Source organism: Lissotriton helveticus, chromosome 6 (assembly GCF_964261635.1).
Source record: "Lissotriton helveticus chromosome 6, aLisHel1.1, whole genome shotgun sequence".
Classification (NCBI taxonomy): Eukaryota; Metazoa; Chordata; class Amphibia; order Caudata; family Salamandridae; genus Lissotriton; species Lissotriton helveticus.
The window spans coordinates 1,928,599,032-1,929,752,464 of record NC_136067.1 but is presented as its reverse complement, the minus strand read 5'-3'; the positions used below and the strand labels follow the sequence as shown (position 1 = coordinate 1,929,752,464).

The following is a 1,153,433-nucleotide window of genomic DNA, read 5'->3' as shown; positions in this document are numbered from 1 at the left end:
GCATCACTTAAAATAACAGTACTTATCACAGTTGTTAACCATTATAATGCATTGCAATTCCAACCTCTAAAAGGCATCACAGATTAAACACGGGATTGAGCATATACAGCCAGACACCCTAGGAGGAATGTCTAGCCACCTAACCCCACTTTGCTTATGACTCACATTACACATGTACTTCACATTACACATGTGACTTCCAGTCCTCCTAAAAAGAAATAACATTGGTCAATGCACTCTACAGAAATAACATAAAAAATGCACTGTTCGTGCAATTGCACCTCTTCACCTCCAGGTGATGCCCTTCTCTAGACATCCCTAACTCAGCCCTTCATCCGTTGGTGCACTTCTCCATGCCCCTTTAGCTGTAGAACAAAAGTTCCAGCTCAGGAGGTGTTTAAAAACTGGCTGAGCCCTTGAGGGGTTATTCTTTCAGAGGCTCCATGAAACTTATGGGCGGACTGTTCTTCTTTGTGCTGGGGGAGACTGCGTTGCTCCTGCAACTCCCCCTGTACCTCTTTTCACACATGAGGGTGACCCCCTCCTCTGGGGCCACCAAGCACCAAAACTGCAGATTTCCATATGCCTGGCAAGGCATTCTGGGGCACTTTGTGCTCCTTTTCATGAATATTTCATTATCAGCCCTCCCGCTGTGCTGGGGAGAGCTGTGATGCAGCAGACGGCCTCCTGCCGCTTCTGCCGACCTCTATGGGGGGCCCGGTCCCACCTGGACCCCCAGGTAAAAGGATGCAGCTCAGGGAGCCCACCCCCAGCCACTCTGCCGGTTGTTGGGGGTCCGGTCCCACCCAGGCCCCTGGCTCCTCCTTCTTGGGTCCCCGGTCCCACCCAGGGAACACACATACTGCTCCGTTCGAGGGCCGGCTTCTTCTGGTCTGCCTGCTCCTGCGAGCAGACATGGAGGATAGTGTTGGTCCGGCCAGACATCGGGGGAGTGCGACGGCACTCCCCCCGCCTTCTCCTTGCTTCGGGGAAGTGTGGCGGTACACCCCTGTCTCCAGCCAGCACTTCGGGGCTCAGGGATGGGGTCCCGGGCCCCTGCACAGGTCTTCACGGGGAGCGCGATGGCGCTCCCCGGCTTTTCTCTTCTTCGGGGCCCGGGGATGGGGTCCCGGGACCCTTTGGCCCATTTTCACGGGGTGCCCCCGACTTCAGCAGGGCCCGGGGATGGGGTACCAGACCCCTTGGTCTTCTTCGCGGGGGGCGGGGGGGCAGCGATGGCGCTACCTGCCCCCGCCTCCTCACACAGGGCCTGGAGTTGGGATCCCGGGCCCTCCCCCTGCAACTCTTCACGTGGAGTGCGGCGTCGCTCCCCGACTTAGTTTTCAGCGGGGGCCAGGTTGGGTTCCTGGCATGCCGCGGGGGCACCTTCACGGGGTGCGCCCCGGCTTTACTTCATTTGAGGGGCAGCCATCGGGAGCTGACCCACCCTGGGGGCCCATTCCAGATTGCCAACCAATCCCCATGTGCTTCGTCGTCGATCCCATGAAAGGTCAAAGGTTGCCTACCTTCCGGGGGCCATATCTCAGCCCCTAGGGGTACGATCTTCTCCATTGTTGCGTCCTCTTGCTACTGGTGGCGCCCCCCAGCCACTGGGAGCACTCTCCTTTGCCATCTGGGCCTCTCAGAGGGGGTATTCAGCAGGGAGCTGTCTTCACTGGCTCCCTGCGCCAGCCCTTCACCTGTCTCTCTACCTGAGCCCCTCTTCTGCTTGCGTAGAGGCCCAGGCTGATGCTCACTGGTCCTGGACTCTTCTGCTGGTGCTATTCAGCCTTCTGGGGCAATAAGGGGGTTCCTCCTTCCAACTGACCATAGTGCCAGGCTCCAGCACCCTCTGCCTACGCAGCAAACACCCCAGAGAGAGCTTCTCTTCCTGTGCAAGCACTTTTTAAAAGTTGAGTAGGGGGCTGGCAGGAAGTATCGGTCTGTCCTATCAAACAGCGACACATCACTTCACTGCCCCTGCTCCCTCCTTCCTGCCCAGCCTCTGGGTTTCTTCAAAATGGCATCGCCCAGGGTCTCTTGCCATATGGTCTCTGAAAATAGCTGCTCATGGATGAGCCTGTAGCCCCACCCATCTTCTCTTTGTGTGGAGGAGGTCTTCGCTCTGGGAAGAAAGGTCATCAATCCAGGCTACTGAGGTCAGCCCCCAGCCAGGACCTAGTTATGACTGGCTCAGAGAAATATGACAGTTCTGGATGACCCAAAAGCAGTACAAATATTACTTTGGACTCTGCAGAATACTTCTTCTCACACCCGTTACAGGGGACTTTAGTGCGTGTCTGGAATTTCTATGCCTTAGGAAAGTAAAACTAGCAAATGTGCTCCCTATCCCCATAATAGAATAATTGAGTACACACTGTAATGGTATGTTAATGTAAACTGGATTTGTAAAGCGCAGCTGCTACCCAAAGGTGTCCTGGCGCTAAGGTGAGGTCCTACCCGTAGAATACCCGAGTGGGTGTAGCTGGTTAGTTGTTAAAGGGCCACGTTTTTAGGGACTTCCTGAAGGCCAACAAATTGGTCGTACTTCTTAGATGTAGGGGAAGCCTGTTTCATGCCTTAGCTGCATTGGTGATGAAACTTCTACACCCCATTTTGCTTTTTTTTATTCGTGGTGTTGTTACAAGCTTGGCATCTGATGAACGGAGTAGTTTTTTTGGTATATACCAGCGGAGTTATTGCCTTAAAAGTCTGATCCAGATCTTTGCAGGGCCTTGAACACCAGGCAAAGTGCCTTACATTGGGTGCGCTTTTTGACTGGTAGCCAGTGGAGTTTTTATTTTTAGATGGGGAGATAAATGCATACTTAGGGATACCTGTAAGGAGTCTAGCCGCAGCATTGTAAAGCACACTGACTTTCCCTGGCATGTTTCTTCCCACTGTATAAAGCCTATTCTATGTCACCACCCCCTTCTGCATACTTCCTGCCACACCAGTCTATCAGCCCTGCTCCTTGGCTGCGCACGCTAGGAATCTTCCCTGCGCATCCCTTACACACGTGCACAGGCATGTACACATGTGTCTGCATGTAACCAGCCCGGTGTCCCTTACTCCAGCTGCTGCGCAGTGGCCTGGTCAAGCCAGAGGGACACCAGGAAAATCCCCATGCAGTCTCTTTCCTTATGAGTTCACTGTGGGTGAGTCCCAACTTATGAGGCTCCCCCACAGTAAAAGCTCAACAATTAGGTGCTCAAAAAGCAAAAAATCTGGGCAGCCCATAGTGTCAGAACCACCTTCCAACACTGATATTTTGGAGAGTAGTATCAGTTGGTATGAGCGTGTCACCAGGAAAGATAGGAATAGCCACATTTAAATATTGATCTTAAACAGAGGTTTAAATGCACTAGTAGTTCATTTTGATTTATATTACCATTAGAGGAAATCTGAAAGAAAGTGGGAGAAAAGGAAATCGATGCCACACATTAGTTTACTAATATAAACCAGTTAGTAGGTAGAAACACCTAGGGTGACACACATTATAGTTCACACCCCTAGCATGCCCTAAACCCCAGGACCACAAAATCTCCCCACATATCCTAGACACAATGTAATAAAGTGTGGTTATCAAAAGGCAGGCGACTGGATTAGTCATGGTGTCACCACATTAATAAAAGCAGAAATGTATCACAATAAACCAATACAACACAATAAAAGCCTCTTGAGATGGTAACCTCTCACCATGATATTCATTAATACATATATTGATTCACAGTTAACTTTTTAACATTGTCAATAAACCAACCATTTCAATACTCAATAAAATGTGTGCATGAGTTTTTTTAATACTTTTACACAAGGAACAAATAAAGCATCCTTAGGACCCAGCAACAAAATTATCTGCGCCACAGTGCCATCAGGCTAAAAGCATCAGCTCCAGTGCTTGAAACAATCTAAAAACCTTTCCCATGGTCATTAGTATAGCCCTTGGGAGACCTAGAGTGCCACATAAACTTAATGGGGAGCTCTTTTGGGGGGCCACTTCACTCTTGGCAGTCCTTCTGACCACTCCTGAACTGTTAGTGGTGCCCTTTGGCCTTTTCCTCATGGTGCATCACAAGAGAAAAATAAGCAGATTTTCAAGGCTGCCCAAATGCAATATGAGGTAAGCTCTCTCTCAGCTGTTCTGCCAGCGGCGCACTCTTTGATGTGGCTGCTGGCTTTTTTCAATTTTATATAATTAGGCTTTTTTTTTTTTAAGGGAGCCAGCCGGCTCCCCAAACCGGCTGGCACACGGGAGCCAGTAGCTTCCAAGTTTGCATGGTGATGGGAGTGTGCTCCCTGCTCCCCCCCCCAGACCCTGGCACGGAAAGCAAGGGAGGCACACCACAGTGCTCCAGAGACCAGCCTTCCCTAAAGACTGTTGCTACGAGTGTGGCGGCGCTCACCTTGCAGTTCCTCTTTGGTCCCCTGGGAGATGGATGCCCCTGGGTACGATGATATGAAATGACAAGTGTTGTGGAACTCATTTCTTTCATTTTACCATGCCGCGTTGGTCTCTGGGGAGATGCCCCCCTACCCCCAGGGCACAAATAAGAACAGTTTTTTATCCCCCGTTACCTGGTCCTCGTAGTGCTTTATTTGCTGATCCTGGGCTCACTTTGCTCTTAGTGGCGGCCTCTCACCAGCTGGAGGGCCCAATGTTGGCCTCCTGACTTTTAACCTATTTTTGCTTCTAGGAGCTCCATTGAAAGAGGGTTCAGGGCCAGCCTCTGGCCCGTTGGATCCTGGTACAGGAGATGTCTTTTGTCCCGCACCTGGTGTTCCTTTCAGCCATGAGTTGCTCTTGTGCTACCACGCAGCCCTCAATGCAGAATACTCTACCTGACTGCACATTTCAGGCCCCTATGCCTCGTTTGATGACTTGCAGGGCATCTGTGTGGTAGCAGAAGTCAGGGAACTGCCCTCTAGACAGTTTCACCCTTCTGCAGTCCCAGACCTAAAAAGTTATAGGGAAATCCTCTTCCAGGGTTCTCCAGCAGGTTCATCTCTCCACTGCCCCCCAAGGGAGTAGGGGGCCAGTGTCACTTGTTCTGGAGACCTAAATTCACAGAGTCCAAGCTGGTTCAAGTCCAGGGTGCTCCAGCACCCCATTAAGGGGGTTGGTCTTCTTCAGGGTCCTGCAAAATCCATCTTCTCTATCATCTTCATCTTTCCTGAGCAGAGATTATGTTCCAACGTTGGTCCCACATAGCTACCTGTCGCAGCCGTACTCGCTGTTGGTGTGCAAGTCAGTGATCTAGTTCCCAACATCTCACGGCCACTCCCTGAGGGCAGGTTTGCACCCACACCACACCCATCCAGCACATGCGTCACAGGCCATGTGACCACGCAAATATATTGGATCGACAACGTCACATCCTTTATTGCCGGTGCTGACTGGATGGCAGATGCTCCACGGGTCTCAATCATAAAGAGTCCATGAAAAGTTGAGCAGAAGGTTAGTCGCACCCTGAGCTGTATTGCCATCAGGAGCCTACCACCACGTGGCGCGGACTTCAGATGCACAGAGGTTGTGCCACCAGAAGCTCATGTGGCCATCAGGGGTCTACCACCACGTGGCATGGACTTAAGTTCCACAGGGTTAGTCGCAACCTAAGTTCAATGGCCGTCAGTGGCCTACCATCATGTGGCGCTAACTTGCGTTGCACAGGCTTAGCACCACCAAAAGCTGATGTGGTCTCCGTCATTGATGACTCAGGACTCAGCGACGTGTATGAGATCTTCCGGGCCGTGGAGAAGCTGTTGTGGTCTCCACCATTGATGACTCAGGACTCAGTGACATCTGTGAGATCCGCGGAGAAGGTGATGTGGTCTCCGCCATTCATGACTCAGGACTCACGACATTTCTGATATCCGCTGAGTTTTTTTTTTTTTCAGAACAAAAGATCCGCGGAGTTTTGACATGCACGTGGAGTGCCCACTGCTGCACACTCCGGTGGCACCAGGTAATTATTTGCTCATGGATGCACAGAGGCGGCAGTGTCTTTCTCGCTCTCTCTCTCTCTCACTTCCCTCTCTTTACTCTCTCTCTCTCTCACTCTCTCCATTCCTTTCCTTCTATCTCTCTTCCTTCTCCCTTTCTCACTCCCTTTCTTTCCTTCCCTCTTTTTTTCTCTCTGGCTTTTTTTTCCTTCTCCGTTTCTCTGTGTCTCACTCCTTTGATATGCGCATTACACACGTCCCTATTTTGTGCTTTATTTTCCAGGCTCCGTCGTCGACATCCATGGTCCCCACAGGAGTGTTCTGCCTTGTTGTTTTGTATTATTTTTGTAAAATTGTGTTTATTAGTTTATCTTTTATATATATATATATATATATATGTTGCTAAATAAATAAAGTTTGGGGAAAAAATTAATAACGTTTTTGGTTGTTTTCTTAACTGCTGTGTTCTTATTACTGTTATTTGGTGGTGTCCACCATGGTGTTAAATTTTGGGGCAATTATCGCGGAAATACTGGTGATGTCTGCAGTTTGCACCAACTTCTGAATAGTGTGTTAGATTTATCTCAACTTTAGTTGCATTAAAGTGCTGATAATGAAATGCAGAGTAGCCGTTCCCGTGCAAAAAGACACAAGGTGCACCTTTATGATTTATTCTAAATACTAAAATCCTGTATTGAATTGCACTGTGGTAGTGGGTGCACTTACAGTGTACACACAATCAATGAAGAAATCTCATTGTATTTAGATTGATTGGGAATAATGCGTCAGGTGCTGGATCTTGACGGGATACACTGCCCAGTTAGTTTATTGTTCTGCACACAAAAAAAAATCACATTACAACTTTCAGAACAACTGCAATGCGAAACAAATTCCAGCGATAAGCCACGTTAGCACCAGGGATTTTACACCTGCTTTCTGCTGGTGTTAAGCAGGACGACTACCTGCAGCATGCAAAGGAACACAGCCAAGAGCCACACCAAAACACCCACAGGTGCCATAGAGTCAATGAGCATGATACAGGGATACCCATGAGGGCCACAAGACTCATCGCAGCAACCCCAGGACCGCCAACGCCCCCCAAACCCGCATCTGAGCAAGTGTGTCCCTGTGGTAATTCTGTTAGCATGTTAGGCACGCGCACTGCAACATCACAGTGTGCTGTCTTCACCGGATGTTACCATGTCACCTCAGCGTTGGCAGTGACCCTGGACATGTAGCTACGTACCCATCCGCCTGCATGCACAAGCGGCGTGTGCTGGTCCGGCGTACACAGGTCAGCGCAGGGGCGTGCATATCCGGCAAGGGGAACGGGGTGTCTCGGACATGTCCACGTGCAGGAAGTGCAGTAAGTGTGTCTCTATGTTCTGGTGTGGCCTGCCACAAGGGCCGCAGCAGTCGATGTTGTAAAGTGGCATGCAACACCTCCAAACGGCACTGTCATGGTGTAGTTGGAAGGCCACAGGACAGGCACGAATAGGCATTACAATGGTGTGTTGTATGAACGCACAGGATACAACAGCGCACCGTACAAAAACGTGGGCGCTCATGGGAGGGAGGAGCAGCTGTTTGGCAATGTAACACACAGTGAACTCGCCCATGTGCCACGTGCTGTTCATCTCATCCATGATGACCAGGGTCGCAGACATCCCACAACACACAGGACCGGCCTTTGTACACATCCTGTATGAATGCAGCTGGAGAAGTTACTATAAGAATGAAAGGTTCTTTGTCTGAGCTATCTTGCGCTAGCACATCTGCTGCTCCGAGAAGGAACTTGCAGTGGCCAGCCCCCCCTGATAGATACTATAATATTTGCATCCGTCTCCCACACTACGCACTGCCCGATTTGAGAACGAGTACACATCCCACACTCAAAAGTCCTTTGTCGTAGTTAGCGTGCGTGAAATGGCCTTTTCACATACTCCCACCACACCCCTGCACCCATTGCACAAACACCCGGCTCATTGCACCAAGCTGTGCCATTTCATTCACAACACTGACACACAGCAAGCCAGTGCAGCTACAAGCAGAGCCACTGACGCAATGGCAGGGCATCCCGAAAACATGGTCAACTCCATTCACGTCCACATATACCTTGCATGTCTGCTGCATGTCATGGGTGCATCACTGCGGATCACTTACCGGCTGAGCTTCCGCATTGCGGACGTCACCTGCGTTCAACCTGCATTGCAATGTCGCATGTGCCTATCCGAGTGGTGCATGGACGTGTGCCTCTCCAACAAGTGGGTAGGTGACATGGATTATGACGGGTGTGTGCGCCCCCTGTAAGCCCACGACCAGCAGTGTCATGGTGATGCCCGTTTATGGCATGCATGGATTTTTGGCATGCATGTTGGGAACTGGGCCTGGGAGACTGCACGTGTCGTAGTATGCAGTGACCAAATTGACCCACTTACCGATTCTGCTTTGGTGCATATTGGGTACTGTGGTTGGAGTCAACACATCTGTCCCGGTCACCTGATGGATTACGTCGATGAAAGGTCAAATATTGTGGCCAACCATCACTCCTTAGAGATAGTGGCTTATGCAGCTGCACTCGCGTTCATGGACGAGTGACAAGGTACCTGCAACCACGACTTGATGTGCCACATTGCACGTGTCCTGCAGCATCATTGCACGTTGGGCATCTGGTCGCATGTCCCAAGACGACAGTGGACATGTCTGCATTGGCATCCACTCATGTCCGAGGAGTGGACAACCAACGCTGCTTGACACTGACGTGTGTTGGTGATGGACTATCTCGAGGTGAACATGGACGCTTATTCAGGCATACTGCTGCATTTGTCTGCATATCGTGGCACTACTCTAGGCCGCACTGACACACACTTTTTTAAATAAAGTTTCCACATTTTCACTTGTCTCCAAATGTGTTGTGTCTTGATTTGTATGCCAATGTGTGTATCACGCACTCTCTGGATGCCTGCCATACGTGAATTGCTTCCCCATCCGGACTGTGGGTTTGTACCTAAGCGTTCTCATGTGCCTCTTTCGTACTGACGCTTTTGGATGCTTATCCGCCACAGGCGAGTGCATTTGTGTCCTGTGTTTGATTGCGCGAATGTTTGTGTTTGGACAACATTGTGTTGGATGTTGATGTACTCTGCTTAGTATCTGTGTGTGCTGCATTATGTGTGAGATATCCCTTCATGTGAGTTTTTGTTCACCCTTCTCCCTGTCGGGCAATGTAGTTTTCACTTATATGTTCGTCCAGTGGTGTGATGTTGGCGGGTTGTGTGACTTGTGCTCCTTGTTGGTGAATTTCATTTTGGCCATTGTTTGTCTATGCTTGTGCTGTACTTAATTGTGCATGTGTGCCCATCTCCACCGTCCCCCCACTCTCTGCTTCTTCCTCTACCTGATGCTGTTGTGTCTGTAATTTTGTTTCTCCACACATAAATACATGTAATGAAAAAATTAGAATAGTTCCTTGATTCTTATAGGTTTCAAAACTTCTCTCTATTGGTTTCTTTTTAATTTTCCATATAAACAGTTTTTATAATATTCAAGGACACATAGAAGTCAGAAGTGCAACGTAATATATCAACACACTTTCTAGAACATTCTACAACATGTTCAGGTTGAAAGTTCATCAATTGTTTTAAACCGAACAATATTGTTTTGCAACATTTTCTTGAACATTTAACGGCACGTGCAGGTTAAAAGTTCCCGATGGTTTCAAGTTCAAACAGTGCCTTCCAAATGCAAGTAGCAGGTTTGGTTGAGTTGAGCAAATTTTATCCCATGATATATATTCCACGTTGAAACTGCTTTTTCTTAACCAATCACAAAGATGCTTTTCCACAAAACGAATGTGCACCCTACTTTTAAAAAACAATGCTTTTCATCTCCCAATCGGGTATCGTTTTGTATGGCAAAAAAAAGTTGTTCCCCATCTTTAAACATATCTCTTATTCTACGAAGGAACTGCATGAGCTACAGACATCTTTCCATACCTTCCAGCTATACCATCAAAACGCTAGTGTGGATCGTAGGACATAGCTACGTTTTCTGGTGCAAGAGTTATGCAGAACAGAGACGTATTGACTTAGACCTAGGTTTACAAAATGTGGACATTAAATGGTTTGCACAGAGAGGATTGAAGTGGCACCAATTGCTACCTTTGGTTAAAACCTCTTTGCATCTTCCACACCCTGAGCTCATGATTGTGCATTGTGGTGGAAATGACCAGGGCACATTGACTGGGGTAGGTTTGGAAATGCTTATGAAGGACACCTTTGGACAATTGATGTTACTTTTCCCTCAAACTGTCTTTGTATATTCCAATATATGCCAAAGACAGAAGTGAAAATGGTCAAAACAATGTTGTCCTCAGATTGAAAAATCTAGGAAGAATGTCAACAAAGCTGTGTGTCTGCATACCTCAGAGACCATAGAATGGGGTTGATCTAAAACAACAACATACATTTTGATATGGCTGATTTCTACAGAAGTGATGGAGTACACTTCCCAGGTCAAGGAAACAGAGTTTTTTTTAATAACCTGAATTTGTGCATCTGCACCTACATGTAGCTCCAACTAATGAACACAAGGGCTCTTTTTTCCCTTTCTCTCGACTCGAGACTGAGAGTACTTACTTACTTTATCAGGTATATTAATATTTTCATTTACTACTGCACTAGTTACTGTATATAGCGGGTCAGTGGTGGCAGGCTCAGTCAGTCACTTCGGCAAAACTTCGAGGAGTCGAGCCTGTCTGAACCCGGCGAATTCGAGGCAACGCGGTTACGCGGCCCCCTCTTTCCTCCGTTATTTATTTCAAATGTGTCCCTGTGGATTGTGGAAACCTCTCATTTATGTTTGTGGTACAACATACTGTAATACACCGTCAGGCGCTCGCATCAAAAATGCAACTGAACTTGAACTGTAAACTGCGCACGGACGGTGCTGCGGCCTGGCTGTTTCGTGTCAGAATAGAAAGTTGCAGAGACGCCGATTTAAGGCCAGGGGTTCACCGCGCGCACTAATCCGAAGGCCGGTGTCGTAAGAGTGCGCCTTTCAATCCAAAGCACTCACTCACTCATCACCGTGCACAGCCTTTGCCTCAATGCCTCCGTTTCTTCCTCATTTCTGTGGACAAGACAAGAAAAGAGACAGCTCTCAAGTTCTTCTTTTGATTTAGTACACAAGGGAACATGGTAGTTGGCCTCCAGTGATGAATTTGTTTATAATATCATGCTTTTGAAAACTTTTTGCCCCACTTGCTGTTTCCTCTCAAATGTAATTCTTCATACCAGTTCCACTACTGGGATTGCAGTTTTCTTTCATGATCCTCATTCACCAGAGCAGCTACCCGAGTTGCTTTTTCACACAGCCAGTCTCTCTCTATTCGTTCAACAAACATGAGATGTTTTTGGTTTGTTGGTTACATTATTGATTAATCCTGCTCACCTTCCGTATATCTTCCCCTCACTCATCTCTCTTCCCGATTCCCTTATCACTCACCTACCCTCTCTTTCTCTTTTTTCCAAAATGAATTCATTGTAGAGGTTTGACAAATGGTTAACAAAATGTTGGTGCTTCGGGAAAAATTTCATTTTGCCTCTCGAGTGTTCCACACATACTAACAAAAGGGGGACATTTCAGGGCTTGTATTGTAATTTCGTGCTACTAAGTGGTATCTCTGTGTCTGTTGCCTCACCTCTCCATGAATTAGCGGTTGGTGGAGGCAGGGCAGACGGGGAATGATTTGATAGTCTCATAGTCTGCTGTCCTGCGAGTTTGGATTAACATGTACTCAATTTTTACTCGCCGACGCGATTGGAGTCCAATTAGCACCTGCATCGTCATAGTAGGTACCATTTTGGTATAGGGAGGAGATGAACTAGTCCTTGGAATTGATAGTGGAGAAGGGCTAGGCATTAAAGCACAGTCAGTGTGTGTGAAAACTTTCCCAGTATTAATCTAATTTTTCTGGGATGTTGAAATTCTGACACGCGCTTTTGATTAAATGCTGAATCCAAAAATGTGTCTTATACCATGCAAGGTAAGTATTGTGCATAATGTACTGTGTTTACGGTTGAAAAGGCTGTCTTTTGTTCCCCTAGGAGGTGCTTTTAGTGTTTGGCTTATTTTTGTCCCATGGGCCTTCCATTTGGCCACATAGGTTCCCCAGGGTGGCCCTTTGGCAGCTCTAAGCCCCATGTGCCTGACGCTCTTGCAGTTTTGACTCAGTCATAAATTGACTCCAACACAAGGCCCAGGTTACTCCCTGCGATCATTTAGTTACCAGCGTGGAGCTAGGAAGACTGAGAGAGCCCTGTATTATTATTAATGGTTTTTATTGAGCGCAGACATATCACCCTGTTGGGTCTCATGGCGCTGTTACGCTGTTATGTCTGATATGACATTGATTGTTGGAATAAATTTGGAATGAATGACAACAAATTATTCAGGACGGCATTTGTTTTAGCACTTTGTGAAAGCTGATAATCTAAATCATTGCGACTGACATGCCTTTATTTAATTGCCTCAAGCTGTGCATGGTGCGAGCGTGAGCCACACTGTTAAAACATGGTATTTCAAGCTGGTATTTATTTTCGAGGTGGACTCGGTGTGCCCATAACTTTTAGCGTGATCTTTGTGTGCACCATGTAGCCGGTTCTTGCCACCGAGACACACATATTTAATGCAAGTGGGTGTCTTTGCCATTCAGGAGTCAGACATCACTTAAGAGGAAGTTGGCAGGTTTTGGAGGTTTTTCCAGCAGCATACATAAAATATTTGCTTCCTTTGACTCTGGTGACAGACTGCTGAGCAATGTTAAATAAATGCTTGGACTTAGGGGTTCACTTTGATGTTACGAAACTGGTGCTCATGTAAAGCGCTCTGATACCCGATGTCTCGACTCTACTTTGCTAGACAAAACAGAAAATAGAAACATCAGTTGTTGGCCTATATATGTAGGTGCGTTGGCAGTCTTCCAGACTATGTTTGTGGTCCCAGTAGTAAAATAGCAGCAGGCGGCAGCGCAGAAGGTTAATGTGCCTGCTGCAAAGAACATATACCTGATGCAGATCACAAAATGCACATGATGTAAATAGGTCAGTGAGTCACTGCTTTTGACGGACATCCTTTTGTTATTTGCAGTTTGTAAGTTAAAATCCTAACATACAACAGCGAGCTATTAACTGTCATCTAAGAGCTGGATGCAGAAGTGTGGCTCACTGGTTAGAGGAGGCAGACCCTGAAGCAGAGGTCAGACCTGGGACCAGGGTTCAATTCCCGACGCGGCAGGGTCTTGAGCCCAAATGTCCACGGACTCGATAATTCTCGCTTCGGTGCCTACTCGAATCATGGGTTCACACTCTGCAACTCTGGGCAATAGCTTGCTTAATCTCCACTACGGCTCCCCGCGGCGGGATGCCTGGCTTTCACCTTGGGGATGCCCAGTAGGGGTTATCTCACAGGGAAAAAGCCAGGACGGGTTCCCAAAGCAAGCGCCTTGAGACCATTTCGGTGATAAGGCGCTATATAAGAACATTTGACATTTGACATGCAAACTGCAAGGAAAAAATTGGAGCGTTATGTTTTTGCCCCCACAGTCTTTGTTTGATTACCCTAGTGTTTCAAAAATAAATTGTCATCTATTCATTTTCAGCACCTGGCAACCTGAAACATTACCGCATTTTGGGGCCATTTCTCAGCAAACAACAAGAGGACCCCAACCTCCTTTGCTGCTCTTTCACCCCGGCTACAACCCAGCAAACACCAGTGTTAAAGGTAAGGAAACTGATGCTATATATTTTTTGACATGGGAGTTAGGGCTATGTGTGTGGTCACTCTCCAGGCCCTCAAGCAGTGTCTCTTTCAGTGCCTCCAGCAACCACTATGGCACAGAGAGGCAGGAGGCAGTATGGCTGTATTTTACCAGTCATTTTGTGGAAAGGGGAGCAGTTGGAGATGTATTACAATAATGCACAAGATATATGTATTTATACTGAAATTTGATATTATTGCACTGCACCTTATACGTTGTACTTTGATTATTGACAGGTTTCTTTAATATATATATTGGTAAGGCCAGCAACACACCATCATGAATACAGTACAAGAGCTGATTGCAAGGTCATTCCAGGCACGGCCACTTGAACAAAAACTACAGATAAAGCAATTAGGACCTCATCAGCCTGAAATAAATCTACAGCAAACTACCCAGGACAGAGGAAAAATGTCAAAACGAACATTCTCAAATGCTATAAAAAATTCTCTGTTCTGCTTCCCCTGCTTGCTGTTTGGTGTGACTTTTCTTGGACACATCAAGGATTGGTTGACCTGAAGCACATCTCTGAAAAAATAAAGAAGCATGCACTCACAAGAAATCATCTGGAAAACCTGACAAGACTGGGAATGTTGGGGGAAGACGCACCAATTGAGCAGCAGATAAATGATGCATATCGCAAATCCATTCAAAAACACAAAGAACAGACAAAATCTATCCAAGATCATTGATTGCATTTGTTTCTGTGGTGCTTTCGAACTGGCATTGCGAGGCCATGACGAATCAGAAACTTCCTCAAAACCTGGGATCTTCCGAGGCCTAGTGGATTTAATGTCAACCATAGACAAGGATTTGGAAACACATTTAGCACGTGCTACAGTCTTTAAGGGCACCTCTAATACAATACAAAATGAACTCCTTGACTGTATGCTCGAAATTATAAGAAGCCATATTGTGCAAGAGTTGCGAAACACAGACTTTGTGGCTATTCAGGCTGATGACACCACTGATGTGACCACTAAAACACAGTCCGTATTAGTGTTTCGGTACCTTGACAGTGACAGACACGTTGTGGAGAGATTCTATGGTTTCACACATTTAAGAGACTCTAGTGCAGCAACCATTACTGAAGCTATACTGTGTCAACTGAACTTAATTTTCCCGGACCTGCCTCAAAAACAAAAACTTATCGCACAAAGCTATGATGGTGCGTCCGTAATGAGTTGAAGCCTTGGTGGAGTACAGAAACGAATTCGAGATGTGTACCCTAATGCTCATTTTGTGCACTGTTACGCCCACCAACTCAATCTTATTATGCAACAGGCGGTATCAAAGATCAGAGAGACACGAGTTTTCTTTCAGGATATCGGAGGCATAGCAGCATTCTTCACAAGTTCCCCCAAAAGAACAGAAGCCCTTCATGAGATTGTGGACAAAAGCGTACCAAGGGGATCCTCAACTCGTTGGAACTTTCACATTCGTACAGTCAACTTAATCTTTGAACATAGGGAGGGCCTTGATAAATGTTGTCGCCATAGCATCCAGAGAAGACTTTGATCACACAAGTCAGAATGAAGCCCATGGCTTTATTAGAACACTACAAGACAAAGAGTTTCAGTTCTTACTGTTTTTATGTCATGAAATAATGCGTGATGTTGATGCGTTATACGATCAGTTACAACGAAAAGACATAGATACTGTCTCTGTGAAAGCCTCTACATCTACATTTGTACAAAAGATAAAGAAAGTGAGAGATGGGGTTGACGATTTAGAGAGCAAACTGCCGGAGCATTCTACTTTTGCAAACTGCAGGCAAAACATCACCTCTCTGGTTCGAATTGGAAAGGAGATATGTGACATTGTAATTGTGCAGGCACAAGAAAGTTTTTCATTCACAAAACATTTGGTGAGTGACACTTTATTGCAAAGTAAAGAGTTTGCACAATATGATGAATCCTTCCCTGAGCGTGCTCTGAATCAGGCTGTGGAAGCATATCCCATGCTCAAAAAAGAGCAGCTGAGAACTGAGTTAACTGTACTCTATGGAATGCCTGTGTACCGGAAGGCCACAAGCGCCTTGACTTTGCTGAGTTTAATTCATAAACTGCATATGGAAAACTCACTTACAGAGACAGTGACTTTACTAAAAATTGTGATTACGACTCCAATGACAACAGTAGAAGCTGAACGATGTTTTTCAGCCTCAAAGCGCATAAAGACATTCCTCAGGAACACCATGCTAGAAGAAAGACTCAATGCTTTGGCGATGCTATATGTAGAGAGCAAGCTAGTCCAAAAAATACCGGACTTCAACATGAAAGTAATTGACAAGTTTGCTACACTGAAAGACAGACGTGCTGATTTCATTTACAAAAAGTGAATGCTGCTACTTGTTTGTTGAATAAAAAAAATACTGATTGAGGTACTCAGAAATGCATTGTTATCTCTGTTTTTAAAAGTTTTGTAGTGTTTGTTCTATTTGGAGACTACACAGATTTTACTGATCAAATGGCATATTAAGTACATTTGGTTTCACCTTAACACTATCATCTGTGTGGAAAGACATGCGTGATAGTCTCATGCGTTCTAATGGTAAAGGTAAGGCGTGGTTCCCAATTCTTTGTGAAGGCTGTTTCCCAACTGCTGTGCAACTTCTTCTACTCTTAGAGCAGAGATTTCCATGAAAGTCTTATAGTCTGAATTCAGCACCTGAGCATAATAGGACGGAATGTATGAAGCTCTGTGGTTATACTGAATAAGCAGCTACCTATGTTATGCCATCTATTCATGTAATAACTGCACTTTCACAATTGCTTTAGCAACCTTCCTGCTTTCTCTAATTTGCTTGAAAATGCACGATTTTTCTTCTTTTTTTTTCAAAATTTTCTTGGGGGGGAAACCCCCCAGACCCCCCTTTTGGGGTTCGGGCTCGCCAGCTTCGCTCGCTCACTACGATGCTGTATGCAAATCATTTTGCGCCCCACCACTTTCAAATGTCACCCACCGCCCCTGGAGCTGCCTGGTACATATTTGCCTATTGTGTGAGCTACTTCCAATCAGAATGCATGTATGACAGGGCGGTGTCAGACTACATGAAGGGAATCTGCTCCATCCATGTAACACCTGTCACAATTCGCTGGTGCGGTTGGATACATTTAATGCAGGTGTAGTATGCCATGTGAATGTAATTGTAGTGTATTCATTTAAGTGTGCATTGCTGGACACAGTCTGCACACCCTGGCACACCTCTGACCATCCTTTGTCTGTGAGCTTGTCATTTAGGGAGTATCGCCATCTGTCCTGGACTTACTGAATCCTTGCCGGTGTGCCTGCCTGAAATGAGCCGTATAAGTGAGAGACAAGCGGCCTGATTTACAAAAGTAATCCTAGAAAAATCCTAACTTTACGACTTTCGGTATTCACCAAAGGTATTTAGTAGTAGTAAAGGTAAGATTCCTAATTTTACTACTACTAAATGCCTTTTGTGAATACCGAAAGTCGTAAAGTTAGGATTTTGTCTCAGTTTAGTAGTAATAAAGTTAGGAATCCTAACTTTACTACTACTAAATGCCTTTTGAGAATACCGAAAGTCGTAAAGTTAGGATTTTGTCTCAGAATACTTTTGTGAATCTGGCCGTATGTGTCTGCACGGGGCAGGGCTATCAGCATAGCCATTGTCTGCAACTGCAGTGGGGCCTCCGGGAAAGAAGGCCATATCCCTCTGGCTGTGTAAGCCAACTTTGCCTACTGAAAAATTATACTGTTGTAATCCCGAAGGCCGTCTGCGCCTCCTCAAATGAGATAAATGTGAATTTGCCTTTCTCAAATTCTTGAAAATGTATCTCTTTAGCTAGTAACCTCCCTCAATTCTTGCATGTGTTCATGTTGTAGCACTGGGACACTCTTCTGAGTAACTGTTGCGCTCAAGTTCAAGTTCAAGTTCAAGGATTTATATAGTGCACTACTCACCCAGAGGGTCTCAAGGCGCTTTGGGAGGGGTTCATTATTTATCAAATAGCCAGGTTTTAAGTTCTTTTCTGAAGGAGATGTGGTTCTGTGTAAGGCGGAGGTGAGTGGGGAGTGAGTTCCAGGTCTTGGCCGCCAAGTAGGAGAAGGATATGCCTCCCATGGTGGATCTTTGGATACGCGGAACTGCGGCGAGGCTTTGATTGGAGGATCTTAGTTGGCGGGTGGGTGTGTAGAAGGATAGTCGAGTGTTGAGGCATTCGGGCCCTAATTTGTAGAGGGCCTTGTGTGCGTGGGTGAGGAGACAGAATGTTATTCTCTTGTTGACGGGAAGCCAGTGGAGGTCTTTCAGGTGGCCGGTAATGTGATCTTGGCGAGGGATGTCCAAAATGAGTCTCGCTGATGCGTTTTGGATGCGTTGGAGTTTTTTCTGTAATTTGGCTGTCATTCCGGCGTATAGGGTGTTTCCGTAGTCTAGTCGACTCGTATCCAGTGCGTGGGTGACAGTCTTTCTTGTTTCGGCGGGGATCCAATGGAAGATTTTTTTGAGCATACGAAGTACGTTGAAGCAGGAGGATGAGACGGCGTTGACTTGTTTGGTCATTGAGAGTGAGGAGTCTAGGATGAAGCCAAGGTTACGTGCGTGGTCTGTGGGAGTGGGTGCTGAGCCCAGATCCACGGGCCACCAGGAGTCGTCCCAGGCAGAGGGGGATGATCCTAGGATGAGCACTTCCGTTTTGTCTGAGTTAAGTTTGAGGCGGCTGTTTTTCATCCATACGGCTACTTCTTTCATGCCTTCGTGAAGATTGGTTTTGGCGGTGTTGGGGTCTTTGGTGAGGGAGAGGATCAGCTGGGTGTCGTAAGCGTAGGAAATGATGTTAAGGTTGTGTTGACGCGCGATGGAAGCGAGTGGACTCATGTAAACATTGAAGAGGGTGGGACTGAGTGAAGATCCTTGTGGTACACCGCAGATGATTTCCGTTGCTTCTGATTTGAATGGGGGAAGTCGGACTCTCTGAGTTCTTCCAGCTAGGAACGAGATGATCCAGTCCAAGGCTTTTCCTTTTATGCCGATGTTGCTGAGGCGTTGTATGAGGGTGTTGTGACAGACAGTGTCGAAGGCGGCGGAGAGGTCGAGTAGAATGAGGGCCACTGTTTCTCCGCTGTCCAGTAGTGTTCGGATGTCGTCTGTAGCTGCGATGAGGGCGGTTTCGGTGCTGTGTTTGGCTCGAAATCTGGACTGTGAGGGGTCGAGGGAGTTGTTGGATTCGAGGAAAGCGGCGAGTTGTCTATTGACGGCTTTCTCAATAACTTTAGCCGGGAATGGGAGGAGGGATATGGGTCGGTAGTTTTTAAGTTCAGAGGGGTCTGCTGTGGGTTTCTTCAGGAGGGCGCTGACTTCGGCATGTTTCCAGCTTTCTGGGAAGGTAGCGGAGTTGAAGGAGCAGTTGATGACATCACGGAGATGGGGTGCAATGATGGAGTCTGCTTTGTTGAAGATGTGGTGAGGATATGGGTCGGTTGGCGAGCCAGAATGGATGGAATTCATTAGGCGGATGGTGTCTTCGGTGGTGATTGGGTTCCAGGCGCTGAGGTTGTTAGAGGGCGGTTTAGGTTCTGAGGGGGTGGAGAAGATTGTTCGTTGGAGCTGTTTTCGAAGCTGTTATGTATGTCGGCAATTTTGTTGTAGAAGAAGGAGAATAACGAGTCGCAGAGGTCTTGGGAGGGAGTAATGTCGTTTGAGGCTGCGGTGGGGTTGGTGAATTCTTTGACGATGTTGAATAGTTCCTTGCTGTTATGGCCGTTGTTGTCGAGTCGAGTCTTGAATGCTGACTTCTTGGTGGATTGAATCAGCTGGTGGTGTTTGTGGGTGGCTGCCTTGAAGGTGGTCATGTTGTCGGTGGTTGGGTTTTTTCTCCATGTTTTCTCGCGAGTGCGGCATAGCTTTTTGGATTTCTTAAGGTCATCGTTGAACCAGGGGGCCTTTTTGCTGTCTTGTTTGGTGTGATGGTTTTTCAAGGGTGCTAATTCGTCGGCGCTGTGAGTGATCCATTGTTTGAATTTGATGGCAGCTTGGTTTGGGTCTGATGAGAGGGTGGGTGGGTTTTGGTTGAGCGATGAGAGGAGTTGGTCGGTGGTGATTTTGTTCCATTTTCTACGGGGGATAGGTTGTGGGGGGTTGTAGGTCGAGGTTGTTTTGTAGCTGAAGTGAACACAACTGTGGTCCGTCCAATGGAGAGCTGTGGTGCGATCGAAGGAGATGTGTTTGCTGGAGGTGAAGATTGGGTCGAGCGTATGTCCGGCAACATGGGTGGGGGTGTCAACAAGTTGTTTGAGACCGAGATTTGCTAGGTTGTTAAGAAGGGTGGTGGTGTTGCAGTCGTTTTTCTTTTCCAGGTGGAAGGGGAGGTCTCCTAGTAGCATGTAGTTTTCGGAGGCGAGGGCATGTGGGCTGATGAAGTCAGTGATGTCTTCGCTGAATTGTTTACAGGTTCCTGGAGGCCTGTAGCTGAGGGTGCCTCTGAGTGTGGTCCTAGGGTCGGTGTGGATCTGGAAGTGGAGGTGTTCGGCGGTAGCAAGGTTATCGTCGGAGTTGGTCGTGATTTTGATGGTGTTCTTATGGACGATGGCGATGCCTCCTCCTGTTTGGACGATGCGGTCTTTTCGGATGATCTTGTAATTGTCCGGAATGGCTATGGCGATGTCGGGTGTTGAAGAAGCGTTCATCCATGTTTCAGTAAGGAAGGCGATGTCTGGTGATGTAATGTTGAGTAGATCCCAGAGTTCGGTGGCGTGTCTGTGGATCGAGCGGAAGTTCAGCAGGATGCATTTCAGGTGGTTGGAGTCGGAGCTGTGTTTGGAAGTCCTGGATTTGGTGGGAGTCTTGCTGCAGGCGAACTTGCAGGAGTGGCAGGTGAAGGGACCGTGGGTACGTCCTGGGGCAGCTTCGTGGCATTGTGGTGTGCGTCCGGGGTTAAGGGATAGGAGGGTGGCGGCGTCATACGTTATGCGGGAGGAGTGCGATTTGCGGGGGACAGGGGGTCTGGCGCTGGGCGCGGTCCAGGCGCGGACGGGCGTAGACGGGCTTACCTTTGGCGCACCTTCGGCGCGCATGGGGCGCCTCCGCTGCGCGTGGACGCTGCGCGCGGAATCATCTGTCATATGTGGATGGGGGAAGGGGAGGGGCGAGGGCGGAGCAGCTGGGAGGCGGGAGCGTGTTCGAGGGCCGGTCTGGTAGGCACAACAAACAAACAAACAACAACAAGATGGCTGCAAGCCACGAGAGGGAACAAGACAAGATTGGGCACGATCTAACAGGCAAAATCGACTGGGCAGCACAATCAGGCAACAATTAGCAAAGCGAGTGGCACAGCAAATTAATAAGGCTCAGTACAATGTAAATGACGGTCTGTTCAAATAATAAGGCACAATACAATGTAAATGACGGTCTGTTCAACAAGCGCTGCGATGATTTTACTCAGTGCGATCAAGTCTAGTAATAAGCGTTGCTATGGCAGTGCAAGGTAAGCGCTACGATACCACGTGTGGGGGGAGCAGGGAGCAGCGAGGGAGCGACCGCTTCAGAGAGCCTCCGGACGGTCACAGCGCTGAAGCTGCGAAGGCAGAGCCTACACTCTCTGTGGGAGGGCGGAGCAGCTGGGAGGCGGGAGCGTGTTCGAGGGCCGGTCTGGTAGGCACAACAAACAAACAAACAAACAACAACAAGATGGCTGCAAGCCACGAGAGGGAACAGGACGAGATTGGGCACGATCTAACAGGCAAAATCGACTGGGCAGCACAATCAGGCAACAATTAGCAAAGCGAGTGGCACAGCAAAATAATAAGGCACAATACAATGTAAATGACGGTCTGTTCAAATAATAAGGCACAATACAATGTAAATGACGGTCTGTTTAACAAGCGCTGCGATGATTTTACTCAGTGCTCTCTAGTCTAGTAATAAGCGTTGCTATGGCAGTGCAAGCTAAGCGCTACGATACCACGTGTGGGGGGAGCAGGGAGCAGCGAGGGAGCGACCGCTTCAGAGAGCCTCCGGACGGTCAAGTAACGTCATGTATTCATTCATTCATAAATCTGTTCTCTGGATATAAGTCTGCAAAGGTTAGGAAGCCCGCTCTTTGTCCATCTATCTATTGACATGCGTGTGGCTATCTGCGCGAATGGTGGATTATTCCCAGGGCTTTAAGTGGGCCGAGTCCTGCCGATGCTCAGCACAGGGCAGATGGTGAGACTGGTCCATATCGGGCTCTCCGTTTTTGCCCTCACTATCAGGGTGAAAAACAAATCTTAACTGCCACAGTGCCACCTTTCACAGACTTTGATGTAACCTCAAAGAGACTCGTTATAGTTCTTTCACAGTCTCATCATTTTAGAACTGAAGCATTTTCAAGATTCTACACAACGAAGCCAGAGTTGTTGCTTATTTATCTAATGCAACTAACAACCATTGACAAAGCCAATAGTCCGGGCTTGTTGTAGGTGTAATGATACTTGTTGTATTATATGTTTGTAAGCCACACCCTTAGTTATGTCGACCATGCCCTTTTGAGAGACCCCCTGTACTCCCAGTGTTTTCACCCCAATTAAAGCCCTGAGTACTCCAGACTGGTATGTCTAGTGCAAAGGGTGGTTGTTTAAGTATTTTTGTAATCCCCCTTTCCCATATATGACAGATAAATCACATCATGTACGGAGGATGATGTGGGACTCTCCGTCTCTTCCTTAGCACAGCCAGCGGGAAGTGGCTTGTCCGCATGAGTGCCGCTAAGTAGTCGTTTCTCCCAGTTGTCCCCCTCATCCAGCCAGTGGACCGCGTGCTGCAAGCAGGCCACCCCAAGCATGACCTTGTACTGACCTCTCAGACATATTTGGTCAATGCCAATTGTTCAATGAGATTCCAGACCTCCATGAGCTGATCCCAGTAAAGGACTCAATAGGCTCCTTGTTGATTCTGCATCACAAACAGTAGCGAGCACTACGTTTAAGGAACTTTGGAAGCTTTTACTTTACATATGTAGATGAGGAAGGTGACGTCAGCCTTCGGGCCCAGATAGTAATCCGAGCTCCAAACAGAGCTGTGCAGGAGATGTTACATTTTTCTAAAAGGAATGATCAACTAATACATCTGTTCAATGGCACATGTAAGTTCTCGCTCAATAAATGCATGAAAAGGATAGGTACAACAATGTAGAAACAAATTTAGTAGACAAGAACTTTAATGAAGGAATATCGGTAAAGCATTGGCGTTTTTTAATGTAAAGAGAAGAAACATATTTTAAAGAAATGGTTTTGCACTCATGTTTTTACTTCTGGACCCTATAGAAAAAGTTGTGAATGATCCATGCACCTAAGCAATTCTAGTCTCTCACCTGTTCAGTATCAGCATTGATTAATTTCCACTACAAAAGCTTAATTCAAAACCCCAATACTATAACATTAGTATAATTCTGGGTTACTACTACGTTGTTTGTAATGCTACTCTCAGTTTCCTTACATATGCATCTAAGCCAAACTCTAGTATGGTTTAAAAAAAAACGATCTCGTCTGCATTTCTAAACACAACTTTAGCCTCTTGCGACCCAATGTTAGAGAGACCGTGTTTATCCCACGCAGATGAGATGGCAAATCCACTATAAATAACTTGAAAGGCAGGGGCGCATGAACACACCCCTCTTATAGTCCTCTGCTCTTAAATATTTTGTCTGCAAGTCCGGGCCACAGTCTAATCTAATTTTTTTCAGCCACATATTGTAGGTGTCTGCTGCAATGCAAATGACACACTAACATCAATTCCCCAATTGGTAAGTGTATGCAATGGCAACGCCCATATATAAACAATGCAGGGCAATAATAAACCCCCTCCTTGATTCTTCTATTTAATTTCAGTGACTTGCACTGTTAAAGAATAGGGACAAAAGCCTTACCAAAATAACTAACTTCAACACCTCTAGAGGAACTCCATTGGGGGCAGATGCCAACAAGCATTTACAATGCAATGGTTTCGCCTTTGGAAAAGTTAGAGCTATTGGCATTGTAAATGACAAAATTTGTATTTATGTGTTGGTTTTGAAAACAGATAAATAAATGGCATTGTCATTTACATTGCCATTAGCTTAATCTCTGCGGTCACTCTGCAGTCCGTAGCACTCCGGGAATGGGGCAAGGGAGAACGCTTGGACAGAGAGAGGCAAAGAGAGGGAAGGCACAGCGAGGGAGAGGCGCAGAGAAGCACGGAGAGAGGGAGAGGCACAGAGAGGCACGGAGAGGGAGAGAAACAGTGAAGAAGGCCGGGGAGGAAGAAACAGACGAGGGGGCAGAGGAAGAAAGGACAGCAAGAGGGGAGAGAACGGGAAAGGCAGAGAAAGTAGGCATTTATGGGTCATTAAATTCAAAGGGGAGACTGGAGGAAACTCAAACACTGGATTTAAAGAAAGAGAGGGACGTGAGGTGGAGTGGAAAGAGAGAAATAGGCAGAGGGTGCACAGGGGACAGTTTGGAGAGGCAGAGAAAAGAGTCAGGGAGAGGCAGAGAGCAGGGCAGGGGGAGACCGAGAAAGCGAGAGGCAGTAAACAGGCAGTGAGAGAGGAAAACGAGGGGTGTCTGCGGGGGGGCACAGAGAGTAGAGGGGGAGAGGGCAGTGAAGAGGGTAAGTGTGAGGCATGAGGAGGGAGAGGCACGTTACGGAGGGTGACAGGCAGGGAGACGGGGAGCAGAGAAACGAGGGCGAGGCACAGAAAAGAGAAGAGGGCAAAGCAGGGAGAGAGAGAAAGGGGCAAAGTGAGACAGCAACATCGGGAGGGCAATGGAATGGATGAGGGAAGGAAAGAACCAGCGAAAAAAACACACTGGTGAGAGAAATGTGGAGGGGGTCGAATAATGGAGGAAGAGAGAAGCAAAGAGAAGAATAAGAGAGACGCACACCAGCAGTCTATTGAGACTGCGGACACACAGCCTGCTGCAGAGGGCCCCGGGGCCCCTCTCAGAATGTGCGGGAGGTGTCTGCAGTCTCAGCTGAGATGACACCATAAGGGACACACACACACCAGCAGTCTATTGATACTGGGGACACACCGCCTGCGAGGGTCCCGGGGCTTCTCTCAGAGTGCCCGGGAGGTGCCTGCAGTATCAGCAGATTTTTGACTGCGTAACCCTATTCGGAGAAACTGTTTACAGGCCACTAAATGTTTGGAAAGACTTGCAGAGAAGGTTTGCCGACATCTGTCCTAATGTGCGTTAGGACCGCATGCAGTGCTTCATGCAGCGCCATTATCTATATTTCAGCCCCGAGTAGAATCCTTCCCGCCTACACACCTTTAATTTCGACAGAAATCGGAAACCAGAGGTGCCGAGCGCCCTCTTTCGCAGGCTGAAGCACGTGCTGTGATCTAATACCACGGAGTACCATATGTTCAAAAGAGCTTCGCGGCAAGCAAGCTAATATACGAACGTAAAACATGCCCCATCATGTGGAGACGGCTGCGCTCTCACTCTGTATTTCACACCAAAACACTATCAGTTCCTTTAATCAAATCAGTCACAAACCATTCCATCCGCACAACTCCTGGTGCTTACGGGGTCTGCAGAAGGTTTCTATCCAATTTTATGCAGTTTCAATGACATTTACACATTCTTTTGTACGCAAAACCGGTTAAAATGTACCGGAATCGAAGCAGATATATTTTAAATTAAATACTGTTCCCTGGCACCACTGACGACTTCCGGTCTGCATTTCCCTGCCGATTGGTCGACCTTTCCTCTTGCACGAGGCTGCTGCACCCCAAACACCATGTAGTGTAAAACGCTGACCAGTCTCCAAAGGAGTGGGTTAAACACCACGTGGTGTAACGCGCTGACCTGTCCGTAGGAGTGGGTTAAACACCATGTGGTGTAATGTGCTGACTAGTTCATAGGAATGGGTTAAAGCAACGAGTAGTGGTATTTGAATAGGCGCTTATTTTAGACACCCCAAAGGTAGTTCAGAATAAAAACACACACCCCTTTGGTTATGTGCATTAGTCTGGCACTTATTAAAGCATCCCCTGGAACTCTGACTTAGCCGCCCCGCCGACAAGACCGCCATATATGCCCAGCACCCCTTACAGGGGAAAACACAGCAGGCGCTCACCGTGCCATCAGCCCCCCTCCTGGAGGAGTCCACCTTCGAGGGCCTGCCGTTCACGTTCCTATCCGAGCTCCTTGCAAACACTTCTGCTGCTCCTGATCGCGGGCTACATTCCTTCCAGGACACGCCCGCTGATCGCCTCATCTGCAGCCTGTAGCTCCGGCGTCCATCGTATACCCTGCAGAGGAGAGAAAAACAAAAGTATTCTGCCCCTTGCCGGTGGGCACGGAGCAAGCCCGGGGAGCGTGGGTGCGGCTGGGGGGAGGGTGTGCAGGACAGCAAAAGAGAGAAAAACAAAATTATTCTGCCCCTTGCCGGGGGGCACGGAGCAAGCCCAGGGAGCGAGGGTGCGGCGGGGGGAGGGTGTGCAGGACAGCAAGCACTCACCCGAGGAATACTTCCGGCGGAGGTCGGGGGAAATGGAAACCAAAGCGCAGGCCCCCCCCAAAAAAAAAGTAAACGCCCACCGCCGCATGACGCACGGAAATGGGCGGGATGAGTAAAAATCTCGGGAACGCCCACGAATCTGCTCCGGCTATGACGGACAGATCTGTCTTCCAATGGCTAGCCTCCATTTATGGAGCTAGCCAATGGAAGACAGAGGCGGGATTAAGCTCCATACTGTTTACAAAAGTTTTCGTCTGCGCGATACTGCTTGCGCAGTAAACGCCAGGCGAAACCTAAAAAGCCTTTTGGTGCCACAACGTGTGTCACTCTTTAAACTCTTGGGGGCATATTACCAACGATTAGGGATATTTATTGCTAACGAGGCTTAGCAACAAATTTTTTTAACGCTAAGCATCGCCGAAAATTATCGCAGAGATAACTTGCTATTAGCAAGGTTTATCTCAGAAGTGATAAAAATCCTCGTGCTAACTGCCAAATGAGAGATTGTCGCTGGAAAACCAACGATAATCTCTCGAAGTTTGGCGTTAGCTTGATGATAGGGGCTCACAAACTTAGCCATGATATCCACCTTCCATAGGATATCATGGCTAAGTCAGGAAAATACCAGGTGTAAAAAAAAGCAGTGCTAACCGCGGTTAGTGCTGCTTTTTTTTTATCACTAACAGGGTTAGCGAAATCCTTGATAATAGGAGAAATGTCGCTTAACAACATTTCTCCTATTATTTTTCTCTGGAACGCCCCCTTTGCATCTCATTAGAGATGCATGGGCAAGCGTAGAGAAAAAGGGTGCTAACATGCGAATTTGCGTGTTAGCACCCTGTTGCTGATAGGGAGATAATTTTATCTCCGCTTTCTTGGCTTTTAAAGCCAAAAAAGCGGAGATAAATCCCTTGATAATATGCCCATTGGTTTATGCACAAACTTTAAGCCATCACTGTACAGATATTCAATGTGACACAGCCACTCAGGTAGAAATAAATTATTTAACGAGTGACAGGAGCTTCGCAATGATAGATACATTGATCAACTCACAGGACTTCCTTGAGTTATGTTGTTTGCAAGCTTCAAACATTTCCACCTCCATACTTCCTTAGAAGCTCTTTCGCGTCCTATATCTCCTTTTCATGCATCTTTTGCACAAAGGCAGTTTGGTTTTCTTCGTACTATCTGGAGGGTTTATTTCTCTGGAATCTTGTTTAATCTTCATAGGTCTTGCAGTTTTCCTTTTTGGTCCTCTCTTAACTCCATGGTGCACCATAAGCCACGTATGTTTGTTAGGCTTCCCTTTCTGAGGTTCTCAAGGCACTCTGTATATGTTGATCTTAACCCCATAGCCTTGTATCAGACTACACAGGTATAGTTATACTTAATTCCTCCGCTTTGTACCTCTACAATGCAGGTTCACGATTTTGAGCATTTACTTCTGAAGTGTAAATTTGTCCTGGAAAAGCATTGTTTTGCGTCTGGCATGGAACCCCACTTGCCTAAACGAGGTGTTTTCAGGGATCACTGACTAAATATCGACGGATACAATATCGACTACCCAAAATATCGAGGCCAAAATATCGACGGACAAAATATCGAATTCCTATCTACAAACAGGTAAGTACCAAAATATCGAGTCCAAAATATCGTTTATATATATATACATTGTAAAAATATCGAATTTGTTAAAAATAATGTAAAATAATAAAGTTATTACAAATAAATAGCTAAAATATGCTTAAAAATACTTAAATTACCTTAAAATTATTAAATTATTAATTTAACTTATAAACGAAAAAAATATAATCATATCTGTTAAAACATATATATATATACATAAACATAATATTAATAAAAAATACACAATATTATTACCGTAGGATAGCGGAGGGGTAAAAATTACTATTCCCACTCCTGGAAGTGCAACAGTAGGGAAAGCGTTGGATAGCGTAGGGCCAAAAAATACTATTCCAACTCCAGAGAGTGCAACAGTAGGGAAAGCGTTGGATAGCGTAGGGGTAGAAATTACTATTCCCACTCCAGTGAGTGCACCAGTAGCGAAAGCGTTGGATAGCGTAGGGGTAAAAATTACTATTCCCACTCCAGAGAGTGCAACAGTAGGGAAGGCGTTGGATAGCATAGGGGTAAAAATTACTATTCCTACTCCAGTAAGTGCAACAGTAGGGAAAGCGTTGGATAGCGTAGGGTTAAAAATTACTATTCCCACTCCAGAGAGTGCAACAGTAGGGAAAGCGTTGGATAGCGTAGGGGTAAAAATTACTATTCCCACTCCAGAGAGTGCAACAGTAGGGAAGGCGTTGGATAGCGTAGGGGTAAACATTACTATTCCCACTCCAGTGAGTGCAACAGTAGGGAAAGCGTTGGATAGCGTAAGTGTAAAAATTACTATTCCCACTCCAGAGAGTGCAACAGTAGGGAAGGCGTTGGATAGCATAGGGGTAAAAATTACTATTCCTACTCCAGTAAGTGCAACAGTAGGGAAAGCATTGGATAGCGTAGGGGTATAAATTACTATTCCCACTCCAGAGAGTGCAAAATTAGGGAAAGCGTTGGATAGCGTAGGGGTAAAAATTACTATTCTCACTCCAGGGAGTGCAACAGTAGGGAAATCGTTGGATAGCGTAGGGGTAAAAATGACTATTCCCACTCCAGCAAGTGCAACAGTAGGGAAAGCATTGGATAGCGTAAGGGTAAAAATTACTATTCCCACTCCAGTGAGTGCAACAGTAGGGAAAGCGTTGGATAGCGTAGGGGTAAAAATTACTATTCCCACTCCAGAGAGTGTAACAGTAGGGAAGGCGTTGGATAGCGTAGGGGTAAAAATTACTATTCCCACTCCAGTGAGTGCAACAGTAGGGAAAGCGTTGGATAGCGTAAGGGTAAAAATTACTATTCCCACTCCAGAGAGTGCAACAGTAGGGAAAGCGTTGGATAGCGTAGGGGTAAAAATTACTATTCCTACTCCAGTGAGTGCAACAGTAGGGAAAGCGTTGGATAGCGTAGGGGTATAAATTACTATTTCCACTCCAGAGAGTGCAACAGTAGGGAAAGCGTTGGATAGCGTAGGGGTAAAAATTACTATTCCCACTCCAGAGAGTGCAACAGTAGGGAAAGCGTTGGATAGCGCAGGGGTAAAAATGACTATTCCCACTCCAGCAAGTGCAACAGTAGGAAAAGCATTGGATAGCGTAAGGGTAAAAATTACTATTCCCACTCCAGTGAGTGCAACAGTAGGGAAAGCGTTGGATAGCGTAGGGGTAAAAATTACTATTCCCACTCCAGAGAGTGCAACAGTAGGAAAAGCGTTGGATAGCATAGGGGTACATTTTAATATCCCCACTCTCGTGAAAATAAATTAATACAAATCACATAATTTTAAATTAATCAATTAATACATTTTAATTACCAATTAAAAATTAATTAATTACCAATTAAAAATTAATTAACAATTTATTCTATATAAATAACAAATAATTAATTAACATGTTTAATTAATTATATTAAATTACTTCCCACCCTATTCCCCAATAAACTCACAACCCGCTACTAAAAATAAAATAATATTATTCACATAATTATCAATGAATTAATTAATAAAAATTAATTATCAATTAACAATTAATTAATTAACAATTACAAATTAATTGACAATTTATTCAAAATATATACCAATTAATTAACATGTTTAATTAATTATAATTAAATTACTTCCCACCCTATTCCCCTATAAACCCACAACCCGCTACTAAAAATAAAATAATATTATTCACATAATTATCAATTAATCAATTAATAAAAATTAATTATCAATTAACAATTAATTAATTACCAATTAAAAATTAATTGACAATTTATTCAAAATAAATACCAATTAATTAATTAACATATTTAATTAATTATAATTAAATTACATCCCACCCTATTTCCCTATAAACCCACAACCCGCTACTAAAAATAAAATGATATTATTCACATAATTATCAATTAAACAATTAATAAAAATGAATGATCAATTAACAATTATTTAATTACCAATTCAAAATTCATTGACTATATATTCAAAATAAATACCAATTAATTAATTAACATATTTAATTAATTATAATTAAATTACTTCCCATCCTATTCCCCTATAAACCGACAACCCGCTACAGAATTAAATTACGCAAACATTAAATAACAAAAAATTAATTACTTACAATAAATTACAAATAAATATACACTTTTCACACATAAACTAACATATAAAACACTTAAAAAAATTCGATATTAAAAAGTCGATAATTTTAATCACCTATATTATGTACTTCGATATTTTGACTGTCTATATTTTTAAATTCGATATTACAGTACTTACCTTCAAAACGAAATTTTGGATGTCTATCTTCTGTCCAGTCGATATTTTGTCCATTCTATATTTTGGACTCGATATTTAGGTTACTCAATATTTTGGAATCGATATTTAGCCCATTTACCGTTTTCAGCCCTATGACATGCTTTATTAGAGATCTGCGCCCTGGAACCATAAACTTTCCTTGTTGTCTTAAAATATACTTATTGTAGTTTATGTATCCAACTGTCAGACCCAAAGGAAGTCCTGCTGTTGGCTAGGAGGTTCCTCCCTTAGTGAAGAAGCTCTGCAAAGAGAAGAATGAGCAGGACATGCACTTCCATCAACTGAAGAATATGTGACGTTACAACGCCACATATTACATCGCGGTAGGTAACAACGCAGACGTTACATCGTCCGCGTTGTTAGCACGCATGGCATTACAATGCAAGTAATTTCTACGACTTGCACTAGATGGCACGCTGGACTTAGGAATAGTATAAATTACTATTCCTACTCCAGTTAGAGCAACAGCAGGGAATGTGTTGGACTTAAAATCCAACACATTCCCTGGTGTTGCACGCCATCTAGTCCAAGTCATTGAAACGCATTGCGATGTAATGCCATGCGTGGTAACAACGTGGACGATGTAACGTCCACGTTGTTACCAACGCGCGTAGTACTGACAGCGTTGTAAACACTGTCTCCCGAACTGGAGTATTAAAGTACCATAAAAGCAACAAAAAAAATCACCTTCTGGCAGTGCAGCCACACGCAAAGCCGATCTCCTTCTGGGCAACACAATCATATATAGGAAAAGCCTCTCCTTGACAATAGGACCAGGCACAGGCCACTCTTCTTCTATGCACATGCCAATCTCCTACTGGGCAACCCAGCCACGCACAGGCTGATTTAGTCTCAAATCACAGATCGGGCTTTAGCAATCTCAGGGTGTGTCATCACGGTTTCCTCCAGGAACCACACCCAGACAGATCTTAGGCCAAAAGCGCCACGGTATGCTGACCACTCTCCACACTCCTCCTGTTTTGGAGGCCATCATCACCAGGCACCTGCTGTGCCTAGCTCTTCCTGGACAGTTGTTCATTCTGCAGGGCTGGCAGGCTCCTTCCCTCTCTCAGCAGGAGGGCTGGGTTCTAGGAGCTTTAGGGCGGATGTAGAGCGTGTTTCCATATGAGGGCAGGCTCAGGTGATGTTTCTTCATCTCTGGAAAGCTGGCTATCAGGAAGACACCGATTTGGTTGCCTCTGAGTACTCTGCACAGCACTCCCTTCCTCAGCCATGGAGGACTTGGAACTGGACCAATAAGTGGGGTCCCATTTATATACAGTAAATATAAAAGGTGATGTGGCTGTACTTTCAGAAACAGATTGAGGTGGTTCTCCTTTTAGGTTTCCATTCCAGGCTGCTTTACAGACATAGCCTTTCCTAAGAGTGATGTCACCCGGGTTGTCTCCAGCCTAAAGTAACCAAGACAGAGGCACAAAGAGGTGTGAGATTTCTGCAACTGGCTGTCATTGGCCAACTAAAAGTGTAACCAGGGAAAGACAAAGGGCTGTCCCTCGCCCTAAGAGCCCCCTTCAACTTACACAACAGAATCTGCAATTTCAATCTTCATCCCCACCAATTCACAAAATGGCTTTTCAGGGAAATCAATTAGCAACTCCTTACCTATAAAAAGGTCTACTTAAATTTCTAAAGGAAATTTGACTTCTCTGCCTTCACTTCAGCATCTAGGTATCCTCCCTACAGCATCAAGAATGTCAGCAATACATTTTGTCTGGAAAAACAACCTCACATCCATCTTGTGCAAGAGGTCGGGCAAGGGGTGTCAAAAATGGATCCCACATCCTCTATTTGCTCCCCTCACATGTTCCACCTAAGCTACATACACAAACACAAACAACATACACTTCAAATGTTATCACTAGAATTTGGGTTGTGTATAGAAGTAGAATAAGAGGCCAGAAGGCCTTGACTCTAATGACACAGATAAAAAGATGTATAGTCACAACTATGGAGTCACAAACCACAGTACTATGCAACCACCACTCTATGTGCTAAACCCTACAAAATGGACATTAGGGGCCATATGTATCATACAAATTTGCATTCGCAAAGGTCGAAATTCGCAGAATTTTGGCCTTTGCGAATGCGAATTTGCTAAATGGGATGTATGAATGAAAATCCGGTGCAAAATAAGGAATCGCAAAATTTGCTATTCCTTATTTTGCAATTGCATTTAAGGAATCGCAAATGTTGTGATTCCTTAAATGCAATGTATGAAGCTAAAAAAATTGCTAATTGTCCCTAAGGAATCGCAAATTACCACCAACTTCAAGTTGGTGGTAATTTGCGAATTTCTTGAAAAATGCCCATTTTTGCATTTTTCAAAGTGCCATGAGATGCACATACATGCCCTTAGGGCATGTATGTGCACCACATGTGCACCCATGCTTATTTCAGGGTGCAACAGGGTGTCCTTTGGACACCCCTGCACCCTTGAAATTATTCTCAATTTGCGATTAGCAAATTGCGAATCCTAAATTGAGAATACATTCCGGCCCATAGAAATGAATGGGAAAGTATTCCTTAATTGCAAATTCGCAATTTGCAAATTCGCAATTAAGGAATATCAAGAAATCGCTAAAAAATTGCGATTTTCTTGATACATACCAATTAGCGATTCTGAAATAGCGATTTCTTAAAAATCGCTATTACAGAATCGCTAATTGGTACCTTGATACATATGGCCCTAGGTCACTGCCTGTCAATGAGGGCATCTTTGGTGAGCCCCTCCAGGTCACTGGACAAGTCCAGGACCTTACTCAAGTCAAGGATCAGGCTAAAACCTCTGGACACAATCTAGATTAGTCTGAGCCTGAGCCAAGATCAAAAAACTAGAATTGACTAAAACAATTGGTCTCCCCTTAGGAATCTATTGCCTACCAGCAGCTTCTGGTGATCATGTGCAGCATGGCTAAAGAAAAAAAGCAAAAGAAGATTAGATTGCACTTCAGGCGGGTGGGCAAGTAAACAATACTGGCTTTGTATACAATACAGCAGGCTGAAGAGAGAGAGGGAGTCCAAGAGACACAGTAAGTGGGCAGAAGATAATACAACACGGCAGGCGGCTGGGAGTCCAATCAACACTGAAACGTGGTGGGAAGGCTGCAATCCTAGCACCACTGTCATGGGTGGGAGTTCACGCAACACTGCAGGCAAGCGGAAGTCCAAGCAACACGGCGGGTGGGTGGGAATCCAAGCAACATAGCGGGTGCTCAACTAACGAGAAAGAACCTATGGGAGCAAAGGCAGAAGCACACAGGCGAGAGAGAGAGACATGGAGTGCTGCAAGGGAAGAGAAGCAAGACAGAGCAATATGGAGCCCGGGGAGGGTGGGATGCACACAAGAGAGAATGGAGAGCTGCAATGCACATGCACTCACATGGAGTGCTCTAGGTTAAGGAAAAATATTAGCTCCCTAAAAGTCAGCAGTGGAAGGTCTAAAAGCCAGCCAGTGAGTGAGCGGTTATAGAGGCTGTGCTCCAGGAGAGTAACAAATACAAGATTGACAAGCTGCACCATGGAAAGCCATTAAATAAGAAGATGCAAAAGAGTGCACACATAAAAAAAAATGATAAGCAATGGGCAGGGTACAAATTAAAATAAGCTGTAAGTAAGTCCACAAATAACCTTTTAACCAGACAGCCGCACGGCCTGGTAGACTCAACCTTACCAGGATACCAGATGCACTCGGTTGGACACTCGGTGCAGGGGAATACGACTGTCAACATGCAGAGGACATTCCATCCCAACAATACAATTCAGCCAATCAAAAGCAAGGGTAGAGAAGAAATGCTCCAAGTGTGATGCAGGCACAAGAACAGGGATGAAAGCCATCCAATAAAGAGCAGAAAATTAAGATAAATTAGGAAGCCATACTTTCACAAGCCAGGAGTTGACCAAATGCTTTCTCTATGTAGTATTATATGAAATCCATACTGTGACAGAGTTGGACCAGTGCGCAGAGAGACCTCAAGAAGACTCCCCTCAAGTCATCAGTGGAAAGATATTTTATTTTTCCAATTTTATGTAGCTCTGAAATGGCCCGAAGATATCAGAATGCTTTACAACAAGCAGGATACATGGGTTACAGCGGGTTACAGTAATAGTAATTGAACTGGACATTTACATGGGTGGATGTGTGTAGAAGTTACCACAAGAGAAAGTTACAGCAGTGGGACAGAGAACATACACAGTTAAAGCATCAATTTAGATGGTGGGGTCATATAACAAAGGTAGTTCACATAGTAGTGGAGAGAGTACTTACGTCTGATTGAGGGTAATTAATCAAGATGTCTGTCAAATAGGAGGAGCTTGAGGTCCTTTTGAAGATGATTAGGTAGGTGATTATATACCAACAAGAAGAGAGGTAGGGAGAGTAATGGACCACTCTTATTCCCCGTTACATATGCTTAAACAAAAAAAGAGTGTCCTTTGGAGTCTGAGAGACCACAAACAGGAGCAGAGGAACAGAAACTGAACTCACTTAGATCAGTTAGGAAAGCCCTCACTCACCACCTAGTGGTGACATGCTTCATCATTGGGCCCCTCTAAAGAGGCCGAGTGCCTCTTTAGTGTGCTTCAACGCCAGAGTTAATGCGGAGCAGGTTTTTGTGAATTATGGCGTGCAGTGATACTAAATTACCTGGTAGTGAGGGGATTAAAAAGATGTCTTGAGTGTATCCAAAAAATATTTATTAACAGATCACTTAGGACATATGATTAAAATTATGTGTTGGAAGATAGTCCACAATTAATAGTGTGGCTGTTTCCAAATTTTAGTCAGTCAACATGTTTCTGCATGGTTCATCATCGGGGTCCGGTTCGAGGGTGTCGCAGGTATACTGAGGGTGCCACATGAACTAGTCTTTCTCTGGTAGTGCCAGTAGAATCTGGAACGTTCTGCCTCCCTCCCTCTGTCTAATCGCCTACCTATGTTTAAACAAAAGTGGAGAAGTGTGGCTCAGGGGTTAGAGGCAGCAGACCCGGAAGCTGAGATCTGTCCTGGACCAGGGTTCAATTCCCCGCCTCGGCGGGTCTCGGGCTAAAAATTCCACGGACTCGATAATTCTCGCCTCGACTCTCGGGTTCACACTCTGCGACTCTGGGCAATAGCTTGCTTAATCTCCACAACGGCCCCTTGCGGCGGGATGCCTGACTTTCACCTTGTGGATACCCTGATATCTCACAGGGGAATACCAGGACGGGTTCCCTAAGCAAGCGCCGGGAAACCCACTGTGGGTAGCTGTGCGCTATATAAGCTCAACTACATTTACATTTACATGTATCATTCTTGACTGAAGGCGGGTATTCCAGGAGCAGGGATTGGGCATGCTCCGGAGATTTTCAGTTTCTTGTTTAGATAGGAGGGTGAAGAGGAGTGCAGCGCTCTGTGGATAACGTAAGATATCAATGGGGAGCCTTTGAAGGGTTAGCAGGGCAGGGGAAATGTGTTCAAATTGTTTGAGATCTAAAACAAAGCGTGCAGCAGCATGTAGTGTTGCTCTCAGTGGGCCTAGGTGAACTTTGGGAATGCCTGAGAGAAGGACCATTCTATAGTGTAGTCTAGAGAGAATGAGAGACTGCTCCACTGATTTAAAGTCTTGTTTGAGAATCAATTGTCTGATGCCCAACAGTTGCCTCAGTTGGTGTTGTGGATGTTGGCCATGACTGCGATGTGGTTGTGAAGATTGAGATGATTATCAAGGGTAATTTTGAGTGATCTGACACCATGAGTGGCTGCTCGTACTGTGAAGTGGTGGTGGGGGGGAACAGAAAAAAAGACAATTACAAAATAAATAAAGCTGCACTTACCTGCTCTGACGGCCGCCTTCCTCCCGATCCTCGCATCCTTGTCAGAAGCCTGGTGCACACTGTGCATGCTCCCAGCTCCCAATCACAGCACTGCTCACATGCTGGAATGCCTCAGATTGGCGCTCAGGCATAGACTGAGAGCCTGCGTTGGTTTCTCCACCCAACTGCACAACACAGCTAGATGGAGGAAGTCTAAGTGCGCATGGCGGTTTGGCTAGCTCTCCGGGGGCGGCCAAATCAACATGCACATTTAGCAGTGCCCACCACTCCCCCCTAGTCCCTGGTGCTGCAGCTGCATCACTGTGGCTATCCCATCCCTCCCTCGGCTAGACTGGCCAGCAGCCTGCAGGATGCAAAATAAAATGATAATAAAAACGTTTTATTATCATTTTATTTATGTCCTTGCCTCTGCTGGCTTTCAGCGGGGGGGGGCGCTCCTCCGCCATAACGGAGGAGCCACCACTGTCTGACACATTGGACAACGGCTGGGCAGCCATCCAGGGCGGGAAGGTTAGCCATCCATTATTGTTCTGGAGTTTTTGCTTTCGGAAGTGAAATCAAAAGAAATTCTATTTTAGTTGGGTTGAGTTTTAAATGGTGGTTGGACATCCAGTTTTGAATATTTACGAGTGTTTTTGAAAGCAGGGCAACATCTTACCAGGATGAGATTTTCATGTGTATTTGGGTGTCGTGGGTATAGAGGTGGAACTGAACCCCAGAGTTTCTGAGAATCATGCATAGTGGTTCTTGGGTGGGGTGGGGTGGGGAGAGGATCGAACCTTGAGGAAACCCTTGGTAAACGCTGACTGGTCTTGAGAACGAGTTGCCCATTTTCACAATTTGGGAATGGTTGGATAGGTATGAGGGGAACCAGTTGAGGACTGTGCCTTCAGATCTCATGCATTGTTCTAGGGTACGAAGCAGGTCCAGATGTTTGACAGTGTCGCATGTAGCAGATAAATTCAGGAGGACCAGAAGGCAGCAGTTACTAGAGTCGAGTATTCTGAGTGAGTCATAGACTATTAGGAGACTCTCGGTTTCTTAACTGTGACCCTGGCAAAAACCTGGTTGGAAATAGTCTAGGAAGCGGTTTGTTCAAATGTGTGAGGTGAGTTGGGACGCTGTGCAACTTTCAATGACCTTGCCTAAAAAATGGGAGTGTCGTGACTGGGCGGTAGTTGTTCAGGTTTGCTGGATCAAGAGGTTGTTTTTTCAAGAGAAGAAATTTGCCCCACTTTTAGTCATTCTGGGAAGACATCCTGGGCCTTATTTTTTAGGCCCCTTGCGCCATCAGAACGTCACTTTTTGTGACGTTCCATGGTGCAGAAGCCTGCGTGATATTTATCAGGCAGCACTAAGCCACTTTTTTGGCTTAATGCTGCCTGATAAATATCAGTCCCTTTAACGCAGTGTTCTGTGTTAAAGGGGCATGCAATGGGTGTTACTGGGGGCGTTCCCAGCAACATCCATGGCCTTTTGACACTGCCCCAGATTTACGAGAAATCTTAAATCTGAGGCAGTGCCAAGGCTTACGCCTCCCCAGGGGAGGCGTAAGGGAGGTGCAACGGGGAGAAATATATTTCTCCTCTTGTGAATATTTTTGTACAGAGAAGTTTCCCTTCCTGTACAAAAATAATCATCCCCGCAAGGTAGGCACCCTTGCACCATTGTGCAAAGGTGTCTGCGTTGTTGCTCAGCAGCCCACTGTGAGCCGGCGCAGGGGAAAAGGACATGAATGCGCCGTATCTTATAGATACAGCGCATTACTGCCCTTTTCTTTTGCCCTAGGGAAGCGCAGCAGGAATGCCTGCTGTGCTTCCCTACGGCAAAACCTCATAAATGATGCCCCCTGTGTGAGAGAGGAGTTGACCATGGTGGTCCATATGGGGAGTAGGTATGTGGCAAGATATTTGCTGATAGAACCTGGAACGGGGTCCTGTAGGTGGCTTGAGGGTTTTACTTTGGAGATTGTCTGTAATACGCCCTGTTTAGAAATTGGAGGCAAAGATGACCATGATTGTAACACCTTGCATGGTAGAATCTCAACCATTTCTAGGGAGTCGTTGGTGGCGAGATATGGATGTTTCTAACTTTTTTATCAAGGAAATCCAAGAAGTCGTTGTAGCTGGCCACAGATGACTTATGAGCCAAAGTGGTGAAGGGATATGTAGTCTGTGCGATGACCGCAAACAGGTGCTTTGGTCTGTTCTTTGCAGAATTCGCAAGGGCTCTGATATGGGAGGATCTGGCTTTGGGAATTTGGTCTTTGTAATCATTTCTCACTTTGCGAAGATTAGTGATACTCAGGTGAGATGGCACTTGTCTCCATTCTTTCTGATAAGCTTTCTTTCTTCATAAAGTTCTTTTGAGAACCAGGGCCTAGAGGGTTTTGGTTAGGATAATTTGCACTTCAGGGGGTACACATTTGTCAATAAGAGATTCCATGCGGTAGTTACACTTGTGAGATGTCAAGATGAAGTGTAATTGCATTTAGGGTGGGAAAGACCATGATGGTCATGGCTTCTGTGTCATGGCTGGAGGTCTCTCTAAACCTTATTTTCTCTTTCTTGGGTTGCCGATATGTTTTGGGGTAAGAGCCAGTTAGAGAGAATGGGATCTACATGTGATCAGACCATTTGACTGGGATGGGGTCATATGTGTTTAGGTTGGGGGGATTTAAGATTATCAGATCCAGAATGGCACCTTTGTGGTGTGTGGGGCTGTGGTAGTGTTGTTGGAGATGATTAGCATTGGGAAAGGAGGTAAAAGTGTTTGCATAAGATCCTACTCATCTAATGAGATGCACTCTAAAGTAGCAATGCTCCAGTGACTTGACAAACACAAGAATAGGGTGGTAGGTCATTTAGCATGGAACAGAGAATTAAGATACACAAGAAAGCTAGCCAATCATCAGCAAGGGGCTGACTCTATAACATGTCTTCAACAACAAACAGTTAAAATTGTCTATACTAAAGCCTTTCAAATGGCACAGACGCTCCCGGGGCAAATATGGTGCTGTCTAAGAAGAGTAAAAAAACACAGCTTACTATAACTCTTAGACATGTTATTAAGTTGATTCTATTTCAAACAGAAGACATTTAGGCTCTAGCTGCTTTTGTCTAAATGACATATCTATTTTCATTGAGTAAGATATTCTACAAAATTGTCTAATAATAGAGAAGGGTAAATGCTTCTTTGAACCTTAAAGTTTTATGCTAGAGTCATTAAATAATATCTGTAACTAACAATCATCGCCTAGATTTTTTTTTTTGCAGGGATCCATAAAACAAGCCGAGAAAAGATTTGGGGTTATCGAGACTAGCCACTGGAGTTTCCTTCACTAACACAACTGATGACCTCAGTGGTGTAGCTAGGCATTCTGCCGCCCGTGGCTGTCCCTGCTGTGCTGAGCAGGGAGGGGGTGCTGACATTAAATTCTGCATCCCTTCCCCTTGCTACGGCACTAGATAACTTCCTCTGAGGCAATGAAATGGGTATCCCGGTTATATGCCTGTGTGTCACAGTGCTTAGTGGTGGGAGCAATGCCATCCAGACGCGCACGGGAGGGAGACTTGGGTGTACCCTTATCTCATGTAAAATGGCGATGTTGTTGTGCTAAGATGGGTCGAATATCCCTAAAATCATCAACAAAAACGTTTGCACTTCAAATACGTACTTTGGGGCAGATATACAAGCCCCTTGCGCCTCATTTACGCCGCCATTGCGTCACTTTTGTGACACAGCAGCGGTGCAAATCCTGCTCCATGGTGCAGGGGTACTTACAACGTGACGCATCTGGGGATGCGTCACATTGTAATGCCCTGTGCCACATGTAGGCATTCCTGTGAAGGGGGGGGGGGTTGTTCCGGCGCAGGAACGCCTCCTAAAAGTGGCTGAGTGAAATCTACAAGATTGATGCAGCATTAACTATATAGGGCCCCCAGAGCATTGCTGGAGCTGCGTCACGCTTGCAACGCAACTCCAGCAATGCGTCACTTTTACGGCACAGATGCGTCACGCATCTGTGCCGTTTTTGCACCAGGGTGCGCCGCATTGTAAATGCGGCGCATCCATGATGGCGGAGCTGTGGCGCACAATAACTGGCGCATCCCTGCTGATTTGCAGGGATGCACCAGTTATTGTAAATATGCCCCATAGAGTTTATAGTACATCAGCTCGCCAACACCGTATAGATGCATCCCACTCACAAACATGTACACGCTGTGGTGCGGAGCAGGAATGCTGTCTACATTTGATGTAGGATTGTCTTTTTGTTCGGTCCCACTAGGAAGCGATCTTGGCGCTTCAGGCTCGAATGACAGACCATCACATATCCTCCCACCCACTTGTGATTCTACTAGGCTATGTGAAGGACATTTCCAAGAAGATAAGACGCTTTATTGCATCCCATTCTACACAAAGACCCACCTCATGCAAATCGGTGTTGACCCTGTTCCAATAGGAACAGTCCAGCCTGAACTGCCACGCCTGGCCCCCTCCAGAAGGAAACACAAGCAACCCCGGACGAGTTTCAACCGATCTAAGTATCATCAGTGAGGTACAGCGTGACTCCGATGGCACAATGAGCACGGGACCCATGTCTTGGCATACCTGTTACATTTAGGGTGCCTACTGCAAAAACAACAAGGTGATGGCGGAAATGCTTACATTACGGTGAATTAATCTGAGCCATTGGTAATCGGTCAGGTCGTATTCCAGACCATCGTCCTGACAGTTGGGCTACTCTGTTCCAACTGGAGCAGAGTCAAGACTGATTTGCATATGGTAGGATCCGAAATGAGGTGGCATGGTGGGCAAAATAATGATGGACTGGAATGCAGCCCGAGTAATTACCAGTAGCTGAGATCAATTCAAACATTTTGTCCATCACTTATTTGTATATGTCATTTGGTGTGATGTCACCAGGGTCAGAGAACACATATCTTTACTCTGAATGTCTCTATACATTCTGTGAAAAAACACACAGTAATAGATTTGCATTTGAACCTCTTGTTGTGCTCTTGAACATACTGGCTCCCTGAATGCTAAAACGTCCGTTCAACTGTGAGTGCACAAGCATGCAACCATTACAAGCTTTGCTCCGTGTTCATTACACTTCTAGCTCCTCCTCCAGCTTATTAGCGCTGTAAAAAGCCATCGTCTCCATGGGGCATATTATCAAGCCTGAGCGATAAAATTATCGCCGCTTTATCGGCAGGAAACTGCCGATAAAGTGGCGATAATGGTCTTGATAATATGCCCTATGGAATTCCAATCGAAGCTCATGTTAAATGTGAAGGACATCTAACATGAGCTTCGATTGGAATTCCATAGAGCATATTATCAAGCCCCTTATCACCACTTTATCGGCAGTTTCCTGCCGAAAAAGCGGCGATAATTTTATCGCCCGGGCTTGATAATATGCCCCCAAGTCACCACAGGATATCGCTGCACTGACGGCAGGAAGTCATGAATGGGTTCACCTGTCCAGGCTCAGCACAGCTTCCATTTTGGAGTCAATCCCTCCAGTACATAAAAGTACTGCATTGAAATGAATAACTAAACTAAAGTAAGGTATAAGGAAGAGATTGATCCTGACACTATTTCGTCATAATACACTATGGGCCTCATTTATGAAAAGTGACGCATCGTTGCGTGAAAACAGCGATGCGTCACTTTTCATTGCGCCCTCCTTGTGACATGCTGGGCGCGTCATATTTACAGTATGACGCAACATGTTGCAAGGAGTTACAGATACATCAGTATTCTGACGTATTTGTAGGCGCAAAAATGACGCATTGCTGGAGTGTGTCACAAAAGTGAAGCAGCTCCATCAATGGGTCATTTCACATGGGCAAGTCCCATTTCAAATGTGCCTGCGTCAGTCTTATGCCTGCTGTGAGGCAGGAGTAAGATATTGACGCATTGGCGTCCTAGAAAGTGACGCAGTGAAGTCTCATGGATTTCACTGCGTCACTTCTACGAGGCTTATTTGCATCAGAATGCCCACCCTGCATACATTATACCTGGCGCAGGGGTTTACAAAGTGATGCATCTAACTAGATGCATCACTTAGTAGATATGACGCACCATGCAGCATTTTTTACACTGCTGGTGCGTCACAAAAAGTGACGAACTCGAGTCGCAAAAGTGACGCAAGGGCTCATAAATAAGCTCCAATGTCCCTATACTCGAGTATAGTGTACAGTATGTTTTTTTTTAGAATATTAGGCATACAGAGAATGTGTATTTATGTATAAGTTTTATAAAGCACCAAGCATGTTGCTCCCTGGCTGCTTTGGAGGGACTGGTGTAGCATGAAAGGAATCCTAAAGGTACCACATTCAGGGCATCATTAGCACAGCCCAAGACAGCCTCATGTCCCCGAGGCCCCCAGGTGGGAGGATCTCGGGCTCCTATATGACGGGGAGTCTGGTTGAAACCTATGATCCTGCTGCCGCAGGCCTGCGGTGCTCGCCTTGCTGATACCACACCCAGCAGCTGTCACAAAGGCACCGCGCAATCTGCGGGGAACTTGAAATGTCCCATCTTGAGTGTCTCTGTGTAAGGATCATCGGATCCTGCTGTAAGTTACGAAAAATGGAGGACATTCCGGGCCACGTTGCGGCTCTATGTGGGTCATGGGGCCCCTCCCTCCTTTGACCACCATGTATTAATGTTAATGCATGCTGTGTACTTTACAAGGGTGTTCTCTCACCAATTCTGCATACAAAAATGAACCCAGCAATCATTAACTCCAATGACAGACTTGAAATACAGAAAGGTCCCAAAGCTCAGAGGCAAACCAGCCGACCCTGCCTCTAGCTTCAGATTACAAAAATGGCAGCGCTGCACGTAAGCCGATCTCCCCCTACCAGTGTCCAGCTACATTGCCAATTCCTTACCCCAATAACTTGTCTCCCTTTCGCCAACGCCCCTAACACCCGCCTCCTCTCCTTAAATGTGAACTGCATGCCCTGTACTGCTAACCCGATACTGTGCACATATATCCTGGTTCTTCGACACGTGTAACCCAGATACTGGGCACGGGTAACCCGGATACTGGGCACAGGTAACCCGGATGCTGGGCACGTGTAACCCGGATACTGGGCACGTACTCTTAACCTACGTGACTCATGGCAAAACTAATTTTACTACTATGATCTCTCAAATACATTTCTAGAGGTCTCCCTCCACCATCTCTCCTTTTACTCATTCCAAACCTAATTTTACTACTATGATCTCCCAAATAACGCTTTCTAGACTCTTCCTCTCCTATTCCGCATTATTCTTTCAATCCAACTAACAAACTAACTTGTCCATCCCTCAAATAAACTCCTATTTCCCTGTACAAATCCACCACTAACCCTTAATAGGGTCAGGAGTAGAGTGCTACTCGCTGAAAAGCGATTCAACGCCTCTTCAGTGGTAGTAAGTGCTATATAAATACAATTACAATACAATACAATGTACAGCTCCCGCCTTTCCTGTGGGGTTAAATTCGTGCCATACAAGTATTCCAATACAACAAGGACCGAGGTGAGCAGTGTGTCTGGTGAGCCATCTGCTCGTCCTCGCCATCTTGAGACTGCTGCTCTATTGATCCCATCATCACAGCAATCACCACTTCAGCCTGCTGTGGCATCGATCATGATGGTGACGCCAGGGACATATCAGGACTTGGATTAAAGATACCTTTTTCTGGGATGCTTTGCTGCTTTCCTGCTTTTTGCAATTTGCACTCTGTAAAGCACTGTCTTTGCTTACATAGCTGGAGAATAAGATTGCAAGAGTGGTGTCCTGACACGTTTGCCACATTCACATCATGTTCAAAAGCAGCTGCTTCTCATGTTATAAGGAGAGACCTTTCAAATATTGAAAGAGTTCCAAAGGCAGGGGTGTGAGGAGGCTAAGCATAAGTGGGTGGAAGAGGTGTGTGGGTGGCTGAGTCTGCTTTCACTAGACCAGCACCGCATTAATAGTACTGGCCATGCTCCATTAACTCAGCAGCAATCACGGCTTGCGACACTCGCGTGGCTCGGTAGCCTAGTTTCCCGGCACAGCGCAGGGCCAACTTATTCATTCTCGTCAGGGCACCGCGCCATTTTGACGCCTCTGCGTGCTTGAGTGTTAGTCAGCCTCCCCCAGCAAGGGCAGACTCGCACAGAGCAGACCCTGCCACGTGCATGCAACAAACCCTGACTAACGGGGTCATTTAGTGCCTGCCACTGTTATAACAAGCATTTGCAATGCAATAGGTCTCGCATTTCTGGGAATTAGAGCTTTTGGAGTTGTAAATGACAATGTGTTTTACCTATGTGTTTTGGTTTCGAGTGGAGTGGATGTATGTAGTGTGGAGTGGAATTATGTAGGTTGAATTGGAATTGTGTGGAGTTGTTTTTTGTAGTGTAATTATGTGTCATTGTGTGTAGTGGAATTGTGTGGAGAGTAATTATATAGTAGTGAGTGTACTGGAAATATGTGGAGTGGGATTCTGTGTTATGGACTGTAATGATGTGAAATGGTATTTTGTGTTGTGGAGGGGTGTGTGGTTTTGTTTAATTATATGGTGTGCTGTTGAATTTTGTTGCATGATGTGGAATTGTGTGGATTGGATGTATGTGGTGTGTTGATTTATGTGGCATGCTGTTGAATTATGTGGCGTGGAATGAAAACATGAAGATATGAATTGTATGGTGTGGAAGTGTGTGACGCTCAGTAAAATTATGCTGATAAGAATTATGTGGCATGGTGTTGAGTGTATTTATGTGCATTGTGAGGCCAAGTTTAACAAGCATTGGAAATGCAATAGGTCTCGCAATAGAATAGTTAGACATTTTTCTTTTTGCAAATGGAAGAGTGGCGTTGCGTGGATGAGTGGCGTTTCTGTGGATGAGTGGCGTTGCGTGGATGAGTGGCGTGTGTGAGTGGCGTGTGTGAGTGGCGTTGCGTGTGTGAGTGGCGTTGGGTGTGTGAGTGGCGTTGCGTATGTGAGTGGCGTAGCGTGTGTGAGTGGCGTAGCGTGTGTGAGTGGCGTTGCGTGTGTGAGTGGCGTTGCGTGTGTGAAGGATTGGTAGTGCGGGCACTGCTGCTTGGGGTATCTGCGAGATTTGTGTAAGTGAATGGAGAGGGGGGAGAGAGTTGTAAGAGAGAGTGAAAGAGGCAGAATCGTTGAGAGGAAAAGAAAGTGCGAATCTGTAAGCTGAGAGATGTGGCATAACAGAAGGATTGGTAGTGCGGGCACTGCTGCTTGGGGTATCTGCGAGATTTGTGTAAGTAAATGGAGAGGGGGGAGAGAGTTGGAAGAGAGAGTGAAAGAGGCAGAAACGTTGAGAGGAAAAGAAAGTGCGAATCTGTAAGCTGAGAGATGTGGCATAACAGAAGGATTGGTAGTGCGGGCACTGCTGCTTGGGGTATCTGCGAGATTTGTGTAAGTAAATGGAGAGGGGGGAGGGGCACGGAGCTCATCAAAGCAGTAATTACAGCAGTGCGGGAGGGGGGGGGTCTGAAGAGCGGGGGGGGGGGTCCGGGGAGTTGAGGAGGGGTGAGGGAGCCAGGGAATTGAGGGAAAGAGTGAGTGTACTGTATACACTGAAATAGAGCACACTGCTTCCCCTCGCGGCGCTATACTTAGGAGCAGACAGAGCATGAAACGGGGAGGAACTCTAAAGCAACGAAAGATGGGTTGAGATAAGGAAAGACTGCAGAAGGAACAACCGAGACAATAAGAGAATAATGAATTCTGTATATGGAGAGAGCGGACAAGAAAAAGAACAGAAGTAGAGAACGGGTAATAGGAGCAAATATGGGCGGACAATGCAGGAAACAGTGAAAAGAGAGGAGGGTGGATGAGAAGAAAGAATAAAAGATGGAGGAGAGGAAAAAAGGTCGGCAAAGACAGAGATAAAACAGAACATAGACAGAACGAACCTGGGAGGTCTGTGGATGGTGATTGCTGGTGATTGCTGGGAGGTCTGTGGATGGTGATGGCTGGGAGGGTCTGTGGATGGTGATGGCTGGGAGGGTCTGTGGATGGTGATGGCTGGGAGGGTCTGTGGATGGTGATGGCTGGGAGGGTCTGTGGATGGTGATGGCTGGGAGGGTCTGTGGATGGTGATGGCTGGGCGGTCTGTGGATGGTGATGGCTGGGCGGTCTGTGGATGGTGATGGCTGGGAGGGTCTGTGGATGGTGATGGCTGGGAGGGTCTGTGGATGGTGATGGCTGGAAGGGTCTGTGGATGGTGATGGCTGGGAGGGTCTGTGGATGGTGATGGCTGGGGAGGTCTGTGGATGGTGATTGCTGGGAGGTCTGTGGATGCTGATACAGGAGCCCCCCGCTGTGGGGTGGTGCAGCTCGTCTGACTCCAGCTGCGTGCACTCTCCCCTGTCCCTGCCCTTGAGTCTGTGCTGCAGCCTCGGCTCCTGTCTGTCTCACCGAGGGGTGTTAACGAGAGCCGGAGGCGGCTCTCGCTGTGTGTTCTGGAGGGGCACGGAGCTCATCAAAGCAGTAATTACAGCAGTGCGGGAGGGGGGGGGTCTGAAGAGCGGGGGGGTGGGGGGGGTCTGGGGAGTTGAGGAGGGGTGAGGGAGCCAGGGAATTGAGGGAAAGAGTGAGTGTACTGTATACACTGAAATAGAGCACACTGCTTCCCCTCGCGGCGCTATACTTAGGAGCAGACAGAGCATGAAACGGGGAGGAACTTTAAAGCAACGAAAGATGGGTTGAGATAAGGAAAGACTGCAGAAGGAACAACCGAGACAATAAGAGAATAATGAATTCTGTATATGGAGAGAGCGGACAAGAAAAAGAACAGAAGTAGAGAACGGGTAATAGGAGCAAATATGGGCGGACAATGCAGGAAACAGTGAAAAGAGAGGAGGGTGGATGAGAAGAAAGAATAAAAGATGGAGGAGAGGAAAAAAGGTCGGCAAAGACAGAGATAAAACAGAACATAGAAAGAACGCACGAAAAACAAGCAGCAATATCGAGAGGTGGTGGGGGCAGGGTTAAGGGTAGGGAGAGAAGGCACAGGCTGGACAGGAGAAGTATGGAGAGTGGTGCAGGCGGGGGGCGTGGAGCAAAGCCTTTGAAGAGCGTTTGGCTGCCAGGGGGGCGGAGAAGCAGATTGCCTTCAAGGCAGGAGGCAGGCAGAAGGCTCGGCCAAAGCTATTAAGCTGTTCTTCGGCAGTTTTACAAAGGCAGGAAGCGCCCCAGTTAATTGGAAAGCTGACTGGGGGTAAGGTCTAGCGCAAAAAAGGAGTGCCGGTAGCTCCATCAGAAACCACCGGCTCAAATTAGGCACTGGTCTAATGAATCAATGTACTTTTGTACCTGCAAATGCGTTTACTTTGAGACAATATGTGACTTGTTGGACATAATTGAGCTTCCTGAGGTGGCATAAGAGACTCGCTTACTGGCGCTGGGTTGGGTGTGTGGACACTCGTGCTTTGCTCAGCTGTGAGATCCATTTACACACCCGAGTAAGAGACCCAGTGAGCTCGTCGGCCTCCTGCAGAATGGGGACAAACATCTCATTAGGCACATGGGGCTGAGTGACTTCTGTTTACCATTAAGGAGTCTGCTGGTGCTTCACAAAAAGGGCACGAGTTAAGCTAGCCCAAACTTTGCCAACAATTGGCTAAGAGCACCGATTCCATTAAAAACAACAACATAGACACAAATCATAGTGGCGTTTAAATAAAACATTTGCAGAAAAAAGTGTGACATTTCCAAATTGGAACCTAATCGAAGGCACGAACCCCAGGCGCTTGACAGGCAAAGCCCCGAGCCTGCGCTTGGCGTGTTGGCAGTACAGAAATGAGAGCAGAGCAGAGAATCATGCGGATGTGGAGCTGGGTAAAGCTGAATGGTAAAAACACTACAGAGAGGTGGGGAAAGAACAAAGGACTGGAGGAACACGGGGAAAAGGAAAACAAAACCACAGGGCAAAGGCAGGAGGAGGCAGTACCCGCTCAGAGCATGAGAGTCTGCAATATATATTTATGAGTGAAGATCAGGAGACGGAGGGCATTGCTGTGGGGAGGGGGTGTAGGAGAAATGCACAAGGCGGGCAGGGGAGGGGGCGGAGAGGGGAGAGCGGCATGTGGGTGTTAAGAAGCCGGGCCTTTGAAGTGAAGCTAAGCTTCACTTCAAAAGGTGTTGGAGGAATGCGGCTGACGGCGATTGCGGCTGTGCACGCGCTTTTAAGCTCAATGCACATGCGCATTGAGCTTAAAAGTCACGGGCACTGCAAGGAATCGCCACGATTCCTTGCTTCTTAGTTAAAAGTTGTTTAAGCCGCAATAGGCTCGCAAGCTCGATGCGCATGTGCATCGACAGGCGAGACCTAAAAATGATGAAGCATAATTTGTGTGCTCAATATCTGGAAACGTGCTGCGTTCTTCAGTTATGACAAGGCTGAGTTCATATGAGTTGGTGAGACTTGCTAAATTTAGGGCCTCTGTGTCACGCATGCTCATTTGTTCAGCAGTTTTAGTGCGTCTTTACAAGTATGAAACTAAAAAATAATGCTGATGCTGCCTCTGTAATACAATTGCTGAAACCCAGTCAACCCTCCACAAAGAGGTCTATAAAAATGAATGACCAAAAAGAATGGCATCGCTTTAAGTAAAAGCATTACAAGAACAGAGATGGATGTGATCTGCCCACTGCTGAGGATGCTGCCTATGAATCATTTTTCTTGAATGACAAATGCTTTTTTCCTCCCTAAGATAATATTTTCATTAAAACACAAAGGGCCAGATTCATCAAGCGAAATGCGCTCGCAAAAGGGCCAGATTCTGAGAATCTGGCCCTTTGCGAGTGCAATTTTTGCATTTGGGATTCATCATCACAAATGCAAAAATCGCTAATAAAGAATTTGCTAATATGCGAGGATTAGCATATAAGGAATCTCTATTGGAGATTCCTTAAATGCTATTCATGAAACATTTAAAAATTGCGAATTCGCAATTTAGGACCGCTACTTCAGACCTGCGCTGCACTCCCTCCCCTGAACCGAGAGCAGCAGCCCCCTGCAGGTGACCTTAATCAAGTGTAAAAAATCCTCACGGCCTCTACATCCCTCATGCCCATCCCTCCCATTGGATGCACAAAGACACATCTCACAGGATAGAAACCTCGTATTGGTTCACGCTGGAATTAAATTGAGAAGAGGAAGGAGAGGCAGGGTAAGTTGAGCAGACAGTGGTCATGTGTCAGGTGCTACATTTGGCGCTATATCTAACCGGATTGTTGCTGTATCGCTGGCTGGGGTACAATCCTTGTCTGTATAATGTGCTAATGACTTGCCCGTTCATTATGGCACGCAGTGTGAGGAAGAAGTGCGCGCGGAAGGGGGTCTGTGGTGCATTAGGTTGAGGTCTGACTCCTATTACTGTGCTGTCTCACTGATGTTCCCCATTTACACCGGTGTGAGCTGTGTGATATACTGCATGTCTGGGTACCACTGCGACAAGAGAAACGAAGTGACAGGGGAATAAAAGTGCACGTGTACGGCACTGGGGTTTTCTGTGCGCACTTTTAATAAGTCTTTGTTTTAGGATGGCATTCTTCCGAGAGGAGGGGGCGCGGTTCCGAGCAGAGTTAAGTGCCTGTGACAGTGCTACTGCCGGGAAGATCTTGCTGCCCAGTAATGGCGGCGCACGACGGATGATGCCCCCAGGTAAGTGCATTCACTGCACGTGGGTGCCACAGACCCATAAACCAACCGCTGGGCTCCCAGCTGAAGCACCAATCCCCAGCCTGAGCTAAACTGTCCTGAAGTGCAGCTCACGTGGATTTGTGAAATCCTTTCACTCACTCTGGAACGTTTTGTGCAAGGTCACTAAAATGCGTGCCAATTACTACAGCGTGGAGTAAGAAAAAGAGAAGGGTGCGCTATAATTACGCCACGGTCTAGTAAGGGTTAATAGACCACATTTTTTTGTGTATGCCTTACCTCTATAAAGCAAAAACACATTTTACAAGCCTGTGTTCTCCAGTTTAACAGTTCAGGAGTAACCACATTGAGTCAAACATGTTTACAAATACAAATTAAAATGTAAAGGGCTAAGGTATAGCACAGTAAAAGGCATCATGCACAGTTGTATTCCATTTCACCACTCGAGGGACAATGCACACACTGGAAGATGCACTACGGAGATGCTCGCAACAAGGGTTACCAGGCCCAACTCCCTGGATACCTCCAATACCCTGGCACCAGTGAGAGGTGGATCGGAGGAGGAGCCCACCCTCCCTCAGCACAGCTCTGCCCCCAGGTCACCGCCAAAACAAACACAGCCCATCGCATGGCCATGTGTCCCGTCAGACGAGAGGCATCCCCCCTACAGAGAAGAGGCAGGGAAGCATCCAGGAGATGGCAGCCTGTTACAGGAGGAGGAAAGGGAGAGTGGAGCAACTGGCGAACCATAGCCAAGTAAGAAGAAGTGAATAGAGGAGCAAAGACGGGAGAAAGGAAACAAGCATTTACAATGCAATGGTCTCGGCATCATTAAAGGTAGAGCTATTGGCATTGCTCATGACATTTCTTTTTTTTCTTTAAATCATAAATAAATGGCATTGTCATTTACATTGCCAATACACAGCACTCTGCACTCAACAGCACACACCACTCTGCACCTGCACTCACTACTCTGCACACACTCACTACTCTGCACATGCACTCACTACTCTGCACCTGCACTCACTACTTGCAGAAGGTGGAAGGGCAAATTTCTGCACATTCCGTGGGCGGAACGGAAATGTCCGCCCACCCCTAGTGAAGAGGACGCTGCCCACACAGCCAAACTGACTTCCGCCAGGTCATTGTTCCAGGTCAGGTGTCTGAACATAATCTGGTTGGAAGCCTGGAAACCAACAAGGGTAAAACTACTGTGGGGTCTTTAAGATGCAACCTCAGGTGGCCGCTCTGAGGGCAGAGAGCAAACAGAACTATAATGCAGGAAGCACCAGTGTGCTGGGTCTGGTGGCATTGTAGACTAATGTGTTCACTGTAAATGGTCTGTGCTTGGCCTAATGGTTACAGGTTCTAATCCTGGCAGGTCCACTTAGCCTTTTATCCTTCTGAGGTCGATAAAAGAGTACCATTGAGTTGGGTAACAAACATCTGTTACTCAGCACCAAGATACCCTTCTGTGTGAACGTGCACTTTGCAAATAAACATCTTATGTTATGGTAATGTGTCCTCAGAGCGCTCCAGTTATGTCACGCATGTTTTTACATTTACATCTCAGACACACTGTGGGCAATTGAACATGTGTTCGATGAAGTAGCTCTTCCGTAAAGCAGGAAGCCTCTGGGCAACACCTAACGGTGGCACTAAACTGCTCCAAAAGCCCCTTCTAAAGTTCTGTCACAAGTCCTCAAGAAAGGGATATAATGCAGGCTCCTGAACCACCTGTGACGTAGGGGGGCCCACACCCTTCAGTGAGCTCCATTCAGCCTAAAACACATGAGTGTATGCGGGATTTGTGAGTCTTAAACGTCCCTTGCCACATTCTGCAGGGGGGCTTCATCAGTATGAGTTAGACCACTGTCTCAAGGAGTCGATGCCTATTGCGCCCGGAGTGTTGAAAGCCCTCACTGGTCCTGTCAGTTATGGAAATGGCCACCTTTCTCCCAAGATTACAGGTAGATTTGTGGCCCTGCAGTGGGCTGTACTGCCGAAAATCGACACCAACTACATCCTGATACAAGTATATCGAGGACAGATTAACACCAATATTAAGCCAGCATTTATTATTCGGCTGAATTTTAAATTTTTCCAGGAAGCCATTGATAAGAAAATGAATTACTCTTGATTGACACCAGTCAGTTTCAGTGGAAAGCCACCATGCACTTTATCTAAAGTTTACATGCTCTAGTTTACACACTGTTGTCGAGCCAAGAAAGTTTGCAGTAAGAGTGGAGAAGCGTGGCTCAGTGGTTAGAGGCAGCAGACCCGGAAGCTGAGATCGGCCGTGGACCAGGGTTCGATTCCCTGCCTCGGCGGGTCTTGGGCTCAAAATTCCACGGACTCGACAATTCTCGCTCCGGTGCCTACTCGACTCACGGGGTCACACTCTGCGACTCTGGGCAATAGCTTGCTTAATCTCCACTACAGCCCCTCGCGGCGGGATGCCTGGCTTTCACCTTGTGGATACCCTGCCGGGGTATCTCACAGGGGAATACCAGGACGGGTTCCCTAAGCAAGCGCCTTGAGACCCCTGGGTGATTTGTGCGCTATATAAATCGAAATACATTTACATTTACATTAAAGAGGCCCTATTCACTTTGAAAAATGACCGTTTTTATTGCTGAGATATGGTGTCTTGAAAATTGATAATTGACAACGTATTATTTATGTGTTTTACCTCGGATAGCTGCTCATTGTTGGTCTTATGTCTTTCACTCGTTTTTTTTAATTACTTCGCATCTTTGTGTGTAGATGTGACTTATGGTTTATCTAACAATCGAATAACGTTTATGAGCTGAATAAAAAACTAAACTAACAGCTCCACCAACCAACAGCATTGCCACTGCCTGAGATGAAGGTTGTAACCAATCAGTGGTGTAGGTGCATATACCCTCTACAGACCCGAAAACCCTGACGAGGACTCAAGAAAAACACATGGGAAGCCTGTCTTAGTGGTCTCGAGGTGAAATTTCACTCTGCAGGAAAAACACTAAGCAGGACTGCAGTGAGGCAGACCCCCCCCGCCCCCTCGGGCAGAGAGACAGACCCCCCCCTCGAGCAGAGTGACAGACCCCCCCCCCCCTCGGACAGAGAGACAGACCCCCCCGGACAGAGAGACAGATGCCCCCCGGACAGAAAGACAGACGCCCCCCACTCCTCCCCCCCGATCGTGGAATAGAAGTCATCCCGGCCGCAGCTGCTGTTAATGCCCGCTCCAAGCATTAACAGAGCCAGTACTCCTGGGTTATTGTATGTGTAACGTTACTTGTTCCTAATTGTATACTGGTAGACAGCTCTATTATCCCATCCACATGTACATCTAGGTCCTATCTTGGGGGGTTCTCAGAGGTGGAGAGTATCGAATCCAGAGATGTGTAATGGGTCATCTTTGGATCATATACCCTCTACAGACCCAAAAACCCTGACAAGGACTCAAGAAAAACACATGGGAAGCCTGTCTTAGTGGTCTCGAGGTGAAATTTCACTCTGCAGGAAAAACACTAAGCAGGACTGCAGTGAGGCAGACCCCCCCCCCCCTCGGGCAGAGAGACAGACCCCCCCCCCCTCGAGCAGAGTGACAGACCCCCCCCCCTCGGACAGAGAGACAGACCCCCCCGGACAGAGAGACAGACGCCCCCCGGACAGAAAGACACGAAGTGCAATCAGGGGGAAGAAGGCAAGAGGACAGTGAGGAACAGCTCACCTTCACTGCGAAGGAAACAAAATGGCGGCCTCAAGCTTCTGAAATTTTTAGGATTGGGGCGTGTTTTGCTGTTTTGAGTGACAGGCAACATCACTGTCTAAAGAACAGCAAAACTTACGCCCCCAAATCAGAAAAAGACGGAGCTTCTTTGGAGGGAAGGCTCTCTCCTCCAATGGCTGGCCTCCATTTAGGAAGCCAGCCAATGATGGAGAGACAGGGCAGGGAGGCGGGTTTTGAAGCCCTACTAAGTAACATTAATTCTCCGGACCGGAAGCTGCTTCGCAGCTTATAGGTCCCGAGACCTAAAAAAACAAGCAATAATCGAGCAGGAGCGGAAACCGGAGTCACAGAAGTAACAAGAGCAGCCTTAACTCCGGGCATTCTGATGTCATGAATAAATTAATGTCCGCGCACCTACCAAAAATGTATTTGTTCTTCTCTAATGTATGCATGTAAAGCGCTCCGATATCTGGTATTCGAGCTTGCCCTATATAAAAAAAAGCAAAAATAAAGTAAACAACTCACAGGGCTTTTACTGGTCGGGGGCAGGCCCGGCCCTTCCGAAAATAGACATGGGCCCCTGATAACCAGTAAGGCGGGAGGGCTACACGAAAAAAAAGCGGCCTTCAAAGTAGCTCTAGTCAACGTGGGGGAGCGGCCATTAAGGAAGAAATAAACCTAATTAAAGTTAAAGCGCGACATGTGGGTGAGCGCTTTTTGTAAATAGAAAGTGTCAAATAAAGCGACATCCAAAGCAGCTCTAGTCAAGGTGGGGGAGCAGCCGTTAAATGAAAAAATGAAAAAAATGTAGCATATAAACCCAAGTAAAACGAACGGTTCGAGGAGGTGGCTCAACACATAACGCTGCCAACTTTGGAGCAGGAGAACAGGGTTTGATCCTCGGTGTGGGCTGCATCATTTAATTATAAATAAACCGATATCTCGTGCATATTAAACATAAATAAATAGACGGCGTCTGGTGAGGGCAGAAAGCTGCCAGATGTGGAAATATGAGCAGCATAGAAAAAAAGTAGTCCCTAAATAAAAAGAAAACAGCCAGCAGCATAAGTTAACTGTATTTGGTCGATGCTGCTTCCTCCAGAAACTGAAGAAAACGGAAGTGATGTATCGGACCACCAGCCAACAATGAGCGTGATAACAACAGCAATGCCAGATTCCACCAATGGCAAGCAACAAAACAAAGAGAAACGCAATGGGTGGAGTTTCACTAGTAATACTGATTACTTGATGCCTCGTAGATGCAGCGCATGCACTGCCTATGCGAGACCTAAAAACAGATACAAATGGTATTTGGGCTCATTTTGAGGCATGGCTACCGAAAGCTTTTGCATTCTGGGGAACCTTTTGTTACCAGTAGGCCTGGGTGGTAAATTCCGTTCCGCTCGAGGAATTGCCGAATTTGGGTAAATTTTGCGTTCTGCGGAGAACGCGGAATTGCCAAAAATTCTGCGATTCGGGGCTTTGCGCTTTCAAATGTATATTCAGTCCATGTGTTATGTTTGTGTTTGGACAGCTTCTCAAAAATTGTGAATTAATTCACTACAAGGTTAATACAAAAGATTTACCTTCATCACTATTGTGGTCAGTGTGTGATTCTCATATATCCTTCATGGGATATAGTTTGGTTTGTGTATTCAATACTTTTTTCAATCTAATTGTGATTCCCAACAGAACCATTGTTGTTGTTTGGCTTACTCTTCAGAAGCTGAAAATATATTTGCAGTGTCCCGCTGGGCTCCTTGCTTAGCAAGACCGTCTTCAGCATCTACATGACTCTGCTGGAAGATGCCTTATGAACATATAGCATCAACATACTCACCTACACTGATAACAGGCAACTGATACTCTCCCTCTCCGACAAAACACCCATCGCAACAAACAACTTTAACAACTTTAACAACTGCATGAGCGAAATGGTGATCTTTGGAAATGACGCCTTGCTGTGTGTCTCTGCCTAGTGACCTCCAGACCTCGGACTCCCACCTCCAGCCCACAAGCAAGAAAACTCAGGATCATCATCCACAGCAAGTTGGACATGTCCGTCCAGGTTAACACCATCATCATGGTCTGCTTCCACATATTGAGGCTGTTAAGAAAGATCTGCAAATAACTACCAAACAACATCAGGAAGATCTTCATCCAAGCCCCCATCCCCTTCTCTAGGGAATTTCAATTCATCCGTCCATTCGTCAACCTCCAGTTCCCTATGTCTTTCTGCCAATGTGGCAATAACTGGTCAATGTCTTCCTGTGTATTCCTCATCAATGTAGCATACGCGAAAGAAATGGCCTTTGTAGTCATGTGTCAGTCCAGTAATATCCTCTCTGCGGAGAGTCCTCCTTACTTTTCTCTCCCTGGGAATCCTCTTCTGCAATGTGTTGACTAATTGTAAATATTTAAATACTTAAATATTTGCGTTGTAGCCAAGTCATATTCAGCCTGTAGTTGCCCAAGTGGCAATATGCCATTTGCATCCCACACATCATCTAGTGTGGAGAAACCTTTTGCATACCATCGTTTAAAGCCTCGCAGTCCTGTCACTGGGCCACATCTCATGCCCAGATGTAGGAGAGTAGGGTCTGCTTCCTATGGTTACCCCCCACTTTGTGCTGTATTTCACTGGTTTTTCAACTTTAGTATGGCTGTGGCCCTGCTAATTAGGACCACAGCCTAGCTGTTCTCTCTTTAAATTGATACCATGTACTTTAGGTACATACCAGATTGGTTATTGGATCACCCTTATGAGTCCCTGTATATGGTACCTTAAGTACCCAGGGCATAGGGACCACAGAGGCCTACCAGGGGCTGAAGCATGTATTGTGCCACCCCTGGTTAGCCTTCCAAACTGACACCACAAGTCTGCACTTGCAGCCTGGGTAAGGTGGTGTAAGCAACCCTTACTTAGACATAGTATACCTATATCTACCTTTACAAATAGACACATAGTTACCTATAAGTCACTCCTATGGCAGGCCTTGACAATCCTGAAGGCAGAGTGCTTGGTTTTGTGTGAGAGGGTGCCCTAGCATGAGCTGTCCCCCTCTGCAGCTTTCGGAAATATCTCCTTATAGCTGTTCTATTATATAGCCACACCATATACTATTAAGTGCATTATAATCCTCGCGGTTAATGCTAACTTTGGTTTGGCTTTATCAAAACATGTTGTGTAAGGTGTCAAACACTTTGGAATACTATCCCGCCATCAGTTCTGGAGGTGGGGGTAGCATTCCACCCTTCTAGAGGGAGAAGACGTACACACTGGTAAACCCGGTTAAGGTTAAACAGAGCCCCAGCATCACAAAATGGATGCTGCTGCCACAGACACGAGTCTGCCCTCCTGCTGCTGGACGAAACTCCGGCAGGGGAGGCCTGGACAATTGGTTTCCTGTCCAGGGAGGTGCTGGCACCTCCACAGACAGGCTTTAGTGTATTTGGGCAGGGTGGGTTGCATTCAGTGAATGCTTACAGACACTGCCTGGGGCACACAAGGTGCTCCATGCATTTCCCAGTTCAAACCGGTTGCTGGGGTACTCATCCCCAGCTCTAGCGCGAAACTGGACAAAGGGGAAGGGGTGTAACCACCCCCTCCCCAGGTCCACCCATAGGTGGGACCCTAGAGTTAGTCCAACCCGTAAACTTGCTATAAGAATAGGTACTCAGTCCCTAGGACTCTAGATTACCCTGGACGAAATTCTGCAACATATATCTTGGTCCTTCAACATTCCATATTGACTGGAAGACGGAAGTAATCTCCCTTGTGGTCAAGGAGTGACCACCCTGTTCAAACAGGCACCAACAGCATCTTTGCCGGTCTGCATTTTCAAGGCTCCCGCCGGATCCCGAAGAATCTGCGACACAGGACACAGACTCCCAGACATTTCTGAAGCTGACCCGAGATCTCAGCAAAGCTGAGACCCGTAGCTGACACGAGAGACATGGGACCGGAACTCCTGGACATCCTGCTCTTTTGCAACTGAACCTACTTCCCGAGGTATCCCGAAATTGTGCATTGGGGTATTTTAAGCCCCTCTCCCAAGCACCTTTTGCACTGAAGTACAGAGGCCAGCACTCCATCAGTGACACGTGAGCCCCCTTTCTTCACCGCAGCTTGAGACTCCTTTGCGGTTCCTAGTCTGTTGGCTAGTGAGCCCCCACGAAGGCTAATCCTTTGTTTATTGAGCTTTCCTGGTTGTTCCAGATGTGCTCTGACTCTCCTCCAAAGGAGGAGTCCCTCAGACCTTGCTGGTCTGAACCGAAGCCAATCTTGTCATCTCGCATGGGTTGCTGTTGCCAAGTCTTGTTGGGTCCAATCCGGATTCTGACACTGTAGCACTCGACATCCTTTGTAGAACAGCTCGAATCCAGCTCCTGGTCCTCGTGGCTGAAGAGTCAAGCTTCACCTCTTTCACCTGAAAACACCCGACATTGGTTGGCATCTTCCCATCGCCATCCTGGTCACTGGCTAGTGACCCAGACACTGTCCCCTCTGCTTTCAGGTTCTTCACATCTCCGATCCACCCTTGGATCCACCCGGACACTTTTCCTCTGTTCGCCTGCAGCATTTCTTTGCAGCTCTCCATAGGAATCGACAACGAAACCCGACACCAAAAGACACCTATGCACCTGGCTTCCCGAGGTGAGGCAACACGAGTACTTCGGTGCTCCCGTGGGTCTTGATCTCGAAGTGTCCTCGTCTAAAAGGGTTTCATCGTAGTACACCTCTAAGTGCCCTTAATCTTTAAAATTGTAACTTGTTCGTTCTCCATAGAAAGTCAATGGTGATCCGCGGCTGTGTTTAGACACTGCACGAGTCCCCCATGGGCCTCCTGTGTCCCTACCTTGGGTGGTTCCTGGTAGCCCCAGCGGTTCTACAGGTCCAAGACCTGCTTTCTAACCCTCACGTGGTTCTTATACCACTATTTTAGTATATGGTTTGTGAGGCCTCTAGGGCATAACGTATACTGTGCAACTTATCGTATGCTAATTAAATTCCTTGTATTGTACTTTTACCTCTGTAAAACAACTTGCTTAACTCGCCTCTAAGTCTTAGCCAGAAGGCTGCTCTCCACACCTACCACTAGGATAGCTTTCTATAAAGGTTGACTTTAAACCTACCATCAATAAGGGTCGTTTGGACTGGTGCAAGTTGCCCACTCATTTACTTTACTAACCTGTGCTGCCTCATAGTATTTAAGGATGTTCAGTAATGCCATGCCCCTTCATATACAGATCTTTGGTAAGTGCAGAGAGGGATCCAGTGCAGGCCATTCTACCAGAGTAGGGATCATTGTAGCCTATTTATCATATGCAATAATGTATCTGGAATGGCAATGGGCTGTTCTGTAGTATATAATTAAATTGGGGTAGTGCGATTATTTTGAAAATCAGCGCCCTGCTCAGGATAGAGAGCGGTAAGGCCCTCCAGTGTTTTATATCCTTCTGCAGCCTCTGCATCAGCTGGGCTAGGTTGTCTTCCTAGTGTTTGCCCACCTCTTGACACACATAGTCCTAGATATTTAAAATGTTGGGTGGTGAATTTCAGTGGCAATGCCAAGTCACCCTTCGCCACCCAACAACCCATCGGGAAGATCAGGGATTTCTCCCACTTTATTACCAATCCAGAGTATTTCCCATATAATGTAAAGATCTCTCTATGCGAAGCAATATGGCGTAGCACACACACTGAGCTGAGCTCCGTTGGTGGTCCCTGCAATTAAATACATTTTAATCCTGGACCTGGAACACCAAGATGGCCCTGAAATTGAAGCAGCCCTAGCTGCCCGCGCTCTTCCCGATTCACCTGGGTACAATGGGGACAGCTGAAAGAACCATCTCCGTGGACGGCTTAGCAGCAGGCAACAAGATGGCAGCTGTGATGGGACTGGTTCCCCATGTAGGCAAGTGGGCCAAGGCAACGCATCCCCTGAGCCTGTTGTGGCCACCAAATTGAGAGGCTGAACTGAGGCGTTGCGGGCAGGTGCTCCTGAAGATGACAGCCTAGTGCAGAGGATCCGGAGAGTCAACAAGTGTGCTTGAGCGGTGAGGATATGGAAGCCTGTGATCCTGAGGAGAGCATGGCGCACCCCGGTGGGCTGCTAAGGCCTTGATGAGGACAGTGAGTGGGACCCCGCCATTCGCTACTGTACATTAAATGAGCTGAGCCTGGCGGCAGTGGGATCTGAGGACTATTGGGGGGATATTGATCCCCAATCCGCTCTGGACCCTCCCTAAGGGCCTGTGAGGCAAACTGCAGCTTCCCCTTGGAGCTAAAGTATAGAGTTTCAATTTTAGCGTGGGTCGAGTTAGCGGGGGCCTGGAGAGACTGCAGCGGTCTCCCTGATGTGAGGAATGCCTTTCGACCAGGAGAGAGGGGTGGCCCTAGAAGTCAGTTGTATTAAGCGTCTCTCCCTCCTGTGGACTGAGATACATGTTTAGGGACAGGTGCACCTGGAGATTGCAGCCAAAGTGGAAAAGTGCATAGGGAAGGTTGAAATATTGGAATGAGGGGATCCACAGCAGTTGTACACCGTGGCACTGCACCCGATCCTTCCATACTTTGAACGGGACCTGCGGATGGGGTTGTCTGTGAACGGGTGATTGTCAACTGGGAGTGGTGCCGGAGGGGGGTAACGAGAAGCACTAAGCACCTGGAAACCACACAATCACTTTGGTGGAGATACTCCTGTGGTGTTAAGGAGACTGTGTAATTGAACTGATTAGAAGGAACATATATCAACATCTGCAACCAACGAACATTCTGAAGAGATAGCAGGGCACCAGAGCCACTTCCTGTCTCCCTTGCTCTCTGCTTCCTGAGGTGCCAGTCTGCTCTGGAGAAAGAGTAACAGGAGCCTAGACTGCCACCAAAGGCCCACGCATCAAAACCAAATAGATCAATATATGGGGAATACCCATGGATTCAAAACAAATCCTGCAGAGGGGGAAGATGATCCTCCTTGTGCCCCTTAGCCCACATGAGCCCAGATCCTCACAGCCCTAGAACAGTTGAGCCGGCCATTGAAACCAAGATAACCACATTGGGGCTTGAAATAAACCTTGTGAGTGCAGATTTGCGCAAAGTCACCGTACACTCGTTGACCACAAAAAAAGATGTACAGAGGCTCACCTTCGAGGTGGAAGAACTGGGAACAAAAGTGCAAATGACCGCTAACCATGCCCTGCACCTAGAAGACAAGCTTGAGGACTTAGAGGGCCACTCTCAGACAAGCAACCTCTGCTTTTTGGGATTTCCGGAGTAAATGGAGGGGATCACTCCTGAGATATTGCTTGAGTGATGGATACACAGGGTGTTGCAGCCACAGGGACTTTCACAGCTGTTTGTGATTGAGAGGGCACACCGGTCTCTCGGTCTGGTACCGCCGCCGGACACCCTTCCATGGGTGATCATCGCGAACATGCTAATTATAGAGACCAAGATGTGAACTTGAGAGCAATATGTGTCGAAGGTGACCCCAATACGAAAACAGACTAACCCGCATATTTCTCGGACTATCAGGGGTGTGGAATTCCTATTGTCCAGTACCCAGGACATATTGTTTGGGGTCAAAGGAAACACGTTTTCATGTTTATTTTGCCGTTAGAACAAATTGGCCCACCACCATTCAGCACAAAACCTTTAGCTCCCCGTTTCTATTACCATAATAAAAATCTGTGAGAAAACATTATCTGAGGTTATAGTAAGATTTGTATCAGTATGTCCATGCTGTTCAAACTTGTATGCATGCTTCTTTAATGCAAAGCTTTTATTATGAGGGTAAGAGCTCTACATAAGTGCTACAAGCTCAGCGTGCAGTACTCACAGTAGTTCGAGTATAAAAATGTGTAGACATGTTTGCAAAGTTTAACATAATGAGGCTACTTATTATGCTTCCAGAATGCTCTCTGATTGGATGCAAATACTTGCAAAAGTTTTAAAGAAAGATTGATGATTTTCACACACAAAAAATATGCAACTAGAAAAAACATTTTGCTAAATTGCTATACAGTGTAAAGCTAATTTCAGAACGATTATGATAAATATTAAAATAAACGACTACTGGCAAAGCCAATAGTTTAGCTTTGGTTGTCAGCTTTAGGGATGTGTCAATGTGTGTGATGTTTTGAGATGGTTTTTGTAAAATGTTATTGCTGTGGGAGCAGCCAGGCCATCACTAATATAACAAAAACATTGTCTAAAAACAAAAATAGTTTTTTGGTCTCAAAAAGCACATCGTGCCATAGGAGTCCATTTTGTACAACGATGTGCCCCTTGTGAAAAAGCAGAATCCTGTCACTCACAGTGAAGTTAACCATACATTAAGTTATATGTAACTTTAATAAAAATTAAAGGTCTTGCGCGACTGAAGAGGCGACGGAAAGTTTTACCCGATAATATACAGACAGGGGCTAGTAATGGACTGTCATGCACACTGACACCTTGACATAGTCATGTGGAATGTGATTGGGCTAAATTGATACACGAAATGATACAGAACACAGACTTACCAGAGACGCAGAGGCCACAGCATACATCCTGGTATATGGGCTATTGGATTGGATGGAAGTCTGTTTTTTAAACTCGTATGTCCCAAACACAGACGATAAGCACTTCTTCGACAAATTGTATCAAGGTGTGCTGCCATATATTGACCTGCCACTTATTTGGACCGGAGACTTTAATTGTATCCTGGATCTGAATTGCCCCGCCCAATACTGCATGCCTGCGACGCTAGAGAATACTATGAGCTGACTAAATTATGTCGACATAAAGCAAATCCTGCACCCCACCGAAAAGTAATACTCTTGCCACTCCTACACACATGACACATACAGCCTACTGGACCATATCCTAGTGACTGAGGGTATGGGACCTTGAATCCAAGAGGCCTGCTTCCTACACAGATTCCTCTGACCAATTCTGTTCAGGTCAGGGCACCAGTCCTAACAAAGAAGTGGAGGCACTAACCAGGTTAGGCAGTATGCAAGTGAAATCATGATGCGTGCCATCACAGCACATGATGTCACGGCACGAGACATTGTATGTGAGATCACAGGAAGTGACCTCACTGGAAGTGACATCACAAGAAGTGACATCAGATAATAAACCTGACACATGATTATCACATGATTATCAGGTATATCATGAGTACATTAAACCTAATTATGAGATTTTACAAATGAGATTTGACGTTGGGGTTGTGCCAAATAGGTGGCGCAATCCCAACGTAAAATCTGGGCCTCAACTAATACATTTTTGTTTTTTAAGCTCTGCCACAAAGAAATTGGCAACAAGGAGACGCATGGCAGTAGATCTGTTAGGCTTAATTGGTAGTAGAGTCTACATTTTAAAATATTTGATTGGGTTAAGGCATCTACTGTAAAAGTGCCCAGTAGATATCAGGGAATAGTAATAATGGTGAGATAACTCTAGCTAATGGATGTTAGCCCAACCTGCAGACCTTTATGACACAGCCCACCCTTCTGCAGCTCCGGTAGTATACATTTAGTAGCAACACCGACCGCGACCTTGGGGAGCGGGGTAGTTAGGGCTTATAGGGGATTGTTCCTTTTTTTCGAATCTTTACATTATGGTTTTGGTTTCCTTTTTTAAAAATTTTTTTTTTCATTGTAGGTATTTTATGTATAGTACTGCATTGCATGACTATCTCTCCCTGTGCTGTTTTTCACCGATGCACGCCTATTTCTTCTTGTAACTATATGATCATAATGATACTGGGGTTGTGCAACGTGTTATAATTTTTTTTAACTGCCAAGAGGAATACTATAACAAATTTTACATGCTATGTGCTGGATTGTATGTGCAAGAAACTCAATAAACTATGTTTAAAAAAAAAATGGTGAGATAACTCTAGAGTTTAACGCATTTGTCGGAGAGATCTGTGTTTTGTGAAGTCCCAGATTTGAATCAAAGTAGTATAAGGTTAATGTGTCTCCTGCACAGCACATCATATAACATGCAGAGGACAGATTTTTATTTTATGTAGATAGTAAAGTGGATTACTGCTTTTAACACAGAGATCCTTTGTTTCCTGCAGTTCATAATTTGTAATCCCTGTAATATAGCACAGTGAGCTATGGAGGACATGTGACTCCTACACCTTATAACCCTGTCTCATGTAACTCATTTGTTCATTGATTTACAAATGTACGTGATTTAGTGTCAATGTATAATGTGTATGTTACGTAAAGAGCTCTGACACCCTGCATTGGGTTGAGTATCACTATAAAAGAAATACAATAGTGCTATTTAAATTTTTATTTGTGTAATTACTAGAACAGAACACACACATCTGACAATCTTACAGTGCATGCACTTATATACAGGGACTGAACAATGGCAAAAGCCTGCCTCTCTTAAGTACCTGTGAAGAGCTAACAAGCTGTGTGCCTTTGTTTCCCGTCCGAGGCATCTACATTTAAGTGGGAGGTTCAAGGCCGCCTCCTGTCAGGATATTCAAACAAAAGGAGGCCTGTTGGCCCATTACCTTCGGCCCAGCTGGAGGAGAAAGAAAGCTCCCTCGCTGCCTGCACATTGCTGCTGGGAATTGAAAGCAGACAAGGTACAGGCACTGCTGAACGTGTCCCAGTGTCTTGAACGTGTCCCGGTGTCTTGCACTGGGACAAGTTAAGCATATTACTGTGGGGCCCAACTTCTTGTCAGGGAGGACAGCGTCCACCCTGTGAAAATAGTGGGTGGACGGCGTGTACCTTTGTGTTCTCCCGAATTGTGCCGTTGCTTCAGGTCCTGGATTACAAGGCTGGGCCTTGATAGTCCACCTGGTGCTTGCACCCTGAGGCCCTTGAGGATGCAGCATCCCGCACTGCCATTAAAGACTGCCTGGAACAATACCTTGACACTAACTGATGGTCCACGGAGATATGGGCGACTGAATGTGAGCACTGAAAGTGGGAACCTGAGGTAAATGTATGTCTAAACCATATGGGATTAAACAACAGTTACAACACATGCTGATGCAACAGGTTCCGTTATTGGGCCAACTGCAAACTAAAGGGGGGAGGGGGATGGAATGCCCGAAAGGGCAAGGACCACAATAGAATTATGGAGAGATATAGCTGAGACATGGGTTGCACTGGACAGGCACACCTTGTAAGGTTACTGACATGCACTATGCCACAAGGGGGGAAAGGGCAGCAAGCTGCTTGCATGGCTCCGTAAACGGGAAGCGCTTTTCTCACAATACTGACCCTAAACACGCCAAGACAACATAGCAAAAATAATATTCTGGTCGACTATATAACAGACTTTTATGAGCAGCCCAGACAACCCTTACATCTCGCTAATTGAGGTGTTCTTGGACCCGCGAGGGCTTCATCGCCTTTCCTAGATGGCAAGAATAGCGGTAGATCCTAAAATGACCAGAGAGGAGCAGGATAAGACTCCAAGGAGTGATTGTTTCCCCACAGAATCAAACGTATGCCTATATATTAGTGAATGCCTTACTCGAAGTATACAAGGAGACACGAGACTGTGGCATCTGAGCAGCTCCCTGAGAGAGGCAACCATAATCATGATCCCTAAACCAAATAAAGTCTCTACAGACCTAACTGCACACAGGCCGTTGTCCATGTTAAATGTGAACATAAACATCCTCTCCAAGATCCTGGCCACTAGACTAATGCCCAGAGTGGGGGAACGGATACACCAGGACCAGTGAAAATGTATTCCGGATAGAAACACCCAGATGAATATCAGGTAATTAAGCCATGTCATGGCGTCAGTGGAGAACTTCAAGGATGAATGTGCCCTAATGGTGCTTGACAATGAAAAGGCCTTTGACTCCCAGGGGTGGGTTTACATGTTTGTGGTCCTTCATAAAATGCCGTTTGGCCCGAATTTTTTGCAATGGGCGGGGCTCCTGTATAACCAGGATGCACCACAAATCACCTCTCTGGTACCTGGAGAATAAAGAGAGGGATGAGATAGGCTTTCCGCTGACACCCCTCCTATTTGCCATTGAGATGGAGTTGCTGGTGATCTGGCTGCGCAGAGAGCTGTAATCATGGAGAATAAGAGTCGGAAATGATGTCCATGTGGTTTCCTTCAATGGGGATGGTGCACTGGTGTACGTGATGTGCCCTAACAAGTCAGCCCCCATACTTCTGCATGGATGGAAAGGTTGCGGAGCTGTCTGTACTCCACGTCAACAAATCAAAAAGATTATTATATCCCTTGGTGGGACTGGTGGGGAGAGCTCAGGAAGACATGCCAGACCTAGGTCTGTAATGGGAGAGGGGAATGTTCAGATATCTAGGAGTGTGGGTGGGACACTCAGCAGCTGCACACCATGAAAGTAATTTAGCTAAGACTCTGCGGCGTCTGCCAGCTTCCGAACAATTCTGGATAACTCTGCCACTCTCAGTAGTGAGAAGAGTGGTTCTGGTAAAAATGGCCCTGCTCTTGCACGGTCTTTATGCATTGCAAAACTCAGTGTACCCGGTTAAAAGTCTGGCCTTCTGAGATATTGACCAATCGCTGGTGGAGAGCAGTGTGATTAGCAAAATTAGACAGGGAGAAGGGTGGCCTAGGACTGACAGACTTAGAACTGTATTATATTGCAGCACAGCTACAACATGCAGCAAAGTGGTACAGGGAAGGACCCAGCTCGGAAACCAGATTAATGGGCAAACTCACACAACAGAGCGCCCTGCCCATTCATTTGATGAGAGGGGCACAATAACACCAAAACGTGCCCAGATGGATAGGCCAGGTAGTCTCAGTTTGGGAATTGGCTATCAAAAGGGTCCTGAAATGCCCACCCTTTATAAGATCACTACTGATAGACTAGCTGAAACCCTACCAGTGCATACAGGAGAACATGACTCTGGTGGCGTGGAGAGAGGGCGAAGGTCAAACGCAAGGGGATTTGTACCTGAGAAACAAATTCATCACATTTAAGGATGCCCGGAAGTCCTTTGGAGTGGGCAGGGGACAGTCCATATAGTTCAGAAACTGGTGCCGGTAACCAGGGAAATTTGTACTCAGTCACACTGGAAATCCTCCTAGAAAGGGGTGAAGGGGAGTGGGGAATGGAGAGGGTTTTATCACAACTATATGCAGCCCTGAAACAGGACAGACCCCAGTCCAAATGTATGGAATATAGCATGTTACATTGCATGCTATTACAACGCCTACTTTTACAACATGGTTGTTACAACAACGTGTTGTTAATACGCGTACCCTTACATTGCAAGTCATTACAACGACTTACTGTAGGGGGCGCGCTGGACTTAGGAATAGTATTATTTACTATTCTTACTCCAGTTTGTGCAACAGCAAGAAAGGTGTTGGATTTCATATCCAATACCTTAGAGCCCCCTACAGCAAGTTGCTCTAAAGACTTGCGATGCACAGGTATTGTGTACTAACAACGTGGTCGTTGTAACAACCACGTTGTAAACGCTGTTTCTCAAATGTATGCAAGACAGGTGTAATTGCCCCAGTTGCCAAGGCGTATCAGTCTGCAGCCTGGTGGGATATGCACATTAACTAATTCTAGCATTTCTCCTTCCCAGCTCCCCAGGACTGCCATGTAGAACCCTAGATCATTTGACCAGACCTGTATCACATGGACGGCTACTGTTTTTTAACAGGATTGAGACTCCACTGTAGCTTTTGGTGTAACCTGAGTGGTTGGCTACAGTGCAGGAGGTAGTTGACAACTCTGTCCAGAGCCGGCCCTTATTGTATTCTTTCATGCAAGTTGTTAGCATCTCTCTCCAGGAGGGCAGAAAGCTGCCTTAGTGGCATGACTCAGTGTGCAACTAGTATTGGCACAGGGGACTAAGGGCAACAATATGCCAACTTTACTAAAGCTGTGTGTACAGATGAGAATTCAGAGGGTGATTTGGAAGACTGGGGACACATGCTGAAAGGATTGCAGTTGACAGAAGACCAGAATGAGAGGGAGGAGGGCTCAACACAGACGCTAAACCATCCCACCTCCACACCGAACACAGAGAATGGAAACAACCCGCACCCCCACTTAGAGAAACAGCCTTCACCGGAGGGTAATAATGATCATCCCCCTGTTCATTGGATTAATAATGGTGGCTATTTGGCAGCCCTGCTCTAAACGACATATCTGCATTAGCTATGAGATGGAGATCCGTCACTAGTCACTGCCAAGGCTCTGCTCTTTTGTTAATTCCTTTTCTTATTCTAAGTTGAAACAAATATTGCTGCATGCATTTCTTTTGGGTGGGAAACACTTTAAATACCAAATAGCTAATACGTGCCCACCAATGAAACTATGGAGCAGAGTATGGACATTCAACCAGACTGTTGAGATGTAACATTAACAATCAGTCATTATTAATATACTGTAAACTGTATGATGAACATGTACTGTGATATATGTGCAGTGTTGCAATAAAAATAAGTTAAAAAATAAAAAATAAGGTTGCGCACTGCAATTTGTTACATTAATTTCGACCTGAGAATCAAGTCAGCCTTAATGTAATGAATTGTTTGATACCTTGGATGACCCACTTTGGTGGCACTGTTCCTGAGTTAGCACAGCTTGTGTGTCAGAGTGTAACTCTGTACTTGCCGATGAGGGAACCAACCTTTTCCAAAGTAAAAACAACAGTTTTGCATTTTTTATACCAGAACATGTAAAATTACAGGTTCTGCTCGAAGGATATGTTGCACCCTGCCTTAGGGCTCGATAGGAGTGACTTACACATATCCCAGGGGGAAGTTTGGTTTTGCCATTACTTTAAATGGCAGAGTCGGGCAAGCAGTTTAAACTGCTCTTCTAGTCTGCAATTTGGAGGACCGAGAGTCTAGTTTTACTCTGGTCACACCCAGAGTGGCACGGCCAGTGCTGCAGTGCCTGGTGGACCCTCTAATGTACATGCCCTGGGTACCCTGTATGCCATTTATTAAGGACTTACAGGTAGGTTAGCTTAGTCAATTTTCTAAGAGCCAGTTTGACATACCAATTTATGGGTGAGGGGACATGCCTTGTGGTGAAAAATCCAGCATTAACAGTGCAAAAAGTTTGAGGTGACCATACAAAAAGAGGCATTCTCTTACACAATTCTTTCTACAGGGGACATTCATGGAATGGGGGCACCATGCAGAACATCTCCATCAACCCAGATGATCTTCGATGGTTAATGGGAGAGACAGACCTATGTCTTTGGGAGCACAGACAAAAGTCTTGAGAACTTTGTGAAGTTGTACCAGGGACATGTTTAGGAGTCAGGCGAGGAGACTGCAAGGTAATATGTGATGCCCATGCCGCTTATATAGGCTCTCTGACACAGGGGTTGTCTCAAGCTAAAAGGCCAATTCATGCACATTCGGGCAACTGGGTGTCTAATACCACCAACAGGGTGCAACCCCGAACAATCCACCTGCTCCCACCATCAACCTACCTATTCCCTGGTCAGTATACCTGCTTCCATAGCACAAAATAATCCTTAACCAAATATGGACCCATTAATAAGAAGCATAAAAAGCCAAGGATGAGTAAGGCCCCTTCCCCACCCTCCTTCTTGGGCATGAGCAGCCACCCCCATGGGCACTTCACCCACCAGTCACTGCCTCATTCTCACACAACACTCATCTACTTTTGTGTTCACCTATCCCACCACTGCACATGAATGAAAAAAAATATTTTGAATAAACCTGGATTGCATCTACATTCCACACGTGTGTGATCTCATGGGTGCCTGGGCATTAAGTCGAGTGAATGCGAGAACTGTCATGGACTGTGTATTATAGTCTGAATCATGTGCTGTTCACCCTTTGGTCACAATATGCACATACATTTAGAGACATGCTCACACACTCAGAACAGATTCACAATACATCCAAGTAAGTTCATTAAAAAAAAGATTTAGATTTAATTTTTTCAAAATAAAAACGAAATGGGGTGGGTTCTTGAAGTGTTGTAAACATTTCAACTGGGGAGTGTAGAAGGAAGCAAAATAAAGCTGAGTCTAGGGAGGGTGAGTCAAACAGGGAGGGGGGAGGCTGCAGAAAAATAAAAATTCGGGATGTCAGAAGAAAAATCAATAGACATTGTTCAATGAGGAAAGTTAATGAAAATGGGAAAGTGTCCAAGGTAATAAGTGGGTTGGAATGCTACCCTGAGCAATTGCCAGGTGTTAGACTATTTACAAAGATTCCTCCCATCACTGTTTGTGAGTTTGATGCAACGCCCCACGTAGCCACGGGTATGCCAGAACTGGGTTCCTTGCATACTGTGGCATTGGATACAAGCTATGCCTCACTGATGAGGCCTAGGAAGACTGAAACCAGTGCTTAATTTGTAAAATGATAAGTGCCAGGGCTTTCATCAGAGAGCCGCTGCAGCTTGCACCATCCATTGCCTCTGCCAGCGCTGCCAATGACAGTACCAACCCAACTATTAACCATCACACTCCTAAGTGTGACAATCCAGACTATTCCAGGCCCCAACAACTATGGGAATTGCTTGGTAGGCACTCAATAGTCATTTTTGCTTACACTGTATTCATAAACAACTGTTGTTATGCCCATCTCTAAATTTCCCAAAGAGCGCCATTAGGTGGCAGACTGTCATAAGTGCCGGTGTTAACAATTACCTGCAGGTACTGAGCACCGGAAACAACTGGCTCAAAATAAGCACTGGCTGAAACTTATCTATGGATGCTGATGTTCTCTGCAGTAGAGTACCTCACTTGGCTGTATGGGGTGGTCTGTTCTCATGAGGAGCAGGGTTAGTACTGATTTGCTAAAAGCTGTCCTCTCTCTAGAGTGGCATAGTGGACAAAAAGTAATGGGTTGCAAAGCATTCCTGAGCATTTGCCAGTGAGAAGACTATTTAACCGCTTCAGCGCGGTGCGAATTTTCGCGCTGTGCTGAAGATTCGAAAACAGCCATAGTCGTGACGGAACGGTTCCGCCACCAACACAGCCCAACCGGCGCTGATGACGGAACCGTTCCGTCACGAGCGTCGAAGGGGTTAAAAGCATTCTTGCCATCGCCTTTTCTGTGTTTGCATTGTTATGCAGCCAGACTGTGTGAAATTGGTTGATGGTGTGCAGAGCTTCACCTCTGATGGGTTATGTTATGTTATCATTTCTTATAAAGGGCTCGTACACTGATTAGTTTCTTGGCGCTAACTTAGGAATTTTGCTGGAACCTTATGTAATTAGCAGTCAACCAACTAATTATAGGCTTGGGTGAATAGCCAGGTCTTAAGAAGTCTACGAATCTAGCAAATTCAGTGCAGGTTCTAATATCAAAGGGGAGAGTGTTCCAGAAACTGGGGGCCAATACTGCAAACCTGCAACCGCCTATTCGTTTCCGTTTATAGGATTCTTATGGGCAGAGTGTAAGCTCCGTACGGGGAGGTATTTCTGGACAAGTCGGGATATAAATTTAGGGCTAGCCCCATGCAAGGCTTTAAATATGAGACAGCCAACTTTAACCCTTTAGCTGCGGCGGCAATTCCGCCGCAGCGCTAAGGGGGTGGGGGGCCCCGCCCGCTCAATAGAACGCGCAGCGCAGGCGCGGCGGCCGGGCCATGACGGAACTGCTCCGTCACCAGCACAGCCCACCCAAGGGGCGTGACGGAGCGGTTCCGTCACAAGCGTGGGAGTGGTTAAACGCACATCTTTGCGGGATGGGGAGCCAGTGTAGCTCTCTCAAGGTGGGCGTGATGTATTCCCATCTAGGTTGTTGGGAAATCAGCCTTGCCGCCTGATTCTGTACCATCTGCAGCCTTTTTGTGAAATAGAGCGGAATGCCGAAGTAAAGAGAATTGGCATAATCCAGATGAGATATTAGCAGGGCTAGAACCACCTGGATTAAGGCTTCCCGAGTAAGTAATCTCCTAATCTTCCTTATCTTCCTCAGTTGAAAGAAGAAGCAAGTGGAGGTCACAGCTCCTAGCTGGGATTTCATAGTGAGATCACTATCAATGATCACTCCCAGACTTTTGGCTGAGGAAGAAGGGTTAGGTGGAGAGCCTAGTTCACTTGGCCAGAAATGTGCATTCCAGGTGTTCAGGGGACAGCCTATCAGAATCACTTCTGTTTTATCAGGGCTCAGTTTTAACTGGTCATTGTTCATCCAATCACGTCTATGTAACATTGTTGCCTGGAATTCAAATATCAAATATCGATTCCGATGAATTCTCGATTGAGAACACCAGTTGCCTGCCTAATTATACGTACACACCTTCCTATCTTTCAAGGAATGAAGTAGGGGAAGAATGTAGAGATTGAATAGGTGGGGAGACAGTGAAGAGCCCTGTGGCACTCCACATGTTGTTGCCATTTTGGGTGCAGAGAATTGTGAGAGGCGCACTGACTGAGTGCGTTCCTCATGAAATGACTCAACCAAATTGGACGCCATCCCCTTGATACCGGCCATCCTGACACGGTCGATCAAGATACCATGATCGACCATGTCAAATGCCGCTGACAAATCCAGCAGCACCAAAACCTGGGGGGAGCCCTTGTCGGCTTTCTTTCGAAGCGTATCCAGTACAGTAAATATTACTGCCTTGGTGGAATGGGCTGGGCGGAACCCTGCTTGGTTAGGATCAAGGTACTCCGATTGCTCAATAAATGTGCAGAGACATTTGGCCACGTAAGATTCCAATATTTTGGCCAAATAGGGGAGCAGGGATATAGGTCGATAGTTGCCCAAAGCCCCAGGGTCCGCACCTGATTTCTTTAACAGGGGGACAACTATTCCTTCTTTAAAAGCTCTGGAACACAGCCCTGTGTTAGAGAGTCATTAAGAAGTGTCAAAGCAGGTCCGGGTAAAGTGGTGAAAACTTCTCTTAAAATGTGAGGCGGACAACTATCCGTAGGTGATCCTGACTTTACTTTAGACAGAAGGTCCAGAAAGGTCTGATTGTCAATTGCTGGAAATTGTTCAAGAGAACAAGAGTTTTCCAGCATTGAGGGCGAACCCTCAAGAGCAGGGCAACAAGGAATACTGGCTTTGATTTTGGCAATTTTATCAATGAAGAACGAGTTGAGAGAGTTGCACAAATCTTGTCTAGGAGTAGATTTTAATGTAACTCTATCAGGATTAGATCATTCGTTCACAATGGCAAATATCTCTTTAGACTTGTTGGAGGAACTCATAATTTTTAAGGAGAAATAAGCCGCTTTAGCTAAAGAAATTGCTTTTTTATACTCTTTCAATTGCCTCAGATATCTCTCTTTTTTATCCAGGGAATAATTAGTTCTCCATTTCCTTTCAGCTTGACAAAGTGCTAGTTTTTGCCTTTGTAAGTCTGGGGAAAACCATTTTTGTGCCTCATGGCGTCTTGCTAACCGAATAGTTTTTAATGGGGCATGTACATTACTAGCCTCGGTAAGCCATGCTGTGAGATTTCTCTCCCTTGAATTAATTGTCGTCTGATGGATAGGGGCTGTAGTTGCTAGAGTGGCATGGAATTGGATTGTGTTAATAGTATTCCAGTTTCTAACAACTAGTTTTTTTAAACTTGCGAATGTACTATAGCAATGTCATTAATAGTAAGCTCACTTAGGGAATGGTCGGATCAGGTACAAGGGGAGACAGTCAGTGCAGTTACTGTGACATTGGCTGTCCATACTTGGTCCAACGTGTGTCCCCTATTATGTGTGGCCGTAGTTATTAGCTGATGGGTGTGATGGAGTCTTGACACTTGATTATTTCGCATCCTTGGATTAGCAGCTATGTTGAAGGAAATGTAGCCATGCGGCTATTGGTGTTATCTACTATTTCTGATTAACGTTATTGTTGTGTGCGTTTTTTTTAAACAAAATATTCTTACATACACCCATTTTTCAATACTTTTTGAATATTTATTTTTGTGCTCAAATTGTTATTCGCTGTCTCCAGTCTACGTGATCAAATGGATAAAGTTCCAAAGTATGAGAGACACCAGATGAGTTTTAAATGCCCCAAAATTATTTATTATATCTGCAATTGCCAAGGAATTGGTACATCAGGGATCAGTTCCCCCAGTCAAACCTCACTTTGCCTCGGAGTTTTATCAATAGATTATCTTGCAGGTGAAGCAAAGCTGACCTGCAGTGTTCCCACAGATCTCATAATTCAGGTGGGACAAGTATTCGGAGTTAGGAAGCTAATCATGATGGCAGCCGTAATCTCCTAGCTACAATAAGTGGAGTCAAACAAGCTCTAAGCCGGAGCAGATGGGATCACATTAGCTCTGTGCTCAAGGCACTATACTCTCTCTGAACCTTCTTCAAAGCTTCCGCATTGCAAACCTGGCTATCCCTGGGATGGTCAAATTGTTTTACAATCTAAACTCCATATGCCCAGTCAAACGAGAAAGGTCAGCTCGAGAATGGCCAAACTCCTCTAACTCCGCCTTTTCAAAAAACCTACCTATGTGAGAGCTCTTTCACTATATAAACATTCAAGCTGTAGAATATGGTTCCCAAGAGAATGACCATGACCAGCCATCTAGAATTCAAAAAAGCAATTAAGACCTGGCTGTTTCCAAAATCATGACTCAAGTCACTCTCGGTCACAAGGCGGACGGGATTGTAAATGTACTGCATAAACCTATCCATCACATTTACTTTACTTCCTGCACCACGTATAAGGGGGGGCAACCAATATTTATTTTATGTATCTAACTAAACTCTATGACAGTCTTTCTCAAACTTTAGGAGGAGGCGCAACCCCAGAGGGGGTGGACAGCAGGTCGTGATGGGTTCTTCATGGATCAGCAGAACGTCTCACCAGCACTGCCAAGTGTGTTAGACTAATATATATTAGTCATAGAGGGGCTGATTCATAGAACTAATCTGAGATAAAATCCTAAACGTACTACTTTTGGTATTCACAGATGGCATTTAGTAGTAGTAAAGTTAGGACTCCTATCTTTACTACTACTAAACGAAGACAAATTCCTAACTTTAAGACTTTCAGTATTCACAAAAGGCATTTAGTAGTAGTAAAGTTAGGAGTCCTAACTTTACTACTACTAAATGCCTTCTGTAAATACCAAAAGTAGTACGTTTAGAATTTTATCTCAGTTTAGTAGTAGTAAAGTTAGGAGTCCTTACTTTACTACTACTCAATGCCTTCTGTGAATACCAAAAGTAGTAAGTTTAGGATTTTATCTCAGATTAGTTCTGTGAATCGGACCCATAGTTAGTAGTAGTAAAGTAATAGCAGTAATGTCTCCTCTGACATGATTCATAACTTTAAGAGCTTCCGGAGGCTGCAGCTAAGACAAAATAAAGTTAACAGAACAACAGTACAACTTGCAGGAGACTGATAGACGTGGTCCTTTTAGTTACAGTGTGATATCAAGCCAGCTTGGCTTGCTCTGCCCTCGCAGGCCTGCACTGGCCTGGAGACTGGGCAAGTGGCCTCCCCTTCCTGTGCAGTATAAGGATTACTAGTATCATCGCACGTGTGAGTGACCGTCTATGTCTGTGGTACCGTGAGTTTACTGAAGGAGCCCAGTTGAGGGCCTAACTCTTTCCCAATACCGCCAGTGTGACAGTCACCAGGCAGACATTCATGACCTGGCATGCTAAATCTCTGGCCACACAAGACAAGTGTGAGGTGAAGACAGGGGTGGCGCGTGACCCCACTGGCGAAATGCCAGTGCCCAAAAGAAAAAGAAAATGGCAATAAAACTATTTTATTTTCATTTTATTTTTCACTTTTAGTCCGTGAGTCTGGGACATGGTGAGGCCATGTCTCCGCATCAGCAGGGGGGCAGTGGTAGTAGTAGGCACTGGCAGTGTGAATGTAGGTCTGGCCAGCCGGCTGGCTGTCCGGCCAAAGCTACATGTGCACTTTGATATCTCCAGGCTGTTCCTGGGAGATATCATCAGTGCTCAGGGCCCAGGCTCCCAGTTCCAATAGATCATTAAACTGGCCCACTCCGCCCAATCCCAGCGCTTCTCTCATGCTGCCAAAATCGCTGGGATTGGGTGGGGTCTAGGAGCCTGCACTCCTGGGGATGTAGTGCCAGGAGCAGAACAGGCCGGTGAGGGAGCAGAAGAACACGGGCTGGCAGCGAAAAGTAAGTGTTTAAACTTTTTTTGTTTGCTATTTTTCCCCCGCGTTGCCCCTGTTGCCCCTCCAACTCGGATTGGCAATAGTCACTGCTGGGTGGGGAGCTACTATGATGGGAGAGATAATGCACGGTTACTAACCGGTAATCTTCATTACTCCATGTACAGGTCTTCCTCATTTTAGTCCTGAATTACCATCCTTCCCGGTCCGATACTGCATTTTGGTTCTTTTAGGCTTGGATATGTTAGGATGTGGTTAGATGGGGCTTCCTGTTATATAGCATACTGGGATAGGGGTGGCCATATTGTGTGTATTTTCTGGCTGGTTATGGTAATCAATTTCTATGGTAGCAGAGGACTGCTCATGCAGTAACGACTGGACGAGGAAAACGTACGAGGAGGAAAGAAGGGTGTGCCACAGGGCTGAAAAAAGCTGTGTACTGGATACTCGTTTGCCTAGAAATCATTCATCGTCATTACCGACTGGAGCCATATAGCCAGGCCAATCAGACAAAAGGAAATGGGAGGAATGCTAGCAAATAGTGTAACTACTTGCAGTCACTCAGGTAGAATCCCAACCCATCCTTGTTTGCCATACAGCTAGGGTCAATGATGCCACAGCTCTTACGTTTCCCAGATCAGGCATGAGCAGCGCGTCTAGTGTAGGTTTTTGATATGCTTTTCAGCTCCATTTATTCCATTATAAAATCAGGTCTACAAGTAGCAAATGTAAATAAAACTTGGACTTCATGAGCTACATGGACCTATGAACTGTGATATTTCTCTGATGCATGCACTGCCCAGGCCTCACCATCACATACCATATGCGGGACTATATTTCCAGGAGCTACTTGGATAAAGAGAGTCAAGAGACAGTAGTACATACTCTTAGAAAGGGCAGACTCTTTTTTACCTCCTTGGATTGATTAAAATGATTTTCAGCACTCTTACTGAATTATAAAAGAAGGGTGAAATCAATCAGATAACGAGTGTGATATTTACGTCTAAGGACTTTTGGTCTCAGGACTAAGGGACTTTTGGTCTCAGTTAAACCTAAGACCAAAACTTAAGATGAACTGCGATAAAAGTCTAACTTTACTACTCACAAAAGCCCTATGTAAATACCGGATGTCGGGCTGGCAGCATCTCAGTTTACCTTTGTGAATCAGGCCTTTAGCTTTGTACATAGAACACAAACACGCCCAGCCACACTGAGTGAAAGGGAGGTCTGCGTTCAAAGTCAGGCCTGGGTGAATTGCAGGCAGTTGCAGAACGATTTCTCCTTTCTTTAGCTCTGGTCAGCATGGGAGATATCTCCCATTCAAAGCAGGCACCTTGCTCCAAGTAACAATAGAGGCAGCTTCAAGGGTGGAGAGAGTCGCAGGGGTTTTAAGGCAGTTTCCAGATCACTGCACAAAATGAGCAGTTTCAGAAATATAACTAGTTACACGGTAACAGCTGCTTTAAAAAACACCTCGCAATAAAGTGTCAGTCACAGCCTCACACCTAATGATTTAGATTAGAAAGTCACACATGAGAACAAAGGAAGCAAGGAAATGTCACTCACACATATGCAAACCTCAGCCCTGGCAGCCATATCTCCGCACGGTTTTTGATTCGTTCAGTGTTGCACCGAGGCTGTGTCCTGGAAACCAGACCCATTGGTGTGTAGGACTCAGCGCAGGGCAATAAAAGGCAATTTGCTGAACAGACAATTCATTTGTGTAGCTATCTTTTGCCCTTTTCATCAAGCCTCCTTTGGCTGTAAACAGAGATAGCAGTAAACAACTGTGGGGTCGATTTCCTCATCGGAGCTTTGTGGGGATGGCACGTGATTTAAAAGATGTGATAAATTCTTTATTTAAGGAGGCAGTTTACAGTAAAAGAAATAAAACTGCAAACACACTGATTAAAAAGGCTGCAATAAATCGGTAAGCCCTACAAAACAAATGCTTGGCTGAAGGATAAAGGCGTTCAATGGTCCAGTTCACAATGGGAGGAAATAAATCCATTTTCTATGGAGGGAGCTTGTCCGCCACTCTACAGCCACGTGTGCGTTTGCTGTAGAGTTTTCCGCATATTCCCGAATCTCTCTTCTTTTTTAAACCCACGTCGATAGAAGATGCGAAGAGGGATGTGCCCCATCGTGTCTATTTATGCAACGGATGCCTAGATGGATGTGTCCTGACCTCTGTGCAATGTGTTACTCACTCCCAAAAAGTCGACTGAGCTTAGGATGTGTTGCACATGTTATGTTATTGGGTATTTGTATCGAGCAACGTTCGCCCATTACTTGCATTTTCGGTGCTTTGTGCTGAAATTGGCCTTCATTTATCATTAATCGAGCAGAGGTTTTCCAGAGTGGGATTTTATTGCCTGGAGGTTATGCGTTATCATTGCAAGGGTGCTTTTAATGAGGAATGGGTCTTGCAACATTCCAGCCCAACCCTTTGATTTGCAGGGCGTAAAGGGCGGTCTCTATTTACATATATTTCCATGTAACACACCTCTTACAGTGGCAGTCCACAATCATACACCTCCTGCAAGATATCCACACAATTGTCTATTCAGCCACTTGACGCCCCCAGTGCAGAGGCTAAAGGGATCCTTACATTTTCGGAAAACTCCATTTAGGATTTGCAAAACTTTACATGAATCAGTCATTGATTGCAAGGTTGATGGAAGTGGGTCTATCACGGTCAGTGAATAAATATAGAATCATGCCATGCAGCGAGCTGATTCTGTAGTAACAACGTGAGATGGGTGCAGCTTGGAGATAGACCACCACGCAAAAACGTTGGCAAAAATGACTCCAAAATACAACAGGGATTTTTGGTCCTGTAATACTACAATCAGATCTTCCAACACAACAAGAGTATGTGTGCACCTGTGACGCTCAACCAATCGCTCCACGCAAGAAATAATGAAACAATTGAGTTTACTAAAGACATGGACAACTCTGGGAGAAATCTCTCACCAATCTCAAAGACCATAAGTCATAACAAGACTAGATTTAATTATCTAATTTGCTAATTATAACTTCTACCTCAAGACTATCAAAAAGCAACCAACAGGAGCGAATCGCTGTTCTAGGCTGTCAGTCTTTGAATTCACCTTCCAATAGCCACCATGCACAACTTCCTTCGGAAGGTCTATAGTCATCAATGGATTCTTGACAGTCACACAATCCAACACAACACAAACCTAAGCAAACAAGCATTAATTTATCACTCCAAGCCCTCCCACCATTTGATGGTCTTCCATCTAGGGCAATAACCTACCATTACTCCCTACTATTGAATAGAGGAAATGTAAGGGTGTCGGTCCTAAGGAATTGCTACTTGAACCTGTGGAGACTTTTAGGTTCTCCCCGCTCCCTATCACCCATGGAATTCTGTAGTGGCCTACCTTGTTGATACTAAACTTCAACCTGAACACTAAATTCCCGATGTAGGTAACCAAATACCGGTCGGTAATGGCCGAAAATACCGAATTTCGGCCGTTTCTGACCGGTATTTGGTGTTTGAGATGGAGGGGCCACAAAAACGTCCGAATCGGTAAATTTACCAAATCGGTAAATTTACAGATTAATCGGTAAATAAGAAATGGTTAAAATGAGTATTGAGATGTAGGTAACCTCTAAAATACCGAATTTGCATGAAATTCGGTATTTAAGAGTCTGTATTTACCATGGATTTAAATCAGGTGGTAACCAGGTGCAGGCTATAAAAAAGGGCCCAAAATGCAACACTTTGACCAGAATGGCGGCATTCTACGTGATTGCGAGGCGGCTACGGCTACAGGCAGAAGGAGAGAGGGTCTGGAGAAGGCAGGAGCAGGTCTACAGGCAGAGAATCACCCTATTCCAACTGACTGAGCCAGAGATCCTACAAAGGTACAGACTACACCCTCAAACCATCCTGTAGCTGATCAGGGACCTCCACCCACTTTTGGAGCACCCAACCCCAAGGGCGCACGCCATCCCACCTCATGTGCGGGTGCTGTGTAGCCTACACCTGCTTGCCTCTGGGAGTTACCAGAGTGTGGTTACTGCGGTAGGTGGGGTGTCCCAGAGCTGCCTGTCCCTTTTTTTAGGAAATTCCTAGAGGCCATGATCGAGCGAATGCATTATTACATCAGCTTCCCTGCAACGCACGCAGAACTGCTCAGGACCAAAACAGAGTTTTATGAAATGGCACATCTCCCCAACGTCATTGGCTGTATTGATGGCACCCACATACCAATATGTCCACCTGCTGCCACAGAGTACATTTATAGGAACAGGAAGTCTACCCACACCATAAATGTACAGGTGATCTGTGATGCAAAGTACATCATCACAGACATAGTTGCCAAGTTTCCTGGAAGTACCCACGACTCATACATCTTTCAAAACAGTGGGATCTACACACGCCTGATAGCGGGGGAATTTGGCGAAGGATACCTGCTAGGTAAAACACTGTGTGACACTCCCTTAATACATATTGCAGATGTATGTGTATGTGTGTATGTGTGCATGTGAGTAATGTTTTTTGCTTTTACAAATAGGGGATAGTGCATATGGGGTCCGGTCTTTCATCCTTACTCGCTACCTCAACCTTTCAACCCCCAGCCAGAGGAGATACAACAGGGCACACAAATCTACCAGGAACATTGTAGAGCGCACCTTTGGGCTGTGGAAAAGCAGGTTCCGCTGCCTCCACAAAAGTGGAGGGGCATGCCAGTATACACCAGTCACCTGCTGCCAGATGATTGCAACCTGTGCAATGTTGCACAACCTTGCCATGAAGATGGGCACCGAGGTGGAATTATCTGATTAGGAGGACCATGATGACGAACAAGCACTGCCTGAACCCAACACAGCTGGAGTTGCGACACCAACAGATGGCAGACACAGACGGGAAGAGATCACACACAACTACTTTTAAGTAAGTAAAGAGACACTGACAGGTGGAGTATGCACCCAAAGTAGTTTAATATTTGTCACTACGCAGGTGGTCAAAAGCACAAATGTGCAACACAAACGTCATCCAGGCAACAATGGTAGTCCTGAGTCACTTCCCCATTAACTGAACAAGTCATTTACGCCCACGCCTACCAGTGCCAGATGTAAGTAGCTGGGTCTTTTCACTGTGCGTTTGGGCTGCTGGCTCACCATGGCGCCTGCTGCTCCTCCGTGTCTCCACAACAAGGGGGCTTGTCATGCTGCTTCTACTGGTGCTTTCCTCACTTTCTGGTGCATCCAGAGCAGCAGTTTGTGCTGTCTCAGAATTAATCAGCACCTCTACAGCACTTGTCAAACTAGCAATGCCCCTAGGCACCTCATTGCTGTTGTGTGTGAGTCCATCCTGCATGTTAATGCATATTCTGCATAGCAGGGAAGTGGCTGTGGCCAGGCGGTTAATAGCTTTATTTTGCTGCTGCGCACGCTGCCTCTCCTTGCGCCTAGCTGCCATGTCCTGGTCCAGTTTGGTGCACAGAAGCTGCACCGACACGCGCCAGGATACTCGTGAGTAATCGAGCGTGCTATAAAACATTCTATAAACATAAACATCTCTTTGTTCACATCTACCAGTTCTCTAATGCCCTTCCCTATTCCTTCCATATGTGTGTTTAGGTTCCTCATCTGGCGTTGCACAGACTGGATGGCCTTCCCCTTGTGGGAAATAAATAATTAATTACCGGTTCTATTTTTCAGGATACTCATATAAACAGATAGCTCAATAAATAAGAGTCAGGATTCGAGGTATCTTGAGTCACAGGCTTTAATCAGGCATAAAGGACAGGAACAGGACAGCCTGTACGGGAATAGGATGGCAGCTGCCGGGGGCAGGATCTGGGAGCATAAGGGATAACTTTTTAATATGGGTGCACAATATATATACTTAAACAAAGTACATTACATTCAATACAGTAGGCGTAGCAGTAGGCGTGACTCGTAGCAGTCGCGAAAGATAAGGGCAAAATGATGTAACAAGAAGGCGTGTACAGGGCGTATACGTAGACATGTGATGTAAACGTAACAGAAATGTCATAAAAGGGGCGGAAACATGGAGGGGGCTACCTAAGCAGCTGCTGGGACCTCTAACCTAGTGGTGCGTGCAAACGGGCAATGACGTGTTACCAGGAGGAACTGGGGCTATGACTTCTGCGCTAGAAGAGGAGACTAAAGTCTGGAGTGTCAGAGCGACATGTACCTAAGGCATATCTGGTATCTGGTGTTTAGAGTACATGTTGATAGAATCCAAAAGTTATCAGGGCAAAGGCTACTTGATACTAAGACTGATGCGTGCATAATTCTACATGTGTTGCGTGTGCGAGGAATATTCTATGAATATTAATACAGTATTTCTCTTACATGGAGACATAAAGACTAGATCATGACGGAAACTATTGATGCGATGCAGTAGCTTAGGAATGCAGAGAAGGAGGGCTGGACTGATAACTAGAAGCATAACATACTCTTGGCAGACTGGGAGGCAGAGCCAGGCCGGGCCGGGCACTGCGAGGCATGAAGTAAGCTAAGGGTCAGGGATACAGGTGGGGGCTGTATCGCTCCTCGGAGAGAGTTCAGGAGACAGGAGCTGAATCTGAGTCCGGGCCTTTTTGAGGCCTAGAAACGGGGACAATTCAATGAATTAACGTGCACACTGTAAAACGTGGCAACGTAGTTTACATAGGCCTAATATTCGTTGTTTTCACGAAGACTGGAAACTGGCATACTAGAGATGGACACAACTATAATTGCGTCTTTAATCGATCAGAGGGGAATATATGCATATCGATCATGCACATATAACATAAGATGGGGAACACGTAGGCACATATAACATGGCAAAATTTACTTTTCCACATTCCCTCCTTGTGCCCTACGTTTCCATCAGGAAACATCAATATTCATGATACCATCTATCATTTCATATAGCATCATTTGCTCGTCTCGAATTGTCTTGGAACGGGATGTAGGACTAGGAATACAAGAGGTAGCACACATGCCGCAAATCGCAGGGCCACATTGTATACAGAGGCAGCAACTGAATATGATCATTACTGCAATACCTAGGAATTACAATACTTTCCATCCCCAGGCAGATATGATACTCCAGAGCCAACCGGACCATGTCCAGGTGCCTGGATTCTGGTGTAACTGATGGGCAATTTTATGAAGTCTGGTTATAGCTGAATAAACAGACGGCGCGTTATTAGGAATGAAAATACAGCAACTAGATCCGATGACTCTACATGCTCCTCCTCTATCGGCCAGTATGACGTCAAGAAGGAGACGATTTTGGAGCACGACAAATCTCATAGCAGATTGCTCTTCGGTTAAGTTACCTAGAGCAGAAGTAGTCTCATTGACTACTGCTTCAAGGGTTCTGGTTAACCTACGGATTAGCTTACTATTCTGGATAGGTCCTATAAAGAAGAAGAAACCTTTATTGAAGTCTTGATACTGTTCTAGAGTAGTTTCAGTTTGATCGACAATTGGGGACTCGGTCTCCCTTCTAGGTCTGACGTGTACTAGATGTGTGTTTCTGTGATAATCAGATGGGGCTAGAAAAACTGGTGGCAGTAGGAAGGCAATGTAACATGTTCCATCCCAATCGAGGGGCAGACGAACATATGCGGTCAGACCACAAACAAAATAAGAATGACGTGAGGCTTTGAAAATGGATTTCCCACTGTCACTATACTCGACAGTAGTAGTACAATCACTATGTCCTACATGTGCGGAACCATTCTTTCTGACACATAATTCGCCTTTGACTGGTAGTACTGAAATAGCAGGCAAATCTGGAGTAGTATCAGACTGAACATTCAGGACCATGAAATTCGAAGAATAATTACCTAAATCATATACTTCATTTTCTAGATCTAACCCTGTTCTATGGGAGAGGCCTTGCTTGTCTGGAAAACATGTTCTATTCAGAAGGGACATATCATTGGAGGATGACGTTAAAGTGGACCATGCTCCACACGAACCATTATGTGAAAACGGATAAGGAAAGAGTGGCAGAACTCCCTTCGGTGTCTGGAAAGGGGGGAGTCGACCACACACCCAACAATTAGTGGCATTGCTGGTCTGGTGTGAATAGTGTAACATTCTGATGAATGTGTTATTTCGCATAGCAAGACGATAGGATAGCTCGTGAGGAGGCAGATCACTAAATGTGTGCTCTACTGTAGCATTAGAAAACATATTTACATGTGAAATTGGAAAACATAAATATAAAGCATAACTTGTGCAAGTAACCATAAGACTGAAAAATAACAAAAAACTTAGAACAATAATACATTTGATAGAGTTTTGACTAACTCTCTCACTATGGGGGTCTATCTCATACATGTCAGGAACCTGTCTAACCGTTTCACCCGAGAGGGACTTAGACAATTAAACTGGCTGACTTATTTTACTAGACCGAAGTTTCTGTTTATACTCCTGATGCAGAGTTTTCTCTGACAGGGGAACTTTAAGTTCAGAGTCTGTTTTTAGGCAGTCCTTAGGAATAAGGCAGTCCTTAACAAAAGTCTTTTCTGGCATTCCATGGAACTTCTTTATGTGGGACAGGTGGACCCAGCCCTTCCTGCCCTCTAGTTTGACTGCAGTCCTTGTTGTAAGCAAAACGATCCGGGGCTCCTTCCAACGGGGCTCCAGCGGGCTTGAACGATCAAAATTCCGGACAAATACCAGGTCGCCTGGAATGACCTCATGCGGTTGCACCTCGGTGTTGTCTGGAAATGCGGCGGCAACCTGCGAACGACAAGAGTGTAGGGCAGACATCAAGGAAGCTAGGTAATCTGTCAGCATATTACTGGAAACATCTGTAATACTGCGGGGTCTAGGTGTACCCCACATGTTTGGGGGGCGGCCGAATACGACCTCATACGGGGACAGACCTGATCTGGAATGTGCAACCATCCTCATATAAAATAAAGCAACTGGCAGGGCAACTAGCCAGTCTACACCTTTTTCTCTAGATACTTTTGCAATGCGGATTTTCAGAGTCTGATTATGTCTCTCTACGAGACCGGCTGCTTCAGGATGGCGCACACAATGGAACTTCCACTGGTACCCCAACAGAAGGGAAACATGTTTCATAAGTTCAGATGAGAATGGCTGGCCGTTATCTGAATACACGACCCTAGGGAGTCCATAGCGGGGAAAGAATTGACGAACCAACTGCCTGGCAGTGGTCGCGGCTGTGTAATCTGGGACTGGGTATGCTTCTGTCCACCTAGACAAAGCGCATACTACTACGAGGACATACTTGAAACCTCGACATCGCTCCATCTGAATATAATCCATCTGGAGGACTTCAAAAGGGTGGTCAGGAGGTTGGAATCCACCTTGTTCCACCGGGACACTTTTACCTGGATTGAACTGACAACATATCATACAAGTACGGACTTTCTGCTTGGCTGCAGCTCGTAAATGCTTGTTGAACCAAAGGTTCTGAATACTGTCTAACATAGCTTTTTCTCCTAGATGTGCTGGACTATGTGCGGTATTGATAATGACTTGAACCATAGAGTCGGGGAGAAACCATGTGGCTTTTCCCTTCGTCAACCATCCTTGATCTGTCTGGACCCCTCCTTGTTCGGACCATTTCTTGATTTCTTCGGGAGTAGCATGTAACTGTATGTCTATGACATCTTGTGTAGGGTCCTTAACTGTCATACAAGTAGTCTGATCTGGAGTGAGTGTCTGTGTCGCGTTAACTGGAATGTCTGGGGTCTGAGCTGTAAGCTTGGCTGTTCGATCTGCTAGATCGTTTCCTTGGGAAATGATGTCAGTGACTTTCGTATGTGCCTTGCACTTCATGATAGCGATAGCTGTCGGTAAATGTATTGCATCTAACAGAGCTTGAATGAGGAGACCATGCTGAATCTTGGTTCCATGAGAAGTCATGAAACCTCTCTCCTGCCAGAGCACTCCAAAGTCGTGTACGACTCCGAATGCATAACGTGAATCTGTATATATGTTTACTTTCAGGTTCTTGGCACGTATGCAGGCTTGGGTCAGAGCAACTAGCTCTGCTGCTTGAGCAGACAGGGTGTCAATACGATGTGTTTCTATAACTTCGGTTTCAGTAGTCACTGCATACGCGGCTACTAGTTCTCCTGTACTTGTTCTCATACATGAACCATCCACATAAAGTGTCAGGTCGGGATTAGGTAATGCAATGTCTGTCAGGTCTTGTCTTGGCTTTGTCATAGTGTTAACAACTTCCACACAGTCATGTGTGGCAGGATTTGAAGTAACTGACGGTAACAGTGTAGCAGGATTTAGAATGTTGCAGCGTCTGATTTCTATGTGTGGCTGGAACAGTGTCAGTTCATAACCTGTTAAACGTGCAATTGTCAAGTGCTGAGTCTGTGTTCGGTTTAAAAGAACTTCCACGGAGTGTGGAACTTGTACTGTCAGGGAGTGTCCTAACACTATGGAATCACTTTGTCTGATAGCTAGAGCTGTGGCTGCAACTGACTTGAGGCACGCAGGCAAAGCCTGGGCTACTGGATCTAATGTGCTTGAAAAATAAGCACAGGGCTTGTACTGTCCTGCTTGATCTTGTGTGAGAACAGATAATGCAGTACCATCACGTTCTGTGACAAAAAGTGTAAAAGGCTTACTGTAGTTCGGTGTTGCTAGAACAGGTGCTTGACATAAGGCTTTCTTTAATTCATTAAAAACAAGTGTATGTTCCTGGGTCCAGGGGAGGACAGTCGATACGGCTGCCTCCTGTGTCGTTAACTGTATCAGTGGCTTGGCTAGAAATGCATACTGAGGAATCCATTGTCTGCAGTAAGAAGTGAGGCCGATAAAAGCTCGTACCTCCTTCTGTGTCTCGGGCTGTGGAAGACTCGCTATTAACTGGATACGGTCTGGTGTCAACTGCCTACCCCACTTGGACAGCAAGTGTCCTAAGTATACCACTTGCTGGACACAGAATTGTAATTTGGAAGGGGACACCTTGTGCCCCTGCTCGGCCAGAAAATACAGGACTGTAAGTGACGCTCGCTCGCAGTCACGTTCAGAACGGGCTGTGATCAGTAGATCATCGACGTACTGGAGCAGGGCAGTGTCAGTTGGCATGTGAATATTGTCTAGTTGTCTCTTAAGTGCTTGACTGTAAATACTAGGACTTTCTGTAAAGCCTTGAGGAGCTCGTGTGAATTTATAGCTCCTTCCATTTAAACAGAAACCGAAAAGGTACTGGCTGTCTAGATGAATGGGGACACTGAAAAATGCGTTCTTGAGATCGATAACAGTGAAGAACGTAGCTTCGGAATCAATGGCTGTCAATAGGGATGAAATATCTGGGACTACTGGGTACTGAGGTATAATACATTTATTAAGTTCTCGAAGGTCGATCACTAATCGATATACTGGAGGTGCATTTGGATCAGTACGTTTCAGGACTGGAGTGATAGGAGAATTACATACATTGGAGTCAGTTTCTACAACCACTCCTTGAGCAATAAGTTCGTCAATAATTTTGGATAAGGCTGCTACAGCCTCAGGTGGCAATCTGTACTGTCTGATTCGTGGCAAAACTATACCTTGCTTGAGAGTCACACGATGGGGTGTGATCTGCATATATCCTACATCAGTTGGACCTTGCGCCCATAGATGCTGTGGTACATTCAATAATCTTGGATCAAAATCACGTAATACATAGTGACCTTTAAAGTCTCTAAGAAACAAACGTACTCCTTCTGGGGAACAGCAAATTACTGCACCTAATTCTTTTAACGTTTTAATGCCTAACAAATTTTCTGGACATGATTTCGTGAGTAACAAATCAGTAGTTCGGGACAATGGACCAACTTCTAGAGTAACTGGTTTCGAAATTTCATTAACAATCGGCTTTCCTGAAAATCCAAGGGAAACATTTTTAGAGCCTGAGAGCGGAGCCCCTGGAACCTCGTCATGACTGATAGTAGTCCTACTTGCCCCTGTATCAATCAGAAACTTTCTGTCTTTCCCTAATACTTGACTGTGTACATAGGGACCCTCTTGATCTACAGGTATCTCGATGAGAGGCAAGCCTACCTCCCTCTCTAGGCTGTTTCATGAATACGGCTGATACTCTGGATACTCTGACTGGGCATACTGGTACATCTGCTGTGTAACATGCTGTGTTGCAGCGATAGGCTGCGGTGCTGGAACTGTCTGTTGTGCATTCTGTGGTGACTGAGAAGTCTGTGAAACTTGTTCTTGTCTAGGCGGACGTGGTCTTTCTTTAGTTTTACCTGTAGCTATGTTGTGTTTCAGAACTGCACACTCGTTTATGAAATGGCCTGGCTGTTTACAGTAATTGCAAGTCCCTTTAACGGGAGCTGCAGGATGACTGGCTTGATTCGGACCCCTCTTCTGACTGTCTTGTGGAACAGATTGTGCAACTAATACTTTCATTTTCGTGTCTTTCATACGTCTTCTTTCGTGATCTTGTTCTTCCCTGATTCTGTTCTGGTGATACTGGAGCATCTGTAACATTTGTGACGGAGTATTAGCTTGCCAACTACTTTCGACTTTCAATACCCGATTTTTAACTTGTGGACTTGAATTCTCAACTAATTTGGTAACAAAAAGATGAGGGTATGATTCGCTACTTGTCTTCAGACCACTGTTAATAATAAAACATTTTTCAAATCTAGAATAAAAATCACTAGTGTCTTCGTCTTGCTTCTGTTTACAAGCTGAGATTGCATCCCAATCTTCCTTTTTCGTGGCTAGTAATCTTGGCAAAACCTGTATCAATAACTCGGGCAATTCTTTAACTTTACCCCCTAGACCGGTACCTGGTACTCGTGAATTATCTTCAGCTTCTAGAGCTGTCCAATCTATCTTTTTCTCTCCCACCTCCCATTCCTTTTCCTTGAGTTTTTCATATACCCCTGCGGGCAACAGGACCTTTAACATTTTAATGATATCAGGATACGTGTATTCTCCCATACGGAGCATGTCTTTTAATTCACGATGGAACCCTGCTGGATCTTTGTCGTGACAGGGAATTAACTTCTTCATCTCTAAGAGTTCCATCTTGGTGATAGGGGTGTAAACAAATACTCGTTCTAGATCACCACCCGTTGTCCTAACTGGGTGTACTTCTCGTAATGGATGCTGTCTATCTATGTACAATGATTTACTTTCTGGAGGTGAGACATGAACAAAATGCGGATTCAGAAACGTTCTATATTTGTGGCGCTGTTCTAGAATGATACTAATTAAATCGGTACCTAGACCTCTCCATCTATACTGGAGTAACTCGTTCAGAACATCATGTAACGGACCTGGATCAGAATGCTGTCCCTCATATAATGTAATGAGGTGCTGGATCATATACATACCCACCAGTCGCTGCTCGGATGGGGGCAGTTTCAGAAACATTTGTGCCACTATTTCGTCTGGAAAAGTGGTAGAATCAGTAGTCCATCGGACCGCTGATCGGGCTAGTTCTTGTTCATGCATGGTACTAAGTTCACTATAACCGATTCGTGATTTCAGAATGTGATCGGTACCTTGAAATACTTGCTCAAGAGAGCCTTGTTCTGGTGCTGGAGAGAGGAAAACTTTCTTGTGATCTAGGCGTAAATGTCGGTCGGGAAGTCTAGTTCTACCTACATACGCTATTCTGGAGGGATTCTCGCTGTCTACCTCTTCAGTAGAAGAGTCGTTTTCTTTCTCGGTTACTTGTGCTGCTTTTCGTTTCTCGTGTAACTTTATTATTTCCCTACGGATTTTCTTGTACATACTCTCTATACAGTTCTGTGTCTTGTGTCTTCCCTCGGCTATATGGTCACTCCACCTGGTCAGGACTTTCATTTCTTCCGGATCTTTATCCGGATAATCTTGTTCTCTTATTAAACAATTAATTAGAAACTTTAAAAGCATGAGCTGGATCTCGACTTTTCTTTGAGCCATGGCGTCGCCAATACTTTCTGGATCTACTCCTGTACGGATGAAACGATATATTCTGTCTAGGTAACCTTTCATATTCGGCAGGGTGTCCAAATATTCGGTCACCCGTCTTACACGCAATGAATACAGGACCATATCATCATCGCCTGGGACTGGATCATAACGGCATTCAGTAAGGGCTCGCTTGATATCTGCAACTGACTGGAGTTTGGGTGAACGCTGTAACGCTCGTTCATGTAGCTCGAGTAACGTTAGACGTCTGTGTTGAGGCGGGGTTCCAGGAGGACTTCCCCCCGTGGCCCCTAGACTAGAATCGTCGACGGGTATTGTACGGGCTGGGAGAGTGACTGATGTAGCGGGTACATGTACTGTAGGCTGGACCGGGGGTACCGTAACAGGTGCTGCCACGGGTGCCCCGGTGGCTGGAGGAACAGGAATTACATTATTTACGGGAACTGGCGGAGCAGGATTTGCATATTCTGGGACTGTGTCGTCCAAATAGGACGAGAGAAAAATATCAACTGCGGTCGATTTGTGACGTAGCTTAATCAGAACTAATGGCGGCGGAAATTTACATGGTGCTTCCGGGTTTGCTTTTGGCAAGCCCTCGGCAAGAAGAGGATACATACCCTTAATGAGGGCATTTCTCTGTCTGTCTGACTGTTCGGCTTTAACTTGTTCACCTACTTCGATTAATTCCCTTTCTTGGGCTCTTTCTGAGGATTCCCTACTTAATTCTGTTTTTCTGATTTCCTTTTCGGTTCTTCTATGAGATTCTTTGCGCCATAACTCGATGGCATCTTTCTGGGACTGTCTGGATTTCTTTTTCCATAATGCTTCTTCTACTCGCATGATGCACTCGGCATCCCATGTACCTGATACGGGCCATCTATATTTCTCTTCTAGATCTTTAGTATACTCGACCCATAAGTCTAAGTACAATATGGCACTTAAGCCATGCTTATGATACATAAAATGTCCTGGACTGTCCCTAGGCGGGACAGGAACTGCTTCCTCTAGCAATCCTTTTCTGGTTTTTAACTGACGTAATTTCGAGAATAGAGGCATTCTAGACTGGAATCTGGACACAATACAATACACGATAAACACAATAATAACTGGAAAAATAAATCACTCATACCACGACATTGAAAACACATGAAATAACATTTAAAATGACAGTTCGGACAGAATATTACCTGGAATACTGAAAACAGAACACATGAATTTCTCGAGAACAGAACTTACTGGAATGACTAGATGCACTGCTAAAACAGTACGAAACTTACCGGTCTCATAAAGAGACACGTCAGGACCCGCATCCACCTAGGTGGACACTTCGTGTTGGATCTGTGTACCCAAACCCACGGACCAGAGACAAATTAATTGACCCTGTCTAGATACTACCCCAGCAACGGTACTCACCGGGCAGCAAGAACGGAAGGCCTCGGACTGGACTGGACTGCTACGACGACGGACTACGAACTTCGGACTTCAGTTACAGGTGGGCCTCCGGATACCTCGGACCTTGTACTCTCGGCTTGGGCTCTGGTCGGGACTCGCCGCGTTCCTCCACCGCCTCGTCTGGATGCTGGACCGCAACCTCCGTCTCCTCCGTGGGCCTGAGGGATACTTGAAGCAGAAATATGTGCACGTGCACGGTATGGTTCCGTCACGGCTGCAGAGGATCAGGGGGCCTGCGTGGCTTCTCCGGCGCGTGGGGAAAGGGCAAGTCCCTGTTCGGGCGCCATTATGTGGTAAATAAATAATTAATTACCGGTTCTATTTTTCAGGATACTCATATAAACAGATAGCTCAATAAATAAGAGTCAGGATTCGAGGTATCTTGAGTCACAGGCTTTAATCAGGCATAAAGGACAGGAACAGGACAGCCTGTACGGGAATAGGATGGCAGCTGCCGGGGGCAGGATCTGGGAGCATAAGGGATAACTTTTTAATATGGGTGCACAATATATATACTTAAACAAAGTACATTACATTCAATACAGTAGGCGTAGCAGTAGGCGCGACTCGTAGCAGTCGCGAAAGATAAGGGCAAAATGATGTAACAAGAAGGCGTGTACAGGGCGTATACGTAGACATGTGATGTAAACGTAACAGAAATGTCATAAAAGGGGCGGAAATATGGAGGGGGCTACCTAAGCAGCTGCTGGGACCTCTAACCTAGTGGTGCGTGCAAACGGGCAATGACGTGTTACCAGGAGGAACTGGGGCTATGACTTCTGCGCTAGAAGAGGAGACTAAAGTCTGGAGTGTCAGAGCGACATGTACCTAAGGCATATCTGGTATCTGGTGTTTAGAGTACATGTTGATAGAATCCAAAAGTTATCAGGGCAAAGGCTACTTGATACTAAGACTGATGCGTGCATAATTCTACATGTGTTGCGTGTGCGAGGAATATTCTATGAATATTAATACAGTATTTCTCTTACATGGAGACATAAAGACTAGACCATGACGGAAACTATTGATGCGATGCAGTAGCTTAGGAATGCAGAGAAGGAGGGCTGGACTGATAACTAGAAGCATAACATACTCTTGGCAGACTGGGAGGCAGAGCCAGGCCGGGCCGGGCACTGCGAGGCATGAAGTAAGCTAAGGGTCAGGCATACAGGTGGGGGCTGTATCGCTCCTCGGAGAGAGTTCAGGAGACAGGAGCTGAATCTGAGTCCGGGCCTTTTTGAGGCCTAGAAACAGGGACAATTCAATGAATTAACGTGCACACTGTAAAACGTGGCAACGTAGTTTACATAGGCCTAATATTCGTTGTTTTCACGAAGACTGGAAACTGGCATACTAGAGATGGACACAACTATAATTGCGTCTTTAATCGATCAGAGGGGAATATATGCATATCGATCATGCACATATAACATAAGATGGGGAACACGTAGGCACATATAACATGGCAAAATTTACTTTTCCACACCCTGCTTCCTCTGGATTTTGACCATGCTCCCCTCAAGGCCACGGAAGACACTGGGACCCTGAACATGTGCTGGTACAATGCTTTGTCTGTGCCTGCGGCGTCTGGTAGCTGTACGGGCAACCTCTGCAGTGGGCTGCGGTGTTGCAGGGCTGCCTTCACCTGCCATGGTTTGTGTGTCACCCCCCCTCCATGTCACCTGCTGATGACTCCATTTGAACTAGTGGGGCAACTACATGCCTCCTGCTCTTTTGTGTCAGAGGCAGTGATGCAGGCAGTTCAGTTGAGGACAGTAGCAGAGGGGATCCTGAACGTTCTGGGGCTGCATGAAGTTGTGGAGCCATTTCTGTGTCTTGGGATGGTGGCTGTATAGTTGGTGCACCTGTCTCCTCTGTGACATTCCCTGCACTTGGTCCTGCATCCTGGCTGTCATCCCTCTCTGGTGCCGTGCCTTCCGTCTCACTGGTGTGCTTGCGAGATGTCTCGCCTGTGGACATATAAACGAACATTAGCTCAGTGCTACTGCCTCACAACCACTACAATAAATTTTTTCGCACTTAAACACTTTACATGTTGCCTGCGCTACATTATGTCTGACATGATTTGCCTGACTTTTTGCTTGCTGTGCTGAATGACATGGTCTTTCATTTACTGACTACATGTCCCATGATGCATTGCTCCTGTATAGTGCAACCTCTACTGGACTGGGGTTAACTATGCCACATGGGGAAAAGGGAAGGCTGATGGGGTGGGGGTGATTTCTGTGCATGCATCTTACCTTTTTTGGTTGCAGCTCCGGCTGACCTGTCTGCATCTCCCAGTCCACAGACGCTCTCAGGTTCAATGGTGGACCCCACCAGCTCCTCCAGGTCAGTCAGGGGGGGTGCACGGTTCTTCCCTCCTCCTGTTTTGTTTGCCTGTTTGTGGATTTCAGAGAGTTTTTTCTTGGTCTGGCTCCTGAGGTCATACCACCTCTTGTTCAGGTCCTCTATGTCCCTTGGAGTCACTCCAACAGCATTAACCTGTGTTTGAATGTGCAGCCAAATCTTTCTCTTGGCAGATTCAGGCACAGTCAGGGACAGTTTGCCAAATAAATGCTGGTGTTCCTTCACCACCTCCTCCACAAGGACCTGTAGCTCCATGGAGCTGAATTTTAGTTTCCTCTTCCTCTCTGGCTGCTCCTTTTCACTGCTGCTTGCCATTTTCACAATTTAAAAGTGCAAAACTCTTTCTGTGGCTCCTGCACTCAGCTCAGCTCCAACTGCCTCTCCAGAACCTTCTAATTACTTGCAGCTGCCTGTGTAGCCACTTCCTGGTAGGGAGGGGGAGGGTGGTAGCACCTGATTGGCTGCCTGATTCAGTTTCCGATTCGGTATTTACCGATTCGGTATTTACCGAATCGGTATTTCCCATTCATTCCTATGGGCCAAAAGGCCCATAGGAATGAATGGGAAATACCGATTAGGTAAATACCGATTTGGTAAATTCCGAATGACAGATACCGAATTTTACCGAATCGGTAAAAAATACAGATTTTTTACCTACATAGCATTTACCGATTCCCAAATACCGAATCGGTAAAATTCGGTATTTTAGAGTCGGTAAATTACATTTACCTACATCGGGCCAATAGTCACTATGGGCCACACTTAGTAACCAGTAACTTAGTAATACATCATTTGACTAAACACATCCAGCTTTAAATGAAAAGGCTAAAAGCTAAAGAAGTATTTGTTGTAAATTTGCCTGTTACTCACTGAAACCTCGACGCTGTTATCTATGTTTATCTCAATCCTACAAAAACTAAGGGGTTTATTTACAAGCCCCTTGCACCACAGGTGCGTCACTTTCTGTGATGCACCGGTTGTGCATTTTTGTTGTCCCATATTTACAAGGACAGCAAAAGGCACCCTGTGTGGGTTTTCCTGTCCTTGTAAATACAGCCACTTTACAAGCAGCACTTTGCGTGAAAGGGGTGTTCCATTGGTGTTGCTGTGGGTGTTCCCATGAAAAACTCAAGAACCTCCATAGCATGGAAGGAAACTACTTTGTGTGAAGAAGTGCTCCTTGTGAAAGAGCAAAATCACAGGGAAGCTTTCCAATAACTGATGTTGGGCTGTCCTACTACCCCATGCTTTAAGCTATAGTGGGTGGTAGAACATGTGAATGAGACAGACCAATGAAAGAAGAGGGCTGGCTGATAGCCCTGATATGTAAGTATATTATTTATAATTTTAGTAAAATCAAAAGGTCTTAGCTAAGGATAGACCTAAAAAAGGTACCATTCCCAATGGTTAAGTGGGCGTCTTTCTTGCACAGTACAAAACGATGAAGATTGGGTCTTTTTTATAAAAAAGTTGGCAGGCCATGTTCTTTGATCCAATGCTATTTCACACCATTTAAATTGATCACTTATTGTGGTTTGATGAGCCAAATATTTAATATAACAATATCAAATTCTCCTTTAAGATAACATGTTGTGCTTATAATAAACACCCATCAACACCAGAAGTTTGACTCTTTTCTTTGGTGTTCTGCAGTTCTACTAGACCTGTAATACAGAATGACTTTGATGAGGAGTTAGTCAAGAGTATGTCTATGTTATTTGTATTGAAATGTCGTTGTGTGCACTAGTGGTGTAATGAAACTTGAGTGCAAATTACATGGAGGAGGCAACCCATGTATGGACCCTGTACTGAGCTCTCAGGCCAGTGGGCAGCAGCCTGTACACAGTGCCGGACAGGGCCTCTAGAGCTAAGTGACAAACCGTCCGTAAATTTCACGGACCGTCCGTGATTTGGATCTCACATCCGTTGTCTGTGATGATCCCTTTTATGGACGCCTTTTGTCTGTATTCATTCAGCCGAGCTGTTCTACTGCAAGAAGCCTCGGCTCCCTGACGGGGCCCCCTCACATTCATCCTCTGAGCACAAGTGTAGCCCCACCCACCCATTGTCATTATGTCTGCTGGCTGATTGTCACATACTGAATAACACTGGGCCAGTCAGGTCTGTTCCAGCATATGGTGGGCCACCTCCTGCCTCAGTCTAGGGCAGGGCATTCTGTTTTAACATTACATAAAGAAAAATGTTGAGCCTCACCAGATGGAAGAAATGTGCAGAATCCAGTTCCTGAAAAGAAACAAGAGAAAGAAGTTAAAAAGAAGGGGTCATAGTTCTTTTGCAGTCTCATCATTTTGGAACTGAAGTATTATCAATCTTATATGCAACGAAGCCATAGTTGGTGCTTTTTTATTTTATGCAACAACCATTGACAAAGCCAATAGTCCTGGCTTGTTGTAGGTGTAATTTATTAAATATCTGTATGCAATAACAGAAGTAGAAGAACACCAGTAGGGCAGCACACTATGCTAAGCACAGATTTTTAGCTTATGTGTTTTAAGCCACGCCATTAATTACATTGGACACGTCCTTAGTAGAGACCCCCAAGTTTTTTCAACCCACTTAAAGCCCCGGAAACAACACCATGTCACAGTCACCTCACACCCTGACACTGTGCATCTGCATCATGCAAGACTCACGACTTCCACGTTTCAGATTTCCTATGTGCAGGGGCATCGTGAACCCTGCCCCCACCTCACCCCTTGCTTTGGGAACTACAGCGAGGGTGCAGTTCTTGATGGGCCTCTTATATCTACAACTCTGCCAACAAAGGATCAGCTCATAATTATTGTGAAAAGGAGGGTGAGTAAGTAAGTGAAGAAATGGGTGAATGGCTGGATGGATTAGTGAAAGGTTTATGGATGAGTGAAAGAGTGAATGGATGGATAATCAGAGGAAGGAAAGATGAGTGAGTGAGAGGACGGACGGATGAGACAAAGGGAAAATAAATAGATGTATGGGTAGAATGTGGATTTATAGGTTAATGGATGGATGGATGAGTGAAATGATGGATAAGTGAAAGGGTGGATGTAAGGAAGTATGAGTGAGTGAAAGGGAAGGTAGATGGGAAGAAGGATGGATGGATGAGTGAAAGGATGAATGGATGAGAGAAATGACGGATGAGTGATAGGATGGATGAGTAATAGGGTTGGATGGATTCATGAGTGGAGGAGTGGATGAATGGGCGCAAGGATGGATGGCTGTGTGGATGGATGGGTGAAGGGATGGCTAAGTGAAAGGGGATAGAGAGGGAAAGGGAGGATGGCTGGATGAGTGCAAGTATGGCTGGATGATTGACTGGACGGATGGGTAAATGGGTGTATGGAGGAGTGAAAAAAGGATGTAAAGATGCACGATTTAAAGAATGCATAGATGAGTGAAAGGGAGGGTGAAGAGCTGGAAGAAAGGATGTATGTATGAGTGAAATGGTGAATGGATGGACGAATGGAAAGATGAGTGACTGGGTGGATGGATGGATGGATGAGTAAGTGAAAGGATGGCTGGATGGGTGAAATGGTAAATGGTTGGATGGGTGAGTGAATGGATGGATTAAAGTGTGGATGGATGAGTCACAGAATGGATGGGGTGAAAGGGTGGATGGATGATGGATGAGTGAAAGGGTGGCTGAGGGAATAGATGATGGATAGGTTTGGAAATGGTTGGATAGGTTTGGATATGGATGGGCACACAGATGGAAGGAAAGAATGAATGATGGATGAAAGAATGAATGGATGCCACACCCCCGGGTGACTCAACCTGGCATCCCAAACTAACACATGACGTCAGGCAGCAAGCATGGAACTCATGCTTAAAATGCTCCTTCTGCCTGCCAAAAAGCAGAAACTAATTCCTTGTACGGCGGCGTGGAACTACAAGAGATGTTCTGCTGTTGTTGATATAGGGTAATGGATTCAACCGGGTACTCTATGTGAGACTATCATTGGATCTACTTTGAAATTTGGATGTTAAAAAACAATGTTCAGTTACAATCTTGAAAATGTACAAACTATACGTTTTTCAGATTTCCTATGTGCAGGGGCATCGTGAACCCTCCCCCCACCTCACCCCTTGCTTTGGGAACTACAGCGAGGGTGCAGTTCTTGATGGGCCTCTTATATCTACAACTCTGCCAACAAAGGATCAGCTCATAATTATTGTGAAAAGGAGGGTGAGTAAGTAAGTGAAGAAATGGGTGAATGGCTGGATGGATTAGTGAAAGGTTTATGGATGAGTGAAAGAGTGAATGGATGGATAATCAGAGGAAGGAAAGATGAGTGAGTGAGAGAACGGACGGATGAGACAAAGGGAAAATAAATAGATGTATGGGTAGAATGTGGATTTATAGGTTAATGGATGGATGGATGAGTGAAATGATGGATAAGTGAAAGGGTGGATGTAAGGAAGTATGAGTGAGTGAAAGGGAAGGTAGATGGGAAGAAGGATGGATGGATGAGTAAAAGGATGAATGGATGAGAGAAATGACGGATGAGTGATAGGATGGATGAGTAATAGGGTTGGATGGATTCATGAGTGGAGGAGTGGATGAATGGGCGCAAGGATGGATGGGTGTGTGGATGGATGGGTGAAGGGATGGCTACGTGAAAGAGGATAGAGAGGGAAAGGGAGGATGGCTGGATGAGTGCAAGTATGGCTGGATGATTGACTGGACGGATGGGTAAATGGGTGTATGGAGGAGTGAAAAAAGGATGTAAAGATGCATGATTTAAAGAATGTATAGATGAGTGAAAGGGAGGGTGAAGAGCTGGAAGAAAGGATGTACGTATGAGTGAAATGGTGAATGGATGGACGAATGGACAGATGAGTGACTGGGCGGATGGATGAATGAGAAAGTGAAAGGATGGCTGGATGGGTGAAAGGGTAAATGGTTGGATGGGTGACTGAATGGATGGTTTAAAGTGTGGATGGATGAGTCACAGAATGGATGGGGTGAAAGGGTGGATGGATGATGGATGAGTGAAAGGGTGGCTGATGATGGATAGGTTTGGAAATGGTTGGATAGGTTTGGATATGGATGGGCACACAGATGGAAGGAAAGAATGAATGATGGATGAAAGAATGAATAGATGCCACACCCCCAGGTGACTCAACCTGGCATCCCAAACTAACACATGACGTCAGGCAGCAAGCGTGGAACTCATGCTTGAAATGCTCCTTCTGCCTGCCAAAAAGCAGAAACTAATTCCTTGTACGGCGGCGTGGAACTACAAGAGATGTTCTGCTGTTGTTGATATAGCGTAATGGATTCAACCGGGTACTCTATGTGAGACTATCATTGGATCTACTTTGAAATTTGGATGTTAAAAAACAATGTTCAGTTACAATCTTGAAAATGTACAAACTATACGTTGAGACAATATTTGCTGGAACGATATGACAAGCCTTGAGAAAGCCCTGGCTCTACCCGCCACACAGGGCAGAATACGTGTCGGCTGTTTTCTTTCCTGAACAACGTATTCTATGAAAAATGTATAATGACTGAAATGGATTTAACAAAGTTGTGAATAAAAAGAACCATTCTCACTCAAATCTACTTGTAATGTGTTGCATTCTAATAAGGAATTAACCTACTGACCGGAATACACACCTTTGAAAAGGAGGAACATACGCTCACAACCCCTTCCCTACGTTCTGCTGATGTGCCGCTTAGTGGCGCAGCTCCCATGCAACCGAGAAGCAGCACAAGCATCCATCCACCTGCTCCGAGGCCATGAGAGATGCATGCGGGCATGGCTCTGTGCAGCCCTTCTCCGAGGAAAGGCGGGCAAGACAATATAACCTGCACTTGCAGACAACAGCACCGACATGGCTCTAGTTTCTTCCACCACAAATTTTGCTTCTTTTAAAATTTCGTACCCCTAAGAATATTGCGGGTGGGGCAACCACCCCTGTGACCCAGCCCAAGCTACGCCACTGCCTACCAGCATGGATGACATCTGACTCTTACACCTTGTAGCCCTCATTGTAATACGCAACATATCCTATACATACATAATCTAATACAGTGAGCTATGAACTACAATCAAAGAGCTGCATGCAAGCTGCATGGTACAGGTTACAAAGGTATGTTTTCTTCTCAGTTTTTCATTATCCTGATGTTGCTAAAAAGGGTTTGTTTGGGTAGATATACATTCTTATAATTAAAGCCAACGTTAAGTACTGTATTATATTCTGGATCCTGAGTTGGTGCTTCTTCATACCAAGAACGCTTACAAAATGCCTACCAGTATGGGTGACTTGCATCCTACACCTTGTATTCCCTGTTACCTTATGTAACCTTTTCTATACACTGATTTACCTACGTATGATTCATTGTCACTGAATGTGTTTGTGATGTAAAGTACTCTGGCACCCTACACTGGTAGAGAGGTGCTATAAAACAAATTAAATACATGTGCGCAAGAGGCACTGTTGGTGATAGAGAGGGAATCATTGAAGAGCCCCATCAACGATTGTTGTATCCTGGTGCACAGTAAGGTCATCATTTACTATACTTTAGAAGCTAATACAGTTGAATACAAAATGACAAATGTGTTGTAGAATGCACCATGTTTTTGCGAATTTTCTTAGGGGTGCAAAAACAAAGGCTTTGAGCTATCTGTTTGTAACACACTTCTAAATATCTGCAAATGAACTGTGTAATTGTTTCCAAACATATCAGCAGTTAGGAAACCACAAATGGACCACGTGTTAGTAATTCAGAAGTGTGCTGGAAACATAGTTTTAGTAGGATCAAAACAATCAAGACACTTTACTTGGTGATGTTCAAATGATACATATTTGCCAAAACTAAAATCCACACATTAGTATTTGTAGGCTGTATAGTTTTATCACTAAAACTGCATGTTGGCATTTTGCTTCCATTCAATAGAAAATGTTGTGTGTGTAAAAGACAGTGCCCCCTTCTGACCTACAAAAATGCCTCAACACTGTATACAGTTTCTAGTCTGTAGCACAATTCTGTGTATCAATGAAAATCTGCAGTTTACATTTCACAGACATGAGCAGCCCAAGCAGTATACCATTTCCCAAACACAGGTAATATAAGGAGGGCTGATATATGGCTAGCCAGGGAATTTTAGAGTAATGTCAACTCCTGCCTAACCGTTCTAAGCCAAAATAATACCATAACACTCAGCAGTGTGCAGCCATTTATAGCGAATGCAGGCTGGTTAACAGCTCCTTTTTCCTGCTTCATGCTCTTACCCTCACACAAGACCTGTCCGCTATGGGTCTTATCCATCATTCCGTACTGTACCAGCCCCTATACCACTCATCAGCAGCTGAACAGACATGGTATACCTGAAGCGATCTGACACATAAAACTGGCCACTCGGAGCAATGCACTCTAGTCCAGCACTGCAGGTCCCAATTAGCTACATCCTATGCGTGCCTCTTTACATCTCGCAATGGCACTGATGTGTTTGTAAAACTTACATTTTGTCCTGAATTTTGACCTTCTGTACTGAATTGTTGTCCTGAATTTGGACCCTTTGTCCTGAATTTTTACACTCACCGGCCTAAATTTTCTCCCATGCCAGTTGGTCACCCTACCTAGAGCTCGGGGCTCCCCTGCACCTTGGGGGCTATGTTACGCGCTGGTTTGTACATTTACAGATGTTAGCGCTCCACGCCAGGATAGGGCTTCCAAATGGTGCTTTAGACAATTATTAGTGGAATAAATAACATTCTCCGACATGACCAATTATTCTTTATTTTTTTAAGGAAAAAACATTGTGTACTTCTCCTTTTTATCATTTTCTCAAGTTATTTGAAAAAAATTACCTTACCGGCCCCCACCCTTGCGGCGCACCGGGGGATTGCCCGGTGCCCGCAACGGCCAGTCCAGGCCTGGGTGTCGATCATCAAATAGGAAAGAGGTCTTAAATTATAGAAAGTAATCTTAAGAGATTTCCAAAACAAAGCAAATAAAAAACTCTGATTGACGTGGGCAACACAATGTACGTCAGTTATGAAGAAGTGTACCAGCTGCTGCCTTTGCATCCATGGCCCTCCCCTTGCTAGTCTTGACATTTACGATCACGATGGCAGCAGCAGGCACAGAGAGACCTGTTTACTCTCTGCAGTTTGCACTCCTTGCCCTTACTCTAGCCTCTCAGCAGGAAATATGAGGCTATTGACGGAATCAGGGATCTAATCTGTTATGCCGTATGGACTCAAAGTATGCTTATGTCACTTCAGCTACCTTTAGCATTTTAGTAACTTGAGGGTGATGGACAGCATTACCTCTGAAGATCAATCAGAGGAATATGCTACTTGTTGGCTGCGCAAAAAAAAAAAATACTGTCTATCAGCGTATGCCAGTTGTCTGATGCTTTTTTCTAGCATGATGGAAGGAAATATTAATTAATATTACATTAAAGACAAATGTAGAACTTCAGCTATATTAGTCACACAAAAATTAATTGGAAGAAAGCTTGCAAATAGTCGAGCCACTGGCAATCCCAAAGGGCAGCATTCCAACCCATTGTTTTTCATCCACATTGCCACTCTAGACAAATGCCCACCTATTGCAAATTACTACAGCCCGGCAAATCCGTTTTCAGCCTTTTTAGATGGCTAGAAATCGAATGATTGCCATCATAATTCTTCAGCATTGGAAGCCGTCATTGAAGCTAGACATAGATGACTAAATTCCTGATTCTATCCTGCAAGTATACTTTAAATCACTTTCCGACTTAAGATTGAGACTCCCTTTCAGAAGTGTCGGCAATTTTGAACTCACTTCTGTGGTGTTCTCCACACATAAATTAAAGAGTCTTTGTTAGATGGTTTTCAGCACGCAGGTTTATTGAACCTCAGCCACAAACTTTCACTGGTCAACTGACCAGAACACAACATGGACATTCTAAATAGGAGCATGCTACAATGGAATCAACTAGCACATGCATTCCATATTCTATTAAGAATGACTGAAGTACATTAAATAAATATAAAGCATATCATCACATATCTTCCTTCTCAACAAAAACAAAAATGTATACTGAATATAGCAACGAGAAAAGTAAAAATAACAATTCTTAACATAAGTGAACAATTACCTTTTAAGTAAATATTTGATCATACATACTCCTTCATGTAAGCGGGAGCCCTACGTATCCTTTGACTCCTTTCGCGAACATCAAAAGATGGAGTGGAACAATCCGTAGAAATGTTAACCGAATTGAAGAATTTGTTATTAATATCAATATCATTTTGACTAAACATCTTAGTTTTAACAATTACTACCCGGCTCTTATTCCAAATTCTCCCATCTTGTGTATTAACCGCATTCTTAAAAACTTTTACAACAGGTCTAACATCAGTATACTTTGACCAAGATTTACACCCAACAGGTGCTTTTATTTTAACTAAGTCACCTATCTTGACCTCTTGAAATTGTACACATTTTTCAAAATACCTTTTCCTACAGACTTGTTTCCTCAACTCCCTTTCTTTCCATTCACCTATACTGTTATCATAAGCCCTTTATTCAAATTCATCCACCCAGGACACCACATTGTATTGGGAATTCTACCTTTAAACAACTCAAATGGAGATCTCCCAGTAGTGGAATGAGGAGAACAACGATAAGCAATTACCCTCTCTTTAAAAGTCGTACAGACCCACCCAAAATCTCAGCTAAAAATTTCTCTATATGACCAAACAGAGTGCTTAGGTGCCCACACATATAGAAGACATGTACCACATCAGCTGCATCAGACCCACAGCGAAAGCACTTTCCCTCATTAGCTCCCCCCCCACTTAGACATTTTAGCTGGGGTATAAAATAAATTGAAAACAGTCTTATAATGCTGGGCACAGAGATTTGTTGACATAAACAATCTAGAAGCCAGTATTGCATCTTTAATTTGGGGTGTGCGGTGAATATTTCTCTTGTTTTTTGTTGCCATTCCCAAGAATCAAACTATCATGTCATGCTATGTTTCAGTTTTCACAATGTTTGTGTTTTACATTAGCATATGGGCACTGGGCGAAACATAGTTAATACCCCATCAGTTCAACTCAGGCAGTCTCTATTGGGTTGGGAGGGGTATGCTTGCCTATGCCTACGAATCATCATATCTGATTGGCATCATTCAATTTGTGGACGAAACTGACTTTATGGATATACAATCATTTAGTATCCCATTTGTTCAGCTAAGGCAGGCACATGCTGTTATGGCAGAAGTATTCTCATTTAGGTTTGCTGCTCAGACCTGGTCTGTCAAATTGATTTATGGAGTCAGCTGACTCCATGGTACCTCATCATTCAATCCTGACCTATGTGTGTCTAATTTGTACAACCATAGCTGTTCCTTTGTCAGTAGCTTATGTGACAATTCTGTGTTGGCGATTACTTTTTCTATCACTGCCCATTTGACAGCTAGATCAGTGTGTCCCTTTTCCACAAAGTTTTTTGTTAATTTTGTAGACGTCCTCTTACAACATATGATGCTTCTATGTTCGCGGATTCTGATTTTGACCTTCTGTGTGGTCAGCCCAACATATCGGAGATTGCAAGGGCATGTGATCGTATATATCACATTATTGCTGTTGCAATTAGTGTGATGTCTCTGTTCCCACCGGATGGGAAGGCCCAGGTCAATCTGATTAGATTGTTTAGTTAATGTGCACACTGTACATGAGCCACAAGGGTAATGTCCTATAACTCGTCGTCGTCTCCAAAGGGTCATTTGTCTTTCAACAGGGCTCTTCCATGTGATTCTGTGTACAAGCATATCTCTTATACTTCTATTTCTTTTAAATGAGAAGAGGGTTTTTAGTAGGATAACTGGTTGGAGGTCAGGTTTCAGCAGTTCTTACATATTATTCTCGTAATGTCATTTGATGAGGCGGCATATGTGGTAATGCAGATGAGGGAATCAGGTTCCTGTTTGGTTTTGGTTCCTAATAGTGCTGCACATGGTGTGTTCTGTGCTCTTTTCTGTGCTTGTTTGATAATCTTGTCTGGAAATTCCTTCTCCCTCAGTTTTTTTGTGAGTTTTTTGGATTCATCTCTAAATCTGTGCAGTTTTTTCTGATCCTGAAGTGCTGGCCAACTGGGAGATTTTCTCTAAGAGCCAGAGAGTGGGCGCTGTTAAAGTGCAGCAAGCTGTCACGGTCAGTTGGTTTTGTATACAGGATGCTCTCAAGTTTGCCATTCTTTGCTAGGATATTGATGTTAAGGAAGGAGACTTTGTCCTTCCTGGTGGTCATTGTAAAACAAAGGTAAGTATTAAGTTGGTCCAACCACTTCTTGAATTCTTCTATATTGTTTTCATCACCATGCCATATTATTAAGATGTCGTCTATGTAACAACGCCACAGGCGAATCTCATTGTGGTAAGGGTTGTTCTTCCAGATGTTGTCTTCCTCATACCAACTGACATAGAGGCATGCTATGCTTGGAGCGAATGTACTCCCCATAGATGTACTGTGCTGTTGTAGATAGATTTGATCTTTAAACCTGAATACTTTTTCCATCAAGGCTAAGCGTGCTAATGTCATGATCCACTACATAACATATGATAGTTTGATCTTGGGTATGACTACAAAAAACAGGAGAAATATTCAGCCCACACTCCAAATTAAAGATGTATTACCTGCTGAACCCATCACCCCCTGGGGCCTTTTGTAGTTCATTAATGACACCATGGCAAAGCAGGTGCATTTTAGCCGCAGGTTATCGATTTTACTCAATATGCCCAATGCGCCGATTAAGTGACAATGCACTTGAGATTGACAACAGCCAAAAACTAAAATGGCTGATATAAACACACGTCCTCGGGCACCCAGCTGCCACGAGCAGGGAGACGCAGAACAGAATAGGTAAAGAGCCGGTGTAGAACCCTTGAAGAAGTAAGTCTCGCTATTTTAATACAGGGGCTAAGCACAACATCCAAGCTACACACGATGTTGGCTTCGGAGAGACCAGCAGCTACGCTAAAACTATTGCTTTCTGCTTTTTTGCTAATTGTCACGGCGTTAACTATAGAGTGTGACTACAAGGCGACCTGCTCCAGTGACACATATTATCTGATAATTCTGGGTGAGTGAGTGAATGCTTTTTACTTCAAATAATAAGGACGAATGCTATATAAGAAATGTGTAATTAGACAATCGATGACGGGTGTACATACATGCACGAGTCGCATAAGGGAAGCAATAAAAACGCTCCGTATAAATAAAAGAAGTTACTAAGGGTAACTCATAGACGCAAAATACGCACTTGAAAACATCACTACCATTTGGGTGATCAATATCATTCATAGTGGGCGTGAAAATAAGACCTTTTTAGTAAGGGGGAAGTCGCATGTGTAAAAAACAAAGAGAATGTTGCATAGAATGCTCGGCACAGTAATACTCCTTGAAAGTTTGAATGATGGTGAGAATTAGAGGTCTCTAAGCACAACCATAATGACATGCACTGGAAGATGAAGGCATGGGGTGAAAAACCTTCACAATATGATTATATCACAAAGACGTCATAAAAGAGTAAGTATGACAACAACTATATATTTCCATTACAGGTTGGTCCCCAACGGCACAATAGGAGGGCAAGTATATTTTATTGCCATAGCATACACAAGGCTGCATGCATATTGTTTATTAACTGGATAGCATAATAGGCTGTACGAACCAGAGAGGTACTACTGTATCACACTGATGAAAGCCCTGGACCTATCTAGGCCTTAGAGTAGGGCTGAAACTTGTTGGTATGACATAGGATCGCAGTGCCTAATTTGTACTGGAGCTATCCGGTGCTTCGCGCCGGCACTTATTTGACAGGGCCGAGTCTACATAACTCCACCACACGTTTGTAACTCTGCCTCTGCACGTCATATAATTGGTCATATCTGGCAGGGCAATGTGAATGTCAGTCAGTATATTTGATATTTGATATTTTATGGGATTTGTAAAGCGCGACTATCGCTCCGGGAGGAGCATCTTGGCGCTGAGCGTGCAGGAAAGGAGACGTAGTGATAAACAGATCAGATGGCAGCGAAGACTGAGGAGTTGGATTGCTGGAATACCCAGGTTTTCAAGAGTTTCCTGAAGTGGCTCTCAGTGGCAGCTAGTCTGAGATTAGCGGGGAGGTTGTTCCAGGCTCTGGATGCCAGGAAAGAAAAAGTCTTCCCTCCGCGCGTTTTTAACCTGAATCTGGGGATAACGACGAGGTGGGTTCCCGAAGATCTCAGGCAGCGCGTAGGGGTGTAGTACGTAAAGCGCTTGGTAAAGTACAGGGGACCAGTGTTCCTGGTGGCTTTAAATACAGTGAATAAGAGTTTAAACAGGATTCTCTTGTGGAGAGGCAACCAGTGGAGGGTGTTGAGGGCAGCAGAGGCTGAGGACCTTCTGGGGAGTTTGAGAACGAGTCTAGCAGCCGCATGCTGAACACTTTGCAATTTCTTCAAGGTGGACTTCTTCACTCCTGCCATTAATCCGTTACAATAATCGAGTCGGGAGAGGACTAAAGCAACCACGACTGACTTTCTGGCGGAGATGGGGAGGAAGTCGAAGAATTTCTTCAGAGTTCTAATAAGGCTAAAGCAGCACCCTGCAGTGATGCGAACATGGTCATCAAAACTGAGGGATGCGTCAAATTGGATGCCGAGATTGCGTGCCGAGGAGACAGCGCTAGGAGGGGCTTCTGAGTTTTTTGGCCACCAATCTTTTGGGGAGAAGGACGAGTCTTTCCCTAGGGGTATGATCTCAGTCTTGGCACTATTGCATCTGAGGTGGTTGCTATTTAGCCATAGAAAGACCTTGGAGAGACAGTTCTTAAATCTAGAGACTGCGTCCGTGCATTTTTTATCGATGGAAACGACAAGCTGAGTGTCGTCCGCATACGATGTAACGATATATAAAATGTAATTGCCTCAGACTCGGCGCGTGGTGCGTGTAATGTCCGGCGCGCGAGAGGAGGCGCTCTAGTATGCCAGCGCTGCCGGTGTACGCCAGCGCTGACATGTGACGTCAGACGCTGGCAAGGATAAATAAAGAGGCGTGGCCTCAGCGCGGCAGTCAGAGCTGCGTGTGTAACTAAAAGCCGGCTCCTGTGATTATTAGCGCTAGCGTGCTGCCAATAACTCACGCAGCGTCTAGAAATGCTACACAGGCGACGAGGGTCTGTATTGAGCCCATGATGATGTGCTGACGACCCCTGCGGTTTTTGGAGGTCGTTATACCCTGGCTGGTGGCTGTTTCAGGCAATGATGTGCCCACGTGGACTTTGCTGGGGCCTGTGTCACCGTGTTCGTGGAGGGAAGGTATGAGATACTTTCCCTGGGCCCCTACTGTGATGCCCCATGCAACTTGGAGGGGAGAAGGAGCACTACTCACTGCTAGTCCAAGCCATGAGGACAGCAGATGCCCGTAGACTGGACCAAGGCACTTGTGACCCGAGCTGCCCATCTTAGACGCACCCACTGTGGAAGGGAAGACAGAGGGCCACGCCCGTGAGTACAAGACATCGTCCACCTCACTGTGCATTACCGCGAAAGGAGGGTCGCGAGGGTCGCGAGGCGCGGCCTACGCAGCACGCGCCAAAATGGCGTAAGTTCCCGCGTTAGAGCCCTTCATCGTCGACGGTGCCCCGTCGTCCCTTGCCCCACGCTGGAGGGACTGGACTGATCGCCTGCAGATATATTTTGAGGGGGCAGGAATATCCAGAGAGAGGCGCAGGGCCTTACTACTCGACCTAGGAGGCAAGGATATCCACCGCATATACAAAACCATCGTGAAGGCAACGCCAAAGACGTACCTCACACTCCTGACCGCTCTAAATGCCCACTTTGAGCCCATGTGAAACAGAGACTACGAAAAATGTATTTTTCGTCAAGCCAAGCAGGAGGCCGATGAATCTCTAGATGCATTCCATGGCAGACTAAATGAACTAGCAAGCACGTGTGGGTTCCGCGACGAACAGGAGGAGATCCGAGGTCAGATCATCCAAGGCTGTTACTCATCCAAGCTCCGGGTGACCATCCTCCAAGAAGACGGCAAGCCCCTGGTGGACATCCTCACGCTAGGCCGCTCGAAGGAACTGTCGCAGGCAAGGGCATCGCACATGGAAGCAGCCTTACACCGCCCCATCAAGACGGAACAAGTCCATGTGGCCGAAAAGGTGGATGTGGTGAGGCCTAAAGTGCGGCAATCAGGAGGGAGGAGACCGCCGGACACCAAGAAGAAAGAATGTGGATACTGCGGAGGCCAACCCCACCGCATGCAGGATTGCCCAGCAAAAGGGAAGAAATGTAGTGCATGTGGGTGGATGAACCACTTCGCGGCAGTATGCAGATCCACCAGGGTCAAGAAAGAAGCCGCACATGCGGTGCGAGAAGAGCCGGATAGCGAGGACATGGATGACGACACAGAAGAGTACCCAGTCCATTATGTATTCACAATTAACCAGCCACAAAGACAGAAGCGCCGCCTCCTGAAGTGTCGTATCAAGATCCACCAACAGGAAGTAAAAGCGACCATCGATACGGGGTCATCAATTGAGCTAATGGCTGCCAACGTATACCACCAACTACGCACCAAGCCTCTGCTACGAGAGGCAAAGATCCGAGTGTTTGCGTACGGACAAAAGACTCCCATCCCACTGATTGGGTGTTTTAAGACAGAAATACAGCATGGAGATGCGAAGATAGGCACCACCATCTACGTCACGGAAGAAGGTAGCGGCATGCTATTGAGCGGACAATCAGCCGAAGCACTGAAGCTGATATCGTTCGCTATGGTGGTACTGGAGGAGGAATTAGACACCATAATGGAGGAGTTTGGTGAGGTGTTCAAAGGAATCGGGTGTCTAAAAGGGAAAGAGGTATCACTACACATCGATCCGTCTGTCCAACCGGTGGCGCTGAGGCACAGGCGAATCGCATTCCACCTGAGACGGAAGGTCGAAGAGGAGCTGGAGGCTCTAGAGAAACAAGGCATCATAGAGCGAGTCAGCGGCCCGACCCTGTGGGTATCTCCAATCGTCATTGCCAGGAAGCCAAAACAGCCGGGACAGGTCCGCATATGTGTGGACATGCGCCTCCCCAACGCCGCCGTAAAAAGAGAACGACACCTGACGCCCACCATCGATGATATCTTGGGGGAGTTAAATGGGGCAAAGTGGTTCTCCAAGATGGACCTACGATCAGGCTATCACCAGCTGCCACTCCACCCAGACTCGAGGTACATAACCACCTTCTCTACCCATGTGGGCCTCAGGCGGTATCGGCGCCTCAACTTTGGCATCTCAAGTGCAGCAGAGGTATTCCAGAATACCATTAGAGAAGTCCTCAGTGGCCTCCCCGGAGTATTAAATGTGAGCGATGATCTGCTGATCTACGCGTCAACGGTGGAAGAGCACCACCAGAGGCTGAGAGGAGTCTTCAAGAGATTCCAAGAGTCGGGCCTCACTCTATATCGAGAAAAGTGTCAGTTCCTACAAAACAAAATTAGTTTCTTTGGGTACACTTTCTCTGATCAGGGAGTGGCCCCGGATCCGGACAAAGTAAAAGATGTCCAAGACGCCCCCGCCCCGACAAACATCTCAGAAGCGATAAGCTTTTTAGGCATGGTAAATTTCTGTGGGCGTTTCATCCCTGACCTCTCTAACCTTACCAAGCCTCTCAGAGAACTGACTAAGTCCACGACAACATGGCAGTGGGGCCCTGAACAAGAGCATGCTTTCCAGGTGACAAAAGCAGCCCTGTCGGCGGACACTATTCTGTCATACTTTGATCCTGCGAAACCCACCAACGTGGCCGTGGATGCTAGTCCCTATGGGCTGGGAGCGGTATTAGCTCAACTTCAGAACAACGGAGAGTGGGCGCCCATCGCCTATGCCAGCCGGTCCCTAACTGAAACAGAGCAAAGATACTCGCAAATTGAGCGAGAGACCATCGCCATTCATTGGGCCTGCCGACACTTCCACGTCTACGTGTATGGACATCATTTCACAGTAGCCACTGACCACAAGCCGCTAATACCCCTCTTCCAAGGGTCTGCATCTAAACCGCCACCCAGGATTGAGAAATGGATACTCCAACTCCAAGGCTATGACTACCGGGTAGAGTACAGACCGGGGTCCACCAATCCGGCGGATTACCTGTCAAGGCACCCGCGGCCAGCCACCAAAGAGGAGAGAGCCGAGGCAGAAGACACGGAGGAGTATGTCCGATTGGTAACAGAAAGATCACGACCTCTCCCCATGAGTTTGGCCGCCATCGTGGAAGCCTCAAAAAGGGACGAATGCATTCAAATAGCGGCGGATGCAGTCAAGTCCGGTGACTGGAAAGCCATCCAAGAGTCTTTGAGCAGGAAAACACCCCAAGCCAGAATGACACTGGAAGCTATCCTGAGGGTAAAAGGAGAACTGTCCATCGACAGCCAAGGATGTCTTCTACGAGGCCCTAGACTAGTTATGCCAACTAGCCTCACCCAACAGGCAGTAGATCTGGCGCACCGAGGACACCAAGGGATGGTCAAGACCAAAGGCAGACTGAGAGCTAAGGTGTAGTTCCCTGGCATGGAAGTCATGGTGGAGCAAACAGTGAGAACCTGCCAGTGGTGTCAAGCGGCGGGTCAAGCAGATCGCCCTCACCCAGTGGTGACAGAAGATAACCCCCGGAGACCGTGGGAATGCGTGAGCGCCGACTTCGGACATCTCCCAGATGGACGCTACGCATTGGTCATCATTGATGCTTTCACCAAATACCCGGAGGTCGAGATAGTGGGTAGTCAGACAGCCACGGAAGTGATTGCAAAGTTTGAAAAGACCATCGCCACTCGCGGCATCTTTGAAGTGGTCAAAACGGACAACGGAACCCCCTTTCAGGGGCAGGAGTTCGCCGAGTACCTCAAAAGCTGGGGGATTCATCATTGCAAAGTGACCCCTCGATGGCCCCAAGCCAATGGGGAAGTGGAAAGATTCATGCGCACTCAATAAGACCATACGCATTGCCGTGGCGGATGGATCTCCACTGGAAAGAGCGATCTACAGTTTTCTGAGAGAATACAGGATGACCCCTCACATCACAACGGAGGCAGCGCCAGGAACGGCCACCATGGGCCGAATAGTGAGTGACACGATTCCACACCACCCCACCTGGGTCCCAGCGCAGGCCAATGAGGAGAAGACCCTGGCCAATCGTACTCGCTCAAACGACCAAGCCAGCCGATGGAGAGGAGCCAAAGAATCCAGCATCCAACCGCAAGATCAAATCTATGTCAAAGACCGATACCCGGGGAGCAAGTTTCGGCTTCCATTCGAACCCCGACCATGGACTGTGACCCGCAGAACAGGCACTATGGTGACCGCCCAGAGAGGAGGTGAAACCGTCACGAGAGACGAGTCCACCCCGGAACACCTAATAGTCCCATGCTGGGGCCGGAAGGGCCGAGTCCGAACCAACTGAATGAAGACCAAGAGGTAGACCGAGATCCAAATGATGATGGAAACACAATGGACTATGACACCCAGTCGCTGCCCACCTCACCCAGGGGTAGCCTGCCCAGCTCCTCCCCACCCCGGGATGAGCATAACCCCCCCGTGTGCAAGACCCCTGAGGCGGCCCCATCCAGAGGTGGACAGTCCCGCTATGGCCTCAGAAAGAACCCAGCACCATCTTCCCAGCTGGCCGATTATCTGGTGTAACACTCTGAGACTGAGACTGGCGGACTGGTAACAGATCCATCGTTTTCATTACCTACTGTATTAATGTTTTGCTGTTTTGATAAAGGTTGGAAGGAGTGTAATGTCCGGCACGCGAGAGGAGGCGCTCTAGCCTGCCCGCGCTGCCAGTGTATGCCAGCGTTGACGTGTGACGTCAGATGCTGGCAAGGATAAATAAAGAGGCGTGGCCTCAGTGCGGCAGTCGGAGCCGCGTGTGTAACTAAAAGCCGGCTCCTGTGATTATTAGCGCTAGCGTGCTGCCAATAACTCACGCAGCATCTAGAAACGCTACAGTGCGCATCACATATATAATAATGTAATTTATTCATATTACTGACTCCAGAGACCGTCCGTCTGACTCAATTTACATATTGCAATAATGCAGATGATGACGCATTTCAAATTTGCTTTAGGTGCCGCAGCGCCGCGGTGGATGGCATGCACCCCTCAGTGTTGCAGTCGATGGGTGGGCCGCGGGCACAGGACACTGATTGGGCAGGGGGCTGGATTTGGTTATGCGGGGGTAGGGCTGTTCCGTGCGGCAGGCAGCGTGTGTGTATTTTTTTTCAGTATGTCAGGCCCGACACACGTGTACGCTTGTCCTCACCATCACTCATTAGCGGTTCACAGGCAGTTAGTTAGCCCGCTGTCAAGTGCAGGCAGCAGCTGGCCTGGGCCGCCTATTGAATAAAGGCAGGCAGGACAGTGCCCGGCCGGCCACCACTACCAGCAGTAACCGTAAGTAGCAACACTCCTTTTTTTATTTTGGACTGGAGCGTGGAGGGTGGCGTGACACTGTCTGCGACTGAAGGTCAAGGATGTGGTAGGTGTACGCTAGCTCCAGCTCCCGCTCAGTGATGAAGTCCGGCCCTCCGGGGTTAACTTTAAAGGCCTTGCAGGCTGCACCACCCCTGCTTCCCGTCATCCAGCAGACCAACCTTTTCCTGGCACTGGCAGTTAGTTACCCCTACCATGGCATTGTACTTGCACACAGACAGTGCTGACTGCGAAGGCATGATTGCTAGGGCAGGCCTTCGAGAGTGGACTTCACAGTTCACTTCATGCAAGTCCAAGGCCTGCGCTTGAGCAATCATGCCTCAGGCGAAGGCACCGTCCATGTGCAAGTACAATGCCAATGTCTACTGTTGCGAGACCCATGGTAGTAGTGGCCTCCAGTAGGCCTCGCAGTAGCAACCATATTTTACCGCAACAAAGCCCAGGGGGAGGGGCCCCAGCCTCGCAGCAATGACCTAGCGCTAGGAGGCCCAGGTGGAATCGGATGTTTTTCATTAGCTTAATAAAGTATAATGCTGCCATACTGGGTGGGTGTTGTTTGTGGTGGTTTATGCATTGTTGTTATGTTTCTTTACCGTTCTATTCTGCCCTGGATTAACTGTGGGAGTTCTATGCTTGTATTAGCAGAGTAAGGCGAGTTTACTGTTGAGGTGCATTAGCAAAGAAGCTGCACGTGGGTGCCATGTTTTGCATCTGGATACGAATGAGGTGCATTGTGTTCAATGCTTATTTTGTAACATTTAAGCGTAGGGGCCTTGAGGATTTCTAGGGCCTGTCGGCGCAGCCCAGTGGCAAGGTTGTTTAATTTCCCTCATTCCTCTTTCTGCACCTCGCTCCACTTCTGTTAATATTTCTCGCACTTGCCGGTGCTCTATTCTTCGTCATCCTTTTCCAATCATCTCTCCCCTCTTCTTTCTCCCTTTTCCGGCCCTCTCTTGCTATTTTGGAGGCCAGCGCTGCCCCTTAATCATTGAAATAAATATTCCTTTACTTGATTTTACTTTGTAATTCTGGAAGGTTCAATACAAACTTTGTTTACAGTCCTCTGTATCACCTTTTTAACAAGTTTGTTCCGTCTTTATTTGTGTTACTAATCATTTATGGATAGATGAGATGGGTCTAAAACGAATGACACTTTACAACGCAAGCGTTACAACGAGTGTCATTACAAAAAAAATGTTACATCGTGAAATACATTGCAACGCATGTCGTTACAATGCATAATCCATATATCGCAATTACTATTCTAACTCCACCAGGGCGTTACTTTGGGGAATGCGTTGTAATGGATTATGCGATGTAATGACATGCTTTGTAATGGATTTCGCATTGTAAATCATTTGTTGTAATGACACACGTTGTAAAAGATGTTTCACGTCTAAAACAGATTTGAATTGTATTATTCCTATATATATATATATATATATATATATATATATATATATATATATATATATATAAATATATATATATTTTCTAAAGTGTGTTACAAAAGTGAAAACGCCGCATTTAGATAATTTTCTCAGTAGTTTTTATTTCTTTTTGTAACTTTTTTCTTAATTTTTATTTACCTTGAAATTATAATCCCAACAATGCCTGTAAAATATTGCCCACAAGAGTACAACACCTGTGCCTAATAAGTCAAAGTACGTAAAAATAGTCTGAATTGTATCACTTTTAGGACTGAGATTGTATGTAGTTATGCTGGAACTATCATTGGCAGCGCTGGCAGGGGTAATGGGTGGTGCAGGCTGTCGTGATCTCCCGAAAAGGGACCTGGCACTTATTTTTATTTACAAATTAAGCACTGGGGTGGGACAACTAGAGTAAGTGGGTGGAGCCACTGGTGGAAATGGGTGGAGCTGAGTAAGTGGGTGTGGCTTCCTAAAAAAAATTGAGCACCTGCACTTCATATTTTACAAATTAAGCTCTGGAGGAACATTTAATTTAAAAAAAAACTACTGTATCTTTAAGCATCCCCGAATACTTCACAAATAAAGGGTTACCATGGAGAAGTAGAGGGATTTATAATTTCTAGTTAAGCCTGCGGGTCTTTTTTCTGTCATAGCTCCCTGGAAGATGGTTGAGCGCACCCTGACCTTCAGGCGTCAGGGTGAACCCGATGATGAACCATGACACTATTAGAGTGTGTAAGGGTTTTTTAAAGAAAAGGATGTTTTTCTTTCCCCGCACTTACCTGCGCAGACCTATTGCGAATACCTCACCCCTCATTTCTCTCTAGAATTGATCTCACCAGACATGACTGGTGGGATACTTATAGGTTAGACGGTGTGGAAAGTATGCCTTAGGGAACGTCATCCCCTCTTGTAGAATGTTCAGGCACCATATCAAGACCATCTTTAGCACCCACCATAGGCCCAGAAAGAATCCGTCCAATGGTTTTGCTGAACCTGCACCACTCAAACAATCTACAAGACAGTATAACAGTTGTTGACAATACAGCTCAGAAACATGAAGAGGCAGCCACTGCCCTGTGTTCCCTACTATGTGTTGCAAGATAGCACTATAGGAACAGAAACAGGTTCATGGATCCTTTCTGAGCTTGCACACACATGAGGAATGCATTAATCATACAGTCACAGGATCACCAAGTTCAACTATCTTCCTATCAAAATGGATCTCAGAACTTAATGATTTCGAAATAAAGCTCAAAGCATGGCAACATAACCTACGCAAACCACTCTGATGGCATGTAATAGATTGAACATTGCACAGAGCCAAAGGTAAGGTGCTTTGTAGAACTCTTGCACAAGCCCAGCATGAGCACAACCCCCATGATGTATTCAAATAAACAGAGAGCCACATGCTCGGAAAAGGTCCCATAAACACGACCCAACAATGTAAAATGAACTTCAGTCAAGTTGGGAACAGTTCACTCAAAAAATCAAAGGCATCCTGCAGATCATGAACTTTCTTTGATACTTCGGTTCCTTCTTCATAAAGCATCACAGTTTGTGGTCACCAAAGGCTCCTTAGATAACAGCAAGCACATAGATTTTTTTAGCAGATATGCTCCTATGACTAGGTAGAGTAGGACTACGCACAGATAAAACGGCGATGAAACACTTCTTGGCCCTGTCCTTACTCGGTATCTCAAGACAATGAACACAGCGGTGTGAAATCGGCTTGTAAAAGGGGAACACCATGAACTACACAATATATATCTCAAGTCCTAAGTAGAAAACCTTAATTTAGCTGATTTTAGTAATTTGTCAGAAGAACAGAGCAGCAGGCAGGTGAGTTAAATGCTCGCCAGTACCGCTTAATATGCTACAACCAAATCTTAGCGAGTTTTGCACATATATTCACCCATGCACATTCTTGATGTGAGTTGGGACTGGACTGTTAGAAGGTGGAGTTTGAGTGCTTGGAAATAACACAGGCAGGGAAGTGAAACAAATAACGAAACGTTACTTGAAAGACCAAATTCAAGAAAAGGATAGGAAGAAGAAAGTTAGGAGCATGAAAGAAGGAAAAACTGACAATTAAAAGGAAATGAAAGAAAAATTCTTTATAGGCACTAGGAAAACACCATCCGCACCACTTAATATGTAGAGAGAGAGTAAATATTGATAACCACAGATTTTTCCAATTTTTCAAAACACTGATAATACCCCACCAGAATCCAAAACACTTAGAAACTTAGAACATGACAGCCAAATCATGTTAATTTTAATTTTAAGATGCCGGGGTAAATATTGTAAAGATGCCTTGCATAATTTGAAGTGAGTCGATCCGCTGTTGAATGTTCTTTGTAAAAATCCAAAACGAATAAATGAAAAATGAACAATGTTCTCAGGAATAACCACAATAGTAATTGTACTTCAAAGAAGGTATTTTTGATTGATACTTATTCCTCTATTCCTAGCTGTACTTTGCTGTAAACACATGCAGTCAATGTTTAAATTCATGGTTAGTTTACTTTGTAGGGTTTATTTTTGAATGTTGTCAAAACAGTAACATGCTCTAATGTTTTCTTATTTTTAACCAAGCGCCGCTCTTCGTCTTCACAGTATCGCACCGTCCTCCAGCGTGACTTCACTCTTGCCCTTGTCTCCCCTGGCTTCACTCGATACAACACCGTTTCTCCGTGAGTAACCGAAGTTAGCCTTGCCTTTTCGCTTCGTTTCTTTTCTTCCTTTGCATGATGGGTTCGTTGTGGGAACTCGTTCAATCGTCGCCATAAACGAGTGTAATAACTCGCGGACAATATTTGGTTAATGTAGTTATAGTTTATTGAGTTCCCACAGGAGCCAAGCCGAAGCCCACACAGCATCAAGATGGGGAAAGTAACTGTCTCCACCAACTGTCAATTATCACGCCTGTCGCACACACGCAGGCGGCGCGAGGCCAGCACAGAACATTGTCCTCGCGCGTGTCGAGCGGTGAGCGAGACCGTTACACTTTATTAACCCATTTAATAAATAAGATGTGTCACTTTCTAGTCACTTATAGAAATGCTGGAACGTCCTGCATAAAGTGGTGTGTAAATCAGAACAGTGTGACGGCAGAGTATATGCTTTTGGACATTAGACCAGGTGCTTGATACCATTTTTTCATAATACATAAAACCCAGTCACATATACATATTAAACCAAATCTTAAAAAACACATGTGACTTTTTAATGTGCATCCTGCTTTGTTTTTCTAGTGTCCAGGGTTGTTCTGATGACCATGCTGTACTTCTGTTTGGGTGGCAACAAATGAGAGTGCTTAGGCACTTATGAGGCAATACTAACTCTAAGCAGCCTCTAATCCACAGATGAGAACTCATAGAAATGCTTTACTCTGTGTGTGCTTGACCTCTCCCACTAGAGACTGTCCTGTGGTGGATAGGAGTGCAGAGAATAGATGCACAGATGGAGATGAGGCATCCTGGCTCCCTTGGAAATCTGGAGACTGGGAATATGGCGACGGTACCACTGCTCCCCCACAGATATCTGTGAGCCCCGTCAGTCACACAGTTATAAATTGCCCGGTCTGTAATACTGGTTATACTAGATAGAATAAACCAAACATAGGTAAAGAAAGCAACAATTATTTAGAGCGAGTGTGTGAATGGGATCGAAGGAATGTCTTGCATACGGTTTATCTGGTCTCAACTAACTATATTTCTAATCGAGGAAATAATTCTACAACACGAGGCCCTAAAGAATGAGCACTTGCTTTTAGTAAGTGCTCCTTCAAAGGTGGGCACCACCCCCACTAAAGAGTCAAGGAGTTCCACAGCTTTGCTGTGGGAACACCGAAAGCTCTTCCTACAAACTTGATAAGCTTAACGTTGAGGATGACAAACATCTGGCTTGAGGATAAGTAGGGAGAGGTTGGTGAGCTTCCTCTTTTTCTGAAATGAAGTGATCGAAGACTAAGGGTGATATTAGTGGGCACTGTAACACATCTGTATTCACCTTCACTCAGCACAAATAGTAGAGAGCTGTTCACAAAGTTACATTTGGTGATAAACTTGCATTTTCCACGACATTTTCCTTTCCTATGTCTGCCAACAATTGACAAAGGAATTCCTGGCATGCATAAACCCCATCACAGGGCAGACATCTGTGCTATGAGTGGGGAGGGGAGATCTCCAACTTCATAAATTGCATTATGGGGTGGTAAGTTGGATTTTCAAGGTGTGGCTTACCTTCAAAGTTTGGAAATGTCAAGAGACCTGGAAGTCTGTCAGCGCCCAACCTCCATTCGACCCCTAACTACTCTGGAAATGGTCAGAGGTGTACTGCAGCACAGAGTTATGGTAGCTCCCCTTCCAGGGTAGGAAGGAGAATATATCACTCTAAGTTTGGAGGGGGAGTTGATGGGAGGTTTTTCCACGGGGAAAATATTTTACCCACAGCTAAAAAATTAAAAACACACAAAAATGTGTACTTGCACATGGAAATCCATTCTCCCTGTCTGGAGTTCTCCGCCAGAAGAACCCTGTACAGAGACAATAGACTCCAAGTCCCAAACTGGAAATCATTTGATGTCAAAGGAATCCACATGGGAAACTGCATTAGGTGCAGCAGTCCATGCGGATTACTTGAAAACCTGGTACATTTCCAAAAGTAGTAAATCTGAATCTACACAAATTAGTGCAGATTTACTACTTTTTCAAGAATAGGGCCCATAAAGTTCACCTACATTTGGAAACATGCACGGGACATTATCACTCATGTGGATATGTTTTCAAGATTGTATTATACAAATGACAATGGAGTGTGTTACCTTAACAAATACCTACCTGCAATAGTCTTACAATTTGTGCTGCATGGGGTTAAGCGCCACAGTCTAAGTAACTGATCATAACTATGCCATGGATAAATACCTGCTATACATTAAAAGCCTGGGCAGAAGAAAAGATTAACACTGGAAAGGGGAAAGAGTTTGGGAACTCAAGGCATTTAAAAAAACGTTACTTTTCAGGTAGTGCCATAGCTGCTCCTTGAAAAGGCATCTAATTTGTAGGATAGCTGTTGTGTTGGTGTGACAGTCCATCAGGTTGGGTTGAACTATGCACTTTGAAGCGGTCTCAGGCAGTTGCATATGTAGTCCAAAAAAACCAATATTGAGATATCATAACAGAAACACTTCTTAGGCATGGCATGGTACCTGAAAAAGAGAGCGAAAAATATTGTTTGACCATGGTATCAAGATCAAAATAACATCAGTGCAAAAATATTGTGGGACAGAATATCGAGGGTAAGGATATATTTTTTTAGGTTTGTAAATATATAGTGCAATAGTTGCTTATTATATCTTTTTTATGTATTTATTTCGTTTTTGTGCATTTGTATTAACTCTTTCACTGCTAGGCCTTTTCCCCTACAGTGTTAAGTCATTATTAGGCTATTTGGGGAAGTTTGTGCTGAGGCTGCCATAAACCATTTTTTACATAAGGTATTCATGCCAAATTTGCATTTTTTTTATAACATCCTGGAGATTCCAAAGGTACCCAGGGTTTATGGATTCCCTTGGAGGACACTGAGAAAATAACAACGGCTATAGCTAAATTGTGTTTTTAAGGGGCAAAATAGGACAAAATGGCATAAATAGTTGTGTATAATATTGAGGTTGGGATGAATTGTGTGGCTCTCACCATGATTTCCTACCAGAAGCCTTTGAAAACCTCAAAAGTGAACTAAAAACACACATTTTACTAACATTTCTGTGAGGAAAACTTCTGGAATCTATGAGGAGCCAAACACTTCCTACTATCTAGCATACCCCTAAGTCTCCCAATAAAATGGTACCTCACTTGTGTGAGCAGGCCTAGTGCCCGCAACAGGAAAGGCCACAAAAAGCAACATGGACACATCACATTTTCCCCTGAAATCTGGCCCTTATTTTTTGCAATGTGGGTAGATGTGGATTTTGGGCGCTAGCTCAGGCAACGTCTTGGGAAACCTAGCAAAGCTGCACATTGTTAAAAACTAGAGGCCCAGGAGTATCCAGGATGGGATGACTTGTGTGACTTGCACCCGGTTTTCTTATACAGGAGCCCTTGCAAACTTCAAACTTTGACTAAAAAGCCCATTCTCCCAACATTACTGTGACCGACAGTTCTGTAATCTATGGAGAGCCGTACATTTCCTGCCACCTACATTCCCCCAAGTCTTCCGATAAAAATAGCCCCTCACTTGTGGGAGTAGCCTAGTGCCTGCAACAGGAAAGGGTCCAAAGCACAAGTGAAGAAATCAACATTTCCTGTCACAAAAATGACCTGATTTGGCAACGTGGGTAGCTGCATTTTTTGGTCAAGGACTCAGCAGCCACTCAGGGAAACCTACCGAAGCCAGACATTTCCACAACTGGGGACTCAGACAAAATTTGGCCAAAAAGTGCTCTGATAATCAGGAGGAGATTGGGACCAACCTGCTCACCTCTCTGCCAGAGGTGCATTACTAGTCAGATTTACTAAACAGCTTCTATCCATACATTCGTCTCTTCAGCAGCAAAACGGTTTCAGCAGTCAGTCCTTCGCCAAAAGGGTATCCAACCTCATAGAACAGTCTTCGGCTACAGCCTTCTGCCTTGTCCTAGCTGGGGTTTTTTGATTTTAAGTCCAAACGTAGAAGTCGTCACTGCGGCTTTCACCCAAAGCAATCCTGTAATGATGCTCCCTCAACCAACACAGCCTGCAGACTTGCCCGGCTGAACTTTACCATCTCAGACATTTTTCTCCCCAAATTTTTCTAACTTCGACTGTAAGCGCTGACTGGGCCCAATCCACTTCTTGTATCCGAACCGCACTCAATCGCGGTTGGCCTTAGCTTTTGACTTTGACCGGGTCTTGTGCGACTAGATGTCCACAATTGGCACTTGGATCGTTTAGGTGCTAATTTGAACCTTAAATTCTAAAAAGTCATAACTCTGGTTCTAGTGATTCAATTGTTGTTATTTTGGTGTCTAGTAATTCATTAACATGTACTCTATTGTTCTAAATTGGTTTGGTTTCTTGTATTGGGTTTTCACATTATTACTATTCGTGTGCTGCATAAATACTTTACACATTATTACATCAAAGTTAAGCCTGGCTGCTTTTTTATGCCAAGCTACCGAGGGTTAAATACAGTTTAATTTAGTGACTTTTGGGGTTCACCCTGTAATGTATTGTGGCAGTTGCTTGACCAGGGCTCACACCCCAGTCAACCAACAACATATTTTCTCACACAGTAGGACTGGAGTGAGAATAGTAAATCTGTGTTATTAGATTCATCAGAATGATTTACCATAGCCCCAGAGTGTACACATTTTCTTTTATCCTCTTGCTCATGTTCCAGCACACTCAGCACCAATCATTTCATAATTCTCTATACTTATAGCATCACTAACACATATATCCTCCAAAGAGTTGGGTGTTAACATGTCTTTATTCTTCTTCCTGCATGAGCAAAAACCTGGTACGCACAGCCTCAACCAGATCCACCTCAGTCTGACTCCAACATTCCAACCCTCAGCTTATATCAGTGTTTAGAACACCGACCCTACATAAACACAACACACCCCATCCCAAATAAATGTACTTTTCTCAATGGATGTGGACCCGGAAGTAGAATAGTAAATCTGGCCACCCTCTTACTTATGTCAGTTTGTTTTACTACTTTATTTATGAGAATGTCCATGATGACATGATGATTATATGCAAATGTTTGACATTTGATATAAATGTCCATTGGTCCAATAGAAACAAAGGATATAGTCACCCCAGACTTGATATCTGGAATTTTAAATTGTCATGGCCAATATTTCTATCCAATATAAATAGGCTATCCTGCTTTAAGTTTCAACCTATAATAACTAAGAAAACCCACTGATGAACACCTGCAGAACCACAAACTAAGGAGTCGATTATGATGGCGGACGGACCTGCGTCCGTCCGCCACCCCCGAGGTGGAGGGACCGCCAGGAGGGGCAGCGGCGTTCCCTCCATTGGAATTAGGATGTGACCGCCACCCTGGTGGTCACATCCCGTATATTTAACATTGCGGCGGGTGCTGCTTTAAGCAGCACCCGCTGCAAAGTTAAAAATACATGCTGTGCATTTGCATGCACAAAGCGGCAGGCACCGCGCGGTGCCTGCCGCATTGTGCATGCAACTGCATGGGGGTACCTATGTACCCCCCATTTGCACCCCCCACCACCCCTTTCACCCTGGGGGCCCGCAACGGGCCCCCAATGCAAGGACCGTATGCCTTTTCGTGGCGGCATTGCCGCCACGGAAATGCATAGCCCCCAGCACATCCTAATATGGCTGGCGGTGTCTGATAGACACCGCCACCATATTAGAGTTTTTCTGCTGCGGTCGCAAGGCGACCGCGGCGGAAAAGCGGCGGACAATCTTCACGTCCGCCACGGCCCCCCCGCCATTGTAATATGGCAGGGGGGAAATAGGTGGCGGACGGGCAAGGATGGCAGACGGATCGCCACCGCCTGCATGGCGGTGGCCATCCGTCCGTCATCCTAATTGACCCCTAAATGCCATTCTAGGAAAGTGAAGGAGTGATTTTTATTTCTTCATCAAGGGGCCAATGCAATGTAACTATGTCAAACAAGGTAGCTGCAAGAAAGCCTGGGCTAACATTATTCTGCTTGAGTTTTGTTATTTAGGGATGTCACAAAAATATTGTGTCTTCTTCCTTTTGTTTTTCTTTCAGTTGTATGGTCTTTGGTCTAAAGAAGCGGGGTTTAGAAGCATGTTTTAGGTCTTATTTAATTATTTTATAAGCTGTGAAGAATCAGGAAATATCAAAATCATATTTGATATATTGGCTATGTTTGAGTCTTCAATTGATAGGTAAAATGGCTGGTTTCATAGGAATCTTTCCCAATATGTACCATCACATTTACCCACAGACAGAGAGTGGGTGAAACCCTTTGATACATCAGACCCTTTTTTAGCGAGTCAGTATTGATAGTAGGCAAATTGCCAAACACTCCAGGCTTTAACCATTCAGGGCAAGATGTAGTGACAGGTATATGTGAAAAGAGTGCTGTCACCAAGCATCTGGGGTAGTGGTGAAAACATGACACCAGCCTTTTGGAAAACATGGAACGCAGTGTCACTTGAGCTGCTGCTGTAAAAGGTTCTTATCACGTTCAACAAAGATTGGAGTAATCAATATTGTTTGAATTTGCAGTGATTCAGTTACATATATCAAAAAAGGTGTGTGATGACCTGTCAAAATTGTTACCTCAGCTGAAGTGCTTCCCTGTAAGAGATACTTGCCACTTGCTAGATGCATGTTGAAGCATCTTTGCAATCTTCAGAGTAAATAAAGAAAGCTCTTGACTTTGTAGTCCATTTTGGTGCACTATTCCGTTATGCACAGGAAGTAAAACACAAATATTTCTAATTTTGTGCTTTATGTGGCATCAAAGAAAGTCATCCCAACTGCATCATTTAGCCAGTGTCCTCAGTCCTAGAGGCCGTGAATGCTATATTATCCACGTGGCGACCGTTCACAGAATGTTTGCTTAGTGATGATGCCAATGGCAAGAAATGTGAGGATCTTCAGTCGCAAATTGATAGTTATGTGAGAAAAAGTACCTTCTAATGCATTCTTAGACTTTTACAGGAAAACATGACTGCTGTAGTGGAGATAATTAAAAAACTATAGTCTGAAAAACCCTTGTCTACAAATGATGTATAGAAATGTCCCTTCACCAACCATGGCATTTGAAGTCAATGAAGCCTCACTGTGGTACTCTGCACAAGTTCTAGATCCCTTCAGTAAAGGGGATTTTTTTCTGGACTGTGAAAAGTACTGCTTCATTTTTGACTGCTTCAATAACTCTGAGAGAATATGCACCGAGATCAACCCACATGTCGTAGAACAGGTGCACCAGTATTGACACGGAAAGCAAAGTCAGTGGCCAGAGTTAGCAAATTGTGTACTTCTGTTTTGGCATTGCCTGTCTCAGGCGCCAATGTTGGGAGGGTATTTTCACAGATAAAAGTTTACATAGGAAGGAAAGAGCAAGCTCACATGACCAAAGACTCACTGCTAAACTATTGTATGGTATACTACAATAAGTTTGATTTGTAAAAATGCATTTGGACCTCAAATACACTGTACAAACACTGTCTATATATCATGCACTATCAGTGCAGGAAGCAAGCAGAAATAAAAGCAAAATGTTCCATAAACATCGGATAAACATTGTTTCTGTTGTTTTTAATGGCGCAAAAATGTGTAACCACTGATAACCACTGTTTAAGGCATTGAAATCACTGGAAAACACTGAAAAAACCCTACCAGAATTTACTAAAAATAGAAACTGAATACAGGGAAACCTAATTATAAATGCCAATAAAAACATATTTTAAATAAAGGATGTACGAATGTATCAAAACTGCATTGCAATGTACATAATCGGTGCTGATGAAGTACTTTTATAGAGTGCACGATGGTACTAAAAGAGTGTCCAGGCAATAACCAGACTACAAGAAAAGATGGCAAAGATAGCACCATCATTAAAGGGGGAAGAGGTAGGCTTTTGGAATGTGCAAAACGTCAGAAAGTTTCATTGCATGTGGAAAGAGAGTGGAGCAAGCACCAATGTATAGGTCCAAGTTTAAAAAAAGCCACCCCTACAGCAATTAATCCTAGGGACCGTAAGGAGATGAAGATAGGGGACACAAAGTAAGAAGTGGGTTGGTAGTACAGTATTCTGTCCTGTAAGTACAGAGGGCACAATGAAATAGGCAAAGCACCTTAAGCAATGAGCTCTTTACAAAGAGAAGCCAGTGCAAGCTGGTGAGATGATGCAAGACTAGAGCATGCTGTGAAAGATTGATTATGCTATGAGCAGCAGGCGTATGCACCAGTTGAATTTGGGAAGTCAGACACTATGTCAACCTTAAATCCTTGTATTAACGCTATGATCTCTGTTCCCATGTACTGTAATGTTCTCTAATTCCCCCAGGTCTAGCCAGCGCTACATAAAACTCTTAATAAATAAAATAAATAAACTGTAACACAGAATGGGTTAATAACCTAAGAAATGAGGGGCAGCTTCTGAACTGGCGAAAAGGTCCAGGCATTTAAAATAGTGGCACAAAATGTGAAGTAGTTAAAACCCATATCAATGAAAAAGATGAATGTCTCTTTCTGTAGAGTGGATTACAGGGCCAACTTAGATGTGGTTTCCCATATATTTTTCAGTTCTCTAACAGGTATAAATAAGATCCCTGCATAAATTCTAGAAGCTATAAAAATCATGGTAGACAACTCTTAGAAGCATCATCACATACATGTAGAGGAACCTAAATTTGAAACTGTATAAGCAACATAAAGTATTGTTTCATTAGTCTGTATTGGAGGGTCTTTTGATGTGGGGCCATTCCTTTTAATTTCTCAGTCATCTGAGGGATCCTTGTTGTTCAGGGGTCCTCTGAGTCTGCCAAATCGTATCATCTACGGTCGTGGCAGCACCACCATATGGAGTCTCAGTCTCTACTCTCACTTGTCGTGTAGTTCCTACAAATCTATATAGGATCTGTGTGTTTAGACAACATAAATGAAGGGATTGGTGTCCAGACTGATTCCAGACACCCCAGAGGATATGTTAGTCTGTAGACCATCTAGCTTACAGTGCCACTATAAGCCCCACAACCTTACCAAGGAGCGAATAGTTTCTGGCAACTATTGAACAAGTAACAAAAGAGGGGTACAAAGTTCCCCGACAAGAGTATGTGAAACAAGAGTGTGTGCAGCGTACAGAAAGTGAGAAAGGTAAGGGCATTTCCCTTTGTGGAACTAAAACCCTCACACACCTAGCAAGCTAGATGTCATGCTTCATCATATGGGTTCTGCTCCTCGTCAGACTGGCGCTGCAATGTCTGACGGGCACCCGTAAAGGGGCTCTTTATCGGAGATCTTTTGTTCCGGCCATATGGTGCGTGTGGGTGAGAGGGCTAGTGAAGGTGTAGTCGTGCAGGAGTGGTGAAAAATAAAAAAGGTGGGTCAGTCCACAATGAAATTTATTATCGTGGCTGACACCCTTGGTTAAAATGGTGGGAGGGGAGATATATGCCGGGAAGTGTGTTCAGCAGAATACCTTTGACCCTCAGATTAGGTCAACATGTTTCTTGCTCAGGTTGGCAATTCCTCAGGACCTAGGTGCTCAGTACTACACAGTGAAATTGAGTAAAAGCTCAATGTACAACCTTATTCCAGGAGGTCAAAAAGGAAGGCAGGCCGGTAGGTCCTGCTATTGAGTGGCGACCTATAAGAAACACAGAAAAATGCAACGAGGGAGTCAATGCATCGTCCTGTTTGAAGGTCACAACCGTATAGTGTTAAGAATGCACTCTTGTGAAGACACACTCAATGGTTAAAACAGTTACAGTCAAGGAAGGAGACTGCAAAAAGGGCGAGGAAGCAATATAGGAGCTTACCCTAAGTGACTCCCTAAGACGCCTCGCAGTCTGCTCTCGTGGGACCTGCGCGATTGGTCAGGTACCTGCAGAGATTGAGAAAATAAGCGGCGAAGTCGCAGGCTTAGGGGCGACTAATGAACGGTGGTCAAGGGTTTTGGGTGACCGTTTAGTGAATAGCTGTTTTATACACCAAGAATGGCACACACTATTAATGAGCAGTAGGATCGCGGGTGCTGGGGGTTGCAACCATGGAAACCGATCCCCGCAACACTCAGTAGCTCAGTCAGGTCCCAGTCCACCCTAACCAAAATCCGTAGGTACATAGATGATATCCTGGTGCTATGGAAAGGAGATCTCGTTACCTGCGAGGCCTTCTGCACCTGGATCAATTTGCAGAATCCCTTCCTGAAATTTTCTGGAACCATCCCAGAAAGAACAATCCCTTTCTTAGATCTAAACATCAGTCTGACATCCACTGGGCTCAGCACAACACTCTACCGCAAGAACATGGATAGGAACAGTCTCTTGCTCTTTGAGAGCCATCACCCTAGAGCCCTGAGGGACAACCTCCCCTTTGGCCAGTTCCTCAGGGTCCGCAGAAACTGCACTGACAAGGCTGATTTCAAGCAAGAGGCGAGTCTCCTACAACATAAGTTGCAAGATAGGGGGTATCCAGCCAGACTTGTTCACAACTCATACAAACGGGCCCTCAACAACCCCAGAGAGGCACTACTAGAAACACGTCCCAAAGAACAATCTGAAATGATAACCTGTGTCACTAGTTTCACAAAAAACTCAGCATACATCAAGGGATGCATAAAGAAACACTGGAGTATCATCAATACTGGGGACCTGAATATTCCCCACCCTCGTTTTGCCTTTAAACGAACATCAAATTTGAAAGATGCCCTAATTCACACATGGCCCAAGAAACAACACACCAGCAGTCAGAATACGCTATGGGACCTCCCTCCTGTTAGAGGACATTTCCCCTGTGGCGGATGTGCTGTTTGCCCATAAACTCACCCATGCAAAGAGATTAGTCTCACCGAGACATTCAGTTGGCGCCTTCGCACACATACCAATTGCAACAGCACTAGATGCATATACAACCTCATTTGCCCTTGCAACAAGTACTATGTTGGTATGACTATGAGACAGGTAAAACTAAGAATAATGGAGCACAAAAGTAACATAAGATGCTCTAAGACACACACCAGACTGTATGAACACTATGCTCAAAAAGGCCACCATGCGGACAGCGTATGCTGGATTGTGTTGGAATCACACCCTGCCATTTCACAAGAGGCCTTATTCAGAATTGAACAAAGATGGGTTCACCGTCTTAAGCTGGACTCCCTGGGTCTCAATGATTTAGTACCATGGGCGTCGCTGGCACGCTAACTACGAGTCTGATACGTTATATATCTCACCTAGCCATACGGGGCCTAACTGGTATATATATTCCTTTTTCCCCCCTCATGAGACCCTCATCCGTGCACGATCAGCTGAGGTTGTCATGTCAACTCACTTGAGGCAATTGATAACTGTCTATACCTTGAACAATAGACCTTATTTATTATTTTTAATTTTTCTACTCTTCATTGGCCCTGTGTCATTTGGCTATTGGCTAACACATAAAACAGTAGTTCGGACCAATTTTAAAACTGCCTTTCGAACCCCTGAATACCACTTCTTTTCTCGATTGGGGCACTCGCTAAATCGTCACCCATACACCTCTTTATATTCGGACCTGACTGCTTACAATTGAAGGACCTATTGCTTGAGTAGTATCCCAACTCGATTATGTATACCGGTAACTGTCCTATCGGCCCACTCTTCCGTGGCATTAGGCAATTCAACCCTCTGTCTCTCCACGATTAAAGCCTACTACCAATATGGCCGCCACGGATTTACGCGGGTTACTGCAGTCAGTCTGGGCAGGTTTGTTACACTCAGCACGAGCGCCTAACGCATGCGCGGTTGAATATGCCGACTGCCCCGCCCACCGCGAGCTTGACGAGGCGCACTGATGACCGTTACATATACGGCGAACTGGAGTAATGGAGGTTACCAGCTGCTCTAATGCCCTGACCAGGCTCGTGGGGGTAGGTTGTGACGGCTATGACCGCGCATTCTTACGGTGAGTTCTTTACAGGTTGTAAACGAGGCTTTGCTCGACATGATCACGTATCGGCTAGGGTCGATGGCAGTCCCGTGTGTATTGGCGTTTGCACACAGAGTGTTGGTCACGACTTGTCAGTGTAGCAGGCTCCTCTGGATCTCGGTAACTGTCGGATGCTGGCCCCCCTGCTGACACGAGTGCGCCGGTCGGGTCTGGCCCTACCCACGCCGGATTTTGGTTAGGGTGGACTGGGACCTGACTGAGCTACTGAGTGTTGCGGGGATCGGTTTCCATGGTTGCAACCCCCAGCACCCGCGATCCTACTGCTCATTAATAATGTGTGTCGTTCTTGGTGTATAAAACAGCTATTCACTAAACGGTCACCCAAAACCCTTGACTACCCTTCGTTAGTCGCCCCTAAGCCTGCGGCTTCGCCGCTTATTTTCTCAATCTCTGCAGGTACCTGACCAATCGCGCAGGTCCCACGAGAGCAGACTGCGCGGCATCTTAGGGAGTCACTTAGGGTAAGCTCCTATATTGCTTCCTCGCCCTTTTTGCATTCGCCTTCCTTGACTGTAACTGTTTTAACCATTGAGTGTGTCTTCACAAGAGTGCATTCTTAACACTATACGGTTGTGACCTTCAAACAGGACGATGCATTGACTCCCTCGTTGCATTTTTCTGTGTTTCTTATAGGTCGCCACTCAATAGCAGGACCTGCCGGCCTGCCTTCCTTTTTGACCTCCTGGAATAAGGTTGTACATTGAGCTTTTACTCAATTTCACTGTGTAGTACTGAGCACCTAGGTCCTGAGGAATTGCCAACCTGAGCAAGAAACATGTTGACCTAATCTGAGGGTCGTAGGTATTCTGCTGAACACACTTCCCGGCATATATCTCCCCTCCCACCATTTTAACCAAGGGTGTCAGCCACGCTAATAAATTTCATTGTGGACTGACCCACCTTTTTTATTTTTCACCACTCCTGCACGACTACACCTTCACTAGCCCTCTCACCCACACGCACCATATGGCCGGAACAAAAGATCTCCGATAAAGAGCCCCTTTACGGGTGCCCGTCAGACATTTCAGCGCCAGTCTGACGAGGAGCAGAACCCATATGATGAAGCATGACATCTAGCTTGCTAGGTGTGTGAGGGTTTTAATTCCACAAAGGGAAATGCCCTTCCCTTTCTCACTTTCTGTACGCTGCACGCACTCTTGTTTCACATACTCTTGTCGGGGAACTTTGTACCCCTCTTGTGTTACTTGTTGTCCGGACATGTACACTGGACCCCGTTAAATATTGTCCTCTTACAGTTCCCCTTGTTGTTGTTGTAATATTGTGCACAGGAGTCCTCCCGCGGAACCTTTAAGGAAACCTACGGTAACAATTTACTGATAGGACCATCAGTTCCCTGGTGATACCATTCCTGGTACTCCAGGCCCCTTACCCTAATCCGCCTATCCTAGACTACTCCTGGTTATCATCCACACACGCTCCTACCTACCATGGAGGATGTTCCAGGTCTGAGCTTTGATGAAGAAGCAATTGCTGAGGCCTTGAGAACGGCACCCTCACTCTTTGGAGCTGGAGGGTCAACCGCCTCAGGCTCAGCTAATGAAGATTGGGCGACCTTAACTGTTATGAAGAAAGAATGGCTCAGAATCACCGTCCATGGGGCGATGATGACTGAATATCTGAGAGCCAACATCGCTCCTCAGGGACTGAGAGTCAATGTAATGCCGAGACTTTTCCTTGAAGACGGCCAATTCAAGATAGATTGGTGTCAAGTATCTTGGAAATGCACGAAAGATCTGCTTTTCCTCATTGTGAAAACAGCCAAGAGACTAGCAGATGCCCTCTTGGTTAAAATCACAGCCATGGAAACAGCTATTAGAGGGACATTAACGAAAACCCCCTTCACTACCAAATTGGCTGAGATCAACCAGGAGATTACAGATAACCAAGAATTTCTCCTCAAACAAAAGATGACCAAACTCCAGAAGGAGATAACTAGATTTTAGAAAGAAAAAGTGTATCCTTACCTTAAAGAAGGCTGTTCTAACAATAAGAGAAGTTACTCCTCCGATGATAACTCGGACACTGGGAGCAGGAGGGGATCCTCCGACAGTGATTCGAGTAGAAACAACCGCACTAGGAACAATCGCAATCAACAACGTGGGAACTGGAATCAAGGGTTCAATCATGGGCCTATATTCCATGGGCAACCACAAATGATGCCACCCTGGCAATACCCCTACTACCCTCAGGGACCGCCACAATTCTACCCTATGAACCCCCCTTTTCACGACAGAAGCTGGGGCAGAGGAAGAGGGCGCAAGCGAGGAGCACAAAAGGGTGTACATTGGCAAGACCAGCCAACTACCCCATCCCCGGTGGAGACCAGGAGCACGACGAGAGGAAGGAGAGTTTGATTGTCAATCTCTCAGACAGGACAATAACCCCTCTAGAAACCAAGATCTTGGAGAAGGGCCTGGGCTTTGTCCCGACACCAATACCTGACAGCTTCACCGAGCTGTGTGAAATAAAACAGTTATTCAGGAAGGTGCGGCTGCGGGCATTCTTCAATGAGAAACCTACTAGTGAGAGTACAGATACCGGCCTCCGCATACCTTCTACTTTCACACCCTCTGACAATATGGTACCACCTGAAATCCTTACTTTTGAAAGGGCTGTTCTTAAAAGCTTGGAAACTAGACCTAATACGAGTAGCTTTAACAATATGAGCAAAGCTGAGAAACAAGCGATGCTGTCATTGTCCGATCACACCACCGTTGTCCTAAAACAGGCGGACAAGGGAGGTGCCACTGTGATCCAGAACAGCGGTGACTACGACAGAGAGTGTAAGCGCCAGCTAGCAAATAACACCCATTATAGACCCTTGACTGTGGATCCCACCAAAAGGCTCACTACTGCCATCACCAGCCTTCTTGTGGAGGGTGAGACCAACGAATGGATCACCAAGAACGAAGCAGCATTTCTGCTTACCACTGACCCCGTGATACCATACTTTTACACCCTCCCCAAGATTCACAAGGGGCAAACACCGGTCCCAGGGAGACCTATAGTTTCAGGAATTGGTTCATTACTAGAGCCACTCTCCAAATTCTGTGACTCTTTTCTCCAACCATTGGTTAGGAAAATACCATCTTTTCTCCAAGACACCAGGGATGTGCTCCGTCTACTAGGTAACATCGAGGGGAGGGAGGGTGTTGACCTCCTCCTCACACTAGACGTAGAAGCGCTATACACCAACATCCCGCAACAGGCTACCCTAGAAGCGGTTGAAACCACTCTACGACAGGGGATATGGCAATCACCCACACCGATCTCCTTCGTTACGGCCTGTGCCACCCTTGCCCTGACTGAAAATGTCTTCCAGTATGGAGCACAACTATACCATCAGATTCGGGGGACATCAATGGGTTCTACCTTCGCCCCAAGGCTGGCCTGTATTTACATGGCCACTTTCGAAGAAAGTGTGATTAGGGCTGATAATAACCCATTCAGTGACAACATAACACTATGGCGTAGGTACATAGATGATATCCTGGTGCTATGGAAAGGAGATCTCGTTACCTGCGAGGCCTTCTGCACCTGGATCTATTTGCAGAATCCCTTCCTGAAATTTTCTGGAACCATCTCAGAAAGAACAATCCCTTTCTTAGATCTAAACATCAGTCTGACATCCAATGGGCTCAGCACAACACTCTACCGCAAGAACACGGATAGGAACAGTCTCTTGCTCTTTGAGAGCCATCACCCTAGAGCCCTGAGGGACAACCTCCCCTTTGGCCAGTTCCTCAGGGTCCGCAGAAACTGCACTGACAAGGCTGATTTCAAGCAAGAGGCGAGTCTCCTACAACATAAGTTGCAAGATAGCGGGTATCCAGCCAGACTTGTTCACAACTCATACAAACGGGCCCTCAACAACCCCAGAGAGGCACTACTAGAAACACGTCCCAAAGAACAATGTGAAATGATAACCTGTGTCACTAGTTTCACAAAAAACTCAGCATACATCAAGGGATGCACAAAGAAACACTGGCGTATCATCAATACTGGGGACCTGAATATTCCCCACCCTCGTTTTGCCTTTAAACGAACATCAAATTTGAAAGATGCCCTAATTCACACACGGCCCAAGAAACAACACACCAGCAGTCAGAATACGCTATGGGACCTCCCTCCTGTTAGAGGACATTTCCCCTGTGGCGGATGTGCTGTTTGCCCACAAACTCACCCATACAAAGAGATTAGTCTCACCGAGACATTCAGTTGGCGCCTTCACACACCTACCAATTACAACAGAACTAGATGCATATACATCCTCATTTGCATTTGCAACAAGTACTATGTTGGTATGACTATGAGACAGGTGAAACTAAGAATAATGGAGCACAAAAGTAACATAAGATGCTCTAAGACACACACCAGACTGTATGAACACTATGCTCAAAAAGGCCACCATGCGGACAGCGTACGCTGGATTGTGTTGGAATCACACCCTGCCATTTCACAAGAGGCCTTATTCAGAATTGAACAAAGATGGGTTCACCGTCTTAAGCTGGACTCCCTGGGTCTCAATGATTCAGTTCCATGGGCGTCGCTGGCACGCTAACTACGAGTCTGATACGTTATATATCTCACCTAGCCATACAGGGCCTAACTGGTATATATATTCCTTTTTTCCCCCCTCATGAGACCCTCATCCGTGCACGATTAGCTGAGGTTGTCATGTCAACTCACTTGAGGCAATTGATAACTGTCTATACCTTGAGCAATAGACCTTATTTATTATTTTTAATTTTTCTACTCTTCTTTGGCCCTGTGTCATTTGGCTATTGGCTAACACATAAAACAGTAGTTCGGACCAATTTTAAAACTGCCTTTCGAACCCCTGAATACCACTTCTTTTCTCGATTGGGGCACTCGCTAAATCGTCACCCATACACCTCTTTATATTCAGGACCTAACTGCTTACAATTGAAGGACCTATTGCTCGAGTAGTATCCCAACTCGATTATGTATACCGGTAACTGTCCTATCGGCCCACTCTTCCGTGGCATTAGGCAATTCAACCCTCTGTCTCTCCACGATTAGAGCCTACTACCAATATGGCCGCCACGGATTTCCGCGGGTTACTGCAGTCAGTCTGGGCAGGTTCGTTACACTCTGCATGAGCGCCTAACGCATGCGCGGTTAAATATGCCGACTGCCCCGCCCACGGCAAGCTTGACGAGGCGCACTGATGACTGTTACATATACGGCGAACTGGAGTAGTGGAGGTTACCAGCTGCTCTAATGCCCTGACCAGGCTCGTGGGGGTAGGTTGTGACGGCTATGACCGCGCATTCTTACAGTGAGTTCCCTACAGGTTGTAAGCGAGGCTTTGCTCGACATGATCACGTATCGGGCTAGGGTCGATGGCAGTCCCGTGTGTATTGGCGTTTGCGCACAGAGTGTTGGTCACGACTTGTCAGTGTAGCAGGCTCCTCTGGATCTCGGTAACTGTCGGATGCTGGCCCCCCTGCTGACACGAGTGCGCTGGTCGGGTCTGGCCCTACCCACGCCGGATTTTGGCTAGGGTGGACTGGGACCTGACTGAGCTACTGAGTGTTGCGGGGATCGGTTTCCATGGTTGCAACCCCCAGCACCCGCGATCCTACTGCTCATTAATAATGTGTCTCGTTCTTGGTGTATAAAACAGCTATTCACTGAACGGTCACCCAAAACCCTTGACCACCCTTCATTAGTCGCCCCTAAGCCTGCCGCTTCGCTGCTTATTTTCTCAATCTCCGCAGGTACCTGACCAATCGCGCAGGTCCCACGAGAGCAGACTGCGAGGCGTCTTAGGGAGTCACTTAGGGTAAGCTCCTATATTGCTTTCTCGCCCTTTTTGAAGTCGCCTTCCTTGACTGTAACTGTTTTAACCATTGAGTGTGTCTTCACAAGAGTGCATTCTTAACACTATACGGTTGTGACCTTCAAACAGGACGATGCATTGACTCCCTCGTTGCATTTTTATGTGTTTCTTATAGGTCACCACTCAATAGCAGGACCTGCCGGCCTGCCTTCCTTTTTGACCTCCTGGAATAAGGTTGAGCTTTTACTCAATTTCACTGTGTAGTACTGAGCACCTAGGTCCTGAGGAATTGCCGACCTGAGCAAGAAACATGTTGACCTAATCTGAGGGTCGTAGGTATTCTGCTGAACACACATCCCGGCATATATCTCCCCTCCCACCATTTTAACCAAGGGTGTCAGCCACGCTAATAAATTTCATTGTGAACTGACCCACCTTTTTTATTTTTCACCACTCCTGCACGACTACACCTTCACTAGCCCTCTCACCCACACGCACCATATAGCCGGAACAAAAGATCTCCGATAAAGAGCCCCTTTATGGGTGCCCGTCAGACATTGCAGCGCCAGTCTGAGGAGGAGCAGAACCCATATGATGAAGCATAACATCTAGCTTGCTAGGTGTGTGAGGGTTTTAGTTACACAAAGGGAAATGCCCTTCCCTTTCTCACTTTCTGTACACTGCACGCACTCTTGTTTCACATACTCTTGTCTGGGAACTTTGTACCCCTCTTGTGTTACTTGTTGTCCGGTCATGTACACTGGACCCTGTTAAAGATTGTCCTCTTACGGTTCCCCTTGTTGTTGTTGAACTATTGAACACGGTCATGATGGCCGCAGGGGTAGTGAGCTCCGAAACCGAGCTCCCGGCTCAGTCGAAAACCACCTAAATAGAGCCCCCCTAGCGCTGCCCAACACCAGGAGCGCGACCGGAGTCCAAGACGGAAAAGTTCAGCCTGTCTCGCTATCGGAAAGCAGAGTCCTGCCACCTGATCACGCTCACTGGTGATCGGCGCTCCTCTGCCTTCCTCGCGACCCCAGGACACTCACCCGCTTGTTGCCAACCGCTGCCGGATCCATCATCAGCGTCCGCACCAGAAATAATGAACGCTACAGGCCCGCCCACCATTGAAGACAAAAGTCCCTTCACCGGAGCTCCGTGACTCCCGCCACTGCCAACCCCGCGCCTGTCTTCAAAATGGTGGCAAAAGAGGACGTCGCCTGACCGGAGCCTTCACCGGAGCCTTCACCGGAGCCGCTTTTTTCACCTGCGAGATTACTGACTGTTATGTGGGCGCCAAGCTACAGCCCCAACTGCCATTAAAAGAAAAAAAGTCCCTTCACCGGAGCTCCGTGATTCCCGCCGCTACAGACTCCGCGCCTGTCTTCAAAATGGCGGCCAAAGAAGACGTCGCCTGACCGGAGCCTCCACCAAAGCTGCTTCTTCCACCCAGAAAGGTACTGACCGTTACGTGGGCGCCAAGCTACAGCCCTGACTACCATTGAAAGGAAAACTCTCTTCAACGGAGCCCTGTGTTGCCCGCCGCCGCCGACCCCTTGCCTGACTTCAAAATGGTGGCCAAAGAGGACGTCGCCTGACCAGAGCCTCCACCGGATCCGTTTCCTTCCTCGCTGTGAGGTACTGGCTGCTAAATTTGTTTGGGGCGCCAAACAGGGGGCAACGGGACGTCCTTTCCCATCATTTATAAGCAGATACAGAGGCCGCTTGCCCTATCTCGTCAGCATACGTGCCTGTCCCCAAAATGGCGGCCCGAGAGGACCCCTCCTGACCGGAGCCTCACGGGAGCCTCCTGCCACCCCTCCCGAGTCACCGGCTGCCTCGGAGATCCACAACATGGAGCAAAGAGTCCCCCTCCCCTCCATCTAGGCAGAGGCACCTGGACTACTTGCCCTGCCTCGACCACCACCTACACGCCTGTCCTCTAATTGGCGGCCTAGGAGGACCTCTCCTGAACAGAGTCTCCCTCATACACCATTCCCATGGTGCTAGCTTACAAGGGTTCAACTGTTAATCAGAGACTGGTTACTTGCCAATTTCTAAGCGGAATCACTTGGGCTATAGGAACCCCCCCTGCCTGGAGCATCACCCTCCTTGCTCCACGGGAACCCCACGGTTTGCCACCCTGGCTGCCTGCCCGGAAAGGACATTAGACAGGACGCTCCCGACTTCTGCCGCCCTGGATCAGCCTCTACCTGTAAACTTAAACCCTCAATCACCGCAAGCCTAGCTAAGTGACCCCTCGGCCATTGATCTCCAGACACAATGCCCCACAGGATCCCAAGTCTCGTGTCCTGATGAACCGCGCTGAAGCAAAACCCTAATTCGGCCTGTCGCCTGCCCTCCGGGCCACCCAAGCTCCAAGCTCCACACCGCAACTTAATCAGGCTCCCCCCATCACTACCCTCACGATGGCCCGGGACCAGCCTCCCCCTCCTCCACCAGTCCCACTTGCCCACCTAACACCTCACAGTCGGAACTCCTTCACCATCATCTCCCCCCCCTCCTCTCTACAAAGCTGCGACGCACTTTCAAGCAGAAACTCATCCGCAAACATAAAGAAACCCTAATCATTGACATCTACCACTCGGCCTCCAATGGACCGATGAAGATGGATCTAATATTCCACACTGAAAGACCTGAATATTGGGTCTCCACAATCAGAATGCGGATGTTCATCGCCAAAACTACCTCCACTCCCCATATCTGCAAATTAACCGCGATTCTCCCGTTCAGATCAGTTGGTAGGGGCTATACAACCATGACTATCTTCACCAATGGCACAGTCCTCATCCAAGCCAACAATGAGAACCTGGAAGCTTTCGACTCCCTATTTCCCGCACTTAGGTCAGCCCTCCCTACCCCTCCTCACCTCGCCCCAACGCCCTCACCTACCACTCCCATAGCTAACAGAGAAGACCTCGATACGCCCCTTCGCGATCCATACACAGCCCGACAGGCTCCCCCTCCCCCTGCCATATCTCATCCCCCACGCACAGCCATCCACCACCAACAGGAAACTCAATTCTCACCCCCTACCCCTCCCTCCAACCACCTCACCTCCCCCAGCCACAGCCCCCGACTGCCTCCTACGACAATCACCTCCCCGCCAACAGGCAGCTCCCAGCCAATGAGCCTCCCCTCGAGTCTCCCCCAACTCTCAAACCTACCCTGTCTAATCCTCCTCCTGTCCCTCTCCCTATCTCTCCCATGTCTAAACCTCCTCCTAGCCTTCTCCCCACCCCTCCCTCGCCCTCTACCCTGATCCCTATCTCCCAACCCATCCTCTCGAACCATAACACACTCGGCCCCACTCCTGATGCCCACAACCCCTCCCTTGATTCCATAACAAAGCGGCTCGCAGCCCTTGAAAACCAGGTCGACACTATCACCCAAGGCTTAATAGAAATCCTCTTTAACCTCGGTATAGCCTGTAATCCCCACAAACCCCCTCCCCAAACCCCCCTCCTCGCCAACATCACCCAGGGGCCCATAGAAGCCCTCAGTGCCCAGCCTATCGATCCCCATCCCAAGGTCTTGGGTTCCGGTCCGAAAAAATCTGAATCAACCGGAGCCCCATGCACCAGGCCCTCGACCTCAATCTCAACTTCCACCCTTGCGGGCTCAAAACACCTGACCTCCAGGCCGCTTAGATCAGAAGCTCCTATGTCAGACAGGGAAGCAGCCTTACTAGCCGCTACCTACGACTCTCCCATTGCAGATTCACCTAAATCCAAAATCCAAGTAATCACGGGTCACCGGAAAGATCTACCCATTTTCAAATGACAGAGATAACCAGTCCTCACCGCTATACCTAGAGAGGCTAAAGATAAAATCACCAGCAATCAGAAGAAAATCACCAACTGCCTCCTAATCAATTGCAGATCGGCCTCACTTCACGCAACAGTCTTAGCCGAAGCTATCCTCACTCATGACATTGACGTTGCGTTCCTCACAGAGACCTGGCTAAATAAGACATCTCCTCCCTGTCTAGACATGCTGGTTCCACCTGATTTCTCCCTCATCTCCAAAGACAGGATAGAATAACAAGGAGGTGGGGTCGCTATCATCCACAATGACAGCTGGAGCATCACAGAAACCTCCTCCTTCGAGTACGATTGGTTTGAATGTCTATCCGCCGTCATCAAGACCAAAGACAACGACTCTCTACTGTGCCACCTACTCTATCACCCCCCGGGCAGAAACAATGAGTTTGGAGAACAACTATCCAACCTGATTGCACAAGATGCACTCGGCGATTCCAAAAACTTAATTCTTGGTGACTTGAATCTCCGATGGAACGAAACTCATAACCCTCTAATCAGATCGCTATCCAACTTCCTCGTTGACAACAACCTTACTCAACACTGTACTGAGGAGACACATTACAAAGGAGCCACACTGGATGCCATCATTGCACAAAAGAATTCAATCACGGTCAACCACATACTTCCCGTTGACTGGTCAGATCATCATATGATCTTATTTCACATCAATCACCCCACCATCCCGCTTAAACCTTCTCAAGACCCCCCTAAATGGTCGAGAAACCTCTCCCAAGTACCCCAAGATATCCTAGAAAGTCAGCTAAGTTCACTTCTTCCAGACAACTCTCTGCACCTCTCGACCAATGATCTCATCGACCACTATAACTCCGAGCTAGTCTCCATTCTCGACAATCTAGCTCCTCTAAAGCTCAAAAGAAGCCGCGCCACCCCATCCAGAACCTGGTTCAAGGCGGACCTCAACGCAGAAAGAAGAATCCTGAGAGCCAAAGAAAGAAAGTGGAGAAACAACCCAACCGCCATCCTTCGCCTACAACTAAAAACAGCCCGTAGGAAGTATAACAACCATATCAAAAACAAGAAATCCAGCTTCTTCCGAGAGGCATTAGTCAAATCCAAAAACAGACCGAAGGAGCTCTACAACATAATCAGACATCAAACATCCAAGCCTCTGCCCCCACCCCTGCAGGTGTCCAAAGAACTATGCGATAACTTTGCCAACTTCTTCAATGATAAGGTCTTAAAAATCGAATTATCTCTAGACAGCAACAACTTACACCTCCAGAAGAGCAACTCGGCTATCCCACAGGCCCTCCCATCCGGCTCCTCTCCCCTCCTTTGGCTAAGCTTTCGCCCCGTGCAGGAAACAGAGATAATCTCGTTGATCTCGACCTCCAAACCATCAGCACACATCTCAGACCCCATTCCTCCCTCACTACTCAAAAAAATGAAGCTCACCTTAGCCTCTATCTGGGGCAAAATCATAAACAGCTCCTTACAAAGCGGAGTGGTCCCCGATTGTCTAAAAATGGGGCAAGTCACCCCTCTGCTGAAAAAACCCGGTCTTGACTCTACTGAACAATTTCAGACCGATATCTAACCTCCCTCTGCTCGCTAAAACACTGGAACGCTGCGTACTCCTGCAATTGACTCATCATCTGGACAACATCAATCTCCTGGACCCCCTCCAATCCGGCTTCAGACAAAGCCGCAGCACAGAAACCGCGATGCTGAACATCATAGACGACATTCATGGTTCTCTTGACGCAGACAAGTGCTGCCTTCTCATACTCCTTGATCTCTCCGCAGCTTTCGACACGGTGGACCATAAGCTCCTCATCAAGACTCTTCAAGTAAGAGCTGGCCTCGGCGAGGTAGTTCTCAAGTGGTTTTCCTCCTTTCTACATAATCGCTCGCAAATAATAAAAATGAAGAACTTCACCTCCGAAACCCAGCAAGTCAACAAGGGTGTCCCCCAAGGATCAGTGCTTTCTCCTCAGCTCTTCAACATCTATATGGAACCGCTCGCCAAACTACTCAGGAATGCCAATATCCACTTCCACCTGTACGCGGATGACACGCAGATCTACCTGGAAACCTCTTCTCTTAATGACATCCACAGACAAAATGATGTCCTAAATGATGTTCAAGATTGGCTGACAAAGAATCACCTGAAACTCAATCCCGACAAGACCGAAACACTTCTCATCTCAAACAAAGAAGACAACCCTCAAATCACCGAGTGGCTGAAGTAGATCGATGCTCTTAAAGGTAAACTCACGCTAGCTGACTCCGTAAAATCTCTGGGTTTCACCCTAGACCCCAAACGAACCTTGACAAACCACATTAAGAACTCGGCAAAAAGTGCATTCTTTAACTTCAGACTTCTGAACAAAATCAAACTTTTCATTCCCAACAAGGACCTCAAACTAGCCACGCAATCTCTAGTTCTATCAAGACTGGACTAGGGGAACTCAATCCTAACAGGCATCCCCAAATCGCACCTGACCCCACTAAAAACAACACTTCATGCGGCAGCGAGAATGATCACAGGCTGCAAAAAATCTGACCACATCTCCCCAGCACTCAAAGAACTCGAATGGCTCCCTGTGGAAATGCGTAGTACCTTCAGAACGGCCTGCCTAACCCACAAGGCCCTCCATACCGGAAAACCAGAATACTTGGCAAACATGCTCAAAAAAGCAGGCCAAGTTAGAAATTTGAGAAGCTCTAACTCCCTGCTGCTCATCTTACCAAAAACCAGAAAGAAGAGAACTGCGGACTGCTCCTTCACAGGAAATGCCCCCAAAATATGGAACTCCATCCCCCCGCACATCAGAACCATACCGTCCTATGCGGAATTCAAGAGCCAACTCAAATCCTTGTTCCTTACCCGTTCCCTAGGTTGTGGGTAACTAGGATCAGCAAGCATCCCCAGAACTATGTGGTATCTCTGTATCCTATTACCAAGAAGTCCTGCTGTCCGAACTTTTCCTCCTTCCAAATTGTCTTTCGTTGATCGCCTTTACTTGTTACGTGTCTTGTTGTTCACCTTTTCATTCCCTTTACTGTAAAGTGCTCTGCTACCTTCGGGTCTTGTTAGCGCTATAAAAAACTTCTAAATAAAATAAATAAATAAACAAATAAATAAATAATGACAACCCTAACTCCACAGGAATTGTGGAAATATTACAGTACTTTTCGCTGTCACTTGTGCTCACTTTGTCTCAGAGAGATACACAGAACATACATCCAAAAAAAAGGTTGGGTCGTGTTCAATACGTTTTGATTGAACCAGTGTCACTCTAGTATAAAATACATTTGCTGCAACAACCATTAGACAGAAACAGATGTATATGGTTATAAGCACCAACAGAGTAGATAAAAGGTAGAATGCTACCATGGTACTAAAACAGTGAATATATGTAGGCAAAGAGATGCATGGCAGTAATCGTGAATACTCCTAAGATGCAAACCCTAACTAAATGTACATAAGAGTACCCAGCATTGATGTAGGTGTATAGCCAGGAATCCCCCTAAGAAAGAGCCAACCCCATTACCTGGTGGGAGAGAACGAAGGACCCTGTCTTGGTCTCGCATTGGACACCCTGCAAGGGATGTGAGACCACTGTGTGCTGGAGTGCCTGCGTGCAGGAACTTCAGTGTCTCGTGTCAGCATGGAAGCTTCTCCTCTGGTTTGCGCTGGGAAGATGCAGTATTTATATACCCGAAAGGTACCCTCAAGGGTTCTACCTAGATGTGTCCTGGTACTGTGGGCCTGTCGGCCAAGGATGACGATAGTGGTGACTTTTGTACAGAGTTATTACGCAGAGGATGGTAATCCTGCTGTGATACTAAGAATCCTCATGCATAATAAATGAGGCTAGTTTTTTAATAAAACCACACAACATTAATTTGGCACCTAACTAGGTAAAAGGTCAGCACCAGGGCCGTCATGTAGAGCAAGGTAGGACAAATGTAGGTAAAAGTTTGTGCAACTACCTAGGCCTACATTGGGGTACATTGAGGCTCATAACACCCGCTCCTCAAGCCGGGTCTAGTTTTACTATAAAGTGCCTCAAGTCCATTCTACCCACATCTGAAGCATGAGAGTCTCAATTATCCCTGCCAGACCATAGAAAGGGTTTGTGTCAAAATTATCCACACTGACTTGAGTGTCTACATTGGCAGTAGACCTCACACACTGCTGTAAATTCAGCAGAATCTCTCGTATGAAGGCCAATGACCTCAGGTCACTGTCTTTCTAATGAAGGAGTGGGGGCCAACTGGGACTTTCCGCACCTTCGGAAACTAAAATAGCGACAGGGCTTAAAATAAACAATAGCCTTATAAGGAGCTTCTACCTTAAAGCATCCGAGAGGTGACGCAAAGTGTTTTTGATAAAAAGTTCAAACTTTTGTTATGTTCTGCGGTCAAGCACCTGCTAAAATGGGATCTTCTTGTCAATGGTTCTTCATTTCAAGTGAATAAAAAGACTGCTTACTTCCCAGTTCGTTGACCACCTTATGCATTGTTTTTCACGCTGTTGTTGCCCCCGATTAAAAGTTTTATTTAGCATTTTTAATTGAGGTTGTAATGCTTCATTGTACTTTGAGGTCTATTCTCTCCCTCTCTTTTCCTTTGCATTGCCGTGATTTTAAACTTACTAGATTTCATGTTTTTTGCTCATGATCTGCGATGTGTCTTTGACAGTTGTTATTTTCTAGACTGCATAGTGTTACTTTTGATTAATGATGTGCCTTTGACATTTATTGTCTAAATTGTTTGAATAAATGGTGGCACTCTGACTCAGTTCCAGCATTTCACTCGTGTGTCTTGTTATTTTAGATTTATTATCAAAAGACAAAGGCTCCTGTGGACACTTAATCAAGTAAGCGCAATGTATATGAGCACAATGGCAATATATTGGGTTATAGTGATATTGGAGCGAGAAGAAAGCAAATACATCTCTGATTTGTTCTTGAATCAAAAATATTTATATAATCCTTGAAATGAAATACTGTTACAAAGTAATACATTTGAACATATAGTTCTGAGTGAAAGGTTTCCCAGTGAAAAACGGAACATAGAAAATTAGTGACATATATGTGAAATATATACAAGGTTTCCAATGCTTCATATAAACGACCATTTACATATATATGTACAGTATACAGCGCTAGATACAGTGATCAGTGCTGGTGAAGAATGGTTCGTTTATGCAACTTGTCGACGGCGTTTCGACCCTGTGTGCAGTGTAGGGTCTCTTCAGGACCTATGATTGTAGGGACACCTGAAGGCTAATGGACCGGCTCGTGTGGAGGGTGTGACACCGTGCAAAGGATAAGAAAGGGATACTCACATGGGTCCCAGCCAGGAGCCCAAGTGTGAGGTGGGTGGTGAGCAGGCTATTACTTGAATGCACACAATGTAAGGATCCACGTGTGTGGAAGGTGGCACGATCAAAGCACTGTCAAGACGTGTTGAGTTCCGATTCTGAGCGCATGCATGGAAGCAGGCTACTTCCTTCTGTCGTCAATCACGACGAGGCCATACTTTTTTCATATGGAGGGTGAGAATATTCTCACTTTGGTGTCTCTTATGGAGAATGAATCAACTGCAGCCTGTGGCAATCCTTCCAAGTTGCAGGACAGCGTGTGTGTCTGCAAGCTCACTGTCCAGCTACTTGGATACAAATGTATTACCCTGGTTCCGCGTGAGTAGGGTTCCCTTCTTCCTGTCCTATTGTTATTTTAGATAGCACATTTCTGCAGTAAACTATGTGGTAAAAACCACTCTCCAACAGCTGGCGACCACGAAATGGTTATGCATAAGAATTTCCAGACTGAAAGGAGAGGGAACTTTCCCCTGTGGCTGCGGCCAGAGGTTGCCCTTCGTTGTCTCTTCCTGACTGAACCACCGAACACACACCGGTAAGTCAAAGAGCCTTTTGTTTTTTCTCTTTGCCTTGTCCCGGTGTAGTGTCTGGCTGTGGTCAGTTGAGGACTTGTAGGTGTGTTACTGCCCAAGCCACAGTTCCTTGCTGACTGGTGTCTTGCCACGACAAACAACCCTTTTGTTTAATATGACACACATGAGCAGGCACTGAGCCAGGATGTATTATTACATTTTGACGTTAGAGGTTGTGGTTTTTGGGTTTCCCGTGCACGTTTTTTATATTGTGTATTTTTCTTCATATCGCCTGTCTAATAAGATAGGGATTGCTGGTCTCATTGTTCTGTCGGTGAGACATGTCATGCGAGTAGATAGGGCATGAAATGTCTGATCTCTCATGCGTCTAGAGACATGCCAGTGTATCTTCTTCGATAAGTGATGCGAAAAGCCTTGCGCCTATTTAATTAGTACAAATAGGATAAGGGGAATCGCATCTTGTGTCTCTCAGCTCTTATGGGTTCTAAAAGGGTCGGAACTCCTAAAAGTGTTAGTCAGTTCACGTCTGGTGACTGGCAAGGGAGGATTAGTGCTGAAAGTATCAGAAATCTCCAGCTTCTGCAGTCCTAAAGAGTTAAAGAATGTTAACGGTTAAATAGATTAGCTTCTCATACTTTTGCATTAGTAAAATAAAACATTTCTGACTGTCTAACAGAATAAAGAGGAAGCGCTTCACTTTTAAACATTTCTAACTGCACAGCAAAATAAAGTGTGTACTTCACTTTTGAAACTAGCTCCCTTCTCAGCTTCCTGAGTTCTCCAGCTGAGAAAAAAATAAATTATTCCTCTCTGTCAACATTTCTTACAATGTGCGGATTCGTCTTTTCATTTTGTTTTCTGGCAAAAGAGTGCACAGTCTTGACTTTTTAATTAATTGTGAAAGAGTTGTCGACTTTTCGAGAAAATTGTTGCCTGTTGGCATGACAAACTCATGTTTTCTTCTGTCTCCTCGTTTTCAAGTGACCCTGTTATGTTCTTTTTCTAAATTTGATATCAGGTGCAATGACTCAGTGCTCCATTCTTAGTATGCAGATTGTCCTCTATTTTTTTGCAAGAAATAATCCAGGTGCATCAGGTTGTATATTTACATGCCATGTGCATGTTGATCTGCTCCATTCTGTTAACTATATGTGTTCCCTGTCAGTTTCCTGTTAACTTGAGCTCACAATGTCCCTCCTTGCCCCCCGCCCATGCCATGTTGGTAGAATATAAACGTTTAAAAGTGCATTGTTACATTTAGATTAAAAACACCTGCTTAACTCCCTGCTAATAAAGCCTTTGAAATCAATTACAATAGGCGCCCACTTAGCATACTACACTGTGAATAACACTGTCAACAATTAAAAGCACCCTTGGACACAACTCACACTTATCCCCCTGCACCTATCTCCCACAACTGAAAGAAGGAAGGCAACGTTCAATTTCCTCTCTAAAACGAAGAGGTTTAGTGCGTGGCTGGTCCGAAAGCAGTGGGTAATCTCAACTGATTGGTCAGTCAAGTGGCAGATAGCGTGGGAGGAGGCATTTAGCAGAAAGCCCTAGAACAGAAGCGACAGCTTCCCTCTTTCTGGACTGACCGGAACCAAGCTGTAATCGCCAAAGTTCCAAGGGCGCATCTGCAAAGGGCAAACACTGAGTGGACAGACTGGGCTTCCGACTTCTGGCTTGTCCGGAACTAGGTTGAAACACTGGCAGCTTGTGGGCACCCTGACAAAGATAGGAAGAGGCAGGGGTGGCTCTAGGCTCATGGCGGCCCTGGGCAGGGAGCGTAGGTAGGGGGGTCCCAGAAGATGGGGTCCGGGCGGGGCGGAGCGCGGAGGCCAGTGAAGAAGGGGGGGGGGTCAGGGTGTTTGGAAGTGAAACAGAGACGAAGGCCACCAAATCCCTACCAGGGGCCGCCACGCAAATATGTATCCATCCTCAGAGGATTATTATATTAAGGATATATATATTGGCTTGGTGGCCCCTGGGGTTTGGTGGCCCTGTGCAGGTGCACAGCTTGCACATGCCTAAGGCCGCCCCTGGAAGAGGGATCCTAGTGAACGTGTCTCTAAATGTTTACAGCCACATAAAATGTTAAAAGTAACTAGGGAAGAGGACTGTTGCTTCATTAATAAACTTGACACTTTTAGCCCACTATTTTTAGCAGAGGTACTTGCGCTACAAACACATTTCTGGCAAACAATTGAAAATGTCCCACACGTAATAAATAATAAGGTAGAGAGAGCACAAAAGTAATTCTCCACTTACTGCATAACAGACCAGTTGCCATATTTAACAGTCAATAAGATTAAATAGCACCAATTACTGTACATCAAAGTGACATTCTGTCAACTCCCCTAATATGTTCCATAGGCAGAGGAAAAAAATTACAGAAATATGATGCTCAGTGGACAAAATGCATTGCAGAGCAAAGACCTAACACCCAATCAAATAGTTACCCACGGAGAGGGTTCTGATTTCTACGTCAACAGATTCACTGATTATTTGATGAATTGGACGGAAAGTCTTGCCCCACAAATGATTCCGTGGCCACAAGATGGATCCCTTGATCCACAGACTATTGCAACAGCAGAAGAATGTATTTTGCACGGGGAGGGTGACAAAAACTGGCCGTATCCTTACATGAGGGCAAGCTCACAAATCTGGCAGAAATATGCATGTCAATTTGACCTCACAGGACCCACAACAACAACTACCACAGTGCCTCATCAAATGCCCCTACTGTTCAAAAGCCCAGATGCTGTCCCTCAATGTGTCCCATGACCCAACATGGACATAGACATTTTGAAAGAACAACTTCAGCTGCTAACAGAAGTGGCTGGTAAATGGATAGCAGCCTTAGAACAACATACAGCTGGTATGACATTAGCAGTAGGTGACATTAAAAGCCTGCTCACTTCCCTGATTGGAGGGAGCAGAAAACATAGTAAAAAGAGAATAAAAGAAACTACGCTAACAGAAGCACAATATGACGATACTCCATTTAACAGAATGCGCACCGTAATATGGTCTATGTTACAGGCACCAGCAGTAGCCCGAATGCAAGCACCCATACAAGTAGGAACAGCCACATAGCACACACCGTTAGTTAATACGAAAGAGATTTTGAAAGTGCGGCTCACGAACAAGGAAGTTAGTGAGACTGGACTAAATGCAACGGAAATATCGGAGCAGATGGTAAACATTAGACAGAAGTAAGGAATACGCAAAATAAGCCTGTTCTTCTCTCCCGATTTCATGTGCACAGAACTCGGGAAACAAGAGTGGAGACAAATTGGTGGAATAGAATGCACACTAACTACACCCAATTTTCGACACATAACATTTCCTGGCCCCAAAGTTTCAATTCAGCCTTTCATCCTTCTGAGGTGGATGAAATGCCAGGTCTACGCAGCCTTTCATCCTTCTGGAGTGGATGAAATACCAGGTATACTCAGCCTTTCATCCTTCTGAGGTGGATAAAATGAGTACCATTGAGTTGGGGAACAATAAACAGCTGCTATTTCACGCCAAGATAGCATTCTGGGTGAACGTACACATGTTATGTTAAAATAGGCTCTATATAGCAAAACGTACAATTCGACACCCCCTAATTTTCTGATATTACAAAGTGTTGAAGGGTTAAAAGATTTTTCTTGGGCTGCCTTTATATTAACAATCCTAGCTGGCCACCGAGTCTGGGCACTGACCCCAGGCCATAAAGACATAATGCAATAGGTTTCCTGTGGTTACAGACAGAACAGGAAATTAAAAAAAAAGTATATATAGTTAATAGAACACGAAGAGCTGTGTAAATGTGTAAATGTATGAACAGTATTGAAATAATATGTTTAGTGTATAAGTTTCCTGTCCTGTTGAACAGATTATGTCAAGTGAGTTGAGAAAAATTATTGTTTCAAAGAATAGTTTTAAAGAATGAATTCGGAGAGACTGATTCTGTTACTCACCGTGACAGTCATGCCTATATTGAACTAAGAGTTAAGCTAGAAAAGGAGAACAAGAGAAATTAACTGCCTAGGATCACACAATTTGGTAAAATGGGGAATCCGGGATTAAATACAGGGTTTCAGGTTTCACGTTGTGAAGTTTAGTCACTGGATATGGATATATGTGTGTATATACATAAACCTTTGCTTGGTATTACAGCGCTCATTGAGGGAAGGAACTTTTGCCCCACTCAGAACTCACCGCAACACGGGATGCTGGGAGCTGTAGTCCTGGACATCAGAACACAGCTGTTATCAATTGAAAGTGGATCCTGCTGACCTCCCACAACTGGGAGGGCCTAAGGAGTACAAAGGAGGCTGGAGAAAGAACTTCATTTTGGCTGGCGGCATCTGATGAAGGCATTGCGCCGAAATGCATTGTGCCTTGCAGCAAAGTTATTAAAGATCTGCCGAAAGTTCCCCGCTGTGTCCCCTGGGTTTCTTTATGGAGGAATCGTTTGGTGGATATTTTCATGCGATTTGCCTGCAACACGTGTAAGGGGACCGGCTCTACTAGAGTCCTGTGGATTGCAAGCAGTGTGGCAAACTTTCTACGTCTGAGGTATCGGAACTGCAGGACTGCCTCATGATCAGGCCAGGCAAGCGGCTGTTGTTATTGACAATTCATTACTAAACGAAGGCGCAGGTTTTATCAGCCGTGGCCAGTAGTAGGTGTAACTGCAGGGCGGTGACGTAGGGAGTGGGAGGGGCAGGATGGGGGGTAGTAATGTATGGATTACGGACTTTAACAGGTAAGTAAACATATAAATAAATAAAGCGAATGTCGTTGTGTGCACTGCATCACCAAATGTGAGGTAGTGCGCGCAACGAAATTCGTTTCATTTATTTAAATCTTTACTTACCTGTTAAAGTCCGTAATCCATACATTACTACCCCCTACCCTACCCCTCCCCCTTCCCACGTCACCGCCTTGCAGTTACACCTACTACCGGCCGTGGCTCGGTTTTATTAAAGAACTCCCGAAAGTTTCCTGCTGTGTCCCCTGGAATCGTTTGGTGTATATCTATCTATATATTCTGCTCGAATCCTCCACGTTTGTAAAGAATTACCCACACTCACGGGATTTTCAATTTCCAAAAATTGCTTTATTCTTCAACAGACAAGACAGACGCCTTCGCGTTTCGGCAAACAGGCTTTCTCGATGTTATATATATATATATATATATATATATATGTATTTCGGTTTTAGGGTCCACTTTGCGATCTTTGACGAGTACCAGAATAAGTGACAGGTTGCAGTACGTAAGAAACGTGGTAGTGAAATAAAAGATTATGTCACTATGTGACATAACCACTGCTTGAAATAAAGTCAGTTAAGTGTACATGGATATATAAATATATGCATGTCCTACAGTGACACATTCTACAGAATATGACCACGAAAGATGGCAAAATACGGCAGGTCAGGATCTTGTCTAATTAACGTGATGGGGACATCCCTTTATTAAATAACTGATCACATCTTCTCCGGCGTAATCTGCGGATTTAAAAAAAAAATTGTCTCTAGCTCAAGCGGTTCAAAAGTTACTAAAACCCCACACACAGCAACACATGTTGCTGTGCAGTGCAAGATCCTTTGCCAAGGTTGACTGGTCCCCTTTCTGTTGTTCATTGCTATATATAGGTGATACATTGGTACCAGTGAGATGAAAACTATGCCCAGGTAGTGTAAAAATGTCGAAAGAATAAAATAAAAAATACGCCTGCCACAATTAGCTACTCTGTTTAAACTATAGGGGTTATGTCCATTAAGGGGGCCTGGAAGGACGTTTAATACATTTTTTGATAAAGGGTTTCCTGGCCACCAATTTCTGTACTGCTAATTAATTATGCAGATTCCAAAGGCAACGCCATGAGTCATTATACTATACTTTCATGATTGTATTGATTCAACTTAATTTGAAACAACAATTCATCATTCATCATTTTAAGTGCATCGGAGGAATACAAATTTCATTCAATGTAGTGTATATTTCAAAACATTTGAAAGAATATTATAAAAAACATATTTTCATGAATTCATTACAAAAAGAACATTATCGAAAAACATTATAATCACATCATGTAATTACACAAGTCGAAGATTTAATGGATGCCTGCCAGCGATGAGACTATTCTCTCATTACAATTTTGTGTAACGCTGTGACAGGCAGACTGCGGGGAAAACAGTTTTTTGAAATAAAATTTGCTCTCTGGGTATATTTTGTACATCAACACCCTCACTAGAGTCCCATTCGATGTTGGTCCCTCGCAGACAATTATGTACGTGCCGACGCGTTTCCAATCTCCCTTTATTTTAGGGGATCATCATCAGGGTTTTGGACCACGGTGTAATCCTAATAATTAACAAAATAATAATACATAATGAGTCACACACTTTTTACCACCTTCTCTCTCTAATTTTCAATGGGCAAACTCAACAAAGTTTGTAGGTACCTTATGTATTTTGTAGTGTGGTTCTCTTATTAATCCATCTTCTGTACCTGTACACAATCAAATTGATTGTATGAGTGTGAGTATTATAGGTCTGACATTACGGGCTGATATAAGCTGTTTATTAGATGTTTATTATTTGAAAAGACTTAATGGAGTCTCCGTAGTTGTCCTTAGTTTCAGAAACTTGCATTGTGCTATGCCTTAAATCCACTATCTGCTCCAAAGCTTGATCTGATTCTAAGTCTAACAAAACAAAACAAAAAACAAAAGGTGTGGAGGGTCGAGGGGAACGTTTAACGACCTGTCTACTCACTCCCCATACTAATAATACATAACACACAAGAGAGTAGACCAGGTCTGCGAGGTGGTGTGTGTCTAAACGGATGACTGCGAAACAATTGGATGTAAGTGTAGGCGAAAAGGACTGCTGAGTCGCAGAGGTTTGTGTAAATCCCATCAGACCACCCAGTTGGTGGATTTTCATCATATGGGAGTTGGTAAATACTCAAAACCTCTCCTGACCAAGTAGTGCCAGGATAACATCACAACTCTATGTGTGTTGTTCCTCAACAAAATAATGTGAATAAAGTGCAGTGCTCAAATAATCGTGGTAAATAAAATTGACTACTAAGATTTAGAAAGTTTTTCCAATTAGAAATCTAAGTGTCAAGAGTTTAAAAACACGCCAGGTAGTTGATATTGGATGCTACCCTGAGGCGCTGAGCAAGATGGTCGACATGTTTCAGCCGTCTGGGGGACTACCCCGGCTTTCTTCAGGACCTTTTGTGTGGAATTGCTACTGCAACTGAGAGTGATTGTGATATGAGGAAAAGAAAAGTCACTTTACTTGAAAGACATCACATATCTACCAGGAACTTTGCGCTCCAATGTTCACTGGTGGAAGAGAGACAAGGCTTCTTCCTATCAGGAGATAAAAGATAACACAACAAAACAGGACTAAGTCACCTGCATACATCTGCATGAATACACATACACCGTTCAGAAGAAACACACACATGCGTGAACAGTTTTTATTCCGCATTACTGAGTAAAAAAGCATAATAGCTACATCACACAGAGGCATTTCCTCATAGTGATACTCACCCAGCTTTGTGTGGGTGACAACCTCACCTCACCCGGCAACCGCTCGGGAGAATGAGGCCCCGCTCTACAGTGTAGAAAAAGGACACAGTAAGTGCACAACATCTTCTATGCCCAGCCAAATTGCTCTACACATAACCCAGCAAACGTGTGATGGAAACCCAGGAATCAGACCACACAGTTATCTACACAGGGGTAGGAAAAATTCAGAGGTGTTCAAAAACCGCCATATAGGCCCTACTGAATGCCTCTAAATTGCCACCTATCAGACATAATAGAAGCACTCACTACCACAACCAAGATTTAGGTTGTAGATGTGATCTTGACAAAAGACCAAAAGTCTATAAGCACATCATAAACGATATTGATGAAGATTTCGGTTGTAAATATGATCTTAATCTAAGATATACAGTCTTTAAATAAATCAAAAAACTATTGATAATAAACCTTACTTAACTAGATCCGCCCTCCATTCAAAGGGACTTATAAAAATGCCCCTCGTTTAGGAAGCACGTTCACCAGAGTGTAAGGACAGTTTCTGTTAATAGCAGACATATTGACAGGTTTATGCAGCAAAGGCATCTCGCTTCTTACCTATCCGTCGGTACCCCTCATGTTGACCGAGCGGAAGTGAAGGTGGTTTGCATACCGCCCGCCCTCTCTTCATAGAAGGGCACTGATTGGTTAATTGGTCACATCAGACCACTTTAACGCTTGAACTTCACAATGGCAAGTTTTAGAAATATATATAAGAATATATATAGGGCGTATCCCAATATGGAGACATGTCCTGGGGAGAAATATGAACAAAAAGCGCCGCTGCGCTGAGTTAGGAGGTCGATATCCGGGTACTGACGTGTGTTGCTACGCACGCCTCCAGCGGTAACCACTGATCCCTAGCGCGTGCGCATTAGTAGTGGGGCCGCAAAAACGTCAACACTTGGATTACTTGCAAAGCCCCTTAATTGAAGCATCGCGCTGTGTTGGAGGTGGTAGAAAACAAGCGCCACTAAGAGGGAAAAGGGAGAAAGCGGGACAAAGTAAATACACACATATCAAGCGAGCCATGGTTTTTGCTGTTGATAACATTAACGCTGTCCAATATCAACTACCTGGCGTGTTTTTAAACTCTTGACACTTAGATTTCTAATTGGAAAAACTTTCTAAATCTTTGTAGTCAATTTTATTTACCACGATTATTTGAGCACTGCACTTTATTCACATTATTTTGTTGAGGAACAACACACATAGAGTTGTGATGTTATCCTGGCACTACTTGGTCAGGAGAGGTTTTGAGTATTTACCAACTCCCATATGATGAAAATCCACCAACTGGGTGGTCTGATGGGATTTACACAAACCTCTGCGACTCAGCAGTCCTTTTCGCCTACACTTACATCCAATTGTTTCGCAGTCATCTGTTTAGACACACACCCCCTCGCAGACCTGATTCTAAGTCTTCCAAAGGCTGATATTTATTAGATGTTTGGACCCCCCTTGAAGGCTCTAATGTTGAAATCCCGCCGGAGTGTTTAAGTTCCAATACCGCAGGCACAGTTTTGAAGTAAGCCTTCAACGACGGTGGTGGTTTAACCTTTATGACAGGCTTCTGTGTTTTAGATGTACTCTTTTTCCCAGCCTTTTTTTAGAGATTTTGCCTTGGATTTAATCACCGCCAATGGTGGAGTAGCTATGGGCCCGTTTAAAGCAACCTGCTTCCCTCCTCTGCTTCTAAGCGTATACCCGGAAGCCTGGCTTCCTTGAGAGAACATGGCGGCTAGCAGACGTGGCTAGTCGGGAGGCTCCTGAAGTCTGGGTGACCGGACGGCTCTTTCTAGCGGGTTACGTTCCCGCATACACACTTCGAAGAGACTCGGCAGTCGCGGCTGGGTCCGCGGTAACAGACGCATAGAGGAAGGCGGGGCTGGGCGATCGGGAGTGTATGGCGGCTAACTGAGCCTTCGAGCCGGAGCCGTCGAGAGCAGACGAGCAGACGCGCTGCGGTGTGGAGTGGCTTTTTTTACCGAAAAAGAAAGCAGAAGCGGTACTCAGGGTTTTTTCTTTTTCCCATTTCCGTGTGCTTTGCGGATTGAGTCAGTCTGGAGGAGGAACCTGGTTTAGACACGGCGAAAGCCGTCACTACCCGCACAACAACTATTCCTACCACTAACTCAAAGGTAAGACTGCAAACCACTCCGGGAGGGGGGCTTGTTCGATGGGTTAAGGCGGCCTCTGAGCTCTGGAAAGGGAGAAGGGCTGGATACAGACTTCATCACATTGGGGGCGAATTTGGAGCTGCGCAAATAGAACTACATAACCCACAATGCATTGGGCCATGAAAACCTTTCTCTAACGGGGAAAATAACAGCTACATGGTTGATGGAGAGAGAGTGTCATCAGTATCTCTATCGCGTATGTCAGGAAGACTGTTTATTGTGCCATTGCGCATATTTATAAATTTCATTTATCAACGCGGGTTGAGCATATCAGCTTCTCCACATTCCTGTGTTTTGATAAAGTTAAGCAGTCCGCGCGTGTCTGGCCATCCCCCTTTCTCATATTATATTGCCGTTTTGGCCCGAACAGATCGTATTAAATAAGCGTAGGACCTCACTTACTTTTCAGCAATGTTCCTGTGGTCTTGATTCAAATGTGACATCTCTCAGCAAGCACCGAACACGCGGTGCTTGTGCTGTCCCTGCTTATGTTGGTATCTTCTTCCTGTTTCATGTTCCTTTGAATTATGGGACATGTAGTCATTGCCATAACTTCCCATCGGTAACCTGTGGCATTTTGGAACTTGTGTGAATTGAAGTGGCCAATCTGTGTGTGATTAATTTCATGGTCCCATACGCCAATACTCAAGTTAATGCTTGATTTAACTCGGTTAGGTCATTCAGACCTTTTGTCGTGCAGTGAAACTTTAAAATTAAATACGCTTCTTTTTTGGCCAACATATTTTCCACATTTCCACCACGTGGGGGCGGTTTAATGCTGGACAAAATGGTCCATTGAAAGTCTCTTTCTGAATGGTTGTTGCTGACAAAATGTTGTACCATCGGGGCGGTCAGAATGCGATTCTTTATGCGCAATCTATGTTGTACAATTCGCTGATTCACCTGTTGTGTTGTTTTCCCGATATATATTTGGGAACAGTGGCATTTAATTGCGTAAATGATGTTTTTCGTTTTGCAGTTGGTAAACTCATTGTGAATCCATTTAATGCCATCATGTGTAAACTTGTGGCCTTCAATCGTCATAGTGCAGACTGAACAGTTCCCACACTTTCTGTGACCTTGAATGGGTGGTAAATTCCACTGTGTACGCAGATCACTCACTTGGATTGGTGTTCATCCCAGATCGGCTCTAATTATCTTTTGGCCAATATTTTTGTTTTTGCGCATGGCAAATAGAGGTTTTTCAATCGGAAACTCCAGCTCCGTAAGGAGGTGCCAGTTTGTTAGAATGATTTTCTTGTATTTTGTTAGTGTGAGAGCCAAACGTGGATACACATACGAGTTTTTGCATAGGAGGTTTCACTCTTTTGGTTACCAACGTGTCTCGCGGGGTGTACAAAGCTGTTTTGACAGCATGTTTCAGCAGCTTGCGGGGATAACCTCGATCCCTAAGTTGGTTGCTAAAGATGGATGCATTAGCCATGAAGTCTTCTTTGCTTGCACAGTTGCGCCTTATTCTTAATAGCTGTCCATATGGTAGATTATTTTTAAGATTTTGGGGGCAAGAACTCTGATAGTGTAAAATGGTGTTCCTATCAGTGGATTTCCGATGTAATGTTTTTGTTAAAGTTGTTGTTAGTTTCTGGTTTTCTTCAAACCCTTCTACGTCTAGAAATGTCAATGCTGAGCAGCTTTTTGTCATGGTGAACTTGATATCTGGGTGTCTTGTGTTTAGCCATTCATGGAATTGTATTAGTCGGTTCTCAGGACCACTCCACACACACCAGATGTCGTCGATGTACCTGGTATGCAGACAAAATATCGATATTTAAATATCGATATACAATTATATCGAAGTTTAAATGTCGATGTGACAAAATATAGAAGTGAAGTAATATCGATAAATTAAAATATCGACATTAGTAATATCGACGTTTTAAATATCGATGTCAGTAATATCGATGTTAATAATTTCGATGTTACTAATATCGATTTTCAATATATTTTTGTGTATATTATTATGTATTTATTATGTATTTAATGTATTTTTAGGTAATGTAATTACATTTTGTATTTTAGTACTGTATCGGGTTGTGGGTTTATAGGGGAATAGGGTGGGAAGTAATTTAATTATGTTAAATTAATTATTAATTAGTAGGAATTATACATTAATATTTATTAATTGGTAATTATTTATAATTAATTGGTAATTAATTTTAATTAATTGATTAATTGATAAATATGTTCTGTAGCGGGTTGTGGGTTTATAGGGGAATAGGGTGGGAAGTAATTTAATTATGTTACATTAATTATTAATTAGTAGGAATTATAAATTAATATTTAATAATTGGTAATTATTTATAATTAATTGGTAATTAATTTTAATGAATTGATTAATTGATAAATATGTTCTGTAGCGGGTTGTGGGTTTATAGGGGAATAGGGTTGGAAGTAATTTAATTATGTTACATTAATTATTAATTAGTAGGAATTATAAATTAATATTTATTAATTGGTAATTATTTATAATTAATTTGTAATTAATTTTAATTAATTGATTAATTGATACATATGTTCTGTAGTGGGTTGTGGGTTGATAGGGGAATAGGGTGGGAAGTAATTTAATTATGTTACATTAATTATTAATTATTAGGAATTATAAATTAATATTTATTAATTGGTAAATATTTTTAATTAATTGCTAAATATCTTTAATTAATTGATTAATTGATAATTATGTTTTGTAGTGGGTTGTGGGTTTATAGGGGAATAGGGTGGGAAGTAATTTAAATGTAATTAAGTAATAATGTTCTTTAATTAATTGTTTGGTTAATTATCTAATTTTTAATTAATTATTAAATGTTAATTAAATATTATGAAATGGTATTTTTAATAATTTATTGAATTACATATATTTGGTTCACATGTTTTTAATAATTATGTATTGGTATTTGTAAATGGTTTATATTTATTTAATAGTTAATATTATTATTATTTAAAATAAACATTTATTTATAAGTATGTTATTTTTACCCCTACGCTATCCAACATTTTCCCTAATGTTGCACTCTCTGGATTGGGAATAGTAATTTTTACCCCTACGCTATCCAACACTGTCCCTACTGTTGTACTCTCTGGAGTGGGAATAGTAATTTTTACCTCTACGCTATCCAACACTTTCCCTACTGTTGTGCTCTCTGGAGTTGGAATAGTAATTGTTACCCCTACGCTATCCAACTCTTTCCCTACTGTTGCACTCGCTGGAGTGGGAATAGTAATTGTTACCCCTACGCTATCCAACTCTTTCCCTAGTGTTGAACTCTCTGGAGTGGGAATAGTAATTTTTACCCCTACGCTATCCAACTTTTTCCCTACTGTTGCACTCTCTGAAGTGGGAATAGTAATTTTTACAACTACGCTATCCAACACTTTCCCTACTGTTGCACTCTCTGGAGTGGGAATAGTAATTTTTACCTCTACACTATCCAACACTTTCCCTACTGTTGCGTTCTCTGGAGTTGGAATAGTAATTTTTACCCCTACGCTATCCAACACTTTCCCTAATGTTGCACTATCTGGAGTGGGAATAGTAATTTTTACCCCTACTCTATCCAACACTTTCCCTACTGTTGTGCTCTCTGGAGTGGGAATAGTAATTTTTACAACTACGCTATCCAACACTTTCCCTACTGTTGCACTCTCTGGAGTGGGAATAGTAATTTTTTCCTCTACGCTATCCAACACTTTCCCTAATGTTGCGTTCTCTGGAGTTGGAATAGTAATTTTTACCCCTACGCTATCCAACACTTTCCCTACTGTTGCACTCTCTGGAGTGGGTATAGTAATTTTTACCTCTATGCTATCCAACACTTTCCCTACTGTTGCATTCTCTGGAGTTGGAATTATAATTTTTACCCCTACGCTATCCAACACTTTTCCCTACTGTTGCACTCTCTGGAGTGGGAATAGTAATTTTTACAACTACGCTATCCAACACTTTCCCTACTGTTGCACTCTCTGGAGTGGGAATAGTAATTTTTACCTCTACGCTATCCAACACTTTCCCTACTGTTGCGTTCTCTGGAGTTGGAATAGTAATTTTTACCCATACGCTATCCAACACTTTACCCTACTGTTGCACCCACTGGAGTGGGAATAGTAACTTTTACCCCTACGCTATCCAACTTTTTCCCTACTGTTGCACCCACTGGAGTGGGAATAGTAATTTTTACCCCTACGCTATCCAACACTTTCCCTACTGTTGCACTCACTGGAGTGAGAATATTAATTTTTACCCCTACGCTGTCATGTATTCCTATAGGTTCTAAATCGATCCCCCTATTCCTGACCCTATTCTGGTTAAACTAACTATCAAGTTAACTAACAGTCAGCCCATGAGGCAAGAAAAGCCCCCATGATGCAGATACCGTTATCTGACGCAGTCACACTACGGCACAGGAACGTGTTATCTGATTAGGTCATAACGCTTGAGATCTAATTAGACAAGCGACATTCCTCCAGCCCCTGATAAGGCATACGACGTTCTCATAACAAATCAAACCTATGACAACCTGGAAAATCCGTGCGGCCATTGTTTTGATTTCACAGAGAACTTTAGTAAAGAATGTGCTAACGAGCAAGTCGTATGACATCTTTATTGACGTATCTATGTCCATCCTTACGTCAATCTCGGCACCTTTAAGGTATAAATATTGCCGATCTTGCCCTATGCAAACACACGCGTGGTGACGAGACGGAGCAGCCATACTTGCCGAAGCCCAGAAGCAGAGCAGACCCCGCTGGCAGCAGCCCCGCCTTCCTGACGCGCTGAGAGACGCGCTGCTATCTCAAGCCGAGAGACCCAGCACCGGCGCTTCCGGGCAGCCCTCGCAGGCAGCCTGGAATATCGAGAGCAGAGAAAGAGATACCATTCCTCATTCATCCTAACTTCCAGGTACAGAACTGAATAACCCCTCACAGAGAATTCTTTAGTTATTCACTTGGCAAAAACAAACTTAACTTAAACTGTAACTTTCTATTCCCGCCCACGCATTAGACTTAGGTCAGGTACACGGGGTAGGCGTATTTAGAAACACCAGTTGAGTACGTTTAGTCAAATGTATATGTGTATGTAAATATATTTTAATCATTTTAAACATCATATGGCTCAGAAACCATATCAATGTTTTTACAGTATTATTTTATACTATTGCTTTTAATGTATGCACTTTACTTAACTATAAGTATTGCAATAATATCGATCCATTTCTCTTGTACGAGAAAAGAGACTGATCAATAAATAACACCTTTTTATTGAACACGCCTGTCTCTTCCTTTTCTCTACAATCTGATGAGACTAAGAATGCACGTACTGACTGAGTAAAATAATTGCCTTGTGCTTACACGACTCTCAAGATTGACTCTTGATTAGGGGAGAGCAAAGTTGTCATGTTCTATGGTTGTCAGAAACTAAATCCCTTCTTGTCTAATCAGGGAAGTTAATTCCTCCTTGAACATTCGAGAAAGTTTCTAGCGAAGTCTGAGCTACGCTGGCAAACCCAAAACTTAAGTCTAGTATCGACAGTAGTAGACCTAGTTAACGTCTGGCCTAGGCCTTTACTGCTGTAGGTATTATTCCAATGCGCAGAGCCTATTGGGAAGATAGGAGCTACACTACATGGCGCCCAACGCGTTTGGAAAGGGCGATAAAACTAACGTAAGACATTTAGAGTAACTCAGTCGTGCTTTCTCACTCAGACCCCCTTTTCCCAAATACTCCAAAGACGTCTGGAGTGGGTGAAAGGTAATATCCTCCAAAACCTCGCAGGAGGGAACTCCTATGTATGGTTCTTGGTATAGTCAACGTTGAAGGATGCACTGTTCCAAAATATTGTGCATCTAATCTCTGTTTCCATAAGAAACCTGATCTGCAAACAAACATAATACCATCCTGTCAGTAAAATGTCAGACAATGAGGATGAAAGAGAGGCAGTTAGATTAGCAGCTGAAATAGCAGCAGCTGATACTGCAGCACTAGATGCGGACGGGGATATAATACTCATCCCGGTCGCCAAAAGGAAATCTATAACCTTAAAGCTTATAGAAAATGGACTGACACCTAGAGGTGGCACAGTCATATTCGTAATTGAGGCACACGAATATCGGCAGACAGAGGTATACTATTCATGGATACATTTTCCAGCAGCAAATGCTGTAACAAAGTACTTCCACTATTACAAAATAGAGGTACCACCTGACATTTACACTCCTTTCGAGGAGGTGGAAGTACCACTCAAATTCCAAGAGCATTTGCTCTTATTTGATGGCGCCCTAATACATAACAATCACATTACAAGGCTCGGTCCTTTAGGTAGACCAGGAGCAACGTGGCCGGTCTTAGCCGGATACACACCACACCCAGACATCGAAGGGATGTCTACAGGAGAGCTGTTAATACAGCTAAAACAATTACTAAAAATTCATAGACAATTAGTCCAGTATGTAATGCGGACTTCAACAATTCAGCCAGCGATTAAACTTCCACAGCTGACCCCTCACCAGGGGAACACAAATAAAATCACACCACAGAACATCCAATCCTGCCTAGGTAAAGTTCCGGCTAAACGGGAACAGATACCGTTCTGGTTGGCACAGAAAATCACCCAAATAGAGGCGGTGTTTCCTGACACCACCCCGCTAGAAAAACACAGGATTCTGACTATATGTCTCCCAATGGGAATCGCACCACACATAGAGGACTGTGACACTTGGGGTACAGTCTTTGCTTCCATCTACACAAAAACGCACGGTGTTCCATCCATTTCGGTAATACCAGATGTGCTAAAACAAATTCAAGACGAATACGGTCCAGAACCAGCTTCAACTCTTGGTATGAAATTACTGAAAGACTTCAAGCAGGTCTCGGCTATATTATTAGCCAATATAAAAGGTGAAGCAGCAAACGTGGCGATCCGCCAGAGGTTAAAAGAGACAGATATAGCAGACCAACCAGTTGAAATTGCCAGAATCATAGAAAAATCCTATGAAGAACTAGGTAGAGATAGTTTAGGTGGAATACCAGTAAAACCGCAACTGACTGAAAGTCCAGAAAAAATATTTTTTAATAACAATTCACCAAAAAAGAACTGGGATGGAAACAAACAATCCAATCCAAAAGAAAAGAAATTCCAGTCCAGAGGAAGGTCTCCTAGGCGAAGAGAAAAATCTCCAAACCGAAGACAGAGGTCACCGCAGAGTGACCCCTCTGGGAATAGATATAACCTTAGAAATAGGGATAATATTAAAAAACCTGATAGATATCAAGACATTGATACACGTCCCTCTCAATCTTTTCAGAATTCCTCGCAGAAATCGGAAAGAAGAGGACGATCAGAACAAAGAGAAGAGCACGCCAAGTCCAAAGACAAGGAACCTGCTCAGCTAAAAAAGAAATTACAATTTCCAAAAAAGAAGGTAGCCAGTATCAAGGTAGTTAACAATGCCGAGAATACTGAGGACACAACTGAAAAACGGAGAGTGGGCTCAGACAATGCTAGACAGCGCAGCAGAGGTGAGCATAGCTCGCAAAGTCCTTATGAATCATCTGGAGACAGTGGACACGAATGAATACCTTCAAGTGGAAACTGCAGACACCAGAGTTAGCAAACCCCACAAGATATACGAGATAACATTACGTATAGATGGAGATAAGACTAGGAAAATAAGGGGACTATTTTGGGATAATCTCTCCAAGGGCTATGATATCCTTCTAGCTGAAAAAGACTGGCCACCAGAGTTTGTCAGGGAGTGCCCTCATGGCGAAGAAATAATTATGCCTGCCTTCTCGAATCAAATCCCGATTCATAAAAAATACACACTTGCTAGAAAGTGGGCAGTGGCCTTAGCACCTGCTTTATATAAAAATCATGTAGGATGGGATGAGGATTCTCCTCCTCACACAATCCAGTTAAAATCACAACCTACTGCACAAAGGCAGTACCCAATTAAGCAAGAAGCTAAAAAACAGGTAAATGAAATACTAGATCAGCTAGAATACCAGGGGGTGATTGAAACTTGCACCTCACAAATGAACAATCCTTTGTTTCCGGTCTCCAAACCAGACAATTCATATCGTCTAGTTTTGGATTACCGACACCTTAACACATGTTGCAAAACTTTTGCAGTGCAAAACTCACACAGTGCTGCACTAATGAATAACATAGTGCGCAAAAAATACAAAACTACCTTGGACATCTCCAATGGATTCTTTTGTCAAAACATAGCACCAGAGAGCAGATATTTAACTGCATTCTCAGTAAATGGCACTCAAAAACAATTCTGTCGGTTAGCCCAGGGGTACAAGAACAGCCCGGGGGTATTCTCAGCGAGAGTAACAGAATTACTACAACTATATGATGATGAAGCATTATCTTATGTCGATGACATTTACTTAACAGATGATTTGGAGACTCACTTGAAAAGAGTGAACACCATAATACTTGGGTTCGCTGCAGAGGGTTACAAATTCAACTTTAAAAAGTCCAGAATTGCCCATCTGACAGTCCTATTCTTAGGATATGAGTTATCAAGTGAAGGTAAAAGCCTGGCAGACAATTTCCTAGAGAAATGTGCCGTAATCCAAGCTCCTAAAACACTAAAAAACCTACAGTCAATTCTAGGCTTCCTAAATTTCGGAAGAACATACATTGCAAATTACGCAGAAAGGGTCAAACCCCTTTATGATCTAATTAAACCAGACTTTAAAAGATCCAGTTGGACTCAAACACACACAGAAATTTTGAGATCCTTACAAACAGACATGCTAATTAAAACAAAAATAGAAACACGTGATAACACACGCAATCTTGTGATTCGAGTCATCCCAGGGAGATGCGGATTCACATACCTGACCTCTAATGAGGGAGAAAAGGTACCAATTGCATTCAAATCACACTTGTACACAGAGGCTGAACAGAAATTCAGTAATACAGAAAAAATCATTCGTGCAGTTCAAACCGCAATAGCTGGAGAAAAAGACATAGCTGACGGTAGACATATCACAGTCAGAACAGCAGAATCAGCCTTTGAGGCACTAACAACACCGTGTAATTTACCAACAACAACATTGAATCCGGAATGGATACAATGGGTAAATTCGATCACAACAGTCAAAGTATACTACTACTTTGATCCAGAACTAGAAGAATTAAAAAATCTAAAATATGAAAAGACGTATCCTCTGCCAATCGACATTCTGCCTCTACGACATTACGCCTGTGTAATCTATACAGACGGACATGCTCAACCCTCCGTTTGGGGAGAACAAGCATACAACCCCACATGTGAGATTACAAAAGAAGTGTGGCGCGGAGGTAAACTAAGACCTCTATTAACAAAATCACACTCAGTAGAAACTAATTCAGAACAACAAACTGAAATAATAGCTTTGAAAATGGCGCTAGATAATGCGGATCGCGAATTTCCGACACTTATAGTGTCAGATTCATATTACTGCGTCAAATCATATAACAGCGATTTGCAGACATGGATTCAAAACGGTTACAAAGATGACACAGATGCACCAATAAAGCAGAAACTGCTCTGGGAACAAATAGCTCTTTTACAAAAAGAACTACCAAAGACTCACGTGACTCACTCACTGAGTCATCAGCGTGATGGCGTTCACGTTGTAGGGAATTCATTGGCTGAAACAGCCGCAGCGGCAGCCACTAAATCGGCTCCCGTAGTTCGAAAAAAGCGTACATTAAAATACATTGACGGTGAAACATTGCTGGCGGTGAAAACGTCATCAAAAGGCGACTGCTCAGCGTTACCGATCAACTATCCACTCAATTACACATACATAATCGATGCAAACTCCGTCCCTTTTGCTCGAATCCCTGGAGTGGGGGATAGAGTGATTCCAAACATGGACAGGAGACACTTGTTAATCGCAGACGCACACATGGGTGAGGGTCTTGGACACCTCAAACTAAAAGCTTCTCTGGAAGATTTACAATCACGGTACTGGTGGCCAGGCATGAGCCTACATCATACCATGTTTGTAAAAAACTGCCCAAACTGCAACAGAAATCGCAGTGGGGAGAGAAAAAATATAATACGGTGGAATCTGACTGCAGATAACATCACCAGTAAAAAGAATGGCTTGCGATTAACATATACAGGCTAGTTTCCACTTATAATGTAGATCCTCGGCACTCGGCTGACGTCCGGACTGTTATACAAAGATTCGCGAGTCTAAATGGCATATACGCTAAGAGCATGCTACGTTCGACCATTGTTTTCACTCAGGCACACCAGCCTGGGGGGAAACATGGCCAAATGAGCACAGCCCAGCGGGAATCTTCTCACTTCCTTCCTGAGGGTACGGGATGGTGTAAAGAAAAAACCAAGGCAGAAAGCAATCTATAATAGAAAGGATATTAGGTTCGGGAGCTGGGTGGGTCAAACATCTAATAAGTGTCCAACGTAGTCTAAATAACTTGCCAAGAAATTCTCTGAAGGGATTCAGTCCGTACGAATTATTATTTGGAACTAGAATGATTATCTCTGACCTCGACAGTCAGACTTCAGTGGTTAAAGAAAAAAGCTTTGATGTCAAAGACCGTTTGGCTATTTTGCAGGACTTAAACAAAAAAAGAAAAGACCTGAGCAACATACAGTTGAAACAACAGCCAACAACCACTGAAGAATCACCACCTGTCCCAGCAAGACCTGTCTGGATTCCAAAAGTCGGGGATCTAGTCAGGGAGAAGATCGCGGTAAAGAAGGAATTTGGGCCTTCTTACAGAAAAGCAGTTCCTGTCTTGTCTGTCAACGGGACAAGATCAGTTGTACTACCGCCACTTGCTGGTAAAAAGGAGAACCGAGTTGTATCCATCGACCTGGTAAAACCACAACATGTGGCCGATAACAAACAGTAGGCCAAGTGGACTCCCAATAAGTAGCAGAACACCAAGGTTTGCTACCAGTACAGAGGTCCTAACAAAGAGGCTCATCACATTCGAAACGCCTACAGAAGAACAACAAGGACTATGCAACAATGCAATAGAACTAAGACCTCTGAAAACCCAAATAAAAACATTTAGCAGAGACACACCAATCTACAATGAAGTACCGAGTGACAATGCAAGAAACAAAAATCCTGAAGCAATTGGAACAATTGACAGAACTGCATCCGGCTACTTCATAAACTTCGATGATTCCTCTGAAAGCCTCAGTGAATCAAAGACACAGCCATCATCAAAATCCTTTAAAGACAAAGCTAAGGAACTTTTGAACCAACTGAAAGAAACATATCTGATTTCTCCATGGATTGAATTTTGGGTGGGTTTTGGTGCATTTATCCTCATACTTTGGCTCATCATGGTATTTACTTTGGGACGCTTCATTGAGGGAAAATATGCTAAAATGGACACAGCAAGTCAGAACATCAACTTGGTCCTCAAACCACACACATCTTCACACGTCGAGAAAAGAGAACTTTCTTCAGCCAACTTCACAGCCAATCCTATACCTGGTGGGGTAGCCTGGGACAACACTGACTATGAAATTTATGGTCCGGTCGAGATCCTGAAATATCCACACCAAATCAAGATCTCCTTGAGTGACTTTGCAAAACAAAACTCATTTGCTGATGATTGGGACTTCGAAAGCATTAATAACATGATGTCTGACTTAGTAATGTCTGCTAAATTTACAAAACATGATTATTTGCAAGGTTCTACAAATTATGATAGTATGTATTGCTATAACCACTATGGTAACCATTTTTTGCATAAATCTGCACAACCTAGAAATGTTTTAAATTATAATCAATGGGAACATTGTGCTACACCTCCAAAAGGGAGCTCAAGAACCGTTTATGACAAATATTCATATTTTTCAGGTTTTAACATAAGTAATGCTGAAACATTTTATTTTAAATTGTCAAACAAGACAGGGATGAAAACCATGATAACCAACACAAAGTTGATATATTCAGATTCATTCTTGGAAAAATGAATACTTTTGGATTTGATTATTGGGACAAAAATGTTGATTTGAAAAGTGTTTGGGGTACAAAAGAATGGCAAGTACAGGGTTTAGAAGCTTTGTTTAGAGCCTGCATGATCCCAGAACAAATGATATTTTTAAATGACACTGTTCAACAAACCACCTGTCTTGGCTTAGCCAAAATCAATGATTTAAATAAACCGTCTATTCCAAAGCCAATAATGTTTAGCAATAGCTCTGATACAGATGAAGAGATAGACGTAAACCATATATTAAACCAAAACAGAACACATCCTGATTGGAAACAATGGTTGATCTGGCCCACAGATACAAATAACTGTCAAGACAGATTCCTGAACAAAACACAAGGTTTCAAAATGAACAGGCCAGACCCTAGATATCCTCAAAGACATCACCCAGGGATAATAACAACCTACAGTGTGGGCAAATTATGCCTTCAATGGCTACAAACTTCCACACTGCCTGAAATTAAGCAACACCTAACTTTACTTACTGATGGTGCTGACTTGCGTGATTTCATAATGGGACCACGCAAACAGCGTCAAAAGCGTTTCATAGCAGCCTCTGTATATGCAGCATACAATGAGGCCTGGAAGGTTACTCAAATTGAAACAGCAGAAAGAATACGGGAAATTGACCGTATCAATTTGGAAAAATCACTTTCTGTAGTGGACAATGGGTTAATGACTCTGTCCTCCAGAATTTTTTCATTGGACAGCATTGTGTCTTCAGCAATCGATATATTATCGCAAGACTTACTGTTATTACAACATGGTCAGTCACAATTGCGTTCTATTGTACAGCTTGGCTGGACGTTACAAAATCTGCGTTCAGGCTATGTGCCTTGGCGTTTAATCAACACAACGTCACTATTCCAAATCTTTAACCTTACTGATCGACAAATCGGTATGGCGCAAAAGGGTGCTGATTATACAATCTTGAGCATTGAAAAACTAGAAAGATTGTCAGAACGACCTGTCAGTGAATGGATAATCCACGGAATCATAAATATTCCAATCTCAACCTTCAGGTTTCAATACTGCCAAAAATATATACAGGCTGGCATGTACGAGAAATTAGGAAAGGGGTACCTTAAAACAACTTGGAACCTGCCCTATTCACATGCATGTGTCAGTAATAAAGGACAGAAAGTGTTTCTCGGTGGCAACAATTGTGCTATGTCACTAAGCGGCACGCTTCTGTGTAACGGAATTAGTTTGCATGGAGCCTGTGAAGGGAATTCATACAACCTTTCATGTCACCAGCAAGGCGCACCTGCAACTGAAATAGAACCATTCTTTCAAAGACTCTATAATGGGAGTTACATTCTTATTGTAGACCGCAGATGTTGTAGTCTCATGCCCGGGACTCCTTATCTAGTCACTACGACTGCGAAGGTCAAGTGCTGTGGACGTTCTTTGTTCCCCAGCTCCTTCCCAGACAGGGAGGCAAGGGCATGGCCCAATTTGAAAATTACTTCTATTCGAATAGATACTTTAAGCAGAATGAAAACAGTGCTTCTTCAGACGCCTACAAGGCTCACGTCATCAAAAGAAACGTATGATCTACAAGTCGCAAGGACGACTGCAGAGATACATACATTATTATCAACTAATTCCCCCGTACATTTCGCGGAAATCCTGAGCGAAATCTTAAATATTTCTGATACCACTGGGGTCTCAAAGGTATTTAAGACAGTATTTTCGATGGCATTAACACCATTCAAAGCCATACTGGGTATTTTTCCAGATTTCGTCCATTCGATTTTTGGCGGACTTCCCCTGATCCTGGGACTAACTGCAGGAATCCTATTCTTAGTCCTTATTTTTCGTTATGGCAACCCATGTCACAGATCAAACTCTCGCGACAATGGAAGATACGATCCTAGCCATTGGATACCGGGACCGGATATCAAAAATCCTGGGACTCTCCCGGCTTAGAGACCTGAACATGACTTGGTTTCTATCATTTCGACCAATGTGGCAAAGGTGTGTTTTACCTGTACTAAGGTGTCTGCTATGCGGAGAAGAATGCGTGTTAGACACCTGTCTGACGCTACAATCGGATGCGCCAGTGGATGCAGATACATTGTTGGTTCCTACCAAGGTTCACGCTTTGTGCTGCCCTCAAAGGCTGCCAATCCTGATGACGGCATTCGTGGAATCTTCACCACTACGATTGAAGAGTAGTGAAGTTCAAAATGAAAGCAGCATCGATCAGGTACGACCTTCTGTCAGCAATGCGAATCAGAATGTCAATGGAGACAATCATGCGCACGAATGCATGGTTACACCTATTTCCGACTTAGTGGAACTTTCCCATGAAGCTGTTGACAGTTTTTTCGAAAGCCTTAATGATATGATGTTCTCTCCAGAACAGAAATAGAGACTTTTGAGCAAGCTCGCACACGGCGTTCCCTGAATTCGGCCTTCAACTTTAAAAATAAAGTCACATGAACAATTTTTCCCACCAGTTCACGGACAGCAATTTTTTAGCAGCCCCAAAATAATTTTTTGACAAAATTTTCGGGACACTTATCTTCTGCTTAAAGTAAGAAACTATTCCTAGAGAACTAAGATTTCTATTTTTAGATACTTTATAAACTTTAGTTGCCCGCTGGTATGTTCACAAATATTTTATTATGTGATGAAATGGTCTCGGACTTCCTTTCTGTATAGCCATATTAAGAGCCATTTCATGTGTATTTCTCATATACCAAATAAGCAATAATGCATACAAATGCGTGTTTACTTTAGCGTTTAATTCATAGCTTAAGTGCATACAATATATATGACTGCAATTTTTCAGTATAATTGAAAATTTCAAAATGCATTTATGTATTTTGGGGTGGTGAGGTATACACTATACTCTATAGTATGTTGTACTATGTTATACTATGCATAGATTAGTAAATATGACCATAGTTAGCGTGGAGTGGGTGTCATGTATTCCTATAGGTTCTAAATCGATCCCCCTATTCCTGACCCTATTCTGGTTAAACTAACTATCAAGTTAACTAACAGTCAGCCCATGAGGCAAGAAAAGCCCCCATGATGCAGATACCGTTATCTGACGCAGTCACACTACGGCACAGGAACGTGTTATCTGATTAGGTCATAACGCTTGAGATCTAATTAGACAAGCGACATTCCTCCAGCCCCTGATAAGGCATACGACGTTCTCATAACAAATCAAACCTATGACAACCTGGAAAATCCGTGCGGCCATTGTTTTGATTTCACAGAGAACTTTAGTAAAGAATGTGCTAACGAGCAAGTCGTATGACATCTTTATTGACGTATCTATGTCCATCCTTACGTCAATCTCGGCACCTTTAAGGTATAAATATTGCCGATCTTGCCCTATGCAAACACACGCGTGGTGACGAGACGGAGCAGCCATACTTGCCGAAGCCCAGAAGCAGAGCAGACCCCGCTGGCAGCAGCCCCGCCTTCCTGACGCGCTGAGAGACGCGCTGCTATCTCAAGCCGAGAGACCCAGCACCGGCGCTTCCGGGCAGCCCTCGCAGGCAGCCTGGAATATCGAGAGCAGAGAAAGAGATACCATTCCTCATTCATCCTAACTTCCAGGTACAGAACTGAATAACCCCTCACAGAGAATTCTTTAGTTATTCACTTGGCAAAAACAAACTTAACTTAAACTGTAACTTTCTATTCCTGCCCACGCATTAGACTTAGGTCAGGTACACGGGGTAGGCGTATTTAGAAACACCAGTTGAGTACGTTTAGTCAAATGTATATGTGTATGTAAATATATTTTAATCATTTTAAACATCATATGGCTCAGAAACCATATCAATGTTTTTACAGTATTATTTTATACTATTGCTTTTAATGTATGCACTTTACTTAACTATAAGTATTGCAATAATATCGATCCATTTCTCTTGTACGAGAAAAGAGACTGATCAATAAATAACACCTTTTTATTGAACACGCCCGTCTCTTCCTTTTCTCTACAATCTGATGAGACTAAGAATGCACGTACTGACTGAGTAAAATAATTGCCTTGTGCTTACACGACTCTCGAGATTGACTCTTGATTAGGGGAGAGCAAAGTTGTCATGTTCTATGGTTGTCAGAAACTAAATCCCTTCTTGTCTAATCAGGGAAGTTAATTCCTCCTTGAACATTCGAGAAAGTTTCTAGCGAACTCTGAGCTACGCTGGCAAACCCAAAACTTAAGTCTAGTATAGATAGTAGTAGACCTAGTTAACGTCTGGCCTAGGCCTTTACTGCTGTAGGTATTATTCCAATGCGCAGAGCCTATTGGGAAGATAGGAGCTACACTACAACGCTATCCAACACTTTCCCTACTGTTGAACTCACTGGAGTGGGAATAGTAATTTTAACCCCTACGCTATCCAACGCTTTCCCTACTTTTGCACTGTCTGGAGTGGGAATAGTAATTTTTACCCCTACGCTATCCAACACTTTCCCTACTGTTGCGCTCTTTGGAGTTGGAATAGTAATTTTTACCCCTACGCTATCCAACACTTTCCCTACTGTTGCACTCTTTGGAGTGGGAATAGTAATTTTTACCCGTACGCTATCCAAAATTTACTTAATTTTTTAAATTAGTTTTACATTATTAATAATTGTTATTTATATTATTAATTTATGTATATAAATGTATTTGTAATTTATTATATTTTAATTTATTTATAAGTTATTAAAATAAATATTTTAGAGTTAAAATTAATTAAGTATATACTGTGTATTATATTTATATTATTATTAGTTTTTATTACATCACTATCATTACATTACTTTTAAATATTATAATATTTTTTTAACTATGTTTATTGTATTTATAAGTATTATTCTGTTAATATTACATTTTATTTACATTTTAAAAAAAACAATATTTTCTAAAAAACGATATTTTTGACATCGATATATTTGTTTCGATATTTTTGTACTTACCTTTTTAGAGATAGGATCCCGACATTGTCCTCGATATTTTTGTTGCGATATTTTTGTACCTCGATATTTTTGTAGTCGATATTATGTCATACAATCGATGTACCTATACCACTGTGTGATACATTCACTGAAAGGATTGTTATTATCAATAAATCTTTTTTCAAACAAGTGCAATGCAGGCCAGACTGAAACGCAACTCCTTCAGATTTGGGAACACATTCTATATGCAGGTGAAGGGCTCATCAATGGGGTGTCCATTCGGACCTGAAATGGCTATATTGTTTATGGCCTTGTTTGAAAAAATACGAGAAAAATACCATATTCTCTAAGTATGAACAATTAAGTATTCATGGTTGGAAATGCAGAGCGACAACTAAAAAATTCCCGTTTGGTTTCACTAGGAAATTATGATGCTCCAAACGTCAATGAGAATGTAGTTTTCCTGGCTGAAGAGGAATCCTTCCAAAAAGTAAGAGAAATGTCACAGAGAGCTCGTCCTATGTTACAAACAGTGAGTGAGTTTGTTTGGCTAAAACGATTAAAATAATTTGTTTTTAGGGTAAATTGAAAGCGCCCAAAATTATTGTTTGCTGACTGTGTTTGAAAACACGAATACAAGTGGGGAGTCATCTGATTACAACTACGAAGACTCCAGTAAGTCTTTTAAAAAAATAAACATCTAATAAACAGCTTACATCAGCCCGTAATGTCAGACCTATAAAACTCACACTTGATTGTGTACAGGTACAGAAGACGGATTAATAAGAGAACCACACTACAAAATACATAAGGTACCTACAAACTTTGTTGAGTTTGCCCATTGAAAATTAGAGAGAGAAGGTGGTAAAAAGTGTGCGACTCATTATGTATTATTATTTTGTTAATTATTAGGATTATACCATGGTCCAAAGCCCTGATGATAATCCCCTAAAATACAGGGGGATTGAAAACGAGTCGGCACGTACATAATTGTCTGCGAGGGACCAACATCGAATGGGACTCTAGTGAGGGTGTTGATGTACAAAATATACCCCGAGAGCAAATGTTATTTTAAAAAACTGTTTTCCCCGCAGTCTGCCTTTCACAGCGTTACCCAAAATTGTAATGAGAGAATAGTCTCCTCACTGGCAGGCATCCATTGAATCTTCGACTGGTGTAATTACATGATGTGATTACATTTTTTTTCCGATAATGTTCTTTTTGTAATGAATTCATGAAAATATGTTTTTTATAATATTCTTTAAAATGTTTTGAAATATACACTACATTGAATGAAATTTGTATTCCTCTGATGCACTGAAAATGATGAATTGTTTCAAATTAAGTTGAATCAATACAATCATGAAAGTATGGTACAATGACTCATGCCGTTGCATTTGGAATCTGCATAATTAATTAGCAGTACAGAAATTGGTGGCCAGGAAACCCTTTATCAAAAAACAATTAGCTACTCTGGCAGGGGTTTGTGGCTGGGACAATATTGGTATCTCTACTCTGGGGGATATCATGGGGGATGTCATGAGGGGGTCGATACTGAAGTCCTTTCCAGATTTGTAAAAAAAAATTCAAATGCTGAGAACCCAATTCTACAAATATCTTCAGTTTCCCAAAGTCTAGAGGAATTGGAGTCCCTGGCGGAGTTCAGCTCAATAGAAGCAAAGTTATTTATGGGGTACCTTAAGAATCATAAAATTTCTATGATCTACCAGTCTCTAGTAACTCATAGCTCCCCTACACTGCAGAAGCTTAGCGGGGCCTGGGAGGGTGATTTTGGCTCACTGAATGAGGAAGACTGGACAGAGGCCCTGGCCTCCCCGAGGGGAGCGGCCATAGATACCCGCCTGCGCCTTGTCCAGTTCAAATATTTTCATAGGGTCTATTTCACATGGGTCCGGTTATGGAGGGCGGATCTGGTGGCCTCCCCTATATGTCTTAGATGTGAGCGGGAGGAAGGGACCCTGATACACATGATTTGGCATTGTCTCTCAATGTCATGGTTCTGGAGGGGGAACTGACCTGCCTTTCTGAGTTGTTGGGCTCGGGGACCTGCCCCATTAGCCGAAATTGGTGCTATTGCATGTCATGGAGGGTATTGGGGGTAATATTTATAAATGCCACCTTATGCTTCTGGGGTTTACTCTGGCAAAGAGAGACATTGCTAGGCCGTGGAAGGCACCGGTGCCAACCTCAGTGTCGGTCTGTGAGAAGTGACTGGACTTCTGTATGGAAAACCCCTTATTTTCACCGCAAGAGGTTGCCCACAGAAACGCTATAAGGTTTGGAAGCGGTGGACAGACTACCGGGGCTTGTTACTGGAGCCGGATGATGCAGTGGGCGCCTCCATCCAGTTTAATATTACCCTGCTGATGCAAGCTTTAGTTTCTTCTTCGTTTTTTGGAATGTGTGGTGGTGGTGCAAGGGCACAGCTAGGTTTTATGTGGGAGGCCGTTAGTGCGACCAGGGGGTGGGGGGTTGTTGGGCGGGGGTTTGCATATGGTTTTTTTCATCTGTATTGCTTTCCATTTATTCTGGATCTTATTATTGAAATATTTATTGTGCAGATATCTCTGAGTTATAGAGCCCTGCTGTATACGAGTCATTTGATGAAAAAAATCTGTGTTGAAAAAAAATTTAAAAATGTACAAATTTGCCGTATTATACTGCATAATTTGCCTTTTCTTGTTGCTCAAGTTGGTCAACCCAGCAGCATTATTTGGCCCTCCGAGCCACATAATTCCAGTGGCCTTGATTATAGGTAAGTAGTAGGTTTTATTATTATCCCTCTCAATTAAGACTTAGTTAAAGTGTTAATAGGTAGGGTAATTAATTTAAATGTCTCAATAAAATGTTCAAAATGTTTAGAACCGACCGCTCTAGTACCTAGGAAGTACAATTTAAAAATTAAAAAAAGAAAAGTACCTTTTTGTAAAAACAAATTTGTAGCACTGTACTTTCTTGGTATTTCCGCTGTACTCAGTACAATTTTTTATAAAGAATGAAATATGTAATAAATACACTGTACTATACTATTTTTGTGGTGTGTTACAGTGTTTGTTTTTAAAAAATTTTATTTCTTTGTTTTAACTACAGTGGTAACTCCTTGGAAGTAATGTGATACTCTGTTACATTATTTAAAAAATATATAAAAACTATACATCATTTTTCCTTACCTATTGCCACTTCAATTATGTGGTAATAGGTATGGGAAAAATATAAAACCTAATAATTACCTATATTAAGCCCCTTACCCAATACACAGGGAAAGTGGCCTTCAAAACAACGTGTCTTCCTTTAGGTTTCGTAAAGGCAGTCATTAGCCAATCACATAACGCCTTGTCATCTGTAGATACCACTGTACTTTTGCACAATACTACAAAATTACTGCGACAACAGACTCTACCAAGTTAAAAATATTTGCAAGTTAAAAAATACATACCTGTACAACCCAAAAGGATCCTCTACACACCATTATCTATATTCCTGCCAAACTTCATTTCATTCAAATCTGTTCAGCCATTTTTGCGCTATGCTGGAGTACAAAGTCTATAGAAAATAACGGTGCTAAAACGTGTTTTAGGACCTCCCCTTTTTTCTTTGCTCCATCTTGACAAATCCCTGGGAAACTTTGCATCATCAGCCAAAGTAGAAAAAGAAATAAGTCTGCAAAGTTTCGTGGCTATTCGTCAAATGAGCGCAAACTTATTATTTCCCAAAATTGGGAGAAATTCTATCTCTGGTAACCCAAACTATAACTACAGAGTGGCTACTGCCACTATGTAAAATACTCACACACACACACATATATAGAACAAATCATTACATAAAATATCATGGAACTAATAACAGTTATTTAATAGATATCTGCAAAGATTCTGCTTCAAAGGAGAGGATCTGGTTAAAATCTGGAACTACTTTAGAGTCTCAAGATGAGGTGCAGCTCGTTCTTATGCATTTTCCACTGAGTTAGATAATGGAAACCTGAAGCACAGCAGTGGTCTTCTTACTGCCTGAATTACTACTCGAAGAAAAAGAATACACACCACTGCCCCCATTGTGAGTTACTCAAAGAAAAAGAAAAATTAAATAAAAAATGTGATTTCAATTGAACATCTTACAATCGAAAAATTCCTTCAAGTTCCTTCGCAGGGAACAAGTAGCTTCTATTCCAACATGGCAAGTATATTTCTTCTAGTGAAGCATTGTTTATATAAAAGATCATCACTGTGCCAAGCTTACAGCACTGAGAAATATAGAGCATTCGTTGCATGAATGCAGAAAATGTGTAGAGTTTTTGTATCTTCCTGTCGCACGCACCACTTTGTGATAATGCACATTTCCCCTCCATAAGAATAAGGTGGCATGGCACCAACATAAAAACAATTAGATAGCATAAGAGTGGATAATTGTGTGGAAGCAAAGAAATGTAGAATAATATTGGTGAAGATTGAAAGGTCAAGTGGCAGTCGCACTGTCAAGCCAGACCTAAAAATCCATGTAGGTTAATGACTGCCCTCCTCCCATTTATGCTGCTGCCAGAAAAAAACACTATGAATTCTCTAGCTATCTAAAACACTTTAATAGCATTACAATGTCATGTAAGTACCCCTGAAAGTTCAACCTCAGGCAGCTACATAAATAATCAAACTGATCACAGCTGTGTAGAGGGCAAGCATTTTTTGTGAAGTACACAACTTCTGCCCAATCAAAACATGTACTCCTGGCTCCCAACATTTGGGCTGAGCCAAAGTTCCTCTCCTGGTGATTCTCACATGATTAGAGCCTTGCTACAGCTGTGCTGTGAAGCCAGACCATAATGAGGGGCATATGGTCCAAAATTCCTAAACCACCACAAACCCACATCAATATAGTAATGCCAGATAAGGTCTGTATTCACAGATTTCAGTGCCGGCATTTCACCTATACCATAGACAGAGCTGAAAGATCCTGATGACATCCAAAGACTCATAGCGAACCGAAGCCAATATACATTGTAATGGCAAACTACAGGCTTTATCATGTTAATAGAGATTGAGAATAGGTATCAACAACCACCAACTCAAACAGAGAACAGCTAAAATAGTGGTAGTTAGACTGATTATTGAGATTGCAGAACAGTCCATAGGACTTGAAAACAGCAACCGAAGGGCATTGATTGCCATTTCTAGCTCCATTCTACTCTTCCACCCGGGTTTCTAGCTCCATTCTACTCTTCCACCCGGGTTTCTAGCTCCATTCTACTCTTCCACTCGGGTATGATGCTTTTACAGGTAGGAGAAGTTCAAAGGAACAAGAAACTTTAAGGAAAACAGGGACGTCAATTCAAGAAAACGCTTGGAGTATCTGCCCTAGTGCAAGCTGTGACCCCAATAACATCAGAGAGGGTTAAACATGTGTCCGTCCTTCAGCCCTTCTGACAGCCTCCCATTTGAAGGACTAGAGAAAGGGCAAGGTTTGTGAACTATAGAAAGTGAACAGGGCTTATGTTTTCCTGTCCCTTCATGACCACGGAGGCCAGCAGAAGTAAGGGCAGTAGTACCACGGGAACCAAGGGGCAAGCTAGGGATAGCAGCTGCCACCTTGGCTCCCCTAAATTGAAATCTTCGGGGTAAACATGTCACTCAATCTGGATTTGTAAAGCACGGCTAATCACCCAAAATGGTATCCAGGCGTTGTGAGAAACTGCTGCAGGCAGGCTCAGTTGAACAGCCATGTCTTCCATGCTTTTCTGAATTCCAGCAGAGAGGATGAGGTCTGTAAGACGTTTTGGAAAGTCAGGAAGTAAAATGAGCTAAAGGGTCACACAATGACCACGATGTCACACAAATGGCGTCTATTCAGAGGGAAACGATTAAACTCCTAACTGCACAGAAACTCTGGAGAATGACGCAAAAGACAAGTCAGGGACATCCCTTTATGGACCTGCTCCCTTTTGAAAGGATGTCATGGTCAAGAATTAAAAGCAAAATCAGATCCAGTCAAAAGCTGCCAGAGGGCAAAGAAATCCAAATGAGTCACCAGTCACACGAGCAGATAAACTCGTGAGCGTGATGCTGAGAGAAAGTCATTATTTTCAGTCAAAGGAAATCCCCTTGACTTTCAAAGCTCCTTTTATTTCGGCGTATATAGGAACTGTGAGATTTAAACCTTATCTCAGGAGCACAACTTGGGTTTAAACTTCTTTGGAAGAGGGGAAATATGGTGGTAGGGGGTTGGCGCTAACACTTCTAACAATAGGTGGGGCGCAAGCATTTCAAGCAACGGGGACGGAGCTATCCAATACGAGAAAAATGAGTTACAAACAGTGCAATTGAAACATATTGGACAAACCCGAAACAATAAGAAGGAGCATGTTTTTATGGATTTGATATTGTTCACAGGCTACTGATAGTGATTATCGAAAACTAGATTGAACACATTGACAACTTAAAAGCAGCTTCTGTAGCTTTGAATCCAAGGCACATTAGATGTGTTTTTGCATAGTTACTTCAAGACAACAACCTTTTTTGTCCATGTGCTGATTCCTTCTGTAAAAGGCTAATTTGCTAGCAAAATAATTATAAGTGATAGCCCCTGAAAACGCTCCTGACCCATTGTTGACTGAAGGTGCAGTTTTAGTTTATCCATAGGAACATTGCAAAATATTCATATTTGAGGTTGCCCTCATGTACAGATCTCAAAATATTTGTCTTGGTGGGTCACCAAACGATAAGGTAAAAGTGTGACTGGCAAGTCACAGGTTCAAGTCCTGAAATACCTTTCCTGCCTCTTGAGATTAAATGTGTGCCAATGATTTAGTAATATTGCTGCCTGTAATTGCACTGCCCCACATCTGTGCTACACAAAATAAAAAATTACTTAGTTGTTAGCATCCAACACATAGTGATAGAATGCACTCTCATTTTAACATGTTATCCGCGTTTTTTAAACTGCTCAATGTCAAAGTGTTAGCATGTTGGCTGAGGCCGTGCTCTGTCCCAGTGGCACAGGAGATCGAAAACTTCTTAAATAAGTGCTGGATCATCATTCTCAGATTAAAGCTTCGACAGCCATGTAAGCGTAAACTGCAAAGATCAACCCTCACTGTTATCATTTGTAATGCATTTTATTCCAAATCTCTGGAATAATGTTCAATTCACGTAGGAGCTGTTATTCCATACCTTAAATGCTAAAAGAATGCCTATCCAGGCTTTTTCTGCAGCACATTAGAATACGCATTGTATCTTGGTAAGCCATACATCTACTCACCCAGTGCATTTCAGGCTAAACAAGCCCTTCCTCAGGGGTCTGTAATGTAAAAAAAAGGCACATCAATAACCTTACATATTCATAAAGCACATGCATGTATAAAGCATTTAACTGTGTGCAACATGCAATCCATAAAGTAAATACATGAGAACCCAGGTCATGCTACTACCCGTTTTGCCACAAGTTTTGTGTCTGTTTGAAATTAAAAGATTTTTTGTGGCCGAGTTCTAAATTTTATATATCCGATGCTGAATATGTGCCATGATTCAAATATGCTTAATCTTAGGCCAGTTATGGACCATGATCAAACCTTCAACGTTCAACTCACCATGCTACTTAATTACAATCTTCGTCTCTATAATTTCGCCACCGTGACCAGCACCTAACTCTTTTCATCTGATCCCAACTAAGTGGTGCACGCAATGCACTAATCTCAATAGTCTGTTGTTAACCCTGTGGGTGAGAACAATCTGTTTTAACTTCCGTGAAGTTTGAACGTAACACGTGCCCAGAGTGACCGTTTGAATAATAATAAACATAAAAAAATACATACACTCCAACATGTATACTTATCAAGCCCACCACAGTTTACAAAAAATGAAAACTTGCATTAAACTCAACATCATTTATAAATAAACTGACCATCCATCTCCATTCTGCCAACGTGTCCTCTAAACGTTTTCAAATGTGCAACTCCTGGGACAATCGTGTAATGCCACGTAACTCCACTCAATTATTTGTGTTTACAATATTCATATACAACTATACAAGAAAAAAGGAAAATGGTGCTCCATGATGAATAGTTGGATGTTTAAAGATGACATCCACTGTAAACCTTTGATAATCAGCATCCCCAAGCAAACTCCAAGAAGAGGTTATACGTTTTTTCTTATTTCAAAACTTCACTTCATGGTGCAAACAATCTGAAGGGACAGTTTTATTATAAATCCAAAACATAGTGATAGAATGCACTCTCATTTTAACCAGTTGTGTGCGTTTTTTTAAACTGCTCAAAGTTTTAGCATGCTGGCTCAGTTCATGTCTCAATGGCACAGGAGATAGAAAAATTCTTAAATTACTGTTGGATCGTCATCCACATACTGAAGCCGCGACAGCCATGTGAGCGTAAATTGCAAAGATCAACCACCACTGTGATCCGCTTGTAATCCATTTTTATTACAAATCTCTTCAATAATTTTTAATTCCAAGTCTCTTCCGTTGTCAGCATGCCACATTGAGCAGTTCCCATAGGAGTAGCACAATTGAGCCTCATCCAGGCAGGAAAGCATCAGGCTGCTATTGAAGAGCCACAGTGGTTCTGTCGGGGATCAACACAGAACCACTGTAGCTTTACTTATACTTACCCAGGTTCTGAGGGACACTGGGTCCCCCCCATTGTATCTTTATGCTATTGAAAAGCCGGCAAAAAAAATTGTTTCCTTGACATATCTTTGTAGGGGGTATTATCAACAGAGGAGCTAGCCTAGAATGTAGGGTTCCAGTTGGACTACAGATGCAACATTTCTTTTTCAGAAAGATTTGTTCCAATTCCACGTCTCCGTAGAAGCTTGCAGTGTTGAAAAGCAACACATGCTAGGGAGAGTTTAAGTAATAGACATGCAGGTAATCCATTTCAATCCATTGTAGTTTTAAAGCACCAGCCATTCCATAATTTGTTTCGGTAATGTGAGAGAAAGCTATTTTCTTCTATGAATACAAATATTTGTCTTGAGGCAGATCTTTCAATCTTTTTGCCTCGAAGGCGCTGGTTATTGGCCAGACTTTAGGAGTCTTTGACTACAGGTCAGTTTTAAGGCAGGTTTATGTGAGGCATTATAGTTCTTTTGGGAAGATACCTTTATCCAAGGAGTTGTTCATAGTTCTAACTGGATTAGTTGCAAAGCAATTCATGAGGGTGTTCTTTAACATATGTGCAGGAGGACATAGGTATGTTGGTGATTGTGCTGGCCTAAAAGCTTTTACAACCATTATGAAGTCATGAGTGGTCAAGAGGCTAAGTAAGTACCAGTTGTTTTATTGTTTTGTTTTTATAATGGAGTATTGCTGCACTGCTGGAATTGTGATTGTATAGTGGAGAGTGGAACAGGAGGGGTCTGAAGGTGTCAGGAGGGTTAGAAGTAATGTTGGTGTGCCCTGCATACAGCAAGAACCAGTGATGAGGCCTTCTGGTGTGATGCCAAGGTATCAGGATGTCTCATAGTACTACCAGTTCAGGTACGGTGACTGGATGACCCCTTTTCCTGTGAACTCTTTTGCAGGACTGTAGTTTGTGATCTTGAGAACCCTCATCGGCTCTCACTATTCAGATATCCTGTCTCATGTACAGCTCTCGTGACCAATGCCTACTCTGCAGGCTGCAGGTCAGCTCTTCAGGACAAAGGTCTCACTGAAGCATGGCAGATATTAGGCCTCCTGGTCCGTTGGCTTTCCTGGCTCTAGTTAGCTTTCCTTATTGTAAGAAACATGGATTATTATTCGGTGGGTGACTACCCACCTCAAGGAATAATGTAAAAATGTAAATAAAATAATCCCAACGCTTGTCAGGGTGAACCCTCAAAGTAACAAAATTGACCTGAACTCAACCCCCTGGTAGCTATAGCACACAGCAGACAGCTTAACTTTGGGCAATGTGTAAATAATTTTTGCAGAACCAAAACAGTTATAAAGTAGTAAAGCAATACTGAAGTAGTAAATTAGAGTAAGGTTGAAAACATAAAATGACCCCAAGGATACACCAGCTAAACCAGGTGATATGGTTTTTATTTGATTCGATTTTTTTCACTATTTGCACTAGCGAATGGTCCCGACGAAAGCTGTGGAAGATTCCACAAAAGCTGAAACATGTTGACCAACATTAAAAAAAAAAGCAGCTATTTGGTCAACCTGCTTTAAAATCCTTTTGCACTGTTTTTTAACTTTGGAAGTTTGGGAGACACTTAATTAAATATTTTCTCTCCACTCTCCAATTTTACATATGCACTTTATCTCACCTATTCACGAATTCACGCACTGCATACCAGTTACCCTGTTACAACTTGGTTTCCTTGTATCTCCTATACCATACTTACCATTCCTAAAAGGTTTGCAGGGATCACTGACTACCTCTAGTGGTTGCCAACATTTTCTCCCTGGTGTAGGGAGAACCCAAATGATGAAAAGGGCGGTACAGGACGGGTACTGATGGGTACTTTTCACACCCTGGCGATACCATGTTGTGCTTACAGTATACACAGGTATGAGCTTTTTCTTTCCTTCCTCTACAAGTAGATCACACTCGCATCAGGTCCTTTAAAGATGTACTGGTAGACCCATAGACATTGAGGGTATTGCACACACGGCCACGATGCGGCAGCAGACCTCAGGCTGGTATTTGAGGGCCCCACCAGTCTTATGTAGGATGCGGAATCGGCTCTTTAAAAGCCCAAAAGTCCGCTCAATGCAATTTCTAGTGCGAAATGTGTGCAGCATTGTAACGCCGTTGCTGTGGTGTGGCAGGGTTGAGGTATGGGGTGAGGAGGTACTCGCGGAGGCCGTGTCACCTGAATGAAAGGAGCAGAGGGTCAGTGCCTGTTATGCGCAGCTACATGGTCTCGATGTACTGTTTGTGGGCATGTGTACTTACCTAGGAGGTGTCCTCCGCCAAAGTCTCCCCTGGCCAGGCGTTTGTGCATGCCGCTGTGCCGGAATATGAAGGAATCATGCGTGCTCCCCGGGTATTGTGCCACTATGTCGGTGATGATTGTCTTTGCGTTGTAGACCATCTGGATGTTCAGTGAGTAGTAGGACTTGCGGTTCCGGTACATGTATTCTGTCTCAGCAGGTGGGCAGATGTGGGTACAGTCAATGCATCCAATTACATGGGGGAATTGCGCAATGTTGTAAAATTGTAGCTTTGTTTGATTCAAGTCCTGTTGGGTGGTTGGGAATGTAATGTAATGGTGTATCCGGGTCAGCATGGCGTCCAGGAAACTCCTTAGGCAGAGTGACAGTGTGCTCTGGGAGATCCCCCCTGCAACCGCAACTATCCCCTGGAAGCTTCCGGAGGCCAGGAGGTGCAGGCAGCACAAGACCTGGACATGGGTGGGCACGGCATTGGTCCTCCTTGTTGGGTGCTGCATCAGGGGATCAAGGTCCCGGATGAGCTTGGTAATAATTGCCCCATTCAGCCTGTACTTCGAGTAGATTTCATCCTTAGACTGGCCCAGGAGTGTGATCCGCTGCCGGTAAATTTGCTCCTGGATCCTGCGTCTGTTCCTGGCTGCAGCCTGGAGCCTTCGCTGCCTTACCACCATGTAGAGTCCTGGCATTGTGAATGTCCTCATGCTCCTACTGTGTCTCCGTGTGTTTGTTCAGCCCTGCACCTGTATCTATTTAGAAATCATTTTTTTTTTTTTTTTACTTTATGGTTACCACCTGGTTTGAGTTCTCCTTATATTGCGCCTCGCAATTAGCAATTTTGAGGTTTTTCGCTAATTGCGATTTTTCATGCATTTGGTTTGCTATTATTTTGCGAATTCGCAAATTTAATCGCAGAATCATTGGAATATCGCAATTTCAGAATCGCAAAGGGGGTTCCACCTTGATTCTGCGATTTTATTTGCGTTTGGTTGTTTTTCATTTCATGAATTGCGGTTCATGAAATTGAGATCGCAATAGCTGTTTCGCAACTATTGCGATCGCAATTTGTGTTGATGAATCTACCTGTTAGTGTCATTCACAATTCTATGTTTTCTTCCTTAAGGAACCTTTTTTAGTAGCTTTGAAGGAAATTGAGGCCCCCTGGTACTCCAAATCCTGTAGAACTGCTAGATGCATACTCTCTAAAGCTATCAAAAATGGAAACAAAAATATGATCCAGGGAGCTAGGATGTCTTACAAGGTAACTATTCTTAGCGAGAAAAGAGCCTCGGAGCAAACAAAATGGGATTCCATATAATGCGCCATCAAAGGGAAAGACCATTGTTCCTTTTAGCGAATCTTGCAAATGGTGGCCCTGATGCTCATACCCCAACGGACAATAACATTTCTGCTGCTGCCTGGGCTGACCATTTCTCAATGTTATATTCTGCGTCACTGAACCAGCACTGCCCAAGAGAGGGTCTCCCAGGCAGGTGGATAAAGTTACTCTAATTATGGAAGTCAGTAGTTCTGCCTCAAAAGCCCCCAACTTTGAACTTGAGGCGCCAGCAGCTTGCCATATTTTCAGTGGTAAGATTAGTACAGCGATAGACTGGATTACTCCCAAAAAAGCTCCTTGGATAAGATCCCTGGAGATCACTTTAAGGCCAATAAGGATGTCTGGTGCCCCTACTTCTCTTTGTTTTTCAAAGCTATTATGAAAGGCGCCCCAATGCCCACATCATGGGCAAGGACTGAGACCATCTTTATCTATAGAAGCGGTTCTAGGTCTCTAGCTTAAAACTAATGGCCCATCAGATTTATCAACAGCACTCAAAAACTATTTTGCCTGATTATTTTGGATAGGTTGTGTGACTGGATTGTTGATATGGGTGTGGGTCTCCACAACAAGCCTGCTCGGGGATGGTATAGGCACCATCGACCAGGTGTTTCATCTCCAGCTGCCTTACTAGAAGTACGTTTTTCTGGGGGGTGGTCTACTATATGTCATCTTTGAGGACTTACAGTATGCATTTGATCTTGTTCCTATCTCTTGAATGGCTACCCACTAATAATTTTGCTCAGATAAGATGTGGGACACAGGGCGAGCGGACACACCCCGTCCCAGTCAAACGAAGTGTGAGGCAAGGGTGGGTGCTGGCCCCAACCCTATTCCTTCTATATATTAATGATCTGGTGCTCTAGCCAGAGAAGTCTGAGAATGACGCCCAGCACCTGGCCATGGTGAAGATGTCAGCTGTTCTGTTTGTGGATGACACCCTTCTGATCTCAGAAACGTCAATGGGGATTCAGAAGCTCCTGGACCAATTTGGGTAATTCTGCAAACAGAGGGGCCTGGAAATTAACATTGGCAAAACCAAGTTTATGGTTTTTAATCCATGCTCAGTGACCCAATCCAACCCGACTCTCAATGGTGTACCGATGGAGAGAGTTCATGTATTTGGCTACTTTGGAATTAAGCTTACTCAGCAATTTGATTGGAAACCCCATATTCAAAAGTGCAGGCTTGAATTAGAATACTACTCTGGGGGCATTCTGAGGTTGCAACAGGGATCTTTCTTCTGCCCAATATCTCCTGCCCTTGAAATCTACAATCGCTAAGCTCTTGTAGCGACCCTTTATGGTGGGAAACTCTGAGGCTACATTGATGCTAGATCTCTGGGGATTGTAGAAAATCATTTTATGGGATATCTTCTTAATTTGCCAGTAAGTACCCCCCTTATTCCTTTATGGCTCGACTTTGGTCTTAGATCTGTTGTTGACAAAGTGGGTCTCAAACCTTTATTGTATTGGCAGAGACTCTGGGTGACTCCTGAGCTACTGCTATATCGTCGGGGTTGGAGTATGTTTTGAGGCATTTACGATCTTCTGGCTAAAGTGTATGGCCTCTATGCCATTGGAAGCCACTATGGTTCCTAAAGCAACATTAAAGGGTTCTTACTGGCGCCATATGCATAGTTTTATTCCATGACCCGTCAGGGCTGATACCCTCACAGCTTCCTTTCTGGAGTACAAAGATGATTACAGATTAGAAGGTTTTCTGGATGAGATTGAGCCCCCCTCAGTTTATTTACTTTATGTAAAATTTCATATGGAGACACTGCCACTCCGTTCTGTTACAGCAAAATGGAGGCAAGCAAATAAGGGCAAAGATGGGTTTTGTCCCTTTTGTTGTTAGGCATTTGAAACCATCTAACATGGTGTATTATCCTGTCTGACTCATTATGGGTACAGAAGAAAGTGGATCCTCCCAGTATGTCATAATCTGGGACTCCGAGATGACAGAGTAGTGAACAGAATATTAAAAAGTGACCCAAGACAATCTGTTGTATTTACTGTTTCACAGTTTCTGCTGTTCAAGTGGAAGCTCAGAAAGAAAAGGGTGGCTTGTTGATGGGCTTATGTTCCTTGCCCCCTTTTTATCTCGGACCTGGAGCACTGTCTCAAATTTGTCTACTGTACTGTAAATAAATCAATTATACCTTTCGAACTACCTGATTTTATCTTGTAACTTTTATTGCTTTTTTGCATTTTATGATACAATGAAATCGTGTGTGCTTTTATGGCTGTTTAGCTGGATAAAGATTTATGATGAGATGATGATCTGTTTGCACTGTTGCTGTAGTGGGTTGCACAATATGTGCTGCAGTTCACTAATAACATCTAACTTACAGATCCTGGATACAATTAGTACCATATAATAGGGACTTATAGGCAAGTTAAATATGCCATGTAGCAGTATGCCAATTTCCCCATGTTGAAAGCGGGAGCACAAGCACTTCCTCACTGGTTAGCAGGGGTAGAGTGCACAGAATTCTACAGCCAGCAAAAATATAGGGTCCAACAAAAGGCAAAACATCAATCAATCAATCAATCAATCACGACACTTGTATAGCGCACCACTCACCCGGAAGGGTCTCAAGGCGCTTGGGGGGAAGGGGTCCGCTACTGCTCGAACAGCCAGGTCTTGAGTTGTCTCCTGAAGGCGAGGTGGTCCTGGGTCAGCCGAAGGTGAATGGGGAGGGAGTTCCATGTCTTGGCCGCCAGGTAGGAGAAGGATCTGCCTCCGGCGGTGGCTCTTCGGATGCGTGGTACGGCGGCAAGGGCGAGGCTAGCAGACCGTAGCTGGCGGGTGGGCGTGTAGAAGGTCAGGCGGTCGTTGAGGTACTTGGGGCCCAGGTCGTGGATAGACTTGTGTGCGTGGGTGAGGAGCCTGAACGTGATCCTCTTGTTGACGGGGAGCCAGTGCAGGTCCCTCAGGTGGCCGGCGATGTGGTTGCGTCGGGGGATGTCCAGGATGAGTCGGGCGGAGGCGTTCTGGATGCGTTGGAGTCTTTTCTGTAGCTTGGCTGTGGTTCCGGCGTAGAGGGTGTTTCTGTAGTCCAGTCGGCTGGTGACGAGGGCCTGGGTGACCGTCTTCCTGGTTTCGGTCGGGATCCATCGGAAGATTTTGCGAAGCATGCGAAGGGTGTGAAAGCATGATGAGGAGACGGCGTTGACTTGTCTGGTCATCGAGAGGGAGGAGTCCAGGATGAAGCCCAGGTTGCGTGCGTGGTCTGTTGGCTTGGGGGCGGTGCCCAGGGCTGGTGGCCACCAGGAGTCGTCCCAGGCGGAGGGTCCCAGGATGAGGACTTCCGTCTTGTCTGAGTTCAGTTTCAGGCGGCTGTTCTTCATCCACACGGCGACGTCTTTCATACCTTCGTGTAGGTTGGTTCTGGCGGTGGCGGGGTCGTTGGTGAGGGAGAGGATCAGCTGGGTGTCGTCGGCGTAGGAGATGATGTTGAGGTTGTGTTGGCGTGCGATGGCAGCAAGAGGTCTCATGTAGACGTTGAAGAGGGGGGGGCTGAGTGATGATCCTTGCGGGACGCCGCAGATGACTTCGGTGGCCTCGGATCGAAACGGGGGGAGGCGGACTCTCTGTGTTCTTCCGGCGAGGAACGAGATGATCCACTCCAGTGCCTTCTCTTGGAAGCCGATGTTGCTGAGGCGTTGGACTAGGGTGCGGTGGCAGACAGTGTCGAATGCTGCGGAGAGGTCCAGGAGGATGAGTGCCGCTGTTTCCCCGTTGTCGAGCAGGGCTCGGATGTCGTCGGTGGCTGCGATGAGGGCGGTCTCGGTGCTGTGGTTGGCTCTGAACCCGGACTGCGAGGGGTCGAGGGATCCGTTTGTCTCGAGGAAGGCGGCAAGCTGTCTGTTGACGATCTTCTCAATGACCTTGGCAGGAAAGGGAGGAGCGAGATGGGGCGGAAGTTTTTGAGGTCGGTGGGGTCCGCTGTAGGTTTCTTCAGTAGGGCGCTGAGCTCGGCATGCTACCAGCTCTCCGGGAGGGTGGCGGTGTTGATGACGTCCCGGAGTTGGGGTGCGATGGTGGAGTCGGCTTTGTTGAAGACGTGGTGGGGGCAAGGGTCGGTTGGAGATCCGGAGTGGATGGTGTTCATCGTGCGGGCTGTGTCTTCGGTGGTCACCGTGGTCCAGGTGCAGAGGGTGGCGGTGGGGTGCGTTGGTTCGACGGTTGGGTGCGTGGATGGTGTGCCGAAACTGTTGTGGATGTCGGCAATCTTGCGGTGGAAGAACGAGGCGAGAGAGTCGCAGAGATCTTGTGAAGGAGTGATGTCGTTGTTGCCGGTGCTGGGGTTGGAGAACTCCTTGACGATGCTGAAGAGTTCCTTGCTGTCGTGGGCGTTGTTGTCCAGTCATTCCTTCAGAGATTTCTTCTTGGTGGTGCGGATGAGCTGGTGGTGCTTGCGGGTGGCGTGTTTGAGGGTGGTCATGTTGTCAGTGGTCTGGTCGAGGAGACAGGCTTTCTCAAGGGTGCGGCAGGTCTTCTTGGAGTCCTTGAGTTCGTCGGTGAACCAGGGGGCCTTCTTGCTTCTGGGTCTGCTGGGAGGGTTCTTCAGTGGAGCGAGGTCGTCGGCGCAGGCGGTCAGCCACTGCGTGAAGTTGCGGGCTGCTTCGTTGGGGTCCGTTGTGCTGGCAGGAGGGTTCTGGTTGAGGGAGGTGGTGAGCTGGTCGGTGGTGATCTTGCTCCAGCTTCTGTGAGGAACCTGTTGCGGGTGGTGGTGGGTCGTGGTTTTTCTGAAGCTGAAGTGGACGCAGCTGTGGCCGGTCAAGTGGAGTCCGGTGGAGTGGCTGAAGGTGATGTGCTTGCTGGATGAGAAGATGGGATCAAGCGTGTGGCCGGCGTAGTGGGTGGGGGTGTTGACCAGTTGCTTGAGTCCGAGGTTGGCGAGGTTGTCCAGCAGGGTGGCGGTGTTGCGGTCCTTGTTGTTCTCCAGGTGGAAGTTGAGGTCCCCTAGGAGGATGTAGTCGGTGGAGGGGAGGGCGTGCGGGCTGATGAAGTCCGTGATGTCTTCGCTGAATTGAGTGCGTGGTCCCGGGGGTCTGTAGATGAGGGTGCCTCTGAGGGTTGTTTTTGGGTCGGTGTGAATCTAGAAGTGGAGGTGCTCGGCGGCGGCGAATGTGTCGTTGGAGTCGGTCGTGATGCGGATGGTGTTCTTGTGGACGATGGCGATGCCTCCTCCGGTCTGGTTGACGCGGTCCCTTCTGATGATCTTGTACCCGTCCGGGATGGCGATGGCGATGTCGATGTCGGGGGCTGAGGAGCCGTTCATCCAGGTTTCCGTGAGGAAGGCGATGTCTGGTGATGTTGTGTCGAGGAGGTTCCAGAGTTCCACGACGTGTCTGGACGGAGCGGGTGTTGAGCAGGATGCACTTGAGGTCGCTGCTGGAGTTTGGCTTGGCGGGCGCGGTGCAGGTTTGGAGGCAGGTGAACTTGCAGGTTCTGCAGGTGAAGGGTCCGTGAATGCGTTTCGGGGCGGCCCGGCACCAGGTGGGGTCCCGGTCGGCATTGAGTGCGTTGAGGGCAGCGGCGTCGTAGGTCTGTCCGGTGGTCTTGCATCGGCGGGGGCCAGGGGTCCTGGCACTGGGCGCGGTCCAGGCGCGGACGGGCGCAGACGGGGTTGCCTTTGGCGCGGCGTCAGCGCACAATCGGCGCGCCCGCTGCGCGTCAACGCTGCGCGTGCGTGTGGGCGGCATAAGTAAGGAGCCGGGAGGGAGGAGCAGCTGGGTGGCGGGAGCGGGGCGGCGAATGGGCATGAGGGGGTCGGGCCGCCGGGAGTCAGCGGCGGGAAAATTAGCGGTTCTGCGGCGGCTGGGGCGTTCCAGGCAGCAGCGGCGGCAAAAATGGCGGATCTGCGGCTGCTGGGGCGTTCCAGGCAGCAGCGAGGCAGGAGCAGCAAGCAGCAGAGGAGCGAGGCAGAAGATGGCAGGAGCAGCGGTGAGTGGGGGCGACCTCGCCTGGAAGTACCATCCTGGGTGGTTCTGCATAATGGACAACGTTGCAGTGTCTCTATAGCATTTCATTAGGCATCTGTGAACAAATTCAAGAGGAGGTTTGAAAATATGCCGGCAGGAGCCCACCGGAAGCGCATTTGCACTTTTTCTGAGAGTTAACAAGGTGGTGCCGTATCCTGAAGTACTGTTTGGTAATAGGTTACTGCGCACTTTGATTTTGGTGAAGAGCGAAACATGAGGAAAACGTATTCTGAAAGTTAATACAGGGTCTACTACAAAGCATATCATCTCTGACAGGAATAAAACATGGCACAAGCTTCAGAAAAGGGCAGGGACGGCTCCTCCGTTATGGTGGAGTAGCATTGCCCCACTAAAAAATAAAATGATGATAAAACCAGTTTATTATAACTTTTTTTTTCTTACTGAACCAATGGCCAGCTTTAGGACGGGGGCAGGCCAATCCTGACGGAGCATCACTCTGTACGGAGGAAGAGAGTTATGCACTGCAAGTGCGCATGTCAGTTTGGCCGGCAGTCTGAGGATGGCCAAACCGACATGCGCACTTTCTCCAACCCAGTTGTGTTGCACAGCCGGGTGGGGAAATGGCACAGCATCCCTGTGCCTGAGCGAACGTCAATTCAGCCCGCTCAGGTCAATCACGGCGCTGCTCTCATGCTGGTATGCAGTGCCGTGATTCGCCCCCGTGAGTCTGTGCAGTGTAACCAGAGTCGGGAGAAAAGCACTGAGGCGGCGATCACAGCAGCAGGTAAGTGGTTTAATTTTATTATTTCCCCTTCCTTCTCCCGGTATCCTCCTCTCCCCCCGGGCGTTTGCGGTGCCTCACCACATTGCTGTTAAAGCAGCCGCCACTGGAAAAGAGTAAGGGAAAATATCAGAAGACTGAACTACACTTATCAAAAACTCGCTGAAGACTACATTTCCAATTTAAGTTATTCACAGTATATCTAAATGTTTTTGAAACAATGGATGCAGCAATGCAAAACACTACCCAGGATACCAAACTGGATGTCAAACCTGATGCTCATGAGAAAGTTTTCCCGGATGATAGTTAAGGCATTCATGAGACTGCTTAACCTAATCAAAGTAAGTGATGCCTTAGTAAACTTCAAAACACATCACTTTTGGAAAAACACAAAAGTCCAATACATTGTTATAGTAATTTAGTGTCTTGTTGCTTGTGTTACACGTTTCAGACAGAGGAAAACTGAATAGCAAAAGAGGGCAGATTCAGAAGTTGAGATAAGCCCTGTAAAAGAGGATGTGCATCACGATCGCCAGTCATACCTGAAACACTGGCTGACCTCAATTCCAAAGACATAATTAGTTTCCAAGTTAGGGATGGCACTGGTAAATTATCAACAAGCAGATTTGTGTCTAATGTTGAAAATTTGTTAGAGCATGAAAGCAAAGAGACAATAGGCCAGACAACTCACACAGGGCCACTGTGTGTCACACGATTTTGGCTCCCTTCACTGGGTCACACAGTGAGGAGCCGAAATCACACATTAGCAGGCAAGGTGAGCTGGAAACCACTGCATATAGTGGATTTAAATCTCAACCTTTGCAGCTGTAAGTAGACGATGTCCACTAAGAGGTGTGAAACAAACAACCCAGGACATCATCTACTAAGAGGTGTGAAAATACCCCAGGGCATCAGCGACAGCCTCAATAACCCTCTGTTTTTTGGGGGGGAGTGGGGAAAGGGTGGTGGGCTTGGTGGAGGACAGAGTGCTTCCTAGATAGCTCTTGGCATGAGGCTCTGCCCCCTCCTCACACTGTGAAATGGATTTACAAGTTGGCAGATCTGAGACACTAACACAGGAATGCAAGGCATTATTGAAGCTGTGAGTCTGCTAGGGTGCAAACAGTTATGCAGTAATAGGGTAGGGAAGGTTTTTTTTGTGTGCATCTTAGCAGGCCAACCTGTGATTGCTAGATCTAGAGAGTAAGCTGGGTGATACTTTGATTGCAGCTCGGTCACAGTGACAGCAGAGATGGTGAGAAACGTCTACTGGATGCTTTTGTGAATACGTTTTTATTCATTAGAAAAAAAGCCTGATTTATATGTGTTTTAGTTAACGTAACAAGGCTTCAGAGTTGACATGACTACGCCTAGCTTGCCTGCATTGACATTCACTTTACAGTGACAGAAATAAAGGTGCTTTTTAAAATACATGAATGAGATTCCTATTTGCATGTTTCTCTTCTATGTCTTTCCATTTCAGAAAATAAGCAAAAAAGAATTCATTTTGCGGTGCTGCTTATTTGTAGAGTTGAAATGTATGAATTTGGATTCCTTGATAAGGATGTCATGCCAGAATGTTTCTGTATTGCCAAGAAATTCAAGGTTCCTTACTCGAGTCTGCTGTGAGAGTCATTCATTAGTAGTACTGTCTATTGTTATTATTTGTTGCACATATGTCATGGTATATCCTTCATTTCCAGTGTACACTTTATTATAATTATGCTTGAAAGTCGGTATTCCTAAATATTTACTTTTTGATATATCATATTTTTCTTGAAAAGCCATTGGCTTGTGTACGTAACATTATTAGTACCGACCTTCCGGTCGAATGTAATAAACTTACTTCTGGATCTTATGGCATTTCGATGTGTAATCTTTTCACCCTATTATGTCAGATCGCACAATGTTGAGTTTTGCTGTCTAAAACCTATACATGTGCCCTTTTGGGATGTGTGCCAGATCTATTTGCCTTTCTATGTCATTCTACTTGTGGATTTACACTCAGACGTTTTGCATACTTTCTGAAAGACAGACTCCACGTTTCTGTCTGTTGATTTATTCTTGGGCTTTCCTTGACTTTGAACCGAAGAGATTTCTTGCTGAGTTATACCTTGGTTCTGGATATTTATTTGCTTTGGATATCTACCTTATGTTGATCCTCTCGCATTTGCAATATTTGTTACATTAATAATGCTGATCAGAATTTGCCTAACTACTTTTTTGCCTTCGGAAATTATTCTTAAATTCGAATAAACCTTTATAGTTATGACTTTGAATTTTGTCCTGGTTCTTTAATTATACAAGGACCATCGTTTTATAAGACTCACACAGCCTTGGTCCTGTGTCTCGACTCCTGATGTATTAAAAGTGGATGTATGACGTTACAACGCAGGCTATTACAACGCCTGCCTTTACAACGCGGTTTTTACATCGCAAACCTTTACAACGCATAGCGCTTAGATGTGCTGGATAGTAAAAAGTTTAATTTTCTATTCCAACTCCAGTCCCCGTGGACACTAGGGAAGGTGTTGGATAGAAAATTAAACTTATTCCCTATCCTAGAGCGCCCCCCAGTGCAATGCGTTGTAATAGTTTGCGTTGTAATGACCGCGTTGTAAATGAAGTGGGTTGTAAAAGTTTTGTTGTAAAGGTTGTTCACCATTAAAAGTGTTGGCAGTTTCGATTCATAGTCCAGTTCTACCTCTTTTTTGATGGGTATTCTGGTCTCAGACATTAGCAAGTGGAAGTTGAAGGATAATCATAATTGTTGCACTTTTAGCATTTGTACTTGGAGTAAGAGATTAAGACAATGATGGTGACATCTTAGAGGGCTGGAGAGAGGGAGAGGCGTTTGGCCGCCATGAAGTACCAGTTAATGTTAGAGAGTTCCGTGCATTTGGTGTCAAGCCAGTCTAACTTCAAATGTACTGTCTGGGTCCAAACTGAGGTGGCAGGGTCGGCAAAAAACAATTGACTTGGATGCGGCCCCAGAACTATTTCCAGTGAGAGAGATGAAATCAAGTATTCCATCCTTCACTTTGTTATTGTTGCAGTTGATGCCTTAAGTGTAACTGGCATGCTCAGACGTGGGTCCCGTGTTCAGTGCGCCACTGGAACCTAGCTATACTCTACTCGACTGATGAGCCAGAATTAGAGCAACAGTGTTCTTGGGTTGCTTGTAGTCCGGTTCAGGGACGGCACGGCAATTTGGGCTGAACTTTTCCAATTGGCGCCGAGCTGAGAATGATTTGCATATGGCTGGGTCCAAACAGAAGTGTCATGGTGGACAAAAAGCTATGGATGCAGCCTGAGCGATTGACAGTGGCTGAGATTAAATAAAGCACTGCATCCATCCATCACCTTGTTGTTGTTAGCACTTTAGGGCCAATCAGAAACTCCCTTTTATGTACATGGCTGTGTAGTGGCCATATTAATGTCCTTCACAGAATAAACATTAACATCTACATCAACTGTTAGTGGGGGCCCTGCAAGGAACCAAAGTGGTCAGGAACAAGAGTGGCAGTGGCAGCAAATTGAGGGATTTTGAAGGGAATTGCTCTGGGCTGCATTTTTGATTCGGAAAATGATGTGGGTAGATTTTAAGAATAACTTGTTCTTTGGGGTTAGCTGAAAACTTGTGCAGTTCAAGTGTCTAGCTCGGAGTAAATATGTGCTTTACTAATGTCACCAGGAGGGCTAAGGAGCATCGTCCTGCTTAGGTATGAACTTGTAGCAATAGGATGCCGAGCGAGGAGAAAAGAACACGAAGGTCCTTTATAAGGGGTCCCGGATTCTGGCATTTCCAGATGTGAGCAGCCCTAAAGGGAACAGAAAGAAGGGACTGAAGACAGTGAAGGTTGTTTTGAATTTCTGAGCCAAATCATGGGTGTTTGGTGCAAGGTTTATACAGAAAAATGCAGTTCACCTACTCCACAGCACATGGGGTAGTTTTTTTTAAGGATTAATGATTTCTTCACAACCAACTCTTTCTTATTCAGATGTATGGAAATCTTTTATCTGGCGGGGGATATTTCAGACCTCTCTTCTGCTGACCCTCCTTTCTAAATGGTGCAGGTCCCCTGTGCCTGGTAGATGAGCTCATGGGAATTCAGACACAAAGAAATCATTACAAGCTTCATATTTGTTACTGATCATTACTTTGGTAGATTTAAATGTTATGCTGCTTGAATCCTGTAAAAACCGTGCTAGGTCCTATCTAGGGTTTGAAGCACCAGGAGGGCTCCTGTTGAAGGAGATGTAAATGTAAATGTGGGTGTACTTGTAAAGCGCACTGCGACTCCATGGAGTATCCTGGCGCTGAAGACCGCTGGCGAACCCGTCCTGGTTTTCCCTGTGAGATGGTCCCTTTCTGGGTATCTCCAAGGTGAAACCAGGCATCCCCGGCGTCTGTGGGGGGCCGTTGTAGAGATGAGGCAAGCTTAATGCCCAGAGTTGCCGAGTGTGTTCCCTGGTTAGAGTAGGCACCGAGGCGGGAATTATCAAGTCCGTTTTGACCCTGGTCCACGACCCTGCCGCGTCGGGAATTGAACCCTGGTCCCAGGCCATTCTCTGCTTACGGGTCTGCCGCCTCTAACCAGTGAGCCACACCATTCCACTGCAGATGGAAGAACAGCTTCGCACGGCCTCCTCAAGTCTGGAGGCTGAAAGGACTAAGGATTAGAAGAGAGGAATACTGAGCTCTGGTAAAGAAGAATTCCAAGGTCCATTTTCTCACCAACATAGAGTGCTAAATAATATACTTAACAAGGTGGGTAAGCTCTGAGTTGAAGTGAGGAGGATGCTAGCGGTATATGTGGCATAAGGCATGCTTTTGCTGAAGGAGACAAGATGTTTGCAGAACTGTTTGTCCAAGTCTCTCTATAGTTCTAGGTCAGTGGGAGATAGAAAGGCTCAGTAAATTTGCAGATGAGCTCCGAATCCCTACGGAGTTCAGACTGGAGAGATGCTTTAGGAAGACGTGACCAAAAAGATGGTGCAATATTGCATGTAAAATGTGGGAAAGCATCAGGTCCTAATGTCTTTCTTGCTGAGTTGCATAAAAGGATTTCAAGGTGGCAGGGTGGTCATTTCCTCAGCTAATTCCAGTCTGCAAAAGTGGAACAAAGTTTGACACCGCCGAATGGCCTCTAGGACATGGATATCAAAACATGAGTATGTTGCAGATCAATACACCTCATACTGACCTATTTCTATGTTGAACTTTAAAACCAATCTTGGCTAAAGTCATTGCTAATTGGTTGTATGTGGTAATAAAGTCTAGAGTACATCTGGATCAATTAGAGTTTAGGCCCTTTAGATCAACCAGGGTTAAGCTGCACCACTTGCACAGCTGCCTGGAATATAAATAAATCGTAAATCATACGCTCTTATATAGCGCCTTATCACCGTAAGGTCTCAAGGCGCTTGCTTTGGGAATCCGTCCTGGTCTTTCCCTGCGAGATTACCCCTACTGGGTATCCCCAAGGTGAAGACCAGGCATCCCATCGCGGTGGGGCCTAGTGGAGATTAAGCAAGCTATTGCCCAGAGTTGCGGAGTGTGAACCCACGATTCGAGTAGGCACCGAGGCGAGAATTATCGAGTCAGTGGACATTATGAGCTCAAGACCCTGCCGCATCGGGAATTGAACCCTGGTCCTGGGTCTGACCTCTGCATCAGGGTCTGCCTCCTCTAACCAGTGAGCCACACTTCTCCACATATGCCAAGACACTGGAAGAATCAGCAGTTATTCATAAAGCATTTGAATTAACTGAATGGTTGTTCATGTTTCAGGTTCCTAGGAACATTTGCTGAAGGTTGTTTCTTTCCTGGGTTTCTGCTCTAGATACTGCCCCCTTGGCCAGGGTTAGAATTAATGAGAGGACTTACACCTTCACTTTGAAGAGGGAGAAAGGCAACAAATGCGACCTCTCATTTTCACTCTTGTTGATGAGCCTCTCGCATATTGGTTAGAGGGATGCTTTGAATACAGGATAAATGTGGTGCTGGGGTGTGATGATAGACTTTCCCTATATGCATAAGATCTCCAGCTATCTCACTCAAAGTGGTGCCTTCTTAAACTTCAAAACACATCACTTCTAGCAGTGCACAATGCTCCATTACATTTCTGTAGTCACTAGGGGCCAGATGTAGGTGGCCCAATACCGGTCGGTAACGGCCGAAATTACCGAATTTCGGCCGTTACCAACCGGTATTGGGCATTTGGGATGTAGGTGGTCACATTTCAGATTCGGTAATTTACCGAATCGGTAATTTAAGGAATCGGTAAATTACAGAATCGGTAAATTACCGAATCTGAAATGTAGGGAGCACTCAAATGAGTGCATTGCACAGTTAAGGATTCGGTATTTACCACCAAATAAAGGTTGGTGGTAAATATCGAAAACCTTAATAAAATGAAATTCTGTGCTTTTTTTACTGTGCCATGTGGCAGACATACATGCCCCTAGGGCATGTACGTGTGCCACATGTGCACCCATGCACTATTCAGGGGTGCAACAGGGTGTCAATGTGACACCCTGCCACCCTTGAACAGGGTCCCCCTATTACCGATTCAGTATTTACCGAATCGGTATTTACCGATTCGGTAAATACCGAAACGGTAATTCCCAATCATTCTTTTGGGCCTTCAGGCCCATAGGAATGAATGGGAATTACTGATTCGGTAAATACAGAATCTCCATTTACCGATTCGGTAAATACCGAATCGGTAATACTGAATCCTACCGATTCAGTAAAATTTACCGAATAATTTGCTACATCCCATTTACCGGAATCGGTAATATTCGGTATTTTAGAATCGGTAAAATAGGATTACCTACATCTGGCCCATAGTGTCTTGTTTCACATGTACCAAGCAGCAGTCTGAGGCTACTAAATGGCTTGAGTGCTAGTCCGCTTTTCTGATACCCACAGATAGCAAGTTGTGCACTAGCATAGTGTACCCTTTGAAGGATCATTAACTGGACTAGTCTAAATGCAGAACAGATCACCAGTTCTCTTGGGTGCTTCTCCTCATCCTGTGTCTTCCTTACTCAGTTGGGGGTTCGGCTGGCCATCTATCTCAGAGCTTACCCATTGTTTGACAATCATTTTTAATCAGAGTTTTGTAAACTACTAAAATTGTCTTACAGGGAAGTGGTTTCATTAAGACCAAGGTATATGAATCTTGCAGCAAATGTAGCTTTTCAACATGTTTGTGTAGAGTGTGCTTTTGTTGTATGAATTTGAAGTGTTGAGAAGTCTCCAGGGAGAAGTCCTCAGATGGTTTATCGCAGAATGCCACTTGTCTCCTATGTCTCCTACCTTTAAGATCCTTATACGTCCCATTTATAAAGCAATAATAGGGCACAATCATCTCTCAGTGCAGCACAGGATGTTTCCAGGCTGATTGTCCCCCTTCACCCTGTAGCTGCAGTAGCAGTTTTCCAGGTATGTATCATTATCTTGGTAGGTGCTGCTAAAAGTGCCTGAACCTAAACCCTGGAGATAGCTCTTGGGTAAGCATAGGCCCATGTGTATGCATAACTAAGCACGAGGATGAATTCTACTGAGAGGAGAATTACAAATCATTCAGGCCCAACAGCTGTGAAGCCCAGTAATACCCTTTCATATTTTAAATAGCTATTCCACCATCATATCCACCTATAGACGGTGATTGAATAAATATTCTTAGAATCACCCCATTCCAAAGCAGGGTATGTATGTCGCATCTAACTGTATTCAGAAACTAGTGCAGGACCCTCAACTCGTAAATCGTATCCCTTCCTTACAAGGTGATGGCCAACATCCTCCAGTGTACATTGTCGTCCCTAAAACAAACCAGAGCAGCCAACATTTTTTTCCGATGAGCACGTCTCTATCTGTTGTCACATAAATGTCCAGGTACAGAAAACCCTGTCTAGAACTTTAGAACAGGCAAATGATTTCTGATGGAGGGGACCAATCAGTCTGAGGAAACAGCACATAGTTTAGTCTACTCTTTTTCTGAAACCGGACTAGCGACCCTAGACCCCAAGGATCTCCAAAAGTCAATACATGAATATGCCCAGAACAATTGTTAACATGTGTAACACAAACTTATAAACAAACCAGTTCAGAAACAGATATTCGATCTTTCAGAGCTAGAGTGTGTGTGTGACGGCCCCAGACTTTGATAGAAACACATTTACATCCCCTTTTCAAGTTACTGTGAACATTAGAACACGCAGCAATGTTACGATATAGATAAAGATGCTACATTGATCATTAAATAACTAAAAGCACTTTCATTTTATGACTACTTTAAGTGACAATGCAAACAGATCCAACCAAATATCAAACGTGCTCTGCAATAGCATTCTTCACATGTTCCTGGAAAGGGATGAACAACTGACTTCTCAATACGCACCTTACTTTTCATGATTATAGTTATTGAGGAAGTGAGAGCAATGTACTTTATAGGTTTGACATTTTCATCTACATGTTATCAGTGATTCGTCAGCCCGTTTGCAGATCTTAGTGGTGTACTTTAAAATTCATGGACGAAAACAGAATACAACAAAGGTCACAAGCTTCCCTGAAGATCTTGCATCTTAACTTCCTGCAACTTTTTGCAGCATTTTACCCCCTCCCACTGGAGGGTGGCATAATGGGGGGTGTACCCAAACCAAGGTAGGGACCCATTGATCCCAACCGGTACCTACCTGAAAGACCCCTAAATGTAGTATTTAGGGACAACCCATAACCTTTGCTCCTCAGACAAGCAGGAAGAAGGACCGGAGTGCTGCCCTGAAGGAAGAAGAGGAGGAAACCAACTGCCTTGGCTCGAGCCCTACCGGCCTGCTCAGACCTCAACCTGCTCCAGCGGATTCCAGGCATGTCCTGCAGCCATCAGCCCCCAAGATCCCAGAGGACCCGCCCTCCCTACAAAGACTTGGTCTCCTGTGACTTGCTCAAGAACCATACTCTGGCGCCGGCCGAATCCGCGAGCCTGCACCAGATGCCCACAATCCAAGTTCAAGTGGCCCAACCCCACAAGGAGGTCCCCCAGCGATCCGGACTTGGGCCCTGGTGACGCCTGGTGTACCTCAAGCCTCCAGACAATGCCTGCAGCCTCTAGCTAAAGGGTCCCCGACCGGAACTCTGGTAAGGAAAACCCGATGCCTCAAGGCACCCCATGCCCTACAGCCTTAGGTGGCCCAATAGAAGGTGTCCAGGCAACCCCCACTGTCTCCAAACAGTAGTCCCCTCCAGGAAGCTTCCTTGCCCGAACCTGCAGTGTTTCTTCCGACCAGAAATCTCCCATTGAAAACAGGGCGCCGACACTGATCGAGCACCCTGCACCCAGTCGTCCCTGTGCCACTATGGGTGTACCTTGTATGCTACCTTGGATCCCCCTTTGCCCTGAGCTTAACCCTAGGAGCTTTGCTCCCTCAACCTTGTGGCATGCCCGAGAGCAGGCACAAACCAACGGCCCCTAGCCCTATAGGCTAACATTGAGCCTCAGCACTCTGCACCCGGCCGCCCTAGTGCCACTGAGGGTGTTTTTTGTGTGTGCTTCCTTGACCCTTGGGGAACCTTTCTTCTAAACCCAGAAACTCAAACCTCAAGACCGTTTACTTACCTACAAACCAATAGGGTAATTGTTCATTATAGGATTGCATCAACTGTTTTCTTCTTAAAAACTTCTAAGTGTTGAGGGTGTTTGTATGGAAACATGAGAAACCGTAGTTCCATGAAAACGGTTTTACTTACCTTTTAGCTAGGAAATGTCCCAGTGTGATATCTAGCCTTATCACACTGAGTTTGAAAACTTAACCTAAAAAGTACTCTAAAAAGTAATCAAAAGTAATCCAAAAGTAATTTCAACTGTATTTAAATATTTTACAAACCTGCAACAAAAGTCGTTATAACCCAGCTTGCTTGTTGATCAATCTGTCTAGAAAAGTATAATTCAATTTACCTGTACTAAGTCCTGCTAAGTTCTAAAAATAAAATACAACTAAAGAAATATTTTTACTGCAAACAATTCGTCTGACTTCTGTCTTTGAGTGTGCCACATAATTTCTTGCCTGAGTGTGTACAATAAATGCTTAACACTACCCTATGATAAAGCCTTACTGCTCGCCAACACTACCACAAATAGAGATTACGGTATTATTTACTTTTACCTCTGTAAGCCTTTGGGGATCCACTGGACTCTTTGCACACTATACCTTACTTTGGCATAATATATACAGAGCCATCTTCCTACAACATGCGCCTCCTGCATGTTCTCATTCACTGTCCTACACCCACCTCTCCTGCAACAGCACCCCACTCGCTCACAGTCACAGAAACTGGCCACCCGCTTAAGCTCACACACCACCAATACATTTCACAGTCGCATGCTTGCTCCCCATTCGCGTGTTCACCAAACACACCACAAAGCTATGGGACCTACTACCTGACTACGCTCTGGATCTGCTCTGCCATGGAAACATGGCTAAACTCAACCTCGGCACCGCACATTGCTACAGTATCCCCACTGCTACAAGATCACCAGGCAAGACCATCAGCACCAACCAGGAGGTGGCGTCCCCATCATATTTAAAGATACCATCTGCTGCACCACTTACACAGACATCCCCACCAGCTACATGGAACACCTCACTTTCAAGAACTTCTCCTGGGGCTGAACCCTTGGATAGAGACCACCAGGACCCACACCAATTTCGCCGGCGGCATCATGGACTTCATAGCACTCCTCCTCATTAACACCAGCACCTTCACCCTCCTTGGAGACCTAAACTTCCACCTATAGACCCCACCGACCCAACCTCTACAGGCCTTCTAGAAAACCTCGGAAAACTTGGCCTCATCCAGCACGTTACTGAACTCATTCACACTGATTTTCTCCTCAATCGGAAACATCACACTCAACAAGCCAGCAACCATGACCCAGCTAGACCAGGCCCTCGCCAGTTTCAGCATACCCATGCCGCATCACCACATACCCAGGACAACTGGAACCGCTTGCCACAGCTGGGAAAGAATCACAGAAAAAGTGCAGGCTTTTGCCCTTTCCGAGCAATGCCCCAAGCAAACGAGCAACTTGTTGAAAGCCATTGAGAACCTCATCAACTGGATCACCGGCTGTACAAACACCTTTGCTCCCCTCAAACGCAACTGAACTGCAAGAACCAGATCGCAGGCCAGCTGATACACAGAGGAACTTAGTCTGATGAAATGCCACTGCAAACAACTGGAGGGCAAATGGAGAACAAGTCAAGATACCACAGATAAAGACATCTTCAACTCAGCCCTAAGAAGCTACCACCAGCAGCATGGAACACCAAGCACCCATCTCTTGCAGATCGCATCGATGCCAGCACCACCAGCAAGGAAATCTTTGCAATCAAACATTTCACAGCACCTTCTGCCACCTCAAGCAACAACACCCTCTCACAAGACCTCTGCAACAAGCTCTCAGAATTCTTCTGTAACAAAATCATCTTCATATACAGCAACTTCAACTCTCAAACGGACCCAGACACCATTGCATCTCAACTTCCCATCATGGCCGATGAGTGAACTCTGTGCTTGTGGCCTGGCATCACAACCAACAAAATCACTGATACAAGGAAGACCATCCACTCGGAGGCTCTATCTGACCCTTGCCTTCACCAAAGGACTTCTACCAATCAGCAAAGCACCAACACCCATCCTCAACACCTCCGTCTACTCAGCCACATGTCCGGACACATGAAAACATGTCACTGTCATGTCACTGCTCAACCCAGCCATGCTTCCCAACTAGACTCTTCTCCCTCCTACAATACCCATCAAAGGGTTAAGAGAAACGAATCAACAGGCACCTCATCGACCACCTCAAAAACCATGAGCTCTTCACTGTCACACAGTCTAGATTCAGGCCCAACCACACTACAGAAACAGCACTCATCGCTGCCACAATCAACATCCGTATGATCCTTCACCGAGGAGACCACTTTTTTTTTTTACAGTTTTATAAAGCGCGAACTTGACCCGAAGGTATCGGGTATCAGAGCGCTTTACACCAGTTACGTTACATGAGGACACATTCATTTTTGTTAGGCAGTGGGGAGATTAAGTGATTTGCCCGGAATCACAGAATGTTGCGTGCCCTTGCCAAGACTCGAACCCGGTTTTCCAGATTTTAAGGCGACCGCCCTAGCTGTTAGGCTAACTCCTCTCATTCTCCTGGGCCTCACTGCACCATTTGACATGGTCTCAAAACCCATCATCAGGCTCCTGCAGAAGATTGGCCTCTAAGGACCTGCTTTCCGCTGGACCTGCTTTTCTTCACACCGAAGAGAACACAAGCTGTCAGCCTGGCACCTTACCACTCGGAAGCCCGCAAACTCATCTACAGAATGCCTCAAGGTTAATCACTCAGCCCCAGCCTCTTCAATGCATACATGATCCCTTTGGAAGACGTCATGTGCACACACTACATCAACATCCTCTCCTTCGCCACATAACTCATACTCTCCTTCTCGGACAAGACCCTCCAACACAAGAAACCAGTTCACCGCTTTCATGGCTGAAGTCGCTAGCTGAATAAAAAAACGACTGTGGCAAGTTCAACACTGACAAGATAACGGTGATAAATGAGTGATATACAAATGTCTGTAAGTAGTACCTGCGCTCATTTCTCATCATACAGTATCAGAGGATTCAACCTCATTGGTATGGCCCTTCCCTAGTGTCCTGATTGTGCTTGTGCCTGCCCTGGAGACCCTGCTCGTCTGTGCTGCGAGTTTCACTGAATTGCTCTACTGCTTTGTTCTGTTTTTTCTGCCATGCTGTAGAAATTATTGGAAGGAGCCTGCTGGGGTCTGGAGCTGTAGCCCTTTCTGTTTGAGGACGTGGAAGAAGTTTTGCTCCAGAGAGACGTCCTCCCACGGAATTGGAGATTTGGAATGCATTGCGCTCCCGCTACCACCTTGGTTGGTGGGCAGGCTTGCTGTTCCCTTAACGATGCACCATAGTGTGGAGCTGGTTGTCGTTCTATCATTTTGGAAAGCTGAGGGTGGGCGCACGGCACAACTTGACCAATTGGCAGCCTGGATTTGGTTCTCCTAAACGTAGAATTGACACAGTTACACTTTTATTTGGGAAAAACCGTGTGGGGTGACATCCCAAAGTAATATAAAAGGGGCCAGCTAGATAAATCATAGCACATAAAACAAATATGCTTTAGTTGAAACAACTGCAGTCTACTGGTGTCGTTGCTCCATATATTTTCTTCTTCTGACCTTTACTTTTGAGCGAGCCTGAACGAGCTAGTTGAAGGCTATTTTCTGCAAAATTAAAATTAATTCTATAAGCCTGTGGGTGGCGGTGGTGATCATCAACATTCCAAGAAGGGTGAATGGCTTCTTTTTGATTCGGTTAGTGCATTTGAAATAAGCGTTAGTTTCACAGTCTTCACTTTTTGAGCTTGTGATCTCTTCCATTTATTTTATTTATTTATTTGAAAAGTTTTATATAGCGCTGGCTAGACCCGGAGGTATCAGAGCGCTTTACAGGAGATAGGACATTGTTTGAGAACATTGTTACATCCATTTTCTCATCTTCGCTCTGGTATATTAAGCAATTGAAAGGCTCAATTCGCCAAATTAAGCACCGTCTTGTTTGGTTCATTTAAAGTACATGCACTGTAGTAATTTACCTGTGTACAAGAGCCACTATGACAATAAGAAAACTCAAAAACTGCACTATCCCACTGAAAAGACGAGTTTCAGCACAAAGTAACAGGAAGGCGGAAGAATCCCTTCACATCTGTTCACTAGAAGTCTCCCATCTACTCCAGATTTTTTTCTAAAAGTAAAGTCTTCTGAATCTGACAATAAAACAATTAAGGATAAAAACATTGACGTTTCCGCTACACAAGCGACCAACCTTTCAGAGGCAATTGAGAATACTTCTCCATCTAAAGCCCAATGGATTTTAGCAGACAGCAATATTATTTCTCCTGTGAGTATGTCTAATTACTCTAAGGATATTGAGGATAAATCTTCAGTCATACTTCCCTAGCCCTTGGACTTCAGGCTGCCGGACATTGATATGAGCCCACCAACTTGTACAGATAGGACTAAGCCTACAAAAGAAACATTAGAGCGATGAGCCTGTGCTTGTCGATGATGTTTTCTGTTCACCTGACTTTCCCCATAAACGCTTCTTTCCACCCCCTGGGAGAGTACATTAATCTCACCAAAGCCTTGCAGGCTCTTCAAAGAACACTAGAATCAATTTTGATGCCCCTAGAAAAAAGAAATAATTATGATCACAATCTTGTAATTCAAACAGAAATACTAAAATCACTTATCAATCAATCAACATGGACCATCATTCTCACTTAAGAAAAGTTACAGAAAGGAGAACAAATAACCAGCTTGATGGAAGAAGCAAATACTGGGTTGGAGCGCAAAGAGCAAAACAGGTCACGGGCAACCCAAACTGGAAAAGTAAAAGCAAATGAAATGAACAGAAAGGAGAAAGGGACTGTTTATTCTCTGTGTAAATTATTTTCAAAATGTTCTTAAGACCATCAGTTGCTATTAAACTCAGCTTTTCTTCCCTGCTTTCCAATATTTAATTAGCATAATGGTAAGGGTGATAAAGAAGATCAGTCAGAAGTACAAGCAAATTGGTGGAACATACTACCCTATCGAGAGTGGTAGGAACTGCTAGAACTAGAAAGGGTTGTAAAAGGAGGAAAGCCATACAAAGCATCACTAAAAATGTTTTATAACATATAAAATCTGAGCTACAACTAACATTGAATGATCTCCCAGTAAACAATGCAGTCAAAGTAAATAATAGTATTTCTCAACATAAACCACAGCAGGGTGCCCGGTCATTATTGGTTTCTCTTCCTGACATCTTTGAAGAACCCCGGGCTGAGTTACATCTATACACTCTTGAATTTACAATTGCATATCTGACGGCTGAGGGAACATCCTCCAACTGTATACCTCCAACAACTGTCTTGAATCATGAACCAACGAAGCTAGCTATAAAATGTAGTATCTCTTCGAACCTTTTCTCAAACCATCGAAATCAAGGATCTTTTTCTCTAAATAGATCAAAGATAGTATGCTAGCTACTTCCTAGCTATTCACAATTACAATTTCTTCTTTCGACCAAAATCAAATTGATTTCCTTTCCTTAAAAATATAACCCGTCAATTGTGAGGGTCGAATTCTGGTGGACTCTTGGTACAGTCGATAATTATGAAGTATACTCCATTCCTCCCCACATTAGAACAATCTCCTATTTTTCAAAATTCAAGAGGCTCCTCAAAGACTTCCTCCTCGACCGTACTCGAGGGATCTGAGAGACCCTTGACTGCCCCCTATTCTGTCACTGTCCCCAGCTTTACCAAAATTCCGAGTCTGACAACAAGGTCGCAGACCAAGATATCTTCTGGATACAAACATTCTATCATCAGATTCTGTATGTTTGATTTTCAGTCTGCTCACTATTTTATTTGCTGTATATGTTGTGAAGCGCTCTGATACCCTTTGGTCCAGCTAGCGCTATACAAAACTACTAAACAAAAGAAAATTAAAAATAAAATAAATAATGTGAAATATTGAACACAAATGGTTATGGCGTATGGTGTATCAGGCACATATTTTCTCTGAACAGGAATCCCAGTCGAGAAATCGCTTTTGAGTCTAACCACATGTCCCCTCTAGCCAACTTCACTGACAGTACAACTAATAAGGGATTTGTCATATTCATTACTACACAATAGCAGACAAATTCCAAACTATGATCAGTCATCATCCGAGTCTATAATCAGTGAGATATCTTGGCCCTGGCTCCCCCGGGAAGTTAAACGAAAATAAACCAAAGATTTCAATTGACCTTTTTAGCAATAATTTGTTGTTGAAATTTAGCTGGCTTGTGTGATGAAAAGCTTAATATCTTAGCAAATTTAACACCTTCATTCATCTGTCGACAGGAGACCTGGTCCCACTACAAAATCATTATGAACTCTTTCTATGTAATAGATGTCCCTGCACAGATGGTAAATAAAGGGCACAACACAGGTTGTCTCACCATTTTACTCTCTACAGACCATTAACAGAACTTTGATATTTTGCATTTTCCATGTAACAATGTAGAAAATATTCTAATTGAAATGCCAAAGACAGAAATCTTACAGAAATCAATTGTTGAATATATATTTTCCTCAGGCCTGCAATACAACTCTCCCCAGGTCCAGATGTTTGTTTTACCGATTCGGTATTTAAGAGTCGGTAAATATGAAGGGGGGAGATGTAGGTATTACAGATTCTGTAAATACCGAATCGTTAAGATTCGGTATTTACCGAATCTGTAAATACCGAATCGGTATTGCCCATTGATTCCTATGGGCCTTGAAGCCCATAGGAATCAATGGGCAATACCGATTCTGTAATTACAGAATCGGTAAATACCGAATTTTGCAAGGGTGCAGGGGGTGTCACTTTGACACCCTCTGGCACCCCAAAAATAGGCATGTGCGCCATGTGGCACACAGACATGCCCTAAGGGCATGTCTGTCTGTCACATGGCTAGGTGTGCATGCACACATGTGCATGCACACCTAGCCATGTGGCACACAGACATGCCCTAAGGGCATGTCTGTCTGTCACATGGCTAGGTGTGCATGCACACATGTGCATGCACACCTGAATTCGGTATTTTAACACCCAATTGGATTGGGTGGTAAAATACCGAATCTGAAAGCCCTGCGACACTCAAAGATGTGCTACCTACATGTGCTTTTACAGAATCTGTATTTTTACCGAGTCTGTATTTACCGATTCGGTAATTTTACCGAATCTGTAAATATAGATTCGGTAAAATACCGATTCTGTAAAGCATGCTCCTACATTAGAAAACCCTAATACCGGTCGGAAACGGCCGAAATCGGCCGTTTCCGACCGGTATTTAGGCTCCTACATCTGGCCCCTAAATGCTGCGCTAAACAGCAACAAGAATAAAGAGCTCGAAGAAGCCTGGAATATTTTGGATCTTTCCTCTTAATCACAAGGCCGACAAACGAGGAAGATTGCTTTTTGATCTACTTTCAGGTATCAGCAGGGTGATTTTGAACAGGCGAGTCGACCGGGACATCCAGACATCATTTACAAGCAGAGTTGTTACAGGCTCTTCAATTATTGACTATATCATTTCCAGTTTGTAAGTTCTCACAACTCCATGTTCAATGTTATCAAGGCAGTGACCATGCGATCATCTGCATATCTATTGACATACAACTTCAGCATAGCTCGAATTCCATGCTGGAGGCAAGTAATGGCACTGCAACAATGGACTTAAAACAAGGTCTGCTTCAACGGACGTTTGTATCACTGTCAGTATGAATTAGGTAATCACCTCTACGTTAGACCGAAATAAAACAAATTCTGAGGATAAAATGTAACGGCTAACAAATTCTCTGTCTTGTGTATTAGGGTCAAAAGATCCCATGGATGGGGAATTCTCTACTATAATGAAAACGTGACAGCAATTTATTGAATATACAGTATCCAGGGAAAAGGAATCCAATCTTTTAGGAAAAAGGGGGAAACACTTGTCTTGACTTTCAATGTAAAGTAGCTCACCAAAACTGGTTTGATCTCCATCAGGCAGCCATAATGATAAATGACAAGCTTTTTGGAGCCTCATTGGGCAATACATGAAAATAAGCAAGCTCTGAGTCTGTGGCCTCAATTTAAGTCTCAGAATGGTTCGACTACATCTCTAAGCGTTTTGCAGAAAATGCAGACACAAAAGTAAACAGGACCTCCTTAATTTCATTGTACGAGCTACAAGTCTGTTCTGAGGAGCTAAAACCTTCAAGAGGCAAGCAGATTGGGGCATATATAACAAGCAGTTGCAATGCAATAGGTCTCGCATTAGGAAAGTTTGAGCCATTGGTATTGTGAATTACATTTTTTTTATTTATGTGTTGGTTGTGAAAATAGCTATAGTAATAGCTAAAGTAATAGCTTTGTCATTTACAATGCCAATAGTTTTAACTTTCACAAATGTGACACCTATAGCATTTGTAATGCAATATGTGTTGTATTTTCACGAAAATCCAAGAACAGAAGTGAAATATTAACTTTTTTTGTGACATTTATAAGACAGACGTCATTGTTGTTCGAGTACTTTTACGTCACTTTCATTTCCTCTTGTGCACTTTTGACTACCTCATGTATTTTGGTTGCTCACAATTGTCACTATTACCTTATGTAAGTAACATATGTTTTTGCAACCTGTTCTTTTGTAATGTTTCTCATTATGTTTCATTTCTGTTCCTGTTGTGAAGCCTCCGACGCCTTCGGGTAAAGTCCGCGCTATATAAAAATGCATAAATACATGAATAAATAAATACCGCCTTCGGGTAAAGTCCGCGCTATATAAAAATGCATAAATATATGAATAAATAAATACCGCCTTCGGGTAAAGTCCGCGCTATATAAAAATGCATAAATAACGAAATAAATAAATACCGCAAATCCAACATCCTCGTCACTTTGCCGGCCTGCGACCAGGAAGTCAGGCAGGCCGGCGCGACAACCGGAAACAGGAAGTAGGAGGGCGGGAGCCTACCCCACCTCCCACGGAAGAGCCGCGATTGGAGCCGTGTTGGGAGCACCGGAGCAGGCAGGAGCCTACCCTGCGCCCCGGTGCCGAAGGAGGGAAGAAGAGTCCTGCTGCCGGGCCTTGCAGCTGAGGAGAGGAAGCCGGTGAGTGCGTTGCTGAGCTGCGGGCGGGCGGGCGGGGGGGGGGGGGGTGCGAAGGGGCGGGGAAGCATGTGTGTGCGCGCGCGCGCGTGCGGGGGCAGCCTGTGTATGTGTGTGTGTGCGTGCGCGTGTGTGTGTATGTGTCTTGGAGTGCGTGTGTGTGACTGTGGGGGAGGGGGTGTGTGTGTGTGAGCGAGTGTCTGTCTGCGATGTGTACGGCGCGGGACGCGACGTGCGCGTTCGCGCACACGAATCCAGCCTGAAAAAGCTCGTGCACCCTCTGGTCCGTCCTTCCCCCCAGAGTGATCGCTATTGGTCTCCAGCTAGATGCATCCTTACGGATGCATTGCCAGCGAGACCCAAAAAGGGCAAGATCTTCTACAGCAATGGGTCCAGACTAGATTCCTGTAAAGGTTCTACAAAAGAGGCCCCAGAAATATGGGGCAAACTCCTAGCTCCTTTGTTTGCATACTGCTATGAAACGGTTCAAATTTCAAACTCCTGGACTGGGAGTATAGTGGTCCAATTGCATAATCAGGGATCCCGTTCCATTCCAAATAACTATCTGCAAATTGCTGTGCTCTATGGCACTAGATGTTTGCAACTAGTATCCTGGAGTAATTGGAGGAGTGGCTCTGCGCCACAGAACTGAGTCCTTGTGCACAAGCTGACTTTCTAAACATTCATTCATAGACAATATTGCAATTCTGCAGATTTTGATTGATAAATAAGTAGTGTCTAAATAAAAAATCCTGCACTCTGTATTTGTCAACTTTGACAGCAAACCAACTCTTTGGAAACAACTGGTTAAGCTAGGATTAGTCTCAAATCCGTTAAGAAAGATTATTCGTCTACACTCTTCCATGTGGTGCAAAATCTTGATGGACGGAAACAAAGGGTTAATTCCACAAATGTCTACAAAGACCAGCTTGAAACAGGGCTTTAGATTGGCTCCTCTTCTTTTCTCTATCTCTATCATTTGTCTGCCCAATTTGTGATTATTATTATTCGTTAAATTTGTAAGGCGCAACAGCTACCCAAAAAGGGCTTCCCGGCGCCAGGGTGGACAGGCTGGAATGTTAGAGGCTTGGGGAGAATTATTGGTTATACAACCAGGATGTACGTTGTTACAACGCAGGTTGTAACAACGCATACCTTTACCACGCGGCCGCTACAACGCAAGTCGTTACCACGACTTGCGTTGGAGGGCGCGGATTTAGGATTTTTATAATTTTATATTCCAACACCAGTCCCCGTGGATACTAGGGAAGGTGTTGGAATATAAAGTTATAAAATTCCTTATCCCACAGCGCCCTCCAGCGCAAGTCGTGGTAACGACTTGCGTTGTAACGGCCGCGTGGTAAAGGTACCGCGTTGTAAAAAATTCGTGGTAAACGTTGTTTACCAACAACCAGGTCTTCAAGGTTTTACGGAAGCAGGTGTAGACTGTTTCTTTCCGGATAGCTGAGGGGAGTGAGTTCCACAGAGAGGGGCCGAGTTAGGCAAAAGATATGCCTCCCAGCCTTGAAAGTTTAAATCTGGGTACGATGGAATTCTCGTGGGTTGATGAGCGGAGGTGACGGGTGGGCACATAGGGGTTGACCAAAGATTGCAGGTACTGTGGTGCCTTCCCAGTCTTAATATTAAACAAGTAGCTCAGGGCTTTGAACTTGATCCGGTTCTCTACCCTAAGCCAATGAAGATTCGTATGTGACTGGAGATGGGAGAGGCTCTGGGGACCCTGCAGAGAAGTCTTGTCGCAGAGTTTTGTACCATTTGTAACCTGCGCGTCACAGCCTCGTTAGGCCCAAGGTATAGAATATTTCCGTAGTTCAGCCGTGAGGTGATAAGGGCTTGGACTACTGTTCTCTGGGTAGGCTCTGGCAGCATCCAGATGATTTTTCTGAGCCACTTTAGAATGGTGAAACATGTGGCCGCAACCTTGACTGCCTGGTTGTGCATGGTGAGCGAATCGTCAATGGTTAGGCCTAAGTTCCGGACGTAGCTAGATGGCCGGGGAAGTGCACCCATCCCACAGGGCCAATGTCGTGGGCTCCATGAATCTTTGTTTTTGCCAAGTATCAGGACCTCAGTTTAGTTTTAAATAGTTGGTGTGCATCCATGAAGCTATTTTCCCTAATCCAACCTGAAGGGGGGATGAGGCACAGGTATTCGCATTAGAGAGAGAGAAGATAATCTGAGAATCTTCAGCGTAGGAAAAGAGTTAGCCCTGCCTCTTCTGCAATGTCAGCTAAGGATCTGACATATAGGTTAAAAAGCAAGGGGCTAAGGATGGATCCATGGGGCACCCCATGAGGTAAGCAGTGCTCGTCAGAGCTGGCAGTTGCGGAGAAGATTCGGAAGGTACGATTAACCAGGACGGAAATTAGCCATTTTAAAGCTGTGCCACGGATGCCAAATGACTCCAGTGTGTTTATAAGTATTGAATGAGATACTGTGTCGAACACCGCGCTTAGGTCTAATAATATAAGCACGACAGTATCACCGGCGTCCAAATGATGCCATAGCTGTTCCGTGACCCCTTATAGTGTAGTTTCTGTAGAGAAACCCGTATGGAAACCAGATTGAGATGGATGGAGATTTGGGATTGGTTTCTATTAATTTGGAGAGTTTGGAGTGGATATGTTTCTCTAGTATTTTTGAGAAGGCCGGAAGTAAGGAGATAGGCCTGTAGTTGGAAGGTGTGTCGGGGTCGGCATTGGGCTTTTTTAGAAGAGAGGTAATCATAGCGTGCTTCCAGGCTGATGGGACAGAGGATTCCCTCAGGGAGGCGTTTAGAAGGTCCATAATGACATACAGATGAGAGGTCTATAGCTGTTTGAGCACTGAGATAGGCATAGGCAGCCGGATTCATCAAGCAAAATTGCGATCGCAATAGCTGCGAATTAGCTATTGCGATCGCAATTAATAGAAAAGCAATTCATGATGTGAAAAACACAGAAAATGCGAATTCGCAAAAAAAATAGCGAATTCGCAAAATAAATCGCAGAATCTAGAAGGAACCCCTATAGCGAATCGGAAATAGCGAGAATCCATGGATTCTGTGATTTGTTTTGCGATCTCGCTAAATATTCGCTAACGCAATTCATGAAAACTCGCAATTAGCAAAAAAACTGAAAATCGCTATTTGCGACGCGCAAATTAAGGAGAACCAAAAGCAGGTGGTAACCATGAAGGAAAATAAAAAAATTTAAAAAATTCAAACGAGCCACAGGTGCACCTGTTCAAACACACTTAAGGAAACACAGTAGGAGCATGAGGACTCTCACAATGCCAGGACTCTACATGGTGGTTAGGCGGCGAAGGCTCCAGGCTGCAGCACGGAACAGACGCAGGATCCAGGAGCGAATATTCCACCAGCGGATCACCCTTCTGGGCCAAACTGCAGAGCAAATTTACTCTAAGTACCGCCTGAATGGGGCAATGATCATCAAGCTGATCCGGGACCTAGACCCCCTGATGCAGCACCCAACAAGGAGGACCAATGCCGTGCCCTCCCATGTCCAGGTCTTGTGGAGCCTGCACCTACTGGCCTCCGGAAGCTTCCAGGGGATAGTCACTGTTGCAGGGGGGATATCCCAGAGCACCATGTCCGGCTGCCTAAGGAGTTTCCTGGAGGCAATGCTGACCCGGCTACACCACTACATCTCATTCCCGACCACCCAACAGGACTTGAATGAGACCAAGCTTCATTTCTACAACATTGCGCAATTCCCACATGTAATAGGATGCATTGACTGTACCCACATCCACATCTGCCCACCAGCACAAATGGAATACATGTACCGCAACCGCAAGTCCTACCACTCCCTCAATATCCAGATGGTGTGCAACGCTACGACTTTCATCACGGACATAGTGGCACAATACCCGGGGAGCACACATGACTCCTTCATATTCCAGCACAGCGGCATTCACACGCGACTGGCCAGGGGAGACTTTGGCGAAGGACACCTACTAGGTAAGTACACATGCCCCCAAATAGTACACTGTGATCATGTAGCTGCGCAGAACAGGCACTCACCCTGTGCTTCTTTCATTCAGGTGACAGCGCCTACGGTCTCCGTGAGTACCTCCTTACCCCATACCTCAACCCTGCAACACCACAGCAACGGTGTTACAATGCTGCACACATACGCACAAGAAATTGCATTGAGAGGACATTTGGCCTTTTGAAGAGCAGATTCCGCATACTTAACAAGACTGGTGGGGCCATCAAATACAAGCCTGAGGTCTGCTGCCGCATCGTGGCCGTGTGTGCAATACTCCACGACATTGCTACCAAGCGCAGGATACCTGTCGAGATCTCTGGCAGTGAGTCGGAAGGGGACAACCGCCCACCTGCACATGTGCGTCATGCACGCGGGGAGAATCCTGCAGAAGGACACAGGCGCCACAACCACATCACTATTAACTGTTTCTAGTGCACCCATTCCCCTCACACAACACTGCACTCATGCATGACAAATGTAATAATGACATGAGTTGGATTTACGTGAGACCATAAATTCTTATTGATTATTCACAATAATGTGGCCTTTGTTGTCCATGATTTCACATGAGAACAGTATTGCGTCATACGTCCCCATGCAGGGGTAGAGGGCTTGCTTCTAGATTCAGCATGGCCCTGCAGGCAGAGTGAAAAGTGTCACTGGCGCCTCCGTCCAGACGTACCCAGTCGCCTCTCCGTGTCCTCAATAACAGTGTTGGCCCGTGATGCGGCAGTGGGCCTGCTGCTGCGGCGGCGTTCAGTCACCGGCGGCAAGGACATGCTGCTGTGGCTTGACGTGCCCTCGCTGGCATCATCACCACCCCCTGGTTCACCATGGGCAGTTGGCTGCAGACAATGCACTGCTGCTGTCACCTGTTCAAGTGCCCTGGCAACGTCCTGGCAACACTGGACCATTTGCACCTGCATTGCAAGGGACCTGCGGGAAAGTTGTGATGTTGCATTGCCAATGATGTGATTGCACCTGGTGAAGGCTGACAGGCGGGTCAGCAGCTGGCGGTGGCGGCGGCGGGTGATATCCTGCTGGGATACCAGGATCTGGCTATTCGCTCGAACAGCTGCGGTCAGCTGTCCAACATTCTGCGCGGTCTTATGCAGCTGCAGATGTATGGCTGCCAGGTGACGCGCCTGCGTCTGATGTACCGCAAGCATGCGGCGTTCAATGGCCAGGCCAGGATCCCGTCCATGGACAGCCCTGCCCGCGCGTGTTGAGGCGTCACGCTGCTGGCGCGTCAGTCCGCTCGACTGCGATCTGACTGCGGCTGTGCGCCTCGTCTGCCTCCTGGCTGCTGGTGGTGTGGCCTGTACCACTGCCGTGGGTGTCAGTTGGGGTGGTTGCTGGGCACCTGTGGCTGCAGGGGTGGCCCTGTCCACATGGGGTGGTGGTGGTGGTACTGCTGCAGGTGGCTAAGATGGTCCTGGTCGTGGTTGAGGTTGACCCTCACCCTCGGTGTCCTCCGGGTACTCATCTATATCTAGGGCCACACTGTCGGTGCTGGGTTGTTCTGCTGCACCTGTGATGTAAATGGGTGCATGATTAATGATATGTATCTTGCACATGAGATGTTGCTACATGCATGCAGGCTTGCTTTCCCTGACTGGCTTTTGGAACTACTTTGAATTGACAGGTCTGGCTGTGTTGGGCTATCTGGGAATTTGGATTACACTACAACTACCACAATGCAATAGGGCATTTCAGGTGTGCATGGCCTGCATTACTGGGGTTGTCAAATTGCTAGCTCAGGAGTCATGGGCATTGTTAGGGGACGGGGTCGCAGTCGCATGGCACTTACCGTGGGATTGTTGGGTGGGTCGGGACGAGTCAAGCTGGGTGACCCCCACGCAGGCTTCAGGAGTCAGGGTGTCCTCAACAAGGTCCTCCAGTGGGATGTTGGGTGTGGCAGTGGGGCCTCCTCCACCGGTGGCAAGTCGCTCCCCGAGCCTCACCGCAATTCGCTCTTTGGCACGCCCTCAGAGGTCGTACCACCTCTTTTTTAAATCGTCTATTGACCGGTGGGTCACCCCGACAGAATTGACCTTGGCGCGGATGCGCAGCCAGATGCGGTGCTTGTCAGTCTCTGGCACCCTCCGGGAGTCCTTGCCAAACAGGCGAGCATGGTCCTTGCAGACCCCCTCAATGAGGTACTCAAGTTCTTGCTCCGAGAACTTTATCTTCCTCTTCCTCCCTGGGGCACTGCTCCCTGCTGCTTCCTGGGACATTTTGGAGGTTGTTGATGTCCTGCTGTGGTGCTGCAAGTTGACTGTTGTGGAGCTCTTCCCAGTACTGCTTCCACTTTCAGGCTCAGTGATCTGAATGAGGGAGGGAACAGCCTACTTCCTGGTTGTGATGTCATCATTGGGCTCGAAATGCGACTTTCCGTTTTTGCGATCTCGCAGTTAGCGAGATCGCAAATTGCGATTTCGGTAATTGCGAGAGCGCAATTTCAACCTGGAAATCAGCCGATTCTGCGATTATTATGCGATTGGGGCAAAATCGCCATCGGCAATTGCGGCCAATTGCGATTCGCTTTTTTTTCCTCGCATTTCTTCATGAATGCCATTCTGCGAATTCCAAATTGCGATTCGGTAATTATCGCAATTTGGAATTTGCAGAATGTTGCATTGATGAATCTGCCTGAGGGTCATTAGGTGAGCCGGGTTTCACACTGTCTAAGAGTGCTTTGAAAGAGTCTACAATGAGAAGGGGCCAGGAGCCCAGAAAGTTAGGTGGGGTGTCATGCGCTATGACTTGGTCAGGGCTGTATAGTTGGCCAAGTGTGGAGAAGGTGTGAGCTGGGGGGAGGGTTTAGGCTGTGACTGAGAGGGGGTGCAGCAGTAATTGACCGCAATGTCTAAGTGAATTTTTCAACTTTCTGAGCAAAAAAAGAGCGAGATCCTCACATTGACTTTTATTGAGGGGGGGTCTCGCTAAGGTCTCTGAGCCGGCCAGCTGCTTGACTTTGCCAACAAGTGTTTGCGGACAGTGCAGAGCATCCGATATGGCTGTGAAGACGAACGTGGCGTGGGCTGAGTTACAAAGACTATGGTTCAGTTTTTTGGCCTTTTTATATATATTTTTAGATTGCGGAGCGTAGTCTCTTCTCCATTTCCATTCTACTACTTTGCATTTTGCTTTCTCTTTTTTAAGTGGGTCGGTATACCATGGCGAAGGCGGATGATGATAGCCTATCTTTTTGTTTGAAAGGGGGAGACAGGTGTCTATAGCATTCAAAAGCCACTTGTGTACAGTCGCAGAAAGTGCATTCACCCGTATTTATTTAATTTAATTTATTTAGTGTGTTTTATATAGCGCACAGCTACCCCAACGGGGTGTTCCGGCGCTTCGGTGTGTGTACGGGATCTCACTCATGGGGAGTTTAGCAAAAAAGGTATGTTTTCAGTGCTTTGCGAAAGGGTAGCTCTTCCTGAATAAGCCTAATGGAGTTAGGGAGCGTGTTCCATTGAGAGGAAGCACATACCTGAAAGGTTTTTCCCCCAGAGCGAGCTTTTTTAAATCTGCGGGTGCAAAGCAGGTTTTTTGTGCTGGATCGGATGCATCTGGCATTGCTGTAAGGGTGGAGACAAGAGGAAAGATAGGCGGAGCCCTTTCCCTTGATTGCACGGTGTGCCAGGGTAAGTACTTTGAATTCCGCTCTTTTTTGAACTGGCAACCAATGTAGCCTACGTCGGTGGGGAGAGATATGCTCTCGAAGAGAGATGCCACAGACCAGCCGGACTGCAGCGTTCTGGACTGTCTGTAACCGGTGGCAGAGGCCAGAAGTAAGTCCAATATACAGGCTGTTGGCATAATCTAAGTGGGAGGTTATTAGTGCCTGGACAATGGTTTTTCTGGTGGTACTGGGAAGGAAATTAATGAATTTTTTGAGCATCCTAATTTTTGAGAAGCATGCCGCACTCATCGTCTGGTCTTGGTTTTGGAAGGAGAGGGTAGAATCCCATCTAACCCCCAGATTTTTTACAGATTTCTTGGGGGAAGGGGGCATGCTTAGATCTTGGGGCCACCAAAGGTTCGAGTCCAATGGAGAGGATTGGTGAAAGAAAAGGACCTCGGTTTTCCCAGCGTTTAGACGAAGGAAGTTATTGTCCATCCAGCAAGCGATGTTGCGGAGACAATCTTTTAATGGGTCAAAAGTGGACTGAGTTGGGGTGTCATAAGAAAATAAGAGTTGGATATTATCGGCATATGAGGTTGCCTTAATTCCTGACTGAGCAATGAGCTCAGCCAGGGGGGAGAAATAAACATTAAATAAAAGAGGGCTCAGTGAGGAGGTCAGTGATGGGTGGATTGGAGCCTAGGAGGTGGTTTAAGGAAGTCAGTTTGAGGTCTTTCCAGTCTCTTTTAGTTACTCAAATGGAGGGAAAGGAGATCTCAGGATTAATCGGTGGGTTTAAGTTGAACTTAGTTAAAAAATGGTCGGACCAGCATAATGGGAGTGCAGTAGAGCAGCAGATACAGGATTGATTGGAAAAAATGGGGTCAAGTAAGTGACCTGCTTTGTGTGTAGGGCCGGAGTTGAGAAGATTGATGTTCATGGCAGCTAAATCAGATACAAGATTCATGCAGGTAGGTTTAGTAATATCTTCCAGGTGTATGTTTAGATCACCTAGGATTAAGAGGTTGGCTGAGTTCATGAGCACAGAGGTTAATATGTTGGGAAAAGAAGCTTGAAATAAGTGTGTTCATGAATTATGTACACATCCCTGCTATGGGCACTCCGCTAGGGTTCGTCGAAGACAGACTCCACTGTATTTTGAAGTATATTTATTTAGTGTTCATCAAATGTTCATTTAATTTTCTTATCCATTGTTTTTAACAATATAAACTTTTCAGTACGATGCTCCGATGCATTTCGGGCATGAATCGCCCTTTCTCAAGGAGCCCTGGAATTCAAAATAACATTGGTTTCCTACATGACCCATCGTCATAACGAAATACATGAAAACATACATAAAAAACATTTATAACATTTCGTAGCGTTTCTGTTAGAATGACCAATGTGCACAAGTCATTTTTCGTGCATAATGTGCAGTGTGAATGTTGTTCGGGTGATAGCGTGCTCGCCCAAGTGGGAGTGACCGTTCGTTTAGCGCAGGTGGGGTGGGGGGCTGGGGAATACCCATCGTTTGTGTGGACTAAATAACGGAAGAAATAAAACAAACGTGCATGATCTTTAGGTTCGAAATGTTCGGCGGTACTGTAATAGAAGGACCAAGTAAAAAGACGGTTCCATTATCACCTCTTGTTTTAATGGTGAAAATGAGTTAGTAAACATTAATGCGCAGGCGGGAAAACCCGACTTACTAAAATTGTTGCAGGGTTCCGAATATCCTTCATCGGGTTTACTTCATCAGGTTTAGTCGGGTTACCAGGACATAATCCGGCTTCCGAGTGTCCAAAGCTCGCTTGACGCTGCGGTGTGAAATAAACGCTGTGATGTGAAATACACAAAGGACTACTGACCGGAGGTTCGACCAGGTGTGGTGACATAAAAGATGGACTTACAACCAAAGAACAGTGTCGGCCATCTTGGAAGGGTGCTCGAAGGAAGAATAACGTGAATGGGGTTTAATGTGTATAAAAAATGATACGATCGCTGAAATGTGTGTAATATACTATTGGAAACACTTGATGTGGCAATATGATACATTAGATTAGAAATGTGAATAAATGTCGTTAGCAGTCTCACAGTAGAACATGGTGTCCATAGGTACCACTAGGGGTACTTATAAGAAACAACTCAGTTCAATCCGGTCATTCAGACCAAATGGCTTCAGAGATTGCATTCGGTATATCCATGCTGTCTCTTTCTGTAACAGAGTCTTGTTGTTGTCTTTGCCTTCTTTTTTCTCGATTATTTCCAGAACCATGAATTTTAATTGCGCCACATAGTGGTTGTGTTCTAAAAAATGCATTGCAATGCTGGATCTTTCTTGCTTAGTCCGTATGTTAGACTTGTGTTCATTTAGGCAAATTTTTATTTTTCTCTCAGTTTTTCCAATGTAAATTTTCCCGCACGGGCATTTCAGCAGGTAAATTAAATTGGAGGAATCACAGGTCGCATTCACGTTAACTTTGATCTCTGTCCCTTTCATGGGATGGTTGATTTTGTTACCCTTGATGATGTTGTTGCAGCTGTTGCAGTTAAGGCATGGTCTTGTTCCTTTGTATTCAGTTCGTGGGATACTGTCTTTGGATAGAATCTCTTTGATATTACTTGCTCTAGTGTATGCAAATATCGGTGGGTGTTCGAACAAATTTTTGAACTCAGGTTCAGATGCTAAGATCCGCCAGTGATTCAGAATAATTTCTTTGTATCTTCCACTTAATGTGGAATATTTCGACACTAACACCATCCTGGTGTCTTCATTTTTGGTTGATCTTGTTAATGCTTTTTCACGAGTGATATTTGATACTTTCTTCATAGCATCATCGATTGTTTCTTGTGGGTATACTCTTTCTGCGAATCTGATGTTCATTTCATTCATGCGTTTACTACAGACTTCTTGATTTGAAACAATACGTTTAACTCGCAACATTTGGCTATAAGGCAAGTGTCGTTTCAAAGAGTTTTGATGGAAGCTCGAATATTACAGTGTATTATTCCGATCCGTTTCCTTTCTGAATAAATCAGTTTCCAACCCTTTTTCGGTCCTCGTGATTAATACATCCAAAAAAGTTATCGTGTGCTCGTTCATATTCCAAGTGAGTTGGATCCTGTGGTATTCAGCTCAACTAGAGCCTTCTCTAGGCTCTCCTTGGTGTCTTTCCAAATGAAAAATAAATCGTCTATGTAACGAACGTATATGTGCAAGTTTTTCATCCATTGGGGGTTGTCATAGATGTTTCTTGATTCAAACTCAGCCATGTATAGGTTGGCATATGTCGGCGCAGCGCAATTGCCCATGGACATCCCAGATAACTGTTGGTACCACTGTTTTTCATGGGTAAAATAACTATGATATAACGTGTAGATCATAAGTTCCATGAGAAAGGTTTGCATGGGGCTAGAGATCTCACTGTTTAGTAGGGCCTTTTCCACCGCTTCAATTCCTCCGTCATGAGGAATGGATGTGTAGAGACTTTTAACATCCGCTATACACAGAATCAGGTTGTCATCTTCACTAATGATCACTTCAGAAAGTTTAAGTAAGAATTCGGTGGTGTCCTTTACGTAACTTCTGAGTTTTTTTACTGCTGGTTGTAAATATCGATCCAAAAGTTTCCCTATGGGTTCGTGGAGAGAACCCCTCGTGGAAACTATTGGCCGGAAAGGTGGATCCCACAGGCATTTAGGTATTTTTGGTAACATTGTTATCGTTGGACTTCTAGGATGTTCCACGATTAGAAATTTCTTGGTGCGATCATCAATTATCCCTTGCTCATGTGCTTGTGTTATTAAATCCGTTAGAATTGATTTGAATTGGCTTGTGGGATTGGTTTCAAGTGGCATGTAGGTGTTCGGGTCCGAAATGTGTTCAAGTGTTTTCGATTGATACATGCTGGTATTGACGATTACTAAGGCACCACCCTTATCAGCTTTAACGCATTTTATTGCTTTGTTTCCTGCGATTTTTCTCAGAGTGTCCAGGTCTTTTTGGGTGATGTTCCTTTTCGTGGTTTTTTTATAGTTCATTTTCTCCAAATCTTGTTTAACTAACTTTTCAAAAGTGTCAATACTTTTGTGGCTGCTTGGTGGCATGTATGAGCTCGAAGGGAGTAGGCCAAGAAGTTGATCTGGTTTGGTTTCCGTTTGTGGTGGAACAACATTCTCAAAAAAGTGGCGTAACCGTAGTTTTCGTGTTAGTTTATACGTGCTGGTTTCTAGTTCCAGAGGATTCGTGAAGGTGGTAGGAATGAATGATGTACCTTTCTGTAGAAGATCAGTTTCATATGGTGACAATCTGGTGTCTGAAATGTTTATCACTAGTGAGTCCCTTTCTTTTTGTTGTCCTTTTTGGTGCTCCTTGTTGATGGGGCCCCTCTTTACTTTTCTTTTGCTCCGCCTGGGTCGTCGGTTTCGCTTTGGCCTCTCTCTAAAAAAGGACCAGATGATGTTGTGTTGTCCTCAAGTGAGCTTAGTGTCCGTTCTTTGTCTCTGTTATCTCTAGTGGTGTAAAAATCAAAAGCAGTTTTTTTTGGGGGGCGGCTGGAGGTGTCACTTCCTGAGGATGAGGTGTCAGTCTGCTGGCTGTATGGTTTATTCCGCCGACGCTGGGCGTATATGTCAGCCCAGGTGTACACTTCTCCTAATTTATAATCGAGCGTATCGCGTCGAAATTTGCGGATTTTCCTTTCGTTAATGTCTTTGGCGTGTTTCTCAAGTTGTGTCTTTATGTCTTCTAACATCCCAGATAGTTCCTCTGGTGTGATAGATTCCTCGAGCTCTTTTTCAACTTCTTTGATTTCCTTGGTTAATTCATTGAGGATGGTCGATAGTTCCTCTATTATGAGAAGAATGAGGTCTAGGCTACATTTGTTCAATATAGCATTCAATTTTTCTTGGAAGTTCTTTGAATTTTTACAAAGCGAAGGTTTCAAAGCAATCCTGAGTCCTCGGGGTATGCGCAAAGCTCGATGGTACTTAATCAAGGTGTTGGCGTGAAGTTGTTGATTTATCCTACGTTTAGATAAATATAGTAGGTGTTTGGCACATTGTTCTCTTGTGCGACTGGTAGTTTCTTGTGTTAGGTCATCATTGATTAGGGCATATATCCGTTCTTTTTCATCGTTTCCATAGGCTAGAAGACTTGCTCTAGCATCAGTGGTTTTTGAGATTTCATCGTACTGCATTTTCTGTTGAATTGCGTGCAACCCACCTTGGGGGCGGAATCAATTGAATACAAATTTGGTAGGTGCGGTGCACAGCTTGATTGGATTTATGTTTTGGAGGGTTAATTGAGAGGTTTACTTATGTATGGTTTACTTATGTATGGAAAAGAAGCTGCCCAGGAAGCTGTGGGTCCAGGGGGACGGTAAACTAATATACCCGAAAAGGTGAAGTTCGGGGTTAGGGACAATTTAAAAAGTGCTGCTTCACAATTTGCAAGGGCTAGGGGTTCGAATTTGCACTGAAAAACTTTTTAGAAAACGATGGCTATGCCCCCACCAGTTTTGGGGCTTCGGTCTTTCCTAACTATGGCATAGTTCGATGGCAGAGCTGCAGCAACATTTTGACCCGTGCTCTCAGGCAGCTTTATGCTTTGGGAGTGAGCGGCAGTTGGTGTTTAGGAAGGTGAAATTTTGGGCAGCTGTAACCACTGGACAGGTTTTGTTAGTTTCGCTCGAGGGCATAGTTACTAGTCCCTGTGTGGTGTCAACAGAAAAACCACAACAGAGACATGTCCTTACCCATCGGCCAGTATGGATTTGGGTACAACCTCGGCGAGCTGAGGGGCGTTGAGCCAGTAATTGGCAGGATGTGTACATCAGTCTGTCTGTAAGATTTGGGCCAGGGGTCGTGGCCCATGGTCCCGGTCGGGAGCGGACGGGTGCAGACGGGCTTGCCTTCGGTGCGCCAACGGCACGCCTGCTGAGCGAATTATGAAGGGGGAACGTCAGCTGCAGGTCAGCTGACTTGCAGGGTCTGCCGGAAGTAGCTCTCACTTCCTGTGTGCAAGTATGATTCTCTCCACACAAACCGAAGAACCGGCGGTGGACCGGGAAAACGTGCAGTTTAAAAGCGGTGAGTGCAGGGTGAAATAATTGCGACATTAATTACAGTTTGCGGTGTTTTAAAAATACGAGCTATTAAAAATGGTGAAGGTGCAGGGTAGGAGCCCTTTCCCAGGCGCTCCTAGTTACACGCAGTGACAGTAATTACAGTTTGTGCACTTTGAAATGCTGGCGATTTAAAAATGGTGAAAGGGCGGGTAGGAGCCCTTTCCCAGGCGCTCCTAGTTTCAAAGTAGAGACGAGGTCTATCTCACCTCAAGCTCATCTTACGAATTTCAATCCAGGTATTGCCTCTCAGGACTTACATATTACTACTGTATGTGAATTACATTCTCATCTTTGATCTCACTCAGATTGGTCTCCAACATAACTTGAATGCATTAAATGCATATGCTGAGGAACATTTCTGATAAATTGTTATTGCCAAGACTGAAGTGATCCCCTTCAATGGAAGCAAGTGATGCAGTTCTTTCCATTGGAATCTTAGTGGGATTCATTTAGAAACGGTGAAAGAATATACTTATCTGGGCAGAGTGTTCACACAGATGTTAAGCCACATCTTTCTCATTTAAGAAATAAGTCTGTAGCACACAGAGGTGCATTGAATACATTTTCCAACTCTTCTGGTAGGCATCACTTTAAGTTCTTATTGGAAATCTATAAAGTAAAGATTCCACTCACATTATCATATGTAATCGAATACACCCCCTTGAAAAATTGTCATTTGTAAATTATCGTCTGCAAGTCGAGCAATCCCTGTACAAGCACTATGCTTAGATTTTGCACTCACTAGTACATTTTTTTAGTAATAGCAAATATAGGTGGGCCTATTATCCACTGCATACATCAGTTAACACCTTGAGAGATATGCTGAAGTGAGAAACTTGATATTTATATGAAGGATTAAACTTTTAATGCAAGCCTTAGAGTTATCTATACTACTATTATAAAGAAAGAACTTTGAACATTTGAGGCGGGTAAACTCGGGAACCACAGCGCCAATCCACACACCCGATACATTGTTGTAATTGTCAGGGTGTGCAGATGGACATAGGCTATATAAATTAAAAAAATATAAGTTATTTAAAAAATTTACGAGAAAAAAAAAGTTGTCCCATGGAAGTAGCGCCGGCCGCGACGTCCGTGCTGACATCAGGAGCGCGGGGAGGAGCAGCGTCCAGGAGCGCGAGGAGGAGCGGCGGACATGAGCGCAGGGAGGGGCGATGGACAGGCGGGGAGGAGCGGTGAGGAGCTGCGGACAGGCTGGGAGGAGCGGGGAGGAGCGGCGGACAGGCGGGGAGGAGCGGCGGACCGGTGAACTCAGGAGTGCGGGGAGTTGCGGCGGATGAGGTAAGGCTCCGGGGGACCCACGGACAATGTCGGGGTGGGCGGGGGCCCTGAAGCCAAGGTCGGGACGGGCTGCTACTCCGCGGGACCCACGGACAATGTCGGGGCGGGCGGGGGCCGGGGCGGGCGGGGGCCCTAAAGCGTGATTGCTCCCGGACAAGGTCGGGACGGGCTGCTAGTCTTAACATAATTAGAATGCACAATAGAATGTCTGCAGACATAAAGTCCCTCTCTACTCAAATTATTTTTTCTAAATGCAATTCTTAGGCTGTTACCACAGTGACACTTCTCATTGTATGAGCTTATAACTGTACAACTCCTTTTCTGATATTAGAGTTTTTAGGCAGCGTCAGAAGTATTTATTTTTGACTATGGATCACAGTGCAAGGCGAGTAATACTTGCGCTTTGTTTGGGCATTCTGCCTTTGAATTCCTATAAAGAGCACTGGTCCATCTCCAGATACATGGACAGTGTATGTGATTTCTGTCACAGTCGGGTGCAAGATTTAAAGCATGCACTCTATATTTGTCCTGAAATTGCTGTTGTTGAAGCAAGGTAAAAATATATTTTTCCATTGCACTTTAAAAGTAATGTTACAAAAGGTGATGAACTGATTAATTTAGTAATATTTCCTACCAATGAGCATGTATGCTATAATCTTTTTACATTAAAAAAAACTTTTCTAAAACTTTTTCCAATTTTATCTTTAATGTAATTTAATTGCCAATCAGATCCCAAGTTTTCTTTATCATCTTATATTGTGGACTTCAGGTGACATCTAAATCAATAAACTTTGCACTGGTAAAGAAGTAGTAATCTTTATCAAGAACACCTCAGCATGGGACTCTAACAGGTAACCGGCCAAACTCAGACCTATACCCAGCACTCAATATCAGGAACCTTGGAATAATCGATAGCAAACTGGACATGACTGCACAAGCCAACACTGTCACTGGATCCTGCTTCTATACTCTGAAGATGCAGAAGAAAATATTCAAATGGCTCCCAAGCACCACCAAAAAAACTGTCACTCAGCCCCTAGTCACCAGCAAGTTGGACTATAGGAACACCCTCAACGCCAGGATCAACAAGGAACTCAAAAGAAAACTACAAACCATCCAGAACTCGGCCGCTACACTCATCCTCAACCTCCTACACATAACTCCCATCACACCACACCTCCGGGATCTCGACAGGCTCCAGATACATAAATGCGCTCAATTCAAACTCCTCCCTCACACATTCAAGGCACTACAGAACTTGGGCCCCAGCTACCAGAATATTTGCATCTCCTTCCACCAACCACTAAGAAACCTTCGCAGGACACATCCCATGCATACAAAGAACCAGACAGACCAGGAGGACAGGCGTTCTCTTACATCACTAGTAAAGTGTTGAAAGGCATTGCACTCCACATCAGAGCCTCAGCCCCTCGTCTTAAATTCTGCAAGAAGCTGAAGACCTGGCTTTTAAAATACCCAACTTCCCATAGGCAGGGCTAGACACGCACATCTGCTCGTGTCTGACATCAGCACATGGAGATAGTGCAGAAACAAGGGCCCAGTCGTCACATCAGAGGTGAGATGCAGACACAACAGAGCTGCACAATTCCACCTACCCATACACATGGGAATTACTGTAAAGTTTCCTGATCTAGTCAGACACCAGGGAAATTTCAACAAGGTGAGTAATCTGTGGTTTGAGGTCTAGATCAGAAGATGTTCTTCTTGAAAGAATCACTCTATGCAGTAAGGACTGAAGTTCTTGACGGTCAACCCTAGCCGTGCATGCCACTATTAATCAGTAGGAAATTCATACAGGCAGTCTGCTGTTAGCAATACTGTGATAGAGGTGTTTACACTAGGCGGCTTCGCTTCATGAACACAGACAATCAGGGATTCCATTTGTATTTCTGATAACTATGTGCAATTTAAAACCATCCTCAATGCGAGTCCATGTGTTCGAAAAGTCAGATTCAGAGAATCGGCCTCTGTGTAAGGAGCAGCACACTGGAAGTCCTTGCATGCTTATGGAGAATGTTAAACCTTTTTTGACAGCATTTCAAAATTTGACTTTTTGTTGAAATCAAGGTCCTGCACTTTAGCTACAAAATTTCATGCGAGTTTTCGAAAATCATATATGCTGTTATGACTGCTAGCCACACCAACCAACTCCACTCTCCCCTCATTTCTCAACCCCAACACACCTACATCCACCAAAAGCTTCCTTCCGCAGATAGCCTTCACCCACTGCACCTCCAACCCCCTTCTAGTCCTTCCCTTCTTCCCTAATCACTCCTGAGACTATCCCCACCATTCCCCCAAACAGGCCACCTCTCTCCAGATGTCTGCCAATCTCATTGCCCCCTCGCCCTTCCACCACATCCACCATCTCCACCACCCTCCAACGACCCAATATTACCCAGCCAAGCCATCCTCCCCTCCATGACTTCACCCTGAAACCTCTCGCCAAACTACTTAATACTTCATTGTCCTCCCTACCCCATCTCTTCCTTCACCCCATCAACACTCCATTCTTCGGCAACCACCCATGCCCATATCATTTCTCATGCCCTACCCTCTTCCCACCGCTCTGAACTGTTCCCAGCTAAACGACCGGTTTCCACTCCATCAGCTCATCCAAATCACAATCGTCTGAGCTTTCTACATCTGCCCCCATCTGTTTCCCCTCATTTGAAACATATTTCATAAGAGCAACACAAGCCCTACTCCCTCCTGTACATCAATTAACCCACTTCAGGGAACTCCTGTATTCTTTATCACATCTCACAAAGAAAATATACATCTTTACACAAGCATTCTCTCAGTTTAGAAACTGGATTACAACTCAAATGTTACCTACAACATCCTCTGCAGAATAGACCACATCCAATCAGTATTCAGAGGGACAACCTATCATTCAGATCCAAACAGCTGTATTCTCCCCTCAATGATACTGACCTACATAATCTAATCTAAAATTACAAAATCTCCAAATCCTCCAGACCCCTAGCCAAACATACGACAGCCTATCCATTTCCACCATCCTCTCGAACCGCATTCACCCAGATCCACTTCACACTACCTCCCAAATTCAATCCGTTTCCCCCCAAGCTTATCCAAATCCCCACTCTATTCCACCCCCTCCAGACACCCAGTGCATAAATTCACCAGATCTTCCCTCAGTTGCATGCAGCGTAACTGGCACTCTGCAGTCAAACACTGCCTTGACATCACAGAAATGATCAAAGATATTGACATCATGGTCCTCATTGAAACCAGGATCAGTGACACCTCAAGCTATGTTCTGTACCTCCTACTACCATCTCTTTAGTCTCATAATGACTGAGTAGACATACAAGATGCGGGCTAGCAGTCAACCACAGAATCTTGCTCTAGCTAAGCTACAGTTTACATCCCGTTACCTGCTTTTAGTCCTTCAGGTGCAAGTCGCTGAAAATCTCCTTACGCACTACCCTTAATCTCAATGTGAACATGATTTACACCCCCCCCCCCACCCAGGACAAACCAACACTTTCATTGAAGAATGCATGGAATTTTTCACATCACAACTAATCAGCTCAGAAAGCATCATCTATTTTTTGTGATTTGAATCTTCATTGGACCGCTGAAGACAACAAACTTATGGACACCTTCTACTCCTTTCTCAGCAACAACAATCTCCGACCAGACTGTCAGAAACCCACACACTGCAAAGGCTCCGCTCTGGACCTGATCATACCCAGAATGCCCCACCTATGACCAGTGACCCCATTATGATAGACTGGTCTGACCACCTGTATATCCCCTTCACAGTGTCCTTTACCAACTCTAAAACCTGCGTCAACCAAAAAGGGAAAGAATCTGGTTCACGGACACATGTAACCTCAACAAAAAAAGTCTTGCTAAATAGGCCCTGCCAAACCTCGCCTCAATTGTGCCTCAACTCAAAATCACAAAGCCTACAGACAGATTCAACATCTGCATGGGATCCTTGATAGAGAAATTCACACCCTTTGAGAGGAAATGCAACAGATCCAAACCTTCTATCCCTTGGTACTCAAAGGATCTTTATGAAGAAACAAAACATCTCAAAAAGCTTGAGAAAGAATAGAGACAAGCACCCGCCTTGCTCAGTCTGGTTCAGTAACGATCTGCAAAGTAAAACTACAAAAACATATATTTATAGCCAAGTCACCACATATCTGTTCCTGTCTGGACACTGGCAAGAATAGACCTAACCATCTATTTGAAGTAATGAAACAGGTTAAAAACCCTTCTCCTAACGCTTCACCCCAAGTCCTCGGAGGCCTTATGTAACAGATTAATGGACTTCTTCAACAAGAAATTCAAAGGCTTTAACATCTCCCTTCTGACACCTCAGACAATAAAGCTGTGGAGAATATTCACCTGAAAGCACTGCAGCCATGGTCCTCTTTCTCCTCCATCTCAAAGCAGATCTACTGTTGATTATATCCAGGGTGAAAACCTCAACCCCTCTCTGTGACGTCATCACTAAATCTTTTGCTAAACAGCTACTCCCAGTGTGGATCATCCTGGTCAACTTCTCCCTCAAACAGGAGTAATTTCCAGACCACCTAAATGTGGTCACACCTCTCCTCTTCTAAAAGAACAATCATTGGATCGCGAAGACTTGATCAACTTCCATCTTGTCTCCACCCTTCTATTCTAGATAAAGTGACAAAGTAGCATAGCTGCTCAATTGTTGCCTCACATCCATGCAAACAACCTCCTTAACACTCTCCGAGAAAGCTGCAGTCAGGGTTTCACCACAGAGACTGCAATTTTATATATTGTGGACAACACTATGCATCCTTGACTCTGAAAATGTCTGTCTTCCAGTTCTCCTCAACCTCTTCAGCGCATTTGACACAGTCAACAACCAGGCTCTGACAGACAACCGGAAGCATTGAATTGGACTGGAAGGTGTTTAACCTCCAAACTAACAAACCTTTCTCAAATAGTGAAAATCTGTTACTGTGTTAGGAAGCCAGTTAGACTTCAGCAAGGGATACCCCAAGGCTCGATCCTCTCTCCAACACTTTTCAATCGCTATCTCAAACACCTTTGAGATATCTTTTGAAACCTTGGGATTCTCTTTCACCGGTAGGCTAACAATACCCAAACTGCAGGCCGCATCCCCGGATGACATCACCCTCCTATCCAACACCCTAACATGAATTAAATCAAGGATGTCAAATCACAACGTCAAACGTAACCCTTCAAAACAGAATTTCTTCTTATTTTTCCGAAGAAAGCTAATTCTTCTGTTCAACACAGGATGGAACTCTTCTCTGCCTGAGAAGGTCACCGCTCCACTGTTCAGAATTTAAAGTCACTTGGATTTACCCTCAACAGCCATTTAATCCTAAGGGAGTCAAGTGGCTGAAGAGCGCCGGGTTCCAGCTAAAGCTGCTATGGGAACCCAGGCCTCTCATCCAATTTCAGGACCTAAAATCAGTTGTACAGGCATAGGTTCTTTTCAGTCTTGTCTTCGAGGTCGCACTCTCGGGCATCCCCAAAGTTCATTTAGGTCCATCCACTCAAACCAGTTCTACATACTGCAGCCCATTTTGTGGCCAGTTAAAAGAAATTTAACACCATCCGTACCCTGCCTACTAACCCTCCAGGGGCAAGAGTCCAATTTAAAACCACGTGCAATCACTCACAAAGCTCTACATTCATCTTCACCCTCAAACCTGAAGGAGAAACTGAAATTTCAGTACCAAACAGGGTTCAAAAAATGCTCAAATCCCTTCTCCAACAGCCTTCCACCTTCAATCAAGTGTGATTCACAAGCCAATCACTCCCCGGAAGTGCCACACAATGGAAACTTCCTCTACTTCACCACAAGCCATGCTATTTTCGAAAACAATATCCAAGCTCTTCTCTTGGAAAGCCACCAGACTTAAATTACATTTGCCGCCACTTGCTTTCCAATCAATGCGTGATTTAATTTGTCAGAGGAATCTCAAAAAAACTCCTGCACTAGGGTGACCAACAGTCCGTAAATTTCACAGACTGCCCGTCATTTTGGTGTGATGTCTGTTGTCCGTAATCGTCCTTTTACGGGGGACTTTTGTCCGTCATTTTGGAGATTAATTACAGCGTGATGTGCTGTTCCCCTGCGAGAAGCCCCAAGAGATTAAAAGTTCTCAGGGGCCAGCTCACACTTCTCTTTTGAACTTCGGAGGCTGCAGCAGCCCCTCACTGAGCTCGCACAGACTGTGGACAGGTCCATTGTCATTTGATTGAGGCTGATTATCCCCTTTCGAATGACAATGCACCGCCTGCCTTTAGCATATCATATGCAAGTGAGTACCTTGGAGGCCATTGACTCACTTGGAGTCCGTAGATCATAGTTAGTAAGTACAGAGGAGCTTTCCCCAAACAGAGTACTGTGGGGAACTTGCGGCCTTGTGTAATTTGCCAATGCTGTTCACTGTGAGTGACTAGGCAGGAGCAGTGACGGGGCAGGAGCAGTGACGGGACAGGAGAGGCGACGGTACAGGGGAGGCAACAGGACAGGGGAGGTGATGGGGCAAGAGAGGTGACTGGGAAGGAGAAGTAACAGGGCAGGAGAAGTGACGGGGCAGGAGCGGTGATTAGGCATGAGCAGGAGCGGAGACTGGGAAGGAGTGGTGAACGGACAGGAGCAGAGAATGGGGCAGGTGAAGTGACGGGGCAGGAGAAGTTACGGGGCAGGAGAAGTGACTGGGCAGGAGCGGTGATCAGGCATGAGCAGGAGTGCTGACCGGACAGGAGCATTGAACAGGCAGGAGCAGTGAACGGGCAGGAGCGGTGACGGGGCAGGAGAGGTGACGGGGCAGGAGAGGTGACGGGGCAGGAGAGGTGACGGGGCAGGAGAGGTGACGGGGCAGGAGAAGTGACTGGGCAGGAGAGGTGACAGGGCAGGAGCAGTGAACGGGGCAGGAGAAGTGACTGGGCAGGAGAAGTGACTGGGCAGGAGAAGTGACAGGGCAGGAGAAGTGACAGGGTAGGAGCGGTGATCGGGCATGAGCAGGAGTGCCAGGCGAGTAACGCCCATAGGGATCAAAGGGCTTTAGCCCCCACCCTCTAAACCCCCCACCCCCCGTCGTGTGTGTCAGCCTGGGCTGAGACAGCTTCCCAGGCACACACACAGCCGCACCCAAGCACTTCACAGGTCTTTAAAAGACTGTTTAGTTGTTAATGAGGCTTTGCTGTTTTTCACCCCTCTTAGAGCCCCTGCATCTCCACTCTGCCTATTGATGGAAGAATTAGTCTCCTACCCCCCAAATTTTTTCTTAGCCCCCCCAAGCAACAGGCGCACACAGCTGCCCGCAGCGAGAGGCTGAGAGAGTGTCCCTCCGAGCCCCCACCCAGCCCCAGGCGATGATCCACTTTACCTGGGGGGGCGCAACCCCACTCTCCTCCCCTGCAGCAGCGGCTTGGCCTCACTCCAATACCTTGTCACCACGGGCAAGGTGCGCTCGGGCTGTTAGTTCAGCTACTGCAGGGCTGCCGGTCCGGGCCACCAATGTTCAGCACAAACTTCTTCCACAAAGCCTTCCACACAACGCTGGTGCAGCTTCACATTGCCTTTGAGGGCCCGATCAGTTGGCCCTGCTCTCCAGCGCTGTTAGGACTACTTTGCTCCCCGGTGCTCACCGCTACCCGGTACACCTCACCAGCACCTCCGGTGGCACCTTCGACACGCACCTCTGGCACGTCCGAGACTCACTCCTCCTCCGGCCTCCGATGACCAGGCGCACCTCACTACGCCTCGGCTGCCACCTAGACACGCACCCTGCGCATCCGAGTCTCCCTCCGTCTCCTGGTGCACACAGTCTTCAGGCACTCTCCTCTAGTGCTGCAACTGCACCCCCACATGCACTCTGCGTGCTGGAGACCCACCTCGTTTCTTAATGTACACGATGAACCTGGCACTCTCCAATAACGCCCGGGTCGCACCACGACACGCACACTGCGCTTCTGAGTCTCACCTCTCCTCCTGGTGCACACGAGGTACCAGGCGCTCTCCACTAACACCCTGGCTGCACCACCACGCGCCGACCCGTATGTCGGAGACTCACTCCTTCTTAGTGCCCACGATGTCCTGGCACTCTTCACTAGTGCCTGGACTGCACTGTGACACGCACCCCTGCATGTCCCGAATCTCGGCTCTTCCACGATGCCCACAATCCACAGGCACTCCAACACCCACTAGCCGCACCAAGACACACACCCTGTGTATCAGAGTCTTGATTCGCCCCGGGTGCCCACGATCACCTTAGGATTCCTTCGGAGGTCTCAGGCTGCCACGACACGGTCCCATCACCACGCCACTTGAGAATTCCTGGAAACTTTTATGTTCCTGTATTTTCGAACAGAGAACAGCTCACCTCGAGCCCTTGGGGTACAGGACGCAGCACACAGCAAAGTCCTGCTCAGGAAGAAGGGGGGGCACGACCCACTGCTGCGCCCCTTCAGTCTCTCCTCGGTCAAGAGCTACAAACTGCCCACAAGCCCTAGATCACGAAACGAGTGTCTCCCGTAGCCTATTCAGCAATTCTTCCTGAAGCAGAGGTTTTCTTCCCGATCGCGGACAGTTCAAAGCCACCAGAGACTCGACCAGTCCACGGCGTCTTCAAAGCGCTACCAGCACTTACCTGAATGATACCAAGACTGTTCTCGATGACATCATCAACATAACCAAAGTCTTGGGGTTACAGTTGTTCCAGTTATACCCCTTATTGTCTGTGAAGTTTCCTTGTGCTCAGGGGTCACCAACCCCTCCCTAAATCAGTCTTGCGTATCTCCCCCCAGTGTCACCGTCCTCTCTTTGATACTGGGGGCCTGGATCTATAATCACTCAGAGGGAGATGGGTCTATTGTTTTATGGCTCTGAATCAGGCTTCTTCACCTCGCAAAGCCTCTCCTCCTCCCTGCTCTAGGTGCAGGACAGCCTGGCACCGTCTCCACCCCTCCTCTGGGTCACGACCTCCCTCAGCCTTTCATACCTCTCCCAGATCCAGGCAGGCAGTTCACATTCTGGGGAGACACACAAAAAGGTCTGAAGCACAAACTCGGCCATTTTCTCAAACAGCGGTTTCTGGACACACAGCGACAAAACCATCGACCCAAAAAGATGTGTTATGACGCTGTGAGGTCAGACATATCAAACTTCACTGTTTCATTTCCAATTCTTGGGAAACTAGGCCAACAATACTACACCCAGCCTCCCCCATTCTGTCCTATGGGCAGGATGGCCTTTCACCAGGGAAAATGAAATGGAGTATTTTCCACTGTCAGAGCCTAGCACCCACACTGGCACAGGTCCTGCCTTTTACCTACACTGCACCCTGCCTAGGGGTTACTCAGGACGTCCTACAGGGGTGCCCCAGATGTATGCAAAGGGGAAAGTAAGGCCTGACAAGTGGTAGCACTTGTCAGGACAACATGCTAATTTAGCATAATGCGCGCAGGCCCTACACTGAAGACCTGTGTTCCCTTTGCGCATTTCTTTAGTACTAGCCCTGGCACACACAGTGCACATTACTTAGGGATCTTGCTAGAAAGGCAAACATACCAATCAGAGACAACCAATCACCACTACAATTTATACAGGGAACATCGGTACTTGCACACTGATTAGCAGTGGCAAGTATCTACAGCATTTAACTTCACAACTCTGTCAGGAAAACGGTCTGGGGAGAAGCAAAAAGTTTAAGTGAACTTTAGCCAACAAGGCCAAGTCAAACACCTTTGGTTTTATTGCAAGACACAATATTCACCAAAAGAAACCAAAGTCCCAGTACCGATGGCACACCTTTTTCCAGAATATCAGCCGACCGAGCCCCTACTTATCCTGAGAGAATGACGGGCAGCAGAAGTTTACATATGATGTCGCCAGCCCAGGCTACCAGGGAACGCTTCCCGCACACTGCACCGCCGAACTACTTTTATCTTCCATTGAACAGCGTCCCGCCGACGCAGGCAGGGTAATTGCCTATCAATTTTTGGGACGGAAAGAGGCTGCAATTCTTTACCCCCGATAAAATCTATGGAATTAGGACTCCATTAGAGGAGCGCATTAAGGACAATTATGATCATGACAATACAGATGGGGGCTGTCAAGTGTTTTATGCGCTCCAATAAAATGACGATACAGGAGAAACGCCGCAGCATACTTACTGTAATATAATTGAAAACATTACTGCAATCATACTTGCACTGAGACTGAATACTATTAACACCTAAAGCTTCTACTCGAAAAGTCCAATTTAAAATGGCAGGGGAATTATTGCCCCATGAATTCTCTCACCTGCTTTGTCTCTGCATCGAAAGACCGAACAACAATCTTTTAACCACAGGAACAAGCTCATTGCATTGTTCTGGGACATCATTATTCCCGACAATGGCTGAAAATGCAGGCATTGCTCCGCGCCAATGCTGCATCTCGGTGGTGGATTGTCAGGCAGCATACATCAGCACAGCACGGAGGCGGATACAATCAACACTGCATCTGGGAGATAACCCGTCACACACCTTGAATCCAACAGTGCTTCGCGTCTAGACAGACGCATGCTCTTCGCTACGCTCAACATTGCCTCACTTGCACACTATGCTTAATAAATGTTTTGATGGCAAATAAATATGTACTACACACAATAGTTAATACACAAACACACTTTTAAGCCTTTCCAATGAAAATAAATATGGCCCAATAACTGTGCGAATGAATGCAAATTAACACATTTATCACTACAGTGCAAGGGGCAAACTCAATTTTATTAGTGCAGTTGCACAAAATTGTCACGAAAAAACACCTTGAAGTGTCACACAAATTGCCTGAAACAATTTACTTTACATAGGGAAACAACTCTCCTAGGAGTTATAAAGTCTCTTAAATATGTGCAGTATGGTAAAATCACATTTAACACCTTACCCTGGTTTAGGTTAAGTAGCTTTTGTTAAAACAAGTTCATGAGAAAGATACGTGGCCATAAACCATATATGCAGAGTATTACAATATGCATCAAACAAATATGGGGGAGAGCGAGGAAGAGATGAGAAACGTCCCTATCCCCAAGTAGAATCAGTAAACAATGTGGACATACCCAGAGATTGAGTAAATAACTATTGGATTGACTGCAGTTAATTGCAGTGCCCAAAAAACATTAGGTTTTTATAAAAGACCCCTCCCTCACACACCAACCTGGTTGGTGTCATGCTTCTTCATTGGGATCCCAACCGGGTGGCCGAGTGCTGTCTGGTTGTGCTACGACGCCTGATTACAGTGGAGCTGGTGTGGTGTAAGTGTGTGATGTGGTAATGTGGTGGTTAAAAATACCTCTGAGAATACTTGCCAGATATCTTTATTCGTGGCGGCCCAGGATATGTTAAAATACAAAAGGGGGACAGCTAGTGGAGTAGTTTGACTCACAGTTGTCAGAGTAGGTCTACATGTTTCAGCCCCAAAGAAAAATTGTGTAGGACTTTAGTCAGGACCATGTGCAAAAAGGCGAGTGGCAAAATCACGCCACGTGAGTGTTAAAATCTCGATATTTATGACCTCAGTATCTTTACCTGTTAGAGAAAATGACAAGACAAGACATATAAAACATTTAAAAAGCAACATAAAATGCAATCTTTTGTGTTATCAAGTGCCTATCTATGTCTACAAGGAAGGCACATGAGTGAATCCAATAGAGTAGCAGAGTGATAAATTGCTTATAACAAGTCATGGAAAATGGCATATTACTCGGCTTTGAATTTAAAATGCCTGCTTATGCGGTTGTCGATTCGGAGCATTAACGCAAGCGTGCAGCATGCTGGGTGGTTCCTATGTGGGGCACGGTTAGCCCACTGCCACCCCCTGGGTGTGGAGAACATCCATACTAATATGGTGGTGTTGTTGATGTGTCGCTTGACATAATGTACTAGCAGAATTTAGCGGTGCGTAGAAGTGAAGTTACACAGAACTTGGTTACACTAGATAATAAGTGAGGTTTTAAAAAAGAACATAATTAAACTAGGTTGTAGCGTATGGCACCGTATTGGGCCCGGGAGGGAACCGCCTGTAGTTCCACTCTGCGGCAGAAAAAACGGGAGGAAAATGAGAAAGAAACACAGATAAACAACAAGGCTTTTCTCTGAGCTAATCTGAAGCCTGTCAGTGTTAAAAAGCTTATGGGGAGTCGGGCAGGGCGCGTGCTTGGGGTCGTGTCTTACTAGGTAGGGGCGAAATTCCCATTGGAAACCTAATTTGGTCTCCCGATGTCCCGGCTGCTGGCGTGTCATTGTCTAAGTAGCAGGGGCCGCGGAATGCGAAAGCGCATGATGACGTGCATATGCGGGAGAACTAGAGCGCATGGGGAAGGCATACCGCGCATGTGCGGGCGCCATGTTGGTAGTCCCAGAAGCAACCAGGGACCGAGGATTGAGGCCTGGTTATGTGAGAGCGGCTAGAGCACCGGGCAAAATCGAGCGCTATGTAAAAACGCACCTGTGATATTACAACGGTCGCTAATGTGCACAAATGTGGGCGCTTAGTGTGATAGAGGAAAGCTGTAACACTAATAGTGTGCAGCAGGCCAAATGTATGTGGGTGCCACAAGGTGGGTGGCTATGGAAGCATGCGATTGACAGCACAACCAGTGTGGAGTGGGCCAAACTTACATGGGCATGCTATTAAAGATAAAAAGAAAGAATAAAGAAAAAAGAAAAAGACGGAAGTGCCAAAGAGGTTCTCCAAGTTAGGGGGAGGCAGGTAGGTGACACCAACAGACTAGAGAGGAAGGACATGCCAGTAGCATCTGTAATGGTAATGTCATATGGTTGACACCAATCACAGTATATACCAGGTGTATGCACTAGGCATAACTGGCATATGTCACTTGCTCAGGGAGTTCCACAGGATATTGTCATTCAGTCCGGTAAGATGGCTGGATAAGCGATAGATCCACCGCTGTTCCTTTTCCAGGAGGCGACTTTGAATGTTGGGGGTGGTTGGTTCCAATGTTTCAATCCCGAACAACCTCATGTCGTTCATGGTATGGCCAGCCTCTAAGAAGTGGTTGGTCATCCTAGTGATGTTTTTCTTGCAGCGAATCGTGCTGCGGTGCTCGCAAATGCAGGTCCTGACTTTTCGGTTAGTCATGCCAATGTACGTGAGGCCGCAAGGGCAGACAATGTGGTAGATGGCATGTGCTGTGTTGAAATTAGTGTGCTTTCTGATGGACCAGTTTTTTCCTGGTTCCAGTGATATAGTTTTGGTTGTTTCAGTGATGTGGCACACGCTACAGTTCCTGCATGGAAAGTGTCCCACTATGTTAGGCAGGCCCCATGGGTTCAGAGTGGTGTTGTTATGTGGAGAGGGTTGTTTTGGCAGAGTAGAAACAAGGGAGTCTTTTAGGGATCTTGACTTTCTATAGGATAGCAGGAGTTTGTCCCACTTTAGTTTCCCAGTGTGCAGTATGTTCCAGTTCTTTTTAATGATTTGTGACACTTTGTTGGCGATGGAGTTGTGTGTGACCACACAGGTGAGAGGGGTCGAGATTTCAGTGTGTTTAGTTGTCTCAAGCAGTCCCTCTTGGTTCTGATTGCGAATATGTTTTTGTGCTTCAGCTTTTATCTTTTTGGGGTAGCCTCGATCTTGTAGATTTGTGCGAGGGCTTTCGCCTGCACCTTGAAATCATGTACATCACTACAATTTCTACGTAAACGTAAAAATTGCCCATAGGGGAGATTTTCCCATAGTGTCTGGGATGAAAGCTAGAGAAGTGTAATAGTGAGTTGTGAGCTGTGGGTTTAAAGTGGGTTTTACTTTTGAGTGTTCCATTGTCAGCTTCAATTTCTAGATCCAGAAACACCATGTTGTGCCTGTGGATCTAATGTGTGAACTTAAGGTTCGCGTCACAGGTATTGATCCAATGGCAGAAGGTTTTGAGGGACTCTTCGTCTCCTTCCCATATGAGAAGGAAGTCATCGATGTAGCATTTATAGAATACAACCTGAGGGATTTGAGGTCTATTCTGGATGAATAGATGAGTCATTTCGAAGTGATGGACATAAAGGTCCGCTACACTGCGAGCGGAAACGTGGAAGTTCCATATATTTGCAGGTATAGTACGCCATCAAATTCAAAGTAGTTATCTTTGAGTGCCAATGACGCACACTCTAAGAGGAATTGTTTTGGTGTGTGGTAATCCCAGGCTGTGTTGTCCAGAGCCTTTTTGAGTACAGTGAGTGTGTTGTCTTGTGGTAAACTGGTGTAGAGGCTCTCCACGTACAGGGTGACAAGGAAGGAGTCACAGTAGCGGGAAAGGGGATCCAGTAATGACCCTATGCCAGAGACAATAGGGCGTCCCGGAGGCGGTATTTTGTTCTTATGTATTTTGGGGACTGTGTAGAAATATGTAACTTTCCCTTCGGTGGTAATGAGGACTTGGGTTTCCTTTCTGGTGATCTGTACGGTGTCTTTTCCCTCATTCACCAAGTCATGGATTTTGGTCCTGAGATATGCAGTGGGGTCCTCTGTGAGTCTTTGGTAGTTGTTTGGGTCACCAAGAAGGCATTTGCACTCACTGCGATAATCCTCTTTGTTCAGGATGACGATGCCTCTGCCTGTGTCAGTTGGTTTGATGATTATACTTTCGTTGTCTTTGAGTGATTTTATGGCCTGTCACTCTTTGTTGCACGTGTTTTGAAAGGATTGGAGTTCTGGACTTTTTTGGTTCTGTCCAGAGGTGTCAGGGATAACACCCGAAGACCCCGGAGTTCTACCTGTCTCGGTGCAAAAATAAACAGAAACACGGGCTTCTCGATGGTGGCGTCAAAGACCAAAGGTTTATTACTGCAGGGACACAGAAGTCACAGAAACTACACATGGGCAGTATCTAGGAGCCTGTTCAATTTGTACAAAGAGGGTTGCTCCTTATATACTGAATATTGGGCTTCAGGCAAAATTCTTTACATGTTAGCACATTCCAAAAACTTCGTATCTAAAACAATAAATATTTGGCGTTGCACAGGAATCGTCAACAATATCTGATGTCAAAACATTACGAACGAGGGGTTCCCACTATTCCATCATAATCCCATGTCAACTCTTCATTCAAGACCCGGACCGCCTCATCGTAAATTTCGTTACCTCCCCCTAATAAAGGCCCAGAAGGAAAGGAGCAGAGCCAGGTGCAGAAGATAGAAAAGTAGGATAAGAGATGTTTGTGGGTCGTAAATGGGCACGGTTACCGGCTTCGGCCGTCTAATCATGATCAGGCCAACGAACACGAGAACCAGTATAGCAGGACTGGCCTCAGGCTGGGGAGGCAGCTCTTGCCGAGTCATGCTGCTACAGCGTTGCTGGCCTAAGGTGCACGTGTCACTAGCAAGGTGAATTGCCGGCTAAAGCCTACGTGTCCTTAAATGAAAAAGAGGTCATTGCATGTCCATTGACTATGTGAGGGCAAGGAATACAAAATGGCTTCCTTGTTCTAAGATGGATGCCACGGGTAGATCAGAAATGTGTTCATAACGGGAGTGCTCTTGCTCGTAGCATAGCAAAAACACCAGGATATACTAAATGGATCATTTGCGGTTCACTGATACCAAAATTATGTATTTGCGACAATGTTAAAAACACGGGTTCAAATCGTCACGGAACCTCAGACCCTCCTTTTGCCCTTACATAGGCAATTACTCAGTCTATGTCAGAATCTAACTCTATGCTCATTAGGTCAGTGACATGTTGTTGCATCATCATCCTGTCTCGTGCCTTTTCCTCCTAATACAGGTGGTTTTCTGAAACAGGTTGCAGCACAGAGACTACACAAAGCAGGACCACATTGGATAATAAGGCAGCATGAGAACAGAAATACTAGGATGACACCAATGACCATCAGAACCTTCCATCCCCACGCTGTTACCAGAGTCCAAAACCACTCCATGAAGGACCAGTTTCCCTTGTCTACGTGTATAGAGTCGGAAATCTTGTGTAGCTTAGAGATCGCTTCATAGACGGTTGGAGCATTATTGAGAATAAAAACACAGCAGCTCGATTGGATCATTCTGCATACCCCACCTCGATCTGCAAGTATTACGTCTAGAACCATTCGGTTCTGTAACGTCATGAGACGATCCGCCTGAAGCTCAGCTGTTAAGTTACTAAGGGCACCAGCAGTTTCTGTAATAGTAGATTCAACTACCCGTGTTAGTTGACGTAGACTTCTACTATTGGCCATAGGCCCCCAAAACGGAAGGAAACCTTTGAAGAAGTCTCCAGCTTCCTGACCAGCGGTATCTTCCTTGCTGAAGACACCTCTTGCTACTCTGGTTTTGTGATAATCTGAGGAAGCAGTGTACGTCGGAGGTAACAATCGAGCAATATAACATGAACCTGAGAAATCAGCAGGCAGCCATGTATACGCTCTGTCTTGACAGATGAAGTAAGTACCCCTAGCAGTAAGGAAGGCAGGGGAGGAGTTAGACGGAAATACATAAGTCTCAACGCACTCACTCCTCCCTAGCTGAGCTCTCAGATTTCTCCCATTTCCTTGCAAACAGACCTGACCTCGGTGAGGCACGACCCAAACTGAAGTGGAGCTTTTACGCTTGCTTTCTCCCAAACTAAGGCGATACTCTGTAGAGTTCCAACTCAAATACACCCGTAATTCATCTCTAGGGTAAGATGGAGTATTATTGACGTCTTTAATCATGTCAATAATTCCCTGGACTAAAGCTTTGTTGGCTGAGTTGTATTTAGTGGACCGTGGTGGACGCGGGGGATAGGTCTCAAGGGCATAGGAAAAAATGGTCTGAAAGGCCTGAAATGATCCATTATAGCTAAAAGGCAAGACTAGATAGGGAATGCCTTTATCCATAGTGTGAGGTATCAAGCCACACACCCAGCAGTCTGTAGTATTAACTACCAGTTGGTGTTGATGCAAGAGCTGTACAAATGTATTGTTAATAAATTCTGAGCGTCGAGCTTGTTCGTGTTCAGGAAATGAGTGAAAAGAATGTATAGAAGAAACCGTAGAAGTAGTAGGATCAAGGGGAGGTATTGTAGTTACCGGCATAAAAATCAAATGTACACCAAAGATGATTCCACCCACCAACGTTATCAAAACAATTAAAAATGTAACTGCACATTGCATTAGAAAGCACTTGCTGTGAAGTATTCTGTACAGTCTATTTCTGCGCACATAAATTACGTTCTTTCGTTGCAGCTCAGGAAGCTCCATATTCTACAATCCGCTCGTGACCACTGATGATGTGTACGTAGATGAAAATGCCTCTATCAGCCCTGGGAGTTCCCAGAACTAACAGAAAGATCGACCTTGTGTCTGACCCCCGCAGATTCAACTAGGCACACAGCCACGACCCTACGGCTACCCAGACGGCAAGGCAAAATTTAAAACAAAAAAATAATAGCAAACTTCCTGGCTGGAGGCAATGTATCAGAAAATTCAAATGTGAAAATAGGCAGTTTCCTGCTTTATTTGTCCATATTGCGAGATCGCAAGTTGTATCTCAGTTTTGCCGGAGCTGTCTGATCTGGAAACAATGTATTTTCAGCCGGCGTTGCAATGTTCACGTTCGCAGATGGCAAATGTTCTTTTGGCGCAGATGGCAAATGTTCAGGGTTCAAAAGAGCAGTTTCAGGAGGAGAGTCAGAGTTTGATGTATCAGTGATCAGTTCTGCATCACTGAAAGGGATGAACCTGGGTATTTGTTCTGCTTCAGAGGCACTGATTCCTTTCTTTACCCAGTTGTCGTAAGGAAGTGGCAGAGGCACACGTTTGACGTGTGTCGCATGGATCCAATTCTTCCGTCCGGCCACACGAATAGCAGTCCTCGTTGCCAACAAGACCTGGAATGGTCCGACAAATCTGGGTTGGAGATTCCTTGTCCGACCAAAATTCCTAATGACCACCTGGTCACCTGGTTTCAGCTGATGACCTGGACTCTCCGGTGGCTTTGGCAATGAATCGAAAACCTGTTGGTGAATAAGGCTCAATTTAGCAGTCAAGTCGAAAAGGTAATCAATTAACATTGGATATTCCAGCTGCTTAAATTCTTTCGGTCTAGGTACCCCCCAAACATTTGCAGGACGACCAAAAATTATTTCATATGGACTAAGCCCTACTCTAGAATGTACAGTTGCTCTTGTTGATAGCAAAGCCAAAGGCAATGCATCTGGCCAGGACAAACCCGTAGACGCTTGTATCTTAGCAAGTTTCAGTTTAAGGGTGCCATTGTAACCCTCAACTAAACCCGCGGACTGGGGATGATTCGCACTGTGAAACTTTTGTCTAATCCCTAGGCCGGCACACACACTCTGCATAACTTTCCCTACGAACTCACTTCCGTTATCTGACCATACAATCCGAGGCATTCCGAATCTGGGGAAGTATTCTTTAAGAAGGATCTTGGCAGTGGACAAAGCAGTATTGTCCTTCAGTGGGTATGCTTCGATCCATCTGGAGAACGCACAAACTACCACTAGGACGTACTTTAGATTATTACAACGATCCATGTGAATGAAGTCTAGCTGGATCACTTCAAAGGGGCAGGAAGGAGGAGCGAAATGACCAGCAGGTGTGGGGATTCCCTTGCCAGGATTATGCATCAGGCATACCATGCAATTTCTCACCACTCTCTCTGCACACTTACTAATCCCATCATTCTTCCAAACTGGAGCCAACATCTTACAAATCCCTTTAGAGCTGATGTGTGCTGCTCCATGTGCCATCGTTACTACTGCAAGCACATACGCATCAGGCAACATCCAACGCTGTTGTTCCGACAAGTCAATCCAACACCCACTCGAGTCCAATTTACCCGTGCTCTCTTTCCATGCAAGCTTTTCCTCCTCAGTCGCCTCTTTCTGAATTTCTTTCACGCTTTCCACTGTGTCCTCACACATTCCAGACTCAGAAATCCATCTTGCAGACGTTGCAACATACATTCTACTCATCATATTTCTAGCTGTCTGTTTTGCAGTCTCATCGGCAAAAGCATTCCCACGACCAACATCATCCGTGATTGCTTTATGAGCACTGCATTTCACAATCGCAACTTCAGTCGGCAAGGTTAGAGATTCCAACAAGTCATTAACTAGCTGACCATGTTGGATCTTAGTCCCATGGGACGTAATGAAACCTCTCTCTTTCCACAAACGGCCAAAACTATGGGCCACGCCGAACGCGTACTGACTATCTGTGAACACATTCACTCTCTTTCCCTTAGCTAAAACGCACGCTCTTGTTAGCGCGATCAATTCTGCAGCCTGGGCAGAATTCTGACTCACTCTCGCAGTCTCCACAATCGTACTCAAGGTCGTTACTGCATAGGCAGCAGTCACGTCACCATTCTCCAATTTGAAGCAAGACCCATCAACATACAACGTGCCATCTGGATCTGATAACGGAGTGTCTTTTAAATCAATTCGTCCTTTTGTTTCTTCCTCAGTTCTGAAACAACAGTCGTGTGGTTCGGAATCACTCGACTCTTGACTAGTCGGCAACAATGTTGCTGGATTCAATACATTGCATCTTTTGATCTGAATATGACTCGCTAGCAGTGTCAATTCGTAACCTGATAATCTAGCACTGGTAAGGTGCTGCGTCTTGGTTCGGTTCATGAGTGTATCCACAGCATGAGGAACCATAACCACTAGCATGTTGTTCATTACTAAACCGGCAGATTGTCGAATGGAGGCTGCAGCTGCGGCTGTAGCTCTCAAGCAACTAGGCAACGCTCTAGCTACCGGATCTAACGTTGATGAAAAATACGCACAAGGGCGTTGTTTATCACCAAATTTCTGTGTCAGAACACTCAACGCACAACCTTCTCTCTCATGGACATAGAGCGTGAATGGCTTACTGTAATCGGGTGTACCCAATACAGGAGCTGAACACAGTGCGTTTTGTAACTCAGAAAAACTCTCCTGACATTCGGCAGACCATGGCACTGGACTCGGAACTTTTTTCCCAGTCAAAGCTACCAATGGTTTCGCCAAAAGAGAAAAATTCGGGATCCATTGCCTACAATATGAGGTAATACCTAAAAAGGCACGTACTTCTCTCTGCGTGCTAGGAACATTCATCTGTGTAATTGCTTTTATTCTCTCTGGGGTCAACTTCCTTCCCTCCTTTGACAAGAGATGACCTAGGTAGGTCACTTCTTGGCAACAGTATTGCATTTTTGAAGGTGACACCTTGTGATTCAAGTTTGATAAGTGATGCAATAAGGAAATTGTAGCTGTTTTGCAAGTTTCCTTGTCATCGGCAGCCACTAGAAGATCATCAACATATTGTACTAAAGCAGAACCAGGAGGAAGTACAAATGAATCTAATTGGCTTTTTAATGCTTGACTGTAAATGGATGGGCTTTCACAATAACCTTGTGGAGCGCGTTTAAACCTGAAGCTTCGTCCTCCTAGAGAGAAACCGAAGATATCTCTGCTTTCCTCGGCTATTGGAATGCTGAAAAAGGCATTTTTCAAGTCGATAACCGAAAACCATGCTGCTGTAGCAGGAATTAACGTTAACAATGCAGTAATGTCTGGAACCACAGGAAACTGTGGAATCACAATTTTATTAACCTCTCTAAGATCAATTACAAACCTATATACTGGAGGTTTTGTTGGGTCAGTTCGTTTCAGGATGGGCAGTACAGGACTATTACAGACATTACCTCTAGTTTCTTCTACAACGTCTTTCTTGATCAGATCCTGTACTATCAGTAGGAGCGCACGCTCACCTTCACTAGAGATTCTGTATTGTGGAATTCGTGGAAATTTCACATTCGCTTTCAAAGTTACTACATATGGTGGAATTTCTAAAAGACCTACATCATTAGGACCAGTCGCCCAAAGAGTATCAGGGAGTGAACACAGCTCTTGTGGGAGTGCATCCATCGACAAGTACATTGGAGAGATGATTCTTTTACCCAACGTAAGCTGTACTCCTTCTGGAGAACAGTACAATGTCGCATATAGGCGTTTTAACAAGTCTAAACCAAGCAGATTTTCATTACAACCTGTCGTCAAAATCAGGGGTGCTTTCAATTGTCGGGGTCCAACAGAGATAGACAAAGGACCAGAAACAGGGTTGTGAACAGGGGCGCCTGAGAAACCTACTGAAACGTTTGTAGAGCCAGACAAAGGTGCGCCAGGGAGTTTCGCATGTATGATAGAACTTTTTGCTGCACCAGTATCCAACAGAAACGGTTCGACTATACCTGATGTTGCTACTGCGACATAAGGCCCACTCTGATCTACTGGAACTGATACTACTCCCTCTCTTTGTCCATGGCTGTCCTAGTACTCCCTTGGCTGAATTTCCTCACTAGCTTCATAGTAATCTTCAACATGATACTGTTGAGACCTATTCTGTTGGGCAGATTGTCCATTTCGTTGGTCGAAATAATTAGAAGGGCGATCACTTGTCTGTGGAGGCATAGTACCTCTTCCTCGACCTCTAGAATTCTGCATAGAACTACCACGACCTCTCTGAGCTGCTGCAGCATTATTTTGTGCCCGTACCGGACACTCAGTCTTATAATGGCCTTCCATTTTGCAATAAGCACACTGATTCCATTGGTACTGTGGCCTCTGAGAATTATACTCCATTCTTTGATATGACCCTTGCTGTGTATGAGAATCATTCGTGCGAGGCGGGTATGCTTGCTGTAAAAGAACTTTAGTTTTTAAATCTTTCGTCTTTTTATCTAATTTTTCTTTCTCCTCTTTATCCCTATTCTCATAGTACTGGGCAGTCGCAAGTATTTGCGCAGTCGTAGAGACAGCCCACGCGCTTTCAGAATTTTTTAATTTACCACTAAGTTCTGGCAACAGATTGTGCACAAATTTATCAACAAATAATCTCTGGCCTCCTTCTGTGCTCATATCCTGACCACTATGATCCACAAAAGTCTCCTCGAATCTTGTGAAAAAGTCAGAGACGCTTTCATCTTTCTTCTGTTTGCACACGGACAATTTGTCCCAGTTAACGCGTAATGCTGGCATTAGGGTTTTCATTAAATCGATTATTCTACCGGGCAAATTAGCAATTAAGGGTTCAGGTTTAGAACCACCTATTTGTTGACCATCCGCTGCAATTATAGCTGCCCAATCACCACCTAGGGCAACTGGATGATTCTCTCTACGAATTTTAGCCCAAATTGGTTGCGGTACTACATTACCAAATAGCAGATCTATGTCAGCTAGATTTAATACACAAGCGTCAACTGTCTGAGCCAACTCTTTGTAGTACCCTGCAGGATTTTTACGCGGATCTGGCAAGGCCTGTTTCACTGCTAATACTTCAGCTCGCTTCCATGGAATATGTATCCATACTCTCTGGAATTGGGCTGGAGCGGCTGCAATACCAAGGTTTACATTAGCTTGCACAGCTTCACGCCAAATTGGTGGAACCTCCCTCATTGGATATTGACGACTTTGTTTCGTACTACGTTTCTCTAACTCCCTCGGTGAACGAAGGGATGGGTCATTCCTATAACTTAAAATCAGTTCCATCGCTTCTTTTATATTTTGACCAACTATCATACCTGCAGCAAACTCTTTCTGAACATTAATTAATTCTTCTAGATTTGATTCAGGGTCATCCTCTTCCAATTCCTCACGTAGAAGGAAGCACATTTCATCAAACACATATCGTTGTGTCGGTTCATTCCATTGCATAAATGTATCTAATACATCTTGTACATTATATCTTCCAACTTTCGAAACCCATCTAAGAGCAGTGGAATCTAATATTCCTTTTTCTTCAGTACTGGGAAGCTGACTACGTCTCTGCACAGAGTCAGAGGTAGGAGTCTTAATCAGAGTTTTATAGAAGGGAGATAGAATATTAGAGACAGAATCAGTGATTCTCCGACGAACAGAAAGTGGAGTCATAATATTAGCAGAAGCAGTAAATAGAGTAGCAGTTGGAATAGATAGAACAGGGACAGTAGGAGTAGCGGGCAAAATAGCTTGTGAACTAGCAGGTGTGAGCGATACAGGTATAGGTAAAGAAGCCGGCAACCCTGGAAGAGGGGGTGCCGAAGGAACATTAATATTGACCACAGGAGGTACAGGAACTTGATTCAGAGGAGCAGGAACACCAGGTTGTCCAGCAACCGGTAATTGAACATTCGGTATAGGTGGAGCCGTAGCACCCTGTGCATACGGTGGGGGTGATCATAACAAGTAAGACAACAGGGGATCCTTTTCAGGGTCCTCTACTATCTTAGCTGTACTCGATGGCAAAGCAGGATAGCACTTGTCTATCGCTAAATTACGCTCTCTATTGGCCACCTCCATCGCCTTCTCAGACTCGTTGAGTTGCAGCTGCTTAGCAGACTGTTCTAAGGTCAACTCTTGCTCTTTCTGTTCTTTCTTCAACTTTTTAATTTCTCTCTGTTTAGATTCTTTTCGCCAATAACGGAAAGAATCAAACATTGCCGGCCGGGCTTTCTTCTTGAATAATTTCGTTTCTAAATTATCAAGAACTTGAGGTTCGAAACTACCATGCAGTGGCCAACTAAGGACACCATCTTTCTCTGTGTAGTGGATCCATACCTCGTTATAAGAGATAGGGCCCACACCAAATTTGCAATATAGATCATAAAGGGGAGTTCCAATCGGAGGAACCGAACACGAGTCCTCCAACTGGGAATCACTGTTGCAACTAAAACAAGACAACATACAATTTTTCCGACTTACCATTTTATAACCCGGAACACAAAACAGACAAAACACAAACCAAAAGAAAGGTGCGCACTCGAACCAAGAACTTAGGCCTACCAGAACAGACAAATGTATCGATACCCGAACTGAACTGAATGATTATCGTAACCAGAATAACAAGTGATAATCTTATGAAACCGAACCGAAACTGAAAACTAAAAGGATTATCCAAACAGGAGCAACCCTTACGAAGTAACCAACTATCAACCACTTAATACTTAACTGAGGCACTGAAGACGTCACCAAGGAGAAACCCGTCACGTCTCGCCGCACTAAGGACTGCACCTCGGGTCCAAGACAGGGCGACGGTCAAGGCAACGAACCACTGCAGCCGTCTGAACGGGAACCCTCGTGGAAGAGAACGTCGGGCCACTTTTGCGATATGCCGGGATCGATGAAGTGGGGCGCCTCCCTCTGAAATCTTCACACAAAACTTCTCGAACTCTTCAGGCTTTTGGACCGGTACCGAATGACGTCGCCCCACGTTGGGCGCCAATTGGAGTTCTGGACTTTTTTGGTTCTGTCCAGAGGTGTCAGGGATAACACCCGAAGACCCCGGAGTTCTACCTGTCTCGGTGCAAAAATAAACAGAAACACGGGCTTCTCGATGGTGGCGTCAAAGACCAAAGGTTTATTACTGCAGGGACACAGAAGTCACAGAAACTACACATGGGCAGTATCTAGGAGCCTGTTCAATTTGTACAAAGAGGGTTGCTCCTTATATACTGAATATTGGGCTTCAGGCAAAATTCTTTACATGTTAGCACATTCCAAAAACTTCGTATCTAAAACAATAAATATTTGGCGTTGCACAGGAATCGTCAACAATATCTGATGTCAAAACATTACGAACGAGGGGTTCCCACTATTCCATCATAATCCCATGTCAACTCTTCATTCAAGACCCGGACCGCCTCATCGTAAATTTCGTTACCTCCCCCTAATAAAGGCCCAGAAGGAAAGGAGCAGAGCCAGGTGCAGAAGATAGAAAAGTAGGATAAGAGATGTTTGTGGGTCGTAAATGGGCACGGTTACCGGCTTCGGCCGTCTAATCATGATCAGGCCAACGAACACGAGAACCAGTATAGCAGGACTGGCCTCAGGCTGGGGAGGCAGCTCTTGCCGAGTCATGCTGCTACAGCGTTGCTGGCCTAAGGTGCACGTGTCACTAGCAAGGTGAATTGCCGGCTAAAGCCTACGTGTCCTTAAATGAAAAAGAGGTCATTGCGTGTCCATTGACTATGTGAGGGCAAGGAATACAAAATGGCTTCCTTGTTCTAAGATGGATGCCACGGGTAGATCAGAAATGTGTTCATAACGGGAGTGCTCTTGCTCGTAGCATAGCAAAAACACCAGGATATACTAAATGGATCATTTGCGGTTCACTGATACCAAAATTATGTATTTGCGACAATGTTAAAAACACGGGTTCAAATCGTCACGGAACCTCAGGTGTGCTCTTCTTTGAGAGGTTCAATCTCTTTGAAGACTGCTTGCTCGTAGACCAAGATTTCCGGTGGTATGGCGCTGGGCGGTGGCATGAAGGTGGATTTAATTTTGAAATGGGCGTCTCCTTGTTGTCCTGAGTCTGCAGCTTCAGGAAGATTTTCAAAGAAGGGTTTGAGTTTGAGCTTGTGGAAGAATTCCGCAAGTTCGCGCTGTAGTTGGAACTTGTCCAGATTTGTGGTTGGTGCAAATCCTAGTCCTTTATTGAGGATGCTTTCCTCAATGAGGGTGAGTTTGTATGAGAAGAGATTGGTCACCAGATTAGTCTTTTTAATCAGGATCTCGGACCTGGTTGTTGCTCCTTTGTCTTACTCCTTGTCTGTGCGCCTGATTGTTGGTCGTCTTCCCACTGGATCTGGGTTTGTCTGCGTCTTCTTCCGCGTCCACGGCGGCCTCCCCCTAAAAAATGAAACCCTTGGTTCTGGTTCATGTATGGTGGGGGTGGTGGTGGTGGCCCAAAGGGGGGGTTCCACCCATACATAAAGTGTGGGTTCATCTGGGGGTATGGTGTTTGAAATTGCATGTTCGGGCTTGGGGCACAAGTTACTTACCTTCGGTAATGATATATCTGTAAGAAACAGTAGTTAGTGTTAGATTCCTTACCTTAGAGTATCCCCAGGCGTCAGGCTGGATCCTGAAAGTCAGCAGTACCCTTGCGCGTCAGTAGGCATCGTCTACGACTCCGCGTCCGTCGTCGGCGTCGTGATCGCCGGGATGGCGTCAGAGTATGCGCTGACGTCAGTTCTGTACATAGATTTCCGTGCCAGGAACACAGAGCCATGATAGAAACCGACACTGGTGCCATAAAACTAGGGCCCTGAAAGGGATGTCCTTAACCCTAGATATCGGTCCGCAGAACGGGAAGGATGGATGGGGCGGTAAGGAATCTAACACTAACTACTGTTTCTTACAAATATATCGTTACCCAAGGTAAGTAACTTGTGCATCTGAAAGAAACAGGTTAGTGTTAGATTCCTTACCTTAGAATAGATACCCCAGCAATACCAACCCCAGTGACAGTAGTGCCTAGCAAACGTGTGCAGCGAGGCCCACGTAGCTGCCTGACAGATGTCCTGCAAGGGGACTGCCCGACCCAGGGCAGTAGTAGCCGGCGTGGCCCGAGTGGAATGGGCGCGCAGCCCCACAGGAGGCTCCTTTTTCGCCAAGGAATAGCAAACCTTGATGCACAAGAAGATGACCCACCAAGAGATGGTCCGCTTGTGCACCGCCCGTCCCTTCTCTTTTTTTTTAAACATCTTTTTATTGAAGTAAACAGTTCCATCATAAGACACATCATGGAGCAGTGAAAGTGCGATAGTGCTAACATTATAGAAAATCATATCAATTCAGTCGTTGGCGGATACAATGACGGTCTACCTCCAAGCCAGTGGGTCCTCTACCCCAACCCCACCCTCCTGCCCTTCCCCTTCCCTCCGAGCCATCCCCCCTCTCGCCCTCCCCTCATCCCCTTTCCCCCCCACCGAATGTGCTAAACGTGTCAGAGGCCAAGGCCCATCGCCTCCCAGGAAAGGAAGTGCCAGATGCATGTCGTGAGCGGTGTCTAGCGAGGGAAGTTCCTAGGGCGTACCCTCCGGGGTGTCCAGCCACTCCCCTCTGTACCTCCTCCAGGCCTGCCAGATCTTTTCCCATTTTTTGGGGCAACCCCGACTATTGTAGATGACTTTCTCCGCTCTCTGGCACCGATCCGTATCTCGCTCCCATTCCTCTATCGTTGGTACCAAGTCATTCCTCCAGAGACGTGCGATATTCCTCTTTGCCACCATGCTTGCGAAAGCCAACCACACCCTATCTCCCTTGGGCCATGTTACCTCTCCCGTGACCCCTAGAATATGCCACCTAGCCTCCAGCGGTACCCCAGCCCCTACCACTTCCTCCATTATGTCCTTCAGTCTAACCCAATATGGCCGAATTTTAGGGCAGTCCCAAAGGATGTGAAAGAATGTGCCCACGTCCCCACACCCTCTCAAGCAAAAGTGTGATGTCCCATATCCCATTTTAAATTGCACCGTGCGTGGGGTGTAGGACCAATGAAGGATGCGGAGCTGCACCAATTGGAATCTAGCTTGGATCGCCACTTCTCTAGGACACTGCAGGACCTCATTCCAGTCATCGTCCTCTAATAAGCCCAAGTCGGACTCCAACTTTTCCCGCAATGGTCCGAGTATATCTGGAATATTATTAATTAGCTTTTTATATGTGAGCGATATAGCCTTATCAATCATTGGGTCCAACAGCAGCCTGTCTTCAAGTGGGGCATATTCAGGTAGCTGATCCCCTTGTGACAAATGCAAATATATAGCATGTTTGAATTGCTGGTAATGGAGGAATTTGCCATCGCCCATATGGAATTCCGACTGTAGAGCCGCGAACTCCACTACCTGTCCCCTCTTCCAGACATCTCCCAGTAGATCTATGCCTATCAGGCTCCACTGGCGGAGATCACGGAGTTTCACGACCTCCCTGACGAAGTCACCCTTCCATAGGGGAGTCTGGACCGTGAGCTTCTTCTCCCATCCAAGCAATTTCGTTGCCCGTTTCCATATCGCGACCACTGCCGCGGTCTGGGGGGGCAAAGGCTGACTACGCCGGGGCGTAGAGTAGAGGGCCGCTAAATATGTATCCGCGCCTAGGGCCATACGATCCACCCGATATGCAGGTTCTTCCTGTGGGGCGAATACCCACCCATTAACGCTAACCAGCTGCGTCGCCCAATAATATAGGCAGATATCGGGCACCGCCAGTCCCCCCTCATAGGGGCCGTGCTGTAGTTTACGAAGGGCAATCCGCGAACACCCCCCGCTCCACAAAAGGGAGCGCTGCTCTGCTTCCAGCATTTTAATGACATGATCCGGGATCGGAAAGGGAGAGCTCTGCAACACATACAGAAAACGTGGCAGGGCCATCATTTTTAATAATACAGCTCTGCCCATGAGGGAGACTGGGAGGGTCCGCCAGTGTTGCACGTCACTTTGCAGGCGGTCAAGTTGTGTCTGCACATTGAGTCGGAGAAACTCCGAGTCAGACGGTGTGATCCATATTCCTAAATAACTAAACGTCTCTCGCCAAACCAGGCCCTCGCATCCGACCACCGTGGGCGGCTGGGGTCCAGCCAGAACATAGCCTAAGGATTTGCTCCAATTGATACGGTATCCGGAGTATTCCCCAAAAGTACGTAACATAGCCATTAGACGTTGTATGGATTCCGCCGGTCGCTGGGTGTATAACAGTATGTCGTCGGTATAGAGCGATATGCGTTCTTCCCATCCACCCCTCATTTCTATCCCCCTCACCCCAGGGTCCGTCCTCACCCAGTGCGCCAGTGGCTCCAAAGCCAGGACAGAGAGGGTCGGGGACAGTGGACAGCCCTGTCTCGTGCCGCGCCCCAATCAGAACTCTCGTGACATGGCCCCATTAACTCGGACCCGCGCCAGCGGCCCCGCATATAAGAGTTTCACCCAGGAGCAAAAGTTGTCCCCGAAGCCCAGTTTCTCCAGTACGGCATAAATGTAGCGCCATTCGATACTATCAAAGGCCATATTGGCGTCAAGGGAGAGCAACGACGCTGGTACCCCCCGGGGTGCAGCAGCCGTCTGTAGAACCCCGAACAAGCGGCGCAAATTAATTCTCGTGCTCCGGTAAGGCATAAAGCCCGACTGGTCCGGGTGGACCAGCAACTGGATCACCGCTCCCAGGCGTGTTGCAAGGATCTTCCCCAGGACCTTCGTCTCGTAATTAAGGAGGGAGATAGGCCTGGATGAGCTACATTCGCCCTGTGGTTTCCCCGCTTTATGGATCACCTCGATCGTGGCCAACCGCAGGTCTCTCGGAAGTTGTCCCGCTTCCGGCGCCTCAAGGAACATACTACACATATGTGGTGCAGTGTGGCTAGCCACACAACCAAATGCTTCTGCTGGAAACCCGTTGGGTCCGGGGGCTTTCCCTGTCTGCAGGTCCCCCATGGCCTCCTCCACTTCCTTGACCGTAATATCCGCCTCCAGCACATCCCTATCTGCCGACTCCAACACCGGGAGTTGCAGGGGGGCCAGGAAATCGCTACACTCCTGGTCATCTCTAGACGTGTGCGACCGGTAAACCTCCTCATAGTATCGCGCAAAGTCCTCCGCAATGGCCCTGCTCATGGTACTCACTGACCCGTCCGGGTGCTCTATTCTCGGTACCGAAGTGCGGTCCCGATCTCTCTTCTCCAACCAGGCGATCATTTTGTTTGCCTGATCACCAAGGTCATATACCCTCTGCTGGGTGGCCAGGGCATGCGCCCGTGCTTGTTCCGTCAGGACATCCCTTATTTCTTTGCTTAAGAGGCTCGTTTTATGCAGTCTGACCCGGTCCTGTTCTGGGGTAAGCCCCGTCTCACTGTCCAGAGCATAAAGCTCCGACCCCAATTGCTCCACCTGTGCATGCCTCGGCTTGTACAAAATCCCTGCCCACCGTCTTATACGCCTCCCACACTATCCCTGGGGAATCCACCGAGCTTATGTTTTCATCGAAGTATTGACCCACTCTCTCCCTGAAGCGCTCCTGAAAGTCTTTATCCTTAAAAAGAAAGGAGTCGAGCCGAGGGGGGACGCTCCAATCCCGGGTGGGACCTAACAACTGAACCCCCACCGGTGCGTGGTCAAAAATTCCTCTAGCCTTAAGGTGTCCGTCTCGAAACAGAGTCATGCATTCTGTGCGTGTGAGAATGTAATCAATCCTAGAGGAGGACCCATGGGCTGCTGAAAGGTGTGTGTACTGTCTCAGGTGTGGGTTGTGTGCCCTCCATAAATCGGTTAAGCCCATTGCTTGTGTGAAATCCCTGAGGTGGTGTACCCCTCCCCCACCCAGTGAGGACGACCATCTATCCAAATCTCTAGCCATCACATCATTCATGCCCCCACCCAGCACCAATGTCCCCGGAGGCAATTCCAGCAACAACTTCCCCACGTCCTGGAGGGTGGACGCGTGTAGCTTCGGAGGTATGTACAACGAGCAGAAATTCAAAGGACGATCCTCCCACTGCGTAGATAGTGCCGCATAGCGGCCCAGGGGATCAGACCAGCTTCGCCCCAGAACCAATGGCAGTGAATTTTTAATGAGTATACCTACACCCCTGGAGCCTGTCGTAAAGCCAGAGTGTGTGCGCAGGGTGTAACCAAATCTATCCAGGGCCCTACAGTGATTTCCTAGCAGACGTGTCTCCTGTAGGAGAACGACATCTGGAGCATGCCTACGAAGGTATTGCAATACGACCGTCCGCTTGATTTTATTCTGCAGGCCGTTCACATTTCAGGATAAGATGTCTATATGTTGCGTCTTAGGGGAGTGTGAACCTGCCATTACCTCCGCCAAAGCTAAAGGGGAAGAACCATCCCCCCCTCCACCCCCTCCCATTCGCCCCGTGAGTATGTCGATGGAGTCAAAACAATGGTGCAATACAAAAACCAAGAATAAATAACAGAACCTAACCCCCCGTTCCCCCCCTCAACAGCGCCCCACCCTGCTACCCTGCCACTCCGGCCAACTGCGCCAGACATCCCCAATAAGCAGAGCGTCTGTAGCCCTTGAAACGATAAACTTAGGGGTGAGTGGTGCAGCCAAGTCCAACATCCGGGGCTGCCCCCACGACCCCCCGTACAATTCAATAAGTAGTCCAACGAACTTCCTGTCCAAAACTAATGGCCTAAAGTGGAAAACCAACCCCTCCTCAGCATAAGTAGTGCCCCCCTGCCGAAGCGGGAACGAGCAGCAACTGCAGATGTAATTGTCCACTCGGTATCCATCTCTACAAGACCCCTCCTCAGACCGATGCCTCCCCTCCCCCATTCAGTATATCAACAAGAGGAGTATGCACAGTCCGGTCATACATTACATGTCCATGAGCTCTTGCCAGTTCGAGTCCACACACTCCATCCGCTCACTCCAGTTCCGGTGACGCCGAGAGGCTGCGGGCCCGTCTCCCAGCCGGCTGAGGCTGGCCCTCCCGGCGCCGCCGTGACCTCTCCGCCGACCCCACAGATGAGGCTGGAGATCGGGGGGCCGCGCTCCTCCAGCTTCCCTCGTGATTTGGGCCCCCCCGCTGCCGGCCACGCTCTTCCAGCCAGGCACGGGCCTCCTCCGGGGTGGTGAAGAAGGACCTTCCCTCCGCCGCGCCGGGAAAAACATCATGTAGCGGAAGCCACTCTCTCGAAGTTTCCTCTTGACTGTGTCGAACGAGCGACGCTCCTGCTGGACCTCGAGCGTAAAGTCTGGGAAGAAGCGGATCGTGGCATCCTCCACACGCAAATCTCCATGTTGCCGTGCCGCCTGCAGGCTCGCGTCTCTATCCCTATAATTAAGTACCCGCGCAATGATGGTTTGCGGCGGGACTCCTGGGCGCGGCGGCGGGACCGGCGCCCTGTGCGCCCGTTCTATTACAAAGAACTTGGACAGTCTCTTGGGTTTTAGGGTGTTCAAGATAAGGCCTCTAGGAACAGCTCCACACTGGCCCCCTCCATTTTTTCTGGCACAGCTACCACCCTAAGATTGTTCCTTCGGGCCCTCCCTTCCTGGTCCTCCAGGCGTGCCGCCATCTGCCTCTGTTGGTGCTTGAGTTGTTGAACCTGCTGTTGCAACGTTTTTGCGGCTTCCTGTATATCCACAATCGCTGCTGCGTTTTGCGTGGCCTTCTCGGACGTCTTGTTCAGATCTGCACGCTGGAGGGTTAGTTCAATCGCCATTTTGTCTATTTTAGACTCTAGCGTAGTGCCAAGGGACTGTATGGCCTGCATGATAGAGGCGAGAGATGGTTCAGGAGGGTGGCCAGAGGGCCCCGGGTGGGGCAACACAGCGCCGCCCGGGTCCGCCGTATAGTTATCCATGGTGTTGGATTGAGTCGCGGTGGTTCTCTTGGTCTTCATAGCTGCAGAGGGTAGTAGGCGGACACTCCCGGCCTCTCCGCCGGTCGCCAGCACCCGGTCGTCTGTGAGAGGGGCTAGGGCGACCCACGTCAGTCCACTGATATGCGCTGGGCCAGGCCACTACGCACGCTCCTCACACACCCCGTGGCCGGCCAGCTGCTCCACCAGACCCCGTGCCACCGTCGTCTCCGGGTCTCCTGGCCGTCGTCGCTGCCAGGTAAAATGTCCCCGGCGCTCCAACGCTCTGGGGGCCAGTCGCCGGACCCGCAAGCCCGCAAGCCTCGCCGCCCTGTTTCAGCTCCCGGCTATGCTCGGCCTCCACGTCCAACACCTTCGGCGGAGGTGGGGGGGTACCGGTACCGCTAATGCATGGCAGGAGGGATTGAGTGCCCTCTCCACTTCACAGTCCAAGGGACAGCGGCCTTATGAGCCCAACTCGGCCCCCACCCCGTTCACCCGCCCCGTGCACTCCTCACCGCATGTGTCCAGTCCAGCACACAAGGCCCGCACTCCGGCCCTCAAGCCCCCCCGGACGGGTGCTGACGACTGGCCAGCCCCTGGAAGGGTGATCCGGGTGTCCCAGCACGCAGTGGCCCTCTCTCCAGGGCGGTAGGCCGGAACGCGCAACACCAGGGCTTCGTGACCGGGCAATTCTGTTCCCAGCTCCCCCACTCCCTACCAGGGGGGGGCAGCTATCGGTGTTTCCTCAGAGCCAGGGGACTCCGCGTCACCATCCAGGGTCCTCCGGCGCCGGACGCCGTCTACCGCCGACGTCCTGCGCCTCAGTCCCGGCCCGCCTCACACCCAAGGCCGGTGCTTCGCCGGCGGGTCTCCACCCCGCAGGCCGCGTCCAGGCCGGACTCGTCGATCCCGGGATCTCAGCTCTCCGGGGTCGGAATCACCTCAGGAAAGGACCGGCCGGCGTCGGAGGAAGGGAGGACTCCGATTCCAGCCCAAGACGTCGTCGTTCAGGATTTATGCCAGATGTCAGGGGTTTTCGGGATTGCCTCCGGAGCGCCGCGCTCCTATGCGGCCATCTTGGCTGCCGTCAAACCACGACCCCCCCGCCCGTCCCTTCTTAGCGCCCACGTAACCAACAAAGAGCTGTTTGTCCACCCGGAACTGGCGTGTGGGGTCTAGATAGAAGGAGAGCGCATGTTTTGGGTGGAGCCTCTCTTTCTCTTTCGAGGGATGCGGAGGCGGAAAGAAGGTGGGCAAGGTGATGGACTGCCCGATATGAAAGGCTGTTACCACCTTGGGCAGGAAAGAAGGACGAGTCCTCAGAACAACCTAGTCCGAATGGAGAGAGAGAGAAAAGCAGGTTTAGAAGATAGAGCCCGGAGCTCACTCACTGTCCTGGCAGAGGTGATGGCAACCAGGAATGCAGTCTTAAGAGTCAGAAGACGAAGAGGACAGGTATGAAGTGGCTCAAAGGGAGTGCACATCAGATAAGTTAGTACAAGGTTCAAGTCCCACTGAGGCATCAGGAAGGGAACAGGAGGAAACATGTGTGTGATGTCTTTCAAGAATCTATTTACAACAGGGGACTTGAAAAGAGAAGGCTGATCAGGAAGCCTTAAGAAGGCTGAAATGGCCAAGAGGTAGCCTTTGATAGTGCCCAGAGCAGAGCCCTGCTGGGCAAGAGAAAGAAGGAAGAGGAGAACCTCTGAAAGGGGGCAGAGAGTGGATCCACAGCCTTTGCTGTGCACCATGCCACAAACGTTTTCCACCTGCTGGCGTATACCGATTTTGTGGAGGGACGCCTGGCTGCCAGAATCACATCACAGACTTCAGGAGGCAAGTCAAATGGCCTCAACTGCCGCCGCTCAATCTCCCGCATGTAAGTGGAGACTGGACAGGTTCGGGTGGAGGACCGTCCCCTGCTGCTGCAATAGAAGGTCCTCCTGAAGAGGGAGACAAATTGGGGGGATCGACTGACATGCTGAGTAGCTCAGGATACCAGTATCTTTGTGCCCAGTCCGGAGCCACAAGGATGACTTGGGCCCGGTCGCGCCTGATCTTCTTCAGCACTCTGGGCTGAAGTGGTATCGACGGAAAGGCGTACAACAGACCGCAGCTCCACTCGCGACGAAAAGCGTTTCCGAGTGAGAGTCGCCTTGGAAATTCCAACGCGCAGAACTGATGACATTGTGCGTTCTCTTCTGTGGCAAAAAGATCTAACCAAGGCTCTCCCCACTGCAGAAAGAGGCCTTGCGCCTCGTCCGAGTTCAGATGCCATTCGTGATCCATCATGCACCGACGGCTGAGTTCATCTGCCCTGGCGTTCAGGGAACCTGCCAGGTGTTGAACCACCAGGGATATGCCCTGGCGTTCCAGCCATGTCCAGAGGCACAGAGCCTCCTGACAAAGGGTCCACGACCCCACCCCGCCTTGTTTGTTGCATTACCACACCGCGGTGGTTTGGCCGTGAACACCTGCACCACACTTCCCCGGACACAGGGAAGGAATGCCTTCAGTGCAAGCTGGATCGCCCGCAGCTCCAGAAGGTTGATATGAAGCCGGGACTCCCCCGGAGACCAGAGGCCTCTGATCTCCGCCTCTCCCATGTGGCCCCCCATCCCAGGAGGGACGCATCCGTCACTACTACATGCTCCGTTTGGGGTAGGGAGAGGGATCTGCCGTCGACCCAATCGCGGTCCGTGAGCCACCACTGCAACTGTCTCACAGTGCCCTCCGAGATCAGGACGTGGTCGGACAGGTTGCCCTGATGATGCGCCCACTGAAACTTTAGGTCCCACTGCAGAGCCCGCATCCACCACCTGACGTGATGCACCAGTAGGATGCAGGAGGCCATCAGCCCCAAGAGCCGCAGCGTCAACCTGACCAAGACCCCGGATAAAGGCTGAAAGAACGGAATCAGAGCCTGAATATCCCGAACCCGCTGCTCGGGGGATAAACCCGAAACTGCGCCGAGTCCAGAACCACTCCGATGAAGAGAAGCGTCTGAGAGGGGCACAGGTGTGACTTCGGCTCGTTGATGGAGAACCCCAGCAGGTGCAGAAGGTCGGCCGTAGTCTGGAGGTGGGAGACGACTGTCTAGGGCGAGCCCGCCTTCAACAACCAGTCGTCGAGATCGGGGAAGACTGAAACCCCTGTTCTGCGCAGATGAGCTGCGACCACAGCCATCACTTTCGTGAACACCCAAGGGGCACTGGTGAGGCCGATGGGGAGCACGGTAAACTGAAAGTGCTCGTGGCCTACCGTGAACCGCAGGCAGGACAGGGATGTGGAAATAAGCGTCCTGCAAGTCCAACGCCACCATCCAGTCTCCAGGGTCTAGGGTAGCTAAGACCTGAGCCAATGTCAGCATCTTGAACTTCTCCTTCCGGAGGAAGCCATTGACGTTCCGGAGGTACAAGATAGGGCGTAGGCCTCCTTTGCCCTTCTAGGGAACCAGAAAGTAGTGGGAATAACAACCACACCCTACTTCTGGCCCAGGCACGCGCTCAACAGCCCCCTTGGCCAAGAGGGCCGAAACTTCCTCTTGCAGAAGTTGCAAGTGTCCCCGGACATGCGGTGGTATTGCAGTGGCATGGTTGGAGGTGTCGCATCGAAGGGCAGGGAGTAGCCCCTTTGGATGATTTTCAGCACCCACCTGTCCGACGTGATGGTACGCCAGTGGAGGAGGTGATGGCCCCCACTGGCGTCAAATGGGCCTGAAATGCTGGACTAGGAAGGCTTAGAGGCAGATGCTGCGGGGTCGGATGTGGACTAACCCTGCCGTTGTCCCCCGGTACCGCCACGGCGGAAACCACGTCCGCAACCGCGTTGAGACTGGTTCTGCTGCCTGGCTGGACATGTGGGGGCGCCCCTTCCTTGGCCACGAAAGGGGCAAAAAGCAGAAGTTTGCTGGCGCTGGCCAAGGCCCAAGGACTTTGCCGTAGCCCTGGAGTCCTTAAAACGCTCTAGCGCACTATCCGCTTTGTCGCCAAAGAGGGTACGGCCATCGAAGGGCATGTCCATGAGCGTGGCCTGGACATCCCCAGAGAAGTTGGCAGACCACAGCCAGGCGTGGCAACTAATCGCCACCGTTGTGGAAATCGCTCTGCCTAGCGAGTCTCTGGTGTCTAGTCCACATCTAATCGAGTACCGTGCTGCATCCCGCCCCTCAGCCAGGGCTTGGCCGAGCCGTGTCCGGGCCTCCTCCGGACACTGTGGCAGCACCTCCACAACCGTATCCCACAGAGAGTGGGTGTAACGGCCCAAAAGGCAGGCGGTGGTGACAGACCGCAGCCCCAAACTCAGAGAGGCGAACAGTTTCTTCAACAACTGATCATACCTTTTGGAATCCCGATCCGTAGGAGCGGTCGGGAATGTGGTCTGGGACGTAGAGGCCTGAATCACCAGGCTCTCGGGTGTGGGGTGAACGGACAGAAAGCAGGGGTCGCCCGGAGCCAGGCGGTGACGTCGGGCCATGTCCTGATCCACAGGGAGGCCTGTTGAGGGCTTGGACCAGGTGCCCTTCAGAACGTCGGTGAGGGCTTCGTTAAATGGCAGTAGAGGCTCTGAGGAGCTTGGCTGCGGTTTAGGCACCTCAGTGAGAAGGTTAGTCCTCACGGCCGCGACAGGGAGCTCAAGAGCCAAGGCCTTGGCCGCCCTGTGCAACACCACCCTATAAGTAGCCCCCTACTCTGAAGCCACGGAGGGAGGAGAGATGAATCCAGTGTCGGGCGCAGTGTCCAGACCACTGGCCTCCCCCAGCTCATCTGCCCAGTCCTGGCTCAACTGGCACTGCTGTGCCAGAGGGTCCTCAGACCCCGCCCAGTCCTCCTCGTCATCCATCTCCTGGTAACCAGGCAAAAATAATGGAGCCGGTTCGTAGGAGAATTGCTCACCCATTCGCGTCGGAGATGGCGCCGAGCGGCGCCGCTCCGGCGTCGCATCCGGACCGGGGCTGAAACCGGGGACGGTGTCGTCCGAAGACGGCACCGGGAGCGACAACCTCGGGGTCGGCGCCAGAGGAGTCGTCGTGAGGTCGACTGGCGACGACCCGGTTCCAGGCCTGGATCCTGTGGGGCCCTGCGGTGTCAGGCCCGGAGTCGACGATGGCACCGGGGCCGAAGCACCCAACGGTGCCGGGGCCAGAGCCGACGGCCCGCTAGGGCTCCCAGTCAGACCCGCAGGGCCCGAAGGCACCTCGGCAGCTTCCGACGGAGGGAAGCGAGTCCCCATGGCCACGAGGAAAGCACTTATCTCCTCCGGCGTCGCGTGCAGCCCAAGGACCGGCGGGTATGGAGCTGGACGCGGTGCCTGTGGCTCCGGCGAGCCGCCCGGGCGGTGTCGCCCGAACCCCCGGCCACGGCGCACAAGGGTCGGGGGGAGTTGGAAGAGTGATGATGCCTCTTCGACTTCTTTTTCGAATGGCTCGACTTACCGGAGGACTTGGAGCCCGACGAGTGGTGGTGACTCGACGAGCGGCGATGACTGCAGCCCAGCGACCGGTCCCTCGACTTCCTCCTCGACCGGGACCTCGAGCAGCGCAGGGCCGACTGCCGGAGCTCGAGCAGCTTATGGGACCGCTCCCATCTAGCCTTCGAGGTCAAGGCCCGGCAATCGGGGCACGACTTGTCATCGTGGTCGGCCGGAAGCAGTAAAGGCACTGATGATGGGGGTCAGTCACCGACATCAGGCGGCGACAGGCGTCGCAAGGTTTTAAACCAGGCATCCCTATGGCACCGCAAGTCAAAATCGACTTGACTCGAAAAGTGATCAAAAGAGATCAAAAAAGTTAGTCAAAAAATGACAAGAGTACTGCTCTTCCCGGATCTGCGCTTGCTGGTGCGGAAAAAAGAAGAACTGACGTCAGCGCGCGAGGGCGGTGTCTAAGTTCTCCGATGACGTCATCCTGGCGATCATGACGCCGACGACGGACGCGGAGCCGCAGACTATGGCTACCGACACGCAAGGTTACTGCTGACGAAAACTTTCCGGATCCAGCCTGACACCTGGGGATATTCTAAGGTAAGGAATCTAACACTAACCTGTTTCTTTCAGATGGGTGTTGTTCCTACCTCTTCCCCATTGTCTGATGCGGTAGATCCCGGTACTGGAGCCGCTGCTAGCAGATGAAATCCTCGTCTGAGGAGCCTCCAGAGGTGTCTGAGCGTAATCTCCCCTATGGACAATTTTTACATTCACGTAGAAATTGTAGCGATGTACACAACTTCAAGGCACAGGCAAAAGCCCTCAGCACCAAGTTACAAGATCGAGGCTACCTCGAAAAGATAACAGATAAAGCACAAAAATGTGAACCGAGAGGGACTGCTTGAGGCAATTGAACACACTGAAATCTCGACCTCTCTCACCTGTGTGGTCACACAAAACTCCGTCGCCAACAAAGTGTCACAAATCATTAAAAAGAACTGGAACATACTGCAGACTGGAAAACTAAAGTGGGACAAACCCCTGCTATCCTATAGAAAGTCAAGATCCCTACAAGACTCACTTGTTTCTACTCGGCCAAAACAACCTTCTCCACATAACAACACTGTTCTGAATGCATGGGACCTGCCTAACATAGAGGGGCACTTTCCATGCGGGAACTGTAGCGTGCGCCACATCACTGAAATGACCAAAACTCTATCACTGGAACCAGGAAAAACCTGGTCTATCAGAAAGCACACTAATTGCACCACAGCACATGCCATCTACCGCATTGTCTGCCCCTGCAGCCTCACGTACATTGACATGACTAACCGCAAAGTCAAGACCCGCATTTGCGAGCACCGCAGCACGATTCGCTGCAAGAAAAACAACACTAGGATGACCACCTACTTCTTAGAGGCTGGCAACACCACGAAAGACATGCGGTAGGTCATGATTGAAACATTGGAGCCAACCACCCCTAACATTCAAAGTCGCCTCCTGGAAAAGGAAAAGTGGTGGATCTGTCACCATCTTACCGGACTGACCTATGCCAGTTATGCCTAGTGCATACATCTGGTATATACTGTGATTGGTGTCAACCATATGACATTACCATTACACATGCTACTGGCATGTTCTTCCTCACTATTTTGTTGGTGCCACCTACCTGCCTCCCCTAACTTGGAGCACCTCTTTGGCACTTCTGACTTTTTCTTTATTCTTTATTTTTATCTTTAATAGCACACCCATGTAGGTTTGGCCCACTCCACACTGGTTGTGCTGCCAAACGCGTGCTTCCGTAGCCACCCACCTTGTGGCGCACACAAACATTTGGCCTGCTGCACACTTTTAGTGTTACAGCTTTCCTCTATCACACTAAGCGCCCACATTTGTGCACATTAGCGACCTTTGTAACATCACAGGTGCTTTTTTACATAGCGCTCATATTTGCCCGGTGCTCTAGCCGCTCTCACCTAATCAGGCCTCAATCCTCGGTCGCTTCCGGGACTACCAACATGGCACCCACACATGCGCGGTACACCTTCCCTATATACTCTAGTTCTTCCGCGTATGCGCGGCATCACACACTTCCGCTTTCTGCAGCCCCTGCTACTTAGACACCGGCACCGACACTGGAGCCAGCAGCCGGGACATGGGGAGACCAAATTAGGTTTCCAGTAGGACCAGACACGACCGCAAGCACGTGCCTTGCCCGACTCCCCATATACTTTTTAACGCTGACAGGCTTCAGATTCGCTCTGAGAAAAGCCTCGTTGTTTATCTGTGTTTCTCCCCCATTTTTCTCCCATTTTTTCTGGTGCAGAGTGGAACTACAGGCGGTTCCCCTCCCGGGCCCCGATGCGGTGCCATACACTTCAACCTAGTGTAATTATGTTCTTTTTTTAAATCTCACTTATCTAGCATAACCAAGTTCTGTATAACTTCACTTTTACGCACCGCTATATTCTGCTAGTACATTATGTCAAGCGACACATGAACAACACCCCCATATTAGTATGGATGTTCTCCGCACCCAGGGGGTGGCAGTGGGCTAACCGGGCCCCACATAGGAACAACCCAGCATGCTGCACGCTTGCGTTAATGCTCAGAATCAACCACAGCATAAGCACGCATTTTAAATCCAAAGCTGACTAATATGCCATATGCCATGACTTGTCATAAGCACTTTATCAATCGGTGACTCTATTGGATTCAGTCCTGTGCCTACTTCGGAGACATAGACAGGCACTTGAACACACAAAAGATTGCATTTTATGTTGCTTTTTAAATGTTTTATATGTCTTGTCTTGTCATTTTCTTTTACAAGTAACAATACAGGGGTCGTAAATATCGACTCCCTACATCTTCTTTTCCAACACACCGTAGCGCCACTGTAATCAGGCGTCGTAGCACAACCAGGCGGCACTCGACCACCCGGTTGGGACCCCAATGATGAAGCATGACATCAACCAGGTTGGTGTGTGATGGGGTCCTTTATAAAAACCTAATGGTTTTTGGGTACTGCAATTACCTACAGTGAGTCCAAATATTTCTTTACTCAATCTCTGGGTACATCCACATTGTTTACTGAGTATTACAATATGCAATTTCCATTGTAGAGGAAAAGGAGGGGCACAATTACTCACTTTAAGTAGTCACATCTGGTGAGTCATGACGCACCACCACACTAAAAAAATGGACATAAATAGCATATTAAACTCATAAAACAGGTTAAAATGATATTACACTTAGGTGGTGAAGTCACACAAGGAAAAACATTTAAAAAACATTGAAAATGTATAATTTATAATCTTGAGCTACCTGTATCTTGCGTCCCCATCATAAATGCTTAGGACCTTTCATACCACATCCCTCATGACGATAAATTATATCATTGATGACACCATGATGTTACTAAAATTAGTCCATAAACCATTACAAAAAAGAAAATCAGAAAAGTAAAGGTGCTATATTAATGTAGAGCCTAAAATACAGTGTACATGTGTGGGTGGATAGAATGAACAACGGATATATCCTGGAGCCGAGTGTGGCCGAGTATTCTGAAAGTCATGATATACAAATTAACTATCAGTAAAGAAGATTCAAACGTAAGTTCTGTCATAAAAGCAAAGCCTATTGCCCCAAACCTGCAAGAAAACCCAACATTTCTATTAACAATAGATAATCCACCTGTGGCTGCCTAACAACCTGTCCATGTTGAAAATGTGTCATACAGTTCTGTACACAAATTACATGTAGAGTGCAGCTTTATGACTTGTGGATGTTTAAATGGAAAACTTCAGTGAAGATTTTGAGACCAGGCACATACTTGAAGGAGGACATATTTTACTAATCAGAGGGTTATCCTAAGGGACTAGCTGAAGGCGCCTTGTCACTGGCCAATGCTCACCAATTAACCATATGTCTTAAAATGGGGGTGGGGGGTGTAAAAGGCGGAGACCATAAGCTATATATAGAATCAACACGTATTTGGGTTTAAGATTTAAAAAACAGCTGTTCTCTTTTAAAGTATAAAATCAAAAACAACAGGTGATGGACAGAATGCAGAACAATGTCATACATTCACCCCAGTACAGAGATCCGGGCCTAAATCCATCGTTTTTTTACTCACCATGCCATTCCAGTGTGAACCCAGCCATGTCTGAACTGGGGTGGCTTGGTGAGCAAAATAAAAAAGGATTAAACTCAGATCTGTGACTGGGGGTGAATGTATTGCCATTGTGCAACATTCCGTCCATCATCTTGTGTGTTTTGCTCTTTTAAAGTATATGCAGGCATTTTGTTTGTTTGCTGAATGAATCATAGTACAAAGAGGGGGACATTCACTAAACCTGGGTGACATGACAGATAAACACCATGCCATGTATTTTTTTAGATAATGCCCATATATTTGCTTTATCAATTTTGGATATGTAAGAAATTGTAGTATTAGATGAGGTAGGTAGGTATCCACCTCCGAAAATAAGCCACACTCCTTATTACGGTAAATCCCTAAAGTCACTAAGTTAACCTTAACTCAATCCCCTGGCAGCTATGGCACAGACAGGCTTAACGTGGAGTTTGACTCAAGTCAGGTATGCGATATCCAGTAGTAATGTACGTATAAAATCAATGCAGTCAATTATTCATAATCGGTACTGTGATTAGATTTACAGATTTTTAGGGCAATCACATTATTTTATGTTAAGGACAACAGAAAACAAGAGTCAGACAACAAGTGTTTGCCCCCTCAGCGGTGGACAGGCCTGGGGCTTTTTCAAGGCTGTAATATTGTTGTTTTGGAAAAATTATTTATTACAATCAATACAAGTACATTCATATAAGACATACAGAAAATGTAAAATAAATAATTACACAAAAGAGTAAGAGAAAAGGAAAAAGACAAAATAAAAACGGGCAATAAATAAACATGATTAGAATATTTTATAGCACATTAATTATAAATGCAAAATCTGTATCAAAGAACACATCTATGCATGGTGCTCTGCATTTTGGGTTATCAAACCACTCCATGCTAGTCGTAAAAAATGGCGGTAGGGTAGGGTTTTTTTTTTTTGGTACTTTTTATGAAAGTCTATGTGCTATTGTCAGTGAGTGTGCATCATATTCACAAAGAGAGAGGCAATCTTATGGACATACAAAATTGTAGGGAGCCTAGGAGTGCCAGGCAGAAGATGTAATTAGTACAACTCATGCTGGAGGATCTCATGCAAGTAATGTACAGGGTTTTGTTCAGGATAAAGTGATCGTATTATCCACTATTTTACTGAAAAAAGTCTCAAGCGTCAAAAAGGATGTCATTGTTCGTCTCTAAAAATTGCATATGTTCTATTAGGGTTCTGGTCCTGTCAATTTAGAAAATGAACGTATAGTCTATGAGTAGTCACATTAACAATTGTTCTAAGAACCGTGTGCAAATGTGATTTGCCTGTCTGGCCATCCTTGGTGCATTAGCAATAGGTAGGTGGTGCTCTTCTTTGTGATTATTACCAGACAACCTCCAAGCCACTGACCTCCTCATCCATTTTAGAAGTTTCCACCAACCTTTCTTCAGGCCATTTTGAAAAAAACAATTAAGACTATAACAAACTACTCTTTGTGTGGCACAACAGCAAATGGCCCTACACTATCTATCTCACTTTGGTTCCATGGACCTAATGGAATTAATTTTTTGAACTCTTTATTGGCATTTTATTCATGTTGTCAATATCAATTTACATTTTAAACATAGTTTTCCAAAATGAACCATTGTGACAAGATCGGTAGTAGATTCGACAGTGTTGCAATAATAACCATAACAATTTTCTGTAGACTAACTACCCCCTCCCACCCGTCCGTCGTGTCTAAGTGTCCAATATCTGTGTTCACGTATATAAATCCATAACAATCTATCTGGAGGGCCACACTATGTCATACTAATCTCCGTTCCTGCCCTGGGGTCTGCTGTAACTCCGTGCCTGCTCCACCTACCCATACAGGGGATCCTTTAGGTCTGCATTCATCGCGGTCTATGCTCGCACATCCTCAAGTCTATCATCCCTTCTGATGTGTTTCATCCGAACTAGTTCAGCAGTCGCCCATTCCTTCATATCTCTACGCCATCTACTCAGAAGCAGTGAAGTTGGGCTAAGCCACGGAATTGCTATGCATGTCTTTACGATCACCTGCCCCAAAGGCACAAACGTCCAACTCAGCATTTTCTTTTTCAGGGAGGGTATCAGGTGCAGCGGAGCAGAACGGACAGTCTGGGGACGGACCGACCAGTCGCCACATGTATACGCTCTAGCACCCCCTCCCAGAATGGACTCAAGTTCCTGCACTCCCATACCAAATGCACGAAGCATGCTGCTGCTTCTCCACACCTGCGGCAAGCGTCTGATATTTCCAGGTAAATTTTACTTAGTCTGTATGGGGTCAAATATACTTAAATCGAATATTGGAGCTCACCTCTCAAATTCCTTCATGTACTTTCGTCGACTCCCGTAGTATTATGGGTTCTCCCGATTCCTCTTCCCACCGTGCCTGGACCGGGAGGGCAGCGACACGGCTATCGTCCCGAAGGGCCTTATAGATGTGGGAGATCAAGCGCTGCTCACCCGCCATTGATAGTATCGTTGTAAGAACAGCAGTACATGGAGGTTCCTCCGGGAAGGAGGGCCAGATCTCCCTGGTCACAGCCGCTATCTTACCGTACTGTAGAAATTGGCCCACTCCCAGCTCAAAAGCAGTTGCAGCCTCCACACAGGTTAAAAATTTGCCATTAGAATAGAAGTCTCCCATTGCAAGGCATCCCCCATCCCTCCAACGCTGGATGGACAAGGACTCTGCTATATTTTTAAATGGCCTAACGACCCATAGTGGCATGACAGGGGAGTATGGCGCCCACCAAATCACTCTCTTCACTGCATCACTCCCAAAATCTTGCTACATATCTAATCAGATAGGGATATATGTCTGGGATCGCAGCTCCCATCATAAGTAGTTCGGGTATGGTACTACCAATGTAGGTGCCAGCCAAGAGGGTCTTCTCCCAATTACTACTCCCTTCCAGCCAGTGGACCGCATGTTGTAGTTGGGCCGGTACATAATATAAATACATACAGGGGATTTCCACCTTTCGTCAACCCACTTCCGTTGGAGGGAGTCTAGTTTAACTCACTTTCGCTTGTTTCTCCATAGCAATTCCATCAATAAACTATCTAATGCAGAAAATAGGATTTAGGAATTTCATAGGAAGAGTGTTGCAGGGTATAGAGGCAGCGGGTCAATATTATCATTTTTGTAATCGCCACCTTACCGATTAGGGTGAGAACCAAGGACTTCCAGAATCCCACTGAGGCTCGTATCCCATCCAGTGTCCTCCCTTTATATGCTCTAAGAAATATGAGGACGATTGCCACAGTTGTATTCCCAAATACCTCATACCCTTTTTCTTGAATGGCAGACCCACTTCAGGGTGTATATCGATTGCCTCCCATGCCATTTTCCCGATTGGGACTATTAGTTTTTGCCCAGGGTTAATGCGGAGTCCAGAGAACTCACTGAATTTCTGTAGTTCAGTTAGGAGGGGTGGGACCGCTCAGGGTGGGCGCCTTGGATCTGCCAACATGTATTCTGCCTACAAAGAGACAACGTGTACAGTATCACCCAAGGGGACTCCGGGCCCCATCATGTCTTTCCTAAGGGTTGCCACTAGTGGCTCCATCGCCACCACAAACAGCAGTGGCAATAGGGGGCACCCCTATTGTGTTCCTCTTGACAGGGGAAATGTGTCTGACACCACCCCCCTGAGTCGCCCCAGGGCTGTCGGATTTATATAAAATAGTTGTACCGAACGGAGAAACCCTTGTTGCATCCCCATCTTTTAGAGGACCGCCCAGACATATGACCACCATACCAAGTTGAAGGTCTGCTCAATGTCTAACAGAGCTATGCCACAGAGCTATGGCAAATTCTTCCTGAAAGAGCAGGGAATGCCATATATGTGCAAACCTTCTCAGGTTATGCGTCGTGTTCCTCCAAGGGATAAATCCTGCTTGGTCCGGGTGTATTAAATGGGACATGTGGGGGAGCTGCCAAGCCGCAAGTATCCAACTCAAAATCTTAACATCTAGATTCAGGAGGGAGATCAGTCTATAGGAGCCGGGCAGTAAGGGATCTCTGTCGGTCTTCAAAATCATGCATACCAGCGCTTCCTGCATAGAACCAGGCATGGACCGTTTCTCATGCTCTTCATTATATACCTCTAGTAATTTATCGTCTTGGAGCGATGCAAACCGCTGATAAAATTTAGCTGGGAGGCCGTCACTGCCCAGGCACTTGGCGGTTTTAAGATGGCTGATAGCGAACAACATCTCTTCCCTTGATATGGGAGCCGTGAGGGACTCCGCTTCTTCAGAGCCTATCTATGGTAGCTCAATGTGATTAAGATATTCTTTTTTTTTTTTTTGAGAACCTTTATAGTTACTTCAAGTAAATACAAGCATGGGCCTACAACCACCTCGGCCGGCCGCTAGTCAAGTCGTAAGTACAGCAATCAATGTAGAAAAATACAGCAGCCCGAAAATCGGGGTCGAACAAGTGTCCAGGATATAACTTGTATTCAAGCGTACTGTGCAAGATTCAGGATTCGATAAGGTTCATTTTACAATAAAGAAAACTCAGAATCAATGCCATACGGTCATACATGGTCCTACAATAGCAAGCATGAGGCAAGAAATCCGCAAATAGTGCAAATACGTTTGAAGTATTGGGGGTAAGGCATACGAGTCAGGATAAATGTAAAAACAAACACGTTTCGTAGCAAAGCTGCACCCCACCCCTCAAAACGAAACATACTGTAGGAAACATGAAAAACGACGACACCAAAAAGGAAGAAAGACAGAGGGCCATAGAAACAAAGAAAGGACAAATTAACAAACCCCATCCCCCTACCCCCCACCCCCCACCCTGCATCCCTGCAGAAGGCTACGGCCTATCCCCCCCCAGCAGCGTGCCTGTCGCCCTAAATAAGAGACCCGAAATATAGAAAAAGAGAAAAAGAAGAAAAAGAGGAAAAATGTGGGGAAGGGCCATCGATCTGGCCACCCGCCCCCCCCCCCCCACCACCGCGCACAGTAAACATCCTAAAAGCAAGAACAGAATAGCCATGGAAAACATTAATCACCGATAGCACAATCAATAACATCCCCGTCGAGTGTCCCCCAAATCACCGTCAGCCAACAATAAGTTCCACTATGTCCAAGCCGGTCTCACCCCTGGCCTTTTCTATCAGTAGTACCAACATACGTCCACTTATCAATCGGCATACAGAGCAGCGTGGAGGGTCCAAGTGATCCGGGCGGACCGGGCAGCGTTGTTACTCCATGGGACTTCAGCCACCAAAACCCAGCCGAATATGTATGGCGGACATCCGTCTGTCAGTATCGACCCCAGAAACATCCTCCAGTCCGAACACAGTCCTACCAGCCCGGGAAAGAGAGTCACACCATCCGGTAAGCGCTGAAACGCCGCCAGGGCAGCCCAGACCATAGATCGACGTTGTTTCCCCAGCCGCCGAATAGATAAGTGCCCTGACGAGTCACTCACATGTACAACAGATCTGTCCAAAGCGATCTCATGAACCGGGTCTTCCAGCGTCTCCACGAACATAGGCGTAGCTGGAGCACTCATCACTGACGCAGAGGTGGGCACATCGGCGCTTCCTTGAGATCGAACTATGCCCGTGTGGAACGGTGGGGCAACAATGGCGGCCATCCTTCTTCCCAGATCCCGGGCGTCCCGGATCAGGGTCGTATGCAGGGTTGTTAGCGCAGCCAGTATATCTCTGGACGTGGGCTCTGTCTCGTGTCGCCAGACCCCAGGACTCTCCCGCACAGCAGCTTCTCTGCCTGGATGTGGTCTGCGTAAGAGGGTGCCATCCGCCATCTTAGCTGATCCGGCCTCGTCCTTCTCCACCTCACCTCGGGACCGGGACCCACACCAGGGCGCAACAGGATTCACCACGAGGACCCCGAAAGTCAAGGCGGGTTTCCCAGCGAAGGGTCACCAAAAGGCTAAACAAATTCTCCGCCGCTCCCTGGGAGCCGCCCGCCGATTCCGGGAGAAGACATTGGTCCTGCCCGGACACAACACTGGAAAGGGGGCCAAGTATCGTGCACTCCCCTCGACACTGCTTTACCGCACATCCCACAAGGCACTCGGCTAGGTGAACTGGGCCGGCACTGTCGCTATCGGCCCATCAGATCTCCGGTGCCCTCCGGCCGACTCCTCACCACCACCAGAGGCCGCTGTTGTCGCAGTCGCGGCCGGCTACTCGCCTCACTCGACACCCCGGTCCCAGCTCCGTGAAGGCCGCAAAACAGTCGGGGTCATTTCCACGGGTCTGCCGCACGTAAAAGCCTCAGGAGCAAACGGTCAGTGAAAGTTGTCCCTCGCCTACTTAAATATGCCGTTACGGCTCAGGATAGGTGCCAGGATGTATGCGCGGGGTGAGAAGGCTCACGGAGCCGAGCGACTACGCAGCCATCTCGGTCGCCAGCTTCGATTAAGATATTCTTGTATTAGTTCTGGGAGTGCAACCTACTTAGTGTGACAGGCAGAAGCCAGATGATGTGCCAGAGTGTTGACGATTGTCTGCTGGGTTCTGATCAACTCCCGTTCCTGTCTCATAATTTCAAAATAGGGGTGGGGCAGATTCCGATTTAATCAGTCTTGCAAGGGCAAGAATTAAAAAGAACTCTTGTACTTCCAAGTAAGTTTATCCAATGGGATACTATTCCCTATTCCCACTGCAGACTACTGTAGTTCTTACAGTTAGAAACAGGACACAAATGGGGCAGGGGAAAGACATATAATTTCTTAATACTGCCCTCACACACCTTTCAGTGACATGCTTCATCATTGGGCCGCATCTAACGCCCAGGTGCAGACCAACGCACTGGGCGGAACATAAAAGAAATTTTGGGAATATACAGTGGCGAGGTAAAGAAAGTATACAAACAAACGAAGATATAGGGAAAAGTTGTTCCCTCAAGAAGGGATCATAAAGTGAAAAACATGAAATATAGCCTTAAAATCTGAGGGGAAACCGGAGGTTATCTTTATTCTTGGTCACCCTCAACAGGGTTAAAATTCAATTTGTAGGATACACTGGGGAGATCAGTACCCCTGTATCCTGTTTGCAGAAACCAACATGTTTCGGCCTGTATAAGATGCCCCCACAGGTCAAGGCGGCCTTCATCTGGGTATTGATCCCTTAAAAAAGTTGTGGTCTTAACCCACAATCAAGTCTCGAAATCATAATTACTGGATATTCCAGCTGAAAAGTGTGACAAATAGATCACAGTCCCACAACGGTCCCGGGTTTAGTAATTTGCTGTGAAACTTAGCAATTGGTTTCCTCCATGCAAATGCGTAGAAGGCGAAATGGAGAATATCCAGTAATTATATATATGATGACAAATGGTCTTTAGATTGTGGAACAAGGGCTTCTACAATATAATTGCTTTGTGTTAATCTATAACATCTAAAATTCTCAGACTTTCCTCTGAGTTCATACGATTTTCTTTGTCCCTTCTGAATACGAAAATGTCAATATGGAATGGCACAGCCCCTGCACCCTATTCCTTCATGAGGAGTTGAAATGCTGCTGAAACCTGGCTATGTCAAATGACATTCTCCTACACTGAAACAAACCTTCTGGTGTAATGAAGGAAGTTAGGTGGTTTCTTTATCCTGCACTACCTCATGATATGATGCACTGCCAGATACAATTTGGAAAACACAGTTGCTTGAGCCTAGGTGGAAACAAGTTTGTGAATATTGGGTAAGAGATGCTTGTCTCGCCTAAATCGCTTCATTTAAACTGGGTACATCTGTGCAGAGACTAAGTTCCCCAGTTGCCTTTAACCAAATTACTATGGGAGACAACCATGGAAAAAATGCTATGGGCTCTGTGATTCTCTGAGATACAAGTCTTGTAACAGATTTGTTACAAGACATCTTGTTTTAGCTTACCTCTGTAACTATTTGGCACATTCCTAACACTGTGCGTTAAAGGAATTGCATCATCCTTCATTACAATCTGTTGTTTGAGTCTCCTGTACTCTCCTGAACTCTTCCCAAATACCCTAGGAAACACATTCCTCAAATGACCAAATATAATGTCTTCCATCTGTTGTGTTTCCCTTCCTAATATGGTATACAGAGGAGGTACTACTGTGGGATGTAATCTTATACCAAGGCCCTCCTGTGCAGCCAATCGAACAGACTCACCTTTGTCAGCAATGAAAAGCTTCCCTCCAAACTCCAAATCTAGCCATGTAAATCCTACCACCTTGATTATGTGTTCAGTATACCCTCCGGCCTAATATTGGTGGAAAACATTTTCCAATTGGGCCAGAGTTTATTAACCAAATTCTGACCAATTATAGACTACAAGCACAGGAGTCCACCATCATGCGAACATCTTGGTTGTCCACCTCAATTATAGCGTAGGGTAATCGGTCCTGAACCCTATTCTCCCCAACAGTAAGAATTAATTGGGGATTCCATTTCTCATTCACTTCTTCCTCCTATATGTAATTAACCTTACACCACGAGTACCCTTTACCCACTCTATCAAAATGGTCCCTTTTCTTGCCACTGTTACATATCTTATCAATGGCAGGAAAACACTTGAAATTACTTAAATGATTTACACTTCCACATCAAAAGCATTAAGTGTTACGTTTTCCCTTCCTTTGACTTTGTTTCCGGTTTCTTATTTTGCCCCCAATGCTGCTTATTTTCTTCTGAACAAACTTCACTCAATGTATCTCTAATCCCCTGTACAAATGTTTCCTAACTATCCACTGACTTTGCTAGGTCTATTGTTGCCTTAAGGGTTAAGTACAAACATACCCACAAGCTCTCATGGATTTTCTTGTTCGCTGTTTTTATTAGCACCTAGTTCTAGACTACCTGCTTATACGTAATGTGCTCAATAGAATCACTTTCATGCTGCCCTATCGAGTAAAACTACCTTTTCATGATCACATTGTGCCTTAGTCTCATTTGATGAATGGCATACTCTCAAACTCATTAAGACTTACTCCCACTTACTTTTCTAAAGCAGAGGTTATTCTACAGTTAATTTGGGCCAACCCCACTGCCCCAATGTATAAAAAGGGCCAATTTACAATTTAGAGCATAATGTTCTTCCTCCAGGACATCCACATATGGCATAAATACTTCGTATCAGGCTTCCCATGGCATAGGGGTGTCCCCAAAATGTTGTACAAATAATGTAGGGGCAAGAAAAGAAAACGAATTCCTCTGAGTAAAGGTTACAAAATAAATAGTCAAAGTAGTCTGCACTGAAAAATAGGAAACAGTGGACACTGCAGTCTTGTAGATCAAACATACACAAGTTACTATGCCCCCTTAAAGTTACATGAAGTCTGTGAACCAGCTTCACCAGAGATCGCCACAACCGCAGATAAACATGATTAAGGAAAAAAAATGTTGCTTCCTTTAATTAATTTATGTATGCTAAAAATGTGTAAGTACATTTTAGCTATGTGTTTAACCTCTAAACAGCTGCACAGAACTGGTCGCTAAACTGCTACAGAATGCAAGTCTCATTAACAACAGATCCAAATTATAACAACAAATAATATGTGATTACAGAGTAGAACAGTACCTCAAAACTGCAAGGCTAATCCTCTTTCACCAGTGCCACCGTAACTTCTGTTTTCTTCACAACAGTGCAGCCTAAAATGTCAGTGGTGTTCTGTGGTATGCTTGGAGTGCTATGACTTTTCCCAAAATTGCCAGCCCACAATATTGTGGTCACGCAGTGTAACCTTGCGTGACACTTGCGTCACTAGCTTCATGGATTCTCAGCAGTGTCAGCTACCTACGCACAAGGAAATACTGACTTGCGTCAGCCACCCGGGCAATACTGCGCATGCAGGGGTAACTGGTGACTTGTGATAAGGTAAGGAATACTACCCCCCCGGCCCCCTCCAAACAGAACTTTGTCAATACACTGGTATAAATGGCACTCCGCAGGAATCCACAATAGCGAGAAACAGGCGAAATCTGTGTGATTAGGTGGTGTCTTGTACTTTGAAACCACCAGGCACTCCTGGCTAGTGTAGTAACTACTGGCCGCAGTCCTCTTTCTCCTGATCCAATTGTCGCCAGTGGCACGCCATGCACCGACAGGTTAATGCAGGAACCTTTTATTTAGTAAATGTTTTCGTTAAAGGCTAAGAAAAAAGGAGGCCACACCAGTCATACCACAATCCCATCTCCAACTGCCACTAACAATCTTCTACATCCAACCTTCCACATTCTACACAGGATTAATGTGCTAACCAGCATGTGGAACTCAGCAGTGACTTAGTACCACTAATTACTAGTATTTATAGTTGAATTGCCTTTTTGAACATCAATGGTAAAATATTAGTTATGGCTGTGATCTGATCTCCTAAGATGCAGGCTGGAGAGGACGCGTCATGGAGTGCACACTGAAGGGCTAAGCCTCTCCTTTCTAATGAAAGGAATAGTACTACCACACCACTGCCCAGACCTATGAAGACCTTCTTAAAGAGAAACTAAGGAATGGACAAAGAGTCTCATATGACCAAACAAGAAGAAAAAGAACTCAATAGTTGGAGGGATTGTGTCTCCTATTTGATTTGACTTCATTAAGGGATCCTATAAAACAACCTTTCGGTCCTGACGAAAACCATCGACCAATAGGGCGCAATGTTGGCTGAAACATGTGACGTGGTTCTTCCAGAGATAGATGTGAGAGATACCTAATACCACTCTTTTCACATCTTGCATTTTTTAATCATACCACTACCTTTGATCTTATTAATAAGCTGTGTCATATCTTACATTTTTTTTCCTCACATGGTGGATCCGATATGGTAGCAGATTCCAGAGACAATCCCTCCTGGTGGAGGAAAAGACCAAACGATCAGTGGCTACGTACGCCAACGGGAGACATGCCATTGGCAGAACAACACTGTTGAGGGTCTCACAACAATTTTGGTGTTGCCGTCCCCCTCCTATCTCAACACAACTCTTCCACTCCTTTTGATTTTACATATGTCTTCTGATCTCCATCACCCAGCAGGCTTTTGAAGTGGACAGTCCATGATGCATATCACATTTTGAAGTTGGAGAGCAGGGTCTTCACACAAGAGTATGAAGCCAATCAGCTAGAAGTAAGTTCCCAATAGACCCTTAGATACCAGCCATAACCTAATAGTTACCTATTAGAGCTCCATTCACCATCCAACTGCACCCCAACTTCTAGCTTCCACAAAACACAACATTCTATTTCATCATTCACTCTCAGCATTCCAGACACTAGCTCAGACATAAAGGGAAGGGAGACACACAATATACTAGACACCTCTCGTTCTTACAAACTAAACAATGGATAGCCATTCCCTTTGATATAAACTACAGGTGCAATAATTCACAATCACTCAATCCCCAATATACCCATTCACCCAACAACAACATTTTTAAGTTCTCCAGTACCCAAGCAGACACACAAAGTCATAGAAACACTGCAATGGGTCAAGACATGACACTCCCCCCCACTTGACGTCAAACAAAAAAGCAAGACAATCAGATTGTGACTGCCATTTCACAATGGCCCAAGATGTGCAAGCCTTGCGAGCTCTTCGGACTTCAGGCCCAACCAAAACACTCACAATGACACCTTACAACATTTATGCAAGCAGAGCATGTAGTCACAAATGTTCAATTATGCGACAGCCATGCAAAGGAACCCAACTGCTTTCTTTGACAAAGGGTTTCTAATGTCATCTCAAAGTCTACATATTCACGGCACAAAATAAAAAATACAGAAAGTTTAAACACACATCACATCAACTCAAAATTCCCTTGACCAGACTAGAACACAAAACTAACCATCACGACTACACTACCCTCATCTACAATGTCCCCAGACATCCACTACACAATACTAAACTACAAATCACAACAAACTCCCACACTTTCTCCATAAATCATAAGCAACACACACACTCAGGGACAAGACACTGCACAACACACACACAAAAGTGCAGCCCAGTTCTCCAACACACCCCAGATCAGGGTCAGATTGGGATCACAATTTGGTCCGGGAACTGCCACAAAGAAGTGAACCACATTCACAGAGTGTGCCCTATCATGAAAAACCATTTGGTTTATCTTAGGGTGTCAGACCTCCTAAAGGTGTGATCTCAACTGTTAGTACATTATACACCACCAGTTCCGGCCAGACAAGAAACAAACAGTCTATAGGCAACCAAAGGTCAGGACTGTTTCAATTGCGGAATTCTAAGATGGCTGCGCTCAATCCACAAGAGCGGTCTAGTCTTCCTGGGTACAGGTGTGCAGAGATTAGCTGAGCCGCGCGTTCCAAAACTAACGCACACTTCACTGAGGTAACGAGAGCGAGTGCATCTTAGTAAATTCTGTCCGAGTTATTTAGATAGTTATTGCCGTTGGTGTGATGTTGTATATGTTCTAGTAGCTGGGATGGGAGGAGTCTAGGGGCTGGAGGAAGAGGAGGAGCAGTAACAGGAAAGGGGCAGATACAGTAGGGACAGGGGAATGAACAGACGTGTGTAATAAAGCTCAAGTAAGATAACCCAAAAGGTAAGTGAATATTAAAACTATCTAAGGGGATACACTGAAATACTTTATTAATGTGTTCCACTTGACAGGATTAAAAAGTAACAGCACAGTGGTATAGAGGTAGAACCACTGTCACTAGGTGGTCGCGGAGGGGATCCGGAACTCCCCGGCCACCGACCTTCCCGCCGTGTTGCAGTCCGCCCGGAGGATTCAACACGGCGGGAAGGTCGGTGGCCCGGGAGTTCCGGATCCCCTCCGCGACCACCTAGTGACAGTGGTTCTACCTCTATACCACTGTGCTGTTACTTTTTAATCCTGTCAAGTGGAACACATTAATAAAGTATTTCAGTGTATCCCCTTAGATAGTTTTAATATTCACTTACCTTTTTTGACACAGCGCTGCTATCCTCACCACACCTACTTGCTCACATATGGGATTACTATCCCTTTGCCCAATAAAACATCTCTGAGCTCCTCCCTTAAGATCCCGGAGTAGTAGCTCCCAGTGTTGACCAGGATTTCAACACTGGTAAGGGGGACCCATATGATGAAGCATGTCACCCTCAGGTGAGTGAGGGTTCTTATCCTTAAGGGATGTCTCCCCCAGTCAGGTGTGTAGCATCACATTGGTGATGAGAGAGGTAACCTAGCACATTTATCATGAACTGAAAATTACCCTGTCACGGGCACCAGCAAAGACGTGGTCGCGGTTGCGCCGTCTGTGCCCCACAAAACCGCCGCCTACAGCCCTAGGCCAGCGGTTGATGAGCCGCTCCACGATCAGGCGATCGTGTAGAGCCCCTCCGGAACTGCATAACTGGAGCGCTACCCCACCCGGCACCAGACGCGAACTTTCGCGCCAAAAGTGAATCGCGGGTGTGCCCTGACGCCTGGGCTAACGAAGAAGGAACTGAGAGCCCACCCCAGTCCTCCCGAAGTGTCCTGCAGGAGTTGGGAGCGTCCAGAGAAGCAAGTGACCCCTGCAGAGGCGCCCGAAGAAAAGCGCCGACTTTGCCGGTATCGGATCTCACCCCCGATGTGTGAGAGACGACACGCAGCGGACGGAAGACAGCGGAGCATGCCCCCTGGCCTACCTGGTTGGTGACAGTGGCCTAGAAGTGGAGCTGAGTTGCACAAGTCCTGCTGTCCGGAGAAGAGACCCTCGGTGAGTGTCCAGTGAGACCGCATGAGCAAGAGGAATGAATGCAGCCAAGTCTCGTGGGAGATGATAGCTTTCTGGGTGGCGGCCATCTTAGAGTCAGGCGGTCGTGAAGGACATCCCTGTGAAATGCATGAGCGGCTATTTTGAAGTCAGGCATCCTAAGTTTGAGGCCGAAATAAGCACTGAAAAGACAAAACAAACATTGATAACTGCAAAACAAGCACTGGTGAGTGCAAGGACAAGCATTGACGATTACAAAACAAGCATTGGTGAATGCAAGTGCAAACAGTGAAGATTACTGAAGCAAGCATTGGACACGGAGAAAGCGAGCACTAGCCAGCACACAGGTGCGTCGCTAACGCTTCAGCCCAACCATGTCAACCTCACCACACCAAAACAGAGGTGGTGCAGCGGTGGCTGCCCCCGTCGTGCCCATTGTCTCACACCTACGCCCCCCGGAACCGCTGACACTGGTGGCGGGCGGTAGCATGGGCCCTCGATGGCAGGAGTGGCTGGAGGATTTCGAAGATTACTTAGAAGGGTCGAAAGTCACAGGAGACAGAGAGAAACTGATTGCACTCCGCAATCTCGTTGGCAAAGAAATTGGAAAAGTGATTAAAGAACTACCAACAGATGACAAAGGTACCTATGACAAAGTGCGTGATGCATTCAACAGAAAATTTGTACACAAAAGAAACGTGGATTACGAGAGGTATGTGTTTCATCAGGCCCGTCAAGACAAAGAGGAGATTATGAGCACCTTCATATCACGGCTGCGCCGACTGTCGCAGTACTGCAATTTTGATTCATTTTCAACGGAAGATGCCATCCGACTGAGAGTCATTGAAGGCTGCCATTCAGAGACACTTAGAAGGCGCTTGCTGAGAAAGAGCCATAACCTTGATGAAAACGAGGTAATGACAAGGGTATACGACCAGGCAGAAGAGCACGCAAAAACCATGGAAACAGGAAGGAGCGAGAAAAAGGAGCAAGCATACTGGACGCAAAGCTCCAGTACTCAGAGAAGATCAGGTGACCACCAGAGAAGGTCTCGTCCAGCGTCCAGACGCACACCAAAGCCATCGACACTACGAATCAAGAAGGAGAGAAAAGAGATCGAGTCACACCAAGAAGCCAGAACGTCCAAGGAAGTGCTACCGATGTGGATATGACTTCCCACACACAGACGCCTGTCCAGCAATGGGCCAGCAGTTCCGGAAATGTGGACGGAAGAATCATTTCGAAGTCATGTGTGGAGTATACAGCGTAGAGAGAAGGAGTGAGGCAACCAGATCTCGGCAAGAAGAAAAGCGACACCACGCAAAAGCCGTGCAAGACAGAGCACTGTCGTCTTCTGGCTCGTCCCATTCCAGCCAAGAGTCTCACAGATCTCAATGGATCAGAAGGTCACCGTCGAGGGAATCGAGGTCGACCTCTCAAGAGACGACATTCACAGATGAATATATATGTATGGTGGCCGACCCGGACCAATTGAAAAAGTACCCCCCGCTAGACATCAGAGTGGGGACTCATGCCACCAAATTCATACTTGACAGTGGGGCATCATTGAATTACATGCCCGTGACCGAATACAACAAGATGAGACCACCGCCTGCACTGAGTCCCGCACATGTCAGGGTGTTTACCTGGATGGCGAAAAAGCCACTTCCCTGTCTGGGCAAGTTTGCAACGACGCTCAAACACGAGTCCACAGCAGTACCGGCTTACATCCACGTCATTGAGGGACCGGAGGCTGATTGCCTCCTCAGCTTACCCACGGCAGAGAGACTTAGATTAGTCAAAATCCTATACCGGGTACATGACAATCCAGACATTGTCCGAAAGTTTCCCAAGTTGTTCCACGGGCTTGGCAAGATGAACAAGTGCCTGATTCGCCTACATATAAACGACAAAGTGCGCCCTATCGCTCAGCACCCAAGGAGAGTACCGTTCCATCTTCAGCGGGCAGTAGAAGACGAAATTCAGGAACTACTTCAGGCGGACATTATCGAGAAAACGGACGGTCCCACACCATGGGTGTCACCAGTTGTAATTGTCCCCAAGAAGAGTACCCCAGAGAAGGTACGGTTGTGTGTGGACATGAGGCTGCCCAACACAGCCATAGGACGCGAGCAGCATCCAGGGCCCCACCTGAGTGACATGATAGCGGCACTGAATGGAGCCCGAGTATTCTCAAAGCTAGATCTCAACAAGGGGTACCATCAGCTGGAGCTGCACGAAAAATGGAGATACATTACAACATTTGCCACACACTTGGGTCTGTTTCGTTACAAAAGGCTGAGTTTCGGCGTCTCCTCCGCAGCGGAAATATTCCAAGAGGTAATACGCCAAACCATCAGGCACATCCCGAACTCCCTGAACTATAGTGACGACATATTGGTATATGGATCAAACACACAAGAACATGACAAAGCCCTGGATCGAGTATGCCACCCTCTCCTGGAAGCAAATTTAACGTAAAACAAAGACAAGTGTGACTTCCATCAGTCCACTCTCAAGTTCTTCGGTCACATGTTTTCCGGGGCTGGAATGAAACCGGACCTCGAGAAAGTAGCTGCGCTCAACACCACCAAGAGCCCTCAAGACGTCAGCGATGTTAGATCATTCTTGGGCATGGCCAGCTATTGCTCCAGATACATCAAGGACTATGCAACGATCAGCCACCCTCTTCGTGCCCTTACGAAGCAAGGACAACCGTTCGTGTGGAGCCCTCAGTGTGAGCGGGCCTTCCAAGAAATCAAGCAAGCGGTGGAATCGGCGAACAATCTGGCCTACTTCAACACCAAAAGAAAGACGGAGATCATGGTGGATGCTAGTCAAGTGGGTTTGGGTGCCATCTTAGCTCAATATGACAGTGACACGGAGCGACGTCACATCGTGGCATACGCCAGCCACACCCTCACTGACACTGAGAAGGCCTACTCTCAGCCCGAGAAGGAGAGCCTCGCAGTCGTGTGGGCTTGCAAACATTTCCATGTGTTCATCTTCGGCAAACACTTCACCATGATCACGGATCACCAAGCCCTTGTCACCATTTTTGGTAATCCCAAGGCCAAGATGCCACCCCGCATTGAAAGATGGGGTCTGCGATTTCAGGAATACACATTCACCATTATCCACAAACCTGGGAAAGGTGAGAATCCGGCGGACTACATGTCCAGACACCCTCAAGCATCCCACGAATCACATCAGTCAATAGCTGAGGAGTATATACACTTTGTGGTAGGGTAGCTCGACCACCGGCAGTCCCATTAGAAGCCATCAAGGACGCTACGGCGCAGCACCATACCCTTCAGAAAGTAGTGCGTCGACTGCACACACATCGCTGGAGACATGATAGTGAGGATGACACGAGTGACTCACAAACACGTCAGGAAATACAAGCTTTCCGACATGTCAGTGACGAATTGTCAACCACCTCAGAGGGGCTCCTGTTGAGGGACCATCGGATTGTCATACCGAGACAGCTACGTCAAGGAGTGGTCAACCTCGCACATGAAGGTCATCGGGGGGTTGTTGCCACAAAGAGAGCTCTAAGGGAGAGAGTCTGGTTTCCGCAACTCGATCAAATGATTGAGCTCACCTTGAAGGATTGCCCCCAATGTCAACTGGTGAGGTCGGGAGAGCCTCCAGCTCCCCTTCAAATGACTCCATTGCCAAAAGGGGTATGGCAAGAACTCGCCATGGACTTCTACGGACCCCTGCAGTCAGGCCGGTATGTGGTGGCCATCATGGACGAATACTCAAGATTCCCGATAGCTCAGTTTGTGTCCTCCACCAACGCCTCCAGCACAATTGCCATATTGGATGAGGTATTTGCTGCCTGGGGTGTTCCCAAGGAACTCAAAACAGACAATGGTCCTCCTTTCAATGGCCATGAATTCAGTGAATTTGCGAAACATCTGAACTTTCGACATAGAAAAATTACACAGTTGTGGCCACAAGCCAATGGCACCATTGAGAGATTCATGGCCACCCTGAAAAAGACTTTTCAACAGGCCACATTGGAAAAGAAAGACTTACAAGTAGCTCTGAATGAAGTGCTAAGAGCGTATCGGACTACCCCTCACGCCACCACGGGAAAATGTCCCGCCACACTCATGCTGGGGCGACCTATCAGGACAAGGATCCCGACGTGGGAAGGGGCTCTGGCACCGGTGTCCCCACATGCACCCATCGAGAAACAGCAAGGACTGACCAGGCGGAAAAGAACAGGATGAAGACATATGCCGACGCCAGACGGCGTGCCAAGTGTCCCTCCTTTCAAACAGGAGATTGTGTAGTGGTCAAACAAGAGCAGACCAAGAAAACGGATTGTCGGTTCAAGGACGAACCTTTGATCGTCACTCAGCACAAAGGCACCATGATCACCGCTGAGTCTGAGCAGAGAAGAGTTACCCGAAACGCATCTCATTTTCAGAAATGTACCCCGGGGATGAAAGAGACCCTTGAGAGGGATACAGCACAACGAGACGCTGACGAACTGAATCAATCGAGTCCAACCCTGGGACTTGACAGGCCAAAGGAAGATGCGCCTGCAACTGCAGGCACGCGTCTCCGACCACGAAGAGACATACTCAAGCCAAAGAGACTAATTGAAGCGATGGACTAAGAATGGTTACTTTCTTTTGTTAACAAAGGGGGAGATGTGATGTTGTATACGTTCTAGTAGCTGGCATGGGAGGAGTCTAGGGGCTGGAGGAAGAGGAGGAGCAGGAACAGGAAATGGGCAGATAGAGTAGGGATAGGGGAATGAACAGACATGTGTAATAAAGCTCAAGTAAGATAACCCACGAGTCTGTCATCATTCATGTCAAGACATGACAGTTGGGTTCGTCCGGGAACCTTCCGTTCTCCGTCGGAGTAGTGAGGGTAGTTTCCCGACAGCGAGAGAGATTGTTTCGTCCACAAGGTTATTAGTTGACAGAATTCAGTCTGGAGAATTCCTGTCAGCTTTTCACAAGTACCGCGACTTAGCGGAATAAAGGTCACGGAGGATGAAGGTGTTCAGAGTCTTCGTGCTACAGCCAGAACAAGTCCTGCGCAACAGATAACTCGAGCCCCCCCCCCACTCATCGTGTTGCAGTGCAGTCTATGTGGTTCAACAAGAATTAAGCTAAGTGACAAAACAAAACGATTGTCGCATTTATTAAGAAATGTTTAACTAATTGTAAATAGTTAACGAAGAGAATTTAAACTTACCTTTTTGAATTCCGAGAGTTATTCAACCTGTAATAAAAAAAGATATAAGATTTAGGAATCAGATTGCAACTACTATTAGCGAGTTATATATATATATATATATATATATATATATGTCTATGTATAGAAATATATAGGAACAGTCCTTACCAAATATCAATGTAGATAATTACGAGACTTGAAGCTGTAAAAGGAAAAAGAGGAAGTCTTTCAAGCTAGTTTTCAGCATCACAGTGTATATAAAAGGAAGATTTAGGCACATTTTAAGTAGTAAGTGAATAAAAGCATTACTCTAGGTTTTAGGTACAAGTAGAAATACAATAAGAACTGAAGGAGTGTTATATGTTAATAGGTGAGGCAAATCAGGGGTAGAAAGAAGCTGAGAAGAAAAGAACTCACCAATAGAAGAAAAATAGAAGAGAGGCGCATTTTCCCCTGAAGCTTAGGGTAGGTTGAGTAGATAAGAAGATACAGAAGCACTAAAGAGTTAGGAGGTTTGAATTTAATCTTGTGTTCATTGTATTATAATTAGATACTCTCTGAAGCTCACCGTCTGCTGAATAGAAGAAAGAAGTAGACAGGAAAAGAGAGGACCAGAGTTTCAGGACCAGTCTCTTCTTAGTTTGTTATTTTATCCACTCCCCCATCCCCTCTGAGGGTGTCTTTGGAGTCTGGGTTACATTACTATATCTCCGGAGCACCTTTGAGTGAGAGTTGGGTATCAGCATCTTTGTTCCTGCGTAAGTCATTGGTAAGAAAGATATTAGAGTCCTGACACAGGGTTCTCATTTTTAGAGAAATGTTTGGCAAACTATGCATGTCAATGATTGCCAACCAGCAAAATGATCAATGTGATGTTTAGCATGTTGATAGCACATTAAGAAATAGTAACCGAATTGTAGTGATGTTTCATTTTGTGGTTATATATTTTGCTTAAAAAATCCATGGGAGGCTTATCTGGCAACTCAAATTATAAATGTGTAATGTTTTTCTAGCCACACAGACCACCAGTGCTGGGGTTGGCGGTGCCAGCGGAAGGGACACGGCTGCAGCGGTCAGTGAAGGGGGAGAACCAGTGGCAGCAGGGATGGGTAGTGGTAATTGACATTGCTTATTTATTGACAAATAGTAATATACTCACTGCTAGGTTGTTGACTGACTCGTGAACAACACCCACTTTAGCAGATGCAGTGGGAGTTGTGTCGTAATGTATGCCCTTTTCTACCTGCGACTCAGCATTGGCACACAGAAAAAGGTTCATAAACAAACTTTAAGAATGATGGGGTGATGGGAAAGACAAAACAGGATGGAAGGAGAAAGGATGGGTGACATGATGTATGTAATATATGAGTGAAAGGATACATGTGTGAAAGGAATGATGCTAGGTGGGTGATGATGATGATATGAATCAATCTGCTTGCTGGGTGAAGGATGGTTGAAAAAACTAAGGAATGTTAGGTACCCACCTAGGTAAAGGCAAAGCAGGATTGGTGAATGGGATGGGTGAAAGCAAGGCTGTGTGGATGGGTAAATGGATGTTGGTGAAAGGTTTGTTAGGATTTGGAGCTATGTATGGATGGATGGATGGATGGATGGATTCATTGGATATCGATGACTAGTTTTCCATGGTAAAAGGGTGGATGAGAGAATGTAAAGCTTAAATGGTGCATATCAAATCTAAGTTTGAAGATTAAGATTACTAGAAGAACAATGAAATTCTGAAATGATAATGTACTTTGATTAACGTCTGTGGAAGGATAGTCTGTGACAAACGTGTCAAAGCTATATCACAGTCCTTCATCCGTTCAGTGACTGTACATCACTTTTCCCACCATATACTTCCTCAAAAGGATGTAGGTTATAGCTGAGGGAGTTAAAGGTTAAATTGGTGATAGCAAAATTAACATGCACATAGCAACACAAGGATTCTTGTTTGCTAATCCCTGTTGACAGCTTGTATGACCAGCTAGCGAGATAAAATCTAAATAGCTTGACCCAACATCCAACAGGCTTCTCAAACCTCACAGAGGGTGAGACAAAGACCCAATCAACCAGAGAGGTGAACTGCCCGGCACACCCTCTCCAAGAAAATTCAAGTTGTCTGATCATATCAGTCATTATTGTAGCTAACTAGACCATTCATAAGTAAATGGGCCGAAATCTTGAAGCCCCAAACCATCGAAGCACTTTACTAGGAAATCCTTCAAAAGAAAAAACATATATAGCAGTTTTATCAAACTGGAGTTTTGCTGTGTTTATTGATTCTGCATCAATTCCTTTCAGCCAGTTAGAGCTTTTTTGACATTTGCCTTTAGTTTTTATGAGAGTGTGTAATGGTGGCTGAACCTCTAATCATACAAAATGTGATGGCCCTACAAAATCATCAATATATTTAAATACTGCTACTGTGCCACCCACTACATAATTTTAAACACGTTTTTGACACAGAGGGACAGAGCATTGTTTACAATTTGTCTTTTTTCTTTCTAGCTACTCCTGGTCAACATTGTCCATCTCGCCAGGATGTAGCAATCCGGCTGCGGCAGCAGAAGCTGGAGGAGATACAGGCAGAGTACTAGCGACTGGTGGCCCAGGAGGAGGAGGATGAGGAGGCGGAGGCAACGGTCCAGGGCCCCAGCAACTCCAGTTCACTAATTCCAACATCGGTGCTGCAGTCTTCAGGCAGCTGCCTGCCGTCCAACCGCCCACACTGCTGCCCCCTTACAGTATCAGACCGCACCCTACTGCGCCGCGTCCTGGCAAGCCTTGCGCGCATGGTGGCATGGCAGAGAAGAATGGACCAGCACCTAGAGGAGATTCTGCATTGTGTTTAGTTCCCTCTTCTCCCTATTTAACTTTTATTTTGGTGGGTGGCACTTCTTTGTTGTTGAGTGTGGGGAGGGTGGGATGCAGGATTTTCAATCGGGGTTTCTGGACTGGGTGGAAGAGATGTTTTTTTGTTTGCCTAGAAAAATAAATATTGAAAGTTCTTTATTTATGCCTCTAATGTCTAATCAAGGTCTTTGGAGGAGTTTTACGTTTTAAAGCTGCCTTTTAGCGCACTGTTTTTTTTTTTAATTGCTGATAGTGTGTACCAACAATTAGGTATGTGCTATGCCTTTGTGGTACTTTTGGCCTCCTAGTCTCTGCAGTCTAGACTGCAACTATATTGACCACTAAAGGGGTTGTGGGTGCCAATGCCTTTCCTAGCTACAACAACTTAGTAGAACAACAAATTATAGTTCTCTTACCGAATAAAGGTACAAGCGAGGGTGCAGGGTTTCCCAAGGTGCCCTGGTGGTAGTAGTAGCAGGCTAGCACACTAACAACAGTGCAGGAATCAGAAGTCATGCTCAACTACCACCTAGATGAACTGCAACTGTAGGATTTTAATCAGAAGGATTATTCATTGCAGGCAATTATTTGGAAATAAAAAAAATATATTTTTTAGTGTGGTATGTATTTTAGTAGGCAACTTGAGAGTTGAGACCAGACTAGACTAGTCTAGCCCATAACAAAGAAAACCTGATGCAGAATAACAACTAAATTAGTCAGAGCAATGATTGGTGAGCTAGTATTTCAAGGAAACAAAAGTGACTAAGTCTTGCATTGTGATTTGTTAATAAGAGGACTTAAAGTCTGGAAGTCATGGTTATTGTTGGTTAAGCATTTAACGCAACACACAATGCCTGAATGCGGACACTGATTAATGATGCTCCTTTATAACTAGAATATCAACCACTTTTATGCGTGGGTGGGTAACTGGGGCCAGTGTGGACTATTGTTTCAGTAACAGGAGTAAAACCTGAACATTCTGTACTGAGTTGGTGTTGCTCTTACCACATCTGCCCCATCAAGTGTGCGAACCATTGATGGTGTAAACACCTCAATAAATCACACAGCCCAGGGGAAGAGGGCTAGGGGTTTTTGATGAATGGATGGGAAGTGGGAGTTGGAGAAAGGTTTGACAAAGACAAATACTACACAAGGACAACATTCATATGGGCACTAAGCAGCCAACCATCATAAATCTGTTATATATCTAAATGTCCTATGTTACCTAGCTATTACAAATTATGTAGGAGTCAAGCGAACAACACACACAGTTCTAATAATTATTAAAAGAAAAAATCGATACTGTATTACCAATTTGGTAGTTGCATCTGCATTCCTCTTGGACTGTCTGTCAATCTAGGGTGCCTGGTGCGATGCAGTCCGGTAAGATAAGCTGGAGTGTTATGTTGCTTTTCCAGTTTGGAGCAGGGTAAGAAGAGGGCCTGCGGATTGAAAAACAAAGCTGATACTGTATAATCAAGGAGAAAGAAGTTAAACTTCATAAGAAGTGCACCAAGAAGACTCAGAGGCAGGGCAAGAGAAAACAGAAGAGTCGTCCATTTTGCACTCATTCATTTTTATGACTGGTGTGTAAACAATTAGGTGAGGGCAATTTTACAACAACCAAAAATCACACAAAAGTGGACACATGGAACTATCGGGCTGATCAAACTTGCAACTGTCATGATCATCAATTCATCATCATTCATGAAACATAAGAATAATATGTGGCCTAACAGAACGTGCATAATGTGATGATCATTCATGACTTAATGCCTGTCTGCAGTTACCTAGAACAACAGCCCACCCACCCAAACCACCACTTAGCTTTAAATTTGAGCCAGACAGCACTGACTGGGCACACACACACACAGCAACATTGCATTTCCAAAATCAAGTAAATTAATCAACACACTGCTGTCACCACTCACCACTACTCCACAGAGTTGGGTAGGCCATTTTAAAGTCATCACCAAATCGGTTAGTTTCAGAGGAGTTGGAAAAGTTCCTTCTTCTGGTGGCAGCTCTCGAAGTAGTCACGCTCACACCCTGAGTCCTTCCATCATCCCTGATCCTCCTGACTCCGAGTAAGGTGTCCAACTCCATGCAGACTGTGTCCCGAGTACAACTCAAATGCAATTGATCCACCTGTAGTACAATGCTGTTGATGCACAAGAGAAACACCGTGTCATTTTTTGTGTAGCCTAGATTTGTGTTTGAGTAATATATTCTAAAGGGACTGGTCGGATCTGACTCTTTGAGAAGTATAAACTAAAGCAAAAAACAAAGCAGTGTGGAGTGGACCCGGCATCAGCACACAAATCTAGCTAACTCTTAAAAGGGAAGGAAATAATCACTTTCAGGGAAAAAATGATCAGCCGTCAGTAGAACACCAACATTGTAAATCATCACAAAGACATTTAAGCGTAATAGTTACAGATAAACTAACACCTAGTGTCACACTCACTGCCTGCCACCACATGAAGCATCTCAACAACACACTCAAACAACAATCCCTCAGCATGCAATGAATGCCATTTACCTGTTCTTCTAATTCAGGTGTGGTCACCGTGACCGTGGTACATTGATGATCCACTGTTCAAGAAACAGACATTGGCAAGTCTAAATCAAATGTTGTGGGGTAGTCTGGCTACGGGAATAATAAACTAGTAAAGGATAGATAATCATGGGCCACAGGCTAGAGTTAGAGGCAGGCACAAATGTGTTAGTATCTCCAATGTCCTTGAGGGAAATGGGTGGGGTGGAGACTTCTTCACTGCACACTGTTCCAACTCCAATCCACCAATAATATGTCTAAGAGTAAGACGGTGGGGCTAAATTAGTCAACCAGACAAAGTCAAAGAAATGAAAGAAGAGCAGCGATAGAGAGAGAAATTCCTATGGTTGTTGGCAGAGGCTTAGTATTCAGGAAAGTAGAGCTAGTCCTCAAACTCAGGTGGTTCACCCTGAAGTAGGTCATCTAACACACTACTTCAATGACCCGAGTCTCCCTCATCTTCCTCCTGTCGTACTTCAGGTATGGAGTAATCCGTTGGTATAACATGATGATTCATTTTAATCATTGTTAATCTCGCCACTTTCTGGGGGAAGAGACTGGTCCTTCTCACTGTGACAACGGCACCAGCAGCACTGAAAACACACTCAGCAGAGACACTGGCTACCTTGCAAGCCAGCCTGCTGAGCACCGGCCATTGGCGCCTCTCCCCATACCAATACACCAAGGGGTTTTGATCAAGGTAGACCTCTGTTGGGTCATCCAGATAGGCCTGGACAATCCGCTCAATGGTCATTGGTGCTCCACCTTGCTCGACCTCTTTTGCCTTCGCCTCCGCACAGGACTTAAGCTCTGTCAGTAGAAACCATTATTTTGCAGATTTTGAGGCGGATTCTCCTGTTCTTGTGGTTGATGGTGTTCTTGTTGTTGTTTTAGCAGCTGTGAACCAACTGCACTGCCCTCAGGCTCTGAACTTGAAGGCTGCCCACAGACCTTGTGCCCTAGAGGAGTGGGCCTCTAATTCCTGACCGCTCTTTCTAGCTCACTGGCTTGCTCAGCTATCCATGTTTTGCAGTTTGCAACATCCGCGTCTGAAACAGGAATCAAACTGGACAGTAATGGTTTCCACCTTGGAGCAAACATTGTGGCACAGATGTCAATTTTGGTTGACAGAATGTCTCTTTGCACCCTTATATTAACAGATAAGCGAAGAATTAAGCTCTCCACCAGTCATACGCATCTTTTTTCCTCCACAGCTGCGTACATTGCAGACACCTCCATTAGATTTCCTGTAGCATGTGCCACAATCGGATAGCTTGGCCCATGGTACTGTCCTCCTTGCTGACTTCCTGTGTTAACACCTCAAAAGGAAGCAATATTTTTGTTAGGTATTTGACTAGGCTCCATTTGTCCATCTCAATCATCATGCCTTTCACAGTTCCATCCCCTATTTGCATGATATATTCATTGATCGGTCTATAATGCTCAAACAGGTGTTCAGGCATGTAATAACTCGAGTTCCAATGTGTAGGCACCTCCTGTCTGAGTGCTTTAACTGGCATTCTATTATCACGCTGAATGACCCTCAGCTTTTTCCAGGCTTTAAATGAATGGCTGAAATGAGTGCAGATTCTTCTGCAGGTAGACAGTAAGTTGCTTACTTGGTCTTCTTTTTTGAGAAAGTCTTGTACAATGATTTTGATGCAGTGCGCCAAACACAAGACCCTGAAATAGCCACCATCGGCCATGGCCTTAACTATATTACTGCCAGTGTCTGTGGCAACAAATCCAATATTAAGTCCTCTTTGTCACAGCCATTCAAAGAACTTGTTGTTAAAGTCTTCCAAAATGTTTACAGCAGTTTGGGATTTCTCCATAGCAAAAATGGCTACTGCCGCATTCTTCTGAGCGGCATTAAAAATCTCAGCAGTGTCAACACCTGCATATATCTTTTCTCTAGCCCCCACAAAAGAGATCCAGGGTGTAGTGATGCGCATGTAATCAGTGGCTTGGCAACTGGTCCACATGTCTGTAGTCAGGTGGATAGTGGGAACAGCACTCTGCTGCAAAGCTCGGCCAAGTAATTCCAGCACATCGTGAGGTAGTGCTGGAACAGCAATTCTGGTGAAATAGCACCAGCTGGGAACCTTCCATTTTGGGCATAGGTAGGGCTGCCATAAATTCAAGAAAGCCCATCCCTTCCACAAAGGAAAAAGGAGGAGGTCCAGCGCTAACATTTTTCAAAGCTTCGCGTAGTACAAACGTGCCTTTGGTGGTTGCGTTCATACTGGCCCTCTGGCCTAAACATGCCAGGAACAGTGGCTTGGATTTTTTCTTTTTCTTTTCTGGTTCCTCTGATGCAGGTGACTTCGTGAGAGCAGATGGACCATGGTAGGCTTAATGCGCTTTTGAGAGGGGCAGTCACTGTCCTCTCCTGCCGTGGTGCTTGACCGGAGTCTTGTGCCATTGAAATGTTGCTGAAGTGGGCGATACTACTGCCCTTCTAGGGAGAGGGCTGCTTTGCGTAACGAAAATGTCTTTCCTCTTCTTCACCTTCCACCATGATCGGATTACTTACTCAGCATTTCACCACCTTCACCAACAACACTTGCAGTTTTTTGCCCGCTAAGGTGCGCCATCCACTGGATCATAAAGTGCTTTCTCAAATGGGTTGTTTTGCCCTTGGTACCATAGTTTGTACCAAGCTTACCCAGACTACCACTTGCTCCGCAAAGGGAGCATACAGCAATGTTCACCTGCTTCTTGCTAACTGTAAAGAAGTCCCAAACTGGAGAGGTCAACTTTCTGACGCTGGTGCTGTTATGAACCCCAATGTAACCCATTCTAGTCCTAGGTAGCCACACTACCTTTTACCCACATTTGTCCTACCTTGCTCTGCATAACGGTACCAAGCACAGTCTTTTTACCCAGTTATGTGCTGAATAAATGTCGATCAGTGTCCTTGAAACTAGCCTCATTTATTATATACGAGGATTCTTAGAAAAATCCCTGCATAGATATGATGCACATAACAGCATGAACATACTTGGTTGAAAAGTCACAGTCATCTTTATCCTAGGGCGAAAGAACTGCTTAGCATAATCGCAGGTATTATTCTAGGCTCATTTGCACAATCGTGCTCACAACATAACGATTATGTAAGGAACCCCAAGGCTATCTTTATGGTATAAAAGACCCATACCAACAGGGGAGGAGAAGCTTCCACGCTGAGCCAAGATGCTGGGATCCCGGCCTGCAGAAGCTATGACACGCAGTAGTCCGACATCCCTTGCGGGGTGTCCAACTCGAGAACAAGACGGGGTTCTTCATGCTCTGCAATCAGGTAATGAGGTTGGCTCTTTCCTAGGAGATTCTTGGCTCTACACCCAAATACATGCCATGTACACTTAGGTACACTTAGGTAGGGTTTGCATCATAGGTGTATGGTTGATTATTGTCATGTATCTATGTCTGCATATATTCACTGTTTTAGCACCATGGTATAATTTATTTTATTTAGTCTGTTGGTGCTTGTAATCTTATATATCTGTTTCTGTCTAATGATTGTCGGAGGAAACATGTTTTATACTAGAATGACGCTGGTTCAATAAATGCTTATTGAAAACGTCCCCATTGTTTATTCTGTGTATCTCTCTGAGACTCAGTGAGCACGTTTGACTGAGTGAAAAGTGCTGTACTGTTTCCACGATCCCTGAATGATCAAGGGTTGTAATGTTCGATAGTTGCCAGAAATGATTCGCTCCTTGGTAAAGTTTGGGGGCTTATGGTGGCACTGTGAGCTAGCTGGTCTGAAAGCTAACATATCCTGTGGGAGTATCTGGAAACAGTCTAGACACCAATCCCTTAGTTTATGTTGTCTAAACACGCAGATCCTATATAGATTTGTAAGAACTACATGACAGTGCCACAGCCAATGTAGGATTAACTAGCAGTAGGTAGGTTTTTTGATGTTTGACTCTCTGCAGTACCTACTTCTACTGAGGTGGTTGTGGATGTAGGTCCCTACAGGGACTGTGCAAATATAGCAGCTGGCGGTGGTTGTATCCGCCCTGCACATCCCTCCCAGCAAGTTGGCATGGGGTAAGATCTGTCTGCACTGGGCTAACATACATGATGACTGGCTTGTCATCCTCGTCTTCTACATCTGCCTCCATAATTCCAAAACTTTCTGGAACTTTCCTTTTCCCTAGCCTCGCCTTGTGGCGTGTCTCACTCTCTGACTGAGGCAGGATCCAAGTGGCGTCTAGATCATCAGAAGGGGGGCTTGAAGAAGAAGATGATGCACTAACCCTCCTTTTTTTCTAACTGGAGATCTGGAAGACTATGAATCTTCTGCAAGAGCGACTTCCTCTAATTTCTCAGCATGAAGCTCAATCTCCTGAACTGCTCCTACTTTGGGAGGAACTACTATTGGTGGTTGCGGCTGTTGTTCTTGTCCACTTCTCTGGGATTCATGCAACGATTGGGTACTATTTTGCGATGGAGATACGTCAATTTCAGCATCACTGCTAGTCGGTGTTGCTGTGATTAGACTGGCTGCCTCTGTAATAGACATGGGCTTGGGCCTAGTTTGGGGTGGGTCCACTGATGTGAGGCTGCTGCTCTCAGCTTTCCCCCGAGGCTGGTGGGCAAGAACAGTTTTTTTCCCTAAAATGTTGTGGGTCAACATAGCAGTGGTGGTGGTAACCTCCTTCTCACTGGGCACTTTCTTGGTAGTACCTTTCTTTGGAGCCATATTGAATCTGGCAGCAGTGGCACTTAGCTTCACACAAGTTGAAAGATTTCTCTGTGATGCGTGGGTCACGCGTCATGTGGTACACAGGCCTTCTGTCTGGCAGTACTGTGGGTAATGTCTCTTGTGCACTGTCACGAGGACGTGTCCCCTGACTTGGACGGGCGGGACGTACCTTCTAACTTGTGTCCGTTTCCGCCCCGTCCGCAGGATCCCCTTGATGTGGCTTGGAGCGGCTCCGAGTTTCCTTCACTGCCTACGCTGTTAGCCCTCCCCGCTCTGACGTCAGGGGGGAGTCCCCTGTCTCTTCCACCGGTCAGCCTATCCGGTGCGTCATCGTCATCACCAACAGACCAATCAGCAGGGCCTGCGGAGAATAAGGAAGTGCTGGACATGTACCCTAGCCTGACGGGAAGACGCCGACCCGCGAGGAGGACGCCGACATAGAGGAAAACGGACGGAGTGAAGAAACATCGCCGGTTACACTGAAGGAGAGACGCGACAAGCCAGGAGGCCACCGGACCCACGAGCCGCCCTGCCACGCTTCCAGGGGAGAAGTGTGGCTGGCCAAGGTACGAGGGCGTCTACAGGGGTTGTTCACTGCACGGGGTGGGACTGGATAGAACGAGGGTAGCCACGGGGCCCTGCACGCACTGCTAGTAGCGAAGCTGTACACACGGTGGTGGAACCTGGTGATCCCTCACTTTCCCTTCCCCTCTTTCATACGTGTCCCCTGGCCACGCCACTAACGAGGCTCTCCTGTGTCTCTTTCCTCCGTGTCTATATCCGGAGCCGTGGAGCCTCAGGAAGAGAGACAAAGGGACTGTGCATCTTGTCTGGAGAAGACGTCTTACAGGATATAAGGAACCCTTGAGTGGATAGAGACATTGCCCCGGGCCAAGCCCTTTCTGTTAGCAATAAAGAGCTTGTGGACTACACGTTTTGGGTTGAGTCCTTCCTTCCCCGGCCCCTCCGTCAAAATTGGCGAGCCAGATAGGAGCTGTAGAAGAACCTCCCATTCGATACAGGATGGAGAACATATTGACCCAAATGGAAGCTGACCGGAACGCTTTCACAATGGCCATCCAAAACCAGTCGGAGAATATTCTGAAACTGGCTGAGGGTCAAACCCAGCTAATGACTGTCATTGGACAAGGAAGGGCCACCGCACCACCCCCAGGCACGGTGGTTCCATTGCAAAAATTCACCCCGGGGGATGACCCCCTGGCTTTTTTCTTGAACTTCGAAAGGGCAGCAAGAGCCAGTGCATGGCCGGGGGAGAGGTGGCCGTTCTACTTAGCACCCCTGTTGATAGGGGAAGCACAGGCGGCCTATCAAACGGTGAACAGAGATGGCACAGCTGTCTATGCTGTAGTCAAGCAGTATATCCTTGACCGGTTGGGCGTGGACGAAGAAACCCATCGCACTCGGTTTCGGCAAGAGAAAGGGGCCCCAGGGGATTTGCCCAAGACGCTGTTCTTCAAGTTAAAAGAGGCCGCCGATCTGTGGCTCAAGCCACAGGATGGGAACATAGAAGCCATTATGAACAAGATATACCTCGAACAGTTCATTGAAGCGCTCCCGTACAGCACCCAGAGGTGGCTCAAACAACATGCAGGACTAACTTTGGACCATGCCATAGAGATGGCCACCTGTTATGCTAGGGCTCAAGGGAGACCATATGTGAGGGAACCCGAGAGACCACCCAAAACCATGCCTCCCAGTAAACCGGAAAAGAAACCACTAAAACCCCTACCTGAACCACCTAGAGTGCGAATCCCAAGGCCAGAACAGTTAAACACAGGGCCTCAATGTTATGACTGCGGGGAGTGGGGACATATAGCCCGGTATTGTAGGAGAAAGAAAGACAAAGAAGACGAACCAATGGACGTGAGCTACGCCCCCAGATCCATCCTTTATGCACAAGAAACCGGCACTACGTACTATGTAAGGGTTTCCCTTAACGGCAAAGAAATAAGGGCTTTGTTGGATTCGGGGTGCAAGCAGTCAGTGATACGAGAAGAGTTGGTAGAACCGTCAGACCTCATCCCGGGGAAACAGGTCCATATCCGTTGCGTACATGGCGACGTGAAGGCATACCCAATAGCATCAGTCACTTTATACTCTCCATCTGGAAAGGGACAACAAGTTACCTTAGGGGTTATGTCCAGATTACCTGAGTCCATCATCATAGGAACAGACAACCCCTCCTTTCCTGTTCTGTTACTTGAGGTCCTCCAACACTTGTCTCTTCCCCAAGATACACTCCTAGCATCCGAGCCCTGGGCTAGGGATACACATTTCCGGACAGCCCAGTTGAATGATGCCAGTCTCACCAACGCGTGGCAGGTAGCACGTGACGGGAAAGATCCATCCACCAAATGTTTTCCTACGTTTGTGGAGAAAAACGGGTTACTGTATCGAATCGCCAAAGAGGGTGCGGAACTACAACTGTTGGTTCCGAGCGACTTTCGCGATCAAATATTGTTCTTCGGCCATGCCCATCTATTGGCAGGTCACTCAGGTACTGAAAAGACGAGTCAGGCCATCTTACGCCATTTCTTTTGGCCCGGTGTATACGCCCAAGTCCAGAAATATTGTCAGGAGTGCAGGATTTGCCAAAAACGTAATCCTTACACCCCTCCTCCTGTACCCCTGGTCCCCATGCCCATCATAGGGGTTCCGTTCGATCGCATAGGAATGGACCTTATCGGCCCTTTGCCCAAATCATCCCGAGGTCATCAATATGCCCTTGTTCTTGTTGATTACGCAACCCGTTATCCAGAGGCCTTTCCTCTGAAGGCAGCCACTTCAGCCGCCATAGCCCAGAGGCTCGTGGAAGTGTTCTCCCGTATGGGTTTTCCCCGGGAAATCGTTACGGACCAGGGCACCCCTTTTGTTTCCCGTCTGATGCAACAAGTATGTGGACAGCTAAACATCACCCATATTAAAACATCTGTGTACCATCCCCAGACAGACGGATTGGTCGAGCGATACAACGGCTCCCTCAAACTCACCCTAAAGAAACTTCTGTCTGGGGACGGGAAGAACTGGGATCAGTTGCTACCCCTTGCCCTCTTTGTCCTCCGTAGCCAGAAACAGTCTAGCCTAGGGACTTCCCCATTCGAGATGTTGTTCGGAAGAGCCCCTAGGACTCTCCTGGAAATAACAAAAGATAGCTGGGAAGCCGAGGGAGCCCAGGAAGCTGAGGCTCTGCTGGATTATACCCGCCAGCTACAGACCAGGTTACACAAGCTCAGAACGCTAGCACATGAACACCTGACCATAGCCCAAACCAAACAGAAGGCCTTTTATGATAGAGGTAAGAAGTGGAGGATACTTGACGTTGGCGATTGGGTTCTTATCTTATTGCCCTCCTCGTCACACAAAATGAGAAAGGAATGGCAAGGACCCTTTAAAGTCATCCGAAAAATAGGGCGAACAACGTACCTCGTTCAATTGGGAAGAGGAAAGACTCAAATGTACCACATTAACATCCTTAAGAAGTGGTTGGGCAAGCCTCCCCAGGACGTCAATGTTGTGTCTCCGATCCTAGATAACACCCATACGGTTGGAGATACCCCTATTAACCCAAACCTGTCCACTGAACAACGGAAAGAAATCAGTTCTCTTCTAATGTCCTTTTCAGGTATCTTCTCTGATCGACCGGGACATACGCACCTGGCTGAACATCACATTGACACTCTCCCTAATGTGGTTGTAAAACAAAAACCCTATCGAATCCCCGAAGCGAGACGACTTGCCTTCCAGAAAGAAGTGCAGGACATGCTGAACGCGGGAATAATCGTGCCCTCCCATAGCAACTGGTGCTCCCCGGTGGTATTAGTCCCAAAACCGGACGGGAGCATCCGTTTTTGCATTGATTTTAGGGCAGTGAACAGGGTTTCCAAACAGGACGCGTACCCATTACCCCGGGTTGACGAACTGCTGGAGCGCCTTGGTGAGGCTCGTTACATCACCACCATAGACCTCACCAAGGGCTATTGGCAGATACCATTGGCAGAACAGGACAGGGAAAAAACAGCCTTCTCTACCCCTTCGGGACACTATCACTTCACGGTTCTGCCTTTCGGGTTGCATGGGGCACCTGCCACATTCCAAAGGGCTATGGACACCCTACTGGCCCCGCACTTGTCTTATGCTTCTGCCTACTTGGACGACATTGTCGTGTTCAGTAAGTCATGGGATGAACACATCACCCATCTAGGAAACATTCTGTCTAGCCTAAAAGCGGCTAATCTCCATATAAATGCGAAGAAGTCCAGAGTAGCTTTCCAGCAAGTCAAGTACCTGGGCTATCTTCTTGGGGATGGCCGTATCATGCCTCAGACCGAAAAACTCGAAGCCATTAGGGCATTGCCTTACCCATCCACGAAAAAGGAACTCAGGGCCTTCCTAGGGTTGGTGGGGTATTACCGCCGCTTCATTTCCCAGTTTGCCCACATGGCCGGTCCCCTCACTGATCTCCTCGGTAAAGCTGTCAGATCCTCCTCTTTGCCTCCTCCCTCTTCCGCCCACTTGTCCGCCTTCCAGGCTTTGAAGGACGCTCTGACTTCCTCCTCTGTCCTTGTGTCTCCTGACTTCAGCAAACCTTTCATTCTTCAAACCGATGCCTCTGGGGTTGGCATAGGGGCCGTCCTTTCCCAAGAGGATGAGCAGGGTGTAGAAAGGCCTGTCCTATTCATCAGTCGCAAGCTATTTCCTCGGGAACAGGCATATTCCACCATCGAGAAGGAATGCCTGGCTGTCAGGTGGGGGGTCGACAAATTGAAGTACTATCTCGAGGGGAGGCCCTTTGTTTTGTATACAGATCATGCCCCCTTGACTTGGCTCCAGCGTAACAGGGGTTCCAACGATCGGATTCTTCGCTGGTTCCTCGCTCTGCAGCCTTTCCAGATTGATGTCCGGCATCGTAAGGGTTCTCTGCAGGGGAACGTTGACTTTCTGTCCCGCTATCCTATTTCCCCCGATCGGGTCAATCCTGGGGGTGGGATGTGTCACGAGGACGTGTCCCCTGACTTGGACGGGCGGGACGTACCTTCTAACTTGTGTCCGTTTCCGCCCCGTCCGCAGGATCCCCTTGATGTGGCTTGGAGCGGCTCAGAGTTTCCTTCGCTGCCTACGCTGTTAGCCCTCCCCGCTCTGACGTCAGGGGGGAGTCCCCTGTCTCTTCCACCGGTCAGCCTATCCGGTGCGTCATCGTCATCACCAACAGACCAATCAGCAGGGCCTGCGGAGAATAAGGAAGTGCTGGACATGTACCCTGGCGCGCTGCCTGACGGGAAGACGCCGACCCGCGAGGAGGACGCCGACATAGAGGAAAACGGACGGAGTGAAGAAACATCGCCGGTTACACTGAAGGAGAGACGCGACAAGCCAGGAGGCCACCGGACCCACGAGCCGCCCTGCCACGCTTCCAGGGGAGAAGTGTGGCTGGCCAAGGTACGAGGGCGTCTACAGGGGTTGTTCACTGCACGGGGTGGGACTGGATAGAACGAGGGTAGCCACGGGGCCCTGCACGCACTGCTAGTAGCGAAGCTGTACACACGGTGGTGGAACCTGGTGATCCCTCACTTTCCCTTCCCCTCTTTCATACGTGTCCCCTGGCCACGCCACTAACGAGGCTCTCCTGTGTCTCTTTCCTCCCTGTCTATATCCGGAGCCGTGGAGCCTCAGGAAGAGAGACAAAGGGACCCTGCTGTGCATCTTGTCTGGAGAAGACGTCTTACAGGATATAAGGAACCCTTGAGTGGATAGAGACAGTGCCCCGGGCCAAGCCCTTTCTGTTAGCAATAAAGAGCTTGTGGACTACACGTTTTGGGTTGAGTCCTTCCTTCCCCGGCCCCTCCGTCACATGCACCTAAAAAAAAAAGAAGCATGAAGAACATCAGTGAAACATGGCATTGTTGCAGTTCAATTAGTAGTACAAGGACACAATATCATTTAGTGTGGTCACTGGTTACTCTCATTATCAATAATTAACAAAACTGTATATTCAGTCGTAAAACCGAATACCACACCAACATAAACTTTCATGGTAACTGTCTGTACACTCAGGAAGGATAAGAAAAAGCAACAACATACACATGTAACGGTTTGCTTTATGTGCATCAGATTTGCCTCACGTGGAATGTGGCACTCTGGGAGGTGCAGCTGACAAATGACAATGGAATTATCGTTAGACAGTGAATGCTGTTGATTGCAGCATATTGACCCCTATGATTGTGACATATTTTTAACTACCTTGCCCAGGATGCATTGTAACAATGACGCATATTTTCTTTGCATATATTTAGATCACCTGTGGGGGTGAGGAGTTCCTGTATTTGCCAAATCCCGTGATCAAGACGAACTGTCGAAACGCGTTGGGAATATGAAGGGAGTGCTGCTGCAATGATTAAAGGACACAGTTTCAGCTTGGGTGTGCCACTTACTGCTTTTCGGGGACTTCGTGGGAGCATTAGTAAAAACATATATATATATATATGAACAACCACCGTCTCCTTGGCGTAATCATTCTCCCACGACTGCGGACACAGACACGGACCAGAAATTTCGGATGCTGTTATTCTTTATTCAGCTGTCGCATATATATATATATTTTTTTATTTTTTTTTCAAACAAAGGAGGCGGCACAACAGGAAATGTTTTAAGTCTTTTTAATCAAGACTTCACCCCACCAACGCGTTTCAGCCAACACTGGCCTTGGACCGTGAGCAAGGCCAGTGTTGGCTGAAACGCGTTGGTGGGGTGAAGTCTTGATTAAAAAGACTTAAAACATTTCCTGTTGTGCCGCCTCCTTTGTTTGAAAATATTCCCCTGGGTCAGGATCCGACCCCTGGGCTGAGCACACACTGCGGAGCGCTCTCGCATGGCTTGGGATCACATTGTGGCATAAAAAAAATATATATATATATATATATATATATATATAAATAAAACACAGGTTGTCCATATGGAGATGCCACACACAAAGGGGATGCGCACACAACACCGCAGACAGCAATGAGGTTGGAAGGCAGCAGGCATTTCAGTAGCCATACCCGTTTCAAGCTATTGGTAGCTCTTGATCACTGGCATCAAGGAGGCAAAAAGCGGGCTTCGTTAGAACACTTGATTTATTGCAAATTGAGGTCCCGCCCCTGTGGGCGTCACCTACAAGGCATGATGGTACTTGCAGTAGGACTCGCAGTTCTTTTACCCATGTGGGCTCCGCTCTTGCATCAAAGTAAAATTATTAATGTTCCTTGTAAGGTGAAAGGCGATGACAGTCTGCTTTCCTCTGCTAATGTCACCCTGCAGCTCAGGCCCCCTCTGCCCATTGAGCGCTCGTATTTATCAGCACTCGGAACCGCCATTGTGTGTCGGGGCATCTCCGCGGCCGGACTAGCCGCTCGTAAATCCAAAAACACAGGTTGCCCATATGGAGATGCCACACACAAAGGGGATGCGCACACAACACCGCGGACAGCAATGAGGTTGGCAGGCAGCAGGCATTTCAGTAGCCATACGCGTTTCGAGCTCTTGGTAGCTCTTGATCACTGGCAGCAATGAGGCAAAAAGCGGGCTTCGTTAGAACACTTGATTTATTGCAAATTGAGGTCCAGCCCCTGTGGGTGTCACCTACAAGGCATGATGGTACTTGTAGTAGGACTCGCAGTTCTTTTACCCATGTGGCTCCGCTCTTGCTTCAAAGTAAAATTATTAATGTTCCTTGTAAGGTCAAAGGCGATGACAGTCTGCTTCCCTCTGCTAATCTCACCCTGCAGCTCAGGCCTCCTCTGCCCATTGAGCGCTCGTATTTATCAGCACTCGGAACTGCCATTGTAGCGTCGGGGCATCTCCGCGGCCGGACTAGCCGCTCGTAAATCCCAAAACACAGGTTGCCTATATGGAGATGCCACACACAAAGGGGATGCGCACACAACACCGCAGACAGCAATGAGGTTGGCAGGCAGCAGGCATTTCAGTAGCCGTATACGCGTTTCAAGCTATTGGTAGCTCTTTATCACTGGCAGCAACCTTAACCAATATCTAAGATACATAGATGAAGTGTGTATTGTATGGAAGGGCTCTCAAGTTGAACTTAATGATTTCCATCTTTGGCTCAATGCGCAGAATCAACATCTACAATTCACACTAGAAAATAATACAGATTCCATCAGTTTTCTAGATTTGACAATAAGAAATGATGAAGGGTATCTGTCCATGAGTCTATACACTAAACCGACGGCCAGAAATACTCTGCTAAAGTACAATAGCCATCATCCTCGGAATCTACGGGATAATCTCCCTTTTGGTCAATTTTTAAGGATAAGACGCAATAGCACCAAAAGGGCAGACTATTTCAGGGAGGCTAAGTTGTTGTCAACAAAATTGGTGATGAGGTCATATCCATATCGGCTGGTAAAGAAAGCCATGAAAAGGGCATGGTACTATGATAGGCAGCCATTGGTACACAAAGAGGAGAACATACATGATGAGATTGAGATTACAGAACCCATAACATGTGTAACTACCTTTGGGACAGAGTCCAACGTTATCACCAAGATAATAGGAAACAACTGGCACCTTATTAAAAAGGTTGAACCACATCTGAGTTTACCCAGGTTCGCCTTTAAAAGAGCAAGAAACCTTCGTGTTTATCTGGTAAGGGCTTATAATGAACCAGTACCCATGACAATACAAAATATCTGGGGTCTTCCCCCAGTGGTAGGACATTTCCCTTGTGGCAATTGTACTGCTTGTGCCACCACGGTCACGATCAAGGGTTGTAATCTTAATGGAAAAGAATTTGTGTTTCGCCATCATTCCAATTGCCTAACAAAAAACATAATATATTGCATACAATGTCCATGTTCCTTATCATACATTGGAAAAACAACTCAAGAAGTGAAAAAATGTATTGTACAGCACCAGTCACGTATTCGTTGTAATGTTGTGAATGCGCCTTTGGTAGAACATTACCAACAGATGTCTCATATGCCTACACAAATGCAATGGTTTGTTTTGGATGTTGTAAAAAACAATAGGAGGAACATCAATGTGGATCGTTTGTTGACTCAAAAAGAAAACAAATTAATATGGTCCTGCAATACAGTTGAAAATGGTTTAAACTCATTCGTTGAATGGCATACTCTAGCGACTTTATAATCACATTTTATGCAGGTACCATCGCATGAAACAGGTTGGTTGATATTCAACCTTAACCTGGTGATCTGCTTGATCTTTGTCTTAGTCTTGATATCAATGGGATCAATGTAGACGGTGATTATATGACTACATTATGATATTCCAACATGGCCACCGAATTCGTTTTTCTAGTGACTGTTGTTGCTACTGTTGGAGTCCTTGTAAGTAGTGCTATCCAGTATCTTGGTTGTGATGGACAATTGAGTTCAACTTCATTGGTGTTCTTGATCCGTTTTTACAAATTTTTCAAGATTTTTTTTATCTAACTCGTAACTAATCCCACATGCACCCATCTGCTGTGTAAAATATATCATGTATGCCAGATTTTATTCTAAAGTTATCTAGCTGATCATATTGAGTCATAAAAAGTGACTTTATAGACAGCGCTATTTGTTTTTCAAATATCTAGTCTATTACAAGATGGCCGCGACTTTTTGCAGCCTTGTGACGTCATTTTCTACTAGGAAGTCCCACCTTTTAATCCAAACGAGATGAAGGGTGCCGCACTCGCACTCGGGGAGGTGAGGATCAAGGATTCAGTGTTACGGATCTGAAAGTTTCTAAATAAGTAAGTTTCGCTATGTATGATAACTTTGGAATCGCTGTTGGACTCTACGAGAGTTTAGACTAAGACTCTGCTTAAATTGCAGGTGATGAGATGCTGTTTTGAAATACGTAGTAAGTAATTAGACACGTGTGGTGGTGTCGAATGGGTTCTTACTTTGGTAATGGTTTGTCTATGGATAAGCAGTTAGACTAAGGAGTTTTTTTCTCTTTTTTTCACCTTGTGTTACAGATAGGAAGTGACAATAGATTCAGACTATGTGAGTATTTTTAATCCTATATATAGCACCTCTGCTAACAGCATACAGAGGACATAGGCCTATCATTATAAACTCTGACCCTGTGCCTCATGGGAACAGTCCAGTCCGAACTACCAAGCCATGTCTTTCCCAGACCGGAATCAAGCATCCAAGGACTGGTTTCTGGCTATCAGCCTTCATCAGCCTAGATAGCTTGACTCCAGTGGTGTGGAGAGCCTGGGACTCACGTCTGAGCATACCCAGCCCACTGTGTTTTTTGCAATTTTCACCCCAAGTGGGCTGGGTATGCTCAGACGTGAGTCCCAGGCTCTCCACACCACTGGAGTCAAGCTATCCAGGCTGATGAAGGCTGATAGCCAGAAACCGGTCCTTGGATGCTTGATTCCGGTCTGGGAAAGACATGGCTTGGTAGTTCCGACTGGACTGTTCCCATGAGGCACAGGGTCAGAGCTGATTTGCATATAGCCAGTGTCTAACCCAGGGTGGTGTGGAGTGCAAAAAAACGATGGATTTAGGCCCAGATCCTTGTACTGGGGTGAATGTATGACATTGTTCTACATTCTGTCCATCAACTGTGTTTTTTGCAACTTTCTAGAATTTGGGCAGATTGACACTGCTCGATAAGAAGGACACCCCTTTAGTAATTCTCACACTTACATGTAAGTGTACTGCTGTTCTTAAGTGTCGTTTTTAGTGTGGTTTTGTCAGTGTGCTGTCTTGAGTACACGGATGGACGGTGGCATGCCTTTGATGTGGCACTATTTGTGGTTTTGGTAGCACATTCATTTGGTCTATTTTTTGATTCACTAAGGATCTGTTTTCTTTATTTGTTTTCTTTATGTGTGAACAAACGATACCTTCTTGTGTATAAAGGAATAAAGTAGAATCTTATGTTTTTTAGAATAACTGTATATTTGTGCAACTTCATCGTCCTGATGATGGTCTTACGGATCGATTAGACCAACAAGGGACCGAATAATCGACATCCAGCACCGTTTTGCGTATTTTTTCATTTGTGAGATGATATACTAGATGAAACATTATGGTTGATTTTCATCTGTAATGGTGTTTCAATTATCCATTATTTGAGCAAAAGGTGTTTTTGCACTGCTGTTAATAAGAATTGAAATCATCAGCTTTGTGGTAGTTGCCAAAAAAACAAAAAAAGAAATTGAATGAAAAAACTTGGATACAAAAATAAATACAATGGTTTGATACATTGGAGTATTCTGTTTAAGTTCATATATTCCTCTCCTGCATGTTCATTAATGATCACGTTTGTGACGTAATTCCAAAATAACAAGGCAGTAGAAATAATTCCTTTAGGGACAATTGGATTTTGTTATTGATCATACCGAGTCCCTGGGGGATAATTGGGTGGCTCTATGGTATTTAGGCCTATGGCAAAAGCACACCGGCTGACTACACAAAATGGGCACCGGACACATGGTCAATGGTCACACAAAAACAACCAGCAAGCAAGAAGGCATGACCACAAACAAAGAACACATGCAGGCCTATAGTAAAAGCACACTGACTGGCAACGCAAACTGCCCGCCAGTCACATGCAACAAGAAGCTGGAGGCCTGGAAAACAATAAACCCATGCAGACCTATGGTCACTGACTATACAAAATGGCCCCTAACCACATAGCATGGGGAACAAAGGCAAATGGTGGACTATGGCAAACACACTGGAGGCATAGTTAGACAGAGAGAACACAGCATTTAATTAATTCAGCAATACCAAAAACGAAAATTAACAGGGGTAAAAATGTTTACAACAACACACATCTTCCAAAGGCATTACCCTACCTTTACAGTGTTTGCAGAAAAAAACGAGAAATACCACCCAAAAAACTTTTTGTATTTTTATCCAGTGCCATCCATGCACTAGATGATGTTTCAACTTAACAGACCCAACAGAAACAGTTGTGCATTAAAAGAATACCACACATTTATTAAAAAATTGGAGAAAATCTACTAAACTGCGCAACATTTTTCCTTAACAAAAGAAAAATAAGATGCAAAAAACAGCAAAAAACAGCAAGAAGGTATGGCCTCAAAGAACATATGCAGGCCCATGGCAAAAGCAAAATGACTGCCTACTCAAAATGGCCACCAGCTACATGGTCAGAACAACAACCAGCAATAAGGCATGGCCACAACAAAGAAAACATGCAGGCCTATGGCAAAAGCACACTGGCTGACTACACAAAATGGCCGCCAGCCACATGGTCACTGTTGGACCCGGCCCCACGGCGTGGTCCTAACCCTCCCCGCATGGCGGGCCCAGGACGACAACGGCCCTCCATCAGACCCCGGGCGCCCTTGGCCCGACCTTACACGAACTACCAACGAGAGCAACCCCCCTGACACACCATCGCTCTCCTCCCCTGGAACATGGCGGACCCAGCACATCCCTAACCCTACCGGCCCGACCCCATCCTGGGCCCATCACGCTACGAGCACGAGGCCTCGTCCGACTCCATCTTGGACCACCACAGCCCGAGCACGTGGCCTCGGCCCCGGCCAAGGCCCCAGCGAAGCCCCGACATCGAGGCACCAAGATCCCCCCGGGTGGTAGAGTGGCCACTCAACAGATCCTAGAGGAGGGAAGTTTCGATGGCCCTCCAGTCGTCCCCAGACGCCTGGTATCGATCGCCCTCCGGCCTCCCTGGGCGCTGGCTCCACCACCCTGCTGGGTGTCTCGACACCTTCATCCCGGCCCCTCTAACCCCCAGGCGAGAGGGTCCGGACATCAAAGGACCCCAGTCCTATATCTGGGCCAGCCCCGGAGTAGGACGGCAGTTGTATCCTGGAGTCGAGAGCCCTGCTGACGCTCTCGCGGCTGACCCCAAGACAAACTCCTTTTCCCTGAAACCTGCAACCATCTTTGGAGCCTGCTGGCGCTGCCGAGGTCCATCTTAGCTGAACCATCTTTGGAGCCTGCTGGCGCTGCCGCGGTCCATCTTAGCTGAACCATCTTTGGAGCCTGCTGGCGCTGCCGCGGTCCATCTTAGCTGAACCATCTTTGGAGCCTGCTGGCGCTGCCGCGGTCCACCTTAGCTGAACCATCCTTGGAGCCTGCTGGCGCTGCCGCGGTCCATCTTAGCTGAACCATCTTTGGAGCCTGCTGGCGCTGCCGCGGCCCATCCTCTCGGAACCCCCCGGCTCGAGGATTGAGAGCCGTGCGCAGGGTATCCCTTCCGTCCTCAGGACAGAGACTATCCCACTACCCTGTCCCCTATTTACGAGACTTTTCAGATGCCTCGATCTGCCTGTACCTATCGCTGAAGACAAACAACCTTTTATTCTTGATAAAAGCCTAAAGAACTTATCCTCCTGTGTGGTGTCCATTTGTAGTGGTGTGATTACTCTGCTGTACGAACCTAGGAGGGGACCTTCACCCAGGAGGCCTCTCGCTAACGCTCGGCTACTTCTCGACGGAGGGGTGGACCTAGGGGTGGTCAGTCAGACATCTTCTGCCTCCCCCGGGACCTCCTTTCTAACATTGGTGGCAGGCGGTGCGATCCGAGCCAACGCAATTCGTACAGAGAGTGAGTCAACCGCTACCGAGAAAAACACACCGCTAGCATGACTACTCAAGAAACAAGACCGACTGCAGAATTCCGGAAAGAGAAAATGGAAGAGTACAGTCATAAGGAGTTAAAACAGTTCTGCAAAGATCTGGGCATCGCTACCACTGGCCTAAGCACCAAGGAAGACTTTAAACTGGCCCTGCAAGCATGGGTGGAAGCCGGAGACTCGCCACCCCAGAATGAAGATAACCCGGGCCCAAACGGACGCCCGGAGACCAACGCGTCTCCAGCGGAGGAAAGACCCGCAAACCTAGACACAGGCCTCTCCCACGAACACGCCAGAGAACGAGAGAGGAACAGGCTGCACAAACTAGAACTAGCCCGACTCCGGCTAGACGGAGAACTACAGCTGGCCGAGAAAAAAATAGCCCTCGAGCAACTACGACTAGAAGGAGACCTGGAGGAGAAATGAAGACAAAGAGGACTCGAAGAAAAGAAACTCGCGTACGAGCATGAGCGTGGCTTAAGGGAACTAGAGATCAAGGCCAAGACAAATGAGGCCAGCGCCTCCGGGGGCAAGACCTCGCTTCCGCCGGCGGACACGAAGGTGCACATACCCAAGGATGTCGTCAAAGAGTACTATAAGAACGACGACATCCAACAGTGGTTCAAAGCCTATGAAGTAGCCATGACCGTCCATCGAGTACCCCTCAAGGACTGGGGCGCCGGCTTGTGAGGGATGTTCGTCAACGAAGGGAGGGACGCTCTGCTAGAGCTGCCCGAGGCCGAGATGACCTCGTACGAACACATGAAAACCGCCCTCCTCACTCGCTACGGGCTCACCCCCGAAATGTACCGGCAGCGATTCCGAGACTGTAAAAAATTCCCGGTACTACCTGGGTGGAATACGTGAACTTTTTTAGCAGAGCCTTCGAGGGGTGGATCAAAGGCAGTCAGGTCACCACCTTCCAGCAGTTGGCCGACCTCATTATATGGGAACATCTTTCCAACAACTGCTTCATCGAACTCCGGCAGCATCTCCTTGACAGCAAACTAACAGAGCCACGAAAACTTGCTGTCGAGGCTGATAGATGGGTGAGCACCCGAGTCCCCCGGAGCCCGATGGGAGACTACGGTCGGGGATCCCCGGGGAACCACCGACCACGAGGCGGCGGAGGGGGCCAGAGCAGAGGCCGAGACGCCCCCACGGGGTCATCCCCTACCTCCAAGTCGCCCGGCCTAGGTCGAAGGGGGGCCCCTCCAGCACGACCAGGGCCCCGTCCGAACGTTACTTGCCACATATGCCAGCGGCTGGGTCACTATGCTAATGACCCTCTCTGCCCGATGAACCAGCGACCCGGCACCACCGGTCCTCCAAACCGCCAGATCATGGCCGCCGCCCTGGGTGAAGAAGGAGGCGAGGAAGAGGACGAAGTCCCCGAACAGACCGAGTGGGAGCCCGCAGCTATGTCCTTGGTGTGCCTGGGCGAAAGAGACATGATCCCCCGAGCCCCGATCCCAGGCAACACCCAGAAGTACCGCCAGTGGGTCACCATTAATGGACACCGGGCCAAAGCCCTCCGTGACACTGGAGCCAGCGTGACGGCAGTCCGCTGCCCTTTGGTGACCCCGGAACAAATCCTGCCCAACATCCTGTGCCCAGTACGGTCGGCGGACAACTCCGAGAGCTTGTGCCAGATGGCACGCATTCCCTTCGAGGGGGGAGGGGTGTCGGGCATGCTGAAAGTGACTGTCCGGGACGACGCCCCCGTGGACTGCCTCCTCGGGAACGACCTGGAAAGTTCCCCCTGGGCCCACGTCGAGCGGAGAGAGCATCTGAGGATGCTCGGCCTGCCCGAGTGGGTCTGTGCGACCACTCGATCCATAACCGCCCGGGCCTCCGCCCCAAACGAAGACACCCCGCCTGAAGAACCGGAGTGGCCGGCACCTCCGCCGCCCGCCGTCTCCGAGGACGCCAACACTGAAAACGGGCCCCAGGGGTCCAACGCTGAAGACCTCACCGAGCTCGGCCACCTTCCAGAACTAGCTCAATGGCGCCAAGAAGGTGGCCCCACCCGCGAACAGTTCCGACAGGAACAGAAAACATGTCCCTCCCTCGAGGGAATCCGTCAACAAGCCGCCACTCAAGCCGCCGGAGACCCCTTGGGGTCCCACTGGGTCTATTGGGACCACGACCTCCTCTATAGCGAACAGAAGGATGCCGAACTGGGAGCCAGCCGAGTGCTGGTCGTCCCCCTCCGATTCCGAGACTTTCTCTTGAACCTGGCACATGACGTGCCCCTCGCCGGGCACCTAGGGAAGGACAAGACCTACAGCCGCCTGGTGACCCATTTTTACTGGCCGAAAATGCGCAACGGCGTGAATAACCACTGCCGAACATGTCCGACCTGTCAAGCCAGCGGGAAGAGCGGGGGGAGAATCAAAGCCCCGCTCCAGCCTTTTCCCGTGGTCACCACCCCCTTCGAGCGAGTGGGTATCGACATCGTGGGGCCCCTGGACCCCCGCACCTCTCAGGGGCACCGCTTCATCCTTGTCTTGGTGGACCATGCCACCCGCTATCCGGAAGCCATCCCCCTCCGCACCATCACGGCCCCCGTGGTGGGTCGAGCGCTAATGGGGATTTTCTCCAGAGTCGGCTTCCCCCGAGAGGTCGTGAGTGATCGGGGCACCAACTTTATATCTAAATATATGCGGTCCCTGTGGCAACAATGCGGGGTCACTTATAAGTTCACCACTCCGTATCACCCCCAAGGTAATGGACTGGTAGAGCGGTTTAACCGAACCTTGAAGGGGATGATCAAGGGCCTAGAAGAGCCGCTACGACGCAAATGGGATGTCCTACTGCCCTGCCTCCTGTTCGCCTATCGAGAGGTGCCCCAGAAGTCCCTGGGGTTCAGCCCTTTCGAACTGTTGTATGGGCATCCTGTCCGAGGCCCCCTCAGCTTGGTCAAAGAAGGCTGGGAGACGGCTGTCCAAGATGCACCCCCGGACGTCTACCGGTACCTCCTGACCCTCCGCAACCAGACTCGGAAGTTCCGGGAACTTGCCGAGGCCAACCTTGAGTCCAGTCAGGAGGAAATGAAACGCTGGTATGACCAGAACGCCTCGTCCATCGAGTTCGAGCCGGGCCAGCAGGTCTGGGTCATGTCCCCGGTCGAACCTTGTGCCCTCCAGGACAAATGGACGGGGCCCTTCAAAGTGGTGGAGCGCAAGAGCCCCGTCACTTACTTGGTGGACATGGAGTCCCCCCGGAACCCCCTCCGGGTTTTTCACGCCAACAGGCTCAAGCCTCACTTTGCCCGCACCGAACTGAGCCTACTGCTAGCTACCGATGACGGAGCTGAAGACGACTCCGAGCCTCTACCAGATCTCCTGAGCACCACCGAGAAGGACGGCTCCGTCAAAGGGGTCGCGCTCTCCTCTACCCTGACCCCAGAGCAGCACCAAGACTGCCGGAAGCTGCTGGGGCAGTTTGCAGACCTATTCTCCCTCACTCCCGGAGTCACCCGGTGGTGTGTCCACGATGTAGACACTGGGGACAGCCCGCCTGTACGACACCGGGCTTTTCGAATTCCCGACCGAGTTCGGGCCTGCATTCAGTCCGAAGTTGCCAAGATGCTGGCTCTGGGGGTAGTCGAACCCTCAAACAGTCCCTGGGCCAGTCCCGTTGTCCTGGTCCCTAAAGCCGCCGCCCCCGGCGCACCCCCGGAGCTCAGGTTCTGTGTCGACTACCGGGGCTGAATGCCGTCACCAGGACCGACGCCCATCCCATCCCCCGGGCGGATGAACTGATCGATCGCCTGGGGGCCGCCAGGTATCTCAGCACCTTCGACCTCACGGGTATTGGCAGATCGGCCTCACCCCTGGTGCCCAAGAGCGATCTGCTTTCTCGACCCCTGATGGCCACTACCATTTCACCGTGATGCCCTTTGGCATGAAAAACGCCCCGGCCACCTTCCAGAGACTCGTGAATAGAGTGCTGGCGGGGCTAGAAGAGTTCAGCGCCGCGTATCTGGACGATATTGCAGTATACAGCCTCGACTGGGACGAACACCTGACACACCTCTGGGAGGTCCTGACGGCCCTCCGATGGGCCGGACTGACAATAAAAGCCAGCAAGTGCCAGATAGGCCAAGGGTCCGTGACCTATCTAGGGCACCAAGTGGGGAGCGGCCAGGTGGCTCCCCTCCAGCCAAAGATTGATGCCATCCGGGCCTGGGAGCCCCCGGTCACCCAGACCGCAGTTCGAGCCTTCCTTGGGCTCACAGGATATTATCGGCGTTTCATAAGAAACTATGGGAGCATTGTGGGGCCCCTCACAGAACTAACCTCCAAGAGACTACCCCAAAAGGTACACTGGACCCCAGAGTGCCAAACAGCCTTCGAAACACTAAAGACTGCCATGTGCACCGCCCCTGTGCTCCAGGCCCCCGACTACAGCCGAGAGTTTGTGGTCCAGACAGACGCCTCCGAGCACGGCATTGGGGCAGTCCTCTCACAAGTGAACCCTGACGGAATCGACCTTCCCGTGGCCTTCATCAGTCGCGCCTGCTGGCTAGGGAACAACGATGGAGCACCATTGAGAGGGAAGCCTTCGCCGTCGAGTGGGCCTTAAAGAAGCTCAGGCCCTACCTCTTCGGCACCCACTTCCGGGTGCAGACCGACCACCGGCCTCTGCGGTGGCTGATGCAGATGCGGGGCGAGAACCCGAAGCTACTGCGATGGTCCATCTCCCTCCAAGGGATGGACTTCACTGTGGAGCATCGCCCTGGCAACGACCACGCCAATGCTGATGGCCTGTCCCGGTTTTTCTGCCTCAGCGAGGAGACCCCCCAAGAAGATGGGTGACTCTCCCCTGCCTTCAGCTGGGGGGGAGGTGTGTTGGACCCGGCCCCACGGCGTGGTACTAACCCTCCCAGCATGGCGGGCCCAGGACGACAACGGCCCTCCATCAGACCCCGGGCGCCCTTGGCCCGACCTTACACGAACTACCAACGAGAGCAACCCCCCTGACACACCATCGCTCTCCTCCCCTGGAACATGGCGGACCCAGCACATCCCTAACCCTACCGGCCCGACCCCATCCTGGGCCCATCACGCTACGAGCACGAGGCCTCGTCCGACTCCATCTTGGACCACCACAGCCGAGCACTTGGCCTCGTCCCCGGCCAAGGCCCCAGCGAAGCCCCGACATCGAGGCACCAAGATCCCCCCGGGTGGTAGAGTGGCCACTCAACAGATCCTAGAGGAGGAGTTTCGATGGCCCTCCAGTTGTCCCCAGACGCCTGGTATCGATCGCCCTCCGGCCTCCCTGGGCGCTGGCTCCACCACCCTGCTGGGTGTCTGGACACCTTCATCCCAGCCCCTCTGACCCCCAGGCGAGAGGGTCCGGACATCAAAGGACCCCAGTCCTATATCTGGGCCAGCCCCGGAGTAGGACGGCAGTTGTATCCTGGAGTCGAGAGCCCTGCTGACGCTGTCGCGGCTGACCCCAAGACGAACTCCTTTTCCCTGAAACCTGCAACCATCTTTGGAGCCTGCTGGCGCTGCCGAGGTCCATCTTAGCTGAACCATCTTTGGAGCCTGCTGGCGCTGCCGCGGTCCATCTTAGCTGAACCCTCTTTGGAGCCTGCTGGCGCTGCCGCGGTCCATCTTAGCTGAACCATCTTTGGAGCCTGCTGGCGCTGCCGCGGTCCATCTTAGCTGAACCATCCTTGGAGCCTGCTGGCGCTGCCGCGGTCCATCTTAGCTGAACCATCTTTGGAGCCTGCTGGCGCTGCCGCGGAACATCCTCTCGGAACCCCCGGGCTCGAGGATTGAGAGCCGTGCGCAGGGTATCCCTTCCGTCCTCAGGACAGAGACTATCCCGCTACCCTGTCCCCTATTTACGAGACTTTTCAGATCCCTCGATCTGCCTGTACCTATCGCTGAAGACAAACAACCTTTTATTCTTGATAAAAGCCTAAAGAACTTATCCTCCTGTGTGGTGTCCATTTGTAGTGGTGTGATTACTCTGCTGTATGAACCTAGGAGGGGACCTTCACCCAGGAGGCCTCTCGCTAACGCTCGGCTACTTCTCGACGGAGGGGTGGACCTAGGGGTGGTCAGTCAGACATCTTCTGCCTCCCCCGGGACCTCCTTTCTAACAGTCACAACTCACAAGCAACAACAAGCATGAGACCTGGAAAACAAAGAAGACATGCAGGCCTATGGCAAAAGTACACTGGCTGCCAGTGCCTACACAAAATGCCCACCGACCACATGGCCAAACAGTAAGCAAGGAGGTATGGCGACAACAAACAAGATATGCAGGCCTATGGCAAAAGCACACTGGTTGGCTATACAAAATGGCCACCAGCCACATGGTAACACCAGGAAGTAGGAGGGCTGGAATACAAAGAACACACGCAGGCCTATGGACACTGACTATACAAAATGGCCGCTGGCCACATGGCATGGGGAACAAAGTCAAATGGTGGCCAATGGCAAACACACACACACACCGGCCAAACAAAAGGAGGCATTAGCAACACACCATTAATTCAGCAATGCCAAAAACTAGAATTAACAGGGCTAAAACAACACACATCCTGCAAATGCCTTACCCCACCTAAACACTGTTTGCAGGGGAAAAAACTTGAAATACCACAAACAAAACACATTTTGCATTTCAATCGAAATCCATCCATGGCCTAAAATGATGTTTCAAGTTCAATAGACACCACAGAAACAGTTGTTTCATGCACCCATGACTAGTACTGGGCCTACTGGCTGGAACGCCTACTGGCAGACTAGTTCACATAGTGAATGAAATCAATATTGCAAATGTATTAAAAAACGTGGAGAAAATGTAGTGAACTGTGCAACATTTGTCCTTTATAAAAGAAAAACAATTACTTAAAGACAACTAGACCCCTACTGAAACTACAGGCCACCCACCACAATACATTTTAAAAATCGATTAAAAGTACAAATAAATCCAGGTGCATGGCCCCAATTAAACAAATAAGAACAGTTTTTCAACTTACCTGTGAAATCTCAACTACAAAGTCCTTAAATCCAATGGTATATGCAACAGACACAAAGAGTGTTCCTTTCAGCTCCAAATCCAAATACAAAGTGATCTGGAGATGGATAAAGCACTGAAAGGAGCCTGCTGGACAGGAACAGGAAGTTGGAGACTCTGGGGCGCTTCCTTCTAGTTGGAAAAAAAGTAAAAATAATTTTAAAAAAACACTCCTCACACAAAAAAAACCAACACCAAATGTCTATTTGAGGAGGTTTGTGACTCCAAGTCGTCATTTCGGAAAGATTTTCGTCATTCTTGAGGAGAGAATGTTCCCCAGATTGCAGATGCGGTAGATACTGCGCTTTTGGGACTGCGTATGGCGGAAAACATCCGCTGGAAGTAGCTGGCACACCTGAATGGCGTGTTAGCGACTATAAAAGTTTGTGGGTGCATGAAGCCGGCTAGCAAATCTCGTGGTGACCGCGAACGGCTCTGAAACTCTCATGGGTGTGCGCCTGGCAAGTCGCTCCTGCGCATGCGAAAAGATAATTCGAGTGCGCAACCAAAAAAAAACCTCTGCTCCATTGCGGAGTTTAACAGCAACTCCACGTTCTCCATGGAATGCCCTGTTGCCAAATTCCACAAACTCCGCAAGCTGAGTTTTACGGCCAGACCTAATAGAAAGGACAGAAATAATATCTAAATATCACCTGTAGAAATTACCCTTACAAAACCTCCAAAACATACGTAGCTCAATCACAACACCTCATCTTTACCTGAAAGTATGCATATTTTCTCCAAAGTATTTAATTGTAATATACCTGAATGACTATAGAGCATTCGAAATTTCTGTGGATCTCTTTCAGGTCCTTATTCACTTGGTATAGATGGGTGGGCTAGTAGAGAAAAGAACCTGAAGAGAGGAAATAACACTCGATTAGGACCTACCAAAAGATATTTCAAAGAAGTTAACAAATTATGCTGGCTTTAGTTATCATTTGCCAGAATGTATGTACCTTTTGTCTGAATTCCTCACAATGCTATCTGCTCAAAACTATAGTGAATCTTATTATCTTTGTGATTCATGTAGGGAATTCTCTTGTTCAAATTCATTACAGTGGCTCTAGAAAATAGAACCTGAACCAATTGAAGAAACTAAATGAAAACAAAACCTTGTAAAACCAAGCAACATATACAAAATCCGATTCTCATAGTATATGTGGTCTTTTACCTAAACATTTGCAGCTTCCGACCAATAGATTCACTGGATTTTCTCAGAGGATTGAGTAACACTTGGTAAAAGAGCAGTTTTGAAATCATTGTGGCTTCTCTTATCAATTATTTTGTAATTCTTTTGAATTCATAAACATGGAAAATGCAGTCTGGGGTATAAAGAATACTGAAAAAAAGTATCTGTACAATCTAGTAACATATTTGTTCCACAACAAGTAGTTGATATCCATATACAGAAAAGCACATCTGTTTTTGCCAAGTCTAGCCTGTGGAGAGACTAGGTATTACTTCACCAAGAGTTCCTGCAGGAATGCACTTTCTTTGTAACCAAGCTGTCAATGTTATTGCTTATAAACTGAGAAAGCACATTCCATTAAACTGACATGAGCATAAAGGTTTCATGGTTACCCCGACCAATTTGGTTTCGTATGCACGTTTTGATGCACTTCAGTTTGGAAAAACTTCTCTCACAGGCTATTTCTATACAGGATAAGGTCAATACATATTTGTATGCCAAACACAAATGCTGGTAAACATTGCTGAAAACAAGGTACTTTTTCAAAATAAAGTAACAGCACACAACACTGTCACTGCAATTATTGCACTTTGTAGGCCCAGCATCAGGTTCTTGGTCAAATTCCTCTACTTTCAGTGTTGGGTCTTCATTAATCTGGTTCTCTTGGTCATACTCTTCAGAGAGTGTCCATTTTAAATCTGCCTATTTGGCAGCAACATCTTGAAGCTCTTCCTGCAAAGTCTGCACAGTTATGGAGCTATCTATGTTTTGCTGCAAAGAGCAACGAGCAACATTTCAAAAGAGCATTGTCTGGTAGACTATGATTAAAGTTCTTTGGGCCCAGGCATGCTATATCTGCTACCAAAGTTAAGTGGGTCTTGAAACAATTGGGAAGACTTCGAGTAACCATGTCCATTACTATATTTATTCACCCCAATACGAAATCAATCTAACAAAGGTCACAGACACATCCATTGTGCTCATCCCATGAATCTTTTTAAAAGGACACTCTCCCTTCAGGATGTGCCAATTCAATTTCTTAGTCGCAGTTCCTTTTCTCTAAACCTTTGTAGCGCCACTCTGCAACTTTTGAGGCAGAAGAGTATACAGCATCAAAATTTGCAGAAATCTGTGGCAAGAGGTTTTATAGTGTGACACTATTCTCTGTGCCTGCAGGATATCAGTTTCAGTTTATAAACTTTATTTCGATTTAAAAATAAATCACAAAAGTCATCTCGAAACATACATAAAAGCTAGGTTAGAATATACATCAATTCCATAGAACCACACACATGATTGTAACAAGGACATTATAAAACATGTTAAGACAATAAATAGTATAAAAGGGGTCTAAAACACTCAATGTATAAAAGCCTGGTATTATAAAGAGCATCAGTTCTAAACAGAGAGATGCATAAAAACAATTTGAGTATGCACAAAACAGGGTGATTTAATCAATTCCTCCCTTCTTTCCAACGGATCACCCAAGGGTGAGGCTGGGGTTGATGCCGGTTGGGAGCATCGTAACTGGAATGGGCACCGGGGAAGGTACTGTAGGGTCGTCCGGCACCGATCCGGATCCTGGCCTGGATCCTTGGGGGCCCTCCAGTGCTGAGGCCAGAGCCGAAGGCATCGAAGGGCCAGGGCCCCCAGCAGAGACAGTGGGGCAGAAGGCACGCCTGCAGAGTCGGGCTGCCCAAAAATGCTATGGAGAGCTTCATAAAATGCCTGAAGCAGGGCAGGGGATGCTTCGGCTCCGGGAAAGGGTGGGAAGCGCGGAGCCATCCCAGCGGGCTCCGAAGACGGAGCCGGAAAGCGACGACGACGTCAGCCGAAGAGAAGGCAAAGAGCGACAATGCTTCGTCGCCTTCTTCTTGTGTTCCGACTTACCAGAGGATACAAAGACTTCGAGGGTGAGTGGTGGTGACTCTGCAACCGGACCCGCGACCTTCCTCTCGACCGGGTCGAACGGCGCGGACTGGACACCCGGGCCTCCAAAAGCTTTGGGGACCGCTCCCGCAAAGACTTCGGGTTCATAGCCCGGCAGTCGAAGCACGACCTCAGATCATGGTCGTGCCATAGCCACCAAAGACACACAAAGTACGGCTCGGTGACCGACATCAGCTTGTGACAGGAATCACACTGCTTGAATCCGGTCCGGCGATGGGACATCCCCTGTGCACTAGGAGTCGAAGACTGAAAAAGATGTCGACAAAAGTTGAAAAAAAAGTTGAGTCAAACAATGACTAATGGGCACGCTCTCTCCGGATCTGCGCTGGCTAGCGCGGAAAAAGAAAGAACTGATGTCAGCATGCAAGGGCGGCGTCTACGTAGACACCGCAAAGTCATACTAGCGACCACAACGCCAACGCGGAGTCGACGAACGCCACCTACCGACATGTAGGGGTACTGCTATGAAAAAATGGCTCCGGATCCAATCTGACACCTGGGGGTAATTCTAAGGTAAGGAATCTATAACAAAAGTCTCTTTCAGATATTGTAGCTTTAGTTATGTTTACTAATGTCAATTTACAGCAACAATGAAAATCAAGCACTATACTGAGGATTTTCACCATTACATTGAATGAAATCTAATATCCTCCTTATCCCCCTTCCCTTCCTTGTCTGTCTTCCCCTCTTTCTTTGCGTGCACTACTCTATTTATGTACCTGCCAGCTCTGCTGGGAAATAGCAACTAGAGGGCTTGGGGAAAAAACAGGAGGTGAGCAGGACGTAAAGAGACAGTATAGTGGGAGAGGTGAAGTAGAACCAGAAATGAGGTAGAGATAGGTGTGATAGGGAGAGACACAAGGCAATGAAGGAAAGATCAGGTAGCCAGAAGAAAGGATACATAGCTGTAGAAAGAGCAAGAGGTAGGTAGATAAAGAGTGTAACAGATAACAATGATACTTTATGGTTACAGGAAAACACATTCAAACCTACAAAGAGTACCTTCTTCACTTTCCTAAAGAGAATATGGATCAAATGCCACACAGAATTCAGAAAAAGCAATAAACACTTTATGTTCTCAGAAACATGGGTAAAGTGACTCACAGACATCTAGCAATATTGGTTTATATATTCCATCTGTGTAAAAATCCCTCACAGTTCTTCACATGCCCCTCCATGTGCAAGACACAAGTTGCAACACCAAATCTGAAGCATGTTCTGCAGGCTTCATGCATAATAACAAAACAACCAACCAGAACAAGTTGTGCATTTACCAAATGGCCCTCCTCTTGCAGGCAGAATAGAATAGAGCCACATGTTTGGCCATATCAGGGCCTAAGCCCTTAACAGACCAAGGCAATTATCTTGCAGAAAAGCTCCTAAATGGGTGGCAATAACCATGAAAAACATATAAAAACAACAAAAAGGACATATAACCTCAACATGGTAGAAGAGGCAATCCTGCTGCACAGAGAAAGAAGTGTTCTGTATGAATATTTTGCTTGGGCATCAAGCAGGGCCTAGTTTAGAAGGAGGCTGATAGAGTTCTCTTTTGAAAAGCACATTTACATAAAAGCATAAACATATTCCTGAGATCAACACACAAAAGTTGGCACATTCTGGTCTAGGACCTAAAATCGAGTCTACTCAGATTAGCCTACAAACTAACTAGAACATTACTGAATATTATTCCTGGCATACGGAGATATGAGTCCCTTGTCTGCATTTTGGATGATGCCTTTAAAATGAAACTAGAATTGTACTGGCACGTAAATGACTCAGTTTAATTGTGCAGTGCATCTGTAAAAAAAGCATAAAATGGTTCCTACATGTTCCTTCTTGCTTCATAAGAGGTGATTGATCAGCTAGCAACACATTGCATCTTGAGGTGCTGGATGTGGTAAGTCAGTAAATCTTTGGGGCAGACCTAGTGCACTGAGCCTAGTGAAGGATTTTCAGGATGTGGTGGGAGTGCGATTGCATAGCACTAGATGTGGCCTGTAGTGCCGCTTTACTCATCCCGCTTTGGTCAGTGCTGTGCAGAGTGGGGTGCAAAGGGGATTAGATGGCCCTCTTGAGTTGGAGCTTGGTCCTGTTGTGCTTCTGGCGTAGGAGAAGAATGAAAAGAAATGGTTGGGTGAATACTCTGTAGTTCTGTACGGGAGTGTCAGCCTGCCTTCTGCTGAAGTCTAAGGAGTTGGACTTGGCTACTGAAGGTGTAACATGGATCCCTTACTTCTGTGAAGGGCAAAAAAGTTTGGGGCCTAAAGCAATGAAATAGGCTGAAGCAGTAGCCTGTTAAAGCATGCCTGGTGCGTGCCCGAGGGCTAGTTTGGGCGTGTCTTCACTTTCATCTCCTGCTGCAATTTTTGGATAAGATCCTCCTGGTGGTGGGCGCTGTAGAGTCCAACTTGAAGTTGTCTGATGCAACCGGCTTTCATGTCCCTCTCCTGGCTAACGTGGGCGTGGTAATCAGGAGGCGGGAAGGTAATCCATGAATTCTCAATACCACTTAAATTCAGAAAGTGCATCTTACTGGCAGACTGAGAAAGGGGCTGTGGTCAGAACAGCGAGGCAGAAACTCATAGGCCTGCTGTTTTCCCACTCATGCAGGCAGTAGAGTGAGAGATGGGTGTGGCCACATGGAGGTAAGCTAGGAAATGTGAATGTCCATTTCTATTTGGGAGGGAAATGAAAGCCCCAAACATTTCCCAACAAGATACCCATTGCAGGCTCAGGAGGGGGTCACTAGAAAATATAAACACAACAAAATGTTATCCTAGCAAATGTCTAGGTCCTCCCTGAATAACGAAAAGCATTCAAAGAACAGAGAAGTAGAATGGTGAATCTAACAAGGGGTACAGAATGACTTAGTTGTCAGAGGCCAGTCTCCACAACATAAGAAAACCCAGACAGTGAGGCACTAATGGGAATTAAATGGGACTTTTGCATCAGTGTTCATTGGAACATTTAATTCATCCCTCTCTGAAAAATGTGGGACATTCATTGCATTTTGGCCAGGCGCGCGAGGTGAAATGGCCACACCTGATCTGGCTAGGTTTGCCACATGGGTGGTTTGTTAATGGCATGGCTAGTATTTTCATGTCCTGGCCGGTATGAAAATTTAAAAAAACACCCAAATCCGGTATTTTTCAATATGTTCTTTGAGACAGTAAACATAAGGAAAAGTACTTTAAAATGTGTTCTGAAGCTGACTAAATGATCTGTGACTGATAGATAAACTAAACGAAGGCAGAAAAGCTATGTTAAAAATAGGCATGTGTATATCAAAAGAGTCTTCTTTAACTATCATGCTCAAACTTTGCAGAATCATAAAACATGAACAGAAGGTTGTTTTTTATTGTTGTTCTTTTGGCAGTTTTATATAGTTTGAACTTAGCCCAACGTCATTGGAGCGATATTCATGAGCACCAATTACATTGCACACAATCAGATTCATATTTATTTAAGGGACTGGGAGGTGAAGTGATTTTCCCAGAATCACAGGATGTTCAACAGCCGCCAAGACTCAGATCCGACTGGGTACCAAAACCGGCCCTGACAAAGTGCTCGGCCGCCCCCCACCCCCCCGCTCTCTCCCCCCAGGGGGTTGGGGGTGCGGCCGAGCTGTTTGCAAAAAGCCGGGTTCGGACGATTTTGTTACAGTGACCGATATTGCAACGGTCATGTAACAAAATCGGCCCCCAGGGGCTCAAAACTAGCCCCCAACCCTGGCGGCCCACTGGGAAAATGCTAGGTGCCCTGCCCTGCTCAAATCTGATTCCCCATCTCAGCAGCTCTGACCTTGACGCCACTTTCTATGTGGCCTATGCCCACACACCCTTCATCAAGGTCTGAACGTGGGAGGCGAATGACTCTGGGAAAGACACTGGGGCTAAGGTGACAATGGCCCAACAGCCCGTACAATACCTGGCCCCCTGCGAGGCCCATTCTATTACTTACACTCTCCCCAGACCTCCATTGCCTCAGGGCGATGGCTTGGCAAGGGAAGGGAAGGAAAAGGACACGACTGCTGGGCTGGGCCATCCACGGGGATGGAGGGGGCTAAGGTGAAGATGGCCCAACAGCCACACATTACCTCCCCACCCCCAAGCGAGGCTGCATCATACTCCCATCCTATTTCGCCCACCATTGGCCTGACCGTGATGGCCCAGTGAGGGAGGTGTCATGGAAAGACACGGTTTCTGGGCTGTGTCAGCCCCTGGGGGGGCATTCTTGGGAACAGGACAGCCGGCAGTGCATTTATACTGAAAAATTGACACACCAATAGAACACTAGAGCAGTCCAAGAATACAACCACTATAGCCAGACATGTCCGAACTCACTTACAACACATGACAGCTACATCAAAACATAGCATTCAAACACAAATGCAAACACTGGCCAACTCCATTATACACAAAATCTAGGAAAGCTACTGCAAAGTTGCAATTGGAGGCGACAACCTTCCAAATTTCTATACATATCAAACTGCCTTGCTAACAATGGAAACACCACAATGGTACCTGGATCACCACTTAAGTAACTAGGGGTTCCAAAAGTTAACTTGGAAACCAGAAGAGATGGCCCTTATCACAAACTTAAAAATTCCAAGTGTCTCTCTCTCACATTATGTCAAATCCAACTGAAGCTAGATTGCAGGAGACAATAGATACATGTACTTTGTCGACAAGCAGTCTCACCCCAGATTACAAAATGTGTTATGAGATTCCCTAAACCAGAAAATGTTGCTTTTGCTAGACTCTACCAGTTCTGAATTATTCAATCCTTCAATCTGATGAGTAACACCGAAGGAACATAAGACAAGCATCTGTGGCCCATCACACGGTGACCTTCCTTTGAAATCAAGGTGAAAACTATCTTCTCCCTCCTGCTGATTCTGATTCTGTCAAGTGGAACATGGTTATCTAAGCTGTATGGTATATGACGTAATCTCATTTCAACTTCCTGGAAATAGATTTGGTGAACAATCAATGATATTATTTCACTATTGACCACAATCTGTTAGTAGCCTGCTTATGTCTTCATGACAAACAAATGAACATCCCACTTAATCAATACGGTTGGTTACTCTTCACTAGACTTATTGGCTCCAGAGGTAGAAAACAGTTTCTCACTAAAAACATGCAGAAACATACTTCAAAAACATGGTGGGGTACTTGGTACAGCATATAAGCAAATGCAACAATATTGATGTAGGGAAACAACGATTTGAAGTCCCATTTAGTTTGGCGGAGGCAAATGGACTGCCAGTAATTTGACAATGGTGCTCTGACAGAAGCGATTCTGCCATTTGTCCGCTACCTCATTTTACTTCATGAACTATAGGACTGGCAATGATGTACACATTGAATAATTACCCGCAGCCTGCATGGACCACAGAACACCTGCTACCACATATTTAAATGTTGAGGAAAATGTAATGAAGATGCAAAAGAATGAGCAGGAGGAGACAAAAACAATTCTGGGGATGAGAAAAGCTTGATTTTGAGAAATTCTTGAAATGGAACCAAGCAATTCTTTTTCATCAGCAATGGGGTTTTTGTCAGCGAAAGATGCCTTTTTGGCATTGAATGAGGAGTCTTTGATGCCGAAAGATGTGATTTTAATGTAGAACGAGAATATGATGGAGAAGTTGGAGCCGTTGTAGTCTTCAATGTCAACAGTGATCTCGATGTCGATATGGACACTGAACTGTGCCGAAGGTGTGTTAATCCTGTCTTCGCGGGAGACCATGGTGGCACCGAACCTCTTGACGGCGACGTCATGGGTGTAGACATCCATGATCAGTATCGATGAGAATGACGTTAATGACGGTGTCTGGCAGGAGATCTTCTATCTGTAGATCTCCCTCTGTAGGAGTCTTTACCAGATTTTTTACGTTATTCAACAGGACGAGATGAGGATCTTTCCATACACTTTCTCTTCTTCTGCCTTCACATCTTTCATCAGGCCTCGAAGTCTGATGCCCTCCCTGTACTTAAGTGTTCTTTTTGCCATTTTCTTACAAATGTCACATCCTTTTGTCTGCTGTGATGGTGAAAGCCAAACCACACAAACCATGTAAGCCTCTGACCTTGCCTTCTTCCTTTCACATGAATGGCAGTTCGTAAATAGTGAAGGCATTCTGCCTACAAAAATGAACCTGAATTAAGGAAAAATGCTTTTACTAAACAGGAGGGATGGTAATATATCGACTATAATGCTTTAAAAAAGCATTTTAGATGAAAACAGTTGTTTAAAAAGGTGTGAAAAAACACTGGAGGTGTTCAGAGATCCTCCCTGAAAAATCTGAATCTCACAGACAAACTGCCACAACAAGATATTGTGGGAAGGGGTGCTTTTGAGGTTTTTAAAGGAACATGCTTCTTTTTCACTGGTGTCAGTGTTAGCCTATCAGGCTGCACTTTCCTCTCGTGCATAAAATATTACTTAAGATACTGCTTAAAATGATGACCCATTATTAAAATGTGTGTGTTGACAAATTAAAAACAAACCAGGCAAGGAAATAGGTCTATAACTAATGTGACTGGATGCAAAAGAAAAAACAAAATTAGGAGAAAACAAGGGATACAAACTGTCCTTTTGGTACACTCTTGTCATTTTGTTTCAGAAAAGTAAAAACAAACTGTTGTCCCTTTTATTTAGGAGCCACAGTTTGAACTTAGTTCATTTTATCCCAATTAACATTGGAGTCGTGTAGTCTCCATACTATTTAGAGGATTTTGCTTTTCCCTTTGAGGACGAGGCACTGAACGAGTATGTTCATTGTGTTTCTTTGCTTTTGGTTAAGCACCAGACAATGGAGGAGGCAGGCATGCACAGGAACAGCTCTTGTAGATCTACAGGATCCAGGGAAGGTTACATCCCTTCCATGTTGGTTCTTTGTGACATTGATTGTTCAAGCTTCAAAGCGGTTGTTTGCCCGGAAGAGCTACTCGCCTATCATACTGTGCATATGTTAGAAATCGGCAACTGCAATATTTAGCAATGTTTAGAAGTAGGCTTGGTGCATTTTTAGGGGTGACAGTTGTTTTTCGCTTTGATTGAATCCACTAGAGGCAGTTGTAGTGAGACTTTCATAACAGTTTCTTGCAAACAACTTATGCACAAGCCATCCAACTTGTGAAAAGACAGTTCAGTGCTGGCTTAGAGCAATCAGTCCAAAACGAATGCTAAGGCCTCTCAGCATTGCTTCTCCGTGGCATTTTACCATTTAAAATTCATTTTGAAGAGGATACCAGTTTTATTTCTTTATGCAGAAGAATTGTTGGTAATCCGCCAACCCAAATGGAGAACAATGATTGAAAAACCGAAGGGATTAGTCCAAAAACAGTCTTAAAACCAATCAAACTAGATCCAATGGTTTCGAAGAAATACACTATGACAGTATCAGACAAATTAAAGATGGTGTCAGTCTGCTGGATTGAGATGCTGGGTTTGCAGGAGTACTTGAATCTCGAACAAATAAAGGGTTATTTTTAAGTGAAAACTTTCTACTGCTGAGATTAAGGAGAACTCTTTCTACATTAAGATTGCAACAAGTTTATTTAACATATCAAGGCGCATATTATCTGTCTATTCTGTGCCAAGGGGCACTTACAAACAGATACGGGAGTCTTCCGTTAAAAAAAACCCGTGAATCTTCCATTTCTTCAATACTTAGAGTCTAGGTGGCTTCTTTTTTAGCCAGGATTCTGTGTGCTGAAATCCGATTAATTATGTTAAAAAAATAGGGCTCGAAAATGTCACTTTCATTTACGAGCTGCCAAGGCACTTTAACATATTTTCAAGTTTGGAGCACCCAGCCCTGGCTGTGTAATAGCTTGCAACTCAGCCTGTTCATGTTGTAGAATATTTAAGCCTTCATTTTGAATACAAAGGGGCGATGATATTAAAGTACTTATAGAATAAACTTTTGGACAGTGTTTGAATGCCTCAATACCATTAAATGTGTTTTGCATAATTTCCCTGTCAGTTTCTCAAATTCTTTTGGCTGATTCTTTTTCTGAGTATCTTTGCATTTCATTAAAGATTGCATAACTTGCTACAAACAGGAACATTTAACGAAAATGGTAGTGGAGCAAGGAGAAAGTCAATGAAGTCCATTGTTTTACTAAATGTAGGCATTTGCTGCTCTTTCACAGACATGAGGCTGGAATGTGTTAACCATTGCTGGGACAGTTTACCCACACTGTATGTGGTGACAGGTACAGGTGTATATTTACTGTACATAGGATCTAGGCGATTGGGTAAAGGACCAGGCGTTTTTGAAATGGCTTCATACATACATCAATATAAACTGACAATAGGCTGACCCTTCTAGGGTGCAACATGGTAAGTACCATTTCTTTTTCATTTTGGAGACTGGGTCTAATTGACTTTTGGAATGGAGGGTTTCTTGGAATCTCGAATGGAACCAAATCTCAGACATCTGGGCTTCACAAAGGCTCCTTTGCCTGCATTTGTCAACATTTGGTTTACGAAATTCTTTTTTTTTCATCAATACTTTCTTTTCAATATGCAGTTATGCACTGCAAGATTTTCAACACATTTATGGTAATATTCCAGTTTGTGATTAGTAATAAGAATAATTTGTTGCTTTGCCTCCTCCTGTAAGCAATAGATGGCGACTGGAGCTGTCCTGTCAATGCTATTGCAATAAGGATTTTTTATTCTGGAAATTTGGATGGATACCTTCAATGTTCCCATTGTGTGTAGTTATAAATTTCTCATGGAGTGCTGGTTCTGTGTATGTAATGATGACCAAAGTGGTGGAAAAAACATTTCTTTATGACAGTCAGCATATAAATAGGATCTTTATTGTATAAAATGGTATAGGGCTGGAGGTCACTAATCATTCTTTTAACAGTTTTTAGGCTTCATTGATCTGAAATGGAACCAGGTATTGTCATCAAGAGCAATTTTCAAGATGTTTGGTATGTGCAGGATCTCAGTCTGTCTCATGATCGGATAGGGTACTTTCTCCAAAACTATGCTGTTTAGCACAAGATATGCAGTGATATTCACAGCATAATGATCTAAAGGTGCTTTGCGAGAAGAATGTGGTTGCAGTACCCAAACTACAGGAAACAGCAACAAAACCAAGTATTTCTAATGATCATGCTCTACATCTGCACTGAGTACAGTGGGCCACGTTTTTCTGTAAAATTGATGTGAAATTTGAGTATGATCCGACTCTCCGGACTCAATAATTTCTCTGATATACACGCAATATACCACAACTTTAAATATCCTATCCATCGAGGTCTGTAAGTGTCTTTCATGCAGACAGCTATACAGAGCCTACTGTTGGTACTAAACAGAACTACTATGTGGCATGCAGAACCGTGCAGTCATTTTTCAAAAATGGCAAGTTCAAACTGCTACCTACTAGCACTAAAACTTTGGGTGATTGTACAGTACCGCCTGCAGAAATTCATAGTGTTATTGCACTACAAAAGGCTGATCCAGCATTCACACAGTATTTATGTTGAGTTCAGTATTCTGTTTGCAAAGGTAAATTGAATTAGCACATTGGCAGTAGAACGGATTCAGAGAATCTAAAGGGAAACCAGTTAAAAATTGACCAGTCTGAGGAAAGGTGGCAAATCTCCAAGGCAAGCATCCTTTGGTCCTGTTCAAAATTCCATGACTCATAAAAGTGATGGAATGCACGCTAAAGGAAACTTTGAAGCTGACTTAGCTGCAAAGTCAGCAGCTTATACTTTTAAAGTAGCAGTGGTAACCAGACCTCAATCCAAGATCAACAGAGACCTATTGGAAGCGATACAAGCTACAGGTGAGAAGCCTCCAGGCAGTTTTCCCTGCAAAATGTAATACTATACCTTCAATCAAGATCACACACTGGTGGTTTCACTACTTGGAGTTAACAAAGGACAAAATTCCTAATAAGCAGGATAGATTAGACCGGATTAATGCTGGTCATAAAGGTTAGCGTCTGCTCATGCTGCATGAGTACCAAATACCAGTGCTCTAGCAAAGATACTGATGGGTTTATCTAATTAAACAGACTAAAAGTTAGGTATGGCAATGTAACATCTACCAACAAAGAAACTCTCTACTTTTCCAAGACCAGTGCAGACTTCCCTTACCATCTCCAGTTGCCTTTTAGGGTAATTTACTTCTACTACATCGGGCCTGTTGATTCAGTAAACTGACATAGATATATATTTGTTATGAATTCATGGTCCCGATTCCTTTGGGTTTGGACACATAGGAATGCTGATGAAAGAGTTTCATAAGGCTTGCAGTACCTAGAGGCAATAGTTCATACCTTTCATTCAGTCTGTGGTCCTGTGTTTGCCCCAAAGACTTTCAGTAACGATGGGTCTACTCTGCAAGTATGCCTGCAATACTCTCACATATTTTGTGAGCAACTTGTTCATAGAGTGCTCCAGCGGTACTCTTACGCATGGCGTGGCACTAGGACTGATTTTCCTGAATAATTTGTGTGGAGCTTAGAGAGTATTAATCTGCTTCAAGGAGTATAAGGTGGTTGCACTCCATGTGAGATGCTTTTGGGAGTATCTATGTATGTGCCCAATCTTGATATTCTGGAAAGGTGATAGAAGAAAAAGAATTTGACCAAAGTTTAAATGTCTTGCTGAGCGAGCAAGAAGTCTGAGACAAACTATCTAATTTGACACATTCTAACTAAAATAAGTTCTTAACCCCTTCCACGTGGTGCTAATTCCCGTTGCGAGGGAGGAGGGGGGGGTCGGCGCGCGGCGCCATGGTGCTCGTGACGAGCCCAGCTCGTCATGCTGCACAGTGGAGCTGTGCTCATGACGAGCTGGGCTCGTCACGACTCAGCCCACTGCAATAGAACCCCCGCATAGGCGGGGAACTAGCTGCGCGTGGGAGTGCCGCGGCTGTTATGATGAGTTCAGCTCGTCATGAGCACAGCTCCACTTTGCCTCATGACGAGCTGAGCTCGTCATAAGCATAGAAGGGGTTAAAGCTGCTGACGGGTGACCCCCCCCCACCCCCATGATGGGCAGTTAGTTCAAGAAAAGATCCCCACTACCCATTTCAGTTCTTGGGGTAGAAGGCACACTAACTGTAATCGTCCTTCTGTTGCATGGATCAAAGCAAAACTGGAAGTTGTCCATCAATCACATTAAAAAGCAATATGCAAATGAATATGTTCAGCAAACCCCTCCTCCCCGACCTAAAAAGTTGTCTGTCTAGATCCTTACAACCTCTCCCTACTCAAAAGAAGCTACTCCAAGAAGAGAATGAAGAAAAACAGCCACGCCGACATGTTGAGCCCCAGTCAAGGAACTGCAGAACTTACTATGTGTCCAGCTTTGCACCAAGCGCCAACTTCTACTGGAGAAGTTAATACTGTGATTTCAACATTCCCAACAGTTTTTGCTATATCTGTGGTTTACATTGAACCAACAAATGAGCACACATCAGTTGAAATGATTCCCTTGCAAGAAATAACACTTAATGAAAATCACTGACTTTGAATTTGGAGAAATTCCGACACACACATCACTGCGGTTTATGTTTGATACTTGTTTCGTTATAAATATCGAATACCACTGTGTTCCTATTTCTGCATTGCTTCTGGAGTGTTTCAGTTTCTAATATAGCTCATCATGCTGATCATGCTCTTGCTTCTGATAAATAGACATTAAATTCCTTCTAGAACTACCAGAGGACACTTTCAAACTGGCTGGCTGCACCACAATAAGAATTTTCTCTGTGAGAGCAAAGCAAGATTCAGCTGGGGAATACAAATGTAACTTAGAAGCAAAGCAAACTGTCAGTCCTTCTTTCCATTGTACTGTATAGCCCAGGATACTGGGGACAATTCTAATAACTAGGTTTGTTTGTGTTATCCCTAGTCTGTAGAAATGTAGTTTCTAACACGTATGCTTGCAGTACACATAATATAGGTGTATGTTTTTCAGAAAACGTGGGTCAAATTAAGGTCTACAAGGGTTTTACTTGCTATGTATATTGTGGCAATTAAATCCTCCTGAAGTTAAGAAACCCATTAGATTATGCAACTTTACCGTATTTGGAGGCTGTAAGGTGGCACACTTCGGAAGAAAGCCTTCGGTGGATAATGCATTTGAGGAAAATCACATTCATGTAAGTGATTTTAGATTATTTAAAGCTAATCTTATTACTATGTGTAGTCAACATTTTCACGATCCAGTCCGCCCTATGCAGGAGTTGTTCTAAATCATCGACTGTGATGTAAAAGTTGTCAATATAAGACAGCTCTTCAGAATCCTCTTGGAAGATCTCCATAATGTGTGCCGCAAATAAACCAGTACTATTCATATAGCCCATCAGCAATCATTTAAAACAGAATTGAAAGCCATTAAAAGACAAAGCGGTTCGATACTCTCTTTCAGGCGCTATATTTTGACCGAAGAACCCAATGGAAATGTCCAGGTAAGTTTGATATTTTTCACATCAGGGTAGTTTTGAGTTCTGTGCTGCGAGGGTGTCTGTATAGTGTATGTGTGAGTTCTTGTTTCAATAGTCTATATGATCTGTTAAAATATTTTTTTTTTAAGAGGAGTGTTACTGTAGAACTAGAAGGTGCTATGATGCCTGGATATGCCAGCTGATACAAGCTTTTATGTTGCATTTTGAATCTGGCTTTAGAGAATATTATGCCTCAATATGGGTCTCACTCCATAAAGGAATGACAAGTGGAATTAATTCTTTATCTCCCTGCACTTAGTTTCTATACAGCACTGGGGTTTGTTTTAAAGCCCACTCGTGTGCATATTGGTCCCTGAGGTTCTCAGGTATGTAGGAGGAAAATAATAACATTAGTAGCTCCTCTCGTTGGGTGCACCACTTATAAAGGCTGGAGGCCAGTTATCCTCCGCTAGTATGTGGACATAGGCATCTGATAAATGAGGCCAGAATGTGGACTATATTTTTGCGTGTTATATACCCCTAAGTATGTATTTTTTATTATCTGCAGGGCTTACATGTCCATCTGGAATTTCGACTTGTATATATTCTTCAGTCTGATTCACCACCAGCTGTCAGCCAGTCTGGCACGCTATTGTCACTTCTGCTGCAATATCCTATTGTACAAGTCCTGCACCGCAGAAGCATTCGTGGTTTGCAGGGCACTTTTCTTTTTTTTACTAATCCGTCTACCTTTTTCTTGTTAACGTGAGTCTTGGCTTCCAGACCTTTCGCTTTCTTTACACTAACTTCATCTTAATGTCCTTCACATTTCTTCTAGGTACACTCGTCTTTTCTGCAGTACTCTATCCATCCAGTCCTCTCTGCACCTTTACTGTCATAGTCCTGAAAACTGCAGCTATAAGAATTCTGATCTAGCTCTTTTATTTTGTAATGTTCCCTCACATTGTATCCATCCCTGCTGGACTCCTGGGTTGACAGAGAGGCAGTCATTTTCTTTTTCTTCACTCCCTGTTTTCAGTCTCTGGTGTAGTCTTTTCTGTTCCAGAACCATCAGTCTCGTTTTTAGGTCTCGCACCTGCGACGCATTGCGAAGCGATGTCGCAGAGACCTATAGTCGGCGATTCTGCTTTCAAGGAGACAGAAGATGGGCACGCGCAGCGCGTTCACCATCTTCTGTCTCCCTTGAAAGCCTCCAACACACACAGCCACACCCCCCCTGCTTTCGCTTCGCACACACACGAGTGCACACACAGAGACACATGCATGCACACACACACAAGCGCACACAGAGACACACGCACACACACGAGCACACATACACGTACACACACACACACACACACACACACAAGCGCACACAGAGACACACACCACCCCCCCAGTACAACTAAGCCCCACTCACCGCATCGGCGCCACTCCGGACTTCTGCAGCCTCCGCGGGGCTCTCCCTCGGGCATGGGAGCCCCGCGTCACTACTGCTCCTCTGGGCCAGCCACTCCGTGGGCGCGGGCTTCTCGCAGAAGACGGAAGTCCCGCCCCACGACAGGTTTCAGCATTGCACGCTCACGTCTTGTTATAATGTTTAGCCAACAGGATGTTTTTTATTAGAAGTATCTACCTGTAAGTATCTACTTGCATGATATTGCGCTCTGCGGAAGGATGAATGTGTTTTCCATAAACTTGGTTTATTGTATTATTATCTCTCCTGCCTTGGACTGCTAAAGTTACAGAAGCCCATGTTAACTCGATCTTGTCTGATCACCTTGCCCGCAATCAGATACTGGACTCCAGCCAAAATGGCTTTCGGCCAGGACACAGTACCGAGACCGCTTTGCTCTATATCATCGAACATCTACGCCTGGTGCTTGACTCCGGACGCACGGCAGCGCTCCTGCTATTAGATCTGAGCGCTGCTTTCGATACTGTGTCCCATCATATACTGATCCAACGCCTAGAGGAAGCTGGAGTAGCAGGTACCGCTCTTCAGTGGTTTCGATCTTTTCTTTCTGATCGAACCTTTAAAGTGGCAATACCACCCTGCCAATCTACCATTCATCCCTTGGGCCTGGGGGTCCCACAGGGCTCCTCGTTGAGCCCCACCTTGTTCAACCTCTACGTGAAACCGCTAGCTGCAGTCGTCAAACAGTGGGGTTTGACGATGACCTCATATGCGGACGACACGCAGCTGGCGGTGACACTGAGTGGAGACCCAGAAGTGGAGGCCCCCAGATTCCGAGCTGGACTTGTGGCAGTAGCAAGTTGGCTTCGTACCAACTGCTTACAGTTGAATGCCACCAAAACTGAAGTGTTGGTCCTGGGGAAACATGCTGAGTTATGGGGAGACCAGTGGTGGCCTCCAGAGCTGGGTATTATTCCTATCCCAGCTTCCGAAGTGAAAAATCTAGGAATTTGGCTGGATCCCGCGCTCACCTTCACAGGACACACGAAGAAGGTTGCAGCCACCTGCGATGGTATCTTGCGTGGCATAAGGCCGATCTTGAAATATTTTGACCCTCCCACTTGGCAGCTCGTGGTCCAAGCCTCGATTTTATCCCGGCTGGACTACGGAAGCGCGCTGATGTTAGGGGTAAACCAGGCTGAGGCATCAAGGCTTCAAAGGGTTCAGAATGCCGCAGCGCGGGCCATTGTTGGTCTTCCCAGACATTGTTCGGTTTCGGGCACCATCCTGGCCCTACATTGGTTACCGGTCAGACAGAGGATCAAGTTTAAAGCGCTCTGTCTGGCCTTTAAAATCATAAAACTGTCTTTGCCGCCGGCTCTTGCCAATTTGATTATCCCCTATATCCCTTTGAGATCCTTAAGATCAGAGGCCCTTCATCTGGCAGTCTGCCCCCGCTTCAAACTCAGTAGAATGGGTGGCCGCTCTTACCGGGTGCTTGCTGCGGGGCTGTGGAACTCCCTCCCGGTACACATTCGAGCTTTGAACGATTTGTCCACTTTCAGGCGTGCTATTAAAACTTTCCTGTTCCCTGTTTCTTAGTAGCCGCCCCCCCCTTATCTCTCATTTTGTGTGTTATGTTATGGTACCTGTCTAAGCGCCAGGACGCCCCTTTGCTGGGGCAGCTGTGCGCTATAAAAATAACATTAACATAACATAACATAACATAACATTGTCACTGATCGCTCAGAAGTAAATGAAAGTCAAGCGTAGCACTCTAAAATACTCCTCAATAAATTAATAAATTCCCATTCCAGAAGCAGCGATCTCTAGACCTTCTTCCTCAATAAACAGCACTATAAAATGTTGGTTTTCAATTGGACGAGCCTGTGAGCCTTTTAGAAGACGACCTTGTAAACAGATGTAATTTGCAGGTGCGGGAAAAGAAAGTGCAAAAATCCAAAGGCATAGTAGTACCCAGCTGTTCGAACATCAGTTAAACCTCACTTTTTTAGCCTACTCTTCAAATTGAATTCCAAAGACTGAAATCCCCATTTGATATTTCCTAAAGTTCATGCGACGATGACCGAATATAGCCACCTTTAATAGTCCAGATATTCACTACCCGATTTAAGGTTCTGTGACCCTATAGTAGATTTGAACCAGGCTGAAGCCAGTCTGAGGCTGATAATGCTAGTTTTTTTTTTTTTTTTTTTTGGTAATCCTCATATACCATTATTGGAAGTCTTGATGGGAAACTGGTAACCTTCGCGCTGTTTGGTCGTCCTGATCCGGCCCTTGTTGTTATGCTTGACCAAAAGCGGGATAGGTGAACCTAGTCCCTCAAGTAGCCACTGCTTTCCCATCCATACTCCGTTTCACAGTTTAACTGGTGCCCCGTGCTACTTTGGAGTCAAGGGAACCGGCAAGGCTCCAGATAAATCATTGGAAAACCAATCAACTGTGTTGCCATGCCTCGAGGGCCGCCCAAACTTTAACCAAACTTGTAGGATCGCATGCCAAGTCGGACTTACTGGTAAGGATAATTTGTCGTAAGCAGCATGGGAAGGTGGGGGGGGCTGTGTCCTTCCAGGCTCTACATATTTCTCGCCTTGGAAGGAGGACGACATAAAAGACAAGTTTTGTAGAGGGGTCATTGATGTTATAGCCCATACTTAGCCCCGTCAGGATGGTAGTTATAGTTATTACCAAGGGGACCCCTAGAACCTCTCCCAAGAAATCGGTGATTTTCTCCCAGTAACCTTTCAATTCGGGACAGTCAGCAAACACATGAACATCGTCAGCTTCCGGATGGCTACATCTCGGGCAACAATGCTCTAGCTTGGTGATCTTTGCTAATTTCTTAGGAGTTATATAAACCCGATACATAGTATATAGATGATTTCTTTTTAACGTTGCGGGTTTAACTACTGAATGTAGGATAGCAAAGGAGTCAAGCCACCAGTCTCTAATGTTAATAATATCCGTGGTTAACTTATTCATCCAGAGTTTTTTCAGTTCAGGTTCAGTTACATCGTCCTCCTCAAGCATCGATGTATACCAGTATGCAATTTGACTCTTCCACCTTCCTCTTCTAGTTACAGCGTCAAATCTTGGGTTTGGGGTTTTGTTGCCCTCCCTTCTGGTTGACCACCAACCAGACAGCTGGTAGTACTTGAACCTGGTGAGTGATCCCTCTGTCAAATTGGAAAGAGCGTCCCATGTCAGGAGCTGGGTTCCTTCCTGTAGGTCCCCCCAGTGTTCCAGTCCTGCTGCCTTCAATGGTCGAGACAGTTGGTCGTCAAGACAGGCTGGTGTCCCAGGGGAATCCCATATCGGGGCCTGCGCTGCATAGTAGGGAATGTTAAGCCTCTTCCTGACAAATACCCAGTTTCTAACCACGGTCCCCAGAATCTTAAGCCTGACCTTCTTGAAGAATTTTGGGTCCCCAAACTTAAACAAGAAAGAGACCTGTCCCTGGGGGATATCCTGCAACAGTGCTAGAAATAATAAACCCATGGACGTTTGGTCAGTTTTGCCGGCCATTAGTCTAAAGTGTTTGAAGTGGAAGGCATGGCAGTAGATGTATAGGTCAGAGAAGGCTAATCCTCCAGACTTTAAGCTTCTTCTAAGCTTCTTCCAAGCTATTCGAGGGGCTTTCGTGTTCCAGATAAAGGATTCCAATTTCCCTTGTAGCTTCTTAATTGTTATCAAGGGAAAGGATAAGGGTATTGAATTAAATAAAAAGGTGATCTTAGGGAGGATAATCATCTTGAGTAGGTTCACCCGCCCAAAGATATTTAATGGGAGAGATGACCAGCGATGGAGTAGGGCTGTAGTATCTTTTATAACCCTGTCCAGATTGACTTTTGGGATGTCCTCTATTTTTTTGACTAAGTGTACTCCCAGATACCTCATTTTTGTCCTACAACCTGCCGTAGCTACCCCCTGATTCCATTCCATGATCTCAGTTTTATCCTTATTGATTGAATACCCAGAGATCTCACCAAAACTTTCTGCTAGTTGTATTAGTCTAGGTATGGCTACTCCCGGGTTTGAGGTGTACATCAACAGGTCGTCAGCATAAAGTGCAAATTTTAATTCCAGGTCGGCAATCTTAAATGATTTAATGAGGGGGTCCGACCTGAGTAAGCAAACAAAAGGCTCAATATACAAATCAAATAAAAGAGGGGATAGGGGGCAGCCCTGTCTGGTTCCTCGAGCTATAAATATCTGATCTGTGAGAGAGCCATTGACTAAAATTTTAGCTAGTGGTGCGTGGTATAGGGATTTAATCGCGGTTATAAAATTAGTAGGAAAACCAAATTTTGCCAGAGCCAGCCATAGATATTCCCACTCTACCTGGTCGAATGCTTTAGCAGCATCGACAGCTACAATAGTCAGGGGCAGCTTTTTCTCAATGGCGACATCTATTGCAGCAATGACTTGGAAAGTTAATTCATTGAGTTGCCGCTCAGGGATAAACCCCCTTTGGTCACCGTGGACAATAGATTTGATTGCCTTGGCCAGTCTTGTTGCTAATACACCCGCGAAGATCTTATAATCTACATTTAGTAGAGAGATAGGTCTATACGACTCTACCTTGCGAGGATCTTTATTCTGTTTCAGTATTAGAGTGACTGTGGCCTCTGCCCATGACTTAGGAGCCAGCTCTCCCCGTAGCAGGATTTCATTGAATAATATCGTTAAGCTTATAACAATTTGGTCTATAACGGTCCTATATAGCTCTACCGGAAGCCCGTCGGGACCTGCCGCTTTGCCGTTAACCATTTTTAAGATCTGAGCCCTTACCTCTCCTTCCCTTATCTCGGAGCTAAGGAAAGATCTATCTGCCTCTGATAATTCAGGGAGCTGGACTTTACTTAGCCAGTTTCCAGCCTGCCGTCCACTCTGGGGCAGAGTAGTACTATACAGGGATTGCATATGGGTTTTGACTTCCTCTCTAATGAGATCATCATCGTATGTGGTTTCTCCTGTACTAGCCTTGGATAAGCTGTCGATCTGATTCCTAGTTTTATCCACTCGGGCCTTCCACGCCAGGAGGCGACCACATTTCTCCCCGTAGGAGAAGGATTGAAGTTTACTCGCATCCCACCTGTGCTTCAAGATTCTGTCTAGCTCTGCTTGATATTCCGCCCGTAGGATATCAAGTTCTTTTTGTAGAGTGAGTCTAGTCTCTAGCTGGCCTAAGGAAGCCTTCTGGAGTTCCTGTTCCTTTAGTTTAAGTCTCAGGAGTTGGTCTTCCTTCTCTCTTGAAAGCTTATTCCTCCTAATCGTCAGGGTGCTCAACCAGCCTCTTATGAAGACTTTATATATTTCCCAGACTATCTGTTTGCTTGCTGACCCAACATTAGTCTTGAAAAACTCTTCTGACTGGGTTGCCAGATCTTGCTTAACAGCCTCTTCCAGAAGGAGTGTTCTGTCTAGAGTCCACCTTCTCTGCTGGATCTGCTGTTTAAGTCGAATTACTATCTCGACAGCAGAATGATCGGACAGGATAACCGGGGCGTAAGATATGGTGTCTACTGCTGAGAAAAGGGTTTTATCGAGTAGAAAGAAATCTATCCTTGAGTGGTGTCCATGCCTTCTGCTATAAAAAGAATATTCCCTTTTCCCTGTGTTTTTGAGCCTCCAGATATCTATGAGGTTAAAATCCCTCATAATGTTCTTAAGTTCCAATCTGGACTTTTGGGGAGGAGTGAATCTAACTTTAGAGGTACGATCTAGATCTTTATCAAATATCAGATTAAAATCACCTCCTATAATTACCGATCCGTCAGTCTCTACTAGGCTGCTTTTTAGTTTCGTGAGGGCCCCTGGCGCGTCCTGATTAGGCCCATAATAAACTGCACAAGTGAGGGGAGTTTGTCCTGCTATTAACGAGGCCACCAACCATCTCCCAGAATGGTCCGTTTCGCATTTCGATACCCTAATCCCTGCATTAACTCTGATTAATATGACCACCTCTCTTGTGCTACCACTTTGTTCAGAACAGAGAATATCCTGGATCCACCTACATTTTTTAAATGCCGTCTTACATTCTGCTTTCTCTAGGTGTGTCTCCTCCAGTAGGCAAATGTGTGCTCCTGAATTGTATAAATAATCTGTTACCCTGTGTACCTTTCTCCTATCCCTCAATCCATTTACATTCCAACTAAAAACTTTTAACTTATGTGTCATATTGGCCATAAGAACCGATTTCTAGAGAAAAAGGCGCGTACCCAGCACCCAGTAAGTATAGTGTATCTGTTATATATATATGAGGATTATTTTTTCCATTTTTTAACCTTACCACCCCCCAGCCTCCCACCCACCTCCCCTGAGGAACCCCCCCATACCTATTTTGGCGATCATGTCGCCATGTGAGAGCTCTCCATACCCAGTCGGATACTCCCTCCAATAAAACGAAAGGTAGGCACCAAAATGTGATTCTACTTTAAATGTATGTACCTATATGGATAAGCTGAGCTTACCCTTTTTTGTGTAAGAATTATATATTTATTTATTTACAGATTTTTTTTTTCCCTCCCCCTGCTCCTTTTTTTTTTTTATTTCCCCATCTCCCGATATATGTGAGGTTTTAAATATGTGTGATATTTTTTCTCTTTTTTTTTATGCTGCTCCGGGAGGGATAATAGGGGCAAGAGCCGTAGGAATAAGCCATGATACTTAGAGCCCTAAGATCCTTTGTGACATTTCATCCACACCCGCTATTCCCCTGTACTTATGTTCTAACATTGTGAGGGCACATTGCATTGTTGCTCGCTTCCGCCTGCCCTTGGATATCCTTTGTGAGCTTAATGGGAACTATCTCGCATTAAAGTTAAGAAGGTGTCCACGTCTTCGGGGGAAGTGAAGTTGTGTGTTTTGTTTCTCCATACCACCCTCAAGAAGGCCGGAAATATCATTTGCACCTGAGCGCCCATACATCTTAAATCTGGCATCCGATTACCCAGTTCCCATTGTCGTTGGGCCGTAACCCTCCTTGGTCAAAAATCGAGATCCGAGGAGGAACATGGCGGCAGGCTGACGCCTGTTGCGAGAGCTCCGTGTTCAGGAAGGTTTCTCTCGAGACTCAGGCGGAGATGATGGCACCAAACGGTGAGCAGAGAATGTGAAATCGCGCTCTCTATAGCAGCGCAGTGCTAACGCACACTTTCTTTTCCCCTACCTTGTTTTTCTTTCTTTTGCGAGGAGGGGGGTTTCACCTATCGAGGCGGGTGTGCCTGTGCCTGCATCCTACTCGCACTAGGACCCTGCGATCTACACCGGCAATGGTTAGGATCTGCGAGCAAGCCTGCCTGTTTGGAGACGCTGGTGCTGACGCCGTCTCTGTCTCCGTGGTTTCAACGCGGATCCACGCTGCGGATGGGCTGAAGGTCGAGCAGGGAGAGGAATACAGAGCCGGCTGCAATCGAGCGCGGCTGCCAGGAGTCGAAAGAGACCGAGGAGACCGGACCTGCATGTGTCAAAAGTCGAGGCGGTTTCTAGCCCGTGTCTGCCTCAGTGCTCCCTTATGTTGTGACTCCAGCAGCAACAGCAACAACAGTAAACGGTCAGTGAAGGGGGCATGGGGCATAAGCTGGGGGTCTGAGCTCTTGACTCAAGGAGGTGGCGCTTATCTAGTAAAAGTCAATCCCCCCTGGGTGGTGTCTGGGGTGTGCTGGTTGTGCCGATCAAGTGGGTAATGCAGATACTGCCATAGCTACCTGGTACTCGGTGCAGTACGAGGGGATGGACCTGGGCGCAATTTCCTTCTCTACACAATCACACCCCCTTGCCCTCGCCCACAAGCAGATACAGCTGGCAATACAGTGGGAGAGAAGTGCGACACCTGGCTATATACACTCCCTGCACTCCCTGCACCAGCAGCCCAGGTGGCACCTGTTAGGAACAGATACCAGCTCAGGGCCTATCTGGAGCAACAAAAGTCCGAGGGTGGGTACCAGAGTGCGTCTAAAGCAACAGCAACACCACTTACCCCAAAGAAAAAGGGGAGGAAAGATAAGGAGAAAAGGGACCGACCCGGGAGAACAGGCGAGTCCAAAAAAACAAAACTGCCTGGCACGTTTTCGTCAAAACCCGCACCCTCTCTAAAGGCATATTTCAAAATTATGGAGCAAGTTGTCGACCCTAAGGGGAAAAAAAACCCTCTCCCATCCTCTGCCTCCGTGCCCAACAATTTGGTTAGTACCTCAAACGTAAAACCCACTACTCAACTCAATGGGTCTCAGTCGGGCAGCAGGTACACTGTATTAGCTGACATGGAGGATTCAGTGGATATAGCGGACATAGAGGACCAGATGGAAAACGAACAAGAAACTCAAACAACTACGGCGGGGCCGGTCTCAGCTATCAGTCAGGAAGAGATGCCTGTAGTAAGAATGGTGGAAGTGGTGAAAGCTCATGGTTCAGCAGAAGCAGAAGAGGTAACTGGGGTTAAGATTCCCGATGGAGGCCTCTCACAGCTTGAGGCACTCCTTTTCAACCTTAGAGGCGATCTACTGTCCAAATTTGATACCTCGGAAGCAAATCAAAAGAGCATACAAGATCAGTGCGCTAACTTGGAGACTAAATTAGACTATGTTTGTAAACGGACCACTGTGCTGGAAGAAGATGTCTCTTTGCTCACAGGGGCTTCCAAGAGGCATGAAAGGGACATCAAGACCCTTAGAACTCAGAATAGGGCACTCCAGATGGACGTAGAAAGGCTAGAAATCTATTCTAGGAGGAACAACCTGAAGTTCTTAAAGATTCCGGAAGGTGCGGAAAATGGGGACGTAAAGGGCTTGGTGTGTAAACTCCTCAGGGAGGGAGTGTTCAAAGACGGTCCTGAGATAGACTTAGAATCAGAAATACAGAGGGCGCACAGATGCAGTGAGTGGACCGGTCCGAAACACGGAAAACGAAGAATACGAACGTGCAACCTTCAAATTACATCTTGAAATCCTCGGAGGTCCTATTCAACTGTTATCCTCCATTCACTAGTCTATTGCCGTCGAGGTAAATAATAAATAACACCCATTTCTAGACACAGTAAGGTGCCAGTAAACATTGTAATGTAGTAAAAAAAAAAAAACACGCTGTTTGTTCTCTGACAGGGCCGTCTTGCTTTTCATCATTCCAACATGAGCGAAATCGAATTAAATAACAATTGTCCCCACAATATAGTATTACTACATTAACATATTCTAATGTTATACCTGTTTTTTGTGATGTTTTTATTTGTCGATCTTTTATGGCCAATTTCTGTGCCTCATATTTCCGATAAAATGAGTGACATCAATCTGAGTAATAATAGCAGTATGAAGAAGTACTCGGAGACACAATAGTTGAGCGGAGTGTGTTATATTAAGGAAACACGTTTATATTCTCTAGGGAGGCTCCGCCTTTCATCTTTCAACGTGTGTAAGAGAGAATTGTATAACTCCAGAACAACCTGCTCTTTACAGATCTGTGAAATGCCACGTTAAAAGATAGTTAGATTTTCTCAATTGTTTGTCCCCGACTATGCAATAACCCTCAGGCTGCCATTTATTGTACATTAAAGCCCTGGCAATATGTCGATTCTCGCCAAGCTTTCCAGGGTGTGTCTGAAGCAGAATCAGTGAAATGTGAAAGTCGTGGTGCACCAAAAAGAGGAGCTGGGCCGGCTCGGTGTAACAGAGGGATCCCACGGCCTCAAATCAAAGCGAGCTAAATAGGTACAATACATGGTGGCTGTGCGCAGTGACGGGTGGAAAGAAAAGCGGCTCCAGCCACAGCATAGTGCGATTGGACCGGCTCAGTACAGCAAAGCGATGTGGTGGGCTCGCTACACAGCGAGATAATTAGATAGCCGCGCATAACAGCATTAGTGCGTGGCCTCCATATTAGACGATGCAGGTCAGCATTCTGGGCTGCAACAATTGAGAAAAGAGTTCCCCTCAACAACCCATAAAACCACCCAAGTGGTTGAAAACTGTAGTTGGGCGGTGCTGCTTCCTGAAAAAAACCGGAAGTAACATTTTGCCGCATCGACGATTTAGAAAGCACATAAGGAGAGTGGCACAGCATTTAGCCAATGTCGGAGGAGCAGGCGGGAGCAAGTGTGAGCGAAGTTCTTTTACGGACTACTACATACCACACACACACACCCAACCACATACACATAAACACACACAACCAACCACACACAACCACAAACACCACACACAACCACACAACCACAAACACCACACACAACCATACACACAACCAAACACACACAACCACACTCACACAACCACACACACCACCACACACACATCCTCAAACAAACACACATCACACACAACCACACACACACCACACACACACACAACCACACACAACCACTACCATACATACAACCACACGCACACAATCACACACACAACCACGCACACAACCACACCGTCAGTGCACATTTTCACCAGGCATAGACAACATCAGTCGTCAATGCACGCTTTCACTGGGCACAAACACCACCAGCCATCAGTGCACGCTTTCACCGGGCACAAACACCACCAGCCGTCAGTGCACGCTTCCACTAGGCACACACCACCAGACGTCAGTGCACGCTTTCACCAGGCACACACCGCCAGCCGTCAGTGCATGCTTTCACCAGGCACACACACCACCAGCCGTCAGTGCACGCTTCCACCAGGCACACACACCACCAGCCGGCAGTGCACACTTCCACCAGGCACACACACCACCAGCCATCAGTGAACAATTTCTACAGGCACACACACCACCAGCCATCAGTGCACACATCAATTGTTAACGCATCCACAATTAACTATTGTAGCAATCGCAGTATAGCGCACTTTACTTTTAAACATATTCATCTAAAGCGCAGCATGCCACCATTGCTACAAAAATAAATACACATTTGTTTGGCCTACAATTTATAGACTTTTGTTGCAAATGGTGTTGCAATATTTAGCAATGCCAATAGCTCAAACTTAATTAATGCGAGACCTATTGCATTGCAAATGCTTGTTTATTTTGAGATGTGTTTTGATGGCTTGTGATCCAAAGGTGTCATGGCCCATTTATTTATTTCCTAAATCTTAAACAAGTGCAGCTCTGTGTTTATTTTGGATTTTTCTTAGTGCATCCCCTAGTACCACAAATGAGGATGTGCCACGAGTAATACTGTAAATATAGGTGTTGCATTTCTCTATAAATGGAACTGTTCCAAGAGAAAGAGACAGTCCAAATTCTGTGCTCGGCTTAGGATGTTGCGATTATGGACTGCTTCTAACTGGTGGGTCTTAGAAGCAATCCAGAAAGAAATGTCATCACGTTTTACGGGTACCATGTACATAATAGCATTTATAGCCTGTGGACTTATTGCCGACGTGGCTACCTATGCCTATGGTTTAGATCCTGCTGAAACTGCTCTGCCTGATATGCAGTACATATTGCCCAAGGTACTTATAAAGGGCTACAATTTGATTTTATAATCGGACTCCCTCCACGGGCTGTAACTGATGTGGAAAAGGTGTATAGTGTATTGGTTGTGTATAAGGTTTAAGAGGAAAATAGAGGTGAGCCACAGGCTGTAATAAAAGGAAATGTAATCTTATTGCTTGATTCCTTAACACATTTCCATTGCAGGAAGGTGTTTGCAGTGAGGTCTCATCTAAGATGGAGGTCGCTGTGGATAAGGATGCCACAAAGATAGTTCTTCATGTTGCCTAGGATGTCTGCTTCTCTTCCCACTACTACTGATCTTGGACGTCTGGTAGGAGGATGTTCTTTCACACATGACTGTCTTTTGGTGAACTTTAATAATCATGTGCAAGGATTTGCTTGCGACTCTATTGAATGATTATTGCTGAATTGGGGATAATTTTTTAAGTTAAAGACTGAACGCTGCATATTTTGTGGACTTTACTGGGTTGTGATTGATGGCAACTCACTCCCTAGGATACTGCGACGTTCCATTTGTTTGTCTAGAAAGATTTAGAAGGAGGGTGAGTTCTGTAACACACAGTAATACTATTTTCTCTATAGAGTATGTCAGCATAAAAAAGTAATAACTGAGATTTTTTTGTTTGCAGATGCACTTGCATGTTATTAGAAATTAATCAAATATAGAGGTGAGAAATAGGTGTTTGTAAACCAGTAGCTAGTTTGCTTTAAAACAAAGTGGTATTAAAATCTAGCTCATGATAGTAGTCAAAGAAAACTGATATCTTGCATCTTCTTTTGTAAACTAGAATTCGGAAATTGCTCTTGAAGAAATATGTCTGATGTGAAGGAAGCCTGACAGCTTTTTTTCTCATGCCATTCCCTCAGAGTATTTGTGATTCACACTGAATTTGTCTAGAGTGCCTTTCGAGAGAGTTGGAGCAAGCCTCGGTGTCCTCTGGTAAGTCCCCAGTGTTTATAGAATATACCCAGCCAATACAAGCAAGGTGGCCTATTTTTTTTGCTTCTGAGGGGGCCAATCGGAGATGTGTGGGGGAAGTGACCACCAAACCAGTTTTGGTGTTCTGGTAGGTCAAAGGAAACTTAAAGTACTGATATGCTTGGTATTATCCAGGAACTGCAGCAACTTTAACGTATAAGGACATGCCAGTACCAGCATCTACAAGATCAAACCCTACCCATGAGTAAAAAATATCAAACACATATGCATCAACTACAAATGTTACTGCACCTCCCCTGTGCGTGTCAGGGATACCTCTGTCTTGGAGAAATTGTGTAACAGCTGCTCTGTAATTTGCTCCTATCACAACAGGAGATACCATATTTAGTGCATAGATTGAATTAACTTTAGAGCCAAGAAGCAGAAACCACAGACAGGGAAAACCCCATTTAAGAGCCAAGATTGACTAACGTTCAGAAAACTGGGTTTCCTATTTAATCTGAAGGAGGGGAATTACAACTGATGTCTCCGCATCTTTGTAATAATTATTTTTTGAGCGTAGCATCAAAAATGACTCAAGAATCCAGATAATTAAAGCGCCATATTTGGTGCCAAATGTCTCAATCTAGGAGCCACAGAGATCTGATTTCTACCCCCCCCCCCCCAAGTGCAAGAACTTAGCTAAGTGCACCAATTCGGAATTAAGTTGCACCCCAACCTACTAAGCAATACTGTGCTGGTGGTGTTTTCAGTCCATGATTAGCCCCTCCCGATGAGTTCAGGTACACAGCAGAACTCCAAACCCTCTTTCACTAATTAAGTATGCACTCAAAATAGCACTACGAAACTCGGGGTACACCGTTAAAATTTTATTTTTCAAAAATCCAAATCTAGAGAATAAAACCATGAACAGTAACCACACAGAATGCGAAACATGGCTAATACGATCCTAGCATCATAATGCTACTGGTGTAGCAAAAGGCACAAATGTAAAAGCAGAAAATAGCATGCCTGTAAGTCAAGTTTCTGAAGAAGGATCGCATAGCACACCTTTCTTAGGGAGAAACATCTATTTAGCTATTTTCTAACACAGCCCTTGCTCAGGAATAATAAGCAATGACTGGCTGAAGGCCACTTCTCTGTACCACTCCCGGAGCACCCCCGACTTGGGCTGGTTTGTAGCAAACTGGCATGGCGTTTGGCCTGATAGTTTCGGCGCAAAGCCTCTCCCCTCATGGACAACTACAAGGGTCTTTAAAGCAATTTTTATCTTATGTTAATAAGTTTGGCAACATGGCAGCGACCATAAACTAAACAACAAAAATGTCAGCCTAGATTGGAGGTAGACATGATGCTAGTACTTCTGAGCATGTGTAAACCTTCACAGTTCCTAATAAAAAGAAATAAAAGAGTTTGCAAGCCTCCATACAATAAAATAGAAGTTAAAAGGGGCCTTGTCAGTGTTCATGACTGTCATGCCTCACACATTCTCCTCCTCCTACACTGTCCCTTTAATCGTTCACTATTTAAGACTCTCCGATCCATGGAGCGACGCTTCACGTTCTTGCGTCTAGCTCCGTTGGTTTCCTTCCGTCCTACTGTCTTGTTGCCTGACTTCCGGTATTTTGAGTCTTCCGTATTTCCCCCTTAGGGAGCTCCCGGCCCCCTTGTTCTACTCGGGCTCCGGCCTTTCCTCCCTCCCTTCGTGGGTTCCAGCATTTGTCGAGCGTTGTTTCCAGCTAACGCTCGTCTGTTGGATTTCAATTCACGGAGCTTCCGTGAGTCTTCTACCGTTGTGGAGCCCTGCACGGCGGCCAGATTTTTCTCCCCGCCGACCGGCCGGGCTCAGTCTCCGTGCTTCTTTTTTCCCTCTGCTCCGCCTTTCAGCCAGGTTTGTGCTCCGCTGACAGGCCGGGCTATCACTCTCCTTTTCCCTCACTGGAGCTGCTTCGCCCGGCATGCCGGTCTTGTTATCCGCTGCCCGGCTGGGTTTACTTCAGTGCTCCTGATTAGTTAGTTAGTAAGGTTTTGCATCCTCATTGTGTCACTTTCTTTCCCCTTCCCACAATATATTTTCCCCCTCTCCCAGTCCATTCTTTTACTGTGGAATACTGTTATCCTGGGATATCACTTATTTGGCAGTTGATTCTTGCGTGGACCAGAGGGGATTTCGCATTTCTACTCGTCTAGAATCACGGTAACAGCGCGGTAGCGCTGCATTATCATTTGGTTACATGTTATGACTTATTGCAGTATTTGAATATATGTTTGTTTCCACAGATGGTAGTACAGCTATCCTGTGTTTTGGTACAAGAGTTGGAGCGTTCCATCTGTAAAAGTGTATTTCGAGCACTACACAAACACCAGAGTGAGCAGTGTATTGGTCATTATATATCACACTGCGTGTATTTCAGGCACACTGTACTTACTGATATTATCATCTTTTCCTACAGCTTCAGAAGAATTCCTTACAAGAGGTTCATCCACAACCCTTCTGCGATATTTAAGCTAATCCAAGCATACACAGGGTAGGAGAGGTTCATATGTGTCACGGTTGTAGAGATTGTAGAATATTGCTGTATTCAGATACATGTTATTACTTCTTTGTATTACAGCCAACTCCTTACCGAGCACTCAAGTGAAGTGGATAAACATCCTGTCGGAAGATTACCATCACACATTTTTTACCCCAACCTTTCCTTGTTTTGTTTCCCTGTTTTCCCCTGGCGCGCCTCTCGAGCTCTAGTGCTCGATAGAGTCGGAAGGCCGCAGGGGAAGGCTGTGGATTAATCTTCGGACTCCTGACGCTCCTGTGGAATCATCTTGTATCCTTTACAATGACAGCGTTCCAGTACATTGTTATTCTGCACCTCAGTTTGGACCCAGCCATATGCAAATCAGTCTTGAGCCTGCTCCAATGGGAAGAGTCCAGTCCAAATTGTCAGGTGAGGTACGCTTTGATCAGGAAGACAAAGAACTTTAATTGGGGCTCTTCAGTTAGGTGTAGCTTGGTTCCAGTAGTGGAACAGTGAGCACGGGACCCATGTCTGGGCATAACCATTGCACTTAGGGCGTCGCACTGAGTACACAATCCAACAGAAACGGTCCAGCCTGAAGTGTTGAGTAATTAGCAGTGGCTGAGAGTAATTTAAGTATTCCATACATCACTTTTTGTATACTTCAGTGAAACACTAAGAATGCGGCACATCATGGGAAATAATGTGCGTAGCATCTGTTTTTTATGCTAAGAGGTCCTTCACATCATGTGTTGTCCAGTGAGCTCGTTCCACTGGAGAGGAGCCTCCCAGCATTTATGGCAATGTATGCAGTGCATAATTGCCAATTTTTCTTTCTTTCCCTGGGGGCTGACCTATATAGAGGGAGATGAGAACAAAGAAGGAAAAGCCGTTATTAACAATGTAATAGCAGCCAGGAAAAAAATCCATCTACTTTTAATTATTTGAGCATTATTTCCCAAACATTTGGGATATAACCCCATGATTGGTTCATGCTATAAGTGGACTTGACACAGTGGCTTGTGGCATCAAGATGGTGGTTCTCCAGACCTGGCTTGGCAGTTCAGGTTTGACTGTTCCCATTAGAAACAGGGTCAGGACTGATTTCCATATGGTTGGGCCGGAAACGGGGTGGCAAAGTGAGCTAAAGAACGATGATGGATTCAACCCAGATCTGTGACTGGGGGTGAGTGTCTGAAAAGTTTCAGTGCTCCTTCCAACATCTGCTTGTTCCCTTCATCCCCAACTCAATCCACGTTGATGCTTTGCCCGGAGTGAGGTGCCAACATCCTGCCTAGACCGTGACACGCCTGCTCTTCCACCAACTGTGGGGGGAAACTGACACGCTGGAGATTTGCCAGGCCGGTCTCTGGCAGGCTTCTAAGATGGCAGCAGAGGTTGGCAACGGTTTCTATGGACCCAGCCGCTAAGGAGTGAGCCCTGCTGCCCTGGCAAGTGTTGTGCCACGTTGGAGTAAATCCAGGACGGTATCGGTGAGTGTGCACAACACCTGGTGCTGCTATGGCATACCCACCCATTGGGGACATGCTCAGAGGACTGGTGGGGCTGCAGAGGCCCCCTCCAGCTTCAGGTTCGGCGAAGACTGTGGGGCTGCTCCAGCGGAGCGAGTACCCTCCCGGAGGGGCTGCGGTGTAGGCTCGAGGGGCAACCTGTTCTGAGAGGCCCCTCCTCTTACCGGCTTGTGTGTGACACAGCTGGGCCGACATCGCTCTTCTGTGATCCAGTCGGCGCAACCTTGGGCTCCAGCGTCTGATCAACGTGAGGGGGGGCCCAAAGGCGAGATGGCTGCTGGGAGAGCTACAGGCACTCTCCTGGGGCCCCATACGGGGTGCTAGAGACTGCACAGCTGCTGCTTCCCAGGATACCTGGGGGATCTTCCTGGACTGCAGCCTGCCGCCTGGTAGCAGACATAGTTTATAGGTGAGGGGTGCAGCTGGAGAGCAGATACTGCAGTCTGGCTTTGACCCCCCCCCCCCACCTTGGAACAGACATGTCCTTACATTGTTGTGCCCTTTGTGAGGTACTCTGCATGCCTGGCTGCACATCAGTGTCTGATGATTGGGACATTCACCTATATATTTTCACTGCCTTCCTCCAGAGCACTATGGCCATTTTGGTGCTGAACTCGGGGACCTGAGGCCCACATGATTGTGTCTTTGCATCTGTTTCGGAAACCGATGTCATCAGATGAGGGATGGCCTGTCTGTGTGTATGCTGGAAGGGATTGTTGCTTGTGTCTAGCCTCCTGATAGTGGATTTAAACTGGCTGCTTCTCCTGAACTGCTCCAACAAGGGAGAACTGTGTTAAAACTGTGGCATTTCGGTTTCATCATTATCCTGGACCATTAATACTTCACTGAACCCGGGTGTGTGGATGTGTATGCGATCCCTGAAGGGGCAGCAGGATACGAGATTGAGGTAGACTATGGGGTGGGTCCTCCTCTCCTTCGTCGCTATACTAGATGCTAAATCTTGCTGATCCTGTCTCGATGGAGGAGGGAAGATTTCTACCTCTGGTAACATGCAACAATTTGTCCTCTGACCGTCCAACCCCTGTCATATTATAGAGGCGGTTCATCCCAGGCCTGGCTGCTCGTGCTGCCACGGTCTGTGGCAGGCGAGCCAGACCCCTGTCTCATCTGCCTTGTTTGGGATGCGTCAGCAGTGGGGAAGAACAGACCTGCAAAATCTCATCCCTCTCAGCCGTGCATCGACCAGTTCACCACCCCAGGTGGGGCAGCAGGGAGAGATGCCTCAGACAACAATGCCCCAGTGGACGGGGTTCATGACAGAATCCTCAGGCTTTGCAAACAGCTGCTGAAATGAAAAAAAGGGGAGGTACAAGTGGACATGGCGCTTCTTCGCCAAGATCTCCACAATGCCACTAGCTGCATCACGGAAGCGGAGGGTCACCTCTATATTGTTAAAGATGAGCCTGCTGACCTCAAGATCAAAGTTGCCCATCTCCTCAACTCCAAAACCATGTGGAAGACATCGAGAACCGCTTAAGATGCAATAATATGCGCTTCATAGGCTTTCTGGAAGATGTAGAGGGTAACCAAATGATGGAATCCCTGGAGAACCGGCTCAAGTCTTGGATGCCAGTTGATAAGCTCTCACCTGATTTGCAGTGGAATGCACCCACAGAGCACTTTCTCCCAGGCTTCCTCCTAGAGCCTCGAGGCGGTGCATAATAGCACAATTATTCAACTTCATAGAGATTGATCCTCCGTGAACTCGTGCACATACTGATCTCCACTGTCAGAATTCAAAAATCCTGATCTTTCCAGATTACACTTGAGAGGTACATGTCAATCGTCGATCTTTTGAATCGGTCAAGTAGAAACTTTGGGCCCTTCATTTGTCCTATGTGCTCCTTTTTCTGGCATGCCTCAAAGTGATATATAAGGAGAAAGTACATTTTTTGACACACCCGAGTCAGCGTGGGAATGACTGACCAAGGAAAAACAGATTTGTTGTTCAACCTCCCCTCCTCCTCTGCCGAGCAACTGGGATGCCCTAGTGGCCACAGGTATGGATCCCCTCAGTAGACACAGCCACACCGGATCACGACAATGGAGACATGATGCACGGACTGTATCCCCTTCTCATGGCTCCTGCTCCTCTGAGCTGCCACCAAGCAGCGGTCGAGCCCTTCCTTGGAGGTTGAGGAGGAACATGCTTGAATCATACACCTTACCAAGCCTAGTGTAAGTCTGGATGTTACCGTTTGTGTCTAGATGCAAACTTGCTACGTCATTTGATCACGGAATGGCTCTCACTGACCGGTACCGAAAACTCAATGTGTGATATGTACTCAGAATTGAGACTTGGGCTTGCAAATGCAATTACCAATTTAGAAACCTCACAGCCACTCAAACAGGCTTTTACCCAATTTCTTGGAGGGGTCCACCACTCCATTCCTATCTATAATGAACTGGTTATAAGTTGGGGCAATGTTTTGGGGCAACACATGGGGGGGGGGGGTAAGGGGTGAGGGTGGTTATTGCGGTTTTCGCACAATATTGACACGGTCTTGTCATGTTTTATGTCACTTAATTTTTCTCTCTTGGGTTGTCAATCAGTCCTAAACCAGCCCTTCTTCTTATCCCCACAAAGTATCCAGTTGGGTATTCCTTACGTTCATGCTCAATTTCCCGACACGCAGGCGATGCTGCCTTTGGCCCTGTGCATCATGACTCTCTAAGCCCCCATGGTCCAGTCAGTGATTCTATTGTGGAATATGAATGATCTCCTGGACCGGATGAAGCACTCAGTGGTCTTGCAACATGCTCAGCGTCTTCACTCGTCCACTGTAATGTTACAGGAGACAGGACAGGATCCTACTACGCCGTGCATTTCCCATGGTGGTTACTCAGACCTGGGTGGATCCTCAAGGTCAACATATTGCCCTCAAGGGTATGGTGGAGGATCGCCCTTTAATTGTCCTCTGTGCCCCACCCCCAACGGCATTGGATTCATTCTTGGCCACGCTCCTGGATGTCGTTGCTCACTTGCCACCAGGTCTCAGTTGTGGGGGGGAGACTTTAATGCGATTCTTCGAACCTGCAACAGATTCCACTGGACCCCTTTCTGATGTCTGGCATCAGAGAGCGACCTTACTGGCTAAATGGCTGTCCTCCTTGGGTTTATGCGGTGTGTGGCCGGTTTGGAATCCCAGACACAGACAGTGCACGTACATACGTGTGTACACACACATGTATATGTGTGTGTGTGTGTGTGTGTGTGTGTATATATATATATATATATATATATATATATATATATATATATATATATATATATATATATATACACATACATATATAAATATACCCTTTATGGCAGCCACAGATGTTCTGATGGTGTTGCATATGCTAATAGTGCTACAAGAAATTTCAGATCATGCCCCAATACTTCATGTCAGATCCCCTGCGTCACCCTTAGTGGCGCCTTAATGCCTGGCATCTTCAAGATGCTCAATATACCCAAGATTTGCAACATGAAATCAGGGATTATTTAGCAGCTAATACTGGGATAGTCTAGTCAATAGGTACTCTTTGAACGGCATGTAAAGCCACTGTTCCAAGAAATGCTAAGACTCTGCTAAAGGGAAAAGATTGGGCATGCCAACACCATAGCATGCAACTTGAGGCTCGAGCCCTCCGGTTAGGGGAGCAAATCCGAGACAACTCTTGTAATACTACAGATCGTGAGCTAGCTCTGGTGCATGAGATGATCAGAGCTCAATGGTTTGAGGTGGCCAAACAACTTTGGCATGCTTCTACTGCACAAATCAATGGTTGGAGAGATAAAGATAGCAAACTATCACATTGGCTAGTATTTAGGTCCCTTGCAGGATGGATTATACCAGAGGTCGAGGATCAGCAAGGGCAAAGCACTGCTCATCCTTTGACATCTTCCAGATATTTGCGGAATACTAGGCTGTACTAGATGCAACTGTCCCGCACTCCAACGCCAAAAACGGCACCCCAATCCTCAATGAGATACCTCTATCTAGACGTTCCAATGCAGAAAGGGAGAGGGTTGGATCAGCCCATCACATTAGCAGAGACTGGAGATGCAATCTCAGCAATGGCAAGCGCTAAGACTCCTGGCCTTGATGGTTACCCTAAAGAGTTCAGGGATATCACCCCCCCCCCCACTGTTTACCACTGCTGCATGTGGCTCTGGCCCACCGTTGCTTACTCTCAGCCCCATTGGCCTTGCTCCTTCTAGATTTTGAGAATGCATTTAATACAGTGGACTGGAGTTACTTGATTCGGGTACTGGAAGTGGCTGTGTTTGGACCTTGCTTTTGCAGCCTGGTACGAGCTGTTCACTCTAATCAGACAGCCCATGCGCAGGTTAATGGAACTGTTTCGGCAGAATTCCCCATCTGCTGTGGGACCATACAGGACTGCCCTCTGCCCCCCCCCCCCCCGTTTTCTAGCAAGACTTGTACAATGTGGTACCCAGATTTGGGGGAATGACATTTAGGCCATGAGGACCACATTGCGCTCTACACTGATGACATGTTACACCTCTTTAACTCAGCGAACAGCAGCCCTCACGTCGGACTTTTAAAATTCTTTGCAGAGGCCTCCAGATTAGTTTTTAACCTGGACAAATTGGTGTTAGTACATCCACTTGAGACTGTCAATTAGCAAACTAATATCCCAATACAGCGCCTCAGCTTTTGGTACTTGGTTATCTAAGTGGCTCTCAGGCATGAGTTGACCTAGTCCTTAAAAAACACCCCCTTACCCGCAAGATAAAAACAGACTACAAGAAGTGGCATAGACTGCTGCTGAAAGTTATGGGGAGGATTGCACTTTATAAAATGATGGTCTTGCCCGGGTTAATATACCTTCTTCAGAATTTTCCTCACCATGTCTCTTAGCACTGGTTTAGGGAGATGAATCAATCAATCAACCGTATTTATAAAGCACACTACTTACCAGAGAGGGTCTCAAGGCGCTGAGGGGATGGGGTGCTGCTACTGCTTGAAGAGCCAGGTCTTGAGGAGTCTTCTGAAGGTGAGCAGGTCTTGGGTCTGCCATTGGTGGGTGGGGAGGGTGTTCCAGGTCTTGGCGGCGAGGAAGGAGAAGGATCTGCTGTCGGCAGACGTTCGTTGGTTGCGGGGGACAGCGGCGAGGGAGAGGCTGGCAGACCGGAGCTGGTGGGTGGGGGTGTAGAAGCGGAGTCGTCCGTTGAGGTAGGCTGGTCCGGTGTTGTGGAGGGCCCTGTGTACGTGGGTGAGTAGCTTGAAGGTGATTCTCTGTTCGACCGGGAGCCAGTGTAGGTCTCAGTTGGGGGGTGATGTGGCTGCAGCATGGGACGTTGAGGATCAGTCGAGCGGAGGCATTGCAGTCGTCGCAGGTGTTTGGCCGGGATACCTGCATCAAGTACGTTGCCGTAGTCCAGTCTGCTGCGGACGAGGGCCTGGGTCACAGTTCTTCTTGTTTCGGTGTGGGTTCCACTTGTAGATCCTGCGGAGAATGCAGAGGGTGTTGATGCGGGAGGAGGAGACGGAGTTGACCTGCTTTGACATGGAGAGGGAGGCGTGGAGGATGATTCCCAGGTTGCGTGCGTGGTCGGTGGATGTCGGTGCTGTACCTAGCGTGGTTGGCCGCCCGGAGTCGTCCCAGGCTGAGGGGGTGGATCCGAGGAGGAGGACCTCCGTCTTGTCCAAGTTCAGCTTCAGTCGGCTGCTCCTCATCTATTCGGCGACGGCCTTCATTCCCTCATGGAGGTTCATTTTGGCGGTGTGTGGGTCTTTGGTGAGGGAGAGGATCAGCTGGGTGTCATCGGCGTAGGAGATGATTGTGAGATCGTATTGGCGGGCGGCGAGGGGCCATGTAGACGTTGAACAGCGTCGGGCTGAGGGAAGAGCGTTGGCAGACCGCGTCGAAAGCGGCTGACAGGTCTAGGAGGATGAGGGCTGATATCTCGCCGTTGTCTAGTTGAATCCTGATGTCGTCTGTGGGGGCGATGAGGGCTGTCTCGGTGCTGTGGTTTCTTCGGAACCTGGACTGAGATGGTCTAGGATGTTGTTGTCCTCGAGATAGTGGGTCAGTTGCGTGTTGACGATTTTCTCAATGACCTTCGCCGGGAGCAGGGAGATGGGCCAGAAGTTCTTGAGGTCCTTGGGGTCCGCCTTGGGCTTCTTGAGAAGGGCGTTATCTCCGCGTGCTTCCAGCTTTCAGGAAATGTTGTTGTCTCGAGGGAGATGTTGATTACTTTCCGAAGTTGGGGTGCGATGGCTGCATCTGCTTTGTTGAATATGTGGTGTGGGCAGGGGTCTGACGGTGATCCTGAGTGGATTGAGTTCATGATCTTGCGTGTTTCGTTGTCGTTGACGTTGGTCCAGGAGGCGAGGCGGTTGATGCGGGTGGTGTTTGCCGGGGAGGGGTCTGGCGCTGTCGGAGCGGTCGTGGTCTTGAAGCGGTCTTGGATGTCAGCGAACTTGCGGTGGAAGAAGGTAGTCAGTGAGTCGCACAGTTCTTGTGAGGGTGGAATGTAGTTGGCGTTGGTTCTGGGGTTGGAGAGTTCCATGACAATGCTGAAGAATTCTTTGCTGTCATGTGCGATGTTGTCCTGGCGGGCTTTGAAGGACGATCTCTTGGCTGATCTGATGAGGTGGTGAGGTCTGCGGGTGGCGTCCTGGTGGGCTGCGTAGCTGTCCGATGTTCATTCGTGAAGCCATTTCTACTCCAGTTTCCGACATGTTCGTTTGGAGGTCTGGAGTTTTTCGGTGAACCAGGTGGCTTTCTTGCTGGTGCGGCTGTTGGATGGTTTCTTGAGCGGGGGCGAGGGTCTTGGCGCAGTTGTCAATCCATTGTCTGAAGTTGCGGGCAGCGGTGTCTGGGTCGGTGGGCGGTTTCTGGACGAGGGTGTTGGCCAGCTGGTCTTTGGTGAGTTTGCTCCAGCAGCGGCGGGGCAGCTGTTGGGTGCGATGGTGCGTGGTGGGCTTCTTGTAGGTGAAATGGATGTAGCGGTGATCAGTCCAGTGGAGTTCAGTCGTGTGGTCTAAGGAGACATGGGTGCTTGTGGAGAAGATGGGGTCGAGCCTGTGGCGCAGGTAGGTGCAGTGACCAGTTGTCTGAGGCCGAGGTTGTCGATCAGGGTGGCGGAGTTGGCGTTGTTGTGGTTCTCGAGGTGGAAGTTCAGGTCTCCAAGGAGGATGTAGTCCGTGGAAGTGGGTGCTGACGAGGTCGGCGATGGAGTCGCTGAACTGTGGCCGGGGTCCAGGGGGTCTGTGGACTCACTTGCCACTCCCTTTCTATGACATAATGGTGAAGTCCACTTAGCCTTCCCCACAAGTTAGCGTGCTCCTTATGAGGGAGGTCTAGGTATAGACAATATATAGCTGTATTACTTAGCCACACATCTACCTGTCCTCAATGATTGGCTTACCAGGGGTTGGTTGGAACCAGCCTACAGGCATGAGTGTGCTGTGATGGGGATTTCTGCCATATTATGGCGTTACTCTATGGTTCCCCATTCCTAATACGATGCTGGAAGTGACCCTCCTGGTGTTTTCCAGGTGGAAGGCTGCCCAGAAAATACCAAATGGTGGGGGTGGGGGGGGGACTCAACCAATATACCCAGTTATGGCATGGTACATGGTTGGGAAGGTGGCAACATTGGCGGGATCTGCTCGCTGGGACACCATAAGCATCATACTTCTAAGTACTGTTAGGACAGATTCACATATGGCTGCTTTCCAAGAGCTCCAACAGGCCTATACGCTATTTAACACACAATTCCATAAGTTTCTACAGCCACGCCACACCTTACAAACACACATCCCTCCAGACACGCCCATCCCAGAATACAGCCCCATGGAAGCTAAGATAATGATGCGAGCTCCAGGAAAAGTAGGGCGGGGTCTCCTAGATTTACTGTACTCGAGTCTAACGCCCCTGGGTCCGTGGATGCCCCTGGAGCCCGATGGGAGTAATGGAGCCTTTGGAGGATGATTGCCACAACGCGCTAATGACTGCAAGGATTGTCACAATCTCCTCCAGACTCTGTTTAGTGCAAACATACTACTACTTACAAGGTGCCTATCTTACGCCTGTCAGGCTGTTTTGAACAGGCCTTCTAGCCACCCCTGCAGGATTCCTCTGTTCCCACATACCAGCAGAAAGACAGCACCACCACGTGGTGGGGTGTCAGCAATAAGTGCTGGTGCAAAGAAATAATTGGCACAAATCAAGCACTGCATGTATGTGCTTATGCACCTTACTTATAGTTTATTGGATGGGATATGCCGTCAAAATGTGATTAATATCATGTCCACCATACTTCAAGCACCGTAGATTTGGATGCACTTGTCACACAAAAGATGTAATATCTACCATGTTTGTGAAAGAATATACCATCCCTCAAACTATACATAAGGGTCTATTTTAGTACAGAATCTTACAGCTTGCAACCGTGGGCCTCGTTTAGAGTTTGGTAGACAAGCCGCTGTCAACAAGGGTCTCAATGCCTTCAGAGAATGTGCCACCATTGTAGCAAAATATTTTTGCTTTTCAAGAACAAACTCCCAAAATTGTAGTTTGTGTTAGTAACAACAAATAAATGATCCTCACATCCTCTGAGTTTTATCACAGGGTGTGGAGGTCATCTCAAATATTTTTCTTTGGAACCATTAGGTTTTTCTAGCAAAACACAATGTATGATAAAAATATGGTCTGATGTACAATGGGTGTCTACAACGCGTGTAGCACTATCACACATACATTCATCTTTTGACGAACTATCCATAAACCACTTTTAGCAAGGAGGAGAATGATGAATCCACGCAATGAGTATGTGTACAGATCATGTTGCGATCTTTACACCATGCAGGAGAAAAAGGTCATTTGACCACTAGACTCCAACCCCATTGTAACACTGAAAAATTACCTGGAGAATTGTTGCTCAATATCAAAATCCATACTGCCATCCCATCCATTGTGAAGATCATGGCAGTGTTACATGTGTGTGCAACTGGCTCCTTTCAGCGGGAAAATCAAACAGGAAGCCCCAACAAATTGTTTTGTCATGCTCCCATCCAGTTGCTAGATTTTATGCTAAAACACCAACATGAATTCATACAAATCCCTTTAGCTATGGCAAAGTTGAATATCATCAAAGCAGAATATTAAATATCAATAGGAATACCAAGTATTGTAGGTGCCATTGATGCACGGGTGCCACGTCATGACTGGGACAAATCAGTAGGAAGCATTTCCGCTCCATTAATGTTCAGCTGGCTTGCACGGCAAAACTCTTAAATCACCACTGTCTGTGCCCCAGCCAAAAGTGCCACAGTAGATGGTAGTCCTTGCACGGAGGCAGCTGCTGCTTGAGTGTCATCCATTAAATTCCAACCATGTTAACTGCTATGATGAAGGCGACCATGCATCAGATGACTATGAATGAATAAGGTAGCATTTATAAAAGCGCCTAGGTACTCGAGGGCATCCCAGCGCTAATAGTGACGCAGATAGAGACGCTGAGCATATCAAGGGAAAAGGAAGGGTTTCAATTGCTTTCGGAAATGTAAGTAGTTTGACTGTAGACAAATATGGGGGGGATTCCTTAGCTTAGCAGCATTGTACGAGAAAAGGCGACCTCCACTTCGGGTACGTTTTAGTTTTGGGACTGTCACCAGAAGCTTATTTTCGGATCTCAAAGCTCTATTGGGCCGATAGGAATTAATCATGGAACGAATCATAGGGGATCCTTCTCCAGAAAGTGCTTCGTGTGCAATGCACATGGCCACATGGTCTATACTTAAACATGCAGGAGCGCTGCATGCAAAAACTTCAGATGTTGCAAAATGCAGCAGCCAGATTGCTCCCTGGAATCTCGAAATTTGCATCGATTTCTAGTGCAATCAAAAAACTTCATTGGCCGCCCGTTAAAAAAGGGGTCCACTTTAAATCCATCCGCTTAGTTTTCCGAGCTCTTCAAGGTACAGGCCCAGCTCATCTGAAAAAACAATTCCAGTGGTATGGTACAAAAGATATTTACGCTCATCTGGAGCGAAACAAGCAGTAGTACCACATATAAAAAAAAAGCTAGATTGGGAGGCAGAAGTTCTCCCGCTGGCACAACAAAAGCTTGGAATGAGCTCCCTTTCTATCTGAGAAACTCTAATGATCTATTGGCCTTTCGGAAGGCGTTGAAAACATGGTTGTTGTGAACAACACTTTGGCAGCTATCTGCGAAAGGCGGGAGGACTGCAGCAAGCATCAGGACACCTCAGGGTAATTGTGCGCTGTATAAGTTTTCCTAACAATAACTTAAACTGGACTCTCTCCTGGATTGGGAGTCAGTGTAGAGAGGCCAGAGCAGGCTTGGCTGAGAGATGTTTAGGGATATTCAGGAGCAGACGAGCTGCGCAGTTCTGCACGGTCTGTAATACTTTGGCTGTGGAATATGGAGCTCCTAAATATAGAGCATTGGCATAATCAAGCCGTGACAGAATCCGTGCCTGAACTAACAGCCTTCTGGCCGCGAAAGGTTAACAGGGGGAGGATCTTCCTGATCATCCTCAGGAGGCCATAGCAGCTGGCTGCTACTTTCCGGGCTTGTTCATTAAAATCAAGGTTACAGTCAAGCCTTACACCCAAGCTCTTAATATGCTTTTTCGGGGCAGGGGGTAGGCTCAAACAGTTAGGCCTGAATGGATCTATATTAGGAGGGACAGAATTACCAAGCAGCAAAAGGTCACCAGCACCCCCGTTCTCGCTCAGCTGCTCCAGTGGTCCTTAAGAGGGGTCGTTCAGCTCAGCTGCTGGAGTAAAATACTGATGTAACCACCACTAAGCATGACAAAATGATGTCCTTCTGTGAGCCTAGGGAAATATCATCTTATCCACCTTGATGGCAGAAGCTCCGCAGCACTTATCCTATTAGATCTCAGCACAGCCTTCGACACGGTAAACCACTCTGATGATTCACAGAGTCAGGGATGTGTGAGTGTCTGGAATAGCACTGAAATTACTACAGTCCTAGGAAAATAGATTTTTTGCAGTCTTTGATGATGAAATTGTTTCAAAGCAATTACCCTATAATGTGGAGTTTCTCGGGGATCTGCCCTGAGCCCCACCCTATTTGTTATTTATATGAGCTCTATGTCATGCTTAGTGGTGGTTACATCAGTATTTTACTCAAGCAGCTGAGCTGAACGACCCTCTTTAGGACCACTGGAGCAGGCCGAGCGAGAACGGGGGTGCTGGTGACCGGGGCTTCCGTGGGCGGCAGTGTTAGTCTTTCAGTATACTGCTAGCCTGAGATCTTACCAGGGTGGAGCTGGCAGCAGATGCTGCGTGATCACAGAAAGCAGTAGTTAAACTGGACATGGCCATAGTCAGTGACCTAAAGGAATCCTGCAGCATCCCAGAGTATGGGGTTCACACACTCCAAGTCATGCTCCAGAATGGGTGCTCGGATCAATAATTTGGCCTGGCTTATCCTTCTGCCCCATAACCACACCCATAAGGCCTCTTCTCATAAGGGTCACATTGCTGACCACACCCTCAACCTATATCCCTGTAGACTACTTGCATCTTTGAGAACACTACTCAACAATGCATTAATCGTACATAACTCGGATGCCCCTATTAGTCATTGGCTTTAGGCTAGTCTTTGACCTTGTTCAGTGCCCTGCTGTATTTTGGCAATTACCTCACCTATATTATTAAATGTTGGTCATTTATTGATATTCCGCTCATTTGACATGCAACTTGTCCAAAGTAGCAACTACCTAATTCGAGAGTCGATCTGACGCACCCACAGTCATTGCCTTTAAAGGCATTTCCTTCCACGGCCGCATGAAACCGCATCAGAAGATCTGCCATCTTTCCGTTCGCTTTCAAAATGTACGTTTCAATTTTTGTGGCAACATGGCACTTTGAAGGCCTTGACTGCGTACATCGAAGAACTTTTCATTAGTTTTCTCTTGTTTTTTCCCTCCGCCGCAATTAATCAGTTTCACGCTTAGCTCGTGACTCAATCGACATTGCCTATTCTTATACCAAGAGGTTTTGATTTCATCGACCTTACACAATTACCTGAGCCTTGTTCAAGTCTTGCCCCCTAGGAGCGCCTTGTTTCCCCAGTGCCACCATATATGCTTTTTTTCTTACCCTTTCTCTGTCAACTGTCAGACGGGAGGGGTGCGGGGGGAGAGTCATTCATTTTTATTTACAAAGTCTCCTTCTTTTCCTCTTTTCCTACTTTAGGAGCCGCATCAGAATATCCACATTCCCAATACGTTTAGTCGGAATCAACCAGTCCAGGTATGAATTCCTTTTATTGGAGGTACTAAATGTTGGCTTCGACAACCAGTCCAGGTATGAATTCCTTTTATTGGGAGGTACTAAATGTTGGCTTCGACTAAAGTACACACTCACACTAATTAGGTCGTTTTCCTAACCCCAAGGCCTACCGGTAGGACTCTCATGTCCACCTTAATCGTTGACACTTCCATTGGTATCCATAAATATATGTAATCGGTGAGTTTTATTTTGGCACTTTTGGCCCTTGTTTATTTACGACGAACATACTGAACACATACTTACCCTGAATTCTCTTCCTTCAGGCTGTCGGCTCACCTCCTTTGTCCTGAAGTAGACCCACAAAGACAATCTTTTAATTATGCTCCTGTCAGGGTCGAAACGTCAACGGTTTTACATGTCCATACATCAATAGGTCTCGCAGCTTCTTGTATTACACAGTTGAAATTGTACTTACCCTCAAATTCCCTCCCCTTTGTAAATGTATTAGCAATGTGTACTTTTCCACTCACTTGGGCACTTTTTTCACTGTAAATATTTGTCACTTGCGCCGTTTCATTCAATGAATTATTAGACAGCCTGTTTCTTTTGTAGTTTTGTGGTGGGAACCAAAAAGCCCTCTGAAAAATCATTTCAAGCAAAAGTAAAAATTCTTTTGATATCACAATCCTCATGGTCACTCTATATGTGTTCTAGCGTCATCTTCAGATTTATTAATCTACATAAATGTCATGAATTAAAAAGAAAGTCTTACCCGACAGAACCAATTGTTATTTATGGCTGGCAAATTGTCAACATAAGGGTGCGGCCTGTATCTGGCTAAGAATGGCCATGTTGCTCCCTCATTGCTAAGGGGATTTAGTGTGTGGTAGGTGCCAACTAACCAATTTCTGTGTTCTTGGTATGTTAAAGGTATTTCTATTTCTTCAAATAGTGTGTAGTTGTTTAGAACTTCATCTTGTTTGTATTTATGAAATAGCCTTGTTGTAGCATCTGCTGATGGGAATATAACCAATGAACAAAACACCTATGTCCTATACGCTAAGTGAGCCTCAACCACGAAGGTAACATCTCCACCCATAAGTGCAAGACCATGTTGTAATGGTTTTTGAGTAATCACAAGTATGCATTTCTCAGCAATGTTGAGGAGTGCTGGTACTTCTATGTCAGACATTTGTAAAAGGAATCAGAGAGGATAGCACACTGGGGAAAAATCATTTGAAGTGTTAAAGCTCGAACAACCTACATCCAATACATATGAGCTACCTACTCAGCTGAGGAGGATAGTCCCTACCACACAGGAGGTGAGTAGGGGGTCTCAGGGTATGCACAAGAGAACTAGTCAGGCAGTCAATTCATTAAATAGGAACCCAAACTACCAACATTGGCAGCGCCATGGCATATGTTTTTTCAGTAGGAACGTTTTTAAGTTTTCTTTTTAACAAAGTTTGGGATGGTGCCCAACTGATTCTATACACCAGGATATGTTGGTGTATTGACCAGCTATCTCCCAAATGGCATCATATGTAACCCTGAACCTAGTAAGGTAACAATGGCTTGGGTAACCTCAGAACAGGTTACTGACTCCCCCAGGAATCGTGGTAACAGATCTAGAACCTTTTCGACCAGTTACTCAGGCTCACTCAGAAAGGTACCCAAGAAATACACAAAGGGACATTTTCAGTGTTTATTGAATCACTGGGTTCTTGTGTAAAATATATGAGCTGCAATGATTAATAGACAGAAGCAGGTAAAAGTAATAAGCAATACAAGGACAGAAAAAAAAAAATTAACAAAGCCACCATCGTGCTAAAACAGGGTATACATGCTGGCATATAAATACTGGGTATAGGGTACTCTTTCTATGTGTTCCCCTAGGGCAGGTGTTCTGCCAAGAATCACTTACTAGATGATCTTACACCCCCGCCCCCATTACCTAAAGGCAAGTTATGTAGGTCCCTGTCTTTGTCACATGTTGGATATCCTTCCTAGCATTAGATAAACAGGAATCAGCTGGGCTGAGACTCGGACAGCCTCGCAATGACAGCAGAGTGCTCCTTGCATTTGAGCACGGGAATCCGTGTGTATTTATTTCATCAGCCAAGCTTCCGTGTCAAGGCTTCAGCAACGGCAGAGATTTGTTTTAGATCCTGATCGATAAAAGGAGCGACAAAAGGAACCACGCCCTTGTGGAGACTGAAGTGCTCCCATGGATTTAGCCACTTCAGTATCCTTCATTTTTTTTCAATGAAGAGTCAACCAACGGCCCAAAAAGGTGTTCATTGTCAAAGGGTGTGTTTAATATGGCAGTTTGAACTTTCAGTTTAAACCTTGATATGCGCAGCAAGGCATGTATTCTTAAAAGAACACTAGTGTTTGCAGCTCTGGCAGATGTATCAGCAGCATCTAGGGAGTATCTAATTCAGTTGTTAGAAATTAACTGCCCCTAACGAACCAGGTATTGTGCTTTTGATTTGTGTTCTTGAGGCAGAAACTGGATTGATTTGCTCCATTTCATCCCAGTGTGTGCGGTCATGGCGTGCTAGCAATGCTTGTGTATTGGAAATACGCCAGAAGTTAGCAGCCTGGGTGGCTATCCTTTTCCCTGAAGTATCAAGGAGTTTAGACTATCTGGTGGTGGTGAGTCTCCAGTAGTCTGAGAGTATACCCTTTTCGGTGCATTAGAAACTACTAGTGAATCTAATGGTAGTTGACCTTTTCAGATACTGGATCTGATGGGGCAGGCTCGTATTTTTTATCTACCCTCGGGGTAAGGATACGTGCTCTAACAGGATCCTTAAAAATGTTGTCTACATGTCTGAACAACAGAAGAGGGTCTTGACTCGACACTCAGCAAGGCTGAGCCAATAATAACTAGAAAAACAACACACCTGCCTATGCTGAGCAGTTTTTTTCTAAACAATAATTAGAAAAATGTGCATGAAAAATAAGCATGAACACTTGCTTTAGAAATTGCAACATTTGTTTTAATCCTTTTCAGACTATTTTGTTTTTTAGTCTTTCTTTGTTTTTTAAGCATGAGAATACAAAAATAGTAAAAAGAAATACTATACATTTACATACAAACAGGGCAACAATAAGAAAACTTCGGTATGTACATCAGTCATTCAAACTCACATTCAACACATTCTTGGCCATCCAGTCATACAAAAACAATCACACTGGTCCCATCGTCATAACACAGTTGTGAAAAATGCAAGAAAAAATAGCATTTGCTAATTATAAACGTTAGTCACAATTTTTTAGTTCTTTCCAAAAAAAATGATCTTTTTTCAATCCTATGACATATCCTTGTGAATAATAATGACACGGGACCGGGTCAGGTCGACGCGTTTCGAACCCTATCGTTCCTAGGGTTCTCCTCAGGACCACAGTGTTACTAAAAAAGAAGAGGAAAGCAATAATCACTACATCGAAACCTGGGAGATCAACGTCTCAACCGAAGCCCCGCTAAACTCAGCCTACCTGAAAAAGTGGGTCTACGCTCCTCAAGTCGTATGGTGAAGCCAATGTGTGTATTCCCAGCAAAGGAGAGGGCGAAGAAGTGCTGTGAAAGAGAACACGTATCCTCAATCATACAAGCTCTCAGATATATCTTTGTGTCTGGGCTAATAAAGTTAAATCAATAGGCCGGGTTCGCGCACTTACCTAAAGAGCAGCGCGTGTCTGCTGAACAGATGTTTGCCAGATGGATTGAGCTCGGTCCGCGTAGCATGTGGATCCGGCGTCCCTAAAAGGGGGAGGTGAAGGCTATGCGTGAGGGATCGAAATTCAAAATTCGGGAGCAAGGCGCCAGTGTGGCGGCTTCGAACCCGCGCTTACACGCGCCTTGGTCAGCTTACCTAGAAAAAGTATTCCAACACTCCAAACGATGCTTCGGAAGTGATCGCTCCTCACCCTGCAGTCACTCGCAGGTTACTGAGGCCTCCCTGCAGTGTAACTAAAAGAGAAAGCTCGCGCCCCAAGGGCTATAGGGAGTTGTAGTCTCATGTGAGGTGTTCTGGGAGATGAAGTCCTGTGGATGTTAACATGTCTACGTTTTGTAGATTTCAGAGATTTCGTTCAGTCCATTGACCGCTGTGTCATACTTCATGATCAGTAAGGCCTCTCTCTGATTTAATCTTACTTCCAAGTCCCCTCCTCTGGGGTCTTTTTCGATTTTGGACAGGACAGTCCATTTGAGACTGTTTTTTTCATGTTTTTTCATCATCCAATGGTGTACCAAGGGCGCATTTTCCACTTCTCTGCGAAGTCTGGATTTATGCTGCGTAATGCGTTGTCTGACCTCTTGGGTTGTCTTCCCAATGTATAGCTTTGGGCAGGGGCATAGAATAGCATAAACAACATTTCTTGTTTTGCAGTTTGTAAAGGTTTCATGCTTCCAATGAGTGTTGTTAAAGGAGAACACTGTTTCTTCCATGGTGTCATGACAGCAAATGCAAGTGCCACATTTGTGATGTCCTTTAGTTTGGGGAAAGCCGAATAGGCTTCTTAGAGTTGGTAGTTGTTTACTGGGTAATGCTGCCCTCACAACATGGTTGGCCACGCTCTTTTCCTTCTTAAAGGCAAATAACGGTGGATTCCTAAAGTCTTCATGCAGATCTTTCACTAGATGCCAATTAAGATTTATTAGCCTCTTCAATTGATTGGCAGCAGGGCAGAAGGTAGAAACACACACCAATCGATTTTGCTCAGCCTTAACTTTTTTATGCATTAGTGTTTCGCGAGGCGTCCACCATGCTCGCTTGAGGGATAGCTTTAAAAGTTTTCTCGGATACCCTCTTTGGAGAAGCCTCTCCATAAGAGAGTTGGCGTGATCAAAATAATCCTCTTTTCCAGAACAATTCCTTCGAATTCTCAGGAATTGCCCAAATGGTAAATTCTGTCTCAAACTTCGTGGGTGGTTACTAGTGAACAACAATGCTTTGTTCCTATCAGTCGATTTTCTGAATAAAGTTGTTTCCAGGCTTCCGTTACAAGGGACCAATTTGACGTCCAGAAATGTGATGGATTGATTGGACGATGTACAGTTAAATTTTATATCGCTTGTGCGTCCATTAAGCCATTCGACAAACTCATTGAGGGTTTCCAAAGTTCCAGTCCAGATGAAGAAAACATCATCTATGTACCGCATATAATGCGAAATTTGATGACTGAATGGATTATCATTATAGATAAATTTCTTCTCGTATAGACCCATGAACATGATCGCTAGTTCCGGGGCAAATGGACACCCCATGGCTACTCCCTTCACCTGGAGGAAGTAGTCTGAGTCGAAAGTGAAAAAATTCTTCTTTAGTGCGAAGGATGCCAGCTGCAAAATGAACTCAGTAGGGACCTGACAAGGTCTGTCACGTGTGTCCAAGAAACATGAAAGTGTCTCAAGAGCCTGATCTTGGGGAATCTGCGTGTATAATGACACGACATCAAGCGTCACTAGAAGTTGGGAATTTTGTTCAAAAGATACTGTGCTGATTCTTTGCAGGAAGGCCGTGGTATCTTGAAGGTGAGCTGGAATCTCTTCAATGAAGGGTTTAAGGAAAAACTCAATATACTTTGCCACTGGTTCTAATAAGGACTCGCACCCAGATACTATGGGGCGTCCTGGCGGGTTAACTTCGTCCTTGTGGATCTTGGGTAATAAATAGAAAACTGGGGTCCGTGGATTCTTATTCTGTAGAAAAATCAGTTCCTTGGGTCCAACGAACCCTAGATCAAATCCCTTCTGGATCGCTACGAATAGTTCACTCTGGATTTCAAGTGTAGGATTTTTTGTGATGCGCCTGTAGCATGAGTTGTCGTCCAGTTGGCGGAATGCTTCCATTTTATATTTATTAATGTCCCATATCACCACTGCTCCCCCCTTGTCTGCTTGCTTGACTACTATAGTTGTGTCATTTTTTAAGGTTGTTAGAGCCTCTTTTTCAGCTTTTGCAAGGTTGAATTTCACAAAGTTCTTCTTCTTTTCTAGGGCTGATATTCCTGATAGAACCGTTCGTTCGAACGTGATGATCTCTTTAGGGATTTTTGAGCCGGCAGGACAAAACGTGGATTTCTTCCTTAATCCCGTTACTTCTGGTTGATGTTCCTCGCATGTATCCAAAAAGAATGTTTTTAATCTTATTTTGCGACAGAATTCCAAAGTTTCTAACTTCATCTTAATGAAGTCTGTGGGTCTCGACGGGACAAAACCAAGGCCCTTCGTCAAGATAGATGTTTCAGCCTCATTCAGAGTTCTATCAGATAAGTTAAAAATGGATGGAAGGTCTAATTCTTGTAGAACCGGGACCTTGTCCTCATTTCCCATGGCTGGACGGGACGTGACCGACCTCTGGGTTTCTGGGGGCCTTGTCCTAAAAAAGGTTCCTGGTTTTGTTGTTGTCGTTGTCCCTGGTCTTGTGGATTGTTTTGCCTGTTTTGATAGGATCTATTGGTATTGTTAGAGTCACTTCCAGAGGAAGATGAATCCGTAAATGACACGAATTTACGTCGGGATCGACCTTGGTTATCCTGGAGGAACCTCCTTGACTCAGGGTTGGAATAAAAGTCTTTTCTCAAATAGGGGTAAACGGACTCCAGAGAGAAATTTTTCTTGTCCAGCTCGAATTTGTTGTTTTTTTGGGCTACCGTGAAGTCCTTAAATTCGCCGATTTCTTTTTCCACCTTTTCCAAGAGTCCTTTGGAATCAGTTATAAGTTGATTGTCTTGAATTTCCTTCTCAAGGGCTGCGATTTCTTCAAGTTCTTTGACCGAAATCCTGTGTGCGGTTTCAATAGTAAGGACCATGAGGTCCCTACTACACTTTGTTTCAACCCCACTGAATCCTTTTTTGTACTCAGGGTCGTCCGTGAATACAACCGGAATGTTGCGAATTTGAAGTCCTGCGGGGATCGTGCCTGATTTTAAATGCTGGAGTAAAAAGTGTCCATGGAGATCCGTCCTGATTTGTTTTTTACGTAAACGTATGAGTTTTTCGGATTCGTTGATGGTGTTAGCTGCAACGCTGAGGGTTGCAGAAGCAAAGGGAGGCGGATCTCTAATCAGGTTCTGAATATGTTCCTCTGTATATGCTACCGTATCCTGTTCAGCCATACCCACACTGAACATACGTGCAAGGAAAACGGAAATTAAGAAAAGTGTTGTGCACAATGATAATGGTGCCAGAAAAAAGAAAGGAAGAAGGTCTAGAGAAACTCCACCCCACACTACAAAACACTAAATGTGATAACAGAACAACAGGATTAATCCTGTGGCAGCTCCTTCTCTGCCCACCAGGACCTCGCGAGCAAGCGCCCGCAAAACAGTTTAAACAACAGAAGAGGGTCTTGACTCGACACTCAGCAAGGCTGAGCCAATAATAACTAGAAAAACAACACACCTGCCTATGCTGAGCAGTTTTTTTCTAAACAATAATTAGAAAAATGTGCATGAAAAATAAGCATGAACACTTGCTTTAGAAATTGCAACATTTGTTTTAATCCTTTTCAGACTATTTTGTTTTTTAGTCTTTCTTTGTTTTTTAAGCATGAGAATACAAAAATAGTAAAAAGAAATACTATACATTTACATACAAACAGGGCAACAATAAGAAAACTTCGGTATGTACATCAGTCATTCAAACTCACATTCAACACATTCTTGGCCATCCAGTCATACAAAAACAATCACACTGGTCCCATCGTCATAACACAGTTGTGAAAAATGCAAGAAAAAATAGCATTTGCTAATTATAAACGTTAGTCACAATTTTTTAGTTCTTTCCAAAAAAATGATCTTTTTTCAATCCTATGACATATCCTTGTGAATAATAATGACACGGGACCGGGTCAGGTAGACGCGTTTCGAACCCTATCGTTCCTAGGGTTCTCCTCAGGACCACAGTGTTACTAAAAAAGAAGAGGAAAGCAATAATCACTACATCGAAACCTGGGAGATCAACGTCTCAACCGAAGCCCCGCTAAACTCAGCCTACCTGAAAAAGTGGGTCTACGCTCCTCAAGTCGTATGGTGAAGCCAATGTGTGTATTCCCAGCAAAGGAGAGGGCGAAGAAGTGCTGTGAAAGAGAACACGTATCCTCAATCATACAAGCTCTCAGATATATCTTTGTGTCTGGGCTAATAAAGTTAAATCAATAGGCCGGGTTCGCGCACTTACCTAAAGAGCAGCGCGTGTCTGCTGAACAGATGTTTGCCAGATGGATTGAGCTCGGTCCGCGTAGCATGTGGATCCGGCGTCCCTAAAAGGGGGAGGTGAAGGCTATGCGTGAGGGATCGAAATTCAAAATTCGGGAGCAAGGCGCCAGTGTGGCGGCTTCGAACCCGCGCTTACACGCGCCTTGGTCAGCTTACCTAGAAAAAGTATTCCAACACTCCAAACGATGCTTCGGAAGTGATCGCTCCTCACCCTGCAGTCACTCGCAGGTTACTGAGGCCTCCCTGCAGTGTAACTAAAAGAGAAAGCTCGCGCCCCAAGGGCTATAGGGAGTTGTAGTCTCATGTGAGGTGTTCTGGGAGATGAAGTCCTGTGGATGTTAACATGTCTACGTTTTGTAGATTTCAGAGATTTCGTTCAGTCCATTGACCGCTGTGTCATACTTCATGATCAGTAAGGCCTCTCTCTGATTTAATCTTACTTCCAAGTCCCCTCCTCTGGGGTCTTTTTCGATTTTGGACAGGACAGTCCATTTGAGACTGTTTTTTTCATGTTTTTTCATCATCCAATGGTGTACCAAGGGCGCATTTTCCACTTCTCTGCGAAGTCTGGATTTATGCTGCGTAATGCGTTGTCTGACCTCTTGGGTTGTCTTCCCAATGTATAGCTTTGGGCAGGGGCATAGAATAGCATAAACAACATTTCTTGTTTTGCAGTTTGTAAAGGTTTCATGCTTCCAATGAGTGTTGTTAAAGGAGAACACTGTTTCTTCCATGGTGTCATGACAGCAAATGCAAGTGCCACATTTGTGATGTCCTTTAGTTTGAGGAAAGCCGAATAGGCTTCTTAGAGTTGGTAGTTGTTTACTGGGTAATGCTGCCCTCACAACATGGTTGGCCACGCTCTTTTCCTTCTTAAAGGCAAATAACGGTGGATTCCTAAAGTCTTCATGCAGATCTTTCACTAGATGCCAATTAAGATTTATTAGCCTCTTCAATTGATTGGCAGCAGGGCAGAAGGTAGAAACACACACCAATCGATTTTGCTCAGCCTTAACTTTTTTAGGCATTAGTGTTTCGCGAGGCGTCCACCATGCTCGCTTGAGGGATAGCTTTAAAAGTTTTCTCGGATACCCTCTTTGGAGAAGCCTCTCCATAAGAGAGTTGGCGTGATCAAAATAATCCTCTTTTCCAGAACAATTCCTTCGAATTCTCAGGAATTGCCCAAATGGTAAATTCTGTCTCAAACTTCGTGGGTGGTTACTAGTGAACAACAATGCTTTGTTCCGATCAGTCGATTTTCTGAATAAAGTTGTTTCCAGGCTTCCGTTACAAGGGACCAATTTGACGTCCAGAAATGTGATGGATTGATTGGACGATGTACAGTTAAATTTTATATCGCTTGTGCGTCCATTAAGCCATTCGACAAACTCATTGAGGGTTTCCAAAGTTCCAGTCCAGATGAAGAAAACATCATCTATGTACCGCATATAATGCGAAATTTGATGACTGAATGGATTATCATTATAGATAAATTTCTTCTCGTATAGACCCATGAACATGATCGCTAGTTCCGGGGCAAATGGACACCCCATGGCTACTCCCTTCACCTGGAGGAAGTAGTCTGAGTCGAAAGTGAAAAAATTCTTCTTTAGTGCGAAGGATGCCAGCTGCAAAATGAACTCAGTAGGGACCTGACAAGGTCTGTCACGTGTGTCCAAGAAACATGAAAGTGTCTCAAGAGCCTGATCTTGGGGAATCTGCGTGTATAATGACACGACATCAAGCGTCACTAGAAGTTGGGAATTTTGTTCAAAAGATACTGTGCTGATTCTTTGCAGGAAGGCCGTGGTATCTTGAAGGTGAGCTGGAATCTCTTCAATGAAGGGTTTAAGGAAAAACTCAATATACTTTGCCACTGGTTCTAATAAGGACTCGCACCCAGATACTATGGGGCGTCCTGGCGGGTTAACTTCGTCCTTGTGGATCTTGGGTAATAAATAGAAAACTGGGGTCCGTGGATTCTTATTCTGTAGAAAAATCAGTTCCTTGGGTCCAACGAACCCTAGATCAAATCCCTTCTGGATCGCTACGAATAGTTCACTCTGGATTTCAAGTGTAGGATTTTTTGTGATGCGCCTGTAGCATGAGTTGTCGTCCAGTTGGCGGAATGCTTCCATTTTATATTTATTAATGTCCCATATCACCACTGCTCCCCCCTTGTCTGCTTGCTTGACTACTATAGTTGTGTCATTTTTTAAGGTTGTTAGAGCCTCTTTTTCAGCTTTTGCAAGGTTGAATTTCGCGAACCCGGCCTATTGATTTAACTTTATTAGCCCAGACACAAAGATATATCTGAGAGCTTGTATGATTGAGGATACGTGTTCTCTTTCACAGCACTTCTTCGCCCTCTCCTTTGCTGGGAATACACACATTGGCTTCACCATACGACTTGAGGAGCGTAGACCCACTTTTTCAGGTAGGCTGAGTTTAGCGGGGCTTCGGTTGAGACGTTGATCTCCCAGGTTTCGATGTAGTGATTATTGCTTTCCTCTTCTTTTTTAGTAACACTGTGGTCCTGAGGAGAACCCTAAGAACGATAGGGTTCGAAACGCGTCGACCTGACCCGGTCCCGTGTCATTATTATTCACAAGGATATGTCATAGGATTGAAAAAAGATCATTTTTTTTGGAAAGAACTAAAAAATTGTGACTAACGTTTATAATTAGCAAATGCTATTTTTTCTTGCATTTTTCACAACTGTGTTATGACGATGGGACCAGTGTGATTGTTTTTGTATGACTGGATGGCCAAGAATGTGTTGAATGTGAGTTTGAATGACTGATGTACATACCGAAGTTTTCTTATTGTTGCCCTGTTTGTATGTAAATGTATAGTATTTCTTTTTACTATTTTTGTATTCTCATGCTTAAAAAACAAAGAAAGACTAAAAAACAAAATAGTCTGAAAAGGATTAAAACAAATGTTGCAATTTCTAAAGCAAGTGTTCATGCTTATTTTTCATGCACATTTTTCTAATTATTGTTTAGAAAAAAACTGCTCAGCATAGGCAGGTGTGTTGTTTTTCTAGTTATTATTGGCTCAGCCTTGCTGAGTGTCGAGTCAAGACCCTCTTCTGTTGTTTAAACTGTTTTGCGGGCGCTTGCTCGCGAGGTCCTGGTGGGCAGAGAAGGAGCTGCCACAGGATTAATCCTGTTGTTCTGTTATCACATTTAGTGTTTTGTAGTGTGGGGTGGAGTTTCTCCAGACCTTCTTCCTTTCTTTTTTCTGGCACCATTATCATTGTGCACAACACTTTTCTTAATTTCCGTTTTCCTTGCACGTATGTTCAGTGTGGGTATGGCTGAACAGGATACGGTAGCATATACAGAGGAACATATTCAGAACCTGATTAGAGATCCGCCTCCCTTTGCTTCTGCAACCCTCAGCGTTGCAGCTAACACCATCAACGAATCCGAAAAACTCATACGTTTACGTAAAAAACAAATCAGGACGGATCTCCATGGACACTTTTTACTCCAGCATTTAAAATCAGGCACGATCCCCGCAGGACTTCAAATTCGCAACATTCCGGTTGTATTCACGGACGACCCTGAGTACAAAAAAGGATTCAGTGGGGTTGAAACAAAGTGTAGTAGGGACCTCATGGTCCTTACTATTGAAACCGCACACAGGATTTCGGTCAAAGAACTTGAAGAAATCGCAGCCCTTGAGAAGGAAATTCAAGACAATCAACTTATAACTGATTCCAAAGGACTCTTGGAAAAGGTGGAAAAAGAAATCGGCGAATTTAAGGACTTCACGGTAGCCCAAAAAAACAACAAATTCGAGCTGGACAAGAAAAATTTCTCTCTGGAGTCCGTTTACCCCTATTTGAGAAAAGACTTTTATTCCAACCCTGAGTCAAGGAGGTTCCTCCAGGATAACCAAGGTCGATCCCGACGTAAATTCGTGTCATTTACGGATTCATCTTCCTCTGGAAGTGACTCTAACAATACCAATAGATCCTATCAAAACAGGCAAAACAATCCACAAGACCAGGGACAACGACAACAACAAAACCAGGAACCTTTTTTAGGACAAGGCCCCCAGAAACCCAGAGGTCGGTCACGTCCCGTCCAGCCATGGGAAATGAGGACAAGGTCCCGGTTCTACAAGAATTAGACCTTCCATCCATTTTTAACTTATCTGATAGAACTCTGAATGAGGCTGAAACATCTATCTTGACGAAGGGCCTTGGTTTTGTCCCGTCGAGACCCACAGACTTCATTAAGATGAAGTTAGAAACTTTGGAATTCTGTCGCAAAATAAGATTAAAAACATTCTTTTTGGATACATGCGAGGAACATCAACCAGAAGTAACGGGATTAAGGAAGAAATCCACGTTTTGTCCTGCCGGCTCAAAAATCCCTAAAGAGATCATCACGTTCGAACGAACGGTTCTATCAGGAATATCAGCCCTAGAAAAGAAGAAGAACTTTGTGAAATTCAACCTTGCAAAAGCTGAAAAAGAGGCTCTAACAACCTTAAAAAATGACACAACTATAGTAGTCAAGCAAGCAGACAAGGGGGGAGCAGTGGTGATATGGGACATTAATAAATATAAAATGGAAGCATTCCGCCAACTGGACGACAACTCATGCTACAGGCGCATCACAAAAAATCCTACACTTGAAATCCAGAGTGAACTATTCGTAGCGATCCAGAAGGGATTTGATCTAGGGTTCGTTGGACCCAAGGAACTGATTTTTCTACAGAATAAGAATCCACGGACCCCAGTTTTCTATTTATTACCCAAGATCCACAAGGACGAAGTTAACCCGCCAGGACGCCCCATAGTATCTGGGTGCGAGTCCTTATTAGAACCAGTGGCAAAGTATATTGAGTTTTTCCTTAAACCCTTCATTGAAGAGATTCCAGCTCACCTTCAAGATACCACGGCCTTCCTGCAAAGAATCAGCACAGTATCTTTTGAACAAAATTCCCAACTTCTAGTGACGCTTGATGTCGTGTCATTATACACGCAGATTCCCCAAGATCAGGCTCTTGAGACACTTTCATGTTTCTTGGACACACGTGACAGACCTTGTCAGGTCCCTACTGAGTTCATTTTGCAGCTGGCATCCTTCGCACTAAAGAAGAATTTTTTCACTTTCGACTCAGACTACTTCCTCCAGGTGAAGGGAGTAGCCATGGGGTGTCCATTTGCCCCGGAACTAGCGATCATGTTCATGGGTCTATACGAGAAGAAATTTATCTATAATGATAATCCATTCAGTCATCAAATTTCGCATTATATGCGGTACATAGATGATGTTTTCTTCATCTGGACTGGAACTTTGGAAACCCTCAATGAGTTTGTCGAATGGCTTAATGGACGCACAAGCGATATAAAATTTAACTGTACATCGTCCAATCAATCCATCACATTTCTGGACGTCAAATTGGTCCCTTGTAACGGAAGCCTGGAAACAACTTTATTCAGAAAATCGACTGATCGGAACAAAGCATTGTTGTTCACTAGTAACCACCCACGAAGTTTGAGACAGAATTTACCATTTGGGCAATTCCTGAGAATTCGAAGGAATTGTTCTGGAAAAGAGGATTATTTTGATCACGCCAACTCTCTTATGGAGAGGCTTCTCCAAAGAGGGTATCCGAGAAAACTTTTAAAGCTATCCCTCAAGCGAGCATGGTGGACGCCTCGCGAAACACTAATGCATAAAAAAGTTAAGGCTGAGCAAAATCGATTGGTGTGTGTTTCTACCTTCTGCCCTGCTGCCAATCAATTGAAGAGGCTAATAAATCTTAATTGGCATCTAGTGAAAGATCTGCATGAAGACTTTAGGAATCCACCGTTATTTGCCTTTAAGAAGGAAAAGAGCGTGGCCAACCATGTTGTGAGGGCAGCATTACCCAGTAAACAACTACCAACTCTAAGAAGCCTATTCGGCTTTCCCCAAACTAAAGGACATCACAAATGTGGCACTTGCATTTGCTGTCATGACACCATGGAAGAAACAGTGTTCTCCTTTAACAACACTCATTGGAAGCATGAAACCTTTACAAACTGCAAAACAAGAAATGTTGTTTATGCTATTCTATGCCCCTGCCCAAAGCTATACATTGGGAAGACAACCCAAGAGGTCAGACAACGCATTACGCAGCATAAATCCAGACTTCGCAGAGAAGTGGAAAATGCGCCCTTGGTACACCATTGGATGATGAAAAAACATGAAAAAAACAGTCTCAAATGGACTGTCCTGTCCAAAATCGAAAAAGACCCCAGAGGAGGGGACTTGGAAGTAAGATTAAATCAGAGAGAGGCCTTACTGATCATGAAGTATGACACAGCGGTCAATGGACTGAACGAAATCTCTGAAATCTACAAAACGTAGACATGTTAACATCCACAGGACTTCATCTCCCAGAACACCTCACATGAGACTACAACTCCCTATAGCCCTTGGGGCGCGAGCTTTCTCTTTTAGTTACACTGCAGGGAGGCCTCAGTAACCTGCGAGTGACTGCAGGGTGAGGAGCGATCACTTCCGAAGCATCGTTTGGAGTGTTGGAATACTTTTTCTAGGTAAGCTGACCAAGGCGCGTGTAAGCGCGGGTTCGAAGCCGCCACACTGGCGCCTTGCTCCCGAATTTTGAATTTCGATCCCTCACGCATAGCCTTCACCTCCCCCTTTTAGGGACGCCGGATCCACATGCTACGCGGACCGAGCTCAATCCATCTGGCAAACATCTGTTCAGCAGACACGCGCTGCTCTTTAGGTAAGTGCGCGAACCCGGCCTATTGATTTAACTTTATTAGCCCAGACACAAAGATATATCTGAGAGCTTGTATGATTGAGGATACGTGTTCTCTTTCACAGCACTTCTTCGCCCTCTCCTTTGCTGGGAATACACACATTGGCTTCACCATACGACTTGAGGAGCGTAGACCCACTTTTTCAGGTAGGCTGAGTTTAGCGGGGCTTCGGTTGAGACGTTGATCTCCCAGGTTTCGATGTAGTGATTATTGCTTTCCTCTTCTTTTTTAGTAACACTGTGGTCCTGAGGAGAACCCTAGGAACGATAGGGTTCGAAACGCGTCGACCTGACCCGGTCCCGTGTCATTATTATTCACAAGGATATGTCATAGGATTGAAAAAAGATCATTTTTTTTTTTGGAAAGAACTAAAAAATTGTGACTAACGTTTATAATTAGCAAATGCTATTTTTTCTTGCATTTTTCACAACTGTGTTATGACGATGGGACCAGTGTGATTGTTTTTGTATGACTGGATGGCCAAGAATGTGTTGAATGTGAGTTTGAATGACTGATGTACATACCGAAGTTTTCTTATTGTTGCCCTGTTTGTATGTAAATGTATAGTATTTCTTTTTACTATTTTTGTATTCTCATGCTTAAAAAACAAAGAAAGACTAAAAAACAAAATAGTCTGAAAAGGATTAAAACAAATGTTGCAATTTCTAAAGCAAGTGTTCATGCTTATTTTTCATGCACATTTTTCTAATTATTGTTTAGAAAAAAACTGCTCAGCATAGGCAGGTGTGTTGTTTTTCTAGTTATTATTGGCTCAGCCTTGCTGAGTGTCGAGTCAAGACCCTCTTCTGTTGTTTAAACTGTTTTGCGGGCGCTTACTCGCGAGGTCCTGGTGGGCAGAGAAGGAGCTGCCACAGGATTAATCCTGTTGTTCTGTTATCACATTTAGTGTTTTGTAGTGTGGGGTGGAGTTTCTCCAGACCTTCTTCCTTTCTTTTTTCTGGCACCATTATCATTGTGCACAACACTTTTCTTAATTTCCGTTTTCCTTGCACGTATGTTCAGTGTGGGTATGGCTGAACAGGATACGGTAGCATATACAGAGGAACATATTCAGAACCTGATTAGAGATCCGCCTCCCTTTGCTTCTGCAACCCTCAGCGTTGCAGCTAACACCATCAACGAATCCGAAAAACTCATACGTTTACGTAAAAAACAAATCAGGACGGATCTCCATGGACACTTTTTACTCCAGCATTTAAAATCAGGCACGATCCCCGCAGGACTTCAAATTCGCAACATTCCGGTTGTATTCACGGACGACCCTGAGTACAAAAAAGGATTCAGTGGGGTTGAAACAAAGTGTAGTAGGGACCTCATGGTCCTTACTATTGAAACCGCACACAGGATTTCGGTCAAAGAACTTGAAGAAATCGCAGCCCTTGAGAAGGAAATTCAAGACAATCAACTTATAACTGATTCCAAAGGACTCTTGGAAAAGGTGGAAAAAGAAATCGGCGAATTTAAGGACTTCACGGTAGCCCAAAAAAACAACAAATTCGAGCTGGACAAGAAAATTTTCTCTCTGGAGTCCGTTTACCCCTATTTGAGAAAAGACTTTTATTCCAACCCTGAGTCAAGGAGGTTCCTCCAGGATAACCAAGGTCGATCCCGACGTAAATTCGTGTCATTTACGGATTCATCTTCCTCTGGAAGTGACTCTAACAATACCAATAGATCCTATCAAAACAGGCAAAACAATCCACAAGACCAGGGACAACGACAACAACAAAACCAGGAACCTTTTTTAGGACAAGGCCCCCAGAAACCCAGAGGTCGGTCACGTCCCGTCCAGCCATGGGAAATGAGGACAAGGTCCCGGTTCTACAAGAATTAGACCTTCCATCCATTTTTAACTTATCTGATAGAACTCTGAATGAGGCTGAAACATCTATCTTGACGAAGGGCCTTGGTTTTGTCCCGTCGAGACCCACAGACTTCATTAAGATGAAGTTAGAAACTTTGGAATTCTGTCGCAAAATAAGATTAAAAACATTCTTTTTGGATACATGCGAGGAACATCAACCAGAAGTAACGGGATTAAGGAAGAAATCCACGTTTTGTCCTGCCGGCTCAAAAATCCCTAAAGAGATCATCACGTTCGAACGAACGGTTCTATCAGGAATATCAGCCCTAGAAAAGAAGAAGAACTTTGTGAAATTCAACCTTGCAAAAGCTGAAAAAGAGGCTCTAACAACCTTAAAAAATGACACAACTATAGTAGTCAAGCAAGCAGACAAGGGGGGAGCAGTGGTGATATGGGACATTAATAAATATAAAATGGAAGCATTCCGCCAACTGGACGACAACTCATGCTACAGGCGCATCACAAAAAATCCTACACTTGAAATCCAGAGTGAACTATTCGTAGCGATCCAGAAGGGATTTGATCTAGGGTTCGTTGGACCCAAGGAACTGATTTTTCTACAGAATAAGAATCCACGGACCCCAGTTTTCTATTTATTACCCAAGATCCACAAGGACGAAGTTAACCCGCCAGGACGCCCCATAGTATCTGGGTGCGAGTCCTTATTAGAACCAGTGGCAAAGTATATTGAGTTTTTCCTTAAACCCTTCATTGAAGAGATTCCAGCTCACCTTCAAGATACCACGGCCTTCCTGCAAAGAATCAGCACAGTATCTTTTGAACAAAATTCCCAACTTCTAGTGACGCTTGATGTCGTGTCATTATACACGCAGATTCCCCAAGATCAGGCTCTTGAGACACTTTCATGTTTCTTGGACACACGTGACAGACCTTGTCAGGTCCCTACTGAGTTCATTTTGCAGCTGGCATCCTTCGCACTAAAGAAGAATTTTTTCACTTTCGACTCAGACTACTTCCTCCAGGTGAAGGGAGTAGCCATGGGGTGTCCATTTGCCCCGGAACTAGCGATCATGTTCATGGGTCTATACGAGAAGAAATTTATCTATAATGATAATCCATTCAGTCATCAAATTTCGCATTATATGCGGTACATAGATGATGTTTTCTTCATCTGGACTGGAACTTTGGAAACCCTCAATGAGTTTGTCGAATGGCTTAATGGACGCACAAGCGATATAAAATTTAACTGTACATCGTCCAATCAATCCATCACATTTCTGGACGTCAAATTGGTCCCTTGTAACGGAAGCCTGGAAACAACTTTATTCAGAAAATCGACTGATCGGAACAAAGCATTGTTGTTCACTAGTAACCACCCACGAAGTTTGAGACAGAATTTACCATTTGGGCAATTCCTGAGAATTCGAAGGAATTGTTCTGGAAAAGAGGATTATTTTGATCACGCCAACTCTCTTATGGAGAGGCTTCTCCAAAGAGGGTATCCGAGAAAACTTTTAAAGCTATCCCTCAAGCGAGCATGGTGGACGCCTCGCGAAACACTAATGCATAAAAAAGTTAAGGCTGAGCAAAATCGATTGGTGTGTGTTTCTACCTTCTGCCCTGCTGCCAATCAATTGAAGAGGCTAATAAATCTTAATTGGCATCTAGTGAAAGATCTGCATGAAGACTTTAGGAATCCACCGTTATTTGCCTTTAAGAAGGAAAAGAGCGTGGCCAACCATGTTGTGAGGGCAGCATTACCCAGTAAACAACTACCAACTCTAAGAAGCCTATTCGGCTTTCCCCAAACTAAAGGACATCACAAATGTGGCACTTGCATTTGCTGTCATGACACCATGGAAGAAACAGTGTTCTCCTTTAACAACACTCATTGGAAGCATGAAACCTTTACAAACTGCAAAACAAGAAATGTTGTTTATGCTATTCTATGCCCCTGCCCAAAGCTATACATTGGGAAGACAACCCAAGAGGTCAGACAACGCATTACGCAGCATAAATCCAGACTTCGCAGAGAAGTGGAAAATGCGCCCTTGGTACACCATTGGATGATGAAAAAACATGAAAAAAACAGTCTCAAATGGACTGTCCTGTCCAAAATCGAAAAAGACCCCAGAGGAGGGGACTTGGAAGTAAGATTAAATCAGAGAGAGGCCTTACTGATCATGAAGTATGACACAGCGGTCAATGGACTGAACGAAATCTCTGAAATCTACAAAACGTAGACATGTTAACATCCACAGGACTTCATCTCCCAGAACACCTCACATGAGACTACAACTCCCTATAGCCCTTGGGGCGCGAGCTTTCTCTTTTAGTTACACTGCAGGGAGGCCTCAGTAACCTGCGAGTGACTGCAGGGTGAGGAGCGATCACTTCCGAAGCATCGTTTGGAGTGTTGGAATACTTTTTCTAGGTAAGCTGACCAAGGCGCGTGTAAGCGCGGGTTCGAAGCCGCCACACTGGCGCCTTGCTCCCGAATTTTGAATTTCGATCCCTCACGCATAGCCTTCACCTCCCCCTTTTAGGGACGCCGGATCCACATGCTACGCGGACCGAGCTCAATCCATCTGGCAAACATCTGTTCAGCAGACACGCGCTGCTCTTTAGGTAAGTGCGCGAACCCGGCCTATTGATTTAACTTTATTAGCCCAGACACAAAGATATATCTGAGAGCTTGTATGATTGAGGATACGTGTTCTCTTTCACAGCACTTCTTCGCCCTCTCCTTTGCTGGGAATACACACATTGGCTTCACCATACGACTTGAGGAGCGTAGACCCACTTTTTCAGGTAGGCTGAGTTTAGCGGGGCTTCGGTTGAGACGTTGATCTCCCAGGTTTCGATGTAGTGATTATTGCTTTCCTCTTCTTTTTTAGTAACACTGTGGTCCTGAGGAGAACCCTAGGAACGATAGGGTTCGAAACGCGTCGACCTGACCCGGTCCCGTGTCATTATTATTCACAAGGATATGTCATAGGATTGAAAAAAGATCATTTTTTTTGGAAAGAACTAAAAAATTGTGACTAACGTTTATAATTAGCAAATGCTATTTTTTCTTGCATTTTTCACAACTGTGTTATGACGATGGGACCAGTGTGATTGTTTTTGTATGACTGGATGGCCAAGAATGTGTTGAATGTGAGTTTGAATGACTGATGTACATACCGAAGTTTTCTTACTGTTGCTCTGTTTGTATGTAAATGTATAGTATTTCTTTTTACTATTTTTGTATTCTCATGCTTAAAAAACAAAGAAAGACTAAAAAACAAAATAGTCTGAAAAGGATTAAAACAAATGTTGCAATTTCTAAAGCAAGTGTTCATGCTTATTTTTCATGCACATTTTTCTAATTATTGTTTAGAAAAAAACTGCTCAGCATAGGCAGGTGTGTTGTTTTTCTAGTCTACATGTCTGGTCATACCTTTCAACATGGGCAACATGTGTGTAGACGTGTGTTTTGTAGAGTCTCGAAAAGAAAGTCCTCTTCAAGGGATTCTTTGTGTAGTGGGACTCCATGGTAACAACTCAACAAATCCTACACTGTCATCTGGTGGAGAGGGTTTGGAAGGATATATGTCCGGGTCGTTGTCAGTGGGAGAATCAGTATTATAGTCATCCCACCCGTCTCCAGGCTGATCGTCGTCATTGTTATCCCCATCACCCTGATTGTCAGGGGTGGGTGTGTGTGGTGGGGGGTGCTCAGGTTAAATTGGCACAGGTATAGTCTGGCATAGAGAGGGTGAAGAAAGAGGAGTAGGAGGAGGGGAAGGATTTGTCCCGACAGTTCTCTTCAATGGTATGTGGTATTCCTCTTCTGTAGTAGCACCTCTTTTTACAGTCACTTTAGTTGTTACATGTCCAGCCCTTGGGTGTATAACCAGGATTATTTGCTTTGGATCTGGTTTGTCAAGGGAGGATCACCGAAAACATGTGTTTTCGGTGACTTAGTTACCTCCGTGTGTTTTGGCTCCGAATGTTTCACCGACTATGGTTTCTTGGCCGGAGTTCTCGGATCCGAAGTTTGTTTCAGGGCAGATGGAGGATGTTCGGTACCAGACTTTTTTTTCGGCTCTGAAATCTTTGGGTTGGTGCCTGATTTGGAATGGGGCTTTTCAGAACCGGAAGGCTTTTTACTATGCTTCGGTGCTGAGCCCGAAGGTGGGACTTCGGAAGCTTGTTCTCGGCGCCCACTGGGGCCCGAGGGCGCAGGTTGGTGCGGAGCCTTTTTTTTCAATGGAAGTGGAAGGTGAGGCGAGGCGAGGTTGGGGCTGTACTCCCGGTACGTTGTCCCTGCGGGATGTCTTCATTTTCATAGGAGCTATCTTCGGAAACAAAGATGTATTCCTGTTCCTCGTTGGCTCTGATGGGCTTGTCGCCTTCCTTTGGTCTGATTGAGGTCCGAAATGGAACCTGCTTGCTGTCTCTGCATGTCAAGACGTCGGGCCAGACGATCGCTAAGAGTCTTTTTGGAGCAGAAAGCTCTGCACACATCGCAGTGGTCTTCTCTGTGGTCGTGTGACCAGCACAAATGCACACCTTATGCGAGTCGGTGCGCGGGTATTTCACGTGGCACCGAGGACAGAACTTGAAAGGAGTTCGTTCCATCGACTGCAAGTGGAACCAGGGGTTAGGCCCGACGGCCTACCACAAGCTCTCCGATCGAAAGTTTCTTTAGGAATAACAATCCGCGATTAAAGGGAACTTGAACTGAAACAATACAGTCGAGTCTGAATGGGATACGCGCCGAGAAGGATCGAAGAATCAACGTCAAACAGGAGAGCAGCGCGGTACATCCGAACCCAATGGCGGAAAAAAACAATCTGAAGATGAAGCCGATGACCATGCACACTATCAACTAACTGACTAGGGAAAACATCTTCCAGAAAAACAAAGTGCAAACATCCGGACCCAACACTAGATGGCGATCTTATGCAAAGCATGTGATGTACAGCTCACAATCCTTGAAAATTAACCTTCATCACATCTCAAGATCAACAAGCCTCTAAACTTTATAAAATCCTTCAGGGAACATCATCCCAGTGCCATACAAAAATTCATGCAGGAAAGCTCAAAGTCTTCAGCATCATCTCATAGTGTAAATGTGGTCTACTACATAGATCCTTCTGGACCCTCGACAAACTCTTCAAACTAGGATTAATAAACTTAGTCTAATGTTGGAACTGCTGGTCTGCAATAGGAGACCTTGAACATGTTATCTTATTCTATGCTCCACTCAAACTGGAAGGATATTCATGAAACCATCAACATCTTCTACTGCCGGGTGATCCTGGACCATGTCCTCCCTTACTAAACAGAGCAGAACTCCTACTAATTTGCCTATTACACACATTAGGGGCCAAAACAATCCTTTGTGACTGGACAGACTTTAAATCAATCTCTTACCACACTTCGTGGGCCTGCATATGCTTTCTCAGAAGCTTGGATAACATTCTCAATCAAAACTATAACCATACAAGATCCAGACAACTCTGGCTCCCCCTAGACACTTATTTACAAATCAATGCCCCACCCCGCCCTTGAGACCAGGTCCCGAGCTGAATACTATTCACCGGACGGGACACCGCAGGACTTGCTCTCCCCCAGCTGTATCCAGCCAGAGAAGGACTCCTTGTCCCAGGACTCACTGCCCTAGGAGGGGCCAAAGGCCAGCCGCTAGGCACTTTTAAGCGCATCTGCACCACTGCGACGCCACCGGACTTGCTCTCCACCAGCCGTAGCCAGCCAGAGGGACTCCCTGTCCCTAGACTCACTGCCCCAGGAGGGGCCAAGGGCAGCCGCTGGGCGCTTTTAAGCACATCTGCACATCTGCACTACTGCGATGCCGCAGGACTTGCTCTCCACCAGCCGTAGCCAGCGAGGAACTCCCTGTCCCATGACTCACTGCCCCAGAATGAGGGGCCAAGGGCAGCCGCTAGGCGCTTTTAAAAGCATCTGTACTCCCGGGACGCGTGTGGGCTCTGCCAGGATGAGGCAGGGCAGGGCCACCCCACTTGTGTTTGGTCCAGGCGAGCTATTTGAGGAGCCACATCCTAACTTGTAAGGTACAGTTACTTCTCTGTCTGTTTCCTTGCAGGTTCATGGCTAAATTTCATCAGACTCGCAAAGGGTGATTTTGATACGGACTCCCTTGGTTAGACACGGAGTTGGTTCTCTGCCCCTACCTGGACATTTGACTAACTGCAGTGATCTATTTACAACCCACTTGTACATTGGTTGTTATCCTTCCTCTTCTCCTACTCTGTTTCTATCGTTTTTTACAACCCCAGCGTGATGTCGGATAAATAAAGTTAATGGGATGTTCGGGGAGCACGCCTACTCCGCCATCTTCCTAAGCCATGCCCCCTACAAAGAAGACTGATGGTCAAACAGTAACTAAATGTTTGCTGAAGGAGCTCATCCCCACGCTTCAGGGTCCCACAAATGATTTTTTCAGGTAACTGACCACACTGGGGAAAAGGAGGTAGAGTAACTTTGTAATACCCTGGCTGTCAAACAAATTTCACTGCATGCACCATCCACAGGCGACAGGCACAGTAGAAAAGAGAAAAAGCTTTCTCAAAGCAAAGATTGCAAAAATATGTGCAGAGACTGAACTGATTTGGGTAGATGTGTTGCCCACAGCACTTCTAAGTATGAGCAGTGCACCAAATGCCAGACCCAAACTGAGCCCCAACAGCAGACAGATTGGCACTGGAGTTTAACATAAATATGAGGGGGGGGGGCTCCTTAAGGAAATGCTACCATCCACAACAGTGATGCAACACTGAGAAGCCATTGCATAGTCTTGATTAAAGATGGAACCTTTATAACAACCAGGAGACGGGCGCTCTGCCTACATTATCCACGTTGGTGGGACACAATCTGCAACCAGGCGACTTTGTGTTCACCAAGAGCTTTCAGCATAATAAATGTCTTCAACCGAGGTGGAAGGGCCCCACTAGGGTATTGTTGGCGACTGATACAGCTGGCAAAGGACATAAAAACTGGATTCATCAAAGGCACATTAAGAGAGCACCAACACCAAAATGTCAATAACATTGCAAATTTACCACAAGCAGTGCATACCAATGAGCCTCAATACGATTTGCATCCTAGGGTGTCTTCTAGGCTCAACCAACGATACTGACCAGCCAATTTCAATCCTTGGAGTGCCTTAAGTACAAGAATCCTCTCTGAGTCACCTTGTGACTTGAAGATGTGGACCCCTACAGCATGGTCATTACCTTTCATGAATAGTAGACGACATTCAACTGTGGAAGAATGCATGAATGAGCTTAAAAGGATGGACTGTTACACTTCACAGCTCTTGTTATCTTTGTAAGCTTAGCCATCTTTCTTGCAATAGTCATATGAAAAGATGCGCCTCCCCACATGGGCAAACAAGGCCCACATTTGACGACAACCATTACCCAGTCAATAGATTAGCACAAACATCATCACGAAGACTATAGAGATAATGTGGCAGTACAGAAGATAAATACATACCATAAAGAAATTGTTACCAACTACTGGATATGCTTGAAACGGGAAACATCCTGAACGATGACTCCGGAACAAAGAGTTCCAGCGTAACGCAAGCCAAGCAACGACTTGCCCGAACAACAACTCAGCCTTAACCACGCATGGGCGTGGTTAAGGCTGATTCGGTCTAGTGTTTGGGCAGGGGGCCTAATTTTCAGGGGGTGGGAGGTTTAGGGGTTATATTTTAGGGGTTGGGGTTTAGTTTTAGGGGGTACGGGTGATCGTATTTATTTTTAAGGTAGGAGAAATTAGTTTAAAAGGGGTATAGTTCATTTATAGGAGGTGAGGGTGATCGTGATTATTAGTTTTTAGAGGTAGGGATGTGGGATTAGTTTTTAGGGGGTATGAGTGAAAGTGTTTGTAAATAGGGTGTGGGGGAATTCGTTTTTATGGGGAAGGAGCGTTTGGGGAGAATCTGGATTATTTTTAGGGAGGGGAAATTAGTTTCATGGGGGTTGAGTTTGTTTATGGGAGTGGGGGTTTGGGATTAATTTTTATGGGGCTATGTTTGTTTATATGGTGTGGGGGGGATTAGAATTTAAGGGGTTGAGTTTGTCATTAGGAGTAGGCGTGGGCAGTAAATTCCGTTCCGCTCGCAGAATTTGGGTAATTTTGAGTTCCCCGGAGAACGCGGAATTGTCAAAAATAACGCGATCCGCCGCTTTGCGAAATTCTTTGCTTGTTCGCGATTTCAAAATGCGTGTTCGAAAGATATTTCTCCCCGAGCACGCAAACAGCGTTCGCGAACAGGAAAAAAGCAATGCTAACGGGCGGAACAAGCAATTCAGCAAGTTCACTGAACTTTTGTGTGCTCGTGGAGGTTTTTAACCGTTTCGCAGAAGTTTGCGTAGCGCAACTACGCAAATTCCACCAACTCCCAATTAGGATGTGAGGGTGATTGTGATTGTGATTATTTTTAGGGTGGGGGAATTAGTTATAAGGGGGTTCAGTTAGTTTTTAGGGGGTAGGGATTCATTTTTAGGGGGGTATGGGTTAAAGTGTTTGTTAATAGGGTGTGAGGGGAATTAGTTTTTAATGGGGCAGAAGGGCTGGGTGGGAGGGGATCAGGGTAGTAGTTGAAAAGCATTTTATTAACACGCATTTCTTTAACAAGAAAAAACGTGGTAAAGGAATACTTGGTCAAAATAATCGTGGTTTAGACGAGGTCGTGGTTGCCCCCTCATTTTTAGGGAAGTAGTGGTTGTGGTACTCGTCGTTCCAACATACAACCGCTTGAAACTACAGTCAACAACTTAGAAGGGCATGCCCATGTTGCATACCCCTTTGCTTTATAATGGATCTTGTTTTGGTCTCCATAGCAATATGTTAGAAACATCACTAGCTAAAGAGAACATCATAGGTGGAGCAGGGGCGGCGAATTTGGAAAGAACATCGATAACAGATACAAGAAAGAAATAATGAAGCCGTAAGGGTATGACAAACTTGACAGATGGGAATGAGAAAATTCCCTTTGCATTTAATGGCCTGTTTATAGAAAATGTAAGAAAATGTAACTTCCCCAGAAACACAAAAGATTTGTTGAAATGCTGTTGAACAGGCCATCTAACATGAAAAGGCCCAAGTACCTAACATTATACATGGATAGAAGTGTTGGTCCCCTCTGTGTAATGAACAATAAAACTATTCCTGTGGGTCAGAGTATCTGTAATATTTCATCTAATATGACCAATTCACCTTAATATGTTTTTCCTACGTGTATAGGAGAACAGGTATATTTTATATATTCAACTGGTTCATGTCTTCTTTTGCGAATAAAACTCACCCCAAAACACATTACCAATACAAATCAAACGAGAGGAAAAGGGAGGTCTATCAGATGGACACCTCTGCACATATAGCTACTGACTTTGGAAAAAGAATGATACCCCCATTAAGTATAATGCTCAACTCTTAGATTAGAAGGATGGGCTGTCTGTTAGATGCAAGAATAAATGAAACATCTGCATTGGTCAAACTGACCATGGAATTAGCAGTGGCATAGAATGTGGCCCTTCAGAACTGTGCGCCCCTTGATATGATTTTAGCAGAAAAGGGAGACATTGGCAACATTATAGACAGCATTATATGTATATCCCTGATAATGCCACTAATGTTTGAGGCAATAGGGAACTTACATCACATTGGAACAGAAGTTCATAACTTGGCAGAAAGAACTGTAGGACAATTTTAGGTCATTATTTTGTTCCTGGTTTAGTTGTTGAAAGGATTATTAATTTGCTTGGTAATCTTGGCAATAGTATGTATTCTTATAACTGCATTACCCGTGTGTATTTAAGCATGTATTCCTAAGCCTTGCGTAAATATAATTAAACAATGGTATTTCAAACTCAAATCAGCATTAAATTATGCGAATTATGCAGAAGGAAATAGAGTGAATGCTATGTAGAAGGCCATGCAAAGGGAGGATTGAGAATTTTTCACTTTTCTGGTTCTATTTTTTATATAAAAGAGAAAAATATGTTTAATACATTAGCCAGGTGCAGCTGTTTTCACAAAGTATCTCTTTAATCACTCAAAAAAAATTCTAACCACAGAATGTTCCAGATATATAGGTTTCCCTTTGTGAATTTTTCATATTAATGCCAGCCAGATCATAATCCCAAACATCTGCATATTTAAATGACAAACAACAATTACAAAACACACTTTATTAGGCTCTCAATAAATACATAAAAAAATATTAACAATGTTTACTTTACAAAATAGTATATTTATGAAGTATGATGGGCTGGGGGATCAGATCCACATACTCTGTTTCCATTTCTGGGAAATGCCACTCAGATTCTATTTTAAATACTGATCCTAATTAGGTGCGATTTTCAATAGTAATCCACCTGTGGAGGAAAAGAATAGATTAAATTATTCGCCCAATGACACGTTCCTACTAGTTAGTTTCCCTTCTGCATGAGTCCCTGGATGTCCAACTCTATAGGTTAGAGCACAACATTATTTTTTTTAAATTACCAAGCTTGAACCCCAAGTGAATGTGGCATCCCACCTACACTCAAATCTTTACCACTCTACTCCCATGCACCCACCAGATTCACGTCTCAGTCACTTGTCTGTCTGTTCATATGCAGAGTGTAGGTGTACAATAGATTACCTGGTCAAAGGGTGTGGATTATCTGGCTGGGGGGGAGAGAAGGGTGATGAGAATTATGTGTACTTCGAGTCCCCAAAGAAAGTAAGGTCAAGTACTCCCCATCTCCAGCTCATGAAAAGATATGATAGCATGTAGTGGCGGAGTAGGTAACAAACCAACACCATAGAGATTCAAGCAAATGTAATTTTCAAAATGATTCAAAAGTACTTGGATTTGGACTTAGCCATAATATCCAGAAAACAATTTACACGTGGAATGATGAGGAGGCAAAGTGGTCATTTTTTAACTTGCATATAATTGCAGCATCTGTTTTTGACCCTTTGACTGGAGAGGAAAGGGCATACACATCCAGCACTACAAAGTACATTAATCAATCAATCCTAACACTGAAACTTTATTAGACCGCTTACTGTATTACCACAATATTAGAGGAGACAACACTGGGTAGGTTTGTGGTAATCTGGTGGGGTTCAAGGGTGTAATAGTGATTATTTGCATACATCTAGCAGTCGGCAAGTAGAAATAATACAGATGCAAATACACAGGATAAAATAATGAGACCTTCTTTGATGGTTGCTATTTTTTAGTGTCACATAGAAAACTACTTCAGAATGAAGCAGGAACATGAAACAAAAGCGTCAAAGTTAAGGTTAGCACAGTTAACTCAAATTAGTTTGTCTTTTTTTTACACCCAAAGTCACAGATCTGGAGCTTAGCTTCTACAGATTTGTGTTTTTTCGTAATCAAAAAGGCAAAGCTAGCCACACAGTTTCACGCCACACAGTTCAACTCCACACATTTCCAATCCACACCATAGTTCGACACCAAGCCACATAATTCAACTCAACACAATTACACAACACACCATACATCCAATCCACATCACAAAATTCCACATCATGCCACACAATTTAACAGCACATCACATAATTTAACTCCATTACATAACACTCCATGACACAAAATACCATTCCAGATAATTACCCACCCTAACACAGAATGACACTCCATATAATTCCTTTTTTTCCTTCTTTGTCCTCATAGTGCCAAAAAAACCTCAAAATGGAATACCTCCAACTACTCCATGCCATACTTTACCAACCATCCAGATAGGCCATGGAGAAAGATAGGGCGTTCCCTTCTTGATAACACCGATACCTTTTCCAATCCCGTTCACTTCATCCAATTTAATCCGCCCTAGTTACTAGGGAGATTTGGACCAGCGGTGTTTTGGCTTAATCATTGGACCCAGTATCCGTTTCCCTCCAGATTAACAAATTTGCCCATATCTTCATCTTACTTTTTGAGTCACAAACCATGTCACTCCCACTAGTGTATATCACATTTCTTAAAAGTTCTGGGAATACTGGAGGATCTTCTGATTTCCAGAGCCTACAAATCTCTCACTAGGCCAAGATAATCACAAAAAATATACAATTATACATAGGTGTGTTCATATGATAATCATTTGGTAGACCGAAGAAAATCAGGCTAATACTTATGTCAATTGGTCTCTCCAAAACAGATTCCAAAAAAGCACATACCTCATTCCAATAGGGTTTAATTTCTGTACATTGCTTGAATAAATGGAACATCATCTGCACCAGGGAATTTACACCTTGGACAGCTGTATACTTTCCCCGTTACCTTAGTCAGCTTTTCTGGAGACCAGTATACTCTATAGGCTGTATGGAGATGATTTCTCCTCAGTGCAGCAGGTTTTACTAATTCCTGTAACATTACAAAAGAATCAGACCTAACTTTAGATCATCTCTACTATTCTCCCCGTTCTCTCCATATTCCTCGCCCCATAGTCTGGTTACATCCGTTTTTCCCTGGTCTTCCATATTGAGCAACGATCCATACCAATATGCAACTTCCTTCTTCCAGATACCATCTCTAGCCATTTGACCTAATACCTCTGAGTGAGCTTCCTCGGCCTGCCAAGTCTGTGTCGACCACCAAGATGCAATCTGATAATATTTAAACCTGGTCAACGATCCTTGGGTTAACCTACTCAGTGCCTTCCAGCTCATTAGATTATGACCATCTTGTAGATCTCCCCACTTCTTTATTCCCCCTCTTTTAAGAGGTATAATCAGTTGATCTGGTAGGCACTCAGGAATGCCGGGGGAATCCCAGACTGGCGCCTGTGTCGCATAGTACGGAATATCCATTTTTTTCCTTATAAACATCCATGTTTTCAAGGAGGCCCTTAATATTTTTAATCTTACTTTTTTGTAAAATTTTGGATCGCCATACTTGTACAGGAAAGAAACCTGGCCCTGAGACGTATCTCGTAACATGGCTTTAAACAGAAGACCTAATGATGAAGATTCTGGGTTATTCATCAGGATCCTGAAATTTTTTAAATGAAAAGCATAACAGTAAAGTAATAAATCTGGGAAGGCTAACCCACCCACTTTGAGGCCTCTTCTCAATTTTTTCCAAGCTATCCTGGAACCCTTTGTTGCCCATATAAAAGTACTAATTTTACCTTGCAGTTTGGCAATATCTTCTCTCTTAAAGGTTACTCTCCCATAGATGTTTAAAGGGAGATTTGCCCACCTCGTTAGTAAACTGGCGACTTCCTTCGAAGTCTTCTTCCAATTTACTTTTGGAATGTCCTCTAAATTCTGCACTAAGTGAACCCCTAAATACCTCATTCTAGACTTTGCCCCTGGGTAGCTGTTAACTTGATTCCACTCCATTATTTCAGTTTTGTCTTTATTGATTACATATCCTGAAACTTTTCCGAATTCTTCCGCCATCTCAAATAACCGTGGTATGGTTTCTATGGGATTGGTTGTGTATAAAAGCAAGTCATCCGCATAAAGAGCGGTTTTGAGTTCCAACTCTCCCAACCAATAAGGGCACCTGGCGGTGTCCTGCCTTAGCTTACTAACAAAAGGTTCAATGTAAAGGTTAAATGATAACGGTGACAGGGGACACCCCGGCCTTGTGCCTCTCCCAACATTGAACCAGTCTGACAACACTCCATTCACCAATACCTTAGCTTTAGGACCAAGATAAACATTTTTGAGAGCTTGAACAAAGTTATCAGGGAATCCAAATCTTTTTAGGGTTCGCCGAAGGTATGGCCACCTAACCTGATCGAACGCTTTAGCAGCATCTATGGCTACTATTGTCAGTGGAGCTTTGTTTACTACAGCCATATCAATAGCTCCCATTACCTGGAAGGTCAACTCATTGAGTTGCCTCCCACGTATAAAACCTCGTGGATCTGAGTGAACTACCGTCTTAATAACTTTTGCCACCCTCGCCGCCAAAATACCAGTAAACAATGTATAATCTGAATTTAATAGTGATATGGGTCTGAAGGATTCAATTGATTGTGGGTCTTTATTGGGTTTTAAAATTAGTGTGACAGTAGCTTCTGCCCATGAGCCTGGGGTGTTTTCGCCACCAACATAGATTTTATTAAACAGGATTTTCAGCGTCGGCACTAAGCTCTCCATGACTAACAGATAAAACTCACTCGGGAGCCCATCCGGTCCTGCAGCTTTCCCCCTGGTCATTTTTCTACATTGGACCCGGATTTCTTCTTCTGTGATTTCAGATTGTAAAACAACCTTAAATTCCTCTGACAGTTTGGGGAGCATAACTGCATCTAACCATCCCTCCACTTCTTCCTGTTCAAGACTTATATCTTCTGTGTATAGATCGTTCATAAAACATCTTGCTTCCTCTAATATCTCATCCTCACTACAAGTTGATCTACCGGAACCCCGCAGATTTAGGCTCTTTATCAGATTCCTGGCCTTATCTGTTTTTACCTTCCAAGCTAACAAGGAGCCTCACTTTTCTCCATATGAAAAATGCTGGAGCTTACTGACTCTCCACTTATCTAGTAGCTTCTTGTCCACCGTAGCTTGATATTCTGCTCGTAGCTTATCTAGATCTTTTTCTAGGGATACAACAAGTTCTAGGGTCCCCATTGCTTCCCCTGAAGCTTTCTGTAATTCTGTTTCTTTGTTTTTTATCCTTGTTATTTTCTCCTTCTCTTCATTTCTCATGACTCTTATTCTGCCTACTGATATTGAACTAAATACCCCTCTTATATAAGCTTTATAAGCCTCCCATACCATCTGTATTTTGGCTGTATCAGTATTATATTTAAAATACTCATCTGTTTTATTTATCACCTCCGCCATAACATCTTCATCTAATAGAATGGTTCTATCTAAGGTCTATCTCCTTTGTACTTCCCTTTGCTTAATTCCCAAGATCAGCTCAACTGCAGAATGATCCGATAGTATGGCTGGGGCATGTTTTAGGTCTATTACATCAGGACACAAAGCTTGATCTACCAAGAAGAAGTCGATTCTTGAGTGATGCTTATATTTTTTTACTGTAAAAAGTGTCATCTTTAGAGGCATCATTCCGTCTTCTCCATATGTCTAATAGATTAAAATCTTTAATTATATTATTCAGCATTGAAAAAGTTTTAGGTGGGTAATTATACTTCGCTCTGGAGGTGCGGTCTTTTTCTTTATTTAAAACTAAATTAAAGTCTCCCTCTATTATTATCGGCCCAGTGGAGTTCATCAGACAGGCCACCAATCTGCCAAGAGCTCCTGGATTGTCATCATTCGGGCCATAATAAACTGCACATACTAAGGGTAAATCTTTAACTGTTAACGTCGCGACCAACCACCTCCCTGAATAATCAGTCTCTTTTTTTCACAACCCGGATCCCTGCATTGTTTCCGATAATCAGGGCAACTCTTCTAGTACTCCCCCGTTGTTCGGAGCAAAGAACCTCCTGCACCCACCTCTCCTTTTTGAACCCTAGTCTGCACTCTTGAGATTCTAAGTGAGTCTCTTCTAGACGGAGAAGGTCAGCCTTATTATTCCTCAAAAACTCCCTTACCCTAAATAATTTTCTCTTGCCTCTTAAACCATTCACTTTCCATGTTATTAGCTTAATTTTGTGTTGCATTTTCCATTTACCCTACCTTCAAACTTAAAACAAAAACTTTTTGTTTTGGGCACGCATGAGAACATTTTCTTTTTCTGCATTCCCCCCTCCCCGTTAGCAACCCGCCCTCCCCACCCATAAGGAACCCTCCTACTGTCCCCTTTGCGGTTTACCAACCCCCTTCGGGACCTAGCCATCGCAGCAGTGATCACAAATCATAAAACATGGCACATCCTCATTAACTAAATCAGGAAATTACCCCCCAGCGTGAATATATATTACCTACTGACGGTCACCAGTAGGTAGTTATAGTTAAGACCTAGTTTCCATAGGAAATCCGCAACATTCTATTGGGAATAACTTTGGCGTTGATGGACGGAATTGGCTGAATTTCTCCATGAAAATGGCCAGCTCCGCTTCCCTGAAAGTTTGGGGGGGATTAGTCAAGCTGGGGCCGAGATAAAAGGGGGGTCCCAAAACGTGTTTTTCCCATGTTAATTTCCATAGGGAGGTTGGACTCACTTTTAGCCCGAACGGCTGAATGGATTTCCACCACACTTGCCAAAATTGTAGGGACTGGTAGCCCGATGTGCCTTTGCTATGTCTCAAGATATGTGCTCCAGTGGATTTTGAGTAATTTAGGTTAAAAAAAATATATATATATCTATAAGCGCGCCCCGGTATGCGCACCGGGGCACGTACCCGCACGCTACGCGAGTACGCGAGCGGAAAGCTGATTGGCTCTCGGGTGTCTGTCAACATTCCAAACAGTCCGGAGCGGCCGCCATCTTGTGTCTCGGTAGGATCGAGACACAAGAGGTGGCAAAAACAAAGGGGGAAATGACCAAAAGGGGGCAGGGTAGACCCCCCCCTGACCCCCTAGGTTTGATGTGGGGGCCATAAAAATTTAGGTTAAAAAAAATATATATATATCTATAAGCGCGCACCGGGGAGCGCACCATGGAGAAAAAAGAATGACAGAGTTTTTAAAAAATGTAGCATTTTTTTTATAAATTGGAGGTAGTTCTAAAAAGAACTGTTTTTTTTATTTTATTATTTTTTTGAATTTTTTTTCTTTTTTTGGCTTTTATGAACAATTTTATGTTTTTATGGGGACAAACAAAAAACAGGGAATTGTAAACGGCTCAACTAGAGCAAAAAAAAAAAATCAGAAAAAAATTAAGATTTCTTTCTACAGTTGTGGTTGTCTCCAGCACGGTTGATGAGTTTGATGCTTTGCTCACCATACGAAATTGTAGTCCCACAAAATATACAAACTATTTTGTATTCTCCAAACTGGCGTTGGATGTTTGGGACCATCTCCCTTGTCTCTGGACCCGATGGAGTGGGTTTTTTGCTTTTGGAGGTGCTCGGAGAAGATTGGGGAGGGTTTCTGGTCAGTTCTCTGACCTCTGCCGCAGCATAGTTGTTAGGGTGCCTGCGTTGCATGTGGCGAAGCATTGTGTGGTTCCCAAATGAATATTTTTTTGCAGGGTTCCCCCTGGAAAGTACAGTGCCACAGATCAGACATGTCACTTTTGGCGCATTCACTTTCTTTTGGTCCCTTGGGATTTTAAAAAACTCCCACACACAGTGCTCCTTAGGTTTATATGGGGGATTATCTTCAGGCAGGAAGTGCCTGTGCTCCTCCTCCTCCTCTTCTTCTTCACCACCACTGTGGTGTTGTGGTGGTGGTGGTGGTGGTGGTGGGGGTGGTGCAGATGCTCCTGCTGCTGCTGCTACTACTGTAGCCATTTCTCAATGAATAGAAACAGGTCTTCCTCACTCAAAGAACAAAGTGAGAATGAGGAAAAAAGGGCTTTCATCATTTGGAAAACAAAACTGTTCTGAACCAATGTCAAAAGTGTTATTTTCAGGTCACATGGCCCGGGCTTTCATAATTTGGAAAACAAAACTGTTCTGAACCAATGAAGTGTTATTTTCAGGTCACATGACCCGACGCGCTTACGCTACGCGCCCCGGGGCGCTTACGTAGCGCGATCGTATGCGCTCGGGCGCTTCCGGATGCGCTTATGCCGTGCGTCATAAGACGCATCACGCGGAGCTGGCCATTTTCTTGGAGAAATTCAGCCAATTCCGTCCACCCGTCACGATGATGTTTTCGTTCGCGGCAATAGCGCTAACGGGACGCTCACTGGTATGCGCACCGGGGCGCGCCGCAAGACTGCGCACCGGTGCGCTCCCCGGGAGCGCTCCAGGGCAAAAAAGGAAAAAATAAATAAACAATATACACAAAAAAAGTATTACATAAATATACAATATAGGATTCATTATAAAAAATATTATATTTCATAGCTATAGAAATTTGCTATTAAAAAAACCTATGAAATTCACTGAAAAAAACCATAGGTTTCACACCAGTTATAGTTAGGAATTAGCATTTAAAAAACCTATTAAATTCACTGAAAAAACCATAGGTTTGACACCAGTTATAGTTAGCTGGAAATTTTACTGACATAAAACCATTGAAATTCCCACGTTATAGTTAGTTGGACTCACTATAACTCGCGCGCCCGCAATGCACTGCTGATGATGTCACATATTACATCATTCATGACATGGTTAGTGACATCACTGATGACATCTCAAATGACATCACTGATGACATCATCCATGTGATAATACAATACACCTCCTCACACTCTAATCTAACACACGATACACATAGTGTTAAATACAAACTACCATTCCTGAAACCATTGATACTGTAAAACTACTTACCACATACGCACTCACTGATTTCTAGGTCTACACACACATCCACTCATACACCCATACAATCTTTCATACATACAGTCACCCATCAATACAAGACCAACATATGCACTCATACACCTATACAGAGACTCACACACTGCCACTCATCCATGGATTTACTCATACACCTAGTCAGTCATGTAAAGAATCAATCACACTCCCATTTCCAGAACTATACAGTTAAATATATATATATATATATATATATATATATATATATATATATATATATATATATATATATATTCACTGAAAAAACCATAGGTTATAGACCATATATAGTTAGGAATTAGCATTTACAAAACCTTGAAAATTCACTGAAAAAACCATAGGTTATAGACCATATATAGTTAGGAATTAGCATTTAAAAAACCTTATTTTACTCACACAAAACCATTGAAATTCCATATATAGTTAGTTGCACTAACTATATATTGCGCACCCGCAATCCACTGCTGATCATGTCACATATTACATCATTCATGACATGGTCAGTGACATCACTGATGACATCACTGATGACATCTCAAATGACATCACTGATGACATCACTGATAACAACATCCAGTGATTTTTTGTTTCTATAAAGTTTAAATATGTCTTACATATTGAAGAATGAGTGGATGTGTAAGTGTCTGGACGAAGGATTTAGTAGGTGCATGACTGACTGTATGAGTGAGTGATTAAATGTGTCTCACTGAGTGCATGGGTTAGTGACTAAACTGTCTTAATTTGTGCATCATTATGTCTGTTGTTCTGTAAACTGCTGCATGTGTTGATCAGTAGCTATATGAGTAACTATATGGGTTATTGATTGATTGCCCAAGTATTTGTATGGGAGACTGAGTGTGTGTGTGGCTAGCTGGGAGGTGTGTGACTCTGTGCAGATCAATCTGTACTTGTATCAATGATTGTATAAGAAGGTAAGTATGTGTTACTATATGTTTGAAAATGTAAGGTGCTCTATGTTTAACTGTATAGACAAGAAAATGGAAGTGTGATTGATTCTTTACAGGACTGACTAGGTGTGTGAGTAACTCCATGGATGAGTGGCAGAGTGTGAGTGTCTGTATAGGTGTATGAGTGCATATGATAGTATTGTAAAGATGAGTGATTGTATGTATGAATGATTGTATGGGTGAATGAGTGAATGTGTGTGTAGACGTAGGAATCAGTGAGTACGTATGTAGTAACTAGTATTGGTGTGTCAATGGTTTCAAAAATTATACTCTGTATTTAACACTGGGTGAAACAGAGGTTATATTAAAATGTGAGGAGATGCATTGTATTGTCACATGAATGATATCATCAGTGATGTGGTCATTGATGTCAAATGAGATGTCATCAGTGATGTCATCAGTGATGTCATTTGAGATGTCATCAGTGATGTCATCAGTGATGTCACTGACCATGTCATGAATGATGTAATATGTGACATGATCAGCAGTGGATTGCGGGTGCGCAATATATAGTTAGTGCAACTAACTATATATGGAATTTCAATGGTTTTGTGTGAGTAAAATAAGGTTTTTTAAATGCTAATTCCTAACTATATATGGTCTATAACCTATGGTTTTTTCAGTGAATTTTCAAGGTTTTGTAAATGCTAATTCCTAACTATATATGGTCTATAACCTATGGTTTTTTCAGTGAATTTCAATGGTTTTTTAATAGCAAATATCATAAGCTGTCGAATGTCAAGTACGTGGTAAGTGAAAACATTTTCGTGTTTATGCACACTGATCTGCTTTGAATGGTGCCCCCCCCCCTCATTTCTATTAGGAGTACTCTCTCTTTGCAGATAGTGAAAGGTAGTTAACGCAGGCCTTTGCCCCCGTTGTAATCCGTCGTGCCTGCTTCTCTCTCCATTTGATTGATTGTTATCCAAGTATTTACTGTTTTAGAATTAGTTCTCTTTGGTTCATTCTCTATTTACAAACAAACACAGAGTCGCAATACTCTGTTTAGTCTTTGCAGATAACGAAAAATCGTGTAAAAAAAAAAGAAAAGGAATCGAGCAAAATCAGTAGGCCACTAATGGGATCTCTTTTTGACCTCGCTAAAATAGAAACATTAGGAACAACCCCTCATGACAAATACAAAACTAGTGAGATGAACTGAACTCCACACAATGATGGCTGCAAAACAGCTCGGCTCCGCCACCCACCCCGCCCAAAATAACGATAAAGAGCGGCTGCCATGATTGGTTGCGGAATGGCCACAACGGAGCTACGAAATGGTGCTGCTCTCATGCTAACCCCAGCTTCGGTCTGAAACATCCAGAAACACTGTAGACTACCAATTCGATCAGTTCCGGTAGCGCCCCAATGTAACCCGGTAGAGAAGAACTAGCCCTCCCCTCTTTGACTGATGGTTCTTGTTGCCTGTCCCTTCTGTTGTCATTTAACAGAACTATTTAGCCTGCTGAAAGGGGTTGTGTTTCGACCGCTGGTTGGTGGAGACATTTTGACTATATTCTGGACCTGCGTTGTCGCGTAATGCGTCATATGACGCGCCGCGTTAGCGCATCCGGAAGTCATCCGGGGCGCGCAGCGCGTAACGTAAGCATAACAAGTCATGTGACTTGTTAATAAAACTTTTCATTGGTTCATTTTACTTTTCTTATTCTAATGATGAAAGCCTTGGTCATATCACCTAAAAATTACGCTTTTAATTACTTCCGAACATTATTTTCTCTTAAATATATGTTATAATGTTCCAGGCTAATGTACTTTCCTGGAAATTTTACAACTGTCCTGCAAGTAAAATATATTCTTTTTTCGAGAAAAAGAGCGTTTCTTCGTCCCATGACGGAGCCGTTGAGCAAAAGAGGGTCGACCTGCTGTCTTAGTCGCCGATACGCCTGAATATGAGATTCTTATCGATCACTTTATGTTGCAGGAATAGAAAACACAACAGCCCTTGACCATTTATCTTTACTGCGTTCCTTCGTATTATACCTTTTACCCTGCATGTAATTGGTCTGCTTTATTTCACTTGCCTTTTAATGATTCTAAAACAGTGACTATTATTAAAAACTTTACCAATGTATACACTACTACCATGTTTTCTTTTAAAAACCTTTATTGTGAAAATTTCATTATACAAATACGAGCCTATAACCACGTGGGCCTGCCACGGAGCAAACTGTAATCGTATATGATGAATAGACATTTACACTGTAGAGGAACGTAACGGGCGGGCCATTAGGTTGCAAAAACTAAGGTGTCTAACAGTTACGGAATCGGTGGACGTACATTTTATAATTAAAATACGACAGGGCCAGTTACAATAAAATTATCTAGATATACATTTGCGGGCAAGTACCATGGGTGACGTTAATTCGAATTTTCAACAGTACAGTAATCAATAACACATCAGAACTTAATATCAATAGGGATGTCGAAATATTCAATCAATTCTCGTCCCCGCCCGCCATGTGCTTCAAAACTGCATACGTATCTCGTGATTTCAAGGTTCTGCAACCAGTACACAACAAGGAGTTACGAGTCCCATTTATTCCGGCGCCATTTTGGGCGACGACGGACAGGTCCAGGATATAGTCAAAATGTCTCTACCAACCATCGACTATGATGATGTTCATATGCTGTATTTATTAGAGTAACACTCATCTGCCCACATGAAATTAATTTACCACAATCTAAACATGTCATTTTAATCTTTCCAAAGTTCTTCTAAATATTTGGGACCGTTTCCCTTGCCTCTGAAGCTCTCAGTGCCACTTCTTTGATGAATGTACTAGCAGGTCAGGGGTTCTCCTCCAAATCTCTCTTTTATGCAGCACTATAATTAATTGGTGCCACCTCTCCATATGACGATGCATGGTATAGTTACCACAACTATATATTTTTTCGGTTCCTCTGGAGAGTTCATCGTGGCAGATGAAGCGTGTAACATACCGGGCATTTACCTTTTTTTGCATGTACAGGAAAGGAAAAAAAAATCGAGCGTTCGAGTTCTTAGGTGTCCCAGGGCCATTTTAGTGGACCAGGCCCAAATCCAAAGAACAGCTATCTCACAGGCTAATGGGGCGACCCACGCCGAGTTTCAGCATTGTAGGATGACCACACAAGTACAGCAACTTGCTAGACATCACCTCGGTGCCATCCGGATCTCGGCGCCCCACTGCAGATGAAGTGCCTCTCAACTATGAAACCACCACGGTGACATCCGGATCTTGGCGCGTTGTGCTGCCTTCGGCCTATTCGCACATCGGTCCGCTACTGACGCCATCTCACAGGCTAATGGGGTGACCCACGCCGAGTTTCAGCATTGTAGGATGACCACACCAACTTGCTAGACATCACCTCGGTGCCATCCGAATCTTGGCATCTCAACGCCTAGTGGTATCTTCCATACAGAAAATATTGTTACGCTGCCTTTGGCCCCATTCGCACATCAGTCCGCAACTTAGACATCACCTCGATGCCATCCGGATCTTGGCATCTCAGCGCCTTGTGGTGTCAGTCAGAAAATATTGTTGCGCTGCCTTTGGCCCCATTCGCACATCAGTCCGCTACTGACACCATCTCACAGGCCAATAGGGCGCCCCACGCCGACTTTTACCATTGTACGATGGCCACACCAGTGGCACAACTTGCTAGACATCACCTCGGTGCCATCCGAATCTTGGCATCTCAACGCCTAGTGGTATCTTCCATACAGAAAATCTTGTTACGCTACCTTTGGCCCCATTCGCACATCGGTCCGCAACTTAGACATCACCTCGGTGCCATCCGGATCTTGGCATCTCAGCGCCTTGTGGTGTATTCTCTTCAGAAAATATTGTTGAGCTGCCTTTGGCCCCATTCGCACATCGGTCCGCAACTTACACATCACCTCGGTGCCATCCGGATCTTGGCATCTCAGCGCCTTGTGGTGTCTTCTACTCCGAAAATATAGTAGAAAATATTGTTGCGCTGCCTTTGGCCCCATTCACACATCAGTCCGCTACTGACACCATCTCACAGGCCAACAGGGCGCCCCACGCCGACTTTTACCATTGTACGATGGCCACACCAGTGCCACAACTTGCTAGACACCACCTCGGTGCCATCCGGATCTTGGCATCTCAGCGCCTTGTGGTGTCTTCAAATCAGAAAATATTGTTGCGCTGCCTTTGGCCCCATTCGCACATCGGTCCGCTACTGACGCCATCTCACAGGCCAACGGGGCGCCCCACGCCGACTTTCAGCATTGTAGGATGGCCACACCAGTGCGGCAACTTACTAGACACCACCTCGGTGCCATCCGGATCTTGGCGCGTTGTGCTGCCTTCGGCCTATTCGCACATCGGTCCGCTACTGACGCAAACTCACAGGCCAACGGGGCGCCCCACGCCGACTTTCAGCATTGTAGGATGGCCACACCAGTGCGGCAACTTGCTACACACCACCTCGGTGCCATCCGGATCTTGGCGCGTTGTGTTGCCTTCGGCCTATTCGCACATCGGTCCGCTACTGACGCCGCCTCACGTGCCAACGTATTTTCTCCGCATTTTATACCCTATGCCGCATAACAGGTCATGTGACTTGTTTATAAAACTTTTCATTGGTTCATTTTACTTTTGGTTTCCTAATGATGGAAGGCATGATCATGTGACCTAAAAACAACACTTTTCATAGGATGAAAACTTTTTTTTTTTCCCCAAACGATGAAAGCCCCACCTTGTTTCTGGATGTTTCAGACTGAAGCTGGCGTCAGCATGAAAGCACCACCATCTCGTGGCTCCGTCGTGGTCATTCCGCGAGCAATCATGGCAGCCGCTCCCCACCAGAAGCCTGCAGGAGTCGGAGCCCCCAAAACTTTTGATGAATTCTCAAGGCGGAGGGGACGCTTTCGAGAATGGGGTCCAAGACCTAGCAGACAAGCGTCCGATTTCCAAGGTGTCCCAGGGCCATTTCAGTGGACCAGGCCCAAAAAGGAAACAGCCTGCCGCCATTTTGAGAGTCCTGTGGCAGCCGCCTATCGCTGCACCGCAAGAGTGGGCGCAACTCAGCTGAATTGCGGCTTTTGACACAGTGGACCAAAAACGGACGGAATGGCAACTGAAACGGTAAAGGGGCGCCCCACTACAACAGATGACACTCCACCTGGAGAGGCCCGTTCACGCCGCCTCCCCCGGGGCGCTCCACGCCGTTATTCGGAGCAGCATTGTAGGATACCAAAACCAGTGCGGCAACTTACTGGACATCACCTTGGTGCCATCGTTCTGCTGCCTTGGAACTATTCGCGCAACAGTTTGCTACTGATGACCCACCCCCCGCGACGCCCCATGCCGTTATTTGCTGGGTGGCAACTTACTAGACATCACTTTCGTGTCATCTAGATTTCGGCGCGTTCTGCTGCCTTGGAACTATTCGCACAACAGTTTGCTACTGATGACCCACCCCCCGCGACGCCCCACGCCGGAAATCTGGACGTTGTGCTGCGTTGGGACTATTCGCACAGCCGACCGCTACTTCGTTGTTTTTCCCTAAAAATGTTTATATGTTATTACTATTTTTGTTTTCTTGTATATATTTATAAATTATTAAAGTTTTATAATCTTACTACTTTGTCGGAGTGCTATATATTTTTAATGTGACACATAATTGTAAAAACTTTGATGTACAAAGAGTCATCCCTGGAATCTTCCGCTTCAGGCTCGGTCCCCTCCCCAATCACAATACAGGATGGTTTTCAGATAATAGCAACGCTTCTGCTGTGACGGATCTCATCGAGTGTGGGCCTTGATCTACTATAACTCCTTTGAAGAGGGGTGATTCTTTACAGCTGTGGCCATAAACTACATCTGCAGGGCTAGCTGATACCCTAGGACCAGCCTGGACAATCGGACACAGAGGAAAAGGAGTGTCAGAGGGTGCGGTAGTGAATAGGGCGAAAGGGAGGTGTCGGGCGGGCACAGGGTGTGATTCTCAGGGAACAGCAGCGCAGATGGGGGAGGTTTATTACCCATGCATAAGACAGAGAGCGGGGGTGACCACTGCCTGGGGGAGATGCTTGCGAGGGTGGGGAGCCATGCTAAGGATCGACAGCGTGCACAGAGTGGGTCTGGTCAAGGCATCTAAAATGGCTGCCGTGCACGACAAAAGTGTGGCATTTGAAAAAAGACAAGATGGCGCAGACAATGTTTTTCAACACTTCCTGATTTCCTTCGAATCGAACGTTAACAGACGTTGGGGCATATTACCAAAGTTAAGCGATATTTATCCCTAACGATGCTTAGCAACGATTTTTTTACCGTCAGAAATTATCGCAGATAAACCTTGCTATTATCAAGGTTTATCGGAAATACGATAAAAAACGACCGCAATGCATTAATATCGCTGAAAACTCAGCGATATTCATGCATTACCGAGCTAATGCTCTTAGCCATGTTATCCACCTCCCATTGGATAACATGGCTAAGAACTGCTCAGGGCAGGTGGTAGCTTTTGGAGATATTCGCCCTTATCTCGAATATTTCCAAAAGTTGATAATAGGAGATAGCGATGTTAGCGACTGTTTCCAGTCGCTAACATCTTGGCATGCCCACTTTGCATGTCATTAGTGATAAATATCACTCACATGCAAAGTGGGGCCCAAGATGGTCGCTATCTTCTACTAGCCGTCGCTAACTGGTGTTAGCAACAGCTAGGTAATACACATATAATTTTATCTCCGCGAAGCGGAGCGCTGTTACAGATATATATCTTGTTTCTGAACGTTAATTTCTCAAAATGCACTGAAGCACATATATTGAGACCTAGCAAAGGCACATCGGGCTACCAGTCCCTACAATTTTGCCAAGTTTCGTGCAAATCCATTCAGCTGTTCGATCCTACCGAGAGACAAGATGGCGGCCGCTACGGACTGTTTGGAATGTTTACAGACACCGGAGAGCCAATCAGCTTCGCTTCGCAAAGCTCCGTAACGCGAAAAGTACGCGAAGCGGTGCGCTGTTACAGATATATACCTTTTTTTGAACGTTAATTTCTCAAAATCCACTGGAGCACATATATTGAGATCTAGCAAAGGCACATCGGGCTACCAGTCCCTACAATTTTGCCAAGTTTCGTGCAAATCCATTCAGCTGTTCGATTATTATTATGTTTATTTTTTTTTGCCCCGCGGGGCCCTTTTAAAACCTCCACATCAAACCTAGGGGGTGAGCGACAATGTACTATGCCCCCTTATGGTCATTTGCCCCTTCGCTTTGGCCTCCTCTTGTCTCTCGATCCTACCGAGAGACAAGATGGCGGCCGCTACGGACTGTTTGGAATGTTGACAGACGCCGGAGAACCAATCAGCTTCGCTTCACAAAGCTCCGTTGCGCGAAAAGTACGCGTAGCGGAGCGCTGCCCAGTCCGCTGCTACAGATATATATCTTTTTTTGAACATTAATTTCTCAAAATCCACTGAAGCACATATATTGAGACCTACAAAAGGCACATCGGGCTACCAGTCCCTACAATTTTGCCAAGTTTCGTGCAAATCCATTCAGCCGTTCGGGCTAAAAGTGAGGCCAACCGCCCTATGGAAATTAACATGGGAAAAACGCGTTTTGGGACCCCCCTTTTTTCTCGGCCCCCCCTTGACGAACCCCCCCAAAATTTTCAGGGGCTGCTCAGAAACAAAATGTGCCATTTTCCTGTAAATTTCAGCCAATTCCGTCCACAAACGCCAAAGTTATTAGACATAGGATTTTTTCTCTATGGGTTTTTTGAAAATTCTAACTATATATACCTACTGGCAACCGCCAGTAGGTAATATATATATATATATATATATATATATATATTCATTTTTTTCTCCATATTCTCTCTTTGATTATTTTTTGTTGTTGTTTTTTTAACCTTAATGACCCGTTAGTTTCGATCTTCACACAACCTATATTTTCAAACATTTCAAGCACTTTTAACATTACTATCCCCTCTGTGATGTCTAGGAACCTGGAATCTCTGCTCCCACTGCGCCCCTACTCCCAACGTCTTTAAAAAAGTATCCTCTTCCTCGGTAGAGCTGAAATTATAAGTTTTGTTTTTCCACATTATCTTTAACAACATGGCTGGATATCTCATCTGGACTTGCGCCCCCTGACTTCTCAGCTCTGGCATTCTTGTACCTAAATCCCATTACCTCTGGGCAGTTCTCTTCCCGAGATCTGACCTTATTTGATACGTTATAAGACCAAATACTTGCGCAGGTTCCTTCAGAGCTCTTCCAGGTATCAGCTCTTTGACTGAGTATGAAAGAAAGTTTATCAATATTTTCCTAGGTACCTTCCTTGCTGGGTTCAATATAAAAGGGTCTCTATGAACTCTGAATTTCCTTGTCCAAATCAATATCCGGTCTATCTTTTAAGATTCCATCTCTAAGGATCTGGCAAACGAAAGATTTTAGGTCTCCCCCTTCAGCTCCCTCAGGGATTTTTAAGAGTCTAAGGTTATTCCGTCTTGCCTGCATTTTCAGTCTCTCTATGTCATCCTGTAAAGTTTTATTGTGAATCTTTAAACTCTCCTATTCTCTAGTATTAGCCGATACCGCTTCTGAAAGACTCTTAGCCACTCCATATAATTCCTGTACACTCAATACCATCTAATTACTATGCCCATAATTCCACTGCGCCACATATTTCCACTCTACACCACACAATTCCTCACAACACAATTACACTACACATCACACACATACGCTCCAAAACACATGGTAAAAGACATTGTCATTTACAACGCCAATAGCTCTAATTGAAGCAAATGTGAGAACTATTGTATTTCCAATGCTTGTTTTGTCTGTCTTCAATGTAAGCATAACAGGCTGCATTTTGCCTTCATGTTCTCTGCTGCAAGAGATGTTTTCTGCCTTTAAATGCTGCAATGCAGTTTTAGAAGGACACTCTGGAGAGTTATTTTGAACATTTATGAAAAAATAGGGTCACCAGGAGGCTTCCATTCTACAGATTTGCATATGAACTCATGGATACGGACATAGTAAGATACTTTTCCATAGAAGAAACACACAGCGTGGAAATATTCAGGTGTTTATGACTATCACTGAAGAACCTATGCTGCAGAACAGTTCGTTAGGACTGACATTTTTGTAGTGCTATGCTATGAGAAGTTAGGGTAGGTCCAAAGAGAAGTTAAATATGAACAGAGCGAGCTGCATGAAATATCATTTGGAAGCTGGTGGGTCTTCCATTAATTGCACTAAACATACCTTTAAACCATGACTGAGCTTGAACTTCTGCAAGACCAGACAGCATGCCTTTAAAGAGTTACTTTAAAAATTACTTTTAAGAAGTTTGATATATAAATTTATGGAGGAAGAGGAGATCTAGACCTTTTAATACTGGGTTGTTTATTTAGAAAAACAGCAACTTTTCGAATAAATATCCTCTCCTGTATAGAAGAGTGATTATTATGGAATAACTATCGATGTATTTCAAGATTAGGGTTTATGTGCAAATAAACCCCTCAGCTCAATTTAAATGTGTCACTTTTTAGAGATTAAAAAGACTAGTAATGCAAAGCGTTTTTTTTTAATGGGAGTAAAGTCGTTCCAGAGTTGAATCAAAATAAAAATGCTTTAGTATTTAAAACAATGTAAAAAGAACTAGAAAAATAGGTCTGTTTCATACCTTGATTTTAGTCGCCTTCATCTCCATATGTTACTTGATTAATACGGATTTCGAGCTCAAAGGCGTCTAGCCGGTCCTTTGGGTTGTAGGCCAGCATATCACGGATTAGGTCAACTACATCTTCGGGAAGAAACTTCTTATTTTTCAATGGGATGTTCAGCTCCATTTTGGGGTTTTCTAGTAATGCCTCCCCAATCGGAACAATATTCTGCCCACGGCAAATATATATTCCTAAGAAAATAAATAAAGACAGGTAGAAAGAAATATGGTAAAACAAATAAATCTAAAGGATGGGGACACTGAAAGTTCTTATTAAGAAAGATGCTTTTTGTCAATCATACTAGTGTTGAGTGTAGGAAGCCACTTAACAGAGAGGACGCTCTCTAGCGCTCTGAATAGCTGTCCCTGGGATATGGAGCTTTCAAAATGGGCAGGTTGGCGCTATAACGCTTTTGTTTTATAAAAAAATAGAAACGCAGTCTTGTGAAACTGTGGCAATATTTATTGAATATAGCCATTTGTTTTGTAACCGTACCACCCGGGGAGAGTTACCACTCTACTTGGTTTCCACTCAGTCACCCCTTTAGTCGTCCTAAGCAACACCCTAGCACTGTTTTGCCTACTTACTTTTCAATCCCGACCATTGTATGTTGGTTCCCCTAAATCTTTGTGCTTGTACTGCTCTGCAAACACCACTTGTACAGAGGCTCTCCATTGTCACGTTGCAAACTGTGCTATGCAAGTCACAAACAGATTTCTAGTTTTTGGACCGTGCCTAGCTGCAGCCCGCATGCGCTGCTCGCTCTGCGAGGCATGCCGTAGTCTATTATTCTGTGTAAGTCTCGCCTTCTCTCTACCCATACTTTTCATTGGCTGGTGTCATTGTCCTTGGTAAATGCTGGCTTCTGATTTATTATGAGGCTTGTTAGTCCCGCCTTGTTGCCATTTGTTAGCGCCCAGGACGACTGGATCTTTTCCTTGGCTCGTTACACGGTCTGCTTTATCTAGGGGGTCAGCACTATTTTGTTAATGGGGACAATGGCGGATGCTATTTTATTTGTATCCTGAGCACGGCGCCCGCTTTAGTGACACCGCGCTCAGTTTATTTATTTTTATTTAACTTTTTTGTTGAGCGTGGCATCCACTTCAGGGACACCGCGCTGGTTTTGATTTTTTTATTACTTTAAAATTTTGCACGCCGCCGCTTCAAGAACTGCGTGCTCAGTGTTAAAGTTACAAAAAAAAAAAAAGGAACAGAGCGCAGTGTGCTTGAAGCAGCATCATGCTCAGTTTTAAAATTAAACAAGCATTTGCAATGCAATAAGCCTAGCATTTAAGCGAGTTTGAGCTATTGGAATTGTAAATGACAATGCCTTTTATTTATGTTTTAAAAAACAAAAATAGGCATGGTCATTTACAATGCCAACAGCTTAAACTCAAGTAAATGCAATACCTATTTCATTGCAAAGGCTTGTTTTTCTTGCACTGAAACTTTCCTATCGAGATTCTCAGAGAATAGGAGCTGATGTTCAAGCCATGATTGCAATCTGCACACCGATTGGTGTGCAAACTGATCTTTATTTTAGGAGGAGACGTTCATTCTCATAAGGTTGCAAAACCTCCTAGCTTATTAACATTTATTAAGTGGGAGGAATTTTGCGACTGCATGCAAATGCAAGCATGGTTCCCTGTAAGGGAGACCAGACCACAATCCCTGCAAAGGTGGGCATACCACTCTAAATATTTGGGTTCCCACAGGGATCTGCAGCTCTCACATCACAGACCTAGATCTCCATGAAACTTCTGATACAATTTTATCTCCTCCTCCATCTCACACAGACCAGGCCAGGAATAAACAAAGGAAATTAACAGCAATCATTTGTTTGGCAGCTATTCTGTTTTAGGTCTCACCTGCTAGAGGGTGCGGTCTATTCCAAGACGCTCTAGCCCATCTAGTGCTCACCTTTGATTGGCTGTATTGTCACTCATTTGGTTGCCTCTTATGTCTCAGCTTCTCCCCATCACCTCCAATTTACTTTTGCTTCCCAATGTTTCATGCTGCTCTTTGTGTCCTTCTACAGTCACCACCTGTACCCTATGTTGCTTGTGGACCAAACTTGTGCCTCGAAGCTGCTTAGCTGCTTCCGCCTCTCGCCCCCAGTCTTACTTCTGCCCCTTGTGTTGTATTCCCCACCTGCTTTTCGGACATGTCAAAAACTTTTTTCTAAGCTTCTGTAGTCATGCTGCATAGCATAAAGAATGCTGTGCAGCATGGCTAAAAAACACTGGCAAATTCATTAGTTCCCAAATGTGAGACCTATTGACTTTAGCAAAGCTTTTTTTAATTGGAGAGGGAGTGAAAGAAATGCACAAAACACCCCTTCTGTTATTTATATGTTACAGATAAAAACTGAGGAATACAGTTCGGCTTTGAATTCTTAGTAAATATTTTTGTATTTCACAGATTTCTTTTTTCAACAAGACAATCCTAATATTTTGGAAATATAATGTAAATGTATACGTACAGATGTCCATAGTGTAATATGCCATCTAGTACCACTGTTGAGTGTGGGAAAGGACAATCACCCACGAGAGACGAAACCAAGTGAGTCCTAATGTCCCTCCCCAAATATTTTTTTTGTTAATCAACTTTATTAGATTTGTAACAACATGGAAATTTATTGGTTGCAGATCATTAATCATTGGGATAGGCATGGCAATGCATACAGTTGACAGGACAAGGGGCGGCCCGTCGGTTTTGAGACGGTAGTCCAGACATGAAATACAGTCGTACATAAAATAAAATTAAGGCAGATCATCATCGTGGCAGCATATTAAACCATTTACCCCACACTTTACTAAATAAGTCAGGGCATCCCCGGGCTTCGAATAAGGCTTCTTCCTGAATCCCACACCAGTCCACTCCCCTCCTCCATCCCTGTACAGTAGGTGCCTTAGCCTGGGACCAGTGCGCCGCTATGTCTGTCTTGGCCACCACCACTGCTGTCCCCAAATAGCGCTTGTCCGCCCTAGAGCCATCCAAGCCGTCAAACACCCCCAACAGCAGACGCATCGGATCGTGGGGAACTTCCCATCCCAGGGCCTGCGGGAGATAAAGCTCCACCCCCCTCCAGAACGGCGCCAAAGCCGGACAACACCATATCATGTGATAGAAATCGGCTGGGGCGGAGACACATCGCGCGCAAAACGGGGGAGGACCATCATTTTGAAGAGTGCACTCCTGCCCAGGGGGTTAAGGGGGAGGATCCGCCTTCATCCTGACGACCAAAGGCGTGATATTCAAAGCCCATTCGAGCTCTAGCAGAAGAGGTACCCAAACGCTGAGGTATTTGACCGATTGTCTCCTAAGGGGGATGTCAGACTGCCAGTCAAAGCAGTCTCTTTGTGTTTCACCTGACTTCGGTAAATACCCGTTTTATTATTATTATTATTTTTATTCTCATCGATTCTAGCCCATGGGTACAAACAAGGTGTGCTTGAAATGTAAGTAGGACTATAACGGTTACATATACGACTGTATATAAACATGAACAAATCTCCTCCTTTGCTTTTTTACTAAAAGAACTACACATGCTGGCTTTCGGCCAAACAAGTCTTTCCTCAGTAATTACTCCCGAATTGAATTTTTCGCGCCACAGAACAGGATATTTAAACACCCTTCCGTATTCCACCCGGTGTTCTAGGAGATATCCAGCACCTCGTGGAGACGACTTACTAACAGGTAGGAGCCCATTCCTCGCATTTGATAAATAGATCACTTTGCCTGCATGTCATTTTCTCACTTGGAGATGAGCCAAGGCTTTTCCTTCATGCGCAATGTGCACTGATAGTGTTGGACGGCGCGCTGGGCAGCGCAGCAGTGGTCTTATGCTTTTATGTGTAGCCCTGCCTTTTGGCTTCGGCCTTTCTGCAGCCTCGCTGGTGTGTTGTGACATTTCTTTTGTACAGATTGTTTTAGAGGCTTGACATCTTCACTATAACTGCGGAATTATAACGGGGGACGTTGGTTAATGCCCCCGCGCTGTGGATGCCATATAGCTTAATTCCACTTTGCTTGTTTCACTGGCGGGTGCAGATACGGCAAAAAACCCATCCCTTTGTCGATATGACCATGCAGCTTAACGAGTGTCGTATGGCTCATTTTTAAATTAGGGATTTTTCAACCCGGGACAGGAGAGTCAGGCGATAGCTTAGGCTGTTACGTCCCTGCCATAGAAGCCAGCATGCAGACTTGGTTCGATCCACCTGTGAGAATTAAATAATTTTCTTTTGGGAGTTGCTCTAACAATAAACTTCTTTGGGCTTTAGCTGACTTTGGCAAATATTTACTCCATGTTTGCCGATTTCAGCTTAGGGGCACAAACAAGTTGTGCCTGTGACTTAAAGTAGGACCATTGTGGTCTCAAATGTGATTGTATATGAACACGATTAAACTTCACTTTCGCCCTTTCGATTTTCATTTAGAAGGGCTCACACACAAAAAATCATGAAAATCCTGAGGATACTTAGCCGCGGCCACTACTTGCAGTGCATATGGGATGCCATGCATGATAATTCTTTATATCTGTTTAATACTACTGCTTGGCCCCCATATGTTAGGATGTTTTGAAAACTACGGGGGCAGTCCGGGATATCACGATATTGTGAATTAGACATCTTGTCCATAATACCGATTTCTTCTCTTTTTATATCTATTGAAATGTGAACATTATTATCCTTACATTTTTTAGCTCTATAACGTGGCCCTTATCAAGGTGGCACACGTTCTTGAAAGACTGCCACACTTCACAGGCAGGACAGATTGAGACGATCTTTATGCAGCTTACCGACTGGTATGTACCATTTGGCATCATTGATTACAGGTTTTGAAATAGGTTGTGAGAATGAGTGATCGGTGATGTAAAACATTTAGGATATTGTTTGTAATTTTTGCAATTGCATGGCCACAAACTATCAGTATTCTGTAAATTATGTGAAACTATGGTTGGAATTACCGCCCACATGATAGAGTGTACTCATGAGGGATCCATATAATCCAGTCTTGATATAAAGAAATAAATAAAAATTCAAATTGTATATAATTAAAAGACCATGCTTTTCTCAGCGGTTCTTGCTATGTGGAAGTAAGAACTTGATACTTATCGTCATGATCTGTCTTCGATTTTAGGAATCAGTATGATAGTAATTAACTTTGTATAATTCAGTCCATTGGGTGTAAATTGTATTTTGTTTAATGAATACTATAAATAGGAAATGTACAGTAAGAGAGAAGGGATATAATGCTATGTCTCTGTTCTGGCACGGGCCAGATTCTGTATAATCTATAATGAAGTCCCCGCAAGACTAATGTATCAGCAATATATATAAAATCTCCCAGCAATCCGATAATATTCTTCTGATTTTCTCCCATCTCGTATGTATAAATATAATAAAAAAACGTAATCCACATAGAATTAGGTTGTGACCGGCTGGTTACTCACAAAACATCAAACCTTAAATTTGCAATAAATTGCAAAAATTGGAATTGTGCATGGATTCTTGTCACTAAAATGTTGGTTTCATTACAAATGTATATTATGTAATGTTTGTTCTCCTGTTGTAAGCCAAGTATAAGATCTAGGAGTGGCTACTTCAGATAGGTCCCTACACAAGTGTGTAGGCCTTCTTTTTAAATGATTGTAATGTTTTTATTCACTTTGTGGTCTGTACCATATGAGTTTGGACCCTTATGTATTTTGTTTATGTTTTTATCTACAGCCCTGATGAAGTTCTAAGAACGAAACGCGTTGGCTGTTGCTTTTATATTCTGGAATTATATCAAATAAAGACTTTTGCAACGAAGAAACTGATTGAGCTTCTTTATTATCGCCTGGATATCCTAGTAGTGCACAACTCCATCAACGTCAGTGACTTTCTACCCATCCCCTTGGGTTGCACCCCGCAACGGTGGGTGCAGGAGTTATGTTTGCACACTAACAGCTCATAAGTACTTTTGTGACACTTGTGGAAATAATCAGGAGTTGGTGCGGCATCTAGAGTCCACCGTTGGCATTCTGTACTTGTTACTGTTCTTTCTGGACCAGCCAGCACACCCCTAACCCGATTAATAGCTCTACAAAGGAACCATGTCTAAACTCCTCGACCGACGAGAGGAACTAGCCCAGGACCTATTTGGCAAAGGATTTAGTGCGGCGGCTGCTGCACCCCAAAATGACAAAGGAAGCACAGGATAACGTGCTATATTCATCAAACTAGAGAGGGTCAAAAAACAAGAACTTGCCCGTTGGTGGGACGGAGTGACCCTCCAACAATACGTGGACAACAAAAAAGTTCCGCGAGGTCTACGCATTTTGATCTTTCCTACATTTGAGGACTTGAGCGTGGACCTATTGGGGGAATGGGAGGACAACTTAGAGAGCGCATCTGGCACAATGATGCGCATTCTAATAAAGCATGCATATGAAAAGGGTAAAAAAACTACAAGAGGAAATTGAGGATTTGGAAAAACAGATCCAGCCCATGGAATGTAAGGATCTAATTGAAAAAAACTATGTGATACTAAATAAAATCATCGAAGAACATCAGCAATACTTACGTGATAAAAAGATGCGTAAGATCAAGAGAGATGATAGGGACTATAGGGACGGGAGAATCTATACTTTCTCAAGCAAATATGATAATCCCATTAGTAATGAGGATAAGAAAAGAGCTAGGGAAGAGAGTGTTGAGAATAGGACAGCTAGCAATACTTCACTAGCATCCAGTAGTAGCTCCACCTCGAACCAGTCATTATCAAGTGTCCCTTTAGGGGAAGGAGCGACCAATTTCCAGAAAGAATTAGAGAGACTAAGATTTGGGGAGAGACAACCAAAGAAAGGTACAAGAAAACCAGGAGAGGGGGTGGGGCAAGGAGGAAGGAGAGATGCACACCCAATGGCACTACGTCCCAAGAAGAAGTGAACATACCCACGAATGATGGGATAATTGAGGCACCCACCACGGGGGGTTCCTCTATTATTGATAACCTAAGGGCTAAACAGCAGGAATTGAGCATTGTTAACCTCTCAGGAAGAGATTTGGATATTAATGCGTGTGCCCGACGCAATTTGGAGATTTGGTGGATGTACACATAGACCTGTATAAATTCTTACGTGTTCTGAAATTAAAGGAATTTTTTGGTTCACATGAAATGCCTGTTGGTCCTAATGTTTCTGTTGGCTCCATTGTTCCTGGAGTGTCTAGTGATAGGGGTCAAGTTACAAGCATTGAGGATATATGACATGTTCAGAACCTGCTATCCATAGAGGATGACGAAACAATAGATATGCATGCCCTTTTGTTAGAACTAGATATTGCAGAAAATATTACACATGATAGTGGTCTTCGATGCAAATCTAGTTTCACACCACAAATGGGGTACCATTCTAATATTGATAAGTTCGGAGCATTACTCTCGGAGGACTTATATCGTATGGAAAAACATTCCAGGTACACACCACCACAACAGTACAACCTTAGCAAACCAGAAAGAGATGCCCTCCAGAGATTAAAAAATGACAATAACATAGTCATAAGGGAGGCGGACAAGGGGGGCAACGTGGTGGTGATGAATACCCAAGACTATATGGGGGAAATCCAACGCCAACTTAATGACCAGATATGTTACACCGAAATCCAACAGAATCCCATGCCTGCACTTAAAACCACCATCAATGGCAGACTTACAAACTGGAGGGAGGAGTGTCTTTTGACAGCTGATAAGCACAAATACCTTTTTGTACACCAGATACGTTTCCCTTGCATTTATATATTACCAAAAGTGCACAAGGGGGGGCATTTCCCCCCGGGAGACCAATCATCTCAGGTATAGGCTCACCCACGGAACGGCTGTCAGAATTTGTTGATCTCATCTTACAAAAACATGTTGTTAACCTTCCGGCCTATATCAGGGATGGTACTGATATATTGACCAAACTGGATGGATACCCTTGGTCGGATGACTTAAAATTTGTGACATTTGATGTAGTAGGACTATACACCTGCATTAAAAAAACATATGAGCTGCTGGCGACCCAATACTATCTTGACAAGGAGGGAGCAGACCGCTTTGATTTTAACAACATGATCATAGAAATGATTGACCTCATTCTCAGTAATAATTACTTTAAACATGATGAGATGGTTTCACCAACTGCAGGGTACAGCCATGGGTTCAAAGTTTGCTCCCTCCTATGCCGGCCTTTTTATGGGCTGGTATGAGAGGGAGCATGCTTGGAGACGTGGTGCCTCCCCCTGGACCAAACATATTGTGTTCTGGGGGAGGTACATAGACGACATTCTGTGCCTTTGGACTGGATCCGATGTTGAATTACAGACATATTTGAACTATCTTAACAGTAATCCATATAATGTAACACTCACTATGTCATACCATAAGGAACAGATGGACTTTCTGGATATTCGATTTTTTGTAAAAGGAGGACAGGTACATAGCACACTTTTCAGGAAGGACACCTCGTGTAATAGTACATTACACGCCACCAGTGCACACGCAAGGTCAGTGGTGGCAAATATACCATATGGGGAGATGGTCAGAGCCCGTAGAATTTGTAGTAGAGACACTGAATTCATTGCCAACATAGCAGATACAAAACAACGTTTCATGCAGAGGGGATATGACACACATACCCTCAATAAAGCAGAACAACGCATATTAAAACTCCCAAGGTCCGACACCCTACAATCCCGGGCCAATCGAAATGGGGGAGGTAGCAATGCGAGAAGCAAGACCCGAGACAAGGTCGCGTTTTTCACTGACTACACGGTACACAGCAATAAGATATACCAGGCCTTTAGAAAACACTGGCATTTGCTTTTAGATATTCCTAAACTACGCCCTTTCATCACTGAGAAGCCATCCCTGGTGTATAGACGTGGACATACACTGAGAAGGACACTATGCCCCAGCTATATAACAACCAAGAAGGCTACCAATTGGCTGCCTGTGGCGCCAAAGGGTTTTTTCACTTGCACAAATTGCAACATATGCCCATTTGGACTAAACAAGTGTAAGGAATTCAGCCATAATACCACTAAGATATATGAAATCAGACACTTCATAAATTGCAATACACCATTTGTGGTTTACACATTGGTATGCCCGTGCGAAATGACCTATGTGGGAAGTACGGCCCAGAATCTCAAAATGAGGATACAAGAACACCGTAGGGCTCTACTTAATGGCGATACGAGGCACCCAATGACTGAACATTATAAAAACTTCCATGGGGATAATAACACATTTAAGTTCTGTGGGATCGACCATGTACCCATGAACCCCCGAGGAGGTGATAGGGTTCTTGCTCTTCGCCAGTTAGAGTCCAAATAGATATGTAGACTTCAGACAATTAAGAAGGGTCATAACATTGACCATGAGTTCCATTATTTTCTAACATAAGCAGACGTAGGCCACATAGGGCTGAAGGTAATTTTGGATATCTGAACACACATTTGCTAAAAACTTGATGAGAATAATCCATCTACCTCAGAGATAATTCTTAGACCCTGTGCATATGCTCACGGTTGAGATCGTTGGGGTACCACACAGCTATGACTATACCCGGTAATGCCCAATTGGAAGCAACCAAGAATTATATGTGTTAGGATTAGGGTATAGTAATGATGAACTGATGCTTAATACTGTCCAATAGCTAAGAAACAACCATTAAGAAGATCTAGGCAGTACACATGTTGAGGGATAGAAACCTTAGGTTTCATATGCTGACTATTCCGCCTTGCGATATTATCTGGAATCGCAGCCTTTTACTTAGGATAGGTTCTTGGTCGCCCCTAGGAAGCTGCTTACATGTCAGCTCTAGACAGATGTCACATTAGTATTAGACATTATACAAACTGGGTTCATTTCCTCGTAGTTACACAATTATCAAAAAACTTCCTTTCAACACACTTGTGCTCTTATTCATCTTATTTTTACCTGTATATATTCATGCTATATAATTATCCCTGTACTAATCATTTTTTGAACCTGTAAACAGACCCTGGCGCAAAACCCCGTTCGTTGAAGGTATTATTATGCAGGCCGATGGGTGTTGTATAGCTCCTTGTTAAGATAAGGATTTCTTATCATGTGATAGGAGAGTCTGCTGATAGCTCAGGCTGTTACGTTCCAACCATGGAAGCCATCATATAGACCCAGTTCGATTCTCCAGTGAGAATCATATTTTTTCTGGGAGTTGCTTTAAGAATAAAATTTCTTTGTGTTTCACCTGACTTCGGTAAATACCCATTTTAGTATTATTATTTTTATTCTCATCGATTCTAGCCCATGGGTACAAACAAGGTGTGCTTGAAATGTAAGTAGGACTATAACGGTTACATATATGACTGTATATAAACATGAACAAATCTCCTCCTTTGCTTTTTTACTAAAAGAACTACACATGCTGGCTTTCGGCCAAACAAGTCTTTCCTCTGTAATTACTCCCGAATTGAATTTTTCGCGCCACAGAACAGGATATTTAAACACCCTTCCGTATTCCACCCGGTGTTCTAGGAGATATCCGGCACCTCGTGGAGACGACTTACTAACAGGTAGGAGCCCATTCCGCGCATTTGATAAATAGATCACTTTGCCTGCATGTCATTTTCTCACTTGGAGATGAGCCAAGGCTTTCCACTTCATGCGCGATGTGCACTGATAGTGTTGGACGGCGCGCTGGGCAGCGCAGCAGTGGTCTTATGCTTTTATGTGTAGCCCTGCCTTTTGGCTTCGGCCTTTCTGCAGCCTCGCTGGTGTGTTGTGACATTTCTTTTGTACAGATTGTTTTAGAGGCTTGACATCTTCACTATAACTGCGGAATTATAACGGGGGGCATTGGTTAATGCCCCCGCGCTGTGGATGCCATATAGCTTAATTCCACTTTGCTTGTTTCACTGGCGGGTGCAGATACGGCAAAAAACCCATCCCTTTGTCGATATGACCATGCAGCTTAACGAGTGTCGTATGGCTCATTAGGTCTCGCCTGTCAATGCGCATGCGCATTGAGCAGAGCGAGACTATGGGGGCTTAAACAAAGCTTACCTACACTGGCGATTCACTGGCGATTTGATGAAGTGCATGTGCACTTTTAACTCAATGCGCAAGCGCAATTAGTTAAAATGCGCGTGCACAGCATCAAATCGTCAGCTTAGTGCCGCCAGCAGCTCTTCCCGCTCCGCCCCCTGCTGCTTCAAAGGCTTGGCGCTCTGCCTCAGCCCAGCCATTCTCCTCCCCTAATTACCCCCTGCTGCATCAAAGGCTTTTTCACGGCCGGCCGGCCGTGCTTTCAGTTTCACGGCTGGCCGGCCGTGTCTCCTTTTTTTTTTTTTTAATCCGCTGCGCTGCAAATCATTTACTCTTCTGAAAATCTCTGGTTCCAAACAGACCATGAAATGCTCCTTTTCCATGCTAAATAGATTACATTTTAAATGTGCGAGTTCCCACATGCCGGTATGTTGCAAACGTAATATTTTTTACATTTTGGATATCTTGATTTGTCCATCCAATTAACGTTGGGGTCGCCCTTGTGGTTGATAGCTGAGATGTCATAAAATTCACTCGTTGGGACAGTGGTGCTTGTAATTCCATAAACTGTTATTAATTATGAATATGAATTGGGAATTCATGGGTAATCTCAGACGGGTAATATTTTTTATTCCGTTTTGTATAAATATTCAAGTAGGCTGAGGTAGCTCTTACCTGGGGCCACGGCAATAATGCAGGAAGGTAATATTAAATTATGCGGCAGGGTTGACTAAAATATGTGGCCAGAAAAGGCAAATTATGTGGCATACTATCGCCCTTTTTATGAATTAATTCTTTTGGTTTTGCCATTTTACACATGGTATGCACTAGGGATTGGACTAAATCTGACATGCCACACTAAGAAAAGGATTTCATGCAATGCAATTCACTGTCCACATGCGCTTAATTAAACATATGCTTGCTATCATAGTTTTGCCGTTTCTAAGTTCTATCAATCACAGGCTTTATAACGGCATCCACCGCCACATCCACCACCACCACATCCACCACCACCACATCCACCACCACCACATCCACCACCACCACATCCACCACCACCACCACATCCACCACCACCACATCCACCACCACCACCACCACATCCACCACCACCACATCCACCACCACCACATCCACCACCGCATCCACCACCACTACATCCACCACCGCATCCACCACCACTACATCCACCACCGCATCCACCACCACTACATCCACCACCGCATCCACCACCACCACATCCACCGCATCCACCATGACATCCACCGCCACATCCACCATCACATCCACCGCCGCATCCACCACCACATCCACCACCATCGCATCCACCACCATCACATTCACTACTACATCCACCACCACATCCACCACCACCACATCCACCACCACCACCACATCCACCACCACCACCACATCCACCACCACCACATCCACCACCACCACATCCACCACCACCACATCCACCACCACCACATCCACCACTACATCCACCACCACCACATCCACCGCCACATCCACCACCACCACATCCACCACCGCATCCACCACCACTACATCCACCACCGCATCAACCACCACCACATCCACCATCACATCCACCATGACATCCACCGCCACATCCACCGCATCCACCATCACATCCACCGCATCCACCATCACATCCACCATCACATCCACCATCACATCCACCATCACATCCACCACCATCGCATCCACCACCATCGCATCCACCACCACATCCACCACCATTGCATCCACCACCATCGCATTCACCACCACATCCACCTGACAAAGGTATTAATTTTGCTATTTTCAAAACCAACACATAAATAAAAAATAAAAAAACTTTCCTAATGCGAGACCTATTGCATTTTCAATGCTTGTTTTTAAGTTAGGGATTTTTCAACCCGGGACAGGAGAGTCAGGCGATAGCTTAGGCTGTTACGTCCCTGCCATAGAAGCCAGCATGCAGACTTGGTTCGATCCACCTGTGAGAATTAAATAATTTTCTTTTGGGAGTTGCTCTAACAATAAACTTCTTTGGGCTTTAGCTGACTTTGGCAAATATTTACTCCATGTTTGCCGATTTCAGCTTAGGGGCACAAACAAGTTGTGCCTGTGACTTAAAGTAGGACCATTGTGGTCTCAAATGTGATTGTATATGAACACGATTAAACTTCACTTTCGCCCTTTCGATTTTCATTTAGAAGGGCTCACACACAAAAAATCATGAAAATCCTGAGGATACTTAGCCGCGGCCACTACTTGCAGTGCATATGGGATGCCATGCATGATAATTCTTTATATCTGTTTAATACTACTGCTTGGCCCCCATATGTTAGGATGTTTTGAAAACTACGGGGGCAGTCCGGGATATCACGATATTGTGAATTAGACATCTTGTCCATAATACCGATTTCTTCTCTTTTTATATCTATTGAAATGTGAACATTATTATCCTTACATTTTTTAGCTCTATAACGTGGCCCTTATCAAGGTGGCACACGTTCTTGAAAGACTGCCACACTCCACAGGCAGGACAGATTGAGACGATCTTTATGCAGCTTACCGACTGGTATGTACCATTTGGCATCATTGATTACAGGTTTTGAAATAGGTTGTGAGAATGAGTGATCGGTGATGTAAAACATTTAGGATATTGTTTGTAATTTTTGCAATTGCATGGCCACAAACTATCAGTATTCTGTAAATTATGTGAAACTATGGTTGGAATTACCGCCCACATGATAGAGTGTACTCATGAGGGATCCATATAATCCAGTCTTGATATAAAGAAATAAATAAAAATTCAAATTGTATATAATTAAAAGACCATGCTTTTCTCAGCGGTTCTTGCTATGTGGAAGTAGGAACTTGATACTTATCGTCATGATCTGTCTTGGATTTTAGAAATCAGTATGATAGTAATTAACTTTGTATAATTCAGTCATTGGGTGTAAATTGTATTTTGTTTAATGAATACTATAAATAGGAAATGTACAGTAAGAGAGAAGGGATATAATGCTATGTCTCTGTTCCAGCACGGGACAGATTCTGTATAATCTATAATGAAGTCCCCGCAAGACTAATGTATCAGCAATATATATAAAATCTCCCAGCAATCCGATAATATTCTTCTGATTTTCTCCCATCTCGTATGTATGTATAAATATAATAAAAAAACGTAATCCACATAGAATTAGGTTGTGACCGGCTGGTTACTCGCAAAACATCAAACCTTAAATTTGCAATAAATTGCAAAAATTGGAATTGTGCATGGATTCTGGTCACTAAAATGTTGGTTTCATTACAAATGTATATTATGTAATGTTTGTTCTCCTATTGTAAGCTCAGTATAAGATCTAGGAGTGGCTACTCCAGATAGGTCCCTACACAAGTGTGTAGGCCTTCTTCTTTTTAAATGATTGTAATGTTTTTATTCACTTTGTGGTCTGTACCATATGAGTTTGGACCCTTATGTATTTTGTTTATGTTTTTATCTACAGCCCTGACAAAGTTCTAAGAACGAAACGCGTTGGCTGTTGCTTTTATATTCTGGAATTATATCAAATAAAGACTTTTGCAACGAAGAAACTGATTGAGCTTCTTTATTATCGCCTGGATATCCTAGTAGTGCACAACTCCATCAACGTCAGTGTCAGTCTCTGGAGGGACGCAAGGGGACCAAAGTTGACCGCCAGATTGAGGCAGAGACAAGAGACCCGCTCGAAATCGGAAAGAACCGCCACAGGCACCTGGGGCCAGGGCTGTCTGGGTCTGCCAAATAAAGCAGAACGTCGTCCATATATAGGGCTATCTTATCAACCTGGCTCAAGTCCCAGGCCCAACCCCGAATAAGTGGGTCCTGTCGGATAAGTGCCGCAAGGGGCTCCATCGCCAGCGCGAATAAGAGTGGGGAGAGCGGACACCCCCGACGTGTGCCCCTCCGGATCGGGAATGCTCAGAAAGCTCCCCATTAATGAGAACACGGCTCTGGGATTAGTGTAGAGAACTCTGATCAGATGGCGGAAGGAGGGACCAAAACCCATTCTGTCCAGCACGTCCTGCAGATAATCCCAATCCACCGTATCGAAGGCCTTCTCAAAGTCTATGAAAAGCAGCGCCAAATACGGGGTTAGGTGACCGCGGTGGGCCAGAGCCAGGTGGAGACAACAAATGCAGTGACGAGTGGCCCTGGCAAGCATGAACCCACATTGGTCGGGGTGGAGCAGGTCCTGCAGGAGGGGTCGGAGTCTTTGAGCCAAAACAGTGGCAAAGATCTTGATCTCCGTGTTGAACAGTGAAATCGGGCGGTAGTCTGCACAGTTCAGGGAGGATGGTTGCGTCTTCGGAATAACCACTATCATGGCCACATCAGATTCGGGTGGGAATGTCCCCTTCCCCGCCACATGGCGGAACAGGTCCACCAAATTGGGGGCCAAAATATCACAAAAGGCCGCGTAGTACTCTTGAGGGTACCCATCAAGACCAGGCGTTTTACCGGGGTGTAAGAGCGAATTAGACTCCTGGATTTCCTCAAGGGTGAAGAGGCGGTCCAGAGCCTCTGCAGTCTCCTGAGAGAGACACAGCAGTTGGGTACCAGTCCTGTCCAGCAAATCAGCCAGAGGAGCGCCCGGGGGACGAGCGGTGTAAAGGGTCGCGTAGTAAGCAGTAAAAGTTTGTGCGATGGCTGAGGACGTCACTTGGAGGGCCCCGGTATCCGAACGGACCTCGGGAATAATACGGTTGACTTTGGGATAGGACACTAGGTTGTGAAGGAGCTTGCCATTCTTATCACCCCACCCATAAATACGGGCAACCGACGAACGCCAAAGCATCTTAGCGGATTCCAACGATCTCCTCGCGAACTGCTGCCAGTTGTCGGGAGGACTCCCCTTGGCCGCTAGTGAGCTGGGCTGTTTTCAGCTGTGCCGCCCGAGATTCCAGCTGGGCCGTCCGCTTCGCGTGGACCAGTCCCCTGGCCACCCCCCGGTTAACGGCCTTGCAGCCTCCTACAGCGTCCCCGGCGAGGGAACAGAGCCCGTATTGGTGGAAAAACAGTGACGCAACTCCTGACCTAGTGACTCCACTATCTCGGAGTCCTGCAAGAACCAGGCGTTTAGCCACTATGTTGCCCGTGGACCCGTCAGGGGGGGGGGGGGATAGGGGGCGAACCCGAGACGGAGGGAGATGGGGGAGTGGTCCGATATCCCTCTGGGCAGTATCGCGGCCCCAGATACCAGCTGGCAGTCTGTGGCAGGCATAAGGAGAAGGTAAATTCGGGAGTAAGTATGATGGGCTGCCGACGTGTGGGTGTACTGTTTCCCACGGGGGTTCCAAACCCGCCACACGTCACAGAGACCCAGGGCCGAGGACCAGCTCGAGAGGATCTTCGCGGAGGTGCCACGGGCCCCGGATGGGGTCCCCGTCGTGTCACGCAGGGGCTGCAGGACGGCGCTGAAGTCCCCGCCCCTACCACCGTAAGACCCTGTGGAAGGAGGAGATCACCTGTGTAGGGTGGCGAAGCATTGGAGGCAGGAGTGCAGGGGGAATGTAAAGGCTTAGGAGGCTCAAGGGGCGCCCTTCAATGGTTCCCGAGATGGCCACATAGCGGCCCTGTGCATCAGTCTCGGCTTTAGCCAGGGTAAAGGGAAGCCCCTTCCTGAGTAAAATAGCCACCCCCCAAGAGCCCCGTGTAAAACCAGAGTACCATAACCGATCAAATCCGTAGCGAGCTAGGAAGTAGCATTGTGTACCCAGGAGGTGCCTCTCTTGGAGGAAGAGAATGGCCGGTGCGTGGCGGTGAGCAGCGCGGAGGACAGCCGTGCACTTGATTTGGTCATTGACATTCAGGAAAGGATGTGGATAGGCCTAGTGAGGGTGTAAGTCATCTAGAGGAATGGAATGTGGAGGTGCGGATACCTACGAGGGACCTTGCCCAGTAAGAGTACCTACCCAAATCCGGGCTCAGAAAAGGGGCCATGGAAATTAGTGATCTGCTCATCAACTGTGGAAACCAAGAAAGGAGGGAACACGACTACCAATGGGAACCTCCGACGGCAGCCCGTAGGCGGCCAAAAATAACAAACTGGTGGAAGATGTGAGCTGCTTGTCAACTGTGGACCAATCAGAGAGACATGGCTACCAAGGAGAACTGCAACCAGCGCCCCATAGGCGGCTAAAAAGAACAAACTGTCGAGGAACAACGGTCCACCTTCCCTCCCATCCCCCCCACCCTACACTTCTGAAGTGGAAGCATCTGTCGCCCCAAAACTCCAACTACTAACTACCCCACAAAGAGGTGATTCGCTACTCTAAAACGGTTAGCAACCAACAGTCAGGAGCATGGCTGAGTTGGACCCCCTCCATGTATACGGATGCCTGCCCACAGTAGATAAACATGGAGTGGATAACAAAGAAGTCATAAGATGGTTCAGATCCAGGATTACAGTGATGAGGTATACACTGGCCGGGTCATCCAGAGGAGCCAAGTAGAGCCCCGTTCATGGGGGACGGGGATAGGCCTGCTATATCAGGTCCTGAAGGGTGGAATGAAGGTACACAACTTATAACACTGATCACACCCCCTCCTCCCCACCAGAGCCACGGGGATCCCAGACAGGTCCGAGTCCGACATTGCCCTCCGCCGAGTGACATCTGATCTTGGGGTGCTACCCATATCGATAAGTGAAGACGTGGCTCAGTGTGGAGAAGCGTGGCTCAGTGGTTAGAGGCGGCAAACCCGGAAGCTGAGCTCGGCCGTGGACCAGGGTTCGATTCCCCGCCTCGGCGGGTCTCGGGCTAAAAAATTCCACGGACTCGACAATTCTCACTCCGGTGCCTACTCGACTCACGGGGTCACACTCTGCGACTCTGGGCAATAGCTTGCTTAATCTCCACTACTGCCCCTCGCGGCGGGATGCCTGGCTTTCACCTTGTGGATAGCCTGCCGGGGTATCTCACAGGGGAATACCAGGACGGGTTCCCTAAGCAAGCGCCTTGATACCTTCGGGTGATACGTGCGCTATAAAAGTCGCAATACATACATTTACAAGACACCAGAGTAGGGGAGGAGGCCCCGTGGCTTGAGGTCTGAATCGGGGAGGGCCGGCACTGCGCCCCCGGCGACAGAGTTTCCCCCCCGGCGGTTGACTCATCTTTTAGATCCAGTTCGGCACCGCTGCGCCTTGGGTACCTCCTGGCCGGGTAGGGTCGTTGTTTTCCAGGCAGGGGAGGGGGCCACACCAGGTAGGAGGGGCCGCTCCTCTGTAATCCAGGTCCATGCCGCCTGTGGGGGTGTCAAAGAAAAATGTTTTGTCCTGGAAAAACACCTTAAGGCGAGCCGGGAGGAGGAGGCCGTATCGGAGGCCCATGGCCCTGAGTTTTTGCTTGACCTCGTCGTAAGACTGGCGTTGAGTTTGCACCTCTCTAGAATAATCGGGAAGACCATAATTTGAGTTTTGGAAGTGCAGTAGACCTAGTCCCCTGGTGGCCTTCAGAATCGCATCCCTGTCCCGGAAGTTGAAGACTTGGAGGATAACGGGACGAGTGGGAGCTCCAGGAGGGGGTTTTGGGAGCGAGGGAGCGGTGAGCCCGCTCCACCGCAAACCAGGGGGAGAGTTTCTCTTTGGGGATCCAGGACCGGACCCAGGCCTCGATAAAGGTGTTGGTGCGTCCTTTCTCCACTCCCTCCAGAAAACCCAGGAGGCGCAGTTTGTTTCTCCGGGCCCTATTTTCGGCATCCGCGGCCTTTCGATGCAGTTCCGAGGTCTGTCTCTGCAGGCGGGCCACCTGGGATTTGAGTGCCCAAGTCATCCTCCATCGTGAAAATACGGGACTCCGCCTCTGTAATACGGGCCGTGGCATTACGGAGGTCTTGCCGAATCAGTGCCACGTCTACCCTCACCTCACCTATCTTGTTTTCCACCAAGGCCTGTGATGCGCTAATCGCCTGCAGGATAGTGGAGAGGTCACCTCCGCCCGCCCCAGGCACAGACGTAGACCCACCCGCTTGGTCACGTTCAGGCTTGGTGAATTGGTCCATTTTTGTTTGGGTTGGGGGAAATGGTGGCCTGAGTAGCGCGGTTTCTGCCCATGTTCCCAAAAAGTCAGGTGGAGGTGTTCGACGGGGAGGGGGAGGATTGGGGAAACGCATTGGCGCCTCTGCGGCATTTCCCGCCACCCGGTATGGTGGGCGATCCCTCTCCCACTCCCCTACGATGAAGGGAGGCGGCCGCTCTCTAAGGGAACACAACTCTTCACATCAATGGCGGCCCTCGAGACAACGTCAGTGGGCCCAAGACATCAGGGCCCCTCCACAGGCCTCAGCGGCAAGGTCCCGGGCCTCCAGGGGAGGAGAAGGGGGGGCAGGCACACGTGCGCCACCCAACACAGTAGCCTATCTGCCCCTCACCAAATCACAGCTCACCTCACAGCCTGCAGATAGTGGGGCAGAGCGGGCCTCCCAGTCCGCAAGTCCGAGGTAGGCTAGCGAACCTGCCGGGCACCTGGAGGCGGACACCCCGCCTCCCCGGTATCAGGGCAGACAAAGAAGGAGTCACAATTCACTGCAGACCAAGCCGCCCACCCTGGGAACACAGGACAGTCTATGGTCAGCCGCCCCGTCCCTGCTGCGGGTCCACCAGCAGGTATCTCCTCCTCGCCCCCCCAAGATGGCAGAGGGCGCGAATAGTTGCAGCAGGCCAAAGGGGGGAGGGGCACCCCAGCGGGAGTCACATACGGGGTTCCAATGGGGCTCATGCAGGCAGTGAATCGATTCCAGGCCCCCAAAGGCCCAGCCAGCCCGGCAGCACCGCAGCGCACAGTCCCTCTGCCCGCCTCAGCCACAGTGCCTCTGCTCCGCGGCCACCAAAGGGTTCGGGATGAGGCGACACACCCAGCAAACCCCCTGCCTCATCACCGCCTCAGTTTAGTAGCTCAGGCCACAACCGGCTCCAGGTACCTCCATAGCCGCCCCGGCGGCCGCGTCTCTCAAGGCCCGGCGGCCACTCACCACTGGGATGCCCGGGGGCAGGGCCAACAGAGCGGCAAGGCCCTGATCCACTGTCCTGGGTTGTCTCGGGCACAGATGCGGCACGACGAGCGGGCAGCGCACACACCCTGCGCCGTCCGGCAGCAGCCTCTTCCGGCCACCTCCACCACTGGAAGACTGCGGGCGCCGCTCCTCCCCTCCAAGCGCCGCCAATACACCCCAGAGCCGGCCCTCTCCAATCCTCAGGCACCAGGGCAGGAATGCACCCCACGGATCCGGACTTCAGCCCGACCCTCCCACCAGCGGCACAGACCGTTGCCACCAGGAGGATCCCAGGTGGGCAGGGCGGGGAGGGAGCACCCACCCTAAATATTAATAGCATTATATACTCTGCGGATATGGTATATGCCATGCCACTTCACACTTGATGAAATGTTAAAAGTCTTAAAACGACGCTGGGTCAAGAAAAGTCTGCCGCTATACTACTTCTTGACCTTAGCGCAGCATTCGATACCGTCAACCACCATACTTTGCAAAATAGACTGCTAGACCTTGGCATCCAAGACAAAGCCCTGGACTGCTGTCATCTCATCTCTTCTATAGGGCAGAACTTTTCAAGTTATGGAAGCCAACCTTTTTTCTAGGACAATGCCACTGACTTGTGGGGTGCCGCGGGGCTCCTCGCTTAGTCCAACATTGTGTAATACCTATATGGGACCACTAGCACAGATAGCCCAAGAGTTTGAGGACTCTATGATTTCCTATACAGATGCCACACAGCTGGCGGTCTCTCTAGATCCCAGATCCGACAGGGACTCTGACAGCTTAGCACCCTGCATTGAAATAGTTGTAGATTGGATGATAAACAGCAGCCTGTAGCTGAAGAGACTAAAACGGAGCTGAAGGTCCTCGGAAACAATGCAGTTCCCAGGCCTTCGATCAGCTGGCCAAACAGCCTCGGTAGTCCACAAACTCCGAATGAGACTATCAAAAACCTTGGTTTTTGGCTCGATAAGCTCGAACAATGGAGATACAAGCCAAGAAATTGGCAGGTACATGTTTTGGACTACTCAGAATGCTCCACAAAATTTTGGAACGTATACACGCACAGCTCAGAAAGACAGCAGTCCATTCCTTGATCACATCACTCTTGGACTATGGAAATTCACTCTTTCTAGGGGCACCAAAATAGGTCATCAAAAGACTCCAAGTGGTCCAGAATGCAGCAGTAAGACTGCTGTGCAAGGTACCAATACAGGAATCGGTCCAAAAGAATCGAAAGGCTCTTCACTGGCTCCCGATTGAGGCCAGAATCAAGTTCAAGGTACTCTGACAGACAGAAACTTACACAATAAGGGCCCTAGTAGAAATCAAAGACCAGTTGACCCTCTATGTCCTAAACAGAAGCCTCAGATCCTGCTCTGAACTAATAGAGACAGATGGGGAGGCAGATCCTTCGCTCATCTTGCTCCTAAACTGTGGAATTCTCTCCTGCATGAATCTAGACTTATGGAAACAGAAGCAACCTTCCGAAAATCGATTAAAAACTGGCAGTTTCGGGGTGTGGCTAGCAGCCTATGAAAATGGCTGCAGCCTAGAGAGGCTTCGTGCTCCCAAACCGGGCCCTGTCTATCCGTACCTGTATCCTGTAACCAAATTGCCCAGGATCGTGAGGGAAAGGAGCGGAAGGAGGCCGGCATCGTCTGCGAGCAACTCCGGGGCGAAACGAGGGCCCCAGAAGCTGTGGCGGTAGGCAGCGTCCAGCGGCCTACTGGGACGCGGCGGCCGGGACCCACAGTCGCAGAGGTATCGGTTGTCATTGGCCTGGGGATCGGACCGGGGAGGAGCGGCACTATCGGCAGGCGGAGTGCTCCCCCGTCGTCCCCGAGGTAGCGCCGAGTCAAGGAGCTCTTGGTTGTGCCTGAAGATACGGGGTTAGGATTGTTGGTGCCCCCGCAACGCTGCCTATCAGTAGATGACTGGCGGTCGGGGGGGGGCGCGGGGGAGGCTTGAAGGATTCCCCTGCCACCATTTTACGACCTTGTGCGCTGCCGACCGCCGGTAAGGGGGCTGCGGCACTTGAGCAGACTGTGGAACCTCCTGGACTCGCTAAATAAAGTAGAAGAGACGCCTCTCACCTGCGAGCTCAATATTAATAAATACTGTGTGCTGCCATCACCGCTGAGATTCTAACCGGCCCCCTGGGGGATGCCCTGCTAACCCCTTCATAACTCAGGCAGAGAGTATATCAGCCATAGTTCTCTCAGGGGTGCGTGCTGATCCTTGCTCCTGGGGACTGGTGTTCATTGATCCTCCTGTGGGGGCACAAGCTGAGAGACCGCCAGATTCCCGAAGACAGTAATGATATGCCCTCCCCCCCACCGTGCCATAGGGAACTGTCTCTACTATCAGACTGAGGTATTATAGTGCTTTGACCTGCGAACGGTGACTTTCACGGCCCGGCTTTGCGCGGAATCCTTCCCTCTGCTTTCAACATGAGTAACAGAAATGCGAAAGGGGCCAACCAGGTAAAGCTGGACAAATACGCATTTACCAAATCGCAGGGAGAGACGCATGACAAAGATGTCCCGTCGACAGCAGGGACGACTACTGGCGCCCCGCAGGAGGTAATCTTGCAGGACATTATGACCACCCTCAACAAGGTGGATTCAAGAATCGGGTCCCTCGCAATTGACCTGGCACTGATCCGGGTTGATTTTAATAAAATGTCCACCAAAGCATCCGAAGTGGAAACAACGACCGCAGCCCTCTCGTCGGACACTTCCACCCTCACGAAACAAGTACGACAGCTGGAGGCGGACAATAAGCTCATAATGGCCCGCCTCAAGGATCAGGAGGGGCGCTCGAGACGGAATAATATCCACCTTATTGGCATTCTGGAAACGGCAGGGGGCCGGGCCTTGGACCTTTTTGTAGAGGACCTGGTAACTACTCACCTCCAGCCACGAGGATTGTCAAACTTCTTTTCGGTTGAACGCGCACACCATGTCCAGGGGGTCGGCCAAAACCAGGGCCCCCCCACGACCGATCCTGGCGCGTATATTCAATTTCAGGGACCGCAATGCAATCCTACAAGCCACTCGGCAGGCACCTCCGATCCGCATTGAAAACGCAGCGATCACGATTTTCCTGGACTACGCAGCAGCAGTTACGAAACAGCGCAGAGGATTCCTCGAAGTAAAGAAGGCTCTTCGGGAGCGTGAACTAAAATACTCTATGCTCCTTCCAGCCAAATTGAGAGTGGAAGCAGACGGTAAAGCATGGTTTTTCTCCACGCCCGAGGAAGCACAGGACTGGCTGGACGGACGGCGTAAGGCGATGAGGTCAGGCCGTGCTTGACATCGAGACGCGAGGCACAACAAACAACAGGAAGACATGGAGCGAGAATGAACGTTACTCTTTGGAAGCAGGCGAACTGTCCGTCAATGATTGACTCGATGGCCGTGGGTGGGAACCTGGCCACAGCCTCCTTGGGACCGTATCCTCTTTGATAAGGCTGTCGTGGGCAATTAGAAGAATATGATGATGTTGCAGATGTTCCATGTCACTGATTTAAGGTACTTTATGTTATATGCTGGGTCCTGCTGAAGTCTCACTGGCACTCGAGGAATAACCAACATGTGACAGTTTGTGCAATGTGCTCAATTTGATATTTTACTAGCTTTTTTCAAGTGTGCTTTGTACAAGTCAGAGGCAGCACCACAGTCAAAATACCTTAGTGCTCCATCAAAGTAAAGAGCTGTATCTAGCTGAGTGGTTGTGGCGATAAGCCCATCATCCAAGTGCTACAGCTAATCTTCAAAACTAATAGTTACAAATGGTGAATTAGGTCTGCAATACTCCAATCAGATCAGTTGTGTGTCTTATACTGCAAAAGACCGCTTATTCCTGGGCTAAAATGCACCCAGGCCACTTAGAAAGTCTCTTTTCCACTTGAAGAAAAGAGCAAATGAATTGTCAATCAATATTCTTCATATCCAAAGTACATAAAATAGGACACATGTCTCTGGAGTCTGATATCAAACCCAATGACCTCCGACAGAGTGCAGATAGTTCTATTCTGCAAACTCCATCAAAGTTGGAGTTACTTTTGGAGTCAGTTCTGTCTGACTTTATGCAAGCTAACTAGCCTATAAATAACTTCCAGGGAAGTTTGCTCAGCTAGAGGTTTCAAACTCTTGGCCAGCGGTAGCACTGTTGAATGATTTGTTGACAGTATTCAAGTTTTGACTGAAAGGGAGATGCACCCCCGAGGAACAGAAAGTCACAACAGTGAAACCGACTTTAAAAAAAATACATCTCAGTGTGCGGGATCAAATCTGCACTGACCTCCCTACTACTCTGCTTTTTCACACATTTAGACCAAGTTGTTATGACAAGTCCGATAGTTCACCAAGTCTAATTAGTTGCTTGAGGCTTTCTAGACTGGATTTCACCTAGTAAATATGAATGGAAAGGGCGTGGCCAAGATGGCGTAGCGGTGAGATGCTTTTTAGGTTTTGCTTGGCAATGCGTACGAAGTACGCATGCGCTAGCAAAATCCTTATGTTTCTCTGTTGGGTCGGGTATCCGCCCCCTCCTCGCCCCCTCCTCCCATTGGCTAGCTCCATAAATGGAGGCTAGCCATTGGGAGCCGGATCTGTCCGTCAAGGCCGGACCAGATTCGGGGGCGTTCCCGAGAATTTTTCTCTTTTGGCCACGTCATGCAGCGGTGGGCGGGGCTTTTTTTTGGGCTCGTCGAAGTTTGTTTGGGCCATTTGGCGGCCGACCGCCGGCCGAGGAAGTCCAGGTGAGTGGTTTCTTTCCTTTCCTGTCCCCCCTCCCGCTGTCGGTTCCTTTCCCGCCCCCCCGTCCTGCTGGCCGTTCCTTTCCCGCCCCCCCACCCCCCCTCCCGCTGGCCGTTCCGTTCCCGCTCCCCCCCACTGGCCGTTCCTTTCCCGCCCCCCCACCCCCCTCCCCCCGGCCGTTCCTTAAAGGAAGATATAATGTATGTTTCGAGTTTGTTTCACTCTATTTGTATGTGTCTTTCTTTTCTTAACATTGGCTCCGCAGACCTGAAGAGAGCACAGCCTAAAAAAACGCTTTTTTATTCACATCAGGTTGATTTATGGGCAACATAAGTTTTATCGCATTCCTCGAGGCTTCGTGGCACTAAATGCGCCGACCAGCATTGCAACATTAGACCTAATAAAAGCAATTTACAAAGGGTGGGAATGTTTTGCTTCAATGGTAATTATTTAATGAATAACATTTTACGCACGCGTTACTCATAGTTCATGCCTTTCACACGTGAATATGTTTAGAACCTTTTCAGGGGGAGCTATATCAAAGCGCTTTAGATTTTGGGATCAGTGTTAAAGTTGGAAACCTTCTTGTAGTAAAGCAGTTCCGTTGTTGTCTGTCTGTCCACCTTTGGAAGCTTTCCCTTCTGCAAGAAGTGGCCTGCTGCGTGGCACCGGCTCGTCTTCACGGCCGAAAGCTGCGAGGCGCCCTGAAGTCTCACGCATCCATGCAGCGCCTTCTTCACACCTTCTTGTCTCTGTGGCCTCGATCCGCCTCCTGCTGTAATGGTTCAAGTGGAGCTCCCCCACCCGCCCTTTCACCCTTGACCTGTGGCCTTCGCACCTCCTCGGCAGACGAGGGAACATTAGCAAAGCATCTCGAGCTTCTGGTGAGACCAGAGGCGAGTGCACGAGGCGCTATCTACCCTGATCTTCCTAGAGGAGGCGCTACACACCCTGGTGTGCGCCTAGAAGTCTTGAGGCAGACAAGGCACCGCCAAGCTTACGGTGGGTAATGGTGGGTAATGAGGAGGCGCATCTCCTGAGGACGTCGAGGCGCTATCTGCTCTGTCTGCACCATGTCATGAAGCCTTGAGGATGACAAGGGACTATCTGCCATGTGCTGCAAAGCCTTGAGGGGTTAACCTGTCCTGCTCTTTGTCGTAAACCCTTGAGGAACACGAGGCACCATCTTTCCTGCTCTCTGTGCAAACCTGGCGGAAGTCGAGGCGCTATCTGCCGTGCTGCCTGCCGCCAAGCCCCGGGGTTGTCGAGCCGCTGGCCTTGCTGTCAGGCTGTGAGCGCCTCTCACGTGGAGAAGGCGCTATCCGTCCTGGAGGTGTCCAGGGGTCACTGGGTGCACGTGGCACTTACAGCGCTGCCCCTCCCTGAGCACTCTTGAGGCGGACGAGGCGCTATACCTCCAGCTCCCACTGAAAAGCCGCGGGTGGACTCCTCGGGGACCAGCAGACTTCTGAGGCGGTGCAGCTCGGGGGAGACCCCCCCCCCCCCCGAAGAAGGCTTGAAGGGAGTCAGCTGGGAAGATGTCAGGTGAGAAACCCCACACTGTCCCCTCATGCCCCCACCGCGTCCCTGCAGTGATACCTGCTGTCCGGCCATGACCCCTGCCCCCTGCAACCAGCCTGCTTTATCACTGCCCCCAGACCGCCATGGAGCCCCCCTGACTGGGTATTATGACCTCTCAGTTGCATTTTCAGTGCCCCCCCCCCCCCGGATTCCTTTAGGAGATCCTATAGCTTTCTGTAGGAGCCCTCTGACCTTCTGTAAGCCCCCATGCCTTCCTACAAGGACTCTTAGGCCTTCATATAACCACCAATACCTCCTGTACGCGTCCTTACCTTCCGGTCATGACCCCTTTCCTTCTGGTCATGACCCCTTACCTTCCTATAGCGTCTCCCAATACCTCCTGTAGGCGATTTTACCTTCCTATAGTGACTCCAAATACCTCCTGTAAGGCGCCCTTACCTTCCTATAGTGACTCCCAATACCTCCTGTAAGGCACCCTTACCTTCCTATAGTGACTCCCAATACCTCCTGTAAGGTGCCCTTACCTTCCGTTGATGACCCCTTACCTTCCTATAGTGACTCCCAATACCTCCTGCAAGGCGCCCTTACCTTCCTATAATGACTCCCAATACCTCCTGTAGGCACCCTTACCTTCCGGTGATGATCCCTTACCTTCCCATAGTGACTCCCAATAGCTCCTGCAAGGCTCCCTCACCTTCCTATAATGACTCCCAATACCTCCTGCAAGGCTCCCTTACCTTCCTATAATGACTCCCAATACCTCCTGTAAGGCTCCCTTACCTTCCGGTGATGACCCCTTACCTTCCTATAGTGACTCCCAATACCTCCTGTAGGCTCCCTTACCTTCCGTTGATGACCCCTTACCTTCCTATAGTGACTTCCAATACCTCCTGCAAGGCTCCCTTACCTTCCTATAGTGACTCCAAATACCTCCTGCAAGGCTCCCTTACCTTCCTATAATGACTCCCAATACCTCCTGTAGGCTCCCTTACCTTCCGTTGATGACCCCTTACCTTCCTATAGTGACTTCCAATACCTCCTGCAAGGCTCCCTTACCTTCCTATAGTGACTCCCAATACCTCCTGTAGGCGCCCTTACCTTACGTTGATAACCCCTTACCTTCCTATAGTGACTCCCAATACCACCTGTAGGTGCCCTTACCTTCCGGTGATGACCCTTTACCTTCCTATAGTGACTCCCAATGCCTCCTGTAAGGCTCCTTACCTTCCAGTGATCACCCCTTCCCTTCCTATAGTGACTCCCAATGCCTCCTGTAAGGCTCTTTACCTTCCAGTGATGACCCCTTCCCTTCCCATAGTGACACCCAATAGCTCCTGCAAGGCTCCCTTACTTTCCTATAGTGACTCCCAATACCTCCTGCAAGGCTCCCTTACCTTCCTATAATGACTCCAAATCCCTCCTGTAGGCTCCCTTACCTTCCGTTGATGACCCCTTACCTTCCTACAGTGACTCCCAATACCTCCTGTAGGCTCCCTTACCTTCCGTTGATGACCCCTTACCTTCCTACAGTGACTCCCAATACCTCCTGTAAGGTGCCCTTACCTTCCGTTGATGACCCCTTACCTTCCTATAGTGACTCCCAATACCTCCTGTAAGGCACCCGTACCTTCCTATAGTGACTCCCAATACCTCCTGTAAGGCGCCCTTACCTTCCTATAATGACTCCCAATACCTCCTGTAGGCACCCTTACCTTCCATTGATGATCCCTTACCTTCCTATAGTGACTCCCAATAGCTCCTGTAGGCACCCTTACCTTCCATTGATGACCCATTACCTTCCTATAGTGACTCCCAATGCCTCCTGTAGGCTCCCTTACCTTCCATTGATGATGCCTTACCTTCCTATAGTGACACCCAATACCTCCTGCAAGGCGCCCTTACCTTCCGTTGATGATCCCTTACCTTCCCATAGTGACTCCCAATAGCTCCTGCAAGGCTCCCTTACCTTCCTATAATGACTCCAAATCCCTCCTGTAGGCTCCCTTACCTTCCGTTGATGACCCCTTACCTTCCTACAGTGACTCCCAATACCTCCTGTAAGGTGCCCTTACCTTCCGTTGATGACCCCTTACCTTCCTATAGTGACTCCCAATACCTCCTGTAAGGCACCCTTACCTTCCTATAGTGACTCCCAATACCTCCTGTAAGGCGCCCTTACATTCCGTTGATGACCCCTTACCTTCCTATAGTGACTCCCAATGCCTCCTGTAGGCTCCCTTACCTTCCATTGATGATCCCTTACCTTCCTATAGTGACTCCCAATACCTCCTGCAAGGCGCCCTTACCTTCCTATAATGACTCCCAATACCTCCTGTAGGCACCCTTACCTTCCATTGATGATCCCTTACCTTCCTATAGTGACTCCCAATAGCTCCTGCAAGGCTCCCTCACCTTCCTATAATGACTCCCAATACCTCCTGCAAGGCTCCCTTACCTTCCTATAATGACTCCCAATACCTCCTGTAAGGCTCCCTTACCTTCCGGTGATGACCCCTTACCTTCCTATAGTGACTCCCAATACCTCCTGTAGGCTCCCTTACCTTCCGTTGATGACCCCTTACCTTCCTATAGTGACTTCCAATACCTCCTGCAAGGCTCCCTTACCTTCCTATAGTGACTCCCAATACCTCCTACAAGGCTCCCTTACCTTCCTATAATGACTCCAAATCCCTCCTGTAGGCTCCCTTACCTTCCGTTGATGACCCCTTACCTTCCTACAGTGACTCCCAATACCTCCTGTAGGCTCCCTTACCTTCCGTTGATGACCCCTTACCTTCCTACAGTGACTCCCAATACCTCCTGTAGGCTCCCTTACCTTCCTATAATGACTCCCAATACCTCCTGTAGGCTCCCTTACCTTCCGTTGATGACCCCTTACTTTCCTATAATGACTCCCAATACCTCCTGCAAGGCTCCCTTACCTTCCTATAGTGACTCCCAATACCTCCTGTAGGCGCCCTTACCTTACGTTGATAACCCCTTACCTTCCTATAGTGACTCCCAATACCTCCTGTAGGTGCCCTTACCTTCCGGTGACGACCCTTTACCTTCCAATAGTGACTCCCAATGCCTCCTGTAAGGCTCCTTACCTTCCAGTGATCACCCCTTCCCTTCCTATAGTGACTCCCAATGCCTCCTGTAAGGCTCCTTACCTTCCAGTGATGACCCCTTCCCTTCCCATAGTGACACCCAATAGCTCCTGCAAGGCTCCCTTACCTTCCTATAGTGACTCCCAATACCTCCTGCAAGGCTCCCTTACCTTCCTATAATGACTCCAAATCCCTCCTGTAGGCTCCCTTACCTTCCGTTGATGACCCCTTACCTTCCTACAGTGACTCCCAATACCTCCTGCAAGGCTCCCTTACCTTCCTATAATGACTCCAAATCCCTCCTGTAGGCTCCCTTACCTTCCGTTGATGACCCCTTACCTTCCTACAGTGACTCCCAATACCTCCTGTAGGCTCCCTTACCTTCCGTTGATGACCCCTTACCTTCCTACAGTGACTCCCAATACCTCCTGTAGGCTCCCTTACCTTCCTATAATGACTCCCAATACCTCCTGTAGGCTCCCTTACCTTCCGTTGATGACCCCTTACTTTCCTATAATGACTCCCAATACCTCCTGCAAGGCTCCCTTACCTTCCTATAGTGACTCCCAATACCTCCTGCAAGGCTCCCTTACCTTCCTATAATGACTCCCAATACCTCCTGTAGGCTCCCTTACCTTCCTATAATGACTCCCAATACCTCCTGTAAGGCTCCCTTACCTTCCGGTGATGACCCCTTACCTTCCTATAGTGACTCCCAATACCTCCTGTAGGCTCCCTTACCTTCCGTTGATGACCCCTTACCTTCCTATAGTGACTTCCAATACCTCCTGCAAGGCTCCCTTACCTTCCTATAGTGACTCCCAATACCTCCTGCAAGGCTCCCTTACCTTCCTATAATGACTCCCAATACCTCCTGTAGGCTCCCTTACCTTCCGTTGATGACCCCTTACCTTCCTATAGTGACTTCCAATACCTCCTGCAAGGCTCCCTTACCTTCCTATAGTGACTCCCAATACCTCCTGTAGGTGCCCTTACCTTCCGGTGATGACCCTTTACCTTCCTATAGTGACTCCCAATGCCTCCTGTAAGGCTCCTTACCTTCCAGTGATCACCCCTTCCCTTCCTATAGTGACTCCCAATGCCTCCTGTAAGGCTCCTTACCTTCCAGTGATGACCCCTTCCCTTCCCATAGTGACACCCAATAGCTCCTGCAAGGCTCCCTTACCTTCCTATAGTGACTCCCAATACCTCCTACAAGGCTCCCTTACCTTCCTATAATGACTCCAAATCCCTCCTGTAGGCTCCCTTACCTTCCGTTGATGACCCCTTACCTTCCTACAGTGACTCCCAATACCTCTTGTAGGCTCCCTTACCTTCCGTTGATGACCCCTTACCTTCCTACAGTGACTCCCAATACCTCCTGTAGGCTCCCTTACCTTCCTATAATGACTCCCAATACCTCCTGTAGGCTCCCTTACCTTCCGTTGATGACCCCTTACTTTCCTATAATGACTCCCAATACCTCCTGCAAGGCTCCCTTACCTTCCTATAGTGACTCCCAATACAACCTGTAGGCGCCCTTACCTTACGTTGATAACCCCTTACCTTCCTATAGTGACTCCCAATACCTCCTGTAGGTGCCCTTACCTTCCGGTGACAACCCTTTACCTTCCTATAGTGACTCCCAATGCCTCCTGTAAGGCTCCTTACCTTCCAGTGATCACCCCTTCCCTTCCTATAGTGACTCCCAATGCCTCCTGTAAGGCTCCTTACCTTCCAGTGATGACCCCTTCCCTTCCCATAGTGACACCCAATAGCTCCTGCAAGGTTCCCTTACCTTCCTATAGTGACTCCCAATACCTCCTGCAAGGCTCCCTTACCTTCCTATAATGACTCCAAATCCCTCCTGTAGGCTCCCTTACCTTCCGTTGATGACCCCTTACCTTCCCACAGTGACTCCCAATACCTCCTGCAAGGCTCCCTTACCTTCCTATAATGACTCCAAATCCCTCCTGTAGGCTCCCTTACCTTCCGTTGATGACCCCTTACCTTCCTACAGTGACTCCCAATACCTCCTGTAGGCTCCCTTACCTTCCGTTGATGACCCCTTACCTTCCTACAGTGACTCCCAATACCTCCTGTAGGCTCCCTTACCTTCCTATAATGACTCCCAATACCTCCTGTAGGCTCCCTTACCTTCCGTTGATGACCCCTTACTTTCCTATAATGACTCCCAATACCTCCTGCAAGGCTCCCTTACCTTCCTATAGTGACTCCCAATACCTCCTGCAAGGCTCCCTTACCTTCCTATAATGACTCCCAATACCTCCTGTAGGCTCCCTTACCTTCCGTTGATGACCCCTTACCTTCCTATAATGACTCCCAATACCTCCTGTAGGCGCCCTTACCTTCCGGTGATGACCCCTTACCTTCCTATAATGACTCCCAATGCCTCCTGTAGGCGCCCTTACCTTCCAGTGATGACCCCTTCCCTTCCCATAGTGACACCCAATAGCTCCTGCAAGGCTCCCTTACCTTCCTATAGTGACTCCCAATACCTCCTGCAAGGCTCCCTTACCTTCCTATAATGACTCCCAATACCTCCTGTAGGCTCCCTTACCTTCCAATGATGACCCCTTACCTTCCTATAGTGACTCCCAATACCTCCTGTAAGTCGCCCTTACTTTCCTATAGTGTCTCCCTCCCAGTTTCTTTGCAAAATTTGCCACTGCACCTAGGGCCCTAGAAAAGGCAAATTTTCTTGCGGTCGCAGCAGCCTGCCATGTCCCATTTTTATCAAAGTTGATGCCTAGGTCAGAAAATCTGTTGGAATGCTCAATCTTGTTTTTACCCAAGAAAATAGCATGTATAGTCTTTATCCTGCTTCCACATATCATAGTATATGCTTTAGGCACATTTATTTTTAACCCTCTTACATTCATGTATGTTGCGAATTTTGTTACCGCCCTCTGAAGACCAATCTTAGTCCGTGACATTATTACGGCATCATCCGCATACAAGAGGATAGGGATCGGGGTGTCTCCGACTCTTGGATAGGGGAAACATCCTTTACAACGCAACTTTTACCATGCAGTGCCTTTACGACGCAACTTTTACAACGCAAACCATTACAACGCATTGCGCTGGGGGGCGCTCTAGGATAGGGAATAAGTTTAATTTACTATCCAACACCTTCCCTAGTGTCCACGGGGACTGGAGTTGGAATAGTAAATTAAACTATTCACAATCCAGCACCCCAAAGCGCTATGCATTGTAAAGGTTTGCGTTGTAAAAACCGCGTTGTAAAGGCATGCGATGTAAAAGCATGCGTTGTAATGTCATACATCCCTTGGATAGTCGTGTTGGAATTCGCTGAGATACGGTCCTATACTGTTAATATTGAGGGTGAAGAGAAAGGCTGCTAAAATGCACCCTTGTCTTACACCTCTCTTTATTTCGAATTTAGTTGAACACTTCCACCCCCTGCCAAACCGTACCCTAGCTTCCGGACCCGATACAATTCCTTAATGAATAGGAGGATCTGGGGGTCTACACCCACATCACTGAGTTGCTCCATAATTTTTTCGTGATCCACACAATCGAAAGCTGAGCTTAGATCAACGAACGTCAGGAAAAGATCCCCCTTCTTAGCCTCGGTGTATTTTGCAATTACCAAGGCAAGGTTGAGACCCTGTTCTGTGGTACCTCTCCCTGTCCGAAACCCGTACTCTAAATTGGAAATCACTTCCTTCTCCTCTGCCCATTCTTGTAAACTATTTAAAATTATCCTACCGGCCGCTTTCATGAAGGCATCCAGTAAGGATATGGGACGATAACAAGTTGGATCATTTCTGTCCCCTTTTTAGGTTTTGCCTAGCAAAATGCGTACGAAGTACGCATGCGCTAGCAAAATCCTTATGTTTCTCTGTGGGGTCGGGTATCCGCCCCCTCCTCGCCCCCTCCTCCCATTGGCTAGCTCCATAAATGGAGGCTAGCCATTGGGAGCCGGATCTGTCCGTCAAGGCCGGACCAGATTCGGGGGCGTTCCCGAGAATTTTTCTCTTTTGGCCACGTCATGCAGCGGTGGGCGGGGCTTTTTTTTGGGCTCGTCGAGGTTTGTTTGGGCCATTTGGCGGACGACCGCCGGCCGAGGAAGTCCAGGTGAGTGGTTTCTTTCCTTTCCTGTCCCCCCTCCCGCTGTCGGTTCCTTCCCCCCCCCCCCTCCCGCTGGCCGTTCCTTTCCCCCTCCCCCCGGCCGTTCCTTTCCCGCCCCCACCCCCCCTCCCCCGTCCGTGTGCCCATCGTCAGCGTCTCTCCTCACAGTACCTGTCACGGCTACAAAGACGCCTCCAAAGCCATGGGCTACTACTCTTTCTACACGGGCTCCTAAGTTATTTGCTGCCTTGACTCTTGCAGGCTTCAGCACCATCCTATACACCTGATGAGTGACTGAATGTTTTAAATGAATGGGGGAAACAAAAAAACATCTTACTAAAAAGATACTGTGATAATACAACATTTAGAGTAGAAGAAAATTGTACTTAGATTTGTTCAGTCGTACTCCAGTAACTATTACGTATTCTTTCCGCTGTCGGTAAATTATCGCGATTCTATTTTCGCAGCTCTTTAAAAAATAAAATAAAAATATTTCCTTGCTGCCCAAGTGAGTCTTGTCTCTTTTGACAAGGCGGCTAGGTGTCACGAGAGGCAGTTATGCCGTGGATCCTGGCAGTCGAGTGCGGTGCATGGGCAGTCGGTAATGAACTATGCAGCGGACGGACAGAGACGAGTATCTCAGCCACGCAGCTGATGGTCGGGGGCGGGTGTCTGAGACTCTGACCGCTTTATTAGCCTGGTGGGTTTAAACAGACCAGTCTCCAAGCAGGCAGCGCTGAAGACAGCCCTGTCCCACCCGCAGGACCCCGCCTCCCTGCTGCCTGTGCCTGGCTCTGGCTGTCAGTGACAGGCTGCGGCTGCAGGAGAGTGGAGGGCAGGGCGAGCGGGGAGGACCGAGCCAGGCGCCGTGCAGCCTCTCTCCCGGCAGTCAGAAGCCGTCACCCCTCCCGCAGGACCGTCTCCCAGCCCGTGGCGAGGCACCCTCGGATCACCCCACTCCTTGCAGTATGTGCACGGGCCGGTCACTAAATTCCCACCTCCAGTGAAAAGCTCTGTATGTCAGTCACCAGAGGTAGCCTCCCCTTGAAGCCCCCACCCTCCTCCATCCTTGGGGGCCTACAGATTCTACCCCTATCCCTTCTAAAGGCAGAAAACTCTCCATTTGCCAGACAAAGATTCACCGTCTGCTACAGCCATCTCTTCAACAAAAGTAACCCTGAAGCACTATCTCTGCATCTTTAGAAAACACCCTCTCCCAACCTCTGTTAGTATCCTTCCAGGCAGTTGATCATTTTCATCTCTCAGGAGCCCTGCCCATTCATTTTAATGATAGACCCCTTTTTACCTTCGGTGGGTGAGCTTTGACCATTCCTTTCTAGAGTACCCCTCTCCTGGACACTGCTCCTTTTAATCGCCCCTCCAGGGTCTCACTCTCCTCTGGTAAAGCTCCGGCACTCAGAATAAGGAAGCCTCCAAAAGGGGGTGCCCCCTCCCAAAACCAGCCAGGCTTTTGTGCCTGGGCAGACTGCCCCCGTCCCTGCCCCAGGGGTGCGGTGAGGCTTTGGGGGCCAACATGGAGCGCAGGGAGCAGCGACAAGGCCTGGACTTCACAGTGGAGAATGTAGAACAGGTGAGCAGTTGTGCGCCTTATTTATTTGTGTTTGGTGTACCTTGAGTCAGTAATATGGTATGCTGCTTGGAAAGAATGGAGGAAGTATCAAAGAAAGACAGGTGGAGCATAAGAACCGAGCTAGGGGATGCTGATCCATGAAAAAGGAGGCTGCTGTTCTTTCCATGCCCTCAGAAAGTTCTCTTTAGGCCACAGGCCCCTAGATTTGAAATGGCTTGCTACCTACCATTTTCAGAACAAAGAAAGGGGCGTGGCAGTTATTTTGATGAGGAGAAGAGATAATGGGCCAGAAGGTGTGTGGGGGGGCTCTGTGTGGGTGTGTGTGGAGGGCTCTGTGTGGGTGTGTGTGGGGGGCTTTGTGTGGCTGTGTGTGTGGGGGGCTTTGTGTGGCTGTGTGTGTGGGGGGCTCTGTGTGGGTGTGTGTGTGGGGGGCTCTGTGTGGGTGTGTGTGTGGGGGGCTCTGTGTGTTTGGGGCTCTGTGTGTTTGGGGGGTGTTTGTGTGTGTCATTTGCGAGAGATAAAGCTAGTGGCATTGTAAATGACAATGCCATTTATTTATGTTAAAAAAAACATAAATAAAAATATTGTCAAGAGCAATGCCAATAGCTCTAACTTTAACAAAGGCAAAACCATTGCATTGTAAATGCTTGTTGCCATTGCTACGGCGAGCCAGGCAGACTCTGCTGTTTCCCACAACTATACGCTGCAAATGAGAGAACCCAGGACACGAGCTGCTGTTGAGGAGTCTGGAGCCACCTTTCAGCCTGAGAACTGTGAGCCAGGGTCTAAGTAAATCGTCGTGAGAGGGGCCCTTCAGTGAGCATGGTGAAGATAACAGGCCACCACACACACCACCTTTTGAGGCCGGGAGTTCGCCGCCCTGCGACTGACCAGACCTTGTGTGGTTCACAGAGTGGAGGTGGGTGATCTATATGTCCAAAGGAAAGAGGGAGCGTCCCATAGATGCACAGCTGAGTACCGAATGGTTTTCAGTTTATTCAAATTCTATGACAACAACTCGTACGTAAAGCTCATTAGTTGGGTCATTTATTTTTTGATGTTTAGTCATTCCAGAATTTCATCATTCAAGAAAGAAGTTATAGGATGTATCATGTGAATAACATCCACAATTGCAATAATTAAGTGCATAACATTTTTTTTTCATCCCAATTCGTTTCGGGCTGATGTGGCCCTTTATCAGGGGATATAAATCTAAAACAAAAGATGAATTGAAGTAAGGAAACGGCTGAAATGGTGACTTTATAATGACCACCAAAATACCGGTGCTTTGTGGTGGAGATTACCTCTGCGCTGAACAACATGTCATATTCGTGTTGTATACTTGTTTGCAAAGTCAACATTGAACCTGTTGTCCTTGGAAGCGGATGTTTTAAGCTCCGAAGCTGCTTTTTGTTTCGAAGCGGAACGTTTCGAAAAATACTTTATTTTTTTGCGACTGAGGATTTCGGCTCCGAACCAGATTGGTCTTTCTGAGCGGAATGTTTCAGGCCCGAAGACAATTTGTCTTGGCCCAATCCGAGGCCGGAAGTCTTGACTACTTATTTTGGTGTCGGCCCCGAAGGCGGGGCATAAGAAACGTTTTCTCAGTGCCGACCAAGGCCTGAAGGCAGAGGTGGTGCAGAAGCCTTATGTTTGTTGAAAGATAGCATATGGGGTTCAGGGGGGTTTGGTACTCACGACACCCTGTCCCACTGGAATGTCTTCGGACTCCAACTCTATCTCGAGGTCGGAATAGGATTCTTCGACCAGGAACGCCTTCTTCTGCGGCTGCTGCTTCTTCTTCTTCTTCTTCTTCTTGTTCAGACTCTTCTCCAAAGAGGTCTTGAGTCTGTTGAGTGCTTTGGCGCTGCATTTCTCGTCGTCGAGCCAAACTATATCTAAGAGTCTTTTTCGACCAGAAGGAGTGACAGGCCTCGCAGTCTTCTTCCTTGTGCTCCGGTGATAAGCATAAGTTGCAGACCTGGTGTAGATCGGAGCGCTGTTACTTCAAGCGGCACTGAGGACAGAATTGAAATGGAGTCTGTTCCATCGGCAGAAGGGTGGATCGACGGGGCTAGGCCCGAAGGCTGCCCACAATGTATTTGACTAAATATGAGACTTTCCGATTGAATGGATATGCGGAGAGAGGGACACGCTTACGATAACAATACCATCGAGGGTAGAGTGGATTGTGCACCGAGAGGTACCCAAAAGACGGTTTCGAGCTTGAACACAGCAAAACACATCTGAACCCGTAGGCGGAAAGAAAATCTAACAATGGAGTTGATGCCAATGCGCACTAACACTGAAAGGAGGAGTCACCTTACCCCGTGATTAGTAAAGACTTTTTCGAAGAAAAACCAACTCGCAAACATCCGGACCCAACACTAGATGGCCGGAGTATGCAAAGCATGTATCTACAGCACAAATGCCTCTAACAGTAGGTTTTTCTCGTATGCTTAAAAAAAAAGGTTATTTTTTGTTAAGTACGCTGAATATATATTTAATGAAGTGTTATATTCCAGTTGTTATGTCAAGCTGCTTTGTATTGTCTCAGATGTTTTATCAAGTGGTTTCTGAATGGGATGTGTTTTTTGTTAGAGCTGAACAGAAGCAAGACTACCAGTGATGTGGATATCAGAACTGTGTTTTACGCACGGAGAAAGAGAAGTGCTGTTCATTTGGAATGTTCTTAGGTGGTGTCATAACCATCTGATTAGAGGACGTATGCTTTATAGTTGGACTCATGGATGTTGTACTTTGCTTCAATGTGTTTTTTTCTAGGCTAGGCTACTGAGCGGATTATTGAAGAAAGATGAGCATAGTCTTTGCCTCCATGTCCTTAATAGAAGTGTTAATTTCCTTCGCTATAGCTAGGAAATGTTATATTATAAAATTGTTAAGTAATGATCCAGATGTATATGTATACTCGTGCAACACTTTGATATGCTGTCCATATCCCACGTGTTGGCCAGCGTACTTGACTGTCACAGATGTTATCCTTTCATACAATATGAATACCAAAAGGGGCTAAAAAGTGCAATATTTGAATCTGAAGGCTAGCCAGCAGATGAGAAGCAAAGCATTTGTCAGGCAGTTCTACTTAGTTGCATGAAACAAATCTGCAAAAAAAAAATGCAGTGATTTGGTTAAAGGTTTCCAAATAAATGTGCATAATCATATTTGCATACATCTTTTCAGCTGCTATTACATTCTATTTGAGGCATGTTCCTGTGCACAATTGTATTCCGAATAGACAATTAACTTAATTCCAAATATCCTGTACTTTGGTTCTCTTTTGATCTGTGTTGGTATTCTAAGATTTTTGGAATAATATGAACCAAAGATTGTATTTACATTCAAGTATCTACTTTATAAAACAAACATTCTCGGATTCTGCTTAACCGTATACAAAAAATAAAATCTGCCTTACTAAATAAAAATCTAGCAGAGAACATACACAATAACTATCCATGCACTGTCTGTCCATGTCTTTTGGAGTGCCTATATTTTAAGTCTGAGGAATTGGCATTAGAAAACCTTCAGAAAATTGAGGAAAGGTTGATTTACTATTCCAACTATGGTCCCCTAAAAGTTGGGGAAAGTGTTTGCTTGTGAAATTTGTTCTACCTTCAGCAAGTGTAGGGGAGGGGTATATAATATTGGCCTGTCCATGAGCATGCATGAAATGTTTGAATGTGCAACAAAGACCAATGGGTACTGACACATTGGGAACTTGAACCTAATGTACAACAGCATTATAATTTGAGACCGAAAATAGTTATCAAAGAAAAAAGGGATCACCTTAGGGAAATGTCTGTTGCACAGAAACACGACACCAGAGTGCAAGAGCATAGATATAGCAAAAGAGAAACCCAGTTTCTTTGGAGAATAAAGGACGCCTGCGGCATGAGAAGACCAAGAAGCCACAAAAGGTAAAGAATGGATCTAGTCCAAATGCCATTTGGGGTAGTCCATGTTAGAGTTTATTATGGTATACTACGGTCTGGTTAGGCACTCATGCTGCTTAGGAAACACTTCTAGAAAGCTCCCTAAGCTAAAAGGTCAACAACTTGGTGATGAAGCGGATTTATGTGCAATGCATTGCCAGAGAAGACACTTTGGTACTTTTGACACTGATAAATTTGCCACAAGAAATGAGTAGGTAAAGGAGAAAGTGCAAGATCTCAGCAGGTAGCAAGCCATGTAGCAATACCTCAGCTTGGACTTGATTACATTCCAGGCATTTAACCCTTGCCCAGTCGTCAGAAATGTAGACACCTGCCTACAGCTAAATTGTGTTCGTATTACGCTTTTGAGCTTGCGAAGTCAGCATTACAGTGAAAGGAGTTTAAGAGGCACTGCTTCCTAATAAGCAAATGAGCATATAAACTTCCAATAATAAAAGTTCTACATTAATACAACTATGTTCAAATTTATTAGTCCATGCTTACTCTCTCGTAGCTTGCAATTTACTTAAAATGATCAAGAAGAACAACAACAATATGGGACTGTCCGAATATACAATCATACTGGGAGCGGGTGATGAACGAGATCTCGGAAGTGGGATGTGCAGAGGTCCAGCGAGATCTCAGATGTTGCCTCCTAAATATTTGGCAACCTACGGACTTAAACTTGGCACTACAGAACTGGGCTACGCTCGGGACGACGATTGCCAAGCGAAATATAGCCAAGAATAGGGGCTCCGGGGTATTACCCACACATCAGCAATGGGAAAGAGACATGGATGTCGCTATGGTGGCAGAAAGAGCAGTCTATACACACACAGAGGATGTCCCAAAAAATGGTCCAGAGTATGGGGGAAGTGGAATGAATCCCGAGGGAATATATGTGAACCTCCGCAAACGGCCTCAACCTCTGAAGGTAGCCCGTGAATAGAGGAAGGACCGAGTAAACTGAGCTATGAATATGCCTAGATGATGCTGGTATGGGAGAGATGCTGGGAGAGAGTAGTGTCACCGGTTATAATATACTGTTTCTGCGTCGAGATATTACGGTCGTGTATGCAATGTAATGTGCTATGTATCAATTAACTATAGATGAAGATCAGATGTTTACTGTTTTTTGACATGTAGATATGTGTGTAAACGCAAAAATAATAAAAGTTAAAAAAAAAAGGAAGACCACCACCACACAAGATCAATTCACTCAATCAACAAACACACAGATCAGCATTTGCAAGAAAGTTTGGATAAATTCGGACAACATTTAGACACAAGAGATAGAACAGGCCTGCTTAAAATCTACAACTCTCCCTGCAATAGTAAGTGCATTGTATCTGGACCTTTAAATGATCTAACGGAAAGTAGAAATGTTCTATACACCCGAAAAGTTGAGCCAATAGACTTTACTGTATTAGAAGAGACAACAGCTTATGGGTCACAATACAACACTGTTAAGAGTACTATGGGTATTCTTAGTGCTACTTGTAGAAGTGAAGAAATACTGCTACCCTTTAGGTTTCCACATCCACATTTGTATGGTGATTAATCTTGTATCAGTAGTTTCCCACCTGAACATTTCACCTGCTTTTTAGATAGTTTCATGTTTACGGGTAGGGAAGAAGTCATAGGTGCATTAGTCGAGCATCCCTTTTACAGGTAACAGTCTCCAACCGAACAGGGAATTTTTCCAAACTTGGCATTGAGGCATATGTGGCTCATCATTTACAGAAGTAGTTAACCTAAATGTAAAAGGAGACAAGATCAGGTTTATTGAAGTGTTTATGTTGTTGATTCTCTTACCAAGCAGCTCTTTCTGTGAATCTGCATCCCTGAAGGTAATTCTCTCAATCATGGCCCAGAAGATGATCCCTAGAGCGAAGATATCAGCTTTGGCAGTGTAGCGCCCAACCCACACTTCAGGTGCCATAAAGAAATCTGAACCACACGCAGAAGAGAAGCAGAGCCGATTGACATTCATTATCCCTTGGCATACTTTGCTGAGGCCAAAATCTGCCACCTGAGGAAGAATACAAGAGGTCATATCAGTTCAGCTAGCAGTCAGAGGTCTTCAAACTTTTGGATGCTGAGACCCCCCTGTCAACATTTTGAGGTGTAAGGACCCCCTCCTGAGAAAAATGTCTAAGCCTGTAGGCAGGGCTACTGGAACTATGAGGCAGTTGAGGACCAAATTACGCAACAGGCTTGACTAAATTGTGTGGGAAGAAAATGTAAATGATATTACGTGACGCAGCGTATTTTGGGATAGCATTGCTTCATTATTTTGAAATTAATTTTTTACACACAGTAACACTGAGGAAAGATTTCAATCCATCAGTACCGATTTATAACCAAAATACAGAAATTAACATCAGAAAGATTTCTAGTCAACCTTTGTGAAGGGCCCTCAATTCCGCAGGAATACATGCGGCCACATTAGCTCACCTGGCCCTGGCCGGGAGAATCAGGGATCCCTTAAAACCCTGGCGGTTTTCTGCAGAGTTAAGCAGTTTACCCATGCAGTTTTCCTCTCACTCCCTCCCTTCCATCCCTCTCTCCTCTCACAACCCTGGATCCCTCTCTCACTTTGCAGGCCATTTTCTTTCACCCCTTTTTACAACTTCTGAACTCTCCCCATTCAACCTCTCACTTCACCTTTTATAACCTCTTGCCATTCTGTCTTTTTACTGCCCTCATCTCTAACAGTCTCTCGCATTTATCTCATGGCCTCTCTGGCCCAGTCACCACCCGTTCCACTCGGCACTTCTCAATCACCTCGTCTCTCCATTCAACTTATTGTCTATTTGTATCTTACACTTCTCCAGTCCCCCCATTCAACTTTCACATCTCCCCTTTGTTCTAACAGAAGCCCTCACCTTTGGCTCACACTCACTTCTAGCGTGTCCACACTACTCTTCTGCAATTTACATTTCTCCTCATCCCTGACCTCTTCAATCAAATTCTCCCAATCTCTTGCTGTCCTCTCATCTCTCCTCACCAAGCATACGGGTCGGACCTGTATGCTCCTCTCAGCCTGTGCCACTCTGCTTATTGTTCCCTAATTCAAGAAGGCATGAGTTGTCCATCTCGCTGTTTTGGTGCAGGCCGCCCAGTTATGGGACTTGCACCCTCCTTTGTTTCACTCCACCAAAAATCGATTATCTTTTAGGAAGATATAAAAACCTCTCTCTATGCTCTGTAGGTTACAACATTTGGCTGGTTATCCATCTCCTTCTGTGTGTTTCTCATTTGCCTTCAGGCAGCAGATGGTTATTAGCCCCAGGGCTTCTTTTGGTAACAGTAGCGCAGTACAAATGTAAATAATAATAATCTGCAGAAGCAGGGGAGCCGCTAGACCAGAACTTCTGGGGGAGGGGTACTAACACTCCCAGCCAGGGCTGGCCCTAACACTGGTTGCATCCGGTGCAACAGTCTTTTTTGGTGCCCCACTCCCGTTTCCTCCTTCTCCATGAATTCCCTCACTACCACTCACCAACAATGCACCTCATCTCTATAACACCTTTCTGACAAACATTTCATTTTTTATAGCGCTACTCATAGTTTACTCACACTCATTTCTGTGATCTGCATGGTACATATTCTTTGTAGCAGGCACGTTAACCCGCTGTGTGGGTGGCAGGACTGCTCATGTGAGTGCACGGTGAGCGATGTAACAGTGTGAGAGTAGGGTGAGAGGAGTGACTGCAGGGTGAGAGGTGGCCGTACGAATTTGGGTGCGGATGCAAGTTCAGAATGGGATGAATGAATGTATGATTACTGGTGGGATTGTTTGAGTGAGTTGTATACTCAGCAGTGAGGGGGACAGGTGAGTGAAGTGTCACATGAGTGCAGGATGAGTAGTGTGCTTGTGTGACTGCAGGGTGAGGTATAGGGTGAACAGCGCAAGTGCATTGTGAGTGCAGAGTAATCATTGTGAGTGCAGGGTGAGCAGGTGAATTGTGTGAGTGCATGGTGATCAGTGTGAGTGCATCGTGATCACTATGAGGACAGGGTGAGCATGAAAGTGAAGGAGGAGTGAGTTGTCTGAATGCAGGGTCCATTCCCAGACACTTGAAGTAACCCAGCAGGTTATTGACGGCGGCGTAGGGTTTAAGATCTAAGTTAAACTATTCTATTATGGCAGGGTGGAGGAAATAAATAATGTGCTGATCCTGCAACAAACTTCCAGTCTTATGGATGCGGTTGCCAGTAGATTATTTTGATGGCCCAGTTGGTACAAAAATAAGCTGCGACCTAAAGCTGTATTTTAAGCACTTATATGTGCATACTTCAAACAGCAAATATAAATAGAAAGCACTTTTAATTGTGTTCTAGGACTGCCTCAATGATCCATGACTGATAATTAAAAAGAACAAACACAGAAATGTCACAATGAATGAATACATACTTTTTTATTTATAAATCTATTTAGTGTCAAGAGGAGGTCTCTGCAGGCTCTTTAAACAACACACAGGTATTTTACTTGTGGCAACCCTACTTTATATTCCTTTTCCTGAAATGCATTCTCACACTACATCAGTAAAAGTAAAATACAAATGTAAGGAATAGGCAGAGTGGGACCCAGGGGGTACTGGAATCAGGAAAAAAACACTAAGGCTCTGTAACCAGTTTACAAAGGCATGTAAATGGTCTTTAAAGACCTGTGAAACTCTAATGGGCGTGCTGGAGATAAGACTCCAGACACTGCCCAGCTGAGGACCCAGCAGCTCGAGTTACACTGCAGCAGCCCGGGCTGAGACACAGGGAAAGAGGGGGGGCCTGAGCAGAAGTGTGACTGGGAGCGCGCCCCCCTTTGCATCGCTCCACGGCCCCCCTGGGGGTCGCGCCCCACAGTTTGAAGACACCTGACTAGCTTAACTTATAAAAGTTAACTGTGCTAGAGCAATGATCAAGAAGCACGGACAATGTCAGTAGGTCTGGTGTAGTATCCTGCTTTTCAATGAAATGGTTTTGTTACTACTTTATGTTATGCATTTCCCCTTTAACTTGCATGTATCCATTTGATGATTTGTGTTCCAAGTTTCATGATGTAATCGCTGTGAGGAGAGTTAGTCACTGTGGATGCTGGCAGCAGTTCTTCATGGATGTGCTCTTTTCCTTGGAATAAATCTATCTTTATTTTACTACAATTCTTCTTCAATTCATTTCATCAGATACTACATCCGGCTTATGATGAGAGGCTTATGTCACTGATGGGTTTACACACTCAAGTCATCATACATCATATTTTGTCACTGAAATGACAAAACATTTACATCGCACAATAGCTAACCTGAGGGTGCCGTTTGCGAGGGGAAAGATGGCGGCCGGTCGTTGAGCCCGGTCGGGAGCTCCGTGTCTGGGCTCTGTAGAATGGCGTTGGGGAAGGAGGGGCTGCTGCTGCTGACTGCTAGCGGTTGAATTTGAATCTTTACATAGTAAATGATGTACCCGGAGTCCCGCTAAAGAAGCAAGCCGTCTCTGTATTTCTGCCGATATCTCCGTTTGCACGGTATGCTTACATATGGAATAATCTGGCAGTTCTCCTACATATGAGCGGCATATGAGCGGCAACCACGACCACGACCACGACTTACTTGCTTCTCATTGAGGCGATCTTTGCGTTTTCCACTGTTTCCCCCGAGAGTGCAGTGTAATGGTGGCTTCTTTCGGCATCCTGACCGAAGCACCCGGCATCACAGCAGAAGCATCGGACCGATCTCTGAAGCGGGGCTCTCGCATCGGTGAATCGGCAATCCACGCAGACGCCGGGTGGTGGGAGGCAGCATTACGGGCTCGGCAAAACTGCAGGAGAGCAGTGAGCCGGATTGCGGTGTTTGTCAGAGGTGAGGCGAGGGGGACTGAGGTTCAGGATAGATGGGTTCATTATCCTGGGGGTTGTGAAAGTTTAAAGGTCTGCCAAGGCGATAAGTCTGGGGTACACCTGTCTCGCCTGGAAAATCGGACCGAGTTGAATTTTTTCCGGCTACATTTAGAGGACTCTTTCCCAAATATAAGACTCCTGAACAGGTTAAGTGACCTTAATAATCCAAATTTGGTGGACAACCCTGTAGAATTTTCAGCAGACAAAGCACCTCGCTGCCATTTGTGCCTCTCACTTAACCAGCATACCATCGCAAGCAGGCTTGTTGAGGTAAAAGTGGAGGGGGGGGGGGGGGGGGAAGCTCAGACAGCACAATCCACTCTTCATCTTCTGATTCAAGAGACCTGACTCTGGATGTAACTAGCGACCAGGGAGTAGGGAAAATTGCTTCTAAAGTGGATATAGAAATTTAAGTAGATCCTGAATTACGAGGAAGGTCCTCATATTGTCTAAGGAACAGGCAATTCCTTAAGACAACTGTCCCTCCAGTTCCTAAACAGCCTATAATTCCGCGAATCACAAAGAGAATCTCACGAAAAGCTTTGAAACTACAAGTAGGCAGACCTCTAAATAGAAGGGGTCCGATAGAAGGCAAGCTGGAAACAGTCGAAGAGGAAAAAATCTCTAAAATTAAAATCACTCCCTCATTAAGGTCCTATTTCAAAGTGCAGGATAAGGCTCAGAATAAATTTGCCATGGAAAGCTCTGCCCCTTTAGTACTAGCAGAAGCTCTAACGGTTGATTCTACCAGCACTCCAGCAGAGGTCCTCACGAGGGAGCCAGGAGAACAGTTGCAAGCAGGGTCGTTGACACCGGCTATAGCCCAGGGCTCAGTCCAGAGTTTGCCCCCCTGTCAGAAGTCGAGTCAGGCTCAAAGTCAGGATCAAAGCACGCCTCAGGACCCTACTGGATTTGTGCCGAATTGCCTTTCTACGAGTCCTACCTCTAATCCGACTAACACTAATACTGTTGGAAAAAATGCTCGATGAGATGAGGTCCAGGTTCAAAATATCAGAAGACAACCAGAATAAATTGCATGAAAGATTTGAATCTCTGGACTCCAAACTATTAGCTCTAAATGATAGAGTCTCCACAGTGGAAGCAGAAGCAGAAGCTGAGGGCCTGGCTAGAAGAGTAGAGCAATCCGAGCGGAGTATTAGAGACTTGAAGGCAAAGGACAAAAGCATAGAGGAGAAACTAGAAGCTTTAGAAAATCAGTCCAGAAGGTGCAATTTGAGATTTCTTAATGTCCCGGAAGGGCGAGAAGGGTCGGACACGAAGACATTTATAATATCATTAATAGAGGAGCACTTCCCATGGAGTAAAACCCTTGACCTAGGAGATGATATTCAGCGGGTACATCGTGATCCTTTTGGGAAGCCTAAAGAGAGGAAGAACCCAAGAAAGATCCTAGTGAACTTTAAAACTTACAACCTCAAAGAAAGAATCCTGACTGAAACCCTGAAAAGTGGGGCGTATAACAGAGATGACTGGTCTTTTAGGATTCGATCAGACATTGCGAAATTGACACAAGACAGGCAATGGGAGCTGGGTCAAAAAATGCCTGAACTAAAAGCACTTGGGGCAACTGTCCAATTGAAATTTCCAGCCTCACTTAGGATTATGTGGAGGAATAAGATGCACAACATCAGAGATCCTCGGGAAGTTGATTCTCTCTTAGAACAAATGCGGGTCCAGATTCAGATACAGTCACATTCTTAGCTTAAACATACTCACTAGTGATGTAGTGTTAGTAATAGTAGCAGTAGAACCCTCAGAATTTTTTGCACTCAGGCACGGAGCTCAAAGTGGGCTATAATTAAGGCCCAAAGGAAAGGGAGGCTTTCCCAGGGAGGGAGTGTGTCTCCCCGTGTCCTCTTCTTTTTCTGTTTATTTTCCACAATCACAGTTGGTTTTATGTATACACTAGAGGGGAGAAGGGGGGGGGGGCACACGGGGGATGGGAGCAAAATAGGGAAAAATACAAAAAAAAGTCCTCAGCATGATGTTGATCCTAAAAGAAAGGGGGTAATCAGGGCCCAGTTTGATAATAGTGAAATTCAGCTAATTAACAGGAAGAGATGGGAAAAAAACTTAAAGAATATAAAAATATCTTCTTGGAATGTCAACGGGCTAAGAACTAAGAGTAGGCGACGGAAAATTTTTGAATATTTGAAATCTATTGACAGTGAAATAGTAATCTTACAAGAAACACACTTACTTAAAAAAAGAGTGGGAAGAGATAAATAAAACCCTCCACTGGGTCGATTCTTACATATGCACTGACCAAGAGTGTGTTATAAAAGGTGTTGCCATCCTTTTTAAAAGATCTTTGAAAGTAAGAATCTTATCATCTGAGATAGACCCTAAGGGGAGATGGGCGATAGCTAATGTTAGCATATTCAGTAACACTTTTACTGTAGTGGGATATTATGGACCAAACACAGATGATCCTACTCCGCTCCAGTCGCTATACTCCCAACTAATCTCGGTAACATCTCCAGTGATTTTTGGCGGAGATTTTAATATCATCTTGGATCCAAAAGTAGATCGGCACCCTAGAGGGAACCAGGGAAGCCTGCCAAAAATGAGGGAATGGTTGGGAATGTATAAAAGGGACCCAAGCCTTATCGACGTATGGAAAGAGAAGGGTGCCAAACGAGACAAATTTACCTTTAATAATAAGAAGCTTGGTATACAATCAAGAATTGATTATTTGTAATAGATCAGGGGTTAATAGAGAATACTAATAATGTAATCCATCTCCCCGCCCATCTCTCCGATCACTCTGCCGTTCAAATTTCGTTAAGAATAAACAACGATATAACGACTCAGAGATGGACTCTGGACCGCTCAGTTCTCTTAGACCCTGTAATTATTTTATTTTTTTTTAAACTTTTTATTATTTGAACACAAAAGAAACAATACATCAAACAAACAAGCAAGGCAGTACAATAACAATACAGTCATTAGGTCTGTGCTCAAGGAGGACGGGAGAAGCATGGTAGCAGGAGAAAAAAGTCTTTGAATACAGATGGGGGTGGGGGGAGGCAGAGGCAGAATTGCAGATGAGCAGTACGATATACCACAGCTGGAAGGGATATAGGTCAGGGCGACAGGGAAGGGCTCTGAATGGCGGTGAACGGGGGTGTACAAATATCGCCACGGTATGAGTTCCACGAATTCCAAATCTTCCCCCATTTTTTGGGCCTGCCTCTTGCAATATATACTGTTTTCTCACGAAACATGCACCAGTCCAGACTCTCTTTCCAAGCAGTCACTGTAGGCGGTCTCGGGGATCCCCACAACTGGGCAATATCTCTCTTCGCAACCATATTGGCCAAAGTCACCCACCGAAGCTGCGACACATCATAGTCATTCGGACCCCATACATTCAATAGACATTGTCGGGCTTCCGGCATCATAACAACACCCGTGACATCATCCATAATCTCATGTATACGTTTCCAGAAGCGCACCACCTCAGGGCATTCCCATATGATGTGGAGATAGGTGCCAAGGAGACCACACCCACACATACCATCACTAGAGAAGCCCATATGAATTAGACGGGGACCAGTGACATAGATTCTGTGGAGGATCTTGAGTTGGACCAGACGGAGGCGAGCTGGAATCGCCACCTCCTTGGGAGAGGAGATCGCGGACTGCCAATCCTCATCATCCAGTTCAATACCATCAGCAATCCAGGCCTCACGGAGGCGATCAAGCAGACCCGGTCGGTCATTGATCATTTTCTTGTAGAACAGTGAGATTGTGCTATCCGGTACATAGCCATCTAGCATACGATCTTCGAGGGGGGAGGAATCTGGAACAGCACTGCCCACTGGCAACACAGAATTCAGAGCATGGCGTACCTGGATGTAACGAAATTTTTCCCTGTCGCTCAGTTTATACTCCATTTGTAGTTCGGAGAAGGCCTTAACCTTTCCTTTAACCCAGAGATCACGCACTTAACCAATACCGATCATGTTTCACTTATCAAATCCCTTCGTCCTCCATAGGCCACCCAACTTCGCAGAGGCATAGAGCGGTGTCGCACCCGTTAATTTATCACTCCAGCCCATAGCCGCCGTCGCGCTATGCCACACCCGCACAGCTATAGCAGTAGGTCCCGTAAGTTGTGAACGGGAAGGTCCCGAGTAAAGTGCCCTATAATAATCACCACCCGGGAGCAGCCACTTGTCCATTTCGAATGCTGGATTCAACGCCGGGCCATACATCCCGTGATTGATAGCAGCAAGGTGGGAAGCCCAGTAATACCTACGAATATCCGGGAGCGCTATACCACCATCATACCAGGGGAGTGTCAATTTCGGAAGAGCTATGCGTGAACGTCCGTCCCACAGTAGTTGCCTCTGCAACGACTCTACTTCCCGAAAATATGTCGACGGGATAACATCAAAGCTATTCTGTAGGGCATATAGGAACCGAGGTAAGGACATCATCTTAAAAAGGGCCGCGCGTCCTAGGGGAGACAACGGTAATTTACGCCAACGGGCCACGTCGGAGCGTAACCGCAGGAGTGGAGGGAGTAAATTACGTTCGTAGCAAACCGCCGGTTCCGTGGAGATAAACACACCCAGGTACTTAAAGCCTGATTGCGACAACTGGATGGGACAGCCCCGTGGCAAACGAGGAACATCACCCGCCAGTACATAAATGTAGGATTTCGACATATTAATGATGAGGCCCGAGTTCTTCCCAAAGGAGGTAAGTACGTCAAACAACACATTGAGCGATTTTTGGGGAGAGGTAAGGAATAATAAAATATCATCCGCATATAAAGAAATGCGATCCTCAAATTCTGGCGTCCAGCGTATACCCTTCATCGAGGGTTCCCACCGTAACCAGGCGGCAAGAGGCTCCAACGCCAAAGCAAAAAGGAGTGGGGACAACGGACAACCCTGTCGTGTGCCCCTACCGAGAGTAAAAGGCACGGAGACGCGGTCATTAACCACCACCTGAGCAAGCGGTGTTTCATACAGGAGTTTGACCCAACCGATAAAACCCGCGCCGAATCCAAACTTGGCGAGTACCGCCCAGAGATAAGACCACTCGATTGTATCAAAGGCCATTGTGGCGTCCAAGGACGCCAAGATGGCCGGTTCACGCAGCGTCGGGGCCCTCGCGAGAACACCATGCAGAAGTCGCAAATTTAATGCAGTGTTACGGTGCAGGATAAAGCCGGATTGACCCGGATGAATCAGGTCGCCAATAACCGTAATCAGACGATTGGCAAGCAATTTGGCAAGGATCTTGGCTTCCGCATTCAAAAGCGAAATGGGTCTGTAAGACGAGCAGCGATCTCATGGTTTACCCTCCTTATGGATCACCACAATGGTCGCAAGACGCTGATCTGGGGGGGGGGGGAGGGAACCATTATCTCGCGCAGCCAGAAACATAGCACGTAAATGGGGAGCCAAAGTATCAGGGCGTAACTTATACAGTTCCACAGGAAGGCCATTGGGACCCAGAGCCTTGCCGGAGCGAAGGGAGCGCAGCGCGAGAGCCACCTCATCCACCGAGGGCGTGGCATCCAAGCAATCACGCTCCGATTCCGACAAACAGGGTAGCGCTATGTCTCGAAGCAACAAATGCGAATCCTCTTCAGGCCTGTCGGACACCGAGGTATAGACCTCTCGAAAATAATCAGCAAAGCATTCAACAATGCCAACAGGATCAGTTACACTCACACCATCACATGTCACAATCACCGGAACCACTCGATTCGCTCTCTCTCTTCTGCCCAGCCAGGCAATCAATTTTCCTGCTTTATCACCCACATCATAGAGCCGCCCCTGTTGTTCCCTACTCATCGTCTTTACCGCATCAGTAACCAAAGTTTTATATTCCAATTGTTTAAGGTGGAGGACATGTAATGCTTCTCGAGACACCCCCCGCTCCAATGCAGTCTCCAGGTCTGTGATTTCAGTTTCGAGCTGAACAATTGCCTCGTTCTTACATTTCTTGGCACATCCCACCAAAGACAATGCCTGTCCCCTGACCACAGTCTTAAAAGCTTCCCACAACGAAACAGGTGAGGATACAGAACCAACATTTTCAGCAAAGTACAGATCAAATGATTTAATTAATTCAGCGCGTGTCTTGGGGTTGAGGAGATACCATGGGTTAATCGGAGCCACCCTGCCTTCAGCCCCGATGCTAAGATTAAAATGAAACCAAATAGGGGAATGATCCGATATGCCCCGGGCCAGGTGTCTAATCTCTCCAATCGAGGGGGACAGTGCCGCCGGTATCAGGATATAATCTAATCTAGAAAGACTGCCATGAGCTCCCGAGTGAAACGTAAACTGCGTTTGCTCTGGGTGCATTAATCTCCAGCAGTCTATGAGTCCCAGTGTTTCCAGAAAGTCACCCAACCAGGACTGCGCAGCAGGAAAATCTCGGGGGGGAAAGCGGTCTCTCCTGCCAGAAATGACGGAGTTAAAATCACCACCCATTATCAAAACACCCTCAGGGAGACCCAGCACCATCCGCCCCAGGTCCATGAATGTCGTGGATTGCAAGCCAGGGGGGACATAAACTGACACCAACGAGATTGGCTTTCCCTCCCACCGCCCGACAAGTGCAACATATCGACCCCTGGCATCGAGGATCACATCGTCAACTTCGAGGGGAAGGGAAACCCTAAGCAGAATACCCACTCCTCTAGAACTAGATGTAAAACCAGAGTGGGCAGCAAGACGATAACCCCTTCTATTAAGAGCGTGACAAGCGTTTCCTATCAAGTGCGTCTCCTGTAACAGAACAACATCAGGCGAAAGGCGCCGCAACAGCTACATGACCACCCCTCTCTTTATGCGATCACCCAACCCATTCACATTCCAGCATAATACCTTCAACCCCCTACCCCCATCCAAGTCCAAAATGAACTCCCATCGCAAAACGAGCATCACACCAGTGCCAAAGATAATGAAAGTACCTTGAAAAAGAAAGAACAAACAATCCCAGAACTCTCCCCCCCCCCCCCCAAGGTTCCCAACACAACTCCCCCCCCACCCTGCACCCCTGCACCGACTCAAAAGCCACCCAAATTTGCAGTGTGCCTGTCGCCCTAGCAATTACAAACATGAACTAATCTACACAAAGAATATCCCAGAGGAGGAAAGGGTCCCGCCTTCCCCGCTACCTCCGAGGATACAAACGGAATGATCAATAAAGGCAGTGAACTCCGGCCGATCGCGCTGAAAATTGTTCCGGACACAGGCACCGAAATCATTCTTGGTCCGTTAGTCCCCCTTCCGCACCACCAGCATGTTCCTGGCCAGCGCGGCGAGTCAGTAAAGTGTCCAACCAATCACTCACGTCCTCAGGCCTGGTAAAGAAAAATGTTCGATTGTCATATTCAACACGCAGTCGGGCCGGGAATAACATAGCATATTTTAGTTCCATGTCTCTTAGTCGCCGTTTTACACCTTGAAATCCCATGCGTTGTTTCTGGACCGATTGAGAAAAATCTGGATAAAAATTCACATCGGCGTTCTCGAACTGCGTAGGGCCACTTGTCCGTGCCGCCTGTAAAATGGCGTCGCGATCTCTAAAGTTGAAGATCCGTGCAATGATCGGACGGGGGGGGGGGAAGACCGGGCTTCGCCTGTCCCCCTGGCACTCTGTGCGCACGTTCGATGGCAAAGAATTTGCTCAGGCCCTTTGGTGCCAGATGATTAAGAATGAGGTCCTCCACTCGAAGATCAGTGGCGAGTGGACTAGATTCTTCCGGGACCCCAATAATACGCACGTTATTGCGCCGTGCACGGCCTTCAAAATCCTCCAAGCGACGAGCAAAAAAGTCATTAGCAGAACGAAGATTGCGCACTTCTGTTTGCAAGTCGGACACGTCCGTGGTAAGGCTGGATGTTTTCAGGTCTAATGACTTCACTTTCTCATTCGGCTTGGCCAAGTCAGTGCGAATGAGGTTGACATCGATAGCCACCGTGTCCAGCTTCAAGGCCAAGGCTTCATATTGTTGGCCAATAGAAGACTGAATGCCAGCAATGGCGCCCATCACGTCTTGTAGTGTTAAGTCCGCCAACACAGCAGGATCGTCGACAACCTCCTCCCGGGTCTTAGGTGCGCCACCAGGGGATCCTTTAGAAAGTGTATAGCGATCCATGACGTTCGTCTGGGTAGAACCTCCACGGATGGTGGTCTTGACCTTCCGTTTCTCACCCTCAGGTTTGCCAGTCATGGCGGGTCGGGTGCCCCGAAGGGATGCTTGGGATCTAGTCCAAATGGCTCCTTAAGGTCACACACGGGAAGACAGGAGACGAAGTTGAGCCAAGTGGAGGCCACAGCCAAACAGTCGCCCGCCCGAAACTCAATGAGCTGGCATCGGGGCTCGTCCGATCGACAGACACACCGCGTATATGAGGCAGTGCGCCGGAGAAACAAAACCGAAAGTGAAGTGAGGCTGTGGTCCGATCCCCGCAAGCCGTTGATGTTGAATTACGACCCGGGCACTGCCACCACTCAAGGTCCAGGCTGCTCCATGGAGAAGGCCGCAAAGTTCAAGACGGCAAAGCTCAGGCACTCTGTGTCCGATTTCGACCCAAAAACCTGTAAGTACATCAGCCGGGGTGTGTCTTCAATGATCTTCCATCAAATCAGGATATTGTACAGGATAAATGCGGGAGGCAGCGAGGGTCTTCGGGAGCCCTGTGCTCACGCGGCCATCTCGGATGCGCGCGAAGCTCCTCCCCCGACCCTGTAATTATTGACCAACTTAAACAAGAGACTGAGCTATATTTTCAGGACAACAACGGGAGTGGTCCACCTCAAACGGTATGGGAGGCATATAAGGCAGTAATAAGGGGTAAGATCTGTGGCCTTACTATTCATAAATTAAGGGAGGTCAAAAAAGAGATCCAGAAAATAGAGGAAAATATAAAAACACTGGATCAGCAGATATCCTCAGATACTCCATCTTCAAAAAACCAATACCTAATTAAGGAAAGGCTTAAACTGAAAGAAAGTTTATTAGCATTATTAGAAGGTAAAATCAGAGAGAGATGGGAATGTAGTAAACTCGCCCATTATGAATATGGAGAAGGTTGTGGGAAAATGCTTGACTGGAAGATCAAAACAGACCAAGCTAGAAATAAAATCGGCTGTATAGAGCCAACAGACGGCTCTCAAAACGGGTCTGAAGAAGCAGTAATAAAGGAGGAATTCTCAGCCTTCTTCTCTAACCTTTACACGGAAGACTGCAACCCTAAAATCGAAGAAATAAACAATTTTCTAGACGCACAAAACATTCCCGCTCTATCCTCAGATGAAAAAGAAATCCTAAATAGTGAAATAACAGAAGAGGTAGACATAGCGATAAGAAATTTAAAAAGGAGGTAAGGCAGCAGGTCCTGATGCCCTCCCAAATGATTTCTACATGAAATTAAAAGACATATTGGTCCCCCACTTAACAGCGCTTTTTAATAAGATCTTTTTAAATAATGATAGAATCCCGGAGACATGGAATGATGCAACCATCTCCATTCTTTTGAAACCTGTAAAAACCCAAAAAAATGCGAGTCTTACCGCCCAATATCCATCCTAAATTGTGATTACAAGATCTTCACCCAAATCATGGCAAAAAGACTAGGGAAAATCGCTGGGACACTAATAAACTCCAACCAGAAGGGCTTCGTGGCAGGAAGACACCTTCAAGATCTTACACACGAGTTGATTGGAGCAATAGATATTGCCATCACTGAGAAAATTCCTCTGTCTATAATCACAATTGACGCTGCAAAAGCGTTCGATAGAGTTAACTGGAGTTATTTAAGCGAGGTTCTAAAGAAATTTAATTTGGGGGAAAACATATTAAAAATGTTAGAAAACATCTATAACTCTCCTAAAGCTAAAATATTAATTCATGGCAATTTAACAAACAATATCCGGATAGGTAGAGGAACTCGTCAAGGGTGTCCCCTCTCTCCCCTGCTCTTTAACTTTTATATCGAGCCGGTAGCAGAGTGCCTTAGTAACCTCCCTTCAATCTCCCCTTTTCACTATCAAGGGTGGCATAAGAAAGTAGCGCTTTATGCAGATGACCTCATGATTTTCACTTCAGACTTAAAAGAGGCTCTTAAAACAACAAAAGAAACCCCGATAGGTTTTGGGAAGTTATCTGGTTACCAGATAAATCAAACTAAAACTGAAATCATGAGCTGGAATGAGGATTTTGTATCTCCGTTTTGTAAGGAAAAAATAAAATACCTGGGTATCGATCTCGTAAAAGATCTTGATAAAATAACCCATACTAACATCCACAGAGTAGAAGTAGAGGTAAAAAAGCTTTTGAAAGTATGGAGTGGACTTCCTTTAACATTCTTGGGTAAATCTAATATTGTAAAAATGGCAATCTTGCCAAAATGTACTTTCATTTTTAGCGCTATCCCGCTTGAATTTAAAAGAGAAACCATAAAAAAATCCAGGGAGAACTATCCAGCTTTATCTGGTCCTCAAAAAGGCCAAGAATTGCCTGGCATAAAATAAGGAGAAAGAAGGAGCAGGGAGGTATAGCCTGTCCAGACCTCCTGGAATATTGTAGGGCTTGCCAATTTAAAAATAGTAGGATGTTGTTGGGCTCTTATGAAACCTACCCATTATTTCTACAGAAATTAACAAATAACACCAGCCACTTTTTGTACAAATTCGGCCACCCGAAGTTTTTAAGAAAAATCAAATTGAAGATCTTGAAATCAGCCGCTAGGTTGTGGTACTGCGTCAGATCCACATTAGATATCCCCTTCTATAGCGAAAAGGCCCAGATTTGGGATTCCCAGACAACACCAGACTGCCTTAGGGACAGTTTTGCGATTCCCCTAAAATCGGCAGGATTAGTAGAATGGGGCAACTCCTGTTCCAGAACAAGCTTCTCGATTGGGAAATATTATCACAATGCACGAATTCCACACTATCGAAATTCAAATATTACCAACTGCTGAGCTGGACTAAGTCACTCAAAGAACCCAGAAAAGGTAACATCTCCTTAGAAATAAAGATGCAGGATAGAAAACCGTTCCTGAAAGAAATATCCTTCTGGTACTGGGCCCTAATTTCAACTGGGGAGGAGGACTTCCGGATTCCAGAGTGTCTGGGGGAAAGACCTGCCGACGCTGGATACAAGTAATACATGGCAAGTATCTATGAGCAAATGCTGGTCGATTGTAACGTCTGCTGCTCTTAAAAGAAATCATTTATTCACCATCCATAGAGCCTATTGGACCCCGAAAAAGCTATCCAAATTGAATGGGTCCACAGTGAGAAGCTGTCCAAAATGTGGATTACAGATGGCAGACGACTTGCATATGTTCTGGCAGTGTCCCAGTCTCGATGGCTTCTGGAAGGATGTGGGTATTACCTTAGAAGGGGTAATGGGAAGACAACTAACTAAGTATAGACCTAGTTATTTTTGGGGTGACAGGCATGAATGCAGTAAGACCTTTCTCTAAAGCCCATGAAAATCTAATTTTCATGTTGATCCTCCTGGCATGGAGGGAGATTTGAACAAAATGGATAAGTCCTGTCCCTCCAACCTGTAATGAATGGCTTGCATCAGTTCTTAGAGTGTACAACTTAGATTTAAAAAAAAGAGGCTAGCTTCTAAGAAATATACATTTTGGGATATATGGGAAGAGTTTCATAAGGGTTGATTTACGTCTTGGTTTTCTCTTTGTAGATGTTGTGGTAGTCATCTGTTTGACTTTTCACTATAGCCCACTAAAAGTCCAATGATCATGCTATCGCAACATTATTGGAGGAAGGCTTGCAAGAGTAGCCATAATGGCTAGCTCACCCCCGTCCGAAATAAGAATCCTCCTCCTTACAAGTATACGGAAGTAAGGGGTTCCCTTTCTCTGAAATGCCGGAAAGAGGTGGTCCAGATCCTTGGGAAAACAAAGAAAGAGAAGGGTCCCTGATAATCTCCTAACTTTAACCTGTTGCGTAATGAGGACAATAAAAAAAAAAAAAAGAGGAAAGGAATCAGCGGTTAGAGGTATTTGCAAAAAAGTTTTCCTTTTTTTTTTTTTTATATATATTTTTATTGAAGAAAGCAGGAGTAAACGTTACACAAGTCTGGTGTCACACTCACAGTACAATATTCGGCAGGCGTGTGATGAAATGCAGAGAAATTAGTACATGGAAGTAAAATATACCAACAGAATGTATTCTATGCACAGGAGAGTCAAAACGGTCAATCGATTAAATACATTACAGTCTGCAGAACCCTCCACCCACGACTCAGGATAGTTAGGACCAGAGTAGACACCCAGATGAGTGAGAAAACCAGATTCAGGATATTCGAAGCCCCTCCCGCAAAGAGAGAAAAGAAAGAAAAAGAGGCCATAGAACTAAACAAAGACAAAATAACAAACCTCCCACCCTGCACCCCTGCAATGGCTACAGCCTTACCCCACTAGCAGCGTGCCTGTCGCCCCAGAAACGTGCCCTAAAAGAAGGGAGAAAGAAAGTGGAGGAGGAGAAACAAACAGGCCCCCGGTCTCCCGTACCCCCAGCCAGAAGCAAACCACCCCCGATCATAAACAGGACAATACTAAGCGACAGTTAGCAATATCGGGGGAGTTTAAAAGGATCGCCAGACTCCCACATTATTACAAACTACAAATCCCGCGTTGAATGTCACCCTTACAGCACACCCAGTCAATCAAATCAACCTTGGCCACGTCGACTTTTCGTACGAACCCTCTCCGCTCGGACCGCCATAGCAATAGTAAAGGTGAAATGTTGAATAAAGTCAAAGTCAATTCGGCTGGAAAGAAGCCAAGACATCAGTGCTGAAAGACCACAAGTCAAACGGCAATCATCCGCAAGAGAAAGGTCCAAGGAGAGAGGTTGCAACAATAAGGGGGGGGAAAGGGCGGTGAAGCACTCCCATGGTCTCCGATAAACTTGGCAAAGCGTAGAGGAACTTCTCTGTCCATCTCGGGCGGTGTCGGCAGTAATCGTACCGAGCGTGTGGTAGTCACGGGCTCACTATCCGTTGTTAAAAACGCCAGATCTGGCTGCGGCACGGGGTCCTCAATCACGGGCATAATCTGTTCCGCAGGTAGCAAAACTTGTTGGTGACAAATCGAAGGGCCGGTGTCCGGTATGTGACTGATAGAGTCAGCTTTGTCAATAAGATTCTGGATGATGGCGGTGACCCTCGAGTGGAACGCCCCAATGGCGGCCATAACTGTAAGCAACGACGGCTCAGCCTCCACCCGCTCCATCCCTTCTGGCAAAACAACCGAGCAGGTTTTGAACCCCGGAGGTTGACTACTCCGGGGTAACAGGCATAGGTGGTGCCGTTGGAGACAGTGGGCGCTCTCAAAGTCGCAATATCAGCACCGTCGCCTCTTGCGAGGGCCCGAGCCCGTCGACCCCGGGCGGGCAGCAAAGCCTCCGGGCAGCGGACCCCCGACCACGGCAACTGGTGCAACACGCCGTTGTACTTCGGATTCAACCAACCATCAAATCGCCATGCAAACCAGGCAGGTTATACTCCCCTTCGGGGGACCGGACACGGCCCAAGTCTCGCGGCCGATGTTGTACACTTCCAACCCGGACGGATTCAAAATTGAGGCCCCGGCTTCATCGCTGGGTTAGGCCGAGAATGACACACGGCAGATCTTCTTTATCTGAAAAGATGGAAATCTCGGGATTGCATCTCCGGACACAGGAAATCTTCAGCCACGTGGGAGCCCGGTGCAAAGTCAGGATATTTGTCAGGATTGACGAGTGGCTGGCGGAGGTCGGCGGAGCCGGGAGCTTATGCGGCCATCTTGGTTGCGAGCGTAGCTCCTCCTCCAAGTGTAAGGTTTTTAAAAGTTTGCAGAAGGGTAGGAGATTAGGCTCTGTCCGCATGCGAAGGGGGAGAGCATTCCAAAGCTTGGCGGAGTTGTAGAAGAAAATACGTCCACCACATCTAGCTCTCTTTATTCTGGGCAGTAGGGCAAGAGAGGAGATGCTGAGCGGAGGTGCCTGTTGGGCTGGCAGGGGGTTATCAAGGGCTGGCTGATTAAAGAGCCCGTCTTCCAAAAAGCCTTGTGTGCAATGCACATGGCTTTGAATTGGATTCTCTCCCTGACCGGTAACTAGTAGAGGATCCTTAGCGCAGGGGCTGCGGACTGTCGATCAGGGGTCTGGAGGAGACGGGAGAGGATAAGACCTTTTACCATGATTTTTTTTGCTTGAAATGGGAGAAGGGGGAGTATCTTACATAGCATCATCAGCAGGCCATAGCAGGCAGCCGAAAGTTTCGCCGCTTGGTGATTAAAGCTGAGGGAGCGGTCGAGCCAAATGCCAAGGCTTTTGATTTGGTCTTTGGGCACTGGAGTGGGGCCAAGGCATTTCGGCCATAGTTGATCCGAGCTGAGAGAGGGGGAGTTCCCGAGAAGTATAAGCTCAGTTTTGTCCCCATTGAGCTTTAGGCAAGAGAGTTCCATCCATTTGGCCACCTCCTCAAGAGCGCTTTCAAGATTACTTGGTGATTTCTCAGGGTGGTTTAATGCCACAACAAGCTGAGTGTCATCGGCGTATGTGCTGATTTTTCATGCCAAATGGACGGACGATCTCTGCCACGGGACTCATGTAAATATTGAATAGTGTGGGGCTCAGGGAAGAATCCTGAGGCACACCACAGCTGAGGGGCATCCGTTTAGAAACAACATCGCCTTCAAAGAGCTGGAAAGATCCTTCACCTAGGAAGGATTGTAACCAGGCGATGGCATTGCCTGACACACCCAGATCCCCACGTTTCAGAATCAGCGTGTCGTGGTTTACTGTGTCAAATGCGGCACTGAGATCGAGAAGAATGATTGCCGTATAGCCTCCATGATCCAAGATCCTCCATGCCTCCTCCGTTACAGCAAGGAGGACAGTTTCAGTCCCGTGTTGGGGACGGAAGCCAGTCTGTGAAGGATGGAGCATGTTGTTGGTTTCTAGAAACTCTACCAACACTGAGTTAATGTGTTTTTCCAAAATCTTACTCAGCCAAGGAAGTAGGGAGATCGAGCGATAGTTGCTCAGGTTGTTCTGGTCAAGAGTGGGCTTTTTAAGAGGGCCTTTACCATGGCACAATTCCATGCTGGGGGGAGCACTCCAGCGGAGATGGAGGCGTTCAGCAGGTCGAAAACAGTTGGGAGGATGTTTGCTATGACTGGTAACTGGGCACGGGGTCCTGGGTCTAAGGGGGAGCCCGACTTTACCCGTGCATGATGGAGTCTAAGGATGCGAGGTCCAGGGTGGGGAGTAGCTTCAATGTGGCTTGGGTACCGCGTCCTGTACAATTAGTGGGTTCGGACTGGATAGGAGTAAAGGTGGAGTATATATTTTGTACTTTCTGGTGGAAGAACTCCACCAGGTTGTTACACCGGGATAGAGCATCGTCAGAGGTTGGTTGCTTCTGTGGCAGTTTTGAAAGGGTTTTGGCAATCCGAAAGATTTACTTGCAAGAGTTAGAAGCAGCCTTGATTTTCTCCTCGTAGAAGGCAGCTTGAGCGAGTTTAAATTCGCATTTAAAGGTTTTTATTGCCTCCCTATATTTGGATTTGCTAGAGACTGCACAGGTCTCTCTCCATTTCTTCTCTAACCTTTTGAAGTGTAGTTTGAGCTCTAGTAATTTAGGGGAGTACCAAGGGGACGTCTTTGCTCTGCATTTTTTTATGGATGTGCCTCATGGGGAGCACGTCGTCTAAGGAGCTCTGGATTCAGCAATTACATTTCTCGTTGGCTTAGATAGGGTTGGGGTCCCTGTTAGGTCTGGAGGTTTCGAGGGCTGAGATCAAAAGTTCTCTGGGTAGCTTGGACCAATTGCATTCCTGGCATGAGGTTGAATTGGAAGGAAGGGTGTAGTCCCGGATTTCCCAGGTCAAGGGAATCAGGAAGTGGTCAGACCAGGGAAGCGGATGGCTCTCCTGATGTAAGATCGGAGCAGTTGCTAAAAACGGCATCAAGTAAGTGGCCTTTAATGTGGGTGGGTTTGAATACGGACTGATTTAGCTGAAGTGCGGAGAGGCTCATGGTCAGTTCATTAGTGGCGTGATCAGAGGTGTTGTCTAGGTGAATATTAAGATCCCCCATTTTGTGAAGTTGGATGACGAGCAGGCTAAATTAGCAATGGTTATCGGAAGGGTATTGAGGAATTGACCTAGGGGTCCGGGTGGGCGATAAATTAGTAACCCAGAGAAGGTGATTGTGGGGGAGAAGTCAATGGAGAAGAGGAAACTCTCAGTCTGATACCTGACCTGGAGAGATGCGGCAATTAAAGTGGTCTTTAAAAACAATCGCTATGCCCCCTGCTCGGCCTTCCTTACGGTCCTCTCGTTGTATGAGGTAGCCGTGAGGGAGATTTTGAGCGAGGACCGGCTCGGACTCATTATTAAGCCACGATTCCATCAAGAAGAGAGCATCAGGTTTAAGTTCCTCCAATTGTAGGGCGATTTCAGTGACATGCTTAGGGAACGATCTGCAGGTTAGCAGGAACATCTTTATACTGGCGCAATTTACAGGGGGGGTTCCGTGCCTTAATGACCGGCCGAAAGTTAAACCCACAGTGTGGACAGTCAGTGTGTTCAACTACTGCATTCCACAAGTGACAGCAGTTGTCAGATGTTGTTCCTCTTAGGTTTCGTAAAGTGTGTGGACTATAGGATCTGATGTGAGTCGGGGAACGGACAGGGGTTCTGGCCCCTGGCTGGCGCAGATGGGCTTGCCTTCGCCGCGCCTGATGCGCGAAGCTTGTGGCATGTGGGCTAAATAGAGGGGAAGCTTCGTCCCCTCCGGTCTCCTACCCAGAAGTGGGTGTGAAATGTTGCCGGATACTCCCTCCACGCAATCGGGACAACCCGTGGTGGACCGGGGAGTAGTGCGGTTAGAGGAAGACCGGTACGTGAAAGTGAAGTACGGCGCAATTAAAAAGATCCTTCAGTTGTAAAGAGTTATAGCATCAATGCGAGGAGGTTTTTTTTTTTTTTAAATAACAGCGCTTCAGCTTGCCTTCAGCCGGAGCGCATCTGCACTTATCTTTGCACTTATGCAATAATGAATCTACTGACTCGATCTTGCATTCACCCTCTGACAACTGCATTAAAAACAAACAAATTCAGCAACATATGCACAATAAATTCAAAGAACACACACAGAAAAAATACTGCTGTCATCCAAGCATGGCGGGCATATACTTGCTATAACTAAGCTAAGCATAACAGTGGTTGTCTGTATTGCAGAGGCATTGTAAATGGTTTATTGTTGTTTTAAAGTTCCTGCATGGCAGCCACATTTAGGACCAACATGTTTGCTATCTTGGTAAAACAATGATACACTATGGACAACAGCATTCCTTCGTGGTCTCGTGGTTTAGAGGCTGTGGCCACCTGGGATGCAGTGCACAGCAAATGAAATGAGGGCCTTCCAAGAGACCCATTAGCACTGCCTGAAGAGCTGTAGTATCGTCTTACGAAATATTAAAATAAAAGGAAGCATAGCAAATACATGAAAGGGGAACTGTAAAAAGAGAAAATTTAATCCCAAAGGACTGGCCCACCAGCTCGAACAATTGAAGGACGCTTATTGTCATGGTGGATGTACACAGGCAACAAGAACATGCAGTCGTTCACAGCACAAGAGAGCCTGATGTGGAATAAACCATTACCCTGTGCAGTACGCTGTGATGGATGGCAGCAGAGTGTAAATGACACTCCGACCGACCAATGGCAGAACAGAGCTGACCCAAAGGCCCTCTAAGTACCTACATTATTTATCTATCGAAGATTGAGAACCAAGATTTAGATGGCTTGGTTCTGGATCTTTTAAAGCATCTGCTACAGGAAAATGTGCCAGGCAGTCTACACCTGGATCGAACAGAGTCTTTGACTTTCCAGTAAAAAGAAATTAACTCCAGACATCCTCATCCAGAGTCATTTTTTACAAGGATAATCAGGCCATAATGCCAGTTGCCAATCAACAAGAGCCTATGGTGTTCAGGAGTAGCTCATTGACCCTCTTCCAGGATCTATCGGTGCAGGAACCGGCAAGGTAAAGGAGGCACTGGGCCATTCACCAGATGTGGACCAGCATTTCCCTGCTGGCTCGCAGGCAACAACCAGTGAGCAGGACACATGGCTAAACCCGAGAACCAAAAAGTCCCTAACTGACATCTGCGGCACCTACACGCCAGAGAGGAATTTCCACCCTCAGCCCCAGGATGAGACAGGGTGAACGCGCCCAAGACAGGTTTCTTGGTCTGGTGGGTAGGCCTTGTTCACACACACACCTGCTCTGAAGGGAGAGTAAATGTTACACTTGGAGGGCTGTCCAGACCCGAGAGAGACAGAGACAGAGACTTTATGACAAGATACCAAACATGGCTACAGTTGTTTTACACTGGTATACCTTTGAAAAAGAAGAGATCCTATAACAGAGATGTTAGAACACATTATTTCAAGGAAAAGACCACCTCTGAGAACAGTTTGGATGCTGCCAAAGCAGTCATAAAAGAAGTGAATGCCCACACCGTCACATTTCAACACCTGAGCAAGCAGAGCAAAAGACTTCACTGAAATAAAACTCATTGAGACCAAACACACAGTTGATACTTTTCCCCAAGAACAAATAAGGTCCTCAGGAAAGCCAGGGGGAGCTGGAGCAGGTTCTGATGCAAGAGGCGGCCAAGAAACTCATGTACATTAAACAGAAGTATTACAAGAAAGGCAAGAATTGCGAACCTTTTGGCCTAAAAGCTCAAACATACTCACAATCAACGTAAAACAATAAAAGAATAGGACGGAAAGAGCCACAAACACAAGATACACTTCCTGTTTTTCTGGAATACTACCACTCTGCATACGGAACAGGGCCTTAAACCTAGATATCCAGAATGAATACCTGGGGTTTTGAGTGCCCTTTGCAAAGGGCGGATTTTTGGGAGCTGGAGGAGAATATATAAGGGGGGGGGGCTTATTACATGCAATAAAACACTTACCTATATATCCTACAAAACACTTCATTCCCTGTTTGCCCCACCTATTGCACAATGATAAACACCGAGGTAACCAAACTGCTATGGGACGGAAGGTCTGCCCGGGATGTATGACGTTACAACGCATACTTTTACAACGCCTACCTTTACATCGCAAGTTTTACAACGCATACCATTACAACGCATAGTGCTTTTGGGCACTGGATAGTGAATAGTTTAATTTACTATTCCAACTCCAGTCCCCGTGGATAGTAGGGAAGGTGTTGGATAGTACATTAAACCTATTCCCTATCCTAGAGCGCCCCCCAGCGCAATGCGTTGTAATGGTTTGCGTTGTAAAAGTTGCGTCGTAAAGGCACTGCGTGGTAAAAGTTGCGTTGTAAAGGTTGTTTACCGTCTGCCCGTATCGCCATGAAGAAACTAGTGAAAGGCTGGTATGACGGTGGTATCGCCCTCCCAAATATACAAATGTACTGGGCGTCACAGCTCATTGTGATAAATCAATGGCTTCATGCATCACGGAACGACCCAGCATTCCATATGGATAGGCATCTCCTAGAAACGGAAGGGATCATGGGGTGCTATGTATTAGATCTAGGAAGACGACTTACACAGGTCCCACGGCGCACACAATAGATGTCTGGCACGCGACACAATGGGATTTAGACTGGGAAGGGTTTTCACACAAGCGACGCCACTATGGGACACCAGAGAATTGAGGAAACTGCGAAACACCAAGGGATTCCAACAATGGGACCTGATAAGCATCTCCAGGGTGGGAGACTTGTGAAAAAAAGACGGGGTTATCCCATTCTCCCAGCTGCAAGCCACGTACGGATGGGCGCAGGCAGTAACTTTCAGATACATGCAAGTTAGGCATGTGCTCATGGCAGTAATTCCACCAACTACGCAACTCGCAGAGGCCTCGCCTACAAGACAGACTTCTAACAGACCACTTAAGTAAAAAAGCCATCTCGCTGACATACCGAAGAATATTCAACAATCAGCCGAACCTGACAACGACAACCCTTAAGGGGCGATGGGAGGCAGACGTAGGAGATTTGAACGAGGAGGACTGGCAGGAAGCCCTTGCGTCCTCGAGAGAAGTTGCAATACCTTCTACACTTAAACAAAAACAATTTAAAATATTTTACATCACACCTACTACTCACGAATCCTGCTACATAAGTTAGGAAGGGCGGACACTCCACTCTGCCTCAGACAATGCGGTGCAATAGGCACCTTTTGGCACACAATTTGGGAATGCCCGGCAATTACACTCTTCTGGGAGGCCATCATGCACACGATTTCACAAGTAATTAGAGTAGAGGTTCCACCGGGACCAAAGAGATGTCTGCCTACCATTTGAGAACCCACAGATCTCAATCAGCAGCTCAAGATTGGGTGGCACTGGGAATGGCATTGGCGAAGCGCAATATAGCACAGCACTGGGGTTCAGGAATGATCCTGACTCTTCGACAATGGTGCTGTGATATGGACGGCACAATGATAACTGAGAAGTCGGTCTATGTCCACCAGGGATGCCCCAAAAAATGGGCCTGGGTGTGGGGAGGATGAAATACATTTCGTGGCAATATTTGAGAACCCCTTCGAGGAGCAGATGTCGGCAGATAGCGACTAACCAACGGAGACGGGGATACCAGAGTTTGCGTCACAGCACGCACCTGATCGGTAGCTACTGAGTGCGAGTTGAAATCTATTGATCAATGTAAAAGGTGTACTACTGCTACATAATGTTTCTGTCATCCATTGTATGCACTAATGAATATTCCACTGATATATTGATTGTCCATTTATACAAAATGCTAATAAAATGTTTTTTTTTTTTAAAAACAAACCACTAACCAGGCCACAGGATGTCGGGACAATTATACTTCCCTGCATCTTTTTACAAGACCTATGCGGTTCTTCTGGCATCGCCATTGGCCACTGTCTTTAATTATATTTTTCACACAGGCACAGTTACTCAGTTGATGTTAGAATCCAGGCTGACGCTTAGCCTGAAACCAGATATGGATCGCTTGCACTACTTCTCATATAGGCCTATCGCCTTATTAAACACAGACGGGAAATATTCACTACAATCCTACTGACCATAAAACAGAAGCTCTGGCCCAAGATTATTTCACGGCAACAGAATAGGTTCACAAAGGTGCAAAACACCAGGGATAACATTAGACTAGCAGCCCACCTGATAGTCAGTGGAATGACCAAAGCAACCAATGGCCCATTGCTCGCTGGATGCAGAAAAGACCTTCAATAGAGTTAATTTGGTATTTATGTCCACAACCCTTCAAAGAACTTCGCTGGGCTCGAAAACATCCAAATTGATTATGGTGAATTATAAATCGGCAGAGACTAGATTAAGGGTAAATGGGGAACAGTAGCTGAAATTACATTTAACGCAGGGTACACGTCAATGGTGCCTGCTTTCCCGGTCAATGTTAGCTCTTGCAATAGATACTTTGACACAGAGGATATTGTGTACCCATGTCATACAGGGAATAAAGGTGAGCACTCAAGAGTTTAAACTGTGCTGAACGCGGACAATAGTCTCTGCTTTAACTGATCCTCCTTACCTGCACTCAAAGTGAAGCAAGCCACTTTTTTTGCTGTTTCAGGGTTTATGATACACCCAATTAATTCCGATGTAATCAGCGTAGCAGGGAACGATTAGGAAGCCCGAGCAGCAATCAAGCATAATGGCTTTGCGATTCTCTCCAATACCTAGGCATACATCCAACGCAGAAATCGACTTCCCTACATGAAGCCATCATCCTCCCTTCTTTGCAGATGTTATTCAAGGACCTTTATAGTCAGAAGCTCCTGGATTGAGAAAATGACGTGCATGAAAAACAATTTCTTACCCAGTAGCTCATAAATTTTACAGTGCCTACCTTTGACCCCAAACCCCCACCCCAGAGTCCCACGGGCCACATTATTAAAGCCTGTCGCCCAGGGAGGATTGGGTCTCTACAGTATTAAAACCTATGCCCAAGAGACTCGGATACACTCTGCATTGGAATGGAATAAGCTCCCAAAAGGGGTGGATTAATGTAGAACAGACATTAAAAATCCCCCTTCACAGCATGCAGTGGCTTCCTCGAAGGGCGAGAGACCAGTCCCCACATCCCTCCACCCTTCTCTGTCACAGCAGTACTACTAGAATATTGGCAGTTGGTTACACAGAGAAAGGGTTCTATAACATTTCCCTTCCCAATGCCCCCCATCATGCATAACCCAGTTTCCCACATAAGGAACCGCATACCCACATACACTGAGAGCGGTATCTGTGAAGGGAGAATCATCACAAGCGAGGAATTTAGGGAGAACTGGACTCTTGATAGTTGTACTACTACTACTGAAATCACACTGTTACACTGGGCAAGTTTCTAAAACCCTTGCCTAGTAAGGTAATCTGAGAGAGTCAGGTTAATATAAAAAAAAACCTGTCTGTAAGCTTTAATTTAACGCAATAACAATCCACCACTAAATGCTTATTGACTTTAACATTCTTTTCACAATCAATATGTCAGACAGGCTGCCTTTATTGCAACTTGTGATAAGAAAAAACAATCAGGCCTTTATCATTGGCATGTCACCATAACCAACTAGGTCTACTGTACTGAGTGTAAGCTTTCTAACACAATCATCGGGAATAGAGTCACAAAAGTGCAAATACAAACCATTACAATTGGCAAAGCTAATTATTATATCTCCAAAGTCAGCCTAACAAGGATTATTGCAGTACATATCTTCTATCCTGCAGGTTTGTTTGGGTTAATCACCAACACCCAACCCTTGTCTAGTATGGCAATCGGTGGAATATTATGTAACAAAATTGTTGTAAATAAAGCTAGGTAGTCCATATACTTTCTTGATGCTCCTTTAGTCAGGTTAGATGGTAAGTCAGTTATATAAAGGAGAGACCCCACCAGGAGCGGCCTCCTGCCACTCAGCCCTCATTCAACTGCCAGACACCCACACAGAACATTCTAACCGGCTCTTGCATCATACATTCTATGCTGGGCAGCAGGGACAAGTACCACACATCTCCCTTCTTTAATTTGACGAACGAGAAATATGAATAGAAATTGCGGAGTGTAAGTGAGCTAACAAGTCACATCACGCAATTTCAACATAAATGTAAAATCAGATAAGATTAGCAATTTAACAACATCACAAACCAATCACGCAAATTAATAATTAACATTCACACCACCTTCTCTCTTCCTTAAACAAAACATTACTCACACAACGAAATAACCAACACACTATCACGCCCACGCATCACATACTCAACCCAGAAACCAAACAAACCGACTGGCCAGGTCAGTTGGAGGCAAAAAGATTCCAACTCACGGCGTGACAATATAACACTTAGATAAGAGAAATCCTTCACGCCACTTATGACAAATATAAAGTCTGGTAATCAACCAGAAATGGAACTCCAAGCATCCACATACTCCACGTAGAAGTGTAGACATCCAGAAGTGGAACTCCAAGCTCCCTCAAACTCCATGTAAATATTTAAAATTGGAACTCCAAGCTCCCTCAAACTCCATGTAAATATTTAAAATTGGAACTCCAAGCTCCCTCAAACTCCATGTAAATATTTAAAATTGGAACACCAAGCTCCCTCAAACTCCATGAAAATATTTAAAATTGGAACTCCAAGCTCCCTCAAACTCCATGTAAATATTTAAAATTGGAACTCCAAGCTCCCTCAAACTCCATGTAAATATTTAAAATTGGAACTCCAACCACACCATGAATTAACTGTCACCACAGGACAAAATACACCAACAATATGACCTCCCCAAGGATGAGCACTCAGCATAACATACACAAGTCCAGACCTTAAACTCCAACTTAAACCCACACACAAAATGACATTACAATGACCAGCAAAATAATGTTATAAACAGTCTCGTGGTCTGATGAGCGATCTCTCACCCGAGGTCTTCAATCTCCATCCGTAGTCTGTTAGTATTGGTATAAATCCACAGAAGTCCAAAGAATCTATCGACATGTCTGCTGATATACACACCCTCCATTGGTAATGTCATCTTCAGTACCTTTTACTGTAGTGTAGCACGATGCATTTTACACTTAAAAGTTCTCACCCCACGTCTGCTGCCACTGCTCACTGAGAGTGCTAGGACTTCCTTGCAGTCTCCCAGAAACGTGGCTGCAATCTCCATGGCCACAACTCCAGAAGCGTTCTCACACAACTATGCGTGTTAATAGATAGCTGCGCCAAACCTTTAAAATGGCGGCATGTAGATTACGTTGTCCCGGGTGGCTACCGGCACGTTGAGGCATCCTAGCATCCATATGCAGCACAAAATTCTCGAGCCACCCCACGTAGGATCAGATGTCACATTGAGAACACGCAGGCAAGGTAAGGTGTGCGCGTGTAGAACCGAACTTTCACAAAGGTTCAAACGTCGCACACTTCAACGGCTTTTACAGTCTCAATCAGAAACGTATTCTCTTCAACAAAAAAAAAACAAGCATTTACAATGCAATAGGTCTCGCAGCATTAAAGTTTGAGCTATTGGCATTGTATATTACAATGTGTTGCATTAATTTGTTATCAAACTCTGAATTGTTTTATAAAGATGATTTGCAAACTGTCAAATGTTGCTGAATAGTAAGCAACGTTGTGAATAATATTGTTTGCTAGTCAACCTTGGGTACCAGAGTACTTCACTTGAGGCAGAGGTATTATCTTTAGACTACAGGTGCCGGTGCAGCTTGAGCTAGAAACAGGGCCAGCCACTCACTACTCTGCACTCACTACTCTGCACTCACTACTCTGCACTCACTACTCTGCACTCACTACTCTGCACTCACTGCACACTCACTCTACACTCACTCTGCACTCACTGCACACTCACTCTGCACTCACTGCACACTCACTCTGCACTCACTACTCACTACTCTGCACACTCACTACTCTGCACACTCACTACTCTGCACACTCACTACTCTGCACACTCACTACTCACTACTCTGCACACTCACTACTCACTACTCTGCACACTCACTACTCACTACTCTGCACACTCACTACTCTGCACACTCACTACTCTGCACACTCACTACTCTGCACACTCACTACTCTGCACACTCACTACTCTGCACACTCACTACTCTGCACACTCACTACTCTGCACACTCACTACTCTGCACACTCACTACTCTGCACACTCACTACTCTGCACACTCACTACTCTGCACACTCACTACTCTGCACACTCACTACTCTGCACACTCACTACTCTGCACACTCACTACTCTGCACACTCACTACTCTGCACACTCACTACTCTGCACACTCACTACTCTGCACACTCACTACTCTGCACACTCACTACTCTGCACACTCACTACTCTGCACACTCACTACTCTGCACACTCACTACTCTGCACACTCACTACTCTGCACACTCACTACTCTGCACACTCACTACTCTGCACACTCACTACTCTGCACACTCACTACTCTGCACACTCACTACTCTGCACACTCACTACTCTGCACACTCACTACTCTGCACACTCACTACTCTGCACACTCACTACTCTGCACACTCACTACTCTGCACACTCACTACTCTGCACACTCACTACTCTGCACACTCACTACTCTGCACACTCACTACTCTGCACACTCACTACTCTGCACACTCACTACTCTGCACACTCACTACTCTGCACACTCACTACTCTGCACACTCACTACTCTGCACACTCACTACTCTGCACTCACTACTCTGCACACTCAGGGGGATGTGTGTGCGTGCGTCTGTCTGTGTGTGTGTGTGTTGTGTGTGCCTGCCGGTGCCTGCGTGTGTGCCTGCCTGTGCCTGCGTGTGTGCCTGCCTGTGCCTGCGTGTGTGCCTGCGTGTGTGCCTGCCTGTGCCTGCGTGTGCATGTGTTGTGAACAGCCGGCCGGGATCGGAGCGCGTGACTTGATCCGATTCTGGCCGGCTGCGTGCGCGTGACAGTGTGTTGTCTCTGCCTAGTCCTTGACAGGGAAAATGACTGAAATGATTGCAATAGATCGCTTTGCGACAGCAGGGGCTTTCGCCCCTGCAATCGCAGGCGCGACCTAAAAACTGTCCCCGGCATGTCTCAAAATTAAATCACAGACCTCCAAAAATGCTTTTCTCCGTGTTACATGCTCCCAAGACAAATTAACACGGAGTGAATTGCCCGCGCTGTGTTATAATCTCTCTCCCTGGGGTCATAAGCAGCAGAGAACGACTTGGTTACTGTGTGCATTTGCCGCTAGTGATGGCCTTACGTGCAATACAACACTTGTTCATATAAACTCTGACGAAGTGTAAAACTCTCCAAAGGTGCACATATTATCAAACGAATCTCATGTTTAAAGAGAGTGTCCCATTTACAGCGCTCAATTCAAATGTCTCAAAACACTAGTTTAAAGAAACAAAGTCTCACGCCAGTACTCTTTTTACTGTCTATGGTGTCAAGCTTGATCTGGCACTCATAATCCTTAGGGCGACCGATTTCAGGGTCACTGGTGGGGTCTCCTAGTGCCAGTTAGCTTAAACACACACATACGTAGAAACTCTTTACCTTGTTTTTTTTAAATCTTCCGTTTCTGTCCTGTTCTCTTAGATTTTCTCTTCATTTGATCAACACTCTTTTCTCCTTGTAGATTCTTCAGCTTGCTTGTAGGTAGTTTCCTGCACACTTTACTCCAAAATGTCGCCAAAAATGTTGTAAATAAAGCTAGGTAGTCCATATACTTTCTTGATGCTCCCTTAGTCAGGTTAGATGGTAAGTCAGTTATATAAAGGAGAGGCCCCACCAGGAGCGGCCTCCTGCCACTCAGCCCTCATTCAACTGCCAGAGATCCACACAGAATATTCTAACAGGCTCTTGCATCATACATTCTATGCTGGGCAGCAGGGACAAGTACCACAAAAATACATTCCTACCGGCTTTAGCATGACATAATAACAATCTAACCATATTAGCCCATTGTCTATCACATGATTTTCACAATATGTGGGTCAGGCCTTCAGGCTTGGTTATACCACTTTATAATAAAGAGACCAAACCTAAGAAATCTGGCATAATTCCCAATGAACTGATGATGCTTTTACCCTTTACCATTAGCTTTACACCTTACCCAAAGTTGTTCTATTCAAGGACCCATAAACTGCTACCATCATGCATACAATTATAAATTTACAAATATGTAGAAAAATACAGCTTGCAAAACAATGTACCAACCCTCTCAACAGAGCCTAACAAGACTCCACACACAAATAAATTCTAGGGTTAGTCAGAGTGGGGTGGCAACACCAAAACCTTTGCCTAATATGGTAATCTGTGAGATTACATGCAACAAAAAAAGACTGCCTCTAGCTTGTAACACAAAAAGTGACAACAACCAACTACTAAAAGGATGATTTGCTTTAACAAGTGTTTTTCACAATTATTAAAACAGACCAACTGCCTCTGGCATAACGTTTCCTAATCAGGAGACTAGACCTGTGGCATCAGATATAACATTTCCCAATGCACCAAACAGACTTATAGCTGGTCACCATAACTAACCCCCTACAGATTGGAGTATAAACGTGTCCGCAATGCAACCATCAGACAGAGTCATAAAATTAGAAAGGAATACAAAATGAAAGTTGGCTAAGCAAAATACTATCTCTCTTATGAAGGTCTGACAAGGAAACCTTTTATACCCACACCAGTTAACCAACACCAAACCCCCACTACAGTAACCTGTGTGATTCCATTTAACAAAATACCTATTAGTAGGCTTTAAAATAGAGTAATAATAATTTACATTTAAATCTCCTGACGTTAACATATGCCTGGTGCCTTAATCATAATAATTCATAAACTGTTCAGGCCTATAGCCAGGATTATTGGACTGCTATCATAACCAAATCAGTCCTGCCGTAGAAGCTGTACCACAAGCCAAACAGGGCCATATGTATGAAAAACTGAATTTGCGATTCTCAGATTGCGATTTGTAGCGAATCGCATTTTGAGAATCGTAAATCGGTATGTAAATAAAAAAATTTACAAAAAAAACGCAAATAATTAGCATTCCTTAAAAAAAAAAATTTTTTTTTTTTTTAAAAATCGCAGAATCAGTTGCGAATACCCAAATAGCGATTTCTTTTTTTGCGTATTCGCAGAATTTGCGAACTTGCAATTAAGGAATCGCAAATCTCCTAATCAGAAACTCAGGTGCAGCTTGATGACATCACAACCAGGAAGTGTGACTACCCATGCAGCACCTGAGTTTCAGAAGCAGAGTGAGAGGCTGGAAGGAGGGCTGAGGCACCAGTGCACTGCTACAGAGACAGGAGAAATGGACACACAGGAGCAGCAGCAGCAGGGTGAAACAACCAGAAAGAGAAAACAGAAGTTTTCTCAAAGGGAGTGGAGGTGCTCATCCAGGAAATGGTGGTGAGCCATCAGCTGCTATTTGGAAAAAAAATCCCTCCGAGTGCCAGAGACCCGAAAAAGAAGAATATGGGTGGAGATACAGGAAAAGGTCAACTCAATTGGTGTCACCCACCGCAGCGTGGAAGAATTGCCCAAGCGGTGGTACGATATGCGCCAGTGCTCGAAGGAAAGGGTTGCTGCCAGGCTGCAGGAGGCAAAACAGACAGATGGAGGACTTCCACTGCCACCACTTCCACGCCGCTGGAGAAAATGGTCGAGGGGACTTTGCTACAGGAGAGTGTGAGCGGCGTGGTGGACCGACAGTTCCGACCCACCAGTACCAAGACAAGGTAAGAAGTATGCCATCACACCCCTGACACCGACCTACTTCACCCCCACACCCAGGAGAGACCCAGGCACACATCATAAATGTTAATCCAGTGCAGGCACACAAGCAACCACAGCAATGCATTATAGAAGATGTAGTCACATGAACCAAACAGTGGAGCAGTGAAACCCAGCTAGGCTCAAGCAGTATGTGTATATCAGTGAAGGCAAAATACAGACAGTCAGGATCCATGTAACGGACAAAATAGTGTAATTTATTGCATTATCAATGCAAGGCAGGACAGCAAATTAATGTGTGCATTTATGTCCACAGTACCACAAGAAACACAGGGACAGAGGCCTGGAGGGGAGGATGAGTCCCACAGAGCAGCAGTGCCAGGGCAAGTGGAGGAGGAGGAGGGCAGCCCTGCCATCCCACCAAAATGCCCCCGGCGCATTGCAGTGGCTCCTTTGCCACCGCTGGAGGATGACATCCGAGACACAGATGAAGAAGACAACCAAGTCCAGGGACAGTCTGAGCCAAAACCCAGACCTCGAGCACTTCCAAGTCCCATACCAGCCATTCCATCCAGGTGCAGGTCACGTCCATCGCCAAGTACATCTGCGGCAGGAGAGGAGACAGTGTTCAGCTGCCTTAAAGGAAACATGCTTGAGGTGCAGTGCCTGCAGGGGAGAAGCATAAGGGATATTCAAAGACAGCTTAGGGTGGGCTTCAGGGGCATGATGGGTGCCCTGGAGGCACTCTGTGCGGAGAAAAGGGCAGACTGTGCTGCTAGGCGCAGGGAGAGGCAGCGCCTCCACATACGCCTTGACCTCTTTACAAGGGCTTTAAAACGTCTGGCCTCAGCCACCTCTGTGCAGTCATCAGCATGCAGCGTGAGGTGGCACACTGCAGTCAGGACCTGGCCAGGGGACTAGTCCAGGTCACGTGCTGTGGACCAGCTGCGGACAGTTGCTACTGGTGGAACGGAAGTCCTCAGTTCACTGAAGGAGGACGCCCAATAAAGCAGGAGCAGCATCACTCTGGCGCCCACACAGGACAGGCCCCGTAGTGTGCGTCATGGCAGGGCTGCAGATGCCACTGAAGAGGGCAATGTGCACTCGGGCGCGGAGCTATGGGACTAACTAATGGCAATGGGTGGATTAACCCATTACACAAAGACAACCGTGAACAATTGTTTTTTTTCGCACTGTGCATCCAACATGTGCGGTACATTACTACCTAAATTGTGTGCTACATAGGCTGTGTGTGATGTTATTAATCCTGAACTCAAGGATATTAAACACAGTGTAGCATGAATACATAGCATTGAGTCATCATTTCTCACCTAGAAATAGTTCTGTGTTTTGTCATCTCGCCTCTTGCGCCCGGCTGCCGCACCAATAACACCGGCTGCCCTGCATCCTGGAGCTGGCCCCTCCTCATTTGATGTTTCAGAATCGGTGAGCTCCACTGGGGTGCCTTTCCTGGTGGCGATGTTATGAAGCATGGCACACGCAACCACAATCTTGCAGCAGGTCTTAGGGCTGTATTGCAGCACTCCTCCACTCTTATGCAGGCAGCGGAAACGGCTCTTGAGTATAAAAGATCCGCTCAATGGTACTGCGGGTGGCAGTGTGGGCACTTTTGTACCTCCACTCCCTAACATTGGCAGGATTTAGGTATGGAGTCAATATGAAGTCCCGGACAGCATACGCACTGTCACCTGTGAGGCAAGAGGAAATAGGTTAAACACTGTCCTGCCACTGCTGTACTTTACTATTGTGTCACTGTTTCCTATGCAATTACCTAGCAGGTAGCCCTCTCCAAACTCCCCACTTTATCGACGGTGGATCCCACTGGGGCGAAAGATGAATGAGTTGTTTGTGCTGACTGGGTATTTAGCTACAATGTCAGTGATAATGTGCTTGGCATTGCACACCACTTGTATAATCAGGGAATGGTAGGACTTGCGATTCCTGAACACATACTTGTTCTGGGAAGAGGGGGGAGGACGCTCTTCATCAAGCCTGTAGTTAATGTGGATATCCTCCTCAGTCCGCAGGAACAGGGTAATGCGCGCTCTGAAGATCCTTTCCTGGCGTCTCCTCCTCTGTGCAGCAGCTCCAAGTCGCAGCCTTCAGGCTATTGCGTACAGCCCAGCCATTGTGGAAAAGTACTGTGGCATTGTGGGCCTCTTTAATTATGTTGCACCTTGTTACCACCTGTTCAGACTTGGTGGTAATTGCGATTAGCAAATTTGCGAATATCGGATTTTTGCTATTTGTGATTTTTTGATGCATGGCCTTTTGCGAATTCGCAATTTAGGATTTCCTAGTTAGCGATTTTTGCAAAGGCTGTGTGACATTTTGTAAATTTGCAAAATAATTCACAGATTCCATTTTTCGCACAATTGCTAATCGCTAATTAGCGATTAGCAATTTTGTGATGCGAATGTTGCTCATACATAGCATGGCTGTGTTTTGCGATCGCATACACCGTTTTTTTGCCATTCGCAGTCTTTGCGATCGCAAAACAGCTTCATACATATGGCCCTTAGTCTTTTTAGTGAATACACTCAAATTCGACCCAATCAAATCCTGTACCGGGGGGGAAATGTGGATGGAGCCTAAGCCCATGTGTGTTGCTGTCAAAGAAAGATAAACACCCAAATATAGCTCTTTATCTGAAACACTTTTACAGTATTATAATGTAATGTGTGTGCCCCTGAAAATTCAAGCTCAGGAAGCTGAATACAAAAAAACTATCACAGCTACGTGGCGAGCAAGCACTTTTTTAATGAAGCACCACAGTTCTGCCTATTCAAAGCATGTCCTCCTAGCAAACAATTTGTAGGCAGAATTAACGCCCCTCGCTAGTGATAATACATAATTGTTTGGCAACAGCTGCTCTGTAAAGTCAGACCATAAAAATGGAAAGTAATGAAAAACATGCGCTTCAAAAATCCCTGCGGAATCACGGTTTCAAAGATACCTGCATTTATGATATGATATTTTTTCAAACACCCTTGTCCTGCTTCCAATGCAAGTGTAATTTCTGAAATTTACATCCTAATAATACTGGTATCAACTACGCTTAGCCTGCACACTACTAAAAAATACCCTGTCTTAACTTAAATACTCGTCCAGAATACAAGTTAAAAATACTCTACAAGTCAATGTAAACTTAAAAGTCCTCAACATCCTAATAAAAATAAATAGAGAGCGAGAGAAGATTTATCACACAGTAATCACTTTTTAAAAAGAGAACAAAGCTGTAAACAACCTCCTTAGCAAAAAGCACTGGAAAAACATCAGCTATAGTTTATAACTCAGATTGGCTTGTCATTGATTTGTTGATACGGCTATTTATGCCTGCATATATATGTGTGAGGTATAGTGGATGGACAAGTGGGTGAATGCAAGAATGAGTCAATAGGTGTCAAAATGGATGCATGAGTGTAAACGTAAGTGACAGAGCTTCTGCATGTAGGCTGCAGAAGTGGTCACTCACTCATTTGGCCACAGACTCACTAATCTATCCAACCGCTGATACTTTCACCCACCATGCCTGGACCTTGTTAACTCCATTCTGCTTCTACGACAATACACATCATGGTGCACTTTGTCCAAACACAGGAGGCATAACCGGGGAGAACTTACCAACCCCATATTCTATCTACACACTTCAACCTAAAGTACAGTCTCTAACACAAAATATCGCCTCCTCCTTCCGGTCAACTGAAGTGCACGGCGCCACTCACAAGTCATATTCAAGGAACTTTTCCCATTCCATTTCTTCAGGCCTCTCCATCTCACTACTGTCTTCCCCGACATTACTTTACAACTGCCTTGTGCCTGCCCCATTTGCCCACTGTGAATGATGCTCCCTTTTCTGCCTACAACACTATGTAAGATCCAAGACATTCGTGCTGGCTAGTCTGTGGATATTGGAGCATCTCGCCATTTAGATGTTTAGAGTTGGCAGCATTATACACACATTCTCAGATCCTCTTTTGAATCTCTTGTTCCATCACCACATCTGCCAGACCGTGCCGATGGTGGTAACTTCACCCATTGGGTCAAACTCTTCCACATCCTAACCTTAACTCTGTAGTTGCGATTCCAAAGGCAACCTTCCTCTTAGTCAGCAAAGATTCCCATCATGTATCTGTACCACTGCTACTACGTAGAACTGCTGAGACAAAATCTAACTACTGTTCTCAGTGAAGTATTGGGACTGCTACCACACAGCACCATACTCCTGCATTTAGCAGAATCTCTCCTATTTATAGCCTTTAGACATATACTACCTTTTCCATGAGCATCCGTATGGGATGCAGTCCCAAGGACAGACTGGCCTATCATGCGCCTTCCTTAAGTTAGAAGGCCACCCCGCCTCCCAGGAACTCTGCAACGCACTCAGCGACTACTTTCACGAAAAAATAGCAACCATCTACAAAAACTTCGACCCCCAGCCAGCAAACCTCCTCAACCACTGATAGACTACTACCACCACTGGACTCCCACTCTCAGCCTGGAAACTACTCACCTTTCCAAACACTTCCACCCTGATGGGCACCGTCCACTCTGGAGCACCTACCCACCCCTGCCCCCACCGACTTTTTAACCTTGGAAAAGACTAAATCAGCCACCAGCTCAACACCAACCTCAATGCCACGATAACCACAGCAATGTACCCAGATGCCTGGAAACACACCGAAGTTAAGCCACTCTTCAAGAAACCTTCAGCAGACCCAGAACTACAACTACATCTCACTACTTCCTGTTCAAGTGCTGGAGAAGGCCATCAACCTCCATCTTACCAAACACCTGGAGAAGAGCAACCTACTGGAACCCTCTCAATCAGGTTTGAGAGCTAACCACAGCATTGAGGCAGCTCGGATTGCCACAACGTACTTCTGCACCCTTCAACAGAGGAGAATCAGCCACCCTGATCCAACTTGACCTCTCTGCAGTTTTCAACACCGTCTCCCACCAAACACTCATTGAACGATTACACCAGTTCGGCATCACAGATGACGCACTCAGCTGGATGACATCCTTTCTTACAGGACGCACCCAGAAAATTTGACTACCTCAATTCACATTGCAACTCAAGAACAACATTTGCGGCGCTCCCCATGGCTCATCCCTCAGTCCAAAACTCTTCAACATATACATGTCACCACTAGCCGACAGCCAGATCACATAATAATATCAGCATTATCGCCTACATCGATGACATGCAGCTCCTCCTATCACTCTCAGTAGACCCCATAATGACTAAAAGGAACTTCCATAACTGCATGGAAAGCGTCTCAACCTGTATGAGGTGAAAACTAACTAAATCTCAACACGGACAAGACTGAAGTCTTAATCTTCGGCAAACATGCCAAACTCTAGAACGACTCCACGTGGCCTTCGCATCTCAGACCCACCCCCATGCCTACTGACCACGCCTGCAACCTCACCATCATCTTAAACAGTGAGCCATCTATGAGGAGCCAAATCAACGCAGTCACCTCAGCTTGCTTCCACGCACACTGCAAGATCTTCAAGTGACTACCCATCAAGACCAGGAAGTCAGTAACACATGCCCTGATCACCAGCCGGCTATACTACGGCAACGCACTCTATGAAGGCACCTCTGCCAACCCCATACAAAATCGCCAATCAAGACAGAACACTGCGGCTAGACTGATTCTCAACCTGCCCAAAACAGCCCCCATCACCCAACACCTTAAGGACCTAACTGGCTCCCAGTCCGGAAGGGATGCCTCCTCAAACTCCTGACCCATGCCTACAAAGCCCTCCACAACCAAGGACCTGCCTAACTTAACCACTGCCTCCATTTTCATCAACTGCCCAGAAACATATGCTCCGAGCAACTCACCCTCGCAGCAGCCCCCTGCATTTGCCACAGCCAAGGAAGATCATTCAGTAATCTCACTACCAAAGCCTGGAATAGTCTCCCACAACACTCAAGACCTGACTTATCGATTGAGACCGGGAACAAGCGCCTGGACACCCTCACAGGTAACAAGCAGCGCTATACAAGCACACAGGCTGCCACAAAGGTCTATCGACCAGCACTTAATTGGAAGGAAAGTCCCAGAGTGTTCTCAGAAATACAAAAAATGGCAGCTCTGCACACTCTGTCCTACACGTTTCGAAATGCTACCGTTTAAAGAAACTCCGTGTCAACAGTAAGCCAATCTGATTTGCAATACATTAGGGTACATTTGTGGACCTCTGATATACGACCCGAGTACCGCGACCATGTCAGATTCACCAGGATCACCCAAGCGTCCAAGGCCGCCGCCTCACCTTGAGTTGAGGCCCCCGCGGGCCGCAGGACACCAGCACGTTGTCCGGCTTCAGGTCCCGGTGCACGATCTGGTTCCGGTGCAGGAAGGCGGCGGCGCTGGCCAGCTGACCCATGAAGGTGCGGTTCAGACGCGGGTCGGGCCCGGAGCGGCCCAGCAGGTAGTCGTTCATGGAGCCTCCGTCGCAGTACTCCATGACGAACCAGACGGCGCACGTCCAGCCCGGCTCGGGGCAGCTCGGCCGGCCCTTCAGGCAGCTCTCCACCAGCTGCAGGTGGTGCTCCTCCTGCTCCCGCTGCTCGTCGCGGGCGGCCAGCGGGTGGAAGTCGCTGGGGGCTGCGGGCTGGTTGGGCTTGGTGCGCTGCAACACGGCCTCCTCCAGCCGCACCAAATTGCAGTGCTGGCCCCGCACGCTGCACAGCGCCCGGAACTCGTGCAGGGCCAGCTCGGCCGTTTCTGGGGCGGCGCAGGGCATTCTCTTGACGGCCACCTGGGCTCCGGTGCTGCTCACCCGGGCCTCGAACACTACCCCGTAGCTGCCGCGCCCCACCTCCCGCAGCAGCCGGTAGCGGGCCTCGGGGCCCGCCATGATCCGCGCTGTGACGCACCACAAATTACCAAGAAGCCCGACGGTGCGAAGAGGGCCTCTATGTTCACTTCTCAGGGTAGGTCTCCTTGAATGTTTCCTCCCTTTATTTTTTTTTTCAGGAGGGGAAATATTTTAATTTCCTGCTGTTTTACAACTTGGCGACGGTGGAGTGCAGGTGGCCGTGACGTGGAGAATCGAAAGTGGACACAGTTCTTTGAAGTTTCCTCAAAATCGTTCGAGGTCCTCGTCGGTTGGTGTTAAAGAGATTTAGACCAACGGCCAGAGGCATGTTTGTTTCTCATATGAGGCTTGTTTAAGGTTAATTAAGGGTGAGTTGTGATAGATTAATACTGGCTAATAATTGCAGGACGATTTAAGTTGTGAGACTCGAAGCTGGTTTCCCGCGCAATACTAAATACTTTTGTCCACTTCTACCTTTAAAATGACATACGACTACAGTTCCTAGGATGAATTTGTTTGTCTGAAGAAAGCACAGATTAATAGTGTCACTGATGATATATAGCCACTTTCTAACCTTAATTATATTTTCGTATTTTTCTTTTAAGTTCGTAATTTTGTTTACTAAATTCGAGGTTAATTGAAACTGTTTAAAGTTGTCAGTGTTTGCACGCACTTTCAGCCTGATTCATCAAGCCGAAATCGGCTCGCAAAGGGCCAGATTCTGAGAATCTGGCCCTTTGCGAGCGCTATTTTTGCATTTGGGATTCATCATCCCAAATGCAAAAATCGGTAATAGCGATTTCGCTATTTTGCGAGGAATTACATTTAAGGAATCTCGATTTGAGATTCCTTAAATGCAATTCATCATCCATTTAAAAATTGCGAATTCGCAATTTGTGGTAGCGCTCTAGTGTTCCTTTAGCGGAACAGGAACCACGTCACAGGATGTGGTAGGCGGGGTCATTGTTCTCTGGCGCCGAAGATAGAGGAAGCCAGCCCCGGCGCTCCTGTACATAATAAATAAGTTTAACACCTAACGCGGTGTCATAGCATCTTTACAATGGCGACGAGTCGGGATATCTAATACCCGAACGCACGCGACCCCTTTGATTGCACGCATCTCGCGTGAGAAACGAAAAACGGACACGGAGCGCGGCAGAGGAGCCGGCAAGGCAGCAAAGAGCGTAGAAAGAGCGCCAAAAACGCCCGAAAACGCACACAAGCCAGAAGGGGACCCCACACAGTCACCAGAACCCAGAAAAGGCCACAGCCCGAAGAAACTATATCCAGAGGGGGCAGTGTGCACTGCGAGGCTGCTGACGTCACCACGAGGATCCACTAAGTACCTGGCCAACATCACGGTGAGCCCTCGAAGTGCCTCTGCACCAGAGAGAAGAGGCGCACGCTGGCGGAAACCGCAGGCCCATCGAGTAAGAAGGTGGGAGGCAGCTCACGAGCCACAACTCACACCACAGAGAGGGGACTGGGAGAGAACAGCGAGGGAGAGCACAGAGAGGACGAGGAAGAAGAGCAAGACGCCCCAGGGAGTCCGTCCAGGCAAGCAGTCACTGTACCAAAGCCCAGGAGGAACGCCCCAGCAATGGCGAGCCAGAGCACATCCCTCACCCAACTAGTTCCATTCCTCACGAAAAGCGGAGAACCGGAAAGGAAATGGGAAGACTGGAAGAGGTACTTTTTAACTATCTGGAGGCGTTAGAAGAAGAAGGGGACACCCCATTCTCGAGTAAGAGGAAAAAGAAGATTCTGCTCCACAACTTGGGTCCAGAAGGGCTCAGGATCTACGACACGATAGTGAAAGGAGAAAGAGCCGCAACGGACACGGAGGTATTTGATCACGCCATCGAAGACTTGGACGCACATTACAGGCCTGTGGTGTGCGTCGCCATTGACAGATTTAACTTCTTTCAGAGGAAGCAGAAGAGCGGAGAGTCAGTGGATGAATATGTTGTAGCGCTGAGAAAGCTAGCGACCACGTGCAGATTTGGAGGACTGCTGGATGAATTCATCAGGGACCAAATTATCATGCATACCTCTAGTGCCCACATACAGGAGAAATTGTGGGTGAACGGCGACGCTCCACTCAAGGAAATCTGGGCGATGGTAAAGAAAGCAGAGCTATCGAGAAGGTGCGCCCAAGCAGCGAAGAGAGACGCCCAGGAAACGCAAGCGGTGTGTAGAATAATGGCGCCAAACAGAAACGACCGTTGGAGGCAAAATGAGTCGAGGAAAACCCAAGGAGGAAATAGAGCTGATTTCCCCAACAAATCACAGGTGGACAGCAAGTCACACAAGACAGGAAAAAAACAGTGTTACAGGTGTGGGAGCACTAACCACCTAGGAAACGACAAGGCGTGCCCTGCTTTCAAAGCTAGATGTTCGTATTGCAACATCTTTGGACACTACGAGAAGGTGTGTCGCAGGAAACCGAAGAATGCCGTGGTGCGTTTGGTGGACCAGGATCAGCGAGACGATTCCAGCGATCAGGACGACAAAGGGGAGGAGGAGGAATTCCTGTACATTGACGTCCAGATTCTGGAGATGGATGGTTCCAACTCAGACAAGCCCAGGCTTGATATGCACATAGGAGGAATACCCTTGGAGATGATCGCGGACAGTGGAGCGCCCATCTCGATCGTCCAGAGGCAGGTGTGGGAAGACAACTTCGCATCAAGGATCAAAGGAGCACTCCTACCCATGGATGTGAGGCCGGTAACGTACACTGGACAAAAGATCCCCATGCTAGGCTACTGCCCGCTCTTGTTTGAATTTAGAGGCCGTCATGCGCAGTGCAAGCTGTACGTTGCAGAGAGAGGCCCGTCCGTACTGAGTTGGAAGGACCAAGGAGCCTTGGGGATCCAGCTCAACCCAGGAGGAATAGAGAAAATCCTGCTCATGGATATGGAAATCAAAGAAGACGTACAGCTGTGGCGGAAGACATATCCCAAGGTATTCAACGGGCAGATCGGTGAGCTGGGCAAGTACACACACCTCATCAAACTGAAAGAAGGGGCAGTACCGGTCGTCCACAAAGTGAGGAACATTCCGTTCCGCAGCAGGGAGGCAGTACAAACAGAACTGGAAAGGTTAGAAAAAGAGGGAGTCATTAGGGCAATAGAGAGCGCAGAGTGGCTGTCGCCCCTGGTTGTAGCCCAAAAGCCCAATGGCAAGGTACGTCTCTGCGTGGACTTAAGAGAGTTAAACAAAAACATTGTCATAGACAAATTCCCCTTACCACGCATCAGTGAAATGCTGGCGAAAACGAAGGACGTCGCATGGTTCTCCACGGTGGACCTTTCGTCGGCCTACCATCAGGTCAAACTCCATCCGTCGTGCACCCACCTCACGTCGTTCATCACGCCATTCGGGTGCTTACGAGTTCGTGAGGATGCCCTTCGGCCTAGCTTCAGCAGCTGCCGTGTTCCAGAAAATCATGCACAAGCTCCTGAAAGACCTGAAAGACGTCCTCTTCTTTCAAGATGACATTCTGGTGATGGGGAAGTCGAGGCAAGAACACAATGTGAAACTTCACAAAGTACTACAGAAGCTGCAGGACAGTGGATTGACCGCCGAATGGACCAAATGCAATCTGGGCGTCCAGTCAGTCACATACCTCGGACATGAGGTGAGCAGGCAAGGAATAACTCCGAAGAAAACAAACATGAGAGCCATCATGGAAGCACCCACCCCGGAAAAGAAAGAGGATGTTCGGTCATTCCTAGGAATGGCCGAGTACTACAGCAAATTCATTCCTCACTTTGCTACAAAGACACACCACATACGGCAACTGCTCAAGGAAAAGAACCGGTTCCAATGGGGGAAGGAAGAGCAGACCGAGTTTGACGCGCTCAAGCTGGAAATGGGAACAGCCATTCCCCTCAAAGGATTTGACCCCAAAGCGGAGTCTATTCTCACCACGGACGCCAGCGATCGAGGCTTGGGAGCTGTACTGATGCAGAAAGAGGAGTCAGGAGAGATGTCGACTGTCAGCTTCGCCTCCCGCTCGCTCTCACCCAATGAGGAGAAGTTCAGTGTGGTGGAGAAAGAAATGCTGGCAGTGGTCTGGGCGGTCGAGAAGTTTAGACAATACTTGTGGGGCGCCAAGTTCCTCGTGAGAACCGACCACAAGCCATTGATTCGCGTGCTAACATCCAGCGGACATGACCATGCTACACCCAGGATAGCCAAGATGACTCTACGACTATTGGACTATGTTTATGAAGTCGAGCACATTCCTGGACCACAGAACAAAGTAGCCGACTTCCTAAGTAGGGCAGCCGCCATGGAGGAAGCACGGAACGAGGACAGACAAGAATGGGATGGGTACGTGGTAGCCACCATCCAGGACACTGAAGAGGTGATAAGCGCCCAGGAATGGGAGGAGGCCTACGGTGAAGATACAGACTTAGTAGCTGTAAAAGGTTATGTAGTTCACGGCTGGCCAGAGAAAAGACACTTAAAGGAGGAACTGAAGAGGTACTGGGAAGTCCGAGAGGAACTGTCCTTGGCTGAAAATCCAACGTTCTTACTCCGAGGGGACAAGGTGGTACCGCCCAGAGACTTGTTGGAACGACTGATGTCCTTGCTACATGAAGGGCACCAGGGAATCACAAAAACGAAAGCCTTGGCCAGGCAAGCATACTGGTGGCCTGCCATCGACGCGCAGGTGGAAAGACATGTGCGCTCTTGCGAGTCTTGTGCAAAGTCGGACAAAGCTCAGAGCATGCTGAGACCACCGTTGGGAAGGTTTCCGATTCCAGATGGGCCGTGGGAGATGTTGTCGGTGGACATAATGGGGCCAGTCCTGAACAAGGAAGGCACTCAAAAATATGTGGTGGTTGCCATCGATAGGTATTCTAAATGGCCTGAGATACAAATCTTGGAGTGAGTGGACACTGAAGCCGTGATAAAGTTTTTGCGCACCACGTTTGTCAGCGAAGGAATTCCAAAGATCATCACCTGCGACAATGGACCCCAGTTCACTTCGGAAAAATGGACAGCCTTCACCAAAAGAAACGGAATTGAAGTGAAGCACACCCCGATCTATCACCCGGCGGGGAACGGCCAAGTGGAACGTTTCAATAGGGTGATCATGGGCACAATACAGGCAGCCATTGAAGATGGAATGGATTGGGAAAAGGAGCTGGAGAAGATGATTTGGGCATACCGAATCACACCGGGTAGCACAGGCTACAGCCCCTTCAAGATCTTAAGAGGCAGGGAAGCGTTCACCAAGGACAATGCAGCGTGGAGGAAGTTGATTGTCCAGAGCAAGTGGTCACCGCCGGTGGTCAGGAAAAATTTGGAGAGAGCTCAGGAAGTCTACACGTCCCACTACAACAGAAGACGGAACACTCACAGCACGGAACTGGACAAAGGTGATTGGGTAAGGGGGAAGTTGGCCATCATGAAGAGAAAGGGAGAGAGCAAGTTCTCACCTCCCCTTAAAGTGGTGGAACCCTACGCCAGATCGGCTCTCCTGAGCGATGGTAAGATTTGGTCGATGGACAGAATGGCTAAATGCAGCAAGATACTGAAATGGGAAGATGATGTGGAAGAAGGAACAGAGGATGTCTTGGAGGAAGGAGAAAGTGAAAGTGAAGAAAGCACAGGAAGGAATGAGAAAAGAACAGAAGGACTAAGGGCAGGTACAGAAAGAGAGCGGAGTGAAACGACGGAAGGAAGAAGCAGAGGAGAAGAAGGGAGTGAAAGGAAGACGAAGGACGAGGAAGTAGAAGGTATGAGAGAAAGAAGTGAATACGAGACAACGGGAGAAGAGAGAAAGAATGAGAGAATGGAGACTCGAGCGGGGAGGAGAATTAAGGTACCTGAGAGATTCAAGGACTATGAAATGGACTGGAAGTAAGACTTTGTACATTTGGTTATGGTGCATAAAGGGGGGAGATGTGGTAGCGCTCTAGTGTTCCTTTAGCGGAACAGGAACCACGTCACAGGATGTGGTAGGCGGGGTCATTGTTCTCTGGCGCCGAAGATAGAGGAAGCCAGCCCCGGCGCTCCTGTACATAATAAATAAGTTTAACACCTAACGCGGTGTTATAGCATCTTTACACAATTTCGGCCCGCTATTTACCGCGAGGTCAAACCTCGTGGTAAATAGCGAAAACTTAGAAAAATGCTTTTAAAAGCATTTTTCTAAGTTGCATGTTGCACACACACATGTCCTTTGGACATGTGTGTGCGCAACACCTGTTTCAATTTGCATTTAAGGGGTGCTACAGGGTGTCTTTTGGACACCCCTGGCACCCTTTAAATGGCTATCTTATTTGCGATTAGCTAATTGCTAATCGCAAATAAGGAATACTCCCCATTCATTCCTATGGGCCTTTTGGCCCATAGGAATGAATGGGGAGTTATTCCTTATTTGCGATTAGCAATTTGCTAATCGCAAATAAGGAATGTGTAGGAATCGCAATTCTTTTTGCGATTCCTACATGAATCCCGTTTTGCGACTCTGTAATAGCGATTCCTTATGAATCGCTATTATAGACTCGCAAAACGGGTCTTTGATGAATCAGGCTGTTTGAGAGGAGTACTCGTTTGTTAAAATGATTTTTGTGTTGTGGGCTAGGGGCCAGATGTATCAAGGTCCTGTTTTGCGATTTCCTAATTGCGAATCTCTGCGATTCGCAATTAGGAATTCGCAAAATGGAGTGCATGAAAGCGATTCCTAAGGGATCTCAAATGACCTACCTCATGAATATTAATGATGTAGGTCGCAACCCTCTAGGAATCGCAAACATCACAGGGATGGGGCCTGCTGGGGTCAGCAGACCACCATGTCTGTGATAGCTTTTAAATAAAGCAATTTTTTTTAAGCAGCCCGTTTTCCTTAATGCGTTTTAAAAAAAAAGTTTTCTTTTAATTTTTTAAGAGCTGGCAGTGGTCCTGCTCTTAAAAAATGTTTTTACTTTCATTCACAAAGGGGAAGGAGAACAGGTCGTGTCAGGCTGTGTTATACACTTCTTGGAACCCACAGGAGTAATTGGTGGAGGCGACCTTTGTTCCTGAGCAAGTTGCTACTGTTGCGGATACATACATGTCAGCATTTTGAATCAGTAAGGAGGGAAGCGTGAAAAAACGAATTGTGGGAATTTATTTTCCCCATTGACTAACATTGAATAAGGGTCAGTCTTAGGGGAGAAACAACTAAACGTAAGCCGGTTCTGGCTTTAAAAATTGTGAGTCTGACGCCTGAATCTGCTCTTTTGGCATTTATGCAGATATTGATGTTGATATTGATAATGCTAGGAAGCATTTTATAATGCTTTTCCTAATCCTTAATTTGCATTTGATGGGACTGAAAAGTCCTCCGCATGGTAATAGTCGTTTATCCCTTCCCCAAGGGCTCCAGCTGTGCTAATGTCTGGATCCCTAATGTTGATTTTTGTTGTCATAGGCAAACACGGATCATGCTGGTGTGCCATGACATAGGCCCTTCTTATGGACTGAGGTTTTGTTCGACCAGGAAGGTCGCCCAAAGTGCTACCCTCATAGTGGTGAAAGGCTACGGCCTTTAACAGAAGTTAAGCAGCACGGTTGTAGCAGCATACCTTGTAGTGTTCAATAGGAGAGAACAGGTCCTTTTTAGGGTGAGCCTGCGTGAGCATGCGCTAGCGCATGCACACTCGCAAGTGAGACTTTTCTATTCAATAATGGTCTTGGAACCAGCACACTGCTTTCCATTTGTTGGCTTCGGGGTCACTCTTGTGTGCTGCCTCCTAATTGTCTAGTGTAGGCCAAGTGTTACTTCTGTTCCTTTCTGTGGAGCATGGACCAAACAGAGATTGATTCAACTAAGTGCCCTTCCACTGCTCGAGCTGTGATTGAGGCACTTTTTTCTTTTTTCCATCTTCCACTCCCGCTTCCCCTACCTGGTGCTCCCTCCCTGTCTTCCCTCATTTTCCCCATACTCCCCACGCTCCCTGATTCTGCTGTGGCACATGATTTAAGAGTAAATGCACTATGACGCCTTCAGTGATGGCTGCATTGCAGCATTTTTTTTTCTTGTGCATGCAATCCAATTTGCTCCAACAGTTCACATATTCAGGGGTATATTCACATGAACGTGTGATAACTACTGCAAGAGTAGCGTTACACAACTTTCAGCATCGCAGCCTATTGCGGGAAAATAACCTTGTGTCAACCTGAAATTCACAATGCGATGGTAGCATGCGATGGACACCAGATAACGCATCAAATGTCCGCGTGAAAATCAATGCCACGCCGCAAAAATGCGATACACAAATGCAGAAAAAAAATGCGATGTGGCAAACCGCGGTACAAAAAGTAGCGAAAATAAGCCACGGGCCTGCAAATCCCATGCGACTGGCAGGACAATGCACCATAAAACCCACAGAAAAAATACACTAGAACCAAGCCAAAGCACGTAGCAACATGGATGCACTCTGACCCAACACTGAGGCCAACTCAAACCCCACAATACCCACAGACTACCAGCAAGGAACAACGGGGCGGGGAGGGCCAAGGAGAAGAGGGAGAGGAAGACGGGGTGTAGACCGCAGGAAAACAAGACCAGCATCACGGAGGTGACAGAACACTACCAGCAACTGACCCACTAGCAGACCACCTGGATTGCAGTCAGAGTGCCAAGGAGGCCAATCCAGGAGGCCAATAGGCGCCAGCATATTGTGACTATCTAAACCAGGCATCAACCCGCTGCTAACAGGAAGGCAGCAATGGTGACAGGAGGTGGCAGTCCAGCGCCACCAGAGGAGCTGGAGGAAACCCAGGCCACAGTCATCAGTGTGGAGACGGTGCAAGGAGTAGGGAGTACGGACACAGCTTGAGAGGACCCGACACAACATCAACAGGGAGTGCAATGAACAGGGAATGGAGTGACGGGGGAGATGGGCACAATGGTATACATGCACAACGAGGTGTAGCACACTGCACACCCAGGATCATGTCCCAGATCCCCTTGGCACACTGCCGCACCCACACATAGCGCGAACAGCACACCTACATTGACCACAACGTGGAACAACGCGCATAGCCGACACTGCAGAACAGAGGACACAACTGGCTCCGCACATGCACGGAAACATGCCTACTACATTTGACGGAGCCGGAAACTGTCAAATGGAAATGTATGCGTACAACCTCACATTCGTCATGTAGTCCAAATGTACACTGTCCCGCAGAAGAATCCAGCACCCCCCAAACAGTCACAATGTACATTGCCATACAGTCTGCATGCAAACCAGCATGATGCGCCAACATATATGTCAACACAAAGTAAACACGCAACAACTCTTCACATCGCAGAGGGGCACACAACACCTTCAGCAGGGCACAGAATACAACACACCAGTGATGTCAGAGAGGACCACCTCACCATCGACACAGAGGCCCTAAAACAGCACATGCATATCCCACGCAACCCCCCACCAGGACCCGGCCAGCCAAGCTACTCAGAGGAGAACACAGAGCCTGCAACAGACCACACAGCAGGAAGCACCCACAAGCACAGCTGGCTCACAACACTTCACCCACCCACACATGGCACACCAATGCCATGTGTCAGCACGCCAAAAGGAGGTGGCCCAACAGGTGTTGGGGGGCCGAATCTATGGAATGCGAACTAGGACATATACGTAGGTGTCTATCACCCTTCAGGGCCCACCAACACCCCACTAAGGAGACCCACTCTGCCATAGTGACACATGCAGATGCACATTCACAGTACAGAACCACGCCCAGGGGCACTCAAATAGCAGTCACACACCCATGTTGGTTCTGCGTACGATGGCCCTGGCCACTCCCCATACGAATTGAGTGGGTGACGACAAAGCTACATGACCAAGCTCCAACCCGCTGCCTGCGGTGACACGTCTGCATCCGATGTACACAGCACAATGTAATGTCGTAGGGCCCAGGGCCCTCATGCATACAACTATACCACAGAGACACACACAGATATCATGTTGAACTGGCTACGGGCACATGCGCCCGGCCCCTTTATTGGCAGGGCACATGTACAGTGACGCCTGCGCTGGATGTGCGTGGGGTGAGTGTAAGCCATTCCGCACGAAATGTCTGGTGCTGGCAACCACTCGAACATTGGACACCAGTGCTGCTGAAACAGAAAACACATGCATAACAGAGTCAACTGCTGAGCAACATGGAGTGAGCTGGAGAAAGTCCAGAGGACAGCCAACATGTGAACAGAAGTGTCTGTGAGTTGCAGTGCACCTGGGTTGGGACACTAGAGATGAGTGCGCTCATGTGAAGAAAAAGTCTCGGATTGTGTCCCCTCAATAAATTCATGATGCAGATGCAGTGGGGTGTGTTAGAACTGCATCATCTTCCCCATCAACGTCTCAGGGCCCCCATACTGTTTGAGGTGACATAGCTGCACAGCCGCTCCACAACACAAGACACAATCAGCAACGGACAACGGCCTGCAGTGCACTGAGTCACTGGCACCTGGAGTGCAGAGCAGGGTATCAGGCTGATGATGGCATCCACACTGGTCTGAGCACTCCGTAAGTCTGTTAGGACCACCATTTCAACTCTGGCAGATGGAGGTTGGAGGTGGTCCTTGCAGTGGTGGCATGTGCCTCCTGTGGTGATGCGACGTCCAGGCCGTTCTGAACTCGCTTTGGTGTGTGAGCCCTGGTGGGACGCATTCGGTCCCAGAGGCTGCGTACAGCACAAGGCCACAGAGAAATGGCGTTGATGACCCCAGGGCCTACACCTTAGGGGCCATCCAATGTCTCCGGAGAAGGGATCCTGGACCAGTCCAGCACAGAGTTAGTGGCCCTGGATGCACTGCGGCCGGCACAGGCACCCAGCCACGGGACGGTGACTTGCGGTGCCGTCAGATGGGCCATGCGACCCGAGCGGCTCACCATCAACGTGCGAGGTGTATGTTGCGGAGACTTTGCGGGGGACAGTGGAAGGTGTCTTCCAGGGCATGACGCCGAAAGTTTTGATTTTATCCGGAAGCAGCAAATTGTGGGGATGAAAGCGCAAGCCTCGTTTTCACCACCAATTCGGTGTCAGCTACATGAGGATGAAAACTAGCCCCTAGTCCATCGACTCAGACGCCACCAATGTACTAACAGTGAGTGTCAATGAATGTCGGGAAACAGACTTAGTGGCACCGGGGCTAAGAGGGGATGCAGTCTGCCATGATGCCGGTACACTGATATGAACTCCGCCATTGCTGAATCATGACTCTGTGACCTACTGGACTGCAGTGTAGGCCGGAGGCAGCGGTCAGCAGTGACCCACAGCCACGTGTCGTTGGCTCGCGATGTACAGCACTAGTGACACCAGCGCAGTTGTCGGTAGTGTACGAACACCTCCGTAACGATGATCCTTTTCTCTCCGCCAAGATGCAAGGCGTCATCCTCTTACACCTCTCCTTGCGTGCAATGATAAGTAATCTGCCTTTGCATACTCGGTTTTCAGTTCCAAATCTGTGACCTACTCGAGCGCAGCCTAGGCCAAGAGCAGTGTAGGCCGGAGGCAGCGGTCAGCACGGGCCATTCACCGAGTGTTGCCGGCATAGGTTGGTGGCCCCACCTGCCTGCGTAGTTCAGGGTCAGTGACACCAGGTGTTCGGTCACCTCCGTGACTGTGACCCGGCTCAGCCGGACTGAGCCACATCTTCCTCTTACTCCTCTCTATGGGACCACTAGTGTGGACTCTGCCATTCATGATTTGCGAACAGGTGCTGGATGTGAGACCTACTGGTCCGCAGGGTAGTCCTGGCCCCTCATCCACGTGTCGCCGGCTGGCGTTGAACAGGGTTTGCGGCAGCACGTGTCGCCGGCTGGCGTTGAACAGGGTTAGTGGCACCAAGTGTCGCAAGATGCCCATATGAAACTATGCCTTGCTGATCGGATGGGTCTGGCCGCTGGCCCGGATTTGGGGTCACTGCCATTCAGTATCCAGGACACAGTTTCACATATGGGACCCACTGGGCCGCCGAGGACGCCAGTGGAATATGTCAATGAGGAAAGAGTAATGTGGGCCAGCGTCGGGGGGCCAGCGATTGTCTGAAAGGCTGACAGGGTCACAGGCCTCGGGCTTGGAGCTTACACAGGCTCGTGGTGGGCCCTCCTTGACACACGCCGGTGTCGGCTGGTGATCAGTGTGGCCTGGCTGTGCAGGGTTTGGCCTGATAGATTCGTGGTCCAGCGGGCTGAGGTACGGCAGGCACACAGGATCACAAGCAACTCCGCTAGCGAGGATGGCGTTGGCCTCGTGACAGGGTGGCAGGTGCTGCCATGGCATAGACGGGCTTTCCGGAAGAGGACCACGCCCAGGGCTACATGCTTTTTATTCACACCCCTACGCTGGGCTGGCGTACACCAGGCCATCCCACCCTGCTCACGGGGGCATAACAGGCAACATTTCCGCGAGGACCCCCCACTGGCTGGGGTGACATGGTTGCGTCCACTGTCCACCACACTCCATACACCAGAGGTGTATATCTGCGTGGATATGGGTGTGTTCTGCATACTGCGGTCTGTCCAGCACATCGCCGCTACTCTTGGCATTGTGTACTTTCCCAATCATGGTTCTACTGCATCCTTCACATTTGCCTGGTTGCCACCTCTCCCCACATTCGGCTATTGTGTGGCTGAGGTGCCATGCCGTTGATTGGTTAGTTCACTGCTTGCCCAGGTTACCATTGTAAGTTGTTCTATCGTGTCTGGTGGGTGGGCATGTTGTTGTGCATGTTGGTTGTGAATTTGTGACATGTGCATTGCCAGAGTTGTGGATTGCATGGTTGTGGAGTTGAGGTGAGTGGGGTGTTAATTTTGAACTTGCCAAGGGGCTGTGCATTTCCCTTGGTGCAATCCTGGGAACGCTGGTTGCTGATGGACTGTCGGAGGGTGAAGGGATCATGCACACTGGCTGTGTATTCGGTGAAGGTCCCACGGTGTTCTGAGGTTGCCTGCACATTGATGTGTGACCTGTGCTTCCTTTTGCACTGATTGTGTGCTGTGTCACCAGGGGGCACAGGTGGGACATGTGTGCAGTGGATTGACCCCAACACGTGCGTGCATCCGGCTATGACGTATGGTCCTTGCTTGGTCTCCAGCTGTTCCTGCGCATTGTGTTGGACGTATGGGGACTGGGGTGCCAGGGTGATGGTAATGTCCAGGAAAGGTGTGGGGGACTTGGAGTTGGCTGGCTGTGAGACTCCGCTGACTCAGGGGGGTGTTGGTTGGGGTGTGCCAGGGGCCAACAGGTGCGGCACAGCCAGCAGCTTGGTGTGGGGTGGGATGTTGGTTGTCCGCTGTGTTGGTGCCGTTGGCCTGTTAGGCGATGATGGCTAGGATGCGTACGATGGTTGTCCCTTTCAGCTTGTAGTGGACAGTGACATTGTCAGATGTTGGGCCTGTGAGGTAGGTGAGTTTCCTGGGGGGCCGCTGTCTTTGTCTGCGCTGCCTCTGTGGTGGTCTGGGGGTGTGGGAGGGGGTGCCGGGTGGATGTTGTGGCCCTCTTGGGTATCCGGACTGCATGATGAGTGGCTCCATGGCATCTGTTGCCCTTCTGATGACACCCTGGGCTGGGCTCCCTTTTGTGGTGCAGGCTGCCGTCTGACTTTACACCAGGTCAGAGCAGGTGTTAATTTCCTGCTGCTAACGCGCCTTATCGCATGTTTTGTGTTCTTATCGCCGATCTGGCTGGTTGTTGTGAATGTTGAGGTGTCGTGTTGTCGCTGCTTTTTGCACGGAACGCCTCCTCTGCATCTCATCCGCGATAGTTGCGGGGGTCCTCTGTGGCGATGTTTTTTGCGGCTGCTATCGCGAGAAAACTGGTGCTGTGGGCTGTTAGCACCAGCTTGTAAATGGGGAGGTCAATTTATCACACCTTTGGCTGCGATAAAGTGCCTTTAATTCGGCGATGGCTCCTTGTGAATATGCCCCCAAGTCTCATCTGCAAAAGACACACAATTGATGTACAGAATGCAAATCAAAACATTCACCCCCAGTCAAGAGATCTGGGTTAAATCCATCATTCTTTTGCTCACCATGCCACCCCACTTTAGACCTGGCCATATGCAAATTAGTCTTGACCCTGTGCCTCATGAGAACAGTCCAGCCCGAACTGCTAAGCCTGGTCCTCCCTTGACCGGAAAAAAGCATTCTAGGACCGGTTTTGGGATATCACCCCTCTTCAGCCCGGATAGCTTGAATCCAGTGGCACAGTGAGCCCGGGACCCGTGTCTGGGTATACCCGGCGCACTTAGGGTGAGGAAGCAAAAGACACACAGTGGATGGACGGAATGCAGAACAAATCAAAACATTCACCCCAGTCAAGAGATCTGGGTGAAATCCATCATTCTTTTGCTCACCATGCCACTCCAGATTAGACCTGGTCATATGCAAATCAGTCTTGACCCTGTGCCTCATGGGAACAGTCCAGCGTGAACTGCTAAGCCAGGTCCTTCCTGGACCATAAACAAGCATCCTAGGACCTGGCTTGGCAGTTCTGTCTGGACTGTTCCCATGTGGCATAGGGTCAAGACTGATTTGCATATGGCTGGGTCTAAACTGGGGTGGCATGGTGAGCAAAAGAACAATGGATTTAACCCAGATATTTTGACTGGGGCAGAATGTTTGCATTGTCAGCATTCCGTCCATCATTTGTTTGCTGTAACACTTTTCGCCCTAAGTGGGATGGGTATGCCCAGACATGGGTCCCTTGCTCACTTTGCCACTGGATTCAAGCTAGCCTGGCTTAAGAAGGGTGACATACCCTGAAACCGGTCCCAGGATGCTTGTTTCCAGTCCAGGGAGGACCTGGCTTGGCAGTTCGGTCTGGACTTTTCCCATGAGGCACAGGGTCAAGACTGATTTGCCTATTGCTGGGTCTAAACTGGGGTGGCATGGTGAGCAAAAGAACAATGGATTTAACCCAGATCTTTTGACTGGGGGAGAATATTTGCATTGTCAGCATTCCGTCCATCATTTGTTTGCTGTAACACTTCAGTCCCATCTTGGCATAGCAGTGTGCCCCTCCCCGAAGTGGGCCATTTGCATTTTTATGTTCTGAATGGTTGTATACTGAAAATTCGACTCCTTGTGTGCACAGAAATGATCCACATCCTGCAGACACCGGGCACGCCAGTGTATCAAAATGTTTAATGGCCGGCCTGTGTGCCTTCCCCCTCCTTCTTGCAGGTTTCTTTAAGTTGAAGGACTTAACCCACCTGCCCAAATATCTCGTGAGCACCCTCGAACTTGGCTCTTACGTCTAAGACTTCCCTCCCACAATAAGGTTTAGAGGTCACTTTAAGTAAAAGAGCACTTCACTTGAACACGTGTTTCCTCTCTCATTCACTAAGTCACACTTTCTAAATCTCTCACTCTCTCTCGTGCCTGTCAGGTGCAGAATCCCATCTGTAAGTACAGAACTCCTCTACTCCCCGCCTGAAACGTGTTGCGAGTTCCACTGCACGTGTGATCGCACATGCTACCCCAGCACGACTGACGTTTTGAATCTTTGTGCATTCGTGTGTTCCTGGCAGCTAACAGCCTTTTGTATCAAACTTCCAGCGCAGCGGGTACAATTTTCTTTCGAGAACCACTTCTAAAACGTTCAATCTTTTTTTATTTTGGTGTTACTTTGTTGCAATTGAAGCGCGCAAATGCTGCAATGCTGTTGTACATGTCCTGCGCCAAGGATCAGAAGGGCATATGTTGCTTGCAGAGTACCTGGTCTATCATATTGTGAATGCACTAACTGCTCTTGTCAGTGGGTGTGGTTCCGGAGTGGCATGCTACTCGCCAGAAAAGCGATTCAACACCCATCGGGGTAACAAGTGCTATATGAATGCAAATCTTTCTGTCAGGGACTGTCCGGGACTATGTGGGAAACACAGTCAGGGACTTGGGCAAGGACTAGGAACTGGGTAGAAAACTTACACAGGAAGGGGAGTACAGCGCTGCCCAGGATCATACAGGGAGTCAGAGGAGAAAAAGGGATCCAAAGGGGAAGCCTGTACAAGTGAACAAGATAGGTAAGACTCAGAAAGGAAGGGCACTCTCCTCACAAGGCAATTTCGCATTCAGAATAACTACACCCAGGATGAATGTGCAAGACATATATATGAAACAAAATTAACAATAAAGGGGGGTGTGGGGTAAAGCACTCAGGAGCTCCACACGGTAAGACTGAAGCTCAGTAAGTTTCTTACCCACAATTGCTGTTACAGATACTGACTGCAAATACCCACATGTAGGATATGCATGCAAAGGCAGGGTCTGTGGAGCCTATACCTATGGTGATGTTATAAATGTAACTCAAAGACAATACTCACAGTGAACAAGAAACACCACCTAGGTAGTCAGCTGTGCCCACGGATCCTGGCGATCAAACAGGAACACGCAAGGCAGTAACAGCAAGGGGGTAGAACTAAACACAAGCACAATAGACAAGGAGCTAGAAAGGAGGAGTGCTTAACAGGAAAGGAAGGAAATCACAGGGCACACTTGGCAGAAAGCAGGTAACAAACATACAAGGTAACAGAAGTAAGACAGCAGAATAGAAAGACAGCAAACTAGGAACTGGAACCAAGGAAATGGAAAGAAAGGCAGGGACTGGAAAGGGATATACAGAAGGGGAGGCTACAAGGGTATACTAGAACAGTGCAGGTTAAGGATTCAAGAAAACAAAGTATCATAAGAAGGCAGTGCTGGGGCAGGAACAAGAAGTGAGCTAAGGCTCAGGAGTCAAGGCAGCACTGCAGACAGTGCCAGTTCAGGAACAGGGAATTACCAAAGCTTCAGGAGTCAAGGTAGCACTGCAGGCAGTGCTAGTTCAGAAACAGGGAAATTACTAAAGCTTCAGGAGTCAAGGTAGCACTGCAGGTAGTACTGGTTCAAGGAAACAGGAAAGAGCTGCAGCTCAGGAAACAAGAAATGCTGGGACTCGGGAGCAGTAACTAGAATTGAGCTAAAGCTCAAGAATCAAGGTAGCACGGCAGGCAGTGCTATTTCAGGGACAAGGGAAACTGCTGCAGCACAGGAACTCTGGAAACAAGGATAGCAAAAGCTCAGTGAGCACTGGAAACAAGGATCGGTCTCAACGGTAAACAGCTACAATGACCAACCTTGGCCTGAAGGGAGCTGAGGCTTAAAAGAGCTCACAGTAATCACATGCATCAGGTGTGAGCAGGCTAGCAGCAGCCAGCCACAGGTGAGCGGAATTCCTCCACCCATCCTTGGCCTGCAGGGGTGGAGACAAAGAAGTGAGCAGGGAATTCTGGGTAAAGGAGTTTCAGGCATGAGTAGGCTGGCTTCAAGTATAAGCAGGCTGGCTTTCACAAAACCCGGCATGGATTGGGAATGGATGTCAATTCCCAAATAGTGTCCAAATGGCTGGAAGTCAAGATATGCATGCAGGGGAGTGTCAGGAAGCATATTAAAACACTGGAGAGTCCCACAGTTGAGCCCCCTGGTGGTGGACACGAGAACACAAGGAGCGAATCGTGACACTTTCTTCCCCTTTTATCCCTCCGCTATCCTTCTCACTCCAAGTAACTGACTAATATCCTCCACTGAAATTACTTCATATTTCACCATATTAATTCATAACTAATCCTTTGTAGGCTTCCTGAATAGCATGTGTCAACAAGCGCTATATAAATACAAACCTTTGTCCTCCTCTATCCTTCTGCTATCATTCCAAATCCAAATAACTGACTAACCTATCCACCACTTAAAATGTACTTGCATGTTTCACTATACTAATTCAACACTAAACCTCTATGGGTCGCGAGTAGCTTGCTACTCGCCGAAAAAGCGCTTCAACGCCTCGAGGCGTCAGGGGTAGAAAGCGCTATATAAATGCAATTACAATACAATGTGCTCTTTTGTGGGTCCCCTCGCCACCTTTCTGGCTACAATATGTTCTTGTCTTTAAAAAAAAGGAAATTTTATGACCTCCACTGTTAAGGAGAAAGCCCCAGTTTAATCCATTGCTGCCTTGTGCTACAGGCAGGAGACCCCATTTGTTACTGGTGAAATGAAACTTCCACTGAGAGTGGTTGCTTCTTGTTTCTTTTTTTCACTACCACCCACCAGTCTCGTGTCAGTCACATAACCTTAATTTCAAAAGTTTCTGCGTTGCCTGTGAGACTTATGAGTAACTCAACCAGACCATGCCAAGTTTCATTGCATTTTGTTGCTTGTAGTCCTGATTTTTAGGAAAGGAAAGGCTGAACCTGAATACTGTAATAAAACCTGCTTCTGAGTTTGGTCACTCAAGATGTCCCATGTGTAGATCAAGATTCCCATCTCTTCTCATTTTCATCTCTCTGGGACGCTAGTCCTTCATCTATAATGGGAAAAGCAAAAGTGGAAGTTCCAAATACAATGGACATAAACTACTCACAACTGACGTGGGGCATCTTGGTATCTCTGGCTGTATAAAGCAACAGCGCAGTATCCAGAATCTTGTAAAGAAAAAACTTTTAAAATACCTTAATTGAAACACTCTTCACAAAATGGTGAAATATTTGTATTTTGCTGTTATCCATAAAACTATACTTTCTTGGGTACAGAGAAGCTGTAATTAATGATGCTGCATCACCACGATTGTTGCTTTCTTCAGGGTTTGACATTTGCATAGTTAAAGTTTGCAGTTTATTCCCAAAGGTTCATCATCATTCCAGTTATAACTTCTCAGCAGAACTGCCATTTTCCTTCCCTTTAAAACAAATTCTGGATCCCGTTGGAATAATGCATTTTGGTGATCGGGCAGCTCTGTATTAGGATGGTTGCACAATTTTGTAGTTTATTTATGCACACTGCATAATTTAATTGTCTCGGAGCACACACTCAACGCCACTCGACTATGCAACTCCATGCCATATCACTCTACATAATCCTACAACACACCACTCTACTCCACGACACTCTACACTATAACACTCTACTCCACTCTACTCTCCACTCTTTGCTTCTCCACTCTATGCCTGTCCTTTCCACAGCACTCTGCTCCACTCTACAACACTCCACTCTATGAAATTGTACGCCACTCCACCCCCTCCATGCTACAGTACTTAAGTTTAACCATGCTTAACAGAAGCCGCCCTGGTGTACAACAGGGGTAAAAAACATTGTCAAAGACAATAGCTCTCACATAGGCAAGACCTATTGGCTTTGCCAGTGCTTGTTACCTGTGTCACTGGAGTAAGGCCTACAGCTTCAATCATTTAAAATTCTGCTGCTTTGTGCTTAACTCACGCTTGGCCTACAATTTCTTTGTGTGTAGTGCTGCGCAGTGCATATGTAATGAACGTGTGAATGTGAATCATCCATTATATGACGGATGCAGTGCTGCGCAGCGCGTGTATGTTGTGTACATGTGCTGGATGTATGTGTGCCTGTGAACGGTATAATACAGGGCTGACTCGGGGTTCCACTTTCGGAGGCCAAGAGCTGCATGGTGAAACATGAGGCGAGGAGGTAGAGGAATCCGAAGACAGATTTGTGGAATGATGCATTCCTGTAAGCTGGGAGGGACGCAGAGAGAGGGAGAGCTAGGCTCCCCCTGTACAATTCAAAGGGTGCTCTTTAATCCAGAGGGCGGTCACAAGGAGAGAACCTGGGCATATCTCAGGAAGAGACAGGCCTGGTAAGAGAATATTGAGAAGTAGGGCTGAGGCATGGGGCTAACATTTTGATACACATATCACTGTGGCTGAGATCCAGGTGTGAATGCCTGGTCACTCCCTAGACTCCATGTGAGGATACTAGCTATGACAGACTGCTCTCTTGAGAAAGAGAGGGCAGAGGAGTGGGCATCTCAAAAGAAAGCAAAGCTCCAATATAAACTTCAAAGACTCAGACTCCAATTCTCATTCGGTGTGCGGAAATGGACAATAAGAAGGGGAGTTTGAGACCCCAAAAATTATCAACTGTCAAGTAGCCAGTTGGGCTTTGTGCGGAGGAGAAACTCTGCAAGACTTCTGTCTCTGACTCAGACTGGGGACCAAGGTCTGCTAATCTCCCAGATGGGTGATCTGAGACCTCCTGTCACGGAGTTTGGATCACCTGTGCATGCCTGCTTGCCAAGACCAGTGTACATTGTGAGGAAGAGGAGAGCATTGGAGGGAGCGTGGACCAGTGGGGAATCCTGGGAGTTGGTTCCCCTGGCAAGGTGCGAAGAGACAGCTGCTGCACCTATCGGGTCATCCCTGATATGCCAGAGGAGGGATGCTGTGAGGTGAGCCGCAAGCTTTGCTGCGTTGATTGCGTCATCCTCCATTTGCAATGAAGAATCGGTTATCCTGTGTGCCAGGAGGTTGCTGTAACGAGCGGGCTGTAGCCTGTGTGCAGTGAAAACCCGGCAACCACATAGGCCAGGAGCGGCCACTGTGAAGTGACTGCAGTTCTGAGTGGGCCGTAGCACATGTTTGTTGGTGAGACACCAACCCCGTATGCCAGGAGGTGCAGCTGTGAATAAATCTGCTGTGACGATCTGGTCCGAGCCCGTGTGCTGTGTAGAGACGGTGCCCCATATGCTAGAGGGGGCCACCGGGTCCAAGAGAGAAGTGTGACCTGGTCTGATACATTGGGAACTTGCTTGCCAGATTGCGCTTCGACACTGGAACACTTTTGACTTTGATACAGAGCCAGAATGGGACTCCTGAACCTCGGACTAGTGGGGCTTCACCTGAATAGGGCCTTGTGAATAGGTAATAACTACTACTGCTAGAACTAGGAGGGAGTGGGACTCAGTGAACCGCATAAATACATCATAGCCTTACCTCAGGGGACTGTGGAAATTGTTTATGAATGGTATATTTTCCTTTGCGGTAGTAGCTGTAAAATAAATACTTATTTATTTCCATAAAAGTAAGTACTTGACTGGACAGTCATTTATTGCTTCAGTTGAGTTGTGAGCCTGTGTTGACCCCCTCGTATCTACCTTTCCCAAGAAAAGCCTTGGGGCCTAATTATGAGTTAACAAGCGAAACAAGACGTAGCCCTTGAGCGTCTTATCTGTGTGATGACTTTTTCAACGCGGAGTAATGATATCAAACGAATTATCAATAAACATTGGGGTTTAGTGGCGGATGATATTGGACAGAAGGCCCTCCCTCTACACTCTTTTAAGAGGGCGAGTAATATCAAAGATGAGGTAGTCCAATCCTTTTTAACCATACCCCAAAATCCAACAATTCATTCCCTGTGGAATCTTCCACCAATTAAGGGCCATACCAGATGCGGGACATGTGCTGCATGTCCAACAACGATCCAGACAAAGGAATTTTCATACAGAGGCAGGTCTTTCACACTAAGATCACACATGAACTGCAACACGTCAAACGTAATTTATGTGATCAAATGTCCGTGTGATCTAGCGTATGTGGGACAGACTCAACAGAAGGTAAAGGCTCGGATCCTACAACATGGTAGCCGAATCAGGTGTAACGTACGTGGGGCCCCTATGGTAGACCACTGTACCAGACATGGCCACACCCCTGATGCCCTTGAATGGCTTGTCTTGGAGAAGATAGTCTAGGCCCAAGGGGTGGGGACATTACACACATTCTCACGCTCAGGGAATCCAAATGGATGACGATTTTAGATACTATCCATAATGGGTTAAATGAAGCTGATAGCAGCTATGCACAATTGGCCGGGTTTGGGCGCTGAATGTAAAAATACATGACTTTCACCCTCCTGTGTGAGAGGTGCGTCTTACTAAGCTTTGGATATGATCTGTAGGTTATCTGGCTGTATACAATGATGAACGCTGCTTCACCCTCCTGTGTAAGAAGCATGTGGCTAACTTAGAAAACGTGAGATATTGTGTTATTTATATATGTCTGCAATCTAAGATCATCTGCAATGTAATAATGTTCAAATCAGACTTACGTAATACTCTGCGGTACGTAATGAAGAACGCTGCTTCACCCTCCTGTGTGAGAGGTGTGTGGCTGATTTTTAAACTTGAGATATTGAATGTTGCCACATCTATAATAGCCCGGTCTACTCCTAAATTTATCAATATAATAATGAATGTATAGATTGTATATAGGTGATAGGTCTCCATTTGCCATACTACAGTGTTTGGCACACTGATTCATTCCATCATACATTTTTCGATAAGCCTCTACGACTGGTTTAAAATGTCTCCCATCTATTCCAGATATTTTGTAAAATCTCCCATTTACAGGGATGTAACGGGGGGACTGATTGGGCTTTGGGAGGTACATTATTATTGGCCGTATTATAGCTACTGGCAGATTGTGTGTCACTCAGTCTAAATCTTTTGTAAATCTCCATGTTCGAATTTAAATAATTTCCTTTATTTGTCAATTTTAAATTGAGAGAGGTATAATATACATGTTTGCCCTCTTTGTTATTCCGTGTAGTTTAGCATACATATCCACAGCCGTGGTAGTCCTCTTTCTGTGGTGAGTTTTTTCGAACCACCGCAGTGCCGGCTCGGGGGATGCCCCGAAAGTGATTAATGCTTGAGTAGGGCAGTGGTCCTTTTTCTATATCAGTAGCGCAAATTTTTTCACCGCGCTACTGCGGAGATTGATCCCGTGGAGATTACCATAATACGCTTTGGATAGAATCTCGGTATAAGGTAGGACAGCACATAGGACACCGTTATTGGCTTTGCGGTCATGTAACAAGCACTTGGCTAACACGATTTTTTCTATGTAGGAAACTGTCTCATTTGGAATGTCTGCGAGAACGGCTCTTTACTTCATTAATGAGAAACCTCATTGAGATTAGGTATGTTTTCTATAGAATGCGTCTAACACAGGGTGCATACCATCTAAAGTCGCGTTACTCACTTGTAATCTCTCGTACTCTTTACCCCAAGGTCCCGAGGTTGTTCACAGTCCCGATTGAATGGTCCTTTATGGGTCGCAAGAACGTTCTCACGGACATTCTACCTATCTGAAGGTAGGAACATCACCGTGATATGTTATGATTTTTGGCGCTTCTAAGTGGGATATTTATTTGTGATTCTTTGGAATATGAACACAAATTATGTCATTACCTATAGGGAAGATATACTACTGTGTTTATGTCTGTATTGGTTGTATTAGGGTCTTGGTTTGCCGCGTGTGCAGGACCCGCTTTTGATTTTGTGAAATGTCATGTACAACTATAGAATGTCTCGTACTCGCTAACTTTTTCCAATATACCGTTATGTCAGGAGTGGCATGTGTACTGTGCTTTATACCACACTGTGTTGGCAGAGTGTTGGTCTACCTCTGGCCTGTTTTGTTGTTGTTTTTAGAAACATTCTGATGAATGTCTTTGAAGGTACACTCATGCAATTTTTGTTAATTATTGATAATGACCAAGTGGCAATTAATTAAGCCTGATTGGAACTTCATTTTTGCAGAGATTTGACGACCTTGGCAGCGTCTGTATGGCAACGAAGCTACTCGAGTGATTGAACTGGTTTACTATTCCGTGGAAATTAATTACTCCACCCACCATGGTAAAAATCCTTCTGTGTCCTTGACGATTTAACGTGTTGTCCACATGCCTTCTTTAAATTTGATTGCGAGAGCATTATTAATATATTATTTAATTTACCTTGATAGAATTCCTAGTGTACCCTTGGGTTTCACGGTTTTTGTCCTGATGAAGACCCCGGTGTAAGGTTTCAACCACGCCTACAGTTGTAGTTTTGGGGTCGAAACGTCGACGGCTACTTTATTATACATCAGTTGACGCCGCCCCTATTTCGGATATTGAATACCAGCAACATACACATGATTATTGATTAACTGTTGGAAATCAGTGATTCCATTTTTGGCTCAGGGATCTGAAGCCAATCTAGTTCTGCATGTTAATTTTGAAATAACCTGTGGTCACATTAATTATCTTTTTTCACACTTCCCTCCCCCTTATTCACAGCATCACGCAACCCCCCCCCCTCTTTTTCCTCCTCTTGGGGCACTATGATGAATGTATTGTTATTATTTTTGTCTAATGTATTGTAGTTTTAGCCCGTTGTGATTAATTGGTATTGAGCTCTGATGAGTGTATGTATTTATTGTTATTGTGAATAAATGTGATTAATGTTTAATGTTTCATTGGGACCCCCTTTTTGTATACTAATTATGAGTTAGGCGGCCCATGGGATCACCAAACCAGACGGTGCAGTGGCGGACGAGGACCGCCACACCTGTGGTCCAACCGCAGTATTACGAGTATTGCGGTCAAAAACTGCAATCCTCGGCGGTTGCGCTGCGGTCTTGAGACCTCCATATGCTTATATTGTGAGTTTCCTCACCACTAGCAGTTTCATGGCAGTGAGCCCGCCATGAAAATTCTGGCAGTGAGGAAACAAAGGTGGCCCTACAGGGCCCTCTGTTGCCCCAAGGCCTGGGATGCATGCAGTGGGGCACATGTTGTGCCCCCTGTGTCCATGCACCCCCTGCTCCTGCATGGCATAGATATCACAGTCCATGCTGTGCAGGAGCGGACTTTGACATTCCGATTGTAGTGCCTTTTTGAAAGGCACCGCCATGGGAACGCCAAAGGGGACGCTCGCCAGACTACGAGGAAACTCTTAATCTGGCGGGCGCTCAGCGGTCCTATTTGGCGTTGTGGGAGTGGGACGGCGGTGTGGTAGCCCGCTCCCACACTGCCAAACTCTTAATCGGGCCCTAGGACTGCTGGGCCCATGCTCCTACAGAGAGTCAAGTTGCTCAGGACCCATTGTAGGCCGTGCCCTGGGACATCAAGTTTAAAAGTCTTGAGCCTCTACGGCTGGGCCCATTAAGCCCCTGTTTGCCGCGTGGCCCCCTGAACAGGGTTCAAATACTATTAAAGTAAGTTAAATAGTTTACCATAATAAGTTAGCCTAGCTCTTGCTTAATTTAAATAAAACTAGCCCTAGACGGTTACTTAAAATACCTCAAAATTAAATGAACTGTTATTAAACTTACCTGAATCAATGGACCTGATGGATCAGTGCCCTGAAAAGGTACTCAATATTTATGGCATCCAATAAAATGAGACACTGCTGGGGTCAGAATTTATTGAGTACGATAAATAGAGTTTATTCTGAGTTTTTTAATGCATATTTTGATGCTCACTGCATTAAAGTATGCACGTCCTGAAATTATGGAGCAGCCGTTATTATCTGCCAAAATTGAACACTGACGGGGGTATTGGGTCGAGGTTCGGGGCTTCGGGGGCGTAAAAGAAAAGGGAGGAATTAGAAAAGTAAGTAAAAGAAATGAAAAAGCAAGTTATAGAAAAAGTAGTGAAAAAAGTCACAGAAAAGTTTTTAAAAAACTCAAAATATAGATTCAGAATAATAGAGATAGATAATAAAGAAAAAAGAAGAAAAAAGTGTACAGAAACAAAGTATTGCAAAGATAGAGGTGGAAAAGTGGTCTGCTGTCTTGCTATTCACGCCACCATTTTGTGATTCACTCTACCATGTTGTGCTTTAACCTTCATGACTGATTTTCTCTCTGTATCGCGAACACTCTGGAGCTTCACTTTTGACCTGTTACATTCCTGCACAAACACTCTGTTCATGCTTTGGCCTGCCACAAACTGACCAGCCCATGCTCAACCAGTCGGACAGGGAGTTTCCCAGATGTTTATCGTCCTCACCCTGCACACTACACCCTGCAGGCGTCCTTCAACAGGCCTATCAGACTTATCTCTGTTTGCTGTGTAATCCTACCTCTCACATGTGCCCTACAGTAGTCAAAACAACAAATATTTATGGACTCAATTGTATAAACATGCTTTTCGCCTACATCCTACAGGGGCCTCACCGTTACCTGTGCTTATCAGATTAACCTTTGTTTAACATGTAATCATGCTATGCCCTGCAGTACCAATTAATCAGAGTGACCTCTGTGTACCATGTAATTATAATGTTTTGCCCATATCCTGCGAAAACCCCCAAAGGCTACTCACCTGCTGATTCTCCAGATTGACTGTTTGTTTGGGAATGCAATAAAAGATTATTGATACAACTCCCTTACATGCCTGGGGCAGGATAAAGAGTATATAACACGTGAAGTAAGACCATTCTGCAGACTGCCTCCTCAGACAGCTATGGGTGTCTGTTGTTGATGCCTCTCCATCTCATGAGATTGTAATAAATATCCTTTCTCTCTGGCTCCAGCGTTGGTCTCAGTTTGTATTCCGGACCACCGTGGACTATAGGGTGACCCTGACACCTTTGGTGGTCTGCCAAAAAGACCCCCAAATCCACAATTGCTGCCCAAATGTGGGGCCGATCAGAGACGCGGTTGCCCGGTCGTGGGGTCCCGACGAGGAAGTTGAACGGACGGTGGTGGGCCGGCCTACGCGAAAAAGACCATCGTCTTTGTAGCCACCACCCGACCTTCACTACATCCGAAAAGACCCCCGCAAGTGGCTCCGGTCCTGACTTGGGCCCTCAATAGACTTGGACGATCTTTGCAGTAAAGAGACCACCTGGAGAACGAGACAAAGGATTCTGGCATGGTTGCTGATTTGCGGCGCCTTTTTGTTAAAGCTTGGTTTTGGTTGTCTGGTTTGTTTAATTTCACTCTTTGCAAAGATTGAAGATAAAACGGGTAATGTGGACTTTTTGTCCGACCTTTGAAATTTGTAGAAATATTATTTAAGATAACATAGAAAAGCATGCCCGTACTTGGTAAATCCGCTTGATAAGGTTGTTGATGACACCCTTTTTTTGTTGGTATTTTGGTTATCCAGACGTGGTATTTCGATATTTGCAAATAACAAAAGTTAAACGGGTAAAGTGGACTATTTGTCCAATTTTCTGAAATTTGTAGAGACGTTTTTTAAGAAACTAGAAAAACATGCCGGCTTTTAGTAAATTTGCACGATGGTTAGGTTGTTGTATATCTCGATCGAGGGTGCTAGAAGATAGTCAGCCGGCTCCCCTGGAAGGTAACTCAAGTAAGGATATGTACATAAAATACGGTATTTCTCCCATAATGTATAATTCATTATGGCATAAATACACGTCCAAGGATAAAGAGACTCAGTGGCCCATATATGGTTGTGGAACAGACCCCTCCCCTACCTCTCTCAGGCGGTGGCTCAGTACCGTTTCCCTGGGCTCCGACGATACTCCCACCGCGTCCCTGGCAATCCGGCATATCCCCCTTTCTCTTTCCATGCAGGAAACGAGTACGAGGGACGGCGAACCGGAAGTACCTGTCTCCAACCCCGGAAGTCCCGCCCACGATCCCGGACCGGAACACGGAAAAGGACGCCACAGAGAAGAAGCGGGGTTCTTGAAGGCGGACTCGTGGCAGGAGACAGCTAACCGAGAACTGAAGGTGGTGGACGGAGAGCGTGGAGAAGAGGAGAGCGGAGGCGAGGAGGACGAGATCTGGAGCGAGGACTGGTGGAGTCCTGTGGAGGTGGCTGGAGAGCGGCCGCAACTCGGAGAAGAGTTGCGGCGGGGCATGTGAGTACCCTGTCTCCTGAATTGCAGGCTGACTTGTATCATAGTGTAGATATCGACTCCTCTCACTGTATAGCACTCCTAGGAGCACTGTATATATGCGCACTTCCTGAGACACCCTAGATAGTTCATACCGCCACCGGAATCCTCACAACTTGCACCCTTTCCCTTCCTGCTTGAGTTCCATTCCATCTTCTACCCTTCCGACCCCCCCCTCACGCTCTCTTCTATCCCCTCACAACCCGGGTGTTGGTGTCACCAGTTAGTACTCGTGACCAAGGACTAACTGCCCTGTCATTGTCTCTCTTTACCTCCGAGGACCACCGGACTACCAAAGACGGAGAAAAGGAAGACCCTCACACCTGCTAGACGGAAAAAGGGAAAACCCCCACACCTGCTCACCGCGGATCCCGGCTCCCTGACGACTACCATCCGGATTTCCTCTCCATTCTTCAGTTTCCTCTGCCCCTACGTACTATAACTGTCACTGTTAATAAACAGAGCTACAGAAATTGCTCAGTACATACGGCCTCCAAGCCTGTTATTCCGGTCCGCCCATACCCAAAGCCCACAAGTGGTGTCAGAAGTGGGATACACCGGAAGCATGGAGGCGGCAGTGAAGAAACTGGCAGAATCCCAGGAGCAGATGGGAAGGATCATGGAACAGTTCCTAAAAACGGCCGAAGAGGACCGCGGGCAATTACACGACGTCCTGAAGGGTCAAGGCACGGCCCAGGACCATGCTCTAGGAAAACTGACCGACGTGTTGGGACAACAGAGACCCGTGACATCCCTTCCGTCGGTAGTGCTACAAAAGTACGTTCCAGGCGAAGACCCTGACTTTTTCTTTACTAATTTTGAGCGCTTGGCCCAGGCTGCTGCATGGCCAGCCGACCGTTGGGGTCACTATTTGGGACCTTTGCTTACCGGGGAGCTACAGGCAGCTTACCAGCAGGCCAACGTTCAAGGACAGACCCCGTATGCCGACATAAAGACATGCATTTTGGAACGCCTAGGGATCGACGAGGACACCTATAGAATACGCCTTAGACAAGTAAAGGAAGGGCCACAAGAAAACCCCAGGGCTCTTTCTTTCCGTATCCAGGACTTGGCTAATCGGTGGCTGAAACCCGCCACCTCCTCCAAAGATGACATCTTAGCCAAAATATATCTGGAGCAGTTTTTGGCTTCCTTGCATCCCTCCACGCAGAAGTGGGTACGCCAGCACGCACGCCTAACACTAGAAACGGCCGTGGAAATTGCCAGTGCTTTCAATCGTGCCCAGGAGACACAAAGGATTAAGGATGAACACCTAACCCGAGGACATCACCCCTCTCACATCCGAACCCAAAGACCTCCCCCGCCAAGAAAACCCGAACCAACTCCCCTTTTTCCTTACCCTGTCCTACCACGACCACCGAACCCCGGACCCCAGTGCTACCATTGTGGAGGTTATGGCCACATCGCCAGGGTTTGCCCCCAGAGAGAAGAGCCTATGGAGGTGGGGCTGGTTAGAAACCTGGTGTGTGACACCCCGGAGATGGAACCCCCTCGTTTTCACTGTCCAGTGATGATAGACGGCCAACCATTGAGCGCTCTAGCAGATTCCGGTTGCCGGCAAAGCGTACTGCGCCCTCAAGAACTGCCCACTCGCATAGGACCCGTGACCGGTACTGTCGCCATCCAATGCGTACACGGCGACACCAAGACATATCCCACCGCAAGGGTGCGGGTACAACACCATGCAGACCAAGGAAGCCTTCTGAACGTAGGTTTGATACCCACTTTACCGGAACAGATTATACTGGGCAGTGATTACAGCGGACTACCTCACCTCCTCCAGAAAACGACTGACTCACTCGAGAAGTGGTGGGCAGAAGCACCGTTTCCCCAGGCCACTGCTAACCCGAGCCTCCCGGACAAACCCCACAAAACCAAGAGCCAAAAGAAGAAGGAGAAAAGAAAGCACGCAACAGCATATCCCGTGCAAGTGGACGACCACCCATGGGAGACCGATAGGGAGTTCCGAGCGTCTCAGCAAGAAGACCCCATGCTACAGAATGCCTGGAACCAGGCTTTGGATAACGAAGACCCTCTTCATGTAGGTCCCTACTTCTTTAAACGAAACGGGCTGTTGTACAGGAAGGGCAACCCACAGCAAGCATCACAGTTGTTAATCCCTGGGCCCTTTCGGGAGAAAGTGTTGTTCCTGGCCCACAGCCACCTATTAGGGGGACATTTCGGTGATATAAAAACGGGACAATCCATCCTTGACCGATTCTATTGGCCGGGGGTTCATCAGCAGATCAAACGCTACTGTCAGGAATGTCCCGTTTGCCAGAAAAACAGCCGATATCGCCCTCCCCGAGTTCCTCTCATGCCTATGCCCCTCATAGACGTGCCCTTTAGTCGGGTTGGCATGGATCTTATCGGTCCTATGCTTCCATCCAGAAGTGGGTGTCGGTATGCTCTGGTTCTGGTGGATTATGCCACTCGCTTTCCCGAGGCGGTGGCCCTAAAACAACCCACCACCCAGAACATAGCAAAAGCACTTATCACCATCTTTTCACGAGTAGGTTTTCCCCGAGAGATCCTGACGGATCAAGGGACCCCCTTTGTTTCCTCCCTCATGAAACAGGTTTGCACCCAGCTGGGTGTCAAACAGATAAGGACTTCTGCATATCACCCACAGACCGACGGCCTGGTAGAACGCTATAATGCCACCCTAAAGACCACACTAAAGAAACTGCTGGCCCTCGAAAGCAAAAGGTGGGAAGAAATGCTACCCCTAGCATTATTTGCTATCCGTTGCAAAGTTCAACGAAGCACCGGTTTCTCCCCATACGAATTGTTGTATGGAAGGGCTCCCCGAACCCTGTTGGACATGGCAAGAGAAGCGTGGGAGGCCGCACCTGATCGCACCAAACCCCTCCCAGAATATGTAGCCAACCTGAAAACCCATTTGGGACAAATACGGGAAATTGTACGTCAGAACCTGTTGGCGGCACAAGCCTCTCAAAAGCGTCAATATGATAAGGGAACTAGGGCCCGTTCGTTTAATCCAGGTGATCTCGTACTACTCCTTCTACCATCCTCAGACCATAAACTTCTGGGTCAGTGGCAGGGTCCTTTTACAGTCCTACGTCAGGTAACCCCTGTGACCTACGAAATAGAGATGGATCCCCAACGAGGGGTCTCCCAGATTTACCATATAAATCTCCTGAAACGGTGGGAAGGACCCCGACCTGTTCTGTCCGGTCTTGCGACTCCCACTGTCCTCCCTTTTGAGATCTGTTTTGATCCCGACTTGCGGGAAACCCAGAGAGCAGACCTAAACACAGCCCTGACCTCCCTTCAGCATGTGTTTTCCTCCCTACCGGGCCACACCACGGTGGTAGAACACTGTATTCGGACTGAACCAGGGAAAACCGTGAGACAACGGCCCTATCGGGTCCCAGAGGCTCGAAGGACGGTAATCAAGGAGGAAACTGACATGATGCTACGAATGGGCGTCATCGAACCGTCCATCAGTCACTGGAACTCCCCTATTGTATTAGTACCGAAGCCGGATGGCTCGGTACGTTTTTGCATCGACTTCCGGGAGGTCAACAAAGTCTCCTGCTTTGATACATACCCATTACCCAGGGTCGATGAAATGGTGGAACGCATAGGAAAGGCTAAATTCATCAGTACCCTTGACCTCTGTAAAGGCTATTGGCAAATCCCACTCCGCGCAGAGGACAAAAAGAAAACTGCCTTTTCAACCCCGGATGGCCTGTTCCAATTTAAGGTGATGCCCTTTGGCCTTCACGGTGCCCCCGCCACCTTTCAGAGGGCAATGAACCAGGTCCTCCAACCTCATTCACGATACGCCGGGGCATACCTTGATGATATCATCATCTATAGTGACACTTGGACCCAACACCTACAACACTTGCAAGAAGTCGTTTCCTCACTAGGAAACCATGGCTTTACCATCAACCCCTCCAAGACCACGCTGGCCGCTCAAACCGTAAAGTATCTGGGGTTCCTCCTGGGCGAGGGGGTCATCAGACCACAAAGCAAAAAAATAGAAGCCATACAATCCATCCCCTTCCCGCGAACAAGAAAGGAATTAAGGGCTTTTCTGGGTCTCCTGGGGTACTACAGGAGGTTCATTCCCCGTTTTTCCCAAACAGCTGCTCCCCTGACGGACCTCCTTAAGAAATCCACAAAAGCCGAGGAGGCCCTCTGTCATCCAAACCCGGAGGTGCTCCAGGCCTTCAGCCAACTGAAGCAGGCCCTGGTTTCCGAACCTGTCCTGGTTAGTCCCGACTACACCAAGGGATTTATCCTGCAAACGGATGCATCAGACCAGGGTATAGGGGCCGTGCTGTCGCAGAAAGATAGGGACGGACAGGAGAGACCCATCCTCTACCTAAGTCGAAAGCTCTTTCCCCGGGAACGGAATTATGCAGTCATTGAAAAAGAGGCCTTGGCTATCAAATGGGCTATAGAAAGCCTTCGTTATTATTTGGATGGTCGCGAATTCACCCTATATACGGATCATGCACCATTAGAATGGATGGCGAGAAACAAGGGACACAATGACCGTGTTCTACGATGGTTCCTGACTCTTCAGCCCTATAGATTCACAACACTACACCGCAAGGGTGTGGAACAGGGAAATGCGGACTACTTGTCTCGTTACCCTCCCCCAACCCACTCTAGTAGAAAGATGGCTAGGGGAAAGGGATGTGGAACAGACCCCTCCCCTACCTCTCTCAGGCGGTGGCTCAGTACCGTTTCCCTGGGCTCCGACGATACTCCCACCGCGTCCCTGGCAATCCGGCATATCCCCCTTTCTCTTTCCATGCAGGAAACGAGTACGAGGGACGGCGAACCGGAAGTACCTGTCTCCAACCCCGGAAGTCCCGCCCACGATCCCGGACCGGAACACGGAAAAGGACGCCACAGAGAAGAAGCGGGGTTCTTGAAGGCGGACTCGTGGCAGGAGACAGCTAACCGAGAACTGAAGGTGGTGGACGGAGAGCGTGGAGAAGAGGAGAGCGGAGGCGAGGAGGACGAGATCTGGAGCGAGGACTGGTGGAGTCCTGTGGAGGTGGCTGGAGAGCGGCCGCAACTCGGAGAAGAGTTGCGGCGGGGCATGTGAGTACCCTGTCTCCTGAATTGCAGGCTGACTTGTATCATAGTGTAGATATCGACTCCTCTCACTGTATAGCACTCCTAGGAGCACTGTATATATGCGCACTTCCTGAGACACCCTAGATAGTTCATACCGCCACCGGAATCCTCACAACTTGCACCCTTTCCCTTCCTGCTTGAGTTCCATTCCATCTTCTACCCTTCCGACCCCCCCCTCACGCTCTCTTCTATCCCCTCACAACCCGGGTGTTGGTGTCACCAGTTAGTACTCGTGACCAAGGACTAACTGCCCTGTCATTGTCTCTCTTTACCTCCGAGGACCACCGGACTACCAAAGACGGAGAAAAGGAAGACCCTCACACCTGCTAGACGGAAAAAGGGAAAACCCCCACACCTGCTCACCGCGGATCCCGGCTCCCTGACGACTACCATCCGGATTTCCTCTCCATTCTTCAGTTTCCTCTGCCCCTACGTACTATAACTGTCACTGTTAATAAACAGAGCTACAGAAATTGCTCAGTACATACGGCCTCCAAGCCTGTTATTCCGGTCCGCCCATACCCAAAGCCCACAATGGTTCATTTGAATCTCACAAAATTGAAGCTGTAGAAATACAGCTCTTTGAAAGAAGGTCGTGACAAGCAATGTTTGACGCCCTAGGCCAATGGAAAAAGGAGGGAGCTGAAAGAGAGAGAAGGGCTCAGGCAAGGTTACAGAAAGAGGATAGAAAAAGCAATAAACAGAAAATAATATAATTACAACAGGAAAAAGTTGCATCCAACCTTGCGTGTACAGATAGAGAACACAGGTTGAATGTGTCTGGTCAGTATCCTGTGCGTCATACACCGCTAGCGCGAGTAGACCCCCATTAAGAGGAGCTTCTCCTCCATCCCTTACCACCACTGTACCATGTCCCTCCCCATCCTATCCCACGGCCGGCCGATGGAAATGAACCCTCCGAAAATGCCCAACCCCTACCTCCCGATCCCACTGCCACTTCCGCTCAATCTGACCCAGAGACCGAATCCACTGCTCGATCCCACACACCCCGCATCACATCTGCACAGAAACATGCCTTGGATGGTCTAGTTCGCACCTGCCTGGAGGATCTTTCTACCTCTAGCCAGATCTGTGCTATTTATGAGGCCTATGCACCACCTCAAAAGGGCTACTTTCTACAACAATTTGCTTACGAAATATTCTCTCTTAATGAGAAATGCCACGAAGTGACACCAGCAGACCATGTTAAAGGATTGTATGGTAAGTTGACAGAGGGGAGAGAAAGTGCTGAGGAAAGCAACAGTTTGTTAGCGCTCACGCTACAAATGATGGAGGGTCTAAGGAGAGACCAGGAGGAAGAGGAAAAGCCACTAGTAAAGGGGGGCGCGACTGGAGGACATATGGCACCAATAAGGGAAGCAGATCCAGTTTTTGTCCCCGCTCGGGGGGCAGGTACTGCTGAGAGACTGGATAGTCCAGACGCCAAAAGTTGGACGTTATATAATTGGGTGTACACTCCGTGGCTTCGAGCTGGCATCTTAGCTTTCAAAAAGGACTTGCCTGACCCCCGGAAGAAACCTACGGGATTCTACGAAGGGTTGGACACAGTTATTACTACCTATACAATGACACTGACTGACATAGACCTTGGGTTAATTCTGACCCCAGATATTTGGAGACCCATAAGGAAAGTTGACGATGAGGCCTTCTTCAAGCATAAGTGGGAAGATCTGACGACAATGGATAGGGATAGAAAAGCAGGTGAAGGCCTGCAGAAGCTATTGTAGAGCTGCCAGGTAATATAGTAAAAAAATTGAAGGCCACAATTCCAGCTAGGAAGGTAGATTGGACAGCTATCACTGCTTGTAAACAAAAATCTGAGGAAACTACATCTGACTACTTCTCCCGCCTCAGCCAGGTGTTTATTGACTATAGTGGACAGGACGCGTCGACTGAGACAGGTCGCGACCCATCTCCACAAAGTTACAGAGTAGCGAAAGCACGTGGCTTGCTGCAACACCCACACAGATCTTGACTATGGCCCAATATTATGAACGTCTGCAGAATAAGATAGAGGAGGAAAAAGATAAGAAAAGAAAACAACTCAAAGAAAAAGTAATGCTCTCCCAAATAAGCATTAATGAGGGAGGAAACAGTAGAGGTCCACAGTATAATTATATGCCCGAACCTACTGGAACACACCCACCCCCCGTCAACTGTCCCAGGACCAATGCACGTATTGTAAGGAAACAGGCCACTGGCACGCAGATAGTCCTCTTTTACAGCGAAATACAATGGGTCGGGGAAGGGGATTGAGTAGAGGTAGAGGAAGAGTCCCGCCCTCCCACGGACAACGCTCCAATGTCTTCGATAACAATAGACAGGCTTTTGCACACAATTTTTCTGGTGACCACTTCCTTGACAATGAATTTGCATGAGACAGCCAGGGACAGGGAAAGGAACCAGTGAAACTTCCAGTTGATCAGGCCCCTATGTCACAGCTTCAGTGGTTGGAACTCAAGGAAAATTCTTGGTCAACACAGGGGCCTCTAGAAGTGCCCTCTCACATACACTGATTCCTAGGGCGCCCCTGTCTGGCTTATCGGTCACATCTGTAGGATTTGACGGCAAGGCCTCAGTAGAAAGGGTGACGCAGTGATGGCCTCTTTTCTGCTTTCCCCAAACTGTCCAGACAATTTGATGGGCATTGATCTCTTAAAGTATTTCAGAGCCAACATTCGCTGTTCTCCTCAGAATGTCCGAGTCATACTGTTTGATAATGATTGCCCACTTGGTTATGAATCCCACCTTTATTGTCTCACTGATTCCGAACAGCAGGATTTGTCCCAGCTACCTGACACCCTGTGGGGGAGATTGTGATGGATCCTGTCCGCATAACAGTAAAACAGAATGCACCTCTTCCCCGCCTCCCTCAGTATAAAATTTCTGTAGACGGCGAAAAGGCTCTCATGACTATAGTACAGGATATGATTGCAGCTGGGGTAGTTGAGGAAGTTCAGTCTAACATTTGCAATAGTCCCATCCTTCCAGTTTCGAAACATACGTCCACCTCTGAGAAAATATACCATTTTGCCATTGACCTCCGCGCAATCAACAAAATAGTGGTCCCACAATATCCTGTGGTCTCTGACATAACAACTATATGGCTTGGCAGTTCGGGCTGGACTGTTTCCATGAGGCACAGGGTCAGACTGATTTGCATATGGCCATGTCTGAACTGGGGTGGCGGAGTGAGCTAAAGACTGGTGATGGATTAAACCCAGATCAGTTGACTGGGGGTGAGTGTTTGATTGGCTCAAATGCTCCATCCATCACCCCCTTTTGTATCGCTTTATAACAACTATATTGACAATGATCCCCTCAACTGCTACCACCTTTACAGTTATTGACCTAAAAAATGCCTTCTTCTCCATACCAATACATCCTGATTCACGCTATCTTTTTGGTTTCACCATAAAAAACAGATCGTACAGATTCTGTCGGGTTCCTCAAGGGTATACTGAAAGCCCTAGTATCTACAGCCAGACCCTTAAACAACAGCTCGACCAGATACAGTTACCACCTGGCGCTGTTCTCATCCAATATGTCGATGACATTCTGTTGGCTGCAGACACTCCGGCCCTGGCTCGCACTGCCTCTCTTACTACACTATGCTTTTTGGTATCACAGGGCCATAATGTATTTAAGAATAACTACAATATTGTAGACAGCAGGTGACCTACCTCGGCCATCTGCTGTCTAAGGAGGGACGTACTCTCACACCTGACCGCATCCAAACAATACTACACCTTTCCTCTCCCACCACCCAAAGAGATGTTCGTGCATTAATTGGACTCACTTCCTTTTGTCGCCAATGGATGCCAAATCTTTCCCTCGTAGTTAAGCCACTCCTTGCTTTGCTTACGAAAGATACACCCACACCTCTTCCTTGGGCACATGAACACGACCAAGCCTTTCAAGACTTACGCCACGCTCTTTGCGCTGCACCAGTATTGGGCACACCTGACTACTCTAAACCCTTCTGCCTCACACCCATGAGCGCTCAGGATGTGCTATCTCAGTCCTGACCCAAATTCACGGCACCAAACAACGCCCATGCGCTTACTTTTCAGCCACCCTAGACCCTGTGGCCAGAGGTCTGCCCTCTTGCCTTAAAGCAGTTGCAGCAGCGTCCGTCTCTATCCGACAAAGTGAAGGGATAGTGTTGGGATCTAGATTGGCGGTATTAGTTCCACACGCAGTCGACATATTACTGAATCAGACAAAGACACAACACCTCACTAGTGCACGACTAACAGGATACGAACTTACGCTGTTAGCACCCCATATCACGCTAAAGAGATGTGCGACCCTGAACCCTGCCACACTCCTGCCCACCCCAGATTCTGACATCCCAGACATACCACATGACTGCCTCTTTCGAACAGAACAGACTAAGGGACGGGTAGACTTAAAGGACACCACTCCCACAGAACAGGATGGGCAATTATGGGTGGACGGGTCTTGTATTAAATTATCAAACGGTACCACATCTGCCGCCTATGCCGTCACCACTACCAACACCATTGTTGAGTTGCACGCATACCTCAGAAATCGGCCCAGGCCACAGAACTTATAGCTCTCACCCGCGCTTGTATCCTTAGCCATGATCTCACTGTCACCATTTATACTGACAGCCAATACGCCTTTGGTGTAGCCCACAGTTTTGGTATCCTTTGGAAAGAGAAAGGGTTCTTAACATCACATGGTAGGCGCCCATTCAGCATGGTGACTTAGTCACTGCATTGCTCCAAGCCTTGACACTACCCAGAACATTAGCTATTGTTAAATGCAACGCACACAAGAAGGTCACAGACGAAATAGGGTTAGGAAATGCTTTGGCTGATGAAACAGCCCGGGCTACTGCACAGGAAAGAATACATACCCCTATGTACATAATAAAATCCCAAGCAGAGAAATGGCATGATGTTAGACAACAGATCAGGGACATCCAGTCCACTACCACCTTTGAAGAACTTCAAAATTGGGAGAAGGAGGGTATGCTTGATGAAGAAAATTGTTGGCGATCCAAAGATGCAAAACTGGAAATTACCAAATGCTTATCTCCTCCCATTGTTGAACATGACTCATTTGCCAGCACACACCAATGCTGCCACCATGACTAAAATATTACAGGAAGTGTGGGATAACAACCAACTCCGGTCTACTGCCTCCAGGCTGGTCCAACAGTGTTTGGTTTGTCTCCGCTACAATGTAGGTAAAGGGACTCGAGTACCACGAGCAGCATATGCCATCCCTACATCACCTTTCGAAGTCCTGCAGATGGATTATATCCGAATGGAACGATGCAACAACCTTAAATATGTTTTAGTGGTTGTTTGCGCGTTCAGCAAATGGGTGGAGGCTTACCCGGTCAGAGACAACACTGCCCTAACCACCGCCAAGATCTTGCTGAAGGAATTCTTTCCCGGCTACGGCCTTTGCCGGGTCCTATGGAGTGACAGTGGGAGTCACTTCATTGGAGAAATAGTCAAGCATATACTATCAGTATTAGGGGTTCAACAAAAATTTCATTCAGTCTTCCACCCCCAATCGGCAGGCCTAGTGAAAAGATACAATGCCACAATCAAATCCAAACTAGCCAAAATAGTAGAAACTACAGGGCTAAAATGGCCAGCTGCGCTACCACTGGCCCTTCTATCAATAAGATCTGTCCCGCATTCCCGCACCTCATTGACTCCATATAAAGTGGTCTTTGGACGCCCAATGAACATCTGGGGCGCACCCCCCGCTATCACACTGTCTGATTCCCCTTGTGAATTATTGAGTGATTGTTTGTCCGTACTTACACGCACTTTGTCTTCCATTCATCAGCAGGTCCAGGAAGCATTGCCTGATCGATCCACTGGGCCGGGACACGCCATCCTGCCCGGGGATTTTGTGCTGGTGAAAAACTTTGCCCGCAAAAAGATGCTGGAACCCCGGTGGAAAGCACCCCTGCTAGTCCTGCTGACCACCAGAACGGCCCTGCGAGTGGAAGGCTAGAAATCCTGGATCCACGCCGTACACTGCCGGAGGGTCCCCAGTATCACTCAAACCGATCCCACCTTGTCCACCTACAAGGAAGTTTTGACGTGCGACCCCCCTGTGTGTGGTCTCCCAGAACCAGAACTGGAATTGTTCAAAGATAACACCGTGCTAACTAAAGAAAGATACAATCTCCGCCCACGCACGGCCTCTGGGTCTCGAGCGACCGGGCAGGGGAGGTGAGCCAAAATTTGCAGGCCGGTAGTATTATCTGAAAGGGTGGATTGGTGTTCCAGGGTAGCGGGGTACTGAGAAGCCTAGCCAGGAGAAGCAACCACCAGCTACTGGCGACGCGTAGGGCTCACCTTCACTCTCCAACAGCTGTAGGGACCCAAAAGAAGACTGATTATGACCGACAATGAAACAATTAAACTTTCCAAAAAGAAGATAGCGCTATGTAACAAACTGCATAATAACAAGTCAATAGCTTTGACGACAGTTCTCCTCCTCACTATCATCTTCTCCATCCTCTTCTGGATCATAGAGGAAGGGGCATCAGCCAAGGATACCATATTGCTCACTGATGCCACGCCTCCTGAACCCTCCCATGTCTCCTTGTCCCCTGATCACAAAAATAGGCGACAAGAGTTTTGGAACAACCCCCTAATCCAAATGTTGAATCAACACAATGAGGTATTGAATAAAACAAACTGTTGGGTCTGTGGTCTCCTGCCTCACTCCACGGAGAATAACATACCCTTACTACATTACTCTTACTCTATAAATGCCTCTTGTGCTGCCTGGGTGTCGCTAATCATGGGCGCCCATCGGTCCAGCGGCCTTGCTGACATCACTCTCCAACAATTGCAAGATGAGTTCGGGCCGAAAAAGACGGGCAATGCTGTTTACCCAAAGAACAGTTCTACAAGCATGTCTAAGGAGGAGAAGGAGGAAATGCTGGTATTCGACTCTACCAGTAGAATACGCTTCTCCAGCTTCACAACAAGGACACTCGCCAAGCGGACCCCACCGCTAGCTGTTGTTTGCATTTCTGGACTAATGTGTATCAGAGGCTTGGGAATTCAGTATGCTGGGGACAGCTCTTGTGCCATGACAATGACTCTGAATACGACATCTCCACCGCCCCTTGTTGCCTCCCCAAACACCTACTTCGTGTGCGGAACAAAGGTGTAAACTTGGCTTCACGAGAACTGGGGAGGCACATGTTACATAGCTTTCCTCCTTCCCCCTGTCTACATTGCTCCTCCTCTTCATCATCGCGCCCACCGCAGCGACAATGTGGCCGAACAAACAGACACAACCTCTCAACAAGTCCTAGATGCCATGAAGGGCATCCTTCCCTTCTGGGGACCAATGGCAAACAGTGGAGCCATTTGCCACCTCACCAGAGTCATGGAAGCCATCGTCAACATCACAGCTGGTATTCTGGCCAACAACACTGCGGCGCTCCAAGCGGTACGCCTCCTCACTCTTCAAAACCGCATGGTGCTTGATGTCATCCTAGCTGACCGCAGGGGAGCATGTCGCATCATTGGCGCCAGCTGTTGCTTGTATGTACCGGATCATTCATCATCTGTCTACGAGGCTATTTCCACACTCCATCGAATAGCGTCCAACCTCCATCAAGATACAGGCTCATGGTCTCTTGGTACTTGGATATGGCAACTCCTACTGACATGGGGATGGAAGGTCCTAATGATTATCCTAGTACCTCTTGCACTGATCTTCTTCTGCTGTCTTTGCCTTCATTGTGGCCCCCACTCTGCGGCCTATGTGCAAATGCTATCAAACCAGTCCCCATGAATGCCCATGTCAAAAACGACAAGATAATGACTGCACGTGAGACACAGCTATTGATGATTTCAGTATGGCAAAAGGAGGGACTGTGGAAAAGTGGGTCTGCTATTCCATTCACTCCACCATTTTGTGATTCACTCTACCATGTTGTGCTTTAACCTTCATGACTGACTTTCACTCTGTATCGCGAACACTCTGGAGCTCCACTTTTGACCTGTTACATTCCTGCACGGACACTCTGTTCATGCTTTGGCCTGCCACAAACTGACCAGCCCATGATCAACCAGTCAGACAGGGAGTTTCCCAGATGTTTATCGTCCTCACCCTGCACACTACACCCTGCAGGCGTCCTTTAACTGGCCTATCAGACTCATCCCTGTTTGCTGTGTAATCATACCTCTCACCTGTGCCCTGCAGTAGTCAAAACAACAAATATTTATGGACTCAATTGTATAAACATGCTATTCGCCTACACCCTACAGGGGCCTCACCATTACCTGTGCTTATCAGATTCACCTTTGTTTAATATGTAATCATGCTATGCCCTGCAGTACCAATTAATCAGAGTGACCTCTGTGAACCATGTAATTATAATGTTTTGCCCATATCCTGTGAAAACCCCCAAAGGCTACTTACCTGCTGATTCTCCAGATTGACTATTTGTTTAGGAATGCAATAAAAGATTATTGATACAACTCCCTTACATGCCTGGGGCAGGATAAAGAATATATAACACGTGAAGTAAGACCATTCTGCAGACTGCCTCCTCAGACAGCTATGAGTGTCTGTTCAATCAATCATACAAATTTGTAAAGCGCGCTACTCACCCGCTAGGGTCTCAAGGCGCTGGGAGGGGGGGGGTAGTCTCTACTGCTCGAACATCCAGGTCTTGAGTTGTTTCCTGAAGGAGAGGTGGTCCTGGGTCAGCCGCAGGTGGGTGGGGAGGGAGTTCCATGTCTTGGCCGCCAGGTAGGAGAAGGATCTTCCTCCGGCGGTGGCTTTGCGAATTCGTGGGACGGAGGCGAGGGCGAGGCTGGCAGATCGGAGCTGGTGGGTGGGTGTGTAGAATGTGAGGCGGTTGTTGAGGTATATGGGGCCCATGTCGTGGAGAGCCTTGTGTGCGTGGGTGAGGAGTCTGAACGTGAACCTCTTGCTGACGGGGAGCCAGTGCAGGTCTTTCAGATGGGCAGAGCTGTGGCTGTGGCGGGGGATGTCCAGGATGAGTCGTGCCGAGGCGTTCTGTATGCGCTGGAGTCTCTTCTGGAGTTTGGCTGTGGTTCCAGCGTAGAGGGTGTTCCCGTAGTCCAGACGGCTGGTGACGAGGGTCTGGGTGACCGTCTGGGTGACCGTCTTCCTGGTTTCGGTGGGGATCCACCGGAAGATCTTTCGGAGCATGCGCAGGGTGTTGAAGCAGGATGACGAGACGGCGTTGACTTGCTTGGTCATCGTGAGGGAGGAGTCCAGGATGACGCCCAGGTTGCGTGCGTGGTCCGTTGGCTTGGGGGCGGTGCCCAGGGCCGGGGGCCACTAGGAGTCAAATCCAGGCAGAGGGGGATGGTCCCAGGATGAGGACTTTCGTCTTGTCTGATTCTGTTGTTGATGCCTCTCCATCTCATGAGATTGTAATAAATATCCTTTCTCTCTGGCTCCAGCGTTGGTCTCAGTTTGTATTCCGGACCCCCGTGGACTATAGGGTGACCCTGACACCTTTGGTGGTCTGCCAAAAGACCCTCAAATCCACAGAGGGAGGATAAAAAGTAGGCCCAGAACCATAGCAATAGAGTGAAAAACAAGATGGTGGCGCCCATTGCGACTGCATGGGCAAGTTTGAGCAATATTTCCCCCGTGAGCACGCAAAAGCGTTGCGAACACGTAATACGCGTTCCCAAACAGGAAATACTCATTGCGAACGGGCGGGAGCACGCAATACGCGACCCGGAACAGGAAAACAAGATGGCTGCGCCCATTAGCGACCGCATGTGCAAGTTAGCGATATATTTCCCCGCGAGCACGCAAAAACACATTGCGAATGGGGGGGCAAGCAATTCCGCGTGTTCGCTGAATTTCCGCTTCCTCACGGAGATTTTTTACAATTTTACGAGAATTTGCGTAACACGACTACGCAAATTCCGCCCACCCCTAGTAATTATAATTAGGTCAGCATAATAACTTTGGCCCCGTTTGACGAATCTGCACAAAACTTTCAAAACAGTACTTTTTTTGCCTGGTTTGTGCTAGGAAATTTTCAGCGTGATCCGTCAAGCGGGGGCTGAGAAAAATGGGATTTCTCACAACACAAAATCCATAGGCTTCTTTAACCGCATGCGCGCTAGCGGTTTTCCCGCTGCGCGCTGCGATTTTAAAAATCCCGCGTTACGTGACAAGGTCAGCTCATCATCCGCGTAGCTCAGGTTACGCCCATGACGAGCTGAGCTTGTCATGAGCGTAGAAGGGGTTAAGAAGCACTACCGCATGAACTACTGAACAGAATTACACCAAATTTAGCAGGAAGCCAGATCTTGGTCTATAGATTGTGCTTTTCATGATTAGGTGTAAATACATTCATTAGATTTTTTTAAATGTGGGTTAAAAAATATTTGTATATGTGGATGGTTGGGTCTGCAAGAATCCCATGAGACTCTCACAGGACCTCCTATTGAAAAAATAGAGCCTTCTGATTGGCCTTGGGAGCTTTTTTTCCCTTGGGCCAATTTGCTCCCGAGAGTCAGACACTTGCGGCCGCAAGTGCTCTTATTGTTTGCCATCAACACCAGAAGAAAGTTGCTGGCAGCTAATAAAGCACTCGGGGACTCAGTCTCCTGTCCTGAACTTTAAAACAAAAAAATGTAAGGGGGCAGTGTAGGGATACTTACGAAAAAATGGCTATTTTTGCTGCTATGCCACGGGACATTTTTTTTAAAAAAGGCCCATGGGGATGGTGTCCCAAGGGCTTTTTGGGGGTTGGGGAGGGGTGGCTAATCCCATGCCACACAAGAGCAAGGCCATGCAGTGTATGGGATTGGCTGCCTCTGGGTGGCTGCCTGCAGGGAGTTGGACGCAGAGCCTTGCTGCAAGTCAGGTCCTGCAGCCAACCTCATGCCATGTGCTACAAAAGGCAGTATGCAGCGTGAGGTTGGCTGCCTGCAGGTGGTTGGCTCCCTCCGAGTGGAATGGCCACAATGCCTGGCCAAGGGCTGTGTGGGGTTACCTGCTTAAAGGGTTTTGCCGCAGGACCTTCCCACAGGCCAAGCCTTGTCAACAACCCCCCGCCACACACGGCCCAAGGTCATGCGCGGTGGGGGAGTTGGTTTTATATATGGTCCCCAGGGCAGGAGCCCTATCAATCTCAGACCACTGGTTTCCCCAAATCCAGGCTTCATCCTTTCCAAATCTTTGACCCTTTTGCCTACCGAAAATTGCTGGCCCTTCCAGCGCAGTGCCCCACGGGTGAGTCTAGTACTCACCAATAAAGAATGATGCTGTACTCAGCCAAAACGTCTAGGAGGGAGCACTTTCATTACTCCCATAGGATGATGAGTTCTACGAGGCTGTTGATAACTCCATATACAGGGCAGAATCAGAAGCAATGACTCCCCTTGAGCAATGCTTTTACTGGCAAATTGCAAATCGTGCAGAATCCACGCCTCAACCCAATGCAGATAAGAAAAGTCTTCAGTACAGCCGTGAAGCAGTCCAGCTGTTCCGGAGCACTTCCCCCTCTTCTCCCACTTGTTTTTGCTATATAGATAGATGCACAGAGTGGCACACGCACACAAACACAGTAGGCAACATACAGTAAATCGCTGTACACACACACACACACACACAATGACACTTGGGTTCCGGATTCTTCCATTCCCAGTCAGCTGTCGAGTCGCAGAAGTGCAAACAGAAGGCTGGGGTAGATTACGATGCTTTTAACCGGCTAAAGAGGGTTTTCCTAGTGCAGGTTACGCCACTGAATCCTACCCCTCCCAAATGATGCCCAAGGGCTGTCCACCCCATGCCTCCATCCCTTTCCTCCCCAGGCAAACCAAATTGAGATGATTCTCATGGAGACTTCCATGGGTGGGCAAGCCCCCCAGACCTTGGCATCGAGGACTGAGGATGTGCATTGTAACGTTCACCTCCCTGGACAAGGTCCAGTCCTCTATTAAGAGGAATTACACCTCTCGGTTTATCAGGTGGGCCGATCGTGGCAGGGGCTGCTCGACTGGCTGTGCTTTCTAACAACTAACAAGTGTCCAAGCACGGACAATGGCAGGACCAATCTTATTTCGGAACATTCTTCCCATCGAGAGGCCAGAGATTTCATGGCAGAGGACATGCTAATGGAAGGACATCTTCCAGTAAGAATTCTCCCTTTCCCCCCCAAAAAATAGGGGGCCGTCTGACAATTTCTGGGTTTCAAATAGAGTTCAATGGCTCTCCCCAACAGATGACTCAGCCTTGACCCATTCCATTTTTGAGTCAGGCCGCAGCACTCATAGACGAGTAGATTGTGGACCTCCAGGCAAAGGAGGCCAATCGGCCGGCGTCACTCCACCCCAATGACTTTGTCTGCAATTTGTTTTTGGTACACAAGAGCGATGGAGAGTAACACCCGGTTATGAACTTTTGGAAATTGAACACGTTTTCAAAAAGTGGCTGGTGTACCGCCACTTCAAGATGGAAGGTATTTATCTTCTCAGCGACGTCTTGTACTTCCTCGACTTGATAACACATCTGAAGGACACATACCTCACCATCCCTATATTACCCCCGCACTGGCAGTTTCTGCAGCTTGAATAATGCTGCCAGACCACGTTTCCATTCGTACTGTCTTCAGCCCTGTGGTGCTTCACGACAGTTCTCAGACCGGCAGTGCAGCACCTGCGAGCACAGAGATTCATCACATAATTTACTTGGACGGCATCCTCCTCCTGGATCAGTTTCCTTCTCCTTGATCAGTGTCCTAGGAGACTTTCCCAACATCTTCAGATGTCGATCAACCTTCTAGATAATTAAGGGTTCACCGTGAACTAAAATAAATCAGTGCTAACTCCATCCCAAAGAACGACATTCTTTGGGTTTGTCATAGACTCTACTTCTTTGAACTTGATCTTCCCTTCTTGGAAGATGGCAAAACTTTGAAAGGAGTTGCAGAAAATGATCTCCGAGACACAGACGTCTCTGAGGCAAATCACCAGGCTGGTGGGGCTTCTGTTCTTGTCTATCCAGGTCAGTTTTTGAAAGCATACTTCATTACCGGGCTTTGTAGCGCCTCAAATCCTTTGGCAAGGGTTGAACTACTTGCAACTGATGCCTCTGCCAAACGAGAAGAAGGAAGAAATCTCCTGGTGGCTCTCCCAGATGTAATCTTAGTGGGGAGCTGTCCACAGGTAATCAATGGTTAGAATGCAAATAGAAATTACATATCAATTGTTTGAAACCCCTCGTTGGCTCCTTTGCCGGTTTGGAGCTGGAGGGATGGAATCCAATCTTGCGTCTTGCTGAAGATGGATATCTCGACGAAAAGACATATCAATCACCTGGGTAGGGGGGGCGGGGGGTTTGAGACGAGGACCAAAGCCCTCTAGGATCTGGCAATGAACTTCTTCCACTTCTGCATGGAACACCGCACATCCATCTCAGCAAAATATCTACCAGGGCAGGTGAACCAGGTGGCTGATTGGCACTTTTGCCACATTTCCAATATGCAAGTCTATGGAAGCTAGATCCTCAGGTGTTCACAGTCATTTTGAATAATGGGGGCCCATTTTCAGTTGGCCTTTTTGCCTCTTGTATGGACTTCCAGGTACCACGATCTTTCATCTCGAGACCTGACACTCTGGTGTCCGCGACAGACATATTCCCAGAGGACTGGAGCAAGGAGAGGGTCTTTGCCTTTCCCCCGTTCTCCATGATCAAGAGGGTCTCAGCCCAGGTGAAGAGACAACAATCGGATGAGGTCCTCAGGACCCTTCTCTGGAGATCTAAAGTTTGGTTTCCTGTTGTTATGGAACTTACTTGAGATTCTCCAGTCCTTCTCCCCCTGTTAAGACTCTCCTCCTGGATCCATTCCAGAATCCTCTTTGCATGGTGCTGGATGGATCCCTCTGCATGATGACGTGGCAGGTAACAGATGATGCTGGACGATCCGGGACAGGCTGAGCTCCTGCTTTCCAAATCATGGGCAGACAGTACAGTAAAGCGTTACATGTCAGCCTGGGTACGATGGATGGGTTGGTGTTTGCAACAGGATGTGGATTCTGTGGTCGCAGATATGGTCCATTTTCTAGCTTCCTTAGTGACAGATGGATTGAGTTACAGGTCTGTAAAACGATTTCTACTCGGCCATATCAGCGGGTAATGTCCCGGTTGATGGTGCACCTCTGGACAAACACCCTTTTATGAGAAGACTTCTTCGAGGGGTGTGCCTTTCTCTTCTCCCAGAACCCAGGTACTCTAAGCTTTGAGACATTAACCAAGTTCTTTTACTGTCCTGGCAACCCAGCAGGTTTCTGTTGAGGAGGGAGAGCTCCATGAAATTGGCCATGCTCGTATGCCTTGCATAATGCAGTAGGGTCTTGGATGTGTGGGCCCTCAATATTGCAGGTAGGGTATTCACCTCAAAAAATGTTTTCCTTACAGTCAGTAGACTGACTAAGTACAGCACTTGGGGCCAGATGTACGACCCTAGCATTTTGCAACTCGCAAATTGCGCTCAATTGCGAGTCACAATTTGCGAGTTGTACAATGCTATGTACAACAGTGCCTGAGACACTGTTTGCAATTCCCAATGGGGTCGCAAATTGCATGCCTCATGAATATTAATGAGGCACTCACAATTTGCGACCCCATTGGGAAGTGCTGGCCCTTCCAGGTATGGTGGCCTGCTGAGCTCAGCAGACCTCCATGTCAGGGACTGCTTTTACATTTTTAAATAAAGCTTCTTTTATTTGTATGCAACCCGGTTAACTTAAAGGAAAACGAGATGCATTTAAAACGTTTTCGTTTCATTTTTTAAGGGCAGGGAGTGGTCCCTGGGACCACTGCCTGCCCCTAAAAAGTATTTTCCCCTGCATTCCCAAAGGGGAAGGGGTCCCCTGGGGACCCCTTCCTGTTTGCGAGTGCTTTACCACCCTTCTGAAAAGGGTGGTTACCACCCTTCCTAATAGCGAGTTGTTAATCATATTTAGCGAGTCGCAAAAAAATTGCGACTGGCTAAATAGTACATGGCCCATATGTATTTTTCATGTGCTAATGGGTTGCAAACCCGTTTGCGCATGCAGAATAGGGTCGTACATTTGGCCCTAGGATAATATCATAATAGGTGTTTCCTGATTCCCCCAATTTTGTATGTGGTAACATCCTTAAAGGCTTATGAAGACATGACAGATGAGCCTTGCCCTCTGTGGGAAAGTCAACTCCTTATTGCATTGCACAAGTCATATAAGGCAGTTTCATCCCCCACTGTCGCATGATGGGTAAGGATGATGATGCAGGAAGCCCCCAATGGCATAAAGCTGTTTGAAGCGCAAAAAAGCTTTTGGTCTAGGCGCTCGACTAGAGGACATTATGAAAGATTTTATTTCAAGCCGCTGTTAGACGTTCCTGAGTTGATAGTGAGCAGGCTTTAAATTAGCATAATTCCCGTTTACGGTCCTGACATAGAATATAAAATTTCCTAGCTTTCATAACTGAACGTTTCAGTTCTATTAAGGACTCTAGGATGAGGATCATGCCACCTATAGGATTACTTGACTACACCCCCTGGTACCATTAAGTAGTTTGTTTTCTATTTGTTGTAAGCTTTGTGATAGAATGTCTATATTGCATATTAATGTTGATTAATAAGATTTAACAGTTGTAATTTTGTCCACTGTACATTGAAGAGAATCTGTAGGTTTGTGGCCATGGCTTTGGTAGTGTTGGTTTCTTTTCCAATAGGGGTTGAAGGCTCCAAGAGGGAGTCATGAAGTTGCTGCAGTGGGGTGATTCACTCAAAGGAAGAGGGAGATTTGAAAGAGGCATAGGACTTTATATGGACTCCTATGTGCTAATTGATTATGATTATGGTTCCCAGGGTGTTGTGGGAAAGTTATTTTTTTTTCATTTGTTCTAATTGCAGCTGTTTGATGGAAAAATGCATAATAAAGCGAAGAACGTATAGCATAATGCTCGCCTCCGAATCCTTAAAAGGACTGAAACTTTCTGTTACGAAAGCTAGGAAATGTTATATTCTGCAGAACACAAGTCGTCAGCTGTCACTCCTCACACAGAGTTACTCTCAGTGGAAGGATCTTTAACGTGCTCAATACCTCTACACACCTATGATGCATTAGGAACACAGGTATTTTGTAAACACCCATTAGCTGGACACAGGCTGTGCAAAATTAGGTAGAAAAGAAATATGGTAGCTACCCTCCACTAGGTTAACAATAAAACAAACTAACACACTCATTGGATGATGTCATCAGTAAGCCTGGCAGAGTGTGCGGAGTGGTGCTCCGCGTAGTTCCACGGAGTTAAAAAAACTCAGTAGAACTAACCCTGCTCCGCCCTCTCCCCCCTTGCAAAGCAATTAAAAATAATTTAAAAGGCACTTGCCTGCCGCGTCTTCCTCGGCTGCCTGCTCCTTGCAATGGCTGCTCTTTCCGGCCACCTCTTCACACTGAATAACACCTACGTTGTACGTCTTGCACATGCACATTCACAAGACGTACACATAGGGGTTATTCAGTGCGAGGAGGAGGCAGGAGAGAGCAACCATTGCGCAGCAGGTAAGTGCCTTTTTAATTACGTTTGGGATGGTGGAGTGGCCGGCTTACTCCGTTCCGCCACAGAGTCCTAGTTTTGCCTGAACTCCGTGTTCGCAGCGGAACGCGAAGTAGGCAAAACTACACAAACTCCGTGGGGAGAGCGTAGTTACCCGCCCGGGGTTAGTCACCAGTAAGGCCATCAATGGTGTCATTTGAGATGTCATCAATGTCATAAAATATGTCATAGAACATGTCATGAATGATTTAATATGACAGGTCATAAGGGGCGCAAGTTGTAGTTGGTTCTCCTAACTATAAGTGGTGAATTTCTGTGTTTTTCTTTTTAGGTCAAAAGTTAATATTGTCACTGACATAGTCACCTAACTAGAATGTTACTTTAACCATTGTTTTTTCCAGTGAAAAACTATATATATATATATATATATATATATATATATATATATATATATATATATATATATATATATATATATATATATATATATATATATATATATATATATATATATATATATATATATATATATATATATATATATATATATATATATATATATATATATATATATATTACCTAGTAGCAGTCCCCACTAGGTTGTTATAGTTAAATCGTGTTTCGATAGGAAATGCAATTTTTGTGTTACAAATAACTTTGTTGACGTTTGACGAATCTCCACGAAGGTTTCCCAAAAAGTGCTACCTTTTGACTAGATTGTGCATGGAAAGTTTCAGGGTGATCTGTGAAGCGGGCGCCGAGAAAAATGAGGGGTCCTGAAATGCATTTTTTCCTATTAATTTTCCCATAGGAACTTTAGACACAGCTATAGCCTAAACGAAATGTGGGCAGAAAGCTAGATCTAGATCCAAAAAGAGTTTTTTTGGGGTTTTGGTGTCAATCAGTGGAGTAGTTTTTGAGCAAATAATGCTCAAAAGCATTGTATATCCAGGGACGTGGAGGCTCTGCGGATCCCAACAGATCTCAAGCTGAGATCTATTTGGCTACCACCACCTCAACCAGAAAGGTATTGCAGCCATCTTAGGACTTGGGACTCGGAGTCCTTAAAAAAAATGGGAAAAAAGACATCTGAGGGCAAGGTAGCACTATCCTGGCCCCCTAGGCCTGGTGGTGGGAGGCCTGGGGCCAAAAACATTGTGTTTTAAAATTTTGATGCAAATTCACAGAAGATCTGCAGTGTAATTGATTTTTAAAAAAGCAGGTGCTGGTTCCCCCGCCTGTTATTTAAACTGTCCATTGTGGCCCAGGTCCCGGGGGAAGTGTTGTTAATTTTTTGGGGGGAGGGGGTGCATTTTGCCGCCCTGCCTCCATGGACCTTATCCTCTGGAGCCCAGTGACTTTTTTTCAGGGGGAGTGGGCATGCGACTAACCCTCTCCAGGACGTTTTTGGCCCTAAGGACCCCATACCAATGTCCTGGTGACTTTTTAGGGGGGTAGGGGATGCGCGGTCCCCCGCCACAGGTGTTTTGTTGGCCCTGGGAACCACATCCCTATGGCCCAGAACCCTTTTGAGGGGAAAGGGGTACACAGCCACCCTACCCAGGCCATTTTCAGCCCCAGGGACCCCATCCCTGGGGCCTGGTGTATTTATTAATGGGAAGGGGCCGCGTGGCCCTCCTCCATGAGCCATGACAGGCCCTGGGGCTGAAATTTTGCAAAATAATGAGGGGGGCAGTGCGGCACTCCGCATAAGCTTCTAAAGGCCCCAGGGAGTCCACCCTGGGTGCCGAGGTTACTTAAAAAGGGGAGTGGGCCCCTCTTTGAGCCCGGAAAGGCCTCAGGGAGCCCACCACGGGGGCCAATTACTTTAACTGAAGGGGACCAGGTATGTCGTAGAGAGCTAACCGGGGGACATAGTGGTTTTCGTGTCCACACCAACACGGGCAGGGAAACCTGTGTCTGCTCCAGCTTGGCCGGAGCTTTTTCGTGTCTCCTGGAAAAGCAGGAGCAAACACCAAGTCCGCTCCCAGCTGGTTGGAGCTTTAAAAATGCTCCAATCCCGCTGCGAGTGGAATTTTCTTGGGCAAGGATACAGATCAAAATATTGCTCCTACCCAGAAAGAGCAGCACTAGTAGCTTCTCCCTCCCGGCAGCAGCAATGTCGGCTTTTGCTGTATGCAGGGAGCCAGCTGGGGCCACCGCGGCTTTGGGACTCTCCCCGCAGCCCCCAACGAGTATATGGTGGGCACCAACCTATAAGTGAGGAGGACCAAAGTGGTGGTTTCCAATGCCTAATACGGCTCAGGGAGCGAGAGCACGCAGGCCCCCCCTTAATAAAGGCCAGACCTTGTGGCCAACCACACACTGCGCATAACGAAAGCCTTTGTGCGGGTTGGGTTGGATATACATATGGTAAATAAATACTACTTTACATTTAAAGAAAACCCTAAAAATTCACTGAAGAAAATAAAGGGTAAAGTAAGTAAGTTATAGCTAGGTGAAATGTTCAGTAACAACGTAACGTTTTAAACTCTAAAAACCACAAAAATTCACCAGTTACAGGTATCTCAAGTAACAATAATTGTGCCCTATGGTAGCTATAACTCTCGCCCCTCCATGCATTGTTAATTACCCAACTCATTATATCACTGATGACTTCTATGCCATCATTGATAATATGACTGTAACATTTGCAGTGAAATCATTGATGATAAAACTGTGCATGGTGGGTGCGTGAGTCATAGTTACATTGGGGCACAAGTTATAGTTGCTTGAGATCACTAAAACTATAACTTGTAAATGTCACTGGTTTTCAGAGTTTAAAACGTTACTTTGTTACTGAACATTTCACCTAACAATAATATTGCTGTAAACTTTGTTTTTTTCAGTGAAAAAAAATATATATATATATATATATATATATATATATATATATATATATATATATATATATATATATGTGATCAAGCTTTGTGGAAAGCGAAACGCGTAATGGCGGCTGGCTGGCTGGATGAAATAAAGCACCTTGACTAAGCACCAACTTATGGGTCTGCTCGTTCGTCATTTGGAACTGGGCTGGGGCGGATGCTCGAGTCGGTTGGCGAATTACATTCATATATGTGTATATATATATATATATATATATATATATATTCACTGAAAAAATATAGGTTTCAGGGGTGTTATAGTTAGCTGGACATTTCACTCGTACAAAACCATAAAAATTCCTCCATTATAGTTGGTTCTGCTAATTATAACTTGCGCGCCTGCAATGCACTGCTGATGATGTCACATATTACATCATTCATGACATGGTCAGTGACATCACTGATGACATCTCAAATGACATCACTGATTACATAACTGATTACATCCTCTAGTGAATGTGTGTTTTTCTGAAAATTAAATATGTTTTATAAATGTATATCTCAAGGTCGATGGAAGAATAAATGGGTATATAAGTGTCTAAATGGATGATTTTTTTTGTAAAATTGATTGTATAACTCACTGATTAAGTGTATCTTAGTGAATACATGTGTTAGCAAGTAATGTTTAAATATGTAAATATCTGTATCAGCCTCTCACTTTGTGTATAAGTGGCTGCATGGATTGGTGAGTAGCTACATGAGTGTCTATATGGGTTATAAGTTGTTTTTTTGAGTATCAGTATGAGTGTCTGAATGGTTCAGTGGGGGTATTACTTAGTGCCTAGATGCATGAATGAGTGACTCACTGTTTGTATGTGTTGAAGACAGCATGTGTGCAGGACTGTATGGGTGGATGAGTGTGTGTATGGGTGTGTTAGTGAGTGAATGACTGTCTTAATAGTGTCTTTATGAGTAACTACGTATGTTTTAAACTAGTATATGTGAGTATTGGTGTATATAAGTGAGTATATGTGAGAGTGAGAGATTGGAAGAGTTCCTGTATAAATAAGTATGTGTGTTTATAAGTGATGGTTTAAGAGAGTAAGTATGTGTAAGTTTCTGTAGAAGTAAGTTGGTGGTGGTGTGTATAATATCTGCAAGTAAATGGATGTTTGATACTTTGTTTGCATGTGTGACTGTGTGTGAGTAACTCTATGGATGAGTGGTGGTGTGTAACAGGATGTATAGGTGTATGAGTACATATGATAACTGAGTACATGTGTATAAGTGACTGTAGAGGACTGTTGGTGAATGAGTGGATGTGTGTGTGTGTAGATCTTGGAATTACCTAATAGGTGTGTTGTAACTGGTATTGGTATGTCCATTGTTTTGAAAATGTTAGTTTCTATTTTTGAGTGTGTGTATCAAAGGTTATATTAGGGTGAGAGAAGGTCTGCCACTCTATCACAAGCATGATGTCATCAGTCTTGTCATTTGAGATGTCATCAGTGATGTCATGAGTGATGTCACTGACCATGCCATGAGTGATGTAATATGTGACGTCATCAGCAGTGCATTGTGGGCGCGCAAGTTATAGTTAGCTGAACTAACTATAACGGGGGAATTTCTATGGTTTTGTACGAGTGAAATGTCCAACTAACTATAAAACCCCTAAAACTTTTCAGTGACTTTCTAAGGTTTTTTAAATGCTAATTTCTAACTATAACGTGCCTGAAACCTATGCTTTTTTCAATGAATTTCAAAGGTTTTTTAAATGCTAATTCTAACGATAACGTGCCTGAAACCTATGGTTTATTAGGTGAATTTCTAAGGCTTTTTAAATGCTAGTTTTTAACTATGCCTACAGAGGTAGGACATGTGAAGGAAGAAGAAAAAACCCACAGAAAGAAGCTAAAGAAATGCAGAAAGAAGCAATAGAAGTCCTCAAAGACGAAGAAAAGTGCAGGAAGAAGCAAGACCTGTGCCGAAAGAACCAACAGAGGAGCGCAAAGAGGCCTTGTTACAAAATCATTCTGTGCCAACAACTTTTTCAGACAGGTACTGGTGGTAACTGACTCTGACTAACCAGGCCTAGAGCCAGTGGTATGGTATACTAAAAGACACTTAGAATACAGTGAAAACACCTTCATACACTAGGGAACACCATGCGTTGGGGTACCCCAGTGATTAGCATGACCTCCTCTGTAAGCCCCTAGTACATAATAGGGCAGGGGGATTAAAACTACCTCTTAAAACGCGCCACGGGGCACGTTTGCACACTGGTGAAGGGAGGGGGGGGCCTGAGGTGACATGTGTGCAAACACGCCCTCTGGCCGTTTTAAGTTGGGGGATAAAGTCCCCTTGAATCCTGAGGGTCCCTGGAGGCCAACTAACCCACCAGGTATGTCCAGTAAATGCCATAGAGTTGCATTGCAGGGAGGTGTAAAGTGGGGCATGGCCTTGGACCACCTCTCTGCAACGCAGCTCTGTGGTGCTTACTGGAGGTACATGGTGGGCCAGTTGGACCCAGGGACTCTCAGTATTAAAGGGGACTTAATTCCCCAACTTAAAACACGCCAAAGGGTGTGTTTGCACCCGTCACCTCTGGCCCCGCTCCCTCCCTTTACCACTGCGCAAAGGCGCCCAGTGTCACGTTTTATGTTGGGGGAGCTGCGGTGCAGAGAGGTGTTCAGAGGCCACGCCCCTTTTTACATCTCTCTGCAACGCAGCTCTGTGGTGCTTACTGGAGGTACCTGGTGGGCTAGTTGGTCCCCAAGGACCCTCAGGATTGAAGAGAAATTAATTCCCCAACGCGTCACAGGGTGTGTTTGAACCCATGTCACCTCAGGCCCTGCCCCCTCCCTTCACCACTTTTCAAATGCACCCGTGGTACGTTTTAAGTTGGGGGATTAAGTCCCCTTGAATACTAAGGGTCTCTGGGGTCCAACTAGCCCACCAGGTACCTCCCCACAGAGTTGCGTTGCAGAGAGGTGTAAAAAGGGGCGTGGCCTCTGAACACCTCTCTGCAACGCAGCTCCCTGGCGCATACTGGAGGTTGCTGGTCGGCTAGTTGGCCCCCAGGGACCCCCAGTATTCAAGGGGAATTACTTCCCCATCTTACAACGCGCCAGGGGGCACGTTTGCAGAGTGCTGCAGGGAGGGGGCGGGGCCTCCAGCGCGATGCCGGTCTTTTAAAAAAAAAAAATTAAGAAGGGGAGCTGTGTGGCCCCCCTTCTTTTCCTATTTTATTGGCCCTCGGGACCCCATCCCCCAAGGCCCGACCCCTATATATATATTTTTTGTATAATGGAAGAGGGCCTCGTGACCATATTTGGCCCCGGGGCCCACATCCCCGGGGCATGGACAGTGTTTTTTTTTTATTTTTTAATTATTGAAGTGGGGCTAAGTGGCCCCCCTCCTCAGGCCATTACTGGCCCCGGGGACCCCATCCCCCGGGGCCGGCCTTTGCGTTGTTTTTTTTTTACATGTTTGTAATCATGGGGGAGGGGGCCGCATGGCCCCCCTCCCAGGCCAATCATGGCCCCAGGTACCCCATCCCCCGGAGCCTGGCCTCATGGTGGGAGCCCCAATTTCCCCACAGTCCCAGCCGGTTCCCTGCCTCCTGCGGGAGCGGGCATTGCTTTTTCACACGGGGAGCTGCTAAGATGCAGCTCCCCATGTGGAAAACCAAATCAGAGCTTGCCATAGCAGGGCGGGAGCCGCGAGGCCCTGCCATAGCAAACTGCAGTGTCCCGGGGGTGGGCACCCCGGACACTGCAGGAGCCGGCCCTGGGGGGATGGTGGTCCCCAGGTCCCTCACTGGCTCCAGGAGGGTGGCCGTGCGGCCCTCCTCCCAATCTGTACATAGCCCCGGGGAGGTGGTGGTCCCCAGGGCTCAGGGATCCTTAACGGACCCCCTAATTTACAGATTATTGCCCCGGGAAGGTGGCGTTCCCCGGGGCGTGTGGGGAGGCTCGAGCCCCCCCACACAGGTAAAAAAAATTTTAATAAGAAGCCCCGGGGGGTGGCAGTCCCCGGGGCAGTGTGGTGGGGATTGGGGCCCCCCCACACGTTTTTTACTGCCCCAAGGACCTGGCCCAACCAGGGGCTTCAATTAAACGAAACGCGGGAGCCCGCGCTTTGTGTTTTGTTTTTCACGGCCGGATTCGCGCACCCAGCGCGAATTCGGCCGAGTTTTTTAATTTTTTTTTATTTAATGCTTTTTTTGCCCATGGGGGTCCTTGTGGGACCCCCTGAGCAGGCATAGGGGGCCAGGGTGTTTCTACCCTGCCCCCTTTTCTTGTTTTGCGCCTTTGTTTTTCTTTTTATTTGTGCCTTGGTTCTACCCAGGCACAAGGTGGCTGCCAATACGTCCTTGTTTGAAGTGTTGACAGCCAATTAGAGTGAAGCTCATGGTCGGCAGAGTGCGCGGATCCACCGCACCTCTATATATCAATATTTTTTTTATTTTCTCAACAAATACTGAACAGATTTAAAAAGAGTTCTTTCTAAGGCAAGGACTACCTTTATGCCAAATTTCGTTCAGCAGTTCGAGCTGTAGCCGTGTCTAAAGTTTCCTATGGTTAATGCATTTTTTCACCTCTTTTACTTGAATTTCTCAGGAAATACTGAACGGATTTACACCATTTAACAAAAAGAGTTCTTTCTGAAACAAGGGCTACCTTTGTGCCAAATTTGGTGTAATTCCGTTCAGCAGTTCGGGCTGTAGCCACTTCTAAAGTTTCCAATAGGAATTAACATGGAGAGAACACGTTTTGGGACCCCCCTTTTTTCTCGGCCCCCGTTTGCCGAATCACCCCGAAATTTTTAACACAGGAGCTGACCGGAGCGAAGATTCGTCAACCGGCGCCAAAGTTATTGGGAAAAGAATGTTGCGGTTTTCCTATGGATAATAGGTCCTAACTATAACTAAAACTACCCACTTGCGACCGCCAGTAGGTAATATATACATATATATATATATATATATATATATATATATATATATATATATATATATATATATATATCAATATATATATATATATATATATATATATATATATATATATATATATATATATATATATATATATAAAAATCAAGTCTGTGAAAAGGAGTAACATTCACTTGCTTCCACTGTCTAGCTTATCCAATTGTAGTTCATCCAGTGGTCTTTTATCATTATTTTTCCAAATAAGGGCTTTTTCATTTGGAATTCGATTGCAGCTAAGAAATTATGTTTTGATTCTGAATTGTGTTTCCTGAGGCGTCAAGGCAATTTCAAATTCAAAAATAGCATTTATGGATGTTGCTCAATCCGCTTAAAGCCTTGACCGCGTTCGCATTGAATTAGAAGAGTTCTTATATTGTTTTTGAAGTTTGCAATTACTTTCAGACAACGTACTATTTACGTTGCATTGTCTATACAGGGAAAGCTGAGTCATAACTGTGATGGTAATTTTTCGCAAATCACAATCTGTTTCACTTCCAGAGGATAGCAGGGCGCATTTATGATGAATAATTAGCATTCTTCATAAGTAAGCCTCATGTCTTATCCTAATTTTGGGCGTAGATACTGTGATGTCTGCATTGGCTTCTTGGTGTGGTCAAACGTGCACAACGCTAGTATTTGTATTCCTGTTTTTCATTATTAAGACATTAGTTCTAAAAGAAAGTCGTTTATTGTATTAAACCGGTACGTAAAAAGGTAAATGGTGGTGGAATGGCTACTTACTGAAGGTGAGTGATCTGTGGCAATGTGTAGTAACTATCCTTGAGATTCAGGAACCGTTCAGTGTTTAAAAGGAGTAAGTGCTAAGGCGTTCAGTTTCTAATAAAAAGGTACTTTTTCGGTAGGGTAGCGTTTCCTGCACAATCTGTGTTTTGGGCCATCGCTTATGCTTTTCTAGTCTACTGGCAAAGGTAACTTTTTCTTGCAGAAGAACATCATTATCTTACAAGCCGAGATTTCTAAAGAATTGTCTTAAAACGTTCTTCTATTTCTGTAATTAAAGTAAGAGCACACTGGATCAATGTTCTGAAAAGTAATCTAACGCTTCTGTATGATTCCCGGCTACAAGTCTGGCTACAAAGCTTTTTCGCTTGCCTAGCATACTTATACCGCAGCTCTTATTAGCGTAGTGACATCTTTCATTCCTGACTGCTCTACCGGCTCCTATAGAACGGAATAGACTTGCTATTCTGTTCAGTGTTCATAAATGTTAATGAAAATCCCAGACAGAGCAGAACGTTACACGCCATTGACACCAGGTCTCGATCAAGGTATGTTCATTAAATGCATGAACTAGCATCATTCTTTTCGGTGAAGCCATCCAAATGGAAGCAGAGATGTGGATGTCGAGTCTTGTGTTTTTCAGCAGACAGTCAAAATTAATTGAGGGTGTTAACTGTCACTCTGATACATGATGGGATTGTGGAGACCCATGGGTACCTCTTAATATTACTGCACGTATTATCCCTCTGTGAGAAGCCGTAATCCGATGAGAACTTTTCCCTTTCTTCGCGTTTTTGAAATATGGGTTTGGGGGGCGGGGGGGGGGGGGGCTGATAAATGTTTTGGACAGCAATGCTGCTAATGGTCTTTAAGATTAATTTTTACATTTTACTGTAGATGTGCACATGTGCCACTAGGGCAAAAGGAGTATGTGTAGAGCTGGACTCCTCGGCAGTCACAAATGTATGTCACAAAATAGTTTACATTATTGCCTGTTGCTGTAAGCATGGGGAATTCATTTGTTTATTATGCAATTCATAGTTGCACTCTAGCTGGCATAATAACCATATTGATGAATGAGCTGAGGCTTTTCTCTTCACATTTCTGCCAGTCAATCAACAGAGATATGGAGTCGTACTAATCGCAGAAGGCGCGTAAGAAAAGTGTCTCTAGATAGCAGCTCTGAAGACAGTGACAGGTCCTCCGCTAATGCAAAGGAGCGTCGTCCCCACTGCCTGGAAGCAGCAAAAGAAAGAAATAAATTAACTGAGAATAACGTAATGCTGTTATCATTTTATTTTGTCCACCTGCTGCAACAGTGTGTGTGTGAGGGCAGGGAGGGGCTGGGCTGCAGAGCAGGGGAGGAGTTGGAGAACACTCCTGTGCGCAATTACTGTTTGGGAGGCCGTCTCAGGCGCCCTTAACAGTCATGCACACTTCCCTGTTCTCCATGCAGGCAGCATTACAGCCTGCATGGAGAACAGGCCCACCCCTCCAGCCCCTGGCTGAGCGCTGTGTAATGGCGCTCAGACCAATCACGATGCTCACTGCAGCGTTGTGATTGGCTGCGGGGAGGCTGGGAACCCTGGTGCTTCCTGTTCATTGTTTCTAACATGAAGCCAGGAAGAGGATGGGACAGGACACAGGAGGTGGCTTCTAGGCAGCAACTGCAAATGTCTAAAGAGCAAATATTTGCACTATGTAGTCCTACTTACTGTTGTATTGTGTGTCAAAAAATATGTGGAATGCAAAAGTGCTCCATTCATAGGCATTTTACTCTACCTGAAGCGTCGGTCCATTTAGAGCCCCTCTGTGGTGGTGCTTCCATCAGCAAGATGTTGTCTTGCAACCAACATTGTCAAAGCTCTCATTTTATGACACACCTGCTATGATGGAAATAAGCACCACTTGTACATGTGAGGCACGGATCGCAGAGCTCCTAAATCTCACATTTATAAATCCCAGTCAGAGGTAAGAAAGCTAAACTGTACTCTATGAAGGACGAAAGAGGGCCAACAAGCCATGGATGCCCACAAGTTGGCAAGAAATGCCACCATAATGCGAGGGGCAGCGTTTTACCCAGGGTGGACAATGGATATCCTCCCTAGATGACCCAACGGTTCAACAGGTAACTGGTCTCAGCAAAAGGAAATCTGGATTCAAGTAGCAAGTCCTGGCTGCAGCAAAATTGTAGTACAATTTCCAGTCAAGAACGCCAAGAACCATGCGACTAGCAATACCTAGTAATTCAAGATGCCGCCATTTCCTTGTAACAGATGAGAGATCAGTTTTCTGGGAATCATAATTCACATCTACTAAGCTGCCACTCAGCACATACTCCATATATGTGACTCCTCAATCCACAACTTACCAGCACGTATGATGATTGCTGGTCTCTCCTGACTATGAGACACTCAGCGGATGGACCTGACACATTGCCTCCATGTACATAATTCTCACAACGCGGGTAAGTGCTTCTTTAGCCCAGCTTCGTCATGTAATGGTTGGAATACCCCTTCTTATATAAGAAAGACCGGACTCTCAATTTAAGGCGACCATGAACCATCACAAATCAAACATGCATCATAAAATATTTTATAAGGGACCGCCACCCATCTATGCCCCCACAATAATGCCAAAGTGACCTGGGGGTGCAAGAAGCTGGTTTATTGCACCCCCCAAAGCACCTTTCGTGATACAGCCTCCAGTGTTGTATCTGAGCACAGATCAAGAGTGTAATGCTTCCATACATACCTCATAAAGTATATGAAACTCTCCCAAAATATTCAGTGATACGCCTCAAGGTGAAGTAGCTTTTCTAACTTTCATTTCTTACTGGAATGTGTCTGATTTCTCTAGATACCTCTGGGTGTGAGACCTTTCTTTCTCGAGAATGTCGTAGATTCAATACAGCGTTTGTAATTACATATTCGAGTAACACATCTGCTAGTTAAAAATAAGGACTACCTGCTAACATGTGTGCACATATAACTGTCAGTTTTTAAACTGATGTTAAATCCAGCTTCTGTATCTACATTTTTCATTTTCTGTGCTTTTTAATCCTTTACAAAAAATATTGAACAGCTGCCAGAAGCACAGAGCTGCCTCCGCAAATAGTTATGATGCATCCATCCCAAATAACTATGATACATAGTTAGTCCATTTTAGAGATACACAAAAGTACCAAAGAAGAGAAATGCAACTGCCAGCACTGGTAAATATATTTTCTGCCAAATTGTGGTGATAGGCAAGGTGCTATAAATTGTTTGTACATCATCCCAAATATGGAATCAGGCTTAGAACTGGGTGGGATGAAATTTCCTGTCACAAAGATACTTCTGTCACCCATGCACAGCACAGACAATTTGCAAAAAACAACCAACTACGCCTTCCATGTTAAAGGTTTAATATACGCATTGGTGTGCTAAAACACATCGTTAATTTAACATGAATGAACAAGGAGCAGGTAGTGTTCCATTGACATACTGTCTACGCAGATCCTCAGGCATATTTTTGAAATGGTTGGGAGAAACTGTAAAGATTTGATCAAGCATACCTATAAATACACAGTAGTATCATAGAACATGAGTATTGATGAAATGTGTCAGTAAGTGGGTGTAAAATAAGACAATAGAGACCACATTGGGCTCTTTCTGCAGCACAGCTCATTATAGGCCTAAAGGAGGTTGACTTTATCACCTCAACCTGAAGGAACTGGATTGCCTCCCCTCCAAGCCTATATCATGTATCAGCTTCAGATCCTCGTATATCACAGACAAGACCACCCCAAATGGCACAGCTGCATGCCTGGGCAAAAGATAACCACCTCAGGTGGACCAAGTCAGACTAGAAGTCTAGACACCATCTGACTAGAAACAGACCATTGTAAAAATAATAAAAAACAAGATATGCACTCTCCATCTAAACTCGTAGAATAGGTCAACGCAATAAATGCATTTTTTAAAGGCCCTACAGATTCCCCTTTTTCAGAAAACACTGCATCTATAGATGATAGGAATCACCATCACAAATATTCTGTCCCAGTGTAAACCATCTTAAACGTACCTCTTTACTCCCACCTATGTTTGCTGCTCCATTACTCTGTAGCTAGGTTTATGCAATACAAATACCCATGCATATATTACTTCGAATTATATGTACATGCCAATATGTGCTGTTATATCTGTAAATATGCCATATCATGGAGATAGAGCATATAAGGAATAATAATATGATTAACAAAAAAGCACAATATAACATTTCACAAACAGTATTATGTAGCTGATCTAGATCAGATCAGAAATTCCAAGGAGCGTTTCCCTATCAGAGGATTTGTTAGGTAGCAATGCCCATGTCCGTAAAGGTTTTTCTTGGAGACAACATACCACATCATGTGGACGGGGCATATACTGTGTGTTGAACACAATACAACAGACCCCTTCGATTTTAATCCCTGTTCCATCTTGCTAAATTAAATTATATTTGGAATATGCCTGAATTTTATTCTGACCCACAATGATTCAATATGTCCAGGCCAACACATATGGGCAATTAGAAATAGCTGAGAGAGATTCCCAGTATTATAGCAGGAATTTTACAAATATTTGATTTTGCCAGATTTCTGTACTCGTAGCCTATGGCACCTTTAGTAATAGTCCTAGAAAAAAGAAAATAATGTATTTCTTCTTTCTTTGTATGCATAGCAATGCTAGATCACAAGGTGTCAAGATTTGAAATGACACATTTTTGTAAAGTAAAAAGAAAATCTATTTGCCCAATTGTGCACTGATAACAAATTCCAACAAGAAACATGTCATAATATTTGTTTGTTTTATGTCAGCTTGGGTTTTGAGATCTATTGTAACATTATTCACTAGATGAGGCCTTTAAAAGTTATGTTGAATTACAATTATATCAGAACAAACTCAACTTTGATATATCATATATATATCATATATATGATATATCATAATTGCCATTGAGTAGTTCAAATCATTAAAGAGGTCAGAAACATGCATAAATCTACACATGTAAAATGATCTTTGTTTCACTATTTATTTGTAAGATTTTTTGATAAGTTAAAGTGTTTTGTTCATTTTATGTAAAATGTATATATGAATTTGCATTGTCTGAAAGTACAGAAAATACGTTATTACATGAAAATGAGAACTTAATCTTCTTTGAGTACACAGAAATCCAAGATATGTATCTATCAGGTAGATGCATCAAGCATTTTTGCGAGCGCAAACGGTGTGAATCGCAAAATTTGGCCGTTTACGCCCGCAAAAATGGCATTTGAGATGCATCAAGGGTTCAGGCAATCACAATTTAAGAATTCGCAAATAATTGCGAGTTCTCAAATTGCGATTGCATTTAAGGAATCACAATTTGTGATTCCTTAAATGCAATGCATGAACCATTCCAAGATAGCGAATTCGCAATATGGGGCCGCTATTTAACCGCGAAGTCATACTACGTGGTAAATAGCAAAAACTTTTAGTGCATTTTTCTAAGTTGTATGTTACACACACACATGTCCTTGGGACATGTGTGTGCGCAACACGAGTGAACATTACCATTTCAGGGGTGCAACAGGGTGTCCTTTGGACACCCTGGCACCCTTGAAATTGCGGCACATTTGCGATTCGCTAATGCGAATCGCAAATAAGGAATGACTTCCCATTCATTCCTATGGGCCTTTAGGCCCATAGGAATGAAGGGGAAAGCCATTCCTTATTTGCGATTAGCAATTAGCGAATCGCAAATAAGGAATCAGTAGAAATCGCAAATAATACTGCGATTCCTGGATGCATCCCATTTTGCGAGTCTTTAATAGCGAATCCTTAAAATTCGCTATTAAGGACTCGCAAAACATAACTTTGATGCATTTCGGGGTATGGCTTTTATTCCTCTGCTTTGACGTCGCACTCCACCTAGTTCTCTTGCGCGATTGATGGGCAGGAGCAGTGCTAATCCCTGAATGGATTTTGGTGCTCCTTAGTGGACCTGTCTCTCTGTAAAACAAAGAAAAACCAAAGGAAATGATGGACGGAGCGTTGACAATACACTCACTCACTCCCAGTCAACTGATCTGGGTTTAATCCATCACCGTTCTTTAGCCCACTCTGCCACCCCAGTTCAGACATGGCCATATGCAAATCAGTCTGACCCTGTGCCTCATGGGAACAGTCCAGCCCGAACTGCCAAGCCATGCCTTCCCTGGACCGGAAACAAGCTACCGACGACCGGTTTCTGGCATTTCAGCCTTCTTCAGCCCTGCTTGCTTGAATCCAGTGGCAAAGTGAGCAAGGGACTCACGTCTGAGCATACCCTGCCAACTTATGGCGAACAAAGAAAAACCAAAGGAAATGATGGACGGAGCGTTGACAATACAAGCACTCACCCCCAGTCAACTGATCTGGGTTTAATCCATCACCGTTCTTTAGCCCACTCTGCCACCCCAGTTCAGACATGGCCATATGCAAATCAGTCTGACCCTGTGCCTCATGGGAACAGTCCAGCCCGAACTGCCAAGCCATGCCTTCCCTGGACCGGAAACAAGCTACCGAGGACCGGTTTCTGGCAATTCAGCCTTCTTCAGCCCGGCTTGCTTGAATCCAGTGGCAAAGTAGGCAAGGGACTCACGTCTGAGCATACCCTGCCAACTTATGGCGAACAAAGAAAAACCAAAGGAAATAATGGCGGAGCGTTGACAATACAAGCACTCACCCCCAGTCAACTGATCTGGGTTTAATCCATCACCGTTCTTTAGCCCACTATGCCACCCCAGTTCAGACATGGCCATATGCAAATCAGTCTGACCCTGTGCCTCATGGGAACAGTCCAGCCCGAACTGCCAAGCCATGCCATGCTTTCTCTGTAAAACAAAACCTAATTTCAATTTAGATATGTAGAACCAATTTGGGCGTACAAGAATGACAGACGGGAGGCTACTGCAATAAAGGTTTATTTTCAGATTTTAAGTCTTACAGAAATCAAGTGATATAGTCAAAATCAATTATTCAATAAACCAGAGCGCAAAGCTCAGTTAGAGTATAGAATCGATCAAAGAACTCAGTGAAGTTCAGGCCAGTAAAATACAGAGTATATAAAGGGAGAGCAATCCGGCATGGGTATAACTTTTAAGCTCAGTAAGGAAGGGCTCCTAACACATCCAAAAAGAGCATACTTCAATAGGGTTCTGAACAAATGATTTCATATATTCAATACAGTTGTACACGGTCACCACAAAATTAAATTAAAAGTAAACATTTGCAAGAAAATACATTTCGAAAATTTCGTATAACTCTTTAAAAGGGAGCTTCACACTGACACTACGTGTCCTGGAGCAAATATTAAAACATTGTGTGTGATTCTGCTACCACAGCTAGGTGAATGTGTACAATTTTGCTGAAATTAAATGTTAATAGTTTTGAGACAGCTGTGGTCTTGCCTGTGAATATACATTCAAACCTCATTTTACTGGGACATGAAAATATGAGTTTGTTGATATGATACAAAACTTTGGTAGCAAACCTCACAAACAAAATGGAATATGAACCATGCAATTGGTGTGTTAGCTAGAGTTTGATTTTCATTAGTTCCCTACATTTATTTTCGAAAAAACAAAGTTAACAGCTGCTAAAAATTGCAAAGTCGTTTTGTAACTTAACCTTTTCCAATATGAATAGTGAAGCCTCAAGCTTTTTTGCATACTTAAATGAAATGATAGTGACTCTACTCAAGGGCCAGATCCTATGAGGCCCTGTTCTTTATTCATGTTGAATATTTATATGGTATATCCAGGACCACACAACCTTCAACAAAGTCAGAGCTGCTTTAAATATGAAATATCTTTTTGTTTCTTTTAACTTCAGCATTCTTAATGTTTCCTAGAAGTATGTCAACACAGTGCAGAGCAGTGCAGTATTAGAATATACAGCCAACACTGACTTTTGGAATGTTCAAAATGTAATCTACCAAAAGAATGTGCATCTTAAAATCTCAAGGCCCTGTTTTATGTCGAAAACACAAATTACCTCTGCAACGCCTTTGAAGATCACGAAGAAGATGTTAATAAAGTAGAACGCTAATAACTATAAAGGATAAAAACAGAAAGTGATTGTCTTGTTGGTATGGCAAGATTGCTTTCTGAATGTATTTGTATTTCATTTGTTTTATATTGGATTTATGAATAACATGAATAATTTTAGCCGCTTATGTCAGATGAGGCGAAATCTCTCTATTTGAGAGAAGAATAGCTAGGTGCGTTGTCAAGGAATAACTACCTTTTCTGAATTTGGAGAGGACTCCTTTTCTGGAAAACCTTAACCAGCAGGAAGAAACACAGGGCCTGATTTATAGTTTGAAGAACGGCAAAGGACATAACCTCCACCATCCTGACTGTCTGCTGTCTGTCAAATTTAGAGATTATCGCCTGCCCAGTGATTATCTATGTACATTGAAAGGAACCACGGTCACAGCAGTTCCTTTCAGTATTCCAAAAAATTATTTGGACGGCCGCCATCGGTTTTGATGACCATTCACCAAACTTCGTAATCTTTTTTTATTTTTCCCCCAAAAAACCTCTCAAGCAGGAGGTTTGTCCTGGCAAAGCCGCACAGGAAAAAGAAGATACTACACCACCAACCCTAAATAGGATTGGAAACGTAATTTCCTTTCTCTGACGGCTTCTACTCAGTCATGCTGTCGGAGGAAATTTTCTATTGACAGGCCTAACAGGAGCTCCGTCGAAGGAAAGCTTAAGGCCTGCCCATCTTTAAATTAGGCGGGAGACCGAGCGTTTGGTGGACAGTGTATTTTGACAAGTATGTGACAGAGTTTACTGTTTGCCAAACCCTAATGTAGGCCCATAGTTGTGACACCGTAAAATAAAGTAGCAAAACCTTAACTGACTGAGCTCTGCAGAGCTTTCATACTTTTTTAGCTCAGAGAAGTGTACAGATGCTGTCAAGAATGTGAAGATTGATCTTGTCTGCTCAGCCCAGAAAGAAGGTATAACTGTAGCCTTTTAAATTTGCTGGAACTAATTTAGAAGGTCAATCCCTGAAGACAGAGCCACAGTCTGAGCAGAGACCTGGAGGAATCTTTGAAGGCAGACTAGTAGCTTTAAAAATGTCGGTTGACAGAAGAAAACACTTGTGGTGACTGTTCTCCAGCAGAATTTGTATCGGATGATTATCCAGGAGAAACTATGGTCTTTAAGCACTGTAGCTGGAGCAGGCATGGGCCCGTACTTGGGCAATGGAGGCCCTTACCCCAGATCTGGTTATTTTGACCCTACCTGTATTAAGATCTAGCCAGTGAATCCCTATCCACTGAGATGCAGTAGAGATGCATCCACACAGGTTATGTGTGGTAGACTCAGGCTTGCCATTGTTGCTGCTATCTTTGATAATTTGATAAAATATGAGATAAAGCGCCACAGGATTGGGTGGTGTTAGCCTCAAAAACATATGAGATAATGGCCCCTAACAAAGTCAACATTCTCAAATAAACAAGCAGCATAACCAGTTAAATAATCAATCTTGAGACATGTACAAGTTAGAAACCATGACGGTTTAATAAAATTTAAAGTGCGCTACAGAAGGCAAAAATAATGATTAATCAATATGTACAATAAATCATATATAGGGAATTACCATTAGGCACAGTCAAATGCAGCAGGAAGTATAACATAAAGTCAAGTCTCAGAGAAGATGTTCTGTGTCCTAAGCAAAAGACAGACGGACAAGTGTCTGCTCTCCAAGAGTCATGGCAAACCTGACGGGCTCAGTTACAATTTGAGCTCCTTTAATAATACAATGTACAGCAAAAATCACAGTCAGTATAAAATAACCTAAATGTAGCGAGACTCAACCAATCATAATACAGAATTAAACACTACAGTACATAGCACCATCCCAACATGATCCTCTAAATGAATATTAATTAAACTCCTGTTAACCGAATGTCATCAGATGCGACAGTACAACTCTAATTACAAACAAATCAATGGCAGTCCTATTGAATGAATAGACCCATAGGTGATGATGGACAGCAAGGCAATTAAGAAAAACGGAACTTGGCATCTCCGTACACACTTCCTAGAAACAGTAAAATAATACAAGTACCTAGGGATGCTGTTGGACTACAAGACAACTGTCAATCAACAACAGCGAGCCATCACAAACTAGCAATTCCCTGTGCAAGAAACTAAAAGGCCCAACACTTGATCCCTCTTGAATGTAATGGCAGCAATAATTCTGCTAACTTTAGCGTACGGCAGTGAGGCCCTTCTCGTCGTGACTCAATCTTACTGGCCAACCTTCAATTAAAAGTCTATTGTTACATGTTAAACTTAGCACAGAGCTCTTCTCCAAATCAAATCTGACTTTAGTTACGCCTCATGAGGCAATCAATCTGGCGTCAGGGGGCAATTGTTAAGTGTTGCTTTAAATTAAAACACGCAGAGCACAACACTTTAAACAACGCCCTGCCGTCTCCCACATAAAAATGATAACTCATTTGTGTGGGTGCCCAAAGCAGAGTCAGCCTAAAAACGAATAAAGAAAATTGCGCTTATCAACACACTGTGATACTCTCTCAATCTCTACATGTTTTTGGCTATTCCCTTATGCAGTTGGCCCAACCACACAAGTGAGGTATCATTTTGCTCGGAAGACCAAGGGCAAATCAAGGTGGTAGGAAATTTGTGCCACCGGTGGTATTCCACGCAGAAGATTTTTAGGAAATTGCAATTTCTTTGAAAGCTAAATTTGAAGTTTGCAGGGGATTTTGGGTAAGAAAACATTAGGTGATCCATGCAAGCCATACCTCTCTGGACTCCCCCTTTGTTTAGCTTTCAGAAATGTCTGGGTTTGGTAGGTTTTCCTAGATGGCCGCCGAGCCTGTGGCCAAAAACGCAGGTTACCCCCTTGCTAAACCAGGTCATTTTGTGATAGATAATTTTGATGTCTCCACAATGTGTTTTGAGTCGTTTCCTGTCGCAGGCACTAGGCTTACCCACACAAGGGAGGTATCATTTTTATCTGGAGTCTTGAAGGAATGCTGGGGAAATGTAAGTTTGTGGCTCCCCGCAGATTCCAGAACTTTCCATCACAGAAATGTGAGGAAAATGTGTTTTTTAGACAATTTGTGAGGTTTGCAAGGAATTCTGGGTAACAGAGCCTGGTGAGAGCCATACAAGTAACTCTATCTGGATTAGGTATCTAGTTTTCAGAAATGTACAAGTTTGGTTGGATCCAGTTATTTCCTCTGGGTACCTCAGGTACTTGGTGAACCTACAAGCCCAATAAATCCCCGCAACCAGAAGGGTCCAGCGGACGTAACAGTATATCTGCCATAGAAGAAGTTACAGGTGAAAACATAGGCACAAAGGTCTTACTTTCTATAGGAAAACCTTGAAGGATCTACACAATGACCACTTCCTGAATACAGAATTGTGTCTACTTTTCAGAAATGTATATCTTTCACCATTGGTTTTTCACCCATTTCTATCACTTAAAGTATGTTGCAAGCGCACAAAATAGGAAAAATAGGCTCTGTCCCAATAAAATGTGAAAACTGTTAGAAAAATTTGTTTTTTTGACAAAAGTCTGCTTGTTCCTGAAAGTTTCTAAGATGGTGCTTTAAGCCCAGCAACCACCTTTAATTGTTGCCATTTGTAAGGAAAAAAACAGATGTTTTCTTCTGTAGCACTTTTTTCCCATTTTTCCTAAAACCCTCCCAAATTTAAATGTATTTTGACAAATTCCTCGGTCTCCTACAGGGGACTCCACAAAGTCTGAGTGCTTTTAGAATCCCCAGGATATCGGTAAAAAAGGTAAGCCTGGTCGGAGTACCGGGAGTTCCACTGCGCAGAACTCCGCAAAGTGCAAAAAAACCTCTGCCTCGCTATGCAGAGCTCGCAAGCGGCGGAGTGCGTTAGATAAATGCTGTTCGCGTTGATTTTCAGTGCTGGGTGTTTGTCCGCTCTGTGCAATCATCACGAATGGCACCATGCACAGCGCAAGCGGTCGCTGCTTCCTTTCTGCCGCTTGAGTAGATTTTTTAACAAGCAGCAGCTTTCTCAAGGCAAACGGATGATTTCTCAATGCGAGCGGTCGCGAGCATACGCAATCATTCTCAATGAGAAATCCGACTGCCTGCGTTGAGAAATGTCGGAGGAAGGTTGATTTTTCGCTCTTGTGCTCGCCAACTTGACGTTGACGATCACGAACCAGGGAAATTCTCGCTGGGAGATGGATTTTCCTCACTCTCGCTCACCAACTTGATGTTTTCCGAACTCCGCAAGCTCCGCGTAGCGCAAAGTGCGGAAAACTCCGCAAGCAGAGCAGAGTTCACCGCCCAGGGTTAAAAAAAGGACACACATTTGGCATAGATACCTTATGTGTACAAAACGTTATGGGGGCCTAAGCACAAACTATCACAAATTGCCTAAAAAAGGCTGAGCATGGGAAGGGAGGGGAACCTAGCAGCGAAGGGGTTAATAAACCCTCAGTGAGCATACAGGAAAGGCCTTAAAACACAACATGCAGCCATGTTGCATTAAAGATGGAGACATCCCTAGTTTGGGCATAGTTTTGCTGTGCACAGGAAAATATGATTTGGTAAAGTGAAGTGTCTTTTTTTCAGTGTAAAGCATTCAGATCATTAGGAAACCAGTATTTGTTAATTGGAAAACATGAAAACATCTTTATCAAATCCCCCCGATGATTAATCAATCATCACAATTTCTCAATTTATCACACGCAGTCTCTGTCTTCTTCAGCTTCTTGCGTCTTGATTCTTCCAAAATCTTGATATCATTATGGGCACTAGCCTTAATATTCTCCAGTTCGGCGTTTCCTCTTCTTCTTTATCTGTAGACATAGCTAGCACCTTTTTTCCATACCCACAATTGTAAACTCCTTTTGAAACAAATTGTGTCAAGAATGTTAAGCAAAAAAATGAGACAACATCTACAAAACAGAACAGTAATTTGAAGAGTTAGGATTTTCCAAACGCCACTTTCACCAATGCTATCAAAACATTCACAAACATTTGCAAAACTCTTTCCGGTTTCACTAAACCTCACACTTAGTCCCACAACCAGTGTTACCTGAGAACCTTAGTATTGTTACAAATTCAATTAATAAGCTTGCTTTTATGTGGTATGAAAGTACAGCACTGGCGGTCCCTCAACACATGACGGACTATGGCCACATTCACAAGAATAATATTCTGTGCAAGACAATTTTGCATCATCATTGCATGAATTAGCTCCTCATTAATACTCTGGCAATCTTAGCAGCTAGTGCAGCAGGTACATTATTCCCCAAACACCCCCTGGTTTGGGCATTTTTTTACCAGTTTAGTAGGGTGGAGGCATTGCAATGTCTACTTATGTTAGAAAAAGAGAGGAATTGGCCACTGATTTATTCAGTATCACTATTCGGAAGATTAATGATGATAGACACCTAAAAATGGTGAAGAAAGGTTTGAGAGAGCTCTTTATTAAATTGGACTCTCGATTTAGGAATCAAAGGGAACAATAACTATACCAAACCTCTAGAGACTTGACAGAAATGTTAATTGATCAAGCAGTAGAAAAAGCTGTTAAAGAAAGAAATTGATGAAGTCAAAGCGGAAATCAGGTTATCAATTTTATTGGATGGTACAGAAAATAATGATGTCATATTGGAGGAAGTATTGACTAAACACCAAGAAGAATTACAGAAAACAAATGTTGGCTCTACAACATCAAAGAAACCAATTATTGCACTTGATATGAATGGAAAGTGACTATTGAAATATGAAATTGTTTGACTGTACTACGTCAATAACATTTAAACTCGCAACAGTGAGTTTTAAAAGTAATGTTAAGTAGTACGTAAAGTTACAAACTGGCAAAGTGAAAATGAAGTACTAATGAAATTATTGTATTGAGATGGTCAACAGATAAATGTAATTGTTCTTTAATTTAAACAGTGTTATTATGCTTTCCTTTTTTTAATACTCCAGTTAATAAAATCTATTGTGACAGTAGTTCCTGAAATTTCAGATTTTGAATTAGGTTACAGAATCATTCTCACATTATTAGAAATAGAATTAGACTCAAGATCTTCAGTTTCAGGAAACTGCACATGAAGTATTGTAATCTGTAAGATAAGGTGCTAGGTATTCTTCGCCATGGAATACATTAAGAAGAATGTTGCATGATAGAGAACGGGGCAGAGGAATCTGTGTCTTCCCCTCTGACACAAGAGTTAGAAGAAACATACAAACTTAACAATTGATAAATCTCATTCATTAAAGTTGCTTGAAACTCATCTTTATGTGCTACGTTTGTGTCTTCCTCTCTACCGTATGTACTGGTAAACGCTATACTCTCATCAGCAGGTAAATAATAGCCAACCAGTGAAGTCAAACACAACCGTAAGCCAACTAAAAAGATTATTATCATCACTAATGGAAACTATTTGTAATCGTCACTGGTACCTTTGCTTGCTAGTTGCCATACTTCTACAAAAAGTCTTCTAAAAAGCAAAACAAAAATCTAATCATTAATTTTAAAGGTTCAAAATCAAAACCTCAGCTTCTTCAAATGTTTATAGACTCACTTCAAGAACCTCACTTCAGGTACAGTAAACTCAAAATAATCCCTACTGTCTTCCACTGGATACCTAAGGTACAAAACAAGACCGATTCTAACTATGAAACCCTTTGCACAAACATTTCCATGAATCCAGAAAGAAATTGGGTTTTTTCCTATTTATATTAGTTCCTAGTGCTGAGCTCGTCATGAACAATGGGATTCAAGGGAGATCAGCATCCGGGATGAATTGCTGTAGCATTGAAGGTGTTAAGTAGTACCCCTGCGTGATGGCAGATGGCCACGATAGCATGTTGACGTTCCTCACCGGAAGTGACATGCACCATTCTGTGTAGGTGTCATCAGTTCCGTTATCTCCACGCTAAAAGAAGCAGGCCCAAAGCTACCCTTAGTCTCTTTGAGACTGTCCTTTGCAAGTATTTTGAAATTTTACCCTAAATATGTTCTAGTCTGCAAAGGGCTACATACCCTCCTATGTCTACAAGGTTTAAGACTTGTGGAGAATGTCACAAACAAATATTTGTGACTGATCCATACTTGGCTTCCCTGTGGTTTCTGGCATGGGACCGCAGCTTTAAGACCTGCAGCGACTGCCTTAATGCACCTGAAAGCTATTCGGGAGCGCTAGACAAAGCTCTTCATCACCAATCATCAAAACACCCCATGTCAGTTGAAGTCACTGGGAAGATCCTTGTCTCGCTCCCAAAGCCGTTCGCATGACAGGCCATCATTGAGGTTCAAGTCTTTGTGTTAATCTAAGAAGAATCAAAAGAACACCATGCGGGTTCCAGAGGCATTGCTAGAGTCTGTGGCGTCCAGGGCTATCCCTCAAATTGCCCCTGGGGGGGTAGCTGGGACAAAGGACAGAGAGCACTTGAAAGAGATCCGAGAGACACATAGTATCGCCGCTAATAGTTACCTCGATCATGCAAGTTACATGCACATACATGACACGGTCCAAGGCTACACAGTTGAATACACTGGTGACCGGCATTCCAAAGGAGAAAACACAGACTGCAGGATCTATCTGGGGACTCAGAAAACCGCATGTGACATCCATCAGAGAGCTGCGTGAACGAATACCTGGTAATCCCCTCAGCACAATGCAAACATGCACATACATGACACTGTTCGGGGATCTATCATCTACAGCTGACATTAAATGGCCAAATATAATGGTCCCCCCAATTAACTGGCTTCATTTTAGCTTCTGTATTTATTAGTTAATAGAAAGCTTTTCAATTGCAGGAAAGAAAACAACGAGTAAACGCAATATATCTATCTATCTAACTATCGATCTATCTATGAGCAAGGTGTAATCTATTAACTTAATACAGAAATCTACACAATCTATTATCTGTGAAGTAGCTGAAGTCAGATAAACAAAACGCACTCCAACATCTATTTTCAGCACCATTGGCAGGATAACGGAACTGATGAGACCGGACTGTGCCTTTCTTACATTAAAAGCGCCCTGCAATCACATCAGGCTCTAAAAACAAATGCAGCACTGAAGTGATTATAAAGTAAGAATAAAAACACTAGCACTGAAGAGAACTATGTTATGTGTGGATGTGCTCATTGTGAAAGAGAAAAATGCAGTCACTCAAAGTGAAGTTAACCAGTAGCTTAAGTAAGTATGTGATACATTCATTTTAGTGAAGTCAAAAGGTTTTGACTTACACCAGATCTAATTATTAATATTGGATGAAAGTGTTTTGCAGGTCTTACGCTTTGAGATCTGGACCATTAGCGAACCCCAGAGTTTGCGATCAGCAGAACTAACCTTTTAATTCTTTCAAGTGGGGAGCCCAAGGTAGCCTTGCACATTTTTAATTTCTATGGCTAAAATACATTTTAAAAACAACCAAACCTTTGTTCTTCGAACGTTACATGTTGGATCGCATGTCCAGTAACGCAACAAAGCACACGTTGCTGCCCCACATTGTGCTAGTAGCTGTTACCTAATCGACACGCCCATATGGTTTTAACAAACCAGCATGCTAGAAAACGAAGGCAAGCCAGTCTCCTTCTTTTCATCATATGCACATAACCTCCTGCTGGAAACGTTAATTGCAAAGCAAACAGCTTGATAATTAAAAACATGCTCTCTGGTTTTCTCTTTAGAGTCTTGTGTTCCAATGAATTGCCAATGATGAAGTAATGGATTGATATCCTCTGTTTTTGTCAAGAGCACATTCTTATATTTGAAGACCGAATAAAACTCAGAATGCCACAAAAAAATTCGGTCTTTTGCTTCAGTGTGCCTGCTTTTCTTGTCATAAAAAGGCATTTGCTACTACAACTGTCAGCTCTCCACACCCAGGGGAATTACTGTAGCCATTGCTAGTAAAGAAGAATGCACAAAGTGTGCACGTCCAGGCCACAGACTCAGTTTTGGGTTACTTTGCGTGTAACATTGAGTCATCAGCATTCTTGTGAGGCTGTCCTGTGCACTGAGGCCAAAAAAATCAACAAGTATTGGCTAAGCAAATGCTTCTTTGCACCACTATGTGAATCTATACATGAATAGGTAGGCTCACCCTTGGTGAGCAAACTTGGAATGCGTTTTCTATAAAAGGGAAATCATTCCAAGATGGCTGTCACACATCATGATACATACACAAGTCACAACGCATGCGTGAGTTTCCTATTGTGCACAGCATGACAGGGGCACAAACATGGGTCATAAAGCGTACGGCCATTCAAATTTAACATTCTAGCATTAATCTAATCAATCTGGGTTTAGGGCGTCGCACTCTACGGAATCTGCCCTTCTGTATACTGTAGAGACTTTGAGGACTGCCATGGATCAAGGGAAGAAGGCTGTCCTTATTCTACTTGATCTATCGACGGCCTTCGATACGGTGTCACACTCCGTACTGATCAACCGCCTAGCAACATCAGGGGTAGCAGGGACTGTGCTTGATTGGCTAAAGAATTTCCTCAGCCATAGGCGGCAAGTCACGGTGCTGGGAGAGTATTGCTCTGAAGAAAAAGCAATGCCAACAGGGGTGCCTCAGGGCTCAAGTCTGAGCCCTGAACTGTTCAATTTGTACATGACCCCCCTGATCGAGCTGATTACATCTTTCCACATCAGCACTATATCGTATGCTGATGATACTCAGCACTTTCCTTGTACTAGATGGCGAAACGGTGAAGGCAGAGGAAAATCTTAGAGATTGCCTTGCCGCCACCTTCGCGTGGATGAGGAAAAATCATCTCAAATGTAACACTGGAAAAACCGAAATTCTACCGTTCGGGCCCCAAAACCCTTTTTCCCCCAGATTGTGGTGGCCGCTAGATGCGGAGATCCCCCCAAACACTATCGATACGGCCCGCAACCTGGGGATTAGGTTTGATGAAGCATTATCATTTAAGCAACAAGCACGGGCTGTGGCAGGGTCTTGTTTCAGTATCATCAGAGGACTCCGAAAATTCTTTGATTTTCTTCGACTGGCAGCCAGGAAGACGGTGGCGGTAGCACTCATAACATCTCGTCTGGACTACTGTAACAGCCTATATGCAGGATTAAATAGATCAGTCCTGCATAGGCTACAGATGGTCCAGAACGCTGCCGCCCGTCTGGTCCTGAACTGGCCAAGGAGGTCATCTGCCTCGGCTGCGCTTAGGACCTTGCACTGGCTGCCTATCCACAAACGTGTACTGTTCAAAATCTTGGTCATCACTTTCAGAGCTTACCACCAGCAAGGACCCAAGTATTTCCTAACCCGGTTCAGACGTTATGTACCGTCTCGTAACCTCAGGTCCTCTAACATGAACCTGCTGCTGATCTCCAAGTTCAGGTTATATACGAAGGGAGGAAAATCTCTCGGAGTACTGGGTGCCAGGGCTTGGAATAAGCTTCCACCCAAATTGCGACAAATCCCCTTTGAGAACCAATTTAGAAAGGCCCTGAAGACTTGGATCTTCAACCTCCCGGATACAGCATGTATGACTCTGGTATAAACATAAGGATACAGGCGAAGATGGGACTGATGTGTGAGTAGTTTTTCCGGCCTATTTCCATCCTAGGTTACGGGCTACAGCGCCAAGATGCTTCTTGGAGTGATAGCTGCGCTCTATAAAAGCTTACTTACATTACATTACATTACATATGGCCATGTTGGAATAGTAAATGAAACCAGTGAAAAATAGAAAATAAAAGTAAGCTTGCTGTTGAAAAAATTACACAGGGGTCCCACCAAAACAGCTTCCAGCCCTCATAACTAAATAAATAATAATATTTAAAAAGGAATCCTGGACAGCCAGAAGGGGAGCAGGAAGGGGTGAGGTAGTAAGCATCAGGAGGAGAGGTTTGTAGAAACCCAAGAGTGAGTGGCGCGCTGTAAAAAGGAGAAGTGGAGTGTGCAAAGATAAATATGCACTCTCATAGCGCGCCCAATACTAAAGAAAATTAATTTTTTTTAAACAATCCCTTGAGTGAGCACTGGGAGGATAAACAACACATCCAATCAGCAAACTGTGAGACCAAAATGCCCTAGGACAAAATACATAAATAGGGATGAAAGCCATTGCATCAAGAGCAGACAACTGAGAAAGACAGCTCCCCAAACATGAACAAGGGCATGATACAAAGTCCACTCTACGTACATTGTAAAACCATTTGTGTGGCCACCAGTCAGCGGAAGCTGTCTGTTGTCGGCACCTAAAATCTGTAGTCTTGATATGGGAAACTCATGTCAGACTGCTCTCGAGAGCCATCCAGGGAGATTTTTACATCCCGAAACTCAGCACTTTAAACACGATAGAACAATTACCCTGAGTGGTGTTTACTATACAAATAAACAACCCTTGCATATTAAAATTTGAACATTGTTTAGAAAAACAACTTATATTCAATAGTTTCAAAGGCATTTTGGAAATGGCAGGTAATATTCCCAGGCACAGTATTGCAATCCTTTGAGCCTCATTTTAATTCTCAAACTCAAGCATGACGATCACACAGTCAAAAAGAAATATATCTACTGCATACATGTATACATTTGACAAGCCATAATTCACCTGGCAATTTACTCTTTGTGGTATCTGATCGACATTTTCCGGTAGATGCGTGTCACTTATCAATTCTCCCCAGGTAAGATTTTGTGTGCTCAGCTGTTTTTTCTCTCGTCGTACATTTTAGAACGGTACTATCCAAGAATGTCGCTTCCGAGAAAAAAATTGTTCAGTGAAATGATTTACTGCGACCTCATCTTTCTATGCAACCTTTCGTGACCTTTGTCTGAGTACGGTTGAAACCAGTCTGCTGTGCTCCAAGGCGACGTCATCGTGGATCTGCACAGCATACCGAGATACATTTAAGGGCAGGTGGAGAGAATGCAATAAAAACACTTTTTAAAATCCTCTCATTGATTGTATTAGCTGGGTCGGGCCGGAACCACAAACGCAGTACATACGTCGCGGCTGGATCCTGGACCCTGAGCTGAGAGAGCTCATTAGACTTTCCCCTGCGGCGCACGCACGACCACACCACCACGTGGTGTGTGCGCTGCAGGCAGCAGTTGCGACCAACCGTGCGTTCGCACTTAGGAAAATGGTGACGCGCGCTGCGTGGCACTGCTGGCCCGTTGCGGCGGCCTTTATCATTTATTTGGGGACACTGACACTACTGTAATGACTGACAGTAGTGTCAGTGAGTGTCCCCAAATACATTATAAAGGCCATCGCAACGGGCCACCACTGCCGCGCGGCCACCGCCCCCTAAATAGTGCCGCCTGGGGGGGTCCGCCCCCACCGCCAAATCCCCCCCCCCTAGCTACGCCGCTGGCAGGACCTGGTCCCATCCCTCCACATTCAGTCTCTTGAAAGGGCATGAGGGCATTATTGTGCATCCCGGGCCAACTCCTGAAGTCGTTCTGCAGAGCTGGATCCAGATACTACCTCACTCTAGCAGCCTGATTTCCCTAGGACACTCCTCAACAAATCCAGGAGTTTCAGAATGCTTTGTTACTCAATATCAGCGCAACACTTGCTCCCTCTGACGCATCTAAGAGCCCCAAGGAGCAAATAGGCTTCCCATTTGGACTTCCACCATTGGGACATCCCACTGCATCAGTTGCACCCACTGGATCTGCTCTGGGTCTGGACCGAACCACCCCCAAGCCCCACGACTTAGGGGAATCCACCAATGTCGATGCTGACTGCACTAGCACCAGGCAATGATGGCCAACCATTGTGCTGTCAAGCTCTGAGATGGCGCTGTGCTGACCTCAAGTGAGGGCGCACTTGATGCCAGTGGTGGCCGGCATGACTTGCGGGGGAAGGGCGCTGGGCAGGTATGAGGGGGCGCTAGCTTACGCAGTGTAAAGCAAAAAAATATAAATAAATATTAAACCATTAAAGGGTGTCAGTGGGCTATCTTATGCGCAAACCCCTCTAACCCCTCGTAATTAAGAAAAGAACTACTTAATGGTGCTCCAAAGGTAAAGGGTGACCACTTAGCACCCTCGAGAAAAGTTAAGGACAGAGCCCTTAATTTGATTAAAAATAATAGAACCCCTGAGCAACAACATTCAAACAGGTAAGTACAAAAAAGTTCTTGTTTCCTTTGTTCTTTTAATTGTATCCAATCCTGTAGCCAACACGTGTTTCATTAATTGTTGTTATACCAAAGGAACTTCATCAGGGCTACAAAAAGAATTTGTACAGCATAACTTAAAACAACAGACTTACCTGTTTCAATGTTGTGTTACTCAAGGGTTCCATTATTTTGGGAAATAAAATTATACACCTACCTTGCCGCCGGGTCCCGCTTCTCTGCTCCTTGCTCCTGCTCTCCTCAGTTGGGACAGGGAGCCAGGAGGAACAGCCAGGCTCCCCTGACCAATCATAACACTGCAATGAAACGTTGTGATTGGTAAGCACCCAGACTCCCCTGACCAATCACAACGCTGCAATGCAGTGTTGTGATTGGTTTTGAGCGTCCAGGTTCGATGCTCAACCAAGGAATGCAGGCCTGAGCTTTTTCTCTATGCAGGCTGTAATGCAGTCTGCTTTGAGAATGGGGAAAATGCGCATGACTGGTTCGGGTGGCCCGAGAGGTCAAACCACTCCTCCCCTGCCCTGCTTTGTGAGCAGGACAGCCCCGTGCAAAGGAAACATAAAATGATAATAACTTAAAGTTATTATCATTTTATATTTCCTTCCCTTTACACTGCTCAAAAGCAGTGGGGTGACGCTTCTCCACATAGCGGAGAAACCGCCACTGCTTGACGCCACTGATCCCTCCACAGAATCCTTCTGACACTGACACAGTGCCCTTGCCTCAGGGACATCATTCATGAATTATCTTTTTTGTGACAGAATTGGATAATGGCATGTATGATACTAGAGATAACTTTGGCCACACCTACCATAAGGACACCTGGTTTGAGGAGCACCAAGATGCAGTGGACTGAACTCTTCTCCAAACATTGGCTTGCTTTGACCTCTGGGCCCCACCACCTGGTAGAGTCCTTCATTTGCCATGATGATGCAGAGCTACTGAAGTTTTGGATCTACGGCTCCCCACCCAGGAAGTGAAAACTAAAGTTTTGACTGAGGTGCTTCTACCTGGTCAGACTAATTGTAAGCCTTTACTTCCCATTAATGAGGCACTCACGGACACTCTCTTGGGAATCTTGGCTACGTCCTGATTGGGCCCTATGGTCAACTGGCCAGATTGCCCATTGTCATTGTCCTGCACCTGGGGCCATTGACCCAGCACCCTTCACCCAAGAGCTTGGTAGTGCAGGTCACTCAGAGGAACCTGGCCTCAAGCCAATAAGATGAACCCAATTGCATACCCAACTACTTGTGATCGAGAATCCAAATGCATTGAGTCCTTTGGGAAGTGGGATTTCTCATCTAAGAGTCTTGCACTTAAGACTGTGAATTCCAGTTGCCTTCTAGGGCTGTATTCCGACATCTTATGGGACTCACACAGGTTTGGCCAATCATCCCATAGGAGGCTCATGCCATCCTTTCTCTGTTCATTCAGGATGGGCATGAGGCACCAAAGTTCACTATCTGTTGTGATCTTGAGACCACTAACTCTGTAGGCAGAGCCTATGGCACCAGTGTGGCCCTCCGCAGGCATGCTTGGATCGGGTGCACTGGATTTTTGGGAGATTTCAGGCTAATCAGATGGACATGCTGCCTGACTTCTCCCATCTGTTTGAGTTTTAGGCAGACTCAGCTCTAGGGTGCTTTAAGGAGAGCAGGCAAAAACAACAGTTGATGGACAGAATGCAGAACATTGTCATACATTCACCCCAGTACAGAGATCTGGGCCTAAATCCATCGTTTTTTTGCACTCCACACCACCCCAGTTCAGACATGGCCATATGCAAATCAGCCTTGACCCTGTGCCTCATGGGAACAGTCCAGCCTGAACTGCCAAGCTGTGTCTTTCCTGGACCGGAATCAAGCATCCTAGGACCGGTTTCTGGCTATCGGCCGTCTTCAGCCAGGATAGCTTGACTCCAGTGGTGTGGAGAGCATGGGACTCACGTCTGAGCATACCCATCCCACTCGTGGTGACAAATGCAAAAACAACAGTTGATGGACAGAATGCAGAACAATGTCATACATTCACTCCAGTACAGAGATCTGGGCCTAAATCCATCGTTTTTTTGCACTCCACACCACCCCAGTTCAGACATGGCCATTTGCACTCAGCCTTGACCCTGTGCCTCATGGGAACAGTCCAGCCCAAACTGCCAAGCCATGTCTTTCCTGGACCGGAATCAAGCATCCTAGGACCGGTATCTGGCTATCAGCCGTCTTCAGCCAGGATAGCTTGACTCCAGTGGTGTGGAGAGCATGGGACTCACGTCTGAGCATACCCATCCCACTTGGGGTGACAAATGCAAAAACAACAGTTGATGGACAGAAGGCCGAACAATGTCATACATTCACCCCAGTACAGAGATCTGGGCCTAAATCCATTGTTTTTTGCACTCCACACCACCCCAGTTCAGACATGGCCATATACAAATCAGCCTTGACCCTGTGCCTCATGGGAACAGTCCAGCCCGAACTGCCAAGCCATGTCTTTCCTGGACCGGAATCAAGCATCCTAGGACCGGTTTCTGGCTATCAGCCGTCTTCAGCCAGGATAGCTTGACTCCAGTGGCGTGGAGAGCATGGGACTCACGTCTGAGCATACCCATCCCACTCGGGGTGACAAATGCAAAAACAACAGTTGATGGACAGAATGCAGAACAATGTCATACATTCACCCCAGTACAGAGATCTGGGCCTAAATCCATCGTGTTTTTGCACTCCACACCACCCAAGTTCATACATGGCCATATGCAAATCAGCCTTGACCCTGTGCCTCATGGGAACACTCCAGCCCGAACTGCCAAGCCATGTCTTTCCTGGACCGGAATCAAGCATCCTAGGACCGGTTTCTGGCTTTTAGCCGTCTTCAGCCAGGATAGCTTGACTCCAGTGGTGTGGAGAGCATGGGACTTACGTCTGAGCATACCCATCCCACTCGGGGTGACAAATGCAAAAACAACAGTTGATGGACAGAATGCAGAACAATGTCATACATTCACCCCAGTACAGAGATCTGGGCCTAAATCCATTGTTTTTTTGCACTCCACACCACCCCAGTTCAGACATGGCCATATGCAAATCAGCCTTGACCCTGTGCCTCATGGGAACAGTCCAGCCCGAACTGCCAAGCCATGTCTTTCCTGGACCGAAATCAAGCATCCTAGGACCGGTTTCTGGCTATCAGCCGTCTTCAGCCAGGATAGCTTGACTCCAGTGGCGTGGAGAGCATGGGACTCACGTATGAGCATACCCATCCCACTCGGGGTGACAAATGCAAAAACAACAGTTGATGGACAGAATGCAGAACAATGTCATACATTCACCCCAGTACAGAGATCTGGGCCTAAATCCATCGTTTTTTTGCACTCCACACCACCCCAGTTCAGACATGGCCATTTGCAAATCAGCCTTGACCCTGTGCCTCATGGGAACAGTCCAGCCCGAACTTCCAAGCCATGTCTTTCCTGGACCGGAATCAAGCATCCTAGGACCGGTTTCTGGCTATCAGCCGTCTTCAGCCAGGATAGCTTGACTCCAGTGGCGTGGAGAGCATGGGACTCACGTCTGAGCATACCCATCCCACTCGGGGTGACAAATGCAAAAACAACAGTTGATGGACAGAATGCAGAACAATGTCATACATTCACCCCAGTACAGAGATCTGGGCCTAAATCCATCGTGTTTTTGCACTCCACACCACCCCAGTTCATACATGGCCATATGCAAATCAGCCTTGACCCTGTGCCTCTTGGGAACAGTCCAGCCCGAACTGCCAAGCCATGTCTTTCCTGGACCGGAATCAAGCATCCTAGGACTCGGGTGACAAATGCAAAAACAACAGTTGATGGACAGAATGCAGAACAATGTCATACATTCACCCCAGTACAGAGATCTGGGCCTAAATCCATAGTTGTTTTTGCATTTGTCACCCCGAGTGGGATGGGTATGCTCAGACGTGAGTCCCATGCTCTCCACACCACTGGAGTCAAGCTATCCTGGCTGAAGACGGCTGATAGCCAGAAACCGGTCCTAGGATGCTTGATTCCGGTCCAGGAAGGACATGGCTTGGCAGTTCGGGCTGGACTGTTCCCATGAGGCACAGGGTCAAGGCTGATTTGCATATGGCCATGTCTGAACTGGGGTGGTGTGGAGTGCAAAAAAATGATGAATTTAGGCCCAGATCTCTGTACTGGGGTGAATGTATGACATTGTTCTGCATTCTGTCCATCAACTTTTGTTTTTGCTTTAAGGAGAGCAGGGACACAGCAAGCTCCCTGGGCATTTCTGTCCTGCCACGCCAACTGCAGCCGCAGTTGCGCCCCTCTGTTGCTATTGTAGGGGTTTTCAACATCACCCACAGCAGCCACTGGCACAGCAATCTACACTTTTGTGGCCTTGACTGTGGTACCCACAGATCTCATGGACAACAGGGGCAGCGGGCAGCCTAGTTGCTTGCCACCTTAGCTGCAACAACCTCTAGCCTCTTTTGCATGTCCTTAGCTACACAAACCCACCATGTTGGAGGCAGGATACAACACTTTCTACCAGGGTGCTAAGTCATTACCTTGGGCAATTGGGTGTTTCCGATCATCTGGCTGGGTTAAGCATTACTACTTCTCAAAATGCCACTGCCCTTCCGACCGCCCCCAGAATGGGTGTCAAGAGACCATCTGTCCCTTTTGCTGCAGGAAATGCAAGCTCTTTTGGCCAGAGGAATCATTGAGAGGGTGGCAATGCCAGAAGTAGGTCTTGCTTGCTATTCCTGCTACTTCTGGTGCCGAAATGGGATGGAGGCCTCTGCCCTATTTTAGACATTTTTCCCTCTCAATGCCTTACTCTGGAGGGAACAATCCAAGATGCTCCTTTTTAAAAAAAAATCTTTTTATTGAAAATTAAATAAACAGACAAGGCAATAAACACGATACAGTAGGATATCTGTCCGAGTGAGGAGGGAAAAAGCAATACAGTAAGGTATACAAACAATATTAGGGGAGGGAAGCAGGGGAGAGACGAGCTCCAAACAAATTATGCATGATACAATACAAGGAATGGCAGGTCAGGGGGAAAGTGGAACTTCAGGAATATCCACAAGAGGAGGAGTGCAAATGTCTCCACGGTAAATGTTCCAATGACCCCAGATCTTACCCCATTTCCTGGGTCGCCCCCGTGCCACATAGACCGTCTTCTCCCTAAACATGCACCAATCCATGTTTTCCATCCATGCCTCAACCGTGTGAGGCCTTTGGGAACCCCACAACTGTGCTATGTCTCTCTTAGCTACCATATTTCCCAGGGTCGCCCACTGCATCTGCGTTACATCATAGTCAGTTGGTTCCCAAACATTCAGGAGACAACGTCTGGCCTCGGGCTGCAGGGCAACGCCGGTAGCTTCCTTCATCTTATTGTGTATCCCAGTCCAAAAAGCAGCTATTTCAGGACACTCCCAAATTATATGCAGAAACGTCCCAAGCAGCCCACAACCACGCTTGCACAATCCATCCTCTGAATAACCCATTCTAACCAAACGGGGGCCAGTCACATAAATTCTGTGTAGGATTTTAAGCTGCACCAACTGAAGACGGGCCGAAATTGCAACCTCCTTAGGAGAAGAGACCGCAGACTGCCAATCCTCATCATCCAATTCAAGGCCATCTCTGGTCCATACGTCCCGGAGCTGCACCAACAGGTCAGTCCTATCGTTAATCAGTTTTTTGTAGATCAAGGAGATAGTACTATCTGGCACATGACCGTCCAGTATTCTATCCTCTAGCGGAGAGGACTCCGGAATCTCCACACCCTCAGGAAAAACCGACTGCAAGGCATGGCGGACCTGAGCATACCGAAAATATTCCCTTTCACTCAGTTGGAAGTCAGCCTTCAATTCCTCAAAGGTTTTAATCTTGCCCTTAACTCAGAGGTCACTCACCTTACTAACACCAATCATATCCCATTTCTCAAATCCTTTCGTTTTCCACAAGTTACCCAGCTTCTCGGAAGCAAAAAGCGGGGTCGCTCGGGTCAGTCGATCCTTCCAACCCTTCGCACTATTTGCACAGTTCCATACCCGTACCGCAATCTTTGTAGGCCCCGAGAGCTTCCCTCCAGCCAATCTCGAATAGAGCGCTCTATAGTAATCGCCCCCCGGTAACAACCACATGTCCATTGCAAACACGGAGTTCAATTCGGGACCATACATGCCATGATTAATGGCCCCCAATTGAGACGCCCAGTAATATCGTTTGATATCAGGGAGATCGATACCACCATCATACCATGGAAGCGTCAGCTTGGCGAGGGCGATACGCGATCGCCCATCCCAGATCAAGTTCCTCTGGAGACCCTCCACCGCCCGAAAATAGCTCGCCGGAATTACATCAAAGGTGTTCTGAAGAGCATACAGAAAGCGTGGTAATGACATCATCTTAAAAAGCGCCACACGGCCGAGCTGTGAAAGCGGCAGCTTGCGCCAGCCCACCACGTCTAGCTTTAACCGATTTAGCGGTGGGAGCAAATTCCGTTCGTATCGGACAACCGGGTTCAACGATACATAGACCCCAAGATACTTAAAACCCGTGTGTGCAACCTGGATGGGACAACCGCGCGGCAAAAGGGGGACATCTCCCGAGAGGGCGTACAAATACGATTTAGTCCAGTTTATAACTAGGCCAGAATTCCTACCAAATGAGGTGAGGACATCAAACAAAACAATTAACGATTTCCGGGGCAACGTTAGGTACAGCAGTATATTGTCTGCGTAGAGCGAGATACGATCTTCAAAGTCTGGGGCCCACTGAATACCCCTCATCGACGGTTCCCATCTAATCCAGGCAGCAAGGGGCTCAAGAGCAAGGGCAAACAGGAGCGGCGACAATGGACAACCCTGTCGCGTACCTCTCCCGAGAACAAAAGGCTCAGAGACCCGACCGTTCACCACAATCTGCGCCAACGGGTCCTCATAGAGGAGTCTCACCCAGTTAATAAAGCCAGGACCGAAACCAAACTTGGCAAGTACGGCCCACAAATATGGCCACTCCACAGTATCAAAAGCCATTGTGGCATCCAAGGAAGCCAAGATGGCCGGCTCACGCAATGACACAGTCCTCGCGAGGACACCATGCAAATGTCGCAGATTCAGGGCTGTACTCCGATGCGGGATGAAACCGGATTGATCCGGATGAATCAAGTCACTAATCACCTTTATTACACGGTTGGCCAATAATTTAGCGAGAATCTTGGGTTCTGCGTTAAGGAGTGATATCGGCCTATAAGAGGCACAGCGGTCTCCCGGCTTCCCTTCCTTATGAATCACCACAATGGTCGCAAGACGCTGATCACGGGGAAGGGAGCCCTTATCTCGCGATTCTAGTAACATGTCACGAAGATACGGCGCCATTTTGTCGGGGCGCAATTTATAAAGTTCAATGGGGAGACCATTAGGACCCATCGCCTTCCCCGAACGAATGGAACGGATAGTGAGAGCCACCTCATCAGCGGTTATTACTGCATCCATCAACTCTTTATCGGAATCAGACAAACTGGGCAATGCAATGTCGCGCAATAATAAATGTGAATCTTTCTCCGGCCTCTCAGATATGGGGGAGTACACTTCCTGGAAGTGCTCCGCAAAACTCTGTACTATCTCCTCGGGTTCAGTCACACGCATACCATTCACTCTCTCAATCACAGGAACCTCACGACTCGCCCTCTCTTTCTTATCTAACCAAGCTATCAGTTTACCCGCTTTATCCCCGACATCATACAATCGGCCCTGCTGCTCCCTGATCATGACTTTCGCAGCATCCGTCACCAAAGCCTTGTATTCAAGTTGTTTAAGACGCAAAACATGCATCTTCCCACGGGTGACACCCAGTTCCAGTTCACGCTCCAGTTCGGCAATCTCTGCCTCAAGGCTAACCACTTCCTCATTTTTACTCTTCTTAGCGCCAGCAATCAATGACAACGCCTGACCTCGGATGACAGTCTTAAAAGCTTCCCAGAGCGACACTGCCGAAGACACTGATCCCTCATTCTCAACAAAATACTGGTCAAGGAATTTGACCAACGCAGCGCGGGTCTTAGGGTTACAGAAATACCATGGATTGATTAGGGCTACTCGTCCCTCTGCACCTACACTCGACTCCATCCGAAGCCACAACGGAGAGTGATCGGATATTCCCCGAGCCAGATGTCGAACCTCAGTAACGGACGGAGCTGGACGGAGCTGGCATCAAGATGTAATCAATCCTGGAAAGGCTACCGTGTGCACCCGCGTGGAAAGTGTACTGGTTCTGGGCAGGATGGAGCAATCTCCAACAGTCCACCAACCCCAGTGTATCTATAAAACCGCTAAGCCAATTCTGAGATCCTGTGAGGTCCCTGGGCGGGTGTCGATCTTCCCTACCAGAGACAACCGAGTTAAAATCTCCGCCCATGACCAGAGTCCTATACTACTCGCCCCAAGTCCGCAAAGGTTGTCGACTGTAAACCCGGGGGACGTAAACAGAGAGAAAGGATACAGTTCTACCCTCCCATCGTCCAGTGAGAGCTACGTAGCGCCCCCTATCATCTAGGACCGTTGCATCTATTTCCAAGGGGAGAGAACTCCTAACTCTGGATCCAGAGGAGAACCCCACATGGGCAACCAGACGATACCCTCTCCGGTTCATGGCATGACAGGTGTTACCGATCAAATGTGTTTCCTGCAACAATACCACATCAGGGGAAAGCCATTTCAATAGCTGTAACAAAACCCCTCGTTTTATCCTGTCCCCCAACCCATTCACATTCCAACTCATTAGTCTCAATCCCCTACCCCCATCCCAAAAGTGAAAGTAGATCCAACTCCCCTCGGAGCTCAGCATCCAGATCAAATGATAGAACAATACGTTGCCTTGTACGGAAACAAAACACATCCAAATGAACACCCCCCCCCCCACCCCCAAACCAAAAACCCCTTACAAAACGAATCTATGACAAAATATCGAAAGACACAATATCGTAGTACAAAATTATCGACACAAATATATCGACATCAAATATATCGTCATCCTATACTTAATTAAAAACATACACAAATATTGGAAATAAAATATCGCAATACATAAACATCGATATCAATTATATCGACTACATATATATCGCAATATTTATTTATCGATCATTAAAATATATAAACACTACGTAAAACATATCGACAGTAAAAATATCGGCAGCAATAATATCGTATTTTAAGAAATATCGAACATTTTCATTAATATTCTATAACACTTTTGAACATTAAAAAAATACTATAAACACTAAAATAAACATTTTACAACATTTATAAATTATTTATTAAACATATTATATAAAGTTATGTATGCAAAACATTAATTAGCGTTAACCTTATATGGTAAATAATTACACAAACAGTTTTTCAAAAATACAAACGAACCAATAAAAACACTACTAACATAAATTAACCAACTAACTAATTACTAACTCCTAAACACTATATAAACAATTACATCCAACAAACAAACTACCTGACTAAAGTAGAAGACAGGAGAGAATACTGTGGATACATTCGACAACGCCTACAAGAAAACCAAGATTCAACCTACCAATCAGAGGATTAAAAGTAAGTAACAAAAAGTAACTTAAGTAAAGTAACTGCTAAAATTACATAATTACTAAAAAAGGACAAATAACTCATACATATGTATTGTATATTATCTCCTACCACTACAGAAAACTTCACTACTAAAGAACAGAAAAAACAACGAAGAAAACTTAGAAACAACTAACAAAGTAAGCATGTTCATATATTTCTCGAACGACATTAAATAATTTAATTATTAAAATTAAAACAGCAAACAGAACTGCAACCTAAAATATTTTTCGAAACATTGAGAATAAATATTATTTTTTTTTACAGATAAAGACATAAAAGAAAATACAGGCCACAACTGGAAATTGAACAGATTGCCTTACACCTGCAAGAACATTAAAACTCAGCATAACAAGCAACTAATAAAAAGTAAGTCAATTAAAATGATGTGACAAAAACTAACTGCTAAATACGTTAAAATTACGAACATATTGTAATAATTAATGCATATATCCTTTTTATTTTGTAGCACCACTACAACATCCTCTACCAACAAATATCAAAGAACTGAATTCAACAAACAAAGATACAACTAACAAAGTAAGTATATCCAAACACTTTTCAAAAAGCTCAAATAAGTAAAAGCTTAAACCTCTAGGAAAACATGTAAAAGCAACCCAAAAAAATATAACTAAACAATTAACACAAATAAATGTATTTTTTTCCAGCAAAGAATAACCAGAAAATACAGACCACAAGGAAAAAAGTAAAGAACATCAAAATCACAGACTAAACTTCAACCAAAGGTAAGCATGCACAATATAAATATTTATAATTCCAACTTAAAATACATATAACTATAATTATAATAACTACAACATATATTTCTTATAGATTAAAAAAGAACAAAATGACAGAAGCAGCTGAATTTGTTACCAGTCAAAAAGGGAAACAATTACTCTGCTACATGGGTTACACTTATACCCAAGAGAAACAATTTGGGATGAAAGTAAATTGGAAATGTTGCAAATATTACTTATGGAAGAGCAACAACTAGAGAAGCAACTGTCCTTTACACCAGGGAACACAACCACCCTCCAAATGTAACAGAAATAGAAGTCAGAACAGCATTAGAAAACCTTAAAGAAGATAGTACATGTTCACAAAAACCAACAAGCCTAATTTTAAAAGAACAAATTCCACAAATCCCTAAAACAGCCACTACCCAAATGCCTAATATAATTTCTCTCAAAAGAACAATATCACGTACCAAAAAAGCAACTACTACTACCACTCCACCTCCTAAAACATATAGTGATATAAATTTAAATCATGACCAAACTATAACTTTTATAATTTACGACAATGAAAACAATGAGAAAAGACTAATAAACTTTGGTACTGCCATAAACCTAATAAAACTCCAACAATGCCAATTTTGGATGATGGACGGTACTTTTAACATCTGTCCCAGACCTTTCTACCAACTTTACACAATACATGGCTTATATCAAAACTGTAATATACCTCTACTGTATGCACTGCTTCCAAATAAAACTAATTCAACATATATGGAATTATTAAACATTATCAAACAAAAAACAAATGACTATTCCCCTGAAAAAATAATACTGGATTTTGAACAAGCAATGCTCTCAGCTATTTTAAAAATACACCCCCATACCTGTATCCAAGGCTGCTATTATCATTTTAATCAGTGTCTTTGGAGACATTTACAAAACACAACTCTAAGCATAGAATATGCAACAAGCTCATCTTTTGCATATCAAATAAAAAAACTGATAGCACTAGCTTACGTTCCTGAAACAGATGTGGCCGAACACTACAACCTTTTAATAGACAGCCAATTTTACAAACAAAATGAAGCAAAGTTAAGTCCTCTCTTAGACTACTTTGAGGACACTTGGATAGGTAGACTCCATAGATCTGGCCACAGGAGAAATCCAAAAATCTTAATACCCTGGTGGAATGTTTACAGAAGCACCTTAAATGGAGAATCTAAAACCAACAACGCAGTTGAAGGTTGGCACAATGCCTTCCTCCAATCAACAGGCCGAACTAAACCAACATTAGAAAATTCATCAAATGCCCCCAGAAAGAGCAAAGTTATCAGGAATTCAGAATGGAGCAATCCATTACTGAACTAACTCCAAAAACATCCAAACAAACAAAGCAAATGCACAAATACCTAGAGCAACAAGTAAAGCTGTACCCTAGCACAACAGGCATGGAATACCTCAATATAATAGCCAAAACACTACTCTAAACTACTCTAAGCCACAAACAATGTCTGTAGAAAAATTTACTAATACAATCTAATTACATTCATATATTTTATCTCGAAAATAATTAATGTATGCAATATATATTATATAATTAAATATATATACACACATTAATAATCTTTGAAATAAATAAAACAAAACAATATTGATTAAAACATTACCCACCCACAATTATAAACATTTAAAAAACTTACCAAAGATATTCCAAATGCTGTACAATCCATTTCCACCAAAACAATCCAGTTTCGAAAACCATTTACCCCAAAAAAATGAAAAAATACAACTGTCCCAAAATAGATAAATCCATTCCACGAAGGTCATTCGAAATACCATAAAAAACCCGAAAAATTTAAAAATATAGAAAAAACGCTCCAGGAAAACCGAAAATTTTGAAGAAGTTTCTACAACCCGTTAGCTAATAAAACTAACAAACACTTCTCCCAAAAAAAAAAACGCTTCCTTCCGACATCACGAACTCCTGCAAGTGAAATACAAAAAACAAATATTCCCACCCACATAAAATAACACATAAAGTCCTACTAAAAGTAATAGTAACATAATATTTCTATTAATAAACTTTAAACATCGAAACACTAACTCTACACACAAGCCAATACAACACTAAAAAGTACGTAAAATCTACATCCGCAAATACAACATATCATAATGGCCAATACAACAAAGTTACTTGTAACAACACTAAATACGACCAAACTACTCTCAAAATTAATTTAAAACACACTTAAAACATATAAAATAAACCTTACCTTCAGAGACGTGAAGTGTTTCCCAACCGCGAGCTGAACTTCCTCAAAATGAGACAAAACGACCTAAAGCGGTTACAAAATAAAGGACCCAAAACTAAAGAAAATGATAGAAATGACAAACTTATTATTAAATGCAAACAAATTATTAGTTAAATAAATAAACCAAGGAATACTATTAAAAAATTGTTTTTTTTATTTGTATTAAATTACTTACCAAAATGTACACAATTTGTAACATTATAAAAATAAATATTATAAAATACATAATATTTATTATTAGAATTGTAAACATTTTGAAATGGTGTATAAAAATGTTAAATAAATGTTTTAGAAACAGTATATAAATAAATCTGTAATACAATATTTTCTTCAATTAAAATGTTTGTTTAAAACATTAATATTAATATATTTATATTAATATTAATAAAAAACTATTGTGTACTAACAATATGTATTTCAATATATACATTGTACATTTATTTTTCAAACAGTATATTTTATTTACTTCTAACAATACTTCTGTCTATTAAATATGTTTTATTTGAATTAAGTAATATTTGCAAAATATTTTGAGATGTGAAATGAAAAATAAACAAATTATACAAATATATAAATAAATATATTTGTAAAAAATATATAAGTTATACTAATGTTTATTGTTATTATTTCTCATGTTAATAAAAAAATAAAAAAATTCAAAAAAACAAAAACTGTATTTAATATTTGAATGTATATTAATTTACTGTTCCCACTCAAATTCATTATTGTGGGGTAGGTGCAGGACACTAATTAAATATAATTTACTATTCCCACTCCAGTCTACATTGATTTGGGTAGGTGCTGGACACTAATTAACTATAATGTACTATTCCCCCTCCAGTCTGCATTAATTTGGGGTAGGTGCTGGACACTAATTAAACATAATTTACTATTCCCACTCCAGTTTACATTAATTTGGAGTAGGTGCTGGACACTAATTAACTATAATTTACTATTCCCACTCCAGTCTACATTAATTTGGGGTAGGTGCTGGACACTAATTAACTATAATGTACTATTCCCACTCCAGTCAACATTAATTTGGGGTAGGTGCTGGACACTAATTAAATATAATTTACTATTCCCACTTTAGTCTACATTAATTTGGGTAGGTGTTGGACACTAATTAACTATAACTTACTATTGCCACTCCAGTCAACATTAATTTGGGGTAGGTGCTGGACACTAAATAATTATTATTTACTATTCCTACTCCAGTCTACATTAATTTGGGGTAGGTGCTGGACACTAATTAATTATTATTTACTATTCCTACTCCAGTCAACATTAATTTGGGGTAGGTGCTGGACACTAATTACAAATAAATTACTATTCCCACTCCAGTCTACATTATTTAGGGTAGGTGCTGGACACTAATTAACTATATTTTACTATTCCCACTCCAGTCTACATGAATTTGGAGTAGGTGCTGGACACTAATTAAATATAATTTACTATTCCCACTCCAGTCTACATTAATTTGGGTAGGTGCTGGACACTAATTAACTATAATTTACTATTCCCACAACAATCAACATTAATTTGGGGTAGGTGCTGGACACTAATTAAACATAATTTACTATTCCCACTCCAGTCTACATTAATTTTTGGTAGGTGCTGGACACTAATTACAAATAAATTACTATTCCCACTCCAGTCTACATTATTTAAGGTAGGTGCTGGACACTAATTAACTATATTTTACTATTCCCACTCCAGTCTACATGAATTTGGGGTAGGTGCTGGACACTAATTAAATATAATTTACTATTCCCACTCCAGTCTACATTAATTTGGGTAGGTGCTGGACACTAATTAACTATAATTTACTATTCCCACAACAATCAACATTAATTTGGGGTAGCTGCTGGACACTAATTACATATTAATTACCATTCCCATTCCAGTCTACATTAATTTGAGGTAGGTGCTGGACACTAATTAAATATAATTTACTATTCCCACTCCAGTCTACATTAATTTGTGGTAGGTGCTGGACACTAATTAAACATAATTTACTATTCCCACTCCAGTCTACATTAATTTGGGGTAGGTGCTGGACACTAATTAACTATAATGTACTATTCCCACTCCAGCCAACATTAATTTGGGGTATGTGCTGGACACTAATTAAATATAATTTACTATTCCCACTCCAGTCTACATTAATTTGGGGTAGGTGCTGGACACTAATTAACTATAATGTACTATTCCCACTCCAGTCAACATTAATTTGGGGTAGGTGCTGGACACTAATTAAATATAATTTACTATTCCCACTCCAGTCTACATTAATTTGGGTAGGTGTTGGACACTAATTAACTATAACTTACTATTGCCACTCCAGTCAACATTAATTTGGGGTAGGTGCTGGACACTAAATAATTATTATTTACTATTCCTACTCCAGTCTACATTAATTTGGGGTAGGTGCTGGACACTAATTAATTATTATTTACTATTCCTACTCCAGTCAACATTAATTTGGGGTAGGTGCTGGACACTAATTACAAATAAATTACTATTCCCACTCCAGTCTACATTATTTAGGGTAGGTGCTGGACACTAATTAACTATATTTTACTATTCCCACTCCAGTCTACATGAATTTGGAGTAGGTGCTGGACACTAATTAAATATAATTTACTATTCCCACAACAATCAACATTAATTTGGGGTAGGTGCTGGACACTAATTAAACATAATTTACTATTCCCACTCCAGTCTACATTAATTTTTGGTAGGTGCTGGACACTAATTACAAATAAATTACTATTCCCACTCCAGTCTACATTATTTAAGGTAGGTGCTGGACACTAATTAACTATATTTTACTATTCCCACTCCAGTCTACATGAATTTGGGGTAGGTGCTGGACACTAATTAAATATAATTTACTATTCCCACTCCAGTCTACATTAATTTGGGTAGGTGCTGGACACTAATTAACTATAATTTACTATTCCCACAACAATCAACATTAATTTGGGGTAGCTGCTGGACACTAATTACATATTAATTACCATTCCCATTCCAGTCTACATTAATTTGAGGTAGGTGCTGGACACTAATTAAATATAATTTACTATTCCCACTCCAGTCTACATTAATTTGTGGTAGGTGCTGGACACTAATTAAACATAATTTACTATTCCCACTCCAGTCTACATTAATTTGGGGTAGGTGCTGGACACTAATTAACTATAATGTACTATTCCCACTCCAGCCAACATTAATTTGGGGTAGGTGCTGGACACTAATTAAATATAATTTACTATTCCCACTCCAGTCTACATTAATTTTTGTAGGTGCTGGACACTAATTAACTATAACTTACTATTCCCACTCCAGTCAACATTAATTTGGGGTAGGTGCTGGACACTAAATAATTATTATTTACTATTCCTACTCCAGTCAACATTAATTTGGGGTAGGTGCTGGACACTAATTACAAATAAATTACTATTCCCACTCCAGTCTACATTATTTAGGGTAGGTGCTGGACACTAATTAACTATATTTTACTATTCCCACTCCAGTCTACATGAATTTGGAGTAGGTGCTGGACACTAATTAAATATAATTTACTATTCCCACTCCAGTCTACATTAATTTTGGTAGGTGCTGGACACTAATTAACTATAACTTACTATTCCCACTCCAGTCAACATTAATTTGGGGTAGGTGCTGGACACTAAATAATTATTATTTACTATTCCTACTCCAGTCTACATTAATTTGGGGTAGGTGCTGGACACTAATTAATTATTATTTACTATTCCTACTCCAGTCAACATTAATTTGGGGTAGGTGCTGGACACTCATTAAATATTATTTACTATTCCCACTCCAGTCTACATTAATTTGTGGTAGGTGCTGGACACTAATTAATTATTATTTACTATTCCTACTCCAGTCAACATTAATTTGGGGTAGGTGCTGGACACTAATTACAAATAAATTACTATTCCCACTCCAGTCTACATTATTTAGGGTAGGTGCTGGACACTAATTAACTATATTTTACTATTCCCACTCCAGTCTACATGAATTTGGAGTAGGTGCTGGACACTAATTAAATATAATTTACTATTCCCACTCCAGTCTACATTAATTTGGGTAGGTGCTGGACACTAATTAACTATAACTTACTATTCCCACTCCAGTCAACATTAATTTGGGGTAGCTGCTGGACACTAAATAATTATTATTTACTATTCCTACTCCAGTCAACATTAATTTGGGGTAGGTGCTGGGCACTAATTAAATATAATTTACTATTCCCACTCCAGTCTACATTAATTTTGGTAGGTGCTGGACACTAATTAACTATAACTTACTATTCCCACTCCAGTCAACATTAATTTGGGGTAGGTGCTGGACACTAAATAATTATTATTTACTATTCCTACTCCAGTCTACATTAATTTGGGGTAGGTGCTGGACACTAATTAATTATTATTTACTATTCCTACTCCAGTCAACATTAATTTGGGGTAGGTGCTGGACACTAATAAATATTATTTAGTATTCCCACTCCAGTCTACATTAATTTGTGGTAGGTGCTGGACACTAATTAAATATAATTTACTATTCCCACTCCAGTCTGCATTAATTTGGGTAGGTGCTGAACACTAATTAACTATAATGTACTATTCCCACTCCAGTCTACATTAATTTGGGGTAGGTGCTGGACACAAATTAACTATAATTTACTATTCCCACTGCAGTCAACATTAATTTGGGGTAGGTGCTGGACACTAATTAAATATAATTTACTATTCCCACTCCAGTCTACATTAATTTGGGTTAGGTGCTGGACACTAATTAACTATAATTTACTATTCCCGCTCCAGTCAACATTAATTTGGGGTAGGTGCTGGAGACTAATTAAATATAATTTACTATTCCCACTCCAGTCTACATTAATTTAAAGTATGTGCTGGACACTAATTAAACATAATTTAGGATTCCCACTCCAGTCTACATTAATTTGTGGTAGGTGCTGGACACTAATTACATATTAATTACTATTCCCATTCCAGTCTACATTAATTTGAGGTAGGTGCTGGACACTAATTACATATAAATTACTATTCCCACTCCAGTCTACATTAATTTGGGGTAGGTGCCGGACACTAATTACATATATAATACTATTCCCACACCAGTCAACATTAATTTGGGGTACTTGTTGGACACTAATTACATATAATTTTCAAATCCCACTCCAATGTACATTAATTTCATGTAGGTGCCTATAATATATTTGTTGTTAAAAAAATGTACAACCCTTAAAAACTATATACAATACTAATTTATAAAAAATATTTTTTCTAATTAATACATTTTCTTTGTACATTTTTAATCTAGTATAATATACAAATTGTACATCATTATAGATTTTTAACAAAATAACTCACCCCTTACACTCTAAAAACAATTCTACTCAATCTGAATTTTTAAACATGAAATAAATGTTATAAAAAATGTTTAGAATATTGAAAAAATAATTATTTTTTACATAATTAAAATGTTTCCAATATTGTGATTTTTTTTAAATTGTTTTGAAATATACTTCATATTTATTTGTATATTTGAATTTTTTTTTAATATGGTATGTAAATTATTATTTTCTAAATATATTAAACTATTTATACCATTTTTTAACATTATTGTAAAATAAATAGAAACATTTTAATTTTTTTAATATTTTTAAATTTATTTTCAAAACAATTTAAAATTCAAAAATAGATTCATTTTTATAAATATTTAAACAATTTAAAAAATGTTTCCAATTAAAATCTATTTTTTGAATTTATTTTTAAATTTATTCAAAAGATATTTTTAAATGATTAGAATTTTTTTTCGAATTTAAATAAAATATATTTTAATTATTTTGGTAAAATTATTTGTAAATTCTGTATATAATTCATATTTGCTTTTTTAATTATTTATTTAATTTTTATAATTCTAAAATATTTTTAAACATTTTAAATTTATTTTTTCATTAAATATTTTTTTTAAAACACTCCCCACCCTTATCCCTTATACCCAACATCCCGCTCCTAAATTTATACATCAATTTTTTAAATTTCATTAAAAAAATAATTGTTATAAAATAAATGTTTTTAATATTTTTAAAAATTTTAAATTTATTTTTAATTAGATAGTTTTTTTTAAAAACACTCCCCACCCTTATCCCCTATAAACCCAACATCCCGCTCCTAAATGTATATATCAATTTTTTTAAATTTATTAAAAAATTAATTATTATAAGAGTTTTTTAAATATTTTCTATTATTTTCTATTTATAATATATACATTGTTAAAACACTCCCTACCCTTATCCCCTATAAACCCAACATCCCGCTCCTAAAATTATATATGTTTTTTTATTATAATTTTTTTTATAGATACAAATTACTATTAATAAATTCAAAATAATATATAAAATATTACACAAAAATAACACATATTACAACATATTTTTTTCTCCATATTTTTACAAACTATCGATATTTATTTCCAACGATATTTTTACTTCGATATTTTTATTTCCGAAATTTAAACACACATACTAATTATGATATTTTTGTAATCGATATTTATGATTGAGATATTTTTTATCATCTATATTTAGACTTCGATATTATGTCACATTGATATTAACATTTCGATATTATGTCTACGTACCTTACAAAACACCCCACCCTGCACCCCTGCGTAAGACTAAGTAGCCACCCCAACTTGCAGTGTGCCTGTCGCCCTGACATCAAACTAATCTACAAAAAGAACCCCAGAGGAGGAAAGAGTCCCATCATTCGCCCCGCCACCCCCGGGTATGACACATCAATGCACACAATAAAAAGTCATCGAACCACAGTCAGGGCTATCAGCAAAGTTCAGAGACCGGAAACAATGCTCCTATTCCTGCTCCGTCGGTCCGCCCTCCGCTCCTCCAGAATGTTCCTCCCGGCCACGTTGGTGAGGCAAAGTGTTGAGCCAGTCTCCCACCACCTCTGAACGATCAAAGAAATATGTCCGTTCCTCGAATTCAATGCGCAACTTGGCTGGAAAAAGCATTGCGTATTTCAGTCCCATCTCCCTCAGTCGTCGTTTAACACCCAGAAATCCTAGTGTTTGCTTTTGGACTGTCTGTGTAAAGTCCGGGTAGAAACTTACAGTGGTGTTTTCGTATTTCATGGGTCCACCCACCCGCGAAGCCTGCAGGATAGCGTCTCTATCTCTAAAGTTAAAGATTCTGGCGATGATGGGCCGCGGCGGGGCACCCAACTTCGGTTTACCACCCGGTACTCTGTGGGCGCGTTCAACTGCAAAGAACTTGCTCAGTCCTTTACGTGCAAGGTGCTTAATTATAAGATCCTCAACAAAGAGATCAGCCGCCGGATCCTCCGACTTCTCCGGGACCCCAATAATGCGTACATTGTAACGCCGGGCCCTACTTTCAAAGTCCTCCAACCGGCGGGCAAAAAGATCTTTGGAGGTTCGCAGGTTGCGGGCCTCCATCTGCAAGTCGGACACATCGCCCGTCAGGCTGGAAGTCTTCAGATCTAAAGATTTGACCTTCTCATTAGTTTTTGATAAATCCGTGCGGATCAAATTGACATCGATCGAAACAGTGTCCAGCTTGTGGGCAAAAGTCTCAAATTGTTTGCCGATGGAGGCCTTCATCCCGCCAAGGGCGCCCATGACGTCTTGCAAAGTCAATTCCGCCGATGAGGCCGGGTCCTCCCCAGTACCTTCAAGTGATCTACTCGGTCCACTGGGGGATCCTTTAGTTTGGGCATACCGATCCATGTTGTTTGCTTGGGTATAACCACCTCCCCGAGCGGTCTTGGACTTTTGCTTGTCTACATCAAGTCTGGCCGTCATCATGGATAAGGAGACCCCCAGAAGCAATGGGCAACGAGAGAAGATGGCCGCACCGGGAACCGCAACCAAACTATCAGCAGCAACCAGAGGGCACAGCCCGTCCAGGCCCAGTATACACACTCAGGACAGCACCCATGAACGCCGCGCAGTCCAATAGCTTTCGGATCGCATAGGCACGCTCTCAGACAGGATCAGACTGGAGTCTCAAAAGCGAAAGTGAAAGTTCAAATCAGTACGACAGTCCGTATCCCCTGAGGCCGCTGTTGTTCAACTTCTGCCCGGGCACCATGCCAATTCGAGCTCCGGGCAACTCCGAGGGGCAGGCCGCAATATTCAAATCATTGTTATTCCGGTTCCGGAGGTCCGATTCAAATTTGGACAACGGTTACCGCCTCCGCTATGGCTCATCTTCAATAACCCGTCAACGTAATCAGGATAATTGTCAGGATAGATGCGGGAGGTTGCGAGGGTTTCGGGAGCCCTGTGCTCACACGGCCAACTTGGTTGCGCGCAAAGCTCCTCCAAGATGCTCCTTTTGGCCCAGTTCCTTTCTGTCCTCAATCCCAGAGACTAGATGGTAACTCTGGACCTACAGGATTCCTATTTTAACGTCCACGGTCTACAGGCCCAGAGGCATTATCTGCGATTCACAGTGGGGTTTGCTGTGCTTCCCTTTGAATTCACCAGCCCCCCCTCCCCCAAGTATTCAAGGAATGACCTCCTGCATCCTGCTAGTAAAACACGCAAGTAGCATACAAGGGCTGTGCAGTGGGATCTGTTTTCCCAGTGGGCACAACACCAGGGGAATCTCTCTGATCAGGTCGAGATTTCGGAGGAGACTGCAGAAGATCTGCAGTGGGGGCTAATGGACTGCAATTAGGTCAGCAGGAGATAACTCTCCCTACCACACCCAGAGCTGACAGTGGTGACCAATGTTTCACATCTTGGTTTGGGGAATCAACTTGGGATAGGTGGAGATCAGAGACCTGTGGTCTCAGGCAGAGGCTTGGCTCCATCAGGAGCTGCAAGCCATTTGTTTGGGGTTGAAAGCCTTTGTGTCATCCATCTAAGGGGGAGCTTGGTTCAGGTGTTCACAGACAACACCACTGCCAAGTGGTACCTGCAGCAAACGGCATTGGGTAGGGACATTGTGCCAAGAGGCACAGCGCCTCTACACATGGCTGGAATGCCAAGGAGTTTTCATGGAGGTGCATCACCCTTGAACGCCAAGGAGAAGAACTCATCTGTCTGCACTTCTTGTTTGGAGGCACATACTGCTTAGAGTGGAACTCAGGACTCTTGTACACCTTTCTGCCAATACCTCTCATGCCCTGAGATCTGTAGAAAACCAGGACTGACAGGGCCCAGGTCTTTCTGGTGGGTCCACATTGGACAAGGAGAGTATTGTATCCCAAACTCCTGGGTATGATCATTTGACCGATGATCAGGCTGCCCCTTTGAGAGGATATCCTGTTGCAGTATCAGGGTAGGGTTCTGCACCCAAACATGTGCACCCTCCACTTCCATGCTTGGAGATTAAGTGATGATAATTTAGCATTTTTGATTTCCCACCTGATGTCGTGGATGTTATTTTGGCAGCCAGGTGCCCCTCTACCAAGTCTATATATGCCTGCCGTTTTGACAGGTTTGTGGCCTGGTGATCTGCCAAACAAGTCAATCCAGTTCACACCAAATTGCCCAAGGTTTTGCTACTTGTGTTTCCCTAGCCCAACAAGGTCTTGGTTTGGGTGTGATTAAAGGGTACCAGTCAGCTATTGTGATCTGTTTACGTTTGTAGCACCAGCCTTCATTATCTAAATCACTAGTTGTGATGCCTTTTCACAAGGTGTTACAGTATCTGTTTAGCCCCTTCTCCCTTTGTTATTCCCCAGTGGAACTTGAATTTATTTTTGACTTTTCCCATGTGTTCTCCCTTTGAATCTATGCACAGCTGTCCTCTCAGGTTGCATACACTCAAGACAGTCATTTTGGTGGCCATAACCTCAGCAAGGAGGGTGGACAAGCATCAGGCCCTCGCTGTTAACCCACTTTACATTTTGTTCTTAAGATGCTAGGCTCCTTTTTGCCATAGGTAGTGACTCCTTTTCAATTCAGGCAAACTAACATTCTCTGGACGTTCTTTGCTCCACCTCACCCCTCTAAAGAGGAGGAGAGTATATATCACTTGGATTCTAAAAGAGGTCTCAGCTTTTACATCAATCGTACCATACAACACTGAGTAGACAATCAGCTTTTTATTGAGTTCAGAGGAGCAAAGAAGGGCAAAGGAGCGCAGAAAAGGTCAATTTCTCTCTGGAGCATATTCTGCATTAAGGTCTGCTACGCATTGGCTAAAAAGCAGCCTTCAGATAGCTTGCGAGCTCATTCCACCAGAGCAAAGGCTGCTACCACTGCTTTGGTACATGGAGTTTCTCTTCTGGACATTTGTCAGGCGGCTACTTGGGTGTTCCTCCATACGTTCACAAAAGCCCTATTGTCTGGACAGCCAGGCCATCAAGATGGGCCCTTTCCCCACTGTGGTTTGAGCCAGTTTACAGGCCAACCACCTGGGAGGTGGTATCTATTCAAAAGGCGAACTATTTGAAGTTAGAAATCTCTATCAGAAGAACAAGGTACTTACCTTAGATAATGCTGTTTCTGGTAGAGACTTCACCTAAAAAGGTCCCAAGTTAGATTTCTGAACGCTGGTCACAACCAAACTTCACATTTGTAGGTGCGGATGGCTTATAAAACAACCAATGTCAGTGCTTGATTGACGCCTATATAGGACCATGCATGTCTCTTCTGGCACAGCATGTGAACATGGAGCAGCCGATGGGCGGGGATGCTGCTTAAGATTTCCTTGTCCAGTCTGATGCCTGGGGGAATATTCAAAAGGTGAGGAATCTCTGGTGGAAAAAAGTCTCTACCAGAAAGAGCATTTTCAAAGAATCCAAAGCTCGTTGTGATCTTCTGTACAACCTGCTATTTCCCATCTTCTCATCTTTTGGTGCCTCATCCTGAATCTCTCTGCTCAGTCAATGTCAGTACCGAAGTTAATAAAAAAGAGTTTACATTATCATTTACATCGTTTACAATTTTAAATGGTTCTTTTTGAATTTACTGTAACCAATTCAAGAGTGTAGTATTTGCAACCTCTTCAGCATATCCGTTGACCTGCGTAATCATTTCACCTCCATTTTTGTGAGCTGCACGCTTTAGCACTGAAACCTCTTTTAGCTCTGAAGCACCACTAACAAATTTTAAATATGTGTCCCCTTGCAGGTTGGAGTACCAGAAAATGTCATAAAACCGCTTTGTGACCACAATTGTCTGAAATCAAGTACCACACCAAAATCATACTGGTTGTCAGTGTAAATCATAACACTCAATCCATTGGCTAAGCAGCACGCTCTTGTTAAACCAATACGTTCTGCTGTTTGTGCTGAGGTTACTATGATGCTTCCATAATATTTGATGTGGTGCAGACTGCATATGCCCCTTTTAATGCTCCATGATGGGCTCTCAGGCAAGAACCACCTACAAACAAAATCAAATCAGCCAGCTCAAATGGTACATCCTGTATGTCTGGTCTTAACTTGGTGCACAACTTGGTTACATCAATGGCAATTGTCGTCATAATCTTTTTCATGATAGTGTCCTAAATAGATAAGGTACATTTAAGGTTGATTTATTGTAAAACTAAGTGAGTTGGGGAAGTAAAAGTAAATCCAAACTCTGCAATTATGTTTAATGTCTCTTCTCTCTTTTCTTTTAGGTGGTTGACCCAGTCCCCTGTTAATGGACCTCAGAATAAACAAAGCTAAGTGTAAGTAAAAAAAAAAAGAGAAACACGAAAGGAAAAAACATAAACTATAACTAATAAATGAATGAAGAGGAATTGTGTCCTTTTGCATTTAGGTCGGGTCTTGCCCAGTTTCTCACTAATTGAAAATGGGAAACAACCTTTACAACGCAACTTTTACAACGCAACATCCATTACATCGCATGCCATTACAACGCAACCATTACAACGCATGATACTACAACGCATACCACTACAACGCATGTCATTACAACGCATACCATTACAACGCATAAATTACAACTCATAGTACCCTTACACTATCCAACACTTACCCTACTGTTGCACCCCCTGGAGTTAGAATAGTAATTTTTACCCCTACACTATCCAACACTTACCCTACTGTTGCACCCCCCTGGAGTTAGAATAGTAATTTTTACCCCTACACCATCCAACACTTACCCTACTGTTGCACCCCCCTGGAGTTAGAATAGTAATTTTTACCCCTACACTATGCAATACTTACCATACATGCAATGTAATGTTATGCGTTGTAAAGGTAGTATGCGTTGTAATGGAATGCGTTGTAAAGGTAGTTTTAAAAAATTTGTTGTAATGGAATGCGTTGTAATGGATGTTGCGTTGTAAAAAATGTGTTGTAAAGGTGTGCATTGTAAAAGTATGCATTGTAACGTCATACATCCATTGAAAACGTATGTTAATATCTCCTCATACTTTTCCCCCGCCTTTCTATCTAACGCTTTTGTGTCCCTATTTTCTTTAATCCTGATCCTCTCAACCAACCTCACACTGGTGGAAACGCCTTCGTTCAGACTGCTAAAATGCTCTGTAATTCAGTTGCTGCTAGACCAACGATCTCGAATTTCCCAGTGTTACAAATGTGCTTTTCCGTGCACGTTACTGTGATATAGCTACCTCGTAAACAAAATGATAGGGATCCATTTGCGTCTGTTTCTCGCCCTATTAGTCATCACTTCCTGCTTTCGCGCAGTGACGTCGATGCACCTCACCCATCACCAAGGTACAACCTACTGTTTTTTTCTCAACTTGGGCGCCCAGTAAATTGATTCAAATCGGAGAGTTGCTCATCCTGTCAGAGCTATGAAGTCCTGTTTGCTACAGTAATGTAGAATTCAAGGCAGAAAAACATAGCGAGGAAGGTATTGTGTAACTGAAAGTGAAGATTGCTTTGTGGCATTGTTTCTAGGATTTCAATTTATAGGGCAGACAGATTATGAAAATCCGCGCATTTCTGAAAGCTTTAATTTCAGTAATCTCACCCTTCTAGCTATCACTTAGTTGAATATTTACAGAAGAGGAGAAATATCGACCAGCACCACAGACCCTTCCAAAAACCATCAGTGCATTTGGAACAGTTGAGGCTGAGTCTGTGAACCATCACCCCAAAGCACTCTCCTCTATTTTCAAATGATGATGTGGACACAGGCTGGTGGGGTTATAATCAAGCCAGTATCTCAGCAGGGCTCAGGAGAAAAGTCCGCGAAATGTCATGTGGTGCCGGCAAAAGCAAAAGATCTGTCCATTAGCTGACGGAAATAGCACCTAGGCAATACAACACAGCGTGAACCCGCATTTACGCCTCTTCATCTGAAAGTTGGAAAGTTTCGAAAACTGTTGCAGCATTTGATTGCTGGAAACTTTCAAATTGTAGTTCACGGGCATTGCTTCAAACTAGCAAGCCATCAAGGCTTCTGTGAATGTCAGGTTCATCTTGTCTACGATTTATTAGTAGGATTGTACGAGTCAGATAATATTAATCATGATTATTCAGATATTGTGTGAATAAATGCAAGACTGTGTATCAACACCGCTCATGTATGTGGAAGCAGATTATACATTTTAAAATTATGTATGAAGGGAGAACTTTATAGGTAAAAAAGGGCGGAATTGCTAAGCCTTTTTGGAGAATAGAGACTTACGTGTCCATAAAGTCAGCCATCAATTATGCCTGTGTACATTTAGACTTTCATTAAAACGTGATCACACTCAGTAGTGGTCATGGAAATTCATTGAAATGAAGTTGCTGGCAATAAAGTTGTATCATTTTTGGTCTTAATAAACATCCCAGCAAGCACTTATCTGTGTACTTAACATCCAAATAGATAAGGAGTAGGATTACGTATTTGTATTCATATTTCTGGAGTTTTAGTAAATGGTGAAGTAGACCTTGGCCATACATATTTGGTCCTAAAGGAGAATGAAAAATCTAGTGTAGTACGCATAGGTACTAGTGTGGGGTAAACCCTGTTTTGAGATCATCTATTTGCTTATTAATTGATTTGGAAAACATGATTTCTGTATCACAGTTAGCTTGATGCCCGCCAGACAATACCAGATCAATACAGATACTTATTATCGTAAGGGGAAGACTCGTGAGGTAAGCACTGACCTCAATGGATGAAGAAGCCAGCCATCCCTAGGTACTGCCTGTCACAGCTGGCAGTCATCCCAGCCAGAGAAGTGTCACTCTAAATCTGCGGAAGGAGAGGTGTATGGCTGTCTCGCTTCTCTGTAGGCCTCAAAGTGTACATTCTATCACCAGTCCAAAAACCTGAAGTGTAACCGAGGAAGAGGAATTTCAGGGACTACATTTCCTTGACAGCCACTTTTCCCCCTCCTTAGAGTGGAAATCCAAAGCCCACAGGCTTTCATTCTTCACTGATCTAAATCCAGTGGAGATCATTTACGGAGAGCCTTCTGATTTCCAACTCCTTCACGAGAGAGGACCCAGAGGGCACCCCTTATCTTTTCATCCATACAACTTGGACAAAAAATACAATCCTTTAAAGTCCAGGGACTCTCTGCCCCATGAAAGGGAAATGTCGAGAGCAGATCGCCAATCCGCCACTTATTTAGATGGAACTGAACCAAAATTGAGCTAAAAGGCTGAGAGGTGAGAGATTCGATCTGGGCACTTTTGAGTTCAACGAATGAGCTACCATCAACATCACATTCCATGTCTTCTCAAATAGTGGTAAAAATGAAAGTTTATGATCAACATCCACAACACATCAATGACTTTCCCCAAAGTCCGGCTGTCTTAATGGATGTATTGCCTCTGTGGTAGTCCATACAGGATTTCATTTATTCAGCAGGGATAAATTCAAATGACATCGCCAGTCCACTAAATTTAACCATCAAAGTTGATCCCGAGCAGGAGCAAGCTTTGATTTTGCCTACACAGGTCTACACCATCTTAAAGAATCTGTAGGGAAGAAAGGGTTTGTGAGTGATATTGGAAATGGCTCTTTTACCATGGTCACCCCCAAACTTTTTGGCTTTCTCTTTGCCTTTTTTGCTGAATTCGTTTTTGCTGGCTTTAGGACTCTGTGCACTTTTTCACTGATGACCAGTGCTAAAGTGCATGTGCTCTGTGTCTAAAATGTAATGTTTGTTTCTCCATAATTGGCATATTTGATTTACTGATAAGTCCCTAGTACAATGCAGTACATGTGCCCAGGCCCTTTAACTCAAATGCTACTAGTGAACCTGCTATCCAACAAAATAACTGCCAGTACTGCCACTCTATTTTCTAACAGGAAGTGAGAACGAGAGACGCTCACCGAGCAGAAGCTTAAGGCATCAAATGCCCACCTATCCACATTCGGAGAATATTTTTGAAAAACGCTAAGACGCTGACGCTTTACACTGGCAGATTTCAAGCCCCACTCTTCAAAATAAAATAGAAGGGCAGTCCTAGAAGATACCTCTCCTCTTATCTGAGAACAGTTGAGTACATCAGTAATAAGCTACGTGGTCCTGGAGAGAACTCCCCCTAATTTAGGGAGTTCGAAACGCGTAGACCAGTTCTTCATGCAGACTTAAGATTATTTACATATGACATAAATCTAAAAACTACTAATAGTTATTCCATGGCTGTTTTTCTGTAAATAATTCTTATTCATGTAAAATGTATACATTGTGATGTTGTAAAGGAGAATGTTGTAGATAGATTGCTTTGTGAATGTAGGAATGTATGAGAACAGTGAGAGAAGTAGAGAGAGTGTATTAAAAACAATTTTGTCTTTTAGGATGTTATTAGGTGCAAATGTAAATCTTGAGTTTATGAATATATTAAAAAAGTAAAAAAATGTTTTGATGTGTGAAAAGGAAATAAAAGAAGTTGATTCATTTCAGACTGAACAAGAAGTCTATGGCTCATATTGTTTAAGTTCAATACGTTCCTTCTAACAAAAAAAAACACAAAAACCCCAAAATAGAGTGGCAGTACTGGCAGTTATTTTGTTGGATAGTTATTTGAGGCTTGGCCTTACTGCTCTAAGCCCCAGCCCAGTGTTGGCACTAGTGAGCCTGCAGCACTGACTTTGCCACTCACTTAGTAGCCCTTTAGACATGTCTCAGGTCTGCCACTGCAGAGCCTATGTGTGCAATTTTAAACCTTCCTTTGTATTACATATGTCACCCCTAATGTAGGCCCTAGGCTGCCCCAGGGGCAGGGTGCAGTTCATTTAAAAAGTAGGTTATGTACTTGTAAGTTTTACATGTCCAGTTTCGATCTACTGCAATGCCTATCTCTCCCCTACGTTAGAATTGGAGCTGCCTTGTAACATTTTACAAGTGTAACTTCCAATTGGGAAAAGATAGGAAAAGTAAGTTTGGTGTCTCTGGACTCACATTTAAAAACACATATTTTAGTGAAGTTGGTTTTTAAATTGCAGTTCTGAAAATGCCACTTTTAGAAAGTTGACATTTCCTTACTTAACCCATTCTGGGCCTTCTTTCTGTCTTTGGAAACATGTGTGGGTTGGGTGACAGCTGGGCTTTGTGCAATCCTTTTAGACAGTCACACACAAAGGGAGCTGAGGTGTGTCACTCTCATCACCAGGCTGATGGGTCTTCCTGAGCTATAGTGAGACGGAAAAGCTGACACTTGCACCTGAATAGGGCTGTGTTTGTCCCCATACAAAGGGTTGCATACCCCCCTGTAGTGAGTCTGGAGCCAGGACATGAAAGGGGAGGGTCTTGTGCACTACAAAGACCTTTCTTTGATGTCTTCCTAATTTAAAGGCTAAAATGGGTATAAGTACAGGACCTCAGATACCATGTACTCTGTTCACTTTTGGGACCTGAGGAGACTCTGCCAGAAAGAGGAGTTGTGCGGCAGAAGGAACTGCTGCTCTGCGAACTTTACTGTGTTGGCCTGCTGCCTGCTAATTGCTGTGCTGTCACTTTGCTACTAGCTTTGCTGTGTTGGCCTGCTGCTTCTTGCCTGGCTAGTGAGAAGCCTGCTTATTCTCCTGAGGCGGAAGCCGGGAGACACACATACATTCTGCACAAGTAAAACTGTATCACAGCATCGTTTTTTAAAACTGTTATATTTGTGTTAAACTATTACTTTGGCCTTTGTGGCATTTTTAATCACATATTCCTCACTCGTGTGACTTTGCCGATTTAGGGCGCAGTCCGGCCTCGATCTTGGGAGGCGAAGTGGAAGGAACGCGGCCATCTTAGGGAGGTATCTCCCAGGTTGGGTGCAGTCTAGCTGCTCAGGCGCAAGGCACTCGGCGCTAGTACTTAAACATACGATCATGCCTCCGCGCAGCGGACGCGCTCTGCGGACGCGCCAACATCGCGCCAAAGGAGCGCCTAAGGAAAGCCCGTCTGTGCCCGTCCGGGCCAGACCGGGACCAGGGGCCACGGATCTACCCTCTCCATTACAGGTCTGTCCCGTGATCAGGTATAGCCGTGATGATCTGCTTAAACTAAAAAGGGGCGTAGCCTCTAACTGTATCACATTGGGTGCTCATACATGTACCCCCAAATCCTGTATTGGCTGCAACTACAAACTTTTCCCTGATAAGCCCAGTCGCGTTGGGGATGCAGTTGATATGTATCGACTGGCGCTACTTAATTGCCGATCGTTACCAAAACACGCGGTTGAGCTTGCCCTGCTCCTTGAGGAACGAGACTTAGATGTACTTTTCCTAACAGAAACTTGGACAAATGATAGCTCCCAATCGGACATTGTCCGCGCTCTACCCTCTAACTATGCCATGCTTAGACAGGATCGCCATCATTTTCAGAAAAACCTTAGGATGCAGGACAGAAAATGCCTCAATATCAGGGGCTGAAAGCCTTATGTTCGCCATCTCCTTCTCCCCCACTTGTACTTTCTCAGGACTTCTGCCTTATAGACCCCCAGGCCCTTATGCCCAATTATGCGACGATCTTTCGAGTATTGCAATAAACTACTCTAGCAATACCCCGAGTGTCACCATCTTGGGTGACTTCAACATCCACGTAGATGAGCCAGATGAGCCGGCCTGCATCAACTTGTATACTGGTCTGGAGGTCCTTCACTTGAAGCAGATAGTTACAGATCCTACACACATAGCAGGACATATTTTAGATCATTGTTACACCAATGTAAATACCCTTAGGTATGATAACGCTATCAGGGTTCCTTGGTCTGACCATTCACTACTGCTCTTTTCCATGCCCTCTCAGAAACGGGTCGAACATGCTACGCTCACAAAAAGAGTTTGCCGAGTTTGGTCCAAACTTCCAAAAGAAGTCTGGAATATCAATCTTAAAAACACCTTACCAAAAATCACCAATGACCCTCTGGAAGCCGATATGCGTTTCAACCAGTGGATAGAGGCCTCCTTGGACCTCACACTCCCAAAGATTGAATTATCTCATAGAAGTGGTGAGAACAAGAATGCCTGGTATATGCCTGAATTGAAAAAAACTTAAACTTGTATGCAAACAACATGAGAGACAGTGGAGGAAAAACTACTCTGAAGCTGATAAGGCCAGCTATAAACTTGCCTTAAGGAAGTACAAACAGGAGATTAAATCCACTCAATCTAATTATTTTCAGGAAAAAATCAGTACGGCCGCTAACTCCCCTAGAGAAATTTTTAAAAATTTTAATTCCCTGGTCACGCCTCCCTCCCCTATTGATGACCCCGGACTAGCACAGGTGCGGTGGGAGGAACTTGCAAAATTCTTTTTCACTAAGGTGGCCAAGATATACTCATCCTTCCAAATCTCATCCACTGAACCACTTCCTTCCTCTTACATGGCTTCGACCCAACTCGTGGAATTTGATCCCTTGGATGTCCCCACTACCCAGCTTCTTCTAAACAACCTAAAGTCAGGTTCTCCGGTTGATCCTGCACCACCTGCTATACTAAACTTGGTATCAGACACTGTTGCCCCAGTCATTCAGGAGGTGATTAATGCCTCTCTGGCTTCAGGCCTGGTTCCCTCTGCCTGAAAACAAGCTAGAGTTAAGGCCCTGTTGAAGAAACCTAACCTCAACCCGGAAGATTGGGCTAATTATCGCCCCATCTCCCTTTTGCCTACCATCAGCAAACTTACGGAGTAACATGTAAACTCTCTACTCTTCGCTTTTCTGGAGGGCAACAACTCCTTCCACTCCACACAGACAGGTTTTAGGAGAAATCAGGGTACCGAAACAGCCCTCATTACAGTGGTGGAGGAAGATCGTGGACAATGGAAACCATGCGGCCATACTACTGTTAGATCTTAGCGCGGCCTTCGACACCGTGAACCATTCTATCCTGCTGCATAGGCTGGAGGAAGTTGGTGTTTCAGGCCGCGCATTACAGTGGCTGCACTGTTTCCTGTCTGAAAGGACCTTTGTGGTCTTCGAAAACGAGGCTTCCTCCCCTCAAATGTGTCTCCACTGCGGTGTTCCCCAGGGTTCGTCCCTCAGCCCAACCTTATTTAACATTTACATGAGGCCTTAGGCTGAGGTGGTGCTCCCCTGGGGAGTACAGCTGGTAACATACGCAGATGACACACAACTCATTATTTCCCTAACCACTCAGGACGCCCCTTTTGAAAATCTCTCTACCTGTCTTAATAAAGTACAGGAATGGATGGATGAATCCTTCCTAAGACTTAATGGAGCAAAAACACAGGTGATGATGCTGGGACATAAGGCACCCACCACGGTGGAGGAATGGTGGCCGGACAGTCTTGGCCAGCCACCTAAGCCCAAAACACAAATTAAGAGTCTTGGGGTGTGGATGGATCCAGCTCTTAATTTCTCAGTTCAGGCCCGTAAGGTAGCAGCCACTTGTTATGCACTTATTAGGCTTCTCAGGAAAATCATCAGACTCCTACCCTTCGAAGCTAGAAGGATCCTAGTACAGGCGTTGATATTGTCACGCCTAGACTACTCCAATGCACTATACTTAGACACTCCTCAAGGGACAAGTAAGATCCTGCAGACCGTGCGGAACTGTGCTGCACGTATGTTGCTGAACATCCCACGGAGAACTTCTGCCAAATCTGCACTCCGTCAGCTGCATTGGCTCCCAGTACAACAGAGGATCGAGTTCAAGGCTCTGACCACGGTCCATAAAGTAGTCAACAAATTAGGACCTGCACTGACTCGATCAATGTTCTGCCCATATTTCTCCGGTCGGGAACTAAGATCTAACAATAAGAACTTTTTGTCAGTTCCTAAAATAAGGAGAGTGCGCATGGACGGCCGACGCTTCTCTTTACAGGCTACAAAACTGTGGAATAATCTTCCACACCACATCAGAATGGAAGGAGACCATCTTAAATTCAGGAAGATGCTGAAAACCCTCCTGTTTTCCTAGACTCTGAGAATGAACGTTAGTTTAAAGCGCTGGGATGCCCCCGGGTAGCCATGCGCTATACAAATACGTAATCATTCATTCATTCATTCATTCAAGGACTGAACCTCATCTCTCAAACCTCAAGAAGAAGCTTAAGTAACTCCTAAGGCTTGTTGACTTGCCTCCTCTTCACAAGGTGTTGTTGCAGGGATTCTGTCTAAAGACAGAACTATACCTGGGATCACAGAACATCAGTATGTAGAGACTGTATCTCCATATCACATCAGTACCTATTGGCCCAAATACAGACTAGCTCACAGTGCTTTACCTGTACTCCTAAACATTCCAGAAGCAGGTAAATTGACACCCCAGAACTCGACACTCCAGTCCCCCCAGGGAACCATGGTAACAGGTCATCACCTTTCGCTCTCTTACTCATGTATTTCCACAATAAAACAGAAAGGAGACACAAGAACAGTTTACAATATTAATTGAAACTAATGTGCTCTATTAGGAAGCAAATGTGCTGCAACTAAAAACTATACAAAACTTTATAATGTCATTAGCATCACCAATAAACCATCCACAACGAAAAGCCCTATCATGGATATTGGTGTATCTGCCTAAGCCTAGCCGTACAATAATATAACCACAATCTTTGGGATGGTGCCCATACCTGGCATTTGCTGTTAGCTGGTCTGCATCTCAGATTGAGCAAAGCTGACACTCTCATCATGGGACCACTCCTCTAATAGAAATCCTCCTCTCTATTTTCAAAATGGCAATTCTTAGCTTATATGATGAGAAATACCACGCTTAAAAATAGCTGTTGGATTTCTATATTATGTTTGGGTGTAAGTGTCTGACCACAGAGAAAAACAGGGCACAATGTTGTTTGACCTGGGATGAAATGTTCAGACTGAATCCCAGCAGAAGAGCTGAAAAACAAAACAATTGCAGCCTATTTCTAAAATAATAGTGTGGCACCTAAACAAGCATGCTACTTTGTAACGTGTACAAAGTAAAAGCGGCCTACAAAGTGTGCAGTTAGGCTAACATAGGTAAACACTACAGTGAGCCCTATAGGGGACTCTCAGCACTCCCCCTTTGGTTGAGACAACTAACTGAATAAAATAAATTGCAGACACAAGCTAAGCAAGTTAGGGTTACTAATAACCGTGTTATTAGGCTAATATATGGGAAAGCTACAGTGTGCCCTATAGGAGACTCACAACAGTTTCACGGCCATCAAATACTTCATTTTCATCTACACAGCTACGGGATTTTGTCATCCGTCAGTCTGGCAGCTGAGCCCTGCAAAGTACCACCCATGACACTTCCAAAGGCAGTGAGTCCTACCCAGACTGCCAGTGGAGCTCAATACTCGGTGCACCAAGACCAGCGCTTGCCCCGATCTCCAGTTGAGCTCTTTGTTCAGTGCTTTGTGAGTCCCAGAAGCCGTGCTGCATTCTGAGTGGTGGAAGAGCCTGGACGAAGAAGCAGCATGTCGCTCACGATCGCCACATTTCTTTCCCTAAGCGTTGCCGGGGCAAAACCCACACCTGCATAGTCCTTATCAAGAGCAGCACATCGCACCCGAGCCCCACCTTCCTTTCCCAACATGTAGCCAGGAAAACTACGACACTGAGCAGAAACCAGCACGGGTTCCTGAACGCGAAGCTGAAGATCTTGCCAGCAAAAGGTACTGTGTGTACTTTTGTGCTGTTTTCATTGTATTACTGGGTGTTGTGTTGCACAAATACTGTAAACTACTTTACACATTGCCTTTTTAGTTTACCCTGTCTGCTCTGTGCTAAGCTACCAGAGGGTGAGCACAAGTAAACTTTTAGTGTGTACTTCACTTACCCTGACTAGTGTGGTGGTTCCTGCAGGGGCATGGGTGTGTACCTCAGCTAATCAGGAACCCATTTCTAACAAGTGACTAACTGGATTGCTGTTTATACTTAAAATAATAAATATGACAAGTCTAAACCAGCAGTAGTTGGCAAAGAGATCCTGCCTAGAGGACTATGGTTAGAGCATGCAGAGACGAGTGAAGAAATTATCTCAGATTGTAAAATAAGGTGTTCTGAATCTGTTCAGATTATACAAGGCTATGGGAAACCCAATGGGCCATCACTGGGCAGTGTCCATACATGCATAACTAATCTCTATAAAGATTCTATACAATAGTGTCTCAGTATACTTCTTTTAAGGTACAAACATTTTTCACTAGAATCTAAACAAATAATTCCGGAGGATATGGACAATGGATACACCAAAGTACATTTCAAGATGACATCTAGCAATATTTTCATCAGCCAGATTGGTAAATAGACCAAAATAATGTTGTCCAACTGCTTTACACCACTTTATAGTCTGGGTGACAGGCAAAGAGTCCATATGTCAAACAATGAATCACAGGATTTCTAATATCTTAGAATTCATGTTTGTGATAAACAAGGATGCTGATGGCATGATGATAGCTAAATGAGATCTAAGGCGTGGTCTGGGATATTTTTCCCTTCCCCTGGGTAAAAAGGTGATAAAAACGACAAGAGTGACAAGAATTATAACATGCATACCAAAAAACTAATATTAAAAGTTGATAAATAGTTTGAAAAAAGAAATACAGAGTTGGGACAATAGCTTTAGTATGTTATGGTAGGTTCATATATCAGTACAGAATATCAATTGCAGTGAGGAAGACACGGGCGAGAAAGGAGGGAAATTAGAAGCAAACTAGATAATATAGATGAAAGTATGGAAAGCTTTTTTGACCCTGTAATGGTAATTAAAACAAAGGTAGAGGCTCTAGAGAGCAGCTGTCAGCAAAGAGTAAACACAACTGGCATACTTCTTAGTAGTCTTCAGAGAACAAAGTGAATACCCAGAGAGTGGCTCAAGAGGATCAAATTTGGTGCATGTTGGGGTATCAGAGGGAACAAAAGGAAACACATTAATAAAGTTCTTATTAGCACAGTTAATTATAGGGGCAGTTCTCCCATACCCAACTGGGGCCTAGAAAGATTTAACATTTGTTCCACCCAGATGGACAAACTTGTATTATTTGAATGTATTATGTGGATATTTGAGTAAAAAAAAATAGTTCTAGGAAAGGCATATAACTCTAAGTCAATTAGCTCCCCTAATGGCTTTACATTTATATTTGTTTCAGATCTTTCATTTAAAACAGCACAAAACTTTAAATATATGAGAGTTATAATTCTTGGCATTCAAGCAAAGATCATTAAACAATCTAAGCTAAAAGTCCTTTGACATGGAGACCATAAAATACTTGCAGTAGTCAAAGAATCACATGCTTTCCTGTAGAAATTGCTTTTTTAAAGGAGGTTTGACCTAAGGGTTGACAGCGAAAAAAAATGTTTGACTATTGTTGGAAAAAACTCTGAATAAATAAATACAAATAAAATGTATAGTATGTGATAACCAAATGCATTTAGGTATGTGTTATACCCACCTCTATATCATCTTTTTTGCAGGTGAATAAAGCTGAAGCATTCACCCAGCCTTCAACTGCAAGTGCAGTTGACCTTGGCCTGAAGCAGGGTGTGGGATGGAGGGAGTGTGTAAAGCATGGGTTGAGGAGGAGCAATAAATCCCCAAATACATTGACTTGAGCATTTTCTAATAGTAATCCAGTACATGGTAGATGATGAGTTGATAATGGATGGTTTGTATCACAATAATTTCAGTTAACAGCATTGATGTTCATAATAGATGTAAATGTTGAGTGTTTATATGTTTAAAAGGGAGCAATTTAATAATATTATTAATGCAGGAAAGTCTGTGAGTGAGAAATGAGGGACGGTGGCTGGAAGCTCTTGAATAGATCCAGGAAATTCATTTTTCAAAGACCTGTAACACATTTCTTATGGTGGACGATTAAGAGAATGGTGGTTAAAAGAATGCCATGGAATAAGATTTATGGATTGATAATGCAGTGACATGTAATCATTATTATTAGCCCATTTCCAATGAGACTCGTAATCTACAGGGGCCACATATGTAATTAGCAAGATTACTACCTCTAATAGTTAAGCGTGGAGACTTCAGTTAAACATTTATCTGTAAAGATTACTCACCTATGGCCTCCCAAAAGTGCCACCTGGATAAAAGGAAAACCAAAAGGTGTACAATAATTGGGACTCTCTAACACAATTATAATTTAATTAATGTGTGTCAGAAAAAAAATGGGGCACCCTGTATCCCAATGGAATTAGGGTAATGAAGGCCATACGTATGAAAATGTTCCAAAGTAAATCACTTGGAAGCATTCAATACATTTGCAGGACCTTGCTATCACAGTAAATGATTTTAAGGATCCTTAAGTTTTTTTTGTTTTTTTTAAACTTTGTTTTATTCCTTTTTTATCAAGGAGTCGTACAAAAAATACACTGTACATGCAATGTGGATTACATGAACCAATCATTGACAGATAAAGACAAAAATTAGCCATGCATAGCAGCAATATATCAGTTTTCATTAACTATGAAACAACAACACAGGCTCATGTAACAGAAATATTTTGGTTATCCCGATCCGCAGGACAAGTCGGCTAGTCCAACAATCACATCATCATTTGATGCATTTCAGTCAGTGAGCTCCGGGTGCAGTAGCAAGTAGGAACGAAGTGGCTGCCAAATGTTTTTAGGGTGGAAGGCAAGCGGATAGTCGTGTCGCAATACATCATATCTCTGAGCCAGGTCCCCACTGGAGGCGGTGCGGTTCCACCCGAGTTCAAAGAGACCTGTATTTTAGCCAGCATTTGTGCAATTGCAGTGCAACGCCTTATCCCTGGACTCAACTCGAGTACATACCCTAGCAGGGCCAGCAAGGGTGTATGCGGGACCTCAATCTCAACCATTTGCTCAAGATGCCCAAGCACCCCCTCCCAATAGGCCAGCACCGCAGGGCAATTCCATGCCAAGTGAATGAAGTCAGCATGCGCCATTGCACATCTCTGACAGCAATCCGGCTTCACACAGTCCATCTTTGCAAGCAACACAGGGGTGACATAGATTCTGTGTAAGTACTTAAAGTGCAATAGTTTGTGCTTATAATTATTTGACACTAGGCGTGTCTGCTCATAACAGTAGGCCCACATCTTGACCTCTTGGCCAGGCCAGCACTCTCCCCAGCAGTGCCACTTCACTGCCGCTCCGCCCCGGTTCAGAGCCCTTCCAACGAGCAGGGTTCGCGCCGGCAGCCAGCCCCAGCGCCTCAGTTGTTCTCTTGCCTGACGTTCGTTCCCCATTCCTCATTTATCTGCATTTCTCAATTTTCTCTGTTTTCCTCTGTTTCTAGTGTGCAGATTGTGCCCTTGTTTATTCTGAGTGGCTGATTGTTGCTTTGTATTATTTTGTGTCTCCCCTACCCCGCTGTAGCCCATGATCACCACTTCCTGCCGCTGCTGCCCCTGCGGCCCCGCCCCCCACACAGCCTTGCTTCCGCCTCCCTACCCTGGTCTGCCCCCCTCCCCTACATAATGGCGACTGCTGCGTGGTAAGCCCGTCTGCGCCCGTCCGCGACCCAACCACGCCAGCACCAGGAACCCTGGATCTCCGGGCCCCCCCTGATACAACTCCACCGCACTCCACGCACTCAACCCCGGAAGACTCACCGACTGCGAAAGATCCTCGCCTAACACCACCCACGGAACGTTCTCTTGCAGACTCTGCCACAGATCCTTCACAATTGACACAATCACCATTACCACCGAAGGCCCGCATGACGTACCCAGCACCGAAACCCTGACCTGCGTTCTCTTCAATGTGCGCTCCCTTCAACGACACGCCATAGAGATCTGGGGCCTGATTGACACCCTGTCGCCGAAAGTCACTTTCTTCACCGAAACCTGGACCAACTCCACCTCTGGCCCCGACATTGCCACTGCCATCCCCGATGGCTACAAGAGCCAGAGAAAGAACCGGCCCCACTGCCCAGGAGGAGAACTCGCCATCGCACACAAGACCCCCCTCCAACTCTCCACATTCAGCATGAGCAACCCCACTCCCACACAGAACACCTCCACTTCAAGATCCAGCCCAGCCCCAGGACCATGCTACGCGGCACCCTCATCAACAGACTGCTGGGACCTCGCTCCCAGTCCGCAACCGCCATCGCCAAGCTTGCCGAACCCCATGCCATCACCTCCACGGACTACATTCTACTCGGGGACCTGAACTTCCACCTCGACAACAGCAACGACCCGACTCTATTACTCTCCTTGACAACCTCGACAACCTTAGACTGAAGCAGCTAATCAACATTCTCACCCACAAAGCGGGACACACCCTCGACCCCCATCTTCGCAGGAGGAACCAACATCCGCTTAGCCACACCACCCAGTCCCTCTGGACAGACCACCACCGCACCCAAGCCCCCCCCAGCACCCACCACGAAGGAACTGGAGAAAGGTCACCGAAGAACACCTCAACACCACCCTCCTCCAAGACCCACCCAACACCATGACCGACAACAATGCCAAGGCCTTGGAACTGCACCGACTGATCTCCTGCTGCGCCGACAAGCTCACACCTGTCCGCCCCCCGCCAAACAACGCACCCTGAAGGCCGCCTGGTTCACCACAGAACTACAAGCGAGATGCTCCTGCAGATGACTAGAGAAAACCTGGCGAAACCAGAAAACTACGGAAGCACGTAACAACCACAGGGACGCCCTGAAGAAATACCACCAGGCCCTAAGAGACACCAAACGGAACTTCATAAGAGACAAAGTCCAGACTAATGGAACCAACGCCAAGGAACTGTTCAACATAATACAGCAGTACGCAAAAACCCCCTGCGAAGCCAAGGACGTCACACCTTCCCAGGAACTCTGCGACAAACTCAGCTTCTACTCCCAGCTGAAGATCAAGGCCCTCTACGACAACTTCAGCAAACAGACGCCGGACACCACCACCCCCCCACGCCACCAACAAGCCGACCTTCATGACCTGGGCTCCCGCCACCGCAGAACACATCTCCACTACCATGAAGAAAACCTACTCAGGAGCCCCTCCAGACCCCTGTCCACTGTACATATTCCACAGAGCAGCCGCCCCTGTCGCACCCGAATTACAACGAACCATCAAAACCTCCTTCCGGTCCGGCATCTTCCCAGATGTCTGGAAGCTGGCAAAGGGTAAACCCCTCCTAAAGAAGCCCACGGCCGACCATACAGACGACATCCGCTTACTACTCGACCATGGTCACACCACAGCTCTTATCCGTCTAGACCTCTCAGCGGCCTTCGACACCGTCTGTCACCGTACTCTCGCAGCCAGACTTCACGACGTGGGGATACAAGGAACCGCCCTCGACTGGATCCCATCCTTCTACTCCAGCAGAACCCAGAGAATCAGACTGCCTCCCTTCCTCTCCAAACCCACCGATATCAACTGCGGAGTACCCCAAGGATCATTGCTCAACCCCACACTCTTCAACATCTACATGGCCCCCCTCGCAGCCATCGCCAGAAAGCACGGACTCAGCATCGTATCCTACGCCGACGACACCCAGCTCATCCTCTCACTCACGAAAAATCACAAAGACACGAGACTCAGCTTCCTGGAAGGAATGAAAAACGTAGCGCCTGGATGAAAGACAGCTGCCTGAAGCTCAACGATGAGAAGACCGAGGTTCTCATCCTCAGACCCTGCACCTCCGCCTGGGACAACACCTGGTGGCTCACCGCCCTCGGGAACCCACCCACACCTACAGACGATGCACAAAACCTTGGCATCATTCTCGACTCCTCCCTCTCCATGAACCGTCAGATCAACGCCGGCGCCTCCACCAGCTTCAACTGCCTGTGCATCCTCAGTAAGACCTTCAAATGATTGGGTTAGTGTATAGAAGGCGGACCAAGCACCGGAAATTTTGAGGGAAACCAAGTTTGCTTAATGCTGTGTGAAAGAATTGTGCAAATCACCCCAGCTTGCTTAGCAATTCAGATGCCCCTGATGTACACCTTAAAGGCCTCCCACAAGGTAGGGTAGCGAGGCATAGAGCCAGTATTTATCTGAAAGTATTGTACAATAGAGTCCTGCATTTCACTCCTGAAAATGGTGTCTAGTAACGCTTTGGCTGGAAAGCTCCAAGACGCAGATGGACGCACGACAGTGGGCAGGGCAAGCGACAGTAGCACCGGCGAGTGATCCGATAGAGTGCGCAGCTGATGATCCAACTCCTGTATGTTGAGCAGTAAGTCAGGGTTAACGTACCATCGGTCTATACGGGATTAGCTACCATGCGGTGCCGAGTAAAATGAATATCCCTGAGCAGATGAGTGCCGGTGCCGCCAGGCATCCGCCAGAAGATGTCTGTGTAGTAATGTCTGAAGTTCCCTTGTGGAGCAGGGCTTAGTGGTGTGTCTAGTACCAGTGGTGTCTGACTCGGGTTGTAGTGTGAGATTGTAGTCACCCCCAAATATGATAGATTACATTGGCATGCCAGTAATGTGAGTTGAGATGTTAGCGAAAAAGCCTTGGGCATCCACATTAGGAGCGTAGACATTTATGAAAAGTAGGCAAGGATTTTCAAGTTAAATCGATCTGAGGGGGGCTTAGCCGAGTGGAACACAGGATGGCTGCTTACTTTTGAGCTCTGCGCCGACTATCTCTATCCATACTGCCGAATACGGGGCTGGATCCATGCCTGAATAACATCCGTCTGACCTCTGGACTGAAGCAGGGCACAGAGGAGCAAGCTGTGGGACCGGCTGCTGGTGCTGGCGGTGGTGACAGAGGCGAGAGATACCGGCCCCAAGATAGTGGGCCTGGCAGCACCAAGGGCCTGACTGTGGCCGCTAGTGCGAGATCGAAGTATTGGAGGGCTACCGTGGTAGCAGTCATAGGAGTTCGGACGGATGCCTGTGTGTGTGTGTGTGTGTGTGTGTATGTGAGTGTGTGTCGCTTTTTTGCTGGCCATGGGAAATGCTTCAGGGGAGCCAGCGCTGTGCCGGAGTGGTCCCTGCCAGTGCCGGGCTCCTTTCTCAGCAGTGGGGGAGAGAGTGGCAGCCAGATGTGGCTGGGTCTACCGGCAGTGGCGGCCCTGTGGGGGAGCCTCCGGTGGATGGACGACCAGACTGGGCCCAGCTGAATGCTGCTGCGAAGGTCACGGGAAGCAACTAGAGACTGAGTGCTCTGAGGTATTGCGGGCCGGCCTGGATCAACTGCTGGCTTAAGACGTGGTGCTACACTGAATGGGGAGAGCTGGGCCTAACGCCAGCTTGTGGATGACAAATGGCCTGACTGGTAGCGATCGCTTAAGTGGGGGCTCTCTGCTGCTCCCAGAGTAAACGGAACTCTGCTGCAACTTACTGGAGAGAGTGACTGCCTCCTTAGATAGGAGGAGAGGTAGTGAGGCCATTGGAGACTGTCTGTGGTCTGTGAGCCTGGTGTCCCCCCCGGTGGAGTGGGCTCAGCTATTGCAGGGAAGTGCTGATGACCTCACTGGGTTGGGGAGACCCCCATTACTGACAGAAGGGGGCTGAAGGAGACAGTTCACTTAGGAAACAGCCTCTTACCTCTGGACCCTGGGGGCCTGCAAAACGTTTGTTTAATCTACTTCCCTGTGAGAACTTAGGACTGCCAATCGTTGCTCCCAGGTGCAGTTGGGAATCGCTGTAGAGTGACCGTCTTGGGGCACGCTAAGGGAGGAAGAGACACCTCACTGGGTGATAGGTCGGGGCATTCCGGTGTGGCGCAGTGTGAGAAGTCTCACCAGAACCCAGACACCCCAGACAAATTAGACTTGATCCTGAATGCTGTGAATGCCTCCGGAAGGTGCTGGAGGTCAGAACCAATAAGGTATCCGTCAACCTGGGTGTGCTCAGGGATGACCGCTGTAAAATAGCAGACAGAGCAAAACGTGATGCTCCTGAGGCCTTGCAGTAAGGGGACTCCACAGTTAAGGTATTGCAGGCCAAAGTGATGGATCTGCTGAGGCGTGTGGCCCTGCTTGACCATCGGGTGGAGGATACGGGGGGCCGCATCCACCACAACAATCGGCAGATAGTGGGACTTCCTGAAAGAACGGAAGGGGCAGACATAGTGACTTTCCTGGAAAACTGGCTGGTGACAATAGTGGCACCAAAGGGTCTGTCACCGTTCTTTGCCCTGGAGGGGGTGGACAGTCCCAGCACGGCAGTGGACACCTGGGGCCCCATCACACCCTGTAGTGTCCTGTCTGCTAAACTACCAGTACAGGGACTTCATATTTCAGAAAGCCCGAGAGGTGCAGAATTACAGAATGAGGCAGGCATCTTCCCAGAACAGATTACACTATGCAGGTACAACAGTGATGCACTTTGCTCCTTGTTGTTGAAAAGGAGATGAGGGAGACCGACATTCGGTACATGCTTTTAATCCTTACGGTCATAGTGAATGGCAAAGCACTGTTTTTTAATGACCCAACAATGGCATGGGACAGGCTGGAAACCCACAACGCTGGATTTGATGGCAGGTGATGCGAGGGGTCACCATGGTTGAAGCGCCACCACCGGTGACCCTGGACTGTTAATTGATGCTCCTGATGGAATCGGAAGCGAGCCAAGAGAGTGCAACTAGCAGCGCCAGATGCAGCCTCTTCCCTGGGACCATTTCAGAGGTGACCTCAGGTCAGCACTACGGTCTCCTCTGAACATATAGAGTCTGATATTTTGGCAAAGCTGGCTGAGGGTCCCTGTTCACCCCTAGGATGGCTGATGACCATTAGTGGGGGGGATACCTCACATGGGTGTGTTGTTCTATTAGCAGACTGTGTGCTGGGTTTGGGGCTTCTGGCATGAGTTTGCTGCTCCTGGTGGGCTGATGTTTGCTGGTGCCTCCTAGACAAACAAAAGGAGAACCTTCCCATATGTTATTGAGTTAGACCAGCCCCAGCCGCAACTGAAGTTCTGCTATACTTACATGGAGAAGTTGGTGGTGGAGTGCCATACTAGCAAGGATATAGTGGCACCCTTCCCATTCTAGAAACCTCCTTACAATAGACTGATAGCCATGTCTCCACTGACCAGGATGGGGGGAGTTTGGGAAAGTTTGATTGTTGTTTGCTCAGTGTGTGCGAATGGCTGTGGCTGTGTCTCCTGTCTGGGGTGGCATGGAGGGTTTACATTTCTACCTCCTGCATGAAGATACACTATATTTTTCTCACATGGAATTTCAGGGGGATGGGGACCATTAGCTAATAATATCAAGTCCTCTCTTTCCTGAAGTTGAGGAATGTTGACGTGACCCTCCTTCAGGAGACCCATTTAACGAATGCTGAGACGATTACTCTATAACAATGATGGAGAGGGCAGGTTTTTGCGAGAGGGTATTCAGCTTTTTCCAGAGATATACTGGTCTGGATTAGGTCGGGAATCCTCCTGATGGCAAAAAAGACTTACATTGACAGGGAGGGCTGCTATGCGATTGTGTTGGGGAGGCTTAATGGGCTCTGGATATTGGTGGATATTCTATACACCCCGAATGCGGGTCAGGCGCAGTACCATACGATGCTCTCCAAGGTCCTTTCATGGGATCCATGTGCCCTGATGCTCCTGGGTGGATGTGACTACAATGCTGTGGTGGACCTGAAACCCACCCCTTGCGGAATCTTCTGATATGAAACTAGCACAGAGTATCTGAGTATAGCAGGAGCATTGGCCTCTTCGAGACATGTGGTAAGACCTCAACTCGGGTAGAAGGGACTACTCCTTTTGTAGTGTGTTTATCTAGGTACCTGAATCAATATTCCTAATCTTTGCCTTTGTCTGGTTATAAATCAATAATATCCCTACAACGGCTTAGAAACCCTTTTCATAATTCAGTCATAGCGCATGCTGTCACATATTAAGCAAGCCTACTCCTCCAGCCCCCTAGAAAGCACACCGAGTTCTTAAACAAATCCAAGCCTCCAGCAACCTGGGAAATCCCCGCTGCTATTGTTTTGATTTCGTCCGAGAACTCCTGTAAAGCACTGTAAGAACGACCAGTTCTTAGTGACATCTTTATTGACATCTTATGTTCATCCTTACGTCAAACCCGGCACCTTTCAGGTATAAATATACCAACGCTGCCTTAAGCAAACACACGGTGGTAATCCTGGAGCAGAGCAGCTATCTACTTCCGAAGAGCCCAGCTGATGCGAGAGCCCACGGACGCTGCCCCTCCCTTTTGACGCGCTGAGAAAGACGCTGTCTTTTCTCCTGCCGAGAAATCCAGCCTCCGGCGTTTCCAGCTTACCCTTGCGGGTGACTGGGTTATCAAGTCCTGAGAGAGAGATACCAGCCCTCCTGCCTTCTAATATCCAGGTACTGAACTGACTAAACCCTTACAGAGAATTCTTGAGTCAGATTCTTGGCAAAACAAACTTAACTTAAACTGCTACTTACTTACTCCTTCCCACGTATTAGGCTTAGGTCAGGTACACCGGGGTAGGCGTAGTTAGAAGCACCAGTTGAGTACGATTAGTCAATGTATATATGTATGTATCTATTTTATCCATTTTAAAGTATCATATGGCTAAGAAACCATATCAATGCTTTTACAGTATTATTTCATACTCCTGCTTTTACTGTATGCACTTTACTTTACTATAAGTATTGCAATTGTAGCAATTCATTTCTCTTGTATGAGGAAAGAGACTGCTCAAATAATAACACCTTTTATTGAAAACGCCCGTCTCTCTTTTTCTCTGCAATCTGGTGAAACTAAGTACGCACTTATTGACTGAGTGAAATAGCTGTCTTTTGTTTTCACACAACTCTAGAGATATACTCTTATTCAGGGAGAGCAAAGTTGTCATGTTTTATGGTTGTCAGAAACTAAATCCCTTCTTGTCTATCCAGGGAGGTTAAACTCCTTCTCGCTTATTCGAGAAAGTTTCTAGTGAACTCTGAGCTAGCTGGCAAACACTTAAGTCTAATATAGTCAGTAGAGACCTAGATAACCTCAGTCCTACGTCTACACTACTGAAGATATTATTCCAATGCGCAGAGCCTATTGGGACTATAGGAACTACACTACACTTTTAGCCCCCGTGCATGACGTGCATGTGCGACTGGACTTGGTGCAGTGCACGGCAGGACTTGTGGTTCAGGTTGGGCGAGCTGAATATCTCGGGCGCACGCTGACCGACCATAAACCCCTCCAGATTGAGCTGTGCTAGGAGAGACAAAACACCACTCATTTGTTTGAACCTGCCTTCAGAGACACCTTGGCTGAGGTGATTGACAATTATTTTGCCAACAACGCACATACAGCCTCCCATGCTAATATTGAATGTGGTGTCTTTAAGGCGGTTGTCAAGGGGGCACTGTCTCAGTCAATCGGTGGGGGGAGTCAATGGCTGCAAGAGGAATTGACCCTGCAAGAGGGGACCATCAGCCAACTGGAAACAGAGGGGGTGCGTCACCCTGGGCCCCTTCAGGACCTGATGACATGCTCCTTTTTCTGAGGGACACAAGGGAGGGTATCCCGAGGACTGTGGCTCTCCTGAGGTTTTTGGGCAAGTCTCTAGTCTACAAACGAACTGGCAGAAGTTGTACGCTTTCCACCGTGTCTCCTGAACTGGTGGAGCCCATGGAGGCGGTGCGAACCACTGGACTCTTGTAGGAACCACGAACCTTTAAATTTGTGGGGGTGAGGATTAAGCATACTGATAATGATATCAGAGAGGGTAACCTTGGGAGAGCACTCGCGCTGTTTTGTTCGTGACATTATAGCGTTCCGGAGGACACTTAAACTCCCCATCATGGCTCGCGTGGCCTTGACCAAAATGGTCATGCTACCCAGAGTCCTTTACTACTGTGCAAATCTCCCTATCTGGGCGGGGTATGGTTTAAGGCCATTAATGGCTTGCTCCAGGAGTTGATCTGGGACAGCCAGCATACTTGAGTGTCCATGTGCGTGATTCAGCGACTGACAACCAGGGGGTCTTGGAGTCCCAGAATTTGAGTGTTATTATTTCGTGGTGCAATCTCAGTGGGTCAGTTGCTGGTTGGCGGGCTATATATTGCAGAGCTGGGAGATTTTAGGACAGCCCGTTGAGAGGGGACATTCCTGATCATATTGCTGAGAGTCAAACTAGCCCAGAATGCCTGACCTCAGCTGTTGCGTGTGGCACTAAGATGCTGGAAAGGGGCCTGCCGTTATGTGGGGTCGGTTCCGCTCTATACCCCGGCGATACTGCTAGTGGGATTTCCAGACTCCAGAGGTAGATTCCTTACCATCAGACTCCGTGCCACTTCCCCCGCAAAAAAGGCTTGTAGAAGTGGTGCAGTGAAATCTGTGAGAGTTCACTGCGCCACTTCTAGGACGCCACTGTGTCAAATCCTTACGTCTGCCTCACAGTAGGCGTAAGACTGATGCAGGCCCTTTAACATCCGGCTTGCCCCATTTGATTGGACACATTGCTAGAGGTGCATTTGTTTTCAGACAAACACCAGCAATGTGCCTCTTTTGTGCCTACAGTTACATCAGGAATACTGACGTATCTGTAAATCCTTCTGACATGGAGCACCGTACAGTAAATACAGGGCATCCATGGTGTTGCAAAGAGGGCACACTGAAAAGTGTGACATTGCTGTTTTCACACAGCGATGCAACATTTTTCATAAATAAGGCCTCTGGAGAGTACTAGGAGACCCACTTCGAGTTCTGTCGGAAAGGAGACAACTGGGTAGTTGGCGAGAGGCAAAAATATGGTAAAGGGACAACAGAGAGGTCACTCAACTTAAAGACAGTTAACATGAAAGGAAGGGTCAAAACCACAAACGTGCAGATATGGTAAAGGTGAACTAACTGAACGGAGCAGGAATCTTCTAGGAAAGCAAGTTGAGAGGCACCGACTAATTCACACTTCTGCTATTTGGTCACAAGGAAGCACATTTCCTAGTGCTTAATTTGAGCCAGTGTTTTCCGGTGCTTATCACCGGCACTTAATTTTTAAGGGCAGCACTTTGACAGTTTGCCACATGGTGGCTCTGTTTGTCCTATTTCAAAATGAGCGAACAACAGTTGTTGATTAATTCAAAATACATTAAGAATTAGTACTATCCATTCTTATGGCTTTGAGGACCTGGAATAGTCTGAATTTTCGCACTTGCAGGAGTGTGATGGTTAGTATTTGTGTTAATACTGTCACTGGAAGCGCCTGCAGGGCAATGGGTGGTACAAGCAGCCCCACTGCTCGTCCTCCATCTCTTCTCACTTTGGCCTATTTGTGCGCTGATGTCTTCTTGTGAGCGAATCTTTCCCTCCTATTAGTAGTTTAAAGTCTCTTGGACTCATTGATTCTGGCATTAACTGAGCACTGTCATCACTAGTTACCATGGTTAAAATTATTGTTACCTACTAAATCTGTGACCCTGGAATTAATAAAGAAATTAATTTTATTCCAGTCAGGCCAAAATGTGTTTAAACATGCTAAGAAGCATGTTTAACGTGTTTCTGAATCAAGACTACACACGTTGTTCTTGATGGAATCTATCTGTCCTTACTACCAGGAGTTGTAATGGACAGATGACCTTGAGTCAACCTTGACGTCCCATTCATTGCTCCCTTTGCGGGACTTACACACAAACACAAAACTAATCAAAACTCTTAAAGAGTGGCGAATTCACAGCAGTTGTATTTCGCCGTGAAACCACGAGTACACTGCCCTGGACAGCTATAAGAGCAGAAAGGGAAATGAACGTCGAATCATGGCTCTTCCTTGAGCTCTGTGTGAGCTGAGACGCTTTACTCAGATTAAATTAGAGGTGCTTAAGGATCGTGACGCTGTGAGGCATTGCACAAGTCATGACTACAGATGTCATTGTGGTCCAGTAATGATGTCGTGGCATCTCTTCGTGGCGGCACGGCCTGACCTTGCTCACTCTGACGACAGTCATCATCTGCGTCACATCCTACTAGCTCGAGCCCCTCCCCCGCGTTACTAACTGCATGGTGTCTGGTTGTGTTTCCTGTATCCAGATGCTGCGCATTAAGAATGTTCAGTGCCTCCTGCGCGCCTAATGTGGAAGGACTGGAGTTCACCACTTTACGTACTGTAAACGTGCGTTGCCTGATCTGCGCGTGCTGCCTGTACACGTGCACACCCTCCCTGGGCTCTGTTCACGCACACTGATGAGCAGGGACGGTGTTCGGAAGCAGCTCCATGGATGGCTTCTTCGACTGCAGCAGGGGGGCAGTTGGTGCTGATTTCCTGCGGTTTGTATTACACATCTGTACCAGCTGCTTTCTCTCTGCCATCTGTTTTTTTTTAATCAAGATGTCTGACACGAGTACAGTATAAGAAATACAGAGACAGGCCCACTGTGCGTGTCAGCGAAGAGAAATATTCCGGCGCCGTTGCAGATTTAGCATCATTGCACCCTTCGAAATCCCAGTGTTTCTGATTGATTGTGCCTTTGCATCAGTGGTTACATTTGTGGGGAAAAAAATAAGTGCCGGGACTCTCGTCAGGAGGCAGCTTGAATTTCTCCTGTTAGCGCTGCCTAAAACAGAACCAGCTACTTACCATGAAAGTAGGGAGAGGATGAGGCGTAATAACCAGAGCTATTGACTTCGGAACTGAAGCACCAGGTTCCAGTGTCGGTGTAGGCTCAACATCCTGCGATTCTGGGTAAATCCCTTTATCACTCCGTAAATTAATGTGTCCTTTAACACGTGCTCAATATGTGCTTCCATGCATTGGAGGCATCCCTTATTAAGGCACTCCTTTGGTTCTTTGGAATAAAGACTCCACTATTAGATTCTCCAAGAAAAGACTTTCAATTTATTATAACCTTTTAATTAATTTCTTTTTGAATTCTCCTTTGTGGGAATTATAAATCATTCCGTTTCATAAATTTCATACATTTTCATAATATTCATATAGTTCATAACTATACACATTCCTCTGTACTCCTGCTCCGATGCATTTCGGGCCCTTTTGCCCTTCTTCCAGGAGCTTGTCTAAAATATAAAGGATATAGCATCTTTGTACATTTGTAAACATATATTCAAATAGCATCACTTTTACTAAAACATGCATCTGTATTGTGTCTATTCGCACCCAGTGTTTTCGTGATTTCAGCTTGTGAATACAGAGTTTTGTTCCCATAGTTTTGGTGTAGGTGAAAAAACGAAAGAAAAAAGGTAACGTGAACTCACGTATATTGGATGAAATCTCAGCAACGTGTTAAGCTGAAAACCAAAACGTAACGGAGTTTAAAAGTAGGATTCATAAAACTAAAACAGGGGCGCAGCGTCTCGGTTTAGCCGATGTTCTCAAACTTACTTGTGAAGCGCCAAACGATTACGCGTTGTTCACCGTTAGGTCTGTTCTCGGTGGCGGGTTGTCAGCGGTTTCCCGTGGCGGTTTTGTGACTCTGCCAATCTTATATATCATTTGAAATGTCCATGTGGAAAAGTTTATGTCGGTAAAACGGAAAGGAAGATTAAAACCCGGATTAACGAGCACAAATCTAATATCAGGACAAAGGATGAAAAATCTTCTGTCGCATCACATTTCAACAAACTGAAACATCATATCTCACAACTTAAATTTCTAGTCCTGGAAACTGTGATGAAAAAAGAAGGCAGAGACAATAATAAGTACTTATTACAAAGAGAGCATGGACTGGGACTACCTACCATCCCCTCCCCATCATGCAAACAACATTTACAATCGACGTAGTAATTTAGCCAGGCGAGAGAATTCTTTGGAAGGCAGGGGGTCTCACGACCCCCCGGCCGTATTTATTAAAATATGAAAACAAATAAAAAGTGAGTAAAATAAACATTATTTACATAATTATTAAATGCAAAATTCAGACATTAGATTTACAGCAAGGTAGACAGGTATGAAGGGCCAACCTTAACAAATGTCTAATACAGCGTGTAAAAACCGAATCTAACATCCTACATATCAATTTTGCATTCTAATAATTTCTGGGCCTACGGTAAGGTCGTTAACCGGTGTCAGATCCTTCCCCCAGCTACGCCCTCATGCCTGAGTGCGCATGCGCAACAAGGGCCCGGTTACCGGGAGAGTTCGTCCCTCTCCTGGTTACCCTTGTACGCTCCGTGAACTCCATTTAACCTAAAAGGAGGGCCCTTTCACTCGCGCCATTTGCTGACGTCATAGTGTATGAGCGGGGTGGCTACCAGCCTGAGGAAAACGTGACTCCCTCCCCCGCACCCTTCAAAGCAAGCGGATATCCTGCCCCTAAAGTTCTAGGAGAGACCAGTGGCCCCTCCCCCTGGGCAACCCCATTCGATAATGGTGCCGCCCCCTAAGGACCTTAAATTGCTGCTCACCGATTATGACCTTACCGCCACAGGCCAGCATAGTTGACCGACTATCTGCCCGCCCCCAAAATGCCTACACTGAAAGGTCATACCTACCTTGCAAAACCTTCTAACCATGCCAGTATGTTCCTTACTAATAGGTCATTACCTGCCTCTGTCAAGTGGACCCCATCCCGTAAGTAGAACTGATCTCCCCAAATGCACCCATGTGGGATACTCTGGAGTTGAGGTGTTCGGAACAGTTTTCGATCTTGTTTTTGACCCTCTTTACCGAGTGATTCAACGCCCTAACTGATTCTCCTCCCCTCCACTGAAGTCTAGGTATCAAATGTGACCACACTATGGTGCAACCCAGTAGCAACTTCGCCAGCCAACCCGGCGCTGAGACAATCTCTTCCAACAAGACCCTTCTGCCCAGCGTCGCCAAATCGTTCCCCCCCAGGTGCAGGATAACCACTGAGGGCGGTGGGGTGTGTCTTTCAAGTAAGTCGGAGATGAAGCCCCTAAGCTGGCCAAGGCAGAGCCCCCCTCTGCCATGAAAGGAAACATTGAAACCCCCGCTGTCCGCCCTCCGTCTACACCCTCCTGAAAGGAAAAATGGTTTAGCACCCTTCACATAAGAATGACCAAAAGCCAATACTACATGTGTCCTCCTCTTGTCTTCCTGCCGTTGCCGAGTTGTTGGTGGTTGTATTTGGTGACCCTGTAGTAGTTTCCGTCCTGCGTCACAGGCCCAAGAAACTGAAAGATAAACATAAACAAGGCAGGTGTCAGGGGGGGTGTAATTGACCCTCACAACATGTGCAGCCGCACATAACGCTTATAAGCATTGGAAGACCATCTCCCAATCCTCTTCACACTGTTGGCATGCAAACCTCTCGCAGTGGCCGCCCCTATCCGGAAAGAATGTGTCCCAAATTCCTTGGGGTTCAAACCCGCTTTGGCGATTGCCATTGCCAACCCTCTTTGGAACTGAAACCTGGTCAAAGGGGTACCATCCGGATGTATTAACAATGCTCCCATTGCGACACCCACCCGTTGTCTGATGAATGCCTCCACATGCGACACTGGGCAGCACGGGTTATTCGGCGCCTGGTGTAGCACCAAACTATCCCCCCGGGCCTACTGATCAGTTTTGGATTTCTGAATGGTGACCCACATTGAGTCGCCCCATATAGTAGTATCTACCAACTGCAAGCCACCTAACCTGTCCAGTTTGTTACTAGCCACTAGTTGACTTACCCGCAATGCCCCGTAAAATGCCAGGGAAAAGGCATCTTTAAATAGGAGTACCTCCCCGAAGAGCTGCATGTGTCAGGCAGGGCAACCAATACCACTGCCACCGTTCTAGACCTATTGGCCTTCTGCCATCGGCGGTGTTTGCCTGTAGGCGCCGCCACCCCTTCATCGCCTTTCGTACCAAGAAGCTATTCGTAGGATCCCTGGCCCCCTTTGTCTGTGCGAAGAAAGAAACAGATGCCTTGTGTCTGCTAGCTGTTACAGCTGTGCGCCCCTCCTTGTGCAATGTGTCCATGTACCCAGTAAAGTTTGCCTCCTGAACCCATTTGGCCTCCCAATCCTGTCCCCGAAAATTACAGTTAGACCTGAACGCCCCTTCGTAACCTGTCCTGGTCCTGGGAGCTAGGCTGGCTGCCACGAGGTTCCTGTAGTTGGGGGCACCAATCTGCCAAAGTTATGTTGGGAAGTGTGCTGGTGAAGGCTCTGCAGCTGGTAGGTGTTCCCTGAATACCTGCACCTTAAAGCGAGAAAGGGCGTCAGCTGCGTTATTCAAGACCCCTGGAACATGTTTGGCCCTGAATTGCACGTTCAACTTCATGCATCTTAGCACAATCTCCTTCATAAGGCGGAGTATCAACTTACACCGTGCTGCCTGTTGATTGATGCATTCCACGACAGTCATGTTATCAGACCAGAAAACGACGGATCGATTAGACAATTGATCAGGCCAGACCCTTAAAGCAACCCATATTGGGAAAAGTTCCAGAAACCCAATGTTTGCTGTCAAACCGCTTTCTTCCCACTATTCGGGCCACTTTTGTGCCACCCACTTGTTGCCAAGTATGGCACCGAACCCCACACTACCGTCTGCGTCGGTCCATAGTCCTAACTCTGCCGAGGTCATGGGGGGGGCACCCCACACTACTCTGCCATTGAAATCCTCCAGGAATGCAATCCATATCCGCATGTCCTGGCGAACCTCGACTGACAGCCTCGTGCGATGGTGTTTGTCTCGTAGGCCCTTCATGGCCTGCGCAATTAAGCGGGAAAATGGGCGCGCCATAGGGATGACCCTGAATGCAAAATTCAGCTGGCCCACAGTCTGCTGCAACTGCTGTAATGTGACTTTCTCCTTAACCAAACATTGTTGTACGGCTGCCCTGAACTTCGCATTTTTTTCCTTTGGTAACCTGAAACAACCCTCAACGGAGTCAAGTTCGATGCCTAAGAATTCGAGGCATGTAGATGGCCCCACTGTTTTTCCTGGTGCCAGCGGGACCTCAAAAGCACGCATGATCACGCAAAACTCACGCAATGCCCACGCACACTCCTGTGAGCCCGCCACCCCCAGCAAAAGAAAATCGTCAAGGTAATGCATCATATGCTGGTGCCCTGTAGATTGTCTCAAAACCCATTCCAGGAAAGAACTGAATCTCTCAAAGTAAGCACATGATACGGAGCAACCCATGGGCATACACATGTCCATATAATATTTGCCTTCGAAGGAAAAACCCAGCAGGTGTTGGTCAGATGGATGTACTGGCAGTAGTCTAAACGTGGACTCAATGTCTGATTTCGCCATCAATGCCCCGGGGCCCAAAACTCTCAACATCTCTACTGCCTGATCAAAAGACGCATATTTTACACTGCAAATGCCCTCGTCAATCGCATCATTTAATGACAAGCCCCTAGGTGCTGAGAGATTGTGAATGAGTCTGAATTCGCCCTTTTCTTTCTTCGGGACCACCCCCAGGGGTGAGCAGACAAAATCCGGTACTGGGATGTCAAGGAAAGGACCCACTACTCTACCTAGGCGCAGTTCCTTCTCAATTTTTGCCGCTACCACCCCAGGATTGTGTTTTACTGCCAGCTGGTTCCTACACTGTGGTGTCCCGGTGTATTCTCCAGCTGGAATCCGAAAACATGTGTGAAACCTTGCAGCATCCTTGCGGAGGTATGGTCTGAGTATCTATTCAGCCAAGGAATCATAGCCAACACATCAATGGGGGAGTGAGCGACCTGGGGGTGTCCCCCACTATTCTGGTTTCCTTCTCCCCCTGTTACCTGAAGTACTACCCTTTGAACGGCATGCCGTTTCTGGGTGGGAAGGGTGGCCTCATATGTAACACGCGTGTCTGAATTTGCACGTGCCCGGTGCCCTGGTGCATGTTTGCCTGTTGAAATCCCAGCACACGCCCTTCCCGCCTGTATTACCTCTGGCCTTATTGGTCACTTCCCCCCTTGCGCTGACCGAAAGGGCTGCTGAAAGGGCTGCTGGGGCTTGGGCGAATATCCTTTGTTCCAGCTAGCGCTAGCGCCTGTAGATTGACCCCTTGCAAACTGAGAATGCCAGGAAATTGAATCAACTTTGTCCCAGGCTAAAGATTTGTCAAATTCCCTAGCTTTCCTGAAAGCTATGTCATATTCTTTCCATGCATCCCCCCATGATTGTCACTGAACATTGTAATCCTACTCTGATAACAAGCCATCTCCGCCTGCAAGGAAGGTGACCGTTCAGCGGTAACCGCTACAAATACAGAAAAAGCCCTGATCCAGTTTATGAGCGTCTCCTCCATCCTGAATTTATACAACTGAGACCGCCATTCGCTAGGCAACATCATATCTTTCTGTGATTTGGCATACTCCCACTCCCTGTTGTCAATCAGCAATGAAAATATATTTACATATTTGTCTGCCCAAATCAATTCTTTTACACTCTGCGAGACATGTTGCGCCAGATTTCCCCCCCTGGAGGAAATTGAGCCTTCGCCCATTACCGGCAAAGCAACCTCCTTACCACTCTCAGCGAGTCGCGTTGGGTCTATGGTCTTGACTTTCCCCGCCTCGCTCGCTGAACCTGTTTGGGGAGAAATTGGTGTGCTTGGTATGCTACCCTGACCCCTATCCACCATTATTTTTGCGACCATTCTCTGAGCTGCGGCCGTGGGATCAACCGCGGAGGGTAACAAACCCCCAATCCCCAACCAAGGAAGCACTGCCGCTATCTGTGCTGCCGATTCCGGGGGTACCTGACCCGCCCCGGGGGATGGACTGGGCGGCATTACTGGTGGGACCACTGTCGGCACTAAGCTTGTAGGTGGCATGGCTGGAGCCGGTGATACCAGTATACTTATCGGGGTTGGCGTGGGTGTGTCTGGTGATGCCGGCGCTACGCCAGGGACTGGCCCCAGAGACCCCCCTCCCAACCGTGACTTGGGGGGGCGACTACAACCCTTCTTGGCTCTACCACGCTTAGGTGGAGCCTCCGATTCCCCTCTGGGTCTAGGTGGCACTATTACCCGCTTGGGCCTCCCTGATGGCCCTGCTTGTGCCTCAATCCTCTCACCCAATTCCGCCACGGTTTTTCCCAACTTATCCACTTTTCCCAATCTCTTGTCCATTGCAGACATTCTGCGCATCATGGTCTGAAACATTAGCTCCATGCAGGAACTCCCCGCACCCCGTCTGCCAGACATGTCCCACTATTCCACAGCACCTACTCTACACACGTTAATTATGGGCACGATGTGCCTTGTACCTATCCCAAAGTTGGAGGCTCACAGGCCGGCCATAATTACCACGCAATTGTGACCGCAACACACCAGCTAGCCTGGGTGCCTGGGCGAGCGCACTCTAGCCCCGCGGCCCGCCAGAAGCAGTGAAATGCAGTTCTGCCCGTGTCCTCGGTTCCTGCCGTCCACCGCGTGTTGCCCCGGCAGTCCGTTCTGCTGCGCCCTTGAAATGCAGACCTAGGACGAGAGGAAAGTTAACACAAAAAATTCTGGCCGCAAAGACCGTGACCTAACATGCAATTTGCAATGTATAAACACCAGTGGCAGCCTTAACCACCCAGAATGAAGCGCCACAAAATCAGCGTCGAAATGCTTTAAAAGTAAAACAGATTCCTTGACCCTGGTGAAATAAAGGCTCAAAATTCACACAAAGTGGCGTACCCTGTATTGATGAAGCTGGGCTGTGCACAGCTTCTAAATAATGTGGTTTTAAGGGGTTTTACGCCCGTCCTGCCTAATAAATATGCCTGGGTTTATAATTCGTTAAAACACAGCACACTCTTCAACTTGTCTATACAATTCTGCAATAATAATAAGGCACTGTAAAGCTTTCCCCCCTTTGCTCTAGCTGTGGTCCCCCATCCAGTTATTACCCGGGCCGACCCTGCTTCGCCTTATACGCGGCAAAATTCAGTTGTAGCAAACCTCCTAGCAATCAGGCCGCTCCGGCTACACAACTAGCGTGCACGCTTTTACTACTGCGCTGCCGCTACAATTTTCAAAAACCTTGTTGCTATTATTTATTGTCATTTATTAAAGACAACAAGGGTCCTCAGGAGATTCAAATACACAAAAGAAATGAAATTACAGACCACAATCGGTACTATAATCAAGTTTCCAAACCCAGCCGGGTGAGGAAATGTTTAATTTAGGATCAAAAAAGGATTTGGTTGACCTGGAGAGGGTCATATACGAACATTTAGATAGGGCACAGTCCTGTACCTATCCTAAGAGTGGGAAAAGCATAGTAGAAGAGAGAGATAAGGAAAGAGGTTTTTTCAGGCAAGTGGTTTGGAGCCAAATATCGCTTGCAAATTATTAATCAATTCAAACAAGTTACGACATACAGTATTTACAGAATAAAATACAATTGAATTTCCGTAATACTGTTCAAGCGTCAACGTTTCGATCCCCTGGCTCCTAATGAACCGGGATCATCATCAGGACTATTTTAATCATTGCCTGTTTTCACTACGAATGCCTCGTGATTGAGTAGTCCAGAATGGTGTTACTCAGGGGTGGAGAGTGCGTCCTTAGTTGTGGAGCCGTGTGAAATCGGCAACCAAGATGCTTCAATAGCCGTATTCGTGGTGGTGGGTTATTTTGTATTATTTATTGTCAGGCAGCTGCCAGCGCTGGAAAAAGGAACCGTGTGCTTCGTGTTCCTGCCCCCTTTTCACCGCTGCCGCCCCCCGTGCCTCAGCCCACACTGTAATATCGTGACCCAGTAATTATCGCAGGGGACCCTGTAGAAACAAATGAAACCGGGCCCCGAACCTCGCACACAGCTGATTAACTGTACTCAGCCCTGGAATGCGACCCCTATTGACCCCGGTACGCCACCATACTTTAAAGTAAAAAATGTCCGTCAATGCTCGTAGTTCCCCGATCCGTGCTCCCGATGCCAGCCGAATCGCGCAGCCCGCCACGTACACCGCGCCGGCTGTATCACGAGAGAGATGCACTCAAGCCCGGCGCTCCGACGTGATGTTCTGCGCCCTTCCCGATACCAGCAGAAACCTGTAAAAAACAAAATAAAGAAAAATTATCGGCCCCACAGCGGGGCGAGGGGCGAGCCTGGGAAGCACAGGTACAAGAGGGCGCTTCCCGCGCCTCCCAGGCCTCTTAAACCCCCCTGGTCCCGCCCCTTGACCCGGAAGAACTCACACCGCTTCCGGGTCAACGGTGGGACCCACCAATTGGGAGGGGTGAAGGGGGGGGGCGGGCCCAGCCATGCGTGCGTGGGGGCCGAGCGGACCCCCTTTCCTAATGCTTGGATCTACAAATTGAATTCAATGAAACCATATGGTTTAAATGACCGTTTGGAGTTTACATGTTATCTATAATCACAATGTTTGGTATTAGCTTTACCAGGCTCTTGATGTGAGTTCCCATGTTGCCGTTAGGGAACAGTATGCACCACACTTTACATCTTGTTTTTTGTAACAGCAATTGTTAATATGTGCCACACACCCTTTGTACACTATCAACATTCTTTACATATTCCCCGAAACCATTTTTGGCTCTCGTTTTACGCTAACATCTTAAACACGTCTTAGCTATTCCAATATAGCCGCTATTCCGGCATTGCACAAGGTAGTCCATCATTTAGCTTAGTGCCCCCTATCTTACGCACATCACGGCAGCGTGTCCTTTATTGACACGGTAAACCGCTGACAAAACCGCCACGGCAAACCGCTGACAACCCGCCACCGAAAACAGACCTAACAGTGAACAACGCGTAATCGTTTGGCGCTTCACAAGTACGTTTGAGAACATCGGCTAAACAGAGACGCTGCGCGCCTGTTTTAGTTTTCTGAATCCTACTTTTAAACTCCGTTACGTTTTGGTTTTCAGCTTAACACGTTGCTGAGATTTCATCCAATATACGTGAGTTCACGTTACCTTTTTTCTTTCTTTTTTTTCACCTACACCAAAACTTTGGGCACAAAACTCCGTATTCACAAACTGAAATCATGAAAACACTGGGTGCGAATAGACAGTGTATCTCATCACCATCTATGTCTTGCGTGTAAAAAAGAAATTTTTAAAGTAAGTTTGCATTAGACATCTGGTAATGCCTAGCAGATTGTGTGGTTCTTTATTTTAGAACCACACTACGAGTGTTGCAAATAAGTACTCATATACGTCTATAAACAGATGGGTATTAATCATTTTTATTGTGGATACAGCTAGAGGTACTTTGAGAATGTGGACTTTTTCCTTTGTTATATTTCGCATTTTTGCATTTGTAAATTTTGAAATAATGTCTGTGTACTTTTTTAGTATAATTCTTTATGCCCATGTATTTTTTTAGTTTATTTTGTCATAATTTTATGATAAATAGTAATATGAATAGTATATGTTGTACAAAGGCTGTATATTGTATATTTTATGTTATTTTGTATTAATATATTGGGTTCTAATCTATTTGTAAATTGTATTATAGGTCGCTTGTGGTAATTTCCTGAAGAAGGCGTTTTTTACGCCGAAACGCGCGTCGATAATTACTACTGTGTTTCTTAATTTTATGAATGAGATTAATGAGATTTTCATGTTTTTATTTAATATGTACTTATTGAGAGGAAATATTGCTATGCTCTCGTCACTTTTTAGTATTTTGATTAAATGCATTTGTGTTATTGGTTAAATGAATTTTCTCTCTATATATATAGTTCATTGTTTCTGTTAAGTCCTTGATGCTGTACTGTTTTAATCTCTGTAATTGCCTAGGAAAGATTTTTTCATATATATATATTCCCTGTCCTAGGAATTGAACTATTTAGAACTCAGGGGGGCTTTGATAATCACTAACTCCCAGGTACCACCATGGGAAGCCCACTTGATGCAGAGTAATGCAGAGTAGCACGTTGGCTTTTGTTACTTTGCAGCCCGAAATATGTTTGCACTGCAAAGTAAATACTTTACCAACACTTTCCTCTGGTTTGCGTAACGTTTTGTGACTTTGCACCACAGTGAAGTATTAATAAATCTGACTCACACTGTAATTTCTTACCTATTGACTCCAATGAGCAAGGAATCATATCATAAGCAGTCCCTTATTGGTTAGGCTGGCAGCAGAACTTTCTCTTTTAACACAGTGGTATAAAAAGACAAATGGTTCCATGGAGTCTCCATTGACATTATATGTTATGCTAATGCCCATTTCACAGTGGTGTTGATTGGTAGCGCTTTGTGTTGGTTCGTCTGTGCCTTTCCATATGGTAGGTCTGATCCTGATTAATGTATGGTTAGATCTGTAAGTCTCATTGGAATATAATTTTCCTGCAACTCATGTACCTAGCAGCGTTCTGGGTTTCTCTGTTGGGTACTATACAAGTTTTAAAACCTATGCAACAATAATCTGAGGACTATAGGAACAAATATTACAGCCACATCCATATAGTAACACAAATCTTAGTACAATATTCAATACTGTACCTGGTGAAAGTATATGTAACTCCGTAGCTCAATTATTTATACATTTTCTCTAAATGATGTAAATATTATACTGGAGCTTAGGTGTATATCTGATAGCCATGCAGCAGCGCAGTTACCAGAACTAGATGGAGCACATACACATATGAACAATAATAATAATGGTTGGGTGTGTATGTCTGTGTGTGTGTATATATATATATATATATATATATATATATTACCTACTGGCGGTCGCCAGTAGGTATAGTTAGGACTAAGTTTCCATAGGAATTCCGCAACATTCTATTTGAAATAACTTTTGTGCCGGTCGACGAATACACGCGAAATTCTCCAAGAAAATGGCCTGCTCCGCTCCGCTCCTTCCCTGAAAGTTTCGGGGTGATTCGTAAAGCAGGGGCTGAGAAAAAAGGGACCTTTAAGTGAGGCTACAGCCCGAACTGCTGAACGGAATTACACCAAATTTGGCAAAAAGGTGGAGTTTGGTTCGCAGATTACACTTTTTGTTAAATGGTGTAAATCCGTTCAGTAGTTCCTTAGAAATTCAAAAGTAAAATCATAAGACGAAGTACCATACACGTACCTTCCTGAGCACAAACTTTATGCTAATTGGCTGTCAACACTCCAAACCAGGAAGTGTTGGCAGCCATCTTGTGCCTCGGTAGAACCGAGGCACAAGAAAACAGAAAAAGAAACGCGAAAAAGGGGCAGGGTAGAAACACCCTGACCCCCTAGGCCTGCTTATGGGGTCCCACAAGGACCCCCAAGGCCAAACAAAGATTTATTTATTTTTTTAAATCACGGAGTACGCGTAGGTACGCGTACCCTGGCGATAAAATAAAAAAATTGAATTTTTTTTAGCCCCCGGGTGGCCAAATCTTGGGGACAATTTACTCTTGCTAAAGTGGGGCCCAGAGGGGCCATCCAGCCCAGGGGACCGCCACCCCCCCGGGGCTTCTTTTTTTTATAATAAAAGGGGGGCCCAGAGGGGCCCCCCAGCCCGAGGGACCGCCACCCCCCGGGGCTTCAATATTATGTATGCGGGGGGGCTCATGCCCCCCCCCCGCAGCCCCGGGGACGGCCACCCCCTGGGGCTTCTTTTAAAAAAAACAAAAAACCTGTGTGGGGGGGCTCAAGCCCCCCCACACGCCCGGTGGACCGCCACCTCATTTAAAATAGGGGGGTCCATGACGGACCCGCCAGCCCTGGGGACCACCACCCCCGGGGCTTTTAACTGTTGGGAGGGGGGCCGCGCGGCCCCCCCTCATGGAGCCCTTGATGGCCCTGGGGACCGCCACTCCCCAGGCCCGGCTTCTGCCAGTCCCGGGGTGCCTACCCCCGGGACACTGCTGTATGCTATGGTAGGGCGGGAGCCGCATAGCTAACTGCTTTGGTTTTTGAAAGAGAGAGCAGGAAACCTGCTCTCTCTTTCAAAAACGAATGCGGATTGCTTTTCTGCATGGGGAGCAGCATGTTAGCTGCTCTCCATGCAGAAAAGCAATGCCGGCTACCGCAGGATGTGGGGAGCCGGCAGGGACCGTGGGGGGCTTGGAGACCCCCCAAGGTCCCCAATGGAGAGGGCAGGCCCCGGGGGATGGGGTCCCTGGGGCCAGAAGTGGCCCAGGAGGGGGGCCACGCAGCACCCCTCCCCAAAAAAAAATCAAATAAACAAAAAAAATGGCCGACACCGATGGATGGAGTTCCCGGGGCCAAAAGTGGCCACAGGAGGGGGGGCAAAGCAGCCCCCCTCCTAATTACAAAAATAAAATAAAAAAAGGCCCATGTCCCGAGGGATGGGGTCCCCGGGGCAAAGTATGGCCTTGGGAGGGGGGCTACACGGCCCCCTTCCCGTTTAAAAATAAAAAATAAAAAATTGGGGGCAGGCCCTGGGGGTTAGGGTCCCCAGGGCCACAAAAAAAAAGAAAAAGAAGGGGGGCTACACAGCCCCCTTCTTAAAAGTAATGCCCCCTCCCTACACCTCGTTTGCAGAGGGGGAACTAATTCCCCTTGCTTACTGGGGGTCCATGGGGGCCAACTAGCCCACCAGGAATCTCCAGTATGCGCCAGGGGGCTGCATTGCAGAGAGGTGTAAAAAGCGGCGTGGCCTCGGAACATCTCTCTCCAACGCAGCCCCCTGGCGCATACTGGAGGTTCTCGTGGGCTAGTTGGCCCCCAGGGACCCCTAGTATGCAAGGGGAATTAGTTCCCCCTCTGCAAACGCGCCAGGGGGCTGCTTTGCAGAGAGGTGGAAAAAGGGGCCTGGCCTCATTACACCTCTCTGCAACGCAGCCCCCTGGCGCATACTGTAGGTTCCATGGTGTGCTAGTTGGCCCCCAGGGACCACCAGTATGCAAGAGGAATTAGTTCCCCCTCTGCAAACGCGCCAGGGGGCTGCGTTGCAGAGAGGTGTAATGAGGCCACGTCCCTTTTTACACCTCTCTGCAACGCAGCCCCCTGGCGCATACTGGAGGTTCCTGGTGGGCTAGTTGGCCCCCATGGACCCCCAGTAAGCAAGGGGACAAAATCCCCCAACTTAGAACGCGCTACGCGGCATGTTTGCACAGTGGTGAAGGTAGGGGGCGGGGCTTGAGGTGATATGTGTGCAAACATGCCCTGTGGCGCGTTTTAAGTTGGGGAATTAATTCCTCTTCAATCCAGAGTTTCCCTAGGGGCCAATTAGTCCAAAAGGTACCTCCAGTAAGCGCCACGGAGCTGCGTTGCAGAGTGTTGTAAAAAGGGGGCGTGCCCTCTGAACACCTCTCTGCAACGCAGCTCCCGGGCGCATACTGGAGGTACCTGGTGGGCTAGTTGGCTCACAGGGGACCTCAGGATTGAAGAGGAATTAATTTCCCAGCCTAAAACGCGCCACAGGGCATGTTTGCACACATGTCACCTCAGGCCCCGCCTCCTTCCTTCACTATTGAGCAAAATATTCCTCTAAAATCAGCCGAACTACGAATTCCGATTTACTCACCTGTTATCACAAGAGACGTCAGTGCTGCATCTTTGAGCCCAGTACGGACCCTGAAAAGTAAATCTAACCATACTTACAGTAACTTGAATTTCCTTCCATAGGCTTACATTGACTGGTTTCCCTTGGAAATGTTTCTGTGTGGAGTTTTGGAAGTTTAAAAAATTCCTCAAAAATGAGCCGAACTAAGAATTCCGATTTACTCACCTGTTATCAGGAGAGACCTCAGTGCTGCATCTTTCAGCCCACTACTGACCCTGAAAAGTAATTCTAATCGTAGTTACAATAACTTGAATTTCCTTCCATAGGCTAACATTGACTGGTTTCACTTGGAAATTTTTTTTGTGTGGAGTTTTGGAACTTTAAAAAATTCCTCAAAAATCAGCCGAACTACGAATTCAGATTTACTCACCTGTTATCAGGAGAGACCTCAGTGCTCCATCTTTCAGCCCACTACTGATCCTGAAAAGTAATTCTAATCACAGTTACAGTAACTTGAATTTCCTTCCATAGGCTAACAGTGACTGGTTTCACTTGGAATTTTTTTTTGTGTGGAGTTTTGGAAATTTACAAAATTCCTCTAAAATCAGCCGAACTACGAATTCCGATTTACTCACCTGTTATCAGGAGAGACCTCAGTGCCGCATCTTTCAGGTTACTACTGTTCCTGAAAAGTAATTTTAACCGTACTAACCAGTAACTTGAATTTCCTTCCATAGGATATCATTGCCTGCTATATAAAATATATATAAATTAAAAAAATATAAAATCAAATATAATTTTTTTAACAATTAATATATATAAAAATGAGCATTTACAAAACCTTTGAAATTCACTGAAAAAAACATAGGTTTCAGCCACGTTATAGTTAGGAATTAGCATTTAAAAAACCTTATAAATTCACTGAAAAACCATAGGTTTCAGCCACATTATAGTTAGGAATTAGCATTTAAAAAACCTTAGAATTTCACTGAAAAAACCATAGGTTTCACACATGTTATAGTTAGCTGGACATTTCACTAATACAAAACCATTGAAATTCCCCCGTTATAGTTAGTTCAGCTAACTATAACTCGTGCGCCCGCAATGCATTGCTGATGACGTCACATATTACATCACTCATGACATGGTCAGTGACATCACTCATGACATCACTGATGACATCTCAAATGACATCACTCATGACATCATCCTTGTGAAAGAGTGGCAGACCTCTTCTCACCCTAATATTACCTATGATACACACATTCAAAAATAGAAACTAACATTGAAAAAAAATGGAGATACCAATACCAGTTGCAACAACCTATTCAGTAATTCCAACATCTACATACACATCCACTCATTCACCAACAGTTCTACCTAGTCACTCCTACATGTACACACTCATCATATGTACTCATACACCTATACATCCTGTTACACACCGATACTCATCTATAGAGTTACTCACACCACACATACTCACACATGCAAATAAACTATCAAACATCCATTTACTTGCATATACAGCTATACACACACACCACTACACTTACTTCTACAGAAACGTACACATACTTACTCTCTTAAACAATCACTTATAGAAACACATACTTATTTATACAGGAACTCTTTTAAACTCTCACTCTCACATATACTCACTTATATACATCAATACTCACATATACTAGTTTAAAACATATGTAGTTACTCATAAAGACACTATTGAGACAGTCATTCACTCACTAACACACTCATCCACCCATGCAGTCTTGCACACATTCTGTCTTCAAAACATACAAACAGTGAGTCACTCATTTATGCATCTATACGCTAAGTAATATCCCCCACCGAACCATACAGACACTCATACTGATACTCAAAAAACAAACTAATAACCCATATACACACTCATGTAGCTACTCCCCAACCCATGCAGCCACACAAAGTGAGACACTGATACAGATATTTAAATATTTAAACATTACTCGTTAATACATGTATTAACGAAGACACACTTAATAAGTCAGTTATACAATCAATTTTACAAAAAAAATCCATTTAGACACTTATTTACCCATTTATTCTTCGATTGACCTTTAGATATACATATATTAAAATATTTATTTTTAGAAAGACACACATTCACTGTATATATATATATATATATATATATAAATACATCCAAATGCGAAAGCCGAACAGTTGAGGCACCTCACACAGACATGTTAAAAACCTTCTTTATTGGCAAGTTGCAAAGAAGCCAGCATTGTCTTCAACAGCAACACGTTGTCTTCTCCAAACATGTTTCGGGCTATGTAGCCCTTGATCACCGGAGTCAGAGGATGTACGGCTGCACGATGTTTCCCGCTATTCTTGTAAGCGAGATCATAGTCCCGCCCTGTGGGCGTGCCCAAGTCTGCATTCTGGTCATTGTAGTGTTCGTGAATTCTTAGTGAAATGCAGCCGTGTCTCCAATTCAAATTAAAACTTACGGTAGGTAGCTGTTTTGCTAAAAAAAAACTCATTTGTTCAAAAATGGAGATGGAACCGGCACTCTGTTAATTTTCCCTCTGGCTTTGTTTATTTAGAGTGTTACAACCATCTTCGCATTTCGGCTACTGCCCACAGCCTCGTTCACGACGACGAGCCCCATTTACTTTTTAATTTAAGCAAACAATTAGCTTCTTTGAAAGTTTCCATTGAAAGAGGAAAATTGGTGTTTCAATTTAAGACATGCTGTATAGGGCGAACAATGGCACCATTTTGGAACATGCAATCCTGCACACAGCACATTACTTCACCATTTTAAATACCATTCAGTTGGACAGTTCCAACTAAATAAAGTATCCCACAAGGAAAGTTCCTATTGGTGAACAAAACGAACAAATTACAAGTAAAAGTGCATAAGTGCTGTTTGTTCACGCATTCTTACCCCCAAAAAAACAATAAATCATCACTTTGGGGACAATTTGATTGCTAAATCCAATTAGAAAAATGAGTATTCCTTATTCATGAACAATATGTTCCATTTAGGATTCTAAAGTGCTTCAATTCTTTTTGATCCATAGCTGCCATTTCCCACTTATACTCTCTAAGTGGACCCTACAGTGCTTGTCTATGTACAATTTTTTTGTGTGTCCATTATCTAAAGTGCTACTGCTTATTCACCTTGTCTTCTCTTCAAAATCTAATTTAGCTCTATTGATAAATGTGCAGATTTTAAAACGGGTTTCAATAAAGGCATCTTAACAGTTCCTCATCCATGTTAAACCCATTTGCTTCTTTGCTGTCAAATTCAAGGATGTAGTATGTTTCTAACTTCCTCTCTCTTTCTTTTTCTGGGTACTTGTTCTATGCAGCTATATCGCATCAATGATGAGTCACTTTGATGTTCCTTCTCAAAATGCCTAGAGACAGGATAGCTCTGGCCCTTATTGATTATGGCTCTCCTATGCTGCAAGATCCTCTTATGTGCTGGCAGGGTGATGCTGCCCACATACATTTTATTACAAGGACACTTTAAAATATACACTACAAAGTTTGTTCCACAAGTTACACAAGTTAAAAATCCTCTTACTTTCGCAGTTTTATTAAAAACTGTCCTTAAAGATTAGATATTCTCCCCATACTGACATGCCTTGCACTTCAGACATTTTCTAAAGCCTTTTTTATGCTGGAGCAAAGTCTGTTGCAATGCCCCTCCCAAGTAGTCACTCCTAACAAGATGAACCTTCAATGACTTAGATTTTCTGTATGTTATCTCTGGATTTTTCTTTGTCTGTTGTCCTATTATCAGATCTTCTCTAATAAAGTGCCAGTGCTTATTTAAAATTTGTCTTATTTCCTTATGTTTGGTATTGTATGTTGTTATAAACCTGTGTGTGATATTTAGTCCTCTATTCTTCTTCTTCATTGCTGTTTTAGATGGTTTGAACAATACAGTCTCTCTACTCAATATTTTTGCTTTCTTTGAGACTGTTTCTAAAACTGACAGTGGATAACTCCCTTGTATAAAACGACGTTTCATTTCCTCTTCCACTTTGTCATAATATCCTATAGTGCTACATGTTCTCCCCACCAAAGGAAATCCCTCTGATAAGGGGTGTCCGACGGGAGCTACTGTAGGTTTTCTAAAAACGGTGGTTTCCAGTTTATCCTCTCTCACCCGCACCCTAAAAACTCTATGGATGCTGTACTACTGTGTCCTACAAAATTTAGATTCAAATCATTCATATTCAAATCACAAATAAATTGGTCTACTTCTGTTTCCATGCCCTGCCACAGCACAAAAACATAGTCGATGAATCTTAACCATATTAAAATACTCTCTGTCCATCGTTCCAACCTCGGACGCGAGCACCTGCTCCTCCCACCAGCCCAGATGTAAATGAGCGTAACTGGGGGCAAAGCAGGTGCCCATCGCCGTTCCTTTTTCTTTTTGGCACAATTTGCTCCCAAACCAAAAGATATTTTTCGTGAAGCACCATTCCATAATTTCAAGCAGCATTTTATTATGCCCTGCAAACCTCATGGGTTTCATTCTTAAAAAATGTTCAGTTGCCCTTAAACCAGCTTGTGCCGAATACTCGTATATAGAATAGAAATGTCAAGAGTCACGAGCACCATACTTTGATTCCATTTGACATCATAGATATGTTTAAGAAAATCTGCTGAGTCCTTTATATATGATGGAAGGGTTTTGACAATTGGATTTAAAAAGAAATCAATGTATTTTTAAACATTCTCAAAAAGACTGTTCCGAGCCAAAATTGTTGGCCTCGCTAGTGGATTTTGTATATCCTTATGGACTTTGGGTAGCACATAAAAAAATAGTAATGACTGGATGTTCTTGCATTAAAAATCTATATTCGTCCCAGCTTAGTAATTCCTGTTCCTTCTACACACTCGGTCTCTCAAAAAATAGATCTTTCACTCATTCATATTCTGTTATTGTAATTCTCTTATAGTAGCCTTTGTTCTTTAGTTGTTTCAATGCTTTTTTTGTAGAGTTCTCTTCCCCACAAAACAACATTTCCTCCCTTATCCGAGGGCTTTACTAGTATTTCTGGTTCATTTTTGATCTTATTAATAGCTGAGTGAATTTGTATTTCTCTTGGGTCACCACATTTCTTGTGACTTTCTATTTTTTTATATAATTTCCGCAAATCTCCCGTGACATTCTCTGAAAAGATGTCCAAATTGTCCCTCGTCACTTGGGGTATATACTTTGACAGAGGACGAAAAGAAGTATAGTCTTCTACACCCAAATCTAGGTTCATTGAGCCTCCTGCTAAGTCATCAGATAGGTGCTCCTCGTCTTGTTGGTCCTCCTTCTCATTCTGTAAAGACCACATGTCTTCTAAAACTGGTAAATCTGATACAGTAAGGTTATTTGGGTCTGATGGAAAAGGTGTTACTTCTGTCTCCTGAATGGAATTCATTGTACCTTTTATCTTATGCAATTTCATCCATTTTAGTTTTCTCACAAATCTGTATAGATCCATCCTGCTGTTCGCATAGTTGAATTCATTTTTGAGGCAATATGCTAGACCTAATTCCAAGAACACCTTGTCTTTACTAGTTGGATTTATTGTGCCTAAATTTATGATCGTATTTCTTTTGTCTACTGTTTGGCCTTCCGTTTCGCATTGGAGTGCATTGATCTCTCTATTGTTCCTCCTTGTGCTCCTTCTATATCCCTGGCCTTCTTTCCTCTGTTTCCTTTTCCTCTTGGTCTTCCTCGACCCCTTGTTGTTTGATGGTCCGTTCTTTGGTCAAGTTGTAAAAAACACAATTTATCTGTAACTGTAAGTTTCATTGTGGTTGCTCCTTTTCTTGTAGGGTCTTCTTGTTCCACTTCAGAGCCAGTATCAGAACTTATTTCACTTTGCACATTTTCTTGTTGGATGGTATTACTATTTTGTACTCTCTGTCTCCTTATTGCATCGAATTGTTTAGCTAATGTATATATTCGTTCATTTTCATAGTGTAGTCGGTCTCGCAAAAATGTGGTTGCTTTTCTCTCCTTTATAGATTTCTCATATTTGTCCAATAGATTTTTTAAGTCACTGTTAAATTTGGTTATTCTGACTTGATCTCCATCCTTATCTAGGATCGCATTCAATACCTTCATTTTTCCAATCATTTCACACCTTTTCGCGTCTGCGTAATTAATCAGAATTTTGATCATGTTCATCGACCTCTCTACGCTGCTATCTGCCCATTCTCTAAGAAGCCCTGGATTAGGATTCTTGTATGTCGGAGTGATCTTGATCCTTAAACCTCTGGGTACTTGACCCACTTGCATATACTGTTTTAAGGATGTGACCTCCCACCATCGTGATATTTCTCTGTTTTTTTACTTTTCTAATTCTTGTAACTTCCTGCCAATATCATTGTCAGTCACTGGCCTAGAAGTCCTGGTGGTATTACTCAATCCCTTAGAGGAAGTAGATTCCATAAACAGCATCTGAGCCTCCTGCTTTCGGGTTACACATTCATCATCACTCATTTTTGTTTCACTTCGCCGGTTAGCTCCCTCGCTGTACTGCCACTATTTCTCTCTACTTTATCTGCTCAGAGAGCTAGTTGTTTCACCCCAGGCTCCCGCTACCCCAGAGCTTGCATCCTTATCCTTAATATTGAATAGCATCATGCATGCCAACATGGCAATGCCGCAGTATTATGTTCCTGGCTAATTGTGCAAGAACAATCGCATGCTTCCATTGGCCAGGTATTCACCAACAGGAACTGGTGTATAATGCTTTAAAGGTACCAATCACTGTGCAGGCAGCATGTTTAATGATTTTAAATGCACAAGTACTCATTAGAGTAAAAGGGTGCCAGAGATACCTAGTTGATTTTTGACTCATTGTGACAGATCACTCTTTCCCCTCTATTAAGTAATCCCTATCCATGTAGGAAGCCTATTCACCATGATAAGAATTCTTGGCAAATGAGACCTGAGGATGAAGCATGACACCTGGATAGGAGTGTGAAGGTTCGCTATCCTTCAGTTTTTTTGATCTGCCTGTTCTGACACATAGTACTGGACTGTTGGACATGGCCCTCTCTGCAGGGTCAACCCCAAACTTTTTCCTTCACCCCTCCTATTTTCCGAACCCTTTTTTGTTGGCCTTTAGTCCTCGGTGCACTTTACCACTGCTAACCAGTGCTAAACATCTTGTACTCACTCCCTAAAACATGGTAACATTGGTTTACACCTGAGTGGCATATGTAACTTATTTACAAGTCCCTTTAAAAGTTAAATACCATATGCTTAGTGCTAGTAAATTAAATGCTACTAGTGGGCTTACAGCACTCGTTGTTCCACTCACTTAAGTAGCCCCTTAAAACATGTCTCAGGCCTGCCATTGCAGCCTGAATGCAGTTTTAAATGGCCAATTCAACTTGGCAATATAATCCTCTTTCCAAGCATAAAACTCTATTACATATGACATATTAGTCACCCCTAAGGTAGAACCTAGATAGTCCATGGGGCAGGGTGCATTATAATTAACAAGGTGGACATGTATGTTTACGTTTTATATGTAATGGTAGTGAAAAAGTCACAAATTCGTTTTTCACTAGTGTGAAGCCCACCTCGCCCACAGGATAACATTAGGTTACCTTATTACATTTAATAAGTGGTAACCTTTGTTTGGAACAGGTAGAAAAGTCAATTTTGGTGTCTAGTGAATTGTAATTTAAAATTCTCCTTAATGGTAAAGACAGATATTAAGTCATCATTCTGAAGTATCACTTTTAGAAAAAGTTGACATTTTGCTGTCCTAACCATTTGTGCCTGGAGCCTGGGTCGTGTGACTAGGTGTAGTTGACAATTGGCCTTTCTGAATCCCTCCCAGACTGCCACACAATAGAGAGGTTGGGTGTTTGCAGGATGGGCCATCCTAGACAGGATGGGGTGGGGGTGGCAGAGCTTCAAAGACACTGCCTCAGCAGGGTGCATTGTAATTAACAAGGTGGACATGTATGTTTAAGTTTTATATCTAATGGTAGTGAAAAAGTGACAAATTTGTTTTTCACTAGTGTGAAGCCCACCTCGCCCACAGGATAACATTAGGTTACCTTATTACATTTAATAAGTGGTAACCTTTGTTTGGAACAGGTAGAAAAATCAATTTTGGTGTCTAGTGAATTGTAATTTAAAATTCCCCTCAATGGTAAAGACAGATTTTAAGTCATAATTCTGAAGCTTTCACTTTTAGAAAAAGTTGATATTTTGCTGTCCTAACCATTTGTGCATGGAGCCTAGGTCATGTGACTAGGTGTAGTTGACTGCCTTTCTGAATCCCTCCCAGACAGCCACACAATAGAGAGTATGGGTGTTTGCAGGCTGGGCCATCCTAGACAGGATGGGGTGGAGGTGGCAGAGCTTCAAAGACACTGCCTCAGCTCATACACAAAGAAATTCACCCTAGCCTATTTTGCCTGCAGACAGACTGGGACCGAGGCAGGGAGACAGGAAATTCCATACACTTTTGTGGGTGGGAAAGTCAAGAGGTTTCTTCCATTTCAAAGGGGGGACCAGGTATAAAAATAAGGAGGTCAGACCCACTCTTCAGTACACTACTGGATCTGCAAATGGCTATAGGAGGACTGCATTGTACTGAGATGACTTCTCTTCTTCTTAAGACCTGCCTTGCTGGTTGAAGGAGAGTGTACCATCTCCTTGAACCCAGGACTACCAGAGTGACTCCAAGGGTCAGTTGGCTGACCTCCTGTTCTGAGGTAGAGGGACACAATACGCTCCATGGGCGTCCCTGGAACTACCCAGCTGACCTGCTGCAACTGGCCCTGCTTGAGCTCTGCTGGCCTCTGCTTGAGTGAGTTCCTGATTTCCAAGATGTGCTTCCCCAGCTCCTGAATTATTGACTGGCATCAGTTGAGCTCATGCTGTGGAATCCTGAAGTTTTGAAATCTGCTCACCAGACTTTGAGAAGGTAACTTTTTCAGTGAGACTAACTAAGTCCCTGTATCTAGCCCACACTCCATCACGGTCGGCCTGAAAAAGTGACTTGTTGCCCATCTAGCCCAACCAGATACCCATAGTTAGCGCTTTCTGCTTCTTGGCACTATTTTTACTAAAACCTTTTAAATTGCATATCTCGTGTTCTACTGTTTGGAATGATCTCTTTTTATTGATGACATTTTACTCTTATTTTTCGGAATCGGTGTGAGGTTTTTCTTGTGTTGTGTTTTCACTTCATTACTGGTTAAGTACTGCTTAATACCTTATACATTGTCGCTAAGTTAATTCTGAATGTGTTTGTGCCAAGCTACTAGAGGGTTGAGCACAGGTGAATTTAGTGACTTTATGTGGTTCACCCTCACAAAGATTTTTTTTTTTTTGCTTGGGTAGGGTTTCGCCCGCATCAACCAACAACCTATTTTCTCACATCTTCCTGGGGCCCCGTTAACTGGATAATCTGCAAGATGACCCTAACTATATAATTTTTTCCACACCAGGGAGTCTGATTTGTGTATATAATTTTTGATTTGGAGGGCGGATCCCCTGGTGGCCCAATCTCCCTCTTGGTCGTCCCCCCATATAGTCTGTGGGGGTTCTGGTGATACGCACTATCCCCTGTCCTTTCATGCTATGACAAGGCGTACTGTGCTCACTCTGGTCCCCAGGTAAGCCAACTCTGAATAACCACTGGGTTCTTTAGCAGTCTGAAAGGCACCATGGTCCTAGTGGTCCACCAGCCCTATTATTTCTTCGATTACAACCATTAATGCCATTACTATGATTCTAATGTCTTGTCCTAGTCGATACATCATGAGTTGTGCCCAGACTCTGGACACAGGTACCTTGCTGCCTTCCTAAAAGAAAAAAAAGTCTCCCTCCCCCATGCATGACTATAAACGGCTACCTCTACCCAGAAATCTCCTCATTCGACTTCCAAATTAGCTTAGCAGATTGCAGGAGGAAGACAGGAGGATCATGAAGACTGGTATGTGGATGTAAAAGTGAAGTAATTAGATTAATGTTAAGTAATCATCCCGTTACCTCCGAGTCTAAACCTCATCTCAGGCGTTTCATCTGTAGGTCTTATCAAAACAGGTGGGACTGGCATTGATCAGCTTCCATGGTGGCAAGTCAGAATGGGCTGAAAGAACCGAACCTCGAAAGCCAACAAAACCCCAAATTCCAATGCCAGAACAAGCTGACAAACACTCAGTGGCCAAAGGCAGAATGAGTGGATCCAGAGGAGCAGACCTGCAAAAGAGAGGATGCCCACAAAAGTCAACCATCACAAGTTAACAGGGTTACAAGAACGCCAAACCAGCTGCCACTCAGGAATTTTAAAGCTCTTGATGCGAGAAAAGAATGTCAGAAGGAACCCAAAGACAGCAGCAAGAATACCGGTCACAAGAGCAGAAGTACCCCAGCTCAAGCTAAAACGAGCACCACTACGGAAAAATCCACAACCAAAAGAAAGAAGGGTATAAGACTAAGAAAAGGCAACACCAAGGACGCCCAAATCACCCAGAGGCAAATAGCAACTGGAGAAGAGGAGCTAGGCACGAAGCCAGAATCAGCAAGCACCAGCCAGGCTGAGAAAAGGACAAGATACCAAGTCTAGCATGGAGTACAAGCATAAGGTAAACGCTTTGTAAGAGTACAACACACAATGGGTGCAAGCATCCAAACTGAAGATCTTGGCCATCCAGCCTCAGGTCTGCAGAGAGCAAGGACAAAGACCCAGCATGAGCCACAAAGAGTAGACCTAGGCTGCAGGGGTGGCTCCTCTGTTATGGCAGAAGAACGCCCCCTGCCCTGCTGAAGGCCAGCAGAGACAAAGAAGAAAAATAAAATGATAATAAAACATTTTTATTATCATTTTATGTTTAGCCCTGCAGGCTGCGAGCCAAGGGATCGGCGTGGTCCTCCCATACTCATGCTGCAGGATCAGGGAGGAGGCAAGAGTGGTGAGCACATTATGTCATGCATTCTTCCCGTTCAGGTACCGGGGGTGCAAAACTACAGGGGGGGCACAACATGTGCCCCCCCTGCATTCACCCCTAGTGCACAGCGGCAAGATTGTGCCCTGTATCCCCCTTTCTTTCCTCACTGCCAGCAGTTACATGGAGGAAGAAACTCCATGACACCGCTGGTGGTGAGGAAAGTCGTAAAATGCTTGGCGGTGGCTTAAGACACCCCAAGCATATTGCGGGCCTCAGACTGCCATAGAATGCGGTTCCCTGGCCCTTGCGGCGGAGCAACGGTGGTCCGACCACCAAAGTCCTAGAAGGGCGACTGGACTGCCGGTGCATTGGTGGTTGGACCGCCACCACTGCACCCTCACGGGTCTGGTGGTCGTCGGACTTCCAGACTCCAAATCAGGCCCTAAAGAAGGCTAACATTTAAACTGTCTACAAACAGACCCCAGGAAGTCAGCAACGAGGCAGGAGAACAGAATACAACACGAGACATGGAGACAGGGCTCAAATCTCACTGGCCCCAATCACTGCTGGGAGCAAAGGGGTAAACTCAAGTGACGAACACACATGAATTAAAAGAGGAGGGACATGCACCTGTAATCCAATGAAGTTGGCGTGTGTGCCATGCGCAGGGCAGGTGAGATTTGTAAACTAGGGCCAGATGTACGACCATTTTGCATGCGCAAAATCGGTCGTAAATTGATTTGGGCATGCAAAACTGGCCATACGCTATGCACTCGCAATTTCAAAATTAGCGTTGCGAGTGAATAGCGAGTCGCAGATAAAGCGAACGCTATTAGCGTTTACCAAATTGCGAGTGGCAAATAGCGACTCGCAAAATAAAATGTACAGAGTACTCGCAAATTGCGACTATCGCAAAACGGGCCATTTGCTCATGCAATTTACTACTAACCTGAAACAGGTGGTAACCAGTCCCAAACTATAAAAACAGACCCACAATGCACCAGAACCTTTCCAAAATGGCTGCCCTGTATGTGATAGCGAGAAGGATGCATAGATGTGCTGCTCTACAGAGGAGAGGAGGCAGAGACAGGAGAGGATTTTCAGAGTCAGGCTGACATTGTCTGAGAAGACTGAGGAAGAGATATATGGACAGTACAGGCTGAGTAGCACAGTCATCCTAGACCTCATAGACACACTGAAGCCACATCTGGAAATCAGAACCCAGCGCAGCAATGCAATCCCAACATGTGCAGGTGTTGTGCTCCCTCCACCTATTGGCCACTGGGAGCTATCAAGACGTAATTGCAGTGGCTGGAGGTGTGTCATAGAGTGCGCTTTCGCGTTTCTCAATTTCCTAGATGCCCTGCTACACCACATACATGAACACATATATCTGACAAGGAATGATGAGGAACTTGAAAATACCAAATTGCAATTCTATATAATAGCAAGATTCCCACAGGTCATAGGGTGCATACATGGGACCCATGTGCCCACATCACGCATAGAATACATATTCCGTAATAGGAAAAGCACACATTCATTCAACATCAAAGTTGTCTGTGATGCAAACAACATCATCACAGACATTGTAGCCACATTTCCAGGAAGCACACATGACTCATACATCTTCAGACGCAGTGGCATATACCAGAAATTAGAAAGGGGTGATGTTGATGAAGGATACCTACTAGGTAATGAAACTCCACACTCACAGTGAGATGTATTTGCACATAAATATCTGTCTGCATATTGTCTCAAATTCTTACATTTCCTGGCAGGTGACCGTGCGAATGCCCTGTGTACCTGGATCCTCACACCGTACCTGTCACCCTCCATCGCGCATGAAAGGCTATACAACAGGGCACATAGACGCACTAGTTCAGTCATCAAGCGCACATTTGGCATACTAAAATCAAGATTCAGAAGATTCAGGTGCCTACACAAGCGTGGCGGTGCCTTGCAATATATGCCGGAGACAGCCTGCAAAATTGTGGCAAGCTGCGTAATACTCCACAACATTGCCTGCAGGTGTGGCCTGCGTAAGGAGTTGTCAGATACAGACACGGGGGATGAAGAGCCTGGACCCCCAGCCCACCAACCAAGTGAGAGAAGCTCAGCAGCAGAGGGGAGAAGGCGCAGGGACTACATAGCCAGACATTACTTTTCAAGGTACGTCATTATCATTTACAAATATGCACAAGAAACTGCACAAGAGAGAGTCAAACTGTGTTTTGCCATATGCCTTTAATTCAAGGTCATATTGACTGAGTCTAGGGGACAACCTGTCCATTCGAGAGAACTACTACAACAAGATAGGGAGAGGAAAGATCACAGGGAAATTTGAAGGACCAGCCCAGGTTCACGTCCCCAAATAATACATCTAATACAACAAAACGAACCGGGGGTCTAAAGGCCAATATTGTGGCGGACTACCCTTAACTTCACTGTGGTAAGTTAGTACCCAAGTTACCAAGATCGCCCAAAAAGAAGAACTCATAGAAGAAAGAGAACTCTAAAGTGATAAGTGGTAAGATCCAAGCTCATAAGTCTGGATTGCCATCAACTTAACTTCATGATCAGTATTTTCATTTGGTCATCCAGCTAAAGAAATGGTATGTCTCTTGATCATCGAGACGTACCACTCTATTTTAACTCACCACACAGTTTTTGTGTTTTTGCACTGCACTTTATTATATTTTTTGGGCGATCAACTATTCAGTCGCTCATTTGGTGTCTCCAAGTGACTGTGGGCACGATCCAGCTTACCGCTGTTGGAATGGTAGTACGTCTCGATGATCAAGAGACATACCATTTCTTTAGCTGGATGACCAAATGATAATACTGATTATTTCAGAGAACTGTCACTACACAAATTATAAATGCAAAGTGGTTACTTCACCACAACAAAAAGTGAAAAGACAAAAACAAAAAAGAAAATGATCTTTTGCATCTCTGTCCTGCAAATGTTCATCTGGCACTTTGAAGCATAGATTGTCGACTGCTGCTTCTCTGCTGGGTTGGGGCATCAGCAGTGGACACACTGCTGCAGCTGGACACTTCACTGTCAGCAGTGCCTGTGCCTCCTCCTGTAGCTACCATGCTAGTTTGCATTGCCTCAACAGCAGCTGTGATCTGTTGTAGTCCCCTTTACATTGCCATTGTAGTGGCCCATTTCAACCTTGCAGTGCTAGAGTACATTTGCTGTGCAGGCTTGTTGCAGTTGCCAGACGACCAATTGCCCTTGTAATGGAGTGCATTTCATGTGACCTGCTGCGCTCCATCGTCCTGTTATGTGCCCTGTCCTCCTTAACCTCTGTGCACAGCTGCACTATTGCATCAGTCATGGCATCAAATTTGCACTCCATACGGACCTGAATCTCAGACAGTTGTTTGGTGATTCTGTCAAATCCCCTGCTCAGCTTCATGTTCATAAGCCTCGTTTGCTTCTGTTGCAGGTGCTGAATTTTAAGCCTGGATTCCTCCAGGCCAGCAGAAGGAGATGGATTAACTGCCATGGTGTTGGCAGGAGCGTGCCTACGGCTTTGGAGCAGCCTTCGGGATCGCTGGGTCAAACGTGGTACTCTGCCCCTTGTGCCCAGAGTGCAACGTGTGGTTGGCTGCTGCTGTGGGGCTGTTGTATCAGGCACTTGTGCACTCCCCAATGAAAATGAACTAGCAGGACCATCCAGCCCTTGGTCCATCTGGCCATGCTCCTGCTCTGAGTCAGTGTCTTCCTCCCTTGGTTCTCCTCCCAAAGATGTATTTATGTTTAAGAAGGAGAAATAAAGGAAATGTGTTGAGTCACTATCTCTGTGGTGGTACTATGTTCACAACTCATGTCAGTCCCTAACAGCAATGTTTGTGTCACGTACTAAATTTCCCAGGATGCACCAACTCTGACTTTTTTTTTATAAATCTTTTTATTAGTTTTAAAAGGCAATAACAATAAGAACGTATCAGGTGCAATGCAATCAGGTACATACATCATATCGTTGAAAAATCAGGATAGTAGCGACATAGGACACAGGACACTGAGACTCAACACTCCTAGACAATCAGGATTATGAAATTAACGGGGTTCGCTCTCTCAAAGGGTGCTGCCCCTCGGGCCCGCCGCTCACAAAATCATTCTATACTGAGATCATGAACAGGATACATAACAGTCATTGTATGCTGAAGATATCCAAATCAAACTAATGACGCTCGCATTTTCACCGTAATACTGAAAAAAGGGGTCAGGATAATTAAGAAAATAAGAAAAGAAAAGAAAAGAAAGTAAACAAAAACGCAAAGCGCGCAACACCCCAACCCCCACCCTGCACCCCTGCATGTAGCTTACGCCAAACCCCAACTAGCAGTGTGCCTGTCGCCCCATCTAAACTATAATAACCCATAATAGGAAATGGAGGAGGGCCTTTGTACAGGCTCCCGGCCTCTCCCCTCCCGCTAACTCTGAGCTTCCCCCCAAGTAAGGATATTTAACGGTTATACAATCGAGCTAAGATCGGGGGATTCATTACTCGCCTACATCGCCTCCCGGTATCCACATTATAAAGTGAGTCCCACTGTAATAATCCAAGTCAGGTTAAGTTTTAACAGATTTATTTGACAGCACAGCATGTAATCCTGACATGACAACAGCAGCAAGGTAACTGACAGGTAATGTAGAATGTGACATTAGCAAGGCTCTGTTGGAACATAGAACCCATACAGAAACATAATATGCTGCATGCTCTTAAAGGACAACCCAAGAACATATAAATAAAAGTATATATAAATATGTAGAATGTAACACATCTCCCTTATTCACAAAAGGACCAAAGGAAAACAAAGATTTAAACAAAATCCTGCAGGGACACAGGCCTCCTTCTGACTCGTACATCATTTTTAAATCTAGAAGCAACAGAGTCACATTTAGGTTCATGACTGAAATTGTTACACTGAATAAAACCTTCACAAGACTGCGTAACATTTTGTATGGGACATTTTGCTACTTTCCTCGAATTCCAAACCTTACCATCTTGAGTGATCACAGTATTGTTGAAAACCTTTTTAACTTGAATCGGTCTGCCATACTTACTCACACCTTTACTAACCATGAATGGTTTCAAAATCCTGACCCAATCACCCACTTTCAAATTATGTTCCCTTGTCTTCCATTTGTTATTATACCACAAAGCAGACTTGTCCTGCTTGGAACTAACTTTGTTGGCAACCTCTTGAATATTAATCTCATTTTCTACCAAGTCTTTACATTTTTCCTTAAACCACCAAGGACAAATATCTGAAGCTGGATCCCTTCCTTTGAGTAATCTAAAAGGGCTAATCTCCGTGGTGGTATGAGGAGTTATGCGTTATGTACAGAGCTTTTCTAGAATAACATTTAACCAATTACCTTTTTCTTTTATGGCATCACATATAAAAGCTTTAAGAACTCGATTAAAGTGCTCATCCTGTCCGTTTTCATGAGGTTCATAAAGGGATGTGCGAAAATGTTTAATATTGCAATCTTTCAAAAACATTTGCATCTCTGAAGAAAGCAATTGCACACCATTATCAGAAACTAATGTAGAAGGACATCCTTCTCTTGCAAATACTTCTTTGAAAAAGGTAATAACAGCACCAGTGGTAGCCTTGGCCACAAATTTCACTTCTGGCCATTTTGAATGATAATCGATGATTACCAAGGCAAAACGTGAAGCTTCTGGTAATAATTGAAAGGGGCCTGAAATATCGAAAGCAATTGTTTTCCATGGACAATCAGGCCATTTCACCGTTCTGAGGGGTGGGGTATGTAATTTTAACATCTTGTCACTGGTACAACACTCATTGCACTCCCTAACTGTACGGTCAATGAATCTATCCATTCCCGGCCACCAAAAATATAATCTAATTAACCGCTTCATGGCTGAGATCCCCGGGTGAGATTTGTGTGCTAAATTCAATATCAACTCCTGAACACCACTGGGTGGGATACATTTTCCATCTTTAAAAATCAACTCGCCATCACACCATAACTCTTCCGCTACCTTCTGAAATGGGAGTAAATCATGTCTAAGGCTAGTTTTGTTGGGCCATCCCTCTAGGAGGTATTTTTTTAAAAGACTGAACTTATCATCCGCACCTTGACATTCCATCCAAAATTGTTCAGTAATGTCCTGATACTGAGAAGAAACGACATCAGAAATACTCAAAACAAAATCAATTTCCCTAAGCTCATTCACATTACCACTACTGCTATCACATGGAAGGCGTGAAAGACAGTCCGCAGTAAAAAAAAAATTCCCAGGGATATATTCCACTGAGAAATTATATTCCTGTAACTTAGATGCCAAACGTGCAATTCTTGCCGTAGAATTCCAACCTCCACCTACTGATAAAATATGCAACAGTGGTTTGTGGTCTGTTCTAAGAATAAATTTGCTTCCCCAAATGTAAATTCTGTAATGTTCAATAGCCCAGACACAGGCAAGCAGCTCCCGTTCAATAACAGCATACTTACGCTCCGCCTCATTCAATGTCCTAGAAGAAAATGCCACATTCCACTCAATGTTACCATCAACTTGAGATAAAACGCACCCAAGTCCATACAAACTAGCATCAGTGGTAATAATGCATTTTTTCCCTATCCTGAAAGGCTTTAAAGTAGGTGACTTGACAATATCATTCTTAATATTTACAAACGCCCTTTCTTGTAATTGTAATTGTAAGTGGATTTATAGAGCGCGATTGATGCCCGGGGGCATCCAAGTGCTAAGGGACCAACAGATGATTAGGCAGAGGCGGGGATAGTACCAGGAATTACTGTGGGGAGTTGAAAAGAAGAGTCTTGAGCTGTTTCCGGAATGAGGTAAGATTGGAGTTAGCTCTCAGATGAAGGGGAAGGGCGTTCCACAGCTTGGAGGCGTTATGGGCGAAGGTCCTACCACCTGATCTGGCTCTTTTTATTCTGGGTGTGGTGGCAATGAAGGTCTGGGTTGACCGTAGGTTTCTACTTGGATGGTAGTGAGAGATTAGGTCGCGGGTGATAATGGGGCCTGTGTCCCAGAAGGCCTGGTGGGCGATACACAAGGCTTTGAAGTGGATTCTTTGGCGGACTGGCAACCAGTGTAGACTGGTCAGACCAGCTCTGATGGATTGACGGCGTGGGAGCTGGAGCAGTGTCCGGGCTGCACAGTTCTGCACTGTTTGAAGTCTCCGCAGTGTGTAGTCTGGTGCCGCGAGATACAGGACGTTATTGAAGTCCAGGCGGGACTGGATCAGACCCTGGATGGCCACCTGTTTAGCCTCCATGGGTAAAAGATGAAGAATTTTTTTGAGCATTTTAAGCAGGCCAAAGCAGGTAACCGAAAGTTTGGTAGCTTGTGTGTCGAATGACAGGGTTTTGTCGAGCCACACCCCAAGACTCCTGATGTTGTCCTTGGGTGTTGGAGGGGTACCCAAACAGGGTGGCCACAGGGAATTGAAGGAGCTTGGGTTCGCGGAACGTAGAAGCATCAGCTCCGTTTTGTCCCCGTTTAGCTTGAGTGATGAGGCAGACATCCAGCTCTTTACCTCCTCAAGGCACTTATAGAGTCCTCCACTTATGGGAATGTTGGCCTCCTGCGCCAGTGAGACCACCAGCTGGGTGTCGTCCGCATAGGAGATGATCTTAACTCCATACGGACGAACAACCTCAGCCAGTGGCCTCATATAAATGTTGAATAGCGCCTGGCTTAAAGAGGAGCCTTGTGGGACCCCGCAACTTAAAGGTCTGCTGGTGGACACTGATTCCCCGTCGAATACCTGAAACGATCTGTCTTTCAGGAAGGACTCAAACCATAGCCAAGCCTTGTGCTTGACACCAACATTAGCTAGACGGTTCAGCAAGATGTCATGGCTGACCGTGTCAAAGGCCGCGCTAAGGTCAAGGAGGATCACTGCCACTGATCCTCCTTGGTCCAAGATTTTTCTGGATTCCTCGGTGACCATGAGGAGGGCGGTCTCGGTTCCGTGCTTGGGTCGGAAGCCTGTCTGGGTGGGATCTAGTAGTTGGTTGGTTTCTAGGAAGGTGACCAGATGGCTGTTGATGTATTTCTCCAAAACCTTGCTCAGCCATGGAAGTAGGGAGATTGGCCGATAGTTGCTGAAGTCTAGTGGGTCCAAACTGGGTTTCTTCAGCAGCGCTTTAACCATGGCCCGTTTCCATCCAGGCGGGACCGTGCCGGAGGAGATGGAGGCATTCAAGAGGTCCATAATGATGGGCAGGGTGACCTGAGATGCCGACATTATAATGTCAGGTGGCGCTGGGTCATTGGGGGAGCCAGATTTGACTTTCCGGGCTACAGTTTCCAGAGATACCAGATCTAGGGGGGGGAAGTGATCTAGTGTAGAGGGAGTCTGTGAGGAAAGGTGTGCCAAGGCTGTGTTAGTCGAGGCTGTGACGGGTGCGGCCAAGGGGGGGAAGGAGGCGTAGATTTTGTCAACCTTTTGATGGAAGAAGGCTGCCACCTTGTTGCAGTGCTCCGAGGATGTGGTTTCAGGCAAACTGGGTGGTAGCTTGGTGAGATTTTTTACTATTTGGAAAATCTCCCTTGGTTTTGATTTGGCTAGAACGATTTTGTTAGCAAAATATGCCGCCTGAGTAACTTTGATTTCTTCTTTGTACTCTTTAAGTAGCGTTCGGTATTGGGTTTTTTCCATTGGAGAGAAGTCCAAACGCCATTTCCTTTCAGCTTTCCTGCATAGGCGTTTCTTTGCCCTAAGGGCCTCTGAGTACCAGGGTGCTGATTTGTGGGAACGTTTCAGAGTGGTTTTTCTTTTGGGGAGAGTGTTGTCAAGGGATTGGGTGATCCAGTCTTCAAATGTCTGGTTGGCTAGGCAGGGATCCTTGTTATGGAGAGGAAGGCTGCTAGCGAGTTTGGTCGTCCATTTATCGACTGGGAGGCGGGACCAGGCTCTGGCTATTCGTACTGTGGGTTTGATGGTTGGGAGTTTGAATGTGGTCCAGGTGAAGGGGACTAGTAAATGGTCAGTCCATGGAAGGGGGATTGGTGGGCTAGATGTAAGATCTGCACAATTGCTGATTACAGGGTCCAGCAAATGGCCTTTGACGTGAGTGGGGGACCTGACGATTTGGGTTAGCTGCAGCGCTGCTAGGTCATCTACCAGCATAGTGGCTATGTGATCGGTTGTGGAGTCAAAGTGGTAGTTAAGATCCCCTAGCAGGGTGAAGTTCGAGGGTGTGCTGACGCGTTCCGCCACAATTGAAGCGAGAAAATTGTGGAATTGCTTGGGAGGGCCTGGGGGGGCGGTAAATTAGAGTACCTGTGAAGCAGATGTTAGGGGAGAGTTCGAGGCTGAAGGCTAAGCTCTCGCAGTCCGGGATGGTTTCCGGGATTACTCGACAGAGGAATTGGTCTTTATAGATAATAGCTAAACCTCCTCCTCTGCCCTCAGGTCGGTCCTGTCGAATGATTTGGAAGCCAGGAGGGAGGGCTGTGATTACCGCCGGGTCCGAGTCTGTGGCCAGCCATGTTTCCGTCAGGAAAACAATGTCTGGCAAACGTTCTTCCAGCAGTAGCGCAAACTCTGCCCTGTGTTTGGGCAGGGATCTGCAATTGAGCAAGAACATGCGGTACTCGTGTGATTGGTCTGGGGCCGGCTTAGGTTTGAGGGTTGATTGACAGGAGGGACAGGTAAATGGGATGTTTTCTGCGTGGAACTGGGACTGATAGCAATCCCTGCCATGGGGTCTTAATCCCAAGAGAGTTTCCGTGCTGTAATGCTTGCGTTTTGTAGCCTGGGATATAGGGGGGGTGGCCCTAGACCCGGTCTCGGCACGGACGAGCACAGACGAACTTGCCTTATGCGCGCCTTCGGCGCGCAATCGTCGCGCCCGCTGCGCTCGTCCGCTGCGCTTCCGGACCATGCACATTTTTGTTGGGAGGGGATAGGTGGAGGCGTGGCTTCGAGTGGGCGTGTCCCAATCAGGGCGGGAGGAGATTATTAGGCGGGAAAGGCGGCGATTTCGCCCTTACCAGCACTTGTTATCAGCGTGGAAGGGTGCCTGCACACAGAGGATATGTCCCAGGAGGGGTGAGTGAGTTAAAATTCAAGTGGCAAAAATACAATTGTTTAAGTTAAAAACAGTGAAATAATTCTGTCTCCTACTACTCCCGGCTGCGCCTCAGGAGGGTCCAAGTTATCTAACTTGCTTGTGATTCAGCTCGTTTTTTATAGCTTGGGGTAGGGGGCGTGGCCTCGAGTGGGCGTGTCCCAATCAGGGCGGGAGGAGATTATTAGGCGGGAAAGGCGGCGATTTCGCCCTTACCAGCACTTGTTATCAGCGTGGAAGGGTGCCTGCACACAGAGGATATGTCCCAGGAGGGGTGAGTGAGTTAAAATTCAAGTGGCAAAAATACAATTGTTTAAGTTAAAAACAGTGAAATAATTCTGTCTCCTACTACTCCCGGCTGCGCCTCAGGAGGGTCCAAGTTATCTAACTTGCTTGTGATTCAGCTCGTTTTTTATAGCTTGGGGTAGGGGGCGTGGCCTCGAGTGGGCGTGTCCCAATCAGGGCGGGAGGAGATTATTAGGCGGGAAAGGCGGCGATTTCGCCCTTAACAGCACTTGTTATCAGCGTGGAAGGGTGCCTGCACACAGAGGATATATCCCAGGAGGGGTGAGTGAGTTAAAATTCAAGTGGCAAAAATACAATTTAAGTTAAAAACAGTGAAATAATTCTGTCTCCTACTACTCCCGGCTGCGCCTCAGGAGGGTCCAAGTTCATCTTTCCATTCAAACACATTACACTGCCTTAACAATTTTCTTAGCGGTTCCATTTTAGTAGCGAAATTTTCAACAAACTTACTGTAATACTCGCACATGCCCGAGAATGACAGTAATTGTTCCTTATTACTTGGGGCTGGGGCATTGAGAATAGCTTCCACGTTCGATTTCTTGGGAACTAACCCTTCCCCAGAGAGTGTATGCCCCAAATATTCCACCGATTTCCTGAACAGTCTGCATTTGTGCGCCTTGAGAGTGAGACCAAAACTCTCTAGTCTTCTGCAAACCTCATCTAAATGTGACACATGTTCTACCTCATTTTTGGAAAAAAACAAGATATCATCTTGAAAACATTTGACAAACAAATCAAGATCTCTAAAAATTTGAAACATGACCTGTTGGAAGACTGAGGTAGCAGATGCCAACCCAAAAGGCATCCTTTTGTACTGAAATAAACCCATGGGTGTAATGAAAGCAGTGTATTTCTTGGATTCTTCCGTAAGTTCAATTTGATGGTACGCTGACCTAAGATCCAAAGTAGTGAAAATCTGCGCACCATCAAATAAGGAAACAAGTTCATTGATATTTGGGAGGGGATGATGATCAATAATGATGTTGGAATTAAGGGCCCTCAAATCAATGCACACTCTCAACTTTTGATCGGGTTTACGCACTAAAACTATGGGCGAAACCCATTCCGACGATTCAATGGGTTCAATGATGTTGTCTTTCAGCAGGTCATTTAACATTTCTTTTAATTCACCCCTAATATTAGGAGGGACACCTCTCAACTTTTGTTTCGCAAGAATGGCACCCTCCTTAAGAACTATCTTATGTGCAAAATGTTTCAACTTACCTAATTGATCACAAAAAACTCTGTCAAATTTCCTACTCCAGTAAGAAACATCATTTTTACCATCCATCATAGGACAAATAACATTAACCATATCCTGTTCACTACACAGAGATACAGGATCTTTCGCACGTGGATTTAAAGTAATGCCTAATTCCCATTGATCATGCCAACGGAGAACATTAACACCTTTTATGGCAATATATAATTTGAGCTGATCTGCCCCTAAATACTAAAGGTACTCTCAGATAACCTTCAATGTCAATCCTATTACCATTAAAGTTCTCAGCGAAGATGTCAGATTGTTGTAAATTGGAAAAATCACACATTTGTAATTTTTCATCAAAATATTCCCTGGTAATTATTGTCCATGGAGATCCTGAGTCTACCATGAGTTCAATATCAACAGTAAAAATTGGAAAAATACATTTGGGTGACTTCCTGCTGCATAACATCACACACCCTCTTTGGACAATAGAAACAACATACCCCCTATCAAGCTCTTGATTAACTTCTTCAACATTGTTAATAGAAGACACTATAGCAGGAACAATATTATTGTTGGAAGATCGTGGTTGTATAAAACGTGATTGAGTGTTATAACGTTTTTCTCTGCAAACATTGCTGAAATGCCCTAACCTTCCACAAATATTGCATTCTTTATTGATAGGCGGACAACCCTAAAAAGAAGCAATATGTGCTTTGCTCCCACACCTGTAGCAAGAAAAGGTATTATTAGAGAAATCAGTTTTCTTGCTATTAGTATTATAAAAAGAATTCCTAGTTTTCCCTTGTGTAGGAAACGAGACTTTGTTGTCTACTTTAGGCTTGACTATACAAACTTCTTCATCAGCAACAGTTTTACTGGAACTAGAGCTCTGTTTAACTACGACATCCATTCATTTTTCTGACATTTCTGTGGATTTGGCAATGGCAATAGATTCTTCTAATTTGGGATCACCCATACACCACAGTTTCTCTTGCATTTTTTTGTTTTTGACATGCACAATGATTTGATCTCGAATCATTTCATCAGACATTGCTCCAAAGTTACAATGCAAACATAAGGCTCTTAGAGAAGTGAGAAAGTCATCGAAAGATTCATCTTGTTTCTGCGCCCTAGTATAAAATTTAAATCGATTAAGCGCAATATTTGCTACTGGTTTAAATCTTTTTTCTAATCTATTGAGAGCTACTAAATAAACATTAACAGAATCGCCACTGCCAGATGGTAAAGTAGACTGAGGCAAAGTTCTGAAAATCTCTTGGCCTTCAGAACCAATACAGTGAAGTAAAATACTTTTTTTTCTTTCAGCACCCATCCGCTCCCCGTCAATAGCTCTCATGTAATTAAAGAATTCCTCCTTCCACCTTGACCATGGCATTGGAGGATCACACTTGACCTGCAAAAATTTTGCTGGAGGATCAAATTGCATTATAAGTGCCAAGAAATAGTTACATTTATAAATGAAAAGAAAATTAACACACTCTAAATGTAGGGCCGGGAAACAACCAATAAACAAATATTGAAAATATTGCAACTGTAGTATTGAAATTACTGCTGGTTAAGACTACAAAACAGTACATTAAGTTGATAACCAATAAATGCTCCTTGCATTAATCCACTGAAGTTGAAGAAAAATGATGAATATTTCCAAAGTTACAGTACATTCCGAAGCAAGTGATCTCCAAGGGAAAATAAATAAATGCGATAAAATAACGCACTGACCATTGAAAATGTAGTGGAAACTGGAAGCAGGGAGTTAATAAACAAACTGATGTAAAACCGAGCTAGACGCGATCAGCGCCGTCAGCTCTGGTGAATAAATAGCTGCCTGAAAACTGAAGGAAATGCGTGTGTATCGGCGCCAACAACGCCGTAAGCAAGTAAACAAAGAGGTTGCTTGGCAACATCCAAAAGACGCGGGTGCGTCAATGCGTCACAGACGTCAGCTTCTAAGCTTCTTGGTGATCCTCGGGAAGAAGCGCGAGCCGAGCAAAAGACGCGAAGGCAACCGTGGGTTTTTAAAAGATACAGCAACACGCAGACAGTCCTAAAATGTTAAAATTAAGAGTTGGTGGCAGGAAAGATGTGCGCAACACCGCACACTTGCTCACAGTACCTTGAAGCAACCAGAATCCTCGTGAAGCAACCAGAATCTCCATTTTCCGTATAAAACGCGTTTAAGATCAATCCTGTAGACGCTTTCCCAATGAAGTAAATAAAGATAAAATGGGTCCAAACTCCGCTCCTGTGCTGAAAATGGCTGGAGTGATTTGTCCTTGTCTCCAAATTTTGTAATAATCCAAGTCAGGTTAAGTTTTAACAGATTTATTTGACAGCACAGCATGTAATCCTGACATGACAACAGCAGCAATGTAACTGACAGGTAATGTAGAATGTGACATTAGCAAGGCTCTGTTGGAACATAGAACCCATACAGAAACATAATATGCTGCATGCTCTTTGTTAAATTTATCGTATATGTTGTTAATTAATACTTAAGTACATTGTATTTACATTACTGACTATCTGTACTAGAGTACATCTCATTAACAACCATTTATTACTTATTTGCAATTGTACCCATAACGAAGGGAGATATGTTATAACTTAAGTTCCCTGCTGCTCAGCTAGTAAGCATATCAAATAGATTGTTGGATGATTGGAATGTTACTGAAATAGGAATGTCAGTTGAATGAGGGCTGAGCAGCAGGACAGCTGCTCCTGATGGGGTTATCAATTTAACTTATCATCTTAACTAAAATAAAGTAACATGATCTACTTTACCTGAAGAGTCCATCATCATTTTGAGTACAACATTTTGGCGACGAGGGTAGTTAGTTAAGATATTAAGTTAAGATGATAAGTTAAATTGATAACCCCATCAGGAGCAGCTGTCCTGCTGCTCAGCCCTCATTCAACTGACATTCCTATTTCAGTAACATTCCAATCATCCAACAATCTATTTGATATGCTTACTAGCTGAGCAGCAGGGAACTTAAGTTATAACACTCTTAAAGGACAACCCAAGAACATATAAATAAAAGTATATATATAAATATGTAGAATGTAACACCCACACAGCCACCACTCAAACAAATGTCTTGAAGGATAAGCCGTTCTCAGCCCTGGCCAGTTCGATCAGGCACATGAATGTTCTCCAACCAAACAGTCGCCATCTTGAAAGAGTGAAAAGACCAGAAGTGTCTGCTTGGCTGAACACAGGAGCGAGCCGGAAACATCACGGCATATTCAAACACGTTATCACTGGGTCCCATCCGCGCCGTCAAGTACTCCCAACGTTGTTTCAAGTCACGTTTAACTGAGTTCGAAAAAAACGAGAGGGCCACCTTGTCAAACCACTCCTGAGTCCTCACATGAGCCCTCAGATGTACTTTACAGCGCGATTGTCTCTCCGTCAATTTCAATACTGAACATGCCAACACAACAGGGACTTCCGAAACATAGCCATTCGCTGATTTGCAGATCAGAGTCTCACTCCTCTCTCCCTGTATAGGGTTGATGGCATAGATTAAACCAGTTGCTGTGGACGCCGCCACTCTCACAATGTCATGAAATTGAACACAACCTGCTTTCATATGCCCCATCTCGAAAGTAACGGCATCCAATTTGCGTTCCAGAGCTTGGGCTCTCCGGTTCAGGGAAAGGTGAAGACCACCGACAGCCGCCATTAGAGCTGCAAGCGTGGGTTCAACCCTGGCCATCGCTGATTGTTCCCTCGTTGGTGACATTCTGGTCTGGTGTCGGAAACCCTTTAGTTAGGATATGTTGTCCCAAGATATCTGTGCGACTTTTCCTGGACCCATTGGAGGGTTGGGTTCGAATCCTACGCAGGTCGATATTGGGTGTCATGTCATACATTTCCGCCATGGTCGGTCCCTCGGGCCCGTAGGGATAGACCCACTAGAGTTAAAGATTATGACACCCGCTCCAACCGCGTGCAGGATAGTCCGGAGCCGTCGTCAGAATGTGACCGCATCCGCCGGGTTACCTTTCCGACGATTTCCAGTCCGTTCACAGCACTGGCTCCATCAATTAATACCCAACTTGCATCCGCAGTGTCTGTGGGATGTTCCTTCGCAGCGTGAATCTGCTCGGATGTTCAATGCGAAGATCGGACAAAAACTTCACTTCCGTTCCGGTGGACCGGCTCCTCCCGAACTCCTATGGCCGATGTTATTCAACTAGGTGCCGGCTAGATTTCTACTCGAGGCCCCGGCTTCAGAGCTGATGTAGCCCGCAAACTTCAAGACGATGTTTCTCCGTTCTCGAAGCCGATGGAACTTTCGGGGTCTCACGGTGCGGCGTTATTTTGATTCGTCTACATGGGAGCGTTGCATAGGCACAGGATATCTAGCAGGATCTTGTAGCAGGATGAGGAGGTCTACGGAGCCGGGAACCTAAGTGGCCATCTTGGTCGCCAGCTTGGCTCCTCCTCGAACTCTGACTTTTTATCATGTAGACGGAACATGTAGATGCACTATGGCCTGTGTGTGGTGCATGCATGGGAGTGTGACATAAAATGGCTTTCATTTCTCATTTACCTGTGGGTGGTGGAGGTTGGCATGTGTCCAGGCTTTCAATTGCCACAACAGACTCCGGCTCTAGGGTGGCTTCCACCATTGCCTCTGCTGTGGAGGCTTCCGGGAGGCTGGATGGGCAACCTCCTGTTTGTTGGGCAGCACGCAGCCGTTCAGCCACCCTCTTCTTAGCCCGTGGAATGTAGGTCATACCACCTCTTTTTTATGTAATCGATTGACCTGTCAGCAACTCCGAGGGCACTTACATGCAGCTGCATGTCACGCCATATTTTATGCTTGTCAGAACGAACAGTCGAACTGATCAGAACGAGGAGTACGCATCTCTAGGCGAACCACAGCATTTTAGTAGCACAACAAGGGAGAAGTGGTGGAGTATTTTAAATCCCCTCGACCTGTGGATAACAAATGATTGAGTCAGGAGCCGTGTGTACACAAGGAACGCGGAATTAAGGTACATATAAACTGCAACCCTTTGTACAAGCCACATTTGAGGTGTCAAGCAAATGCGACTGTGTGGGATATATAAATAAACTGACCAAAGTGAGTGATAGACTGCGGTTTACAATTGAAGCAGACCCAGATGACTGAGATATCGGATATTATAATGTTGTGAAGTTCGATTCAACTCTCCTCTCTTAAAAGGACATAGAAATCAGGAACGACAACAGAGAAAATTCAATCTATGGTCTTGATAAAGATGGAATAATAATTCAAACCATCGAAACGCATTGACGCATATTGATTTACATAATCCCAGGGTCAACCCAGTCCTGTATTTGCAAGATAAGGAGTGCACGCAGGCCGGGTGTTCAATAATCCTCCCATAGGATATGTTTTATTTAATGACAGAGTATATTGTCTAAAAACTTCTTTTCTCTTCAGTCCATGGTGATTGTTATTGTGATTTATGTTCTGTGTAATATTGTGATTATTTTATGAATTGTTTTATATGAAATGTTTGAGATATGTGTATGAGATTTTAACTGTTTTATAGAAATGCTTTTTACACCGTGATAACAATAATTAAATAAAACATGTTTTGTAATTTTCCAATTGAATAAGTTAGTACATGATTTTATTTTGTTGGGTGGGCTGGAAGCAATACCAGTGTGGTTGTCTGATAAGTCATAGATAAATATCAATCTAGCAGTGGTCTAGGTGATTCTACATATAGTATTGTTCAAGGGATTATTTGTTTAACTTGTGAAGAGTACCCTATTCCCTTGGTCTTAACAAGGGGTCTCTCTCTGTTTAATACACAATGTTTAGCATTAGCCAAACAGCAGTTCTAAATCCTGGTTTTAAAATACTAGTAAGGATATCAGTTACAGGACAGATTTGGACAAATTAGCTGAATAAAAGTGGAAACCTAGCTGCTAGATTACTTAGACCTCTATTTGCTTCATTGCTTTGAGCTACTTCATATTTTAGGTGTAACTGTGCATTGGTAGAACAGTAAGAGAAATAGTGGTAACCAATGCCTTTTATGCTAAATAGCGCGGTAATACATGTCCCATATATTATGGCCTGGCATGAACACCTTTTGGTAGACATTTATAAGAATAATATTGTTTTCAGCACAGTAAATAATAAAGGTGTTAATTACACCCTTTTGAATGGTACTCAATTTGGCGACCTTGGTGGGATGGAAGGCTGAGATAAACTTGCCAGAATTCAAATTCAGTATGTGCAAGTAAAAGCAAATGACCATCTCCCCTTGCTGGTAGCTCTGCCTATGTTAATGACGTCTGTGAATGAAGAGTGTATCGGTGTACTGTTTGGTGAAGCCATTATGATGCTCTGTTATTTGCTGCTCGTTATTTTGCTGATGTCATTGTTGTTGTTAATTTCTTGGGTGCACCATGATGTGGATGCCTTTACTTTAAATGGGATCACAAATGTAAATATAAATGTGTAGATTTACCTCTGTATATATTTATTACTAGACCTACGTGTAATTCTACACTTATTTGCTATTCACCATTTCCGAGTATCGATTTTCACACTAGTATAGACTTGCATGTCTCCACCCCCTAGTGGAGCCCCTTATAACTGTATTTATGAATGTAAACTTTTACTAGTAACTATTTACATCTAAGTGAAGCTTTCTGCTACCGAGGCAGTGATCTCCCTAGGGGATAATATTAATGTATTAATCCCTAAAAACATTTTACTATAATATATACATTTGAAATAATGAAAAATGTTAAATAATAACCTAGAACCAATAACATAAAATGTTACAGCACATTCACACATCATATTAAATATGTATTCAAAATGAATTAAAATATATTTATTCAATTTATAAATATTTCCTACAAAACACTTCCACTCACATTAACATTTTTATTTAATATATATCCGAATCTGTTAAATGTTGTGTTGTTTTAATTTAAATTATTTAAAAATTTTTTATAAATGTTTAAGCATTTTATTAAATTGTTAATGCTAATTAAGTTTCTAATTAATTTAACTTGCATTTTGTTTTAGTAATAAACAATATATTTATATAAATATATAAATGATGATGGAACAATGCATGCCTTTGCAATTCAGTTTTTACTACGAATCAACCTCTACACGCACATCTTTACCATGCATGTCATTACCACGAACATACATAGAGGTACATTATAGGAACCATTACCACGCATACAGTTACCATGCATACCACTACCTGGATAACTTTTATCACGCACTTTTATTCTCTATACGTAAATGTTGTTACATACATAAAACAAAATAGTAATGAATGAAAGTTAATATTAATCGTAAAATGCGTGGCACAAATGCAAAAACCATAACAGATTATTACGCAATATCCAGAACAAACACACAATACATAACAGCTCAATTGCAAAAATATTTTCTACATTTTTGTTCATCACTACTTATCCCAGAGTAATGCAACACTGCACAAATCACAAAAACATAATTAAATTGTGACGCAACGCAAAACAAACTAAGACAAAACTATAAGTGTTCACATTTTCTACAATTAAAAATAAAACATTAAATACACATCTCAACATAGTACAGTGCATGTAACAGATTAACACATTCAGCATACACACATTAGTCTTTCTTTCATTTCAACAAATGCAGTCTCCCTTGTCCCCAAGCAAGATGGTTGTTGCATACTGCGAAGAAGGGCAAAAATGAATTTTTTTCACAAACAAAACAATGATACATTTACTACGTTTAATTCACAGAAAAATACTCTTTTCAACACATATTTATTCTAAATTATCGTTAACCCTCTAAAAACATAAAAGCAGCCATCCACCATTTTGTCGTCAGTGGTACACTATATCAACAATGAAAGGGGGGACCAGGAGCTGTTTATGGTCCAGTGTCTGTGCTCCTAAAGTTAATTGTTACGTCAAAACAGGGGGTACACTAATCCAGTCAAGGGGTGCAGCGGTCACCCACTAACTCCAAGGAGTAAAAGAGAGTGTTAAAGAAGATCAAAAGGAGGTGACCTAGGCCTAGAACACACTCATAGGAGGGAAGAGCAAGTCTTGCCTCTTGTTGCCCTCACACACCCCGAAGGATGTCATGCTTCATCATCGGGCATTTGCTCCTCGTTGGGATGGTGCTGCAGTGCCCTACGGGTCCCCCAAAGGGTCGCTTTAGTAGAGCTCTTTTGCAAAATGACATATGATTAGTACGGGTATGTGGGGATGAGTTCTATATGCAGGGTGAGTCAGTGCGTGCAAGGTTAAAACTGGCTAAGGGTTACCAAAGAAATGTGTTTATTGTGACGGTACCCTTGTCAGAGTAAAAGACCCGAAGGTTAACTGTTACCCCAATCGGCGCAATGTGCCAGGGTAACAGAGTGGTCGACATGTTTCACGCCCCTGCAGTCATAAAGATCCGTGGCGCTTCATCAGGATCAGAGATCGAGTGTAATGTGAACAGTGCACGTGAGTGATAGGTGAAAGGGGTAAAGACCCTCTGTGGAATCAGGGCGGGCCAAAACTATGAACCCTACAGATTGGCTGCAACTAAATAGTTGAAACGCTCCAGATGTAACCTAGGAAACAAAGAAACAACAGGACATACATCAGACATATAAAATGAGGCAATAAGATCTGCCTCAGTAATGTACATCAAGCGAGCGTACTTAGTGCATTAAAACAAGAGACTGACTGAATGAGAATACCATGGGGACAAGTAACCTACGTGGTGGCTCCCATGGAGTGCGCAACGGGCTGGGAGAAGCATACGCCAGAAAGCTGGTGATCATGTATGTGGCACCCTCGGCTTTCCCGAGCAACCCTTGTTGGAGAACACACCTTGTTAGTGAGTACCCAGCAGAAGAGGCCAGAGTCGTACAGGGGTGCATAGAGTGAGGCATAGACGTGTCGGGGTCAACTGGTGCAAAATCATATACGTTTAAAAAATATAGTAACCACAGATGAAAGCAGACCTATGTTGTCAACCAAACTGCCCGTTCTCTGGAGAAGCATAGTATGACAAAATATATGACGCTTTAAAAAGCATGCGCTTAAAGAATTTCTTTACATTTATCGGGTAAGCAATCTGGTATGGAACCCTTACCTAGTATCAAAAGGAGTAATGCTCCAAGGACTAATAGCATCACATGCCCGCACCTTACCGGGCTAAGGAGAAGAAAACAACATAATAGAGCAATTCGTTAGTGGGAGGCAGGCAGGTTCAAAAGCCAGTGTCCTACAGAGACTTACTGTTCAAATTCCTGGGTCCATGTCTCCTTTTGCTACTTACAATTTTGCTTGCGTGCCGGCTCACAAGCACCTACCCCGTCTGACGCCTCCCTGTATGTGAACAGGACAGGACACGGGGAGCCCTAATATAGTAGCCGTAATTTTTGCTGGGGCGGTTACTCCTTCCGGAATGCTGAGTCACAGGGACGATTTGTGCGCATATGTCGGCGTCTAGTGTTGAGATCTCTAGGCAGTGCGAATTTTTCGTGACCTGCGCATAAGCGAGCAGTTGTGGTTGTCACGGGTTACTAAAGCCAATGGAGTGGGCCGTGTGACGTTTAACGTGTTCGGAGAAGAAAGCAGACAGAGCGAAATACCCTAGATGAACATAAATTACAGCGTAGTGTGTACAGGTGTCATGAAAGGCATTTACCTAGTTTAGAGTTTAGTCACTCAGCCATCATGTGAAAATAAGCATACCACTCCAGCAGGGATGTGAACTGTGCCCTGTGATGAGTAGGAGGTACCTGTACTCATGAGATCTGGAGGGCCCTGTAATATTATAAGTATGTACTGGTGCGAGAGGTGTGGGCCTAAGGGTGTGCATGGGAGAGATCTGGGCCTAAGGATGTCAGGGGGAGTTATATCCGTATTTGTAAAGCACAAACTACTCACCCTTGGACGTCTCCAGGCGCTGGGGGCCGTCGTGGAAAGTAAGTGAGCTATTGCCCAGAGTCACATGGTGCAGAGCTGAGCTGCCGCCAGGGATCGAACTGTAAACCCGGTGCTCCGAAGTCAGCTTCCCTGGCCGCTGCACCACACCTCTCCAATTTCCGCAAGGGTATTGTCCTGATACAGGTGGCAGGTTCCACAGGGTGGTGTCCTGGGGTTTCTTCTTTGGTCGTGGGGGGTGTATTGACCAATTGGTCCTGCAGGTTTGTCGTACGTTTGAAGGCAAACCGTGGGTGCTCAATGTTGAGTGAGCCAGTATTGAGGATTTTCCAATACTGTTGGATGATATTTCTTATCTTGGTAGCCAAAGGGGTGAAGGTCCTTACGCATGTTATAGCAATGTTTGTCTGTGGGTCCCTTGTCTCGAGTAATCCCTGGCGGTCGTTGTTCATGGCACGTTTTCTTGCCTTGCGGATAACATCTCTGGGGTAGTCCTTCTCCTGTAGGTTACTGGCGAGCGAGTTGGCTTGATCGGCGAACTCATTGATGTTGCTGCAATTCTGCCGTAACCTCAGGAACTGGCCATAGGGTAAATTTTCCCTGAGGGCCTTAGAATGGTGACTCTCGAAACTAAGAAGGCTATTGCTTTCAGTGGCCTTCCTATAGGTCTTCGTGTGGAGATGTCCCTTTTCCAGAGTGATACGTCGGTCCAGGAAGGGGATGGCCTTATCACTGGTTGGCTTCTGAATCGTAGATGGGGATTCAAGGCATTGATCCAATCATGAAACTTGGCACAGGTTTCCTCCGTTCCTTTCCAATGAATAAGATCGTCGTCAATGTATCTCTTCCAGGTGATGAGATCTTGTTAGGGCTGCATGAGGGGATAACTTCCCCTGACATCCTTAGGCCCAGGTAAATGCCTTCCGTGACACCCGTACACACTACGCTGTAATTTATGTTCATCTAGGGTATTTTGCTCTGTCTGCTTTCTTCTCCGACCACAGTAAACGTCACACGCCCACTCCATCGGCGTTAGTAACCCATGACAACCACAACTGCACGCTTATGCGCAGGTCACGAGAAAGTGTAGACTTCTCCTTACGCATGCACTCTGCCTAGAGATCTCAACACTAGACACCGACACATGAGCACGAATCATCCAGGTGACTCAGCATTCCGGAAGGAGTAACCGCCCCAGCAATAATCATGGATACTATATCAGGGCTCCCCGCGTCCTGTCCTGTTCACATACTGGCTGGCGTCGGACGGGGTAGGTGCTTGTGAGCCGGCACCCGAGCAAAATTGTAAGTAGCAAAAAGAGACATGGACCCAGGATTTTTAACAGTAAGTCGCTGTAGGACCCTGGCTTTTGAACCTGCCTGCCTCTCACTCACTAATTGCTCTATTATGTTGTTTTCTTCTCCTTAGCCGGTAAGGTGCGGGCATCTGACGCCATTAGCCCTTGGAGCATTACTCCTTTTGATATTGGGTATGGGTTCCATACCAGATTGCTTACCGATAAATGTAAAGAAATTCTTTAAGCACATGCTTTTTAAAGCGTCAGATATTTTGTCACACTATGCTTCTCCAGAGAATGGGCAGTGTGGTTGACAACATGGGTCTGCTTTCATCTGTGGTTACTATTTTTTTTAAACGTATATGATGTTACACCAGTTGACCCTCTACACATGTATGCCTCACTCTATGCACCACCTGTAAGACTCTGGCCTCTTCTGCTGGGCACTCACTAACAAGGCGTGTTCTCCAACAAGGGCTGCTCCGGGGGAGCCAACGGGGCCACAGACGTGATCACCAGCTTTCTGGTGTATGCTTCTGCTGGCCCGTTGCGCACTCCATGGGAGCCACCACATTGGTTACTTGTCCTCATGGTACTCTCATTCAGTCAGCCTCTTGTTTTAATGCACTAAGTATGCTTCTTGATGTACATTACTGAGGCAGATCTTATCACCTCGTTCTATATGTCCAACGTATGTCTTGTTGTTTCTTTGTTTCCTAGGTTACATTAGGAGCGTTTCAACCATTTAGTTGTAGCCAATCTGTAGGGTTCACAGTTTTGGCCCTTCCTGATTCCACAGAGGGTCTTTACCCCTTTCACCTATCACTCACGTGCTCTGTTCACATTACACTCGATCTTCTGGTTCTGATGAAGCACCACGGATCTTTATGACCGTAGTGGCGCGAAACATGTCGACCACTTAGTTACCCTGCACATTGCGCCGATTGGGGTAACAATTAAACTTCAGGTTTTTTACTCTGACAAGGGTACCATCACAATAAACAGATTTCTTTGGTAACCCTTAGCCAGTTTTAATCTTGCACGCACTGACTCACCCTCCATATAGGACTCACCCCACATACCCGCATGCATCATGCGGTATTTTTCAAAAGATCTCTGCTAAAGCGTCACTTTGGGGAACCCGTAGTGCATTGCAGCACCGGCCCGACAAGGCAGAAACCCCCGATGATGAAGCATGACATCCTTCTGGGTGTGTGAAGGCAACAAGAAGCAAGACTTGCTCTTCCCTCTTACGAGTGGGTTCTAGGCATAGGACACCTGCTTTCGATCTTCCTTAACACACTCTTTTAGCCCTTGGAGTGAGTGGGTGACACGCTGCACCCCTCGTGTGAGTCAGTGGTACACTGCCTTCTGACGTGACTACTCACACCATGGAGACTAGGAGAGAGATCCACAGCCAGTTCCAAACACTGCCATCTAGCTAGACAGGTAAGGATAACTTTAACCATTACCATTCTCTAACAATGCCAACAATACCCCTGAAACAAATATTTATTTAGAAATAATTTGTATTATTTTACAGACATTGTAAAAGTTATCTATAACCCTCATTTCCAGTTGAGTTTCTAGCTTTACTCAAATGGAAGGTAAAAAAAAGGCATCCTTATTGATAAGAACATTTTGAAAATTCTATTTATTGAAAATAAAACATGTCACCTACTCAGTTTGGGTACTGGACAGTGACTGAGAGAAAAATTACTATTCTAACTCTACTTACCTCAGGAAATGTGCTGGGCAGGGACTGAGGGGGGGCAGAATTACTATTCTAACTCTGCTGGGTACTTACTTCAGGGAAGGTACTGGACAGTGACTGGAGACACAATTACTATTCTAACTCTACCAAGTACTTACCTCTTGGAACGTGCTGGACAGTGACTTAAGGCAAAATTACCATTCTAACTCCAATCAGTACTTACCTCAGGGAAGTTGCAAAACAATGACAGGGGAGCAAAATTACTATTCTAACTCTGCCAAATATTTACCTCAGGGAAGGTGATGGACAGTGTTTGCGGTCAAAATTACTATTCTAACTAAACCAAGTACTTTCCTCAGGGAAGGTGCTGAACAGTGACTGGAAGGCAAAATTACTATTCTAACTCTGCCAGATATTCAATTCAGGGAAGGTGCTGGACAGTGACTTGGGGGGCAAAATTACTATTCTACCTCTACCAAGTACTTACCTCAAGGAAGGTGCAGAACAGTAAATGGGGCCAAAATTATTTTTCTAATTCCAGAAAGTACTTACCTGAGGGAAGGTACTGGACAGTGGCTGGGGACAAAATTACTATGCCATCTCCGCTAAGTACTTACCTCTTTTTCTTTACAACAGACCTTAAAAGGAGAGAAAGACATTAATGAACAAAAGAAAGCAGGATCAAAGAAAAATCAAAGCCCACCTTTGAAAAAAATTCAGCAGTATACAGGTTAGTTATTCTTTAAAAAAAGACAAAATGCAAGGAAAGCAGTAAGAGAACAAAACAGCAATTATTCCACCTGAGTTTTTTCTTTTAAATCAGGGTTCCCCACAGTCGGTCCTGCAGCACCAGAGCTATGCTAGATTTTAACATATACCCATTTAGATAAATGTAGTTATCTTAAGAATCTGGCATGCATTCAGTCCTCTAGGACTGACTTTGGAGAGCCCTGTTCTAAATTATAATAAAAAAACTAGCAAGAAGCGCCCTCAACACATCAGAAAACCAAACAAATTTACAACAAAGTTTGCTAAACCACATTGGAACAGGGAACAAACATACAAGGTAATTATTTTTCAAAAACATATAAATTGACAAAGCTAATTAATTTCTCCACACAGAATACAACCAATCGCTTTTAACTTTCTCTCTTTTTGTACAGAAAAACTACCTTTAAAAAAAAATCTTTACCAGACTCTCTAAAATAACCATGCAAATAGTTTTTTCCATAGCAAACAGATTGTTCACAATCAAAATAAATCACAGTTTTAGGCCATTGCATTCACAATTTGTTTTTCTTTTTTGTATTGATATCACTGAAACATAGGAAACCGGAAGCAGGCTCACTATGTTCAATCATGGTGACGAACAGACTGCTGAAATATGGTGACTGTATTTCTTGTAAGGAGAGATTAGCTGAGCCCAATAGTCATTGGAGATGTGTGCAGAATTTTTCATCCCATTGCAAAGCCAGATAGGTTACTCTGGGTGACACTGTTAAAAAAACCACAGAACATAACCACTGTGCCTCTGCTATCGAGATCGAGATGAGGGAGACCATCCAGCAATTAAAAATGCTAGCATCCTCCTCCAATGAACTATGTGGCTCAGTTTAGAGGGAGATAGACCAAAATATCCCCATGATCATTGTTAGTAGTATGCCCACAGTAACCAATTTATGGAGAATGGTTCAGAAGCAAAAACAGGCGTGTAATCAAGGGAAAAGACAGAAACTTAAAATATTAAAACAACATTACAGCTTTGGATTGGCAAAATACCATCCAAGACAACCTGGAATGCATAAAAGCAACCCGTGACACGTTTCGTTGTCATTAATTCTCTACTTCCTATTTTGCATAATTTATACGGCACGCTAAGGCTGGAAGGGTATTGTTTTGATTTATACTGGGTGCTCCCTTGTGTCTGGACAAAGCTATACTTCTCTGAAGAGCTCTAATGAGAGTGAAACACTTGTCAGGGATTGCTTTTATAGACAAACAACAATATCTCAACCGGTATTATTGAGAGAACTAGTTATCAAGACATTACAAGAAAAGAAGGTAGAGAGACTCATCATTTGATTCAAATGTGTTCAAGGAATCATGTATTTGAACGAGTACAAGAAGTTAGTAGAACAATGGAAAACAATGGTTGTTGAAAACAATTGGGAACAGTTGTACCAGCACTGTAAGCAATTATTGCATAGGTAACTCGAATACTTTGTGCACGCAAGTGCTCGTGACACTCAAAGATGGACGGCATAGATGACAAGTGGAATTGCTTTCAGGCATTTCAGGTTGGCTTGAATGGTATTTTGCCAATCCAAAGCTATAATACTGTGCGTGAAGTGGTAAAAGGCTTTTGTCATTTTACAGCTTTGTATGGATAGCACTTTGCTAATCCTAAACTTAAAGATTTTGCTATATAAAGTGCAAAAGGCTTTGTCCCTTTCTAGCGTAGCATAGATGACACTGTGCTAATCCAATGCTCAAAAACTGTGCTAGAAAAACAGACATTTTGAGGTGAGCAGCTTCAAAGTGTCGCTGGTGTTGCAGGGTGCTCTATATAGGAGCTACTCTCCACCTAAATTTGGGAACTTCCTATTTTGCATAATTTATACAGCCCTCTAAGCCTGAAAGGGTATTGTTTTGATATATTCCTTCCTGAAAACACCGCTTTCGGGTGATTCGGCCACACTTCCCCTGTAATTACAGCTCTAACAGAGGTGCCACTCGAAATTCAGGTGCTCATTCAATATTTATTTTGTAATTTTTAGTTCACAGCAACACCCAATATATGTATATATTACCTACTGGCGGTCGCCAGTAGGTAGTTATAGTTAGGACCTAGTTTCTATAGGATATCGCGTTTTTTGTTTTGCCAATAACTTTGGCGTCGTTTGACAAATCTTAACACAATTTTCAAATCTAGTTTGCCACTCACTTCAGCTTCTGTCTTCAACGTTTTATGTGATCCATCAAGCAAGTGCAGAGAAAAATAATGGGCCTCAAAACACGTTTTCCCCATGCAATTTGACATAGGGATTTTGAACACGACTATATCCCGAACCACTGGATGGACTTGCACCAAATTTGGCAGAACACTAGCTCTTGGTCCAGAAAGCACGCTTTCTGTAATTTGATGTAAATCCGTTCAGTAGTTTTAGAGATGTTTACTGAAAACGAAATATGCATATCTAGGGACTCGGCCCCTCCGCGGAGCCACCCCCAGTGAATCTGTTGTTCTACGCACCAAAGCAGGGTTCTGATTGACTGGCCATACCATCATAGAAGGGTTGTGGCTGCCATTTTATATCTCGGTATATAGTCCCCGGAGCTGGGGTGAGAGCTAGAGCTTTCCTAACCCCTTGTGTATGTTATAAAGGAGGTGGAAGCATGTTTAATGGGCAGTAAAATATCCGTAAATATTTTTGGGGGTAATATAACGTCCCTGTAACCCTTGTTTTTTTCACTGGATTTCAAGGGTTTTTTAAATTTCATTTCTAACGTATTATGTCACTCTGTACTAAGTTATACCATAGCACTGTTAGAGCTAATTAGCTTGAATATTGCCAGCCTTAAGTCTAAGATAAATCAAAAGATAAGGCTGTCTCTGATTAGCAACTTTCATAATATTCTCTGACAAGAGATATGGGTCACTTCTCCCGTATTATGTAATGGCTAAACTTGCTTTTCTAATTCAGCCATTCCGCCAAACTCAGGCAGAGCCATAAGGGGACTTAAAGCCTGGGTTAATTACTCTCTACATACAAACATTTTTCTCATTAATACTAATTGTAAAGTGTTTGAGGTTTTTTTAGTCAGTAATTTGATCAAATTGGTTCTTTATTTAATTGATATTCATTATAACGATTTTACCAATCTGAACAATCCAACTCTTTTAATGTTATTCAAATATGTTGACAAATTGTTAGCTTCCAAGAATTTTCCTAATGTGATAATCTGTGGTGATTTTAATGCTAAAATCTGTGCAAATACTTTTGATTTGTGCACACTTGTTGATCATTCATTCGTATGCCCTACCTGAAGGAGGAGTTATGTTGGATAATTTTATTTTCAATCATGATTGAATTAATGTGCATGAAAATGATCCTATTTTAGCTACTTCAGGACCTTTTTTGTTGGAAGTAGCAGTGCTTCTATTGTTGAGGACTTATTTTAGGTGGCAAGTGGTCTTTTGAATTATTTTTTTTGTAGTAATATCCTGGACTTCAACTAAAGGATCACAATCTGCTTATTTTGTCATTCCCCTCCCCGTAGCCTATTGTTCGTAAACATGTTGCATACACTTATATTGGTTTGAGGCTAGCATGGAATCTATCTAATGCACCCCTGTTCCTGGAATACTTGATAAAAGCATATTATGCTATTCTTATGCCATGTCTATTATACACAGCTAGTCCTTCACAATCTTTGGAGTGCTTCATCCATTTGTGTGGTTAAATTTATAATGCTCTACTGAAATTAAGATTTAGGACTCTTGTACCCTCCCCACAGTGGTTTGACAATACTTGTTATTTTGCCAATGGACGCCTTTGTGAAGAACTGGCAAGGAAACCTAGAAATAGTGAAGAGGTTTTAGTTTGTTGAAAGTTTTATAAGTCTACTTTGAATGGAAAAGGAAAAGGGAAGTCCAAACTATTTACTAGGATCTGCATATTATGGCTTCAGCTAGTCATAACCCCAACGTTTTGAGAGACGTTTAGTTCCATATAGTCTAGTGAGTATATTGCAACTGCCATGAGTGCTCACATTCAAGTTTCGCCATTTTTTTAGACAATCTACTGCTATAATGGTACTTATTCTTGCTCCCGAGCATCTTAAACAGTATAGCTGGAGATCATATAGTTTACTTTGACATCGATGAGATTGCCCTTGCTATCCTCCAGAGCTCTTCTGCCAAAGCTGACGGGGTGCACTTGGGTCTTTCTAAATGCAATTTGAATATTTGGATCCTGTTGTTAACAAATATATTTAACCAATGTGGTATTATCAATTTTCCCCCATCCTGGTTGACATCTATTATCATTCCAATTTTTTTTTTAAAGGGAATAGACGCAAACTACATTGTTATACGCCCATCTCACCTATTGACTCAGTGAAGATTTTAAGTAGAGTCATTTTTAATAGAATTTGGGAGTATGCACTTTCGAAGAATATTTTAAGCACTTGTCAATACAGTTTTAGAGAGCATTTGGATACTGTGGAACAATGCCTCAATTTAAATGTACTAACTGTCAAGTATACCATAGCCAAATGTAGCAATTTAAATTTAACTTTGATGAACCTATTGAGTACTTTAGGGTAAATCTTTCAAAGTTGTGGCACCTTTCATTAGAAATAGGTCTAGATTTTGCACTTATTGATTTTCTTTCCCATTTGCACAGTAAAGTGAGATTTAGCCCATATAGGGAATTAACGGAATCCTTTAGCCTACAAAGGGGAGTACTCCAAGAATATGTATTGGCACCCCTTTTTTATGTTATATATTAATAATATTAATTATTTCCTATTGAAATGCTGTATTGATGTCCCAATCTTCAAAAGAATCCCTGTTTCAGCGTTGTTACACTCTGACGATATGGCGCTACTAACCTTACCCAGGAGACATTGTGCAATTTGTGTGTCTCTTTTACAGATTTTATATCTAGTCTTGATCTGTGCACCAGCTTTGCTAAATCTCAAATCATATCCTGTGGGCCCGATTGTTCCAACCTGCGCACACTTTGTATATATTCATAGACATTTTTTATCAAATATTCACGATTTTCCATATTTGGGAATAGTCTTTGATACTGCCTCTTTTTCGAAGACTAATATCTGTGTTCACCTCCAGAAATGTCTTCACTTTTTAGGGTCACTTCAAAAAATACAGGCTAAGACAGGATCAAAACCCATTGTCTCTTTGCTGGAATCTTTAAATGGCAATGTATACCAATTGCTATGGATGGGGCTTGTGTATTGGGCAGTGTTGTGTTCATCTTTCCAGAACGGTTTTTGCAGGTGTCTTCTCTTGGACTATATGTGTCTCTTGGAGTTTGGCACAACTAAATGACCTGATGCTATTTGTGGAAAAGTTCTATATGGATTGCAATGTCTGTTGTGGCACCTTCTCATAGGTGTGCTTCTGGGGCAATATGTTTCCTTTGTTTCCTGTGTGGGACACAGGAAACATATTGCCCCAGTGTTCTACAAATAGCATCAGGTTATTTAGTTGTGCTGAATTAATGAGTGGGGGTTTGACCTGATTGCCAGAACCCCTGTAGCTCCATGGTGTAGATAATCTCTTGGAGTTTGGCCTGCCATATCTTGAGTAGTTCATCAAGATAGCACCACTAATGTTGTGGATTTCTGTTTGGTTGAATGCACATGCCACTTTAAGGCACAATTTTAAAAAGTGTTTTGTTGCTTATACTTTTTACAAATGCTTTCCAATGATTTTGTATGTTTTGCTGTAGGAGCCTTTTCACAATTAGCTGTCTGGTGTCACAATTGAATGTTATTTTAACAGTTTTTATATGCACTTTGATTTATCAGTTTTTGGGCCATATGTATCAAGCCTTTTTCCCGTTTGCAAACGTGCAGATTCTCAAAATCAGCCCTTTTGCGAATCGGAAAAATCCTTTTGGGATTTATCATCCCAAAAGGCCATCGCAAAATAGAGAATTACAAAATTTGTGATTCTCTATTTTGCGAATGAAATTAAAGAATTGCAGATTGCGATTCCTTCAATGCAATTCTGGAAGCACGAGAAATTTACTATTTGGCCTTAAGGAATTGCAAATTACCACCAACTTCAAGTTGGTGGTAATTTGGTATTTTCTTTAAAAAAGCACTTTTTAGATTTTTTTTAAGGGCCATAGGTCACATATACATGCCCTTAGGGCATTGGGTGCGCAAAATGTGCATACATGCATATTTCAGGGGTGCAACAGGGTGTCCTTTTGGCAACCTTAAAACTGCATTCTCAATTTGCGATTCTCTAATTGGTAATCGCAAATTGAGAAAGTCTTCCCATTCATTGCTAATGGCCTCCTAGCCCATACGAATGAATGGGAAGGTATTCCTTAATTGCGAATCTCAATTTGCGATTCGCAAATAAGGAATATAAAGGATTCACAAAACTTTTAGCAAATCCTACATACATTGCATTTTGCGATTCACTAATTGCGATTCGCTAAAAATCGCAATTTGGGAATCACAAAACTCTTTTTTGATACATATGGCCCTTTATATGTGTCTATGGCACTCAAAATAAAGTTGAATTGAACTGAGTTCTAACTTTTGTAATACAGGGTTAAAGACATTTATGTAATTTATAGTAGGTGAATATGTTATTGAATTTGCTCATGTGTGCTGTGATTGTGCACCTGTGACAAAGGAAGGTGTGACCGGGCATAATTAGGCACTTTCACCTAAGGCAGCAAAATTTCTAGGGTTGGGCTTACATGTAGTAACCGGGAAGACAACACCTCTCTCTGATACTCTGAGCAGCTTATAGCTCAACAGTGCAACAGTTCCATATACTTTGAGATGCAAATAGACGGAGGGAGCATATGAGCACTGCGTACATCTCATTCTATAGTATCAATTGACCATGTGGATAGGCTTGCAAGCATTTAACTTGGAAGGCACATGAAGATAACAAAAAACGGTATGTCTCTCACTTCATGGACTAATCTTACTCCTTCATTAATGACATGCAAAAATTCATAACTCGTGATTGACTGTTACCAATGGCTGATGCTGTGGGTAATGAATGACACCAACGACCAATGGCTGAGAGGGGTTGAGCACCTTGCCCGTTTAGTTGTCCCTGGACAGACCTAAAAATACTGTCCTGTGGTCCGGGAAACTAACAGTATAACATAAGAAAGCAGTGCTAGGTAAAATGTGTGATTCTCTGACAACAGTATGAACAAGCTTTGTAATGCAATACGTCTCGCATTCATGAGAGTCTAAGCTATTGGCAAAGTAAGTGACAATGCCTTTTATTTATGTGTTGTTTTTAAACCATATAAATAAAAGGCATTATAATTTACAATGCCAATAGCTGAAACTCTCGCAAATGCGAGACCTATTACATTGCAAATACGCTTGTTGTGATGCTATAAAAAATGTTTTAACGCGTTAGGAGAGAGTGTGTCTTGCCTGCATCAGCATGCAGGACAAAGCTATTGGAGAAAATAGTACTCAGAAGCTGTAATTAGAGCCCACCTAGTAACAACACACGTAACAGGGGGTGTCGCCATGGAGGTTGCAAAATAAGAGAAGGTGGTACTAAGGAGGGACTACTAAGCCTATTGACCAATGTTCAGCCACAGTTTACAGTGGACAGTGACACAAGCCAACGACCAATATGGGCAGAGAGTTGGCAGAGCTTCAAGTCTCTACCTGAATACAGCATGGCTCGCAGAGCTCTACCTAAACACAGCCAAAGGAAAGAGACTTAAAAAGGGAGGTGTCAAATAGAATAATTGTTGGCATGTGATCCCACATAATATTTTAATTGCTAGATTACGTATTTTAGGTCCCCTTTATATACATACTTTAATACTATTGTACATATTTTCAATACATTTTCGGGTCCTGTTATTCTTCTAGTTTCTTCTTGTCAGGATGATAGCATTCTATTTTAATGCCTGCATATGGTCCGTTTTTCATTTCTTTGTGAAAGCCCCAAGCTTGTTTCATATTGCTAGTAAAGCTGTTTTATTTTTAATTCGTTTTGGTTGTTATCTTGATCATTCATTTGATACATGTCGGATACAATGAGCACCATCTTGAAAACATATTACAGACCTTTAACAATATTATTAAGAACAGTGAAATATTTTTCTTCTTTTATTTTCCTGATCGTTTCTTCTTTTTATTATATTGTTTCAAGGAAAGCTGTCCGCATATTACCATTTCCGGTTGCAAAATACAATACATCATTTTACCTTTTAAAAAAACCAGCAAACAAATATTGTTATTATAGATAAAAGGAAACATTTAATCTTCCTATTTTGGAAGGTGTTACACATCATTGCAACTATTGAACACTTAAAGAAAAGAGCAAGCCTAAACCAGGGTTATTGGAGTAATGCAAATTAATGGCTTAAAGATTCAATTACTCTTGGAAAGCTTATACTCAAATTTTCCACTCACACACCAAGAAGCACTCAAATAATCCACTTCATCAGTCTTGAAAGGGATGAACAAGGCAATTCTAAATAATTCAAGTTTAATACTATATCCTTAAAAAAGTTGGTCATACATATGTATACAAAAGCACAGTAAAACAATTAAAAACAATACATAAAAATGTTTCACACAATGTTAAAAATATATAAAAGAGAGACACAGTATAAAACATATACATGTGTCATTAAGAACGGTTAATTTGAAGGAGTCAGTCAGAGTACCTGCATTATTCCATTATCTACATGCAATGTAACCATAAATACTGTGTCTCTCTTTGATATATTTTTAACATTGTGTGCAACATTTTTATGTATTGTTTTTAATTGTTTTACTTAAAGAGCAGACTCCACATTAGTCTTTTTATTGACTCAATACTGGAGTTTTCTAGCTAATGCAATAATTTGTCTTGTGCTGGTCTGTATCTGGTTTTGGCTATTTAATTAAAATAGAGACCGAGCCCTATACTAATTCCCATTATTTTGCATTTCGGGAATTTATTGACATTTTGATTTGACTTACTATTTTTGCCTTTTGTAAAGTTTCTAAATTTAAATAAACCTTCATGGTTTTGACTCTGAGCCTTGTTTGTTGTAAGCTTAGTTTGACTTGGTTTTTACTTGGTTTATCCCTATTGCTGTGTCATTGTCCTTTGGTACCCACAAAACACCCTCTGTTCCTGAAAATTAGAACTCAAAATAATATTTTAATGTCACTGGTTTTGGTATCAACAAGTCTGATAAAGAAAATAGTGTTAACAGTTTTGGTCGCAAATGCAAAGGGGGGAGAATAGAGATTACAGTTTGGGGGGAGAATAGAGATAAAATTATTCCAAAGATTTATTTGCATTCCAGTTTCCCTTGTCCTAGACCCAGTTGGATTAATGCTGTTGTTCCTGAGACCATTCCTAAATTGAAGAGTGTGAGTATAATTAGGGATAATTTCCCAGAATGTGTTGTATTATGCTATGATGCATGCACAGTTCTTTGCGTTATGGTACTTACTAACTTTGGATGTGTGTAGTGGTATTTTGGTGTTATGAACTATTGTGCGTGGTTGATTCTAGTGATTTAGGTCCATTTGTGACAGCAGAATGCAAGGTATCTGTTGCAAGACCTGGTTATTTTGAGTATGTGTCACAGTTTTAAAGTTGATTTTCAGTGTGTTGCATTGTTTACTGAAATGTTGAAATATTATATTGTTATGAATTTTAATGAAGGGTTGTGATTTTGTGAGAATATTTTGTTCTAGGTTCTGTGGAAAAGGTTAGTGGATTGGAATAAATCGAAGATCCCTAGATGTTACTGATATTATTTGAGTTGTCTCCTAAAAAGAGGTATGAGTTGTGAGGTGCCACACTACACCATATGTTCTTGAGTCTTTAAAGGTCGAGCTCTGAATGCAAAATCAAGTACTGATTAGTATTTGTTTATAGCCGCGCTGACCAAAGGATGGGTTACCACTGGTCGAGAACCTGCCTTGTAGTGATTGATAGTTTCTTAAAAAGGTACTGTTTCCTTTCTTATAGTGAGTTTGGATTGGTTTCCTTTCCTGGTGTCTTGGTTTAGTTTGGTGCATTTAGTTTTGTTTTGAGTTGTATTATGATTTGTTGTGACAATAATACGCATGTAATAAGAGTTAGGGTTAGTAAAAAATAGGCTCCACTTTGAAAAAAGTCCAAAATAACTATCTGTGAAGGAGATAAGATTCTACCTGAAGGTTCCCCACACATGAGATGTTAAATTCCGAACTTCATACTGGTTTGTGGCTTACGGTAAACAACGTTTATAACGAGACTTTCACCACGCACTACCATTACAACGCAGGCATTACAACGCAAACCATTACAACGCATTGCGCAGGGGGGCGCTCTAGGATAGGGAATATGTTTAATTTTCTATCCAACACCTTCCCTAGTGTCCACGGGGACTGGAGTTGGAATAAAAAATTATACTTACCACTATCCAGCACCTCTAAGCGCTATGCGTTGTAAAGGTTTGCGATGTAAAAACCACGTTGTAAAGGCTTGCGTGGTAAAAGTATGCGTTGTAACGTCATACATCCGTGGCTTACATATTGGAATAAGATTACTGCTGATGACAAACACATGCAATTTCCTTTGAATAGTAATTTTAATGTAAGAAAGAGATGTTTGCGGAAGCAACAAAGTGTTTGTCTGATGCGTATGACAAGCTCGAAGTATTGGAAGATTAATTCAATGTGGATTTGTGACTCTCCTCCGTTTTTTTCCTCCCCCACTTTGCACCCCGATTGCCTGTTGTCCTTAGCCTTGCTTGTTGCCTTCTTTTCCAGCACCTTTTATCGCTGGTTGCACCTCTTTTCTTTTATTGTAATCACTGTGCCCCACTGTTTTATCTTATTGTAATTACTGTGCCCCTCTGTTTCTACTGTGATTTTTCTGCCCTACTTCTCATTTGTGCCATTTTTGCCAGTCTTTTTTTCCCGCTTGTGTATCCACGCTTCCCCCTCCCGCCGCTGCTGCCCTCGCGGCTCTACCCCTTCCGCCGTCCTCGCTCCCACCTTCCAGCTGTGCCTCCCTTCCACCTCCCCCATGTAATACTGTCCGAAGGCGCACCAAACGCAAGCCCGTCTGCGCCTGTCCGCGACCCGACCGCGACCAGCGCCAGGAATCCTGGATCTCTGCACCCCCAACGCTACGACCCAGCAGCACTCCACTCCACACTCTCAACCCAGGCCACAACAACAACTGCAAACTAGCATTACCAGCTGACACCCACGGACCCTTCAGCTGTCTCTGCTGACGGCACACCTTCAGCACCGCCAAGACCACGGACCCAGCACAACCCACCCGCAAAAACACAACCAAACCGAAGACCCGTCAATGCATCCTCCTCAACGTCCAATCCCTCCACAAACACGCCACTGAAATCTGGGACCTCCTCAACAGCACCACCCCGGACGTAGCATTCTTCACCGAAACCTGGACCAAGGCCACCTCGGAGCCAAACTTCGCCATCGCCATTCCCCAAGGATACAAGATCTCCAGGAAGGGCCGCACCACCCGCCCGGAAGGAGGAATTGCCATCATCCACAAATCCACCCTCCACTTGAGCGCACTTCCCGATGAGCCCACAGACCTGATGGAACACCTTCACTTTAAGATACTGGCTATCCCTACCTCCACCTTCCAAGGAACCCTCATCTACCGACCCCCTGGACCCCGCGGACCTTTCGCCAACTCCATCACGGACATCATCTCCCCGCATGCCATTGCCTCCACCAACTACACCCCGCTGAGAGACCTCAACTTCCACCTCGACAACCAACTGGACCCCAGCACCGCATCCCTCCTGGACAACCTCCACAACATTGGACTCCGCCAAATTATAACCGAACCGCGCACTCAGCAGGACACACCCTCGACCCTCTCTTCACAACAGGAAACTCCATCACCTTCAGCCACACCACCGAACTCCCATGGACTCACCATTGATGCGTCCACTTCACCTTCAGAACACCCACTATCCACATACACCAGCACCTGCTCCAACGAAGAAACTGGAACAGAATCACCGATGACCAGCTAACCTCCTCACTCAGCAACTCCACCCCAACCATAACGGAAAACGACGACCCTAACACCGCAGACCGAATCCTGCACAGATGGATCTCTGACAGCGCCAACACCATAGCTCCCTCAAGAAAAACAACAACACCCACGCCAAGAAAGCCAGATGGTTTACAACCGAACTTCGAGAGTCCAGACGCACCTGCCGCCACCTCGACAAGACCTGGAGGAACATCAAATCCACAGAAGCCCACAACAACTTCAGAACCGCCACCAACGTCCACCAACAACTCATCCGAGAAACGAGGAAAAAAGCGATTGAAGACAGAATCTCCACTTATGCACACAACAGCAAAGAACTCTTCAACATCATCAAGGAGTTCGCCCAACCCACCAGCGAGTCCACCGACATCCCTCCCTCACAAGACCTCTAGGACAAACTCAGCACCTTTTTCCACCACAAAATCAAGAGCATTTACGTCAACTTCGACGAAGACAACCAAAACGCTGAACCCTCATCGACCACCCCCGACACCCTGAAGCCAACGATTGACAACTGGATAGCCCTCACCACCGAAAACACTCTGAAGACAATGAAGTCAATCCAATCCGGAGCCCCCACAGACCCCTGCCCCCACCACATCTTCAACAGAGCATCCGACACCATCGCACCCATGCTCTGCCACACCATCAACCGCTTCCTGGCGACCGCCTCGTTCCCCGACAACTAGAAATACACCGAAGTCAACCCCCTCCTGAAGAAACCCTCGGCGTACCCCACCGACCTCCAAAACTACAGACCCATCTCCTTGCCCCCGTTCCCAGCGAAAGTCATTGAGAAAGCCATCAACAGCCAACTCGCCACATTCATCGAAGAGCACAACATCCTCGACTCCTCTCAATCCGGCTTCCGTAAAAAACACAGAACGGAAACCGCCCTCCTCGCCGCAACAGACAACATCCGCACCCTACTGGACAAAGGAGAAACAGCAGCCCCCATCCTCCTCGACTTCTCTGGGGCATTCGACGCAGTCTCTCACCGCACCCTAATACGCAGACTCCACGACGCAGGGATCCAAGACAGGGCCTTCGACTGGATCCGCTCCTTCCTCTCCGGCAAAACGCAGCGGGTCAGACTCCCCCTTTCCTCTCGGACACTACACCTACCACCTGCGGAGTCCCCAGGGCTCCTCCCTCAGTCCGACTCTCTTCAACATCTACATGGCTCCACTTGCCCCTATCATAAGAACCTATGGACTCAACATTGTGTCATACGCAGAAAACACTCAACGCATCCTCTCCCTATCCAATGAACCCAACACCGACAGACACAACTTTTGAGAAGGCATGGAAGCCGTCGCGAAATGGATGAAAAACAGCTTCCTACAACTAAACACCATCAAAACGGAAGGACTTATCATGGGCCCAAACCCCGACACCTGAAACGACACCTGGTTGCCCCCGCCCTCGGCAGCCCGCCCACCCCCAAGGACCATGTATGCAACCTGGGAATCACCTTGGACTCAGAGCTCAAAATGGACGGCCAGATGAACTCTGTCTCGTCCTCTTGCTTCCACACCCTCCGCCTCCTACGCAAGACCTTCAAATGGATCCCCCTCGAACACAGAAAAACCATCACTCAAGCCATGGTCACCAGCAGACTCGACTACGGCAATGCACTCTACGCCGGAATAAACAAAAACCTCACCCGCAAGCTACAGAACATCCAAAACACCGCCACAGAACTGGTCCTCAACCTACCAAGACACTGTCACATCTCCCAGCACCTGCGCACACTCCACTGGCTCCCCATCGAAGCTAGAACCACCTTCAAGATGCTAACCCATGCTCACAAGGCCCTCCACAACACCGGACCAGCATACCTGAATAGCCGACTCAAATTTCACGCACCCCAAAGGACCCTACGATCAGCTCAGCTCTCCTATGCCGTGGTCCCCCATGCCAAAACGACCAGATCGGGGGGCCGCTCCTTCTCCTTCCTCGCCGCCAGAGCCTGGAACCGCCTTCCACTCCACCTCAGACAGAGAACATCGCTCCCCAACTTTGCAAGAAACCTCAAGACCAGGCTCTTCGGCAGACCCCCTTCTTGATGGACCATCTTTTCAACTTTTGCTAAGTTTTTTTCAAGACTTCTCTCCTGGTGCCTTGAGTGGATCTAAAATGCCAAGACCTGTGTTGATTGTCGTGCCATGCATCCCAAGGCCTTGAGGGAGTGATCTCTCAAGCTCTCTACCGCTCGCCTTGAGACACAGTGTCAGTCTCGATCCCGGTCGAGAGGAAGGTCCCGGGATCGGTTGTGGTGCCATAAATCTTTGTCCCAGTTGAAGTCATCCCACTTTGGTAAGTCCTACTAAACTAAAAAGAGCCATAAGTGTGAGAGAATTTCGACTTCACCCTGTCTGTCAATGTAATCCAACCAAACGAGGGTGCATCGTCATTCAAGGCCTGGCTCCGTGGTTGAGCCTGCACCATCTTCATGCCTCCTGACACACGAGCAACCCCTGCCCAACCTCGAGAATTCTATGAGGTCATGCACCTCATATTTGAGTGACCTGTCCCCATTGAAGTGCCTTCAGGCTCCACAGGTTTGAGAGGGGTCTCTACTGGTTCGCCGCTAGTGAGTCCGCCATTGGTAATAGGTGGTCCCCTTGGATCCACAGATGGATCCAAGCTGCCGCAGGTTGTACCACCTCAACCTTCCCTGACACCGGTCCCACTGTCAATGCTCTTGGCACTGCCGGCACACTCTGGCATCGCTGGTCCTACTGTGAATGCTCTTGGCGCCACCAACACCCTCCGGCATCGTCGTTTCTATTCCCAACACAGAGCCATAGGGGCATCATCTGGAGAATTACCTCTGGGATGGATCATGTGCACTATTCCTATGGACTAGGATTTTAGGAAGATTAGGAGGTGCCCCTGGACCCTGAAGAACACAAGTCCTGGACCCGAATATGGACTAGTGTGAAGAATTGGCAGATGCCAGTGGATTGGATACCTCCCATGATATTGGTTTGGTCTCTCCTCCTACCATGGCTATAAAGGAGGGTGCCATATTTGCTATGCTGGTGTGGAAGGTGGCCAAGGTTCTCGACCTTCAGTTGCCCTCTGTGGCTGTCAAGACAAATGTCTTGACAGAGGTGCTTCAACTGGGCATCATCCCTTCAGAACCACTTCTCCCATATAATGAAGCCTTATGCATGACCTGCTCGAGGCCTGGTCCAAGTCCTGCACAGGGGTCCTTTGAACAGGCCCACTGCCATCGCCCCACCCCAGGGGACCCCTCTTTCCTCACCCAACACCCTACCCCGGAGAGCTTGGTGGTCCAACCCTCCACTTCCGTAGTAATTCCTTGCACATTCCCTACCTCCCCACTGGATAGGGAATTCAAGAGGCTGGGCACCTTGGGTAAGAAAATGTTTTCTTTTGCCAGCCTGGCATTGTCATCTGTGAACACTGCATGCTTTTTAGGCCGTTACTCCCATTCCCTTCGAAATTTGGTTGCATAGGTGCTGCCTATCTCTCCCAAGCAATGGCTGATGGGAGAGACATAGCTAAGTTCACAATCAGATGTGGCCTGGACACGACCAACTTGCTGGACAGAGCGTTTTGCTTGTCTGTGGCCTTACGGCGCCATGCCTGGAGGACAACCCACTTTTCAGGGGACATCCAAGCTTTGCTTATGGTCATGCCATTTGATGGCTCCTGTCTTCTTAGACACAAGGCCAACTCAGCGCTGGTGTGCTTCATGGCCTGCAGAGCTTTGGCCGGGTCATTGGTCATGATTCAGAAAAGGGGGTGGTGAGGAACAGAGTGCCTGAATTAAGCAGACCACTCTTACCCAGTCCAAAGATCAGGGCTTGATCCATCACCGTTTTTTAGCTCACTGCACCATCCCAGCTCAGAACTTGGCTATATGCAAATTAGTCTGTTCCTGTCCCAGGGCATGATGGGAACAGGGCAAACCAAACTACCAAGCCAATTCTTATACTGGGAAGGAAACAAGCTTCCGGGGACCGGTTTCTGCCATTTCAGGCGTCGTCGGCCCGGCTTGCTTGAATCCTGATGGTGCAATGAGCAAGGGACTCACATCTGAGTATACCCTTCCACGCTTATGGTGGACAAAATGATTCAGAAAAGGGGGTGGTGATGAACAGAGTGCCTGAATTAAGCAGACCACTCTTACCCAGTCCAAAGATCAGGGCTTGATCAATCACCGTTTTTTAGCTCACTGCACCATCCCAGCTCAGAACTTGGCTATATGCAAATTAGTCTGTTCCTGTCCCAGTGCATGATGGGAACAGGGCAAACCAAACTACCAAGCCAATTCTTATACTGGGAAGGAAACAAGCTTCCGGGGACCGGTTTCTGCCATTTCAGGCGTCGTCGGCCCGGCTTGCTTGACTCCTGATGGTGCAATGAGCAAGGGACTCACATCTGAGTATACCCTTCCACGCTTATGGTGGACAAAATGATTCAGAAAAGGGGGTGGTGATGAACAGAGTGCCTGAATTAAGCAGACCACTCTTACCCAGTCCAAAGATCAGGGCTTGATCCATCACCGTTTTTTAGCTCACTGCACCATCCCAGCTCAGAACTTGGCTATATGCAAATTAGTCTGTTCCTGTCCCAGTGCATGATGGGAACAGGGCAAACCAAACTACCAAGCCAATTCTTATACTGGGAAGGGAACAAGCTTCCGGGGACCGGTTTCTGCCATTTCAGGCGTCGTCGGCCCGGCTTGCTTGAATCCTGATGGTGCAATGAGCAAGGGACTCACATCTGAGTATACCCTTCCACGCTTATGGTGGACAAAATGATTCAGAAAAGGGGGTGGTGATGAACAGAGTGCCTGAATTAAGCAGACCACTCTTACCCAGTCCAAAGATCAGGGCTTGATCCATCACCGTTTTTTAGCTCACTGCACCATCCCAGCTCAGAACTTGGCTATATGCAAATTAGTCTGTTCCTGTCCCAGTGCATGATGGGAACAGGGCAAACCAAACTACCAAGCCAATTCTTATACTGGGAAGGAAACAAGCTTCCGGGGACCGGTTTCTGCCATTTCAGGCGTCGTCGGCCCGGCTTGCTTGAATCCTGATGGTGCAATGAGCAAGGGACTCACATCTGAGTATACCCTTCCACGCTTATGGTGGACAAAATGATTCAGAAAAGGGGGTGGTGATGAACAGAGTGCCTGAATTAAGCAGACCACTCTTACCCAGTCCAAAGATCAGGGCTTGATCCATCACCGTTTTTTAGCTCACTGCACCATCCCAGCTCAGAACTTGGCTATATGCAAATTAGTCTGTTCCTGTCCCAGTGCATGATGGGAACAGGGCAAACCAAACTACCAAGCCAATTCTTATACTGGGAAGGAAACAAGCTTCCGGGGACCGGTTTCTGCCATTTCAGGCGTCGTCGGCCCGGCTTGCTTGAATCCTGATGGTGCAATGAGCAAGGGACTCACATCTGAGTATACCCTTCCACGCTTATGGTGGACAAAATGATTCAGAAAAGGGGGTGGTGATGAACAGAGTGCCTGAATTAAGCAGACCACTCTTACCCAGTCCAAAGATCAGGGCTTGATCCATCACCGTTTTTTAGCTCACTGCACCATCCCAGCTCAGAACTTGGCTATATGCAAATTAGTCTGTTCCTGTCCCAGTGCATGATGGGAACAGGGCAAACCAAACTACCAAGCCAATTCTTATACTGGGAAGGAAACAAGCTTCCGGGGACCGGTTTCTGCCATTTCAGGCGTTGTCGGCCCGGCTTGCTTGAATCCTGATGGTGCAATGAGCAAGGGACTCACATCTGAGTATACCCTTCCACGCTTATGGTGGACAAAATGATTCAGAAAAGGGGGTGGTGATGAACAGAGTGCCTGAATTAAGCAGACCACTCTTACCCAGTGCAAAGATCAGGGCTTGATCCATCACCGTTTTTTAGCTCACTGCACCATCCCAGCTCAGAACTTGGCTATATGCAAATTAGTCTGTTCCTGTCCCAGTGCATGATGGGAACAGGGCAAACCAAACTACCAAGCCAATTCTTATACTGGGAAGGAAACAGCTTCACTCAGACATGAGTCCCTTGCTCACTGCTCCATCAGGATTCAAGCAAGCCGGGCCGACGAGGCTGTAATGCCAGAAACCGGTCCCCGGTAGCTTGACCCCTTTCTGGTGAAGAATTGGCTTGGTCGTTTGGTCTGCCCTGTTCCCATGATGCACTGGGCCAGGGACAGACTAATTTGCATATAGCCAGGTTCTGAGCTGGGATGGGGCAGTGAGCTAAATAACGGTGATGGATCAAGCCCTGATCTTTGGACTGGGTAAGAGTGGTCTGCTTAATTCAGACACTCTGTTCATCACCACCCCCTTTTCTGAATCATTTTGTCCACCATAAGCGTGGAAGGGTATACTCAGACATGAGTCCCTTGCTCACTGCTCCATCAGGATTCAAGCAAGCCGGGCCGACGAGGCTGAAATGCCAGAAACCGGTCCCCGGTAGCTTGTCTCCTTTCTGGTGAAGAATTGGCTTGGTAGTTTGGTCTGCCCTGTTCCCATGATGCACTGGGCCAGGGACAGACTAATTTGCATATAGCCAGGTTCTGAGCTGGGATGGGGCAGTGAGCTAAATAACGGTGATGGATCAAGCCCTGATCTTTGGACTGGGTAAGAGTGGTCTGCTTAATTCAGACACTCTGTTCATCACCACCCCCTTTTCTGAATCATTTTGTCCACCATAAGCGTGGAAGGGTACACTCAGACATGAGTCCCTTGCTCACTGCTCCATCAGGATTCAAGCAAGCCGGGCCGACGAGGCTGAAATGCCAGAAACCGGTCCCCGGTAGCTTGTCTCCTTTCTGGTGAAGAATTGGCTTGGTAGTTTGGTCTGCCCTGTTCCCATGATGCACTGGGCCAGGGACAGACTAATTTGCATATAGCCAGGTTCTGAGCTGGGATGGGGCAGTGAGCTAAATAACGGTGATGGATCAAGCCCTGATCTTTGTACTGGGTAAGAGTGGTCTGCTTAATTCAGACACTCTGTTCATCACCACCCCCTTTTCTGAATCATTTTGTCCACCATAAGCGTGGAAGGGTATACTCAGACATGAGTCCCTTGCTCACTGCTCCATCAAGATTCAAGCAAGCCGGGCCGACGAGGCTGAAATGCCAGAAACCGGTCCCCGGTAGCTTGTCTCCTTTCTGGTGAAGAATTGGCTTGGTAGTTTGGTCTGCCCTGTTCCCATGATGCACTGGGCCAGGGACAGACTAATTTGCATATAGCCAGGTTCTGAGCTGGGATGGGGCAGTGAGCTAAATAACGGTGATGGATCAAGCCCTGATCTTTGGACTGGGTAAGAGTGGTCTGCTTAATTCAGACACTCTGTTCATCACCACCCCCTTTTCTGAATCATTTTGTCCACCATAAGCGTGGAAGGGTATACTCAGACATGAGTCCCTTGCTCACTGCTCCATCAGGATTCAAGCAAGCCGGGCCGACGAGGCTGAAATGCCAGAAACCGGTCCCCGGTAGCTTGTCTCCTTTCTGGTGAAGAATTGGCTTGGTAGTTTGGTCTGCCCTGTTCCCATGATGCACTGGGCCAGGGACAGACTAATTTGCATATAGCCAGGTTCTGAGCTGGGATGGGGCAGTGAGCTAAATAACGGTGATGGATCAAGCCCTGATCTTTGGACTGGGTAAGAGTGGTCTGCTTAATTCAGACACTCTGTTCATCACCACCCCCTTTTCTGAATCGGGTCATTGGTCATGGCCATCGTCAACCCCAGTCTACCTTTCACTGCTTTCTTGGCCACAGAATGTGCTTCCAGCCTCGTCTCTACCCACCAAGCCACCATGGCCATAAGCTTCCCAGCCCCTGTGTGGCTGAGGATGCAGCACCCACATATCCCATGAGCTGGTCAGCCAGAGGTTGGCCACCCCACTACCCCCCTGGCAGCTGCACCCTCCAAGCCTCTTTAGTTTGCAGTCTGACCATCTTGGGCAACCAGTGGGCGGCAGGATACACCATCACATGCACCACTGGAGGTCAATAACATCATACAACTGGGTTCTCCAGATTGTCTGTAAGGGCCACTCCCTCCACTTCATGACTACCTCTCCACCCATGCTTCCCACTTAAGACAGGCTGACGGCGGACCATCTATCTTTGCTCCACCAGGAAGTAGTGACTCTCCTGGCCAAGGAAGCCATAGAGATGGTGCCAGCGCCAAAAGTCGGCTGTGGTAGCTGTTCTCGCTACTTTTTGGTGCCCAAGAAGGATGGAGAATTAGTCCCATCCTAGACTTGAGCCCTCTCAATTGCTTCATGAAAAAGGAGAAATTCAAAATACTCATGCATGCACAAGTCTTGTCTGCCATGGACCCGGGAAACCAGATAATAGTATTAGGCTTGCAGGACCCTTATTTCCACATCCCCATTCTGCCTTCCCATAAATGTTACCATCGGTTCACGGTAGGCCACAAGTACTTTCAGTCTGCCATGCTACCCTTGGGCCTTACCAGCACCTTTCAGGTGTTTACCAAGGTGATGTCGGTGGTGGCAGCTCATCTGCGGTGTTCAGGAGTGCAAGTCTTCCCCTATCTCATTGACTCGCTGTTGAAGTTGGGCTTGTACCAGGCAGTTGCTTACCACCTCCAGACTATGGCAGACCTCCTGCCCCGCTGGAGTTCACTATCAATATGCCGAAGTCACTACTGACCCGCTTCCCAGACGCTTCTTTTCATCGGAGCTGTTCTGGAGATGGTACAGTTTCAGGCATATTCTCCCAGATGGCTAGTCCAGGATATTCAGGCTAACATTCTTATGTTTCAGTATCTATCCTGTGTTATGGTGAGGCTGACTCTGAGGCTGCTGGGCCTCATGGCCTCCTGCATTCTGCTTGTGACTCATTCCCATTGGCATATGCGAGATCTGCAGTGGGACCCGAAGTTCCAATGGGTGCAGCATGAGTGAAATATGTCTCATATGGCCCAGATCTCAGAGGGCTCTGCAAAAGATCTGCAGTGGTGGCTGACAAACCGCAATTGGGTCAGTGGCAGACCCATCTGCCTTCCCTCAACCAGATATGACAGTAGTAACACATGCACCACTCCTGCAATGAGGCAGCCATCTGGGGGAAGGGGGGGGGGGAGTTAGAGACCAGAGCCTCCGGTCTCCAGCCAAATCCAGGCTCCACATCAACTTAATGGGGCTCCGAATGATCTGGCTGGCATTGAAAGCCTTTCTACCCTCCATCAAGGGAAGGCTAGTGCAGGTGTTCACGGACAACACCACAGCAATGTGGTACAGCAGCAGACAGGGTGGGCTGGGGTTGTGGACCCTTTTTCATGAGGCCCTGTGCCTCTGTACATGGCTGGAGCGTCAGGGCATATTCCTGGTGGTTCAACACCTGCCATGCTCTCTGAACTCCAGAGCGGACAACTTCAGTCTAAGATGCCTAGCGGATCACAAATGGCTTCTCATCCAAAGGTAGTGCAAAGTCTCTTTTAGCAATGGGAAGAGCCTTAGTTAGATCTGTTTGCCGTGACCAAGAAAGCGCAAATCTTGGTTAGATCTCTTTGGCACCACTGAGAAAGTGCAATGTAAGCAGTTTTGCCACTGGAATTTCCAAGGCGGCTCTCACCAGGAGATGCTTTTCATCCCGAGTGGAGCTCAGGCCTCCTGTACGCCGTTCTGCCCATTCCTCTCCTGCCCAGAGTTCTCAAGAAGATCAGAAAGACCGGGCTCAAGTAATCCTTGTGGCTCTGGACTGGGATCAGAGAGTTTGGTATCCTGAGTTGCTGAGTATGGCCATCGGTCCTCCAATCAGGCTGTCCCCTCAGGAGGATCTTCTGTCTGAGCAGCAGTGGAGGGTTTTCCACCCGAACCTGTCAACACTCTGCCTTCATGCATGGAGATTGCGCAGCAACAGTTGACAGCTTTTGACTTTTTGCCTGAAGCATGCAATGTTATCTTGGCAGCTCGTTGTCCCTCCACCACGATGGTATACGCCAGCCGTTAGAATACACTAGTGGCATGGTGTGCTGAGAAACAAATTGATCCCTTATCTGCTTCCTTTTCATAGGTTCTTTTGTTGATCCTTACCCTATCCCAGTAGTGCTCTGCCTTGGGCACCTTGAATGGTTATTAATCCGCCATATCCGCCTTTCTACAGCTTCCAGGTCATCCTCTCTTCAAGTCCCCTGTTAGAAATAGATTCCTTAAAGGTCTACAACACATTTCCCCCAGCGTCCTTTGCTATGCCTCCATGGGACCTTAATTCGGTCTTACTTTTTTAATTTGTAATCTCTTTGAACCTCTTCATTCTTGTCGTCTTAGGCTCCTCACCACCAAAACAGCGTTTCTGGAGGCAATTACATCTGCCCAGAGAGTAAGCGAGCTACTGTGACTGTCCATTCAGCCTCCCTACATCTCTTTTTTCCCCAACAAGATGGTCCTTCGCTCTCAAGCATCCTTCTTGCCGAAGGCATTCACCCTGTTCCACGCAGGCCAGTCCATCACTTTGCCTACCTTTTGCTCTCCACCTCACCCCTCTAAGGAAGAGGAGAGACACACCACCGGCTGGACTGAAAAAGAGCATTGTCGTTCTACCTCGACCACACAAAACTGTTACGGGTGCATGATCAATTTCTCATGGGGTATGTCGAGGCCAAGAAAGGGAAGGCCGTGCAGAAATGGACAATCTCCTGATGGATCCTGCTCTGCATTAACATCTGCTAAGCATTGGCCAAGAAGCAACCCTCAAAGGGTTTGTGTGCTCATTCTACCACAGCAAAGACTGTGACCAATGCATGAGCATTTGGAGTTCCGGTCCAGGCAGCAAAGTGGGCCTCGCTGCACATGTTCACCAAAAACTACTGCCTAGACAGTCAGATCCATTGGGATGGGCTCTTTGCCCATTCATTGCTCCAGGACATTCTGGTTTAAATCATGTTTGCATACTCACCTCTGGGAAGGTATTTCTTGGGCATCTATTCTGAAGTAAGAAATCTGCAGTTAGAAGTCTCTATCAGATGAACAAGTTACTTATACCTTTGGTCACACCTTATCTGGTAGATTCTCCTTCTAGCTGCAGATTCCTAAGCAAGCCACCCATCCTCCCCGCTCTGCGAACAGATTTCTAAGGTCTGGGCTGTTACCTTTCGGGGCCCTAGTTTTCCACACCAGTGGTCAGTGTTATTCATGACTCAGCACTCCTGGTGTTGAAAGTTACAAAAAGAAACTGAAGTCAGCGCACGGGTAGCCCCTATGTAGGCATCACACACGTTATTTTTGGCGCAGACGACGCCAGCGAACGACGCAACCTACTGGAACACAAGGATACTGCTCACAAAAATAATGCAGGATCCAGTCTGACGCCTGTGGATAATTCTAATGTAAGGAATCTGTGTCTAGATAGAGTCTCTACCACATAGGGCATTACCGAAGATAAGTAACTTGTTCTTTAGGGGCACGTTGCCACAACCTCCAACAAAGTTTAAAAAATAGACTAAGCAGCAATAATCCGATGTACTATTTGTCGAGGTGTCCTCAGTGAGGTGCGAAGGAGGACATCTACCTCAAAAAAGCCCCTGTGGATAACCATAGTGGACATGACAGCAGCTGTAAATGATGACAGATGCTTACAATGGACAACTCTCAAATTCATGATCTATACTACTATTATAAAGAGAGAGCCGAAACCTTTGAGGCAGGTAAGCTCAAGAAGTACAGCACCAATCACAACACCCAATACAGCATTGGAAAGGACAGTTGCAGCAGATGGACATAGGCTGTACATCTGCCCACCATATACATTACGAAGGTAAAAGAACCTTAGGGGTAAAGTAGTCCCTTGTGGGCGTCGGCGTTGTCAGAGGGGCCTGGCCAAAAAAAAAAAAAAAAAATGGGCGCGGCATTGACAGGGCGTGCCATTCACGCGCGCCATTCACGCAGCATTACTGCTAACCTTCACAGTGATCGCTTTTGGGCCTAACCGTTCTGACAGGGTCGTCTCCAAACACCAATGTGCGCCGCATTCACGGAGCTTTGCATTTAGAACAATGTGCGCCCCATTCACGGAGCTTCGCATTCAGGCGGCATTTCACACACTTAACAATTTCTATTTAGTCCGGGGCTCAGGCGGGGCCTCAAGGCAGTCAGCCTACCAGCGGGGAGCAGCATTCACGGTGCTTCGCATTCAGGCGGCATTTCACACACTTAACGATTTCAATTTAGTCCGGTGCTCAGGCGGGGCCTCAAGGCAGGCAGCCAGCGGGGATCACACACACGCAGCCCTCGCAAGCACGCTGCCACGCACTCCACTGTCAGCATATATGGATTAACGTCGGACAGAACGCTCTTGGGGATTCTATAACCAACCACTCCACAGCACCCACAAGCTGCAAACGTTACCGCTGAGGACGCACATATCACGAAGGATCATCAAAAACGTTACAGCTGAGGAGGCACATATCACGAACGCTCTTCCTAACACTGCATGCACAAGCGAACAAACAAATTGCAAGGAAATCACCAACTTCACAAGACAGGTAAAAGACGACGTGCAAGATCAATGTTAAACAACGCATAAAAATCCTGTATGGATGCATAACTATTGTGCCACTTCAGCCATTTAAACGTCAGCATTACCCACTTTCAAACGCTGCTATATTTCATCCCCGGACAACATCGGGACGGGCTGCTAGTATCAAATATAGGGCTTTCCTTGTAGGCATTAGTTGAAGGTTTGGGTCAAGTCAAGCTATGCTTCGTGTATTCTAGAAAGTTTGACATGAGCTGAGTGTCACTGAGGATCTTTGAGAAAAAACCTCATAACTCCTGAAGTGATAAGAAGCAAGGTCATTCAGCTGGCACACCAAGGTCACCAGGGGATTACCAAGATAAAATTACAAATTTGCAAGAAGGTACAATTCCCTGGTACGTGTAAAATTGTGGAGGATACGATGAGTAGTAGTCAATTATATCAAGCTACATGAGGGGGAGATCCCAGCCCCTGTCATCACTGAAGAGTAGAACTGTACTCCACAGTTGTTAGGGCACACTTCCGTACATTAAACAACTTCTACAGGTGATGATTGATCAATGCACAAAGTACACGGCAGCTGACTTTGTAGCATCATTATTGTTTAAATGTGTGAGAACTAACTTGGATAAAAGAAGTGCGGCTTATAGCCTACAACTCTTCGTTAAGACAGACAATGGACCTCCATTTTAAGGGAATTCCAAGGGAATGTCTGCTGCTACTTTATGGAACATCTGTGGATACAGCATCAGAAAGAAATACTTAAATGGCCTAGGCACACATGACCTGCAGCCTGCACTTCCGTACTTGGCAGGTGGGAAAATGCATTACTTTGAACTGGCACGCTGTATGTCTATTCAGAGGAAGGAAATGTTGCAAGTGCTCGCAGAGTGTTGGTACCATTTGGAGAGTCTGAGAGGCTTCACAAGTTCGAATGGGGCACTGCCCAAGACACCTGAATATAATCCAGTAAAGTAGTCAGGGGCATCCTTCCTAGGCAATCGAGTTACATTGGTGCTGCAATCAAGACCTTTTTGCTAGAATTAATGGAAAGCCTTGGAGATTGTTTGTGAACATGTTTGAAAATGACTGAAGTCAGAAATAAATAGAGAAGGTTTCGTAGGAATCCAGTTGTATTGTGGAGAAAAAACATTATTGCTAAAGTGCTGTTTCCTTGATATTCAGTAGCACTGTTAAGCTATTAAAGATCGTAATCCTATTTTTGGTTATCCTTTATAATCCAGTAGATGTTAGTGCCCAGCTGATTGACACGTCAGAGTGGTGATTTTTATTGAATGTCTTTGTTTTCTCTCTTATCTCATTTCTCTTTCCATTAGTTTACCACTACACAACATATTCCTGTCTTGTATGGTTTACTGTAGATTTGGAGAGGTGCGGAAACATCCATTACTCCTTTTGGATCTAGACCCCAAGATTAGTGCCTTTTGTCAAAATGGTGAGTTGGAAAGGTTTATGAGCACAGTAAAGACAACACTGAAAATCAATGTGGCACACAATGAGGACTGTATGTGGGCAGTCCACAATTGTTTCCAAAATTACTGAAACTCACCCCATAACAAGGTATTCATCTGCATATCTGTTGTTTGGCTGAGTTGTCGGAGATCTTGTCCCAGCGTCCCTGAGAGCTGCCCATTCCCTACCATCAAGCCAGTCAACGTCAGTGGTTGCAGTATGTAAGCCTGAAAAGACATACCAAGTCTGTGGAAATGAAGATCGGAGAAAATTTACTTATGAAGAATCAATAGGAGGTAAATTCCACACATATTTTGATTGAGGCGCCAGGATTGTGAGTGGAATGAAAGAAACGATGTCCAGGAACCGGCCACACTCAATGTGTTATTCTTCGAGAATTAAAATGATCCTTTAGCTATTGAGTGATGCTGTAGAAGAAGAGGTTCATGGTAGATCTAATGTCAAATCGAGTAAATGGCCAAAGTTGCCTCCCACCGGGTCTCCTAGGCCCAGATGCATCAAGCTTAAAGCCGCTCGCAAAGGGGCAGATTCTCACAATCTGCCCCTTTGCGACCGGTATTTTTGCATTTGGGATGCATCATCCCAAATGCAAAAATCGCAATTCAAGAAATAGCAAAATTGCGATTTCTTAAATTGCTATTGCATTTAAGGAATCTCAAATTGAGATTCCTTAAATGCAATGCATCAAAGTTAAAAAAATTAGCGATTTCGCTAATAGGGGGCGCAAATTACCATGAAGTTGAACTTCATGGTAATTTGCAAAAACTTTGAAAAATGCACTAAAGTGTATCTTTCAAAGTTTCATGTTGCGCACACACATGCCCTAAGGGCATGTGTGTGCGCAAGATATGTGCACAGATCAATTTCAGGGGTGCAACAGGGTGTCCTTGGGACACCCCTGCACCCTTGAAATCGCAATCTCAATTTGCGAATCGCTATTTGCGATTCGCAAATTGAGATTGTCTTCCCATTCATTCCTATGGGCCTCTAGGCCCATAGGAATGAATGGGGAGGTATTCCTTTACCCCTTCGACGCTCATGACGAGCTCAGCTCATCATGAGTTACGCCTCTCGTACGCTCATGACGAGCTGAGCTCGTCATGAACCGCGGGTTTTTGAAAAACGTAGCGCACAGCGGGAAAACGCTTAGCGCGCATGCGGTTAATTGCGACTCGCAATTTGTGAGTCGCAATTAAGGAATTGTAAGAAATCGCAATTTTAGTAGCAATTTCCTGATGCATTGCATTTTGCAATTCCTTATTTGCGATTCCTTATTTTTCGCAAATAAGGAATCGCAAAATGGATGCTTGATGCATCTGGGGGCTAGTCCTTTATTATCAGGTCCTCTTCGCAATCCTTATGATGCGATACCCCATAAGAGAAGTAAGGGCACCAATCCACGTGACAACAGGAGGACCTCTGTGCAATCTGAGACCAAACCCACATATCTTAAAGGATGAGAGACCATGTTTTGTGAGAGGACCATATCCTGGACCAGAGAATGGCCATCGCCTGTAAACCTTTATTCCCACTTTCTTGTAAAATTTCACAACCCCAAACTTATACAAGAAGTGCGTTTCACCTCTTCTTACATCTTTGAACATTGCCTTAAACAGGCAGACAATTTCAAAACCATCTGGGTTGTTGAGCAGACTCCTACAGATTTTAGCTGAAAAGCCCACATATAGAGTTGGAAGTACACCAACGAAACCCCACCTTCATCCCACCTCCTACGAAGCTTCTTCCAGGAGATCCTTGCTCCCTTCGATGCCCAAATAAATGTTACATTTTCCCTTGCAATTTGTCTAGCCACTCTTTCTTAAAATGCAGGGGGATTGTATTAAAAAGAAAAGAACATTTTGGAATGATGATCATCTTTACCAAATTGGTTCTACCAAAGATTGTTAATGGTAGATGGGTCCAGCTCATTTACAGTTTACCTGTCTCCACAAACACCTTTTTAAAATTGGACTCCACTAGCCTATCTGGATCTTGTGTGACTTTGATTCCAAGATATTGCATTTAATTTCTTATTTGCAAGTTCTCCTCCTCTACGTTCCACACCATTATTGCTGTGTTGGAGGGATTCTCAACATATCCCAACACATCTCCAAAATCTGCTAACAGCTACTCAATGGCCGGGAGGGCTTTTTGTAAGTCAGTAGTGTAAATCATAAGGTCTTGGGCATAGAGAGACTTTTTCTCCAAATATCATATATTAAAGGACTTATTGCACTCTCCTTTCAAAGCTTACATGCTAACAGTTTGATATATAAGTTAATAATCGTGCAGATAACGTACAACCTTGTCTCATACCTCTTGATATTTTAAAAGCTGGTCTTAGCCTCCCATTTAAAAGAATTCTGGCCGTAGGTTCCTTATGGAATAATTGCACTACCCTACAGAATTGTTTCCCCTAAATTATAGTATTTTAACATTGTATTCAAATAGGACCAATTGACCTTGTCAAAAGTTTTAGTAGCATCCAGCGACAGGACAGTCAGTAGAACCTTAAAAGTGGTGCAAGGTCTGGCAAGCCAATTCACCCATCAGTCCTTTCATGCAACTACCTTCCCTCCATGAAACATTTTGGATCGTATTGTGTTAGATCTCTCAGGACCTTGCTCTGCATCTTTGGTAAGGTATTAGCAAAAAGTTTATAACCACTATTCAGAAGTAATGTAGGTCTCTATGACACACAGGAAGTGTTTTTTTTAATCTGGTTTCAGAATTAGGCTAACTGTAGCCTCCCACATGAGTGTGGCAGAGGGGCCCCTTTCACTTAAATTTCCTCAAACTGCCTGGTCATGACAGGTATAATTAAATTTCCCAGCACCTTATAGAATTCATTCAGAAGGCCGTACGGGCATGGCCTGCTGCTTTCTCTTTCTTACTAAACTTAACTGCCTGACAAGCTTCATTTTTGCTCAATATTCTGGTTCAAGCATGCCTTCTGAACACTTGAGAATGTATCTGGTAAATCAGCCACTATCCATTCATTGGACTTGTCCTCAGTAGTTACCAAATTCTCTGTATACAGATGTCCAAAGAATTTAAGAAAGGCTTTTTCAATATCCAAGAGGTTTGTTAGGCAGATTCCTTTCCCATCACTCTCTATTTCTCTAGCATTGTTCCTGGCTTGGTTAGTTTTTATTTTCCAAGCCAGCTGTTTCCCAGCGTTTTCTCCATATTCAAAGTGGGCCATTTTACTCGCCTCCCACCTTGCCATGACTCTGGCTTCCATTAATAAAGTAAGCTGATCCTTCCATTCTTGTAATAGTTTTGCTAGTAATGCTTTCTTATTAGCTAACAACTGCCGATGCATTAGTTGCATCTCCAGGCATTCCATTTCAGACTGTAGGCCCTCAATATCCCTTCTGTATGTTATACTATTCAGAAATTATATACTGAATGTGTTCCCTCTCATGAAGTCTATAAGTGAGTCCCAGACCATGTTTAAAGGAGCTGAACATTTAACTAAAAAAAACTACTCCTTCTCTGCCCTCAAAGTATCAATGACCTTCTGATCTAACAGAAGAGTGCGGTCTAGAGTTCACTTCCGTGTTTCAAGCCTGAGTTTTAATTCTAAAATGACTGCTTTGTGGTCCGACAGGCGGACTGCTACTTGCTTAACTTCAAGAATCTCCACACTATTGCCTGGTCGATTAAAAAGTAGTCAACCCTAGATGAATGGCAGTATTTTTTATTATGGAATGTGTAACCCCTATCCTTCCCGGCCCTTACTCTCAATATGTCACCCAATCCTAGCTGTCTCATCATATTTTTAATATATGATTGCATTTTGGAGCACATGTTAGCTGTAATGTTGGAGGATCTGTCCAGGTTATTGTCCATAAAAGCATTAAAATCTCCTGCCAGAATAATAGGGAAGGTAAATGTTTGCAAGTTTCCGAAGATCGTCTTTAGGGGTTCAATATCCTGAACATTAAGGCCATAATACCCCACTAAGGTGCAAATTCTATCAATCAGTTGTAAATTGGCAATTACCTATCAACCTGTCTTATCTGACATGCTTTCTTTCAGAGTAGCCTCCACCTGTTTTTTTATCAGGATAACCACACCCTTAGTATAGCAGTTTTGATCTGTACAGCCCACCTGCTGAACCCATTTATTGGTACTAAACAGACCCAGATTTTCTTTTCTAGTTAAGTGCATTTCTTGTAAAATGATCATCTGAGCTGATGAATCCCTTAAATATTGTAGGCAGTACCTTACCCCTAACTCTAAAGCCCACGTACAGCCAATTGTGCACTTAGACGGAAAGGGGCCTGATAATTTATCAGTGTTAACCGAGATTCCTGATAACTTTTTTCCTTCATGCTCCTCATCCAGTGCTCCCCACCCTTTCCCCTGACCCCTGACCACCCCTCCCCTGGAGAACACTCCCATGCTTTTCTCCTGGACTTTAACAGTCCTTCGAGTGCTCTTTAGGATGCAGCCATCTCAAATAAAAAGAAAAACAAAGCAAATGCTAATAGACTCTTGGCCTACATTGTCTAAGTTGTGAAATGAAAAGACCCCTGCCCTCTTTAACCTGTCAGTAGGTTGCCCTTCTTGATATTCTCAGTCAACTCATCCACGTTCTTATAGTCCCTTAAGTTATGCATTTTATTATTGTGCATTAACTTACGGAGGGAAATTTCAGCTGAGCAGCAGCAACTATTTGTCTAAACTCCTCTAACCATTATCCCAGCTCCCAAAGCCTATTCAGAGTGGCTCGAGAGATATCAGGTCTGATCTCAAATGTGAACCCACTTTCTTTCCAGGATTTCAGTTTCAATGTGTCATGTTTTTGGAAGGATTGAGGAGAAGCAAAGGAGTTCGTCTTGATGATGGTTTTATGTTCTTTGTGATTTGCAATGGGTACCACAGACAAGCCTGTGAGGGTGAGGTGTGAAATTGTCTGACAGTGTCGATACGGCAGATAGGAAAAGTTAGAATGAGTGCTCTGAATTTGTCTATTTTTGTTAGGAATACTTACTAGAAATTGACAACCGTTTTTGCACGGGTTATGTGAAGTAGTAAGGCATGAGTTTGGTTTCGGAAACCAATCTGACAAATTATCTGGATGGGTTGCGACGTCATCAGTCTTAACAGATAGGTGCACATTTTGGCCCAATTGATTACGTGTGGGTTTCGATGTGTAGTTACTACTTTGTCTAGAGAAGCAGCATTAGACAAGCTTTGACTGAATTACCTCCTGATGTAGATTTTCTGAGGGAAGCTCTAGTGTGAATAGTTGAGAGCATCAAGGAGTGTTTCAACTGGTTCTATTAAGTTTCTTGTATTACTGCATCCTTTTATGGCCTTTCTAAGTCCTGCACCTAGAAGAGGTCTGATAGACACAGAAGGTGCAAATAGGCATACAGCAAGACAACAACCACCAAAAGGGAACACAAAATACAGGGAGCAGTGTAATGGAGAGACACAGAAGTGGGCAACAGATACTGCCTCACTATTGGGGTGTTTGTCTATGTTCAAGCAAATTCTTACTTATTGGGTGTGAATCCCAGTTATCTTTTCTACGGTTCATTTAGTAAAGCATAGTTCATTTGGTGGGAATACTCTGTCATGGTGCTCAGCTTCCGTCATTGTGTGCGAATCTTACACCTTTCAACACAGTCTCATTCATTAGGTATGAAACACAAATCGTGGCTGCATAGTCTCTTTCATTAGGTATAAGATTTACTTCTTGGAACTCAGTTTCACTCATTGGTGTGGGTTTAACACATTGATCTAGTGCATGCTTACATTGGACTACAGCATCACTTAGTTGCTTTCAGTCACACTTCTTGTTGCACTGTGTCTTACAAGAGCATAGTTCATTCATTTAGTCCATCTCCTATAGCTTAACACACAGCCCCTCTTACCAGGTTTGATTTTCACACCTAGCTGCACAATCCCATTTATCTCTGATGAGCACCACATCTTAGTTTACAGTCTCTGTCACTGAATGTGAGGCTCATGTCTTTGACGTTTATCAAATTCACTTCTTTTAGCACAATTTCACTCACTGAAGCTCAAATTTACTAAGCCTTTGCATAGTCCTTGTGTCTATGCAAGGCAGCGCTAAGGCTTAAGTAAGATTTACAAAGCCACACAAGCCACTTTCCCTGCAGTGCATTATTTTTCGTAGTAGTAGACGCTCCATGGGTGGAGCACGGGGATTCCAGTGCATCCACCCATGGAATTTTAGGCAATGACAGATTTACTGAAATCAGTAAGCCTAGGATTGCTCCAAAATGGTATGCCTGTTACACGGTTCCTACTGATCTAGTAGGACTGTGTTATTTAGAACAACAAAACCTCATAATACAGAGACTACATATTCAGCAAATGTTGATCGGTTTGGGTAGCTCAAAGTACTGCATCTAAACTCCTAAACCCACAGAGTTATAGATTTGGTCAGTAACCTAGAACATAACTCTAAAATTCCCAAGGAATTCGTGGAAACAGATTTGTTCTTTCGTTTGGCACTTATGCATGCCCAAAGTGTCACAAAGAAAGATACAAGATTGCATTTTCTTACGTTTATTGAAAAGCTCTAAACTTTGTAAAAAAAAAACATGAACTGCCATTATTAAAAAGATGAGACACATCATTGTTTTAAGCATTAATATAATGATGAAAAACAAAAAAAATTAAACAAGTTAATCATTCATAATGTTACTAACATTACTCCTATCTATTACTAATATCTCTATGCTAAAGTGAGCCAGGCCTATTGAAATGGCCCAACCCCATATCTTGGTACTGTCAGGAACCGGCCATAGTGCATTAAGATATGTCTCGAGTGGGCAACGGGATTGGCTCCTCCGTTATAGCGGAAGAGCGTCACGCCCTGAAATGCCCCCAAAGTTGAAAAATAAAGAAGTAATGAAGCCTAACCATTTTATTTTTCATCACCCCATCCCGAATTGGAGTGTCAGGGCAGGGCGGGGCCTGCTGAATAGCAGCAGCTACAGGGATCAGGGTGTGTTCTTTTTTGCATATGTTTAAAGTGTGCATGTCTCTTTGGCCAGCCATCTTGCAATGGCCAGCCAGACATGCGCACTTTAAACCTCTCAAACCAGCTGTCTCAAGACAGCTGGGTTGAGAATAAGTGCAGGCACCCATTGCCCTCAGGAGTGCCGAAAGAGGCTGCTCCCTCCAATCAGGGTGCTGCTCTCATGAGTATGAGAGCAGCAGCAAGATTGGCTTAGGAGCCTGCCTCGAGGAGAGAAGACGACGTAGGACTTTGCCTCGTTCCAGTAATGTAAGTGTGTTTCATTTTATTTAAAGATTTTTTTTCCTGCTAACAGCCTCACCACCCTCAGGACATTCCAGCTGGCACTGGTGAGCAAGCCAGCATACTTCTTCTCACAAGGCTATCATCCTTTTCAGAATGAAGGTCGCGGACAGCTGAACTACATTTCAATCTCAACATTCCGTGATGATTCAAGCAGGAAGTGCACCTCTCACCAACTTCAGCACAGACACTATTTTTATAATAAAACAGAAATCTTATCATACTGTGCCAGAAGTTCAGAACATTGTTTTAATTAGCCTGAAACAGCAGAGTCGTCTCCTAAGAGCTCAGAAAAATAAAACAATACTGTGTGTTCTGAATTGTGCGACTCTGGAACTAAATGTACAGACTAGACTACAAGGCAACAGTTTCTATTAAGAATAAATGAGTGCAGGTCACATTCTTACAATATGAAAAACAAGTGCGTACACCCACCAGAAAATGAGGCGAAGGTAAAAATGAAAAGCTGAAATGGAGACAAAAAGTTGGCTACATAACATGCCATCCCATCAATGACGTAACAAGGAGAATTAATTGTATTTGTGCAGGAAGGGATGCCTTTGTGCACAAAAACAATTCTGCCCATAACGCATGCACCCTTAAACAATGATAAAAAGTGTGCTTGTAAATGGCGCTAGACAGCCTCAAGTGCACCAGCACAGGTAGAGAGCGTAAGAGCGCCATATCTTAAAAGATATGGTGCTCTTCACCTCTGTCATGTTCATGTAATGCAGCACAGCAACTTTACTTGCTGCCCTGCATTGAGTGAATGTTTGGTAAATATGCCGAGTGGTATGAGTCGTTGAGCAGTTGTGAGTCTTATGTCTTAGTCATGGTTATGTGATATGAGCTGCATACTTTGGTGCACGTTCTGACTCATGTGGTGGGAATCCCACACATTGGCTTATATATTTATGCAGCAAACCTTTTTATATCTCAATGTCCCTGTGTAGTCATTATACAGAAGCCTCCACAAGTTGCATTGAGATTTGGTTGTCAACTGAAAGCGTTAGAAAGGAGTTCTACATCTAAAACACATACATATCGATAACACTTAATCTACTGTGGTTTTCCAAAAATAACAGAGAGGATGGTGTCCAAACCGCAAAGGTTTATTAGCAGATTAAGTAAAAGGTTACAAGTCAATCAATTAGTATATCAATCTATCCAAAAGGCATGAATATCTATATAATTATAAGAATTATAAAGAAAACGATGCAAAATATGACAATTTAAAGAACACAGAATATAAGGTAAGTTGCACAAAGGAATTTCCCTATTCTAAATAAAGCATCGAAAGTGACAAGGGGCAGTTCAAAGAGGAAGATGTGAACATCAGAAGAACCAAAATTAAGATTCTTGGGGAAAGAAATGAGTGTTCAAGCATGAAGCTCAACACAGGGAGCTGGGGAAATAGAGTTGAGAAAGGTCTTCTCTCAGGGAAGTCAGGACAGGAGCTGCTAAACTATACTAAGGAACGCAGAACTAAAAAGCAATGGAAAGTTCTAGAAGTTTCTTCCTAGCAACTTCCTCTAGATGGTCCAATCAGGAGACGGTGTTCTCTGGGAGCAGGTAGACTCCCCAGGGTCAGACAAAGATGTACACAACTGCACGTCCTTGAAGTTAGCAACAGTTCGATCAGCCTGGTACAGGAGGCTCTCTCCCATCCCCACACACTGCACGTCCCGTCCAAATTCCAATTATGCTAGCTCATCTAGCAGCTCCCAAAAAGAAACAAGGCCCTATTATAACTAGCAATTGCTTCTTGATACTGCTCCTGCAGATGAGAGAGAAACATGAAACTTTCAGTGCATTTATTTATGAAATAATTCGATTGGCTGAGGCCAAAGCTCATGTTAGACCAATGTTAGGAAGGAAAAAGATGGTGACTAGACGGGTATTCTACAACGAATACAATGGCCATAATTCAGTTATGTATGTGGCTCTCACTACAGTGAAATATAGCCTGCTACTGTCATTCATTTAATACAGTGCATATAGATTAATAGGGCAATGGTATAATATTAAGGAGAGGGTGTGGCCTAACGGCTAGGGCGGTTGACCTCGAAGCTGGGTAACCAGGTTTGAATCTCGGTAGGAACGCTCAACATCCTGTGACTCTGGGCAAATTCCCTATTCTCCCTAAAGGTGTCCTTCTGTAACACAATTGTTGTTCATGTAGAGTGCTCTGATACCTTCGGGTCGAGTTTGCGCTATATAAAACTCTGAAGGGAAAAAAATATATACATATGATTTATGTGTGCATTAAGTGATAAATTGTGCTGCACCACTCTCGCTTAGTGGATTTGAATCACACATTGTGGAACAGATTCTAAATGGTCATGTTTCCTTTAGCAAGAGTTGAGCACCATAGATTTTTGATCCAAAGTCCCGCAGATCTCATTTTGCGGGCACTTGTGCTGAGATCGCTGATGAAAGTTTGCGGAGAGCCCTAGTGTCCATGCTTTTACTTCTGGATTGGGAAGGAGACAAACAGCTGACAGTCCAGTGACAGAAATAGAAAAGGCAACTTGAAGTGAACAACTCAAAAATGTGTGGTTTCTAGTGAGAAAAAGTGTGTTATCACACCTTCTGTCAGTTCACTCCTGCTGGGGTGGAAATCCCTGCTGACAGTAAGATCGAAGGGAAAAGTGAAAAAAGAAAGTTTGCCAACACATAGGAGAGGAAGAATGAAAACAGAGAGCATGACAGTTATTGGTTTTCATTTATTTTAAGGCCAGTACTTTTTGGATTAGTCTTTCCAATAATACAAGTGGTTTTCTTGCCATAGAGGTTATAAGTAGGTCAAGCTAATGGCAAAACGCTTTATTGCCTGGGACAAGGTTGAGTTAGAGTCTTTGTTGTTATTTATGTTGAAATGAGGCAACACTACTGTCCACAATCACGAAACAATAACTACAAAAGCAGTAGGTTGCCAACACTAAATGTAAAGAGTAAGAAAATGTGATTAAATATAGAAGTCTACTCGCTGTAAGTCACTTGAAGTCTGAGACGGTCTAGGTGGCCATGAGCGTATCCCAGGTAGGATTCACTTGGGCACACTTTAGGTGTACTCCCCCACCTTAGGTCATAGGAGGGACATACGGGACACCCAATTCTCAGTACAGTAGGGATCTGACAGCCCTGATGAATGCCCCAGACCTCTTTGTGTGGGCAGAAACATGTTGGTTTATTGAAAGATGGACTGGAGAAATAATTTTCTCTAAGGTACATCTACACACTTGGTTTTAGCGTACCTCAGGTCCTCACGAATAAAGGTGATAACCGAGGAACCTGAAGGTATTTTTAAATAACTGGCTCCCTCTTTTGTCCTGCAGGTTTTATGTAAGAACTCCCTCCTCCCTGCCAAGAGTCTTCCCGGAGGTTGAGTCCGCCCTTGTAGCACATTCTTACCATGGTGTGGAGAGGATGCCTATGATGAAGCATGACACAATATTGTGTATGAAGCATCCTCTTCCATTAAGGATGGCCTCCTAGACCGTCTCAGACTACACATGACTTACAGCGAGTACACTTCTGTATTTAATCACATTTTCTTACTCTTTACATTTAGTGTTGGCAACCTACTTCTTTTGTGGTTATTGTTATTTATGTTGAGTCAATGGTGCATGGTGTCAAGGAAGACAATAGTCAACAAAGTAGAGTGCAAATCGAAGACTGCTGGAAGCAGAGAGCTGTCTGTTTCGGACTGATTGGGAGACAAATAGGATCCCGAAGGTTATAATATCATGAAGTAAGGTGAGGAAGCATGGGTGGGAGCTGGTGATGGGGTAAGCAGAAGATGTAAAGTTATGTCCTCTGTGTCTTAGTCTCTAGGTGGAGAATTGGCACTCTAACTGCAGGTTAAGTAATGGTCACTGATTTCGTGAAGAACATGGCTGAGACTAAAACATTTCGAGGACAGAGAGGCCTATATGGTCCTGTCTACCTGTGATAAATGCGGCCCTCTGGGATCATGGGTGTTGTACACAGCATGATGTCAGACATTACAGGAATTTTCTGAGATAGATTGCTTTCAGGGTCTTTGGACATTTAAAGTCCGAGTAGGTGATGGGTATACCACCCAATACATTAACGAACAGTAAATGTCTTCTATGGAAGTCCTAATTTTTATTTTACAAAATGAAAAAAGGTAGCATGTACACCTACAAATGTTTTATGAAGGTTGTGCATCTGCTTTAGACCTGGCAGCCTACGTGATGTCTTTTTCTGATGTTTAAGGTTCTAGCAATCCTTTTTACATTGTCCAAGTCCACAAAACATAGTTAGCTTATATCCCATGAAATGTATGTTCTGAATAAAGTCCACAAAACATAGATAGCTTATATCCCATGAAATTTATGTTATGAATTCTTTAATGGATTCCTAATTTAAACTTATCTCAGGAATGGAGCTGCAAATGATTCCAGCAATTAAGCCATTGGGCTCTACATTATAAGGTTGTTTACCGACCTTATACATGCACTATACATCATGACCAGACCTCACCTAGCGACTCCAAAAAGTGACACTTAATGCAGGTGATTCAGACAGCAAGTTCTTGCGGTTTCACCTTTAGACAGCTTTAGCTCTCTGTTTTCTAAAGGTCTATTGTCGACAATAGAATACCTACAGTATGCTTAGGGCCATCATTTGTTGGCTTTCTTGTTAGTGTCATTTGTTTGCCTCTGATTCCTGGCATCCCTTCCTGGTGTTGCATTTTCCCTTAGCCTGGAGCATCACTTATTTATCATACTTAATTTGGATGACTTTTATTCTTCCATTTTTCACTTTCAGGGAACTAATTTTTTTTTAACTATCACTTCTCCATGGGGAGTGCCTATGTTTTCTTGATTTCTCCTCAGTGTGTTGCTACCATACTCATATTTCTGCCCGTTCATCTACTTGTTGCCCCTACCATGCTCGTCTGTTGCTTTCTCCCACCCTGAAATGGAAAAGTGAACTCCCTTAAAATATATGTAGTAAAGAGAAAGGGCATTGTGTGCCTTCTTCCCGAAAGATATGTGGTGTAAATTGAACCAGCTTCACAGTTAAAACATAACATTTCATCAAATGATACAGTCTTTGGGTTTCAACCAGTCGGCCCCATTAAACTCAGTGTTCTTCTCTGTACTTGGCGTCCTCCTCCTTCTGATAATGTAATGCCAACTTCTCACTGCAACTTTCACAATATGTCACAAAGGAGTATTCACCTCAGTTTCTCATCTTCTACAGATGTTGAAGTCATTGTTCAAACCAACTAATTGCTATTCTACTACCTTCTAAATGTAAACCTAACAAAAATAGTATTTTAAATGAGCACACCGTGACTGGCAACTGAAACAGAAAAGTGTTATGCACAGCAAACAGAAATACAACATTTATTTCAAAATGGATTTGCACCTAAGGCCACCCATGTGTACTTTAACTTGCACATGCTAACTACAGTAATGTAAAATCATGTAAATCATTTGTTTATCTAAACCTACCTCCAAAACCAATTGGTAAACCTGGAAAGAAATTGATTTTTTGAAAAGTAGAGACAATTCTGAATTCATCAAAGAGTCATTTATGTAGAATAGATCACTCCTGGATTTCCAAAAGAAAACTTAATGTTGAATTAAAAAAGTAATGAAGGAAAGGAAGAAAAAACAAAAACAGATGACCATGTCAATACAAATCCAAAACTACATTACCCAACGTGCATATGTTACAAAACTACAAAACACAATGGCATCAGTATAACATAGCTGATAAAACATCCTTGAAACTGAATCTCTGTGTCTTTCTTTGCTGGTCACTACAGCTAAATTAAGTACATTATTTTACCTTTTTGGTCTTTATGGTTAACAATGTACTGTGATAATGACCTCTGAAAATGTTCATGAATTAATCTTGCAATTTAGACTGATGTGCTATTGTAGTGAATTGTTTTTAGTTTGTGACCGGTTCGATCACTGATGTGTGAAGAGATGATTTCAGCGTGCTCCTGTTGATTCTCTGGGGTCCTCCCGTCTAACAAATCTGTTGCAGTTGTGTGTCTTCCTCAAAGGCAGATGTGCTGTACAGTGTGCATCCACAACAGCAGCTTCATCCCGCTGGGTGGCTCCGCTCTAGGACATGAACGCCACTTGCCTGATACATCCTAATTTCTATTACTTTAGCTAGAACACAGCGACTGTTTTGACAGACATTTGATTCGGGCCTGGTGCTCCCTCTTCAGAGATCTAACCGAGGCTGCGTAAAAATAATTCAATTATATTTCTTTTAACTTAGGAAAGAAACATCTTTTCAGGAGTTTTGAGATAGTTACCAATCTCCTAGATTCAGTTGAGAGTAGTCAGTCAGGGTGCTCAACCTTCCCTCAGATAATTTTTCTATCAACTCCCTAGAGGCCCATAAGCTAGAAATCATGGCAGACCAGGGCTATGTTAACCTGTTCCATGCTGAGGTCGGCCCCGGCTGTCCTACGTGATGGTGGGCGTGTGCGGGGGACGGCTGGGGGCCGTCCAAACCCTGCCCACTGATTAAAATGCCTGCAACGCGGCGGAATTTGCACCGCGGTCAACGGGTTAAAGAATATCAAACAGAGCCCCGACAACATGTAAACAGAACTCTTCATCATGGTTCACCAGTTGGTCTCAAAATCATTTAAACAAGCGTGGTCCAAAGCCTAGTAAACGTTGCAGGACACTCCTGCATTGACCCCACTGGGATCGCAGGATGTTTCCAAGGTGACATGCTGGTTTGGTGCAGTTGAGCCCCCCACAGGGGAGCTGGGACTGGATAGTCACATAGGTAAGGTGGACCCCTTCTCCAAACTGTGCAAGCTTCTGAAATTATCACAAATAGATGTGCAGTCAGATGAGATGGCATGCCCCATTTGGCTACACTTTAAAACCTCCTCTAAACTATTGGACCATGCTCATGGAGACTTAGAATCTCATTCATCAGATGACTCTGACAGCGAGTTCAAACTAATGAGGGATTGGCATCCCTTGGGAGGGGGCCACCAAAAAACACATTGTGAACCAGAAAAAACATCTAGTGACTCGCATCACGATGATGATCTTTTCGATCCCAAGGATATTAAACATGCAAGCTCATTGGAGAGCAAACTCATGCTATAGGCAGCTTTTACCAGAACCAGAGGCTCTGCCAACCTATGATTAAGGAGGTTAGAAACAGGCTCAGGGCAGAGTGCCCAAATCCGTCCATTGAGGGCAAGTAGCGACAAGCCCATAACTAGACATCACAGGGGTGACATTTTTGGTTAAGCTAATTAAAGACCCCAAAAGAGGGATTGACCAATGTGAGGACAAACTATTGGACCTGGCAGGTCCCTTCACAAAAATTCATGGAGCTTGCCCAGACAGGTAATGAAACAACAAACTTCATTATTCCAGAGATTCTCACCGGTTGGGCCCAGGATGCAATTTGCATGATAAGTAATGTGAATTATGCTGTGTCCTCGTCATCTTACTCCGTTTAGACCTACAATCTGATATAGACATCTAGCCGCAGATTTCTTAACTTAGAATATCCCCAGGCGTCAGACCGTATCCGGAATTTTTTTTTGCTGCTCCTCACGACCCCTCCCTGACGTCGTCCATGTATGTGACGTCAGGGAGATCATATAAGTCCCTCCCAGCGCGCTGATGTCAGCTTCCTTCTTTTCCGCGTGCAATGTGGATCCGGAGTGAGCGGTTCCTCTGGCCTGTTTTCAGGCCTCCCTTTTTAGACGCTTCGTGTCAGAAAGAGTGTGCGATGCCTTCGGGCTTCAAAACCTGTAAATCTTATTTGTATGTGGTGTCTGGGCGAGCACCATGACTCCACTGAGTGTGAAGCCTGCCAACATCTGAAACTAAAGTCTCGGCGGGAGCGCCGTATGAATCTTCTCTTGGCACTGCTGTGCATGTCGAAGTTGTCTCGTCCCCCGGCCTCTTCGTCCACGGCAGGTCCCTCTACGGTCCGGTTCCACCGTTGATCGCCCTCTGGGGTCTGGGGCCTGGTAAGTTGAGGCGCTTGTCGCCAAGGTCTTCGACCTCCCCATTTTCTGTTCCGGACCTGCGGCCCGACAGTCGCCCCCCCCCCCTTTATCTGCCCTTTCCTGGTGAGTGTGTGTGTGTGACGTGTTCCCAGATGGAGGCATATGCATCGGCTTTGCATGCCTCCCTTAGGTCCCCTCCCATTACTGGTGCGTCCTCAGGGCCTCTGCTTCTTGTGGGATCCCCGACGGACTCGCCGGTGGGTTCGCCCCCGGCGCCTATTAAGCCTTTGCTCCCCAGGAACTTCGGAGATGTGGTATCATTAGGGCGTGGCCCGGCTGGGTCCCCCTCTAGGACCCACGGCACCTCTGCTGCGCCGCTTAGTCCCCCTTGGCTACTTATGGTGCCGCAGGTAGTTCCGGTGCTCATAGTCCTACCTTGAGCGCATCCCAGGGTTCCGGGCAGGCGGCCGCCTGTCCGGAGCCGGGGTCGGCGCCGCTACGGCGCCGGAGGCTCGCCTCCTCAGCTCCGCCTCCGCTCCTTTCTCCGGAATGGGAGCCTGTCTTGGATGAGGCGGAGGCGGCGCAGGGGCGTCACCGGAGGCTTGCCTCGCTGGCGCTGGTGTCCTCTCCTTCTTCGGAGGGGGAGCTTGTCATAGCTTCAGCGCCGACTCGTCTCCAGATGCAGCTGAGTCGACGTCTAACGGGGCACGATCAGTGCATACGCACGTCGTTTTGGCGCCGTGTCAACGCCGAGTTTTGGACTCTTCTCTAGAGGCCTCTGGAGAGAGTTCGGCCTCTCGCCCGGCATCACCAGAGGTATTGTTACCAGTGCCCCCCTTGGAATTTGTGGAGCCTCCTCTGGAGCTCCTAGTTCCGGCAGGCTCTTCGCCTCCCCAGAAGCCCCATCAGGATCCTCATTCTTCAATGGGGCTCCCTTACGTGGGCCATTGGTCGCATCCTCAGTGTCTTGGGGAGGGTCAGCCTACAACTCCCCCACCCCCCCACTGATGAGCTGTTGTCCCCTCTGCGGAGGGCTACCGAGGCTGGTGTGGCTTTTTTAACAGTGGTCTCATTAGCCTCACGCATTTTAAACATGCAACCCCCTTCTGCCCCTTTGTCTGTGGACCCCATGCTTGAGGTCCTTCACCGTGGGTCCGGTAATGTGGAGCCGCTTCTGCCCTTTGAGGCTTCCCTTTATGATGCCATCTTGGTACCTGAGTCCGGCCTGCTTCAGGTGACCCGGTGGCTCATTCAGTTCTGCACCGCCACCGTCCAGCTCCACATGACCCTGTTTGCCTTTTTGTGCATCCTGATGTGCAGGGGTTTGTGGTGCAGACTGCCTTTCCTTCCCTGCCGCCTCTAACGCTTACTCCTTATCGGGAGGCCAGATGGCTTGAGTCACGGGGTAGGAACATCTTTGCATCCACTAGTGCAGCCCTACGGTCCTTAAATATAGTGTGTTTTGTCTCGGGCTACCTCTGCCCTGTGGCACTCTGCAGAGTCTCCGCTTTCTGCCACCTCTGAGGGTGCTCGCGTGGGTCTCCTTCACTTCCTTTGGGATGGCCACGACCTTGCCGAATTCACAATCCGCTCCGCCTTAGATACTGCAGATTCTTTGGGCCGGACTATGGCGGGCTCTGTTGCCTTAAGGCATCACACTTGGTTGCTAGAAAGCGTCTTCCCTGAAAATATCTGGGAGCGGCTGGTTGACTTACCCGTTGATGGGGTTTTGTTGTTTGATGCTCACACCGGGTCGGCGGTTCATCGGCTCCTTGCGGGCTTTCGTCCTCCCTCTTAGGTCTTCTTAGGCCTGTCTTCCATGGTGGTGCAGGATGCGCTCATTGTTTATCATGGGCAGTGAGCCTTAAGTCTTCTTTTTCTGCAAGGGTGATTACCCTTTTTTATTAGCATCTCTTGATGCACTTTTGTTTTGAGCTAACTGTTGGCCTGCTGTGGCAGTGTTCCACAGGTTGCTGTGTCTAGTCCTCTGACTGTGGTATTAAGCCGGTGGTTCAGCTCAGTAATGTCTTAGGGCTCAGAACTCAAGTTCTCGCGTCCAGTTCGTTACTGCGCTCTTTTTGGCTTGGCTTATTGCCTTAAGAGGTGTTCCCCCAATGTTTGGGGTGTGCATACCCCATGTGGGGTACTTGTATGCTATTATATAGCTCTGTTTACCTCACAAGGGCCTGGAGACCCTGTGGGTTCCATGCGCCCTTGGTGGTCCGTTCTATGGTGTTACACCTCCTTGAGAGGTTTCATAATATCCTCTTCTATGCGGCTCATGCCTGCCCTTATTGTGCTAGGTATACTCTGGTATGGACATGTTCATGTTCCTGCCTAGTACTGTCTCTACAGAGTTAGACGTTATGCATTATGTATACCTGCCGGTTGCCATGGCATTCCTCCTCATGAGTCGCACCTCTTTTAGAGGCTGCGTGGTCTGAACCTCTGTCTCCAGGTGTGGGGGAGCTTTTCTCAGTTGTTGCAAATTGCCTGTAAGGTTCTTCCTTGCTTCTACTCACTGGGTGTTTTTCCCAGTTTTCCACCAGCTCCTTTTGTAAGTGTTCAGATACTATGCTTAGTTCTTTTGGGCGCCGGTTGTTTTCTTCCAGTTGGGGGGTTTGGTCTCGGATTCTGAGACTCTACTCACGGATCTATGCTTTGGTGCTTTTTGTGCCTCTACTACCATTTCCTTTGGATGTGCCTCTTCCTAGGTCTCGTCCTACTATTATGTCAGCTATGCCGGCGGCATAGCTCTTTGGATGGCGGTTGTCCTTGGTACTCCCTAAATGTCTGCGTTTGTGGATTGATTCTCATTTTGGCCTTCGTGGGTTGATTCTCATTTTGGCCTTCATGCTGCCGGGTCTTATGCATTCTTGGGCTACGCCACCTTGAGGTCTTTGAGTCCATTTGCCAACTGCATTTTGCTGTGGTATCCAGCTTCGGCGGGCTTTACATTTCTGTTGTTCGCCCCGGTTCCCCCTTTGGGGACTGGGTGTGCACTTGCTGTGTTTCTTGTGCCCACCTGCTATTTTCAGAGCATTTTTCTGTTTCTACCTCTTGCCTGGGTTCTTGGCAAAAGCTTCTTCAGCCTTCCTTCCATAGGCTAGTCTGGTCGGCTCTGGCTGCATCTCTTCATGCTATTCATGCACCATTACGCTGAGCAGGGCCGGACTGGGAACCAAAACCAGCACTGGCAAAGTGCGACCGAACTCTTTGCCCGGTGCCCACAACGGCCAGTCCGGCCCTGACGCTGATAGTGGTCCCTCCTCTCTCTCTCTCTCTTTCTTTGTTTTGGTATATGGCTGGTGCCGTTTCTACCTGTTATTCTTACGCGGGTATGTTGTGCCACTATTCTGGCATTCTTGGGATGTCTTGCATCCCATTATCTCTGCTCTCCGAGCTCCTTGGGTTGCTTTCTGGCTGTTCCGCCACAGTTTCCCTCCATTGTCCGTCACTCTGTTGCCGGCTCAAATGCTTGACTCTTTCTGTTGTCCTTTCGCAGACCCACCTCTCTCCTGGGGTTTGGCTGTGGTATCTATTCTAAGTTTAAGGAATCTGCAGCTAGATGTCTCAATCAGATGAACGAGTTGCTACCTTCGGTAACGATGTATCTGGTAGAGACGTTGTCTAGCCGCAGATTCCTTAATGCCCACCCAGCCTCTCCGTTCTGCGAGGACCTAGTTGTTCTCCACTGACCTCTTTCAAGTTGCCATTGGTTTTCTCTTAAGGGTGATCATATTGTTGCGCCCCTTTGAGAATTGCCATATACCCCTTCTAAGGGGCTTCTTTCCTGTAAAATGGTGCCTTTTTTTTTTCAAACATATTTTATTGAAGGTTTTATTATCATACAGCAAAACTGCAATATTCAGCACTCTCAATCGCTATACAACACTTCAATAACACCCAAACATATTCAAAGGTTTATCCCCCTCCCTCCCCCAGATTAAAATGGTGCCTTTTGATTCACCTTCACGAGGAGATTCATTTTTCTTCTCCGGTTGCCTTCCCTTCCTCCCGCCTTCTCTATTGACTGAGGGTTCTGCTCTCCTCTATAGTCGTCTTCTTTGGGGGTCTGTTGAGCTTTGCTTCACACCTCCATTACTATAGGGGAAGTGCCAGTCTTTTCATACCTTCATGTAGTGGACTGTTGTTCTTTCTGTGCTCCGTTCATTCTTGACGGCACAGTTCTCAACGGTAATGGCAGTCTATTTCTGTCTGTTAAGATATTCTTCCCTTGTTGTACTTGGGAATGGTCTTCACTTCCCTGCGGGGCTCTTTCTCACAGCTTTTTCACTTATATGTAGGAAGTGTCTAATTCTGTCTTTTACGATGGTGTCTTGCATCATCCTCCCTTTTTTATTCACAGATTTTTCATCCCTTGCACACTGTTCCCATACTTTCACAGTTTATGTTGGTGGCTCCGCGTTGTGCCGCAGAAAAGTTTCTCCGAAGGAAACGGACGTCAGCGCGCCGGGAGGGACTTATATGACCTCGCTGATGTCACATACGTGGACAACGTCAGGGCGGGGTCGTGTGGCGTCGTCCCCCGGCGCGCAGAGGTGCTGCTGCATAAAATTGTCCGGGTTCAGTCTGACGCTGGGGGATATTCTAAGTTAAGAAATCTGCGTCTAGACAGCGTCTCCACCAGATACATCATTACCGAAGGTAAGTAACTCGTACATATGGGGAACTGGCCTCTTTGCAGCCGGGCCCAGACACCAAAGGCAATCAATTTAGAGAGGATTCCATCAGAGACCTCTCAGTGTTCGTCCAAGCCTTTATTGTGTTAGACAAAGCCCAATTCTCCCATTGGAGAGTTTTGTCCCCCAGAGTTTTTGGCTGGGCTGGTCGTGGAAGGGGGACACTTGTCTAGCTGCAAATTCACTGAGAGTTTTCAAGGAGTCCAACAGTAAAGAAGAAGAGACTGGTTAGACCAAAGGGGATGCACTCCCTTTTTCCCATCATGCAACAAATTCTTCAGATAACATGACGGCTGAGACTTCCTCTGACAAGCCAAACTCCCCCTGTTAGAATTGTGTTATTCTTCCCCCTTAATCTAGGGGGCATGATGGCTGAATGCCTTAACAAGTGTAGGGAAAGCTAATCAGATGCCTGGGTCCTTCCAAACAGTCCAGGGTTTTCAGGTAGAGTTCTGAGGCTCTCCAATATAGCAGGTGAAAACCGAACCCTATTTCCTTCTGAGGGGAGGTATCTGCCTAGATAGACCTAGACATCCAATCCCTGAAGCCAGAGAGCAATAGTTGAATCCTTTTTACACCTAAAAAGGTTCTTAAGCAACATCTTTGCAGTGAGAAATAAGACAATGGAATTAGAACAGTCATAAACCTGAGAGAGTTCAATGGATGGTTGGTCTACAGGCACTTCAAGATGTAGGGAATCCATCTTTTAAGGGATATTCTAAGGACTGGAGATTAGATGGTTAACCTAGAATTAAAAGATGGATACCTATTGATACCTATGTCTATGTGCATCTCTTGTATCTTATGTTGTCCTATTTCTCTTACTCAGCAAGGTCATGGGTGCCTGTTGATCCAGAGAAGTGCCTACATATGAAGAGACGAGGCAAGGGAAGAGAAGGTAAATTAGAAGAACGTTATTTGATTTTAGCCTGTGAAATGGTGAAAATCCTCAAAGCAGTGCTTTGATTTTCTCTGTTGTAGCAAGAATGCTAGTAGTGTAGAGGGATATATTTGTACCTACAAACATTCAGCCACTGAAGCTGCAATTTCAAGCAATTTGTGATTATGCCCTGCTTTAATACTATGCATTGGAAAATTCAGATGGGCCTCCTGGAACCCTGCTTATCCGCCAGATTTTATCAAAGAACTGCCACTCCTTTGTGGTTGAGTCCACCCTTGTGGTATAATCCTATCAGGGTGTGGATAGGTGCCAATAATGAAGCATGTCACAATAAAGTATGTGAGGCGTCTACTCCAATATCTTTTGATACCCAAGAGGTGCTAGGAAGCGGATTCTTCCTAAATTCACCTCCAATCTTTCTGCTTCTGGAGCAGACACTCTACTAGACACAGAGACCGGTATCCTAAAAACAAAATGGTGTGTGGCTCTGGTCTCTCTTTAGGGGTGGGGGTATGGCCGAAGCAAGGTTGGGCATCCCACCCCATCCTTTGCTTAAAAATCATTCTATCTCTGGTGTCTAGTGTGCTTTCTGACCCTTTCCCCAGTGAGCAAAAAACCCTCCAGTCTGCCCCTTTCCCTTGGGTGTTAGGGGGTATGAAAGATTCTGGGCTTTAGGGATGGGAGGTGGAGCACAATGGCAGTTTGGCCACCATAACTTTTACCCCCACTGAAATCCTTGGCGCCCAGGGTGTGTTGACTAGAGGTAAATTCCCAATCAAACACACACAGGGTGCAGAAAGGTTGATAGGATATATAGTGGTGTGAAGAAATTTACCAAGACTGGTTGGGTGCTTCCCCCTTACAAACATTCTGGTGGTTCAGTGGGTGAATCCCTGTTTGGGAATCACCCTGCTGCGCCAAGCCCTAATTGGGAACCCACCTTTCCAACTGTACCTTTCCCATTGTGATCAGTGTTCATGGGCTGAGATGTGCTCCAGAGCACCGAACACAGTGAAAGGAGAAGAACCAGAACATCTCCTTCCACTTTCACTTTCAAGAGTGATGACCTCAGGGTGCCACACTCACTGATTGTAATTCACAAAAAAAACTTCAAGTGAATGGGGAAGCTCTTTCTCAGCACATAGGGCCTGAATACGATGTCGCTTTAGAGCAGTGGGGGCTGCATTTGTTACATGCCTATGCTTCTCACTAGCAGGCCCCCCACCCCACTCCCCAGCCACCTTTGACTATTTAAAAGGGTAGTCAGACAAACGTTTGTGGGAAGAATATCATGAGATACAAATATAGTGTCTGAAATAGTGTGACATCAAAAATATCATCTGTCAGAATACAGCAGGTAAGAACATTTTTTAAATACTTTTTAATGTTAATTTTGTTGTAAAAAATATAGTTGTGTATTTTAAAAATGTTGTGTCTTTTTTATACGTTTTGTTTTGTATAATAATTTTAGGAGAGGGATGTTGGGTTTATAGGGAAATAGGGGGCTATAAGTTGTAATGGTTTGTTATGTTGAAAATTATCGTGTTCTTTTTTATTTTTTTTAAATAATTATTGTTTAATAAAGTGTATAGTTTTAATTTTATTGTGTTCATGTAAAATGCAAAAAATGTGTATGTACCTTATATTATTTTGTATCACTTTGTGTTGTTATTGTTATTTTTTTTAATTTGTAATGAGGAGGTATTCCTCTATAGATTGTTTTTTACGTTTTTAACTCCTTGATATTTAAAATATATTTCTTGAATATTTTGTACATTAAAATTAATGTATTTAATTATTATTCATATATATTTTGGTTTTCATAAATGTGTTTTTGTAATTTGTGTATTTGTTTCTCTCAAAGAGTTACAAATATGTAATTTTATTTAAGGTTCTGAAATATTGCTATTTTTAATTTATTGTATTTTATTTATTATATTTATTCCTTTTAAAGCTATGCTAACTAGTAATTTGGTTTAACTTTTTGATAGCACTCCGAATTTACCTAATTTATATCATGGGGTTTACTTTTTGAGGCTTTCTGTAATGTGTTACTTTTAGTGCAATATCAATTATAATTGTTGAGGAATAGTTCATTTTGAAATTAAAATACAGCACTTTCCCCAGCGTGGTTAGGTTTGGAGTGGGAATAGTTCATCTAAATCTAACCCCCTGAAGACCAGCACTTTCCCCAATGTGGTTGTGTTTGGAGTTTGGATAGGAAATCTACTGCCCCCCACCACACAAAGTCCAACACTTTCCCCAATGCGGTTATGTTTGGATTAGGTATAGTAAATCTACCCCACCTCACTTTCCCCAATCTGGTTAAGTTTGGAGTTTGAATGGTAATTCCAAAATCTCCAATGCCCACCACTTTTCCCCATGTGGATACGTTTGAGATGGAATAGTAAATCCAACCTCCCCACCCGAAAGTCCAACACTTTGCCCAATATGGTAAAGTTTGGAGTTGGAGAGATGGCTATGAAAATGAGACGCTCGAATGTGTAAATATAGATTGCTGAATAGAAATGAAACTTTTATTGTAAAAGTACGACAATATGTTAACTGTGACATGATGTACTAAATACTGATATGTTTGTGACTGCTATGTTTTATAAAATAATAAAAACATTTATCCCCCCCTATAAAGTTTTTAGTTGGAATATTGAATCTCACTGCCGTCAAAGCCCAGCATATTCCTCAATGTGGTTAAGTAAAAATGAAATACTCAATTTTAACACTTTCTCCGGTGTTGTTAAGTTTGGAATGGGAATATTAAATCTGAAACCCACAAGTTCCAACACTTTCCCCGATGTTTTTTTCGCAATAAGTGGGAATAGTAAATTTGAACACTACCACCCACCCTCCCTCCTTTGCCAATCCCCAATACGTTCCCTGATCTTGTTAAATTTGGAGTTGGAATAGTTAATCTGAAGCCTCCAATGTCAAACATTTTCCCCAATGTGATTAGGTTGGAACATTGTCCCCAAGGTGGTTAATTTGGGAGTTGACAGAGTAAATCTGACCCTCCTTCCCTGCAGTACAGCACTCACCTTAATGTGGTTAAGTGTGGAATAGGAATAGTAAATTTGACTACCTCCCCTTCCCCAAAGTCCAGTTTCAAATTGAAATAGTAAATCTGAACCCCCCGCCGCAAGTCCAACACTTTCCCCAATGTAGTTACTTACATATGTTTGGAGTGAATCTGACCCCACCAAAGTTATTTCTTTTTATCTAAAGTGGTAAAGTTTGGAGTTGACTAGTAGATTAGACTTCCCCTAGAGTGTAACACTTTCTCCAAAGTGGCTAAGTTTTTATTGAGAATAGTACATGCGGTATCCATAAACTATTAGCATTGGCTTGTATTTTTATTTTGTGTGTTAAAAATATTGGTACTGTATAGGATAAATTGTTTGATTATTTATATCATTTATGCAAAATTTCATTTTTTAGATTTAATTGGTATATAGATTTTTAAACATCTATTTCAATATATACAATTTTACTGTGCATTATTTTTCTATAATTTCAACAAGTAACAACAGTATAATAAAGAACTTTTCAACCCGATACCTCACTTTCAAAAAGAAACCTCAGGTGCAGTTTTACCCTCCAACCCTCTTAAGACAGTCTCTGTTACAGTTTCTCACCCAATACAAGTCTATGCACGTCTGTAGATTAGGCCAATTCTCATCGGCAACCCTGCTTCCTGTCAGCTTGACTGATTATCTGCCACTAGGTTAAGTGGGAGCCAGTTGTCCTTGTCATGCCTTCTCTGTGGTTGTGTCTGTGACTGCTACGATTATCAAAGGTGTCTCAGGAGGTCAGTGGGTCTTGATGACAGTGCGCGGCACAGCCCTTACTGGGCCAGTAGAGTTCTGAATGAGTTGGGTACATGCAGGGTGGATTTTTGCTGCAGGTGAGTTGATGAGTAAGCCTAATCTAGTGGGTGAGAGACCATGTCTCAGGTCAAGCCACAGTCAGTGTTTTCTTGTGCAAGAGTCCAGGCCACGCACAGGTAATTAATTTGTGTGCAGTGTGTCAGATTGTGTCTTAATCAATTACTTCTTGCACAGTAGCTCAGGTCATGCCACAGTCGCTTACTTTTTGTACAGTGGCTAAGGTCACACTGCAGTTAATTGTTTGGCAGTAATTGCAGGAAGGTCTGCAGCCAGCCGACACCAGGGTACACAGATCGCTTGTTTGTGGTCCTCCACTCCTGCATACTCACCTCATGCACCTAGGTCACGCTTCCCTTGCTGCTCCTCGACAGGCACTCTCTTGCAGGGTTTGAGGGCATCCTCGCTCTTTTACTAGGTAGGATTGTTTCTAGGTGTTTCAGGATAGGTGATCAGCTATTGCAGCAAGTGATAGACTCAGGAGATGTCCCCTCACCTCTGGGAATCAAGCTGTAGTTGCACAGAAACCCTCTGCATAGTCTATGGACCTCTCCATTCCTTGGTCATATAGAACGTGAGGCTGGAACAACAAGTGGATCAGTGTGTCTCACTTTTGCACAGTCAAAGCAAGCAGCAGATGTGGATCCACTCGCTGCACTTTCAGAACCCATTTGGGTTGCTTCTACTTTAAAGTTTCCTTTCCAGGTTGCTCTCCAGACACAGACACAGACTTTGTATAGAGAATAGAGGAATGCACCTCATAGCAGGGTAGTCTCCAACCTGGTTCTCCCACAGCACAAGCGTAAAGGGGTATGTGCTTGCTGCACCTAGCTATCATCAGCAACACCGAAGAGTGCTAAGAGTGTTGTGTTTCTATCTAGGACCCTAATTCGATATTCCTGATGTATGCCCTTATGTGGTTATAATAAATAATGTCCTTATAAAGGCATAAGAATCATATCCATATTTAATCATAGCCCATGCAGTCCAAATTAGGCAAGGCTACTTCCCTAGACTCCTAGAAAGTACAACGCGTTCTTTAAACAAACCAAACCTCCAGCAACCTGGGAATTCCCCATGCTTTTGTTTTGATTTGTCCTAGAACTCCTGCGAGCACTGAAAGAATGACTAGTTCTTAGTGACATCTTTTATTGCCGTCTTATGTCCAACCTTACGTCAAACCCGGCACCTTTCAGGTATAAATATACCAATGTTGCCTTAAGCAAACACACAGTGGTTTGGAGCAGAGCGGCTATCTACTTGCCCGAGAGCCCAGCTGATGCGAGAGCCCATGGAAGCCGCCCCTCCCCTTTGACGCACTGAGAGAGTAGCTGTCTTTTCTCCTGCCGAGAAAATCCAGCTCCAGTGTTTCCAGATACCCTTGCGGGTTGCATTCTATTACCCAGGTACGGAGCTGACTAAACCCTTGAGAGAATTCTTGATTTAGATTCCTTGGCAAAAACCAACTTAACTTAAAACTGCTACTTACTTACTCCTTCCCACGTATTAGGCTTAGGTCAGGTACACCGGGGTAGGCGTAGATTAGAAGCACCAGTTGAGTAGGTTAGTTAATGTTTTTATGTATGTATATATTTTATCCATTTTAAAGTATCATATGGCTAAGAAACCATATCAATGCTTTTACAGTATTATTTCATAATACTCCTTTTACTGTACGCACTTTACTTTATGATAAGTATTGCAATTGTGGCAATTCATTTCTCTTGCATGAGAAAGAAGACTGCTCAATAAATAACACCTTTTATTGAAAACACCCGTCTCTCTATTTCTCTGCACTCTGGTGAAACTAAGTATGCACGATTGACTGAGTGAAATAACTGTCTATTGTTTTCACACGACTAGAGATACACTCTTTATTCTGAGGGAGCAAAGTTGTCATGTTTATGCAGTTGTCAGAAGCTAATCCCTTCTTGTCTAAATCAGGAGAGTTAACTCTTTCCTGAACATTCGAGAAAGTTTCTAGTGACCTCTGAGCTAGCTGGCAAAACTAATTAAGTCTAATATAGTCAGTAGAGACCTAGTCGACCTTAGTCCTACGTCTACACTGCTGTTTATATTATTCCAATGCGCAGAGCCTATTGGGAATATAGGAACTATACTACATGGCGCCCAACGTTTGGTAAGGCGATAATCTAACGCAAGACATTAGAGTAACTCAGTCGTGCTTTTCACACAGACCCTTTTTCCCGTAAAAAACTCCAAAAGACATCTGGAGTGGGTAAAAGGTTAAAATCCGCCGGGACTTAGTAGGATGAGAATCCTATGTATTCATTTTTGGTTTAGTCAACGTTGAAGGATACAGTGTTCCAAAATAATGTGCACCTAATCTTTGTTTCCTTGAAACTTGATCTGCAACAAAACTTTCTGTCAGTAAAATGGTGGAAAGTGAAGACGAAGCGGAGAGAGCTAGATTAGCAGCTCAACTCCTAGCGCATGACGCAAGTCTCCAAGATGAAGACCCGAATGCTATTTTAATTCCGGTAAATGTAAGAAGAACTATAACTCTTAAACTTATAGAAAATGGACTGACATCACGAGGTGGTACAGTCATATTCGTGGTAGAGGCCCATGAATATCGGCAGACAGAGGTATTCTATTCATGCATACACTTTCCAGCAGCAAACGCTGTAACAAAAGAATTCCACTATTACAAAAAAGAGGAACCTCCGGATGAATACACACCTTTCGAGGATGTTGAAATTCCACTAAATTACCAAGAGCACCTGCTCTGGTTTAAAGACGCCCTAAAACATCAAAATCACATCACCAGGCACGGTCCACTAGGTAGACCAGGAGCCACGTGGCCGGTTCTAGCCAGCTACACACCAAATCCCGACATTGATAAAATGTCAGACCGGGAACTTTTAGCTCAGCTAAAATTACTAATTAAAATACATAGACAATTGGTCCAATATGTCATGCGGACTTCAACAGTCCAACCAACAATTAACATTCCACAGCTGACCCCTCATCAGGGGAACACAAACAAAATTACACAACAGAACATACAATCATGTCTTGGTAAAATACCCGCAAAACGGGAACAAATTCCATTCTGGTTAGCACAAAAAATCACTCAAATAGAGGCAGTATTTCCAAATACTACTCCCACTGAGAAACACAGAATTCTGACTATCTGTCTTCCAATGGGGATCGCACCACATGTGGAAGACTGTGACACTTGGGGCACGGTCTTTGCTTCCATCTACACAAAAACACATGGTGTTCCATCCATGGCGGTTATACCAGACGTACTAAGACAGATTCAAAATGAATACGGTCCAGAACCTGCTTTAACTCTGGGTATGAAATTACTGAAAGACTTTAAGCAGGTCTTGGCTATATTATTAGCCAACATAAAATGAGAAGCAGCATCTGTGGCGATCCGCCAGAAATTGAAAGAAACAGATATAGCAGAACAACCTTTTGAACTTGCCAGAATCATAGAAAAATCCTATGAAGAATTAGTAAGAGATAGTTTGGGTGGGAAACCAGTAAAACCCCAACTATTTGAAAGTCCTGAAAAAAACCTTTATTAAAAATAATCTGAACACTCAAAAAAAGAGTTGGGATGGTAATAAACAATCCACTCCCAGAGAAAAACGATTCCACTCCAGAGGAAGGTCTCCTCAACGGAGAGAAAGATCTCCGGACCGAGGACACAAATCTCCCCAGAGGGAGCCCTCTGAGAAAAGATACAACCTTAGAAATAGGGATAATTTGAAAAAACCTGATAGATATCAAGATATTGATACACGTCCCTCTCGATCTTTTCAGACTTCCTCACAGAAATCGGAAAGAAGAGGACGGTCAGAACACAAGGAAGAGCACGTCAAGTCCAAAGACAAGGAATCTGCTCATCAAAGTAAAAAATTACAATTTCCAAGAAAGAAGGTAGCCAGTATTAAAATAATAAAACATGCCGAGAATACTGAGGACACAACTGAAAAACGGAGAGTGGGCCCAGACAATGCTAGACAGCGCAGCAGAAGTGACAATAGCTCGCAAGATCTTGATGAATCTTCTGGAGACAGTGGACACGAATGAATACATTCAGGTGGAAACTGCAGATACCAGAGTTAGCAAACCCCATAAATTATACGAAATAACATTGCGTATAGAGGGGGATAAGACTAGGAAAGTAAGGGGTCTCTTTTGGGATAACCTTTCGAAAGGCTATGACATTCTGTTAGCTGAGAAAGACTGGCCACCAGAGTTTGTCAGGGAGTGCCCTCATGGCGAAGAAATGATTATGCCTGCCTTCTCAAATCATAGTCCAATTCATAAAAAATATACACTTGCAAGAAAATGGGCAGTGGCCCAAGCTCCTGCATTATATAAAAATCATGTAGGATGGGATGAGGACTCTCCTCCTCACAAAATCCAGTTAAAAAATCAGCCCACTGCACAAAGGCAGTACCCAGTTAAGCAAGAAGCTAAAAAACAAGTCAGGGAGATTTTAGATCAACTTGAATACCAGGGGGTGATTGAAACATGCACCTCACAAATGAACAATCCTTTGTTTCCTGTCTCGAAGCCAGACGATTCATATCGTTTAGTTTTGGACTACAGACACTTAAACTCCTGTTGCAAAACATTTGCAGTACAAAACTCACACAGTGCAGCACTAATGAATAACATCGTGCGCAAAAAATATAAAACGACATTAGACATCTCTAATGGATTCTTTTGTCAAAATATTGCACCTGAAAGCAGGTATTTGACCGCTTTCTCAATAATGGGGTCGCAAAAACACTTCTGTCGACGCCCACAGGGATTCAAGAATAGCCCAGGATTATTCTCAGCAAGAGTAACAGAGTTACTACAAATATATGATGATGAGGCATTATCTTATGTCGACGACATCTATCTAACAGATGATGACCTGGAGACACACTTGAAAAGAGTGAACACCATAATACTTGGGTTTGCAGCTGAGGGTTACAAATTCAACTTTAAAAAGTCACGAATTGCCCATCTAACTGTCCTGTTTTTAGGATATGAATTATCAAGTGAAGGCAAGAGCCTAGCAGACAACTTCTTAGAGAAGTGTGCTGTACTCCAAGCACCTAAAACGCTGAAGAACTTACAATCAATACTAGGTTTCCTGAATTTCGGAAGAACATACATTCTAAATTATGCAGAGAGGGTTAAACCTCTCTATGAATTAATAAAACCTGAGTTCAAACCAATCAATTGGACTCAGAAACACACCGAAATTTTAAGATCATTGCAAAGAGACATGTTAGCTAAAACAAAATTACAAACACGCGAAAACGTACGCAACCTTGTAATCCGAGTCATCCCAGGAAGATGCGGATTCACGTACCTGACCTCTAATGAGGGAGAAACTGTACCAATAGCTTACAAATCACACTTGTACACACAAGCTGAAATAAAATTCAGTTCAACTGAAAAAATTCTAACTGCGGTTCATACTGCTGTAGCAAAAGAAAGAGCCCAAGCCCAAGGCAGAAGAATAACTGTTTTAACAGCAGAATCAGCCCTTGAGGCATTAACAAGCCCACGCAATTTGACTGCTGTGGCATTAGATCCAAAATGGATACAATGGGAAAATTCTCTTGCTGCAGAAGACGTGAAATACTATTTTGACCCGAAAATGAAAAAACTAGAAGATCTAGAATATGAAGAAGAATATCCTCTGCCAATCGAAATTATGCCTCTAGAACAGTACACATGTGTAATCTACATGGACAGATTTGCACAACACTACGATGTAGAGGAAAAATCCTACAACGCAGCGTGCGCGATTGTTAAAGGTCGCTGGTGCTTTGGTAAATTCAGACCAATAATCACCAAAACTGAATCACTCAGAAACTGTTCAGCTCAGCGAGCTGAAATAAGATCTTTAAAGATGACGCTTGAAAATGCCGATCGTGAATTCCCGACACTAATAGTGTGCGATTCGCATTTCTGCGTCAGGTATTATAATAATGACTTGCAGAACTGGGTTCAAAGCAGCTACAAAGATGACACAGGTGCCACAATAAAGCATAAAAAGCTTTGGGAACAAGTAGTTCTTTTGCAGAAAGAACTACGAAGGACTCACGTGATACATACACTGAGTCATCGATGTGATGGCGTTCACGTTGCAGGGAATTCATTGGCTAACAGAGCCACAGCGGAAGCGGTTCAACCGGCCTCCGTAGCCACAAAAAAGCGTTCTAAAAAACACATAGACGGAGAAACCATGCTGGCGGTAAAGCGTCCTTAAAAGACGACTATGCAGCACTACCTCTCGGCTATCCACTCAATATACATACATAATAGATGCAAACTCCGTTCCTTTTGCTCAAATCCCTGGAGTGGGGGACAGAGTAATTCCAAACACGAACAGGAGAGGCTTATTAATAGCAGACACACACATGGGAGAGAGTCTAGGGCATCGAGAGATCGTGAAATCTCTAAAAGAATTACAATCAGAATACTGGTGGCCGGGAATGAGCCTGCAACATTTGCAAAGGCTTGTCCAGACTGCAACAGAGATCGCAGTAATGAACCGTACCAGACTATTGCCAGGACCCCTTTGTTAGAAAGCATTAGGCTATCTATACGCAGAAATCCAGTAGGAGAAATGCGTCCCTGTGAGACTTGGCCCTTTCCCCAAAAATGTTCGCCTTTTATTTCCCTTTTAAATCAGAATGCCCTCATGGTAACAACAATGTATAGGCCTTGTGTGGTGGAGAATGCCCTGTGTAGTTTAAAACTAGTGTTAAAATGCAGGTGTCTAATACCCCTAACATGGCTGCCACTGACCACTGCTGCTGCAGCGGGGTTAGTGGGCGCATTCTAGTGGCTAGGGCCTGGCTGGAACCCTCCAAACAATGTATCAACTTAGCCTGCCAGCCTGTCCACAGGTAGAATGGTGGAACCTCCTGGAAGCCTCTGGAACCTTCTGGAAGAGGTGAGGTGACACCAACTGCCACCACCAACTGTCAACTGGCAGTATATAAGGAAAGGGAGGGAAACTTTCCTGGAGGAGAAACTGAGGGGAAGACCTGGGGAAGAACCTACGCAGGAGGAGAGGCAGTGAGGGTCAGGGCAGGGACTTATGATGCTGGAAGAGACAGGGCCTAGGTGTTGCCTTTCAAGTGTTGAGGTATCCTGTACCCCCCCCTCTGACCTAGCCCCGCGTCAGGGAACCCCCAGGGACCATTTGAGGGGATTGGCTGAGGAGTTCTAACACCAGCCACCAACTTAACCCCCTTCAAGGAACAAGAAACCAAGCAACTAAACTAAGGGCGCAAGAAACATCACGCCAAGAAGAAACTAAGCAACCACAGGACTTTTGAGGAACTACCCAGGTATTGGCGCTGTGTCGCTCCCTGTGCCCCCTGACGCCACCTGGGGTTCCTGCGCTAACCTGCCGCTGCTGTGTGGCTTGTCCTGTGAGCTGCCTCTATTTTAAAGCAACTACTGATGAAGCGCCAACCTAGAAACTGCCTAAGCGCTACATTGCCCTCCAAGCGCTTGACTGGTGAAGAATTGCTGTGTCCTGTGGGAGCGCTGTGAATTGCCTGCAGGGCTGTGGAAGTTGCCCCCCCGTAAAGCGCAGTGAAGTGCCCCAAGTGCTGGACTGCCCTATGTGGTTGCCCTAGGCAAAGCGCTGTGAAGTTGGGAAGCGCTGAGATTCTAAAGGACTGAAGCGCTCTAAAGTAGCTGTGAGCTAAGATTGCCCTTTGAGAAGCACGGTCCTGCCGACTTGTGCCTGTGAAGAGCACCCTGGAATAAGTAGACCTGAAGCACTATTAAAGAAGCAGCCCAGGCGCTGTAGCCTGTAACCTGTTGAATGCCCAGGCGCTATCTTTACTAAATGCTGGATCCCTGCTTACCCAGAGCTCTCCTGCCGATCCTGTGAGGAGCGCTGAGGTGCTGGAGGAGGTTGCTGCCTCGAGAGGTGCTGTGCCTGCAGAGTGCTGGGATACCCCCTGTGCCTCCCTTGAGAAGCGCTGTCATCGACGTCCTGTGTGGTGCTGCCGAGCGCCTAATGTCCCGAGGCGCTGTGTTTGCGAGGCGCTGTCTGCCGCCGTCGCGGAGTCCTGCTGCGACCCTCATCACTGCCCTGGTCAGGCGTCTGGCTTGAGGAGGTTCCCCCATGGGGTACGTTGTTGCGGCGGCCCCCGGTACCAGGAGAGGGCCGCCGGAGTCCACAAATTCCTGTCAGGCCGCAGTAGGCCCGACGAGGCCTGAAGCCTTTGTCCGCATCATGTGACCGGGGCACGTCAGAGATCCCGCCCCGCCGCGTTTTCATTGGCGGCCGGCTTCACACTTCCACGGGGCCGCGACCTTATTGGTCCAGGGCCCGGGAACTCTCTGAATCCCCGGGCCGGCTCGAAGATCGTCACGGAGGGGGCCTGGAGGAGTAGGAGCCCCTCCGACCTGCCGACCCTCAGGGCTGACTGAGCCCTCGGCTCGGGGCCCCGTATCTGGCCCCACAGCGGGAAACAAACAGGAGGGCTCCGAATGGAGTGAGAGCCCTCCCTGAGCCCCCACCAGCGGACACCAGCCCCACGAGGCCCAGACATTGCCGAAAACCTCCGCAAGGGGCCCGACCGGCCCGAAGATTAAGGTAATCCTCGGGGAGGAGGGCGGGAGGCCACAGAAGGCCCCGTGTCCGCCCCTCCCCTGGGAAAAGTTGTTACTGGGCCCCAGTGGCCCCGTTGTGCCCCCAGCACTCCCTGAACTGGGCGGAGGCCCAGATTGACTGGTGGGCCCTTAAAAGTTAACCCCTGACTAGGGGAACGTGACTTCTTGTTGCCTAAGGCCTGGGTTAACTTTGCCATAATGAAATGCTGGGGTTGTTATACTAAAATGTTTTCCCTTTCATGAGGAAATGCTGATCTGTGAAAAAGGAAATGTTTAGTCCTGTTTAGTTCTGCAATCCTGGAGGGCCTATTTTATGACATGTTAAATCCCGCCTAGTGCCAGGTTTCCTGAAACCCCTACAGCTAGGTACTAAAATGTTCTGCCCTCAAACGTAGGATATGTATATTTCTGCCTAAGGCAGTGTTGTCTGAATGCTGATAGCTGCCTCAGAAAGTGGTTATCCTTACCTAAGGAAAGGTGTTTACTTTACCCAATGGAACGCTTGTTCATGCTTCATGAAAATGCCTATGCTGGCTCAAAGAGAGTAATTAACTGGGTGCCTTAGGTAATGGGGCGCTTAACCCTTCGTGGTGAAATGTTTCTGGGGCCACATGTCATGTTTACTCCAGCCTAATGCAGTGGTTCCCGTAGGCCTCTAGAGATATAAGGAAATGGTTACTCCCATCAGAGGAGAGGTTTATTCCTGAATACGAAAATGCAGTACTTGTGTCCAGGAGGTGGGTCTTCCTAGTTGACCTAAAGTTATTTATGATACATCCTTTATGCATTCATAAGTTTTACTCCTAATAGAGGAGGTGAGTTATGTCCGCTTAATTCTGAGGTTAATAAGATGGTTACTCATAATGAAATGTGTGATCCACACGTAATGCCTGTTTAGTCCTGCACAAGGAGTTGTTACTGTTTTGGAACTGTGTAGCCCTGATCTAGGGAATGTCTTCTCCTACTGGGAGAGATGCATAAAGTGGTCATTCCTAGTTAAGAGGATGAATATACTTACACTAGGGGATGTTTATTCCAATGACATGTTTTCTCTTATACAATGCTATATTTACTGAAACCTACAGTTATTTATTTATCTATTTATGTTTAGTGAAACATGGGTGAAATACCTGCAGGAACAAATGCCATGTTATTTGGTTGTCTCCTTAATGCATTTTTACAGGTGCTATCAAGAAGCAAGACAAAGGATAGGCCTGTGGTTTTTCTGAAAATGTATTTAACTGATACCTGATATTTATTGAATATTTACTATTTATCTAACTAATATTTATTAATCCAATATTTAATATTCATTGATTATTTAATATCTATTCATCCATTATTGATTGCAAGTTTTGAGACACATGTATTCTAAATGAATTTATGATTTCCCTGATCCTGCTCTATCTAACTATTTATCTTAATACAAATTACTTGTTTTTATACAAGCTTTGGAGTGGAGTCATTTATTGCGTGCCCAGGTTTCTGTCTCAGTGTGAGTGTGTGCTGCATGATCGCTTAACACATGTGCTTTCGGATGCCTACCCGCTCGTGCCATGCTACCCTAGGGGACTGGTGACCCCAGTTCCAACAGTCCCCATAATATTTAAGACTAGATTCACTTAAAATGTAGGCCCCAGCACTCGGCTGACGCCAGAACTGTTATAAAAGATTTGCGAGTCTTTATCGGCACATACACAATTGGCATGCTACGTTCTGACCATGGTCCATTGCGGTACTCTTCTCCATTCCATCCTGAGGGAAATGCGGTAGTGGAAAGAAAAAACCGGGACGTAAAGCAATCTATAACAGCGACGGTATTAGGTTCGGGTGATGGGTGGGTCAAACATTTAACAAGTGTCCAACGTAGTCTTAATAATCTGCCAAGAAATTCTCTAAAAGGTCTCACTCCCTACGAACTATTGTTCGGTACTAGAATGCACATTCAGGATCTAGATAGTCATACTTCAGTGGTAGAAGAAACATCCATTGATATCAAAGACCGTTTGGCTGTTTTACAGCACTTAAATGAAACAAGAAGAAGCCTGAGCAATATAAAGTTAAAGCAACAGCCAACAGCCACTGAAGAAAAACCACCTGTCCCAGCAAGACCTGTCTGGATTCCAAAGATTGGGTATCTGGTCAGAGAGAAGATCGCGGTGAAGAAGGAATTTTGGCCTTCTTACAGAAAAGCAGAACCTGTCTTAGCTGTCAGCGGAACAGGATCAGTTGTACTACCGCCCCTTGCTGGTAAAAAGGAGAACCGAGTTGTATCCATCGACCTGGTAAAACCACAATCATGAGGCCAATAATAAGTAATAGGCCCAGTGGACTCCCAAGAAATAGCAGAATACCAAAATTTGCTACAAGAGGTTCAAACTGAGAGACTAATCACATTTGATAAACATGCAGTGAATAAAAAAGGACTATGCAACAAAGACATGGAACTTGTGCCTCTTGAAACCCAAATTGCAACAGTTCGTCAAGAAACACCTGTCTACAATGATGTAGCATCGGACTATACTAATGTCTCCAAGAAAGATCCAAAGACTAAAGAAAACCCAGAAGCAATTCCAACAATTGACAGAACTGCATCTGGCTACTTCATCAATTTTGATGACTTTTCTGATGATCCAAGTGAACATGAAGAAACGCCAGCAACAAAAACTTTCAAAGACAAAGTAACTGACTTCTTTCATCAACTAAAAGAAACCTATCTGATATCACCATGGATTGAATTTTGGATTGTGTTAGGTGTACTTTTCCTCCTGCTTTGGCTCATCATGATTCTTTGTTTGGGAAAATTCATTGAAGGAAAATACAGTACAATGGACACAGCAAGTCAGAACTTCAACTTGGTCCTAAAGCCTCACAAGTCATCTCACATCGAGAAAAGAGAACTGTCATCAGTGAACATCACAGCCAATCCAATACCCGGTGGGGTAGCATGGGACAAAACGGATTATGAAATTTATGGCCCGATTGAGCTATTGAAATATCCACACCAGTTCAAGGTTTCATTAAGTGACTTTGTAAAAACAAGTACTTTCTCTGATGATTGGTACTTTGAAAACATTATTAATATGATGTCAGATTTAGTAATGTCAGCTGAATTCTCTGAACAAGATTATTTGCAGGGTTCAGCAAAATATGAAGAAATGTACTGCTATAATCATTTTGGTCATCACTATTTGCATAAATCTGCACAGCCTAGAAATGTTTTTAATTATAACCAATGGGAACATTGTGCAACACCACCTAAAGGCAGCTCGAAAACATTTTATGAGAAATTCCCATACTTCTCAGGGTTTAACACAAGTGATGCAGAAACGTTTTATTTTAAAATGTTAAATAAGACAGGAATGAAAACAATGTTGACAAATACTAAATTGATTTATTCTGAAACATTTTATGAAAAAATTACTACATTTGTTTTTGAATTCTGGAAAAACAACATTGAAACAAAAACCATCTGGGGTACAAAAGAATGGCAGGTCCAAGGTTTAGAAGCATTATTTAGAGCCTGCATGATCCCAGAACAATTAATATTCCTGAATGACACCATTCAGCAAACAACCTGTCTTGGTCTAGCCAAGATAAAAGACTTAAATAAACCGTCTATTCCGAATCCCATACCTGATAGTAATAGCACTACAGATGTGGAGATAGACGTATCCCATATTTTACACCAAAAACGAACACATCCTGATTGGAAAAAATGGTTGATCTGGCCCACAGACACAAATAACTGTCAAGATAGATTCCTGAACAAAATATAGGGGTTAAAACTGAACAGGCCAGACCCAAGATACTCCCAGAGACAACATCCAGGGATAGTTACAACATACAGTGTAGGGAAACTATGCCTTGAGTGGCTACAGAAACCCACACTGGCTGAAATTAAGCAACACTTGACTTTACTTAAAGACTGTGCTGACTTGCGTGATTTCATACTGGGACCACGCAAACAGCGTCAAAAACGTTTCATAGCGGCCGGTATATACGCTGCATACAACGAGGCTTGGAAAGTAACACAAATTGAAACAACAGAAAAAATACGAGAAATTGATCGTATTAATTTGGAAAAATCACTTTCTGTTGTGGACAATGGGTTAATGACTCTGTCCTCCAGAATATATTCACTGGACAGTATTGTATCATCTGCTATTGATATAATAGAGCAGGACTTACTAATGTTACAACATGGTCAGTCCCAATTACGTTCTATTGTACAGCTTGGCTGGACGTTGCAAAATCTGCGTTCAGGCTACGTGCCATGGCGTTTAATCAACACAATGTCATTACTCTCTATCTTTAACCTTACTGATAAACAAATCAGTTTGGCACAAAAAGGAGCAGACTATACGATTCTGAGCATTAAAAAACTTGAGAGATTACCATTGACAATGTCAGAAAGACCTGTCATTGAATAGATAATGCACAGAATAATTACAATTCCGATAACAACTTTCCAGTTTAAATATTGCCAAGAGTATATACCAGCGGGCCAGTATGAAAGGTTGGGTAAAGGATACATCAAGTCAACATGGAAATTACCTTATGCACACAAATGTTATAGTGAAAGGAAAAAGGAGGTATTTCTTAGTGGTAACAATTGTAAAGAATCACTAAGCGGTACACTTCTGTGTCAAGGTATTAACTTACACGGAGCTTGTGAAGGGTCTTCAAATAACCTTTCATGTCACCTGCACGGCACTCCTGCAACACAGATAGAGCCATTCTTTAGACAGCTTTCCAACGGCAGCTACATTCTAATAAGTGACCACAGCTGTTGCGGCATGGTGCCAGGAAAAGCCTATCTCGTGAGCGTTAGTTCCATGGTCACTTGCTGTATGCAAGTATTGTATCCAAACAGCAATCCAGACATAGAGGCGGCAATATGGCCTTATTTGAATATCTCTTCTATTCGAATTGATACTTTAAGCAGAATGAAGTCTATTATTCTACAGACAACTGTGCCTTTGACCTCGTCCAAAGAAACGTATGATCTGCAAGTTGCAAGGACAGCGGCAGAGATACATTCCCTATTATCAACAAATTGCCCCGTGCATTTCGTAGAAATGTTAGGTCAAATTTTAAACATGTCTGATACCAGTGGCATCGCACATGTATTTAAGACAATTTTTTCGGGACTGTTAGCACCCTTTGAAACAGTTCTGGGCATTATCCCGAATTTTGTGCATTCCATTTTTGGCGGTCTGCCTCTTCTTTTGGGACTCGTAGCAGAAATGTTATTTTTGATCCTTCTGCTCCAATATGGCAAGCCAAGCCACAGACAAGACTCCAGCAACGATGGGAAAATCGATCCTAGCTATACGCTACCGGGACCGCATCACTAAAGTCCTCGGATTTGCCCGGCTAAGAGATCTAAGTACAACTTGGTTTCTTTCCTTCAGACCAATCTGGCAGAATTTCATCTTACCTGTGCTTCGATGTCTGCTATGCGGAGAAGAATGCGTGTTGGACATCTGTCTTACACTACCATCAGCAGTACCAATGGATATCGATACTTTGCTAGGTCCTGTAACGACTCATGCATCGTGTTGTCCCCAGCGGCTACCTATTCTGATGACGACATTCGTTGAGACTTCACCATTACGAGTAGGTGGCGGTGAAGTACGAGAGGAAAGCAGCACCAAACAGGTACAACCTTCTGTGAGCATTGCTGATGCAGACATCGATGATAGCAACCATTCTCACATGTGCACAATTTCAACCTTTTCAAACTTGGTCGAACTTTCACCTGATGTTGTAGACCAATTTTTTGCAAGTCTGTCTGAAATGATGTTCTCCCCTGAACAACGAGAATAACTTTTAAAACAACGAGCACGCAGCGTTCCCTGAACTCTGAATTCGGCCTTCAGTTTTTGATAAACACAGCTACTGAAAACATTTGGAACTATTTTATTCCCCTGAAAGCAAAATAATTTTTTTTCACTTCCAAAATATTTACCCTTTTTCTGGCACATGGTAATCTGCTTAAAGTAGAACTATTCTTAGAGAACAGGGCTTCTAATTTAGAATTGAATTGAATTGAAAATAAACTTATAAACGCGCAACTTTGCCCGAAGGCATCAAGGCGCCTACAAAGAAAATCAGAAAAAAAAGAAGAAATAAAAGGCTGAAACCCAAAGCTAAGGATATACTCTGCCAAAGAGCCAAGTTTTTAGAGCCTTTCTGAAAGAAGGCATTGAAGGTAGGATCCTGATCTCCAGGGGAACTATATTCCACCATCTTGGAGCAAGATTGGAGAAAGCTCTGCCTCCCCATTTAGCTCTGCGCACCCAAGGTACAGTAAGGAGCAATTTCGACGAGGAGCGAAGGTTCCTCTCAGGAGAGTACAAGGAGAGGAGATTTTTTATACCTCCAGTCTCCTTCTTGTTTAAGGCACCATACGCCAGGCACAACACTTTGAATGAGATCCTGGCATCAATGGGGAGCCAGTGCAGAGATTTCCTGGCAGCGGTCGCAGACGACCTTTTCGGAAGATCCAGGACAAACTTCGCCGCAGCATTTTGCACTGATTGAAGACCTCGCAACAGACCTTTATTGGCCCCTGCATATAAAGCATTGCAATAGTCGAGCCTAGATGTTATCAAAGCTACGACCGTCTGTTTTCGAGCTTGCACAGATAGGTAGTATTTGATTTTGCGCAAGATTGCAATGATGCCCCAGCAGGTAGAGATGGTCCGCCTTACTTGAAGAGCCATGTCAAGGGAGGGATCGATCATGACCCCCAGATTTCGTGCTGCCCGCGTTGGAGCCGGACAGGTCCCCAGAGATTCAGGCCACCATTCCGCCGACCACATGTCTACCTTCTCGCCGAATACGAGGATCTCTGTCTTTTCGCCATTTAGCCGCAGTGAATTGTTAATCATCCAGAGGGCAACTGCCTCCATACAGAGTCTAAACTTGGAGGCAGAGGAGCTGACAGACTTGGCGAGAGACAGTAAGATCTGCGTATCATCGGCGTAAGACAATACCTCCATCCCAAAAGATCTAATGAGCCTGGCCAGCGGGGTCACATAGATATTAAACAGGGTCGGACTTAACGCCGACCCCTGTGGGACCCCCCAATTCAGTGGCAGGGATGGAGATAGGAACTCTCCCAGCTTCACTCTCTGTTCCCTCCGGTCCAGGAAAGAGGACAACAAGCTTAACGCCTGCCCCTCCACCCCTATCTCCCTCAGACGAGATGTTAGAACGAGGGGAGACAGGGTGTCAAATGCAGCTGTGAGATCCAGATGGATCAGCAACGTACTTCCGCCCCTATCGACCGTGGTGCGGATGTTATCAAGCACCACGGTAAGGGCGGATTCCGTGCTATGACCCCTCCGGAAGCCATGCTGCGAGTGATCCAAAAGACCGGCGGAATCCAGAAAGGAAGAAAGGTGCTGGTGTAGATGGATTTCCAGCATCTTGGCTGGGGCTGGGAGCAGCGAAATGGGGCGGAAATTTTTCAGCACTTCTGGGTCCAGTGACTGCTTCTTCAATTTAGGAACTCTAGAGACAATATTTTACCTCAGCCTCTAGCACATGTACAGCATTTGTATAAATATGTGATGAAATGGTCTCGACCTTCTTTTCTGTATTCAGAGCCATTTCATGTGTAATTTTCGAAATTCATTCAGCTGATATAAATATGCATTTAACTGAATTATACCACTGCTTGAAAAGCATACAGTACCAATACTGATTTTCGTGTATTTACCATATACCATTTCAAATGCGATTCATGTATTTTGGGGTGGGTTGGAAAACACACATGCATCGTTATATGTTTAATATTGCTTAGTTTTAGTAATGATGGACATTAATTCGTGGAGTGGGTGTTGTTTTTCTATCTAGGACCCTAATTCGATATTCCTGATCTATGCCCTTATGTGGTTATAATAAATAATATCCTTATAAAAGCATAAGAATCATATCCATATTTAGGGGCTCATTAGGATGGCGGACGGACTTGCGTCCGTCCGCCACCCTAGAGGAGGAGGGACCGTCCGCAGGGGCTGCGGCGGTCCCTCCAGTGCAATTAGGATGTGACCGCCAGGGTGGCGGTCACATCCTCTATCTTTAACATTGCGGCGGGTGCAGCTTCAAGCTGCACCCGCCACAATGTTAAAAATGCATACATTGCATTTGTATGCAGAAAGCGGCAGGCACCGTGCGGTGCCTGCCGAATTCTGCATACAAATGCAGGGGGGTACCATAGGTACCCCCCATGTGCATCCCCCACCCCCCCTTCACCTAGGGGGCCCGCAACGGGCCCCCGCAGTGAAGTTCCACATGCTTTTCCACGGCGGAAAAGCATCTTTTCAAGCCCATCCTAATATGGTGGACGGTGTCTGAGAGACACCGCCACCATATTAGAGCTTTTCCGCCGCGGTTGTAAGCCAACCGCGGCGGAAAAGCTGCGGACGGAAACCAGGACCCACCAGCCATCCTAATGTGGCGGTGGGTCTTTGGTGAGTCCGCAGAGGATTTTCCGCATCCTCCGGGCCGGCGGTGGCTTCCGCCGGCCCGGAGGATGCGGAAAATCCTCCATCATAATGAGCCCCTTAGTCATAGCCCATGCAGTCCAAATTAGAGAAGGCTACTTCCCTAGACTCCTAGAAAGTACAACGCGTTCTTTAAACAAACCAAACCTCCAGCAACCTGGGAATTACCCATGCTTTTGTTTTGATTTGTCCTAGAGCTCCTGCGAGCACTGAAAGAACGGCCAGTTCTTAGTGACATCTTTTATTGACGTCTTATGTCCAACCTTACGTCAAACCCGGCACCTTTCAGGTATAAATATACCAACGTTGCCTTAAGCAAACACGCGGTGGTTTGGAGCAGAGCGGCTATCTACTTGCCCGAGAGCCCAGCTGATGCGAGAGCCCACGGAAGCCGCCCCTCCCCTTTGACGCACTGAGAGAGAAGCTGTCTTTTCTCCTGCCGAGAAAATCCAGCTCCAGTGTTTCCAGATACCCTTGCGGGTTGCATTCTATTACCCAGGTACGGAGCTGACTAAACCCTTGAGAGAATTCTTGATTCAGATTCCTTGGCAAAAACCAACTTAACTTAAAACTGCTACTTACTTACTCCTTCCCACGTATTAGGCTTAGGTCAGGTACACCGGGGTAGGCGTAGATTAGAAGCACCAGTTGAGTACGTTAGTTAATGTTTTTATGTATGTATATATTTTATCCATTTTAAAGTATCATATGGCTAAGAAACCATATCAATGCTTTTACAGTATTATTTCATAATACTCCTTTTACTGTACGCACTTTACTTTATGATAAGTATTGCAATTGTGGCAATTCATTTCTCTTGCATGAGAAAGAAGACTGCTCAATAAATAACACCTTTTATTGAAAACGCCCGTCTCTCTATTTCTCTGCACTCTGGTGAAACTAAATATGCACAATTGACTGAGTGAAATAACTATCTATTGTTTTCACACGACTCTAGAGATACACTCTTTATTCTGAGGGAGCAAAGTTGTCATGTTTATGCGGTTGTCAGAAGCTAATCCCTTCTTGTCTAAATCAGGAGAGTTAACTCTTTCCTGAACATTCAAGAAAGTTTCTAGTGACCTCTGAGCTAGCTGGCAAAACTAATTAAGTCTAATATAGTCAGTAGAGACCTAGTCGACCTCAGTCCTACGTCTACACTGCTGTTTATATTATTCCAATGCGCACAGCCTATTGGGAATATAGGAACTACACTACAAGAGGAAAGACAAAAGTCTGGCCTAACTTAACAGGTACCTTTTACCTTGAAGGCTGAGACTGAGATCAAGTGGTAGTGAACTAAGACCAAGTGGTAGTGCAACAGGAAGACTAATCAGCACCTTCTCTGAACAAAAGGCCTAATCACATTTCTAAGGGAGCTTGATCTTCTCACTCACCACTTCAGGGTCTAGCTCTCCTCCTCTCCTCCCTCGAGCTTCAGGAATGTCACCAACACACGTCCAAGGTCTGGGAAGGCAACCTCACTTACTACTTGTTCCAAAGGCCAGGTCAGGGGAACCCAAAATTGATCGCACAGGCCTCCACTACTTGGGTTCACTTCTACAGATATGTACAATGCAGGCCAAATACACAAACATGCACAACTTCCACTTGGAATGTTAGCGCTAGGCTCTGGTTTAGCACAGAGAAGCTGAACTTTACACAATTCCACTCCATTGACACAAATAAAAAAGACTGTTCACTACTTTGGATTCACAAAACATGGTATACTGCCACCACCACTCTTTTTAGTAAACCCATGGCAGGGACAGTAATCCACCGCCTATATAATGAGGGTGCGCTTACTGCACCACTACAGATCACAGGACAGAAATTCACTCATATCAAAGGAGAAGCCTAGGCGTCTGCGTAAGTGTGAGGCTAGGGACAAAATCAAAAATCAGGATATCAGAATCATGCAGTCAGACGGTCAGGGCAGGGGAACTTAATTGTACACCCTGCAGGGAATATTTCCATCCCAATAGTACATTTAACCTAGTTGTTAGTGTTACAATGTGCAAATGCATCTTTTCCTCTGTAAAATGCAATCATTTTGCTTTACATTACATTGCTCTGCCTAAACATACACCACATAATAAATGGGTTTACTCAGTGCGACTAGTCATTAAATTTAAAAAAAACTTTAGTCATATATATTTAGACCTCTTTTTTTCCTTTATTTTCGTGTAGAGTGACAGCAGCATACAATTTCAAAGTGTGTAACATTGAGTCATATGAGCACAGTTATGTTTGACGTTGAACATCCGGTGGTGAGCACTTTAGTTTGTCTTTTGTGGGGAACCCAACATTAAAAAGCATTTCTATATCCCCAGTCCCTCTGGAACACCCCAGTGACCCTCTAGTGAGACTCCACACTGGTATCGTGCAGGCAATGTGTACAAGGTAGAGTTTCTAACTGTCTCATTAGGGATCCCAGTATCTTGGTCCTTGGGTTGTCTTAACAAATATCCCCAAAGGGGGCCCAAGATATATCTTTCGACTGTGAGGTAGGTGGCATGAGGGTAACACAGGTTTCAGCAAGATCAATTACAATTACGACTTTCGTTTGTTAGGCGAGGACCTTGGGGGCACTGAAGGATTTTTAACTATAAACTTGCACTTTACCTGATTTCTTTTTAACTCGCCTATCCTCCCCGGTCCACCGCAACACTGTCGTTTGAGTGGAGGGAGGATACACCCACTTCCGGCGGGAGGTCAGAGTTCGAGCGGCCTGACCCCCCTTAAAACCGGATGTGTTTTAGACCACGCAGCGGACGCGCGCAGCGGGCGCGCCAAAGGCAAGCCGGCGGCACGCCAAAGGCAAGCCCGTCTGCGCCCGTCCGCGCCAGTCCGGGGCTAGGGGCCATGCCCCTTGGTTTTATCACTCCATATTCTGCTTGAAAGTTGAAGTCACTCCGAGGTTACCCGGCTTTGGACAAGGCCACGCTGGCTACTCTAGAGCAAGAGGGCCTTCTTGTCGAAAATACCAGCAGCCAGGGTTTTACTGCATCTCCATCGCCTCATATCGCAGACCCCGCTCCTTCTATTGTATCTCAGGTTATAGACATCACCTCACCTCAAAACAAGCCTAGTAGCCTAAACATATATTACCTGAACACACGTTCTCTAGCAAAACACCAGCTGGAGATCTTTTCCCTCATTGACATAAACAGACCTGACATTTTGTTCCTATCAGAAACTTAGCTGTCATCTGATTCCAGTCCCGATATTTTAGCGGCCATCCCAGAGCCTTACTATATTCTTCAAACAGACAGAGAAACGGCCAAAATTGGAGGGGGTGGAGGGGGTGCCGGCAATTATCCATCAGAAGCACCAGTTTTCTTCACTGAAAACTTTACAGATCTCATCAGTTGATCTTCTGACGATTAAACTAGAATCTGCTAAATTTTCCCTAGCATGTGTTATTGTATATCGACCACCTCAACATATGCCCACATTCCCCCAGCAATTTAGTGATGATTGCCCAACTAGTGATTAATCACACTCGGATTCTAATAGTAGGCGATTTTAACTATTGGCCGGGAGACGAAAAAGAAAGCTCAGCTTCCCGTTAACTAACCGATCTCCTCGTCAGCCTAAATTGCACGCAGCATGCACTGGCAGCCACCCACATCAAGGGACACACACTAGATCAAGTGTGGTCACAAAATTTAGACATCACACAATTTTTAATCTCCCCCCTGCACCTGGTCAGATCATCATCTGATAACTTTTTTGATTTAAAATATTCACGTTGCCACGATCACACGATCAGGCAGCATGAAAGCCAGAAATTGGAAAAGGGCAAACATGGGAGTCATTTCACACACTTCTTTTAACCACGGCCCCCCCAGTTCACAATATTCCCCTATCTACCCAAGTAGAAAATCTAACATCCTGGCTTGAGTCAGCTAGCGACATGACTTCCCCCTGAAAACGATCAAAACCAAAAGAGCCCATGATGCTCAACAATGGTTTTCACCAATCCTGAAAGAACAAAAACGTAGACTCCGACAAGCCGAGCGCAAATGGCGAAGGAACTATCTGCCGGAAAATAAAATCATTTATACGTCTCTCCTTAAAGTTTATAAGACTTCTATTCTCTCTTGCAAAGCAGAGTATTTTTCATCAAAAATCCTGAAATCCGCAAATAAAACCAGAGACATCTTCTCAATTGTTGACGAACTGGTTGACTCCGAGAGAGTCTCTGTAAAACCAGTGCACTCACAGCTCCTATGCGACTCTCTCAATAATTATTTTTTTGACAAAATTGCTTCCATCAAAGCTAGCATTCCAGGCGAAAAGACATTGAACTTACCTGGTCTATCATGTCATAACTTGGCGTCTTAGGATCAAATTCCACCCATTAATAAAGATGCCTTTCCCCTTCGACGCTCATGACGAGCTCAGCTCGTCATGGAGTTTCCATTGACTTCAATGGAAATTACATTGGAGCACAAGCACAGGCTCAGCATCCAAGTGGTTAACACTTATTGCAAAAGTCAAATCAGGGTCCCCCCTGGACTGTTGTCCTCCTCACATTCTTTGCGAAGCTTTCCGCATCTGCCCCGACCCCCCAATAGCTCTTAACACATCTCTCAGAACGGGAAAGGTCCCCGACTCCTTCAAAAACGCAGAAATCTTAGCCATCCTAAAGAAACCCAGGGCCGATCCTCAAATACTGAGCAATTATCGCACAATTTCTCTTCTGCCTTACTTGAGCAAGATCTTGGAGGCACATGTGGCAGACTGTATCAGCTCCTTCATAGAGGAGTCAATGTTTCTTGACCCTCACCAGGCTGGCTTTAGGCCAGCTCACTCAACAGAAGCTGTCATTCTGACAGTGATGGACGAGCTCAGAAAGGGGGCTGATCACGACTCCCCTCAGGCTCTGATTCTTCTGGACCTGTCTGCCGCTTTCGGCACGGTCGATCACACTATCTTGATCGACCGTGTCCACAGCGCAGTCATCAAGGGCCCAGCATTAGGGTGGATACAGTCCTTTCTCAAGGACAGATATCAATCAGTCCGCCTGGGAAACTTTGGCTCAAGCAAAGGAAAACTCCAATGTGGAGTCCCACAGGGATCCTCTCTATCCCCCCTGTTATTTAATTTGTATTTGCAGCCTCTAATCCGCGCTTTGAAAGACAGGGAAGTCTTGACGTTCAATTGTGCAGATGATCTGCAACTAATATTCAACATCCAAGCTACCAGGTCGTCTGAGATAAACCTACAATCCATTATGACATTCATCAGTAAATGGATGAACGACAACCAATTAAAGCTAAATCCTGACAAAACGGAGTTAGTTTTGACAGGCAGCCTCTCAAACCCTTGGAACATAAATTTTTGGCCCATCTCTCTGGACCCTCCCCCCATACCGGCGACTGTTGCAAAAAGCCTGGGGGTTCTGATTAGTAGTGACTTATCAATGAAAACTCAGATCAACTCCGTGGTCTCGGTCTGCTTCTTCTTTTTACGCAAAATTAAAAAAATCTGACGATTCTTATCAACCGAAGCCCTTACCTTAGTTGTACTGGCGCTCATCATTTCACGATTGGATTACGCCAATTCCCTCTATGCTGGCATCCCTGCATATCAAGTGAGACGCCTGCAACTAATCCAGAATCACGCTGCCCGGCTCATTTTCCAACCTCCTGCTCGTCAGCACATTAAACCTTTGTTGAAACAACTTCATTGGTTGCCGGTGGCTCAACGCAGCGCCTTTAAACTTGGATGCATTACACACATGGCGCTGCAAAATAAAGGCCTATAGTTCATCGCTGAAAAAGTCCAGAAATACACTCCCCCTCGCATCCTTCGTTCTTCCAGTCACAACCTTTTAGTCATTCCTAGGTTCAGGCGCATTAAGCACAGGGGACTTAGGTTCTCTACGTTAGCTCCTAAACTTTGGAACTCTATTCCTCCACTAACACGCTCCACCGATGCTCATTTTCTGTTCAGAAAACAATTAAAAACCCGGTTATTCCTAAAAGCTTACGATGAATAGCCCACTGATTTAGCTTGGCCCTGCGTGTCTCCGAAGCGCCAAGAAACCTATCCGGTGAACGTTGCGCTATATAAGCTTTTTTAACATAACATAACAAGTAATAAGATCTCTCAGGCAGTCCCTTGCGGCTGGAGTCAAGCATCTTTCCTAATTCATAGCCACCCTGCATGTAGATAGTAGAAAGTCCTGTGCAGTCATATTCCTAGTGCCGAAGGTAATCCCCCATGTATTCTAAGATTGCCACTAATGGCCGTGGTTTCAGCTGCTACCTGGTCATATCTGCCATTATAGCTATTATTGTGTGTCAGAATTTAGCTATGGAACAGCACTCTCATTCCTTGTGAAACAAGCACTGGCAAAGCCAATGGGTCTCGCCTATGCAAGAGCTATTGGCTTTGGTAGATTGGGGTAGCGTGGAATGGGATAGATTGGTGTAGAGTGAAGTGGGGTAGATTGGGGTAGAGTAGAGTAGTGTAGATTGGGGTACGGTAGAGTGGTGTAAATTGGGGTAATGTAGGGTGATGTGGGGTAGAGTGTAGTGGAGTTGAGTGGGGTAGATTGAGCTGATTGGGCTAGATTGGGGTGTAGTGGGGTAGATTGGCATGGGGTAGATGGCCTTGGGGTAGATTAGGGCAGATTGAGGTAGACTAGAGTGCAGTGGGTTTGATTCGAGTGGAATGGGGTAGATTGGGGGAGAGTGGAGTGAGGTGACTGGGTAGATTGAGTACAGTCAATTGGGGTAGGTTGGAGTGTAATGGATTGGGGTAGATTAGAGTGGATTGGAGTGGAGTGGGGTATATAGGAGTGAAGTGGGGTAGATTGGAGTGGAGTGTGGTAGATTGGGTAGAGTGGGGTAGATTTAATGTCGGCCACCTAGCACCAACCCCATATGAGGTGTGCCAGATGCTCTACACAGTAGGGACTGGCGGTAAACTGATAAAATGGGTGTACAGAGTGATCCGGCGACATGGGAACCGCTCCAAGACTTCTCTCCATACTAACTGGTAGACTGACCTGGCCAAACCTCTGGACGATGCAGACTGGGCAAAAATATTGGAATATCCCCATGAAGTATCCTGAGGCACCCATTTTAAGTATATTCATTTTAATATTCCAAATTGAGCCTACCTTACACCTGCCTGAATTAACAACATATACCTGGGAGCTGCAGCTGTATGCTCTTGCTATATGCAATTAGATGCTGATTTGATTCGTGTGCTTTGGTCTTGCCCCACACTCCTTTCATACTATCAGAGAGTTCTCGAGGTACTGTCAACCACAAAAAGGCATGGACTAACGACTTCCCCAGTAGTGGTCCTATTAAGCATATTCCCCCAACCAAATTTCGTTTCAAGTTCCTCTGCCTGGCTCTTCTTCTACCAAAACGCAATATTATACTGCCCTGGAAGGACTCACTTCCTCCGACTAACTATCCTAAGTTGGACCAAGGTCTCTCTTTATTGGTTTCAAATTGTTACATAGGGTGGATTGAGCTGGCCTGAGAAAATATTTTATTGCACTGACAAGGAATATTTTGGTGGAGGGCTTTAAAAACGGCACCAAGGATGATGACACGTACACTCTCGGTTTCTAGGGGACACCTTCCTGCACAAACACACTCAATAATGTTGATTGGCTCTTTCTATATGTGCTGCACACATAGAAAGACCAAAAAAACAAGGAGAAAGTAATCATTTCTCCTCATATCGCCATCCTGAAACCAATATTACCTGACCTTAGTTTTTGGCGCTGCCCCAGTCTTGTAAATCTGGGGCAGCGTAAAAAATCAATGGGTGTTGTGGTGGAACACCCACAGCAACACCCATTGCCCGCCCCTTTGCCGCAGCGGACTTACAAGGTGGCGCTAAGCCACGTTAAGTGGCTTAGTGCCTCCTTGTAAATATGGGAAATGGCGCTACTCCCCAAAGCGTAATAAAAAGTGACGCTCCTGTGGCATTAGAAGCTTGTAAATATACCCCCAGGAGTGAACAAAGTGAACGAATTATCTGGTGTCCCTTTCATCATGGCCAATATTATTGTTATGGACGGTGGAACATTATAGGCTAATAAATCATACAAGTGTGTTTGTGTACACATCTTTAACTGAATTACTTGAAAGTGCTCTCAAATGTCACTATCAAGTAAATTAGACACATGAAGTAAATTGATTTGACTTGAATCACACAATTTAGTCATGCAGGGAATCCAGGATTTGTACCCAGGCTTCCCAGTCACACATAGTGTACTTAAGCCACTGACTAGATTTGTTTCTTTTCCTCAATCCCCTTTAAAACCAGAAGACAGTGTTTTTGTAAAATTCTGTAAAATGAATAGTACACTGTGTTAAATACATACAGGTCACAGAATAATCTGACACAATATCTAAAAAGGTACATAATAAAGGTAAAAGAAGTCAGGACACCATATGCTTATATCACTGGCTATTTCAGACATTACAGGGCAGATTTATCAAGGTTTGCGTCTCATTTGTGCCACGCAAAGAGACGCAGGGTGACACAAAACCTAGAATTAGATTTACCATACCAGGTCTAGCTTGAAAATCTCTTCTAACTCAAGGCAGGGCTAGTCACTCCCTTGCATGACCCTACACCAGGAAGCCGTTACATGCATGGAGCGTGAGTGTTCTCACGTATCAACCCATGTATTCCAAGGATTCCCAGATTTTCCAACACTGGTAGACCTCGGAATGCTTCAGAATTATACACGTTCTCAGGAGATATCTTTATTTCTCCTTGTTGAGTCCTCTTTCTTACTGTGCTGGGTTCTGCAGCACACTCAGAAAGAGGAAAATGTTAATAAGGATTGTTTTCATGCAGGAAAATACCACTTTCTCCACAAAAATAATTCTGCCTATAGCACAGGCACCCTTGCACCATGCCGCAAGGGGGCCTGAGCTTGTGCTAGACTGAAGATTGTGCACCAGCAGAGCACAGGAATGCGCCATAGCTTGATGGATATTGCACATTCCTGCCCTCTCCTATTCTCGCAGCACAGCAAGTTGTCTTGCTGCGTTGTGTGATTAAAAAAAAACTTTTTAAAGCTGCAGACGAAGTGCATTAAAAAAGTATGAATACTGCAATGGCGATGGGGTCAGTGAACATGGAGGCCGAATCAAAGGTGTGGCTAAAAAGAACAAAATATATCTGTAACTATTTCGTTGATCTTTCACCATCAAGTAACTACACAGAAAATAGCTTATACCTTAAATGAAAAATAAATTAAAGTTAAGCTAATCAGTGGGAAATGCACTATTTTATGTTCTATTGGTTAATGCAATCACTACAGGTGGCTGTGTGTGCAGCCAGGGGCTCAAAGAATTGAATTCAGCAGGGAAAATTGACTTGTGTATTTTTAGGAAAATATTTTTTATCACAGGAAGCATCAAGTAATTCCATCAATTAATTCCTTTACTGGCTCCAGAGCAGCTTTTACAATTGCAGATTTAACCAATTGCACACATTTCAATTGCTTTCGGAAGCAAGCCCCCTGGAAAGAAGGCTTGTTTCTTGTTTATCCATCTGCCCTTCCTTTGGGAACACAGCACAGAATTCTCCCTCCCTTCCACTTCAGCTGGGGAATTCTCATTATCGGAATTAACTTTTGTCCTGTAGCTAAAAAGGCTAAAATTTGAACAAAAGCCATCCGTTAAACCATTAATCATGGACATTAGGGCAAAATTATGAGCAGTCCATGAAAATTACGGACGGTTGGTCACCTTAGCGTAGAGTGGAAGAGCACAGAGTGAAGTTGAGTGTTGTAGAGTGCTGTAAAGTGGAATGGCATAGTGTGGAATATGCATGGTATGGTAGCGCAATGCCTTTACAGACCACACATTTTTAATCGAAATGACCATTACATTTGCACATACATACAGTTTTACTTCACACAAACAATAATGTGGGAAATGTTATCACCTAATGTATTAATGTGTTTTGATTGTATTCAAATATTTGTTTCCACCAAATTTCAGAATTACAAAACAAATGTGCTTCATTTGTGATTTCATAATTCTGATATATTCTGAATTATCAGAGCAGTTCATTTTTGGTATGTGCCACAATAAAATAACATCCTAGACCCTCTCCTCTCACATGGCTACTCAGCAGAAATGTCACTTAAATTCTTTCACTTTTTTTTTATTATTATTTTTATTGAGAGTTCATAGACAATAGATAAACATTACATGGCATTTTTAAGCAATAAAATTAATAAAGTGCCTGGTGCAATATGAATAAAAAACAATACACAAACTAAGTAACTTCATTTAAAGACAGAGTCATATTCAAATGTAAAATTTTTAGAATACAGTAAAAAGTGCAATGTGCATAGTGCAATGTACTGACAATAAAACAGACTAAGAAAGAGATTAAAAATCAATGTCCAGTATAATAAGTCTAACATTCGAACATGCTCCAGTATTTATCATATTTTTTAAGGGCCCCTGATCTCAATGCGTACTTTCTTTCCCTTCCCTTAATCCTAGCTAATTTTACTTTCCATGCATTTAGGGTTGGTACTTTCTCTGATTTCCAACACTGCAAAATAAGCGATTTTGCTACCAATGATGCTATAAACAAGGATTCATCGTGGGGAGTTGAGTGCAAGGAGCAACCGAGGACTGAAGTTAGTTCATCGAAAGTGATATTAACTTTGATCAGAATACTGAGGTATTTTCCTATCTCCTTCCAGAGCTCCTGTATTTTGGAACACTCCCAGACTATGTGTTTCCAAGTGCCCTTTTCTTCACAGCGGAAGCACTTATCATCAACTTAGGGATATATACTATGGAGAAACGAGGGCGTTCTATAGATTAACCATTTGCTATAAAATTGCATTCGCTTAAAATTCGCGCCTCGAAAAATACATTTGTTAAATTTATTAACTTTATCCCAAGTAAATTTGTTAATTTCAATGTCTTCCCTCTTTTTCCACCTATCTCTAACCTTATTATATAATACAATTGAATTATCATCCTTGAGATTTTTTATCCAGACACTGATTTTCCTTTGCGTCGCGGTATTCAGTGCTTCCATTATGGCACTTTTATAAAATAAGTTACCTACATCTAGCTCTCTGAACTCAGCATGAAGAGCAATAAAGGACCATTTCAAAATTGTATTCGACAGGTGAATCTCCCCAGTAATTTCCTCCCAAGATTTCCATCTATTACCTAAAAGAAAATCCTTGATTATCTCAAAGCCGTTTTCCTTCCAAAGTTGCGCAATATTTTTATCCAGACACCCCCTCTCCCCAAAGTTTAAATTGAATAAATTAGTTGAACTACTTGTTCCAAAAATATCATAATATTTCAGGAGCTGAGTTCTCTGTTTAAATAACCACTGTAGAGAATTATAACGTACCTTTTTTGGGTATTTTGTGATTCTTACTGGATCATAGATTTTAGATTCCAACAACATTTTTCTCATTAAAAAATTGTCTGCTTCATGATCTTGTAAAAAAAAAACCTAATACTGTGATGTCCAAAGGTAGCAAAATAATACTCTCTAATGTTTGGTAGAGACAGCCCTCCTTGTGCAGACGGGAGGTACAAAGTGCTAAGTGCTAGTCTCTGGATTTTATTTGCCCAAAGAAAAGAAGATAACATGGCATCCACTTTTTTAAAAAACGAAACCTGAATTGGACATGGGGCTGCACTAAAAAGGAAATTAAACAGTGGTAGGATAGACATACGAATAAGGGCAACCCGTCCCATTATTGATAATGGTAGTTGATTCCAACGATCTAGTTTTGAACCAATCCTTTTTAACAAGGGTATATAGTTTAACATATATAGGTCTTCCAAACTTTCAGAGATAAATATTCCCAAATATCTCTTAGGGTTAGTGTTAAAAATCTGCCTAAATTCCGATGATAAAGTGTCTACCATGCAGTTAACTAAAATGATTTCCATTTTATTAACATTTATTCTATACCCCTCTAGCCTCTGAAAGTCAGAATTTTTAAAAAAAAATTCTACTTGACTTGTAGGCTTTGAATTTAAAAAAAGGACAATGTCATCAGCATATAGTTTTATATTTGTCATGCCGGCTACGGGTACTGTGTCGGTCATTTTCCCCCTGATTGCTATCGCCAATGGTTCAATAAATAAAGCGAATAAAATTGGCGGCAAGGGGCAGCCTTGACGCGTGCCTCTATTAATTTTACATATCCCAACATTTGTATTATTGATAATAATCTGTGCTTTAGAATTCTCATATAATTGTTTCAGGAGGAAAATAAAATCGGTCGGAAAATCGAAACTGCAAAACCGCAAAAAGACAGTCCCATGACACTAGATCAAAAGCCTTTTCGGCATCTAAAAGCCAGATCTGTGCTTCCACCTTATTAGTCTTAAAATAGTCCAACTCCTCCAATAAAAATGTTGTATTGGTGTGAAGGTGTCTTCCTGCTATAAAACCGCACTGATCTGCACCTATAAGAGACCCTACTATTTTATTCAGCCGATTCGCAATACGTTTCGTAAAAATGTTATAGTCTGTGTTTAAAAGACTTATCGGCCTGTATGAATTCGTGTTTTGCTTATCCTTTCCTTTTTTTAAAATACTAACAACCACAGCAGTGCGAAAAGAGTCTGGAGGGGGCCCTCCTTGTAGTAAAAAATTAGCTAGTAGCAGGAGCTCCTTGCGGAGAGTACCATCGAACTTTTTAAACAATTCCGCAGGGAGCCCATCCTCACCAGTAGCCTTGCCACTGGGGAGGGAGCCAATTACGTCATCTAGTTCTGTCTTTGTGAACTCCTCAACCAGCCACTTTTTTTCGTCATTCCCTAACTTGGGAATTTGGAGTGCACCTAAAAATTCCCGGATCTTTTCTGTGGCGACCCCTTCACTAGTTTGGTAAACTCCCTCATAGTGTTTTAAAAACACCTCACCTATAGAGGCTGTAGTCTTTACCTGTACTTTGGTAACGGGGTCCTAGAGGTGCTCTATTCTATTACGGACTTGGTTTTCTTTAGCTTGCCATGCCAAGAGTTTACCTGTGTATTCACTCTCTTCATAAAGCTTCTGGGCGTAAAGATTACTATTTGTATCACGTAAGTCATAGTAGAATTCTTTCATTTTTCTCTTTGCTTCTGCTACCTTTTGGCCTCTACTGAAGATCTCAATCTATAATGCTCTTGATTCGCCTGCACAAGGTTTGTCTGTAAATTAATTTTCTCCTCCCTTCTTGCCCTCTGTTTCGGTATTTCTTTGGAGGTAATTATTCCCCTCAAAGTGGCCTTAAATGCGTCCCAGATTACATTCATTGGAGCTGACCCTCTATTCCATGTAAAAAACTCCTCAATCTTCTCCTCGATATCTGTACACCATTGCGGTTCTGAGAGGTTCATTTTATTAAAATACCATCTGCTAGGTACTACTGTTTCTTGATTCCCTATAATTAACTCCATATAAAGTGCTGCGTGGTCTGAGATGCATTTGGTAGGTGATCATATTTATGAACTTCTAAACCATAAGATGTTAAAAAAAATCCAACCTAGATGCTGAATTGTATTTTGCAGAATAGCAAGAATATTCGCGTTTAGATGTATTGCGGGATCGCCAACAATCAATGACGTCAAGGTCTGATTTGCAACTTTGTAGGGCAATAGCAACTTTGGGTTTATTCTGGCGACGATCATTTTTGAATGAGTCAATTAAAGGATTCTGCAAAAAATTTAAATCCCCTCCCCCTATTATTTGCCCAGGAATACCTGTCAGTGCTTGTTTCAGTTGTAAAATTGCGAGTGGGTCATCTATTACTGGTGCGCATATTGTGGCTAATATTACCTTTACCTGATTTAATTTACCATATACAAGGACCCATCTGCCACTGTGGTCTGTTAGTGACCCCTCCGGAGAAAAGCCTACATGCCTTCCTACTATGATGCTTACTCCCCTCTGCGCCAAGCCAGCTACTGATGAAGCTCTATAACCCGCCCAGCCCTTTAAAATTTCATCGGATTCAGCCTGAACTCTGTGATGGGTTTCTTGTAAAAAAATAACATCCGGGCCTAAACTTTTTAACCAATTATATATAACAAACCAAAGGCCAATGCTGAGAAACCAACTTGCAGATGACAATTAACCACAATGGCTATTAATGAATCAAACAAAAACAGCCTGCTCGTCATGTAGCATTATGTGAGATTTATTCTCTTTTCATTGAATTTTTTACTTTTTAGGCACAATAATTTGAGTGCATGGGAATACAAAGAATTTATATACAATATATACAAACATAAAAGTAAATTACGACAAACATTTTATACGTTACATACACACTTGGCCAAACAGTCATACAATTGCATTCATACAAAATAGCAAAAAAACAACAATATGTCCACGTATTGGTAACAAATGAATGAAAAAGAATCCTTTCGTGATTGTCACTTTAAAAAGTCTGTCTAATTCACAGATTAATCAAAGAATATCTTGTATCGAATAAAAGGACTGGTGTCAAGAATCAGTAATAAACCAAAATACGGGACAAGGCTGGTCGACGCGTTTCGAACCCCTATATGTTGTTGGGGTTCTCCTCAGGACCGGATGGGTTCTGAAAGAATGACAAAAACTTGCTTAGGATTGTTTACTACAGGAGGAAAAAAAGAGACCAACTCCAGAGAAACCCTAGTTGCCCCCTACCTTAGGATGGCTGTCAATAACTCAGATTCAATCGTGTGGATGTAGATATCCAGATTTCAGATTTTAAACTTGTATCCCACGAAGGAAATATTCACGGGGACTGTGAAACGACAAAGACAGACATGTACTGAATTTAGTCATGTATTCATGTATTCAAACCCACATTCGCTCTGTAAGTCCAACCCAGGTCGCGTCATGCTTACCTGCTGCTGAGACGGCTTCTAACTCGCCGACATCTCTACTTTGTTGGTGAGCAGTCGCTCCTTAGCTGAAAAATATGCGAGGAACAGTCTCATATGCTGGCCGTTTAGAAAGAGGCTTGGCGCGTGAGTGTCAGGCTTAGCGCGTTAGAAGCTTGCTGCATGTCAATACATACCGCTCGAGATGAAAGGTTCGTCCTTCGCTCCGGTTTGGTCGAGTGGCTCATACGGACTGACTGTGCCTCAGGGAACACCACTTCCTGATTGTCGAGTGGAGTCCCAGTGTTCATGGGATTTGTAGTTTTAATGTCTTTACAATTGTGCAGTGTAGCAGATGCAAAACCCGGACTGGATGATATTACATTCTCAAGCCCGGTACATGGCGCAAATTCAGACCAATTAAACAGTTGGTTTGTAAATTTCTGAGATCTCATTTAACCCCCTAATAGCTGTGTTAAACTTCATTATTAACATTGCTTCACGTTGTGCCAATTTCGCTTCCAAATCACCGCCTCTTGGGTCTTTTTCGATTTTTGAAAGTACTGTCCATTTTAAATCGCCTTTTACGTGTTTGTATTTTGACCAGTGATTGACTAGTGGGGCATTTTCAACTCCTCTGTTGATTCGTGATTTATGTTGCGTTATTCGATTCCTTACTTCTTGTGTCGTCTTCCCTATGTATATTAAAGGGCAAGGGCAGATGATTGCATAAACTACATTTTTAGTTTTACAATTTGTAAAAACGTCGTGTTTCCAAGAGACATCTTCAAAAGTAAACACAGAGTCCTCGATGGTTTCATTGCAACAGGTGCATGTTCCACATTTGTGGTGCCCTTTTCGTGGAGGGAATCCAAATAAACTTTGTAGTGTTGGAGCTTTCAAAATTGGTAGAGCCGCCCTTACTACATGGTTGGCTACGCTCTTCTCTTTTTTGTATGCGAAGAGCGGAGGAGCAGCAAAATCCTCATGGAGGTTTTTGAGTAAATGCCAATTGGACATTATAAGTTTCTTATGTTGATTGGCAGCTGGACAAAACGTAGTGACACACACCATCCTTTTCAAGTCCTGTTTAGTTTTTTTCTCAAGTAAAGTCTCACGTGGAGTCCACCAGGCTCGTTTGAGGGAGTTTTTAAGTAGTTTTTTTGGGTACCCTCTTTGAATAAGACGATTTTTTAAGTGGTCAGCATGTTTGAAGTACTCTTCCTTCTCCGAAAAATTGCGACGGATCCTTAGGAATTGTCCATAGGGTAGGTTTTGTCTGAGACTGCGTGGGTGGTTACTATTAAAATGCAAAGATTTGTTCCTATCTGAGGCCTTACGGAATAGAGTTGTACTTAGTCCTTCTCCGTTTGGGTCCACTTTCACGTCCAGAAAAGTGATAGATTCTTTAGATGCTGTCATGGAGAACTTGATGTCACCTGTTCTCGAGTTTAGCCAGCAGACGAATTGGTTCAGGTCCTCGTGTCCTCCTGTCCAAATCAGGAACACGTCGTCTATATATCGCATATAGTTGGAGATGCGGTTACCAAAGGGGTTGTCGTTGTATATGAATTTGTCTTCAAAGAGTCCCATGAACATAATGGCTAGCTCTGGGGCAAAGGGGCAACCCATCGCCACCCCTTTAGTCTGGTAAAAAAACTCTGAATCAAATGTAAAAAAGTTTTTTTGTAATGCAAAGCGGGCCAGGTCCAGGATAAAATCAGTGGGCACTCTTACTGGTCTTTCTCTTTTCTCCAAAAATACCGTCAGTGTTTCCAATGCTTGTTCTTGCGGTATTTGGGTGTATAAAGACACCACATCCAGTGTAACAAGGAGCTGTTTATTCTGATCGAAACTGATGGTAGATATTCGATTCAGAAATGCAGTTGTGTCTTGCAGGTGAGCAGGAATAGTCTGGATAAAAGGTTTCAAAAAGAAATCGATATATTTCGCTATAGGTTCAAAGAGTGAATCACAGCCAGAGATTATTGGGCGGCCTGGGGGGTTGTTTTCATCCTTGTGCAATTTAGGGAGCACATAGAACACTGGTGTTCTAGGATTTTTATTTTGTAAGAACAGCAGTTCTTTAGGTCCCACGAATCCATCATCAAATCCTTTCTGAATCACACCAAACAGTTGGTTTTTTATTTCTAATGTTGGGTCTTTTCCAATGCGCCTATAGCAATTCTGGTCATCAAGTTGGCGGTGTACTTCTTGTTTGTATTTGTTAATGTCCCAAACGACAACGGCTCCGCCTTTGTCCGCTTGCTTCACTACAATAGTACTATCATTTTTTACAGTCATCAAGGCTTCTTTCTCGGCTTTGGATAAATTGTACTTCACAAATGTTTTTTGCTTTTCAATTGACGATATTCCGGACAAAACAGTTCTTTCAAAGGTAGTCACCTCCTTAGGGATTTTAGGTCCTTTCGGGCAAAAGGTTGATTTTCTTTTTAGGCCTGTAGCTTCCTCCTGAGATTTTTCAATTGTATCAAGAAAAAATGTTTTGAGACGAATCTTTCGGCAGAATTCTAGTGTTTCCAGTTTCATCTTAACGAAATCTGTTGGTCTGGATGGCACGAAATTAAGTCCCTTAGTTAGAACGGATCTTTCAGCTACTGTGAGCATCCTATCTGAAAGATTATAGATTGGCGAATTCTCTAATTCTTGTAGGATTTCTGGCGTGTCCTCATTTCCCATGGTTGGGTATAGCGTACTCGGCCTCTGGTTTTTTGTTGGCCCCGTCCTAAAAAAGGTTGTTGATTTTGTTGTTGTTGTTGATATTGATTCCCTGATCTATTTTGAGGTGGTCGATTGGTATTGTCTGATTCACTCCCTGATGATGAAGTAGTGTCTGAGAAAGTCAGAAATTTGCGACGTGATCGCCCCTGGTTATCCTGTAAGAACCGTCGTGAATCAGAATGCGTGTAAAAATCCTTATTTAAATACGGATAAATGGATTCCAATGAGAAGTTCTTTTTATCCAACTCGAACTTGTTATTTTTTTGAGTGACTGTGAAATCCTTGAATTCCAAGATTTCCTTATCGATTTTTTCCAGAAGTGTTTTTGAGTCTGTGATAAGCTGATTTGACTCAATTTCTCTTTGTAGCGATGCTATTTCCTCCAATTCTTTAATTGAAGTCCTGTGTGCAGTTTCAATAGTTAAGACCATGAGGTCCCTGCTACACTTCGTTTCGATCCCGCTGAATCCCTTCTTGTAAACCGGATCGTCAGTGAAAACCACTGGTATATTATGAATAACCAGCCCTGCAGGGATCGTGCCTGACCGAAGGTGCTGAAGTAGGAAGTGACCATGCAGGTCTGTCCGGATTTGTTTTTTCCGGAGACGAGTTAGTTTGTCCGACTCGTTCTGGGTGTTAGCGCTAAGGCTTAGAGCTGCAGAGGCAAACACTGGAGGGTCCCTAATCAAATTCTGTATGTGTTCCTCACTAAAAGCAAGTGTATCCTTTTCAGCCATAACACAAAAATGACACGTTTAAATAAAAAACACAAACACAAAACAAGTGAATGAAAAAGAAGGAATAGTGAAACCCACAAAGCGGAGATAAGATCACCTTCTGTGTTACCATACACACTTGCCCCCAGAACATGGGCACGTCACGAATCTGTTACAACGGACACTAATACCCTGCGGTAGACCTTCCCTACCTATCAGGACCTCGCGAGCAATCGCCCGCTAATTGATCAAAGAATCAAAAAAGGGTCTTGACTCCTACCCCAGCAAGGCTGAGTCCAACCAATTATATATAACAAACCAAAGGCCAATGCTGAGAAACCAACTTGCAGATGACAATTAACCACATTGGCTATTAATGAATCAAACAAAAACAGCCTGCTCGTCATGTAGCATTATGTGAGATTTATTCTCTTTTCATTGAATTTTTTACTTTTTAGGCACAATAATTTGAGTGCATGGGAATACAAAGAATTTATATACAATATATACAAACATAAAAGTAAATTACGACAAACATTTTATACGTTACATACACACTTGGCCAAACAGTCATACAATTGCATTCATACAAAATAGCAAAAAAACAACAATATGTCCACGTATTGGTAACAAATGAATGAAAAAGAATCCTTTCGTGATTGTCACTTTAAAAAGTCTGTCTAATTCACAGATTAATCAAAGAATATCTTGTATCGAATAAAAGGACTGGTGTCAAGAATCAGTAATAAACCAAAATACGGGACAAGGCTGGTCGATGCGTTTCGAACCCCTATATGTTGTTGGGGTTCTCCTCAGGACCGGATGGGTTCTGAAAGAATGACAAAAACTTGCTTAGGATTGTTTACTACAGGAGGAAAAAAAGAGACCAACTCCAGAGAAACCTTAGTTGCCCCCTACCTTAGGATGGCTGTCAATAACTCAGATTCAATCGTGTGGATGTAGATATCCAGATTTCAGATTTTAAACTTGTATCCCACAAAGGAAATATTCACGGGGACTGTGAAACGACAAAGACAGACATGTACTGAATTTAGTCATGTATTCATGTATTCAAACCCACATTCGCTCTGTAAGTCCAACCCAGGTCGCGTCATGCTTACCTGCTGCTGAGACGGCTTCTAACTCGCCGACATCTCTACTTTGTTGGTGAGCAGTCGCTCCTTAGCTGAAAAATATGCGAGGAACAGTCTCATATGCTGGCCGTTTAGAAAGAGGCTTGGCGCGTGAGTGTCAGGCTTAGCGCGTTAGAAGCTTGCTGCATGTCAATACATACCGCTCGAGATGAAAGGTTCGTCCTTCGCTCCGGTTTGGTCGAGTGGCTCATACGGACTGACTGTGCCTCAGGGAACACCACTTCCTGATTGTCGAGTGGAGTCCCAGTGTTCATGGAATTTGTAGTTTTAATGTCTTTACAATTGTGCAGTGTAGCAGATGCAAAACCCGGACTGGATGATATTACATTCTCAAGCCCGGTACATCGCGCAAATTCAGACCAATTAAACAGTTGGTTTGTAAATTTCTGAGATCTCATTTAACCCCCTAATAGCTGTGTTAAACTTCATTATTAACATTGCTTCACGTTGTGCCAATTTCGCTTCCAAATCACCGCCTCTTGGGTCTTTTTCGATTTTTGAAAGTACTGTCCATTTTAAATCGCCTTTTACGTGTTTGTATTTTGACCAGTGATTGACTAGTGGGGTATTTTCAACTCCTCTGTTGATTCGTGATTTATGTTGCGTTATTCGATTCCTTACTTCTTGTGTCGTCTTCCCTATGTATATTAAAGGGCAAGGGCAGATGATTGCATAAACTACATTTTTAGTTTTACAATCATCTGCCCTTGCCCTTTAATATACATAGGGAAGACGACACAAGAAGTAAGGAATCGAATAACGCAACATAAATCACGAATCAACAGAGGAGTTGAAAATGCCCCACTAGTCAATCACTGGTCAAAATACAAACATGTAAAAGGCGATTTAAAATGGACAGTACTTTCAAAAATCGAAAAAGACCCAAGAGGCGGTGATTTGGAAGCGAAATTGGCACAACGTGAAGCAATGTTAATAATGAAGTTTAACACAGCTATTAGGGGGTTAAATGAGATCTCAGAAATTTACAAACCAACTGTTTAATTGGTCTGAATTTGCGCGATGTACCGGGCTTGAGAATGTAATATCATCCAGTCCGGGTTTTGCATCTGCTACACTGCACAATTGTAAAGACATTAAAACTACAAATCCCATGAACACTGGGACTCCACTCGACAATCAGGAAGTGGTGTTCCCTGAGGCACAGTCAGTCCGTATGAGCCACTCGACCAAACCGGAGCGAAGGACGAACCTTTCATCTCGAGCGGTATGTATTGACATGCAGCAAGCTTCTAACGCGCTAAGCCTGACACTCACGCGCCAAGCCTCTTTCTAAACGGCCAGCATATGAGACTGTTCCTCGCATATTTTTCAGCTAAGGAGCGACTGCTCACCAACAAAGTAGAGATGTCGGCGAGTTAGAAGCCGTCTCAGCAGCAGGTAAGCATGACGCGACCTGGGTTGGACTTACAGAGCGAATGTGGGTTTGAATACATGAATACATGACTAAATTCAGTACATGTCTGTCTTTGTCGTTTCACAGTCCCCGTGAATATTTCCTTTGTGGGATACAAGTTTAAAATCTGAAATCTGGATATCTACATCCACACGATTGAATCTGAGTTATTGACAGCCATCCTAAGGTAGGGGGCAACTAAGGTTTCTCTGGAGTTGGTCTCTTTTTTTCCTCCTGTAGTAAACAATCCTAAGCAAGTTTTTGTCATTCTTTCAGAACCCATCCGGTCCTGAGGAGAACCCCAACAACATATAGGGGTTCGAAACGCGTCGACCAGCCTTGTCCCGTATTTTGGTTTATTACTGATTCTTGACACCAGTCCTTTTATTCGATACAAGATATTCTTTGATTAATCTGTGAATTAGACAGACTTTTTAAAGTGACAATCACGAAAGGATTCTTTTTCATTCATTTGTTACCAATACGTGGACATATTGTTGTTTTTTTGCTATTTTGTATGAATGCAATTGTATGACTGTTTGGCCAAGTGTGTATGTAACGTATAAAATGTTTGTCGTAATTTACTTTTATGTTTGTATATATTGTATATAAATTCTTTGTATTCCCATGCACTCAAATTATTGTGCCTAAAAAGTAAAAAATTCAATGAAAAGAGAATAAATCTTACATAATGCTACATGACGAGCAGGCTGTTTTTGTTTGATTCATTAATAGCCATTGTGGTTAATTGTCATCTGCAAGTTGGTTTCTCAGCATTGGCCTTTGGTTTGTTATATATAATTGGTTGGACTCAGCCTTGCTGGGGTAGGAGTCAAGACCCTTTTTTGATTCTTTGATCAATTAGCGGGCGATTGCTCGCGAGGTCCTGATAGGTAGGGAAGGTCTACCGCAGGGTATTAGTGTCCGTTGTAACAGATTCGTGACGTGCCCATGTTCTGGGGGCAAGTGTGTATGGTAACACAGAAGGTGATCTTATCTCCGCTTTGTGGGTTTCACTATTCCTTCTTTTTCATTCACTTGTTTTGTGTTTGTGTTTTTAATTTAAACGTGTCATTTTTGTGTTATGGCTGAAAAGGATACACTTGCTTTTAGTGAGGAACACATACAGAATTTGATTAGGGACCCTCCAGTGTTTGCCTCTGCAGCTCTAAGCCTTAGCGCTAACACCCAGAACGAGTCGGACAAACTAACTCGTCTCCGGAAAAAACAAATCCGGACAGACCTGCATGGTCACTTCCTACTTCAGCACCTTCGGTCAGGCACGATCCCTGCAGGGCTGGTTATTCGTAATATACCAGTGGTTTTCACTGACGATCCGGTTTACAAGAAGGGATTCAGCGGGATCGAAACGAAGTGTAGCAGGGACCTCATGGTCTTAACTATTGAAACTGCACACAGGACTTCAATTAAAGAATTGGAGGAAATAGCATCTCTACAAAGAGAAATTGAGTCAAATCAGCTTATCACAGACTCAAAAACACTTCTGGAAAAAATCGATAAGGAAATCTTGGAATTCAAGGATTTCACAGTCACTCAAAAAAATAACAAGTTCGAGTTGGATAAAAAGAACTTCTCATTGGAATCCATTTATCCGTATTTAAATAAGGATTTTTACACGCATTCTGATTCACGACGGTTCTTACAGGATAACCAGGGGCGATCACGTCGCAAATTTCTGACTTTCTCAGACACTACTTCATCATCAGGGAGTGAATCAGACAATACCAATCGACCACCTCAAAATAGATCAGGGAATCAATATCAACAACAACAACAAAATCAACAACCTTTTTTAGGACGGGGCCAACAAAAAACCAGAGGCCGAGTACGCTATACCCAACCATGGGAAATGAGGACACGCCAGAAATCCTACAAGAATTAGAGAATTCGCCAATCTATAATCTTTCAGATAGGATGCTCACAGTAGCTGAAAGATCCGTTCTAACTAAGGGACTTAATTTCGTGCCATCCAGACCAACAGATTTCGTTAAGATGAAACTGGAAACACTAGAATTCTGCCGAAAGATTCGTCTCAAAACATTTTTTCTTGATACAATTGAAAAATCTCAGGAGGAAGCTACAGGCCTAAAAAGAAAATCAACCTTTTGCCCGAAAGGACCTAAAATCCCTAAGGAGGTGACTACCTTTGAAAGAACTGTTTTGTCCGGAATATCGTCAATTGAAAAGCAAAAAACATTTGTGAAGTACAATTTATCCAAAGCCGAGAAAGAAGCCTTGATGACTGTAAAAAATGATAGTACTATTGTAGTGAAGCAAGCGGACAAAGGCGGAGCCGTTGTCGTTTGGGACATTAACAAATACAAACAAGAAGTACACCGCCAACTTGATGACCAGAATTGCTATAGGCGCATTGGAAAAGACCCAACATTAGAAATAAAAAACCAACTGTTTGGTGTGATTCAGAAAGGATTTGATGATGGATTCGTGGGACCTAAAGAACTGCTGTTCTTACAAAATAAAAATCCTAGAACACCAGTGTTCTATGTGCTCCCTAAATTGCACAAGGATGAAAACAACCCCCCAGGCCGCCCAATAATCTCTGGCTGTGATTCACTCTTTGAACCTATAGCGAAATATATCGATTTCTTTTTGAAACCTTTTATCCAGACTATTCCTGCTCACCTGCAAGACACAACTACATTTCTGAATCGAATATCTACCATCAGTTTCGATCAGAATAAACAGCTCCTTGTTACACTGGATGTGGTGTCTTTATACACCCAAATACCGCAAGAACAAGCATTGGAAACACTGACGGTATTTTTGGAGAAAAGAGAAAGACCAGTAAGAGTGCCCACTGATTTTATCCTGGACCTGGCCCGCTTTGCATTACAAAAAAACTTTTTTACATTTGATTCAGAGTTTTTTTTACCAGACTAAAGGGGTGGCGATGGGTTGCCCCTTTGCCCCAGAGCTAGCCATTATGTTCATGGGACTCTTTGAAGACAAATTCATATACAACGACAACCCCTTTGGTAACCGCATCTCCAACTAAATGCGATATATAGACGACGTGTTCCTGATTTGGACAGGAGGACACGAGGACCTGAACCAATTCGTCTGCTGGCTAAACTCGAGAACAGGTGACATCAAGTTCTCCATGACAGCATCTAAAGAATCTATCACTTTTCTGGACGTGAAAGTGGACCCAAACGGAGAAGGACTAAGTACAACTCTATTCCGTAAGGCCTCAGATAGGAACAAATCTTTGCATTTTAATAGTAACCACCCACGCAGTCTCAGACAAAACCTACCCTATGGACAATTCCTAAGGATCCGTCGCAATTGTTCGGAGAAGGAAGAGTACTTCAAACATGCTGACCACTTAAAAAATCGTCTTATTCAAAGAGGGTACCCAAAAAAACTACTTAAAAACTCCCTCAAACGAGCCTGGTGGACTCCACGTGAGACTTTACTGGAGAAAAAAACTAAACAGGACTTGAAAAGGATGGTGTGTGTCACTACGTTTTGTCCAGCTGCCAATCAACATAAGAAACGTATAATGTCCAATTGGCATTTACTCAAAAACCTCCATGAGGATTTTGCTGCTCCTCCGCTCTTCGCATACAAAAAAGAGAAGAGCGTAGCCAACCATGTAGTAAGGGCGGCTCTACCAATTTTGAAAGCTCCAACACTACAAAGTTTATTTGGGTTCCCTCCACCAAAAGGGCACCACAAATGTGGAACATGCACCTGTTGCAATGAAACCATCGAGGACTCTGTGTTTACTTTTGAAGATGTCTCTTGGAAACACGACGTTTTTACAAATTGTAAAACTAAAAATGTAGTTTATGCAATCATCTGCCCTTGCCCTTTAATATACATAGGGAAGACGACACAAGAAGTAAGGAATCGAATAACGCAACATAAATCACGAATCAACAGAGGAGTTGAAAATGCCCCACTAGTCAATCACTGGTCAAAATACAAACACGTAAAAGGCGATTTAAAATGGACAGTACTTTCAAAAATCGAAAAAGACCCAAGAGGCGGTGATTTGGAAGCGAAATTGGCACAACGTGAAGCAATGTTAATAATGAAGTTTAACACAGCTATTAGGGGGTTAAATGAGATCTCAGAAATTTACAAACCAACTGTTTAATTGGTCTGAATTTGCGCGATGTACCGGGCTTGAGAATGTAATATCATCCAGTCCGGGTTTTGCATCTGCTACACTGCACAATTGTAAAGACATTAAAACTACAAATCCCATGAACACTGGGACTCCACTCGACAATCAGGAAGTGGTGTTCCCTGAGGCACAGTCAGTCCGTATGAGCCACTCGACCAAACCGGAGCGAAGGACGAACCTTTCATCTCGAGCGGTATGTATTGACATGCAGCAAGCTTCTAACGCGCTAAGCCTGACACTCACGCGCCAAGCCTCTTTCTAAACGGCCAGCATATGAGACTGTTCCTCGCATATTTTTCAGCTAAGGAGCGACTGCTCACCAACAAAGTAGAGATGTCGGCGAGTTAGAAGCCGTCTCAGCAGCAGGTAAGCATGACGCGACCTGGGTTGGACTTACAGAGCGAATGTGGGTTTGAATACATGAATACATGACTAAATTCAGTACATGTCTGTCTTTGTCGTTTCACAGTCCCCGTGAATATTTCCTTTGTGGGATACAAGTTTAAAATCTGAAATCTGGATATCTACATCCACACGATTGAATCTGAGTTATTGACAGCCATCCTAAGGTAGGGGGCAACTAAGGTTTCTCTGGAGTTGGTCTCTTTTTTTCCTCCTGTAGTAAACAATCCTAAGCAAGTTTTTGTCATTCTTTCAGAACCCATCCGGTCCTGAGGAGAACCCCAACAACATATAGGGGTTCGAAACGCGTCGACCAGCCTTGTCCCGTATTTTGGTTTATTACTGATTCTTGACACCAGTCCTTTTATTCGATACAAGATATTCTTTGATTAATCTGTGAATTAGACAGACTTTTTAAAGTGACAATCACGAAAGGATTCTTTTTCATTCATTTGTTACCAATACGTGGACAAATATTTTGTTTTTTTGCTATTTTGTATGAATGCAATTGTATGACTGTTTGGCCAAGTGTGTATGTAACGTATAAAATGTTTGTCATAATTTACTTTTATGTTTGTATATATTGTATATAAATTCTTTGTATTCCCATGCACTCAAATTATTGTGCCTAAAAAGTAAAAAATTCAATGAAAAGAGAATAAATCTCACATAATGCTACATGACGAGCAGGCTGTTTTTGTTTGATTCATTAATAGCCATTGTGGTTAATTGTCATCTGCAAGTTGGTTTCTCAGCATTGGCCTTTGGTTTGTTATATATAATTGGTTGGACTCAGCCTTGCTGGGGTAGGAGTCAAGACCCTTTTTTGATTCTTTAAACTTTTTAACCAGCATTCAATGGCGTTTTTTTTGCGAACATTATTCAGACCATTTGTATTAAAAGATCAAAACTTCAGCTTATTTCTCATTAATATTCATATATCGAGTATTAAACTGATTGTGTGCAAAATACAGTAAAAACTGGAATTAAAAAAGAAGAAACCCGGGAAATATGTGCAAAATACATGCATAAAGTTCATACGCAAACCACCACTCCATATAGCAGCAGATAGTTGTACAAAATCAGCATTCAAAAGTGCAAATAGAGCGCAACATGTACAAACCCTAAGATATAAAATTTGGGTTCAAAGATCGTAGCAATTTAAACGACTTTCTGTGCAAAATACGCAACCCACCACTCCCTATAGCAGCAAATAATTGTACAAAATCAGCATTTAAAGTGCAAATAGAGTGCAGAAAGTACAAACCCTGAGATATAAAATTGGAGGCAAACAAGTGTACCAGTGTACAAAAAACATCACTAAAAGAGGAAAAATTATAACCTCCTATACTTGGCCTCTGTGCAAGGTTAGCAATTAAAGTGCAAAAGGCATAGAACTTAAACCTTACAATAATTTCCAATATTAAACAAAAACAAGCTGTTATGTGTTTAAGCATTGTTCCGACCGAGACTTATAATGTAGCCCCCCCACTCTAAATCTTAAAGTGCTTTTAGTGAGAAAAAAAGCCCATGCATCAACATAAAGCAAGCTACTGCTATTAATTTGCTACTAATTTCTCTCATAACGTGACTCACCCTCTAACTGACCATACAACTTCTTATCAAATGAACTCTCTTTTTCCCCCCTGCAACACCCCCTTCACCTTCCCCCCTCCCAAACCCCCCTAGAGGCGACGGTAGACCCCCGTGTCCCACATCCGTCTGCCTCTGTTCCTTTTTCTTCTTGGTGGATGCCATTAGATTGCATCCTTGTGCGCTTCCCGCAACCCCTTACTGCCGCCCCATTCAATCTTCGAGAAAAGGATTTTTCCAAATCAAATAATCATAGGGGGTTACCCCCCTCCCTCCAGAAGACCTTTAATTAATTATTTAACTCCCAGCTAGGTGGAGAGGCCCTGCAAGAATGAATGAGCTTCTTGTAGATCTGTAAAGATAAAAAATCTCCCTTTGGCTAGAACCTTCAGTTTAGACTGCTGGATGATCATAGCTTGAGCCCCCTTAGCCTTAAAAGAATCGATCATCTTGACAAAGTCCCTGCGTCTGTGGGCAGATGCCGCTGACATGTCCGAGAAGATGCGGAAGTTTTTTGCTTCGTTGGCGTTGAATGTTCTTCTTGAATAGGCTATACTGTGAATTTTCTCTTTCACCCTGTAGTCTGAAAAATTGAGTAGTATTGTACGAGGGTATTTAAGATTATTAGGTTTATGGGCCGGGACTCTATGTGCTCTTGTGATTGTTAAATCACCTTGTAATTCTGGTATAGCCTTTTTTAACAGGGACTCTGACCATTTCGGTACGTCTGTGTCTTCCAGTCCTTCGGGAATGCCCACTAGGCGTAGATTGGACCGTCTATTATAATTTTCTAAGTCCTGAAGCTTTTCCGCCAGTTGAGATTTCTCTTTGTTCACTGCATGTAGGTCTTTCTGCATCATGCTCAAAGTGTCTTCTAGGTTAGAGACCCGAACTTCAGCCTCCGAGACCCTTGTGGGGAGATTCCCAAAGTGCTCCTCCATTTTTGAAAGCCTGCAGTGTAATTGCGATATCTCATGAGCTTGGGAGATTTTAAGATCCCTTATTTTGCAGAGTATTGTTTTGAGCATCTCCTCTATCGGGTTCACTTTCGATATGTTAGGAAATATGCATACACCATCTTCTCGAGTCTCGTGTAAGTTTCGTACTGAACCCAAAGCTAAAGTTGGCAGTTCGGTAGAGGGTTGCATAATAGGCAAGGAGATGGTATTCAGAAGCGGTACTTTGTCTGCAGAATGAACAATCTTAATAGGACTGTGATTAGGCCTGGGCGTAGTACGCGTAGTCGCGCTACGCGAAGCTACGCGAAGACGTTCTCGCACTACGCGAGCTTCGCGAGCATGCGTAGTAGCTTGCTGGTCCCGTTCGCGAGCCGTTTTTCTTGCTCGGGAGCGCGTAGTGCGTGGTCGGGGCACTGACTGCGTGTTCGGGGGATTGTAGCGTGCGACCTTACCCATGTGGTTGGGCTATGGGCGCGGCGCGGCCATCTTGTTTTTTCAATTGTCCCGCCCGCCCGCGCCCCCTATTTCCTCTTCCGGGTCGCGAATAACGCGTTTGCGCGGTGCACGTCTTGTTCGGGAACACAACTACTTGTTCACACTGAGAAAGTGAGTGTTCGCGTGAAATCTCGCGCAAACTTACCCACGTGGTCGCGATGGGCGCGGCCATCTTGTTTTTCACACTGTATGCTATGGTTTTGGGCCTAGTTTTCTATCCACCTTATATCTGTTCAATCTTTTACCTATTTTCACAGTTTTTCTTACTTTTTTTACTTCTCATCTATTTCTCTCTGTCCCTAAGTTTATATTTTGCATTTTATTTCTACTTTTCCACCTTTCTTTTTAGCTTTTCTACTGTTTTATTTTACTTCTTCATTTAAGCTCCTACTTCTTCCCCCTAACTTTTTTTCCTTTTGTTCTAACTTTTCTTTTCCACCTCCACCCCAGAACCATGGCAAAGGGCAGCAGCAGAACCGGCTCGAAGGGCAAGGCGCCTGCGCCCAAGAAGAGCCGGCTGCCTTGCGGCAGAATGCGACCTGCAGGGGTGCAGGCCCGGAATCTTTTCGGGGAGGCGGAGGTGGCCGCCCTGGTTTTTTTCATGCAGCGCCACCTACCCTTGACCTTGGCAGCAGGCGGCAGGCCAGGGTCCGGTTACCTCCCAGAGGAGCATCACCGCCGGTGGGCGAAGGTGCGTCGGGCAGTGTACCGTCGCTCGCAAATCCGGCGCACCCACCAGCAGCTGGCCCACCGGTGGGCAGACATTCTGGACAGGGAGCAGGACCTGTTGGACCTGCTAGGTGTTGAAGTCGTGGGGCTTGGTGAGTAGCTAGTAATATTAATAATTTAATATATATTATAGTAGTATAAGTATTGTGTATAATTCTTTGACGAATAAGTAACACGGTTACTGGTGCGCTTAGTTACATTGCAGATGAATTCCGTCTCAAATTCTTCTGTTATTGTATGACACAGGTGCTGCTCGCCACTTCTCTTACTGGTTTGTAACTTAGCGCTGGCTTGGGCTGCTGATTATTGATGTTAGAGTTTTTAGAGAACTGAAGTTAGTTGATGCTATTGCTATAGTCTAGTCCTTACATTGTCCTTTAGTGAAATAGTGGTGGATGGATAGTATTAGTTCATATTTTTTTAACGGTCTGCATGACGCCTCCTCTGTCACTGAATGCTTAGTTAGTTCCTATTTACCCCACCCCTCCATTGAAACCGGTTTGAGTTTGTTTACTGAGTGGTAGGCTTAGCAGCACAGCAATAGCATGGTCAGGTGAGTCAGTAGCAGTTCTGATGCAAGCAACCAACAATTACGTGTATGTACAAATTTATGCATGTGTCCTCCATCTCATCATCTATGCATGTTTGCGGGCAAAAATAAAATTGCAATGCCGACTTACTGAACAATTGGCCCGTCTGGATTCTTGAATAGGTGTTGTAGGTCAGGTGGTACTGGCTTCCTTAGTATATTCTGCAATCAGAATGTTTATGGCACATTTGATTAGTGTTCTATAAGTAGACGGTCTGTGGATCTTGCAAGCCAGTAGTCATTTATACTTTGAAGTCAATTTTATTGGAATTGTTGTTCCCTAAAATGTTTGAGAGGATTTTTGAATGAGGTCTTTGTTTCACAGCACTTAATGTTTCTCTTTCTTTATTATTTCTTACATGATCAGCACCACCCAAGGGCAAGAAGACGGGGTCCGAGTTGGCGGGACAACCACAAGAGGAGCGCTCCTCTACCGCGGATCCTGCTGCTGGCCCCAGTAAGTCCTACAGTGCTTATATTAACAATTATATTTCCCTAACTTTTTAACGCACTTTATTTTTTCCAACCGATTAATCCTCCTTCCTAATTCAATGTTAGCAAAACCTTCTTTGGTCTTAAATTTGTTTTCCAAATTTTGGGTCACTAACTATCCAATGCCATCCCTGACTTTCAGTTCCTTCAAACTGCCTCTGCCCCAAGACTCTCTGTGCTACTACTATTAGACTGTGTGTAGCTAAGCTTGCCCTGTGGGCCACTCTTTAGTTAAGGTATTCTTTTGAATAAAGCTGTGATAGAATAGCTGTAGGCACTGGGTCCTCTCCTGTCTTTTGCGTTGTCCTCTGTAATCTCCAGTCTTTGTCAATTCCCACCAACAAAAATGCACAACCAGATGTTTGCCTACTAATTTTTGTTCAGTTAGTATACTTCTAAAACTGTTGTGGTTATTATTCTCTGCACATACACATACAGAACTATGCACAAGAAATTAGGATGTTGTTGATAGGGAGGTTGGACCTTACCCCCTGGTCACAGAACTCAGTCAGAAGAACCCATAATCCAATGACCGTCTAGTCTACCTACCTAAGTGTCTTGGTCATAGTCATTTGTCCCACTCCCGACCCCCACACGAAGATAGTTAGATATACCCAATGATTTTATTACACAACCCAGAACAGAAGAAGAAGACCCTTTCCTTCACTCACTCGTTTCACTCCACAACACCCCAGACACTGAAAATAATATACCACAGTCTACGTGCAAGTTCAAAAACTTTATTTTTTTTAATAACAAGCTTTGTATTGTTGTAACTTGTAAGTATTTCCATGAAAAACATCCTGCTCCACCATGCAAAATGAAGAAGATTAAATACTGTACATTTTGTACATCTAGTGCACGATAGAGAAATGTGTGAATTGTGGGAGACCTCTCACCGTTGAACGTATACTGTAAGTGGTTACACATGCATCTTTCGAAAGCTCTGCAAATCCCTTGTTTCGTAGAAGGCAATCTTCTCTTCTCATCTGCCTATGAGAAAAATGTTGCACGTTAGACAGTGAATAAAACTATGCCAGTTTTTAGCAGTCATGGCAAAAAGTGCAACATTACATTATGGATAAGCAACAGGGACTAACAATACTGGTTTGTCAATTGTATGCGACACTCATGTGGCCTCAATGGTGTCTTTCTTACTGTGCAACAAGCTGCGAGGTAACATGGGCAAAGCAGTAGACACGGATCTAAAAATGGTTATATGGCTCAGGCTAACTTTCCAAAGACTAGAGTAGGAGTAGATTAGATGATCCTAGGGACCATCTAATAAATGAAAACTAAACTCTGCCTAATGTGACTGCTGTACATTAGGACACAATTTGGACTAGTTACACTGTCACAACGATTCATGTTATACGTAACTGTTTTTTCAATCTTCCTTCCTGGTTAAAAAAGTACAACTAGTAAAATAGGGGGAGGTGTGCAGGCATCTAAAAAGGTGTACTTGATTTCATAGGTGCACAATCAATACTAACCACCAGTGCCGATGGGGCCAGCGGCGAAGAGATTGCCATCCAGGAGGGGACAGAGGATGCGACACCTGCAGGAGCATCAGTGGGGGAGGAAAGTTCAGCGGTGGGCGGTGGTAAGTTATATTCATTACTTATTTGCATTACTAGGTGGATGGGGGACATTTTTTTCCTCACTGTGCTATGAGACTTATCAAGAAAGTATGAATTTTAAGTTGTACTGGACAATATACAATGGTTGAAGAAGACACCCTTTGTAGCATTACCAGTTTTAGTTGAGTAAACAAGGCCTCTTCCATCAGACTCCAACTCAGCTGTGAAACTTATGGAGAAGACTAAAAGTCAGATCAGATGACCTTGAGGCATGTGTTGAACAGAAAGGGAAAGAAGTGAACTAGGGTAGAAGGAGGAAGGGAGGACTCAGAGATGTAATAATAAGACTAACTACCATAGAAGGATACTTTGGAAGGTTCATTCACATGGCTGATATGAATCGGATGCATGGGTTGTTAAAGGATGGGTAGAGCTGTAAGGTCAAAGAAAATGCAGGCCTGGTTGGGCAAAAGAATATGGGTGCATGGATACAGTGGATAGCAAGAATCATGAGCGGAGTTTGTGTCAATGAAACCCAAGGCAAGGAAGGAGTGGACGCATGGGTGGTTGGGTTGCTGGTGAAAGTGAAACCAGCTAAGCCGATAATAAAGAATGATAGACATTTACTTTTAATGGGTGGATGCCCCCTAAATGTATTTGTATTCATCATAGGTGAAGACTGTCACTGGAAGCAGAGTCTTACTTTTGTTCTTATGTTTACTCAAGCCCACCCAGTACTAGGGCAAGTATAATGTCGGAAAAAACTTCAACAAATGCTACAGGCAGGGGAAGCAGGAGGACAGATTAGATAGATACTAAAAGTTGACACCAATTGTATGGACTGCGCTTGATAGTGCTACAAATGCCACTATGTACTGTTGAATTCATTATGAAGAGTTTGCTACAATTCTGTTTCTTTTTTTATAGATACTCCTACTCCTTCCTCAAAACCATCACGGAAGGAGTTGGCAGCCAGGGCCCGGCAAAGGAAACTGCAGGCCATTGTGGAGGAGTACCGCAAGCTGGTGGCTGAGGCTGAGGAGGAGAAAGAGGCGGCGGCAGCAGCTGCTGCCTCTTCCATTGCGTCTGGCCCCAGCAAGGCTCCACCTGCAGGAGTACGGCGCCGCGGCCAGGCAGCCGCTCACCGCCGCCATTCAACATCTGCCACCCCCTCACAGCATGAATGCAAATGTAGGTGCCGTGCATTTCGGCAACAACTTCTCCTCCGGGTGGCCAAGCTGGAGGACCAATTAGAGGAGCGTGTAAAGATTTTAGTGGACAAACACCTCAAAGCCCGCCGATTGTAATGGACCCTGTTGATTTGCCCCTTTTTTAATACTTTTGTTGGTGGGTGGGAATTGGGTGTTGGGGTTATTTTTGTGGGACATTCTTTGGACTTGGACTATGGTTGGGGTTAGGGTGGGGATAGGAGGATATTTTTATACATGAATAAATGTTATTTATTTTCAACTAACACAGATATGATATGATGTTGTTTTGTGGTGGGGTTACTGTTGTACGTCACAAGGTTTACTCTAGATGCAGGGCAGCGGCCAGTGTTTGATTGAAATACTTTATTAACTGACCACATGTGTAACATGCAAACAGATAGATGCTGTGCCCCTCACTGAAAGTAACATTTGTCCTATTAGTACTACCAGCCTCTCCTCCATTAGACCTCCCAGCAAACTGCTCTTCTTACCTGTGATTGATGATGATTACGTTTGGCACCGCAAGGGCTGCATGGTTTCCCAAGACAACGGAGAATATGCCGTGGTTGTGTGATAGTAGTCGAGTAGACTCCTAGTCCTAGACACTGGCACTAGCATTGGAAAACAAAAACAAAGAGACAGTCATTTGCCTGAGAAAGAATGTGAGAGAAGTAGAAAATTACAGTACATAATACGGACCAAAAATACAAACAATATTGCAACAGCTAAACGAACTCAAAGAAATCAATGGTGTCGGGGACTGAAAAAGTAGAAGAAGATAACTGTAGTTGCGTTGGAGTCATTAAAACACAATACAAATCGTAAACGTACATGCTCTAAAATTAAATTCAAACAATGCCAGCAATGATTTACATTTATTCGTTGGGTCACTTTGGGAAATTAATTGCCTTGTACACTATTACATAGAGTGAGCTTGGGTGGGCAAGCAGAAGAAGATCCTCGCCCTGCCTCGTTGACTTTTGATTTTATTAGTGTTGGTTTCACCACATCTGCCCCAGCAAGCGTGTGATCAATTGTTGGTGTATATTTAATGTAGTAACATCACACCTCAATAAAAACCACACAGCCCGGGGGAAGAGGGTTAGGGTTTGATGAATGGATGGGAACGGGGGTTTGGGGAAAGGTTTGACAAAGAAAAACAGTACGCATGGAGACAACAAGCAAAACAATGAAGACGATGATTGCTGATCCACAATTCCACAATAAATGTAAAGTCAATTAAGAACAACGAAATGGATGCACGATGAAGGTTTCATTAACTGGATGGTTAATAAGAAGTGGTAATTACTTAACTACTACTACACAATTCAAAGGAAGTACTTCTTATGATATGAATGATATGACTTTTGCCTAGGCTGTAAGCCCTCTGAGAAACCGTAATACCTGTTGTAGCTGGCTGAAAGTTAGCAAACAAAATTGAGATACTTTAAGTGAACAATCAATTACCAAACACAAGCATAAAATAAATGAAGAGGAAAAAGGAATCAAAGAAAAATATGAAAATGATACTAAAGTTAATGTATTATCCAGGGCCAAATGTGTAGTTGTATCTCGTCATTCATTTTTTCCTCCCTTCCATGGACACTGTTGTGACTGATTGATTGATTATATCATCCTTGGGCGCCTCTGGCAGAATGATGAGGAGGATTGGTAAGGTAAGTGTGAGTTGTTGCTCCACGTATAATATAGTAGCGCTGGGTGAAAGGCCGGCCTGTAAGTGTTGATGAAAGAAGAAATGGGGTATTACAAAATAAGTTAACAGAATGAAAACATAGAAATCAATTACGGTGTAGTGCGAAAAAGACAAGACTCGTGAGCGCGAACATTTTCAGACTGAGGCTAATTGGATACATTGATTAACTCTACTCTTCTAGTTGCACAGCAGTCATCAGAAAGAACAACAAGATAGGAGCCAGCACAGAACAGTTACAGGGCCACAACACCGGGACGTGAGTCTGTGGCCCAAAGTCCATTTACCTACATTTTTCAGAGTTTCAGACAAAAGGCATACATCAACCTAGTATTTCCAAAGCAAGTGATTAATGTAATTGTAATCAATGCGCCAATGTCAATCATACCACTATTCCATTCCACCACTGCACACACATGTAGCCTAGGTCTGCTGTGCTTCTTCTTGATTGGTTGTGTGTTTACCTTGTATTCCACTTCCTGAACATATTCCATCATTCATCTCTGATCAAACTGACTGACAGCGTGCAAAGATGGTATCATAGTGGTCATCATCATCATCCGGTGTGGCAAGTGTACGTGTTCGCCAACTGACCAAAAACAGCAACTAAGTATGTATTGAGTGACTACGATTAAGTCCAGACTTCACCTGCAGTAGTAGGAGTACAATTGGATACATAATATTAAACAACATGGAAACATTGACCATCACTCGAGACACAAGCACTTTGAAACTACTAGTATACTTCGACTTCATGCACATTTGCTCTGAGTCAGCAAGCAGCCAATGCAATGTATGGCATCATTTATTTCATATACCTGTCTTTCTCTTCTTTGTGACTGTCAGATCACAGATGCAGCAGAGCCTTCTGAAAGTGATGACGAGTTTACTTTAATTTTGGAGCCCTGTTCAAGTTCTGACATTGAAGAGTTGTGTATGCCTGCAGACAGAGGTGTAGCCTTAAGACAGTGATGCATTTCAGATTGGAAACAAAACAGAAGATGGCTGTAGTCACGTACGTTTCAATTGTTATGGAGGGACTGTTAGAGGCTACATTATTGCACTATTGTCCATCTCCATCCAAAGTATGGCAAGATGGAAATGTATTTAGGGTGAGTCAGGAAGATGGAGCAGGACTCTGATGAGTGGAGTGCACAGTAAATGCTCAGATGTGCAACTCCAATAGGTAATTAAAAGAGAAAGGAAGATGGAGTTGGTTTTCAAGTTTGAGTCAGAAAGACAGATACACACAAATAACTAAGGAAGGGAGAAATAAAGGAAGGGAGAATGTAACAATTTCCAAGCCTAGTTGTCAGGGAAGTGGAGCTCGTCCTCAAACCCTGGTGGTTCTTCTGACAGAAGTAGGTCCTGTAACCCAATACTTATTTCTTCCGACTCGCTCTCCTCTTCCAGCTCTGATTCACGGACTTGGTAGTCTGGTGGTATCAAGTGCTTGTTCATTTTTTATCATGGTTAACCTCTCCACGCTTTTGGGCGAGAGACGGGTCCTTCTCACAGTCACAATGGCACCAGCAGCACTGAACACACGCTCAAAAGAGACACTTGCAACAGGGCAAGCTAGATACTTTATCGCCAGCCTGCTGAGCAGTGGCCATTGGCTTCTTGTCCTATACCAATACACCAATGGGCTTTGCTCCATGAACACCTCTGTTGTGTCATCCAGATAGGCCTGGACCATCCGCTCAATGTTCATTGGTGCTCTGGTTTGCTCGCCCTCTTTTTGCTTTGCGACAGCAACGGACTTCCCCATCCCTTTCTGTAGCAACCAAGCAGCTATTTTTTTGCTTGTGTCTGATGAATCAGATCCTGTTGGTGCGGTTGGTGTTATTGTTTGTGTTGGTGACTGCTGGGAAGCAAACGCACTGCTCGCTTGCTGTGAAGAAGAACTTGACTCTGTAGGATGCTCAGTAGTACTTGCACTGTCCTGGGCTGGCACTGGCAGGCCTCTAATTGAGAGCCATTCGTTTTCTAAATCAGTGGCTTCCTTGGCTATTACAGTTTTGTACTTGGAAACATCCTCTTCTGAAAAAGGAATTACTGCATTACTGTTCACAAATAATTTGTACCGTGGATCCAAAATTGTGGCAGTAATGTAATGTTGATGTGACACAATCTTATTTTGAATCCTTGTATTCTCAGATAAGCGGCTTGCTAAGGACTTCGCTAAATTACATGCTTCACGTTTTCCTTCCACACCTTCGTACGTTTCAGACACCTCCTTCAGCTCTTGCTCAAGCATGTACAACAATGGGATTGCTTGGCTCATAGTACAGTCCTCCCTGCTGACTGCACGTGTGAAGACCTCAAAAGGAAGTAGCATCTCAGTCAGGCATTTAATGAGGTCCCATTGCCACATCTCAACGGTCATGGCTTTAACAGCATTATCCCCTGATCTTCTTGTCATGACATAAGCATTAAGTGGTATGTACTGCTCAAACAGCCGTTCGAGCATGTAATACGTAGAGTTCCAACGTGTTGGTACCTCCTGAATGAGTGCTTTGACTGGCATGTTACACTCACGTTGAATGACCCGTAGCTGCTTCCGGGCTTTAAAAGAATGATTGAAATGCGTGCAGATTCTTCTGCAAATGGTCAGTAAGTTGCTGACTTTGCTTTCACTTTTCAGAAAGTCTTGAACCACAATGTTAATGCAGTGTGCCAAACACGGGACCCTGAAATAGCGGCCATCTTCCATGGCCTTAACTACATTACTGCCATTGTCGGTGGCAACAAAACCAATATTGAGGCCTCTTGGTTGGAGCCATTCAAAGACCTTGCTGTTGAACTCATCCAAAATGTTTGCAGCAGTATGCGATTTCTCCATAGCAAACATGGCTACAGTAGCATGTTTGCGAGTATCATTAAAAATCTCAGTAGTGTCAATGCCTGTAGATATCTTGTCTCTAACACCTGAAAAAGAGATCCAGTGTGCTGTGATGCACATGTAATCTGTGGCTTCACTACTGCTCCACATGTCTGTTGTGAGGTGGATACTATGCACAGCACTCTGCTGCAAGGCTTTTCCAAGCAATTCCAGCACGTCGTGGTGTAGTGCTGGAACAGCAACTCTGGCAAAATAGTAGCGGCTGGGAACATTCCATTTTGGGCAGAGGGTTGACACAAATTCCAGGAAACCCATCCCTTCAACAAAAGAAAAAGGGAGAAGGTCCAGAGCTAACATTTTAGCAAGCTTAGCATTATACAAACGTGCTATTGGGTGGTTGCGCTCGTACTTCCCCTCCTGCCTAAACATGCTAAGAATGGTACGCTGCTTGCTATTTCTTTCAGATATGCCCGATGCAGTACTTCGTGTCGCAGACTTCGCACCCGTACTCCTTGGTGTCTCCGGGTTACTCTTACTCTGGTGCCACAGAGATGCTGCTGATCCGGAGGATCTGGGTTCTACCACTGCAATGCTGGGGAGTGGGACAGGGGTACTTAGTGTACCACTACCAGATAGAATGTCTCCCTCTTCATCCTGTCCGGTTACCCGTGGACCTTCTACTGCTTCCCCACCAACATTAATGGTTCCTGCTTTTTATGTTACGTAGGTGGTCCTCCCACTGGATTGGGTGGTGTTTTTTCAAATGGGTCATTTGGCCTCCGGTACCATAGTTTGTGCCAAGCTTACCACGACTAACAAAGGAATGACAAATGGAGCATATAGCAATGTTGTCCTCATTTGCGCTAATTGTAAAGAAGTCCCACACTGGGGAGCTTAACTTTTGTCTCCTGCTAGAAGTGCCACTTCCAATGCCGGATGAACTGGAGGTTGTGTGGTGAACAGCACTATGTGGCTGTGCAGTAGTACCACTACCTCCTTCTGCTGAGGTGGAACTTGTGCTGGATGTAGGACGCTGCCGGCTTTGTGCAAATGTAAAAATGGAAGCTGGAGGTAGTTTTGGTGTGGCCTGTGGTGGTGGTATGCGTGCTACTACATCCCTAGTCGCAGCCATTCTTGATAGGGTTAAAATGTTGGTCTCCATGTCCTAAGGGCCAGGAGTAATGCTTGTGATGACTGGGTCTGACTCATCATCACCATCATTATCCGGCTGCTGAACATCGCACTCCATAAGTGGTAGGCTTCCTGGAACCTTCCTTTTCCCTAGCCTGGTCTTCTTGGGATGTCTCTCCCTCTCATGCTCAGATCGTTCTGGCTCCCAAGTGAAGTCAAGATCATCAGAAGGGATGCTTGGCGAAGAACTCAATGGACTAACCCTCCTTTTCCTTGGTGGGGATTTGGAAACCAATAGATCTCCTGCATGATGTGCTGCCTCTTCTTGCTCTGCATCAGGCTCAATTTCCTGAACTGCCCCGACTTCGGGAGGAACAACAACTACTATTGCCAGTGGTGGTTCTTGAACAACTATTGCAGGCGGTGGTTGTGGTAGTTGTTTTTGTTGAACATCTACTATTGCAGGCGGTGGTTGTGTAACAACTGCTATTACAGGTGGTGGTTGTGGTTGTTCTTTTCGTTGAGCATCTACTATTGCGGGCGGTGGTTGTTGAATATCTACTATTGCGGGCGCTGGTTGTTGTTCACCACTTTTCTGCTGTGTTCCCTCTTGCGTGGAATGTGTACTACTTTGAGATTGAGATAAGTTCAGGTCAGGCTCAGTATCACTGCTTTCCACCATTAGGCTGGCTACCTCTTCCCTACTCATCGGCTTGGGCCTGGGGTGGTGGCTTGGGCCCACTGATGCGGAGGTGCTGGCCCCAGCTTGGACCCCGGTCACTGCTGCTGCAGGCGTACTTTTTTTTCTCCCAAAAAAGGTTTTCGGGTCAACACCAGACTTAAGTGTCAGTTCGTTCTTCTGTTCTTCCTTCTTCTCAGCAACTTTCTTGGTCTTGGAGGACCTGGTACCTGCTTTCTTTGGGCCCATCTTCCTCAGATGTCAGCAGCAGCACTCAGTTGCTGAGAATGATGTCTGGTCAGGTTAGTCACTCACACCACACGTGACGTAGTACAGAAGGACGTCCGTCTGGCAGTAGAACAGGCGATGAATGATGACAGACACCTCCTCTTCAGTCTTTTGTGCACCTACAAGCAAAGAAGGCAGAACAACATCAGTCGAATATGGATTTTATTTAGCTTTAATTACTACTAGAAGTATTAGTACATCCAGTAAGAGTAAGAATAGCAAAGAATTAAAATGCAAATGTAGTGGAAGTGGAACTTGTTTATCCATAATTTGTGCATCATGGATGCAGCATCAGTGACCTGCAGCAGATAGCAATGGGGATGTGAACAGTAGTAAGCCAACAGGAACAATGGCAAGACACAGGCCAATTTGACAAAAACAAAACGGCACACTACTACTACCACCACAGCTCCACATGGGCATTCATCACAGGTACATGGGTAAAGGGCAATGGCCAGAAAAAAATAAACTCAACCAGGCCTATATCCCTCCCTATATGGCCAGAAAAAGGAGGATGCATACATCACAGCTTAATGCAAAAAAGAAAATCCCCATGGCTACAAGGTTTGAAAGTTACACAACAACACAAACAACAAAGGCATTTGGAGTTTTCCCCCAAACAGTTAACTACACCCCAAACACTACATTTGAAAATTCAATGAATTGCCACCCATGCCCTAAATGATGTTAAATTCAACAGACAAAATGGAAACCGCTACATCAAGCATCCCCGCTGACTATCTCTGGGACTCTAGGCCTACTGGCAGCAAAAAAATCACACAACTTTGTAGGCCTGCGGCAAGCCGGCAACCAGGATGGAAGGTCACACAAAATGGCCGCCCCCACATGGCCTGGCCAGTGCCACCCCCAAAAACATGAAGAAAGAGAAGACAGACAATACATTCCTATGGCAAAAGGACAATGCTTGGCTTGACAAAATGGCCGCCACCAAGCCGCCCACATGGTCAGGCCACCGTCTAACAACAAGGTACATAGAGGACAGAAACAGTAAGTGGTCCATGCTCCAAAAACTACAAGCAAATGACAACCTGAGGAGTTTCTATTAGCAAAATGAACAGCATCTACATTTTCGGGAACGTTTTAGGCAACTCGAGAGATATTCCTCGCGAGAATGCAAATTCAGCGTGTTCGGCGGCGCGAACTGAACAAAACGTCGTGATCGCGCCCCCGAGCACGCACATTGAGCGCGCGAAGACGACAAAAACTGTAAGGTCGCGTTGCTGCACTGTGCAAACTTACCAAAACTACGCGAGCTGAATTCTAGGGTTACCTAGTGCGCAAGACAAAGCCATATTATTCAACACACACCCAAAACTTGCAATTCAACACCAAAAACACATTTTTCTAATTAATCCAAAGCCATCCATGACCCACATGATGTTACACTTACAACTTAAACACCCCTATAACAGTTGAACAACTTTCATGCACCCATGATGAGGAGGACTCTAGTAGTACCCTTGGGCCTACCTACTGGCACAGTAGGCCACAAGCTTGGAGGCCTATGGCAAAAACACAGAGGCTGCTAGTAGTACCAGGAATTAAAATGGCCGCCCCCACATGGCCTGGCCACCCCCAAAAACATAAAAAGAAAGAGAAGACAGACAATACATTCCTATGGCAAAATGACAATGCTTGGCTTGACAAAATGGCCACCACCAAGCCGCCCACATGGTCAGGCCACCCTCAAACAACAAGGTACATAGAGGACAGAAACAGTAAGTGGTCCATGCTCCAAAAACTACAAGCAAATGACAACCTGAGGGGTTTCTTTTAGCAAAATGAACAGCATCTACATTTTCGGGAACGTTTTAGGCAACTCGAGAGATATTGCTCGCGAGAATGCAAATTCAGCGTGTTCGGCGTCGCGAACTGAACAAAACGTCGTGATCGCGCCCCCGAGCACGCACATTGAGCGCGCGAAGACGACAAAAACTGTAAGGTCGCGTTGCTGCACTGTGCAAACTTACCAAAACTACGCGAGCTGAATTCTAGGGTTACCTAGTGCGCAGGAAAAAGCCATATTATTCCACACAACCAAAACCTGCAATTGAACACCAAAGACACATTTTGCTAATTAATCCAAAGCCATTCATGACCTACATGATGTTACACTTACAACTTAAACACCCCTATAACAATTGAACAACTTTCATGCACCCATGATGAGGAGGATTCTAGTAGCTTGGAGGCCTATGGCAAAAACACAGAGGCTGCTACTAGTACCAGGAATTAAAATGGCCGCCCTCCACATGGAAAATGGCCGCCCCCACATGGCCTGGCCACCCCCAAAAACATGAAAAGAAAGAGAAGACAGACAAATAGACAATACATTCCTATGGCAAAAGGACAATGCTTGGCTTGACAATATGGCCGCCACCAAGCCGCCCACATGGTCAGGCCACCCTCAAACAACAAGGTACATAGAGGACAGAAACAGTAAGTGGTCCATGCTCCAAAAACTACAAGCAAATGACAACCTGAGGAGTTTCTTTTAGCAAAAAAAACAGCATCTACATTTTCGGGAACGTTTTAGGCAACTCGAGAGATATTGCTCGCGAGAATGCAAATTCGGCGTGTTCGGCAGCGCGAACTGTACAAAACGTCGTGATCGCGCGCCCGAGCACGCACATTGAGCGCGCGAAGAAGACAAAAACTGTAAGGTCGCGTTGAAGCACTGTGCAAACATGCCAAAACAGTACAGGCCTACCCCAAAAAGAATATTTAGGAAAGATTAAGAAGCACAGAAAACTGTAGTTAAAAAATAAAATTTAAAAAAAAACTTTTATACAGTACACCAATTCTCAATTCTCAAACTTACTTGTGAAAGAAAAGTTCAAATCCAAAATTCCTCAATAAATCCAATTAAATGCTATGATGCAGCAGACAAACACAAAGAGTGATCCTTCCAGCTCCAATTCCAAATGAAAGTGAACACCACATGGACAAAGCACTGGGAGGAGCCTGGTGGACAGGAACAGGAAGTTGGAGACTCAGGGGCACTTCCTTTCTCTTGAAAAAAAGAGTAGAAACAAAAAGAGGACTCCTAGCCCCAAAAAATACAGTCAAATCACAATCGGAAGGGTTAAATGAACATTTTTGAGAAGATTTTAACATGCTCGGGAGATATTCTGTGCCAGAATGCAGTTTCTGTGTGTTCGGAAACGCGATCTTACCAACATGGGAGGATCGCACGTCCCAATGACATGTTCGCGCGCTCAAAGTCGCATAGGATTGTGCGGCCGGATTCCAGAAAAGCGAGAAAGCGAACGCAGAACCACGGTAAGTCATTATCGCGCACGCGAGAATGCTATTGAGCGCGCGAGGAAGAAAAACTACTACGCTACGCTGTAGATTGCGAAGTAGGCGACAGCTTCGCGCTCTCCGCGAAGTTGCCGAAACTTCGCAAACTCCGCGAACGGAGCATAGTTCTTCGCCCAGGCTTAACTGTGATGAGGATGAGGCGGTGGTATGGAACAAAGGTAAGTTTGGGGTGCAGCCTGAATCGAGGGAGCAGAGGGAGGTAAAGGGGCCTGTAGCTGTGATACTTGTGATGAGATGGGGTGGGCGAACTGGCATTCGGCACTGCCTCTGCCTCTGCCTCTGTTGTTTCCTCCAACCCTGCCTCTGCCACTGGCGTTGTTGGTTTTGTCGCACCCCCTTTCTCACTAGAATCGTCTCGCTCCATTGCTCCTCCTGCTTCCCGTTGATTGGATTCTTCACGCATTGGAGTACTCGTGGATCGCCCCTGCTGAAGCACTGGTTTTGAAAAAAATGGATACTGCTTGGAACTCATTTGACTCTTACCAGTGTTGTCCACCTTGTCCACCTTATCATCCCCCTTCCCCTCACCCTCATCGGCAACAACTAAAAGGCTCAATTCTGCAGAAAGTTCAGATAGTGTCTCCGCATCCTCATCCTCTTCTTCCAAGTCCTCCTCCTCCTCAACTGACTTGACTGAGGTGTCATGTCTGTTTTGTCTGAAAGTTTCCGCCACTTCCTTCGCTTTTAACTTTAGGGCATTTTTTTGCTGCGCCTTTCTTCTGCCTTTTTTCTCCTCCTTTAGACACAAGTGTGGGTTTAGCCACTGTCGGTGATTTAGAGAGCTCTCTCAACGAATCTCTCCGGTTTAGCCTGTTTAACTCTAACTCTTGCCGCCATATCTGCGAGCTGAATGGTCTCAGCCGTTGCGTGAAAAGAAAAACGAGGGATGGCCATCAAGACATGAGGAAATGGAGCAAAGTATGTAAACACACAGCCCTCTTCAGGTTATGCCACTGGATAGAGTGAGGAACTATACCAAAAGCAATGGAAACTCAGTAGGCCTGCATCCGGGCCCTCGTTGCTGGGCCACAGTGCATTCTGGAGCTGGTAGTCCCGGTAGACCCGTTGGTTATATGGCCCCTCCCAGTAAGAGAACCAGTAAGAGAGCCCTCTATGCGATACCGTCTGTCCCCAGAAGCAGATGCCAAATGTCACAATGCAGGCATAGAAAGCAATCCAAGCAGGCTGATATTAAGCAAGCTTTTGGGCCCCCCTCGCTCGGCACTTGGCACTGGGCAGCACTGCACTGCACAGAAAAAAGGGGATCAGCCCGCCCAGGCGCTCACCTTCACCTTCCCCCTGCTGGTTTCCAACCTTGGTCTCTGCAATTAGTCTCCGTGATTTCGGCGGCCTCAGGACGCAGCAGTCTTGCTAAGTCTTCAAACGCTACACAGTTTTGGCAGCTTGGCAGTTTTTGGTGGGTTTTTTTCTCCCCGCGTCAGCAGACCGGCAACCTGATGTTAATAGACCCCCTGGGCGAGGGAAAACGTCAGGTGACCTCGCACATCTGCCCCCTCACTCCCAGGCAAAGCGAAGGCAAGGCGAAGGATCGAAATCAAATAAATCATGGCAGCCTTTTCGGCAACCTCACGGCAACATCGGACACGGCTTCAGTGGCTTCAGCGTTGCGTTGTGCGGCTTCAGGGGGCGGGGCTCTGGGAAATGGGAAGCGCTTCCGGCGACGTGCGTGGATTTATGTCAGCCGCATCTCTTCTTTCACTTTGAAGTTAAGAAAAGAATAGTAAACACCAAGCTCCCTCTGAAACCAGAGAGTGGCATTTGACTTCTGTCTTTTAACACAGCAAATGTGACAAGATAAAGGCAACATTTAAAGGTCTGTTTACAGAAAAGGTGTACTCAGAAGAATACAGTAGACAATGTATGCTCTCTGGAAGGATGAACTCAAGCTGGACAGCCTAAAACAAAGAAAGCTAGCAAATAGAAAGCAAGCAAATGTAAGTTACAAAGCCAATAGTAAGCAATGGGTGAAATGCATTCCCAAGAAAGCTTTCTGAATGCCCTCAAGAGGTTATAAGCAAACCAGACATCTGTGCTGTCTGGTAGATTTGGACCTAAAACATCTGTATAGTGCAACCCACATTTGGGCAATGTGAGATCTAACCAAATCTATTCTATGTTGTCTAGCTGGGGTGAAGTATGCCCTGTGTTGAAATCAGTAATGTAGTAGTTTATGATGCCAGTTCGTAGTGACCAGCTTGGTCTGTGTGCAGCAGTAGGACCATTGTTTATGTATAAAGGTCAGCGTAGCCAGTTGTAGCTACTGTATGCACCTCACGCTGTGGTCTTTTAAAAGGCTCCGGCAACAACAACATGAGAGGAATTTCTCGGCCCACAAGAAAGTTGAGACATACATACGTGTAATTCCAATATCTAGCAAAGAGACACTGGGCCACCAAGTGATATAATTGCAAGTCTGGGATGTCTATCCCTATGAAGCATCACACGGAGATATCTGTCCGAGTCTTCTACCCTGTGAACTTGTAACTTTAGATCACATCCCTATGCTGCACCCGGAGAGTCTGTCAGTGGGAAAAAACTGTTTTCTCCCAATTTATCACAAACTCGGAGTAACAACCGTAGGGATAACCTCTAATCAGTGTGGACAAATTTATCTTGGGATCATGGACAAACATCAGGATGTCGTCCGCTTATATGGATAGCAGGCCTCTCGTAAAGTTGAGTCTCGATGTCTATGTATATGTTTTCCTAGGAGTTGTGGTGCATGGAAGTCCATTGCCAGTATGAGCAGTAGGGGTGCAGGGGGCATCCCTGCCTAGTTCCCCTGCTAATAGAATGAAACATGACTGCATCGGTGAGACTATGCACTCAGGTAATAGGGAGAGCCTGGATGCGACGACATTGGAGAGTATTTTATTATTGCAGTCTAGAAAAGAGCGGGAGCAGAGTGACATGCATTTCGTAGGGTCTTTCCTCGATTTGGGTAAGGAGGAAATGACAGCCTCCCACATCATGGGTGGGAGTGCACCTGCACCCCTATCTAGTGCTTCTAAATACACCTCGAGTAGGTGTGGCACCAAAATGTGCTTGTACAGTTGTTAGGCCATCTGAACCTGGTGCTTTCTCTCGAGCCAGAAAGTCTAAAATTTATTTAGACCTCTGCTGGTCACCTACTAAATTACAAATAGGACGATATGTTTCTCATTAATCATGAGATAATGCAAAAAATGTTATAACCTCTACCCATCCCACTCTTTTTAAAATCTTTTTTTGTTATTTATTCTCCCAACATAACTAACTACTCGGTTACCTCACCTCCTCTCTTGCTCCCTGTTTCTCTTTCTGCTCAAATGCATTTTGTTTTCCACTGTCTCTGTGTCTGCTCCACCATTGCCCTCCCTGCCGAAAACGTTGAAAAAAAATCTTTTGGGGAAGGGCTTGACAGGTTCAATTTGCTGTTGTTCTACGCTTTACTAAATATTGCGCTTTTTTGCAGGTTTTCAATTTTTTTTAATTTACTGCTCCTAGACGCAACTCTTCCATATTAGAGCATTAAATAAAAATTAATGATATAAAAAGGCTGCCTTTACATTAAGATCAGTGGCAGCGAAATCATTTAAAAGTGGGGGGGGGAGACTGAAGGAGGGAGTGTGATGGGCAGAGCGCAGGGGATGAATACATTTAAAAAAATGTACCTCATGATGACGCCCGCCTCACTTCTCGCTGCTTCTCTGCTCTTCTGCTCCCAGGGAATCGCCATCCAATCCCTGCGCTGCTCTTAAGCATGAGAGCAGCATGGGGATTGGCCTGAGCGAGCTGAAAAGACGCTCGCTCAGGCACTGGGAGTCTGTGCTGTTTCTCCAACCCGGCTGTGTAATAGAGCCAGGTTGGAGAAAGCAAAGTGTGCATGCCAGTTTGGCTGGCCTGAGAGGGCCGGCCAAATTGGCATGCACACTTACAAGTGCACAAACCACTCCTGCCCCCCCTCCTTAGACCCACCTCGCCCTTTCCCTCACACGCTGGCTAGTTATTATGCATACATACTCATACATGAAGAAGCAGCAAACATATTTGTAATCAAACTGTGGCTTTCGTAATTATTTTGTTGTTGTTCAACAATGGGAATACAGTTTTTCAAACCTTTTTGCAGATGCTGACAAGCATTGGTAAAAGCTTTGGGAAAGCCACATCTCGAGACCTATTGCGTGTGCCAATGATTCATTCTCAAAGGTTTTCCCGAATTTAGGAGAATGTTTCCTTCAAAATCGCCAGACTGCAAATCTTGCTCTGTATGCAAGAGGCACACATCTGAGCCAGACTCACAATCCCAGCATAGGTGGTTTCTAAGCTACGAACATGATGATTGGGTTTGTAATGCAGCATCCCTTATGGAGATGATGGTCATGAGGGATGAGGGGAAGATGTTCATGACATTTAACCAAAAAGAAGTATCTACATGCAAACCTTCAGGATTGTCTGACCCCTTCTAGGATTACCTCTCCTCACAGAGAAGAGTCTATCTGCTATTCTAGAAGCTATAAATATAAAAAAGACAAGAATTCTTGTTCGTCCTCTTATTGGACTTCTGATTACACGTAGTGGCATGAATGCCACACAATAACTAGCAAAGATCCATCAAAGTCATCAAGAGAGCGCATTCCAGTTCCTGAGAAACAGCAGCCTGAACAAGTAAGCTTTATTGCTTCTAGAGCTAAACCTGAACAAACAGAGGACTACATCGAAGCCATGCTGCAGATATTTGACATGCAATTCAAACTGGGAGTCTTGTCATGGTCTCTGGAGTTGCTACTATTTCCCCAAGCCACAGGAGTTCTATGACAGTCCTTAGCACTGTGAGAGCCTGAACCCTGGGCCACAGTTCCTCCTTATCTGTGACTGGTTAAAAAATCAGCAGAATCTGGTGTGGTGCCAGCTGGACGGCAGTGAGCATGTCTGTCAAAGTTTTCATCCAGGGATATAGTGTGTTGCTTACATTGATACACTTTTCAGGTCAGAACTATACCCCAAAAGAGAGGAGGGTGAGGACATGACGAAGACCATCTGTTGCTCCATGAACTCTGGATTAGCATCTCACCAGGAGTGACTTACCTGTCCCTCTTGCCCATTCCTCAGGATGAAGCAGGCATCTTTCATCTCAGTGGTGAGAGTTGAGGAATCTGTAGGGGTTTCACTTTGTAATGTAGAGAGAGTAGAACAGACGCAACCACTTTATTGAGATTTTCTCATTGGGTAATCAGACTCTGGAGCCTGTCTCATCATACCTCACAGCACATTCTACTCCAGAGCCTAGTTCTGCAAGCTTCATCAGCGAAGATGAAGCTTAACACCTTGCCATGGGCCCTGTCACACTGAGAACTTAAAACATACACTGTGCATAAATGATTATATCTTATGGCTTCCAACACATCATGCCCTATTACATATAATACTTGTGCTTTTGGAGATAGGTAACCCTGTGACTAATTGGTCACTTACAATATATATGTGAGCTGTATTCTCTGTTTATGTTGTTAAGGACAAATTGAACCCTTCAAAACATTAAACATTCATACTAACTTTGACATTGCAGACGTCATGAGCTGGGCTTTTAATTGGCTTGAACTCTCATCCAGTTTGCCTCCAATATTGATGCTGCTCTAAACATAGGCTGTGACTGCCACCACAACCTTATCACATAAGCACTACATTTGCCCATCTGCGGAAAAGGCGTGGAAAAGTCCTGGGCAAAATAGTTTGGTTTCTCCTTCTCAGCTCGGGAAACCTCTACACCATGGATTCTTCGGATTATCAAAAAGGATATTCCCTACCCTCTCCAGGAGACCAAAACCTGTATTGCTCTCCCCCCCAAACATTTGGGTTACCAGTTACACCTTTTCTGAAGAAAGGCCATTCCCCCAAGTTGGGAAAATTATGTTATTCTGGGTGTTTCCTTGTCCTATCCAAAAGCGGTGACAAAACGTGAGTTAGAATTGTCACCTTCATGCATACTCTTCAAGTGCTAGATCCTCAATATTTGTAATTCCATATCTCCATTTGCAGATGCTTAGTAAGTGGTGAACCTTTTTAGTTCAAAGCACTGTCTTTTGGCCTACACTCAGGTCCTAGGATGTCAACTGCATTGAGGAAATTTGTTACAACCCATCTCAACAAAAGGTTTGTGTTGTTTCCTCAGCCTAGATGATTGGCTGATCAAGGCAATATCATTCAAAAGTACTGATCAACATCTGTAGCATAGATGCAATCTTTTGAATGCAAATGACACCCAGCTCATATTCCGGCTACCCTGTCCATTGTAGATGGGTTCACCAGGTCATAATTCAGAAGCCTTTGCCAACTTCACTGAGTGGAGCATGTCTGCTACTTTTGTAAAACTGAACACTGCAAATACTGAGATTATTCTCACTGTGAGAGATTGGGATGTTGGTTGATGGGGTTGTGAGCCCTTCCCAAGCAACAGCCACAACCCTTGTCAGGATGACTCACAAAAGTCACTAAATTAACCTGTGCTTAATCCTCAGGTTGCTTGGGACAAATGCAATCAGTTGTAACTTAGAGGCAATGTGTAAAGTATTTATGCAGCACTCAAACAGTAATAAAGTGAAAACATAACACAAGAAAAATCCCACACCAAGATAGTTAATTCTAAAGATTTAGGAAAGTATATAACGTAAAAGCACAAAGCCCATTTGCGATCATCTGGTCGTGCTAGACCTGGTGAAAGTCACAACTTCAGGCCAAACTCAATGGACTATGGACTGTATATAGGGGCCAGGGTAGCCCCTCTGATAGAGTTTCTTTCTTAAAGTTCAGGCGAAAAGACTCCAGTTCGCTGTGAAGGAGGCAACAAGGAGCAGGGAGATCGTCACAGATGGCCGTTTGAAGATCCTGCTGGGCGTCGTTGACGGTCATTGCAGGAGCTTCACGTTGATGATCACTGCGTGCAGCGTCTGGTTCACTAGAGCTTTGCGTTCACAGTCAGCTCATTTGGCAAGATCTTGGCACGAACAGGCCCGTTCATGTTTGCAAAGACCTCAAATTTCCAAGATTTCTCTTTTTGCTTACAGGAGGAACTCAACTGATGCCAAACCATGATTCTAGGACCTGGGAGGCACCTTTGTAGAATCAGTAACTCACTCAAGCAGAGGCCAGGGGAGTTTAGGCAGGTCCATTTGCAGGTCTAGTGCAGCAGGTCAGCTGGGCAGTTGCAGGGAGGTCTGTGGAGCTTGCTATGTCCCTGTAGCTCTGAACAGAAGGTCAGTCAGCTGATCCTTGCAGTCAATTCAGGTAGCCTGGGTTAAAGGGAGCAGATCCAGTCTTCCTTCTCAGACAGCAGAGTAGGCCTCCAGCAGCAGGGCAGTCCTTCTTCTGTAGCATCCACAGGTCGAGGAATGTACTGAAGAGTCGGTCTGAGGGCCCAATACGTATACCTGGTGCCAGCTTTGAAGTGGGAGAAACTTCGAGACTTTTCCTCACATCTGGTTCTGGAATATCCTTCCTTCCCCTTTCCTGGTCCCAGGATGTCTGAAATCACAAAAGCCTACGGTGATGTTCTTTTTATGTGTGCTGAGGCAGCTCCACACACCCATCAGGTCAGAATGGTGCATCCTGCCAACAACTAGTCCCAATTGTGATACTGGCTGGGAGGGATCCAAAAAAACAACTGACAACTACATTTAAGTCATGTGACCCAAGATACAGGATGCAGGCACCAAATGGTTATGACAAGAAAATGCCAACTGTCCAAAAGTGTCATCTTCAGTATTTTAACTTAAAATCCAAATGACCATTAAAGAGGGTATCAATTAAAAAAATACCAAATATGATATTCCTACCTGTTTCCAAGCAATGATTACCACTGTGTGATGTGTAATGAGGTAACCCAATATTATCCTATGTTAGGCTTTGCCCAAGGAAAAAACGAATTTAGGAGATTTTCACTACCAGGGCACGAAAAGCTTAAAAGTACGCGTCCAATTATTATTTTTTTATTGTTTTTATTAACAAACGACAAAGAAAAGCATCAGGTGACATTAGCATACCTTACAGTTCCATAAGTACATCTCCCTACATTTAATAGTAAACTCAAGATATGGGTAAATGGATCAAGGGGACACATGCGCCTCCACCTCTTCTGGACACGCCGGGGGTTCACATACATCTCCACGGTAATGATTCCAAGCCTCCCAGAACTTCCCCCATTTCCGCGGGCATCCCCTCGCCATGGATACCAACCTCTCCCTGAACATGCACCAATCCATGTCCTCCACCCACCTCTCGACTCGGGGCGGCTGGCCGGCCCCCCACAACTGTGCTATATCACGCTTGGCAACCATACACGCTAACATGACCCATTGCTTCCTATAGGCATTCAGGCCTGTGGGTTCCCAAATGTTCAGTATGCACCTGCGCGCCTCTGGCTGCATCACCACCCCCAATACATCTCGTGGCGTGTTGTGGATCTCCCCCCATTACTCCTGCACCCAGGTACAATGCCACAATATAGGCATAAACGTTCCAAGCTCCCCACATCCCCTCCTACATTCCCCACCCTCCGAGCGACCCATGTGGACCAGACAGGGCCCCGTAATGTACGACCTATGGAGAATCTTCAATTGTACCAGCCTAAGCCTCATCTGTATCGCAACCACCCTTGGAGAGAAGACCGCTTCCTGCCAGTCCTCATCGTCCAACTCTAACCCATCCTCGACCCATTGCGTTCTTAGAGGTATCAGTGGGTCCTATGCATGGTTAATAAGCTTCTTGTATATTAATGAAATGGTCTTCTCAGGGAGGTGGCCATCTAATACCCGATCCTCAAGGGGGGAGGCGTCAGGAAGTGTCGTGTCCTTGGGGATGTTTGCAAGCAGGGCATGCCTGATTTGGAGGTAACGGAAATGTTCACAGTCGTGAAGGTGATATTGTTGCATGAGTGAGCTGAATGTGTGTACAGTGTCTTTCCCCCAAACATCTTTGATCTGTGTAATCCCAATTAGGTCCCACTTATCAAACCCCTTAGACTTCCATAGACTCCCTAGTTTCTCTGAACTCCATAACGGGGTGGCAAGCGTGAGCCTCCCTTCCCACTTGAGGTGCCTATTAGCCGCGTGCCACACCTGAACGACATGCGCTGTTGGCCCCTCAAGGGGAAACCGGCGAGGTCTAGCATAGAGCGCCCTAGTGAAATCTCCGCCCGGTTCTTGCCACCGGTCCATAGCATACCCGGGGTCGTCCTATCCCCCGTCATACCAGGGGAGGGTGAGTTTAGAGAACGCTATACGAGGTTTACCGTCCCAGAGGTGCTGCCTCTGGAGAGCCTCCACTTCCCTAAAGTAGGATGTGGGCACAGCGTCCATTGTGTTCTGGAGTGCGTACAAAAACCGGGGAAGGGCCATCATCTTAAATAGCACCGCCCTGCCCAACAGGGAGAGGGGAAGCGCCCTCCAACGCGCCACGTCCCCTTTAAAGTGAGTCGGGGGGGCTGAGGTTATTGGCAAATCTTAGTTTCGGGTCGAGCGTGACATAAATGCCAAGGTACCTAAACCCTACCGGCTCAATTTGTATCGGACAGTTCCCCGGGACAACCAGCGGGTCGCTCGTAAGGACGAAAAGCACTGACTTCGACCAGTTTATTGCAAATCCAGAATATCTACCAAAGATAGCAAGCACGTCAAGAAAACAGATGAGGAATCCCCTCAGGTTGGTGAGATAAAGCAAAATATCGTCAGCGTATAGGGAGATGTTGTCTTCCCATTCCAACGTCCATCGTAGTCCACGGATCCCACGATCCCACCGGACCCACGCCGCCAAGGGCTCCAAGGCCAATGCAAACAGGAGCGGGGACAGGGGACATCCCTGTCTTGTGCCCCTACCAAGGAGAAAGTCGGTAAACTTTCGATTATTCACCACTACTCTGGCCAGGGGCTGCGCATATAGGAGGCGCACATAGTTCACAAACTCTGGACAGAAACCCAACTTCCCCAGCACTGCGAATAAGTATGACCACTCAACCCTATCAAAAGCCATAGTGGCATCCAAAGATACCAGTACCGCTGGCTCCTGAATCGTCGGGGTCCTGCCCTGCACCCCATGCAACCGACGCAGATTAAGAGCCATATTTCGATGCGGCATGAAGCCGGACTGATCCGGATGTATCAAGGTGGTAATTACCTTAGCCAGTCTCGTTGCCAGCAACTTCTCCAGAACTTTAGGCTCTGCGTTCAACAACTAGATGGGTCTGTATGATGAGCAGAGCGTCTTGAGCTTACCCGCTTTATGGATAACCACTATATTTGCCACCAGCTGGTCGTATGATAGCTGTCCCTCTGCTCTGCATTCCACCAACATGGAACGAAGAAATGGGGCAAGCTTGTTGGCGCTCAATTTATACAGTTCTATAGGAATCCCGTTCTGGCCCGTGACCTTCCCAGAGTGCACTCCTCTGATGGCCTGCGCCACCTCGTCATCCGTAAGGGGGGTCTCCAAATACTCCCGGTTTTCGTCTGACAACGTGGGCATTTGAATGTCTTTTATCATTGCACTGTTGTCAGCTTCCGTATACACCCCTGCCAAGGTATATATCGCATTATAGTGCTCTGCAAACCTATCCGCTTCGGCCTGAGGTTCCCTGAGCGTACTGGAGTCCTCTCCCTGTATTTCTGGTACAAGCCGCGATGCCCACTCACCCTTTTCAAGCCACGCTTTCAGTTTCCAGGTTTTATCGCCGTGTTCGTACACCCTACTCTGTATGTCCTCATTTTGCACCCTAGCCTTCTCTTTAGCGAAGCCCTTATACTCGTCCTGCTGCAATTTAAGCTGGTGTAGTCCCTCCGGGGTCGCCGCCCTAGACACATCCGCCTCCAGCCTCGTCACCTCCACGTCCATCCTCTCCATTTCCGCCTGTCGTTCCATTTTTTCCCCCGCAATCAGGGATAAAGCCTCACCCCGAACAACGGTCTTGTACGCCTCCCACAAAGTCTGTGCCGATTCCACCATACCCGCATTCTCCTGAAAGTATCTATCGGAAATCTTAACGACTTACTTCTTAATAGTGGCGCCATGCACCATGCACCGATAGGGGCAATCCTGCCTACATCGAACTGGTCAAACTCCAACCGGAGCCAGACTAGAGAGTGGTCTGAGATGCCCCTCCCCAAGTGTCGAGCCTTCCCAACCGCGTTCGCCTGCGCTGCTGGCCCTAGAACGTAGTCTATCCTAGACAGACTGTGGTGTGCGGCGGACACTGTGTGTACTGTATGTCACTCGGATTACGCACCCTCCAACGGTCCACAAGCCCTGTTGTTTCTAAGAAATCGGGAAGCCACCTCTGCACCGGTCTCAGGGCCCGGGCCGGGTGTCGGTCTATCTCCCCATCCACCACCGCATGGAAGTCCCCCCCATCACGAGTAGGCCCAACGGCAAAATCAGGAAAATAGAACCCAGGTCGCGGAAGTTATCAGATTAGAGGCTGGGCAGAACATAGACGGAAACGAAGGTGACCGTCCTCCCCTCCCACTGACCCGATATGCCCACATACCGACCTTACTTATCAGATCAAGTGGCCTGAACTGTTAAGGGATAATATTTTTTCACCAAGATCCCAACCCCTCTGGACCCCGTGGTAAATCCCGCCTGTGCTGCCAATGTCTAACCACCTCTATGTAGGGCCATGCAACGATTCCCAATGAGATGCGTCTCCTGCAGCAGCACCATGTCCGGGGCGTGTCTCCTGACTAACTGACTGACCATTCCCCTCTTAATTTTGTCCCCAAGGCCATTCACATTCCAACTAAGAACACTAATCCCCGGTCCCCGTCTAACATTCGACATTGAACTGGTATGAAACAATACAGTCACAGCATTTGCCCCTGATGTCAAAAAAGAAAAAAAGAGAAAAACACATTGCAAACAATCCTTCAAACAAGAAAATCTCAAAACCAAAAAACCCCATCGATCCCAAACCCCCCCCCTGCACCCCTGCACACCTGCACATGGCCAACGCCCATCCCCAACTAGCAGTGTGCCTGTCGCCCAACATCCCAGCTACTAACTAACTAAAGGTAATAATGAAGAGGAGGCCAGTGCCCCCCCCCACCCCCAGCCTCAAAAAACAAATCCCGAGAGCCCGGGGTCACCCACAGCTGTCTTATAGTCAAGGATTCTGGCATGAATCTGGCTGCGGATCTGCCCCGCTACCTGAAGTATCAAACCAATGTGAAAGTTCTGATGGCTTCTCTCATTCCTGCTCCTGCCGTCCACCATTTCCTCCACCATCTCTCCCCTCCGGAAACATCCGCATGTCTGCTGTCCAACCAGTCCGAAGCAACCTCCGGGTTGTCAAAAAACCAGGCCCTCCCCTCGACCTCCACACGCAGGCGAGCCGGGAACATCATGGCATACTTTTGTCCCTTGTCCATGAGTTTTTTTTTCACCGGGAGAAAACTCTGCCGTTGTTTCTGCACCATCTGGGTGAAGTCGGGGAAAAAGGAGAGAGTGGCATTCTCATACCGCAAGGGGGCCCCTGCGCGTGCTGCCTGCAGGATTGCATCTGTCTCGGAAATTCAGCACCCTCGCGATTATCGGGCGGGGGGGGCCAAGGCTTGGGTTTCCCCCTTTGCACCCTGTGGGCGAGCTCGATTGTATTGTATTGTATTGTATTGTGTTCTTATAGAGCGCAGCTATCACCCTACAGGTATCTTGGCGCTCAGACAAGAATTAACGAGTATCCTACAGTTCCAGATTAGAGAAGATGAACTAGCCCCTAGGGAATAGTAAGGTCTTCAACTCCTTCCTGAATTTCAGCAGGCAGCTAGCCACCTTGAGGCCCTGTGGCAGCCCATTCCATAATTGTCCAGCTGCCACACTGATCAGATTCAGAGAGTCTTCTTCTGGGGTAAGCCTGAAATCTGTCATGGGGTGCTTTAAGATTTTTGCAGCTGAGAAGTACATCACCTCCGTTTTCCCTCCATTCAATTGGAGCGAGTTAGCCCTGAGCCAACCCGCCGTTTTCCGCATGCACTCCTGGAAGGCCTCTACTGAGGTCTCCTGCTTGCCCTCCAAGGAGAAAATCAATTGAGTATCGTCCGCGTAATTTATAACGCTGATACCAAAGGATTTAATGATGGACAATAGGGGTTTCAGGTACACATTAAATAAAATGGGACTAACTGAAGACCCCTGTGGGACCCCGTGCGTGACGGGAGAATCTTCTGATGCAAACTGGCCTAGGGTCACCGTCTGTTGGCGGTCTTGGAGATACGACTGTAGCCACTCAAGGGCTCTTCCTCTCACTCCGTTGTTCCACAATCTTTGTAGCAGTACGGCATGACTCACAGTGTCGACGGCCGCCGACATATCGAAAAGGAACAAGAATCGACGCGTCCCCTCTGTCGGCGCGCAGTCGAAGATTGTCCATCACTGTGGTCAATGCCGTTTCCGTCCCGTGTGCAGGTCGGAACCCAAATTGGAATGCATCCAGCAGACGATTATCCTTTAGATGCTTAGAAAGGGTTCTACTGACTGACTTTTCCAAGATCTTTATTGGGAACGGGAGGAGGGAAATCGGCCTGAAGCTGGCAGGTAATGCAGGATCCAGCGACGGCTTCTTTAGCAACGGAGAAACCATCGCTTGCTTCCATGCAGCTGGCACTGTACCTTCTTCAAGGGACTGATTGCAGATACTAAGAAGCTGTGGAAATAGTATTTTACCAAATTGTTTCCAGTATCTGTGGGGAATAGGATCAGCCGGGGATCCTGAAGTAACACTAAGAGCCATATTAGCAAAAGAATCCTCTGTGAATAATTGGAACGAGGTTAATAAAGAGTTAGCATTCAACTCGATACTTGGTTCCTTCTGTTCAGTGTCTAGAAGCTGGGTATTATGGGGGGCTAAATTCCCGACAATATTATGAATTTTCTCCTGAAAATAGCCTGAGATGTCATCACAGAGCTGTTGTGAAGCAATTGTCTTGTTACATTGGCTGGGGGGGCAAGGTGATGTCCTTATAAATTTTAAAAAGAGTTTTGGTACTATTCGTGGAGTTCAGGATAGTGGTGGCATAAAAATTGGCTTTTGTTTTAGCAATTGCTGTTTTATATTGGAGTTGGGCTAGCTTAAAAAGGTTTCTATCTACGTCTTCGTACTGTCTCCTCCAGCTTCTTTCTGCTTTTCTAAGCAGACGGCGGAGTTCTTTTAACTCCGCATTATACCAGGGGGCTAAATTCTTATCCTTATTTTTAATTTTGCATCTTGGAAGTAGGCGATCTAGATTCCTAACCATGGTGCTGCAGTACTTTTGGTAGCTCTTCTCCACCGAATCAGTAGAGGTCAGATAATCATTCTCCTCAATCAGGGCTAGCGCCATATCACTATCCAATTTAGCCCACCTCCTATCCAGTCTGTATGTACTTGCGGTCCTTTCTCCTTCCCGATGGTCCCCTACCCTAGTTGTGAAAAGGACCAGATGGTGATCAGTCCAGGTTTGGGGTAGAATATCTTGTACCGATGTTTCATCCTCGCTAGCAAATACTAAATCTAGTGTGTGTGTCCCTTGATGAGTGCTCTGATGTATTAGCTGTTGCAAATTCAAGTTTGCGCACGTCAATTGTAAATCTCTCCGATGCTTCGCCAGATTTCCAGTCTCCCAGAAATTAAAATCCCCCAGTATAATTACCCTTGTGTGAGACAGAGCAAAATTCGTAATGCTCTCATATAGGCACTGGTAATTTGTGCATTGTCCCGGGGGCCTATAACACACTATGCCTGAGAGTAAGTTCCCCTTAGTTCTTTGTAAAGTGAATCCCATCAGCTCGATTCGACTAATTTCATCCAGCGCTAGGGGAACACAGTTCCATTCCTCCTTAAAAATTACCCCCACACCTCCCCCTCTGCCTGTCAATCTTGGGCTATGCCAGGACTTATGACCAAGTGGGCATGCTAAACCTAATTCAACTGCCGAATTATTGTTGGTCCAAGTCTCCGTTAAAAACAACATATCAAGATCCGAGTCTTCGGGGGGAGGAGCTTCGCGCGCACCCAAGATGGTCGCGTGAGCACAGGGCTCCCGGACCCTCGCCACCTCCATCGACTATCCTGTACTTTATCCTGGTTCGGACGACGGGTGTTTATTGGCGCAGTTCTACTGATCATTTATCTGTTCCCAAAAACTTTTTGGGACTTCGGGGTCCAGAGCTACAGATCGCCGCAGTTTCTGGCCTGCTCCAGGGTGACGCCCCGAGCTATCTTGTCTGGCCTGCCATCCAGTAAGTGAACAACAACGGACTGCCTGACTTGCATGGGCTGGCGACCCCTTTTGGTTTCGATTCCCGTCCGGAGATCAACCTGACTTTGTTAGCTACGTAGACGGCCGGACGTGCCTATACTTTTGGTCTATCCGCTTCTGATGCCGATCTGTCGTGGCTTTCAGTTCTGAGACTGGCACCACCTTCGCCCTTTTGGTCCTGCATTTGCCACCGCAGTCACCATTTTCACCCGCCAACAGGCGACCCGTACGGGTCCAGGATCTAAGATGGCCACCAAGCCAGAGAGTGAGAGGCGCAAGACTAAACCGGGCGTTCGAGGGAGTGCTTTGCAAACGAACATTATGGACCGGTACACCCTCCCTAAAGGATCGTCGGGCGCAGCATCTAAACCCTCGACGGCAATGCCGGAGGACTCATCGATTGAGGAAGAGCCCTCGTTGCGGGATCTCATGGGCGCCATTACCGGTATGAAGGCTTCATTGGGGCAACAATATGAGGCCTTGACTCTCAAACTGGATACTGTGTCGATTGATGTCAATCTGATCAGGGCGGATTTGGCGAAGACAAACGAAAAGGTCAAATCCCTGGATCTCAAGACCACTAGCCTGGTCACTGACGTCTCTGACTTACAGGCTGAAGTCGGGAATCTGCGGAAAGCTAATGACTATTTCTCTGGGCGCCTAGAGGACTATGAAAGCCGTGCCAGGCGCAACAACATCCGCCTGATTGGGGTCCCGGAATCATCGACTGCTGCCTCGACGGACTTATTGGTGGAAGACCTGGTGCTGAATCACTTGGCGCCCAAGGGTCTCAGCAAGTTTTTCGCTGTCGAGCGTGCACATAGGATCCCCGGCGGCACACCTAAATCGGGTGCTAACCCACGACCCATCATTGCGAGGATCTTTCATTTCTGGGACAGAGACGCTATCCTGCAGGCTTCGAGGCAGTCTGGTCCCATTGCCTTTGAGAACTCTACTGTCAGCTTCTATCCGGACTTTACACAACAGGTCCAGAAACAGAGGCTGGGGTTTCAAGGGGTCAAGAAGAGACTCCGGGAAAGGTCTATGAAGTATGCCATGCTCTTCCCGGCCCGTTTGCGGGTGGTTCATAGGGATCGTACTTTTTTCTTTGACCATCCTGGGGTCGTGAGTGACTGGCTTGACTCGCTGCCTGCGGATCAAGAACCTTTTGAGGACTCTGGCAGATGGGATCGGGCGGACGGTGGCCCGACGGAGCAGGAGTAGATATCGACTTTGACCCCGTACCCTTCATGTTAGCTTCGAACTGTGCTATGCTGTGTCATTAATGTTTGCAAGTATTAGTCCTTTTAGGGGTGGGTGGGGGGTGAGCGGGTCCTTTCTCCTCCTGGGTTTTCTTTTCGTAGATTAGTTGGGTGGTTGGGCGACAGGCACACTGCAAGTTTATGGGGCTTTTTGGTCTTCAGCAGGGGTGCGGGGTGGGGGGTATAGTTGTTTTGGTATTGTTGGGGGGACTGGGTTGTTGGTTTGAATTTTATTGTTATTTGCAAGGCGAAGGAAAGGCAAACTCCTGTTTTATGCAGTTGCTTTGGGTGTGGGGCGGGGAAGGGGCTGAATTCGGGGATGGGGGGTAGGGGACTTCAGATATTGTGTTGGAACGTGAACGGGTTGGGGGATGGGATCAAGAGGAGGGTGGTGCTGCAATTGCTGAGGCGTTTGTCTCCTGATGTTGTCTTACTGCAGGAGACTCATTTGCTCGGCAACAAGTGCTACGCTCTGAATAGGCGTGGTTATCGCCTTGTGGCGCACTCGGGTTTCACTTCAGGCTCCAGAGGGGCGGGCATTCTGGTTCGGACCTCCCTCCCCTTGGCCATTGATGATGTCATACTGGATGATAAGGGACGATACGCCGCCATTGTGGGGCGCTGGGAAGGGAAGGTTCTTATTCTGATTTCCGTGTACGTGCCCCCGGGCCTCCAAGCCACCACATTCGCGGATCTGAGTGGACTTATCCTGGGTCTCCCCGAGGGTCTGCTTTTGGTTGGGGGTGATTTTAATGCGGTGGTCTCAGGGATGTGTGACCGTCACCCTCCCAGGGAACTGCCGAAGGCCCAGACTTGGTTGAGTGACTTCCTAGAGACGCTGGGGCTCACTGATTGCTGGCGCTTGCTTCACCCGGGGCGGTTGCAATATACCTATCATTCTGGTGCTCATGGTAGTCTCTCGAGGTTAGATCATATATTGCTGCCCTCGGCCCATGCATCCCTCATACGGGAAGTTAAACATCTGGCAAGGGGTATCTCGGACCATTCTCCGCTTTGGCTGGTGGTTGATGCACGGCAGGGTTCGGCGGGCCGAGTGGCTCCGATTAACCCCTGGTATTTGAAGGACCCCAGGGTCAGGGCTGAGCTGGTTAAAACACACGATTGTTATTTTGCGGAAAATGTGGGCTCTGTTTCCTCCCCAAGTTTACTTTGGGAAGCTTACAAGACTGTCATTCGTGGCCAGGCCCTCTCGTTGATTGGTAGCGTGAAGTTGGCCAACTGTGCTGAGATGGTTCGCCTTGAGGGGGAGGTCACAGCCCTGGAGGGGTGCTTGGAATCTGAGGTCACCGCTGAGGGGTTACATCTATTGGAGTTGAAACAACATGAATACAGGGCTCTGATCACGGAAGCTGCTAAGGAAATGGGAAGGGAACAGCAGGGCCGCCTGTATGATGTGGGTGATAAGGCTGGGAAATTACTTGCTTGGCTGGATAAGAGGGAGAATGCAAGTCGTGTCGTCCCTGTGATTGTTGCGGAGAATGGAGAGTGTTGTACTGACCCTGCTGATATTGTCACATGTTTTGCCGATTATTTCCGCGAGGTGTATTCCCAGGTGTCTGATCGATCTGAGCAGGACTCCCACCTGCTATTGCGGGATGTTGCACTTCCCCGATTGCCTGACATTGATAGGGATGCTCTGGATGCGCCGCCTACTGTGGACGAGATTGCCGCTGCTGTCCGTTCGGTCCGATCCGGCAAGGCTTCGGGCCCTAATGAGCTCCCCATTGAGCTATATAAACTACGCCCCGACACGCTAGCTCCACATCTGCGCTCTATGTTTCTCGAGTCTTTGGAGGTGGGTTCTCTCCCACCAGACCAGAGACTGGCCACTATAGTCGTCATCCACAAAGATGGTAAACCTCGGGATCGCTGTGCCTCTTTTAGACCCATTTCGTTGATTAATGCGGAGCCTAAAATCTTGGCCAGGCTGCTGGCGACACGTTTGGCGACTGTCATTGGGGACCTGGTTCACCCTGATCAATCCGGCTTTATACCGCATCGCAACACGGCGCTTAACCTCCGAAGGTTGCATGGCGTCTTGGCACGAGCCGAGACGCTACGTGAGCCCGCCATCTTGGCGTCCTTGGACGCTACGATGGCGTTTGATACGATTGAATGGCCGTATTTGTGGGCGGTTCTTGCCAAGTTTGGTTTCGGTCCGGAGTTTGTTCGGTGGGTCAAATTGCTTTACGCCGGTCCCATGGCTCAGGTGGTGGTCAATGGTCGGGTCTCTGCACCCTTCGCACTGGGCAGGGGTACGCGACAGGGCTGTCCCCTGTCCCCCTTGTTGTTTGCTCTCGCCTTGGAACCACTGGCGGCCTGGTTGAGGTGGGAGCCGTCCCTGAAGGGCATTAGATGGAATTCGGAGTTTGAGGACCGTATATCTCTCTATGCTGATGATATTCTGCCGTATCTCACATCTCCCCGTAAATCCCTCATTGTACTGTTCGATGTCTTAACGTCCTTTCGCAAAAACTCGGGTCTTGTCATCAATTGGTCGAAGTCCTGTGTATACGTCTTGTCGGGAGACGCCCCTCTTCTGCCAAGTGGTTGTCCTATCGCGATTGTGAGAGATGGATTTAAATACCTAGGCATTTTTATCACTCTGAAACCTGAACTGCGGTTTGACCGGAACTTGCTGCCCCCTCTTCAGCGCCTTCGGGCAGATGTTGTCGCTTGGGGGAAACTCCCTCTCTCTCCCCTAGGTAGAGCGGCATTGTTTAAGATGATGTCACTGCCCCGCTTCCTCTACGCATTGCAAAACACACTTGATGTTGTCCCGGCTAAATATTTCCATGAGGTTGAGAGTTTACAGAGACAACTGGTGTGGGGGGGTAGGCCCCAGATCGCCATCGCTAAACTGTCGCTCCCGTGGTACGACGGTGGAATTGCTTTGCCTGATATCCGTCGCTACTATTGGGCGTCTCAATTGGGGGCAATAAATCATTGCATGTATGGCCCTTTGCCGAATCCGGCCTTCGAGATGGACAAATGGTTGTTACCGGGGGTGACTATAATAGAGCCCTCTACTCGAGAATCACCCCTCGAAACGTAACGGGCCCCACTAGGACGGCTGTCCAGGTGTGGAGACATGCTTCCATGGCGCTTGGGTGGACTGATAAATTGACTCGTGCCACCCCACTGTATGCATCCGATAGACTTGGCTCTCTCTGGCAGTCAAAGGGGTTTGATAGGTGGGACTTGATAGGTATCAGCAGGATTGATGATGTTTGGACTAAGGGGAGAATGAAGACGTTTGAGGAATTGAAAACCGAGTACGCTCTGAGCGATCGCAAATTTTTTCACTATGCGCAGGTCCGCCACGCGGTGCTCTCGGTCTTCCCTTCGGGTGTGGAGATTCCGGAGTCGTCCCCGCTTGAGGACAGGGTACTAGACGGACATGTTCCTGATAGCACGATTTCGCTTATTTACAAAAAATTGATCAACTCCAGGTCTGATCTCCTGTTTCGCCTTAGAGAGGTCTGGATTGGTGATGGGCTGGAGCTGGACGATGAGGACTGGCAGGCGGCGATCTCCTCCCCTAAAGAGGTGGCCATCCAGGCGCGCCTTAGATTTGTGCAACTTAAAATCCTGCATAGAGTGTATGTGACTGGTCCCCGTTTGGTACACATGGGCTTTTCTGTGGATGGATTGTGTCGGCGTGGATGCGGTCTCCTGGGCACCTTTTTACATATCGTTTGGGAGTGCTCTGAGATAGTGCGATTCTGGACCAGTGTGCACGAGGTGATGAGTGAGGTTACGGGGGTGCGATTGATGCCGGAGGCTAGGAGATGCTTACTGAATGTATGGGAACCGAACGACTACTCCGTATCGCAGCTTCGATGGGTGACCTTGGGCAATATGATCGCCAAAAGAGACATTGCGCAACTGTGGGGTGCTCAGGGACCGCCCGGGATTCGGAAATGGAAACAAAACATGGACTGGTGCATGTTCAGGGAAAAAACTGTATATATTTCCCGGGGTACCCCCCGAAAATGGGGGAAGATATGGACTCAGTGGAACACTTACCGTGGCGATATATGTACCCCGCCTCTCCCTGACCCAGATGTTGCACCTACGTCCCCGTAACCCGAGGGTTCCTCCACTTATTACTGTGTATTGGATACATTTTGTTCCTTCTGCCCCCCCCCCATGCAAGACTCTTTCTTGATGGAAAATACGCTCATTGGTTGACCTTCCCGCTCCCACACCATGTAATGCAACGTTGTTTATATTGCTGTCTTCTCTTTTTCTTTGTTCCTTGCAAGTTGTTTGTGTTTGTATTTATAAAAATTAATAAAAAGTTTCAACAAAAAAAAAAAAGATCAGAGTCTTCGACCGCACAAGATATCTCAAGGTGGTGTTTAATGAGTGACCTACAATTGATTAAACCGCAGTTTAGATGCCTGTCTTTACCTGTAGTCGTGTTCCTCGGCATGATCTTCCGATTCTCTATAGCCAGCAACTCCTCCCGGGAATAGAAGAGCCGCTGTTGGGGAGATGAGGCACCTTGGGTGTTGCAGTTTTGAGCATTTTGGGCAGCACGACCGGCCCTAGGCACGGCCAGATCGTGGACCGGCACAGACGGGCTTGCCTCTGGCGCGCCTCTGGCGCGCCCGCTGCGCGCATCCGCTGCACGTCTGCATTGGCTGATTTTATTAGGCAGTCTAGTGCAGCTGGTCAGCAACTAGACTGTCAACCAAGATGGCTGCCCCAAAATGTCCACTCTATGTCCCTGAGATCAAGGTGAAGGTCCGCTAAGCAGCGTGTGCTTTTACAATTTTAAGGTGCAAGTAAGTGGCGTTTTCAGATTTAAAAACAAATTCCCTAAAAACAAGTTTAATTAGATTTCTACTATCGCAGCCCTGTGCTATTCACAGCGCGACTTTTAAAATATATTTGCTGGCTTTGTTGATCCGAGCGCAGCAACAATTCAATTCTCGCACTCGAGCATTCAGGTATACCGTGCCTTCTCTGTCTAATGTCTTTGTCTGTCGATAGTAAAGACGTTGCCCAGCCCCTTGGGCTTCAGATGGTTGAGGATTAAATCTTCGATAAACAAGTCCGGGCCGGTCACTCTGACTTCTCAGGCATCCCAAGGATGCTTATAATAGTACACCTGGCTCTCCCTTTGTATTTGTCGAGTTTCCGGTTCGTTAGATCCCGGGAGGTCTGAAGATCACACACCTCCTGCTGCAGCAGCGCCATGTCATCAATCACGCTAGCGGTCTTAATATCAAGCGACTTGACTTTTTCGCTCGCCTTTGTGAGGTCCGCTCGTATCAAATTAACCTCTATAGTGATTGTGTCAAGTTTATTGTCCAATGCCTCCATCTTCTGACCCAGGGAGGACTGGACCCCGCTGATAGCCGCCATAACGTCGGTAAGCGTAGGTTCCACGGTAGATCCCGAAGAGTCACTTCCCACTGACTGAGAACGTTTCGACTCCGTAAGGGGAACTCCGGGGAATAGTGTAGCGGTCCAGCCTATTGGCTTGTATTTGTTTCGACCCCTTTTGAGGACCTGGGCAGGTGTTTCTCGGTTTCTGGTTTAGTCGCCATCTTGACGTCAGCCACTCTCCAATACAGAGCACGAAGCTCACTGGGCCGCTGGAAAGCGCGGGTCAAGGCCCAGATGGAAGCCAGCGAGCGTCAATATACCATCATCACCTGATGGGAATGTGGGACGTGACCCAGCACCTCAGTCACCCACAGGATTCCCCCACGGGGTGGCGGCAAGCTCTCCAACCACCAGGTCGGTAACTCCGTGTCCTCCGGCTCACCAGGGATCACATGCCAATGGTACCAATGTGTGGGGCCGGCCCAGCCGAACGCGCAGGCCTCTCCCCCCTCCCCCCCCCGGGGCTCCTCAACAGTCCCACACCAGCGATGCCAGAAGTGTAACATGGGGAGGCGTGCGCGCAGTAACTACGGGTCTGGTAGCAAACGCCCGCTGTTGCACAATCGCCACTACCAAGTGATACCTCGCAATGCAAAGGGTGCAAGAGTCCCACCGTCCCTCCAGGGACCGGCCCCAGCAGAAAGCCTTGCCATCGGGTCCCGCCGCGCAGACTTAATAGCTGCTGTCCCCGATGTCCGGAGGTAGTGGCCGCCACTAGTTGTTCAAGTCAGCCTTATTGCGCACTGGACTCCGCTCTCCACATCAGCGTGGTCCAGTTTATTTCCGATATGGGCTCCCCCACCAAGGCGAGACATCATAGTCTAGTCCCACGGTTCCAGAGGGTTGCCAGCAGGCCCGCAGCTCACCTAGGCCGCAGCGGGAATTTCTCCTCACCGCTCCGCTGGGGCTCACTCCTCCTCCAGCGCCCGGTCAAGATCTCTCCTCTGCAGCGCTCCTGCCACGGTGTCAGCCGAAGCGCACTTCTTGTATCGGCTTTCCGCTGGACCCGGGTGAGCCAGGCAACCAGTTCAATGCAGGGGGGGGTCCTGCGCGTGAATCTCGGACCACCGCTTGTTGCGTATTCTTGCAGCCGCCAGCCGGCCGCCAAACAGTTCTGGGGCCGGACTGGCGACTTCCGTTTTTCGGCCCCGATGTTTATCGATTACACAGCAGGCCCTGCAGACACTCTAGCCCCCAGCTCGGGTGAGTTGAAGGCCGTAGATCTACAGAAGGCATAACTCGGGCCCCGAACGCCGCTTTTCAGCCGCTGTCAGGCTGCGGGTGAAAGATCAGGATGGAAGCCAGGATATTAGAGCTGGAGGAAGGGGTCGATGGAGCTAGGCACCCATGCGGCCATCTTGGACCAGCGCGTGGCTCCTCCCACGTCCAACTTTTTAAATACAATGCACCCTGCTAATTAGGCCATTTATGGCCTACCCTACAGGTGACATATATGTATTAATAAAGAAGGTTTAGGCCTGGCAAAAGATCTATTATGCCAGGTCAAAATGGTGGTTTAAACTGTACACAGACTGCAATGGCAGGCTTGAGACATGTTTTTAAAAAAACAGCTACTTAATTGGGTGGCACAATAAGTGCTGCAGGCCCACTAGTAGCATTATTTTGTACAGGCCCTGAGTACATTTACTAGAGAGTAAATTAAATGTGCCAATTGGATGTAAGTCAATTTTACCGTGCTTAGAGCAGAGAGCACAACCACGGTGTTCAGAGAGTCCTAATGCCAATAAAAATGAATTCAATAAAATGGGAGTAGTGAAGTCAAAACTTTTGGGGGGGAAGCATGCCAAGGATGTCAAGTCTAACACTCAACACCTTAGATATCCCCCAGAACAGCACTGCCTGGCAAGAGGTAATGAATCCCTGTCCAACCCAGTTTTCATGGACACAAAGCAGGCACTAGATTTGTATGTGGCTCAGGTGCCCAATGTCCGCTTTGTCTCACTGTCACTCCTCAGAACCATACTCTTTAATTGATCTGAATTCCAGTTATAAATTCCAACAAGCAGACACCTGTATCATTATGGGTGTTGCCAGGAATGAGCATATTTCACTGCTTACTTTCATGGCTCAGTGTCCCCTTTAAAACAATGATGATTGTGCAGAGGACAAACCACCAGAAAATATCAGAATCTCTGGACTATACGTCCCAAATGGGCTGATTGGGCATTGCCCCTGACGGAGGAAATAATTATAGCCCCTAATACAATCTGACACTGGGATGTTTGGAATTTATCGGATGCAATATTTATTGCATATTCTGGCTTTTCGGAGAATAAGCAGGTGGGTTTTAGTCCTTACTGTATCACAGTCAGTATGTCCCGGTAAATACCGGGCATTTGCCCTTGCTAAATTCTGGCAGATTTGACCTGCTAAATGTTATGCAGGGTGCACACATTAGTGCAAATGGTGATTACCAGGTGTGGTAAACTTCGCACAACGTTTAGTGATCTCTGCACAAAAAAATGTTTGCTCAGGTATCACAATTTTTAACGGGTCACCTTTGGATCTCATTGCCATTCTATAATGTGCAAAATCCAATGTATTGATTTTTAGAAAATATGACTTTTTAACCAACAAGTATTAATGGCTTTAATTCGTGTCAGTCTAATAAAGTCTAGTTTCATTTATGTGTAGTTATGCTGTTCTTTAAGGTTAGCAGCAAGAAGCTGTGCAAATGTCCGAAGTATAAATAAAATAAGATAGAATTTAGAAGTTATTTTTTTTCTCAATCCAGAAACATATTTAGATTGTCTCAGCTGATTCAGTTAAGGGTCAGTATTAAACACAAAGGCAGGTTCTCTCTCCCCACATTCTCTCCAAGGTACAGAACATCTGAGATTGAGACCACTTTTTTGGCATGTTTCCTAACTGCCAGCGATTTATGTTCTGAGACTTCTAGGGCTGATGGCTTCCTGAATGTTCCTATCGCCATAAGGCAAGCTGTAGATGAGGTATTTGTGGTAATGCATCCAGTTATGTGATGAAGTATTCCTCCATATTAGAGTTGTAGTCCAGTTAGTCCAGTTATGTGAATGTCTTCTGTAACGGGAGAACTGACAGAATGTCCCGTGAGGGGACCTTTTCATATGGAATGACATTGTTTGGGGAACTCATGTGGACAAACGATTTGTTAGTGGCCCTTGGAACCCGAAGGAGTAGAGACTTTATCTAAATGCACTGAAATGTCAGCCTTATGATTGTCCTGCTGAAACCTTAGATACCTAGTAGACACTAATATTTTCAGTCCTGTGTAGGAAGAGAAGCATTTCTTACGTGATTCCTGTTGTCAAGCCGCCTGAAATAATTTTATAGATTGTGCCTTGTGAATCCATGAACATATTTTCTGTATATCTGGGCTAGACCTGGATATTTTGGATGTAAGCTTTGCTTGTTTGCAGATGTGTGTGTTTTTTTTCAAGCAGTTATCATGTTAATTAGTCACACTGAAAATGAGCTTTGATCTCATAGTAGTCCAACTGACCTAAAGAAAAATAAAGCAATCTTCGTCACTCTTTTGGAGAGTTTTTAGGTCTTGCGACCTGCGTTGCACTTCGCAGCAGTGTCCCGCGGGTCGCATGACCTTTAGGAGGTGAAAAACGGGGAAATCAAGCTGACCTAGGAATCGCACATGCTTGTGTGTGTGCGTTTCCATTTCAGATCCCCCATTGGCTTTTGTGTCCGTCTTATTCTAAAAGACTGCACGCAATTGGCCCGAGGCGCCCGCATAGCTCCTCCCATGGCCTTTTGGTGTCTATTACAAGCAACAAGCGCGTTATGGACACCAATAGGCCGTGGGAGGAGCTATGATTGTGCCCAGATACAGCGCGCGCGCCACTTGCTTTTCTTTATTCTTTACTTTTGGTATAAGCGCGGCACCCGCGCTTTACTTTTGATGTTATAAGTAAAGCGCAGGTACCGCGATTATACCAAAGGTAAAGAAATAGAAGAAACATCTATTTCTTTACTTTTGGTATAATCGCGGCACCCGCGCTTTACTTATAACATTAAAAGTAAAGTGCGGGTGCCGCGATTATACCAAAAGTAAAGAAATAGGAAAAAAAATCTATTTCTTTATCTTTGGTATAATCGCGCTTTACTTTTAATGTTATAAGTAAAGCGCGGGTGCCGAGAAGAGATGTCACCGGATTTCATGGTAGTAATACAAGGAGGTTGCATGAAGTTAATTGCATTGACAAGAAACAAAAAAAAAGGTTAACTGTTTTTAGTCAAGGGAAATTACAGAAACTGAGTCCATCCCCTTGTTTGGTAGTCAAACAGCTAATACATGGCTGAAGTGGGCCTCTAACATCCCTGGTTTGATTCCATGCGCTGTTAGTAACAGGTCTTTGTATTACTACTCAGTTTAAAAGCACTGTTGCAGCGGAAGGATAGACTGGTTTAATTGGAGTCGAACTCGGGGACAACTGATTACTGCAGACATCAGCGACGAGCGTTTAGCTCGCTGCTGCACCTTTCTGAAAAGCAGCAATCCCCTCCTCCCTCCGGGCTGGGCCTTGGACGTTAGTAGGTGCGGTACCCACTGACCTCATGCTTACCTCTAGGATGTTGTCACTCATCAGGAAGTAGGTCACGTGACTGGACTCATTGCTCGAGCCCGTCAGCTCCCGCACCCGCAAGGTGTCACCATGGTCCTTGGCCAAGTGCAGGGGGTTTCCTTGTCCTTCTTCGTCTGTCCCATTGGTGCTCTGCGGTCTCTTCAGCGCTTCCAGCTCTAGGACCTCTTTTATCGCAGCACACAGCTGTCCCTCCTCTCCAGGCTCCTTTTCACCCCCCTCCTCTCTGCTCCGACGCCTCTGCTCTCCTAACCCGTGTCCGCTCCTGCTCTTCTTCTTCTGTCCCGAGATATTTGTTCTGCAGCCCGCGCCCCTTCACCTCCTACTCTGGGTGCAGGAGCCTCTTCGCCACTAAGCCCTGCAGCGCCAGATTCACACCCTCCTGTTGCGCCTGCCATTTCACCCTTGAGCCCTGCTGCACATGTTCTCCAGTACCATGCTGCAGCTGCCCTTCCATCTCTAAGTCCTGCTGCATCTGTTCTACAGTGCCCCGCTGCACCCGCCCTTTCACCCTTGAACACTGCAGCACCTGTTCTCCTCCCTCCCACTGCACCCGCCTTTCACCCTTGAACCCTGCAGCACCTGTTCTCTTTCCTCCTGGTGCCCTCCACCCTTGAGCCGTGCTTCACCTGTTCTACTCCCTCCTGCTGGAGGTACCCCTCCACTCGTGAGCTGTGCTGCACCTGTGCTACTCCCTGCTGCTGCAGCTGCCTCTCCACCCTTGAGCCGTGCTTCACCTGTTCTACTCCCTCCTGCTGGAGGTGCCCCTCAACTCGTGAGCTGTGCTGCACCTGTGCTACTCCCTGCTGCTGCTGCAGCTGCCTCTCCACCCTTGAGCTGTGCTGCACCTGTTCTACTCCCTCCTGCTGCAGCTGCCTCTCCACCCTTGAGCTGTGCTGCACATGTTCTACTTCCTCCTGCTACAGCTGCCCCTCCACCCTTGAGCTGTGCTGCACCTGTTCTACTTCCTCCTGCTGGAGCTTCCTCTCCACCCTTGAGCTGTGCTGCACATGTTCTACTCCCTCCTGCTGCAGCTGCCCCTCCACCCTTGAGCCGCGCTTCACCTGTTCTACTCCCTCCTGCTGGAGGTGCCCCTCCACTCGTGAGCTGTGCTGCACCTGTGCTACTCCCTGCTGCTGCAGCTGCCTCTCCACCCTTGAGCCGTGCTTCACCTGTTCTACTCCCTCCTGCTGGAGGTGCCCCTCCACTCGTGAGCTGTGCTGCACCTGTGCTACTCCCTGCTGCTGCTGCAGCTGCCTCTCCACCCTTGAGCTGTGCTGCACCTGTTCTGCTCCCTCCTGTTGCAGGTGTCCCTCCATCCTTGAGCCGTGCTGCACTTGTTCTGCTCCCTCCTGCTGCAGCAGTCCCTCCACCCTTGAGCTGTGCTGCACATGTTCTACATCCTCCTGCTGGAGCTGCCTCTCCACCCTTGAGCTGTGCTGCACCTGTGCTACTCCCTGCTGCAGCTGCCCTTCCACCCTTGAGCTGTGCTGCACATGTGCTCCAATACCATGCTGCAGCTGCCCTTCCACCCTTGAGCTGTGCTGCACCTGTTCTACTTCCTCCTGCTGGAACTGCCTCTCCACCCTTGAGCTGTGCTGCACATGTTCTACTCCCTCCTGCTGCAGCTGCCTCTCCACCCTTGAGCTGTGCTGCACATGTTCTACTCCCTCCTGCTGCAGCTGCCTCTCCACCCTTGAGCTGTGCTGCACATGTTCTACCCCCTCCTGCTGCAGCTGCCTCTCCACCCTTGAGCTGTGCTGCACATGTTCTGCTCCCTCCAGCTGCAGCTGCCTCTCCACCCTTGAGCTGTGCTGCACATGTTCTACTCCCTCCTGCTATAGCTGCCTCGCCACCCTTGAGCTGTGCTGCACATGTTCTACTTCCTCCTGCTGCAGCTGCCTCTCCACCCTTGAGCTGTGCTGCACATGTTCTACTCCCTCCTGCTGCAGCTGCCTCTCCACCCTTGAGCTGTGCTGCACATGTTCTACTCCCTCCTGCTGCAGCTGCCTCTCCACCCTTGAGCTGTGCTGCACCTGTGCTACTCCCTGCTGCTGCTGCCCCTCTACCCTTGAGCTGTGCTGCACCTGTTCTACTCCCTCCTGCTGCAGCTGCCTCTCCACCCTTGAGCTGTGCTGCACATGTTCTACTTCCTCCTGCTACAGCTGCCCCTCCACCCTTGAGCTGTGCTGCACCTGTTCTACTTCCTCCTGCTGGAGCTTCCTCTCCACCCTTGAGCTGTGCTGCACATGTTCTACTCCCTCCTGCTGCAGCTGCCTCTTCACCCTTGAGCTGTGCTGCACATGTTCTACTCCCTCCTGCTGCAGCTGCCTCTCCACCCTTGAGCTGTGCTGTACATGTTCTACTCCCTCCTGCTGCAGCTGCCTCTCCACCCTTGAGCTGTGCTGCACATGTTCTACTTCCTCCTGCTGCAGCTGCCTCTCCACCATTGAGCTGTGCTGCACATGTTCTACTCCCTCCTGCTGCAGCTGCCTCTCCACCCTTGAGCAGTGCTGCACCTGTGCTACTCCCTGCTGCTGCTGCCCCTCTACCCTTGAGCTGTGCTGCACCTGTTCTACTCCCTCCTGCTGCAGCTGCCTCTCCACCCTTGAGCTGTGCTGCACATGTTCTACTTCCTCCTGCTACAGCTGCCCCTCCACCCTTGAGCTGTGCTGCACCTGTTCTACTTCCTCCTGCTGGAGCTTCCTCTCCACCCTTGAGCTGTGCTGCACATGTTCTACATCCTCCTGCTGGAGCTGCCTCTCCACCCTTGAGCTGTGCTGCACCTGTGCTACTCCCTGCTGCAGCTGCCCTTCCACCCTTGAGCTGTGCTGCACATGTGCTCCAATACCATGCTGCAGCTGCCCTTCCACCCTTGAGCTGTGCTGCACCTGTTCTACTTCCTCCTGCTGGAACTGCCTCTCCACCCTTGAGCTGTGCTGCACATGTTCTACTCCCTCCTGCTGCAGCTGCCTCTCCACCCTTGAGCTGTGCTGCACATGTTCTACTCCCTCCTGCTGCAGCTGCCTCTCCACCCTTGAGCTGTGCTGCACATGTTCTACTTCCTCCTGCTGCAGCTGCCCCTCCACCCTTGAGCTGTGCTGCACCTGTTCTGCTTCCTCCTGCTGGAGCTTCCTCTCCACCCTTGAGCTGTGCTGCACATGTTCTACTCCCTCCTGCTGCAGCTGCCTCTCCACCCTTGAGCTGTGCTGCACATGTTCTACTTCCTCCTGCTACAGCTGCCCCTCCACCCTTAAGCTGTGCTGCACCTGTTCTGCTTCCTCCTGCTGGAGCTTCCTCTCCACCCTTGAGCTGTGCTGCACATGTTCTACTCCCTCCTGCTGCAGCTGCCTCTCCACCCTTGAGCTGTGCTGCACATGTTCTACTTCCTCCTGCTACAGCTGCCCCTCCACCCTTGAGCTGTGCTGCACCTGGTCTACTTCCTCCTGCTGGAGCTTCCTCTCCACCCTTGAGCTGTGCTGCACATGTTCTACTCCCTCCTGCTGCAGCTGCCTCTCCACCCTTGAGCTGTGCTGCACATGTTCTACTCCCTCCTGCTGCAGCTGCCTCTCCACCCTTGAGCTGTGCTGCACATGTTCTACTTCCTCCTGCTACAGTTGCCCCTCCACCCTTGAGCTGTGCTGCACCTGTTCTGCTTCCTCCTGCTGGAGCTTCCTCTCTACCCTTGAGCTGTGCTGCACCTGTTCTACTCCCTCCTGCTGCAGCTGCCTCTCCACCCTTGAGCTGTGCTGCACATGTTCTACTTCCTCCTGCTACAGCTGCCCCTCCACCCTTGAGCTGTGCTGCACCTGGTCTACTTCCTCCTGCTGGAGCTTCCTCTCCACCCTTGAGCTGTGCTGCACATGTTCTACTCCCTCCTGCTGCAGCTGCCTCTCCACCCTTGAGCTGTGCTGCACATGTTCTACTCCCTCCTGCTGCAGCTGCCTCTCCACCCTTGAGCTGTGCTGCACATGTTCTACTTCCTCCTGCTACAGCTGCCCCTCCACCCTTGAGCTGTGCTGCACCTGTTCTGCTTCCTCTTGCTGGAGCTTCCTCTCCACCCTTGAGCTGTGCTGCACATGTTCTACTCCCTCCTGCTGCAGCTGCCTCTCCACCCTTGAGCTGTGCTGCACATGTTCTACTCCCTCCTGCTGCAGCTGCCTCTCCACCCTTGAGCAGTGCTGCACCTGTGCTACTCCCTGCTGCTGCTGCCCCTCTACCCTTGAGCTGTGCTGCACCTGTTCTGCTTCCTCCTGCTGGAGCTTCCTCTCCACCCTTGAGCTGTGCTGCACATGTTCTACTCCCTCCTGCTGCAGCTGCCCCTCCACCCTTGAGCTGTGCTGCACCTGTGCTACTCCCTGCTGCTGCAGCTGCCTCGCCACCCTTGAACCTTGATGCAAATGCTGTCCTCCCTCCTGCTCCCCCTCCACCCTTGAGCCATGCTGCACCTGTTCTCCTGACCAGTGGTCCAGCTGCCCGTCTTCCCCTCTTGCCCTTTGCACCCCTCCGCGTGGAGTTTCTCATCGTCCAGAGAGGCAGGGCGCACTGCCCCCTTGCGGAGGGACAGTCTCCCTTCTTCCCCATGCCTCTCTCCCCTCCCTAGCTGCGGCTGTACCTCGCTCATACCCCCAGCTAACGCACACCCGGCTCAGCTTATTCTGCGGCACAGGCCCTGGAGCAGGGCACCGCTCCCTCTGCCCGCTCAGCTCCAGGCGACGGCACGAGCGGGTCGCACCGCCAGTCATTTCCTGCCCAAAGATGACATACAACCCCCGGGCTGTGCTTCCTTGGTGCGCTCTACGTCATATAGCGTTTGATGCCAGAACACAGGGTAAAGGTACTGATAATCAGCTGACCCCCACTGATTCCGCGCCAGGCTTGCCTTCCAAGGACATTGCTACCCAGCTTACTGTTCTTCCAGCAGCCTCCCCAGCTGACATTGCCCGTGTTTGTCCTATAGATGCTATGTGCATTGTCCCCAATAACTTTAAGCAATCTTTAGAACATAGTCGAGCTTCAAATGATTGCACTGGAACGGACTCTCCAGCATATGATATGCCCCTTCTCTCTTGGAATTTTGCGGGATTGAGTAACAAATTGAGTGATAACAATAGATTGCCTTTAATATCCAAGCAGCAGATTGTTTGTCTACAGGAGACCTAGATGGTATCTACTGTGCACATAAATGTTTTTTGCATGGTTTTCTCACCTGCCACTATGGCTTTATCAGGCCATCTAAGTGGGGCCCTCTTATCCCTTACACGTGTGACACTGGCAGCTAAGATAATACAGACCTATCTAGACTCCCCTTTCTTTCAAATTATTTGTCTGCCATTGAGTGGTGAACCACTACATTTTTAGCATAATAACTTTGCTTCTAGTAATATACGCATTATTAGCTCCCTTGCCTCAGCTTTGAGGCAATAATAACAGACATAAATGTGATGTATGTTATATTGTGGAGAGGGGATTTTATTTTAAGACTATGTCCTATCGCAGACAATAGAGTATGTGGATTAGAGGAACCTGATTCTGGTAATTTCTCAAACTTTGACCACATTCTGTGTGGTGATAATACGAACAGAATCCTAAAGACCCATGATCGTATAATAAGTCTTGATTTGTCCCCCTAGGAATCCTCAAATCAGAAAACATTTACGGGGAGAAGAAAGGGGTCTTTGATTTACTTTATTGTACTATCCAAAGCATGTACTGGGAAGGTGATCAAGTCCCAGGTTGTTGAGAGTCATTTCAGCAATCACAACACACTTGTTTTAGGACTTGCTCTTGTTTTATTTTGCTAATGCTTTGTTTATTGTATAGATGCAGCAGGAGTGTATATTTTGTATTTCCACATAATGCACTAATTATGACCTTTAATAGCAAAGTGATCTGCGTATCATTCGGTCCCATAAGTGTGTCAACCATTTGTGCTGCATTATATGCAGAATACTTATGGTGACTAACTTTTATATAACCACTTGGGTCAAGCTTGGACATTTTTATTTGTGTTGGCCTCGCTTAAGCTGAACTACAGCAAACCTTCGCCAGGACAAACCTCCTTCCTAAGGGTCACACAAGTCTCATGTCTATGGGTGCAGATGCTCACATCTCTGAAAGGCCGCATCCGCTGTGTCTCACATGGTCATGTGTTGGCCTGGTGTTTTCAGTGCAAGAGCTCTCAGTTGGCTGACTATTGCATATCAAGCCTCTTTCGCAGCACCCTGCCTAGCTAGCTGCTTGTAACATAATGCCTCAATTCTAGCGTGCATATAATATTCAGGTAGTTCTTCCATATGTGCTCTTCCGATTGTCTCCTGCAGTGGTGTAATTGCATATATGTCAAATTATCACTCCACTGCAAACAATAAATATAATTAAAAAACAGTGACATTTACAATGTCAGAAGCTCCAACTTTTAATAATGCGAGACCTATTGCATTGCAAATCCTTGTTATAAGTACCGTCAATAAGCCTTTTTGCAGAATGCTAAAGTATTGGCATGTGAGGGACATAATGACCATCACTTGAGTGTCTCCAATGACACAATACCTTCCAGTACTATCATTGGTGTCATGGTGCCCTTAGGGCCTTATTAAAAGTCCCCCACAGTTTGGTGTGTGGATCCCAAGGGCAGTTTGTCGTTTCTACCAGCCTGTGGCCTCATGCCTCTGTATGGCCACATAGTTTCTCAATGACATGTAATATCCTTATAATATATTATTAGGATCACAATACCCCGTAAATTAGTGTTTCCCAAACTGTGGGTCAAAACCTGATTTTTGGTGGGTCACGAAAGTCAGAGCAATAAATAAAGATGCCTTTATATTCTGTTTTTAACTTGTTATTTTTGCCTGTGATTCAGACACAGAGGTCAAATGTCAGACTGTAAAGTCCACATCTGCTTTATTCTTTAAACATGCGGATTACATTTCTTTCTGTGACTGCAAAGTGAGAGAAGTTTTTAAAGTGAATTATGTGTAAATGTAGGATGTTGTGTTTTTTGCAATACACAAGACAATGCAAATACCTGTTAATGTCTGTGCAGATTTACTAGCCATTTCAATGGAAAATGTTCTCTCTGTAAATGATAACGTGCTACCAGAACATGCTTTGGTTGCATTAAAAAATCACCCCCTTATGGCCATTACGGTAGGTTGGTCGGCAAAATGTGTTGTTCTAAAGAGTGGGTCATACTTCTATAAAGTTTGGGAACCACTGCCACAGATTTTAAGATATCCTAATGTGTTTAGCAAGAATATGGAGTAGATACCTATTTATCCTTTTTGTTGTTCACTGTACAACGCAAGAGTGGAAATAATTGGTTCAATGGTCTTACTGGAGCTGAGAAACTGTTGTTGCAGACCTGATTTTTAGCACATTTGGGAAGCCTACAAGGGGGCACTATTAATAAACTCCTGGGGCGGCTGGCACAGGTAAGAGCAGTGGAGCGGTGGGGCAGTGGGGTGGGGTAGGTTGAGGTAAAGTTACATTAAAAAAAATAAGACCACTTACTTTGTGATCGGCGTTTCGCCGACTCAGCGATGCTGCGAGTGCAAAATAAGTGGTTTTCTTTCTTTTTTTATTTAATATTACATATCCCATTGTATGTCGGCTTTCCCCCAACCGCGCCCCGCCGCCGCCCCACTGCTCTTACCTGAGCCAGCCGCGCCTGATAATTTCTAGCCACAGGTGCCAAGACCAATTTACAGTACAGAATGTGAAATTGGCACACAACTGGTTTTCAAATGGGTATACAATTTGCTATGCAAGCTATGAAATAATAGGTCACATAGTAATTTGTACATTCACAGGAAGTCACAAAATGCCTTCCTAAGGAATATTAATCAGGCAGGTCACAATTCGTGACCCCTGTGAATGGCTTTAAATGCAGGGATGATGGCCTGCAATGGCTGACAGGCAACCACCCTTGCATTTGCTTCCCAAATGGTTGACCTTCAGAACACAAGTTCTTAGAGCTGTCCTTGTCCATTAAATGGACAGGTGCTGTTTTAAAAAAAAGAAAATGCTTCCCATTTTGCAGCACATTTGCTAAGGGCGTGAAGTAGTCCCCTGGACCACTTCTTACCCAAGGCTCTCTGCCGTGATTCCCAAAGTAAAGGCTGTCCCATCATTTCAGATCTCTCCTCCCTTGAGGTATGATCAATGGCTTGCAATTGCAGTCACAAAATATTGATACATTCCAGTGCTGCTGCCACAAAGGAGGAAGAAACCCCTTTCGAGCTCCCTCTGTTTTCCGATTTGTAATGTGTTGCAGACCCACTTTATGAGTGGAAAAGACTTCTCTGACCCCTAGTCCTTGGCAGTTGTAAAGCAAAACTTTTGATGAGTTATTGGCATGCAATCACAAGAGCTTCTGCGCATGGGGACGATAGTCATTCTAAATAGCTCAAAGAGAAACCAATGGGGCAAGAGATCTGAGGTTTGGGATGTGTGAGAGGGTTTAATGTAGGTCATTTCATGCTTTGTGATTCTGATTCTTGGATCGTAATTTTGGCTTTGCATCGAGTTGTAATGACGGATCTCTAAGGCATCAGATAGTTAACTACGGGTTTTCACTGCCATGTTGTAGAGCGAAGCTTTAATGATTTAGTAGACATTTTAAATATAGTAGAAAATAAATTGCTAATATTGCACTCACCATTGCACTTTTAAAGACAGTTGGTTGGCGTTGAAACGAGGCAATCTTGTGGAAAACTGCAAAAAAGTTTCAACAAATTGATTCAAGAGTGAGCCATGCTGCAGAAATAAGAATACATCAAAAGGTTTCAGGGCTTCTAATCAACTAACCTCAGGGCGATATAGTCGAGACTTTTGTGTAGAAAGTTGTTTCTAATTTTGAACTAATGTTCTTTTACTTAAGAATTATTTTAATTGAACAAATAGGTAAAAGATTAGGAACTGGCAGGCCTGAGATAATTGTAAATGATGTCAAACACCAATTACTCAGAGCGTGCATCTGCTGCACTGCTGATTGGCTAACTGAATAATGTATTTATCGGCATTCAAAGTTAGCTGAATGTTTACCATAACCTACAAGATGAGAAAAAACTATATGGAGAGCAATTTATGTTCATTTTTAAGATAAAGTAATCACGCAACTGACTCCCAGTTTACAGTGTTTTTCTATTAAACATTCTTGGAGTCAGAAACTTTAATTTCTGTAGTTTGAAGACATTGTTTAAACACACTGGGATAATTAAAAAAATGTGCTCAGGCAAAATGCACAGTACAAGAAGCCAGAAGACTGGAAAGGACTGATCCACGGCCCCATGCTGTGGTTGGCGAAAGCAAAATGACATGACAGTTGAATAGCCCAATGGATGAAGAGGGCTTGACCTAAGCCCCTGTTTGTGTGTATATTAGTGTGTATTTGTTTAGAAAGATTGGACTCTTCAAAGACCTTTTATCATGTTGCATGTCCAAACTACACTAGAGCTCACTCCCAACCTTATTTCCAGACGGAGCGCCACTGATCATTGTATTCAAGCAGTAACTGTGCTCGGGTTCAAGTTTTAGGTCTGGCACAACAAACACTTTCTCAAACAACCTGTACCATGTTTGGGTACCCCCTTAAAGTCCAACACAATAGAGGAATGTTCGCCTCAGATCACCTGTAGTGTGATTTAGAATTACTAGAATTTCATTTATCTTTCTCCAAGCTAAATTGGCAAAGTGTGACTTTTTTAACATGCCTACGTGAGACAGACTAAATACTTTTACTATAAAACATCAGGAGGAGGAGAGACTCATTCGAGGCTTGATACTGAAACAGTTCTTTTTAAACTGGGTAATCTTGTCTCTTTGGATGGGTTTTGAAATTTGGGAATCTTTCAAGCTTCTAATCTTTGCCCCAGCTTTGAGTTCTCTTTTCAAGAACTCTTTAAAACCCTTTTTTTATTCAATACATCTTCTTTATATTTCGAGGTTTTGTTTGATTTTGAACAGAGCCTGTCTGATATTCTGACACATACAAACAGCAACATTTTCAGGCCATTTTTGCAAGGACTGTTTTACATTTGTTGATTTATTGGCCGTTGTGGAGATCTAAAAAGAAGAGGGGGTACAGAAATTATTGATCACAATGACATACCTACGGGTCACTTCCTTGTGTAAAACACCCTGATATGGGTGCGCCGCTTGGACTGGGGCATAGACGTGGAGGAACCGCCACAACAAGCGATTCAACATTGCTTTCAGGAACCTGGGACAAGGTAGACACTTGTTCCGCTGGCTAGCCAGAGGTCTCAGCAAGCATCCCTGGGGGACCCTTTCTGGCCTGAAAGCTAGGTGGGAAGCAGACCTTGGCATAGACCTCTGGGAGAAGGAGTGGACTCACATTCTGATATATCCTGCTCACATTCTGATATATCCTGCTAAGGTGACCAGAAACTCCTGGTTCAAACTCATTGAGTTCTTCCACCTACACACGGCCTAGCTTGCCCGCGCTAACTGGAATGAGCACTTTCCTGATGCGCAGGTCTTCTACCTACGTTGACAGTAATACGATGTTGACATGCCCCACATGCTACAGGCCTGTCCCTCCCTCTCTCCTTTTTGTCAAGTGGATACCTCATATCTTGGTCGCCTCAGGGGCAACACTGCCCTCCACATTTGAGAGGTCTACATGCTGGAGCTCTTCCGCTGCTCTCAGAAAAAGAGGCTCAAGGCCTGTTTCTTGGTCTTTGCCTTGATATTAGCAAAGTGTCTGGTGACCAAACACTGTAAGTCGACTGTCGCCTCTGGTAGTTGCTCGGCACCAATCAGGTATCATTTGGGCTAGGATGGAATATAATGCAGAAGGTCTGAGAAACGTTCCTTCACTCAAGGGAGGGACGCACTACTTGCAGCCTATCAAGACTCAATCAGGAACCTTACACGCCCACCCTGAATGCGCAGATGTAAACCAAAAGCCTCTTCACATCACCTGTTACATCGAACTGCAAGGAACGCCCCCGCTGGAGCACGCCCTCCTGGACTGACCCTGGATCCCTAGGTGAAGTTCTGCAAGATTGCACTCACACGACACTCCACGCAAGACTGCACTCTGCACCTCCAAGAGTCCTCCACTGTTCCACAGGCTAACTCCCCACTACTGCCGAAACTACACTTACCCTCCCAGAGGGCACATTTGATGGATTTTGGTTGCTTGTTCTATTTGAATTTGAATTGGGGGTGCGAAACTGTGAGATCCCACAGGCGATGGGCCACGATGAAAAAATGGTGGCTGGAGGGTTTGGAGAGAAGCAGAACGGCTCCTAAGAATTGGAGATGCTGCGGAGTACTGCTTGCACCCCACGCGGGCACTACAGGCGAGTGACGTGTGCCTGCGGCCCGGAAGCAACACTATGATTGGGGAGGACAAGGTGCCGCGGGGTAGAGGGGTGAATTGCTAGGGCCCCAAACTCAAAATAGACTGGCAGTCCACCAATTACATAAGTCTGCCCCTTGAATACAGAGCCGGAGACGAGCCCTGACGCCCTGGGCTGCTGCTCGCACAGCAGGCGCCACACACGTGCTGCATGGACTGCCAGAGGCGGACGGCACCAGACAACAGCGAGGCCTGTCTTGTGCACCGGGCCGGAGGACCTGACCCGCCGCTGGCTGATGCACGTACTCCTGGCTTGCTGAGACAGGTGAGTGGTACCCTGCAAAGGAACTGGTGGCTCCTCCAGCGTACACATGAACTGAAGTTACGGCGAACACCCAGAGATCTGCCCCTGCTTCTGCGCCTACCGTTAGCTGGCATGCGGGCAGGCGGAGAGGGAGGACGTATGAAGATTTGGCCCACGGCTGGGGGTTCAGGATCGGTCTGTGGCGGCTTCTGGATTAGGCACCATAACCCCATAGTTCTAAGATGAACTTTACCACACGGACATAGAACTCTAACCGGCAACCACTTGCGTCTGCAATAGCCCGTAGCTGGGGGACTACGCTCCTGGTGCCAGCCCCTCATGCAGCCGAGAGACTGAGACCTGGGAGCGAGATTTAGGCTGGTGGCACCGGTGGGCGTGGAAGGCAGGTGTTGCCTGCACAGAGCAGTCAGGGCTCGGGCCCCCCTGATTGAGACCAGCAGATTGAGACGGAGAAAGCAGCCTCATCACCGTGAGGGGCTGTGGTTGTGGGGCGAAGACGTGGGGGTGCCCACGAAGCGCTGTTACTGGCATCAACTTGGGAGTGTGTTTCCCCTGCACATTTGAGGTGGGAAAGTGTTACATTCTTTTATCATTTATTTATCATTTTAAGTTTAGCTATTGAATGTTCTCTGGTTTGGTATGCATGCATGTATTTTCTGTTATCTGGCAATATTACCTGGCAACATAGAATGTTGTCTATTGAAGCCTTGTCAGCAGTTGGAGACTGAAGGCTGATTTTTAGAGAATACATCTTTATTTTAATTCTCAATTGATACTCTTTATTGGATGCAACATAAATTTGGCGACGAGGTGAGAGATACAGCTCTCCAAAGAACCCGCCTTACTTTATTTTTGGTTTTACCTCCATCTAACAGAAATTCTTCAGTGTCATCTCTAAGCTTCATAATTTTTACTTTTAATTATCCTTATTTCTACTGAATTTCGAAGTCTACTCTGAAGATTGCTGATCAACCTACTGATTGCTACTCCACTGATTACCAACTGCCATTACTTCAACTCTACTTTTGATGCCTTCACTTAACTCTGAAACAAGGTACTGAATTTGTTTTACAAACCGTGCTGCTAAATACTTTAGCTTATTTTTGCTAAACATATTCTGCATACTTTCATCATTAATTGGAGTCTTCATTATAATTATTTTAATTTTCGCTGAAGACTGGATTTTTCCTTTCGAGTGATTTAATTTGTCATTTTATTTATCTACATTACTTCTCACTACACGCTTGTTTTATACTTCAATTTTGCCGCTGAAGAGGAATTTTCTCGAGCCACCACACGCTGAAGAGAAATTTTCTCTAGCGACCACATAGATTTTTAAAAGATTACATTACTTGCTTGTTCGTAGAACTTCGTTGCTGCTCCCTGCAACGGCCATTTTTCGTGACGCTGACTCATTCCATCCAGATTCAAGCTCCATTAATATGAAATCTCCTTCCACATCGCTCAGAGACGCTACGTTCTCACGCTACGTTCTCACGTGGGAAGATTCCATTTTGCATCATACGTGTTTTCTCACCACGTACAAGATAACAACAAGCGTCCCATCTCTATGACGCGCACCACATTCCTTTCAACATCACGGATGTCTTATCGTTTCTGCAAAATGGCAGTCTTTTCCTTCATTAAAGCGCGGTGACGCTCACACCTCTCCTGTCACTTTGATTTATTACTCCATTCTTCTCAACATTGCCAACATTTCATCGTTCCTGCAACACGGAAGTCATTACCTTCATCAAAGTGCGGTGACGCGCACACCATTCCTTTCATTTTGATTCATCATCACTTTTCTTCATATTTCAGGTATTTCAGCACGGTGACGCGCACACCTTTATTTATTTTGCACGGTGATGTGCACACCTTTCTTATTGTGTCTTAATTACTATTACGACCAATTAATTATATATCATTCATGTATTTCATTGAAATTACTACTTGTGCTTAGTGATGCTATAATCTTATTATTACATTCTTAATAACTTATAGCTACATTATATGTTCTGATATTGTGTTCATTTTCTTTATTATTATTTACCTTTGTTATTTCTTTATACCCTCATTACTTCAGTTAGAGTTATGAGTACACAAACTGCTGTTCTCCCTTCTCCTTTCCTTCCAGAACCTGGAACACCTAAGATTAAATGGACACAATGGTACAAATCATTTAATAGTTACATAATAGCTATTGATGGTATAAAATGTTCACCTGTCAGGAAAAATGCAATGTTATATAATTGTTTAGGCAATGGAGAAGTGTGGCTCAATGGTTATAGGAGGCAGACCCTGAAGCAGAGGTCAGACCTGGGACCAGGGTTCAATTCCTGACGCGGCAGGGTCTTGAGCCCAAATATCCACGGACTCGATAATTCTCGTTTCGGTGCCTACTCGAATCACGGGTTCACACTCTGCAGCTCTGGGCATTAGCTTGCTTAATCTCCACTACGCCCCCCCCCGCGGCGGGATGCCAGGCTTTCACCCTGGGGATGCCCAGTACGGGTATCTCACAGGGAAAAAAGCCAGGACGGGTTCCCAAGGCAAGCGCCGAGATGCCTACGGGTAATCAAGCGCTATATAAGAACGCATAATAATAATAATAATAATAATGAAGGGCAAAGGGTTTTTGACTATTGATCCAGCGCCCTTATAGAAAATATGTCATAATTATACTACCCAATTTCACAATACTCACCATTAATCATAAATCACTCACAAGGCCTATAAACTAATGTGACATATTTTGAGCAACTGAATCATGTGACCTAATTAATAAATTTATTCACAAATCTATATATACATTTATATACAACTGCAGTATAATGATTTTACCTTGGTTTTTGTAAACTAAACTTTTAATTAAGTCACTTAGGCTAATGGATCTGCTGATGATAACATGACTCTGAAATAACAAGTCCAGCTTGTCTTTTCAAAAATCTTATTTATTAACTATTTATTCAAAAAAAGTGTATTTTATTAGAAAAAAAGCAAATCGGTTTGACAGTTCTAAGCAAAATCAATTAGCATGTTTAATGAAGAATAAACAGTTTTCCATCACCTAAGCCCTATTTTCCCTGTCTAAAACTCACTTCACCTAAAGGAATAAAGTTAAAAGTTATTTAGCCCTATTGATACTTACGTGCTTCAAAGAGTCCGTCAGCACGTCACGCCTAACAGGAATCAGGAGAAGATGAGCAGCAAGAGCCCCCTCCCTCCCATGGGGACAGTTTTTATACCTTTCTAACTAACTAAAGTAACATTATCGGACATTTTTTCCTGTCAATCCAAAGTTTTGATTGGCTTAGCCATGTCAGTCCACTGTCAGGTCACGCTCTCCTGACTAAGTCCGGGGCCTCGTCATAGCCCTTATTGTTCTTAGTTTCACCATCCTCTTTGCTTCCTCAAAAAGTTACATTTCCTGAGGAGAATCTTTCACTTCCTAATCTTGGCAGGCCTCACGACATCCTGTCCTTGGAAATGTCACCAAGAACACATCTAATTCGACCAGGATTTCTTCTGCATTAAACGTTGTCAGCTCAGCAAAACCTTTTGCGCATGTGTGAAAGTTTCACTCTGGTCAAGTCTCGGAGGCTGCAGCTCTGGCAGCCATTTTCTCTAGGCCCACTAGCAAAACTAATGTATAAACAAACACAAAACATCGATTAATGCGAGAAATAAAGTTCGTTCTGTTACCCACCCACCTTTGCTAGTTATTAACCCATTAATCTATGTTACCTAGCAGAAGCAAATGAAGCAACGAACAGATTCGTGCAACATAAAAACGAAAAGACAAAACATGAGCATTACAGAAATAAGCACATGCCATTATTTAAAACAGCCGCTTTTAATTCTGACAAAACAACAGACAAGATTAATTTATTATTTTACACAAACATGCATCTGCAACACAAAGCACATATATGAGCACATATATTAGTTTCCCGCGTGTAATGATCTGCAATTTACTCTATGTTGGTTAATAATTTTCACTCCATTCACGTTTAGTATAAATATTTATTATGGAAGTTTAACTTTGCGAGTTGGAATAAATATATTTCTAAATCTCGCTCCATCAACTCCCTCATCTGGTGATTTCAAAATCACCAAAATTATACCCCAAAATTTAGCAAAATGTTATCTCATAGAAGAACATGTTTTCATTTCACTGTGTTAGTAATTCTAAAGACTTGTCTCAGCTGTCTGTTTTCAACTCTCATATTGAGTTCTACGAAACTCTTCCAGTTCTAGCTCTCTCTCCTGTTCCTTTCTGATCTTATATATTCTCTTCTTTCCCCTCAAATATTTCTTTCTCTTATGTAACATACAACTAATCTTTAACAACAAAATCATAAAAACTATAACCAGTAAAGGTGTCAGTATTTTGTCAAGAATTGAACCACCAATCTCTTGAAACCAAGTTTTAATTGCTGCAAATCTTTTGGATAAGCGTTCTGAAAAATCATCCTTTTCCAAGGGTATAATTTCTGATTGTAATTCAGTGATATTTTTATTATACATTTCAATTTTCTGACTTTCATCAGGAATATAAGTACAACAGTGTTGGGCATGTAAAATGCCACAAACTCCTCCCTCTTTTGCTAGCAGAATGTCTAAAGCAAGACGATTCTGCATTACCATGGATCGTATAGCAATGACCTCAGTATCCACTAATTGGAAACCACTAGCTGTGTCAGTTGACAATCTGTCAGCAATTGTAGACAATGTTCTGATTTTACCTGCATTCAAGGTTATACCTACTAAAGGTATTACTGCTTCAAAAATATCTCCCAGAATTTCCAAAAAACTTTCTCTTTTATACCTATTTACATGACTGCTGATTTCAAATGAACCTTCTGCATTTCTGTCAACATGAAATATTTTTGGAAAAACAAGTCCAACAAAACACGTCCCATACCAGTGATCTGGGAGGTTATAAGCTTTGTTTCCACAAACAAAATAAATTCCAGGAAAAATTGGGTCTTTGCCACCCTTGAATCCCCAACCCCCCATGTCCTCACAATGGCTTGCACCCACAAAATAATTATCGAATAATGTGTTATCTCTCCTAATACAAAATTTACCACTAATTGGTTTGTCTATGTGTATAGCAACATTTTCATAAGATTTTCCATTGAGTTTTTCGTACCTCTAGGTGCCAGAATTTAGATTTAGTGTGCTTGGACATCTCATCCCTTTTGTAAATTGCTCTTCTCTCCTCAACTAAATTCAGGAAAGACTTTTCCTCAGTTCTCAATTTGCAAGTCAAATTATTTCTAAAAGCATATTCATAGGTAAATTCATTTGTCACAATGAAAAATTCCCTCATCTGTTTAGCTTGTTTGTGCTTATTTAGGCTTCTCTCAATTTTCAGGTTTGCAAAAATCTCATCATAATTAGAGTAATAATACTCTAAACGACCAGTTTGATCAAATAAGCTAGCTATTACACTGTAGGTTATGCCATAAGTAAGAGAAAGCATATTATAGGTCACTCCCTCTGAAACAGAAGCAGGCAATTTCACACAAATGTAGCAGTCTTTGACTTTCATGACCTTCACATACTCAGCCAGGAGTCTTGAAAATGAATTGCTAGAAAAATCACTAACAGATCTATCTTGGTGAATCTCTGGTCTAAGATCAATAACTCTGTTAATTTTGCTTGTTACACTATGTTTGTCTTGTTTAACGGAAGCTTTGCTTGTCATATTGACCTTATAAGTTTCTTTGTCAATTCCAAAAGGGAAAATGACAGCTAAAACTAACCAAAGTACAATTATTAGAATTACACAAACCAAAGACATCTTACAGCATCTCCTAAGAATGGAGCACCTTGAACTGTTATTAATAAGCCTGGACGTAGTTTGCGTAGCAGCACTTCACGTAGCTTCACGTAGTATACTTTAAACTTTGCATAGAACACGTAGTCTGCGCAGCATAGCTGAAGACACTGTGTGCTTGTCTGTACTGTGCTAAAATTGCAGAATAATTGCAAAAAGCTTCCTGTACATGACCAGATATGATACAATAAGCTTTTCTATCTTTATATGCTAAAGTACATATAGTACTTTCACAATAGTGAATCTGAAAAATTGGCAAGCAGTGGGAGATGTGGTGATTTTGGGATCCTCCCTAACCTAGGGAGAGTACCAAACAGATGCCTTGAAAACAAAAAAGCACATCTTATTGAACGATTTAGTTGTGGTCCCATCCTGTTAGGACAAACCCAAACACAGTTATGGCAAAAAAACATTCCCAACCAAAGGCCCTGCAAAGCATTATAGGATGAAATTAGCAGTGGGCAGTGAATATTATATAGTACACAATATCAAAAGAATTCTACAAAGAGCTGCTGTTCCACTGGTCGTCCCTAGATGTCCCTCACGAGTCAAATGCAAATGCTTGATGAAAGGGTTTCAATGGTTTTGCATTTGACTCGTGAGGGACATCTAGGGACGACCAGTGGAACTGCAGCTCCTTGTAGAATTATTTTGATATTGGATACTATAATATTCACTGCCACTGCTAATCTTGTCCCATAATGCTTTGCAGGGCCTTTGGTTGGGATTGTTTTTTGCCAATAACTGTGCTTGGGGTGGTCCTAAAATGGTGGGATCACCACTGAAGTTCAACAAAATGTGCTTTTTGTTTATGCTCTTTGTGTTCATGGCATCTGCTTGGTGCCCCCCCTAGGTTAGGGGGGACCCAAAAATCACCAGCTCTCTCATTTTATAATGTTTTCATTGTAAAAGTTCATTTTTGTGAATTGGTTATATGCTGTTAAGCATGTAAAATTGCTTTGTCAAAGCATCTGAGAATATTGTTCATTTAGATGCTACACTACGTGATTAAGCACAGTTTTGGTACTATACTACGTGAAATTTGCAAAGTGCGAATTAGTACAATCTTTCCATGCTCCGTCAGCGTAGCGAAGTTTTAAGCCCAGGGTTAGTTAATAACAAAAACATAAGGCATTTTCACTAGCCTTGCAAAGAGAAACAAAATCAAAAAGAAATAAAAATTAAAAATGTCTAAAATTTCTATACCCCCCCTTAAAATGTATATATATATTTTTTTCAAACCCCTACTTTCTAACAGCTTTTCTTCGACCTTATGTCACAAATTGTTTTCCAGCTAACAAGATTTCTTCGACCTTGTGTCTCCTAACACAATTTCTTCAGCCTTACGCCAAAAATTAAAACCCTAAATTTTAACAGAAAATACTTCAATCGTTGTCACTATTGTCTTCTATCTCTTCCTGACTACTGCTGTTGACTTCCACAACCGGTGGAATAATTATGTAAGTCCACTCAGGAGACTTATACTTTTGATTTGGTTTTACAACTCTCTTTACCCTACCACTAATGACTTCTTTTTTCTTTCCTGCTTCACTTTTCTTTTCAGGATCCTTTTGACTTGAAATCTCATTAATTTGCTCTTTCGATTTCTTTAATAATTTGAATTTCATGCCTTCATTTTCATTTGGCCAGTTATCACCTTTTCCCAGTAATTTCCTCTTTGGCTCAGTCACAATTCACTCTGTTCTACAAGCCCTTTTTCTGAAATTTCTTATCTGAGAATCTTCATCACTCTCTTCAGTTTCACTGTCAAAAATTTGAATTCTCGACTCAGGTACTTCTTTACTCAGCAATTTCACTCCGTTAGGAACTCTATCCTTATAGCTGGTACTTGGTAATTCGTCTTCTTCTTCTTATTCAATTACCTTTAACTACCCAGTTTCAAGATTTCCGTTCCTGCTTTCAGAGCTTTTCTTCTGCTTTTCAATACTTTCCTGGTCTTGAATCACAACTTGATCAGACTCTTCTCCTGCTTGGTTTTCTAGCAGATCTTCTTCATTTTCAGAGTCTAGTATTACGATTTCCAAATTTTTTTCATTTAATGCTTCATTCGCAGTTGAACTTTCCAGATGTCGACTTTCCTGTCGAGCTTCAGGATCTGGATTTCTCTCAGGTTCTTCTTCAGAATCTGAATCTGCTGTAGTGTCACTGGCACTTTCATCAGAATTTTCAGGTGGAGGTACACAAATTGTATGACTTGCATGAATCCACCTTTTCAAACCCTTACACTTTACTGCATTTGTTGTGACCAAAATAACTTGCCTTGCTTTCTGCTACCTAGGTACCAGACAGTTTCTTCTTCGATGAACTTTTGTCCTTACCCAGTCACCTGATAACAGATCATGTGCTTGCTCTTTTTCTCTTGTTTGCACAACAGTTCCCACCTGATGAAACACAGAAGTCACGACGTCAGACAAGTTTCTGCAGTACTCCAAAATGACGCTATCATTAATAGTCAATCTCTTTCCTACTGGTATAAATGCTTGTCTCATGACCCTGCCCATGATAATATCATGTGGACTTAAACCTGTCTTTTTATCAGGAGTACTTCTCAGAGACATCAAAACAAGTGGAAGTGCATCAGTCCACTTCATACCTGTAGCTAGACACATTTTTGCAAGTCTGTTCTTAATTGTTCCGTTCACTTGCTCTACAACACCTGATGCTTCTGGTCTGTATGCACAATGTAGCTTCTGTTTTATATTTAAGGCTTCACAAACCAATTTTAACAATCTGTTCTCAAAATGTGTTCCACAATCACTTTCGAAGGTCACTGGAAAACCGTACCTTGGTATTATTTCCCTTAACAGTAGTTTTGCAACAGTAACAGAATCATTATGTCGAGTTGGAAATGCTTCTACCCATCTTGAAAATAAACAGACTATCACAAGTACACATCTTAATCCATTGTGGCGTGGCATGTCAATAAAATCTATCTGTAATCTAGTAAAAGGACCACCCTCCCGTCCTATGGTTCCCATGCTCACAACTGTTTTTCTGTTGGGGTTCATTTGTTGGCAAATCAAACACCTTTGGCAAAGGGATTCTGCAATAATTCTGAACTTTGGGTTATACCAAATCTGTCTGAAAAGTCTAATCATAGAATCTCTTCCTATATGTCCCTGACCATGATACATCCTAGCCATGTCAGCAATCATGCTATTTGGTAAAACTGGTCTGCCATCTTTATAAGTCCAAATTCCATCCTCATCTCGCTGTCTACATTCTGCTTTCAACCATGTGTTTTTCTCCTCATCATTTGCCTCATCCTGTAAATCTTTTACTCCCGGCCATGTCTCAATTACTGATTTTAGCATAAGTGAGCTCAAGACATGTTCATCATTTTTCTCCCGATTAATTGAACAATTGTTTTTCGCACAATACCTAGCAATCTCATCTGCATAGGCATTTCCTTTTGTGATAAAATCTTCTCCCTTTTTGTGTGCTGCACATTTCACGACAGCAATCTTTCCTGGTAATTGAATGCCATCGATCAATCTTTTAATCAATTTTGCATTTCTGATGGGAGAACCTGCAGACGTTAAATAACCTCTTTGAGACCAGAGCTGTCCATAATCATGCACAACTCCGTATCCATATTGGCTGTCAGTCACTATAGTGATTTTTAATTCTTTTGCCAATTCACAAGCTCGAATCAAAGCAATCAATTCTGCTACTTGAGCTGAACGAATTCCTTCGAGACATGATGCTTCAATCACATCAGCAACAGATGCAGACAGAATATGCTGCCCTCAGAAAGCCCTCCTCTGTTCTTAGACAAGAACCATCAACAAAGTAAACAAAATCTGACTGAGGCAAAGGAACATCTTTAATGTCTTGCCTAGGCTTGGTGCAATATTCCAAAACATCCAAGCACTCATGATCGATATCATTTTCATTTCTGATTTCTGTTACAGTACCATCAGGCAATAATGTGGAAGGATTTAAATTCACACATCTTGCTATCGAAACATTATCTGATCCCAGAATAACCTTTTCATATTTTGTAAGTCTGTTACTTGTTAAATGCTGAGTTTTACTTCTAGTAAGAAGAATTTCAACAGAATGGGGTACATAAACTTTTACAGGAAATCCCATTATAATTCCCTCACTTTGTTCAAGACTCACACTTGTTGCAGCTACTGCTTTTAAGCAGCCAGGTAATGCTTTTGCAACAGGATCAAGTACTGCTGAGAAATATGCAATTGGTTTTCTCAGTTTTCCATGCCTCTGAATTAGAACAGATAATGCTCATCCTTCTCTTTCACTGCAATATAGTTCAAAATCCTTTTCATAGTCTGGCATGCGTAAAGCAGGTGCTTCACACAGACTTCTTTTTAATTTTTCAAAAGCTTCCATTTCAATTTCTGTCAAAACAATATGATCTTTAATATCTGATTTTGTTAATCTCTGCAGTGGTTTTGGAATTACTGAAAATCCACTAATCCATTGGCGACAATAGCCAACCATCCCTAAAAACATTCTGACTTGTCTCTGTGTTTTTGGAGGTTCCATTCCCTGAATCATTTTAATTCTCTCAATTGTTACTTGTCTGATTCCCTTCGCAATTCTGTGACCAAGGTATTTTACCTCTTGTTTGCAAAATTGTAATTTTGCAGGTGACACTTTATGTCCCTCATCTGCCAGATGATTCAAAAGAGTAATTGTATCTGTTACACAGGTATCTCGTGTTTTTGCTGCAACAAGTAAGTCATCAATATACTGCACCAATGTTGATCTTCCAGGTAAATTTAGATTCTCCAATGATTTCTTTAACAACTGATTAAAAATAGAAGGACTCTCTGTATACCCTTGAGGGATACGACACCATGCTAATATGCGGTTGTGGAACCGGAACGCAAAAATTTGCTGGCTGTCTGGATGCAATGGAACAGTAAAGAACGCATTGCAAAGGTCAATGACTGTATACCATTCTGCATCATGCGGAATCTGGTAAAGAATCACTGCTGGGTTTGGAACAACTGGGCAACATGGAACAACAATTTGATTAACTTTTCTCAGGTCTTGAACTATTCTGTACGTTCCATTTGGCTTTTTGATTCCCATAATCGGTGAATTACAAGGGCTACTTTCAATTTCTTTTAAAACACCTTGTTTTATGAATTTATCAATTACAGGAATGACACCTTCAATTGTTTCTGCTTTCATTTTGTACTGTGGAATGTTTGGAAAATCTATTCCCTGTTTCACTGTGATTTTAACTGGGTCTACATTTTTCATCAAGCCCATTTCTTTTCCTGATAAATCCCAAATTTCAGCTTTGACTGTCTTTTTTAATTCTTCAGGAAGATTATCTTTATCAAATACAGGAAACAATTTATTTTCCTCTGCTTCAACCATTAGCATTGTCAATTTGTAAAGCCCATCTTCTTCTAGTGTCTGAAGCTCAATACCCTCCGGTGAGCAGTATATTTTGCAATTCATTTTGCAAAGAATGTCTCTCCCTAGCAGATTTACAGGACTGCTGTTACAAACTACAAATCTGTGTTTATCTTTAAATTTGCCAATTTCTATTTTAACAGGTTCTGTCAAATTTGTTTTAATCTGTTGATTAGCTGCACCAACTACTTGGATGCTTTCCCCAGAGAGAGGCAGGTTTTCTATTTCCACTGATCTAACAGTAGAACGGGTAGCACCAGTGTCCACAAGAAAAGTGATTTCTACATCATTCACTTTACCATTTACAAATGGACCAGACTGGTCAACCTCAAGAGTGGCTCCAAGCACACACTCTTCCCCCTCTCTCAGGCACCGTCATAAGTAATCCTCAGAATCACTCCCACTATTTTCTGTCATCAAAAATTGTCGAGAAACATTTGGCACATTCACTCTTTGTGTTCTGATTACCTGATCACCACCGCTGAATCCTGTTTCCGAATTATACCTCTGACCACTCACACAGTTTGGAAGAGGAGGTTGTGGTATCTGACTCTGCTGATTCGCTAACTGTCGCAGTAGCTGTTGCTGAAGATTTAGCTCATTTAACTGTCGCTGTAGCTGTTGCTGCAGATTTACATCATTCTGCATCTGTGGATTTAATGATGCATTTTTAAAATTTCTGGGCGGATTTTTACACTCGCGCTTCCAGTGTCCAATTTCTCCACAATTAAAACAAGGTAACTTTTGTTTTAGTTCTTCAATGTTACCATTAAATTTCGGTTTATTAAAACCGCCTTTAAATTTTCCTTGATTTTGATTCTGGTTAAGATTTACATTTTTATTCTCCAAATTTGTAATTTGCTGTTCAGCTACTTTCACCTGTGCCCACATTGCCTTTTCCTTAAGCTTTTTCTGTCTTGCGTCTATCTCATCACTACAATATTTTGCCTTTCTCAATATATCGTCAACTGAAAGTGATTGCCAGCCGACAATTCCATTTCTAATCATCTCTCCAATTTCAGGTCTCAGGCCATAAACAAACCTGTATATAAAATGACTTATGTCCTTTTCACTTAATTTTTCATAACCACTATACTGTTTAAAAACCAACAGTAGTCTTTCATAAAATGAATGCACTGATTCTTTTGGCTCCTGATTTGTTCTGTCAATTTTAACCCAATCTACTTCTTTCGGGGCAATTTTGTTTTTTTAACCAAACAAATACTTTATCATATAGATCCATAACAACCTGTGAAGGAGCACCTGTTGCTTCATCTCGAGCAGGCTCTACCTTTGGCCAACTTACAGAGACTTTACATTCTGTCCAGAGATCTGATGGGACAACAATGTCAAAGAATCCATCCAGATCAATCCACAGAACTTTTGAAACCTTTATAAACCTATCTACCCGTCGATACCATTCTACTGGTTTTTCCCTCAGCCGAGGAAAATCATTTGTGAACAACAGAATATCCTGTCTAGACCAAGGAACATGTACATAACCACCTCCTGCTATTTCTCTCATTGGGTATTGATTAGTCAACATGCTCCTTTCTCTCCTTTCTTCCTCTCTCTTTTTTGTCCACTTCACTCTCCACTTACTCAAATCACCCAATTTTTTGATGTACACAATCAAATCTTTTATATGTAGAATTCTTCCCATTGCATTGAAATTCCCAATGTCTTTTTCAGTAAATTCTAATCTATAATGTTTTCCCACATTTTTTTGTTTACTCAGATCAATTTCCAATTCTGTAGCTAATTCTTCTAACTGTTCATATTTATTTTTCGTTTTCCATTGTAAACTTTTATAAATGAATAACAATTCATCATCTTGATAATGCTTTAAACTATCAGGACCAATTGTGCCACTGATTAATTTCTCTAAATCTGCTTTAAGTCTCGCAACATCAAGCTTTGAATTTGAATCCGTTTTCTCAACACTCTTTTCTGGAGATTCAGTATCTGTTTCTGCACCTATGGGTGTTCTACATAATGGACCTGGATTAAAAGTTAAATCAGGTATCATTGTCTTCTCTCGATGAATTTCCGTTAATTCCGAATAAACTTTTTCCGCTACCTTTTGAATTTCCGCATTTAATGGAATAGTCAAACCTGGATGTCTAATTTCTCCCTGATCAAAAACAGGCTGAACAGGACCAATCGTTAATGGAACTGTTAGTGCTTCCATGCCTTTAGTTAATTGCTTAATTAATTCTTCTTTTGATCGTAGATATTCTGAAGTATTAGGAGTTTCCTCATCTCTTCCAGCACCTATTAAACCTCTTGAAAGAGTCTCATTTCTTGAAACTGGAGTTTCGGGAAAATTTCTACTTTCACCATATACACTAGAATTAGCTCTTGTTTCTAATCTTTCAGGAGTTTCTGTATTATTCGGGTAAAATCTGGGTGATTCCTCATTAAGTGGAGGTGCACTCGGTGTAGTTCCTGTAGAAACCATCGGGGTAGACCATGAACAAGCTGGTTTTAAAGGAGTCTGTTTCTTATTCGTGAGATATATTTCTTCTAAAACTGGATCTTCCAAATCACTTTCTTCAATATTATTTTTCTTTTGGGTATTCTTTTAAACTGGTATTTCAGTAATCATTACTCTCACTGGGTAGAGACCATCACACATATCTGCCTGTCTCCATCGACGCATTCTATCTTCATGGGTTTCTCTTTTAAAATTTGATTTTGGAGGTCTTATAATACCACTTGCTTCCCGTTGAAGTTCAAACATCTCATCCTCCCATTCAACTAAAGCCTCAAATTGTGTTGGTCTAGGCTTCGGCACAAAAGCAGTCATTTTCTCTCTTAAATTTTTTTTAATTCTCATATTAAATGAGCCATCCTCTGCCCAAGCTAAAACACCATCATTTCTGGTATAATCCATCCAATTATCAAACCAGAGACATGTATAATAACCATATTCACCTTCCATATAAGCAGCAGGTGTTTTATACTTATGAAGTAATTTTCCACCTCGCGTCTCAATTTTCTTATCGGGTGAAAAGAAATGTTTTAATTTCTGAAGCCATGTAAGCTTTTTCTCCTCTTTTTTATAATAATAACTCATGTTTTAATTAAATGTATTTAATTTAAAATGATCGTAAATGTTTCCTGGTTGTTCCGCAAACCAGCCAATCCGTGCGCGAAACACACCAGCAAGCCAATTAGGTTAAGCTACGTTACCACCTTGCTCAACCAATAGAATTCCCCTTTTCAGGATGAGCCAATCAGCTAACAGCTCGTCAGAATCACATGAGCCAATTAGCGTACTAGCTGTGACGTATGTTGGCCAATCACAGCGCGGACCCTGTGACGTACACAGCCGCTGCAGCTTCTCCTCTCTCACTCCTAGAGCTCACCCCTCCTTCATAAAATATTTTCCCAGCGCCATTTTAAGAAAACTTTTTCAATGAATCTCAATTAATAACAACAAATAAACAAACCATTTGTCTGTTTCACTAAAATAGGGTGATAGTTTATACATTCATTCAAGTATTCTTTTGCGTGGAATAGACGACGCTACTCTCACAGAATATACAATCGTTGACAAAGTAATCTTTTACTCTACCCTTCTAATAGGAAATAACGAACTCATTTCCCTCTGAATGCACATTAAGTAACAATTCAAAGTTTAACTCGAACGAATTTACAAAATCATTTACGCACTTTCAAACAGAAAGTTTCCCTAAACATACATACATGAAATCTTGGTAGAACTTTAACCAACCATAGAAATCCACATTTGCCAATAAGATTAAACAACGCTACCTTACCCTTCACACAAGGTCAGATAACATTCTACTACTCTTTTTGCAGTGAGTTTTAAAACAGGCTCTAAGTCCCTGTACTCAAAAGCTACGATTTCATAGACAATCCTCACTATACATTCTACCTAGCACACCTAAAGTCCCTAAACTCGTGCTGTACGTCCACAACACTAGTGATAACAATACCACTATTTTGAAACAGAACAAATGCACTGTGCAACTTCACTTTGTCACACCACTCATATGCCGGCACAACTAGGATTTTTCACACTGCAGGAAAAAAAACCTTTCGACTACATGTAACGAGTGAACAAACTCAACATATGTTAAACATCGATCCTATGTAATTACCATGTAGCATGTCAGTTACCATAGCAACCGAACTCTGCTACCAGAAAATTGATCCAGCGCCCTTATAGAAAATATGTCATAATTATACTACCCAATTTCACAATACTCACCATTAATCATAAATCACTCACAAGGCCCATAAACTAATGTGACATATTTTGAGCAACTGAATCATGTGACCTAATTAATAAATGTATTCACAAATCTATATATACATTTATATACAACTGCAGTATAATGATTTTACCTTGGTTTTTGTAAACTAAACTTTTAATTAAGTCACTTAGGCTAATGGATCTGCTGATGATAACATGACTCTGAAATAACAAGTCCAGCTTGTCTTTTCAAAAATCTTATTTATTAACTATTTATTCAAAGTAAGTGTATTTTATTAGAAAAAAAGCAAATCGGTTTGACAGTTCTAAGCAAAATCAATTAGCATGTTTAATGAAGAATAAACAGTTTTCCATCACCTAAGCCCTATTTTCCCTGTCTAAAACTCACTTCACCTAAAGGAATAAAGTTAAAAGTTATTTAGCCCTATTGATCCTTACGTGCTTCAAAGAGTCCGTCAGCACGTCACGCCTAACAGGAATCAGGAGAAGATGAGCAGCAAGAGCCCCCTCCCTCCCATGGGGACAGTTTTTATACCTTTCTAACTAACTAAAGTAACATTATCAGACATTTTTTCCTGTCAATCCAAAGTTTTGATTGGCTTAGCCATGTCAGTCCACTGTCAGGTCACGCTCTCCTGACCAAGTCCGGGGCCTCATCATAGCCCTTATTGTTCTTAGTTTCACCATCCTCTTTGCTTCCTCAAAAAGTTACATTTCCCGAGGAGAATCTTTCACTTCCTAATCTTGGCAGGCCTCACGACATCCTGTCCTTGGAAATGTCACCAAGAACACATCTAACTCGACCAGGATTTCTTCTGCATTAAACGTTGTCAGCTCAGCAAAACCTTTTGCGCATGTGTGAAAGTTTCACTCTGGTCAAGTCCCGGAGGCTGCAGCTCTGGCAGCCATTTTCTCTAGGCCCACTCGCAAAACTAATGTATAAACAAACACAAAACATCGATTAATGTGAGAAATAAAGCTTGTTCTGTTACCCACCCACCTTTGCTAGTTATTAACCCATTAATCTATGTTACCTAGCAGAAGCAAATGAAGCAACGAACAGATTTGTGCAACATAAAAACGAAAAGACAAAACATGAGCATTACAGAAATAAGCACATGCCATTATTTAAAACAGCCGCTTTTAATTCTGACAAACAACAGACAAGATTAATTTATTATTTTACACAAACATGCATCTGCAACACAAAGCACATATATGAGCACATATATTAGTTTCCCGCGTGTAATGATCTGCAATTTACTCTATGTTGGTTAATAATTTTCACTCCATTCACGTTTAGTATAATTATTTATTATGGAAGTTTAACTTTGCGAGTTGGAATAAATATATTTCTAAATCTCGCTCCATCACTATCAACCTCCAATTGTTCGTCCACCATCTGATGATTGGATGAATTTACTGAAGCTGTTTTAAGACTTGAGAAACACTTCAAAGAGGAACCAAGTATAATTGTTGAAAGGCATACATTCTATACGTGAAAGCAACATGAACAAGAAAGTATTGATACATTCCTAGCTGAATTGAGAGTATTAGGTGCTTCATGTGAATTTTAAGGTCCTATTGACCAATACTTGAGAGATCAAATAGTAGTGAATTGCTATAATGATAAAGTGCAAGAAAGGATATTGTGTTGTAGAAATCCCTCCCTTATAGAAATATTAGAAATTTCCAGAGGCATTGAGAGATCTGTTTCGGCTTCAAGAGAACTAGGGAATTCAAACACTTCTTCTTTTGAAGCTGTAAATAAGGTAGCCTCTCAGATTTCAAAACAACCGGCTACACATCAACACAATAAAACATCCACTGCGAGGTATGAATGGAAAAAAACAGACAAATCCCTTCAATGTTTCAGGTGTGGCAATAAATCACATTTAGCGAATGCTCCTAATTGCCCTGCTATCAACAAAGTGTGCACTAATTGTAGGAAAACAGGACATTGTACTTCTGTTTGTAAATTTAAAACTAAGGTGATGAATATAGAAACTATTGAATCTGATGTAGGAAACCTTTGCAACACCATAATTAACAAAATTATTTTATCTGTAGATATGGTTAATTCAACAGATGAAGATGATAAAGGGGATCCTGTTTGTGATATCAAAATTGGTGATGTAAGCACCAAAGTCACTGTAGACTCAGGTTCGCCTGTTACTATACTTTCAGACTCATTTTTCTTTAAAGAGTGGAAAGATACTACATTACTTCCTTCAGATATTCGTACAGTGGCCTTTGGTGGTCAAGAAATAGATATAATGGGCTATTTTACTGATGATATCAACTTTAAGGAACGTGTTATTAATTCTAATGTTTATGTGGCTAAAAAAGGATATAACATACTTGGTTGGAAAGATCAAGGCAAGTTTTGCATGATCTTAAGACCTGGTATGGATAATCCCATTTCTTTAGAAAATTATTCAAATGTTGCTATTTTACAGTCCGAAAATTCCTCATTAGTGAGCATTCTTGACAAACACAAGTCCCTTTTTAATGACAAACTTGGCTCAGTCAAAGGGTTCCAGCACAAAATCATATTGAAACCGGATGCCATCCCAGTCATCCACAAGGTCAGACATGTGCCATTAAGCATCAGAGATAAATTGAAAAGACATCTTCAACAATTGTGTGCTGATGGTGTCATTGAACAAGTTGATTCTTCACTTTGGGTGTCTCCGATTGTGGTCGTGCTTAAAAAGAATTGTGATGAAATTAGATTATGTATAGATTTGAGATCTTTGAATAAAAATATACAGGTTGATTGTTTTCCATTGCCACGCATACAAGACATGTTAGCATAATTGAAAGGGACGAAAATATTCTCCACCATTGATTTAAAAGCAGCCTACCATCAAATTGAGCTTCACGAGGCTTCTAAAGATTTGACCATCCTTCTCACACCCTTTGGAGCATTCAGATTCCTAAGAATGCCCTTCCGGTTAGCCTCAGTGGCTTCCGTGTTTCATAAGCTCATGTTTCAACTTTTTGGTGATGTAAAAAACGTGTTAGATTATCAAGATAACATTCTAATTTCATCTAATTCAGTTGAAGAGCAATTAGATGTTTTAGTTCAAGTTTTGGGCATTTTAGATAAATTTGGAATGACAGTCTAAAAAGAAAAATTTTAATTTATGCTCAACAGTGTAGAGTACTTGGGACATGTTATCTGTGATTATGGAATCAGTCCTAAACAAGATTTGTTAAAAGCCATTAAAGAGTGCTCTCAACCATCAGATAAAGACCAATTAAGATCATTTTTAGGTTTGAGTGAATTTTATTCTCGCTTTGTACAAAATTTTGCTTTTATCAGTGAACCTCTGAGGAAATTGACGCAATGTTACATTTATGTGGAGTAAAGAACAACAAGATTCTTTTGAAAACTTAAAAGATTTGATAATTCTTGCTCCCACATTAAAACCTTTCAATGAAGATTTGATTTCTTTCATTACTGTAAATGCTAGTAATGTGGGCATAGGGGCTACTCTCAGTCAAATGGCTGAGGGTGTTGAAAACATAATTGCTTTTGCTTCTCTGAGACATTCTGCATCAGAGAAAAACTACAGTACCATTGAAAAGGAGGCTCTAGCCTGTGTTTGGGGTGCTAAACATTTTTCATCATATGTTTGGGGAAGAGAATTTGTACTGGTCTCTGACCATAAACCTTTGATTTTTATTTGGAATGATAAAGGTTTATGTAATGCCAGTCCCAGACTAGTACACCTATGTTCAAAACTGTATGATTTCAATTTCTCTATGAGACACATTGCTGGGTGTAAGAATTTCAAAGCCGATTTTCTTTCTCGATGTCCTATTAATGATAATGATGTTGATACTCTTTTGGATGACAAAGAAATTGTCATTAATTTAATTGATGGACTGATATTGACTAAAGACACCATATCTCATTCTGATTGGTTGCAAGCTTGGAATTCAGACAATTGTCAAGTCATTCTTAAACATTTTTATTTCTAAGGGTTGGCCTAGATAAAACCAAATTGATTAAGAGATTCTTCCATATTCCAAAATTAGGGATGAGTTGAGTGTTGAGGGTGACCTCATCGTCAGAGGTTCTTTTCTTATTCCCCCAATTACCATTAGGAATAAACTGAATGGATACTCTTCATTGGATGCAACAGAAAGGCTATCAGGAGGTGTAGGGGGACACTTGGCCTGCTCCCCTGAACAAACGGACAACAGAGACAACCAGGTGCCATGGGGTTTGTGCTCCCCCCTACCACGCCGTGCTTACACTGACAGCTGGGAGACCATGAACAAGGATTCTAAGCCCAGTGCGTTGAGGAAGCATCCAGCTGCCTGGGGCCTCCGAAGGACCACGTCAGTCTCTGCCCTGAGCCTGCTCCCACACAGTCACAGCAGAAAGCTGAACAGCCCACCAGTGGAGTGTATATCGACCACGTGACCAGGAGTAAGCCCAACAGACACCGCGGGGAAGACAAAATGACGAACACTAGGACCAAAAAAGACCCCTCCTTCAAAGATCTCCTTACAAAAATTATTTTCAAGTGTGCGGGACGGGCTCCAGAATCTGCCTCACTGGAATGCTTGTTGAGTGTTCGGCTCAGGCCCAAGATGCAGAAGAGGACGGCCTGGTCACGCGTGGCTTTATAGATTCCCTCCTTAGCACACTGAGGGACTACATCGCGACCCTGAAAAAGTCAAGCTGGAGGCGTGCTGCCGTGAAGTATTGGAACTTAAGGATCGCAACCCGGACTGCAACTACTACCCAGAGGACCTGGGAAACAGGTCCCAGAGATCCAATATTAGAATTAAGGGCGTTCCTCTACAGGCAGATGCGGGCTGCTTGGAGTACTTTGTCATACGCCTCTTCCGTCAGATCACCCCAGAGCTGGAGGGAATGGAGCTTCCTCTCTATCGTACCATAGAGCGGGTCACCCATCTCAATCACCAGGGACTCCACAGGTCCTTCTTACATGTCTCCACAATTACCGCCAGAAGGACCTCATCATGAATGCGGTGCGTGAACAAACTCGTCTTTTTTGAGGGGATCAAAGTATGCCTGTTCCAGGATCTCTCCCTCATCACCCTGCAATGATGCCACAGCATAAAGCCAATCACAGATTTTTTGAGGCACAAAGGTGTGCGATACAAGTGGGGACATCCCTTCCGCCATGTTTTCACCTGGAATGGAGAAACATGCTCGACTCGCATACCCCGGAGGCGGCATTGATTCTGGGACTGGATCTGGATGATCGGGCAGGACCCGAGGCTCCTCAGCGTCCAGGGACTGGTTACTGGAGGTGCTCCAAACCTCGACTCCACAGTGGCGTGAATACGCCGACCAGGACAGGGAGCATCAGGGAGAGATCGGCTTTGCTGCAACACCTCAACAGACCAGACCATTCACCTGAGTGAGAGGATGAATGACTGCCCTGGAGACTGGTGGTAAATCGCAAGCCCTGCCCCCCTGGAATCATCCAGCTGGTGCTGCAGCACCAGGCTCCTAGCTGGCCTGGCCATGTGAGGCTGTGGGCCTGGCACCTGGATCTTCATTGACTTTGGTTTGTACATTCTAAGGCAGCATCGGAGGACTCCACCAATCGCCGTCGTCTCAGATGACCTATGCGGATAGCCGATGACATGGACCCCTACTACGTAACTGGTTTCTAACTGATTGGTTACATTTTTGTTCATATTTCTTTGTTTGTTTCCTTTGATACATGTTCCACGCACTATCCACATACACTATTGTCCAGACCCACTACATCCGTCTAGCAGGAAGGCCTCTCCCGGGTCACCTCAGACCCACCACTGCCTTCAGCACACTTATCAGGCTATTGTGCGGGTAGTTAGTCTCAACGGGAGGGGCCTAAACTCACTAGCAAAAAGAATAGCGCTACTGTCCCAGCTGAAGGCAACACAATGCGACATATGCCTCATACACAAGACTCACCTCTTAAAGAAGTATTGGAATCGTATGCGGTCAAAGTGGTTTGACAGCCAATTCTGGTCAGCTGGACATGGCAAGAGGGCAGGGGTGGCCATTCTAATAGCTACACTCTTTCAAGGCCAGGTCTTTCAAACACACTCTGAAGTCATGGGCCGCATGCTATCCATGCGGATTACCTTTCCTTAATACATATTTACAGTTGCATGTAATTATGCACCCACTGACCACCAGGAACCCTTTATCCGCCAGGTGATTGGGACGATTCTCACCACACCAATATTATTATTGTAGGAAAGTAGGATCTGATTAAATGGTTACCTCCTGTTTTTGCCTGGTGTTATGCTGTTTCTGACTAGTCTGACTGGGATCCGGCTAATCAGGACCCCAGTCTCTGTGCTTTAACCCTTAAATTGGTTATGGTGAGTACTTAGGTACATCCCAGATTGGTTACTGGTGTCCCCTTATAAGTCCCTAGTATAACGTACTGATGTACCCAGGGCATAGGTGCACCAGGAGTCTCCCAAGGGCTGCAGCATGTAATATGCCACCCATGGGAGACCACTCAAACTGTGACTACAGGCCTGCCATTGCAGCTTGTGTAAGCTGGTGCTAGCACCACTTACGGCAGATATAGTTTTCCCTATATCTGAGGTCACTGCACTTAAAACCTATAAGTCACCTCTAAGGCAGGCCTTTCAATCCTGAAGGCAGGGTGCTCGGTTCTAAGTGTGAGGGTGCCCCTGCATGAGCGGGACACCCTTCCAACCTTCGGAGTTAATTCTCCCGGGATGTAAGTGCTACAGCCATAATGATATATAGAGGGGCCATGCACCATTACGTGATGACCATCTCTAAACTGGCTGTAACAAACCCTGTCATGTTTGGTATCAAACATGTTGGAATCATACCTCCCACACCGTTATGACTCCTCTGGAAGGCCCTCAGTGCTCCTAGTACCAATCTCCCAGAACTGGACAGCAAGCTAGGGCTGCTGCCGACTAGAGACACGTTTCTGCCCTCCTGCTGCTGAGCCAAGCTCAAAGAGGAGAAGGCACAACAATAGATATCCTGTCACAGGGAGGTGTGACCACCTCCCAGACAGGATTTAGTGTATTGGGTCAGGGTGGGGGCTCTAGCCAGCGCCACTGCGACTTCTTGAAGGGCACATTTGGTGTCCTCCTTGCATACTCCAGTTCAAACCAGTTCAGGGAACTGTTGGCTGCCGTTCTGGTGCGAAACAGAACAAAGGACATGGGAGTATCCTCCCTACTGTCTAGCTCCTCCTCTGGGAGGGACCCCTGATTCGCCCAACCCTTTCCTTAGGGTATTTAAGGGCTCCCCTGGGGGTGGGTCCCTAGATTTGTCAAGGGACAAGATTCATATCAAGACACCACTTCTTTTTCGACCGTCTGGGCACACTGGACTTCGCTGGACTTTGCTCTGGACCACGAGACTGCAACTAGGAAGATTCCTGCTGCTCCTGGTCTCGTCGTCCTGCTAGTCTGCTGCAACGTCTGTACCTGTGCTCCATACAGGATCCTCCTAAGGCTTGTGGACATCCAAGACACCTGAAGGAATCTCCCTTGAAGTGAAGAAGTCACTTCCCTGCATCAGCAGGCACTGCAACAAAGCTGATCGGTCTGCTGATCCTGGGCTCCCACGGACTCCAAAAGGCTCAGCAACACAGGTGGTGGTTCTTCAATTCCCTCGAGGCCTGCACTGTCTTCTCACCAAGTTTGAGGCCAGTATCCCTCGTTGGAGCCGCAGGAACCAAACCACTGTGCACCTCGTTGACTTGCCGTTGCAAAGGCTTGTTGGCTCTCTTCCTCAGAGATCTTCGGGCTCCAAGTAGCTTCCACCTCAAGCATATCCTGTGACCAAGATCTTTGTCCTCACCACATCTCTTGCATCGTGGGCCAGTATATTTGGTGAGCTGCTCGAAATCCTCTTGCGACCCCAGTGCCTCCTGCCTGTGGGTCATCTTGAGGGCCTTCTTTTGATTTCAGTGGGCTCCCCTGATTGCTCGGGGTCTATTCTTGATGCCCCTGTTTGTGGTGAGTCCCTTGGAATTTGCTGGCCCCGACACTGCACCTTTTTCGCTTGCCACATTGTTTGCGATTGCCAAGGCTTGTTGGTGCTCCAACACTGACCCCTCAACCCTCACAATCCGATGTGGGACAGCTCGTGAAGGGTTCCTGGTCTTCCACAGCCTTGCTTGGTCCTCACAACTGCAGCTCCAAGGTCACTGTCAACTCTCCTGCAACACCCGACATCAGTGGGCATTTGTCTTCCGTGCATCCTGGTCACTCCTGAGTGGCATAGACTGTGTCCTCTCTGCTTGTAGGTACTTCTTATCTTGAATCCACCTTTGGGTACCACCGGACACTTTCCTCCTCTTCACCAGCAGCATCTTTCTGAAGTCCTCCATTGAATTCAACAGCAGTTTCCGACGCCCCTATGCACCAGGCTTCCCTGATGTAGGTATCCTGGTTCCTAGGGTATCCACAGGTGGGGTGGCTCTCCAACCTTCTGTTTTCCAGTTTTTTTTTTTCAGGATCCACTGGGACGGTTCCTTCTTTTTTTAAATTGCAACAGCGACTTACCCATTGACTTGAGTTGAGCACATGGTTGTGTTCCCACTTTGCACACGGCCTCCGTGGGGTTCCTGGTTACTTACATCGGGTGGTTTCTTGGGTCCCCAGCACTTCTACATCTTCTGGCATAGTCTTGACTTGAGTCGTGGTTTGAATCCCACTATTTTAGTATATGGTTTGGTCTCCCCCTGGCAACCACTGTGTATTGTATTCGTGCTACCCACCTGTTTTATTGGCAAAGGATTGGGTGCATTGTGTATATCTCTGGGTAGGAGATATTTGTATGTGTTAGTGAGTGTCTTATAATAAATACATATTTTTATAAATACACCGTGTGGTTCTTTTTCACTTAATCTACACCAACAAGATTATGTTCTGGTGAAAACAACTGTTTTATACTCATTCTGGACTAAGCCTGAAGGCTGCTCTCTACAGGTACCTCTTAGAGAGCTTTCTAAGTGTCTAAGTCCACTAAAATCACTATAAGGGTTGTCTGGATTAGTGCAGGGTGCTACACTTAGATAAGTGGGCACCACATACTAAGCCAGCCTCCTACAGATATCCTGATGGAGGGGACTTTAACATAGTACGACATACCTCACTGGATCGGACTACGCAGACTCAAGTGGCTTACAGACGCAGGGTTGGTTGATTCATGTAGGCCGCTACACCTATCTACAATAACATACTCACAATTCTGAGCTGCACACCAGCCATATGCCAGAATCAACTTTTTTAGTCTCTTCCTCCCTTCTCCCGATGGTGTCGCAGACAGACATTGAGGTTGCTTCCATCTCAGATCATTCCCACATTGTGCTAACGCTGCTACTTCCAAATAATAGTCAGGGCTCCAGAATGTGGCGCCTTAATCCTAAACTGCTTTCTTATAACTCTGCCGTTAAAGAAGTTCAATGAGTAATCTTAGGCTACCTCGCCACCAATGATACACCTCACACTTCAATCTCCACACTGTGGGACGTGCTTAAAGCAGTAGTGAGGGGAACCTACATAGCTATAGCAGCACGGCTCAACAGGGAGCGCAAGGTTAAGCGCACAGATTTAGAGGGGAAGGTGAGGGACATGGAGGAGGCGCATAGGCAGACAGGATGTCACAAGGCATGACATCAACTAACTATTTCTAGAAAACAGCTTAATGCATGGATGCTGCGGAATGCCCCCTACTTTGCACGAAACAGAGATACTACACTGGGGGAACTAAAGCTGGTAGACTCCTTGCCCACAGGGTACGCACTCATATACAAGCGCGCAGCATACGAGTCCTAGTAGATCAAAACCCACACCCCCTGACACGAGACGCTGATATTGCACCAGAATTTGGTCGGTTTTATGCTCAACTATACAGGGCAGAGACTCTGAAGTCCGCTCACTGCGCCTCATATATGGAGCAGGCCCTCTTAATGAAATTAGCGGAATCCGTAACCGCACCTCTAGAGTCAGACATAACTTCACAGGAAGCCTTTGAGGCAATAGGGGGGCTCCAAGTGAACAAGGCGCCTGGGCAGAATGGATTCACAGCTGCCTTTTATAAAATATTTGCAGAGCAACTGTCCCCCATACTAGCCTGGCTTTACAACTCCTTTAGATCTATGGGACCTCTCACGGAGACCATGAAAACGGCCATTAGAATGGTTTACCAAAACCGGGGAAAGACCCACAGCAAAGCGCTTCCTACCGCCCCATATCGTTGCTCAACTTAGATGCCAAGATATTTACTGGGATTCTCACCAGCAAGCCGAGAAGGTATATGCCCTGTCTGGTACATCCAGACCAACAGTTTCATTCCTGGGTGCACCAAGGGCCAATTTTATTTAATCGACAAATTTAATCGACAAAACCAACTGCTTGCAGACACCCACACTGCCTCTATCAATAGACACTGAAAAAGCATTCTACCGGGTGCATTGGCTCTTCTTTCGGATGTTGGAGACCGCAGACCTTTGCCCCCGCTTTCGCCAATGGATCTGGGCCAGCTATGCAGAACTAGAGGCCCCAGTTTGTGTCACTGGCGCACTATTTCCCACATTCCCAATCTCAAGGGTCATGTGACAGGGGTGCCCCCTTTCTCCACTCCTGTTTGCGCTCTACATGGAGCTGCTGGCGGAGCGTTTTCGGGGACACCCACTTGTCGAGGGGATGTGGATGGGTGGACAGGCACACAAGATAGCGTTATATGCAGACCATGTGCTGCTCACTGTCACTAAGCCACGCCAGTCACTGCTCCCATTGTTGGAAGAGCTTGCAGCATTCAGGGAGGCATCAGGGTTCAAGATGAATGCCACCAAATCCCAGGCCCTTAACCTCACTATTCCGCGAGATGAGCAGGCACACCTGGCTAAAATGTTCCCCATCACATATGCATTCACCTATTCGCTACTATTGACTGGTCTTTATCTCACCATTACTACTCACTGCTGTCCACGGTGCACTCACTTATCCAGTCTTGGAATGTGGGACACATCTCCTGGTTGGGGTGAATAGCAGCCGTAAAAGTGTCCCTCCTGCCCAAGATTCTCCATCTAATGCAGGAGATGCCTCTACAACCAACCCCCTCAGTGATGAAGAAACTACAATCCATGCTAGAGTCCTTCATTTGGGGCGGTAAGAAAGCCAGGCTGGCTAGGGAATGTGCATATCTTCCGGTAGCCAAGGGAGGTCTGGGTATATCCCACCTGGTGCGTTACCATCAGGCATCGCAGCTGAGATTGCTAGTGGAGTGGCAACGGCCACTCAGGGAGAAACACGGGTGCTTCCTGGACCAGGGGGTAGCCTGCATCCAATTTTGGAAGATACCTTGTCTTCTGCGTAAGAACCGCCCTGAGGGAGTGTACATCTGCCCGGTAGTCAGGGCCACAGTTGGGGCCTGGGACAGCCTGGATGGCTCTAAGTGCCTCTCCACCCCGATCTCCTCCCTTACACCAATTATGGAAAATGCACACTTCCCACCGCAGTGCACGGATCAGCATACTCCCGGTGGCAGGAAGCCAATTGCAAACGCATCGGGGATCTTTCTAAGAACGGGGACTGCTGGACTTTCCTGGGATCCAACAAGTTTTTAGGCTCTGAACAATGGCGCTATGCAGCAGTCCTCCACTGGGTGACCTGGCCAATGGTGCGACCCCACGCTGGCTGGCCCCTCACGCAGTTCAAGCGCTGGCTTTTGTCACGGGGGGATGACCGATGCCTGCTGTCAGATATTTATGCTTTTTTTAAACACTTCCGCCAATCCCCTGCTCTCGCCAAGCCAGGAAAGGTTTGAGGTGGAATGTGAATGCAAGTTCACAGGTAAGGAATGGATGGACATCCTGCATAGGGCTTGCACGTCGGCCTGCAGCGCCGCTGGGAGGGAGACTTTGCTTAAGCTAGTGCACTATTGGTAATACACACCTACCCTTCTGATTAAATGGAAGAAGGGATGCGATGATACGTGCTGGTGCCATTGTATCCACTACGGTTCATTATCTCACCTGCTGTGGCATTGCCCCAAGCTGCAACGTTACTGGTCAGAGGTGGTCGCAGATGTTGACTAAATGTTCAATACTGAGTTACCCCGCTTCCCTAGCTACATCCTACTTGGGCTCCCTAATACACATCAACTACGCTCCCTCAGGGGGAGGGCTATCACCTTGGTTCTATGTGCAGCGAAGCAAGTCCTGCTGTCAAGATGTGGAAATGATACCATTCCCACACACTTAGAATGGACACACAAACTCTGGAACCTGCTGAGTATGGAAACAGCGATAGCAAATCAATCCCTACCAAAGTTCGAGAAGACGTGGCGTCCCTCCCTAAAATACTTATCCAACACCTTCCGGGAACTCACCTGCCCAATATACCTACGCATCTTGCGCCTCACGGCGGGTACACACCCAGACGCTTAAATTGTAACATAGTCGAAACCGAGACAGCACTGACGCCATTTCAATGCACACAGGCATGGCAGTTCTTGTTTTTCGAAATTTCATTGACACCCTCAGTTATGTTATCCCCTTTCTGTCCTCTCCCCATTCCCTTTCTTTGCCGGCCATTGGATTTAGGCGAATGATCTGTATATTTCTCTTAAACCAATAAAAAGTGTTACAACCCTAAAATTAGAGCCTTTTTTAGGCGTCCTGGAGCCAATTACTAAGCCCTCATTTATTGGTTGTATCCACCCAGGGAACGCTCTGCTTGGGTAGCTTGCAGAACGTCGTCCTAATGCTTTATTATAAAAAATAAAGGGGCAGATGTATCAACACATTTTTAGTCGCAAACGCTGCGAATCGCAAAAAAACAGCGTTTGCGACTAAAAAAGAGAAAAATGGTATGTATGTAAGAATTCGCATCCCAATATAAGGAATCGCTAAATTTGTGATTCTTTAAGTTGCGAGAACACCTTTTCTGCGATTTTTTTAGCGATTTCTAATTTTACGAGTTCTTTTGCTTGCGATATTCGCAAACCAGAAATCACAAATTAAGAAATCGCAAAGAGATGTATGAAAAATTCACAAATTGCGAATTTGAGAAAATCGCATTTTAATAAATCGCAATTAACACCAACTACATGCAGGTTGTAACCAGGTTGAAAGTATAAAAAGGAACCCACAATGCAAAAGTTCCAAAATGGCTGGACTATACCTGATAGCCAGGAGGCTGCGTATCGATGCCCTTGCACAGAGGAGGCAGAGACAGGAGCGAATATTCAGACTGCGCATCACGCTGTACCAGCAGACTGAAGAGGACATCTATGACAAATACGGACTTCACCCACACACCATCTTGGAACTCATTAATTAATTGAAACCTTTTTTGGAGCATCCAACACGCAGTACACAATCAATTCCTACCCATGTGCAGGTATTGTGCTCACTGCACCTTCTGGCTTCAGGGTCTTTTCAAAGCGTAATAGCAGAGGTTGGTGGGGTGTCCCAAAGTGCTCTTTTGCGCTTTTTCCATGCCTTTCTGGATGCAATGATGAACAGGCTTCAACATCACATCTACTTTTCAAACACCCAACAAGCCTTGCAAGAAACAAAACTGGATTTTTACCAAATTGCACGTTTTCCACATGTGATTGGTTGCATTGATGGCACCCATATTGCCATCACACCACCAGCAGCTACATAATATGTGTTTAGAAATAGGAAAAGCTACCATTCCCTCAACATCCAGATTGTGTGCAATGCCAAATACATAATCAATGATATTGTGGCAAAATACCCAGGCAGCACACATGACTCCTTCATTTTCCGACATAGTGGGATTCAAAGACTTCTGAGTGCTGCACAGTTTGGAGAGGGATACCTGCTTGGTAAATGAATCTCATCCATCCATCCATTCATCCATTAGTAAATTATCAAGGGAACATACACCCACTCTTACTTTTCTTCCATGCAGGTGACAGTGCCTACGCAGTGTGTGACTTAATCCTTACGCCATATTTAAATCCATCAAATGCAAGTGAGAGAAGATACAACAGGGCACACCGGTCAACGCGCGGCGTCATTGAACGCACATTTGGAATTTTAAAAAGCAATTTCCGGTGCATACACAAAAGTGGAGGTGCATTGCAGTACAGTCCAGAAACATGTTGTAAGATTGTACCTAGCTGCGCAATGCTACATAACTTGGCAATGAGAAAAGGCACGGACATTGATGTGAGTGAATCTAACACATCTGATGATGATGCCATACCTCCACCTAGAAGGGCAACAGCAGGAGTAGGAGCAGCGGCTGGCCGGCAGAGACGGTCTGAGATAACACAAAATTACTTTTAGGTAAGACAAGTACTCTCACAACATATCTGTTTTTTTCAGGTGATGTGTTTAATCACAAATCAGAAACCTTACTTTTGAGAAAACCCATGACTTATTACTGCACAGTCATGCTACTGTCCCATTAAGTAAAACTACAGCCATATGTGATAATGCACAAAGGGGAAAGTAGTGCAATGTACATGTTCACTTTTTGCGGTGGCGGCTAGGTGCAGGGCGGTGTTCAGATACCATGCTCTCCATCACAGTTGTAGTACCAGCATGTCTTCCACTTCAGCGCTGCGTGACTTGTGAAGTTGGAGTGGGGTTGTTGCTACTCCTGCTAGAGGTGTCCTCACTGTCTGCAGAAGCCATAAGGGTGCTGGCACCCGAGTTGGCAGTTTGTAAAATTTCAACTGCACACGTAAACTTATCCAGGCCTTTGGCAATATTTTGAGTGCATTCACTCACCTCCCTCTGCCTGTTGATGCTGCGGCTAGTAAAGTTAGATGTAACTGTACATAGGCGGTTAATGGCTTTTGTATAACAATGCATTCTTCCATGTGCACGGTGAGCAGCCCTGTTCCTAGATGTCTCTGTGCGTTCAAGTGTCATGCACAGTTTGTCAATTGCAGCTGCCATACACTTCATGACCTCATCCATGCTTTGTTGGTTATTGTTGAGTTTTGAGAGCTGTCTATTAATTGACCGTAGTGCCTTATGTTGCAGGCGCTGCACATCAAGCATATCCTGCTCTAAACCAGCAAAGATTGTGGGTGTTTCTGGATAAACACTGTTGCTCCTGGATCTTTCAAAACTATATGTACATGGTCTTCTTTGCGTTTGTTGTTGGACTTGGCTATCAACAGGGACCACTGTATCAAGGCCACTGTCTCTTGTATCCCCTAGAAGGTCAAGGTCATCTTCCAAAGGAGGTAGAGGGGCCACATGTCTGCGCTTCCTACGCGCAATTGGAGTAGACAGATTCTCATCACTACTTCCTCCTTCTGCCCCAGAGCCAACATGGAGTGGTGATTCATCGCCCTCTGTGTGATCCCTTGATGCCCTTGATTGTGCTGTGGATGTAGAGTGAGACATATGAGTTTGTGTTTTGCTGTGCAACTTGAAACAAATAAAGCTTTTTGATTTTAAATTCTGACATTATTCACACTCTAATTCTGACTACCAACAACACCACAATGTGGGCCTGTGTTTTATTGATGTAAGATTAAAAATATCCTTCTAAAACTACAAATCCCATGATGCATTTCTAGATGTATGTTAAGCAGTGTACCAGGACTTAGAAGTTCCTTCCACTAAGTACATGTATCAGAACTGTGTCCATGCATTACCCACTAATTTAGGACTTCGTCACATGCATCTTACCTTGAGCACTTTGTGTAGGGTCAGAGCTGTCAATATCAGCCACTCCACCCCCACTCTCAGGAAAGAGAGTGGCCTCCACAAGTTCTTCGTGTGGTGTAGGTTGCTCTGCTGTGGAAGTTCCACCTCCAGTCTTATGTGCCTCCTTTATCCTTTCTGCCACCCTTTCTTTTGATCTCTGGCGCATGTCATACCACCTTTTCCTCAGTTCTTTTATGGTACGGTTGGTGACTCCCACTGCATTCACTTTTTGCTGTATATCCAGCCAGATCTTCCTTTTTCTGGATTCAGGAACTTTTAATGCTTTTTTCCAAAAAGCAGTTCATGGCTGCACACCATCTCCTCAATTAAGATTTCCTACTCCTTTTCTAAAAACGTATGTTTTCTTTTTCTTTTTTCACCAGCCATTCCCTCTTGTGTGCTCTGGGACTCCATTTCACAGCAAGCAAGTCTGTTCAGCCTCAAAACACTCTTCCAACTGCCACTGGGTGAGGCTCAGGCAAGCAGGTGCAGGTAATCACTCCCTCTTCCTGGTTGTGATGTCATCAACCTGCTCCTGCTTTGCAGATTCCCGTTTTTTGCAATTTCTTAATTTGCGAATTTCGCAATTTAAGAAATCGCAAGGGATTCTGAGAATTGGTTGCGATTTTTAAGAAATTGCTAATTAATCGCAAATTTTATCATACCTCCCATTTTGCGAATCTGCAAATGCGAATCGCAAAATATCGCAATTGCAGATTCGTAAAACCCAATCTTGATGCATCTGCCCCAAAAGTAAAAATCGTTATGATGTACCACAAGCATCCTGCATGCGTTTAACTGCCTCTTAACTCCCAGGTAAATCCAGCAATTAAATCCATAATGCCTTTGCTCTGGTATTCGTGCTCGACATCTATTGCTTTTCTCAAATAACTTGAATTAGTTCTATCCTCAGTATGAACAGAAGAGATTAAATTGTCGGAGAAGCTGGAGTTCTATAGTGTCAGCCAAAGCCTGCATTTTATCAAGTTCTTTTCAGAAGATGTTCTTTAGGTATCTTTTTTAATAATAGTGAAGCACCAATAGCTCCGCCCACAATAAAGTTTGACAAAAGCAATAAGGAACACAAACAAGCACTGGCAAATCCAAAAGGCTGATAGCAAACGCCGGACAATGTGGCCTAGTCAATGTCTGCTTTAGGTCTAGGGTAGACAAGACCTTTTAAGTCTACTAAAGTTATATAGGCAATATAATTACTTCTAAAGCTCTCTGACAGCCCTCTTCACCCCCTTAGTCTGTTGTCACCCCTTAGTCTGTGGTTGTGTCATTTAAATGTTTCTTCTACGTACAACAGCACACAGCGTAGGGCAATGGGCCAATCCACTTCAGCCATTGGCTATCTTTGCTGTGAGGGATGCCATTCTGCTCTTACACATGGATCACATATGCACACACAGTAGTTCATTTCCGCCCAAAGATTACCCTAGCAATATGTACTTTTCGAGAGCAAACACTTTTGTTTTTAGCCAATTTAAAAAAAAATATTTATGAGACCCTTGCAGATCCCCCAACAATAAATTCTTACCATGAGAAAACAAATACGCCTTGACAAACCCAAAAGGCTGGTAGCCTACTCCAGACTTATTGCTTTTGCCAATGCTTGTTTTCAGTGTTGGCTCTCATCTGCCCTTCGGCCGATAAGAAATATAACAGGTGCACTTCGGTTTCTCTCATACGTACACATTAACTTTACTTAACTGTGAGGCATAATTTGTAAAAAGAAACAAACACTTTAAAATTATTAAATTGACTTTCACATTTGCAAGTCACCTGAGGCTCTTTGTGCTTTGGAATACTCATGGAAAATAACACAAGGCAGCAAGAACATCTTCTGTGCTGCATCAGCACACATATGGCGCAGCCCGGGGTTTCTGAAATGGCGGAGTGAGGCGTTAAGCCAGGAAGGCTAACGCCTCACTCCGCCACTTCCCTTGTAAATGTGCCCGACTGTTTATAAGTAGACCTAATGTGTACGTGTTGTGTGCATGGTGCAACTGAATTAATGTTTTCAGTGGTCTCTTAGATCTTATCATTGTACTGGAAGCAACATCTTTTATTGTGTGTTGATTTTTACAGTATGATTTGTATAAGGAATTAGTCCCCAGATTCATCAAGAACACATTTTGCTAATCCTTAATAGCGAAAAATAACGATTCGCTATTAAGGAATAGCAAAATGCAATGCATGAAGAAATCACTAAAAAAATAGCGATTTCTTAAAATTCCTTAATTGCGACTCGCAAATTGCGAGTCGCAATTAAGGAATACCTCCCCATTCATTCCTATGGGCCTATAGGCCCATAGGAATGAATGGGAAGACATTCTCAATTTGCTAATTGCAATTAGCGAATTGCAAATTGAGAATGCGATTTCAAGGGTGCAGGGGTGTCCAAAGGACACCCTGTTGCACCCCTAAAATTGATCTGTGCACATATGTTGTGCACACACATGCCCCACATGGAACTTTGAAAAATGCACTTTAGTGCATTTTTCAAAGTTTTTGCAAATTACCATGAAGTTCAACTTCATGGTAATTTACGAGCCCTATTAGCGAAATCGCTATTTTTAAAACTTTAATGCATTGCATTTAAGGAATCTCAATTTGGGATTCCTTAAATGCAAGTAATCGCATTTTTGCGATTTCTTAATTTGCGATTTTTGCATTTGGGATGATGCATCCCAAATGCAAAAATACCGGTCGCAAAGGGACAGATTCTGAGAATCTGCCCCTTTGCGAGCGGATTCTAGCTTGATGCATCTGGACCTAGGAAATTATTTTGGTGAATTTTAAAGTTGATTTTCTCAAAAGTGTTTTGTGCCATACATTATAAATACTAAACAGTTTTGAATTGAGTTTTATTTCAATATGCATGGTGTAATAATTAGATGATAAACTTTTGGGAATTGATAGACCATGAGGAACATTCTCTTTAAAAGTGACATATGTTTGTTATTGTAACATGCTGTCGCCAAGTATATACCTTGCATTGTTTAACTCTGTGAACCTAAAGAAGAAATACACTATTCAGTCATTGCAAGACCACTATTAAGATTTGATTCCCTTCCAAGAGAGAGAAAAGGGGAACATTTTGAGTCTAACACATTTATTTTTGTTGCTTGTAGTTTGAGAGAGTTTAGCATAAAAGTGTAATCTGAGGGGCGTGGCCAGGATGGCGATCTGGTAGGTCGCACGTCTCTGGGGCTCCTTGCTCCTGACCTTCCCGCCTGGTCATTTCTTAGCTATTGACCCCAGCAAAATAGCCAACAGCGATGGAAAGGAGTGTGCCAGTGAAGGGGCGGCCCTATTTGCAGGAATTCCGGGTGCCCCGGTCCCGTTTTGCGCCTTTAGACGGCCTGGAGAAAACAGATGACGACGCAAGAAAATGGCGCCCGGACCGAATGGAGGATAAAATGCCTGCCGAGATGGCGCCCTGAGAGCCCTCGGATGCGGAGTCGGGCCCTGGCATCACAACCATGTTTTAATAAATGCAAACCGGAGAACAACATTACAAGTGCGATTTGGCTGGAGGGCTGCGGGGAGCGGAGCTAGCGACCCACCTGCTAAGACTGAACAGCCGGTAAGGAGTCTCCTGGAGGTGCGCTGCAAAGGCCCGGCGTGGGCGGCCTCCTGCGGTGAGAAGAGCAGGGTGGTAGCCCTCCAACTTCAACAGCAGCAGGAGGTAACAGAGCAAGGAAGACTCCCCTGGCTCACCATCTAGAGAGCTTAGGGACAGAGGGCGCCTGGACATGTGGGGGGCACCAAGGCTCCCGGGATTCTACCCGGGACCCCCCTGAGTGCAGCATTGTTTGCCAAAAGTGAGCACAGCCCAAGCAATCTCGCTGCCGCAGCTGAGGCCAGGAGAGTTTCAAGGAGCTGCAGAGTGGGCCTCCTCTTGCTGCCAGGACTGCTGGCAGTTAGCTGAGCGGTGGCCTGCCCTGGCGACTCAGACCGAGGGGATACTACGCAACAGCAGAACCACGGGGTGAGGAGGGGCGCAGGGGAACCAGAGCAGCGGCGGAACGGCAAGGGAGCACTTACCCGGCCAGGGCTGTCGCCTGGCAGTGGCGAGAAACGGCGAGCAGAGAGGGAGGGAGCACCTGGAGAAGACATACGGAGGGACAGTGTGGGGGCTCCCCCGGCGCTGCATCAAGAGCCACGATCCTGCCGTCTGGAGTGCCTAACGCCAGTGGAGAAGTGGGCCCTGGTCGTGGGTCCTTCTATCCGCTGCACCAGGTTACCTTGAGACTGGTCCCGGAAGCTGACCTGGACGGGAGGCAGGGAGGGCCCTGTGAGCCAACCACGACTGAGTCCTTGAAGAGTGGATTTGGCACCAAGAGAGCGGGGAAAGGGCTAAGTGGTGCAGTGGCCGTGGGAAAGACCAATGCTGGGGTAATGCCGGAACACAGAGCAGAATTGGTGGGGCCCCCTGAGAGGGACAGTCTGCGAAGAACCGAACTGTTGCCAACTTCTTCCACAGTGAGCAGTTACCGGGTGCTGAGATTGGCCTGAGTGAAATTGATGAGACATCTTGTATGTCCGTCGCCCATTCCTCTGGGAAGGAGAGACCGCAGTGGAGGTATAGGGTGACGGGACGGGGCCTTGCAGCGGAGTACAGGGGATCTTGTGGGCCGAAAGAGGTGCGGGGGAACGGTCACCCAGCCAAAGCACTTGACTAGTGGGAGAAAGTAGAATTGGCCACAAGGACAACAAACAGCCACCCGGCCAGAACATTCAGCGGGTAGAAAGGAGACGGGGTGTCCACAAGCACGCAAGATTGGACACCGGGCGGGTGCGGGAGCTGTGGGAGAAGGGTAGGTTTGGCTACAAATACAAGGGAGCAGACACTCTGCCACAGCATTCGGCTGGCAGAGAAAGATAGAATCGACTACACCCGCCTACCTGAGGGGCCACACCTACGTCAGGAGGGGCCCACGCACGACGTGATCCAGGAGACGGCCACCTGAGACACCAGAACATTACAAGCATGAGAGGGTTATCCTCAACAGACTGGGTGCGTCGAAGGGGCTGCTGCACTGAGGGTTGAGCGCAGAGGTGGGGTGACAGTGAGTCCGAGCGAGGGTGATCTGCTACCGGAAAATACAGAAACTTACCTCTTCCACCGCAAAGAGAGTAGTGATATTCAGACTGCCCCATCGCTAGGGATCTTGGGGCTGCTCCCCCCTCAACGAATGACCCAGTGATGGCCTCTGTGAGGAAGAAAGGAGAAAGATCTCTGAAAGACATGCTCACTAAAGGTCCCCCTCCCGGGGAAAAAGAAAGTACTGGTCCTCTGGTCCGAAATCTCCTGCGGGCCTGGAAGACGGAGAGGTTCCTATTACACGCTCCTTCCTAGAATCGTTATTCAATGGTCTCAGAGAGGACTTTCAAACACTTAAATACGAGGTGAAGAGCAAAGTGCAAGAGATTCGCTGAGATGTGGATGCAGTCGGGGAGAGAGTGGCAGCAATTGAGGAACGAGAAGTAACCAAGGGAGAATAAATTGAACAACTCCAACAAGAGGTGATCCGTCTGCGTGATCAACAACTAGATCTGCAAGCACATACAGAGGACCCCGAGAATCGTTCACGATGAAATAACATTCGTGTCCGAGGAGTTCCCTCAAAAGCGGAGGGGCTGAACGTAGCCCACTATCTACAGGGACTGTTCCGCAACATCTTGGGGGAGCTGCCGGACTTTGAAATTCGCATAGATAGAGAACATTGAGTTAGGCTGGCCAGACTGGCTCCGGTGCCTCCCCCAGACATCTTTGCCTTCCTACCAGACTTTCCTCTCAAAGAATTTTTTTTGCGGGAGGCCCGGTCAAGACAACCCATAACATACCAAGGGCACTCTGTTGCTCTGTACCAAGACCTGGCCTCCATCACACTGCAAAAGAGGAAGGCTCTCCGAGAAGTGACTGCTCACCGGAGGAAACAAGGGGAGGGGTACTCCTGGAGCCACCCCTTCCGTCTGATCTTGAAACTGAACGGCAAGTTCCATCAGCTCCGATCTCTTCAAGAAACTTGTTCGCTGCTTGGATTGGAACATCGAGCCCCGGAAGAATCACTCAGTCAAACGCAGACCTCGTCGAGCAACGGATGGCAGACAGTGGGCCGTAGACGCTCAGCCAATCCAGAAAGATGCCCTAATTCGAACACTATAGCACAAGAAAGATTGGCAGCTCTTGAAACAGTCCAGAAAGAAACCACTGCGACAGCCCACCCGTGATTCTTAAGACAGGTTTGATTAGCATTGATATCATCAAGGCCGGGGGGGTCCGTGAGCGAGGGGCCCGGGACGATTGGACCACACACTAACCCCTTCTATTCACCAAATGCCCACATCCTGGTATAATGGGCAATGGACCTTAATGGGACCCTGGGGTCTCCATGTTGGGGTTAGGGAGGGCAGAGGGGAGTTGGGAGGTAAGGGATAAGGGGAGAGGGTTGGGGTTCATCATTGTGGGGCGAGAGGGCTGTTGGGGTTAGGGAGGGGATGGGCGGGGGGAACCGGTGTGCTATACAAGGTGGGATCCCTTTGGGGGCACACATTCTCAAACGACGAATGTTGAGAACCTATGGGATGGTCAAGTGGACAAAGGGGTCTCCCCATCCGACTTAGCCGGTTGTTTTTGCAAATAATACTATGGTAGGGTCCACATTGCAGATACTCACCCTTAATGTGAAGGGACTGAACAACCCTATTAAAAGGAGAGCCATTCTGTCCTATTTGGAGAACTCAGAGGCGTCCGTATGTCTGCTACAGATAAGAAAGCATGGGTAGCCATTCTCATAACTAAATCGTTCCAATGTAAGGTGCGGTGCAAAGTTGCGGGGAAAAAAGGGCCGGCTACTGGCCCACACGATTTGGGTGTGGGTCGTCCCCTTGGTGGTGGGCTCTATATACGCTCCAAATTCGGGACAAGAACACTTTCTGAAGATGGCAATGTCAGAGGTCCTGTGTTCTCACGAACGAAGAATAGTGGTGGGGGATCTAAATTTGGTCACGGATGCGGAGGCAGATCGTTCAGGGAAGCGCTATGGTCAAACAGTGCCCTCTCCAAGGTAGGAAGAGAGTGGTTGGGAGACAGGGGCTTGATAGACTTGTGGAGGGTGGCCCACCCTCAGCTCACGCAATTTTCCTTTTACTCTCACGCACTTCACACCTATTCCAGACTAGATCTCTTTCTAGGGTCCAGGGAAGTAGGTACGTGGTGGACACAGCGAACATTATCCAGGCAGCCCTATCAGACCATGACGCAGTGACGCTGACTCTTTCTATGCCCAAGATTCATAGACCCCCCGGGAGGTGGAGACTTAGAGAAACCTTGCTCTCTAGACCAGGGGTGCCCCAACAAATACGTAAATGCATCACTAACTATCTCGCGACAAGTGATTCCTCGGACACGTGAGGTACTGGGTTTTTCGGAACCGGTACCGAACCGGTAACCCAGCGGTGTCAGGGTACACCAAAAGACCTCGAGTACTTTCCTGATTCAGACCACAGAAACTCAGAGTCTTCTAGGTGAAGTCAAGGATCGATTTTATTGGCTGCAACCAAGGTAACAGGCGTCCTAGAAGTACAACAGCACGGGATGTATATTCTCAGGAGACTGCTCAATCTTACAAAGTCAGGCTTCTCTTTTTATACGAAATATTGTGCTTTAGGCAAACATTCTTCACATTTTACTATACCATTGAAATGTTTCCATTACAAAGGAAAAGCAGAGTCATGGTGACAAGCCATATTTCTGTTCGTTCAGCCCATAACAAATTACCCGGCAAGGCCCAGCATTTCCATCAGATACCGGTGGACCCCCAATAAAAACGGGCACCTCCCCATCATAAAGCAAGTGAGAGAGAAAAGAGCAGGGACAGGTGTGAGCAAGATTCGGCAGGGTGTGTGTGCGATGAAAAGGTTTATGGCCTGTTCTGCCTTGATGCTATCTCGTTCGGCCACTGGGAGAGGAACTGACCAAACAGGTTCGGCCTGGGGCAATGGTTCCAACTTGCCCAGGTCAGAGAAAAGTCAATCAAGGTGTACGTGTCCTTTGGAATCGAATTTGGCTTAATTCGTCTGCCTATGTGAGGGCAACTCACAAAATGGCTGCCATACACAAAATGGAAGCCAAGGGTTCAGAACGAGAATGACGATTTCGAGGTGAAATCGTGACTCGAATATGACGAAAATGCTTGTACATAGTGTACTAGCCATTCTCGGTCTTTTGATACCAAATTCGTTATGTTACGACGAAGTTTAATTCTCGAGTCCAGAATTATTACACGGGTCCAGAATTTTCAGAACCACAAACCCTCCTTTTTCCATTACATAGGCAATTTAACCTAATCTCATGCTAATCTGAGTCCAGGTCTATATTCCTAAAGTCATTGAGATGTTGCTGTAACATCATTCTAGTACTTAGTTTGTCTCTTGATACAGGTTTCCTTACACATGATGTAGCACAGAGGCCACATATTGCAGGAGCACACTGCACGCACAGACAGAACAGGAAAAGAATGGCTAAGACCATCCCAATGACCATCAGAATTTTCCATCCCCAGCCGGATATCAGTTCCCAGAACCATCCCATTAACGACCAATCTCCTTTATCCACATGAATAGATTCGGAAATCTTATGTAGTTTGGAGATGGCCTGGTACACTGTTGGAGCGTTATCTGGAATGAAAACACAGCAACTCGATTGGATCAATTTACATACCCCACCTCGGTCTGCAAGTATGACATCTAAAGCGACCCTGTTCTGAAGGGTCATAAGACGATCCGACTGGAGCTCAGCAGTCAAGTTACTAAGGGCACCAGCAGTTTCAACTACGGTGGATTCAACTACCCTTGTCAATTGCCTTATGTTTCTGCTGTTAACCATGGGTCCCCAGAACGGCAGAAAACCTTTTACGAAGTCCCCAAATTCTTGACCTGCAGTGTCTTCTTTACTCAAGACACCTCTAACTATCCTTGTCTTGTGGTAATCTGCCGCTGCTGTGTAGGTGGGAGGCAACAGGAACGAAACATAACATGTGCCCGAGAAGTCAGGGGGCAACCATGTATAGGCTCTATCATGGCAGATGAAATAGGTACCCTTAGCTGCTAAAAACGAAGGGGAAGTCTGGGCTGCAAAAACATACGTTTTAGTGTAGATACTTTTCCCTAACTGAGCTCTGGGATTCTTGCCAGTACCTTGCAGACACAGGTGACCCTGATGGGGTACAATCCAAATCGGGGAAGATCTCTTAGCTTGCTGTTTCTCACTCAGGGTAGCTCCATATCCAGTCACATTCCATCCTATGTATACTAGTGTCTCATCTCTCGGGATAGTCTCATAAGAAATACCTTCCTTAATCATGTCGACTATACCCTTAACTAGAGCACTATTCTTAGGATTGTCTGTTACAGAACGTAGGGGGTAGATTTCATGTCCATATATGAACATTGTTCTGTATGCCCACACAGAACCGTTGTGGCTGAAAGGCAGGACCAGATAAGGGATACCTTTATCCGTTGTGTGAGGCATAAGACCACACACCCAACAGGTAGTCGTGTTCAATACTAGTTGGTGTTGGTGCAATAGCTGAACAAAGGAGTTATTAATGAACTCTAATCTCCTAGCTGATTCGTGTTCAGGAAGGGGTTGAAAGGAGTGTGATGAAACAGTAGAAGGAGGAGGTATGGGCGATGTAGTGGGTGCAAATGTTACTCGAAAAGAGAATAAAACATAACTTATTAAAAATACCATCACGCTGAATAACATGAAAATGCACAATATCAAAAAGCTTTTCTTTGTCATTATTTTACATATTTTGGCTTTAAAGTTCAATGATTTGACAGGTCTCTCCATCTCGAAAAACTCCATCCTCTCTAAAGTGCTGCCCGCGATGGGAGGTTGATTCTGCTAAGGAATGCTTCTGTCAGTCTAGGGCAACTCCCTTGGACCAACCAGAACTGCCGACCTAACGTCGTCAGCTGCACCCCAAAGACTTTGGGCAATCGCGGCCCTAGCAGCGGAACCCGGATGGCGGTTCGAAAAACAAAAATAAGCAAGTTTCTCAGATGGGAGAGCTACACTTTTCAAAAATAGTACTTGGAGGAGAAAAAGGGTTTTATTTGTCCATAGGTCTCGGCCTCAAATTGTATCTTTGCTTTCCGGGTATGGTATGATCTCGGAAAAGGAGTTCAGGTTCTGCAGTGTCCAATCGAAATGACGGTGATACAGCTGGTTGTAAAATGTTATCACTCTCTTGTTCAATCAGTGTTCCTTTTACACGTGCATCACTGAAAGGCAGAAAATGAGGCACGGTTTCAGTCTCTGAGTCGCCGACACCCTTCTGGACCCACTTGTCGTAAGGTAGAGGCAGAGGGATCCGCTTGCAGTGGATCCCGTGGATCCAGTTTTTCTTCCCCTCCACTCGAACAGCTGATCTTGTGGAAAGAAGGACGAGGTGTGGGCCGGTCCACCTGGGCTGGTCGTTCTTTGTTCACTGAAAGTTCTTGACCAGCACCCAGGATCCAGGGTCGATCTGATGTCCTGGAGCTTCAGAGACTTGAGGCAGTGTATCATGCACCTGTTGGTGTAAAACACGCAATTTAGCCGTCAATTCGTACAAATAATCTAGCAAAACAGGGTGTTCTATTTCGCTGAACTTTGTGGGCCTTGGCACTCCCCATATGTTGGCCGGGCGGCCAAAGACTATTTCATAGGGACTAAGTTTCACTCGCGAATGCACAGTCATTCTAGTGGATAGGAGTGCTAAGGGTAGAGCGTCAGGCCATTTAAGACCTGTGCTCGCTTGAATTTTGGCCAATTTTAACTTAAGCGTGCCATTATAACATTCTACTAATCCAGCTGATTGGGGGTGATTTTCAGCGTGGAACTTTTGCTGAATGCCTAGCCCTTCACATACTTCTTTCATCACTCGACCCACAAATTCACTTCCATTGTCATTCCAGACCATTCTAGGCATTCCGAATCTGGGGAAGAACTCTTTCACAAGGGCTTTCGCTGTGGACAAGGCAGTATTGTCTTTTAGGGGATATGCTTCTACCCATCCTGAGAAGGCACAAACAACAACGAGTACATATTTTAAATTGTTGCACCTCTCCATGTGGATGAAATCTAGCTGCAAAACCTCAAACGGATACGTAGGAGGTGCAAAATGACCAGCTGGAGTTGGGGTTCCCCTACCAGGATTGTGTTTCAGACACACCATGCAATTCTTGACGACATTCTCTGCACACTTGGGAATTCCTGAATTTTGCCATACTGGAGCCAACAACTTGCAAATCCCTTTCACGCTGATATGAGCCATTCCATGAGCCATTGTAACCACTGCAAGCATGTACGCATTGGGTAGCAACCATCTCTGATGCTCTGACAATTCAACCCAACAACCATTTGCATCCATTCTACCCGTACTTTCTCTCCACACACTCAACTCTTTCTCTGTAGCTTCAGCTTGAATCGACTTCACACTCTCTATCGTATCTTCACACATTCCAACATCACCAATCCATCTTGCAGGGCCTGCAACATACATTCGGCTCATCACATTCCTTGCGGTTTCTTTCGCGATTTCGTCAGCAAATACATTTCCACGACCAACATCATCAGTCACCTTCTTGTGAGCACTACATTTCACAATGGCCATTTGCAGAGGCAAGGTCAGTGATTCAAGAAGCTCATTCACCAACTGACCATGCTGAATCTTAGCTCCATGCGAAGTCAGGAACCCACGTTCTTTCCACAATCGTCCAAAACTGTGAGCCACTCCAAACGCATACTGGCTGTCGGTATAGACAGTCACTTTCATTCCTTTTGACAACACACATGCTCTCGTGAGTGCAATCAATTCTGCTGCCTGAGCTGAATTATGTGGAATACGTGCAGCTTCAACAATTGTATGCAAAGTCGTGACAGCATATGCTGCAGTCGTATCACCATTCGGGAGCTTGAAGCATGAACCATCCACCCACAATGTACCATCACATTCAGCAAGAGGAGTGTCCTGGAGATCTATTCTCCCTTTCGTTTCTTCTTCTGTTCTAAGAAAACAATCATGCTGTTCTGAAGCATCTAATTCCTCTACAATTGGCAACAACGTAGCTGGATTGAGAAAGTTGCATCTTTTTATATGCACATGACTCGCTAACAATGTTAATTCGTAACCTGACAATCGAGCACTAGTTAAGTGCTGTGTCTTGGTTCTGTTTAACAACGCGTCTACTGCATGTGGGACCATCACAACTAGCATATTATTCATTACTAGACCAGCAGACTGTCGAATAGAAACAGCTGCTGCCGCTGTTGCTCTTAAACAACTCGGCAATGCTTTAGCTACCGGATCCAAAGTCGACGAAAAATACGCACATGGACGCTGCTTGTCTCCAAATAACTGTGTCAACACGGACAATGCACAACCCTCTTTCTCATGGACGTACAATGTAAAGGGCTTCCTGTAGTTGGGGGTACCTAACACAGGAGCCGAACATAATGGCAGGCCGTCGACAAACGGTCTGGGCTTCTGCTTGCTCCGCCGAGATGTCGCCATTGGGTGTCGGAGTTCCTCAGGGCTCTGTCCTGAGTCCAACTCTATTTAACATCTTTATGACCCCTTTGGCGGCATTGGCGGAGTCTTTCGGGGCCCAGATCGTTTCTTATGCCGATGACACCCAGCTCCTCTTCACCTGTGAGAGGGGTGCGGACTTCGATGGAGGTAGGATCCAGGGTTGCCTTGAGGCGGTGTTTCAATGGTTTCATCACAATAGCCTCAAGTGCAACTCGGATAAATCCGAGGTCCTCTTTTTTGGGTGCAGTTCGGATCCGGACTGGAAAGTGTGGTGGCCTGAGAACATGTTTCCACCAGCAAGTTCGTCCCAGGTGGCTAAAAACCTTGGGATTAAGATCGATAATGGCCTCACACTACGTTCACAGGTAATCGGTCTCACTGGTACCTGCTTTGGCCTACTCCGGATGCTACGCAAGTTCCTTCCCTTGTTATCGGAGGAACATAGGAAGATCACGGTGCAGGCGATCATAGGCTCGAGAATTGACTATGCCAACGTCCTTTATCTCGGCTTGCCAGAGTATCTGCTCCAACGGCTACAGGTTGTCCAGAATTCGGCAGCACGGGCCATTTTTGGACTATCGCGCCGTGCCAGAGCCTCGGGTCTTCTGGAGGCTCTGCACTGGCTCCCTGTCCGGAAGCGGATAATTTTTAAAACGCTTACTCTGGCGCACAAAGCCTTGCACGCCTCCGGAGCAAAATACCTGCAGAAGAGGCTGGCCTTTTATCTGCCTGCTAGGCCGCTCAGGTCTGAAGCCTTGTCTCTTGCGGCGGTTCCTCGTGTGAAGAGAGCCCGCATCGGAGGCCGCTCTTTTAAACTACTAGCACCTCAGTTATGGAATAAACTTCCTGTGTCCCTGCGCAGCATTCCTAATTTGTTGGCCTTTCGGAAAGGGCTTAAAACCTGGCTCTTTTCCTCTTAGTTTCGGCCCCTTTTAGGTTTCTCTTATTTCTGTCTCTTATTTTCCCTGTTGTGTTATGAGATTAGTGCGCAATCTAAAGCGTCGGGACACTCTTCTGAGTAGCCGTACGCTATACAAAACCCCTGCATAACATAACATAACATAACATAATGCTGTGCGCAATTCAGAAAAACTTTTCTGACACTCTTCAGACCAAGGAACGGGATTGGGTGTATTTTTACACGTTAATGCCACCAAAGGTTTGGCTAATAACGAAAAATTTGGTATCCATTGCCTACAGTACGATGTAATACCCAAGAAAGCACGCACTTCTTTCTGTGTTCTTGGCACACTCAATTTTGCTATTGCCTGAATTCTTTCTGGGGTCAGTTTCCTTCCCTCCTTTGATAAGAGATTACCTAAGTAGGTCACTTCTTGTCGACAATATTGCAATTTGGAAAGTGACACATTGTGATGTAAATCACACAAATGACGCAACAATGACAACGTGGCTTTCTTACATTTTTCCTCAGTATCTGCAGCCATAAGCAAATCATCAACGTACTGTACGAGAGTAGCACCTTCAGGTTAAACAATCGTATCAAGCTGTGTCTTTAAAGCTTGACTATATATTGATGGACTTTCACAGTAGCCCTGTGGAGCTCGTTTAAAGCGGAAGCTTCGTCCTCCTAAACTGAAGCCGAAAATATCCCTGCTCTCCTCAGCAATCGGGATGCTGAAGAAAGCATTCTTCAAGTCAATCACCGAAAACCATGTTGCAGAAGCTGGAATCATAGTCAATAGGGCAGTAATGTCGGGGACAACTGGAAATTGTGGCACAACTATTTTATTGACCTCTCTCAGATCAATCACAAATCTGTAAACAGGTGGCTGAGAAGGGTCAGTTCGTTTCAAAACAGGCAGAACAGGACTATTGCAAACGTTGCCTCTCGTCTCTTCAATCACATCTTTTTCAATCAGATCGTAAACGATCGCTAGCAAAGCTTTTTCACCTTCACTAGAGATTTTGTATTGGGGGATTCGTGGCATTTTAACATTGGCTTTCAATGTTACAACATATGGTGGTATTTCCAAAAGACCCACATCATTAGGACCAGTAGCCCAAAGAATATCAGGCAGAAACGACAATTCTGTTGGAAGTTTATCCCTTGACAAGTACATCGGAGAAACCACTTTCTTACCCAGTGTAAGCTGTACTCCCGAAGGAGAACAGTACAAAGTCGCATACAATCTTTTTAACAGATCTAATCCCAACAAGTTTTCACCACAACCTGTTGTCAGAATGAGGGGTGCTTCTAATTCGCAAGGACCAACAGAAAGAGACAAAGGGTCAGAAATTGGATTTCTAACCGGGGTGCCAGAAAAACCTACAGAAACATTCATTTCGCCAGACAAAGGTGCGCCAGGGAGTTTGCAGTGCATAATAGAACTCTTTGTAGCACCAGTATCCAACAGAAAAGGCTCTGACACACCTGATGTAATCACCTCGACGTATGGTCCACTCTGATCTACTGGAACTGAAACAACTCCCTCTCTTTGTCTATGGCTGTCCTAGCAATCATTACCTTCCCAATGCTCATCTTCTGTATAGTAATCATCAGCATAGTACTGAGCTGTCCTACCAGATGCATTATTCTGTTGATCGAACCTATTCATAGAATTTTGAGGTGGAAGGGGACGTGCGTTCTGGGGGACGTTTCCACGTCCTCTACCTCTAGGCGCTTGCTGAACACCTCTACCTCTTGTGTTCGAAACACCATTTGCGCGCTGTAACAGAATAGGGCAACTATACTTAAAATGACCCTCTTCCTTGCAATACGAACACTGATTGGGGCCTACAGGAACACGTGGCTGAGTATACTCGACTCTTTGCGAGTTCCTCTGATACTGTTGAGGCTGCTGATAATTATTCTGATAGTTACTCTGACTACCATTATTCTGGCCACCACCACCACGTGGCGGATATGCTTGCTGTAACAAAACCTTCGTTTTCAGCTCTTTAGTTTTCTTTTCTGCTCTATCTTTCTCATCTTTGTCTCGATTTTCATAATATTGTGCAGTAGCCAATATCTGTGCTGAAGAGGAAACTGCCCAAGAACTCTCTGAATCTTTCAACTTTTTACACAACTCTGGAAGCAGATTGTGCACGAATTTATCGACGAACAGTCGCTGACCACCTTCTGTGCTCATATCTTGACCACTGTGGTCGACAAACGTTTCTTCAAACCTGGTGAAGAAATCAGACACCGTTTCATCTTTCTTCTGCTTGCATGCAGACAACTTATCCCAGTTTACACGTATCGCAGGCATTATCGTTTTCATGTAATCAATTATTTTACCAGGAAGTTCAGCTACTAAAGGCTCAGGCTTAGCACCACCAACTTGTCGGCCATCTGCAGCAGTAATATTAGCCCATGAGTCACCTAACTCCTGATCATGATCTGCATGATGAATCTTTCCCCATAAAGGCTGTGGAACAACGTTCCCAAACAACATGTCTATGTCTGCTAAATTCATGATACATGACCCAGCAGTCTGTGACAACTCTTTGTAATACCCTGCAGGGTTTTTACGGGGATCAGGCAATGTCTGTTTAAGGGCTAAAACTTCAGTTCGCTTCCAAGGAACATGTACCCACACACGCTGAAAATGTGCTGGCACAAGTGGTGGAACATTACCAGGACCAGCTGCTACTTCTTCCTTCCAAACTGGAGGAACTTCTCTCATGGGGTACTGTCGCGCCTTTTTCCTACTGGATACGTCATGCTCAAATAGTGATCGAGAAGTGCCCCCCTTACTCTGATACGACAACAATGTCTCAACCGCTTTCTCGACATCGGGACCTACGATCATGCCCTCTGCGAAGTCGAACCGTACACGACACAACTCGGGCGGGTTGTATTCCAGATCATTGTCTTCCAAATCTTCACAGAGAAAAACACACATTTGTTCAAAAACATATCTCTGCTTCGGTGCTTCCCATTGACGGAAGACTTCCATGACAGACTCTACATCATACCTTACAGCGTCCATAACCCATATATGCGCTAAACGATTCAGTAAATCTCTCTCTCGATAGTCAGGCAGTTGACTCCGCAACTGTCTTCGTTCCGTGTTAGGGGTCTATCAGGCGACCCGAAGAAAGGTGAGAAAAGATTAGTAACAGTGTTGGCCATTCTCTGTCGAACGGAAGGGGAAACTGACGGAAGAACGGGTGGAAAAACAGGGTGAGATAAGGCAGGAGCAGAGGCAATAGCAGAGGGAGCATTAGGAGAAATAGAAGGTGTACTAGGCAAAGTCGTAGAAAGCCAGGTGAAGCAGATGTGATCGGTGGGCCTTGAGGAGGCTGTACCGAAGGAGCAGGAGCCAGCTGAAGAACAGCTGGTGGGTGCTGTGGAGGAGCAGGAGGCAATGCAATCACAGGTTGTGCAACTAAAGGTTGCGGAGGTGCCGTAGCATTTTGCGCATAGGGGGGTGGCGAACTTAACAAATGCGACATTAACGGATCTTTTTCAAGCTCTTGTGCTGCATCTTGCTGAAGAAGCGGCAAAACTGGATAGCATTTATCTATTACCATTTTACATTGCCTGTGCAACTGCTCACTCATCTGTTCTTCTTCATTGTCTTTAAACTGCATAGCAGCTTGCATTATCGAAATACCCCTTTCTTTGCTAATTTAATTTCCTTCTGTTTGGCTTCCTTACGCCATAGGCGGAAAGAGTCAAACATCGCCGGCCGGGCTTTCTTCTTAAAAAGTTTAACTTCGAGATTGTCTAAGATTTCCGTGTCAAAGCTACCATATTAGGGCCATTTTAAAACACCGTCTTTTCTGGTGTATTTGATCCACACTTCGTTATATGTGATGGGGCCTACTCCATGTTTCACATACAATTCATAGGTTGGAGTTCCAACCGGAGGAACCAGACACGAGTCCTCCAATCGGGAGTCCCTTTTACTACAACCAAGACAAAACAAATTTCCAAGTCTGCTAAGACCAGGCATCTTCGCTCTCTAGTCTAGCTCCAAACTTCAAAGGATTATCGATTACGATATTTCTCGTGAAAACACGAGTCCTTCGGTTTTGGCACTTGCAAGTTCCAAATAAAGATCCCAAAGGATACCCAAAACTAAGAACCAACTAAGGACTGGGAGACGCTCCACTTATACTTAACTGAGATATCAATGACGTCACCAGAAGACTCGTCTTAGCGTTTCGCTCTACCAAACTTCAAGGGTCCAAATCAGGGCGATAGTCAGGGCAGCAGTCCTTTGTAGCCGTCGGGAAGCGGGGAACCTCGCAGCAAAGACTTTCGGACCACGTCGACATGCAGGGGTCGTTGAAGTGGTTGGCCTTCCTCCAGAATTTTCACACGAAGCTCCTCACGAACCTCTGGCTGGACCGGTACCGCTGGTATCGCCCCACGTTGGGCGCCAACTGAGGTACTGGGTTTTTCGGAACCGGTACCGAACCGGTAACCCAGCGGTGTCAGGGTACACCCAAAGACCTCGAGTACTTTCCTGATTCAGACCACAGAAACTCAGAGTCTTCTAGGTGAAGTCAAGGATCGATTTTATTGGCTGCAACCAAGGTAACAGGCGTCCTAGAAGTACAACAGCACGGGATGTATATTCTCAGGAGACTGCTCAATCTTACAAAGTCAGGCTTCTCTTTTTATACGAAATATTGTGCTCTAGGCAAACATTCTTCACATTTTACTATACCATTGAAATGTTTCCATTACAAAGGAAAAGCAGAGTCATGGTGACAAGCCATATTTCTGTTCGTTCAGCCCATAACAAATTACCCGGCAAGGCCCAGCATTTCCATCAGATACCGGTGGACCCCCAATAAAAACGGGCACCTCCCCATCATAAAGCAAGTGAGAGAGAAAAGAGCAGGGACAGGTGTGAGCAAGATTCGGCAGGGTGTGTGTGCGATGAAAAGGTTTATGGCCTGTTCTGCCTTGATGCTATCTCGTTCGGCCACTGGGAGAGGAACTGACCAAACAGGTTCGGCCTGGGGCAATGGTTCCAACTTGCCCAGGTCAGAGAAAAGTCAATCAAGGTGTACGTGTCCTTTGGAATCGAATTTGGCTTAATTCGTCTGCCTATGTGAGGGCAACTCACAAAATGGCTGCCATACACAAAATGGAAGCCAAGGGTTCAGAACGAGAATGACGATTTCGAGGTGAAATCGTCACTCGAATATGACGAACATGCTTTTACATAGTGTACTAGCCATTCTCGGTCTTTTGATACCAAATTCGTTATGTTACGACGAAGTTTAATTCTCGAGTCCAGAATTATTACACGGGTCCAGAATTTTCAGAACCACACACGCCTCTGTCGACGCTTTGGGGGGAACTAAAGGCCGTGGTGAGAGGTGAATTCATAGCTTTATCCGCGGCTGAAGCCAAAGACCGTAAAGAAAAGAGGGAACTCCTTACCTCCTGTGTGCTGGAACTGGAAAGAATACACCAGCGCATTTGCACACCTCTGATATTGCGCCAACTGAAGGCAGCCAGAGCGCAATTGGCGGCAATCGACCTGGACTGGGCCAAATATGCAGCCCTCCGGCTGAAGCACACTTACTATGTAGGAGGTGATAAAACAGGGCGTCTTCTCACCAGCAAACTTAGAGCCCGCGCTCAGCGAGCCAAAATACAGGCCCTCCAGAATGACAGAGGGGATAGGGTTGAGGGAGACGAAGAGATTGCTGAGGTCTTTCAGGACTTCTACTCCACATTACATGGTAAAGCCACGCGTTCGGGTGATGACGGGGAAACGTATCTTAAAGGGGCCGCTACGATGGCGTTAAACACTTGGGAAGCTGAAATCATAGATGCACCCATGAGAATTGAAGAAGTGATTGGAGCTGTCTCCCATCTTAAGCCACTGAAGTCACCGGGCCCTGATGGCTTTTCGGCAGGCTTCTATAAGACCTTTGCCCACTATTAGCTCCGATTCTAACACGGCTCTTTCACTCCTTCCAGGGACCTGGAACCATCCCCCCGGACATGTTTGGCTGCTGACATCGCAGTCATACCCAAACCAGGAAAAAACGTAACTCAATGCAGTGCATATCGCCGATTTCCCTTCTCAACCTTGACCTCAAATTGTTCACTGGGGTCCTGGCGGCAAGACTGGACCCACGTCTTCCTAGAATTATTGAACCGGATCGATCAGGCTTTATATCTAATCGTCAAGGCTGCGACAACACTAAGTGCATATTACATTTGATAGACAAAGCCCACCGCACTAACATGAACTCTCTACTCCTATCGGTTGACGCCGAAAAGGCTTTTGACAGAGTCAGCTGGGATTTTTTAGATAAAACCCTAGTCCACTTTGGAGTAGGAGAAAGATTCAGAGCCTGGGTGGTGAGTTGTTACGACAGACCCACAGCAGTCATCAGGGTAAACGGGGTGGGCTCCCGCCCCTTTGAGATACAAAGGGGTACGAGACAGGGGTGCCCTTTGTCACCCCTTCTCTTTGCACTATATGTGGAACCCCTAGCACAAACAAATCTGGGATAACCCCGACATCCTAGGTATCCCATTCGGGGGGGGGGAACGTCGTACCGTGAGCCTATATGCCGACGATATTCCTGCTACCCTGGAGTCTCTTGAGCAATCTGTTGTATGTTGTGTTCGTAGTTGACGCGCACGCGATGCACGCGCGTCAACAACGAACATTATGCTGGCCATTTGTTGTGATTTAAAGGCTGTCGCGTGGGGAGAGATGTTTGTCTGTATCGCGTGTGAGGTTGTTTTTTGAATGGCAGCCGAAAGATGTTAGCGGGGGAGTCGGGCGGTTTACCGGCATTCGTGACTGGGAGACGTTTGAGCTTGGACATGTAATAAAGAGCTCATTATCTGAACACACCAGATTTGTGTATTTCTTCTTCAATATCAAGAAACTACCTTTCTTACACTGGCGGCGATCGGGAATGCACTCCTGCGTAGGATTTTGTGGTGATTTGTGTCTTCGACGGTTCTTGAAGATTATTTTTTTTTTCTTCTCCTGTTGCTAGCGCTAAATATTCTTCGAACCAGTTTATTTTGTGCCTTGCTATTGGAAGGATCCTGCAAGTGCAATTGGATAAACTACACTGGGAGGTTCTTTTATTGATTTTCATTGGATAACTTTCCTCGCTTGTCATACGTCAAAGGAATTTTCAACCAATCCTGTTGTCCTCAACAACAAATCATCTTTCTTCTTATACTCGAGGACAGTCTGTTGTGTTGTGTTTCATAGCGATAACAAAACCTTCTCTGAAAACTACGTGATCATTTCTCATTTGTTTCAACGTTAGCGCTGTGACCACAACCACGAGAACAATTGTAAGTAAAACCACTGTGACACGCACACATTTTCAGCGTGTCATAAATTATAGCAAACGAAGGAAAGGAGTGTTTTTTGGAATATATTGCCATATATATTATTTAACCTAATTGTGTTTATACAAGATTGGTAACAAGAAATAGAAAATATGTCTGGTATTCAACCGCCACCTTCATTTTTATCTATGCCAGGTGATCCTCAAATTGAGTGGAAAATATGGGAAGCAATGTTCTTTGCTTATGTGGATGTTCTTGAAGGGGAAGAATGTGAAGCTGACAGGAAATTAGCTCTACTCAAACATTGTCTGGGAGGTATTGCTCTTAAGGAATTCAAAAATCTACCTCCTTTGAGCAGCACTTCTAATTTGAATAAATATCAAATTGCATCTAAACAACTTGCTATCAGATATGGGAAGAAAATAAATCTGGTTATGGAAAGATTTAAATGTTATTCAAGGAAACAAAACAGTGATGAGTCCATTGACAATTATGTTTCTGCACTAAGAGCATTAGCAGTTACATGTGATTTTGAACATATAAATTATGATCAAGTATTAAGGGATCAAATTCTTATGCGTACAAATAATATAAAAATACAACAAAGACTTTGGACCACTACTGATATGTCACTCAATGCAGCAATTGAAATAGCAAGAGCTATTGAGCATTCAGAGAAGTTTGTAGATGAAATTAGATCAAGTGATAAGTCAGATGTTCATATTGTCAACAAGGAGAATGATAAGCAGAAAGACCTAGACAAACAAAGGAAATGTACAAATCAAAAGAATGAAAATCAAGTTAGATCAGGAAGTTGGAATAGATGGCAAAAACCAGATTCAAGAATGAACTATTGGCAAAGACCAGATTCAAGAATACATGGTACTTACTGTTTCAGATGTGGGAGTGGTTATCACTTAGGGAATTCTAAGTCATGTCCAGACTTGGAGAAAGTGTGCACAACGTGCAATAAAAAGGGGCATTTTCAAGAGTATGTAGATCAGCTCCTAGGAGAATCAACCTTGTTCACAGACAAGGACAAGAGGACACAAGAGACTGTGAATTTGATGTTAACACCATAATGTGCATAAATAAAAACTTGAGTTGCAAGAAATTTCCCTCTTGTGACATCATTATTGATGGAGTCTCAACTAAAGTATTTGTTGACTCTTGTTCATGGTATACTATTCTGCCTTGCACCTTGGTTGAATCTAACTGGCCTAATGTGAAACTGATGCGACCTGATATAGCACCTAGTGCCTACACTGGTCATAAATTACAACTTAATGGATATTTTATAGCTGAACTCAGCTTTAAAAACCGAAGCACAAAGGGGAAAATTTATCTTACAAAAGCCGGAGAATCACTACTTGGTTGGCCTCATCAAGAACAACTTGGTATTAAACTGGATCCTAATGCTGATCCGCCTGTGTATTCTATTGATGACTCGAATATGTTGATAAGTAGTAGTGACTCATTGCTATTAGAGATCAAAAATAAATTTCCTACACTGTTTAGTGACAAATTAGGCAAGTATAAAGGTTTTGAACATTGTATAAAAGTACATCCCAATGCCTTACCTGTTCGCCATAAAGTCAGGAATGTTCCATTGTCATATAGAATTAAATTGAAGGAAATGCTACATGATATGTGTGCAAAGAAAATAATTGAACCTATTGAGTCATCTCCCTGGGTTTCTCCAGTGGTGATTTCAATTAAATCTGGAGGAGATCTTCGTTTATGTATTGATCTACGCAGTTTAAACAATGCTATCTGCGTAGACTCACACCCTCTACCAAATTTACATGAGATGGTATCGACGTTGGAGAATGCACAAGTGTTTTCTTGTCTGGATCTTGCAAGTGCATATCACCAAGTAGTTCTTCATGAAGATTTAAAGGACTTAACTGCTTTTGTAACACCTGAAGGCTTATATAGATTTTGTAGGATGCCTTTCAGGTTAGCCAGTGCTGCTGCTGTCTTCCAAAGGTTGATGAAAGAAACTTTAAATGGTCTAACAGGAGCAGTGGCTTTCCAAGATGATATTTTAGTGTTTGGCAAAGATGATAGCGAACATGACAAAAATCTGATGGAAGTATTAAATGCTCTTTCAAACAAGGGTTTGACTCTCCGTGCTGACAAATGCAGATTCAGGAAGAAGGAAGTGGAATATTTGGGCCATTGCATTAGTGGAAGTGGAATCAAGCCAAAGGCATCACATTTGGAAAATATCAGCAAAGCACCGATTTTACAGAACAAAGATCAATTAGTAGCCTTTTTGGGATTAGTAGAGTTCTATGCTAAGCTCATTCCAAAGTATGCTACTGTGATAGAACCCTTTAGGTCTCTTTTAAAGAAAAATGCAAAATATGTATGGACAGATTCTATGACAACGACACTCAATTCTGTGAAAGAAATGATTGTCAAGTCTCCTTTTCTTAAACCATTTGTTATTGGGAAAAAATGCATTGTAATGGTTGATGCAAGTGATTGTGGTTTAGGGGCTGTTCTGATTCAAGAGGAATGTGGTAAGGAATGGATAGTAGCATATGCATCAAGAACATTAAGAGAGTCCGAACGTCATTAATCTGTGATCGAAAGGGAACTTTTGGCATGTGTTTGGGGGGCCGAACATTTTAGACCATTCTTGTGGGGAACTAAATTTGTAAATAAGTCAGATCATAAGCCTTTAGTGCACATATTGTCACCTGGTGGAGGTCGTATGCTTTCATCAAGATTAGCAAGACTTTCTTCCAGGTTGCAAAATTTTCAATATTCCTTAGAATATGTTCCTGGGAAATCTAATATTCATGCTGATTGCATGTCAAGGCTTCCATTAGCGTGTAAAGATTCTGACAATGTTGATAAGGATGAATGTGAAGTGGCTTATGTTGTAGGTGATGTGAATTTAGTATTTGGCGAGGACTCAGTAATACAGGAACAAACGTGAATGAGGAAATGGATAAAGATTTGGAACTTAAGGAAGTGAAGAAATTCATATTGGATAGTTGGCCTGAAGGGAAAGGATTTGAAGGAAGTTTGATGAGTTACCACAAAATTAAAGATGAACTAGCTGTGGAGAATGGTATGGTGTTAAGAGGCGATAAAATTGTTCCACCATTTGGACTCAGGAAGAAAATTCTTGATTTAGCCCATGAAGGGCATTTTGGTATATCGCTTACCAGAAGACGTTTGAGGGACAATTTTTGGTGGCCAGGGATTGATTCGTATGTTGAACACCAAGTGAGGTCATGTGAATTGTGCATGAATAGTGACAAATCGGCAAAAGCCTTATCTACTGTTCCACACCCGGTGGAATTACCTGTTGCGCCTTGGAATAAACTTGGCATTGACATTATTGGGCCTTTTAGTATTTTACCACAACAGTCTTCATTTGGAATAGTACTGATGGATTATTTTTCTAAATGGCCAGAGATTAAAATGGTCAAGGAAGTTACTACTGATGCTATTATACAATTTATGGATGACATTTTTTGTAGAGAAGGTATTCCCCGGGAGGTTGTAACAGATAATGGGCCTCAATTTGTTAGCAGCGCATGGAGAATTATTTCTCAAGATGTGGTATCTCTCATAAGAGGATTGCAGTGTTCCATCCTGAAGGGAATGGTCAGATAGAGAGATTTAACAGAGTGGTCAAGGAAGCGATTCAATTGGCTGTTAAAGGAGGATTGTGTTGGAACAAAGCTATTCAATCCATGTTGTTGTCATATAGGACAACTCCCAATGCTGTAACACTTTTATCACCTTTTGAGTTGTTAAGAGGACGTAAACCTAGTACACAGTTGGTACCATGGTGGTTGAAAAACAAAGATAAAGGTCGTATTGACTTTGCTGAGGTTGATTTCAAGGAAATTCGTAGGAAAGTTGATGCATATAAAATGAAAATGAAAAATGATTTGTTACAGAGGAAAACTGGTAAGGAAGTTTATGTTCAGGTAGGAGATTTTGTGCGATTAAAAAAAGGTAATTTCGTACACAAGGGGTTAGCAAAGTGGTCTGATCCTATAGAAGTAATTGAAGTATTCAAGAATGCGGTAAGGGTAATGGATGGTAGTGTTTGGAACTTTAGTAGGGTATCTAAGTATAGTAATAGAGGAGGTATTTCTTTTGATGATTCTTCAAACATTTTTTGGGATGTTACAACTAAGAATATAGAGGAATGTGAGCCTGTTGTGTCTTTGAATGAATCCTATGATTCTAATGTTTTAGATCCATTGAAAAGTGCAAGAATCCGTAGGCCACCTGTCAAATTCAAGGATTTTGTACTCACTTAAAAAAAAAAAAAAAGGAGGGAGATGTGTTGTATGTTGTGTTCGTAGTTGACGCGCACGCGATGCACGCGCTTCAACAACGAACATTATGCTGGCCATGTGTTGTGATTTAAAGGCTGTCGCGTGGGGAGAGATGTTTGTCTGTATCGCGTGTGAGGTTGTGTTTTGAATGGCAGCGGAAAGAAGTTAGCGGGGGAGTCGGGCGGTTTACCGGCATTCGTGACTGGGAGACGTTTGAGCTTGGACATGTAATAAAGAGCTCATTATCTGAACACACCAGATTTGTGTATTTCTTCTTCAATATCAAGAAACTACCTTTCTTACACAATCGGTGCCAGCTTTTCCGCGGAAGCTGACCGCCTTTGGTCGGGTCTCCGGGTTTAAAGTAAATGTTGGGAAATCCATGGTCTTACACCTGGGTAGTGGAGCAGACCGACGCGAGTGTGAGAGGACTCAATACGGGGAGCTGCAGTCCTGTGATAAAATCACCTATCTAGGGATAGACCTGACCTCTTCCGTTACAAGATCAGTTTCACAGAACTACGCCAATCTCCTTTGCCAAATTCAGAGGAACCTCAGACAATGGCATTGCAGCCATCAAAACAAACACTCTGCCCAAAGCCCTGTACATCTTTCAGACTATACAGGCCTGGCCCCCACCAGGTATCCGCCATAAGATTCAAAAGGTGGTGCACCAATTCGTCTGGGCAGGGGCACGCCCCCATATGCGTAGAGATCTGTCCCTCAAACCCCCAAACGAGGGAGGGATGAGCATCCCGAACTTCCTTGAATACTTTAGAGCATCACAGCTCTGACATTTGGTGGAGTGGAGCAGACCCGAGTCTGAAAAGCGGTGACTATTCCAGGACCAGTCGATTGCGGGTCTCTCCCTGTGGAAAGTGCCCTTTCTAAAGCAGTCAGATAGACCACCAAGCGTCAGGAGATCCCCAGTCACAAGGACGCTGCTTAAGGTTTGGGATTCAGTGGCAGTTTCAAGCGGACTCACTTCCTTCCCCTCGCCCCTGACACCTCTTTTTTCGACAATCCTGACTTCCCACCTGGGCTTGAAGAAGGAGCGTTCCCACAATAGAGGGCAACTGACTGCAAATCAGCGGGGAACTTCTTCGATTTACGCGGGTTCCTCCAGCTTGCAGAAGTACAACAGTCCTGCAACATCACCGCACCGCAACGCTATCAATATTTCCAAATCCGTCACTGGCTCCTCCACCCGAGGTGCGGCCATCGGTTCAAAGGAAATTCACCACTTATGAGAAGATCATGAATATGATTTTGCAGTTTGCGCCACAGGAGCATCACAAAAAGTGACGCTCCGGCCGCTCAAGGATCTCATAAATATGCCCCTTACAGGATAGGAATTTAAGCGCAGCTGAAATTGCAGGAAAGTGTACCAATTGTCTTAATTCTCACAGGGAGGAAGTTGGAACAAACCACCTCCTTTCTCACCACTTTTAATTAGCTGGATGCCAAATCAAGGCCTTCTTGCCCCGTGGAACTGTTGAGCTGGATGGGTTGTATGAGTTTGGTGGCCTGGAAGAGCATGAAAATAATGTGTATATTGCTGTTTGTCAGTGGTATATCTTTCTTTTTCGTTGGGATGCTGCAGTGAAGTCAGTTCTAAAATGACAGCAACAGAACCAGACCCAGGTTGGGGCTATGCAGTCCTCCAGGACATGTACTTTTGACACCCTTACAAAATGTTCTAGTTCTCCCAATTTTGCTTCCAACTGCACCAAGGAGGAAATGTCCCGGTCACTGAATGGTTTGTGCTCTTTGATCTCTTTTTTGTGTTACTTGATTTGTACGTCCATAGTCTCCATTATATTATTCACTCCCTCGCCTCTTGCTCTGTGGTGTTTACCATTCAGTGGATCTGGGCTACCGCTTCTACTGCCATTGAGACTATGTGGTTGGTAACCCCTTGTTGTGCTCCTCACTCTTGCTGGAGTTGAAATTGTATAGATTCACCTTATGCCTGATAAACCAGGCACAGATCTCTCACCTACTGCAGCTTGTGTGGCCTTCAGGATATTGGGAATCTCAGTCTGGTAACATCTTTGTTGTTCCATGAAATCATGGATCTATTGTCTTTAGGAGATAATGCAGACTCAAGGACAGATCTTAACTCCTGGAAGAGCACTGGATCTGCCTTATCAGTTGCCACTTCCGAAGAGCAGTTGGGCGCTAGGGACGCTATAAGGGATCGGTACAATTAAAAATGACCAGGATGGAGCCCCTCCTCCGTGACCGAGTCCGCATATGGGCTGAGGGTACCTTCATGGACGAAATTCCCCATGTTGTGTATGCTGGTTGCTTCCCAGTTGCGTAATTCAGCCGCCGTGGTAATCATTAGGGCCTGGGGTGTACCTAAGAGGGTAATAGCAGGGGCATATGGCTTTGTGGAGCTGGAAATATAGAGGCTTCCACTGCTGTATTTATGTGCCACCAAGAATAGTAGGGAGCCCACGGCTGAGGACCTTGCACAGGGATGGAACAGACGTAGGAGGGAGAGATGTGACATGGGGTTTGCAGGTTGGCCGTGTCCACTAGCTGACATGAGGCCAGCCATCTGGCTATCCATTGCAATTGTGCTGCCAGGTAATAATGCTAAAAGTTTAGAGCAGGCACGTACAGTTTTCTGATGGAGACACGGTGTCTGGAGGTTCCCCAGATTAAATCTCTAATCGTTCTCTCAAATTTACTGAAGTAGGAAGAGGAATATAAAGCGGCAAGTTCTCAAAATAATATAACAGTCGAGTAAGGATCACCATTTTATAGGGAGCAATCCTGCCTGTGACTGACAACGGCAGCATCCCCCAAAAGACTAGCTGGGAGTGGATGGGCGCTGAAGCTTTGCTGATGTTACCATCAAAGAGATCAGCGCTCCTTTGATAAATGCGAATGCCGAAGTATTGAACGGAATCAACAGACCATAACACCAGGTCCCCATTAAGAGAGTACCCCGGATCTGAGTTGGCCTCCAAGATGGGGCAGAGGAAGGATTTCAGTGCGTTAGCGCACAGACCCGATACATTGGCAAACGATGACAGATTAGAAGCCAGCACAGGAGGGATAGCATGTAGATCTCTCACGTACAGCAGAATGTCATCTGCGTACAGTGAGATTATGTGTGTCGCATCCCCAAGGGTATACCTACATCAACCCAAGTACGGAAACATTCAGCCAGTGGTTCCACCGCCAAGGAGAAAAGAAGTGGAGACAGGGGGCAACCCTGTGGAGACAGTGTACTACGGCCTACAGCAAAAGGATTGAATGTGTACAGGCCTGTTTTTACGTGAATAGTTGGCTGTGTGTAGAGTAACCGGATCATGCCAATGAAGCTGGCCCCCAAATCCAAATTTAGATAATGTTGCAAACAGGTAGTCCCTTTCAAGAGAATTGAAGGCCCTCTAGAGATCTAGAATCAGGCACCCCAATTGAGGCCAACGATGTGGTGCATACTCTGGGATTCTGAAATAACGGCCAAGATTGAGTGAAGTGTTGCGAGAGGGAACAAATACGTTCTGGTCTGGGTAGACTAGGGCTGGGATGTGGGGTGCAAGCTGATTAGCAAGTACTTTCGCCAGTATTTTATAATCGTTGTTCAAGATTGCAAGGTGTCTGTAAGAACACAGGGCCGAGGGGTCTTTACCTGGTTTCAATAGAGAGACCGTGCTGGCCGAGCGTAATGAGGGAGGGAGTGAGGAGTTCTCTATCATGGAAATATAAAGGGTGTGTAGATGCGGCAGAAGCATTTCGGAGTACGTTTTGAAAAACTAAGCAGGAAGCCCGTCAGGCCCTGAAGTCGTCCTCGCTGTCAGGGACAATAATGCCTCATGCACTTCCTCGATTGTTATTGGAGAATCTAATTCCAACTGTTGGTCTGGGGATAATGTAGGTAATTCAATCAAGTTCAAGAAGGTGCCAATCTGCAGGTGGTCACCATGCGCAGTGGACTTATAAAGAGCAGAATAGTGACTGGTCATGGCAGCATGAAGGTCAAGTTGCTTGTAGCGCATGCGCCCTAGATCGTCTCGTATTGCATGAATTGAGTGGTGAGGGTGTTCCTGCCGCACCAGATAAGCGAGGAGTTTATCCGAGCTATCTGCCGAGGTGTGAGTGCGTGTGGAGTGAGCTAAGTAATTATGGCAATGTAACCTGTCTAATAATTCAGCGGGAGTTTATGTTCAATTGCTGCAATGGAGGTGTCTAGCTGCTTACGGATGTTCCAAGTTAAACCTAGACAGTATCCACTAATTGTGGCTTTAAAGGCCTCCCACTCCAGCATTAGAGACCCTGTGGAATAATCCTGAATTGCTGCACCCAGGGAGCTACGAAAGGCTTAATCCTCAAGTGCTGCTGTCTAAAGACACCAGGTTGGGAGCTGTAGGGGTCTGTGGTCCCAGACAGTCTTCATGAGTTGGGTGTTATGATCGGAATGTGTAGGGCCTAGGTACTCTGTGTCATGAATTAGGGGAAGTAATGCATGAGCTGCTAATATTCGATCTAGCAGCACATGTAGGTTATGTACAGGTGAGTAAAAAGAATACATGTGGGTGCCCGGATTGTGTGAGTGCCATACATCTGATAGGGCCCAAGTGTTAATCCAGTTATTTAGAGCCTACGCGTTGGATGACTCAGTGGTACGTGTGAGGGGTCGCTGAGAAAGGTCCTCTGGTCGACATTAGGAGCGTACACCAAACCAATCAGAAGGGGCTGACGGTTAAGCTTACCTCTAAGAAACACATACCTGCCCCATGTGTCAATCACATTTTCTTCCAACTCCCAGGGGACCCCCGCTTTCACCCATACCAGTGTGCCCCTTGCTAAGGAGGAAAAGTTAGTACCTTACACCTGTCCATGCCAGTGGTGGCGCAGTCAGTCAGCCTCTAGCCTAGTCAGGTGTGTTTCCTGAAGCAGGGCAATGCTAGTGGATCTGCGCTGCAGGTAGGAGTAGCTACACGAAGGTGAAGGTATCCCCCTCACATTCCATGTGATGACATTAAGGTGTGCCATGAGGAGTGACCATAGAGACTAAGCTGCTGGCTGGATAACACACCACAAGGATTAACAAAAATTGTTTGGGGAAAATCAATAAGCTTACCACTGTGCTGTGGAACTTCATAAGTGCGCACTCGCAACAGGAGTTGACCCTATCTGGCATGCCAAATCATGACAACTACTGTATTACCAAGCTGGCAATCAAGAAAGTTCGAGGAGGGGTGAGGCTATTAACAAAAGAATATCTATATTGTGTGTGAGCAATATAGTATGGGCTCTCTGTCCCCCGTCCCCCATCCTGCAGGTTTATTCAATTACCGGGGCAGCCCCAATCAAGAACAAGCGGTGGTGGGGGCCTATTCCGTCACCCGTAGTACCCAGGTGTGCACAAGGAGGGAGTTTAATATGTGATGGAATGGCCTATGACGCAATAGGTCCCCAGCAGGTTTGACCCAAGATGTACATCATGTTCATAGCAGACAGATTATACTGTCTGAAGTCTGAGGTGTGACAATAGGACGGTGAGGAGAGTCCAGGTCCTCCGATTACGCCAGTTGAGAGACCACATTATCCCCTGAGCTGGATGGAGACGCCTTTGTGGCAGAGGGGAGCCTTGTCCTGTGTAGAGATGCCGCCACATGGAGGGCCTCCTGATGTTCGGATTGAATTTGCACAGGGTCTGGAACATTGATTGGCGAGGCCTGATGGCGCGTCCCCCCCCTTATTCCCCTACGGCGGCCACGTGTGCCATGTCTGGGTACCTGGGAGCCATCTGGACGAAGTGGCCTGGCCTGAACCCTGCAGCCAGTCCCATGCGTCAGAGGGGGAGTCGAAAAAATGAGCGATGCCATCTTTAACCACCCTCAGGCGAGCAGGAAACAACAGGGAATAACGTAGATCAAGGTCACGGAGCTGACAGCTCCGAATGAACCCTGCCATTTTTGCACCTGGGCTGTGTAATCTGGAAAGAACATAACTGAAGCGATCTGGACGATGGTCCCTGGCAGATTCCTGATCCCTCTCAACATGGCGTCTGGATCCCTGAAGTTCAATAAGTGGAAGAAGAACAGTTGTGAGCCAGCACCGGGGGGGGGGCCTGCGAGCGGGGACCCATGTGCCCTCTCCACTACAAATTGGGGAGACAGGGACCCTGGTGGTAGCAGCTCTCTCAACCAGGTCTCTGTGTATCAAACCAGGTCCTGGCCCTCTACACCCTCAGGAAGGCCTACAACTCACACATTGTTACGGCGCGAGCAGCCCTCTGCATCGTCCAGTTTGTCCTTGAGGGTACACACCCGATCCAGTAAGTCCTGCAACGTGGCTGTGTGATCCCATGATTTGGGCTGCAGGTCAGATAGAGTCAGTTCGGTCTCACGTGCTCGGTCTGCCAATTTCTGGTGGTTGGCGTTCAAAAGCATGAAATCAGATGCCACTTTATCTCTCAAGGGAGGTGCATGTCTGATCTGAAGCAGTGCCAATTTTATCTACTGCTGCCAGGACAGTGTCGAGTTCAGCTGAAAGGGCAGCCTGTTTTGGCTCCTTGGCCTCTCCACTATCAATGACGGCCCAACAGGGACCTCCCGGGGTGCTGTCATCTGAGGAGTCGTAGAGCGGAGGTGGCCCATGACCAGCTGCTGAGCTATAGGCATACAGGGGGCCCGATATACAATCCTCCACCAACACAACAGGAAAACGGATGGTGGGGATGTCTGGTAAGGTTTTGTAAGCAATAGTATGCAGTAGGCCCTAGTCTGCGATGCATGAGCCACAGCAGTGGCAGTGTCTCCAGGACCCAAGGGTAGGCTCGCCATTCAGCCCGCAGGGGTGCCCGGGGACCATCCGTTAGACGTTCAGTCCATCACAGGCTGTGCTTAAGCCAAGGGTGGGACATAATACAGTCCATATCATCAAATTACATTCAATGGGTGAGAGGTCTTTGCAATGACCATTAGCAGTATCATCGGAATCACTTTCCGATGAGGAAAGTCCCCCTATTCAAAATCTATGCAATATGTCGGACATAATCAGGCCAGTATGACACATACCTCTCCCTCTAAACATATGTCTTGAAAGATGACCAGATTTTGTTGAATTTGTTAACTTTGTCCTTTAAGTGCAGTCAACCTCTCCATGCAATAGAAATGCCAAACTTCGGACTGCCACAACATTTGGGTTGGAGTATGAGGACCTCTCCAGATGTGGGCAATGAAAAGCCGAGCTGCTAACACCAAGGGGGTTGGGAGCTTTCCTCGGGAGGTGGTATAGGGGTACACCTAGTCATTATCAGACTCTCCCAAAAGCAATACCTCTGGTCAATCGTGAAAGCTAGATTATGTCTGAAGTAGCTGGCCACCACCCGGTTTTGCAGCGCTAGATGAGTGGATCTAAAGTGGGAACCAGTAAGAGCTTAGCCTCCTGGTGTCAGCCGACAATAGGTGAGTCTCCTGGAGCATAGCAATGTCAACAAGTCCTCCACAAAGGAGATAATTTGATCCATGTTGCCAGAGAAGAACATCCAGTAAATGTGTGCATGGTAGGGTTTTGCAACCCTCAAAGATGTAGAAAGGGAAACATAGGGTAACCAGTACAATATGAACCAAAATAATACAGAGTCTGAAATCAACCGGCTGAATATCACACATCAGCCTTAAATGATGGGCAGCTGCGAGTCATCCTGGGACCCCTCTCCATCCCACCCCCCACCTAGCAAAAAGGATATGGTATTAGAGAGGATGTTTATGAATGGATGAATGTTTGGGGGTTTGGTGACATTGTTTTATGTAATTGTTTTATGTAATTGATTTTGAGATTGATCATATTGTTGTTATGGAATACTGCATTTCTGATGTAATAGCAGATTCAATCACATTGAATGCATATACCAATGGAATTTGTGTAAAGTCTTTTTTATAAATTTTGCATGAGAATTTGTAATGATTAAAAAAAATAAGAAATATCCTGAAAATTGTACTGGGACAGCAATATTCTATAGATTGATTCATTGTAAATAATTCGGTTCTAGCGGGTTCTTTTTGTATATATTGACTTGTTTCACCCGATCTGGGAATGAATTGTTTAGGGTCTCCCTCACTCTTGCACACGTTCCCTGCATTTGCTGAAGCTACAGTGGAGGTTATTCCTTCTCCTACCTCACCACCAGGTCATGGAATGACCTACCCGTCCACTTGCGAACGTCACCCTCACTCCCGGATTTCAGAAAAGGACTCAAGACCTGGCTTTCCGACTGAATCCAGCGAAACCTCAGTGCCTGAATACACTCTGGGGTGAATAGCCGCGCTCTACAGTACTGATTGATTAATTAGGGGTGCCCTTCATAGGATATTTTATACCAAGAACTACCACCATTATGCCAGGGTCAACATTAAATCAGGTGTGGGCACATTCATAGTATGGATGACTATATGTAACCAAATCACTACCACTATGCCTGTGTGGACACCACATACTAGTATGCCAGTGACTACTATGATTAGGCCATGCGTGGCCTATCATTGCTGGAATCGTCTTCTCCACCATCTTATACTTGAGGATGACTACATGTGTTTCAGTCTCCATCTAAATTTAGGGTTGAGCAAAGTTGCAAAGTCTTACAACTCACATCTTCACAAATTTCTATTTTTAAACTTTGCCATCTTCACAAAGTGCAAAAGCACAAAGCCCGCAAAGTTTTTCTTCTTATTTTTTGGGTTTAAAAGGACACTGTACTAACTCTCCGCAGCATAGCAAACTGTCCTTGCTACTCCAAGGACAGCATGTGTGCTGTGCTACTTGACAACAATCAACATCCTGTGTTGTGAACCCCCAGGCCTCTCCAGGCAAAACCTTGACTCCCGAGCCACCTTGCACGTGTCCCCAGCACTGCATCTTTCCCCACACCAACCCCTAGGAAGAGCAGTACCTGCTTTTTCATATTTTGTGAAAACACCAAACTCTTGGGCCAACGACTGAAGTAATTGCCACGGTATCTCCTTTGGAGGGCTGGAGGCATTCAAGTTCAAATAGTTATGAACTGACTTGCCTGGAAGGAGATGAACACACCATCCACATAGATCACTGTGTGATCTTGAACAGTCATGTTGCTGGTGATTGAATGCTGCAAAAAGCCCCATTATATGCCTGTGGGGCATGGATCTTATCTGAATGTTCCTGGTCAAAGCGTGAAGTGTGTCATTTTCATTTCTTTTCACCAAACCACTCTCTCATTTTCTGAATCATTGTTAATTGTAGAGGGGGAATCATTGTTATCATCCCTGTAACGATATCTATGGTACTGTTTATTCAGCACTTTATTGCTCAGTGGTCTACCTCTTGGCTTGTGGATTTTGGTTGGTTGACTCTCCGGTGGATCAGCACTCATTAAAAAGAGTTTACCGCCTGAAGTTGTGTTCCTCCCAGATTATATTTTCAGTCATATGTTCTATTACATGTAAGTCATAGTGATAACCTTTATTGGGCCAGTTAGAAGTGTCGTAAAAGTACAGAATACAATAGTTAAAATACAGTTTAAAAGAGATACACTCTTCACCATGTTAAAATAATTATCATCACTTGTATTGCCTCCAAAAGAGTTAAAAAGCATATGTTTTCCTCAACTTAATAACAGCAACAATATAGCTCAAAACAGCAGTGCAATTTTCAAATGAAGACAGATACTGCATATATATTAATCCCTCTTTAAACGCTGTCTAAAGGTATTAAAAAGGGAACAGAAAAGTAAAAAGTGTGCAGTTGATTGGGCAGATGTACCATCGCTGGGACAACATGGGAGAGATTTAAACCATGTACCAACTAAAGGAAAAGCTACAAAAAAATGAATCGTATTCAGTCTTAACATAGTCAAGTAAAATCTATGCTCTGCACTAACAACCCAGGACAAATAAGGGTTCACACATATAGTTGTAACAATTTCAAGATACCTAGTGACTGAACTCATGTCAAGTGTTCTTCCTAGTCTCATGTCCTCTCTATGTGATGCGACACTCCGTTTAACAGTTTCTTTAGACTTGGTAGTAATACTTTCCGGTGTATGGAACAGATGACTAAGACTGAATGGTATAAAAGGTATCTTTGACATAAGTTAACCATGTAATAGCCAAGATATTTTCTAGACTAAGACAGTCCATTAGCACCTGTCTGAAAAGTTCTGCCCTAGGGTTGTACCACAATAACAGCAGAGCGATTTTAATTTGGTCCTCTGCAAAGCCTATGCCCAGTTCTAAATGAGAGATGAGATTTGATGTAGATTTTGGGATTGCTAAGAGCCTACATAAACAACTATTTCAGCTACCTGTAGCTTCCCTGGGACAGCAGAGCCACAAACTCCAGCTCCACATATGGCCACTGATAGACATTTGCTTTTATACAGTTCTAATATCTCCTTAATGGACTTGTGGCCAACTCTTTTAGCAAATGTTAAAACTGAATCACGTCACCCCCATTTTCTGCACTCTCTTTTAAGTTAATGATCTGTCCTATGAACCGTTTGCCTCTAACAAAATCCCAAGATATTTAAACCGGGTATATTTTCAATTGGGGACTCCCCATAAAGAAACTTTTAGAGTTAGTATTTTTCAGCCCACAAGTCATAACAAATTATTTTTGTTGGTTAACTTTTGAATTCAGATTGGTCATGAAATCCATTTAGTAGATTGTGAACCCTGTTTGCGGTTAAAGCTAAAAGAACCGAATCATCGCTGTAAAGCAAAGCCAGAACCGGTTGTATACCAATTCTGAGCATATCCTTGCAGTATGCACTTAAATCTGCACGCAAAGAGTTGATATAAAGTAAAAATAAGAAATAGGCTGAGATACAACCTTGCCTGACCCCTCTTGTGACTTTAACAGGGGCCGAACAATCCCCGTTCACTCGTAAAGCGAACTCTTGTGGTAGAGTCCAAGTGTAAATGTTTTACGAGATCTAAAACATTGGCCTCAATACCCGCTTTGGCCATACAGCAAATCCCTATCAGCTAAGTCAAAAGGAAAGGAGAGGTCCATGAAAGTCATCTGTAAAGCAGGTCTCTTGGCTTTGACATATTTGCCTGTGATAAGAGTGAGATTAAATGTTTGGTCCACCATTCATAGGCCAGAGCGAAAACCATATTGTGTGGGCAAAATAAAGGAGTTTGCCTCTGCCCAATCTTCCAATTTGTTCAATATTACACGGTCTATTCCAATAGGAGCAAAGAGGTAAAAAGAGACTCAGGGTTGCCCTCCACTCAGTAAATCATAAACACAAAAACCCCAGTCTCTAAGGCAAACTGTTTTTAGAAGAAGTATGTATATACCTCACATCTATATCTTCTTCAGCAACAAAACCCCCTTATTACCGTTTCATATGTGGTAATGTGCTATACTCATTACCCTTTATTTAAAATATGAAACCTTTTTCGACAGACAGTCCTCAAGAAACATGCACGGAGACTGAAATGCAATTTACACAGTTCTTAATCATTTCAGTTCAACCAAATTTGGTGAAAAAAGTGAGAAGGACATAATGACCCCTCACGGGCGCACCACCAATGGGGTAACTGGTAGGTACTCACCAGATACGCCCCCTGTTCTCATCATAGGCAGTCATTTGTGTCACAGAAAAGAAAAGATAAGTATCCTAACAAAGAAAATCGTGGAGTGATAAGTAGTCACACTCCACTTAGTGACAAAAAGTGATTAAAATTGGGAGAAACACTTCTATCACAATGTTATTATTCATTTTTTAGTGTAATCTGTCAAATTAAAAAGAAGGCAGGTAGCTATCCTTGCATACCAATACCCGATGCCAACATGTTTCTCTGCCACTAAATTTTCGGCAAATTCTTTAGGGCCAGACACTTTGTCACAGCACCAGTGTTGGACACATCATTCCAGTAAACGTCAATAAGCTCATGTTTCTCATACCAGCTTAAGAGGTACACTTATAGCGTAACAAACTCCTCATGTGAGTCCTCCTTTCTATTGACCCTTCGTTTGGTTTATCAATCGTATGGAGCCTCACGGAGCACCTCGTCCAGGAGTTTCCTGTTCTCAATGGCCCACTTATAGATGTTTTTTTCTTCCCTGACATCAGCTCTGTCACGAGGGGGTTTTATTGGTGAGCAATTTTAGGGCTGTGTTGCATTCAGAGATAAACCACGCCTGGGGGGGAGGGGGCTTGCTTTTTTGGCAATGTTTGAAAATAGGCTCCTAGAAATGACCCCACAAATCCCCACAAAACTGTCAAGGATTTCAGAATTGTCTGCTTTTAATGAAAGGCAGCATAGAATATCACTGGAGGCTTTCTAAACCAGTTCTATGAAAATGTTTGACAGGTCAATAGTGCCCAATTTAAACGTACTCTCTTGTTTACTGAGTAACTATTCTTAGACTCAATCTGACAGGAAGATCCTCAAGAAATGGGTATACAAAAACTCAATGTAATGGAGTTATGATATCTGTGAGGAAGTGGGTGCACCCCGTTACTCATCGGGCCTGATGTACGACCATTTCATTTTGTGATTCACAAATTGCGATTTTTTCGTGACTCGCAAAATGGAATGTACAACAGTGTCTGGGACACTGTTTGCAATTCCCAAATCGGTCGCAAGGAACCAGCCTCATTAATATGTAGGAGGCAGATCGTAATTTGCGACCCAGTGGGAATGGCCGGTACAGGGATGGTGGCCTACTGGGGTCAGCAGACCACCATGTCTGTGACTGCTTTTTCAATAAAGCTGCTTTTTTTTAAATGCAGCCCATTTCATTTCAAAAAGAAAAATACAATGTTCCGGTTTCATTTTTTTAAGAACAGCCAGTGGTCTGTGGAACCACTGCCTGCTCCTAAAAAATATTTATGCCCAAGTTTGCTAAGGGGAAAGGGGTCCCATGGGGACCTCCTCCTATTTGCGAACGGTTTACCACCAACTTTCCATTGGTGGTAAAATGCGAATGTTTTGCTTTTTGGTTGCAAAACATTCGTACATGGCACTGTGGGTCACTGTTAGGAATAGATGCCCTTGGCACTTGGATGCCCTAGCGAGTCGCAAAATAGGGTTTGTACATGCCACAGAAGAAAAAGTCTGGGGTTTAAGGTCCTGTCCCCACCACCACCAGCAAAAGGTTCGTGAAATAACTGGTTGTCATGGATTTCAAAGAATAGAAACCTTGACAATTAACAAGGTGTGCTGATTTCCTGTACGCAATGCTTTTCTATGAAACCTATCTGAGAAGACTGTAAACAAAACACACACATTCCCTACAGGTAGATCTCCTGCTTAGCTGAAGATCTTTCAGAGCAGTTGCCGCATTTTCCACCGCTGCAAACAAAACAAAACAACACATTTCAAGCAGAAATTGAAAAAAATTAACTTTTTTGCTACATCGCCTCTTACTAACATAAGTGAACATTTTACTTCTCTTCTTTTTACCACAAACTATCAAATAGTATTATATGTCATTTCACTTTTAGAATTCACAAAGCATTTTTGTGTTTAAGAATATATATTATTTATGGAAAAACTTGAATGTGGTATTAATCCTAGGCTACTCGGCGCTTATCAGTGGAAATCACACATGTACATTTGATTTACAGACAAATATGAGACGGTGCTGCAAGGTGTAGAGAACCACCAAACTCTACAAATTATGAGCTTAGACTCAATATACAATTGTTTGAACTCCTCAGCACACGTAAATTCGCAAAAAACAGGTTTCCCTATTGTGGTTGCAAGACATTCAATTAGTCATGTTTATACAGGTAAATAATCAAATATTTTCTTCTAGTTTGTTTGTTGGTTTATTTCTTCGTTCTTTTCTTTTAGTAGTCAATACAGCTGATGCCAACACGTGTTTCGTCGCTATTGGGGGGTCTGTTCCCGCGACTTTCTCAAGGCTAATGCTGCAATTCCGTAGTCATTCAAATGTGGTGATACTTCCAACCCACATTGGGGTTCAAGTCTTGCAACGCGCACACTCGATTACGTGAAGATTAATACTTCTCTTGTGTGTTCATGGTTCATGTATCTTATCTTTCGATAGCTCTGCAAAGCGGCGCGTCACTCCACGTGGTAAACGAGTACGTTTTCACGCTGAATTTACGTGTGCTGAGGAGTTCAAACAAATATATATTATTTATGCCATACTAAATCAAACTAAACCATATAATACATGTTGGGTAAACGGTAATATAGTGCCATATTGCCACCACAGACTTCTGTAGACATTCACAAACACTTGCTCTTCTAACATCTGGATTAGCTTTTTGTCACTGGAACCCAGGCCGGCTCTTCAGTGAAGCGAGGTAAGGCGGCAGTTTTAGGGCGCCACCTGGAGACTGTGCAGAATTACTGCAAGAGGCCTTTTTTTCAGTGCACGGAGAGTGATCCAAGAGGCAAAATTCTATTTCTGACTCATATTGCTAACTAGAACAGCTCAAAAGCATTGAATGATTATACTATGCACAGTTTTTGAAATGTGTGCTCTTTACATAAAACTTTGTATTACTGTCTAAAGTATACATTTTAAAGAGAACTAAATCTTTGGAAATTACAGAAGTCGATGAGAAGTACATGTATGCAGTGTGGGTTGTAATCTATGTGGTACACGTTAATAAGAGTCAATTGAGGTGAAGGCAGGGAACCTGTAAAGCAAGGGAAAGAGAAGTAAACGCCATTTCTCTACTCCACTATTTCAGTCCATTAACCCCGAAAACCGGTTGATTTTTGCTAAAAAGCTTTGAATTTCTTGTTGACGCAATCTCCTGTGACTCAGAGGTTTCTACATGAACAATCGAGTGATTTTGCAATTTCTCATTTAAACTGCAATCAGCGTTCCCGCACTCATGAGGGTTCTTGCATGCGTCTTTGTGTTATTAATCACTGCCTCCACTAATGCACAAGAAAAAACTGTAAAATCACATTATTAAAATGTCAGCACATTGTGCATTGAAAATATTAGCATCTGCAGAGTACCTTCTACTGTATCAAGAGGTGCAACACTGTGAGACTGTGTGAAAGGTAGCCCGGTGGATATTCTATTCACCTGTTGTTGAATATGTTGCTATGACCATTGGACAGTATATGTCCAGACGAAAACACGGGTGCAAAATACACAAACCCACAATAAATGACTATGTTAGATACTAAAAACAATTATTTGATGCAACTGGAAATATCTGCACTTATCAGCAATGGGAGATTAGCTTATTCAGTCGTATTGACTAAATCATGCTGCATTGTAGGATTGAATAAATCATGCTGCATTGTAGGATTGAATAAATCATGCTGCATTGTGGGATTGACTAAATCATTCTGCATTGCAGCATTGACTAAATCATGCTGCATTTCTGTTTTGACTCAATCATGCTGTATTGTAGGATTGACTAAATCAAGCTGCATTGTAGGATTCACTAAATCATGCAGGATTGCTGCTGTATTGCGGTGTTGACTAAATTATGCTGCATTGCTGCTGTATTGCGGTGTTGAATAAATCATGCTGCATTGTTGGATTGACTAAATCATGCTGCGTTGTAAGATTGACAAAGTCATGCTGCAGTGTGGGATTGACTAAATCATGCTGCGTTGTAAGATTGACAAAGTCATGCTGCAGTGCGGGATTGACTAAATCATGCTTCAGTGCGGGATTGACTAAATCATGCTGTATTGTGGGATTGATTAGATCATGCTGCATTGTAGGATTGATTAAATCATGCTGCATTGAGGAATTGACTAAATCATGCTGCTTTGTGGTATTGACTAAATCATGCTGCATTGGAGGATTGACTAAACCATGCTGCTTTGTGGGATTGACTAAACCATGCTACATATTTGGATTGACTAAAACATGCTGCATTATGGGATTGACTAAATCATGCTGCATTGTATGATTCACTAAATCATGCTGCACATGCTGCATTGTAGGATTGACTAAATCATGCTGCATTGTAGGATTGACTAAATCATGCTGCATTGCTGCTGTATTGCGGCATTGACTAAATCATGTTGCATTGAAGGATTGACTAAATCATGCTGCAGTGCGGCATTGACTAAATCATGCTGCATTGTGGGATAAATAAATGACTATGTTATATACTAAAAACTATTATTTGATGCAAATGGAAACATCTGCACTAATCAGCAATGGGATATTAGCTTATTCAATTGGATTGACTAAATCATGCTGCATTTTAGGATTTGACTACAACATGTTGGATTGTGGGATTGACTAAATCATGCTGCAATTGTGTTTTGACTCAGTCATGCTGTATTGTAGGATTGACTAAATCATGCTGCATTGTAGGATTGACTAAATCATGCAGGATTACTGCTGTATTGCGGTGTTGACTAAATTATGCTGCAGTGCTGCTGTATTGTGGTGTTGACTAAATCATACTGCATTGTTGGATTGACAAAATCATACTGCAGTGCGGTATTGACTAAATCAGGCTGCAGTGTGGGATTGACTAAATCATGCTGCATTGTAGGATTGACTAAATCATGCTGCGTTGTAAGATTGACAAAGTCATGCTGCAGTGCGGGATTGACAAAATCATGCTGTGTTGTAAGATTGACAAAGTCAGGCTGCAGTGCCGGATTGACTAAATCATGCTGCATTGTAGGATTGACTTAATCATGCTTCAGTGCGGGATTGACTAAATCATGCTGCATTGTGGGATTAATTAGATCATGCTGCATTGTAGGATTGAATAAATCATGCTGCATTGCGGAATTGACTGAATCATGCTGCATTGAGGCATTGACTAAATCATGCTGCTTTGTGGTATTGACTAAATCATGCTGCATTGTGGGATTGACTAAACCATGCTGCTTTGTGGGATTGACTAGACCATGCTGCATATTAGGATTGACTAAAACATGCTGCATTGTGGGATTGACTAAATCATGCTGCATTGTAAGATTGACAAAGTCAGGCTGCAGTGCCGGATTGACTAAATCATGCTGCATTGTATGAATGACTAAATCATGCTGCATTGTAGGATTGACTAAATCATGCTGCATTGTAGGATTGACTATATCATGCTGCATTGCTGTTGTATTGCAGCATTGACTAAATCATGCTGCATTGTAGGATTGACTAAATCATGCTGCAGTGCGGGATTGACTAAATCATGCTGCATTGTGGGATAAATAAATGACTATGTTAGATACTAAAAACAATTATTTGATGCAACTGGAAACATCTGCACTTATCAGCAATGGGCGATTAGATTATTCAATCGGATTGACTAAATCATGGTGCATTTTAGGATTTGACTAAAACATGTTGGATTGTGGGATTGACTAAATCATGCTGCATTTCTGTTTTGACTCAATCATGCTGTATTGTAGGATTGGATATATCTTTCTGCATTGTAGGATTGACTAAATAATGCAGATTGCTGCTGTATTGTGGTGTTGACTAAATTATGCTGCATTGCTGCTGTATTGTGGTGTTGACTAAATCATACTGCATTGTTGGATTGAATAAATCATACTGCAGTGCGGGATTGACTAAATTGTGCTGCAGTACGGGATTGACTAAATCATGCAGCATTGTAGGATTGACTAAATCATGCTGCGTTGTAAGATTGACAAAGTCAGGCTGCAGTGCCGGATTGACTAAATCATGCTGCATTGGAGGATTGACTAAATCATGCTTCAGTGCGGGATTGACTAAATCATGCTGCATTGCGGGATTGATTAGATCATGCTGCATTGTAGGATTGATTAAATCATGCTGCATTGCGGAATTGACTGAATCATGCTGCATTGAGGAATTGACTAAATCATTCTGCTTTGTGGTATTGACGAAATCATGCTGCATTGTGGGATTGACTAAATCATGCTGCATTTTTAGATTCACTAAATCATGCTGCATTGCTGCTGTATTGCGGTATTGACTAAGTCAAGTTGCATTGTAGGATTGACTAAATCATGGTGACGTACGGGGTTCAGTAAATCATTCTGCATTGTGGGATTGACTAAAACATGCTGCATTGGTGGATTCACTAAATCATGCTGCCTTGTGGGATTGACTAAGTCATGCAGCAGTGCGGGATTGACTAAATCATGCTGCATTGTGGGATTGACTAAATCATGCTGCATTGTGGGGTTATCTATATTATGCTGCAGTGTGGGATTGACTACATCATGCTGCATTGTAGGATTGACTAAATCATGCTGCAGTGAGGGATTGACTAAATCATGGTGCATTGTGGGATTGGCTAAATTGTGGTGCATTGTGGGATTAACTAAATCATGCTGCATTTCAGGATTGACTAAATCATGCTGCATTCCGGTTTTGACTAAATCATGCTGCATTGTAGGATTGCCTAAATCATGCTGCATTGTAGGATTGCCTAAATCATGCTGCATTGCTGCTGTGTTGTGGTATTTACTAAATCATGCTGCATTTCAGGATTTACTAAATCATACTGCAGTGCGGGATTCACTTAATCATGCTGCATTGTGGGATTGACTAAATCATGCTGCATTGCGGGATTGACTAAATCACGCTGCCTTGTGGGATTGCCTAAATCATGTTGCAGTGCAGGATTGACTAAATCATGCTGCATTGTGGGATTGGCTAAATTGTGCTGCATTGTGGGATTCACTGAATCATGCTGAATTTCGAGATTGACTAAATCATGCTGAATTGCGGTTTTGACTAAATCATGTTGCATTGTAGGATTGACTAAATCATACTGCAGTGCGGGATTCACTAAATCATGCTGCATTGTGGGATTGACTAAATCATGCTGCATTGCAGGATTGACTAAATCATGCTGCATTGTGTGATTGGACAAATCATGCTGCATTGTAAGATTGACTAAATCATGCTGCATTTTTAGATTAACTAAATCATGCTGCATTGCTGCTGTATTGCGGGATTGACTAAGTCAAGTTGCATTGTAGGATTGACTAAATCATGGTGACGAATGGGATTGACTAAATCATGCTGCATTGTGGGATTGACTAAAACATGCTGCATTGTGGGATTGACTAAACCATGCTGCTTTGTGGGATTGACCAAATCATGCTGCATTGTTGGATTGACTAAATCAAGCTGCAGTGTGTGATTGACTATATTTATGTTGCATTGCGGGATTGACTAAATCATGCTGTATTGCAGGATTGACTAAATCATGCTGCACTGTGGGATTGACTAAACTATGCTGCATTGTGGGATTGATTAAATCATGCTGCTTTGTGGGATTGACTAAATCATGCTGCATTGTAGGATTCACTAAATCATGCTGCAGTGTAGGACTCACTAAATCATGCTGCATTGCTGCTGTAGTGCGGTATTGACTACATCATGCTGCATTGTAGGTAGGGGTGAGTGGAATTTGAGTAGTCGCGTTACGCAAAGTTCTGCGAAACGGAAAAAATCTCCCCGAGCTACGTAGAATTCCGCGAGCACACGGAATTGCTTGTTCTGCCCTTTCGTGATGCGTTTTTCCTGTTCGGGGACAATGTTTGGGTGCTCGGGGGGGAATATCTCGGGAACTTGCCCATGCGGTCGCCAATTGGCTCGGCCATCTTGTTTTATTTGTCTCGCCCGCTTGCGATGCGTGTTTCCTGTTTGGGACCGCGTATGTCCAATGGAGCGTCCGAATTACGTTTTCGCGATCGCACACTCTTACGGGATCGCATGGCCGGCTACCAAAATCCCGTGGCGCACGCGAATGGATAGGATAACTCGTTGGTGAACGCAGGGATCCCTGTAAGTTGCTACTGCTCGAGCAAACATGCATTTTGAAAGCGCAAACAGGGAAAACATTCCGCTAAATCGCGGATCGTGGAATTTTCGGCATTTTCACGTTCTACGTGGAATTGCCAAAATTCCGCCAGCAGGGCCAAATTTACCGCTCAGGCCTAATTGTAGGATTGGCTTAATCATGCTGCAGTGCAGGATTAACTAAATCATGCTGCATTGTGGGATTGACCAAATCGTGCTGCATTGTGGGATTGACTAAATCATGCTGCGTTGCGGGATTGACTAAATCATGCTGCGTTGCGATATTGACTAAATCATGCTGCATTGTAGGATTGACTAAATCATGCTGCATTGTATGATTGACTAAATCATGCTGCATTGTAGGATTGACTAAATCATGCTGCATTGCTGCTATATTACGGTATTGACTAAATCATGCTTGTAGGATTGACGAAATCATGCTGCATTGCTGCTGTACTGCGGTATTGACTGAATCATGCTGCATTGTAGGATTGACTAAGTCATGCTGCAGTGTGGGATTGACTAAATCATGCTGCATTGTGGGATTCACTAAATCATGCTGCATTGCTGCTGTATTGCGGTATTGACTAAATCATGCTGCATTGTTCCTCAGACATCAGACTGTATCCAGAATCTTTTGTCGAGCAGCACTCTTGCGCGCCGATAAGTGGTGCCGATAAGTGGCGTAATTCATCTCCTAGTGGCATCGTCATCACCGGAAGTGAAGTGTGCGGTGCATATATAAGAGCCACCCCAGCGTGTTGATGTCAGTTTTCTTCTTTCCATGCCAATCAGCACAGATGCAAGAAGTCAAACAGATCTTTGACTTCGCCACATCGGTCAAAGTCATCTGACAAGAAGAGGAAGCATCGGCATTCGAGGCCTAGCTCCGTGGAGGAGACTGGGTCTGGGTCGTCTCCACACCTCCGAGATTTTCCAGGAGCCGGAGCACCCCCTGTCCAGTTATGAGAATTCTATGAGGCCATGCACCTCATATTTGGATGTCCCGTCCCCTCTGGAGCGCCTTCTGACCCCACGGATACGGGAGGGGCCCCTACTGGTCTTCCTCTGATGGGTCCTTCCTCAGTGCAAGTCAGGCCACTTGTATCTGTTGATGGATCCAGTGCAGTGCCTGGCGAGTTACTTTGGGCCAATATACCCACACAATCTGGTACCTGGTTGCGCAAGTGCTTTCAATTGTTTCTGAGTAGGCCCAAGCCATACTGTCACAGGCGACTGCAGATGGGAGAGATGCAGCAAAGTTCACCATCAGATGTGGATTTGACATGACAAACTCGCTGTGTAAAGTGGTTTCATAGTCGGTGACATTGAGACACCACGCATGGCTGAGAACCACTGGCTTTTCAGGGGATGTCCAGATTTCTCTCATGGGCATGTCCTTTGATGACACTTGTCTCTTCGGAGATAAGGCGGACTCAGCGCTTGATCAATTGAAGGACAGTAGGGCTACAGCCAGGTCTTTGGTCCTTTCCATGGCCCCTCATCAATCTCAGACTGCCTTTCATGGCCATGGAAGGGGCTTCTACTGGTGTCTTTATCAGCCCTACCTAATTTGGATAAAAACAAGCGGCCCCCTGTGAAAAGGTATATACCCTAACAAGGAAAATTACTTTGTGGAAAAAGTTTATGCACCGGGCATAGTGCTGAGTATTTAGTTGTGCAGCAGCTGTAACGTAGATTACTCTAGAATCTCAAATCTTATACTTCAAATTTTGAAAAAATATATCATTTTTATTTTCATTTCATTTTTTTATCATTGTTGATATCAAAATATAAAAAACACATATATACATAAAGTCAATGATTGTTTGTTATAAAAAAAGTACATTGTATTATCGACAGCTACTTAACACAAATTTATGTCCCATGTAGCCAGTTTTCTACGAGGAGCCAGCTACTGATGTCTAACCCCCTAGGTCTAAATCCTGATTCTGCCGTGTTAAAAAGCTTGATTGTTGTATCCGATGTCTCATGTAACTTATTTCTATTACTCAGTCCATTTTTTGCTTGCATTTAGACACTCCATGGTAAGTAAATATTTTGACTTCAATGGTCAATTGTTGTACTGCTCTACTTTGTGTGGATGAAAATACAAAGGACAGAGGCCTCTCTATTTTGGTTTGATATCGCACAGACCTCCAGCCGCATTTCGGGGTTAAGCCATGGAGTGTTAAATCCCAGCAAAAATGGACTGAGTAATAGAAATAAGTTACACCTACACTGGCGGTTAGTAACATCCGACCAATGGGTTTTGCAAAATGTCCAAAAGGGCTACTTCCTCATTTTTCTGGACACCCCCACACTCATGCCACACACTTACAAAAAGCTGACGGAGGGTCATCTCTCTATGCTCTGTCAGGAAGTGCCAGCTATCTTGGCCAAGGGAGCCATAGAGAGAGGGTTCCAACATCAGAATTTGGGAATGGTTGCTATTCCCGCAACTTCCTGGTGCATAAAAAGGACGGAGGCCTCTCTCCTATCCTCAACATGTACTTTCTCAACTTTTTTCTGGAGAAGAAGTTTAAGATACTCACTTTTGCTCAGTGAGTCTCTACCCTGGACCCAGGAGACCGGATGGTTGTGTTGAACTTGCAGGACGCGTACTTCAGCATTCCCGTCCTCTCTGCCCACAGACACTACCTGCGGTTCATGGTTGGCCAAGAGCGTTTCAGTTCACCGTGCTCCCCTTTGGTCTTATCAGCAACCCTCGGGTGTTCACCAAGGTGATGGGGTTGGTTGCAGAACATCTGCGGAGATCAGGAATTCCATTCTTCCCCTACTTCGTCGATTGGCTGTTGAAGGCGAGATCTTCCCAGGCATCCATTTCCCACCTCCAGAATACGGCAAAGCTCCTGCACTTGCTGGGGTTCACTATCAACATGCCGAAGTCACACCTGACTTCCTCTCAGATGCTCTCCTTCATCAGACCTGTTCTGGATACAACACAGTTTCTGGCCTATTCTCCCGAACGACGAGTCCAGGATATTCAGGCTATAATACTCATGTTTCATCCTCTGTCCTGGGTTTCGGTGAAACTGACACTGAGACTGCTGAACCTCAAGGCATCCTGCATCCTGCTAATGACTCATGCCCATTGGCATATGCAGGCTTTCCAGTGGGACCTTGAGGTCCAGTGGCTGCAGCATTGGGAGAATCTCTCTGACATGGTCCATGTGGGACCTGATTGAGACACTGGCAGACCCCTCTCCCTTCCCCAACCAGAGCTAACTGTAACGACAGATGTGTCATTCCTGGGCTAGGGCAGCAACATAGGAGAGGTGGAGATCAGAGGCCTCTGGTCTCTGGCGGAATCCAGGCACATCAATCTTCTGGAGCTTCTGGTGATCCGACTAGCACTGAAGGCCTTCCTTCCTTCACTAAGGGGATGGTTGGGGCAGGTGTTCACAGACGACAAATCCGCATGTGGTACTGCAACAAACATGGCAGTGTGAGGTCTGGACAAGGCCAGAACACCAGGGCATATCCCTAGTGGTTCAACACCTGATGGGATCTCTGAACCCTGGAGCGGACAAACTCAGTCATCAATGCCTAGCAGATCACAAATAGCATCTCCAACAGGAGGTGGCGCAAGGCCTCTTTCAAGAGTGGGGAGAGCCTTGGTTAGAGCTCTTTGCCACCGCCACCGGCACCGCCACTGAGAACATGCAATGTCAGCAGTTTTGCGTGCTAAGTTTCCAAGGCAGCTCTCACTCTGAGACGCTTCTCATCTCAAGTGTATGCATTTCCACCAGCCCTACTCCTGCCTAGAGTTCTCAAGAATATCAGTAACGACCAGGCCCAAGTCATCCTTGTGGCTCCAGATTGGCGCAGAGTTTGGTACCCAGAACGCCTGAGCATGAGCATTGGTCCTCTGATCAAACTGCCTCTTTGGGTGGATCTCCTGTCGCAGCAACAGGGCAGGGTGTTGACCAGCAGCTGCAAATGCTCTGCATTCATGAGTGAAGATTGAGTGGCAACAGTTGACAGCTTTTGACCTTCAACTCGAAGTCTGCAATGTTATTCTGGCAGCCAACCGTCCATCGACTAAGACGGTATATGCCTGCCGTTGGGACAAGTTTGTGGCATGGTGTACAGAGAACAATGTTGATCCCTTATCTGCACCTCTTTCACAAGTTCTCTTGTTTATGATCTGCTTGGGCACCATCAAAGGTTACCTTCCTGCCATCTCTGCCTTTTTGCAGTTGCCAGACCATCCATCCTTGTTCAAGTTACCTATTGTAAATAGGTTTTTGAAAGGGCTTTAACACATATTTCGACTGACGCCCTTTGATATGTCTCAGTTTGACCTAACCCTGTTTTTGACATTCCTAATGTACTTTCCCTTTCAGTTACTCCACACTTGCCCACTCAGACGCCTCACAATCAAGATGGTAATCCTTGTGGCAATAACATCAGCCAGTGAGTTGCAGGCACTGTTTGCTAACCCTCCAGACAAACTAATCTTCGGACTCAAGCATCATTCTTACCAAAGGTGGTAACTCCATTCTATATAGGTCAGTCCATCACTCTGCCTACCTTTTATGCCCCACCACCCCCTACTAAAGAGGAGGAGAGATTCCACTGCCTGGACACAAAAAGAGTGCTGCCATTTTACCTTGATCTTATCAAGAGTTCCAGGTGGACGATCAACTCTTCATAGGTATGTTGCTGCCAAGAAAAGGAGGCAGTGCAGAAACGTACCATCTGACGATGGATAGTAGTCTGCATCAAAATTTGTTACGCCTTGGCCAAGAAGCAGCCCCGGAGGGCTTGCATGCTCATTCCACCAGAGCCAAAGCTGCAACCACTGCATTAGCTCATGGAATACCTGGTCCTGGACATCTGCCAGGCAACAATGTGGGGATCTCTGCACACATTCACAAAACACTTCTCCCAAGACAGTTATGTCTGTCTTGATGGGCACTTCGCCTGTTTGGCCCTGCAGGATTTTCTTGTATAATCCATTTCGCAGTCCCACCTACTGGGAAAGTTTTGCTTGGGTATCTATTCTAAGGTAAGGAATTTGTGACTACAATTCAGATGAACAAGTTTCTTCACTTCGTTAACACCTTATCTGGTAGAGACTCTGTCTAGCTGCAGATTCCTTACCGACCCTTTCATCCTTTCCGGATTACAGTGATGTGGTTATCCCTCTTTAAGAGAACTGGACATGCACACCAGTGGTCAGTGTATTTTGTGGCTCCACGTTTCTGGCATGGAAAGTCACGGAAAAAAAACCAATGTTAGTTTGTTGGGGTCTAAATCGGCACTGGGCACGTGACTTCCTGCGCAGACGATGCCATGCAGATCCGAACAACTCTACCTGCCGGCATGCAGGGGGTACAGTTCAACAAAAGTTTCAGAATCCAGTCTGACTCTTTGGGAAAATTCTATGGTAAGGAATCTGTGGCTAGATAGAGTCTCTATCTAATAAAGTGTTACCCAAGGTAAATAAATTGTACTTTATTAATAGAGTGAAATATTTTATTAAAGGAGTTTTTGGACATAGAATTATTACACTGCTCTGCCTCTATCCTCACACAGGCTTCTTTTTTAAAGTCATTTTAATATAAATACGCTTTTTATTAATACATTGAACATTTTATTATGGGTATTGTATTTTTTAGCAAAGAATTATTACACTGCAATCCTTCTATCCTCAAACTGGCTCCTTTGCAGTCACAATACTTGCCTCGTCTTTGTTTTATGTACCTCCAGCTCAAATACAGACTTCAAAGTTTATTATGAATGGTGAATGCTAGTCAGTATTGATGTATAAGTCTTTTGTAATAGGTTTTTGATTAATGTATATTTTGTTATTGTGTATATAAGTATATTAAATTGCTGTGCATACCATATTTGTGAGACACATTCAACAACATCTCTCATGTGTGTTTTCCTCACCCTGCAGTCCCAGCATGGTCCCTGCACCAACTCTACGGTCCCTCTGTGTGCCCCTGTGGCACCTTCGCAACGTATTTCAATGTTTTCATAATGCCTCAAAGCATATACCTGGTATCCCTTGTAGCTGGGGGGTGCTAAATGCAAATATGCCATTTGGTGTGATATTTGTGTCCTCACCTCATTTGTTGACACAAAGACGCATTTCATGTTGGAAAAATTGTGAGAAAACACAAGTGTCACGAGCAACAGCTGCTCATTTACTGTCTGTTTGTGTTGCTACTGAGAGCTTGCAGTATAGATTTGATGCGAACAGCGGGTAATCACACCATTTGGTATAATGGTGTAATTTCGGGAATTTCAGAATTTCCCGTAACAAGCGTAAAGAACAATTACAGGAATTACGCTGGCATAATTTACATTTTGCACTCACTTTTTGTGTGCCCCTGTGCCATCTAACCGCCCTATTTCTTTGCTGTTACCTGCCTTTAAGCATGTGTATGTATCCCTACATCTACTGCAGCTCCTATACTTATCCTTGCTGCCTTTGACGTCACTGCAATAAACTTTGAAATGATTTTCTTTTTTTAATTCATAATGTTGTATGTAAAAATGTGTTTGTGAGTGTTCTAATACTTTTAGTGTTGGCTGCCTATGTACATATTACTGTTATGAGGGTCCTTTTATGAGTAAGGTTGTGTGTGTGTATGTGTGCGGATTTAAGTGTTAATTGGTGCATCACTTATAATGCAGTGTGTAAGAAGTATATATATATATTTTTTTTAATCTTTTTATTGAAATAAACAAAAGAAAACTTTATCATCAGGTGAACAATAATTGACATCATTGCGAGGTTTAAATTGTCATTCGTACAGAAGCAATAATCACAATATATGTGAAATTCGGGATCACAGGGATTCCTGTGTTTCCTCTCCCCTTTGTCGCATCGCGGGTGTACATATGTCACCACGATAAGTATTCCAGTTTCCCCAAATCTTCCCCCACTTCTCTAGACAACCCCTGGCCACATACACTACCCTTTCTCTAAACATGCACCAATTTAAATCTTCAGCCCATTTAGTAAATCGAGGTGGCATACTGGCTCCCCACAGCTGTGCAATATTTCGCTTGGCCACCATACACACCAACGTTACCCACTGTTTCAGATAACCATTCAATTCGTGGGTTCCCATACATTCAAGACATACCTCCGGGCCTCTGGTCGTATCTCCACCCCAGTACAACTTTAATCTCCTCGTGTATCGCTACCCAGAAGGTTTGTATCTCCTCACAGTGCCATAATATATGCATGAAAGTTCCAAGTTCCCCACAGCCCCTCCTACATTCTCCGCTCATCGCATGCCCCATGTGTACTAGCCTAGGTCCGGTGATATATGACCTATGCAAGATCTTAAGCTGCACCAGTCGGAGCCTCATCTGAAATTCAACCACTTTGGGGGAGGAGACCGCCTCTACCCAGTCTTCATCTTCTAATTCCAGTCCGTCTGCTCCCCACGCTGCTCGAATACTCCCCAACGGGTCGTCCATGTTGTTAACAAGCTTCCTATAGATCAAGGAGATAGTCTTGTCAGGGATGTGTCCGTCTAACACTCTATCCTCGAGAGGAGAAGCCTCTGGAAGCTCAGCATCTCTGGGTATGTGGGTATGAAGAGCGTGTCTAATCTGCCGGTACCGAAAGTATTCATTATCACTCAACCTGTACTGTTGTTTTAAGTCTTCAAAGGTCTGCACACTGCCCTTCCCCCACACATCCTTAATCTGGCTGATCCCAATGAGGTCCCATTTATCAAACCCTTTAGATCTCCACAAGCTCCCCAGCTTTTCGGAACAGAACAGTGGGGTGGCCAAAGTCAATTTTCCCTCCCACCCCAGACTTCTGGTTGCAGCGTGCCAAACTTGTACAGAATGTGCCGTCGGGCCCGTCAGCGGGAACCTCCCGGGTCTGGCATATTAGGCTTTCATAATATCTCCACCCGGTGCCTGTCCACGATCCATAGCATAGCCTGGGTCCCCGGGGGGCCCGTAAACCACATGATACACTGCCGCAAGATGAGAGGCCCAATAGTGTTTCCTCAAGTCCGGGAGGCCTATGCCTCCATCGTACCATGGGAGGGTTAACTTGACAAAAGCTATACGAGGCCTGCCTTCCCAGAGAAGCCGCCGCTGAAGTGCCTCAATCTCCCTAAAATATGAGAGCGGCACAGGATCCATTGTGTTTTGTAACATGCACAAAAGCCAAGGCCATGCCATTATCTTGAATAAGACCGCCCTCCCTAATAACGAGAGGGGAAGAGCCCTTCAGCGCTCCACATCCTTTGTAAGCCGATCCAAAGGAGGCCTCAGGTTCTCATCATATCTCAACTTCGGGTCTAAGGATATATAGATACCAAGATACTTAAATCTCCTCAATTCACTCTCTATCGGGTATGACTGTGGGATCACAGGCGGCCCTCCCGACAAAACGAACAAGACCGACTTCGACCAGTTAATGGCAAACCCGGAGTATCTGTCAAAAATAGCCAGGACATCCCAAAAATTATTCAAGGACGCCCTGGGATTAGTGAGGTATAGCAAATTATCATCCGCATACAGCGAAATTTTGTCTTCCCAGTCAGATGTCCACCGCAGGCACGTATCGACCGGTCCCACCTGACCCATGCCGCCAGCGCGAAGAGGAGTAGGGACAACGGACAACCCTGTCTTGTGCCTCTTCCGAGGGAAAAATCTGAAGATTTACAATTATTTACAATCACTCTGGCTAATGGAGTGGCATACAGCAATCAAACCCAACCGATAAACACCGGGCCAAAGCCCAACTTGGCCAACACAGCAAATAAATAGGCCCATTCAACCCTGTCAAATGCCATAGTGGCATCCAAGGAAACCATAACTGCCGGCTCCAGTATCTTGTGGGAGCCACTCAAGATCCCATGCAGCCTCCGCAGGTTCAGGGCCGTATTACGATGTGGCATAAAGCCAGATTGATCAGGCTGTATCAAGGTCGTAATGACCTTGACCAATCTGGTGGCGAGTAATTTCGCCAAAATCTTGGGCTCAGCATTGAGAAGCGAGATGAGCCTATATGAGGAAGGAGACGTGCTAGTCTTACCAGTCTTGTGAATAACCACTATGTTTGCCACCCTCTGGTCATACGGAAGCCGGCCCAGCTCCCTACTCTCTAGAAACATGGCCCGAATATGCGGAGCGACTTTATGGGCATTAACAGCCTGATTCATGTACGGGCCGTTTTGCGTGGCCCTAATAGCGAATCATAGCGACTCGCTATTGAGGACACGCAAAACGGCATTCATGTAGGAATTGCTAAATCAATAGCGATTCCTACATGTTCTCTATTTGCGAGTAGCAATTTGCTACTCGCAAAAAAAGGAATGACTCCCCATTCATTCCTATGGGCCAAAAGGCCCATAGGAATGAATGGGGAGTATCCCTCATTTGCGAGTAGCAATTTGCTACTCGCAAATCAGATAGCGATTTGAAGGGTGCCAGGGGTGTCCAAAGGACACCCTGTAGCACCCCTAAAATGCACATTTGAACAGGTGTTGCGCACACACATGTCCAAAGGACATGTGTGTGTGCAACATGCAACTTAGAAAAATGCTTTTAAAAGCATTTTTCTGAGTTTTTGCTATTTACCGAGAGGTCTGACCTCTCGGTAAATAGCGGCCCAAAAGTGTAAAATCGCAAATTTTTTTTGTGTCATGAATAGCATTTGAGGAATCTCTATTAGAGATTCCTTAAATGCCATTCCTCGCAAATATGCGAATTCTTAAATAGCGATTTTTGCATTTGGGATTGTGAATACCAAATGCAAAAATCGCACTCGCAAAGGGCCAGATTCTCAGAATCTGGCCCTTTTGCGAGCGCTATTAGCTACATGAATCAGGCTGTAAGTTTGTATAATTCAACCGGTATCCCATTTGGACCCGATGCCTTTCCAGACCTCATGCCTCTAATCGCCTGTGCGACTTCATCGTCTGTGAAAGAGGAGTCCAAGTACCCCCTATTGTCTTCAGAGAGACTCGGCATGCAGATATCTTTAATCATTTCCGCATTTTCGGCCTCTACAAAACCGCCCACCGAGGTATACACTTCTTTGAAATATTCAGAGAATACATCTGCGATTGCCTGGGGATCCGTGACTCTGTCTGATCCCGACCTCTCTAACTCCGGCACCAATCTAGAGGCCATTTCTCCACGCTCTAACCAAGCAATCAGCTTACCGGCCTTGTCCCCATGTTCATAAATATGACTTTGCAGGGCCCGGTTATGAGAAATTGCCCTCTCCATGGCGAGGCAGTGGTATTCCTCTTGCGTTAACTTCAGTAAATGAAGGTCTCCCGGGACAGCAGACTCAGCGGCCCGCTCCTCTAATCTTACCACTTCCGCCTCCACCCTAGTCACTTCCTCCTGGTGTTTCTTCTTCCTGCCGGCAACCAGGTAGAGGACTTCACCCCTCAGCACCAGTTTATACCCTTCCCACAGTGTCTGCGCCGAGTCGACAGTGGCCACATTTTCAAGAAAATAATTGTCCGAAACACGGAGTATCTCTTTCTTAGTGTCCGGGTCCTGCAGCTGCCAAGCATTAATCGGAGCTACCCTGCCAACCATTGGTTGTCCGAGTTCAACCTGCATCCACATCCGAGAATGATCCGAAATACCCCTACCAAGATACCGAATGTCTCTAACTGTACCCACCATAGCAGCAGGTATCAATATGTAGTCAACCTGGACATAGTTTTGTGCGCTGAGGACACATGAGTAAAGCACTTCTGACTCGGGTTGCGGACCCTCCAGCTATCAATCAACTCCAGTGTTTCTATGAAATCAGTGAGCCACCTTTGCGACGGGGCGCAAACCCTCGCCGGGTGCCGGTCCAGCCCCCCATCAAGTACTGCATTGAAATCTCCACCCAGCACCAGTAGCCCAACGGGCAGTGTCAAAAAAACGGCACTCAAATCCCTAAAAGTAACGGACTGAAGGCCGGGCGGCACATAGATTGACAAAAAAGTAACAGTCTTGCCTCCCAGCCGTCCCGAAACACCCACATATCTACCTCTCTGGTCTGACCAAGTAGCCTGTATGTCTAACGGAAAGGAATTCTTCATTAGGAAACCAACTCCCCTGGAACCTGATGTAAACCCAGCATGCGCCACAAGTTTATATCCCCCTTTATGGAGGGCCATACAGCGATTCCCGACAAGGTGTGTCTCTTGTAACAACACAACTCTTGGGGAATGTCTTCTGATTAGCTGATTTACCATACTTCTCTTTATCTTGTCACCCAGACCATTAACATTCCAGCTCAACACTCTTATTCCCGATCCCTGACTAGTATGTGACATTTACCCCACATCACTAGCGTCTAATTGCAAAGCTGTCACCTGACGCAAAAAACAAAAACATAACAAACCCCCAAACTGTGCATGCTTGAACCAAAAAAAATAAACCGACCCTGGATCCTCCCCACCCTCCCTGCACCCCTGCTTAAGGCTTACACCCATCCCCAACTTGCAGTGTGCCTGTCGCCCCTCACTCAAACTCACACTTCTAACTAAATAAAGTAACGGGGAGGAGAATCGATGTACCACGCCCCTCCCCCAGCTCAATGGCAAACAGTAATTCGGTGTTTCGGAGGCACCCTCCCGCTCTCCACAGCCCGCATCTGCACTGCAATACTACAGCGAGGACCGCCCCTTGAATGACCACAGTCTTAGTGACTCGATCCCACTCTCCGCTTTCACTCAGCCTCCTGCCTGTCGTCCCCTCCCTCCTTAAAGGTATACCCTCTCATGTTAGGGCACTTCTTTTCTTAAAAAAGGTTTTTATCAGGCTCATTTGGTCCTGAATTGGTTGTATTTTCAATACTTTTGCAGGAATTCCAATATAATATCTATCAGCACTTGTGGATACCACCACTTCCATGGTTTGCCATTTAGAAGCATTGCCTCTCCCTTTGTTTTATATCAGGTATGTGGGCATTTGACTTTATATCAGCCGTCTTTGTGTTTTTTACATGTTAGTGCGGGTCTATAATAACAACTACGAGATCAGTATGGTATTGATTTCGACAGTGTTACTAGACGTGTTTTCGAGTACCAAACTATATATAACTCAGGTTAGGTTTAACAACCTTGCAAAAATTTTGGATAAATGCTTCATTTATATGGCTGACTTTCATCGTTCTACATGCCCTGTAATTGTGTATTCATGTGGCACCTATTGTTTAGGTAATCTATACTGCCCCGATATTTGACAGGTTGCATATATAGGACTGCAGACTGAATTTGGGTATTTTATATATTGTAGGATTATATCCGTTGTGGCCATTATTTGGTTGAGGTTCTAGGATCTCATCGCATGTTTCCTGTATACAAGACCTGTAACGTGTCTCAAACAGTGAGTTTAATCCAATAAACATGAATAAAACTATCGAATGCCTATATAGAAATAAATTGTTCCAATGAAATGATATAACTACCATAGAATTATTTTAAGTATCCCTACACTGTAACAAATTATGTTTTTGTGATGAGTGTCATTATGTCACTGTTTGCATCTTCTTAATTTCTATCTAGTTTGGTTTTGAGTACTGCACAATCTTTTTCGACTATGGCTGTATCATTTTTGCCGTGGAAACAAGATAAGAAATGAAATAAATTGACAGCGAAAATGTTTCTCTTTTTTATAAAAAAATGGATGTATTTTTTCTAAAAAGACATTATTTTTTAATATGTGATTTTTATGTCTTGTTTTACTATGTGGAATATATTGTAATAGGATTTTTCTTTGATATATATGTTTCAGATATCACTGTGTGTCTCCTGAAGAAGGCGTTGTCCACGCCGAAACGCGCGTCGAGTTTCACTCACCATAGTGTTGTTTTCCTCTTTTGATACCAATGATATTATTTTATAGGAGGGTTATTTACATGATCAAGTAATAAATGTATGAATTGTATGTTTTTTAACTAATTTTTAGCATCATACGGTAGTTGTTAGTCAGTTACCTGTATGATTTTTAATTGTGTTCATTAAAATCATGATTACTTACATTTTAATTTTCCATGTATGATTTTTCGTTGTCAATTTATATTACTTGTTTGCCCATTTGGTTGACTGCCTAGGGTTTTGTTCACACAGCATTATCCCTGCCCTAGCAGTTCATTGACACCAGTGTTCAGGGGGTCCTTGTTTTTCTCAATCCCGTCCTCTCCCTCCTGACCATGGCTCTCCGACTCAGTTGAGTGGAAGCAGTCTATCCAATCCGCCGCCACCTCAGGGTTGTCAAAGAACCATGTCTTTCCCCCCGCATCCACTCTCAATTTCGCTGGGAACATCATTCCGTATCGCAAGCCCTTGTCTCGCAGTTTCTTCTATACGGGAAGGAAGTTTTGGCGTTGTTTCTGCACAAGTTGTGTAAAGTCTGGAAAGAAGGAGAGAGAGGCATTTTCATACCGGAGGGGTCCCCCTGCGCGGGCCGCCTGCAGTATCACATCACGGTCCCTGAAGTTCAAAACTCTTGCAATCATCGGGTGAGGGCTTAAGATGATTGAGAATAAGATCTTCAACAAACAAATCCGGGGCCGGATTCCCCGCCTTCTCTGGGACCTCGAGGATGCGCACATTGTTTCGCCTGACCCTCCCTTTGAAATCATCCAGCTTCCTATGCGCCAGGGTCCAAGACGCTTTAAGATCACATACCTCTTGCTGAAGTTGAGTCACATCCTCCATCAAACTAGCAGTTTTAATATCCAATGTTTTAACCTTCTCATTTGTTATTGTGAGATCTGCCCGGATGAGGTTAACTTCTATCGTCACTGTGTCCAATTTACTATCAAGAGACTCCATTTTCTGCCTCAAGGTCGCCTGTACCCCTTCGATGGCTGCCATCACATCCGACAACGTTAGGTCCATCGGCGCGCCTCCACTGGTGATCCCCTAGGCATGGTATACCAATCCAGCTTGTTGGACTGGACCGGCTTAGGACCTCTTGATGATCGGGGCATAGGCTTATCTGTATCTCCCCTGGCCGCCATAGTCGTTGCTCCCCAATGGGATTCGCCGCTACGTCTCCTCACCGCCACGTGGGCCGAAGTTTTAGTCCGACCCCACCACAAGACCCACTATCACACTACACAATTGCCGCCTGGATTTGGGCCAGCCAGATGGTATCTCTCACAGGGGAACAGCAATCCATAAATTGGGATCAATCCACCAGATCACCACGCAGATAGCACATAGACGGGTCGCGGACTCGGCAACTCAGGGGCCATTCCAAAACGCATCATATGCAGGGGTGCCCACCCATGTTTGATATGGCCATCAGACCCATTTAGTATTCAGTTATGGGGCAGTGTGAATTACCAGGTAAGGTGTTATCAGAAGTCACGGGGTCCCCTCGACACCGCTCCGGCGACAGGATATCACCTGAAGTCTGATCTGGGGGAAGAGCAGTTTTCCCTGTCCTAGAATGTCTGGAAAAGGGGGCAATGAGCAAGGTATACCTGCAGGAGCAGTTGGCCAGACAGGATCATGTGGGCCATGCGAAGCAACAATGTCAGAGGTAGTCAGCTCAGCCAACACAACTCGCCCCCTTCAGAGCCTGCCGCCCAGACTGGATCATCAGCACCTCTCACTAGCAACACCACCGCCTCCAGGCCATCTCTACACAGTACTGGGGGGAGGGGAGTGGGTAGGGTAAACGAACAGTTCCGGTACCCCGGACCCTGCCGAGCACGGCCGCTCAAATCCACAGTTCGGCACGACAATTGCAGGCCGCCAGTGAACTCACCATACCGCGGCCACCAGCAGCGACGCTCCTCGTTTCCTCCCGCACCACAGGGCACCAGTCGCGATCAGTTCAACTCCGGTCCTTGCCCCCTCCACGGGACCGGAGAGCAGTGCAGGATCTCAGCCGTACCTTAGCTAGCAGGTGAACACTTTCAGCGCCGACTTTGCCCCTTGTGACTTGTCGCCTCCAGTCACCGGTTGGCCACAGAAGGTTTATTCTCAGTACGTGGGGGGGGGCCGGAAGGAGCACTCTCCGTTATGACAAACTCAACTTCACTCCTGCCGCGGGCTGGTCCACTCACCCCCGTCTGTCGGCTCGATACAGATCCACAGCCCTTCAGTCTCTGGCTGCACAATTCAGCTTGTTCTCTCCCCCCCCGGCCGCCGCCACACACTCCGCACTGGTCCCCGTCACGACCGCCGGACCAGAGACACTTATAGGACCCTCGGCCGCCGTTGTTGTCTCGCACTCAGGCCACTCAATGAAGGCTACACCCAGCACTTGGGGGGGGGGGGGCAGAAAGAGAACGAGCGCCCCCAACCCCGTCGGAATCAGTAGCTCCACTGCAGCGGGCTGGTCCAGCAGTTCCCGTCTGCCAGCACCACAGCAGACTCGCAGCCCCTCGCCCCCACGCTCCGACTCGTCCTCTACGTCCCCCGGTCTCCGCTCCGCACTCAATACTGATCCAGTCCCTGTCTCCACAGCGGGACTGGAGACACGCGCAGGTCTTCCAGCGGCACCTCGGTCAGCAGGTATCAAGCCGGTATAGAGAGGGTCTGTTTTTGTTCCCCACTCGCGGGCCGGCCCGGACACTTCCGGTCACCGGCGCCGCTGTTGTTGCACTTCGCTGCGGCCATTGATGACACTCGGGTCCCCGGGCTCGCCCGTCCCACGGCCGCAAATCCTTCTCGGCACAACTCCGGTCCCCGTCACTGCATCGGGACCGGAGAAACGGCCAGGACCTCAGCGGGACCTCAGCAAGCGGGAGGCGCACTTAACCACCAGGATAGTCTACAGGATCACTGAGCTGGGTGGCGAGCCACGCAGAGCCGAGGTCCTAGGCGGCCATCATGCTCAACGTGTAGCTCCTCCCCAAGAAGTATATATTTAAAGAATATAGTTAAGCAAAATTACCTTAAATATGGCTCCTATTTTTCTTTTTAAGAAGCTATACAATAAAAAAATCATAATTGTCTCCTTGAAATAGGCTGGGAAAATTGTTTGATACACTCCAGTCAGTTTGACTATCTGAATCAAAATGACATGTGAAGGAAGTTAACTTTCCACTTTTTTAAGTGAGACACTTTTTTAAATTGAAAAATAACTAAGCAATATAATTGATTATTTTTGCTTTGTTTTGTGTGTACAATATATTTAATAATAAAGTGTTAAATGTTTCTTCCATATATTTTACGTATTTTGGTTTTGTTTTGATTGATGTACTCGAACGTTAGCCAATGAACTGCATTAGAATTATTTTAATTGTTTGTCTTTGTCTCTGCATGTTGTTGACATAGGTGATGCATTATCTTGTAAGATATATACTATAAATAAATATGTTTGTGGTTATGCGTAATTGGTACGTATATTATTTCTTCATTATTTGTAAGGTTCGCTAAAAGTGTTTTTGTTAAACACATCAGTTGATACGTAATTTGATGTATTAGGTACTGACTTAACTGAACATTTCGAATAAGTTTAACCACTCAGTGGTGAATGTTTTTTCTATTGAGTGTTTGAGCTTTATGGTAAGATGGTTTTAATGTGAAACCACAGGAAAACCTGTAGGCACCAAGCACTGTTCAATGGGTTCACAATTCCTGAACCCTCAAGATAAACAAAAATGCACAAAAAGATTTACACAATTTTATGCTCGAAATGTTTATATGTGGTATTGTTAGCAAAAAATAAAGCGTATTACCAACGAATGTCTGACAAAATATCGAGAGACAGAAAATCGACCTACAAAAATATCGAGACAAAAATATCGAAGTCAAAAATATCGACATTATATCTACATAATGGTAAGTACAAAAATATCGAAAAAATAATATCGTAGTACAAAAATATCGAAATTTAAAAAATATCGTTTTTTTAAATGTATTAATAATAATGTAAAAATAATTTTAAAAAACATACATTTAACAAATATTAAATAAAAACATTATAACATAATTTAAAAATTAAAAGTAATACATATACATTTAAAATAAATTAAAAACTTAATAATTTAATGTAATGGTTTTTTTTTAATTTCATTTAATTGATTTAAAATAAATTTAAATATATTTTATTTTTACCCTGTACGCCTGTACCCCAAAAACCCAAAACTGACCCTGAACCCTAAAAATTCCCCTGTACCCCAAAAACCCAAAACTGACCCTGAACCCTAAAAATACCCCTTTACCCAAGAACTGAAAACTGACCCTGAACCCTAAAAATACCCCTGTACCCCAAAAACCCAAAACTGACCCTGAACCCTAAAAATACCCCTTTACCCAAAAACTGAAAACTGACCCTGAACCCTAAAAATACCCCTTTACCCAAGAACTGAAAACTGACCCTGAACCCTAAAAATACTCCTTTACCCAAGAACTGAAAACTGACCCTGAACCCTAAAAATACCCTTTTACCCAAGAACTGAAAACTGACCCTGAACCCTAAAAATACCCCTTTACCCAAGAACTGAAAACTGACCCTGAACCCAAAAAATACCCCTTTACCCAAGAACTGAAAACTGACCCTGAACCCAAAAAATACCCCTTTACCCAAGAACTGAAAACTGACCCTGAACCCTAAAAATACCCCTTTACCCAAGAACTGAAAACTGACCCTGAACCCTAAAAATACCCTTTTACCCAAGAACTGAAAACTGACCCTGAACCCTAAAAATACCCCTTTACCCAAAAACTGAAAACTGACCCTGAACCCTAAAAATACTCCTTTACCCAAAATTAATTAACATTATTTAATTACCAATTAATTATTAATTAACAATAACACTAAAGTAAATATATTAGCACATTAGCTATAATTAATTTAATTTACTAATTAATATTAATTAATTACCAATTAATTATTAATTAAAAATATGTCCAAATTATATTAATTAATTAACTAATTAATATTAATTAATTACCAATTAATTACCAATTAATTATATGTACAACATTATATTAATTAATTAACTAATTAATATTAATTAATTACCAATTAATTAATAATTAAAAATATTTACAAACATATATTAATTAATTAATTACTTCCCACCCTATTCCCCTATAAACCCACAACCCGCTCTAATACTAAAACGCAAAATGTTAACAAAATTACTAATTTTCAAACATACATTTCTAAACATATTTAGCAAACATATAAACAACAAAATAAAATACATAACACTAAACAACAAAATTTCGATATTACTAACATACATACCTTAATCTCGATATTCTGTCTGTCGATATTATGTCACATCGATATACTATACCATCGATATTAAAACATCGATATTATTGCATATCGATATTTTATTTTCGATATTTTGTCAGCCTACCTTACCAACATATGCCTATAGAACATTCTTGGATAATACATTTGTAGTATACAACAAAGATGACACCGAAATAATTCACAAAATTATAGCTGAATACATTCTTGCTCATTCATATACAAATAAATTGTTCTTTCATGTTTGGTTTGGTGCTAGATGCATTTCGGGAGGGTGGGGTCCCTTCTTCAGGGGCAAACCTACAACAAATAAAATGCTACAAGAAGAAAATACATTGATATTTGAGTGGTGTCTATACACCCAACATCATCATGACAAACACTATGGTTAAAAAACAGTATCACACACCTGTATGGAACGCATATGATGATTTAAATACACCCAAGAGAAGTGTGGTGTGCTCAAAAGGCAAAGCAGATGAAATTGTATAGAAAGTGATACATAAATGAGGGTGAACAACCTTTACAATGCAACTTTTACAACGCAAACCATTCAAGTCAAGTCAAGTCGGAATTTGTATAGCGCACTACATACCCAGAGGGTCTCAAGGCGCTTGAGGAAGGGGGGGAGGTTTACTTATCGAATATCCAGGTTTTGAGTTGTTTTCTGAAGGCTAGGTGGTTTTGAGTAAGGCGGAGGTGGATGGGAAGGGAATTCCAGGTTTTGGCAGCTAAGTAGGAGAAGGATCTTCCCCCCATGGTGGCTTTGTGGATGCGCGGAACGGCGGCGAGGGCTTGGTTTGATGAACGCAGCTGGCGGGTGGGGGTGTAAAATGAGAGGCGCGTGTTGAGACAATCAGGTCCAAGTTCGTATAGGGCTTTGTGTGCGTGGGTGAGGAGACGGAACGTTATTCTCTTGTTGACGGGGAGCCAGTGAAGGTCTTTCAGGTGTACGGAAATGTGGTCTGTGCGGGGATGTCTAGTATGAGTCTGGCTGAAGCATTTTGGATGCGTTGGAGTTTTTTCTGCACTTTTGCGGTGGAACCGGCGTAAAGGGTGTTTCCGTAGTCAAGACGGCTTGTAACCAGTGCGTGGGTAACCGTTTTTCTTGTTTTGGTGGGGATCCAGCGGAATGTTTTTTTGAGCATGCGTAGGATGTTGAAGCATGATGATGAGACGGCGTTGACTTGTCTGGTCATCGAGAGTGAGGAGTCCAGGATGATGCCCAGGTTCCGTGCGTGGTCCGTCGGAATGGGGGCTTTTCCTAGGGCCGTTGGCCACCAAGAGTCGTCCCAGGCGGAAGGGGATGAACCTAGGATGAGGACTTCCGTTTTGTCCGAGTTCAGTTTCAGACGGCTGTGCTTCATCCATTCGGCTACTTCTTTCATCCCTTCATGTAGGTTGGTTTTGGCGGTGGTTGGGTCTTTGGTGAGTGAGAGGATCAGCTGAGTGTCATCAGCGTAGGAGATGATGTTGAGGTTGTGTTGACGTGCGATGGTTGCGAGGGGGCTCATGTAGACGTTGAAGAGGGTGGGGCTGAGTGATGATCCTTGCGGGACGCCGCAGATGACTTCGGTGGTCTTTGACTTAAAAGGGGGAGGCGGACTCTCTGAGTTCTTCCAGCGAGGAACGAAATGATCCAGTCCAGTGCTTTTCCTTGAATTCCGATGTTTCTGAGGCGTTGTATCAGGGTGCTATGGCAGACTGTGTCGAAGGCTGCGGAGAGGTCAAGGAGGATGAGGGCGACTGTGTCTCCGTTGTCCAGTAGTGTTCGAATGTCGTCTGTTGCTGCGATGAGGGCCGTCTCGGTGCTGTGTTTGGCTCGGAAGCCAGATTGTGAGGAGTCGAGTGATTTGTTGGTTTCGAGGAAGGCGGCGAGCTGATTGTTGATGGCTTTCTCAATGACTTTGGCAGGGAATGGGAGGAGCGAGATGGGGCGGTAGTTTTTGAGTTCGGTGGGGTCAGCTGTGGGTTTCTTCAGAAGGGCGCTGAGTTCGGCGTGTTTCCAGCTTTCTGGGAATGTGGCGGAGTGAAGGGAGCAGTTGATGACATCTCGGAGATGGGGTGCGATAATGGAGTTTGCTTTGTTGAAGATGTGATGGGGGCATGGGTCTGTGGGGGATCCTGAGTGGATGGAGTTCATCAGGCGAATGGTGTCTTCTGTGGTGATTGGGTTCCAGTTGAAAAGGTTATTCGGAGGAGGTACAGGATCGGAGGTGAGTGGGGTAGACTGGTTTACGGGTTGGTTGTCAAAGCTGTTATGAATGTCGGCGATTTTGTCCTGGAAGAATGAGGCGAGGGAGTCGCAGAGGACTTGAGAGGGGGTGATGTCGTTAGAGCCAGCGGTGGGGTTGGTGAATTCTTTGATGATGTTGAAAAGTTCTTTGCTGTTGTGGGCGTTGTTGTCTAGTCGGTCTTTGAGTGCTGATTTCTTGGCTGTCCGGATTAGTTGGTGGTGTTTGCGGGTGGCGTTTTTGAAGGCGGCTTGGGTGATAGTGTTTGGGTCTGTTTTCCAAGTTTTCTCGAGGGAACGACAGAGCTTCTTGGATTTCTTAAGGTCATCGTTGAAGGGGGCGTTCTTGCTTCCTTGCTTGATTTGATGTTTTTTCAAGGGTGCTAGTTTGTCGGCGGTTTGGGTTAACCATTGTGTGAGGTTGATGGCGGCTTCGTTAGTGTTCGTTGAATAGGCAGGGGTTTTTTGAAGAAGCGATGTTGAGATCTGGTCGGTGGTAATTTTGTTCCAATTTCTTCGCAGAGTTGGTTGAGGGTGGTTGTGGATCGAGGTCTTATTGTAAATGAAGTGGGTGCAGCTGTGGTCCGTCCAGTGGAGGGGTGTGGTGTGAGTGAAGGAGATATGCTTGCTGGAAGTGAAGATAGGGTCGAGTGTGTGTCCTGCATAGTGTGTGGGGGTGTTAACAAGTTGTTTGAGTCTGAGATTGGCGAGATTGTCCAGAAGGGTGGTAGTGTTACTGTCGTTGCTCTTTTCCAGATGGAAATTGAGGTCTCCCAGTAGGATGTATTCTTCCGAGGGGAGGGCGTGTGGGGTGATGAAGTCAGTGATGTCTTCGCTGAATTTTGTACGGGGTCCTGGTGGTCTGTAGAGGAGGGTGCCTCTGAGAGTGGTCTTGGGGTCAGTGTGGATCTGGAAATGAAGGTGTTCGGCGATAGTGAGATTGTCTTCTGAGCTGGTTGAGACGCGAATGGTGTTCTTGTGGACGATGGCGATGCCTCCTCCTGTTTGAATGGTGCGGTCCTTACGGATGATCTTGTAGCCGTCCGGGATGGCTATGGTGATGTCTGGGGCAGAAGAGGCATTCATCCAGGTTTCTGTAAGGAAGGCGATGTCCGGAGAAATGGTGTCGAGTAGATTCCAAAGGTCGATGGCGTGTTTGTGAACCGAGCGGGTGTTGAGAAGGATGCATTTAAGGTGGTTGGTGTTGGATCTCTGTTTGGTGTTTGTTGGTATGGTGTGGGTCTTGATGCAGGTGAAATTGCAGGAGTGGCAGCTGAAGGGTCCATGGGTGTGTCCTGGTGCTGCTTGGGCGCAGTTAGGGAGTCGGCCGGGGTTAAGTGCTAAGAGGGTGGAGGCGTCGTATGTAATGCGGGAGGGGTGGGTGATGCGGGGACCAGGGGGTCTGGCGCTGGGCGCGGTCCAGGCGCGGACGGGCGTAGACGGGCTTACCTTTGGCGCGCATGGGGCGCGATCGCTGCGCGTGACCACTGCGCGAGAAAGCATCTGGCATAAATGGATAGTGGAAGGGGAGGGGCGAGGGAGGGTCAGCAGGGAGGCGGGATCGGTCGGAGAGGACGGGCTCCGAGGCACAAACAACAAACAAAATGGCATCCAAGTCTAATTGCCTAAATCAAGGGGCACACCGAGTGAATAGCGGCTTCACAACACGGTAAAATGAAAGTTAAACACTCGCCAATGCTTACACACACGAGCGCAATGCTAAGTGGCAGCTGGCAGAGACAACAGCTGAGCTTGCGCGTGTAGCACCACGATAGTAACCATAATAACCATTACAACGCATTGCGCTGGGGGGCGCTCTAGGATAGGAATTAGGTTTAATGTACTATCCAACACCTTCCCTACTATCCACGGGGACTGGAGTTAGAATAGTAAATTAAACTATTCACTATCCAGCACCCAAAAGCATTATGCGTTGCAAAGGTATTCGTTGTAAATACCGCGTTGTAAAGGCATGCGATGTAAAAGCATGCGTTGTAATGTCATACATCCATAAATGAGTAATAGAATGAAAATGGAAAAAAATGTAATACAGATGTAAATCTCACCATAGAAGAACACTGTTTTCATGTAATAATTATCAGCCTGTAAAGAGGATGCCCATGTTTAGAACTGGGCATGTTAAGTTACTGCGAGGTTGCTTGCATCTTACAGGTAAACCACATATAAGTTAGATTACCGTCTTGAGTGATGGAATATCAATAGTATGTGGCGTCGGTGTCAAAAAGTGATGCTCACTATTCTGCAAATGAATAACGAGGGCATGAATGCTAGTGATTTAAGGGCAAGATACAAGAGCAATACTAAAAACAACTAACATGCGTGCTGAAGTTTATGTCTTCGTACGAAGTGGCTTGTCCACTAAATGGTGGAAAAAACAGTGCCTAGAAAGAAACAAAACTCTTACCATTGAACGTGGTGAGTAGATAAAGTAGTGAGCTGTAATTCTGTTCAGTCCAATCGGAATCTAGAATAGCAAAACACTAGATTGAAGGGCCGCCGAGGAGGTTAGTTAATATAGCTCATTGGTTTAAAAACTTGCATGACACCTCTTCGAAGAAAAAACGGCAAATAAATGCGCCTAGCCCATAACTAAATGAAAATCCGCTCGACTTTATGACTAGTACTAGCTATCCATGAGTCAAAGAATAATTGAACGGCTTACCGACTAGAGATACTGTTAAATCCTTCTCTACTGACAAAGTCCTTTCATTGTACTGGCAAGATGGCTGACACTGGGACCTGCTGTTTGATACACAAGGCCAGGATGGGAGTTGTGGGCAAAAGCAAACAACAGGGCCTAGTGTAGCCATCTTGCCAGTACATTTCCATTCAGTCTCTGGGACAGCATAGTTTGAGCTGGCAAAGGAGTGTGTGTGGGACAGGGCATGATGAGAGTCGAAGTCAGTGCAAATAATCCTCCTCCCACATGGTCCGACAAGCCCACCTTGGACTGTGCTTACCTCACAGTGAGTGGAAAAGTTCTGGCAAGATAGCTGACACCGTGGACTGGTGTGGGGAGCAAAATACCCTGATGGGAGTTGTGGGCAGAAGGAAACAACAGGTCCCACTCTTAGCCATCTTGAATGTACACTTTACGCATTGTCAGGACATCAAACACCCTGATGGCCTGGTGGGCTTGGGTGGTAGAAGGACTGCCTGCACTGACTACCTCTACCATCATGCTCTATCCTCCACACACCTTGCAACCCAGCCCAAACAGCACACCTGGGACTATGCTGTCCCTGAGACTGAATAGAAATGCACCGGCAAGATGGCTGACACTAAGACCTGTTGTTTGCTTCTACCCACAGCTACCATCAAGGCCTTGTGCTCCCCACACCAGGACACATTATCAGACAATTTTAACAGTACTTTTACACTCAACATCTGGAACAGCATAGTCACAGGTGTGCTGTCTGGGCTGCTGGGAAGGTGTGTTGAGGACAGGGCATGATGGGATATTTGGCGATTGACAACACTCCTCTACCTTGCTGGGAGAGGACAAACTCTGGTCATCAAGTCATCCTTAGCTTCAGTAGACCATGTCATGGTAATGATCTGAGGGGCTGTGGGCTTTCACAACAATCATTGTGTCTTTCATGTACCCACAGGGCAAGCTGGGAACGCCTTCACAACAATCCAGTACAGCCAGTCCCAGGCTCTGGTCAACCCTGAGCTCTCCGGCGTTGAGGTCTCTCAACATTCTTCGGACGACGATGAACTACCTGGCCCATCAGGTGTGGCTCAGACAACAGCACCAGCAGCAGTAACACCGGCATCCTCTAGGGACTCCCCCCCCCCACCTCAGCAGACAACACACAGCTGACCCCTACCCTCATGGACACAACATCCCAGGCCAACACTGAAAGCACAGCAACATGGGGCACTCTGGAGTTGGCGAACAATGCCAGCACTGTCAACAACAAAGAAGGCTCTGTGGTTACTGTGCCAGCACCAACTGTTCCTGCTAGGGTGGGTAGGGGTGGTGGGAGGGGCCATGGGGACATGCGTCAACATGCTGCTGGTGCTGATGCTGCAGATTACCCACACCTATCCAGAATCCTCAATGCCTATGAGGGTTGCACGGGAGATTTTGGCCAGGTAATTGGGATCCTCAGGACCATGCAAGATCAGCAGGCAGCCCATTATGCTAAAGTGGAGGAATACCTTGCAAAAAATGAATACCTGATGGCGGCACACAGGGACAATCTCACCTGCCTCCGCCAGATTGCCACCAACATGTCCACACCTCCCTGTGTGCCCACAACATCAGGTGTATCAATATATGCACCTGCCACAGGGAGTGATGTGGACGCTGGCGGAGCGTCCCCTGCACCATCGATGCTGCCTGCACCTGAGAGTTCCCCCAAGAAAAAGAAAAAGGGTCGTCCGCCAAAGAAGACAACATGGGAGACCGTTGGCTATGCATCACACCCAGAAAGTGAAAACCTGCTCCTGATACCCTCCATTGTGTGACAAGCGTTCACTTTTTTGACTCTCACTGAACTCTACCAGTGTAGACCGAGTTATTTGAACTCAAAAAACTGTGGATTTACTTCTGACAACATCATCTATAAACACTACCAACTCTTTTCTGCACTAGGCTGTCCCTGTTTTGTTTCATCACTCCCCCATCAACTCATTTGTCATCAAACAACCATGCACTAAAATAAATCACTTTATAACTAAAACTTGCTCATGTCGTGAATTTGGAACACAAACGTGCACATTGAAATGACGCACTGAAGGTCAAAGATGAAGGTGTCCACAAAATTGGACAAGAAATCAATCCAGTAATGTCAACTACTGGCTTGGGAGTAGATGTAACCAGTCACAGCATGAGAGACAGACACAACCAGGTCATTAGACAACCCATCTTACATGATAATGATTTTTTTTTTGATTTTTTTAAAAATCTTTTTATTATTTCAAAATACAAACAAGACATGAAGGAGGACCATCATAAGTATAAAGTGTCAGGCAGTACACCCTGAGAGAAAACTCGACAGTATTCCAACAATTTTACAATGCTCATGGACCCTTTTCCAAATCCATCTCCACGATGTCTAGCTCCCTCAATCAGTGCAGTACCATGCCCGAGTCTAAAGCTCCAGATCCTTAAGCAGTGCTCGATGCATGGCCCCCCTCATAGTCTATGAACTCCCAAACTCCCCGCCCCTGCTGCCGGCTCTATAATCAAGCTAAAGAGTGTGAGTAATGTACTACCCTTGTGTATGTTCTGTGTACTGGCCATCTCATCTATTATACTACGAATCTCCGTGATCACCCGGAAGCCGGGGTCCCCCCCCCGCACCCATCTCCCCAGGGCCAGAGGAAGCCGCCTGCGCCTGCTCCCCCTCCATCGATAAGCCTGACTCCGAATCTGTATCCGCAGCAATCAGCCTAAGTTCCACCACCAGGGCCTTCCATGCCCGCGCCGCCTCCAGCGCCCTATCGCTATGGGATCTATGGGCTTGTTGCATTCGAACAGAACTCTCGCTACCCGCCCACATAAGGAACGCTGCTTTCCATCTAACAAAGCTAGGGCCAGTCGCTGCCTTCCAGTGTGATGTAATTTCCCTTTTAGCCAGGATGAGACCCAAGTCCATAAACTTGCTAGTTATTTTATATTTGCTAGTGTGTGGGAACCAATGCAGTAGACACGCTCCCTTATCCATATCGACCTGCCGCGCAGTAACTCTGCAGAGTGACGTAGTTATCTCCTCCCAATATGTTCCTAACTGAGGACAATCCCACAGCATATGGCTCAGATCCGCTCCTTGCAATCGGCATCGGGGGCAGATCGCAGTATCTACCCGAAAGTACTGATTAATTTTAGCTGGCGTATGCCCTATGCAATATAAAGAATTTGATAAGTTGGAACCTAGCATTCCTGGTGCCCTTCCATGCTCTCTTAAGTATTTGGGACCAGGTCGCGTCCGGGATAGCCATGCCTAAGTCCGCCGCCCAGCACTCCCGCAGTTTTTGTAATGGGCTAAGCTCCTCCCCCAGCATACGTTTATATAGGCAGGTGACTGCCTTATACGTACCCGCTGCCATCACTAGGTACAGGCATGCTCCGCTTAATGGTGGTTCTGAGAGGCCAGCGCCCCAATGCTTCTGTATGGGTGTTATCAATGCCGCATGCAGCAGGAAATGGCCGCGTGGAAGACCAAAGGTCTCCCGCAACGTGCTATAAGGCAGCAGTGCACCATCCGCGTACAAATCGCCCACCATCTGCAGCCCCAGCTCCTCCCATTCCGCTAGACCGGACCAATTACCACCATGTGGCAACGCCGTACACATGCCTAGTGGTATTTCGGGTGCGTACGGGCGTTGCACCCCCAACCCTAGAATGAAAACGTTTCCAACAATACCTCAGGGTGCCCTCAACTATCTGTGGAGAAGTGTGGCTCAATGGTTAGAGCGGCAGACCCTGATGCAGAGGTCTAGCCCGGGACCAGGGTTCAATTCCCCGCCTCGGCAGGTCTTGAGCTCAGAAATTCCACGGACCTGATAATTCTCGCCTCGGTGCCTATTCCAATCATGGAGTCCCACTCTGCAACTCTGGGCAATAGCTTGCTTAATCTCCACAACGGCCCCCACAACGCTGAGGATGCCTGGCCTCCACCTTGGGGGTGCCCAGGAGTGGACACCTCACAGGGAAAGCCAGGATGGGTTCCACAGCGGTATTCGTACAAGCGCCTTGAGACCCTTGCGGGTGAGTAGTGCACTATACAAGTATCAATTTACATTTACATTTAACTATCGATAAATCCGCAGTCCTCAGTCATTGCTGTAAAATCACAAAGGACAGAACGTGCCTTGGCACTTCCGGAACCGTCCCCCTGTCCAGTCCCCGGAACTCCAGCGCCACTGCCTGAGTGAGAACCTGGAGTTGCGCAGCCAGATAGTATAATTCGAAATCTGGGGTGGCTAGGCCCCCCTCAGCTCTCGGCCGCATCAGTGTATCTAGTGCTACTCTGCGTCGTCCCGCACCCCAAATGAAGCTACCCACTGCAGAACGGAGCTGCCGGAAAAAAGCAGCTGGTATTCTTATTGTCAGGGTCCGGAAGAAATATAAAAGACGAGGAAGGGCCACCATCTTCAGTAGCGCAACTCGACCCTCCACCGACAGCGGTAGTGTCCCCCAAAATCGCATGCTACTCCTCAAGCCCCTCATCGCTTTCTCAATATTACCTTCCACGAGATCTTCCTGGGCATGATATACCTGAGTCCCCAGATAGGGGAGGCACTGCGGCTCCCACGCCAGCCCAGATGGTAACAAAGGCGGGCGCATGCACTAGACACTGGGAAAACACAAGTCTTTGCCCAGTTAACCCGCAGGCCCGAGATGTCCCCGAATCGGTCTAGGAGGTCACGCGCCCCATCCAGGGTGTCTCCCGCGTTTTCCAGAAACATGAGGAGATCGTCCGCGTAGAGCGAGATGTAGTGCACATGACCCCGGAGCGGTAGGCCCCTGTACGCCTCCCCCCTCTGAGCGCGCGCCGCCAATGGCTCAATCGCAAGGGCAAACAGCAGCGGGGACAAAGGGCAGACCTGTCTAGTGCCCCTTCCCACCGGATAGGATGAGGATACAGCGCTACCCACATGAACCCTAGCCGTCGCCGACGAATATAATATTTCAGTCCAACGGACATATCCGGCACCAAGCCCGAACACCGGCATAACTGAAAAAAGATAGGGCCATTCTAGGCTGTCAAACGCCTTAGCAATATCAACTGATAGTACTATCGCCTGCCCTTCTCTTCCACGACCTCCATCTAATATTACTAGCAATCGACGTATGCTACTGGCGGTATTGCGCGTCGGATTAAAACCAGCCTGATCCGGATGCACCAGCTTTGTCATAAAGGGGAGGAACCTGATAGCCAGCACTCGGCTCAGTATTTTATAATCAGTTTTGAGCATGGACAGATTTCTATACGCGGCTGGATCAGTTGGCTGCTTACCTGGTTTAAGGAGCGGGACAGTGATGGCCTCCCTAGTAGAGGCTGGTAGTAACCCCGTCTGTCTAGCCTCTTGGTACATCACCAATAATCTGGGAGCCAAGAGGTCAATATATGTCAAGTAGAATTCGATAGGCAAGCCGTCGCCACCCGGTGTTTTATTGCGCGCCAATTGTTTGATAGCGCAACGAATCTCAGCCAGTGTGATATCCTGACCAATCGCCTCTGCCTCATCTTCCTCAAGAACGGGTAGTTCCAATCCGTCAAGAAACGCACGAGTGTCGCCCTCGCCAGTTTGCAACTGGCTTGTATAGAGATCCGCATAGAAGGATCGAAATCTGTCGTTAATACGATGTTGCTCATATTCCAGCTGTCCCGTTGCAGAAGCCAGTGCCAAAATGGGCATGCATCTCAGAGTGGGGTCCGCCAACCAGGCCAACAATGTGCCCACCTTGTCCCGCTCTGAATGCGCACTAGCCAAGTAAGCCTTGTGATCGAAACACCGCAGGCGCTCCACCCCCGCAGCCACCGTCTCCTTCCGGGATAGGACCACATCACGTGTCCCCGAGCCTACCGAGTGAGATCTCTCAGCATCCCGTAGGGCCCGTTCACTTGCCTCTACTTCCTGCAGCAGCAGCTTCCTAACTCCCACCCATTTGGCAATACATATCACACGGATCACTACCTTGAAGGCGTCCCATTCAAGGGCCGCCGTCGTAGCAGTGCCCGCGTTCTCCTCAAAATAGTGTTCCACCCCATCCCTCAGCTCCGTTCGAAAGACCTGATCCTCCATCATCTCGGGTTGCAACCTCCAGTTAGGTATCCTGGGGCGCTCCGCCATCCACCAGAGGTTCACCAGTAGCGGATTGTGATCCGATATGGTTTGTGTTAAATATTCGCTGCCGGCTACCAAAGGTGCCATGCCGGAGCTACACAAAATAGTGTCCAGTCGGACGTGCAAGTCACGTAAAGACGAATAATAGGAGTAATCCCTATCATCTGGATGTTGCGCTCGCCAAATATTAAGGAGTCCCCAATGTTCTTGCCAGCGGGCTCGAGCCCCCACCAGTTTATTAATCGGGGCTGTGGGTAGCGGTGGGTGGGACCTGTCCATGGATAAATCAACTACTGAGTTAAAGTCTCCCCCTATTAATACCGGTGTCATGAAATAATCCGCAAGGACAGAAGACAAAGTCCCCAAGAAGGACGCCTGGTCTATATTGGGAGCATAGATACTGCAAAGGGTCAACTCACGCCTGTACAGGCGGCCACAAACAGCGACTTAGCGGCCCTCAGGGTCCACCAGTTGGTCTAGCATTTGAAAAGGTCCCCCAGCTCTAATCCAAATCAGGACCCCTCGCACAAATGCTGAGTAAGTGGTATAGTATAGCTGTCCGCGCCACCTGCGCTGCAGGGCAAGCCCCTCTGGCCTAGTCAAGTGTGTCTCTTGTAAGAGAGCTATCTGCGCGCCCCTGCGGACCAAATAAGAGTGTATCTTATATCTACGCTGCATGGAGTGCAATCCCCGAACATTCCAGGTTATACATTTTACATCAGGTGTTGGACCAATAACAGTAATAAAAAAGCCGCCGCCCACGGCAGCTCCTCCCCTCTGGCCGCTGGGCGGTAACATCCTTGTTCGAAAACCCAACACTCAACAGCATCTTTTCTTCGAGTACGCTCACTGGCAGGCAAGTCCCCCTAAATAAACCAATCCCATCTCCTAACTCTCCCACCCCGCCCAACACATCTCCCACCCCCTAAAGAACAGGCACTAACATAGTGTGTCCCATCCAAACCACCCCAATTACATGCCCCATGCAAGATTAAGGCAAACTAACTAGTACCATCCGGTGGGGGTTGGATAGAGCCCAATAGACGACCTGCTGGAAAGTCTATAACCCGATCAGTGCTCGCCCCAAGATCCCCCCTATTATAACACCTCCCTAGTCCCCCTGGAGTCCCCATAACCATCGTCACCCCCCGGTCCTGGGCATTCCTGATTCATACTCCCCACACCCCGCATTACTAGTACTCCATTACCGCCCCCACTCAAAAATGAAACACTCAATGTAGTACAGTATCCCACTTCGGACTCCCAGACTCCCAGCTCCCCTCATTCCCAATGCATCACTACAACCCCCATATAAGGGACAAACACTACAGCATCCCATTTCAGGGCAGAGTTCTCAGTCCCACAGACATCACAAAGTCTACTCATCCAGCAGTCCATCTGCCATCCCAGGAGTGACCATTGGTAGTCGCTGATCGTCCGACACAGAAGTCTCCACCTCCGATTGGCCCTTATCACTGCCAAGTTCTGACGCCTCTGGTGTGGTCTTCAGCAGTTCACCGGAGATCACCGACACCGCTTCCAGGGCTCCTTTGCGCTCTATAGCCGTTTGCAAGATCGATGGTTTCCGCAGGCCCCACTTGCAATGACGCAATCGCTGTGATCTACGAGGCTGAGAGTCAGCAGCCAGCTCCCGCGCCTCCACTTCCCGGCCATCTCTACCCGCTCTGTACGACTCCAGCCAATCCCACGCTTCCTCCGGCATGTCATGAAAATGGGTCTTTCCGTCTAGTGCAATGCGCAACCTGGCTGGGAAGAACAGAGAATATTGAATCCCCTCCGCGCGTAATTCCTTCTTCACAGCTTGGAAGGACATGCGGCGTCGCTGCGTGTCAGTCTTACATGATAATGATGTGTACATAGTGTACTGTCAGCACACATCCCCATCTGCAAGACCTAAAACATTCATTCTAACCAAATGTTATCCCCATGCAACATGTTTTGTATCAGGTTAACTTGTGGATGCCTGCAAACAGACAACACACACCGCAATGTGGAACACAGGTTTATTAAAATTATATAACCTTGCACCGTGACACAAACTGCAATCACATCACACAGTCACAAAAGTCTCACAAGTCCAAACAAATGACCACCTGTTCAAAAGGTGTCGTGGCCCATGGATGTCCACCGCTGATCACTTTTGGAGTATGACACCAAACACTTCTCAGGGAGTGCCCCCTAGGTATGGTACCTAGCCCCAACCCTCACAACTAAAACTGATCCATCATATCCAGCATTCAGGAAGCAACTGCAAAGCCTCTTGCCATTGACACTATCACCTTGAACGTTCTAATAGAGGACCCACTGATGTCCTAATACCATTGACTTGACAATTAGGAATGCTAGATGGCTCATGAGGTACCTGTGTATGTTACACTTTGTGTCATTACACTACATTCCAATCAGAATTGTTTTTTAGCTATTGCTTCTTTGTTTTTTTAATTGAGGGAAACTCTAACCTGAGAGGTTTTCCCCATTGCAAATGCGGTTGATGTCGTTTTCCTCTTTTTCCGTCCTCAGATCAGATGACTTCATCTATGCTTCTCTGTGCACAGAAAGAGTGGTGTTCATGGTTATGGCGGTGGTATCAATGAGGTCCCAACACATCAACAGTTTCTGTTCAGCCACTTCCTTGGCTTGGTTGAGCATAAACATACAGTATAGCCTTAGAGCCTGCCGTGGCGGGCAATACTGGACATTAAACGCCCTCTCCAGTGTTAAAGGCCCGAGCTGAAGGCAAGGGCCTTTAACAAGGGAGCGGGCCGTTAATGTCAGTAGAGCCCACCACGGAGGGCTATAAGGCTATAAGAACATTCCGCCACTAGAGGGCAGAATGTTCTAACACATAAATCAAAGGCCTCATGAAGTACGAGGGGGTTGAATTCCCCCTGGGCTCTGGGAGACCTTTGTTCACAGCAACATCTGTGAATGACAAACATTGGAATGTTGGAGCTCCGGGCTTCTACCAGATATTAGAAGCCCGGAGTACTGCATTGTTTTCAATAGAGCGCTCAACATTCCAATCTTATAATATACTTGAAAAAAGTCAGGGAGCAACGAGGTGCAACGTCGAACGTTTGCCATAACGGTAGTCCGTCGCTCTCTAGGATGGAGTAAACACTCACTTTCTGAGCAACAAACCACAGGAAGGATATTATTTTTAGGTCTAGCATTCGAGACCTCTTGCATATACTTAAATGTGTATATACTTTTTGGGCTCTGGAGATCAGCCCTAGGACCTGTCTGCTTCCGCTTAGGGACTTTTTTTATGGTCAACTAGATCTATTTAACGTTCTTGATAGAAAACGACCAGCAGAGGTCAGTAAAATACCAGAATTGCTTTCTGCTTGTTCAACTGCCTCTATTTACCTGTCTTGATAGAAAACGACCCTTACCGGTCTTTAAAATACCAGAATTGCTTTCTGCTGAGTGCATTTCTATTTTAAATTTTTCTGGCAACTGCCTCTATTTAACTGTCTAGATAGAAACGACCAGTAGCGGTCAGTTAAATACCAGAATTGCTGTTTTTCAACTGTCTCTATTTACCTGTCTTGATAGAATACAACCCTTAGAGGTCATTAAAAGACCAGAATTACTTTCTGCTGAGGGATTTTCTTTTTTTGAATTTTTCTGGCAACTGCCTCTATTTAACTGTCTTGATGGAAAACGACCAGCAGAGGTCAGTAAAATACCAGAATCTCTTTAGCATCCTCTAATAGTCCAGTCCATAGAAATTGTTTTCCACGAGCACCCGCAGACAATAATATTTTTTTCAAATCTTGTTTTTTCAGTGATATAACCACCGATGGCTCTGATTCTATATTAAAAGCAGAACTTTGGACCATACCATTTCCCCCTGAAAGCCAATATTTCTATCCATGTGTTCCCATACCTGGCGTGTCAAGCAGTTCGATACTTACTTTCCCTCCATGTTAAAGAACAGTAGATGTTTCAGCACCCAGGCTAATGTACTGTTTACCTAAATACAAAGAAGGTCCCAAAGGAGAGACCGATTGCATTGAAAATGCTTTTTTTCAATAGAGAGTTACACATTGTACGTCCCTGTGTGTGTGGAAGGACCAAGCTTAGCCCTTCAGGAAAGATACCACCACCGCAACATATGAATGGGTGATGAGGCTCGCACAGGCAGTAGCCATACATAGTCTAAGAACAAGATGGCTGCAGTGTTGGAGGTCAGCTATTGTCTGTAACTTGTGAATTAAAAGTCCCTTTACAGGAATACAGGATGCCAGGTGTGATGGGAAATGCCTAACCTCTTGGGGTCATTTAAACGAAACAATTTAACAGCCTGCTGGATTAAAAGGGGAATAGTAAATTAGAATTAGAAGCGACAAGGAATAGCACAGCTTCGAAGATGTTGTGATCAGCACTAGAATTGGTTTACTAACTCGTAAAATTCGTTATTATCGGAGCGGCTGCTGGTGCTGAGGTGTGTAGATTCGAAACAGATTATGGTCAATCATCCTGTTTATCGATGCGCTTGTTTCCCACATTATCTCTTCCTCCTCGCCCTCACTTCTCAGAAGGGCATTTGTTACGCTTGATCTGTGAAACGATGGATCGCCAATGGATTGATGCTGCCTGACAATTAATCTCACTCACTCGTGTTACAGATATCTCGGCATCATCAAGAAAATGGATTGCTCATTCTTATCTGGGGATGCCTGATGACAAAATCGATAGGATTCCATCCGCTACGTCCGTGCGCCGTGACGCGTCGCGCTTATCAAAGGGACGTGTCAAGGGGGGATTTCCCGGCCTAGAAGGATTCCTCCATGCAGTCTGTGTTTCGTAAAGAGGTCAGCACATTCTTACGCTATAGATCACACACTACCAACTGAAGGGTAATGGCGGCTGCATGGTCTCCTTGCACTTATACAAAAGGTCGTATTTTGTTTTAAATGTGATTATATATCTGATCTGCTTATGAAAGCTGAAAGGCTGAGACAGCCCCGATGACTAAACGTCCACCACAGTTTACACTCAACACTGGGTCGGTTCAGCATCCTTCGTCTCCACCTTTGGGTGGTCTCACATGTAAAAGGGTAAAATAAAAGTGTATTGATGACGTGCCCGCGCCGAGGCTCGCTCCCCTGCTCCTCCATGTGTCGTCTGTCTTGTTTTCGTCTGTCAGATTCCTTCTCACAGTGGTGAGTTTTTGGATACCGACGCAGTAGCCTCATTACTCCACATTCATTTTGAATTTTTTAGGCGCTGTTTAGGTTGCCTTATTGATGTGTGACACTTTGTCACAGTTGAGGTTGTATCACAAGGTCAGCTCAGTGATGGGCCGCATCCATGTGTCCACTCGTCGGTCTCTGCTTATGCTCTGCTGAGGGGGCGTGGCCTCTCGTTGGACCTATTCTCATTTTCGTTTCTCTCTGCCCCAGCCCGGCTCAGGGCAATAGAAAGTGTTGTGCCGTTGAAAGAAATAGGTCCATAGACGCTAGTCCAGTTTTGGGAAATGTATTCAGGATTAAATAAAGCGGAGGCACCGCCGGTGCACATAGCCACAACGGGTCTTCAACTGCCACTCGCATTTCAAATTCTAACGTTCTTCACAGGACAGGAGCAGCTAACATTACACACATACCATACCATGTACGGCTGGCAGGCACTGGGCCTTTGTACATGACTTGGGGCAGTGGAAGACGGAACAGGTAGTTCACATCAAATGGGAAATTGCCGCTAGTCACAGTAACATTTAACCAGGGCTTTAAGTGGGCAGGGTCTCACCGGGTCTTAACACCGGCAGCGTTTTAAAGGAGGCCTCGAAACGGGTCTCTATCGGGCTCTGTTTTGTGCCCTGGTACAGGCGGTCTGTTATTTTCCGGACTGCAGTGAAAGCAGGCACATGGATGTGCGCATGCTCCCACTGCTCACTTCTCACTAGTGGAGAAGTTACGGCATGACGTCATGCCCGGTGAGCGTTGTAGGAGAAGGGAAATCCTTTAAAGGGAGTCATTTCTTCTCTGGATTTCCCTTCGCTTTTTGAAACTCAGGAGCAGCAACATTGTCGTGGTGTCACCAGGGCTTTAAGTGGAAGCTTTTCCAATATTATATACCAGTCATAGTTGCTGCTTATTTATCTTATGCAACTAACAACTATTGACAAAGCCAATAGTCCTGACTTGTTGTAGGTATGATGTTACTTGTTGTATCATATATCTGGATGCAATGACAGAAACAGCAAAATACAAGTCGGGCGGCACACTATGCTAAGCACAGATTTTTTAGTTATGTTATGTTATGTTAAAATGATTTTTATAGAGCGCACGGCTACTCAAAAAGAGTGTCCCGGCGCTTTTATTTGAGGTAGGCTGCAGTAAACTAACATAACACATTAAGAGAAAAAGTGTCATAGACAGAAAGAAACAACAAACTAAAAAAGACCTACTGGGACTAAAAAAGACCTACTGGGCTACTAGTGTGTGTTTTTAAGCCACGCCCTTAATTACATTGGCCATGCCCCTTTGAGAGACCCCCCAGTTTTTTCATCCCATCTTAAAGCCCTGCATTTAACACTTTTACAGTTTTTAGGAACAGGAGACTGATTTGCCCAGAAATATTGGATTTTCTCCGTCAAGTGTCACCCGTGCGAAAATCATCAGCTTAGCTGCAACTGGATCTCATCCCCTGCCAAGATGTCAAGCGCCCCTTCAGAGGTCTACGTTTGGTAAGCTCGAATCCCACTGAGGACCACTCAGCCATTCATCCTTCTGATGTCAGTACAAGGAACAACTGTTATTTACGGCGATAAAACCGCAAACATATCTGCGGTAGTAAGTGTGATGTAGAAACACGATTTATAATTGTTTATCATTAATTCAACCCAAAATTTTATGATCCTCATAACAGAAGAAATCACAGATTAAAGATGGTATGAAATCTAGATAACTGCTGGCGTCCTTGGGCACTACATCTCATTTGCATAAGCACTCCTAATGTTTCCTCCTCATTCAATGCATCTACATGCCTTTGTGCTAAGAAGTACTTATGAGTCAATAAATACTTTAACCCCTGCGCTGCAGCCCTCCCCCCCACCCCCAGTGCTAAGCCAGTTTTTTGGCTATGTGGGGTAGTTTGCGCTTAGGCCCCCGCAAATTTGTGGCCACATAAGGTATTCATGTCAAATTTTTGTCCTTTTCTTCAGGATTCTAAAGGTACTCAGGGTTTGTGGATTCCTCTGGAGGGGCCCGAGAAATTAGCCAAAATACAGCTAAATGTTGTTTTTTGGGGAAAAAGTACTGCAGAAGAAAGCGTCTTTTTTTCCCTCCTGCAAATGTTATCCACAAAGGAGTTGTGGTGCTACAATCACCATCTTCCTAGCTTTCAGGAACAGGCAGACTTTTCTCAGAAACCCAAACATTTCTACACAGTTTTGGCATTTTACTGGGACATAGCCTTTTTTTCTCTGTTTTGTGATTTCAACCTCCTTTCAGTTAGTGGTAGAAATGGGTGTGAAAGCAATAATGGATTGCAGAAAGCTATTAATTTCGGAGTAGACAAAAGTTTGAATTCAACAAGGGGTTATGTGTGTTGATCCTTCAAGGTTTTCCTATAGAAACTAACTGTTAAATTAAAAAAAATATTGAAATTGAGTTAAAAAAACCCCGCAAATTGTGCCAATGTTTTTACCTGTAACATATTTTTACAGTGAAAACAGACCCTTTTTTTGCACTGTGCCTAGCTGTGGATTTTGGACCTAAGCTCAGCGACACCTAGGTAAACCCAGCAAACCTGTACATGTTTGAAAACTAGATAACCAGGGGAATATGGGATGGGGTGACTTTTGTGGCTCTCACCAAGGTCTGTTACCCAGAACCACTTGCAAACCTCAAACTTTGTAAAAAAAACACATTTTCCTCACATTTCTGCGATGGAAAGTACTGGAATATGTGGGGAGCCACAAACTTCCACCCACCCAGCGTTCCCCCAAGTCTCCCAATAAAAATGATACCTCACTTGTGTGGGTAGGCCTAGTGCCTGTGACAGGCAATGCACCAAAATGTACTGTGGAATCTTCAAAATTATCGATCACAAAAAGATTTGGTGTTGCGAAGGAGACATCTGCGTCTTTGGTCCCGGGCTTGGCGGCCATCTAGGGAACGGTACCAAACCCAGATATTTATGAAAACTAGACACCCAGGGGATTCCAGTGAGGTGTGGCTTGCGTGGATCTCCCAACATTTTCCTACCCGGAATCCCCGAAAACCTCACATTTAGCTAAATAAGTCTTGTTTTCCTCACTTTCTGTATGGGAAAGTTGTGGGATCACCGGGTCATCCCAAATTTCCTACCACCCACCGTTCCCCCAGGTCTCCCAATAGAAACGGTACCTCACATGTGTGGGTAGGCCTAGTGCCCGTGACAGGAAATGGCCCAAAACGTACTGTGGCGACTTCAAAATTATCGATTGCAAAACCATCTGGTTTCGCTAGGGAGTTACCTGCATTTTTGGTCCCGGACTTCACGGCCATCTAGGAAAACCTACCAAATCCAGACATTTCTGAAAACTAGACACCCAGGGGGCGTCCAGGGAGGTGAGCTTGTTTGGATCTCCCAATATTATTCTACCCAAAATCCCCTGCAAATATAAAATTTAGCTAGAAAAAAATCACATTTCTGTGTGGGAAATTTGTGGGATAACAGGATGACACAAATTTCCTACCACCCAGGGTTTCCCGAGGTCGCCTGATTAAAAAGGCACCTCATTTGTGTGGGTGGGCCAAGTGCCTGTGACAGGAAATTGCCCAAAATGTACTGTGGAGACATCAAAATTATGTATCACAAAACTAACTGGTTTTAAAAGGGGGTCACTGGCGTTTTTGGTCCCGGGATCAGCAGCCATCTAGGGAAACCTACCAAATCCAGACAGTTCTGCAAACTAGAAACCCGGGGGAGACAAGGGAGGTGTGTCTTGCGTGGAACCCCAATGTTTTTCAAATTTTTCTCACATTTCTCTGTGTGATCACTGCCCTGGCACATATTTCCTACCACCCAACGTTCCCCTCAGCCTCCCGATAAAAATGATACCTCACTAGTGAGGGTATCTAATGAACAGCCATCCCAAAAAGTTTAAAAAAAAGAAATATAGCGCTTAGCGCTCGCTTTGCTATCCTCTCAATCTTTACGTTTTTGGCCCTTCTCAGTCACATGCTCTTAGCCCACCCTCACAAGTAATGTATCATTTTACTCTGGAGACTGAGGGGAACGCTCGGTGGTAGGAAAGTTGTGCCAGTGCGATGAACCCACACAGAAATGTGAGAAATATGTCATTTTTTGAGAGAAATTTAAGGTTCACAGAGGATTCTGGGTAAGAAAACATTGGGGGATCGACGCAAGCCACACCTCTCCGGACTCCCCGGGTGTCTAGTTTTCAGAACTGTCTGGGTTTGGTAGGTTTCTCTAGATGGCCGGTGAGTCCGGGATCAATAACGCAGAGGACTCCCTCGCAAAACTAGGAAGTTTTTCTAATAGATAATTTTGAAGTCTTCACAGTATATTTTGGGCTATTTCCTCTTGGGCCTACCCATACCCATACCATTGAGGTACTATTTTTACCATGAAACCTGGGGGATTGCTGGGTGGAATGACATTTGTGGTGGCCTAGTGATCCCACAACTTTCTCACACAGAAAAGTGAGGAAAAAGTGATTTGTTTTAGCTAAATATGAAGTTTGCAGGGGATTCTGGGTAGGAAAATGTTGGGTGATCCATACAATCCACACCTCCCTGGACTCTCCTGATTATCTAGTTTTCAGAAATGTCTGGGTTTGGTAGGTTTCCCTAGATGGCCGTTGAGCCCAGGACCAAAAATGCAGGTGAATCCCTCACAAAACCAAGTAGTATTGCGATCAATAATTTTGAAGTCTCCACGGTACATTTTGGGCCATTTCATGTCGCGAGCAGTAGGTCTACCCACACAATTGCGATACCATTTTTATCGGGAAACCTAAAGTAATGCTGAGTGGTAGGAAATTTGTGGCGGCCTACACAGAAAAGTGAGGGAAAAGTGATTTGTTTTAGCTATATTTGAGGTTTGCTGTGGATTCTGAGTAGGAAATTGTTGGGAAATCCATGCTTTGGGCCATTTCCTGTTGGTGGCATTAGAACTACCTCCACAAGTGAGATACACATTATATCGGGAGACCTGAGGGAACGCTGTTCACTGTGCATGACGGCTTGGCTGGCCTGTGACTACCTGCCAAACCGTCATGCGCAGTGAAGTGAGTGCATCTACCACTCCCCTCAGTCACCCCCTGGCCCTCCCCCAAGACTGGGCAATAAAGGAAAAATAAAACAAGTGTTTTTCATTGTTTTATTTTATTTTCCTGCCGTTTTGGGGGGCAACGCTCCTCTGCCATAGCTGAGGAGCCGCCACTGCAGACACCGCCAACCAAGTGCCATCCACGCACACCGCCAGACAAGCACTATCCACACACACCACCTGCCAAGCGCCTGCCAAGCACCATCCATGAACACCATCAGCCAAGCACCAGTTTACACACATCGCCAGCCTAGCGCCAGTCCACGAACACCGCCACGCAAGCACCAGTCTACTCACACTGCCAGCAAGCGCTAGTCCACACACACACACCACCAGCCAAGTGTGAGTTCACACACACCGCCAGCAAAATGCCAGTACACACACAGCCAGTAAAGCTCCAACACATGCAGACCGTCAGCAGAGCTCAAGTTCACACACACATAGAAACTTTCCCTGCTATCTAGTAGTTTTCAGCCCCCCTCCGGGGGTCAGATTATGCAGAAACAGCCAAAATGTGTCCCTGGAAAAAAGGGGCACAACCCTTGTCTATGTGGCTGCTTTCTGACATGCATATAAAAATATTCTTGGTGTATAGTGGGCTTTCTGCCCCCCTGGGGGCCAAATCGGGGGTAATAACCCCCATCCGGCCCCCAAGGAGGGCAGAAAGACTGACCAATTTGTGTTTAGTGGCACTGGCATGTCCATTTTGGGCAGTCCCCACCTCTACATATAAAATGCCATAATCCCTGGGGCCTAGTGGGTTTTCTGCTACCCCGGAGGGGGGCAGATCAGGGGCCAATGCCTCCATCTGCCTCCGGGTTAACAGAAAGACTGTGGTAAATTTTTAGAGGGTACAAGCATTGGCCAACAAAAAAAATGTCCCTGACTTCCTAGTGGGTAGAAAGACTGCCCAATTAATTTTGGGGGTGGGGGCACTGGCATGCCCATTTTGGGCATCCCCCACTCCTACTTGTAAAAACAAAACATACTCCCTGGTGCCTAGTCGAGTCTCTACTCTCCCTCCCCCAGGGGGCAGATACGGGATTATTGCCCCCATCTGCCTCCCGGGGGTGGCAGAAAGGCTGTGGCAAATTGTGTAGGGGGTGGGGGTATTGGCATGCCCATTCTGGGCAGCCCCCACCACTCAACTACAAAACACATAGTCCATGGCTGCCTAGTGGGCTTTCTGCCCCCCCTGGGGAACAGATCGGGGCTATTGCCCCATCATCCCCCAAGGAGGGCAGAAAGACTGTCCAATTAGTAGGGGCGGGGCTACTTAAAGTGGGCATGCCAGTGGCCCCAACCCTACATATTAAAAAAAATCCTTGGTGCTTATTGGGCTTCATGCATCCCCCGGGGGCGCGATCAGAGGCTATTGCCCCATCTGCCTCCTTGGGGGACAGAAAGACTGTTGCAATTTTTTAGGGGGTGGGAGCAATGGCATGCCCATTTGGGGCAGCCCCTACCCTTAAATGTCCTTAAAGAAAAATCCCTGGTGCCTAGTGCGCTTTCTGCCCCTCCTGGGGGGCAGATGGGGGGCAATTGCCCCAGTAGTATGACTGTTTGGAAATACATTTGGGTGGGGGCATGGTGTTTCTCATTGTGGACATCCCGCATCCCTCTTTCATAAAAATAAAAAATATTCCTGGTGTCTAGTGGGCTTGCTGCCTCCCGGGGGAAGATCAGGGGAAATAACCCCCATTTGCCACCCGGAGGGACAGGAAGACTGTGGAGATTGTTTTGGTGGGGGTGGCGACATTGGCATGCCCATTTTGGGCATATGTAGAAATAATATACATCCTTGGTGCCGAGAGTGCTTTCTGCCACCGCCTCCGGGAGGCAGAAAGACTGATTAGGCCCATACAAATATGGGGGGTATAAGGCCTTGCCCAAGGGGCTGCTCCCTCCTGCCTGGTGCCTAGTGGGTGGATCCCTGCTTGGGGATCGCCCTCCTGCGGCGATCCAAAAGCAGGGATCACCTATGGAGGGGTACCATTGGAAAGGAAATGGGAGATTCTCCCCTTTCAAATGATACCTCTCCCGTGTGTGTCCGTGGTCGGGGGCTGAGATAGCCCCACGAGCACCAAAACAGTGAAACTGAACCAAGCCGATCGGCTCATTTTAGTTTCAGTTTAAATGTAATGGCATCAGTGCGCCATGCCCGCGATTGTCCATACACTGGAAAAAAAATGCCTCGGGAGGTTGTGAAAGCTCTTCTCAATCTCCTGAGGCAAAAAAAAAGAAAGAAAAGGAAATCCCTCTGCTGCTACAGCAGAGGGGTTTAGTGTCTGTGTGCACATGACTGAATGGTTTCGTCATGCGCACCCGAGCCCTGAGGCTCATGAAGGAACCATTCCGTCATGTGCAAGGAAAGGGTTAAATCTTCTTTGTTCCACCAACATACAGCACAATACAGCAGGCTCTTGACCCCTCAACATCAATGCCTTTCTCCCTCACTTTGGGTCATATTTATAATGCCCCTCTGGCACTTTTACAATTCCGGAGCGTCACTTTTGTGACGCTCCGGAAGCCCTGTTTGCTGACCCATATTTACAAAGTCACGCAAAGCCCCCCTTCATGGCTTTTCATGGCCTTGTAAATATGGAGTAAGGCAATGCCTTACTATGCGTGGAAGGGGTGTTCCATGGGCGTTGCTGTGGAAGTTCCCCCGCAACACCCATAGTTTTTTACACTGCCCCAGATTTGCAACATAGCGTGAATCTGGGACTGAGCCTACTCAAGCAGGCGTAACAATGGGAAATATTTACCTTTCTCCTCGTTTTTTTCTTCTTTCCATGTGCTGCATTCTGAAGCACAAAGAGAACGAGGAAAATGCTTCCTTTAATTGTTTTTGTGCAGGAAGGTGATCCTTCATGCACAAAAAAACTCATGCCAACAACAAAGACACCCTTGCACCATGGTGCAAAGATGCCTGCCTTGGCACTCAGCTGCAGTTTGTGCGCCAGAAGAAAAGAGAGGAATGCGCTGCATCTTATAGATACGGCGCATTCCTGCCCTTTTCTTTTGACGTAGGGCAGCGCAGCTAGAAGGCTTGTGGTGTTGCCTTGCCCTTCACCAAAATATTGTAAATATGCCCCTTAATATTCTATTTTTGCAGTTGTACAGTCATGGCATCTTATAGAACCTCTGTGAGACAATGAATCATTAGTGCAGTAGGTTATAACACTTTGCATCTATAGTTAGAGGCATCTGGAAGCCACTTTTGGTGTTGTATGATCTCTTAGCACTTAGAAATAATTTGTCATATTTTATTGCGCATGGTTTTACAAGGAAAACCTCACCATAAGCAGCCACTAAAACAATATTTAAACAGTATTCTCATGCCAAGTCCTGCTTCTTCCAATCCATTTCTGTTTCCCCTCCTTTCCTTACAACAATGCTGAGGTGCCACAGTACGTTTTACAAGGTGTTTTCTCTACATGCTTCAACCAACCATTATTTCTACGCTTCCCCTGAAAAGCAGAAGAGGGGCATAAAAACACGCCCAAATACTTGAGGAGAGGATCATTTGCTGTTGTAACTCCAGTCTTTGAATACTTGGGGAAAGTGTACTTCCAGAAGCACTGCCATACTTTTGGCAAGCTTGAAGATTGGAAATATGGACATTATGGTGCACAAACTTGCAATGACCAATGGGACGCTTCTACAGACATAAAACCTGTGACACTTGGGATGTGGGGGAAGGATCTAAGCAGTTTCTGGGCATGGCACACCTGGAAATGGGACAATCTACCAGATTGTTAGAGAGGACCAGCTTTTGCTTGTTATTCCATGTTTACATTCCATTGTAGAACCTATTTTTGCTGGCCATAGGACTGTACCCTTTACCTCTGCCAACCAGAGGTAAAGTGCTTTGCTCGCCTTTTAAACATGGTTAAAATTGCATATACCTAGGCTTTCCTGTTTTCAGTTTCTATTTGTAGTAAATTCTGGTGGGGTTTTTTCAGTTTTTTCAATGCCTTACAAAAACAGTGGTTATCAGTGGTTACACATTTCTGCGCTGTTTAAAACAACAGAAACAGTGTTTTTCCGGTGTTTATGGAATTTTAATTTAATTTTTATTATTTCTTGCCTTCCACACTGATAGTGCATGTGTACAGATAGCATGTGCACAGGGTATATGAGGTCCAAATACATTTTTACTGCACCAGAATAGGCTACAACGTCAATGACATTATTCATTATCTCTGAAGATTGTAAAGATGCTTTCAGCATACCATCTAGCAAGTGACAAGGATCTCTTTCGGGGAAGCACTTCACCTCAGGTATCGATTTTGACAGGCCATCATACAACTGTTTCATATACGTAGCTGAATTACTGCAAATACAAACACTATCACTCCAATCTTTATTGAACTTGGTAGGAACTTTTTTCAGCAGCAATCCATGTGACACTACATTCTATGTTTACTAATCATAGGGTGTCATGTTTTCACCACTATCCCAGATGCTTGATGACAACATTCTTTTCACATAAACCTGTCACTACATCTTGCATTGAATGTTTAAAGCCTGGGGTGTTTGGCAATTCACTTACAATCAATACTGACTCACTAGAAAATGGGACCGATGTATCAAAGGATTTCACCTATTCTCTGTCTGCGGGTAAATGTGATGATACATATTAGGAAAGATTCTTATGAAACCAGCCATTTTACCTATCAGTGAAATCAAACGTAGCCAAAATATCAAATATGATTTTGATATTTCCTGATTCTCTACAGTTTATAAAATAACTAAGACCTAAACATGCATCTAAACACTGCATCTTCAGACCAAAGACCACAAAACTGAAAAAAGCGGAAGGAAAAAGAGACAATGTTTTAATGTCATCCCTAAACAACAAAACTTAAGCAGAGTAATGTTAGCCCAGTCGTTCTTGATGCTACCTTGTATAAAAAAGTAACATTGTATTGGCCCCACAGGAAAAAATAAAAATGACTTTTTCACTCATCTGTTCCATTCTTTGAATGGCACTTAGTTTGTGGTTGTAAAGGTGTTTTTTCAGTGTTTATATGTTAACACCGGTGATGGCTATTTTCCTTTCGGTGTGGTTTTATCAGTTATTATAGGTTTAAACCTAAAAGCAGATAGCCTACATATACCTAATTTGTAAATTTAATTTATCTTTATGTCTCTAGTATATGGTACTACATATACCCACGGCCAGTAAATTAAATGCTACGAGTGAGCTGCAGCCCTCACTGTTCCTCCCACTTAAGTAGCCCTGTAAAACATGTTTCAGGCCTGGCACTAGACTCTGTAATGTAGTTTTAAACCGCAGATTTTGGCCTAGAAAAAATGAACCATTTGCCAGGTCTAAACATTCCTTTGTAATATTCTTAAGTCACCCTTAGAGTAGTCTATAAATGCTCACAGAGGAGGGTGCTTGGTATTTAAAAAAATAGGATATGCATAATTCATATTCTAAATGTCCTAGCAGTGACCTCCCCCCTCTCGTCTCACAAATCTGTTTTTCACTGTAGCAAGGCTGGCCTCCAAATGAATAACAGTAGTTACCTTTTACACGTAATAAGTGCTAAATTCATTTTGGGAACTGCCAGAAAAACACTCCTTCTACTCATCTTAATCGTAATTTAAAATCCTCTTTAATGGTAAAGTCAGATTTTAAATTACTATTATGAAAATGCCAATTTATTTTTCTGTCTGAGCCAAATGTGCCTTTCTGATTGTGTCCATGGTCTGCTGACTGTTGTTATGTTATATTGATTTGTTTAGTGCACCAACCACCTGAGAGGATTTAGGTATCCAGGTGCTTGGGCATGGTGTGCAGGTGTGTGGTCCCGAGGTACTTATATGAACAGCCAGGTTTTCAGCTTCTTCAGAACTCAAGAAGTTAGGAGGGGGCTTTGATGTGTTGACGGCTTTACGACTGTGAAATGTGTATTCTAATAGTGGACAAAGGAGCTGGTTGGGGAGGGGCTGTGCCCCTGCCCTGATTACACTTCGGAGGGTTGCCAGAGGGCTATACCCAGCCCTTCCTGATTCCAGAAGATGCCTACCCTGTCACTGGCAGATGCAGCACAAACCGGGCCTGCCTGCCATTTGTTTTTCTAACCAGGCTGGAGTTAAACCCAGGGAAAAGGGACGAACTAACCAGAACCAGTTTCAGAGTTAGACAAAAGGGTGTCCCCCATCCACAGGCTGGCACTGAGCATAGAAGTGGCATCCCCTCTACCTGAAATAAGAACACTTCTGGACCTGTGAGAAACCAAAAGGAGGAGTGCCCTGCTGCTTGAAGCCTACAGAAAGACTAGACCTGCTTGCCTTGAACCCAGGACCACAGAAGTAACATCCAGGGTCAGTTGGCTGACCTGTTTGAGCTACAGAGACACAAGCTTACAGAGGGCTTTCCTGCTCTCCAGCTGATCAGACCCAACCACACCTGGCCTGATTCCCTCTGTTGGCCTCTGTAGGAGTGAGTGCTTACCCCCAAGTATTGTTCTCAAGATCCTGGACCCTTGGCTGGAGTCAGAAAATACTTCTAACTTCTTAACTGAAGGTATAACTGGATCTGGCGCAGAGCGACGCATGGCCTCGCATCATGGTACAGTGCCGCTCCTGATTGACGGCCTCATCGGAACCGGTGCAAAGCCTTGCATCGCACAGTTCATGATCAGCAGCCTCACCAGAACTAACACAGAGCCTTGTATCGTAGCACCATGCTGCTCTTGATCAATGGCTTCAAGAGATCTAAAGCAGAGACTTTCATTGTAGCACCAAGAACAGGCGGTACAACGCACTCAGCAGGTTGAATCTGGCCCTGTACCCGGCCACATCCCATTAAGTCAACCTGAACTTGTGACTTTGTCCGAGTCCAGTGTGACCAGATACCCACAGTTGGTGCTTTATGCCTTTGCTGCTATTTTTACCTAAACCCTTAAAAACAAATTAGTTTGGTTATACTGATTAGAATTTGTTATTTTCTGTCATTTGATTTATTAAAGTTTACTCTATTTTTCGATATAGATTAAGGATTTTCCTTTTTTTTTTTTTTTTTACTTTATTGCTGAGTGCTGCAGAAATAATTTACGTGTTAACTCTAAGTTCAGCCTAACTGCTTTTGTGCCAAACTACAAGTCTTTGTGGTTCATTGTGATAAGTATTGTGATTATTCTTGAGGTGGGTTCTCACCCATCCCAACGAATACCTCAGTCTCTTACAAGGGTCATACACGCTATCTGGTTAAAAAGCACAGCTTTACTGTAAGTGTAGACCCTCCCTGTTCAAAGTAGCAGCAGCACCCTGTGGGGACAGCATGGTACTATGTCCTACACAAGGGAGTTGTAGTGTTATGCTATAATGACTCTATAGATTTTGTACCTGTGAAATTAACCTTCGAGTCAGATGTTTGAATGTATTGGTGGTGTTTCACAAAGGCAATTTTGAGAACAAGAATTATTACGGGGTAATGTGTTACAAACTTTTAAGTGCCTTGGTGAATCAATCCTAAATCATTCAGCTCCCTATAAGTACAAATGCAGAGTGCACTGCTCTGTTTTTTTCTATTTGTATTTAAATATGACATGATTGTTCACATTTGAGATGTTTTATGACCGTTTTACAGAGGCATGCAGGAGTACTCAAAAGACCACCACCGAAGCCCTCTTTTACACCTTCGTGCATGTCTTTGTCAATCGCCCTTAACGTGCACAAGTCTTGGGCTGCATTGTGGAGGAAAAAAACTCCACACTTGTTATTTTTCCTTGCTGTGCACCACTATGTTGTGCGGAGACAGGTGGTCCAAGGAGGCAACAGTGTGCCTTTATCTGCATCCAGCTGCTGGATTAGGAAGGCTGACCCCAGACAGTCGCTTCCTTAAACAGGGAAAACAGAAGTATTACTTGATGCCTAGTTAATTAACAGAGACGACAGTAGCTGAAGTGCTCACTGGGTGAACATAGTGCATTGAGGTGTGCTTTGGAGGAGTTGGGAAATTCGGTGTAAAGGTGGCCTCATCTTCTAAAATACCAACTGGAAGCTAAAGTTGAAACTGTTGTCCTTAACATATTTAGTAGTTGCGCCTACCATGGCATTTTCTGTGACATATGTGAGTAGAAGACATATTTTAGGACTGAGCAGCCAATGACGCTGCGATGGGCCCCTTTCTTCTTCTTCAATCCTCGATCCTCACGGTCATCGTCTCATGCATCCAACTTTGAAGAAGGATGTGACATAAGTAGTGATAAAAGTACCATGAAAATGGTCCCGCAACTACTAATGTTTATTTAACATTAAAATATGCTGTCACCTGATTAGAATGGTCCTTCACAAGACTGCCTCCACCAATAGCAGACAACTCAGGTCTGATTGGTTGGTTGTGAGTTTCACTGTTCTGAGCCGATGAGATGAGTTTTGAGACACTTCATTGTCCTAACCAAGAACTGAAGCTAAGACTGTTCAACCCATAAGCTTTTTGAAGGTCCAAGTATTTCCTTGTCATTCCTCTTAAAAGAAGGTATGTGATACTTCAGATGTTTAATATGTGTACCGTCCAACACACCACCACTTAATTAGTCCAAAGAAAAGGGTCAAAAACTCTTTCTTTTGTGTGTCTGGACAGGAATTGTGCTGCATCAGACCCCTCTTCATACTTTGGATCAATGTCTCATCTTTGTTGGTTGCAGTGGCCTTTAAAAGTTAAAAGGTGTACCCCTTGGATTCAATTTCTGTGGTACACAATTAATATTTGCATAAAATCATTAAATTTCACTCTTCATGAAGATTCTTGAAACTCGATAACACTAAAATGGAATTTCTGCATCTTCAGCGCCAGTTAGGTTTCCTAGCCGCACTGCTGTATTTTCCAACAATTGATTATTTATAGTACCATTTGATTGATTTGCATTTCTTTTCACAACATCCAGCAACAACTGGCATCATTATTGTATGAAACGTGGGCCTTGGCATGAGCAATATCACGAATCCCACCCCTCTGTCTTTCTTATTGTCGTTAATCGGCTTCCGCTGCCAGCCCAGATGTTTGATCCTTCCATTGTCCTCTATAGAGGGTAAGCGCAGTAATACGATGAGCTATTCGCATTCTCTGGCAAGAACAGGAACCTGATTCAAGTCTATGCAGAACCAATGCGCCACAACCTCCCGGCGCCACTCTATTAATAAAATCCTCATGCAGACGAATTCGATTAAGATGATCCGCGTCTTTGACGGATGATTACAAAGCAGTGCCAAGAGATGGCGGGATATGGGTCAGAACTAATGAGGTTCAAACCATTTAAGCAGATGAAATCGCCTCACTGCGAAAACCCAACGAATAATGCCGCAGGAACGCAAACACAATTTGGCACGATGTTAAATATCTCAATTGATATTCACTATGAGCTACATCATGTAGAAATTTCTTTTACAGCATGGGTGAAGTAGCACTAACCAGACTAAATCTAGATACAGGATAGCAATTTTCAAGAGAGCTTGCCAAGAACTTCTTTATGAAAAGATCACTTAATAAGTCCTAGAATAACAAGGAACTTGACCTGTAAATGTAATCGTATATTCTTCAAATAGGACAGTTACTGCTTGCTAAGTTGAGAGTGTGAGAAGAAAGTAAACATGGTGGGAAAGAGAATAGTGCTGTTTTTTGGATAAGCTGCTTTTAAATGTTTAATTGCAGGTTGTGTCAAGCGAACAAGGAGTTTCAGAGATCACAGGGGATGAGGTCACCTGTTGAACCTTATGTCATCTCACAGACCTCTAATTTAACTAGTCCAATCTGATATGGTAGAGCTACAGATAAGTTTATCCTGTAGAATACCAGATGCGTGTACACACACAGATACTTCGATACACCACACACACAACAATGCTGCTACATAAAACAATAATGGGTGTTTCACACATCACTGCATCTGAATAAAAAGACATCATTTGTGTGGATGGGTACACAGAGTCCCCTGCAACGCTAGTTTTTAGGTTACAACAATCTGTGTTCAGACAACGCTTTCTTCCCTTAGTTTATCAAACGGGGCCATGCAAACTCAGAGGCAAATGTATGAAGCATTTTTGAGGTGGCAAACAGCACGATTCGAAGAATCGCAGTTGAGGTTTGTGAATCATTATTTGGAAGGAGCGTGTTTAGGGAGTCCCTTCCAAATACTGATTTGCAGCAGTATGTTTTAATGTTTTGCAACTGAATAACGGTTGCGAGACACACATTTTTTTACCGACCACTGAAAGGTAGTGGTAATTATTTGCAAATTGGAAGGGGTCCTTCCTCTTTCAAAATGTTAAAAAATATATATATTTAGGAGCAGCTGCTACTCTTTAAAAATGAAATTTAAATGTTTCATTCTTTTCTTTTCCGTTTTCCTTTAAGAAAAATGGGCTGGAAAAAAAGAAGAAAAGATTGCTTTATTTAAAAATAATCACAGACATGGTGGTCTGCTGACCCCAGCAGGCCACCTTACCTGTGATGGCTATCATTCCGAATGGGTCACAAAGAGCAACCAACCACATTAATATTCATGAGGTAGGTTAATTTGCGACCCACTAGGAATCACTGTTTTAAAAATAAAAATGTAATACATGAGGAATAGCAATTTCCTAGTTGTCATTCGAAAAAACCACAATTTAGAATTCATTATCCCATGTTTTAGTACATCTGGCACTCATGTAGCAGGTACATGTTAGGGTTAAGTAAGCAGACAGCATTGTAACGTCAGATGAAAGTCAATTATTGATGACACCACTTTTATTCTGATGCTAGAAATTCACTAATATATCGGTGGGAGGCCCTCCTAGAGGCTGCCAGATTGAAAGATCATCGTTCCTTCTGGAACTTGGGAGCAATGGGTAGCAGGGATTGGTTCAGCACCATAGAAAATAACATTTGCAGCTAGAGATTGGCTGGCACACTTTTCCAGTTTATACACGCAGAAGGGAGATCAGCAAGATAGCAGGGGAGACCGCTGGGTTCTGGGGAATTGTGTCAGCTGCATAGCAGTGAAGGTGAGGTGGTCATGAGCTCTAAGATTGTCTCCCCAGCGTCCACCACTTATGCACAAGCAGAGGCGTTCAAGAATCTTACAGTGAGGAAATACATTTGGCAATCAGGGGAATAGAGTGAGAAAAACCTCTGGAGTGCCTACTGTGCAATGTTATTTACATTGATTTTGAAGGGGGCACCTATTCCCCACACTTGGGCAGGAGCCAAAATAATCCCCATTTTAAAAAAGGGCTCCCCTGACTGGCCTGTGAACTATCAACCAATAAGTCTTATAGATAGTACGCAAACGCTTTTTAGTAAGGTGATCCTGGGTAGACTACAGGATTGGCTAGCTGTCAATGAAATTCTGACATCCCTCCAGGCGGGCTTTAGAGAGTTCACAAGTGCAATTCACCAAGTGTTCCATTTTCAAATGTTGTACTGGAAGACAGTTACATTGGAATGGGGGTTGACTTTACGTTGTGATTGTAGACCTGCATTCTGCCTTTGATTCGGTACCAAGATCAACGTTTTGGCAGGTCCTTTCTGAGATGGGGATGCCCAGTTATTTGCTAGATATCATAGTCAGGCTGCATACCAACAACTATGTGCAGGTCAGGCATGGTAGTGCAGGTGATCCAGCGCCCCTATAGAAAATATGTCATAGCAACGCTACCCAACTCCACAATACTCACCATTAACCATAAATCACTCACAAGGCCCATAAACTAACGAGACATATTTTTGAGCAACTGAATCATTTGACCTAATTAATAAAACCTATTCATAATTTATATACACATTTATATACAACTGCGGTATAATGACTTTACCATGATTTTATAAAACTCAGTAATTAATCAAGCCACATAGGCAAATGGATCTGCTGATGGTAACTAAAACTCATGAAATAACAAGGCCAGCTTGTTTAAAAAAAATCTTATTTATTAACTATTTATTCGAGGAAAGTGCATTTTATTAGAATCTTTTTATTCAAGCAGCATTATTTGAAGAAAAGCAATTTGAAACGACAGTTTTCAAGCAAAATCAATTAGCATGATTGAAATGAAGAATAAACAGTTTTCCATCACCTAAGCCCTAACTTCCCTGTCTAAAACTCACTTTGCCTAAAGAAAATTAAAGTAAAAGTCATTTAACCCTATTAATCCTTACGTGCTCCAAAGAGTACGTCAGCACGTCACACCCATCAGGATTCGGAAAGCGAGAAGCGCCCTCCCTCCAAAGGGGTCAGTTTTTATACCTTTTTCCCTACCTAATCTAGCTAAAATGAATACTTTTCCCTGCCATCCAAAATTCCGATTGGTTGTCAAACGTCAGACCACATAATGTCATCACATTTTTGAAGCCCAGTTCCGACTCTCTCTTAGAGTCTATTGTCCCTTATTCTCAAGACACGCAGCTTCCTCCAGATTGAAACATTTATAATAGTCAGTCCGTGACTTCCTTAGCTTGACAATCTCTCTGCCGGTTCCTGACCCTAGCTAGTCCGACCAAGAGCACGAACAGTTCATTGTTCAATTAAGTTTGATTAGTTTATTATTTTTACAAACAAGCATTTGCAACATAAAGCACATATATGAGCACACATATTAGTTTCCCGCGTGTAATGATCTGTAATTTTAATCTAGGTTGGTTAATTATTCTCGCTGCACACTTTGTTAATATTATTATTTATTATGGAAGTTTAACTTTGCGAGTTGAAATAAATATATTTCTAAACCTCGCTCCATCAACTCCCTCATCTGGTGATTTCAAAATCACCAAACCACACCCAAAAATTTAGCAAAATTTTATCCTAAAGATGAACATATTTTAATCTACACTGTGTTAGTATTTCTAAAGACTTGTCTCAGCTGTTTGTCTGCAACTCTCATATTGAGTTCTACAAAACTCTTCCAGTTCTATTTCTTTCTCTTGTGTAACATGCAACTGATCTTCAACAACAGTATCACAAAAACTATAACTAATAAAGGTGTCAGTATTTTGCCAAGAATTGAACCACCAATCTCTTGAAACCAGGTTTTGATTGCTGCAAACCTTTTGGATAAACGTTCTGAAAAATCATCCTCTTCTAAGGGTACAATTTCTGATTGCAACTCAGTGATATTCTTGATATGCATCTCAATACCCTGACTCTCATCTGGGATATAGGTACAGCAGTGTTGGACATGTAAAATGCCACAGACTCCTCCCTCTTTTGCTAGCAGAATGTCAAGAGCAAGACGGTTCTGCATTACCATGGACTGAATAGCAATAAGTTCAGTATCCACTAATTGGAAACCACTAGCTGTGTCAGTTGACAACCTGTCAACAATTGTGGACAATTTTCTGATTCTACCTGCATTCAGGGTTATACCCACTAAAGGTATCACTGCTTCAAAGATGTCTCCTAAAAGTTCTGAGAAACTTTCTCTTTTGTATCTGTTTAAATGTTTGCTGATTTCAAATGAACCTTCTGCAATTCTGTCAACATGAAATATTTTTGGGAAAACCAATCCTACAAAACATGTCCCATACCAGTGATCGGGGAGGTTGTAATAAGCTTTATCTCCACACACAAAATAGATCCCAGGAAAAATTGGGTCTTTGCCACCTTTGAACCCCCAACCCCCCATGTCCTCACAATGACTCGCACCTACAAAAAAGTTGTCAAACAGAGTATTATCTCTCCTGATGCAAAATTTACCACTAATTGGTATGTCTATGTGTATAGCAGCATTCTCAAAAGCTTTGCCATTTAGTTTTTCGTCCTCCTTCTGACAAAACTTGGATTTGGTCTGTTTTAACATCTCATTTCTTTTGTAAATTGCTCTCCTCTCCTCAACCAAATTTAGGAAAGACTTTTCTTCAGATCTCAATTTACATGTCAAATTATTTCTAAAAGCATACTCATAGGTGAGTTAATTTGTCACAATAAAGAATTCCCTCATCTGTTTGGCTTGCTTGTGCTTATTTAGACTTTTCTCAATTTTCAGGTTTGCAAAGATTTCGTCATGATTAGAATAATAATACTCCAAACGACCAGTTTGATAAAATAAGCTAGCTATTACACTGCAGGTTATGCCATAAGTAAGAGGAAGCATATTATAAGTAACTCCCTCCGAAACAGAAGCAGGCAATTTCACACAAATATAACAATCTTTCACCTCCATGACCTTTACATATTCAGCCAGGAGTCTTGAAAAAGTATTGCTAGAAAAATCACCAGTAGATCTATCTTGATGAATCTCTGGTCTGTGATCAATAACTCTGTTAGTCTTGCCTGTTGCACTATGTTTATCTTGTTTAACTGAAGCTTTGCTCGTCATATTGACCTTATACAATTCCTTGTCAATTCCAAAAGGGAAAATGACAGCTAGAACTAACCAAAACAAGATTATTAGGACCACACAAATCAAAGACATTTTACAGCATCTCTTAAAGATGGAGCATCTTGAACTGTTATTTACAAAAATGTAAGGCATTTTCACTAGGTTTTGCAAAGAAAAACAAAAAAATAAAAAATTAAAAAATATCTAAATTTTCTAAAAAATTCTAACACCCCCTTTTTAATTTTTTAAAAAAAAACCCTCACCTTCTAACAGCTTTTCTTCGACCTTGCATCACAATTTGTTTTCCAGCTAACACAATTTCTTCGACCTTGTGTCACCTAACACAATTTCTTCAGCCTTATGCCAAAAACGAAAACGCTAAATTTTAACAGAAAAATTCTTCAATCGTTGTCACTATTGTCATCTAACTCTTCTTGACTGCTACTATTGATCTCCACAACAGGTGGAATAATTATATAAGTCCATTCAGGTGACTTATATTTTTGGTTCGGTTTCACAATTCTTTTTGCCCTTCTACTAATGACTTCTATTTTCTTTCCTGCCTCACTTTTCTTTTCAGGATCTTTTTGACTTGATATCTCATTAATCTGCTCTTTTGATCTGTGTAGCACTTTGAATTTCAGGCCTTCATTTTCACTTGGCCAGTTATCACCTTTTCTTGATAATTTCGTCTTTGGCTCGGTCACATTACACTCTGTTCTCCAAGCTCTTTTTCTGAAATTTCTTATTTGAGAATCTTCGTCACTCTCATCAGTTTCACTGTCAGAAATTTGAATTCTGGACTCAGGTACTTCTTTACTCAGCAGCTTCACTCCGTTAGGAACATCATCTTTATAGCTGGTACTTGGCAATTCGTCTTCTTCTTCTTCAATTATCTTCAACTTCCCAGTTTCAGATTTTTCGTTCCTGCTTTCAGAGCTTCTATTCTGCTTTTCAATACTCTCCTGGTCTTGAATCACAACTTGATCAGACTCTTCTTCTGCTTCTTTTTCTAGCAGATCTTCATCATCTTCCGAGTCTTGTATCACAATTTCCAAATCTTTTTCATTTACTGCTTGATTTTCATTCAAACTTTCCAGATGTCGACTTTCTTGTCGATCTTCAGGATCTGAATTTCTCTCAGGTTCTTCTTCAGAATCTGAATCAGCAGTGGTGTCACTCTCTTCGTCAGAGTTTTCAGGTGTAGGTACACGAATAGTATGACTCGCATGTATCCACCTTTTCAAACCCTTGCACTTCACTGCATTTGTTGTGACTAGAATGACTTGTCTTGGTTTCTGCCACCTGGGTACCAGACAGTTTTTTCTTCGATGAACTTTTGCTCTCACCCAGTCACCTGGCAACAAATCATGTGCTTGCTCTTTTTCTCTTGTTTCCACTTCAGTTCCCACCTGATTGGACACAGAAGTCACGACGTCAGACAAGTTCCTGCAGTACTCCAAAATGACGCTATCATTAATAGTCATCAACTTTCCTACAGGGATAAATGCCTGTCTCATAACCCTGCCCATGAGAATGTCATGTGGGCTTAAACATGTCTTTTTATCAGGTGTACTTCTCAGAGACATCAAAACAAGTGGAAGTGCATCTGTCCACTTCATACCTGTCGCTAGACACATCTTTCCAATCCTGTTTTTTATAGTTCCATTCACTTGCTCCACAACACCTGATGCTTCTGGTCTGTATGCACAATGAAGCTTCTGCTCTATGTTTAAAGCTCCACAAACCAATTGTAACAATCTGTTTTCAAAATGTCTTCCTCGATCACTTTCCACAGTCACCGGAAAACCGTACCTAGGTATAACTTCCCTTAAAAGCAACTTTGCAACAGTAATTGAATCATTGTGTCTTGTGGGGAATGCTTCAACCCACCTTGAAAACAAACAGATTACCACCAACACATAGAGTAGCTTATTATGTGGTGGCATTTCAATGAAATCCATTTGCAACCGTCCTATGGTTCCCATGCTCACAACTGTTTTTCTGTTGGGGTTCATTTTTTGGCAAACCAAGCACTGTTGACAAAGAGATTCTGCAATTATACTGAATTTTGGATTAAACCAAGTCTCTCTAAAAAGCCTGATCATAGAATCTCTTCGAATATGTGCCTGACCATGATACATCCTAGCCATGTCAGCAATCATGCTATTTGGTAAGACTGGTCTGCCATCTTTGTATGTCCAAATTCCATCCTCATCTCGCTGTCTACATTCTGCTTTTAACCATGTGTTTTTCTCCTCATCACTTGCTTCGTCTTGTAAATCTTTAACTCCCTGCCATGTTTCAACTACTGATGTTAGCATAAGTGAGTTTAAGACATGTTCATCATTTCTTTCCCGATTAATTGAATAAATATTTTTCGCACAGAACTTCGCCACCTCGTCTGCATAGGCATTTCCTTTTGTAATAAAATCCTCACCTTTTTTGTGAGCTGAATATTTCACGACAGCAATCTTTTCTGGTAACTGAATGCCATCGATCAATCACTTAATCAGTTTTGCATTTCTGAGGGGAGTACCTGTAGATGTTAAGTAACCTCTTTGGGACCAAAGCTGTCCATAGTCATGCACAACTCCGTATCCATATTGGATGTCAGTTACTATGGTGATTTTCAAATTAACTGCTCTTTCGCATGCACGAATCAAAGCAATCAATTCCGCTCTTGAGCTGAACGAATTCCTTCGATACATGATGCTTCAATCACTTTAGCAACCGTGCAGACTGAATATGCTGCTCTCAGAAAACCCTCATCTGTTTTTAGACAAGAGCCATCAACAAAGTAAACAAAATCTGATTCAGGCAAAGGAACATCTTTAATGTCCTGTCTTGGCTTGGTGCAATACTCCAAAACATCCAAGCACTCATGATCAACATCATTCTAATTTCTGATTTCTGTTACAGTACCATCAGGCAATAATGTGGAAGGATTTAAATTCACACATCTTGCTATCAAGACAATATCTGATCCCAGAATAATTTTCTCGTATTTGGTAAGTCTATTACTTGTTAAGTGCTGCGTTTTGCTTCTGGTAAGGAGAATTTCTACTGAATGGGGTACATAAACTTTTACAGGAAATCCCATTATAATTCCCTCACTTTGCTCAAGACTTACACTTGTTGCAGCTACTGCTTTTAAGCAGCCTGGTAATGCTTTTGCAACAGGATCAAGCACTGCTGAGAAGTATGCAATTGGCTTTCTCAATTTTCCGTGTCTCTGAATTAACACATACAATGCACACCCTTCTCTTTCACTGCAATACAGCTCAAAATCTTTTTCATAGTCTGGCATGCCTAAAGCAGGTGCTTCACACAAATTCCTTTTTAATTTTTCAAAGGCTTCCATTTCAATTTCTGTGAGAACAATTGGATCTTTTATATCTGATTTTGTTAATCTCTGCAGTGGTTTTGCAATTACTGAAAATCCACTAATCCATTGACGACAATAGCCAACCATTCCTAGAAACATTCTGACCTGTCTCTGTGTTTTTGGGGGTTGCATTCCCTGAATCATTTTGATTCTCTCAATTGTCACTTGTCTGATTCCCTTTGCAATTCTATGACCAAGGTATTTTACCTCTTGTTTGCAAAACTGTAATTTTGCAGGTGACACTTTATGTCCCTCATCTGCTAGATGATTCAAAAGAGTAATTGTATCTGTGACACAGTTATCTCGTGTTTTGCCCGCTACAAGGAGGTCGTCAATGTATTGAACCAATGTCGATTTTCCAGGTAAATTTAGATTTTCCAATGATTTCTTTAACAACTCATTAAAGATAGATGGACTTTCTGTATACCCTTGAGGAATACGACACCATGTTAATGTGCGACCTTGGAACCTGAACGCAAAGATTTCTTGGCTGTCTGGATGCAATGGAACAGTAAAGAACGCATTTCAAAGGTCAATGACAGTATACCATTCTGCATCATGCGGAATCTGGTAAAGAATCACTGCTGGATTTGGAACAACTGGGCAACATGGAACAACTATTTGGTTAATCCTTCTCAGGTCTTGAACTATTCTGTACGTTCCGTTTGGCTTTTTGATCCCCATAATCGGTGAATTACAAGGACTGCTTTCAATCTCTTTTAGAACACCCTGCTTTATGAATTTATCAATTACAGGAATGACACCTTCAATTGTTTCTGCTTTCATTTTGTACTGAGGAATGTTTGGAAATTCTATTCCCTGTTTCACTGTGATTTTAACTGGGTCAACATGTTTCATCAAACCCATCTCACTTCCTGTCAAATCCCAAATTTCAGCTGTGACTGTCTGTTTCAACTCTTCTGGGAGATTATTTTGTGAAATGCAGGAAATAATTTGCTTTCTTCTGCTTCAACCATTAACATTGTTAATTTGTAAAGCCCATCTTCCTCTAAAGTCTGAAGCTCAATACCCTCCGGTGAGCAATATATTTTGCAGTTCATCTTGCATAGGATGTCTCTTCCCAGCAAGTTTACAGGACTGCTGTTGCAAACTACAAACCTGTGTTTGTCTTTAAATTTGCCAATTTCTACTTTTCCAGGTTCTGTCAAATCTGTTTTAATTTGCTGATTAGCTACACCAACTACTTGGATACTATCACCAGAGAGAGGCAGGTTTTCAATTTCCACTGATCTAACAGTAGAACGGGTAGCACCAGTGTCCACAAGAAACGTGATTTCTACATCATTCACTTTACCATTTACATATGGACCAGACTGGTCAACCTCAAGAGTGGCTCCAAGCACACACTCTTCTCCCTCTCTCAGGCACCGTCATAAGTAATCCTCAGAATCACTTCCTCCATTTTCTGTCATCAAAAATTGTCCAGAAACATTTGGCACATTCACTCTTTGTGGTCTGATTACCTGATCACCTCCGCTGAAACCTGTTTCCAAATTATACCTTTGACCATTCAGTTCGGAAGAGGAGGTTGTGGAATCTGATTTTGCTGATTCGCTAACTGTCGCTGTAGCTGTTGCTGCAGATTCAATTCATTTAATTGTCGCTCTAGCTGTTGCTGCAGATTTACATCATTCTGCATCTGTGGATTTAATGATGCATTTTTTAAATTTCTGGGCGGATTTTTACATTCACGCTTCCAGTGTCCAATTTCGCCGCAATTAAAACAAGGCAATTTTTGTTTCAGCTCTTCAATATTAACATTAAATTTTGGCTTGTTAAAGTTGCCCTTAAATTTTCCTTGACCCTGATTCTGATTCTGATTGAAGTTCACATTTTTATTCTCCAAATTTGCAATCTGCTGTTCAGCTACTTTCACCTGTGCCCACATCGCTTTCTCCTTAAGCTTTTTCTGCCTGGCATCTATCTCGTCACTGTAATATTTTGCCTTTCTCAGAATGTCGTCAACTGAGAGAGATTGCCATCCGACAATACCATTTCTAATCATGTCACCAATTTCAGGTCTCAGGCCATAGACAAATCTATAAATAAAGTGGCTCATGTCCTTTTCACTTAATTTTTCATAGCCACTGTACTGTTTGAAAACCAACAGTAATCTTTCATAGAATGAATGAACTGATTCCTTTGGCTCCTGGTTTGTTCTGTCTATTTTGACCCAATCAACTTCTTTCGGAGGAATTTTCTCTTTCAACCAATAAATCACTTTGTCATACAACCCCATAACCTCTGATGAAGAAGAATCCATCAAGATCCACCCACAGAACTTTCGACACTTTAATAAATCTGTCCACCTGTCGATACCATTCCACAGGCTTTTCTCTCAGCCGAGGAAAATCATTTGTGAACAACAGAATGTCTTGTCTAGACCAGGGAACATGTACATAACCACCTCCTGCAATTTCCCTCATTGGGTATTGATTAGCCAGCCTTTCTTCCTCTCTTTTCTTAGTCCACTTCACTCTCCATTTGCTCAAGTCACCCAATTTCTTAATGTACACAATCAAATCTTTTATATGCACAATTCTTCCCATAGTATTAAAATTCTCAATGTCTCTTTCAGTAAAATCCAATCTGTAATGTTTTCCCAAAGTCTTCTGCCTGCTCAAATCAATCTCTAATTCAGCAGCCAATTCTTCTAATTGATCATATTTGTTTTTTGTTTTCCACTGTACACCTTTGCAAATGAATAACAATTCATCATCTTGATAATGCTTCAAACTGTCAGGACCAATTGTGCCAATTATTAATTCCTCTTAATCTGCTTTTAGTCTCGCAACATCGACGAATCTTGCCGCTGCAGGGATAAGGAGTGACGCCGCATTTGCCATCGTGTCCGGACCAGGCGAGTCTTCCCGTCATCCAAGGCTTACCGCCGCTCATTTCGTTGAAGCTGTTTTCCCGAGTCCGTTCACCCTGGAGGTTCTTCCCCGTTTGCAGAGAGATGACGCCAACCGTTCTTTTAAGGTTTGCCTAAATATTGTATCCTGATCATCCACGTGCTACTTTGGCCTCCTGAAGTCCTGTCATCAGGCTTTATTGGAACAACTTAGAGACTCCTTACTGTTTCATTTCCTAATTGACCCGCATTGGGCACTTCACCTCCCTCCCTGAGCTCCTTCCGGATCCACAACTAGACTTCCAAATTTTGATGTGCGGGATCCTGACTGCCTATCAAGTATTATTTATTTACTGGATTACCACCCATGCTTTTTCGGCTACACACCTGGTTATCACCGGTAACCTCACAGTGGTCCCGTTCTTGAGGGCCTTTTGAATATACATTTTTGCTGCTACTAGGACCGCTTCCCAGGACCTTTTGTCAGACGACATTCATTGTGTCTGCATGTTCTATTCCAAGTGCGCCCTGATGAAGGAAGCCTGTATTGGCACTTGTCCGAAACACGCGTCGGCGCTTCTCTGTGTGTGGTGATATGTATGGGAATGTTTGTGCATGTATCTGATGGTACAATAGGTTGCTTGAGTGGATGAGTGAATGTACTTTGTGCCTTCTTTAATTATTACTGTGTGTCCTAGTTTTTATACTGTTATTTTGTATATGATTATGAAATGTTTTGCAGATGTTATCACACTGTATAAAATGAAATTATTTTTCTATGAAAATGACATAGATATGTATATAAAAAATAAAAACAAAAAATCTTTTGAATAAAATTTACTTCTGTTGTGATTGTGTGGGCTGGTTGAAAGTGAAAATAGAATTTTGGTTTCTTAGTATTTAGGGAACACCCTTTTCATGTTTTACATGTTAGTTTTTCAAAGATCTGATGGGACAACAATGTCAAAGAATCCATCAAGATCCATCCACAGAACTTTCGACACTTTAATAAATCTGTCCACCTGTCGATACCATTCCACAGGCTTTTCTCTCAGCCGAGGAAAATCATTTGTGAACAACAGAATGTCTTGTCTAGACCAGGGAACATGTACATAACCACCTCCTGCAATTTCCCTCATTGGGTATGAATTAGCCAGCCTTTCTCTTTTTTCTTCCTCTCTTTTCTTAGTCCACTTCCCTCTCCATTTGCTCAAGTCACCCAATTTCTTAATGTACACAATCAAATCTTTTATATGCACAATTCTTCCCATAGTATTAAAATTCTCAATGTCTCTTTCAGTAAAATCCAATCTGTAATGTTTTCCCAAAGTCTTCTGCCTGCTCAAATCAATCTCTAATTCTGCAGCCAATTCTTCTAATTGATCATATTTGTTTTTCCTTTTCCACTGTACACTTTTGCAAATGAATAACAATTCATCATCTTGATAATGCTTCAAACTGTCAGGACCAATTGTGCCAATTATTAATTCCTCTTAATCTGCTTTTAGTCTCGCAACATCAAGCTTTGAAGTAGAATCTGTTTTCTCAACACTCTTTTCTGGAGATTCAGCATCTGACTCTGCACCCATTGGTGTTCTGCATAATGAACCTGGATTAAAAGTTAAATCAGGCATCATTGTTTTCTCTCGATGTATTTCAGTTAATTCTGAGTAAAATTTTTCAGCCACTCTCTGAATTTCTGCATTTAATGGGATTGTTAAACCTGGATGCTTAATTTCTCCTTGATCAAAAACAGGCTGAACAGGACCAATCGTTACTGGAACTGTTACTGCTTCCATGCCTTTAGTTAATTGTCGAATTAATTCTTCCTTTGAGCGTAAATATTCTGAAGTGCTTGGAGTTTCCTCATCCCTTCCAGCACCCATTGGATCTCTAAAAGAAGTCTCATTTCTTGAGTTTCAGGAAAATTTCTACTTTCACCATATACACTAGGATTAGTTCTTGTTTCTAATCTTTCAGGAGTTTCTGTATTATTCGGGTAAAATCTGGGTGATTCTTCATTTAATGGAGGTGCACTTGGTGTGGTTCCAGTAGAAACCATCGGGGTAGACCATGAACAAGCCGGTTTTAAAGGAGTCTGTTTTTTATTAGTCAAATACATTTCTTCTAAAACTGGATCTTCCAATTCACTTTCTTCAATGTTATTTTTCTTTTGTGTATTCTTGTGACCTGGTATTTCAGTAATCATTACTCTCACTGGGTATAAACCATCACACATATCTGCCTGTCTCCATCGACGCATTCTATCCTCATGAGTTTCTCGTTTAAAATGTGATGATTTTGGAGGTCTTTTTATACCACTGCTTTCCCGCTGTAGTTCAAACATCTCATCCTCCCATTCAACTAAAGCCTCAAATTGTGTAGGTCTAGGCTTTGGCACAAGAGCCATAATTTTTTCTCTCAAGTTTTTCAAAATTCTCATATTAAATGAGCCATCCTCCGGCCAAGCTAAAACACCATCATCCTTGGTATAATTCTTCCAAACATCAAACCAAAGGCAAGTATGATAACCATATTCACCTTCCATATAAGCTGCAGGTGTTTTGTACTTATGAAGTAATTTTCCACCTCGCGTTTCAATTTTCTTATCAGGTGAAAGTATATTTTTCAATTTCTGAAGCCATGTAAGCTTCTTTTCCTCTTTTCTTTAATAATATTTCATGTTTTAATCAAATTTGCTTAATTTAAAATGATCGTAAATGTTTCCTGGTTGTTCCGCAAAACCAGCCAATCCGTGCGCGAAACACACCAACAAGCCAATCAGGTTAAGCTGCGTCACCACCTTGCTCAACCAATAGAATTGTCGCTTTCTGGAAAAGCCAATCAGCTTACAGCTCGTCAGAGTCACGTGAGCCAATCAGTGCGCTAGCTGTGACGTATGTTAGCCAATCACAGTGCGGACCCTGTGACGTACACAGCCGCTGCAGCATCTGGTCTCTCACTCCTAGCGCTCACCACTCCTTCACAAATTTTTTTTTACAGCGCCATTTTAAGAACTTTTTCAATGAATTTCAATTAATAACGACAGGAAAACAAACCATTTGTCTGTTTCGCTAAAATAAAGTGATAGCTTTTACAATCATTCAAGTATTCTTTTGCGTGGAATAGACGACGCTACTCTCACAGAATATTCAATTCGTTGATAAAGTATGACTACTCTACCCTTCAAACAGGTAATATCGAACTCGTTTCCCTCTGAATGCACATAAAGTAGCAATTCAAAGTTTGACTCGAACGGAATTGCAAAATCATTTACGCACTTTCAAACGGAAAGTTTCCCTAACCATACATACATGAAATCCTGGCAGGACTTTAACCAGCCATAGAAATCCACATTTACCAGTAAAATAAACGACGTCACTTTACCCATCACAGAAGTTCGGATAAATTCTACTACTCTCTTCGCAGTGAGTTTTAAAACGGGCTCTAAGTCCCTATACTCGAAAGCTACGATTTTATAGACAATCCTCACTATACATTCTACCTAGCACACCTAGAATCCCTAAACTTGTGTTGTACGCCCACAACACTAGTGATAACAATGCCAGTATTTTGAAACAGAACAAATGCACTGTGTAACTTCACTTCTTGTTACACCCCTCAAATGCCGCGGCAAGCTAGGAATTTTCACGCTACTGGAAGAAACCTTTCGACTACATATAACAGTTTGGACAGACTTAACATGTGTTAAACACCAATCCTATGTAATTACCATGTAGCATGTCAGTTACCATAGCAACCGTAACTCTGCTACCAGAAAATTGTTCCAGTGCCCCTATAGAAAATATGTCATAGCAACGCTACCCAACTCCACAATACTCACCATTAACCATAAATCACTCACAAGGCCCATAAACTAACGAGACATATTTTTGAGCAACTGAATCATGTGACCTAATTAATAAAACCTATTCATAATTTATATACACATTTATATACAACTGCGGTATAATGACTTTACCATGATTTTATAAAACTCAGTAACTAATCAAGCCACATAGGCAAATGGATCTGCTGATGGGAACTAAAACTCATGAAATAACAAAGCCAGCTTGTTTTTCAAAAATCTTATTTATTAACTATTTATTCGAGGAAAGTGCATTTTATTAGAATCTTTTTATTCAAGCAGCATTATTTGAAGAAATGCAATTTGAAACGACAGTTTTCAAGCAAAATCAATTAGCATGATTGAAATGAAGAATAAACAGTTTTCCATCACCTAAGCCCTAACTTCCCTGTCTAAAACTCACTTTGCCTAAAGAAAATAAAAGTAAAAGTCATTTAACCCTATTAATCCTTACCTGCTCCAAAGAGTCCGTCAGCACGTCACACCCATCAGGATTCGGAAAGCGAGAAGCGCCCTCCCTCCAAAGGGGTCAGTTTTTATACCTTTTTCCTACCTAATCTAGCTAAAATGAATACTTTTCCCTGCCATCCAAAATTCCGATTGGTTGTCAAACGTCAGACCACATAATGTCATCACATTTTTGAAGCCCAGTTCCGACTCTCTCTTAGAGTCTATTGTCCCTTATTCTCAAGACACGCAGCTTCCTCCAGATTGAAACATTTATAATAGTCAGTCCGTGACTTCCTTAGCTTGACAATCTCTCTGCCGGTTCCTGACCCTAGCTAGTCCGACCAAGAGCACGAATAGTTCATTGTTCAATTAAGTTTGCATTCTTTTTTATACGTGTCATAAACTTTCCACACTGGGCTCTTGCTTTTTTCTGAGCAGGACTTCGCCAACTCCATATTAAAGACGTGCTAGGCCTTAAGCCTTTTTCTCAGTAACTAGTATTCAAACAAACACAAAAGAATAATGAATGCAAGAATTAGAAATCATTCTGTTACCCACCCACCTTTGCTAATTATTAACCCATTAATAAATGTTACCTAGCAGAAGCAAATAAAGCAACAAACAGAATTGTGCAACATTTAAAACGAAAAGACAAAACGTGAGCACACAGAAATAAGCACATGCCATTAATAAAACAGCCGCATTTAATTCTGACAAAACAATAGACAAGATTAGTCTATTATTTTTACAAACAAGCATTTGCAACATAAAGCACATATATGAGCACACATATTAGTTTCCCGTGTGTAATGATCTGCAATTTTAATCTAGGTTGGTTAATTATTCTCACTGCACACTTTGTTAATATTATTATTTATTATGGAAGTTTAACTTTGCGAGTTGAAATAAAAATATTTCTGAATCTCGCTCCATCACAGGTGAGCTAACTGATTCCATCCCCGTAACCTAAAGAGTCAGACAAGGCTGCATGTTGGTCCCACATTGTTCACGCCCTACATTAATGGCCTTGTCAAATTTCTGGACCAGTGGGATAATGATGCACCCAGATTAGCAAACATGAGTGTTTCTGCCCTCATGTTTGCTGATGACACTTTATTACTTTCCAAATCCCTAATGGGACACTAGAAGCTGCTGGACCATTTTGTATGTTTCTGCCAAATGGTGGGAGGTATTCTAAAGTTGTCATGCAGCTCACAGTACCGTCCGTCCCATCCTACCAGCCATACAGAGATAAAATCTTAAGGCCTTGAGAACAGCTGCCTATGGTGCAAAGTTGTGGGGGCTTCTGGGTGCAACCCCATTGGTAATAGTGGAAAATCGCTTTATTCGTCAGTTGGTGGGTGTGCCTATAGGCACTCCTCTGCTTTCATATAGACTGGATTTTGGGATTAGAGACCTCCCTGACAGACTGGCACTGTGCCCCTTGCTTTACTGGAGGAGGATCTGCCTATCGTCAAGGGTTAGAGGAAATTTTGTCTCAAGTAGGCTCTTGCATAATTACATGGCTCAAGCATGTAAAGGGTACACTGACAGAGATATGTTGTTGAAAGCACCTGGAAACTAGACAGTTTTTTTCATAGCTCCAAGCTTCCATTTGCAAGGGTAAAGGACCCTCAACCAATCCAGCAGTGTGTGTTTCGCAGTTGAGCCACGCCCCACTAACGGAAACTGCAGCCGTCTGTTCGGACGCGTCGTCAGGTGAGGCGTGGAGAGGCGAGGTGGGCGGGGTTGGACACTGATCGAGTGGCAAGGTGTGTGAGCTGCTGTGTCCGGGAGCCGCGGAGCCGCGAAGGTTTCTGCCGCGGAGCACCTTGGAGTGCCTCGGTGCACTATCGGCATCAGGGATTGAGACCAGGATCCGGGAGCGGTTGTGTACCGGTAAGTTGGCAAGTCGGCAATTAAATCCGTGTGAGGGAGTGAGGGGTGGAGAGGCGCGAGGGCCGTCTGCTGCCCCCCCCCGCAGTTTGTGGGCAGGGTAGGGCATTCGGTCGGGTGAGAACGGTCTTCGCCCCCGCTCTCCACCCCCCCCTGTTCCACACGCTGTCGCATGGTGCCGCACGCTGTGAACTTCCTCCCCCCGCACTTCCTGGTTTGCTGGTTTCTCCAGTGCTGCTCTCAAGGGCCCCGCAGGTAGCTCCCACTTGCACTGGTCTGCGTCCACCCTCTTGCTGCCTTTGCCCGCCAGCCCAGCCGGTCGGCCGTGCGGAGCACTCGGCGGCTTTTTCTAGCTCTGGGGCTGCTCTCCCCGCCTTCCCCCCCTGAACCTGCCCTGAACCAGCCCAGCGACAGCCAGCCTTGCTGTCCCCTCAGCCCATTCTGGTTGAGCCACTCCTGTTCTCCTGCACCTTCATCTGTGTGGCTCTCTTCTTGACATTTTATCTTTACCTCCAGTCTAGGCTCGAGGGGTGCAGCGTGCGCGGGCTGTTGCGGGTTGGTGGTTTGGGCAGGTGGAAATAAAAGAGCGGGGGGTGCCATCTGTTACGGCATTGGCGATCACCGAGGCACACTGATGAAGCTATGGTGCATGCCCACAGAAGTGCCAAAGTACTCCTCTTTAAAAAGAGCCAGCTACCAATCAACCTGACAGTTCCCCGCTGCTCTCCAGAGACAGGACAAGCTAAAATCCTGGGACAGCGCGGAGCATAAAAGACCGGTTCAATACTGACCTGTTAGAGTCAGTCAAAGTTGTCAGCACTGGCAGAGTCCCCAGAGTGTCTGGAGTCTTTGGAGCCATCAGAGCCACCTGAGCCATCGGAGATTCAAGGACAACAAATCGCTTTCTGGCTCCAAGTCTACAAATCGTCCCGGGAGACGAACTGTAGAACCATCGGAGCCTTGAGGCCTCTGCAATCCCCCCTAGATCTATTTGCTCCGGTAGAGCTCTGCACCGGAAGAGTGCGTTCCATCAGCTCTAATCCAACAATTGTAACTATGAGATCTGGGAAAGTAAGAAAGACCACAGTGGCACCTAAACGGAGGAAGTCAAAACAGCCCGCTTCTGAAGAGGAGCCCCACTTGGGTAGCCATAAACCCTCCCGGGCTCGCCAAGAAATAGCAATTGTGGCAAAATCCCCGCCGATCTGCTATGGTAATCCCATTCACAAAGGCAACATTACGGATATGCCAAAAGCCCTAAAGCCTTCAAGCTTGCTGGATTACTTTAAAAAACTCCAATCACGACTGATTCTCTTTTACAGTCCCAGTGCCCGGAGGCAACAAGGCTTAGAGCCTCGGACCAATCGGCTGATATAAGTACGCTCCCTCGACAACCGTTATTTCCACAACAGTGGACAATTGAAACCAAAAAGACGGCTCAACCCCTGGGAGTTTATATCTTCGGATCAACACTCAACGATCAGTCCAAGGATTGGCTGGGGGATGCAAGTTTTAATCAAAATCCTCCAGCTAACCACCAAGCCCAGCTGCAACTGGGCCAGCTACCCCCACCCACAATAGCGGACAAAGATGCAGCATGCCCACTGCAAACTCTCTCGGTGGGCCCATCGCTCAAACCATGTTTTTCCTTAGACTCAACACAGTTACCAGGAACTCAAGCAACACCCTACCAACAAAACTTGGTTGCGCCAAAGGATTCTATAACGGTTCCTCCCTATCAATTAACCCTTGCGCAAATCCATGTGCAAAATACTCACGTGCGCAAAAACACCAGTCAATCGTCCAACTCACCTCAAACCATAAGTACACAGAAGGAATTTCTAGTGGCGCAAAGTCCCCAGCACATTCTATTTTCACCACCTGTAGTAACATCGGCATCACCTCAAAAACAGTTCAAACCATCTGATCCAAATGACCAGCTCTTAGCGGATCTGTCATTTTTCTTCAAAAACACTCAAAATTCCCCCAAACACACGACAAACACAAAGCCCAATAAAGAAGAGCTTACAGCAGCTAGTGTTTGGCCACAACTTCTTCAGACATTCCAACAAACAGTTAATGCATTAAATTATCATTCGGACAAACTGGAGGCGCAGGTCGACCTTCTAAACACCCTAGCGCTATTCACGTCAGGGATCGATAGCAAACTCGACAAATTGAACAACTTAATACTAGGAGCGCAAGCCTCCACAAAGCTCGTACAGTCGGTTTGTTGCTGCTCCCCAATTATTGACTCTCTTTCCTCGCTCCCAGATTTTCTATCCAGCGTCATAAAGGAAGTCAAGTTGCTGAAGGGAGGTAATCCACCCATAACTCCATGTCCGCAACGGCAAAACCAGTCAGCCCAGACTCAAGATCCTGCTAAACCGTGGACCATCACGACAGAAAGGATCAAGTCTAGCGGAGGAACAGCTCCCTGCCCAATCCAGCCAAACGGGCAGGCGAACTCCAGCCAACCTCAAACAACGCTGACAGGCTCTGTTTCGACGGCGGGGCTCTAAGTGGGCGCACAATTAGCACGGATCACCTAGTGATAGAGCCAATGGCTAGCTTAGTGCCTCTGGCTCCCCCAACATTGGAAGTGCTGCCAGCCCACCCTCCACCTTGCAGCAAGAGAGAGCGCAAACGCCAGCGCAAAAATAGAAATAAAATATGGGCGAATGTAAATGCAGTTCACCCGGAACTCTTCCCTCTTTGTGTGAAAGCAGCTAACAAAAAATCCTTAAGTGAGACCGGTGCACCATCACTTTTAGCAAACTTCAATGATGAATCATCTGCTACCGCCATCCAACCACCCTTGATGAGTGACCCTGATTCTAGCGAGATAACTGCGGAAACAGCAACAGATGAGCCCAGCAGAGCCACAGAAAACCCAAGGACAAAAACTAACGAGGCAAGCCTATCTGGGTCTACGATGACACTAGGAAAACTTAACCCAGCGCCGGCCCCAACCTCACCCGAGTGGACAATGCTACATCAAGAACGAACCTCACAAAAACAATTTACAACAAACAAGTAACCCTGTCTAGTCATAGTCAACCGATGCTGAAGGCTCCCCACTGCCCGACACAACAGAAGCAGGAACCTGATGCAGGCCCGTTATCCAACAAAATTAATAAGTCGACCCCTATTTTACCCGATCACGAGAACAAAAACGACTCGCCACATTATCATATCTTACTGGCACCTGAATACAAATCAAAGGGTCGGCAAGACATCCTCAACAGATCGAACATAATAAAATTAGTGGATGGCATCTCGGGGCTTGCAGGGTTGGCTTCGAACAACATTGAATCTATTGAGTTCCTCCCTCCCAGAGGCAAGCAACCGTCTGAGGTAACCCTGGTGTCATTCAAGTCGGCCAGCTGGGCAGGAGCTTTTTTGGATCATAAGGCTACCTTGCGGAACTAGGGTATTAGAGTGTATCCATATTTCACCCCAGGCTACCCTACATCCCTGTTAACCCAGCCGACACCATCTCAAAAAGCTGCAACCATCAGCTATTTCGGGGGCGGCCCCCTCCAGACCATACTCGATCCTAAAAAATGCGTCTGGACCTGAAGATCATCATAAAACCTCCCCAACAGACGTCTTCAACGCTGACCCAAGTCTAGGCTGGGGGTGGCTCCCAGCGATCTAGTCAACCAAAAGCTTAGAATGACCTCTTGAGGTAGAGCTCTCGGTCTCTAATCACAAACCCTTGGGAAAGTCAATCCCCCTAGTAGCCTCACACATAACTGCAGCTAACTACCAAGGACATCCCACCTTCTTAATGTGTTCCTGGACCATCAGCGGCCTTCATAAAAAAACTGCGAATCATGACACTCTCTCTTTTCTATGCGAGCATGCAGCAATAGCTCTGCAGGAAACCTGGGCAACAGATGGACGCCCGATTATAGGGTACACTGAATTCTGGAAACCAGCACTCAGGGATAGCTGCTACGGTCATTCTAAAGGTGGCCTGTCAATATATATATCTAACAACTTAAAAGGTTCAATCAAACAATTACTCATCGAAGAAGACTGGCTACTCGGGGTCAAAATCAACCCGTGGCGCAAACAGCACTCACTTTTCCTTTTAAACGTGTACATTAACCCCAGTACACGTACCAAAAAAGACTATCTGGCCCGTCTAACAGAAATTATGAACGACATAGCCGCAGATCACCCAAACTCAGATTGCATTGTCACGGGGGATTTTAACACCAACCTATTCCAGGGAAAAACAGCAGACACTGAAGTGCCCTTCTTGTTTAACATCACCGAGGCCGTGACACAAACCAAACCGCCGAACCAAGCCCATAGTCAATTGGGTGAGCTCTGCGTGATGAGATTCTATAGCGCAGGTTACCTGGTAATGAATGGTAGGTCTGCAGGTGACACTCCGCCAAACTGGTCTTGGTCAAATGGTAGCAAACACCCCTACCTAGATTATACCATCTGTAACTCAGACCTACTCCACTATCTGGCCAGCTTCTGTATCCACCCACAAACTGAAAGTGACCATAGGCCAAAGATTATTTCCTTTAACACAAAGCCAGGGACTCACAAACCAGCACCCCCAACCTGTCAGGGTACATACACGGAAAATCTAAAACGTCTCAAGTGGAGCGATGACATTAGCTCGAACATTCAACATGCATGCATGGACTTTATAAAAGGTAGAATCAATCAAGATGCCTCCCCGATTGCGACATGGACGACGCTCTGTTCCCACCTGACCAGTTGTTTTCCAGCAAAAAGGCAGGCCCAAAGTCTAACTCAGACTCGCAAGTTCGCAATCTCTCTACAAACAAAATCACTTAAGAAAGCTAGAAACAATGCATTGCGGTTACTCTCAAAATTTCCGGGGAATAGCGAACACCTAAATACTTACCAAACAGCCCAAAAGTTAATCAGGCTGGCGATCATCAAAGACAAACAGATCCATGAAAACCAATTCTGGTGCAAATTGGTGTGGGAGAGTAAGTGTAAAAACTCAAGGAAATTCTGGGCCCTTATTAATCATTCAAACCCGAGTTCCTCAAGCTTCGGATCAGCAAATATCCAAGAAGCAGAATGGGCAACATACCTCACTGACCATTTCAGGTCACAAGAACATCCGGGACCCACAAGATGTGGACTGCCAAGTGAGACGGAGATCGGCCCCTGTATCAAACGGAGCGCACCCACTGAGTTGTCACATTTGATCAACGAGGATCATCAGGTGCCCCAAGACAGGGTCATTACAGCAGTGACAAAAGCAAGACAAGATGGAGCACCCGGTCCTAATGGCCTCCCACAGAGCTTGTTCAAATCTGATATAGCTTTCTGGTCAGGAATGCTAACAAATCTCTTCAACTATGCACTGAGAACTGCAACAATCCCAGAATCATGGCGTGGTGCAATAATTCACCCCATTTATAAATCAGGATCACGTGCTGCCCCCAACAACTACAGACTCATTGCCCTTTTGGATATCGAGGCCAAACATTATTCAGGGCTGTTCCTGGAGGACCTGAGGCAATGGGCAAAGGATCATAATCGGATACCGATGGACCAAACAGGGTTTGCTGCCAACTCAGGGACCATGACCAACCTACTAGCAGTGTCAACCATTGTCGACAAAGCCCTTTTAACTTCTAGGTTAGTGTTCTGCTGCTTTGTAGACTTCAAAGCTGCATTTGATAGGGTCCCCAGGGCGGCTCTTTGGGAAAAGCTGAGGAAGTGGGGAATTCCTGATAAATTACTGGACGCAATCATCCAACTGCATTCACGCACCTGGGTTCGGGTGAAGTTAGGGTCCGGCACGCATCTCTCATGACAATTATGACAACTAGAGGTGTTAAGCAAGGATGCATGCTGGCCCCTCTTCTTTTTAATTTGTTCATAGCAGACCTATCGAGGACCTTGGACGACACAAATAGTCACCCGCCAAAGGTAGGAAGCACGGCATTAAGTAACCTTCTATATGCCGACGATCTGGTTCTGTTTAGCTTCACCAGGGTCGGGCTGCAAAGGCTTCTTGATACACTGTTTCAATACACGACCATGAACCAACTAGAAGTCAACTTAAAGAAAACCCAAGTCGTCCCGTTTGGGAAGAAACGATATGCAGGTGGCGGATGGTCTTTTAACAACACAAGCCTCGCCATAGGTCAGTCGTACAAATATCTAGGTGTCCATTTGGACTCTATGGGTAACCTTATAAAACAGCGTAATGAGATTGCAGTTAAAGCCCCGACACTTGGGGTGTCACTAACCAAGCTCTCGAAAAACCTCTCATGTCCAACTCTTTCGCCCCTTCTGGAAGTCCTGAGAGCAAAAATCGACCCTACTCTATCGTACGGCATAGGGATATTCAAGGGCAAATTGAACACTGCTTTAAACCAGCATACGAACAAAATTTATAAAAAGGTTCTCCGGCTGCCCAGTTCCGCATCCCCAGCACAGATAAGATTAGAGATGGGGTTACCAAATTATGAAGCTTCCAGTATCGGTGTATACCTTAACCTTTGTCACAAACTAAGACAGGCCGATTCAGGCACAGTAGAATCTCTAGTCTGGCAAGAAATTATCGAAAAAAACCCAGGAGGAACATTTGGTTGCCTTTTCAGAGACTACATCCAACAAATGTCAGTAACCGACCTCTGGGCCCTCAACCCTAGTCAGTCCGCATTTAAAATCGCAATCAAAAAATGTGTGAGAATGAGATCACTCATCATAGATAAAGCATTCTTCTCGAAACGCAGTCACTCCTGGGCAGTTGTTAACTCCTATAGTCGGTTAACTCCTGCCACTTACTTTTCCTGCACATATTCACTGTATCTAAAACGCAGTCTTATATCTATTAGAATGGGTGACTGGCGATTTTTACAAAACCTACCCCCTTGGCGCCGCACGGTGGCGGACACAACATGTAGAGGGTGCGGCAAAGCAGCAGAAACGTTGCTGCATGTGGTTTGCATCTGCTCGGCTTTCAACCTCCAACGTAGGCGCAAGCAGGGCCGAATGGAATAGGCTGGGTGTTCTGACTTGTAGGCAAGCCGTCATTGTAGCTCTGAGCCCTGAAAACACAGACTTAAACATAAGACTGACAAACTTTATTCAGCAAGTGTACCGTAATTTTAAGCAAAAGAGGTCTGCTACCGCTTCCCCCCTATATTTTTAACCTCAAAATGCACTTTACAACATATTCCAAACCGCTAGGTAGTCTGCAACAAAAAGAACATGCACAGTACCACCAGAATATGGTTTGTTTTTATATGTATGAAATTACAGTTAATGGGAGTAACACAAAAGGGGCCAAGACATTTGCACATTATGTTTTAATCTTCCATGTTCTTCTCGTTCCTCTTGCATTTTTACCTCTCTTTTAAAAAGGCATGTAATTTGGAGGCATAGGTCGTGTAAGATGACTATTTATATTATGGCTGTTTAATCGATTGTTTCTATTGTGCTTATTTTTAAGTCTGTAGATAACGTGAACTTGTAATCCGCTTTTAAAGATATTAGTTTTATATCTAAATAAAGCTTTTTTTTTTTTTTACAGAGACTGGCCTCCATGGTCTATGGAGTACCCCGGACCAGGGTAGGGCTATTTCCAAATCACTTATCAAAACAGCATATTGGCAATATAGAGATACTCTCACAGTCTCTCAGTCTAGGCATGGAACTTTAACAAATGCCTGTCTTACAGTTAAGGAATTCTTTAAACAGGAAGAATTTCTGGATGAAGTAGAACCCCCACTAGCTAGACAACTGCATTTGCAATTCCGGTGTGGAACATTGCCTCTCCAGGCCTTTACTGTCAAGAGGGCGCGTACACCACTGGTCAATGAGCTGCAGGGCCCGGCCTGTAGTGACACAAAAGAAACTATTGAGCATATTATGTTCTTCTGCCCAACCTATTTGACCAATAGGAGGTGCTGGATTATTCCAATTTGTCGGAATTTGGGAACCAGCAAGTATGAAGTAGCTCTCAGGATTTTGAGGTACGATACATGTAGATGGATGGTTTTTGCTCTCTCTTGATGTCTGATGGGTGTTTGGAGAGTGTGGCACAAGATGGGCATTTGTCATGAAACTTTGTATAGTGGCAATCTATAAAACAATATTTGTAAATGTTACTTGGAGAAGAAGGCAACGCATTTGTGTGATGTATGTTGATAATCGAGGCACAGCATGTGTTAAATGTCTCAATTTTCTAATTACAGCATATAGAAAGAGGTGATGTTTTTATGGTTGCAGGAGCTGCCAATTCTCATTCTCTCTCTTTTTTTGAACGCCCTCCCTGAAAACATGTTTTCATTCGCTCTCCTGCTCCCTCACTCTATCCTGGACCAAACTTGTTTTCATTCGCTCCCCTGCTCCCTCACTCTATCCTGGACCAAACTTGTTTTCATTCGCTCTCCTGCTCCCTCACCCGATCCTGGACCAAACTTGTTTTCATTCGCTCCCCTGCTCCCTCACTCTATCCTGGACCAAACTTGTTTTCATTCGCTCTCCTGCTCCCTCACTCTATCCTGGACCAAACTTGTTTTCATTCGCTCTCCTGCTCCCTCACTCTATCCTGGACCAAACTTGTTTTCATTCGCTCTCCTGCTCCCTCACTCTATCCTGGACCAAACTTGTTTTCATTGGCTCTCCTGCTCCCTCACTCTATCCTGGACCAAACTTGTTTTCATTGGCTCCCCTGCTCCCTCACTCTATCCTGGACCAAACTTGTTTTCATTCGCTCTCCTGCTCCCTCACTCTATCCTGGACCAAACTTGTTTTCATTCGCTCTCCTGCTCCCTCACTCTATCCTGGACCAAACTTGTTTTCATTCGCTCTCCTGCTCCCTCACTCTATCCTGGACCAAACTTGTTTTCATTCGCTCTCCTGCTCCCTCACTCTATCCTGGACCAAACTTGTTTTCATTCGCTCTCCTGCTCCCTCACTCTATCCTGGACCAAACTTGTTTTCATTCGCTCTCCTGCTCCCTCACTCTATCCTGGACCAAACTTGTTTTCATTCGCTCTCCTGCTCCCTCACTCTATCCTGGACCAAACTTGTTTTCATTCGCTCCCCTGCTCCCTCACCCGATCCTGGACCTGTGCTATATTTATCACCTGCTCAGAGCACGTAGTAAATGTATGCAGTAAACCCCCATGGCAAAATCTGTGTGGTCTGTGTGGTTTAATGACCGTAAACATCAGTCCTGCACTATACTTTTCCACTCATAATTGCATGGTACTGAGGCGATTTTACTGGGTGATAACTGGTAAAATTGCATGTGATTTTACTGCGGTCCCAGTACAGTGCAACTCATAATTAGGCCTTAAGTAAAGTTGAATTCCTCTCCTCTGATTTGTCACGAGTGGAGTAATTTGACAAAATCAGTTTCTCTGAATCAAGTAATTCCAAAATTCAGTGTTGGCAATTCATATTGAGGTTCAGAATTTGTGAACTCAACAATCCTGTTCTTATCTACTAGTTGGTTCAAGAGCACAATGTTGCAGCCAGTCAATTAGTCACAAAACTTTATTCGGCCAATCATGGTCATAAAAGTACATATGATAAAAGCATTTCATAAATATAGCAGTATTACAGAGCTCAAACACATCAAAGGACAGGGTACAGAAATACAGTTAGTTTCATGAAACACACTACATAGAAGACATGCCAGTAATAAGATACATAACAAACAGATATAAAAAGGTCAGGTGGGTATCAGATTAATGATTACAAAATTAAAAAAGTTAAACATAGGGTCAAATCCTAAAATACTGATATGAAAAGCATGGAGATGTTATATTGAGACATATTTGTTTCTAACCCCCATTGAAAGGCGGACAAAGTTTCCCACTGCCATGCACATTTTCTCAATCTCCAGCCTTTGCAATGTCTCAAAAGCCTCCTTATAGGAGTTCGTATTAAAGGAGAAGAAAATAGGGCACAGAAATCTCTTCCTAGCATGACCATAAAGAGCACAAAATACAGTGTGCTTTGAGTGACAGTGTTATTGCACAGGAATCTTGGCAGTGGTTCTCCCCAGACTATGTTCAGAGGAAAAGCCACTATGAGGTGCAATAGGCTTAATCGCAGCCTTATTAATTAAAACCTGAGGTTCCCATTCGGAAACCAGGGGAGGTAAGGCTTACACCCATCTGTCAGATTGATTGGATTGTAAAAGTGTCTTACAAGCACATTATCAAATGACGCTTAGTGAGCTTTACTTTGTCTGTTCTGAAAAGCCTTCTTTACCAGGGAGATAGCCTTGGAGTCAATACTTGCTGTATTTTCAGTGTAGTCCTTCAGACCCAGCTCTAGGAATTTTTTTTTCTGTATTGGAGCCAGGGTATGGTGAGAGCATTTTCCAGTATGTTCTTTTCGAGTTGGGCGTCAGGGTTCCCCCAAATTCTCAGCCATAGAAGTAGTGGTGTCAGCTTTATCTTGTCACCTATGGGTGTCAGGCCCAGCTCTGAAAGGCACATAAAAGCGAGGAAATATCGGGGAGCTGCCAGTAGCCTGAGGTCAAATTTATTTTCTACCTGCTGAATTGACCCAGAACCTTTGAAGCCCTAGATCCCAGCATCATAGGTCGCCATAGAGACACATTTACTCCAAAAAATCTCTGTCAGTTGACCGGTTGGTGACCAAACCTTCTTGCAAATTAGTAAATCTCCTCCACAGCTCTTTGAGTAAGAGCAGCCCTGGATTGATTTAGGTTCAGCCAGGTTAGGCTTTAAAAATGAAACCATTTCACTCTATGGATTTCTGTTCCCCTCAAAAAGAAGTCCTTGTTTTCACATTTCTAGGGCCTAACCTCCTTATAAAACATTGTTGCAAGTTTGTTTTAAGCTGGAGATCCCCTAAAATTATAAAATCCATCTAAGAGACGCTAGAGACCAATAGCGGTCCTCACCATTAATACAGCGTTGTCTGAACACAACAGCACAGGCAGGGCTCTTGACTTAATTCTATGGAGATCCTTGGAATTCTAAATCATTTCTATAAATGAGGAACAGGAGAGGGGTCAAAACACACCCTTGTCTCACCCCTAAGTGTGACCTAATGGTTTCTGTAAGTTCCCCATCTTAACACATCTAACTCTGGTATTGGTGTCCCAATCCATTCTTTGTAAAAGCTCAATTAGATCTGGTTCAATTCCCATCCTGGTCATGCAGTCCACTTCTTTCTCCAGTTGACCAAGTCAAAGGCAGAGGAGATGTCCATGAATGCAGGATTAATGGAAGCTCTCTGTACCTTGACATATTTCCCTATTGCCAGTTGCAGGTTAAGGCACTGCTCCACAGTGCAGACCCCTGGACGGAACATTGGACATTGGATAGGGACTGATTCTCCTCCAGCCAGGCTTCAAGTTTTATAGCTAGAAATCTTCCCAAAGTTTTTAGGGAGCTATCCAGGAGGGTTATGGGACGATAACAAGCCAGGGAGTTCCGATCCCCCTGCTTAAATATTGGGCCAAATATGGCTGTGGGCCATGATGGGATTATGTCTCCTTTAATTGCTGCTTTAAAAACATCAGTTAAAATGGGAGGCCAAAGCATTTCATTTCCATTGAAAATGTCCAAGGGGACCCTATCAGACCCAGGGGCCTTCCCTGCAAGGCTTCGTCTAATGGTGGCAATGACATCAGTAGTGTCTATCATGTCACTCACAGCTTTGTGTGATCCTATACTGTGACTATCTTCTCAGCTTGGGGGGCTAATGGCCTTTTCATTTATAGGGCTAAAAATATTACCAAAGTGCTCAGCCCATGCTTCTGCTGGTATTACCGAATCCATAGTTGGCTTATCATAGCTGGTAAAGAATGGTTGGTTTACTACCTTCCAGAAGAAAGCACTGCCCCTCAGCCTACATGCCTTGTCCAACTCTTTTTAAGCTGCCCCTTTCAGCTCAGCTTTTCTGACCTCCAAGATAACTTTGTATGCCCTACGAGCTAGTTCTATCTCTTCTTTAAAGCAGGGATTTTTAGAGGACTGCTCTTAATTTTTTTTTAGCATCTGTGCACTCATAATTAAACCAGCTGAGGGGGGGGTGTGGTGGTTTTGCTGAATGCTACATTCCCTCCTATGTCTACAGAAAGTCAGGACACTCCCAGCATCTCTTTAACACCACCCAATCTTGAGGTTTCTCTCTCTTCCTTTGCACTGCTTACTTTAGACTCTACCTTAGCCAAAATCTCCACTTTTACCTGGGGCTCCCCCAATGACCCTCGCCTGACCAGCTTTCTAAAGACATTTGAGGGGATTGCTACCTGATTGTAATGTCTATTTGCAGTTCCCCTATTAACCTTGGCTTTTTTCCACAGGCTTGGAAACACAATATAGTGACTCCATTTATGAACAATCATTTTCAATGCCAAGAGGGCGACAAGAAAAAGTCATAATTTAACCAACCACACAAACTGTAGGCAGCGGATGTACGTTGTTACAACGCATGCTTTTACCACGCATGCTTTTACAACGCAGGTTTTTCAACGGAAGTCGTTACAACGACTTGCGTTGGGGGGTGCTGGATAGTGAATAGTTTAATTTACTATTCCAACTCCAGTCCCCGTGGATAGTAGGGAAGTTGTTGGATAGTAAATTAAACTATTACCTATCCTAGAGCGCCCCCCCAGCGCAATTCGTTGTAATGACTTGCGTTGAAAAACCTGCGTTGTAAAGGCACTGCGTGGTAAAAGTTGCGTCGATAAGGATGTTTCCCGTAGGCAGCTACAATGTCACATAAAGACTTTGTAACAGCAACTTTAAAAAGGAAATATGAAGTAAATCACCATGTAACTGAGCACCAGAAGTGCAGGAAAAATAAATTGCCATTTAAAGAACAAATGTACATAAATAAAATGTTGGCGGCATCGCCCTGATTTTCAAATCTTGCTACACCTGCTCTTTCGTTAAAGAGACTCTAGCTGGCTGAGAGTGCGCTTGCTTCGGGCTCTCTTTGAAAGCCTTCTATACTATGTCCAGGTTACTTACATATCATCCGCCCGGACCCTCTAAAGGAGTTTTGGTTGTCACTTGTGGAAACTGTCAATATCGTGGCCACAAGGACAGCTAATTTTAGTGTCATCGGAGGTTTGAACCTGCACTTAGAAAATCCCCAGGATTTGGAGTTGTGTAACTTCTTGGCTGATTTAGTGCCTGTCAGATGACACAACTGGTGCAGGGTCCCACTCACTCTGCAGGACATCTGCTGGACCCTGTGTTCTCAAATCTTCCTTTTTTATCAACCCACACTCCTATCCTGGTCTGTGGTCAGATCACTATTTGATCTCTATGTCTCTCTCTGGGGTCCTCCCTTTGCGAAAGTAATGTCAGAAGGTTGTTTTCAAACGTCCGTGGCACAAACTTGATCTCGCCCAATTTCACGACCTTCTCTCTAGAAATGCCTTCAGCATGCCAGACGACCTTGATGCTGCTGACAAAGCTCTCTCAGATTGGATTCGCAGACCCCTTGACGCACTCATTCCGGCGAAGTGGTCAGCTAGTCGTAACTCCAAATCCAACTCATGGTACACCGACGATCTCGCCATTTTGCATAAAACCTGCAAAAGGTTGGAAAGGGTATGGAGATCCAAGTATGACCCTTCGCAGAAGAAATGTTATCAAGCAGCAATGAAAAGCTATCACAGAGCCATTCACACAGCGCGTGCAGCTTATTTCACTGGGGAAATCAGGAGTAGTAGCAATCCTTCCAAAACTATTTTTTCTATAGTGAAGAGTCTGAAACAGCCTGGGGTCCAAGCAGTGCCTTTTATGACATTTAACTTGCAGTGTGAGGCTCTTGCCACCTTATTTGTTGAAAAGGTGGAAAACATTTACTCATCCTTTACCCACATCGTTACGAGTCCTGACCCTGTGCTGGGTCCACCCCCAATTCATATTCTGGCTGCCCTCCCGCTGGTCTCCTTGGAGGAGCTACGGTTGGTTTGCACCAAGATTAAATCCAGCTCCCCCTCTGACCCCCTTAAACCTGACCAGTTTATGAGATCTTTACCTGTGCTCTTAATAACTTTGAGCCAGGTGATCAACAAATCTCTGTCCAGTGCGGCTGTTCCTAACACTTGGAAGCAAGCAAGGGTGGTTCCTCTGCTTAAGAAACCTACCCTGGACGTTGCCAAACTGGAAAACTATCGCCCGATCTCCCTTCTCCCGTGGATCGCTAAGATCACTGAGATGCACATCAATTCCATCCTTACTAGATTTTTGGAAGTGAACAACCGTCTGGACATTTCTCCACTCAGACCACAGCATGGAGTCTGCCCTCCTGGCTGTCATCAAGCATCCCAGGGTCAGTCTAGATGAGTGGCGTATGTCGGCTTTGATTCCTCTAGACCTCAGTGACACGGTCTCTCATCGGATCCTGTTACCTAGGCTAAATGAGGCAGGTGTCACAGGCTCGGCCTTGGCCTGGTTTGCTTTGTTTCATTCTAACAGGAATTTCCAAGTCGTGGCTCAACCGTTCACTTACACGCTCTTGCCAACAAACAAGGGGTCCCGAAGGGCTCCAGGTTGAGCCCCCCGCTTTTTAACCTCTATTTGCAACCTTTGGCGGTCCTGGCAAGGAGCAGCGGGATTACCATTGTATCATATGCTGATGATACACAGCTGGTGGTTGCTCTCTCGGACGACACTGGGCGGGGGGGGGGGGTGGCAGCATCCAAGTTTCAGGAGGATCTTACGTCTGTCGCCGAGTGGATGACTGATAACTGTCTCCAACTGAACTCCAGCAAGTCAGAGGTCCTGTTGGTGGAAAATCATCAAGAGCTATGGGGGGGATCGGTGGTGGCCAGCCATATTGGGTTCTGCACCTACCCCTAAGCAGGTGGTGAAAGATTTTGGTGTCTGGGTCAATTCGAACCTCAACTTTCAATTTCAAACCAAGAAAGTTGGAGGGACCTGCTTTGGCATAATTCGGGGGCTTAAACCGTTGCTTGGGTTTTCTGACCCACCCGTTAGGCAAATGATTATTCAGGCCTCCAATTTATCAAGACTGGACTATGCCAATGCACTGTACATAGGGGTAAATAAGACCGAAACCCTGAGATTACAGGGAGTTCAAATTGCGGCTGATAGAACCCTGCTGGGTCTCCCCAGAACTTGCCCCACTTCTAGGGCAATTTGCTGGTTGCATTGGCTGCCTGTTGTCAACCGAGTAGAATTCAAGGTCCTCTGCACTGCATTCAAAATCTTGAAATCTTCCTCTCCGGCCATCTTGTCCAATCTACTATTACCTTATTCCCCTATGCACAAACTTCGTTGCTCGGGACAACATCTGGCGATTGTGCCTCGGGCGCGGGCGGGCGCTCCTTCCGTCTACTGGCTGCCAAGCTCTGGAACGCTCTGCCACTTCCCATTCGTGCCATGGAGAACTAGTTGGCTTTCTGCAGGACTATTAAAACCCACATTTTCCCCATAGCCTAGTGCCTTTTTCTGATTGCCAGCCTCTATGTTTTGCTTCAGCGCTGGGACCCCTCTTCGCTGAGGCAGCTGTGCGCTATACAAAACATGCTAGCATAACATAAGGCTCAAAAGCCAGAGCTGCTGATTTTGTAACTGGGGAACCAGGTTTGAGTCCCAGCGCTGGTGTCCTATCCTGTGATTATGGGCAAACACTTAATCTTCTGGTGCCTAAAGAAATTAATATAGCTTTGTTTTTATGTAATCTAATGCTCATGGAAAGCGTATCAGTGCCCTCAGGCTGGGTTTGCACTATATAAAGCAGCAACAAGAACAAGCATTTGCAATGCCAATAGGTCTGGCATTGGCCTCCACCCTTTTCGAAATTCTTGTTTTTGTTTTGTCTTCGTTTTTTAAAAACTTTATTGTACAAGAGCGGCTGGGCCCTCATCAATCTATAAAAAAACATTGGCTAAAGACAAAAATGTGTTTTGGTCTCAAAATACCATAGAATACCCTGGCACTGAAGGGAACTACTTTGTAGGTGGCTGTGCTCCTTGTGAAAGGGCAGAATGCCATAAGTCGTAGTGAAGTCAGCCAATGGCTAAAATGGATGACAAACTGCCCTTTGATGCATACTGGAGTGGGTCGAAGACAAATGTGAATGATGTAACACAGACTAATAGGTGAAGTGTTTCTGAAAACCCCTAGAAATAAGTATGTCATAGACATAAGTTTAGTAAAATTAAAAGGGCTTGGCTAACTCCAAATAAGTCTATTGGTCTGGTGTTGGCTGCTAGCCTCTTGACTTTGAGAAAGAAGGCAATAAAGAAAGAAGGAAAGAAAGAAAGAGGGAAAGAAAGAGAGAAATCAAGAAAGATGATACGCAAGAAAGAAGGCAAGAAGGACTGAAACAAAGAAAAGAAGAAAGAAAGAAGACAAGCGAGAAAGAGACAAAGGATAAAGAGAGGGAGACAAAGAAAGAAGCTAAAAAAGAAAACAAAGGAAAGAAATAGGAAAGAAACAAAGCAAGAATGAAAGAAAGGTAGATATAAATAAGGGAAGGAAGGAAAAGAAAGAAAGAAAGAGAAATAAAGAAAGAAGACAAGAAAGAGACAAATAATAAAGAGAGGGAGAGAAAGAAAGAAGGAAGGAAGCTAAAAAAGAAAACAAAGGAAAGAAATAGGAAAGTAACAAAGGAAGAATGAAAGAAAGGAAGACAGAAATAAGGAAAGAAAGAATGTAAGAAAGAAAGAGAAAGAAAAGGAAAAAAGGGAAGGCCAAAGAGACAAAAAGGAAAGAAACAAAGAGAACAAAGGCAAGAAAGAAGGAAAGTAAGAGGGAAGGAAAAAAAGATAAGCAGTTCAATCTGACATGGGCGAAAGAGCACACTGATTAGGTTATATTCAAAGTTTATGTCAGCTAATGTAAAATAGCATCAGTCAGATACATAAGGCCACTCTGGAAGAAATTTAAAACAGCATTAGCAGGAGATGGGATCTGATAAAGCTAGAATGTGCCCTGTGCTCACATGAAAAGCGTCCTGCTATCACATCAGGTTCTAAATACAAAGACAACACTAAAGTAATTTTAAAGTAAATATAATAACACCGGAACTGAAGGGAAGTACCTTGTGTGCAGATGTGCTCCTTGTGAAAGATCAAAATGCAGTCACTCAAAGTGAAGTTAACTAGTGGTTTAAGTGGGCTGACTCATTGCCCCACTCTGTATGCTGCAGTGGGCGTAAGCAAAATCGGAACAACACGAAAGCAGACCGAGAGGTGAAGAGAGGTAGCTGAAAAGCCCTTTAATAACAAATTAAGTATTACACACATATAATTTGAGTAAAATCAAAAGGGCTCAGCTAACACAAGACTTAAAAAAGGCACACAAAGAGTTTTGTCACTGAAGAGAGAGGAACTAATGTGTGAACAATGTGCACAAGCTTTGTGCACTCAAAATAAAAGGAACTGACCCACTGCCCTGCTCTGTGTGGTTTGGTGGGCAAAATAGATGAAGTCTGTTGACCAAAAGCCCCTTTATGTATGTAAATTATATATGATTTTTTGGGGGAACGCAATAGTCTGGCGAGACAGCTGATGGGTCTTAAATTCCAAATGCAAAAAGGCCAATTCCATTTGTAAAATTCTCTCTAATGATCACCGCATTTCTCTGTTACCCGTTCTCTAAAGAAATCACAAAGGCTACTATCAATAAACAACTGTCCTCTTCCAAGGTAAAATATGTGTCTCTTGGATACTGCACATGCTGGCTTCAAACCCAGCCAGGGAACAGAACCTGTTCTTGTTGCTCTTGACGATTTCTGCATTTTTCTTGACTGAGTGGTTCTCCTTGACCTTTCTCTTCTCTTCTGTGTGCTGGTTCTCTTTAAACTTTCCATTGCGTTTGACAATGTCTCCCACTACCGCCTCCATGCTTGTCTTAGGGAGGTAGGCGTGAAAGACAGTGACTTTGTTTGGTTCTCGTCTTTCGTCCATGAAAGAACACACACTGTGGTCCTTCCCCCTTTCTGCTCCTTATTTCTCCCTGTCCCTAATGGTGTTCCTCGTGATGCTGCACTGAGTCCTACAATAATTTACTTGTATTTGATCCTACTGGCACAACTGATTAGGATCCATGGGTAGGCTTCCGCTGTTACACTCTCACGACAAGGCCACCCAATAAGTTTTTTTCTTTGGCTTAGAGTTTGACACCCATTCTCTCTGTGAGCACCTAAAGCAGTGCCTTATAGACATTGACCCTTAGTTGGGGAATAACCAAGCGAAGCTAATAAAACCGAGATCATCCAGGAGTGAACATAAGAAAGAATAAATATAAGCAACAGCGGACTAGAAAGACCGCAACTCAATCATAATTTGCATAATATATAATGTCCTGTGCACAACTTATTCGGCACCTGCTGCTGTTCGGTGCCACTGTCCAGCAAATCAAAGATTATAACAGATGGAAAGGTGCACCAGCAAATAGTGAAAATCCAATATGTATTTGGAATATGTCCGGCTGCATCTCTAACACCACCAGTGAGTCCTCCACCTTGGGATGAATCATAGGACCACTGGACAGTCTTTGCCAATAAACTTCATAAGTGTCTGAAAAGAGAGTCCTATTTTTAACTCCAACCAAGGCCTGGCAAATGGTTCACTCCTAGCAGCTGAACTAAATAAATAAAAGCATTGGATCTGTCATCCTCAGTACAATGGGGGTATCAAAGAGAGATTTTTACTAATTTCATCAGTAATATCCGAAAGTTACTGACTCCGCTGATGAATTACTGTGAAATATTTTCAGCATATATATTGTGGATGGACTGTTATGTTACACGGTCTAAGAACACATTTGTCTGATATGATTTCAAGTCCTGTGGAAGTTCCAGGAGTAATGGGAACGAAACGTGTTGGCTGGGTTTTATCCTTTTTGATTACTGAAGGAATACAATAAAGCACATATTCCAAATACATTGATTGGCTGCCCCGGGACACCAAGGGTGGCCACCTACGAGGGCGGCCACCCTTAGTGCCATAGGATGGCACAGACCCTGAGCGGTCTAGTGTTTGGGGGGATTGGAGGTCCCCCCGTGATGTCACTTCCTGTATCTGGGGGAGGGGGGAGTGGCTATATAGTCCAGGGGGCGAGGGTCAAGCGCCCTCTTTGATTGTCGGCCGTTGATCGCGCTGACCCTCGCCGGACCCTGAGTGGGTGCTGCCCGTTGCTGTTTTTTACCTTTGTCTTTTACCCTAAGTTGATATGACGATCTTTGGTTGATCTAGAGGAAAGCACTAGGAGCAGCAGGTAGTACTAATAGGAAGCTAGTAGGTGGGGGGACTCTGGGGCGGCGGCGGCCACACCCAGAGCCATGGCGGAGTTACAGGGCGATCCAATGCAGAAAGGTACAGAGAGGTACCCTCTACAGAAGCACCGGTGGGTGCGTGAGCAGAATTATCCCCCAGGGAGATCCACGCTGTGATGGATCCTGGAGGACCGACGGCGCCCCGTTAGTCCTTCGGGCGGTTGTAGACCTGAGCAACCGGGGTTGCCACAACGCTCTGCCCCCCGAGGGGGAGGGGCTTGAGCAAGGGGCGGAATAGAGGTCCGCCGAGGGGAGGGGTTAGACCTTCCCCCGAAACTGACAACGCCCCCGCGGTTAACACCCCGGGGGGTTATGGCTCATCATTGGGCGGGTCGCGAGAGGCGACCTGCTCTGGATCGACCCGTAAGATAACCCAACATGGTGGCATAATGTATATGCTAATAAAACTGCAACAACTTTCTCCATCAATCTTGTGTTGTGTCGGTTATTGGTGGAGTGGTGTGTTGTATGAAGAAAGGTCTGGGGTTGGGCCGATATTGGCACTAAATGGATTTCCACTATTTCCTGGTGCACCTTTTCATATGTTATCACATAGGATTAAAGTCTGCTGATCTTTTGCAAGGATATTACACCTATTCCGGTTTCCCATGTTCAGAACTTACAGGAAATATTTTGACCAGCAGCTTTAATTTTGGGCACTCATGACTAAACTTCCATCTTTCTGCTTTTTTCTTTTACATACTTTAAGGAAGGCTTCTTCTACACTCTTATGGAAGGCATTCTGCAAGCCAGTGATCTTGGCTCTGATTTCCTCCAGACTAGACTGTTGTTATGCAGTGGATTCAGGCCTTTCTTGGTATGCAATCTATCAGCTCCAGCGCGTCCAGTATGTGAATGAAAGTTGGTCTGTCCCGTACAGAAAAAATACGTTATCATTTAAAGGCTTTCGATTAGCGTCAAATTTGCATTTTTTATATTAGTATTTCAGATCACTTGAATGAAAAAATTAAACTTTATTGTTCAATTAATTAAAATTGTTACAATATTCTGTCAATAAACTAAGGTATGTTTAGGATCTCACACAATTTTGATAAGAATGAAAAAACGTTAAAACGATTAAAATGGTGAGAATCGGGCAAAGTGACAGATCTGCAAGTGATAGTCGAGGGATTCGCGGACTACTATCGTGCGGTATATACGTGCGCAAGTGACTACACTTAGGATGAAAACGGGGCAATGATACACGACATCCAGTTGCCCACATTGTCAGAGGAGGACAGGAAATACCTAGACTCCCCCCTTACTAATGATGAAGTGGCGCAGGCCATCAGGGGTGTCCATTCCGGGAAGGCTACGGGCCCAAATGGTATTCCCATTGAATTATACCAACTAATTATTTATACCAGCTAATAAGGTGGCGCGTTCCTCCGCGCAATGTTCGTGGACAGCAGGGAAAAGGGCCAACTCCCGTACGACCAACGAGTGGCAAACATTGTGGCCATCCATAAGGTAGGTAGGCCAAGGACACAATGCTCCTCCTTCGGCCGATCTCATTACTAAATGCTGAGCCTAAGGTGTTAGCAAAATTGCTGGCGACCAGGCTTGTTAAAGTTATTTCGAATCTGATACACCCAGATCAGTCAGGCTTCATGCCGCGCCAGAACACGGCCCTCAACTTACGACGGTTACACTGTATCCTAGGGGGGGGCATCAAAGATTCACGAACCAGCGGCACTGTTGTCCCTGGATGCGACCATGGTATTTGATAGAGTCGAGTGGCCCAATTTATTCGCCGTGTTAGGGAAGTTCGGTATTGGCCAGGATTTTATCGGATGGGTCCATCTCTTGTATACAAGTCCCCTGGCCAGAGTAGTGGTGATTAATCACAAGTCAGCTGATTTGCTCTATATAGAGGCACGCGACAGGGGTGCCCACTGTCTCCATTGCTATTTGCATTGGCCCTTAAGCCATTGACGGCGTGGGTCCGATGGGACCGATCGATTCGAGGGTTCGGTTTGACCCCGGAGTGGGAGGATAAGATTTCACTGTTTGCAGATGATATTTTGTTATACCTCACTCCTCCTGGGGAGTACTTGGTCAATTTTCTGGATGTCCTGGCAATCTTTGGGAGATATTCCGGATTCGCCATTAATTGGATGAAGTCGGTACTCTTCGTCATCAGTGGTGATCCTCCCACGGTCCCGGAGTCCTGCCCCCTACAGATCGAAGCAGTGGGATTTCGTTATTTGAGCATATATGTCACCCCGGACCCGAAAACTAGATTTGATAATAACTTAGGGCACCCACTGGCCAGATTTCGTAGAGACGTGGAGAGATGGAAACAGTTGCCCCTTTCCCTTTTAGGTAGAGCTGTATTGTTCAAAATGATGGCCCTCCCTCGCTTTTTGTATGCGTTACAGAACTCAATGGATCCGGTACCCCCATCATATTTTAAGGACATAGAATCCCTCCAAAGGCAGCTTCTTTGGGAAGGCAGACCGCGTATTGCATTTTCCAAGCTCACACTTCCATGGTATGACGTAGGAATTGGTCTGCCAGACCTCCGAAAGTACTAATGGGCTTCCCAGCTGGCAGCGAATAACCACGCAGTGTATTGGTTCCCTCTAGACCCTGGATTTGCGATGGACCACGGTCAGATGCCAGGGGAGATTTGAATTTGAATTTTGAAAAATTTATAAAGCGCACGTTCACTGTGCAGTTTCTTGGCGCTAGAGGATTCTTGAGCTGAGGCGGACACTGGGGCTATGGGCTGAAAACTTGTTGGAACAAAAAAGTCTTGAGAGCTTTGCGAAACTCCAGATAGGAGGGGGAGAGTCTGACCTGGGGTGGGAGAAGGTTCCAGAAGGTAGGTGCAAGAACCGAGAGTTTCTGGCCTCCCGATCTTTTTTTCTTGAATCGGGGGATAACTAATAAAGATTTAGAAGAGGAGCGTAATGCTCTAGAGGGACAATAATTAGCGATGGTGGAGTTGATGAAAGCATGGGCAGTGCCCGCCCGAGCTTGAAACGTGAGACAGCCAAGTTTGAAAAGGGCGCGTTGTTTGATGGGGAGCCAGTGAAGGGCAATAAGAAGTGGTGAGGAGTGATGATGTTTGGGTAGGCCATGTACCAGGCGAGCAGCCTGGTTCTGCACCAGCTGGAGACGCTGGAGTGCGTAGGCGGGAGCACCGTTATAAATTATGTTCCCGTAATCGATCTTGGATAAGACCATGGCCAACACTATGAGTTTCAGTGTGGAGGGAGAAAAGAACCGGGATACTTTCCTGATGATGCGAAGGGTGTAAAAACAAGAGGAAACAACCGAACTGATGTGAGAATGAAGTGTCAAATCCTGATTAAGAATAATACCAAGGGTTTTGACTGAAAAGGAGGGAATGGGAGGTGAGCCAAGGGAAGGGGGCCAGAAAGAAGGAGCCCAGGGGTGGCCACTGCCTCCAGTCAAAATCAGTTCTGTCTTATCCGGGTTGAGTTTGAGATGGTTTGCATTCATCCAATCCCGGATAAACAGCATGACAGACTGGAGGCTAGCGGCGCCAGATAAGGGGCAAGAAAAATTAAAAATGAGTTGGAGGTCATCAGCATAATTGTAGACTGTGACCTCCAGTTGTTGCAGTGCAAAAATAAGAGGGAAAATGTAAATATTGAATAAGAGTGGGGAGAGGGAGGATCCCTGGGGGACGCCACAATTCACCCTGCGGGGCGGGGCAGAAAATTCAGCAAGGTGGACTGCCTGAGTGCGATCGGCCAGGAAGGAGCCTATCCAGGTTAGTACCTGTTCCCCCATGCCCGCCGCCTTGACACGGGACAAAAGGATGGAATGGTCCACTGTGTCAAATGCGGCGGACAGATCTAGGAGGACCAGGGCTTGAGGGGTGTTGGTGTCAAGTCCCTCCCTGAGTTGGTCCATGACCCAAATGACCACTTTCTCGGTGGAGTGGCGGGGATGAAAGCCCGCCTGACAGGGTGAAAGATAATTACTGTCCTCTATAAAAGAGCTCAGCACCTGAGTGACGTGGGACTCAGCTACCTTTCCCAGATAAGGGAGAAGGGATATGGGGCGATAGCTTGCCGGAGAGGACGCGTCGGCGCCCGTTTTTTTTAGTATTGGAAGAATTATGGCAGTTTTAAAGGAAGCAGGGACAGAACCAAGCATAAGGGAATTATTCAGGAGAGTAAGGGCGGGGGCTGGGCATGCAGTGAAGATCTGACAGAGGATTCGTGCCGGGCAGATGTCAGCTGGGGAGCCCGACTTGACACGCCTCAATAGGGGGAGTTGCATAGGGGCTGGGAGGGGGGATCTTGGGAGAGGTTCTGTCTGATGATGCCAGCTCGTGGACGGTGGAGAAGATCTCCCAAGACTGGTTTTCTGCGGTTAAGATGCGCCCAGAAAAGTATTCTGTTTTGGCTGTCAGGATGGCATGTTTATATTCACTGAGTAGGGTGGTGAAGAGTAGTTTTCGGTCGGGCAATAGGTCCTTCTCCAGGCTCGTTCAGCCTGCCGTAGCTCTGATTTCCTGGCTTTAAGGCCAGGATTGAACCACTTGTTAGCATTGTGGGTAAGGTTGATGATGACCCGTTTCAGGGGAGCCACTGGGTCACAAGCTTTGGTGAGCCAGTGGTCCAGAATGGTGGCCTGAGAGTATGGGGCTAGGCCCGATAGATCTGGGCAGGTGGCAGTTAGTGAGTTACACAGGGATGGTATATCAACTTGGGTCCAGTTCCTTGCCCAGGTGTTTTAGGGGAGGAAGATGTTGTTTTGTGGCTTAAATCCAGTGAAAATGCGAGCAGAGAGTGATCTGACCATGGGCAGGGCGATGTGGTAGGAGTGGAGGTTGGGATGTTTGATGTCCAAATCTGATCGAGAATGTGGCCCTTGATGTGAGTAGGGCCATGGACATGCTGAGTGAAATTAAGGCTGGAGAGTAGATGGGTGAAGTCTTTAGAAGTGATGTCTTCAGCGGGGTCAGTAGGCCAGAAATTAAAGTCCCCCAAAACCAGGACAGCGGCATTATTGACTACCAAGGTGGCCAATAAGTCCTGGAAAGCAGAAAGGAAGCCAGGAATTGGCTGGGGTGGTCTGTACATCAGCACACAGGTGATGGGGGTCTTAAACGAGGTTGAGCGTACTACGAGGCAGTCAGCTGCTGGCATCTTAGGTGACGCGAGGATCTGAAAGTGGAATTCCTTGCGGGCAATCATGGCTACACCGCCACCTGCTCTATCCTCAGGTCTGTCTGCGCGAAGCATGGAATAATGAGGCGGGAGGGCTGCCAGTACACTCGGTAGGGAATCAGATCTGTACCAAGTTTCAGTTAGGAACAGTAGGTCAGGGGAGTTGGAATCTAGAAGGTGGAATATTTCAGTCTGATGCTTGATGGCTGATCTTGTGTTTAGGAGGAGAGCAGTGGTGGAAGGGGGTAGGGGAGGAGACACGGTGCTCATAGGAGAGGCAATACCAAGGTTATGAACATAAGTCAAGGTTGCAAGATTTAGCGGCCAATGTTTATTAAGGGTATGCAGTTGTTCAGAGGAGTAAGTTAAAAAACGCGCATAGCGGAGAGCCCCTGGCCCCGGTCGGTCGCGGACGGGCGCAGACGGGCTTGCCTTCAGAGTTATCACGAGAGCCATGTACAGCAGAAACGGTAGATTTCCTCTGGCTGGACCCACGGCACACGCGGTACACGTGTGGCACACAGCCACTCGGAACTTCCAGTGGGAAGGGAAATTAACCCTGACTACCCCGTTGTGGAATTCGGAAAGATTAGGTAGCCTGGGCAAGACGAAGGGCTTTGACAAATGGGACCTCATCGGGATCCCGCAGATTAAAGATGTCTGGGGGAAAGAGGAAATCCTTACATTCAAAGCCCTACGGGACAAATATCATCTACAGGAGAGTGAGCGGTATCGCTACATTCAGGTTAGACGTGCCTTGTTCACAAATATCCCCAGGGGACCAGTGCTCCCGGAGGCCTCCCCTTTGGAAGACCGGATATTTGACGGCCACCTCCCAGAACAAACTATCTCACAAATCTACAAAAAATTAATAAATCATGTGGGGGATCCGTTGGCAACACTTAGAGAGCAGTGGGGAGTGGACGGACTAGAATTAGATGACGAAGACTGGAAGGAAGCAGTTTCCTCCCCGAAGGTAGTGGCAGTATCCATGAGACTGCGGTTGGTCCAGTTAAAGATCCTACACCGCTCCTATATCACGGGGCCTCGGCTGGTACGGATGGGGCTGGCAAATAGTGATGAATGTCAGAGAGGGTGTAGTTAGATCGGTACGTTTATGCACATCCTATGGCACCGACCTGTAATACATGACTATTGGGGTCAAGTTAACGAAAGGATCCGAGAGGTCATGGGAGTAGAGTTGGCGCTGGAGACACGTAGATCTCCAGCTAAATATTTGGGAACTCACTGACCTGACTACTTCAGGGAAAGTGTGGGTAACTCTGGCATGCATGATCGCTAAACGTAACATTGCACAGCTGTGGGGTGCTAGTCAGGCACCCCTAATAGGGAAGTGGATGGAAGATCTGGATTGGTGCATGTTCACGGAAAGGTCCCTCTATGTTGATGATGTTGCCCTGGGAAGTGGGGGAAGGTATGGAGAGCGTGGAATGGATACAGAGGGCATATATGCACACCTCCGTTGACGAGACATGCTATATTGGTGTCGGAAACTCAATGATCCCTACTACATTACCCGATAACTGATTCTGATATTTGTATATGTGTAATTGTTTCATATGAACATCAAGATTGTCACCTGATGCCTTTTTCGTTTTATTTTTTTTGTAGAATGTGTTAATAATTTTTTTTTTTTTTAAACGATTAAAATGGTAAAAGAACTATTGCTAGAACTATTTCATATCACTTGTATCAGCCATGAAGCCAAATTGCTCACTGGTCCAGGCTCTTCACTCTGAAGCTGCCCATCTCTTGAGTAGTCCTCTCATCCACCATGTTTGCTTTGGTGACAGGTCCTTAAGTTGATTGGGGTCTGTACTTTGGGCCTACTTCACCTTCCATTATAGGAATCTAACTGCACTCCTCTTACTTGAAAGCCACAAAATCTTGATTTTCTCTATTTTTGTCGGCTTCTAATTTCAGCATCTCTGGCTGTGCTCTGCTAGATCAGTGCTCTGACACTTTGCTTGAGATCCCTGCTGCACTACATCAAGCCCTCACAGTCATTCTGTCAAATGTGAAAGGACTTACAGTCTCTAAAAGACTGGTGCTGTTATCTCCATCAACAATAGTTCATGTTCTGCCTTTGGTCCAAACCAGCTGCTCGTAAACAGGTGTGCAAAGTATAAGTGCACAGACGGAAAGATTTTATGACAGTGGTCCTCAACCATTTGACTTCCTTGGACCCCCCACTGCATCATTACTGGAACCCGGGGACCCTTACTGAGTCATTATTGGAATCCGGGGACCGGCTACTGAGTCATTACTTGAAGCCGGGGACCCAGGCCTAAGCATTGTCGATGATTTGAACTGCAAAACAATATACAAAAAAATGCAGAAAAAAGCATTTAGCGAACATATACACAAGTTATGACACATTTATTCACAAACATATAAATAAATAAAAAAAATCTACATTTTAATTTTAATAGAAAGGTTGCAGCTTTTCTAAATTCAATTAGGGCCACTCATCATCCATACTATATTCTGTTTGATGCACCTGCACTGCTCCCATGAGTCATTCTAAGGATAATAATTTAATTTGTAGCCTCCAAGTTCGAATTCCTTCACATTTACAGTATGTTTTAAATCTTTCAATTGTATATTTAGCTTCTTTATTTATATACAGATTATTAATCTGTTAATATTATTACATTTTCTAAGTAGTCGCAGCCCCCCTGGGAAGATTTTGCAGACCCCAGGTTGGGAACCACCGGTTTATGAAGTTACAGAGCTTTCATGACGGCGTCACATTGCCATACTATGCTGTGAGCACTTTGCGTTGCTAGTTTCCACATTGCCACAGTATGTAAAGTAACATTGCACGTCGGTTTCTACATTGCCAATTTTGTGAAGCGCCATTGTCATGCCATTTTTAAAACCCCCACCCAGTACATAAAACTCCATTGTCATGCCAGTTTCTACATTCCCCTTACCCCCCAATATGTACAGTGCCATAGTTTATGTCTTCCATGCACCCCTCTATTTACAATACCATTACCAAGCTAATCTTCCCATTGCCCACTGGGGACTGTGCCATTCCTGCGCCATTCCTATGGGAGGTGTTGCATTTCCTCAAGATTGAAAGTCCCAAGGAATTGAAGGAATTCTCTCTGTATGCCTCTGTCACCACTACTAAGTGGACACTAGAATGCTGCATGTGCTGCATATCATTAGGTGGCTCTGGGTTTTCAGTTGTTGTCCACCCACATGCATTGGTGCTGTGCAGGCAGATAGAAATCTTGGCCAAACTCAGCAACTCCTTCTGGATGTAGGCAAGCCTTCCTGCCAACACCCTTGAACACTCATATTGCTACATGTGGCTTTCTGCTTGTACATACATAGTACATACTCCTATGCGCTGCAGGAGCTGACCAGGGCTTCTGGGCAAGTGAAATGAGAACAGCTCTGAATGGGTGTGTTTTCAGGGCTGGGAGTGCAGACCAGTCAGCACTGAAAGCAGGCTGGTAGGCAGCACTCACTCCATAATAATGACCAAGCACGACTAGTCATTTTGGCCCCAGTTGTGGACTGCCTTCTCCATCACATAGCCCAGCAAACACAGTGCAGTTCAGGTCCCTTTCATATTCATGCAGGGTGCTCAGGTCCATCATCCCTGCTTACCATCATACCCATCTAATAAGGCCTTGTGTTTTATTATAAAAACCCTTGTATCAATTACCAGGTCTAGGCTCTGTGGTGTTAAAGGAGAGAGTGTACACTCTCTGTTTGGACATAGACGACCACAATCTAAAACTGGCAACTCAAGTGATCGCACAGGAGAATAACTTTACAATCTCGCTTGCTAATATAGATGGTAGGCCATTGGCCCATATGGCCCAGGTTAGGAAAAGGGGCAATTGAGGAGGATGAAGAGATGTACATTACACCAGCAGTATGAGCGGGTGACAGTAGACAAACCACTAATGGGCAGCATCAGCTCCTCTGCTAAGAAGGAGGAGCGTCACCCCTCTGCTCTGTGAGCAGTTCAAAAAGGAAAAATGTTAATACACAATGTTATTATCATTTTATTTTTCTGTATTGGCTTAGGTACAGACCGGCTGGCCTGGCCAGAGCAGGGGCCTCATTGGAGCAGCCAAACAGTCATGCGCACTTTGCATGTTCTCCATCCGGCTGTATTGCATAGCCTGGGTGGAGAACATGCCCAGGCTCCCAATCCCCGTCTGAGCACCAAACACGGCACTGAGACCAATCACGACGCCGCTGTCATGCTGGTGTCAGCAGCATTGTGATTGGCTAAAGGAGCTTCCTGCGTTGATGACCGAAGAAGACCGAGAGGGGGCGGCCGGCAGGTAAGTGGATTTGTTTTTCATCCCCCGCACCCTACCGCCACACATTTTAAGCAGCAGCCGCCACTGCTAATGAGGGAGCATGACTGCTGCGGAGAGGCTGACAGACACACACGGATTAACCCAAGGATTTCAGCTTTCATTGAGACATGATATACTAGCAGGGAAAGAGGAGGCAGGAATGTTTGGTGAAAGGTAAGGCAACTGAGGGAAGGACAGAGTTAAAAGGATTTTCTTAAGCAGAAAAAGGTTCAGGCAGCGGGGAAGCAGTTTCCAGCATGCAAATAGGGAGTCAACCAGTAACGTTCTATTACACAGACATAGAGGAATGAATGGCACTGAAAATTCGGCCGCCATTTTGGACTAGGCCTTTGTTATAGGGGGATACACTCACCTATTTACTGAAGCAAAGGCCCAGAGCCTCTTATAATAGACATGATACAATAAAGTAAAACGTCTCCAAAACAGAGGATGAAAATAGAGTTCTATTCATCCAAAAAGAACACACTCAATCAGCTTGAAGAGAGGAAAGGCCCTTTAATAATGCCACTGTTGTCCACTACGGTGTGTTCTCTCCTTCAAGATCTCGCATGATCAACACACTGGTAAAACAACACAGAACGGCCCAGTCAAACACCACACTCTAGATTTTTTAACACCTTGTGCCAGGTGTTACCAAGCACAAATGTTGTGCTGGAATTTACTCTCAAACGCAAATCCTGAGTGGAACTGTTGGATAACGTGAAGAATAAATAAAAAGAAACCCTATCTGTATTTTAGGATTATACAAACAAGAAAAAGGAAAATAATTAAGGTAATGTCTAGAAATCTAAGTGCAGCAAACCCTCGATTTGCCGAATTTAGATTCCTTACAACTTACCTAAGTGTTATAGACTGACAACACCCAGGTCCAGACCGGAGACAGAGAGAGGAGGTTTAATGATATGGTAGTAATGAAGTATGAAGGCAAGCCAGACTTAGTCCCCGAAGCAACCGAGGGCCTTATTTATGAGGCCTTGTGACAGTTTTGCGCTGCCATTGCATCACTTTTTGTGACGGATCAGCGGCGTAAAACATGCGCCCTGTTGTTCCCGATTTACAAAGTGATGCATCTAAGTCGATGCATCACTTTGTAAACCCCTGCACTACATTATACCTGCGTCAGGTATAATGTATGCAGGGGCGGCATTCCCACGCAAGTAAGCCTCGTAGAAGTGATGCAGTGAAATCTATGAGATTTCATTGCTCCACTTCTAGGACACAAATGCGTCAATATCTTATGCCTGCCTCATAACAGGCCTAAGACTGAAGCAGGCCCTTTCACAAGGGGCTTGACCCATGTGAAAGGACACATTGCTGGAGTTGCGTCACATTTGCGCCTACAAATACGTCAGAAGTGCTGACGTATCTGTAACTCCTTGTGACATGATGCGTCATACATAAAGTAAATATGACGCATCCATCATGTCGCAAGGAGGGCGCACTGATAAGTGACGCATCACTGTTTTCATGCAGTGTTGCGTCACTTCCCAACACGGTCGTAGCGTCGCAGGCCCTGTGAGATTCCCTGGCGGGTGCTTTTGAGGAGAAGACTGCAAGGATCTTAGAGGGCTTAAAAAACCCTCTGCCCGCTGCCCTCGGTTTGGGAGCTCCGGTCAGCCCGCTCAGTCAACCCCGGCCAGCCGGGTTTTGCCCTGGCTCGGGAGCTCCGAACGGGTCACCCAGTCGACCCCAGCCGTTTGTTGCAGCTCTCACACAGGGTACTCTTGGCTCGGGAGCTCCGGCCGGTCCGCCCAGTCGACCCCAGACGGGTGCATCTGTCCCCAGTCTGGGAGCTCCGGATGGACCACCCAGTCGACCCCAGCCGAGTGACCCAGTTCCTTGCTTGGGATCTGCGGAGACCTCCTCCAGTCGACCTCAATTAAGACTGTTTCCTTGTCCCTCCTTTGAGGAATTCTGCAGCTTGGCACACACCGTAGCCTCGGGATCTCCGCTTGACCCACTACCTCCCAAATTCTGGAAGGCCTTCCATGCAGAACTCTTTCAGCCTCTGCATTCCATCTGTCTCCAGTCTTTGGAGTTGGCATCGGTCCCCGAGTGCTGGAAGTTAGCAGTAGTGTCACCTCTGCTTAAGAAGCCAATGCTGGACCCTGCTTGCCTTTCTAACTATAGGCCAATCTCTCTGCTCCCATTTCCTATCAAGATCATGGAAAAATGGGTGACCCGTTGGCTCTCAGGTTTTCTGGAGAACATCGGTTGGTTTGATGAGGCACAGTTTGGCTTCCCCTAGATGGACAGAGTAAGATGCTGGATTTCTGCCCCATATTTGAGGTTTTCAAGAAATGCTTGGGCAAACCAGGGGTACAGGAAGATATTTCCTGGATAGATTGCAGATAAAAATGAAGTACCTGAGATATCTGTTTTGAAGAGAGGCTCAAGTCTGACATTACTTAGTGTCCATCAGAAACAGAAACAATAGATGGACGTGAGAAAAGCATGACTTGGAGACAAAGGGGCAGATTTATGATGACTGGCGCATCCCCAGGGATGCGCCAGTCATCCTGCGCCGCTGCTCCGCCACCCATGGTGCGCCGCATTTACAATGCGGCGCACCATGGGGCAAAAACGGCACAGATGCGTGACACATCTGTGCCGAAAAGGTGGCGCATTGCTGGAGCTGCGTTGCAAGCGCGACACAGCTCCAGCAAGGCTCAGGGGTGCCCCATCTCCACAATGCTGCGTCAAGACCTACGCCTGCTTCAAGCAGGCGCAGGCTTTTGACGCAGCATTGTCCTGAAAGTGACTTATAGATTTCACTCAGCTACTTTTGCGAGGCGCACCTGCCCCGGAACGTCCACCCTGCGCCGGAACGCCTCCTGATGGCGCAGGGCTTTACAACGTGACGCATCTCCTAGATGCGTCACGTTGTAAATAGGGTGCATTGTTTGCGCCGCCGTTGCGTCAAATAAAGTGACGCACCGGCGGCGCATGGCCTTCATAAATCTGCCCCAAAGTGTGGCTTAGATGGAGAAAATATCACTTTCTGGTTTCTGGAGACACTGGGCCAGATGCATATCTTGGCAGGGATGAACCTACGTCTCAAAAGGCATGTAGTGGGATTTTCTTTTTGAAAATTAAAAAAAATTGTAACTTTGACATACGGCTCAGTCATGTTAGAATAAAAGGGACTGCGTTTTTTCAGTGGGTGGCGGGGTGGGGGGGCTTATATGTTCAAACCTATCATCAAAATGCTCTGTTACATGTCCATGTAAAGCTGTCTATTTTACAAAAAGAGATTGATGACCAAAGCCATGTTATTTTCTACAAACGTTCAGAGAGCAACCAAAAATGCAGCCTGGTCATCAGAAAGTTGGGACCCATGCATTGTACCTAGTCTGGTTCTGGATTTTCAAGCATCATATTGAACAAGATTGTGGTTTGATGGAAACATGATCCCTAAATTGCTGCTACCTGCAACCACAATGCTGCCTGCAGTTAGAGGTAACATTTAACTAAATAATTTTCTTGCAAAAGTGTGAAAATAGATGGACCGCAGGGTCAGCAATCTTCCTAAGTACATCTCAGAGTTGGGCGGGTAACATCTATGCATTAGAGGACAGAAAAGGTTCACAGTTGCCTCCTAAATGAACAGCAGCAAATGCAGGGTCAGTAGCGGATTCCTAGAAAGTATCAGTTATTGACCGGGAGCCCAATGTACCTTTTTTGAAGAAGATAAAGGGTGTGGCTATAAAAATTATATTATTGAACAAAACGCATCACCTCTCTGTTCTTGAACCATTCATGAAAATGGTACTGCCACAGCCATTTAGTAGGTCGCCAAATGTAAAAGTAGAAATAACATCATAAATCGATCTAAAAAATCGATCTCTCTCTGTCTCAAGATGGTCAAATTCTCAATCACGTTAGAAATCTAGAGTCAAGTCCCTTGCAACACAATATATATTCGCGTGGATGTGATGTCATAATCTTGGTTATATTATTTTATTGTAATTTTTACATATATCTTTTTCCAGCCCTGACGAAGCAGTTTCCATTCCACAAAACACATGTTGGTAACTTCCTTGTCTGTATGTTTTTTAGGCATGTGCATATAATATGTTCTTTATGCACTAATGCTTATATCAACAAAATGTTGTAATATATGAATCCCTATACAAGCCCCCTGCGCTAACAGTACGTCACTTTTTGTGACTTACTGGTGGCGCGTGTTACTGCTCCATATTTACAAGAACAGGAAAAGCCACCCTGCATGGCTTTTCCTGTCCTTGTAAATATGGCCCCTTTACACGCAGCACTTTGCGTGAAAGGGGCGTTCCACGGGTGTTGCTGTGGGTTTTCCCACTCAACACCCATGGGACATGGCACATTTTTAGATATACGAGGACTCGTAAATCTGGAAATGCGTCTAAATGCTACGCCACTCTAGGGGTGGTGTAGCGACCAGCAACAAGGAGAAATGTTTTCATTCCTCCTAGTTTTTTCCTCTTTCAATGCGTGCTGATGGATGGATTAAACCCAGAACTGTTGACTGGGTGTGAGTGTTTGATTGGTTCAGATGCTCCATCCATCACCACCCCCTTTTGTACCGCTTTGTTGGCAGGGTATGCTCAGACGTTGAGCCCCTTGCTCACTTTGCCACTGGATTCAAGCAAGCCTGGCTGAAGACAGCTGGAATGCCAGAAACCGGTCCTAGGAAGCTTGATTCCGGTCCACGGAAGGCATGGCTTGGCAGTTCGGGCTGGACTGTTCCCATGAGGCACAGGGTCAGACTGATTTGCATATGGCCATGCCTGAACTGGGGTGCAGAGTGGGCTAAAGAACGGTGATGGATTAAACCCAGATCTGTTGACTGGGTGTGAGTGTTTGATTGGTTCAGATGCTCCGTCCATCACCACCCACTTTTGTACCGCTTTGTTTGCCATAAGTTGGCAGGGTATGCTCAGACGTTGAGTCCCTTGCTCACTTTGCCACTGGATTCAAGCAAGCCTGGCTGAAGACGCTGGAATGCCAGAAACCGGTCCTAGGAAGCTTGATTCCGGTCCACGGAAGGCATGGCTTGGCAGTTCGGGCTGGACTGTTCCCATGAGGCACAGGGTCAGATAAGTTTGCATATGGCCATGTTTGAACTGGGGTGGCAGAGTGGGCTAAAGAACGGTGATGGATTAAACCCAGATCTGTTGACTGGGTGTGAGTGTTTGATTGGTTCAGATGCTCCGTCCATCACCACCACCACCACCTTTTGTACCGCTTTGTTCGCCATAAGTTGGCAGGGTATGCTCAGACGTTGAGTCCCTTGCTCACTTTGCCACTGGATTCAAGCAAGCCTGGCTGAAGACGGCTGGAATGCCAGAAACCGGTCCTAGGAAGCTTGATTCCGGTCCACGGAAGGCATGGCTTGGCAGTTCGGCTAGACTGTTCCCATGAGGCACAGGGTCAGACTGGTTTGCATATGGCCATGTCTCGACTGGGGTGGCAGAGTGGGCTAAAGAACGGTGATGGATTAAACCCAGATCTGTTGACTGGGTGTGAGTGTTTGATTGGTTCAGATGCTCCGTCCATCACCACCCCCTTTTTTACCGCTTTGTTTGCCATAAGTTGGCAGGGTATGCTCTGATGTTGAGTCCCTTGCTCACTTTGCCACTGGATTCAAGCAAGCCTGGCTGAAGACGGCTAGAATGCCAGAAACTGGTCCTAGGAAGCTTGATTCCGGTCCACAGAAGGCATGGCTTGGCAGTTCGGACTGGACTGTTCCCATGAGGCACAGGGTCAGACTGATTTGCATATGGCCATGTCTGAACTGGGGTGCAGAGTGAGCTAAAGAACGGTGATGGATTAAACCCAGATCTGTTGACTGGGTGTGAGTGTTTGATTGGTTCACATGCTCCGTCCATCACCACCCACTTTTGTACCGCTTTGTTTGCCATAAGTTGGCAGGGTATGCTCAGACGTTGAGTCCCTTGCTCACTTTGCCACTGGATTCAAGCAAGCCTGGCTGAAGACGCTGGAATGCCAGAAACCGGTCCTAGGAAGCTTGATTCCGGTCCACGGAAGGCATGGCTTGGCAGTTCGTGCTGGACTGTTCCCATGAGGCACATGGTCATATAAGTTTGCATATGGCCATGTGTGAACTGGGGTGGCAGAGTGGGCTAAAGAACGGTGATGGATTAAACCCAGATCTGTTGACTGGGTGTGAGTGTTTGATTGGTTCAGATGCTCCGTCCATCACCACCCCCTTTTGTACCGCTTTGTTTGCCATAAGTTGGCAGGGTATGCTCTGACGTAGAGTCCCTTTCTCACTTTGCCACTGGATTCAAGCAAGCCTGGCTGAAGACGGCTGGAATGCCTGAAACCGGTCCTAGGAAGCTTGATTCCGGTCCACGGAAGGTATGGCTTGGCAATTCGGGCTGGACTGTTCCCATGAGGCACAGGGTCAGACTGATTTGCATATGGCCATGTCTGAACTGGGGTGGCAGAGTGGGCTAAAGAACGGTGATGGATTAAACCCAGATCTGTTGACTGGGTGTGAGTGTTTGATTGGTTCAGATGCTCCGTCTATCACCACCACCTTTTGTACCGCTTTGTTCTCCATAAGTTGGCAGGGTATGCTCAGACGTTGAGTCCCTTGCTCACTTTGCCACTGGATTCAAGCAAGCCTGGCTGAAGATGGCTGGAATGCCAGAAACCGGTCCTAGGAAGCTTGATTCCGGTCCACGGAAGACATGGCTTGGCAGGTCGGGCTGGACTGTTCCCATGAGGCACAAGGTCAGACTGGTTTGCATATGGCCATGTCTGAACTGGGGTGGCAGAGTGGGCTAAAGAACGGTGATGGATTAAACCCAGATCTGTTGACTGGGTGTGAGTGTTTGATTGGTTCAGATGCTCCGTCCATCACCACCCCCTTTTTTACCGCTTTGTTTGCCATAAGTTGGCAGGGTATGCTCTGACGTTGAGTCCCTTGCTCACTTTGCCACTGGATTCAAGCAAGCCTGGCTGAAGACGGCTAGAATGCCAGAAACTGGTCCTAGGAAGCTTGATTCCGGTCCACGGAAGGCATGGCTTGGCAGTTCGGACTGGACTGTTCCCATGAGGCACAGGGTCAGACTGATTTGCATATGGCCATGTCTGAACTGGGGTGCAGAGTGGGCTAAAGAACGGTGATGGATTAAACCCAGATCTGTTGACTGGGTGTGAGTGTTTGATTGGTTCAGATGCTCCGTCCATCACCACCCACTTTTGTACCGCTTTGTTTGCCATAAGTTGGCAGGGTATGCTCAGACGTTGAGTCCCTTGCTCACTTTGCCACTGGATTCAAGCAAGCCTGGCTGGAGACGCTGGAATGCCAGAAACCGGTCCTAGGAAGCTTGATTCCGGTCCACGGAAGGCATGGCTTGGCAGTTCGTGCTGGACTGTTCCCATGAGGCACAAGGTCAGATAAGTTTGCATATGGCCATGTGTGAACTGGGGTGGCAGAGTGGGCTAAAGAACGGTGATGGATTAAACCCAGATCTGTTGACTGGGTGTGCGTGTTTGATTGGTTCAGATGCTCCGTCGAACACCACCCCCTTTTGTACCGCTTTGTTCGCCATCAGTTGGCAGGGTATGCTCAGACTTTGAGTCCCTTGCTCACTTTGCCACTGGATTCAAGCAAGCCTGGCTGGAGACGCTGGAATGCCAGAAACCGGTCCTAGGAAGCTTGATTCCGGTCCACGGAAGGCATGGCTTGGCAGTTCGTGCTGGACTGTTCCCATGAGGCACATGGTCAGATAAGTTTGCATATGGCCATGTGTGAACTGGGGTGGCAGAGTGGGCTAAAGAACGGTGATGGATTAAACCCAGATCTGTTGACTGGGTGTGAGTGTTTGATTGGTTCAGATGCTCCGTCCATCACCACCCCCTTTTGTACCGCTTTGTTTGCCATAAGTTGGCAGGGTATGCTCTGACGTAGAGTCCCTTTCTCACTTTGCCACTGGATTCAAGCAAGCCTGGCTGAAGACGGCTGAAGACGGCTGGAATGCCTGACACCGGTCCTAGGAAGCTTGATTCCGGTCCACGGAAGGTATGGCTTGGCAATTCGGGCTGGACTGTTCCCATGAGGCACAGGGTCAGACTGATTTGCATATGGCCATGTCTGAACTGGGGTGGCAGAGTGGGCTAAAGAACGGTGATGGATTAAACCCAGATCTGTTAACTGGGTGTGAGTGTTTGATTGGTTCAGATGCTCCGTCCATCACCACCACCTTTTGTACCGCTTTGTTCTCCATAAGTTGGCAGGGTATGCTCAGACGTTGAGTCCCTTGCTCACTTTGCCACTGGATTCAAGCAAGCCTGGCTGAAGATGGCTGGAATGCCAGAAACCGGTCCTAGGAAGCTTGATTCCGGTCCACGGAAGGCATGGCTTGGCAGTTCGGGCTGGACTGTTCCCATGAGGCACAAGGTCAGACTGGTTTGCATATGGAAATGTCTGAACTGGGGTGGCAGAGTGGGCTAAAGAACGGTGATGGATTAAACCCAGATCTGTTGACTGTGTGTGAGTGTTTGATTGGTTCAGATGCTCCGTCCATCACCACCCCCTTTTTTACCGCTTTGTTTGCCATAAGTTGGCAGGGTATGCTCTGACGTTGAGTCCCTTGCTCACTTTGCCACTGGATTCAAGCAAGCCTGGCTGAAGACGGCTAGAATGCCAGAAACTGGTCCTAGGAAGCTTGATTCCGGTCCACGGAAGGCATGGCTTGGCAGTTCGGACTGGACTGTTCCCATGAGGCACAGGGTCAGACTGATTTGCATATGGCCATGTCTGAACTGGGGTGCAGAGTGGGCTAAAGAACGGTGATGGATTAAACCCAGATCTGTTGACTGGGTGTGAGTGTTTGATTGGTTCAGATGCTCCGTCGATCACCACCCACTTTTGTAACGCTTTGTTTGCCATAAGTTGGCAGGGTATGCTCAGACGTTGAGTCCCTTGCTCACTTTGCCACTGGATTCAAGCAAGCCTGGCTGAAGACGGCTGGAATGCCTGAAACCGGTCCTAGGAAGCTTGATTCCGGTCCACAGAAGGTATGGCATGGCAATTCGGGCTGGACTGTTCCCATGAGGCACAGGGTCAGACTGATTTGGATATGGCCATGTCTGAACTGGGGTGGCAGAGTGGGCTAAAGAACGGTGATGGATTAAACCCAGATCTGTTGACTGGGTTTGAGTGTTTGATTGGTTCAGATGCTCCGTCCATCACCACCACCTTTTGTACCGCTTTGTTCGCCATAAGTTGGCAGGGTATGCTCAGACGTTGAGTCCCTTGCTCACTTTGCCACTGGATTCAAGCAAGCCTGGCTGAAGATGGCTGGAATTCCAAAAACCGGTCCTAGGAAGCTTGATTCCGGTCCACGGAAGGCATGGCTTGGCAGTTCGGGCTGGACTGTTCCCATGAGGCACAGGGTCACACTGGTTTGCATATGGCCATGTCTGAACTGGGGTGGCAGAGTGGGCTAAAGAATGGTGATGGATTAAACCCAGATCTGTTGACTGGGTGTGAGTGTTTGATTGGTTCAGATGCTCCGTCCATCACCACCCCCTTTTTTACCGCTTTGTTTGCCATACGTTGGCAGGGTATGCTCAGACGTTGAGTCCCTTGCTCACTTTGCCACTGGATTCAAGCAAGCCTGGCTGAAGACGGCTGGAATGCCAGAAACCGGTCCTAGGAAGCTTGATTCGGGTCCACGGAAGGCATGGCTTGGCAGTTCGGGCTGGACTGTTCCCATGAGGCACAGGGTCAGACTGATTTGCATATGGCCATGTCTGAACTGGGGTGGCAGAGTGGGCTAAAGAACAGTGATGGATTAAACCCAGATCTGTTGACTGGGTGTGAGTGTTTGATTGGTTCAGATGCTCCGTCCATCACCACCCGCTTTTGTACCGCTTTGTTCGCCATAAGTTGGCAGGGTATGCTCAGAAGTTGATTCCCTTGATCACTTTGCCACTGGATTGAAGCAAGCCTGGCTGAAGACGGCTGGAATGCCAGAAAACGGTCCTAGGAAGCTTGATTGTGGTCCACGGAAGGCATGGCTTGGCAGTTCGGGCTGGACTGTTCCCATGAGGCACGGGGCAGACTGATTTGCATATGGCCATGTCTGAACTGGGGTGGCAGAGTGGGCTAAAGAACGGTGATGGATTAAACCCAGATCTGTTGACTGGGTGTGAGTGTTTGATTGGTTCAGATGCTGCGTCCATCACCACCCCCTTTTGTACCGCTTTGTTCGCCATAAGTTGGCAGGGTATGCTCAGACATTGAGTCCCTTGCTCACTTTGCCACTGGATTCAAGCAAGCCTGGCTGAAGACGGCTGGAATGCCAGAAACCGGTCCTAGGAAGCTTGATTCCGGTCCACGGAAGGCATGGCTTGGCAGTTCGGGCTGGACTGTTCCCATGAGGCAAAGGGTCAGATAAGTTTGAATATGGCCATATCTGAACTGGGGTGGCAGAGTGGGCTAAAGAACGGTGATGGATTAAACCCAGATCTGTTGACTGGGTGTGAGTGTTTGATTGGTTCAGATGCTCCGTCCATCACCACCCCCTTTTGTACCGCTTTGTTCGCCATAAGTTGGCAGGGTATGCTCAGACGTTGAGTCCCTTGCTCACTTTGCCACTGGATTCAAGAGAGCCTGGCTGAAGACGCTGGAATGCCAGAAACCGGTCCTAGGAAGCTTGATTCCGGTCCACGGAAGGCATGGCTTGGCAGTTCGGGCTGGACTGTTCGCATGAGGCACAGGGTCAGACTGGTTTGCATATGGCCATGTCTGAACTGGGGTGGCAGAGTAGTCTAAAGAACGGTGATGGATTAAACCCAGATCTGTTGACTGGGTGTGAGTGTTTGATTGGTTCAGATGCTCCGTCCATCACCACCCCCTTTTGTACCGCTTTGTTCGCCATAAGTTGGCAGGGTATGCTCAGACGTTGAGTCCCTTGCTCACTTTGTCACTGGATTCAAGCAAGCCTGGCTAAAGACACTGGAATGCCAGAAACCGGTCCTAGGAAGCTTGATTCGGGTCCACGGAAGGCATGCCTTGGCAGTTCGGGCTGGACTGTTCCCATGAGGCACAGGTCAGACTGATTTGCATATGGCCATGTCTGAACTGGGGTGGCAGAGTGGGCTAAAGAACGGTGATGGATTAAACCCAGATCTGTTGACTGGGTGTGAGTGTTTGATTTGTTCAGATGGTCCGTCCATCACCACCCCCTCTTGTACCGCTTTGTTCGCCATAAGTTGGCAGGGTATGCTCAGACGTTGAGTCCCTTGCTCACTTTGCCACTGGATTCAAGCAAGCCTGGCTGAAGATGGCTGGAATGCCAGAAACCGGTCCTAGGAAGCTTGATTCCGGTCCACGGAAGGCATGGCTTGGCAGTTCGGGCTGGACTGTTCCCATGAGGCACAGGGTCAGATAAGTTTGCATATGGCCATGTCTGAACTGGGGTGGCAGAGTGGGCTAAAGAACGGTGATGGATTAAACCCAGATCTGTTGACTGGGTGTGAGTGTTTGATTGGTTCAGATGCTCCGTCCATCACCACCCCCTTTTGTACCGCTTTGTTCGCCATAAGTTGGCAGGGTATGCTCAGACGTTGAGTCCCTTGATCATTTTGCCACTGGATTCAAGCAAGCCTGGCTGAATACGCTGGAATGCCAGAAACCGGTCCTAGGAAGCTTGATTCCGGTCCACGGAAGGCATGGCTTGGCAGTTCGGGCTGGACTGTTCCCATGAGGCACAGGATCAGATAAGTTTGCATATAGCCATGTCTGAACTGTGGTGGCAGAGTGGGCTAAAGAACGGTGATGGATTAAACCCAGATCTGTTGACTGGGTGTGAGTGTTTGATTGGTTCAGATGCTCCATCCATCACCACCCCCTTTTGTACCGCTTTGTTCGCCATCAGTTGGCAGGGTATGCTCAGACGTTGAGTCCCTTGCTCACTTTGCCACTGGATTCAAGCAAGCCTGGCTGAAGACGGCTGGAATGCCTGAAACCGGTCCTAGGAAGCTTGATTCCGGTCCACGGAAGGCATGGCTTGGCAATTCGGGCTGGACTGTTCCCATGAGGCACAGGGTCAGACTGATTTGCATATGGCCATGTCTGAACTGGGGTGGCAGAGTGGGCTAAAGAACGGTAATGGATTAAACCCAGATCTGTTGTCTGGGTGTGAGTGTTTGATTGGTTCAGATGCTCCGTCCATCACCACCACCTTTTGTACCGCTTTGTTCGCCATAAGTTGTCAGGGTATGCTCAGAGGTTGAGTCCCTTGCTCACTTTGCCACTGGATTCAAGCAAGCCTGGCTGAAGACGGCTGGAATGCCAGAAACCGGTCCTAGGAAGCTTGATTCCGGTCCACGGAAGGCATGGCTTGGCAGTTCGGGCTAGACTGTTCCCATGAGGCACAGGCTCAGACTGATTTGCATATGGCCATGTCTGAACTGGGGTGGCAGAGTGGGCTAAAGAACAGTGATGGATTAAACCCAGATCTGTTGACTGGGTGAGAGTGTTTCATTGTTTCAGATGCTCCGTCCATCACCACCCCCTTTTGTACCGCTTTGTTCGCCATAAGTTGGCAGGGTATGCTCAGATGTTGATTCCCTTGCTCACTTTGCCACTGGATTCAAGCAAGCCTGGCTGAAGACGGCTGGAATGCCAGAAACTGGTCCTAGGAAGCTTGATTCCGGTCCACGGAAGGCATGGCTTGGCAGTTCGGGCTGGACTGTTCCAATGAGGCACAGGTCAGACTGATTTGAATATGGCCATGTCTGAACTGGGGTGGCCGAGTGGGCTAAAGAACGGTGATGGATTAAACCCAGATCTGTTGACTGGGTGTGAGTGTTTGATTGGTTCAGATGCTCCGTCCATCACCACCCCCTTTTGTACCGCTTTGTTCGCCATAAGTTGGCAGGGTATGCTCAGACGTTGAGTCCTTTGCTCACTTTGCCACTGGATGCAAGCAAGCCTGGCTGAAGACGGCTGGAATGCCAGAAACCGGTCCTAGGAAGCTTGATTCCGGTCCACGGAAGGCATGGCTTGGCAGTTCGGGCTTAACTGTTCCCATGAGGCACAGGGTCAGACTGATTTTCGTATGGCCATGTCTGAACTGGGGTGGCAGAGTGGGCTAAAGAACAGTGATGGATTAAACCCAGATCTGTTGACTGGGTGTGAGTTTTTGATTGGTTCAGATGCTCCGTCCATCACCATCCCCTGTTGTACCGCTTTGTTCGCCATAAGTTGGCAGGGTATGCTCAGACGTTGAGTCCCTTGCTCACTTTGCCACTGGATTCAAGAGAGCCTGGCTGAAGACGCTGGAATGCCAGAAACCGGTCCTAGGAAGCTTGATTCCGGTCCAAGGAAGGCATGGCTTGGCAGTTCGGGCTGGACTGTTCGCATGAGGCACAGGGTCAGACTGGTTTGCATATGGCCATGTCTGAACTGGGGTGGCAGAGTGGGCTAAAGAACGGTGATGGATTAATCCCAGATCTGTTGACTGGGTGTGAGTGTTTGATTGGTTCAGATGCTCCGTCCATCACCACCCCCTTTTGTACCGCTTTGTTCGCCATAAGTTGGCAGGGTATGCTCAGACGTTGAGTCCCTTGCTCACTTTGCCACTGGATTCAAGCAAGCCTGGCTGAAGACACGGGAATGCCAGAAACCGGTCCTAGGAAGCTTGATTCCGGTCCACGGAAGGCATGGCTTGGCAGTTCGGGCTGGACTATTCCCATGAGGCACAGGGTCAGACTGGTTTGCATATGGCCATGTCTGAACTGGGGTGGCAGAGTGGGCTAAAGAACGGTGATGGATTAAACCCAGATCTGTTGACTGGGTGTGAGTGTTTGATTGGTTCAGATGCTCCGTCCATCACCACCCCCTTTTTTACCGCTTTGTTTGCCATAAGTTGGCAGGGTATGCTCATACGTTGAGTCCCTTGCTCACTTTGCCACTGGATTCAAGCAAGCCTGGCTGAAGACGGCTGGAATGCCAGTAACCGGTCCTAGGAAGCTTGATTCGGGTCCACGTAAGGCATGGCTTCGCAATTCGGGCTGGACTGTTCCCATGAGGCACAGGGTCAGACTGATTTGCATATGGCCATGTCTGAACTGGGGTGGCAGAGTGGGCTAAAGAACGGTGATGGATTAAACCCAGATATGTTGACTGGGTGTGAGTGTTTGATTGGTTCAGATGGTCCGTCCATCACCACCCCCTCTTGTACCGCTTTGTTCGCCATAAGTTGGCAGGGTATGGTCAGACGTTGAGTCCCTTGCTCACTTTGCCACTGGATTCAAGCAAGCCTGGCTGAAGACGCTGGAATGCCAGAAACCGGTCCTAGGAAGCTTGATTCCGGTCCACGGAAGGCATGGCTTGGCAGTACGGGCTGGACTGTTCCCATGAGGCACAGGGTCAGATAACTTTGCATATAGCCATGTCTGAACTGTGGTGGCAGAGTGGGCTAAAGAACGGTGATGGATTAAACCCAGATCTGTTGACTGGGTGTGAGTGTTTGATTGGTTCAGATGCTCCATCCATCACCACCCCCTTTTGTACCGCTTTGTTCGCCATCAGTTGGCAGGGTATGCTCAGACGTTGAGTCCCTTGCTCACTTTGCCACTGGATTCAAGCAAGCCTGGCTGAAGACGGCTGGAATGCCTGAAACCGGTCCTAGGAAGCTTGATTCCGGTCCACGGAAGGCATGGCTTGGCAATTCGGGCTGGACTGTTCCCATGAGGCACAGGGTCAGACTGATTTGCATATGGCCATGTCTGAACTGGGGTGGCAGAGTGGGCTAAAGAATGGTGATGGATTAAACCCAGATCTGTTGTCTGGGTGTGAGTGTTTGATTGGTTCAGATGCTCCGTCCATCACCACCACCTTTTGTACCGCTTTGTTCGCCATAAGTTGTCAGGGTATGCTCAGACGCTGAGTCCCTTGCTCACTTTGCCACTGGATTCAAGCAAGCCTGGCTGAAGAAAGGCTGGAATGCCAGAGACCGGTCCTAGGAAGCTTGATTCCGGTCCGCGGAAGGCATGGCTTGGCAGTTCGGGCTGGACTGTTCCCATGAGGCACAGGCTCAGACTGATTTGCATATGGCCATGTCTGAACTGGCGTGGCCGAGTGGGCTAAAGAACAGTGATGGATTAAACCCAGATCTGTTGACTGGGTGTGAGTGTTTGATTGGTTCAGATGCTCCGTCCATCACCACCCCCTTTTGTACCGCTTTGTTCGCCATAAGTTGGCAGGGTATGCTCAGATGTTGATTCCCTTGCTCACTTTGCCACTGGATTCAAGCAAGCCTGGCTGAAGACGGCTGGAATGCCAGAAACTGGTCCCAGGAAGCTTGATTCCGGTCCACGGAAGGCATGGCTTGGCAGTTCGGGCTGGACTGTTCCCATGAGGCACAGGTCAGACTGATTTGCATATGGCCATGTCTGAACTGGGGTGGCCGAGTGGGCTAAAGAACGGGGATGGATTAAACCCAGATCTGTTGACTGAGTGTGAGTGTTTGATTGGTTCAGATGCTCCGTCCATCACCACCCCCTTTTGTACTGCTTTGTTCGCCATAAGTTGGCATTGTATGCTCAGACGTTGAGTCCTTTGCTCACTTTGCCACTGGATGCAAGCAAGCCTGGCTGAAGACGGCTGGAATGCCAGAAACTGGTCCTAGGAAGCTTGATTCCGGTCCACGGAAGGCATGGCTTGGCAGTTTGGGCTGGACTGTTCCCATGAGGCACAGGGTCAGACGGATTTTCGTTTGGCCATGTCTGAACTGGGGTGGCAGAGTGGGCTAAAGAACAGTGATGGATTAAACCCAGATCTGTTGACTGGGTGTGAGTGTTTGATTAGTTCAGATGCTCCGTCCATCACCACCCCCTTTTGTACCACTTTGTTCGCCATAAGTTGGCAGGGTATGCTCATATGTTGATTCCCTTGCTCACTTTGCCACTGGATTCAAGCAACCCTGGCTGAAGATGGCTGGAATGCCAGAAACCGGTCCTAAGAAACTTGATTCCGGTCCACGGAAGGCATGGCTTGGCAGTTCGGGCTGGACTGTTCCCATGATGCACCGGTCAGACCGATTTGCATATGGCCATGTCTGAACTGGGGTGGCAGAGTGGGCTAAAGAACGGTGATGGATTAAACCCAGATCTGTTGACTGGGTGTGAGTGTTTGATTGGTTCAGATGCTCCGTCCATCACCATCCCCTTTTGTACCGCTTTCTTCACAATAAGTTGGCAGGGTATGCTCAGACGTTGAGTCCCTTTCTCACTTTGCCACTGGATTCAAGCAAGCCTGGCTGAAGACGGCTGGAATGCCAGAAACCGGTCCTTTGAAGCTTGATTCCGGTCCACGGAAGGCATGGCTTGTCAGTTCGGGCTGGACTGCTCCCATGAAGCACAGGGTCAGACTGATTTGCATATGGCTATGTCTGAACTGGGGTGGCAGTGTGGGCTAAAGAACGGTGATGGATTAAACCCAAATCTGTTGACTGGATGTGAGTGTTTGATTGGTTCAGATGCTCCGTCCATCACACCCTCCTTTTGTACCGCTTTGTTCGCCATAAGTTAGCAGGGTATGCTCAGACATTGAGTCCCTTGCTCTCTTTGCCACTGGATTCAAGCAAGCCTGGCTGAAGACGGCTGGAATGCCAGAAACCGGTCCTAGGAAGCTTGATTCCGGTCCACAGAAGGCATGGCTTGGCCGTTTGGGCTGGGCTGTTCCCATGAGGCACAGGGTCAGACTGATTTGCATATGGCCATGTCTGAACTGGGGTGGCAGAGTGGGCTAAAGAACGGTGATGGATTAAACCCAGATCTGTTGACTGGGTATGATTGTTTGATTGGTTCAGATGCTCCGTCCATCACCACCCCCTTTTGTACCGCATTCTACAGCACACATTGAAAGAGGAAAATGCATATAGTGATTATTTTTATGCAGGAAGGTGCCCCTTCCTGCACAAAAACAATCTCCCCATGATGCAGGCATCCTTGCACCATGGTGCAAGGGTGCCTGCGCCGGCGCATGGCAACAGTTTGTGCGCCAGCGCAGGGGGAAGCACAGAGATGCGACATATTATTGTAAATATGTCGCATTCCTGTACTTCGGAAGTGCTGCGGCGTGGCACAGCCAAAGGGCTTGCCTTGCCTCGCTGTGGCACTTCCTTGTAAATCTGTCCCTCTGGGGCTTATTTATGGGCCCTTGCGTCACTTTTGCATCGCCGGTGCATCACTTTTTGTGACGCACCAGCGATGTAAAAAATGCGCCATGTTGCATCATATTTACAAAGTGACGCATCTTGGTAGATGCAGCACTTTCTAAACCCCTGCTCCACATTATGCCTGTGCCAGGTATAATGTATGTGGGGGGGGGTGTTTCGACGCAAGAAAGGGTCGTAGAAGTGACGCGGTGAAATCTATGAGATTTCACTGCACCACTTCTAAGACGCAAATGCGTTAATATCTTACGCCTGCCTCATGGCAGGCGTAAGACTGACGCAGGCACATTTAACATGGGATTTGCCCATGTGTAATGACCCATTGTTGGAGTACGTCACTTTTGTGACACACTCCAGCAATGTGTCATTTTTGCACCTATAGGTATGTCAGAAATACTGACGTATCTAACTCCTTGCCACATGATGCGTCATACTGTAAATATGGCGCATCATTGGTGTCACAAGGTGGGCGCAATGAAAAGTGACACATCGCTGTTTTCTCGCAGCGATGCGTCACTTTTCCTAAAAGAGGGCCTTTGTTTTCTGGTTTAACATGTGTGTCAGAAGGATAACTGACATAGTGAGTGAGTGTGCAGGGCCCTGGACGCGGAATTCGCCAGTGTTGCTTTAAAATATAGAGACATCTCTTCAGCATAGATATATCTTCTCCTGAAGAGCTTGAAACACGAAGAAAAGACTAATCCGCAGAGCAGGCTGACAAGTGTAGTTTAATGGTAGTCATTTGCAGGTGGTGTCAGTGAGTGCCCAGGCTGTGCATTGAGCCTCGTGACACAGGTGCTAATGAGGGCCCGCGCGGCAGACTGAATGACACATGCAGATGCAGCGCCTTCATCTTTCACACTCTCCAATCTATAATTTGCTAGAGTGAATACAACATTTTTTGAGCTGTGAAGGTCACATTCATTAAGTGCCAATTGAATGGGCCGTTCTCAATCATGTTGGCAAAGAAAAAAGTTGAGCTTTGAGTGGTATCTTTTCCACCCACCTCAGTGGCCCCGCAGGCTCTGGGCTGGAGTCTGGCCTGAGTGAGTTACTAACGCTTCAGTCGCCCACTTCTGGCGCATGAAAAGTCGCGCTGGAGACACCCGTACAACACTTGACATATGCCGTGGTTATGTATAAAAAAAGAGAAATATTCTCAGTTGGGAAGGAACTGCTCTGAAGATAGAATGAGCACGTGCCTTTGGGAAACCGGGAGTATACAGACTGCCAGCTACTTTCGTTTTCAGTCCAGAAGGCACGTTTTCACCGTTGGTATATATCCTGTTTAGGCCTGGCTTCACAGCACAGCTGTCTACAAAACCCCTAATTACCAGTTCTTTAAAATTTACAAATTTACAAAGAGTGGGGTTTAGCTGTGCCCATACGAGTATTCTCTCTCACCTCAGGATGCTATTGGCTGTTCAATGTATCATTCCACCTCCAATGGCATGCTTCAATTTGAATGCAGGAGGGACTAATTTACATCTGAAAAGCACACTGAATTATCACACAATGTATTCTTTATCTCATACATATATTGTATACAGATAACCATTTTTTGTTAGGTCTGCCCTAAAGACAGTTTTAGCTATCTCTCCATCCTCAGGTGATACAACAAATTAATGAATACAAATCCATACAGATATACATAGGTTGGTGTGTTTTGGGTCACTCATCTTCCTCCATTGGTTTGTTCAGCTATTATTCACATTTCGCTTTCACTCACCACAGCATACAACCTGGTGCAATGTGTCAGCCCACTTCAGCGATTGGCTTTCGTACATTATGAGTGACAGCATTTTGTCTGATCCCATGTGCACAACCGCCTACAAAGCGTCAAGGTTGGTGGGCCAATACTCTATTTTGCCAATGCTTTTTTCTTTCCATCCATTTATTATTTTTTATTTAGTCATCCTTGTGTGTTGAAAATATATCCTCAACTTCCAGCGATTCAAAGGCAATAATACTTTTTCGTTGTGACAATAAGAGTCGTTTTTCTGGGCAAGTGCATTAAAACTAAAAAGGGTGTCTATTCCTGTTCTAATGACACCTTCCTTCTAAGAAGCACCCATAGTTCTATTAAATTGATGTGCAAAAGTTATTCTTTCTAATTAATCATTTTAATTGCAGGCATTTGTCATCACTTTTAGATGGCACATTATATTTTGTTTGCTCATTTTTATTTTTTATGACATATGCTTTCAACATTGCACTTGTTTGCTTTGGCCAGATCTATAGGCTTTGCCAATCCATATTTTGTCTTGGGCAACAGGCTCTATTTACTGAGCACTTTTACCTATACACATTTCGCAGCAAAATACTGCCTCACAAGTGAGCAGAGATTTGCGCAATGCAGCAGAACATATATATATGACCTGTGAGACAGTGCAGAGCACAGATCTCCATTGGTGATGGAAATAAACTGTCGACTGCATTTGAAAACTGGAAAATGTGCATTGCTAAAATAAATATTGTAACATAATATATAGGGGATAGAGTACTCCCTTGACATACATTATAAGGATACAGCACATTTTATTGATGATTTATTTTGTAATATGGGGCGGCAAAGAGGCAGAATTCAAGAAATATTTTGAAAGTCTAATTATTGATCCTTACAATATTCTTTTCACCTGCACAATAAGTCATGAAAAGAACAATTTCTAGACACTTGATCTATATCCAGGAAGCAGTCATCATGTTATAAATATGAACTGGAGTACTGCATATGGAGAGATGCATGGAGTAAAAAGAAATTGTCGGAAATGAAGGAGATGGAAAAAACACAAAGTTAAAAACAGGTTCTTAGATCGTGGGTACTCATTCAGCGCAATAGAAAGAATCTTGAGAGAAAGAAACAACAGGGATGGGGGGTGGGAGGGGCAAAGAAGCAACAAGGATTGGGCAGGTGGGAGTGGGAAAGAAGCAACGGGGAATGCAGCAACAGAGATGAGGTGGGTGGGAGGGGGAAAGCAGCAATACGGATGGGTTGTGGGAGGAGGAGGAGAAAAGAAGTAAAAGGGATGGGGAGGGTGGGAGGGTGAAGAAGCAACAGGAATGGGGCGGGCGGGAGGGGGAAAGTAGCAACAGGGATGGGGTGGGTGGGAAGTAGCAACAGGGATGGGGCGAGGGGGAAGTAGCAAAATAGATGGGGTGGGTGGGAGGGGAACGTAGCAACAGGGATGGGGCGAGTGGGAGGGGGAAAGAAGCAACAGGGATGGTGGGGTGGGAGGGGAAAGAAGCAACAGGGATGGGGCAGGTGGGAGGGGAAAGAAGCAACAGGGATGGGGCAGGTGGGAGGGGAAAGAAGCAACAGGGATGTGGCGTGTGGGAGGGGAAAAAAGCAACAGGGATGGGGTGGGTGGGAGCGGATAGAAGCAACAGGAATGGGGTGGGTAGGAGGGGAGAGAAGCAACAGGAATGCGGATAGAAGCAACATGAATGGGGTGGGTGGGAGGGGAGAGAAGCAACAGGAATGGGGTGGGTGGTAGAGGAAGAAGCAACAGGAATGGGGTGGGTGGGTGGGGAAGAAGCAACAGGAATGGGGTGGGTGGGTGGGGAAGAAGCAACAGGAATGGGGTGGGTGGGTGGGGAAGAAGCAACAGGAATAGGGTGGGTGGGTGGGGAAGATGCAACAGGAATGGGGTGAGAGGGTGGGGAAGAGGCAGCAGGAATGGGGAGAGTGGGAGAGGAAGAAGCAACAGGAATGGGCGTGGGAGGGGAAAGATATAACAGGGATGGGAGGGTGTGAGGGGAAAGAAGCGACCGGGATGGGAAGGGTGGGAGGGTAAAGAAGCAACAGGGAGGGGATGGGTAGGAGAGGGAAAGAAGCAACATGGATGGGGTGGGCGGGAGAGGGAAAGAAGCAACATGGATGGGGTGGGCAGGAGAGGGAAAGAAGCAACATGGATGGGGTGGGCGGGATGGGGAAAGAATCAACAGGGATGGGGGTGGGATTGGAAAGAAGCAACAGGGATTGGGAAAGAAGCAACAGGGATGGGGCGGGCGGGATTGGGAAAGAAGCAACGGGGATGGGGCGGGTGGTATTGGGAAAGAAGCAATAGGGATGGGGCGGGAGGGAAAAAGAAGCAACAGAGATAGGGTGGGAGGGTGGGAAAAAGAAGCAACAGGGATAGGGTGGGAGGGTGGGAAAAAGAAGCAACAGGTATAGGGCGGGAGGGTGGGAAAAAGAAGGGCGGGAGGTGGGAAAAAGAAGCAACAGGGATAGGGCGGGAGGGTGGGAAAAAGAAGCAACAGGGATAGGGGGGAGGGTGGGAAAAAGAAGCAACAGGGATAGGGCGGGAGGGTGGGAAAAAGAAGCAACAGGGATGGGGCGGGATGGTGGGAAAAAGAAGCAACAGGGATTGGGCGGGTGGGAAAAAGAAGCAACAGGGATGGGGCGGGTGGGTGGGCAAAAGAAGCAACAGGGATGGGGCGGGTGGGTGGGCAAAAGAAGCAACAGGGATAGGACGGGAGGGTGGGAAAAAGAAGCAACAGGGATAGGTCGGGAGAGTGGAAAAAGAAGCAACAGGGATAGGGCGGGAGGGTGGGAAAAAGAAGCAACAGGGATAGGGCGGGAGGGTGGGAAAAAGAAGCAACCGGGATAGGGCAGGAGGGTGGGAAAAAGAAGCAACAGGGATGGGGCAGTGGGTAGGAAAAAGAAGCCAGAGGGATAAAAAGATGCAACAGGGCTGGGGCGGGTGGGTGGGAAAAAGAAGCAACAGGGATAGGGCGGGAGGGTGGGAAAAAGAAGCAACCGGGATAGGGCGGGAGGGTGGGAAAAAGAAGCAACAGGGATGGGGCGGTGGGTAGGAAAAAGAAGCCAGAGGGATAAAAAGAAGCAACAGGGCTGGGGCAGGTGGGTGGGAAAAAGAAGCAACAGGGATGGGGCGGGTGGGTCTGCAAAAGAAGCAACAGGGGTGGGGCGGGTGGGTGGACAAAAGAAGCAACAGGGGTGGGGCGGGTGGGTGGGCAAAAGAAGCAACAGGGGTGGGGCGGGTGGGTGGGCAAAAGAACCAACAGGGATGGAGCGGGTGGGTGGGCAAAAGAAGCAACAGGGATGGGGCGGCTGGGAGGGGGAAGAAATAACAGGAATGGGGTGGGTGGGAGCGGAAAGAAGCAACAGGAATGGGGTGGGTGATAGGGTAAAGAAGCAACAGGAATTGGGCGGGTGGGAGGGGAAAGAAGCGACAGGAATGGGGCGGGTGGGAGGGGGAAAGAAGCAACAGGAATGGGGCGGGTGGGAGGGGAAAGAAGCAACAAGAATGGGGCGGGTGGGAGGGGAAAAGAAGCAACAAGGATTGGGCAGGTGGGAGTGGGAAAGAAGCAACGGGGAATGCAGCAACAGAGATGAGGTGGGTGGGAGGGGGAAAGCAGCAATACGGATGGGTTGTGGGAGGAGGAGGAGAAAAGAAGTAAAAGGGATGGGGAGGGTGGGAGGAGGAAAGGAGTAACAGGGATGGGGAGGGTGGGAGGGTGAAGAAGCAACAGGAATGGGGCGGGCGGGAGGGGGAAAGTAGCAACAGGGATAGGGCGGGTAGGAGGGGGAAAGTAGCAACAGGGATGGGGTGGGTGGGAAGTAGCAACAGGGATGGGGCGAGGGGGAAGTAGCAAAATAGATGGGGTGGGTGGGAGGGGGAACGTAGCAACAGGGATGGGGCGAGTGGGAGGGGGAAAGAAGCAACAGGGATGGTGGGGTGGGAGGGGAAAGAAGCAACAGGGATGGGGCAGGAGGGAGGGGAAAGAAGCAACAGGGATGGGGCAGGTGGGAGGGGAAAGAAGCAACAGGGATGTGGCGTGTGGGAGGGGAAAAAAGCAACAGGGATGGGGTGGGTGGGAGCGGATAGAAGCAACAGGAATGGGGTGGGTAGGAGGGGAGAGAAGCAACAGGAATGCGGATAGAAGCAACATGAATGGGGTGGGTGGGAGGGGAGAGAAGCAACAGGAATGGGGTGGGTGGGAGTGGAGAGAAGCAACAGGAATGGGGTGGGTGGTAGAGGAAGAAGCAACAGGAATGGGGTGGGTGGGTGGGGAAGAAGCAACAGGAATAGGGTGGGTGGGTGGGGAAGAAGCAACAGGAATGGGGTGGGTGGGTGGGGAAGAAGCAACAGGAATGGGGTGGGTGGGTGGGGAAGAAGCAACAGGAATGGGGTGGGTGGGTGGGGAAGAAGCAACAGGAATAGGGTGGGTGGGTGGGGAAGATGCAACAGGAATGGGGTGAGAGGGTGGGGAAGAGGCAGCAGGAATGGGGAGAGTGGGAGAGGAAGAAGCAACAGGAATGGGCGTGGGAGGGGAAAGATATAACAGGGATGGGAGGGTGTGAGGGGAAAGAAGCGACCGGGATGGGAAGGGTGGGAGGGTAAAGAAGCAACAGGGAGGGGATGGGTAGGAGAGGGAAAGAAGCAACATGGATGGGGTGGGCGGGAGAGGGAAAGAAGCAACATGGATGGGGTGGGCAGGAGAGGGAAAGAAGCAACATGGATGGGGTGGGCGGGATGGGGAAAGAATCAACAGGGATGGGGGTGGGATTGGAAAGAAGCAACAGGGATTGGGAAAGAAGCAACAGGGATGGGGCGGGCGGGATTGGGAAAGAAGCAACGGGGATGGGGCGGGTGGTATTGGGAAAGAAGCAATAGGGATGGGGCGGGAGGGAAAAAGAAGCAACAGAGATAGGGTGGGAGGGTGGGAAAAAGAAGCAACAGGGATAGGGTGGGAGGGTGGGAAAAAGAAGCAACAGGGATAGGGCGGGAGGGTGGGAAAAAGAAGGGCGGGAGGTGGGAAAAAGAAGCAACAGGGATAGGGCGGGAGGGTGGGAAAAAGAAGCAACAGGGATAGGGGGGAGGGTGGGAAAAAGAAGCAACAGGGATAGGGCGGGAGGGTGGGAAAAAGAAGCAACAGGGATGGGGCGGGATGGTGGGAAAAAGAAGCAACAGGGATTGGGCGGGTGGGAAAAAGAAGCAACAGGGATGGGGCGGGTGGGTGGGCAAAAGAAGCAACAGGGATGGGGCGGGTGGGTGGGCAAAAGAAGCAACAGGGATAGGACGGGAGGGTGGGAAAAAGAAGCAACAGGGATAGGTCGGGAGAGTGGAAAAAGAAGCAACAGGGATAGGGCGGGAGGGTGGGAAAAAGAAGCAACAGGGATAGGGCGGGAGGGTGGGAAAAAGAAGCAACAGGGATAGGGCGGGAGGGTGGGAAAAAGAAGCAACCGGGATAGGGCAGGAGGGTGGGAAAAAGAAGCAACAGGGATGGGGCAGTGGGTAGGAAAAAGAAGCCAGAGGGATAAAAAGATGCAACAGGGCTGGGGCGGGTGGGTGGGAAAAAGAAGCAACAGGGATAGGGCGGGAGGGTGGGAAAAAGAAGCAACCGGGATAGGGCGGGAGGGTGGGAAAAAGAAGCAACAGGGATGGGGCGGTGGGTAGGAAAGAGAAGCCAGAGGGATAAAAAGAAGCAACAGGGCTGGGGCAGGTGGGTGGGAAAAAGAAGCAACAGGGATGGGGCGGGTGGGTCTGCAAAAGAAGCAACAGGGGTGGGGCGGGTGGGTGGACAAAAGAAGCAACAGGGGTGGGGCGGGTGGGTGGGCAAAAGAAGCAACAGGGGTGGGGCGGGTGGGTGGGCAAAAGAACCAACAGGGATGGAGCGGGTGGGTGGGCAAAAGAAGCAACAGGGATGGGGCGGCTGGGAGGGGGAAGAAATAACAGGAATGGGGTGGGTGGGAGCGGAAAGAAGCAACAGGAATGGGGTGGGTGATAGGGTAAAGAAGCAACAGGAATTGGGCGGGTGGGAGGGGAAAGAAGCGACAGGAATGGGGCGGGTGGGAGGGGGAAAGAAGCAACAGGAATGGGGCGGGTGGGAGGGGAAAGAAGCAACAAGAATGGGGCGGGTGGGAGGGGAAAAGAAGCAACAGGGATGGGGCGGGTGGGAGGGGAAAAGAAGCAACAGGGATGGGGCGGGTGGGAGGGGAAAAGAAGCAACAGGGATGGGGCGGTGGGAGGGGAAAAGAAGCAACAGGGATGGGGAGGGTGGGAGGGGAAAAGAAGCAACAGGGATGGGGAGGGTGGGAGGGGTAAAGAAGCAACAGGGATGAGGCGGGTGGCAGGGGGAAAGCAGCAATACGGATGGGTTGTGGGAGGAGGAGGAGAAAAGAAGTAAAAGGGGTGGGGAGGGTGGGAGGAGGAAAGGAGTAACAGGGATGGGGAGGGTGGGAGATTGAAGAAGCAACAGGAATGGGGCAGGTGGGAGGGGGAAGTAGCAACAGGGATAGGGCGGGTAGGAGGGGGAAAGTAGCAACAGGGATGGGGTGGGTGGGAAGTAGCAACAGGGATGGGGCGAATGGGAGGGGGAAGTAGCAAAATGGATGGGGTGGGTGGGAGGGGGAACGTAGCAACAGGGATGGGGCGAGTGGGAGGGGGAAAGAAGCAACAGGGATGGTGGGGTGGGAGGGGAAAGAAGCAACAGTGATGGGGCAGGTGGGAGGGGAAAGAAGCAACAGGGATGGGGCGGGTGGGAGGGGAAAGAAGCAACAGGGATGGGGCAGGTGGGAGGGGAAATAAGCAACAGGGGTGTGGCGTGTGGGAGGGGAAAAAAGCAACAGGGATGGGGTGGGTGGGAGCGGATAGAAGCAACAGGAATGGGTGGGTGGGAGGGGAGAGAAGCAACAGGAATGCGGATAGAAGCAACAGGAATGGGGTGGGTGGGAGGGGAGAGAAGCAACAGGAATGGGGTGGGTGGGAGGGGAGAGAAGCAACAGGAATGGGGTGGGTGGTAGAGGAAGAAGCAACAGGAATGGGGTGGGTGGGTGGGGAAGAAGCAACAGGAATGGGGTGGGTGGGTGGGGAAGAAGCAACAGGAATGGGGTGGGTGGGTGGGGAAGATGCAACAGGAATGGGGTGAGAGGGTGGGGAAGAGGCAGCAGGAATGGGGAGAGTGGGAGAGGAAGAAGCAACAGGAATGGGCTGGGTGGGAGGGGAAAGATATAACAGGGATGGGAGGGTGTGAGGGGAGAGAAGCGACCGGGATGGGAAGGGTGGGAGGGTAAAGAAGCAACAGGGAGGGGATGGGTAGGAGAGGGAAAGAAGCAACATGGATGGGGTGGGCGGGAGAGGGAAAGAAGCAAAATGGATGGGGTGGGCAGGAGAGGGAAAGAAGCAACATGGATGGGGTGGGCGGGATGGGGAAAGAATCAACAGGGATGGGGGCGGGATTGGAAAGAAGCAACAGGGGTTGGGAAAGAAGCAACAGGGATGGGGCGGGCGGGATTGGGAAAGAAGCAACAGGGATGGGGCGGGTGGTATTGGGAAAGAAGCAACAGGGATGGGGCGGGAGGGAAAAAGAAGCAACAGAGATAGGGTGGGAGCGTGGGAAAAAGAAGCAACAGGGATAGGGTGGGAGGGTGGGAAAAAGAAGAAACAGGGATAGGGCGGGAGGGTGGGAAAAATAAGGGCGGGAGGGTGGGAAAAAGAAGCAACAGGGATAGGGCGGGAGGGTGGGAAAAAGAAGCAACAGGGATAGGGCGGGAGGGTGGGAAAAAGAAGCAACAGGGATAGGGCGGGAGGGTGGGAAAAAGAAGCAACAGGGATGGGGCGGGATGGTGGGAAAAAGAAGCAACAGGGATTGGGCGGGTGGGAAAAAGAAGCAACAGGGATGGGGCGGGTGGGTGGGCAAAAGAAGCAACAGGGATGGGGCAGGTGGGTGGGCAAAAGAAGCAACAGGGATAGGACGGGAGGGTGGGAAAAAGAAGCAACAGGGATAGGTCGGGAGGGTGGGAAAAAGAAGCAACAGGGATAGGGCGGGAGGGTGGGAAAAAGAAGCAACAGGGATAGGGCGGGAGGGTGGGAAAAAGAAGCAACAGGGATAGGGCGGGAGGGTGGGAAAAAGAAGCAACAGGGATAGGGCGGGAGGGTGGGAAAAAGAAGCAACCGGGATAGGGCAGGAGGGTGGGAAAAAGAAGCAACAGGGATGGGGCGGTGGGTAGGAAAAAGAAGCCAGAGGGATAAAAAGAAGCAACAGGGGTGGGGCGGGTGGGTGGGAAAAAGAAGCAACAGGGGTGGGGCGGGTGGGTGGGCAAAAGAAGCAACAGGGGTGGGGCGAGTGGGTGGTCAAAAGAAGCAACAGGGATGGGGCGGGTGGGTGGGCAAAAGAAGCAACAGGGATGAGGCGGCTGGGAGGGGGTAGAAATAACAGGAATGGGGTGGGTGGGAGCGGAAAGAAGCAACATGAATGGGGTGGGTGATAGGGTAAAGAAGCAACAGGAATTGGGTGGGTGGGAAGGGAAAGAAGCAACAGGAATGGGGCGGGTGGGAGGAGGAAAGAAGCAACAGGAATGGGGCGGGTGGGAGGGGGAAAGAAGCAACAGGGATGGGGCGGGTGGGAGGGGAAAAGAAGCAACAGGGATGGGCGTGTGGGAGGGGAAAAGAAGCAACAGGGATGGGGCGGGTGGGAGGGGAAAAGGAGCAACAGGGATGGGGCGGGTGGGAGGGGAAAAGAAGCAACAGGGATGGGGAGGGTGGGAGGGGAAAAGAAGCAACAGGGATGGGGAGGGTGGGAGGGGTAAAGAAGCAACAGGGATGAGGCGGGTGGCAGTGGGAAAGAAGCAACAAAGTTGGGGTGGGTGGGAGGGGGAAAGAAGCAACAGGGATGGGTCAGGCGGGAGCGGGAAAGAAGCAACAGGGATCAGTCGGGCGGGAGCGGGAAAGAAACAACAGGAATGGGGTGGGTGGGAGGGGAAACAATGCTACAGGGATGGGGAGGGTGGAAGGGGAAAGAAGCAACAATGATGGGAAGGGTATTACATTAGACAAGAACACATTCATTTTTTGGCAGACACAGTTAGATGAGATGATTTGGCCAGGATCACAGGATGTTGATACAACACCGAGACTCAATCCTGGTTCCCCAGCCCCAAATTTGGTATTTCTGGCTGTTATGCCACATCTTGCATTAATGCTATCAGGCTTGAGAAGAGAAAGAAACAACAGGGATAGGGTGTGTGGGAGGGGGAAAGAAGCAACAGGGATGGGGAGGTTGGGCGGGGGAAAGAAGCAACAGGGATGGGGCAGGCGGGAGGGAAAAAGAAGCAACAGGGATGGGGCAGGTGGGAGGGGAAATGAAGCAACAGGGATGCGGTGGGTGGGAGGGGGAAAAAAAGCGACAGGGTGAGGAACGTGGCCAGCCAAGATAGCCGAGTGGACGTAATCTGATACAGCTCTGCTACCATCTTTAGCCAAATTAAGGCTACCAAAGGTGTAATGACCTAGTCCGACTCAAACATTCATAGGGAAGGATACAGGTAGAGTATGGGTGCCCGGGAGACATCCCAGTGACTATGCGATGCGGCGATTTGAAGCAGATCCAGGGATAGACTCGACATGATGGCACCTAAGGCCGATCACCGGGAGCCCACAGAGGTAGATGACTGATGGGACTCACCGTGCCACCCCTTATTTACAGGCAACTGAGACGGTCCGGTGGTGTAGAGCAGAACCCCAGGGAGGCCAACGAGAGGCTAACTGGGGAGCCGGTGAGTAATACAACTAAGGCCGGCTGCCCCCCCCCCCCCCCCACCGTACTGCGGATGCTGAAGTGCAGCATTCCCCTCACCTGCTGTCCCTGCCATGTGTGGTGGCTGCAAAGGAGTGGCATTGATACCCCACCGGGGACGGGAAACACGTGCTGGGTACAAAGAAGCAGCCCGGTGCAGAGGTCAGCCTGACCTTTACATGGTGCCCGAAGATCATAGTGAGAGGCCCAAGAGGGTGCTTTTCTTTTTCTTCAGCGGGGATAAAATTGAGGATCAAACCAGAAATCTCTCTTTATTGGGCATCAAGCATACTACCACTGCGTTCTCCCTCTCTGAGACTGTAAGCCATGTATTGCCTGACTCAGTCTTGGTGAACACCAGGTAGCAGACCCCCTATCTACAACAACTGCGAGGTTAGGCCTTCAGATCTACGGGCGCCCCACCAACTCTTGCCAATAGCCTTAACTGGTTAAATCAAAGTAATATGCATTGAGCGTTGCTCCCAAAGAATCAATTACCTATGTGAAGTCTGGGTCTCTACCTGGATAGAAGGCAGGCCCATAGGTGATCTCCAAAAGGGAACCCAGAAATGTAGTCTCCAGTTATGAATCCCTGACATCCGGGGGGGTGTTCATCATAGCCCCTTACTCTAGAAACAGGGACGCACCTGGACCAAGCTCATCTAGACTGCAGAGTCAACACGAAAACACACTCCCGGGGGCCCACGGAGGATCCTGCAAGCTCCCAAACCACCCGTGCATAATTGACGTCCCGGTTTATATGCCTCACAAGAAGCAACGACCTAACCGGGTGTCCAGCTATTTCTCTCCAGTGGAGCAGGATCACTCATCACTCATAAATGAGGAACTTCTGAACTCCCTCCAAGACTTCAAGAAGGAACTGCGAGAGGAGCTTAAAACAGATTTGACCTCATCCCTGGAGTTTCTGCATACGGACCTACATGGCAAACTTAGAACTCTCCAACAAGATGTAGACTCAGTGGGTACTCGGGTCCTGGACCTTAAAACCAAGACAACAGATATGGAACGACACACCAGTCAAGTGGAGGAATCAACAGGCGCACTTTGTCAACAGCTCCAGCAGTGATTCTTAAGTGTGAAGACTTGGAAAACAGATAGAGACAAGATAATTTACAGATACGAGGCCTGGAGCGGGTTGAAGGCCCAGACTTGGAGGCCTTTCTAACAGGCATCTTCGCAATGCTACTAGGCAACTCATCACCAAAATTGAAGATCAACAGAGTTCACAGAGTTGGCCCGTCAACGCGAGGAGATAAGGGTCACCCTAGAGATATTTTGGCCAAGTTGCACACATTCAAGATTAGAGAAGCCATTCTTGTGGCTGTCCGCAGTGTAGGGTCAGTCACTTTTCAAGGAGCCTCCTGTACTGTCTTTCACGACATTGCCCCAGCGATGGGCAACCAACCGCTACCTGTACACCGACTTGGTAACAATTTGGATGGCATCGAGGGGTTTACATAGTAATGCTGTTATTGACTTCCTGTTCCTGGCTAGCTTCTTTCCTAACAATGCCTTAATCCTGACAAATGTTGAAAAAGAAGGGTAGCAGTATTGGTCAGATTCGCCCAACATGTTTAGTTTTTCTCCCCAAGACGAAACGTTTTGGGGTTTAAACGTTGTACTACTTACTAGTTCAAGAATTTTTTGTTTGTTTTTTAGGTGTTACTTTTTGCAGTGGGTGGACTACAATGAATGCTTGCAGAAATGGGGAAAAATGCTGATGGACCTGGGGGGGCGGACCGTGGGAAGGGATTGCGTGATATTGCCATATTGAGATTTACTGATGGACCCTTACAGGGAACAATCAAAGGGTAGTTTAAACACTCACAATAGCCATGGTGATCACTTCACTAACTAGGATTGTTAAGAGCCTTAATTTGCCAGCGAAACATCAAAAATTGTGGAAGTATTTGAGGGACCACCGTTCTGATTTAATGGCTTTCCAGAAGACACATTTTAAGGAAGATCAGGATCATAGACTAAGGCAGCGAACCTATTCCACGGTTTTTAAGTCCTCGGCCTCTGCTAAGCATAATGGGATGACCCTGTTTTCAACACCGCGATGCAATTTAAACCAGACAGCTACAAAACAGACAGGGAGTGTAAGATCATCATGATTAAAAGTCGCTGCAGAGGCAAGCGTTGCACTTTCGCTTCGGTCTATGTACCAAATTCTAAACAGGCCCATTTTCTTCACTCTTTTCTGGCCTTATTGAGCAGTTTCGCTGAGGGAGACATAATCGTGATGGGAGATTTCAACCTGACATGGCGACAGTACTCAATCACATAGGGCGTCAACGAGGAGTTCCCCAAAATCTCTTAAACAAGCTTTCCAGAACCTTGGCCTTCTGGATGCATGGAGGGCATCCCACCGCACAACACATGACTACACTTTCTTCTCCAACACACACATTGAACATACTCCAGATTAGATTAGATTTTTGTAAGCCAGACCTTGGAAAAGGACATACAAAGTGCTACCATCCTCCAAATATCCATTTCAGATCATGCACCAGGTGTCAGTGACATTTGAATGAGATACCCCACCACCACAATTTCCCTCTTGCCTGACATGAGATCACCTGCTACATGATGACCTCAGAAAAGCAATTGGGGAATACTTTGAGATGAATATTCACCAAGCTACATCTCCAGCCAATAACTGGGATGCGTTTAAAGCATACATTAGGGGCAAATGTATAGCATTGAACTCTACCGTTAGCAAACATTGAACCTCAGAACGCGTGACACTTGAAACCGAATTACACCAACTTGAACAGGCACATAAAGCTACCCCGACTCTGGCTTGCTAAAAAAAGTTACTGTGGTGAGAGACAAACCTAATGCAATTTATACCAGTAGAGCAGAGTTCACTCTTCTTCATCTCAAACAGACATCTAACTCTCCAGGTAACAAAGTAGGCACTCATCTAGCTTGCCAATTAAGAACTAAGCAAGAAAAAGAATATATTGGCTATATACGCACACAGTCAGAACGGACGCAACCATCTAAACTGAGAAAGCACGTGTTTTTAATGACTTTTATGATAAACTATATACGGGGGAACACGTAGACCCTCAAGCTCAGACTGAATACGTGAACAGGGTGCAGATTCCTCAGATCACAGACAAAGACCCAAAATGAGGTATTGGGAGAACCCATTATTAAAAAAAGGCTCTTCTATAGCGCATGGCCACTCGGGAGCATCCCAGCGCTTAAGACTAACCAAGCGGAGATGAATTAAAAATAGAGAACCATTTTAACTAGTTTTTTGGAACCCAAACCCAAACCCATCTATGAGGAAGAGGTACGCAAAGCTATTAACTTCCTTAAACTTCATGAGGTACCTGGATCAGACTACCTCACAGCTTGCTTCTATAAAACCTTTAGTAAAGATCGCGCCCGTACTTGACTCTTCTGTTTCACCAACTTGCTGATCAAGGGTTCCTTACCCCATCTATGAATGAGGCATTGGTGACAGTCATCCCAAAATTAGAGAAAGACACAAGGTCCTGTGGTTCTTACAGATCCATAGCATTACTCAATCTGGATACCAAATTATACACAAAGATATTGGCATCCCGCCTTGATAATTTGATGCTGGACTTGATTCATCCGGATCAATCCGGCTTCATAAAGGGCAGACAGACTCACGATAATGTGAGACGAGTGCTTCACCTGATCGAGAAACGAAGAATAAATAGATACTGACGATACTCTTAGGCTTCGATGCTAAAAAAGCGCTTTACAGCATAGATTGGTCTTTTCACTTTCTAACATTAAGCGCTTTAGCTTCTGTGAAGTTTTTATAGCCATGACCTGAGCTATTTGTGATGCCCCGAGATCAAGAGTGTTAGCCAACGGATTTAGTTCTGACCCTTTTCAACTCAGGAGGGTGAGCAAGTCAGGGGTGGCAGGGTGCCCCTTAACCCTGTTATATGCTCTGAGCATCAAACCTCTAGATACTCCGATCAGATCTAATCTGGGGCTACAGAACATAAAATAACTTTATTCGCAGGTGATGTCCTTCTAACTCTCACCTCTCCAGCCTCCTCTTTCCCGGCTTTATAAGAAGAACTGAGTAATTTTGAAACTATAGCAGGCTTTAGGGTCAATCAAACTAAATCCTTCCTCCTTAATGTGAACCTAGCTAACAACGATATGGAGTCACTGGTGATCTCAACGCAATTTCATTGGGTGAAAAAGGATATTACATATCTAGGCATTAGAATTACTCCCAAACTATCTAGCCTGTATCAGCTTCTGCTTCGTAATCAGCCGAAATCAGACCTCTCACGATGGGCCTCTCTCTTTACATCATGGCTTAGCTGCATTAATGTGGTTAAGAAGACTATTTTAACTAAGGTTCTTTATCTTTTTCAGAGTCTTCCCATAGCTCTGGAACAAGATTTCCTCCTGACCCTTCACTCACTTATTGCTAGTTTTAGTTGGCAAAACCGCAGACCTGGTCTTCCGTATACAGTCCTCAGACTGCTGAGGAGGTTGGGTGGGCTAGACTCCCACCTCTACTATAGAGCGGCTCAATTAAGAGTGAGAGCCAAATGGCCTCTTCGAGTATCGGACAAGCACTGGCTACGTATGGATAGAGCCATAATGGGGAGAGTCATATGGCATATACTATGGAATCACCAAAACAGTGCAATCCCAAATGCTTATCTCACCACACCCACAAAGACTACTCTGAAAGTATGGGATGAAGTGAATAGACAGGCGTGTCGTACATTGACAGCAATGGGTTAGCATTTAGCTGCAGCCATCTTGTATTTAGAAGTTATCTTATCCGCTTTGTGAAAGCCATTTTGTATTTCTGGCAGTCATTTTGTTTGCCATGTACTCTGTCCTAACTTTCTGTTAACTGCTCTTGTAGTCTGCCTAGAGACAAACTATGTTTAGCATCTTCCACCTTCGCACATGCCCAGAAGGGCCTAGCTAGTAGAATGCACCTGCTTCTCTAGTATAACTGTCAGGCTATTTTTGCTGCTGTATGGAGAAGTAACTCTCCTCCCACTTTGTTGAGCAAGCAGATCTTGTATGCCCATCTTAGTCATTTTGCATGCTTACCTGAGCCAGGACTGCCCCTTGGTCTTATGCTGAGTATGTAACCCTAGTCATATATAAAGCCTCTGTTTTCTGTACTCCTCACACTGCCTCATTCAGTTGCTAAGGCTTCTGTGTGACGTAGTCTCATTCATTTTAGTTTATTAAAGATGTTCTTTTGTATTTCAGCTTCTGTGCCAATTTCTTCTTTGTTGGTTTAAAAGGACCAAGTATCAGTGGGATCCCTGTTTCAGGTTTCAATGTTCTTCAGGTGGATGGACAACATTTCCCGCCCCATATATGTCCATGCACTATAACCCAGCCTTCCCTCCAGCTCTAGAACAGGGAGCCCTTTGTGCGTCAAACAAGGTTGGTTGCTTAAAACTAGCAAATCTCTTCCACAACTGAGATATTCTAACGTTTGAGTATTGTAAAAATGATTTTCATTTATCAGATTCTGAACATTATCACTGCACTTGATTGAAACATTGGGCATTACAACCCGAACATAGGGCTGCTGCCACCAGAGATTTTAATCCTATAGAACAATTTGTTAAGTGGACTGGAAACACTAGAGGGAACGTCTCCTTCCTTTACTCTCTATTGTTAGATACACTACACACTACACACTCTACAACTACAACACAAAACAATGTGGGAACAAGTGCTACAAATGGATATACCAAAGAGAAAATGAATTTACCTATGGGGGAACAATGCAAAATGCACCCATTATGTGGACATGAGAGCGGCGCATTATATGATTACGTACGATTAATACTTATATGTCACGATCGTGAACTCGGCTCAAACTACATCCCCCATGATCCTCCGCGAGGAGGAAGCGGTTGCCGGGACCAGCGTCGGAGATTTTCTCTCTGTTCCCGAGAGATTCTAGGCTGTTATTCTGGGTCCAGGAGGTAGCGGTAAGGGTGCTTAGCACCAGTCTTTGTTTTGCTGTGGGGACAAAGAGTTCCGTTCTCGCACGTCGGCAATGGCAGCCGAGTGTGCAGTGTTTCACAGTGCTATTTGGTGATTACTGTTTGGATCTTTTGTTTCGGTCGGTATTGTCGGCCGACGAGGGGGTGTCTCCGGATCCGATTTTACTCCCTTCCTTTGTTTTGACTGTACTTGGGCAATCATAACATTTGAAGTATTTAACTCTCACCAGTTTCAGAGCCATGATAAAGGCAACAAAGAAGCATTCCTGCATTGAATATACTTTGGCTACATTCCTGTTGTTTCTGCATATGTAGCACTAATCAAATCAGTATAAGAAGCATTATACTAAAGTCATAGGATTGCTTTTACTATGTGTTCATTGCTGACAGCTACTGGGCATACCACAAGCATATTACGTTATTATCATTTGGTAAAGGTTGCCAGTGAAGTGTGTGTGTGCATGTGCTGGTGTATTAACTAGAATGTCTCTGGCTCTATTTATTAACAGGGGTTCCCATGAGTGGTAGAGGGCTACGCTCTACCCCTGTGATACGCAATGGAGGCTAGATAAGGTTATAACCAGATCATATCTTCTGCACAGAAAGCACCACTGTTTAACCCACAATCACTACCAAGAGTCCTTATTTTGCTTTACAGGTATTTAGATATTGTGGACTCCTACAGAGTTATAAGGTCTATTGTATTCCGTGATTCCATAGAAAAGTACAATAGTGTATTTATAAGTATATGTTATTTTTGTTTTACAGATCTCCCTCCCTGCTGTCCCCTTCCTTTCCTTCCCCCGCTTGATCCTTCCAATGACCTGTGCCATAACGGCTATTCAGGCTTGGTTAGATCTAGAGGTGGACCATACTTAGCATCAAACCGATCCTGAGGACAGACATACTTAACATTATATCCCATCAAATAAAAAAAAATATTCTCACATTGGTAAGAGCATTGCTGGAGAGGATGTGGACTGTTGGGAGACTTCCATCACATATGGTCGGACTGTCTGACCATCCATCTACTCTGGACTGAGATTTTTGTGTAAATTAAAAACATCCTGGGGTATCTGTTCCCAGACACCCGGGAGCTTTGCCTTACTAGGCATACGAGACGATACCCTGAAGTATCAAACTAAAGGGAAAAAAGCGATTTTGTGGTTGTGCCTAGGTGCGGCGAAATGGGCAATAGCCACAGACTGGAAGAAAAAGGAAGGCCCGGCTCTAACTCACTGCTATGCACTAATGGAGGATATTTTTAGAGACAAATTTAAAGCATTTGAGTTCACAAGGGGCCCTCTGGTGGCATATCTTTCAATAGGTCTCCCACTAACGACATGTCGAACTAGAACAAGGTCCCTCCACCTATTCCAGTTTTGACACAAATAGATTGTCTCCCTCTCTAGGAAAACATTGAGTCTCTGCAGGGTATCCTACCATAGTCCCCCCACGGATTGCTAACACCGAATACGCCTCTTCAGCCTCTAGATACGCACTGACTGCTATATTTCTTAATTTTACAACTTTAAAAAAAAAATTATTTTACATTTTATCTACCCTCTGTCGCTTCTTGTTTATCGTTTCCTCACTTGAGGTAGGGGAAGAGGGGGATGTAGGTATTTTCGTTTGTTAGATCGGGGGACTTACATTTTGAGAGATGGAAAAAAGGTGGAGATTGCAATTTTGTATTATTCACACATGTATGGCCATATTTAGCTCCCACAAGACTCTGAACCTGTATTTTGAAGGTCTATAACGTGATGTTGAAATTTGTACTGATTTCTTCACTGTATTCCATGCTGTTTTCAAATGCAAAATCAATAAAAACAGTTTTGACAAAAAAAAAGAAGCAACAGGGTTGGGGACGGGTTGGAGGGGGAAGAAGCAACAGGGATGGGGCCGGTTCGAGGGGAAGGAAGCAACAGGGATGGGGCTAGTGGGAGGGGGAAGGAAGCCTCAGGGATGGGGCGTGTGGGAGGTGACAGAAGTAACTGGGATGGGTCGGTGGGATGGGAAAGGAGAAACAGGGATGGGGTCGGTGTTACATTACACAAGGACATATTCCTTTTTGGCAGGCTCTGTGAGATTAGGTGATTTACCCAGAATCACAGGACGTTGATGCAACGCTGAGACTTGATCCTGGTTCACCAACCCCAAACACCTAGTTCTGGCCTTTACGCCAAATCATTCTTGCATTAATGCTATAGGCTCGAGAGGGGAAAGAAGCAACAAGGATGGGGGTGGGTGGGAGAGGGAAAGAAGCATCAGGGATGGGGGAGGTTGTGAGGGGTAAAATATTAATCCAAATGACAGAATATAAGTGTGGCGGCTATCTTACTCTGGAGAACAACAGTATTCGTTGGAATGATTCAGTACTGAGAAAAGAAACAATAAGTGATATAATATTCACATATGAAACTTGAATCACATATTGTTGTTTTTCTTGGCGCTGGATTAGTATAATGAATACTGGTGTACTCCAGAGTAAGATGGCCACCACACTTACACACTGTCCTGTGCATTAATGTTTTTTGTTCTTTGTTTATGTGGTTTGTAACTGATGGTTTAATGGGAAGCGTTTTGTTTGTACTGATCACCAGTGGTTAATTTGTAAAATAAAAAGTGCCGGAGCTCTCCTCAGGAGGCAGCGCTAACAGTAGAAATGTGCTGGTGTAAACTGCCTTCTGACTAGAGCCTCAGCACTTATTGTTCTGTAGAGGACTTGACCTAATGGCTAGAGCTGCCGATTTTGGAGCTGGGGAACTGGGTTCGAGTCTCAGCGTGGCTCAACATCCTGTGATTCTGTGGAAAACTAGGCAGCCTTTCAAATGAGTGTGTCCTTAACTGGTGCTATAAGCACCGTGCTGAGGGTTAGGTGCCGGTGCTCAGCACCAGAAAGCACCTGCTCAAATCGCCCATGATCAAGGCCGGTGAAGCTGAAACGTGTTCGGTGTTCTTTTGAATTCCCATGGATTGAAAATAAACACACAGCAAGATAAGATCCTTTGGTGTGCTTGCTTGCGTGCACTACTTTAAAAAGGTTTCTGGATTGAAAAAAAAAAAATATATATATATATATGTGTGAGCAAGGTTGCTAGGCTGAAACGCGTTGGTGTTAGACTGGGCACTGAATAAAACCTTTGAAACTGGAGTTGCTGAGTGCGGCGTCCTTTGTACCAAAAATTGTTTTTGGCCATTGGTCTGGCCCAACGCCGGCACCCACTGGAGAGCGATCCTGTAAGCAGACCACATTGCATCAAAAATATATACATATATTACCTACTGGCGGTCGCCAGTAGGTATATATAGTTAGGATTTTTTCTCTATGGGTTTTTTGAAAATTCTATGTCTAATAACTTTGCCGTTTGTGGACGGAATTGGCTGAAATTTTCAGGAAAATGGCACATTTTGTTTCTGAGCAGCCTTTGAAAATTTGGGGGGGGTTCGTCAAGGGGGGGCCGAGAAAAAAGGGGGGTCCCAAAACGCGTTTTTCCCATGTTAATTTCCATAGGGCGGTTGGCCTCACTTTTAGCCCGAACGGCTGAATGGATTTGCACGAAACTTGGCAAAATTGTAGGGACTGGTAGCCCGATGTGCCTTTTGTAGGTCTCAATATATGTGCTCCAGTGGATTTTGAGAAATTAACGTTTAAAAAAAGATATATATCTGTAAGCGCGGACCAGGCAGCGCACTGGTTCGCGGACTTTTCGCGCAACGGAGCTTTGTGAAGCGAAGCTGATTGGTTCTCCGGCGTCTGTCAACATTCCAAACAGTCCGTAGCGGCCGCCATCTTGTCTCTCGGTAGGATCGAGAGACAAGAGGAGGTCAAAACAAAGGGGGAAATAACTATAAGGGGGCATAGTAGATCCTCGCTGACCCCCTAGGTTTGATGTGGAGGTTTTAAAAGGGCCCCGCGGGGCAAAAAAAAATAATAATAATAATAATCGAACGGCTGAATGGATTTGCACGAAACTTGGCAAAATTGTAGGGACTGGTAGCCCGATGTGCCTTTGCTAGGTCTCAATATATGTGCTCCAGTGGATTTTGAGAAATTAACGTTAAAAAAAAAGTATATATCTGTAACAGCGCACCGCTTCGCGTACTTTTCGCGTTACGGAGCTTTGCGAAGCGAAGCTGATTGGCTCTCCGGTGTCTGTAAACATTCCAAACAGTCCGTAGCGGCCGCCATCTTGTCTCTCGGTAGGATCGAACAGCTGAATGGATTTGCACGAAACTTGGAAAAATTGTAGGGACTGGTAGCCCGATGTGCCTTTGCTAGGTCTCAATATATGTGCTTCAGTGCATTTTGAGAAATTAACGTTCAGAAACAAGATATATATCTGTAACAGCGCTCCGCTTCGCGGAGATAAAATTATATGTGTATTACCTAGCTGTTGCTTTTGTTGATTATTTTTTTATTTTTTTTATTTTTTAAGGATTGTTTATTGTGTTTCATAATTTATTAAACTTTCTAACGCGGCGCGTCATATGACGCATTACGCGACAACGCAGGTCCAGAATATAGTCAAAATGTCTCCACCAACCAGCGGACGGCACACAACCCCTTTCAGCAGGCTAAATAGTTCTGTTAAATGACAACAGAAGGGACAGGCAACAAGAACCATCAGTCAAAGAGGGGAGGGCAAGTTCTTCTCTACCGGGTGACGTTGGAGCGCTACCGGAACTGATCGAATTGGTAGTCTACAGTGTTTCTGGATGTTTCAGACTGAAGCTGGCGTTAGCATGAGAGCACCACCATTTCGTAGCTCCGTCGTGGCCATTCCACGAGCAATCATGCTAGGCGCTCCCCACCAGAAGCCTGCGGGAGTCGGGGGCCCCCAAGACTTTTGTAGAATCTTCAAGGATGAGGGGACGCTTTCGAGAATGGAGCCCAAGCTCTAGCAGACAAGCGTCCGAGTTCCAAGGTGTCGCAGGCCCATTTAGTGGACCACGCCCAAATCTGAAGAGATGGCCGCCATTTTGAGAGTCCTGTGGCAGCCGCCTATCGCTGCACCGCAAGAGCGGGAGCAACTCAAGTACATGGTGAGCGAGACGCTGTAGTCGAAAGAGCGGGCGGTAAACAGCTGAATAGCGGAAGAGGCACAGTGTAGCAAAAGCGGGCTGAATGGCAAATGAAACGGAAAAGGGGTGCCCCACTACAGCGTGTCTTTAGGTGAAACGGATTGTGGGACAAGGTGAAGAATGGAAGAGTCACCAAAAGGAAAAAAGTTCCGCTTGACCCCGGGAGCCGGCCACCTATGTCGGGGGCGATCTCAGGCAAAACCAGGGCAACACGACTTGGGGAGGGGGCCGGAGCCAAGCGCCCCCTCCGAGTCCGCGACATGACACCGTCCCTCGGGGGCCTCCGTCAAGCGGTTCAGGGTGGCACCGCATCACAACAGCCCCCACTTACTTTAAGAATAGTGAAGATGAAGCAATTGCAAATAGGCTTCAGACAATGTTACAAGCACTCCTCAAAACTTTGAACTTTCAGAGTGCATGAGTTGGGACAGCGAGGGGTGATTTGGTTTCTCGGACTGTTTTTCTGGTCTCTCACCACTGGCATACTTTAACGTTTTCTTGTTTCTAGGACATTAATAGGTTTTATCATTACGTTATGTTATCGTTTCTTTGTTTGTTGTTTAATAAAAGTTCATGTTCATCAGTGGCCTACTGATTTTCGTTTTCCTATTTTTTTCTTTCCAGGTTGTTTCATGGTAAAGTTTCTGTTAACAGGATACAGTGATCACTTCGTTATTATTGCATATGTCCTTTTCACTAGGGGTGCTCTCTGGTCGGGCCAGATGACGTATCTCTAGTAAATGGTCCGGGTGAAAAAGGTGCATCAATCAGTGGGGAGTAGATAGGCATGACAGATTACAACGGGGGAGAAAGGTCCGCATTACGTACCCTTTCACTACTTGCAAAGATTTTCCTACGTTTATTTGCAAACAGGGAATACCTCCAAAAAGAACTAATTCCCAAACAGTCAATGTTCGGACAATCAATCAATCAATGAGGAATGAAATAGGTACGACGTGTTAAAGGCTTGCGTTACCTACCCTTCACTATCTGCAAAGGGAGATAGAATATTCCTATTCTTCCTCGTTTGCAGGTAGAGAAGATCGTTAAGAGAATTAACTTCGAACAATTCAATGCTCGATTGAAACAATCAACAAGGGGTACTGTGAACACAAATGAACGCCGCTTATATACATACGCATTGCTATTTTCAACAGGTTGTTCCTAATGTTTCTATTTTAGCGAGGTCAAAAGAGATCCCATTAGTGGCCTACTGATTTTGCTCGATTCCTTTTGTTTTTTTACACGATTTTTCGCTATCTGCAAAGACTAAACAGAGTATTGCGACTCTGTGCTTGTTTGTAAATAGAGAATGAACCAAAGAGAACAATCAATCAAATGGAGAGAGAAGCAGGCACGACGGATTACAAAGGGGGAAAGGGCTGCGTTAACTACCCTTCACTATCTGCAAAGAGAGAGTACTCCTAATAGAAATGAGGGGTGGGGGGCAGCAATCAAAGCAGATCAGTGTGCATAAACACGAAGAAAAAATTTTCTTACCACGTACTTGACATTCGACAGCTTATGATATTTGCTATTAAAAAACCATTGAAATTCACTGAAAAAACCATAGGTTATAGACCATATATAGTTAGGAATTAGCATTTACAAAACCTTGAAAATTCACTGAAAAAACCATAGGTTATAGACCATATATAGTTAGGAATTAGCATTTAAAAAACCTTATTTTACTCACACAAAACCATTGAAATTCCATATATAGTTAGTTGCACTAACTATATATTGCGCACCCGCAATCCACTGCTGATGATGTCACATATTACATCATTCATGACATGGTCAGTGACATCACTGATGACATCACTGATGACATCTCAAATGACATCACTGATGACATCACTGATGACATCTCATTTGACATCAATGACCACATCACTGATGATATCATTCATGTGACAATACAATGCATCTCCTCACATTTTAATATAACCTCTGTTTCACCCAGTGTTAAAAACAGAGTATAATTTTTGAAACCATTGACACACCAATACTAGTTACTACATACGTACTCACTGATTCCTACGTCTACACACACATTCACTCATTCACCCATACAATCATTCATACATACAATCACTCATCTTTACAACACTATCATATGCACTCATAAACCTATACAGACACTCACACTCTGCCACTCATCCATGGAGTTACTCACACACCTAGTCAGTCCTGTAAAGAATCAATCACACTTCCATTTTCTTGTCTATACAGTTAAACATAGAGCACCTTACATTTTCAAACATATAGTAACACATACTTACTTTCTTATACAATCATTGATACTGATCTGCACAGAGTCACACACCTCCCAGCCAGCCACACACACACTCAGTCTCCCATACAAATACTTGGACAATCAATCAATAACCCATATAGTTAATCATATAGCTACTGATCAACACATGCAGTAGTTTACAGAACAACAGACATAATGATGCACAAATTAAGACAGTTTAGTCACTAACCCATGCACTCAGTGAGACACATTTAATCACTCACTCATACATTCAGTCATGCACCTACTAAATCCTTCGTCCAGACAGTTATACATCTACTCATTCTTCAATATCTAAAACATATTTAAACTTTACAGAAACACACAGTCACTGGATGATGTCATCAGTGATGTCATCAGTGATGTCATCAGTGATGTCATCAGTGATGTCACTGACCATGTCATGAATGATGTAATATGTGACATCATCAGCAGTGGATTGCGGGTGCGCAATATATAGTTAGTGCAACTAACTATATATGGAATTTCAATGGTTTTGTGTGAGTAAAATAAGGTTTTTTAAATGCTAATTCCTAACTATATATGGTCTATAACCTATGGTTTTTTCAGTGAATATATATATATATTGAAAAAACCATAGGTTTCAGGGATGTTATAGTTAGCTGGACATTTCACTCATACAAAACCATTTAAATTCCTCCGTTCTAGTTAGTTGTACTAACTGTAACTCTCACGCCCGCAATCCACTGGTGATGATGTCACATATTACATCATTCATGACATGGTCAGTGACATAACTGATGCCATCTCAAATGACATCACTGATGACATCATCCAGTGAATGTGGTTTGGTTTGTTATTTAAATATGTATTATATATACACCAATCTGCATTGAAGAATCAGTGGATATATAAATATCTGGATAGAGGATTTAGTAGCAGTGTGATTGATTGTTTACTTGGGTTATTTATAGTGTCTCACTAAATATATTGGATAGTGACTTAACTGTGTTAATATCTGTATTGCTTGGTCAGTTGTTGTGTAAACGGCTGCACCAGTTGGTTACTAGCTACGTGAAATTCTATATTAGTTATTGATTAGTTAACTGATTATTTGTATGGGAGAGTGAATGAGTGTGTGGTTCGGTGGGGGATCTGTGACTGCCCAAAGATATGTGAATAGTTAATTCAGTACATATATGAGGTTAAGACTATGTGTTATAATAGTTGTTTGAGTGAGCGAATATCTTTATGGGTGTGGTGATGAGCACAAATATTTCTCAATGGTACATGTCCAACAAAGTGGACTAAATAAAAGACAGTGTATGTAACAGTTGTTGTATATAAATAAGTGAACATAAAACTCATTGATTGCATGAGTGACAGTATAGATAACTGTATACTTGTAATAGTGATTTCATAACACACTAAGTATGAGTTACTATCTATATGAATAAATGAAGTGCTATTTGTATAAGTGTGTAGCTGAGTAAATGTAAATAGGATAATTGTTTGCAAAAGTGAGTAGGATGACTGCATAACTGAATAGGATGTACGATGTGTGCTGGTGTGTAATGTCAATATAGGTGTATAAGTATATTTGATAGTGTTCTATTGATCATTGACAACATGTATGAGTGAATCTATAGGTAATTGATTAGATGTGTGTGTAGATCTAGGAATCACTGAGTGGGTTTTTAGATACCTATATTGCTGTGTCAGTGGATTCAAATATGGTAGTCTGTGTTTTATGATGAGGTGTATCTGATTGTCACGTGTATGATCTCATCAGTGATGTAATTTGAGATGTCATCAGTGATGTCACTGTCCATGTCATGAATGATGTAATATGTGACATCATTACCAGTGGATTGCGGGCGCAAGAGTTACAGTTAGTACAACTAACTATAACGGAGGAATTTCAATGGTTTTGTATGAGTGAAATGTCCAGCTAACTAGAACACCCCTGAAACCTATGGTTTTTTCAATGAATTTCCAAGGTTTTTTAAATGATCATTCCTAACTATAACCTGCCTGAAACCTATGTTTTTTTCAGTGAATTCAAAGGTTTTTTAAATGCTAATTTCTAATTATAATGTTCATTAAGCATATCTGTTTTTTCTTTCTTTTTAAATTAGCATCCCAATCTCAACCTAGTAAAAACTAAAAATATCACCACTCTTCAATTGATTCCTTCCGCCAACAAAATCGCCACTAAGCACTAAAAAAACAGGCGATAGCTCCACTTACCAGTTACAAATTAACATCAACATTTAACTGGTGTAAGGAGGTTGACTATCTACTGCGTGAATTACACCCAACTCACAACCATATTTAAAGACGAATATGTGATAGAGATACTAATCATGAACCTCCCACACCCAACAAAATCACAACACCCAGCGCCACCACCCCTACAACCACCCCCCGAATCCCTCCCCCCTACTACCTTAGAGGCAGCGCAAAAAAGGGCAACGGACCTTCCCAAAATAATATATCCCCTCAACAGCAAACTAGCTGAATGTTCGGAGATGTGGCAACCAACTATGTATAAGGGAGTAAATTCGCACATCAACAATAATTTACAGAATCCCAAGTGTACTGGTGATATGCTATACACAACTCACTATAGAAACAAAAAACTTTTCCATGTGGAGATATAGTATTGATACATGTAGTGTTCTGCACAGTGGACGCAACCATATTATCTTAGACACTGGGGAATATGTGGGTCCCGTACCAGTGTTGTCCCCCACCCCCTTGAAGCAGAAGAGGAGTGGGCTTGTCCAACGTACGAAACTCCAGCGTAAGAGTATAACTGTATACGCTACGCCTTGGACGTGGTTCACTTGTGTGAAGACAAAAGACTCTGGAACAGCGAAGGTTCTCACCCTGCCACGTGGCTGCCGCCATGACCACGTGCCTCCTCGATACAGGCCCATTCCGAAGTCAACGCCACAGCACCGCAGATTTATGCCTGGATCGACTACTGCCTTCGATCTACGCTGCGGACAGCAGAGTTCACAACTTGAATTCAGCTTTGGATCTACACTACAGACAACATTGAATTAAGCCTTGCTTTATTTAATGCAGAGACAATTGTACTATATGACTTCTGATTTTGTAAAAGGATGCGACAAAAAGCATTTGTCTATAACTGTGCTGACTACTGCCTTCGATCTACACTGCGGACAGCAGGGTTCACAACTTGAATTCAGCTTTGATCTACACTACGGACAGCATTGAATCAAGCCTTGCTTTATTTAAGGTAGAGGCAATTGTACTCTATGTCTTCCGATGTTGTAAAAAGATGTGACAAAAAGCATTTGTCTATAACTGTGCTGACTACTGCCTTTGATCTAAACTGCGGACAGCAGGGTTCACAACTTGAATTCAGCTTTGCATCTATACTACGGACAGCATTGAATTAAGCCTTTCTTTATTTAATGCAGAGACAATTGTACTATATGTCTTCAGATTTTGGTAAAGGATGTGACAAAAAGCATTCCTCAATGTCTATACTGAGTACTGCCTTCAAATGTACACTGCGATCAACAGAGTTCACCACTTGATACCAGGAGCGCATCATCAGCACTACAGACAACATTGAATTCAGTCTCGATTTATTTAAGGCAGAGACAATTGTACTGTGTCCTCAGATTTTGTTAAAGTATGTGACTAAAAAGCATTCCTCGATGTTTGTGTCGACTACTGTCTTCGATCTGCACTGTGAACAGCAGGGTTCACAACTTGAATTCAACTTTGCATCTACACTATGGACAGTAGGGAATTCACCCTTGCGACCACTGCGCCCTCGGCCTGGTCGCCCCCACGCTCCTCACCTCTCCTGCTTCCTGAGCCCTCCTGAGCCTCCTGCTGCCTGTGACCAATGCCGCACTGCGCCGACGCCGATTTCAGCGCCCCAGCCGCCGCAGGGCCGCCCGCCTAGCCTGCCTGCACCCGCTTTCCCGCCACTGCCTGCCTGCGGCCCCGCCCCCACGCCAGCCGATTTGACAGCAAGCTCCCACCTCTCAGCGGACCCTCCCTCCCGGCTCCCTTCTTATGACGCCCCCAGAGCGACCGCGCAGCGGACGCGCGCAGCGGACGCGCGCAGCGGGAGCACCGCATGAGCGCCGAAGGTGCGCCAAAGGTAAGCCCGTCTGCGCCCGTCCGCGCCTGGCCCGCGCCCAGCGCCAGGACCCCTGGCCCCCACAGAAACCAGCCCACCCGCCGGACCTACGACGCCATCGAACTCTACGCACTCAACGCCGGTAGATTCCCGGGCTGCTATCGAGCCACCCCGAGACGCACCCACGGACCCTTCTGCTGCCACTCCTGCAAGTTCACCTGCATCCGGACCTGCACCTCTCCAGCACCGACCAAGACCAAGACGAGCAACAGCAGCAGCCACCTGAAATGCATCCTGCTCAACACCCGCTCCGTCCACAGACACGCCGTCGAGCTCTGGAACCTGCTCGACACAACTTCACCAGACGTCGCCTTCCTCACGGAAACCTGGATGAACGCCTCTTCAGCGCCCGACATCGCCATCGCCATCCCAGACGGCTACAAGATCATCCGTAGGGACCGTATCAACCAGACCGGAGGAGGCATCGCCATCATCCACAAGAACACGATCCGCATCACGACCAACACCGACGACTCCCTCGCACCCGCCGAACACCTGCACTTCCAGGTCCACATCAACCCCAAGACCACCCTCAGAGGCACCCTCTTCTACAGACCCCCGGGGCCACGCACACAATTCAGCGAAGACATCGCCGACTTCATCAGCCCGCACGCCCTCCCCTCCGCTGACTACATCCTCCTCGGGGACCTCAACTTCCACCTGGAGAACAACAACGACCGCAACACCACCACCCTGCTGGACAACCTCGCTAACCTCGGACTCAAGCAACTGGTGACCACCCCCACCCACTACGCCGGACACACACTCGACCCCGTCTTCTCATCCAGCAAGGACATCGCCTTCAGCCACGCCTCCGGACTACACTGGACGGACCACAGCTGTGTCCACTTCAGCTTCAAAAGGACCACGATCCAACACCAACAACAACAGGTCCCACGCAGAAGCTGGAACAAGATCACAGCCGACCAGCTCACGTCCTCCCTGAGCAAGAACCCACCCACCAGCGCAACGAACCCCAGCCAAGCGGCCACCAACCTCACCAAGTGGATCAGCGACTGCGCAGACGACCTCGCCCCCCTGAGGACCCCGCCCAGCAGACCCGGCAGCAAGAAAGTACCATGGTTCAACGACGAACTCAAGAGCTCCAAGAAGAACTGCCGAGACCTCGAGAGAACCTGGAGCAGAGACCCAACACCGGACAACATGACTGCCCTCAAGCTCGCCACCCGAAAACACCACCAACTCATCCGTGCCACCAAGAAAACTGCTTTCAAGGAACGACTGGACTACAACGCACACAACAGCAAGGAACTCTTCAACATCGTTAAAGAGCTCTCCAACCCCAACGCCGGAAACAACGACATAACCCCTTCGCAAGACCTCTGCAACTCCCTCGCCACCTACTTCCACAACAAGATCGCGGACATACACAATAGCTTCAGCACTCAATCAACGCACGCCATGACCGGACCACCGCCCCCCACCACCACCCTCCGCGCCTGGACCCCGATCAGCACCGAAGACACTGTCCGCACGATGAACTCCATCCACTCCAGATCTCCGACCGACCCCTGCCCCACCACGTCTTCAACAAGGCCGACGCTGTCATCGCACCCCACCTGCGGGACATCATCAACACCTCCTTCAACACCGCTACCTTCCCGGAGAGCTGGAAGCACGCCGAACTCAGCGCTCTTCTCAAGAAGCCATCAGCCGACCCCACCGACCTCAAGGACTACCGCCCCATCTCGCTGCTCCCGTTCCCTGCAAAAGTCATCGAGAAGACCGTCAACAAGCAGCTGGCCGCCTTCCTCGAGACGAACGGATCCCTCGACCTCTCGCAGTCTGGCTTCCGGGCCAACCACAGCACCGAGACCGCCCTGATCGCAGCCACCGATGACATCCGAGCACTGCTCGACAACGGAGAAACAGCAGCCCTCATCCTCCTAGACCTCTCCGCGGCCTTCGACACTGTCTGCCACCGTACACTAGTACAGCGTCTCAGCAACGTCGGAATCCAGGAGAAGGCACTGGAGTGGATCACCTCCTTCCTCGCCGGAAGGACACAGAGAGTCCGCCTCCCACCGTTCAGATCTGAAGCCACCGAAGTCATCTGCGGCGTTCCCCAAGGCTCCTCGCTCAGCCCTACCCTCTTCAACGTCTACATGAGCCCCCTCGCAGCCATCGCACGCCAGCACAACCTCAACATCATCTCCTACGCCGATGACACCCAGCTGATCCTCTCCCTCACCAACGACCCCGCCACCGCCAGAGCAAACCTTCACGAAGGGATGAAAGAGGTAGCCGAATGGATGAAGAACAGCCGCCTGAAACTGAACTCGGACAAGACGGAAGTCCTCATCCTGGGATCCTCACCCTCCGCCTGGGACGACTCCTGGTGGCCCCCCGCCCTGGGCAGCGCACCCAAACCAACAGACCACGCACGCAACCTGGGATTCATCCTGGACTCCTCCCTCTCCATGACCAGACAAGTCAACGCCGTCTCCTCGTCGTGCTTCAACATCCTGCGCATGCTACGTAAGATCTTCCGGTGGATCCCCAACGAGACCAGGAAGACGGTCACCCAGGCCCTCGTCACCAGCCGCCTGGACTACGGCAACTCCCTCTACGCCGGAACCACCGCCAAACTCCAGAAGAGACTCCAGCGGATCCAGAACGCCCCAGCACGACTCATCCTGGACATCCCCCGTCGCAGCCACATCTCCGGACACCTGAGAGACCTGCACTGGCTCCCGGTCAACAAGAGAATCACCTTCCATCTCCTCACCCACGCACACAAAGCCCTACACAACCAAGGCCCAGGGTACCTCAACAGTCGCCTCAACTTCTACGCTCCCAAACGCCAGCTCCGATCGACCGGCCACGCCCTCGCTGCCGTCCCCCGCATCCGAAGAGCCATCACAGGGGGACGGTCCTTCTCCTACCTCGCCGCCAAGACATGGAACTCCCTCCCGACCCACCTCCGCCTGACCCAGGACCACCTCGCCTTCAGGAAGCAACTCAAGACCTGGCTGTTCGAGCAGTAGCAGACCCCCCTCCCCTAGCGCCTTGAGACCCTCTGGGTGAGTAGTGCGCTATATAAATGATTTGATTGATTGATTGATTGATTGACCCTTGATTTATTTAATGCAGAGACAATTGTACTGAATGTGTTCATATTTTGTTAAACGATGCGACAAAAAACATTCCTCAATGTCTGTGCTGACTACTGCCTTCGATCTACATTGTAAGGGCTCAAGATTCAGGTGGAATTGCGATTACACATGATACATTCCAGTAGGCAAGAGACATTAAACCAGTGCGACCCGCCCGAACCACGTATCATCGCAGGGTGTGCGCACGCTGAGTTCTTCAGTTACCACTAACTCACTGCACCACAAGTCATCTACCCGTGGCCTTATTAAGACAGAATTCACTAGGCAAAAACATTGCTCCCAGTGCGGCTGGCCCACACCACGCATCATCGCTGGCTGCGTAGACGCTGAGAGCCACACCTACCACTAACTCTATACAACTCAAGTTAATGTTACATGGCTGTGGGCCCTTCTTGACGACTGCCTCCGGTCTATACTGCGAACAGTAGGGCTCACAATTCAAGATTAGTACTGATGCAAATTGTGTAAGAGACTATAATCAGTTAAGAAAACCAAATGCTCCCATCTGCAACATCGCCACCAGACATACGTCCCCATTTTGAGAAAGTTAGAATGCACTGCGTGAAGTGCAATCGTTTAATTTGTTATGGGGAGCAATCAGTAGATCTAGTTTGCAGAACACTTCATAACCATTGATGGTAGTTTTTTCCCCCTCAAAGTACATGCAATCCAGTATCCAACATTCAATGCTTGAGTGCAGCCCGTTCAGACCACGCATCATCGCAGGTTGAGCACACGCTAAACACCAGACGTGTCACTAACTCAGTACACCATAAATAATTGCCACGTGCCTTTATTAAGGCAAAATTCAGTAGTCAAAAAACATTACCCCCAGTGCGGCCTGTCCGGACCACGCATCATTGCAGGGTACGTACACTCCCAGTCCCAAAGGTACTACTACCTCAGTGCACCATAATTCATCACCACGTGGACGTATTCAGGCAGAATTCAACTGACTCTTCATTCATTATTTGCAGAGTGCAGTACCAAACTAAGTAAAACGTCTATCAAACTCTATACAATATCCCTTTAGCAGCCTTCCTTCAAAAACTTCTTTTATATCAGTTCTAGGTTTAGTTGAAAAACAAAATTAACGCTGCAAGTTCAAAGGCACACTCAATGGCACCCTACACTGCAAACAGCACAGGTCACAACTTGAACTATATTGTCCCTAAAACATACACATTTCGACAATGTATTCCATACATGTTTCATCTTTTATTTCAATCGTGATTACAGATAATGTGAGGATTGACCTAGCTGCGCCTGCCTAAATACGATTGAACTACACTTCCCATGATCCTGTGGGAAAGGAAGTACTTAGGCGAGAACAGCGCATCGGAGGATGCGCGTAATTTTTTTCTTTCCCTGGCTCCGGTTCTGCTTTGAAGGTCGGAGTGCCGGCAGGATTATTTAGCCCCGAGTTTTTGTTTCCCGAGCTCGTTTCCTGTTCCAAAGCGAAGCCGTGACCGATGTTGGAGATACACGGTAGGAGAGATCAGAAGCGGAGCGCTGTGGTAGGATGCCACGTGCTGCAGTTTTTCCTTTGTGATTATCGTTTGAGACCACATTGCTTCCTGATTTATGAGTCAGAGCGCGGTAGTGATTTATTAACTACGCGCTGCTGTCTTTTCTTGTGGATTATCCTGTTTTGGCTTTTGGGCATAAAACGGAACGCGGTGGCAGTCGCTGCCACGCGTTACCGGCTTTATTATTCGTGGAAGAAGTACTGGTGATGATTAATGGGAGCGCGGTGGTAGGAAGCCACGCGTTACCCTATTCTGTGTGTTTTCTGTTCTGGCTTAAGAAGCTGAGCGTTGTGGTGGCTGCCATGCGTTACAGTATTCTAGGATACTGAAATAACCAAGGAAGGGTTGTAGAATCAGTGACTTGAACCAATTATTTGGCCAGACTACTTTGCTTTCAGTACACCGTATTTGGGATTTCTTCATTTCGAACACTGAACCTTTTATTGCTTGATTCTATACGTTAGGGATGATCATACAATCCTGTTATATAATTTCATTGGCCAACAAAGAAAGGGAAAGGCCTATCAAAAGAGACTATACACCAGTATACGAAAAAGGCTTGATTAGAGTCTATAATATGTTTGTGGTTTGCAAGTGCTGTGTCTGTGTATAAAGGTTAAAGTGCTGGTGAGATTCTCAGACTCTCTTTTGTTTATTTCAGATTGCTTATAGAAACATGAAAACGGTCTTGGGCGTAAATCATGTTGAATACTGAGTCCATTTATATTAAAGGTATACGTGAGCTTAGTGAGATCAAATGAGAGTAGCCACTTATCTTATGCACTGGTTATATTTTTGTCTTTTGTTGTTTCAGGTCTCCTTTCCTGCTGTTCCTTCCTTTTCCTTTCCCTCGCCTGATGGTTCGAATACCCTGGATGTAATAATCTGGGTGTTGGTAACATCTGGAGGTGGACCTTTACTTGCATCAACCGGATCCTGCTGAGCACAACCTGACAGAATTACGCGCCCAAGAATATTGCTCCGCCCGATTCGGTTTATTACGGTAATGGCTTCCATGGTGGCTGTCCTCCTGGCGTTAGTCTTGGTACAACAAGAGTTAGCTTCCTCAAGGGCAGAGAACTCCGCTCTAAGAGAGAAAGTAGACAAATTGGCTAGGAATCCCTTTGATGTTTCTTCCCATCCCTTTAGCTAGTCCAGAAAGGTATTCTGGGGATCCATCAAAAACTCAAGTATTTTTGACACAAATAATGTTACATTGTTCATGCAAGCCTGCTTCCTTCCCTATCAACCATTCCAGGGTGGCTTTTGCCATATCATATCTAGTAGGGGATGCTGCTCATTGGGCCGTACCTCTAGTAAGAAATAACGATGCTGTGTTGTCAGATTGGACTGCCTTTAGAACAGAATTTGAGAGAGTTTTTGACCGGAGGGCCACTACTTTCAGCGCAGATAAGGAGTTACTCGAACTCAAACAGGGTAGAAATGATCTTGTAACATATTTGACCACCTTTAATAGGTTGGTGTCCAAAACTGCTTGGCCTGAAGAGAAACGTATGTACTTATTTTACCAGGGTTTAAGGGAAGGTTTAAAAGAGATCATAGCCCAAATAGACCTACAACTGGTGACTTGTGCAGATATGGTACATCTAACCTTGATATTGGATGGGAGGTTATCAGAGAGAGGTGGTGAAAGACGAAAGTGGGATAGAGGGTTTTCCAGGTCAGAAATGTCCCCTCGCAAACCCATATTGTCCTCTGAGACAGGTAGTGAACCCATGGAAATCGGTGCTGTTCGAGCCCCTTTATCCAAAGAGGAAAGAGAGAGTCGCAGAGTGCAAGGACTTTGCATGTACTGTGGTAAAAAAAAGGTCACTATGTAAGGGAATGCCTCTCCAAACCAAAGACCATGGGGGGTTGGTCCAGAAATAAAAGAATAGCCATGTCATCTGTTAATCCTGTTGACGGTAGTAGGGAGGAAACAGGGGAGAATTAAACTAAAGAGAAGAATTGGAAGATCCCTTCTTTGACTATTATGGCTTTCAGTGATACAGAGTCACACATAATACTTCCCATGAGTCTAGAGAGTAATCAATGTTATCATCAGGTTTTGGTTATGATAGACTCGGGGGCCACAGGTAACTTTATTGACAGTGGGTTGGTGACAAGTCTTGCCTTAAATCGGGTGGCTAGGGAAATACCTGAGGAGGTAGTGGCTGTTGATGGCAAACCTTTGAAGTCCGGGCTTATTACAGAACAAACTGAAGTGGTGGTGTTAACTGTTCCAGTTGTCAATGGTAGACATAGAGACAAACTGTCTTTAAACATTATTGAAGCCCCACAATATGAAGTCATTTTGGGAATGCCTTGGTTAAGCCATCACAATCCTTCCATTAACTGGAAAACCAAGACTGTGCAGTTATTGTCTGAGGAATGCCAAAACCATTTTCTCCCACACTAACCCACTAAAGCCGCCACATTAATGATACCTTACAGAGTAGCTACTGCAGTAGAAAAGGAGGTGGTTCTTCCCAGTGAATAACACTATTACAGAGATGTTTTTAGCGAGATCCAGGCCGAGCAGTTGCCCCCCCATGGAGAGTATGACTGCAGGATAGATCTAGTTGTTGGAGCTACCATCCCAGCATTTTGGGTATATGCACTGTCGGTACCAGAGACAAAACATTTAAAGGATTATTTGGATCATTATTTAAGGATAGGGTTCATCAGGCCTTCCCGTTCACCAGCAGCTTCTCCTTTGTTTTTTATTGCAAAAGCGAATAGAGATTTGAGGGCGTGTGTGGACTATCGCATGCTAAATAAACACACCATACGTAATAGCTATCCTTTGCCCCTTATATCTGTGTTAATCGATCAAGTGAGAGATGCCAGGATTTACACCAGACTTGATTTGAGGGGTGCATATCAGTTGGTCCGTGTACGTGCAGGGGACGAGTGGAAAACAGCCTTCAAGACACGTTATGGGCTCTATGAATATACTGTAATGCCGTTCGGCCTTTGTAACGCCCGGCGGCTTTTCAGTATTTTCTAAATGATGTCTTGAAGGATTATGTGGACTTGTGTGTAGTGGTTTACATAGACGACATTCTGATCTATTCTGAGGAAATAGCGATACACACAAGTCAAGTGAGAAATGTATTACAGAAACTGCGAGATCACAGTCTATACTGTAAATTAAGTAAATGTGGGTTTGGAGTGACGGAGGTAGAATTCTTGGGAGTTATGCTCTGCCCGGAAGGTTTGCACATGTCTGAGAGAAAGGTACGGGCTGTACAGACATGGCCCACTCCTAAAAGTGTGAGAGATGTCCAGTGCTTTCTGGGTTCTGCAAATTATTATCGCTGATTCATCCTCAGATTTTCCCAGGTAGCAGTCCCTTTGTCACGTTTACTCAGAAAAGGTGTCCCTTTCCAATGTTCTAGTGATGCAGAGACAGCCTTTGAGTATCTCAAGCAGGCTTTCACATTTGCACCGGTGCTGGCTCATCCCAAACCAGAGTTCCCTTTTGTGGTTGAGGCGGATGCTTCGGATGAAGCCATTGGAGCTATTTTGTCACAGAGAGACCAAATCACCGGTCAACTCCATCCTGTGGCCTATCTGTCTAAAAAACTAAGTGTAGCCGAAAGAAACTACACAATCGCTGAAAAAGAGTTACTGGCAATCAAGAAGGCCTTTCAAGAATGGAGACAGTACTTGTGGGGAGTGGTTTTCCCTGTTACAGTGTATTCAGATCATAGGAATCTACAATATATGAAGACAACTCGGCATCTCACTCAACAGCAAATGAGGTGGATGCTATTCTTTGCTGAGTACAACTTTATAAGTACTTTCAGGCCTGGGGTTGAAAACCGGAAGGCAGACTCCCTTTCTCGACAGACGAGCATGGGGGAATCTACAGATAAATCAACCCTAGAGGCCATTGTAGAACCTGCAAAGGTGATCTGTGTGATGAATGCGGAAAACTTTTTGAACAAGGTCAGGCAATCAAAGACCACAGTACAATGGTTGTCCTGGGCCACGAACGAAAGTGGTCGTAAGATGAAACAGGGGCTTCCGATCGTTAACAATAAATTGTTTGTGCTCACAACTGGTTTGCAGAAGAAAGCATACTCCTGGTGTCATGATTCTCAAGTAGCAGGACATCCTGGAATACATAAAACAATCCAATTAGTACAAAGGTATTTCTGGTGGAAAAATATGAAAACTGACCTTTCTTCTTGGGTGGCTCACTGTGAGGTTTGTGCCAGAGCCAAGAATGAAACAGGTATGAAAAAAGGGAAGCTGATGACTATGCCTACTCCCAGAAAACCCTGGCAGAACATCAGTCTGGATTTTGTAACAGGGTTACCGCTTGATCAAGGAAAAACAGCAATATTGGGGGTCATTGATAGTCTCACCAAGTTGGGACATTGTATTCCTTGTACAAATCTACCCACTGCATGCCAGACCGCTCAGTTGTTGTTGAGTAACGTCATTCGCTTACATGGTGTGCCTGAGGTAATAGTATCGGACAGAGAGCCTCAGTTCAAAGCCAGGTTCTGGAAAGGCTGGTGTCAGGCTCCTCATATTACTTCTGCGCTTTCCAACAGTTTCCACCCACAAACAGATGGGCAGACGGAAAGACAACCAACCCCTAAACAAGTTTCTCCGTTGCTACGCTGGGGAGGCCCAAGAGTCATGGGTACCTATGTTGTGGATGGCAGAAGTGGCCTACAACAATGCTTGGCATAGTTCTTTGGGGGTGTCGCCTTTTTGTGCAACATACGGCTTTGATGCAATAATCCTTCCCATAAACATTCCGGAAGCGGTGGAGAATCAGCCGACGGTCATGGCACAATTGAGATGCTTGCACTCAGGACATAGGAAAATCAGAAACGACCTTCTTAAGGCAAAAAGGGACTACAAGAGATGGGAAGATCGGCACAGGAAAGATGGGCCCGATTATCAGGTGGGGGATAAGGTGTGGCTCTCCACCAAGAATATCCGTTTTAAGCTACGGAGTATTTTTCACCCTAGATTCATCGGGCCATACGTCATTCAGAAAAGGATTAATCCGGTGACATATAAACTGAAGCTGCCTGGTACGCTGCGAATCCATCCGGTGTTTCATTGCAATTTACTGAAACCAGCATTGTCGGCCCGACGTCGTGCCCCGCCGCCCGTGCTCTGTAATGGGGGACTTGAGTACGAAGTACGTAGCATCAAGGATTCTAAACGCAGGAGGGGTGTTCTGTGGTATCTTGTGCCCTGGAAGGGGTATTCCGCTGAGGACGACTCTTGGGAGCAGTGTCAGGATGTGCATGCCCCTGCTGCTGTGCGCTCTTATCATCGTAGATTCCCCGCGAAGCCTGGCCCTAGGAGGCGCTAGGAGGGAGGACTTACTGTGAGGATTGACCTAGCTGCACCTGCCTAAATACGATTGAACCACAATTCCCATGATCCTGTGGGAAAGGAAGTACTTAGGCGAGAACAGCGCATCGGAGGATGCGCGTAATTTTGTTCTTTTCCTGGCTCCGGTTCTGCTTTGAAGGTCGGAGTGCCGGCAGGATTGTTTGCCCCGAGTGTTTGTTTCCCGAGCTCGTTTCCTGTTCCAAAGCAAAGCCGTGACCGACGTTGGAGATACACGGTAGGAGAGCTCAGAAGCGGAGCGCTGTGGTAGGACGCCACGCGCTGCAGTTTTTCCTTTGTGATTATCGTTTGAGACCACATTCCTTCCTGATTTATGAGGCGGAGCGCGTTGGTGATTTATTAACTACCGCTGCTGTCTTTTCTTGTGGATTATCCTGTTTTGGCTTTTGGGCATAAAACGGAACACGGTGGCAGTCGCTACCACGCGTTACCGACTTCATTAGTCGTGGAAGAAGTACTGGTGATGATTAATGGGAGCGCGGTGGTAGGAAGCCACGCATTACCCTATTCTGTGTGATTTCTGTTCTGGCTTAAGAAGCTGAGCGTTGTGGTGGCTGCCACGCGTTATAGTATTCTAGGATACTGAAATAACCAAGGAAGGGTTGTAGAATCGGTGACTTGAAGCAGTTATTTGGCCAGACTACTTTGCTTTCAGTACACCGTATTTGGGATTTCTTCATTTCGAACAATGAACCTTTTATTGCTTGATTCTATAGGTTAGGGATGATCATACAATCATGTTATATAATTTCATTGGCCAACAAAGAAAGGGAAACGCCTATCAAAAGAGTCTATACACCAGTATACGAAAAAGGCTTGATTAGAGTCTATGGTATGTTTGTGGTTTGCAAGTGCTGTGGCTGTGTATAAAGGTTAAAGTGCTGGTGAGATTCTCAGACCCTCTTTTGTTTATTTCAGATTGCTTATAGAACTATGAAAACGGTCTTGGGCGTAAATCATGTTGAATACTGAGTCCGTTTATATTACAGGTATACGTGACCTTAGTGAGATCAAATGAGAGTAGCCACTTATCTTATACACTGGTTATATTTTTGACTTTTGTTGTTTCAGGTATCCTTCCCTGCTGTTCCTTCCTTTTCCTTTCCCTCGCCTGATGGTTCAAATACCCTGTATGTAATAGTCAGGGAGTTGGTAACATCTGGAGGTGGACCCCTACTTGCATCAACCGTATCCTGCGGAGCACAACCTGACAGATAATGCAGTCCAGCCTAAGATCTACACTGCGGACAGCAGGGTTTACAACTTGAATTCAGCTTTTGATCTACACTACAGATAGTAGGGAATTCAGCCTTGTTTTATTTAAGGCAGAGACAAAAAATATTCCTGTGGCACTGCTAGTATGCGCAAGCACCTTTAATCCCTGCACCCTGTGAACTATGCTCACAAAGAATGTAGAACACTGCGCCAAAATGTACCTCCACCACCAGCAAAACCAAGTACCTTTGGGGCATCACCTTTAACATTGCCACCAGACATACATCCCCATTTTGAGAAAGTTAGAATGCACTGCATAAAATGCAATAGTTTAATTTGTTATGGGAAGCAATCAGTAGACCTAGTTTGCAGAGCATTTGATAACCATTGATGGTAGTTTTTTTTTCCCCTCAAAGTTCATACAGTTCAGAATGCAACAGTCAATGCTTTGAGTACAGACCGGTCGAACCACGCATCATCGCAGGGTGAGCACACACTGAGCACCAGATGTACCACTAACTCAGTGCACCATAAATAATACCCACGTGGCCTTATTAAGGCAAAATTCAGTTGCCAAAAGACATTCTTACCAGTGCGCTCTGCCTGAACCAAGCATCACCGCATGCTCCACACAAACCGGCCCTACCTTAGTGCACCACTATTCTACTTGTTACCAACAGCAACGTTATAAAATGGAGTCGAGCACACGTGCCAGTAGCCACTTCAACTATGTATCTGTGCCTGGGTAATTATTATGTTTGTAAAATGCTGCTCCTGCACCCTACCACATTATATTGTGGTGTGAACAGCGTATGCAACCATCTTACCTCTGCCAGTAACAAAAACTTTGATTATATAACTTTCTCTCGCTCATTCTACAAATACGAACGTACAAAGTGGATAATTACAATACTGCAAAGAAAGTGTATAGTCAATTTTTAAGTGTGTCCTGTTTCTTTTTTTTTTTAGCATATTTATATAGCGCGAAGTCGACCCAAAACTGTATCAGCAATTTACATGAGCACCGTATTTACAGTACATTTTCAGGCAAGGGTAGATTACATAATTTCTCTACAATAACAGGATGTTGGCACGCCTCGAACACTGATTTCCAGCACCAAGTTTGACAGTATACCTGAATGACCACATAAGTATATATATGAACTGCCCTTCATGTGCCAAAAACTGCAACCTAAAGCTTTCACAGCCCTGTATTACTACAGCTACAACACTACAATGAATGTACAACAACCATTCATATTCGCAGAAATGCGTCATGTCCACCATCTTTTATGTGTGCAACTATGGATGAATATAAGGTCAGTGATACCCCATACCTTCCATGTGGCCATGTTGTTGGACTTTACAGACATAATGACACATTTGCGTGTAAGACCCGGGTGATGGCAGCACTACAACACGGACACCCTAATCAGTTGATTTCTCATATAGTTCACGACAGAACCACACCCATAGCTCTGGAGTCATTGTTCACAGCCTTGCGCAGCACTGGCATACTTCAGTCCAGCCCACTCCGCTTATGCTACCAGGAAATCACAAGAACGCTACATGGCCCAGATTTCCATTGTAGTGATTTCTTACTTCCAGGTCTAGTTGTCAGAACGGCACACATACACTCCCTTATGGCTGGGTTACACCCGCACCACACCCATCCAGCACATACGTCACTACACACGTGACCCTACCAATAAAAGACAGGGCGCACGTGCTCTACACCATTTTAAAATCGCTCCCATCGCAAGCACTGTGATGGCCCGTCCTAGTGGTTCGGATGCCTCATGTAGGCCCGAACTACCGTACAAGGGGGCCCACTACCACGTGCGTGGCCTCTTTGGTCACTGAGTTAGTGGTACCACAAGGACTGAGCGGGTGAGGAACCTGCGATGAAGATGGGTGCACGAGTATGTCCTTTGCCATAGCCATATCAAGACTCGGCACCAAATGTGAGACTTCTTGGTGGCAGAGCGGGACTGCGTGATGTAGAATGTACCCTGTCCGTGAAAAGGTGAGCAGTGAGGCCTGGGTGCGCAGCGGGAAGAGTAAATGGGGCGCAGCAGACTGGATACAAAAAGGTGACGCAGCGATTTAGGCGTACGCAATCCTATATACCGTATCTTATTGCATTTGTATTTTTTTTTTCCAACAGCAGGAAAGTTTTTATAGTCTGTCAAAAGTCCGTCGCTCATGATGATTGAAACCACGTGTATCACTGTGCACCACTTGCTTTCACAACCGGATGGAAAATATTACTACTCTACTAATTCTTCATAAATCGAAGCCCATTAAACAAGTTGGAACTGTACAAACAGTTGTATTTTTAATGCGGGAGGGAAGGTGTGTGAAAGAGCGATGTTATTCTACTCCACATTAAGATAGTGACAATTACCAATCATAACTTCTTTCTTTTACTATCTTTTAGATATATAGCTTCAGGGTGCACTATGTCCTGGCACGTGGTGGAAGATACACCGGTGACAGAAAGGTGAGCTGCGAATATTCTTTTCAGTCACTCTCTCACTTCCTCTCTCCTTTGATAAGGAAATGACGCACAATCTTATCTTCCTTTTTATCTAACAGGTTGTGTTTCACAAATTGGCATGCCCCTCCCCGACACCTCCAAAGCTCATGTTGAGGATTCTGCGATGATGCGTGGCTATCGTAACAACGCCTAAGAAGGCTGGTTCGACACGTGGTACACCCTCTTTGAATCACGCCAATGGCACAAGGTGAGCAAAGAAGCTTGTTTCCGAAGCTACGAGAAGTCACCTGTGGGCGGAGAGAGTGGGTAGTGTGCAGCAGCTTGACTGCGTAGGAATGTACAATTACCTCCGGGCAGTGAGAATGGATAGGTTGGAATAGTCTGGGTGCGCAAAAAAGGCACTCACCTCCGGACTCTGGGAGTCAATGGGGTGCAACAGTCTGGGTGCTCACCGCTATGCAGTGGGAGTGCATGGGGTATAGTACTCTGGGAGAAAAAGAGCGCACAGACATCACCTTGCAGTGGAATTTGATGTAATACAGTATCCTGAATGTCCAAAGGCATAAATCAGAAATATACTTGTGCTGTTGTATGTACTCTGCTATTACTAACTCTATACTATCTTTCAGATCACTAAACTTGAGAGTGCACTAAGAACAGCACGTGCTTGGACACACAACAGAGGCAAAAAGGTGAGCTACAAAGATTTTATCCAGTATTACCACTACCTCTCCTGCTCCATCTATAACTTTCTCTCTCTCAAACATTCAATGTCGTTTTTTCTCTCTTTCTCTCTCTCCCTCTCTCTCACATTGTTTCTCTTTCTCTTTTAAAGTTATGGATGCTGCTGACTACTCTGCAGATAAATAAATCAAGGCTAAATTTAATACAGTCTGCAGTGTAGAAACAAAGCAGACTTCAAGTTGTGAACTCTGTTCGCCACAGTGTTTACACAAGGTAAGCAGAGCGGCCTAGATACACAATGCGTCCAATTAAATGCGTTCGAAATAAACTATATTGTCCTGCATAATGACGTGATCTCTCACCTAATTCTGTCTCATCTCTAAATCATTTTAAAGACCTGCTGGTCCATACTGTAAACTTGACGCAGTAGGCACTTCCCTACAGACACCTCTTCAACGCGGGCCTATGAGAGGGGTGGAATGTATCAGGCACACTGCAGATGTGCAAATGACCAAATATTGCCAAGTGTTACCTTAATTTGTGATCTTTGACCTCATTCAGTCACATCGACCTAATTTTAAAAACTTATTTTAATTTTTGTTTTGCAGGTGTCTCACCCTCCTTCCATTGGAGTCCATCTCACATTTTGTTTATTATATTGTTATGTTAACGTTATGTTTCTAGTCATTTATTATATTGTTATCTTAAAGTTACGTTTCTAGTTATTTATTTTTGTTGTAATAAAAGGTAATACAAAAAGTGTATACATCTTTTTCTGACAACATTTCACTATTATTTAGTGGGATAATCATATGCTTAGAGAAGATTTAACAATCAAAGTAAAAATTATGTTTATAACTAGAAGTCAAATACTGAGGCTAACTCTTTACCAGAGTCTGTAGCTGCGATTAACGGTTCCTATGGAACATTTTTAAAACTCCAGCACAGTAACTGTTTGGATTAGCAACATTGTGTGGTGAACTTGTGACCTGTGTGCTCACTTACGTGTTCCATGAACTGTTACTATGTTAACAGGCAGTAAGCAGTTTGGGGGTAGGGTTGAAAGGTACTCGATGTACAGAAACCATTATATTTACCCAGGATCCTCTACATGACAGAGAGGAAAGCAAACGAAGACGACAGAACACTATGTAGCAGATTTACAAGCCCCTTGCACCACTTTTGCGTCACTTTTCCCATGTTAAAAGTGACGCAATAGTGGCGCAGTGATGTCACTGACCATGTCATGAATGATCTAATATGTGACATCATCAGCAGTGGATTGCGGGTACGCGAAATATAGTTAGTACAACTAACTATATAAGAGCAATTTCAATGGTTTTGTATGAGTGAAATGTCCAGCTAACTGAAACGCGTTTGGCCAGATATTATGTGCAGATGCCTGCCTTGCACGAATCCTGGAAATAAACGGATTAACACGATGAGAGTGGTTTCATCATTTTGGCAACTCGTGGATCGATATAATGCGGCAGGCTCAGCCGCGATGATGCCCCACTGCGTAATGGCAGGACCTGTGTGCAAAGTACCAAGAGGCACACGTGGTGTCATTGTGTCCATTCCAGGAGGATGTTATTTGTGCAAGATGGACTGATGGGCACAACCCACTGGGGTAAGAGGATTAATTTGTGGAAGTGATGACGCCCATTTATGGTTTTACTAAGAGCAGGACTGCATATACCAGAATTCTTGCTAGCACACGCCCATGCGGGCGGGATATTTATTGTGCTCACAGACTGCTCGGTGGTTATCTTCCTGCCAGTGATCAAGGGCGGTTCACGCCCGAAACGCGTTTGGCCAGATATTATGTGCAGATGCCTGCCTTGCACGAATCCTGGAAATAAACGGATTAACACGATGAGAGTGGTTTCATCATTTTGGCAACTTGTGGATCGATATATATATATATCGATAGATACATAGATATGTAGATCAGCTACTCACCCAGTTATGCCTGCCTGCACTTGGGTATGTGGGAGGAGCCGGTCCTCATGGAAAAACATGCCTACTGCACGAATAACAATGTCAAAATGTGGTTATGCTACATAGATGACTTGTTCATGGTGTGGCAGGGAACCTTAGAACAAGCCAAACATTTTGTAGACAGCATTAATGCCAATAGCATCAATCTGCACTTCGCTGCAACGATTAGTCAAACCAGTGTCGAATTTTTAGACACGCAGGTGTATATCAACAACAACAAAAGAAACCTGTCTTTTTAGGAAAAAAACAGCAGGCAATTCTACTCTCCATGCAAGCAGTTCGCACCCCCAACACCTTATCAATAGCATCTCCTATGGGGAGATGATGCGCCTACAACGCATATGCAGTAACTAAAATGGTTTAAGGGTTGCACAACAGGAGAGTAAAAACAGATTTGAACAAAGAGGCAATAGAGAAGGCAATAACAAAATCCATGTCGATAATGACAGGAAGCACTGCAAGAAAAAGCGAAGATTTCAAATGCGTGTAGCAGCAATAATGACAATCAAAAAGATAAGGATAATGAGGAGTTCGGGATTATGTTAAAGTATAGCAAACAGCAAAAGTCACTTAATAAAATTATCCAACAGAATTGGCCTCTGGTAAAAAATGACCTGGTGATCGGACACCTGCTACCGCAGAGGGTGTCCATCACCTATAGTAAGGCACCTTCAATGAGGGACATTTTGGTAAAAACTAACCCAGAGGTCATAGATAACACTAGTTGGATTCAATCCAATAAAGGATTTTATAAATGCAAAACATGTAAGGCATGTTCCCATGGCATCAATAAATGTACTTATCTCACATCGTTCAGCAATAAGGCCAATAACATCACAAAACTGTTAACATGCAAGACGGAATTTGCTGTCTATGTGCTTCAGTGCCCTTGTGGCCTGCAGTACATATGCAGCACTAAATTACCGGTTCACAAGCGAGTGTTGCAACATTTAAGAGCTATAACAAATCAGGACAACACCTATCCTGTGGCACGTCACTTCATGGAAAACCATGAATCCAATATTTAGTACCTGAAGTATTTTCTAATTGACGCATTCCCCCCTCCCCTCCCGAGTAGGAGAGGGGGTGATAGAGAGAACAAACTAAGAAAATTGGAAACTAGATACATATTACAGCTAGAGTCCAAACATCCAGTGGGACTGAATGGAGAAGCGTGGCTCAGTGGTTAGAGGCGGCAGACCCGGAAGCTGAGATCGGCCGTGGACCAGGGTTCGATTCCCCGCCTCGGCGGGTCTCGGGCTCAAAAATTCCACGGACTTGACAATTCTCGCTCCGGTGCCTACTCGACTCACGGGGTCTCACTCTGCGACTCTGGGCAATAGCTTGCTTAATCTCCACTATGGCCCCTCGCGGCGGGATGCCTGGCTTTCACCTTGTGGATACCCTGCCGGGGTATCTCACAGGGGAATACCAGGACAGGTTCCCTAAGCAAGCGCTTAGATACAGTGTCGGTGATTTGCGCTATATAAATACATGTACATATAAATACATGTACAATGCCACAGAGAATATGCACACGTGCTTGATATGATGCAGTTATCCACTGAATGATTATGATAGAAACAACATGAGGCATTATTACATTTTGAAATTTTGGGATTTTTAGCCCTTTGATATACAGTTTTTAGGAACTTAAATATTTCCTGGAATTTTAGATGGTATTAACAAGAGGGTATTTAAGATAGGTAATTACATGTGTATATATTTGTATTTAGACATTTATAACATTGATGAACAGGTATTAAATGGTTTTAGAAACTGATTTTATCTGTTTCCTAATAATATGTATTTATACACATCAACAAAATGTTGCGCAATTTTGCACATTTGTCGCGTAATTGGACCATTGGAATTAGAGCACTGTCACTTTAAATTTGCACACTTTCAATTTGCCACCGTCATGTGAACAAGCCGAAACGCGTAATGGCGACGAAAAAGGAACAATAAACAACTTGCACTGAACCAGGGTCCGTGTCCGTTTGTGGATATATCCTGAATGTTGACGGAGTAACCTGTAATATATATATTACCTACTGGCGGTCGCCAGTAGGTATATATAGTTAGGATTTTTTCCCTATGGGATTTTTGAAAATTCTATGTCTAATAACTTTGGCGTTTGTGGACGGAATTGGCTGAAATTTTCTGGAAAATTGAACATTTAGTTTCTGAGCAGCCCCTGGAAATTTGGGGGGGGTTCGTCAAGGGGGGGCCGAGAAAAAAGGGGGGTCCCAAAACGTGTTTTTAACATTGAGTTTTCCATAGGGCGGTTGGCCTCACTTTTAGCCCGAACGGCTGAATGGATTTCCACGAAACTTGGCAAAATTGTAGGGACTGGTAGCCCGATGTGCCTTTGCTAGGTCTCAATATATGTGCTTCAGTGGATTTTGAGAAATTAATGTTTAAAAAAAGATATATATCTGTAACAGCGGACCGGGCAGCGCTCCGGTTCGCGGACTTTACGCGTACCGGAACTTCGCGTAGCGAAGCTGATTGGCTCTCCGGTGTCTGTCAACATTCTAAACAGTCCGGAGCGGCCGCCATCTTGTCTCTCGGTAGGATTGAGAGACAAGAGGAGGTCAAAACAAAGGGGGAAATGACCATAAGGGGGCATAGTATATCCTCCCTGACCCCCTAGGTTTAATGTGGAGGCTTTAAAAGGGCCCCGCGGGGCAAAAAAAATAAGAATTTTTTTTTGTTTTTTTGCGTGGGTAGCGCCCGGTTCGCGAACCGGGAAGCGTTCTGGGCAGCGTACTATAATGAAAAATGAATGATAGACTTTTCAAATACTGTATGTTAATTGATTGTTGGTTTTGTTGATTTTGTTTTAATTTTTTTATTTTTTAAGCAATTATTTATTATTGTGATTGTGTTTCAAAATTTAATAACATTTCTAACATTTAACTAGTTTATGAATTACATATAAAAATGATTAAAGACTCAAACAATTTTTTTATTTTACATACAATTTTATTTTTCAGATTGTTTTTCAAAATTTAATAGAACGTCTAGCATTTGACTGTCCGATATGTCCTCTTGTTGAGTGAACATAAGTTCCCACATTTGACCGTCATCATAATGGAGTAAATGATCGACAGATTCTACACATTGAAGTAATTCATAGTCCCGTGACTCATCCATGAATTCTAAGTCATCAATGGGTTCCATAACTTGTTCATTGTTGCTGTCCAGAACAATTTCGAAGGAAACATTCTGCTCACCTTCCATTTTATTGCTGTAATTTGCATAAAAAATAAATATATCAGTAGTGATAAGACACTGTTGGGTTTAAGTTCAGACAGGTACTTGTGAGTTTATAACAGAGAAGTAATCTATGGGCACTGTATGGTTTCAGGCGTGAAGTAGTACTATTAAAAAGTGCCTGTGAAGAAGCCTAAGTAAATTCATAATTATACCACAGAAACCTAAATCAATCCATAATTATAATAAAAAAGCCTTTCTCAATGTCTAACTCTTACAGAGGGATAGTATATAACTATCTGAAAATGTTTTCAAATTTATAAAATAATATCTCACCTTCTAAAAACAAGTTTAAGTTGTGAGTGAAAATGATCTTGCAATGTAATTCAGGAAGTAGTAGTCAAAATGGCTGTGTTTCTCTCTCTTTCTTTATATATATTCAGGTACATAACCAATCAAATGTCAGGTAAAAAAAGTAGAAAATGAAAGTAACATTTTCATTGGTTGTCAATTCCAACACTTCAGATGTGTTTTGAGAAGTAATTTACCTCAGGATATTTAGAGAGGTCTACAGGCTAAATGGTTAAATGGAATTCCAATCAAATTTGTGAAAATGGTAGGGATTGGTATGTAGTATGAGCTAATCTATATTTAGTGAAATTGTCTCCAGTGGCTTTTCTGTAAACTACTTTCCCACCTTTTTTGATGGTGCGCTTCCCAGGGAGCGACCCGGTACGCGAACTGTTGAGCGCCCCGGTTCGCGAACCTTAAGCGTTACGGGAGTCCACCATTTTGTGTTTCGGTCCAATTAAGATACAAGATGGAGGGCAAATAATGTTCAGAATGGGTAGAAGGGGGCACGGTAGACTTATCTTGACCCCCTAGGTTTTCTGAGGGTGGCTGAGGAGGCCCATATGTGCGAAAAAAAAACATTTTTTTAAAAATTTAGCGAGGTTAGCTCCCGGTTCGCGTACCGGGTAGCGCCCCAGGGAGCGTACTTTTTTGAAAATTAGTGAAAAATGTTAGAGTAAAATAATAATTGTGAGTGATCAGATGTAGGGTAGCTCTGAGAAGAGCTTTTGGGTTTATGGTACATTTAGGTACTTATAAGTAGGTACCAATGCACAGTCTTAAATTCAGAATGAAAATTCTGTTGCCCTCATCTGAGAAGTGAACTCCATCTCCTCTGTAGATATCTTGCATGTAGTAACGCAAGTTATTGTTGTACATGGAGCCCATTCCATGGTCTCTCATGTAAGCTGAAACAGATTTGTTTACATGCTTCCTCGACTTCTCAATTTGTGGACAAAATTGGTTTGACCACCTCCATTTCTGTCTTTGGCATATATTTGAATATACCAAGGCAGTTTGAGGAAAAAGTGCCATCAATTGCTCAAAGGTGTCCTTTAAAAGCATTTCCAGACCTACCCCAGTCAAAGTGCCCAAATCATTACCTCCACAGTGCACAATTAACAGGTCAGGTTTTGGCAAATGCATAAAGGTTTTCACCAATGGTATCAATTGGTGACATTTTAATCCTCTGTGGCCAAACCACTTAATTTCCACATCTTGTAAATTGAGGTTAGGTAAATTTCTGTTCTTAGCATACCTGTGAGCCCAGTGGATATAACTATGTCCAACAATCCAGACAGAAAACATGGTGAGAGAAGGTTCTGCTGCAGTCAGATGAAGTGTGGCAATGAAATGGCAGTTGAAAAAATGAGAGTTTAAAATGAAAAAAACTGTGGAGTTTCTGTGTTAATGAAGCAGTAACAGTGATTGGTGGATTTTGATTGCTGAAAACAGAAAGTTAGGGTGCATGGATGAGTTCTTTGAAAGATGTATTTTGAATGGTCAATAAAAAATCATTAAATGAAAGATTGCAGTGGATACGCAGGTGCACTGAGAGTTCAGAGTTCAATTGCAACATTGTTGTGTGAACTTGCAAACACCAGAGGTCTTCCAAGAGGTGGTTGCCATGCAGAAAAGGCATGAAATGGCAGAGGAGGGAAGGGTTTTCATTTGAAAAAAAGTGAGGGAAGAGTTTTGATTGGGTGACATGAGAGATATGTGTGAAGAATTACAGCATTTCTGTGCTTTTGATAGCTGCAGACTCTGGAGTGCATACCTTTTGCTCTGCTGAAGACAAATTGGTGTGTTTCTGAGACTGTTTTCAAACTCAAAGTATTTGCCAAATTGAGAAAATATTTCTTTAATTTAGATAGAGAATAGTGTGCTTTAAGGAGAAAATTATGAAGAAAGTTGTGTTTTTCAAATGTTGCTTTGTCTCAAGTGTTTTACAAATAGATTGTGTTTCTTTGAGAAAATGTAATTGGAGAAAATGTGAAGTATTAGTACTGACAGGGTGTTTTTCTGCATAGGAGCTGTGGAGTCTTTTCAAATTATGACTAGAAAATCGTTTTTGAGGAAAATTAATGGTTATAATATTTCTGACAAGGACATAATGGTGTATGCTTCTTTATAATGCAATTGACTGTCTCTGATGTTATTTTTCCCATTTTAATGTAAGACCTTTCTCTGTGGCGCAAATTGCTTGTAAATATGCTCCCACCTGTGCATGGCAAATTTAGATTTTGAATGTTTGTGTTACATAGCCATGTTAAAAGTGATACAAACATGCTGCAAAGGCAATCAAAAAACGCTTTTATGTGTCTTAAGGACATTTTAAGTAATTTTCCCATGTGCAGTGTTTTGAAATTATGATTTGAAAATCGTTTTTGGGGAAAAGGAATTGTTTTTAAATTTATGACAAGGACATAATGGTGTATGCTTCTTTATAAGGCAATTGACTGTCTCTGATGTTATTTTTCCCATTTCAATGTAAGACCTTTCTCTGTGGCGCAAATTGCTTGTAAATATGCTCCCACCTGTGCATGGCAAATTTAGATTTTGAATGTTTGTGTTACATAGCCATGTTAAAAGTGATACAAACATGCTGCAAAGGCAATCAAAAAACGCTTTTATGTGTCTTAAGGACATTTGATGTCATTTTTCCCATATTACATTAAAAGACCTTTCTCCGTGGGGCACATTCCTTGTAAATATGGTTACACTTGTGCATGGTAAATTTAGATTTTGACTGTTTGAGTTACATAACCATGTTAAAAGTGACCCAAAAAAATTGCAAAGGCTTTCAAAAAACACTTTCATGTGTCTTAAGGACATTTTAAGTCATTTCCCTGTGGGCAGTGTTTTCAAATTATGACTTGAAAATCGTTTTTGAGGTAAAGGAATGTTGTTAATTTTTATGTGCGCCATATGCCCCCAAATTTCTTTTTCAGGGGTGCAGCAGGGTGTTCTTGAGACACCCCTGCACCTTTGGAAAAATTCCTAATTTGCGATGAGCTAATTGCTAATCGCAAATTGCACCTTCATTCCTATGGGCATCCTGGCCCATGGAAATGAATGGGTAATTTGCAATTAGCAATTTGCTCATCGCAAATTAGGAATGGTAAAGAATCGCTATTTATTCTTTAAAATTCGCTATTTTGGAAATGCAAAATAGTTTGATGATACATATGGCGGTTCATCTGTAACAAGATAAGAAGCTTAGGGATACATTTATGATGACTGGCGCAATAAAGTGCACATTACTTACTTCATTGGTAGGCATTTACATGTATTATCTCCTCTGTATTCTTCATCAAGTGTAACTTTAATCTGCAATCCTGAGTAGGCCTCACCTTAAACAAACCTCTGGATAGGCCACACCTTATCGTCATCCTGGATTAATCATTTAAAATGCTAGGGACAGATTTATGATAGGTGTATGCCTCTTTTGCGCCACTGTGCGTCACTTTTATGATGCAGCGGCGGTGCAAAAGATTTGCTATGAGGCGACAAAATTACAAATTGATGCATTTAGGCAGATGTGTCATGGTGTAAAAAAAACGTGCCACATGAAACCGATGCAGCAGTGATGCAAAAGATGCACCATGTTGCAAGACAGGCCTCACTTGGGGCCATATGTATCAAGCTAATTAGCATTCGCAAAGATCAAAATTCTGCAAATTTCGGCCTTTGCGAATGCTAATTAGACAAATGGTATGTATCAAACAAGTTTGATGCAAAATAAGGAATAGCAATATTTGCTATTCCTTATTTTGCGATTGCACTGAAGGATTTGCAAATTTTGCGATTCCTTAAATGCAATGTATCAAACAAAAAATATGTAAAAAATGACATTAAGGATTTGGAAACTACCACCAACTTCTAGTTTGAGGTAATTTGCGAATTCTTTTCAAAAAGCTTTTTTTCCAAAAAACAAAAGGTGCCATATGACGCCAATACATGCCCTTAGGGCATGTATGTGCGCCATATGCCCCCAAATTTCTTTTTCAGGGGTGCAGCAGGGTGTTCTTGAGACACCCCTGCACCCTTGAAAAAATTCCTAATTTGCGATGAGCTAATTGCTAATCACAAATTGCACCTTCATTCCTATGAGCCTCCTAGCCCATGGAAATGAATGGGTAATTTGCAATTAGCAATTTGCTCATTGCAAATTAGGAATGGTAAAGAATTGCTATTTATTCCTTAAAATTCGCTATTTAGGAAATGCAAAATAGTTTGATGATACATATGGCGGTTCATCTGTAACAAGATAAGAAGCTTAGGGATAGATTTATGATGACTGGCGCATCACCAGGGATGTGCCAGTCATCCTGCGCCGCTGTTCCGCCACCCATGGTGTGCTGCATTTACAATGCGGCGCAGCATGGGGCAAAAATGGCACAGATGCGTGACGTATCTGTGCTGTAAAGGTGGCGCATTGCTGGAGTTGTATTGCAAGTGTGATGCAGCTCCAGCAAGGCTCAGAGGTGCCCCATCTCCACAATGTTGCGTCAAGACCTATGCCTGCTTAAAGCAGGCGCAGGGTTTTGACGCAGCTTTCTCCTATCTGATTGTAAATGCGGCACACCATGGGTGGCAGAGCAGCGGTGCACGTTAACTGGTGCATGCCTGGGGATGTGCCATTTAACATAAATCTGCCCCTTTACATTTAAGTATGTGCAGGGGACACAGAGTCGGTGAGGCTTATCCAAGGTTAAGAAGAGATGAGTCCTGTTCACTGAAAAATTAGACATAGGCTTCACCTGCTCAGCATCGCTGGACATGGCTAAATAATAGCTGCAAAATGTTACTCTTGTTAAACAATTTTACTATTATAATCTCTGAGATTTGTCTCTTACTCTGCAACATCTCATTGTTGTTATCTTTCTTTAAAGATAAAGACAACATCAACATGAGCGATAATCTGCAATCAGTTGATTTTGACCTCATCATTGAACTTGTAATTGAAACATCAGTGGATGTTGATCCCTTGGATGATTTAAATCCTGAGGATGAAGAAGAACGTGATGAGGATGCAGATTTGTCCGAATTATATGACATAGGGTGGGAAGCTGACCTGCTTGAGCCTATGGAACTATAAACATTTATTTTAAAAATTTATAATAAAAAAAAAGTAAAAATGTAAACCGTTTAATTTATAAATAAAGACACCTTCAAAAACAGGTTATGTGTAGTGTCTTCAATAAAATATTAAAATATGCTCATAAAATTAGATCAGATTCACATATAAGATAGCACAGGTAACATGATTATAAATTCCATTTCTTTTCTGCTATTTCTGTATTCTAAAATTGCCATGCACTAAAAAATCTTATATGTAAAAATGTAAAGTAGTGTTTTAAGTTTTTGATTACTGTTATTGATGTACTGTTGGGTAATAGTGGTTAATAACATTTTTTAATATATTTTACCACAGATTCAACTGCAGATCATTTCCACATTTCACCATGCCAACGAAAGAAAGACTGAGAAAGGCTGCAAAACGTCAAAGACAGCAGGTGATTGAAAAAAGCAGCAGTCCTCTAACAAAAAGATTTGTCAAGTCAACAAGAAACCACCGGGTAAGAGTACAAAAACATTCATAAGAAATATTTGCAGTAAAAAAAATATTACTACAGAAAATGTTTCAGTCCAGAAAAAGAAAAGCAATTCAAATGGAAAGGAAAGGCCAATCAAAAATGTTACTGCTAGAGCAAGAGATAACTCTGTGCATGATAGTAGAAGGAAACAACAGTTTAGGGACATTCGTAAACGAATGTTCCGCAACAGGATAATTGGCAATTTGTTAAAAAATATTAAGAAAGGTCAACAGAAAGTGGTTTTTTATAAGAGAAAAAAAAAAGTTGAGAAAGTTATTGATCAGGCATTTGAAATTAAACGTAAGTTATTTATTTTGATAATCAATAGAATTAGGAAGCTAAACAAGGCAATTTATGATTTCAAAAGAAATAGTAGATGGAAGAGAATAGTTAATCGTAGTAATTTTTGTGAAGTTTTTTCTGGAGAATGGATGCATAGTTCAAGCTGTGAGGCATTTTTTAATGAGGAGAGTTATTTCCAGGATAATGATTTGGTGCATGCAGTTGACACCAGTGGTCGTGCTTATGAAGTGAAAGATGGTTGTCCAGTTGAAAAAGAAAAACTTGTGACAACAGAGGCAGAAGAGGTGTTAGGTAATGAGGTTTTAGGAAGACGTGCTAAGGGTCCTGTGTACACCTGGAAGTGTAGTAGTATTTGCAGTGTGCGACAGGATTCCATCAATTTGCTTTGTGATTTTGTACGGTCATTTAATAAGAAAAGTTTGAAGCAGAAAATAAGGTTGTTGCAAGAATTAGATCCTTGCAGAGTGAGAGAAGTGACAGGTTTGCATGGTCATTCACTGGCTTGTCTTTCCAGGAGAGTATGCCAGAGTGTTTTTCATCATTTCAGGATGCTAGCAGTGCATCATAATAAAGTGAGGAAATTAGTTAGAATGTTGTATTATGCTAAGAGTCCAGCAATTATGCTTAAAAAATTATGTGCTGCTCTTTTGCATGGTTCTGAAATAGATGTGAAGAATATATGTGAAGAAATTGAGTTTTGTTACTTTGGAAGTAAAGAGGAGAATGTTGAAATTGACCAAGAAGAAGCGGGTAATGTGGAAGATAGTGTACAGGTTTCCAGTACAGATAATTTCCAGAGGGAAATTGCCACGTTTCAGGTCAAATCAAGTGAGAGGCCCAATTTCACTTGTGTGTGTTGTCGACGCACTTATTATAAGAATCAGACTAAGTTAGTGGATTTATATGCAAAAAGTGAAAGGGAAAATAATAGTGAATGGAAGGATTTCGCAACATACTTGATGGTAGAAAATTGTTTTGATTTGGGATTGGATCAACGTGTGTATACTTATTGTTGTTGCAAATTAAATCAAAACCAGATGCCTGCTAGAGCAGTTCATAATAATCTGGAATTGGTTGAGATTCCCTCTGAATTGAAGGATTTAAATACTTATGAATCTATTTTGATTCAAAGTATCCATCCCTTTCAGGCTATTGTAAGAATGGAGCCAAAGACAGGGAAATTGCCTCCATCAGATTTACAGAGAGGATTAAAGGGAAGAGTTGTTTATTTGCCTCTAGATTTGAAGAAAAACATTAACACAATTGGAGTAGAAAAAGTGGACGAGGAACCTCTGGTTATCTTAGTTAATGGGGTTCCGACAAAGAATAAGAAAATATGGCAAGATTTAGTAGATGTTAGGAAAGTTAAAAAGGCAACATTGTATTTGAAAAAAAATAATAAATACTATAAGAATGTATATGTTGCAGAAGAGGAAGTAAGTGAGGAAGAGGATAGCGATTTGTGTGCTGGTCAAATTGAGAAAGTAGAAACTTCTACTAGTGAAGAAATATATGAACATTATAGTGTTCATCCTTTGCATTCCAAGGAAGTCATGGGGAATGCTATTGAGTTGTTTCAAATGAAACAAGCCAAAGGGAGTCCCATTAGTGTTTGGGAGGAAAGTTTGGAAGCTCGGTGTTTCCCACAGCTTTTTCCAACAGGTCAGGGAGGAAGATATGATGAGCGACCTCATCAAATTCCTGCTTCTGAATACCGGACTTTGCGATTGTATGCAGGAGATGCTAGGTTTCGACAATGCATTCCTTATTTGTTTCATCTCCTGTTTGAAAGCGATCTGTCTGGACTGTCATATGCAGTGAACCACATCTTGAAAAGTGGTATACACATGCAAAACATCTCGGCAAGTGACTTTATGGATAAAGTCAATGTCCAAGACAGTATTTTGGATTCTCACCTGATTAATCTCATGGCGTGTCAGCGTGGTACTAATGAGTACTGGTACCGTCGTCATGGTGATTTAAAATGTATGCTGAGGAACTTAGGTACTCCCACATGGTTCCTCACTCTGAGCTGTGCCGAGTATGGCTGGGAAGACTTACTTGAATTTCTACGAGAGGCAAATGCTAACGTAGAAAACATCGAATTCAAGACACCCGGAGAACTGTGCTCTTTGGATCCAGTCAATGTATGTAGGTACTTCAATCATAGATTTGAAGCTATGATGTCTTTCATCATGAATAAGAAGAATCCACCTCTTGGAGAGGTGTTGGATTTCTTCTGGAGAAAGGAGTACCAAGCAAGAGGTGCTCCTCATATACATATGTTGCTGTGGATCAAGGATGCACCTAAATTTGGAACGGATCCAGAAGACTCAGTGATGAGTTTTATACAACAGTATTCTACGTGTGCTGTTCCAAACGCAAAGGAGAAGAAAAGCCTAAGAGAAAAAGTTCTGCGTTTCCAAAGCCATCGATGTGGAAAGTACTGTCGTCGTAAATTCCGAAACAAGGACAAGTTCTACACCAAATGTCGTTTCGGTTTTCCACGACCGGTGATTTCTAAAGGAAGAGTAAACAGTTTGATGTCTTCGCTGCGACATAATGTGATGAAGAAATCACCTAAAACACATACAATTTGAAGAGGAACGAAGAGTCCAAGTACATCAACGACTACAACCCGGTGATCTTGTCCATGTGGAATGCTAACATGGATATACAGTTTGTGGCTGATAACTGTATGGCTGTGGCTCGGTATGTGACGTCTTACATCACCAAAAAAGAGAAGACAGAATTGAAGGATATGTGGGAGGACATTTCCCATGAAAAGAGCCTCAGCAAGAAGTTGTACAGTTTCAGTCTGAAGATGTTGTCGCATCGAGAAATCGGAGCGTACGAATGTTCTGACCGGTTGTCTTCAGCAAGTCTCTATGCCAAGTCCAGGAGTATCATTTGGGCGAGTCTTGGTCTTGCTGCAACGCGTAATCGAGTTCTCAAACCTGTGCGGGAAATTGAGTATTTGGCGGAAAAGGAGCCAAACAGTACCGACATTTTGAAGACCAACATGTGGATACATATTATCCAAATCGAAGCAGTCACCTCGAGAATGTTTGTCTGTATGAGGTTCTGCAAAATTACATATTCAAGAGGAACATCAAAGAAGATACTGAGAAAGGAGTGTATGCTGTAATAGGAAGTGAGGGATGTCTGGTCAAGCAAAGAAAATGCCACTTGGTAAACCATCGAAAATTGAGTGGCGAATCTCCTGAAAAAAAGGAGTTTTTCTATTTAGCACTTTTGCAACTTTTCAAGCCTTGGCGTGCAGAAGAGGAACTGCTTGGAGATTTTCTCTGTTACGAAGACTCTTTCAATGCCGCCAAGGAGGCCATAGAATGTCCTGCTTTTCCCAAATATGTAGAAATGTTGAATGCGGAAATTGAGCAGGAAGCAATGATTGCAGCCGAGATTGCCAGAGACAGTTCTCAGGACAGTCAGAGTTCTGCTTCATTGAGTCAGGATCCACTAGGAGGACCTGTTATCGAAAATGAAGCTGCCACTGCTATGAATGAAGTGGAAAGAGCCATGGCACATGCTCAGGAGGATGCGGTTAACTTAGAAGAGTTGGAAAGACAACTCAACGTTGAGCAGAGGAAAATATATGACGAAGTTACCATGCAAATTGATCATGGATTAAGTCATGACAAGAAAGAGTGCTCATGTACGTCGTTGAAGCCTGTCCGACTGTACGTGAGTGGAGAAGCGGGAACTGGAAAAAGTTTCCTCATTAAAGCAATTTCATGCTATTTGCAGGAAAGGACAGAGTCATCGCTGTCTTGTGTTGTCACCGCTCCAACTGGACTGGCAGCACATAACATTAAAGGGATTACTTTACATCGTTTACTGATGCTGCCAGTGGAGCATGACAACAAATTACAATATCACAAGCTATCTGGAGATGCTTGTTTTGAAGTTTCAAGAATCTTGAGGAAAATGAAACTTCTTATCATTGACGAAGTAAGCATGGTTTCCAATGTCATGCTTGCCTTTGTGCATTTGAGAATGCAAGAAGTTCTCAAAACAGAGTATGATGTGTTATTTGGTGGCAAACACATCATTGTTTTCGGAGATCTTCTGCAGCTGACACCAGTGAAAGGGCAACCTGTGTTCAAAATGCTCACGCATGAAGATACCAGGAAGTGCCTAGGCAGCATTGGCAACGTCAATATATGGTTAAACTTCAATTATGCTGAACTGCATGAAAATATGCGTCAGGCGAAGGATGAAGTTTACAAGACTATTCTACAAGATGTTAGAATTGGAAAAGTGACCGAGCATGGGAAAGAAGCTTCACATGCACGATTACTGTCAAATTTATATCCAGAACAAGATGTTATGCCTGAGAATATTTTTCAGAAAATTACTGAGAAGAAATCTGGAATATGTTTGATGCCAACTCTTGCAGAATGTGCCAAATTCAACAACAAAATGTTGCATTTAGAAAAGCAAGAGATTGTGAAACTGGAAGCTATTGACAGAGTAGAGCATATGGGATCAACAATTATTTTGTCTGAGAATCTGAAAACAAAATTGGATTCATTAGAGAAGAGTATATCTAAAACTGCAGGTTTTGAAAAGACTCTGAATGTGTGCTTGAACTGCCGTATAATTTTAAGAAGGAATTTACATGTTGAAAGAGGTCTGGTAAATGGATCAATGGGTAATGTTGTTGATTTTGTAAAATACAGAAATAGAGATGGAATTGAATTTTTAAAAATTAAATTTGATGGCATTGAGGAAGTACAGCTAATTGGTCGTTGCTCTGCTAGATTTTTGCTTGTAAAAGACTTATATGTTCGCCGTAAGCAGTTTCCTGTTTGCTTGGCATATGCGGTGACAATCCATAAATCGCAAGGTTTAAGTGTAGACAGTGCATTGGTGAATATTGGCAGTTCTGTGTTCAAGGAGGGTATGGCATATGTGGCATTGTCACGAGTTAGAACTTTATCGGGATTGTACTTGATTGAGTGTGATGTCACAAGCATTTGTGCGGATCTAGATTGTGTTAAGGAATACAATAGGTTAAGAAGAGAGTATGCGCCACATTTGCCTCAATATCCTTTGTTTGAGAAACGTGTGGTAGGCCGGAAACGAAGAAATGTAACCAATACTGGGGAGGTTGTAGCAAAAAGACGAAAAGTCGATGAACCTGAAATTATAAGCAGAAACAAAAAGAATTCTGTTGAAGATGTTGTTGGTTTTCAATTTGAAAACAGTTCTGGTGTCAACTGCTATGCTAATGTAGTGGTTAATGTTTTGTTTTCTCTAGAAAATGTAAAAGAAGAGATTGTGGTCAATTCTGATCAAAGATTTTGCAGTTTGTTAAATTCTGTGTTAGAGAAATGTAGCACTGATAGAACAAACATAGAAAGTGTGTCTGAAATTCGAAATCTGTTAGACAGATGTTCAGGCCAAACACAATTCTCTCAAAATATTCAGCAAGATTGTCAGGAGTTTTTAATGTATATGCTTGATGTATTGCATGCTGAAGGTGTAGATGTAGATCAGCTGTTTGGGCTTTCTTATCAATGGCAGCATGACTGCGAGAACTGTATGGTATCAAGTACTACTAGTGTAGACTCAGAAAGATTTATATATTTAACTTTGCCAGACAGTAAATCAGTCTCCTTTAATAAGCTAGTAAAAGCAGCTGATCACAACATGGAGTGTAGCCAATGTAAATCTGAAATGATGTCCACATTATTTATACGAACATATGGCCAGTATGTCATTTTAATGTTCCAACGATATAGGCCTGATGGAACAAAATTGACAACTTTAATTAAAATTTTTGTGGCTTCGCAGTTGTCAATATCAGGAAGGACTTTTGTAACTGCAGCAATTATATATCATGACGGTCCTTCAATAACATCAGGACATTACACAGCTTATTTAAAGTCTAGAAATGGCTGGTCATTCTGCAATGATTCTGTTTTAATTTTCAAAAAAAAATTGCCGTATGACCTTAAAAACTCTTACCTGGTGTTTTTAAAACCAAAATTTTAGGGAAAGAATCTCGGGATGTGCTCTGTGGAATTTCAAGAAGTTCTAATGGCTCCTACACGATTTGGCCTTGAGGATAAGTGTAGTTCAGAGACATAACTTCTAACCATAAGACTGGACATCATGGAGAAATAAGTGCACTTTGAATGAGTTCAGAAAAACTATTTCTTTTTATAAGCTAATTGAAGCAGCTAATCAAAACATAGAGTAGAGGGAATGTAAGTCTGCAATGCTGTCTACTGTTTTACATTGCTTTGTGATTAAAAGTGATGTAGAGAATTAAATAATTGTAGTAGTCATAGAGGTAGTGTAAGTCTGCTTCATAGTAAGCAGTATCAGTGTCATAGGAAATGTAGAACATGACTGAGCAAGAAGGGGAAGATATTACTATTCCAGGATTGTGAAAATGATCTTCAACATTTTAATTCTGAAAGTTGCAGAAATGCCAAATGACGGGATTGGCTTACAAGAAATCCAAGAGTTATAAATGGCTCTGACAAGATTTGGCTTTGTGGAAACTTGTGGTAGAGAGCAAGAAGTCATTTATTGCATGTAACATGTTTTTAAAAACGATGGAGGTTTTCTTTCAGAAAGTGGCGGGCTGAAAGTAATAACAGCACAACAGAGTGTAAGCTGTTCATAGGACATCCTTTGACGTCATGGAAAGTAAGTTAACTTTAAGGAGTTCTGAATTCTGATTTGTTATGTTGTATGGGTTTTTTAAACACAATCATTTTGATTGTGGCTTTTTTTCCCCGCTGTTATATGATGAATACCTTCAAGTCACTGTTTTTAGTGAATTTTGATACATTCTGAGAACAGCAAAAATAAACCATTTAACATGTATAATTAATTCTGTACTGTTTGCATTTATGATGTATATGTAGAACTGTGTAGGAGGCATGGAGAAGGTGAGGCTTCTGTAAGTGTCAAAGTTGTTGCATGCAGTGCTGCACTTCTGCGTACTCTTTCATATGCTGGACTACATCTGCACAATGAGATACCTAAGCAAAGGAAACACAAGTGATGTGATTGTGAAATGAGCAAAAGAAATTGCACGTATTTCAATTACATCACCTGTGTTTCCTATCATTACGAATCACATTGTGCAGATCAAGTTTAGGTCTGTCCAGGGAAACATAGGAGGTTTGGACTTTGTTCAAGAGTGCAGTGGACATGACTCACTTCATTGGTAGACCTTCACATGTATTATGTCCTCTATTCTCTTCAACAACTCGAAATTTCATCTGCAACCCTGAGTAGGCCTCACCTCAAACAAACCTTTGGATAGGACACATCTTATTGGCATCCTGAAGCAATCATTTAAAATTTTAGTGTCTTGCGACACTTTTCTGAGACAACAGCAATGCAAAAGATGCACCATGTTTTAAGATAGGCCTCACTTCATCTGCATCAAGATACTGTTAGTTTAAAATGTATATCTTTAGGACTGTGTAGGGGGGCTGGAGAAGCAGAAGCTTCTGTAAGTGTCAAAGTTGTTGAAAAACTGTTTGTCCTTCAATCTTTTCCCTTGTCTTTTGTAATTTTTAAATACATGTTTTAATATTTTTCAAATGTTTGTTCTCTCTTTCACAGATTGAAAGTATAAAAACAAAAAGTGAGTAATTTAACGACAATTATAAGGTAAATGTTTTGTACTCTTTTCGTTACATTTCTATCACATTTAACTTCTATTAGTTCCACTGCTTCATTTCTTTAACCCTCAGTTTCCTGCCTTTGCTACTTCCCTCATTCCTTTCTCTATTACCTACTTACTCAACTCCTTCCACTCTTTTTCTCAGTCCCTCTCTTCTCATAGTTCCTCACTCTTGTTCACTCACTCCGTCTCTATTACTCTTAGTATCTTTGACTGATCACTCTATCACTATTTGTTCATAATGCTTTCTCTGTGTAGTTGAAGCACACTAAGGGGCATATTATGAACACAGCCAATAAAATTATTGCTGTTTTTATTGGCAGAAAACTGGTGCAAAAGTGGTTTTAGCGGCAGTTTTCTGCCGCAAAAGCGGCTTTAGCGACACATTTCTGCCAATAAAAGCTGCAAAACTTTTATTGCCTATGTTGATGATATGGCTCTATGTTACTTACATTTCTTTGCTGTTTCAATTAATCTTTTTCTGTTATTTTTTGTTTTCTGTTTTCTATTTTTTCTCTCTGTTATTCCCCATGTTTTAATCTTATTTTGAACATTCACTCACATTCTCCAAGAAACTCTTCTTTGTTAATGTTATACTCTCTTTTTTTTTCTTTCACTTCCTTATCTATTTTGTTTTTCACAATTATACCCTCTTTCGTCTTTTCTTCGGTAAATAGATCTATTAAACAGTATCTCTTCTTTACTCCCTATAGCTGTCTTTCTTTTAACATCACTCTCTGTTTACTTTCCTTATACTTACTCTTTTTTTTTTTTTTTTTTTTTGGTTAGCTCCCGGTCCGCGTACCGGGAAGCTAACCGGGAAGCGAACCAAAAGAAATAGAGCTTGCCAGAGTGCTAAACATTCTAGCAATTTTTTTTGAAAGGGGAGGTAGTTCTGAAAAGAACTTTTTTAAAAAATATTTTTGTTGTTTTATATTTTTTTTATTTTTTGAACATTTTTTGTTTTTTTGTATTTTTTGAACGATTTTATTTTTTTTTTGGTTTTTTGGGGGGGGGAAACAACAAAAAACAGGCATTGAAAAGGGCTCAACAGGAGCAAAAAAAAAATTACTGGGGGCGGTTAGGGCAATTATGATGTTCATAAGCCAGGTTGATAGCATTTATACTCATATTGCCACATGCTATCAACGCACCACAGTGCATACAAGTATGTTTCATGTGGCCAAAATTCTCTTGTATGTTTGGCACAGTTTCCCGTGTCTCTGCTGGTGTCAATGAAATTGACGATCTTGATCTGGCCACAGGAGTTGATGTAGGATTTTCCTCCAAATCCCGTATTTCCGCCCGGCTGTAATTAAGTGGATGCTTCCTGGTCATGTGCCTGTGCATAGTATAGTTCCCATAACTATACTTCTTATCAGTCCCCCTTGATAATTTATCTTTGCAGATGAGGCAGGTGACATACCTCGCATTCACTTTTTTTTGGCCAGGAGGGATTGAATAAAACTGCCAGATGAAACTGGCTTTCTTATGGGAAACCCGGGGCACCTCTTCGAGGAACTGTGGTTCTTCTCCCTCCTCTTCCTCCATTCCTTCCTCTTCCTCCTCTGTGTTGGTCATGACCTGGGGAGGTGGTCCTCTCTTCCCATGAGGAGGTGGAGGTGGTGGTGGGGGTGCACCAGCTGAAGCAACTACTGAAGCCATTTCTGAAGTATTGAAGTACTAATAAAGGTCTTCCTCTCACAATGATGAAAGTCAGAGTGAGGAAAGAAGGAGGGGTTTTCATCATTTGAGAAAAACAATAGTTCTCAACCAATGAAAAGTGTTATTTTTAGGTCACCTGACCTAGCCTTACATGATTATGAAACCAAAAGTGAAATGAACCAATGAAAAGTTTTATTAACAAGTCACATGACCTCTCACGCTCATGTTACGTGCTGCGGAACGCGCCCCGGTTAGCTTCCGGGTCGCTGCGCTTCGCGCCTCGGTCCGCGCCCCGGAGCACTTCCGGGTGCGCTAACGCGGTACGTCACAAGACGCATTACGCGGCAACGCGATACGTCGCGCTTTAGCGACGCGCCGCGGATCGCTTCCGGGGAGCTGCGTTTCGCGCCTCGGTCCGCGCCCCGGGGCACTTCCGGGTGCGCTAACGCGGTACATCATAAGACGCATTACGCGGCAACGCGAGACGTCGCGCTTTCGCGACGCGTCACGATGTTGATTTCTTAACGGTTCGCGGACCGGGTCGCGGCATCAATTTGAGCTAACGGAAAGCTTTCCGGTTCGCGGACCGGAAGCGAAACAAAAAAAATATTTAAATTTTTTTTATTAATAAACATATAAAATATATTTTTGGATTTAAAGAAGAATACATTTTACAGCTATAGATATTAGCTTTTAAAAAACCAATGAAATTCACTGAAAAAACCATAGGTTATAGACCATATATAGTTAGGAATTAGCATTTACAAAACCTTGAAAATTCACTGAAAAAACCATAGGTTATACACCATATATAGTTAGGAATTAGCATTTAAAAAACCTTATTTTACTCACACAAAACCATTGAAATTCCATATATAGTTAGTTGTACTAACTATATATCGCGCACCCGCAATCCACTGCTGATCATGTCACATATTACATCATTCATGACATGGTCAGTGACATCACTGATGACATCACTGATGACATCTCAAATGACATCACTGATGACATCACTGATGACATCTCAAATGACATCACTGATGACATCACTGATGACAACATCCAGTGACTGTATTTTTCTGTAAAGTTAAAATATGTCTTACATATTTAAGAATGAGTGGATGTATAAATGTCTGGATGAAGGATTTAGTAGGTGCATGACTGACTGTATGAGTGAGTGATTAAATGTGTCTCACTGAGTGCATGGGTTAGTGACTAAACTGTCTCAATTTGTGCATCATTATGTCTGTTGTTCTATAAACTGCTGCATGTGTTGATCATTAGCTATATGATTAACTATATGGGTTATTGATTGGTTGCCCAAGTATTTGTATGGGAGACTGAGAGTGTGTATGGGTGGCTGGGAGGTGTATGACTCTGTGCATAGATGTGTGAGCAGTTGATTCACTAGATGTATGGGTTCAAAAGTGCATGTGGAAACAGCTGTATGGGCGGTTGACTGTGTGCATGAGTGTATTGGTGAGTGAATGGATATCTCAGTGCTACATGTCAAAGTAAGTACATATGTAAAACACAGTACATGTGAGAGTTGACATATATAAATAACTGTGCAAAAGAGCCAGTGAATGTGTGAGTGGCTGTATGGATCATTGTGAACTTGTATCAGGGATTGTATAAGAGAGTAAATATGTGTTAGTATATGTTTGAATAAGTAAGGTGTGTATAACTGTATAGTTGAGGAAATGGAGGTGTGATTGATTCTTTGCATGACTGACTAGGTGTGTGAGTAACTCCATGGATGAGTGACAGTCTGTGAGTGTCTGTTTACACTGAGTGTATCTAAGGTTATATTAGAGTCTGAAGAGCTTCATCGTATTATCACATGAATGATGTCATCAGTGATGTCATCAGTGATGTCATCAGTGATGTCATTTGAGATGTCATCAGTGATGTCATCAGTGATGTCATTTGAGATGTCATCAGTGATGTCATCAGTGATGTCACTGACCATGTCATGAATGATGTAATATGTGACATGATCAGCAGTGGATTGCGGTTGCGCGATATATAGTTAGTACAACTAACTATATATGGAATTTCAATGGTTTTGTGTGAGTAAAATAAGGTTTTTTAAATGCTAATTCCTAACTATATATGGTGTATAACCTATGGTTTTTTCAGTGAATATATATATATATATATATATCAAATCCAGCACTCCCCAGCTCCGGAAGAAACACCACGGACACCTTGCAAGGATTGCAGGTAATTTATTAAAAATGTAGAACTACACCGCAACGCGTTTCACCTTTCGGCTTGATCACGCTAAAGAAGCCTAGCAGTATACACATTTAAATATTAGTGATAGACATAAACATAAACAAAGGACTCAAAAACACCGTGAAGTGAATGTCAGTGAACCACTTACTAACTAGTTCCGCCATTTTGACCTAGTCACAATTAATGGCCAATGTATGCAAGGAAACCCTATTTCCAGTTCATAAAGTGGATTTGTGCACGCTGTCACAGTGATAATTAGACATAGTATAAAACAGTATTGGTCACACTGTTTGTAGTCAAAGATAACTGCCCAAGTGGGCCATCATTATTCAAAAGTAAATACAACACTGCGCTGCCTGCAAATCAAATTGTCTACATGGACATAGAACGTGAAAAGTCTCGCCCTAGTGGGCATGAACATCAAAAAAGGGTATACTAAACAGTCTGGCTGCGCTGGTCAAGATCCAATTGGCGTGTCCCACCATCACCAAAATGTGCCATCACCTAAAAATAATAAAATATCATACAGTCAAAAAACATATATACAAATTTCTAAAAAACGGTTCAGAAAACGGCAACAACTGAAAAGAGCACACTTCAATGATAAAAAATGTAATACACATGTGTGGATAACCAATCTGAGGACAGATCAATTATACCTGGAGTAGCACTAGCTATGCAAGGAAACCCTATTTCCAGTTCATAAAGTGGATTTGTGCACGCTGTCACAGTGATAATTAGACATAGTATAAAACAGTATTGGTCACACTGTTTGTAGTCAAAGATAACTGCCCAAGTGGGCCATCATTATTCAAAAGTAAATACAACACTGCGCTGCCTGCAAATCAAATTGTCTACATGGACATAGAACGTGAAAAGTCTCGCCCCAGTTGTTGACCGACACACACTTGGAGAAACACCTAAGTGTCAAACCTCAGATAACTTTTCAAAAAAGCAATTCTCTACGAGATGAGCTAAGTCCAAACCTGATAACTGGCAAGCTTAGAAAAGACAGGCCTGTATCTATAGGTTTCACCAGGTGCAGGAAGTGTAAGGCCTGCAGTAACAGCGCTGATTGTAAAATTCTATCCATTGCAGGCACTGAGAAAAAGCTAACGATCAGAAAGAAACTGAACTGCAACACCATGTATTGTGTGTATGCACTATTGTGTCCATGCAATAGAGCATACATAGGAAGTACCATTAAGTGTGCTAAACATCGTGTGCTGGAACACATGAGAGCTATAAGACACAACAACAGACAGTATCCGGTTGCACGCCATTTCTTCGAACAACACTTTCACAATGAAAAATTACTGAGAATGGTTGTTATCGACGAAATTCCAACTAACATTCGTGGTGGCAACCGTAGATTGGCACTTCGTAAACTGGAGTCCAAATACATCATCGATATGGAAACGATGATGCCACAGGGTTTGAACTCGAGTGAAGAACTGTCAATTCATTTGCACTAAGAACGGCACATATAGTAACTTCCCAGTGCCCTCCTTGATCTGACGTAACTGTAATATATGTATATAGTATCAACAATCAGTATCACTGGCTAGTGCTACTCCAGGTATAATTGATCTGTCCTCAGATTGGTTATCCACACATGTGTATTACATTTTTTATCATTGAAGTGTGCTCTTTTCAGTTGTTGCCGTTTTCTGAACTGTTTTTTAGAAATTTGTATATATGTTTTTTGACTGTATGATATTTTATTATTTTTAGGTGATGGCACATTTTGGTGATGGTGGGACACGCCAATTGGATCTTGACCAGCACAGCCAGACTGTTTAGTATACCCTTTTTTGATGTTCATGCCCACTAGGGCGAGACTTTTCACGTTCTATGTCCATGTAGACAATTTGATTTGCAGGCAGCGCAGTGTTGTATTTACTTTTGAATAATGATGGCCCACTTGGGCAGTTATCTTTGACTACAAACAGTGTGACCAATACTGTTTTATACTATGTCTAATTATCACTGTGACAGCGTGCACAAATCCACTTTATGAACTGGAAATAGGGTTTCCTTGCATACATTGGCCATTAATTGTGACTAGGTCAAAATGGCGGAACTAGTTAGTAAGTGGTTCACTGACATTCACTTCACGGTGTTTTTGAGTCCTTTGTTTATGTTTATGTCTATCACTAATATTTAAATGTGTATACTGCTAGGCTTCTTTAGCGTGATCAAGCCGAAAGGTGAAACGTGTTGCGGTGCAGTTCTACATTTTGAATAAATTACCTGCAATCCTTGCAAGGTGTCCGTGGTGTTTCTTCCGGAGCTGGGGAGTGCTGGATTTGATAGTATACAGGGCTGCCGGTGCCCTGCTCACGGACCGCCCTGCTTGTCGGCTTCTTTCGGAACCGGAGTTTGTTGGCTCGCATATATATATATATATAAATATATATATATATATATATATATATATTTTCCAATCCTGGATCCTTACGTACGAAATCAGGCGCTGACACCGTGGGATCAAGATCAAAGAAAAGTTGTATTTATTTCATACGATTAGCTTGACGCGTTTCGGTGGCAGAACCGCCTTGTTCACAACATTTTGACACTGAGTGAAAAGTGATATATATGTGTGCAAAGGTGATTGGTTTGGTCGTGGCGTGAGTGGATTGCCATGGTAACTTCCACTGCATGACAGTCATGGAAAAGGTATGCTACATTACATATGTCGAGTCATGTTCATGCAGTCTTTCCTCTAAAACCATTATTTGCTATCTGAGATGCTACTGACTTCTATATCACATTAAAATTAGCATGCGAAAGTAAGCAATAAAATTAAAACAATACATTTGAAAACCTAATGTTTTGGCACAATTAGTAATTAATTTCATTGGTATCGGGGGAAGTAAAACAATCTGGCAATTTGATGTTTGGTCTCGTACCGTGAGTGCAATATATACAGTGCTGTTTATTCTTTTGCTGTTGCCCATGAGTGCACAGTGATTTGGTTCTGTTGCGTTCTCTTATGTTCCTTTATTATTCGTGTTTGTATATGTATTTATGTTGAATATTATCGCGTGTTGCACATATTATATATATATCCAGCTCAGTGGGGTGTGTCCTCAATTAAGCCGCACACAAGTCCTTCCTCAAAGGAATCCACTATTGGATGCTCTTTATGAGACTGTGCGGTGCAGTCTGGGTAACGAAGTCCGCAATTATTGTGCACAGCAATGGTGTCCAAATTAAAAGCTCTCCATGAGCCCTGTCAAGCTTTCAGTGCCGACGCGTTTCGGGCTTTGCGTACTAGCATGACAATGTTATCCTGCAGATAAAACAAAACATAGTCACTCTTCATGACACAGGATACCTGTCACTCCGTTTCCAGCAATTATTTATTATTATTATTTATTGCATTTATATGGCGCGACAGCTACCCTGAGGGTTTCCAGCAATCTCAAGTGAGCGAGCCACGGACCTGCTTTAGTTTTTGCAGTGGTGCTCTTCACGACCGGACCGGCCGTATTATTTGAAAGAAAGAGTTTGCCCCTAGGCGAAGAGCACATGCAGCAGGATGAATCCTTTAAAAGAGCGCTTTATTCCATTTCATCGATCTTTTACAGCAATTCGGTGCCATCAATCCTTACAGCGTTTCAGTGCCGACGCGTTTCGGGCTTTGCGCCCTTTGTCACAGGCACCCTGGGATACAAACAGCTACTGCAAGACACATCCCCTCTTTTATGTCCATTGCGGCTCAGATGATTCGCCGCATGCAATTCTGGGATATGCAGTCCTCATGATTTTTAGCATGACAATGCTATCCTGCAGATAAAACAAAACACAGTCACTCTTCATGACACAGGATACCTGCCACTCCGTTTCCAGCTATCTCAAGTGAGCGAGCCATGGACCTGCTTTAGTTTTTGCAGTGGTGCTCTTCACGACCGGACCGGCCGTATTATTTGAAAGAAAGAGTTTGCCCCTAGGCGAAGAGCACACGCAGCAGGATGAATCCTTTAAAAGAGCGCTTTATTCCATTTCATCGATCTTTTACAGCAATTCGGTGCCATCAATCCTTACAGCGTTTCAGTGCCGACGCGTTTCGGGCTTTGCGCCCTTTGTCACAGGCATGCTGGGATACAAACAGCTACTGCAAGACACATCCTCTCTTTTATGTCCATTGCCCCTCAGATGATTCGCCGCATGCAATTCTGGGATATGCAGTCCTCATGATTTTTAGCATGACAATGTTATCCTGCAGATAAAACAAAACACAGTCACTCTTCATGACACAGGATACCTGTAGATCCGTTTCCAGATATCTCAAGTGAGCGAGCCACGGGCCCGCTTTAGTTTTTGCAGTGGTGCTCTTCACGACCGGACCGGCCGTATTATTTGAAAGAAAGAGTTTGCCCCTAGGCGAAGAGCACACGCAGCAGGATGAATCCTTTAAAAGAGCGCTTTATTCCATTTCATTGATCTTTTACAGCAATTCGGTGCCATCAATCCTTACAGCGTTTCAGTGCCGACGCAATTCGGGCTTTGCGCCCTTTGTCACAGGCACGCTGGGATACAAACAGCTACTGCAAGACACATCCCCTCTTTTATGTACATTGCGGCTCAGATGATTCGCCGCATGCAATTCTGGGATATGCAGTCCTCATGATTTTTAGCATGACAATGTTATCCTGCAGATAAAACAAAACACAGTCACTCTTCACTCTCATAAAGAGCATCCAATAGTGGAGGGCAATATGGCAGAACGAGGGAAACAGGAAGCCCGCCTTGTGCTCATTCTGACTGCTGTAAGCCTTTGAGGAAGGGGAAACCTCGAAACGCGTCGGGCTGCCGTCAGGTGTCACCATTGACTGTAAAGCTACTCTGTACCAATAATGGCTTTGGGGAGATCAGACCTTGGCTTGTGTGCGGCTTAATTGAGTACACACCCCGCTGAGCTGGATTTATACGCTGCCGTCCTGCTGCGAAGCCTGCACCACTCCAAATGAAGGAGGCCACGGAGCCAACAGGATTAGGAGCTCAAAGTGTGGCAAGAGTCCTGGATTAGGACGGGTAGCTTGACAGGGCTCATGGAGAGCTTTTAATTTGGACACCATTGCCGAGCACAATAATTGTGGACTTCGTTACCCAGAATGCACCGCACAGTCTCATAAAGAGCATCCAATAGTGGAGGGCAATATGGCAGAACGAGGGAAACAGCAAGCCCGCCTTGTACTCATTCTGACTGCTGAAAGCCTTTGAGGAAGGGGAAACCCGGAAACGTGTCGGGCTGCCGTCAGGTGTCACCATTGACTGTAAAGCTACTCTGTCTGTACCAATAAAGGCTTTGGGGAGAGCAGACCTTGACTTGTGTGCGGCTTGATTGATGACACACCCCGCTGAGCTGGATATATATATATATATATAAATATACTTCACCAGGATATTTGAAACACTTGATTTGCATATTGTTCTGTGTATTGCATGCATAATGTCACATATCGCAAAGCAGACACTATGTGGAAAGAACATGCTTTGTATTGTTGCTTACACGAATATCTCAACATGTGTGTAAATATATGAAGTATGATTTTTTGCAACATTATTAATCCGCTATTGTCATCAAAGAGAACAAACAACTTATGTTCCTTTAAATTCAGCTTTTAATGGTTGTGGGCAGGACCATTTGAGTCCCTATTTATAGACACTCTGTACAGCACACTCTATGACTTCCGATGAAGGCCTCAGGCCAAAACGCGTTGGTTTATATTTCCATTTGCACTTGCACCTTGATATCAAAAGGTTATAATTGTGAATATTCACATTAATTTGATTTGGAATGCCGTAAATTAGACATATGGTTGTTTTTGTCATTATAATGTTGACAATTTGAATACATAATACCATGATCGGATAGCCAAATTATTTTGTTTTTACTATGGGTTCATTGAATGAATTTAAACTATAAGTTGCAGAAGTCATGGAAGTTGAAAACAAGGAAAAACATACTTAAATCATAGACATGAACAAGAAACTATACAAGTGACCAATACCCCTGTCGAAATGTGTTTTGTGTAGGCTGAAATGCTTTTCCTACAAAATGGACGGTAAAAAAGGTTTTTACCGCAATCTGATGTGCTGTCTCTCAGATCTGGATATGAGATGATATGACTTCATAGAAATAGTGGTTTGTTCAATGTTCTCTTGGTTTCAAACATATTTTATTCTGGCATTAAATTTAAAAAAAAGAACATTGTGTAATGCTGCAATGATCATGCAACTGTATATATTGCCCTCTGCAAATATCTATGCATAGCTTGTAGGGGGCGGAGCGATTTATGGTGCCACAGGTGTAGTGGCACAAGAGACCAGGCATACTAATGTTACACAGCAATTTAATTATCGCTGCCTTTTACTACCACACTAAGGGTTTGGACATTTTTCTGCTTTTTCGTTAGGGCTCATGTCACCAAAGCTAATCCACTGCTAACCTGTTGTGGTTTTCAATTCTCTCTAGGGTATAAACCATATCAAATCAGTATTCATATATTCGTGACATAGGTGACTTCTTGAGCATCTTGGATAACACCCAATGTCAAGAAGGCTATCTCCTAGCTACTATTGATGTTATATCCCTGTACACGTCAATCAATCATGAGATGGGACTTACAGCACTTGAATACTTCCTTGGGCAAAGAGACATAAAATACATGGAACATTCCATGATGATTAGAGACATGGCAAAACTATGTCTGACAAACAAAATCTTCATATTTGACCAAGTTTATTGCCAAATGCGCGGAACCGCTATGGGGGTTTCCTTTTCCCCAAGCTACGCAAATCTCACCATAGGATGGTGGGAAAAGATGGTAGCTTGACGAGAGGATAAAGTTCAATACAAAGAAAAAATCATGCTATGGCTCAGGTTTATTGATGACTATTTTATCATCTGGAACAGAACCAACGAGGAATTCACACAATATGTGAATGTATGAAATGACAGTGCAACAGGTCTGCAATTTACGCACAACTTGAGTACCACAACTATACAATTACTGGATATACAAGTGTAGGTAGACCAAGGCGTAATTCAAACAATGACTTATCGCCAACCCACTGCAACAAACAGCATTTTACATGGCTCCAGCTTGCACCCCAGATCCCTGATAAAAAGCATACCATATGGTGAATTCCTCATATTGAAACGTAACTGTTCAGATGAGAAACAATTGGAAATCAAAAGAAAAGAAACAGCACAAAAATTCAAAGAAAGGATATAAACCAGCATACATCATGGCAGGTATGAAGAAAGCTAAGCAAGTGCCTCGAGAACAGACACTCTGTAGTGTTCTTGCATCCTGTTGATGCTTTGCATGTTATCTCCCTTTCTACCCCAGCTTGTGGAATGTTGTAGCTATGATGCATTGTAGAATGTTGGAGCTCTGTGGGCTGTGGATGACAGTTGGCATTGGGCTGAGCATCATGCTAGATGTTCCTGGTGGGGCGTTATTACCATCTTAACTACTTGACTACTAATAAATATCTCTACATCATCTTCCGTGTGGACTTGATCACTACATTATTCATGGCGACGATCCTGTTAAAAGAACCTACTTCTGCTACCTCTACTTGGATTTACAAACAAAAAGAAACCTCTACATTACTTCTAAAAAGCGACTGGCGCAGTTTACAGCAACTAGAGATGGCACAGTTTTCAACAAGAAGTCACAACAAGCGTGACCTACATGAATCAAAGGAAGAAACTAAGGAACATAAAGAGCGAAATAACAAAGAGCCATTAAGGAAACATCAGCACGCTTTAAAGCCCCACCAGTATCCTTCAGATCGGACAGCCCTTCTCAAGCGTGTTGTGCGTGGTTCACCTGGACATATGCTCATTTTTTGCCTTTCAACAAGAGTAAGCACGTTTTTGTTCCTTATTTGTGTCTGTTTTAAATCAAATGAAACCTGCGCAAGGACATTATTTAAAAGATATTCTGCGTCAGCTGACGCGTGCTGTTCATTGTTTAAACAATTAAATTATACATGCGTGTTGGAACTGCAAAGAGACACTCTTCATGTAGCCAAGAGACACTCTTCATGTATATTAAGCCAAGTTATTCGTTTGACACTATTTCCCAAAGTGTTTGGCTGTTGACTATCTGGCTTCAAACAGACTTCAAAAAGAAACCCGTCGATCCTCGTCTGTTTCCCTCATCTTATCTGTTGTTACCGGGAAGAGTGAAACCTTGTCACAAGATAAAGTTGGGAGCACGCAGCAGTGACCTTTAAATTAAAGCTTTTAACATCAATGTTCGGGGGCAGTTTAGTGCAAATTGACAAGCATCGTGTTCAAACTCTCGAGCTAAACAGACATAATTGAACTTTGTTTTAGATAAAATGTAAGTTTTTTTTAAATAATAATCCCTCAAGTGTGTCGCATTTTCCAACTGCCACTCTCATATTTAAAAGAATTGTGCTCGCGCTTACCTGAGAGCAGTTCCGCGTCTCGTGCAGACTCTGGAGATTTCTTCTTCTTCCCGACAGTCCACAGTGTGACGCATCTTGTGTAGTGCTGCCATCTAGCGTTTTGGCGCACGCTGCTGCCTTGAGCCTACCGGCATCACGTTCACTACGTGCCGCCATTTTCCTTGTGGTTGACTTTTCATGAGGATGTTCGGTTGTGTAAAAATGAAATGTGGCGTTTCACAGTGTATGCCGGGGATCGATCTGCATTGTTACTGAAGCTCATCTGCAATCTTAACTGGCGCAATATGTGGTTTACTACTCTGTCTATACAATCTGTTATTTTTAGACAAGTTGCTTCCCAAACGTTTCGAAGGAGGGAAAATTGCCGGAGCACACTTTGGAGTTTCGAGGTACTTTTGAAAATTGCCAGAGCACACTTTGGAGGTACTTTTGCTGTTTCAAGACTTTTCTTTCTAGTCAAGTCTTGGCAAAGACATAGTTCGAAAGGTCACCGGAGCACTCTTCATTCAAAGTTTATTTTCTAAGTCTTTTACAAGTGTTTTATTCCTCGAAGTGTTTTACATTCTGCTATTTAAGTCCTCCGTTTTAGTATAGAGTAATAAGTTTATTTTAACAAGGCTGATCTTGGAACACGATCGGTTCACAAGGCAAATCAAAAGGTTACGCTGCCACCTAGTGGTGTCCTAAGTGGAAAACGTTCATCTTTTCATTTACTTATTTAAGCACTGTGTTTTCCACTTTTGCTAAAGTATACTTTACAGTTTGGGTTATGTTTTTGATGTAACTTGTTTTTTTTTTAGCTGGCTCTGTGTGTTTTTTTTTTGTAGGAATGGGTTTGTAGTCCCATAATCCTTAGGGGTGGGTTTCAGGTCCCATATCCTATTTTTATAGTTTGTGATTTTTCTGGGTTTCAAACCTTCTTTTTCCGTTTTATTCATTTGTATATATAGGGGGTTTGAGTCCCACCTATGCATTAACATTGGGTTAGGTCAGATTTACCCAGTTTTTAGGGGGTGTTAGTCCCACCTGTTTAGGGGGTGTTAGTCCCACCTAGGTTTAGGGGGTGTCAGTCCCACCTGGCAAGGGAGTGTTAGTCCCACCTATGTTTCTATTTTTGGTCTTAGTCCCATTTTCTCAGTGCTAAGGGGCTTACCTATGTTTAGGGGGTGTCAGTCCCACCTGTTTAGGGGGTGTTAGTCCCACCTAGGTTTCTAATTTTTGGTCTAAGTCCCATTTTCTCAGTGCTAAGAGACTTTGTTGGGTTGTATTCCCGTATACGCAGTCTACATACTGTTTCTCTATATGAGGAGCCTTTTCTATCCCTCTGTTGGGGTTGGATTTGGGTATTCTATGCCTTACATTTATTGTTCTTCTGGTTGAGACGCTGGATCCCTCTTGTGGGAGAGTTTTTCTTCATTGTAATAGTTTTTTCTACATGCTTATGTTTAACTTTTTGGTGGGAGGATGGGTAATTTTGTCTTCTTTTGATGTTGCAATTTTATCCGTTTTCTCTTGTTTTTATATTGTTCTCACTCTCGTGTTGTGGTTCTTTACCATATATATATTTGAGGGTTGGACGTTTAACGCTATCTTGGTTCTTATAGTTTTGTCTATCCGTCTTGCATTCCTGTCTGGCCAGTAGGTGCGTATGTCGGTTAGCCGTTGGTATTTTCAATCTTCGTTTTCCTGTCTGCTGTTTTCTTATCTTTCTTCTGTTATTGAAGGGAGAGTGGATGGGTTCTTGTATGTTTGCTTGCTTCTTTTTATCTTCCTGACTTTTTCATGTTACTATTCTAAAGGAGGATGGGTTTTGTTTTTCTGTATGTTTTACCTTTCTGTGGTTCTTTCTTACCGGGGCTCTTTCTGATCTGTGTTCTTTCTCTGTTAGTTTTCATTTCGGACAAAGGGGGAAAATGTAGTGTTCTTGCATCCTGTTGATGCTTTGCATGTTATCTCCCTTTCTACCCCAGCTTGTGGAATGTTGTAGCTATGATGCATTGTAGAATGTTGGAGCTCTGTGGGCTGTGGATGACAGTTGGCATTGGGCTGAGCATCATGCTAGATGTTCCTGGTGGGGCGTTATTACCATCTTAACTACTTGACTACTAATAAATATCTCTACATCATCTTCCGTGTGGACTTGATCACTACACACTCATGACCAAAAAGAAATCAAATGACAGAACCCAGGAGGGAATCAAACCAGAGATCAGAATAATTCTGACCTACACTAAAGAAAATCATGAAATTGTTCAAATCATGAACAAACACTGGAATGTACTCTTAAAATATCATGACCTGAAAAAAATCCTAGGTAATCAACCTAATTTAACATACAGGAAAGCACCATCAATCAAAGATAAACTGGTACACAACCACTAAACGAGACCAGAATCAACGTCTTGGCCAATGGAACTCCAAAAAGAATTCAGTAAGTGTGACAAATGTAAAGCATGTCGCATTGGAAACATTATGAAGGTAACCACTCACTCCAAAGGTAGGAGCTTCCATATTAACCAAAATAACAGTTGCAAGAGTACTTATATTGTATACATGTTGTAGTGCAACTGCGACAAAAGATACATTGGCAGCACGGTGTGCCAACTAAAGAAAAGAATCCTAGAGAATATCTGTGCATTACAAAATGACGATAATAACTATGCCATGACCAAACACATGCACATGCACATGCATATAAACCACAACTGCCTACAAATAAAATATTGGGGCCTAGCAACCGTCCGCGTCAGTGAGAAAGGTGGGGATAGAATAACAAAATTGCAACGACTTGAGTCTAGGTTAATAATCAGATTCCAAACAAAGCAGCTGTTTGGTCTCAACGGGGATGAAGAACTCCATGTTCATTTGTAATTGATACAACTACATGGAGAAAGATATCAGAAATAATCATAGGACCACGTATTATAGAATATAATACACCAACACTAACCGTGAATCATCCACAGTCCAAGCAAGCAGAAATCATCCGCCAACCCACATATGGCACTTAGCCAGACATGGAAAGTCAATACATGCCCATTTCAGAAAAAAGACGGATACTGCCAGACCCATGAGTGGTTTGAAAATGAGGACCCATCCATGAACAGCATAAAAATCTCAATATATCAGAACCACAAGTACCACTTGCAGTAAAAATGAGAACAAATGGGATGTGGCAGTTAGCCGAAAACCCCTGCTGGAAAAGGTAGATACCAAGAAATCCACGTACAAACTAATAACAAGGAGTTCTCAATGAAATGTGAAAATCATTACTTGAATGAAGGACTGTGTAAATATGTACATATATTTTCATTTAGTCAAGGGGGAAATTCTCAATTTGTTTAAGTAAAAACAATGGCACAGATTACAAAACCCACACTGCCTCATTAAGGGACACTTGGGAGGTTTTGTATAAAAAGACATGAAATATGGACTATCACTAACTGTGATCAAGACCAATCTGGTCGAAACGCGATGGCTTGGTTGATGGCTATTATACTTTCAACTAGCTTACCCGTCACGCGTTGCTGCGATCTCCGAAGGAAGGAAACTCGTTATGATAACATTCAATTTACATTGTGTCATTTTTATTGAAACTTATTCATTTTAATATGGAAAACATTTCAAAGTGTAATTTTAATTCTATTTATTTATTCGAGTGCTTGTGGATACACGATTTTGTGTTTTTCGGTCTGGTGCGTACATCAGTATTCGAAAGATTATGAGGGCCCTGGGGGGCCGATATTTGAAAACAATTTATGCCAGAAACCTTCACGGGAGTGTACTCAACAACTTCCCAAAGTTTCCTGGCGATCGGATGAATGCTGTTTTAACCCCTTGCGTGCTGATGACGGCTCCCGTCCATCATGCATTACAGTGCTCCTGTGCTGATGGCGGCCGGGAGCCGTCATGACAACGCCCGCGATCGGAATGTCCAGCAACGGAGCGGAATTCCAGCCGCGGGCAAGGGGTTAATTCTATTTATTTATTCGAGTGCTTGTGGATACACGATTTTTTTATTATCTGTCTTGTGCGTACATCAGTATTCGAAAGATTATGAGGGCCCTGGGGGGCGATATTTAAAAAAAATGTATGCCAGAAACCTTCGGGGGAGTGTACTCAACAACTTCCCAAAGTTTCCTGGCGATCGGATGAATGGTGTTTTAATTCTATTTATTTATTCGAGTGCTTGTGGATATCTATTATTATTATACTATTGGTATCCAGGTCTAATATGCTCAAACTTTTCGTGACCCCACTGCTTAGAAGTCCCAACAAAATACAGTTATTGATACACAAAAATTGAAAAGTAGCATATAATTAGTGAAATCAATTTGTAAAGTACAATAAGACTTATGAGTCCATCAAATCCAAATATATTAATCAGGGAGTCTTTGTCCATCTGTTTCCAATTCCACTTTATTGCAATTTAGATAGCATACGTACATCAGCCCAACGTGTTTCGTCCAACAGGACTTCCTCAGGGCTGTAAAACAATTATAAAACATATATATAGATAAGCCTATATTACCAAACTAGATAGAAGTGCATAGATATTTACATCAAGTCATAGTAAAATTTTATTTATTACCATCACTCTTCTAAGACACCCTGTCTATATACATTTGTATGTGCTAAAATACAGCCAATGGATAATTTGGTTATAATCATATTTGTGTCACAATAACTATCAGTACTATCAATTCTATGTTTACTAAAAAAATCCTTTTTGTCAAAATTAATCTCTAGACAATATGATTATATTGTTCACAATACCACTTAGTGTCAAGGTTCATGTTCAATCCCATGTTTTTATCAAGATCTGATATTTCCATATATATTTTTATCATCTGTTTTTCTAAAGAGACGGCTCTGTGTGGAGCATTACTCATAGCTAGCCGCTGTTGTTATCCATTTCTTTCGATGTTCATAAACAAACCCTAACAATATCTATATGTAACTCAATTTGGTAAATATCTCCAAGGAACAGACGATGTTTCCTTATATCCAAATTCCTCATTCCAGGAAGTTTAAAGGTTAATTGCCTTCTGTTGAGATCTACAAATTAATGATACCCGAAAATAAAACACACTGTCCACACCAACAATTATACCCCAACAAAACCACAATATTCTAGGTTTAACAAAATATGGGTAAATATCATGAAGTTATCTCATAACATCTCCAACAACTATTTTCCTAGTTACTAATATGAGCCTAAATATGCCCAAATGTTGTTATACCTCTTAAATATTGGATAATAATCACCAATAGTTTCTTAATACAACGCCAGTGTTTAAACAACAAATTTTAAATTGGCCACAGTTATCATATGTAACGGGTCAAAAAATGTCTATTTACTAAGATGAATCATACTTCAATCCAGGCTCACCTGTCGTGTTCCCTGTCGGATTTCAAATACATCTATCTGTGTAAGTGTGTCATGTGTCATGCATCCAACCCTCAATAGAAAGAAAATTTTAGCCAATGGTTATTCATTTAATAAGATAATTCCTTTAATCCATTTCCGGCTTGAAAAACTGCCCTATCTAGTTGCCTGTAACAATTCATATGCCAAATCACCGCGGTTGCTTCCTCTCTCGTCCTCGTGATTTTTTAACCAATCAGAGCTATTGCCTGAATGAAGTGTAAAAAAAATGGATTGTACGACTGCTTCCTCTCTGGTTCATCTGTTGTTTGGACCAATTAGCGAGATTCTCTGGTATCCTAAAACGCAAAAGCCAGATGACTACTTCCTCTCAGGTATTTATATCAATCAACGAGATTCACTGGTATCCTAAAATGCAAAAAGCATTACAACTAATTTGACCGATCACCTACTTCCAAATGTCGATCCTCAGCACTGCCTCCCTCTGTTCTTCAGAACAATATTTATTCAGTAAAGGTATTTAATTTAGAACATGATACAAATATTCGATCGGTAGGTGCTAAATCTCCTTAAAATTCATCATGTTGTAAAAACGGCAGTTGCACTACGACTCTTGCTACATTTGGTATAATGTTTCTCACTTAAGTTTGAACTAAAATTACGCAGGAACTTGCTCGAATATGCTCAAGATACGTATAACCACAGCTAGTTATGGGAATTAAAATCAATAGTGATTGGCTCAACAGTAAAGATAGTGTCACATGACAAAAATTCCATCCATATGTAAATGTGGTTAACACTAATGTGGAGCCTCTAGACCCACTGCCTTTCTCTTGATTCCAGTAACATCAGATGGAACTTTGTTGGGTCTTATGTACCTTTAATTGATGTTGTATATTTTTGAGTATAGCATATGCCACCATTATTCATATTCCATCTTAGAATGGTGGCATGTGGAATGCTTGGAGGCAGTTGTAATTTGCTGTCGCTCTGGCCGGTCGCTATGCTGTATACTTCCTTTCTTCATCTTCAATAAAGAAGTTTTATTTACCTAGATTATTCTCCCTCCTTTCATTGGCGACGATTGGACGAATCCTGCATCGGCACAGAACCATTTATAAGGTTATACACCTTTTTGGACAGTATTTACTTCTCTGGAATTTTTTATTCGAATCCTGGTAAGAATTTCATCGTTTCTGTTTAGATTTTAATGAATCCATTTAAGCTATTAATTATCTCCTGCGCAAGCCTACTGCATATTCTAATCATATTGCAAGAATAACAAATTAAATGAATTGTGTGCCGAAGCTCGACTTCATTCTTTCAAGCATTGAAAATAACACTTCATCTGCAACAGTGCGCGTAATGTTTTAACAATTGAAGGAAAACCGAGTGTGCACAACGAACTGTGACTGAAACTTTCTTTTCAATTTCAATTTCTAACTTGCATGCAGTTAAACACGGAGATTATTGTCGTATTTATGCAGTGTTTATGTGGAGCCCTAACGACCTTTTCCTCATAATTTTTACTTGACAAACATTTCTAATTTTGAAGCTCTATATCTTACTTCTTATTTTGCTTTCCTTTAGCGTTAGGAGTATCGCGTGTATGGACTCGCGCTCCTCATTGAAAATAAACAGCGTGTTTTGTTGTTTTGTCAAGCGTGAAGGTCATCGCGCAGCCGATTCAGCTCTGCCTTCATATGTAAACACACCGTGCAATCCTTCATCAGTGCTTTTACGTCAAGCCTTTATTATTAACAACCGCTTTCGCCAAACATTCCTCTCTGGCTATAATTGAATCGTCATTTTCTGACAACGGAAATGTATGTGTTCCAAGCCTCGTTTTAACATTTCGACGGCTAAATCTTGTTCTTTTGTTTCTAAGGAAATGAATTTTCATGGAACAAGACAAGGTTCACTGAAATGAGTGTCTAATCATCGGAGTCTTAATCATCTTCAGGTTTTTGGCAATTTCTTTTTCCATTTAAGTGGATTAACTGCAATATTTAATATTTTATGGGATTTTGAGAGATTCCATGCGCATTTCGGTGATGCACACACCTATGTAAAGAATACTCCAACAGACTTCATTATTTGTTACATCTTTTCAGACTGTCGTTTTCATCATTCATTTCAATTGTATGTATGATATATGTATTACATTGTATTTTTACATTTATTATTTCTTTACAGGAACTGTGTATTTTATCAAGATATTTTTATCTTTTTAGTTTATTTTAACTATTGGTTAGTATTCAACAATCCATTTTACCACCCCCTCCATTTCTCTCCACACCTGGAAAATCCTCCTCTTGAGTGGGAATTATGGTCTGAGGGTTTTGAGGCTTATCTAGAAGCCAATGAAGCAGATGTTTTTACTCAAAAGAAAAAATTTGTGTTATTACGTCATTCCTTGGGCTCTGAAGGAAGGAAGGTTTTAAAACATCTTCCTCCTTCTGTTGTCATGGGTAGGGGTGGCGCCATTGATGAATATGCTTCAGCTTTAAAAGTATTAGATCTTAGATTCAAAAAGAAGCGCAACATTATTATGGAAAGACACACATTTTATATAAGAAAACAGTTATCTGGTGAGTCTATTGAAACATTTGTAAGTGATTTAAGGGTCTTGGCTACTACATGTGATTATAAGACTTTTCATGATGAAATGTTAAGAGATCAAATTGTTGAAAAAACCAATAACAAAAAGATACAAGAAAAGTTATTAATTACACAAGATCTTACTTTGGATAAAGCTTTAGAAATAGCAATTAATATAGAATCTACTGCTATGTATATGGATCAAACGAGTTTAGACACCAAGACACCTACTCTATGTGTAGACATTTCTGTTGTTAAAAAAGTAGTCAAGTATGATAAACAACGGAAAGTCTTTGAATGGTATAGATGTGGTAGCAGGAATCATTTAGGAAATGCTCCCTTTTGCTATGGATACATTTTGTGCAAAGTGCAAGAAGAAAGGCCATTTTTCGAAAGTCGAAACCAATGTATGCTAATTCCAAGTTAAATTCCAAGCCTTCCTCTAAGAAAATTCTGGCTATTGAAGCCAAATCTGAGTCTAATTCTACTTCAGACAGTGATGATGGAAATGAGATTATGATGTTGTCTAGTATTCATATTACTGAGTCTCAAAACATGCTATCTACTTCCACTTTTGAAGAAAATTCTTCACAGATTTTAAAATTACAATTGTCAAACATTAAGCGTCCGCAGTGTCAGGTGGAAATTCATGGTAAACAAATTGCTATGATGGCTCATTCAGGTTCCTTTTTCACGTTAATTGGTCCTGAAGAGTGGCTCAAATTAAAATCATCCAGTATTTCCTTAAGGAAGTCATTCATCAAACCTGTAGCGTATGGTGTTAAACCAGTTGAGGTTTTAGGGGAATTCGATTGTACCTTAACCTTCAAAAAACGTTCTATCCCAGCTACAGTGTATGTTGCTGATGATAAGTCTTCACTTCTGGGTTGGTTAGAACAGAAAAACGTAGGTATAATCCTTGATCCTAATAGTGAGGAACAAGTTCTTCTCAAAGATCAAGTCATACCTGTTTGTACCATAAATTCTCATGATTGGATATCAGCTTTTCCTATTGTATTTTGTAACACACTAGGTAAAATCAAAGGTTTTTCCCATCAAATTATCCTAAAACATGATGCTCAACCTGTGGTACACATATCCAGAAGGGGTCCCTTAGCCATGAGAAAAGAATTATCCCTAGAGCTAGATTATCTATGCAAGCAAAAGATAATTGAACCTATTGAAAGCTCAGAATGGCTTTCTCCGGTTGTATTGGCCAGAAAACCGAATGGAACACTGAGAATGTGTATTGATTTGAGAGATCTTAACGATAGAATTTGGGTTGTCAGACATCCTCTTCCAAACATTACTGAAATGTTAAGTTCTCTTGAGGGTGCAAAGGTTTTTACCACATTAGATATGTCATCAGCGTATCACCAAATTACTCATAAAAAAAACAGTTGTCACCTTACCTCTTTTGTTACTCCTTCTGGTGCTTATCACTTTAAGAGAATGCCCTTTGGGTTGGCGTCGGCATCAGCTGTCTTTTAGAGGGTCATGGAGTCTTTGTTTGCCAATGTACCTAATAATAAATGTTTTCAAGATGATTTGCTAATTTATGGTAAGGACATAGAAGCGCATGACAAAACTCTAGCTACTGTGCTATCCATTTTAGCAGATCGTGGCGCAACCTTAAAAGCTGAGATGTGCAAATTTGTAGTTCAAGAAGTAAATTATTTGGGTTACAAATTATCAGCAAAGGGGTAGAACCCAAGGAGGATCTGGTTCCTGCTATAAAGAGTTTTCCCAGTCCTCAGAACAAAGATCAACTTCGCTCATTTTTTGGTATGTTAGAGTTTTATACCAGATTTATACCTAATTATAGCAGTAAAACACATGGGTTAAGGTTACTCACGAAGAAAAATCAACATTTTGTGTGGTCAAACAACCTTGAGAATGAATTCCAATCGATAAAATTGGAATTAAGTAATGCCATTACTTTACAGCATTTCAACACACAGGATTATTCCATTGTTGTGACTGATGCTAGCCAATATGGTCTAGGTGCGGTTTTACTCCAAAAAAGAGAGGGTAAAGAAGAGGTTTTAGCTTTCGCCTCACGCACTTTAAGGGGTGCTGAGTCAACTTATTCAGTTGTGGAGCGAGAAGCATTAGCTTGCTGGTGGGGTGTTAATCACTTCAGACATTATTTATGGGGTTCTGAATTCACGTTACGAATGGACCACAAACCTCTTGTCAATCTGTTTTCAACCAAAGGTGCTGGAAATGCTACTCCAGGTATAGCTAAGTGGCATTATAGACTGATGGAATTTCATTTTCAATTACAATATATTCCCGGGGTGAAGAACATGTTTGCTGATTGTCTGTCTAGACTCCCTTTAGCCACAGAACACTCTAATGAGTTGGAAGAGAAAGAATTTTGTATTGTAGCCTCCTTAGCGGATTCAGATTTTACATGTATTTCAGAGGAAGAGTGGAAATTGGCAGTTGATCAAGATGTAGTGTTTCAAGAAATTATTTCAATGTTGAGTAAAGGTTGGTCACCCAAACGTGAGGAAACTGATGTTTTCAAACATGTCTTTCCGGAATTTTGAGCATGGTGTACTTAGGAGATTAGACTTATTAGTTGTTCCGTTTTCACTTCAGAGTAAAATTGTGGAGATTGCTCACGAAGGTCATATTGGTATGAGAGCAATGAAAAGGAGACTTAGAGAGGTATTTTGGTGGCCTGGTTTGGACCGTTCTGGAGAGCATTTTGTAAGGGATTGCATCTCCTATGCCACCAATGATAAAACTCAAGTGACTTTTCCAAGTCCAGTTGAAGCTATTCCTGTTCCGGACAAACCTTGGATTAAATTAGCGTTGGATATCATTGGTCCCGTGTATGTGTTGGATGAGAGGTCCAGATATGGTTTGGTCTTAATAGATTACGGGTCAAAGTGACCAGAAGTAAAGTTTGTAAGGGCCGCAACTACTGTTGAGGTTGTTTCTTTTCTCCAATCGTTATACTTCCTTTCTTCATCTTCAATAAAGAAGTTTTATTTACCTGGATTATTCTCCCTCCTTTCAAATTTACTGTAGTCTGTACCAATTAATCACCTCTTCTATCAAATGGGTACCACTCCCAGATGTCCTATATTGCCTCTCTACTGTATTTGTTCCTAGGCTACCAGATTATGGGGCACATTATGATGGCGGTTTTCCTGCATCCTCCGGGCCGGCGGAATCCACCGCCGGCCCGGAGGATGCGGGAAAACCGCTGCGGACTGAAAAAGACCCCCCCGCCAGATTAGGATGGCTGGGGGATCGTTTTTCAGTCCGCAGCTTTTCCGCCGCGGTCGCCTTCCGACCGCGGCGGAAAAGCAATAACATGGCTGGCGGTGTCTATCAGACACCGCCAGCCATATTATGATCGCGTAGAAAGTATGCTTTTCCACGGCGGCTTTTCCGCCGTGGAAAAGCATACGGACCTTCACTTCGGGGGCCCGTTGCGGGCCCCCTGGGTGAAGGGGGGCTGGGGGTGCACATGGGGGGTACCTATGGTACCCCCTGCATTTGCGTGAACAAAGCGGCAGGGACCGTGCGGTGCCTGCCGCTTTGTGCACGCAAATGCTGTGCATGCATTTTTAACATTGTGGCGGGTGCAGCTTGAAGCTCCACCCGCCGCAATGTTAAAAATAGAGGATGTGACCGCCACCCTGGCGGTCACATCCTAATCTGTATGGAGGGACCGCCGCTGCCCCTGCAGACGGTCCACCCGCGTAGCTAGGGGGGGGTGAGGGGGGCGGACCGCCCCAGGCGGCACTGTTTTGGAGGCGGCGGCCGCTCGGCACTGGTGGCCCGTTGCGGTGGCTTTTAGCCAGTGTCCCCAAATAAATTCTAAGGGCCGCCGCAATGGGCCACCAGTGGCGCGCGCGCACAGCCCCCGTTAGGAGCTAACTCACGTGACCTTCTACGCTGCACGCAGGTGTGGTGCGTGCGCGAGGTCAGAGCATGCAGTCTCTGTCTCTCCCGGGCAATCCGCGCAGTCCCCAGAACGTTCGCTCTCACTTGAGCGCTGTCATCCGATACTGGATTGCACAAAAGGAGAATCACTCCTAAAAAGCGGAGACCAACTCCTTAAGGCCTGGGGAATCGTAGCGGTTACACTTCGCCACCGGCACCGTTACAATGCTTGACAACATGAAAGCATTTGTAAATGCGAGCGCTATACGCTCGAACAGTTCCCCATAAGTCCGTTGGCTTGACTTAGCGGCACTTCATGGCCAACTCCTGTTGTGGCTGCCGGCACTGGATACGCCCCCGCCGCCTCAGCGTCTTAAAAGCGTTCTGGATTCCAGCCTTCCACTTCCCAGGTGCGGCCAGGTAAGATTGAGGCTGGGCCGGTGCTGTTCCCGCTCGTGTGGGCGCCACCCGCAAAGGCCCCTGCAGTGTCTGTGGCGCCTTTTGAGTGCCAGCACCAGTTTTGCTTCCTAGTTCGGTTTTGTTACTGTGCACCTACAGGTACACTTCGAGAGCATGGTCTCCCCAATCGAGTGCAGTCTCACAAGTGCACACGCTTCCGCAGCCCCCATTATCTCATGCTCTAGACCAGTGGTTCCCAAACTTTTGACTCCTGAGGACCCCCATTGAGTCACCACTGGAAGCCGGGGACCCCCAAGCAATTTGTATGAGTTAAATTATAAATATTAAAACAGTAATTCGAACAAAATACACACGTGTGCACACAAAACAAATACTCAAAGTACTTAGGGGCAGATTTACAATAAGTGACGCATCCATGCATATCAGCAGGGATGCGCCACTTTTTGTGCGCCATGCCTCCGCCACCATTGATCCGCCGCATTTACAATGCTGCGCCTCATGGGGCAAAAAAGCACAGATGCATGACGCATCTGTGCCGTAAAGGTGGCGCATTGCTGGAGTTGCGAGACAGCTCCAGCAATGCTCTGGGGGGCCGAATCTTGTTAATGCTGCGTCAATCCTTACGCCTGCTTCAAGCTGGCGCAGGGTTTTGACGCAGCATGGGCCCCAAAGTGACTGAGTGAAATCTTGTAGATTTCACTCAGCCACTTTTAGGAGGCGTTACTGCGCCGGAACGCCTCCTTCTGGCGCAGGGCTTTACAACGTGGCGCATCTCTCAGATGCGTCACGTTGTAAATGCCCTGCACCATGGCGCATCTTTTGCGTCGCCGCTGCATCACGAAAGTGATGCAACGGGGGCGTAAAAGAGGAGCAAAGGGCTTGTAAATCTGCCCTTAAGGATTTTGGAACCAGATGTACGACCATTTCATTTAGTGCCTCGCAATTGGCGGCACATTGCGAGTGGCAAATTGCGAGTCGCTAAATGAAATGTACAACAGTGTGTTTAACACTGTTTCGGATTCCCAATGGGGTCGCAAAACGCGAGGTTCATTAATATTAATGAGCCTCTCGCAATTTGCGAGCCTATTGGGAATGCCAGCCCTCCTAGGTATGGTGCCTGCTGGGCTCTGCAGGCCACCATGTCTGGGACTGCTTTTAAATAAAGCAGTTTTTAAAAAAATGCAGCCCATTTACCATGCATTAAAAAAAAAAGAAAAAGAAACGTTTTCGTTTCATTTTCTAAGGGAAGGCAGAGGTCTCTGGGACCACTGCCTGCCCTTAAAAAATAATTTTGCATGCATTTGCAAAGGGGAAGGGGTCCCCTGGGGACCCCTTCCCATTTGCAAATGCATTACCATCTACTTGAAGTAAGTGGTAATTGCGAGTGTTTTGCGACCGCAAAACATTTGTACATGGTTTTAAGACTCGCTATTTGGAAGGGAATGCCCCTTCCAAATAGCAAGTTGCAAAACCTATTTAGTGAGTCGCGAACAAATTGCGACTCGCGAAATAGGCAATGTACATGGCCCAATACGTTTTTGCATGTGAAAGCGGGTTCACAAACCCGTTCACGCATATAAAAACGGATCGTACATCTGGCCCTTATATTGAAGTAATAGCCCCTCTGTCACATGTATTTCATTTGTTTTATAGCATCTCTCATACCATTGTAGGATGTTAGAGCACTTTACATCACACACATATAGAGACATTGAATCGTACATGTAAAACAGTGTGTATATAAAATGTTTAAAGAGTGCTTGGTCTGAAAAAGCACAAACTCAGGATTCAGAACATAAAACAGTGGCTAGCACTAACTTTAACATTACAAATGTATTTCCACCCAAATAAATCTTTTTAGCAGCATCAGGATAATGAATAACTGGGAAAAAACAAAAGTTACTAACTGGTACCATGCAGTTTGCAAGCAGCTCTTTGATGACAGTTTATAGGTCCCTCTGCTACATTACGATTGTCACTTATGAAGTGCACAGTAACAAAAGAATCTCTGTGACAAAAGCAGTGACCACGAACCTATGCACATAAAATGCTGCTTTTTAAAATGCATGTTACACGTTCTTTGCAGTAGGCACATTAACCTTCTGTGGTACATTAGTTAAGTCAAAGCTGCCACTAAACAAAACTCTCCTCACGCTCCAGCAGGTACATTAATCACTGGCTTTATCTTGACACTTTTATTGCTGCTGGAAAGCTGCTAATTATACAATAAATTTTTCTGTGCTTTTAAAACTGTTGCCTGCGGACCCCCTGGGAATGTGTCACGGACCCCTGGGGGTCCGCGGACCACAGTTTGGGAAACACTGCTCTAGACTTTATGGCAGATGAACCCTCTCCACCTCGGTACATACTGTGCACCTCCGGGCAGTATTGGGAGTTTGCTTGGTGATATGATTCCTGCCTCATGCCCGGAGGCCACTGGCATTTCTTAAAGGTTCCGCTCCTCCTGCATTCTATCGCTAGGCCTCTCTTCGCCGACAGGGCTGTGGGTGGTGTGGTCGATTCCCCGCCCTCTCAGCATATTCTTGAGCCCACTTCCTCCCCGGCTCTGAATATGCAGACCTCGTTGGCTCCATACCTTTAGCTGTATTTGCTGGCTTGAAAATGTTTTCCAGTGTAGATCAATGCATGTAGCCTTATTGTATAGCTGAGGTTATTCTGATAGGTCGTCTCGTTGAAAACATTTGTCTCAGTTTTGGAATAAATGTATTTTTTGCATTCTAATTCTGATACTCATGTAAAGCGCTCTGATACCTTCGGGTCTAGCCAGTTCTATATAAAACCTTTCAAATAAATAATTGTGTCTGCAAAACTGTGCAGTAGGGTTAGCGCCAACACGAAATTCATGCTCGAAAAACATTTGAGCGCTTTATTCCCCATTGATTACTGCAGAACTAAAACACGGGTGGAAATTCACATTCAAATAGTGTTTGCACCCCGGTGTATTTTTTGTGATCACAACACTTGGAATAAAGTCACAAGTAGCAGGATGTTTATCTAAGTTACTGTCTCACTCATTACTATCTGCTTCCCTCGATGCTTCCCTCTCTCGTTTGTCTCACTTTCCTGCCTTTTTTCTGTGTCCCCCCCTGGGTGCTGTGACTGCATCCCCCCTCCGACCCCCCTTCATGGAACTATGCTTTTCTGTATATAGAGATAACTCTAATCACTAGTATATGCAGTAGACCTTTGTATATCTACCATTCCTACGTGACTCTTAGAGTATATCCATTTGTATCCCTTCCCTATGTATATAGAGATAACTCTAATCACTAGTATATGCAGTAGACCTTTGTACTCTCTGCCATTCCTATGTGACTCTTAGAGTATATCCATTTGTATCCCTTTCCTATGTATATAGAGATAACTCTAATCACTAGTATATGCAGTAGACCTTTGTACTATCTTCCATTCCTATGTGACTCTTAGAGTATATCCATTTGTATCTCCTTGTAGTGTTGGTGTAGGAAGCAGGACTCAGACGAAGTGGAAGGTTAAGGTATTTATTCCAAGTTAGGTTACAGGTATAAGTTAAGGAGGAAGAAGAAACCCCACCAGGAGCAGTATGTTACTTGCTCAGCCCAGTTATCAACTGACTCCTAGAGTCCAGTTCCTAGCATTCCATGACATCATATCAATGATAACATTCCACAGGATAACTAGACTGGCATAGGAGAGATGCCAGACATGACACATCTTCCCCTTTATAATGGAATCGAAAATGTAAAACATAACTGCAACAAAATGAACATAGATTGGCGATGAAGAAAGAATATAGTAAGAAACTCAAGGAAGGGTATAAAGGACGATGAAGAAAGAATAAGGTAAGAAACTGAAAGGAAGGGTATAGATGGAAGAATACATAAGTGGAAGAATACACTACACATCTTCCTCTTTATAATGGAATAGAAAATGTGAAGAATAATCACAACAACATAAACATTGATTGGAAAAAGAATATGGTGAAACTATAAAGACGGAACATCAAGAATAAGAAGAGAAGACAATAAAAGTATGTAGAATATAATGGAAAGAATAGAAAAGGTTATAAGTATACAGAATATAATGGAAAGAATAGAAAAGGTCAAAAGTATTTAGAATATAATGGAAAGAATAGAAAAGCAAAGAAGTGAAAGGAGACACATCTTCTCTTTCAAGAACAAAAGAGAAGTACTCAAAACATTCAAGGTTATAGTAAAACACACCAATTGGCCAGACTGGTATGAAGACATGAACCGGCGAACGGAAGACAATGGAGAAAAACACAAAAAAGGATTATAAGAAAAGTATCTAAAACAGGAGAAAACACAAGAATCTCCCGGAAAGTAAACATAAAGAAAGGTGAAAATTACACCGAACAGGAATACGAACAATTAGAAGGAGAGAAACAAAAAACAATTGCCAGTACAATTCTAGACAGACATTTCTAGAAAGAAACCCTTGCGCAAGGTAAAATAGAAACTGGCAGAACATTAAAAAAAAATATTCAGAACTGTTGAAGAAAATTTATACAGGACTTTAGAAAAGAATAAAAGGAGAAGCTCCATGTACATACTGATGTCAGTAACATAAAGTATGAAACATAAAAAAAAATTGCTACTCATGAACACCCACTCACATAAAAGAGAAATGGAAATTACATGACATAGTATAAGCGGTACTCAATTACCAACTGTAACATCATGAAGAATAAGCCGTAGCTTTTTTTTTAAAACATAACTTAAACTGTAAAAGTTACTAAGGAACATCCACTCACCTAAAAGAGATATGGAAATTACAACCTGAAGATTAAGCAGTATATTTTAAACATTTCCTAAACTGCAAAAATTTACTCAAGAACATCCACTCACCTAAAAGAGATATGGAAATCATTACCTGAAGATTAAGCAGTATATTTTAAACATTTCCTAAACTGCAAAAATTTACTCAAGAACATCCACTCACCTAAAAGAGATATGGAAATCATTACCTGAAGATTAAGCAGTATATTTTAAACATTTCCTAAACTGCAAAAATTACTCAAGAACATCCACTCACATAAAAGAGATATGGAAATTACATCAAGTATTTGAACAGTTTAAACTGCCAACAGAAACAAGTAAAATAGCATTAGAAATTAACGCCTGTCTACTTGGTGTTTTGGTTAAGAATTATCAATATCATAAATAACTCAAAAACACATAGAAAATTGTAGCCGATAAATGGCATTGTGACAGGAAATAGTGTATAACTAATTAAGTTAAAATTAATAGATTTTGAGGAAGGAATGACAAGCAGAGCTATAATCAAGTCTCATGAAAACAATAAATTAAAATAAATAAAGTAGTCACCGTAGTCATGAAATAAGACGGCAGCACTGTAATCAACTCCTTGGAATTATATGTAGTAAGTAAACAGTACCTTCTCATGAAGATCGTTAAGAAAGATAGATCTCTGTGCCTATCACTGATGAAAATGCAGGAAAGTATTTTGAAAAAAAACATATTTATTTCATGGTGTGCATATCGCCGTTAAAAATGTTGAAATGCGACAGGCAAATTTGTGTAAGAGCGTGCCTATCGCTGTTGTAATTATTTAAAAGCGGAAACAAATTCATTTCAAAGCGTGTCCATCGCCGTCAAAAACGCTGAAATGCGACAGGCAAATTTATGTAAGAGTGTGCCTATCGCTGAAAATGCAGGGGACTGCATAAGAAGATGAGATGTTGGAGACTGAACGTGAGAAGAATTGATGATGAAAAGTGTCGACAAAATGGCGGCACGTCGTAGACGCTGTCTCGGGTGGTTCACTGCACGCCAAGGCAGTAAAATATTGATTCAGAGATACCTTGTCACTCAGCAACGTCACAACCGAAGGATTGGAGGAGCGTGAGGCTGAAGAAGGTAAGGGCACGCGCCTCTGTATGCGCTCGTGAAACATTTAAAATATGGTGGAGTCAGTTCAGATCAACTGTCAACGGAGGCACATAGGAAACACGGCATAACTTTTTAATAAATTAAATAACAAAGTACTTACAGCTGACGTTCAGAACACAGTGAAACTTTGATCTGAAGCAATAAAGGTATGTGTGTGACAATGACCTCGTCCCCCAGTAGCACAACACAGATGAAGCAGGTCCGCCGAAGAGAATTGGAAAAGAAAAGTTAACGGCCAAACTATGACTGAAAGTTGTTAAAGGGATCACACGAATAAGACACTTTTTCTCACACATAGTGAATAGATCCAACGAAACTCCTTTGTGGATAATGTATAGTGGATGGCATTTGAAATTAGGCAACTCCGGGTTGAAATCTAACTCAAAAACGTTGTGCCAGCAATTTTAGTGGAATCAGTTCAGTAGGAATAATTAAAGAAAAAGGGTTCGCATCATGACGGTACCAGCATAAGAAGCAGGTAGACTCAGTGTGGCAGTTGGTAAGAGGTACATCTCACTGCCGCTCTAACATCTTTCTGCCGTTTTTAGTAATTGAGGCTTCAGATTTCACACGGCTTCAGTTCAAGCACGAGCAGAATTATAGTAGAAGGTGGTAGAGTGGTATTCACAACACTCGCAGGAAGGTTATATTATGAAGATTGAACCAGAAATAAAGTGCAAACTGAAGCAGGACTTAAGCGGAGATTGGCACTTTAATCATGTGGGCGACTGTTAGAGTGGTCACTGGTGGGGTTCGCAGGGTGCCAATATGCTTAAGAATAAGTAGTTTGAAGAAAAAGAAGTTCAATACCTTGAAGTTGCTTTAATCTTAGAAGTCCTTGGTGTAGTAAGTTGAAGTTCACCAGAATCGTCGCCAAATTGTAGTGTTGGTGTAGGAAGCAGGACTCAGACGAAGTGGAAGGTTAAGGTATTTATTCCAAGTTAGGTTACAGGTATAAGTTAAGGAGGAAGAAGAAACCCCACCAGGAGCAGTATGTTACTTGCTCAGCCCAGTTATCAACTGACTCCTAGAGTCCAGTTCCTAGCATTCCATGACATCATATCAATGATAACATTCCACAGGATAACTAGACTGGCATAGGAGAGATGCCAGACATGACACTCCTCCTTGTGTGACTTTACAGCTTGTACATTTGTAATTTTTTCTGTTTGTATCCTTTATGTAACGCATGTAATCCTAAGTCCTTATGTTTTTCAACTGGTTCTTATGTAAAGCGCTTTGACACCTTCGGGTAAAGTTCGCGCTATATAAAATCGCATATATAAATAAGATCAAGGTAACTATTAGCAGCAATACTACGTGTCTCTCGGACATCTTTCAAGTGCTCACCGTCCTTTTCCCCCCTGAACCCCCCCCCCTCCCCCCCCTCCAAGGGGCGGCAATCTGAGGGATAGCCCCGGGCACCACAAGCTCTAGCTACGCCCCTGAGACGGTCCCTCCTACTCTATGGTGGCGGACAGACTCAAGTCCGTCCACCATCATAATCGGCCCCATAGTTTGCTGTCTTTTGGAGACCAAACCCCGGAGAACGATGGTAAGCCTACCATAATTCAGCTGACAAAGAGATCGTAATATTGGGGTGTTGGCTGATCCCAGGTTTGTGTAGACCCTGGGATTGTGTTAACGAACTGTTCCAAATAAACTTTTTCCACCATTTCCTCCGCGGTGGACATGTTGGGCTTCAACCATTGACTACCCAAGTCCTGGATACGATAAAACAACGCCCACAGGTTATCATTTAAGGACTGTTTTTCCTTCTTGAAGTGGCACCTTTAACACTCTGTGTCACAATCCAACCGTTCCAGAATGGTCTTTTAAATGTTTTCATAAAATGTCATGCCTGAGGGATTAGCAGCCTGGTATGCAGATTATAATTTACCTGACAACAGGGAGTGGTGTATTTACCCCATCGTTCGTGGGGCGAAGCAACCCTTACAAAATTTGTGAAAAAAAAATCTGGGTCCTCACCGGCCTGATATTTTTGCAGTACTGAATGAGGTACATTCAGGAGTACTTTTGTGTTAGCATGGGCATCAGTGAGTGTTAAAATAGCTATGTCATAAACTTGTTTGTTGTCCACATTAAGGGACACCTGTGTTTTCATGATGTTTTGAATGCTCTCACTGTCTTGCTGCGCCACTTGGGCCTCTTGTTCAACCACAAGCATCAGGTGTCTTTGTACCTCTGCTACCTATTTAATCATATATGCCACCCCTAAGAAAGGCCTAATCAGCCCTAAGACAGGATGCTATATGTTAGGAAGTGAAACATGTATATTTACATATTTTTTTCTACCCGTGACTGTTTAATCTCTTGTCCTGTGTACAATTTGTACTGTTAAAAACTGTGTTTTTTTGCTTGTGACTGTTTGAATTAAACTCTTGGTTTCTGTGAATGTGGTACTGTTTTAAACTGCTGTTTTTTCTGCCCATGACTGTTTGAAAATCTGTTCTAGTTTCTCCTGTACTGTGCTTAGGCATGCAGGAGAGACCCCTCCACCCCCCACTTTTGAATCTTTAAAAAGTAAAAAGGCAAACTGCACCCTCAGAGACTAAGCAGAGTGTGTATATGAGACTGCTGAATCTGCTTTAAGATTTAAAATGGTGTTTGGGAAGTGTATGTAACCCTCATTTTTGGCTAGAAAAAGGGATTTGTTGAAGTTTGCGAAAAACGGTCTTTAAGTGGCTTAGATCTGGGACTACTTGCAGGGTGAACCAGGACCAGCAAAGTGTGGATTGAGCCTGTTTGTATCCAAGGAGATTCTGTTCTTCAGGAGCAGCTCACTGCCTCCTGACCCTCAGCCTGTGCTTGAAGTCACACGCTCCTTATATAGGTTTGCCAATGGATGTTACATCTCTGCTCTAATTGGCTGCTATATCTGTTTTTTCTGTTGGGCTTAAGGTTTGGGTTCTGAGTGCCTGATAGGTCTGGCGTTCTGACTGGTCCCTGGGGTAGTAATTGTATTGGACTTAGGGCATAGGGTAAGAGTTCTGAGTGGTAGAAAGGAGTAGGGTGTTGATTGGTTCCTGGAGCTAAGATTTCTGTAGAGCCTAGGAATTAGGGTTCGGACTCAGATTGGCTGCTAGGACTGTGATTGGATATTACAGCCTGGTTTCCTATTGGTTCTAGGGTTCAGAGGTATTGTTCTGAAAGGTTAGGGCTAGGGTTTCTATTAGCTGGAGGTGTCACCTGAACAGTAGGGCTATTTAAGATTAGAGCTTAGGGCGTCTCAGCACGGGCGTCGAGGCTAAGGGCAGTTGCCTGTTTGGGCCTGTTCTTGACAGGTCAGTCCTCGGGCCAGAAATGTTGCCCTTTTCTCCATTCACCAGCAACCACCCTTCAGCCATTCACAAACATATTAACACACTTACAACAAATGCACTCTACTCTTTTACTGCAAACAAACCCTTACCAGTTTTCATTGTCACAACATCACCAAAAAACACCACAAACCACATCTATTCACACTACCTCACAATGGTACTTTCACTCACACACAAAAACAGCATTGTATCGTATACCACTAACTAATCCACACATTTCCAACACAACCCACATCCACACTATACATACCTATATCCCATCCAGACACACACTCCCTGCTCATACAAAGCACCATCTCTACCCTCTACTTACTCCTAAAAGACCCCTTTCTGTCACCACCAAACCTACACTCGATCTTCCATCATTTCATTCACCAACACCCACCTCCTATTTTCACCAAAATAACACAACCACACAACCCTTACATTCCACTCTACCACACATATTACCTTTCAAGCAACCAAATCTATACACACACTCTTAACTCTTGTTCCTCTCCTCTCACAAATTACATACACTCCTTTCCAAAACACTTCACAACCCTCTGTACCATTCAGCTTCCAACCACCAACAATACTTTACATACAAATATTTCTGAAAAACAACTGCATCTTTATCTACTAGACAATTTAGAACCTTGCTACATGACTCATATGCTGCCCCACCACTCCTAATCATACACCGTCCACCCTAAACAGACACAAACATTATGAACAATACGCCACTCTTCACAACTATGCATCTCCATATCTACTGCACAACAAGGCTACTCTACAAAAACAACACAGCTCACTAACTCACTCTCAACCACCATCTCCACACGCATACCACAGAAAAGCTACACTATTGCTATCCTTATACAGCTAATACCAGCACTGATGACATACCTGCTATAAGTCAACAAAATGCTGCTCACTCTTCTACAAAACAAAGTCACACCATCACCAGAACACATTCTCTAATCTACCTACTAATTAATGTTCGATGACTCGCTAAAAAACAAGCATCACATGTACGACCTTCTCACTGACACACAATGTGACTTACTCTTCATAACTGAATCATGGCTGGGAGATGACATGGCTCCAGTGTTGCATGAAGCCGTTCCTCTAGGCTCTAACAATCACCCAAAATGGTAGTCAAAAGAGAGGAGGTGAGTTGGCCTAGCTGTCGTATCACAGCAAACATTAAATATCAGTAATGTAATTAATGTAGCTGTTCTTGAATGTTTGCCTTTTCTACTGCAGGTCCGTATTCCACACAAAACTCCCCTACATTGATGAAGAAAGTCATCACCCTTCTTTGACCCAGTTCAGACTTCCGACGCATGTTAAGACTACATGCAAAGAAAATAGAACAAGTTTACAGTTGATAAAATGCTCCTGGACTCATGTGATAGCAGCCTTCCCTGCATGCAGAGGTGTGGTGAGGCGGCCAGAGCGACTGACTCCGGAGCGCGGGGATCACGGTTCGATCCCCGGGTGCAGCGCAGCTCAGCTCAGCGCAGCACCCTGTAACTCCGGGCAATAGCTCACTTAATCTCGCTGACGGCCCGCAGCGCCTTGAGACCCATAGGGGCAGAGGCGCAACTAGAGCCAAATTTCGGGGGGGGGGCTAAGAAAAAATTTCGGGGGGGGGGCTGAACCTTTGATTAGTAGGCAGAGTGGAGCTGCAGGGCCTCCAACAAGTGGTGAAACAACAGCAAGGCCTAATTAGCATTCAAATGGTCTTTTAAAGACCTGTGAAACGTTCGGGTGTGGCTGTGTGTGTGCCCGGGATCTGTCTCATCCCGGGCTGCCACACACGAGGGGGGGGGAAAGGGGGGTGGGGGGGCTGAAGCCCGGTAAGTCCAATGGGTGTTGCGCGCCTGCATAGGGGTGATTAGTTTGCGCTTTACAAATACCGGATACATACATTACAAATACCGGACACGTGAATAAAGCACAAGGTTTGCGCTTTTGTGCAACTAAAAGCAAACTGTGTTTTGTCTAACAACCTTATGTCCTAAAATTTGCTCACGTGCCCTATGGTATTTGTTGGGACTGGCAGAAGGAAATGTTGATTTTTATACCATGCTGTTAAAATCTGGCAGAAGTGGTACTGCCAACAGTCGCTGTACTATATATTAGATATACTACATAATATATATTAATTATTATCCAGAGGGAACATGTACTACAACCCCCAAGAAAGAAACCTGTGTTGTTATTTATTTCTGCTGTCATTTCAATCATCATGTATCAGAAATAAAATGCAGTGACCGAGGAAGCGGATTGATTTTACAGTGTGGCTTCCTCCCTCCGTCCTCACCTGTCGGTAATGGAAGATCCTCACGTGGCCTCCAGAAAATCATGTTTTATCGCTGCAGAGAAGGGGCCTTCGAGCGATGGCTGCCTGAACCCCGGCGGATCAATAGGCAGCAGACAGGTCTCGCCCAGAAGAGGCAGGCGGCATCTTTAACGCCGTCCTGGGTTTGGAGAATTTAGTGTTCACACTGAAAACACAACAATAACGCATGGATTAATAGCAGCGGGAGACTGCTTGACTTTGATGGAAAAATCGGCCGAGTGGTAAATAAAGAGCAACGATTTGTCAATGTGAAAATATTGGGAAGAATGTTATAGTTCTGCAGTGTAAACTCTGTCCAGTGAAACACAAGCAGCCATAAATTCAGCAAAGGTCATGAGCATGCAGGGTAAGGTTGGGTGCAAGTTAGGGAGTCTTTTTCTTCTTTCGTAGAAAGATCCAGCCTTAAATCTATTGATTCCTATTATTAATGTATCCACCTTAAAGAACATCCCTCCAAGAAGCTCTTGTATTCTAAAACCTCGGATATTTGCACCCAAACGGATATTTCTGAGGATCTTGTAATCAGCGTTATGTATTGCTATTGGTCTGTAGTAGGAGGGATCCAGTGGATCTGTATGTGGTTTCCAAATAGGGATCAGGGAGGCTTCCCTAAGTGACTGAGACAGGGTACCCACCTAGAGTGCCTCTTGGTAAAGCCGCTTCAATTTTGGGGACAAGTGTATCTGAGTAGGCCTCGTAAAATTCTACAGAAAGGTCCTCTTCAGGCCTTTATAGCTGCTTTTATCTCCTGTGATGTTATGGGGTCATCTGATTCAGTACAGGTGGATCGGATATTGGGCAGAGTTAAGTCCCCTAGAAAATCTTGGATTGCCTGAGAGGAGTTATTAGGAGCAGCAGTGTACAGACAGCAGTCACATTAGGGAAGAGTGTGGCAGATGTCCTGCTGTGAGTAAACCAATGTACCAGAATCATCCCGAAGGGCTGTGATGGGGGGACCTGGATTCTGAAGATAGGATCCTGGTGATCAGGTGGCCTGATCTGCCTGCTTCGGCTTGTGTATCGGCTGTGTATGCGGAATAATTTAGACAACAACGTTTTTTGAGGAGTCACGCTTCTTCCTTGTGGAGATCCCCAAGAGTCCCTCAAATGGAAGTGCTAATCACCACTTGCTTTTCTGTCCTTTTATAGTCTCTCTCAATAGTGGACCTGTCGGACTCTGAGAGTGAGAGACAGGCACTGATAGTCATTTGTATGCAATAGCTATGGGTGATCACCTTCATGGCTTTTCACTCCAACGCTTGTCTGAGGGCCGAGTCATCATTGTTGTCTAAGTATTCTAGTAACTGAGATGCCAGGTCATTGCGGGGGGGATCGCATCCTCCAGCAGCGACGTGGGAATTTGCCAGGTAGGATCAGGACGGCAGGGGCTACCCCACTTCAGGGATAGTAACATGAGGTCATGGTTGGATATGTGTCTGCCTAAATAGTCTGCAGTCGTGACTGGTGGGCATGTCGCTGGATGAAACCATTCTGTCTGAGCGTACACACAGATCATGTACTTGAAATTACAATGAGTGAAGTTTAGTCAGCGGGTTACAGAGGCGCCAGACGGAAGTGAGGGATCAGTGGTGTAGCCACTGGGTAAACGCTGTCACATTTATGACCGCTGGTGCTGTTGGTAGGGGTGGGTTGGATCTATCCATAGCTGTGCCAAGCACACTGTTAAGGTCTGCCCTATATGCCAGGGGATGTGTGCCCAGGGTGCCAGCTGCGTGTACAGTTGGGCTAGGAATGTAGGTTGGCATGCGTGTGGTGCATATTGTCCATAAACAGTTGGATTCTGTCCAGCCTCCCCATATGGAACACATATCAGCCATCAGGGTCTATGAGCATTTCTTGGGCTGCAAAGGAGACCCCCCCCCCCCCACCCCACTCTGATCCAAGTTGCAGCCTACCGGGCCTTAGTGGAGAAATTAGTGCAGAAGTTTGTCCCCTCCATCGTCTTTGGCAGCAGAGACCCCCGCACAGTCAATGTCTGATTCCTGAAGGTAAGCTATATGTATATCGTGTTGTTATAGTAGTGAGTGTATTTTTTAATGCCTAACAGGATACTTTATGTTACAAATGTATATTGAGGTCAGTGAGTCACTTTGCTGATGTTAGCTTATGGGGTGTGTCTTAAGGTTTGCCTTAGTGATTGCACCAGGGCTTCTTTTGAAGGCAAGAAGCGGAGGAGACGTTCAGTTAGAATTTTGTATGGGAAGGTGGAAAAGAAAGACAGGGAGAGGGGCAGGTGGTATCAGATCTTCCCAGCGTATATACTTTGGGATTAATTACAACAAAACACTGCAACAACATGAAACTGTTTGAAATGAACATTGAATACTACAGGCAGTCTGCAATTGCAGACTTTCCAAAGTCAAATGAAAGCTACAAGGCTTGTAGTAAAAACAAAAAAAGGAGGGGGCCCTTTCTGTGGGTATAAATGAGAAGCCCAACTAAGTAGAATGGAACCTGGGCCCATATCAATAAGAGTTGTTTTGGGTTTTGGGGGGAGCCATAGTGCTGTCGAGAGAGGCAGCTTCAGGTAAGGGAGGTGAGTCTGAGTGAGCGGCAATAACCCACAAGAGGAGAAACAAGCATTTGCAATGCAATCAGTCTCGCCTTTGAGACCTTATATGTATTTAGCTATGCAGCTCATTAGCCTGGGTGCTGAAACATCTACTGTTCTTTAACATGGAGAGAAAGTAAGCACCAAACTGCGTGACACGCCAGGTATGGGAACACATGGAGAGAAATATTGCCTTTCAGCGGGAAATGGTATAGTCCAAAGCTCTGTTTTTAATGTAAAATCAGGGCCTTCGGTGGTCATATCACTGAAAATACAAGATTTAAAAAAATATTATTGTCTACGAGTGCTTTTGGAAGACAATTTCTATGGACTGGAATCTAGAGATTGCTAAAGTGATTCTGATACTTTACTGACCTCTGCTGGTCATTTTCTATCAAGAAAGTTAAATAGCGGCAGTTGCCAGAAAAAAATAAAATAATAAAGTGCCTCAGCAGAAAGCAATTCTGGTATATTACTGCCCTCTACTGGTCGTTTTCTATCAAGACAGTTAAATAGAGGCAGTTGAACAAGCAGAATGCAATTCTGGTGTTTTACTGATCTCTACTGGTCATTTTCTACCAAGACAGTTAAATAGAGGCAGTTGAACAAGCAGAAAGCAATTCTGGTATTTTACTGACATCTACTGGTTGTTTTCTATCAAGACAGTTAAATAGAGGCAGTTGAACAGAAAAAAGTCTCTAAGCGGAAGCAGACAAGTCTTCGTGCTGATCTGCTGAGCCCACAAAGTACATACACCTATAAGTATATACTAAAGTATATACAAGAGGTCTCGAATGCTCGGCCTAAAAAAGAGGGGTCTCAGCCGCTTTGGAGAGATCTCATTACACAGAAGTAGTGTTAATGGGACGGGGTTTAGACAGGTTCCTCGGGGGTCTGGTACATCACGAGTGGGGGAGTGTTTTCTCGATCCTTGGAAAGGGACGGGGGTCTGAGAGAGGCCCTCTGAGTCCAATGAGCTGGAGTGGGTCCCCGGTATGGGAGGGCGTACATCCCTGAATGATGCAGGCAAATGTTGAGCTGTCAGCATCTGCTCTGGAGAGGTAGTCATGGGCGACTCTGGGTGTGAGGTCGGGTGCTACATCTGCAGTCTCCTACCAACATGCTGTTGGTTTTCTGAAGGCTTCCGTCCAATCCCAATCCCATACCGACTGTGGGTCAGTGAAGAAGACATTTTTGCTGTTAAGAATAATTTTTAGGTGGGCAGGAAAAAGCAAAGAATACTGCATGACCAGGTCTCATAGCTTGCGTTTGATCATCATGAAGAATGCTCATTGTCACTGTGTCACCAGGGTATAATCTGGGAATAGTATTATGTGATGGTTTTCATATGTCAGGTGTGTTTGTTTCCGGGCAACTCAAAGGATTGCGTCCTACTCCGGGAAATGAAAGACACGGACCACCATGGACCTCAGTGGAGCCCCTGGGCTGAACACCTCGCCGGGACCTGGTGGGCAGGCTCTATAATGTAGAAGGAGGCAAGTTCCACAGTTTTAAAACTAGGACTCCATAAATCTTACTGTATTTGTGCCCCCAGTCCCCTCAGGCATTCCCACCACGCTGACAATGTTGCGCTGCGAATGGCCCTCTACATCTTCCATTCTGTCTTCTAGGAATTGGACCCAGTCTGTGAGATCATGTTGCTGGTAGTGGTTATCTCTGATCTGGGATTGTATTGTTAGCAGGGAGTTTACTGCTTAGAGAACTCTGTCAGAGAGCTTCTGTCAGTCGTCACAGAGAAGGTTGACATCCAGCACAATGATGTCTATTTTAGATTTCAATAATGTTCTGGTGGCGGTGACAGCAAGTAATATTTGGTTGAGTTTGCTCGGGTTTGTAGCTGCAGTATACCCAAATCTGTTGTGAGGGGCACGTCTGGGGGTTGGTCATTGGGCTTCGTGTGTCATGTGTGTCCTTCTACTGTTCGAGTAGTGCAGGGACCCCGGGTGCGAGAACAGGGAATAGAATTCTGAGGTTATGTTGTGGCTGGCGAATGTCCAGTTTACTTGGAGACAAATTGACACCCGCTTGCTCTTAATATAGTGGTGCTGGGATGACACAAGCAGTACCAGGTCTCAGGGGGTCTCTCTCATTTCTTCCTATTCTGTTTTTGCAAATTACCTTATTATTTAGGAGAATTGTTTTGTTTATGTACAGTATTGTGACGTCCTCCTTGATTCTTTTTCTCTTGAAGCACTCTTTCTCTCTTTTTAGGTGAGCATTCCTGACTGGAGACGCTCAACCAAAACAACAGGTACAAACAGGTAATTGACAGAAATAAAAAGAAAAGAAATACATCTTATTTCCTCCCTTTCTCTAGTTTTTGCCTCCTATTATCTCTTCCTGCATCTGAAGCTTTCTTTAATATGACTATTATATATATGGCTTTTCTGGTCTTTCTTAATTCAAAAGGTTCAAAGGTTTCAGTCTCTGAACTTTACAGGTTATTTACCGGTTTACCTTTCTGTTTTCCTTTCCTCAATTCTCTAATTCATTATCACTTAATCTGATGCTGAAATGTGTATTTAAATAAATAACTTAAAAAAGGTGGTATCAATACTCTGGGGCTGTTATTTCTGTGCTATGCACATTCCTTGTTTCTAGATTGTGCTGCCAAAATCATCTCGCGACCACACCCTAGCAGATCAGCACCAGCTGCGGCCCGTGCAGGTAGAAGCAGTGGGGTGGTGGGGCCGGGTGGGGCTAGATTTCAACGGACGATGACGAGGGAAAATTAAATAAAGAATTCATTTTCCCTCATCATCTTTCGTTGAAATCTACCTTCACCCTGCCCCACTGCTCTTACCTGCACGGGCTGCGGCTGATCAGCACCCATCTGGCTGAGCCACACTCCTCTCGGGGCGTGAGGGATGGAGTCTGCACGCTTCTCTGGATGGCTCAGCTGATCCCTTCAGTATGCGTGTCAGGGGTGGCTCTTCCACTAGGGCGGAGAAGCGTTGCCCCACTGCTTTCTCGCAGTGTGAGAAGCAGAAACAAAATGGTAATAACTTTCAGTTTTTACCATTTTATGTTTGGTTGCGGGTGGGCCGGTTGGCGGGGCTGATCTGCGAACAGCCAGGGCAGGGGAGGAGTGGTGTGCCCAGTCCTGAGGGCGCAATGACTGTTTGGTCAGCCCCCTGGGGCAGCCCAAACCAGTCATGCACACTCTGATTTTCTCCATGAAGGCTGCATGACCTCCCCGTAAGCCACTGGCTGGGCGGCGTCCCCACCAATCACAACGCTGCTTGCAGCATTTTGATTGGCTTTGGGGAGGGCCTGGAAGGAGCCTGTTTGCCTGCTTCCTTTTCCAGTAGAGCAGGAACAGGAGCCGAGAAGACGCGGGACCCAGCCAGCAGAAAGGTAAGTCTGTTGTTTGGGGGGGTTAAATTAAACCCTCCCTCCCCGCGCAACCCCCCTCCATGCACAAGCCTCCACCGAGCAACCTCCCCCGCCCCGCACATCCCCACCACCCGCAAGTCATGCCCGCCGCTACTGATGCGTGTGGTCTGCGTTTTCAAGCTGGTCCTGGCATTGAGAACCTGTTTCGTTTCCTCTCCTCTGGACCAACACAATGTGTCCTTCTTTTTGGCATTTTCTGCACCTCCTCCTCCCCCCGAGTCGTCTCCTATCCTGTATGCTTCTCATCACGCCTCTTCCTCTTCTGGATTAAAATCCTGAAGAAAGAGTGGAAACTTTCTTTCTCTCCTATCCTGTTTGTCCTTTCTCTGTTTTAACAATGTTTTTCCTTTTGCAGGTCATGTCCCTGTAACAGCTGTTGCACCAGAGTCAGGCATGTTCATCTGATACCTTAACCCCTTAGCTGCGGCGGCTATTCCGCCGCAGCGCTAGGGGGGGGGCGCGCGGCGCTCCCGTACTCGTGACGGAACCGCTCCGTCACGAGCCTCGGGTGGGCTGTGCTTGTGACGGAGCGGTTCCGTCATGGCTCCGCCCGCTCAATAGAACGCGCCGCGCAGGCGCGGCGAGCAGGGTGTGACGGAACCGCTCCGTCACCAGCACAGCCCACCCGAGGCTCGTGACGGAGCGGTTCCGTCACGAGCATGGAACGGTTTAATGACATCCTTTAGAAAGTGAGCAGTTTCCTACCGAAGCCAGGAAGCATGTATCATCCACCCTCTGGCCTCTATTGCAGGTTATAAATGGCAAGTTTTTGCCCTCGCTAGTTTATGACCTTGAAACCTTTCCAGACAAGTTGAGAGAATGGCTAAACTTAAACTATTCAAGGCTATTCAGATCAATCTTCAGACTCCCAAATTCTACCCCCGAAACAAGGATTGGTATGGGCTGCAAACCTGCTGAAGCTCTAGTTTAAATTTAAAAAAGCAGTGGTTGGGAGCTTCAAATTACATCTCAGTCAAGATCTGACCAATTCACCTGCCTCACTTTGGTAAATGCCATAGAGATGTCCCGTATAGATCTTCAAATGGTTCAACCATAGTCCTTGAACATTTCTGCTGCTTCAGATGTCTCCTGATGAGAATTGTGAAAAATCAATCAGTGAAAAATAATTAGCTCATGCTACAAGCTAAGACCCACAATACATTTGTAGCACCAACCTATGCAGAGTTCCAGCCACAACATATATATGACTGCCCTTGTGCAGGACCTCTAAATTAAAATATTTAAGAGTGCAAATGGGTTTATTGGAGAGTGGCTCAAGGATGGGAATATGTATATCTCAACAACTCTAGTCGCTTCTGCCCCTATCCGAAACAATCTTTGGCCCATGTGCTGTGCAGCCCCTCCTTTGAGCAGGAAAGAAGGGTGCTGCTGAAACCACTAGTCCTGGAACTGAACATTCAATCTTGTCAGGATGCAATCAAGCATTGCTTCCAGGAAAAAGACTGTAGAATTATGGTGAGATTCTCGTAATACATGTCGCGAGGAGGACCATCCAATAGCTAAAGTCAAACAGCTGCTCCCGTAAAGCACAAATGACAGTACCTGCAAAAAGCACATAGCAGTTTCTTCATAATTGCTCAACCAACTGATGTAAAATGTCTTAAACTCAAAACTATTTTTATTCTTGCCGAATCTGAGGAGCGTTGCCAGTAGACAAACTATGTTTTAATATTTTATCTGCATTTTAGAACATTACCTATTGGCGGTTGCTGTAGTTAGCTATAGTTAGGACCTAGTGCCCATAGGAAGAGCGTTTTTTCATTTGCCAGTAACATTGGCACAGTTACTGGATGATTTTAACACAGCGGCTCGGGCTTTGGAAGGCTGCACCACCCTGCGATGCCAGAGGGGCACAGGCTCAAAATCAGGTCGTTGCCTGAAGTGGAGTAACAGTTGGTAGGATTTTCATCTACTGAACATTTGCGGCCCATCGAAGGTCGTTCGGACTCTGTGTTAGCTTGGATCCCATTTGGGTATAATGCTGGCTACGGTGCACACTACAAATCCCAGCAGGCAATCCGATATCTCATTAGATCAACCCATTGGAGGGCCACCATTTAAGTCATCTGCACCAGTACCAAAGCAATTATCTGAGCGCAGCCTATGACGAAGGGAAGAAGTTCCCGAAACGCGCCAGGCAGACAGAGGAGATTACAAAGTGCTCAGTGTGCTGTTTAATGAAAATAAAGACTTTGCCTGATAAACGTTGCCATAGGAATTCCAACTGGAAACAAGAATCCTGCCGAGAAGTGGAGTCTACAAACAGCGTGATGGCAACACTGCATGCTGGGAGACGAAGTCCCAAAGAGGAAGCGCCGTGACTCCATGCAACGTTTTACCGGGATCCAAACACTACTTCAGTGAATTGGACACTATATAAAGACTCACTGAGGAATTGGAGCAACAGAGGCACCTCATAATACTAAGAGGGCATTTGAAAAAGGACTACTTCCGAAACGCGTCATGCCCGAACTTTTAATAAATGGTGTTTATCAAAGCCCCGCTGTGCCGCCTCAAATCTACTTCGAAACGAGTAAGATTGCCTTTGGAAATATTAGCGTGCTCTCACCGGCACGCGAGGATGGCCCTCCTTCAAGCGTTAGGGGAGTCGTCAAGTTGTGGAAGACTTCCCGACCGCCTCACACTACGGAAGCGGTGGAGAAACGCTGCCAATGGTGGTCCACACTTTGATGGAGGGGTGCTGTTACTTAATCAACATCCCCGACTCCACCGTGAAAGGAAATGTGAGGCTGGGAGTGAGGGTTATTAACACCAAATGGAGCCCAGAACAATTGCGCAAAACCCCTACCTGGTAAACAATAGTCTACAAACAGCGTGATGGCAACACTGCATGCTGGGAGACGAAGTCCCAAACCGGAAGCGCCATGACTCCATGCAACGTTTTACCGGGATCCAAACACTACTTCAGTGAATTGGACACTATATAAAGACTCACTGGGGAATTGGAGCAACAGAGGCACCTCATAATACTAAGAGGGTATTTGAAAAAGGACTACTTCCGATACGCGGTATGCCCGAAATTTTATTAAATTGTGTTTATCAAAGCCCCGCTGTGCCGCCTCAAATCTACTTCGAAACGAGGAAGATTGCCTGTAGAAATATATATATATATATATATATATCACCTACTGGCAGTCGCCAGTAGGTAGTTATAGTTAGGACCTAGTTACCATAGGAAAATCGCAACATTCTATTTCCAATAACTTTAATTTTCAAAATGTATGTCCAGATCCAGTCCGCTCCTATCTTGAAAGTTCCGGGATGAATCGTCAAGGGGGGGGGGGCGAGAAAAAAGGGGGGTCCCAAATGTGTTTTCCCCATGCAATTTCCCATAGGAAACTTTAGACACGGCTACAGCCCGAACTGCTGAACGGAATTACACCAAATTAGGCAAAAAGGTAGCCCTTAGTTCAGAAAGAGCCCTTTTTGTTAAAATGGAGTAAATCCATTCAGTAGTTGCTGAGAAAATCAAAATTTAAAAAGTTTCGATATCTAGAGGCGTGAAGGATCCGCGCACCCTCCCGATCACGACCTTCATGCTAATTGGCTGTCAACACTCCAAATCAGGAAGTGATGCCAGCCATCTTGTGCCTCGGTAGAACTGAGGCACAAGAAATCAGGATACAAATGCAAAAAAAAAAAATAGAAAAGGGGGCAGGGTAGAAATACCCTGACCCACTCGGCCTGTTCAGGGGGGCCCAGAAGAATCCGTGGATCCGGCTGAAATTTTTTAAAATTCGAAGCGCGGGCTTCGTTATTAATTAGCCGCCAGTTGGGCCAAGTCCCGGGGGCAATATTAAGATTGTAATGGAGGCCCAAAGGGGCCCCCCAGCCCCGGGGACGGCCACCCCAGGGACTTTGAAAAAGTATTTGCGGGGGGCTCACGGCTCCCCCCCGCAGCCCCGGGGACCACCACCCCCGGGGGCTTGTTTAGTAAATGGGTGGGGGGCTCAAAGGCCCCCCCAAGCCCTGGGGACCGCCACCCCCCGGGGCTTTTATAAAATATTGGAGGCGGCACATGGCACCCCACGCAGCCCCGAAGACCGCCACCCCGGGGATTGTTTTTAAAAACTAAAAACTACCTGTGTGGGGGGGGCTCGATACTCCCCACACGGCCTGGGGACAGCCACCTCCCCAGGGCTCTAATTATTTAAATTGGAGCCAGTGATGGCCATGGGGACCGCCACTCCTGCAGTGTCTTGGGCTGCCCACCCCTAGGACACTGCTGTTTGCTATGGCAGGGTGGGAGCCTCGCGGCTCCCGCCCTGCCAAAGCAAACTGCTTTGGTTTTTGGAAGAGAGAGCAGGAAACCTGCTCTCTCTTCCGAAAATCAAAGCCGAATGCTTTTCCACACAGGGAGTTGCATCTTAGCAGCTCCCCATGTGGAAAAGCAATGCCGGCTCCCGCAGGAGGCGGGGAGCCGGCGGGACCGTGGGGGGATTGGGGACCCCCCCACGGTCCCCAACGGAGAGGGACAGCCTCGGGGGATGGGGTCCCCGGGGTTATTAGCGGCCCCCTCCTCAAAAATAAAAATAAAAAACAAAGGCCGGCCCCGCAGGATGGGGTCCCCGGGGCCATAAATTGCCTGAGGAGGGGGGCAAGGCAGCCCCCTCCAAATAAATAAATGGCCATGCCCTGGGGGATGGGGTCCCCGGGGCCAGTAAAACAGGAAAAGAAGGGGGCCACACAGCCCACTTGCTTAAAAAAATTAAATAAAAAAAAAGACTGGCATGGCGCCAGAGGCCCTACCCCCTCCCTGCAGCACTCTGCAAACGCGCCCTGGCGCATTTGCAGATGGGCAACTAATTCCCCTTGAATACTGGGGGTCCCTGGTGGCCAACTAGCCCATAAGGAACCTCCAGTATGCGCCACGGAGCTGCGTTGCAGAGAGGCAGTGCTTAATTTGTGCTGGTGCTCTCCGGTGCTTAGCACCGGCACTTAATTATCAGGGCCGGGTCTATGTGTCTGCTGCAATCAGTATGTATTAGTCACATATATATTATATATAATAATATTACTCACATATATAATAAAGCTAAACTCACTTCAGTACGGACTCGGCGCAGAGTGTGGTTTTTGCTTGCTCCTGAGTCCCGACTCTGCTCCGGGTGCTCCTGAGTCCTGGTGAAGAAAAGTGTTGTGCAGTGGCGGCTGCGAGAGCCAGAGACCTGAGACATTGATTCGGCCAAGTGACAGTCAGAACAGAAGATATAAAAAAACAATCATGATGGCATTGATACCCGCCCCCGTGCTGCAGCCCTTAGTTTGGTGTACTGTTGTGCCGGTGGGCGGGACATTGAGATTTGGGCATTGGGCTGGATTTGGTTGTTCGGGGGTAGGGGCTGTGGGGCAGCATGCGCAGTTTTTATACAGATTGCCACGCCCCAGCACACCCGCCCGAGTCATCGTCATTGAAGACAGGGGCCGCAGCACGACGACGTTGAGGGCAGCCAGCCAGTGTAGCACGAGGCCCAGGCCAGCCTAAATCAGTTAATAAAGGCTCCAAGGCAGCATGCCCCAGCCCACCATGTAACCGTAAATAGTACTAAATTTAGCAGTATTACAGTAACTTAAATTAAATAAACAGTAGTAGTAGCCTCGCGTTGTCTTTACTGTCCGCCCCCATCCTGTGGCGTAGGTTGGGCTGCCAAATGAGCCTCTTGCTGTGGCTCTGCACCAGCGCTTGTGTACAGGGCTCGGGGGCTGTTGAGCTTCGTAACTCCTGTATAATGATTTACTTGCTCCGGTGAATACCACAAAGTCAAACATTTGTTGGCGCTATTTCATGTTGTACTGTCCACCCCACCGAGAATGTGTTATTTATCGCCCTAGCGCACAAAACTGACCTAAATGATTGAAACAATTCTTATGGGCGCAATGGCAGTTCTAGTTTTGGAGCTGGGATGGCCTAGTCAGAATGGTCAATCCGATGCGGGCATAAATAGCCCATTGCCATTGCAACACTGGCAGTGAAGCGCAGGCAGCTTGCGCAGTCACATTCCTGCCATCCGCAGCCTGCTCTCAGCCCCGCACTTGTGAGACAAGGAGCTGCCGAGCTGGAAGCCCAACCCTTGAAAGCATGATTTGAGGCTTTGTTTGGGGGTAGGGGGGGCAATAGAGCAGTAGTAGTTTAATGGTAGCTTGAACTTGCTCCTAACTTTCAAGGTTAGTTGTTGGTTCCGTTTTAGGCGGCGGCGGGGCGCTAACAGAGTTGCAGGAGGGCTGGTGCAAGCTACAGCCTACCTAAAGAGAGCACCGGCACTTATTTTTTTTACAAATTAACCACTGCAGTGAGGTGTTCAGAGGCCACGCCCTTTTTTTACACCTCTCTGCAACGCAGCTCTGTGGTGTTTAATGGAGGTACCTGGTGGGCTAGTTGCACCCCAGGAACCCTCAGAAGTGAAGGGACTTAATCCCCCAACTTAAAACGCGCCACGGGGCGCGTTTGCACAGTAGTGAAGGGAGGGGGCGGGGCCTGAGGTGACATATGTGCAAACACGCCCTGTGGCACATTTGAAGTAGGGAAATGTATTCCTCTTCAATCCTGAGGTCCCCTGGGGGCCAACTAGCCCACCAGGTACCTCTAATAAGCGCCACAGAGCTGCGTTGCAGAGTATTGTAAAAAGGGGCGTGGCCTCTGAACATCTCTCTGCAATGCAGCTCCCTGGCGCATACTGGAGGTACCTGGTGGGCTTGTTGGCCCACAGGGACCCTCAGGATTGGAGAAGAATTAATTCCCCAACTTAACACGCGCCACAGGGCATGTTTGCACACATGTCACCTCCAGCCCCGCCCCCTTCCATCACCACTGTGCAAACGCACCCTCTGGCGAGTTGTAAGTTTGGAACTTAATTCCCTTCAATACTGAGGGTCCCTGGGGGACAACTAGACCACCAGGTACCTCCAATATGCGCCAGGGAGCTGCGTTGCAGAGAGGTGGTCCAGGCCGTGCCCCTTTTTACACCTCTCTGCAGCGCAGCTCTGGGGCGCTTACTGGAGGTACCCAGTGGGCTAGTTGGACCCTAGGGACCCTCAGGATTCAAGAGGACTTAATATCCCAACTTAAAACGGCCCCAGGGCATGTTTACACAGTGGTGAAGGGAGGGGACGGGTCCTGAGGTGACATGTGCAAACATGTCCTGTGGTGCGTTTTCAGTTGGGGAAATAATTCTCCTTCAATCCTGAGGGTCCCTAGGGTCCAACTAGCCCACCAGGTGCTTCCAAGTAAGCGCCCCTGCGCTGCTTTGCAAAGAGGTGGTCTAGGCCGTGCCCCTTTTTACACCTCTCTGCAACGCAGCTCTGTGGCACTTACTGGAGGTACCTAGTGGGCTAGTTGGACCCTAGGGACCCTCAGGATTCAAGGGGACTTAGGGCCATATGTATCAAGCAAATTCGCATAGGCCGAAATTCGGTATGTATTAAGCAAAATGTGGTTCAAAATAAGTAATCGCAAAATTTGCGATTCCTTATTTTGCGATTGCATTTAAGGAATCGCTAATTTTGCGATTCCTTAAATGCAATGTAAGAAGCCAAACAAAATAGCAAATTGGCCTTAAGGAATCGCAAATTACCACCAACTTCTAGTTGGTGGTAAGTTGCAAATTCCTTCCAAAATAATTTTTTTTTCATTTTTCAAAGTGCCATGTGACGCACAGACATGCCCTTAGGGCATGTATGTGCGCCACATGTGCACCCATGCAGATTTCAGGGGTGCAACAGGGTGTCCTTTGGACACCCCTGCACCCTTGAAAATATTCACAATTTCCGATTAGCAAATTGCGAATCGCAAATTTCCCCTTCATTCCTATGGGCCTCCTGGCACATAGAAATGAATGGGAAATTATTCCTTAATTGCGATTAGCAATTTGCTAATCGCAATTAAGGAATTTTAAGGAATCGCTAAAAAATAGCGAATTTCTTCATACATACCATTTTGCGATTTCTAAACAGCGATTCCTTAAAAATCGCTATTAAGGAATCGCAAAAGGGTATGTTGATACATATGGCCCTTAATCTCCCAACTTAAAATGGCCACAGAGCATGTTTATATATGTAAACAAAATTACCCAGGCATACACATAAATTACTGGCGTATTTCAGATACAAGACATCGTATCTACAAAAATATCATACAACTGCTTTCAAGTATAAACTTGGTTTTAATGCCTTGAGGTTTTTCATACAAAATAATTCGATAAAACTGTTTGTTCAATATTAAGAATAGATGTAACCTTTAATGTTACATAAATATACATGATTTAACACTTTAAAAATTCATTGAGCGATATACAAGGGGATGGTTTCCTGTCGACGCGTTTCGACACGTGAGCTGTGTCTTCATCAGGACCGTACCATCAGTATGCTGTAAAATGACATTTATAAACATATTTTTACTATTTATTATTTATACATTGAAGCAGTGTATATGATCAACTATTCATTACATGTTTGATAACGCCAGTAAACATTTAATTCATTATGATGTACCGCTTATTACCTATTTCTTGTGCTCAAAACTAGACAAGAATCCTATATCCATTTATACCACATGTTTTTAAAGCATATCATAGGTATCATGAGAACAGATGCAAGAAAACATTGTTATTTTATACATTCCTGGTCATCATTTCCCGCTTTTCTTAACTGTCATTTCATATATTACGTTTGGGTAAGTGGTATTCATTTTTGTCAAACAATGAAAAATTGGAAACAAGACTCATTATTTCTCAAGCTAAATGACATTGGCATATGCTGTGCTATATAGTCGTCTTAATTGCTCCTTGGGAGAGGGAAAAAAGGACGGATGGGGGAGCGGGGGGGGGGGGAAGGGTGATTACTTGAAACATGGCCACAACCGGGTCATGTACTGGTTTGTTAAGTTATACATGGATTTATTTAGTTTAAAGAATACTGCAAAGAAAATGACTGCACAAAGAGGACATGACTTTGTCTAAATCCTATATCGATTTGTTGAGGGATGCAGGAAGCAATTTGATTAGGGGGATCGTGTAGTTAGGCTATACTTGGTTTTATTTAATTTAAAGAGTACTGCAAAGAGGATGGCTACACAGAGAAGATATACCTGTGTCTAGATCCTATGTCGGTATGTTGGGAGATGCAAAAAGAAGTTTGATTAAAGGGACCGTGTAGTTGTTATTTTTATAGAAGCGGTGAATGCTAAGCTTATTTGCTAAGCTGTATATTTATAGGGACCACGTGCTTACAAGGATTGTAATTCTATAGCCGTATTCCTACTGGGAAATGGTTAACCAGAGCCATCCGGTTCTATAGTTTGTGCTAGGTGGCCTATATCCATTTTATTTTAAACAAACATAGTTTATTGACATAAGTTTCCTTGTTTGGTTTTCCTGCGTCTCACCTGATAAAATGTGGTCACAGCGATGATGCTCTTTTTTAACAAAGGGACGCCCAGTACGAAGAGTGGGAGGATAGCCGTTGCCTAAAGATTTAAACGGCATGTATCATATTGCAAATATGGGCTGACTGTTATTGATCTTAGTTGCAGGAGCACAGTTCAAAACAGCGATGATATATATTACCTTAATATAGATGTTAAAGAGCAATCATGGTATGTCACTTTCTTTGCCGTGTTGGTTATTGAGCGCACGCGGCTGGCAGATTCTCTTCGGTCGGGTAGTTTTTTTTGTGGGGGACGTAATTTCACTGGACCCTTTCAGTAAGCCGCATGTGGAAGCTGCCTGTAATTAAGGGAGTGGTTGTTAGAGATATATGTTTCTCTATCTTCAGTTGTTTAGTTAGGGATTTTAGTTGCCTTACCGATAGTATATAACGGCCTTGTCCACTGTTTGGATTCAGTGCAGCGTAGGGATACTTAAAAGTGGCGGCCAGACTTGCCATATATCTGTGTTAAAGAAATCGGGGAGGAAAAGGAAGGATTACGCACCCAATGTTGTAAATCTGTTTTTTCGTTTTAAGAGAGTGGGTTTGATTTGTCTCTGCTCTTACCGGCAACTGGGCTTCCTCTCACATGAGCTGCGTACGGCGTCTTCGTTTATTTCGTAAAGGTTTGAGCACGTCGCTTGCCGGGCTTTTTATGTCAGAGGGCTCGCTATTGGTTGCATAAGATATGTATCTCTTAAAGGGATACGATGTTATTGCCACACGTGATAGCATTTAGAAGTTAACATTTTTTCTAAGCCTTCCAGCACTGGGTTTAGTAGTTTATTATGCTAATATGGACTTTCTGTATTAAGTTACACTCGGGGCGATAACAGTTACGGATCACTGAAAGAATATCGACTACCAAAATATCGACTACCCAAAATATCGAGGAAAAAATATCTACAGCAAAAATATCGAGTTTGTATGTACAAACAGGTAAGTACAAAAATATCGAGTACAAAATATCGTTTACAAAAATATAGTTGTAAAAAATATCGTATTTACTAAAAACAGTGTTAAATTAAATTAATATTAATAATTAATTACTAAAATATACTTAAAATTACTTAAATTAACTTATAATAATTAAATAATTAATGAAAGTTAAATAAATATTTTTTTATTTCATATTTATTAAACATATATATATAGTAATAAAATATAATAAAATAATACCCAAAAACTGAAAACTGACCCTGAACCCTAAAAATACCCCTTTACCCAAAAACTGAAAACTGACTCTGAACCCTAAAAATACCCCTTTACCCAAAAACTGAAAACTGACCCTGAACCCTAAAAATACCCCTTTACCCAAAAACTGAAAACTGACCCTGAACCCTAAAAATACCCCTTTACCCAAAAACTGAAAACTGACCCTGAACCCTAAAAATACCCCTTTACCCAAAAACTGAAAACTGACCCTGAACCCTAAAAATACCCCTTTACCCAAAAACTGAAAACTGACCCTGAACCCTAAAAATACCCCTTTACCCAAAAACCCAAAACTGACTCTGAACCCTAAAAATACCCCTTTACCCAAAAACTGACCCTGAACCCTAAAAATAAAAACAATTTATTTTACTATCTATAGTATATACTTACATATTTTCACTTTCTATATTATTTACAGTCGATATTACTGCACTTACCTTAAAAACGATATTTTGGCTGTCGATATTCTGTCCAGTCGATATTTTGTCCAAACGATATTTTTTCCTCGATATTCTGTCCAAACGATATTTTGGAGTCGATATTATGTCTGTGCACCAACAGTTACATACATAAAGTGGCATTATTTTCTGGTTTTATTTGGATTAGGTTATGTAAATATTTGTAAGGTTATACTGTTTTAAAAGGTGAACTATTTATATCAATTTATATCAGATCTTTATTTGTATTACAGAATGGCATTGGACCATGGTAAGTCGTTGTTTAAACCGTGGGTAAACGTTTTAAGCGAAAAAATCCAGAAAACTTCTTTCTTTTTTCTTATTTTTTCACCCCCATTACTATTGGGTGTATGAATTTGTTCCAGGATGCGCCACCTAATATCAGTCGGGGCATGGCGGTGTTCCAAGAAATGAGTCACTAGTGGTGATGTTAACTTTTGGGTCTTTATGGCTGATTTATGTTCCGTTAGGCGAGTTTTTATCTTGCGCGCCGTTTCACCGACGTAGCCTTTGTTACATGGGCATAAGATCAAATAGATGACATTGCTTGAGTTACATGTCCAGAGTTCCCTTGCTGTTATCTTGAAGTTGTTATGTGTTAGGGTTTCTCCTGGGATTATGCCATCACACGATTGGCATGTACCACATCGGGAAGTGCCTTTGTAGGCATCAGAGCCTGTTATTGATTTCTGTATGAATGGGGTTTTTTCCATGGTACTGACAAACCGGGATCTAACTACTAGTTCTTTTAGATTTTTATTTCGTCGATGCGCATACATCGGTTTGGCAAGTTTGGGTTTTGATGCATCTGTATTTAATAGATGCCAGTTAGCATTGATGGTTTGTCTGATGGTAGCATTTAGTGTTGAGTGCTTAGTAATGCATACCAATTTTGGTTCCTGAGTTGGTTTATTTGATTTGAGAAGACTGTCTCGGTCGTAAAACCGAGCTCTCTTATATGCTTCTCGCACAAGCCGGCGTGGGTAACCCCTATCAAGGAATTTTTGTTTCATTTTTATCGATTGATGGTCGTAATCTTTAATATTAGTACAGTTCCTCCTCACGCGCAGGAACTGGGAAAAGGGAATTCCATCTTTTTGACTTCTGGGGTGATAACTTGAAAAATGGAGGAGAGTATTCCTCGCGGTGGGTTTTGTAAATAAATCCACCTCTAGTTTGTTGGATTGGCTCCTGATATACACATCCAGAAATTCTACCTGTGATGCATGAACATGAGCAGTAAAGCGTAAATTCTTGTCTGCCATGTTAATCCATTCCAGAAACTCCCGTAGAGTCTGTTCCCCATTGGTCCAGATGAAAAAAATGTCATCTATGAACCGGTACCAATGGGAAACAGACTCAAAGAAGCATGTTTACACAGTGGTGGAGGGAGGGGACGGGGCCTGAAGTGATGTGTGCAAAAACGCCCTGTGGTGCATTTTAAGTTGGGGAAATAATTCCCCTTCAATCCTGAGGGCCCCTGGGGGCCAACTAGCCCACCAGGTGCTTTCAGTAAGCGCCACTGCGCTGCGTTGCAGGGAGGTAGTCTAGGCCGTGCCCCTTTTTACACCTCTCTGCGGCGCAGCTCTATGGCGCTTACTGGAGGTACCTAGTGGGCTAGTTGGACCCTAGGGACCCTCAGGATTCAAGGGGACTTAATCTCCCAAATTATAACGGCCACAGGGCGTGTACACACAGTGGTGAAGGGAGGGGACAGGGCCTGAGGTGACCTGCAAACACGCCCTGTGGCAAATTTATAGTTGGGGAATTAAGTCCCCTTTAATCCTGAGAGTCCCTGGGTCTCACTAGCCCACCATGTACCTCCAGTAAGCACCACAGAGCTGCGGTGCAGAGGGGTGGTCCGAGGCCATGTCCCATTTTACACCTCTCTGTAATGCAACTCTGCGGCACTTACTGGCACTTACTGGACATACCTGGTGGGTTAGTTGGCCCCCAGGGACCCTCAGAATTCAAGGGGACTTTATCCCCCAACTTAAAACGCCCGTAGGGCGTGTTTGCACACATGTCATCTCAGGCCCCCCCCCCTGCCTTCACCAGTGTGCAAACGCACCCCGTGGCACGTTTTAAGAGGTAGTTTTAACCCCCCTGCCCAATTATATACTAGGGGCTTACAGAGGAAGTCATGCTAATCACAGGAGTACCCCAATGCATAGTGTTCCCTAGTGTATGTAGGTGTTTTCACTGTATTCTAAGTGTCATTTAGCATACCACGTGCTCTAGGTCTGGTTAGTCAGAGTCAGTTAACACCAGTACCCGTCTGAAAAAGTTGTGGGCACAGGATGATTTTGTAACAAGGCCTCTTTCTGCTCCTCTGTTGGTTCTTTCTGCACGTCTTGCTTCTTCCTGCACTTTTCTTCATCTTTGAGGACTTCTGTTGCATCTTTCTGCATTTCTTTTGCTTCTTTGTGTGCATTTTTCTTATTTCTTCACATGTCCTACCTCTGTAGGCATAGTTCGAAACTAGCATTTAAAAAACCTTTGAAATTCACTAAAAAAAACAGGTTTCAAGCACGTTATAGTTCGAAATTAGCATTTTAAAAACCTTTGAAATTCACTGAAAAAACCATAGGTTTCAGGCACGTTATAGTTAGAAATTAGCATTTAAAAAAACCTTTGAAATTCACTGAAAAAAACCATAGGTTTCAGGCACGTTATAGTTAGAAATTAGCATTTAAAAAACCTTAGGAATTCACTGAAAAAACCATAGGTTTCAGGGGCGTTATAGTAAGTTGCACATTTCACTCGTACAAAACCATAGAAATTCCCCCGTTATAGTTAGTTCAGCTAACTAACTTGCGCACCCGCAATGCACTGCTGATGACGTCACATATTACATCACTCATAACATGGTCAGTGACATCACTCATGACATCACTGATGACATCCCAAATTACATCACTGATGAAATCATCCTTGTGATAGAGTGGCCGACCTCTTCTCACTCTAATATAACCATTGATACGGGAAACAACCTTTACAACGCAACTTTTACAACGCATTACCATTCCAACGAAACTTTCACAACGCAAAAACTTTACAACGCATGTATTTACAACGCATGTTTTTACAACGCAAGTACCTTTACAACGCATACCATTACAACGTAAGTATTGGTAAGTATATAATTATATTTAAAATGTTATATGTTTGGGTTTTTTTAAGGGGTATTTTTAGGGTTCAGGGTCAGTTTTCAGTTTTTGGGTAAAGGGGTATTTTTAGGGTTCAGGGTCAGTTTTCAGTTTTTGGGTAAAGGGGTATTTTTAGGGTTCAGGGTCAGTTTTCAGTTTTTGGGTAAAGGGGTATTTTTAGGGTTCAGGGTCAGTTTTCAGTTTTTGGGTAAAAGGGTATTTTTAGGGTTCAGAGTCAGTTTTCAGTTTTTGGGTAAAGGGGTATTTTTAGGGTTCAGGGTCAGTTTTCAGTTTTTGGGTAAAGGGGTATTTTTAGGGTTCAGGGTCAGTTTTCAGTTTTTGGGTAAAAGGGTATTTTTAGGGTTCAGAGTCAGTTTTCAGTTTTTGGGTAAAGGGGTATTTTTAGGGTTCAGGGTCAGTTTTCAGTTTTTGGGTAAAGGGGTATTTTTAGGGTTTAGGGTCAGTTTTGGGTTGAAGTCTTGAACAGTGGGTAGCATCTGTGGAACTGCAGGACTTGAATGTGGAAATATATCTCCTGCAAATCCAATGGCACCTTCAAGTCTCCTTAATCCAGGAAAGACAGAATTTAGGCTGGGTGAGCATTTTGGACCCGTCCTTCTGGAGGAAGAAGTTCATGGGGTGAAGATGCAGGATGGCATCATCCATCCTTCTTCTGCACCAGAAAATAATGGGCGTAATAACAAGTCCCTCACTGGTACTGACAACCTCTCTATGGCTCCCTTGGACAAGGCAGCTTAACCTTCTACTCGGAATATGGACAAATGGTTCTCGGGGAATGGCATATCCAGGGTATGTGACAGGAAGGGTAGGGAGTAACCACCTTCCATAATCTGGATCACCCATTGGTCGGATGTGATGTTCAAACATCCAAGGAGGTACTAGGTGATGTGCCTCCCACTGTATGATTGCGTTCTGCCGAGGGTGTCTTAAAGTGGGTTTGCTGCAGCTGTGGAAGGGAGGCCTGGTGTTTGGGAAGAACGTTGCCCTTTGGGGTCTAGACCCTGTTGGCTAGATCCCCAGCGTGTACCTTGAAAGACTTGGAGGCCTGTTGCTGCTGATGCGCGTACTGACATTGCCTCTGCTGGTAATCTCTGTCAAAGCCTCAAAGGAGCTAGTTTGATAGGGGAACTGAGGAACAGGTGGAGCTAGTCCTATAGAGTGAGCAGTGGCTTTGCTAGCCTTAAATCTTTCTACGGATGAGTCCGCCTTCACTTGAAACATGCTTGAGTCATGAAAGGGTTTTTGAGGGGACATGTCCTTTGCCATTTGGAATTTATTTGAGTGGAAGAACAACCGACAAGATTCGCTGGAGCTCTGGATCTGTGTCAGAAGGCGCAGAAAGAAAGGAACTGAAATAAGCGCAGAGGTGGAGCTGATATAGTGGCCCCAACTTCACATCCAGAGCTGAACAGATCCTTCACAGAGCTATCAAAATCCTAAGCATCGAGTCTGGCATCAATGGAAGTTGAGAAAGGGAGATTATGGGGTACTGTAAAAAGTGTGAGATAAAAGTGGTAAGGCATTTAGATATCATATTTGATGGTCCAGTATTGTCTCTACTGGGCAACAGGATTTATTTAGAAAAATTATGGAGGTGGTGGGGGGACTGGATGCAGGGCATAAGGGAGAACTATAAAGATGTCCTTATGGGAGGGTTTTTCTGATGGTGGAGTGATGGCACAAAGAACAACAATTGGTCAGTGGGTAAAGGAAGGAAGGGAATATCCGAGAAGAAAAAAGTAAAGGTACGCTGGAAAGTTACACTGGTCTTTGGGTGGGCAGGATAGTGAACCAAGTAAAACAGATGTAAGGAAAAATGTTAATTAAACGTTATTTATTTATTTGAAAAGTTTTATAAAGCGCGAACAAGACCCTTACGGGTATCAGAGCGCTGTACAGATGTGGCGAAAGCAAGAATAAAACCAAACACAATGGTACAAAAGGTGTAGTTAATTCCACACACTGTCAAACAAAGGGGGGACACATTCAAGGTCAGGAGTTGGGGAGTTGGCCCAACCCGTACTGTATCAGAAGTGCCCTAGAGCGAGATAACAATTTAACAGACAAGCATATAATAAATCGCAACTATGAAAAATAAGAATCAAATTTGTAGACAGAGCATGAGAACAAGTTGATGCAGTTAATGTTCACTCAAGAATAGCTGTTTGACATGTTTCTTGAAAGGTTCAGTGGAACGATTGGATCTGATCTCGGGAGGCAGAACGTCCAAATTCTTGGAGCAAGACTGGTGAAAGTACGATTGCAAGATCTTTTCTTTTTGAATTTTGGAGGTTTCAAAAGTAGGGTGGACGGTCTTCTTAAGTGCTGACATGAGCCCAAAAGTTCAAGCTTATTCACCAAGTAAACCGAGGTGTTGTAATGCAAGGCTTTATGCATCAAGCAAGCTATATTAAAACGTACCTAGCTTCGATAGATAGCCAATATAGTTGCAAAAGGTCGGGGGAGATGTGGTCAAGCTTTCTGGAGCCAGTGATAAGCCTGGTTTGTGCATTTAGAGTAGCTCTGAGCAGGGCCAAGCTAGCTTTGGGAAGCCCAGCAAGGGTCACCAAACCATATTCCAGTCTAGAGATAACTAGGGATTGTACAGCAGGCCTGATGTCTTCGGGGGAAGGAAAGGCTTGATTTTCTTAAGGGTGTTGAGTTGAAAGTTGTTTCTACTAATAGTTGCTCTGATGTGCGTTTGCATATTAAGGTATTTGTCCAAGGTGATGCCTAACGACTTAGCAGAGTCTAACACATAACTGGTGCAGTTAAAAGCCGTGAGTTGTTTAAGCCAGTCCAGAGTAGGTGCAGTGTGGTTGGGTGGGCAATCAGAAGGAATTCAGTTTTGAGAGTATTTAACAAAAGATGGTACTGGGCTAACTATTGTTGAGTTTGTCAAAGTGCAGCATTTAGTGTTTTCGATGTCCTCTTGAGAGGAGATCTTCAAGTACAGTTGCATGTCATCTGCATACATGTGGTACTGAATGTTAGAATGGTTAAGAATGACGGTAAATGGTTCACTAAAAGGGTTGAAAAGTGGGCGAGTATGCGTATCCTTGCGGAACTCAGATCGTAACAGGGGTACTGGTTGCAAGGGAGTGGTTAACTTTGATTCTTTGTGTGCGGGTATGTAAGAAAAAGTCAAACCAATTTAGTACCGGGCCTGTGAGACCCATCCTATGTTGAAGAAGAGCAATCAAGTTTTCATCTTTGATGGTATCAAATGCTGAGGACAGTCAAGGAGGATCAGGAGACAAGGGACATTTTGATCAAGGGATCTCAACGCATCACCCACAATGTGAGTTAGTGCTGTTTCAGTATTGTGCCCTGTTCTGAAACCCAACTGGTAGAAGTTAAGGAGTTGAAATTTCTCTATGTGGTTACATAATTGCGAGTGGACAAATTTTTTGAGCAATTTAGCTAGAGTCATGATGCTGGTGATAGGTCGGAAATTGTTAGGATCAGATAAATCAGAGTTGGGCTTCATAGGGATGGGAGTAACTTGCCCAGTCTTGACACAATCAGGGATCCTTCCCTGTATGAGAGATCCATGAATGACCTGGGACCAAAGAGGGAGAATGACAGAATTGAGATCTTTAAAAAAAACTTAGCAGGTAGTGGATCGCTGAAATGGTTGGAAGGTTTAAGGGACGCCATGTCGTGGAGCAGCTCCGTGACATCTGGAAAGAGAAAGGAATTCCAAGAGGCGTCATTTTTTAAAGAACAACCAAGGGTTAAGGATACTGCCGACAGTTCAGCCAACTCAGCTGATGATGCGGTGAGGTTCAGAGGCAGCAAAATGGGAGTGTCAGGTAGTAGCTCCAGTTCAATTTTCCTTGTTTTTTTCAGTGAAGTGCAATGAGAAGTCCTCCCCACTAGGAAGCAAGAACATGGGAGTCGAGATAGAGTTGGAAGAGTGGTTAGCTTGTTGCTTGATGATTTCAAAGAGCTTCTTGGGTCTATTTATAGCGGCATCCAGCTGAGCCCTAAAGCGGTCTGTTTTAGCAATGCAGATGTGTTTGTTGTATGTACTTCTCTCCTTCCTTAGCTGAATGAGACTTGTGGTGGAGGCAGTGTTTCTCATAGCCTCTCTGAGAGTCTAAGATTGCGCCGCTCATCATTTAGGGCACCATTATACCAAGGTTTGGATTGTTTGACTGGAATCCTTTTGAGTTGCTTCGGTGCAATAGTATCAAAAATAAGACTATATTGTTAAGAATGAGAAGGGAAGGAATTTGTAGGGGTGGGATAATGTCATTATTTGGTAGTGTGTTATTTAGGGAACGTTAGAATGTACGGCATAGCCGAAGGATGTGTGTACTGTGAGCCTAACTTGCTCCCAAATAAAATCGTCCTTTTCTGTATAACCAAACGTGATGTTAGACTTTCTTTCCTTTGTCAACTACGTTTAATGCATCATCTCGGGTGGCTCAGTACAGTGCTCATGGTCGGCAGTAAAATTCCTCTATGTCAGTCTCCCATCCATGTCAGAAAAGGAGAAACAGTGCCACAGACCAGGGTATGATAGACATCACTAGTAGGAAGGCATACCCTGGAAAATAGATGTTTCCTTTTATTCCAGTCTGTTTTCTGTGCACGTTTTTCCTTGACTATTACAGGATTGTACTGAGCACCTGCAAAAACTTAGAATTAGACACTTGTGTCAGTGCCCAACATGTAATTGGAGAGTGTGTTTAAAAAGCAAGCAAGATCTCATTCCAGTACAATATACCTTGAGAATTCAAGCAACGAGCCCAGATTAGTGCCACTAATGGAATTAAGCTAAACAGTAAGTACTGCCAGGAGACACTAATGGCAGGGAGTGAACAAGGAATACAAAATGGACGAGGAGTGGCCCTGCAGGTTTTGACACTTTTCCATTGCGAATACCTCAGGCCAGAGACGTTTTAAAACATGGGCAAGTGGGCTCTGGCCCAGGGCCCCAGCCTTTGAGGGAGGCCCCTGATAGAGCAAGCTCTGTTCTGCAGAGTCTTGCCCTGATGACCTTGAATAATTCTTACACAGCTTGTTTTAAATACCATTTTTGTTTAATCAATTTTTAATGTGGGCGATATGTGAGAGTTTAGTACAGACATTTTGCAGACAAATGTTGTATTTGTTTCATGCAACAATCATAAAAAAGTTATTTTAGATCAAAACAAGTCCTCAGATATGAGAAATGAGAGGGGGTCAGAGATTATTTGTAGTAGTATTAGTGAGCTGCTGCTATGTTATAATATTGAAAACACGCATCACTAACTGTAAACACATTTAGAATTTGAAGAACGATGGTGCTTGTGCAATGTCAATGACATGGCCGAGTAGAGCATGAAAGAGCTTAAACCGGATCATAAATTCAAAGCTGTTCCGAACAGGGGCCCTCACAATACGTTTGGCCCAGGGCCCCCAAAATCCTTAAGATGTCCTTGCCTCAGGCAGTGTATGACAGATTCTGACAGTCTTGTTTTTTAACTAGCAGAGTTTTGCATTCTGGGGCATATAGTCTTACTTTTAACACGGTTAAAGTTGATTTGTAACTCCAGTGTGCAATGTGTTACGGGGATAACTGAGGGTGCCACACAAGAAGAAGATATGAAGCTGCTTAGTAGCCATGATCTTTAATACCTGCATATTCCCAATGGCAGCATTCGTTGTAAGCCTTCCGACAGGTACGACCAGCCCTTGTAAGGCAAGATTGCTATTCTTTTTTTTTTTTTTCTACCGTTAGGACCCATGGCTTTGCCCGAACGCACGGAGCGAATAGCAATGGCCACCTCTTCCGCTGAGAGTGCTGCGTCCATTAGGTCCCTGTCCGCTTCAGACAGGCAAGGCAATGCAATGTCACGCAGCAACAGATGAGAGTCTTCCTCGGGTCTATCAGAAACTGGGGAGTATACAGTTTGGAAATGGTTCGCGAAACACTCAACGATCTCAGTCGGATCAGTCACACACACTCCATCAGCTTTCTCAATCACTGGAACCACACGACTCGCCCTCTCTTTTTTATCTAGCCAGGCAATCAATTTCCCTGCCTTATCTCCCACATCATACAGTCTGCCCTGTTGCTCTCTACTCATGACTTTCGCAGCATCCGTAACCAGGGCTTTGTAATGTAGTTGTTTGAGGCTGAGGGTATGAAGCTTATCACGAGTTATTCCCAGTTCCAATTCCCTTTCAAGCTCAGCTATTTCAGTCTCTAAACGGACCACCTCGTCATTTTTACTTTTCTTGGCACCAGCGATTAACGATAGTGCCTGTCCACGGATGACCGTCTTAAATGCCTCCCACAGTGATACAGAAGAGGACACGGACCCCTCATTCTCAGCAAAATACTGATCCAGGGACTTGATCAACTTTGCACGGGTTTTGGGATTGCGAAGATACCAGGGATTGATCGGAGCAACCCGACCCTCGTTACCCACACTAGTGTTCATCTGGAGCCACAGTGGGGAGTGATCTGATATGCCCCGGGCCAGGTGTCTAATCTCCCTGATAGAGGAGGCCTGTGCCGACGGCATAAAAACATAGTCAAGTCTAGAAAGACAGCTGTGGGCACCAGAGTGGAAAGTGTATTGTATCTGGTCCGGGTGCATCAGCCTCCAGCAATCTACCAGCCCCAGTGTATCCAAGAACCCACTCAACCAGGATTGCGACCTAGTGAGATCTCTGTGGGGGTAGCGATCTAGGGTACCGGAGATAACGAGTTGAAATCTCCGCCTATTATCAGGATGCCCTCTGGAAGCCCCAACACCACACGCCCAAGATCTGCAAAGGTCGAGGTCTGTAGACCGGGCGGGACATATACAGAGATCAGCAAAACGGTCCTCCCCTCCCATCTCCCGGTGAGAGCGGCATAGCGCCCCCTATCATCAAGAATCACCTCGTCTATTTCAAGGGGGAGAGGGGTCTTGACTAGGATGCCCACGCCCCTAGAGCCAGAGGTGAACCCAGAGTGTACAGCGAGACGGTATCCTCGCCGATTCATGGCATGACAAGTATTTCCTATCAAGTGCGTCTCCTGCAACAACACAACATCAGGGGAGAGGCGTCGCAACAACTGTAGCACTACTCCCCGCTTTATCCTATCCCCCAACCCATTGACATGCCAACACAATAGTTTCAACCCACTACCCTCCATCCCGGAAATGAATGCAGAATCCACCCCATCGCGAACACAGTGACCAGATCCAAGAAGTAAACAATACGTTGCCTTGAGAAAAGATAAAACACACCCAAACACTCCCCTCCACCCCCCAACTTGAACCCGTTACAATACCCCCCACCCTGCACCCCTGCGTTAGACTCAAAAGCCATCCCAACTTGCAGTGTGCCTGTCGCCCTGACATTAAACTAGTCTACAAAAAGAAACCCGGAGGAGGAAAGAGTCCCACTCCCCCCGCCACCCTCGGGTATTCAACAATAAATCAGATTAGTACGAAAGTCATCGAACCCAGCTGTACAGTATGTTAATTGTTCGGAAGTCAGGAACCATATTGTCATTCTTGTTCCGACACGCCACCCTCAGCTCCACCCGAGTGCTCCGTTCGGTCGCTCCGCTTTAGTAATGTATCTAGCCAGTCACTCACTTTCTCGGGACGATCAAAGAAAAACGTCCGGTCCTCATATTCGACACGAAGCCTAGTTGGAAATAGCATCGCATATTTTAAGTCCATGTCTCTCAACCTTCGCTTCACCCCCTGGAACCCCATCCTTTGCCTCTGAACGAACTGGTTGAAGTCCGGGTAAAAGCTCACCGTTGTGTTTTCGAACTTCACGGGGCCGCCCACCCTCGATGCCTGCAGGATAGCGTCTCTATCTCGGAAGTTAAAAATTCTGGCGATGATCGGCCTCGGAGGGGCACCTGGCTTCGGTTTCCCACCCGGCACTCGGTGCGCACGCTCCACAGCAAAGAATTTACTCAGTCCCGTGGGGGCGAGATGATTTAGGATGAGGCCCTCTACAAGGAGATCTGCAGTAGGATTTTCCGAGTTTTCAGGGACCCCGATAATACGTACGTTATTGCGTCGGGCCCTATTTTCAAACTCCTCCAGTCGATGAGTCATGAGATCATTGGAGGATCGCAGGTTGCCGACCTCCGTCTGCAAGTTGGACACATCGGTCGTGAGGCTGGAGGTCTTCAGATCTAACGATTTGACCTTCTCATTAGTCTTCGATAAGTCTGCTCTAATCAAAGTGGCGTCAATGGCTACAGTGTCGAGTTTAAGGGCGAGAGCCTCATATTGCTGGCCAATGGAGGTCTTCATATTGGCAATGGCGCCCATGACATCCTGTAGAGTCGTCAATTGGCGCGGCTGGGTCTTCCTTAGCCTCTTCCAGGGTCCTACTCGTACCTCCGGGGGACCCCTTGGGATGGGTATATCGATCCATGACATTCGTTTGGACAGTTCCCCCCCGAAGAGGCGTCTTGGTTTCCGCTTCTCGTTGTCGGGCCTGCCCGCCATATTGGGCAGTGTGCCCCCGAGGGGCCCGTGAGACCTGGTGAAAATGGCCGTTCGCGGTCAACCCGCCAGAGTCTTCAAAACGGGTGCCAGTGGCAGTAGCGGCAGCGTAGCTCAGCACACAGACACTCGTGATCAGTGGCACACGGTGGACCTGTTGATTTCGGCTAGACCTCGGGCAATCGGGTCAGTCTGGCGATCGAATGAGGCCAAAGACACACAAAACGAAACCGAAAGTTAACTCCAAGGCAATGAGCAGAACCCCTTGGGCCGTTGTTGTTCAACTACTTCCCGGGCGTCTCAGTGACTCGAGCCCCAGGTGTCACCGTAGGGTGGGCCTCAAAAGTTCAAATCGTCGTTGTGACGGTTCCCGAAGTCCAAATCGATTTTTGAAAGCAACTAAGATATCAGCTGAGTTTCATCTCCAATAACCCGTCTTCATAATCAGGACATCTTACAGGATATATGCGGAGGGAGGCGAGGGTCTCACGCAACCATCTCGGATGCGCGCGAAGCTCCTCCTCGACGATTGCTATTCTTAATGAGTAGAACACATATGCTTATGCATCACTCACCCCACAAGAACGAAGTTTGTTTCCATTTTTATGTAGTCCCAATCTTCCAAATAGTCCTATGTCATATTTGACACCTTCAGCCAGCCCTGGTATTTTAGGCAACAAAATGTTTTATTCTGGGACTTGTAGTTTTATTTTTACAGCTAGAATTATGAATTTAAAAATCAAAGCACGCAAAGTAATGTTGGTAATAAAGCAAACAGTGGCAGATGGTGTCAAATTGGCGAATGTGAACATTGTCATCAACTGTTTAAATAAAAGAGTGATCACACTGCCCAGCTTACACTGTCCAGTGAATGATGGGCACACTGCAACTGCCCAGGTTTTCTCAGTACCATTATAGTCCACTTGTGAACACATATATATTCTGCATCCTAGTGCCTTCTGAAAAAGCCCAAAGGTGGTATCCTGACACTATAGAATACACTTCACAAGATCATGTAGATTTTACAAGAGTGATTGCTGAAAATCCATAATGTTATTAAAGAGCTGAAGAAAGACCGAAAGGAAGAGTTGTGAATTGATAAAATGTGTCTTTCCGCTGAAATTGAAGGAACTTGTAATGTGGAGCATAGCTGGGAGTTACCAGATCCAGGCGGAGGTTTGAAGACAATCTCTGAGTTAAAGGAGTGTCTCCATTTTTAAATGCCTGTACAGGAAGAATTGCTTGAACTAGTGATGGTTTATTACTGGGCATCATTTTTTATTTTTCACCAGAAAGATATTGATTAAAAACACTCTGTCAGATTGAAAATAGTTTGTTCTATATCACAAACAGATCTTGAATCTTCTGGGAAATTAACTTGGCATCTGTTCATGAAAGATGCATACAATGTGATAAGATAGTTTGAGGAGGGTTATTATAAAATGCTGTGTGGTACCCTGCTACTGTTTGCAGGATCAGGAATCTGTGGACAACTGTGGGCATGCTTGGTGTTCCAAAGCATTTCAACCAACCCCAATAGTGTTTGAATTGGTTTTACACTTACAATGTATAATGGTTGCTCTTGTTGGTCCGCTGAATTAGTTATTGCTGCCCCTTTGTCTCTGCAAGTAAAAGGTGTGCCTGTTGTACTGGAACACAAAGTTGCCTCTCTTGTTTGTGAACTGGGACCTAGCGTCAATATGTGTCTGGCCGGGATTATGGCCCCATTGTTTGCTGCACCATGCTTGCAAAATACTTTTAAAGAGATAATTGGGCTTCATCAATAGAGCTTACTTAGTGTGTTAACATATTTTGATATTTCTTTCATAAATGTATCTCCAAACTGTAGACCTTTAGTAGAAGGACCTTCCTCAGAGGATGCCAATTCTGTAAGTTGAAGACCCAATTTTTATTTTTATTTAATTATTTATTGGTTCAGCTGTCAGCCTTACAATAAATTAAAACAACAGTTTAAAAACACTAGTCATACTAAAATCTGTGACAGTTAAAAACGTATGCAGAGTAATCCGCTTAATAGCGAAATAATGATTAAACACTACATTCCAATCCGCAGGGGAGTCAGCAAACTCATCAGATACATAAAAATGTGAGTGGAATAAGACAATAAAAATATACAACCCAATCAAAGGTTTACAGCCAGAAAAACATATACATCACAAACAGTTAAGTAACATAAACATTTGCATGCATTACCTGTTTGGTAAAGGACTTGTTGAATCCAATGAGAAAGTTCAGCTAGAGTGATTGTAATATACCCGTCCTTTGACTTCTCTGCCAGCTTGAAGGTCATTCTACTCATGCTCCTGATATCTAGTACATTGTTTCACAGGCCAACCAGGCCCTGTCAGTTCCATACTTTGGATCCTTTGGGTATGTAGTGAAAAAAGTTAAACATTTCAGATCTTTAAAGGCAGGTACCAGAACCTGAACCACAGTGATAGATCGTGGACACTCCAATCTCAATTGGTTTTTGATCTACTTGTCCAATGGACCTCTTATTCTCGCATGAATGTACTCCTCCACATGCGGAATGGTTGAACAGTCTAGTAAGGGATGGAACAGCAGGTCCTCTTGTTGTATCTTGAATCTCACATTTCGCATGAGAGTATTTTTTTTCTTTTGGAAATTTGGTCATTCTTTGATCAGAATGATCAGAACTATTTTGAACATCTGAATCTGAATCTGGGCATTAAATAATAACATCTGAATCATAATCAGATTGGCCATGCGATGCATCAGTGCACTGATGTTTTCTTGAGTGAAATTCGACCTCAATTTGGAGAGTCATTTAACTGGTGAACTGTCTCAGTCATTGGAAAAGTGGTTATCCTCAATCATAGCTCTGGCACCCTCAGAGATCTTAGATCAAGAGGTACCTGCATGTGCCAAGGTTCCATGTTTCTCTGATAAAGAGTGTTTTTGCCTTAACCGAGTCCATATTTTTACAAGGTAATTGTACTATGTATGAGTATGGACTCCTACTTGCTGTATTATTAGCCAATAAGATATGGGTCATAATGATATCCTTGACTCCTTTTCCTAGTGTTCTGAAAATGTAGCCCACTGATCCATTTACTGCTGATTTAACAGAACTGTTAAGAAAATGATTTCTAAAAAATCTCTTCACTGACATCCATGCCCTGACAAGGTCAGCCACTTTAAACTCAAATGAAATTAACACAATTATGTTTAAATGGTTTACTGGCTTGGCAATGAGGAATAGATGCCCTGATAGTCCGGTAACCCTATATTGCATACTAGTTATATCACCATCATGTCTTCTTCTGCAACCACAAGCCCCACCAACAACCATCAACCCTCTTCCTCAAGTTTACCATAGTCCTTCAGTATGCCTTAGGAACGGATTTACTCACTCACTGCGAGTTCTGAAGTTGTTTCATTTTCCAAAATGCAAAAAAAAAAAAACAAGAATCAGTAAACCTATCATGCTTGATGAGGCACTTGAAATCTTCACTCACTCACTCACTCACTCACTCAGTCACTATGTTATGTTATGTTATGTTATTCACACTTATATCACGCACAGCTGCCCTAGCAAAGGGGCGTCCTGGCGCTTAACAAGGTACACAAAACACAACTCCATTAAAAAGCCAGAAAAAGGGAACAGCAGCAAACAATTTAAAAGCTAAACAAATAAAATAGTTTTGATGGCGCGTCTAAACTGCAGGAGGTCATCAAGAGCCCGGGTGTGAGGGGGGAGAGAGTTCCACCACTTTGCCGCTAACACTCGAAAAGAGCGACCACCGGCTCTGCTCAGCCTGAAGCGCGGAACAGCTGCCAGATTTTGGCCCAGAGATCTGAGGGTTCGCGAGGGTACATAAGGTACCAACAAATTCTCCAGAATTTGGGGGGACGTACCCTTGAGGATTTTAAACGCAAGGCATAGTACCTTGAATTTGATCCTCTGGTTCACAGGGAGCCAATGGAGAGAACGCAGCTTATTAGAGACCGAACACTGCCTTGGCAGACCTATCATCACTCTGGCTGCAGCGTTTTGAACTCGCTGCAGCCGGGTGAGTTCCGACTGATTAATCCCCGCCAAAAGCGAGCTAGCATAATCCAGCCGGGAAAGGGCCTCATTTATGAGAAAGTCATGAAGTGCTGTGCAGCAAGTCACCTTGCTGCGCTGCACTGTGTGACAGGGAAAGGGCAGTAATGTGCTGTATTTAAGACAATACGGCACATTTCTGTCCCTTGCACTGGCGTCCTTTTGGCAGCCTTGTGCATATACAATGCCTGTCTTGGAAGCAGGATTGTTTTTTTGCTGGTAGAAGTACCTTCCTGCATACAACCAATCCTGGGAGGAATATTCCTCTTTCTACGTGTGCTCCAGAATGCAGGACACGTAGAAAGAGGAAGAAACGAAGTATGCCTACCCTGTCACTGGCAGATGTAGCTCACGCCTAGGCCAGCCTCCCATTGTCTCTAACTAGTCATTTTGGTTTCAAATCAAGTGTGAAGGGGGAGCTGCCCAATAAGTGGCTTGGAGTGACCACAAGAAAGGGTTTGCCCGCTATCATAGCCAGCCCGCTGGTTAGGCAAAGGGAGCTCTGACGATGGGAATAAAGGTTCTGTCATGTTAGAGTTCGGTAGAGAGGTGCACTGTGGGATATTATACCGCAAAATACACAGGAAGTGCTACAAAAGTGGGTACGGCCACCTCTGGGATATTTTATCCCATTGGCCAGGAGTTTTCCCCACACACAGTCTGGCACAGGGCATAAATGGGGCATCCCAGTACACTCCTCATAACGCTCCCAGACCTGTGAAGAACAGAGGAAGGTCTGCCCCACTGACCAAAACCTGAAGGAAGACTGGACCGGTTTGCCTTGATCCCAGGATCCCCGAAGTGACTCCAAGGGTCAATTGACTGACCTCTTGTTTTAGCTACAAGAACACAACAAGCTTCCAGAGGTCTTTCCCCAACTGGACCTGCCCGGGACACTGATACTGGCCTCTGTTGGACGGAATCCTAACCTCCAAGTGGTCCTGGACCTTTGGTTTGTGCTAGAGTGCACTCATCCTTTCACCAAACTACAAGATCTTGGACATAGAAACTTTTTTGCCAACTTTCTGCTTGGAGAGCTATCAGAGACCAGGACCACTATCGAAGCCGCAGTCGTTTAATTGCTGGTCAGCCTTAGCCTGGTGGTTTGCTCTACTGAAGGGGATCTGACTTGCAGAAAGGTTTCTAAATCTGAAAGAAGATGGCCTCATGGGGACAGACGCTGAGCAGCAACCCATCTAGATCAAGGCTTTATGTGACAAAGATTTAAGAGTTCACTCGCTCGGAGTGTTCCCACTATCGTTGACGACTACACCGGACCCCCCTCTTCAGCACCACACCCTCCACCATGGTCGAGCCTGCTCCGTATCCAGCTTGCAGCTTGCCCCACCAACAACTTGTTGACAGCCACTTTTTCTCCATAAAAATGTTTAAGTCAGAAGGTAAACATTCCACCTGGATTAACGCGGTCCCTGTACCCGATCCACGCTCCATCTTGGTTGGCCTGAACCTGTGACTTTGACCCAGTCCAGTGGAGATTGGGCTTTTTGGTGCTATTTTTACACCAAACTTTAAAAATCCATATCTCCTGTTGTAAATATTGGATTTTTGTCGTTATGGTGTCATTCTTTTTTTCTCAATTGGTTTGGGATTTTTCTTGTGTTGTGTTTTCACTTTATTAGTGTTTGAGTACTGTATATATACTTTACACATTACCCCTAAGTTAAGCCTGACTACTTAGTTCCAAGCCACCAGAGGGTTAAGCACAGGTTTATTCTGTATACTCAGACACTGGTGCTATCCAAATACACCCACACACCGGCAGTGGATGGTGGAACTTTTCAGGTTAGCCATGTACGAGAGACAAATATGTAAGCTACAGTAACAATTATTAACATTTTAGGTACTGTTTGGTGCCTTCATCCGCCGTGCAGAACCTTAGGTGCAGACAAATACTCCCAAACCCCACATTCCCCCACCCCCAGCGCTGAGATGCCTTAGGATTGCTATGCGCTTTTTCATTCATTCATTCATTCAATCATAGGAAAACAATGCTTCTAGGTTTAAGCTGGAGATAGCTGGCCTTGAGAAAATGAGCAATCCTATAGAACATGCCCATGTAAATAAATGTAAACGCTTGGAAGGTTGGAAAACACCTCTGGACGTTGATGCTATAAATATTGCTTCTGGCTAGTGGGACATCTAGTGTAAGTGAAGTGAAAATATTTTGTTACAGCACTCACAGGACCTATTAGGGAACGTAGTAACACGCTGAAAATGTATGTATTCCTACCCTGTTTCTCCCCCACCACCAATTCAGACACCCCTTACATAACAAGGCTAAGATGATTATGATGGTGTTATATATGCAAAGTGGATCAGAAGCTAATAACTATGTAACCTGTAGGATTGGGTCCTCTGTATTGACTACGTTAAATACACAGCGGCGGCTGCCCTAGAGGAAGGGTGGTGGGCGGGTGGCGTCATGAAGGGGGGTTGAATATTTTTTTTAAATGTAAGTAACTTTTGCCGCCGCCCGCTCCAGTGATGTATCTCGTTGCACCATCTCTCCTCTTCCTGCCTGCTGGTCCCAGCAGCCCCTGGGACAGAATCCCAGTTGAATCCCCGTGCTGCAGAGCAGCGCGATATTGGGCTGAGCAGGCCGAAAAGACACCCTGATTAAACCAGGGAGTCTGTTGGGTTTCTCCAGGCCAGCTGCTCAATGCAGCTGGGCTGGAGAAAACCTTATTGGTCGGCCTGAGACGGCCAGCCAAAACACATATGCGAACTTAGGGAGTGGAGTGCACTAGCACTCCTCCTCCCCCCCTCCCATACCTCGGCCCCGCCCCTCCCAACAAAGCTGGACAAGAGCCGGCAAATGTAAATTAAAATGATGCAAGAACATTGTTTTCATTTACATTTGCTGGCTGTGAGCCAGGCAGCGGGGCAACGCTCCTCCGCCATTGCGGAGAAGCTGCCACTGTAGATACAAATATAGAAATGTCAAAAAAACTCTGGTTTATTTAGTGACTTTTGTGGTTCATCCTAACAAGGATTGTGATTAATAACTGAGGTGGGTATCCACCACCCCTCCAGTAATACTCCAATTTCCTACATTGGCTATCTGACAAATGTGGGATGGATGCGTCCCCTATGTTGTGATGTTGGTCACCCCAATCCTAGTGCATGGATACTCACTGACCATCCCAGTAGGCCCTGTCCAATCGCGCATTACACATTTGTGCTAACAATAATAATGAGATCTGTTTGCAAACAATTCTGTTCGGAAGGGGGCGCCTTGTATATTCAGTGGTTATGATAAAAACTGAGGTGCAGATCTACAAGGAAGTGCCGCAGCGTGGCACTGCAAGCCCTTTGGCTGCGCCACGCGGCGGCACTTCCGAAGCACAGGGATGCGACATATTTACAAGAATATGGTACATCTCTGTGCTTCCCCCTGCGCTGGCGCACAAACTGCAGCCAAGCGCTGGCGCAGACACCTTTGCACAATGGTGCAAGGATGCCTGTGTCATGGGGAGATTATTTTTGTGCAGGAAGGGGCACCTTCCTGCACAAAAACAATCACCACAGGCATTTTCCTCTTTCAATACGTGCTGTAGAATGCAGCACGCATTGAAAGAGGAAAAAAATGAGGAGAAATGAAAACATTTCTCCTCATTGCGCCTCGCTACGCCACCTCTACAGTGGCGTAGCATTCAGACAAATCTCCAGATTTACGAGAAATCGTAAATCTGGAGATGTGTCTTTTTCCATGGGTGTTGCGTGGGAACACCCACAGCAACACCCATGGAACGCCCCTTCAACGCAAAGTGCTGCGTGTGAATGGGCCGTATTTACAAGGAGAGGAAAAGTCACGCTGGGTGGCTTTTCCTCTCCTTGTAAATATGGAGGAGCCCCCTGGGCTTGTAAATCTGCCCCTTGATAACTGTTCACAATAACGCAATTCAGCGCCTGGTTAGAGGAGGTAAGCACTATATAAATACAATTATAATACACCAAGGCGACAGTTCACCAGGCACAGCTGGTGTGAGTGAGTAGCTCATAATTCATGTTCTGTAGGAGACTTCATCCTATATTTCTGGTGCCAGCGCGTGTGACGGGAGCTCGGTGTTCGACAGACAGACCGGAAGCCGTCTGACCTCCTGTAAATTGAGCTTCCTCGCTCGGGCGCCCCTTAAATGAATCGCCACCTCGCACTTCCCGCTGGGGGACTGCTCGCCTCTCCACACGGCTGCCTCGCTGATGGGGCCGGGGCAGGGGCCAGGCCGTCTGCAGAGCTCACGGGGCTGTGATCTGCACACAGGACGGAACAGACCAGCGAGCCTGCCTGCGAGGAACCTGCAGCCTGTGACGTACCGTGGATGAAGCGGAGAGAGTACAGGGCTCGCGTTTATTATTACCATTATTACTAGCAAGCCTCCAGCCCTTGGGGGCTCCACTTTATTAACATGGGTTACCCCTGAGAAAAGAAGCAGACAACAGAGTTCTTACTTAAGGCTGTTCTGCAAATTATTGTTCTGCTCATTGGGGATTCAAACATTACAGGATGCAAACAGAGCAGCATGCCAAAGTGAAGAAATTAGAAGGTATCCATATCTCTATTGTGCCCATTTCTCTAGACTACAGCTATCCACGAAGAGCATTTGTTATTATTCAATATGCAGATGTCCGAAGGGCGGAGTGAGGCTCAGTCTAGTGATAAAAAGCGAAATAAGCTACTATATCGATATATCTATATTTTATAGATAATTTATGTAACTAAAAAACATAAAATCCTCATGAAGTGGAATTTAAGACTTAAACTTTGTCATATACAGCTTAACAGCCACCATAGTTCACAATGATAAAGGAAACCAGCACAAGACCTAGTATTGATTTGTTCGTTGCCTGGCATCAACGCCAACTGTACTGTGTGGATCACAATATCACATTTCCCAGTAAGACCAAATATCAGCTTGATTAGATTACAAAACAAAGTTTGCCAAGCCAATTGGTCTTGTATTTAATAAGCAGGTGCAGAGTGATTGGTTTTGCCAATGCTTGTTTGCTTTGTAATTGTGCAAAGGCAAAAATTAAAATTCCAAAATGGATACTGATGTGTCAGTATACATGTATACATGCATGCACGAGCAGTCATCTTGAAACCAGGCAGATCACTTGGAGCTCAAGGATAATTATGATTTTCCCCTGATCTATAGAATGCCCGAGGCGTTGACCATTTCCTGCGACAATATGTTACCGAACTTCCATCTTACATAAAAGACACTACTGACTTTTTAACCAGAATAGACACCATTGCACTGACAGAAGGCTCCATACTAATAACCATGAATGTGAGTGCCTTATATACCATCATTGACCACACTCAAGGTATGGAGGCCTGTTAGCATTTTCTCAAAAACCGAGAACTAGGATTTAGGAACCACACTGTCATGCTCATTGAGATGATGAAACTATGCTTGCAAAATAATATATTTATGTTTGATGGAGTATTATTCAAACAAATTCGCGGGGCGGCCATGGGCTCAGCTTTTTCTCCCAACTTCGCGAATCTCTTTTTGGGGAAGTGGGAAGAAGAAATTAAGACAGATGTAGGATTGAGTGAGGACTTTAAGAAAGTACACACTTGGATTAGATACATAGATGACCTTTTTGTCATCTGGCAAGGTACAGAGACGGAAGCAGTAGATTTTATTGCCAAGTTAAACCAGAATAGCTACAATATCCAACTTACGTATAACATCAACAGAGATCGGATTGAATTCTTGGACACCAGTATTGAGGTCCTGGAGGGCAAACGGATTTCTAAACTTCACAGGAAGGAAACCGCAGGCAATAGCTTACTGCATGCCCTCAGCGCCCATCCTGATCCCCTCAAATGGAGCATCCCATACGGGGAACTCTTAAGGGCCAAAAGGAACTGTACCAGAGAGGAGGATTATATACAAGAAACTGACAACATCCTCAAACGATTTAGAGAAAGGGGATAACCACAGTGGGTACTCAATAAGGCAGTTGAAAAAGCCTCTACAGTTCTGAGATCAGATACTCTGACCCCCAAACCTAAATCAACTGGAACATCAGAACCTCCCAGAATTATAACAACATTCAATCAAAAGTCTAACAAAGTCCAAAAAATAATGGCTGACATTTGGCAAATCCTTAAGGCAGATCCCACCATAGGACCTAAACTTACAAAGAGACCCCTTATAACATACAGAAGAGGTCGCAATTTAAGGGATATGCTGGTTAAAGGTGACATAACAGACAAAAAGGGCCAACATATTCAAGGTTTAAGTGGATTTTACCCCTGTGGCCACTGCAGGGCCTGTCGGGCAAGTGTTATGGTTAAGGATTTTGAAATACCAGGGATTCAAACTAAACGACAAATCAAGCAATTTTTAACCTGTAGTTCCACTTTTGTTATATACATCTTGGAATGTCCATGCCAAAAAAGGTATGTGGGCAGTACATCTTGCATGGCAAAGAAAAGAGTTCAAGAACACTTGAGGGCAATCACCAACAAAGATCCTAAGTATCCTATTGCCAGACATTTCCAAGAGGTACATCAATCGAACAATGAACTTCTAAGGTATTACGCAAATGAACAGGTTAACATTGGCAAACGGGGCGGAAATCGTGAACTTGCCCTGAGGAAAAGAGAATCCAAATGGATATTAGAACTGGAAACCAAATTCCCTGGGGGGCACAACTTGGATGAGGAACTTGCAACCCACCTCCATTTGGATTAAAATTACCAGTGTTGAATTGTTTATTGATATGTCTAGTTCTATCTGGGACAATAGTGTCTATATATGTATTACATGCAATCTGAATAGCTCCTGCATTATCGTTTAATTAACCAGTATAACTTTTGTGTTTTTAAACCAATTTTAACCATTTTCTGTAACTTTGTCTTCCAGGAGCTTGTTTGTGGGACACTACTTCTTATTAATTTTGAGCACTGCACTGACCCCCACAAGGCTTCCAGGGAATTGAAGACTATCACCTCACTACGTAAAGCTAAGATATTCACCTTCACTTTTTTGGAAATAATTTTTTGATCCCTTGGATCTTTATGCACTCTGATCTATTTTGACGGAACATTAATTGATTAAGCCCAAATCGATCACTAACTAGAGAGATGGGGTTTCCTCTCTCGGATTGACTTACCTTTGTCAGAGATGGGACTATGGCCTTTTTTGTTTGCACTCTTGAATTGAGAAATAATATGATACTCTCGGGCACTAGACCGAGTGAAATGTACAATAATCATATCATGTTTTGCAATGCACACAGGGGTAAATATGTTTTAACATATCTGCAATAATGCATATGACGTTCCCTTGAATTACTACTTAAAAACTAATTTGAGACCACATGGGTCTTTCCGTTACAGTGATTATTATGATGAATACCCGGTCCAAAATGGCGGACACAGGGGCACCTTTCATTCAATATCACCTTGTGGGTTTAGCGAGTTTTTAATTGCTATAACCAAAGTACCTTGTTTTTTTGTGCTTTTTTACTGAATCATTACTTATGAATTGCTTTAATTGCATAACATACGATTCTATATTATATATTCACTACAGAACTTATGCTTTCATAGAGGTTCTATGTAACAAATTCTATTTACAAATGGCCGACACATTTTCAGTGTTCAAAAGTCCCTTCTCTATGTTTACTATATGTTGTGATCATGGAGCTTGTATTTAAAACTGTTCCTCACTAGATACAGGTTAAACGTGTGACCAAGGCACTTCTGTGCTGAAACGCGTAGCGTTACCTTGGAAATAAACGCTCACTAGCTGTACCCTTTCCGAGTGCGTGTATTGCTTATCGAGGCAAAACTTTGAGAATTCATTGAAACTACTCGGCGGCGGGGTTGGCCGAGGGAACACGCCACCTGACTACGGGAACCGGGTGCCAGAAACTAACCCTCTTGTTGTGCTTGCAATATATATATATATATCTATAGATATAGAGAGAGAGAGATATTAATATATACATATTATATATACATATATGTACACATATATGTATACATTCACTGGAAAAACAAAGGTTACAGAAATATAATTGCAAATAATACCCTTAGAAATTCACAGAAAAAAACAGGTTACATGATTGTTATAGTTAGGCTCAGATTTCACATGCACAAACCATAGAACAGCAGTTATAATTACCTGAGCTTACACCCCTGCAATGCACTGCTTATGACCGCACATGTTACATGACTCTAGACATGGTCAGTGACATCACTGATGATATCATCCACAGAAGAACTCGCTCACCCACTCATCGCATCTCTATACACCTCTATACAACCTCTTAAACACTGACACACACTCGCACAACCACTCACACAACCATTCACAGACCTATAAAGTACTGACACAACCACTCACCCATAGAGCCACTCACACACTCACTCACTCATACTGATACTGACACTCACACAACTACTGACTGACCCATACAGCTACTCATACAACCAGCCACTCATACCGCCATTCACTGAGCCACACACTCACCCATACAGCTATTCCCACTCCCACTTATTCACCTATACAACCACTGATATACACACTCAACCATACAGCCTCTCAACGCAGCCACCCACTCACCCATACAAGCACTCACTCACCCACACAACCACTTACATACACATTCACACATCCTTACAAGCACTCGCACATCCTCTCACTCATCCATCTACACACACACCTACTCTACAATACAGCCAATCACACATCAGCTCACTTAACCAAACACCCACTCAAACAGCCACTCACTCACCCATACAGCCACTTACACAGCCAGCCACTCATTCATACAGCCATTCAGTCACCCACTCACTCACCTATACAGTCACTTACACACCCACTCAAACACACGGCTACTCACACACCTACCCATACAGCCACTCACACAGTCATTCACCCACCAATACAGGCACTCAGACACCCACTCACAAATGGATACATACAGTCACACAGCTACTCACATAATATATGTTAGAAATCTTATCACTCATTAGTAGTACACAAAGTATACTATTTTAACTTGGTATATATGTTTAACAGTTTTTAGAAAATACTCACACTCACTGGATGATGTCATCCGTGATTTCACTGACCATGTCATGAGTGATGTAATATGTGAGGTCATAAGCAGTGAACTGTGGGGGCGTAAGTTCTAGTTAGCGGACTTTCACTGGTTTTGTACGAGTGAACTGTGAAGCTAACTATAACATCCCTGTAACCTTTGTTTGTTTCAGTGAGTATACCTATTCCAACAGCTCCTCTATCGTCAGGGGCCCCAACCCCGCAGGGCGGCTGTGGCTGCGGGAGACAGAGATTCTCTTAATTTAAATCCAAAGAAAGTGCCACAGTCCAGATCCGGGAGATAGCAGCATTTTATTTGTAAACTGACACAGGCTGCAGCAACTCGTTGTTCACCCTGGCGAGTTTCAGCAGGATGCCTTGTTCACAGGTAAGTTACAAGTTACCCATGCCCCAGGTGTTTAAATACCAACCATATCATGTGCCTATGTGCTCATGTACTACATTTCCCAGAATACGGTACATCTAGCATTATGATGTATCTAATGCCACAATAGCGTCTTTCCCTACTATAATATTATCTATAATATTATTTTTGTCCAAATTCATACACAGGCCTTTTAATTAAATATTCATTATAGTCGGAAAGGGACTTGCACATAATAATTCATGCTGCTGCCAAATGTCTCTGCACAAAGTCCAGATCCTACCAAGCCAAGGGGATTACCTCGCTTGTCACCCTATCTCACCTTCAAAATGGCAATAACCGGTGATCCATAGGTACACACGGAGGCAAGAGGGAAGGCATTCAAACTTACTATTTCCAGGAAGGTTCCTATAAAGGGATTCTGTATGAAGGCTAAAGATGGGAGTTTGGCTCGATGGTGAAGAATCCAGGGGTGGACAGCAATGGAATTGCCATTTTCAGTGCTCTCAGACTGACTGAGGCAAGCCCACCATTAGCAGCCAGTTGTTGTAGATTGGGATAATCTCGGCAATCCAATGTCACCAGGAGTACTCTTCCAAAATATTGCAGAAAAAGTATTGATGCATCATTATTGTTTCAAAATACCGTCAACTCAAACGCATTGTGGGACAGGTTATAGAAGGTAATATATTTTTGGAGCTATATAATGTTTTAAAACATATTGTATTGTTTTCTTTAGTATTTTTTAATTAATGTGATATATAATTGTCATTTTATTATTACAAGGTATTAGTATTATGTTTTTTGGTATAGTTTGCAATTTTGTAAATCATATTTTGAAATGTATAAAGATTTATTAGTAATTTTTAATTTAGTAGCAGGTTATTGGGTTAGTAAGGGATTACTATTATTATAGCTGGAATGTATTTAAATATAAATTATTGTTTTTATTTTTTATTGTGTATGTTCATTGTTTTTAATTATTTGTCAGGAAATCTGGGAATGATTTCGTAAATCCCAGATATGGACTTGTGTTGCCTTGCGATGACTTGCGTGCTGCAAGGACAACGCAAGTCCCTTGTAAATCAGAGCAGCAATATTTTTTGGTTACATTATTTTTGACATGATATTACTGAGTCACAGTATTTCTGTAGAGGATATTTTGTCTTACAACCATCACTAGGACCAGAGCCACAGTTAGCATCTTGAACTTGTCTCTCCTGAGCAAGGTGCTGAGAAGCCTGAAATTCAATAATGGGCTCAAACCCCCATATTTGTTGAGGGACAAAGAAGTACAGAGAGTAACCTGTGTCCCTCTGTGCCTCGGGGAACCACTCTGATCGATCGCTTGACTGGATTTCTCTTGCTAGGATGGTGAAATCCAAGTGAGATTTGATGCTGCTTGGGGGCAGCTGCTGCTAGTAAGGAAGAGGATAAGAACTGCTGCATCTACTGGTGGCCACAGGCTCTGCCATCACCTCTCTCTCTAGAGCCATGAAAAGGCTAAACAGGCTGATGGACAGGCTGTAAAGGAACCCTCTGTCAATAGGCATGGCCCCTTAAGTACCTCTGCAACATTCTGTACTACTTAGGAACATAGTCCCAGGAAAGGGCCGTAACCCAGATACCCTTAAAATGGTCCAGCGCAGAATCTGCCTTTGCTCCAAAAATCAAACACCATATCAATGACACCGAGAAATCTCTGGAGAACCCGGTAACACACATCCAAGCATTTTGTCTCTCAGAGATGCTAGTGACAGTGAGCGCATGGCCGAAACAGTCCATAGAGTCAGGCCAGCCCTGAGGATGCATTTGGCCCTACACTGACCATAATTTACAGGATGAGCAAATGAACCACGAAAGGACAGCAGATAAGATCTCACTCGCTATGTCCAAAAGTACGTGTTCATAATGGGCCAAGAGGCATACAACATTCAGGGATGTAAGAAATTGAGTTATTGCTTGTGCTTATTGCTTGTGAGGGGTGAAAGCCTCATTCTAAGCTTAAACACGAAGCTTGTCGGTGTGAACCACAAAAGTCAGTAAATAAACCTATGCTTAACTCTCCAGTAGCGTACCACAAAGCAGTCAGGCTTAACTTAGAGGCAATGTGTGAAGTATTTATGCAGCACACAAACAGAAATAAAGTGAAAACACAATACAAGGAAAACCGCAAGCCAACTTAGAAAAATACAGCACATTTTAATGAATAAAATGACAGTAAAGCAACAAAATCCAATAAATAAAATTGGAGATATGAATACTGCTCTTGGTGATCTGGTCATAGAGGACCGGGTCAATTGTCACAAGTTTAGGCCAACTAAAAGTGGGGCGTCATCTTGCCCCAAACCAATCGCACAGCTTGATTGCGCCCATTTGGCGCTCTGTTTCTATCTTGCTAATTTTTTTACTCAATGTATTCCTTCTTTTCCAACATTTTCTTCCACTCATATTCCTCAACTCATAACTTAATCCACACGCGGAATCAACTGCTGTTTCCTTAGCTTTCCATGCTCAAGTTGTGCCCCGCCAGGCCTCTTGCAAGAACACAAACTGATGCAGAATTCGTCAGAGGTAGTGTTTATTAAAAGACCCAATGCATTTCAGGCTCCCAGAGCCCTTCGTCAGGAGTAACTATAAAAACAATAAAACATTGACATTACCATGTTGAACATTATTTTACATATCACTTTTATGACTCAAAGCGCCAAATGGGCGCAATCAAGCTGTGTGATTGGTTTGGGGCAAGATGACGCCCCACTTTAACTTGGAGTTCATTACGGGGGCATGTGGGCTTGTAACCTAACCAGTGTGCACGCACTTTTGGAAGAAAAGGTCAAGAATGGAGAATTCAAGAACAACAGGTGTGCATCCCAACACCATAACTGTAAACCAATTAAGGTTGTCCCGCTTTGGGGTAGCACCCGACAGTTTAAATTGTATAAAGAACAAGAATCACAGTATAACGCTCTCATCCACACGTTTGGCGAAACATCTCAGTTCGTCAAGTAAGACAGTGTTAAAGTGGGACTAATAAGACATTTGTATAAACCAGCTGATAATGAAAACGTGTTAAAAGGAATTTTTTTCCCCGCATTTTTTGCATTGCTACTAATCAATGAATAACGGACGAGTTTTTGACAAAGATGGTTTCTCAGGTTCTGTTTGTATGAAGCAACTGCATTATGGGAAATGTAGTGTTTCCAATTGGCTAGTAGTTTTGCGGCGGGAACAGTTTGCGTTGTGGGCCAATCAGGTGATGTCAACAAAGGAGGGACTTGAGTGGGTAGTTCTGGATAAACGAGGTGAAAGGATGTTGGAATGAATTACCTGAGGAAATGGAGACGGAGATGGAACAGTTTTAAGTGTTGTGGCAGGTATGTGGACGAAATGATGACAAGAACGGCTGAGCTATAAATGCAGCGTTTCAGTTGTTTTTGTGTGAGCGAATGGCAGAGTGAAAGTATGGAATGAGAAATAATGTGTGTGTATAAGGCGCGCAACACCCATTGGGCTCACGGGGCTTGAGCCCCCCCCGTCGTGTGTGTCAGCCCGGGCTGCGACAGCTTCGCGGGCTGGCGAGTATCTAATTGCAGACGCACCTGAGTACTTAACAGGTCTTTAAAATACCTTTTACGTGTAAATGAGGCTTTTGTTGTGTGTTCCCCCCTTCTTACAGTCACTCTGTCAATGGTTGGAAGAATTAGCCCCCCCCCCCGAAATATTTTTCAGCCCCCCCCCCCCCCCCACCCCCCGAAATTTGGCCATAGTTGCCCGCCTGGTGTGTATGCATGATGTCAGGAAATGTGAGTTGAGTGGTTATCAGGGCGGATGGGAGGAGGTGTGCAGAGCTGAAGGTGGATGAGGGAAGGAGGAGGATGAGTGTTTAGAAAGAAGGGAGGGAGGATGTGAGAGGTATAACATGTGAAAGGGTTAGGAGATAATAGCTTGCTGGCATAATGGTGGCGTAGTATTAAAATTGTTTATGAAGGGGCTTACGGAGTGGGAACACGAGTGTTTTTGCAAAAAATATGTGATTTGGGTTAACGTTGCATTGTATTGTAATGAGTCATAAAAGTGATATGTAAAATAATGTTCAACATGGTAATGTCAATGTTTTATTGTTATTTATAGTTACCCCTGACGAAAGGCTCTGGGAGCCTGAAATGCATTGGGTCTTTTAATAAACACTACCTCTGACGAATTCTGCATCAGTTCGTGTTCTTGCAAGAGGCCTGGAGGGCCACAACTTGAGCATGGGAACCTAAGGAAACAGCAGTTGATTCCACGTGTGGATTAAGTTATGAGTTGAGGAATATGAGTGGAAGAAAATGTTGGAAAAGAAGGAATACATTGAGTAAAAAAATGAGCAAGATAGAAACAGAGCGCCAAATGGGCGTAATCAAGCTGTGCGATTGGTTTGGGGCAAATGACGCCCCACTTTACATTGGAGTACATTGCGGTGGCATGTGGGCTTGTCACCTAACCAGTGTGCACGCACTTTTGGGCGAAAAGGTCAAGAAGCACAAGTTACTACTTGTGTAACGATATATCTGTAAGAGACATTAGTTAGTATTAGATTCCTTACCTTAGAATATCCCCAGGCGTCAGACTGGATCCGGAAACTTTTGCGTAGCAGTACCCTTGCGCGTCGGTAGGCGTCGTCTGCGGCTCCGCGTCCGTCGTCGGCGTCGTGGGCGCCGTGATGACGTCGTCGGAGTACTTAGACGCCGCCTCCGCGTGCTGACGTCAGTTCTTAGACACAGCTTTTCCGCGCCAGAAATGCAGAGCCATGTTAAAAACCAACACTGGTGCCATTGAAACTAGGGCCCTGAAAGGGGACAACCCTAACCCTAGATATTGGTTCGCAGAATCGGGGAGGATGGGTGGGTCGGTAAGGAATCGAATACTAACTAATGTCTCTTACAGATATATCGTTACACAAGTAGTAACTTGTGCATCTGAAAGAGACACGTTAGTATTAGATTCCTTACCTTAGAGTGGGTCTGCGAACCAATAATCACACCAGAAAGTCCTGGAGGACGGAACGGCCAAAGAAGCCATCCCTCCAGACTTGGCTGTCCAGGCAGTAGTGTCTCGCAAACGTGTGCAGCGATGCCCACGCAGCTGCCTGACAGATGTCTTGTAAGGGCACACCCCTGCCCAGGGCAGTGGTAGTCGCCGTGGCTCGGGTGGAATGAGCCCGTAATCCAGCCGGGGGCTCCTTCCTAGCCAAAGAGTAGCATGCCTGGATACACAAGAGGATCCACCGGGAGATGGTCCTCTTGTGCACCGCTTTCCCCTTCTTAGCGCCCACGTAACCAACAAAGAGTTGGTCATCCACCCGGAACTGGCGTGTGCGACTCAAATAAAATGAGAGCGCACGTTTTGGGTCTAGACGGTGGAGCCGCTCTTCCTCTTTAGAGGGATGCGGTGGCGGGAAGAAGGTTGGCAAGGTGATAGACTGCCCGATGTGGAAGGCCGTGACAACCTTGGGCAGGAAAGAAGGTTTGGTACGTAGCACCACTTTGTCCGGATGGACAGAAAGGAAAGGTGGAGTACAAGAAAGAGCCTGGAGCTCACTCACTCTCCTGGCAGAGGTGATGGCAACCAGGAAAGCTGTCTTCAAGGTCAGAAGGCGAAGAGGACAGTTGTGAAGTGGCTCAAAGGGAGCGCACATCAGAAAGGTAAGAACCAGGTTCAAGTCCCACTGAGGCATCACAAACGGAACAGGAGGAAACGTGTGTGTGATGCCCTTAAGAAATCTGTTTACAATAGGGGACTTGAACAAAGAAGGCTGATCAGGTAGCCTGAGAAAGGCCGAAAGGGCAGAAAGATAGCCCTTGATAGTGCCCAGAGCAGAGCCCTGCTGGGCAAGAGAAAGAAGGAAGAGAAGAACCTCAGAAAGAGGGGCAGCAAGAGGATCCACAGCCTTTGCTGTGCACCATGCCACAAATCTGTTCCACCTGCAGGCGTATACCGACTTTGTGGAGGGACGCCTGGCTGCCAGAATGACGTTACAGACTTCAGGAGGCAAGTCAAATGGCCTCAACTGTCGCCGCTCAATCTCCAAGCATGGAGGTGGAGACTGGACAGGCTCGGGTGGAGGACCGTCCCCTGCTGCTGCGACAGAAGGTCCTCCTGAAGAGGCAGACGAACCGGGGGATCGACTGACATATTGAGTAGCTCTGGATACCAGTACCTTCTCGCCCAGTCCGGAGCCACAAGGATGACTTGGGCCCGGTCGCGCTTGATCTTCTTCAGCACTCTGGGCAGAAGTGGTATAGGCGGAAAGGCGTACAACAGACCGCAACTCCACTCGCGATGAAAAGCGTCTCCGAGCGAGTGCCGCCTTGGAAATTCCAACGCGCAGAACTGATGACATTGCGCGTTCTCTTCGGTGGCGAATAGATCTAACCAAGGCTCTCCCCATCGCTGAAAGAGGCCTTGCGCCACGTCCGAGTTCAGACGCCATTCGTGATCCATCATGCACCGATGGCTGAGCTCGTCCGCCCTGGCGTTCAGAGAACCTGCCAGGTGTTGAGCCACCAGGGTCACGCCCTGGCGTTCCAGCCATTGCCAAAGGCGAAGAGCCTCCTGGCAAAGGGTCCACGACCCCACCCCGCCCTGTTTGTTGCAGTACCACATGGCGGTGGTGTTGTCCGTGAACACCTGCACTACACTCCCCCGGACAGAGGGGAGGAATGCCTTCAGTGCTAGACGAATCGCCCGCAACTCCAACAGGTTGATGTGGAGCTGGGCCTCCGCCGGAGACCAGAGGCCTCTGATCTCCGCCTCTCCCATGTGGCCTCCCCAGCCCTGGAGGGACGCGTCCGTCACAACTACGTGCTCCGGTTGGGGAAGGGAGAGGGATCTGCCGCTGACCCAATCGCGGTCTGTGAGCCACCACTGCAACTGTCTCGCAGTGCCCTCCGAGATCAGGACATGGTCGGACAGATTGCCCTGATGCTGGGCCCACTGAAACTTCAGGTCCCACTGCAGAGCCGGCATCCGCCACCTGGCGTGATGCACCAGAAGGATGCAGGAGGCCATCAGCCCCAGAAGCCGCAGCGTCAACCTGACCGAGACCCGGGATAACGGCTGAAAGATGGGAATCAGAGCCTGAATATCCCGGACCCGCTGTTCGGGTGGATAAACCCGAAACTGCGCCGAGTCCAGAACCGCTCCGATGAAGAGGAGCTTCTGAGAGGGACACAGGTGTGACTTTGGCACATTGATGGAAAACCCCAGCTGGTGCAGGAGATCTGCCGTAGTCTGGAGGTGGCTGACGACTGTCAGGGGCGAGCCCGCCTTCAACAGCCAGTCGTCTAGGTAGAGGAAGACTGAAACCCCGAACCTGCGCAGATGAGCTGCGACCACCGCCATCACCTTTGTGAACACCCGTGGGGCGCTGGTAAGGCCGAAGGGGAGCACGGTAAACTGAAAGTGCTCGTGGCCAACCGTGAACCGCAGGTAGCGCCGGTGGGCCGGCAGGACGGGGATGTGGAAATAAGCGTCCTGCAAGTCCAACGCTAC

At 45.2% G+C, this 1,153,433-nt stretch overlaps 2 protein-coding genes, 1 long non-coding RNA gene and 1 pseudogene across 12 annotated transcripts; 1 reads left to right on the top strand and 3 right to left on the bottom strand.

Moving 5' to 3' along the window:
* Nucleotides 1-388,603: 388,603 nt before the first annotated feature.
* On the bottom strand, nucleotides 388,604-488,522 carry LOC144763892 (serine/threonine-protein kinase pdik1l-like). The gene is made up of 4 exons (XM_078649906.1): nucleotides 487,700-488,522; nucleotides 448,464-448,680; nucleotides 407,436-407,666; nucleotides 388,604-388,804 (listed from the first exon to the last, which is right to left on the bottom strand). The coding sequence occupies exons 1-3, from the start codon at nucleotides 488,285-488,287 to the stop codon at nucleotides 407,443-407,445; spliced, it is 1,029 nt and encodes a 342-aa protein (XP_078506032.1). The 5' UTR covers nucleotides 488,288-488,522; the 3' UTR covers nucleotides 388,604-388,804; nucleotides 407,436-407,442.
* Nucleotides 488,523-555,612: 67,090 nt separating this feature from the next.
* On the bottom strand, nucleotides 555,613-817,555 carry LOC144763893 (uncharacterized). 9 transcript variants are annotated; one of them, XM_078649908.1, is made up of 5 exons: nucleotides 817,436-817,555; nucleotides 813,089-813,144; nucleotides 764,680-764,750; nucleotides 692,894-693,042; nucleotides 555,613-558,984 (listed from the first exon to the last, which is right to left on the bottom strand). In XM_078649908.1, exons 1-5 carry the CDS (start codon nucleotides 817,497-817,499, stop codon nucleotides 558,842-558,844), a joined length of 483 nt encoding a protein of 160 aa, XP_078506034.1. In that variant the 5' UTR covers nucleotides 817,500-817,555; the 3' UTR covers nucleotides 555,613-558,841. The 9 variants fall into 9 exon arrangements, 6 of the variants coding, with proteins under 6 accessions (XP_078506034.1, XP_078506033.1, XP_078506038.1 ...); XM_078649907.1 differs by having other exon boundaries at nucleotides 817,440-817,534; XM_078649909.1 differs by lacking the exon at nucleotides 555,613-558,984 and adding an exon at nucleotides 617,033-617,234 and having other exon boundaries at nucleotides 817,440-817,534.
* Nucleotides 804,307-809,366, bottom strand: LOC144761468 (uncharacterized; annotated as a pseudogene).
* A 122-nt stretch (nucleotides 817,556-817,677) lies between the features above and the next one.
* Nucleotides 817,678-1,144,196, top strand: LOC144761961 (uncharacterized). Of its 2 annotated transcripts, XR_013595983.1 has the most exons (4): nucleotides 817,678-817,904; nucleotides 966,110-966,551; nucleotides 1,108,382-1,108,431; nucleotides 1,143,326-1,144,196. It is a non-coding gene; the product is annotated as an uncharacterized LOC144761961 (long non-coding RNA). The 2 variants fall into 2 exon arrangements; XR_013595982.1 differs by lacking the exon at nucleotides 1,108,382-1,108,431.
* The last annotated feature ends 9,237 nt before the right edge of the window (nucleotides 1,144,197-1,153,433 follow it).

Excerpts from the sequence above, each read along its gene's own strand:
- LOC144763893 (XM_078649907.1), bottom strand. The coding sequence starts at position 817,521 with ATGGAGCTTGAATCTGGATGGAATGAGTCAGCGTCACGAAAAATGGCC. Across the intron at positions 813,145-817,439 it reads CAACGAAGTTCTACGAACAA|TTTTCCACAAGATTGCCTCG; the intron begins GCAAGTAATGTA and ends ACTTTTTTGCAG. Across the intron at positions 693,043-764,679 it reads CCAGACGGGCCAATTGTTCA|ACTTGGTATGTCTTTTCAGG; the intron begins GTAAGTCGGCAT and ends TCATTTCCACAG.
- LOC144763892 (XM_078649906.1), bottom strand. The coding sequence starts at position 488,287 with ATGGCGGGCCCCGAGGCCCGCTACCGGCTGCTGCGGGAGGTGGGGCGC. Across the intron at positions 448,681-487,699 it reads CGCGGGGGCCTCAACTCAAG|GTGGCAGATTTTGGCCTCAG; the intron begins GTGAGGCGGCGG and ends ATTCTTCCTCAG. Across the intron at positions 407,667-448,463 it reads TTCACAGAAAGAGCTGCTTG|GAATATATATTTGCCGTGGG; the intron begins GTAAGAGAATCA and ends TTATTTTCTTAG.